Source organism: Hypanus sabinus, chromosome 7, assembly GCF_030144855.1.
Source record: "Hypanus sabinus isolate sHypSab1 chromosome 7, sHypSab1.hap1, whole genome shotgun sequence".
NCBI lineage: Eukaryota > Metazoa > Chordata > Chondrichthyes > Myliobatiformes > Dasyatidae > Hypanus > Hypanus sabinus.
In genome coordinates, this window is record NC_082712.1 from 18,520,347 (window position 1) to 19,673,779 (window position 1,153,433).

Genomic DNA, 1,153,433 nt, shown 5'->3' on the forward strand with positions numbered 1-1,153,433 from the left:
CCCTCTCAGTGGTGGGGGCCGGCCTAACCTCAATTGCTGTGGGCCCTGCAGACCCCCGCATTTCCACAGAGTCCTCTTACGAGGTGTGTGCTCCAAGTTGGGCTCTGGGTCTACCTGCACCTATTGACCCACAGGCAGCAGGTGTTTCCGATGGAGAGTCTGCACAGGCCCATTCCCATCCTCTGGTTTCACCCGGAAAACCGGTAGGTTTGGCATCTGAGTCTCCACCACATGGGCTGTGGCTGCCCAGCGGTCAGCCAACTTATGTTTCCCAGGTAGCCCCAAATTCCTTATGGAGACCCATTCTCCCAGCAGGAGTTGGGAGAATCTCACCTTTTGATCATACCTCCTCTTATTTCCTTGATTTTGTGATTCTGCCTGGCAGCCACGACCCCAGCTAATTCATAGACCCTTTTCAGCTCTCTTCTCATATCAGACACATAGTTCAGATGAGTCTTCGGTAGTAAGTCACCCTCATCAGTCCCAAAACAAAGGTCAATGGGCAACTTCACCTCCCACCCAAACATCAGATAATACAGCGAGTACCCAGTAGCTTAATTTCGAGTACAGTTGTAACTGTGAACCAGATGTCCAATATATTGACTCCACTTGCACTTCTTGCTGATCTCCAGGGTCCTGAGTAAAGTCTGGTTAAACCTCTTGGGCTGGGGATCGCCTACGGGTGATAGAGCGTGGTCCTCAACTTCTCAACTCCAAACATGCTCAGTAACTCAAGGATGAGCCTGCTCTCGAAATCCCGTTCCTGATCACTATGTATCTGCCTGGGGAGGCCATAATGATTGAAATACTTCTCCCATAACACTTTGGCCACTGTGGATGCCCTCTGGTCCTTGGTAGGAAAAACCTGTGCATATCTGGTGTGGTGGTCCGTGATGAGTAAGACATTCGCCATGTTGCTGGCATCGGGTTCTATTGACAGGAAATCCATACACACCAGGTCCAGGGGCCCCGCACTCTGCAAGTGGGACAAGGGAGCTGCCTGCATAGGCAGTGTCTTCCGCCATATGCAGCGAATGCATGATTTGCAGTATTTTTCAACCTCCGACTTCATCCAGGGCCAGTAAAACCGGTCTCTGAGCAAGCCACAGGCCTTTTCCACCCCCAAATGTCCAGAATCATCATGAAGTGACTTCAACACGATCCTCTGATACTTCTCGGGCAGAACCAGGGGGCAACTCCGAGGTCGGTCCGGGGGTGACATGACCTGGTACAAGATCTGGTTCCGCAACTCCAACCAAGGCCATTCTCTCAGTAATAGAGGCACCGCTGTGGTTTCATCTTCTCTACCTGAGCCATGTCTCCCTTTTCAACCACTGATCAAATGGTACCGACGCCCGGATCATCTCGCTGAGCAGCTGCCACTTCCCCAGAACACAATTCCGGCAGCTGATTTGTCTTCAGAGCAGTCAGGTTACAGTAAACTTAGGGAATGGCATCATCAGAAGCTCCCAATTGATTCACCGCTCACTCCTGCCCCTCCTTTCCCTCTGCCTTCACGGTGATAGAAAACTGACACAGAGACTTCACCTCCGGGGCAGGAACACTCTCCCTCTCCTCATCCTTGTCCAGTTCCTCATGCACCCGTTGGGACGAAGCATCAACATCAATGTTTTGGCTTCCTGGCCGATATTTCAGACTGAAATCATAGGCAGACAATGCTGCCAACCACTGATGGCCTGTGGCATCCAGTTTCACCGAGTTCAGGATACAAGTTAGGGGGTTGCTGTTTGTCCACACCTCAAACTTGGTCCCATAGAGGTAGTCACTCAGCTTATCTACCACAGCCCATATCATCGCCAGAAATTCCAACTTGTGCGTAAGATAGATTTTCTTGCAGGACAACAGACTTCCGCTGACAAACGCAATGGGTCTCAAACCAGTGCCTTGATCCTGATAAAAGATGCCCCCCATCCCAAGTCCTTTCAGCTGGCATCCATGTGCAGTACATGCAATCAGGGGTCCGCAAAAGCCAGCACCAGCGCCTGGGTCAGCAGCTCCTTCAGCGACTGAAAGGCCTCTTCACATATTGCATCCCACCTCTGTCCAAAGGGCTCCAACAAGCTAAGATACTCTCCACCCTCCTGTCCATTTCACCACCTCCCTTTCTTCCCCAAGGGAGGGTAATGGCATATAAACTGATTCAATGGGTGATTCACTTTTGCGTTGCCTTTCACAAACCTCCGATAGCAACCACAGAACCCGAGGAACGAGCGTAGAGCACTCACGGTCTGGGCTTTTGGCCAAGTGGTCACTGCCTCTATCTTAGCCGGATCTGTAGCTACTCCTTACCGTGAGACTATGCGCAGATTTTCTTGTGTTTATCCTTTACTTAATGCCCTGACCAATGAAAAGAAACATGCCAGATGCCTTTATTCTCCTTAACTTCCACTATCTCCAATGGGATCCCATCACCAAGCACATCTCCCCACCTTCCACTTCCTGATGTCCACAGGGATCGCTCCCTATACAACTCCCTTGTCCATTCATCCCTCCCCACTGACATCCCCGTTGGTAATTCTCCTTTCAAACACAACAGCGCGACACATGCCCCTACATCCCTTCCCTCACTACCACTCAGGGCCCCAAACAGTCCTTCCAGGTGAGACAACACTTCACCTATGAGTCTACTGTGTCTGGTGCTCCCAGCGTGGCCTGCTGTGTATCGGTGAGACCTGATGTAGATTGGGAGACCACTTCACTGAGCACCTACACTCCATCCGCCAGAAAAAGCAGGATCTGCCAATAGCCACCCATTTAACTTCTCCTTTCCATTCCATTTCCGACATGTCAGTCCATGGCCTCCTCTACTGCCACGATAAGGCCCCACTCAGATTGGAAGAGCAACACCTTATATTCCATCTGAGTGGCTTCCAAGCTGATGGCACGAACATCAATTTCTCAAACTCCTGGCTATGGGCCCACCCACCTTCTTCACTATTCCCCTTTCCCATTTCCCTCTCTCACCTGCACCCTAGTGCTCCTCTCCTTCCCTTTCTTTCATGGCCTTCTGTCCTCTCCTATCAGAATCCACTTCTCTGGCTGTTTATTTCTTTCACCAATGAACTTTCCAGCTCTTGACTTTGCCCCTCCACCTCTCCCGGTTTCACCTATCACCTACTATATTGTATTCCTTCCTCCTCCATCCCACCCCTCCCCCCACCTTCTTACACTGGCCACTCATCTTTTTTCTCCAGTCCCGGCCCAAAACACGAACTGTACTCTTTCCCATAGATGTTGCCTGGCCTGTTGAGTTCCTCCAGCATTTTATGTGCGATACCAGATGCCTTTTTTACCACCCTATCTATTTGTGTGGCCCCTTTTAGGGCATTTGGACACAAAGGACCTTGTACGCAAATACAGTTGAAGTCCTGCCATCAACTCTATACCCTTCCCTGACTTTTGACCCAGACATCACATCTTAGGTCATAGAATACAGAACACTATAACACAAACAGGCAGTTCAGCTCACGATATTATGCCAATCTTTTAGACCATAAGACCATACAACATAGGAGCAGAATTAAGCCATCAAGCCCATCAAGTCTGCTCCACTATCTCATCATGATTGATCCCAGATCCCACTCAACCCCATACACCTACTTTCTCAGCATATCTTTTGATGCCCTGACCGATCAGGAAACGATCAACTTCTACCTTAACAATACCCACAGACTTGGCCTGCACTGCAGTCTGTGGCAGAACATTCCACAGATCCACCACTCTCTGGCTAAAAAAAATTCATCCTTACCTCTGTTCTAAAAGGTTATGCCTCATTATTGAGGTTGTGCCCTCTACTTCTGAATACCCCCTCCATTAGAAACATCCTCTCTACATCCACCCTATCTAATCCTTTCAACATTTGGTAGGTTTCAATGAGATCCACATGCATTCTTCTAAATTCCAGTGAGTCAAGGCCCAAAGTTGCCAAACGCTCCTCATATGTTAACCCCTTCATTCCCAGAATTATCCTTGTAAACGTCCTCTGGACTCTGTCCAATGCCAGCGTATCTTTTCTCAGATAAGGAGCCAAAAACTGCTCACAACACCCCAAGTGTGGTCTGACCAATGACTTATAAAGCCTCAACATTATTTCCTTCCTTTTATATATTATTCCCCTTGAAATAAATGCCAACATTGCATTTGCCTTCCTTCCCACCAACTCATCTTGCAAGTTAACCATGAGGGAATTCTGCACAGGTCTCCCAAGTCCTCTGATTTTTTAAATTTTCCCCATTTAGAAAATAGAATCAGCTATCATTCCTTCTATCAAAGTGCATGGCCATACCCTTAACCACACTGTATTCCATCTGCCACAATTTTGCCCATTCTCCCAATCTCTCCAAGTCTTCTGCAGACTCTCTGCTTCCTCAACACTACTTGCCCCTTCACCTATCTTTGTATCATCTGCAAATTTGACCACAAATCCATCAATTCCATCATCTAAAGTATTGACTGCTTACTTCCCTTACTTCTGGTAGTCACTCATCTACTATTTGAAGCCTGAACTCTTGATGTGGAAACCTCAGTAAAGTCTCGTTTATGGGGTTTTCAGCCTCCTGGATGGTCCTGTGTACACTCAGTTCCTTGACCCTGTCAATCAGGAGCTGTTGTTGGATTCAGTTCTCACAGATGTTGTCATCGGGGAGACTATCAGGTACCCTGAAATCCCACATCTCACAGGAGGAGCATTGCACTGCCTGAGCTACCATACTACCTACACTTCCCTACCTCTAACTTCTCAAACTTAAATTCGAGCTTGGGCTTGTTCTTACTGAAGCCTGTTGAGCCAAGGCCTGTACACTCTAACACTGTTCTCTTTAACAAAGGCTGCTCTGCTCACAATTCGCTTCATTTTATTGGCCCCTGCCTAGGAGATTGATCTGATTGCAGTCTACCAAAATGTTCTAGAAGTTCTCATGCTCTTTTGAAACCTTGTGCTGCCTCACTGACGAATAACTACTTGCAGTGATTGTGACCTGCCAATCATTTAGATCAGTCTGGCCATTCTCCTCTGATCTCTCTTCTTAGCAAGGTGTTTTTACTTGCAGAACTGCCATTCTTAGCTGAGAATTTTTTGCTGAGAATATTGTGTGTGAAGATCCCAAGAGATCAACAGTTTCTGAGAAATTCAAACCACCCCGTCTGGCACCAGCAATCAGTCCACAGTCAAAGTCACTTAGATCACACTACATCCTCATTCGGATGTTTAGTCTGAACAACAACCGAACTGCTTTTATGCATTAAGTTGCTGCCAAATGATTGGCTGATTATTACTTGCATTAACATGCAAATGTATAGGTGTACTTAATAAAGTGGCCTCTGAGTATACATTACAAGCCACAGAGGCCCTAGCACCAGTCGCTGTGGAACACCAATAATAAGCTTCTTCTAACATTATAGGACAATGAATCAATTACGGCTCCAGCCTGGCTCAATTGTGACACTGTGTTCTGTTAGAATTGAATATCACCTGTGTGCATTCTCTAATTGTACCACCTGGCCATGTGCTTCGCATTACATCTCGGGCACAGAACAGCCACAGTTTGGAACTAAGTGACAAGCTTGTGTTCACCAGAGTTGGATGCTGTGCCAGTGTAGTTGTGATTCTGGAGATTGTTGTGGTAGCAGTGTTTTTGCAGCTCCTTCCTATCCATTTCTAACTCTCAGACAACTTTCCATCCACCTGCCACATTTTTTATATCATTAATAATTAAAAGTACTCAAGGAAGATGAATGAGGCAAGCGTTACACTTGAGTCATGTTCAATGCAGTGTCCTGAAAATTAATGACTGCCCAGTGCTCTGGGAATGCTTCCAGTTCAGAAAAGACGTTATTTATTGATGCTTGCCCTTAGCAGTCGAGACATTGAGTTCAAAAGTCAGGAGTTCTGTTGAAGCTTTATAAAACTGGTTAGGCCTTATCTGGAGTAGTACATTCAGTTCTGCTCACTCCATTATAGGAGGGATGTGGAGGCTTTGGAAAGGGCACAGAAGAGGTTTACCAGGATGGTGTCTGAATTAGAAGGCATGAGCTATCAGAGAAGTTCTGAGAAAATTGGTTTAGACTATAAGACCATAAGATATAGGAGCAGAATTAGGCCAATCAGCCCATCAAGTCCATTCCATCACTTCATTATTGCTGATCCTAGATCTCTTTCAACCCTAAACCCTAGATCCCATTCAGCCCAAAACTGTTGACAATACTCCAAGTGCAGCCTGACTAGTGTCTTATAAAACTTCAGCATTACCTCCTTGTTTTTATATTCTGTTCCCTTTGAAATAAGTGCCTACATTGCATTTGCCATCTTTACCAGAGACTCAAACTGTGAATTAACTTTCTGGGAGTCCTGCACGAGAACTTCTAAGTCCCTCTGCATCTCTAATGTTTGAGCCTTCTCCCCATTTAAATAGTAGTCTGCACTATTGTTCATACATTTTCAAACACTGTATTCCGCCACTTTTTTGTGCATTCTTCCAATTTGTCTAAGTCCTGCTGCAATCACATTGCTTCCTCAGCACTGCCTACCCCTCCACCTATCTTCATATCATCTGCAAACTTTGCTACAAAGCCATCAATTCCACTATCTAAATCATTGACAAACAATGTAAAATGTAGCAGTCCCAATACTGAGCCCTGAGGAACACCATTAGTCACTGGCAGCCAACCAGAAAAGGCCCCCTTTATTACTACTCTCTGCCTCCTGCCTGTCAGCCATTCAATTATCCATGCCAGTATCCTTGCCACAGGATTTTATCTTGTTAAGCAGCCTCATGTGCAGCTCCTTATCAAATGCCTTCTGAAAATCTAAGTAAATGACATCCACTGCCTTTCTTTTGTCCACCCTGCTTGTTAATTCCTTGAAGAATTCTAACAGATTTGTCAGACAGGTTTTCCCTTAACATGCTGACTTTAACTGATTTTATCATTAGTCTCCAAGTACCACGAAACCTTGACCTTAATAATAGACTCCAACACTTTCCCAATCACTGAGGTTAGGCTAATTTCCTCTCTTTTGTCTTCCTCTCTTCTTAAAGAGTGGAGTGACGTTTGCAATTTTCCAGTCCTCCGGGACCATGCCAGAATCAAGTGATTCTTGAAAGATCATGACCAATGTATCTGTTATCTCTTCAGCAACCTCTCTCAGGACTGCAATGTAGTTCATCTAATCCAGATGACTTACCATCTTAAGACCTTTGAGTTTGCCTCACACTTCTTCCTTTGTAATAGCATTAGCGCCTGTCTGTTTTCGCTGAAGGGAGACCTGATAGAGGTTTATAAGATTATGAGAGGTGTAAATACAGATATCAGATAGCTTCTTTCTCCCAGAATCAAAATGTCTAATATGAGAAGACATGCATTTAAGATGAAGTTGGTGGGGGTGGGGGTGGGGTGAAGTTCACTGGAGATGTGCAGGGCAGGTAGTTTTACAGAAAGTGTTGTGGGTATATGAAATGTATTGCTGGGGGTGGTAATGGAGGCAAATATGATAGAGCTGTTTAAGATGCTGATAGAAAGGCAGAGAATGGTGGAATATGGACATTGTAGAGATGGAAGGAATTAGTTTAGTTAGATTAATTAGCCCAGCACTACATCATGGGTCAAAAGGCGTGTTATACTGCCTCACCAGCGAGCACAGCACACTACACACAACAGTGCAGTCAGCTGAGTGTTAGTCAATTTCCCACAGCAGCGTGATCTGAGCCTACTTCCCTCACAAACAGAACTGAATGCAGCCTCGGATTAGTCTGACTGCCATATCTGATATCCCATATGCCGAATTGCATTCCACATTATGCCATCGCATTCAGAGCCTTGTGCTTGATGTTTCAAGTTGCTGGGATAATTGAAGGGAGTGATACCCATAAGAGCATAAGTCATAGGAGCAGAATTAGGCCATTCAGCCCATCAAGTCTGACTACCATTATATCACAGCTGATTTATTATCCCTCTCAACCCCATTTTCCTGCCTTCTCTCCATATCCTTTGCTCCCTTACTAATCATGAACCTATCAATCTCTGCTCTAAATATACCCAAACGACTTGGCCTCCGCTGCTGTCTAAGTAATGAATTCCACAGATTCACCACCTTCTGGACGTCCTTGTGTTCTGGGGCTGTGCCCTCTAGTCCTAGACTCCCCCACTAAAGGAAACATCTTCTGGACATCCACAGTAATTACATAGGTCTTTCAATATTCGATAAGCTTCAGTGAGAGCCCCCTCCATTCTTCTGAGCTCCGGTATGTACAGGCCCAGAGCCATCAAATGCTCCTCATACAGTAACCCTATCATTGCTGAGATAATTCCCATTAATCTTCTCTTAGGTACTGGAATGTGCAGAGAATGAAGGGATATTGACACTCTGAATGGGGGGATATTGATTGTGTAGGTAGAGGGAATGAATTGAGTAGAAGAGATGAGTTTAGTTAGGCGGTTATTTAGCACTTTAATTAGTATAGCATAGTTTCTTGGAGTGAAGGACCTTTTCCTCTGCTGTAGTATTCTATGTTCTAAGTTGACCTTTGCAATGTGGTTGATGAGTAATCAGCCCCCAAGTTGGTTCAGACTAGCCAGCCGGTAGCACCAGAACCTCTTTTCCACAAAAGGGCAGCAAATATTGACCATTCCTTGTAATGCCTACACCCCACAGATTAATCCAAACTCAAGCCTTTCAACCGACCAATTTAATAGCATCCGCAGAACTCACTAACTCTAACCAGACGTCTTTTAGAATGTTTGGGTAAACCAGCGCACTTGGAGGAAGCCCATATGGTCTTTGGGGGTGGGGGGAGAACATACAAAACCCTCACAGTCATCAGCGAGAAATGAACCCAGATACAGGAGCTGTAAAGCTTTATGCTAACCGCTACACTACCACACTGCCCCTATTTGTCATTTCCAGTTTCAGTCCTGTTGTGAATGAGTCTATCTTGGTGGAACAGGCTTGAGGGAAGCTCCCTCCCAGACTATGCTTAATTAGACAATAGACAATAGGTGCAGGAGTAGGCCATTCGGCCCTTCTAGCCAGCACTACCATTCGCTGTGACAATGGCTGATCATACACAATCAGTACCCCGTTCCTGCCCTCTCCCCATATCCCTTGACCCTGCTATCTATAAGAGCTCTATCTAGCTCTCTCTTGAATGCATCCAGAGACTTGGCCTCCACTACCTTCTGGGGCAGAGCATTCAACATATTCACCACTCTCTGGGTGAAAAAGTTCTTCCGCATCGCTGTTCTAAATGGCCTACCCCTTGTTCTTAAACTGTGGCCTTTAGTTCTGGACTCAACCATCAGTGGGAACATGCTTCCTGCCTCCAGCGTGTCCAAATCCTTAATAAACTTATATGTTTCAATCAGATTCCCTCTCATCCTTCTAAGTTCCAGTGTATACAAGCCCAGTCGCACCAATCTTTCAACATATGACAGTCCCGCCATTCTGGGAATTAACCCTGTGAACCTACGCTGCACTCCCTCAATAGCAAGAATGTCCTTGCTCAAATTTGGAGACCAAAACTGCACACAATACTCCAGTTGGGGTCTCACCAGGGCCCTGTACAGCTGCAGAAGGACCTCTTTACTCCTATACTCAATTCCTCTTGTTATAAAGGCCAGCATGCCATTAGCTTTCTTCACTGCCTGCTGTACCTGCATGCTTGCTTTCATTGACTGATGTACAAGAACACCTAGATCTCGTTGTGCTTCCCCTTTTCCTAACTTGATTCCATTTAGATAGTAATCTGCCTTCCTGTTCTTGCCACCAAAGTGGATATCCTCACATTTATCCACATTAAACTGCATCTGCCATACATTTGACCCAAACTGTCCAAGTCACCCTGCATTCTCATAACATCTTCCTGACATTTCACACTGCCACCCAGCTTTGTGTCATCAGCAAATTTGCTAATGTTACTTTTATTCCCTTCATCTAAATCATTAACGTATATTGTAAACAGCTGCGGTCCCAGCACCGAACCTTGCAGTACCCCACTGGTCACAGCCTGCCATTCCGAAAGGGACCCATTAATCGCTACTCTTTGTTTCCTGTCAGCCAGCCAATTTTCAATCCATGTCAGTACTCTGCCCCCAGTACTATGTGCCATAATTTTGCCCACTAACCTCCTATGTGGGACTTTATCAAAAGCTTTCTGGAAGTCCAGGTACACTACATCCACTGGCTCTCCCTTGTCCATTTTCATAGTTACATCCTCAAAAAACTCCAGGAGGTTAGTCAAGCATGATTTTCCCTTCATAAATCCATGCTGACTCAGACTGATCCTTCTACTGCTATTTAAATGTGTCGTAATTTCCTCTTTTATAATTGACTCCAGCATCTTTTCCACCACTGACGTCAGGCTAACCGGTCTATAATTCCCTGTTTTACCTCTCCCTCCTTTCTTGAAAAGTGGGACAACATTAGCCACCCTCCAATCAGCAGGAACTGTTTCTGAATCTATAGAACATTGGAAAATGATTACCAATGCATCCACGATTTCTAGAGCCACCTCTTTAAGTACCCTGGGATGCAGACCATCAGGTCCCGGGGATTTATCAGCCTTCAGATTCAACAGTCTATCCAAAACTGTTTCTTGCCTAAGATAAATTTCCTTCAGTTCATTCTTTACCCTAGTTCCTTTGGCCACTATTACATCTGGGAGATTGTTTGCGTCTTCCCTGGTGAAGACTGATCCAAAGTACCTATTCAACTCATCTGCCATTTCCTTGTTCCCCATAATAAATTCATCCATTTCTGTCTTCAATGGTCCAATTTTGGTCTTAACTATTTTTTTGCTATTCACATACCTAAAGAAGCTTTTACTATCCTCCTTTATATTCTTGGCTAGTTTACCTTCGTACCTCATTTTTTCTTGGAGTATTGCCTTTTTTGTTATCTTCTGTTGCTCTTTAAAAGCTTCCCAGTCCTCTGGTTTCCCGCTCATCTTTGCTATGTTATACTTCTCTTTTATTTTTATACTGCCCTTTACTTCCCTCGTCAGCCACGGCCGCCCCTTACTCCCCTTAGGATCTTTCTTCCTCCTTGGAATGAACCGATCCTGCACCTTCTGCATTATTCCCAGAAATACCTGCCATTGTTGTTCCACTGTGTTCCCTGCTAGGGTATTGATCCATTGAACTTTGGCCAGCTCCTCCCTCATAGCTCCATAGTTCCCTTTGTTCAACTGTAATACTGACACATCCGATTTTCCCTTCTCCTTCTCAAATTGTAGGTTAAAACATATCATATCATGGTCACTACCTCCTAATGGTTCCTTTACCTCCAGTTCCCTGATCAAATCCGGTTCATTGCACAATACTAAATCTAGAATTGCCTTCTCCCTGGTAGGCTCCAGTACAAGCTTTTCTAAGAATCCATCTCGGAGGCACTCCACAAACTCCCTTCCTTGGGGTCCAGTACCATTCTGATTCTCCCAGTCTACCTGCATTTTGAAATCCCCCATGACAACTGTATCATTACTTTTGCGACATGCCAATTTTAACTTTTCATTCAACTTACACCCTACTTCCAGACTGCTGTTTGGGGGCCTGTAGGTAACTCCCATTAGGGTCTTTCTACCCTTAGAATTTCTCAGTTCTATCCATACTAACTCTACATCCCCTGATTCTATGTCCCCCCTCGCAAGGGACTGAATATCATTCCTCACCAACAGAGCCACCCCACCCCCTCTGCCAGTCAGTCTGTCCTTTCGATAAGATGTGTATCTTTGAATATTCATTTCCCAGGCCCTGTCCGCTTGAAGCCATGTCTCTGTTATTCCCACAACATCATACTTGCCAATTTCCAACTAAGCCTCAAGCTCATCTACTTTATTCCTTATACTTCGTGCATTCATCTATAATACTTTTAATTCGGTACTCCCCTCTCCTTTCATATCAATTCCTATTTCACTTGGCCATACTGTATGATCTCTTCTTGAGCTTTCTACTCCATTGATTCTGTTGTCCTTTTTAACTTTTCTTATTTTCACTTTCCCTTTAACTCCATCCTTATATTTCCAGTTCATCCCCTTCCCCCCTCCACTACTTAGTTTAAACACATCCATGTTGCAGTGGCAAACCTGTCTGCCAGAATGCTGGTCCCCCACCTATTAAGGTGCAACCCGTCCCTTTTGTACAATTCATCCCTACCCCAAAACAGACCCCAGTGGTCCAAGAATGCAAATCCTTGCTTCCTGCACCAGTTCCTCAGCCACACATTCACATCCATTATCTCCCTGTTCCAGCCCTCTCCAGCACGAGGAACTGGAAGCAAACCAGAGATAACCACCCTGGAAGTCCTGCTTTTCAGCCTTCTTCCGAGTTCTCTGAAGTCCCGCTGCAGAATGACCTTCCTCTTCTTCTCGATGTCATTTGTGCTGACATGCACTACCACTTCCGGCTGTTCACCTTCACCCTTGGGGATTCCCTGCAATCGGTCCATGATGTCCTGGATCCTAGCACCAGGGAGGCAACATACCATCCTTAAATCTCTCCTGTTGCCGCAGAAACTTCTTTCGGTACCTCTTACTATGGAGTCCCCTACCACCACGGCTCTTCCTGATGTCTGACTCCTCAGCTCTGCTTCGGTACATCCCCTGGGGTTTCCTGTATTTCTCCTGTAATTACAACACGATGGTTGCCAATACATAAAGCACAGGTTGTCTACCTCCTGTGGACAAGGTAGACTCTGACCGCTCACATCATCTTCCTTCCTCACCACCTTAGAATCCATAGTCTCTCACATTCCAGAGAATGACATCCCAGCCTATCCAATCTCCCCTTTACAACTCCAGCCTTGGTAACACCCTTGTCCTACAACCCGCCTATAGCTGAACAGCCACATCTCCACACAATATTCCGACTTGGTCTCACAAGTGACTTGTACAGTTGTAGTATGAGGCGATACTTAAATCAGTCCTGAAGAAGGGTCTTGGCCAAAACTTGGACTATTTATTCACTTCCATAGATACTGACCTGCTGAGTTCCTCCAGTACTTTGTGTGCATTCCTCAGGATTTCCAGCAGCTGAAGAAATCTTTTGTGTTTGTAGCAGGAGGTAGATCTCATGGATTTCCTCCAGGTGCTCTGGTTTCCCTTCTGCATAGGATTAACGAGGGTTTGTGAGTCATGGGCATGCTATGTTGCTGCCAGAATTGTGGCAAGATTTGTGGGCTGCCCCCAGACTGTATTGCTCATTAATGCAAACGACACATTTCACTCTATGTTTTTTCAATGTACTCATGACAAATAAAGTGATTGTTTTAAGAAAAATCAGTCATGAAAGTCGGGCTAAGTAGTTTCAATGCATCCACCCAGTTTGTATCCACCTAGTCTGGACCAACATGCTGCCATATGGTAGGTAAAAAGAGCTACAAGACAAAATAGATGCTCGCAACCTACAAAGTAATTGTGTATTGTGTTTGTAGAGTGTTGTCACTTATGATCTTTAACTTATTTTTAAATATTCAAACAATTTTCATAAATTTAAAGGAATTGACAACTTGAAGAATACAATGATTTCTGGCATCAACGCATCAGGTGAATAGAATTGTCTAATTTATTAAATAATTCTGCATGTGGTTTCAGGTACCATATGGTGCCTCGCTTTAGTGCACAGGCATATCATTAAAATTGATTTGCAAGTTTTACAACATCATCCAAATTAATAAGCATTACTGGCATCCAGCAGCCTCCCTCATCACTTTCCTTTTGAAATATGGTGCACCAACATCCAGAGAATAAAGGACTTTGAAAAAAAAACTCTGAGAAGTCCTTTGAAGTTTTGGTATTTGAATGTTTTTTATTTAAATTGACTTTTTTGCCTATTTATCTGCAGAAAATGCTACTTAAAAAAATCTATTTGCTCTCTGAACTACTGGCTGACGTTAATTTGCTGTCAATATGCACTTTGTCATATAAACCTGGCTCAAAGCCTCAACACAAAGCTCTCAGTCTGCTCCTCTTATTTGGGTGTTGCATATGGAGGACAAGTAGATGTATAAGAGTATTTAAATTTAACGGTTTAATAATACATTAAAATTATAGTATCTGTCATACAAACTCCAGTACGTGAGAAAAGGCTTGTGATATACCTGCTTATAAAAGTCATTCTGTTTAATAATAGAAATGTTGATTTTTAGCAGGATAAACTGCACAGCAAATAAGGCAGTGCAAGTCTTATGACGAGGAATAATATGTCTCAATTACACAAAAACTCCATGCATCGCAGGAGTTAGCAAGAAGTGGGAGGCGGGACGATGAAACTGGGAGGATAGAGCTTAGAACATTACAGCACAGTACAGCCATTCAGCCCACAAAGTGCCGACATGCAGCCTCCTCTAAGATCAATCTAACCCTCCACTCCTGCATAGCCCCCCATTTTTTATCATCCGTCTGCCTACCTAAGAGTTTCTTAAATGTCCCTAATTAAAAGGAGACAGTTATTTCTTCACCGTTTTGATTGAGGCACAATGGTGCAAGTGTGTGGACATCAGCCAGTTAGAACAACGAAAAGAGTTTAAGAAAAGACTCTTTATAGAGCGGGCATCAGGAGTACAGCGAGACAAGGTAGGAGGGCTTTGGGTCAACGAAGCTTAGGCAACAAAAGATCAAGATGAGGTCATTACTCATGAAGAATAGAAGCAGGAAGTTTGTCTGGAAGGCTGCTGTTCTGTACTGGGTGTCAGATGTGGGAAGTCCAGGAGACTCCCAGCTTCCCAAGTGGTCACATCTGTGCCAGGTGTGTCGAGCTGCAGCTCCTTAGGGACTGGGTTAGGGAAATGGAGATGCAGCTCGATGACCTTCATCTGGTAAAGGAAAGTGAGGAGATGATAGGGATGAGCTATAGGCAAGTAGTCACACTGGAAGACTTGGAAGACAGATAAGTGGGTAACAGTCAGGAGAGGGAAGGGCCAGACACTGGAGAACACCCCTGTGGCTGTATCCCTTAACAATAAGTGCTTCCATTTGAATACTATTGGGGGGGATGGCCTACCTGGGGGAAGCAACAGTGATCATGTCTCTGGCACAGAGTCTGGCCCTGTGGCTCAGAAGGGTAGGGAAAGGAAGAGGATGGCAGCAGTGATAGGGGACTCTACAGTTAGTGGGTCAGGCAGGCAATTCTGTGGATGCAGGAAAGAAACACGGACGGTAGTTTGCCTCCCAGGTGCCAGGGTTCAGGATGTTTCTGATCGCATCCAAGATATCCTGAAGTGGGAGGGAGAACAGCCAGAGGTCATGGTACACATTGGTACCAACAACATAGATAGGAAAAGGGAGGAGGTTCTGAAAACAGACTACAAGGAGTTAGGAAGGAAGTTGAGAAGCAGGACCTCAAAGGTAGTAATCTCGGGACTACTGCCTGTGCCACGTGACAGTGAGTATAGGAATAGAGTGAGATGGATGATCAATGCATGGTTGAGGGATTGGAGCAGGGGGCAGGGATTCAGATATATGGATCATTGGGACCTCTTTTTTTTTGTTTGTCCAGCAGTTTATTATGTTCAGGATCATTGAAACCCAAATTCTTATGCATTAAACATCACCTGCCTTTCGAAAGAGAACCACAGTCTGCCAACTGATACTTGGGTTGTTTGTAGCACATCAGCAGCTAAGGTTTTGGCTGTGCCTAGGAGCTTCACTTGAGTTCATCAGCTACACTGGTTCAGCTGAAGCTGTTGTTCTTCATTCTTCAGAGAGAGACACACAAGAGCAGGTAGCAGATTGTAAAATATTCAATTAATGTTAGCAAAAGCTACAGGATTTCCCAAATTATGATTGACACTAGAGGCTTCCAAATGCATAAAAGGAGAGGTTGAATATCACATGAATAAATCATCGTATCCTGGAGGAGGAAGGTGGTCAGGGTCAGGGCCAGGACCTCTTTTGGGGTGGGTGTGACCTGTACAAAAAGGATGGGTTGCACTTGAATCCCAGAGAACCAATATCCTAGCTGAGGTGATTGCTAAGGCTATCAGGGAGAGTTTAAACTAGAATTGCTGGAGAGTGGGAGCCAAATTGAAGAGACAGAGGAAAAGGCGGTTGGCTCACAAATACAGAAAACTTGAAGACAGTGTGAAAGGGAGGATAGGTAGGTGATAGAGAAGGGACATGCTCAGACCAATGGTTTGAGGTGTGTCTATTTTAATGCCAGAAGTATTATGAACAAAGAGGATGAACTTAGAGCATAGATTAGTACTTGGAGCTGTGATGTTGTGGCCATTACAGAGACTTGGATGGCTCAAGGGCAGGAATAGCTACGTAGAGTGCCAGGCTTTAGATGTTTCAGAAAGGACAGGGAGGGAGGCAAAAGAGGTGGGGCTGAGCACAACTGATCAGAGATAGTGTCATGGCCGTAGAAAAGGATGAAGTCATGGAGGAATCGTCTACTGAGTCTCTGTGGGTGGAAGTTAGAAACAGGAAGGGGTCAATAACTCTACTGGGTGATTTTTATAGACCACCCAATAGTAACAGGGGCAACAAATAGCAGATAGGGAGACAGATTATGGAAAGGAGTAATAATAACAGGGTTGTTGTGGTGGGAGATTTTAATTTCCCAAATATTGATTGGCATCTCCCTAAAGTAAGGCGTTTCGATGGGATGGAGTCTGTTCGGTGTGCTCAGGAAGGTTTCTTGACACAATATGTAGATAAGCCTACAAGAGGAGAGACTGTACTTGATTTGGTATTGGGAAATTAACCTGGTCAGGTGTCAGGTCTCTCAGTGGGAGAGCATTTTGGAGATAGTGATCGTAATTCTATCTCCTTTACAATAGCATTGGAGAGGGATAGGAACAGACAAGTTAGGAAAGTTTTTAATTGAAGCAAAGGGAAATATGAGGCTATCAGGCAGGAATTTGGAAGCATAAATTGGGAACAAATGTTCTCAGGGAAACGTACGGAAGAAATGTGGCAAATGTTCAGGGGATATTTGCATGTGGTTCTGCGTAGATACGTTCCAATGAAATGGGGTAAGGATGGTAGGGTACAGGAATCGTGGTGTACAAAGGTTGTTGTAAATCTAGACAAGAAGAAAAGAAGAACTTAAGAAAGGTTAAAAAAAACTGGGTAATGATAGAGATCTAGAAGATTATAAGGCAAGCAGGAAGGAGTTTAAAAATGAAATTAGGAGCGCCAGAAGGGGCCATGGGAAGGCCTTAGTGGACAGGATTAAGGAAAACCCCAAGGCATTCTACAAGTATGTGAAGAGCAAGAGGATAAGATGTGAGAGAATAGGACCAATCAAGTGTGACAGTGGGAAAGTGCATATAGAACCAGAGGAGATAGCAGAGGTACTTAATGAATACTTTGCTTCAGTATTCACTATGGAAAAGGACCTTGGTGATTGTAGGGATGGCTTACAGTGATATGAAAAGCTTGAGCATATAGATATTAAGAAAGAGGATGTGCTGGAGCTTTTGAAAAGCATCAATTTGGATAAGTCACCAGGACCAGATGAAATGTACCCCAGGCTACTGTGAGAGTTGAGGGAGGAGATTACTGAGCCTCTGGCAATGATCTTTGCATCATCAATGGGGACGTGAGAAGTTCCAGAGGACTTGAGGGTTGCAGATGTTGTTCCCTTTTTCAAGAAAGGGAGTAGCGATAGCCCAGGAATTTATAAACCAGTGAGTTTTACTTCAGTGGTTGGTAAGTTGATGGAAAAGATCCTGAGAGCCAGGACTTATGAACATTTGGAGAGGCATAATATGATTAGGAATAGTCAGCATGGCTGTGTCAAAGGGCAGGTCATGCCTTACGAGCCTGATTGAATTTTTTGAGAATGTGACTAAACACATTGATGAAAGTAGAGCAGTAGGTGTAGTATATATGGATTTAAGCAAGGCATTTGATAAGGTAACCCCTTGCAAGGCTTATTGGGAAAGTAAGAAAGCATGGGATCCAAGGGGACATTGCTTTGTGGATCGAGAATTGGCTTGCCCACAGAAGGCAAAGAGTGGTTGTAGATGGGTCATATTCTGCATGGAGGTTGGTGACTAGTGGTGTGCCTCAGGGATCTGCTCTGGGACCCCTTCTCTACGAGATTTTTATAAATAACCTGGATAAGGAAGTGAAGGATGGATTAGTAAATTTGCTGATGACGCATAGGTTGGGGGGGGGGGGGTTGTTGTGGATAGTGTGGAGGGCTGTCAGAGCTTACAGCAGGATATCAATAGAATGCAAAACTGGGCTGAAAAGTGGCAGATGGAGTTCAAACCAGATAAGTGTGAGGTTGTTCATTTTGGTAGGTCAAATATGATGGCAGAATATAGCATTAATGGTAAGACTCTTGGCAGTGTGGAGGATCAGAGGGATCTTGGGGTCCGAGTCCATAGGACACTCAAAGCTGCTACGCAGGTTGACTCTGTGGTAAAGAAGATATACAGTGCATTGGCCTTCATCAATCATGGGATTGCGTTTTGGAGCCAAGAGGTAATATTGCAGATATATAGGACCCTGGTCAGACCCCACTTGGAGTATTGTGCTCAATTCTGGTCACCTCACTACAGGAAGGACGTGGAAAAAATAGAAAGGGTGCAGAGGAGATTTAAGGATGTTGCCTAGTTTGGGGAGCATGCCTTATGGGAATGGGTTGAGTGCACTCAGCCTTTTCTCCTTGGAGTGACAGAGGATGAGAGGTGACCTGATAGAGGTTATAAGCTGATGAGAGGCATTGATCATGTGGATAGTCAGAGGCTTTTCCCAGGGCTGAAATGGCTAACACGAGAGGGCACGCTTTTAAGGTGCTTGGACATGTAAGGACATGTTCGGCACAGCATTGTGGGCCAAAGGGCCTGTATTGTGCTATTTCTATGTTTCTATGTATCTCTGTCTACCACAGCCCCTGCCAGGGTGTTCCACACATTCACCACTCACTATGTAAAAAATTTACTTTTGACATCCACACCCCCCCCCCCCGCCCCCCAACACTGTCTTCCAATCATCTTAAAATTATGCCTCCTTGTATTAGCCATTTCCGGCTTGGGGAAATACCTCTCGCTGCCCACTGAGTCCATGCTTCTTATCATCCCATACACCTCTATCGCATCACCCCTCATCCTCCCTCAGTCCCTCGCCCTAGTTTGCTCAAACTATCCACATAGGACAAGGATAGACTTGCTGACCTCAATGCCAGAGATTGCTGTGAGCCCTATGGAACAAAGAACATAAAGCAGTACAGTAGAGGAATAGGCCTTTTGGCCAACAGTGTTGTGTTGAACCAATACAGCCAGTCATTAAATGCCTAACTAAACTAATCCCCTATGCCTACATAATATCCATATCCCTCCATTCCCTGCGGATTCCATTAAAGAGCCTCTGAAATGCTTCTGTCATATTGTCTCAACCACCACTCCAGACAGCGTGTTCCTGATCCCCAGCACTCTGTTTGAAAAAGCTTGCCCTGCCCATCTCCTTTGGACCTATCCCCTTTCACCTTAAAGGGATATCCACCAGTTTTAAACACTTAGTCCAGTGCCCTCTTGTCGTCATTGGCCGGACCAATTAACTATTTGGCTTATTGGAAACTATCAGCAGCTCTCAGAGAAGCTCCTGAATTAGCCTGGATAACTTCAAGCACGACTACTTTCTATGACTTACAGACTCACTTTCGAGGGCTCTTCTCAACATCCGTTCTTGGTGATATTTTTTATTTGCGCAATTTGTCTCTTTTGGACACTAGTTGTTTGTCAGTCTTTGTTTATCCATAGTTTTTCATAAAATATATTGTATTTCTTTTCTCGCCTGTAAGTACTGCAAGACAATGAATCTCAAGGTAATAATGGTACTTTGATAAAGTTTACTTTAAACTTTGAAACACCAGATCTTTTAGGAACTTAGAACCTTTGAAATAATTTGAAGAATCTTGGGGATTTGTTGTGGGGATAGTGGGTGGGGTTTGGGTACAAATTACTACAATGTCCTGAGGAAGCAGTCAGTGTATTGTGGGAAGAGAGCCTGGGAAGTGAACGGTTATGGTCAAGGAGAAAGTAAGTCATGAGATGGGCAGGCAGCAGACCAGTAGCTTCCTCAACAGGTCATAGGGAAGCAAACAAACTCTTTTCCTCTGACCCTCGGCAAACGAGTGTAAAGTGGAATTATTCTGTGGAACAATCGACCGTAACCTCTGCTGGTTTTCCCAATCCTTTGAAAAGCTGTGTCGTCTAGAGACAGTGGATATGTTAATGATGTTCCTTATCTCAATCTCTTTGTCAAGCAAATGACAGTGGACGTTATATCTGAAAGTGAGAGATTACATTCCTTTTATTTGCTTTTAACCCTAATCCCTCCTGGTTATTGATGGGATTAATATCGAGGCCAATTCATTTCCATTTTACACTTTGAAAATGTCATATCACTTTTTATTTCTGTATTTTTTTACAATATATAAGGAAGCTACAAACACGAAGTGCTGAAGGAGATCAGTGGTCAGGCAGCATCTATTGAGGGGAATAAACAGTCGGTGTTTTGGGCTGAGGCACTTCTCTCATAGGTCTTGGTTCAAAATGTTGACTGTTATTCCTATCTATATTTGCTCCCTGACCTGCTGAGTTCCTTCAGCGTTTTACATGTGTTGTTCTGGATCAACAGTATCTGTAGAATCTCTTGTGTTTTATAAGGGAACTACTTACCCATCAAGTCCATGCTCTCTGTTGGACTGTTCCTCACTCACAACCCCCACCCCCATTCTCCCCCACACCAATTCTTCCATCACCCAGTAACACTAGGGTAATTTACACTCATCAATTAACCTGCCAGTCCATATTTCTTTGGACTGGGTGGGGGAACTGACATTCTTAGAGGAAATCCACGTGCTCAGGGGAAGAAGCTCTATAAAGCCAGCACCCACAATCAGGATTGAACCTGCTTCGCTGGGGCTGCGTGAAGCAAATCTGAACGCTGCTCCGATCTTTCTGTCTGTTGACTTCCTGTTACAGCTTTTAAAAAATCATTAATCCTGACAGGACTGAAAGCCCACTGAGGTAGATGAATGCGTTTGAGCCAACTGAATTTAGGTATGTTTCCCGAAAGACGGAGCATTTTATGCACCACCATCCAATTCCTATAGGTGTCAGCCTTGTCAGAATGTGAGGCATTCTGGTCTCTGCATCAGAAAGGTTTTGATTCCTATCATACCCTCTCTGGAGGCTTGAGTGGAGAGTCCAGACTAGTAGCCCTGGACAGCACAGCGCTGTCAAAGATGGTGCCCTTTATATGAGACCTTAAGCCAAGGCTCACTTGGTCTCTGAAGGATGTAAAATGTCTCACAGCACAATTTCAATGAAGAGCCCTGCTTGGTCTTCTTACCAATATTTATTCACTAAGAGATACCTGTCTGTAAGCTTTGTTAGATTTCTTGTATTGGGAGCTCATTGTGTGTAAATTAGTTGTAGAATTCCGCATTGTATTGTGGATTAACTCCACCACATACTCAAACTGCTTTGGTTGTTGACATATATTTCAATACCTTAATATATATGTGATGAGTAGGACTAATATTTATCTTAAAATACATAAAACTTTCAAAACTTCCAAAGCTAATTCATGCCATCTCTACCTACGAACTCTGTCATCTCATTTCTTCCAACCCAATTCTAATCCCATTAATTTATGTAACAATACATCTCCTAAAAGGAACCCTCAACTACGTGTTCAGTTCTGGTCACCTCACTACAGGAAGGATGTGGATACTACAGAGAGAGTGCAGAGGAGATTTACAAGGATTTTGCCTGGATTGGGGAGCATGCCTTATGAGAATAGATTGAGTGAGCTTGGCCTTTTCTCCTTGGAGCGATGAAGGATGAGAGGTGACTTATAGAGGTGTATAAGGTGATAAGAGGCATTGATCCTGTGGATAGCCAGAGGCTTTTTCCCAGGGCTGAAGTGGCTATCAAGAGGGGGCATAGCTTTAAGGTGCTTGGAAATAGGTACAAGGTGGATGTCAGAGATAAGTTTTTAACACAGAGTGGTGGGTGCGTGGAATGCACTGCCAACCAAGGTGGTAGAGGTGGATACAATAGGGTCTTTTCAGAGACTCTTAGGGACTGGAGCTTAGAAAAATAGAGGACTATGTGTTAGGGAAATTCTAGACAGCTTTTAGAGTAGGTTACATGGTCGGCACAACAATATGGACCGAAGGGCCTGTAAGGTGCTGTAGATTTTCTATGTTTCTGTGTTTTCTATTACAAACATGAGAAGATCTGCAGATGCTAGAAATCTAAAGCAACACACACAGAATGCTGGAGGACCTCAGCAGTTTGGGCAGCATTATGGAATGGAGTAAACAGTTGAGGTTTCAGGCCAAGATTGTTCATCAGGACTGAAAGGGAAGGAAAGGGAGGGAGATGCCTGAATTAGGGCAGCAGAGATCACAGAGGGGGAGTGATGAAGGAGTGTTTCACTGAATTCCCATTGAAGAGCTGATCTTATTTTCTTTAGGGTAGGTATCCCTTGAAAAGACTTTGTAGTAGAGCAGCAAATCACAAACACAAGGAAGTCTGCAAGTTCTGAAATTCCAAAGCAATGCGTACAAAATGCTGGAGGAACTCAGCAGGTCAGGCAGCAGACAAGAGTAAATAGTTGCAACACACACAAAATGCTGGTGGAACACAGCAGGCCAGGCAGCATCTATAAGGAGTAGCACTGCCTACTTTTCGGGCCGAGACCCTTCATCAAGACTAACTGAAAGGAAAGACAGTAAGAGATTTGAAAGTAGCAGGGGGAGGGGGAAATGCGAAATGATAGGAGAAGACTGGAGGGGAGAAAGAAAGGGGAAGGGGAGCACCCTCTATCTCCATCTCCCTCTGGTGCTCCCCTCCCTCTTTCTTTCTCCCTAGGCCTCCCGTGCCATGATCCTTTCCCTTCTCCAGCTCTGTATCCCTTTTGCCAATCACCTTTCTGGCTCTCAGCTTCACCCCACCCCCTCCGGTCTTCTCCTATCATTTCGGATTTTCCCCTCCCCCTGCTTCTTTCAAATCTCTTACTATCTTTTCTTTCAGTTAGTCCTGACGAAGGGTTTCAGCCCAAAACGTCGACAGTGCTTCTCCTTAAAGATGCTGCCTAGCCTGATGTGTTCCACCAGCATTTTGTGAGTGTTGCTTGAATTTCCAGCATCTGCAGATTTCCTCGTGTTTGCAAGAGTAAATAGTTGTCAACTCTACCTTACAAGCCCCTAATATCATGCTAACCCTATCATCAAGTTCTACTCAAACAGCCCCCTTGGCCACCTCATCCCAGCATCATGAGCCAGGATATATAGGACATAGAACAAGAACAGAATAGCACAGGAACAGGCCCTTTGCCCACAATGTTGCACCAAACCAATTCAATTCGTAATCAAATGCCCAAGTGAACTAATTCCTTCTGCCTGCACAATGTACATACCCTTCCATTTTCCTCACATCGATGTGCCCATCTCTTAAAAATCCTTAATGCATCTGCCTCTATCATCACCCCAGTCAGCACATTCCAAGCACCCACCATTCTCTGTGTAACAAAAACCTGCCCCTCACATGTCCTTTAAAACTACCCCCAGCACCTTAAATGCTTGACAGAACTCAAACAAGTGAAAGTAACCCAGTGACTGTCAGGGGCTGGATTTCACTAAAGTGCCTCTCATTTGGCCTCTGTCTGAATCAGCAGTAGGTCATCAGCAAATCATTAATTTATAAAAACATAAAAATCTCAATATACCTGCAAAAAATGAATGGCGTGGGCACAGGAAGGGTCTGGCATAATCCCTGGTTCCCTTCCAAGCTGCACAGACTGTGGGCACATGACTGACATCCTCCAGAGTTTACACTGATATGAAACTGCACAATAATCATGGAGTGCTTCTAGATTAAACACTGCAATCCGGGACGAGAGAATTAACCACACAGTGACTATTATGTTTCATCTGGCCTTTAGGTGATCAATCGTGTGTGAGCAGATGCAGAGAGTAAATAATCCCTCTTGAAACTTTACGATTGAAACATCTGGAGCTCTGATCCCATGAGTTCAACATCACACACCTAGATATATGAGGCATCCTTACTAAATGCAGAACTAGGAATTCTTTTAATTGGAAAATTAGATGAAGGGAGCCACATTCTGGGATGCCAGTGAGAAGATGTTGAATACATTTTTTTCCAAGCTCCAGTTGCTTGGTAGTAAGAGTCACCCTAGGTGGGAGTAAACCATCATTTTGATGCCATGACGAAGTTGTCACCAACCTTAAGGCCATACGACAAAGGAGCGGAAATTAGGTCATTTGGCCCATCGGTTGTGTTCTGCTTTCCATCACAGCTGATTTATTATCCCCCTAAACCCCATTTTCCCGCCTTCTCCCTGTAATATTTGATACCCCCAGAATTTAATAACTTCATATGCTGAGTTTTTTTATGTTAATAGTAAACCTTATTCATAATAAAATATATACAAGACAATAAACAGTGCAAAATATTTCTATTTATGATTGACATTCATTGATGTTATCTTACTGTTTTAAAACCATAGGACTGTTGCCATTCGCATGGCCGTGCGATGTTTGAGGGGCTTCCCCACCCAACTCAACCCCACCATATATGGCAGCAAATGGAGCCCAGACTGTGCTCCTTCCGCAACAGAGTCTTTGAGTTAATCATAATAATAATTCAGAGGTGAGTGTGCTTGGCTGTGCCCATACCTCAGGTTTGATTAGCTTGAGCTGAGAAAAAATAGAAACAATAATAATAATAATAATAATAATAATAATAACAACCTATTTCGAGCACTTTTCACACAGACGATGTAGTTCAAAGTGCTTCACAATGGTATAAAGTGCAAACATAAAAATAAGAGGCAAAAAGTTGTTAGTTAACAGCAAGGTTAAATAAATTGAGCTTGCATTTAAAAGTATCAACCGAGTCTGCATCCCTTATAGTTTTAGGGGCATAGATTAAAGAAGCTGACCTGCAAATTTTAGTTTGAGGGAGATTGTTTAAGTTTTTAAAAACTTTTTAAAGCAGAGCCTTTGCATTGACTGCAGTGAGGTTCAGTGCAACCCTCAGCGGGTAATCCTGCAACTTGCGCTATTGCATTCAACAGCTTTCCTTAACACCAGGGGCTCCCAGTCTTTCTTTCATGCCATGAACCATTACCATTGGATGGGGTCCGCAGATTCCTGGTGGAGAACCATTACTCTACACTGACATCTCTCACCGTACTGGAGGACCAGCAAGTTCCGTGCAGACCAAAGGGCATCTTTCACCGAGTAAATGATCTTCCAGCAGCACGTGTTGTCCGTCACGGTGTGTGCCCCTGGGATTAGCCTGAGCTTTGTGTAATCATAGTGCTTAAAATTCCAAAACTGGCCACGCTTACTTTTACAGAGTTAATAATGCAGTCCTACTGCAGCTTGCACCTCAAGGTCGACATTAGTCAAGAAGTGTAACTGCAGTAGCTTAGTCGAAACACATTAGAAAATACATTCCGGTATAACATCTTGGGACAGCAGTAAAGATTCGCCGTGATAGAGTGGGGCTGCGCAGTGGGTATACAGAGTGGGAAGAAGGGAGGGAGCGAAGTTGTCAGCAAGAAGCTGCCTGGCTCGGATGTTGAGGGAGTAATTTTCCCATTTGAATGTCAACAAGGAACATTCTTCCAGATATGCCTGTTTCAATGTGCTTGTCCTCTCTGAAATTAGCAGCAGCACTTGTACCTTCACTTTCCTACAGGTTCACTTTCGAGGACTGCACAACTCGTGACCTCTATTTTATTTATTTTTTGCTTGCACAATTTATCTTCTTATGTGAGTTGGTTGTTTTGCCAATCGTCGTTTATGTGCAGTTTTTCATAAATTCCATTGTATTTCTTTATTTTCCTGTAAATGCCTGCAAGAAAATTAATCTCAAAGTAGTATTTGTTAACAATAATATGGTATACTCCGGGGCCTGCCGGTGGTGTAGTGGCATCAACACTGGACCTCGAGGCAGACGGTCCTGAGTTCAGATCCGGCTGGCTCCCAACCTGAGCAGCTGCAGTATCTGTGCAGAAGAAGGACCTGGCAAACCTCTTCCGTATCTTACCATGAAAATCCTGTGGACAATTACACTATCCAAAATGTCGCCATGAGTTAACAATGACTTGAAGGCACTCAACAACAACAGTATACGTTGCCAATAAACTTCAGAGCAGGTAAGGACTGCATTGCCATTGGATGCCAAGGTGAACATATATGAGTTGTCTTCTTCCAGGGCACAGCTGTATATATTTGTGTTTTCTGTTTGCGGGTTAGAAAAATGGGCCATTGAACCTCAATGCAAACAAAGTTACATTTATTTCTGCCACAGACAGTGCAGAACAAAGTGTTATTGACTGTTACAGTTCGGGCTGCACATTTCCACCCTGCCCTGTACTAGCATAGGAAGTGGATCCACTCCACCCTGGCTAATAACAGCCTCCCCTCTGTTGGCTTCATCTACATTTTCTGCTGCCGTTGGAAAGCAGCTAACATAGAAAGACCACTTACAGCCCAGTCATTCTCTCTTGATGCCACCACCCATTAAGCAGAAGATACATGATCTTGAGAACACATTCCACCAGTCTCAAGGACAGCTTCTATTCCACTGGACTCTTGAACAGACCTCTTATATGATAAAGGTGAAACTGGCCTTGCACCTTATTTGCCTACATGTACTGCACCTTCTCGGTTAAGACAGCACTATATTCTGCATCACAAACAGGAGGACATCTGCAGATGCTGGAAATCCAAAGCAGCAGACACAAAATGCTGGAGGAACTCAGCGGGCAACGTCTATAGAAAAGAGTAAACAGTTACCGCTTGGGCCCAGACTCTTCATCAGGACTGAAAGATCTCAGCCCAAAACATCGACTGTTTACTCTTTTCCATAAATGTTGCCTGGCCTGCTGAGTTCTTCCAGCAATTTTCTAAATTCTGCCTTCTGCTTATCTTTAACCTCAGTCCTTGACTAGCTCAATGCACTTGGCTATGAAATGATCTGCCTAGGGCCCAGAGATAAAAGATTTTCACTGTATTTTCATGCATGCGACAATAATAAATCACTTACCACTGTGCCCACTTATCTGGAAGTGGGCACTGGCAGTGTACCAGGCAGCTGCAAATAGTTGCCCAGCATCTTGACTGCTGCAGTAATGAATCCAACCTAATTCATTGCTGGTTATATTTGAGCTAACTTCTCTTGCTGTTAGCCAAAAATGGGTTGGAGGTGCAGTACTTCATATAGGGTTTGGGTAGCCTCCAAACTGGGGGCATGAGCATCAATTCTTCTAACTTTCCATAACTTCTCCATTCTTCCGCACCTCTCTTTTCCCATTCCCCATTCTGGCTTCCCTTTTACCCATTATCATCTACTCACCTGCCTATCACCTCCCCGAGGTGCTCTTCCTCCTTTCCTTTCTCCCATGGTCCATTCTCCTCTCCTATCAAGTTGCTTTGTCAGCCCTTTATCTGTTCCACCTATCACCACTCAGCTTCTCATTTCAGTCCCCTTCGCCACCCACCCACATGGCTTCATCTCTCACCCTCCATTTTGTACTCCTTCCCCTTTCCCATTTCTTATTCTGGTTTCCTCCCTCTTCCTTTCCAGTCCCAATGAAGGGCTTCAGCCCAAAACATCAACAGGTTATTCCCGTCCATAGATGCTGCCTGACCTGTTGAGAGTTCTTACAGCACTTTGTGTGTTTTGACTGCATAGTTTGTGATTCTGACCTTTAACAGCTCAAAGTATCATTCCACCGCTTCAAGTGTAATCAGCCATATTGTGTAGATAATTGGAACTGTTGCCACTAATAGATGTATCAGGGCAGCCTGTTGTGGATTGTGTAATGCTTTACAGCATCTTGCGGTAAGGTCGGGGATCGATTCCCACTGCTGTCTGCAAGGAGTTTATACATCCTTCCTGTCACCATGTGTTTTCCTCCATATGCTTCGGTTTCCTCTCACAGTCCAAAGACATATAGTTAGGGTCGGCAAGTTGTGGGCTATGTTGACACTTATGGGCTGCCCAGCATAACCTTTGTTGGTTTGACTTGATGCAGAGCGACTAACTTTACTGTATGCTTCGATCTACATGTGACAAGTAAAGCTAATCTAGACTAACGTGTTATAAATTATTGGTTTGTATTGTAAAACTGCAAGTCATTGGTTTAGGGCAAGAGGTAAGAGGTTGGGAGAGGATCTGAGGAAGAAATTTATAACTGCACAAAACTTTTAAGTATCTTTATGAATACTTAAATTGGCAATGTCCTAAGTCAGGGAAAATGGGGGTAGTATAGACAGGTGCTTGATGGTTTGCATGGAGATGAACCTGATCAATGCTTATTTACTCTATAACTCTATGAAAATACTGTATACCATTGGCTCCTTTCCAAAATGCTCCATTCCATCAATCGCTTTAGAAAAAGTGTGCAGCACTCAGCAAAGGGGTACCAAGATTTTCTGTGGTCTGTCATGTGAGGTTTTGTTCGGAGTCACTGGGCCAAGCCAGCAACTCCTTTCTGCTCCAGCTGTCCAGGAATAGTTCACCCAAGTGAGACACCAGATTTTACAGTATCATTTCAAAGATCAATGTTATTCGCCAAATACATTGACGTGTACTAGGAATTGATTGTGTTTGTTGGTGCTACATGCAACAATAAACACCATAACTAATTATAAGTAATAAAAAACATGTAAGTAAAGTTAGAAGTACTGATATGGTTTAAAATGTGCAAAATACATACATACCAGAATGTACTTGCAATGTAAACAGAATTATAAAGAGTGGTTTAAAGTGTTTGCAGTGCAGTAGAGGATGTGGGGAGAGGGGGCCGATGAGAATGCTTGATCAGATTTATTGCCTGGGGGATGAAATTTCAAAGATGGTGTGAAGTTTTTATTTTTATGGCACTCTTGTGCTTTCCAGAAGGGAACTTTTGGAAAAGTTGGTTTGCTGTATGGGAAGTGTCTGCAAAAATTTTCCTGCCTGTTTCTTTGTCTTGGGCACATGCAGGTCCTGCAGTAATGGTAGAGGGTAGCCAATGACCTTTATCTACTGAACAAAGTTCACTGTAATTTTTGTATATTGTGGGAAGTCACCTATCATCATCCCATTCATCATTAGTCCCACACCTTCTGTTTCACTCCGAACATCAACATGTACACTTAGCCACAATTGAAAAATGATATCTTCTGGAAAATAACCCACTGAAATCACATTTGTAGATGTTACTATGACAGACATCATGCAATAATTGCCCTTGAAATTCACTTACTGCCTGTGTTCCTGTTGCACAGTATTTCCCCAGTTGCTCCGTTCATTCATTTAGTTTCTGAGATGTGACAATCAAATTGACAATCAGTGTGATCCTCAAATTGACAATTCCAGAAATCATTGTCCGTCTCTAATTGCCCTTGAGAATGTATTGGTGAGGTAACTTTTTGAAATGCTGAAGTTCTTCCATGCAATGGAGTAGAAAGTTCCAGGATTCAGACAATGAAGAAGTAATCACATGCTTTCAAGTCAGGATGGTGGGTAATTTGGAAGGGAAACTGTGGTTGATGATGTTTCTATGTATGTATTACCCTCTCCCTTGGAGGTAGAGGACTCGATCAATAGATAAAGGAAAAGGCTTACAGGCTTTAAGAGGTAAGAGGCAGCTTTGTGTCTTCTAGAAGGCTGCTGATTTTCAGTGCAGGGGATGCAAAATGGACCTTTAAATATCCTTAAGTAGACCATGAGATCATAAGATAGAGAAGTAGATTTAGGTCAGTCAGTCTATTGAATCTGCTCTGCCATTTAATCATGGCTGATTTTTTTTTTCAACTCCATTCTCCTGCTTGCTCCCCATAACATTTCACCTCTTTAACATCAATAACCTATCAATTTCAGCCTTAAATGCACCCAGTAGCTTGCCTTTCACAGTCCTTTGAGGCAATTGTAGCCACAGATTCATCATACTCTGGCTGAAGAAATTCTTCCTCAGCTCAAGTTTTAAATGAACACTTCTTTATTCTGTGTCTGTGGCCTTGGATATTAGACTCTCCTACTATAGAGAACATCCTCTTCATATCAATGCTGTACAGGCCTTTTAGTATTGTACAGATTTTAATGATATCTCCCCTTATCCTTCTAAATTCCGTCGAGTATAGGCCCAGAGACGAAAGACACTCAAAATCAGAATCAGAAACAGGTTTAATATCACTGGCATTTGTAATTTTTTTGTCTTTGTGACAGCAGTACATTGCAATACATAATCATAGTGAGGTAATAGTGTGACAAAAAATGTGAATTACTATATATATATATATATATATATATATATACACACACACATCAGTTAAATTAAATAAGTGCAAAAATTGAAATAAATTATAATACTTCTCGTAAATTGTCTTCCATTCTTGTGAAACTTCACTGAAACCTCTCCAGGTCCAGCCCATCTTTCCTTAGATATGAAGCCCTAAACAGCTCACAATAAGTAGCTCCAGACCAAGAAGGCCTGACTGATGACTGCAGCAACTGGGCTTAGATAGCAGTGGTCTTGACAGCCAGGTTTGCAGGCAACAGCGGTGACACTGGCAGCTCAGCTGTGGTAAGAAAATGGATGCTGTCATCCATTCATTCTACCTGACTAATCCTGCTGGATATTTACTTCAATATGGATTAAACCCAAAAGCAAACAAGAGATAAATAGCGCTATCTTTTTAGCAACTGGTTCTAAAGTTTATAATCCAATGGAGCTGTAAATAGTGAGGAAGACACATACAAGACTTTCTATCTGATATGAAGGAGAAAGGGATTAATGCTGTGAACTGTTTTGAGGCAACTATTTAAACAAGGTACTGACTGTGTTCAGTAACCCCTACAACCTTCAATATCAAACTTACTGAAAGCATTTTGAACCTCTAAGTGCTATTTCCATGGAAAGAAAAGGAGTACATGACCATAAGCATTGGAGCAAAATTAGAGCTTTCCTTCAGACCATTAAGTCTTTCCACCATTCAATCATAGCTGATTTATTTTCCCTCTCAAACCCATGCTGCTGCCTTCTCCTTGTAACCTTTGACACCATCCATCATTCACCTACCACTGCCTCCTGCTTTCTGCCCATAACCTTACTAATCAAGTACCAATCAACCTCCATTTAAAATATACCCAATGACTTGGCCTCCACAGTCATCTCTGGCAATGAATTCCACAGATTTACCTCCCTCTGCTTAAAGAAATTCTTCCTCTTTTCTGTTCTAAAGGGATGTCCTTCTATTCTCAGGCTGTGCCCTCTGGTTCTAGTCTCTTGCGCTTTTGGAAACATTCTCTCCAAGTCCATTCTGTTCAGACCTTTCAATATTCAGCAGTTTTCAATAGTTGCCCCCACTTTCTTTGAAAGTATGCAGGGATTTGCAAACCGTTGCCTGATACAGTGAATGCTTTCAATGTTGTACAATTACTTCCCAGAACATTGGCTTTCGTTATCCTACCAAGTTGCCTAGGGGAGGAGGGGGTGACCTTCTAATACATGGCATAATTGTGCCAGCTGCTCAGCTAGCTCAGAAGCCAGTAGCACCCAAACACCTTTACCCCTTCATATACAATGTAAAACTTCTTTTGTCTCTGACTTTACCCTTTTTTGACAACAAATCCCTCATGAATGAAGCAATTGAAGTGGATATTACTGATCCATTTGAGTGGAGACTGAACAAAAGAAATATGCTGATGGAGTTAGGAGAGTGAAGACGGGACTACATTTGGACGAGGATCCTCTAGTTGGGCTGAGTGGACTCTTTGTCCTGTGCACTTTCAGCATAACAGATCAGATTAGGGAAAGCTATTTCCACTGATGGGAGAAATCAAGAAGCCTAGAAACATTGACAATGAAAACAGTAGCAGGAGTGGTGATGAAGTGTCTCGGTCCAAAAATGTTGACTTGTTATTTCCTTTCATAGATGCTGCTTGACCTGTTGTGTGTGTTGCTCAAGATCTCCAACTTGTAAAGAATTTCTTGTATCTGGGTGTTGAGTCAATATCCTTCAGTATAAAAAGAATATCATGAGGTGAATTGGTAAATTAGATTGATAAAGTGGTTTTATTACAGTCATATGTACCATGAAAAACTATTGTAACCCATCCATACAGTTCATTTCATCACATCAGTACGCTGAGGTCACACCAGGGAAAAAGCAGATAGAGAGCAAGTGCAGTGCAGGTAGACAGTAAGAGGCAAGGCCATGACAATGTAGATTGTGAGGTCAAGAGTCCATCTTATCATACAAGAGTTCAGTTTTATAACAGCAGGATAGAGAGTCATACATTATGAAAGCAAACCGTTCAGCCCTCCCCAAGCCTGCTGGCAGGTATGCATTCATTCAAAGCAACACACACAAAATGCTGAAGGAACTCTGCAGGTCAGACAGCATCTATGGAAGTGAATAAACAGTAGAAATTTTGGGCCCAGACCCTTCTTCAGGACTGGAAAGGAATAGGGAAGACACCAGAATAAAAAGATGGGGGGGAAGAGGAAGTTGAGTAGCTGGAGGGTGATAGGTGAAGCCAGGTGGATGGGAAAGGTCAAGGGCTGGAGAGGAAGGAATCTGATAGGAGAGAAGGGTGGACAATTGGTGAAAGGGAAGGAGGAGGGGACTCAGGGGGAGGTGATAGGAGGTGAGAAAAGGTCAGAATGTGGAATAGAGGAAGAGGGAAGGGGGTAATTTTTTTTTACCAGAAAGAGAATTCGATATTCATGCCCTCAGATTAGAGGCTACCCAGATGGAATATAAAGTGTTGTTCTTCATCCTGAGGGTAGCCTTCATCTTGGCTCAAGAGGAGGCCATGGACCAAAATGTCCTCATTCACACTAATCCCATCTTCCAGCACATGGCCCGTAACCTCTGCTGATTTTTGAAAAATAGACGATCAGGCCCTTCAGCAAATCAAATATGCTAATGACACCACATTAAACCATTCCTTTCTGCCTGTTCATATTCTCTATTCTCCGGATGTCCATGTGCCCTCTCCAAAAGCCTCCCCATCCTTTCTATAGAGGAGTGATCAGGGGTATCACAGGGAAGTACTGTAGGGTTGTAAAGAAAGCTTTTGGACATTGGCCTTCATAAATCAAAGTATTGTGTATAGGTTTATGGTGTTGTGTTGGAATTATTTAAGATGTTGGTGAGTCCTAATTTGGAGTGTTGAGTGCTGTTCTGGTCACCTACCTATTGAAAAGTTTGAAAGAGTACAAAGAAATTTTACCATAATTTTGCCAGGATTTGAAGACCTAAACTGAATAGGTTAGGATTTTAGTCCCTAAGCAATGTGGAATGAGGGGATATTTGATGAAGGTATAAAAAATTATGAGAGCTATAGAGAGGGTAATTGCAAGCGAGCTTTTTTCCAATGAGCTTGAGTGAGACTTGGACTGGAGCTCATGGGGAAACGTTGACAACTGAAGTGTTTAAGGGGAACATGAGGGGAAACTTCTTCGGTGAGAGACTGGAACGAGCTGCCAAAGGAAGTGGGGAATGCAGATTTGACTTCAATATTTAAGAACAGTTTGGATATTTGCAAGGATAGGAAGGGTGTGGAGGACTGTGAACTAGATGCATGTTGATGGGACAAGGCAGAATAATAGTTTGATATGGACCTGAAGTGGCTGCTTTTTATGCTGTCGTGCTCTTTGACTATGATTCCAGTTGCAACCTGACCAGTGTTCCATAAAAAATGAGAGAGAAATCATCTCAGATCAAATTATTTCTTGATGCAAGCTTGAGGGTTTGAATGCCCCCCCCCCATGCCCCAGTTCCCCCTCTTGTAAGATGCTTTACACTCTGTGGCCACTTTATTAGGTGCACCTGCTTGTTATCTAATCAGTCTAACAGCAAACATTTGACAATAAATCAATGGAAAAAAGTATGCAGATGGGGTCAATTGGTTCAGTTGTAGTTCAGACCAAATATTAGAATGGGAAAGAAATGTGACCTAGGTACTTTGACCATGGAATGATTGTTGGTGCCAGATCAGGTAGTTTGAGAAACTGCTGATCTCCTGGGACAGAACAGTCTCTGGAGTTTATCGAGAATTGTGTGAAAAACAAAAACATCCAGTGAGTGGCTGTACTGTGGGTGAAACCACTTTGTTAATGAGAGAGGTCAGAGGAGAATGGCCTGACTGTTTCAAGGCGACAGGAAGCCAACATGTCACAACAGTGCAAGAGCATCTCTGAATGCACAACAGATTGAACCTCTCAAGGATGGGCTACAGCAGCAGAAGACCATGAACATACTGTCAGTTGCCACTTTATTAGGAACAGGAGGTCACTGATTGTATCTTTTCTCAAAATTCCAATATCTTAACTTAGGGGAAAGTCATAATATAGAACAATGTCTACAGCAAAGCCCAGCAGGGTGTTCCTCTGCAGTAAGACATCCCGCAATAACTTCTACAATGTAATTAAGTTTAATCCTGAATATTCAATTACTATAATGTTATTACTGATGAAGAATGTCACTGTAAACTGATTAAATAATGCATGAAATCAGCACAGCAGGAACTTAAAACACATTATTTTCATATTTTTCTTCTATAATGTAGCACCATGCCAAGGCTGAATCCTAATTATGGATCTTAGACACAGAACCAAGGACATATCTACTACCCCTCAACCATCAGGCTCTTGAGCAAAAGTGGATAAGTACCCTCACATTTTGAGATGTTCCCACAACCAATGATCTCACTTTAAAGACTTTTGTCTTATTTCATTACTCTCATTACATATTACTATTTATTTATTTATATCTGCATTTGCACAGCTTGTTGTCTTCTGTGTTCTAATTGATCTTCATTGATTCTGTTATAGTTAGTATTCTATACATTTGCTGAGGATGCCCACAAGAAAAAGAATCTCAGGGTTGTATGCGGTGATATATATGTAACTTGAGAATAAAATTTACTTTGCACTTTGTACTCTGATTAAGTACATCCTGAAGGATCCCACCCACCCTGTTTATATACTGTTTGTCCCAGCCCAATCAGGGAGGAGGCTGCATCTAATCTACACTAGGACCACCAGACTCAAAAACAGTTACTCCTCCCCAAGCAGTAAGACTGATCAACAGCTCTGCCCACTAACCCACCCCTCCACACCACCATTTTATCATTTCTTGTCAGTCGTCTTATGTACAGACTCTCCAAAGCCTAGTGTCAGTTTATGTACATACAATCAATCTATGTATTGGGTGAATTTTTAAATTATTGTGTCCTTTGTCTTAGTGTGTTTTTTATAAGTTGTATCGGATCTGGAGTAACAATTACTTTGTTCTCCTTTACACTTGTACTGGAAATGACATTAAATCTTAAGTCTTGAATCTCACTTCATCCCAGTGAAGTTCCCCAAATTATCTGGAGCCAAAGATTTGTAAGCAAATGCTGGCCAGTTTATCTGTGTTTTGCTTTTGTATGCTCGATAAAACTCCCAGACTGTCAAGGGGTGACATGGTAGTGTAATGCTATCAGATCGCCAACCACCCACTTTCAATTCATGCCACTGTCTGTAAGGAGTTTGTATGGGTTTCTTCGGGTGCTCCGGTTTCCTCCCATATTCCATAGACGTATGGGTTAGTAAGTTAATTGGTCACGTGGATTTAATTGGGTAGCTTGGCCCCGATGAGCCAGAAGGGTGTGCTGTAAGTCTCCATAAAATCGTTGAATATAGCCTTGATACTCAAACTGTGAAAGCTTTAGATGGTCACAAAACTTCTTTGAAATTATTTCTTCATTAGCGGAATGTAGTTTGTAAGGCTAGTATTTATTACACATATCTGATTTCACTTAAGAAAGTGATGGTGAGCATCTGCTAACACCTTGCTGTCATTCTTGTGAAGGTGCTCTACAGTGATGTTTGGGAGAGAGTTCTAGCCATCACTGAGAGTGTTGTATTCACCTCCATCACTGTTTGCTTCCTGCCACCTCCTCCCTCTCCAAGTCCAGATTGGTCCACTCAGTGGAGAAGATCATTGGCTGTCAGCTACTAATATTATAAGACCTGTTCATCTCAAGAGCAAAGAAAAGAGCTGAAAAAATTACTGCTGACTCCACCCATCCCAGAAGTCACCTACACACCAAATTGCCATCTGGGAGATGCAACAAGTCAATCACCACCAGGACAATAGGTCATCTCCAAAGCTTCATTTGTGTAGCTACCCAGCTTCTCAGCAAAGGTTACTCAGGCGTTGCTAGTTGTTGATTGCTCATGGCTGTTTGCACTATTGTCTTGTAAATTGTTGGCTGCTATTGTGTTACCTGTTATGGTATTGTCCTGTGTTTAATGCTTGGCACCAAACCACAATCAATTCTGGTATGTTTCACATACTGGCAAGAACGTGATTCTGAATGAGACTCAGCATTGAAGAATCGCTGATCTATTTCCAAGCCTGGAACTTGGGAGAGAATTTCAGATTGTGGTGTTCCCTTCTTGATGGTTTTGTTCCGATTTTGGGACATGCTGTCAGGATAGGCTGGGCAAATAAGGCTGGCATATTCTGTAGCTGATACACTACAGTCACTGTGCACCATATGAATGTATCTGTTGATTGATGAGCTGTCAGGGTGGTGTTGAACTTCATGGCAGTTTTGGAATTGCATGCACACTTTAAAGCAATAGTCATCATAGTCTTGACTTGCCACTGTAGTTAGTGGAAAGACCTTGAGGTATCAGGGATGAACTCACCTGTAAGGGTGCCAGGAACTATAGTTGTCTCAATAGAGAAGTTTCAAGCCCTTGGAATCAGGCAGTCCAGTCATGTATCCATGTGTTTGACTGGCAAGGAATTAGATGGAGATTGAATCCTCTTACGTGTGCACCACACTGTCATAATACCTGAAGATACAGAGATTAAAAATAGAATCTGAAGGCCTGAATTGTTAATCCAGTGACAAAAGGTTGACTTCCATCATTGCATGTCAGTTGAGTTAAATTCCAATTTATGGCATTCAACTGCATATCCTGTGAAGTATTACCACAAGTAAATTAACAAATAATAAGGTGCATTTATGACCAAAGTCAAAAAGAAAACAATATATTGCTACTGGTGCTTCCTACATGATAAGACCTGGTTAGTGACAGACTGGGGGAAGAAACTGTGTCCCATCCTAACAGTTCTTATTCAAAGGCTATGGCACCTGCTTCCTGATGGTGGGGGTGGGGAGGGAGGCAAAGAGATGGCGGGACATATGGGATGGATCATAACATGAAGGGGCCTGCAAACACAGTGCTCCTGAAAAATAGATAAGTATTTTGGAGGGGTGGAAGAGAGACCCTGATGTTCCTCTCAGCCGTCCTCACAATCCAGCATAGGGTTTTGCAGTCAGATAACTTGCAATTCCTGTACTAGAAGGTGATGCAGCTGGTTGGAACACTCTCAATGGTGTTCCTACAAAAACTGGTTAGAATGGAATGTGTGTGGGGAGTGGGGGGAGCCTCTTTTGTTTCAGTCTCCTCGTAAATGGAGATGCTGCTGCATCTGGGCAATCCAAATTGAAATGAATTAAATAATCCAACACTAAAATCTAAAAATTTAATATCATTACTAATGACAATGGAGTGGCCAGATGATCACTAAAAGACATCTTCTTCCCTAGTGTCTTTCAGAGAAAGAAATCTGTCAACTTTAGCCAATCTAGGCGATACCTGACTCCAGTCTGACCAGTGTAGTTGACTGACATCAGCTCCAGCACAATTAGGGGTGGAAAATTAGAACCGGAATTGGTTTATTATTGTCACATGTACCACAATACCGTGAAAAGCTTGTCTTGCATACTGTTAATACAGATCAAATCATTACACAGAAGAACAAGGGAGAACAAAAACAACGTGGAATAAAATTGGGGTGGCACAGTAGTGTAGTGGCTAGCACAATGCATTTCAGTACCAGTGACCTGGGTTCAAATCCTACTGCTGGCTTTCTCCCTATGACCATGCTGATTTCTTCCGGATGCTCATGTTTTCTCCCACAGTCCAAAGACCTACCAGTTGGTAGATGAATTGGTCATTGTAAATTGTCCCACGATTAGGTGAAGTATAAATTTGGGGACTGCTGGGCGGCATGGTTTGAAAGACCCGAAGGGCCTGCTCTGTACTGAATATCAATAACTAAATTAAGATCATAACAAGATCATAACAAGGTAGATTATCAGGTTTATTATCACTGAGACAGTATATGTCATGATATTTTTTGTTTCTGTGCAAGAAGTACAGTGCAATACATAAAATGTACTATGAATTTCGATAAGAAACATTATATAAATCCACATGCACTTGGGAAGAACATACAAACTTTCTTATAGATGACGCTGGAATGGAACTCCATACTCTGATGCCCCACTCTGTAATAGCATCACGCTAAATGTTCTGCTACCGTGGCATCATTGCCTGAGTGGAATGGGTATGTTCTCCCCATAATCTTGTAGCTTTCCCTAGAGAACTCTAGCTTCCTCGCACATTCCAATGACATGGAGCTTTGTAGGCTAAATGATGCCTGAAAAATTATTCCTAGTGTGCAGGCAAGTGGTAGAGTCTGGAGGGAAGCTAATGGGGAAGTGTGAAAAATAAAATAGATTTAACGTAGTTTTATATGAATTAGCACCAAATGGTTGGCATGGACTTAGTGGTGACTCCGTGAGATATGGCTATGTGCTACTTGGCTTCTATATTGCTTGCCTAACAAGGGAATCACCACTTCAATCAGGTTTTATTCACTGTAGAATGATTTGGACTGGCCTGAGATCATCTCAGTTATTTCTGTAGCTCTTGAGTGTTAGTAATCCCTAAGATACATAGACAAGGGAGAAGTACTGTTGATGAAAGTAGTTATTTCGCACCTAATATCTGATATAAGAATGTCTCAAAAGTCATATAATACAGTACATATGGTTTTTAAAGGGTTTTCTTCTGTTAAGGTTCATTACTACAATTTATAGATGCATATTTTTGTTGCTATTCCACCTAATAATCTGAGCCTTGGAGTTTGTATGTTCTTTCCATGACCATGTTGGTATCCTCTGGGTGATCCAGTTTCCTCCCATAGTCTAAAGTCACTGGTTCATAGGTTAATTGGTCATTGAAAAATGTCCTGTGATTATGCTAGTGTTAAATAGATGGATTTCTGTGTGGCATGATCATTGGGCCCGTTCCATACTAAATCTTTACCTATACCTCTATCTTCACATGATATCCCATGAGATCATTTCACCACATTGGTCCATTGAGGTTGTGGAAAGAGAATGCAAAGTTACAGAGAGAATGCAGTGAAATTGGAGATGCTGGTAGTTTGAATTAAAATGGAGAACATTGGAAAAGTCAGTGGAGAGAGAAAATGATGTTAATATTTAAGTCCAAAGAACCTTCATCAGAATTTGAAAAAACACAAGGGGAAACATGCTATCGTTAAGTAGGAGAGAGAATAGGCAAAGGGTGGATAGGACAAAGGGGAAATATATGATTGGGTGAGAAGGTTGCCTTGCGGATAAGCCTTAGTGGAAGTTGTCTGGTTATTAGGTAACTGAGAGCAGTTTGAGGAGGAGAACAAAAGTAAAGGAAAGTAAAAGTTGCAAAGTGCAGAGCTGTATGGAATGCCTACTACGTGAGGCCATGCTAATCAAGAGAGAAAATATTAACGATGGTTGACCTACCAACTGGTTTTGATAAAGATAAATCAAGTTACTTGAACTTCATAGAGTCATAGAACACCACAGCACAGGAACAGGGCCTTCAACTCATCTAGTCCATACCAAGCTATTAATTTACAGCCAGATTATAGCCCACCATACACTTCCATCTAGGTACATATCCAAATTTCTCAGTAATGCTAAAATTGAACCTGCACCCATTACTTCCACTGGCAGCTCATTCCATACTCCCACTGGCAGCTAATTCCACACTCCCACCACCCTCTGAGTGAAAATGTTCTCTCCCTTGTTTCCCTTAAGCATTTCACCTTTCACCCATAACCCATGACCTTTAGTTCTTGTCTCACCCAACTTAAGTGGAAAAAGCCTGCTTGCATTTACCCTACCCATACCCCTCAAAATTTTGTATACCTCTATTAACTCTCCCCTCATTCTCCTGCTGGTGTATTATGACACTAAAGTATGCACCATGGGGATGAGTTTTAATGGTTGACAGAAATATTGATGATCTGAGATTAACATCTGTACTCAGATTCACTAATAGAATCAAACTTGCAAAATTGTTATGGCATTCGGAGTGGGGAGTAAAGTCCTAAACCTATTCAACCATTCCTTGTAACTCAGGTCCTCAAGTCCTGGAACATCCTTGTAAATTCTCTCTGTACTCTTTCAATTTTATTGATAACTTCGCTGCAGGTAGTTACAGTTTAGCCCCCACTCCGCTGGCTTTCCTTATAACACTGGAAACATTTATTTCCCTTTTAAATAAAGACCCAGCTCTCTTCTAGAAAGTTTTAATGAATCTTTCTTTCATCTCCATTCCAGGCATCAGAACTCATGAGGTAAAATATAATTTCTCTTCATTTTTCCCATGGCTTTTCTATCAATTATCTCAATCCTGCCCTTTGGTAATCGACCCTCTTACCGCCAGAAATATTTTCACTCAATCAATTCCACCCAATCCCCTGATGATATTAAAAACCTATTAATTCTTAATTTTCTCTGCTGTGCATGAGATTGTTGTGAGTTTGAGTCCTGTGTCACCGGCTGAAGTCAAATCTTTAACCTTAACCCAGAAGTATGTGTAGGCAATTAAATCTGACTGCTTTCAGAGTGATGTATTGAATGGGCACGCATTAGGTATTTGCATGCATACACATGCATTCTCAATTTGTGTAATGATTATTGGGGAGATTGCCTGTGGTCCTGCTTCGCACTCCCACTATAGAACAGTTGCTCTCTCAGAGCTTCAGTAACTTTAAATTCAAGCCTCATCTCTGGTGCTGACTGTATGGAGTTTGTATATTTTTATTATTAGTGATATAGCTCTAAAAGAGGCCCTTCTGGCCCAGTGAGACCATGCTGTTCAATTATAGCCATGTGACCAATTAACCCATACATCTTTGGAATGTGGGAGAAAATTTGAGCACCCAGGGGAAACCTACCCATGGAGAGAATATGCCAACTCCTTACAAACAGTGGTGGAATTAAACCTGGGTCACTGGCACTGTAATAGCAATACACGAACTGTCACATTACCATGCCACCAAATATTCTCACTGTGAATGTGTGGGTTTCCTCTAAGTGCTCTGGTTTCCCCCCATATCCCAAAATGTGCATGCTGGTAGATAAGTTGCCTACTGTAAATTGGTCCTCGAGTAACTGAGTGGTGGAATCTTGGGGAGTTGAGGGGGATACCTTGTGAATAGAAAAACCTAGAATTGCAGTGTAAATGGGTATTCAACATGACAGAAATATTGAGGATCTGAGGTTAATGTCTGTGCTCCAGATTCACTAACAGAATGAAACATGTTAAATTGTTATGGCATTCAGAACTCATTCAGTCCTCTGTTGGCTCCTAGTACAGAAATCCTTTGACCCATTGCCTAAGCATTTCCTCAGTGCTCAGCAAAGTATTTCTTCTCAAGTGCCTGTCCATTTCCATTTGTAAGACCAGATCAATTCAGATCCCACCAGCACCACCACAAAACTTCTTTTTCAGAATTGCGACCCAAAACGTCGTCAATTCCTCTCTCCCCACAGATGCTGCTCTACCTGCTGATTTCTTCCAATAGATTGTCTATTCCTCCAGATTTCAACGTCTATTGTTCACTCAAAAGATGGTGAGTTCCAAAGTTAATTCTTCACATCTCCCTTGCATCTTTTGCCTAAAACTTTAAATTTTCCCCTAGTCATGAAACTATTTACTTACAGAAACAATTCACCTCTATTCATCCTACTGTTAAACCAAGAGGGAGAAGTTTAAAGGAGATTTATGAGGCAGGTTTCCCACACAGAGAGTGGTATTTGCCTGGTACTCACATTATCTAGTGTAGAAGATACTGTAGAAAGGCCAGGTTTAAGAGACATTTAGGTAGACACATGAATCACCTGGACCAGATGGTGTACACCCCAGAGTTATGAGAGAAGTGGCTGAAGAAATCATGGAGGCATTAGTCATTATCTTTCAAGAATCACTAGATTCTGGAATGGTTCTGGAAGACTGGAAAATTTCAAATGTCTCTCCACTCTTCAAGAAGGGAGAGAGGCAGAAGAAAGGAAACTGTAGGTTAGTTAGTCTGACCTCAGTGGTTGGGAAATGTTAGAGTTGATTATTAAGAATGAGGTCTCAGGATACTTGGAGGCACATGATAAAATAGGCTGTAGTCAGCATGGTTTCCTCAAGGGAAAATCTTGCCTGACATATCTGGTGAAATTCTTTGAAGAAGTAATAAGCAGGATAGATTAAGGTGGATTGGTTGAGTTGTGCATTTGGATTTTCAGAAAGCCTTTGACAAGGTGTCTCAGATGAGGGGTCGGTATTGGGACTGATTCTTTTTACATTTTAAGCCAATGATTTGGATAATGGAATTGATGGCTTTGTTGCAAAGTTTGCAGATGATATGAAAATCACTGGAAGGGCAAGTAGTTTTGAGGAAGTAGAGATGCTACAGAAGGACTTAGACAGATTAGAAAAACAGGTAAAGAAATGGCAGATGGAATATAATGTCAGGAAGTGTGCGGTTGTGCACTTTGCTGGAAGAAATGAAAAGGATGACTATTTTCTAAATGGAGAGAAAATACAAAATACTGAGATGCAGAGGGATTTGGGAGTTCTTGTGCAGAATTTCCAGGTTGAATCTGTGGTGAGGAAGGTAAGTGTTAGCATTCATTTCAAGAGGACTAGAATAAAAAAAGCAAGGATGCAATGTTGAAACTTTATAAAGTGCTGTTGAGGCATCACTTGAAGTATTGTGAGCAGCTTTGGGGCCCTTACCTTAGAGGATGTGCTGAAACTGGAGAGCATTTCAAAGAAGATTCATGAACATGATTGCTGGATTGAATGGCTTGTCATTAGAAGAACCCTGAGCCTGTAATCCCTAGAATTCAGAAGAATGAGGGGTGACCTCAGAAACCTATCGAATGGTGAAAGGCCTTAATACAGTGGATGTGGGGGGTGCGGAGGATGTTCCCTATGATGGGAGAGTCTAAAACCTGAGGACACAGCTTCAGAATAGAGGGGTGTCCTTTTAGAACTGAGATGAAGAGGAATTTCTTTAACCAGAGAGTGATGAATCTGTGGAATTCTTTACCACAGACAGCTGTGGAGGCCAAGACTTTATGTATATTTAAGGCAGAGGGTGATAGATTCTTGATTGGTCAGGGCATGAAGTGATATGAGGAGAAGGCAGGAGACTGGAGCTGAGAATAAAATTGGATTAGCCATGATAAAATGGTGGAGCACACTCGATGGTCCAAATGGCCCAATTGTGCTCCCCTGTCGAATGGTCAAAAAGACGAGCTTAAAGGAATATAGATGAAGAGTCTCAGCCCAAAATGATGACTATTCATTCCTCTGCATAGATGCAACCTGACCTGCTGACTTCCTCCAATTTCTAGCATCTAGTGTGGATTTCTTGCATCTGCAGCATCTCTTGTGTTTATGATGATATGTACCAAGATTGGATTAGTTTTGATTGGCATCCTGGTAGAAATGGACATTGTGGTTTGAAGGGCCAGTTTCTGTGCTGTTCTCTTCCATGTACTATGTTTTATTTAAACAAGGCATGATCTTGTATTAGCTTTTGTATCATGTGATTATGTTCCAAGAGCAATAAACCTAGTCTAAGATCTTGCCTCAGGACAAACCTTGTAGCTTAAATCCCTCATCCTGGAACCATTTGAGTAAGTCTTTTCAAAGTACAAAGTTCAAAGTAAATTCATTATCAGAGTATTTACAGTTTATGTCACTATATACTACCCAGAGATTCGTTTCCTTGCTGGCATTCACAGTAAGAAAAGAAATACAATAGAATCAAAGAAAAACACAAGGACTGACAAACAACTAATGTGCAAAGGCAAACTGAGCAAATATTAAAAAAAACAAATAAAAATAATAAATAACAAAATAAATGAATAGTACTGAGATCATGAGTTGAAAAGTCTTTGAGAGTGCGTCCTTAAGTTGTGTTTAGTGATCAGTTCAGTGTTGTGGTGAGTGAAGTTATCCACGCTGGTTCAGGATGTTGATGGTTGACGGGTAATAACTGTTCCTGAACCTGGTGATGTGGGACTTAAAGCCCCTGTACTTCCTTCCCAATGGTAGCAGCAAGACGAGAGAATGGCCTTGATGATGGAAGCTGGTTTCTTGTGTCATGTCTCGTTGTAGATATGCTCAATGATGATGAGGGCTTTTCCTGGAATGGACTGCGCTATATCCACTACTTTTCCATTCTTGGCATTGTTGTTTCCATGCCAGACCATGACACTCCCTCTATGTATCTGTAGAGGTTTGACAAAGCTTTAGTTAACATGCCATATCTGTGTAAACTTCTAAGAAAGTAGAGGACCATTCTCATTTCCATTCTGACATGTCTGTCCATGACCTCCTCTTGTGCCGTGATGAGGCCACCCTCAGGGTAGAGGAGCAACACCTGATATTCTGTCTGGGTAGCCTCCAACCTGGTGGTGTGAATATGATAAAGACAAGAGATTTTGTAGATGCTGGAAATCCAGAACAACGCACGCAAAATTTTGGAGGAACTCAGCAGGTCAGACAGTATCTATTAAGAGCCTCCAACCTGATAGTATGAATATTCCAGTTAAAAAAAATCTCTCACCCCTTCCCTCTTCTATTCTCCACTCTGGCCTCTTATCTCTCCTCACCTATCTATCACCTCCTCTTGGGTACCCTCCTCCTTCCCTTTCTCCTAAGGTCCATTGACTTCTCCTATCAGATTCCTTCATTTCCTTTACCTTTCTCACCCACCTGGCTTCATCTATTACCTTCTAGATATCCTTCTTCCCCTCCCCCAATCTTCTTTATTCTGGCATCTTCCCCCTTCCTTTCCAAACTTGAAGAAGGATCTCAGCCCGAAACATCGACTGTTTGTTCATTTCCATGGATGCTGCCTGACCTGCTGAGTTCCTCCAGCATTTTGTTTAAGTACAGAAGCTGCCGTGCCTTCTTTGAAATGACACTTATGTGCTGGATCCAGGATAGATCCTCTGGTATTTTCACCTTCTCTGAAGATGATTTCTTCACCCTCTCTCATACCTTTTCATTCTTGATCATCCCTCACTGCCTTACAAAAGAAGTGTTTAAACCAAGCCCACCTCTGCCTGCCAAGGTGAGTGTGAACAACTTCCCCATGTAACAACTGGGAAGTGTAAACTGCAAGAACCTCCCTGGGTCAATATTCCATCAAACAACTAATTTCACTAAACAAAGAACTCAGATAAACTGGCCATCCATATCATTTGTGACTGTAGGATACTGTTCCCATCTACGTGAGAGTCATTACACTTCAAAATTCTTTTACTTTATGAAACGCTTGGAGACATTTTAACATGATAAAGTGGAATGTAAATTCTAATCTGTGTACTGCAAATGACAAGTGTTCCTTCATCTAAATGTTCAGAGAATATCTCAGCTCATATATATACTCTGTCTTCTCATCTGCTTCAAATTAAGTCTCTCCGAAACATGACAGTTCATCACCAGGAATAATGCAAAAGAGACATTCAAAAGCAGCACAGCTCTTGAAAAGATGAAAGGCTGTGAACTGTGAGACTTATAATATCTGCTACTAGGGGGGCATGGTAGTATAGTGGTTGGCACAATTCTTTACAGAGCCAGAGATAATCAATTGGGGTTCAGTTCCCATTGCTGTTTGTAAAGGGTTTGTACGTTCTCCCTGTGACTGCTGGATTTCCTGTGAGTGCACCAGTTTTCCCCCACATTCCAAAGGTATACAGGTTAGGAACAATAAGTGGAGGGTATGCTATTTTGGTGCAGGAAGCAGTGTTACACTTGTGGGCTGTCCCCAGCATATTTCAAACTGTGTTGGTCATTGACGCAAATAATGCATTTCATTGTGTGTTTCAATGTTTAGATGCAACAAATAAAACTTAACTTCCTTTCTGCTAAATGCAAACCAACAATCCATTCATATTGGTGTGTTTACCTGTGGCATTCTTAGTAGCATTTTTGCCCGAGTCGCCATGTTCTTCACATTAGTCCTACCCTAATGACTGAGTGCAAAATCCCACAAGGAAGACGACGATCTAACCTGATGCTCCAGTGTAACAGTTACATCGCTCAGCTGCAGTTTGTAGGTGAGATGTTAGAAATGATTCATAGAGACCTAGAGCATAGAAACAGGTCCTCTGGCTCAACTTGTCCATTCCAAGTCTGTTGTCCAGCAAACCAGTCTCATATGCCTACATGTGGCCCATATCCACCTAAACCTTTTCTATCTATGTTGACCATAAGAGTAAGGAGTAGATTTAGGCTATAAAGACCATTATGTTTGCTACACTATTCTGCTATCTCTGATTATTATCCCTCTCAACTCCATTTTCCAGCCTGCTCCCCATAAACCTTGACATGCTTACTAATCAAGAAACTACCAACCTCCACTTGAATATCTCCAAAAACTTAGCCTCCACCACCGTCTGTGGTAATAAATTCAACAGATCACTACCCTCTGGTTGAAGAAGTTTCTCCTTATCTCTTTTCTAATGGGATGGCACTCTATCTAAGGCTGTGCCCTCTGATCCTAGACTCTCCCACTATAGGAAACATCCTCTCCACATCCACTCTATCCAGACCTTTCAATATTCAACAGGTTTCAATGAAATACCCCCTCATTCTTCCAAAACCATGTACGATATTGTTTTTATATTATAATTGTCCCATGTACCAAGATACAGTCTTGCATATTCTTCATACAGATCAAATCAATTTATTGCATAGTACATTAAGCTAGAACAAGGTAAAACCATAATAATGCAGAATGAAGTGAAACAGCTACAGAGAAGGTGCAGTCTAGGCAAACAAAAAAGTTCAAGATCATAACAAGGTAGATTATGACGTCAAAACGCCATGTTAACATATAAGATGTCAGTTCAAGAGTCTGATAACAGTGGGATTGAAACTGTCCTTGAACCTGGTGGTACATACTTTCAGGCTTTTTTATCTTCTGCCAAATGAGAGAGGAGAGAAGAGCAAATGCCAGGGATGGGTAAGGTAGTAGATGTGAGGCAGTGAGAAGGATGAAGTCCATGGAGAGGAGATTGGTTCCTGTGATGTGTTGGGCTGTGCCCACAACTCTCCACAGTTTCTTGTGGTTACATGCAGAGAAGTGGCCATACCGACCTGAGAGGACTTGCTATGTATTTATCTCGATGACCTTTAAGTACACTCAGTGGCCATCTTATCAGGGTGCCACTGGGTGTATGTTTGTGGTCTTCTGCTGCTGTAGCCCAGCGACATCCAGGTTCATTATATTGTGCTTTCAGCGATGCTATTCTGCACACCACTGTTGTAATGCTTAGATACTTCAGTTCCTACCAGCTTGAACCAGTCCGGCCATTCTCCTCTGACCTCTTCCATTAGCAAAACATTATTGCCCACAGAGCTACCACTCTCTGTATGTTTTGTTTGTTTGTTCTTTTCACTATTATCTATAAATCCTAGAGACTGTTGAGTGTGAAAATCCCAGGAGATCAGCAGTTTCTGAGATACTCAAACCACCCAGTCTGGCACCAACAATCATTCCATAGTCAAAGTCATTTAGATCACATATCATCCTCATTCTGATATTTGGTCTGAACAGCAGGTGAAGCTCTTGACCACATCTAAATGCTTTTATGCGTTGATTTTCTGCCAGATGATTGGTTGATTAGATATTTGCATTAACTAGCAAGTGTATAGGTGTTCCTATTAAAATGGCCACTGAATATATTGCTAATGTGCCTCCCTCAACCACTGCTTTGGGCAGCTCATTCCAAATACACACTGTGAAGAATCTTTCTGTGAAGAAACCGCCACTGAATTTTTTTTTAGATCTTGCAGTTCTGATCTTAAACCTGTACTCTTATTTTTTGCACCCCCTCCCTGGGGGAGGGGCTTTCGCCCTGTCTGTGCACCTCATGTCAATACCTGCTGGAAAGTGCAAAAAGGTCAGTCACATCACTGATGTGCAATACTATTTCTGCTCCTCTCCCTCCCTCTCTCTACTTCTCTCTCTACTCTCTCTCTCTCTAATCCCCTCTCCCTCCAACTCTATAACTCTAACTCTCCACCTCTCCATCTCTCAACCTCTCCATCTCTCAACTTCTCTATCTCTCTACCTCCCTAACTCTCTCTATTTCTCTCTTTATTTTCTCTTCTCCCTCTCTACCTCTATTTGCATAGAATGATTAACATCTCAAACAGCCAAGAAATAATTGACACAGAGCAAAAGATTGACAAAGAGCTGAATTTCAAAGAGATCCTCAAAGATAGAAAGAGAGATGGAGAGTCAGGGTCATTTAGTAGGGAGATTTCAGAGACTTGCAGCTGAAACCATGGAGTGATTAAATTCAGCATTCCAACTCTTTCTTCCCCACCTTCCCTGCAGCCTAACAAGCTTCTTTCCTCTTCAGTTCTGATGAAGGGACTTCCTCCCAAAATGGTAGCTTTGTTTCTCTTCCCATTGACGTAGCCTGTTCCATGAGACTTTCCTAAATTATAAGAGTAACTACAATATTATAGCCATCTTCATTGATTTTAATGCAGGTGGGGATATACTGAGTAAAGAAAAGAGCCTATAAAATTCACCATCCTTTGCTCCTTCACTCTGTCCACAACAATCAGGATTTCCAACTGGCAACCTATTTAAATTCCAATCCCCATTCCTATTCCAGCATGTCAGTCCATGGCTTGCTCTATTGCCACAATGAGGGTACTTTCTGCTTTGAGGAGCAACACCTCATATTCTGCCTGGGTAACCACTAACCTGGGGGCACAACATTGATTTTCTAACATCTGGTAATTTTGCCCCCCCCTTCTATTCCCCACTCCAGCTCCCCTCTTAGCTCTTCTCTTCCACTCACCAGCCTTTTACTTTCCTCAGGTACTCCATCTCCTTCACTTTCTCCCTTGGTCCACCCTCTTCTCCTATTGTATTCCTTCATCTTCAGCCCTTTACCTCTTCCACCTATCATCCCTCATCCCCTACCCACCTCCAGTTACCAGCTTTAACTGCTACCTGCCAGCTTGTACTCCTTCTGCCCAATGGGCCAAGAGGCCTACTTCTGCCTCCACATCTTATTGTCTCCCCCATCTTCTTACTCTGGCTTCTCCCCCCTCCTTGCTGGTCTGATGAAGGGACTCAGCCCGAAATGTCAACTCTTTTCTCTTTCCTTTCCCTCGATGCTGCCTAATCTGCTGAGTTCATCCAATATTTTGCGTGATACAAAAATGGAAATTTTACCTTCTCTTTTACCTCACTTCACTCCTACAGTGAAACTGAAAGACCAAGTAGCAGTAGCTCAATTAACTGAAGCAAATAACCATCTTCTTACTGTGTGAGAATTTTAATATCAGCATTAGTCGAAGTCAACAGATATATGGCAGTCTATTTTGCCTCCCATGTGTGAAGCGATACTTCAAAGAACCATTATGATGTTCAAACGTCGAATCCTAATGATAAAGAAGGATGTTGTTTGGCTCATTGAATCCATGGCAACTACTGGTGAGGCAATTCTGTCATTGCTGTTACTGCTCCTTTCCTTTAGCACTACAAATGTCCTCTCCTAAGTGACTACCCAACTCTTTTTTGAAAGCTCTGATTGGTTCAACTGCTCCAGCAGGCAATCAATTCAGGTTGTAACTATATGCTATGATTACAGAATTCTCTCCTTTGTCTTGTTCTTGGTAGGAATTACAAATCGATACATTTTGGTTCTTGTAGGCAATAAGACAGAGGAGCAGAATTAGGCCATTCAGCCCATCGAGTCTGCTCTATCATTCTAACATGGTTGATTTATTTTCCACCTAACCACATTCTCCTGCCTTCTCCCCATAACTCTTGACAGCCTTACTAATCAAGAACCAATCAACCTCCACTTTAAATTAATCCAATGACGTGGCCTCGGAATCAAGGGACTGTGTGTGAAGAAGACATCCCTGAAGAGAACCGTGAGAATCAAGAGACTGCAGATGCGATAAATTGGAGCAAAAACACACACAATGCCAGAAGAATTCAGCAAGTCCAGTGATATCTATGAAGGCAAAGGAATAGATAACTCTTTGGGACAATACCCTGCATCAAGACATCATGACTGTGCTTGATGCAGGGTCAGAACAAAAGTGATGACTATCCCTTGCCTTCCACAGATGCTGCTTTATCTTCTGAGTTCCTCTGGCAGCTTGGTTTTGGATGCATATCTCTCTTCAACTGTACCTCAGTCATAAAACTTTGCTTCTTACTTTCATTGTAGCTGTTGTACAAACCAAGGCTTCCTCTCCAATGCAATGCCGACTATCTTCTCTGCTTCCTGCTGGGATAGTTTTTTATCTGTTGCACTACTATGGTTAACTGGTTTGGAATTGAATTTGCATGCCATAGGTATTTTTCCCCTTTTCTGGCACATATTGCACACTCAGTGGCCACGTTATTCAGTACACCTGTTCACCTGCTCGTTAATGCAAGTATCTGATCACATGACAGCAACTCAATGCATAAAAGCATGCATTCATGGCCAAGAGGCTCAGTCGTTGTTGAGGCCAAAAATCAGAATGGGGAAGAAATGTGATCAATGTGACTTTGATTGTGGAATGATTGTTGGGTTTCAAAGGTTATGGCAGAAGGTGGGAGAAGGGAGTTGAGAGGGATAAAAAAAATCAGCCATGATGAGTTAGCGGAGCAGACACAGTAGGCCGAATTCTGCTCCAATGTCTTATGATCTTATAAAGGCATTGTGCTTAAATCCCCTTGTTGATGTAGAATCTCTCTCCTTCCTTCATGTACCCTTTTAAACTAATTTTATTTGACCAAGTCTATTGTTAGCTGCCTTAATATCACTCTATGTGGCTCAGTGTTAGATTTAGTTTGAATCTATTCCTGTGAAATGCCTTGGGCATGTTGTTCTCTTAATGATGACATTTTATTGCATGTTTGCTGTTTGTGATTTACGCAGCTGAGAGGTAGGATATAATGATTGTCTGGTTAGTAAACTATGGGCAGTAAGTGCCATAGTGGTTAGGGTAATGCTTTACAGTACCAGCAATCACATTTGGCATTCAAATCCCACCACTGTCTGTAAGGAGGTTGTACACTCTCTCTGTGACCGTGACGACAGGATGAACTAATGTGGCAGTTAAATCGTGGCTACAATCAGATTAGTCTTTGTTTTTCTGTGGGTTGTCATTGGTAATGCTTAGGCACAAAACTTTTGCACAGCTTTGCAGTCAATGTATGTATTGTACTGTACTGCTGTTGCAAAAATAAACAAACTTCATGACATATGTGAGTGATGATAAACCTGATTCTGATATGGATCTCTATTGTGAACTGAAAGTGGTAAGGGAGCAGGGAGAGGGGAATCATGGTTGGGGAAAGTGGAAAGGAAGTGGGGGGGGGGGTCAAGTGGGAAGCACCAGAGAGACATTCTGTAATGATCAATAAACCAATTAACCATTTAACCATATAACAATTACAGCACGGAAACAGGCCACCTTGGCCCTTCTAGTCCATGCCGAACATTTACTCTCACCTAGTCCCACCAACCTGCACTCAGCCCATAACTTTCCATTCCTTTCCTGTCCATATACCTATCCAATTTTTTTTAAAATTGACAATATTAAACCTGCCTCTACCACTTCTACTGGAAGCTCGTACCACACAGCTACCACTCTCTGAGTATAGAAGTTCCCCCTCGTGTTACCCCTAAACTTTTGCCCCTTAACTCTCAACTCATGCCCTCTTGTTTGAATCTCATAGAACATAGAACATGGAATAGTACAGCACATTACAGGCCCTTCGGCCCACAATCTCCCCTACTCTCAATGGAAAAAGCCGATCCACGTCAACTCTATCTATCCTCCTCATAATTTTAAATACCTCTATCAAGTCCCCCCTCAACCTTCTATGCTCCAAAGAATAAAGACTTAACTTGTTCAACCTTTTTCTGTAACTTAGGTGCTGAAACCCAGGTAACATTCTAATAAATCTTCTCTGTACTCTCTCTACTTTGTTGACATCTTTCCTATAATTCGGTGACCAGAACTGTACACAATACTCCAAATTTGGCCCCACCAATGCTTTGTAAAATTTTAACATTACATCCCAACTCCTATACTCGATGCTCTGATTTATAAAGGCCGGCATACCAAAAGCTTTCTTCACCACCCTATCCATATGAGATCCCACCTTCAGGGAACTGTGCACCATTATTCCTAGATCACTCTGTTCTACTGCATTTTTCAATACCCTACCATTTACCATGTATGTCGTATTTTGATTAGTCCTACCAAAATGTAGGACCTCACACTTATCAGCATTAAACTCCATCTGCCATCGTTCAGCCCACTCTTCTAACTGGCCTAAATCTCTCTGCAAACTCTGAAAACCTACTTCATTATCCACAACGCCTCCTACCTTAGTATCATCTGCATACTTACTAATCCAATTTACCACCCCATCATCCCGATCATTAATGCATATGACAAACAACATTGGACCCAGTACAGATCCCTGAGGTACACCTTTAGTCACCAGCCTCCAACCTGACAAACAGATATCCACCACTGCTCTCTGGCATCTCCTATCCAGCCACTGTTGAATCCATTTTACTACTTCAATATTAATACCTAACGATTGAACCTTCCTAACTAACCTCCCCTGTGGAACCTTGTCAAAGGCCTTACTGAAGTTCATCCACTGCTTTACCCTCGTCAACTTTCCTAGTAAACTCTTTAAAAAATTCAAAAAGATTTGTCAAACATGACCTTCCTTGCTCAAATCTATGTTGGCTGTTCCTAATCAGTCCCTGTCTATCTAGATAATTATATATACCATCTCTAAGAATACTTTCCATTAATTTACCCATCACTGACATCAAACTTACAATCTGATAATTGCTAGGTTTACTCTCAGAACCCTTTTGAAACAATGGAACAACATGAGCAATATATCAATCCTCCAGGATCCCAGTTTCCAATGACATTTAAAATATTCCTGTCAGCGCCCCTGCTATTTCTACACTAACTTCCCTCAAGATCCTAGGGAATATCCTGTCAGGATCCGGAGACATATCCACTTTTATATTCTTTAAAAGCGCCAGTACTTCCTCTTCTTTAATCATCATAGTTTCCATAACTACCCTACTTGTTTCCTGTACCTTACACAATTCAATATCCTTCTCCTTAGTGAATACCGAAGAAAAGAAATTTTTCAAAATCTCCCCCATCTCTTTCGGCTCCATATATAGCTGTCCACTCTGATTCTCTAAGGGGCCAGTTTTAGAACCATAGAACATTACAGCACAGAAACAGGCCTTTTGGTCCTTCTTGGCTGTGCCAGACCATTATTCTGCCTAGTCCCATTCACCTGCACCTCGGCCATATCCCTCCAATCCCCTCTCGTCAATATACCTGTCCAAGTTTTTCTTAAATGTCAAAAATGAGCCCGCATTCACCACTTCATCTGGCAGCTCATTCCACACTCCCACCATTCTCTGCATGATGAAGCCCCCCCTAATGTTCTCTTTAAACTTTTCCCCCTTCACCCTTAACCCATGACCTCTGTTTTTTTTCTCCCCTGGCCTCAGTGGAAAAAGCCTGCTTGCATTCACTCTATCTACATATATACCTCTATCAAATCTCCCCTCATTCTTCTACGCTCCAGGGAATATTTTATCCCTCACTATCCTTTTGCTATTAATATAACTGTAGAAACCCTTTGGATTTAATTTCACCTTACTTGCCAAAACAACCTCATATCTTCTTTTAGCTTTTCTAATTTCTTTCTTAAGATTCTTTTTACATTTTTTATATTTCTCAAGCACCTCATTTACTCCATGCTGCCTATATTTATTGTAGATCTCTCTCTTTTCCCAAACCAAGTTTCCAATATCCCTTGAAAACCATAGCTCTTTCAAACTTTTAACCTTTCCTTTCAACCTAACAGGAACATAAAGATTCTGTACCCTCAAAGTTTCACCTTTAAATGACCTCCATTTCTCTATTACATCCTTCGCATAAAACATATTGTCCCAATCACATCCTTCCCATAAAACAAATTGTCCCAAATTGTTTGGAATCAAATTACCTTGCCTTGTGTCTCGGGGCGGGTGTGTCTGCACCCATGCCAGATTTACAAAATCGCTCTCCACTTCACGTTGACAAATATCGTACTGCGCAAAAGTCTTATCATCTGAACTGCTATATATATATATGTGCCTGAGACTTTTACACAGTACTGTATGGTCTTATGATCACAACAGATGTGTAAGCAGTTCCTGTTTAGAAGTTTTAAAGCAAGCTAAGCTGCAATGGAGTGGACATTGTGGCTGTCATGTGGTGCAAGTGCCGAGGCCTTGTCTTGAGAAGCTTCAGAGAGGAGGGATGGGAAGGGCTCACCTGGACATCTTGGTCAGCATAGGCAAGATGGGTCGAAGGGCCTGTTTCTGTGCTGTATACCTCTATGACTTTTGACCCAGCCAGAATTATTTTCTCCTGAAGGGCTCAAGGGCCATTAAGATCAGACAATAAATGCTGGTGCACTCAACATCCTGCATGGAAACAAATTAAAACAGTCAATTTAAACAAATGTGTGGCCATGGAAAAGAAGAAAAAATTGACTGTATTGTCACATTTCTACAATGAAACTAGTGAACTGAAGAGAAAAGAAATGATATGAGAGAATCCACTATAGTAACCTAATTTTTAAGAAACCTTTCCAATAAAACAGTTCAGATGATATATTGAGGTATTATGGGTAGAAAATGTTTTAATGCCTCAATAAAGCTTTAAGTAATGAATGGTGGCTGAATACTCACATTTTGAATACTTTGCCAGTAGTGGGTAATAACGATTCTCTTGCCTCAGGGAGATTTTAAAGTTCTGAGTCAATAATAAACAGGCCCTGTAATGATTCCATTCAACTAGCCTTTGTGGGTTATCACATTTGTGCCAGGTCATTCTATGAAAAGTCATTTATTCTTGAGAATGGGAACCAGGAGTCGATCGTTCAGTTTCTTGTGTCTGTTCTGTCATTCACTGAATTTGTGGGTAAGTTTCTCCTCAGCAAACTTTACTGTTCTAACCCCATATCCTTCCTATGGGGTGGGGGGGGGGGGGGGAGCAGCAAGCCTCAGAATAGAAGGACTTGCCATTAGAACAGAAATGAGCAGGAATTTCTTTAGCCAGAGGGTGGTGAAATTGTGGAATTCATTGCCACAGATGGTAATGGAGGCCAAGCCATTGTGTATATGGAGGAATTTAAGGTGGAGGGTTATATGGGAGGCAGGGTTTAAGGGTTGGCACAACATTGTGGGCCGAATGGCCTGTACCGTGCTGTATTGTTCTTTGTTTTTTATTCTTTGTATATTTAAAGCAGAGGTTGATTAGTGAGGGCATCAAAGGTTATAGGGAGAAGGCAGGAGAATGGGGTTGAGAGGGATAATAAATCAGCCGTGATCAAATGGCAAAGCAGACTCGATGGGCTGACTGGCCTAATTCTGCTCCTATTCCTTATAGTCTTACGATTTTCTCCTCCACACTGTGCAGGCACTGCTTCACAATGCCAAAGTCCCAGCTCCAACCCTGATCTGGAGGGCTGTTATGTGGCGCTTATAGGAGCTATTCGTGACTCCATAGGTTTCTCCCCCACATCCTGAAGGTTTGCGTATTTGTAGGCTTATTGCCCTTGGTGTATGGGTAGGATCTGAAAGGGGATGAAAAGAATGGGATGAATGTAGGATTAGTGTGAATGGGTGGTTAGTGGTTGTTGCAGACTCAATGGTTTGAAGCCCATAAGACCTTAAGGCTATAACCTCTGAGATGCTTGCTAATCAAGAGCCTATCAACATCTGCTTTAAAAATACGCAATGACAGCTTCCTCAGCAATCTGTAGCAATGAACTGCACACATTCACCATGTTCTGGGTAAAGAAATCCCTTCTCATCTGTGTTCTAACTAGATGCCTCTCTGTTCTGAGGCTGTGCCCCCTGGATCCAGACTCCTCTAGTATTAGAAACATTCTCTCTATGCCTACACTTATCCAGGCCTTTCAATATTCGATATGTTTCAATGAAATGCTCCTTCATTCTTCTAAATCCCAATGAGTACAAGGCCAGAACCATCAAATGTTCCTCATATGTTAACTCCTTCATTCCCAGAATTATTCTCATGAACCTCCTCAGTACCCTCTCCAACACCAGCACATCTTTCCTCAGATATCTTTGCAGTAAAGAAATTTCTTGAATGGCCTACCCTTAATCTTGGTTGTGACCCCCTTGGTCTGGGGGGGGGGTTCTACACTGTCAAGTCACAAGAATTTTCCCAGGTGCCACTTAACAGGCAAGAACTTGGTGTGAAAGTAGCATTTAATTGAGATAATAGCAGGATATTTGATGCAACGTTCTTGACAAAGCAGTGGTGGACTGAGAGCTGACAAATAATTCATGTTTGAAACTGGTTTAATTTTTAATTCTGCCTTGGGATTTTTTGTCTAAGTGCGTGGCAAAGTCAGTTGCTCTGGGTCATTCAAAATAAAATTTACTCAAGGGATACCTCATGTTTCAGTTTCTACAAAGCACAATTGGATTGTAATCGGTATCAATTACAGACCGTTTTGCATTGATTAGTTCTTCAGGAGCATCTTAATTTCTTCCAAGTCATCACCAGCACTTTTCTCTTTCACCTTCCTGCTGCCTGCAGGATTTCCATTCCAGATTTATTCACGCCTGCCAGGGTATTGACCACCGTATCTCACTGACAGTGGAATGGGTCAATTAGATCTGTGAGCATTCTGAAACACATGCAGTCTCCTTAGAGGAAAATGAATGATAACTTTAAATCTACATGGTCGGCATTTATTGCCAGCATGGAATTCTATCAGTGAAATGAAACTCAGCTTCTAATGAGACCTTTGGGCTTTATCTGTGAATACAAAATGCCTTCAAATCTTCGATATAGGAATTCCATTGAACTACAGTTGCCTTATACTGTAATGCACAACTGAAGAAAACGGTAAAAATGGAAAATATTCATAAAAATTAGACTTATAATATTGCTGCATCCTCGAGCACCATTCACACTGTTCATCACAAAGGGGACTTACCAGTGGCCAAACCCACTCCGATTTCCCATTCCCGTTCCAACACGTCGATCCATGGCCGCCTCTTGTGCCAAGATGAGACCACCCTTAATGTGGAGGAGCAACACCACGTATTCCATCTGGGTACCCTCCAACCTGATAGCATGAATATCGATTTTTCATTCCAGTGAACAAATTCCCCTCCCCCTTCCTGTATTCCCCACCCTGACCTTTCAATTCTTCTCACCTGCCTATTACTTCCCCTGGGTCCCCTCCTCCCCCACTTTCTTTTATAGTCCACTATCCTTTCATATCAGATTCTTTCTTCCCCAGCCTTTGACCGTTCCCACCTGGCTTCACTTATCACCTTCCAGTTAGCCTCTTTTCCATACACCCTCACCATTTTATTCTGACAGCTTCCCCCTTCCTTCTCAGTCCTGAAGAAGGGTGTTGGCTCAAAATGTTGGCTGTTTATTCTTCTCCATAGATGCTGCCTGACATGCTGAGCTCCTCCAGCATTCTGTGCATGTAACTTAACAACTGCTGTTTCTTTTTCCTGCACTACATTCAGTTCATATTTATTATGATTTGCCACATACCTAAAGTTATTTTATTCTGGAGGAAATTGATAACATTTAATTGTTGGAAGCAAGTACCAGCTGAACCGAGGTTATTTTCTGTTTCACACGGATAAGGATCTCAGTATACAGTATGTACATTTATCTTTGTTGTTTGCAGCTAAAACAAAAATTGTTTTTGTAAGTTTCAGAAAGAATGTCTACAAGAAAATGAGTTTCAGGGTAGTAAATGCTGACATATACCTATTTTGATAATAAATTCAGTTTGAACTTCAAACGAACCAAACAGCTCAACCCTAATCCCTAGCCTATTACAGCTACACTATGACCACTATAATCACTTTACACTCCAACTTCTTTTTGTCCTAAGAGTGTCCTTTCTCATATAAATAGTGTATATTTTGTGTTGGATGTGTGTTTTTCTTATGAATGCAGCTTGTCTGATGCTCTGCAGCTGTGCTGCTGCAGCAGGTGTACGCTCCCCACGACCGTGTGGATTTGCTCCCACATTCCAATGGCGTACAGTTTAGGGCTAGTGAGATATGGGCATGTTATGTTGGTGCTGGAAACATGGCGATACTTGTGGGCTGCCCCTAGTACAGTCCTCGTTGATCTGATTTGATGGAAATGGAATATTTCACTGTCTGTTTTAATGAACATTAACAAATAAAGCTAATCATATCTTAAGTAAGATTTTCATTGCACCTCTGCACACATTTGTATCGAGTAAAAGAATTGGAATGTTATGGTGAGGTTGTATAAGGCATTGGTGAGGCCGAATTTAGAGTATTGTGTGCAACTTTGGTCACTAAATTACAGGAAGGATATTAATAAGGTTGAAAGAGTGCAGAGAAGGTTTACAAGGATGTTGCTCGGACTTGAGAAACTGAGTTACAGAGAAAGATTGAATAGGTTCGGACTTTATTCCCTGGAGCATAGAAGAATGAGGGGAGATTTGATAGAGGCATACAAAATTATGATGGGTGCAGATAGAGTGAATGCAAGCAGGCTTTTACCACTGAGGCTAGGAGAGACAAAAACCAGAGGACATGGGTTAAGGGTGAAGGGGGAAAAGTTTAAAGGGAACATTGGTGGGGGACTTCTTCACACAGAGAGTATTGGGAATGTGGAATGAGCTGCCAGATGAAGTGGCAAATGCAGGCTCACTTTTAACATTTAAGAAAAACTTGGACAGGTACATGGATGAGAGGTGTATGGAGGGATATGGTCTTGGTGCAGGTCAGTGGGACTAGGCAGAAAAATGGTTCGGCACTGCCAAGAAGGGCCAAAGGCCTGTTTCTGTGCTGTAATGTTCTATGGTTCTATGTACCAGTGCATATGACAAAAACTGGACTTTGACTTTCCTCCAGCTTGCTGCTACATGATTTGTGTTTAGTAAGTTGTGTATTCTTCCATAAACTTTCAGTTGTCAGAGAGTTTCAGCTTTGTATTTTTGGAATTGAGAACTGAATCAGGCAAGGCAAAAGGAACAGGGATATTTAGGACCTCCATGAATTGTAAGTCCAACTCCTCACATCTGTAACCAATGAGAAAACAGAAAAAAGAAAGGAAATGAACTCTGGATCACAGTGGAAGGAACAAGGATTTTCAGTGATGGACTTGATTCTAGAACAGATCAAATAGCAAAACAAAAACGGGTGTTCAAAGACCGGGTCATAGAGTTGTCGGGACAATACCACGAGGGAACAGGCCTTTGACCCAACTCATCCACACCAACTATGTTGTCCAGCGAGTCTTCTGCACACTTTTGATCTATAGCCTTCTAGCCCTCTCCTATCCATCTTCCTATCTCGACCACTTTGAAACATTGCCAATATGCCCACCACAACCACTATTTCTGGCAGCTCATTCCAAATTCATGAAGAAGTTGCCCCCGATGTCCCTTTTAAACTTCTTGCCTCTGATCTTAGCATTCCTTCCCAGGGGAAGAGACTATGTCCTTTCACCATGTCAATGCTTTTCATGATCTTCTATACCTCTGTTCGGTTAAACCTCAGTCCCCTGCTTATATTGCAGGGAATGAACTCCAACCTGACTCAACCACTCCTTGTAACTCAGGCCCCCCAAAGTCCAGGTAAGTTCCTGGTTCTCTTCCCAGTTTAACAAACTAGCTGAGAATTTGCTGTAACTTTTCCTACCTATCATAAAACTTCAGAGAGTTTAACAATAAGGAAACATGATTATAGATGAGTGAGACAGTGAGAGAGTGTGGTGAACTGTGTGTGAGTTTGTCAGAGGAAGTTGTGAGGTGTGTGTGTGTGTATGTGTCTATGAGTGAATGTTTGACTCTGTGACAGTGGTGTGAGTAGTGTGTGTGTGTGTCTGTGAAAGAGTGGTGAGCTGTGTGTGTTTTAAGGCTGCCATTCTGAGCTTCAGGTCAAGACTGTTAACTTTGAATATTGTACTAAGGTCTTTGAATGTCTTCCTACACTGTAACTGAATGCATGGGTGATTCTCCCAAGGTGGCTATTATGATTGTTCTCTTGACTACAGTCCTCTGGGTCTGAGCATCATCCTGATGTCCTTGGTACCATGCACATGCCCTCTACTTTTCACCCCATCGACAGGGACCTGCCACACTCTGACACCTCAGCATCTCCCTACCTTACAGCACATGACTGAAGATTGTGGGATAGAGCTTAGGCACTAATTCAAACAAGAATGTGTTAGCAGGTGTGCATCGGAGGGATGCCAATCATTAATAAAAGTTTAAAGATCAGCCTTATTTGTCACAGGTACATCAAAATATACATGAAATGTGTCATCTGTGTCAATGACCAGTACAGTCCGAGGATGTCACCAGAGTCGCCGTGCTTCTGGTGCTGACATAACATGCCGCAACTTACTATAATACCTGCACATCCTTGGAATATGCACCCAGTTGACCACTTTATTAGGTACATCTGTACACCTGCTTGTTAAACCTGTCTGTTAACTCAAATAACCATGTGTTTAAATGGCGCTGTGCAGAAGAGCAAGAAATGCGCATCATAGCGATATTGAAGTGGATGGGCTGTAACAGCAGAATACCATACTGGATTCCACTCCTATACTAAAAAAGTAGCCAGTCAGCGTATTTGAGAGGAAACCCACATGGTCTTGGGGAGGACGTACAAACTCCTTACATAGAGCAGTGGGAACTGAACCCAGATCACAAGCACTGTGAAGCATTATGCTGTTACGCTACCACACCCCCCTTGTGAAACTTGTGTTGACAAGGTAAGGGAAGCATTGGAAAGATTCCAGTTCAATAACAGATACAATCATCCTTCAGAAACTGATTGGAAAGCTGAGCCTACTGGGCCTGAACACCTCCCTCTGCAACTGGATCCTAGACTTCCTGACTGGGAGACCTCAGTCAGTCTGGATCGGGAGCAACATCTCCAACACCATCACACTGAGCACAGGGGCCATCCAGGGCTGCGTGCTCAGTCCACTGTTGTTCACTCTGCTGACCCATGACTGTGCTGCAACACACAGCTCGACCCACATCATCAAGTTTGCTGATGACTTGACCGTGGTGGGTCTCATCAGCAAGAACGACGAGTCAGCTTACAGAGAGGAGGTGCAGCAGCTAATGGACTGGTGCAGAACCAACAACCTGTCTCTGAATGTGAACAAAACAAAAGAGATGGTCGTTGACTTCAGGAGGGCATGGAGCGACCACTCCCCACTGAACATCGACGGCTCCTCAGTAGAGATCGTTAAGAGCACCAAATTTCTTGGTGTTCACCTGGCGGAGAATCTCACCTGGTCCCTCAACACCAGCTCCATAGCAAAGAAAGCCCAGCAGCGTCTCTACTTTCTGCGAAGGCTGAGGAAAGTCCATCTCCCACCCCCTGTCCTCATCACATTCTACAGGGGTTGTATTGAGAGCATCCTGAGCAGCTGCATCACTGCCTGGTTCGGAAATTGCACCATCTCAGATCGCAAGACCCTGCAGCGGATAGTGAGGTCAGCTGAGAAGATCATCGGGGTCTCTCTTCCCACCATCATGGACATTTACACTGCATGCTGCATCTGCAAAGGAAACAGCATTATGAAGGACCCCTCATACAATCTCTTCTCCCTCCTGCTGTCTGGGAAAAGGCTCCGAAGCATTCGGGCTCTCACAGCCAGACTATGTAACAGTTTCTTCTCCCAAGCTATCAGACTCCTCAATTCCCGAAGCCTGGACTGACACCTTGCCCTACTGTCCTGTTTATTATTTATTGTAATGCCTGCACTGTTTTTGTGCACTTTACGCAGTCCTGTGTAGGTCTGTAGACTAGTGTAGCTTTCTCTGCGTTGTTTTTTTTTCGTAGTTCAGTCTAGTTTTTGAACTGTGTCATGTAACACCATGGTCCTGAGAAACGTTGTCTCATTTTTACTGTGTACTGTACCAGCAGTTATGGTCGAAATGACAACAAAAGTGACTTGACTTGACTTGACTTGACTTGACTTGAGATACAACATGAATTATTGCACGATGCAAGTTTATTGCTTTTGTTTAGGAGCGATTTAATTTCCAGGCCGAAGTATTTGAACAAAGCACTAACTCAAGCAGTGAAAAGAAAGCTCAGCGATATTTCTGCTTTCTGCTTCAAAGACATTAATTTTGTAATCAGTGTTAACCACAGTAAATCTACACTCAGTGGCCACTTTATTAGGCACACCTGTACAACTGCATGTTAATGCTGATAATGCAGCAACTCAATGCATAAAGCATGCAGACATGGTAAAGAGGTTTGGTTGTTGTTCAGACCAAATGTGAGGGGCAGGAATGTGATCTAAGTGACCTTGATTGTGGAATAATTGTTCATGCTAGATGGGTTGGTTTGAGTATCTCAGAAACTGCTAATCTCTTGGGATTTTCAAACACTAGAGTTTACAGATAATGGTGTAAAAAACAGAAACAAAATCCAGTGCATAACAGTTCTGTGGTTGAAAATACCTTGAAAAGGAGAGAGCATGGAGCAGAATGGCCAGACTGGAGTGATCTGACAGAAAGGTGACAGGAACTCAAATAATGACCCATTACAACAGTGGTGTGCAGAAGAGCATCTCTGAACACACCACATGTCAAACTTTGAAATGGACAGGCTACAGAACACAAATAAACACTTTGTGTCCACTTTATGAAGCACAGGAGTATAGAAAAGCCTTTCTTAAATTTAATATTCCAAAACTTTGAGGATTCTATCCTTTATCCACAATGAATAGATTAGCATTTTAACAATAGGTTTTCTTCTAATAAACAGCAAAATCATTTATTCTCTATTTTCTAATTTTATTCTTTTCTCATCGGCCTTTTAAATTCAGCCGTGTCTTCTTTCTTTCCTAATTGCCGATATGGATTAGGCCTATTCTGCTTGTTCATCATCTTTTATTTTTCTTCTGTTCTGCAAGCTCCAGTTATTATCCTTTTACTTCACAGCAGTGTGCATTTTAATTGACTTTCCTTGGATTTCTCTAAACACTTTCATATCTCTGTAGTGCTGCTTTTCACTGTTCTCTTCACATTAATTTTCCATTAAAGGCTGCACAGCTTTTGGTCTGTCAATATGTCAAATTCCATGTTAGTTAAAGTTGCGATTACTTCACGCAATTATTCCCAGAACTCCGGGGTGCCAGATACTTACCCCTGAAGCCCCAAATCCAACTGGGTCTCTGATATATTACTGAAATCCATGTTCCCATTAATAATCGATCTTGGGTTTTGTGAATAAATTAACTTGCTCACCTCCAGACTGAACCTTGCTTTACTTGTGTTATTGCTGCATAATTGAAATTGTCAGTGATCACCGCTCTACATGTTCACACCTGTCCGAACAGTTCAGTATCAGGCTGCTCACTCTGACACCTCCGGTCAATAGCACTCCCTTAGAACAATGTTCACACCCTTATGGCTCTTGAGTTCTGCCCAAATTGATTCTGACACTTTTTCTTGCAGAGATAGGGCCTGATTCAAGTGCAGTTCAGGTACAACAGAAGGATGCCTTTGTGCCTCATTAATTCCTGTGGCATCATGCCCACACCAAGTTTACAGTACATACTCCATTCCTTGGAGTTTACTGCACTGAACTAGTCTGCGTCGAGCCATCTACCCAGAACTGTCTCAGCATCAATTCTTTCCCTGATCACGAAGAAGGAAGTCAGTTGGCGCAGTGTTAGCATTCATTTTGAGAGGACTGGAATATAAACACAAGAATGTAATGTCGAGGCATTATAAAACACTAGTGAGACCTCACTTGGAGTATGGTGAGCACTTTTGGGCCCCTGATGTAAGAAAGCATGTGCTGACCTTGGAGAGGGTTCAAAGAAGGTTCATGAAAATGATTTTGGGATCGAAAGGATTATCATATGAAGAGCGTTTGATGGTTCTGGGCTTGTACTCACTGGAATTCAGTAGAGGGGAGGGGAATCTCATTGCAACTTATTGAATGTTGAGAGGCCTTGATAGAGTGGATGTGTAGCGGCCACAGCTCACAGCCTTAGGATAGAGTGGAGTCCTTTGAGAACAGAAATGAGGAGTAATTTCCTTAGCCAGAGAGTGGTGATTCTGTAGAATTCATTGCCAAAGGCAGCTGTGGAGACCAAGTTATTGGGTATATTTAAGGCAGAGTTTGATAGATTCTTTATTGGTCAGGGCATGAACAGATACGGGGAGAAGGCAGGAGATTGGAGCTGAGAGGAAAATGGATCAGCCATGATGAAATGGCCAAATTCTGCTCCTATATCTTATGGTCTTATGGTATGGCAGTTCAAGGAGCATTCATTCCCATTCATATTCTCCTATTAATATTTCCTGCAACCAATTCTCCCTGTTTTCCCATCCATTGGCCATATGCAGGCAAATAGGACTAATCAGCATTTTTCAGACAATCAACGTGGTCAGCCTGGACAAGTTGGGCCAAAGGGCCTCTTTCTGTGCTGCGTAGCCCCATGACTCCGCGACTCTAATCCCCGCCAGATCCTACCACGAGGAGCAGTTTACAGTGCCCATTTCACTGCACACTTTGAAATCTAGACCTGTCGAATATGGAAAAACCTGGAAGGAGTGCACACAGAGAGGAAAAGCTGTTTCTAAATCGTCGAGTTTAAGTCTTCAGGTTCTTGAACCTCCTCCCTGATGGTCGTAATAAGAAGAAGGCATGTCCCAGATGGTAAGGGTCGTTAGTGATGGATGCTGCCTTCTTGAGGCATACCTTTGGAAAATGTCCTCGAAAGTGGGTTGAGCAGTGTCTGTAGGAGGAAAAGAATTGTTGACAGCAACACACATAAAATGCTGGAGGAACTCAGCAGGTCAGGCAGCATCTGTGGAAATGAAGAAAAAAGTTGATCTTTCAGGCCAAGACCATTCTTCAGAACTGGAAAAGAAGGGAGAAAATGCCAGAGTAAAAAGGTGGGGGGGAGGGGAAGGGTTTTGTGTCAAGATCCTGATGCAAGATTTCAAACCAAATCCTCTACAATTCCTTTGCCCTCCCCCCCCCCCCCCCCCCCCATGCCATGGATGCAGCTTGACCCACCGAGTTTCTCCAGCAGATGTCGCATTACTTAACACCCAGGTGAATCTCCTCTCTACTCCTTCCAGTGCAGCTGCCTCCTCCCTATGGTGTGGTACTCAAAACTGCATTCATCTTAAAGTGCAGGCCTACCAGTGTTTTCTAAAGTTGCAACCTTATGTTTCAAGAGTAGAGCAGTGGTTAAGCAATGCTTTACAGTGGCCGTAATTACCGATTGAGTTTGAATTCCTGCTGCTGCCTGAAAGGTTTTCCCCATGATCTTGTGGGTTTCACTTACGTGGTCCGATTTCCCCACACATTCCAAAGACATACCAGTTAGTAAGTTGTGGACATCATGCTATGTTGGCGACATTTGCGGGGTTCCTTGGACTGTGTTGGTGATTAACGCAAAATGACGCATTCCTCTGCGCACTTTGATGTGCGTGTGACAAATAAAGCTGATCTTTAGCTTTTATATTCTATATCCCGACTACGAAGGCAAGACTGTCATGTGCCTTCTTTACCACAGAAGTGAGTTGTTTAGCAGCTGGAAGGAGGAGAAATGTCTTTACTCAGAGGACTGTGAAACTTCTCAATATCTATTTTTGTGTGGCGTAGATGTTCAGTCACTGAGTATATATGAGACTAACTCAATCGATTTTTTGTTACACTGAGGGAACTGCAGGGATTACAAAGGGAAGCTAACTTACAGCTGAAGATCATCCTTGATCGGATTTAGCTGTGGAGCAGATTCTCCCGCTCCGTTCATATTTCTTATCCGATTTACCTCAAATTTTCAATGTGGTCGCAGCCTCCGGATTGGCACTGCTCATTGGGTGATGACAAGTCTCCCTCAAGGTGGGACCAAGGTGGATTTTGTCAGGCTTGTTAATTGAGCATTTTTATCCACCCTCATAATGGAGTAGGAAAGAGCGAATCTCAGCTGCGGGCTAAGCACATCAAACATAGAGAAGTAGAACACAGGAGCAGGCGTTTTAGCCCACCATGTTGTGCCAAACTAATTAAACTAGTAATTAAACACCAAGTAAACTAATCCCTTCTGCCCACTCAATGTCCATATATATCCATTCTCTAAATGTTAATTTGCCTATCTCAAGATTCAAGTTTATTTACTAATCAATCAGTGGAACGTGTCTTTTGCATTAACAACCAAGGATGTTTTGAGGACAGCCCTCAAGTATCACCAATATAGCCTACTCACAATGCTTAGCCGACCAGCCTCTTAAATGATTTGTACCTCTTGTACCTGCCTCCTCCACCATCCTCCCAACATATTCCAGGCATCCGCCACTCTCTGTGTAAAAAGGAGAAAGGAAATCTAAAAGTAACTCAAGGGAGCTGGGACTTTTCCCTTTGGAGCGTAGAAGAATGAGAGGGGACTTGATAGAGGTCTACAGGATTATGAGCAGCCTAGATAGGTTGAATAGTCAGTACCTGTTTCCCAGGGCAGCAATAGCAAATGCCAGAGGGCATATGTACAAAATTAAGGGAGGGAACTTTAGGGGAGACATCAGGGGTAAGTTTTTTACACAGAGCGTTGTGAGTTCCTGGAATGATTTACCAGGGATGGTGGTGGAGGCTAAAACATTAGGGGTATTTAAGAGCCTCTTGGACAGGCACATGTATGAAAGAAAAATAAAGAGTTATGGGGTAGTTTGGGTTCAGTGCTTTTTTTAAGGATTATATGGGTCGGCAGGGGTGTGCTGTAGTGTTCAATGGTTCTATGGAGTATATAATATATAAAGATTTTCAATAGTTTTAATAAGGTTAGATCTTATTTGGAGAATAGTAGGGCTTGTGGAAGAGTTATGGAACTTGGGAGTGCAGGTGTATAGTTTGTTGGAAGTGGCAGCACAGGTAGATAGGGTGATGAAGGGTTAGGGTTGCTGGCACTTTGGTGTTCATCAGTCAGGACACTGAGTAAAGAAGTTGGGAAGTGAGGTAGCAGTTACATAAGACTGGTGAGGCTGCAGTTGAGAATTGTGTGTAGTTTCGGTCATCCTGTTATAGGAAGGATGTCGTTAAACTGGAAAGAATGCTGAAAAGGTTTACCAGGATCTTGCCTGCCCGTGGGTTCCTGAGTTACAAGGAGAGGTGGCGTAGACTAGGACTTTAATCCCTGGAACGTAGGGGATTGCGGGGTAACCTGCTAGAGGTATTGTACATAAGATCATGAAGAGCACTGACAGGATGAAACTATTGAAAATCATTCGGGCTCTGCACTGTAGATGTATTGTCAATAATGTTTCTCCTGACCAGGGTCCCTCAAACCAGAAATCAGTCTCAAAATAAGATATTGGTCACTGAAATTTGAGTTGAGAAGGACATAGGTTTAAGATTAAGGGTGAAAGATTTAAAGGTGACATCAAGGTGACCTTGATGACATGTGACATGAAGACATAAAGGTGACCCCTGCTTCACACAAGGGGTTGTGTATATTTGGACTGAACTGCTAGACATAGCAGTTTAGGCAGCCACAATAATAACATTTAAAAGGCATCTAGACAAGAACACGGATAGGAGAGATTGAGAAGACTATTGGCCAAATACAGATAGATGGGAATAGTTCACCAGGCTGCACAGTTTGTATGGACCAGTTTGACCCGAGGGCCTGTTCCCATATTGTCTGTTTCTGACTCGAAATCTGCCTCTTATTCTTCTAAATGCAAAGAACACAATCCATGAGTGAACAATTAGTCTAACCTTAACCAGAAATAAATCAAATAAACTTAAAACCATAAAACAATAAGACATAGGTCCAGATTTAGGCCATTTGATCCATTGAATCTGACCAACATTCTGAAAAGAACATTAACACCATTGCACCAATACTGAGACCAAAACACTGCAAGGCATGGCTTTCAAATCTTCAATAGATGGCCAAAATTATAGGAAATTTTCTAAGGAAAGGCCAGATGATTTCTCACAAGTAATTGGTCAGTGAGGGATGATTACCCAAAACAAAATCATGCGCAAAATAGTGCATTCACCCAACATACCCTCAGAGGGGACTTTATTATGTACATCCTGTACATAATAAAGTGGCCATTGAATATATATATTCATGGTCTTCTACTGCTGCAGCCCATCCACTTCAAATTTCAACATGTTGTGTGTTCAGGGAGGCTGTTCTGCACCACCACCATTGTAATGTGTGATTGTTTGAGTTACTGTCTCCTTCCTGTCAGCCTGGATCAGTCTTGACTCTCTCCTCTGACCTCTCTTAATAACAAAACCACAAGGTCCTCATTAGATATTTTTTGTGTTTTTTTGCATCGTTCTCTGTAAACTCTAGAGACTGTTATGTGTAAAAATCCCAGAAGATCAGCAGTTTCTGAGATACTCAAACCACCCCATCTAGCACCAACGATCATTCCATGATCAAGTTCACTTAGTTGACATTTCTTTCTGCTTCTGATGTTTGGTCTGAACAACAACTGAACCACTTGTCTATTTCTGTATGATTTATGCATAGAGTTTCTGCCACATAATTAGATATTTGCATTATCGAGCAGGTGCTCAGGTGTACCTAAAAGAGTGGTCTCTGAATGAATTTGACCCCTCAGGCCTGCTCCAGCATTCAATATGAACATGTCTGATCATCTCCAGGCCTTTTCTCAGGCCGTAGCTCTTAATTCCCAGATATTTCAATAATGTATTTCTCTTTTCTTTTAAAATCAACAAACATCACATCTTGTCAACCTTCCAGGCACGACAGTTCCAGAGACTCACCACCCACTGTGAGAAGTTTCTGCACTCCTCTGTTTTATGTGACTGCCCCTAGTCTCATAAATCTACTTTCTCCTGGAAACGATGATATTTTTATATCAGTTACAGGGCAATGTGTTGAATGAGAAAGATTTGAATAATGAGTCACAAATAGAGCAAGAAAAGTCATTTAATTGGTCATCCCATTCAACCCAATATGTACAGTCCATTCTCCTCCACAGATGCTGCCTGACTCTTTGAGTTCTTCCAGCATCTGCAGACTCCTTGGTCTGCAACCCATTGAGGACTGGACAGATTTCCAATTGATTTCTCATTGTAACAGCTTCAAACACTCAGCGAACCTGATTATCATCAAACAGGAATTGGGAATAGAGATAGAGAGAAATGCAAAATGATATCAGGGAGCGGAATGGTGCATTGCTAGAATGAGTTGCTGTCAAAAGAGTGTGTTAACTGTCTTCTCCATCATTATGTGCTGTGTCATATAGGTGATCATGGTCTGGTGACCATGATTGTTCTTGGCAATTTTTTCTGCAGAAATGGTTTGCCATTGCCTTCTTCTGGACGGTGTTTTTAGAAGATGGGTGACCCCAGCCATTATCAGTACTCTTTAGAGATTGTCTGCATGGCATCAGTGGTCACATAACCAGGACTTGGGAACACACCAGCTGCTAAATGACCATCCACCACCTGCTCCCATCAGTTCACGTGACCCTGATTGGGGGGGGGGGGGGGGGGGCGGGTAAGCAGGTGCTATGCCTTGCCCAAGCACGACCTGCAGGCGAGATGGAGGGAAGGAGCTCCTTACACCTCCTTTGGTAGAGACGTATCTCCACCCCTCTGCTTCGTAAGCTTATCATGGTCTCAATGGTGTTCATTGGGGGGGGGGGGGGGGGGCATATGAAGAGATTGTTGAGACCCTGATAGAGATTCTTAAATCTTCACAGCTAAATATTGCACCCTTATTTTTAAAAAGATGGCCTTTTAAGCCAATTAGTTATAGGCCTGTAAGTCTAACATCAGTGGTGGGGAAGTTATTGGGAAGGAATCTGAGTGGCCAGATTTTAAGGAGGTACAAATGTATTGATGATGAGAGTGTTGTTGAGTGTATACTCACAGAGTAATGCAGTACAGAAACAGGCTCTTTGGCCCATGTCACACATGCTGGCCAAGATACTGATCTAAGCTTTATGCTCTGTCCAAGTGTCCTGTACAAAGATCTGAGGCATATACTGTATATACAGCTAGGGTGCCTAAGACTTTTGCACAGTACTGTAGGAATTTTATGCATTGCACCATACTGCTGCTTCTGCAAAACAAAAGATAATTTCATAACGTGTGAGTGATGATAAACCTGATTCTGATATGGGCCTCTATTGTAGACTGAGAGTGGGAAGGGGGCAGGGAGAGGGGAATCCTGGTCAGGAAAAGGAGGGGGGAGGCTCTGGAGAGACTTTCTGTGATGATCTGTAAACCAGTTGTTTGCAGTCAAATGATCTTGCCTGCTGTCTCAGGCTGGGTGTGTCTGCACCACGCTATCCCCAACCCGTGGAACTTCCTCTCAGCCACCTGTCCCACCACTCCCCCCCCACCATGGCACTCCACCCTCACCGTTCCCAACATCCTTTGCTCCTGTCAGATTTACAAACTCGATCTCTGCTCCACAGTGACAAATACAGTACTGTGCAAATGTTTTCCGCACCCTTGCTATATATATGTGCCTAAGACTCTTGCACAGTACTAGTGTTGTTATCGTACTGCCTCAACCATTTCCTCTGACAGCTCATTCTGTATACTGACCAGGCACTCTCTAGAAAAGCTCCCCCTCAGCTTGCTATTAAATCTTTGCCCCTCACCTTAAACCTATGCCCTCTAATTCTTGTTGATTAAATGGACTTCTGTACAGCCTTTGACAAGATCCCACAAGAAAGTCTGATCCAAAAGGTGAGATCCCAAGAGATGAAATGAATGGATGAAATATCTTTATTGTCATTGCTTAGTACAATTTGTCACGCACCAATACAGCGAAAATGAGTTTGCAACTCTCGTACTCAATGCTATAAAACAACAAATAAAATAAACAATAAATAAATCTCAAGTAAGCTGGTAAATTGCACCCAAAATCAGCGCAGTCTTGGAGCCAGAGGTCAATGATAGAGTGTTATTATGTGATATTTTGGGTAACACATCTCAATGTTGCTATTTTCAAAGGGAGGAGAGAGATTATTACTGGTGCTCTGTCCAATATTTATCCCTCGGTCAACATTTCTATGGTGTAGATGTGGTCATTATTGAATAACTGTTTTGTGGGAGCTTGCTTTTGCTAAATTGGCTGCCATTTCTTTCCTTTCATTACAAGAGAATTCACCTTCAAAGTGCAAAGGGATTATGATGTGCGAGAGGTTCTTTAAAAAAAAGGGCATTCTCATAAAGATTCTGTTCAACCTTTTGCTCACTTTTCATTGATACCCCTCCATATGTGAGCTCAACTCAAGAGCTCACACATTATAGTTTGGATGTGACAGATCAGATTTGCCCTAAAGACAAAACCTGCAGGGGCTGGAAACCTGATTTCTTTTTTAGAAAAAGCAAGTGTTGCAAGCACTCAGCAGGTTAAGCAGCACCTGTGTTAATGCTTCAGGTCAAAGGCTTTCTGTCAAACCTCAGATCAACCCGATTGCTCGGCAGTCTCAGGGCACTTGACATATTAAGTGCCAACTTCATTTCTGTAGATCTCTCTCGATGTTAACTTGACCAATTGTGACATTCCTCTCTGTAGCACTTTTATTTGCCCTCCCTGACTGAAGTACTGAATGATCGTCCACATTGAGTTTCATCTGTCAAAGTCCCTCACCCATCACTATTTACTGATTCCATCTCGGATCATTGTGCAAGTCTCTGCAGATTTCTCATATTCAAACATGGACTGAGTTGATAACCACTCAAATGAACAGAATCTCAGTTTGATAAGAGGCTATTTTGCTAATTTGCCTGATATACTAACATGTAGGCAACTTAAACTAAAGGTTGTTTTTTTTTTACACATAAACTTAGTAAGGTGGCGAGTATCCTAAATTTTTGCACCACAGCCTGGTATGGAAACACCAACACCCATGAACTGAAAAGCCTACAAATGTGGTGGATGCATCCCAGTCCATTGCATGCAAAGCCATCCCCACGACTGAGTCATCTACAAGAAGCGCTGCCACAAGAAAACACCATCCATGCCATCCTCCTTCTCACCACTGCCAAAGGAAAGGAGATACAGGAGCCTTAGGTCCTACACCACCAGGCTCATGAAACTTTATTACACTTCAACCATCAGACTCCTGAACCAGTGTTGACAGCTTCCCTCACTTTAACTCTGAATGAGTTCCACGATCTATGGATTCAATTTCAAGGACTCTACAACTCATTACATATTTGTGCAGTTTATCTTCTTTTGCTCATTGGTTGCTGGTCAATGTTAGTGTAATTTTTCATTCATTCTTTTGTATTTCTCAGTTCTCCTTTGAATGCCTATAAGAAAATGAATCTCAGAGTAGTATATGGAGACATATACATACTTTAATAATAAATTTACTTTTAGACAATAGACAATAGGTGCAGAAGTAGACCATTCAGCCCTTCGAGCTTGCACCGCCATTCTGAGATCGTGGCTGATCATCTACTATCAATACCCGGTTCCTGCCTTGTCCCCATATCCCTTGATTCCCCTATCCATAAGATACCTATCTAGCTCCTTCTTGAAAGCATCCAGAGAATTGGCCTCCACTGCCTTCTGAGGCAGTGCATTCCACACCCCCACAACTCTCTGGGAGAAGAAGAAGTTTTAACCTTTTAACCTTTGAACCTTTTAAAGAGAATATAAGAATTGCAACAATAGGCCGCTGCATGGTGTGCAAAACTAATGAATAAACATTGGCTAGATATAAACTGATTTCTATCGCACCTTTCACATCCCCTTCAAAATTTCCCACTATATTTTGTAGTCAATGAAATACTTTTATTCCATGGTCACTATTTAGTGCAAGTAATGCAGAAACAATTTGAACAAAGCAAGTCCCAAAACCCAGCTATGTTATAATGACTAGGACACCTGCTTAAAAATATTGCAGCTTAGGTGCAATGTACCCCCATCAAGCCTCTATGATTTGCAACTCTGTCTCCACCAATACACACACCCATAATATGGCACCTTCACATAGTGGCCATGAGCTTGTTTTCTACAGTCAAGGGTAATGAATACAGTCCAGTCCTTCACTGGTCATTGTGAATATCTGCATGTAGCATTGTCATAGGAAAGCAGCATCCATCATCACACCACTCTTTAAAAAATGAGAGAGGCAGCAGAAAGAAAATTATAGACCAATTAGCCTGATTTCAGTGGTTGGGAAGATGTTGGAGTCAATTTTTAGGATGAGGTTATAGAATATTTGTTGACGCAGGACAAGATAGGACAAAGTCAGCATGGTTTCCTTAAGGGAAAATCTTGTCTGAAAAATTGCTGGAATTCTTTGAGGAGATTACAAGTAGAATAGATAAAGGGGATGCTGTGGATGTTGTATATTTGAATTTTCAGAAGGCCTTTGACAAGGTGCCTCACATGAGGCTGCTTACCAGACTAAGCGACCATGGTATTACAGGAAAGTTACTAGCATGATTTGAGCTTTGGCTGATTAGTAGGACTGAATGGGAATAAAAGAAACCTATTCTAGTTGGCTCCCAGTAATTAGTGGTGTTCTGCAGGGGTCATCGTTGGGACTACTTCTTTTTATGCTGTATATAAATGGTTTAGATGATGGAATAGATGGCTTTGTTGTCAAGTTTGCAGATGATATGAAGATTGGTGGATGGGCAGGTAGTGTTGAGGAAACAGGTAGGATGCAGAAGGACTTAGACAGATTGGGAGAATGGGCAAGAAAGTAGCAAATGAAATACAATGTTGGAAAATTCATGGTCATTCACTGTAGAAGTAAACATACAGACTATTTTCTAAATGGGGAGAAAATCCAACAATCTGAGATGCAAAGGGACTTGGGAGATGTGCAGAACGTCCTAAAGTTTAACTTGCAGTTTGAGTCAGTGGTGAGGAAGGTAAATGCAATGTTAGCATTAATTTCAAGGGTACTAGAATATAAGAGCAGGGATGTGAAGCTGAGGCTTTATAACGCACTGGAAAGGCCTCACTTTGTGTAATATGGACAGTTTTGGGCTCCTTATCTAAGAAAAGATGTGCTGATGTTGGAGAGTGTTCAGAGGAGGTTCACAAGGATGATTCCAGGAATGAAAGGGTTATCATATGAAGAACGTTTGATGGCTCTGGGCCTGTACATACTGGAATCTAGAAGGATGAGTAGGGATCTCATTGAAACCTTTCGAAAGTTGAAAGGCCTAGACAGAGTAGATGTGGAAAGTCTGTTTCCAGTGGTGCGGGAGTCTATAACAAGAGGGTGCTGCCTCAGGATAGAGGGGTATCCATTTAAAACAGAAATGTAGAGTAATCTGTTTAACAGAGGGTGGTGAATTTGTGGAATTTGTTATCACAGGCAGCTGTGGAGGCCAGGTATTTCAATGTATTTATGATGGAGATTGAGAGGTTCTTGATTAGCCATGGCATCAAAGGTTACAGGGAGAAGGCCAAGGAGTGGGGCTGCAGAAGGGTAAAAATATGATCAGCTTTGATTGAATGAGGAGCAGACTTGATGGGCCAAATAGCCTAATTCTGCTCCTATTTCTTAGGGGCTTATGGTCTTTCGCAGCCGCTGCTTGTCCTCTGTGGCACAGCAGAAGTCATGTGTTGGTTGGACTCCAGAATAACTTTAGTGTTCTTCTCTAAAATCTCCAGCTGAACAATCTGTCAGGGAGAGTACTAAAGAGATTTCCAGTTGGCTTAATCTTCCTACGGCTTGGTGTGACATTGACTGTTGGAAACTGATATAACATGAAAGGAGATCATTCAGCCCTTCAAAGCTCTGAAGGGAACCAAAGTCAATGCATGAGCTGTGGATCCACTTGGGATCAGCTTTAATGCCTCCATGAAATGTCACAACAAGTTAGTAAAAGAAAAGCTGAGTTGGTTTCCTTCCTCTAAACTCAAGGTAATATTGGCCTACCTCTCCTTGTGTAACAAACCTCTTATTCCAGGAATCAATCTGATGAACCTACACTGTGTGCACTCTGTAACAAGAGGTTCCTGCCCAGGGCCCATGAACCCCATGGTCAATGGCAGAGTCCAAGACATAAAGAAGTTGGGAACCTCTGCCCTATAACAAGTCAACCAATTTTTGAGTAAGGAAGCCAGATTCCTCCACAATGTTATACCCATAGTTTTGCCGGGTCTTTATATAATTGGACCAAGTTTTCTTCAAAGACAAAGTTGGAATAAATTCAAAGTAAATTTATTATCAATGTATGTATTTGTTACCATAAACCACTTGTGCCTCACTTTCTTGCAGGCATTTACAGGAAAGTAAAGAAACACAATAGAACTCATGAATAACTATATGCAAACAGAGACTGACAACCAATGTGCAAGATAGAGGGACGTCTATTTAGAAGCGAGCAGAGGAGAAATTTCTTTAGCCAGAGGGCGGTTAATCTGTGGTACTTGTTTGCCAATGGTGGCTGCGATAGGCAGGCCACTGAGTGCATTTAAAATGAAGTTTAATAGTTTCTTGATTATTCAGGGCATGAAAGGTTGTAGGTGAATGAGATTGAGAGGGAAATGGATCCACCACGATGATATGGCAGAGCAGACTTGATGGACTGAATGGCCTTTTTCTGCTTCCATGCCTTATGGTCTTATAGTCTAAAATATGACAAATAGTTCAAATAAAAAATTACACAAATATTACTAAGAACGTGAGTTGTCCTGATCAAAAGTGGATTGGTAGGTTATGGAAATCAGTGAGTGAATTTATCCACATCGATAAGGACCCTGACTGTTATAGGGGATTAACTTTTCTTGAGCCTGGTAGTGGGAAACCTAAGGCTTATTCCTGATGGCAATGTGAGAAGAGTGCATGGTTAAGATAGTGTGGGTTCTTGATGATGTATGCTGCTTTCTTATGGCATGTTCCATGTAAATGTGCTCAATGGTGGAGAGGAGTGGGCTGTATCCACCACTTTCTGTAGACCCTCGAACTCATATCCTCAAGGAGAATAAGGCCTGCATGCTGCTTGCTCTCCATAATGGGTGTACAAAAACCCTGGTCATCAACCCTATTCAAACTTTAGCAAGTTAAAAAGACTCTGCCTCGCTTTCAGTCTTTTGAACAAAATTAATGACCCCACATTTTTTCACATTATTGTCCATAAGTCAAATCCTTATTCATTTAATTAGCCTGCCTCTGTTCTCTTGAATCGTCTCTGCATCCGCATCACAGTCCACACTGCCATCTAGCTTAGTTTCATTAATATTTCATTAACAACTCTAATATTTAAGACTAACTTTAGTTGACATCAACCATTAAAAACAATACAAAATACTTAAAAATATGAAAATAAATACATTTGACTAAAATGCAAATAAATTTCTAATTCTAAATCAAAACATAATAATTTAAGACAAAGACAAGAGATTCTGTAGATGGTGGAATTCCAGAACAGCACACACAAAATGTTGGAGAAACTCAGCAGATCAGTCAGTATCAATTGAGAGTCTCCAACCTGATGGCATGAATATCGATTTCTCCCTCCAGTTTAAAAAAAATCCCTCCCCTCTTCTATTCCCCACTCTAGCCTCTTATCTCTCTTCATCTGCCTATCACCTCCCCCGGGTCCCCTCCTCTTTCTATTTCTCCAATGGTCCACTCTCCTCTCCCATCTGATTCCTTACTCTCCAGCCCTTTACCTTTCCCACCCAAAATGACTTCACCTATCACTATCTAACTACCCTCTTTCCCCTTCACCCACTTTTTTATTCTGGCATCTTCCCCCTTCCTTTTAAGTCCTGAAAAAGGATTATGAGCCAAAATATGAACAGTTTATAAATTTCCATGAATTCTGCCTGACCTGCTGAGTTCCTCCAGCATTTTGTGTGAGTTGCTTTGGATTTCCAATATCTGCAGACTTCCTCAAGTTTATCTATTGAGAGGAATGGTTTACTCTTTATTCCTCTCTTTGGATGCTGGCTGATCTGCTAAGTTGCTCCACCATTCTGTGTATTGTAGTGGTGTGCTACATGCAGCGCTAAAATTACGACACGGAGTCGGTTCGGATGTGCCAGGAAATGGGTCGCCACATAACCCCCCCCCCCCCAGAACCGGCGATACACCCCCCAATGTCCACAGTCTGGGCCGGAACCTGCTTGGGAGGTCAGTCTCTGCGCCGAGGTGCTGGAAACTTGACCAGTTGCGCCAGGTCCACATGGACCAGTTTGAGTCGGTCCACCGTGAAAACCTCCTCTTTCCCCCCAACGTCCAGCACGAGCGTGGACCCGTTGTTCCAGAGCACCATCAACGGCCCCTCGTATGGCCGCTGCAGCGGTGGCCAATGCCCGCCCCTTCGTACAAACACAAACTTAGCCTAGGTAAGCCTAGGTAATTGCTATAGTAAGGACATGTTTGGCACAGCTTTGTGGGGCAAAGGGCCTGTATTTTGCTGTTAGTTTTCAATGAAAACTCCCAAAGGGGGGGGGGTGAATACTTTTTATAGGCACTGTAGGAAATATCCTCTCTATGTCCAGTCTATCTAGGAGTTTCAATATTTGTTAGGCTTCAGTGAGATCTCCTCACTCTCCAATCTTCTAAATTCCAGTAAATTCTAGATGTTCAAATGCACCTCATATATTAACCCTTTTAGTCATGGGGTAATTCTCGAGAACCTTCTTGAGATGCTCTCCAGTATCGCAATATCCTTTCTTGGGTGATCAGCGGCATCATGACATAGGGAATTATGGTCTTTGACCATGATCGCTCTTGTCAATTTTTTCTCCAGAAGAGGCCTGCCATTGCCGCCTTTGGGGCATGTCTTTACAAAACAGGTGACAGCCCACCCCCCAGCCATTATCGAAAGTCTTCGCTGGTCATATAATCAGGAGTTGGGATATGAATCAGCTCCTCAAACGACCACCTGTTCCCACGGCTTCATGTGACACTGGTTAGGAGGGCTAAGCAGGTGCTACACCTTGGCCAACGTTAACTTGCAGGCTGGTGGAGGGAAGGAGCACCTCACACCTCCTTTAGAAGAGGCATATCTCCATCGAGCCAACCACCTTTCTTAATTTAGGTACTCAAATCTTCTCACAATACTCCCAAGTGCAGTGTATCCAAAGCCTTAGTATTGTATCTTTGCTTTTATATTCTAGTCCTAAATGAATGCTGTATACAGCACTCCCAATGCTCAAGTGAATATCACTGGACAGCCAGTAGTTCATAGATACAGAAATTAAGTACATCTTTATGTTTGCATTGGATAGGCAGATTGTGACCTATGGACCATTATCAACAGTAACATCACGTTACACTTTGAATTGGAGCCTGCCAGCTGCTTTGTAACCTTGGGGTCAGTTAGCCTGATGTGTATCTCAGAGGGCTCATTATGTGTGTTTGTTACAAGATCATGGTTGAATAATTTAATAGGTAATCTCAAATGCTCCGTCTAATGAGCCCATAATCACAATATTTTTTTTCATTTTGATGGACAACTTGTCAACAAATTGGGTATTTTATGAATTAAATTAAAGAGATATAGTCCTGCACATCTTCATATAACTAGGGTACCTAAGACATTTGCACAGTAGTGTGGTAATTTTATGTATTGCATTGTACTGCTGCTGCAAAAGAACAAATTTCATGGCATATGTGAGTAATGATAAACTTGATTCTGATAAGGGTCTCTGTTGGGGAGTGAAAAGGGGACATGGAGAGGGGAATTCTGATTTTGGGGGAGAAGGGAAAGGGGAGGCACCAGAGAGGCTTTCTGTAATAATCAGTAAACCAATTTCTTGGAACCAGAAAACTATAAGACCAGAAGACCAGAAGTCAGAATTCTCTGGACTCTGGGCAGATTGGCACACAGCGAATATCATGCCATTACTTAAATTGGATATTGGTAAAAAGGTAGCTAACTACAGGTCAGTTAACTTCCTGTCTGTAGTCAGGAAAATGCTTGAAGCTATCATTAAGGAAGAAAAAGTGAGACATCTGGAAAGAAGTGGTTCCATCAGGCAGAGAGAGTATAGATTCATGAAGTGCAGGGCCTGTTTGACAATGTACTGGAGCTCTTTAAGGATATGTTGGGCAAGGACAGACAGAGATGCAGAACCTTCATTGCTGCCCTGAAACCAACAGGTATACCAGGATGCAAATAAGTTGTGGATATAATAAGTGGATAGAGGGAAACAGGTTTGGTTTCCAGAAGGTGTTAGATAAGGTGCTGCATAATAGTTTTATCCAGAAGATAAGAACGTATGGAGATGGGGCTAATGTATTAGCATGAATAAAGGAGTTGTTAACCAACAGAGGGGAGAAAGCTGAGATAAGCTGGCAGTCAGTGGTACATGGAGAGCTGCAGGGATTGGTGCTGGGCCTGCAACCATTCACTATATAATTAATGATTTGGAAGTGAGGACCAAGTGTAGCACATCTCAGTTTGCTGGTGACACTAAATAGAGTAGTAAAGCAAATTTTCCCAAGAAAGTTGAGAGTCTGTAGAGAGATGTGGATAGGTTAAGCGAATGGGCAAGCTTCCACAGATTGAGTGCAATATTGGTAACTGTGAGGTCATCCACGTTGGAGGGAGAAATAAAAGCTAATGTTATTATTTAAACAGTGAAAGATTGCAATGTGCTGTTGTGTGCATGAATCACAAAAGTTGGTTTGCAGGTCTAACAAGTTTTCAAGGCAGCGGTGAAATATTGCCCTTCATTGCTCGGGGGCATTGAATTTAAGAGCAGGGAGGTTATATTGCCACTGTACAATGTACCAGTGAGACCACACCTAGCACTGGAAGTGGAAAGAGGAAGTCCATCAAGTTGATTCTGAAGATGGGGGACATTGTCTATGAAAAGACATTGAGTTGCCTGAGGACTATACTTGCTGGAATTCAGAAGAATGAGAGAGGATCTTTTGGAACAGTATAATATTATGAAAGGGAAAGTTGTGAAACTGGAACCAGAGGGCATATCCTCAAGATCTGGGGAATAGAGAATATTCAGAGAGATCATGCATAAATATAGATTCAAGGTTGTTTAAAGTTATTTCCAGTAAACAAGTTTAAAGGAGAACAACATAATTGGTACTCTGGATCCAATGCAGCACAAAAACACAATAAAGAATTCAATAATTTAAAAAAACACAAAATACATATAAATATAAATACGTAAGATAGCTTGTGTACATTGATTCTATGGTACTAGGTACAGGAGTGTCTGTACATAAGATGACTCTGACGGGAAATGACAGTGGTGGTGGGGTGGGTTAGTGGTTGGAGGTGTTGATCAGCCTTACTGCTTGTGGAAAGTAACTTTTTTGAGTCTGATGGTTCTGGCGTGGGTGCTATGTAGCCTCTTCTCTGAAGGGAGTGGCTCAAGCAGTCCATGAGCAGCATGGGTGGGATCTTTTTTGACATTACTGGCTGTTTTCCAGTACCTTTCAGTATATACTGTACATTATGTCCTTGATAGTGGTTAGCCAGTGCTATTGATGTATTGGGCAGTTTGACTACCTGTTAAAGGTATTTAAAGTAATAAAAAGAAATATTAAATTGGTAAATTAGATTATTATTGTCACATGTACCAAGGTTTAATGAAATAAACTTTGTTTTGGATATGATCCACATAGATCATTGCGTTACAACAGTGCATCAAGGTAGCACAAGGGAAAACAATAACAGAATGCAGAATATAGTCCTACAGTAACAGAGGAAGTGCGATCCTGTGCCTGCTTCTTATTTTCTCATGTCCTCTACTTCTCGTTAACTCCCAGTGGAGTATAGGTCATTGATGACCTCCCGTCTTCATCATCCAAGGTCAATAGCATGGTTAGAGTTCATCAGTTTCTGTAATCTAATATATATCTATACCTATTATTAATCTATTATATCCACTGTACAGGGTTTGGCCTGCACCGCTTTACCAGAGCCCATCTTGCCTGTTTCCACCTCTCACGGCGGGGGCATATGGTTGGATTTTGAGAGGCTATATTCTTATGTGAGGGAATTAGAAAAGGGCCATTTGCAGGAGCTGTGTCAGTGAACTTGGAGCGTGGGACCAATTGGACACCCTCTTTCCCAAGGCCAGTACAGACACAATGGGTTGAATGGCCTTCTGTGCCATTTTATTCCCATTTGGAACTGAATGCATATATGGTCCTTCCCAGTGTAACAAAGTTAATATTGATATTAACATTCCTCAGATTAAAGATTACAAAAACACATCAACAAAGTCAAATTAAAAGGCAGTATGAAAGAAGAAAAGCGAATTAGAATTGGGTGACCATGATGTTTCTCTCTTCAGAAACCTGTATTAACTGACACCAAGAGAATAGAATCTAACCCCTCCTTTTACCAATCAAAGGACCTAATGTCTCAAATGTATAGGTGAGTGGCAGTTTCATTTTCTGACTTATTTGATGTCAAGGCAGTGGTTTTTATCTTAAATGCATTTTGTTCTTATCATCGAGAATTCCTTACACTGTTCCTGTCTTAACACTAGATGAAAATTTGTTATCAACGATCAGTTCCTGTTTTCATTCAACATTTGAGTTGATAGTGAGCCCCATGTAACTTACAAAGTATCAGCCCAAGCACCTCTTTCAGAGATTGACTACTAAAATGTAAACGATCCCTTAAGCTCATCCGCTTTCATAGCCATCAGTGGTTCTCATGATCTGGAATGTGCTGACTGATGTGGTATTGGAAGCATATTGATAAGAACATGATAGCATGCTTGTGATCCTTTAGTATATCCTGTCTAATCTTTGTATCTCTTCAACTGCCCATTGCATCAATCTCAACATAATAACCTCAACCCTCTACCATAATGGCAACGTTCTGAAGGATCTGTTTGCAGAAATTCTTTCAGGTTAGTGTCACTGACTGGATAGTTGCACACAAAAAGCAACAAAGGAACAATGAATAAATAGAAGAGATTCTGTCCCAGTGAAGGGTCCTGGCCCGAATTGTCGACTCCTTATTCCTTTCCATAGATGCTGCTGCTGTGCAGGAAAGCATCATCCATCACCAGGGTCCCCCACCACCCAGGACATACTCTGTTCTTGTTGCTGCCATAGGATGAAAGTACAGGAGCCTGAAAACTCATGCCACCAGATTCAGGCACAATTATTATCCCTTGACCATCTGGCTCTTGAATCAAAGGGGATAACTTCACCTGCTCTATCGTTAAACATGTTTCCACAACCTATAGCCTCATTTTCAAGGATTCTTCATCTCATGTTCTCAATATATATTGCTTGCTTATCTATCATTATTATTATTCCTTTCTTTTGGTATTTGCACAGCTTGTTGTCCTTTGCACAGTGGTTGAAAACTCAAGTTGGTGCAGTCTTTCATTGATCCTGTTATGGTTATTATTCTCTGGATTTATTGAGCGTGACCACAATACAATGAATCTCAGGGTTGTATATGGTGATATGTATGTACTTTGATAATAAATTTACTTTGAACCTTTTGAACTTTGACCTGTTGAGTTCCTCCAGCGTTTTCTGACTTGCACAGCAACAATGGACAAAGCGGCCTCCTTCTGTGGCAATGTTTTTACAGATCTATCAAAGAAAGCAATCAATCCAGATGCATCACAGTTTGATATAGCAATTGCTGTGCCCGAAATGAGAGAACTGTGGACACAGCTCAGCACACCACGCAAACCAGCCTCCGCTTGGCATGTCCCGCTGCCTCGGTAAAGCAGCCAACATAATGAAGGACCTCTCCCACCTTTAGTCATTCTCTCTTCTCTCCTGTCCCATTGGGCAGAACAGACAAGTTTGAAAGCAGGCACCACCAGGGTCAAGGGCAGCTTCGATCCTACTGTTGCAGAACACTTGAATGAACCTCCCATATGTTAAAGGTAAACTCTCAATCTCCCCATTTACCCAGGCCCTTGCACTTCATCTGTCTCTCCCAAGCTAGACTTTCTCTCCAGCTGCCTATGTTATTCTTTTGAAATCTCAGCGTACTTGGCTATGGATACAAGCTTTTCACTGTATCTCATGAAATGTGACACTCATAAAGCAGAATTACCTTGATCTTTTGGCACATGATTATGAATGGAAAAGTGAATAAGTGATAATTGAAGTTGCAGAGGGGTGTGGATCTTGAAGAGAACAAAGCTGGTATCTGATAGGTTGGAAAGCATGGTGGCATGTATTCGGGGGAAAAACATGCTTGGAAAGAACAGTTCTTCCCTTCAAACATTTTCATCTAAAAAATAAGACCATAGCATCAAAAGACAAATGAGAAGAATTAGGTCTGCCTTTTCATCATGGCTGACTTATTTTCTTTCTCAACCCCTTCCTCCGACGTCCTCCCCTCCTGTTGATCTTTGTTCCCGTCCCTATCACCAAGTTCCCTTTGTTGTGTCCTCTCTCTCCCCCTCACTCTAAATCTTGTTTCCTTGTGTTTTCACTTACAACGAAAAGTCTTTGTTTCTCTTCCCTGGATGCTGCTTGAACTACTGAGTTGTTGTGACATATTTCCAGATTATAACTGATTAGTAGGTTAATTAGTCATAATAAATTGTCCTGTGGCTAGGCTAGTGTTAAATGGGTGGTTTGCTGTGCAGCATGGTTCGTTGGGCAAGAAGGGCTTGTTCTGCAATGTATCTCTAAATAAAAATAAACCAATGTGTGTCTCTCTTCTGCTCTCTGATGGTTGTATTAAAAAGAGAACATATCCTGGGTGATGGAGATCCTTTGTGATTGATGCCACCTTTTTGAGTCATTACCATTTGAAGATGTCCGCGAGCAAATAGAATTCATGCAAATAGGAATCACTATCAGCATAGACAAGGTAGGCACATATCTGTACTGTACATTCTTTTGATTCTATGATTAATCCTCACTTCTATCCAATAATACTAGCCCAAGGTCTGGAACATTAATAACACCAACTGCCAAATCCTTTTGCTGTTTCATAAAAAAACTAAGAATCGGGTTTAATATCACTGGTATGCGTTGTGAAATTTGTTGTTTTGTGCAATATATAGTAATACAGAAGTACTGTAGGTTACAGTAAATATAAAGAAGTTAAATTAAATAGTACAAAAAGAGAGGGAAGAAAAGTAGTGAGGCAGTGTCCATGGGTTCACTGTCCATTCAGGAACTGATGGCAGAGGAGAAGTTGCTCCTGAATCATTGAGTGTGTAACTTCAGGCTGCTGTACCCGCACCCTGATGGTAGCAATGTGAAGAGGGCATGTCTTGGTTGACGGGGATCCTTTATGATGGATGATGCCTTTTTCAAGCATTGCTTTCTGAAGGTGTCCTGGATGCTGGGGAGACTAGTGCCAGTGATGGAGCCGAATGAGTTCACAACTTCCTGCAGCTTATTTTGATTCTGTATTGAAGTACAGGATCGAAATAAACTGCAGAAAGAGTCTGCATTGTAAGTTCATCTTACCAGTCCAAATGATATGCAGGTTGAAACAAGGGGACATGAAACACAAGTATATTAAGTATATTTTTCACTGGAAGTTTCATAGTTTTTCTGGAATACTTTTCTCATCTATAACTGAAAATACATGGAAGAAACTTTCATGACGGAAAGCTAATCCTCTCCCAGATTTAAAAAATTGCAAGTAAACAATGCCAGCCCAATTGTTATTGCTTGTAAGGACACTGAAAATCCTTTCTAGCAAATTGTGCTGTCAGATTCAGAAAGGATCAGGGAGATATGCTGGAACTGTGTACAAAGTAACTCAAACCACAGCTTAAGCACAGCCTCCGGTTCTCGTCACTGCCTTACAGGGAAGGTGTGATTGCATTGGAAAGTCTGTAGAGAAGATTTATGAGCATGTTCCCAGAAATGGAAAGTCTAAGCTATGAGAAAAGATTGGAAAGATTGAAGTAGTTTTCTTCGAAGCAGATGAGACAATGGGGAGATTTAATTGAGGTATATAAAGCTATGATAGAACAGAGTAAATACAAAGGACCCTATTTCCTTTAGGGGTCAAAAGCAACAAGGCAGAGATGAAAATAATTGATAAGGAGGGACTTGGAATTTTCTTTTTAATCAGAGGGTAGTAGAGGTCTGACTCACTGCCTGGAAGGTTGGAAGAGGTGGTAATACCGCATCACATTGAAATAGAGCTTAGACACAGACCACGAGTTGCATGGCAATGGACTAAGTATGAAGAAGTTAGTGATTAGTGATAGGGATTCAAATCCCACTGCTCTCCATAAGGAGTTTGCACATTCTCCCCGTGAATGTGAGGGTTTCCCCAAGATGCTCCAGTTTCCTCCCACAAACCAAAGACAAATATTAGGGTTATGGCTGGTAAATCGTTGGCATGCTATGTTGGTACCAGAAGTATGGCAACATTTGTAGGCTGCCCCCCAGCACACATTCAGTCTGTGTTGATCATTGGTGCAAATTATGCACATTACCATAGTTCTAAGGTTTCAATGAACATGTGACAAACATGCTCTTTTCTTGCTGTTGCTATCAGATAGAAGGTACAAGAGTCTCAGGACTTGCACCACCAGGTTCAAGAACAGTTACTACCCCACAACCATCAAGCTGTTGAACAAAGGGATTAACTACACTAATTTGCCCATTCACTGTGACGTTCCCACACCCAATAATCTCACTTTAAGGACTCTTTATCTTGTTATTTCATGTTATTGTTATTTATTCCTATTTATTTATATTTGCATTTGCACAGGTTGTCTTCCGCACACTAGTTGATACTTCATTGATCCTATTATAGTTACTATTCTACAGATTTGCTGAGTATGCCCGGAGGAAAATGAATCTCAGGATTGTATATAGTGTCATATATATGCTTTGATAATAAATTTACTTGAACTTTGAAATAAAGCTGTTTATTTCTTTTTTAAAAAGTGCTAGGAGGTTGGATTAATCTAGATATTGAATTGGAATTGATTGCTTATCAGATGTATGGAGATACAGTGAAATGTTTGAAACACAAGAAGTAGGAGCAGGAGTTGGCCATCTGGCCCATTGATACTGCTCCACCATTCAATAAGATCAGGGCTGATCTGTCCATAAACTCAGCTCCATCTGCCTGCCTTTTCCCCATAACCCTTAATTCCCCTACTATGTAAAAACCCATCTAATTCTATCTTAAATATATTTGATGAAGAAACCTCAACTGTATCCCTGGGCAGAGAGTTCCACAGGTTCACCACTCTCTGGGAAAAACAGTTTCTCCTCATCTCCGTCCTAAATCTTCTCCCCTGAATCTTGAGGCAATGTCCCCTAGTTCTAGTGTCACCTACCATTGGAAACAACTTTCCTACTTCTATTTTATCTATCCCTTTCAAATTTTTATATGTTTCTATGAGATCCCCTCTCATTCTTCTGAATTCCAGAGAGTATAGTCCCAAGTGACTCAATGTCTCCTCATAGATTAACCCCTTCATCCCTGGAATCAACCTGGTGAACCTCCTCTGCACTGTCTCCAAAGCCAGTATATCCTTCCTCAAGTATGGAGACCAGAACTGCACACATTTCTCCAGGTATGGGCTCACCAGCACCCTGTATAGTTGCAGCATGACCTCCCTGCTCTTGAATTTAATCCCTCTAGCAATGAAGGCCAACATTCCGTTTGCCTTCTTAATAACCTGTTGTACCTACAAGCCAACTTTTTGCGATTCATGCACAAGCACTCCCAAGTCCCACTGCACAACAGCATGCTGCAATCTTTCACCATTTAAATAATAATCTGCTTTTCTATTATTCCTTCCAAAGTGGATGATCTCACATTTACCAATAGACAGTAGGTGCAGGAGTAGGCCATTCAGCCCTTCTAGCCAGCACCTCCATTCACTGTGATCATGGCTGATAATACACAATCAATTCCCCGTTCCTGCCCTCTCCCCATATCCCTTGACCCCACTATCTATAAGAGCTCTATCTAACTCTCTCTTAAATGCATCCAGAGACTTGGCCTCCACTGCCTTCTGGGGCAGAGCATTCCACATATCCACCACTCTCTGGGTGGAAAAGTTTTTCCGCATCTCTGTTCTAAATGGCCTACCCCTTATTCTTAAACTGTGGCCTCTAGTTCTGGACTCACCCATCAACTGGATGTGCTTCCTGCCTCCAGCATGTCCAATCCCTTAATAATCTTATATGTTTCAATCAGATCCCCTCTCATCCTTCTAAATTCCAGTGTATACAAGCCCAGTGGCTCCAATCTTTCAACATATGACAGTCCCATCATTCCAGGAATTAACCTCGTGAACTTACACTGTACTCCCTCAATAGCAAGAATGTCCTCCTCAAATTTGGAGACCAAAACTGCACACAATACTCCAGGTGGGGTCCCACCAGGGCCCTGTACATCTGCAGAAGGACCTCTTTACTCCTATACTCAATTCCTCTTGTTATAAAAACCAGCATGCCATTAGCTTTCTTCACTGCCTGCTGTACCTGTATGCTTCCTTTCATTGACTGATGTACAAGAACACCTAGATCTCTTTGTACTATGTTGTATTCCATCTGCCAGACCTTGGCCCACTCAGTTAACCTATCTATATCCCTCTGCAGACTCTCCACATCCTCTGTACAATTTGCTTTTCAACTCAGTTTAGTGCCATCAGCAAATTTTATTACGCAACACTCAGTCCCCTCTTCCAAATCATCAGTGTAAATGGTAAACAGCTGCAGGCCCAGCACCGATCCCTGCGGCACCCCACTCACCACTGACTGCCAACCAGAGAAACACTCATTTATACCAACTCTCTGCCTTCTATTGGTTAATCAATCCACTATCCATGCCAATACACTTCCTATGACTCCATGCATTTGTATCTTATTTATAAGCCTCTTGTGCAGCACCTCATCGAACACCTTCTGGAAATCCAAGCGTATGACATCCACCTGTTCCCCTCTATCCACTGCACTCATTATGTCCTCGCAAACTGTCCGTACAGATCAATTCATTACATGGTATACTGAGGTAGAACAAGATAAAACAATACCAGAATTCAGAATTAAGTGTACAAGCACAAAGGGCTGGATGGTCTCTCTCAGTACCATGAATTGTTTTTCTCTGTTGATAATAAACACATGCTGATTGCATTGTAAATTGGCAGGGCATTGATGATTGATTGGGGGCAACCTGAACATAAATCAGGTTCTTAATGAGCTTCTGTATTTAATGGGATTGGCTGAAATTACATTTACATGTGAAATGAGTTCAATCATTCTGAAATAAGTTGAGGACCAATGAACTACCAGGCACAAGTTTGGAGTGTAATGGACCACACCCTAGTTGCCTAGATGTGCAACTAGAACACCAGCTGAGAAACCTATCACCAACCAGCAAAAACACATGCTTGACTGATAGTGCAAACACCTCCCTGACCATTCATACTCTCCACCAGCAAACACTGGCCACAATGCGAACCATCTACAAAATGCACTGCAGTTAATTGCCTGGGTTACTCTGGCAGCATCTCCCAAATTTGTAACCTCTGTCAGCATGAAGGTCAAGGGCAGTAGATGCATGGGGTCATTTGAAACTCCCCTTCCAAGTGATACACCATCCTGACTTAAAATTATATTCTCATCATTTATTTTCACTGGGTTTAGATCCCTGAACTCCTCCCCTATAGCACTGAGGGTCGAGGTCGGACCGTACTCTATACGTGATACACAAGCCAGAGCAAAAAGATATGGAGAGCTCCTGTAGCAGGCTCCCCCTCTCCATGCATCTGATGAATCCAAAGGAATAGCAGAGACTAACAGTGTGACCACCAGTGGTATCGTGGGAGTTGCCAGTCATTGTTGAACTCAATGTAAGACTACCTCAAGGACTACAGCTCTGGATTTTTCCTTGGAATAGAAGGACGCCCCTTTAGAACAGAGAAGAGGAGAAATTTCTTTCGACAGAGCATGGTACACCTGTTCTGGTGGCTGTGGAAGCCACGTCATTGAATATACAATACTTGAAGCGGAGATTGATAAATTAGTGATTAGTAAGATGGATGTCATCAGTCAGGGGTGAGTCTTTTACGCAGAGAGTGATGAGTGCATGGAATGGGCTGCTGGCATTGGTGGTAGAGGCGGAAGAAATAGGGTCTTTTAAGAGGTCTTTTAGGGTCTTTTCCTGGATAGATACATGGAGCTTAGAAAAATAGAGAGCCTGGATAGTTCTAAGGTAAGGACATGTTCAGCACAGCTTTGTGGGCCAAAGGGCCTGTATTGTGCTGTAGGTTTTCTATGCTTCTATTACATTACCTTACAAACCAAAAGCTTTGGGGGGGAAGGCAGGAAAATGGAGTCAAGAGGAAAAGCGATGGAATAGTGGAGCAGACTAAACAGACCAGAATGCCTAATTCTACTCCTACCTCTTACAGTCTTATGGTCTTAAACCTATGCCTTTCTGTTTTTAACACCCCTTCCCTGGGATAAAGGCAATGTGTTTTCACCCTGTCTATGCCCCCATGATCTTGTATAGCTCGATTCTAGATTCTGGATCTGTTCTAGCTAAAGGGACAGAATCTCCATCTGGTCGTGGTCAGAGAATCTGGGATATAGGCTGAAGACCTCACATGAGCATCTTTGTGGCTTGCTGTCTCCCTGCTCCGTGACACAGTGCAGCAAATTGGCACATCTCCAAATGTCAGTGATGAATGTGTTCTTCTTAGTATGTCACCTCTGTTTCAGGGTTTACACCTAACCAAATCCCAAGTGAATACTTTAAGGACTGCTTATCAGAGTCAGGTTGAATATCACTGGCAAATGTCATGAAATATGTTGTTTTGCAGCACCAGTGCATTGCAATACATAATAAAAACTATAAATTACAGTAATAAGCATATGTATATTAAAAAAAGATAAATAAGAAGTGTAAAAAGGGGATGGGGGAGTTCATGGGTTCAATGTCCATTCAGAAATCTGGTGGCAGAGGGAAAGAAGCTGTTCCTGAATCATAAAGTGTGTGCTTTCAGGCTTCTGTGACTCCTCCTTGATGATTTCAATGGCAGGTCCTGGCTGATGGGGGGGATCCTCGCTGAAGTATGCCGTATTTCTGAGGCATTGCTCCTTGGAGATGTCCTGGATGCTGGGGAGCATCCAGGCTTCACAACTTAGTGCCGTCCGTTTTCAGACATTGAGTACAGTAGCCAGCTTTCCCTGCAGGTCACAGAGGAGAGAGAGAGTGACACCTGTCCTAAACTTGTCAACGATAGAGGAGTGATGGTGTGACAACTTTCACCCACACAACTGCTGCTTCAAATAGTGAAGACCGGCCCCAGCATGAGTGAAGTTCATCTCTGGCAAACTCATGAACAAATTGGTTAGATTAGGTTATTGTCACACACTAGGATGCAATGAAAATCCTTGTTCACATAGATTCTGAAGATGCTGGACATCCAGAGGAGCTCAGCAGGTGAGGCAGCACCTATGGAGAGGAATTAACAGTTGCCATTTCAGGCTGACACCCTGTGTTTTTGGCCCAAAACGTTGAATGTCTATTCCTCTGCATTGATGCAGCCTGACCTGCTGTATTCCTTCAGCATTTTGTACATGTTCCTTGCTCACGTGAAGCTCTCAGAGTAAACACAATACTCTGTAATAAATACAGTGGCGGGTATAAAACAGCAGAATAGTGCAAAATTTCTTGTGTGTTCTGAAGTAATGCATCCAGAAATTGAAAGAAGCTATAATGGAATAACTGAGAGAGGTAGAGTTGACAGTCTGAGAATGTGGCGGCACAAGTGAGAAAAGAACAATTGGTTCAAAAGTCTAATGAGCAGTGGGGAAGGAATTTCCAGACTTTCAAGCTCATATTTCTCCTCCCAGAAGGTAGAAGAGAGAAAATGCAAAGGCCAGTGTGGCTGGCATCCTTGATGATAATCTACCCTCTCCTATTCTACTCTTTCTATTTCCCAGCTCTTTACTTCACTCCAACCCCTCTCCCAGTTTCACCAATCACCTACCACCTTGTTCTTATTCATCTCCTGCACCCCCCCCCCCCCCGACTTCTCAATTTCTTTCCAATTCTGATGAAGGGTCTCAGCCCGAAACTTCAACTGTTAATTCTTTTCCACACTCTGGCCTGATGAGCTCCCCCACCACTTTGTGTGTGTTGCCTACCCTTTGTGAAGCAGTACACCATGAAGTTGGACAGGGCTTTGTTTTGGCACTCTCCGCAGGCTCAATCACTCACCCATTCTGCATGGAAATTCCTGTACAGATGGTGACTCTAATCAGTAGCTTACATGCTTATTAAATTTAACACTGATAGATGAATTTCTCACCGACAGACCCTTGCATACCATGACTTGGCCTTCTGAAAGAAGGACATAGATTCACCCTTTTATAAGGAAGTTCTCTTACATAATTTATCACAAACATATGCCATGTAATTTGCTGTTTCGTGGCAGCAGTACAATGCAAGACTTAAAAAAAACTTGTTATAAATTACAAAGAAAGTAATTAGTACAAAAGAGGAATAGTGAGGCAGTGTTTGTGAGTTCGGGGACTTGTTCAGAAATCTGATGGCAGAGGGGAAGAAGCTGTTCTTAAAGTATTGAGAGTGGGTCTTCAAATCCCTCTACCTTGACCCAAATGGAAGTAATGAGAAGAGAGTGCTGAGGGTCCTTAATGGCACTTTCTTGAGCCACCACCTTTTAAGGATGTCCTCAGTGGTAGGAAGGCCTGCCCCCTGACACAATTCAAATAATTTCATCATCATTCTCGATTCTCTTCTTTTACAAATAAACATCAGATTAAAACATGATCATCCTCTCCACAATCTACCCTAGCCGTCAAGACACCAACCATTTCCTGAAGGTTTCCGAAGAGCTGATGGACACTGTGCGCTCTTTCTCCAGAGATACCAGAGCATGGATGTATCCTTGGAAGACAGGTTGGCAGTTGGCTCAGGCAGAACCCCCAGGCAGCCCAATTCCAGGATCTATGAATAGTCACCTTGGCCTATCCCAAAAGCTCATCTTGTTTTGCCTCTACAGATGGGAGTTTGTCTCTACCAAAAAGCATGTACGAGCAAAACTTCTTTGTAATGACAATGTAGGTTTGGGTAAAATATGGTGGAATATAATCCAGAGAGGCAGTATGGCTCTGCAAGTGTCTGTAGAACTCTGTGCCTTGCAATTTTATGTCAATTATGAGATACTAGACTGCAGTACCGTACAAAAGTATTGCACGTATATATAGTTATGGTGTCTAAGGCTTTTACACCGTGCTTTATTTGTCATTGTGGAGCAGCGAGTGAGTTTGCGAAGTTGCCAGGAGCAAAAGATGGTGGGAATAGCAAGAGTAGAGCACCATGAGAGGGGTGTGGAAGAGGTAGCAGAGAAGTGAGGGCCAGAGTACAAACACACCCAGCCCTGAGACACCAAGCAAAGTAATTTGATTCCAAAGAACCGGTTTATCGATTATTGTAGAATGTCTGTCGGGTGCTTTCCTCTCCCTTTCCCCTTTCCTCAATCATGATTCCCCTCTCCCTTTCCCCTTTCCTCAACCAGGATTCCCCTTTCCCTGCCCCCTTCCCACTCTCAGTCCACAATGGAGACTCATATCAGAATCAGGTTTATCATCACTCACATATGTCATAACATTTTTTTTATGGCAGCGGTACAGTTCAATGAATAAAATTTTGCACAGTACTGTAGTAAGTCTTGGTCACTCAAACTCAGTGTGTGTGTACTGAAGTCAGAAGATGAGGAACAGCCCCCCTCAGATTTGCAAATAGGGTCTGATTTCTCCCACACTCTATGCACCTCTGGTATCTCTGGTACACAGTCTCTTCCAGCTCTTAACAATACAATATAAAGTCTTGGGTGCACACACACTCTAGACTTTTGCACAGTAGTGTACATGAACTGCGGAGGTTTAGCCAGTGATTCATAATACCTTCTGAAAGTATATAAGGGAGAAGAAATTGTGTTATTCATAGCATTTACAGCTGAATTTTGTTGCACTGTCTTCCAACAATTTGGTATTCTTTCAGCTCTGCCTGTCTCCTTTACCCCACCATCAATTATTCAGGTGTCTGGTCCCAGGGTTATGGAATACCCTCCATGAAAATCTCTACTTCTCTACCTTGTTCTCTTACTTTCAGATGCTCTTCAAAACCAATCTTTGTTCTCTTGCCTGGTATCTTCTCAGTCCCACATTTTTCTTTTATTTTTCAGAACTTCAGTTATTATAAATTCAAACCACTATTAAGTAGTATTGTGCAATCACATTACAAACAAGAGCTGGAGAAATCATGACTAACACAGACCAAACTGACAGATTCCTATGGTCATCAAGGATGGCATTTATCCTCCACGATGACCAATGGTCTTGAAATACTTCTGTTACTTGTGGATGCTGGGTCCTTTTCCATGGCTACACCGGCGTGGACATAACCCTTGATCATTGCCAGGCAGAAACATCCATGCATCATCAGTCTACAGGCCATGATGTTCACTGACTTGGGCTATATTATTTTATTTTGTAACTGTTTTTTTCTGCTATTATAATTATATGTGCAATGTATGCTCTGTGTGACTGTTTTGCATCTGAGATGCACGGTTTTGTTTGGCTGTATTCATGTGCATGGTTGAATAACAATTAAACTTGGAAGTTAACTTGAGTGTAACTATGGATGCGTCACACACTGACTGTATTGCACATAATGCCATTAGATTGAGAGCAGATGGAATCACATGGAACTTGATTTTCTGGGATTTATTGCCTGTAAAAATATTAGAATGTTTGGCATGTTGCACTGGGATGCAAGAACATGGAAGTCCAGGCCCTTCTTTTCATGTTTGCTCAGATTTTGCCAGCTACCTCTGCTGCCAGAGGAAGAATATATATTCATTGATCTCACAGTGGGAAATCTAACAAATGAGCCTGCCACATAATGGCATTGTCACAGGAGAAAGGACTAATTCATTTCAATAGGGATGGCTTAGCTGCAGGAGACAAAAGTCAATATTAAATTTTTACTTTTAATTAATTAAATTTCCTGAAAGATTTTTAATCGTATTTTTAACACGTCTAGTTATTTTTTATTTGTTTAAACTTTTAATTATGTTACCTAAAATATAGAGCAGTACAACAGTGCAAGCCCTTCACCCCTAGATATTGTGCTGACACTTTAACCTACTCAAAGATCAATCTAACCCTTCCCTCCCACATAATCCTCCATTTTCTTCATCTGTGACTGTCTGAATCTCTGAAATGTCCCAAATACACTTGCCTCTACCACCACCTCTGGCAAAATATCCCACACATTTACTGTTCGTTCATTATGTGCCTTGTCATAGGATGTGGGTGACTATGGTCTTTCCATGACCATGACTGCTCTCGGCAAATTGCTCCGCATAAGTGGTTTGCTATTGCCTGTCTTTACAAGACAGATGACCTCATCCACTATTGCTAATTAGGTGCTACACCTTGCCCAAGGGTGACTGAGAGGCTGGTGGAGGGTAGGAGAACCTTGTACCTCCTTTGGTAGCGACGTATCTCCATCCCGCCACTCAATGCACTTGTGGATCTCTGAGAAATCCTACTTCTGACATACTCCCTGTATATTCCTCCAAACACCTTAAAATTATGCTGCTTACAATAGTCATTTCCACTTGGAGAATATCCTCTGGCTGTCCATTCTATATATGCCTCCTGTTGTCTTGTATACCATTATCAAGTCACCTCTCATCTTCCTTTTCTCCAAAGAGAAAAGCCCTAGCTTGCTCAACATGCAAGACATGGTTGCAATTGAACCCACATTTAGCAGTTCTGCTGGCAGCCTTGTTCCACATACTTACTAACCTCTGAATGAATTAGTTCCCCATCCGATTCACCTTAAATATTTTACCTTTCACTCTAAACCTGTGGCCTCCATCTAGTTCTAGTCTCACATAACCTGAGAGGTAAGACCTGTATGCATCCACCCTATTTATAAATGTGGTGAACTACATTTACCTGTCTGGACACGCCCCCTGCTGACTGCTCCTGTGGCTCCTCCCACAGACCCTGTATAAAGGCGATCAAGGCCTGAGCCCGGCCTCTCAGTCTCCAGGATGTAGTATGGTGGTCACTCACTGCTTGTTCCTTCTTCCAGTCAATAAAAGCTGATTATCGCCTTACGTCTCAGAGTGAGTTATTGATGGTGCATCAATACCCTCATAAGTTTGTACAAGATCTCCCCTCATTCATGTGCACTCTGGAGGATAAATCCTAACCTTGTCAATATGGCAACAACAGTGTAAATTTTCTCTTCACTCTTTCAAGCTTATTGATAGCATATTGTGACCAGGACTGCATACAGTACTCTAATATCTGAGACAAGTTCAGCATAATATCTGAAGTTCTGTACACAGTGCCATGACTTATGAAGGCTAATGTGCTAAAAGCTCTCTTTCTGACCTTTGTGTTCCTTCAACTTTGTCCTGTACTGTATACATGTGAATTGTATAGTGAGGGTGCCCCAGACTATGCCTATGAGTTAGATAAACCTGATTCTAAAATGGGTCTTTATCATGGACTGTGAGTGGAAAAGGGGGCAGGGAGAGTGGAAATCATGGTTGGAAAAAATGGAAGGGAGAGGGGAGGCAGCAGGAAGCACCAAAAAGGTATTCTGTAAAGTTCAATACATCAGTTGTTTGGAATCAAATGACCTTGTCAGGTGCCTCAGGGCTGGGCGTGTCGACACCCGCCTCACCTCCCACTCCTGGCACTCCTGTCCCAAAGCCTTACCACGACACTGCACACTTACTATTCTCAACATCCTTTGCTCCTGCCGGATTTACAAACTCACTCTCCACTCCACATTGATAAATATAATACTGTGCAAAAGTCTTGGGCACATACTGTATATATAACTAGGGTGCCTGAGACTTTCACACAGTACTGAACATCCACACTTATGCCCCCTTACCCGTTGTACCTAAATGCAGGTCTGTGTCCTTCACTAAAGTTCTTGACCAGTAATCCCTTCCTTTATGATATTTCTTAAAAATCCATTACTTTCACCAAGCATTTATTATAATTCCGAACATCTTCTATTCAGTCCAATTATGTACTGGGTGTATTTCACTGTGCTAAGATTAAGTTATTTTTAGGGCTGTGAGTCATGCATTATTCAGTGGGAATAACATTAGGAAAACTCAGTACTGAATTAAGAAACCATCACGGCAATCCAGGAAATTATCTATGTTCATGAGTCTATATTTATGTTGGGTGGCAGATATTCCCCAGAGTGCTGGTAAAGTTAGAAAAGGGTGCAATTCACTTTTAAAACTGTTAACTATTATCAATTAGTTTGGAGAACAGGAATAGAGAAAAATATATCTCTAAGGAAATTTCTCCTTCACACAGTATAGAGTCTGTGAGATGACAGAATCAAAATCAAGTTTAGTATCACTCAGATATGCCACAAAATTTGCAGCAGTAGTACCACGCAATACATGAAAAATTACGATAGGTTGAAATGAAAAATATAATAAATAATGCAAAAAAGCAAAATAGTGAGGTAGTGTTCATGAATTCATGGACTCTTCAGAAATTGATGGTTGATAGGATGAAGCTGTCCCTAAAACAATGGGTGTGCATCTTTGGGTTCCTGTATCTTCTCTCCCACCATGGGGTCACTTTACATAGTTCGGTTCTTGCATATATTGGATATATGGGCCAACGGAGTAGCATAGCAGTAGTGAAAATGATATTACAGTGTCAACTGTAAGATTAGGGTTCAATTCAATGTCTTTAAGGAGCTTGTACATTCTCTCTTTGACCTTGTGGAATCCCTCCATGCGCTCTGGTTTCCTCCCACGTTCCAAAGAAGTATGGGTTAGTGTTAGTGAGTTGTGGGCATCTACGCTGGCACTGGAAGTGTGGCGACACTTGTGGGCTGCCTCCAGCAGAATCCTAGCTGGTTTGATTTGACACAAAACGATGCAGTTCTCTGTATGTTTCCATGTAGGTGTCACAAATAAAGCTAACTGTTTTATCTCTATTGAAAGCTTGCCTCGTGATCTATACTGCCAATCTTTCATCCAAGTTCACTGAACTGCATCGTCTCCCAGTGAATGCAGTAGTCCAATTAAAGTCCGCTGCACCAGAAGGAAAGTTTGAACAATATTAATGTAATGCGACCAAGAATTGTGGCATAAGCTGCAATTCATTTCTGCATACGGGTGTTAAAACAAGAGCTCTTGAAGGGTGAAGGTGACATCCTTCATTTGAATTCATTTTATGCTTCCTCACATGTTAATTTATGTCAAAATGCAAGAATTGTCACTATCACCATCACAGTACTTTGACAGAAGTAATTATGGATTGAAACCAAATGCACTCATTAGGAATTTCATTCAGAAGGGGAAACAATGCAAAGAATAACCCAGGCACTCTTGCCATTTATCATGTTTTTCATGCTTGTTATTTTCCATGTAACAAAATCTTATACATTTTGATAATTCTGGCATCAATCTATCAGTTCCTAAGTAAAAGAAACATCCCTGCATATGCTAATCTTGTATGTTACATGGAGTTAACAAGCACAAAAGACATGGAGCTATAAGAATAGACATGGGTGGCAAGGTGGAGATATACCTCTACCGAAGGAGGTGTAATGCGCTCCTTACCTCTGCTAGCCTGCATGTCATCCTTGGGCAAGGTGTAGGGCCTGCTTAGCCCTCACCAATCGAGCAGGTGGTGGTGCATATCACAAGTCCTGGTTATGCAACCATTGACACCAGGCAGACAATCTCTGAAAAGTAATGGCCGAGGTCACCCATCTTGTAAAGTTACTGCCTAGCAAAAGGCAATGGCAAAGCAGGAAAAAATAGTCAAGGTCGTGAAGACCATGATCACCTATGTCATACAATGCAACACATGATGATACAGCACAGATACAGGCCCTTAAGCCAATCCAGTCTTTGTCAAACTATCATTTTGCCTAGTTTCATTGCCCTGCACCCAGACCATAATCCTCCCATCCATGTACCTATCCAAATTTCTCTTAAATGTTGCAATCGAACCCACATCCACCACTTCAGCTGGCAGTTCACTTCACGCACTCACCACTCTCTGAGAGAAGCTCCCCCTCACGGTCGCTTTAAACAGTTCACCTTTCAGCCTTAACCCATGGCTGGTAGTTCTTATCTCTCACAACCTCAAAGGAAAAAGCCTACTTGCATGTATCCTATCTATACCCCTCATAATTTTGTAGGCATCTCCACACCAATTACCTTAAATCAGTGTCCTTTGTTACGAAGTGAAGTGGGCCTTTCCTACTATATTCAGATATCTCATAATTCTATACACATATGTAATTAAGCCTGCCTCAGCCTTATCTGTACTAAACAGAGAAAAATCATCTTATTGCTGCAGTTCTGTTGTCTTGGAAATAGCTTTGTATATCTGTAGCTCTCAAACTAAATATCAGAATGGGGAAGAAGTGTGTTCTAAATGACTTTAGCTATGGAGTGACTGGTGGTGCCAAATGGGATAGTATGAGTATCTCAGAAACTGCTGATCTCTTGGGATTTTCATGCAAGACAGTCTCTAGTTTGTAGCATTTTGTGTGTATTGTTCAGATTTCCACCATCTGCAGACTTTCTCCTGTTTCTAGTATACAGACAATGTGGTGGAAAAACAAAAAAAAATTCAGTGAACAATAGTTCTGTGGGTGAAAACACCTCGTTAATGAGAGAGGAGAATAGCCAGACTGGCTAAAGTTGACAGGAATGCAGACAGACTGACAGACAGACAGACAGACATACTTTATTGATCCCAAGGGAAATTGGGTTTCGTTACAGTCGCACCAACCAAGAATAGTGTAGAAATATAGCAATATAAAACCATAAATAACTAAATAACAATAAGTTATTCACGCCAAGTGGAAATAAGTCCAGGACTAGCCTATTGGTTCAGGGTGTCTGACACTCCGAGGGAGGAGTTGTAAAGTTTGATGGTCACGGGCAGGAATGACTTCCTATGACGCTCAGTGTTACATCTCGGTGGAATGAGTCTCTGGCTGAATGTACTCCTCTGCCTAACCAGTACATTATGGAGTGGATGGGAGTCATTGCCCAATATGGTCAATGGATAACTTGGACAGTATGCTACAGGAATGCTACAGTAGCTCAACTATCTACACGTTACAACATTACAACAGTTTTGTGCAGAACATCTCTGAACATAAAACAGCAAACCCTGAAATAGATGGGCTACAGCAACAGAAGACTATGAAAACACACAGGTATATATACTATGTGTATATACAGCTCAAGGCTCTTCTTCACTAAAGTATATAAACTGAAGACTTTGGCATCTATGTTTTTAAACTGACTTGCATTTACCCGGTCTATATCCCCACAAGGTTAAGGTTGACACTGAGGTATTAAGAAATGAGCAAGTGATTAGGCATGACGCCTGGCCATTGTTTCTTGCCCACTGTGTGCAGAGTTCTGATCTGCAGCCAAGCCCCATATTAACTTCAGCTTATCATCCAATGCGCTCAGTTAAAAAGCCAAGAGGAATGAGTTGGAGAGGAATTGAGTAATGCAAGTCAGTTGCCTTAGGGATGGGAAACTAAGTCTGGCATCATACCAGTTGTAGAAGCCATGTATCTATTTATTGTCTGTCTGTAATGTATTTGTGTTGTGCATCCTAACCCTGGGTTAACGTGGGTTTAGGTGACAGTTACGGATGGCGTGTGGCATTGGGTGGCAGTAAAAATAAAACTACCTGTTCACCTATTTTGGTAGCATAGAGAGGAGATGAGTAGTAGAGTACATATATTTTTCTTTGACTGCTTTGACTGCTGTTTGAATTTGGTCCAATTACTTCTGCGTTATTGAGGAGTCCAATGATCTTATTGTTGGTTTGTACAAAGACCATAAGACATGGGAGCAGAATTAGGTCATTCATCCCATCAAGTTGGCTCTGCCACTCATATCAAACATACCTGATCCTTTTTCCCTCTTCAGCCCAACTCCCCACCCATCTCTTACAACTTTTGATGCCATGGCCAATCAAGAACCTATCTATCTCTGCCTTAAATGCACTCAACGACCTGGCCTCCAGAGGTGCATGTGGTAACAAATTCCACAAATTCACCACCCTCTGGCTAAAGGAATTTCTCTGCTTCTCTGGCCTGAAGCTGTGCCCTCCTGTCCTGGACTCCTGCACCATGGGAAAATGGGAAACATGCTTTCCACATCTACTCTATCTAGGCCTTTCAATGTTTGAAAGGTTTCACTGAGATCCCGCACCCCCCCCCCCATCCTTCTAAATATCAGGGAGTACAGGCTCAGAGCCATCAAAAATTCCTTATGTGATCACTCTTTCATTCCCGAAATCATCCTTGTGAACCTCCTCTGAACCTTCTCCAATGCCAGCACGACCAACATGCGTATCACTACATTCCTGGAAAGTTATTTTTGTACCGGAGGGTTACAGATATACCAAGGTATTTCCAAGACAACAGAATTGCAATTTTCCACTCCTCCAGAACCATGGCAGAGTCCAATGATCCTTCTTCTTGATTTACGGTGGTTGGCACCTAGCTTAATGGTACACTACCGCCCCCTTCAGCCCCGGAGTGTGGATCAGACAATAGAATTACATTCCACACACACACATACCCTAATCTACACTTCATCCTTCCTTCTTTGGCCATCCTAGTACCCTATTCCTGCTTATCCATAATATCCTATAAAACACCCCTGTATCCCTTAAGAAAGCTAGAAGTACCCAGACCTTGACTAATGATCATTGAAAGCTCATTATTAAAGCCTCCACAACCTCTTCCAGAACCCTAGGGTGCAGTTCATCTGGTCCGGATGACTTGTACCCCTTTAGGTCTTTCAGCTTTTTGATTAAGAAGGATTAAAATGTACTTTTTCAACTTGGAATTCAGGTAGTTGTAAGCATGTCACACAGTGCAATACCCCCTCACTTAGCCTCTCTGTGACTTGTAGTTGGCTTTCAAGTTGTTTCTATACTAGTAACAGTCCTGAAGAAGAACAGAAAACAAATTCCAAGCTGCAATGAACTGGCTTTGAACAGATTGGATGCTAAGGAGAATGTTTATTCAGATTCAAAATTCAAGTCTTTATGAAAGGTCTTGGCATGGCACATTGACTATTTATTCCTTTCCAATAGATGCTGTCTGACCTGCTGAGTTCCTCCAGCATCTTGTGTGTGTCGCTCACTTTATTCTGCATTAGCTTATTGCTTTTCCCTTTGTACCACCTCAATGTAATGATATGATGAAATGATCCACATGGAAGACATGGAAAACAAAGATTTTTATTGCATCTCAGTACATGTAAGAATAATAAACCAATTTAAATTTAATTAGCTTTTTCTTTTATTTGCATTTAAACTCCAATTGAATTGATCACTTCATCTTCAGCATTTGTGCACTGAACAGTGTGAAATGAAAGAGAAGGTTAGTAGCTCCGAATGGCTGCTTGTTTGTAGGCTTCTTCACTCCGCCTGGAGGGCAGGCCAGGAGGATTTCATTACCAGCGCAACTCGCAATTCCGTACTGATAATGTCATCTCAACTGGTGACAAAACATTTACAACCTAACTTCCAGGCTTGGCGAACAACCCTACAAACAAACTGAAAGGTGGATCTGGCCAGTATTAGAACTGGTGTTGTAAAGGGAGGGCAGATTATTGGACATTGAATTTTGTTTTGGTACAATGCTTATCCATTCTGATTGCACTGTTTCACTTCCTCCAACTGCCTGTGGCTCCCATCTACTTTGCATTTACTTTCTGCTCACTGATTCATGGTTAATCGTTAATACCACCAAACACAAATCAAAGTGTTATAGTTGCAAACGAGTAACCACAAGTGCATATCTGCCGATGGGTGCACAATATACATAATTTGCTAATTATTGATCTGGAAAAGGGAGTGGGAGGATCTGAATCGGAATCAGATTTTTTTTATCACTGACATATGATGTGGAAGTTGCTATTCTGCAGCAGCAGTACAGTACATAGACATGTTCCTCAGGCCTGTGTAGTCTGGCTGGGCGTTTCCAGTGGTTGGCCTAATGGCAGTAGGTGCAGTTGGCAGCCAGAATAACCCTCCTTACCTTCCAAGCATTCTGGCAGCAGTGAACCGGGCCCTCAGCAGACGGATTTTCATCATTAGCTCCTCCGTGGGAATCAACCAAAGGGTAACACACTCATGGCAGACGAAGTATGGCAATTGAGAAACATTCAGCCCAGGCCAGATACTTCCAAATGGAAGGGTTGGAGGTGGCGAAGTATTGCTGAAAGTTCTCCACTTGCTAATTGGCTCTTACTGACTGGTTATTGGGCTGCAGATGATAGCCAGAGGACAAACACACTGAGGTACAGATAGGGGAGCAGAAGGTTCGCCAAAAGCAAGTGACAAATTGTGGGTCCCAGAACAACACAATGTCCTGAGGGAAACCATGGAGGTGAACTACATGCTGGACAAGGTCCACTGCCTCAAAGGCTTACGGAGGTTTGGGGAGGGCAATGAAGTAGGTTTGGAGAACCAATCCACCACCATCATGATCACTGAGACCCCTTCAGAAGATGGTAAAGCAATGAAATCCATGACGACGGGGGCCCAGAGGCATTGAGAGACTGGTAGGGACAACAGGAGCTCAGAGGGTTACTGAATGGAGGAAATGGACTGGGCACATTGAGGGCAGGTTGTGACTATCTGACATACACCTGTGATCATGGTGGGCCATGAGAACCGGCTTTGCAGAAAATCCAGGGTCTGTCATGTGCCTGGATGGCTGCAGAGGGGTGAGGAGTGGATTCACTAGTGCTCAGAGCACATCGCTGTCAGCAAGCAAATGAGATTACCTGGTGTGTCAGCCAGAGCAAGCTCAAGTTGTTGGGCCTGGTGAATCTGGTTCTCAAGAACCCAGATCATTGGGGAAAGGATTTGCGAGGAGGAAATTATGGCTGAATGAATCTCCATTAAGTTGGGTTGAATTTTTGTGTCAGGACATCCACCTGTTCCTGGAACCAGGTTGTTAGGAGATGGTGAAGCTGAATTGCTTGACAAAGAGGGCTTCACATGGGTTGACTTGGCGGGTTTGCTGAATGGATATGAGATCCTGGTAATCAGTCCAGATCAGGAAGGGCTCAGTGTATCCCATCAGCCAGTGTCCCTATTCTTCCAAGGCCCACTTAATGACTCGGATACACTGCCTCCTACTCCATAATGGTGCTGCATAGAGTTGAATTTGTGCAAGAAGAAGGCACAAATGTGACTCTTCCTGTCTAGTTCTCAACGGGAAGGAATGGCCTGGATACCTACATCAGGTGCATCCAGCTCTACCACAAAGCATCCAGAGGGATTCAGATGGCAGAGAATGGAAGTGGCGGTGAAGCGTCTCTTGACCTCTTCAAAAGCACAATCTGCAACAGCACAGGTTATCCACCAAGTCGGTGATTTGCTGAGGGAGGTAATGGAAGTAGTGATTAGGCTGTAGTTCCTGATGAAATTGTGGAAGATGATGGAGAAGCCCCAGATGCGTGGTAGATGGTTGAAGGATCATGGTCAGGGCAATTCTACAACAGAGAGCACTTTCTCTAGGTACATGGTTATGCCTTGTGATGAAAGGATGTAAGCCAGGAAGGAAGTGGCTGTGGTGTGCTACTGGTAATATTCAGACTTGCAGTTGGTTCTCAAGGAGATGCATAAGAACTGAACAAATGTGACAGACATGATCATGAGGTCCTTGGAGAAGATGAGGATGTTGACAAGATAGACAACCGCATACCTGTGTGTCATATCTTGGAGAATCTCATGAATGAAGGCTTGAAAAACTGCTGGTCTTTTGGAATTCTAAAAGGCATCACAAAGTATTCGCAGTGGCCATTAGATGTTATAAAAGATGTCTTCCACTCATCTCCCTGGCAGATGTAGATCAGGTTGTATGGGCTCTGTAGATCCAGTTTGGTGAAGATCTTGGCCCTGCAGAGCATTTTAAATGTGTTATCCATCAAGGTTCCTTAACGGTGATTTTGTTGAGTCCACAGTAATCAATGCAGGGACTGATATCCCCTGCTTTCTTTTTGACAAAGTAGAATCTTGAAGCAGCTAGGGACTGGGGTGGTTGAATGAAGCCTTGGGGAGGGGTGGTGCCTGGGAGGAGATCGGTCACACAGTTGTGTGGTCTGAGGTGGCAGGGTGCTGGCTTCCCTTTTAGTGGCAGTGACAGCTCAGTCATGTGGCGTGTGGCAAGGTTGAGGGTTTCATCCAATTTCCACTGATTTATAGTGTGTTGTTAACTGATGCTGCATGGCGGTGAGTCCCGAACTCAGCAGTAAACCAGATGACTAGGTGAAGTGACGGTCATGAGTAGAGAGCCATGGGTAACCTGAGATGAGGAGAGTGTTGGATGAGTCGATAAGGAGGAATTGGATGGACTTGATGCACTCCGATGCTCATGTGCACACACTGACCATCCCAGACTCCAAGGGACATCCATCAATGGCTGTGATGCAGAAAAGTGTGAGAGAGGCTTTGTAGGAAGTCCAGATTACACACAGAGTCCGGTTCAGAAAATTGCCCGCTACGACAGAATCCATCAGAGCCTCCTGTACATGTAAAGCCATGGGGCTGTGGAGGAGGACAGGACAGAGAATCAGGCTATGATGCTGGAACGAGGGGTTGGTGAGGACTCAACAGATAGAAAGCCCCTCGTATCTACCTGGCGGTGCCGTTTTCCAAATGCAGTGATCATTTGTTGAGTGTGTGATCAGCTGCACTGCAGTAAGTACACATTGTTTCTTCACTGGCACTCACGCTCTAGAGGGTTAAGGGAGTGCTTCCTGCCTGGATGGGTTCTCAAGGCATTGATAATGAGGGTCCTGCAGCCTGAAATGGATCTGGGAATGGAAAAGGGGTTCTGGCCAGTTATCAGGAAGGTCTTTCCATAAGATTCTTGTTTACCTGGAGGTCTAGAGTATTGAGGTTTTCGTAGTCGGTGGGCATTTCCAGAGAAGACAGCTTGTCTTTCAAGCATACCGAGAGGCTGCGATGATAATGGGGTAGCAGCACCTCTGCATTCCAACCACACTCCACTGCAAGCGTCCTGAATTCCGCCATGTAATCCAGCGCTGAATGTGTGTCACGACACAGGCCAAGTGCCCAATCTGCTGCCTCCCTTCCACCTCCCACATGGTCAGAAACCCGGCACATCTCAGCGGTCAATTCCGCATATTTATTACAAACGATGGATTTGTTGTCCAAGTTAGTGGCGACCCAGGTCAAGAGTCACCTATTTAAGAGAGTGGTGACAAATGCAATCTTGGTTCATTCCTTAGAATACAACTCGATATGCGAGACACATTGGGACAGGAAGTTGCAGCATCAGGTTGGGGACCAGTCAAAGTGTTTGGGCACTGGAATCTGAATGTGTGGCTCCAAGAAAAGAGATTGACTGGCCTGGGATGATGTAATGAGGTGTAGAGTTGGTTGAGAGTAGTGAGCAGATGGTCAACAGTTTCCTGCCCCTTCTGGATAGTGCACTCATTAAAGTGGATAGGAAACTTGGGGTGAGGGAACTTCTGGGCCATTTGCTGGTTCACACATTCAGTCAGGAAATGTAAAGAAGCTTGACTCTAACACAGAGCAGCAGCTGCTATTTAGCAGAGAGTGATCATTCTAATAATAAACTGCAAATTAATAGCCTTCAAGGAGCCACAAAACAAGAGAGAATGGATACTTAACACAAGGTAACTGAGGGCCATGAACAACTGTTTAAAGCTGGCTGATTTGGTGACTAAACAAGGACTGTGGCTGGGAAATGGGTTCAAATAGGATGCAGGTGATGAATTGGAAATGAGAGGCAGGTAATTCTTGTTAGCTGGGTGGATAGAGGGAGGAGCTAGGGCTGGGGGCCGAGTAGGTGAAGGGATTTAGAATGTGAGTCCATCGCATTCTCCGCAGCAGAAGGTGGTGGTAGAGCACCATTAAGCTGGGTGCCAACTGCCGTAAAACAAGAAGAGAGATAGAGATAGAATATGAATCTGGGCAGGCCTAACATCAGTGTGTTGGGATTAGGTCTGATTATCTGAGCTGTCGATACCCAGGAATTTGAAGCTGCGCACCTTTTCCACCCCTGGTGAGTGTTCTCCTTAATTCCCCTTCCTGAAGTGCAAGACATCCATCATTAATAGGAGTATAGAAAGGTATAGTCAGATTGAATGAATTCAGTAACTTTTCCATTGTTGTGGAATCTAGAACAAGGCAACATAGGTTTAGGGTGGGAGGAGAGAGATTTAATAAGGGCCTAAAGGGTAACATTTTCACCCAGAGGGTGGACTGTATATGAAATGAGCTGCCCAAGGAAGGTATATTAATGAGATGCTAAAAGGCAGATGGGCAGATATTTGGACAGGGATATAGGCTAAATGGAGGCAAATAGCTTTAATGAGGATAAACATGGACCAGTTGGGGTGAAGGGCCATTTTCTGTGTTGTACAGTTCTATTTTATGTGATAATGTTATGGACAAAATATCTGGCATTTTTTGTACAGTACAATAATGTCTAAAAAATGAGAAAGGTCTCGCTGGCTGTAAGGTTCTGGGACAGATGCATGAACAAGCAGGGAGTAAAGGAGTATAAATTGTATGTAGGCAGATGGGCTTATTTGTACACAAAATGCGGAAGGAACTCATCGGGTCAGGAAGCATACATGGAGACAAATAAACACTCGGCATTTCAAACCAAGGCAAAGGGTCTAGGCCAAATATGTTGACTCTTTATTCCTCACTATAGATTCTGCCTGAACTATTGAGATACTCTAACTTTTTGTATATGTTACCATGGTTTTCCAGCATCTGCAGATTCTGTTCAGTTTGGGCTTGCGATACTGTCTTGGGTCTATATCTATAGCTTGGCTGCCTTAGACTTTTGCACAATACTTTAGTAATTTTGTCTTGTACTGTACTGCTGCCACAAAAGAACAAATTTCTTGACATATCAGTGATAAACCTGATTCTGTTATGGGTTTCTATTGTGAACTGAGATTGGGAAGGGGAATCATGGTTGGGGAAAAGGGGAGGGGGGAGAGAGTGGAAAACACCAGAGAGACATTCTGTAATGATCAATAGACTAATTGTTAGGCATCAAATGACCTTGCTTGGTGTCTCAGGGCTGGGTGTATCTGCACCCACCCCCATTCCCCCCAAAGTTCCTGGTACTTTTTCTTTGCCACCTCTCTTGTGGCACTCCACCCTCACCATTCCCAGCATACTTTGTTCTTGACAAATTCACTAGCAAATTCACTGACAAATATGGTACTGTGCAAAAATGTTAGGCACACATAAAGCCAGGGTGCTTAGGGCTTTTGCACAGCACTGAAATTTGTACTGGTGTCGTTGTTGACACAAATTATGTGCTGAGGGGCTTCTCCTATGTTGATGTTATGTTCTTTGCCTTCGAATTGCAAGTCTGCCATTCTAACAAACTCCAGAATAATGGTCTATCTGCTACTGAATCATAGTTTCACACTTTGACCTCTTTGGTGATGCTAATGAGGTGAGTTTGCCAGAGATTACTAATGGTAACTCTGTCATTCTCGTGAAACTTTCTGTAAAAGTTCTTTAAAGAGACAGCAGAAAATAAGTAGACAGGCCTGTTTAACCTGCCAGTGAGATTTAGGTCTTCAGTTTACTCTTGTGCTATAAGCTGATCGAATGGCAATAAATATATATCTGAAAATGGTCTGATAAATGAGCCTCATGTTGTTGGGGAATGATATGTTTAATGGAGCTAAAATAATTACAATTCAAACTCAAACAAAATAATCAGTTGCTATAATTGGCTTGGCCTGGATTTTATTTAGTAAGACTGTGTGTATTTATATTCAAATCAAACGTAAAATGCTGGCATTTCATTAAATCTTATCTCCCTCCGGAGCATCAAAATGAATTGGTGCAACAGGTCCACAGCAGATGCAATCTCATTGGCTCTTCACTCAACCCTGGAACATCTGGACAGCAAAGATGCATATATCTGGATGCTCTTTATTGACTACAGCTCAGCATTCAATACTATCATTCCCTCAAAGCTTATCAAAAAGCTTCATGATCTTGGCCTCAATACATCCTTGTATAATTAGATTCTTGATTTCCTCACTTGCAGACCCCAGTCAGTTCAATTGGTGACATCTACCCCAGAGGAACAGAGACTGAGGAACAGCGTCTACCCCAGAGCTGTGGCCTCCATCGCACCACTCCCACAGAACAGTGACTGAAACTGTGAGCACACACAAGGACTCAAATACTTGCACCAATGGCACTTTGTGCATTACTGTGATATTCTGGTGCTGCTGCAACTTACTTTCTGTTACTGATCTATTTAATACTGTTTTTCGATGACTGATTTGTTTTTATCTACCACTTTATTTAATTGCCTGAGAGGAAGCTAAACAGAGTTTCATTGTACCTATGCATAACGAGAATAAAGATCATTCAATTCAACTCAATTCACCTCTTCCACAATCTCCATCAGCACAGGTACACCACAAGGCTGTGTGCTTAGTCCCCTGCTCTACTCAGTTTACACTTGTGCCTGTATGGCTAAGCACAGCTCCAATACCATATTCACACTTGCTGATGACACCACTGTCATAGGCTGAATCAACATATTGGTGAGAGTTTAAAAAATTTGACTGAGTAGTGCCATATCAGCCACTTTTTACTCAATGTCAGTAAGATCAAGGAGCTGGTTATTGACTTCAGGTAGAGGAAACCAGAGATCCAGGAGACAGGCCTCTTCCCCATCTCCTTCTCCTACCTCTTTTGCCTTCTCTTTCTCTTTCTATGACTCCTATGCCTCTTTTTCCTCTTCCTATTCCTTTTCCCCCTCAGTCAGAGTCCGGAAGCATTGCTTCCACTTCTGTTCTATACGGATGAGGCCTCAGTCCCCACCAGAGCTGTGGGGTAAGTGCTTCATGGGGATAGTTTGTGTGAGAACTCTGTGTGGGAATTGTGTGCCACTCCTACCATTTACCCTGGACTTGATGATCCTAATGTAAGTACTCAATATCCTAAATGCCCTTTCTCCATTTTGAATCGATCTTTGACATACAGGAGAACTTTTTCCAAAAAGAGATAAAAAGGATTGCATTTTGCTGTGCAGTGTAATTATGCAACCACTTCATGTAATCACAAGAACTCTCTTTGTTTTTAAGAGAGGAACATGATGTCCTTGGTTTCATTAGCTTCAAAGGACTTTCAGAGGAATATAAAGTGTGACCTTGTTGCGATGTACTACATACAGAGCTAGTGACGACAGGCAGTCGGTAAGCCGTCTCGAGACTAGTTTATTCAAACTTGGCGGAGCTGGCATTTAATCCCGAGCGCCCGCCCTCTCCGGGGGGAATTGACGTCAGAGGTGCATTACCAAAGTCTCCCCCCGCGCGCTGGCTATTTGTGAGCCGGTTCGCCTGCACAGAAAGTGGGTCGCCACATAACCCCTCCCCCAGAACCGGCGATACACCCCCCCAATGTCCACAGTCTGGATCAGCCTCTATTTGGGAGGTCTGCCTCTGCGCCGTGGTGCCTGAACCTTGACCAGCTGTACCAAGTCCACATGGGCTGGTTTGAGTCAGTCCACCATGAAAACCTCCTCTTTCCTCCCAATGTCCAGAACGTACATGGACCCATTGTTGTTGATCACCTTGAATGGCCCCTCATACGGCTGCTGTAGCAACGCCCGATGTCTGCCCCTTCGTACAAACACAAACTTACAGTCCTGCAGGTCTTTGGGTACATGGGCTGGGGTCCATCTGTGCTGTGAAGTCAGCACGGGGGCCAGGTTGCCCAGCCTTTCGCATAGTCCGTCCAGGACTGTTGCGGGTTCTTCCTCTTGCCCCCTTGGGGCTGGTATGAACTCTCCTGGGACGGCCAGGGGCGCGCCGTACACCAAATCAGCCAACGAGATGTGCAGATCTTCTTTGGGCACTGTGCGAATTCCAAGCAGAACCCAAGGAAGCTCATCCACACAGTTAGGTCCTCTCAGGCGGGCCATGAGAGCAGACTTCAAGTGACGGTGGAAGCGTTCCACTAGTCCGTTCGACTGTTGCTGGTAGGCAGTAGTGTGGTGTAGCTGCGTTCCCAACAGGCTGGCCACAGCCGACCACAGACTGGAGGTGAACTGGGTGCCTCTGTCAGAGGTAATGTGGGCCAGTACCCCGAAACATGCTACCCAGGTTGCAATCAGTGCTCAGGCGTAGGAATCGGCAGATGTGTCGGTGAGCGGGACCGTCTCTGGCCACCTTGTGAACCGGTCTATCATAGTTAGGAGGTACCGCACTCCTCGGGACACTGGTAGGGGGCCCACAACATCCACATGAATGTGGACAAACCTCCGGTGGGTGGGTTCGAACTGCTGTGGCAGGGCTTTAGTGTGACACTGTACCTTGGCTGTTTGGCACTGCATGCACATTCTGGCCCATTCACTGACCTGCTTGCGAAGTCTGTGCCACGTGAACTTGCTGGAGACCAGTTGGATGGTTGTCCTGACAGGTGGGTGCGCCAAACCGTGTATGGAGTTGAAAACTCGCTGCCTCCAGGCTGCCGGGACGATGGGGCGAGGTTGGCCAGTAGCCACGTTGCACAAGAGGGTCCTCTCACCTGGGCCTACGAGAAAGTCCTGCAGCTGCAAACCTGAGACTGCGGTCCTGTGGCTGGGCATCTCGTCGTCTGCCTGCTGCACCTCTGCCAGTGCTGCATAGCCCACCCCCATGGACAGGGCCTGGACAGCTGGTCTGGAGAGTGCGTCCGCCACGACGTTGTCCTTTCCCGAGACATGCTGGATGTCCGTCATGTACTCGGAGATGTAGGACAGATGTCACTGCTGGCGAGCTGACCAGGGAGCAGACACCTTCATGAACACGAAGGTCAATGGTTTGTGGTCCGTTAATGCGGTGAACGGCCTGCCTTCTAAGAAGTACCTGAAATGCTGGATTGCCAGATACAGTGCCAACAGCTCCCATTGAAAGCACTGTACTTGAGTTTGGGTGGTCGTAGGTGCTTGCTGAAGAACTCCAGGGGTTGCCAGCACCCCACCGACTGCTGTGTGGGATGCGTCCACCGTGAGGACGGTCAGAACATCCGTTCTGGGGTGCACCAGCATCACGGCATCTGCCAAGGCTTCCTTGGCTTTAATGAAAGCGGCTGTGGCCTCCTCATCCCAAGTAATGTCCTTGCCTTTACCCGACATCAGGGTGTACAAAGGGTGCATGATATGGGCTGCTGAGGGGAGGAAACGGTGGTAGAAGTTCACCATACCAACGAACTCCTGCAGGCCTTTGACTGTGTTGGGCCGGGCAAAGTGGCGGATCACGTCTACCTTGGCAGGCTAGAGGTGTTGCCCCATCTTTGGTAATCCTGTGACCCAGGAAGTCGATGGTATCGAGACCAAACTGACATTTGGCCGGGTTGATCATGAGGCCGAAATCATTCAGGCAGGAGTAGAGCTTGCGGAGGTGAGACAGATGCTCCTGATGACAACTGCTGGCTATAAGGATGTCGTCCAAATAGATGAACGCAAAGTCCAGGTCGTGTCCCACCGCGTCCATTAGCCGCTGGAACATCTGTGCGGCATTCTTCAGGCTGAATGGCATTCGGAGGAACTCAAACAGGCTGAACGGGGTGATGAGTGCTGTTTTGGGAATGTCTTCAGGGTGCACCAGGATTTGATGGTATCCCTGGACGAGGTCTACTTTGGAAAATATTTTTGCCCCTTGCAGGTTTGCAAAGTATGTGCAGCACAGGGTAGCAGTCTGGAGTTGTAGCCTCATTCAGTCTGCGGTAGTCGCCGTACGGTCTCCAACCCCCAGCTGCTTTGGGCAGCAGGTGCAGGGGGGAGCCCATGGGCGGTCGAACCTCCGTATGATCACCAATTCATCCATCCTCTTGAACTCCTCCTTCGCCAGGTGGAGCTTTTCCAAGGGGAGCCTTCAGACATGGAGGGGTGGTCCCTGGATCGGAATGTAGTGCTGTACCCCGTGTCTGGGCATGGCTGCCATGAACTGCGGTGCCAGAATCGATGGAAAGTCTGCCAGGATTCTGGTGAATTCGTTGTCCGACAACGTGATGGAATACAGGTGTGGGGCCGGCAACTTGGCTTCACCCAGGGAGAACGTCTGGAAAGTCTCGGCATGTACCAGTGTTTTCCCTTGCAAGTCGACCAGCAGGGTGTGAGCTCGCAAGAAGTCCGCCCCCAGGAGTGGTTGGGCCACCGTGGCCAGTGTGAAGTCCCATGTGAACCGGCTGGTGCCGAACTGCAACTGCACTGTGTGGGTGCCGTAGGTCCGTATCGTGCTCCAGTTTGCGGCCCTCAGGGTGGGTCCTGGCTTCCTGTTGCGGGTGTTGTACCCCGTCGGGGGCAAGACGCTGATTTCCGCTCCGGTGTCGACCAAGCAGCGGCATCCCGACTGTTTGTCCCAGACGTACAAGAGGCTGTCCTGGTGGCCAACCCCCATAGTCATTAGCGGCAGCTGGCCCTTGCAGGGCGGGCGACAGCGGCGAGTTTTTGTGCCCCACCGCTGGTGGTAGAAACACCACTGTTCACTGGCCTCCTCACTCCTGCCTCTGTGTTGTGTGCGCCCCCCTGCCGGGCCTGGTCTGGTCCACTGATGGGCGCATGGCCTGGCAATCTGACGGACGGATGCCACGCTCTCCCTCTTGGCTTTCCACAGCACGTCTGCCCAGGCCGCCACCTTCTGGGGGTCGCCGAAATCTGCATCGGCCAGCAGCAGATGTATGTCCTCGGGCAGCTGCTCTAGGAACGCCTGCTCAAACATGAGGCAGGGCTTGTGTCCGTTAGCCAGGGCCAGCATCTCGTTCATCAATGCTGATGGCATTCTGTCTCCCAAACCATCCAGGTGAAGCAGGCGGGCACCCTGCTCACACCGTGTGAGGCCAAAGGTCCCAATGAGCAGCGCTTTGAATGCTTCATATTTGCCTTCTTCCGGGGGCAAGTGTATGAAATCCGCAACCTGGGCGGCCGTCTCCTAGTCAAGGGCGCTCACCACATGGTAGTAACGCGTGGAATCAGAGGATATCTGCCGAATCTGGAACTGGGCTTCTGCTTGGCTAAACCACATGTGTGGTCGCAGCATCCAGAAAGTCGGCATTTTTAGCGAAACTGCGTGAACAGATGAAGATTCGGTCATCTTTGGTCCAAATCCCGTTTGGACTGTCAGGGTCACCAATATAGCGATGTACTACATACAGAGCTAGAGACGACATGCAGTCAGTAAGTCGTTTTGAGACTAGTTTATTCAAACTTCGCGGCACTGGCATTTAATCCCTAGGGAGGAAATGACGTCAGAGGTGCATTACCAAAGTCTCCCCCCACGCGCTGGCTATTTGTGAGCTGGTTCACCTGCGCAGAAAGTGGCTCGCCACAACATGTGCAAAATGCTGGAGGAACTCAGCAGGTCAGGCAACATCTGTGGAAAGGGTGGTGAAGGAGTGCAGGCTGGAAAGCAGTGGGTGAAGCCAGGCATGTGGGGAAGTGGTGATGAGGTGAGAAGCTGGGAGGTGATGGATGGAAAAGGCAAATGGCTGAAGAAGAATATGATGGGAGAGGTGAGTGGACCATGGGAGAAGGAAAGGAGGAGGGAGGGTCACTGGGGGAAGAAAAGAGGCATGTGAGGAGAAGAGGTAGGAGGGGAGACAGAGTGAGGAATGGGAGAAAGGGGATGGAGAAAATTTACCTTCTATACTGCCCCACATCTCTCCACATACCTGCCTTTACCTATCACCTTGTAGACTGACCTGCTGTGTTCCTCCAACATTTCATGTGTCATTCTGGATTTTCAGCACCTGCAGAATCTCTTGCACATAGGAATATAATAATTCCTATGATATGAAAGCTCCTAGAGCAGGATTTCCTATGAAATTATATACACACATTGACCTGTACCTAAAGTGGTCACTGAGTATAAGTCCGAAGGTTCATTGATACAACTCTGAAATGATACTTCTCCCCATAGCCATGAAACCAAGAAAGAAAAGAATAGCAGCACGACCATCAACCTCCCAAGTCTCCCTCCTCTCCATAAAAAAAGATAATTGGGCAACCAAAACACAGAATATTTTTAAAAAACTATAGGATTAGGGGGGAAAAAGTCCAAAACACGAAAAACCTGGGTAATATTCCCTGAGCAGGCCTTTCTCCACCCCCACCCCCCCCCCCCCGCAGCAGCAGAGCTACCCACCGCCCATCACAAGGCAGGGTCCCCTCTCCATAGCAGAACAATCCCACCGCCCATCACAAGGCAGGGTCCCCTCTCCATAGCAGAACAATCCCACCGCCCATCACAAGGCAGGGTCCCCTCTCCATAGCAGAACAATCCCACCGCCCATCACAAGGCAGGGTCCCCTCTCCATAGCAGAACAATCCCACCGCCCATCACAAGGCAGGGTCCCCTCTCCATAGCAGAACAATCCCACCGCCCATCACAAGGCAGGGTCCCCTCTCCATAGCAGAACAATCCCACCGCCCATCACAAGGCAGGGTCCCCTCTCCATAGCAGAACAATCCCACCGCCCATCACAAGGCAGGGTCCCCTCTCCATAGCAGAACAATCCCACCGCCCATCACAAGGCAGGCAGCTGCCGCTCTCCCTCCACATTCAAAGTTCAAAAGCACATTTATTATCAAGGTATGCACACCCTACACACCTTAAGATTCATTTTCTTGCAAGTTGCTACAAAACAAAGAAACTCAAGAGAACCTATTTTTTTTTAAAAAGAAGACTGTCAAGCTCCCATTGTGCAGAAAAAAAATCATGCAAACAATAAAAGTACATAAATAGCATTCAGAACTGACGTTCACAAAAGTGAGTCTGTCCTTTGATAGTTGCAAACTACAGCCACAATTCGGCGCAGAGATGAGTAAACCTCGAACAGCAGCGAGCTGAAGTTTAGTGCAGAGTCAGAGTAGAACCCAGAAAGTCTCAATCCCCCTCATCGCTTCAATTAGCTAACAATGGAAGCTTTAATCAGTGAACTGGAGTGGAACACCTGCTTGCACCGGTCCCACTGCCTTTTCTCCACGAGCTTTGCGCACACTGCCCCTGCCTGCTGGAATCCTCTCAGAGTGCTGAAACACCCAAACGATCTCCAAACTGCAAAACATAGGCTCCAACAATTCCAGAATCACATTCAAGATGAAAACCCATGTAAAAGACATGAAAAGTAAAATGTATGGTTTCATGATCTATTCAGAGGATGTCAACCTAAAGTGTATTGTACAGAGGTGCCTTGTCCTATTACAGCAGCCAATCCACTTCAAGGTTTAACAAGTTGAGCATTCAAAGATGCTGTTCTACACCATGTTCTGTCATGCGTAGTTATATGAGTTACTGTCACTTCAAAGCAGTCTGGTATTCTCTTCTGACCTCTTATTAACAAGACATTTTCACCTACAGAACTGCCGCTCACTGGATTTTTTTTAATGTAGCACCATTCTCAGTAAACTCTAGAGATTATTGTGCCTGAAAATCCCAGGAGATCAGTTTCCGAGATACTCAAACCATCCCATCTGGCACCAACAATGATCCCACAAAATCACTGAGATCACATTGACTTTCTCATCCTGGTGCTTAGTCTGAACATCTTCACCACGTCTGCATGTTCTTATGCATTGAGTGCTGCCACATGATTGGCTAATTATATATTTGCATTAATGAACAGATGTATAGGTGTACCCAATAGAGTGGCCACTGAGTGTACGTTGCTTCATATTTCAAATCTCAATCTGGTTCAAAGTAGTTGTGAGAAAATTTATAGAAGTATTAAAACTCATTTAAAACACATACATATAATGATCCACGAGTGATGAGGCATTATTCACCGGCTGAGGCACTTTACTTGGTCTGCAATTATCAATGTTTCTGGTAATTTTATGCTTGACTGCTAATATCATACTACTCTACATATTTCAAAGTGAAGAGTGAATCAGTTAAAGGATTGAAACTGTTTTAAAAAAAAATCTTGTGTCATAGATAAGAACCTATGAAAAAGGAGCCATCTCCGTTGAACTTATTTCATCAACAGCATTACTGATCTGCATTCCATGGGCAATTTATTAGGTACACCTCTACACCTGCTCAATAATGCAAAAATATAAGTGGCCAATCATTTGGCAGCAACTCAGTGCATAAAAGCATGTAGGAGTGGTCAAGGGGTACGTTAATTGTTCAGACCAAACATCAGATTGGGGAAGAAATGTTATCTCAGCAATGTTGACTATGGACTGTTTGCTGGCACCAAATGGGATAGTTTGTTTATCTCAGGAACTGCTGATCTGGTATTTTCACGCAATGTCTCAAGAGTTTATGTAGAATGATGTGGGGAAAAAAAACATCTTAAGTATCAATTCAATGGGTAAAAATGCTTTGACAATGAAAGAAGTCAGAAGAGAATGGGCAGACAGGCTCAAATTGACAGGAAGGCAACTGTAACTCAAGTAATCACATGTTACAACAGAGCATCTTTGAATGGACAACACATCGAATCTTGAAATGGATGGACTACAACAGCCAATGATAACACGGTGACCACTTAATTAGATACACAAGGTGTCTGATAGAATGACCATTGTCAGCACAATTTTCCACAACCATCCCCAATTTCCTTGATTCATTCACTAGCCAGATAACTCTCAATATCTGTTCCGAATGAACTCAATAACTGAGCTTCACCACAGAGCGTTCCAAAGGTATATAAGATTTTGTGTGACAAAATTTCTCCTCGTCTCAGTTAACCATATAACAATTACAGCACGGAAACAGGCTTTCTCAGCCCTTCTAGTCCATGCCGAACACTTACTCTCACCTAGTCCCACTGAACTGCACTCAGCCCATAACCCTCCATTCCTCTCCTGTCCATATACATATCCAATTTTACTTTAAATGACAATATTGAACCTGCCTCTACCACTTCTACTGGAAGCTCATTCCACACAGCTAACACTCTCTGAGTAAAGAAGTTCCCCCTTGTGTTACCCCTAAACTTTTGCGCCCTAACTCTCAACTCGTGTCCTCTTGTTTGGATCTCCCCTACTCTCAATGATAAAAGCCTATCCACGTCAACTCTATCTACTCCCTCATAATTTTAAATACCTCTATCAAGTCCCCCCTCAACCTTCTATGCTCCAAAAAATAAAGACCTAACTTGCTCAACCTTTCTCTGGAACTTTATACATAAAAAATTAAGAAAAGCATAACAAGATGGAATCTATTTCCTTTCTTTAGACTCAGTTCAAGGATTGAATCCATTAAAATGAATATATTGCCCAGACTATTATATCTTTTTCAGACCCTACCAATAGAGATTATCCAAAATCAATTCAATGAATGGCACAAAATGTTTTCAAGATATATATGGCAAGGTAAAAGACCTAGAGTTCGTCTCAAAACTTTGCAATTAGCAAAGGAAAAAGGGGTGATAGGGCCTACCTTCTCTTCGAGATTATTATTTTGCAGCACAGATGAGAGCTGTGATATGCTGGTGCAACCCATCAAATGACGCTCAATGGAAAAACATTGAGAAGAAGATACCTTCCATCCCCATACAGGCAATTTTGGCTGATAACAACCTACAAAGTTACATAAATACTATTGATAATCCATGGGTGAAATGGACTCTTAAAATATGGAAAACTACTATAAAAGAATATAAACTAGAGGGAGATATTATAATTCTTAAATGGTCTGCATATGACACGTATTTTACGCTGAATAAACTGGATGCTAGATATAAGGACTGGACAGCTAAAGGAATATCAGTTCTTTGCAACATAATGAAAGAAGGATCACTGTTCAATTTTGAAATGCTTAAAGAGAAACACTTATTAGAAAAACAAGACTTTTATTAGTATTTGCAGATGCAACATTAGATAGATAGATAGATAGATAGATACTTTATTCATCCCCAAGGGGAAATTCAACATTTTTCCAGTGTCCCATACACTTATTGTAGCAAAACTAATTACATACAGTATTTAACTCAGTATAAATATGATATGCATCTAAAATCACCCTCCCAAAAAGCATTAATAAATAGCTTTTAAAAAGTTCTTAAATAGTTTACTGAAGTGCGTTGAGTGGTAACTTAAGCTCAGTCCTAACCCCGGCACTTTAACATGTCTTGCCCCTGGTGGTTGAATTGTAGAGTCGAATGGCGTTGGGGAGTAATGATCTCTTCATCCTGTCTGAGGAGCATTGTTAATAGGAGGGTGAAAAATGTAACCAAGGCAAGTACGTGTTTGATAGAACTGTTTAGAAAAGCATATAATTCAGGTAATGGTAGTAGAATCATTTCAAGCATGTATAAGGGGTTGTCAAATCTGAAAACACACTCGACTTCATACATCAAAACAAAATGGGAGAAGGAAGGAGGGATAATTATACCTGAGGAAGAATGGACAATAATATGGAGGTACCAATGGAAGTGTACCAGATCACAGAAATAGAGGGAGTTTGGGTGGAAAAACCCGATAAGATATTTTATTACACCCTCTCAGAAATCCCATTATGATAGTAACCTCCCTGTTTGCTGGAGAAATTGTGGAAATCAAAATGCAAACTATTACCATATTTTCTAGGATTGTCCCATTATCAAAGACTATTGGAGTGGAATACACAATGCCCTACAAGACATTTTCAAATGTGAAATACCCTTAGAGAGTAAGACCATATATTTTGTGTATATACCTCAAGAATGGTTGAAAAGAAATAAATATTTAATGAATATATTGCTGGTGGCTGGTAAAAAGACTCCTACTAGGAAATGGTTATCACAGGAGAGCCCAACTTTAAATGCATGGATGGAAATTACAATGGACATTTACAAAATGGAGAAGATAACAGCATCTGTCAATTATAAATTGGAACAATTTGACTCATACTGGGGAAAAATGGTTTAACTACATAACACCCCATAGGCCTGATTTTATTCTCACAAGGCAATGATTATATTGTAAAAAAAAATCACTCCCTACTTGTACTTTTGTTCTTTCTTTCTTTTCTATAAGCGAATACCTCAGAATTAATACGATGTGGAGATTTGTGGCAAACATGAATATATGATATATACATGCAGTATCTGAAATACATCTTACGGAAATGTTTGTACGATGCTGAATTTCAATAAAAAATAAATTATGAAAAAAAAGAAAAGCAACACACACAAAACCTGGAGGAACTCAGCAGGTCAGGCAGCATCTACGGGGTGATGGGGGTGGGGTGGGAATTAACCGTCAGCGTTTCGGACCGAGACCCTTCATCAGGAATTTAGGACTCTTTTGTCTGTTTATTCACTGCCAGAGATGTTGCCTGACCTGCTAATTTCTTCCAGTGTTTGTGTCTGTTGCTCAAGATTTCAAGCATCAGCAAAATCTGAACCATATGAGGTTCAATGAAACACTTGCTTATAGCAGTATTGTAATATGTAGTTTCAGACATCATACAGAACATAAATTAGACATAAATTATACAAAGCAATAAAGAGAAAAATAAGCAGAGCCCCTGATGAAATCCACACATGGTCACAGGGAGAATGTATAGATTCCTCACAGACAACTTCAGAGGACAGGACCCAACATGTATCTCTTGCACCATGAGGAATCAGAATCAGAATGGGGTTTAATATTTCTGGTACATGGCATAGAATATGTACCTTTGCGGCAGCAGTGCATTGCAATACATAGTGATAAGAAAGACCTATTAATTACAACAAGTGAGTGTGTATAATAAAAATATAATACTGTGCAAAAGTCTAGGGCACATACTGTATATATTGATAGGGTGCCTAAGTCTTTTACACAGTACTGTATTTGTCAATATGGAGTGGAAAGAGAGCTTGTAAATCTGGCAAGAAAAAAAGATGTTGGGAATGGCGAGTGTAGAGCACTGTGGGAGGGGTGTCAAGGGCTGGGGGTGCAGACATGCCCACCCTGAGACACTAAGCAAGGTAATTTGATTCCAAACAATTGGTTTATTGATCATTATAGAATGTCTCTGGTGCCCTACTTCCTTCCCTCTTGCTTCCCCTTCTCCCAGCCATGATTTCCCTCTCCCTGTCCCCTTCTCACTCACCATCCACAAAGAGACCCATATCAGAATCAGGTACATCATCCCTCACACTTGTTGCATACACCTGTTAGGGTGCATTCTCCAGATACCTTATGAGGTAACCGTAGCCTTCAGCCAGCAGCAGATGTCATCAGATGTCAGAGTGTTTCGACCCTTAACCACGACACTCTCCAGTTGGTGGGCCGGCAGTGGTGGCCAAATCACTGTCCATCTGCTCCTGGCTTCCAGCTCCCCTCCTCTCGCCTACTCCAAGTCCAACAAGAGGCTCGTTCTGCCTCTTTCCCCCATCCCACATCCTGCTTGTTTTTTGCTCCTTTCGTCCAGGCCCAGAACTGACAACAACCACCATGCTGATTTGGCTGGGAAACCTCTGCAGCCGATCTCCACAGGGAATATGCCTGCCATCCCTTGTCTTTGGAATCCTGCACTAAGTGCTGGAACTTTAAGGCCTTTCTCTCACGGGCCTCTTCCCATCCCTCCTCCCACGGCACCGTCAGCTCAACCAGAATTATCTTCCAGTCTTCAGTTGACCACAATACAATGTCCGGCAGAGGGAACTGCAGCCTCCTTCCCACATCGATCCTCATCTCCCAGGACCTGGCCATCAGCAGCTGATATGGCTTTGGTTGTTTGGTTACGAAAGGCCTGGCTCCCTCTTTGATGAAGGTGATGACCTTCTTCAAATCTGTGCCAGCTGTCCTCTTCTTGCATCTCTGTCTCTCTCGTGTGTCAGCAGCACCTTATCACGGCACCACCTATACTGTCCTTGTATTAGAGCTGTTTTACACCTGGACAGTATATGAGCCAGTGTCCCACAGAGCTTACAGTTCAGGTCCTCCCTCATCCCCCATGTGTACAGATGTAATGGCGAAGGAAGGGTGTCATACATGAATCGCAAGAGGAAGGAAATAGGGAAGGGCTCCTGTCTCCAGAACTCTGCCCATGAGATCTCTTGCTTGGGCAGGTCCCATTTTGTCCAGGCACCCTGGGACACTGCCTTTGACATCCGCTTCTCTTCCTCGCGGATCCGTACTTCTGTCTGTACCACGTCTCGTCTGTTCCTTATGCTTGCGTTTCCCCACTGCTGGAAGTGAACTGAGCCGAGGCCTTGCTGCCCGACGCAGGGGTTGCCCATGATATCTTGCACCTTCAGCAAACAGACTGCCCGCTCTACTGCTGTGTTGGCTGCCCACTTACACCCAGATCTGGTTGTAACGCCTGCTTGCTTTACCAAGTTGTCATTGGAACCTCTCAAGCTTAATAATGCTCTGCATTTAGCCACCTTGAATTTGTCCACAGCAGATGACAGGGGAAGCTGCAGTTGCCCGGATCAAATATAGAGGCCCACTGAAGAAAAGCTTGGGGCAACTTCCAACCATCTCCACAGGTGCTTATTGGTTTTCCCCTATGGCAGTCATGGGGAACTTGGAGTCATGTGAAGAGCCAGAGAAGCCTGGGCAGAAGGCCGTATTGGTAAAGCCAGGTCTTGTGTTTACTGGGAAGTCCGGATTTGTCAATCTTCTTCAGCCATTCGTCTGTCTGCTTCACAGCATTAGTGACGTTGGCCCCATCTGTCAGTAGCACATTAAACTACTTCTCCAAGCGTTTTATCGGGTTATCTTCGATGGAAGGGACGACCTCACCCTGAACTTGGAGGCTAAACTTGCTGGTTACTTTGCCCTTTCTGATCACCATACACCTGGACTTCTTGGCCTTGAAGGACATCCTCACCCAAGTGGCTACCTTGTCCAGGGTTTCCAATACCCATCTTGCTTGGACATGTGGCACAGTTGTTATAGTGATGTCACCCATGAACCCTCGTAGAGCCGGCTGGGCAATGCCCGACTCCAGCATCGGGTCACGGGTTACGTCTTCTGCTCCTGATATTAGGAGGTTGACTCCCATGATAAATAGGGAGGGGGAGATAGTGAACCCTGTTGGAATCCCCTTCTGGAGATCCTGCCAACTACTTGTGAAATGGGCTGATGTAAATGCGAGTTTGAATCCTCCTTGGTAGCTGGTGATCATGCCTTGAATAGCCACTGGCATGTTGTAGTGGTCAAGTCCTTCTAGGATGAGATCATGTGGAGTAGAACAGTAGGCATTCACGAGGTCTAACCAGACAACTGTTAGGTTGCCTTTTTTCTACTTAGCCTCACGGATCAAATGGCTAATCATTGAGGTGTGTTCCAGGCACCCCGAAAAGCCTGGAATGCTGCTTTTCTGGATAGATGTGTTGATATAGCGGTTCTGTGTCATGTAAGAAATCAACCTTCCTGCAAGCACAGAAAAGAAAATCTTACATTCCACATCCAGGAGAGAAATTGTCCTAAACTGGGCAATTGTGGAAGAATCCTCGTCGTTTGGAATAAAGCATCCCTCTGCCAATTTCCAACTTGATGGACTAGTACCTTTGGCCCAGACCTTTCTCATGACCTTACACAGCCTCCAAAGAAGTTTTGGGCATTTCTTATTCACCTTATAAAGTATGCTGCTTGGGCCTGGGGCAGCTGATGTTTTAGCTTTCCGGATGATGTCCTGGATTTCCTGCCATGTAGGCTCCTCACGTTCAGCTCAATTGATGGTTTTTCCCGTCTACATACAGCCCGATTGGTTCCTAGTCCCTGACCCCTCCGTGTGTCGCTGTTTGCCCCCCGTAGGAACTCCTTTACCTCTGGCTTCCAGCTGGATAGTATACCAGATTTTTGTTGGCCAAGAAGAGCCCTGGTGAAGCTGAATGGATCTCTCACAAACTGCACTCGCCTTTTCTCTTTCTGTCTTCTTTCCTGTCAAAGATGTTCCGTCTTCCAGAGTTTACACAGCTGATCCCGCAGCATGCTGGTTAAGTCCTTGACACCTCTTTTGGCTGGTGAGCTGATTTTAAACCTCTTGTTGAGCATCTTTAATTCACTTCTCAAGCGACGAACCTCCCTTTTCCTCCTATTTGGTTGCCGTGGTAACTCGGGCTGACTTCTCCGCTGCATTGGGCCAATCGTTCCTTAGCTAGATTGTACGCTATGGCTGTGAGTGAGTCGATCTTTCTGTGTACTGGGCCTGCTAAGGCAATTTCCAGGATGCCGTCTAGATCATTATCGAACTGCAGTCAGGTGACATTGTCTGACAATCTAGGCCATATGATCCTGTCTTTCCTTGATGAATGGATTGGGGTAGCCAAAGGGAAACTCACCTGGTGTGTTGTTTGGTGCTGAGGCGACTCGAGTGCGGAGCGATCTTCAGCTCTGTGGGGTGCTTCCTGGCTGACATTCTCCTTCGTCTCACTGGATACTAAGTTTGTGCGCTGCACCTGGGTCACCATTGATCCACATCTGCTTTGGTGTATCTTGAGCACTCTGTTTTTGCAGACTTTCCCACAATGACACCTTACCATGAATTCCTCTCCGGTCAGTGTTGTTTGCTTTAGCTTCCTCGTGGTCGTGTTTCCTGTCCTGGCTGTTGCTGGTATGTCCGTCCTGTTGAGTCTCTTATCCTCCTCTTTCCCCCCCCCCCGCCCCATATTATATACAAAATTTAATTAAATAAGTAGTGCAAGAAGAGAACAAAAGTAGTGAGGTAGTGTTCATGGGTTCATTGTCCATTCAGAAATCTCACTGTGGAGGGAAGAAACTGTTCCTGAAATGTTGAGTGTGTGTTTTCAGGCTCCTGTACCACCTCCTTGATTGTAGCAATGGGAAGAAGGCAAGTCCTGGGTGTTGGGTGCCACCTTCTTGAGGCATCAGGCTTTGAAGGTGTCCTTGAATCTGTGAAAGGCTAGTACCCATGATGGAGTTGGCAGCATTTACAACTTCCTTAGCTTTTTCTGTTCCCACACAGTGGCTTCTCCATCCCAGATGGTGGTGTAACTGGTTAGAACGTTCTACACAGTACATCTGTAGAAATTTGTGAGTATGTTTGGTGGCATACCAAGTCTCCTCAAATGCCAAATTAATTATAGCCACTGTAGTGCCTTCTTTGTAATTATATCAATATGTTGGGCCCAGAATAGATCTTCAGAGATGTTGACATCAGTAACTTGAAATAGCTCCCCCTGTCCACTTCTCATCCCTCAATGAGGAATGATGAGTGTTCCCTTGTCTTCCACTCCTGAAGTCCACAATCAATTCCTTGTTCTTATTGACGTACAAGGTTGTTGGCATGACACCACTCAACAAGCTGATCTATCTCACTCCTGTATGCCTCCTTATCACCATCTGAAATTCTGCCAACGGTAGATGTATCATCGGCAACAGTTATAGATGCCACTGGAGCCATAGAGTCATGTGTGTTAGCAATAAACAGCAGCCTGATGTAGGTATGCCATGATCCAGGTAAGCCAAGGCTGAGTGAAGTGGGATTATATCCGCTATATATCTATTCATGTTCAGCACAGCTTTGTGGGCCGAAGGGCCAGTATTGTGCTGTAGGCTTTCTGTGTTTCTATTATAGAAATCATCAAATTGCAGCGGATCCGGGTCCTTGCTTAGGCAGGAGATGACTCTGGCCATGACCATCCACTCAAAGCATTTGATCACAGGGGATGTGAGTGCAACTTGGTGACGGTCATTGAGTCATCTCACCCTGCTCTTCTTGGGCACTGGTATGATTGCCCTAACGAGGCAGGTGGTATTCTTCGAATGCGGCAGTAAGAGATTGAAGATGTCTTTGAATACTCCTACCAGTTGGTTGGTAGAGGTTTTCAGTGCCCTACCAGGCACACTGCTGGCCTCCAAGACGGAAAGCACAGGGTCACCGTATGCTGCAGGGATTTGCACAGGTGCAGTCCTATTCTCCTTTTCAAATTATGTATAAAAGGCATTGAGTTCATTACACCAATTCATGAAGTTACGTTTTGCTTCATAGAGAGTAATGGCCTACAAACCCTCAGAGTTGACATGCATCTAATGTCATCTGTAGCTTCAATCGGAATTGTTTATTCACTCTTAAAATACCCTTCTGTAGGTTACGTGGATTTCTTGTATAGTTCTGGATCACTGGTCAAGAGTGCCATAGATAAGGCTCTCAGTGGTCTACAAATCCCCTGGTTCATTGTGACTTTGTTTGGGTATGTCTGATACGTTCACGAAGGCGCACACTCATCCTCACAGCTCTTGATGATATCAGTGATAACTACGGCATTTTCATTCAGATTTGAAGATGAATCCCTGAATATTGTCCAGCCTACTGCCTCAAAGCAATCCTGCAAGCACTCCCTTGACCAGACCTACCTAATCATCACAAGTGGTGCTGCAGTGTTTAGTCTCTGTCTACAGGCCGGGAGGCAGTGTTTGTACCAAATGTGTCACTATGCCTCTTTTGTTTATTGCCTATCCTCAGTTTTCCTTGACGTTATCTATAAAAGCAGCTAGGAGCCAAACTCATTGATCAGTCTGGAGTGAACAGGAGCCAGATCAGATCAGAGATGTAAGGTTTCAGTGATCAGATCAGAGGATTTCTTAAGAAATGGAAGGAATCATAGAGAACTGTGTAACAAAGTTTTTAATCGCAAAAAGTTTAGCATGAACATATTGTAACTTAATGACTTTATAATTCTTTCAGAAAAACTTAGATTCAATGGTGTACCATAGTACAAGAAACCTAACGTATCCACTGTTGGGCCATTAACATTAGAACAGAGAAGTTGACTCCGGCCTTGGGGCCGATATATTAAAGTTCAAAGAAAATTTATCACCAAAGTACATACAGTACATGTCATTTGTAAAAGGGCAACACCTGTTCCTGAACCTGTTGGTGTCAGATTTAAAGCTTTTGTGTCTCCTTCCCAAAGGCAGCAGTGAGAAGACAGTCTGATCTGGTGGTGGGATCCTTGACAACGGATGCTGCTTTCTTCTGGCAGTGCTCCTTGTAGATGTGCTCAGTGGTGGGGAGGGCATTTACTGTGATGGACTGATGTGCATCTAGCACATTTTGTGGGCCTTTCCATTCTTCTTCACTGGTGTTTCCATACCAGGTATTTTTTCAGCCAGTCAAGATATTCTCCACTGTGCATCTAAAGAAGTTTATCTTCTGTGATAGATCAAAGGTTAAATAAAATTGCAGACCTGGGAAATCTGAAATTAATAGAAAAAAATAATGGAAACACTCAGCAGGTCTGACAGCATTTGTGTAGAAAGAAACGGGTACCATTTGGAACCTTCCATTAGTTTTCTTTTTATTTCCCTTTATGTAATTATTTGTCATTTCACAGGTGCTGCCTGGCAAACTGTGTGTTCCTGCCATATCCTGTTTTTATTGTGAAGACTGGAACCCAGGTTGAACTTCAACATTTGTTTTAAATGGATGTAAACATTGCTTTCATTTGATGTGAGAGAAGTCTAATGTGATAGGAATTTAAATATATTCATTAATTTGCCTGGATAATGGAACAAGTTTTTTTCAATGAGACCTATAAGCACATGCAGTGCCTTACACTGGAAATCCAAGTGCATGTTAAATATTTAATTACAAGAAGATAAACTTGGTGACAATTTTGATAAAATACAATACAATATTATACTCAGTGGCCACTTTATTAGGTACAGGGTGGACCGTGATGTGGTCTTCTGCATTCCACAGTTATATACATGGTCATTTGAATTACCTTCCTATCAGCTTGAGCCTCTCCGGCCATTCTTCTCTGACTGACCTCATTAACAAGCTGTTTTCACCCAAAAAACAGCCACTCTCTGGATTTTTTTTTTAATTGTTGTGCCACTCTCTGTAAATTCTACAGAATGTTGTGCATGAAATCCTAGCAGATTCTGAGATACTCAAACCACCAGATTTGGTAGCAATAATCATTTCATGTTTAAAGTCCACTTAGATTGCATTGCTTCCTCATTCTGAAGTTTGAATCAGAACAAGAACTGGACCTCTAGGTCATGTCTACCCACTTTTATACATTGAGTTGCTGCCACATGATTGGCTGATTAGATATTTACATTACTGTGCAGTTGTATAGGTGTACCTAATGAAGCGGCCACTGAGTTTATAAAAATTGGCTAAGGTCAGAGGGACCTAGATGTCCTGGTAGATACTTCCTTGAAAGTAGTAACACAGTTAGACAGGTGGTGAAAAGGGTATTTGGTACACTGGCGTTCATTGATTGGGATATTGAGGAACAGGAACTGGAATGCCACTTTGCAGCTGTACAGGATGTTAACGTGACTACTTCTGGAATCCTGCATGTACTTCTGGTTGTCCTGCAATTGAAGGATGGAAAAGGTGCAACTTTAGACTTACAAGGAAGTAATCAAGTTTGAAAGGTTTATGAGGCTGTATAGGCGGGACCATTTTCCCTGGAGAGAAGGAAAGTGAGGGCTGATATTATAGATATTTGTAAAATCATGAGGGGCTTAAATAAAGTAACTGATCATGGTCTTTTTCCAAGAATAAGGGAGTCCATTCCAGAGTGGTTAAGCTTACACTGAAAGGGGTAAGATTTAAAAGGTACCTGAGGGGCAACTTTTGCACTTGGATGGTGATGTGGAGTGAGCTGCCAATGGAGATTGTCGATGCCAATGATTTATCACAATCAAACATTTGGTCAGGTTTGTGGGTAGGAAAGATTTAGAGGGGTAGAATCCAAACCCAGGCAAGTGGGATAAGATCAGTTCACCACTTTTCCACAAATTGTTCATGCCGAACAAAGGACCTGTCTTTCATCTTGTGCATGAATATGTGATGTGACTGAGAAACATTTCCTTCAACACTGCAGCCTTTTCCTGGACAAACAGATGATATGAAGATGACACAAAGGTTGGTCACACTGTCACTCCCAGCTAATTAAGATTCAGTGTGGGCATCCTGAGATGACCTGCCAGCTATTAGAGGCAGAAACATCAACAGCTGGCTTCACAGCTGCACACAGCACAAACTTCCACCAAATTGACTGTCAACTGCAAAGCTGCAATATATTTTTGCTTTAACAATTCACACTGCCACTATCAATTGCACTCGCCTTCAGAGCTGCAGACAACTGGAAAGCAAATAGGGAAATTTTCCACTTCATTTGTACGTGGTTTGATTTAACCGTTGTGGAAACAAATAGCTGATGTGTAAACCAGTCTTACAGATCCAGCTGCAAGACTGCTCCCTGTTTCTCTGTGTCAGGGGTTCCCAGCCTACAGTCCACAGACTCCTTGCTAACTGATATTCGTCTATGTGGGGAAAAAATGATTAGGAACCCTTGCTATGATATGAGCTGCATCACAAAATTAAGCACATCCATTTTGGGAGAATTAAGGTTTTCATGAGAGTTAATTTTAGTCATAAACTAATATAGTATCAAAGCATGCCCCATGACTGAGGTTGTTACCGGTAAGGTAAATCCCTACCATTAAGGTAAAGCTAAAAGCAAAGTAAATTACATTTTTCTTTGAGCATAGCATTCAGTTATACATTTCTTTTTTACCTCTCTGATCTGAGCAAAGAGTTTACCTCAAAGTCAGTAAATGTTGGAAATCTAAAGCAACACACACGACATGATGGAGGAACTCAGCAGGTCAGGCAGCACAGAAATTTTGGTCTGAGACCCTTCTTCAGGACCGAGAAGGATTGGGGGGGGGGGGGAGGATGCCTCTCTTTCCACTCTGGTCATCTGATTTTGATGGTATAAGTCAATTCCAGGTAGTCAATACTCATTCAATAGTTGCATTGGGATTCAGATGAGAATAAAGTTTCAATGGATTATGCATTCATGATATCTTTTCATTGGAGCAACACAAACTACCTGCTCTCCACATTGAAGTCAACTAAACATATACAGAGATGAAATTCCAGCTGTAAATAAGTAAGCAGGCATGTCCTCAGGCACACACTGAAGGTTTTAATAGCGTCCCACTTTGGATAACCGGAGCTCTCTTTCTAATGAGTTTTGTCAAACCCTAAAGCTCCTGACTATATTATCATATATAGAGGTTTCTCAGGGCATGCAGTGTCTGTTCTGTTACTATATTGTTAATATTCATCAAAAGCCACAAGGGATCAGAAAAGAAAAGAATACACTCCTCATTCTCACTTGGCCCTCCCTACTCTGTTCCTAATTCAATGCCACTCCCAATATCACTCTGTTCTCGCAGATGATTGGGATAATATCTTCATCTCTATTACACTGCCACCCAGTCCATTAATATAAAACATTCATTTCCCAGATAATACTACAGCATTGTGAAGAATTCCAATGTAGTTTAACAAGAACACAGATGAAATTAACAGTCAGCCAAGCCTATTGCTGTCCAAGGTCCTGGAGCAACACATGCTGACCAGTAATCACCAACCAGAATTATAATCAGGTTTAATATCATCAGCATATATTGTGGAAATTATCTATGTGGCAGCAGTACAATGCAATACATAATAGAGGGAAAAAACATGAATTATAGTAAATATATAGATATACTTTAATTCATGTTTTTCTCTGTTATGCATTGCACTGTATTGCTGCCATATATATGTATATATGCATATAAGTATACGTGTGTATTGTGTGTGTTTTATATATATATATATATATATGTGTGTGTGTGTGTGTGTGTGTGTGTGTGTTAAATTAAGTAAGTAGTGCAAAAATGGAAATAAAACAGTTGTGAGGTAGTGTTCATGGGTTAATGTTCATTCAGAAATTGGCAGAAAGGAAGAAGCTGTTCCTGAATTGCTGAGTATGTGCCATTAGGCTCCTGTACCTCCTCCCTGATAGTATCAATAAGAACAAGGCATGACCTCGATGATGGGGGTCCTTAATAATGGATGCTGCCTGTTTGAGGCATCAGTTCTCAAAGATGTCCTGGATACTACAGAGGATAGTACCCATGATGGAGCTGACTGAGTTTACAACTCTCTTCAGCTTATTTCAATCCTGTGCAGTAGGCCCCATCCACATACTAATTGGTGAAGCAGCTAGTTAAAATTCTCTCCACAGTACATCTGGAGAAATTTGTGAGTGTCTTTGGTGACATACTATCTCTCCTCAGACTCCAAATGAAATGCAGCTGCTGTCTTGCCTTCTTTGTAGCTGCATCGATATGTTAGGTCCAAGTTAAATTCTCAGAGATATTGATACCCAGAATCTTGAAGTTGCTCAGTCTTTTCTCTTCTGATCCCTCTGAGAACTGGTGTCTGGTCCTTCTTACTGAAGTCAACAATCAGTTCTTTGGTCTTATTGATGTTAAGTGCAAGATTGTTGCTGCAACATCACTCAACTAGCTGATAAATGCCCTCTCATCATCATTTGAGATTCTGCCAACAACAGTTGTATCATCAGCAAATTTAAAGATGCTATTTGAGCTGTGCCGAGCCACTCAGTCACGGGTGTAGAGAAAGTAGAGCATTTTGCATTTGTGGCTTGGTAGCGTAAAGCTTCGCACAATCACTTTACAGTACTGGCAATCACTGATGCGGTTTTGGTTCCCTGTTGCTGTCTGTAAGGAGTTTGTACATTCTCCCCGTGACTGCATGGGCTTCCTTTGGGTGCTCCAGTTACATTTCACATTCCAAAGACTTAGAGAGCTGTGGGCATGCTACGTTTGCACTGAAACTTAACCACGCTTGTGGCTACTCCCAGCACAATATTCAGACTGTGTTGGTCGTTGGTACAGTACAACACATTTCTCAAGACAGTTCAATGTTTCAATAAGTATGTGGCGAACAAATTCAATCCCCACTTGTTCATGATTTGCTGTCTCGTATGCCCCTGGTGTTAAGGGCAGCAATGAAGGTCCTTCATCTCTGTCTGCCCTTGGCCACTCAGATGTAGACAGATTCTACTTCGCTAGTTCAGTTCAGTTTCTGTTTATTGTCATTTAGAAACCACAAATGCAATGCAGTTTAAAAAAAGATGAGACAACGTTCCTCCAGAATGATATCACAAAAACACATGACAAAACAGACTACACCAGAAAATCCACATAACGGTTGGCAATCCCAAATCCAGTTCGGTTTCTGTAGCAATTTTGATTGACCATTCAGGGTTGTTAGCCCTGAGCTGAACCCCCAAACCTGGAGAACCAGTGGACCACTCTCAGTCTGGTGTCTGCCCTTTGACCTGTTAGGGATGAGCAACCCTACCAAAAGCCCAAGCATAAAGCCCTGACTCCAGCCAACATAGCTCTCCAGGTCATTGAGGCATGCATGCCTCCAAAGTAAAACAAGATTGTGATCCCCTTAGAAGTCCATAAAATGCCAGCCTCATTATAAATGGCAACGATAGTTATGCTGGAATGTATTTTGGAATCACCAGTAATCCAATGGATGAGGCAGCCAAATATATGTTTTTTATTTGCTCTTTCTTGTTTTGTCAACTTTCACATGAAATTAGCTCAATTTTTTAAAAGCTTCACAGATCCTCTACAATGTTTGGAGAGCCCTACCTCTAATCACTTCAAGAGGGTTGCGTACTTCAGACGGGGGACCATTAACCTGACTGTATGTTTAGAATATTCATGAGTGGATCTGTACAGGCATTTTCAAGAGGACGCCATCAGGTCCAGGGATGTTAAAAAAAAGCAGTAAACTTAACAGTAGAAATAGAGCATGCAATGCAATTGGAAAAGTGCTAAAAACCAATAAGCTTCATCACTGAACGATTCCCTGAATATTGTGCAAGCAGAGTTTCAACATTATTGGCACATGCTGTAAGTTATAGCCACAAGAGATTTGTCAGATGCTGGAAATCTTGAAGAACACACACAATATGCCTGAAGAACTCAGCTGGTCAGAGAACATCAGTAGGGAGACATATATAGTCATTGTTTTGTGCCAAGGCCCTTCATCATGTATTCAAGCAAGTCTTATTAATGAACAGATCTTTTTATCCAGCTTCTCTGTAAAATGTATAGCAAATGCAGATTAGAAGACTTAGCAGTTGTGTGAAATTCAACCAGAAATATCAGTTCTTTAATGAAAACATAGAGTCATAGAGCACAGTGGCACAGAAGAGAGTGGACCATGGGAGAATGGGAGGGAGAAAGGGAAGGAGGAGGGGCACCAGAGACAGGTGATGGGCAGATGAAGAGAAGAGAAAAGTTAAGAGAGGAGCCAGAATGGGGAATGGAAAAAGAAGGGGCAGGAGATGGGAGAAATTACTGGAAGTTAGAGAAGTTAATGTTCATGCCATCAGGTTGTAGGCTACATAGATGGAAATTACGTATTGCTCCTCTAACCCAAGGGAGGCCTCATTGTACCTATAGAGAAGGTTATGGACCAACATGTTGGAATGGGATTGGGAAGTCAAATGAAATTGGTGGCCACTGGGAAATCCCACTTTTTGTGACAGAGGATTTATATGTATATGATTCAAGATTGTTTAAAGTAATTTCCAGTAGACAAGTGTAAAGGAGAATGAAATAACTGTTACTTCAGATCCAATGCAGCACAAAAAACACCATAAGATAAAGAACACAATAATAAAAGCACATAATAAATATAAATACATCAAAGTGATGCTAGGCAGAGGATTGTATGTTGTTCAAACTGTATCCTCTAAGGAGTTGTACATTCCCCCCATGTGTTTCCTCCAGGTGCTCTGGCTCCTCCCACAGTCCAAAGACTTACCAGTTGGTAGGTTGATAGGTCATTGTAAATTGTCCCATTATTAGGCTAGGACTAAACTGGGGGAGTTGCTGGGCAGTGTGGTTGAAAGGGCCTACTCCATGCTGTATTTTAATAAATAAAAAATAAATAAGATGACTGTCAGAAAATGAAGGGTGTGGAGGGGTGTGTCAGTGGGTGGAGATCTTGATCAGTCTTACTGCTGAGAGACAGTAACTATTTTTGATTCTGGTGGTCCTGGCATGGATGCTACCTAGTCTCCTCCCTGAAGGGAGTGGAAATGGGCCACACACTAGCATTTTTCTAGCACCTTTCTGTATATATGTCCTTGAAGGCAGGTGGGCGGGGCAGTGGTGCATTAAGAAGTTTTGACTACCCATTATGAAGCCTTCCTATCCTCTGCAGTGCAGTTTCCATACCATGCAGTGATGCAACATATTAGAATTTTCCCTACTTTTTCATCTCTAAAAGAAGATGAATATTGATGTGCAGCTTCCTCAGAAAGTAGAGACGTTGGTGAGCTTTCTTGATTGTGTAGGATATGTTCTATGACAATGAGAGGTTATGTGAACACAAAGTACACTGCAAATGCGGTGGTCAAATCAACGTACAAACAAGCTGGATGAACTCAGCAGGCCGGGCAGCATCCGTTGAAACAAGCAGTCAATGTTTCGGGGCGAGACCCTTCATCATGACTGATGAAGGACGGGGAAGAGGTTATGTGAGATGTACACTCCCAGGAATTTGAAACTGCTCACAGTTTCCATTGCTGTGCTGCTGATATAAAGAGGGGGTGTGAATGGTGTAGGTTCTCCTAAAATTGATAACTTCATCCTTTGTCTTGTTGACATTAAGGACAAGGTTATTTGCCTGTTACCAGTCCTTGAGCTCTTCTATCTCCTCTCTGTAGGCCTCCTTATCATTGTTTGTGATGAGCCCCATCACTGTTGTGTCATCGGCAAACGTGACAATATGGTTACTTGAGTGTTTGGCCGTGCAGTCACGTGTGAGCTGAGTGTACAACAATGGGCTTAGCCCACAGCCCTGGGAGGACACCTGTGTTGATGATGATGGGGAGGGAGGTGCAACTGTACATCCTGGCTATCTGGTCAGGAAGTCCAAAGTCCTTTTATTTATGTGTTCAGTTCTTAGAAAGTGAGGTTCCAATCCATTTCTTTGGGTTCTGAGATGGCTAATGAGGGTAATTATAGAAGTATATTTCAGAACTTCATGTTCCATCAAGCATCAAAGCAGACAAAGCAGGTGGATTTGAAATGCAGACAGAATTGCAATGTACGAAGTGTGAGGGTGGTTTATTTTCACATAGCAAGACCACACCTGTAGCATTAAAATAATGATCAGATAATCACTTCAGTGACATTAATCAGAGGACAGAATACCAACCAGGGCATCAGGAAGAACTCTTTTGTTCTTCTTTAGACTGTTGCTATGATTCTTTCGATATGGGTATTGGAAATGCAGTATTATTTTCACATGTACGAAGGTGTAGTGAAAAGCTTTTGTTCAGATGGGATCCAGACAGAATACACCATGCATAATTACAATGAAGTAATATTGTACTCAGCTGAAGGTTTCTGCAACATTTGTGGAGTCCAGGTCTTGAAATATATTTTTTGTGTAACTGTTGGTAATGTGTTTTGCACCTTGGCTCTGGACCAATGCTGTTTCGTTTGGCTGTATTTATGTGTATTTATGGTTGAGTTACAGAGGAAGTGCAGTGCAGAAGGTCAAATAGAATGCAAGAACCACAACGAGGTAGATTGGGAGACCAAGAATTCATCTTGTAGTGGATGAGAAGTTCACTCAGGGGTCCAATAACAGTGGGACTGCCCTTGAGCCTAATGTTACATGCTCTCAAGCTTTTGTATCTTCTGGTCAAGGGAAGAAGGGAGAAGAGAAAATGACCAGGTTGGGAGGGATTCTAGAATATGTTGGCTGTTTTCCTGAGAAACTGTAAAGTGTGGGCCTACTCATAAGAAGGGAGGCTGGTTTGTGTGATGGACTGAAGTGTGTCCATAAGTCTTTGCAATTTCTGGTGGTCTTGGATAAGCAGTTGTCACACCAAGGTGTGATCCATCCAGATTTTTGTAGTGCATCTGTGAAATAGGTGAGCTTCAACATGGATATGCTAAATTCCTTTGGCCTTTGTAGGAAATAGAGGTGTTGGTGTACTTTCTTGACCATAATATCCATGTCACTAAACCTGAAGAAGGTGTTGATGATTAGTAGAAGTAGAAACGTGAAGCCCTTGACCACCTCCACCTCAAACTCCTTGACACTGGCAAGGCATCTGTCTTTCCTGTCTGGCAGGATCTTGGAGCTCCGTTAAATATCTGGCAACTTCCTCTGATGGTGCAGCCCACACACCCCACCCCACCCTAAATACCACACTAAGGGGGTCAGAATGGGTTATGGGTCCAACTCTCTTGGCCATAGACAGTTCCATTCAAACCACTTGTCCCACTAGATTGTTTAAAGGCCAGTTCCAAGTATATGAAACATCAATAGGTTCAATCGGTAGTAGAAAAAAAATCAGAAGTCTTGCAGATCCCAAAAATATGAAATAAAAATTGAACGCATTGGAGATACAGAGCAGTACAGGCAGCATCTGTGGTGAGGAAATCAGACTGTCCTGAATAACCAGAACCATTACTTATTTCAATCTCTGCTGCCTGCCCTGATGATTAACCTCAGCACTTTTGCAATTAATTGCCTGAGGTAGTAGATACTTAGCTTCAGAACCATTGACTAGTAACTCAGGACTCCAGTAGGAATTACATTTGAGTTTGATCTGGTTGGATGTGAGATATCCAGGTCCGCTGGAGACTGGAGTTGGAAGGTTACGGACTGTCCTGGGGGTTTAGAGGACAGTGTATGTGTATGGATGGGAGGGAGGGATGGGTCTTGTTGCTGTCATTTGCTGTGTTCAGCGCCGTTTTGCTGAGTATTGTGAGCGTGCTGTGTTGGCACTAGAATGTGTGGCAACAATTGCGGCCCAGCACATCCCTGGGTATGTTGGTCGTTAATGCAAACAATACATTTCACTTCCTGTTTTGATGTACATGAGATAAGTAAACTTGAATCTTAAAATAACTTTGTAAATAAATGGAATGACCTATATGTTTTCCAGGGGTTTCCCCTCGTCCAGAATGACGATCGTTCCTACAGCTGGCCAGATGGATTGAAGAGAATTGACTGGCACAACTATGAGAGTATTCGGGAAGATCTGATGCGTTCAGGTATGGGCTTTGTAAAGAATTACAGTACATTTTCTTCTATAATCTAAGCAGGTCAGTTATTTAAGAAAAGACTCTTATTTTTGAGTAACACACACAAGATGCTGCAGCAGGCCAGGCAGCATCTATGGAAAAAAGTACAGGTGACATTTCAGGCTGAGACACTTCATCTGGAGTCCTACCAAAATGTCCCGAAATGTCAACTATACTCTTTTCCATAGATGCTGCCTAGCGTGCTGAGTTCCTCCAAAGTTCTGTGTATGTTTCTTGGATTTACAGCATCTGCAGATCTTCTCTTGTTTGTGACTTACTTTTCAGTTCCTTTCCAAATGTTTGAAGATGAGTTATTTCCATTTCAAATCCAAGGAAACTCCTTCTGGACATATACTTTGATTAATTAAAAGGCTCTGGGCATTTCTGGCAAGACCATTCTACGCATCACTGGTTATCCTTAAAGGGTAAGCACAAGCAATTCTACACATGCTGGAAATCTAAAGCAACACACACAAAATGCTGGAGGAACTCAGCAGATCAGGCATATCTATAGAAAGGAATAAACAGCCGATGCTTTGGGCTGGGACCTTTCTTTAGGACTAAATGACTTTTAAGCATTACTAATGTGTCCTCCTCAACCGCTATTTCCAGCATCTCCTTTTAAGTAGCACCAACCTTTGCGTGAAGAAGCTGACCCTAAGGTCCCTTTTAAATTTTTCACCTCTGATTGGTGCCCTCTTAGTTTTAGTCCCCTGTAAGGTTGTGCTAATAACATCTGCTTTCACCCTGTCAATGCTCCTCATGGTCTTAGATACGTCAATCACATCACCCCTCATATTCCCTACATTTCAGGGAATTAAGTCTTAGTCTATGCAATATCTTCTTGTGACTCAGACCCCTGAGTTGTGACAATGTCCTGGTAAATCTGTGTTGTACACAACAATAATAACATCTTCCCTAAATTACAGGATGACCAAAGCTCCACAGGATATTTCAAGTATTGTATGATTCCATGCCTTTCCCCATTAATTTTCTCCGTAGATTATTTATTCTAATCTTACTTTTCTTTAGAGATACAGTATGGAACATGCCCTTCTGGCCCCACAAGCCGCACCACACAGCAACACACCCTGTACATAACAGAGTAAAAGCAAGGAATCTTAATTATATAATCCTCAATGCAAGAACCTTTATTATATTAAATTTGCAACATCTCAGTTGATTGGAACAATGAAGTAGATTCCCGATTGTGGATGAAAGAAATCTGCAGAATAATTCAATCAACTTTGGGACCAGGTTTTGAAGGGCTTAAAGTGGTTTGTGTATGTCTGTAATGGGACAAAACTTAAGTTGCTTAAAAGACCGCATGGGGGAGAGATATTAAGTTTAGAACTTAGTGTCACGTAAGATTTCAATGAGGTTAGGGTCAAAATATGAAGAAGTTCAGGTACAGTTTAAAAAACTTTCTTACAGTAGGATCATGGACATGTAGATTCAGCAAATTCCCAAAATGTAAATTTATACTGTACATAAATGATATAATAGTGAAGAAAAACACAATGTGCAAGACATGACATCAGTGCAAAATAAAAAGGCAATTTTGAGACTAGTCCATGGTCATGCAAGAGATGGCCCATAGCGTGTTGTTGCTGAGGTCGTGATTAGCATTGTGCAGGCTGGTTCAAAAACGGTTGTAGGGAACTCATTCTTCCTGAACCTGATGGTGTGGGGCTTCAGGCTTCTATACCTCCTACCGGAGAGCAGCACTGAATTGCATAGTATTCAATTTAAACAGGCAGATAAGCAACAGAGGGAACATGTCTCCAGGAAAGCTGTCACGGGGTCAAAGTAGTTGTTCTGTAGTGATCTGTAAAACAGAAAATGTAATGGCAGACTGTCACAATGTTAGAAACATAGAACCAAATGAGCTGAAGCCTTCCCTACTCAACTATTAATTATGTCAAAATTGAATGGTTTTATTAAAGCTGCAGTGTCTACTTACTATATACTTTTACCTGACAATAAATTCTACGTACTGTAACTTGACATTTCTCTGTGCTCTCTTTTGGGTATCATAAGTTTTGTTACATTACAGACTTCTGCAAGCCATGTTAATCATGATCTTCTTCAGAGTCTGGTCAGTAAACTGAATACATTATTCTGCAGAGCTCTTCCATCTGCAACTGGGAATCTTCCTCACTGCTCTAGTCAATACTGAGATGTTGCCAATTTTATGTAATGAAGGTTCTTGCACTGATGTTCAAATTATAAATGACTATTTTCATTATCTGAGATGGTTAAAAAGTGCTAGCTACTCCATGACCTTGAAATATAAATAATCATACAAAATACTCTCACAAAATGGGACAGTCCCAGATTTTGGGATGAAGGGAGAGAAGTTGGCTTTAGAGTCCGGTGACTGGGGTCTGGTGACATTGGCTGTCAGAGGCTGTTGACAGGCTACAGACTCTTTGAGGCTACGTCCACACTACGCCGGTTAAATCCATAACTGAAGCTTTTTCTCTTTGTTTTTACCCTTCGTCCACACTAAAACGGCATTTTCATCCCCCGAAACCAGAGCTTTTCAGAAATGCTTTCCAGGGTGGGAATTTTTTGAAAATGCTGCTCAGGCAGATCAGTGTGAACGGGGTAACCGGAGACTTCTGAAAATGCTAACAGACAGCAGCGTGCCATTTCGTTGTTTTCTTGAACGTAACCTAACAATTTCAGAACAGACAGCAACGAGACTGAAGCAAGAAGGGTTAGAAATGTACTCACCAAATACTTTGACCCATAACTTACTGAATAAATAAGTATACTCACTTTGCCCTGTTTTCTGTCCTTGCTCGTATGAAGGTGGTTTACTTATTTTTGCCAATACTTCTCTGACAATAGATGGATAACAGCATAATGTAATATTGTATGGAAATACCAGATAACACTACTGCAGACATGTTTTATACATTTAACAAGGTACTTTATTAATGCAACAGAGTTAGTCAGTTTTTCAATGTTCGTCGTCAGCCGGTTCATACTGCCCGTGAACTCGCTGTCAGTTGCCTTCATATGCTCCAGTATTTGTTTTCCTTTTACTTTTAAGTTCTCCTGTGCGAGAGCCAACAGCTGTCCATCGTTTTAAGTTTTTCTAGTCTGTAACCGAATGAGCGCGCACTTTCACACCGAGATTCGACCCCAAACATGTCTCTTGTTTTCGGTAGATGTGTCTTGTGTATGCGCAGTAGGAGGAGATTCGCTGAAATCTCTGTTTCAATGTAGACAGAGATACTTTAAAAACGCATAGTGTGGACGCCTATCATTTTTACGCGAAACCGGTGTTTTCAAAATTATCCGGTCTAGTGTGGATGTGCTGGGCACCACAAGTTCATGTTTGTTTGTTATTTTAATTGTCATTCAACCATACATGAATACCCATGACTACAGCCAAATGAAACAGTGTTCCTCCAGGGCCAAGATGCGAACACAGTACCAACAGACATACACAGCACAAGGCATATAGTGCACATATAAAAAATTATAGTCAAAAACCCAGAGTCCGTGAATGTTGTGGCAGTCTGCAGTGGCACACAATACAACTTGATTTCTGCTGAGCAAACACTGGGGGCAGCACCAACTCCAGCTCAGATGCCTTGCTACACCACCCCCAGCAAAGCACACTGACTCCAACACCTCTCTCGGATGGCTGTAAAGAGGCAACAGCCTTGTTAGTCATCGCTACGGCTGAAGCCGTGCAGCTCTCCTACCAATCCTCGGTGAATCAGACTTGCAGCTTTCCGCATTAACCACATCCACCAGGGTCTTGCAATCTAAAGAAAAACGACTAGAACATCATGACCCACTCCTCTGAAAGACAGAAGAGAGTCAAGGTTTCCCATGTGATGTGGATGCACAAACACACGCTGATGTACACGAGTGTGTGTGTGTACATGCACGTGCACACACACACGTTCCTGCACTTTCTGAGAAACAAAAGGTGTTGATAAAGATGCTTTTTGTGGGGCATGGGGCTATGGGAAGGAAGTCTGTACAGAAGCAATCGATTTAATGTCAGACTACTAATCACACTGAGTTGCCCCAGTTTAAATAAAGAATCTCTACATTTGCTCCAGTGTCCTGATAATCACCACTCTGGGAATATGGCTCATGTGTGCATTTTGGCTTACCATTCACCTAAAATATAGTTAACCTATTAGTGACCATCCATGCCCTCTCCCATCTTGGTGGGAGGCCTGTGGTGATGTAATGGTTAACACAGCATGCAGTGCTGTGACAAATCTGACCATCTTCTGCAAACAGTAATTGCTTGTAGGATCACAGTTCTCAAGATGACTTTACGTGTTAACAGAGGGTCACAGCCTCTCCAGTGCCATGGCGATAATTAACCTCCCCAGCTGCCTGCCACATGGAACAAACAGCAGATCATGACAGAGGAAGTGGCAGATGGTGCAAGCACACACATGGTTTCACGCACCTGCAATTTATGGACAACCCGTCCACGTGCATAGGTTTCACTTCAGTGAAGATGCGACCTCTTTACTCACCATTCTTCACTGAATGGTGAACGTCTAGCAATAGAGAAGGAAGCAAAAATAAGCCATTTGGCCCCTCTTGAATGGATCACTATTCAACATGATAACGGTTGATCTATTACTTAAGTGCATCTTTCTTGCACTAACCCTACACCCTTTAATAGCTAGAAGTATATTGATAGCTGTCAGAGACTGAACATCCACAAAGCATGTGAATTGGAAATTCAGGGGTTTTGCCATCCTCCACCATCGAAGCTATGTTCTCTTTATTGTGGTCCCAACTGAACAGTAACAGGGATCCAAGCTTCAGCACTCCAATTCCCTGGAATATGGTTAGCTGCCACTGTCCCTTTAATACTCAGACAGCTAATTATTTTCTGCCACATTCCTTCATGGAAAGTCTGTACTTAAAGGACTTGTACTGAGCAGTCTGTGCTCAATCATAGGAGTTCCATTTCTCGTACTGCTGTTTGTGATTTTTTGCTTTTGGATTTCATTTGTGTCATCTTGTTTATTTTGAGTATGGGTTAATTCTCGACCTTAATCTGCGCTTGGGTTCACCACCAACCGTAGCACTCTCGCTATACTCTTCTTGCTGCTAGATTGGGGCAGGATGTACAAGGGCCTTGGATCCCACAGCATTAGGTTTTTACCCCACACTATCAGGATCCTGAACCGATGTTGATAACTCATTTCAAAAATGAGTCTACAAACTACAGACTCGCTTTCTAAGACTACAAATCATGTTCTTAGTATCATTTTTGTAAATTTGTACAGTTTGGATGTTTGCCAGTCTTTGTGAATTTTTGTAAATTCTCTTGTAAATGCTTGCAAAAATTTGAAATTCGGTAACATATTTAAAGGTACAGCATATGTATTTTGATAATAAATTTATTTCGAACTTTGATAGCTGGATGAAGATATTTCTCAATCACGAATGGCAGTTTCCTGATTTTGGGACCATGATACCTAACTCTAAGCATCCCTCCCAAGAAAACATGATCATGTCCCCTTTGATCCTCACCAGTTATTCAAGATACACTTACAAGGATCCATCAGAGTGTGGAATGTCCACTGCTCTGCCCAAGGCTGCAAGATATTGCAGAGAATTCTCCATGGGCTCTGTCTACACTTTCCCTCTGCCCTAAAACAGCTAACGTAGTCAAAGACTCTCCCGTCTGCTGCTATTAAAAAATTCTTCAACAACTTCTTGAATGAGAAACATGAACTCTCGATCTCTCCTCCTATCTTGTTGTGGCCCTTGCATCTTATTTATGTCTACAGTTTTGTATGTAGTTTCATTTATTCTATTGCATTTCTATCTTCTATTGTAAATGCCTGCAAGAAAATAAATCTGTGTAGTTTATGGTGACATGTATGTACTTCAGGTAATAAATTTACTTTGAACTTTGAACTTAATATCTACCTGCACAACACTCTGTAATTATCGCTGTAATGCTATAATTTGCATTCGGTTACTGTTTTTGCTTAATATGATCTCAATGCACTTCTATTGTTGAATGATGTGTACAATGGCATGCAAAATAACGTTTTTCCCTGTCTCAGTACACATGATAATAATAATCCAATTATAGCTACCTTGTCAAGCCTGCTAGAAGTGTGTATGTTTTAATAACATCACTTCTTATTCTTCTGAGCTCATTTGGTTCAGTCTGCTTCATATTCCCTAAATCCACCTTCCCATTAATCATACTGCTCCTCTCTCTCTCTTTCTCTCTATGGCAATTATATTCTTCCTTGAGTAGGGTCTCCAGACATGAGCACTAAATACCAGAGGGGGATCTCAATAGTGCCCTTTTTATATTGGAAGCCACAGTAGAGTAATGGTTAGCTCAGCGCTATTACAGCTCGAGGGTCAGAGTTTGGAGTTCATTTCTGTCATCATCTGTAAGGAATCTGACGTTCCTCCTTGTAGAATGCATGAGTTTTCTCCGAGAGCTCCACTTTCCTCTCAAAGACATACCGACTAGGTTAATTGGTCATTGTAAATTGTCCCATGATTATTTTAGTGTTAAATCAGAGTTGACAGGGGTCTCATAAAGGGTTTGGAGGGCTTAAGCCATGCTGTATTACTATGTAAGAAATAAAAATAAATAAATAACTTGAGCGAAGTGTTTCTATACTGTTACGAACCACGTAACTGGGTCACTTACCAGCAAAGATAGAGAGGTCCATTGAAGTCTGATGGTACTATTTTTAACAGTATTTATTAGTAAAAATACACAAAAATAATATCAATGCAAACATACAGATAATATACATCGTCAATACTAAATCTAAAAGCGCGGGTATAATAATAATCAATAAGGAATAGCTCTATCGTTGTCTAGGGGTTAATGTATTGTCTGATGGAAATATAAAAGTCACTTTAGTTCATTCAGGCTTCAGCTTTTGGTTGGAGAGAGAGACGATGTTTTTAGAACTTGCCCGTTTTCCTTTTTATGATGTCGATCCTTCGAAATGTTGTCGGTGGTGATCTCTTCTTTAGCTAAGCTGTCTTCCGTGGTAAGGCCTCAATCCCGGGCAATGGGAAAGGACACACGAGGGCCCTCCACCGACTGTCGCTATTAAATGCTGTCACGGGATTTCCAGCGTTTCTTCTGGTGCATCTCAAGGGGTTGTTCCCCAGATCCTCTTTTATCCTTACTCACGGGGTTTCAGATGTCAATCGGTCTGGGATGATGCAATCCCTCAACCAACCCCCTCTGATCATTCCCTGAGGGCTTCCGTTAAGTACAGTACTCAATATACAATTCCATCTCCAAGAGACAATGGCCGTTTTCTGTGGCTTTGTATCGCAGAGGGCCAGGACATTCCAAAACCTTGAGGATTCTCTCTCATTTCCTGGGTCCCGGACCTGAATTAGTAGCGAGCTTGTGATTCTCAAAAAGGAGGGGGCTACTTTGTACCCTTCTCAGAGTTGTAGCACATTCGTAACAATGCCTGTAGTTAAATTCTGTTGTAGTGCAGGACACCATGCAATGTACACTTGTAATTGCTTGCTTGAAGATGGGACCCTCTGAACACGAAACTTTTAATATCTCCTGATTTGTTGGTTGCAATAATTCAGTGGGAAGCCACTGAGCCGAAAGATCAAATTGTCCTTTCCATCCTTTCACACAGGAACGGCTCCATCAGTCTTCAACATGGAGGTCATAAATTTCAGACTCAGTAAATTACAAGTCACTTAACCCAACTCAAATCAACCTTCACGTGCAGCTCACCATCAGTCATAAGTTCAAGACACAAGAAACAGTGCAAATACAAAGGTTTCAAAGGCACATTTAATGTCAGAGAAATGTATAAAATATGCATCCTGAAATTCTTTCTCTTCACAACCATCCACAAAAACAAAGGAGTGCTCCAAAGAATGAATGACAGTTAAATGTTAGAACCATAAGTCATCCCCCCCGCCAGATCCCCTCCCTCCCGCACCTAAGCCGCAACAAGCAACAATCCCCCCTCCCCTCACTGGCAAAAAAAAGCATCAGCACCTGCCATCAAGCACTCAAGCATGCAACAAAAGCAACAGCAAAGACACAGACTTGCAGTGCCCAAAGACTACACATTCACCTGGTATTCAAAATACCACAAGTTCTCTCTCTCCCTAATAAGGGAGAAAGACAGGACTGTTTCACAGTGAGAAGGGAGGTATAACAAGCACCTCGCTGGTTTGTGATGTTAAAAGTCCATTGCATTGTTTTTTCCAAGCTCTGTGCCCAAAGATCTCAGGTCTCTCTGCACACAACCAAAGACCTTCCAGCTGCTACGACATACCACTCTATCGTGACACTGACCTATGATCTGCCCATCTCCAGAGCCCCGAGATTCTAGGCCTTCAAAGGGGAGCTGAACTCTTTGGTCACATCCTTGGCATGTCGGATAACAACCAGTCGTGAAACCCTGAGAGCGGGTCCCATTCCTGCAAAGAAGCAAAGTCAGCATGTAAATCCAGATCAGGGTCTTCAAAAGAACCCTGAAAGGGAAAAATAAAGATATTAAATATGGAAATAGAGCTGTTTCCGAAGATGCAAGCAAAGGAGTCTTCAATTAGTGCCATGTTGACTTAGCTCCACCCTCTCTGTACATATTATACATACTCCCTGTTGCATTGCTTGTCAGAGAAAATATTACAGTGGTGCTCTGGCTGGATAGATTCGAGGGCTCGTCTAGGGAGGCTATTTGGGTGGAATTAAGGAATGGGAAAGGTTTAGTGACACTTATAGGGGTGTATTATAGACCACCTAATTGGGAGCAAGAATTGGAGGAGCAAATTTGTAAGCTGATAGCAGATATTTGTAGTAAGCACAGGGTTGTGATTGTGGGAGATTTTAATTTTCCACACATAGACTGTGAAGCCCATTCTGTAAAAGGGCTGGATGGTTTGGAGTCTGTAAAATGTGTGCAGGATAGATTTTTGCAGCAATACATAGAGGTATCAACTAGAGAAGGGGCAGTGTTGGATCTTCTGTTAGGGAATGAAATAGGTCAGGTGATGGAGGTATGTGTTGGGGAGCACTTTGGGTCCAGTGATCACAATACCATTAGTTTCAATATAATTATGGAGAAGGATAGGACTGGACCCATGGTTGAGATTTTTGATTGGAGAAGAGCAAACTTTGAGGTGATGTGAAAGGATTTAGAAGGAGTGGATTGGGACAATTTGTTTTATGGGAAGGATGTAATAGAGAAATGGTGGTCATTTAAAGGTGAAATTTTGAGGGTACAGAATCTTTATGTTCCAGTTAGGTTGAAAGGAAAGGTTAAAAGTTTGAGAGAGCCATGGTTTTCAAGGGATATTGGAAATTTGGTTAGGAATAAGAGAGATATCTACAATAAATATAGGCAGCATGGAGTAAATGAGGTGCTCGAGGAATATAAAGAATGTAAAAAGAATCTTAAGAAAGAAATAAGAAAAGCTAAAAGAAGATACGAGGTTGCTTTGGCAAGTAAGGTGAAAATAAATCCAAAGGGTTTCTACAGTTTAATTAATAGCAAAAGGATAGTGAGGGATAAAATTGGTCCCTTAGAGAATCAGAATGGATAGCTATGTGTGGAGCCGAAAGAGATGGGGGAGATTTTGAACAATTTCTTTTCTTCAGTATTCACTAAGTATATTGAATTGTGTAAGGTAAGGGAAACAAGTAGGGAAGATATGGAAACTATGATGATTAAAGACGAGGAACTACTGGCACTTTTAAGGAATATAAAAGTGGATAAATCTCTGAATCCTGACAGGATATTCCCTAGGACCTTGAGGGAGGTTAGTGTAGAAGTAGCAGGGCCTCTGACGGAAATATTTCAAATGTCATTAGAAACGGGAATGGTGCCGGAGGATTGGTGTATTGCTCATGTGGTTCCATGGTTTAAAAAGGGTCCTAAGAATAAACCTAGCAATTATAGGCCTGTCAGTTTTTTTCGTCAGTGGTGGGTAAATTAATGGAAAGTATTCTTAGAGATAGTATTTATAATTATCTGGACAGACGGTCTGATTAGGAACAGTCAACATGGATTTGTGCATGGCAGGTCATGTTCGACAAATCTTATTGAATTTTTTGAAGAGGTTACTAGGAAAGTTGATGAGGGTAAAGCAGTGGATGTTGTCTATATGGACTTCAGTAAGGCCTTTGATAAGGTTCCACATGGAAGGTTAGTTAGGAAGGTTCAATCGTTAGGTATTAATATTGAAGTAGTAAAATGGATTCAACAGTGGCTGGATGGGAGATGCCAGAGAGTAGTGGTGGATAACCGTTTGTCAGGTTGGAGGCCGGTGACTAGTGGTGTGCCTCAGGGATCTGTACTGGGTCCAATGTTGTTTGATCATATACATTAATGATCTGGATGATAGGTTGGTAAATTGGATTAGTAAGTATGTAGATGATACTAAGATAAGTGGCATTGTGGATAATAAAGTAGGTTTTCAAAGTTTACAGAGAGATTTAGGCCAGCTAGAAGAGTGGGCTGAACGATGGCAGATGGAGTTTAATGCTGTTAAGTGTGAGGTGCTACATTTTGGTAGGAATAATCCAAATAAGACATACATGGTAAATGGTAGGGCATTGAAGAATGCAGTAGAACAGAGTGATCTAGGAATAATGGTGCATAGTTCCCTGAAGATGGAATCTCATGTGGATGGGGTGGTGAAGAAAGCTTTTGGTATGCTGACCTTTATAAATCAGATCATTGAGTATAGGAGTTGGGATGTAATGTTGTAATTGTACAAGGCATTGGTAAGGCCAAATTTGGAGTATTATATAGAGTTTTGGTCACCGAATTATAGGAAAGATGTCAACAAAATAGAGAGAGTACAGGGAAGATTTACTAGAATGTTACCTGGGTTTCAGTACCTAAGTTACAGGGAAAGATTGAACAAATTAGGTCTTTATTCTTTGGAGCTTGGAAGGTTGAGGGGGGACTTGATAGAAGTATTTAAGATTATGAGGGGGATAGATAGAGTTGACATGGATAGGCTTTTGCCATTGAGAGTAGGGGAGATTCAAACAAGAGGACATGAGTTGAGAGTTAAGGGGCAAAAGTTTAAGGGCAACACGAGGGGGAATCTCTTTACTCAGAGAGTGGTAGCTGTGTGGAATGAGCTTCCAGTAGAAGCGGTAGAGGCAGGTTCGGTATTTTCACTTAAAGGAAAATTGGATAGGTATATGGATGGGAAAGGAATGGAGGATTATGGGCTGAGTGCGGGTCAGTGGGACCAGGTGAGAGTAAGTGTTCGGCATGGACTAGAAGGGCCGAGATAGCCTGTTTCTGTGCTGTAATTGTTATATGATTATACTTTATACCTGCAAACTGAATCAGATTTTCCACATGTAAATATCCACATAAATGTATGGTATGTTGGGCTCCTGTATGAATGGGAATGTCCCAGATCCCTGTGAGATTTGTCAGATGCACAGAGCAAGACAGAACGGAAACAAATCCTTCAGGTCATCAAGTCCACGTGAACCATTAATTGCCTATTCACACAAAGCCCACACTAATTCCATTTTAATATAGACTCAGTACAGAAACAGGCATATCCCTCCCATCTATGTACTTATCCAATCTTCCCTTAAATTGAACCTGTATCCAGTATTTCTGCTAGCAGACCACACTCGTACCATCTTCTGAGTGAAAAAAAAAATCCTGCTCGTGTTCCCCTCACATATTTCACCTTTCACCCTTAACTTACGACCTCTAGTTTCCAACCTCAGTGGAAATAAGCCTGCTTGTATTTACCCTATCTATACTCTCATGATTTTATATACCTCTACTAGATCTCCCCTCATTCTCCTCCAATTTGGATACTTTTGTGGGGGATGACAATGCCACCTTGACTGGGTTACAGGCACTGAGCATGGGTAAGTGGTGCAGAAGGGAACAGTAGTGATAGGGGACTCAATAGAGAGGGGAACAGACAGGAGATTCTATGGACATGAATGGGACACCTGGATGGTATGTTGCCTCCCAGGTGCCAGGTCAGTGGGACTGGGCAGAAAAATGGTTTGGCACAGCCAAGAAGGGCCAAAAGGCCTGTTTCTGTGCTGTAATGTTCTATGGTCAATGGAATTTGTTGCCACGAGTGGCTGTGGAGGCCAAGAAATTGGGTGTATTTAAGGCAGAGATACTTAAGGTCCTGATTAGCCAAGGCATCAAAGAAGGCAGGGGAGTGGGGATGACTGGAAGAATTAGAACAGCCCATTATTGAATGGCGGAGTAGAATCGATGGGCCGAATGGTGTACTTCTGCTCTTTTATGGTCTTATGTTCAGAGATGCCTCAGATCGCATCTACAACATTTTGGAGAGGGAGGGGAGCAGCCAGGTGTCTTGGTACATGTTAGTACTGTTACATACCTCGTGGGTATTTTGTGACTGGCTTATGACCATGATGTAATTGAGTACCTTGTGAGCATGATGTAGTGGTCTTGTGATGGTGGGGTGATATAATTTTCCAGCCAGTGTGGGATCATGTGATGACGTTCTCAACATGTATATAATGGGAAGCCCCTGTTGTTACGCAGTTGATTCGTTGTTTCATTCGTGAGTTACTCCACTATGCTGCATATTTGTCTCATGACGCAGTTTCGTTTTAAAGTGGAGTTTTACTTTCTTTTGTAAGGTACAGAATCGTTGTGCCAGCAGTTTTGCCAGTCACTGCCAGTTTTGTTTGGTGTGCCTTTGATTTACCTTTAAAATCTAAATATTGGAGAGTGAAGACCTTACTAAAGTACGGAAACCTGAAGGATCGAGTAAAGTTGGTGTCATTCAGCGGTTTAATACAGGATCGACATTATTGAATCTTCATTCAGAAATAGTGATCTGATTCTGAGATAACCCCTCTATGATCAGGAAGGTTTATGCAGTGTTCATTCGCCAGGGAAAAGGTCAGTTCCTTTAAGCCGTTTTATTTCCTTCATCGTGAATCCTTTGGATAGAATCAGCAGTACCGTCATGTCTTCGAAGAAATCAGTTTCCAGAGAAGTCTGTCCTTACTGACTGTATAAATCACTTGGACTTCCGAATTTACCACTTTAAGAACTATTGCAGAGTTTGGCTGTTTGTTAAATTGCTGTATAACAGTTAACTTCTGGTTAAGTTAGTTGTTTGCTTACTTTTCACTTTTGTTGAACAGAGTTCAATAAATGTTTATGTTTGTTTATAATACCTGACGCAATTCTATATCCATTGTTGCCAGCCACATAACAGTACCATTGACATAGGAAGGAAAAGTAATGAGGTCATTAAAAGAGAATTTCGAGTACTAGTTAGAAAACTGAGAAACAGGTCTGCCAGGTAGTAATTTCTGGCTTGCTGCCTGTGCCACACATCAGTGAGGGTAGAAACAGCCAGATAAATGTGTGGCTGAAAAGCTGGTGCAGGTGGCAGGGCTTCAGGTTCTTAGCTAATTGGGATCTCTTTTGGGGAAGGTATGACCTGTTCAAAAGTGATGGGTTGCACCTGAAACTGAGGGAAACCAATATTCTCACCAACAGCTTTGTTAGAGATGTTGGGGAGGGTTTAAACTAATTTGGCAGAGGAGTGGGAACGGGAGTGAAGGAACCCAGGAAAGGACAGATGGTAAAAAAGTAAAGATAGCGTGCAGTCAGACGTCAGGAAGGGCAGGCAGGTGATGGGACTTAGTTGTAGCCAACAGGCTGAGTATCAAATCATTAGGGATGAAGAATCAGAAAGGATAGCAAATAGAGTACTCAAGGTGTTATATCTAAATGCACGTGGTATAAGAAATAAGGTGGATGATCTTGTTGCAATATTACAGATTACCAGGTATGATATTGTGGCCATTACTGAATCACAGCTGAAGGTTGTAGTTGGGAGCTGAATGTCCAAGGTTACATGTTATATCAGAGGGATAGGAAGGTAGGCAGAGGAGGTGGTGTGGCTTGATGGGTAAAGAATGGTATCAAATTAGTAGAAAGATGTGACATAAGATCGGAAGGTGTTGAATCCTTGTGGGTTGAGTTAAGAAACTGCAAGAGTTTAAGGACATTAATGGCAATCATATACAAGCATCCAAACAGTGGCTGGGAGGTGGACCACAGGTTACAACAGGAAATAGAAAAGGCAAGTCAAAAGGACAATGTTATGGTAGTTGTGGGAGATTTTAACATGTAGGTCAATTGGGGAAATCAGGCAGGTAATGGATCTCAAGAGAGTGAGTTTTTTTGAATGCCAAAGAGATAGCTTTTTAGAGCAGTTTGTCGTTGAACCTACGAGGGGATCAGTTGTATTGGACTGGGTGTTATGTAATGGAAACATTGAAATGTAGAAAATCTACAGCACACTACAGGCCCTTCGGCCCACAAAGCTGTGCCGAACATGTCCTTACCTTAGAACTACCTAGGCTTACCCATAGCCCTCTCTTTTTCTAAGCTCCATGTATCTATCCAGGAAAAGACCCTATCGTTTCTGCTTCCACCGCCGCTGGCGGTCCATTCCACGCGCTCACCGCTCTCTGCGTTTTAAAAAAACTTACCGCTGACACCTCCTCTGTACCTACTTCCAAGCACCTTAAAACTGTTCCCTCTCATGCTAGCCTCTTCAGCCATGGGAAAAAGCCTCTGACTATACACATAATCAATGCCTCTGAAGTGAGATTTACTGGTCTATAATTTCCTGGGCTATCCATACTCCTTTTCTTGAATAAAGGATCAACATCCACAACCCTCGAATCCTCCGGAACCTCTCCCATCCCCATTGATGATGCAAAGACCATCGCCAGAGGCTCAGCAATCTCCTCTCTCGCCTCTCACAGTAGCCTGGGGTAGATCCCATCTGGTCCCGGTGACTTATCCAACTTGTGCTTTCCAAAGGCATAAGCACACCCACTTCCTTAATATTTAGATGCTCAAGCTTTTCAGTCCTCTGCAAGTCATCCCTACAATCACTAAGATCTTTTTCAGTAGTGAATACTGAAGCAAAGTATTCATTAAGTATCTCTGCCATCTCCTCCGGTTCCATACACACATTCCACTGTTGCACTTGATTGGTCCTATTCTCTGACATCTTATCCTCTTGCTCTTCACAGACCTGTAGAAGGCCTTGGGGTTTCTTTAATCCTGTCCACCAAGGGCTTCCCATGGCCTCTTCTGGCTCTCCTAATTTCCTCCTTAAGCTTCTTGATAGGGAGAAAGTAAAGTCTGATGTAGCCGTGCTTCCGTGGAGTAAGGGAAATTACAGTGGTATGAGAGAGGAGTTGGCAAATGTAAATTGGAAGGAGCTGCTGGCAGGGATGTCAACAGAGCAGCAATGGGGTGCCTTTCTGGGAAAAATGAGGAAGGTGCAGTACATGTATATTCCAAAAATAAGGAATGGTTTAACAGTGGCTCTCCAAAACCACTATACCTAGAACTTTGCGGATCATTATACCAATTTTAAACTCTACATCTGCATGCCATCTGTATCCCACAATTCACTGTTGTACACATGGCTAAATGGCTCTTAAACATTGCTGTTGTATCTGTTTCCATCACTTCCCCTGGCAATGTGTTCTAGGCACCTACCACTCTCAGTGTGTAAAACAAAATTCCCTCATAATTTTTTTTAAACTTTCCTTCTCGAGCTTTCAACTTACACCCTCAAGTACTTGATATTGCCACCCAGGTTAAAAAAGGTGGTTCTGACTATCTACCCTATCTAGTAATTATAAATTCTCTTATCAGGTCATCCCATAAAGTCACCACAGAGAAAAAAAAACAAGTTTGTCCTACCTTTCCTGATAGCTAGAGCAGATAAGAGCGATACAGAGCAGCCAGATTATGAAGAAAATTAATCAAAACAAGAAAAGCTTTTTTCAAATTTAAAACAGTGAAAAATGAAACTTTCCAGGAGTTGAGCACCTCACTTCAGATCTGGGCTCACCCACCGATCAGACTGTCCCTTCACTCACAGACAGTAGTGAACCAGAGGGATTTCTATGGCTTTCCAGTTGCTTTCACAGTCACCCTGATCTTTTTTAAATGACTGAGTAGTTCACTGAGCTTAATTTTCCCAGACACTGCAATGACAGGTAATTGTGGACTACCAAGGACAACTAGTGGCCACTACACTGCTCTAACTGTGTTCTTCACAAACATTACTGAGCTGACTTAGGAATTCCCATCACTGGATGATGCCACCTGAAATCAGGGAGCAGAGCAATTGCCTGACTGGTCCAGTGACCCACATTCAGTCTCAGCCTCCGTTGCTGTCTGTGTGGTGTTTGTTCCATTGGAGATATGTGAGCTTCCTCTCGGTGCTCCAGGATCATCCTGTATCCCTAGGACTTGTGAATTTCTGGGTAAAGCAGTTGCCATAAAATGCTCCTTTTACATAGGTGAGTGATAGAATTGATGGGAGGGGGTGGAGTGATGGAACTGTGGGGAGAGAAAACCGAGATTAATGTAGGTGGGTATATTCAAAAGCTGGGACTGATAGTTTCTTGATTAGCCAAAGGTTACGGGAAGAAGGCAGGAGAATGAGATGGAGAGGAATAATAAATCAGCATGATGGAATGGCAGAGCAGACTCAATGGGGCAATCCTGGTTCTATATTTATGCTCTCATTCTCCTTCTCCTTCTTCTTCTTCCCTTTTCTTCTTCTTTTCCTCCTCCTCCTTCTTCACCACCACTCCCACCCCCACGGAGCATAGGCCATCAATGGCCTCCTGTCCCCATTGTTCTCTGAACTCGACGGTTGAATTTCATCAATGTTTCTGAAATCCATTGTATCCACTGGACAAAGGATTGGTCCGAAAAGCTTCACTAGAGCCCAGTTAGCCAACCTTACCCATTTCTACCTCTCGTGATGGGAACATAGGGTTGGACATTGAGAGGTAACCAAAGGATGTTTAATAGTCTTCATGGACTCAGTGGGCAAAAGCAGCAGGTTGGTAATGTAGTGTAGCGGTTAGCATAACGTTATTACAGTGCCAGTGACCTGGGTTTAATTCCCCATGATGTAAGGAGTTTCCCCATTCTCCCTGTGACAGCATGAGTTTCCTCCCACATTCCATAGATGTGCAGGTTAGTAGATCACATGGGTGTAATTAGGTGGTGTTGGTTTGTTGAGTCAGAATGGCCTATTACTGAGCTGTATCTCTAAACAAATAAAATAAACAGGCCGATTTCTCTGCTCTTTGACTCTGAAGTTAACCTTCATGTTGGGTCAGTGGTGAGGAAGGCAAATGCCATGTTAGCATTCATTTCAAGAGGTTTAGAATACAACAGCAAGGATGTGATGCTGAGGCTTTATAAGGCACTGGAGAGGCCTGACCTTGAGTATTGTGAACAGTTTTGGGCCCCTCATCTTAGAAGAGATGTGCTGGCATTGGAGAGGGTCCAGAGGAGGTTCACAAGGATGATTCCAGGAATGAAAGGGCTATCATTCGAGGAACGTTTGATGGCTCTGGGTCTGTGCTCATTGGAATTCAGAAGAGTGACGGGGGATCTCATTGAATCCTTTCAAACATTGAATGGCCTAGACAGAGTAGATGCGGAAAGGATGTTTCAAACGGTGGGAGAGTCTAGGACAAGGTACAGCCTCAGGATAAAGGGGCACCCTTTCAAAACAGAGATGCAGAGAAATTTCTTTAACCAAAGGGTGGTGAATCTGTGGAGTTTGTTTCCGAATACGGTTGTGGGGGCCAAGTCATTGGGTGTATTTAAGGCAGACATTGATAGGTTCTTAATTGGACATGGCATCAAATGTTATGGGAAGAAGACCGGGAACTGGGGTTGAGGAGGAGATTTAAAAAAAGATCAGCCATGAATGAATGGTGGAGCAGACTCAATGGGCCAGATAGCCTAATTTTGCTCCTATGTCTTGTCTTATGGTCTAAGGTCAAACAGAAGATGTGATTGTCCAACATGGTTGTTATTACAGTATTTATTGCAACATCCAAAATGATTATCCCCATCTAAATGTGTCTGAGTCTCAGACCATTTGGACAGATATATGGATAGGAGAGATGGGCCAAACACAGGCAAATGGGCCGAGTGTGGTTAGGAAGCTTAATTGCGATATACCCTGCTGTATAACTCTGTAACTCCAACTGTTTCAGGTATATTTCTTTTTCCATCCATCATCAAGGACTCCCACAGCCCAGGCCATGGTCCCTTCTCACTGCTGCCATTGGGAAGAAGGTACAGGAGCCTCAGCCCCACACGACCAGGTTCAGGAACAGTTACTACCCCTCAACCATCATGCTCTTGAACTAGTGGGGATAACCTCACTCAATTTCACTTGCCCCATCACTGAACTGTTCCCACAACCTATGGGCTCACTTTCAATGACTTATCATCTCATGGTCTTGATATTTATTGCTTATTTATTTATTATTATTTCTTTATCTTTCTTTTATATCTGGACAGTTTGTTGCCTTTTGCACATTGATTGTTTATCCATTCTGTTGGGTGCTGTCCTTCATTGATCCTGTTTTGTTTCTTGGATTACTGAGTATATCCATAAAAAAAAACAAATCTCAGGGTTGGATATGGTAATATAAATGTTCTTTGATATTAAATTTACTTCGAACTTTGAACTTTTCTAGTTTTCCTGTGTATACCAGTGTCCTAACCAGAACTTTAGTTGTTCTTTCCTCAACATGCATTAGATTAGCTTCAACCACATAACTTCATCAAAAGAAATTCTTACTTCATAGTGAACTTTCATTCAAGGATATCTCTGACAAGTTGCTATTAAGACCATTTCAGAAGTACCAAAATATTAATGTTGTATTTCTGATTAATATGCAAATTAAGCTTTAAAAGATTGGCACAACGCTGCGGGCCAAAAAGCCCACGCTGTGGTGAATTATTTTATATTCTATATTCTATAAAGTTATTCTGCTGCTGATTGGTAGGGCTGTGGGTATTATAGAAGATTGTCGAAGGATATATTAGAATGCCGATATTGCCAGGGAAGATACCGCATTTAATACGAGCAATTGCGAGGTATTGCACAATGTTAAATCAAACATTTGGGAAAGTATATTGAGTGGCTACTTTATTAGGTACCTCACACCACTGAGTGTATGTTCATGGCCTTCTGCTACTGTAGCCTATCCATTTCAAGACGCTGTTCCACACACCACTGTACACCTGGTTATCTGAGCTACTGTCGCCTTCCTGTCAGCTTGAACCAGTCTGGCCATTCTTCTCCGACCTCCCTCCTAAACAAGGTGTTTTTGCCACAGAAATGCCATTCACTGGATTTTTTTTTTATTTTTGCAACATTCTCTGTAAACTGTAGAGACTTCTGTGTGAAAATCATAGAAGATTAGCAGTTTCTGAAATACTCAAACTACATTGTCTGGCACCAACAATCATCGCATGGTCAAAGTCACTTAGATCAAATTTCTTTCCCATTCTGATGTTTGGTCTGAACAAGAGCTGAACCTCTTGACCATGTCTGTATGTTTTGATACATTGCGTTGCTGCTATATGATTGGTTAATGGCATATTTGCATTGACGAGCAGGTGTACAGGTGTACCAAATAAAATGGCCACTGATTCCGTGTTATTGATGGTAGGACATTTTGGTGTACTAATGTACAGAGGAATCTTTGGATTCAAGCTCGTGGCTCTCTGAAAGTGGCCAAGCAAGTAGATAGTGTAGGGAAGAAGGCTTATGGTAATTTTTCTTTCATTGGTCAGGGCATTGAGTGTGAGAGTCAGGAGGTCATGTTGCAGCTATATAAAATTCTGTTTAGAATGCAGCTGGAGTACTCCATTCAATTCTGGTTTCCCCGTTATAGGAAGGAACTGAAGACTTTAGAGACGGGTGCAGACGTCAACTTTTTTAATGACCCCCACTTTCTGTTTAAGTCACTTTTCTTTTCCAAACTAACACTGACTTCACTATTCCATAAGCCTTGGTTTTGTTAACCAATCTTTATCAAATGCTTTCTTAAAAGTATTTTAAGTTGTAAGCTGTTATTTTAAGTCCAGCTTGTTCTTCCACTGAGCAAATACTGGAGAGCAGCACCATGCAAACACCAAGCAAAAAGCAGGGAACAGCAACGAATAAGCACCAGAAAGGCAGTATGGGGGCCCATCAGAACATTTAGTCAGATTATTGAAACAAAGTCTGGCATTGGCGAATCAATCTCATCTCTTCCAAATCTCTCCATGTACTTTTTTATTTCTTTTTATCTTGATAGTCATTTCTGATATAAAACCAACCTTTTAACAGTTGTGAGAAATATCATTTCATAAACGAGGCTGTCACATTTGCCATTGCTGTGGTATGGGATATGAAGACATTGGCATCTCAAGAGGGGAAAATGTCAGTTTTCATTTGAACTGTATCACATTTCTTGTCCCTTGTTCTGATTGATGTTTGGAGGTAAAATTGGACCCAATTTGGTAATGTTATCAGAATTGATTTATTATTGTAATATGCACTGAGATATAATGAACAGCTTTTGTTGGAAGAGCATGTCATACGTAAGCACATTGAGATTGTAGAAACAAAAACAAGATGAAGAATATAGTGTAACAGTTATAGAGAAAGTGCAATAGAGGTAGATGGAAGGCAATCTCTCCCTCTGTTGGCCTGCAGGTCATCCTTGGTCAAGATGTAGCCCCTGTTTAGACCCCCAATCAAGGTCACATGAAGCCATGGGATGAACGTATGTGCAGCTGGTGCATAAGTCCTGGTATTGCGACCTCTGGCAGTCTCTGAAGAGTATTGATAATGGCTCGGGTCACCCTTCCTGTGAAGACACTGGCCAGAAAAATGGCAATGGTAAACCATTTCTGTGGAAAAATTTGCCCTGAACAATCTTGGTCATGGATCGAGAAAAGAATAAGAACAACAGCGTGCAGGGGCCCAAAGGACAAAGAAGACCATGGAAGACCATGGCTGCCATGTCATATGACACGGCACATAATGAGGATGATGCAATACAGGTAGACAAATAGAGTACCTGCGCCATTTGGAGATCCAGAGTTTATCTTTTAGTATGTGACAGCCTGATGGTATGTGCTCACAGACTTTGTATCTTCCGCCCGGTGGGTGAAGGAAGAAGGGAGAAGGTGGGAGATTATGTTGGTTGCTTTCCAAGCTGTAAACATATTTCAATAGAAAGAGGATAGTTTACAAGATTGGCCTACATTCAAAACTATAGAACTTGCACGTTGCAAAGATTACTATGAAAGACGCTGAAAGAAACCGCTGTAGGAACTCAATGGGCCGGGTAGCATCCACAGAGGGAAACGGGCATTCGAATTATTGGGCAGTGACCTTTCACATTACTCTGAATGATTGATTGGCACCACAACAAATGCTGCACTTCTTTTGATTTACAAGCTGAAACATACTGTACCTTCTCAGCTTAATGTCTGAATTCTGTCAGGAGTTGATCTCCTTTTCACCAATGGCTTATTTTATGACCTTATAATTCTCTGGAAGTTATCCAGAACCAATAAAGTACTGTGAAATGGTTGGGCAACATACCCTTCCCTCTGCCTTCTTATTCTGGATTCTTCCTCCTTCCTTTCGGATGAAGGAACTCCACCTGAAATGTCAACTCTTTAATTCCTTCTGCAGATGCTGCCTGACTCGCTGAATTCCTCCATCATTTTGTGGGTGTTGCTCTGGATTTCCAGCATCAGCAGAATCTCTTGTTTTATGTTGCTAGCTGATTGTACCTTGGCCAAGTGATCTGTTACAGTGAAAATAGCCCAAGATATTGATATCTCTGAAAGCAAAACATATATATGCAACAACTCAATAATTTCATTTAATATCAGAGAATGTATACAATATACAACCTGAAATTCTTACTCTTCACAGACATCCATGAAAAAACAGAAGAGTACCCCAAAGAATGAGTGACAGTAAAAGCTTAGAACCCCAAAGACCCTTTCTCCCCTCTCCCACGCACAAGCAGCAAAGAGACAACCATACCTCTCCCCCACGTATTTCAGCAAAAAACATCAGCACCCTCCACCCACCCACCAAGCAAGCAATAGCAAAACCCCCAAGGGAGACCATGACCTGCAGTTCAACAAAAGCTAATTGTTCACCCACCAATTCGACATACTAAAGTCTCTTTCTCTTCCTAATAAAGGGGCAGAGATGTACTACACAGCAAGAGAGGAGACCAACAAAAATAAAACAGCTCGCTAATTTACGATGTTACAGTCCGCTGCGTTGCTTTTATCGAGTTCTCCACCTTGTGAATCAGCAGCAAGCTGAACCACAACAAGGGGGAGGGTCTCTCTCTCTCTCTCTCTCTCTCTCTCTCTCTCTCTCTCTCTCTCCTCCTCCTCCTCCTCCTCTCCCCCCCTCCCCTCCCTCTCTCTCCAACCCCCTCCCCCTCCGGACAGCTGATCCACTGTTCTCGATATTCCGTATTCTCCCACAACACTGCAGTTGGCAGCCCCAGCATAGAATCAGCTTGTCTACCAGCCCACAAAGCTTCAGAATCTCAAAGGTGTGCTTGTCTTCTCAGCTGCTCCCTTGGGATATCAAAAAATGGCTAGTCGGTAGGCCCCAGGGGAGGGAGCCATCGCCATACAGAATTACAGTTTGAGTGCAGATGCAGGTGAAGGGCACTGATAGAACCCATCCACCTTGAAAAGGGACATTAAGGAGAGAAATTAAGGTGTTTGCCCAGATGAGCTCAAAGAAACTGCTCTCTCGCACCATCATATCATGCTGGAAACCTAACATTAAGGTAAAAGATGCTGGAAATAACCAGTGGGTCAGGTGATATCTGCAGAGAGAGAAACAGGGTTAAACATTATTGACCTTTCATTAGAACGTTCTTTACATTAGAACAGTTCTGGCAAATCTTGATCATATTAATGTGCAACACACACAAAATGCTGGAGGAACTCAGTAAGCCAGGCAGCATCTAGGAAAAGAGTACAGTTGACATTTCTGACTGAGACCCTTCAGCAGGACAGCCCTTGGATTCCCAGCATCTGATTTTTTTGTTGTTTGTGATTAGATTTCTGTCTCCACAAATGCTGCTGGCCCTTCTGAACGACTCCAGGAGCCTCTGTTCATTTTAGGGGCAGTTTGCATGGTTTGCTTTGAGGCTGTAGAATTCACCTGAAGGAAAACATAGAATGGTGACACAAGAGATTGCGGATAGTGGAATCTGGAGCCACACAATGCACTGGAGGAACTCAACGGTCATACAGGCCTCTAAAGAGGGAAATGGGAAGTTGATATTTCCAGTTGGGACCCTCCATCTGTTTCCCAACCTGGAACATCGGCTGTCCATAAGACCATAAGACATCAGAGCAGAATTAGGCCATCTGGCCCATCGAATCTGCTCCACCATTCAATCATGGCTGATCCTTTATTTTTCTCCTCCTCAACCCCAGTTCCCAGCCTTCACCCTGTAACCTTTGTTGCCATATCCAAGTGGTCCCAACACCAATCCCTACGGAACATGACTAGTCACTGGCAGCCAACCAGAAAAGGATCCTTTTATTCCCACTCACTGCCTCCTACCATTCAGCCAATGCTCTAACCTTGTTAGTAACTTCCCTGTAATACCATGGGTTCTTAACTTGTTAAGCAGTCTCCTGTGTGGCACCTTGTTAAAGGCCTTCTGAAAGTCCAAATATACTACATCCACTACATCCCCTTTATCTATCCTACTTGTACTGTCCATTTCCTTCCACAGAGAACTTCAAGATTCAAAGTTCAAAAATTCAGAATAAGTATATTATCGAAGTACATTTTTTGTCACCACATATAGCACTGAGATTCATTTTCTTGAGGGCACATTTAATAAATCGAGTAACCATAATAGAAAGGATGAAACGCTGCACCAACTTGGGCATTAACCAGCGTGCAAAAGAGAACAAACTGTGCAAATACACAAAGAAAGAAATAATTGTAATAAATCAATAAGCAATCAATATCGAGAATACAAGATGAAGAGTTCTTGAAAGTGGAGAAAATCCAATATATAGAAGTTGGTCAAAGTTTTAGATTCATGCCAAATCATTGCAAACATCTCTATGAAAATTGATGACAGTAGAGCGGTTGATATCATTTTCTTGGACTTTCAGAAGGCTTTTGACAAGATACCCCTCAAGATGTTAATAATCAAATTACAGGAAGTAGGGATTCGGGGTAAGGGGTGTGAATGGGTGCAGAATTGGCTCAGAAACAGAAAATAATGAGTTATGGTGAGAGGATCATTTTCACACCTAGAAGTGGGGTTCCACAGGAATCAGTTTTGGAGCCATTGCTGTTTTTAATTTAGATAAGCACATAACAAATAATTAGTAAAGTTTGCAGATGACACAAAATTAGGGGGATGAGCTGTTGACATTCAATCAGCAGTATCAATGCAGTTAGAACTAAACAAAATCCAGATGTGGGCAGATAAATGGCAGTTGAAATTTAATGTAAGTAAATGTAAAGTACTGCATATAGGAAGTAGAAATATTAGATATAACTATACAGTTGGGGGGGGGGGAATCTTGAGTTAGAAAGAGCACTGTATGAGAAGGATTTGGGCATCCTGAAAGACTCATCACTATCAACATCCAGACAATGCACAAAATCAATTAGGAAGGCTAGTAGAACATGGGGGTATATAATGTGCTCAGTGGAGTTCAAGTCTAGAAATGTTTTACTTATGCTGTATAATTTGCTTGTGAGGCAATTTTGATCTCCATATTTTGTCGGGGATGTGAAGGCTTTGGACAGAGTTCAGAGAAAGGCATTCCAGGTCTGCAGGGTATGAGCTATGAAGAAAGAGTGAAAGAATTAAACTTCTTAGCCTAAGTAGACATAGAATGAGAGGAGACCTGATAGGAGTGTTCAGATTTATTTGAGATATAAGTAAGATGGATGCCTGCTGCTAATTAAAAATTAATCCATCTACGAGAACACAGGACCATAGGTAGAGACTGGTTAACGAGAGATTACAGACGAACATCAGGAAGCATTTCTTTTCATTGCGAGTTGTGGACACATGGAACGAACTACCTAGCTGTGTAGTTGAGAGTAGTACCTTAGAAACTTTCAAATGTAAGTTCGATAGTTATTCAACATATTATGTGAATAGGAATTTGGCAAGTTTTGTTTGGCCGAATGGACAGTTCTTGTCAAAAACTTTGTAATGTTCCAAAATACCTAAGGAAGTAGAGGCACTGCCATGCTTTCTTCATAATTACAATTATGTACTGGGTCCAGGACAAGTCCTCAAGAATGATCACACCAAAAATTTAAAGTTGCTGACCCTCTCCACTTTTGATTCCTGATGAGGACTGTCTCATGGACCTCTGGTTTCCTCCTCCTGAAGCCAATAATCAGCTCCTAGATTTTGCTGACCTTGAGTAAGCTGTGGTTATTATGACACCTCTTAGCCAAATTTTCAATCTCCCTCCTACAAGCTGGTTTGTCCACCTTTGATTCAGCCTACGACAGTGATGTCATCAGCAAACTTGAATATGGCACTAGAGCTGTGCTTAGCCTCACAGTCATAAGTATAAAGCAAGTAGAACAGGGAGCTAAGCTCACAGCTTTGTGGTGCACCTGTGCTGATGGTGATTGTGGAAGAGATGTTGTTGCCAACTCCAACAGATTGGGGTCTGCAAATGAGGAAATCTAGGATCCGATTGCACAAGGCGATATTGAGGCCAAGGTTTGGAGCTTATTGATTAGTTTTGAGCGGATGATGGTATGGAATGCCAAGCTGTAGTGCTGAGCATTCCGGTGCATGCATCTTTGCCCTCCAGATGTTCCAGGTTTGAGTGAAAGACCGCTGAAATGGCACCTGCTGCAGAACTGTTGCGCTGTAAGCAAGTTGGAGCAGTTCTAAGTTGATTCTCAGGCAGGAGTTGGTATGTTTCATCACTAACCTCTCAAAACACTTCATCACCATGGATGTAAGTGCTACTGGATGATAGTCATTTAGGCAGGTTACCTAGGCACCGACATAAGTGAAGTCTGCTTGAAGCGAGAGGTTAAGTAGCTCAGTGAACAGTGCAGCCAGTCGATTCAGCTCAGGCATTTGGTACTTGGCCAGGTACACCGTCTGGGCCAAATGCTTTTGTGGGTTCACTTTCCTGAAGGCTGCTCAGACATTGGAGTCTGAAACTGAAATCACAGGATCATCCTGGGCTGTGGAAGTTTGTGATGGTTCCTCCATGTTTTGATAGTCAAAGTGAGTATAGAAGGCGTTGAGCTCATCTGAAAGTGAAGCCCTTTTGTCACCTGTGTTGTCTGGTTTTAATTTATAAGAGGTAGTAGCATTAAGCTCTGCCACAACTTTTGAGTATCCTTTGTTGATTCAAGTTTAGTTCAGAATTGCCACTTCACCTGTGAAATGGCTTTCTGGAGATTGTACCCGGACCTCTTTCATGTTCAGCAGACTTGAATGCCTCTGATCTGGCCCTCAGCAGATTATAGGTCTCATGGTTCACAGGGCTTCTGGTTGTCCAATTCTCTGAATGATTTTGTGGGGACACAGTCACCTACAAACTTTTTTTAATAAAGTCAATGGCAACAAGGCGTATTCATTCAGATCCACAGAGGAGTTCTTGAACATGGCTCAGTCCACTGACTCGAAGCAACTCTGCAGGCACTTCTCTGCCTCCCATGGCCACCTCTTTAGCTCCTGCCTGTGTGCAGGACCTGCTGCACTCTCTGTGTTGGAAAAGAGAGTGTCTGCTCAACATCCAAAACACACTGCCAACAGTGCGGCATCCCTCACAGTGCTACACTAGAGCTTCTGTGTGCATGTGTACATTCAACGCTCTGCACTATGACTTGAACCCACAAACTAAAGACTTGGAGATGAGGGTGTTACCAATTGAGCTATGCTGGAAGTTTTTGTAAAAAGCAAGGCGTAGAAGGCAAGGCAGGCTTTAAAGAATCAAAGCCTTTCATCCTGACTACTGGGACACAATGTAAGCTCCAAGCAGAAATAAATATGATCAAAACTGAGATTGCTTTAACTCCGCCAGTGAGATTCAATTTTGCTAAGCCTATGGTGTCTAAGCTCACGAGGAGAGTGGAGAGAGCAGTTGTATCAGATCACATCTGCAGTATCCGATAGGGTTTAAATTAGACAAGCAAGCATACTGATTTACTGTGCCAGCAATAAACCAGCTGGCTTTCTGCCATTAGTCAAGCTGATGGACAAAGAGGATTCTAGAGAAGCATGGCAAGCAGGCAGTGAAGCTGGACGGTTGCCTTGCTGTCAGGTAAGAGTTGATTTATGTGCTGAGTTTCACAGCCGAGAGGATTGAATCAGGGAGCCTTTCATCATTGCTCTGCTGCTCACTCTGTGAGAATGGGTATCGTTAGATAGTGTAAGTGGATATTAATTCTCTGGTGGAAATGACTTGGAAGGTGGAGGGGGAGGTGAGAGGGGGGTTGCTGGCATGGATGTGGCCCACCAAATGTGGTCGGTGGAGGTCTTGCAATTGTCTGGTTCAGTATATTAGTAGACCACCATCATAACAATGGACTCCTAGACTAAAACTTCCACATCCATTCACCATTCTGGCAGAGAATCCATTTGCACCAGGAGGGCATTGATCCTATCAGGACAGCAGTGCTCAAAACAATATCTGCATAGGCAAAATAGTATGGGAGCAGTGCAATATGATGTGATGCAAGGACACAGATCAAGGATCAATTTTATTCTTCATATACATCTACATGTATTAGGAAGGTGTTGTGTTGGTCAGGGTGCGACTTGCAACAAAAAACAGCATTCAACAATTACAAAGAATAAGAAATTATATAACAAAGTTGGAGGCTGAAGTATGGACGTGGAATAAAATGGGCATAAATACATGAACACCAGCATGTAGTATTTACAATGTGTATCTACAGCATTATAGAAAGTAGCTTAAAATGTTCACAGTACAGTACAGTGACTGAGGTAAATGACAGAGGAGGTGTGGGATCACTAACTAGAATGGTTGATTAGATTAGCTGCCTGGGGGAAGAAATTTTTAAGATGGGGGTGAAGTTTTGTTATGATAGCCACCACGCCCAGAGGATGTTGTTGAGACAGATGGAATGTAACTAGGATTTTCAAGAAATGAGGGCTCATCCTCTTTGGGAAGAGTAAGCAGGTTGTGTCCATATTCGCCTGAGTCTAGAAGATCCTATTATTGAGGGCCCGTGATGTATCTTGAGCTGCCAAAGTCCTAAGCTATTACTAATTTCTTCATTAAAATGCTCAACTTCTATATTTCTCTTTTCTCATTCAAATATTAGCTTCTTGATATAAAGAACACGACACAATGAAATTCCTTGTTTGCATGAAGCTCATAGAGTCCTAGAGTCAAACAACACATAAGTAGGTCCTTTGGCCCATTCAGTCCATACCAAGCTCTTATTCGGCCTGGAACCATATCCTTCTTCACCCTCCAATCCATGTACTAATCCAAACTTACCTTAAATGTTGCAATCAAGCTTGCATGCACCATTTCCACTGGCAGCTCATTTCACACTCCCACTACCCACTGAGTGAAAAATTTCCCCCTTAAGTTCCCCTTAAATACTTCATCTTTCATCCTTAACCTATGACCTCTAGTTCTAGTTTCATTCAACCTCAGGGGGATAAAAGCCAGCTTGCACTAATTCTGTCTATACACTCATATTTTTGTTTATCTCTATCGAATCTACCCTCATTCTACTACCCTCGGGGGAAAAAAAAGTCGTAACCTATTCAACCTTCCCATATAACTCGGGTCCTCAAGTTCCAGGAACAGTCTTGTAAACAGTACACACATAATACTACAGTAAATACAATAATGAGTGCACAGAGTAACAGTATACATGGTTAATAGTAATCAGTAAATACAATAGTGAATGCAAAGAAACAAAGGTTCTCGACCAATTCAATGTAGAAAATGCAACTTTGTCCATCACAGACACAGCACTTCCTTCCATCCAGTCCATCTTCATCCTCCAAGAAGACCACATCCTTGCTGTAAGCTTCGGAGGCTTGCGTTACATTGGCTGCAGTCAGAGCCTCGTGCATTGGCTCTTGGTAGGGTCACCCAGGTCAAACAGGTAAAGGCCAGACTGAGAGTGATCCAGCAGGTTCAGGGGATCAGCTCAGGGCTAACAAACCTGACGGAACAAAAAAAAAATCATTACTAAACAGCAATGAGGAATGCTTCTATACAAACAGAGCAGGAGCTTCTTCACTACTGCCCTAAATGCCAGCGGAGTAACGGGCAGTACGTAAATCCATCTTCATAGTGCATTGCTTCAGGAAGGAAACATACTTTTTAAAGTGCACCTGTAGAAATTTTGGAGAACGTTCTCAGTTCTTCTCAGATGCTCAAGGAGGAAAATACTCTGATGCACTTTCTTGATCAGCAAGGAGGGACCAGATGAGGTTGTTGGTGATATGGACACCAAGGAACCTGAAGTTATTGATCATCTCTTTGAAAATTACCTCTTTGACCAAGACTTTTGTCGCTTGCCATATATCACGTGCCAAATTTTCATTGTTCAGCTTACGAGGATAAGTGCCGGGAGGGAGATGTGCCTTGAACTGTTTTCCTGCGTTAAAGTTGCCACAGAAAGAGGACAATGTTGTAACAACTACAACGATTACCGATGCTTTTTGTGTGGAGTCTCTCCGTATTCTTGTAAGTACATATTGTATATTTCTCCCGGATGCTCTGGTTTCCTCATACACCTCAAAGTTGTAGTGGTTTGTAGGTTAAATGGCAATTGTAAATTATTGCTAGTGTTGTGGGATAGTAGGACAATCTGTGGGATGTAAAATAGGCATACTGTATTAGAGAGGGAGAGAGAAAACAAAGATAACTGGGCAATGGGATAGATGGGATTGGTCTGTGGGCTGTCAAAAAGACATTGGAAAGAATGGACTTTTTTATACCATAGGACAACAAGACACAAGAGCAGAATTTAGGCTATTTGGTTCATCAAGTCTGCCCACCATTCAATCACGGCTGATTTATTTTCCCCTCTCAACCCTATTATTGTGCTTTCTCCCCATAATCTTTGAACCTCTTGCTAATCAAGAACATATTGACCTCCATTTTACATATACCCAATGACTTGGCAGTCTTCGTGTGGTTGGATGGAGATGCATCTCTACCAAAGGAGGTGTAAGGCAATCCTTCCTGCCGCTAGCCCTCAGGCCCCCCCCCCTTAGGCAATTTCTAGCACCTTCCCCCCCCCCACCAATCAGGATCACATGAAACCATGGGAGTAGGTGGTGGACAGTCGTATGAGCATCTGGTGCATATCACAAGTCCTGGTTATGTGACCACTGACACCAATCAGACGATCTCTGAAGAGCATTGATACTGGCTGGGGTCACCTGTCTTGTAAAGACACTGCACAGAAGAAGGCAATGGCAAACCACTTCAGTAGAAACAAATTGCCAAGAGCAATCATGGTTGTGGGACAACTATGATCGCTCATGTTTTACGACATGGCATATAACAAACCAGTGAATAAATGATGTGGCCTGCACAGCCATCTGTGGCAATGAATTCCACAGATTCACCAGCAGTTGTCTAAAGATGGCGATGTTCTGAAATATTTTTGTCATTGGCTATTGTTGTTCTGTGGTCTGGACTTTATTATTGTTGATAGCGTACTGCTAATTCAGTCAGATCTGATACATCTCATCTTTATTTCATATTTCAATATAATGTAGGGGACCATTTAGCCCATCGAGCTTATGCTGTCTTCAAGTTCAAGTTTATTGTCGTGGACATAAATGACATGGAAATTAGATTTTTGCAGCAGTGGTACTGCACATCACAAACAGGGCCAACATGAATTTAAATTAACATTAATTATGCATAACTTACAAAACATGCATACCAATATTACTGCGAGTTGAGAGCGAATGAGAAAGTAAATTTCCTGAGGAAGTGTTAAGATTTTTCAGGCCCGCTCAAGAGCCTGATGGCACTGAGAAAGAAGCTGTCCTTTAACCTCAAGATGTGGGTCTTCAGGTTTGTGTACACCTTGCCTGCTGGCAGCATTGAGAAGATGGCATAGCCCGAATGATGGATGACCCTGATGATGGGTGTTTCTTCCTGAGGCATTGCCTCTTGTAGATGTCCTCATTGGTGAGGAAAGCTAAACCCATGATAGTACTGATGGTGGGGAAGGCTGTACCAATGATGGGCATTACATTTTCCTTGAATTTTCCCTGTAACTTACCTTTCTCAAGTTCTCATCCCCTTTCTCCAGATTCTAGGGCAGCTTACAATGGCCAATTAACCTACCAACCAATATACTGTAACTTTGAGATGTGGGAGGTAATTAGGGCCCCATTGGTAACCCAAACAGTCATAAAGAGAATCTACATGTTCTACATAGACAACACTAGAGGTCAAGGTTAAATGTGAGTGTGTGAGTGCTAACCTAACAACAGGAAAGAAGCTCAACACCATCCTGAATAAGGCTGTCCTCAACAATACTCCTACCAACTGCAAAACTCAACTAGGCTCCAACAATAGCACCCCTATTTCCCTAAGGGACACAGGCAGCAAATGCATGAAAACAGTAACTGCTGGGAAATATATATACATCATCAGTGGTTCTAAATCCTGATATATTTTAATTAAAAACGCCATGAGAGTGCCTTCTTCCCATGTTCAAACACACATACCATCAAATTTTAAAAATGATCTCCATTATCTACTAGTAATCTTCAGAACTTCTTTTTTCCCAAAAATACATTATTTATAACATATATAGTAAATACAATGTCTATATCTATGTTCCTGTACCATTACTTCAAGACATTCTCTCACAATGAATCTTCAAAAGGCAGTGCCTCAAGAATGCGTTATCCATCATTGAAGACCCTCAGCACCCAAGACATGCTCTCTTCTCAACACATACAACATGCTGAAGAAGCTCAGGAGGCCAGGCTGCACCTATGGAAAAGAGTAAACAGGCAGTGTTTTGGGCTGAGATTCTGTGTATGTTGCTTTGGATTTCCAGCATCTGCAGATTTTCTGGTGCTTGTCATGCTCTCCTTTTGTTGCTGCCACCAGACAGGAAGTACAGGAGCCTGAAGGCGCATACCCTACATGTTCCCCTCTGTCATCGGGTTTCTGAATGGTCCATGAACACTACCATAATATTTTGGCTCTTTTTGCAGTACTTATTTTTGACCACACTTACTTGTGATTGTAACTTACTGTGTTTTGATGTAGTTTTTTTTAATGCATTGAACTGTACTGTTTCCAGAAAACAACCAATTTTACAGCACATGTCGGTGATAATAAACCAGATGTCCGATTCAGATTCCATTCCATTGTGTTTCTTCCTTCGGAAAGGCATCTGTGCAGTGTTTGTGAGGCATTTGTGCAAGGCCCTCACTGCCCAGTAGCAGCAGGACCCTTGGCTGAATTTCTCTCGCACGGGCACAGTGGTGGCTGTACCTCCGCATGTGCTCCTGCACCTCGTATAGAATCAGTTGGCAGTTTTTAGCTTGCACACATCTTTGCTAACCTAGCAATTCCTGTGACTTCCCCAGGTGCCTGATCAGGCAGAGCACTATAGGATACAGGTTCTGCGAGCATGTCATTGTTGTTGACATCCACACTCCTGTCATTACCTGTACTGTTGTGTCTGTTGATCAGATTGCTAATAAATTAATGCTGCTCTTTTAGCCTACATGTACTTCCCCATTGCACCTCTCTCCCTAAGCTCCCCAAAGCTTAATAGAGGTCAAATGACATAATTATTAACTGACTCGACAAGGCTAAATTTTGAAGAGTATTTATCAGACATTTCAAATCCTCCTTTTAACCCCTGTCCCTTCTCATAATAACTGTTAACATGTGGTAGCACCTTCTTTCTATAAAGGAAATGATTGAAGTGAATTCAGAATGTATTAAACAGACATCCAATGGATTTTAAAGCCAATCATACCTTTTAAGTGATTGTTTTAACCAGATGTACCATAACTTTACTAAGTTAAGCGTTACATATCCATGATAACAAGTTTGCAAGCATTGAGATTTAATTGCATTGAGTATTTGTGGCAAAGCAGAAGTTGGCAATTTAATTTTGTGAGACACGTGTGATATTCACAATAAATTTTATAAGGTCTTAAACAAATGCATTTATGTTACTTGTCCATATAAAGTCGTTTATATTCACTCAGTGGCCACTTTATTACTTAACACCTAATAAAATGGCCACTGAGTTTATGTTCATGATCCGCTGGTGCTGTGGCCCGTCCACTTCCAGCTTTGACCTGTTGTGTGTTCAGAGATACTCATCTGCACACCACTGTTGTAGCTCAAGGTTACTTGAGATACTGTCACATTCCTGTCTGGCCATTCTCCTCTGACCTCTCCCACTTACCAGATGTTTTTCCCCACAGTACAGCTGCTCCCTAGGTTTTCGTTTTGTTTTTCACACCGTTCACTGTAAACTATAGAAGTCTTGTGCATAAAAATCCCAGGAGATCTGCAGCTTCTGAGATACTCATACTCCCCATCTGGCGCCAACGGTCAAAGTCATTTAGATCACATTTCTTCCCCATTCTGATATTTGGTCTGAACAACAACTGAACCCCTTGACCACATCTGCATGATTTTGAGCATTAAGTGCTGCCATATGACTGGCTGATTAGATATTTGCAACAATGGGCAGGTGGCCATTGAGTGTACGTCTAAAATTGTGGCCGTCACTGGAATTGAGATCTGCCAACTGAGAATTCCCATGGAATCTATCTAGGGTAGCATGCTCTGGTTTTTAGCAGACATTTCCCCTCATTTCCCAATGACATGAAAATTATCACTCCCCACCGACCAGCCCACTTGCAGAGCAAACAGCTTCTTCCCCGCTGGAACTATTAATCCTTTCATAACCTTCAGCAAATAGAAGGCTACAGGATTGTATAGACAGCGAAAGAAAAATAATTTGATAGATCTTTTCTCTCAGCCATAATAGAAACCGTGATGCAAGATCATGTTGCACTATTACAGATTGCCAGGTATGAATCTATAGCCATCACCGAATCGTGGCTGAAGGATAGCTGTAGTTGGGAGATGAGTGTCCAAGGTTACATGTTATTTTGGAGGGATAGGAAGGTAGACAGAGGGGGTGGTGGGTGTGGCTCTACAGTAAAAAAATGGCATCAAATCAGTAGAAAGATGTGACATAGGATCGGAAGATGTTGGATCCTGTGGGTTGAGTTAAGAAACTGCAAGGGTAAAAGGACGTTGATGGCCATTACATACAGGCCTCCCAACAGTGGCTGGGATGTGGACCACAGGAAATAGCAAAGGTGTGTCAAAAAGCTAGTGTTATGGTAGTCATGGGAGATTTTAACTTGCAGATCGATTGGGAAAATCAGATTGAGAATGGATCTCAAGACAGTGAGTTTGTTGAATGCTTATGAGATGGGTTTTTAGAACAGTTTGTCATTGAGTCTACTTGGGGATCGGCTATACTGGATTGGGTGTTATGTAATAAACCAGAGGTGATTAGGGAGCTTAAGGTAAAAGAATCCTTAGGAACCAGTGATCACAATGTGATTGAATTCAACTTGAAATCTGATAGGGAGAAAGTAAAGACTGATGTAGCCGTGGAGCTTCAGTGGAGTAAGGGAAATTATATTGGTATGAGAGAGGAGTTGGCGAAAGTAAATTGGAAGGAGCTACTGTCAGGGATGTCAGCAGAGCAGCAATGGCATGTGTATCTGGGAAAAATTAGGAAGATGCAGATCATATGTATTCCAAAAATGAAGAAATGTTCAAATGGTAAAATAGTACACCCATGCCTGAGAAGGGAAGTCAAAGTTATTGTAAAAGCACAAGAAACTGCATACAACAAAGCAAAAATTAGTGGGAAGATAGAGGATTGGGAAAATTTTAAAAACCTACAGAGAGCAACTTAAAAAAAAATCATTGGAAGAGAAAAGACGAAATATGAAGCAATCTGGCAAATAATATCAAAGTGGATAGAAGAAGTTTTTTCGAGTAAGTTAAAAATAAAAGAGAAATGAGAGTGGACAAAGAAACACTAGAAAATGAGGCAGGAGAAATAACAACTGGGAATGAGGAGATGGCTGCTGAATTATTAGTATTTTTAATTAAACCATGCCCAACTATGAGTATTTTGCATCAGTCTTCACTATGGAGGACTCTTGCCGTATGCCTGATGTTGTACTGTGTGAAAGAAAAGAAGTTACTGTTGCAAGAGAGAAGGTGCTCAAAAAGCTGAAAGACCTAAAGGTGCATAAGTCAACCAGACCGGATGAAGTGCACCATAGTGTTCCGAAAGAGGTAACTTTAGAGATTGTGGTGGCATTAGAAATGATCTTTCAAAAATCATTGGACTCTGTCATGGTGCCAGAAGACTGGAAAGTTGCAAATGTCACTCCACTCTTAAGAAAGGAGGAAGGCAGCAGAAAGGAAATTATAGAGCAGGTAGCCTGACCTCAGTGGTTGGGAAGATGTTGGAGTCAATTGTTAAGGATGTGGTGATGGAGTACTTGGTGACACAGGACAAGATAGTACACAGGCAGCATACTTTCCTTAAGGGAAAGTCCTACCTGATGGACCTGTTGGAATTCTTTGAGAGGATTGCAAGTAGGAAAGATAAAGGGGATGCAGTGGATGTTGTATATTTGGACTTTCAGAAGGCCTTTGACAAGGTGCCACACATGAGGCTGCTTACCAAGTTAAGAGCCCATGGTATTACAGGAAAGTTACTAACATGGTTAGAGCATTGGCTGATTGTTAGGAAGCTGCAAGTAGAAATAAAAGGATCCTTTTCTGGTGGGCTGCCAGAGACTTCTGGTGTTGCAGAGGGGTCTGTGTTGGCACCACTTCTTTTTATGTTGTATATAAATGATTTAGATGATGGACTAGCTGACTTTGTTGCCGTGTTTGCAGATGATACAAAGATTATTGCAGGGGCAGGTAGTGTTGAGGAAACAGGTAGGATGCAGAAGGACTTAGATTAGGAGAATAGGCAAGAAAGTTGCAAATGAAATACAATGTTGGAAAATGCATGTTCATGCACTTTGGTAGTAGAAATAAATGTGAGTACTGTTTTCTAAATGGGGAGAAAATCCTGGAACCTGTGATGCAGAAGGACTTGGGAGTCCTTGTGCAGAAGCCCCTAAAGGTTAACTTGCAAGTCGAGTCAGTGATGAGGAACAAATGCCATGTTAGCGTTCATTTCAAGAGGTCTAGAATACAAGATCAAGGATGTGCACTGGTGAGGCCTTACCGAGAGTATTGTGAACAGTTTTGAGTCTCCCATCTTAGAAAAGATGTGCTGACATTGGAGAGGGTTCAGAGGAGGTTCCCAAGGATGAATCCAGGAATTAAAGGGTTATCGTATGAGGAATTTTTGATGATTCTGGGTCTGTACTCACTGGAATTCAGAAGGATGAGGGGGGATATTGAAACCTTTCGAATGTTAAAAGGCCTAGACAGAGTAGATGTGGAAAGGATGTTTCCCATGGTAGGAGAGTTTAGGATGAGAGGGTACAGCCTCAGGATAGAAGGGCACCCTTTCAAAACAGATATGCAGGGAAATTGCTTTATCCTGAGGGTGGTGAATTTGTGCAATTTGTTCCCACACACAGCTGTGGGGAGCAGGTTGTTGGGTGTATTTAAAGCATTGATTGGACATGGCATCAAAGGTTATGGGAAGAAGGCTGGGAACTAGGGTTGAGGAGGAAATAGAAAAAGGATCAGCCATGATTGAATGGCGGAGCAGATTCGATGGGCCAGATGGCCTAATTCCGCTCCCATGTCTTATGGAATGAAGCAGGGCTCTTATTCAACTATATAAGATTGTAAGGAGGCTAGACAGAGTAGATGTTGGACTGTCTTTATTCTTGGGAGGGGCTCGAACAAAGCAGTGTAACTACAGGATAAGGAGCTAGTAATTTAAAACTGTGGAACAAAGATCCTCACCACCCAGGCCATGCTCTTTTCTCGCTGCTGCCATCAGGTGCAAGGTACAACGGTCTCAAGACTCACACCACTAGGTTCAAGAAAATTTGCTACCCCTCAACCATCAGGCTCTTGAACAAAAAGGAATAACTACACTCTTTTAAGGACTGATGGGAGTGTGGAATGAGCTGCCAGATGAAGTGGTAAATGCAGGCTCACTTTTAACATTTAAGAAAAACTAGGACAGGTACATGGATGAGAGGGGTTTGGAGGGATATGGTCTAGGTGCAGGTCAGTGGGACTAGGCAGAAAAATGGTTCGGCACAGCCAAGAAGGGCCAAAAAGCCTGTTTCTGTGCCATAATGTTCTATGGTTCTATGACTCTTTTATCTTGTTATTTTATGTTCATTATTTATTTTCTGCATTTGCACCATTTGTTTGCAGTTACTGTTCTATAGATTTGCTAAGTATGCCCACAGAAAGGGAATCTCAGGATTGTGAGTGGTGACAAGTATGCACTCTGATAAGAAATTTTACTTTGAACCTCAATACATATTTGTTGATTTGAGATTATGCACAACTATACTCACTCCATTCTACAGATGTGCTAGACAGAGCGTCCTAACAAGCTGTATCATTGCTTAGTATGAAAACTGCACTGCAGCAGACAAGAATCTCGACAACGCAGAGTCAAAATTCCCCTATGCATCACTGGCACCAGCCTACCCGCCACCAAGGACCTATATACATGGCTAGTAACATCATGAAGGATCCCATACACACCCCGCTCATGGACTGTTTGTCTCAGTCCTGTCAGAAAGGAAGTTACCTATCTTCCACTCCAGGACCAGCAGACTCGATAACAGTTACTGATCAACACTTCCAGCCATGAACTCCTTCACTATTTTATTATTTCCAGTCAGTCACCTTATATACAGCCTAACGTTACTTCATGGATGTAAAAGCAATCTATGTACCTTCTATAAGCTATCAAATGTATTGATATTTATAGTGTGTTTTCTTTTTGTTATTATTACTGTTGTGTTCTTCATCTTCATAATTGGAAATAGCAGTTATTTCCATCTCCTTACATTTATGTACAGGAAATGATATTAAGAAATATTGAATCTTAAACAGCCATGAAGAAATGGCACAGAAGGAGAGTTCAGGCCAACATAGATCAGCCATGATCATAAACGACAGGGCAGGTTTGTGAGGCCTGCTAGCCTATACCTGCTCCTACTTTCTTGTGTTCTTGTGCTCAATTTTTTTGATTGAGATAGGAAAACACATTATTGTCAGGAGGGATCGATTAAGAATGATTAGATGAAAGAAAGGCAAAAATAAATTTACATAATTTCATTCTAGGAGTGCCAAGCATTGTACAAGAAATGGAATAGTTCGTCAAGTGAAGTCTCTGCAGTAATTTAGAAAAGAAAAATTAGTCAAGAGGACCAAGTTTCCATAACAGCAATGGGTTTGGAACAGAGCATATCTTAGCTATTTTGAGGAAAAAAAAGTACTGAGGAAAATCTACTCTTTTACAAAAGAAAGTCGAAAGTTTTTTTTCGATAATCTAATGTCAAATTGGGCCTTATAGTAGGATTTCTTTCTAAAGATGGCACCTTTTCTTCATTCACAAGATGTGGGCATCACCAGCAACGTTGCCATTTGCTGTCCAACCCCAATTGCTCCAAATACCGATCATATTTGAGATTTTTTTAAAAATGTGTTAACAGTTAGGTGTCAAAGGTTTGATAATGTAGGTTAAGAAGTTGGAATTGATTTTGTCGGAGCCATCTATCTACTTCTGCCTGTACTGTATTTTGTGTTGTGCATTTATTATGGATAATTTGTAAAGTGTGTTGTGGCATGGTGGAAAGAAAGCATTTAGTTATGTATTCATGATTTGTCTTTAGTTCATTTTAGCTTGGGTACAACCAGGGAGTGGTCCAGGGTGCAGTACTTTTTGCTGACTACTTAAATACTCAACTATGTTTAAGAGTACTTGGCTTAAGTACGTTTAAATATACTAAGACTGTTTATCTTGTTATTTTACAAGTTTTAGTTTCATTAATATTTATCATTTCAAGATTGTTTTACATTATTTTGCTGATTTCATAATAAAAGATTGAATGTACTTCCTTTGATTTTACAACTTTGTTATCGTGGATAGTCTGTCAAGCAGTGTCAACCCCACCCATGCTTAGTCTCTGAGCAGTTTTGGTGTGCTATCAAGTAACAGCTACAGCTTTATTTTTGTATGGAGATACAGTGAAAACCTTGTCTTGCACGCTGTTCATGCAGATCAATCTGTTATATAAGCATTGGGGTAGAACATGGTTAAACAATTACAATGAAGAGCAAAGTGTAACAACTATGGAGAAAATGCAGAGCAGGTTAAAAATGTAAGACACAAGATCATGATGAGGTATCTTGTGTGTCAAGAGTACATCTTAACATACTAGGAAACTATTCAAGAGTCACATAAGAGGTTTAATGTAAGAAGGAACACATACAAAATGCTGGAGGAATTCAGCAGGTCAAGAAGCATCTATGGAAAAGAGTACAGTCAATAGTTCAGGCCGAGACCCTTCATGAAGACCCTTCTCGGCTCAAAATGTCGACTGTATTTTTTCGATTGATACTGTCTGTCCTGCTGAGCTCCTCCAGCAGTTTGTGTGTGTTGCTTGGATTTCCAGCATCTGCAGATTTTCTATTACTTATTAATGTAAGAGGGAAGAGCTTTGAAGGGGATCTGAGGAAGAGTTTTTCACCTGAGTTGCTGGAATCTAAAACATGCTGGCCTTCATAAGTGGTTGAAGCAAGTACTCTTACAACATCTACGAAGTATTTATATGAGCACCTGGAATATCAAGACCGAGAAAGCTGTGGACCAAGGTGTGTTCAACAATCTAATAAGAGTGGGCTCAAAATTGTCTTTGAAACATGTGGTGCCTGTTTGCAAGTCTTTGTATCTTCTAAATGATGAAGGGAGGAAAAGAAAGAACGACTGGGGTGGAAAGGGACTTCAATGACATTGACTGTTTTCCTCAGGCATTATGAATTGGCTGGTCTGAATCATCTACTTCTGTGTTGTGACTCCTGTGTATCCTATACAAGTTTAAAAAAAAATTGAATTATAACACATAGGAAACTGGATGATTTATTGGATCCTTGCTGGCACTTGAAAATACAATCAAATCAGGTCTATTCACTTCTATCCTTACCGTGGCTCTGTAAGCTTCCCCTTTTCAATTGCTTAAAGATTTAAAGTTTATTATCAAAGTACGTATGCAGTATACAAGCCTGAGATTTGAACTGCAGAATCCTCTAAAAACGAGTCCAACCACATTAATTAAACCTTGCCCAAGACCCAAGACTCCAGCCCCATCCTCGTGCAACATCCAGCGATAGTGGGGTGAGAGACCAGTCAAACACAGGCATCTTCCTCCTGGAGCAGCGAGAGAGAGAGAGGGACTAGTCAAACTCAGACACTTTCCTCTGGCAGCAGTGAGTGAGAGGGAGAGGGAGACCAGTCAAACACAGGCACCTTCCTCCAGGTGCATAGTGCGAGAGCAAGACCTTATAATATCCGATTCCCTTTTGAACATCACTATTAAATATTCTTCCATTACCTTTTCAGGCACAAATTCTAGATCATAAAATCTAGCCAACTTTAAAATAAAAATCTCCTCCACATACCCTCAGTGTTTTTTTTTCTCTGACAACTACTTTAAAGGCATGTCTTCTGAGGAGCCAGCCCTATTACTGGCAGTAATGGTGATGATGATCAAATAGTTTGAATAAAGGTCATAGTTCGAATTATATGTGTGGTTTTCAGAATCATAATTAATTTCACTGGCAGTTGTCTTGAAGTTTGTTGCTTTGCAGCAACAGTATATTAAAACACATAAAATCAGCATTATGGAAAGGATATTGAAATCAGAGAACATATATCATTGATTCACCATATTGCCAAAGAAGGATGTGCTACCACAGACATTACCAGTCAAGGATAAGAAAGTTCAAAGTATAGTAAATTTATTATCAAAGTGCGTGTATGTCATCATATACTATTTGAGATTCATTTTCTTGTGGGCATTCTCAGTAAATTACAAGAAACACAAAGGAGTAAATGAACAACGACACCCAACAAGACACACAACTATTGTGCAAAGGACAACAATAATAAACAAGCAATATATGTTGTGGTATCAAAATAATTGTTGTGATGTGTCCAGTGTGGTAGTGATTGTTGCTCTCACTTTCTGCTTCCACTGCTGGCTGGCAGTCTTGTGAAAAGGAGAGCTGAATGCATAAGTCTCTCCCTGCAAGTACAACAGCAAGCCTCATGTCGTGCCTCCGAGCTGGCAACACACGGAAACTGAACTCCTTTCGGACTCAAGCTGAACTAAAGAGGACGGGGAATGAGTCTGGCCCCTGCACACATAGCACACAGGCCCACCGGTATGTGGACACGGCCTGGTGCTCGTGAGTCAGATCCCCAGCTATGGGTAGATAGCCCCACTGCCTTGTGGGCAGCCTCAGGAGAGACAAGGACTATTGAAGTAAACCCTGACAGCAAGTCCAGACTGGAGCCCCTAAGGTGGCTGGACGTCATTGAATATCCTTCCGGCATCTCCTGCAGCCAAACTGCTTCCGAATGTATTGCTTCATAAGCTTTCCTTTGGACTATACTGGTGAAGCTAAGAGGGGGATCGTGAGGATTGGCCTTCTCAGGATCTCCATACCTTCCGCCCAGGCTTGTGATGATGATCATCATCACCCAATATCCTTCGAGACAGACAGATGCCAACCAAGCATAGAGAACTCGTGATGAAGAGTCCTTGAAAGTGAGTCCACAGGATGTGGGAACAGTTCAGTAGTGGAGCAGTTCAATAATTCAATAGTAATGAAGTTATCCCCACTGCTTCAAGAGGCTGATGGTTGAGGGCTAATGACTGTCTCTGCACCTGGTGGTGTGAGTCCTGAGTCTTCTGTACCTTCTTCCTGCAGGCAGCAACAAGAAGAGAGAAGATATTTCATGTCTTCCTTTACCTGGAAAGATATTAGACTGAGGGAATGCAAAAATGGTTTCTCACTGAATATTGATTCAATTATGTGTAGTCTTCAGCTTGAAGTTGTTATCACTTTGAAGTTGCCACTGAGAAGAGTCTATAGAATCATAAGACAGAGGGGCAGAAGTGGCCCATCAAGTCTGCTCTGCCAGTCCATCATGGCTGGTATTACCCCATCAACCCCATTCTCCTGCCTTCTCCCCCTAACCTATAGGAACATGAGACCTAGTAGCAGAATTAGGCCATTCAGCCCATTGAGTCGGCTCCACTATTCAATCATGGCTGATTTATTTTCCCTACCAATCCCACTCTCCTGCCTTTTCCCTGTAAACTTTGACAGCCTGACTGATCAAGAACATATCAACCTCTGCTTTAAATATACCCAATGACTTGGTCTCCACAACAGGCGGTGGCAATGAATTCCACAGATTCACCACCATGGGAGCCTTCACTATGGGAAGAACATGATATCTTTTCAGGACAGTTGGAGCAATATTTGAAGCTAGAGAAGATATAGAATCAAGGTTCAGGTTTGTTTATTGTTATTCATCTGTATACGAGTGTAAAGGAGAACAAAGTGACTGTTACTCTGAATATAAGAAACACAAACTGCAAAATGGAACGCAATTTAAAAAAAAAACAAAAACAATCCAATAAATAAAGCATAAAGGCAATCCTATGAAACACAATGTACAAGTAACGGTTCTATACATTGAGTGTATGTACATCAGGTGAGTCGAGGTGATGTATATGTAGTGGTTTTGGGTGACAGCTGGTGGAGCTGTCCCCCTGACAGCTTGGGGGAAGTAGCTGCTTTTAAGCCTCATGTTCCTGGTGTGGATGCTGCATAGTCTCCTCCCTGATGAGTGTGGGGCTAACAGTTCATGATCAGGGTGGTTGGGATTCTTCATGATATTACAGGCCTCTTATTGGCCCCTTTTTGTATGTATGTCCTTGATGGCGGGTAGACTGGTGCCATTGGTGCACTGGGAAGTTATAACTACCTGTTAAAGAGCTCTCCTGTATGCAGCAGTGCAGTTTTTCTGCACAACACAGTGATACAGCATGTTGGGATGCTCTTAATTGTGCATCAATAAAGTCAATCAATCAATAAAGTCAATGAGATTAGATTAGGAAGATGTCATCAGATGCCACCTTCCCTGCCGTAAAATTTTCTGAACTGTTGGCACTACCTGGAATTGTTGAATACAGAACTATGAAGGTCCAGCACACCATTGTTCATCAAACAGATACCGGTATAATTGTGCAGCATAAGGTGTGTGAATTAGTCTGGTTCCTTGTTAATCACTGAGGGGAATATTTCAGGTCAATAATTATGAGGAAGGTTCATTTATCTGAAGAGTTAACTGCAATTCTCTTCATAGATGCTGCCTGGCCTGCTAATTATTTCCAGCTCAGTCTGCTTTCATTTCAGACTTCCAGTAACTGCAGGCTTGTAGTTGTTTTCAGATTAGTATTTGGAAGGGTCTTGTCTCTGATTTTAGATGCTGAGAGTGTCTGCAGAGTCTGCAATTATTCAATAAAACATGTTCATGGTTTACAATTGAGATTTATTGGTACAGTTTTGGATGTTACCGTCCATTGGAACCTCACCAGATAGTGGAGGAGGCATATGATTTGTTAAATTTTCATTTAGTCTCACTGGAAGAGCATCAAGTGTTAACCAGTGCCAATGATAAGGCTTGGCTGTGCGATTTTAGTCGAACTGTGATGTGGATTGGAAAGCCATTTGATACCTAGATACACTGACCAACATCTTTTATAAATTATGGCAACATTCCAATTATCACCCATGTGCAAGTGAGGCAAGTTGTTTAACAGACAGTCAGAAGATCAAAATAAAAATTGGGCAGTGAAATTGGGTACTTGGCAACAGAAGCACTGACAAAGACCAAGAATATTTTGCCTTGTGAGTTATTACCATCTGGATGTAGTGTCTGACAATGCAGTGGAGATGATTCACTTTTAAAAGAGAATTCAATTAATTATGGAACGGAAAGAGGTGAATAATGTATTGGTTAAGTTACTAGACTAATTATTGGACCAGTGTTCTGAACCATTCATCTAGAGACATAAGTATTAATGCCATGATATCTGGTGAATTTATTTACAGGTAATTAGAAGAAATTCAGATTTTTCTATGGCAAAGCTAAATCAGAATCAGGTTTAATATCACCAGCATATGTCATGAAATTTGTGAACTTTGCAGCTGCAGTACATGATAATACAGGGAAAATAACTATGAATTCCAGTAAGTATATACAAGTATATCAAACAGTTAAATTAAATAAGTAGTGCAAAAACATAATTTTTTTAAAAATTCTGAGATGTTAATGGGTTTAGCATCCATTCAGAAATCGGATGGTAGAGTGGAAGAAGCTGTTCCTCAGTCACTGAGTATGCGCCTTCAGGCTTCTGTCCCTTCTTTCTGATGGTAACAGTGAGAAAAGGCCATGTCCTAGGTATTGGGTGTCCTTATTGATGGACACCACCTTTCTGAGGCGCCATTCCTTCAAGATGTCATGGATACTACAGATATTTCAATGAAGATAGCCATAAAACTATTACTTGTTATAAAGATACATATTATCATAAAATCATTCCAGCTCTTTGCCCCAATGAGTCTGAACCAACACTCAAGCATCTTTCTGGACTGATCCTAAACTTGGCACAGCACAGTAGCATAGTGGTTAGCATAACACTATTACAGTGCCAGCGTTCATTGATCAGAATTCAATTCCAGCTGCACCCTGTAAGCAATTTGTACGTTCTTCCCATGAACACTTCGGCTCCCTCCAGGCACTCTGGTTTCCACCCACATTCCAAGCCGTACGGGCTAAAGTTAGTGAGTTGTGGACATGCTATGTTTGTGCGGGGTGGTGTGGCGACATTTGCAGGCCGCCCCAGTACAATCCTTGCTGGTTTGATGCAAGCAATGCATTTCACTGTATGTTTTGATGTACATGTGACAACTAAAGCTAATCCCTCTTTGGCTTTGTAAGTTCATTTTAGAATTATCTTTTATTCGCACAGTCTGTCTTTTGCATGTTAGCTGTTTATCAGCCTTTGTCAGTTCATGTTTAGTTTGTCATGAATTCTATTGTATTTGATGAGAACTTCTCATTAGATTTCACCCTCCCATCTGTCAGTTCATTCCCTTTATAAAGTAATGCAACACCAAAACAGGCCCTGCTCTCCAACTTTATCCCATGACAACCCTACCAAACCAGTCTATATCCTTTATCCCTCAATACCTTTATTATCCCTGTATTTACCCAAGTGTCCTTTATAAGCTGTTTTTGTACCTATCCCCGTTACTTCTGCTGACTGGCTGTTCCATATATGCATCACCCTCTGAAAGAACAATTTGCCTCTCAGTCCCTGGTAACTTTTCCTCTTCTCACACTAAACCTATGCCCTCTAGTTTCAATTATTTTCCTGGGAAAAAGACTGTATATATATTTACCCTTTCTATGCTCCTCATGTAAAAACCACTACACCAGATGTTAACCTATTTTATGCCATGGACCCTTTTGCCAGTCCGGTGAAGCCTATGGACTCCCTCTCAGAATAATGTATTTAAAACTATAAAATAAAATGTTTAGAATTATGAAAGAAGCCAATTATATTGAAATAGTTATCAAAATATAAAAATACAACTTTGTGTTATGGTAATATATGTGCTTCTTTAATAATGTGTCACATAACAAGACTATACATTTAACCTATAGGCAAGTTAAAATTAAATTTCATTTTCAAAGACTTATCAGTGTGAAGAATGGTGTTGCTTAGCATCAATAAGAACATTATGTCTTAGTAAGTACTGCCAGTACTACAGTGGTTTGATGCCTACATCCAGCATTGAAGGAAATGCTAAATTTCTGTTGGAGGGCGGTGAAATTAAAGGTGTAGTTTTTTTCCAACCCAAGTTCAGTGATCCCCTGGAATCTATTCATGGACTACCAAGTGTCTGTGAATCCCAGGTTAAGAACCCCTGCTCTACAAGATTGCACCAGGTTATCTAGAATACCAAGGAGTGAAGTCCTAGCTTGTCCAAGTTTACAACCTTAACCTAGACCTCCAGTTCCAATCTCATCCAACCTCAGTGAAAAAAGCATATTTGCACTTGCCCTATCTGTGCCCTGTTCAAATTTTATGCCTGTATCAAATTTCCCCTCATTCTCGTTCCCTGAACTGAATTCCTCCAGCATTATGTGTGTGTGGCATTTCTGCCTCATGTGTGGCCATGTTTTCAGCTCTCAAGATCCTTAGCTGTGAGTTCTCTCCCTAAACCGGAACCTTCCTCTGTGAAGTATTCAGTGGAGATTCTGCCATCAGTCTCCTGGTGATCCATCCTTGCAGCTCCATGTATTCTCCCCTAGGCTGTTAATCTGATCAACCACCCCCACCCCCTCGATCTATTACCCCTGTCACTGTTCTGCATTGTAAACACTCTTTATGACGCTGTTTACACACACCACAGCAAATTCCTAAAATACGCATCTACTGCAGATGTCGATGTCAAATAAAGTTGATAATGATCCTGCAAAGTAGCTCACACAAAATGCTGGTGGAACGCAGCATCTACAGGGAAGCAGAGTCGATGTTTCAGGTTGAGACCCTTCGTCAGGCACGAAACGTCGACAGTGCCTCCCTATCGATGCTGCCTGGCCTGCTGCGTTCCACCAGAACTTTCTGTGTGTTGCTTGAATTTCCAAGCACCTGCAGATTTCCTCGTGTTTGCGTCTGCGAAGTAGCTTGTGCTTTTCTACCAAGTTAGTTGTGCTGTAGCTGTGCAAGGGATGACTCCGCTATGAGGGTTAGGGTTTGCGATATCAGCACATTCAGAGAACCCAGACTGGAAAAATAAACAAGGGCTCCATTGGCTTGTTCTACATCCTTTTTTATCCACCAATGGCTTATCCCACATCAATTTCACCCATCGGCTTTCCCTATGCTTGCTAACTCTAACCCTTTCCCACTCTTGTTATATTCCCCACTGTGTTTTCTTCTATCTATTAATATTCCTCACCCCCGCAATGGTTTACCCTTTATCTTTTAATTTCCTTCAGTGAGTTTTCCTACTCCCATTAATTTACCCATTTCCTTTTCCTTTTGTGTTGTATTAATTCCCCACTAATAGTTTGACCTCTGTCCATTAATTTTCCTGCAGTTTGTCCAACGTTGTTTAATTCCCCCTCATGGACTGTCCAACACCAATTAAATTCCCTCTGCCTCCATTGGCTTACTGCACACTCTTTAATTTCCCCACAGGAGTCGCCCAGCCCTTAATAATTCTCCCTGCTCTTGCTATGGCTGGTGATCAGACCTGAAAAACAAGCCTTCCCTGGAGCTATCTGTCGAGTGTGGTCTAGTGATCTCTGTCTTTGTTGCAGGAAAGGGTGAACACGGGAAGCCGTTCCCACTGGCAGAGGAAGATCAGTCTGATTCAGTGTACAGGGAGAATGGCTTCAACATCTATGTCAGCGACAGCATCGCCTTGGACCGTTCTCTGCCTGACATCCGCCATCCAAAGTGAGTAAAAATGGGAAGGCGTTTGTCCCAATTACTTCCTTTCAGACTAATTTTCCCACTCATAGTTCAGAACATGAAAGGGTAAAGAAATCACACACACACACACACACACACACACACACACACACACACACACACACACACCCCCCCCCCCCCCAATGGAAATGAATAAAGAGTCAACGTTTCAGACCAAGACCCTTCATCTGCATTTTGTGTGGATTTCCGGCATCTGCGGGAAATCTTATGTTTAAAGAATTTATCGAGACATGGTTATCAGGGAATTTATTATGACACATTTGTACCAGAAGGCATGTTAGTAATTCTTTCCATTAGCCTTTTACTTCCAGGGGAATCTGAAGATCAATCAAAAGCCTGTGTTGAAGAAAAAGTTGTCTTCTCTTCTCATGGAGATATTTTCCCTTTGATCCATTCTTAGTCTGTGTGCAGAAGCAGCCTGGCCTGAACTTACAATGCATTTCTTGCTGTCCCTGAACTGAGAAGCTTGCTGAACTGTTTCCTGTCATGTCAGGACGAGTTTAGTGTTATGTGCGTAAACACAATGAAAAACCTAAACACAAGAGATTCTGAAGAAGCTGGAAATCTACAGCAGCATGCAAAAGTGCTGGAGGAACTCAGCGGGTCATGCAGCATCAATGGAGATTAAACAGTTGAGTTTTCATCTGGCAGAATCACATGTGGTAAACATACAAACTCCATACAGACTGCACTGGAGGTCAGATCACAGGAGCTGCCTTTGACAATTACAAAACTTAAGAGACATTTGGGCAGGTGCAGGAACAGGAAGGTTTGAGAGGGATATGAGTGAAACACAGGCAAATGGGATTAGCTAGGGTAGGCAAATTGTTTGGCATGAATAGATTGGACCAAAGAGTTTGCTTTCATACTGTTCTCTATGACAAACTGGGGCAATGGAGAGGAATCTCAAGCAAAGATCTACTCGAAACTTTATTGATGTAATTTTAGTATCACTAAGACTTGTAAATCTGCAAAAAATATCCCATCCACCTTAAGTAAATTTAGATTAAGTAGCACACTTTTTATTTGGGAGCTCCCGTCAACTCTGAAATCTCGGTTATTTTTGGTTTTGTTTCCCCTCGTGGGTTTAGAACATTAATACAACTGGTTGGAAAGAAATTTGATTTAAGAAGTAATTTTCATTATTATCTGTCATACAAGCAGTCATTGCTCAATGATTTTGCCTAAAAATAGGGTCTTATCATAATGGAAATAATTAGCTTCAGCCCTAGAATACAAAGTAAAGACAGCCAAAGGTGTGGATGAGATTTGCTGCCTGTTACTGTTTCTCTTTAACATCATCACCATCTGTGAGGTAAAGTTGCAGCTTCCTGATGTTATTCAACCAGAAAAAGCATAGATAAGGACTTCAAACATCAAAATTCAAAGGAAATTTATTATCAAAATACGTACAGTATATGTCACCATATACTACCCTGAAATTCATTTTCTTGCAGTAGAACAAAGAAATACATTAGAATCAATGGTAAACTACACACAAAGACTGACAAACAACCAACATTAAAATGAAGACAAACTATGCAGATAGAAAAATAGTAATAGATAAATAAATAATACTGAGTACGTGAGTTGTAGACACTTTGATAGTGTGTCCATAGGCTGTGGAATCAGTTCAGTGTTGAGGTACATGAAGTTATCCATCCTGGTTCGGGAGCTTGATATTTGATGATGATTGAAGACTTGAGGAATTACAAGGAGAGATTGTGTAGATGAGGACTTTGTTCCCCGGAATGTAGGGAATGGAAGTGTGTCCTGCTGCACATAAGTAAGATCATAAGGGGCATAGATAGGGTGAAAGCACCATATTCTTCTTTTCCCAAAGAGGAAGTGCTATGAACAAGGGCTCATTTTACTTTCAATGTATGCACGTACAATATAACTCTGATATCTGTCTTCTCCCGATAGCCATGAAATACAGAAAGACCATATATCAACTTCCTCCCCAGCATGAAAAAGAAAAAGTAACAAAACTCTCAAACTCCCAATTCACCCATCTCTCCCCCACAGGAAAAAACATTGACAATAGCAACAAGTCCACAACCCTTCCCACACAGAAAAAAACAGTGACAACAACAAACCCTGACACCCTCACTCACAAAATGAACTGCTACAGTAGCATCAGAACCCCTGACCCCACCCACACTCACACGCAAAGAACTAACAGATCACCCACCCACCAATCAGCCACGCGAAAGAATACACTGAAAAAATAAAGGAAACCAATATAAAGTACAGTCCAATCAGATTAGTCTCAGAGCACTGAACCGTTCTTCCATGACTCAGAACTCATGTCTGGTCCATTGGCAGCAAACACTGACCAGGACCAAGAACTGCTGACCCAGTGGTCTCCATTGGGAGTGAGCAGCGTTCACCTCGATGCTTCAATCTTCCCCCTTACCGCTTCAATGTGGAGTTGTTCGTGACCCCACGCCCTGTCTTTGGTCTTTTCCACGAGTCAGTTCATGGCCCTCCGTCCTTTTCAAGAAGGCATAGGTTTACGATCAGCATCAGGAGGTCTAAAAGGAACAATGGTAGAGTTGCAGTTAGCATATGGTTTCACAGTGTTAGAGTCCCAGGTTCAATTCCCACCACTGTCTGTAAGGAGTTTGTACTTTCTCCCCGTGACCATATAGGTTTCTTCTGGGTGCTCTGGTTTCCTCCCACATTCCTAAGACATGCCAGTTAGTGGATTAATTAGTCACATGGGTTAACTGGGCGGCACAAGCTCATTGAGCCTGAGGTGCCTGTTACAGTACTGTATCTCAAAATAAGCAATTATAAAAAATAAAATATTATATTTCCTGGCTGTTGTTAAAAATCCAAGTGGTTAACTAATATCCTTCATGGTCAGCAAATCTAGTTCATCCTATATTCTGTGACACCAGACCCATCAAAATTTCAGACTTTTTTAACTGCCCTTTGAGACCTTGGAAGCAGCAAAAAATGTGAGCCATGTCACCAGTTTGTGAGAGCTGTCTACAAGTAGACTTCCCAAGCCTCTCCAAGGATTGCCACCTTGTTGAGGTGGAGGGGCTTGTTAGTTCCTGAGATCACGAGCGCGATGCTGCCTGGAGTTCAGTCATCTGGGACTTAGCTCTTGGTAGGATCGCCCAAGGTGGTAGGGTCAAGGCCCCAGAAAAAGAGTGATCCAACCAAGACCTCAATGGTGGAGTTGGCAGAAGATGACGACACATCACTATGGCAATTAAGGTGACGAGGGATCTCCAGCTGTCTTACATTCCATGCCACTGGACCTTGACCCTGATCTGTCAAAGACTATGTGCCCATGCATCACCTTCTCCATGTTAAACAAAATCACGCTCAGGCATTTTCGATTAAGGAAATAACCCCAACCTGGGGTCCACAGACCCGTTGCTTAATGGTATTGGTCCATGGCATAAAAAAGTTGAGAACCCTTACCATAGAAGAGCAGTGTACCAATTAGTGCAATACTATTAATGTTCAGAGTTCAATCTCGATATCATCTGTAAGGAGCTTGTATACGCTCCCCATGACCATGTGGGTTTCCTCCCATCTCCCAAAACCGTACAGGTTAGTAGGTGAATAGGCCAATGTAAATTGTCCTGTGATTAGCCTAAGGTTAAATAGGAGTGGTGTTTGGTGGCACAGCTTGTTGGGCCAAAAGAGCCTATTCCACGCTGTATGTATAAATTTTTTTAAATTTCAATTAATTAAAGAATTGGAAGCAATTCTCCAATTGCAACCTAACAGGCATAGTTTGCTTGATAGGGAGAAGCCTTGTTTCCCATTCCGTGTCATGGTTTACCGTACACAGGTAGCTACGCATTAGTCCTCATTTCATTCCTCAGCACAGAAGCCAGCGATAATAAAATGATAATTTCAAGGTTGCATTGTAGCTTCCTGTGCGAAATTAGCATTTGGGCTAATAATTGATCACCTCCCAGCTGTGAAGCGCAGAAGAAGCCTCATCTTCCTTTTTCCTTCCCTCTGTCTCCAGCTAATTTTACAAAGCTGTCAGAAGCCGCAGCAGAAAAAAATTACTGGTTATCACTGCTTTATCGAGCCAAAATGACAAGGCTACATTGGAACTGGAATGGTGTCTGACTGGTAGCAAGGCTGTAAATTGAATTCACTGACACTTGGAGACAATTACTATGTAAATTGTTGCTCAGACTCATCGCATTGGTATTTTCTAAAACTGCACTTGTCACTTGCCTTTTGACAAGTGGGTATTGTATTCCCAGCAATAGAGGTACAGAGAAAGGTCTCAATGGAGGCTCCACTTAGCAGAGTTCCTTGCAAAAGCAAAGAAAATCAGACGTTTCAGAAGATAAGAGTGTCTGTTTTCCCTTAATGGTGCAACATTTTACTGTGAAAATTCTAATTTATGATTTGGGCGGCTTTTTCATAATATCACCTAACAACTGCTTTGGAATCTGTTGACTGAGCTTTTTGCTGAGTGTCTTATCTAACACCAGCTCCCTCTTCAGACCCAAAGGCTGTTGCATTATCTCTTATTCCTCCTCTTGGACAGATGCAATTGCTTTTCAAGTGTATGTAGTAGAGGGATATTTAATCCAGACAAATTTTCTGCAAGATAAGATTTCTGAGGACATTTGCTGAAGGCTGTTAAATTTACTTTGGTAAAGAATATTACTTTTTAAATTATTCTTTTTCTCGCAAGATGATAGTACTGCCCCAATTTGCTGCCAGCTCTAATTGGCCCTGAACTGAGGACTGGATAAGGGTAAAGCACAATGGCACAGCAGGTAGAGCTGCTGCCTCATAATGCCAGCGTCCCAGGTTTGATCCTGACCTCGGCTGCTGTTAGCTATGCCATGAATTCCATGCAAGTGTGTGGGCCTCCCTCTGAGCTCTGGTTTCTTACCAGAATGCCTAACATTAAAGACAAGTCAAGTCACTTTTTATTGTCATTTTGACCATAACTGCTGGTACAGTACACAGTAAAAACGAGATGCTTTTCAGGACCATGGTGCTACATGAAACAGTACAAAAGCTACGCTGAACTACGTAAAGCAACACAAAAAACTACACTAGACTACAGACCTGCCCAAGACTGCATAAAGTGCACAAAACAGTGCAGGCATTACAATAAATAATAAACAACACAATAGGCACAATAAAGGGCAGTAAGTTGGTGTCAGTCCAGGCTCTGGGTATTGAGGAGTCTGATAGCTTGGGGGAAGAAACTGTTACATAGTCTGGTCATGAGAGCTTGAATGCTTCGGTGCCTTTTCCCAGACAGCACGAGGGAGGAGAAGAGTTTGTGAGAGGGGTGCGTGAGGTCCTTCACAATGCTGTTTACTTTGCGGATGCAATGTGTAGTGTAAATGTCCGTGATGGAAGAGAGACCCCGATGATCTTCTCAGCTGCAGGGTCTTGCGATCCAAGATGGTGCAATTTCCGAACCAGGCAGTGATGCAGCTGCTCAGGATGCTCTCAATACAACCCCTGTAAAATGTGCTGAGGATGGGGGGATGGGAGATGGACTTTTCTTAGCATTCGCAGATGTTACGTACCCCGTAACTGGGTCACTTACCAGCAAAGATACAGAGGTCCGTTGAAGTCTGATGGTACTATTTTTAACAGTATTTATTGATAAAAATACACAAAAATAATATCAATACAAACATACAGATAATATACGTCGTCAATATTAAATCTAAAAGTGCGGGTATAATAATAATCAATAAGAAATAGCTCTATCGTTATCTAGGGGATAATGTATTGTCCGATGGAAATATAAAAGTCACTCAAGTTCATTCAAGCTGCAGCTTTTTGGTTGGAGAGAAAGACGGATGTTTAACTTGCCCATTCCTTTTATGATGTCAATCCTTCGAGAGTCGTTGGGGGCTGATTTCCCCTTGTGGTTAACTAAAGCCGTGCTTCCGTGGTAAAGGCCCACCGATTCTGAGGCAAATGGAAAAGGATGCACGTGGCTTTTCCACCGGCTTTCGCTATTACGCTGTTGCAGGAGTTCTAGCATTTCTCCTGGTGCGTCTGAAGGGGCTGTTCCCCAGACCCTCTTTTATCCTGACTCACAGGGTCTCAGATGTCAATCAGGTTGGGATGATGCAATCCCTCCACCAACCCACCCCCCCCTCGGTTCATTGCCTGGGGGCTTCGATGAATCATACAGTATTCAATACACAATTCCATCTCCAAGAGACAATAGCCGTTATCAATGGTTCCACCTTTCGGAGGCCAGGACACATTCTAAACTCTTTGTGGATTCTGCATGCCTTTGTCTCATTTCCTGGGTCTCCTGACCTGACTTAATAGTGATCTTGCGATTCTCAAAAAGGAGGGGGCCACGGACGTAACACAGAAAGTAGAGATGCTGCTGGACTTTCTTTGCTATGGAGCTGGTGTCTAGGGACCAGGTGAACACCAAGAATGATCTCTACTGAGGAGACGTCCTCCTGAAGTCAACAGCCATCTCTTTTGTTCACATTAAGAGACAGGTTGTTGGCTCTGCACCAGCCTGTTATCTGCTGCACCTCCTCTCTGTATGCTAACTCATCGTTTTTGCTGAGTGAACTTGATGATGTAGTTTGAGTTGTGTGTTGCAGCACAGTCATGGGTCAGCAGAGTGAACAGCAGTGGACTGAGCACACAGCCCTAAGGGGCCCCCGTGCTCAGTGTGATGGTGTTGGAGATGCTGCCTCCGATCCGGACTGACTGAGGTCTCCCAGTCAGGAAGTCTAGGATCCAGTTGCAGAGGGAAGTGTTCAGGCCCAGTAGGCTCAGCTTTCCAATCAGTTTCTGAGGGATGATTGTGTTGAATGCTGAACTGAAGTCTATGAACAGCATAACAGCATTCGTACATACGTGTCTTTTTTGTCCAGGTGGGTTAGGGCCAGGTGGAGGGTGATGGCAATGGCGTCGTCTGTTGAGCGGTTGTGATGGTATGCAAACAGCAGGGGGTCCAGTGAAGGGGGCAGCAGGATCCGCCCCCCCCCCTCACTGGATTAGCTTTATTTGTCATATGGAGATTGAAACATCAAAACGTACAGTGCATTGTGTTGTTTGAGATCAACAACCAACACAGTCCAAGATGTGCTGGGGGCAGCCTGCAATTGGCGCCATGCCTCTGGCGCAACGTAGCATGCCCCCGACTAACTAACCCTAATGCTATGTCATTGGACTGCAGGAGGAAACCAGAGCACCTGGTGGAAACCCACCTGGTCAAGGGGAGAACGTACAAGAGAGCAGCAGGAATTGAACTGCAATCTTACAGATGGTACCGTAAGCCAATAGGCCAGCCACTACACTGTTGTGTCACCATTAGCTAAACAATAAAGTATTAGCACATTAAGGTGATACTAATTTAGGATTATTGTAAATGGTTCAATGGTTAGCATGGACAAAGGGCTGATGGGCCCATCTCAGAGCTTTATGACTCTATAATAGCAGATTTTCATGCTTTTGGGCCACTAATGAGCCAAGTGGATTTTAAAACAGCACAGAAAATGCTCAAGGAATTGAGCAGGTCAGGCAGCATCTATAGAGAGTTTAGACCAGGGGTCGGCAACCCGCGGCTCTTTCATCTCTGTACTGCGGCTCCCTGTGGCTTTGGAAAATAAATGATGAGTATTTAATTAAAATGTATTTTAAGTTAGTTTGTTAGTTTTTGAAATGTAATTCTAAATTTGAAGATTATGGTGATCTTGTACAATCTAAATAAAACGTGTTTTTTGTCGCTATTAATATACGTCACCACTGCCAATGCCTGACACCCGCCAGTGCGCGATTTCTTTAATTTTTCAATCCAAGGTAGGCTAACTATGGAGAATTCTAAAAAAAGAAAAGTGACTGAAGAAAACAGAACGTTTAATGATACGTGGGCAGATTCATTTGCTTTCACTGCTGACGAGACTGGTTTACCGGTATGCTTAATATGCAATGAGCAAACAACAAAAAGTCAAATGTCGCAAGACATTTCCAGAATAAACACGCAGCCTTCGCTCAAAAATATCCGGATGGAGATGAGAGAAAAAAAACGTTTCAGAACTGATGCGGAAGGTTGATCTGAGCAAAAATCATTTCAAGAAGTGGATGAAGTCTGGAAAATCAACTACATATGCTAGTTTTGTTGCTGCTCAGGAAATAGTCAGACACGGGGAGCAGTGTCCAGAGGGGAGGTGCTGAACCGTTTTGTCGCGTGTCTGGAAGAAGTGAAAACTTTCCTGGGCAGCAAAGGGCTCACCTTTCCTGGGCTGGAACAGCCAGAGTGGCTGGAAAAGCTACACTTCATGGTAGACATGACAGCGCACCTGAACACGCTGAACACAGCTCTTCAGGGGAAAGGGCACACAGCCCTGCACATGTTGAAGGATATTTTGGCATTCGAGCGCAAGTTGACAGTGCTTGCCAGAGATTTACAGAAAGGCACATTGTCTCACTTCCCCAATTTGAGAGAGTTCAAACAAGCTCACGACATGATAAATTCGGAGTATTTACATCCTGCAATCATCGCAATGCAAACATCGTTTGGGAAACGCTTCTGTGAGTTCAGAGAGGAAAAAAACACATTATCCTTCCCGGTCACTCCCCTAAGCATCGATCCATCCCTACTGAATACGACTGCACTGGCAGGTGTGAGTCAACCTGATCTTGAGATGGAACTGTCCGACATAGCCGACAAAGACATATGGGTGTCTAAGTTTAGACACTTGACAGCAGACCTTGAAGATGTTGCTCGTCAGAAGGCCGTTCTTGCTCAGAATCACAAATGGAGTGATATTGAAAACCTCCCTAAACCGGACAAACTTGTGTTCGAAACATGGAATGCTATCCCCGACATTTATGTAAACATTAAAAAGTATGCGCTTGGAGTCCTGTCGATCTTTGGATCCACATATGTATGTGAGCAGGTGTTCTCCAACATGAACTTTATACAAACAAACATCGCGCATGCCTCACAGATGACAGCTTGCAATCCTGTGTAAAGATGAAGGTGACATCATACAGCCCTGATGTGCAGATGCTGTGCGCTGAGGTCCAGGAGCAGAAATCCCATGAACCAAGTATGATAAATATTTTAATTGCCTATTATTTTATGTATATTCATATTTTTTCATTGTTCAGTGAAATAGTCCTTTTATTTTTCAGGTTGACAGCTGGCTGACGTTATTTTTGGTTTGCTGCTGGCGGACGATTTAAGTTCGGCGTTTTTCATAAATACAAGAAGGACTCAAATAGACATTGAGTATTTTACTTAAAAGTAACCTTCAACCCAACGTCTTTTTTTCGGAGTTCAAAATGTTTTTGTTGCATGCAGAAACGTAATTTTGTTTTCTCTGCAGGAGTTCATCAATTTCATAAATGCAACACATTATAATTTGTTTATACATAGCATAAAGGCAAAAAGAAAAAGTTGTATGCAGTGTTATTTCATTTTAAATGTCAAACGGGTTTTGTGGCTCCCAGTGTTTTCTTTTCTGTGGGAAACGGGTCCAAATGGCTCTTTCAGTGGTAAAGGTTGCCGACCCCTGGTTTAGACAGTTGATGTTTCAGGTTCAGACCCCTTCATCTGGACTCGAGTATAACAATCCAGTTGTGTTATACCTAGCGTGATGAGAGCAGCTTTATTTTTGTTAAGCAAGACCAGATTTTTATTTAATTCCAACGCAATGCTCCATTGCAATGAATTGAACAGCATGCAAGACAAGTTTTTTACTGTACCTTGGTATGTGTGACAATAATAAACCAGTTTTCCAATTTTCTCCACTACTCTGGTGGGATATAAACTTGTGTCTCTGGATCAATAGTCCAGAATACTGGTAACTTAACCACTGTGTTGCCATAGAGACAACTATGCGGAGACATTGCAGGTTTCTGCTTCCTTGACTACAAGAGATTAAGGAATGATTAATTTAAATGTTTACAGGGGTTCCTAGAGCAGATAAAGGGAAAGTATTGCATCCAGTGACTGAAACAGCACCGTGTAGGGTTAAAATTAGAGTTCAGCTTTTGAGGGAAAGCTGATGAGGCCCCGACCATACACGAAGCACACTGAAAATTTGGAATCTACAAACACAAGATGCTGGAAATCCAGAGCAACACACACACACAAAATGCTGGAGAAACTCAGCAGGTCAGGCAGCATCTTTGGAAATGAGTAAGTAATCGGCATTTCAGGCTGTGACCCTTCATGAGAACTGGAAAGGAAGAGGAAAGAAGCTGGAACAATGAGGTGAGTTAGGGAAGAAGAACAAGCTGGAAGACAGGTGAAACTAGATGGATTGAGGAGGGGGGCATGAAGTAAGAAGCAGGGAGGTGATAGGTGGAAAAAGCAAAGGACTGGACAAGAAAGAATCTGATAGGAGAGGAAAGTGGACCGTGGAAGAGAGGGAAGGAGGAGGAGGATGTGATAGGCAGGTGAAGAGAAGGGGTATCAATTCAGAATGGGGGAATAGAAGAAGAAGGAAGGGCGAGGGAAAAATTGTTTACAAAAGGAGAAATCAAAGTTCAGACCAACGGGTTGGAGACTACCTAGATGGAATGTGGATTGTTGCTCCTCTTTCCTGAGAGTGGCCTCACCTTGGCAGAAGAGGACGCCATGGACCAACATGTCAGAACAGGAATGGAGACAGGAATCAAAAAGGTTGGCCATCAGAAAACTCTGCTTTTTGTCTCACGAACGTATGGGAGAGCTCGTCACGAGCACCGGATACAGTAGGTGACAACAAAAGCTTAGAAGGAGAACTATTGCCTCACCTGGAAGGATAGTTTGAGGCTCTGAATGGATAACCTACTGATTCCCACAGTCTTCTTGACTACAAGCCTACCAAAGATATGACAGACAGACAAACATACTTTATTGATCCCGAGGGAAATTAGGTTTCCTTACAGCCGCACCAACCAATAATAGTGAAGAAATATAGCAATATAAAACCATAAACAATTAAATAATAATAAGTTAATCATGCCAAGTGGAAATAAGTCCAGGACCAGCCTATTGGCTCAGGATGTCTGACACTCCGAGGGAGGAGTTGTAAAGGTTGATGGCCACAGGTAGGAATGACTTCCTATGACGCTCAGTGTTGCATCTCGGTGGAATGAGTCTCTGGCTGAATGTACTCCTGTGCTTAACCAGTACATTATGGAGTGGATGGGAGTCATTGTCCAAGATGGCATGCAACTTGGACAGCATCCTCTTTTCAGACACCTTCAGACTATATCTTGAATATAACTCTTCCTACCATATCTTGTGGAGCTAGACCTTTTCTTTAGTTCCTTTGTCTCCACCACATCTGTTCCCAGGATGAGACTTTCCTTTCCAGGACTTCAGAGATGTCTTCCTTCTTCAAGGAAAAGGGTTTCCTTTCTTCCACCATTGATGCGACCCTTACTTACAGCTCCTCCATTTCCTGTACATCTGTGAACTGAATTGAATTGACTTTATTACTTACATTCTTCATATACACGAGGAGTAAAAATCTTTATGTTACATCTCTGTCTAAATGCGCAATGTGCAATTTATAGTAATTTACAATAAATGGTATGTACAACAAGATAGTCAATATAACACAGAAATACAGTTGTGTCAGCGTGAATTAATCAGTTTGTTGGCCTGGTGGAAGAAGCCGTCCCAGAGCCTGTTGGTCCTGGGTTTTATGCTGTGGTACCGTTTCCTGGATGGCAGCAGCTGGAACAGTTTGTGCTTGGGGTGACTCAGGTCCCCAATGATTCTTCGGGCCCTTTCTACATGCCTGTCTTTGTAAATGCCCTGAATAGTGGGAAGTTCAAATCTACAGATGCACACCCAATCTTCCCACTGCCTTAACAGGCATAGAATTGCTTTTGTCCTCAACTACTGTCCCATGAGCCTCCTCATCCTCATTCTCTGCAACTTCCACCGTCTTCAACGGGATCCTATCAGCCAGCATATCTTCACCTACCCCCCACACCCCTACTCTCAACTTTCTGCAGGAATGGCTCCCCCGAATGGTTCCCTTGTTGATTCAACCCTCCCCACTAATCTCCCTCCTGGCATGTCTCCCTGCAAGTGACAGAAGTGCTACACCTGCCCATTCACCTCCTTCCTCTCCTCCAATAAGGGGTCCTTCCAGGTAAGGCAACACTTTGCCCTTTTTCCCTGTTAGGGTTGTCTACTGTATTCAGTGCTCCCAATGTGACCTCCTCTACATTGGTGAGACACGATGTAGATTATTGGACCGCTTTGTTGAGTACCTCCATCCATAGAAAGTGAATTTCCTAGTCACTAGCCATTTTTGTTCCTATCCCCATTCCCATTCTGACATGTCAGTCCAAGGCCTCCTCTCCTAACAGGATGAGGGCACTCTCAGGGTGGAGGAGCATTACCTCATATTCAGTCTAGGTAACCTCCAGGCTGATAGCATGAACATTGATTTCTCCTTTCCGTTAATACTTTTCCCTCCCCCTCCTCCTTCCATTCTCCACTCTGGCTCCCCTCTTACCTCTTGTCTTCTCCTCACCTGCCTATCACTTCTCCCTGGTGCTCCTCCTCCTTGCCTTTCTCCCATGGTCCACTCTCCTCTCCTATCGGATTCCTCCTTCTCGAGCACCTTGACTTTTCCACCTATATAACTTGCCAGCTTCTTTCTTCATCAGAATCAGAATCAGTTTTAATATCACCAGCATATGCCGTGAGACGTGTTAACTTTGCAGCAGCAGTGCAATGCAATACAATCAAGGAGAAGATCAAGATGGCTACAGGGGAATATAGGAGAAAGATGGAGAACAAGGTTGGGCAGAGTGGCACATGGAGGTGTGGAGAGGCATGAAGAACATCACTGGCTTCAACCAGCCCAGCTGTAGAGCCCTGGAATGCAGCTCATGAGTTAAACCAATTCTTTAATAGGTTTGGCAATCGCCCTCCTGTTCCCACCCCTCTCAGCACACCAGTCCAGGTGCAGAGGCACTCAAAGCTCTCTCAATACCAACGTCTTTCCTCCTTCCACCTCACCCCTCCAGATGAACAACACAGGCACCCACTGTCTACATCCTCTTCTTGCCGTGCAGCTACCATCCACAACTCAAAGTACCACTGCTAAAGTCCGGATCTTCACTTCCCCCAACCCCCCCGTCATCATGGACTCACCTTCTCTACTGAGCAGGTGTGAAGGGCTCAGACACAGCAAAGCATTGGGACCGGATAGTGTGAACCCCAGAGTCCTGAAGGAGTGTGCTGAGCAGCCGTGTGGCGTTCTCCAGTGTATTTCCAATCTGAGTCTTGGAGATGGTCCCGCATGTGTGGAAAACATCGTGTGTGGTCCCGAAGAAGGGCAAACCAGAAGTCTTGAATGACTACCGTTCAGCGGCTCTGACTGCACACTTTGTGAAGACCCTAGGAAGGCTGGTCCTGGCTCACGTCCGACCCCTGGCCAGATTCCCGAGCTGGAGCACGTTGGAGTCGACAATGCTGTCATCTACTTGCAGAATTGAGCCTATTCCCATTTGGATAAGCAGGCCAGCACTGTGAGGATCATGTTTTTTGATTTCCCAATACCGTGCAGCCTTCATTAAAGCTCCTTTCAATGCAGGTTGACACTTCCATTGTGGATTGGATAACAGACTACCTGTCTAGCATGACTATTATGGTTTGTGCAGCTTCAGAGCTGAGTGTCAGACATAGCTATAAGCAATACTGGGGCCCCACAGGGATGGTATTGGCTCCCTTTCTGTTTACCCTGTATACCTCGGACTTGAGATATAACATTGAGCCATGGCATCTGAGGAAATTCTCTGATGACTCAGCAAAAGTTGGGTGTACAAAGGGCGGACAGGAGGGTGCATACTGGGTCATGGTGGAGGAATTTGTCAAATCGTGCAAGCTGAATCATCTACAGCTCAACATCAGTAAGACAAAGGAGATGGTGATGGACTTTGGGAAGAGTAAGTCTGCACTGCTCCATTACTATTGATGGTGAGGATGTGAATATGATGAGGAGCTATGAGTACCTGGGAGTGAAGCTCGTTGATAGACTTGAATGGAGCACTAACACAGAATTGAATTGTCATTATTTCTTACATCCTTCACATACACAAGGAGTAAAAATTTTTATGATATGTCTCTGTCTAAATGTATAATGTGCAATTTACAGTAATTTGTAGTAAATAGTATGTACAACAGGACAATCAATATAGCATAGAAGTACAATTGTATCAGCATGAATTAATCAGTCTGATGGCCTGGTGGAAGAAGCTGTCCCGGAGCCTGTTGGTCCAGGCTTTGATCCTGTGGTACCCTTTTCCAGATGGTATCAGCTGGAACAATTTGTGGTTGCAGTGACTCAGGTCCCCAATGATCCTTCAGGTCCTTTTCACACACGTGTCTCTGTAGATGTTCTGAATAGTGGTAAGTTCACATCTACAGATGCACTGGGCTTTCCGCAGCACTCTCTGCCGAATCCTGAAACTGAGGGAAGTACAGTTCCCATACCAGGTAGTGATGCAGCTAGTCAGGATGCTCTCAATTGTGCCCCTGTGGAAAGTTTTTGGGTTTGGGGACTTATGCCAAACCTCTTCAATCACTTGAGGTGAAAGAGGCACTGTGGTGCTTTTTCCACCATACAGCCGGTACGTACAGATTACGCGAGATCCTCGAGATCCTGAGGAACTTAAAGCTGTTCAGCCTCTCAACACCAGATCCATTGATGTCAATAGGGGTTAGCCTGCCTCCATTCCTCCTGTGATCCACAACCAGCTCCTTTGTTATTGCAACATTGAGGGAGAGGTTGCTTTCTTGACACCATGATTTATGATTTCCTCTCTGTAGGCTGCCTCATTATTAATTGAGATAAGGCCAATCAACGTAGTTTTGTCAGCAAACTTAAGTAGCAGATTGGAACTGTCCTGGGTATACAGGGAGTAAAGGAGGGGACGTAGTACACAGCCCTGAGATCCAGCTGCACAAGGCAGGGGCAATGCTGAGGTTCCTGAGCTTCCTGTTGAGCCTGGATGGAATTATGGTGTTGAAAATAAGAACATAAGAAGTAGGAGTAGGAGTCGGCCATCTGGCCCATTGAGACTGCTCCGCCATTCAATAAGATCATGGCTGATCTGTCTGTAAACTCAGCTCCATCTACCTGCCTTTCCCCCATAACCCTTAATTCCCTTACTATGTAAAAACCCTTCTAACTGTATCTTAAATATATTTAGTGAAGAAGCTTCAGCTGCTTCCCTGGGCAGAGAATTCCACAGATTCACCACTCTCTCGGAAAAACAGTTTCTCTTCATCTCCGTCCTAAATCTTCTCCCCTGAATCTTGAAGCAATGTCCCCTAGTCTCACCTACCAATGGAAACAACTTTCCTACTTCAATCTTATCTGGCCCTTTCAAAATTTTGTATGTTTCTATAAGATCCCCTCTCATTCTTCTGAGAGTATAGTCCCAGGTGACTCAATCACTCCTCATAGGTTAACCCCTTCATCCTGAAATCAACATGGTGAACCTCCTCTGCACTGTCTCCAAAGCCAGTATATCCTTCCTCAAGTATGGAGACCAGAACTGCACACAGTACTCCAGGTGCCGCCTCACCTGTACCCTGTATAGTTGCAGCATGACCTCCCTGCTTTTAAAATCAATCCCTCTAGCAATGAAGGCCAACATTCCATTTGACTTCTTAATAACCTGTTGTACCTGCAAGCCAACTTTTTCGATTCATGCACAATCATTCCCAAGTCCCTCTGCACAACAGCATGCTGCAATCTTTCACCATTTAAATAGTAATCTGCTCTTCTTTTATTCCTTCCAAAGTGGATGATCTCGTATTTACCAAAGTCGTATTCCATCTGCCAGACCTTGGCCCACTCACATAACCTATCTATATCCCTCTGCAGACTCTCCACATCCTCTGTTGAATTTGCATTCCCACTCAGTTTAGTGTCATCAGCAAATTTTGCAACGCTACACTCAGTCCGCTCTTCCAAATCATCAATGTAAATGGTAAACAGCTGCAGGCCCAGCACCGAACCCTGCGGCACCCCACTCACCACTGACTGCCAACCAGAGAAACACTCATTTATACCAACTCTCTGCCTTCTATTAGTTAACCAATCCACTATCCATGCCAATACACTTCCTATGACTCCATGCATCCGTATCTTATTTATAAGTCTCTTCTGCGATACCTTATCGAACGCCTTCTGGGAATCCAAGAATATGACATCCACCTGTTCTCCTCTATCCACTGCACTCATTATGTCCTCAAAGAAATCCAGCAAGTTTATCAAACAGGAGCTACCCTTTCTGAATTGTCTTCCTTGTTCAAGCATAATACACTAGTTTTAGATCTAACTATTTCATCCTCCATCTGAACGCGAAATTCAATCATAATATGATCACTCTTTCCAAGAGGATCCCTGACTACAAGATCATTAATCTTACCTGTCTCATTGCACAGGACTAGATCTAAGATAGTATTTTCCCTTGTGGGTTCACTAACATGCTGCTCAAGAAAGCCATCACGGATGCATTCTATGAAGTCCTCCTCAAGACTTCCTTGACAACCTGATTCACCCAATCTACGTGGAAGTTAACAACTGCCGTTCTGTTCTTACAAGCCTCAGTTATTTTTTGGTTAATTCCCTCTGCCACTGCAATTTTTTTATTAGGTGGCCTTTTAACAACACCCACCAGTGATTTTTTTCCCCTTTACCATTCTTAATCTCTACCCAGATTAACTCAACATTCTGCTCCATTGATCTTATATTGTCTCTCACAATCACCCTTGATCTCATCCCTAATCAAGAGCAACACCCCACCTCCTCTGCCTTCCTGCCTATCTTTCCGTATTACCTGATACCCTTGGATATTTAATTCCCAGTCATCTCCACCTTGCAACCAGGTTTCAATAATGGTCAGTAGATCATATGCCTTGGCTCTGATCTGTGCCACACGTTCACTAATCTTGTTTCAAATACTATGGGCATTTAGATAAAGTGCCCCTATATTCATTGTCCTTTTAGAATCTAGTGATCGATGCGATTTTTGCATTTTACTCTTATGCACTCTACTCTTACCTTTTTATTCACTAACTCTAGCTTTGGTCTCTGCAACACTTCCCTCTTCTTTTCTGTGTGGTTTCCCATCCCCTGCCATATTAGTTTAAAGCCTCCCCAACAGCACTAGCAAACAATCTCCCTTGGACATTGATCCCGGCCCTGCCCAGATGTAGACAGTCCAGATGGTACTGGTCCCTCCTCCCTCAGAAGCGGTTCCACTGCCCCAAGAATCTGAACCCCTCCCTCCTACACCACCGCTCAAGCCACATACTCATTCTAGCTATGCTGCAATTCCAACACTGGCTAGCACCTGGCGCTGGTAATAATCCTGAGATGATTACCTTTGAGGTCCTACTCTTTAATTTTATCTGCTAGCTCCCTAAATTCAGCATGTGGGACCTCATCCCGCTTTCTTCCCATATCGTTAGTACCTACATGCACCACGATAGCTGGCTGCTCACCCTCCCCTTTCAGAATGCCCTGCAGCCTCTCCGAGACATCTCGGACCCTTGCACCTGGGATTCAACACCCCATACGGGAGTCCCGTCTGCGGCCACAGAAGCTCCTCTCTATTCCCCTTACCATGGAATCCCCTACCACAACGGTTCCAGCACTCTTTTTCTTTCCCTCTTGTGCAGCAGACTGCCCACGGTGCCATGATCCTGGCTACTGCTGCCTTCACCTGATGACCCATGTCCCCCAACAGACTCCAAAGCAGTATGTCTGTTTCGGAGGGAGATGACTGCAGGAGACTCCTGTACTACCTTCCTGCTACTACTCTTCCTGTTGGCCACCCATTCCCTATCTTTCCTTAGATCCTTAAACTGCGGTGTGACCAATTCACTAACTGTGCTATCCACAACATTCTCGGCATCTCGGATGCTCCAAGGCGAGTCCATGCGCAGCTCCAGTGCCACCACGCAGTATATCAGGAGCTGCAGCTGGACACACTCCCTGCACACGTGGTCTTCAGGGACACTGTCAGCCTCCCTGAGTTCCCACATGGCACAGGAGGAGCATGGCACTGGTCTGAGCTCACCTGCCATGTCAGAGCAAAGGATGTTAGTGAAAGAGGACCACGGGAGAAAGGGAAAAGCCCGCTGGGGAAGTCAAAGACAGTGATCTGTGAGTCTCTGCGAATCTGTTCTTCGCTGAAGTCCTGTTTGAACCAAAGCCCTCTCACTCCACTGCTCACTGTATATGGTGTCTTCTTTTTAAACTCTTCCCGATCTCTACTGGCTTATGTCACATACCTGTACAGTCTTGCCTCTCTTTACCCCGAGTAGTAAGATGCCTTCTCTCTGAAAATCCTTTGAGACGCTCCACTCGTGACCTTCTTGCTTTGAATCTAAAACCGCTAAGGAATCCTTGCCTTTTTAAACTCTTTTCACTCTCTACTGCTTGACGTCACACACCTGCACAGTCTTGCCTCTCTTTCCCGAGTAGTAAAATGTCTTCTCTCCGAAAATCCCTTCAGAAGTTCCACTCATAGCCTTCTTACTTAACTGTAGTCCAAGAACAGTAAGAACAAAATAAAGTCACTGATACACTGTCTTTGTGATTGCATCTGCACTACCATCTTTGCACCTTACTATTGTTCTGCGCTCTTCGCTGCATTTATTGTAGTAGTTATTATCAGCATGCTTACTGTTTACCCTGTGAGCTTTACACAAGCAAGGAATTTCATTGCACCTTGGTGTATATGTTGTTAGGGAGTATTCTGGAGTTATGTGAATATAGCGGATATTAATTCAAGCTGGAAGCAATCTTCAGTTCTTAATGCAAATTGTAAATTGCATGCACTAGATTTATGTTAAAAGCACAGACCAAGAGATATGGGTTTGCAAAATGGAGGCCATGAAACATTTGCATATACATCTGGCAAATGTTAAGACAATGGGGATGTGTTAATTGGCCTGCATCACTCCAGGGTTTGAGTATTTAGGACTACAAGTTCAGGAAAGCCTGCAATTAGTTTGTCCCATGAAAGGTATTTGAATATTCAGAGGTTTGCCCCACTGTAGACGTGCAATTCAAAGGAAGCATTGTCCACCCAAGGTATTGTGGTAAACAATGTCATTGTAATTACTGAAATTGTTTTGAATCATGTACTGTTACCTTTGATCTTAAGGGTTACAGAACGTGAAGTACTCTGAGTTTGTGGGATTCTACCGAGAGGGTCTCCAAGAAATTGTTTTTGACGTAGTGATTAAAGACTTCCATATCCACAACTTCTTCAGTAACAGTTGCAGCACATGTCAACAAATTAATCTAATCTAGATGTTATTACCAAAATACATTTTCAAGAAAAGAAAAAGTCTGTAGAAATTGAGAATCTGAAGAAAAATAAAAAGTGTTTGAAATGTTCAACAGGTCAGGCAGCATCTATGGTGACAGAACTGAACAGAGATGCTGCATCAACTGAAGGCATTGGTGTCAATACTGGATTGGCTCTAGGATGACTAGGAGGCAATAGAAGAGGGTTGTAAAGGGTTTACAGGGGTGGAGGGGATTATAACATTAGGGTGGAGTAAGGCTGTGATTTACGTCAGAAAACATTGTTAAATTAAAAGGCAAAAGGATGATAGATAAAAGCTGGCTGTTTGCATTTAAAACACAGAGGAATGAAGCTATTAGCAAGATAAGAGATCTGTATCATCTTTGTTCAGATAACAATTCTATATTTGGAGTTATCAATTTCCTTCTGTTTAGTTTCTGGTGTTATTAGTTATTCTTCATACAAAGGCTCAAAATTACCTTTAGCAAGAAGGGGAGAAAAGTCATCTTTCAAGTCTCACCTTCTTGTCAAGACTGAGGTGTTGTATAAAGTCCCCGTATCTTGTTAATGAATTAAAACCCGGAAGCTTCTTATTCCTGAACTTTAAAAGCAAACATGACCTGTCTTTAACCGTTGTTTCTTTGCAGTCGGGATCTGAATTCATGTTCCTGTATCTGAAGATAAGTGGTTTTCTTCCTCATTTTCATGGTCTGGGTTTGCTGCAGTTGCTTGTTTATCCTCTCCACTACAAAACATTTACAAACATGGTGCTTTGTTAGGCATGCCTGCACATCTGCTTGTTAATATGATCAGGCAATCACGTGGCAGCACCTCAATGCACAGCAGCATATAGACATGATCAAAAGGTTCAGTTGTTGTTCTGTGGAACCTGACTGTGGAATGATTGTTGGTGCCAGATGGGGTGGTTTGAATATCTCAGAAACTGGTAATTTCCTGGAATTTTCATGCACAACGGTCTCTGTAGTTTACGCAGAATGGTACGAAAGCATATTTCAAATCCAGCTAATGGCAACTCTGTGGGCAAACAAGACTTTTTAATGAGCGAGGTCGGGGGGGAGAGTGGAAAGACTGGTTCAAGGTGACAATAACTCAAATAACCATGTGTTACAACAGTGTTGTGCAGATGAGCATCTCTGAATGCACAACATACGAAACCTTGAAGTGGATGGGCTGCGGCAACTGAAAACCACAAACAGTCACTCAGTGGCCACCTCATTGGGTACAGGAGGGAGCTAGTAAAGTGGCCACTGAGAGTCTGTTATAAACACAAGGGATTCTACAGATGTTGGAATTCCAGAGGAACAACCTCAAAGTACTGGAGGAACTCAGCAGGTCAGTCACTATCTGTGGAGGTCGACATATCAGGCCGAGACCCTTCCTCCTGACTGGAAAAGAAGGGAGAAGAAGACAGAATAAAAAAAAGAGGAGAAGGAATACGAGCTGGACGGTGATAGATAAAGGGAGCAGATAAGTGACGGAGGAGGGGATTAAGTGAGAAGCTGGGGTTGATAGGTGGAAAAAGTAAAGGGTTGAAGGAATAATCTGTTGGAGTTTTTTGAGGGTGTAACAAGGATGTTAGACGAGGGTAAGCCAGTGGATGTTGTGTAACTAGATTTTCAGAAGGCATTCGATGAGGTGCCACATAGGAGATTGGTGAGTAAAATCAGAGCTCATGGCATTGGGGGCAGGGTTTCAACATGGATAGAAAACTGGTTGGCAGATAGAAAGCAAAGGGTAGCAGTGAATGGGTGTTTCTCGGACTGGCTGGAGGTGACTAGTGGGGTACCACAGGGCTCTGTATTGGGACCACAGCTCTTTACGATTTATGTCAACGATTTAGATGAGGGCATTGAAAACTATATCAGCAAGTTTGCTGACGATACTAAACTGGGTGGCAGTGTGACATGCGAAGAGGACGTTAGGAGAATATAGGGAGACTTGGATAGGCTGTGTGAATGGGCAGATACTTGGCAGATGTCATTCAATGTGAATAAATGTGAAGTTATCCACTTTGGAAGCAGGAACAAGAGGGCAGAGTATTGTCTGAACGGTGTAAGGGAGAAACGCAAAGAGACCTAGGAGTCCTAGTTCATCAGTCAATGAAGGTGAGTGAGCAAGTGCAACAGGCAGTGAAGAGGACAAATGGAATGTTGGCCTTTATTACAAGGGGAATTGAGTACAAGAGCAAGGATGTCCTTTTGCATTTGTACAGGGCCCTGGTGAGACCACACCTGGAATATTGTGTACAGTTTTGGTCTCCAGGTTTAAGGAAGGACATTCTGGCAATTGAGGAAGTGCAGCGTAGATTCACTAGGTTGATTCCTGGGATGGCAGGGCTGTCATACGCAGAGAGATTGGAGAGATTGGGCTTGTACACACTGGAATTGAGGAGATTGAGAGGGGATCTGATTGAAACGTTTAAGATAATTAAATGATTTGATAGGATTGAGGCAGGAAATATGTTCCAGATGTTGGGAGAGTCGAGTACCAGAGGGCATGGATTGAGAATAAGAGGTCAGTTATTTAAAACAGAGTTGAGGAAGAACTTCTTCTCCCAGAGAGTTGTGGAGGTGTGGAATGCACTGCCTCGGAAGACGGTGGAGGCCAATTCTCTGGATGCTTTCAAGAAGGAGCTAGATAGATATCTGATGGATAGGGGAATCAAGGGATATGGGGACAAGGCAGGGACTGGGTATTGATAGTGAATGATCAGCCATGATCTCAGAACGGCAGTGCAGACTCGAGGGGCCAAATGGTCTACTTCTGCACCTATTGTCTGTTGTCTATTGAATCTGATAGGAGAGGAAAGTGGGCCATGGCGTAAAGAGGAAGAGGAGAGGCACCAGAGGAAGATGATGTGCAGGTGAGGAGAAGAGAAGGGGTAAGAGGGGAACCAGAATGTGGAATTGAAAAGGGTGAAGGGGGAAGAAGTAACTTGATGTTAGAGAAATTAATGTTCATGCCATCGGGTTGGAGGCAACCCAGACGGAATATGAGGTGGCTCATGCTTCACCCTCCAATGGAAGGGTGGCCACATGGGGGTAGTAGAGGAGGCCAGAGACTGACGTTTCAGAATGGGGATTAAAATTAAAATGAGTGGCCACCAGTAAAGTCTCTCTTATGTGGGGGAGAGAATGAAGGTGCTCAATGAAGTGTATATGTTATGTAATATTATATATGTTGAACTGATTTCAATGTCAATGTCCCTGATTATCCAAGCAAATCAAAATGGACCCTGTCATATTGACATAGTAATTTCTTATTGACTTCTATTTTATTCAGTATTAAGTGTGTAGCATTTAGCATTATGCTTTTCAGTGCTCGCAGTACGATCGGGCTTCTGTCTGGAAGGAGTTTCTCTGTCCACCCCATGACCATATGTCTGTTCTTCGGAGTGCTCTGGTTCCCCTCTCATTCCAAAGATGTACCAGTTCAGGTTAATGAGTTGTGGTTATGCTATAGTGCCACTGGAAACATGATATAGTTGTGGATATGCTATAGTGCCACTGGAAACATGATATAGTTGTGGATATGCAACATCTGTGGGCTGTCCCCAACATATCTCGCTCTGTGTTGGTCATTGACATAAACAGTGTATTTCACTGTGTACCATGTGGATACATAAAGCCAATCTTAATCTGTCTCTATTGCTTTGAAATTAGGATGAATTAACCAGTTTTCAAGTTTACTACCCAAATGCATTGTCCAATAACCCTCACCCTGTTGCTGGGTTAAATCAAGTTGTTTACTGTGTGGTGGCAGCTTTCCACACAAGGGTGTTATTGGTCCTTTCATGGAGTACTCCACTTTAAGGATTCCATTTGAAATGGCTTGCCCCTGATGGCTCTTCATTCAGCAATATGATTAGCTGCCTGTCAACACCTCGACGCGAATGTGACAATATCAGTCACTCTGTCATCCACACTTTGGCTTTGATGTCACAATGTACAGTACTGCACAGGCTAATAGGATGAGGTGACACTGGTTGGTTCAGAAGTACTATTTGATTGCTGTTTCCCATTGCAGACAATGCGCCAGTGTCTAGCTGTCAAAACTTGGTGAGGCCCTAGGGAGCACCATGCCCTAGGACAGAAAGAGGGGGAGGAAAGAAGTCATCAAAATGGTGCAATTCATTTATTTTTCCAGGGTATGAAAATCTTTGACAAGGCCAACTCCCACTCTTAATTGTTAAAGAGAAGGAGTGATGTGCCTAATGGCATTGCTGTCTCAATGATGTTGGCAGATTAAAGGCCAATATAAAATGCCCCCAGTGTGTAGGTGAGTGGGAGAGCTCTGTTATGCCATACTTCTACATAAAAATAAAATTAGTAGTACAGATAGGGAATAAAATGTACATAAATGCATAAATACATCATGAATTTCCAATATAAATATATGCCCATATGTAAATACCATGTAGAGCAGTGACTAGGATATTGGATAGATGGGGATGGGGAGATAACGAGAATGGTTGATCACATTAACTCCATAGGGAAGGAAACTCTTGGGATGCCATGAAGCTTTTGATTTACTAGCCGTTGTAAGTACAAAAACAACTTGTGAGTTCTACTTTTATTTATTTAGACATACAGCACAGAACAAGGCTGAAATGGCTAATGTGAGGGGGCATAGTTTTAAGGTACTTGGAAGTAGGCACAGAGAGAATATAAGAGGTAAGTCTTTTACGCAGAGAGTGGTGCACTGCCAGCGACAGTGATGGAGGCGGATACAAGAGGGTCTTTTAAGAGACTTAGCTAGGTACATGGAGCTTAGAAAATAGAGGGCTATGCGATAGGGAAATGTTAGGCAGTTTCTCAAGTAGGTTACAAGGTCAGCAAAACATTGTGGGCCAAAGGGCCTGTAATGTGCTGTAGATTTTTATGTACTAGAACAGGCCCTTCTGGCCCAATGACCTGTGCTGCCCAGCAACCCATCAAGTTAACCCTAGCCTATTCTCAGGACAATTTACAAATGACCAAATTAACCTACTAGCCAGTACATCTTTGGACTGTGGGAGGAAACCAGTGCATCTGGAGGAATCTCTTGCCATCATAGGGAGAACGTACAAACTCTTTACAGACGGTGTCAGAATTGAATTCCAAACTCCGCTGCTCTAGGCTGTAATCGTGTCACGCTAATGCTAACACTACCCTGTGCAGCTTGAGCCCACAGTTCAGACACATTATGCAGATGTCCGAAGTGGGCTCCACCGATGAGGTAGCTTGTGAGTAAATGTGGCAAAAACTTTTGCAAGCTTCAATTGTCCATCCCACACTTATTCCCATTTATAATCGAGCTCAACACCAACAGCATTCTGCTTGAAGTCGATATTGTTCAAAGAACGTGTATCTACTCAGCTTGAACAAACTTGGTGGGCCAAAGGGCCTGGTGCCATGCTTCCTAACTCTGATTTTATTTGACCACAAACAGAATAATCTGTAGTCTCTTGCATCTCTATTTTACCACCTCTCTGCGAATTCTCTTCAAGGATTTGAAGTTCACCTCTGCTCTTTGACAGGAGTCCTGTGTGCCCCTCTATGCTCTTGTATTATTTCTACAGATCTTCAACAAGATTCTTATCAAGACAATACTATATACATGTGTCCTTTACATAGTTATACCTACCCCCTACCAGCTTCTATTTCACCCCTTTCTTTCAACCATACCTTCAGAACTCTTCCTATCCACGTACTTAATAAATAACAGTGTTATTGTAGCTGCCTTAACCACTTTCACTGGTAGCTCATTCCATGTAACTGCCACCCTCTGTGTGAAGTTCCCTTTTTAAAAAATCTTCCACCTCTCTTCCTACACCTGTTGTTGAGTTCCCTTTCAAATTGTGTTCAGTTCAGTAACATCTTGAAAGGATTGAGAATTCTAGTTGGAGTTGTGCTCAGACCAGTCCTGGCAGACTGCAGACTCAAAATTCATCACAGCCTACCAATCTATCATTTTGGTTGTGGTCCTGTCACTTCAATATTCAGAAGCTCCCAAGGCCCAGGGCATCAGCTGCAGTGGACTGAGCCTGTGTTTCCAGATAATTAGTTCAGATCTCCAGTAATACAGCCACAACATCTCCTTGCCTCATTACTGAATCTGGTCACAGAGTTCAGAGGACAGGTACTGTGCAACCCATCTTTTTTTATTATTTTAATTTCCCCGCCCCCACACTGCTACCTCTAACGCTGCCTTAGGATTGATTGAGACTTCTCAAATGCACAGCATGTGCCTTCCATGTCTTCTGACACTTAACATCTGAACAAATCATACACAAAGCAAAAGCCTGTGTTTTTCTTTGCACCTGCCAACAAGCTACAGATGTCTCAGAGAGCCACGGCAGCATAGAAGTAAGTGCTATGCTATTACAGCTCAAGGTGTCAAAGTTCAATTCTGATGCCATCTGTAAGGAGTGTGTATGTTCTCCCCATGACTGCCTGGGTTTCCTCTTGGTGCTCCGGTTTCCTCCCACAGACCAAAGACGTACCAGTTAGTAGGTCATTGTGAATTGTCCTGTAATTAAGCTAGTGTTAAATAAGTGGGTTGGACTGGTAGGACCTCCTCTGATGTGTACCTCTGAATAAATAAAAATAAATAAAATAACCTTCCAAAGCTATAAAGTATGTCTGAAGGGTCCCTGATACAATATCAAATATGCAGCATTCAATTTCTGCACTGTCAGTAAACATCAGTAAGTGACAATGTTCGAGGTATTAATTTTGGCAAGGATATCAGGGGTAACCCTTGCTTTAAGATTGAGAGATCATGATTTTCTTTTTGCTCCACGAGTGGTGAGACTGACAATTGGTGAATTGGTTGATTATTATGGCAAGCGCTGTGGTAGTGTAGTGGTTAGCACAACGCTACTCCAGCTCGGAGCAACGGACTTCAGAGTTCAATTGCAGCACGGTCTACAAGAAGATTGTTTCTCCTTCCTGTCAGCCCGTGGGTTCCCTCTGGGTGCTCCGGTTTCCTCCCATATCCCAAAGACCTACCGGCTAGTAGGTTAGTTGGTCACTGTGATTAGGCTACCGTTAAATAAATGGCTTGCTAAGCGGTGTGGCTCATTATACAGGAAGGGCCTGTTCTATGCTGTATCTCTAAATAAATAAAATTAAAAAATAAATGACCATCAAGGTGCAGTGAAAACCTTTGTTTTACATGTCATCCATATAGATCATTTCATTTCAGCAGTGAATCGAGGTAGTACAGCGAAAAACATAGAAAACCTACAGCACAATACAGGCCCTGCGGCCCACAAAGTTGTGCTGAACATGTCCCTACCTTACAAATTACTAGGCTTACCCATAGCGCTCTATTTTTCTAAGTTCCATGTACATATCCAAAAGTCTCTTAAAAGACCCTATCTTATCCACCTCCACCACCGTTGCCGGCAGCCCATTCCACACACTCACCACTTTCTGTATAAAAGAACTTTCTACAGTCATCTCCTCTGTACCTACTCCCCAGCACCTTAAACCTGTGTTCTCTTGTGGCAACTATTTCAGCCCTGGGAAAAAGTCTCGGACAATCCACACAATCAATACCTGTCATCATCTTGTACCCCTCTAACAGGTCACCTCTCCTTCTCCTCTCACCTCTCTTGCCGAGTTCACTCAATGTGTTTTCATAAGCCATGCTCCTCAATCCAGGCAACATCTCCTCTGCACCCTTTCTATGGCTTCCTCATCCTTCCTGTAGTGAGGCGACCAGAACTGAGCACAGTACTCCAAGTGGGGTCTGACCAGTGTCCTATATAGCTGCAACATTAACTCTCGGCTCTTAAACTCACTTCTACAATTGATGAAGGCCAATGCACCATATGCCTTCTTAACCACAGAGTCAACCTATGCAGCTGCTTTGAGTGTCCTATGGACTCGGACCCCAAGATCCCTCTGATCCTCCACACTGCCAAGAGTCTTACCATTAATACTATATTCTGCCATCATATTTGACCTACCAAAATAAACCACTTCACACTTATTTGGGTTGAACTCCATCTGCCACTTCTCAGCCCAGTTTTGCATCCTATCAATGTCCTGCTGTAACCTCTGACAGCCCTCCAGACGATCCACAACACTCCCAACCTTTGTGTCATCAACAAACTTACTAACCCATCCCTCCACCTCCTTATCCAGGTCATTTATAAAAATCATGAAGAGTAAGGGTAAATCAGCAAGAACATAATGCAGAATTAAGTGTGAATGAAAAAGTGCAGTACAGGTAAACAAGAAAATGTAAGATTGTGACAAGGTAGATTGTGAGGTCAAAGGTCCATCGCGTCACACTAGGTGATTATTCTAAAGCCTTACAAGACTGGGATAGAAGCTGACCCTGATACTGGTGGTATGAGTTTCCTGATTTCTTTGTCAACTGTCTGATGGTGGCAGAGGGCAGCTTAAAGAAAATGTCTGGTGTGGGTGGGGTCCTTGATTATTTTGGCTGTTTTACTGTGACAGAGTCCCAGGAGGAGTGGTTGGTTTCCATGATATGCTGAGCTGTGTCCACACCTGGTATGAGGAGGGATGAATGGGCCAGGGTATGTGAGAAAGGATGTAGGGGCTAGAGAAGGGTTCAACGGACATTTCCTTTGGTTGCAAGGGAAAGTGCCAGGGGAGGGATGAGCGGACCATGGAACCAAAAGGAGATCAGTCGCGATGGAAAACAAAAATTGGGGAGACACTCCCCTATGCTACGGAAGAAAGGTAAGCTATCCTAAAATAGCAGTTGTGTGGAATGCACTGTTAGAGATCGTGGTGAAGGTTGATATAAAAGGGACTTTTAAGAGATTCTTAGATAGGCACATGGATGAAAGAAAAAAATGGAGTACTGTTGGATGTATAGAAGAGAAGGTTAGGTTTATCATGGACACAAGAGGCTTTCCAGATGCTGGAAATCCAAAGCAACAGACACAAAATGCTAGAGGAACTCAGCATGTATGGAAAAAGATAATTAGCTGATATTTCAGGCAAGACCCTTCTTCAGGACTGAGAAGGAAGGGGGAAAGATGCCAGAATAGAAAGGTTGGGGGGAGGGGAAATAGATCAGTTGGAAGGTGCTCGGTGAGTGGGAAAGATCAAGGGCTGGAGAAGAAAGAATCTGGTAGCAGAGGAGAGTGAAGATTGGGAGAAAGGGAAGGAAGAGGGGACACAACAGGAAGTATTGGGCAGGTGAGAAGAAGTAAAATCTTAGAGAGGCAAAGAGAGGAAGGGGAGGAGGGAGTTTTTTTCACCAGAAGGAGAAATTGATATTCATATCCTCAGGTTGGAAGGTACCCAAGTAGAATATGAGGTGTTGCTCCTCCACCCCAAGAGCAGCTTCATCTTGGCAGAAGAGGAGGCCATGGATCAACATGACAGAATGGTAATGGGAATCAAACTTAAAATGTTTGGCCACCAGGAAGTCCCACTTGTGGAGGATGATGTGGAGATGCTCAAAGAAGAGGTTTCCTGATTTGTAATGGGTCTCACCAATGTAGAGGAGGTCACATAAACAGTCTGATCATGGAGTAGGTTTATGTGATTGGCACAATATCATGGGCCGAAGGACACATACTGTACTGCTAGTATTCTGTGCTCTATGTTCTATACAGCTTCTGCAGTTGATGTGGAGATTGGTGGTGTTGTGGATAGTGGAGAGGCAGGCAATGGATACAGCTGGACATGGATCTATTGCAGATATGGGTAGAAAGGTGGAAGATGGATTCTAACTTGGCCATCTGTGGGGTGTTGCATTGCAGGAGATCAAATGCAAAGACACAATCCACTATAAATGCAAGACCCATAAACAATGTTTATGAGCAGAGTGATCCTGGAGATCTAAGTCCATAGCTCCCAGAAAGTGGCCACATAGGTTGTTAGGGGGTTAAAGAAGGGATATGGCATGCTTGTCTTTGTTAGTTGGGGCACTAAACTGAAGAGTTGGGAAGTTGCACTGCAGCATTATTAGGCCACATTTGTCTTATTGCATTGAATTCTGGTCACCTGATTGTAGGAAGGCATAGATGCTTGGGAGAGGGGAAGAAGAGGTTTAGATGATGGTGTATGAATTGGGTGGTATATGTGATAAGGAAAAGTTGTACAAATGTTTTTTTTTCTGGAACAGCAGAGGCTGAGGGGAGCCCTGATAGAGGTGCATAAGATTATGAGAAGCATAGAGTATAAATCCAGAAGTGTTTTCCCCCAGGGTTGAAATGTCCAATACAGGCGGGCATGCCTTTGAGCCGAGAGGAGGTAGGTTCAAAGAAGATGTTCAGGGCAATTTTTTATTCAGAGTGGTTGATGCCTGGAGTGTATTGCCTGGGGTTAGAGGAGAGCCAAATCTGATCCATCTGTTCAGGAGACTCGTAGGTAGGCACATGAATGTGAAGGAAATGGAAAGGTATGAACATTAATAGGCAGAAGGGATAAGATTATTTGGGCATTGATTAAGAATTGAATTAATTTGGCACACCAGTGGGCTGAAAGGCCTGTTCTTGTGTTTTACCATTCTATGTTCTGTCTTAATAAGACCATAGGATATTGGAGCAGAATTACGCCTTTTGGACTATCGAGTCTGCTCCGCCATTTCATTATGGCGATCCATTTCCCTCTCAGCCCCACTCCTGCCTTCTCTCCTTATCCCTTCATGCCCTGACTAATCAAGAATCTATCAGCCACTGCCTTAAATATACCCAATGATATGGCCTCCACGGCAGCCAGTGGCAATGAATTCCACAGATTCATCACTCTCTGGCTCAATAAATTCCTCCTTATCCTTTAGCTCTTTAGTCTCACTGCTCCCATCTGATTTTCAGTGTAACTTATTCCACCAAATTCACAACAAATCCCCTCCCCCTACTCAGATGGATCATCCACCTACACTAGAGGCCATTTTTTCAAGCCTCATCTTCTGGGGTTGTGGGAAAAAGTACAGCATCTAGAGTATACACAATGGGCTTAAAGGGAGAATGTGAAAAAGCCAAATAGATTGTCATGGAGTTGATATCTGAACTCAAATCACTGGATCTGCACTTCTCTATCACCCCAAACAATTCACTTACATATGCGAGGTCTCTACATAGAACTTGTCAGTGAAATTTACACTGAGATCTAGTAAAACGAATTAACAGCTCTCTAATACATGTGCTTGAAGGCAAAGGTAGCTCATTTCAATATAACTATCCATTTACAACAGTACTGTTTCTCTCATGCACCTTAAAACAACCTTGGGCTCCCAACATAAATAAAACAGCATTTCTTACATTAGCATCTGCAGCCTCAGGGAACACAGAGTCTTTGCAAAGTAAGTTGCCGAATTACCTGGCAAATCTGATAAAGGATGTGCAAACTTCAAACAGATATGATATGATTTTTGTTTTCTGCCTTTGATATACACACAGTGACAACTTCATGTGGCACATCTGTAATTCTGGTTGTTAATGCAAATATTTAATCAGCCAATCGTGTGGCAGCAAGTCAATGCATAGAAGCATGCAGACATGGTCAGGAGATTCAGTTGTTGTTCAGAGCAAACATCAGAATGGGGAAGAAATATGATCTTAGTGACTTTTGAATGAATGAAATTAATTTATTTTGGTCAGTACAAACATAACAAAAAGCATCATTTACAACAATGATTTCATAGGACAAAATTACTTTGACCATGGAATGACTATTGGTGCCAGAAGGGGTGGCTTGAATATCACAGAAACTTCTAATTTCCTGTAATTACATGCACAACAGTCTCTAGACAATGGTGCAATAAACAGAAAAAAATGCAGTGAGTGGCAGTTCTGTGGCCGAAATGCCTTGTTAATGGGAGAACTCAAGGGACAATGCCAGACTGTTTTGAATGGAAAAGAAGGTGACTGAGACTGAAATAACCACCTGTTAAAACCATAAGAGAGAGGAGTAGAACTAAGCCATTCAGCCCATCGAGTCTGCTCTGCCATTCAATCATGGGTTGATCCAATTCTTCCAGTCATCCCCACTCTCCTGCTTTCTCCCTATAACCTTTGATACCATGGCTAATCAAGAACCAATCTATCTCTGCCTTAAAAGCACCCAATACCTCGGACTCCACAGTTGCTCGTGGCAACAAATTCCACAGACTTGCCACACTCTGACTAAAGTAATTTCTCCTCATCTCTGTCCTCAATGGATGTCCTCCCATCCTGAAGTCATTCCCTCTTGTTCTAGGCTCCCCTGCCATGGGAAATAACTTTGCCATATCTAATCTGTTCAGGCCTTTTTACATTCAGAATGTTTCTATGAGATCCTCCTCATTCTCCTGAACTCCAGGCAATACAGCCCAAGAGCTGCCAGACATTACTTATATGATAACCCTTTCATTCCTGGAATCATTCACACGAATATTCTCTGAGCCCTCTCCCATGTCAGTATATCCTTTCTAAAATAAGGAGCCCAAATCTGCACACAATATTCCAAGTGTGGTCTCATGAATGCCTTATAGAGCCTCAACATAACATCCCTGCTCTTATATTCTATACCTCTAGAAAATAATGCCAACATTGCATTTGCCTTCTGCACCACCAACTCAACCTGGAGGTTAACTTTTAGTGTATCCTACACAAGGACTTTCAAGTCCCTTTGCATCTCTGCATTTTGAATTCTCTTCCCATCTAAATAATAGTCTGCCTGTTTATTTCTTCCGCCAAAGTGCAGGACCATACACTTTCCAACATTGTATTTCATTTGCCACTTCTTTGCCCATTCCCCAAACTATCTAAGACTCTCTGCAGGCTCACTGTTTCCTCAACCTACCTGCTCCTCCACCTATCTTTATATCATTGGCAAATTTAGCCACAAATCCATTAATCCCATAGTCCAAATCATTGACATACATTGTAAAAAGCAGCGGTCCCAACACCAACCCCATTGGAACTCCACTGGTAACCGGCAGCCAGCTAGAATAGGATCCCTTTATTCCCACTCATTATTTTCTGCCGATCAGCCACTACTCCACCCATGCTAGTAACTTCCCTGTAATTCCATGGGCTCTTATCTTGCTAAACAGACTCATATGCAGGACCTTGTCAAAGGCCTTCTGAAAATCCAAGTACACCACATCTACTGCATCTCCTTTGTCTACCCTGCTTGTGATTTACTCAAAAAAATTGCAGATTAGTCAGGCATGATTTTCCTTTCAGGAAACCAGTCTGGCTTTGGCCTATCCTGTCATGTGCCTCCAGGTACTCCATAATCCCATCCCTAACAATCGATTCCAACAACTTCCCAACTACTGATGTCAGGCTAATAGGTCGATAGTTTCCTTTCTGCTGCCTCCCACCCTTCTTAAATAGTGTAACACCCTCAGATCATTAAGCTTCCTGAGCACCTTCTTAGTAGTAATTTTCACTGCACATTCTTCACTTCCCTGACACTCTTGAATGTCCGGTATACTGCTGATGTCTTCCACTGTGAAGACTGATGCTAAATACGCTTTTGGTCCCTCTGCCATCTCTGCATCTCTCATTATAATATCTCCAGTATCATTTTGTATTGGTCCTATATCTACCCTCAATTCTCTTTTACCCTTTATATACTTAAAAAAGCTTTTAGTATCTTCTTTGGTATTAGTCACCAGCTTCCTTTCATAATTCTTCTATTCCTTCCTAATGACCTCCTTAGTTTCCTTCTGCAAGTTTATAAAAGATTCCCAATCCTCTATCTTCCCACTAGCTTTGGCTTCCTTGTATGTCCTCTCTTTTGGTTTTACTTTGGCTCTGACTTCACTTGTCATTCACGGTCATGACCTTCTTCCATTAGAAAATTTCTTCTTATTTGGAATATATTTGTCTTGCAATTTCCCTCCTTTTTTTGCAGAAACTCCAGTCATTGCTGCTCTGCTGTCCTTCCTGCTAATGTCCCTTTCCAGTCAACTTTGGCCAGTTCCCCTCTCATGCCATTGTAATTTCTTTATTCTACTGAAATACCAACACATTGAAATTTAGTTTCTCCTTCTCAAATTTCAAAATGAACTTGAACATATTGTGATCACTGTTCCCTAGGGGTTCCTTAACCTTAAGCTCTCGTATCATCTCCAGATCATTGCACAACACCCAATCCAGCACAACCAATCCCCTAGTGGGCTCAACAACAAGCTGTTTTAAACAGCCATCTTTAGACATTCTCCAAATTCTCTCTCTTGAGCTCTAATACAGGCTTGGTTTTCCCAATCCACTTTCATTTTAAAATCCTCAACGATTACCTTCACTTTGACACACCTTTTCTAGCTCCTGCTGTAATTTGTAATCCACTTCCCAGCTGCTGTTTGGAAGCCTGTATACAACTGCCATTAGGATCCTTTTACCCATGGAGACTCTCCACCTTCTGATCCAATGTCATCAATTTCTAATGATTCTAAATACTGGAAGATTCCCAGGGCTCCCACTTCTGACACCCGGAGCAAAGCACTAACCCTACAGACATGATCTCTATTTTTCAAAAAATGCAAGGAAAAAATGAAGTCAATTTACCCACTTACTTTACCGAAGACTAAATATGCCAAAGCCCTACTACTCTGACTCAGATTACTCTGTTGGTGATCGCTCCACTGGGCAGTGTCTTTCTTTTATGCTTGAACATTCCCTGTTCTCCAACACATGACTGGCGTTCCAGTTATTGCCAATTTCCCACTAAGCTTTCCCCTTTTAAACTTCCCTGCCGGACCTGTGCACCATCTCCTCTCTAGTAACTCTTCAACTCACAATTAGTGCGCCGGTTATAACCGAGTTCCCACAAAGCTTTCCCCTTTTAAGTTTTGCTCCCAGACCTATGCACCACCTCCTCTCTCGTAGCTCTCCAACTCATGGGTGATGCGCTGGTTATGTCCCATACACCTGCCCTCTCACCATATCCCTCGATGCCCTGACCAATCACAAATTTATCAACTTCCACTTTAAATATACCCATGGACTTGGCCTCCACTGCAGTCTGTGGCAGAGCATTCCACAGATTCACCATTCTTTGGCTAAAAAATGATCCTCCTTACTCCTGTCCTAAAAGGTCGCCCCTCAAAGTTGAGGCTGTGCCCTCTAGTTTTGGATACCCCCAACTACAAGAAACATCCTCTCCACATCCACCCTATCTAGTCCTTTCAACATTGTGTAGTATTCATTGGGATCCCTATGCATTCTTCTAAATCCCAGAGAGTACAGGCCCAAAGCTGCCAGACATACCTCATATGTTAACCCCTTCATTCCCGGAATCATCCTCCTAAACCTTCTCCGGACTCTCCGGAATGATACCACACTCTCTCTGAAATAAGGGGCCCAGGACAGTTGACAATACTCCAAGTGCAGCCTGACTAGTGTCTTATAAAGCTTCAGCATGATTGCCTTGTTTTTATATTCTACTTCCCTTGAAATAAGTGCCACGTTGCATTTGCCTTCTTTACCAGAGACTCAGCGTGTGAATTAACCATCTCGGAGTCTTGAATGAGGACTCCTAAATCCCTGTGCACTTCAGGTGTTTGAATCTTCTCCCAATTTAGATAATAATCCACACTATTGTTCCTTTTACTGAAGTGCATTATCATACATTTCCCAACACTCTATTCCATCTGCCACTTTTTTGCCCATTCTTCCAATTTGTCTAACTCCTGCTTCAAACACATTGCTTCCTCAGCACTGCCTACCCCTCCACCTATCTTCGTATCATCTACAAACTTTGCCTCAAAGTAATCAATTCCACTATCTAAATCATTGAAAAACAATGTGAAAAGTAGCAGTCCCTGAGGAACACCGCTAGTCACTGGCAGCTAACCCGAAAAGGCCCCCTTTATTTCCACTTCCTGCCATTCTTCTGTCCATGCCAGTATATTTCCTGTAATGCCATAGGATTTTATCTTGTTGAGCATCCTTATGTGTGACATCTTATCAAATGCCTTCTGAAGATCTAAATAAACAACATCCACTGCCTCTCTTTTGTTTATGCTGCTTGTTGCTTCTTCAAAGAATTCTAACAGATTTATCAGGCAAAAGCTGCCTTTACCAAAACTATGCTGACTTTGACTTTTATCATAAGTCTCCAAATACCCTGAAACCTCATCCTTAATAATAGACTCCAGCACTTTCCCAACCACTGAGGATAGGTTAACTGGCCTATAATTTCCTCTCTTCTTAAAGAGAGGAGTAACATTTACAATTTTCCAGTCCTCCGGAGCAATGCCAGAATCAAGTGATTCTTGAAAGATCATGACCAATACATCTGTTATCTCCTCAGCAACTGCTTTCAGGACTCTATGGGTATAGTCCATTTGGTCCAGGTGACTTATCCACCTTAAGATATTTGAGTTTGGTTTACAATTTTTCCTTTGTAATAGCAATAGCACTCATTCCTGCTCCATGACACTCATGGACCTCTGCCATACAGCTAGTGTCTTCCACAGTGAAGACAGAAACAAAGTACTTATTAATTTCATCTTCCTTGGTTTTCATGCAGTCCTTAACTTCCCTTGTCAGCCATGGTTGCCTACCCCTGCCATTTGAGAACAACTTCTTCTGCTGGACATATCTATCGTGTGCCTTATGAACTAGTGAAAGAAACCTCAGCCACCTCTGGTCTGCCATCATCCCCCCAGTATTCCCCTCCAATCTACCTGGGTAAGCTCTTCTCTTATGCCTGTGTAATTCTCTTTATCCATAGTGATGCTGATACATGTGACTTGTGCTTCTCCCTCTCAAATTGCAGAATGAATTCAATCATATTATGATCACTGCTTCCTCAGGGTTCCTTTATGTTAAACTCCCTAATAAAATCTGGCTTATTACACAACACCCAGTCTAAGACAGCCTTTCCCCAAGTAGGCTCAAGCACAAGCTGCTCTTAAAACCCATCTTGTGGGCATTCAACAAGTACCCTCTCTTGCGATCCCACACCAACTTGATTGTCCCAATCACCCTACATATTGAAGTCAGCATTACAATTGTGTCATTACCCTTATTACAGGCGCTTTCCAGATCCCTTTGCAATCTCAACCCCACATCTTGGCTACTATTTGGAGGCCTATATATGAAATCCTTAATGTTTTTTTTACCCTTGCAGTTTCTTTACTCCACCCACAAAGATTCAAAATTGTCTGATTCTATGTCACCTCTTCCTAAAGATGTAATTCCATCTCTTATCAACAGAGTCACACCACTGCCTATGCCTTCCTGCCTGTCCTTTTGATCCAAAGTATATCCTTTGATGTTAAACTCCCAACTATGGCCTTCTTTCAGCCACGACTCAGTGATGCCCTCAACGTCATACCGGCCAACCTCTAATTGTGCCAGTGGTATACAGAAGAGCATCACTGAATGCACAACATGTCAAACCTTGAAGTGAATGGGCTACAGCAGCAGAAGACCATGAACATACACTCGGTGGCCACTGTATTAGTTCATGAGGTATATCTGCAAATTCTTGCAGTCTTAAGCAATTAATATTCTCAGCTGTGAAGCATCCAGGGAGGATGCTTTCTTTGGCACATCTGTAAAAATTGGAGAGACAACATGTCAGATTTTTTTGGGAGTGATGATAGAGACAGATAAGCTTGCAGTATTTAATATACTCTTAGATAGCTTTTCAAAAACTCATCTTAGATAGGATGATAGAAAAATAGAGGGTTTTGTCGAAGGGAAGGGATAGATTCATCTTAGAGTAGACTTAATGTTGGCACAACATGGTGGACAGAAGGGCCCACACTATAATGTTCTATGCTCTAAATAGTTTGAGTTAATGTGCCATGAGGCTCAAGGGAAGTCTCTTTCCCTGTATTAGCAGATTCTTGAATGAACCTATCATTTACTGGAGATGGACTCTTGATCTCCCAGTCTATGTTGTTATGGCCCATGCACCTGATTGTCTGCCGGTACCACACTTTCTCTGTAACACTATATTGTGCCTTCTCTTTTCCTTTTATTACTTAGGTGTAATTACATATGGCGTGATCTGCCGGGTTGGCAGGCGAGCTAAACCCTTTCACTATATCTTGGTAAATGTGACAATAATAAAGCAATACTGAATATTGAAACTCAGCCAGCTTTTTCTATCTCTTCCCAGCTGCAAGCAGAAATTGTACTTGGAGAAACTGCCAAACACCAGCATCATCATCCCATTCCACAACGAGGGATGGTCATCACTCCTGCGGACAGTGCACAGTGTGGTCAACCGCTCACCGGACCAGCTGGTGGCAGAAATCATTCTGGTGGACGATTTCAGCGACAGGGGTAAGTGAGACCAAGTGGCATTGTCCTGATTTTCTGCAGGACTTGCTGTGGTCCACTTTGTGGTATATTCTTGGTCTGCTGAACTTCTCCTTGCAATGTGTGCTGTGTTTTTATGTATGTTGCCTTCAAGGATACCAAGAATGGAAAAATTCCCTCCATGTTTTAATGTGGACATTGAATGTTGCTTCTTAAATCTACTGACTTGAAGAGAATGGAATTCCGTGACAAAATTTGGCTTGTATATTATCAGAGCAAGTTTTTTTTTAAGCATTCAGCAGAAGATGAATTTCTACCACTGTTTTCTGAAGAACTTATTCAAGTAATGGGTAATGCTACCTTGATGTAATTTGCTGTTCGCTCCAAATGCGGCATAACTATTATACCTGCTGGGGATTTTTATTGGCACAGTCAAGGGCAAATACAGGTCACATTAGTCAAACTTTGGGATGCAGTGTCCAACTTTACTGAAGAATGCCATAGCAACCAGTATCCCTGGCCACTGTTGCTTTGTGGTTGTTTCAGTGCTTCATCATGGTCTATTTCTGTGTAATTTACTGTAATAGCGGCTTAGAATTGCCTGAGTAGTGGCTTCTCAGGGGAGGTTACTGAGTAATTCAACTTTGTTGTCTCTCCTTTCAGCTCCGAGCATAAACCGTGCTGCAGGGACTGGGAGTGTTAGGTGATGCTGAGGGATTAATATTGTGACCACAGGGACTGGGAGTGTGAGGTGATGCTGAGGGATTAATATTGTGACCACAGGGACTGGGAGTGTGAGGTGATGCTGAGGGATTAATATTGTGACCACTCTGGACCTCGGGGAATGAGGGTTCAGTTCGTGTTACAACCAGTCTGAAGGACTGAAAACATATCTGAGAAGCAGTGAACGTAAGAAAAGGATAGACAAATGGAGCTGAAAGTCAGAGGTTTCAAAAAAATAATGGAAATAATCAACATTGCAGCCAGTATCTGCAGAGAGAGAAACAGAGTTAACGCTACAGATCGATGGCCTTTTCTCGGAAAGGAAGAAGAAGAAGAGACAAAGAAAAGCTAAAACCCTCTTCAGAAATGGTACACATGCAGGCAGCATGATTCTAAATGGGAGGGAACTAGAGACAGGAGCAGTGAAAGCAATCTTGGATTCAGTCAGGGGTCACAGAAAAGATGATTTAGGGCCCATCTTGGAAATTAATACAGGTGAGGAGAAATGGGTGGGAGCTCTAGACTAGTGACCTGTGTAATTGTGTCTTGCTTCACACTATGAGAATGAAAGGAGTTGTTAGCATTGTACCTTAAGTAGTGGTTGCTTTGGGACAAAATGATTTCACCCTCCTATGGTTTCTAGATTCTATTAGTTCATCCATTTCCCCTTTTATACAAGGTCTCACTGAAAGTGAAAACTACTCTTTTGCATTTATTTTGCTGTGGTTCGCCCTTGGCATTTGAGTTTGAATGACAAGAGTGTTCATTTAATTTAAATAATATAGAGGAACATCAGCCATTAGTAAGCCCCTCACCCATACTGGAGAATAGGCTGCTGACAGCAGTTCACCAGAGTCCTCTGTCCTGGGCCAGTCTTTCAAGTTATCCCCAGGTATAGCCCATCAAAGATCCTTCCTCTACCGGGGGATGAGGTCTTTGGAGCTGCTGCAGGCATTTCTGCAGCTCTGGGTTTTTTACAGATTATGTTGCTATCCCAATGCCCAACTCTCCTCCTTTTGCAGCTGGGCTTGCAAGCATCAATGGCAGAATTAATATAGAGAAAAAGTAAGGTGTAAGACAAGTTGAGACATTGAGAACATACTTGTGAATGTTTTTCAAGCATCTGAATCATTGCTAATGCTATGATAATTTGGAAGCTTGGTGATACTTTGGCAAAGATTTGCCTGTGGACCTTGAGTCCTGCAATTAACAATTTATAATGTGCCAATCTGCCTGTTTAAATTTTCTGTTTAATGCATAAAGTTTGAGATGGGGCATTTCTTTACTTAATGTACAGTGGATCTCTGGCACTTGCTCTCTCAGCAGCAGAAGCTGAGAGGTCCAAATAGAATTCTGAATCCTGTACTGATAAATCTTTCTACTTATGTGGGTTATGAGATAAAAATGTGTTACTAGAACTTCTGGTACATTTTCTTGTTCCTATGTACTTGTTACATCCTCAATTATTGTATCTTACAGAGACCTTCAGTCTCACAGGCAAATTTAAATGACTCATCTGAAAGGAAAGAACACAGATGAGCCAGAAATACCTTTGCTTTGGGCTATCCATTCAAGGTGATGGAAGATCAGTTCTCCTTACTTGTGTATCACAAGAGTGACTGAGACTTTTGCACAGACTTGTTGTACTTGTCAATATGAAGTGGAGAGCAAGTTTGTAAATCCGGCAGGAGAAAGGTTGGCAAAGGTGGGGTGCGGGTGCAGACACACCCTGCCCTGTGGCACCAAGCAAGGTCAGTTGAATCCAAACAGTTGGTTTATTGATTATTACAGAATTTCTCTCTGGTGCTTCCAGCTCTTGTCCCTCTCCCTTCCCTTTTTCCCAACCAACCCTCTCCCTGCCCCCTTCCTACTTTCTGTCCACAATAGAGACCCATATCAAAATCTAGTTTATCATCACTCACATATGTCAGGAAATTTGTTTTTTGTGTGTGACAGCTGTACAGTGCAGTACATAAAATTACAACAGTAATGTGCAAAATTCTTAGGTGCCCTAGCTATGTGTATGTGCCCAAGACTTGTGCACAGTACTGTAGATGCTGAAACAAACTCGAAGGTGATTTACAGAAGCTTTGCCAAACTACTGGTTCATGAGTGGTGTGAAATGTTTTCTAACTGGTGTGTCTGAAGTAGAGGAAAGGGAAGAAGTGATTAGGAAAGACATACCAAAGCAACACACACAACATGCTGGAGGAACTCAGCAGGATCTATGGAAGGGAATAAACACAACGTTTCAGACTGAAAATCTTCAATATGACCAAAAAGGAGGTGGGAAAGATACCAGAATAACAAAGTGGAGGGAGAGAAAGGAGTACAAGCTGGTTGGTGAAGCCAGCTGAGGAGCGAGATGGATGGCTGGGAGAGGGGAGATGAAGTAAGAAGCTGGGAGGAGATGGATGGAAAAGGGAAAATGCTGAAGAAGAAGGGACCTGATGGAAGTAGACTAGGTGAGCAAGGGAAGGAGGAAGAGTACCAGAGGGAGCTGCGAGTATGGGTGAGAACATGGTCAGAGAGTTGGAAAGCAGAGTTTGGGACACAGTTGTGCAAGGCAAGAGTAAAGCGACAGTAGTTGGGGTTACCAGGAAGCCACAATGAGACAAGCACAAATATCTCAAATGGTCGCAAGGCTGAAGTAGGAAGGGCGAAGGCAAAGGAGGAATTCCAAAATTAGAACTGGAAATCGGAAGTTAAGATTTCCGGATTTCAACATTTAAGTTTGGATAGGTACATGAATGGGATGGGTATGGAGGGCTATGGTCCAGGTGTGCTCGTCAATGGGACTAGATAGAATGACAGTTCAACATGGCCTAGATGGGCCAAAGAACCTGTTTATGTGCTGTAGGTCTCTACGGCCACAGGATATTGCCTAGTTGGACATCAAATAAGATTCAGCGTGCACGATGGAGGTGCAGTCCAACCTCAGTGTAAGGTAGCTCGATTTGAATTCACAACATCAATCCATTGGAACCTGGAGTGCCCAAGGCAAATTGCTAAGCTGCTGCACAAGTATAAGCATCAAAAGAGCCATGTTCCTCATTTGGGAGGAAGCTTGATGCCACCATGTAAAGTGCACCACTCAATCGCCCCGATGCTACTTCAATTTTCCAGTTAATTAACTTAGTCTGAGCAATGGATTTCCTGGAGCTGGTTTTCTGACCTGGTGGATAATGCAATCAAATCTCATGTGTGGCTGAGGAAAATTCTCATTTGTAAAAGACATAATTGAGTGCAAAATCTTCAATGAGATTTCTTCAGTCTCTCGTCCACAGGGCATCGGCAACGAGGGACAGTTCCATCGTTTCCTTCCTTGCTGTCCTAACAGCACCAACACGTCCACTGCAATAGTTTTGATGATCTTGCCCAGGGGAATGTTGAATATGCAGGGTTAATCGCCAGAATATGTGGGTGAGTCACAAACAAGGGGACCTGGCTACAAGATAGGAGTAATTTAAAACTTGGGTGTTTTAACATCTCTTGAGACTAGCGAAACTCTAAAATTCTCAACCCCTACTGCTTCTAGTGTCCAGATTATGAGAGAACTAAGGATGTGGGGATTGGCTCTCTGTCGACTTCAGTTCTGAACATTCTTTGCTTGCATTTATTGTTTCCATGATGTGTTTTTCTGCACATTGGGTGTGTGATGGTCTTTTTTATGGGTTCTTTTGAGTTTTGTTTCCTGGCTTCCTGTTAGGAGCTGAATCTCAATGTGAATAATATATATGTATTTTGATAATTAATGTACTTTGTACTTCTTGAACTTTGAGATGTTTGTAGTGGAGATAGATATTTGAGAAATTGAGGGTACTGGGGATTGGCACGATTGATACCAGCAAGGGTCAGCTGTGATTATACTGAACGGTGGAGCGGACTGACCTGAGAGGCCAGGCACCTAGTCCTGATGTGTATTCCCTCTGTAGGCATTGCCTGACATGTTGAATTCATCCAGCATTTTGTGTGAGTTGCTCAAAAGTCCCCTCATCTCCAGAACCTCTTGTGTCTATATGGAGCCTAGTCCTGCTATTTTCTTGTGTTCTGGTGATCACACACCAAATACTCCGCAGTCAGGCAACATCTGCAGAAGGGAAACCAAGCTAACATCTCAGGTTGAAGAGCCTCGATCAGAAGGACCTTTGACCTACTCAATCCCCTTCTATGAAGCTTCCTGACCCGCTGAGTGCTTCCAGCTTATTTCTCACTGTTCCAGCATCTTTTTTTTGTTGTTGTCTGGAAGTAAGAGATCTAAACTTTATACTGGTGATAGATCAAAAATATTGCTTGAAGGTATCTTAATCTTAGCCATTTATAGGAAGCCAAGGGAAGCCATGGGTGCTCTGCAGAGCAGTATTACTTGTTCATGTGTAAACAAATTAGACTTACTGCCCTGCAAATGTCCTCCCATGGTAGAACAAACTATCCACAGAATGCTGAAGTGTTAATTAGAGCAGTTCACAAAACAAATATTAAAAGCGAAATAGGACAACACACAACCTCTGGCTATGCTTTAATCTTTCACAGGTCACCTTCCCAATATCTATTAAAGAATGCCTTACATGATGGAATTGCAAAAAAATCTGTTTATTAAGCAACAGAAAGAGTAATTGAAGATTCTGACAACAAGTTTCACCCTCAAGGTTTTGACTTTAAATGACATTAATTTATAATTAATTTGAAAATCCTAATTAAACCCATGTTGCTGCTTAATATTTAATTAATGCATCTCTAGATATTGCTAAGAAGGTTTAATGTTTAATCCTTATTCAAATGTCAATTTTTACTTCTTTTCCTCCCACTGATCTCAGCTGGTGATGAGAGTATTTATTGTTAGCAATGCCAGCACTTATTGGTGATCCACAGTTGCTGTTAAGGTAGTTGTGATGGTATTGAGTTCACTCTTTCCAAAACCCAAAGCTCAAAAGATTTTAAGTCTTATCGGATATAGGTATCTAAGAGTGCCCTCATCATAGCGAGGTTAGAGTATATCCACCTACTCCTCAAAGTCCAGTTAACTTCCCTGTCTAGTCTTTGTGGTGAGGTCCAGCTGCCAATACCCAATGCTTGAGAGGTGTATCCCCACTTCCCTACCAGGCAAGAGATTCTTCCAGCTAAAGAAGTAGTTTAAACAGTTTTTTTTTAATTATACACACTTAAATGTAGACATATAGTTTTCAGCATTCATTGAACACACACAGATAATTTCAGATCTATAAAAGATTTCTGAATTCCAACAACACCCAGGGCCATGGAAGTGAGTATTCATCACATAGTAACACACATAAAATGCTGGAGGAACTCAGCAGGACAGGCAGCATCTATGGAAAAAGAACAGTCAATGTTTTGGGCTGAGACCTTTTGGCAGGACCTGGTCAGGATTAGGGTTAGGGTCCAGCATTTTGTGTGTGTTGCTTGGATTTCCAGCATCTGCAGATTCTCTCTTGTTTGTGATTTATGGCATAGTGTACTTTTATTTTGAACTGTTGCACTCTATTTGGTGAAGTTACTCTCACGGTGCTTTTAAGGTAAAGAATTCCAGGAATTAGTCCCAGCAAGATTGAAGGAAAGGAAAGAAAACTTATTTCTATGTCAGGATTTTGAATGAAACAAAACAGGTGATTTGAACCTAAAACTAGAGTAATGCAGAGTGCTCTGTAAACATTGTCCACATACACATTCTTATTTAAGTGCACGCGTGTGCGCGCACGCGCGCGCACACACACACACACACACACACACACACCCCTCCCCACCCACCCCCATCATTATACTGAATGTGCCAACTTCAATGTCTTTCCCAATATATTCTTATAATGATTCCCAAAGTGCTGGCTTTATGGTGCTTTCCCGACATGCACAGTGGAATATCCCATTTCTTACTATTGGGGCTGTGTAAGTGTGTATATATAACAATCACAGCACGGAAACAGGCCATCTTGGCCCTCCTAGTCCGTGCGAACCCTTAATCTCACCTAGTCCCACCTACCCGCACTCAGCCCATAACCCTCCACTCCTTTCCTGTCCATATACCTATCCAATTTTACCTTAAATGACACAACTGAACTGGCCTCTACTACTTCTACAGGAAGCTCATTCCACACAGCTATCACTCTTTGAGTAAAGAAATACCCCCTCGTGTTTCCCTTAAACTTCTGCCCCCTAACTCTCAAATCATGTCCTCTAGTTTGAATCTCCCCTACTCTCAATGGAAACAGCCTGTTCACGTCAACTCTATCTATCCCTCTCAAAATTTTAAATACCTCGATCAAATCCCCCCTCAACCTTCTACACTCCAATGAATAGAGACCTAACTTGTTCAACCTTTCTCTGTAACTTAATTGCTGAAACCCAGGTAACATCCTAGTAAATCGTCTCTGCACTCTCTCTAATTTATTGATATCTTTCCTATAATTCGGTGACCAGAACTGCACACAATATTCCAAATTTGGCCTTACCAATGCCTTGTACAACTTTAGCATTACATCCCAACTTCTGTACTCAATGCTTTGATTTATAAAGGCCAGCGTTCCAAAAGCCCTCTTCACCACCCTATCTACATGAGACTCCACTTTCAGGGAACTATGCACAGTTATTCCTAGATCTCTCTGTTCCTCTGCATTCCTCAATGCCCTACCATTTACTCTGTATGTTCTATTTGGATTATTCCTGCCAAAATGTGGAACCTCACACTTCTCAGCATTAAACTCCATCTGCCAACGTTCAGCCCATTCTTCTAACCGGCATAAATCTCCCTGCAAGCTTTGAAAATCCACCTCATTATCCACAACACCTCCTACCTTAGTATCATCGGCATACTTACTAATCCAATTTACCACCCCATCATCCAGATCATTTATATATTGTTTGTATGCTGTAGATAAGGTAGATACTTTATTTTGTAATATGATTTTAACTACATTCTGGGGTGTATCATATTCTGATTCATGTGTAGTCTTAAGGTAACTTTATGGGCAACTAAAGTTGGTCTGTCTTGCCACCTAAGAGAATGGGTGGTTGCTCTCAGAGGAGAGAGAGAGTTCAGGGCTGTTAGAAGTTCACACTGGACAAAATATGGAGCTGTTGTGGTGTTTTCTGTTAGATATCTTTTTATAAATATTGGCAGGTTTTGTTTTTTTGCGATTTTTGCTGTTTTTTAAAGCTTGATTTTTCGATGAACTGAATAAACACCCTTGTAAAAAAGTGCTGAGCGATTCCAGCCATCTTTTCTTTGGTAATAACCCACATATTGTAGCAAAAATGGGAATGGGAATGTGTCATTTCACCCCTCTCAGCTGCTGAGTGAGATTAAAGCAGGTTCAGTCGCGGCCTCAGAGCAGCACCTCTGTATTCCCAGCAACTCACACAAAATTCTGGAGAAACTCGAAAGGTCAGGCAGCATCTATGGAGGGAAATAAACAGTCAAACAAACACTCTTCAACTTCCTCTTCTCAGAATGCAGTATACTGATTCCCTTCAACCCACATAAAATCACGGAAGAACTCGGGATTGTATGAAGGGTCTCGGCCCAAACTGTCAACTGTTTGTTCACCTCCACAGATGCTGCCTGGCCTGCTGAGTTCCTTCAGCATTTTGTGTGTGTGTTGCTGTGGGTTTTCAGTGCCTACTGAAAGACTAATTGATAAAAGAATCCCAAAGTCCATTGTACTGCAAGGCGATTGAAGTGGTCATAGTGTTGCTATACTGAGGTAGTGATTAGAGTTATGAAGGTTGGTTCAGGTGTAAAGAGTAGTGGAGTCTGCCCAAGACATCATGGCTACAGCCCACACCTTCAAATTGCCAAACTGGACTATGTTGCAACCAGCCAGGACACTTTCAACAGGGATGTCCATAGAAATGTACTTATTTATTTATTTTGAGATACAATGCAGAGCAGGCCAGTGACCACCTACTTTAACACTAGCCTAATCGAGGACAATTTACAATGATCAATTAACCTACTAACCAGTACATCATTCAACTGTGGAAGGAAACCAGAGCAGCTGGAGGAAGCTCTCATGGCTCTGGGGAGAACATACGAACTCCTTACAGATGGTGGCAGAATTGTGTACGAATCTCCCGAACACCCAGAGATATAATAACATGGTGCTCCAACATGGCCACATACCACACCTTCGAAATACTCTACCAAATCATGATGTAACCAGTCAGGGTACATTCAGCAATAAATTTGCAGGACTTTCTTGAAGGGTTCAGTGACATACCAAATTTCCTTAACCTTCTTTTTTTTAAACTTTTTTTTTAAACTTTTTTTATTGCATTTTTAAATGGTTACAAAGTATGAAAAAAACAATATATATAACCCTTACCCCCTCCCCTTAACCCCTCCCCCCTAACTGCCCTATAGAAAAAAAAAGAAAGAAAGAAAGAAAGAAAGAATGCCTGGTTGTTGGAAGATCTCCACGTTCTAAGAAAGTAAAGACAATATTTACCTATTATATTAATATTTACCTATGTGTAGGACCCAGGACTGGTCACATGATAGGGGTTGTACTGAGTGGTTTGTATCTATGGAGAGGAATATGCAGTAGATGATTCGGGCTGAGACCCTTCATACAATCCTGAGTTCTTTCAGCATTGTGTATGGGTTGCAGAGAATAGATAGGATGCATTCAGAGAAGAGGAAGTTGAAGACTGTTTATTCGACGGTTCATTTCCGTCTGCAGATGCTGCCTGACCTGCTGAGTTCCTCCAGAATTTTGTGTGTGTTGCTGGGAAGACAGAGGTGCAGCTCTGAGGCCACGACTGAACCTGCTTTGATCTCGTTGAGCAGTTCGGAGGGTTGAAATGATGCATTCCCATTCCCACGCCTTCAGTTCAGAGAGTAATTCAGAATTAACTATATTGTCATGAGTCGAGCAAAGGTGATATATTACAAAGAATCACAAGTGAACTGGTTAATCTTAAATAATCAATCAAATTATTTTTCCCATTGCTCTTAATATTTTATTAATTCCAGCTTATTTAATTCATTGTATTTTAAATTCCTAGTCACCATGGTGGGAATTGAACTCGTGTCTGTGGATCATTAGTTCAGGCCCTTGGATCATTGATCCAGTGACATCGCACATGACATCACAATGTAGGTATCTATGGCAACTAGACCAAGAATTTTTAAAAAACCTTCATGTTCCACTAAGTAAATAAAAAGGCACCATGGCACAAAGTGAATAAGAATTTTAATAAGAGATAACTTAAATACATCAAAGAGGAACTAGCCCAGCTGGTGACACAGTCCGGTGCACAGTAGTCAATGCTCAGATGACATGGCGAGGCAAAGACTAATGCAATTGCTTCATGCTCGTCAGTCTGCTCCCTGCGGTGCTCAAAGAGCGATTTAAATGAGCCTTAAAGAATCATTCTTTCGGTTCTCCTTCATTGTGACATTTAGGAGGCAGCACCGGCGCTGGAGAGTAATGGTGTTGTTCAATGCATTTATTAGGTGTGCGGGAGTGTCATAGAGGTCGCTTCCCAGGGCAGCACTCCACAACAGGCAGCTTCCTCGGCCTTGCCCTGCAGGACCTGTGTGGAAGGTGACTTCTTTTACAGACGCTTGTGGCAACCAGTGCCCATTATATTCTCTTGTCTTTCAACAACAGTTTTGATTCTAGGCTACATAAGGAATAGGACTAAATCTAATCTGAATAAGTAATGGAGTCATACTGCATTTATAACCTTCAGCTCATAGTATCCGGGCCAACCATTACACTTAGCTACACTCAGTGGCCACTTTATTAGGTACCCCTGTTTGTTAATCTAATCAGCCAATCATGTGGCAGCAACTCAATGCATAAATACATGCAAGCATGTTCAAGGGGTTCAGTTGTTGTTCAGACCAAATATCAGAATGAGGAAGATGATCTAAGTGACTTTGTGGAATGTTTGTTGGTGCCGGAGGGGGTGGTTTGAGTATCTCTGAAACTGCTGATCTCCTGGTATTTTCTTGCATGACAGTTTCTAGAGTTTAAAGAGAACAGTGTGAAAATCATTAAAACATCTAGTGAGCAGCAGTTCTGTGGGTGAATAGACCTTGCTAATGTCAGAGGAAAATGGCCAGAGTGGTTTAAGCTGACAGAAATGCAACAATAACTCAAATAACCATGTGTTACAACAGTGCTGTGCAGAAGAGCATCTCTGAATGCACAACATATGAAACCTTGAAGTGGATGGGCTACAGCAGCAGAAGACCGTGAACATGCACTCAGTAGCCTCTCATTATGTACAGGAGGTAGCTAATAAAGTGGCCAATGAGTGTACACTAATCCCATGTACCAGCTGTTACTCAGCAGCTTTCCAGGCCTTGAGGATTCAAATGGTTTTGTTTGGATATTTTTGACATACTGTGAAAGTCTCCACCTCAGGCAGCATCATTCAACTTGAACCACTGACAATTCCTCTCCCCCAAAGATTCTGTTTGACCAGTTTGTTTGTTGATCCAGATTCTGCAGACTTATGTGTATCCACCTTCCAAATCTCCCTTTGGGGAAAAAATAAAATACTTTGATCCTCTCTAAATATCCTACCTCCCACATTAATCCTATTCCCTCGTGTTTCAAGTCTACTCCCCACCAAGGGAGAAAAGGCTTCTATCTAGTCTATCTATTCCCCTCACTATTTTCATATCCCTATCAAGTCACCCCTCAGCCATTCCAGGGAAAACATCTCCAGTCTATTCTTACAACTGATATGCTTCAACCCAGGCAGTAACCTGATAATGCAATCCCCATTGAGTGCAATGAGATCCTTCCTGGGGTGTGACCAGAACTACACACGATATTCCAGCTGTGGCCAAAGCAGCACTTTATGGAAGTTTGAATAAAGCAAGTATTACAGCACCACTTCTAGAGGATGTGACTATTTTTTGGGTAATTTGATGGTGCATTTAAACTTCAGCCATAGAGTGGTTACCTTTGATGCCCCGTTTGGCCTGCAGCAAGTGCAGTTCCCAAATTTGTCATTCCCAATTTTTGTCCAAAGCTGTGAACGTCAGCCACAGAATGGAGAAGTTTCCCCACCACTATATTGAAGAATAGTAGAAAAAGAAGCATAGGACCATAGAATGTTACAGCACAGAACCCTTCTTGGCTGTGCCGAACCATTTTTCTGCCTAGTCCCACAGACCTGCACCTATAGAACCATGGAAGCATCCAGACTTAAATTGGCCTTTGGAAAGGGAAATGGAGAAACCAATATCACCTCTCCCAAAACTGGGTAGTTATGTCTGTTAAAACAGTCTGAGAAGACTTGTCAGCAGATCGATCAACCAAGAAGGATCACCTCACAAATCGAGGAACAGTTCAAAAGTACATTTCTCTGAGTTCATTTTCTGAACTTCGCTCCATTGAATGAGATTGTGTTTCTTGTTCCCTATTATTTTGCTGTATTCAGCACAGACGTTATGGGTCGATCAGCCTTTTCCTATGCTGTACTGTTCTGTGTTCCACCAGTACCAGCATTAATTGCTGATTCCAAATTTCCCCAGTAGAGATAACTAAGAGCCTCCGCAGCTGTGGATTTGAAGTACCGTACAGATGAAACCAAATAAAGAGGGAAGATTTCCTAACCTGAATGATACTAATAGACAGATGGGTTTTTACAGCAATGCACTAGTTCCGTGGATACCATTCTGTAGGATGGATTTATAGAACATAGATCACTACAGCACAGTACAAGCTCCTCGGCCCATGATATTTTGCTAATCTATTAACCTAATCTAAGATCAATCTAACCCTTCCCTGCTACGTAGCCCTCCACTTTTCTATCTTCCATGTGCGTCTCCAAGACTTCTTGTTACCCAACACTGAAAGGTTCGTAGATTCAGCTCTGTAAGCCAGAAAGACACAAACTCCAATTATCTACTTAGAACTACAAAACTTCATTCATTTGGACAGAACAGCAAGCATTAAAACACTTACTAGGTTTACACGGGCCCCTCTTACTGCCACACAGCTCCCACTCAATCCATGGTGCCATTCATGACCAGCTACGTCAGTGAAACCCCGAGAAACTATTCCCAAGCTTTCGACCGCTCTACTCCACTGATCGAAGTGCTGCAGTAAAGTGGGTCAATACAGTAACACCAGCTCAAACCACCAAACCACGGCCTGTCATCTCTAGTCACAATTCTTCTCAGATCCCATCCCTGACTTCATGTTCTGATGGTGGTATTACCAGAGTTTTGCAATCTTGCGGTTATGTTGTTTCCCGTGGTCACCATATTGTATTCCCAGTCATAGTCTAAGCTCCTGCAGTCAGTTCATGTACATCCAAGGTCGCAATGGTGGTGAAGACATTCGACAAGCACAAACACTAACATTTTACAATAGTTTCTTAAATGTCCCTAATGTATTTGTCTCTACCACCACCCCTGGCAGAGCTTTCCATGAACCCACTACTCACTGTGTAAAGAGCTTACCTCCAGCATCCCCCCCCCACCACCCATGCTTTCTTCCAATCACCTTAAAATTATGCCCCCTTGTATTAGCCATTTACGCCCTGGGGATGGCTGTCCGCTTTATCTGTGTCTCACATCATCTTCAAATTGCCTCTCATCCTCCTCCTCTCTGAGGAGAAAAGCCCCAGCCCACTCAGGTTTCCTCACAAGACATGCCCGCTAATCCAGGCAACATCCTGGTAAATCCCCTCTGCGCCCACTCTGAAAGCAAATCCAGATTTATTTAATTATAAAAAATTTAAAGTACCTAGCAGCCATTATAAGACCAATCATATGGCTACTTGTCCAGTACATTGCCTCTCTGCAGGAGCTGTTCTAAGTTCTGGAGCTTTTTCTTATTTCAGAGTAAGGGTGCTGTGGGATGGACTGGTGACCCCTAAAACTGTAGAGCTGTACCTGTCGCCATTTCAAATACCGGGCTACTTAGTAATTAGAATGAGTCTTTCTGTGTTATTTTTAAAGCCGCCTTTGCAAGAATGTGGCACACCTGAACAACTGCAAAATCTGTAACGTCTTCACCTTTAAGACAGCGCTCCTAATTCAGCCACTATCAGAGGCGGTTTCATCTCCCATTTAAGCTGCATTATGCACTACCCTGTCAGAATTGTGCATTAGATTGCATATATTTATGCCACAAACTCCACATTTCAGAGTCTAATTGGATCCTGGCGCTGGCTTGAGGTGCGCTTCAGAACAGCTAATTTGACAGCTTTTCTACATTTGCAGACATTTTATAGCTAATAGCAACCAATTTTAATGGTTTCATTGTATGAATGAATGTCATTATTATGCTGTGGCCTGGTTTCTCTACTTAATAAGCATCCAGTGGCATTAAAATTATTACTGTTCTTGAAGAAGGTTAATCACGGGATGACAGTGCAACAGGTATTGCAAGTCACCACTGAGTTGTATTGCACATCAAGTCATTAGTTATGATTTATTTCTGTGCATATACAAAACAATACTGAGATGCCCTTATTAAAAAATGTGGTCTTTTCTGCAGTTCTCTCTTAGCTGTCACCCCAGGAGATTCTGGGAGTCAGATTTTGGAACAGCTTTAACAGATTAGTGAAGTAAAGCTAGTACTTTAACAGCCAGTTCCATTTAAAGCTATTGCTTTGTGGCGTCAGTATTTGCATGGGCCGTTTGAACGTTCCTGTCTGGCTGCACCATGGTCTGGTTCAGCAGTTTGAATGCGCACAAACAGAAGAAGCTGAAGAGAGGAGTGAACCCTGACCCAGGCATCACGGGCACACCCCTCCCCACCCACTATCCAAGATCCTGACCAACATGACTATGCTAATATCTTGCAGTGACCATTGGGTAGAAGGTGCAGAAGCCCCAAGTCCCTTAAGGTTCAAGAACAGCTACTTCCTGTATGCTTTGTAACTTAAAGTAATTCAAAGGAAGATACGAGAGTCCAGGGATACAAGTCTAATACACTCAAAAACTTCTATAGTTGTACTGTGGAGAGTATTCTGACAGGCTGCATCACTGTCTGCTATGGAGGGGCTACTACACAGGACCGAAAGAAGCTGCAGAAGGTTGTAAATCTAGTCAGCTCCATCTTGGGCACGAGCCTACAAAGTACCCAGGACATCTTCAAGGAGTGGTGTCTCAGAAAGGCAGCATCCATTATTAAGGACCTCCAGCACCCAGGGCATGCCCCTTTTCTCACTGTTACCATCAGGTAGAAGGTACAGAAGCCTGAATGCACACACTCAGTGATTCAGAAACAGCTTCTTCCCCTCTGCCACCTGATTCCGAAATAGACATTGAACCCGGGAACACTAACTCACTTTTTTTTTGCACGATTTTTAATCTATTTTGTATGTTGTAATAGAATTATTTATTTATTATTATTATTTTATTTTATTTCTTCTATATTATATATTGCATTGAACTGCTGCTACTAAGTTACAAATTTCACGTCACATGCCGGTGATAATAAACCTGATTCTGAATTTTGGGTTTACTTTAAGTGAGGCGTGTGCCTATCATGTGGTAACGAGATAACATATGCAATTCACATTTTTATATATATAACTTGTAATGAATTATTTAAACAAAGAATGCTTAATCAACCAATATATATACAACAGTACTCAAATATTCCTTAGATAGTAAATGCAGAATCCTTCAATCATACTGTTCTTGAACCACATGGTAAAACCCCAGTCACCATACACCATACACCTCTATGACCACATTGATCACTTTGAACTAAAAAGTATTGGGTTTTTTTTGTTCTAAAAATCATTAGTAATTTATGTTTTTTTTAATGTTACTCATAGCATGCTATGTTTCTGGGATCCTGCAGCGAGTAAGTTTATCATTGCACCTGGGCATACGTGTAATTATGCATGACTATAAACTCGACCTTTACCTTATGAATTTTCTTCAGATTGTGAGTTTTGTGAAGAGCCAAAAGTACATATTTTTTCTCCATCTGCTTCAACCTTGTGTTGCAAACTTGGTGCTTATTATAATGGGTGCTTCAAAATATAATCCGAATCATACTGCCCAGAAGCTGACCCTTTCACCCAAATGGGTGACCAACATCTGAGCTAGTCTCATTTGGCTGTGCTTGGCTCATATCCCTCTAAACTTTTCTCTCAGTGGACCTATCCAGGTGTATTTTAAATATTAATGTATGAACCTTAACCACTTCCTCTGGGCAGCTTAATCTATGTTCTGAACACATTCTGGGTGGGAAAAATTGCGCCCTTAAATCTCTCCCCTCTCATCTTAAACCTTTGCCCTCTAGATCTTGATCCTTCAACTGTGGAAAAAAAATATTGTGTGTATTCACCCTATCTATCCCATTCATAAATTTATACACCTTATATCATCACCCCTTATTCTCCTATGTTCGAATGGAAAACGTATCCCAGCTGCTCAGCACCTCTCTCCATCACTCAGTCTCTTGAGTCTTGGCGACGTCGTTATAAATCTCTTCTGTGCTCTGCAGCTTAATGGCATTGTGGTGAATTAAAGAATTGTATTTTTCTCCGTTTTTATCAATATTGCCGTGTGAAGAATACTTCGTATATTTAGTGAAGATTTCGGCTCTTTGAATGTGCAACAGAAACCATATGAAACAGGGTACCAGTTGATAACATTAATATATACGTGTGGTCATTTCGAAACTCCAAGTGGTACCTCATGAATACGAAAGATTTTGAAATGTTGTGTTACTGCCTGAGCACAGGAAGAAGCTCCTCACTGTTTGAGATCAGCACTTTGACAGTTATTAAGCATTCCACACTATGAAATTACACAAAGTGATCACTGTACCTAATAAAGTGGCCACTGAGTGCACTTCTGTAAGCTCATGGTCTTCTGCTGCAGTAGCCCAGCCACTTCAAGGTTTGGCATATTGTCCTTACAGAGCTGCTGTTCTGCACACCACTGTTGTTGTTCGAGTTTGCTTTTGCCTTCCTGTCAGGCAAACCGGTCTGGCCACTCTCCTCTGACTTCTCCCATTAACAAGGTGTTTTTGCTCACACAACTGCTGCTCACTGGATGTTTTGGTTTTCTCACCATTCTCTGTAAACTCCAGAGATTCCTTTGTGTAAAAATTCCTGGAGATCAGCTGAAACCATTCTGTCAGGCAGCAACAATTAATCCGCCATCAGAGTCACTCAGGTCACATTTCTTCCCCATTCTGATGTTTGGTCTGAACAATAACTAAACCTCTTGACTATGCCTGTATGCTTTTGTGCATTGAGTTGCTGCTCCATGATTGTCTGATTTGTTATTTAACCATATAACAATTACAGCACAGAAACAGGCCATCTAGGCCCTTCTAGTCCGTGCCGAACGCTTACTCTCACCTAGTCCCACTGACCTGCACTCAGCCCTTAACCCTCCATACCTTTCCTGTCCATTTTAAATCCATCCAATTTTACTTTAAATGACAATATCGAACCTACCTCTACCACTTCTACTGGAAGCTCATTCCACACAGCTACCACTCTCTAAGTAAAGAAATTCCCTTTCGTGTTACCCATAAACTTTTGCCCCCTAACTCTCAGCTCATGTCCTCTTGTTTGAATCTCCTCTACTCTCAATGGAAAAAGCCTATCCACGTCAACTCTATCTATCCCCCTCATAACTTTAAATACCTCGATCAAATCCCCCCTCAACCTTCTACTCTCCAAAGAATTAAGACCTAACCTGTTCAACCTTTCTCTGTAACTTAAGTGCTGAAACCCAGAATTCTAAATGGCTGGCCCTTATTCTGAATTTCTTGGTCTGCCCTCTGTAGAAACTTCTTTCAGTGAAAACACCTACCCTTCAGCCCATCAAAACAGGCTACACCAATTGTTTGCACCAATCCTACAGTCTCAGCATCACCCAGATACGATAACTCACTCACCCACCCACACACTAGGGACAATTTCCAGTGGCAAATTCACTGTAACGTTCTCCTTCGCGTGTCACAAACGCCGAATTTAACGTCGAGATAAACCAGTTAATAAGAACCAGATCGCAGTAAGATTAACCATTTACTGTTCACTCTTCACATTAACATATGGTGAAAACTGTTGATAAAACAATACAAGATTGATACAGTATTTGTTCCTTCCTTAATATCACATTTCAAGTGTAAATACTTGCAAAGGTGACTATAACTACATTACACTAAGGTGCAGTATACAGGGAGAGTTTACCTGCTCCATTGACTACTTTAAATACACTTCCATGCAAACTATCCGCGACTCTTTAACTAACGAAAGCATAAACATTATCTACCGTCGTTACTTCTAACAGGATCGGCATTAACATCTTAGTTCAATATATCGATTATCTATTAACTTACAGCGTTGCACTCACTGTGATTTCTCATGCCTGCAAAACAACTTCTGCTCAGGTGTGCCTCGTGGTGAGCCCCCACCCTCGCGCTAATTTCAAACCGGTATTTTCCCACAAGACGCGGCGAAACCGGATGTGACGTCATCGCATGCCGATATATTTTACATGCAATGAATATACTTTAAACACTTCTAATTCTAACTAGAAAATACTATTGAATGAATTACTAAGCGAAAATATTATAAACTAAATAACTGTCGTAAAGACAGCACATTCACCTTCCTATCTTTTTTTATTAAACAAAATATACTTTATTCAAAAATAAATTATATACAATAAACCATTCAATGACTCTCAATCCTTTACAAATGTTTCCATTACGGTCTTTACATTTCCACACTTTTTGCCACCCATGTGACACTCTGTTATTTCATATTTACATACCCTTGTTGACTGGTATACACCCAACCCCCTTACCCCTCAACTCCCTCGGGAGAAGAACCCTAAACTGTAGTCCTTCCCCACCAGGCTCTTGCAATGGCTGCACCAAGTTTCAGTGTGTCCCTCAGCACGTAATCCTGCAGCCGAGAATGTGCCATTCGGCAGCATTCTCCCACCGACATCTTCATGTGCTGGTAAACCATCAAGTTTCGGGCTGACCAAAGAGCATCTTTCACCAAGTTGATGATCTGCCAGCAGCACCGGATGTTGGTTTCTGTGTGTGTCCCTGGGAACAGCCCGTAGATCGGAGAGTCCTCTGTTACGTAGCTGCTGGGGATGAATCTCGACATCCTATTCACCGCTGTCGTTATTGCTGGAAAGGGGTGTTTGATTGGGAGCCAATCAGCATTAGGATACACCCCTGCGCCAGCGCAAAACCTTCTCTGCCTTCCAATCGTCGCGTGTCCCAAAGGATACTACACTTGATCTTAGCCACTTTAAACGAAGAACAAAATAGAAAGATGACTGCTGACATAATAGAAGCTGAATTAAATCTACAATTAGTAGGCTTAAATTCAGTAAGTCACTAGGATCAGATGGTTATACCACAGTGGTATAAAGAATTTAAAAATGAGTTCATTCCTGTTTTACTCCCCACACTGAACTGGGCTCTTAAAAAAAAGGCGCAAAAGCCACCCAGCTGGAAGGAGGCAATAATCTCAGCTATACCGAAAAAAGGCAAGGATAAAATGGAATGTGGATCATTTAGACCAATATCTGTTCTTATAGATTATAGATTATTTATCTCCATCATGGCCAAGCGACTAGAAGAGCTTCTACCCACACTGATACATAACGATCAGACAGGTTTTATACAACAACGCCAAACATAAACTAATATATGAAGGATACTACACATTATGGATCATATACAAAAAAATAAAATTAAAGCAATAGCGATAAGTGTGGACGCTGAAGAGGCTTTTGGTTTGATTAATTGGAATTTTCATTACAGAGTTTTACATTGCACAATTATTAAAACTATACAGGCACTATATGACAATCCCACAGCTAGGATTAAAATCAATGGATATTTATCAAATAGTTTTACCCTAGAAAGGGACTTGAGACAGGGTTGTGCATGGTCACTGCTACTCTTCGCATTATATCTGGAACCACTAGCTCAATACATCAGACAAAATGAAGATATTAGGGGAATTACTATTAAAGGAACAGAGCATAAATTGTCTTGTTACGCGGATGATATTTTGATCTATCTCAGGCAACCAAAATCCTCTTTACCTAAATTGATGCAATCCTTTGAACAATATGGTCAATTATCAGAATACAAGATCAATATAGATAAAATCCAATTACTTTCATATAACTATAACACATCAAGAGAAATTGAAAGTAGATATCCCTTAGTATAGCAAATAGGGCCTTTCAAATGTTTGGGCATCATCATGCCAAAAGATTTGGCAAAATTATCAGAATGCAATTATTTGCCTATATAACCATATAACAACTACAGCACAGAAACAGGCCATCTCAGCCCTTCTAGTCCGTGCCGAACACTTACTCTCACCTAGTCCCACTGAACTGCACTCAGCCCATAACCCTCCAGTCCTTTCCTATCCATATACCTATCCAATTTTACTTTAAATGACAATATTGAACCTGCCTCTACCACTTCTACTGGAAGCTCATTCCACACAGCTACCACTCTCTGAGTGAAGAAGTTCCCCCTTGTGTTACCCCTAAACTTTTGCCCCCTAACTCTCAAATCGTGTCCTCCTGTTTGGATCTCCCCTACTCTCAATGATAAAAGCCTATCCACGTCAACTCTATCTACTCCCTCATAATTTTAAATACCTCTATCAAGTCCCCCCTCAACCTTCTATGCTCCAAAGAATAAAAATCTAATGTGCTCAACCTTTCTCTGTAACTTTATATATAAAAAATTAAGAAAGGCATAACAAGATGGAATCTAATTCCTTTCTTTAGTCTCAGTTCAATTATTGAATCCATTAAAATGAATATATTGCCCAGACTATTATATCTCTTTCAGACCCTACCAATAGAGATTATCCAAAATCAATTCAATGAATGGCACAAAATGTTATCAAGATATATATGGCAAGGTAAAAGACCTAGAGTTCGTCTCAAAACTTTGCAATTAGCAAAGGAAAAAGGGGTGATAGGGCCTACCTTCTCTTCGAGATTATTATTTTGCAGCACAGATGAGAGCTGTGATATGCTGGTACAACCCATCATATGACGCTCATTGAGAAGAAGATACCTTCCATCCCCATACAGGCAATTTTGGCTGATAACAACCTACAAAGTTACATAAATACTATTGATAATCCATGGGTGAAATGGACTCTTAAAATATGGAAAACTACTATAAAAGAATATAAACTAGAGGGAGATATTGTAATTCTTAAATAGTCTGCATATGACACATATTTTACGCCGAATAAACTGGATGCTAGATTTAAGGACTGGACAGCTAAAGGAATATCAGTTCTTTGCAACATAATGAAAGAAGGAACACTGTTCAATTTTGAAATGCTTAAAGAGAAACACATTAGAAAAACAAGACTTTTATCAGTATTTGCAGATGCAACATTATGTTAATAGGAGGGTGAAAAATGTAACCAAGGCAAGTACGTGTTTGATAGAACTGTTTAGAAAAGCATATAATTCAGGTAATGGTAGTAGAATCATTTCAAGCATGTATAAGGGGTTGTCAAATCTTAAAACACACTCGACTTCATACATCAAAACAAAATGGGAGAAGGAAGGAGGGATAATTATACCTGAGGAAGAATGGACAATAATATGGAGGTACCAATGGAAGTGTACCAGATCACAGAAATAGAGGGAGTTTGGGTGGAAAAACCTGATAAGATATTTTATTACACCCTCTCAGAAATCTCATTATGATAGTAACCTCCCTGTTTGCTGAAGAAATTGTGGAAATCAAAATGCAAACTATTTTCTAGGATTGCCCCATTATCAAAGACTATTGGAGTGGAATACACAATGCCCTACAAGACATTTTTAAATGTGAAATACCCTTAGAGAGTAAGACCATATATTTTGTGTATATACCTCAAGAATGGTTGAAAAGAAATAAATATTTAATGAATATATTGTTGGTGGCTGGTAAAAAGACTCCTACCAGGAAATGGTTATCACAGGAGAGCCCAACTTTAAATGCATGGATGGAAATTACAATGGAGATTTACAAAATGGAGAAGATAACAGCATCTGTCAATTATAAATTGGAACAATTTGACTCATACTGGGAAAAATGGTTTAAACTACATAACACCCCATAGGCCTGATTTTATTCTCACAAGGCAATGATTATATTGTAAAAAAAAATCACTCCCTACTTGTACTTTTGTTCTTTCTTTCTTTTCTATAAGCGAATACCTCAGAATTAATACGATGTGGAGATTTGTGGCAAACATGAATATATGATATATACATGCAGTATCTGAAATACATCTTACGGAAATGTTTGTACGATGCTGAATTTCAATAAAAAATAAATTATGAAAAAAAAGAAAAGCAACACACACAAAACCTGGAGGAACTCAGCAGGTCAGGCAGCATCTACGGGGTGATGGGGGGGGTGGGAATTAACAGTCAGTGTTTCGGACCGAGACCCTTCAACCCTCCATCAGGAATTTAGGACTCTTTTGACTGTTTATTCACTGCCATAGATGTTGCTCACTCACCATCCCTTTCTCTGAGTAAAGAAATTCCCCCTCGTGTTCCCCTAAACCTTTGCCCCTAACTCTCAACTCATGTCCTCTTGTTTGAAACTCCCCTACTCTCAACGGAAAAAGCCTATCAACGTCAACTCTATCTATCCCCCTCATAATTTTAGATACCTCTATCAAGTCCCCCCTCAACCTTCTATACTCCATAGAATAAAGACCTAACTTGTTCAACCTTTCTCTGTAACTTAGGTGCTGAAACCCAGGTAACATTCTAGTAAATCTGCTCTGTACTCTCTCTATTTTGTTGTCATCTTTCCTATAATTCGATGACCAGAACAGTACACAATACTCCAAATTTGGCCTCACCAATGCCTTGTACAATTTTAACATTACATCCCAACTCCTATACTCAATGCTCTGATTTATAAAGGCCAGCATACCAAAAGCTTTCTTCACCACCCTATCCACATGAGATTCCACCTTCAGGGAACTGTACACCACTATTCCTAGATCACTCTGTTCTACTGCATTCTTCAAGGCCCTACCATTTACCATGTATGTCCTATTTTGATTATTCTCACCGAAATGTAGCACCACACACTTAGCAGCATTAAATTCCATCTACCATCTCTCAGCCCAATCTCCTAATTGGCCTAAATGTCTTTGCAAACTTTGAAAATCTACTTCATTATCCACAATGCCAACTGTCTTAGTATCATCTGCATACTTACTAATCCAATTTACCACCCCATCATCCAGATCATTAATGTATATGACAAACAACTTTGGACCCAGTACAGATCCCTAAGGCACACCACTAGTCACCAGCCTCCAACCTGACAGTTAACCACCACTACTCTCTGGCATCTCCCATCCAGCCAGTGTTGAATTCATTTTACTACTTCAACGTTAACACCTAAAGATTGAACCTTCCTAACTAACCCTCCATGCGGAACCTTGTCATAGGCCTTACTGAAGTCCATATAGGCAAGATCCACTGCTTTACCCTCATCAACTGTTGACTGTTCCTAATCAGACCTTGTCTATCCAGATAATTATATATACCATCTCTAAGAATACTTTCCATTAATTTACCCACCATTGACATCAAATTTACAGGCCTATAATTGCTAGGTTTACTCATAGAACCCTTTTTAAACAATGGAACCACATGAGCAATACACCAATCCTCTGGCACCATCCCCGTTTCTAATGACATTTGAAGTATTTCTGTCAGAGCCCCTGCTATTTCTACACTAACTTCCCTCAAGGTCCTAGGGAATATCCTGTCAGGACCCGGAGATATATACACTTTTATATTCCTTAGAAGTGCCAGCACTTCTTCCTCTTTAATCGTCATAGTTACCATAACTTCCCTACTTGTTACCCCTACCTTACACAATTCAATATCCTTCTCTTTAGTGAATACCGAAGAAAAGAAATTGTTCAAAGTCTCCCTCTCTTTTGGCTCCACACATAGCTGTCCACTCTGGTTCTCTAAGGAGCCAATTTTATCCCTCACTATCCTTTTGCTATTAATATAACTGTAGAAACCCTTTGGATTTACTTTCATCTTACTTGCCAAAGCAACCTTATATCTTCTTTTAGCTTTTCTAATTTCTTTCTTAAGATTCTTTTTACATTCTTTATATTCTTCGAGCACCTCATTTACTTGATGCTGCCAGTATTTATTGCAGATCTCTCTCTTTTTCCGAACCAATTTTCCAATATCCCTTGAAAACCATAGCTCTTTCAAACTTTTAACCTTTCCTTTCAACCTAACAGGAACATAAAGATTATGTACCCTCAAAGTTTCTCTGTTAAATGACCTGGTTATTTGTTAAATAAACAAAGGAGCAGAAGTCAGCCATTCAGCCCATCGAGTCTTCTCCACCATTTCATCATGAGCTGATCCAATCTCCCCTTTAGTCCCATTCCCCTGCCTTCTCACCATAACCCTTGATGCCCTGACTACTCAGATACCTATCAATCTCTGCCTTAAATACACCCAATGACCTGGCCTCCACTGCTGCCCGTGGCAACAAATTCCATAGATTCACCACTCTCAGGCAAAAAAAATTTTTTTGCTTCTCTGTTCTGATTGGGCGCCCTGCAAACCTCAAGTCAGGTCCTCTCGTACTAGACCCCCCACCACAGGAAACAACTATGCCACATCCACTCTGTCCATGCCTTTCAACATTCAACATGTTTCTATGAGGTCCCCCCCATTCTTCTAAACTCCAAGGAGTACAGTCCAAGAGTGGTCAAACATTCCTCATATGTTAACCCTCTCATTCCCAGAATCATTCTAGTGAATCTTCTCTGAACCCTCTCCAATGTCAGCACATCCTTTCTCAAATAAGGAGGCCAAAACTGCACACAGTACTCCAAGTGAGGTCTTACCAGTGCCTTACAGAACCTCAACATCACATCCCTGCTCCTATACTCTATTCCTCTAGAAATGAATGCCAACATTGCATTTGTCTTCTTCACCACCGACTCAACCTGGAGATTAACCTTAAGGGTATCCTGCATGAGGACTCCCAAGTCCCACATTTCAGAACTTTGAATTCTCTCCCCATTTAAATAATAGTCTGACCGTTTATTTCCTCTACCAAAGTGCATGACCGTACACTTTCCGACATTATTATTCATTTGCCACTTCTTTGTCCATTCCCCCAATCTATCCAAGTCTCTCTGCAGACTCTGTTTCCTCGGCACTACCAGCCCCTCCACCTATCTTTGTATCATCAGTAAACTCAGCCACAAACCCATCTATTCCATAATCCAAATCATTGATGTACAATATAAAAAGAAGCGGCCCCAACACGGACCCCTGTGGAACACCACTGGTAACCAGCAGCCAACCAGAATGGGATCCCTTTATTCCCACTCTCTGTTTCTTGCCAATCAACCAACGCTCTATCCATGTATGTAACTTTCCTGTAATTCCATGGGCTCTTATCTTGTTTAGCAGCCTCATGTGCGACACCTTGTCAAAGGCCTTCTGAAAATCCAAATATACAACATCCACTACATCTCCCTTGTCTAGCCTACTTGTAATTTCCTCAAAAAATTGCACTAGGTTTGTCAGGCAGGATTTTCCTTTAAGGAAACCATGCTGAGTTCTGCCTATCTTGTCATATGCCTCCAGGTACTCTGTAACCTCATCCTTGACAATCGACTCCAACAACTTCCCAACCACCAATGTCAAGCTAACAGGTCTATAATTTCCTTTTTGCTTCCTTGCCCCCTTAAATAGCAGAGTGACATTTGCAATCTTCCAGTCCTCCGGAACCAGGCCAGAATCTATAGTCTTTTGAAAGATCATTGCTAATGTCTCTGCAATATCCACTACTACTTCCTCCAGAACATGAGGGTGCATTCCATCTGGTCCAGGAGATTTATCTACCCTTAGACTATTCAGCTTCCTGAGTACTTTCTCTGTCGTAATTGTGACTGTGACTGAGCATATTTCTCTTCCCTGACACCCTTGAATGTCCAGTATATTGCTGATGTCTTCCTCAGTGAAGACTGATGCAAAATGCTCGTTCAGTTCCTCCGCCATCTCCTTACCTCCCATTACAATTTCTCCAGCATCATTTTCTATCAGTCCTATATCTACTCCCACCTGTCTTTTACTCTTTATATACTTGAAAAAGCTTTTAGTATCCTCTTTGATATTATTTGCTAGCTTCCTTTCATAGTTCATCTTTTCCCTTTTAATGACCTTCTTAGTTTCCTTTTGTAAGCTTTTAAAAACTTCCCAATCCTCTGTCTTCCCATGAATTTTTGCTTCCTTGTATGCCCCTTGTATGCCCTCTGCTTTGCCTTTACTTTGGCTTTGACTTCTGTTGTCAGTCACGGTTGCATCCTTTTTCCATTCGAAAATTTCTTCTTCTTAGGAATATATCTGTCTTGCACCACCCTCACTTCTCACATAAACTCCAGCCACTGCTACTCTGCCGTCCTCCCGCTAGTGTCCCTTTCCAGTCAACCTTGGCCAGTTCCTCTCTCTTATGCAATGGCATCTGAACACCCTTCAGCTTCTGTAGCTTCAGGGAAAATAGCTCTTGGCAGAAATGTCCATCACAGACCTCAGACAGACAAAATGCATGACAGCTCCTCCTTCCCCGTTATCCTCAATATGGAGCATTCCTCCCCCCACCAGGGTTGTGTGCTGCGCACTCGGATCACACACATTTCCATGGCCAAATACCTGAGTAATCACATTGTCAAGTTGCCAGTGACTGGAAGACTTAGGAGCAGGAATAGGCCATTTGGCCCATCAAGTCTGCTCTCCCATTCCAGAATGGCCGATGCTGGATCCTATTCAACCCCATTCACTTGCCTTCTCTTCAGATGCTTTGATGCCCTGACCGATCAGGACACTATCAACTTCTGCCTTAAATATGCCCACAGACTTGGCCTCCACCACAGTCTGTGGCAGAGCATTCCACAGATTCACCACTCTCTGGCTAAAAGAATTCCTCCTTACCTTCATTCTAAAAGGTCGCCCCTCAATTCTGATGCTATGTCCTCTAGTTTTGGATACCCCCACCATAGGAAACATACTCTCCACATCAACCCTATCTAGTTCTTTCAATATTTGGTGGGTTTCAATGAAATCCCCTCCCCCACCACATTCTTCTAAATTCCAGTGAGTACAGGCCCAGAACTGCCAAATATTCCTCACATGTTAACCCCTTTATTTCCAGAATCATACTAGTGAACCTCCTCTGGACTCTCTCCAAAGACAACATATCCTTTCTGAGATACAGGGCCCAAAACTGTTGACAGTACTCCAAGTGCAGCCTGACTAGTGGCTTATAAATCCTCAGCATTATCTCCTTGCTTTTATACTCTATTCCACCTGAAATAAATGGCAACATTGTATTTGCCTTCTTTACCACAGTCTCAACCTGTAAATTAACCTTCTGGGAGTCTGACATGAGGACTGCTAAGTCCCTCTGCACCTCTGATGTTGAACTTTCTCCACATTTAGATAATTGTATGTCCCATTGTTCCTTTTACCAAAATGCATTATTAAACACTTCCTAACACCATATTCCGTCTGCCACTTTTTTGCCCGTTCTTCTAATTTTCTAAGTCCTGCCGTGATTGCATTGCTTCCTCAGTACCTCCTACCCCTCCGCCTAGCTTCGTATCATCCGCAAACTTTGCCACAAAGCCAACAATTCTGTTGTCCAAATCATTGACGAACAATGTGAAAAGCAGTGGTCCCAATACTGACTCCTGAGGAGCACTACCAGTCACCAGCAGCCAACCAAAAAAAGTTTCTTCTTTTTCACTCATTGCCTCCTGATTGTCAGTTATTTCTCTCTCCATGGCAGTATCTTTCCTGTAACACCATAGGATTTTATCCTGTTAAGCAGCCTCACGTGATGCACCTTATCAAATGCCTTCTGTCAATGATATCCATCCTCTCCTTCGCCCATCTGCTTGTTACATCCTCAAAGAACTCTCACAGCTCTGTCAAGCAAAGTTTCCCTTTACAGAAACCATGCTGACTTGGATTTATTGTATCGCTAGTCTCCAAGTACCCCGAAACCTCATCCTTAACGATAATAATAGACACAAGAGTGTTGGGGCTCATCATCAGCAAAGATGAGACGATCTGCAGAGAGGTGGTGGAAAGCTCGAGAGCTGGCGCCAGGAAAATAACTCTTAATGTCAGCAAGACAAGGTAGATAGTTGTGGGCTTCAGGAGAACTCATGGGACTCGTGCCTCTCTTTACATGGGCAGAGCTGTGGAAGCTGCTAACAGTTTCGAACTCCAGGGAGCACACATCTCACAAAACCTCTCATGGTCCTAGAACATCGCCTACAGAGCCAAGAAAGCTCACCAATGCCTTTACTATCTGAGGAGGCTGATAAGAGCTGGGATGGGCTCATCAGTACTTCCAACCTTCTACAAATGTGTGGTAGAGAGCATCCTAACAGGCTGAGCTCTGCATGGTGTGGAAACTGCACTATGGTGCACAGGAAGGCTTTACAATGGGTAGTCAAAGCTGCCCAATGAATCACCAGCACCAGCCATCAAAGACTATATACAGAAAGGTGCCTGAACAATCCCATCCACACTACTCATGGACTGTTTGTCCCACTTCCATCAGGGAGGAGGCTTTGCTGCATCCACACCAGGGCAAGGAGCCTCAAAAAACAGTTACCTTCCTCAAGAGGTAAGACTAATCAATGCCTTCACCAACTAATCCACCTCAAACCCCACCACCACTCCTTTATCATTTCTTGTCAGTCACCTTACGAACAGACACTCCTGTACCTAGCATCACTTTATGTGTTTATAATTAATCTGTGCGTATAAGCTGTCTTATCTATTTATATTTATTGTGTTCTTTATCTTATTGCATTTTTTTGTGCTGCACTGAATCTGGAGTAACATTTATGTTGTTCTCCTTTACACTTCTGTGCTGGAAATGAAATTAAACATTCTTGAATCTTGAATCAAACTTGACTGGGTTTCTGAGCTAAGTGTAGTCTTCCTGTTGCACTGTAAAGATAAAGTAAGTTAATTGAACAGCTGCATTCATTTAATTTGGGGAATACAAATCCTCACTAGCTCTCACTGTCCTTAAGGGCAGAAACTCTGACTGGTCTGATTATACAACTGTCTGCAGCACCAGCTCCACTGATGTGTTTGTCTCCGAACCCTTTCCTCAGTTCAGCATCAATAAGTCCCACCCTTTCTGGAGATGACCACATTCTATGACCTATTAATAACAAAATGTTGGTTATAAATGGAAAATTTTGAATTATTTTATTTTATAATGGAAATGATACAGCAAAGGTTTGACAGGATGTTATCAGGATTAGCGGGCACATTCTATAAGAAAGCATTAAATTGTTTTCTCAGCATCAGTAGAGCCTAAGAAGAAACTTGCCAGAAATTTGCATGAGACAACCAATATCTTTTTTTTCCCCAAGGACAAAGCGTATAATACTAGAGGTCCTGTCCTGACGAAGGGTCTCGGCCCGAAACGTCGACAGCGCTTCTCCCTGTAGATGCTGCCTGGCCTGCTGTGTTCCACCAGCGTTTTGTGTGTGTTGCTTGAATTCCCAGCAGCTGCAGATTTCCTCGTGTAATACTGATGCACCATCAATAACTCCCTGTGACGTGAGGCGAGATATAGGCTTTTATTGACTGGAAGAAAGAACAAGCAGCAATTGACCTCCATACTACATCCTGGAGACTGAGGGCAGGGCTCAGGCCCCAATCGCCTTTATGCCGGGGTCTGTGGGAGGAGCCACAGGACCAGTCAGCAAGGGGGGGGCGTGTCCAGACAGGTATATGTAGTTCACCACATTTAGCCCCCCCTTTGTTTTAAAAGAGAGTCCCCATGGGGCGAAGTTTCTTAAAAGTATATTTACAGATTAAGTCTATCAGGTGGTCGAATCTGTTGCTGCGATCCACGTAGCACTGGCTATGATTGCACAGGTGCCGGTGGTGATTGCACTGGAGATGGTGGTTGTGCTGGTTCCGGCCTAACTGGAAGTGTCAGCCCACTAGGTGTCAATGATCCCTCATGTGTGTGCGAGGCACCTGGTATATGTGCGTGCACGACGCCCGGTATAGAAGTGTCGTGAGGAGTCTGTGTAGGGCTTGGTGTGCACGGTGTCACCTCGGGTACAGGGTTCATAGTTACCGTGGAGTGTTCGGGGTAGTGGTCTGCCGCTCCTGCGGGCGCCAGGTCGCGAACGGAGACCGTGTCCTCCCGTCCATCAGGTAAGACCACGTAGGCATACTGGGGGTTCGCATGTAGAAGGTGAGCCCTCTCGACCAGCGGGGAGTATTTATTGCTCCTCACATGTTTCCGGAGCAGCACTGGCCCTGGGGACGTCAGCCAAGCCAGTAGGGTGGTCCCAGTGGCAGACTTCCTGGGAAAAGAGAATAGGTGCTCGTGAGGGGTGGCATTGGTGGACGTACATAACAGGGAGCGGATAGAGTGGAATGCCTCGGGGAGGACCTCTTGCCATTGAGAGACCGGCAACCCTTTCGACTTAAGGGCTTAAAGTGTGGCCTTCCACACTGTGGCAGTCTCCCTCTCCACCTGTCCATTTCTCAGGAGATTATAGCTCGTGGTCCTGCTAGTAGTAATGCCCCTAGCCAGCAGGTACTGGCGTAGCTTGTCACTCATAAAGGAGGACCCTCTATCGCTGTGGATATAGCAGGCATATCTGAACAGAGTGAAGAGCTGGCGCAGGGCTTTTATGACGGACGTGGCGGTGGTGTTGGGGCAGGGGATGGCAAAGGGGAACCGCGAGTACTCGTCGATAATATTGAGAAAGTAGACATTGCAGTCGGTGGAGGGAAGAGGGCTGTTAAAGTCAACACTCAGTCGCTCAAAGGGGTGGGTGGCCTTGATAAGTTGCACCTTTTCAGGACGGTAGAAGTGCGGTTTGCACTCAGCGCAGACTTGGCAGTCCCTGGTCATCGTCCTGATGTCCTCAAGGGAGTACGGCAGGTTCCGGGCTTTCAAGAAATGGTAAAATCAGGTGACCCCCGGGTAGCAAAGATGTGCATGGAGGGTGTATAGCTGGTCGAGCTGCGTGCTGGCACACGTTCGCCGGGATAGGGCATCAGGGGGCTCATTGAGCCTTCCAGGCTGGTACAGGATATCATAGTTGTAGGTGGAGAGTTCTATTCTCCACCACAAAATTTTATAATTTTTGATTTTGCCCCACTGTTGGTTGCTGTACATGAACGCAACTGAGCGCTGGTTGGTCAGCAAGGTGAACCTTTTGCCGGTGAGATAGTGCCTCCAGTGCCTAATAGATTCCACTATGGCCTGGGCTTCTTTCTCCACCGCGGAGTGCCGAATTTCAGGGCCTTGAAGGGTACGAGAAAAGAATGCTACTGGCCTGCATGCCTGATTGAGGGTAGCAGCCAGCGCGAAATCAGAAGCGTCACTCTCTATTTGGAAGGGAATGGTCTCGTCCACCGCATGCATCGTTGCTTTGGCAATGTCCCCTTTAATGCAGCTGAAGGCTGCGCAGGCCTCGGCAGAGAGGGGAAATGTGGTAGACTTGACCAGGGGGCGGGCCTTATCTGCGTAATGAGGGACCCATTGGGCATAATAGGAAAAGAAGCCCAGGCACCGTCTGAGGGCTTTGAGAGTGGTGGGAAGAGGGAGTTCTAACATACCCAAGGATAGCGAGTCGGGTGGTTCCGAACACACACTTGTCCCTGTTATAAGTAAGGTTCGGGACTTTAGCTACTTGGAAAAGTGGTGTCAGTAGCGCAGCTGTCGGCATGGTGCTGGGTGGGATGTGTGGGTCGGTGTCTGTGTGTGGTCAGTAGCGGGGTATATGACGAAGTCCCACAAAACTGAGGATTCCTGACAGTGAGTGGTGGGAGGGGCCCGTCATATGCCATTGTCACACTTTCGAGGTGGCTCTGGAAGTCCAGCCCCATTAGCACAGGCGCGCACAGTTGAGGCATGACCAGTAGTGCAAAGTTCCGATATTCTGTGCCCTGCACCACCAATGTCGCTACACAACCCACCTGGATGTCTGTGGAATGTAACCCAGAAGCCATGGTGACTCTCTGGCTTACCAGCCGTGTCACGAGTCCACAGCGTTGCACCGTGTCCGGGTCAATAAAACTCTCAGTGCTGCCCGTGTCAAACAGGCAGCTAGTCCTGTGCCCCTCCACCAGGATGTCCATCATTGACCTTGCAAGCTGGTGTAGGGCGCTTTGGTCAAGGGTTACGGAGGCCAGAGTTGAATCGCCGTCTTGGTGCCCGGTAAGCACCCGTGGGTCGGGGGCAAGGCGAGGTGGCGTTGACAAAGATGGCCGCCCCCATCCGGGCATGCAAGATGGCGGCCCCCATGCCTCACACGAGGCGGGCAGGCAAGATGGTGGCCCCCATGCCTCACACACAGCGCTGCCCGACCCCGCTTGTGGTTTAGACTTACAGACCTTGGCGAAATGGCCCTTCTTCCCGCAGCTGGAGCAGGTCGCTTCTCGGGCCGGGCAGCGTTTTCGGGGGTGCTTTTCAAGTCCGCAGAAGTAACTCTGCGCAGACTTGCAACTGGCAGCAGCTGTGGTCGGTTTCGGGGAGTTCATGGACTCGCGACTGGCAGCGGCGTTGGTGAATTCGCTCGCGGGTGGCAGGGTCTGAGGTGTCCACGGGACAGGCGGGGGATCGCGTGGCTGGACAGCATCAGCGTTGTGCAGAGCAGCCTCCAGCATGTCGGCCGTCTCAATTGCTGAGCGTAAGGTAAGATCGGCATTTTCCAGCAGCCGTTGGCGCACGTACACTGACCTGATCCCCGTAACGAAGGCGTCTCATACCAGGAGCTCCGAATGCTGCTCCGCCGTCAGACCTTTGCAGTCGCAGGTTCGCACGAGTGTCTGTAGGGCTCAGAGAAACTCAGCGCTCGTCTCGTCGGGTCGCTGTCGCCGCGTCGCTAAGCGATGTCTTGCGTAGATGGTGTTCACCAGCCGCAGGTACTGTCTTTTGAGGGCGTCCAGTGCCCCTTGGTAGGTCGGCAGGTCTCTGCTAAGGGAGAATACTTTCAGACTTACTCTTGATAGTAGTATTTTGTACATTGTGGCAGGCCCAGTCACTGGAATCTGTTCCAAGTATGATTGGAAGCATGCAAGCCAGAGTTCAAAGGCAAGAGATGCTTCTGGAGTTTGGGGGTCCAAGTCTAATTTTTCCGGACGTAAAAGACTTTCCATGTTTTAAAACTTCCAGTCAATAAAATTGATGCACCATCAATAACCCTCTGAGACGTGAGGCGATATATAGGCTTTTATTGACTGGAAGAAAGAACAAGCAGCAATTGACAACCATACTACATCCTGAAGACTGAGAGCAGGGCTCAGGCCCCAATCGCCTTTATACCGGGGTCTGTGGGAGGAGCCACGGTCAGTGGGAGGAGCCACAGGAGCAGTCAGCGGGAGGGGGGGGGGGGGGGGCGTGTCCAGACAGGTATATGTAGTTCACCACAAATACTAGAGGGCATGTGTTTAGGGTGAGAGGTGTACGTTCAAACAAAACGTGAGAGAACAAGTTTCTTTACATACAGAGAGGGTACCTGGACTGGCAGTGGAGACAAATCCAATAAGACTTTTAAAAGTGTGGTGAACTATGTGCCTGTCTGGACACGCCCCCTGCTGACTGCTCCTGTGGCTCCTCCCACAGGCCCCTGTATAAAGGCGATCTGAGGCCTGACGCTCGGCCTCAGTCTCCAGGACATAGTATGATGGACACTCACTCCTGGTTCCTTCTTCCAGTCAATAAAAGCCGATATCTCGCCTTACGTCTCAGTGTGAGTTATTGATGGTGCATCAAAAAGTTTCTTGGTTTGGCGCATGAATGTGCAAGGTAATACATATAAAATGGCAGAGGAACTCAGCAGATCAGTTAGCATCTATAGGAAGGGGGGGAAGGGTCACAACGCATTACAATGATACCTATCTAAGAAAGTTCTAAATAGCTCGATTTTGCCTCCACTCCCAGCCTAAGCAGCACATTCCAGCATCTGCAGAATTTTTTGTGTTTATGAATGTGTAGGGAGTTGGGGGGTAACTAGCCATTATGTAGACAGAAAGGATTAGTATATTTAGATATTTAATTACTACTTTAATTAGTCCAACACAACACAATGGAGTGAAGGACCTGCTCCTGTGCTGTAATGTTTTTGATTGTTTGGCAGAGAAACTTTTCAAAAATGTAATTATGGTTGTAATAAGCGATGACCTTTTCTGATAAAGTGGACATCAGAAAAAAATACATATTCGGATTAAAAACAAACATCGATGCTAAAGTCTTCAGTTCAATACTTTAGAACTCTTTAGCAGCGCAGTACAAAGATATTTTTTCCTCATATGCCCTTGAAAAACATTTTAAATTCAATTTAAAATCAAATTACAAAATAATGAAGTACCTATATTTTGTTTATATCCCTTTTGATAAGTCATGTTTATAAATTTGCCATTGCACCCATAAAGCTGCCATGGAGCCATAGGGATAGAAGCATGGAGATTGCTCAAGCCTGTCCACGGTTCAATTGGATTTTGGCTGATTTGTGCTTTTATTTGCTCATCGTCGCTCCGTATCCTAGGGAGAGAGACAAATTGAAAGAAAATTGGTTCTGTGGCAGGAACCAAAGGGTAATGGTCAGTGTTTGATTTATACCTATGGTTAAAGATTTAGATTTAAACGGAGGGAGCACCAGAGGAAACCCACACAGTCGTGGAGGGAACATACAAACTCCTTACAGGCAACAGTGGAAATTGAACCTGGGTTACTGGTACTGTAAAGTGTTGTGCTAACCACCATGCTACCATGCCGCTCTGCACAGCAGAGTACAGGCCCACAACATGCCAGCCTTTTAACCTACTCTCGGCTCAATTGAACCCTTCCCTCCTACAGAGCCGTCAAATTTTCCATCATACATGCCATTTATCTAAGAGTTTTTTAAAATGTCCCTCACATACCTACAGGGGGGTACAAGTAGTGTGAAGAGAGGTGCCTTGAATTGTATAGATATACAGAACCTTAAAGGCCGGAGGAATAATTAAAGAATACTTTTCTTTATTGGATGAAGCATCAGATGTAAGAGTCAAGAGGTATATTTCAGGAAAGTTGTTTTTACACAGAGAGCTACAATTATATGAGGATATTTTCAAAACAACAGAACTGAGCAATGACAAAAGTCTTTTTTTTACCTCTCTGTTTGGAACAAACGAGGCTGAGGACAGGCTTAAATGCATGCATCAAAGAATGACAGATAAATCTGTTAGACGTAGGAGCAGAATTAGGCCATCCAGCCCATGAAGTCTGCTCTGCCATTCCATCATGGCTGATGTTATCCCTCTCAACCCCATTCACCTGCCTTCTGCCAAGAACCTTTGCCACTCTAAGAGATCTGGACCCACTTCTCCTCAGAAAAGGATCAAAAACCAAAGAGACTGATTTGAGGTCATTGACGAAAGCATTAGTGTGCAGATATTGAATTTTTTTTTTCACACAGTGTAGTCTGGTATTCATTCCCTGAAAGGAGAGTGGAGACAGTAACTTGCTCCACAATTAAGCAGCACGTGGACGTACTATATGTCTGAATGTGCTGCTCTGCTCCGTGCTTGAAGGCCAGTGATGTGGGCATGTGACAAAGGACACCCAGAGTGCAAGCCTACCGTCCACGCTCCTAGGCCAGCGATGTGAGCGGGTGACACTGGACATCTGGAGTTCAGTTATCCGCTCTGTGCTCGAAGGCCAGCAACATGGATCGGTGTTGATGGACAGCTGTGAATGTCAGGCTGTCCCAGGTTTGTGTATCCGGGATTGGATGCCTGTCCGAGCAGGAGGCACGAGAGCCAGTGAGTCACTTGGCCTGGCGTTTGGAGATCTACTGAAGATTGAACCAGAGATTGGAGGCCCAGAGTCTGTGGTTGGAGGACAAGACAGAGTGAGTGAGTGAGTGAGTGAGTGAGTGAATGAGTGAGTGAGTGAGTGAGTGAGTGTGTGTGTGTATGTGTGTGTGTGTGTGTGTGTGTGTGTGTGTGTGTGTGTGTGTGTGGGTGGTAGTGAGAAAGGGGGCTTATTTTGCCATCGTTGTTTTGTTCCTTCTTGTGTTCTGTGTTGTTCACCGAGCTTTGTAGGCATGCTTTGCTGGCACCAGAATATGTGGTGACACTTATGGGCTGGCCCCCTCCCCCACAGCACATCCTTAGGCAAGTTGGCTGTTAACTCAGAATATACATTTCACTGCATGGTTCAACATATATGTGATAAGTAAATGAATCTGTGGTGAGCTACAAGGTAGGATTAGGCTAAGCTTTATATTTATGACAGGTACAGATATAAAGGGAAAAAAGGCCTCGCTTGTGTCATCATTTTCTATGATACTATGTTTTCAAATCTCTCATGGATAATCCAGACATTTTCAGTTTAACACACACTCATAAATTTTGTGGAAAGAATTTCACATTTTCACAACCCGTTTGGTGATTAATACAATACTTTGTGTTTCATTGCTGAGAGGCTTGGTTAAAGACAAAAGTCAAGGTTGAGTTTCTTGTCGTACGTACAAGTACCGTGGCAATCAATAACTCACTTGTAGCATGAGTTCTCATTCATTTTGATTTCCTCTCTATGAATCGTGTACTGTGGAGAGAATTCTAACATTACATCACCATCTGGTATGGTGGGGCTACTGTACAGGGTGGGAAAAAGCTGCAGAGGGTTGCAAATTCAGCCAGCTTCATCATGGGCAATGGCCTCCCTAATATCAAGGGCATCTTCAAAAGGCGATGTCTCAAAAAGGCAGCATCAATCAATAAGGACCCCATCACCCAGGATGTTAAATTAATTCAAATGAAGTCCGAAAATATGAGTGCAACTTTGTCTTTTACTTTTAGTGAGGCACGCATGTATGTCATCACGTGATGTGATGACATATACAATATATATGTAATGACATATACAATAAACGTATTTTTGCATATAACCCACAATGAATTATTAAAGCAAACAAGAATGCTTAGTCAAACAATACATATATATACAAGGTGACTAAAATATCATTGAAATAGTAAATACTCAACACAGGACATGCTCTCATCTTTTTACTACCTTCAGAGAGGAGGTACAGGAGCCTGAAGACACACACTCAATGTTTTAGTAACAGCATCAGATCCCTCCACCATCAGATTTCTGAATGGCCAATAAACCCATGAACACCACCTCAGTATTTTTGCTCTCTCTTTGGACTACCTACTTGATTAAATTTTTAAAATATATTTCTTACTGAAATTTTTAGATTTTGTGTATAACACTGTACTGCTGCGGCAGAACAACAAATTTCACAATGTCTGTGACAGCAAACCTGGTTCTGATTCTGATTCCTTGAGGAAGTGTTTTCCACGCACAGTCCCTTTACTATTTTAAACTCCTACAATCTGCGCTACCTTTAAATGTGTTGATTTTCCCTTGGGGCTGGTTTCCTTTACTTGAGTTTCTTTATCCCAATATCCATTCAAATCGATCTGTTTCAGTGCTCCTCTCAGATTAAATCACTGCTTTTGATTACTCCCAGATCCTCTCTTATTAACTCCACCACAATTCCAAATCACTGTTAAATATTTCAAGCCAGTCAGATGAAACTCGTGCCCTTTCTCAACCTTGAGCAATATCTTTGCAGCTTTATTTCACCAGCCTTTCAGCACCAGGGACTCAAAATCTCCTCAGACGTGCTTCAGTCTGTCAGTATCACAGCAATCCACAGCTGTGTTTCTGTCTACAGTTAGAATTCAGGGGTTGTGGACACAGTCATCATTATTATAATCGATTCTAATTACTGCTGAACTATGGAGGGAGTTACGAGTGGACTACCCCACATTATCCATTTAGGGGCAATGAGCACGCTTATGATTAATATTGTCTTCCCCAATTGTTGCTGAACCAAGTACCAAGGAAAACAGTACCAAGTGGGGCACATGGATGATTCTGGGGCCTGACTATACAAGTTCAAGATTGTTTAATATCATTTCCAGTACACAAGTGTAAAGGAGAACAAAATAATTACCAATAAACTCTTCTCGGGCTTCCAGCTGGGTAGATGAAGATGGCAGAGTCTGTCATCGAAACATCTGTTAAAATTGATACCTGTACCGGGCTGGAATCCCAAAAAATGTTTATTCTTCATATAAGCTGGGAAAAAACTAGATGCTTTTTAACAAAATAGTTGCTTCTCTTGATCAGAAGCACCCCAAAATACACTACAAGATAAATCAGAAACAGAATCAGAATCAGGTTTAATATCACCGGCATATGTCGTGAAATTGGTTACTTTTACGCCAGCAGCACAATAAAATACCGGGTAAATAAATATAAAGAAAAAAACTGAATATATAAGTACATACTGTATATGCCTATTAAATGGTTAAGTTAAAAAAATACTGCAGAAACAACAAATAAAAAGGTTGTGAGGTAGTGTTCATGGGTTCAGTGCTCTTTTAGAATTCGGATAGCAGAGGAGAAGAAGCTGTTCCTGAATCACTAAGTGTACGCCTTCAGGCTCTGTACCTCCTTCCCGATGGTAACAATGAGAAGAGAAGTGAACTCTACACCGTAGCGAGCATGCGTAGGTGTGCGCCAAAACACTAGTTGGCGGTGTCAACTGTGCCACTGTGTTGAGTTTCTTCGTGAGAGACATGGACGAGGAAATGCATTTCAAACATTTTCCCATGTCGGCAGGTAGATTTGACAATTTGGTTCATCTACTTCGCATCGGTGTATAGACCTGGCGGAGAAGAAGCAACCGGAAATGCGTAGGAGGAACTGCGATGCTACCAAGCGGACCAATCACAGTTGTTGCAGTCTGCGTCACCGCGATGCATGAATTAATTTATTGGGGAGTTGCACGTCACCCTACGGCATAGGGAATGTGGCACCTACGGTGTAGATGTGACGCGCAGGTATAAATCAGCCTTTACCTGCATGTCTTTGGGATGTGGGAGAATCTGGAGCACCCAGAGGGACCCCACATGGCTGCAGGGATGACGCTCGAACTCCGCGCAGACAGCAGCAGAGTCAGGATTGATGAGAGTCGCGAGACAGCAGCCCTACGAGCTGCAACCTCCCTGCTGTACATTCTGCTCAGCATTCCATGTGACTGCTGACAAAGAGGAGGTCCAGGAACCTGAAGACACTCATTCAGTGTGTTAGGAACAGCTTCTTCCCCTCCATCATCTGATTTCTGAACAGAGAATATACTAACCCATGAATATTACCTCACCATTTTGCTCTTTTTTTGCACTACCTATTTCGTATTGTTCAGTGATTACGTGGTGTGTCGGATGACATGGTCTTTTGATGACCGTGATTGAACTTGGCAAATTTTTCTACAGAAGTGATTTGCCATTGCCTTCTCTAGACAGTGTCTTTACAAGGCGGGTGACCCCAGCCATTATCAATACTCTCCAGAGAATGTCTGCCTGGTGTCAGTGGTCGCATAACTAGGGCTTGTGATGTTGTATGAGGGCAACAGCTGCTCATACTCCCTTCCACCAGCTGCTCCCATGACTTCATGTGACCCTGATCGGGGGGGCTAAGCAAGTGCTACACCTTGCCCAAGGGTGACCTGCAGGCTAGCGGAAGAAAGGAGTGCCTTACACCTCCTTAGGTAGAAACATATTTCCAATCCACCACCCAAATTATGAGCATGTATATAAAACTTAAATTAGTGCACAATTGCTTATAGCTTATAAAGAAGCTTATTGTAATGTATAGTTTATTTTATGTATTGCTCCATACTGCTGCCACAAACAACAAATTTCATGACATACTTTAATGATATTAAGCCTGTTTCTGATTCTGTCCAATATTTTAGTCATTAGTTTTCACTGTACAGTAGAAACTGGCTTCTAGTTAATTAGGGACTGTGTTTTAAGATCATCTATGACCCGATGTAAATGTGGTCTGATTTGTTTTGATGGCAGCTTCAATGAAGATCACCTCTCGGTGGGAGCTCACATATACTTGAAACTCTCTGTGCATAAACTGCACGCTGGCTGAGTGGGATACTCCACAGGGGACGATCCAGATTTGTTCTGGCTTCTTTTCCTTTAAATCTCATTTAAATTAGCCTCGGGGAAAGTTCCCATTTTATTTTCCTTTTGCAATCAGCGCTGCCTTTCAGATGGAATTAAGGCTCATATAATGGAATCTGGATGATCCTTCTCAGTAATGAATTTGCCATACCCAATGCAGAACTTTGACATCTACAGATGCATTTCCCTAACAACGATAGTTATGTGAGCGCTATTCCATTCTGCCAATAAGAGGGATGGACAGGTCGGGAATGGATATTGGTGCGGTGATGAGGAAGGGGCATGCTTTTCTCTGGAAGGAAAATTTAAAATAAATGAAAAGGTTCATGTAACATGGGCTTTGGCTTCCTCTCAGTGCCTTTGCTTTAGCTGGCTGAGGCTGTATTTGAAGTGACATTTAATTTTGTTCTCTATTTACCTGAAGTTGAAATATAATCCTGGCTTTCAGTTTTCACACAATTGATGCCTTAGAAAGTTCACTGTTCCTTGCAGCAGCTTCAGTATCTGGGATATTTCATGTTTCAATGTATGGATTTAACATGAAGGTTGCAGTTTGCTTTTGATAACTGCTTTAGTATAAAGGACATAAACATAAAACTGAACAGCATGAGAACAGACCCTTCTGCCCACCATATTTGCACTGAAAATGATGCCAACTAATCCTAATTGCCTGCAAGTGCTTGCCAGGCATGCATTTATTTCCGTAACACTCAAAAAAGACTTTTGTTTTGTTATTGAATCTGATTGAAACATGCTACAACAGCAACCTCACATCCCTCTATTCCATACCCGTTTTGCATCTGTCCGAGTGCCACTTGAGGGGCACTAGACTAGTCAACACGACGCTATTACAGCTCAGGGCATTGGAATTTGGAGTTCAATTCTGATGCCGTCTATAAAAAGTTTGCACTTTTTCCCTGTGAACACATGGGTTTCCTCCGAGTTCTCCAGTTTCTTCCCACATGCCAAGGCTTACCGGTGAGTATTTAATTAGTCATTGTAAATTGCCCTGTGATTAGGCTAGCGTTAAGTAGGTGGGATGCTGGGCAATGTGGCTTGTTGGGCCAGAAGGGCCATTATTTGCTGTAACTCGAGATAAAACAAATAAAACTAAATGTTGCTTTTGTGTCTGATTCTACCACCTCGTCTGGCAGCGTGTTCCGGACAATCCCCACTACCTGTGCGAGAACAAAACCTTGCCTTGTAAATCTCCTTTAAACTTTTCCCACCCACCTTAAAGCTGCGCTGTCTGGTATTTGATATTTTCCTCCCAGGATAAACTCGCTGACCATCTACAGTTACTGAATCCCAATACAAACTTGCCAGATCCTTTCTGATGCCATCAAAATTGGCCTTTGTCCAAGCAGCAATCCTATCCTTCACCATAATTACCTTGAAACTAATGGAATTATAATCACTTAATTCAAAGTGTTTCCCTGTGCACATTTATATCACCTGCCCAATCTTGATCCCCAAGAGGAGATCCAGTATCTAACTCTCTGTAATTGGGACCTCTATATATTCTATAACTTTTATCAGGACCTGATCATTTCGAGCAGGTCTCTCTTCAGCTTCTGGTACTCCAGGAGAAGCTATCTAAATTTGTCCAACGTCTTCTTGCAGCTAATACTCTCAAAATTAGGCAACATCCTGGTGAACCACGTTAGCATCCTCTCCAAAACCTCAACATCCTTCCTATAGTGTGGCAACGAGATCTGCATGCAGTGCTCCAAACCTGGACTCACCAAGGTATGACAGAGCTGCAATATGACCTCCCAATGTTTATACACAATACCCCAACTGATAAAGGCAAGCATACCAGACATCTTCTTCACCACCCTATCCAATTGTGTAGTAGCCACGTTTTCAGGCTGCACGTTTGTTATGGTAACTGGTCACATTAGTGGGAGCATGGTAAAAGTAAAACCCTAACCCTTTACCCCGAGTATTAAGATGCCTTCTCTCTGAAAATCCTTTGAGACGTTCCACTCGTGACCTTCTTGCTTTGAATCTAAAACCGCTAAGGAATCCTTGCCTTTTTAAACTCTTTTCACTCTCTACTGCCTGACATCACACACCTGCACAGTCTTGCCTCTCTTTCCCGAGTAGTAAAATGTCTTCTCTCCGAAAATCCCTTCAGAAGTTCCACTCATAGCCTTCTTACTTAACTGTAGTCCAAGAACAGTAAGAACAAAATAAAGTCACTGATACACTGTCTTTGTGATTGCATCTGCACTACCATCTTTGCACCTTACTATTGTTCTGCGCTCTTCGCTGCATTTATTGTAGTAGTTATTATCAGCATGCTTACTGTTTACCCTGTGAGCTTTACACAAGCAAGGAATTTCATTGCACCTTGGTGTATATGTTGTTAGGGAGTATTCTGGAGTTATGTGAATATAGCGGATATTAATTCAAGCTGGAAGCAATCTTCAGTTCTTAATGCAAATTGTAAATCGCATGCACTAGATTTATGTTAAAAGCACAGACCAAGAGATATGGGTTTGCAAAATGGAGGCCATGAAACATTTGCATATACATCTGGCAAATGTTAAGACAATGGGGATGTGTTAATTGGCCTGCATCACTCCAGGGTTTGAGTATTTAGGACTACAAGTTCAGGAAAGCCTGCAATTAGTTTGTCCCATGAAAGGTATTTGAATATTCAGAGGTTTGCCCCACTGTAGACGTGCAATTCAAAGGAAGCATTGTCCACCCAAGATATTGTGGTAAACAATGTCATTGTAATTACTGAAGTTGTTTTGAATCATGTACTGTTACCTTTGATCTTAAGGGTTACAGAATGTGAAGTACTCTGAGTTTGTGGGATTCTACCGAGAGGGTCTCCAAGAAATTGTTTTTGAAGTAGTGATTAAAGACTTCCATATCCACAACTTCTTCTGTAACAGTTGCAGCACATGTCAACAAATTAATCTAATCTAGATGTTATTACCAAAATACATTTTCAAGAAAAGAAAAAGTCTGTAGAAATTGAGAATCTGAAGAAAAATAGAAAGTATTTGAAATGTTCAACAGGTCAGGCAGCATCTGTGGTGACAGAACTGAACAGAGATGCTGCATCAACTGAAGGCATTGGTGTCAATACTGGATTGGCTGTAGGATGACTAGGAGGCAATAGAAGAGGGTTGTAAAGGGTTTACAGGGGTGGAGGGGATTATAACATTAGGGTGGAGTAAGGCTGTGATTTACGTCAGAAAACATTGTTAAATTAAAAGGCAAAAGAATGATAGATAAAAGCTGGCTGTTTGCATTTAAAACACAGAGGAATGAAGCTATTAGCAAGATAAGAGATCTGTATCATCTTTGTTCAGATAACAATTCTATATTTGTTATCAATTTCCTTCTGTTTAGTTTCTGGTGTTCTTAGTTATTCTTCATCCAAAGGCTCAGAATTACCTTTAGCAAGAAGGGGAGAAAAGTCATCTTTCAAGTCTCACCTTCTTGTCAAGACTGAGGTGTTGTATAAAGTCCCCGTATCTTGTTAATGAATTAAAACCCCGAAGCTTCTTATTCCTGAACTTTAAAAGCAAATATGACCTGTCTTTAACCGTTGTTTCTTTGCAGTCGGGATCTGAATTCATGTTCCTGTATCTGAAGATAAGTGGTTTTCTTCCTCATTTTCATGGTCTGGGTTTGCTGCAGTTGCTTGTTTATCCTCTCCACTACAAAACATTTACAAACATGGTGCTTTGTTAGGCATGCCTGTACATCTGCTTGTTAATATGATCAGGCAATCACGTGGCAGCACCTCAATGCACAACAGTATATAGACATGATCAAAAGGTTCAGTTGTTGTTCTGTGGAACTTGACTGTGGAATGATTGTTGGTGCCAGATGGGGTGGTTTGAATATCTCAGAAACTGGTAATCTCCTGGAATTTTCATGCACAGCAGTCTCTGTAGTTTACGCAGAATGGTACGAAAGCATATTTCAAATCCAGCTAATGGCAACTCTGTGGGCAAACAAGACTTTTTAATGAGCGAGGTCGGGGGGGAGAGTGGAAAGACTGGTTCAAGGTGACAGTAACTCAAATAATCACGTTTTACAACAGTGTTGTGCAGATGAGCATCTCTGAATGCACAACATACGAAACCTTGAAGTGGATGGGCTGCGGCAGCTGAAAACCACAGACATTCACTCAGTGGCCACCTCATTAGGTACAGGAGGGAGCTAGTAAAGTGGCCACTGAGGGTCTGTTATAAACACAAGGGATTCTACAGATGTTGGAATTCCAGAGGAACAACCTCAAAGTACTGGAGGAACTCAGCAGGTCAGTCACTGTCTGTGGAGGTCGACATATCAGGCCGAGACCCTTCCTCCTGACTGGAAAAGAAGGGAGAAGAAGACAGAATAAAAAAAGAGGAGAAGGAATACGAGCTGGACGGTGATAGATAAAGGGAGCAGATAAGTGACGGAGGAGGGGATTAAGTGAGAAGCTGGGGTTGATAGGTGGAAAAAGTAAAGGGTTGAAGGAATAATCTGTTGGAGTTTTTTGAGGGTGTTACAAGGATGTTAGACGAGGGTAAGCCACTGGATGTTGTGTAGATTTTCAGAAGGCATTCGATAAGGTGCCACATAGGAGATTGGTGAGTAAAATCAGAGCTCATGGCATTGGGGGCAGGGTTTCAACATGGATAGAAAACTGGTTGGCAGATAGAAAGCAAAGGGTAGCAGTGAATGGGTGTTTCTCAGACTGGCTGGAGGTGACTAGTGGGGTACCACAGGGCTCTGTATTGGGACCACAGCTCTTTACGATTTATATCAATGATTTAAATGAGGGCATTGAAAACTGTATCAGCAAGTTTGCTGACGATACTAAACTGGGTGGCAGTGTGACATGCGAAGAGGACATTAGGAGAATACAGGAAGACTTGGATAGGCTGGGTGAGTGGGCAGATACTTGGCAGATGTCATTCAATGTGAATAAATGTGAAGTTATCCACTTTGGAAGCAGGAACAAGAGGGCAGAGTATTGTCTGAACGGTGTAGAGTTAGGTAAGGGAGAAATGCAAAGAGACCTAGGAGTCCTAGTTCATCAGTCAATGAAGGTGAGTGAGCAAGTGCAACAGGCAGTGAAGAGGGCAAATGGAATGTTGGCCTTTATTACAAGGGGAATTGAGTACAAGAGCAAGGATGTCCTTTTGCATTTGTACAGGGCCCTGGTGAGACCACACCTGGAATATTGTGTACAGTTTTGGTCTCCAGGTTTAAGGAAGGACATTCTGGCAATTGAGGAAGTGCAGCGTAGATTCACTAGGTTGATTCCTGAGATGGCAGGGCTGTCTTACGCAGAGAGATTGGAGAGATTGGGCTTGTACACACTGGAATTGAGGAGATTGAGAGGGGATCTGATTGAAACGTTTAAGATAATTAAAGGATTTGATAGGATTGAGGCAGGAAATATGTTCCAGATGTTGGGAGAGTCCAGTACCAGAGGGCATGGATTGAGAATAAGAGATCAGTTATTTAAAACAGAGTTGAGGAAGAGCTTCTTCTCCCAGAGAGTTGTGGAGGTGTGGAATGCACTGCCTCGGAAGATGGTGGAGGCCAATTCTCTGGATGCTTTCAAGAAGGAGCTAGATAGATATCTGATGGATAGGGGAATCAAGGGATATGGGGACAAGGCAGGGACTGGGTATTGATAGTGAATGATCAGCCATGATCTCAGAATGGCGGTGCAGACTCGAGGGGCCAAATGGTCTACTTCTGCACCTATTGTCTATTGTCTATAACTCCATCTGAGGTTGATGGTTGGTGGCAATTCTTTTATTTTGATTGTGGATCAATTATTTGCTCCTACAACTTGTGTTGCTACTCTCAGTGAGCCTTGGACTTGCATTCCCCTGTCCAATTGTCTAAGCAAACAATGTGCTGGAGGAACTCAGTTGATCAAGCAGCATTTGCGAGAAGAAGAAAAATTGTCTGTTTCAGGTTGAAGCCCTGCATTTTAATTTACTCAGCACCATAACTGTCCTCTGCAGCCCAACAAGCCCACACTACCCCCTTACACCCATGTGACCGATCAACTTATGAACTCGTACATCTTTAGAATGTGGCAGGAAACACATGTGGTAACAGAAAGAACATACAAACTCCTTACAGACAGCAGTGGGAATTGAACCCACGTTGCTAGCACTGTAATAGCATTATACTATTATGGTAGCTATTACTATTATAATAGCTATGGAGAGGTTGCAGAGGAGATTTACCAAGATGTGGCTTGGTTTGGAGAACAAGTCATATGAAGCAAGGTTAGCAGAGCTGGGACTTTTCTCTTTGGAGCATAGAAGAATGAGAGGGGACTGGATAGAGGTCTACAAGATTATGAGAGGCATAGGTAGGGTGGATAGTCAGTACCTGTTTCCCAGGGCACAAATAGCAAACACCAGAGGGCATATGTACAAAATTAAGGGAGAGAAGTTTAGAGGAGACATCAGGGGTAAGTTTTTTACACAAAGGGTTGTGAGTGCCTGGAATGACTTGCCAGTGATGGTGGTGGAGGCTAAAACATTAGGGGTATTTAAGAGCCTCTTGAACAGGCACATGGATGAAAGAACAATGGTTATGGGGTAGTGTGGGTTTAGTACTTTTTTTAAGGATTATATGGGTCGGCACAACATGGAGGGCTGAAGGGCCTGTGCTGTGCCGTAGTGTTCTATGGTTCTATACTAACTGATGAGGTACTGTTTAAAAACTCAAATGGTTCTCCCTCTTGTATTTTGACCTCCCAAAGTGCAGCAACTTGTTATTTCCTATATTGAAGTCCCTTTATTGTAAATTTGTGGTTTATGATTAGTGTGAACTCAGTGGTTGAAAAGCCTGCTTCCATGCTGTATGTTTTTATGACCCTATAGCAACATAACATATACAACCTTGGGAATACACTTTTCTTCACTTCCTCTGTTGTTAAAGCACTGAGGCCCTGTGTTGGTTGGGGTCTACCATGAATGTTGTGTCCGATGTCAGCTGGTTCCAAGCAGAAGGCATGAGGACTAGTGAACCCCTAGGTCAGCAAGTTCAAAGTTCAAGGCCTCTAGTTCAAAGTCTCACCATTGTTGAGTTGGGTTGATACTGAAAGTTGAATATCAAAGCAGGCGAGTCCAGAAGTTGAGACAATAGCAGATGCCCTGGGTCTGAGAGTCTGCGAGACCTCTGGGGCATGAAGGCCCGGAGGTGGCCTTTCCTGGGGTTGGATGCATGTCTGTGTATGTGGGTAGGTGTGGGAGAGGAAGCAAAGGGGCTTGTTTAACTGTTGTTTTGTTTTGTTTTGTTTTGTTTTGTTGTGGTTACTGCTGCTGCTTCTGTTGTCCCAGTGAATGTGGTGGGCATGCTATGTTAGTGCTGGAATGTGTGGCGACATTCATGGGGCAGCCCCCAGCACATCCTTAGGTTATATAAGTTGTTAGCCAGATTTTAATGACCTGAAAATCTCATCTGAGGGGCAGGTTTTAGGATAAGTAGTTGACCAGTTTCAGAATAAAATAAATGAGAACTTTGCTTTTTAGACAATTGTGAAAATTATCTGCCTTAGAGAGCAGAGCATGGTGACTATACTTAAAGCTGCAATAACCTTTTGGGCCACAGGAAAATTGGAAGTTGGAGGGGTCAAGCAGGATCTGAGATAAAAGTCAAATCAGCCAAAATGCTTTTGAAGGAGCGAGAGTGCCAGGGGCCATAACTGCATTTTGTTCTTAATGTTTATCTACCATCTGTCTTCCCAATAACGGAGAATGAAAATCTTCGAAGTATTGAAAACTTGTCTACCTAATGTCTGATAATGATTATTTTTTGTCATTTATTTTCATGAGTTTTACTTCCTAAGCTTCTCTTCAAGTTATATTTAGATCCTCTTGTGCTGGTGAAGGTTTTTCCTCATATTTCACTTTGAAAATAAGTAGCTGTTCGGTTAACTGCACCCTTATTATCTGCTGCTGGCTTCACTGTGTCAATCTCTAATAGGTATATTTTTTCTCTTATTTTGCTTAGTGATACAGCACAGTGACTGGCCCTTCCACCCCATGAGCCTCTGCTACCCAATTACCCCCATGTGACCAATTAGCCTGCTAACCCATACGTCTTTAGATTGTGGGTGGAAACTGGAGCACCAGGAGGAAACTCATATGGTCCCGGGGAGAACATACATACTCCCTAACAGAACTCAAGATCACTAGCGCTATAATAGTGTTACGCTAACTGCTATGCTACTGTGACACCCTTATGTTTTCCTTTATATTTTAGTATAATAATGAGGACAATTCTTCTTAGCACTGATATTGTTTGTAAATCATACTATAATCCCATTTAGCCTCACGCATTCCTTTTGTCAATGTATCTTTTCATACCACTGTTTATACCACTCTATTCTCACTTCTATTTGTACAAGACTTTGAGCTTAACATCTTCTTAGTAGAGCAATTGCAGCTTTTGTTAAAATTAAAATCTTCCACTGAAATGGCAGATTTTCTCTAATTCTGTGTTCATTTACTAAATATTTTCCCTCTGCCCACATTTATTAATGTACTTTCTCAAGTTCTCCGTCTTTCTATAAATTTTTTAAGAGGAATAGCACGGTAACATACCCCACCGGGCCAACAAAGCTGCACTATCCAATTACAAATGTGTGCCAAATTAATCTTCCAATCCGCACATCTTTTGACTGTGGGACAAAACTGGAGCAAGTGGAAATAACCCATGGAGTCATGGGGAGAATGTACAAGCTCCTTAAAGACACTGGCTGAATTGAAACTGGATTGCTGGTACTGTAATAATGTTACAATAACTACTACACTATGCTACCCTTTATGCTTTCTCCAGCTCTGTTGGGTTTTTTTTACATGCAATGAACTTAGTGATCTCTGTGGCTTTGTGACATACTTTCAGATTTCTGCTTCTTTTTTTTTGCTATGTGCTGATCTCTCTGCTGTTTTTGTTGTTCTCTTTCCCCATCTCTGTGCCTATAGGGGCTCCACTGTCTGGAGTTATGCTGATAACTTACAGGAAGCTTGTTAGTCAACGTCACTCAAGGACAGTTTTGCTGAACTATGAGTTTTTAGAAACATCTAGAAATGAGCGACATTGAATTTGGTGATAAAGTAGAATTGCATGGTAACCTGACTGAAAGGGAATGATGACCATCATCCCATTAATAAAAATAAGAATGTGAGTACTAGACCATTTAAAATGATTTAAAGATTCAAAATATTTGTCTATTATCAAAGTATGTTATAGTCAGTACAACTCTGGGATTCATCCTCCCACAGGCAGCCACAGAAAAAAGAATCACATGGAAACATCCGAGAAAACATTAAAAACACTAAATGTATGAAAAAAGAAAAAGTTGCACAAACAGCAAAAAGTGAGAGATCAACACTTAAAATATCAAATATCAAACCAAGAGTACAGTATTATTCAATTCAGCACCGTACTGTGAGTCCACTCAAAAGCAGCAAAACAAGAGTTACCAGAAACCAGAAACATGTGCACCATGAACCTCAAAGTCCCACATAATGAGTCCACAGCCTTACCGATCAATCCTTGCAATCTGGATCCCAAGACTCCTGCACTTCATTCCGTCAGCAGCCAGCGAGAGGGTGAAGAACACCAGTCAAACAGAGGCAGTCGGCTCCAAGCACCAGCCTGTCCTCTGCTCTCACCTTCGTCAATTTCAACCATGTTTAACGCCTCGATTGGAGATCACGGGTTCACGCCCCATCTCCAAGCTTCCAGGCCTCCAGGCCACATACTCTACTCCTAACTTCACCAAACTCCCTTGGAGATGGCAAAAAGCCAGATCACTCAGTTGGCCCAACACAGATCATCAAAATATAAATCAGAGGTTCCAATCGCACATAGCTGAGTAGTAGAATCATATTTAAAAGAAGAAGAAATAAAAGAAGTGGTTTCATTGCCATTGGTCGGATTGTTAACTTGCACATCAAGTTAGTTGTTCTGATCAGTAATATCAACTGAACCAGCACATTACAGCTGGCATTTTATTAAATCATTGAAGCAAAGAGCCAGAAAAATGTAGAATCAGAATGAGGCTTATTATCAGCGACATATATCATGAAATTTGTTGTTTTGTGACAGCAGTACAGTACAATGCATAGGGAAGGAATTCCAGACCTTGGGATCTTGGCAGCTGAAGATGTGGTCATCAATAGTGGGGGCAATGTTCAAATTCTTGAATTACTTCTGCAAATCTTCCTGACAAATCTTCTTCCCCCCGCCATCAGGTTCCTGAATGGTCCATGAACACCTTCTCGTTATTTTGCTCACTTTTTGCACTAGTTACTTATTTTTTCAATTCAATTCAATTTTCATTGTCATTCAACCACACATGAATATTCACGAATAGAGCAAGATAAAGCATGGCTATGCGGGCAAAGTCCTAAAACACATCACTAACAGTGATACAGAAGAACACATTCATGGTATTGAAGATACCCAGTGCAACCCCCGACAACACCACAGCTTGATACCCAGTCCCCACACATACAAGTCTACAACCCCATACAGAATACCAGTAAAATACAACAACACAGAATATGCATGTATATTTGCATTTTATACTTTGTATTGCAAGTATAGATGGATTATTATTAATATTATTATGTATGGCACTGTACTGCGGTCACAAAACAACAAAGTTCATGACACATATCAACGATAATAAACCTGAACCTGATTCTACCTCCTATTCCTTATTTTCAGTGTTTCCAAAAACCTACCTTCAGCCAAGTTCTGAATGTCTGCCCAAATATTCCTATATGTGTCTCTACATAAACCATTGCAGGGATGAATTTTTGTGTTAAAGTATTATTGAGAAATACAGACTCAGAAACAGGCCCTTCAGCCCACTGGCTTCATATTGACTAACAACCATCCATTTACACTGATCCTATATCGACAACTTCTTCTCCTCCCCACATTCTCATCAATTCTAGCATCTATCAACACGCTCCGGGGCAATTCACAGTGGCCTATTAACCTACCAACATGCATGTCTTTAGGATGTGGGAGAAACCTGGAGCACATTCAAGTTATCCATTGTTCATATACAGGGAGTTAAATTTGTTTTCGTTGCTGAACATCGGCACTTCTAATGCAGAATGTCATGCAGTAATAGCCTTTCATTCTTTCATTTTGGACTAGCCAATCCTCAGCTTTCAATGAAAGGAAATGACAGCTCCTGAAATGTAAGTCCTCAACAAATATTGGAAGCAGAATAAGATAGAAGGCTTTGGCAAATGATTGGAGGGAATGGAATTTATTTCCAAATGCATCAAGTTTGACTCAATGCATGTAAAATTCAATGGCTGTGCAGAAAAAAAAATCTGTGGAATAAAGTGAAGGATTTGCTTGTTCTCAAAAGGCTAGAACTGCATTGATATGACACCAGAATTTGTAGGTCCTCTCAGAGAGACATTTAAACACCAAAACAGAGACAGAGATAGAGACAGAGAGATTTTCAGAGCTTTCTCTCCTGTTTGGTAGTTTGTATGTTCACAAAACCTTCATTCAGTTCCTCTTGATAATGCTGAAGATGACTGAAATTCAGAACTCTCTTTTCAAAGAGCATCAAATCATTCACAACAGCTTTAGACTTCCATTCTTTAACACAAATAGCCCAGTCACTCCACATCTACTTCATTGTAATAGAGAGTATCAATGGTTTCATTGTTATTTCTACTGCATTTCCAAGCCATGAGCAATTTATTTGGCACTTTCATCTTTGGATGTCTCAAGGAAAAGTTTAATGCAACGGGAAAAGAAATCAAGAATCCACTCACAAGGCAAAGTGGCCACATATGGTTTTTGAAAACATTCCTAACAAATGTAAAAATATACAGGGTAACTAATTTGGTGTTTTATGTCTGTGATGTACAGGAAATATGAATTTTTCATTAAGAATTATCAGACAGCAGGAAGTTCTGCAAAACCATTACAGAAGAAGGCTGTTTTACATAAGCAAACTGTTTTTAACTCCCATTGGAAGTGAAGGGAGTAAAGTCGCTCCCCCCCCCCACCCTTTTGAGAATCGCAAGATCGCTATTATTTCGGGTCTGAGACCCAGGAAATGAGAGAGATACACAGCATGTCAGTAATGGGAGAGACACAGGATAACAGCAAAGGCAGTTGTTATAGACACCGCAGAATACACAAGGTTTGGAATGTCTCCTAACAAAAGCGGAACGGAACCACTGATTACTGCTATTGTCTCTTGGAGAAGGAATTGTGTATTGAGTACTGTACTATTCATTGAAACCCCTCAGGGGACAACCAGAGTGGTCTGGTTGAGGAATTGCATCATCCCAACCTGATTGACATCTGAGACCCCGTGAGTGAGAATAAAAGGAGGGTCTGGGGAAACACCCCTCAGACACACAAGGAGAAACGTACGAGACCAGTGGGGGGCTTGTGTGTGTGTCCATCCTTGCCTGGGTGGTGAGTCCTCCATGGAACGGTCTAGGTTAAGGATGGATACGGATCAAGATCGTGCCAAGGAAAGTCAGCAAGTTATTCTTCTATTTCTCTCTCTCTCTCCAACAATTGCAACACAGCGACAAACCAACAACGGCTACAGCCCTTATGAACTGAAATGAACTTTAGATTTCCATCGGACAATTCATTATCCCCTAGACAACGATAGAGCTTATTTCTTATTGATTATTATTATACTCGCACTTTTAGGTTTAGTATTGACAACGTATATTATCTGTATATTTGCATTGATATTATTTTTATGTATTTTTACTAATAAATACTGTTAAAAATAGTATCACCAGACTCCAACGGGCACCTCTATCTTTGCTGGTAAGTAACCCAGTTACGGGGTTCATAACGGAAGGAAGTTTTGATGGGTTCCATTGTTGGCGTGGGAGTTTCAATCCTCACTGTTAGTTTCCTGTCTTAGTGCTCTGCTCAGTTCACTGACTATATTAAATAGCTACTTTATAAAGTCCATGTGGGCGCACTTTGAAGGACTCTTCATCTCATTTTCTTGATATATAATGCTTATTTATTTATCATTACTATTTTTTTCTCTCAGGTCAAGCTGGTAAAACTTGAAGTACAGGCATAGCCAACCACACTCATTTCTCAACTGCTAGGAACTTTCAGACTACTACAGTAATATTTAGTATTGTAACTTTCTGAAGATTTACATAAATATTGCTGTATAGGCCTAATTATTAAGTGCTATTGTGTAGTGACTTTGGGATGGTACAAGTTGTAGATTTTACTACTGGGACAATGTATACCCTGTTCATGTTCCACGGTCCTTCAAATTCTTCTTTTAATTCTACATATTTCTGGTGTTTTTCACTTATCAATTTCTGTAGGTTACATCTGTTTGAAATGGCTATATCTATTAAGTAAATTGTTCTTGCTTGTTTATCCTGTAATGTTATAACTGGCCAGTTATTATGGATCGTCCTATCTGTAATAACTGATCGGTCATAATACAGTTTATAGGATTCTGACTCTAACACTGGACCAGGCTTGTGTTTATAGTAAGGTATGGTGTCCTTTATGAGCTTGTATCTTAAAGTAAGATTTTGGTGAATAATGTTTGCCACTTAATTGACCCTGGATAAGTAATCAGATTGAGTTAAACTACCACGGGATCCTGTAATGTGTTGGATTGTTTCTGGTTTCTCTTGGCATCTTCTGCATTTATTGTCTTGAATTTGTTGGCCTTTTATGATGCATTTTTGATATTTTTTGTGTTATCTGCCTGGTCCTGTATTGCCACAAGGTACCCCCCCCCCATTCCCCCTGTTTCTGGGGCTCTGAGACTCTCCAACTCTGAGCCAAGCGTTCAACGCTTCCTTGTTGACATCTAGTCTGCTCAGATCATGGGGATGTCTTCAATGAAGAGTCATCCTCTTTCATTGGTTAACTTTTTCTTGATAATTTCTTAATTTTTTTTCTGGGAGTTGCTTTCATTTAAGCTTAGTAATGTGTTCTTGTTATCAGAATAGCATATGCTCGCATGGAATGCTGAACCAAGTTATTGTATATCCTTAGAAGATTTATCTGACTGTTGTGTAAATTTTTTATGTCTGTTAATCCTCATCCTCCTCCTGTCCTAGATAGTGTTAATTTAAGTGTGTCTGAGTGTGCATAAGATTTTTAAAAATTTGTCATTTCAGTTCTTAATTTTCTTAGTAAGTTTTTCAGATCGGTTCCAGACCAAGAAATTATGCTAAAAGAATACATTAATATGGGTACAGCAAAAGTGTTTATTGCCTTTGTTATATTTTTACGACTGAGTTCTGTTTGGCAGATTGTGTTAAGCCATGATGTAAGTTCTTTGGAAATTTTTCCCATTCTTGCAGTATAATCTACTGTCTTTGCTTGTTGATATCCCAGATACTTATTGTTTCATAGTCATCCATTATTTGTATCATAACTTGCTGCTCTTTTTTGTATTCTATTAGCAATAGTATACCTTTCTTTAGGTGTAACGTTCTGCATTTATCTATTCCAAAGTTCGTGTTTATAGCTTTAGAAAATTATTGTACTATTTGAATTAATTGCTTTAGCATTACTGATGAAGAAGCATATAATTTCATTCTCTGCATATGGAAGGTATGTCAGGTATAATATGTTTCATTGTTTCTGATTTGCTATCCTTCTTTTGTCCAATTTAGAAAATTAGAGAGTGGGTTTAAAGCTAGACAAAGCTATAATGAGTTTAGAGAGTCACCTGGAAAGTGCCTCGGTTTACTTTGATAACGGTGGTTGTTCTTTTTTGGTGTTAGTAGATAGGGTGATTATAGTACACCAATGCTTCATCGGCTGCTGAAGGAAATTTGCAAGTATTAGATGTAGGTTATATATATTAAGAACTTCTATTGACCATGAGTGTGAGACAAGTGCCTCTTGGTAGTCAATATAGTGATGTGAAAGAATTTTTGCTTTTCTGCTGGGCTTGATTTAAAAATATGAAATCTGTTATCAGTTGTTCTTTACATTCTTTCATACCTTTGTGGCATCCTTTCTGCTCTTCTGTAAGTATGTTGTGGCTATAGAAGTGAGTGGTGATTAGTTGTCAGATACACAATATTACAATTTTATATATAATTTGTAAACAAATAATAGGATGATGGGTCATTTGTGACTTCTCCTTTAAGTAAGAGATACGGTTTACCTTCTGTCAAAAATTCGGGTACTCATTCAGGATTTTTAAGAAGATTGTTGATATGTATTTATAGGGACAGATCGAGGCAAGTAAATTCAATACCAATAATTGTGAATATTATTACTGCCCGTATTTTTCCAAGTTGCAGTAACTTTTATAACCACTTTAGCATGTCCATTGTAACTTCAGGTGTTTGCATTTCTCCAATTGTGTGAGTGTGTGTGTTCTTTTTCCTCCCTCATCCAGCTGGTTTCTTTATGGTGTGGCCAGATATTAGGCCAGAAGTTCATTATCTCTGTGTTTGCCGGTATTATAATTATTTTTATTTTTTCCTAAGCTCAACTAGGTAAAACCTGAGGTACTAGCATAGCTAAGCACACACATTTCTCATTTGATAGGAGCTTTTGGACTGTTTTAGTGCTGTTTAGTTCTGTGGTTTTCTGGAGAGTTACATAAATATTCTTATTGTTATTACCACGGTTTTTGCATTCTTTTTGAATTTGCATAGTTTGTTGTCTTTTGCACACTGGTTGTCCGCCTTGTTGGTGCAGTCTTTCATTGATTATATTATGGTTATTGGATTTATTAAGTATGCCCACACAAAAAAATGAGCCTTAGTGTTATATATGGTGATGTATACTGTACATTCTTTAATAATGAATTAACTTTGAAGTCTCTGCAGAAAGCAGTTTTGCCTTATAACTCTTGCATTTTCTGGCCAAACATTTAAAATTATACTCATTGGTTCTTGAGGCATCCACTAATAGGAACAGTCTCCTATTGTGTATCCTATCAAAACCCATTATGATCTTCTGCACAGTCAACTGAGGAACAGTTGTGTTTGCAAAATGGAGCAACACTGCAAGATCGGAAATGGAGCAAAAATGATGACGGAAGGCTCACTTGCTTTGATGTTACTGTTTAAGGAAAAAGCATACTCAAGCACACAGTATGAGCTCTGCTCATCCTTCTCTGATGCAGGATCTTTTATTTAAGTTCTCAAGATATTCACTGGGTTATCAGTTGCTCCTCGTGGAATTCTATAAAATGCCCTTCAGAAAATTATTGATTGTTCCAGAGCCAGTAATGAATAATTAAAAATCACTAGCTTAGTTGTAACATGGGAAGCTGTACCCAAATAAAATTTGTCACTACTTTCAGGCACGCATTACCTTACATCTGTACATTTGTCAATCCTGTTCTGAAGGTTTTCTAGGCAAGACGATATTGCACAATGCAATCTAATTGCAAATAGGAATTGTCAAAAAATTGATTTTTTATGTCATGTGCCCCTTATATAAATGGATTGAAGATGGTGGCTGGCTTGCTGCAAATTTTTATGTCAGCCCAAGGCACGATTTAGGTCATCTTTGACATTTTAGTGCCGGTGTTCTAATTGCTGATGTGTGCAGTGATGGATGGGCATTGATGTTTAATGTTTGAGGCTAAGAATTGCCAAAGACAGCATCTCAAGGGAACTATAGAGAAGATTTAGAAAAATAACTTTGGATTGAAATATCAAATTTCTTTCTGGTATTCCTTGCAGGGCATGCTAATCAATTCTAAACCTTTCTTATTGCTTCCTTTTCCCATTGCCTGAAAAATATGCTTTCTTCTTGCATTGGCAATTTTACATACAAACTTACAACATATCCAGGCAATGCAAGTCTTTTTTCTGGGATCTGAGAATAATATCGCCAATTGGATTTATAGATCTTTGTACATGATTACATACTGATCGCATGTACAGTAGACTTTGTACATATCCTTTAAGAAAAGAGTTGAAGAGGAATATTATTAGCCTGAGGGTGATGCATTTGTGGAATTCATTCCCACAGACAGCTGTGGAGTCTCCGGGTACATTTAAAGCAGGTGCTGGTAGGTTCCTAATTAATAATGTCAAAGATTACAGGTGGAAGGCAGGGGGAAGGGGTTGAGAGATCAGTCATGATGAAATGGCAGAGCAGACTCAATGGGTCAAATGGCCTAACTCTGATCCTTTGTCTTATAGTCTTATTAATTGTTATGTAGTTTATAAGTACTGTGTACTATAGTTTAGGAAGGGTGTAGTGTTGGGCTTGAAAGCGTTCCAACAGAGTGATACCTGGTGACTGAACGTTAATCAAAGAGGATAGGTCACATCTTACCAGCCTTGGATCTCCTGAGGATAAAGGTTAGGGGTGAATTAATTGTGATGCTTCACATAATTAATAAGTGTGTGGATAAACTCTTTTCTTCAGCTGGGGAAAGCCCTTCTGTTATGGTTTATAACTCCAAATATAAAAACTAATACATACACACAAAATGCTAGAGGAACTCACAACTCTGGCAAAACTTAATTGCAAGAAAAGTGATTAAAAACTAATTTCAGGAAAAATATGGGAGCTGAAGAGAATGGGTCTTAGTTTCGTTTTTACTCTGAGTGAGTTGTGCACACATCACGTGGTGGCGTGATAACGTAATCCATTTACGTACTTTTACAGATAAACTGAAATGCATATGTAACCGACAAAGATTGCTTACCTAAACAATATATTTACATGCACAACACATTCCAAGTGACCACAACTTTAAGTGTGATTTCTTAAGCTTTATAGAAAAAGCCACAGGAAAGGTGGGTGTTCTCCCTGTCAACATTTTTGAGCTGAGAGAGAATTGAAAATTCCATGTCTCAGTTGTTCTATCTGTTCTGAATTTAAGGGTGCCAATAGTCATTTCTGATGATACTCTATTCTAATGTAACTACCTGCAAACTTTCAAAAGATATTTTCTCGTCTGTTTCACCCTTCCCATTCATTTTCAACTTACATCATCAGTGAGTCTGGCAGTTTATCAAATTGCTCCACCTGATTGAAAAGAGCCTTTGAAAACCTGTCAGGACTAAAATTGTGGCCAATCCCAAAGACCAATGAGCATTTTAGTGGGCCGCTAACTCTTAACCCATATTCCCTCTATGAAACCTATCACATTTGCAGATGGAACGTGAAGCCAGCATTTATGGTCCGTCCTTAATTGCCTCTAAAACAAATAGTGTTTCTGGAGAAGTATCTCAGCCTGAAATGTCAACTGCTTATTCCTCTCCATAGATGCTGTCTGACCGAATGAGTTCCTCCAGCATTTTGTGTGTGTAACTCTAGTGTTTCTTGAACCAGACCAAGTTAAAGGTGACAGATATCCTCCTCTGAATCAAATGATTTTTAACAATAATCCAGGAGTGTTATGGTTACTATTACTTTTGACATTCCAGATCTGTTCAATAATTTGAATTTTAATTCCCCAGCTACCATTAAGTGACCCAAAGTCCTATCTCCAGAACAATAGCCTATCTTCTACATATTGTACGTTTGTACTAGCCCATTGACGTTACCATTGCCAACCAAATAGAACCTAGCTTCACATATGATTGGTCAAGAAATGCTCCAATGCTATTAACCAAGTGTATATGGTGCAGTTTTGGGTTTACTGCAGAAGAAGATTCAAGATTCAAGTTTATTTAACAGGTGTATGTCGAAATATAGAGTGAACTGCATCATTTGTGTTTTTAGCCAATATGCCCGAACAAGTGCTGGATACAGCCTGCAAGGGTCACCTCACAATCCAGCACCAACATGGTGTGCCCAGCATGCTCGGCAGAGATTGCCAGACCCGGGGCTCCATCAGTGGGCCTCAGAAAGCAGCATAAAGCTGCTTTGCTCTCAGTGGTGCTATATTTCAGATAAAACATTAAACTGAAGCTCCGCCATCAGAGAATGTAGAAATCCAATGACACCATTTCTTTTGGAGATAGATAGAGATTTCATCAGACCGATTAGATAGAGATAAAGATTAAATCATCTTTTGTGATAGAGTTTAAATCAGTTTTATTTGTTTCACGTACATCAAAACAGACAGCGAAGTGAATGGTTTGCGTCAATGACTGAGTCATTATGTCAAACACAGTCTGAGGATGAGCTGGAGGCAGCCTGCAAGTGTCACTGTGCCTCAGTGCCAACATAGCATGCTCACAGCGTACTAACATCTTGGACCGTGGGAGGAAACCCACGCGATCATGGAAAGAAGGAGCAAGCTCATCAGAGTGGCAGGAATCGAACCCCGGTCAGTGATCACTGGTGCTGTATCTGCTACATTACCATACGGCCCTCAGACCAAATGATTTCATTACCTCCTAGGGTCAATCAGCGTCATACAAAAAAACTCTGGATCTTATGGTATTACTGCTCGCGGAAGCTTGCTGTGCACTGCATTTCCTATCTTATAGAGTCATAGATCACTACATCACAGAAATAGGTCCCTCAGACCATCTAGTGTACTCTGAATTATTCTTCTACCTAGTCCTATTGCCCTGCATCTGGACAATAGTCCTTCACAACTCTGCCATCCATGTACTTATCCAAACTTCTCTTAAATGTTGAAATAGAACCCACATTCACCATCTCCGCTGGCAGCTCATTCCACACTCTCACCATCCTCTGAGTGAACGCTGGAGTGGGAGTGTAACATTTCCACATCTATTTATCTCATCAGCCTGACTCCGACGCTCAATGTGATCATGGCTGTCACCCATACAGAAAATATTGGTAGCTCAGACAGTATCTGTGGGAAGAGAAACAGAATTAATAGTTTCGACTGAAGGATTTGAATTTTCATTTAAATTCAATAGCTTGTTCTGTCCTGCTCCCCATACCTCTTGATCACTCTGGACCTAAGATAACAACTAAATCCTGATTGAACATCAAATTCATATTTAATCACAATTAAATCATACAGGAATACCCTTGAATGCAGCCAAATGAAAGAGCATTAGTCTAGGGTCAAGGTGCAAAGCGCTGTCATACACAGCACAAGACACATGTAAGATATCAGTAAAATACAGTCCCACACATAAAATGTAGTCCAAATCCCTGACTCCATGAATGTTGCAGCAGTCTGCAATCACACTGTCTGCAAACTACATATCATTCTGCTTCAAATGTTTTCTGTGCTAGGTTCATCTGGGGGAAAAAAGCAATTTTCTTCAACTTGCTCATAAAAGGCTTACTTCTTATCATTGGACAGTACATTAAAAGAGCCATTTAATGTGCACAACTTTCTGATGTGGATTGTCAATCTTTAATCAATGTAATATTATATAGGGTATTCCAAGTTCAAAATCATGTTGTTTCTTATATAACATTACATAAGTACTGTAAGAACAGGTTAGTGAAATAGAGCAGTACGTCACAGAAAGAGCCCCTGTGGCCCAATTGGTCCAAGAATTCAGTTTAAGCCAGCCACATCTGCCTGTGCTTGGCCAATGTCCTCTAAACCTTTTCTATTTATGTACCTGTCCAAGTACCCTTTAAATGTTGTTAGTGTACATTATTTGCCTCAGCTACTTCCTCTGGCAAGCACATTCCATATACTGACCGCCAACTGGGTGAAAATTTAGCCTCTCAAGTTTCTATTAAATCTTTTCCTTCTCAACTTAAACTTATGGCCTCCAGTTTTTATTTCCCAATCCTGAGAAAAAGCCTAACTGTGATCCTATAACTTATAGTCTTATGATCAACACTCATGAAGTCTAACACCATTCACAACAATGCAGCCTGCTAAATTGGCACCCCATCCTCCATTCTAAACATCCATTGACTCACTTAGGCTACCATGTGTACAGCACCACCCCAGGTTTTCCTCGACACTATCCTGACTTCAAAACATGCTGCTGGATCTTCATTGTCACTGGATCTTAATCCTGAATGCCCTGTCACACAGCACTGTGTGGAAGGGTCTACACTGGTTCAAAGATACAATTTACAAACTCCCTTCTTTAGTGTATTTACCAATAGACAATAACTGCTGGTCTTGCCAGTAAAACCAGCTGTGAATTAATGAAGCAAATAAAACTGAGGTAAAATGGTTTTGGGAATATTTTAAAAACACTGAGGATCTGAACGTACTGTAAATTGTGCAGAAGATAAATTAATCTTCTAAAACAACTAACTGTAATATATCAAAATTATTTTATAACAGAATGGAGTTTGCAATAAATTGTATTACAAGGAAATGTATTAATGTCACGGTGGGATGAGGAAGTGATTCAGAGTTGAATTAACTGCTGAAATTTGATGTCTCATGGAGATGAAGAAAAAAATTTGCTGCTTTATTTCACATCTTGACAACTATATTCAAGCAATTGGACTTGGATAATTGGAGAGGATTGCTTTGTGTAGTGATCTCGGAAACAAAAGCCAAAAAATCTCCCTCTACAGGAAGTGTCTTGGCCTGAGACATCAACTGTTTATTCCTCTCCATAGGTGCTGCCAGACCTGCTGAGTTCCTCCAGAACTTTGTGAGTGTTCCTTTGTCTTGTGCTCCATGGGGGAGCTTTACTGTGGAAGATTCTGGGCTGTCATTCAGGATCTATAAGAAAATCCTCACCATATCTTTTGAAAGGAGAAAAAAAAATCATTTTTCAGAAATTGAGTAAGTACATTGTGGAGTGCATTTGGGACCAGAATCAGATTTATTATCAGTGATGTAAGTTGTGAAATCTGTTGCTTTGCAGCAACAGTACAGTGCAAAGCATAAAATATACTTTTAATTATAATAAGAATTATCTACATAATTAAAGTAGAGCAAAAAAGAAAGCAGGAATACTAAGGTAGTGTTCACGGGTTCATTGTCCATTCAGAAATCTGATGGTAGAGGGGAAGAAGCTGTTCCTGAAACACTGAGTGTGTGTCTTCATGCTCCTGAACCGCATTCCTGATGGGAGAAACAAGAAGCGGGCATGTTCTAGCTGGTGAGGGTTCTCATTGATAGTGCCACCTTTTTTCTGGCATCACTTTTGAAAACGTTCTTGGTGTTGGGAGGCTAGTGCCCATGATGGAGCTGGCTCAGTTTACAACCCCATGCAGCTTTCTCCAACCCTGTGCAGTGGCCCCCTCCATATCAGATGATGCTACTTATAATCAAAACTAATGACATGGATGCATGGGCCTAGTCTTTCATACCCAAATTTGCTGATGATATGATATAGGTGGATGGGTAGGTTGAGAGAACATAGGATGCCTGCACGGGGATGTAGGTAGGCTAGATTTAAAACAAGAGTTCGAATGGAACACTAGTGAATTTAAAGGAAGTGCAAAAGATAGACAAGAATTTGGACAGGTGCATTTCAGATTGAGATCAGGAGGAAATTCTTTTCCCAGAGCATCATGAACCATTAGAATTCTCTACTTCAGAGAGCTGCTGAGACACAGAAATTGAGTATATTCAAATGCAATCATATTGGGTTTGCTGACCATGAAGTCCTCAACTCAAATGGAGCCATTAAGCCCAATTTGTTATATAGTAAATAGTCATCAGTACTCTGACTAATGGGAGATTATATGCTAACTACCCAATCTTCAAAAATCAGTTTACTTCCTTGCTTATATTCCAAAGGGAGTTTAGCTTCCAATACCCACTACTTAAGCAGTGGGTCCCCCCCCCCCTTCCTACCAAGGAAAAGATACTTCCAGCTACCAGAGAAGTTGAAACAATTTATTTATTTTCAATGATGCATGTTTAAATCCAAACAGCATTCTCAAAACACACTTAATGTTCAGAGGATTTCTATCTTATAAAAGGTTTCCAAATGACAAAGCATTTCTAAAACACAAAGGATTTCCAAAGCACAGCTACGGTTCTTATAAATGAAAAAGACATACGTGTACCAATAATGCAGATGAATGAATTGTCTGCCACAGAAATCGAAGGCAGTGGAATGGACTCCAGTCACCCTGCCTTCTTGATGTTCTTCAGAAACCTTTTTCCACTACTTGGGTGACTTCACTTGTATATGGTATTTCCACAGATATACTTTTAACGCAAATGGTCTAAAAGTATTTTTGGAAACATAGATCTCAGCTTAATGTTCACACTCCCACAATTAATGCTGTAACACAAACTTCCTTGAGTATATAAACTTTTCAACTATAAATGCATCAGTTATTTGATAAGAAAAATTATATTACTCATTTTATTCCACAAGCTTCCTTCAACTAAGCAACTTGTCAGTTTGTCTGTTTGAAACATGCCAAATTAAACAATCCATTGATATACTGCATGTTGAGCAGCAATAAACCAGGTGTGGTGAACTAAATTCTACTTCTTACAGACAGAGTATTTACTATTTACAGAGCTTGTGCAGTAACAACTAATTTCAGAATTCAACGTGGCCTTTTATATGGTCAAATATATTTAAGATCAAAATTCTAAGAAATATTTTTCTTTTCATTTAGTATATTTTCTTACCCAAAGTTTTTTATTTCCTGGCAGCATCTCATTGTCTTTAAGTGGATATCAAAACAGGCAGCCCAGATACATGACTCAAGAGGCAGGGGCTGATTAACAAAGTGAAATCCTTAATACTTTGAATTCCCTTGGAGGCTTTTCTTCAATGTTAAGAGTCAATGGTGCTTTAGTAGTCTGATTGTGTGTATTTATAGTTACTTCCCTTTCTGAATGTCAAGTGTATTTAGCTGATATAGAAAAAATAAAAACGTAGCTTATTGTGAATATTTACAGTCAGGGGCCATTTTATTAGGTACACCTACACACCTGCTCATTAATGCAAATATCTAGTGACCAATCAAGTGGCAGCAACTCAATACACAAAAGAATGCAGACATGGTCAGGATGTTCAGACCAAACATCATAATGGGAAAGAAAGAAATGTGATCTGAGTAACTGTTGATGCCGGTATCTCAAAAACTGCTGAGATGGAATTTTCTCTAGAGCTTACAGAGAATGGTGCAAAAAAAATCAAACAAAAAAAAATCCAGTGAGTGGCAGTTCTGTTGCTCTGTTTTTTTTTTCATCTAACTGAGAGAGCAGGGACAACCTGCTTAATGTTGCAGCTGAAAGACAACATGTTATTTTATGCCATACGGCTTGAGACTTTTGCACCAGCATTAGTCAGGATTTGCGGGTTGAAAGGCAATGTTATGATGGGACAGTTTCAGGACAGGAAGGAATGTTAGCTAGTACAGAGGGAGAACTTTGCATCTCTTCATTAAATCACTGGTACAAAATACACATGGTAATGATTGTGGTGATTTCTGTTAACAACAGCAAACATTTTGAATAGCTTCTGATTTCCTTTGATGCCGAAACGTCTCCACTGTCTCTTACACTTGAGAGTATACATTATAATGAAACAAAACAAAATAGTTAAGACAGTAGAGATCTATATTAGACTGTACTGCAAGCTGAGAGAGCTGGCTTCATGACCTTGTCAAGTTCCGTTGTAGAGATGGGTAGCTGGCTTCGTAGAAACATTCATGAAGGTTGGACAGCGGGGAACATCCTCTTTCATTTGTCAACTGACACTTGGGAGTTGACTTTCTTAACAAAAGTGGCACTGGACCTTGGTATGCGACATGCATATTACATGTGCACTTCACACAGGTCAGTCCCTTGTAACGTAGGAAAAAATAGACAAAGAAGCGAGGGTAACGATAATTCAGTTTGAAAGTTACTCAAAAGATAATTCTTGCTTTTACAAGTGCAATGTGCTTTTCAAAGCACATTACATTGTATCTCACTGCATCAATCAAGGACACTTCTGTTCACAGAGCATATATACCAGACTGCAATTTCTTGAACAGCCAGTGGAAACCAAGGGCACTTGTAGTAATGCCTTTTAATCATCATGACAGAAACAAGCACTTGTGCACCTTTTTAATTTTCTACAGTACGGTCTAATTACTTTAATTAAACCCTGCAATTTCCGACATGCAGGTGTCTGCACATAGTACCGCAGGTCAAAATTACTCATTCAGAATATTTCCGCTACATTTATTCAGTTCTACTTAATAAACCCCTATTCTGCTGGTCTTATCTATCAGAATATATAGAGAGTTAGAGAAACTGGTAACCTGCCATTATGTTACACCTACAATGATAGAGAGGTTAACCATTTCAGTATCGTGGGTTGCCTATGTCCTGTGCTGGGCACCTTTCTCTTATTTTCACTATTAGGCTGTTGCCAAAATGACCATGAAAGCATTCACTGATTGGGCACTTTATTAGGTACAAGAGGTCACTGAGTGCATTTCTGTATGTTCATGGCCATCTGCAGCTGAAGTACATCCACTTCAAGGTTGGACGCGTTGTGTATTCTTGATGGTCTTCCACCTTCTGTTGTACTAAGTGGTTATGCGAGTTACTGTCACCTTCCTGTTAACTTGAGCCAGTCTGGCCATTCTCTTCTGACCTCTGTCATTAACAAGGCATGTCGCCCATGAATGTGCTGACTGAGCATCCCACCTGGCTGGATTTTTTTGTTTTCCCACTTGACTGGCACCTTAGACAGGTACTTTCTCCAATTTTAATGTCTGTATGGCTGTTATTCCAATTAGGCCTCTCAAGTCCATGACCTCTACTATCAAAAAAGATGAGGGTGGTTGATGCTTGGGAGCACCACCTGTAAGTATAACAGCATCATGACAAAGAAATGTATAGTGTCGGTCCAAATCTTGGACCTCCTTCTCTAAAAGCCACCTTGGCCAATAGAGTTGGCCCTCACTCTCACAATCTCCTTAAAGACAACTGGGGATTCCCAAAAGATGCTGCTGCAACCAAAAGAAGAACGAAAATTAAACCTTGTTCTGCTCATTATGTCCACTATTCCTCATCTCTGCCCCAAAGCTTTACATTCATGTGTCCTCAACTAACATAAGCTTATCAATCAATGCCTTGTAAGCTCCAATTCTCTAAAAATAAGGAAGAGAGAGCACAGACTCCTAAATAGGGCAGCACGGTAGCGTAGCAATTAGTGCATCATTTTACGACCCAAGAGAATATTGATCATTGTAATAGTTCCATTGCTGTCTGTAAATAGTTTGTACATTCTCCCTGAGACCGTAAGGGCTTCCACCAGGTTCTCTGATTTTGTCCCACATTCCAAAGGTACTGTGCAAAAGTTTTTGGTACAAATTGACAGCAAGGGTGCCTCAGGCTTTTGCTTGGTATTGTATTTGCCAGCATGGAGTGGGGTGTGAGTTTGTAAATATGGCAGGAGCAAAGGATGTTGGAATGGTAAGGGAGGAGTGCTGAGGGAGAGAAGTGGGGCAGGTGGCAGAGAAGGAGTGCTGGGGATGGGGGTGGTGGTGTGGGTTCAGGTATACTCACCCTCAAATAACAGGGAAGGTCATTTGATTCCAAACAATTGGCTTTATTGGTCATTATAGAATCTCTTTCTGGTGCTTCCTGCTCCCTCCCCTCTCCCTTCCACTTTTTCCAACAATGATTCCCCTCTCCCTGCCCCCTTCCCCCTCTCAGTCCACAAGAGAGAACCATGTCAGAATCAGGTTTATCATCACTTACACATGTCATAAAATTAGCTTTTTTGCAGTAGCAGTATAGTGCATTAGATAAAATTACTGCAATACTGTGCAAAAGTCTTACCCGTGTATATTGTAGGGAGTCCTTAATTTTATTAGGCAGAATTCACCCAGATTGTTAAGGATTAGGTTTGCCATGTATGTTACATGTTACGTTGTATGCTATGATATATTGGGAGCGGGTTTTTATTCTGAGATATATACAACGTCGCCATTTGTCTAGCTCAGCTGCCAGTTTTATAGTGACAAGCATGAAAACAGACCAGGCGCCTGAACCCTGGGAGAGAACACACTTAGTCACGTACACACAGAGGAGGTGATTATTACAGACCTGGCTACAGTCAGGATGACCCATAAACACACATGCGAAATACTGGATAAACCGAGCTAAAATGTAACAATAAATGAACTTGAACATTCCACCATAATCCTACAAAAGCATTTTAAAACAAACAGTGAATAGTGCTGGCCACTCAGAACGCTGGGGCAGGCCCTCACCCAAGCTTTCTCCCCAGAGCGCAACATTGCACCCATCTGTGGGGTCAGCAATATAGTCTATAATGAAGCCCAAAAGTCACAGGCGTGGTCAATGCCACTGCCTGGGGCTCTGTGGGGTGTCTGTCGCCCTCCCCCCTCCATGGGAGGCATGTTTGGTGAGGCAAGAGGTAGGGCACCTGCGGTGTCACTTCCTTCCTTCAGCCTCCCTGGGTCAGTGGTGCCCGATAGCCAATACGGTGCCAGCTGGTCCTCAGGCAACCACTCCTGATATATCACATCAGAGATGTGGTTGAGCACCTCATCCCACCCCTTCCAACAGCTTTCCAGTTTTGGGGGGTGTCCCCTCTTCTGGGTGGGGCAGTAGACCCATTGGTGCCCTCAACTGGCAGCCTAGCCCCTTCTAGGACGCGTAAGCATCACAGTAGCACTCGGACAGCTCCACGTCCCGCCTACAGAAGAATTTGCGTACCTTGCCCGACGTCTTTGTGACCCCAGAATGACCAGACCCCACTAACCTATGCACTGTCTGCAGCACCATGGTGCGCAGGCCCCGGAGGCTCACCAGCTGCAGGAGACATCTGTGGCCGTTGGAAAATGGCCACCGTCAGAACGGCAACCCGTCACACATCTCCGGCGTGCCCCATCAAGAATACAGAGCTTTGAGTCTCTGGAACGAGGGCAGAGACCTCTGCCCACTCCGGCTGCTGCCTCACGCTCAGTCACGCCCTGTCCAGGCCAGCATGAGATCACTCACCTGCTTGCTGCGCAGCCACAGTGGGGAGGTCTAACACTGGGCCACTATAGGGTATGCTCCACTGCTGCAGGCTGATGTGAGATCAGTGGTGGTGTTTGCTGCCCCCGCCTGCTCTACTTTCCAGAGCTGCCCTGCGGGAAAGCCACGGATTCAGCACTGAGGTAGAGTGTTGCCCCTGGAGCATCCACAATGGCCCCCAGCGGCACAGCAGGTCCAGGCCAATGATGCAGGACTCCCGGATGTCAGCTAGTGCTCCACTGTGTTTCTCCCCACTGTGATGCGCAGGGTCCTCTTCCCTCTCATCACCACACAGGCTCCAGTGATTGTAACAAACTGGACTGCCGTCGGAGGGTGGCCTGGTCTGTGTTGGGAAGGTCACCTGGATGCATGGTGGTGCTGGGTGACCCTGGGTCCGCCAGCACACGGCGTCTGTTGACTTCCACCAGGCAGCCACAAATAAGCCTGGCTCTTCACCCAAATGATCCACCAAGAGAGGCAACAACGGAGGGATTCTGCTGGAGGTCTCGGGCAGCGCCACCCACTCGGTGTTTCCCGATGACTGAGCTGGGCTGTGGCATTGCCTTGGTGTGGGGCAGTTCCAGGCTACATGGCCTGCCTCACCATAATGCTGACACACCTTGAGGGGCTATTATTGCTTCTGCCCTCTCCACCTGTGACAGAGCCTCAACCAGCCATGACGGTGGTGCCAGATGAACATGCTGCTGAAGGCTCTCCAGCGTCCACACCTTTACAAAGGCACGGAGGGCAACCTCTTCCTGGGCCACGGGAGGGAACTGCTGTGGGTAGCCATGACGAGCACAGTGATGATCTGCTGTGTACGCCCCCAGGGTTTCTCCCACATAGTGCCATCTTCTCTCATTGCTTTCTCCAATGGCCTCTGCCCAAAATGCTGGTCCAGTGCCACTATGAGGGCCCTGTAGTCACACTGCTCAGTCAGCATTAGGTCCAGGAGGGCTCACAGGGCATCTGCCTCCAGCGCTAGGGCAAGTTTGACTTGCACCAGGTAAGGCTGCAGGCAGCTGGTACCATTGTATCTGGGGAGCTTTAGGGTGGACCGTGCCGCTAATTGCTGAGGCTCATCAGTTTTCCTCTTGTTCCAGTGGCGACAGTGGTGCCTGACATATTGCCCATTTTCCCATAGCTGCAGCACCTTGGATTCCCCGGTGCGGGTCACGAAAGAGGTGGGTGATGTGTTCCATCATGTCCCATGGTTTGGGGAGCTTGGTCTGCTCGCCCATCAGGGTTCTCTGGGACGGCATGATGCTCGGCTCCCAAGTCCTCGATCTGGGTTGGCATCCTGTTTTTGGGAACCTGGCCGGTGCTACAGGGGACACATACTGCTCAGTTCCTCGACTTGTTCCCCAGGTCTTAAGGAACTCCATTGTAGCTCATCAATCTCACTATCAATTTCTAGTTCCACTCCTGTGATCAGCATTTGGTCCATGATGGCAGATAAGAGAAGCTTGTTCAGCTCATCCACTGGTTTTATTGTATCAAGCACAAGAGCAGACCAGGCGCTAGGACCCAGGGAGAGAACCCACTCCGACATGTACAGACGGGGGAGGTGATTATTACACTTTGTGGTTACAGTCAGGGTGATGTGCGTGTGCGCGCGTGCGCGCACACAGACACACACACACCCCTTTATAACCCAAGCTACAATGTAACAATAAATGAACTTGAACATCCCACCATAACTCCACGAAAGCATTTTAAAACAAGGGTGCTTAAGACTTTTGCTCAGTACTGTACAGGTTAGGGTTAGTGAATTGTGGGCATGCTATGTTGGTGCCAGGAGCCAACTTGCAGGCTGCCCCTGCACTATGCTCACTGATTTGATTTGATTTTGACACAGACAATATATTTCACTGTCTGTTTCAATGTGCATGCGACAAATACAGCTAATCTTTATCCTGTTCATTAAAAAGGAACCAATTCTATTTATTCCTAGAATGGGATTGAAGTTAATAAAGGCAAATAAACATGACCAGTAAATAATCTATGTCCTGGAACCATGGAGAATATACACTCGGCGGCTACTTTATTAGCAACAGGAGTAGAAACTGGTGTGGTTGCAATTCAACAATGCTATTCTGCACACAACTTTTGTAATATATGTTCTTTTGAGTTGCTGCTGGCTTCCTGTCAGCTTGAACTAGTCTCTGACATTTCTGATTAAACAGGCGCTTTTGCCCACAGAAACACCATTCGCTGCATAATTTTTGTTTTTCACACTGTTCTCTGTAAATGCTAGCGACTTTTGTGTGTGTAAACTCCAGGAGCTCAGCAGGTTTCTACCCATCTGGTACCAAAGTCAAAGTCATTTGGTTCTCATTTCTTCTGATGTTTCATCTGAACAGCAACTGAACCTTTTGACCATGTCTGCATGCTTTTATGTTGCAAGTTACTGCCAAATAGCTGATTGGATATTTGCATTAACGAGCAGGTAAACAGGTGTATATAAGCATACTAAGTGTATTCAGTCATAGATAGCGAGCAGTGAATAGTTAGAATAACATTCTGGCAAATATTTCATCCCTCTTAATTAGAAGAGAAGCTTCATTTTGAAATTTGACTTAAGTGTACTCAGGAAGGGAGAACTACACATGAAAACTACAGGAAAGCTAAAAATGTACCTGGAGCAAAGTCACTGAGTTCCAAATCTAAAACATAGCTGATTTATTGGACAAGTTTGTGGCAGTGCTGTGAATCTTCTCCTCACAAGTTGGTGAATTGATGGTTTTAATGTGTTTCTGTTTCATTATCCTTTGTACCCAGGAACATCAAATAAAAAGCCATAAATATATGAGTTCTAAAGGAGCGTAGACAATGACCATGTCTGACTGGGGTTTCATATCACCATTTACCTTGAGGCGAGTTATGAGCCTTGTCTCGATGCGAGTACAGTTATTGTCAATTTGCAGTTCAGTTTTATAAGATAGTTGGATATTGATAAAAATGAATGGAATAGTAATAGCTGACACCTATTATGCAAAAATGTACATTCAGTCACATTATTTTTATTGTAACAAATTTTTATATCATTTTCAGTAAAATAGCATCAATTCTTTCAACCTAATTTGCAAGGAGTCTATACGTTGGTAGATTCAAGGCGCTATGAATCTTCACATATTGCTCACTGTTTGTTGCCAATTAAATTCTGCACAAAATAAAGCACATCAGACAATGACTTTGTTGAGCAACTATATATCTCATAGTTACATTCCAGTCCTATTGAAGGTTCTCAGCCTGAAACATTGACTGTTTATTCCCATCCATAGAAGCTGCCTAACCTGCTGAGCTCCTCCAGCACATTGTGTGTATTGTTCTAGATTTCCAGCATCTGCTATACCTCTTGTGTCTATACATCTTATATAATCACAATTAATTCAGGCAACTCAAAGATTTACTGCAAAGTCTCATGCATAACTTATTAACTCTAGTTTCTGAAATCTTTCAATTACGCAACCCTTTAGTTTGCCATCACAACTTCTGAAGCTGTCTGCCTGTATTCATACTTTATTCAGATGAACCTGGCCAGTGTTCGATCTTGGAAAGTTCTTCTCTGCATCTGAAGGGTAGGACCTAGATAGAGAATGGCAGGGTGTTGGCAAATGTTGTGGTTCAGGTGGACCTGAGGGTTCATGAGCATAGTTTACTAAAAGTGGATGCACAAGTTGACAAGGGTAGTGAAGAAGGTGTCTAGCATGCTGGCTTTCATCAGTTGGACCATTAAGTTTAAGTGTAGGGACATGATGATGATGCAGTTAAACAAGTCATTGTTGCCTCTGCATTGGGAATATTTTGTACAGTCTGTGTCCAGATTGAGTGCAAAATTCCTGATGTAATCTAACCAGAGTTTATAGAGCTGCTTCTTTGTCGTTGTCTCCGAAAATCACAAGCTGATCAGTAGAGAGCCTAATTAGGCACCTGCCATCTTTTGGCTAACACATTCTTCCATTCAGTGTTCATTGTTACAATTGGTAATAGCATTGTAACTTGAAACACCGACAATGTAAATACATTGAAACTCTCAAATGTTACCAAATAAAGGTTGTAGTATGCTTGTTATTTAGAAAATTTGTGGATTATATGCCTTAAAACATAATTAATTACTGGGCATTTCACAATTATATTAACATAGATTTCAATAATTTATTAGCATATTTTCAAAGTTATATTAATGTTAATTAAAAGAAAATATCTTGTGTGGTAACAAAGGCTATGCGTGCAGGAGCTTTTCAGATACTGCATGGCCGAGCATCTGTGCAGCTGAGAGGAAACAGCCTCATTGATTGATTTGGAGATGTGTTCAAATGGCATCATTACAGATATGGCACTTAAAGTGAAGTATCTATACACTCCAGCGCCCATTATATAGTAAATCAACATCTTTTATGTATTGATGTACTTGGGATATAACATGGTTGGATAGATAAATAAATCTTTTTAAAAATATAATAATAACCATCAATCTATAGTATATGCGGACCCTAGCGATTCCAAAGCAACTTTGAAGGAAGGACATCTGCTCTCCTTCGTTGCTCTGACCTTTCTGTGACTTCTGGCCTGCCAATGTGTTTGACTCATCCACTGCTCCTTGAGTGAGAATCACTGACATATAATTTACACAGTTTGTCTACTTTCGCACAATGGTTGTTTTCTAGTCTTTGTGGGTTTTCATTGATTTCTCTGTTCTACTATGAATACCTGCAAGAAAATTAATGTCAAAGTAGTAAATGGTGACATATACATACATATTTTGATAAGTTTACTTTAAACTTCAAACTCTTGACCTGTCATGAAATTTGACAGTGCAAGAACTAAAAATTAGTATAGGTTACAAAAATAAATCCAGTGGATTCCAGATAGCTGGGACACATCGAGACCAGTACATTTTGGCCCAATTAAGTGGCCGCCCCAGTAGCTGAAGTTTCATGAGAGTAGTTTAAAAGTATAAAAAAAAAGACGAGCTATCATTTAACTAAGCAACAAAAATTATATTTAAATAAAATACAGAATGTATTAGAACACTCTCAATGATACTACAGTACTATAAAACCATATAATAGTTCCTTATAGTTATGAGCAGAGGAATTTATCCAGAGTGTGCTGTTGTGTTCTTTTGATTGACCATAAATGAGCAAAATCAGCGCATACATCTAACTCAGATAATGGACTACAATGCTTTCAGTGATTGCATCCTCCAAATCTTAATTTTCGCTGTAATGTTTAAGATAATTGTCAATACCTTTAAATTCATTGTAGTTCCTAACCTGTTGAAGTAGTGAAATAATTTTATTTTCATTCCCAGCCAATTCTAACATGTTCAAGCCTGAATGTTTTAAACCACGGTGAGCAAAAGAGTTCAAAATTGTCATACGGCTTATTTCTTGCCAACTATCAGTGACAAAAATCATTGTTTTTTGAACACAGAACTGCTAAAAACTGCTTACTCTGAGCACAGTGCAGTGTTTAATAGCTACACAAGTGCATGCAACTGGCAATAGTTCAAAACTGTTCAGCAACTGTCTCCGGTCCCAATTAAGCAGCATAGTATCCCAAATACATGAAGGGAATCCCAGCTATTTTCCTTATTAGTTTTTGTACTTTAAAAATTGTTCCAAATAAGTGGCTGTCCCAATTAACCAAAGGCCCAATTAACCAGAATCCACTGTGTATAGTGCAAAGGATAAACGATATGGGTTCATGTTCCAGTCAAACATCTGATGGCAGAGGGGAAGAAGCCATTCCTAAATCATTGAGTGTGTTTTTAGGCTCCTTTACCTCCTTTCCAGTGGTAGTAATGCAAAGAAGGCATGTCCTGGATGGTAAGTGTCTTTAATAATCGAGAACTGCCCTGCCTCTTGAAGATATCCTCAATGGTCAGAGTACGGCACCTCTGATGGAGCTGGTTGAGTCTACAACCCGTCTGCAGCCTCTTGTGATCCTGTGACACAACTCGTCAGGATACCTTCCATTGTACATCTATAGAAATAGCCTAGCTAGCCAGGGGCAACAGCAGATAGTGAATAAATGCAGACTATAACAGGACTATCAGGGGTATTGATAGGGTAAATTTCCAATGAGGTCGGATAGGACTACAACTAGAGGTCATGGGTTAAAGGTGAAAGGTGAAAAGTTAAAGGGAAACATGAGGGGAAATTTCACTCAGAGGACCCATACGAGTGCTCATGGCTACCCCTTTTGTTGGAAGGAAGTGGGAGGAGGACAAGTTCCACTAGACAGAAGAGAGTGGTGGTGGAGGGGAACTGGTTCAGTCTGGTGTCCAGACAAAAAAAAGGAGAGCTTTGAGTGGTTCCTGGTGGGGGATGGAGGTGTTTTGGGATTGAACATCCATAGTAAAAATAAGATGATGGAGGCCACGGAAACTGAAATCCTCGAAAAGATCAAGAGTGTGTGAGGTGTCTACGTATGTGGGTAGGAAGGTAGGATGTAGTGGAGTAGATGGGATGTTATGTTGCAGTTATATAAGACATTGGGAAGGGTAATTTGTAGAGTATTGTGTACCATTTTGGTCACCTACCTATAGGAAAGATGTACTTAAATTTGAAAAAGCACAGAGAAAATTGATAAGAATGTTGCCAAGTCTGGAGGACCTGAGTTATATGGAAAGATTGAATAGGTTAGGATTTTATTCCATGGAATAGGGAAATTTGATCGAGGTATACCAAATATGAGGGATACGGATAGGTTAAATGCAAGCAGGCTTTTTTCCACTGAGATTGGGTGGGAGTACAACTGGAGGTCATGGGCTAAGGGTGAAATGCGAAAAGTTTAAGTGGGAAACAGAGGGTTGTGAGAGTGTGGAATGAGCTGCCAGTGCAAATGATGCATGCAAACTTCATTTCACTGTTTAAGAGGAGTTTGTATAGGTGCATGGATTGTAGGGGTATGGAGGGCTATTGTCCTAGTGCAGGTCGATGGGAGGCAGTAGATTAAATGGCTCACAATGAACTAGATGGGCTGAAAGGCCTGTTTCTGTGCTGCAGTTTTCTATGACTCTGTGTTTGAGCTTCTCTTTCCTCAGTCCATGTTCCAGAAATTCCAGCTGCCGTTTCCTGATTGATGATATTAGCTCTCTTCTTGTGCACTTCCTCATCAGTTACTTTGTCCTTCCATAATTTTTCCAGCATTCTTCTCAAAGACTATATTTCTGCAGTTTTGAATCTTCCCTCATTTTGTTTTGATATTGTCCAACATTTACTTCCATATGTTAGTGTGGAATGAATGTAGCAGCACAACCACTCTTGTGCTTTATTCCCATAGAATTTACATTATTCGTTAGTATCTTAGCAATCGTTAAGTATTCGTTAGTATTCATTAGCAATCCCAATCCTTTCCAACATACACAAAACGCTAGAAGAACTCAGCAGGTCAGGCAGCATCAATGGAAAAGAGTTTGGGCTGGGACACCTCTTCAGGACTGAGAAGGTTGGAGGATGATACCTGAATAAAAAGGTGGGGGGAAGGGAAAGAGGCTAGCTCGAGAAAGAGTGGAGGGGGTGGTTGGAGGCTACCCAGACAGAATATAAGGTGTCGCTCCAAATCCTGACGCTTGCCTCATCTTGGAGCAAGGGAAGGCCATGGATCGACATGTCAGAAACAGGAATGACAATCAGAATGGAAATAAAGTGTTTGGCCACCAGGAAGTCCCGCTTTTGGCAGATGGTATGGAGGTGCTCGATGAAGCAGTCCCCCAATTTACGACAGGTCTCAGCAATTTAGAGGAGGGAGCATCGGGCACACCAAAAGCAATGGACGACCTCAGCAGATTCGCAGATGAAGTGTTGCCTCAACTGGAAGGTCTATTTAAGTCCTTGAATGGAGGTGAGGGAGGAAGCGAATGGGCAGGTGTAGCACTTAGGCCACGTGTAGGGAAAAGTTTCTAGAGGGCGAGGGACGAATGGACAAGGGAATCACAGAGGGAGTGACCCCTGCAGATCCCTGCTGGGAAGGGGGGTGTTGGGGGGGAGATAGAGATATGTTTAGTGGTAGGATCCCGTTGAAGATGGCAAAAGTTGTGGAGGATAATGTGTTGGATGTGGAAGCTGGTGGAGTGGTAGGAAAGGACAAGAGAGTCTCTATCACTATTATGACAGCAGGGAGGTGGGTGAGGGAAGCGTGGATGTATGGGAAATGGAAAAGATGCAGGTGAGGGCTGAATCAATAGTAGCCGGAGGGAAACCCTGTTCTGTAAAGGAGGAAGACAGCCCTGATGTCCTGGAATGGAATGCTGCAACCTGGGAACAGACGCGGCAGAGGCAAAGAACCTGAGAGAAGAGAATAGCATTTTTACAGGAGATAGGGCAAGAAGAGGTCTAGTTGCGGTAACCATGGAAATCAGTTGGCTAACAAAAAATGTCTGTTGACAGTTTGTCTCCAGAGTTGTAGACAGAAAGATTGAAAAAGGGGAGGGAGGTGTCAGAAATGGATCAAGTGAGCTTAAGGGGATGGTGGATAAAATTGACGAGTGCAGCTTGGGTGCATGAAGCAGCAGCAGTGCAGTCGTGAATGTAGCAGAGGTATAGTTGGGGAGTATAACCGGGGAAGCTTTTAAACGTAGACTGCTCTACGTAGCCGACAAACAGGCAGACATAGCTTGGGCCCATGCGCATACCCATGGCTACTCCTAGAGTTTGGAGAAAGTGGGAGGAGCTGAGGAAAAATTGTTCAGGGTGAGGGCCAGTTTTCCCAGATGGTGGAGGTTGGTGGTGGTGGGGATTGGTTGGTTCTTTTGTCAAGAAAGAAATGGAGAGCTTTGAAGCCAACATCCATGGTGAAGATGAGATAGCTCCAGGGAATTGGAAGTTACTGAGAAGATCAGGGGCATGAGCAGTGTCGCGGAATCAGGTGGGAAGAAACTGAACCAAGAGGGATAGAATGGAATTGAGATATGAGGACACGAGTTCACTAGGGCAGGAGCAGGCAGAGGCAATAGGCCTACCAGGACAGTCTGGTTTGTGGATCTTAGGTAGGAAGTAAAAGTTGTAAGGGAGCTATGAGTTTGGTGGCAGTGGCGGGAGGTCTCCAGGGAGTGAGGCAAGTGATGGTATCAGATACAGTTTTTTAATGGTATGGAGTGGGGTCCTCCTCGAGGTGTAAGTATGAGGAGGCAACTGAGAGTTGTTGCTTTCTTTTTCTCAATACTTCTTATTTCAACATCAGCCCTACCATCAGATGCTCCTTCCATGTTTGTTTAATTGTTTCATTGCCCACTTACAGTTGGCATTTCTATATTTCTTTCTTCTTTGTGAAAACCATACATTCAGTCTTCTTCCACTTGATGGTCAATCCTCTCTTTCCACTTTAGAACATAGAACAGTACAGTGCATTACAGGACCTTCGGCCCACAATGTTGTACCGACCCTCAAACCCTGCCTCCCATACAACCCCCCACCTTAAATTCCTCCATATACCTGTCTAGTAGTCTCTTAAACTTGACTAGTGTATCTGCCTCCACCATTGACTCAGGCAGTGCATTGCACACATCAGCCACTCTCTGAGTGAAAAACCTTCCTCTAATATCCCCCTTGAATTTCCCTCCCCTTACCTTAAAGCCATGCCCTCTTGTACTGAGCAGTGGTGCCCTGGGGAAGAGGCACTGGCTGTCCACTCTGTCTATTCCTCTTAATATCTTGTACACCTCTATCATGTCTCCCCTCATCCTCCTTCCCTCCAAAGAGTAAAGCCCTAGCTCGCTTAATCTCTGATCATAATGACTACTCTCTAAACCAGGCAGCATCCTGGTAAATCTCCTCTGTACCCTTTTCAATGCTTCCACATCCTTCCTATAGTGAGGCGACCAGAACTGTACACAGTACTCCAAGTGTGGCCTAACTAGAGATTTATAGAGCTGCATCATTACATCATGTCTCTTAAACTCTATCCCTCGACTTATGAAAGCTAACATCCCATAAGTCTTCGACGACTTTAATAATAATACCTCAAGTTTTGTTCCGCTGCCTACTTTGCTTAGTAATTCAATTACTCACCTAAATGCTTCTTAAATGTTATGAGATTTCCCTTAATGTTAATTCCTACCACAGACCTAGTCTGGATTCTAAGTACTCCTGACCCAAGCCAGTCCTGGCGATGGACATTGAAGATTCCATTCAGGGTATTATTCTGTGTCCTTGCTCTTACCTGTTTATTTTTGTTCAGTGTGGTGGAACTCTGGTTTATCAGCTGAGGGACTGCGGTTCTTGATAATCAGGAAAAGTTTCTCTCGCCCATGATTGATGTGATATCGGAGACTTTATGGCATCTGGAGTGAGATTTGTAGACTCCAAAGCCTACTACTATTCTGCCATCCTTGAAAGATCTGTCCTCTCTGCTGGAATTATGTATTCAGGGATTTTAATGATGTTATTGTTAGTGAAAATTAAAACAAAATGCAGATGCTGTAAGTACAAACTGAGAATGGGAAATGCTGCTAGCACTCTGCAGGCCAGGTAAAGATATTTTCATTGTCCTATCCTCCCTCTTCACTCTATCTGCAACTTGGAGCCAACTTTTTTTCTCAATTTCCTTAGTCCAGTGAAGTGTATTCAACCTGAAAATTATAAAAAACAAGAGATTCTGCACATGCTGGAAATCTTAAGCAACACACACAAAATGCTGCAGGAACTCAAGAAGTTAGGTAGCCCTTATAGAGGGGAATAAACTGTTGATGTTTCATGAAGAGTCTTCATCCAAACTGTCACTGTTTATTCTTTTCCATAGATGCTGCTCAACTTGCAAAGTCCCTCCAGTATTTTGTGTGTGAACTTGAAGTATTAGCTCCGTTTCTCTTCCCACAGCTGCTGTCTGCCATGCTTGGTATTTTCAGTACTTATCTGTCTGAAAGGTATGATTTTGTAAGTCTGACTTTGTCAAGCTCTTGCTTAACTAGTCTATGGGACAGCTCTCCCAGTTACGACATTCATACCCAGATGTTTGTTGCTTTGCAAGGACATCTGGGGAGAAGCAACTTTGGTGCTTCAGAAACTTCGTCTATACCAGGATGTCCATCCCATTTTATTTCTTCTCTGTTTGAACATAGTGCAAATTGCACAACTGAGTAAACATGCCAGGCCATTCAAAAGTTAACAACAAAGCAAATTACTAAACTAATGAGCCAAGTAGACCATGAGGAAAAATTCAAAAATCCAAGGCAGAAAGTGATTTGGGAATCCTCCTGCAATATTCCCTAAAAGTTAACTTACAGGTGGTGGTGAGGAAGGCAAATGCAATGTTAGCATTTATTTCAAGAGAATGTAACAACAATATGTAATGCTGAGTCTTTATAAGACATTGGTCAGACTGCACTTGGAATATTGTCAGCAGTTTTGGGTCCCTATTTAAGAAAGGATGTGCTGACATTGGAGGGAGTTCAAAGGAGGTTCACAAAAATGATTATCATATGAAGAACATATCATCAGCCTTTTATCATTTTATGGTTCTGGGCCTGCACATTCCAGAATTTAGAAGCATGAGGGAGGTCTCATTGAAATGTACAGACTGTTGAAAGGCCGAAATAGAGTGGGTGTGGCGAGGATGTTTCCTATAGTGGAGCAGTCTAGGACTGGAGGGCACAAACCTCTAAATAAAGGGATGACCATTTGGAACAGAGATGAGGAGGGATTTCTTGAGCCAAAGCATAGTGAATCTTAGGAATTCATTGGCAGTGGAGGCCAGCTTATTGGGTGTATTGAGGTGAAGGTTGATAGATTCCTGATAAGTCAGGGCATGAAAAGCTATGGGAAGAAGGCAGGAGAATGGGGTTGAGGGGGAATTGAATCAGCTATGATCCATTGGCCAAATGTCCCAATTCTGCTCTTATGGTCCTATCTTGAGACTCTTTAGAAGTCTGACAGTCAAGACACCATATGATTGGAAGTTCAGTCTTCAGGATCATCTCCTGTAATAACACTGTCACGCAGGTGAGAAACTGCTGGAAAATTCAGCTGTCTGATGAACAAGGAGGCAATTGAAAGAGAGAGAGGACTCTGAGTTGGTTTTAATAAAACTTTTAATTGTGACCTTGAGAGAGAGAGAGAGTACGGCACCAGCTGAGACATGAGCTGGGAAGTCACCATGGTAACAGCTCAGAGCGGTTGAGTTACCCAACAGCTGGAATTTTGAATGGATTATAAAAAGTTGAGGATTTTGGTCTAATAACGGCAGAAGAGACACGACATGGGGAGAATTGCGGAAGCTACCCAAGAAACCACTGGTGGAGTTTAAAACCACCACAAGGGTGGAGGCCACGGACCGATTAATTTTGAACCGTGATTACCAGTCTAGGTAAGAGCTTGCCTGTGGGAGTCTGCTGGTGGTGAACCCATGCCATGGGTTAGTAGACCATTCCCTAGAAGGGGCTCTGTCTATCTGTGTCTGTGTGGGGTTCACACGAAGTGACTCTAAAGACTTCAGAAGCAAAAACAACTAAAGCTGCCAATGTAAACATCAACTCTATTAACTCTCTCTCTCTCCATCAATTCAACTCGACACAACACAAAGTGAACTGAACTGCTTAAACTAACCTGACACCATAAGACTGATATCTACCTCCGGGACTATTATCTTTATATCCACATACACACATTTACAGAGATATATTCTTAATTTATAGTAACCCAGACTCCAGGTGTGTTCCATTTCTGCTGGTCCTTTTCAACTTGTCATGGGATTCGTGACAAAATTGGGGCCTGCGTCTGGGATCTGAACAAATTTAGTTGGAGCCAATTTTCAAAATTGTGGGAGCTTGTCTTGATTTGGGAAATCCCTTGTAATTAATCTGTGTGTGAAAGACAGCAGAAATGGAGGCTATTGAATTTATAGAGAACCCTACTCCTCTGTTTTTGAGGAGAACCAGAACGGAGGTTCTATGTGACATTGCGAAAAAATGGGAACTTTCCGGAATACAGAGGAGTATGGCAAAGGCAGGAATTCAGAGGAAAGTAGCTGAATATTGTGTTGGGAAAGAGTTATTTGAGGAGGAGTCACTACAGGAGTTTCTGATAGGTGATGAGGAGACCCTGTTATGACTAGAACAATTAAGAATGGAGAGACTTAAGTTCGAGGCTGCAGAGGCAGAGAAACAGAGTGAGTTTGAGAGGGAGATGCGGCATCAAGAGGGTCAAGTGTCAGGCTGTGGTGGCACGAGGGGTGTATCAATAAATGTCAGTCAGGAAATTAAGTTGTTACCTCTGTTTGCTGAAGGAGACGTTGATAGGTACTTCCTACATTTTGAGAAAGTGGCTCAGAACAGGAAGTGGCCAAGGGAGGACTGGGCAGTATTGCTGCAAAGTATGTTAAAAGGGAAGGCACAGCAAACATATTCTGCCTTGTCTGTGACTGAGTCGACTAATTATGATGCTGTGAAGGAGGCTGTGCTTAAGGGTCTATGAAATGGTGCCAGAAGCATACCAACAGAAGTTTTGGGGTTTGAGGAAGTCTGGGAACCAGACATATATAGAGTTTGCCCGTGAAAAGGAGAGGTACTTCGATCGGTGGTGTGCCTTGAAAGAGGTAGACGAAAACTACCATAAAGTGAGACAGCTGATGCTGATTGAGGAATTTTAGGAGTGTGTCCCTAGTGAGATACGGACATACTCAGAAGAGAAAGAGGTTGAGACTCTTTCCGTGGCCGCTAGGTTAGCGGATGAGTTTGCCCTGACTCACAAGATTAAGCTTTTCCTGAGCAAGGGTTATCAGAAGAGTTACCGGGATAATCCGTCGAGTAACACAGGAAACAAGGCAGGAGCTAGTGACAGAGGTAAAGAGGAGTTTTCCAGTTTTACCTGTTACTACTGCAGGAAGCCTGGCCATGTGGTGTCTTACTGTCTTATTCAGAAAAAAGAAGTGGGAAAGGAGAAGGAGAAAAACCCCGACGCATGTGCGCCGGTGGCTGAGACCACAGGAAGGAAGGTGGGGTCTGGCCAAGTTCAGGAAGGGATTGAGTGGTTTATTATCAAGGGTTTTGTGTCTGTGAAGGAGGGGTCACCCCTAGTTCCAGTGAGAATCTGGCACGATACTGGAGCCTTTCAGTACTGATATTAAGTGATGTCTTAGAATTTGGTGATGAGACAAAAACAGACCAAGTGAATATTCTGGAAGGTATTGGCAAGGGAACAGAGGTCGTGCCTTTGCACAAAATAACTTTGAAATGTGACTTAGTGTCTGGACCAGTTGAGATAGGGATACAACCTAAATTACCGATAGCTAACGTGGATGTCTTGTTGGGAAATGACCTGGCAGGAGAAGATGTATACCCAGGGTTACAGCTAACAAGTCGGCCTGCTGTTAGTGAGACAAGTGCAGATAGCGAACTTTATCCCGCATGCGCGGTCACAAGAAACATGACAATGAAGGCTGCAGAAGTGAAGCGATCTAGACAGGAGGAGTCAGGTGCCCGCGATAGCAAAGACAGGGGTACGGATCCTACTGACTTATCTGAAACTTTTCTACTGTCCACGTTCGACCAGGACTCAGGTAGTAAAGCAGATAAGAGGGTTTGTCATTGTCCAGGCTGAAGCTTATGGAAGAGCAGGATAGGGATCCTGAGATTGCAGTTTTAAAAGACACAGCTCTTTCTGAGGATGAAATTCAGAGGGAATCAATGGGTTACTATCTGAAGGATGGGGTATTAATGAGGAAGTGAAGACCATCAACAGTACCTGCCGATGAGGATTGGGCCGTGGTGCACCAAGTGGTGGTTCCGAAGGGTTACCGTACAGAGATTTTAAAGATGGATCATACAATGCCTTTAGGAGGACATCTTGGAGTTAGAAAGACAGGGCACAAGATTATGAAAGAATTTCATTGGCCGGCTATAAGAAAGGATGTGGTGGTTTTTTGTAAAACCTGTCACACATGTCAAGTGGTAGGGAAACTGAATCAGACTATCCCAAAGACGCCACTTCGCCCCATACCAGCTTTTGGCGAACCTTCTCCAGGGTCATTGTGGATTGTGTTAGCCCACTGTCAAATACTTCAGGTGGCCACCAATACTTGTTAACCATTATGTGCGCTGCCTCTCAGTTCCCAGAAGCAATACCACTCAGGAACCTAAAGGTTAAAACAGTAGTGAAGGCCCTTATTAAGTTCTTCACGTTAGTGTGTCTGCCCAAAGAGATAAATCAGATCAGGACAGTAATTTTGCATCGGTGCATTTCAACAGATAGTTATGGAACTGGGAGCGAAACAAATTTTGTCCACGGCATACCATCCCCAGTCCCAGGGAGCGATAGAGAGGTTTCACTCTACCCTGAAAACCATGATTAAAACGTGCTGTATGGACAATGAAAAACATTGGGATGAGAGTATACCTTTACTGCTATTTGCAATAAGAGATTCGATCCAGGAATCATTGGGGTTCAGTCCATTTGAGTTCATGTTCGGTCATTGGCCTCGAGGACCCTTGACCTTACTGAGAGAGCAATGGTCTCAGAAGGAAGTGCGAATTGGGGTATTGGATTATGTCTTAGATTTTCGAGACAGGCTGAGCAGGGCTTGTGACCTTGCGAAACAAAATCTCCACGACTCCCAGGCTGATATGAAGCACTGGTATGACAGACAGGTGAGGGAGTGAAGCTATGAAGTTGGAGATAAGGTTTTGGTTTTGTTTCCCTTGGAGAATAACCCTGTCCAGGCTCAATTTAGTGGACCTTATGAAATAATGAGGAAAGTTGATGAGCTGAACTATGTTATCAGGACACCTGGTGGAAGGAAGGCCACTCAATTAGTGCATGTGAACCTAATCAAACCTTATTTTGACTCTAAATCCATATCAGTTGGGATCACGACCAAACAAGACCCAGCTGCAAAGACTAACCCAGAGATAATGGGGGAGTGTAATGAGCAGTGTCTGGTTTCAGCTCAACTCAAGAATGCTAGTGTTTTGGAGAACATAGACAGTAAAATTAACCACCTGGAACCAAAGAAAAAACAACAGATAAAGGAGCTAATTGGCAATCATTCCGATCTATTCCCAGATACACCGAGGCAGTGTAGTATAGATGCACATGATGTCATTGTGGGGCAGGCAGATGCAGTGAAACAGCACCCCTACAGGATAAATTTAGAACGTAATAAAGTAGTGGAACAGGATATTGAATATTTGTTGGCCAACGATATTATCAGGCCATCCACCTCTGCGTGGGCTTCCCTGTGCGTGATAGTTCCCAAGCCTGATGGGACAATGAGATTTTGCACAGATTATAGAAAGGTCAATGCAATAACTAAAACAGATGCTCACCCTATTCCCAGAATAGATGTCTGCATCAGTAGGTTGGGGAAGGCTAAGTACCTAACAAAAATTGACCTGCTAAAAGGGTACTGGTGTGTTCCCTTAACCAATAGGGCTAGAGAGATATCGGCATTCGTCACCCCCTCGGGGTTGTACAAGTATAATGTGATGCCTTTCGGGATGAAAAATGCCCCTGGGACATTCCAACATATGATAAACTCTGTGATTCAAGGCTTGAAGAATACTGGGGCATATATTGACTATTTAGTAGTATGGAACAACACATGGAAGAGACATCTTGTAACAGTAGAGAACTTATTTCACTGACTCTCTAAAGCTAATCTGACAGTGAACCTTGCCAAGAGTGAGTTTGGTCACACCAGGGTCACATATCTTGGTTACATGGTGGGCCAGGTTCAACTGGCTCCTGTGAAAGGGAAAGTTCAGGCCATCCAACGGGTAAGAGAGCCTCGAGAAGGTTTTTAGGTATGGTGGGGTATTATCAAAAATTTTGCAAGAACTTTGCGGATATTGCCCTTCCACTGACAAAACTGTTGAGAAAGAGTAAACGATTTGTGTGGGATGAGCGTTGCCAAAAGGCGTTTGAACGGTTAAAGGATATCTTGTGTCACCATCCAGTGCTAAAGGCACTGGACTTCACTAAGCCATTCTCCCTAGTGACAGAGGCTAGCGATTAAGCTGCAGGTGTGGTGCTATTACAGAGGGGAGATGATGGTATTGAACATCCGGTGGCATACTTTTCCAAAAAGTTTAATGTGCACCAGAAAAATTACTCAACAATAGAAAAAGAATTGCTGTCCCTTATTTTTGCATTACAACAGTGCGAGGTTTATATCAGTGCCGCACAAAAGCCATTAGTGGTGTACACTGACTACAACCCTTTGGTGGTTTTAGATAAGATTAAAGATTGAAATTGGTGTTTATTAAACTGGAGCCTGTGTTTACAACAGTTTGATATCGAGATAAGACACTAAGGTATATGAACAATGTCATTGCAGATTGCCTATCCCGCTGTTAAAAAAAATTCTGATGAACTGTGTAAATGCTAATTGTACACTTTGTGAAGTAGAATGTAGTGCTTGGTGTGTAGAATCTGTGAGTGAGCAAAATTTTGCTCAAAGATCAAAATTTTCCCATGGGGGAAGGTGTCATGCAGGTGAGAAACTGCTAGAAAATTCAGCATTGTAATGAACAAGAGAGAGAGGACTCTGGTTTTGATAACACTTTTAATTGTGACCTTGAGAAAGAGAGTACGGCGCCAGCTGAGACACGAGCTGGGAAATCAACATGGTAACAACTCAGAACAGTTGAGCTAACGGACGGCTGGAATTTCGAATGGATTATAAAAAGTTGAGGCTTTTGGTCTGATAACGGTAGAAGAGACATGACATGGGGAAAATTGCGGAAGCTACCCGAGAAACCTCTGGTGGAGTTTAAGACCACTACAAGGCTGAAGGCCACGGACCGATTAATTTCAACCCATGATTACCAGTGCGAGTAAGAGCTTGCCTGTGGGGGTCTGCTGGTGGTGAACCCATGCTGTGGGTTAGTAGATCGTTCCCTAGAAGGGGCTCTGTCTGTCTGTGTCTGTGTGGGGTTCACATGAAGTGACTCGAAAGACTTCAGAAGCAAGAACAACTATAACTGCCAACGTAAATATCGACTCAATTAACTCTCTCTCTCTCCATCAATTCAACTCGACGCAACACAAAGTGAACTGAACTGTTTAAACTAACCTGACACCGTAAGACTGATATCTACCTCCAGGACTATTATCTTTGTCTCCACACACACACACACACATTTACGGAGATATATACAATAGTTTATAACTTGTATCATATTATCTGATTTTAATTATATTAATTCATAGTAGTAATAAATATAGTCTTAATTTGTAGTAAACCAGACTCCAGGTGTGTTCCATTTCTACTGGTCCTTTTCAACTTGTCACGGGATTCGTGACAAAATTGTGTAGAATTTATGAGGATGGGCAGGTTTGATTTATGTCTTTAGCAAAGGAGTTGTAAGGTGCTCCTTCCCTGCACTAACCTACAAGTTGAACTTGGGCAAAGCGAAGCTCTTCCACCTGCCCCACCCCCACCTTCCAGTCAGGGTCATGGGAAGCCATAGGAGCAGATGGTGCATATCATAAGTTCTGGTTATGTGACCACTGATGCCAGGTAAACAATCTCTGAAGAGTATTGATACTGGCTGTAGTCATAGTCACCCAAATTGTAAAGATACTGCCCAGAAGAAGGCAATGGCAAACTTCTTCAGTAGAAAACTTTATCTAAGAACAATCATTGTCAAAGCCCATGATTGTCCATGCCATATGACATGGCACATAATGATGATGAGGAGAATTTATGAGAACTATTTTGTGCTAGCTAACTGTTGTGGTGTTCTCACATCTCTTGCAGTGTATTTAAGACATCAAAATAAGCCAGTTAACCCAACAATTTTATGCTAACATTTATGGTGCAAGTAAGCCACCTCTCCCCACCTAACTCCATAACCTTTCAATATCATTTTCCCACATGTTCATGGAAAATTCACTTAATGTTAATGAAGGAGTAGATATGTGAAGAAATGTTAAATGGTTTGGGCCTATACTCAGTGAAGTTAAAAAGAATAAGAGGTAATGTTAACAAAAGATATGATATTTTGAGGGAGCTTGACAAGGTGGGCACTGAGAGGATGTTTTAGCCTGCTGAAGAGATCAAGAACCAGGGGTCATGGTTTCAGAATAACCTCCATCAGGTCATATCATCCTACTTTTACCATCGCGCAGGAGGTATAGCACCCTCAAGTCTCATTCCACCAGGTTCTGGAAGAACTACTATACTTTCCTACACCCATTAGAGAATTCCTCTGCACAACCTTAACCTTACCAATGTAATGGCACACTACAGACCTTCGCTTACATGACCAATGACTCACCTCTGATTGTTTTTTTTTTGCTATTCTATCTTTCTTCACTGTCTTGTATAACTTAAGTACAATCTAAGTTCTGTGTGTTGTCTGATTCTACATGCTGTAAGCAAGTTTGTCACTGTACCTGTACCTCAAAGTATTTGTGCACATGACAATAAAGCTGAATTGGCAAAAAAGAAATGCTCATTTAAGATGGAGATGAAAGTATTTTTTTCTCTTTCAAAGGGTTAATGGTGTTAGTCCCAGTGAAAGGATGAATTGACTATGGATCAATTCTTGCTGAAGGTTTGCTTTCTGATACCAAGCCCATTAGTGAGGGAGCTGAAGAATTCAATTGTGAAAGTCTGTTTTAACACTTCCCACAATTGCTGTGATCGCCCATCTTTCTAGTTGGATAAGTTTTCCGTAACTGTAAAGATTTAATATGTCACCAAAGCACATTTCTACAGATGTACCATGGAGAGCATTCTGTCTGTGTATTACTGCCTGGTATGGAGGCTCAATGCACAGGATCAGCAGAGGGTTATCAACGCAGCCAGCTTTAATCATCAGCACCAGCCTCCTCACCAACAAGGACGTCTTCAAAAGGTGTTGCTTCAAGAAGGCAGCATGTCATTCAGGACCCCATCTCCCAGAAAATGCCCTCTTCTCATCAGGGAGGGGGTAAAGGACAATGAAGACCCACGCTCAATGTTTTAAAAATAGTTTCTTCCCCTCTACCATCAGATTTCTGAATGGTCGATGAACACTACCTCACTATTTCTCTCTCATTTTGCTCTACTTATTTAGGCTTTTATATTTCATAATGTAACTTACAGTTTTTATTGCTGTTTTGCCACAAACCAAACAAATTTCACAACAATAAATCTGTGTCTGATTCTGATAATGTCTGCAGGGACCACAATCAAGTTGGAATGGGTGTGCAGCACAGGAGCTGGGCAAATGAGATAGCACAAAGTAGAACTTCAAATCAGAATCTCTGTGTAAGCATTAACCTGTTCAGTAGTTGATTGCACCTTAAAAGGGAAGTTCTGTTCACTTGGTAGTCCTATAAATATATTGAATGGTTAACCGAGCCATGCAGAGCAAGAGAGACTTCCCCTCTGTATCCACACATATCTACAATTCGTCTCACCAATCTACACCCCAAGTCCCTGAATGGTCAGCTTTGTTGTGTTAAAGTGTTTAAAATGTACAAACCTTCCTCATACATACCAACTTTCATTCCCAGGAGCATTTTTGTGAACCTCTTCTGGACCCTCTCCAATGTCAACACATCGGGCTCTCATGCCCAGACTATGTAACAGTTTCTTCCCCCAAGCTACCAGACTCCTCAATACCCAAAGCCTGGACCGACACCTTGCCCTATTGTCCTGTTTATTATTTATTGTAATGCCTGCACCGTTTTTGTGCACTTCATGCAGTCCTGTGTAGGTCTGTAGTCTACTGTAGCTTTCTCTGTGTTGTTTTTTTTTAAGTAGTTCAGTCTAGTTTTTGTACTGTGTCATGTAACACCATGGTCCTGAAAGACGTTGTCTCATTTTTACAATGTACTGTACCAGCAGTTATGATCGAAATGACAATAAAAGTGACTTGACTTGACATCCTTTCTTAGATAAGGGACCCAAAATTCCTCACAATACATCAAGTGTGGACTGACCAAAGCTTTATAAAGCCTCAGCATAAACTCCCTCCTTAAACGACTCTGCCTCACGTTGTTTTTAAGCCTTCCTTCTTGACAAAGCCTTTAATCAACTGCCTTCTATTTGTAGCATTCTGTAGAAATAACTTGGAAACTTTAAATAAATTGAGACATTACGGTGATATAAGTTGTTGGCCTTGAGTACCTGCTGAAGAAAAACACTCCAATGACTGATTTACAGCCAGTACTACTTGGGTAGAATTGAGTGTGCAAGGTAATTGGAACTGAACAAGCTGCAAATTGCTCGCTGAACACTTGTTTTGACTTGATCTACACTCAGTGGTCACTTTATTAGGACCACCTAATATCTAATTATAATATCTAATCAGCCAATCACATGGAAGCAGCAATGCGTAAAAGTATGTAGACATGGTCAAGAGATTCAGTTGTTCTTCAGACCAAACATCAGAATGGAGAAATGTGATCTAAATGACTTTGACTATGGAATGATAGTTGGTGCCAGACAGGGTGGTTTGAGTATCTCAGAAACTGCTGATCTCTGGTTATTTGCTCACACAGCAGTCTCTAGAGTTCACAGAGAATGGTGAAAAAAAAACAGAGTGACAGATCCATGGGCAAAAATGGCCTTCTAGTGAGAGAGGTCAGTGGAGAATGGCCAGACTGGGTCAAAGGGTAGCCTATTTAGGAATGAAATAAAAATGATATTTGTTCAGAGTTTGCATTTTAAAATAGTAGGGCACAAGCAAATGCCTTCCTGAGGAACGATTTCAGAGGAGTTAACATTTTAAACACTGCTTTTGCACCATCTGCTAACTGTGAGTGCTCCATTGGTTTTGTAATGTCGAAATGAGGTTGATGAGGCTTTTTGGAAGTAGGTCAATCTATATATTGATTGGATAAAATGGAGTCGGGACTGGGCACTTTTCAGAAATCAGGCCTGTCCGTCTGAACTGTTCCTGGACATCCCAGAGAAACAGAAATTACTCATGTCAATTTTTCCCTTTTGCTCTTCTCCCTCTTTCTTTCCACTTGGTGGCTTTGACTTATTACAGCATCAGAACTGTCTGTGTTCGATGAAGTGCAACAATTTTGACTAACAGGCCCAAATTAATCCCTGGATGTCAATAAAGTGTGCTTGTAGTTTCAATAGTGAGAACCGCAGAGTCATAAAAAACTGCAACACAGAAACAGGTCCTTTGACCCATCTAGTCCATCATGAATTATTAATCTGCCTAGTCCTATTAATTGGCACCTGGACCATAGCCCTCCCTGTCACTCCCATCCAATAACCTATCAAATTTCTCTTAAATGTTGAAATTGTACCCACATACACCACTTCTGCTGGAAGCTCGTTTGACATGCTCACCACCCTCATGTTCCCCTAAAACAGTTTTCCTTTCACCCTGAACCCTTGAACTCTAGTTCTATTCTCACACAACCACTGTGGAAAAAACGAACTTGCATTTAACCTATCTATACCCCTCATAATGTTGTACACCTCTATCAAATCTGCTGTCATTCCCCATCACTCTAAGGAATAAAGTCCTAATCAATTCAGTCATTCCCTATAACTCAGTTCTTCAAGTCCTGGCAACATCCTTGTAAATTTTCTCTGCCCTCTTTCAATCTCATTGACATCTTTCCTGTGCATAGGTGATCCAAACTGTACACAATACACCAAATTAGTTTTAACTGCTGTTTTACAGCACAGGATTCTGGTTTGGAAAAAACTGGTGCAAGTAAAAGCAAGAATAAACAGAAGTAAAATAATACTATGTAAACCTCAGTGTTTTGTATTCTGTATGATATTTGCATGGAACGGAAAAGACTACAGAAAGTGGTGGTCAAAGCCCAGTGCATCATAGGCAAAGCCCTCTTCACCATAGCAATGCCATGAGAAAGCAGCATCACTGTGGCCATGCGATGTTGGTGCCAGAATGTATGGCGATGCCTGCATTCCTCGGGTTCTTGAACTGTGATGACCTCCACCATCTATCTATGCTCTCTTCTCACTACTACAATCAAGGCAGGAGGTACAAAGGCCTTAGGCCTCACCATCAAATGAACAGTTATTACCCTATAACCATCAGGCTCCTGAACCAGAGTGTGTAATTTCACTCACCACAGCTCTGAACTGATTCTATGATCTCTTGACTCCTTACAGTTGACGTTTATGAACATGAGAAATTCTGCAGATGCTGGAAATCCAAAGCAATGCACAAAAAATGCTAGAGGAACTCAGCAGGCCAGGTAGCATCTATAAAAATGAATAATTTGTCGCTGTTTTGGGCTGGGACCCTTCTTCAGGAATGTTTTTTTTCTTTATTTTCTGTTTGTCCTCTTTTACACATTGGTTGTTTGCAAGTCTTAGTTTATGCATAGATTTTGGTAAGTTCTCTTGCATTATTTATTTTTCCTGTAACTGCCTGCTAGCAAATTAATTGTAATTTAGTATATTGTAGCATATCCATACTTTAATAATAAATTTACGATGAACTTCTGAACTTTGCTAGAACAAGTTTCAATATCTGTCTTTGATGGTTTGGTGAATATTAGTAATCAATTTTATATCACAATATATACAGTGAATTCCAGCTAACTGGGGCACATTGGGACCAGTACATTTTAGCTCAACTAAGCGGCTGCCCCAATCAGCCAAAGTTTCATGGAAATAGTTTAAAAAGTATAAAAAAGACTGTTAAACGGAGTAACAAATTATGCGTTTAACTGAAATACAGAACAAATTAGAACACTACCAATACTACTGGTGGTTGTCCATCATACCTGACAATGACAGGAAATCCACGCGGGAGGGTTTTTTAAGTGGAAAAGCAGTTCCACTCTCTCAATCTTGGAAATCCAGGTCCAATGGCATGAGTAAATGTAGTAACTGGGGTCTTCCCTAGTTGCAGTCGATGACCATGAGGACTTTTGTGCCCTATCATGCCCTTCGCTCTCCACGGAGCATTTCAGAATAATCTTCCTGGCCATTGAATCTCACTGTAGATGTTATTCACCAAGTCCGCCAGAGTTGATCTCACATGCGAGGACAGGCATGTCCCTATCTCAGAGGGGGATGAATCCCGCCAACTACTCTCAACTGCTTTAGCCTACCTGTTGAAACAATATACCGGTGTGGTCATTGTCACATGCAAACAGCTACTAGGAGCTACAGGTGAGGGCTGAGTGTCTGCTGGTAACATTCAAGATGAGTGTCAGTACTTTCAAATTCTTTGTAGTTCCTAGGTTGGCTTCTACAATGAAATGGTGAACAGTAAGCAGCTGGACCTACTTATTTTTACTTATAGATACAACACAGTAACAGGCCTTTACAGCCTAACGAGCCAGCGATAGACAATCACACCCATGTGACCAATTAACCTAATGTACGTCTTTAGAATGTTGGAGGAAACTGGAGCACCCAGAGGAATCCAACACAATCATGGGGAAAATGCTTCATAACTATGGCTATGTCCACACTACACCGGATAAATCCGTAACCAAAGCTTTTTCTCTGCGTTTTTACCCTCTGTCCACACTGAAACAGCATTTTCGTCCGCTGAAAATGGAGATTTTCAGAAACACTCTCCAGAGTGTGTAATCTTGAAAATGCTGGATTGGCCGGAGCAGTGTGGACAGGGTAACCAAAGAAATCTAAAAACGCTGTCGTGACATTCCAGAACAGATGGTGACGGCAGCACACCATTTCATTGTTTTCTTGAACACAACCTAACAATTTCAGAACAGATGGCAATAAGACTGAAGCCAGAAGAGTTAGAAATGCACTCACCAAATACTTTGACCCATAACTTACTGAATAAATAAATATATTTACTTTGCCCTGTTTTCTGTCCTTGCTCGTATGAAGGTGGTTTACCTATTTATGCAAGTTCATCCCTGACAATCGATGTGTAACAGCCTAATGTAACATTGTATGGAAATACAAGATAATACTGATGCAGACATGTTTTATACATTTAACAAGGGGCTCTATTGATGCAACAGAGTTAGTCAGTTTTTCAATGTTTGTCATCAGTCGGGTCAATCTGTCTGTGAGTGCCTCCATACACTCCAGTATTTGTTTCTTTTAGTTTTAAGTCCTCCTGCACAACAGCCAACAGCTGTCCGTCGTTTAAGATTTTCTAGTCTGTATCTGAACAAACGCGCACCAAGTCTTTCACAGCGAGAGTCGACACCAAACATGTCGCTTGCTTTCAGTAGATGTGTCCTGCACATGCGCAGTAGGAGGAGATTCACTGAAACATCTGTTTTAATGTGGACAGAGATATTTTTAAAAACGCCTAGTGTAGACGCCTATTGCTTTTATGTGAAATCGGCATTTTCAAAATTAGATAGATAGATAGATACTTTATTCATCCCCAAGGGGAAATTCAACATTTTTCCAGTGTCCCATACACTTATTGTAGCAAAACTAATTACATAAATATTTAACTCAATATAAATATGATATGCATCTAAAATCATCCTCCCAAAAAGCATTAATAAGTAGCTTTTAAAAAGTTCTTAAATAGTTTACTAAAGTGCATTGAGTGGTAACTTAAGCTCAGTCCTAACCCCGGCACTTTAACATGTCTTGCCCCTGGTGGTTGAATTGTAGAGCCGAATGGCATTGGGGAGTAATGATCTCTTCATCCTGTCTGAGGAGCATTGCATTGACAGCAACCTGCCGCTGAAGCTGCTTCTCTGTCTCTGGATGGTGCTGTGCAGAGGATGTTCAGGGTGATTCAGAGGATTATCCAGTCTAGTGTGGAGGTAGCCTATGATTCTCCATCCCCAGCAACATGGTACAGCAGTAGTTAGTGCAATGTCCTATATATTTTATTTATTTGTTGACATATAGCGTGGAACAAGTCCTTCCATCACTTTGAGTTGTACCGCCCAGCAATCCCCTGATGTTATCTTATCCTAATCGTGGACAATTTACAATGACCAATTAACCTACCAAATGGTTCATCTTTGCATTGTGGGGGGAACCAGAGCCTCCAGAGGAAACCCACGCTGTCAAGGGGAGAACATACAAGTTCCTTACAGGCAGCGGTGGGAATTGAACCCATGTTGCTGGTAATGTAAAGTGTTGTGCTAACCATCATGCCACCCTGACACTGTACAATATCAGTGACGCAGGTTCAAGTCCTGCCACTGCCTGTAATGTGTTTGCAGATAGACAGATAGAGAGCTAGATACTTAAATTACAGTGTCATAGTAGCATTATAAATTCACAGATGTACAATACTACAAGAGAAGTAAGAAGAATAAATTAAAAAAGTTGCCTTGAACATTCTAACAGTCTACCTAACAGGAGAGGGTCATCACTTCCCCAGCTATAGGTTGACTCATTATAGAACTTTATGGCTGTGGGTAACAATAAACATTCTCCCCGTGACTATGTGGGTTTCTTCCAGGCGATCCAGTTTCCTCCCATATTCCAAAGATATATGGTTAAGATCAGAATCAGAACCAGGTTTATTATCACTGGCATGTGATGTAAAATTTGGTATCTTAGCAGCAGCAGTTCAATGCAATACATCATATACCAGAGAGAAAATAATAATAATAATAATAATAATAATAATAATAATAATAATAATAATAATAAACTAGTAAATCAATTACGTATGTTGAATAGATTTTTACAAAATGTGCAAAAACAGAAATACTGTGTATTAAAAACAAAGTGAGGTAGTGTCCAAAGCATCAATGTCCATTTAGGAATCGGATGGCAGAGGGGAAGAAGCTGTTCCTGAATCGCTGTGTGTGTGCCTTCAGGCTTCTGTATCTCCTACCTGATGGTAACAGTGAGAAAAGGGCATTCCCTAGGCGCTGGAGGTCCTTAATAATAGACGCTGCCTTTCTGAGACAGAGCTCTCTAAAGATGTGTTATGTGTTTTAACCATATAACAATTACAGCATGGAAACAGGCCATCTCAGCCCTTCTAGTCCATGCCGAATGCTTACTCTCACTCTTGTGTAAAGAATAGTCATGAGCATGCTATGTTACTGATGGTGACATTTGCAGGCTGTGCCCAGCACATCGTCAGACTGTGTTGTTCATTGACGCAAGCCAAGCATTTCACTGTATATTTCGATGTTTTGATGCCTATGTGACAACTAAAGCTAATACTTAATCTTTAATCATCATCACACTTCAAAAGGTCTATTAATCGTCATGACATCCTTGTAAAAAGCAGTTAAATAAATGCATCCATCATAGTGATAGGCAGAACAAGAACCCTTTGGTTTCTCACCATTAAAAAGACTGCACTACAGTCAGATGAGATGCTTGCACTGTCATAGAGGTTAAGACACTGGACTTCCTTCATTTGTTTTTGGTATCTGATCACCACATTCAGTGTGTCATCCCTGAGTGGCCCTGAGAAGGGGGTGGAGAGCCACCATCTTGGATTGCTGCAGTCCTCCCGATGCAAGGGACTGCGTAGAGTTGTAAACACAGCTCAGCACATCATGGAAACCAGCCTCCCATCTATGGTCTACACTTCTCACTGCCTCAGGAAGGCAGCTGACATAATCAAAGACCCCACCCACCCTGGGCATTCTCTCTTCTCTCCCCTCCCAGCAGGCAGGAGACACAATGGCCTGAACGTACATATCAACAGGTTCATGGAAAGCTTCTATCCCATTTATCAGATTCTTGAATAGACCTCTTGTATGAGAAGATGGAATCTTGACCTCACTATCTAACTTGTTATGATCTTGCTCTCTATCATCAGCCTGCACTGCACTCTTTCTGTAACTGTGACACTTTTATTCTGCATTCTGTTATTGGTTTGCCCTGTACTACCTCAACATTCTGTGTAATGATTGGACGTATGAACAGGATGCAAGACAGGCTTTTCTCAATCTTGGTACATGCAATAATAATAACCTAATACCAATACCAAAATGTGCTCACATAACGCAACACACACGAAATGCTGGAGGAGCTCGGCAGGTTAGGCAGTATCTTTGGAGTGAAGTGAACACTCAAAGCTTCAATCTGAGAGAAATGCTTCAGCCCAAAATGTCAAATGTTCATTTCCCTACACAGATGCTACCTGACCTGCTGAGATCTGCCAGCGCATTGTTTATGTTAATCAAGATTTCCAGTATCTAAAGAATCCCTTTCAGCTTGTGCAATGCTGTTAGGTAAGTAGTACCAGGTATTGATCACCAGGATAAAGATGGAAAGGGACAGTAGATTGTGTGACTTGAAGACAACACAGATGATGGTGCTTCCTAGTACCTGCAGACCTTGTGCTTCTTAATGGCAGAAACCAAAGACTAAGAAAAGATTAAAGATCAGCTTTATTTGTCACTTACATCATAACATCAAAATATACAGCGAAATGCAACACTTGTGTCAAATCAAAGCCAGCTCACAATTGGTGCCATCGAAAACCTAATTGTTAGTTGAATCAGAGTCTGGTGTGAAACAACAATGCCCATGAATGGAAAAGCTTCCAAAAACCAATGGATACAACCCAGCCATCACAGGAAAAGCACTGCCCACCACTGAGCATGTCTACGTAGAGTGCGATCACAAGAAAAACAGCATCCACCATCAATGACATCTAGCATCCAGCCATGCTCTCTTCTCACTACTACCATCAGGAAGGAGGTACAGGAGCTTTAGGTCCCACACCACCAGGTGCAGGAAAAGTTATTACCCTCCAACCATCAGGCCCTGAACCAGCATGGATAACTTCACTCACCTCAGCATTGAACAGATTCCACAACCTATGGACTCACTTTCAATGACTTTACAACTCATAGGCTCAATATTACTTATTAGTTGCTTATTCAGTAGTATTATTCCTTTTTACTTGCACATTGGTTGTTTGTCCATCTTTTTTGTGCATAGTTTTTCATTGATTCGATCATTTTCTTTGAATCTACTGTGAATATCTGCAAGAAAATTAATCTCAGGTTAGTATATGATAACATATATGTACTTAGTGTATTTACTTTAAACTTTGAACTTTTTGAACACGTTACTTAGAGATTGCAATAGTAACTGCAGTTCATTTTGTCAATAATACTCTGAGTGCATCAGTTGTGCAGGGATTGATAGAAGGGGTGTCAGTAAATAGAGCTGCTTTCTGCCAGATGATGTCACGTTTCTTGAATGTTGCTAGAGCTGCATGCCTGCAGGCAGATGTTCCATCAGACTTGTGCCTTGGTGATGGTGGATAGACCTCTGGTGTCAGAAGTCATGCTCCGTAAAGCCGCAGCTCACCAAGAATTCAGTCAATTATAAGCAAAGCCAATGGCAATGACTAATTGTTGGAAAGAAGTGTGTGTCTCATCATCATTAGCACTTGGCACATTTGCCCTTATTTGTCAGGGCATTATGCACAAGAGTTAAGACATCACAAGTGTTGGTGAGACTTCTTTTGGAGTATTGTGGGTACTTCTGGTCAACCAGCTAAAGGAAGAATATCATAGAGCTGCAAAGGGTGTAGAAATGGTTTACAAGAATGTTACCTGGACTTGACGGCTGGAGTTACAAGGAATTATAGGATAGGCTGAGGCTTTTCTTTGCGTAAAAAGCAGAGAAGTGAATTTAAATAAGTTTATAAAATCATGAGGGATACAGATAAAGTGAACAGTCACATCCTTTTTTCCCAGGTTAGGGGAGTCCAAAACTGATATTATTAGCTTAAGGTGAAAGGAAGAAGATTTAAGAGGGTACCTTAGAGTCAAGTATTCCCAATGAGTATACTGGGTATGTCTATGTTGACCTTTTTGCTCTTCTACATTAATTCCATTTTTCCTCATTAGCACTGTATATTTCTATGTGTTGCCTGCTTAGCTGTCTGACTACCACTTAAACAGAGTAATTGTATCCAATTCCACCACCTTCTCTGGCAGTGCATTTCACATACAGTGTCAACAACTGTCTGTGTATAAAATATTTATTTCTGATCCTCTTTAAGCTTCCTTCTTCTCATCTGATGCAATAATGTTGCCCATAAATATAAGCCACAACCAAGTTTGTCTGTACAATAAGCTGTACTGGATACAAATCATAAACTTGCACAAAAAGGAAATTGGACCTTCTGCCCAACTCATTCATGCCAACGAAGATGCCTGCCCAAGCTTGTCTAATTTTGCCCCATATCCATCTAATTCTTTATTTGTCCATTTCCCAATCCAAATATTTTATTAAACATTGTTGCAACTCATAAAGTGCTGAAGGATCGCAGCAGGTCAAGGCCCCATCTCTGGAGTGAAATGAATGGACAGTTGACGTTTCAGGTTGAAACCCTTCATCTAGACCAGCCAGATATCACTGAGTTCCTGCAGTGCCTTTTGTGTTACTCCAAATTCCTGCACCTATAGTCTCTTGCGTCTCCATTTTAAACATAACTGTACTCACATCTACCACTTCCTCTAGCATCTTGCTCCATCTACATACTTCTTTTGTATGAAAAGCTTTCCATCAGGTCCCCTTTAACTATCTCCCCTTTCATCCCCAGTCTGTGTCCTCTAGTTTCAGACTCCATTCCCCTAGGAAGGAATACAGACTACCCACCTTATATATGCCCCTTGAGATTTTATAAACCTCGATCAGGTTCCTGCACTCCAGTGAAAAAAGTGATGATGGATCCTGACCAAACACCTTATTAGGAACTCAGAAGAAAATGAAAGAGCTTCAGTTATGCATGATTGCTACATGCTGGCATGGAGTTTTATTTCCTGATTAATTCAGCCAAGCGACTCACTTCCATTGTCTTGACGTAAACCAATCATGTTCTGATGCTAAATAAAAATCTTAAGTTGTTGATTTCAAGGGTTGTAAGTTATATTCCTTCATTGCCCAGAGGATCTTGCAAAAATTTACCAATCAGTGTGACTTTAATGATCAGATTAATTAGCATTGTGAGCTCCTTTGTGCTGCCGGTGCCAGCTATGATTTAGCAATGGCTTTAATTAGTATGTTAACAACACTGACAGTAAGGCTATTAAATGTTGAAACAAGACGCATTGCTCTGGGACAGAGATACACAGTGCATATTTTACAACTCCTGAAAATGTTAAATGTTAAACCAATATTCTTCCATGTGTGATATACAGCTGTGGAAGAGGAGTGCCATACATCCCTTTAAGGCAACAATCATGACTGCAAGCTAAGACAGCAAATTATCCATTTCTGCTGCACAGTTGAATGTTGTAGCAGAATAAGCATGCACAAGGGTGGCACAGTAGTTCAGAGGTTAGTGTAACGACATTTCGGCATCAGCGATCACGAAACGGGATTCGATTGCCGCCGCTGTCTGAAAGGTGTTTCTGCAATCTCCTGTGACCACCTGGGTTTCCTCTGTGTGCTCTGTTTCCTTCCAACAGTCTAAAGAATTACAGGTAAGGGTTAATGAATTGTGGGCATGCTATGCTGGCACTTGGAGTGTGGCGACACTTACGGGCAGCCTCCAGCACAATCCTCGCTGACTTGATTTGACACGAAAAACACATTACACTGTATGCCTCAGTGTACACCTGAGAAATAAATCTCATCTGTAATCTTTATTTGCGCACAGTAGGTTCTCACAATTTGATCTGTGTTCTGATGCAAACACTTACACTTCCACCTGTGTGGCATCACTGCAGGCACTGACATCATGTTCCTGAGCTGTACTGCTCTGCGTTCTAAGTACTAATGATCTGGTAATTTGTGTTGTATACAATGTTTAGAGAGTCATAGAGTCTTGTAGCACAGGAACAGACCTTATAATCATTGTGTCAATGATGAGCAATCATCTCGACTAATATTTTTTCTCTTGCATTTCCGTTAATGTTAAGCCCTCAGCTTCCCACCATTAGTCCCACAGTCTATCTGCAGTACGTCAGGGCTAGTTCGTGGTGAATGATAAACTCACTTCCCAGCATGTCTTTGGAAAGTTGAAGGAAATGAGGATATACAGAGAGATGCTGCAAACGTTACACAGTCAGCACTCAAGGTGAGGGTCATATCCGAGGAGCTCTGAAACAGGACTACGGATACGAGAGCCTGCAGATGCTGGAAATCTGGATTAATGCACATAAAGAAAAAAGAATATGCAAGATAATGCAAAAAGAAAAAAAAAGATGGCCACGTGATGCAGCTTGCAGTGGCCACTCCAGAGCTGATACGTTATTTGATAAGTGGGGGTGTCATGTGCAATCCTAATCTAATGAAAAATGGAGGTGGGAGCACGGAGGAACATCTGGAAATCTCCAGGAAGGCCTTCTTCATTGCAGCTGCTGTTGTGACGTCCGCATCTCTGCTGAGAAGAACAGGCCCCCAGTCCTCGGGGTCATGTTGCCAGTGGCCAGTGGCGGGCGGGGGGGGGCATCTTAATACTCTCGTCAGAGGATGGTGCTCGGAGAAGCTGTGCCAGAGGGGATGATCAGAGGTTCGACGGATTCAGAGTCCGCTACGGTCAGGTCACTTTCAGTGTGTGCTGTGTCTGTGAGGCTGGGTTTGACGGAGATTTCATTGTGTGCTGTGTCTGTGAGGCTGAGTCGGGCGGCGCCGTGGGAGTCCATAGCGGGGGTATTCCCTTCTGCCGCCGGAGTGGGATGACGAGTCTATCGGGACCCTGAGGACTTTTGGAAACTGTGTGGAGGTTTCTTTCGAACTTATAGTCTTTTAACATCTTTGGACTATTTTTACCGTGCTCATGGTCTGTTTTTATCAAATTATGGCATTGTTTACACTGTTGTGACTATACGTTGTAACTATGTGGTTTTGTGCAGGCCTTGTAGCTTTAGTTTTTGGTCTTGTTTTGCCTGGTGGGATTGGAGCTCCTTTCCAGGAAACGCGCTAAGACGGTAGCGCGATATTAATATGCAGGAGCCTCTCCGGACTCTGGATTGGGGATTGCCGAGTGTTATGTGGATTTTCTGGTGTAGTCAGTTTTGTCATATGCTTTTGTGATATCATTCTGGAGGAACGTCGTCTCATTTTTTAACTGCATTGCATTTGTGGTTTCTAAATGACAATAAACTGAATCTGAATCTGAATAAAATACTGGAGATGTGTGGATCAGGACTGATGAAAGCTCTCAGCCTGAAACATCGACTGTTCATTTCCTTCCGTAGATGCTCCTGTGTTGATGTGTTCCTCCAGTATTTTGTGTATGTTGATACCCACTGTTCCATCTACTTGCTCAAGGGAGGATTGAATGCCTGCTTTGTTATTGAAATATCACAGTGGCTTTTCTGCATGACTGATAGAGAAGGGGAGGGGGCTTGCTCTTATGATTGGAGGGGTGGCTCACATGAAAGGTCAGATCTCTCTCTGACAGTGTGGCAGCATAGAACTGAGGGAGTATCAGTGAAGGTTTTTTTTTGTACTCGTAATACTCGAATTGTGATAAAAGACTTTCAAATCTCTTACTATCTCTCCTTTCAGTTAGTCCTGACGAAGGGTCTCAGCCCGAAACGTCGACAGTGCTTCTTCCTATAGCTGCTGCCTGGCCTGCTGCATTTCACCAGCATTTTGTGTGTGTTGCTTGAATTTCCAGCATCTGCAGATTTCCTCGTGTCTGTGTTAAAAGGTCCCTGATTAGGAGAGCCAATGGAAGTAGTTTCAACTGTCCATCAGGAAATCTGGACAGCTTCAGAATCCAGCACCATAAGACCCAAGGAAATGCATAAATGCATCAGCAATGAGGTCTTGGGTTCGACTGTAACCACAGAGAGAAAGATAAGAAGTGAGGCACGTGGGATCAAGCTTGATCTTGACTAACATGAAAGGAGGAATTTCTTCAGCCAGAGGGTGGCGAATGTATGGAATTTATTGCCACAGATGGCTGTAGAGGCCAAGTCATTGAGCACACTTAAAGTGGAGGCTGGTGGGTTCTTGATTAGTCAGGGCATCAAAGGTTACAGGGAGAAGGAGGGAGAATGGGCTTGAGAGGGATAATAAAGGGATAAGGAATGGGGTCAAGAGGGCAACATGGTAGGGTAGTGGGTGGGAACAAGCGTGGCATAATGGTATTATGGCACTTGTAACCCCTCTGCTGTCAGTCTTGAATTCTCCAAATGACTGCATGGTTGCCTTCCAGGTGTTCCAGTTTCCTCCCACATTCCAAAGGCATATGGGTCAGTAGATTCATTGGTCACATGAATGTAAATGGGTGATGCAGGCTCATTAGGCTGGAGGGACCTGTTACCGTGCTGTATTTCTGAATGAAATAAGCCAGGACTTTGATGGAATAGCAGAGGAGAGTCAATGGGCTAATTCTACTCCTTCGTCTTATGGTTTTATGCTCTAATATCTCCACCGCAATTTGGACTCAAAAATTCAATTAAATACTAAAAGGAGCACACCTGTACAGGTGGACAAACCAACAGTAAGATGCAGGTTTATCCATCTATTCAGCCATCTCCACACAACAATGAATCTGGTTGCACTATTAAAATTCTACATTTATAATTGCTTCAGCCTGTCCTGCTCTCCCGCCACTTCCTAGTTAGCATTCTGAAGCCAGAGAACACACCATGCCCAAATTATTCAGGTTACAAATGGTTTCTATTTCTTTGATGTGCCTTATTACACCAGGTATAAATAAGTTCCTGGCTAATGCTCACACCACAAAGGATAAGACAGATGTGAATTCGACTTCCTTCCCCATAATTACAGGTCTGATTAGAATGTTTGAAGGATATCACTGTTTTTGAATTGTGATGCTTATGATGAGATCTGTTCTGCGGTGAAAAAAGCAAAATCAATAAATAAGAACAGTTTCTTGTGGTAAAATTTGCAGCTGAACATATTGTTAGCGATGAATGTTTTTCTGCCCATGCAGGAAGCCCCATTCATTTCCAGGCTGCGTTTGCTCAATAAACCAGAGCTGGACAGATCAACATTAGAATGAAGGACGGATGATCCATCTGTTCAGCAGCCTGTGTGCATCTATGCCATAGATTATATTAATACCCAAGATGTGTAAATGTGACATTTCCTTTCCTCTGAATTAATGTCACTTCGTGTCCAAGCACTGAGTCACAACGCGCTTAATGCCTGATACCTGAGAAAATTGTTGCCGCATCTGGTCGATTAGTCCAAGAGATTGCCAGTGATGTAAAGCAGGATGTTTGAAATCCACCCTCACAGACTTTTCAGCTGCTTCTGATGTTGTCACTAAACAGATTCACTAAACATTGTCACTAAACAGATTCAGAAGTTTTAGAGTAATTAAACATAGAAACATAGAAAACCTACAGCACAATACAGGCCCTTCGGCCCACAGAGTTGTGCCAAACATGTCCCTACCTTAGAAATTACTAGTCTTCCCCATAGCCCTCTATTTTCCTAAGCTCCATGTACCTTAGTCATGTTTGGAGAAAAAGGTTTAATTAGAAATATTCTGCAGTACCCTGGAATTGAACCTGGGAATTCTATCATGTGCAGATCCCTCCCAACTCATTAACCATCATATCTCAGAAATATATTGATGTACATGCATTTTCATTGCATCTAAGAATGTGATGAATTGCAGCAGGAGAAGGCAACATGGCCCCGAAAGCCTTATCAAAAACAGGGCTGCTCTGATCTTGGTTCTAACATTATTTTCCTACCTTTTCAGCATGTCTCAAGGTATCGGTAATTCATTTATTATTGTCACACGTATCCAGGTTTAGTGAATGCCAGCCAGACAGATCTGGGCATTTGTTCCAAAAATCTTGTATGTACTTAATGACTTTGGCATCCACCGTGATCTGGGAAGAATACATCTCTGTCTTAAATAAATGTCTCCTTATCATAGGGTAGAGTCATAGAAAAGTACAGCACAGAAGCAGGTCCTTTGGCCCTTCTAGTTCATGCAAAAACCATTTAAACCGCCTACTCCCTTCAACCCGCACCATAATCATAGCCCTCCATACCCATGCCATCCATGTACCTATGTAAACTTCTCTTAAATGTTGAAATCAAGCTCGCAGGCAACACTAACAAGAGAAAATCTGCAGATGCTGGAATTCCAAGCAACGCACACAAAATGCTGGAGGAACTCAGCAGGCCAGGAAGCATCTATGATGAAGGGTCTCGGCCCAAAGCGTTGACTGTACCCTTTTCCACAGATGCTGCCTGGCCTGTTGAATTCTTCCAGCGTTTTGCAGGCACCACTTCTTCTGGCAGCTCATTCCATACTCTCTGAGTAAAGAAGTTTCCCTTTAAACTTTTCACCTTTCTCCTTTAACACATGACCTTTGGTTGAAATCCCATCCAACCTCAGTGGAAAAAGCCTGCTTGGATTTACCCCTCATAATTTTGTCTACCTCTGTTGAATTGCCTCTCATCTTTATCCTTTATCTGTTGTTAAAGATACATCGATACTTCCTCATCAAGGGGGCAGCAGTGCAAACGGTGAGCAGCTTCAAGTGCCTGGGTGTCAATACCTTTGAAGATCTGTCCTGGGCCCAACATATTGATCAATTATGAAGAAAGCATACAAGCAGCTAAACTCCATTTGAGGAGATTTGGTCTGTCAACAAAGATTCTAGCAACTTTCTGCAGATGTACCTTGGAAAGTATTCTAACTGGTTGCATCACCATCTGGAATTGAGGAAATGCTACAGAGGGTTGTAAACGCAACTAGATCCATCCTGGGCACAACCACCCCTCAATCAAAGACATCTTAAATAGGTAATGCCTAAAGGAGGCAACATCCATCATAAAGGACCCCTCACCTTCCATCTGGTAGGAGTTACAGAAGCTTGAAGACACACACTGAACATTATAGGATCAACTTCAACTCCTCTGCCTCTGAACGGTCCATGAACCAAAAGCTCAAAATTCAAAGTAAATTTATTAACAAAGTGCATACAACATATGTCGCCATATACAACCCTGAGTTTCATTGTCTTGCAGGCATTTACGTTAAAACAAAGAAATACAATAGAATCAATGAAAAAACTGAGCACAAACACTGACAAACAACCAATGTGCAGAAACTAAGACAAACTGTGCAAATACAAAAAAAACAAGTAATAATAATTTAAAAATATACATAATTAAATAATACTAAGAACTTAAGTTTTGGAGTAATAATTAATAGTGAATGAGCAGGTAGATGGATAGATAGATAATACTGAGAACATAAGTCATAGAGACCTTGAAAGTAAGTCCTTTGCTGAATCAGTTCAGTGTTGAGTGGACTGAAGTTCTCCACATTGGTTCAGGAGCCTGATGGTGAGCACTACCTGTTTTCTTTCTTTGTGCACTACTTACTTTTTTCTGTATATTTCACATTCTGATTCTGATTCACCGGGGAACATTACCTCAGCATTTAATGGCCCCTCAGAATCTAAAACCTGGAACTTCCTTCTTAACAGCTTTACAGGAAGGAAAACAGTTTTTTCAAAAGGCAACTCACCTCCTGTTCCTTAAAAGTTATTTGCTTAAAGATCAATTAATACTGGCCCTGCTTTCTTCACCCACATCCCATACATCAGTAAACCAAAAGCTGAACTGAGATTGTGTTCCTGACTAATGGCATGCTTTGTTGTGCTGGGCACCATGAATGACTAGAGTAACTATTGTCATCAGATAGAATTACCTGATGCCTGCAGAGTGTGCAGAAAGCAGTATGAATGTGTTGTGTTTGAGTGAACAGCTGGCATCATTCAGACATGACTTTTTTTAAAATATTACACGTATAATACTGGACTTTATTTCCAAGGCATTTTGGCAAAGTTATTCATAGCTTACTGTACTTTCAGTGTGTGATTAATGTAGTGTCAGCATATTCTTCCATCTCTCTCATGACTGTGTGCATCTATATTTCCCTTTGCTCTCCACCTTGCTCGTTCACTCAGAAGAATATTTGAAGTGGAAAAGCTTTGGGGAAAATGAATAAGCTGATGGTCCTTGACCAATCTAAACTCTTTGATCATTCCAATGCCAGCCCATCTTCCAGTGAATGGAAGAAGTGATTTTCAGGCCTCTTTCACCATACGGCCCTAGAGAGATTGAGGGATTGGCTCTTGTCTGTTCTTCTGACCTGCTCCAGATGGAATGTTCACCCTCAGCTGAGTGTCCAATCAGAAAGTCACAATCTGACCTAACGGCTTTCCCTTATTGGCCGCTGGTGCCTCACTTACACCAACAATCTTGGTTTTTCCTTCATTCTTCTGCCCACCCTCTCCTGACTAATCTCACGGAAATCCTTAAAGATACCAGCTTCATCCAGATGTACTAGAGGTCAGACAAACGTGAATTGTCTTCTCTGGAGGCCGAGGGAAGACCTGGCAGAAGTTTATAAAGTTATGAGTGGCCTAAATAGAGAGAGAACAGGAAGACATCTTTATAATATCCAGAAAGAAGTGGGGTGGTCGAGGAATGCAAGGAAGAGCAGAGGGAAGAGAGGATAATATCAAGATTGAGGTTAGGCCACACAGGGATAAATAGCACATTGTTTTTAATGAAGAAACACAACAATGGGAGATGTGAGCATTGTAATCAGTAAGAAACACTGGAGTATGTACTGGTGAGGTGTCCAACATACAATCAAGAGAGAGGATGGTAGATTTTAAAATTGTCACAGAATATGACACCATTTAACTTTAACAATGTTCTGCAGAAGGGATCACAGGATGATTGTTTTAAATGTATGGTGCTGTTCCTTAAGAATGAAAGTCTTTTTTATAGAATTTGATGCAACTATATAGGATTTACGTCTCCTGACACACACGTTCCAGTTCAGAAAGTGCGGTAATGCACCTTAAAGCTGTTTGCCAACCGCCATTAAACCTCAGAAGAAGAAAAAGAAGAAATAAAGTATCTCTTTAATAGAAACATAGAAAACCTACAGCACAATACAGGCCCTTCGGCCCAGAAAGCTGTGCCGAACGTGTCCTCACCTTAGAAATTACTAGACTCACCCATAGCCCTCTATTGTTTCTAAGCTCCATGTACCTATCCAAGTCAAGTCAAGTCAAGTCACTTTTTAATTGCCATTTCGACCATACAGTACACAGTAAAAACAAGGCAACGTTTTTCAGGACCATGGTGTTACATGACACAGTACAAAAACTAGACTGAACTACATAAAAAACAACACAGAAAAAAAACTACACTAAACTACAGACCTACCCAGGACTGCATAAAGTGCACAAAAACAGTGCAGGCATTACAATAAATAATAAACAAGACAGTACGGCAGTAAGGTGTCAGTCCAGGCTCTGGGTATTGAGGAGACTGATAGCTTGGAGGAAGAAACTGTTACATAGTCTGGTTGTGAGAGCCCAAATGCTTTGGTGCTTTTTCCCAGGAGGGAAGAGGGAGAAGAGGCAGGAGGGAGGAGGCAGGAGGCAGGAGGGAGAAGAGTTTGTATGAGGGGTGCATGGGGTCCTTCATAATACTGTTACTTTACGGATGCAGTGTGTAGTGTAAATGTCCGTAATGGTGGGAAGAGAGACCCCGATGATCTTCTCAGCTGACCTCACTATCCGCTGCAGGGTCTTGCGATCTGAGATGGTGCAATTTCCGAACCAGGCAGTGATGCAGCAGCTCAGGATGCTCTCAACACAACCCCTGTAGAATGTGATGAGGATGGGGGGGGTGGGAGATGGACTTTCCTCAGCCTTCGCAGAAAGTAGAAACACTGCTGGGCTTTCTTTGCTATGGAGCTGGTGTTGAGGAACCAGGCGAGATTCTCCACCAGGTGAACACCAAGAAATTTGGTGCTCTTAACGATCTCTACCGAGGAGCCGTCGATGTTCAGCAAGGAGATCCAAAAGTCTCTTAAAAGACCCTATCGTTTCTGCCTCCACCTCTGCTGCCGGCAGCCCATTCCACACATTTACCACTCTCTGAGTAAAAAATTTACCCCTGACATCTTCTCTGTACCTACTCCCCAGCACCTTAAAGCTTTTTCCACTGATGCTAGGAGAGAAAAAAAAACAGAGGTCATGGGTTAAGGGTGAAGGGGGGTAAGTTTAAAGGGAACATGGGGAGGGCTTCTTCACACAGAGAATGGTGGGAGTGTGGAATGAGCTGCCAGATGAAGTGGTAAATGCGGGCTCACTTTTGACATTTAAGAAAAACTTGGACAGGTACACGGATGAGAGGGGTATGGAGGGATATGGTCCAGGTGCAGGTCAGTGGGACTAGGCAGAAAAATGGTTCAGCACAGCCAAGAAGAGCCAAAAGGCCTGTTTCTGTGCTGTAATGTTCTATGGTTCTATGTCCTCTTGTGGCAACCATTTCAGCACTGGGAATGGTTAGAGTTGTGAAACACCAGAAGACATGATTTAAAGGAGGAGGGGTGTGGAAGATAAGTTTGTAAAGGAAATGTGCAAGGTGAGTTTCGTAGGGTTAGCTACTTACTCATTTATTTATTGAGATATAATTTATTGAATAGGCCCTTTGAGCCATCCTGAATAAACAGTTGTTGGAATTGAACCTGGGCCAGCTGTACTGTAATGTGTTATGCTAACCACTGTGCTACTGTGCTGCCCCATGCAAGGCAGGATATGGCAGGGGGTGCAGCATGGTAATGTAGCAACTGGCATAATGCCTTACTGTGCCAGTGATCAGAAAATCAGGGTTCAATTTACTGAGCCACCAGATGTGGTGTTGGAAGTAGATACAATTGTGGCACTTAAGTGGTTTTAGATGGGCACGTTAACCTGTTGGGAGTAGAGGAATATGGATCATGTGTGGGTAAAAGGGAATAGTTTACTTTGGTCTGCAACTATGCTGTGCTTTTCTGTATTTTAAGTTTCATAAATAGTGTTGCATCAAGCTGTATGTTTAAAAATAAAACATACTTTTAACAAGACCTAATCATCTTTACTAATCAAATACTAATAGTACACTAATCAGCAAGACTATTTAAGTACTAATAGTACACAAATCTGCATTATTAATTGAATAGTAATAGTACATTAATCGACAATTCCGATCGAATACTGATAGTACAATAGTCTGCATTACTAATCGAATACTAATAGTACACAAATCTGCATTATTAATTGAATACTAATAGTACACTAATCGGCAATTCCAATCAAATACTAATAATAATCAGCAATACTAATAAGTACTAATTACACTGTTTCATGGCAGATTTGCATCTGACAATCTGCAAAAGAAATTCAAGCACACTGTTCATAACTAACCATGATGAGGAATAGAATATACACCATGATCGTTACTAGCACCAAAACACAAAGGTTAAAATATCTAAAGGTCTGATTAGAGCAGGAGTTCCCAGCCTGGGGTCCATGGACGCCTTGCTTAATGGTATTGGTCCAAGGCATAAAAAAGGTTGGGAACTGCTTGATTAGAGCCTTAGATTATTTAACATTTGTAACTTTTATTAGAGACTCAAGCCATTAGATGCCGTGAGAAAGGCTCTTCAGTTTCTTGGATCTGCTTCGATGATTAAGTATACACGCACTAATCCTACACTCATCCCGTTTTATTCCCCACACATTCTATCAATTCCTCTCAGATTCGACCATTCACCGCCACCCCAAAAAAATTTACAGAGGCCATCAGCCTTCATGTTTTTGGAATATGGGAAGAAATGCACGTAGTCGCAATGAGAACTTGCAAACTTTGTATAGACAGTGCTGGAGATTGGGGTTGAACTCAGGATGATCTGTTAGCTGCATGACTGTGCCAACTTAACAGCAGAACCTTTTACGCACTTTCTAATACAGCTTGTTTTTATAAATATACATGTCTTGGAGAACTTTTATTCCTGTAGAAATGCTGCTTTATCAGAGGTGTCACCTTTAGATCAATTATTTAGTTGAGCTGGTGCACATTAAAGATGCAAACACACCATTTACATAAGAGATCATTTATTTCATTATCACTAGCAAAGTAAAAACTTGCTGCTCTTTTTCCTGTGAAACAGTAGTAACTGTGTTAAAACTGTGAAAGGCCTCAATAAATTGGATGTGGAGAGAATGTTTCCTATGGTGGGGGCATCCAAAAAGAGGACACAGCCTCAGAATAGAGTGACATCCTTTTAGAACAGAAATGAGGAGGTATTTCTATACCAGAGGGTGGTGAATCTGTGGAATTCTTTGCCACATGTGGATGTGGAGACCAAGTTATTGTGTATGTTTAAAGCAGAGGTTGATAGAAGTTTCACTTTTTTTTAATATGGGCTGCCGGTCCACTATCACCTGAACTGTGCACACCTGCTTGTTCATAGTTTAGTCCTCAAACTTTTATTAATGTTAGTTGAATGATAATTATTTGCCAAGGTATTTACTAATAGCCTATATTCCTTTCTTTTTCATTCTCCACCATTCCCTTTCTCCCTCCTTTCTTCCTCACCTCTTTCCCCTCTCTTTGTTTTTCCTTTTCCCTCCCTCATTCTGTTTTCTCTTTTCCTTTTCCCTGTTCCGTTCTCTTTTCCTTTCCTCCTTCCTCTTTTCTTCACTACTTCCTTCCCTCACTCATTTCTTCCCTCGATGTTTTCTTTCTCTATTTCTCTTTTCCTCTCTCTCCCCCTCTCTCTAACACAAAACACACACATGCACACACACACACTCACACACAAACAGCACACACACACACAGACACTCACACACAAACAACACACACACACACACACACGCACGCACGCACACACACACACACACACACACACACACACGCACACACACACTATCATTGCATTGTCTCCATGAGAAAAAGAAGACAAATTTTCTCATCGATTAAATGTTTTTTCTGTTTCTTATCAAGGCAACCTCAATCACAGCATAACTAACTCAATAACAGAGAGGATGATAGCTGCTCAGTTTGACATTTCATCATCACTTACAAGACATGCATGTCTGAGTGGGGATTGTCAAGATACTGCCTAGATGGCATAACAGAGCACAAAATGCACTTCATGTTGGGTCTTATTAAAACTAAATTAAGCTTAGATGAATGCTAAATTTGATTAATTATGAACTCACACGTAAGTGTTGGAATTGGATGCCTTGGAGCCGAGTTGGGGAGTTTGCCTCTCACTCGTGGGACAGAGCATAATTCAATTATAACCTTGTGACGTGAATCTATCAGCACTACCTCTGTGGAGAAAATTAAATCTGTATTTCTATTTTTCAACAAGCCTGCTATCTCATACAACCCAGTAGAACATGCTGATTATGACTGAGACATAAATGAGAAAAGAATCATATAGAGATTAAGTGTCTCCAGGAACCCTTGGACTTTGTTTGGTAATAATGATAGTTATTTCAGCTTGCTACATGATTATTACACTACACCAGTTTCTGGCCTGTTGTTTTTTATCTTGCTGATTGTATCATTCTGTGTTTATTCTAATGCTCTATCGGCATGGAACAGTCTCTCTGTGGAATGATCTGAAACTGGATGCATACCTGCGCCTAGCTATGACACCAACTGCTAATTCTCCACACAAAGTGCTGTAGGAACTCAGCATCTCTGGAAAGGAATAAAGAGTCGATGCGTCAGGCCGAGATGCTTCATCCTTACTGGAAAGGAAGGGGTTAAGAAGACAGAATAAGAAGGTAGGCAGAGGGGGAGGAGTACAAGCTACAAGGTGATAACTTAGTAGCATAGTGGAGAGCGAGGTGTTATTGCAACTCAGGGCATCAGAGTCCAACATCATCTGTAATATCTTCCCTGTGGAATGCATTGGTTTTCTCCTCATGTTGTTTCCTCCGACAGTCTAGAGACACACCAGTTAGAAGGTTAATGATCATTGTAAATTGGCTCTTGATTAGACTAGGGTTAAATCAGGGGCTGCTGGCCAGCATGACCTGAAGGGCTGGAAGGGTCTAGTCAGTGCTATATCTCAATACATAAATAAATAAATAGATGAAGCCAGGTGAGGGGGTTACCTGGGTTTCAGAAACTAAGCTACAGGGAAAGGCTGAACAAGTTAGGTCTTTATTCTTTGGAGCATAGAAGGTTGAGGGGGGACTTGATAGAGGTATTTAAAAAAATGAGGGGATAGATCGAGTTGACGTGGATAGGCTTTTTCCATTGAGAGTAGGGGAGATTCAAACAGGAAGACATGATTTGAGAGTTCGGGGGCAGAAGTTTAAGGGTAACACGAGGGGGGATTTCTTTACTCAGAGTGGTAGCTGTGTGGAATGAGCTTCCAGTAGAAGTGGTAGAGGCAGGTTCAGTATTGTCATTTAAAGTAAAATTGGATAGGTATATGGACAGGAAAGGAATGGAGGGTTATGGGCTGAGTGCAGGTCAGTGGGACTAGGTGAGTGTAAGCAGCGGCACAGACTAGAAGGGCCGAGATGGCCAGTTTATGTGCTGTGATTGTTATATGGTTATATAGGGGGCTGAAGAAGAAGGAATCTGATTGGAGAGGAGAGCGGACCATGGAAGAATGTGAAGGAGGAGGGACACCAGAGGGAAGTGATGGGCAGGGGAGGAGAAGAGAAGAGTGGAGCAAGGATTGGGAATAGAGAAAGAGGGACGGGGAGGGGGAGAAAATATCAGAAGCTGGAGATGTAGGTGTTCATGCCATCAGGTTGGAGGCTAGATGGAATATAAGGTGTTGAGGCATCTGCAGGAACTCTTGTGTCTAATTTCTGTCTCACTTTCCCTATTTTTGACTCCCTCTGTTTCTGTTTTCCATGCTGTTGGGTAGAGGCCAGTGTTTTGACTGCAGTGGAACAGCTTGACTAGTAGCACAGCTAGTCCAGACATGTGGCTTTTGCAGAATCCAATTCTCTCAGCCATTTCTTGGGTTCACGTGGAGTGAGCCAAATTGGCTGAAGACTGGCCTCTGTGTTATGATGCTCTCAGGAGAAAGTGTCGATGTAAGCAGTACTCAAGCTGTGGTCTCACTAGATCTCCCTGTTGTACAACACTGCCCAATACTCCATCATTTACTGTTCAATTTCTGGTTATTCTTTCCAAAATGTGTCAATTCACACTTGTCTAAGATAAATTCCATCTGTCTTTCCTTTGCTCACTTTCCCAGTTGATCTGAATTCTGTTATAACCTCAGGCAACCTAACACACAACCAATTTTGCTGTCAACTGCAAACTTATAAGTCATGCAAACTACATTTATTACAGTCACTACTGGTATTAATACATTCTCATTCTCTCTCTCTCTCACTGTCTTGCTCTCTCTATCTCTCTCTCTCCATACACACACACACACACACGTACAGTATTATGCAAAAGATATATACAGTATAGACAGATGCTTTATTGATCCCAAAGGAAATCGCAGTGTCACAGTAGTATTGCAAGTGCGCAGGTCTACAAATATACAAACATGAGAAGAGAAGTAAAAAAGATTAAAAAGTAAGTTGCCTTAGTCTTTTACTAAAAGTGCTCCTCTGTTCAGCAAAGGTGGCAGGCAGAGGGTAAGAAACATTGTCCAGAATTGCCAGGATTTTCTGTAGCGTCCTTTTTCTACCACAGCCTCCAATGTGTCCAGTTTGACTCCTATAACAGAGCCAGACTTTCCAATCAGTTTATTGAGCCTGTTGGTATCACCCGTGTTGATGCCATTTCCCCAGCACACCACCATATAGAAGATTGTACTGGTGACAACAGACTGGTAGAACATGTGAGGGAGAGGCCTGCCTACTCCAAAGGACCTCAGTCTCCTCAGGTAGTAGAGGTGAGTCTGGTCCTTCCTGTAAACTGCATCTGTGTTGGTGCTCCACTCAAGTCTGTCATCCAGGTGCACCATCAGGTACTTGTAGGTCCTCACCACATCCATGTCCTCACTATCAATCATAACAGGGAGCAGTGCAGGCTTACTCTTCCTGAAATCCAGCACCATCTCTTTTGTCTTACTGATGTTGAACTGCAGATGATTCAGCTTGAACCATTTGACCAAGTCCTCCACCACTGCCCTGTATTCATCCTCCCATTTTCCCTTTATACACCCAACTATTGTTGTGTCATTAGAGAATTTCAGTAGGTGACGTGACTCAACGTTTTAGCTAATATCCAAGGTATACAGGGCAAACAGGAAAGGAGGCAATACAGTCCCCTGTGGGGCACCAGTGCTGCTTATAGCCATGTCTGACACTCAGCTCTGAAGCTGAACAAGCAGTGGTCTGCCAGTCAGATAGTCCATTACCCAGGGTACAATGCAAGTACCAACCTGCACTGAACAGAGATCTTCCCCCAGCAACGAGGGCTGTATGGTATTGAAAGCACTCGAGAAATCAAAAATCATGATTCTCACAGTGCTGCCTTGCTTATCTAAATGGGAGTAGGCTCTGGTCAGCAGGTAGATATAGCTAGTGTGCCTAAGACTTTTGAATAGTATTGTAATAATTTTATGTATTGCAAGTAAATTTTTAAGGAATCCTGCACAAGAACTCCCCAATCCTTTTGCACCTCTGATTTTTGTATTTTCTCTCCATTTAGAAAATACTTTATGTCTTTATTCCTTCTACCAAAGTACACGACAGTACATTTCCCTACACTGTATTCTATCTTTCCTATCTCCCACTTTTTCTTGCCCGTTCTCTCAATCTGTCTAAGTCCCTTTACAGACTTCCTGTTTCCTAAACAGTACCTGCCACTTCACCTTTCTTTGAATCATGTACAAACTTGGTCTCAAAGCCATCAATTCTGTCACCCAAATCATTCACATATAATATGAAAAGAAGTTGTCCCAACTCCATCTTTTGCAGAACAGCAATAGTCCCCAGCCGCCAAACGGAATAGGCCTCTGTTATTCCCACTCTTTGCCTCCTGCCAGTCATCCAATCTTCTCTCCGTGTTAGTTTCTTGCATGGGTTCTCATTGTGTTAGACATAGTTAAGGGCCTTATGAAACTTCAAATAAATAGCATCCACTCATTCTCCCTTGTTTATCCTGCCTGTTATTTCCTCAATGAATTCCATCAGATTTGTCAGGCAATATTTCATGAAAACCATGCTAACTTTGACCAATTTTATCATGTGTCTTCAAGTACCCTGAAACCACATTCTCGATAATGGACGCCAACATTTTTCCAACCACTGAAGGTAGACGAATTAGCTTATAATTTCCTTTTTTCTGCCTCCCACTCTTCTTAAAGAGTGGAGTGACTTTAGCAATTTTAAGCCATCATTAACCTTTACAGAATCTAGTGTTTCTTGAAAGATCATTAGTAATGTCTCCACAATTTCTTTAGTTACCTCTTTCAGAACCCTAGGGCATAGTCCATCTGGTCTGAGTGATGTACCTACATGCAGACCTTTCATCTTCCCAAGTACCTTCTCCTTAGTAAGAGCAACAACACTCAATTTTGATCCCTGACACTCTCAAATTTCTGGCATACTGCTAGTGACTTACATCTTGAAAACATGCAAAATACTTATACACAATTTCTTTGTCCCCTATTACTACTTCTCCAGCATCATTTTCCAGTGGACCAATATCTATTCTCACCTCTCTTTTACTTTTTATATATTTGATAAAACCTTTGGTATTATCTTTTATATTATTGGTAGCTTACCTTCATATTTCATCTTTTCTCACCTTATGCCTTTTTAGTTGCCTTCCATTGTTTTTTAAAAGCTTCCCAGTCCTCTAATTTCCCACTAATATTTGCTCTATGCCCTCTCTTTTGCTTTTATGCTGTCTTTGTTTTTCCTTGTCAGCCTCAGTTGCCTCACCCTCCATTTAGAATACTTCTTCATCTTTGGGATGTACCTAAATGTGCCTTCCAAATCTCCCCAAGAAACTCCAGCCATTGTTGTCCTGTGCTAGTGTCCCCTTGCAGTCAACTTTGGCCAGCTATTCTCTCATGCCTCGTAATTCCCTTTACTCCACTGTCATTCTGATATATCTAACTTTATCTCTTCCTCAGGATCAGTAAAGTATGTCTGTTTGTCTGTCCTCTCAAACTGCAAAGTGAATTCTATCATATTATGATCATTGCTTCCTAAGGGTTCCTTTATCTTCAGCTCTCATATAAAATTTGGTTCATTACACAACCCTCAATCCACAATTGCCTTTTCCCCAGTGGGCTCAAACACAAACTGTTCTAAAAAGCCATCTTGTAGGCAGTTTACAAATTTCCTCTCTTGGGATCAGCCCCAACCAATTTCCCAGTCTACCTGTATTTTGAAATCCCCATTACTATCATAAAAATGCCCTCTTCACATGCCTTTTCTATCTCCCATTGTAATTTTTATCCAAAATCTTGACTACTGTTTGGAGGCCTGCATATGTCTCCCATCCAGGTCTTCTTATCCTTGGAATTGTTAACTCACCTCACAAGGATTCTGTATCTTCTGATCCTTTGGCACAAGAAACAATCGGGAAATTACTACCCGGGAGGTCCTCCTTTTCCGATTTCTGCCTATCTCTCTATATTCTCTCATCAGGGCCTCCTTCCAGTTCATACTGATGTCTTTAGTACCAATATGTACCACAACCTCTGACTGCTCACTCTCCCCCTTTAGAACGCTGTGGATCCTATCCGAGCCATCCCTGACCCTTGCAACATACCATCCAGGTGTCTCTTTTCCATCCACGGAATCTCCTGTCTGCTCCCCTGTCACTACTGCAGTCCTCTTCTTTCTGAGCTAGATTTAGTGCCGGAGACCGGCTCGCTATGGTTTCTCCCTGGGAGATTGCCCTCCTCCCCATCGTATCCAAAGCAGTACACTTATTTTTCAAGGGAACAGCAATAGGGGTGCTCTGCACTCGCTGCTTATTCACATTCACTCTCCTGACAGTCGCTCATCCCTCCTGCCACTAAGGGATGACTACCTCCCTGTAGCTCCTATCTATCTCCTCCTCATTCTCCCATATAAGCCAAACGAAGGTCATTGAGCTGCCACTCCAGTACCTTAACTAAATCTCTGAGGAGCTACAGCTCAATGCATTTTATACAGATATTGTTAACAAGAAGACCGGAGTTCCCCCAGAATTGACACATCTCACACAAGGAACACGTCACAAAATCTCGACTCGCCCACAGCACCCTAACTATGTACTAACAGAAACGAAACCTACCTAGAGCCTGTGTCTTTGCTTACCCAAGCCTGTTCTCACTGAAACCTATTGAGCCAAAGCTGTACCACCTAACACTGGCCTGCTTCAATAAAGGCCTCTGTAAGAGTGGTCTTGCTTTGGCTCAACAGTGATCAGCGTTTGATCAGATGTACTGTCATTCAGTCAAATGTTGTTTTAGCATCAAGGCAATTCAGCCTCACATTACCTCTGGACTTTGCGCTTTGGTTCATATTGTTGGAGTAGAATTGTTATTTTTGCTGTATTTTAACTTTCCCATACTTGCTTGTATTTTCATATAATCGCCTGTAACTCTTCAGTGAATTTTCCAGCAATTATGATGCAGTTGCTTCTGTATTTTTCTAGAAACTGCTTAGTTTTCTGTAGCGTGTACCACATTACTTGAAGTTGGCTAATTTATAGCTGAATTGTTATCACTGGGATTTTTGTTATCTCTAAGTATTAAATGTCCATGGCCACTTTATCCTTTATCTTTTCTTTATTCTCTTGGTTCTCTCTTTTTTTGTTTTCCACTCTTGTAACACTTAATAAAACAATCTTAAGCACTAAGTTTTAGAATCAGAATCAAGTTAAATATCAAAATTTCAAAGTAGATTTTATTATCAAAGTAGATACAGTATACTGTAGACTATGTCACCATCTACAACCCGGGGATTCATTTTCTTGTGAGTTCTCTGTAGAATAGTAACTATAACAGAATCAATGAAAGGGCATCCAACTGGAGCTTTCAACCAGAGTAGAAAAGTCAACAAACTGTGCAAATGCAAGAAGAAATAATAATAAATAAATAAGTATTGAGAATGTGACATGAAGAGTCCTTGAAAGTGAGTCCATTGGTTGTGGGACTTTATATCACTGACAAACAGTATGCTGTGAAATTTGTTGCTTAGTAGCAGCAATACAATGTAATACCTATGAAAAAAATCTATAAATCACAGTAAGAAATATATATATAAGACTATACATATAATTAATTAAGCAGTGCAAAAAGAGCAAAAAAGACAGCAGTCGTGTTCGCGGATTGGTTCAATGCTATTCAGAAATCTGATGGTGGAGGGGAAGAAGCTGTTCCTAAACCTTCGTGTTTCTTGGGCCCCTGTATCTCCTCCATGTTGGTAGCAATGAAGAAAGGGGTTGCCCTGGGTCAAGGGTCGGCAACCCGCGGCTCCGGAGCCGCATGCGAATCTTTGATCTCTGTGCTGCGGCTCCCCGTAGTTTGTTAGTTCTTGAAATGTAGTTCGAAATTTGAAGATTATGGTGATCTTGTACAATCTAAAAACGTTGTGGAGATCCCATTTCCTGGCACATCTGAACCGGCTCACAATTAGCCACCGTTCCGGCTAAGGGAGATAGCCTACGAGGGTTTGTGAGTACGTGTCTTTTGGAGCATCCGCGCCCACGGGGATGGGTTGAGGAAGGCTTTAAATCAAGGCTGTTTAGTTCGAATAAAGTTACCTTTGACTGCAGTGTCTTTATTTTAGCACTGCGTGTAGCACACCGCTGCAACGTGTTTTTTATCGCTATTAATATACATCACCACTGCCAATGCCCGACACCCGCCAGTGCGCGCTTTCTTTTAATTCTTCGATCCAAGGTAGGCTACCTATGGAGTAACCTTCAACCCAACGTCTTTTTTTCAGAGTTCAAAATGTTTTTGTTGCATGCAGAAATATAATTTCGTTTTCTCTGCAGGAGTTCATCAATTTCATAAATGCAACACATTATAGTTTGTTTATACATAGCATAAAGGCAAAAAAAACCATTTCATGCAGTGTTATTTCATTTTAAATGTCAAATGGGTTTTGTGGCTCCCAGTGTTTTCTTTTCTGTGGGAAATGGGTCCATATTGGCTCTTTCAGTGGTAAACGTTGCCGACCCCTGCCCTGGGTGATGGAGCCCTTAGTTCTGGATGTCACCTTTTTGAGTTGCCACCTTTAGAAGTCCATGATGCTGGGAGGCAAGTGCCCGTGATGGAGGTGACTAAGTTTACAACTCTCTGCAGTTCTTCCTGATCCTGTGTAGTTGCTCCTTCATGCCAGACAGTGATGCATCCCATTAGAATGCTGTCCAAAATACATCTGTAGACATTTGCTAGGGTCTCTAGTTGACAGACCAAATCTCCTCAAACTCTCAAACTCCTAATGAAATATAGCCACCGACATGCCTTCTTTGTAATTGCCTCAGTATGTTGGATCCACGGTAGATCTTCAGAGATGCTGAGACCCAATAACTGCTGATCCCTTGATGAGGACTTGTGCATGGTCTCTCAACTTCCACTTCCTGAAGTCCACAATCAATTCCTTTATCTTACTTACATCAAGTGCAAGGTTGTTGCTGTGACACCACTCAACCAGCTGATCTATCTTGCTCCTGTACACCTCCTCATCAGAACTCTGAGTTTCTGCCAACAACAGTTGTGTCATCAACAAATTTATAGATGACATCTGAGCTGATGCCTCAGAATGACTTCTGAACAACTTCTAGATCACAAAAGCAATTAGGATTCAACAATGTTAAGACCAAGCCTTTGGGCTGAAAGCTAGTAAAACAAGTCAATGGACAACATTACAGTCAACATAAAGACATAACATAATGTTAAAGTCTGTCCCGAGGCTTATGCCGGTTTCTCTGGCATGAAGTAACTGAGAGTACAAGACTTCCCCCCCACCACCCCCGGATAGGACGCCAGTCTATTGTGAGGTTAAATCCCCAGCATTTTGCTGGTACCCATTTTCAGCTGGGTTGACTGGAGCAGTGGTTGTTAAGTGTCTTGCTCAAGGATACAACACGCAGCCTCAGCTGGGGCTCGAACTCACGACCTTCAGATCGCTAGTCCAACGCATTAACCACTTGGCCACGCACCACACACAATCAAATGACTGGAGTTATTTGTTGCATAGATGAAGATGGTTGTGTTTGTGGTGGTTGCTGCTGAAGGTCATCACTGCGAGTGTTACTCAGAGCAGTATTGTCATTCCAACCACCTCAGCTGGGGCATCAGTAAGGACGTTCATCAATGTTTGCCCAATGTTCACTTTCCACCCCCTTGGCAAATGAATACCCATGCCTCAAGTTCAAGCTTAACTTTGTTGTCATAGGCATACAGTAAATATCAGGGTATAAATCCCATATAAATTAGCTTCTTGCAGCCACAGTACAGAAATTATAAGATAAGACAAGCATTAATTAACATTATCTTAAATTAACATAAATTATGCATATTCTTCCTATGTACGAAGTAAAGAATAAAATAAAGATGTCAGCATGGAGCTAGACTAAGATAATTTTGTCACTTATCAGATGTATTGATAATTGACAAATGACATTCGTGGAACTCCAAGTTCAAATCCAATGTATTATCAAAGGACATACCTGTATATGTCATTATACACAAGCCTGAGATTAATTCTCTTGCAGGCATATTCAATAAATGCAATAACCATTATAGAATCAATGAAAGACCACACCAACAGGATGGATAATCACTGTGCAAAAAACTGCAAATATAAAAAGAAAGAAAAAAAGAATAAATAAATAATCAAATAAATAAGCAAACTAGCAAGCAAACAATAAACATTGAGAACATGAGTTGAAGATCTTTGAAAATGAGTCCACAGGTTGTGGGAACTGTTCAGAGATGGGGCAAGTGAAGTTGAGTGAAGTGTCCCACTGTAACCTCTGACAGCCCTCCACACTATCCACAACACCCCCAATCTTTGTGTCATCAGTAAATTTACTAACCAATCCCTCCACTTCCTCATCTAGGACATTTATAAAAATCACAAAGAAAAGGGGTCCCAGAACAGATCCCTGAGGCACACCACTGGTCACCGACCTCCATGCAGAAAATGACCCGTCTACAACCACTTTTTGCCTTCTGGATCCACAAAGCTAGGTCCCCTTGGATCCCATGCCTCCTTACTCTCTCAATAAGCCTTGCATGGGGTACCTTATCAAATGCCTTGCTGAAATCCATGTACACTACACCTACTGCTCTGCCGTCATCAATGTGTTTAGATATATCCTCAAAAAATTCAATAAGACTCGTAAGGCACAACCTGCCTTTGACAAAACCTGCTGAATATTCTTAATCATATTATGCCTCTCCAAATTTCCAGTAAATAAAGTACAATTTCTTCTGTATTTTTCTAGAAACTTATTTTTCAGTAGCTGATGTTCTGCCTTTTAGGCAACAGTGAGGATTGAACCGCAATCTTTGATTGCTGGCCCTATAAAGTGATGCGCTGACCACTACACTACCATGCTGCCCACTTGTAACAAAGTAATTTCTATGTCTTGAACTGTACTGCTTCCACAGAACAACAAACTTCATAACATGTTGGTGATAATAAACCTGATTCTGAGTTGAGTTTTCCATGCTCAATCCTCAGCCCCCAAGCTCACAAATCTGAAACACAAGCTGCACACATCAAGCCACAGCTGATGGAATAAGAATGGAATATTATGGATGATAAGTTTTTGTTATTAAAGATCAGGAAAAGGGTGTTGTTGAACTTCAGACCTGCCAACGCAATAGAGTTAGTGAAACCGTTTATCCTAAAACATATCATCACGCAGTCAGATTCAGGCGTGACAGAAAATGTCTCATCAAATACTGGTAGAATACTTGACAGCATAAATGCTTTTGAAAGGCATTTTTCTCCTAAGTGAGCTATGAATTTTACGCTTTTCAAATCATCCCATCTCAACAAAAAGGATGGCACATTCAACAAAATTGCATTCGGAATTTCTATAGAAGGCATCGAGCAAGAGATTAAACAGTAGCTGATAATACCACGATAACCAGTTCCGTGGTTCATTGATATCATTCTAGTGATTTTTTTTTCAAGGCAGTTAAAGCACAAAGCATTGTCAAGTGAAGTACTTATTACCTTGGGACATGCATCACTGGGAGGTTTGAGTGGCCGTTTTATGATTAAAGAGGAATGACTGTGAGCTCAGCGATTAACTCAACAGCATTCATGTTGGTGTAATGTGCCACTGGGTGACTCAAGTGACATCAACAGTGCTCCTCGCAGAGTCATTGAGGTGTCCAGCAGAAATTTGGCCATTCTGACAGTTGTCTCTCTACTGGCCCTTGAAAGAGGGCCTGTACGTGCCTGTACCTTCAGCTTCAAGAATACCTAGCGATCCCCCATTAAAATTGTTCACACGCCCCACCTTCACCACCATCTTGATTAGAGTGGTAGCATACCATGCAGAAGCAGGTCCTTTGGATCTAATTAAGTTTCCCACTTAGCCAGCCCATGTTTGGCCTCCTATTATAGAAAAGACATAATTAAATTGGAAAGAACATGGGAAAGATTTACATGGGTGCCACCAGGACCCTAGGGACTGTGTTACAGAGGAATTAAACCTCTAAAACAACTCCTGTAAATCTGCTGCATCCACTGTCTCCGGCAGCACATTGCACATAAGTACCACCTGCGAAGAAGTTGCCCTTCAGGTTCCTATTAAAATCTTTCACATCTCACCTTAAAACTGGGCCCTCTTGTTTTTAGTTCCCCTTTCCTTTCAGATTTGTGAACAGCACATCACAGGAATCAGCATCTTCTCAAGGGATTTTGTCTGTACTTCTTGCTGCCTCAGTAAAGCAGCCAGTATAAACAAAGACCTTGCCCATCCCAGACATTTTCTCATCTTCCCTTCCCATCGGGCATGTCCCACCAGCCCTCAAGGTCAACTTTGATCCCAATGTTGTCAGATTCTTGAATGGAACTCTTGTAGAATAAGATGGACACTTGATCATATCTCATTATGATCTTTATTGTTTACCTGTACTGCTCTCTTTTGATAGTTTTTACCCTTTATTCTGCATTGTTATTGTTTTACCTTATTCGAGCTCAATACACTGTGTAAAAATGTGATCTGTATAACAGCATGCAAGACAAGTTGTTCACTGCTTCTTGGTACAATGATAAATCAGTACCGATTTTCCCATCATGATTTTAAATACCTCTCTAAGGTCCCCTCGGTCTTCTGTACTTTACTAATTAATGGCTGAGCCTGCCCAACATCTCTCCTTAATTTAGACCTAATAATCCTGCCATACCTTGTAAAGCTTTTTTATGGTGTTTCCAATTTAATTATGTCTTGCTAGAAGAGGGAGACCAAAACAGTACACAATACTCCAAGTTATACACAATACTCTGGATGGGAGTAAAGAAATTCCTCTTCAAAAGTCCAAAGCTCAAAGTAAATTTATTATCAAATTACAGATATGTTCCCGTCATTGCCTGTAAGGAGTTTGCATGTTCTCCCTGCATCTGCATGGGTTTCCTCCCAGTGTTCTGGTTTCCTCCCACAATCCAAAGACGTACCTGTTGGTAGGTTAATTGGTTATTGTAAATTGCCCTATGATTAGGCCAGGATTAAATCGGGGTATTACTTGGCAGTATGATTGAAAGGGCCAGAAGGTCCTACTTTGCACTATAAGTCAATAAATAATTATCCCTGAATTCATTTTCACGCTAGGTACAAGAAATACAAAACAATTGATAATAGACTGCCCCCAATGGGACAGTCAACTATGAATGAGCAAGAAATAACAAACTTTACAAATACAAAATGAGAAAAAAATGTGATGTGGCGAGCATTTGGTTCAAAATGACAGACAAGGAAACTCGTTAAGTTCAACAAACGTCTTAATTGCGATTAACATGGAAACAGACTAGGCACTGTGACCCAGGGAGAGAACCCACTCAGTCAACTCTGGATGGGGGAGGTGATTATTACATACCCCAGTTACAGTCAGGGTGACCCACAAAGACACATGCATATAACTATATAACCTGAGCTAAAATGTAACAATAAATCAACTGGAAGTTCCCACCATAACCCCACAAAATCCCACAAAAAAGTTTATAACACAAAAATAATAAATAGCATTGGTCATTAAGAATGCTGGTGCAGGGCTGTCAACAATGCCCCCCTCCCCAGAGCACCACAATAATAATATTAAATAAATAAGCAATAAGTATCAAGAAAAAGTCCTTGAAAGTATGTCAATAGGTTGTGGGAACGGTGAACAGTTCGGTGATGAGTGAATGAAGTTATACCCTCTAGTTCAAAACCCAGATGTCTGAAGGGTAATAGCTATTCCTGAAACTGGTGCTGTGAGCCCTGAGGCTTCTGTACCATCTTTCTGATGACAGCAGTGAGAAGAAAGCATGACCTGGAAATGGAAGTCCTTGATGATGGAGCAAACACGAGGGAATCTGCAGATGTTGGAAATTCAAACAACACAAAAAATGCTGGTGGAACACAGCAGGTCCAGGCAGCATCAATAGGGAGAAGCACAGTCGATGAGACCCTTCGCCAGATGATGGATGCTGCTTCCCTGTGACACCGTTCTGTGTAGGTGTGCTCATTTGCAGCAAATGCAATGTTGGCATTTATTTCAATGGGAATAGAATATAAAAGCAAGGAGATAATGCTGAGCCTTTATGAGACACTCGTCAGGTTGCATTTGGAGTACTGTCAACAGTCTTGGAACCAATTTCTCAGAAAGGATTGGAGAGAGTCCAAGAGGATTATTCCAGGAATAATTCCAGGAATGAAGGGGTTAACATTTGAGGAGCACTTGGCAGCTTCAGGCTTACACTCACTGGAATGTAGAAGAATAAGGAGGAGGGAGGAGACTTCATTGAAACCTACTAAATATTGAAAGGACTAGATAGGGTGGATGTGGAGAGGATGTTTCCTATGGTGGGGCTATCCAGAACAGTGTCAAAATTGAGGGGCAACTCTTTAAAACAGAGGTAAAGAGGATTTTTTTTTAGTTAGAGAGTAGTGAATCTGTGAAATGCTCTGCCACAGACTGCAGTGGAGGCCAAGTTCATGGGCATATTTAAGGTAGAGGTTGATCGGTCAGGACATCAAATGATATGGCGAGAAGGCAGGTGTAAGGAGTGAGTGAGTTCCAAGATCAGCCATGATGGAATGGTGGAGCAGACTCAATGGGCTGAATAGTCTAATTGTGCTCCTTTGTCTTATGGTCTAATTGTGGGGTGGGCTTTACTGGTGATGGACTTGGCTGTATCCATTACTTTTGGTAGATTTTTCCATTTAAGGACATTGGTTTCTCCATGCCATGCCGCAATGCAACCAGTCAATATACTCTCTACCAAATGTCTATAGAAGTTTGTCAAGTTTTAGATGACATGCCAACTCTTCACAAACTTATCAGAAAGTAAAGGCATCGCTGTTGTTTCTTTATAATGGCACTTGCATCCAGGATTCAGGACAAATCCTCTGAAATGATAACACAGAGGAAGTTAAAGTTGCTGACCCTCTCCACCCCTGATCCCCTGATGAGGACTAGCTCATGGACCTCTGGTTTCCTATTCCTGAAGTTAATAGTCAGTTCCTTGGTCGTGCTGACATTGAGGAAGAGGTTATTGTTGTGGCACCATTCAGCCAGATTTTCAATCTCTCTCCCACATGCTGATTCATCACCATCTTTGATTTGGCCAATGACAGTGGTATCATCAGCAAACATAAATATGGCATTGGAGCTATTCTTAACTACACAGCAGTTATAAGTGTAAAGTGAGTAGACAGGGAGCTAAGCACACAGCCTTGTGGCACACCTGTGCCGATGGGGATTGTAGAGGAGGTGATGTTGCCAGTCTGAACTAACGGGGAACTGCAAGTGAGGAAATCCAGGATCCAGTTGTACAAGGAGCTATTGAGGACAAAGTCTTGATGGCCTAGGTTTGGCGGGGATGTTAGTATTAAATGTCAAGCTGTAGTCAGTGAAGAACATTCTGATGTATGCTTCTTCACTGTCCAGATTTTCCAGTACTGTGTGAAGAACCAATGAAATAGCATCTGCTGTTGACCTGTTGCTCAGGTAGGCAAGATGGAATGGATCCAAGTCATTTCTCAAACCATTTCATCATAGTGAATGTAAGTGCCTCAGGATAACAGTCATTGAGGCAGGTTACCACATTCTTCTTAGGCATCAGTATAATTGAGGCCTGCTTGAAGCAGATAGGGACCTCAGAATGCTGAAATGAGAAGTTAAAGATATCAGTAAACACTACAGGCAATTGATCAACATGTGTCTTTAGTACTCAGCCAAGTACCTTGTTCTCTGTAGGATGCTGTCATGTCAGCCTGAAAGACTGAAATCACAGGGTCATCAGAGGCTGTGAGAATTCATGTATGTTCCTCCAAGCTTTGACGGTCAAAGGGAGCATAGAAAGCAGTGAGATCATCAGGGAGGTGATAACAGTCAAGCCCCACCACAGCTGTTGAGCATCCTTCAGTGATTCAAGTTTGGTCTGAAATTCCCACTCAGTCTAGAGGCAAATTACCTCAGGTTATTTTCATTTAATAATTCATAGGTTGAGTACAGTGTTTGGAAAACCAGTATTAATTGCCTAATGTTGATTAAGTCCTGGACTCTTCAGCAGTCTTTGACATTTTTCCATGATACTGGCAATACAAGAAATTGAAGAAGCTGGAATCTTGAGCAACAAGCAATAAGTGGGAGGAAATGCACAGGTCAGGCATCATCGGTGGATGAAAATGAACAGTCAAAGTTCAAAGTACATTTACTATCAAAGTAAGTATACATTATACAATGTTGAAACTCGCCTCCGAACAGGCAGACACGAAAGAAAGAAACTCTAAAGAATCCATTTTTAAAAAGACCTTCAAACACCCAAAGTGCAGGGAGAAAACAAACAAATTAAGCAAACAATAAAAGCAAGAAAATAGAGTTCTGATCTGAAGTCCACAAAGAGCGTCCGTCCACAGGCCCTTAGTTCAGTGCAGAGCCGAGTAAACCTTGTGGAGCAACAAACTCAACTGGCCTGTCCCTCACCTCAAGCCCTGACAGCCTGACCTCTTCAGTCTTACCCAGTGCCTAAATAGTCATTCAAACATCGGGTTCAATCACCTTGAAACGTTTGGGGAGCTGGACCCTGCCACCTCGATTCAGTAGCTGACCTTTCAAATTCAGCCCTGCACTTATATTGATCGAATCTTGGGCCTTCCTTGCTCTTCACATTTCAGGTTGACATCTCTAGTCCAGATCCTTCATCTCTACTGAAAGGTAGTGGGAAGAGACCCAAAATCAAAAGGTGAAGGAACGGGCTAGTAGGTGACATGTGATGTCACTGGGTCTGGAGTCATATATTAATCGGACCAAGAAGTCCTCTTTTGACAGCAGTGAATTAGAGCAATACAGCACAAATAGAGGCCCTCTGGCTCAACCAGTCCATTCAAATCACGGTGTACACCCAGTCACCTCAAACTGCCAACATTTAGCCAATGTCCTGCCAAGCCTTGCCCTTTCTGTCCAAGTGCTTCTTAAATGTCACTATTGTACCTGCCTCAACCACTTCCTCTGGCAGCTTTTTCCATGTATGTGTATCATCACCCTCAGCATGAAAAAGTTACCCCTCTGGTCCCTTTTCAATCATTGCCCCCTCTTCTAAAATCTCTGTCCCCTAGTTTTGGGGTTGCCTAACCTGGAGAAAAGATTACCATCCATCTTACTGATGCCTTTCTGGAAACTCTGTAGCCTGATGGCACAAAGATTGAATTCTCCAATTTCAGATAAGTTGCCTCCTCTCAGTCCTTTTTAATCTCTACTACTTATTCACCCAGTTTCCCCCAGCACCAACTCCCCTGTACCCATCACCCCATTTTTCTCCACTTCTTCCTCCTCACTCATTTCACTTGCCCATCACCCACAAACACCTCCCACTGCCCCCCCACTGTTCCCACCTGTCTGTCACCCACAGACTCCTCCCACTGGTCCCCTCCCCCTACTGTTCCCATCTGCCCGTCACCCACAGACTGCTCCCACTGGGTTCCCTTCCTTTAGAGTTCCCATCTGCATACCACAACCCCCTTATTTCATGTTCCATCTCTTTTCTGATCAGATTTTCACCACCTGCATCCCTTTCTCCTTGCAGTGTCTTCCACTATTACCACCATTCTTGCCTCCATCTACCTAATACCCCTTCTCAGCTGGATCCACCTAGCACTTGCCAGCTCTTGCTCCACCTCTTCCCTTCCCCTCTTTATACTACCCTCTTTCTTTCAGCCCAGATGAAGAGTCTTGACCCAAAACGTTGACTGTCCATTTTCCTTCGCAGGTACTGCCTGCCCGATTGTGTCTCTCATCATTTTGTCTGTTAAGCAGGGTGCTTACTCTGATTGCCTACAACATTAATCAATGCCCATCGCTTATACAAAGAAATATCAGAGGTGTGATAAGGTTTGAAAAAAATGGGAATCTTAAACCCAGTGACAAATTGACCACTAAGTGTATGTTCATAGCCTTCTGCTGCTGTCATCCATCCATTTCAACCTGGTGTGAATTGAGGGTTGCTTTTTTGCACACCACTGGTATGTTATGTGAGTTAGTGTCGCCTTCCTGTCAACTTGAACTAATCCAGCCATTCTTCACAACTTCTCTCTAAAAACAAGGCATTTTAATGCACAGAACTACCGCTCACCGGATGTTTCTGTTTTTCACACCATTCTCTGTAATTTATAGAGACCATTTCAAGTGAAAATCCCAGGAGATCAGCGGTTTCTGAGATATTCAAACCACCCCATCCAGCACTAACAATCATTCCACGTTCCAAGTCACTTAGGTCACAGTTTTTCCCCATTCTGATGTTTGGTCTGAAAAACAACTGAACTGTTTGATTGTGAATGCATGCGTTTATGCATTGAATTGCTGCCACATGATTGGCTGATTCAATATTTGAATTAGGTGTATCTAATAAAGTGGCCACTGAGCGTATATCCACGAGTAAATCTTATCTCTAGCTTGGGACCAGTCAATGTGTGAGGGAGTGGACCAATGGTGGTTTCATATTCATCCCTCTACTTCCTTTCCCTGCTGAATAAAAAAACGGCAATCTTGGCCTCTTTACTGTTTTCACGATGAGGACTGAATAATCATTAAATGTAACAATATGCTCTTAGCAATAACTTTAGATATCTTCATCTATCAGAAGTTGTCTGATGAAAAGAGATTCTGAAATCTGCCACAGTTAAGCCCCTTCCAGACTTTTCTCCAATCCCAGCAAATCTTTTCTTAGATGAGGAGCCCAAAACTGTTCACAATACTCAAGGTGAAGTCTCTCCAATGCCTTATAAAACCTTAGCATCACATCTCTGCTCTTGAGTTCCAGACCTCTTGAAATGAATGCTGACATTGCATTTGTCTCCCTCTCCACTGACTCAACCTGCAAGGCAGCCTTTAGGGTGATCTGAACAAGGATTCTCAAGTCCCTTTGCGTCTCAGGTTTTTGGACTTTCTGCCTGTTTAGAAAGTAGCCTGCACATATCTGTCTTCTACCAAAGTGCATGACCATGCAGTTTCCATGTATTTCATTTGCCACTCTCTTGCCCATTCTCCTAATCTGTCTAAGTCCTTCTGCAGCCTCCCTGTTTCCTCAACACCACCTGCCCTCCCCCACCAATGTTCATATCATGTGAAACCTCGGCAAACAAAATCATTTATGATATCATCTACATCATTGATATACAGCATAGAAAGAAGTGGTCCCAATACCAACCCCTGCAGAACACCAATGGTCAGTGGCAGCCAATCAAAAAAGGATCCTTTTACTTCACTTGCTACCTCCTACCAATCAGCCAATGTTCTAACAATGTCAGTAACTTTCCTGTAATACCATGGGCTGTTAACTTAATAACCTTATTTGAGTCAATGGTCTTCTGAAAATTCAAGTATACAACATCCACTGCATCCCTTTCATCTATCCTACTTATAATTCTTAAAGAATTCCGACAGGCCCATTAGGCAATATTTTCCCTTAAGGAAAACATATCCATGCTGACTTTGTCCTATCTTGTCCTGTGTCACCAAGTACTGCATAACCTCATCCTTAACAATTGACTCCAATATCTTCCTAATCACTGAGGTCAGGCTAACTGGTCTATAATTTCCTTTCTGCTGCCTCCATCCTTTCTTAAAAAGTGGAGTGAAATTTGCAATTTTCCAGTCCTCTGGAACCATGCAAGAGTCCAATGTTTCTTGAAAGATCATTACTAATGCCTCCACAGTCACCAACTCTACCTCTTTTAGAACCCTAGGGTGGAGTTCATCTCATCCAGATGACTTATGTACCTTTAGGTCTTCTAGGTTTTCAAGCACCTTTTCCCTTGTAATAGTGACTGTACTCCCTTCTCTTCCCTCACACCCTTCAACACCAGGCACACTGCAAGTGTCTTCCACAGTGAAGACTGATGCAAAATATTCACTTAGTTCCTCTGCCATCTCCTTGTCCCTGTAATTATTTCTCTGGCCTCATTTTCTAACAGTCCTATATCCACTATCATCTCTTTTTTATTTTTTAAATACTTGAAAAAGTTTTTTCTATTTGCTAGCTTGCTTTAATATTTCATCTTTTCCCTCCTAAAGATTATTTTAGTTGCTTTCTGTATGTTTTTAAAAGCTCCTCAATCCTCTATATTCCTGCTATTTTTTTGTTTTGTTGTATGCCGTCTCTCTTGCTTTTAGCCCTTTCTTTTCCTTGACAGCCACGGTTGTACTATTTTGCCATTTGAATATTTCTTCATTTTTTCAATTTTATCCTTACCTTCATAAGTTATTGTGTGTTTTGTTTGTAATGTGTACTTTTGTGCTTTACATCTGGTTTGAAGATACATAGTCTCATTTATATATACATTATATACATATATGTAGTTAAATGACAATAAACTTCAGTTGACACTTGACACTTGCGAGATATGTGATGATTGAACATATTCCCATTAGCTGAAGGTGCAAGGACACTAGTTTAAAAGATTAGATGAAAGATACAAGATCAGCATGTGTAAAAATCTTTTCAAGCAGTCAGTAATTATGATGTGAAGTTCTGGAAATGGAGTAAATCAATACCTGTGAATAGGAATCAAAATGATAATTGTGAGCGGGTGATTTAAAGGGATAAAAGTGATTAACAGGAATGAAGGATTTCTGTACCCTTCATGGACTTAATGGGCAAATTGTCTCCTTTTCTGCCTTATGAGTACTATGAATTTTATTAGTTTGAAAGCGCATGAGAACTTGCTATGAACAAATTGGCAGCTGCCCATCAATTCATGGTGTCTACTCTCAAAACTACACTGCAAAACTGATGTGAGATATTGAAACGTGCAACTATTTCTACACTCAGCGGCCATGTTGGTAGGTACCTCCTATACCTCAGTGCACGCTCATGGTGTTCTGCTGCTGTAGGCCGTCCACTTCAACGTTCAATGTGTTGTGCATTCAGAGATGCTCTTCTGCACACCGACATTGTAAAGTGTGATTATTTGAATTAACACCACTGTGAACCATTGTGGCCATTCACCTTTGACCTCTCTCATTAACAAGGCATTTTTGCCCAATCACTGGATTTTTTTTTTTGTTTTTCACACACCATTCTCTGTAAACTCCAGAGACTGTTGTTCATGAAAATCCCAGATCAGCAGTTTGTGAGATACTCAAGCCACCCTGTCTGGCTCCAACAATTATTCCACAATCAAAGTCACTTAAATCACATTTTTTTTCCCATTCTGATGTTTTCTCTGAAGAAAACCTGAAACTGATAACCATGTCTGCATGCTTTTATATCACTGAGTTGCTGCCACAAGTTCGGCTGATTCGAGTTATCAAGTGGGTGTATCTAAGAAAGTGGCCACTGCATGTATGTGGAAGAACCACACATTTAAATAAAACTTAGATTCTGCTGGAGCAAAGAACTTCATATCCATTCTGAACTAAATTTATCTGACAAACACAAGAGATTCTGCAGAGGCCGTAAATCTTGAGCAACACAAACAAAATGCTCAGCAAGTCAGGCAGCATCTATAGAGAGGATTAAACAGATGACATTTCAGGCTCTTCATCATGACTGTTAACTTGATTACAATGCAAGTTACTGAGATACAGTGGAAAAACTTGGTTTTGCAAGTCATCCATACAGATCATTTCAAAACTTAAGTACTTTGAAGTAGTACAAGGGAAAAGCAAGTGTAACACTCAGCTATATCAGCTTGTACACATCTAGGGGAGACCCCGTTCCCCACCCAACCTTGTCTCACGGTTGCGTCGGTTGCTGTGTGATGCCACCTGATACGGCCTCAAACGTCAATCATCAGCCAGCACACAAAATACATTTTACAAATTACACTTTATAAATCTTACTTGGACTTTGAGAGTAATAAAGGTACAATACAAATAGGAATGAATGGAAACAAAAAAAGGCGCCAGACTTATCAAAGTTCAGTTTCTTCATGCACACACAGTTGGAGCTCGGGACCTTCCTTCTTCCCCTGCGATCCGCTCCGACCCCACGACTCGTAGCTCAGGACCACCCGAAGTGATTGACCAGAGCACTCCCGGCACGTCTGTCTTCCTCTCCATCTCCCCTCCAACTCTCTGCCAAAACCCCTGTTTCCCAGCCATATGAGACAGCATATCACCCCAAAAGAAGAATAACATCTATCCCAATTGGTTAACAAATGAATACAATTCTCGTTATCAGTAATTATAGCCCAAACAAGCTGCGAGAGAAAGCACTCTCTCTCCAGTTAGCATAACGAAGCATTTTTACTTTTAACGTAACAAAGAAGCCATTTTGATTAACGTACGTAGTAACATAAAGAAGAAACCCCTTACACAAGCAAAGCAGTTAGAGCAATGCTTTTACAGTGCCAGTGACCTGGCTCAATCCCACTGCTGTCTGTAAGGAGATTGTATTTTCTCCCCATTAACCGCATGAGTTCCCCCAACTGCTCCAGTTCCCACCCCCTCCCCAACATTCCAAAGATTCACGGGTTAGTAGGTTAATTGGTCACATGGTTGTAATTGGGGTGCGCGGGCTCATTAAGCTGGAAGTGCCTGTTACCATGCTGTATCTCAAAATAGAGATAAGTTTTTAAAACTGACAGAAGGCAGGAACTTAACTGATGATTTCTTTTACTCTTCAGAAGTACCAAAATAGCCACTTTTAAAACTACCCAGCAAAATCTTTAAGCTTTCATGTTTACCTTTTTTTTCAAAGAACATTGAGTTTTGTGAAATGCAAATTCATTCTGCCACCCACTGTGCAGTGATTTTAACTGGCAAACCATTTACTAAAGGGTCAGCTCGGCGACTGGCAGGCAAGAAAGCACAATGGCTGTAAAATGCATTCAGTGTATTTCAATTCAATTACTGCCACTGCACAACTCAGTCAAATTAATTCACTTTTAATGTATCAAATCGCATGCAGAGAGACTGCAAGCAAGGTTCATTATCCCTCCTATGTCATTGAACAGGAATAGAAAGCACTAGTTGTCTAAAGGCCAAGCAATCCAGCCTTTACCCTCAGCAGAGATAGTGAATATAAGGACATGTGTGTAGAAAAGCCTTGCTGTTTTGTTCTTTTCTTTTTACAATATTTTTATTCAGAAGAAAAAAAACAAGATTTACAGAGTGCAACACATAGATACATCTCAACATAACTTGTGTACATTCATATATTGTAATAAAATTGATCAAAATGTTATAGCATAACACATAAAGGTATACCACTCTATAATCAAAAATTTAAAGATAAGTCATACATCAAAAAAGAAATTTTTTATATAAAAAAGTCAACCCCCTACCAACTACCAAAGAAAAAAGCTGATGGATGATAATAGATAAATTAGAAAAGAAAACATAGTCACTTAAGAAGAGAAGATAAAAATATACATAAAAGTCTGTGCACTGTTAAACTTCATAAATTTGAAAAGTAATTTAGGAAAGGTTCCCAAATATCATAAAAAGATTGTTTTGAATTTAAGACTGAGCAGCGGATCTTTTCTAAATTTAAATAAGACATAATATCACGTAGCCATTGAAGATGTGTAGGAGGGGTAGACTCCTTTTATTTAAGCAAGATTGCTCTTCTTGCTAAAAGAGAGGTAAAAACTAGAACCTGTAGGTTAGGAGTATTTAAAGTTATATCTTCATTTGCAATAATACCAAACAAGGCAGTAAGGGGATTTGGGTCACATTGGACCCTAAAAAGTTGTGAGAAGGTATGAAATACTTCCTGCCAAAACTTTTCAATTGTAGGGCAAAACCAAAACATATGAATTAAAGAGGCATCAGCAGAGTTGCATTTATTACAAAGTTGAGAAACATTTGGGTAAAAACTGGACAGCTTCTGTTTAGAAATGTAAGCTCTATGAACCACTTTAAATTGTAGAAGAGAATGACGAGCACAGAAAGATGATTTATTAACCCATTTAAGAATGTTATTCCATCTATCATCAGAAATCTGACAATTTAGGTCATCCTACCAAGCTTTTTTTATTTTGTCTAAAAAGTCTTGTCTAGAATCAATCAACAAGTTATAGATACCGGTAATAGAACCATTAACAAAAGGTAGATAACATAATAACATCAATAGATAACATAATTGTTTAGCAAACTTTAAGGATCTGGTCTCAATTTAGAAAATTTTTTGGTTTAGCGAATTTTTCATTATCATCTCCCATTCTCCTTAATTTTTTTTTTATCCCTTCCATGACTGATAAAGTCTTTAAGGATTGGGATGAACTAGGTACTAAGTGTTTTTGGGACCTGTTTATCTCAGGATCTCTTGCTTCATTTGACCAATTGTCAAATAAATTTGCACTCCCAAAAACACATTTTTACAGATACCTTCAAATTAGAGATTTTCTATGTTTCCAATTAGCTACTTATCCTATAGGTCCTGATAAAAATTTACTGGACGATCTTTCAAATTTAAAACCTTTTGTTAATGGTTCTATTACCGGTGTCTATAACTTGTCTTGCTCCCTTGTTAATGAAGGAAACAGGCAAGGAGACCATTGCTCAGCTTAACTTGTTGTTTTGCTGTGTTAGATTACCCTTGTTTTGGTGTCTACATGATTTTTAGAATAATAACACAGTGGACTCTGGTTATTTGGGACACATCAGGACTCAATTAAGCAGCTGCCACAATTAGCCGAAGATTCACGGAAATAGCTTAAAAAGTATAAGAAAGACAAACTTCTATTTTACTGTGTAACGTATTATGTATTTAAATGAAATACAAAACAAATTAGAATACCCGCACTATTCTAGGACATTTTCAATCTCTCACTACTACAGTCAGAAGTTCCCACCTGCTTCAAAAGGGCATCTATTTTGCCAGTGCCCTTGAAAAGCAGCATGAGCTGCCTCAACAACCATCATCCAGTAGCACTCACATCTATGGCGATTAAGTGCTTTGAGAGGCTGGTTATGGCTAGAATCAACTCCTGCCTCAGGAACGATCTGGACCCACTGCAATTTGCCTATCGCCACAATAGGTCTACAGCAGACGTGATCTCAGTGGCTCTCCACACAGCCTTGGAATACCTGGACAACAAAAATACCTGCTGTATGTCAGGTTGCTGTTTATTGACTATAGCTCAACACTTAACACCATCATTCCTATTGTCCTAATCGTAAAGCTACAGAACCTTGACCTCTGTACCACCCTCTGTAACTAGATCCTTGATTTCCTAACCGGAAGACCACTGTCTGTGCAAATTGAAAATAAAATCTCCACCTCACTGATAACCAACACTGGTGCACCACAGTGATATGTGCTTAGCCTACTGGTCTACTCTCTCTACTCCCATGACAGTGGCTAGACATAGCTCAAATACCATTTATAAATTTGCTGATGATATTGTTGACATTGTTAGCAGATGGTGACGAAAGGGCATACAGGAGTCAGATATACTGGTTAGTTGAGAGTTGTCATAGCAATAACCTTGTGCTCAATATCAGTAAGAACAAAGAGCTGATTGAGGACTTCAGAAAGGTTAAAGGACAAATTCTCTGACAACCTAACCTGGACGTAACATATTGATGCAGCTATAAAAAAAGCAAGACAGTGGCTATATTTCACAGGGAGTTTGAGGAGATTTGGTTTGTCCATGAAAATACTTGAAAACTTCTACAAATGTACCGTGGAGAGCATTCTGACTGCCAGCATCACTGTCTGATACGGGGGGGGGGGGGGAACTACTTCTCAAGATTGACGTAAGTTGCAGAAACCTGTAAAATTATTCAGCTCCATCATGGGTACGCGCCTCGGTAGTATCCAAGACGTCTTCAAGCAGCTGTGCCTTAGGAATGCGGTGTCCATCACTAAAGACCCCACTACCCAGGACATACCCTGTAACCGTCGGGAAGGAGCTACAGAAGCCTTAAGGCACACACTCGGTGATTCAAGAGCAGGTTCTTCCCCTCTGCTATCTGATTTCTAATGGACTTTGAACCCATGAACACTACCTCACTACTTTTTTATTTCTGTTTTTTTGCACTACTTATTTTAACTTAACTATTTAAGACATATATACTTAATGTAACTCTTTGTTTTCACAAAATTTGTTTATCACGTATCACATTGTACTGCTGCCGCAAAGTTAACAAATTTCATGACACATGCTGATGATATGAAATCTAATTCTGATTCTGAATCTGACTAACAATACTGCTGCAGTACTATAAAACTGCATATTAGTTCCTAGTAGTTATCAAAGGAGGAATTCATCCAGCATATGCTGTCATGTTGTTTTGATTGACCATAAATGAACAAAATCCGCAGACACCTATTGAAGATAATGCTTTTGATGATTGCATCCTTCAAATCTTCATTTTCATTGTAACATTCAAGATGATTTTCAATAACATAAGACCATATGATATAGGAGCAAAATTAGGCTATTTGGCCCATCGAGTCCACTCCACCATTTTATTATGGCTGATCCAATTTTCCCCTCAGCCCCAATCTCCTATCAACTCTCCATATCCCTTCATGCCCTGACCAATCAATAACCTATCAAGCTCTGTCATAAATATACATAAAGGCATGGCTCCCACAACTTCCTGTGACAAAGAATTTCACAGATTCACCACTCTCTGGCTAAAGAAATCCCTTCTCATCTCTGTTCTAAAATAAAGCCCCATTTATTCCAAGGTTGTGTCCGCTGGTCTTAGATTCTCCCACCATAGGAAACATCCTCGCCACATCCACTCTTTCAAAGCCTTTCACCAGTCAATAGGTCTCAATTACTTCATCTGTCATTTTCCTGAATTCGAGTGAATATAGGCCCAGAGCCATCAAACACACTTCATTTGGCAATCATTCAACCTTGGAATCTTTTTTGTGAACCTCCTTTAAGCCCTCTCCAGTTTCAGCACACCCTTTCTCAGATAAGGGGCCTAAAGCTGCTCACAATACTCCAATTGAGACATCACCAGAAAGTTTCAATGTTACATCCTTGCTTTTATATCCCAGTCCTCTTGAAATAAATGCTAACATAATATTTGCCTTCCTCATCATAGACTCAAACTGCAAATAACCTTCAGGGAATCCTGCACAAGGACTCCCAAGGCTCTTTGTACCTCAGATTTTAGGATTTTCTCTCCATTTAGAAAAGAGTCAGTCCTTTCATTTCTTCTACCAGTGTATGACTATACAGTTCTGCCATTTCTTTGCCCATTCCCCTAATCTGTCCAAGTCCTTCTCTAGCCTCTGTATTTCTTCAAAACTACCTTCTTTTCCATCTGTTTTCATATTGTCTGTAAACTTTGCAACAAAGACATCAAATCCATCAACCAGATCATTGACATATAATGTAAAAAGATTCAGTCTCAACACAAACCCCTGTGGAGCACCACTAGTCACCAGCAGCCAACTAGAAAATGCTCCCTTTATTCTGACTCTTTGCTTCCTAACAATCAGCCATTTCCTTATCCTTGCTAGAATCTTTCCTGTAATACTATGGGCTCGTAGCTTGTTAAACAACCCTCATGTGTAGCACCTTGTCAAAGGCCTTCTGAAAATCTAAGTACATAACATCAACCAATTCTCCTTTGTCTGTTCTGCTTGTTACTTCTTCAAAGAATTCCGACAATTCTGTCCTTGAAGAAACCATGTTGAATATCGTGTGCCTCCAAGTATCCTGAGACATCATGTTTAATAATTGACTCTAACATCCTCCCAACCACTGAGGTCAGACTAACTGGCCTATAGTTTCCTTTCCTCTGCCTCTCTCCCTTCTTGAAGAGCGGAGTGACATTTGCAATTTTCCATTCTTCCAGAGCCACTCCAGAATCTAGTGATTCTTGAAAAATCATTACAAATGCCTCCACGATCTCTTCTGCCACCTCTTTCATAACTCTGTGGTGTATACCATCTTGTTCATGTGAGTTATTTACTTTCAGAGCGTTCGGTTTCCCAAGAACCTGCTCTCTGGTAATGGTAGCTTCACTCATATCATGCTCCCTGGCAACTGGATCTTCCATCACCCTGCCAATGTCTTCCACAGTGAAGACTGTTGCAAATTATCAGTTAGGTACCTTCAAATCCCTTGTAGTGCCTAATGTGTTGAAATAGTGAAATTGTTTCATTTTCACTCCAGACCATTTCTGGTATTTCCAAGCCTGCACATGGGTTGAAGGTCGATTTAGAAACTCTCCTGACTTCTGACTTATTTTGCGCCCACTGTCAGTAAACAAATTCACTGATTTTTGAAAACAAACTCATGCAACTGAAACTGTTTAAAAACTGTTTGCTCAAAGCGTGATATGATGTCTAATGTCTATAGAAGTGGAGGCAGCTGACGTTAGTTAGAAAATATTCGGCAACAGTGTCCTGTCCCAACTATGTGACATAGCGCCCCAAATAAACTGTTAGAATTCTGCCTATTATCTCAATTAGTTTTTGTTCTTTAAGCAGCTACCCCGATTAACTGATGGCCCAACTAAACACTGTGTTAGTTTTGAGTAATAAAAAATTGTTAAATGATAACTTAGACTCAAAGAAATTTCAAAAGAAGTTCAAAGTAAAAATTAATTATAAGAGCACATACATGTCACCACATACAACCCTGAGATTCTTTTTTTACTGGCATACTGAGCAATCTATAGAGCCCCTGCACAGTAACGATGAACACTTGACCTCAGAATCTACCTCCTCATGGCCCTTGCATCTTATTGTCTACCTGCACTGTGTTTCTCTGTGGTTGCCAATATAACTCCATATTCTGCCTTCTATTGTTTCTTTCCCTTTCTACATTGTTGGGTGGAGGGGTGAAGATACATCTCTACCAAAGGAGGTGGAAAGCACTCCTTCCCTCCACTAGCCTGCAGGTCACACTTGGACAAGGTGTAGCACCTGCTTAGACCTCCCAATCAGGGTCAAATGAAGCCATAGGAGCAGTGGGGATGGTTTTATGAGCAGATGGAGCATCTTACAACTCCCAGTTTTGCAATCATTGACGCCAGGCAGACAATCTCTGAAGAGTATTGATAATGGCTGGGTCACCCATCTTGTAAAGGCACTGTACTGAAGAAGGTGATAGCAAACCACTTACTTAGAAAAATTTGCCTAGAACAAGAATGGTTTTAAAGGACAAATATCGCCCACATCATACTACATGGCACAGAATGATGATAATGTGATACACTGATGTTTTGAAATGATCAGTACAGATAGCATGCAAAATAAAGTTTTTCAGTGTATCACAGTACACACAACAATACCAACCAAACCAACTACATTTTTGGAAGATCAGGGAATTGAAGGCTGTGGGGAACCGGCACAGAGCCCTGAGGCAGATTAGCGTGATCATAGTGAGTTGTGAACCAGACCAGAGGGGCCAGTGTGTCTGAGTTTTTGAGTTTTGTATAAAACCATGATCTTAAATATGAATAAAGGAAAATAAAGTAGAAAGGCATGATATTTGAGTTGAACACGGTAAAATGTGAAGCTGCACTTGAAGAGATCCCCTCAATGGCCACGTTATTGGATACACCTGCTCATCAATGCAAATATTGAATCAGCCAGTCAACAACTTAATGCTCAAAAGCATGCAGACATGGTCAAGAGGTTCAGTTGTTGTTCAAACCAAACATCAGAATGAGAAAGATGATCTAAGTGACTTTGAACATGGAATAACTGTTGGTGCCAGACAAGGTGCTTGAGTATCTCAGAAATTGCTGATCTTCTGGGAATTTTATGACCAGCAGTCTCTATAGTTTATGGAGAAATCGTGTGCTAAAAACAAAAAAATGTCCTCTGAGCGACAGTTTTGTGGCCAAGAATGCCTTGTTAATGAGAGAGATCAGAGGAGAATGGCCAGACTGGTTCAATCTGAGAGGAAGGTGACAGTAACATGAATAACCATGCATTTCTGAAAGCATAGCAGATCGAACCCTGATGTGAATGGAATACAGTAGCAGCAGACAAGCATACACTAAGTGGCCACTTTATTTAGTACAGGATGTAAACCTTCAGTAAAAGTTGTCAATTCATGGCTTTCAAGCAAGGTATTAGAGCAAAGGAAAAATGTTTAAAATGATACAGTCTTCCAAAGGCAGGACAATCATGTGTTACAGATAACTGCAAGTGAAAATAAGTGCGGGGGATGTATCAAAGGGGAAATAGATTGTGGGGGGGAGAGATCGGAAACTAGAACACATACAAAGGGAGCAGATCAAAGGAGTAAGAGGCTTCTCCCTCAGGCTGTGAGACCAATGCCACCACTGAGGTCTTATCACTAGGACAGCAAGCTGTTTACTGTTCAATGTACACTACAAGTACTTTAAATTACACTTTATTAAAGTATTTGTGATGATATTGTGGTGTTATATGTTGTGTGTGATATATGCATTGCAGGTGCACCATAGTCCAGAGCTTTGTTTGTATGTATCATATATTTAAAATCAGATGACAATAAATTTGAATTGAGGAGGATATGTTATAACTTTATAAATCTCTGGGTAGGCCACAGTATTGTGTCCAGTTCTGGTCACCCCATAGAAAGGATGTTGAGACTTTGGAGAGGGTGCAGAAGAGGGGAGAGATTTACTGGATTTAAAGTGCATCTGCTATCATGAGAGGCTGGATAAACTTGGGTTGTTTGCTGTGGAGCATGGGTCTGACGGGAGATCTGATAGAGATTTACAAGATTATGTAAAGGCACAGACAGAATGGACAGAAAGTTTTGTTCCCCAGGGTTGAAATGTCTAATAACAGAGGGCATGACTTGAAGGTGAGAGAAGGTACTGTAGGTTCAAGGGGTATGTGAGGGGTAAGTATTTTACTCAGAGAGTCATGGATGCCTGGAATGTGCTGCCTGGTAGGTGGTAGAGGCAAATACATTAGAGGTTTTTAAGAGCCGTTTAGATAGGCGCATAGATGTAAGGAAGATGGAGGGATATGGATCTGGTGTAGGTAGGAGGGATTAGTGTTTGGGTGTTTTTGATTAGCTTTTTACCTGATTCAGCACAACATTGTGGGCTGAATGGCCTGTTCCAATGCTGTACTGTTTTATGTTCTATGAACTTGAATTTGTACAGATCTGGAGAGGAAGGGAAAATGAGATGGGCATAAGAGGTCAGAAATTGGGAACAATTCAGAATTCAGCAAAGGAATACCAAACATGGATAAGTAAGGAGACGGGAATATGAGAGCAGTCAGTACTAATAAATATTGCAGACTATAAAATCAGCTATGAATATTTTAAATGAAGATAATATTAATGTGGAGCCCCTTCAGGCAGACGTCGGAGTTACTAAAAATAAAAAAAAAAGACTGCTGATGCAGGAAATTGAAAACATTAACAGAGAATGCTGGAAATATTCAGCAGGTTAGGCCCTTTCTTTAGCAGGATAATGTGACAGGTGTAACAAGAAGCAGATTAAGGAAATCACTGAGTAATTGAACAAGTATTTTGTCTCCACCTTCATAAAGGAGAACCCTGAAAACTTAAAGCACTAATGGAGCTCTGCATGCTCAGAGTAAGTGAGGGACTCAAAGAAATTAGCACCGGTAAAAATCAGTATTGCCATAACTGATAGGAGTGATAGGCAATAAATCCCTTGTGCCTTATTTAAGAAAAGATGTGCTGTCATTGGACAGGGTCCAGACAAAGTTCAGAAGAGTAATCCTGAGAATGAAGAGCATATGAGGAGCATTTGATGGCTCTGGGCCTGAACTTGCTGGAGTTTAGTAGAATGAGGGGTTACTTCATTGAAACCTATTGAATACTGAAAGATCCAGATAGTGTGGGCATGCAGAGTATGTTTCCTATAGTGGGGGATTCGAGAACCAGAGGGCACAGCCTCAGAATAGAAGGATTTCCCTTCAGAATGGAGATGCGGAGAAATTCCTTTAGACAGAGGATGGCAAATCTGTGGAATTCATTGCCATGGACAGCTGTGGAGACCATGTCATTGGGTACATTGGGTGCATTAGTTTCTTGATTAACATGGATGTCAAAGGTTGTATGAAGAAGGCAGGGCAATGGGGTGAGAGGGATAGTAATTCAGCTATGATAAAACAGACTCATTGGGCCAAAGGGCCTAATTCTACTCCTGTGTCTTATGCACCTGATGACTGGATTGTTGTTGAAGATTGCTAAGGACTTAATGAATGTCCAGTATCTATGGATTTTAGAATTGTTCCCACAGATTAGAAGGAAAGCAGTATAACTCAACTATTATTTAAGAAAAGTGAAAGGAGGAAGCAACACACCCACACAATGCTGGAGGAACTCAGCAGGCCAGGCAGCATCTGTGGAAAAGAGTTAACAGTCAACATTTTGAGCTGAGACCCTTTATTAGGACTCAACCCGAAACATCGTCTGTGTACTTGTTTCCATAGATGCTGCCTGGCCTGCTGAGTTCCTCCAGCGTTTTGTGGTTGTGTTGCTTGGATTTCCAGAATCCGCAGGTTTTCTCCTGTTTGTGAAGTGAAATATCTTTTTGTCTGACATCATTTATAAGGAAAATGCCATAAACTATCAGAAGGATATATATATCAGATAACTTAGAAAATAGTCATAGGGCTTGGCAGAGTCATTGTGGAGATTATTTGAAAGGCAAGCCAATTAAAGTTTTAACTCGCAGAATAGAGAAGTGTGAACCAGTGGATGCGGTGAGTTTGACCTTTAAGAAAGTCTCCAATAAATTCAACATTAGGTTTTATTAAAAATAAAATGTGAAGAGTGTAGTGGGTAAGAAATGGTAAGTGGGTCATGACTGGAGCTGAACATTATTTATTAAAGGGTCGGATACAATTCCCCTGCAGTCTATGGACAGAGCACAACTATCTGCTAAACAATCCTCAAGTAGGTTAACCCAGTTACCTGGGATTGCCCTCTTCATGTAATGACCAATAATGGGAGCAGACACTATGGAAAAAGAGAAGTAGTTCCATTCTCATTGGATGAGAAATTGAAGGACAGCATCTCACAAAACCTGGAAGACATTCCGGGACGGGCTGATAAGTGGATAGCATGGAAATCTCAAGCAATGAATGCTTTCAACTCGGGGCATCAGATGTGGGAAGTTCAGTCCAGCATCCTCTGTAAACTAGTTTGTACATTCATCCCCTTGTGCACGTGTGTTTCCTTCAGGTGTTTTCATGCTCTCCCACAGTCCAAAGGCATTCCAGTTGGTAGGTTAATTGGTCACTGCAAATTGTCCTGTGATTAGGCCAGGGTTAAATCAGGGATTGCTGGGCATCATGGCTTAGTGGGTCAGAAGGGCCTGTTCCACTCTATATCTTGAAATAAATAAGAGGGACTCCAACGATCAACCTTTGACATTGAAAGGCAGTATCATCACCAACCTCACTAACATCAGAGCTCCCAGGGCAGGTATTCATAAAGGACACTGTTCCCCTGCTTGACAATTCTGTGGGAGCTTCATATCCTTGCCCTTTATGCAGAGGGCTCTTCCTGGGAGTCCTGTCCTTTGAAATCTGTGCTACTGCTCATTCCTGCTAACCCCTTCCCAACAGTGTAGCATGCAGTCATCCCTTACTATGACTTTTCCATATCCAAAAGCATGCTTTCTTTAGGATAGAGCTCTGAGCAATTCACTGGGAATTCAACCCTGAATACCTGCAAGTTCACGGTTCCATTCTCGCTAGCCTGCCCGAGACCTCACTCTCTCCATTAGCTCCTTTATTGCACTGCACATTAAACACTTTAAACCACTGTTTATAATGCTTTGTACATTGTAAACACATGCTGGTATTTATGCACATTCTAGTCCATATCCATACTTTACTTTCAAACTTTAATTTTTTATAAGTCTGTATTCTTTATAATTGTTGAATGTTAAATTCTGTTGTATGTCACGCCCTGACAAACACCCCTCAGCAAATTCCTGATATAGGTAAATGCATATGACGAATAAAGTTGATATTTGATCCTTGAAATGGAAAGACATTATAACGAGCCCAGAGGTGATATTTTGGAAATACTATTGGTGAATTCTGCAAACTTTAAAATTTTGCTTAAAACAGCAGTATGGAGATCGCTAATGAAATTTTAATGACAGAACAAAAATGGCATAGATTAATTTCTAGTCCAGTTCTGTTGGTGCAACACTACTTCAGAGCTCAAGTCTTGTCCTCAAGTCTCTGACCCATTGACAACAATAAAATCAAGTTCAAATGTTGGCTGCATTTCACTTTTTACAAATGCTGCCTGACCCAAAAAAAAATATTTCCAGCGAATTCTACTTTAGGTTCAAGTTTCCCGGCAGGTGCTTTGAGTGGGCTCATTCCCAGTCTTCTATAATGCATTTGTTTTATGCCATGACTTCAGTGTGTCTCAAGGCGTACCACTGGCAGTGTGATGTCTTTAAAATGTATGTGCATGAAAGGTTGCACATCAGTGTCACATCAGCAACAACGAGCAGATAATCTTTCTCAGAGGGGTCAGTTGAGGAATAAGTATTACCTACGTATTGGAAAATTCTCCACTTCATCACAGTGTCAAATGGTCACTTATACCCATGTGTGAAGGTGAATCCAGCCTTGGTCTCTGTCTTCTCTGGTATTACAGCACACCCAGTTATAAATCTGAGTCTCCAAAGTATATCAACCTTTCAATCATTTCAAAGGTTCAAAGGTCCAATTTGATGTCAAAGGAATGTATACAATATATACACTCTGAAATGTTTATTTCTTCACAACCATCCATGAAAACAGAGGAGTGCCCCAATTAATAAACAACAGTTAAATGTTAGAACCCTGAAGTCCTCCCCACCAGCTCCTCTCCCTCCCGTGCATAAACTGCAGCAAGCAACAATCCCCCTCCCGCCACTGGCAAAAAAAAGCATCGGCACCCGCCACCGAACACTCAAGCGTGAGCAAAGCAAAGCAGTTACCCCAAAGGCTTGTGTTTCACCCAGTATACAACATTCCACAAACGCTCTTTTTCCCTAATAAGGGAGAAAGAGATGTCTCCATTTTCCCAGCGAGCGGGGAGACATAACAAACAACTCGCTGGTTTACGACGTTAAAAATTTGTTACGTCTTTTTTTCCTCAAAGATCTCGGGTCTCTGGGCACACAGCTGTAGATATCCCAACTCCCCCTATGACACACGGGTCTCCTGTCGTGACACCAACCCTCGATCCACCCATCTCCAGAGCCCCGAGATCCTAGGCTTCCAATTCCGAGCCGGACTCTTAGGCCGAGCCTTTTGCATGCTGAACAGGTCCCATTCCTACAAAGAACTGAAGTCAGCATGCAACTCCAGGTCAAGGTCTTCAAAAGAACCCTGAAAGGGAAATAAATGAAGATTTTAAAGATGGAAATAGAGCTGTTTCCGAAAATGAAAGCAAAGGTGTCACCATTTAGCACCATCATCACTCCACTCTGCCTCCAGAATCAGAGTTGACAGTAATAGCACTTATTTTCTGCACATTACACCACTGGCATTGAAGTGAGCTATGAAGGTTCTCCATCTCTATCTGTATAGAAGGATTCTTCATCATTGTTTCCATAACAATTCTATTTATTGACCAGTCGGTTTGTTAGCCCTGAGCTGAATCCTCCCCAACCTGGAGGTCTGGTAGACCACCCTTCATCTAGCCTTTATCCTTTGACCTGTTTGGCATGGGTGACCCTAACAGGCCCTGACCCTAGCCAACATAGTTCTTTGGGTCATTGAGGCATGCAAGCCTCCAAACCCAATGACAAGATTTTGGTTCTCTTGGAGGAGAGCCGAGAGGAGCAATGATAGTAAGAGAGATTTCTCCTAGATAGCTAATGTTTACAAATCATGCAGATCTGATTTAGGATATGCACATTATATCATTCTTTTTTAACCATATTTACACAGGCAGAATACTACCTTTTCAATAGACCATAAAATGTTCACAGCAAGAGCAGCAAATGTCAGCTCCATTTAACGACAATTTTAATGTGCTGCCAGAGTGGAGGACATGGAGGCAAATACAACAGAGGTGTTTAAGAGGTTCTTAGCTGGGAATGTGAATGTGGAAAAATGGAGGTATATGGACATCGTGTAGGCAGAAGGGATTCGTTTGATTCAGGGATTAGTGTTTAATAAGTTCAGCAAAACATTATTTTGTGTTCTATGCACTCAACTTTGTCCAGTCACCTTGGTTTCCTTGCAACCTTGTCAGTTTCAAATCCCTCATCCCCACAGCAAAAACCTCTGAGTTTATTCTGTGCCTTTGCAAACATATGTGCTGTTTTGTCATCCCATTCTTGGAAAGATGTGGTGGTATTAAGAGGGGTGCAGGAGCGCTTCACCAGGATGTTGCCTTCAGTGGAAGGTATGGTTATAAAGAGAGGCTAGGTTTATTTTCAATGCCACATACATTACGGTGCAAAAGTCTTTGGCACTTACAGTATATACAGATTGCTGTAAGACTTTTGCACAATACAGTAGTAATTTTATGTATTGCACTGTACAAAGCCCCGAAAATTAAGCTAATTTCATGACATATGCGAATGATGATAAATCTGATTCTGATATGGGTCTCTATTGCGGGCTGACAGTGGGAAGGGGGCAGGGAGCGGGGTATCATGGCTTGGGAAGTGGGAAGGGGGAGGGGAGGGAGTGGAAAACACCAGAAGAACATTCTGTAGTGATCAACAAGCCAATTGTTTGGAATCAAATGACCTTGCCTGGTGTCTCATGGCCGGGTGTGACCGCATCCACATCGATTCTCTGCCACTGGCACTGGTCCTCTACCGGCTGTGATGCTGAGTCTTTATAAGGCATTGGTCAGATCAAATTTGGAGTATTATGAGTAGTTTTGGGCCCCTTATCAAAGAACGGATTAGATTGCACTCCAGAGAGGGTTCACGAGAATGTTTCTGGGAATGAAAAGATTAATGTATGAGGAGCATTTGATGGCTCAGGGCTTGTACACATTGGAGCTTATAACAATGAGGGGGGGGTCTCATCGAAACCTACCAAATATTGAAAGGCCTAGATAGAGTAGATGTGGAGAGGTAATTCCCAATAGTAGTAGAGTCTGGGATCAGAGGGTATAGATGCCCCTTTAAAACAGAGGTGAGGAACAATTATTTTCAGCCGGGGGTGATGAATCTGTGGAATTAATTGTCACAAATGGCTAAGGAGGAGGTCATGGGGTATATTTTAAGTGAAGGTAGATAGGTTGATTAATATAAGCCTCAAAGGTTACAGGGAGAAGGCAGTAGAATGGGGTTGAGAGGGATAATAAATCAGCCATGATGGAATGGCAGTGCAGACTCAATGGGCCAAATGACCTAATGCTGCCCCTATGTCTTACGGTCAAAGAGTTGATATATGGGAGCTTGAACTTGGCTAGCATGAAAATGGTGTGTCTAAGAGTCTGTGTCTATGCTTTATTAGTCTGGCTCTTACTTATAGTGTCTTTCTTCATACTTTCTGGTGAAATAAAACACCACATTTTTCAAGGTTGTTTGTTCTTGCACTCCCTGATTTAGTGCTGTCAGCAAATATTGAAACTGCACCCGTTGCCACCATGGCCAAGTCATTAACACATAGAAAGAAAAACAGAGATTTGCTGTTCTCAGAGCAAGAGCTAGTTAACGGAATCATCTAAACTTCTTCAACTATTTTAAGCTAAAACAGAAAATTCTGGACGTGCAGAGTTATTGATGAGGAAAGAAACATTATTAATGTTTCATGTCAATGATCTCTCATTATCTGTTATCTTAAGCAGTTATCACAAATCCTGGTTATGTGACCACTGACACCAGTCAGATAATCCTGAGCAGTATTGACAATGGCTCAGGTCACCTATCTTGTAAAGACACCGGCCTGAAGAAGGCAATGGCAAACCACTTCAGTAGAAAAAATTGCCAATAATCATGGTCAAGACCATGATTGCCTATGCCATACAACAGGGCACATAATGATGATGATAATCAGTGCAAATAAGGAAAAGGACTTTCTATAAAGAGTCTTCAATCTGAATGCTTTGCAAGAGACTTGCCAAAAGTAAGTAATTTTGAACCATACAGGGAAAATTATAAGAACAGAGGAGTTTATAATTAAGTCCTGGGAACAGGGTGGAATATATCTTAACAGTCTGCCCATTGATACAACAAGTTCAACTTATAAGTATACTCAGTAACCACATTATTACCTTCTGCTGCTTTAGCCCATCCACTTCAAGGTTCGAAGTGGTGTCCATTCAGAGATGCTCGTCTGAACCCCCGAGTTATCTGAGTTTCTGTCACCTTTCTGTCAGCTTGAACCGGTCTGGCCAGTCTCCTCTGAACTCTCCCAATAAAAAAGTGTTTTCCCCCACAGAACTGCCACTCATTGTTTTTCCCACACCATTCTCTGTAAACTCTAGAGACAATTGTGTGTGAGAAAATCTCAGGAGATCAGCAGTTTCCGAGATATTCAAATCACCCCATAGGGCACCACCAATCATTCCATGGTTAAATTCACTTAGATCACATGCCTTCCCCATTCTGATATTTGATCTGAACAACAACTGAACCTCTTGACCATGTCTGCATGCTTTCATGCATTGAGTTGCTGCCACATGATTGGTTGTTTAGATATTTACATGAACTACCAGGTGTGCAGGAGTACCTAATAAAGTTGCCACTGAGTGTATAACCAGGGTAAAATGCTATGATAGGTTTTTTTTTGCAGCAACATAGGATATTACTAATATGACAAACATAAGTTAACATGGATAAATTAACATAATTTCTTCAAAACCTACTGGACGACAAAAATAAACATAACACAAATAGAGAAGAAAAATAAAATCTGAAGTAGTTTTAGGGTTTTTCTAGTCTGTTCAAGAACCTGACAGCAGCAGGGAAGATGTGGTTGTTAAACCTTAAAGTGTGAGTCTTTGGGCTGCTGTATCACTAGTCTGAGAGCAGCATCAAGGAGAGGCATAGCACAGATGGTAGGGGCCCTTTATGACGTTGCCTTCCTGAGACATCACCTATTCTGGTAGGGAGAGTGGTGCTCACTCAGTGGTATAGAGAGCTATACCCATGATGGACTTGGCTGAGTTAACCACTCTGTAATGCATCTTGCATTCCTGTGCATTGGAGTTCCCATATCAAGCCACAATGCAGTCACAATGTTTTCCACCGTACATCTGTAGAAGTTTATCAGAATCTTTGATGGCAACCCGAATCTCCTCAAACTTCTGACACACTGACACACCCTCTTGTTGTAACTTATCCTGACCTCAGCAGCCCCATAATTCTTGATTCCCCTAAAGTCCAAAATTCCTTAGTTTACTCTCGGAGACAGAAAGTTGCAGATTTGCAACTTTTGAGGGGAAAAAGAATCAATTTAATTTTAAAAATGGACAGTCCCAAGCCCAGCTGCGAAAGAAGGAGAGTTGGGTATGGGGCTAGCAACCCCACCCAGTGAAAACTCAATGTGTTATGGAAACACCAACAGAAGCTCCAAAGATGCCATCTGTGGGAGAGGGAGGATATTTTAAGATAGACTACGCTTGGGGATAACTTGAAAGGCTGGCCCAGATTGGAGGACTATGGTGATCTACTGTCTATGATCCATGCCCCAGTAGGGGTGATGGGCTTAAGAATCTTAGACAGGTAACCTCTGGTCTTGAGACCATGTCACCTCACTCCAGATGAAGCAGCCATAGGAGAAATTCTCATAATATCTGCTTTATAACGTAAGGAGTAGCAGGGGTAGGTAATGGTACCATTCAATAAGATAATGGCATTCTTTCATTTCAGTGCCACTTTCCCACATTAAACTGATAATCCCTGATTTCCGACCAAGTTGGTGAGAAGCTAGGCATGTATGGGTTGGGCTGAAGGACCTATTTCCATGCTGTATAACTCAATAAAATCCCTTGTCTTCTACTAAACTATTGTAGAGTAAAAGACCACTGTGATTAATTCCTCACAAGACAAACAATCATGCCAGTAATCAACCCTGTGAACCTTCTGCTACAATCCTTCGAATATACATATACCGTTCCTTAGATAGAGAGACCAGTCATATGTCCGGTAGCATAGTGGTTAGCCTAAGGCTTGGCAGTGCTGGCAATTCAGGTTCAATTCCTGCTGCTGCCTGTAAGGAGTTTTTACATTCTCTCTGTGACTGCACGGGTTTCCTCCCACAGTCCAAAGATGTACAGGTTAGTAAGTTAATTGGTCATTGTAAATTGCCTTGTGATTAGGCTAGGGTTAAATTGGGTGTTCCAGGTAGTGTGGCTCAAAGGGCCAGAAGGGTCAGTTCTGTACTGTATCTCAATAAATAACTAAATAAATTTCAGGTGTACTGTATTTTCACCAGAGCTCAATCGATCTATCCTTTGTAATCCCCTTCTCAGTATCTAATACCTAGAGAAAGGAATATGATCAAAAGAGTCCCAGAGAATATAATCAAAAGCTGCACATTAAGGTAAGGGGGAGGGAAGGTTGGAGAAGTGAACGAGGTCCTGAGAGAAAATCTAGATCTCAATGGTCAGGTTACGAATGTTGCAATAACTAAATTTAGAAATGATTGTGAGGCCAGTAAAGGTTAACAATATCTTTAAAGTTGTTATACCAGAAACAAATTGATATGAATTTGTAGTCAATCGGCCAAAAGAATACAAGGCCTTATTGGAGCGAATGTAGCTGAAAAATTTTTCTGACCATCTGTTGCCACAATGCTTTTGTTGAAGGGGAAAATAATTGATTCCTAAGGTTTAAGTGGCTGTGTTCATTTCTTAAACTGAGGGAGGACCTCAAGACTCTAATTGCAATAAATATTTTGATAATCACATGAAGAAAACCTGCAGGACAGTTTTTCTTTTTTTTTAATGCAGTTTGGTTTATATTGTGATCTATTTCTCTGGTAGTTTTTGACATTTGAACCCGGCGGGTCAATGCAGTGAGTTTTATTAATCAGGTGAACCATAATCCACGAGAACGGGAAATGGCATGTGAATTATGGATGAGCACATGGCTCAGGATATGCGACTCAATTTAGCTTGAACGTAAGCCAAAAACCCAACTGCATCTTGACTCAAATCATGTTGCTGCTGCCTCTTCCTGTAGTGTGACAGGTGACATTATTCATCCTTGTGGAATACCAGCAGGTCAAACAGGTTAAAGCAACAAATAAACTTCATGTTGAAATGCTGTCTGTGTGATCCGTGCAAGATTCCTTGTCAAGGAAACATGCGACGGAATGAGTCAAGATGTCTAAGTAGGAGCATACAGCAACTCTTGACTACTTCCATCACTGTTAAAGATATAACCGTATTTCTAGGGAAAGTAGCAGGTACCTGAGTTATGGGTAAAGGGTGAAAAGCTGTGGACTTCATAGACGGGATATTTGAAGGAGTTATAACATCATTTACTTTATTCCGTATTCTGTGTGCATTCAAATATAACACCTTTGGTTCTGTATTCATCACCCTTTTCAGTTTTGCCTCCATGTTACACTTAAACTCATTCCATTGACTGCAATTTTGCCAGTTCTTCCTCATTACACACTGCATCTACTTATGTACCAGCTGTCCTATCTTCAGCCCTATCACTCTGGTTCCCATTCCCCAGCCAAATTAATTCAAACCCTCCCCCACAGCTCTAGCAAATCTGCCCGCAGGGATACGTGTCCCTTCATGTTCAGGTGTAATCCATCTTTCTTGTACAGGTTGTACCTTCCCCAGAATAAATCCAAATGATCCTGAAATCTGAAACCCTGCCCCCTGCACCAGTTGTGTAGCCACACATTCATCTGCATCCTATACTTTCATCACTGGAGCATGGTACAGGCAGCAATCCTGAGGTAACTACCATTGAGGTTCTCTTTTCAGATTTCTACCTAACTGCCTACATTCTCTCTTCAGGATCTCATCCCTTTTCCAACTTATATCATTGGTACCAATATTTACCAAGGCTTCCAGCTGTTCACCTGAATGCTGTGGACCTGATCCTGTGACATCCCTGACCCTGGGACGTGGGAGGCAACATGCCATCTGTGTGACTCTTAAATGTCCACAGAACTGAGCTCTGTTGTATTTAATACAGCAATTTTGATACTGGTTAACAAACACTCCCTAAGTTCCCGTGAATTGGACATTTATGATGAATGAATTCCAATAGCTGCGTGGGGTAAATGGCTAATTCGATATATATATACAGTACTGTGTAAAGGTCTTAGGCATAGGACTGTATTAGTCAATGTGGAGCAGAGAATGAAATTCTGCGGGAGCAAAAGATGTTGGGTATAGTGAGTTTGAAGCTCCGTGAGAGCGGGTGTGGGACAGATGGTAGGGAAGCAGTGCCAGGCACAGTAGATGGCGCATGTGCAGGTACACTTAAAATTACTATAGTACTGTGCAAAAGTCCTAGGCAACTTAGCTATAAATAAGTACTGTTGGTGTGTATGTGTGTGTGTGTGTGTGCATATATATATATATGGCCTTCCCTCCATTGGTTAGGGTGGACCACCGTATTGCATGATACACAAGCAAATATGAAACCCAGGGCAGTAAGATATGGAGAGCAAGCTGTTGAATATACGTATACAGGTATACTATATATACGGAGCATGTGCACACACACACACACACACACACACACACACACACACACACACACACACACACACACACACACCTGTTAATCTTGTTAATGTTAAGGCCAGTTACAGCAGTGTGGCTTTTTGTGACTTCTTTAAGCGCATAGGATTTAAGGATCAAAGTGACAATTGTTGTGCTTCTAAACAAGTAATATAAATGCCTGTAAAATTGATAAGCTATTATTAATTGAAAGACCTGAGTTCAAGTTTCATTAGGCAGCTTGAATATGTTTGTAAATTTAGTTAATTAGTTAATGGTGATTAATAAGGTAGTCAGGCTGCAAAGAGATATCAATGTGTGGATGAACTGGGCTGAAAAATGGCAGGTGGAGTTTAATCCAGACAAGTGTGATGTGATGTATTTTTGGAGTACTAATGAGGCCAAGTCATGCAATATGAATGGTTGAGTCTTGGAGAGTATTAAGGGACAGAGGAACTATTGAATAAAAGGTTATGCATCCTTGAAGGTGGTGATTCAGGTAGATAACATGACTAGGAAGGCATATCAGATGCTCACCTTCATTGGTTAGGACACTGAATATAACTAAAGAGGTTAAGCAAAGGTGTGATGACACTGGAGAGGGTGCAGAGGAGTCTGGGATGCAGCAGTTCAGTTATGAGGAGAGATTGAGGAGACTAGATCTGTTCTCCCCCAGAGCAGAGACAGTTAAGAGGAAGTGTAGCTTGAGTGAGAACAAGTTTGTAGAAGCACAGGCAGAAGCTCTAAGTGAAAAGTAAGAAAGTTTCTAGTAATTTTTTTTCTCTGCTAGTAAATAGTTACTGTACTGAGAATGGATCCAGAGGTCTCCCTGATAACCACATCTGCACGAAGTACACCGAGCTGCAGCTCTATAGAGACCGTGTTAAGGAACGAGAGGAGTAATCTCCCTGACAACTATATCTGCTGTATTGAGCTGCAGCTTCTTAGAGACCGTGTTAAGGACCTGAAGCTGCAGCTGATGACTTTTGACTTATAACAAGGAGGTGACATTCACCACTCTCTGCGTAAAAAACTTCCCCTTGACATCGCCTCTGTACCTGTTTCCAAGCACCTTAACTCTGTGCCCTGTTGTGCTAGCCATTTCAACCCTAGGAAAAAGCCTCTGATTATCCACACAATCAATGCCTCTCATTATCGTGTACACCTCTATTAGGCCAGCTCTCATCCTTTGTTGTTCCAAGGAGAAAAGGCCGAGTTCACTCAACCTATTCTCATAAGGCATGCTCCCCAATCCAGGCAACATCCTTGTAAATCTCCTCTGTACCCTTTCCTTAGTTTCCTCATCCTTCCTGCAATGAGGCAACCAGAACTGAGTACAGTACTCCATGTGGGGTCTGATTAGGGTCCAGTATAGCTGCAATATTACCTCTTGGCTCTTAAACTCAATCCCATGATTGATGAAGACCAATGCACCGTATGCTTTCTTAACCACAGAACCAACCTGCGTAGCAGCTTTCAGTTTCTCATGGACTCGGACCCTGAGATCCCTCTGATCATCCACACTGCCAAGTGTCTTAACATTACTACTATATACTGTCATCATATTTGACCTACCAAAATAAACCACCTCACACTTATCTGGGTTGAACTCCATCTACCACTTCTCAGCCCAGTTTTGCATCCTATCAATGTCCCACTGTAACCCCTGACAGCCCTCCAAACTATCCACAACACCGCCAACCTTTGTGTCATCAGCAAATTAACTAACCCATCCCTCCACTTCCTCATCCAGGTCATTTATAAAAATCACAATGAATAGCGATCCCAGAACAGATCCCTGAGGCACACCGCTGGTCACTGGCCTCCATGTAGAATATGACCCGTCTACAACCGCTCTTTGCAATCTATGGACCATCCAGTTCTGGATCCACAAAGTAATTTCCCCTTGGATCCCATGCTGCCTTACTTTCTCAATAAGCCTTGCATGGGATATCTTATCAATGACTCGCTAAAATCCATATACTCTACATCTACTGCTCTTTCTTCATCAACATGTTCAGTCACATCCTCAAAAAATTCAATCAGGCTCATAAGGCATGACCAGCCTTTCACAAAGCCATGCTGACTATTCCTAATCATATTTTGCCTCTCTAAGTATCTACATGCTTAAGCTTTTCAGTCTGCTGAAAGTCATCCCAACAATCGCTAAGATCCTTTTCTGTAGTGAATACTGAAGCAAAGTATTCATTAAGTACCTCTGCCATCTCCTCCTGTTCCATACACACTTTCCCACTGTCACACTTGATTGGTCCTATTCTCTCACATCTTGTCCTCTTGCTCTTCACATATTTGTAGAATGCCTTGGGGTTTTCCTTAATCCTGTCCGCCAAGGCCCCTCTTGGCTCTCCTAATTTCATTCTTAAGTTCCTTCCTGCTAGCCTTATAATCCTCTAGATCACCATCATTACCTAGTTTTTTTAACCTTTGGTAAGCACTTCTTTCTTCTTGACTAGATTTACAACAGCCTTTGTACACCACGGTTCCTGTACCCTACCATCCTTTCCCTGTTTCATTGGAACGTATCTATGCAGAACTCCACTCAAATATCCCCTGAACGTTTGCCACATTTCTTCTGTACATTTCCCTGAGAACATCTGTTTCCAATTTATGCCTCCAAGTTTCTGCCTGATACCCTCACATTTCCCCTTACTCCAATTAAACGTTTCCCTAACTTGTCTGATCCTATCCCTCTCCAATGCTATGGAAAAGGAGATTTAAAAGGGCAATGTTGCAATAATCATGGGGATTTCAATATTCAGGTAGATTGGGAAAGTTAGGTTGGTGCTGGATCCCAAGAGAGGGAATTTGTACAATGCTTAGAAGACAGCCTTGTAGAGCAGCTTGAGGTTGACCCCACTGGGGCATCAACAAATCTGGATTGGTTATTAGATAAATATATTTTTTATTGATCACAAAGGAAATTACAGTGTCACAGTAGCATTACAAGTGCACACATAAACAAATATACAAGTATTAGAAGAAAGGTAGGAAAGAATGAAAATTAAGTTACCTCAAACAGTCTAAAACATAGGTGTCAAACTCAAGGCCCGCGGGCCATATCCGGCCCGGCGTATAATTATATCCAGCCCGTGAGATCATTTTAGATAGATCTATTATTTTAATTATTAATGGCCCAGCGATATGAAGCCTATGATTGTAAGTTAATACCAATCATAAAAATAATGCTTGCTTAGCAGTCTTCTTCTTAAGAAATGGAATTTGTGAAGTGAAACACTTTGTAGTTATAGCAGAGACTGAGACACATGAGAACAGGCTGAAAAAACGGAGGCAATGAAAGCTGCGTTCGCACACTCCCGACTGATCCGGCCCGCATGAAGCTGCATTTTGCCCAATCCGGCCCGTGACCTAAAATGAGTTTGACACCCCTGGTCTAAAATGAGGAGGGTCATCACTTCTCCAGTTATAGGTTGACTCATTGGAGAACCTAATGGCACCAAGGGTAATAAGAGTCATGTATACCTCTTTAGAGCAGCGCAGTTATCTTAGTCTATTACAAAATATGCTTCTCTGTTCAGCCAAGGTGGCAGGCAGAGGGTGAGAAACATCGTCCAGAATTGCTAGGATTTTCTGCAGGGTCCTTTGTCTACCATGGCCTCCAATGTGTCCAGTTTGACTCCTATAACAGAGCCAGCCTTTCCAATCAGTTTATTGAGCCTGTTGGTATCACCCGTGTTGATGCCATTACCCCAGCACACCACCATATAGAAGATTGTACTGGTGACAACAGACTGGTAGAAGATCTGAGGGAGAGGCCTGCCTACTCCAAAGGACCTCAGTCTCCTTAGGAAGTAGAGGTGAGTCTGGTCCTTCCTGTAAACTGCATCTGTGTTGGTGATCCACTCAAGTCTGTCATCCAGGTGCACTCCCCGGTACTTGTAGGTCCGCACCACCTTTACGTCCTGACTATCAATAGTAACCTTATAACAATTACAGCATCAAAACAGGCCATCTCAGCCCTTCTAGTCCATGCCTAACGCTTACTCTCACCTAGTCCCGCCGACCTGCACTCAGCCCATAACCCTCCATTCCTTTCCCGTCCATATACCTATTCAATTTTTTTTAAATGACAATTTCGAACCTGCCCCTACCACTTCTACTGGAAGCTCGTTCCACACAGCTACCACTCTCTGAGTAAAGAAGTTCCCCCTCATGTTACCCCTAAACCTTTGCCCCCTAACTCTCGACTCCTATCCTCTTGTTTGAATCTCCCCTACTCTCAATGGAAAAAGCCTATCCACATCAACTCTATCTATCCCCCTTATAATTTTAAATACCTCTGTCAAGTCCCCCCCCCAACCTTCTATGCTCCAAAGAATAAAGACTTAACTTGTTCAACCTTTCTCTGTAATTTAGCTGCTGAAACCCTAGTAACATTCTAGTAAATCTCCTCTGTACTCTCTCTATTTTGTTGACATCTTTCCTATAATTTGGTGACCAGAACTGTACACAATACTCCAAATTTGGCCTCACCAATGCCTTGTACAATTTTAACATTACATTCCAACTCCTATACTCAATGCTCTGATTTATAAAGGCCAGCATACCAAAAGCTTTCGTCACCACCCTATCCACATGAGATTCCACCTTCAGGGAACTATACACCATTATTCAAGATCACTCTGTTCTACTACATTTTTCAATGCCCTACCATTTACCATGTATGTCCTATTTTGATTAGTCCTACCAAAATGTAGCACCTCACACTTTTCAGCATTAAACTCCATCTGCCATCTTTCAGCCAACTCTTCTAACTGGCCTAAATCTCTCTGCAAGCTTTGAAAACCTACTTCATAATCCACAACGCCACCTATCTTAGTATCATCTGCATACTTACTAATCCAATTTACCACCCCATCATCCAGATCATTAATGTATATGACAGACAACATTGGACCCAGTACAGATCCCTGAGGCACACCACTAGTCACCAGTCTCCAAACTGACAAACAGTTATCCACAACTACCCTCTGGCATCTCCCATCCAGCCACTGTGGAACCCATTTTACTACTTCAATATTAATACCTAATAATTGAACCTTCTTAACTAACCTTCCATATGGAACCTTGTCAAAGGCCTTACTGAAGTCCATATAGACAACATCCACTACTTTACCCTCGTCAACTTTCCTAGTAACCTCTTCAAAAAATTGAATAAGCTTTGTCAAACATGACCTTCCAAACACAAATCCATGTTGACTGTACCTAATCAGACCTTGTCTATCGAAATAATTATATATACCATCTCTAAGAATACTTTCCATTAATGTACCCACCACTGACATCAAACTTACTGGCCGGTAATTACTAGGTTTACTCTTAGAACCCTTTTGAAACAGTGGAACCACATGAGCAATACGCCAATCCTCCGGCACCATTCCTGTTTCTAATAACATTTGAAATATTTCTGACAGAGCCGCTGCTATTTCTACACTAACTTCCCCCAAGGTCCTAGGGAATATCCTGTCAAGACCTGGAGACTTATCCACTTTTATATTCTTTAAAAGCTCCAGTACTTCCTCTTCTTTAATCATCATAGTTTCCATAACTACCCTACTTGTTTCCCTTACCTTACACAATTCAATATCCTTCTCCTTGGTGAATACTGAAGAAAATAAATTGTTCAATATCTCCCCCGTCTCTTTGATTCTCTAAGGGATCAATTGTATCCCTCACTATCCTTTTGCTATTAATATACCTGTCAACCCTTTGGATTTATTTTCACCTTACTTGCCAAAGCAACCTCATATCTTAGCTTTTTTAATTTCTTTCTTAAGATTCTTTTTACATTCTTTTAACAGGGAGCAGTGCAGGCTTACTCTTCCTGAAGTCCATCACCATCTCCTTTGTCTTAATGATGTTGAGCTGCAGATGATTCAGCTTGCATCATTTGACAAAGTCCTCCACCACTGCCCTGTATTCATCCTCCCATCTTCCCTTTATACACCCAACTATTGCTGAGTCATTAGAAAATTTCTGCAGATGACATGACTCAATGTTGTAGATAATGTCCAAGGTATACAGGGCAAACAGGAAAGGAGGCAATACAATCCCCTGTGGTGGCCCAGTGCTGCTTATAGCCATGTCTGACACTCAACTCTGAAGCTGCACAAGCAGTGGTCTGCCAGTCAGATAGTCCATTATCCAGGATACAATGCAAGTACCAACCTGCACTGAACAGAGCTTTTCCCCCAGCAATGAGGGCTGTATGGTATTGAAAGCACTTGAGGAATCAAAAAAACATTAGGGAATTGAAGGTAAAGGAAATCTTAAGAGGCGTTGATCATAATATCATAGAATTCACCCTGCAGTTTGAGAAGGAGAAGTTAAAATAGAATGTATCAATAATACAGTTGAGTAAAGTGGAGCAAAGGGAATTACTGAGTCACGAGAGAGGAGCTGGCCAAAATTGATTGGAAGGGGACTCTAGCAGGGATGGTGGCAGAGTAGGAATGGCTGATGATTCTAGGAGAAATCTGGAAGATGCAGAATAGATACATCGCAAGGAAGAAGAAGTATTCTAAAAGCAGAATGACAGAACCAGGGCTGACAGGTGAAGTGAGAGCCAACAGAAATCAAAAGAATGGGCATATAATAAAGCAAAATTTAGTGGGTATTTAGAGGATTGGGAAGCTTTTAAAAATGAACAGAAGACAACTAAAATTCCACGGAGAAAAGATTAAATATGAAAGCAAACTAGCCAATAATATAAAAGAAGATACAAGAAGGTTTTTCAGATATATAAAGAGTAAAAGTGGAAATAAAGGGGGAGTTTTCTGGTTGGCTGCCAGTGACTAGAGATATGGAGCAAGAGTCACTGTTGGGCCACTATTATCATGATGTATGATAATAGATAGGATGAAAAACATTGATGGCTTTGTGGTTACTAATGTTCTTTCTGGGTGGAAATCTCATAGAGTTATGGAGTTACAAAGATAACTAGCATAGAAATGAACTCTTCAGGCCAACTTTTCCATGGTGACTGTATGTACCTAAATCCCATTAGCTTGTATTGGCCTTTATCTTTCTACTTTCTTATCCAAGTACCCGTCCAAATGTCTTTTAAATGTAGTAATTATATCTCTCTCTACCACTCTTCTAGTGCTTGTTCCAGATAACTATCACCCTCTGTGTGAAAAGCTTGCCCCTCATTTCTTCTTTAAATTTCTCCCCTCTTAACTTGTGCCCTCTATTTCTAGACTCCACTGCAATTACAAATAGAATTTACTCTGACTATACGTATCTATGCCCATTATAGTTTAGTAGATCCATATAAGGTCACACATCAGCCTCCTACACTCCAGTAAGGTAATACTACTTTGTGTGTTATGTATGTGAGCATAGCTGACGGCTTCATACCTCAGTGAGATTGAGATATGCCTATCCTAGCATCCAGCTCCAGTGGACTGCGTGGATGAGATCAACAGTGAGATCCAATGGCCAGGGAGGTGGCACTGCTATGCTCTGTAGACAGCAAAGGGCATGACAAGGCACAGAAGATTTTCTGGTCATTCCCTGCAACCAAGGAAGAGCCCAGTTGTGACACTTGCTCATACCACTGCACCAGGATTTCTGAGAGTGGAACTTTGCTGCACAGGTTTCCTCTCATTATTGGACATGATGGACAAACACCATCGCCTGATATCTGCCTGATATATGTACTGCTTTTTCCATCTTGATCTGGAGGAACATCGTTTTGTTTGGCAGTATCCATGTATGTTGTTGGATGATGATAACCTTGAACCTGAATTTGAATTTGTGAGAAGAAACACAGCCTATCCAATTCTTCAGGTGACTGAAACCCTCCATTCCAGGCAACATACCAGTGAAGCTCTTCTGCACTCTCTCAATTGTTACCACATGAATCATCCATCTTTACAATTTTTTTTTCAGCAGAGATTGATAATCTTGAACTCACTATCTTAAGTGATGGTGGAAAATGAACCAGAGCTTTCAAAAGGGAACTGAATAGGCATAAGGACAGAGAAAATAATCTACACAGATTCAGGATGGGGACAGAAGAATGGGAATAATAGAATTGCTATAAAGGAGCTGCCATAGACTCAATGGACCAAATAGTCTTCTTTCTACTATAACTGCAATGCTTTACAATAACATGAGCAGCTGGGGATCAATTAACTGCCACAGTCTTTACCTAGTTGCTATGTTCTCCCATTGACCATTTAGGTTTCCTCTAGTTGCTCCGGTTCCCTCCCTAATTTCAATGACTTACACTATCAGTTAGTTAGCTGGGGTCATGATATGTTGGCACTGGAAGTGTGACAACCCCTGTGGGCTGCCCCTAGCACAAATTCAGTGTTTAGGACAGCAATGAAGGTCCTCCATCTCTGGTACGTTCAGGGCATCCTCCATCGTGTCAGTAGCTTCCGCTCAGTTTTCACTACTGTCTGTCATGCAAGTCCTGGGTGGAGATTCAGGAATACCGTCACACTCAGATGTAGAAGGGTTCTTCATTACTGTTTCCTTGTTTTACCAGTCAAGGTTGTTAGCCTTGAGTTGAACCACTGAACCCAGAGGACCGGTGGGCCACTTTTAGAATCTCCTCTAGCCTTTGACCAGTTTGGCAAGGGTGACCCTACCAAGAGCCAAAGCATAAAGCCCTGACTCCAGCCAACATGGCTCTCTGGGTCATTGAGGCACGCAAGCCTCCAAAGCCTATGAGAAGTTTATGGTCCTCTCGGAGAACATGTGACAAATAAAGGTAGTCTTTATTTTTATATTAATGAAAAGAGCTGAACTAGCACAGTCAATAGCGTTGGCTTTTTAAGAAGCTGTTTAAAAGAAGAGAAAGATCTGGGATGTTTGAGGAAGGAGCTTGTGGTTTAATTAACTGAAAACACTGCTGCGAATTGGTGGGGCAAACTAAACTCAAGGTTAGGCAGAGAAATAGGTGCTTGCAGTTGGCATAATCTAATTCAGCATTTATTAGCTTAATATTTCTTGTCACTAAATACAAGGATTTTTTTCTGCCATATCACGCAAAATTTTGCTTGTTCCTCTCATAAACAGCAATTTAAAGTTTAGCTTTGTTTGTCCTTGAACATCGAAACATGCAGTGAAGTGTGTTATTTGCATCAAACACCAACACACTCCTTGGGGGCAGTCTGCAAGTGTCACCACACATCTAGAGGCTACATTCCATGCCCACAATTTACTCACCCTAACCTGGAGCGTGGGACAAGAAAACTGGAACATCTGGAGAAAGCACATGTTGTCGCAGGGAGAATGTACAAACTCCTTACAGACAGTGGTGGGACATGAACCCCGATCATGGCTGCTGTATAGCATTGCGCTAACCACTGTACCACTGCCTGGTCCAGAACTCACAGGGATCAGATTTAAGGGCATCCCTTTACATTTCCAGACACTGTGCCAAGACATTATTCCAGAATTGCTGCATTTTTGGTAACGGCATCCAACAACCTCACTGGAGATTAGAATCCAAAGAAGGCTTTGAATGTAAGGAGAATTGTAGAGTTGGTACTGCCTTATAATGCTTGAGGATAAGTCACATGCTGTATGTTTTCATCTGTAGCACAGCAGTAGTGCTCTTGTGACTGAACCAGGTGATATGGTTTCAAATCCTTCTCCAGAGACTTGCAAGAAGCAATTCACATTAACACGTCAGTTATGAAGAGCATCTCTGAATGCACAGCACATCGAACCTTGAAGTGAATGGGCTACAGCGGCAGAAGAGCATGAACATACTCTCAGTGGCCATTTTATTAGGTACAGAAGGTATCTTATAAAATGGCCTCTGAACATAGTTAGGCTTAGCCAAAGTTTCAGAAACCCCATTTGCCCTTCTCACAAACACTCGGGGGTGGTGGGGGGGGCTACTGCACAGGATGGAAAGGAGCTGCAGAGGGTTGTAAGTCTAGTCAGCTCCATCTTGGGCACGAGCCTATAAAGTATCCAGGACATCTTCAGGGAGCGGTGTCTCAGAAAGGCAGCATCCATTAATAACGACCTCCAACACCCAGGGCATGTCCTTTTCTCACTGTTGCCATCAGGAAGGAGGTACAGAAGCCTGAATCACTCAGCGATTCAGGAACAGCTTCTTCCCCTCTGCCATCTGATTCCTTAATATACGTTGAAAATTTGGACACTACCTCACTTTTTTAATATATATTATTTCTGTTTTTGCATGATTTTAATCTATTCAATATATGCATACTGTAATTGATTTATTTATTTATTATTATTATATTTTATTTTATTTCTCTCTTCTTCTATATTATGTATTGCATTGAACTGCTACTGCTAAGTTAACAGATTTCACATCACATGACGGTGATAACAAACCTAATTCTGATTCCAGTCTGCCACTCCATTCAATATGGTTATGGCTAGTCTGCCCCAGATTTTAACTGCTCTTTGTACCAGTTTTCCTTTGCCCTGCATTCCCCAGTCCCTGTATTCCCTATCCCTGTATTCTCCAGTCCCTGTATTCCCCAGTCTCCTGAGATCATATCCACCTCCTTTTTAAATACTTATTTATTTACCTGTTGAGACCCAGCAACCCCTGATTTAATCCTAGCCCTACCTTAGACAATTTACAATGAACAATTAACCTACCAACTGGCCTTTGGACTATGGGAGGAAACTGGAGCTCCGGAGGAAGCCCACATGATCACGGGGAGAACATACGAAGTACAGGACATACAGGAGGTGGCAGGAATTGAACCTGGGTTGCCTGTACTGTAAAGCATCATGCTAACCCCTATGCCACCATGCCACCCTAGTATTTCTAATGATCTAGTCTCCACAATAAAGATATCCAAAGATTTACCACCCTCTGCAAGAAGAAATCCCATGTTTAAAATGGCAAACCCTTTATCTCATTCAAGACTCCCCAGCTAATAGAAATACCTTGAGATCTACCCTGCCATGTCCTCTTAGGGTCCTTATTTCATTCAACAAGTTCATCCTTCCTCTAAAATCCGGAGCAGAGGGCACATACAACAGAGAAAAGTAAACCATAGAAACAGGCCCTTCAGCCATATTTTCTTTTCCAAACCAATTAAACTAATGACCCCTAATCTCTTCTGTTGTGCACTTAATATTTCAATGATATTTGAGTAATTATGTACATATATTGATTGAGTAGAAATTCTTGTTCTTTCTAAATAATTCATTACAGGTTATATATATAAATTCATGAATTGCATACATCATCAAGCTACCATGACACGCACACACCTTGCTTAAAGAGAACATGAAGCTGGACTCACACTTCGGATTCCCTTTGAACGTTTTGTGTCTTCCTTTGAATTAATTTAATGTTTTGAAGCTACAAAGCATAACATCTTCCACCTGCACGTTATCCACATCCCTCCATTCTCTGCATATTCTTCTCTTGCCCACTCAGCAGAAAATGACCACGTCAGGACTCAAACCTCCAGTCCTATGATCATTCCGATAACTTGTTGCCAGGACCCTCTCCGTTAGGTCATACATATTCTTTTGCAACACGTACAAAATTCTGGAGGAGGACAACAAACCTGGCAGCATCTGTGGAAAGGAATAAACAGTTGACGTTTTGGGCTTGGCTCCTTCGTCAGGACTGGAAAGGAAGGGGGCGCCTAATAAAAAGAGCTGCTGTCATTCTGCCTCCGCCACCACCCCTGGCAGCATGTTCCAGGCAGCCATCACATTTGCCCTACACATCTCCGTTAACCAGGACTGCATTGGACTCTGACCAGTCTCCTAATAAGCCATGACATATGATGACCTACTTCCTTACTTGCAGCGCGACCTGCTGTTAACAAGTGAACGACCATTCTTACTGCCTTACAGCAAGTGCAAGTTGGCTCTGAGGACTTATGTTTTTAAAGCTTTGGCCCCAGGAACCAAATGACTTCTTCATCAGTGCAGTGAAGTGGAATATTGCAGCATAGTGAGTAAAGCTCATTGGTTTATTAACCTTAGTAGGTCCACCATTACCGTCCCTTCAAGCATCCTTATGTTAAGTGTGGCTATGATGGTCTCATCCTAATCAGCTGAATTTCACAGTAGCCACTTTATTAGGTACATCAGTGTACCTGCTCATTCATGTAAGTATCTAATCAGCCAATCATGTGGTAGCAACTTAGTCCATAAAAGCATGCAGACATGGTCAAATGGTTTGGTTGTTGTTCAGACTAACTGTTAGAATGGGGAAGAAATATGATCTAAGCGTGGAATGATTGTTGGTATCTGAAAGGGTGGTTTGAGTATCTCAGAAACTGTTGATCTCCTGGGATTCTCATGCACAACAGTTTCTAGAGTTTACAGAGATTTATGTTATAAACAAAAATAAAACATTGAGCTGTGGTGACCCACGTCCTAGCGCACTCGAACCGGCTCACAAATAGCCAGCGTGCCGGCACAAAGGCCTGTCCCAAAAGGGCGCCAGGTCTGCTTCACCAACAAAGGGAAAAGCTCACGCAGGACTGTGAGTACGTGCCCCCTACAGCATCCGCGCCCGGGGAGGGCGGGATCAGGGAGCATCAGTTCTGTGTGTGAAAACACCTTGTTAACGAGAGAAGTCCGAGGAGAGTGTCCAGATTGGTTCAAGCTGACAGGAGGGCAACATTAACTCAAATAACCACAGCAAAGTGCAGGAAAGCTTTTCTGGGTGCATGACACGTTGAAGCAGGAAACGATGAGCATACACACAGGAGCCACTTTATTAGGTACAGGAGGCAGCTATTAAATCGGCCACTGAGTCTACCATATCATCAGCAATCCAGAAGATGGCAATCTTCCTCACACAGCAATTAACAGCTTTAACTTTACACAGATGCAAGCACCGCATGGGTTTGAAGTCTAATTGAATTCTGATTGCTTGTCAAGTTCATTATGTTTAAATAAAGAAACTACTTCCTTTTATGTTTTACTTTCCACAATGTCTCCAAATACTATACTGCCAGCTTTCAAAGTCACGAGGTAAAACTCACAGCAGCCTATTTGTGTAAACTGATCTCCTGCGGAGTGTAACATGGCAACAAGCAATAAGTACCCTCTTATGCTGCAATACACAAATTCAGCAGGTCAGGCAGAATCTATTGAAGGATACAGACGGTTTATATTTTGGGTCGAAACCCTTCATCTGCACTGCTTTCTTGGTGCCTGGTAATTATTCCAGACCTTGGGAACAGCTGTTTACTTTAGGGCCGTACCATGGGAAATTTTATATTATTCCAGAAGTGTAACATTGTCAGACAGACAGGAAAAAGGTACAAGAGCCTCAGGACCCACACTACCAGGTTCAGGAACAGCTATTATCCCTCAACCATCAGCTTCTTGAACCAAAGGGGATTACCTCACTCAACTTCATTCACCCCATCACTGAACTGTTTCACAACCTATCGAACCACTGTCAAGGACATTTTATCTCATGTTCTTGCCATGTATTGATTAGTTACTGTATTTATTATTATAATTTATTATTTCTTTTTTTTTGCAGCACAGTAGCGTAGTGATTAGCACAATGCATTACAATACCAGCAACCCACATTCAATTCTGCCTGTGGTCTGTAAGGAATTCGTATGTTTTCCCTGTAACTGTGTAGATTTGTTTTACTTACTCCGGTTTCCTCTCACAGTCCAAAGATGTGTGAGTTGGTAAATTAATTGGTCATTGTAAATTTTCTCATGATTAGGCTAGGGTAAAACTGGAGGTTGCTGGGCAGCGTGGCTCAAAGAACTGGTAGGGTCTGTCCCACACTATATGTCAATAAATAAATAAATTTGCAGAGTTTGTTGAATTTTGCAAATTGTTTGTATTCTGTCTTGTTGGGTGTGGTCTTTCATTGATTCAGTTGCGTTTCTTGGATTTACTGAGTATGCTCCCAAGAAAATGAATCTCAGGGTTGATTATGGTGCCGTATATTGTATGTACTTTGAACTTTAAACATATGACACTGTCAATGATGGATCTCTGGAGTAACACATAAAAAGCTGGAGGAACTCAGTGGGATACCTGGTGTCTCATTTAGACAGAGACTGATTAAACCATGGAACTTGCTGCTGTATGGAATGTTTGAAACAAAGAGCATAGATTAACTTGAGGGACAGAAAGGTCGTAGGTTGAAAATACTCACACGACAAGCAGATTCACTGGAGATCAGAAATTGCTCTTTACAGTCAATGATTTTTCATCAGAGATGGATAGAATAGATAAACACTCTGTTTGCAGACTTAAATAGAGCAAAGGAGGACATGACTTGTTCAGTTAATAAACATCAATGTGAACTACTGAAACAAAAGGCCTTTCTCTGTTTTGCTTGTGCTGTTTACTGGTGGGAGTGGACCAGAAAGTTTTTCCCGACCTGTGATTGTGGTGTGCATGTAAACATATTGTTTGTTTAAAATTGCTTGGTTGCTATTCCAGCTTTCCAAACTGTTATCAATTTGAGGAGATTTGGAATATTACCAAAGACTCCAGCAAATTTCCACAGATGTACCAAGGAGAGCATTCTAACTGGTTGCATCTCCATCTGGTAGAGAGGGGCCATCGAGGATGGTGCTACAGTAGCGTAGTGGGTAGTGGGCGTTGGTGTTTGAAGTTCAATTCTGGCACTATCTGTATGGATTTTATATATTCTCCCCATAAATGCATGAGGTCTTCTGGGCACTCCAGTTTCCTCCCATAATCTAAAAAATATTCTAGTTAGTAGTTTAATTGGTCATTGTAAATTGTCCTGTGATTAGGCTAGGGTTAAATGGATAGGTAGCTAGGCTTGTTGGCCTGGAAGGGGCTGTTCCACACTGTATCTCTAAACAAAATATTTAAAAAATTTTAAAATTCAAAAGGCAATTTCTCAAAAAGGTGGCATCAATCATTAAGGACCCGCACCACCCAAAACGTGCCCTCTTCTCATTACTATCATCCGAGAGGAGGTGAAGGAGCCTCAAGCAGTATGCTCAATCTTTCAGAACAGATTCTTCCCCTCTGCCATCAGATTTCTGAACAGACATTGAACCAACCCATTAACACTATCTCACTCCAATTGTATTACTGTTAAATATATACCTATTTTAATATAATTTATATTTTTTAATGTACTGCTCTGTGGCCATAAAATAAAAATGACATATATCAGTGGTAATGTGATTCTGATGCAGATTCTGACTTTGGGGCATTTTCCTGTTCTATTCTATTGCATTCTCATAACATAAGCAAAGACCCTCCCATCCAGTCATTCTTTGCTCTCTCCCCTTCCAATGGGCAGAAGATGCCACAACGTGAAAACCTGAACCACTAAGCTGAAGGAAACCTTGTACCCCACTCTTTAATGGTCCTCTTATATGACAGAGCTGAACTCTTGATCTCTCAATCTATCCATTCGTGGCCCTTCTGCCTTATTTTCTACCTGCAATGCACTTTCTCTGTAACTGTAAACCACGTTCTGCGTTCTGTCATTACCTTTCCCTTTGTACTACTTCAATGTATTTATGTTTGTAAAGATGTCTATGGATGTCACGCAAGCAAAAGGCCACGGTAGCGCCATTACTGCAATGCTATTACAGCTTGGGATGTCAAAGGTTGGAGTTCAGTTCTAATGTTGTCACATCATTCCGGTGAAGGGCATGAGTTTCCTCCAGAAACTCCAGTTTAATCCCACATTCCAAAGGTGTACTGGGTTAGTTGGTTGATCTGTCATCGTAAACTGTCCTGTGATTAGGCTAGTGTTAAGTAGGTGGGTTCCTGGGTGGTGCAGCTCGCTGGGCCATTCTGCGCTGTACCTCTAAGTACTGTGTATCAGTGCATGTGACAATATTAAACCAATTGTCAGTATCTACTCTGATTCTCCTAAAACGCACCTGCACCATGGGGAATTTACAATAAGTGAATCCTAACGCAGCCAGCACACCCTTGGGACGTGGAAGAAAACTATCACATTCAGGAGAGTCCCGTTTCAGGACAGACAGCAGCAGATATCATAATCAAACCCAGGTCAGTGGAACTGTGAGGCTGTAATACTGCTTACTGCACTACTGTGCCACCTATTACTCCATCCTATGTAACAAAAACAGCAAAGCTGCCTTCTCCCCCTGTTTGCTGGACACAACTTTAAAACTTCTGTTAACTTTTGTTGAACTGGGTAATTTAATGCCAGCACATCTCCCTTCCTGTGCCTGCAGAGCATGATTACATTCCTAAAAGTACCCAGAGCAGTCCCACATCCTGACTGATATTATTCTGTGCTCCAAATCACCTTTTCCCTCTTGGATATCCTCTGCGTTCTTGCTAGTTTCCAGAAGCAAGAAGATCTGTCCTGACAGCTGAGTGTAGCAACAGAAATGAATTACAAGTGTGACTGTCCCAGAAATATTACTGTCCTGAAAATTGAGTTCTATAAAATTTGATTTCTATAAAATCAAAAGGAGTCCCTCAAGATACAGAATGACAGTGTTCAGACTAGGAATATATTTTACCTTTGTACTCCGTGACAGGGTCTGTATCACTTCCATTCCCTACATTTTTCATCATGTGATAGTAACTGTCCTGGTTAGATTGTCAAGTTTAGAGCAGAGTTAATACAATGTACTTGTATATGGCACGCTCATCAATACAAAAAATATCCAGGGCAATGCAGGAAGTGTTTGCAAGTTCAGCCACTTAGATCATTTCAAATATATACTTGGTGTGCACTTTATTAGGTACCTTCTGTAGCTAATAATGTGACTACTGAGTGTATGTTTGTGGTCTTCTGCTGTGTTCGACATGCTGTACACTTAGAAATGCTCTTCTGCACACCTCTGTTGTAATACTTGTTGATTTGAGTTACTGTCACCTTCCTATCAATTTGAACTGGTCTGATCATTCTCTTGTGACCTCTCTCATTAATGAGGCGTCTTCACTCTCAGTGGATTTTTTTTTTTGTTTTTCTCACCATTCTCTGTACACTCTAGAGACTGGTGTGCTTGAAGATCCGAGGAGATCAGCAGTTTCTGAGATACTCAAACCACCCCATCTGGCACCAACAATCATTCCACAGTCAGAGTCACTTAGATCACATTTCTTCCCCATTCTGAGGTTTGGTCTGAATACCGACTGAACCTCGTGACCATGCTCGTGTGCTTTTATGCATTGGCTGATTAGATACTTCCATTAATGACCATGTGTACATGTGTACTTAATAGGGAGGCCATTGAGTGTAGATTCGTGAGAAGCAGTCAGGTAGAAGTTTACTGAATGTGAAGGACAACACAGAGCTGATCGCCTTGACCACATCTGCATGTTTTTTATGCGTTGGGATGCTACCATATGATTAGTTAATTAAATATTTGCATTAACGAACAGGAGTGCAAGTGTACCTAATAAAGTGACCACTGAATGTATGTTTAAAATTTCTCCTTAGCTTTAAGACAACCATTCCTTCCATTAATATATTTACAATTGCAATTTTATCTCATCGCTGTAAGTTTTGAAATAATGACGTCTCCATATGAGTGACAAGTAGGTAATTCTGGGATTTTCACTGGTCAGATATGGAAGGATGACTATCCATCGGAGAGTTCGAGGGCTATGGATGTTGGAGATGATCAGAGCTTTTAATCATAACATCTCTAATCAGAACCTAACATCATAAAGAACTGTGATGCTTCACCCCCAGATAAGCTCAAAACTTTCATGCGCACTTTGGAAAGGGGGAATATAACCACACCTGTGTAAGTCCTTGCAGCATCTGGTGACTCTGTGATCTCTGTCTCAGATGCTCTTGAAAGAGCATCTTTCAAGAGGGTGAACCATGGCAAGGTGACAGCCCCAGTGGTATATCTGAAATCCCGTGCCAACTAAATGTTGAGAGTGTTCAAGGACACCTTCAATCTCTTCCTGCTGCATTTGGAGATTCCCACCTGCTTCAAAGCAACATTACCTTCTTTTGAAGACACACGCTCATCTCTTAAGTAACAGCTTCTTCCCCACCACCATCAGATTTCCGAACATACAGTGAACCAAACCGTGAATACAACCTCCCTATATTTGTGCTCTTTTTGCACTGCTTAATTAATTCAATTTTTATATATCTGAAAGTAATTTATAGGTTTTTTTAAAGTATTGCACTGTACTCCTGCTGCAAAACAACAAATTTTACGACATATGTCAGTGATATTAAAACTGATTTTGATTCTGATTTTCTAATTAGAAGTCACAGGGTAGACCTTGCCATTAAAGTGCTCTATCGAGAGATGTGCAAAGAAGTTATAAACGGCACAGAAATGGCATTCCCTCATATATTATCATAATGGTTTTATGTAGAAAATAGAATATAGAACCTTACAGCTCAGTACAGGCCTTTTGGCCCACGATTTTATACTGACATTCTAACTTTCTCTAAGATCAATCTGAACCTTCCCTCCTAAATGGCTATATTTTCTAATCACCATGTTCCTATCTAAGAGTCTTTTAAATGCCCCTAAAATATATGCTTCTACCACCACCCTTGGCAGGGTTTCATGCAGCCACAACTCAGTGTACAGAACTTACCTCCAACACCCCCACTCCTATACTTCCTTCCAAAATTCTGCCCCTTATATTATCCATTTCTACCTTGGGGAAAAAAAATCTCTGGCTGCCCACTAGATCTATCCCTCTTAACATCCTGTAAATGTCCGTCAAGTCTCTTCTCATCCTTCTTCACTTCAAAGAGAAAAGACCAAGCTCACTCAACCTATCATCATAAGACATGCCCTCTATTCCAGGAAGCATCCTGGTAAATCTCCTCTGCACCCTCTCCAATCGAAGTGATTCACTTAGATATTAAAGCAAAGAGCTGTTTTCCTCTCTCAAGGGGATATTAAAGATTCCCTCACTCTACTTCTAATAAGAACAAGGGGGGTTATCTTTTTGATTTTAACCCAACACCTATTCCTGCTTTTACAGCTCAGCTAACGATTACACCACCATTGTTCTTTCGGTACTAATAATCAAGCTTCAAAACTTCGGCCTTGATACCTCCCTTTGCAAATAGATCCTCGAGTTCCTCATTGGGAGACCACAGTCAGTATAGATCAGTAAAACATCTCCTCGCTAGCAATCAAGGTAAGCACACCTCAATGGTGCGTGCTTAGCACACTGCTTTAATCTCTCAGTTCTCATGACTATGGAAGCATAGCTCAAATGCTATCTATAATTTCAATGATAGCATCGCTATCATTGATAGAATCACAGATGAAAACGAGAAATAAAATTGATCAGCTGCTAGAGTGGTGTCACAACAAGATCCTTACACTCAATGTTAGCAGGACCAAGGAATTGATTGTGGAAGTCAGAAAGGGGAAGTCAGGTGAACATAGTCCTCACTATCTGGGAAATGCCTTCTTCTCATTTCTGCCGTCATGGTGGAGGTACAGAAGCCTGAAGACCCACACTCTGCATTTTAGCAACAGTCTCTATCGCCTCCAGCATGAGATTTCCAAATGGTCTGTGAACCCATGAATGCTAGCTCATTGATCTTATTTATTGAACCATTTATTTATTTTTGCCATTTATGGATTTTATGTCTCACATGTACTGCTGCCACAAAAGAACAAGTTTCACATCATACATTAGAGACAATCAATCTGACTCTGATTCTAGTTTTAATTCTGCTGTATCAACGTAACCAAAAACAGATTATGTGCCGATTGTCACTTTGCTTGCCACTTGTAGAATCTTGCTGTGCAAAAACTATCTGAGAGCATAACAGGGTTTCATTTGATTTCTGTGATGGTGGAGTTAAACTAAGAGGAGCAATTAAGCAACATAGTCCTATGCTATCTTCTGTTAAGAAGAATGAAGGTGAGATCTCGTCAAAACATACAAAAGTTCTCAGCAGTTCATTGAAGTTCAAATTCAAGTTTAATTCTCATTCAGCCATGTACATGTATACAGCTAAACGAAATAGTGTTTCTCGGAGGACCAAGGTGCAAAACACAATATGTACAATCATACGCAGCATATAGCATATAGTTACAATAGCACATACAGCCACAAAATAATATTAGCTCAAGTCAACACATACAAAATGCTGGAGGAACTCAGCAAGGTTGAGAGCATCTACGGAAAAGAATAAATAGATGACGTTTCAGGCCAAGACCCTTCTTCAAGTCTGTTCCAATGAAGAGTTGCAGAGAGCAACTTTGACTATTTACTCTTTTCCATTGATAGTGCCTGGCCTGCTGAGTTCCTCTAGCATTTTGTGTGTATGGCTTTGGATCTCCAGCATCTGCAGTTTTTCTCTTGTTTGATAGCATGTGTTCCTGAGTGACATGGCCTGAAAGTTGATGGTGCATGAGATGTCGTCCTGGAGACTCATTTCTGCGAGAACAAGCACCATGCTTAACAGAGTAAATACAGGAATGTTGCTTCCTCTGACATGGATTATGGCCTCAACGTAAAAAGTCAGCTGTTCCAGACAGAAGAAAGTTCTTCACCCAGAGGGTTGTGTATCCAGGAGCTCCCTCCCCATACAGCTGTGTAGATGCAGTTGTACATGCAAGACAGGGATTGTCACTCCATCAAGACACAGGCATTGATTGGGTTTTCCATAGTAAAGGAATGAAAGGCATGGAATTAGTGCAGAAAGGGCTGCCTATATAAGACCAAGGTCTCAATAAAATTGAAAGAGGCAGGAAAAACAAATGTTCTATTTGTAGTTTTGTTTAAATATTCTTTTCAAGGTTAAGAAGGAATTCCCCTTCCTAAAGTGTATATCTCAAAAGTGGGGCATGATTCCACCAAATGCTTCATCAGCCTAGAAATAAATTGAGGCTTAATTTTAAGGTGGTTGGAGGAAAGTTTAGCAGGAGATATCAGAGGTAAGATTTTTACACACAGAGTGGTGGGTGCATGAAACACCCTGCCTGGAAAGGTGGCTGAGGCAGTTGCATTAGGGAGATTTAAGAAACTCACATGGATGATAGGAAACTGGAGGGCTATGCAGTGTTAGATTGATCTTAGTGTAGGTTATAAGCTTGGCACAATTGGTGGGCCAAAGCACCTGTATGGTGCTGTAATGTTCTATGTTCTAAGAAGATGAAGTGGGTGCCAAGGAATGAAGAAGGTTTCCATTCGTATCACCATGAAGCTTAAAAATGGAGAGGGTGAACTGTGGTTGCAGCTCAGTCCCATGCTGGAGCACCTGTGAGTGCCTTACAAGATAGAATGGAAACATGGAGACTGGATATTCTGGAATTTGTCTGGAATGCCATCCTGATGTAGGGTTTCAACACGAAACGTTTAAAGTTCCTTTCCTCTTACAGACACTCCCCGGCCCACTGAGTTCCTCCGTTGCTCTGGAAAAAGAGAGATGATCAGAAGCAGGTATCTATTCTAACACTGCTGTCTACTTGCATACAAGATTCCCAGTGACAGACTGCTGTTGTCAATCAATCAAACTCAGCAAGAACTCATGTCTTCTTTGTCCTTCATTTACAGCTCCACTGGAGAGAAATATATGTGCATAGGGCCCCCATTGGTTTGTAGTTTCTGCAGTTCTCTTCTGGTTTGATGTTACTGATACACAGCATGCAGTTATTGCTGGCAAGGCTGAATCCTTTTGCCTTTCTTCATTTCCTCTTCTTTAAAAAAGTGTCTGGTGAGCTGCTTCTTAAACCTCTATAATCTCTGCTGTAATAGACTGACAATGGAATGGGATTAGCATCAGAAACTAGTTAGGCTTTATAAACACAAGAGCTTCTGCAGATGCTGGAAACCGAAAACAACAAGTACAAAACGCTGGAGGACCTTAGCAGGTCAGGCAGCATCTATGGAGAGGAATAAAGAATTGAGATTCTGGGCCAAGACTCTTCTGCAGGACTAGGGAAAAAAAAAAGATGAAGAAACCAGCACAAGAAGGTGGGTGGGAAGGGAAAGAAGTACAAGCTTGCAGGTGATAGGTGAAACCAGGTGAATGGGAATGAAGTGAAAAGTTGGGAGGTGATGGGAGAAAAGGTAAAGGGCTAAAGGAGGATCCTGATAGGCAAGCAGAGTGGACTATGGGAGAAAGGAAAGGAGGAGAGGATTCAGAAGGAGGTGATAGGTGGGTGAGGAGAAGAGAAGAGGTAAGAGGGGAACCAGAATGGTGAATAGAAGAAGAGATAAGGGGGGAGAAATTACTGGAAGTTAGAGAAACTGATAGTCACAATGGGAGACTACCCACATGGAATATGAGGTGTTGCTCCTCCAACCTGGGAGTGGCCTCATCATGGCAATAGGGGAGGCCATGGAGCGACACGTTGGGTTGGGAATGGGATTTGGAATTAAAATGGTTGGCCACCAAGAAATCTTGCTTGTTGCGGACAGAGTGAAGGTTCTTCTTTCCACTCAATTATGCAGATGACCCTATAGGCTAGATGTATCCATTCCAGACTTATAAAAATTCAAGATAATACATTATCCAGGCTGCTTTTAAAGTCAGGAAACTGTATTAAATTCCTGCTTGATGACCATTAATACTGGTGCTTCCCTAAATCATTAACATTCGCTCACATCTAACTAGTTAGCTTTAATTTTTCCTACATTACCATGGTCCTTTGAGACATTGTTAACGTGGTCCATACAGGTAACCATTTTTTGTGGGTTCAGATTGTGTTGGTGAGATTGCAGTTGGATGTGCGATGGTTTGTATAATCATAGGGTGTGCACAGTGGTCTGGTGAGGCCACACTTAGAGTATTGTGTTCAATTCTGGTCACCTCATTATAGGAAGGATGTGGAAGCTATGGAGTGGGTGCAGAGGAGCTTTACCAGGATGTTGCCTGGTTTGGAGAACAAGTCATATGAAGCAAGGTTAGCAGAGCTGGGACTTTTCTCTCTAGAGTGTAGAAGAATGAGAGGGGACTTGATAGAGGTCTACAAGATTATAAGAGGCATAGATAGGGTGGATAGTCAGTACCTGTTTCCCAGGGCACCAATAGCAAACACCAGAGGGCATATGTACAAAATTGAGGGAGAGAAGTTTAGGGGAGACATCAGGGTAAGTATTTTACACAGAGGGTTGTGAGTGCCTGGAATGACTTGCCAGTGATGGTGGTGGAGGCTAAAACATTAGGGGTATTTAAGAGCCTCTTGAACAGGCACATGGATGAAAGAACAATGGTTATGGGGTAGTGTGGGTTTAGTACTTTTTTTAAGGATTATATGGGTCGGCACAACATGGAGGGCTGAAGGGCCTGTACTGTGCTGTAGTGTTCTATGGTTCTATGGTAACTAGACGGAGTGGTAGTCCAAAAATCTGGGCTAAAAGTCCAGAGTTTTAGGTTCAAATCTGGTCACAGCAGTTGTAGAATTTATCAGAGCCATAGAGTCAATTAATACCTCAAGTCCACATGAATCATCAAATGCTAATATATCTAAATCCCATTTCCAGAACTTTGTCCATAAACTTCTATGCATTGATCCTGATTGTAAAGCTACGGAACCTAGACCTCCATACCTCCCTCTGCAACTGGATCCTCTTTCCTAACCAGAAGACCACAATCTGTGCAGATTGGAAATAACATCACCATCTCCTCTGCCCCATCTCCAGTGCAACCATGTCCTTTGTGTAGTGTAGCAACCAGAACTCTACAAACTTATTGTGTTCTTTCTAGTATAATCTCGTATAATGGATGTTCGATTTGTTTTTTCTTGTGAATGTTGTGTAGCTCTGATGCTGCTGCAAGTTAATTTTTCATTGCGCCTCTGCGTGTATGTACATGTGAAAATAAACTCAACTTCACCGAGGTCTCTTTCAGCTGTAACATAACATCCTTGCTCTTATAGCTTATGCACTAACTAATAAAGATAAATATCACAGGGAGGAAATCTATTCTTACCTGGTCATGCCTATGTGTTATTTCTCAAACATCCCATGTGGTTATTTCTTAATTAGCTCCTGAAAAGCCCTCGCGAACCACTTAGTTGAAACTTGTCCTCTGCCTCCTTCTCAAGGGACAATTAGGTATAGACAATAAATATTGGCTTCAACCTGCAATTCCTTGATATCCAGATCTGAATAAAGTATTGAATCTCTATGGTTGCTAAAAAAAAAAGGTTCAAATTCTCAAGCCATTCTGTCTAGTCTGCTGAATTTCTGGTAGAGTAGCACTTTGCTTCTGTAATAGAGAGTGGTGATTGATTATATTCTAAAAACAGCAAACAGCATATGACATTTTATATTTTACTAATAACTGGAATGCTTCTGGAGGGCATTGGGCTACAAGTTAGAACTAGTCACCTAGATACCATACAAATCAATAGTGGGACCAGTCTTGTAGTATTGAGTGTAGCCTTAATCTCCCTACCTCAACAATGATTTACTTAGATTATAGAAGAGTGACCTGAATTATTCTAGAAAATGAAGATACTTTCCTATGTTAGTTGAGCAATTAAGTTGTTGGATCTATAATCCGGAGTTGAATGTCATCATGACACCTCGAGAAATTAAGGAATGAGAAATAAAGTCTGAAATGAAGTGTTACCAGATGTTGACCATAAAGCTATTAGAATGGCATAAAAATAATCCATTTCAATGTAGGGAAGAAGCTAAAGTGTATTAAACCAGTCTTGGTAGCAACTGATTCCAGACTCAAATCAACATGGTTGGCTCCGAAAAGTCTTTTGAAATGGTCCAGTAGGACACACAGATTTCATTCACCTCAACACAGAACTGATGCCACTACCAATGAACTCACTGTCAAGGACTCTATAAATCATGTTCACAGATCTATCTATCTGTCTGTCTATCTATTTATTCATTCATTTTTTACTATTATGAATGTATTTTGCGCATTGGTTGTTTTGTTAGTCTTTGTGTGTAGATTTTCACTGGTTCTATTATATTTCTTTGTCCTGTTGTAGATGCCCACAAGAAAATGAATCTCAGAGTAGTAAATAGTAGCATATACATACATCGATAATATATTTACTTTAAACTCAGAGCTTTGAAATTTGGGAGAGTAAATAGAATCATAAAACGTTACTGCACAGAAACAGGCCCTTCAGCCCATCTAGTCTGGGCCAAATTATTAATCTGTGTCGTCCCATCGACCTGCATTTGGGCCATAGCCCTCCATACCCCTCCCACCTATTCACTTATCCAAATTTCTCTTATACGTTGAAATCAACTCACTTCTGCTGACAGCTCATTCCACAGTCTCATCCCCAGCACCCGACAATGTGTTCCTTCTGATAACACTTCATTCCAGATTTTATTTCTCATTCCTTAATTTCTCAAGGTATCATGATGACAGTCAATTCTTCGGATGATAGGTCCAACAACTTAATTACTCGTCTAACATAGGGAAGTATCCTCGTGTTCTAGAATAATTCAGGTTGGAGGCTGGTGCAGAAATTGTAGGGCCCCTAGCAGAGATATTTAAGACATCTTTAATCACGGGTGAGGTGCTGGAGGTTTGGAGGATAGCTAATGTTGTTCCATTGGTTAAGTAAGGAGCTAAGAATAAGCCAGAAAATTATAGGCCGGTGAGCCATCAGTAGTGGATAAGTTATTGCAAGGTATTCTAAGCAACAGATACATAAGTATTTAGATAGACAAGGACTGATAAGGGATAGTCAACATGACTTTGTGTGTGGTAAGTCATCTCTAACCAATTTTATAGAGTTTTTCAAGGAAGTTATCAGGAATGTTGTTGAAGGCAAGGCGGTGGGTATTGTTTACACTAGATGTGGGGTGGAGAGTATATTGACTGTTTGTATCATGGCCTGGTATGGAAATACAAATGCCCTTTCATAGAAAATCCTACAAAATGTAATGGATACAGCACAGTGCATCATGGGTAAAGGCCTTCCCAACATTTTTCTTCTTTCCTTGAAGATTCCGTTTTAATGCTTGCCTGGTGATGTTGTTGACTGGCTTCCTCAAGGTGTGGCCAGTCCACCTCCATTGCCATATTCACTCCATAAAGTCAATGCCATTCTTAGTGGTAAATCTGTCGAATTAATTGCCGTAGAGGTTGTGGAGCCCAAGACATTGCATATATTTAAACGGGAGACTGACAGGGTCTTTATTCATAGCAAGGGCATCAAAGGTTATGGGGTGAAAGCAGGAGAATGGAGTCAAGAGGGAATAATAAACCAACCATGATTGAATAACATGGCAGACTTAGTGAGCTGAATGGCCTAATTCTGCTCCTACGCCTTATGGTCTTCAAATGCCCTCCAAATCTTGCCTTTACCTGAAGCATGAGGTTATCAATATTTCTGATAAGTGGAAATCCCCTGCTCTCTCTCGGGTGAGAAGGTGAGCTTCAACGTTCATAAAACACTGGGTGGTCTGCAACTAAAATAATGTCTGTACTCACTTACCTGGAGTGGACAGTGCTCACCCAGAGCGGATGCAGAGATGAGGAATTTCAGCTGCAAGATCAGATAGGGGAATTGCTCTTTTTGGAGCTGACAGAGCTGAGAGGAAATTTCTTCTAGGCATACAAGATCATGACAAGTTTAAGAAAAGTAAGTGCAGAGTAGCTGTTGCCTCTGGTTCATAGAAGCTGCCTTGAAGTGACAGATAATAGGCAGATCAGAGATGTGAGGAAAAACATACTTGCTTTGAAATCAGTTAAGGTCTGGAGTTCACTACCTATAAGGCTGATAGAAACAGAGTTATTCAAGGTCTTCAGGAGGGAAGTACAGTACTATGCAAAAGTCTTGGGTTATATACAGCTAGAGTTCCTAAGACTTATGCATAGTACTGTATTTGTCAATGTGGAGTGAAGTGTAAGTCTGTAAATACAGCACAAACAAAGGATGCTGGGGAAGTTGTGGGACAGACGGCAGAGGAGCGTTGGGTGCATGGATGGTGTGGATGAAGACACACCCAGCCCTGAGACACCAGGCAAGGTCATTTGATCACCAGGTAGGTAATGCTGAGGAAGAATGCAATTACAGCAGGACTTAGACAAATTGGAAGACTTGGGTGAAAAGGTGGCAGATGAAATACAGTGTTGGGAAATGTATGATAATACATTTTGGTAAGAGGAATAATAGTGCAGACTGTTATCTAACTGGGGAGAAGGTACAAACATCAGAGGCGCAGAGGGACTCAGGAGTCCTCACGCCAGACTCCGAGAAGGTTAATTCACAGTTTGAGTCTGTGGTAAAGAAGAGAAATGTAATTTTGCCAGTTATTTCAAGGGAAAAAGAATATAAAAACAAGGAGATAATGCTGACTCCTTAAAAGACACTAGTCAGGCTGCACTTGGAGTATTGTCAACAGTTTTGGGCCCCTCATCTTAGTAAGGGTGTAGTGTCACTGGAGAGAGTCCAGAGTAGGTTCATGAGGATGAGTCTGAGAACGAGTGAGTGAATGAGGAGTGTTTGGCAGCTTTGGGCCTGTACTCACTGGAATTTAGAAGAATGCTGGGGGATCTCATTGAAACTTACTGAATGTTGAAAGGACGAGATAAGGTGGGTGTGGAAAGAATGTTTCCTCTAGTGGGGGAAGGCAGAACTAAAGGGCGCAACCTCAAAATGGAGGGGTGGCCTTTTTTTTAGCAGAAGAATGGTGAATCTGTGGTATGCTCTGCCACAGACTGCAGTTGAGTCCCAAGTCAGTGGGTGTATTTGAAACAGAAGTTGATAGATACCTGCTTGGTCAGGGCTTCAAAGGATATGGTGAGAGGGCAAGTGTGTGATGTTGAATGAGATCTAGGATCAGCCATGATGAAATGGCGGAGTGAAATCAATGGGCTGAGTGGCCTAGTTCCGCTCCATTGTCTTATGGTCTTATAATTCCAAACAATTGGTTTATTGATCATTACCGAATGCCTCTCTGATGCTTCCCACTCTGCCCCTTCTCCCTTCCCCTTTTATCCAACCATGATTCTCATCTCCCTGCCCCTTCCTGCTCTGAGTCCATAACAGAGATCAATATCAGAATCAGGTTTATTATCCCTCACATGTGTCATAATTTTTTTTTGTGGCAGCAGTATAGTGCAATACATAAAATTAATACAGTACTGTGCAACAGTTTTAGGAACCTTAGCTATATATATATGTACCTAAGGCTATTGCACTGTATTGCAATAGGCACAAGAAAAAGTAGTTTGCAACTCAATGGAGAAATCCTCGGAATGGGATAAACAAACAATATGCTGGAGGAACTCACTGAGTCGAGCTTCAGACATGGAAGAAAAGGAACTGTCAACATTTCTGGTCAAAACCTTGCATCAGGATCAGGGAATGAGACGACTAGGATCACTCTACTAAGGAGCACTGGGACCCATTGGCCCACCGCCGTGGTGAAGCTGGTACGCCTGTTGTGCCTCATAACTCTGTCAACATAGGTTCAAACTTAACCTGCAACTCTGTCTGCACATTTCTCCTAGTGAGTTTCCTCCAATTGTTCCAGTTTCCTCCCACATCCCAAAAATGTGAGTTGTGAAATCTGGTATGAGCTTCAGAATATGGGAAAAATAAAATGGGATGAGTGTGAATGAGTTTTTAACAGTCAGTGCATTCTTGGTGAGCTGAAGGCATTTCTGCATGTTGTACAAATATCCGGCCATGACAATTCTATGATTCCATAATTCAGGACAAGGTTTAGTCTGGTTTAAGGTTGCAACAAACTAAAAATCATAGAAGCACCAACTACCAGGGGTTCCCGATCTTCCTTATGCCTTGGACCAATACCATTAAGCAAGGGGGTCCATGGACCCCAGGTTGGGAAGACCTGATTTAGACAAACAATAACGGAAAGAGGTGATGGTAAGAGGAAGTGATGGAAGGTTCCACCCACAGATCATACTTCCAGGAAGCTCTTCACCTGAGGAAAATTACACCAGATTAATTACCTGCACAGGTGATGTAACAAAATAAAACTAATTACTAAGCATTTGGGCAAAACTTTGGTCCAAGTGAAAGGGCTTTTCAGATAGAAAAAGAGTGAGTCCTGACGAAGGGTCTCAGCCCAAAACGTTGACTGCTCATTTCAACGGATGCTGCCCGACCTGCTGAGTTCCTCCAGTGTGTTGGATGTGTTGATTTGACCGCAGCATCAGCAGTGTACTTTGTGTTTACAATGTTGGAACGGAATCACCTCATCCTTGTTTCATTAAACTATAAATTCATAACAGCATCAATGTGTGATTTTAAAATTGTAAAAAAAAAGCTCTGATGTGTATCACAAAACAATTAAACAAAAAGAGAAATTACCAATAAATCACATAACGAGGCATGAGACCAGAGGACACCAATTAGAAGTGGGCCTCACGGAGCATCCAAAGAGGGAAAAGTGGGAGAGAAATCTGAAATTCTGATGAAATATTATAATAAAGGTCATTCCGAAAGTTTCCAATCACGTTTGCTTTCATGAGTATATTCCACTTCTCTAATATCAGTGTCAGGGAAGGGTGACTGACTAGTAGTGAAAGGATAATACGATCACTTGATTCGAATTTGAAGTTCCCCTTCGGGGCTGTGGAGGCTGATCCAGGATTGCACATTGTTAAGGTGAGCAATTATAGTTGTCTGAAGACCTCTTTATTTGCTGGGTTTGATAGCTGACTGACTACCAACATAAAACACAGAGACTTTTGATGTTTTTACAGGGCAGAGAGGTTATCACAGAATGTGTAGGCCTATATATCAGATGGCTTGATAAACTAGGAGAGCTAACACACTTTTATCAGCCATTTATCTGATCTGCCCCTGAGGTTTACATCAAAAAGGCAACTGCTCTGATTCAGTTTTACAAGTGGAGCCTTGGTGTCCTGGGATGGAGCATTATAGTTTTATATAGTTTAGATGAGGAGATACTGGAAAGGTTGGGTTTATATTCCCTGGAGTGAAGGAAACTTATGGGGGGCCTGATCAAGCTGTGCAAAATCATGTGCATAGATAGTGGAAATAGTATGAAATTTTTCATCATAAATATAATAATATATAGGAGAAGAATTAGGCCATTTGTCCATCAAGTCTGCTCCACCATTTCATCATGGCTGATCTGATTTTCCTTTCAGCCCCAATCTCTTGCCTTCTCCCCGTATCCCTTCATGCCCTGACCAATCAGGAATTTATCAACCTCAACCTTAAAAATACATAAAGACTTGGCCTCCACAGCTGTCTGTGGCAACTAATACCTAAAGCCAGAGGGGAACAGGTTTATGGTATGTGCCAGCTGGTGGTATGTTGGCATCTGCACTGGACTTGGAGTGAATGGTCCCTGGTTCGAATCCAGCCGACTCCTTGCACACTTTCCATCCATGCTGGGTTCAGTATCGAGCTAGTAGCAAAAAGTCTCACATGTAGTGAGACATAAGTAGCTCGACCTCGTAAATAGAGACAAAAAGACTAAAGAACCAACAGTGATGCTGCCCGATGTGCCACAAGGAACAAGAACAACAGGATTAGGGTAGGATACAAAAATGTGAGAGAGGACCTGAAGATACATTGAAGGGTATTTGTAATCTGGAACATGTTGTCTGTTACCTGGAATCACCAAGGGATTTCATATTCTAGACCAGGTGCAGATAAATAGGATAATATAGATGGTTAATTAGTGTCTGTCCTGGAAGGTGAGCTGAAGAGTCTATTGCTCATTAGTCAAAGGTTTGAGTTTTAAAACACTGATTTCACTTTTAGCATACAAGTATGAAATGTACATTTTAAATATTTATGGGATTCTCTCAAATGTCAGCAAAATTGAATTGAATTGACATTATTACTTACATCCTTCATATATGTGGAGAGTAAAAATCTTTATGTTACGTCTCTGTCTAAATATGCAAAGTGCAATTTATAGTAATTTGTAAGAAACAGTATGTACAATAGAACAGTCAATAAAATATAGAACTTCAATTGTATCAGCGTGAATTAATCAGTCTGATGGCCTGGTGGAAGAAGCTGTCCTGGAGCCTGGCTTTTATGCTGTGGTACCATTTCTCAGATGGTAGCTGTGGTTGGGGTGACTTGTGTCCCCAGTGATCCTTTGGGCTCCTTATATGCACCTGTCTTAGAAAATGTCCTGAACAGTGGGAAGCTCACATTTACAGATGTGCTGGACTGTCCGCACCACTCTCTGCAGTCCTGCGATTTCCACACCTGCCTGGCCATACATACATTCATACAGCCAGTCAGGATGCTCTCAATTGTGCCCCTGTCAAATGATTTAGGGGCCTATATCAAACTTCTTCAAATGTCTGAGGTGAAAGAGGTGCTGTTGTGCCATTTTCACCACACAGCCGGTATGTACAGACCACGTGAGATCCTCGGTGATGTGGATGCCAAGGAACTTAAAGCTGATCACCCTCTCAACCCCAGATCATTTATGTCAATAGGGTTGAGCCTGTCTCCATTCCTCCTGTAGTCCACAACCAGCTCCTTTGTTTCTGCGACACTGAGGGAGTAGTTGTTTTCCTGACACCACTGTGTCAGGGTGATGACTTCTTCTCTGTTGGCTGCCTCGTTACTTTTTGAGATAGGCCAATCAATGTAGTATCATCAGCAAATTTAATTAGCAGATTGGAACTGTGGGTGGCGACACAGTCATGTGTATACAGAGAGTAAAGGAGGGGCTTAGAACTCAGCCTTGAGGGGCACCTGTGTTGAGGGGCAGAGGTGAGGGAGCCCACTCTACTACCTGCTGGCGATCTGACAGGAAGTCCAGGATCTGGCTACACAAGACTGGATGAAGGCCGAGGTCTCTGAACTTCTTGTCAAACCTGAAGGGAATTATGGCATTGAATGCTGAACTGTAGTCCAAGAACAGCATTCTCACATAAGCATCCTTCTTCTCAGATGTATAAGAAAGGTGTGTCGGGCTATTGCTATTTCATCATTTGTCGATCAGTTGTGTCGGTAGGCGAATCGTAGGGGGTCCAGTGTGGGTGGTAGTATGCTGCCGATGTTGTCCTTGACCAGCCTCTCAAAGCATTTGCTTATTATTGAGGTGAGTACGACAGGACACCAGTCGTTCAGACATGTTACCTTGCTTTACATAATTAAATGCTTTATAAAACAGACAATGGTAGCAAGACAGATTTTTGAAAATGCTCAGTGACCTAAGCCTCCACAGTCATTTTGAGTAGATAGTTCCAAAGAATTCAGTAGAATTTGGGTGAGCAAAATTTTTCTCATCTCTGTAAACAAAAGCCCCATGTGCCCTCTATTGGATCTGGTGATTCTTCAGAAGAATAGGGTGTGGTGTGACGCTGACTGCAGATAAACTTTCAGGCAAATACAGAATCAGCTTTACTACAATTACTACAAATTCACTGAAAAATTAATCACATACAGTTGATTGTATAAAAATTTTAAGCAAGCATAGGAAAGTAAAACTACGAGAACAATGTTTCACTCTAATCCAACGCTTAGTTGGTGAGCATGTCAGAGCTGTACTTGAAGAAGAGGTTAAGTATCTTCCTTTGTTTTTCTGGCCAATAATTATCCCTCAAACAATGTTGTAAAAATGGACTACTGGCCAATTATCTGATTGCTTTTTGTGGGAGCACCCTGTGGTTAAGTTAGTCTTCACATACCCTGAATTACAATAGCATCCAAGCCTCAAATGTTGTAATGTCCTGGAGGATCAGGAAAAGCTGTGGAGCGTTGTAAATTCAGTCAGCGCCATCATGGGCCTTAACCTCTCCAGCATCGAAGACATCTTCAAAAGGCGATGCCTCAAAAAGGCAGCATCCATACTTAAGTCCTATTATCACCCTGGACATGGTCTCTTCTCATCACTACCACTGGTGTGGAGTGGGTGGGGGGGGAGAAACAGAAGCTTGAAGACACGCACTCAATATTTTAGCAACAGCTGCCCCTCCGCCTTTCAGAAAATCAGGTTGCTAAATGGACAATGAACTCATTGTACTGCGCAGAATTCTGAACTCAATGCAGTTTTGAGTAGCAGAGGTCGAGACGACCGCCAGTAGTTACCCATTGCAGTGCGCTAGTGCAGCGATCTGGAGCGCAGCTGATCGTTGGCATTTCTCTTTGGAACTGCCTGCTGAAGAGGAGTGTGCTTTGGGCCAAACATCTCATCTGCAGTCCAGTACCCCAACACTGTAGCAATGTCATGAAGTCAGGAGATTGAAGATTTAAATTTATTTATCACATGTAGTAGTAGTGCAATCACTCAAGTCAAGTATGATGTTCTCCTAAGTAGTTGTCTGTAAGATATAGGAACAGAATTGGACCATTTTTCTCCACTTTTCAATCATGGCTGATTTATTATCTCTCTCAACCCCATTCTCCTGCCTTCCCCCCATACCATTGACGCCCTTATTAATGAAACCTTATTGACTTTCACTTTAAGTATACCCAATGACTTGGTCTCCACAGCCATTTGTGGCAATTGATTCCACAGATTCACCAACCTCTGGCTAAAGAAATTACTACTCATTATGTCACCATATTCCCACAAGGTTTGGCAGAGTCATGGAGTCATGTTCTTTGCCAGCCAGGGTTCCCATCTAAGCTAGTTATATGGCCTGAATACCCCCGAAACTTTCTTATCCAAGTACCAGTTAAATATTCACAACAAAAGTTATACATAAGACTAATCAGCAGTAGTCCTGATTGTGCTCTTGATTTTGTTTGGGTTGCTTTAACCGCTTGAAAAATGCGCTTGGTGTGTCAATATATCACAACTCCTTAGAATAAAGATGCACATATGAAATATACCCTGTGCTGCTGGGGGATGGATGGCCTCTCACTCCCCATAGATTCAGTTTTCTCTATAATAGGAATGTTTGGAAATAACAAATGTCCTGGTCAAACACAGGCCTCCATTTCTGAAAACTGTATAGTCAATCGATAAGCCTCTTTCTGCTGCAGCGGAATTAATCTTTGCTAGATATGTAACCTAAATCAAAGTCTCACTTCCAATCTTCCTGTCTTGTCAGCTGTGTTGCTGAGTGTGGGAAAAATGTCTGTTTAGCAAGGATTTTGATCACCACTAGACAAAAATACAAAGATGAAATTGATGGCACACTCTTCCAGCACTAAGGACTAGCAAAATAAAGTTTTAACTGTTGCATGATTATATGCCTGAAATTCCTACAGTATATAAAATGCCAAGAGATGAACAGATGCTTTTCTGAAGCAACAAATCTAAAGCCTGAGCAAATTCCGGTCTAAAGTCATTCTTGAGATAAATACTGCTGCAAAAGTTTCATGTGAACAATGTCAAATTGGCAATCCAAACTAATCTGATTTAAGTATAGCACTGTGCAAAAGTCTTAGGCACATATAAATTGCTAGGCTGCTTGAGACTTCTGTACAGTATGGTATTTGCCAACATGGAGTGGAGAGCGAGTTTGTAAATCTGGCTGGAGCAAAGGATGTTGGGAATGAGGAGGGTGGAGCGCAAGGGAGGATATGGGACAGGTGGCAGAGTGGGGGGGGGGGGGGTGGCGCAGATGCAGACACACCCAGCCATGAGTCACCAGGCAAGGTCATTTGCAAAACCAAACAATTGGTTTACTGATCATTACAAAATGTCTCTCTGGTGCTTTCTACACCTTCCCCTCTCCCTTCCCCATTTCCCAACCATGATTCCCATCTCCATGCCTCCTTCCCACTCTCAGTCTACAACAGAGACACATATCAGAATCAGGTTTAGCATCACTCACATATGTCATGAAATTTGTTTTTCTTGTGGCAGTAGTACAGTGCAATACATAAAATTACTACAAAATTAAAATTACTACAGTACTGTGCAAAAGTCTTAGGTACTCCAGCTGTCTATATGTGCCTAAGACTTTTGCACATTACTACAGTATATATAATTAGACAAACACACAGAGTCCTCAGGTGTCATTACAGATGGATGTGAAGAGGATTTTGAAGCAAACTAGAACCAAGGCTCGCTGTTTAAAAATAGACTGAATGGTAGTAATTCGCTAGATTTGGTTAGTCTTGCCCCTTTTAGACCTATACTGTTACTATTCTCAATATTGTGAGGTAAATAGTAGTGTTGTACTTGAACAACGTAACTAATTCTGGAGTGCAGGTGTTCAGCAGCAGAGATGCATTGGTGTCTGGTCCCAGAGCCTAATTGGAATGGAATTGACTGGAAACTGATAATAGGGATCTCCGATGGATAAACCATTTGTCACTTCTGGTTGCACATGGTTATGAGTGTTTTAGCATTGTCTAGAGTGGTGATATTCTCCCATTGTTTAGGATGATGATTTTTTCAGAGCCTGCTCCTTCCATTAGCTGTTGAGCTGTCCACCGCCATTCATGGCTGCAGGAGCTTCTGTGCTCTGCCCATTGCATGCTTTTTTTGTTGGTTATGATGCATCTTGCAGGTTAGCACCTTAGTTTGAAGCTAACCTTGTGCTGTGCCCAATATGTCCCCCAGCTCTCCTCTTTGAACTACGGTAACATCCTAGCTTGAAGATCACAGTTATCGGTTTGTAGTGTAGAATTGTTATTTTCCTTGTAGTTTAACTTTCCTACACTTGCTAGTATTGTTATGTAGCAACTAATATGTGTACATGATTGTTCAGTGAATTTTCCACTAATTACAATACAGTTGTTTCTGTATTTTTCTAGATAACATTTCATTTTCTGTAGCAGGAGACACACTACTTGAATGAGGCTCTTTATAAGTTAATTGTTATCACTGGGATTTTTGTTATCTCTTGTCTGTGATGACCACAACTACTTTATCCCTTGCCTTTTACTTGTTTTCTTGGCTTCTCCTTCATTGTTCGGTCTTTGCTCATGTAACACTTACTAAAACAATTGTAAGCAATAAGCTTAATGGCTTATTCTTAACTTCCGAAGAACTTTGTATCACAAAAAGTATCAGGAACCAACACAGGAGAGTGAGGCCACAAGGATGCAGATCATATTAATATACATTTCTGCCTCTTATCCAGATGCATCACAATTTGCTAAGTGAGTGGAGAGTGTGACAAACACTCATATTCACTATTCACTTACATGAGGGGAATTTACAGACACTAAGTAACCAATTAACCATGAAAAGTTCTGTGGTCACTTTGATCATTAAAACATGGAGAAACAATCATGAACTCCCACAGTCCCTGATGATCCTGTGAGGCCAATCTGCGAGCATCTCTCAGGAGGGTGAACACACAAAAAGCATCCAGCCCTGATGGGGTATCTGGCCAACTATGAAAGATCTGTACCTCTCACTTTTTCTGTGGTGCTTCCAGCAGGTTTCAATTATACACGTACCAAAGAAACAGGTGGTAATCTGCTTCAATGCTGTCATTCAGCAGCACTTCCTTCCAGAGTGATGAAGTGTTTTGGGAGCTTGGTGATGAAAAGTAGCAACTCCTGACTGGGAAGTGACTTGGATCAGCTCCAATTTGCCTACCGGCATAGTAAGTCCACAGCAGATGCCACTTCATTGGCTCTTCACTCAACCTTACAACATCAAGACAGTGAAGAGGCATACATCAGCGTAATCAATATCAACTACAGCTCCGCATTCAATGCCATCAACCTCTTGAAACTAATCTGTAAGCTCCAAGAACTTGGCCTCAATTTCCTTACTTACAGACCCCAGTCAATTTGGATTGGCATCATGATCTCCTCCACGATCTCCATCAGCACAGATGCACCACAAGGCTGTGTGCTTAGCCCCCTGCTCCACTCACTTTAAACTTATGGCTGTGTGGCTAAGCACAGCTCCAATGCTGATGACACCACTGTCGGTGTTATAGGCCAATTCAAAGGTGGTGATGAGTCAGCAAAGAGGAGGAAGATAGAAAACTTGGCTGAGTGGTGCCTCAACAACAGCCTCTTACTCAATGTCAGCAAGACAGAAGAGTTGATTATTGATTTCAGGGGAAGGAAAATGGAGTTCCGTGAGCCAGTCCACATCAGGGGATCAGAGGTGGAGAGGGTCAGCAACTTTAAATTCCTTGGTGCTATTATTTCAGAGAACCTGTCCTGGGCCCAGCATGTAAGTGCAATTATGAAGAAAGCCCAGCAACACCTCTACTTCCTTGGGTGTTTGTGAAAATTTGGCATGAAGTATAAAACCTTGACTGATTACATCACAGCCTGATATGGAAACACCAATATCCTACAAAACATAGTGGATACAGCCCAGTCCAACATAAGTAAAGCTCTTCCTACTACTGAGCACATCTGCATGAAGCATTGTCGCAGGAAAGCAGCACCATGATCAGCGACCCCCCCACCGCTGACCATCCAAATTATGCTCTCTTCTCACTACCGCCATCAGGAAGAAGATATTGGGGCCTCAGAACCCACACCACCAGGTTCAGGAATAGTTATTATCACTCAACCATCAGGCTCTTGAACCAGAGGGGATAGTTTCACTCCACTTGCCCTATCATTGATCTGTTTCCACAACCTATGAACTCACTTTCAAGGGCATTTCTTTTCATGTTCTCAATCCTTGTTGTTTTTTTTTAATTATTAATATTATCATCTCTTTTTTTCTTTCTTTCTATTTGTATTTACACAGTTTGTTATCTTCTGCACATACTCTGAAGCCACACACTGAACAATTCAGGAACAGTTTTTTTCCCTCTGCCATCCAGTTTTTAAATGGACATTGATCCCATGAACACTGCCTCACTACTTTTTTTTATTTCTATTATATTGCACTGCTTATTTTAATTTAACTATTTAATAGTCATGTATAGACTTAATGTAACTCAGTTCTTTTCTCTATAATTATTTGTGTATTGTTGCGGTAAAATTAACAAATTTCATGACATATGCCAATGATATTGAATCTGATCGTGATTCTGATTCTGATTATCTGTCCTGTTGGTGCAGTCTTTCATTGATTCCATTATGGTTAGTGGATTTATTGACTATGACCCTAAGAAAAAGAATCTCAGATTTGCATATGGTGACATACGTGTAGTTTTAATAAATTTACTTTGAACTTTGAACACTTTTAGGATGTGGGAGGAAACGACAGTACCAGAGCTGACTCTGTGCATTTCCTCAAGGATAATTAGAGATTGGCAATAACTGTTGGTGGCATCCAGCATCCATGTGAGCAGGAGGTCCACATGTTGCCCATTCATTGTAATTCCCATTATCTAGTATGATCTCCTTATGCTCAACCATATATAAATGTTCTTTCTTTCCTCTGTTGTTGTCATGTTGTTAGGAAAACTTGGAACGAGTTCAGTGAGTTCCACTGTAGGAAAGGATGTGCTGCCCTTGGAGAGGGTCCAGAAGAGGTTCACAAGAATAATCTCATTATTCACAAGAATGATGAACGGGTTAACGTACGAGAAGCTTTTGATGCCTGTGGCCTTGTACTCACTGGAATTTAGAAGAATGAGGGGTATCCCATCAAAACCCATTGCATATTGAAAGGCTTAGACAGAGTAGATGAGCAAAGAATACTTCCTATAGGTGAGAAGTCTAGGAGCAGAGGACTAGCACAGCCTCAAATTAGAAGGTCATCCCTTTAGAACAGAGTTGAGGAGGAATTTATTTATCCAGAGAGTGGTGTATCTGTGGAACTCATTGGGTATATTTAAAGCAGAGGTTGATAGATTCTTGATTAGTAAGGGTGCCAAAAGTTACAGGGAGAAGGCAGGCAGGGATAACAAATCAACCATGATGGATTGGCAGACAGAATCAATCGACTGAATGGCATAATTCTGCTCATATGTCTATGGTTTTATGGTAATCTAAGCAAGTGCAATATCTGTAGAAATACTGAAGAGCCCTCTTCTACATGTTTAAAGAGGAAGTGGATAATTTTTTGATAGATTGGGAATTTGAAGCTTGAGCCCTGGCACACAAGATAAATTGAGGCCTAGGGCAGATCAGCCCTGAATATCTTGAATGTTGGGATAGTCTCAGGGGGCTGAGAGATCTATTCCCATTCTTAATTACTTGTGAATATCCGTTGTCAGAACTACAAATAAAAGCAGCATGTTGGAAAATGACAATTTGTCTTTTCAGTAAATTGAGTTTGTGGAAGCTGTATTCAGTACAATAATGAACACATAATCCACATTCAGTGCCTTGCTAAATTGATGATAAATAAACAGTATTGAGAAAATTTGATTACTGCTTTGAATGAAAAACTCAGAGAAACCCGAATCCACTTTTGTGGGCTGGCAACTGGATGATGAGCAAACAAATTTATTGTCTCTCTTCAGTCCTCATTTCCATTATCCAAATTGTCTCTGACATATCCACAGAATAAATTGACACTTCCTCCCGGTTCCTTGCTGTGGCGTATTTGTTTAGCTTGCCACCTTGCTTTAGTAATCTCTTCAATAAAAGCAGAGAGCTAAATCTTGTAAAGTTCCCCTTTGAAAGACAAGAAGGCTCATACTGATGTGGCTGATGTTTAAAGAGACTAACTAAATTAGAGCAGCGTTTCAAATTGCAAGTGATCATTGATTAGGCAGTCCCGTGTTGAAACCCCTGGTCACTCACAGAGGGCTGCATCTTCTCATTAGTTTAATCAACCAAATTTATCTCCAGAGAATTCCTCGTTAAGGTCAAAGCAAGCAATAGTTTGATAAAAACACTTTAATTAGCTAATGAGGGCTGAAATTAAGGCAAAATTGATCATTTGGACACATAATAATCTTAGATGCCTTATTGCAACAAATGAGATATCATAAATGAATATTTAAATAATAAATGGCAATCTTATCTGAAGATTTTTACTGATGGCTCAGTGGACACAGAGAGCAGTAATGGAGGGTGTACATGTCTCAACTTGGAGTTGAGATTGGTCACTGGGTTTCAGATGGTTTTTCTGTCTTTGCAATAGAATTATTAGCAAACCTGTGGGCCTTAAGGCGGACAGAAGACTCTCAACCATGCAGGGTTATCATCTGTTCGGATTCTGCTGCTGCCTTAGAGGCTATAAAAGGGAATAAATCAAAAGCTCGTCCTGACATATTTATTGATATTCTCTTAGTTTTGTTTAGAGTAGGAAAGATGGGTTGTGAAGTCAGATTTACATGGATACCTGAACATGCTGGGGTGGAGGGAAATGAAATTGTGAATGGCATTGCAAAGTCTTCCTTACAGAGTGAGCAAGTAAGAATTAAAATACCCCTAGGCAGAGCAGAATTGATAAGTAGGATAGAAAGAGGCATAGAGAAGAAATGGCAAGAGGATTAGAAAAATGAATTAAAGGGAAGGCATTTTGATGACTTAGGCTGGGGCATTGGGGGTTACACTATTACTTAAAGATAACAGGAAAATTGAAAGAAGAATATTGTTCAAGAGGCTCAAATTCTCAGATATAAACTAGTCACACGTAGAAACAGAATAATAAACTTTTCAATCAGATGGTGGTTCTTTTGGTGGTCAAACAAAGATTTGATTTAATAGAAAAACAAAATACATTTAAGTCAGACAGCCCCTTGGACAATATTCTTCTTTCAATTTTATATCGATTACAACTCAGCAAAACATGCTGAACTGTCTCTGGACTATCACAGTCACAGAATCCAGTTGGATGTTTTCCTGTTACCTTTAAGTAATAGTGTAGCCCACAATGCTCCAGTCTAAGTCATGTTAATTTCACCATATCTCTGTGATTTAAAGAGTAACAGTCTGAGACCTTTTTAACTAGAGGATGACTAGAAAAGAAATTACACTCAAAATTTGAGAGGCTTAATTGTACATCCTGCGGAGGGCAGTAATACGCCTAGATGCATCTAAACTGCCGGAAATAGAAGAAGAAGAAGAAGAAGAAGAAGAAGAAGAAGAAGAAGAAGAAGAAGAAGAAATGAGTGTGTGATCACACTGGAATCGAAAAGTTATGTCTAAGACATTGTTTGATGCTAGATTTTGAGGCACTTCTATTTTTTTTGAGATTTATGTCAGTTGTGTCTCCATTGGGAAAATTCTCTGCTCTGAGTCAGACGATCACTCCAGAGATTTGAGGAAATAATCCAGGTTTGCAGTTTCAATGTTGCACTCTTGGGAAATGTGGACACACAGAGCTATGAATTAGAAGCAAGTCAAGCCCCTCAGGTCTACTCAGCTATTCCATCATACAGTGTCGAATTTGACAATAACCTCAATTCTGCATTCCTGTTTCCCTGCAATAAACTTTCACACACCTCTTTTTCAAATATATATCTACCTTTGTTGTTAAAAATAATCAAACACACTGCCCGCACCACCCCTTGCAGGAAAAAGCTTTCAAACACATAACTTACTGTGAGAGAGAAAATATACTTCATCTCTGTTCTAAATGCATGAGCATTTCAAACATAGAACACTACAGCACAGTATGATGATATTGTGCAAACCTTTTAACCTACTCGAAGGTCAATCTAACTCTCCCCTTCCACATAGCATTTCATGGTCTCTTACTGTACACCTCAAAAATTCCTCACACAACCCTCTTTCATCGAAGGAGAGTGTAGAATATAGAGCACACAACATAGAATGTAAAAGATAGAACACTACAGAACAGTACAGGCCCTTCAGTCCACAATGTTGTACACAACCTTTAGCCTACTCCAAGAGTAATCTAACCTTCCTTCCCACATAGTTCTTCAGTTTTCTATCATCCATGTGCCTATCTATGTTTCTTAAATTCTCCTAACGTACCTGTCTCCACTACCACCCCTGGCAGGGCATTCCAAGCACCTGCCAGTCTCTGTGTACCTCTGACATTCCATTCACACTATACTTTCCTGCAATCTCCTTAAAGTTATGCCCCCTTGTATTAGTCATTTCCACCCTGACTGTGGCTGTCCACTCTCTATGCCTTTTAATATCTTGTACACCTCTATCAGGTCATATCTCATTCTCCTTTGTCCAAAAGAGAAAACTGCAAGTTCACTCAACTCATGCTGGTCAACCTCCTCTGCACCCTCTGTAGAACTTCCACATTCTTCCAACAATGAGGCAACCATTTAGAGTGCTGCAACATTACCTCACGGCTCTGGAACTTGATCCCCTGATAAATGAGGGCCAACATACCATACAACTTCGTAACCAGCCTATCAGCTTCAATGGCAACTTTGAGGGATCTAGGGATATATGGATCTTTGAGGGATGTACAGACGTGGACCCCAGGATTTAGTTTGAAGTAAGAAGGCAAGTGGTCATTGGAATTGGGAAATTAGTGAATTACTTTGTCATTGTCACCATGGACTGTGGTACAGTGAAAAATTCAGCTTTGCATGCCATCCATATGGATCATCTCACTACATCAGTGCATCAAGCTCACACAAGGAAAAACAACAGGAGAATGCAGAATGAAATGTTGAAGTTACAAAGAAAGATTAGATTATACGTCACACATACATCGAAACAGAGTAAAATGTGTTGATGCATCAAATCAAATAGTGAGGATTGTGCTGATACGGTGAACTGATGAGTGAGGCTTTGGGCCTACTCCAGGCTGCTCCGGGGTTTGGATCTGAGGACTCGGTTTGGTTCGGAATGTTGTTGTTCGATTCAGTTGTTTGCATGTTTTGTGTTTTTTCTCCTTTCTCTTGCGCATTGGGTGTGGTCTTTTATTTTTATTCTTTAATTGGTTTCTTTCAAGTTTCTTGCTTTGTGGCTACCTGTAAGCCACAAAATCTCAAGGTTGTATAATTTATACATTCTTTAATAATAAATGTATTTTGAATCTTTGCTGGGGCATGTTTTTGATGCCAAAATAGCATGCCCACAGCTCACTAACCCTAACCTTTACATCTTTGGAAATTGGGAGGAAACCAGAGCACCCAGAGAAAGCCCACATGGTATCCCGGAGAATGTACAAACTCCTTACAGAAAGTGTTGGGAATCCTACAGGTGGCACTGTAAAGCGTTGTGCTAACCGCTATGCCAGCAGAAGGAGCAGATCATCGTCAAATTACTGCTGTTATCGGGTACTGGACAAACAGCCAGAGTTCTGGACTATTGAAAAAAGACATAAATGTTCTTATTCCATTATGGATCCTGTAGGGAAATAAGTTGAAGTAACTAAATAACATTTGTTACTTAAAGATATTCTGATCATAGCAAAGGTGTACTTGAAATTACTGTTGTAAAAACTCCATCAAGTTCATAAATATCCTTTTACTAGCCCCTCCAATGTCATAGATACACAGTCATTAAGTCATCCAGCACAGATAAAGGCCCTTCAGCCCACTGACCATACTTGACCATCAAGCACTTCTCACTACCTCGGTAGAGCAGCCAATATAATCAAAGACCCATATACCACCATAGATATTCTGTCTTTCCATCCTTACAGTGGGCAGAAGATACAAAAGCTTTTAAAAGCAGGTACTACCAGGCAACGGTCAGCTTCTTTCCAACTGTTATTAGACTATTGAATGACTTCCTGTACAATAAACTGGACCTTACAACCTTCCAAATTTTACTCATGCCCCTATCCTAGATTCATAATAGCTTGGTATGGCAAGTGTTCTGCTGGTGGCCACGAGAAACTACATAGAACTGCGGACACAGGTCAACACATCCCAGGACCCAGGCTTCCCTCTATGGACTCTGACTATACTCCTTGTTGATCAGTAAAGCAGCCAGCACAATCAAAGACCCCACCCACCCCAGACATTCTGTCCAATCATCTCTCCCATTGGGCAGAAGATTCAAAGGCCTAAAAGCACACACCACCACGGTCAAGGACAGCTTCTACCCCACTATTATCTGACTATTAAAGTTCCCTAGTAATATAAGTGAATTTCTAACCTCACAATCTACCTTGTTATGATCTTGCAACTTATTTTTTACCTGCATTGTATATTCTCTGCAGCTGTTACACTTAATGCTGCATTGTTATTATTTTACCTTGTACTACCTCAATACACCGTCTAGTCACCTGATCTGTGTGAACAGTATCCAAAACAAGCTTACTACTGTATCTCTATGCATGTCACAATAATAAATCAATTCAAAATCCCAATTCCAATTTGGCATGGCATTTTCACATTATTGTCTGCCTGCACTGCACTTTCTCTGTAACTGTAACACTTTACTCTGCATTCTGTGCTGGCTCAAAGTACTCCTCCTTTTGCCCATTACGCCACTGGCATTTGGGAACACCAGTGAAGGTCCTGCATCTCTGCGGCGTTCCTTGTGTCAGTAGCTTCCTCTCGGTTTGCTGTCAGCCACCCGAGTCCCGGGTGCAGGTTCGGAAATGCCATTGCACACAGATGTAGAAGGATTTTTCAGTGCTGTTTCCGTAACAGTTTTGGTTGACTAGTCAGGGTTGTTAGCCCTGAGATGAACCTTTGAACCTGGAGGATTGGCGGAACGCTCTTAGCCTAGCCTTTGACCTGTTTGACATGGGTGACCCTCCAAGAACCAAAGCATAAAGCCCTGACTCCAGCCAACATAGCCCTCTGGGTCACTGAGGTACACAAGCCTCCAAACCATGACAAGGTTGCAGTCCTCTAGGAGGGCCTCAATGTATTGATGTGATGAAACGATCTGTATGGATGGCCTGCAAAACAATGGTTTTTCACTGTAATAATATGTGGTAGTAATAAACTTTACCAATATTTCTTTACCAACTTTACCAATATTTCTCCCCAGATTCCCATTAACTCCTGCCATTTACCTCCTGAATTTAGAATGGCAATTAACCTGACATTCCACTTGGCTTCAGAATGTGGGAGGAGATCTTGAGGAAACCCACATGGTCACGGGGAGAACATGCAAACTCTGTACAGGCAGCAACACAAGAGATACTGCAGATGCTGGAAATCCAGGGCAACACACATAAAAATACTAGAGGAACTCAGCAGGTGAGGCAGCATCTACGGAGAGGAAAAAAGGATGAGTCCTGATGAAGTGTCTTGGCCCTAAACATCAACTATTTATTCCTTTCCATGGATGTTTAATGAGCTGCTGAATTCCTCCAGTAATTTGCGGATGCTACTCTATACTACAGGCAACATCTATGGAAAGGAATAAACAGTCAAAGTTTCCAACCTGATGTCCACGGACCTCTCGGTTAATGGTAGGAATCCATGACATAAAAGAAGTTGGGAACGCCTACTCTATACAGAGAGTAACTGAGGTCAGGATTGAACCCAAATCACTGGAACTGTATGGAAGTATCTCCTCAAGCTGCACTAATTTACCATCTCATTAAGGTTGGCACTTAACGGTTCACCGTGAAATGGGGATTGATTATGAATTCTGGCATTTCCAATGACACCTACACTCCATTAGTAAGTCAATCATAAAATTGCCACATTACTAACGAGGCTTGCCTCAGTATGTCATTTCATTGGTTAATGCAACATTGCCAAGAGCGTTCTTTGTGGGACAGACACATAAAATCTGGGTTAACAGGCAGTTTTCTCATAACAAAGAGCCATGAAAGGCAATCCTAATAATCCTTTTTAGTTAGCAATAAACAAGGTGCTGGGGAAGCTCATTAGGTCAGGCAGAGTACATGGAGGGAAATGGACAGTCAACTTCATCAGAGTTCAGAGTTCAATCCCGGCATCCACTGTAAGAAAGTTTGTACGTTCGTCCCATGATCAGATGGGTTTCCTCCGGTGCTCTGGTTTCCTTAGACAGTCTAAAGACATACCAGTTAGCTGATCCCTTGGTCATTGTAAATTGCCCCGTGATTAAGCTAGTGTTAAATAGGTGGGTTTCCGGGCAGCAGTGCTCATTGGGCTAGAAGGGTCTGTTCTATGCTATATCTCTAAATAAAATTTTAAAAATAAAATATAGACCCTGATGCTTAGTAACTTCAAACCATTAAACTAATTAAAAGGAAGACACAACAGTCCAAAATGTGATTCTATCTTTGCGTTTACTTTTAAGCGAAGCGTGCACATATCACATAGTAGCATGATTAGGTACGCATTTCATGTATTTATACAAATAACCTGCAATTAATTATTTAAGGGAATAAGAATGCTTAATCAACCGGTATATACAGACAGGATTACTCAAACATTACTTAAATATTAAATACACAACAAAGACGCCTCATCTGGACTGAAACGTTGACTATCCGTTCCCTTCACCAGATGCTGCTTGGCCTGTTGAGTTCCTTCAGAATATTGTTGTTACTCCAGATTCAGCATCTGCAGTCTCTTGTGCATCCATCTCAGTGATATAGATTGACAGATAGATGTAATCCATCAGAGTGTATTCCATCAAGCTGCTTTGAAATAGTGCTTACAAATGTTTTATATCGTGTTGGTTTAATAATTCATTTTTAAAATAGTCGCATTGACAGGTGCAGCTCAGAGAGCCAGCCAAGGTAATGTGTCAGCACAACCTTAGATGCCACCTTCAGGAGGTTTGGGGTAAAACATGGCAGAAATATATTTACAGTGCCTTGTAAAAGTATTCAGCCCCATTTCTTTGTTCACATAAATGGGTATTACAATCAGGGATTTTGATCAATTTAACTGAGAACTTTTATCTGTGCTTTTTTTTTCACAGTAGAGCCCAAAAAAATAAAGAAAATTGTTACAGTTATGGATCCCACAACCCACCTGGGGCACTGGCATGTTTGTCAGATTTGCCACTGTAGTATAGTATATGGCCTTGCTCAGTAAAATGTTCACCCGAGGTTTTTCTGTCTGACCTCACAGAGTCCCATAATGTGCCAGGTATACCTCTCTACAGAAAATTGTAAAACATGAAAACCTACAAATTCAAAAACTGAATTGACAGCAGTTCAAAAGTCTTCATCACCCTTTGCTCAGTACTTAGTTGAACCACCTCTCACAGCTATTATAGCCAGTAGGCTTTTTGGATAAGTCTCTATTAGCTTAACACAATATGATGAAGCAAGATTTGCCTGTTCCTCCCTATGTAATTGTTCAAGCTTTGCCAGATCAGTTGGGGTGTGATGGTTAACAGCAATCTTGAGGTCTTGCCAGAGATGTTCGATTGGGTTAAGGTCAGGACTCTGACTGGGCCACTCAAGGACATCAATTTTCTTCATTCAAAGTCACCCCTCCAAATTCATTGTGATTTCACCACCAGGCACATATTCCCTTTACCTCCCCTTTCAGCATTAAGGAGGAATCCTGCCTTTTGGGCCTCTCTAGCCCATTTTTCTATCTTCTCCAACAACCACCCCACTTTTCCAAAGCAACCACAGAAGATGCTACATGTGGTCTTTTACCTCATCCCTTCCCTCTGTCCAAAGATTCATCCAATTCTTTCTTGTTCAAAGATCAAAGTAAAGTCATTATCCAAGTACAAACATGTCACATTACTACCCTAAGGTTCATTTTCTTGCAGGCATTCACAGGAACATAGAAATACAACAGAATTACTGATAAAGTTCAAGTTCAAGTTTATAGTCATCTGACTATACATATATATAACCAAACGAAACAACGTTCCTCCAAGCAATGGTCCACGCACACAACATATATCATACACAGCATATAAACCAAGGTACTATAAATAAGTTAAAAAAATATAGTTCAAAATGCATGGAGTAAATTGTGACACAGGTAAACAGTAAACAGCTTATTGTCCTAGTGCCGAGACGTTGGTGGTAACAGGGTAATCATTAATCTCATAGCCTGAGTTAAGAAGCTGCACCCAATCTGGCAGTTCTCGTCCTTATGCTATGGCACCTCCTTCCTGATGGTAGTGGGTCAAATACATTGTGGGATGGGTGGGAGGGAGCCTCAGCAATGCCTTGGGCCCCTTGTTTGCAATGCTCCTGGCAAATATCACGATTAAGAGGGAGGAAGAGCCCAATGATCCTCTCGGCATTTTTTTCCTGCTCTCTTTAAGGCCTTGCAGTCAGATGCCTTGCGGCTTCCGTACTGCACGATGATGTAGTCAGGCAGCGCAATCTGGACGGTGTTCCTGTAGAGAGTTGTCCCAATGGGGATGGGGATCCTTGCATGCCTCAGTCTCCCGAGAAAGTATAGACACTGCCCGGCTTTCTTGACTAGCAAGGAAGTTTTGTAGGTCCTGGTCTGTGATGTGCAACTACACACAAAGACTGACAAACAACCAATATGCAAAAGAAGACAAACAGTGCAAACATGAAAAAAACAAATAACAATAATAATAAATAAATACCACTAAGAACATAAGTCCTTGAAAGTGAGTCCGTCAGTTGTGGAATCAGTTCAGTGTTGAGGTGAGTTAAGTTATCCACACTTGTTCAGGAGTCTGATGGTAATAACCGTTCTTGAATCTGGTGGTGTGGGACCAGGGGATTCTGTACCTCCTTCCCTATGGCAACAGTGAGAGAGTGCACAACCTGAATGGTGGGGTCCTTGACAATGGATGCTGCTTTGCCACGGCAAAGCTCTGCGAAGATGTGCTCAATGGTGGGGCGGGCTTTCTCTGTGATAGACTGGGCTGTATCCACTACATTTTGTAGGCTTTTCCAATCTTGTACACGTGAAGCAAAGATTCAGGTGCAAATTTTCTCACCTAATATGCTGCATCTGATGCTCACAACGTGGTCTCTCCTACATCGGAGAAATCAGATATATATGCAGGTGACCACTTTACAGAGCGCTATTGTGTATCCTCTAAGGAAATGCTAAACTCCTGTTGCCAGTCAATTTAATTTTTCAGTCCACTCTCACTCTGACTTTCCTCTCTGTGACTCTCTTCAGAGTTACATTAAACTTGAGGAATGCCACCTTATTGTCGATCAGGGCTCAATGTAACCTTGAATTAAATATCCAGTTCTTCTATTTCAGGTAAATCATTTTTATCTGCTGTAATTTATCCATCTGTAATGTTAGCTCAGTTGTAAACTCTCCAGTCTTACTAACTGATCTGTCAATCAATTCCTACAGTTCTGAGCCATAACTCACAGTTTTTATATGCCCTTTTGTTTATTTTCATTTCCTTCCCAATTGCCCTGATTAATCTAACAACCAGACAGTCCATCAACAACTCCTCATAGCAACATCACTGGTCTCACCCTATCCAGACCCTGCCACCATCTCTGATGTTTCATGGATTGTAGATTTATGAAAGACGCTTCCAGAACTCATGGTGGTCAGGCTCGGACTTCATTTGGAATGAAGGAAATCAAGGGGGTGACCTTATCGAGGTGTATAAAATGAGGGATATAGATAGGTTGAATACATGCAGACTTTTTTCCAAGGAAGGGCTCTAAAAACTAAAGGGCATAGGTTTAATGTTCTGAGATTTGCTTCATTTAACTTATCAGGTATTTTCCAAGAGAGAGTTTATCTAAGATCGTGATCCATTATTGGGACACCAAGAAGATAAAAGACCTCAAGGGATATGTCCAGACCCCATCATGAAAGTTTGGAAATATTAGTCCATTTAATTAAATAAATCTGGAATGAAAGTTTAGGTAATGATGACAAAGAATCTCATAGATTTTTATTCAATAATCTTTGGCTCATTTATATCAGAGCTAAGTGACCTTAGCATGCATGTTCAAAGTTCAAACTAAATTTATTATCAAAGTACGCACATGTCCCCATATACCACCCTAATTTAATCTCTATCAGACTGACAGATGATAGATGTTTTGAAAACCAGGAGTTTTAAAATGTAAGTATCTAATCCAGATCTCCAGAGCTAGGGAATAAGACCATCAACATTTTAGTAGAGGATCTGTTGACTCAATAGCACCGTCCCTCTCCTATTTCAGCACTGGGAATTCAGGGACAGTTCACTTATGCACTCTACTAATTGGATAGGGAGTGTGATTCATCATCAAGGACCACCACTATCCGGGCCATGCTCTTTTCTTACTGCTGCCATCAGAAAGGAGTTACGAGTGTCTTAGGTTCCCAACCTCCAGGTTCAGGAATCATTATTCCCCTTTAACCATCAGGCTCCTGATCCAGCGGGATAACTTTTCTCACCTCAGCACTGAACTGATCACTGAACACAACCTAGGGACTCACTTTCAATGACTCTACAGGGCATGTTCTCAGTGTTGTGTATTATTTATTTATCTTTTTGTATTTGCAATTTGTCCTCTTTTGTACATTGGTTAGTTGTCAGTCTTTGCATGTAGTTTTTCATTGATTCTATCATATTTATTTGCTCTGCTGTGAATGCCTGCAAGACAATGAATCCCAGGGTAGTATTTGATAGCACATACGTACTTTGAACTTTGATAAATTTAATTTCCAAAATCATTCTCAACTCTCATCACTTGAAGTGTGTCACAAGGGCGCAACTATCTGGTTAGACATAACTCGATAATTTGCAGTTTGCAAATTTCTTGCCTGTGTTTAATGTGATTATTTGCAGCACATTATACTTATATTTCTGTAACTAATTTCCTCTTATTCAAGTTCTCCTATGACTCCTGAGGATTATCATCCTTGCATAGATTAACTTCACCTCCCTTGAACATGATTGTTACTTTCCTTGTTACTATGACATAATGAAAGCCATAACAAGGTTTAAATATTTGATTTACACTAAGGAGTAAATTAGTATTAATGTTTTACGCACAGTTTAAAATTATGCTTTCCAAGAACATGCAGTAATGATTTTACAAATTAAACGTTTAATATCCTGGTAAATCAGCCATCAAATAATTGTTGAAAAAAACATGCATTTTAATCTTGCATGAACGTTGCAGATAAGAAATATAAATTTCACACCTGGATGTTTAAAGAGGTCTGTTGAAGGCTTAGAGCAGCAAACCATCATGGGGATATTATAGATGGACAGAGAGCTCTAGGAAATATGCATTCAGCCTCTCAACTCTTCTGTACTTCTCAGATAGACTATGATCTGTATCTGTCCTCATTTTGAATTGTGGAATGCCATCAGAGAATCGTTATGGCCATTTAGTCTGTCCAATCCCTTCAGTCTTGCTAAAATAATCTACTCAGTCCAAGCAACTTCTCTAAGTCCTGCAAATAATTTTCAAGTTATCTTTTGAAGCTCCTTTTTGATGCTAGGCCCACTGCTGTTTATTGGAGAAGAGGCTCAGATTTTAAGTTCTCTTTTGAAGTTCCTGATTGATGCTTTGCCCACCATTGTTCCATGGAGAAGAGGCCCAGATTTTGCCTGACCTGTTTGAAAGGTTATAGCGAGAGTTTCTTTCTGTATTGTCACGGTTCATTGTCTTCGGCAAATCGGTTGTTTGCCCATTTTGTTGTGTTTTTTTGTTGATTTTATTGTGTTTCTTTGTGTTTAGTGGGAATGCATGCAAAAAAAGGAATCTCAGTGTGGCATATGTTGACATATGTGTACTTAGGTAATAAGTTTACTCTGAAATTGCCTTGGTTGTCAGACTCAGTGGAAGGTGGCTTTTTCAGATTGGAGGTATATGACCTGTGTTGTAGCACAGAAACTGGTACTGCATCTCATGATCCAATGTTCTTTGACATATATACACATAAATGATTTGGATTAGAAGTAGGTAATGTGATTTGTTATTATGCAGATCACACCAAAACTGTTGATATAGCAGACATTGGAGAAGGTAATCAAAGGTTACAAAAGGATATTGATCAACAGGGAAATGGGCAAAGGAATAGAAGATGAAATTTAACTCAACTAAGTGTGAAGTGATGCATTTCAAGACTCTAAAGCAGACAGGAGATGCACAGTGAATGACTGGTACTTGAGACTGTTGTAAGATAGAATGTTGTAGGCACAAGTAATTCATTTCATTTCATGCATATAAAAGATCACACTTGGACTCTACCAATGTATAGGTGGCTATTGTGGTTCCTTTTGAGAAAGCTAAACTCTCTTTGCTTTAATTTCTAATTCTGTAGATGAGTGAGATTGGGTTCAATTGTGTATGGCCTCCTCTACAGAGCCCGTATATGTGTATCATATACTGACTGATACTACTCAGCCAAACTGCCCTTGAACACATGACTAAATTGGAAATGGTGTTCATAAATGCAAGTTTTGTTGTTGTTCTCAAGGAGATAGAAATTGTGCACATCTCCACTCTGAATACAGATCCTAGTACAATGGGAAAAGAAGGAAGTGAGATACAGAGCCTTGTATCAGGCACCCTCTGAAATGATTGCATGGTTAACACATCAACCAGAAATGTGACAACACTGATTGTGGTGCCACCAATTCACTCAAACAAAATATTCCAAATTATGACCATGTTTGACATGTAATATGCAGGTCTACATTGATGCTCAGGGTTGTTCCTTTCAATGATATCTGTTTGCTATTGCTTATGGAGATGATTTAATATTCTTTTTAGTCTATTCATAGGGTCATGAATCCAAGTTGTCCATGACAAACAATGTACCTACTTGAGCTAGTCCCATTTATGCACATCTGGCCTATATTCTCTAGAACAGGGGTTCCCAGCCTTTTTATACCATGGTCCCTTACCATTAACCAAGGGTTCCATGGACTCCAGGTTGGGAATCTGCTGCTATAAACCTTTTCTATCCATATACCTAACTAAATGCCTGTTAAAGTTTCATCATCATCATATTGTGTTGCATCATATGACATAAGCAATCATGGTCTCATGATTGGCCTTGGCAAGTGTTCTTGCGGAAGTGGTTTGCCATCGTCTTCTTCTGGGCAGTGTCTTCACAAGACGGGTGAACCCAGCCATTACCAATACTCTTCAGAGATTGTCTGCCTGGCATCAGTTATCGTTTAACCAGGACTTCAAGCAATATAAATCATGGCAAATGTACACTGTGTGTTGTTTAGAAGATGTTTCGTCACTCATCTGAGAGCCATCCAGTGGCTAAATGTCTTCTAGTCCAGTTGCCTTGATTTACTACTGCTTGATATACAATGACCTGGATGACCGAGAACCTTCACGGACATAACCAGGAATCGTGATATGCACCAGCTATTCATATGAGCATCAACCACCTGCTTCCATGGCTTCACATGGCCCTGATTTGGGGCTAAGCAGGTGCTACACCTTGCCAGGGGTGACCTGCAGGCTAGCGGAGGGAAGGAGCACCTTACATATCCTTTGGTAAAGACATATCTCCACCCTGCCACCCTCAGCAGAGAGTGGTGCGGACATCTGTAGTTGTGAACTTCCCACTAAGTAGGACATTTACAAGGACAGGTGTGTAAAAAGGGCCCATAGGATCAGTGGGGACCCAAGTCATTCCTTGCACAATCTATTTCAGCTGCTATCATAGGGGAAATGGTCCCGCAGCATAAAAACCAAGGCCAACAGGCTCGGGACAGCTTTTTCCACCAGACTGATTAACTCACGCTGATTTGAGTGAATTCTATGTTACATTGACTGTTCTGTTTATTATAAATTACTATGATTGCACATTGTACATTTAGACAGAGACATAACATAAAGATTTTTACTCCTCATGTATGTGAAGGATATAAGAAATACAGCCAATTCAATTCAAGTTTAACATACATGGAATGCCGGAGGAACTCAACAGGTCAGGCAGCATCTATGGAAAGAAATAAAGAGACACTGATTCAGGCCAAGACCCTGCTTCAGGACTCAATGTTCAAAGTTCAAATGCCTAAGTAAATTTATTTTGAAACTACATGTACGTCACATACACAACCCTGAGATTCGCTTTCTTGCAGGTATTCACAGTAGCCCAGAGTCGACACTTTATTCCTTTCTTCCAGTTAAGATGGCTCTACCAAACGTGTGTGACAGCTTCTTAGTAGTCAAGAAGCCAAGAAATCTGGCTAAAAATATCACAAAGAATACCATTTCTGAGGTAAATTGTGCTAAATTATCACCACAAACAGTGAAGGGACAAGCGACGGCGAGTCGTGTTCGGGGGATGATCGATACAGATGGAGTTCCAATGCCCGTACAGCTAGCCTGGCAGTGAGGTTGGATCACTCTGTGCACTGAGCTGATTTGAAGAGCTTGACAGGGGCTTTAGGCTGAGCATTAGAACTTAGGTCTGGAGCGAGTCGCTGGGCAGCATGATCTATGTCTGGGGTCTTTCACAGCAGTGGTGCCTGGGTCCTGGTGCAGGGTACAATGTGCTGTTCAGACAATTTCAATGCCAGCCCAAATCTCAAGCAAGAGCCGATTTCGCTCACTCTCCACGATTTTCACTCCTCTCCCCAAGGTGCCGAAGCCTTTCGCTGTTCCCTTATTGGGCTAATTTAAACACCATCCCAGATAAACTGAAAAGACAGGGTGTTGGTCAGAATGAGGACCAATTTCACTCGTTCTCCATGATGGTCATCTCCATGGCACTGAGGCTATGAAATCTGCCCCGGTGCGGTGCCCTGTGCCTGATCAACTTGTAAGTGAGGCTTTGGGCCTTCTCCCGGGCTGCTCTGGGGTTCAGATTCGCAGACTCATTTTGGTTCGGAATGCTGTTGTTCACTTCAATTATTTGCATGATTTGCATTTTTTTCTTTCTCTTGCACATCTTGTGATGGTCTTCTATTTTTATTAGTTTTTTTCCCTCTAAATTGGGTTCTTTCAGGTTTTTTGTTTTGTGTCTACCTGTGAGCAAACAAATAGAAACAAAGAAAACCTACAACACAAAACAGGCCCTTTGGCCTACAATGCTGTGCTGAACATGCACTTAATTTAGAAATTACCTAGGCTTACCCATAGCCCTCTATTTTTCTAAGCTCCGTGTATCCATCCAGGAATCTCTTTAAAGACCCTATCGTATCCGCCTCCACCACCATCCCTGGCAGCCCATTCCACGCAGTCACCACTCTGCATAAAAAAACTTACCCCTGACAACTCCTCTGTGCCTACTCCCAAGCACCTTAGAACTTCACCCTCTCATGTTAGCCATTTCAGCCCCGGGAAAAAGCCTCTGACGATCCACATGATCAATACCTCTCATCATCTTATACATCTCTATCAGGTCACCTCTCATCCTCCGCTGCTCCAAGGAGAAAAGGCCAAGTTCACTCAACCCAGGTGGTGTTTAAATCTCAAGGTTGTATAACTTATACATTCTTTGATAATAAATGTACTTGAATCTTGAATCTTTCCAAAGATGCAGCCTGATCCGTTGATTCCCTCTACCATTTTGTGTGTATTTCTTTGGATTTCTAGCATCTGTAGAATCTTTTCTGTTTATCGTTTAAAGTTTCATTCCTTTCATTAAGTAGACTTTGTTGCAGTTTATCTTTTCAAGAGGACATTATTTACTGAAGGGCATTAATTAATCACAGAAATAAACTTTATTTCCGTGCAAAAAAATTTATTTCTTCAGTATCGGAAGTAATCATATTCCCCATCCAGCCCAACCACACTCCCCAGTCCAGCACGCAGCAAGTCCCTGCCTGACACAGCAATGTCAATCTTCATTTGATTAAATTAATTGCAGGAAAACCGAGAGTGTTGCTAATTGTAATACACTGTCAGTGTATTTAATTGTCTGATCCACCCCTTGTCAAAGTGAATATTTCTTCTCTTTGGAGTATTTTTGTCCCCTTACATCTTAACATACAGATGGAAATCTGAAAATAATTTCCCATATCATAACATTTCCAAAGAGCTTTCAACATGTCAACCATGGCAAAATTCTATATGATTGGAAAAAGGTGGTATAATTCACCAAACCTCTTAATCATTCAAAATGTTTAGACCTATTAGATATTTAGTTTCAATTCATTCATGTTTTGACAGCGATTTATATCCACAGATGGAACAAGTTAGACTCACAGGGGAAAGGAAAGGCACTCAGATCATTATGCTTTGATTTCTGCAGAAGGATTACGTACAAGACCTGTTGAGGATTGTGTCCCAATGTCAGCCCATTTATGCACCATTTCTTCTCTAATGACACCCTGTCATTTTCAAATTTATTCATTTTCAGGGATGTGGGTGTCTTAGGCAAAGCCCACATTCATTGTCCTTCTCGAATTGCTTTAAAGATGTCAACTACTCAACCTGCTCCAGAAGTCGCGGAGAAGAAAATGCTGATGTCACACGGTCAAGGATTTCAACCAGTGAAGGCAAGAAATAAACCTGGTGTGCAGCTTGTGTCTGCTTCACTTTACCTTCTGCGTGAATGTGGCTGCAGGTGTGGGAGGTTTTAGAGTCATACCACAGTACTACATGGAAAGGAGGGGCTTCTACGGAAGGGACTAATGTTTCAGGTTGAAAGGGGAGGTCAAGAAGCCAGAGTATGGAGGTGGAGGGAGACTAATGAGTATAAGCTAGTGATGGGTGAAAGAAGGTGAGGGGCAAGGTTGATGGGTGGGAGAGAGGGGATGAAGAAAGAAGCTGAGAGTGGATAGGTGGAAGAGGTAAAAGGATGAAGTAGAGGCATCTAATAGGAGAGGACAGTGGACTATATGGTCTTATGTCCTTTAGACTATTAAACTAGTGCCTACCTGAGTTAGTCCCATTTGCCTGCTTTGGGTTCATATCTCTCTCAACTTTTCCTATTCATGAACCTGTCTTTTAAACATTGTAATTACACTATAATAGATGAATGACCCATTTAAGGTCTTGATGGCTAATTCTGCCCCTGTGAATGCAATTCTTGTAGCTGTTGCTTTACTTAACCAAGTTTTACCACTGTGCTGGAGAGCAGGGAAGCAGAACTGCACTAAATAAGGACTATTTGCATGCTGTTTTAATGTCCTTTCCTTTATAAACATTAAAAATTGAGCTCCGATCATCTATTACTCATTCTTTACGCACTAATCAGGGCTACAATTAACCACACCAGGATTCCCAATTAGCCACATGTGGATACTGGCTGGCAAATTGATCATCGCTCTTGCAGTAAACGTTTTCAATGTACAATGAGGACCTAGTGTAGATATACAACTCCCCTCATCTGGCTCATGTGGGATAGTTTACGGAGAATTTTCTGCAGAAGCCAGATCAGGTTTTCTAACGTACAGTCAGTGACCACATTATTAGTTACACCTACTGGTTAATGGAAATATCAGCCAATCACTTGCCAGCAATTTGATGCAAAAAAGCATGCAGACATGGTCAAGAGATTCAGTTATTCTTCAGACCAAATATCAGAATGGGAAAGAAATGTGATCTAAGTGACTTTGACCATGGATTGATTGCTGGTGGCTGACAGGGTGCTTTGACGATCTTAAAAAACTGCTGATCTCCTGGGATTTTCACAGTCAACAGTCTCAAGAGTTTACAGAGAATGGTGTAAAAAACAAAAAAAAAGCATTCAGTGAGCAGCTGTTCTGTGGGCAAAAATACACCTTGTTAATGAGTGAGGTCAGTGGAGAATGGCCAGACAGGTTCAGGGTGACAGGAAGGCAGTAACTCAAATAGCCACACGTTACAAGAGTGGTGTGCAGAAGATCACCTCCGAATGCACAACATGTCATAACTTGAAGTGGACGGGCTACAGCAATAGGAGGCCATGAACATACACTCAGTGGCCACTTTATAGGTACAGGAGGCACTGAATAAAGTGGCCAATTGGTGTATGTTTCATTTATGTGCAGTCATAGCCATACAACATATAAAGAGCTCCTTCAGTCCACCAATCCTACGTCAGCCGCACCCATTCACATTAACCTTACTCTGATCCCATTTTAATTCTCCCCACATTCCCATCACCTGCCCTCGGACTCTTGCCTCTCACCTGCATGCCAGGGCCAACTTGCAGTGCCCCCGTCAACCAACAGACCCACATTCCTTTGGAATGCGGGTGGACAGCGGAGAATCTGGGGGAGCCCACTTCTTCATGGGGAGAACCTACCCATGGGTACAGACAGCTCCCGAGGTGACAGCTGAGCCCGGGTCACCCCAGCTGTGTAATAGCAGCTTTACTAGGGGCACTACTCTGCTGCTCATTTGAGGATCCTTAAATGCCCTTGAAATATATGCCTTGCTCAGCAGTTACAAATCAGCAACATTGCTAAGAATCTGCAAAGAGGCCAAAGGGGTTCCTGAGGAGCATTAGTGAACCAGTTTGGATTGTATGATCATGTGGTCACTCTCCCTCAGTTTTGATATTTTATACAGATTTGCCTATTTATGGATTTTGAATCCGCGGCAAAGATATTATTCCAAGCCGCTGGATTGTTGAAATAAATTAAAGAATATACCAGAAATATTTGGCAAGTTACAAGAAACAAAATTCAGGTCAAAGGTGCCTCTGGATTATTGGCCTGGTAAGATGACCATTTTCCTAAAGTTATTTTTTCCTAACATTCTTAATAACATAATCCTCTTTAAGGTAGTAAACATCTCAATAAATTACAAACCTGAGGAAATCATAAGATGCTGGAAATTCAAACAACACACACAAAATGCTGGTGGAACACAGCAGGCCAGGCAGCATCTATAAGGAGAAGCACTGTCAACATTTCGGGCCGATACCCTTCGTCAGGACTAACTGAAAGGAGAGATACTAAGAGATTTGAAAGTAGTGGGGGGAGGGGGAAATGCGAAATGATAGGAGAAGACCGGGGGGGGTGGGATGAAGCTAAGGGCTGGAAAGGTGATGTTTGACAATTATTAAGAATGAAGAATCAATTTAAAAATGAAGTTCAAGTATGGAATTCAATGTGCTTACATAAATACTACCATGTATTTACAATGTAGAAAGTATTATAAAAAGTAGTTTAAAGCCTTCACAGTGCAGTGCGGTAAATGAAGTAATAGATAGAGGCAGGTAGGGAAGGGACTATCTAGAATGGTGGATCAGATAACTGTCCATGACAAGAAATTTATAAGAAGGTGTGAAGTTTTTGTGCTAATAGCCCTATAGCAATTTTCAGAAGGCAGCTTGTGGAAAGGGACAGTTTGCTGCTGGGGAATGTCCGCAATGATTTTTTTCCCCCACCTGCTTCTTTGTCCTGGTCACATAGACATTTTTTCAGTCATGGCAGCTAATGACCTTTTCCACTGACCTGACAGTTCACTGTACTTAATTACTTCTGCCTATCTCCCCTACTGGGATATAAGCCACCGACAGTTGTTCGCCAGAGTCCTCTGTCCTGGGCCAGTCTTTCATTTTGTCCCCAGGTGAGAGCCCATCTTTGAAGATCCTTCCTCTTCCAGGGATGTGTTCTTTGGAGCTTTGTTTGCCGTTCCTGTAGCTCCATTTTTTTAATATGGGATGGGATTGCTAACTTCATGCCCAGCCATCCTCCTTTCACAGCCAGGCTTTGGATCGATGATGGCGCAGTTGACAGTTCGCTGTAGTTTTTGCATATTGCAAGAGGATGCTGTAGCAAACCAAACACTAGTGGCTAATGTGTGTGTTCTGGCGCAATTCCAACCAAAACCTGGTATTGACCCACTCAAAGATGCGTGAGAAAGAGGAGCTTGAAGAGGTGGGTTTTAATAACAGAGCAGAGGGAGTGTTTGAGGTGGGTGCTGAATTTGAAAGTTTATTGGCTGGTTAGCTGCTAGGCACAGGAGCCTATGGTGTGGAGATGACAATCCAGGATATGAAAGGAAATTAAAACCATGGATGTCATAAATATTCTGGGGATTATCAATTATGCCTGATTAAGTCAACTGAATCAAGACAAAGTACTTGGGGTAATTTGTTTTATTGAAGCCTGAGAAATTTAAAAAAATAATGGTAACTAATGAGAGGCATTGATACATCCAGGTAATGAGATATGTACTGTATGCTAGAGTCTTTCAAACAATTGGCTTCTATTCAAAGAGACAGCAGGATTCAGAATCAGAATCAGGCTTAATATCACCAGCATGTGTTGTGAGATTTGTTGACTATGTGTCAGCAGTATTAATTTAGCTTAGCTAAATTAAATAAGTCGTGCAAAAATAGAAATAAGAAAAATAGTGAGGTAGTGTTCATGGGTTCAACATCCATTCAGAAACCAGAAGGCAGAGGGGAAGAAGCTGTTCCTGAATCATTGAGTGTGTGCCTTCAGATTCCTGTTACTTCTTCCCGGTGATGGGGGCCCTTAATGATGGATTCCACCTATTTGAGGCATCGCTCCTCGAAGATGTCCTGGATACTACATAGGCTAAACCCATGATGGAGATGAATGAGTTTACAACTCTCTGCAGCTTATTTCGATCCTGTAGAGTAGCAACACTCACCACCCTCCATACCAGACATTGATGCAGCCAGTTAGAATGCTCTTCATGGTACATCTGTAGAAATGTGTGGGTATGTCTTTAGTGACGTTGCTAATCTCCTCAAATTCCTAATGAAATATAGCTGCTGTTGTGCCTTTTTTGTAGCTGCATCGATATGCTGGGTCCAAGATAGATCCTTAGAGATACTGACACCCAGAAACTTGAAATTGCTCACTGTTCGCACTTCAGATCCCTCGATGAGGACTGTCCACAGATGGTTGAAAGGATGTATTCGTAAAAGGTTAGACCACCATCACTATTGTTGCCAGACAGTTGAAACTCATATTCAATGCCATACTCACTCAAAGTGAACATATGGGCATGTGACATGGAACTCACAGGAAATATTGAATGACTTTGTTATAACCTGTACATCGGGCATCAATATTTATTGTCCATCTCCCAACTGCCCAGACTGAGGTAATCACACTTATGAATCTGAAGTCACATAAACTGTATAGGAGACCATCGCCAAACAATTTTACACATACAACAATGCCTGATTTTAATGTTACCATTAAATTTTCCAAAAATAATTCCGGATATATTGAGTTACTTGAATATAAATTCTACAGCTGCCTGATGGAATTGAAGCTCATGCCTCTGAATCAATGATAAAAGCCTCTGAATACTCATTTAATAATGTATGTTACCATGTTACATTGATTCCTAGTGCCATAATGTAAAAAGACATCAAGGTATTTGGATGAGACTTACATAATAATTTGTACCACCGTGGCTATTCCCAATTGATTTTACAACCGATGATGCATTAAAGTCACTGGAGTCAAGGCAAGTCTGGTTTGTCATCATGTGCACTAGTATGGTGTGGTATGATACAATCAAAAACCTATTTACAGCAGCATCAGGTAGATTCAGACCACAACACAGAACACAAAGAATGCGTAACCTCCAAGCCAACCATAGGGTCATAGAGTCTGGAGGCTTACATGCCTCAATGACCCCGAGAGTCTGGACTTTATTATTTAGCTCTCAATAGGGTCACCCATGCCATAAAGGTCAAAGGGTAGAGGCCAGACTGAGAATGGTCCAACAACTTGGGGGTTCAGCTGAGCCCTGACTGGCAAAAGAAAACTGTTAGAGAAGCAGCAATGGAGAATCCTTCTACATATGTTCATGACAGCATTCCTGAGTCTCCACCCAGGACTTGTATGACTGACGGCAGTAAAAGCAAAGCTATTGACATGATGAAAGAGGCCTTGAACCCTATCAGAGATGGAGGATCTTCATTGCTGCCCTAAATGCCAGCTGAATAGTGGGCAGTAGGTAGGTCAGATGCATAAGCAATGAAGGAAAGGCAGCAGTCATTTGTATAAAGGAAACTGTCAGACATAGCAATCTAATAAGCAGATAATCTGTACTTTATGTATTGATGTTGATCCAGCTATCACTTCTGATGTTTCACTGAGAATGATCATCAATATCTGCATGCTTTTGGCTGTGTAGGAGAATGAGTGGAAATGGGATGAACTTGATGTCTCAGTGCCTCATACCTTTGCTAGCATGGGATTTTGAGGATCTTGCTGATTGCTTCCAAGTGCAGTCGACCTTATTTAATCCCTTCTGTGTTCTCCACAAGAACTGGAGAAATTGAATTCAAGTTATTGCATAAACTTGGTGTCAGTAGTGGTGATTATGAGGCTACGTGTTCATTGCTGAAACCCATGTGTGATTTACTGATGTTCTTCAAGGAAGAACTCCAGCATACTTACCTGATCTGGCACATGTGTGATTCCAGATACAATGTCAAAGTAAACTTATTATCGAAGTATGTACAGTGGTATGTGTATGTATGCGTAACTATATTTATGTGCACATGTTACTATATACAAGATGATGAGAGGCATTGGTCGTGTGGATAGTCAGTAGCTTCTTCCCAGGGCTGAAATGGCTAAAACGAGAGAGCATATTTTTAAGGTGCTTGGAAGTAGGTACAGAGGAGATATCAGGGATAAGTTTTTTATGCAGAGAGTGGTGAGTGCATGGAATGGGCTGCCAGCGGCAGTGGTGGAGGCAGAAATAATAGGGTCTTTTAAGAGACTCTTGGGTGGATACATTGAGCTTAGAAAAATAGAGGGCTATGGGTAACCCTAGGAAATTTCTCAGGTAAGGACATGTTCGGCACAGCTTTGTGGATCGAAGGGCCTGTATTGTGCTGTAAGTTTTCTGTGTTTCTACCTTGAGATTCATTATCTTTCAGTTATTTTCAGGAAAGTAAAGAAATACAATAGAATTTATGAAACACGATGCAATTTGTACAAGATGACAAATTATGCATGTATAAAAAGAATACCAAGAACCTGAGTTGTAAAGTCATTGTAAGTGGATCTATAGGATGTGGAATCAGTTCAAAGTTGTGCTGAGTAAAGTTACCATGCTGGCTCAGGAACTTAACGGTTGTAAGTGTTGGATTCTGATGTTTTAATCCAAGCTTCTTTCAAAAATCTGGAAGGAGGCAAAAAAAATGCTTCATGATTGTTTCATTAAGTGTTGATAGAACAAAGTAAAATTGAAACAGGCAGTGATAGAGGTCTGCCATGTAATGGGAGGTAGAGATCTGTTAATTGAAGGGAGGGAGAGTCAAAAGATCTATGATGCCACTGTCTTGTAATTAGCTATTTTTACATAGATAAGAAATCAGCCAATTTGTAGATAAGAGTCAGCCAATTAGAAAGCCTTTATTCAAATAGTATAGCACCAAGAGAAGCTTCCAGAATTATACCAGTATAACCACTAGGGAACAAACAAAACAACTGCATGTACACACTGTGACAACTAGGAAGCATACTAAGCAGTTACTTGTATATAAGTGATTATATAAAATACAAGCAAACAATCAATTGTTAAACTGCAAAGAAAATAACAGTTGAATAGTTAGTCCAACATAACTTACAAATTGTTCTTAAACCTGGTCATATGGTTGCCAATGTGGTTGTCCAATGGATAATTATTAATTGACAATAAATGCCTTCAAAATCCAGACTTTATGAAGGAATTAAGAAAAGGTTTTACCATCCTTTGGATGGACTTCCAATCCCCTAACCACTGTGCTATGGGTCGAACAGAAAGAATTATTTACTGAATGAGCATTAGTGGCTTCCTTGGTGAAATCCTCTACAAGCCAGTGAATTCTAAACTTCACTGAACATGATGCAAAGATGGGTAGATATGGGAATAGAGAAGAATATGAAAAACCATCTGCAGCTGAGAACAATGATTCTATTCATAACTATAGAAAGATTTGAGAGGCACAACAGGGAGTGATTAATTCCATTGCTCAGTGAATCAATAACACGAGACATAGATTGATTAGCACCAGAAGCATTAAAGGAAGTAAAGATAAAATATTTCACCTAAAGCGTTTTTAGAACAAGCACTTCAATTATCACTAGAGGCTTTACAGTCAAGTTAATCTGAGCATTTAGGGCTACATTTAAGCTGAGTTTGGTAATAACCTTCACAAATGTTGAATCTATGAATTGAAACTCAAGTGTTAAAGTGAAATATGGCTCTATAGTGAGGTGGCGTGTGACTTCCTCCACTGCTCCTTTATACTTTGTTCCTTTCACATGTCAGAATGATATGATGCAGCACATGCATGGTGTGATGTCAGAGAAGCAGCACAGACAGGGCCATTCTGGCATTTCAAGCCACACTGCCCCAGCAAACCCTGACAGCACCGATTTAACTCTAAACTAATCAAAGGACAATTTACAATGACCTATTAATCTGCCCACCTATTCTTTGGACGGTGGGAGGAAGCTGAAAGGCCTGGAGAAGACCCGTGCATTCAGCGGGGAGAGGGTATAGAGACTCTTTCCAGGGGATGCTGGGATTGAACTCCGAACTCTGACGCCACAAGCACTAAGAGCATCACACTGACTGCTACGCTACCATGGCACCCACAAGTTCTGCCAATCTTCAAAAGACTTGGGACAAAGTAGTTTGCAGGTCTATGTGAAAGGCTATCAATAGAGGTACTATGATGAGCTGGAACAGGTTCAGTAGGCCAAATGGCTGCCCACTGTACTTTAACAGTTTACTGTTTCTATAACTCTAAATCTTCCTTCCTGCCCCTCTCCCAGGTCTTTTACTTGTCACTAAATCTAGGGGTTTAATCAGTGGCTAATTCAAGCCACACTGCCCAGCATCCAACCACCCCCCCCCCCCCACCGCCCCAACAACCCTGATTTAACCCTAACCTACTCACAGGACAATTTACAATGACCGGTTATGTTACTCAGCACATCTTTGAACTGTGGGAGGAAATCGGAGGACCTGGAGAAAACCCACGCTTGGGTTTTTTTGTCTTCCCTTATCGCAGTTCATTATGGTCTCTTACTGTACAGCTCAGCAAATCGTCATTCAACCCTCTTTCATCCAAGGAGAGCTTATAACTTAGAAAATCACAGCACAGTACAGGCTCTTCAGCCCACAATATTGTACTGACCTCTTAACCTACTCCAAGATCAATTTAACCCTTCCTTCCCACATATCCCTCCATCCGTGTACTTATCTGATTCAATTAGATGTCCCTGTTGTATCTGCCTCTACCACCATGCACCCTCCACTCTCTGTGTAAAAAACTTAACTCTGACATCCCCACCATTCATTCTTGCAATCATCTTAAAATTATGCCCTCTTATATTAACAATTGCTGTCCTTGTAATCAATCCCAGCTTTTCAAAACAGTCCCAGTTATTTCAGCCTCACCTTGTTGCAGATATCACTGGAACCACCCTGAATGTATTCCTGCATTTTTTGCAGTCCTTAACACCTTCCTAAAATGCTATAACCAGAAATGGACCAATCTTCCCTGATCAGTGTCATATATGGTTAAGCAAACAATCTGCTGACTGCACTCTGTCACCAAACTAAAGATTTCACATCATATGTCAATGATTACTAAATCTGATTCTGATTCTCAGGTTTGAGCAGCAACTGTGGGAAAAAGGGAATTGTTGACATTTTGCGTCAAAATCCTTCAGGAGTGCCCATAATTTCACAGAACATAGAACAGGCCCTTCAGCCCACAATTAATTAAATTGTGCTGTATCAATTAAATTAGTAACCAAATTGCCAACTAAACTATTCCGTTCTGCCTATGCAATATCCATATCTCTCCATTTGCCTCACATTCATGTGCCTATCTAAATGTCTTTTAAAAGTCCTTAATGTATCTGCCTGTACCACCATACCAGGCACCCAGCAGTTGCTATGTAAAAAATCATTGCCCCTCGCATCTCCTTTGAACTTAACTACTCTCACTTTAATGCATGCCCTCTGGTATTAGGTATTTCATCCCTAGGAACACGATTATGTCTGTCTACCTGTACATCTCATAATTTTCTAAACCTCTATCAGATCTGTCCTCAGCCTCCACTGCTCTAAAGAAAACAACTCAAGTTTGTCCGTGGTTTAATTGAATGACCTTTGATTGCCTGACCATGATTTCAGAAACAATTCATGCCACACTGGTATTCCGTTATCCAAATGGCCATTGATAGAGATCCTTTGTGTTGCTTGTCTTTTTTTTAAATAGTTCCATCTTGACGCTTGCTTTCCTTTCTGAAGGCCAGTCTATCCCCTTCAGAGTACAGGGCTTTGATTCCGTTCCTTGTGTGCTGTTTAATCTTGAAAGAAAACCATGTTTATTTGTCCTTTGTTAATAGAACCTAAATTGATGCTTTGAGATTGGATGCAAAAAGATTTGCTGAAACCCACTGGGACTTCGGAGGCTCTCGCCTTCAGTGATGCAAGGGAGATCAACAAACATGAGACACTGATTAATTTATTGACTTTAACTGACTTTTGTCTAAAGTGCAAGATTTATGTTTGTCATTCCCTAAGTGGAAATCTGTTTCTCTTATTCTTCATTAATTGAAAAATGAGCTGAGTGTTGTTACATTTATGCTGTGGGTGCACTGGGATTACTAACATTCAGCTAAAGAGCTTTAATAACCATTCAGACTGAGCTCCCTGCAAATGTGTGGGACCTCGGGGATATTGCCTGATTGTTTTCAAGGTCTTTCAGAGTGCAGCAGGTTTTATTTATTCCCGTGCATGTGTTCTGTTTCCTTAGATTTTGTCTTGGTGTTAGGAGGTAGAAATTGAAATATACTTAGTAAGCACGAGCAAGTGAAATCATATAAGACCTTCAAGTGAGTGAAGGTGCCACTCTGTCCATCTTTAATAAACAAATCTGCTATGTATTCAGCATCCAATTGTGTTACACAAAAACGACTGTTGGAAATCTGTAGCAGACCACAAAATGGACGAGGAACTCAATGGACGAGGGACTCTGTACTGGAGGAAGCACTATGGAGGAAAATAGATGATCAATCTTTCAAGTTGAGACCCTTCATCAAGACTAGAAAGAAAAAGGAGAAAGAGCCAATGTAAAGTGTGAGGGGAGGGGGAGTGCAAGAGCTGGCAAGTGGTAAGTGGATCCAGATATGTGGAGAAAAATAGGGAAAATAGGGGTGCCATAGTAGCATAGCAGTTAGTGCCACACTATTACAGCTCAGGGTAATGGACTTTGAAGTTCAATTCCTGCACATTCTGTAAGGAGTTTGTACATTCTCACCATGACTGTGTAGGTTTCCTACTAGTGCCCTAGTTTCCTCCCACTGTCCAAAGGTGTGTCAGTTAATATATTAAATGGCCATTGTAAATTGTCATGTTATTAGGCTTGGGTTAGATAGATCTTTGGGTGGCTAGGCTTGTTGGGCCAGAAGGGTCTGTTCTGCTTTGTATCTCTGAGAAAAATAAGTGAGGTGGGAATGATGTAAGAACCTGGGAGGTAGTGACATAGGGTTGAAGAAGATGGAATCTCATTTAGATGAAGTTAAGGTTCAGCTCAGCTGTCAATCAGTGCTAAATTTGGATATTTCTGTTACTTTAACAGACCAGTATATGTGGTGCAGTTAAGTTGGGAAGAATATTTTTTTTACCTATTGTCAAGATAATAGAGATATTCTGTGCCTCCATAATTGAAAAGAAGGAGAGGATTGTGAAACATATTGAGTGTTCTTAAAGCACTGGGGACCAGGATTAAGACAAAACTAAACTTTTAGAGCAGGCGATATGAGAAAGGAAATGTCTTGGAGCAGGAAATAATTGAAACAAAGATCTTTGTGTCTTTGAAGTGCACAGCCTGAGAGAGTGTAGAAACTCTCACAATAAGGAGTATCTGAAATCATCAGAAAGCCATAGGCCAAACGCTGGAAAAGGGATTTCTCATGGTCAATCTGCACAAGCTGTGCTGAATGGCCTGTTTCAGGGCTGTAAATGTCCACACAGAAGCAAAGAGTGGTAGTAGCCTGACCTACTTAGTTTCTCCAGCATTTTGAGCATTTCTCTGGCATATCTATTTCTCAAGATGGTCAACTAACATGAGTTGCTTTAAAGTAGTGATAATGGTTGGAGACATGGGGTGAACATACTTGGAGGAATTGCAATCTTTGAATATTTTAATTCTTGCACTAAATTTTGCCCGTCTCCCACCTGTCTTACCTGTTCTATTCTCACTTGTTTATCAAACCCCCAACCCCCCAGTGCCCATCCTCCTCCCCTTTCTCTCACGTTCCACGCTCCTCTCCTATCAGATTTCTTCCCCTCCAGCCCTTTACCTTTTCCACCAACTTCTTACTTCATTTCCCTCCCTCACCCACCTACTTTCCCTCTCACCTGATTTCACCTATCACCTATTTGCTTCTTACTTCATTGTCCCTCCCCCAGCCACTTGGCTTCAGCTATCTCCTTCTAGCCTGTACTCCATCCCTCACCACCTTCTTTTGGATTCTTTCCTCTTCCCTTCGGGTCATGATGAAGGGTCCCAGCCCAAAACGTTTCTGCTTATTTATTGAACCAAAATGGATCACTTCATGCAACTTCACTTGCCCCATCACCTATCATAACCCTTGTTGCCCGCTCTAAAATGTTCCCACAACCAATGGACTCACTGTCAAGGACTCTTCATCTCATGTTCTAGATATTTATTGCCTATTTATTAATTATTGTTATTATTATTTCTTACCTTTTCTTTTAGTATTTGCACAGTTTTGCACATTGGTTGAACGTAAAATTTATGAGGTCTTTCATTGATTCTATTATGGTTGTTAATCCCTTATTATTTATTCTGTATACCTGCAAGAAAATGAATCTCAGGGTTGTATATGGTGACATACCGAATGTATGTTAATAATAAATTTACTTTAAACTTTTGAACTTCTTCCCATAGATGCTGCCTGACCTGCTGAGTTCCTCCAGCATTTTGTATGTGTTGCTCTGGATTTCCAGCATCTGCAGTATCTCTTTTGTTTACATTTTAATTCTTAACTATTTCCAGTTTTTTTTCAGCACCCATTATTTTTCCAGTACCCTCCTGCCCTAATGATTACCCCTTTGAAGAAAGAAGTACTTAGATATACACATTGCCTTCAGTATGACTGAATCAACCTTAAAATCAGTGAACTCTGGGCTGTTTTGTAGTATAGGAAATTAGGAAGCTTGTTCCTGCAAACATTAATGTGATAATGAGCAGATAATCTGTTCTTGTTTGAGGCTGAGGTTATCAGGAATAACTCCTCCCTGAAATTAAGCTATCCAATTTTCTACCTGAGAGCAAAGGGACCATGACCTCATGCATGAACCCATGAACACTACTACTCTAAAAGAGGATCTAGTGCTTTTCTGGCAAATATGATGATGGATAAACTCTTCTCAGGCTTCCAGCCGGGTTCCGGTCTCGATTATAACCAACATTTCGATGACAAGCTCTGCCATCTTCATCAGGGATGATGCCTGTGGATGTCTAGTCCAGGCATCAACTCTAATGAAGATCGTGGAGTTTGTCATCAAAATATCGGTTATAATCTATACCTGTACCTGGCTGGAAGCCCGAGAAGAGTTTATTCGACCACCTCTCTATTTTGCTCCCTTTTTGCACTACTTATATATTTTTTATATTTCTTATTGTTACTTAGAGTAGTAATTTTTGTAATGTACTTCTGTATATTACTGTACTTCTGCGAAACAATAAATTTCACAGCATATGTCAGTAATAAAACTGATGGTGGTAATCATAGGTTGAACACCCAAGTTGGTGTGGTCTTTCATTAATTCTGTTATGGTTTTGGAATAACTATTAAGGATTTATTGAGTATGCCCACAAGAAAATGAATCTCAGTGTTATATATGGTGACATATATGTACTTTAACCATGTACTTTACTTTGAACTTTGAACTTCAACTCTGGATTCACTTACAAGACAACACCCCATCAGTGAAGCATTTCCTGTGTAAAGCATCGTAGTTTCAGTTTAAATTTCTGAGGTAAAAGAATTTAAAGTTGGAAGCCCCGCTTATTTTTGCATAATCTAATTGCATCATTTACTATCTTGTAATTGATATATCTTATGTCCAGAAACCTCTAACATAAATCCCTCATGAAGAATTGACATCTTAAGGGCTATTCAATAAGTACAAGTGGGAGAAAAGGTAAGAAACAATTTTTGATATGGAAACATAGAGATTGCAGAAGCTGGAATCTGAAGCAACAAACAATCTGCTGGAGGAGCTTAGGTCAAGCAACATCTGTGGGGTAATTGGCTTATTATTGTCACATACAGTGTACTGTGCACACAGATACAGTGAAAATCTTTGTTTTCACACACAAAATGCTAGAGGAACTCAGCAATTCAGGGGGCAGAGCTGGAGGGGAATATACTCTCGATGTTTTGGGCCAAGATCTAGATTCCATCTTTGAATGCTGCCTGACAACACAACAACATCAACAAAACAAAACAGCAACATCAAAGCAAACACGAGAAAGTCTGCAGATGCTGGAAACCCGAAGTAACACACACAGAGAATGCTGGAGGATCTCAGCATACTGGGCAGCATCCATGGAAAGGAGTAAACAGTCGGCGATTCAAGCCAGGAAGAAGGGTCTCAGCCTAAAACATCAACTGTTTTACCCTTTTCCTTAGATGTTGCTCGACCTGTTGAGTTACTCCAGCATTCTGTGTGTGTAACATTAAAACCAGTCCATTTACACCCTCCCTCACACACAGAGACAAGCTTGCAAACCCAGGACAAACCACCTCCAGATTTTCAGACTCACAGACATAGAGTCTCAGACATCAGTTAGATAGTTAGATGAGTTAGATAGAGCTCTTATAGATAGCAGGGTCAAGGGATGTGGGGAGAGGGCAGGAACGGGCTACTGATTGTGTATGATCAGCCATGATCACAGTGAATGGAGGTGCTGGCTAGAAGGGCTGAATGGCCTACTCCTGCACCTACTGTCTATTGTCTATTGTCTATCGGGCCTCTCATTTCTGGACCATTGAGGCTCAACTATTTTTCTCACAACAGCTCTCTGATGAGCAGTCCATAGCCAACGGAGAGAATAAAAAACAGTGATGTACTACGTCAATTCTCACTTCTCCAGATTTTGGTTCCAGTGAGTAATTGCCCTTTAAGCTGATTTAATGTGCAATTCCTCTACTAGTGTCTGCAGTTCGCCAGCGTTCTCCTGCAGGAGTAATGCAGAGTGTTAATTAGCCACTGAAGTCTATGCATCCTGCAGTCGCAATCTGTCACAACTCACAGAGTGAGTATAACTAATAGAAGGTGGAAGAAAGGAGAAATCCATGGTGCAAGGCTTGAAGTATCGCCGTGGCTGTGGGGTGGGATGCCAGTTGTCAAGGGTGATGACAAGCTTCTGTGCTTCAAATGCTACAGTTCCAAGATTGGCAAGTTGGTTCATTATTGTCACAGTTACCAAGCTGCTGTTAAAAAAAAAGATTTGCACACCATCATCTACAGAATCAGGACTATTATCAGTGACGTATATAATGAAAGTGGTTGCTCTGCAGTACAGTGCGATACATAAAAATTACTGTAAGTTAAATTAAGAAATATTTAAAAAATAGATAAATAGATTGTGCAACAAGAGAGCAAAGTAGTGAGGTAGTGTTTATTGGTTCATAGACTGTTCAGAAATCTGATGACTGAGGGGAAGAAACTGTTCCTAAAACATTGTGTGTGTGTCTTCAGGCTCCTGTACTTTCTCCCTAATGAGAAAAGGTATATCCTGAATGATGAGGATCCTTGGTGATGGATACGGTCTTCCTGGGAGGGGGGCATTTAAAGATATTTTATTAGGTTTTTATTTTATTAAGATACAGCGTGGACTCGGCCCTTCCAGCCCTTTGAGCTTTAGCCTAATCAATGACCAGCTAACCTACCAACCGGTATGACTTTGGACTGAGGAAGGAGACCGGAGCACCCAGAGGAAATCCACACGGTGACGAGGAGAATGTACAAACACCTTACAGACAGAGGCAGTAATTGAACCCAGGTCGATGGTGCTGTAAAGCATTGTGCTAACCACTATCATACCGTGCCACCCATGTCCTCAATCGTGGGGAGGGTAGTGCCCACAATGGAGCTGGCTGAGTCAACAGTCCACTGTAAATTTTACTGATTCGGTGCATTGGCTCCTCCATATAAGATGGTGATGCAACCAGTCAGAACGATACGTCTATAGATATTTGCTGGAGTTTTTGATGACATACCAAATCTTCCCAAAGTCCTGATATGATGTAGCCACTGACGTGCTTTCTTTGTAATTACATCAATATATGGGGCCCAAGGTAAATTTTCTGAGATGTTGTTACCCAGGAACTTGAAGCTGTTCATCCTTCCCTCTGCCAAGCAATTGTCCAGTCAATCAGTCATTACAGAAACTCAATGTGATGTAGCGAAGAAAGCTCACTGTTAATTAGTTGTGTGGTGAACTTTTTGCATTGTGGTCTGAAATTCTGCCGGCATTGGTTCATAAATAGGATCACCATCTTACATGTCTGTTTACAGAATTGTTCACGGGAAACCGAGCTTCTAGGAATTCTCTTGCATGTTGCGTGTTTGTTTGTGCTCTGATTTTCACTGATGCCCAGTTGAATTTGGGCCCCTCTCAATCTTCATGGGTAGCTCGATGGATAGCCAATTGATAAATACATAAAGGTCAAGCATTCGAAGGGCACACGACAACTAAAAGCGCACTGAAGATGTCTCCTCTTATGGTGACGAAACATTTGCAAGTAATTGCCAAGATTGGAGAACAACTCAACCAGACCATCAACCAGCCGAGCTGCAGTTTTCCAGGTGAGGATGTGTAGGGACAAATGTCTCACCTCCTTTCTTTGGAGGGATGGGGACGGGTGGTAGGAGTTATGAGTGGATCAGAAGACACTGAGAAAGTGGTTCCTGGGACAGTAGAAACGAGGGATAGGAGACGACGTGGCTAAATGGTGTGATCCCATTGGAGATAGTGTAACTGGTGAAGAATAAGATGCTGGATACAAAAGCTCATTAGGTGACAAGTAAGAACTAAGGGAGCTCTGTCTCCATTCTGACTGGGGAGAGGAGAGTTGGTGAGATCAGATATCTGTGAAATGAAGTACATAAGACCATAGGACATAGGACCATAATTACATCAAGTTATTTGCCCATCAAATCCATTCCATCATACAAACATGCCTCATTTGTTTCCCCTCTCAACCACATTTTCCTGCTTTCCCACTATAACCTTCGATGCCCTTACTAATCAAGAACCTGTCAATCTCCACTTTAAATATACCCAATGACTTGGCCTCCATAGCCACCTGTGGCAATGAATTCCACAGATTCACCATCCTCTGGCTAAAGAAATTCCTCCTCATCTGTATTCTAAAGAGATGTCCTTCTATTCTGAGGCTGTGCACTCCGTCCAATGCTCTCCAACAATTAGAAGTATTCTCTCCACATGCATTCTATCTAGCCCTTTCAATATTAGAGAGGTTTCAATGAGATTCCCCCCTCTCCACCATTATTCTGAATTCCAACGAGTACAGTCCCAGAGCAATCAAACATTCCTCATATGTTAACCATTTCACTCCTGGGATCAGAGTTCAAAGTTTAAAGTAAAATTTATAATCAAAGTACCTATATGTCACAATATACAGTCCTGAGATTCATTTTCTTTCAGGCAATCACAGTAAATACTAGAAACACAACAGAATCAACAAAAGACCACGCCCAACAGAACGGGTAAACAATCAATGTGCAAAAGACAAACCGTGCAATGCAAAAAGAAAAAGAAGAAATAATAATAATAACTAAGAAATAAATATCGAGAACATGAGATGAAAAGGTCTTGAAAGAGAGTCCATAGGTTGTGAGAACAGTTCAGTGATGGGGTGAGTGAAGTTGGGTGAAGTTATCCCCTCCAGTTCAAGGGTTGATGGTTGAGGGAAAATGTCTGTTCCTGAACCTCTTCTACCTTTCTAAGAGTCCACCTCCACCACTGTCACTGGCAGTGCATTCCACACTCCCACCACTCTCTGTGTGAAAAACTTACCTCTGACATCCCCCTTATACCTACTTCCAAGCACCTTAAAACTATGCCCCTTCAGGTTAGCCATTTCAACCCTGGAAAAAAGCCTCTGGCTATCCACACAATCAATTCCTCTCATCATCCTAAATGCCTCTATCAGGTCACCTCTCATCCTCCGTCGCTCCAAGGAGAAAAGGCCAAGTTCACTTAACCTATTCTCATAAGGCAAAAGGTGGTGAGTCCTGTGACGCCTGTACTTTCTTCCTGATGGCAGCAATGAGAAGAAAGCATGGCCTGGATGTTGGCGTTCCCTGATAATGAATGCTACTTTCCTGTGACAAAGCTCAGTGGATCTCCTCTGGACCCTCTCCAATGCCAGTAAGCACGTCCTTTTGTAGACATGGAATCTAAATTACTCCATAAGTGGTCTGACCAATGCTTTATAAAGCCTCAGTGTTGCCTCTTTGCTTTTGTATCTAGTTCTCTCAAAATTAATGCTAGCCTTGCATTTGAAATGTGAGTGAGGGCTGTATGAATACTGGTAGTGAGGAGACTGCTGGGGTTCTGACAGGTGTATGGGAAGGTTTAAAGCCCTTCTGTCAGTGAGAGAGCTTTGTGAACATCACTTGGTAGTATTCTGTCAACAAAGCTTTTTTCCAAGAAAACCATGGATCACGGGAAGCCACTTCAGGAATAAAATTAGAAAACACTTCTACATAGTAAAAGATTGGAACTTCTCTCCATAACAGAACTTCATGGATGTATCTCATACAAACGGTACAAGCTATAAAATTCTTAAGGGCTTGACAGGCTAGGTACAAAACTGATGTTTCCCCTGCTGGGTGTGTCTAGATGCACAGTCTCAAAGCACAGCATGTGGAATCCACAAGTACCACGGGTGGCAGAGTAGTGTTATGCTTTACAGTGTCAGCTGTAAGATCAAGGTTCAAATCCCTCCACCGTCTGTAAGGAATCTGTATGTTCTTCCCGTGACCACGTTTCCTCTGGGTGCTCCCGGTTGTTCCCACGTTCCAAAGATTTATGAGTGAGGGTTGGTAGGTTATGGGCATGCTATGTTGGTAACGGAAGCATGACAACACTTACAGGCTATCCAGAACAATCTGCACTGATTTGATTTGACACAAGTGATGCATTTCACCGTATGTTTCAATGTTTCAATGTACGTGTGTCAGATAAAGGTAATCTTTGAATCCTTAATGCGAATGACACATTTCACCATATGTTTCACTGGACAAGTGACAAATAAGATAATCTCTTGAAAGTAAGGGATCAGGCATTCGGAACAAGAGAGAAAAGAAAATTCTTTAACCGGTAAAGAGTAAACATTTGTCATCTTTCCCACTCACTGAATATATTCATGGCAAATGTTGATAGATTTTTCATTATAAAGCAAATCAATAGATACGGGATTAATGCAGCAAAGTACACTATCATGAAGATTAGTCATGATCTTGTTAAATAATGGAGTGGATGCAAGAGACTAGATGACCTAACCCTTCTTTTATTTCTTATGTACATACGTCAAGTAGATTAACGATTAAAGATTAAAAATTTAAAAGATTAAAGATTAGCTTTATTTGTCACTTGTACAATGAAACATCAAAACATACAGTGAAATGCATTGTTTGTGTCAACGACGAGTACAGTAGGAAGATTGTGCTTGGGGGCAGCCCGCAAGAGTCGCTATGCTTCCAACGTAGCGTGCCCACAACTTACTGACCTGTGTGCCTATGAAATGTAGGAGGAAACTGCAGCAACCAGAGAAAACCCGTGCGATCAGAGGGATGAAGGACAGTACCAACTCCTTGCAAACAGTGACAGCTGGTGCTGTACTAGCACTGGGCTACCACGCCACTCCAGTAAAAGGTAGTGTTCAAGGGTTTACGAATCGTTCGGAAATCTGATGGAGCACTTGCAAACTTTACATAGGCAGTGTCCAAGGTCAGGGTTGAACCTACAGTACATTACTGTGCAAAAGTTTTAGGCACGTATGTTTAGTTAGAGAGCCTAAGACTTTAGCATAATACTGTAGTAATTTTATGTAGTGCACTATACTGCTATCCAAATTTCATGGCATATGTGAGCAATGATAAACCCAATTCTGGTATGGGTCTCCATCCCTCTCTTCCCCTTTTCCCAACCATGATACTGCTCTCTCTGCCCCTTCCCATTCTCAGCAGCAGTATAGTGTAATATGTAAAATTACTACGGAGCTCTGAAAAAGACTTAGACACCCTACCTATATATACGTGTCCAAGACTTTTGCACAGTACTGTAAGTACAGTATATGTCACTATATATAACCCTGAGATTCATTTTCTTGGGGAGCATTCACTGTAAGTACAGAGAAACACAATAGAATCAATGAAAACACAATCAAGGACAACCAATGTGTAAAAGACAACAAACTGTGCAACTACAAAAAAAAACAAATAAATATACCGAGAACGTAATAATAATAAATAAGGAAGCGATAAATATTGAAAATATGCGGTGAAGCCCTTGAAAGTGTTTACATAGTCTGTGAGAACAGTTCAATGTTGGGGTGAGTGAAGTTGAATGAAGTTATCCACTGTGGTTCAAGAGCCTGATGGTTGAAGGATAATAAGTGTTAGGACTTAAGGGGAAGCTTCTCCACACAAAGGGTGGTGCATATTTGAAATGAGCTGTCAGAGATATTGGTTGAGGGAGGCAAATTAGGAAGATTTAAAGGCTATTTACGTAAGTGCACGGATAAGAGAGTTTTAAGAGGACTTTGGGCCAAAAACATAGGACTAGCTCACTGGGCTGCATAGTTGGAATGGATGAGATGGGCCGAAAGGCTGTATGACTTCATAACTTTTATATCAAAGCTAAGGTTGGTGACATTTTCATTTGCCAACAGTATTAAGAGATGCAAGGAAAGGTGAGTTTAAGCAATCAGCTCAGCTTTAATCTCGGTGAATGGCAGAAAGGCTCAAAGCGCTAAATTATTTTCCTTTAGTCATCTCAGTGCACAATATATCAAAACCATTTTTCCTCTCCTGCCTGATTCTGACTCAGACGATTAAAGATACGTCCTAATTACTCTGATGTAGACTGGTATTCTACTTATTATAAGGCTTGGAAGCCACATGGAAAATATATTGTCTAAATGCAAATCTCACTTGAAAGCCATCTGCCTGGGCATAGTTTCCAAGCACTGAGTGACATATCCACCCGCAAGACTGACTGATGTATCACAATGTTGTTCCAAGCATACTGTGGCAACTGTTTAAATCAATTAATCTACAACAACAATAAAAAAAGATATTTCATAGATTAATTAAACAAGTGACAAGATAATTGTTCCCTTGATACGTGCTAGTCTTACTGACTCTTGTTGGCACAGTATCTCATTCTCTATCTCTCTCCCTCCCACTATTCTTCTCTTGTTTGCTTTTTACTTTCTCCCTCTTCTCTCGCTCCTTCCCTTTCTTCCTCCCTCTCCATCTATTCCTTTTGCTCTCTCTTTCTCTATCCATCTTTTTCTGTTTTTCCATTTCTCTCTCCCACTCTTTCTCCCTTTCTTTCTTTCTCCTTTTCTTTTTCCCTTTCTCTCTGTCTCTTTCTCCTCACTCTCTCTCTCCATTCTCTCTCTTTTTCTCTAACTTTTTCTCCCTTTCTATCTTTTCTCTTTCTCTCACTCTCTCTCCTCTGTGCATGTGGGCTTTAATTGCAGTTTCCTATCACAGCGGCTTAATATCATTTAAACACATTATCCCACCAAGAACAATAGCCAAAGTCCTCTGCACTGCTCCATGCTGACAGTACTGTATTCATGCAACGTGTCCTTGACCTTTCCTGAACTTACTCGATCGCAGAATGTGGGTGCCTCTGTCAGAGCAAGGCCTGCAGTCAGTGCCCATCCCCATATGTGCCTGAACACACCTGATAACTGCTCCCCCTCAGATACCTTTCCCTTTATTTTGTATTCTCTCCAAATGATCCAACTGGATCCCAAAGACCCTCTGTCTTTCTCCTCCCCCACCCTCTCCTTCTACCCATTACCCACACAATATCCCCCAGTTCTCTCCATCTCCCTTCCTTTATTCCATGCTCCACCATCCTCTCCTAATAGATTCCATGATCTTCAGCCCCATCACATGTCCACCTATCACTCCCTAACTTCTGACATCATTGCCCCTCTTCCTCTCCCTCACTTGCATCCGCCTGTCACCCACCAGCTCTTGCTCCACCCCTTTATACCGGCTATCTCCCCTCCCTCTTCCCAGTCCAGAAGAAGGGACTCATCCTGATAAGTTGATTGTCTCTTTCCCTCCATAGATGCTGACTGACCTGTTGAGCTTCTCCAGCAGGTGTTGTGTTGCTTCTGGCTTCCGGCATCTGAGGGGAAGAGAAAAGTTGAGTGGGGAGTTGAAAACTGGAGAAGGACAAAAGGGGTTAGAGATTACCAGAGGTCGGAGGAATCAATGTTGATGCCATCAGGTGAATTTGTTTAAGTAAGTCCACTCTCTACCCTGTATCAAACACTAGTTGTCCATCGAAACTAATCAGAGCCAACAGGGAAGTAAATAGCTTGAGCCCACTCGCTGTGGTATCCTACAGTGGCAGCCTATTGGAATTCTGCATGAAAGTCCCTATCATAACTATTACAGAGTCTCCTCCATCTGAGAACTTGTACCTGAAATTCTAAGGTTCAGAAGATGTTGCATTGAATCTGAATGGCTCTACCGTTCTTAGGACAAAGTGCTCAATATAGTTAGTCTGAGGCATTCTTCTCTGACAACGTTGACACATCCACGTAAAAATACTGCATCTTCAGTTCACTCTTAGCTTCTGGTTGACAAAGCGTGCACCTTACATCTTGACAGATGTGCTTCCTCTGATACAGTCCCCTGAGCATCAGTGGTGCCTGGAAGGAGACCATTCAGCCACTGGCGAAGGTTACTCAATACTGTAGCTTGCCATTCTAATTGGCACATGTTGTCAGGCAACTAGATTACACCTGCCAGAATTAATAATGAGGCAAAATCAGAACAAACCACACGATTAGATGCAAGCTGGTCTGTGAGATAATGTTTTTTTCAAGCTTCTATTCAATAACAATGATGTGAGCTTAACATGCAAATCAATCCCTATTTTTCAATGAAATTCCTTTGAGTAGTACTGGTGTTTTAAATCCTTTAATGCAACTGCAGAGCATCATATTGAGCAGCAGAATTTGAGCTGAGCTTCATTTACAGAAGATGGATGATGGATTGGTCAGGGGACCACTGGAATGATTGATTCGGCAAGTCAGAAAGGCACAGAGAGCATAGTATTTTATATATTCACTCAGGGGATGTGGATTAATTGACAATGCTAGAATTTATTAGCCACTTGCAACTGGCACAAACTGAAGAGGAGGCTAAGAGTCAAACACAATGGTGGGTCTGGAGTCCCATCAGAACCAGATGTGACGGACATCAGTGAATCAGACATGATTATTTTCTGATAACCATGGTTACCATTCCATCACTAAAGACCCACACCATCCCAACATGCCTTCTTCTCATACTACTATCACGGAGGAGCTACTGTAGGGATTTCCACCCTTTTTTATACCAGGGACCCCCACCACTAACTGTGGACCCAGACTGGAAAACCCATGGGTACAGGAACATGAAGACACACACTCAACATTTTAGGAGCAGCTTAGAAACATAGAAACCCTACAGCTCAATACAGGCCCTTTGGCCCACAAAGATGTGCCGAACCTGTCCTTGCCTTAGTATTGCCTAGGGTTACCCATGACCATCTATTTTTTTGAGCTCCACGGAAGACTGGAATCAAACAACATGCTATTGAAATAGTCTACAATAACTGATGGAGTTTCTTAAGAGAAAAGCACCAGTGTAATCCAGAAAGGGAAAACAGCGCAGAGTAAATGATCCCCATTGTGTGTGGTGCCCAAACGTCCTGAGAGCAAATTAAACCATGTGCTTATACTGCAAATTTCCTTAAATTGCCACTAATCAGTCTGAGACCGAAATAACACTTGGCAGCATCTGCTAGGAATAAAACTAAATAGGAAAAGATAACTCCAAATCTGCATCATTCTGTGGGGCTTTAACTGATGTGTCAATATTCTGAATGCGTACATGCTATTTTTTTCTCGTTTCTCTTTCTTCATTCAAGATTTTTTTCCCATTTTCAAGTAGTGCAAAAAGAGGGCCAAAATAGTGAGGTAGTGTTCATGGATTCATGGACTGTTCAGAAATCTGATGGTAGAGGGGAAGAAGCACTAACATAGGTGTTCAACCGATGTGCAAAAGACAACAAACTGTGCAAAGACAAAAAGAAAGAAATATTTCTTGGAAGTCATTTCATAGGTTGTAGGAACAGTTAAGTGATGGGGCAGTTGTGTGAAGTTCCCCCCGTTTCAACAGCCAGATGGTTGAGGATCAGTAACTGGTCCTGAACCTGGTGGTATGGGTCCTGAGGCTCCTGTATCGTCCTCCTGGTGGTAACAGTGAGAAGAGAGCCTGGCCTGGGTGGTGGGGTCCCTGATGATGGATGCTGCTTTCCTGCAACAAGTCTCCAAGCAGATGTTCGCAATGGTGGGAAATGATGGGAGAAGCTCGTGGAAAACAGTTTAGAATACTTTTCTTCTCTAAAGGATCTATATAGTGCAAGTTGTTATAGGTTTTGAGGGACCATTATTTCATGTTATAGATTCCACCAAAAGCAAATTGAAAGAGAAAATTCAATTTTATGTCCTTGTATGAAAGAATTTATTTTCTAAACTTGCTTTTAGTGCGTTTTATAATTAACTTAATTTGGTATCACTGTTTATTGCAAACTCCCTGACCAGGAAGAACAATTTATAACCATCTCCAATCCATAACATTGGCCTCGTTAAACTCAACCCTTGATTTCCTGAGCCATGAACACTGATTGTTCCCTTTGTAACTGTGCTTCTCATTGCCTGCTAAGAAAGGATTTATGCTACAACTTCTCCATTCCATTTTTTTTGTGTTTGCTGTGAAATGGTTAATAATTTTTACCTAGGTTCAGGGAAGCAATATCATCATTATTTCAAAGTACAAAGTAAACTTATCATCAAAGTACATATCTGTCACCCTGAGATTCATTTTCTTGCAGGTATTCACAGCAGAACAAAGAAATACAATAGAATCAATGAAAAACTACACACAAGCAACCAATGTGCAAGAGAAGACAAACTGTGCAAATGAAAAAAAAACAAATAATAAATAAATATACTGTAGAGTTCTTAAAAGTGAGTTCAGAGATTGTGGAATCAGTTCAAAGTTGAGGTAGATGAAGTTATCCACGCTGGTCCAGGAGCCTGTTGGTTGAAGGTAAGGGACGTGTGTGAGTCAGTGTTTAATATTGTACTTTTTCGAGAGGCTTTACAATACCCTTCCACAAGGCAATGATCAAACAATCCAGCAGCACTTTAATAGGTTTATTATCTTTTTCTGGGGGGCATTTTCCAGGAGCCTTCATTTTATGGACATCCATTGGCATCCAATCAAGTATTTCAATCCTACCTCCACGACCAAATGAAATAAAATTAAAAGATAATTCACACCAAACTTAAATTCCTAATATGATTTTTTAATCTGGATTTGGTCACTGTTACATCGAGGAAATTAATCCCACTGCTGGTAATTTCAGGCATAATCCTGAAGTGTTGGTCACTCAGTACTGTAATAGCACGACGCTATTATAGGCTGGGGCGTCGGAGTTTGGAGTTCAATTCTGGTGTCTTCTGTAAGAAATTTGTATTTCCTTCCCGTGTGATTGTGGGTTTCTTTTAGTGCTCCCGGTGCGGCCTCCTCTACATCGGCGAGACCCGACACAGTTTGGAGAACCACTTCGTCGAGCACCTCCGCTCCATCCACCACAACAGACAGGATCTCCCGGTTGCCACCCACTTCAACTCTGCTTCACATTCCCATCCGGATATGTCCATGCATGGCCTCCTCTACTGCCATGATGAGGACAAACTCAGGTTGGAGGAGCAACACCTCATATACCGTCTGGGTAGTCTCCAGCCCCCTGGCATGAACATTGAATTTTCCAACTTCCGGTATTTCCTTCCCTCTCCCTTCCCCCATCCCTGTTTCACTCTGCCTCCTCCTCCAGCTACCTATCACCTCTCTCATGATTCTGCCTTCTTCTACTACACATAGTGCTTTCCCCTTATATTCCTTCTTCACCTTTCCTGCCTATCCCCTCCCTGCTTCCCCTGCCCCACCCCTTGATCTTTCCCCACACTGATTTTTCACCTGGCACCTACCAGCCTTCTCCTTCCTACCCTACCCCACCTTCTTTATAGGGCCCCTGCCCCTTCCCTCTTCAGTCCTGACGAAGGGTCTCGGCCCAAAACGTTGATTGCTCATTTCCACAGATGCTGCCCGGCCTGCTAAATTCCTCCAGCTTGTTGTGTGTGTTGCTTTGACCCCAGCATCTGCAGTGTACTTTGTGTTTTGTGTTTCTTCTGGGTTGTCCAGTTTTCTCCCACATTCCAAAGACATTCTCCTTAGTAAGCTAATTGTTGATTTTAAGTTGTCCCGTGATTAGTCTGGTGTTAAATAAATGGGTTGCTGGCTGGTGTGGCTCATTTGGCCAGAAGGGACTGCTCCACGCTGCATCTCTAAATAAAATAATTTTTTTTAATAAGTCAGCTACAACAGGCAAGGGAACTTCTGGCAGAGACACATAGTTAGATTTCTAAACACAAGAAATTCTGCAGATTTTGGAAATCCAAAGCCGAGTGAATGTGTGTGTGTGTGTGTGTGTGTGTGTGTGTGTGTGTGTAGGTTGGTGTCAGACTAGACTCTGAGAACTGAGGAGTCTAATGGCTTGGGGGAAGAAACTGTTACACAGTTCCCCTCAATAGCCATGTTTTCCTTCATAAGGACAGCCATTTCCTCACACATATAAAGCAGCAGACAGATTCCCACTTAACATAAATTCAGCAGAAAGTCTGCCAGATTGAACATTGCTTTAAAATAATTTCCCAGGTATAACAGTGTTTCAACTTGTAGTTCCTCTTCTGTGGGGACTTTCAAATGATAACCACTTCTTCTAAAGAATTCACAAACTGATTCTGAGTTCTTGGCACTTCATGTGTGCCCTCAAGAGCATAAGAAATCTGGAGACCAATTACTGAAGCGACCCTGACAGAATTTTTGCCAGATCTGGAGAAAACGATGGATAATGCATCTTATCACTAGGTCCTCGACTATCACTGATAATAACAAAATGCAAGACAAGTATAATCAACTACTGAAGTCAGTTTGAAGAATACAATATTATTAAATATTAAATCAATGGAAATGCAGTTTTATAGAAATTATTGGCTCATCAATTACTTAATAGTCCCACTTTAAGTCAAACTTGTCTTTATACAATATCTGTAATGTAGCAGAGCATATATATGGATGATTCCTGGGAGCATAAAGAACAAAACTTGATACCACGCCTCATTAGGGTATATGGGGCGAGATGGAGAAGTGAGTGCAAGTTTTGCCAAAGAAGTTTTAATAGTTCCGCTTAACAGCAAAAAGGGATGTAAAAAAGTGAGGGATGGGTGCAGAAAGTCGTGAATGGTTCCGTTGATGAGTAATTACAGGCAAAAAGACACTGGGCTTGTTAGGCACTGAACATTTGAGTACAGAGCCATGCAGTGCCGTATGAACCATTCTGCCCACAACGTTCTGCTGACCTGTGTAACTCCTCTCAAAGTACATATATGTTACCATCTACAACCCTGAGATTTATTTTCTTGTGGGCTTTAACAATAAATATAAAGAAACACAATAGAATCAATGAAATAACTGCACACAAGATGGACAGCCAGTGTGCAAAAGACGACAAACTGTGCAAATACAAAACTGAAGAAGAAAAATTCAATTTTCTTAAAAAGGAATAATAATAATAATAAAATAAATAATAAGTATAGAGAACATGAGATGAAGAGACTTTGAAAGTGAGTCCGTAGGTCCTGTCGAAGGGTTTCAGCCCAAAATGTCGACTGTACTCTTTTCCATAGATGCTGCCTTTCCTGCTGAGTTCCTCCAGCATTTTGTGTGTGTTCCATAGGTTGTGCAAACAGCTCAGTGTTGGGATGAGCAAAGTTGAGTGAAGTTATCCGCTTTGTTTTGAGATCATGATGGTTGAGGAGTAGTAAGCGTTTGCTGAACTTGGTGATAAGGGTCCTGAAGCTCCTGTACTCTCTTACTGATGACAGCAGAGAGGAGAGAGGGCAGCCCAGATCATGGGGGTCCTTTCCTGTGCCAGCACTCCTGTAGATGTGCTCAATGGTGCAGGGGTCTTACCTGTGATGGACGGGGCTGCATCCATTACTTTTTGTAAGATTTTCGGTTGAAGGGCATTGGTATTTCCATACCAGGCTATTTCCTATCTATGTACCTGACCAAATACCCTAACAGCCATCTTCTTTTATGTCATGTATCTCTCTATTTCAGATATTTCTTAATGCACACTGAATTACTGCTCAAATGGTGAGAGCCTGACTCTTACAAACTGCTCGCTGTGTTTTGTCAGCAGTCTCTCCTATGAGGATGCCAATCCATGCTACAAGTGATCCAGCTCTCAGTCTGTATTCCAACACATCCCTGAGGCCTTTATGTATACTCATTGGCCACTTTTTTGGGAACCTCCTGTACCTAACAAAGTGAACATGGAGTATATGTTCATGGTCTTCTGCTACTGTGGCCCATTCACTTCAAGATTTGACATATTGCCTCTTCAGAAATGCGTTTCTGCACCCCCACTGTTGTAATGAGTGGTTATTTGAGTTGCTCTTGCCTTCCTGCCAGCTTGGATCAGTCAGACCATTCTCCTCTGAACACCCTCATTAATGAAGTGTTTTTGCCCACTGAATTGCCACTCACTGGATTTTTTTTTTTTTTTGCTTCTCTCCCCAGTCGCTGTATGTGCATGAAAATCCCAGGAGATCAGCAGTTTCTGAGATACTCAAACCACCCTGTCTGGCACCAACCATCATTGCACAGTCAGTCACTTAGATCACATTTCATCCCCATTCTGATATTTGGTCTGAACAACAATTGAACCTCTTGACCATGTCTGCATTATTTTATGCATCAAGTTGCTGCCATGTGATTGGCCGGTTAGATATTTGCATTGGCCACTGAAAGCACCTTCTGAAGTCACTCTCTTTGCAATTTTTTTGGGCCTACTGTTTCTGGACCCAAGCTGTAGAACACCATCCTCCTGTGAGAGTCATCACTGATTGATTAATGGTAACTGAGATGCTGAAATAGTTGTTTCATCTTTCAGAGCACTCACTATATCATGAACTGAGAAAGTATTGGCATGCCATGTCTTTGTCAGTCTCATGTCTAATCTTACTCTATTTTCTTGTGACTTCCCACCCAGATAACTCATGTTATGTTTCTCCTATGGCGACAGATGAGATAATGTGTCTGACAGCATCACTTCTTTTCCTGGTTCCAGCATAAGTACAAAGCTGCAAAGCATCAGGAGGTGTCTCTGTAATCGTGCTGGCACTCTGCAGAGTTATAACATATAGGAGCATACAAAGATGCAGAGAGTGGTGGACTAAGCATGGTACAGCACTGGCACATCCCTCCCTACCATTGGTTGTATCTACAGGAGGCGATGCTTCAAGAAGGCAATATTCATCATCAAATAACCCCACCCAAACAGTCCAAGTCAACTTCTTCCACCTACCATCAGGCAAAAGGTACAGAGGCCTGAAGTTCCACACAACCCACTTCAAGAGCAGTTATTTCCCTTCAACCATTTGACACTTGAACCAACCTGCACAACATTAACCACTACCTCAATACATATAACTATTTTGCACCACAATGGACTGTTCTTTATTGTTCAAATTGTGTTTTTTCTCTTGTAAATATAAATCGTGTTTCTCTTGCAAATTGTGTTTATCTTGATCTAATTGAAATATATCCATGGCATTTAAAAATCCACACCAGTTCAAGAACAATTCTTACCCTACAACCATCAGGCTCCTGAACCAATATGGACAACTTCACTCACCTCAACTTCAAAGTGATTCTCGTGCCTATAGACTCACTCTCAAGGACTCTACAACTCATGTTCTCAGTATTAATATTATTTTTTGCATAATTTGTTTGCTTTTGCACATTTGTACTTTGTCGGTCTTTGTTTACATACACTTTGTCATAAATTCTATCACATTTCTTTATTTTTCATGCAAGTGCCTGCATGAAAATGAATCTCTAGATATGCTATGATGCTAAAGTTATATTGAACTTTGAAGTTTGAGTGTCCTTCCTCCTTAAGTGATGGAAGCTATAGGTTTGGGATGTAATGCCAAAGACATCATGACAGTTCACCACAGTCCATATCTGTGTTAAGCAGCCTACAGACACGGTGCAGAGAGCAGAGACTTAAGACACAGACTTGGATGCTGTTTAAGCAGGTTGCATTGTCATGGGATAGGACAAAGCCTCTTAAGGCTGTTGAAATATTGGAATGTCATGGGTAGAAAAAATAGACTGGCAGATATTTTAATTCAATTAATTGTGATGTGATTAATTTTAATATAAAGTCAGCACTCAAAGATTGAATACAGTTTAACAGCTAAACGAAAAACAGGCCAAGACCTGCTTCATTTAGCAGTACAAACTGTGTCAGACAAGCAATGTATATTCTAGTTCTCACAACCGGTATACGAAAAAGAAAGATTTATTTTTCCCCTTGTGAAGAATAATAAATAAAATGTAATACAAATGGACATTTGTCATATCAGAAGCCATTTGGCCCATAATTACCATGCAGACTAAGAGTAGACTTCAGGTTTTATTTCCTATTTTATTTCCTATTTCCCTGATTTTCATCACTTCCTCCTCGCTGACGATCAACATTGGTGCACCTCAAGGGTATGTACTTAGCCCACTGCTCTACTGTCTACATACACATGACTGCATGACTAGGCATATCTCAAATGCCATATACAAATTTGCTGATGATACAGCCATTGTTGATGGAATCTCAGGTGGTGACAAGAGGGCATAAAGGAATAAGATCTGCCAACTAGTGGAGTTGTGCCACAGCAACAACCTGGCACTCAACATCAGTAAGATGAAAGAGCTGATTGTGGACTTCAGGAAGAGTAAGACGAAGGAACACATACCAATCTTCATAGAGGGATCAGAAGTGGAGGGAGTGAGCAGCTTCAAGTTCCTGGGTATCAAAATCTCTGAGGATCTAACCTGGTCCCAACATATTGATGTAGTTATAAAGGAAGCAAGACAGTGGCTGTACTTTATTAGGAGTTTGAAGAGATTTGGCATGTCAACAAATACACTCAAAAACTTCTATAGTTGTACCATGGACAGCATTTTGACAGGCTGCATCACTATCTGGTATGGAGAGGCTACTGCACAGGACCAAAAGAAGCTGCAGAAGGTTGTAAATCTAGTCAGCTCCATCTTGGGTACTGGCCTACAAAGTACCCAGGAGCGGTGTCTCAGAAAGGCAGCGTTCATTATTAAGGACCTCCAGCACCCAGGGCATGCCCTTTTCTCACTGTTACCATCAGGTAGGAGGTACAGAAGCCTGAAGGCACACACTCAGCGATTCAAGAACAGCTTCTTCCCTTCTGCCATCCGATTCCCAAATGTGCATTGAATCTTTGGACACAACCTCACTTTTTTTTAATATACAATATTTCTTGTTTTTCATGTTTTTAATATTCAATATATGTGATTGATTGATTTATTATTATTATTTTTTCTCTCTGCTAGATTATTACATTGAACTGCTGCGGCTAAGTTAACAACTTTCTCATCACATGCCGGTGATAATAAACCTGATTCTGATTCTAAACCTTTCAGAGAACACACCAGACCCCACAACACACATTGACTTATTTGAATGTTGCCAGATCTCAAGCACCTGACTTACAGGGAGGGTTTAGGTAATTATTCCTTCCCAGTTGCATCGGGTGGCAACCTTTCCATTTCTTTAGCATTTTGTCTGTTTAATGAGGCTGAGTTGCTAGCTCAACCCAGCACGCATGTAAAGTGTGCACAGAGCCGGCTGGATTCGAACCCTGGACCATTCGTTTGGAAGGGACTTGAAGTCCAGTACCGATGCCACTACACCACTGGCCAGCAATGGCTTGGGTAGGACTTCTATTTCTTGGAGTGCTGGAGAGTGAGGGGTGACACTCTAGAGGTGTATAAAGTCATGAGGGACATAGGCAGAGTGAATGCATGCAGATGGTGGTGTGCATATGGAACAAGCTGCCAGGGTAAATAGATGAGTCAGTTACAATAACAACATCTTAAAAGGATTTGGACAGGTACATGGATAGGAAAGGATGAGAGGAATATGGATCAGATCCAGACAAATGAGATAAGCTGAGATGAAAATTTTGATCAGCTTGGACAAGTTCAAAGTTCAAAGTAAATGTATTATTAAAGTACATATTGAATTGAATTGATGTTATTTCTTACATCCTTCACACACACACACACACACACACACACACACACACACACACACACATATATGTCACCACATACAGCACTTAGGTTCATTTTCTTGATGGCATTCACAAAAATAGAAGAAACACAATAGAATTAATGAAAGCCTACGCACAACAGGGCAGACAACAACCAATGTGCACGTACAAAAAGAGAAAATAAATAAATAAATAAATAAATAGATAGTTAGATAGATAGATAAATAAATTATAAAGCAATAAATTGAGCATGTGAGATGAAGGGTCCTTGAAAGTGAGTCCATAGGTTGTGTGGACATTTCAATGATGGGACAAGTGAAGTTGAGTGAAGTTATTCCCTCTGGTTCCAGAAGAGGTTTGAGGGGTAATAACTGTTCTTGTACTTGGTAGTTCAGATCCTGCAGCATCCCAACCTTCTTCCTGGTGATTGCAGGGAGAAGTGGGCATGACCTGGGTTGTGGGAGTCTCTGATGATCAACGTCACTTTCCTGTGACAATACTCTATGTAAATGTGTGCAATGGTGGCGAGGACTATACCCATGATGGACTGGGCCATATCCACTACTTTTTGTATGCTTTTCCATACAAGGGTATTGGTATTTCCATACCACACCATGATGCAACCAGTTGATATGCTCTCCACCACACATCTATAGAAGTTTGTCAAAGTTTTGGATGTAATGCCAGATCTTCACAAACTTCTAAGCAAGTAGAGGTGCTGCCATGCTTTCTTCATAATGGCACTTAAGTGCTGGGCCCAGGACAGATCACCTGAGATGGTAACACCAAAGAATTTCCAATCCCCCAATGAGGTCTAGCTCATGGGCATCCAGGTTCCTCCACCCAAAGTCAACAATCATTTCCTTCATCTTGCTGATACTGAGTGAGAAGTTGTTGTGGTGGCACCGCTCAAGCCAGGTTTTCAATCTTCCCCCTATGGTGGTGCCATCAGCAAACTATATGGCATTGGAGCTGTGCTTAGCCACATAGTCATCAGTGTAAACTGAGTAGAGCAGGGGGCTGAGCACACAGCATTGTGGTGTACCTGTGCTGATGGAGATTGTGGAGGAGATGTTGTTGCCAATCTGAACTGAATGGGGTCTACAAGTGAGAAAATTGCAGACCCAGTTGAACAAGGAAGTATTGAGGTCTCAGACTCGAAGCTTATTGGTTAGGTTTGAGGGATGTTATTATAGAATGCCGAGCTGTGATCAATGAAGAGCATCCTGATGTATGCATTTTCATTGTCCAGATGATCGAAGGTTGAGTGAAGAGTAAATGAAATGATATCTGTTGTTGACCTGTGTGATAGTAAGCAAATTGGAATGAATCCAAGTCACTTCTCAGGCAGCAACTGATATGTTTCATCACTATCTTCTCAAAGCATTTCATCACAGTGGGTGTAAGTGCTACCAGACAATAGTTATTGAGGCAGGTTACAATCATGTTCTTTTTAGGGACTGGCATAATTGAAGCCTGTTGAAGGGAGATGGTAAAGATCTCAGTGAACACTATAGCGAGTGGATCAGAACAGGTCTTTTGTACTTGGCAAGCACACCGTCTGGGCTGGACGCTTTCTGTGGGTTCACCTTCCTGAAGGATGTTCTCACGTCAGCCTCAGGGACTGAAATCACATGGTCCTCAGGGGCTGTCGGAGTTCATGAAGGTGCCTCCGTGCTTTGATGGTCAAAGCAAGCATGAGAGACATTGAGCTCACTTAGGAATGAAGTCTTTTTGTCACCTAGGTTACTTGGTTTCACTTTGTAGGAGGTGATAACATTTAGGCCCTGACACAGCTGTTGAGCATCTTTTAGATATTCAACTTTGGTCTAGAATTGCCACTTCACCTGTGACATGGCTTTCTGGAGATTGTACCTGGACCTCATGTATGGGTTTACTTGGTTGTTAGACCTGAATGCCACTGATCTGACCCTCAGCAGATTGCAGATCTCATGGTTCATCCAGGGCTTCCGGTTAGGGATGACTTTGAATAATTTTGTGGGGGGGGACACTTGTCTATGACTGTTTTTTATACAATCCGCAACAAATGTGGTATATTCATCCAGATCCTTCGATCAGTCCTTGAACATGACTCAGTACACCGACTTGCAGCAATCCTTAGCTGCTGCTCAGCCTCCCACGACCAAATCTTCATTGTCCTAATGTCTGGAGCCTTGCTCTTTACCCACTACCTGTGTGGAATTAGAAGGAGGACAGCTAATTGATCTGGTTTCCTGAAATGCGTTCTAGGCATGGAGCAGTTGGCATTTCTATTGGTGGTGTCACAGTGTTCAATTGTGTTGGAACCCCTGATGCTGCAGGAGATACGTTGATGATAATTGGGCAGAGTTTTCTTCAAGCAAGCCCGACTGAAGTCTTCAACACTGATTTGAAAGGTGTCAGGGTAGAATGCTTCTTGTTTGCTGATCGCGGCATACAATACATCGATCGCTCATATAATGTCTGACTTTGGCAGTATGTAAACTGCAGTCCGGATCACGATAGAGAACATCAGGACATAAGAAATAGGATCAGGAGTAGGCCACTTTGTCTGGTGAGCCTGCTCCGTCATTCAGTAAGATCATAGCTGATCTGGTCATGGACTCATCTCCACCTACTTGCCTTTTCTCCTAACCTTTAATTTCCCTACTATGCAAAAAATCCCTCCGACTTTGTCTTAAATATATTTCCAAAGAGAGCCTCCACCTTCACTGGGCAGAAAATTCCACAGGTTCACCATTCTCTGGGAAAAGCAGTTCCTCCTCATCTCAGTCTTAAATCTACCCCCTCCCCGAATCTTCAGGCTATGTCCCCTACTTCTAGTCTCACCTACCAGTAGAAACAACTTTACTGCCTCTATCTTATCTATCCCTTTCATCATTTTATATGTTTCTATAAGATCTCCTCTCATTATTCTGAATTCCAGTAAGTACAGTCCCAGGTGACCCAATCTCTCCTCATAGTCTAAACCTCATCTCTGGAATTAACTTGGTGAACTTCCTCTGCACTGCCTCCAAAGTCAGTAATATTCAGTCAAATAGTCCTGCTCAAGATCCAATCCCTTCCATGTGAACCTTATCTATCCCTTTCATAATTTTATCTGTTTCTTTAAGAACTCTCTTGGTAAGTAGAAAGGTGGGCACTTAATCATCAGATATTCCAGGTCAGGGGAACAGGCGAGCAACAAGATAGTTGCGTCTGAATGCCACAAGGAGTTTCTGATGATGAGATGGGCCAAAGGGCCCATTTCCACACTACATAACTCTCTATGTCACCTTTAATTCTCCTGCATATTTACCCAAATCAACCAGCAAACATGATGGATGTGGATTCAAATGTTACATTTAAGAGTGTTTCAGTTGAACATGGATGGGGGGAGTTTGAAGAGATATGGGCTGGGTGCAGGTAGATGAGACTAGTCAGAAGATCAGGCCTGCATGGACTAAATGGACTGAGAAGCCTGTTTCTGTGCTGTAGTGGTCTGTAATGCTTCCAAGCCACTGATCTCTGCTGGGCAAATTGATTCTTTATGTTTATCCACTTTATATTTCTCATAATTTTGTAGCTCTCAACCAAATCTCCTGTCAACCAAATCTCCCTTCAAGCTTTTCAATTTCAGAAAAAATGCACCTGCCTGCACCATTCCTCACAACTGCAGTTCTCAAGCCCAAGCAGCATCTTTATATCTGTATCATAGTTGAGAAGCATAGTAGCATAGTGATTAGCATAACACTATTACAATGCCATCAATCTGGGTTCAATTCCACCGCTGTCTATAAGGAGTTTGTACGTTCTCCCTGTGACCATGTGGATTTCCTCAGGATGCTCTGGTTTCCTCCCACATTCCAAAGACGTACAGATTAGTAGGTTAATTGTTCACATAGCGGAAATCGGGCAACATTAGCTCATGGGCTGTAAGAGCCTGGTACCATGCTGTATCTCTGAATAAGAATATAAATAAATAAACTCCCTCTGTACTCTCTCAGGTGCTACTGTACTCCTTCCATGGTGTGGTGACCAGAACTGCACACAGTCCTTCAATCATGGCCAATAAATGTTTCATACAATTGTAGCATCACCCTGCACCCACCCACCCTCAGCTGAAAGAAACAAGTATAGCATACCCCTTGTGCTGTAGAAAATCATCTATATTAAGATTTTCCACAACACAAACTAATTTTACCCATTGAATCTCCTGTTACAAAGTTTTTCTTCTCTCAAAATTATACCCTATGAATATACACTGTTATAGGCAAGATGATTCTGATTGTACCATGGACAGATGAGAAATGTTTCTTGCCTTAACTAATGAGAAATGAATGTTACAATGTTTGATAAAGTATCATACAAATATTTATAGAAGGCATTGCCTTAACAGTCGAACTCCCACTGTGAACCGACAGCCCACGATGGTTGTACAAGTTTCAATGGAAGAGATTCTTTTGTCAATTTCCAACGCAAATCCCTAAAGTTCCTGCTGTGATGAAGCAACCTGCAATTATTGTCTTCTGCAAAGTTGGGTTCAGTTCTCAGTATACATTTTGTACTTACTGTTCACATAAATTCCATAAAAGCAAATGTCTGTTCTGTGGCTCAATGTTTTTGTAGTGATAAGGCAAATTTCTGTTACCTGAATATCGTAAAGCTAGTTTATGTAGTAATCTGTGGATATGCCTCCCTTCAGCTAAGTACACTAAGTCCCTCTGCTCCTTTACACTTTTTATCCTACCATTCATTATGTAGTTCCTTGCCTTTCTTTTTGTCCGTCCCGACTGAGTCACCTCAGATCCAATCACAAATTGCACTAAAGTTATTCAGAATGGGGGAAATAAAGAGGAAGGAAGTATTTTAACATCAATGATCAGTCTACCTTCTGAAGTACAGATCAGGTCAGCTAATTCAAAAACAAAAGCAATTCAAAGTGCAAAGTTCAAAGAAAAATTTATTATCAGCATACATACATCACCACATACAACCCTGAGATTCTTTTTTCCTGTGAGCATACTCAGCAAATGTATAAAATAGTAACTATAAACAGGATCAGTGAAAGAGCAAGAGCATAGAAGACAACAAAGTCTACAAATGCAAATATAAATAGCAATAAATAACAAAAGCATGTAATAACAAGATAAAGAGTCCTTAAAATGAGATAATTGGTTGTCGAAACATCTCAATAGATGAGTGTAGTTATCCTCTTTTGTTTAAGAGCCTGATGGTTGAGGGGTAGTAACTGTTCTTGAACCTGGTGGTGTGAGTCCTGAAGTGGTTGCACCTTCAACCTGATGGCAGCAATGAGATAAGAGCCTACCCTGGGTGGAGATGGTCTGTGATGATGGATGCTGTTTTCCTAGATGTGCTCAATGGTTGGGAGAGCTTTACCCATAATGTACAGGGCCAAATCCACTACGTTTTGTAGGATTTTTCCATTCAAAGGCATTGCTGTTCACCTACCAGGCCATATTGCAGCCAGTCAATACACTTTCCACCACACATCTATAGAAGTTTGTCATTGTTTCTGATATCATGCCAAATCTCCATAAATTCCTAAGGAAGTCGAGGTGCTGTCGTGCTACCTTTGAAATTCCATTCATATGGTGGGTCCAGGACAGGTCCTCTGAGATAGTGACATGCAGGAATTTAAAGTTACTGACCCTCTCCACCTCTGATCCTCCGATGAGGACTGGCTCCTGAACCTCTGGCTTTCCTCTCCCAAATTATGCAATCAGTCTACAATTATTTGATTGTAATTATTTAACCCCAAAGTAAGCAATCATTTATTTGGTTAATGCTATTCTTGTTGAAACCTATAAGAATTCTGCAGTACTGTAGCAAGAAAAAGTATCTAATGTTTCAGGTCTGGCATTGAAAAGTAAGTTACATCCATAATTTTGTGCCTACCATGTAACTTACTCCAGAAACTGCCTAGAATTTCCCTACCACATAGCTTTCACATATACAGTACTGTGCAGAGCTTAGAAAGCTATGTAGATAAGGGTTAGATGGAAGGAAGGAAATATCTCTGATAATGTGAGACCATAAGAATTAGGTATACATAGAAACATAGAAATCTACAGCACATTACAGGCCCTTTGGCCCACAATTTTGTGCCTACCATGTAACTTACTCCAGAAACTGGCTAGAATTTCCCTACCACATTGCTTTCTAAATTCCATGTAAGCGAAGACTCCATTTCTAAGAGTCTCTTAAAAGACCCTATTGTATCCGCCTCTACCACCTTCGTTGGCAGTGCATTCCATGCACCCACCACTCTGTGTGGAAAACTTACCCCTGACATTCCCCTTGTACCTGCTTCCAAGCACCTTAAAACTATGCGCCCTCATGTTAACCATTTCAGCCTTGGGAAGAAGCCTCTGGCTATTCACATGATCAATGCCCTTCATCACTTTATACTCCTACGTCTATTCATCTTTGTCTATGTAATGTGTTGCTAATAACAAGGCTCTGGAAAGGACTATACATATACAGTACTGTGCAGAAGTCTTAAGCACATGCAGTGCCTCTAAAAAGTATTCACCCCCCTCAGAAGTTTTCATGTTTTATTGTTTTACAAGATCGAACCACAGTGGAGTTAATTTGGCTTTTTTGACACCGATCAACAGAAAAAGACTCTTTCGTGTCAAAGTGAATACAGATCTCTACAAAATGATCTAAATTAATCACAAATATAAAACACGACATAATTGATTGCATAGGTATCCACCCCCCGCCCCTCCCCCACCTTTAATATGACACGCCAAATCATCACAGGTGCAGCCAATTAGTTTTAGAAGTCACATAATTAGTTAAAAGGAGATCTGTTTTTTGGAGACCTGTGCACAGTCAAGGTGTTTCAATTGATTGTGGTAAAAATACACCAGTATCTGTAAGGTCCAACTGTTGGTGAGTCAGTATCCTGGCAACAACTACACCATGAAGACAAAAGGACACTCCAAGCAACCCTGCAAAAAAGATTATTGAAAAGCACAAGTCAGAAGATGGATACAAGAAAATGTCCAAGTCATTGAATATCCCTTGGAATACAGTTAAGTCAATCATCAAGAAGTGGAAAGAATATGGCACAGCTGTAAATCTGCCAAAAACTGAGCAACTGCAAGAAGGGAGGGAGGCCACCAACAGATCTTTGACAACTCAGGAGGAGTTGCAAGCTTCAATGGCTGAGTTGGTAGAAACTGCGCAAACAGCAAATGTTGCCCGGGCACTTTACCAGTCGTTGCATATGGGAGAGTGGCAAAGAGTTGAAAACAGCTCACATGAAGTCTCAACTAGAGTTTGCCAGAGGCATGTGGGAAACTCTGAAATCAGCTGGAAGAAGGTTCCATGGTATGATGAAACCCAAATTGAGCTTTTTGGCCATCAAACTAAATGCTATGTTTGGCGTAAACCAAACGCATCTTCAAAAATTCAGGGCGATCCTAGAGGAAAACCTGATGCAGTCTGCAAGAGAACGACCCCAAGCATAGAGCCAAAGCTACACAGGAATGGCTTAAAAACAACAAAGTTAATGTCCTGGAGTGGGCAAGTCAGAGTCCAGACCTCAAACCAATTGAGAATTTGTGGCTGGACTTGAAAAAGGCTGTTCACTCATGATCACCATGCAATCTGACTGAGCTAGAGCAGTTTTGTAAAGAAGAGTGGGGAAAAATTGCAGTGTCCAGGTGTGCAAAGCTGTTAGAGACCTATCTGCACAGACTCGGCTGTAATCGCTGCCAAAAATACATCTACTAAATACTGACTTGAATGGGGTGAATACTTATGTAATCAATTATTTTGCATTTTATATCTGTAATTAATTTAGGACACTTTGTCTAGATTTGTGTTCACCTTGACAAGAAAGAGACTTTCTGCTGATCAGTGTCAAAAAAGCAAAATTAAATCCACTATGATTCAATGTTGTAAAACAATAAAACATGAAAACTTCCAAGCAGGGTGAATACTTTTTATAGCCTCTATATATAGAGCTTAGGAGCCCAAGACTTTTGCACAGTACTGTAGTAATCTTATGTATTGCACTGTAATGCTGCCACAAAAGAAACTAATTTCATGACATATGTGGGTGATGATAAACCTGATTCTGATATGGATCTCTGTTCTGGACTGAGAGTGGGCAACATAGTTGGATAAAGAGGAAGGGAGCAGGAAGCACCAGAGAGACATTCTGTAATGATCAGTAAACAAATGTTTGGAAACAAATCACCTTGCCTGGAGTCTCAGGGCTGGATATATCTGCACCCACCCCACCTCATACCACTGGTAGTCCTTCTCTGCCACCTATCTCACACTCCTCCCGCTGTTGTCCACCCTCGCCATTCCTTTGCTCCCGCCAGATTTACAAACTCGCTCTCCGCTCTACATTGACAAATACAGTACTGTAAAAAAAGGTCTTCGCTATAAATACATGCCTAAGACTTTTTGCGCAGTACTGTAGATGAAGAAAAACTGGAAATCATTACAGGGGGATGAGGGTTTGATGGTAAGTTGCTGAGAGTATATTTTCTCTTCTGATCTAAACTTTGCTGACATTGTCTAAAGAGGATTTCTTCTCTTAACACTGAGGTGTTAAGTGACCCAGGGACTTGGCAGAATAATAGTTTGCCATGGATTAGATGGGCGAAAGGGCATGTTTCTGCACCGTAGTGCTCCATGACGTTTTGTTACTTATGATCTCCGCTCTTCTTCTTTTCCCATTTCTCACGGAGCATGTGATTACCCTTCAAAGGTATTTTATCGATGACAGAGAGCCACTGGATGAGCAGAGTCTGCCAAAGGTGATTTAGAAATAAATCTTCAAAAAGCTGCAAAAGTGATGAGAGCAAAACCTTTTGAAATAATTTCAGGTTGAATTTTGCTTCAGAATAAAAATTGGTTTTACTATCACTGGCATATGTTGGGAAATTTGTTAACTTTACGGCTGCTGTCTTGCCTTCTTTATAGCTGCATCAATATGTCGCATCCAGGTTAGGTCCTCAGAATTATTGACACCTAGGAACTTGAAACTGCTCACTCTCTCCACTCCTGATCCCTCTGTGAGGATTGGTATGTGTCCCCTCATCTTGCCCTTTTTGGAGTCCACAATCAGCTCTTTGGTCTTTCTGATGTTGAGTGCCAGGTTGTGGCTGTGGCACCGCTCAGCTAATCGGTATATCTTGCTCCTGTATGCCCTCTCATCATCATCTGAAATTCTGACAACAATGGTTGTATCATCATCAAATTTATTTTGAGCTGTGCCTAGCCATACAATCGGACAGTACAGCAGTGGGCTAAGCACACATCCCTGCGGTGTACCTGTGTTGATTATAGCGAGCTGGAGATGTTAATTCCAATTGATTGTGGTCTTCTAGTTCAGAAATCAAGGATCTAGTTACAGAGCAAGGTACAGAGGCCTGGGTTCTGTAGCTTTTCAATCAGGGCTGTAGGAATGATTGTGTTAAATCCTGAGCTATAATCAATAAACAGCATTTTCACGTAGGTATTTGCATTGTCCAGATATTCCAAGGCTGCGTGGCGAGCCATTGAGATCGCATCTGTTTTAGACCCATTGTGGTGAGAGGCACATTGCATTGGGTCCAGGTCCTTCCCGAGGCAGGTGTTGATTCTAGCCATGACCAACCTCTCAAAGCATTTCATCACTATATATGTGAATGATAAAGAGATGATAGTCTTTGAGGCAACTCACGCTGCTCTTCTTGGGCACTGGTGTGATTGTGCCCTTTCGAAGCAGGTGGGAACTTCTGATCCTAGCAGTGAGGGACTGAAAATGTCTTTGAGTACTCCCACCCATTGGCTGGTGCAGGTTTTCAGAGCTTACCAGTGCTCCATTAGGGCCTGTCACCTTGCTAGGGTTCACCCGCCTGAAAGACTAACTGACCGCGGCCTCTGAGGTCGGCAGATGCTGCAGGGGTCCTCATAGCTGTGGTTTTATTCTCACTTTCAAAGTGAGCATAAAAGGCCTTGAGCTCATCTGGTAGTGAAGCATTTCTGCCAATCACGATGCTGGATTTTGCATTGTCGGAAGTAATGGCCTGCAGACCCTGCCAGAGTTGACATGCATCCACGTCACCTCCGACCTCTGCCAGAATAGTTCCTTGGCTCTTTAAATAGCCCTCCACAAGTCATACCTGGTTTTCTTATACATCCTGGATCACCACTGCTGCTGCTGCTTGTGTGTAAATCTAACCATTCGGGATCCAGTTATCTTTGACTTAATGAACACACTCTTATTTGTGATTCTAAAGTTTAATTATTAAAGTTGAAGCACACGAGGTAGGTTGACTCTTTGGTGAGGTACCACGGGAGGGTTTCCTTGCCAGAAGAGTCATCCATAAAGAAGCCATTAAACCTGTAGCCTCATAAACAAGATGGTAGGGGAACTCGCCAGGTCAGTTGGCACCAACGGGAGGAATAGAGTTGACATTTTGGGCTGAGTGCCTTCATCATGTCTCATAGCCTTCCTGCTCCCTCTAGTGGCTATAATAAATAACAATGTACTGAGCACGTCTAACTGGTACAAATCACAATGTGATTGTCTCGTGTTTTTTAAAAATTGCCTTCTATGAAAACAATTTTTGTTTCTTAATTACAATGAATTGATTCCCTATTATTTTGCTTAGAATTACAGCTGTGACTAGCTGATAGTCTGGTAGGAAAGAGATTGATTCTTTGAAGGAATTGTTGGTTCTGAGTGTAATTTGAATTCCTAAACAATGAAATTTTTACACCTTTTACATTTGTCAATCCATTTTCAAAATCAAAAGACCCTGCAATCAATCAAGAGTTTAATAGTCACACAGATACTTAAATGAAAGCAATATTCTCCAGTTGTCAATTTTTGCTATAAGATTGCAACAAAATGTGATTAGATAGGAGAGTATTCTTTACAGCAACAAACAGTTTTACTCAAAGTTCAAAGTAAATGTATTATCAAACTATGTATACACTCAGTGGCCACTTTATTAGATACACCTGCTTGTTAATGCAAATATCTAATTAGCTAATCAGTTGGCAGCAGCTCAATGCATAAAATCATGCAGACGTGGTCAAGAGGTTCAGTTGTTGTTTAGACCAAACAGCAGAATGGGGAAGAAATATGACCTGAGTGACTTTGACCGTGGAATGATTGTTGGTGCCCAGTGGAGTGTTTTGAGTATCTCAGAAACTGCTGATCTTTTTTTTCAGGCACAAGTTTCTAGAGTTTACAGAGAATGGTGCAAAAAACTAAAAACTTACAGTGAACAGCAATTCTGTGGGCAAAAACATCTTGTTAACGAGAGAGGTCAGAGGAAAATGGCCAGACTGCTTCAGGCTGACAGGAAGGTGACGGTAACCCTGTCCTGCATCTCTATTCATATCCATAAATCTTGTGTTCATGGTCATTTGTGCTCTACAGGAAGATACAGACTGATTGAGTGTGTGGTGGAGAATTAAAGTGGTCGAGGGAAGCTCAGGGTCACCCCTATGGACTGAGCTCAAGTGTTCTGTAAAACAATCACTCAATATCCATTTGGTTTTCCCAGTGCAGCGGTATAAATGACAGGGATTATTTTATGGCTAGTGGAACTCCACTTTAAAGTCAGACCCCTCATTTATTGGGTGTTGTAGTCGAGCAAAACTAATTGGGTCAGCCACCACTGAATGGATGTGCCTCATTGAATGCTAACTAGATCGACTGCTCAGTCAGAATGAAGTATTCAGTTCATAGCAAAGAAGTCCGAAGTAAATTTATTATCATATTATATATATGTCACCATATACTACCAGAGATTCATTTATGTTGACATATTCAATAAACCCATGAAAGAATAATAGCCATAATTAAATCAATGCCAGTTTTTCATTGGCGTGGTCTTTCAATCAACCTGTGTGCAAAAGACTACAAACTGTGCAAGTACAAAAAGAAAGAAGAAAATAAATAACAACAATTAGCAATCAATATTGAGAATATGAGATGAAGAGTCCTTGAAAGAGAGTCCATAGGTTGTGGGGACATTGCAGTGATGGGGCAAGTGAAGTTGAGTGAAGTTATCCCCTTTGGTTCAAGACCTGATGATTGAGGGATAATAACTGTTCCTGAATCTGGTGGTGTACGTCCTGAGGCTCCTGTACTTTCTTCCTTATAGCAGTAATGAGAAGAGAGCATGTTCTTGGTGGTGTGGGTCCCTGATGATGGATGCTACTTTCCCGCAACAGCGCTTTGTGTAGATGTGCTCAGTGGTGGGGATGGTTTTGCCCATGATGGACTGGATCATATCCACTACTTATTAAAAGATTTTCCATTCAAGGGCATTGGTGTTTCCATACCAGCCAGTGATGTAGCCAGGCAATACACCCTCCACCACACATCTATAGAAGTTTTTCAAAGTTTTAGATGTCATGCTGAATCTCTGCAAACTTCTAAGTATGTAAAGGTGCTGCCGTGCTTTCTTTGCAATTGCACTTACATGGAGGCTTAGCGAGAGAGGGAAGGGATTCAAGTTCAAGTTCAGTTTATTGTCATTCAACTGTATGCACAAATACTGCCAAACGAAACTATGTTCTTCCAGACCAAGGTGCACCACAAACAGCACATATAACTCACTCACACAATACATAAAATAATAGTACCACAAATAGTTTAATAAATAGTAAGGGACATTAACAATACAAGTTAAAAAGTAAACAACATAACCCCACTGGCGCATCATATGCGCTGAGACCTCAGTGGCAGCAGGAAAATCAGTAGTCTTACGATCTGGAGGAAGAAGTTGTTTCCTGTGATAACAGCTCTAATCGTAATGCTGTGATACCTCCTGCCTGATGGTCGAGGAGCAAAGAGATTGCTAGATGGATGGGAGGGACCGCTGACAATGCTAAGGGCCCTGCGTACACAACGCTCCTGATAAATATGGGTGGAAGAGAGACCCTGATGATCCTCTCAGCAGCCCTCACAGGACTTTTTAGAGTTGCGATCAGATGCCTTGCAGTTCACGTACCGGATATTGATATGACAAGTCACGACACTCTCAATGGTGCTCCTGTAAAAATGGGTTCGAATGGTAGAATGAGTGGGTGGGAGTGGGGCTGCCTCCTCACCTTTATCTCCTCAGGGAGTGGAGACACTGCTGTGCATTCCTGACCAAAGAGGTAGTGTTGAGTGTCAGCTCTTGCATTGAAGTCACAGACTTTATGTAAAGTCATTTAATAATAAAATAAATAATTATGGTCTTTGGTCATTTATTAGCATAGGGCGTGCACTGTACTGTAATGTCCAATATTCTGCTCAGATATTCTCATCAGAATTCTTACACAGTCGGCAATGATTTAATTGACTTGGGTAGACAGTCCTATAAAGATATTTGTTATAGTTGCTTAGCTAGCTAGACTTTAATGCAGTGCTATGCTTTCCACTGTAATCTATGGACCATGTGCTGTGCCTTCATTGCCCATGACAAATTGTACAATACGTCATCAGCATGGGATAAAGCCAAGGCCACTCTATAGGTATAATGCCCTTCCTATTTGGCTCTAAAGCACAGGAACTTCTAAACAATGATGGTATCCATGGGTAACTTATAAATTAGGAACAGCTGCTCTAATGCTGACTTTTACCTTACAAATAATTCACCCAAGATCCATTATTCCTCCCATTTAATCTGTATGTATTTGCAAAAATTGAACTTTGTTCTAACAGCTTATAACATTATACATAGCTTCTCTTGGCTTCCACACAGTAACGTGCTCCATGTCGCTGTGTTTCCCTAGCAACTTGATCCATCTTAACTATTCATCACCATGGCTTAAGCTGTCAAAAGTGAAGTTAGTTTTAATGATTATTGATTTTTTTAAAGTAAGTGTAATTACAGTTATTATTGAGTTTGTTGCAATTTTTAAAGATCTATTTAGCAAAAGTTATTTCATTTTTCATTAATGACTTTTTTAATTGCTGTTAGATTGAACTCCATAATGTGCAAGAAAGTCCAGCAGCTCTTCTTATTACTACGTTTGGTCGTGACTGTAGCAACTGGCATGAGGATGTCTCCCAAATTTCACAGTCTTATTATAAGGAACGAAGCGTACCGGGGCTAGGGTGAACCTTTCAAGAGTAAACCATCACCTGTATGTGTATAGATGTTCAGGTGGGATTTACAAGTTCCGAGGCACCATTAAAAAAGTAGAAATGATCGTTATGAAATAGTTCACTCCTGAACATTGTGACCAAAAACAGACCACTTTAAAATTCATGTGTGCATGACTGAGTGGGAGAGTGTGAGTGAATGTAAGAGTGAGTGCGAGGTGAGGGTGGGAGGGGGATGAGGAGGGAGAGGAAGAGGGATGGTGAGGGTAAGAGAGAGAGAGCATGAGGGAATGAGAGAGCAAGAGAGAAAAAGGGGTGAGGGATGGACAGGGGGAGGATGACGGAGAGGGAGAGGAAGAGAATGGGAGAGAGAGAGGTGAGGGAGGGGAGAGAGAGAGAGGTAGAGGGAGAGAGGGGGAAGTGAAGGCAATCAGATAAGAGGAAGAGAAGACAAAGACAGAAGAGAGAGCAAAGTGAAAAGAGAGAAGGGACGGAGAAGGGGAGAGAGATACAGCGATAAAGAGGCAAGAGAGGGACAGTGGAAAACTTGGTCTTGCATGATATCCTTATAGATCATCTCATTACAAAAATGTAATATGACCACAGTGAGCACGATGCCACACTATGACCCAGAACGTAAGCACCCTCATCAGTAATGCCAATAGTGATAGACCTAAACATTGTACTGCCGTCATACTTTGGGAACTGAAGTCACATTGACATTGACATCACCGGGCTGAGTGAGAAGCGTCAGACAGGAGACGGTTTGTTAAAAGAACAAGGCAAAGAGGAAGGTAGACTGACTCTGATGCCTCTGTCCCGGCTGCTGCAAACAGACCACACTGCAGCTTGAGGCCAGGTCCTCAGTACGACTGAACTCACTCGCCATTCACCAATAAAACAATGAATCAACTTGCAGCATTCCACATGACCAATGTCCAACAGGCTCTTATCATCACAAGAAAACCGACTAAGTCAATCACTTGCTGTTAGACTGCACGCCTCCTTCGCACACTGACACTTCTCTGACGCAGGCAGCAGCATGATCTGCACCAATTCCAGCTCCTTCAGCTTCCTCGCCACCAAGCAACTCGTTGATTGGGAGGGCCTGCAGAACTTCAAGTTCTTAATGTCTAACAGAGTCTTGTGATAACAAAAATATGTTAAAAAAAGACAGTAACACCTTCAGTTGGCCCCTTAGAAGCCACTACATTGCAGCACACTGCCATCCGGACTTTCTTCTACAGTGTTGGACCAGGACATTTACAATCACAGGAACTTGACGCTCTCAGTCCTCTCAAACTCCACACCATTGATCAGCCACGAGCATGTGCACCAGCCCCCTTCTTGAAATCATCGACCACTAACTTGTGTAAGTATGTAAACATGCCCAATAGTGGGGAGGGCTTTGGCTGTGAAGGACTAGACTGTCTCCACCACTTTCTGTAAACATTTTAGACTTTTTCATTCCTGGGCATTGGTGTTTCATGCCAGGCTGTGCCGAAGGGTCTCTGTCTGAAACAGTGACCGTTGACTCTTTTCCATAGATGCTGTATGACCTGCTGAGTTCCTCCGGCATTTTGTGTGTGTTGTCACGATGCAACCAGTTAGGATACTCTGTACTTCTATAGCAGTTTGTCAAAGTGCCAAGTCTATGCAAATCTCTAAGAAATCAGAAGTGTTGTCATGGCTTCTTTATGATGGCAGTTACATCCTGGTCCCAAGACAGATCTTCTAACATGATATTGCCAAATAATTTAAAGTTATTGACCTTCTCCACCTCAGGTCCACTAACAAGGACTAACTCATGAACCTCTAGTTTCTCCTTCCTGTAGTCAATAAGCTGTCAAAGGTTATCGAGAGAAGGCAGGTAAATACAGTTGAGAGGGAAATTAAATCAGCCATGGATATAAAGTTTAGCAAACTTGCAAGTGTAGCTATGTTAGCTACAGAACAGACTCGATAGGCAGAATGGTCCTATGCCTTATGGTCTTATAATCAGTTTGTTGGTTTGGTTGACATTAAGTGAGAGGTTGTTGTTGTTGTGTCACCATTTAATTTTTCAATGTTTAAAGTTCACAATTCTGAATACATTCCACGTGGTCAGCCACAGCTTCAGCAATATAATGTAGAATTAGATTTTCACTTCAATAGGGTTTCAATCGGAAAGACTATTTCAGTGGAATTACACATTCACTACTGGGTTTCATGTCAGGTGGGAATACGAACAACAAAACTTTCTTATACCTGCTCGCTGTTCAAGGGCATAGCAACATGAATTGCCACATGTAAACAAACAAATCCTTCAGATACACAGCAGGGGTTTCCAATATACCCTCTTTGTTTGCGTTACTGAAACATTTTACTTGATGGGTTTTATTTTGCTTCTCAGCTTCTGTTCTGCTATCAAATCTAAGGGTTTCTGAAGAGACAAAGCAGTTATTTTCTGCCTGTGTTGGGAATACTGTGCCCCGTGGATAATCCAAAATCTATGGGAGTCAAAGGAAGAAAGAGGGGCTAAACTAACAAATGATAGCCCTCTATCTATCTGTCATGCTGAGACATTAAACTTTTGGTCACTTTCAGAATACATGAGCCATGAAATTCTGTGTCGACTCCCATGCAGCTGCCAGCCTTGTTAAAAAACATAGTTAGCTACACTTGGAAGTTTGCTAAACCTTATAGCAATCATTAAATACTGTGGAGCACAACGGACATTGAAGAGGAGAGAGCAATGCAAGTAAGAACTTAAAGTGAAATGTAATATTGCCTGAGGTGGGCGTTAAAGGAAATCAAGGAATCATTTAAGGTACAGGAGCACTACAAGCAACAAAGGTTTATTGTTTTACATCAGTAGAAGAACATTACTGAATACTTCAGGTAAACTCTCCACAAAGCAAATGAAAACATTCGGACAGGTATGTTTTAGGAAAGAAATGGGGAATCAAGAAACAGAGGACATAGGTACAAATGAATATATTGAGAGATATAAAGAGAATAAGAGCAGACTTGAGAGGGAAATTAGGAGGGGAAAAAGATAAAACAGTACTATAAGATTAGTTTTATTTGTCACATATACATCAAAATATACATTGTAAACCACCTTCATTTGTGATGTACTAGGGGCAGCCAATAAGTGTCCCAACAAGATTTAAAGTGAACTAAGATCTAACTTCTTACACAGAAGGCAGTAAATACCTGAAACGAGCTGCCGGAGGAAGTGGACGAAGCAGGTATAATTGCAACATTTAAGTGGGATTTGGAAAGATGAGTGGAGAGGAGAGGCTGGAGGATTATGGGTGGAATATAGCAACTGGGATGAGCAAGGAGGATGCTATCATCAGCATGGACCGTTTGAGCCAAAGGGCTATATTACTCTATGTCACAACCATGGATTCAGGAGCGCAGCAGCTATGGCAATTGTGCTTGTGAATACGCTCATGTCAGCTAATTATTACTTCATTGTCACAGTATTTAACTCCATTCATTCCGTCGTAGTATTTGTCGAGACTTGAAACCAGGACACAGCCATGCTTTGTTATCTGCCTTGCCTGAGAAATTGGACAGTCGAGCTAACTGACTCTGAAGACTAGCGGTATTCATTTTATTCTTCGTTGTTCTTTTCAGCCGCAGTGTAGGCTACATTTTCCATTTGAGAGTTTCAGTCAGCAGCCCTGGTTTATTGTTTTCTTTTCCCTTTAACACTGTTCGCATTAAAGTCTGGGAAATATTGACCTGCTTCAGTGTCTCTCACTCTGCACTTGGGCCATGTCTGTACTGGGTGACACTCTACGACTCTATGGCATTGGCTGAAGCTGAGAGGAAGGTTAATGAGAATCAGAGCGGCAGCTGTTTGATACGGTGGCCTGTGGAGATTCGTCTCGACCAAAGGAGGTGTAAGGCACCCCTTCCCTCCAGTAACCTGCGGGTCACCTTGGGCAAGGTGTAGCTTGTGCTTAGCCCCATTCTCCCCCCCCCCCGACGATCAGGTTTATGTGAAGCCATGGAAGCAGGTCATATGAGCAGCCAGTACATATCACGAGTCCTACTTATGTGACTGCTGACAATCTCTGTAAAGTATTGACAATGGCTGGGGTCACCCATCTTGTGAAGACACTACCCAGAAGAAGACAATGGCAAGCTATCTCTGTAGAAAAATTTGCCAAGAGTATTTACAGTCATGGGACCACGATCACCCACATCATAATGATGATAATGACCTGTATATGGAAATACTGCCAAAGAAGCTACAGAAGAACTAGGAGATGGTAGAGAACGAGTTGAGGCAAGTACATCAACAGTATTTAAAAGACACTTGGACAGGTACACGAATAAGAAACTTTAGAGGGCTATAGGCCAAATTACAGCAAATGGGGACATCTATCTTAGACAAGCATTTTGATCAACATGGACAAGTTATGCCGAAGGCCATTTTGCATGCTCTGTGACTGATTTTCTTGATTTCCTCTGACATGTTCCCAGCACTGACTGTGAACAGAATGAATCTAAGGGAGGCAGGCCTCAGTGGACTGTTCCAGAAGCAGGACACCTCTAATTAAAATGTAGAGCAAAAGATGCAAGAGGAATGAGAGGACAAATCTCTTCTTGCTTAGAGAACCTGGAACTCATTGTTGGTGGCAGAAGCGTAGCCACATTTGCTGGCTGCAAACCCCCCCCCCCTCCCCAGCATAATCCTCAACACTATATAAACAGTGTATTTCACTGCATGTTTGGCTGTGCATGTGACAAAGCTACTCATTTAGGATGTTAGAATCAGAATCATAGAGACATACACCATGGAAACAGACCCCTCAGCTCAATGCCCATGCTGACAATGGTCTCCATCTAAGTTAGTCCCAATTGCCCATGTTCAGCACATACTCCTCGCAATCAGGGGTTACCAACCTTGGGTACACAAGCCAATGCTTTATGGTATTGGTCCATGGCTTAAAAAGATTGGGAACCCCTGCTCTAAATCTTTCTTACACACACCTCCAAATGTCCTTTGAATGTTGCTTCTGAAATGCTGTATTTATCAAGGTTTCCTAAAGGCAGCTAAATGGGTGTGGTGAACTACATATACCTGTCTGGACACGCCCTCTGCTGACTGCTCCCACAGACCCCTGTATAAAGGCGATTGAGGTCTGAGCCCGGCTTCTCAGTCTCCAGGATGTAGTATGGTGGTCACTCACTGCTTGTTCCTTCTTCCAGTCAATAAAAGCCGATATCTCGCCTTACGTCTCAGAGTGAGTTATTGATGGTGCATCAATGGGGACCTGAGATCAAACAGAATTGGCAGGGCCGTGGGAAAAGAGTGAGGAAAGGGACAAATGGGATTGTTTTATTTAAAGCCGACATGGGCTAATGGGAATATGGCCTTATCTGTGCTGTTACAATTCTCCCATTCAATGAAATGGCTCACAATAAGTAAACAAAACCAATTTACTCTGCAAGCACTCTATTTAAAGAGAAAGAGATGCACACATCAGCAACCTCTCCCAACAAAAGTAGAGCTGTTTCTCCAGAAAACTGCAATGAATGAAGAGCAAGTAACAGGTACACACAATGACCACCTTATAAGGTACACCTGCTTAATAATGCAATTATCTAATCAGCCAATCATGTGGCAGCAAATCAGCATAAAAGTATGCAGACGTGGTCTGGGGGGTTCATTTGTAGTTCACACCAAACATCAGAATAGGGAAGAAGTGGGATCTAAGTCACGTTAACCAAGGAATGATTGTTGGTGCCAGACTGGGTGGTTTGAGTATCTTATGAACTGCTGATCGCCTGTGATTTTCACACACAACAGTTTCCGGAGTTTACCGATTAAAGTGACAAGGGAGATCGCTTGGGGATCACTCTGCGGCCAGAGAGGTGAGGCTGCCCTTTTATCGCTGGTGAAATTGCTCTGCTATGGAAAGAGCAAATGTTGTCCAGGTTTTCTGCATTTTGGAAGTGGACTTGGACTGTCACCTTTCTTTCAGTCTTATGTTTCTTTTGTATTCTCAATTTTTCACCTGATCTTGTGTGTGTGTGTTTGTGTTTGTGTGTGTGTTGATATACCTGTTTGATTTTTGTGAATTTTTTTTGTCTGGGGAGGAGAGATTTGGGGGCTGATGACTGTGCTGCTGTTTTTTTTCTTGGATTCATGGCTAGTTGAAGAAAAATTTCAGAGTTTTATACTTCGGTACTAAATAAATCTTTGAACCTTTGAACATATGGTGATAAATATGTACTTTGATAATAAATTTACTTTAAACTTTGAACTTCAAAGCTAAATATATTCAAGTTGTTCTCTTATTTTTGAGAGAGACTGCTAGAAGATTTTTTACTATAATCATTTGTCCAAACAGGCAAGTTTGCAGTGATTTTGAACTGTCGAATGAATGTACAACTGGGTTCATGTAAAGATATGCAAATACTGTACATTATTTACATTGGGAAATAATTTACATTATGCCCAAGCCATGATCAAAATCTATGAATGTGCTTAGACCAGGTCTCATAACAAGAGCCAATCTGGTGAAGGCACAACACACAACTAGCTCCAGGCATGCATAGATAAAGCTAAATGATCCCGGAACCAATGGGTAACTGAACTCTCTGCATTCCTGGCACATTCACTGTGAATGGTGAGAGCAGATAAACAGCTGACAACAGGGGCTCCAAGACTCCTTCAAAGCTGGACAACACAAAGCCTAGAGCACTGAAGATGTACTTTGAACTACTGAATTTAAATAAGACCCTAAGTCACAGGAGCACAATTAGGCTTTTTGGCCCATCAAATTTGCTCCACCATTCAATTATGGCTGATTTATTTTCCCTCTCAACCCCATCCTCGTGCCTCATTTTTAAATTGGAGGTACAGCAGGGTATCTGGCCCAAAGAGCCCACTCTGCCCAATTACACCCCTAACAAATACATCTTTGGATTATGGGATGAAACTGGAGCACCTGGAGGAAACTCAAGCAGTGACAGGGAGAATGTAAAATCTCATTAAAGACAGTGGCAGTTTCTTGCATCTTGATCAGAACAGTAGCCATACCAAACTTGGATGCATCCATATAGGTGCATCTGTTGAAACTAGTGAGTATCATCAGGGCAAACACGAGGAAATCTGCAGATGCTGGAAATTCAAACACACACAAAATTCTGGTGGAACACAGCAGGCCAGGCAGCATCTATAAGGAGAAGTACTGTTGACGTTTTGGGCCGAGACCCTTAAGGGTCTGTCCTGATGAAGGGTCTCAGCCCGAAATGTCGACAGTGCTTCTCCTTATAGATGTTGCCTGGCCTGCTGTGTTCCACCAGCATTTTGTGAGTATCATCAGGCACAGGCCAAATTTTCTTAGCTTTCTGAGGAAATAGAAGAGCTGGTGTGTTACCTTGGCCATAGCATCCACATGGCTGGAGCAGAACACATTGTTAGTGATAATTACACCTAGGATCCTTTCAGCCATCTCCTCCTCAGCAGCATTGATATATACAGGGCTCTGTACACTACTTTGCTTCTTGAAATCAATGACCAGATCTTTTGCTTTGCTAACTCTGAGGGAACGGCTGTTGTCATTCACATTCCTGGAACAGAATCAGATTTAATATCACCAGCATGTGTCATGAAATTTGTTGGTATGCCCTAGTAGTATGTATTTGTGCATTCAATGAAATAAATAGTGCAAAAAAAAGTAGTGTTCATGGGTTCAATGACCATTCAGAAATCTGATGGAAGAGAAGAAGCGGTTTGTGAATTAAGTGTGTGCCTTCAGGCTCTTGCACCTTCTCCCTAATGGTAGCAATGAGAACAAGGCACGTCCAGGGTGATGAGGATTAATGATGGATGGATACTGCCTTTTACAGGCATCGCTCCTTAAAGCTGTCCCGGATGCTGGGGAGGCTTGTGCCCATGATAGAGCTGATTAAGGTTACAACTGTCTGCCTCCTTTGGAAGTGTCACTTGTAAACTTACAAATGGAGTTAAAGCAAAATCTGACCACACAGTCATGGGCCCACATGGAATTATGTAGTTCCAAAGTCTGTGAAGTGAATTTCAAGTGTGGTGATTGTTGTAATTTAGGAAATTTGGCAACCAATCTGAGCACGTCGAGCTCTGACCTTCACCAGGGTTAACCAAATAATCTGTTTTCTTTAATGCTGTTAAATATTGGCTCAATCACCAAGGATAGATTTTCACTGGACAACAATTTTTTCCAAACTGTTGCTTCCTCAGAAATTTTTGTGGTTATGATAGTCCACTTGAAATTGAACATAGGTATAATTTCAAGCTTCTCATATCATGGAGGAATGTGGAGAAACAAGAAATTATCTTATATTGCATATAATGTGCTTAATTGCATAATGGTGCCTGATGCTTTGCAATAGTTCAACTAAGCTAAAATGTTTTGTGGATGAATTTCATTTGTACTGTGTCTGAGGCTTCACACTTAAGTGTTTAACAATAATTGCCAGCATTGATGGATTCTGGTTGCCCTGATGACATTTCTCCATGACCACAATGTCGTTGTGACAGCTTTCTCCATGCTTGTCACTGCCAGCATGAAGACTTGCGGGGAAGAAGTATAAATAAGACCATAAGATATAGGAGCAGAATTTGGACATTTAGCCCATTGAGTCTGCTCTGCCATTTCATCATGACTAATCCAGTCTTCCTTTCAGCTCCAATCTCCTGCCTTCTCCCCATATCCCTTCATGCCCTGACCAAACAAGAATCTATCAATCTCTGCCTTAAATATACATTAAAAACTTGGCCTCCACAGCTGCCTGTGGCAAAGAATTCCACAGATTCACCACTCTCTGGCTAAAGAAATTCCTCCTCCTCTCCATTATAAAAAAAAATGCACCTCTGGTCTTGGACTCACCCACCATAGAAAACATCCTCTCTACATCCACTCTGTCATGGCCTTTCACTATTCAATAGGCTTCAATGAGGTCACCCCTTATTCTTAATTCTAGTGAATATAGGCCCAGAGCCACCAAATGTTCTTCATATGACAACCCATTCTATCCTGGAATCATTTTCATGAACCTCCTTTGAACCCTGTCCAGTTTCAGCACATCTTTTCTAAGATAAGAGGCTCAAACCTCCTCACAATACTCCGAGAGACCTCACCAGTACTTTATAAAGTTTCAACATTACATCCTTGCTTTTATATTCTAGTCCTCTTGAAATGAATGCTAACATTGCATTTGCCTTCCTCACCACTGACTCAAGCTACAAATTAATCTTTAGGGAATCCTGCACGAGAACTCACAAGTCCCTTTGCGTCTCCGTTGTTTGTATTTTCTCTACGTTTAGGAAATAGTCAAGGCTTTCATTTCTTCTACCAAAGTGCATGGCCACACACTTCCATCTGCCATTTCTTTGTCCATTCTCCTAATCTTTCTAAGTCCTTCTGTAGTCTCTCTACTTACACAAAAACACCTCCCCCTCCACCTACCTTAGCACTATGGGTAGTAGAAGGCAGAAATTCTTGAACTTCTGATAACTCCCTCCCTCTCCCTTCCCCCATCCCAGTTTCACTCTGCCTCCTCCTCCAGCTGCCTATCACCTGTCTCATGATTCTGCCTTCTTCTACTACACATAGTGCTTTCCTCTTACATTCCTTTTTCACCTTTCCTGCCTATCCCTTCCCTGTTTCCTCCCCCCCCCCCCACCCCTTGATCTTTCCTCTGATTGGTTTTTCACCTGGCACCTACCAGCCTTCTCCTTCCCACCTGCCCCCTCCCCCCCCACCTTCTTTATAGGGCCCCTGCCCCCTCCCTCTTCAGTGCTGATGAAAGGTCTTAGCCTGAAACATTGACTGCTCATTTCCATGGATGCTGCCTGACCTGCTGAGTTCCTCCAGTGTATTGTAAAGGGCAACCATTTATAACCTAATGTCCATGTTTTTTAGGCTTTGTATCTCTGCCCAGTGGAAGAGGGGCAAAGAGATTAAGTCCAGGCTGAGTCTGGAATGACTACTTTGGCTTCTTTCTGAGGCAGTGAGAAGTATAACAGAGCCATTGGGCTGAGAATACAAAAGCCTGAAACTGTATGTCACCACGCTCGAGGATTGTGATATCTGTTGTTACCAGTCTCTTAAAAGGACTTCTTGTAGGAAAGCATGGACTCAGCCTCACAATCTACCTGGTTATGATCTTGCACCTTACTGTTTACCTGCCAATTTCTCTGTAACTGTAAGACTTTATTTTGCATTGCTTTTGTTTTACCTTGATCTACCTCAATACACTCTGTAATGATCTGTATGAACAGTATGCAAACAAGCTTTATATTGTATCTTGGTACATTTGACAATAATAAACCAATACCAAACAAGTCAGTAATAGGCCAGCAGTGGAACCACAAAATCATAAAACTCAGGACTATTTCAAGAAAGAAAGTAACTTTGGCAAGTAAGTTCCTTAGAACTGCAATTTTTTAGAAAAATGATACGATTCCAAAGGGATTATGGAGTGCATTGCTATTCAGAGTCTTCAATCGTTCATTTTTTTAAAATATCATGTTAAACTTAAAGTCTAAAAAGGAAATAATTTGCACATTGCTGAGTACAATGCTCAGTAGCCTTTGATGTTGACAGTCTATTAACACGTGGATTTCTGATACTCTTGGCTGTTTTGATTATGTAAATTGAAAGAAACCTTTAGAAGTACTGGTTGGTATGTCAATGAAGTTAATCCGGCCCCTGAGGTTACTTGGTACAATTTACACGATCTATTCTCCTTGTTTCTTTGTGACTTTTGGCTTCTTTTCAGCGACCTTTTTTGCGAAAGATGCAGAAGCAAGTCTTAGATTATTAAGCTGTTGCTTCCTTCTGCAGCCAAGCATCCCTCCAGGTTGCTTGGGACTTGACAAAGCTTAACTGCTGGTAGAGAGATAAGTATTCAACCTTATCGAGGGATTTCAGCCATTTTCTGCTTCAGCAGTGCTGACAGCCATAAATACTTGGAGCTTTTTCCAATTTATCTTCTAGGTGGATTTGTATTTTCTATTCTCTCACATGATGTGGGCATCCCTGTGTTTAAAGTCCCCTTCTAATTGCCCTTGAAAAGATGGTAGTGAGCCATATTCATTGGTGAATGCTGAAAGTGGACCCACAATGTTGCTGTGCAGAGAGTTCTAGGATTTGGACCCTGTGATAATGAACGTCTCTCCAAGATAGCATTGGTGTGTGACCTGGAGTAGAATTTACATTCCTCATCCCTCTTGACAAAATGTCTCCAGAGCCATTAGGGTCATAAAGGGAAACTACAAGGAAAAAGGCCCTTCAAATCAGAGTCCTTGCCAGTTGCCAGCTCCCCATTTATCCTCATCATACATTAATTCCAATTTTTTAATTATCACACACCACCCACCAGGTTCTGCCACCCCCCAAGTAAAAACTCTGGATAATTTATGGTGGCCAATTAACCTACTCATCTGCAAATCTTTGGAATATGGGGGGGAAAACCAGAGCACCTGACGAAATCCCATGCAGTCACAGGCAAAATGTTCAAATTCCATAAAGACCAAGGTCAGTAATGAACCCACATCTCTGGGCTCCGTAGAACCTGCTTCGCCACTGTATGGCCCCACTATAGAAGAGGATTTGTTATTGATAACTTTGGAGTGTGGTACCTGTAAGCAACCGTGACCGTACTTCCTATAGAGGATAATCCATGTTCCTACAGAGGATCATGGGGTGGCATGGTAGCGTAGTCGTTAGCACAACGCTTTACAGTACTGATGACCCAGGTTCAATTCCCACTGCTGCCTGTGAGGAGTTTGTATGTTCTCCCTGCGACCACATGGGTTTCCTCAGGGTGCTCTAGTTTCTTCCCACAGTTCAAAGACGTACCAGTTGGTAGGTTAATTTGGCTAGAATTAAATTGGGGGAATTGCTGGACAGCACAGCTTGAAGGACCAGAATGGCCTACTCTGTGCTGTATCTCAATAAATAAAGAAAGAAATAAACATTTCTAGCTTAACTTTAGATAGCCTCGCCTGTCTGTATGCATCTCGCCAGACTTATCTCCATCTCATATAATAGCTATTCCCTCAGGATGAACTGCAGTTTTCACAAATAATCCAAGCTGTGATATGCAACTCCTTCAAACCCTGGAAACTGTAACTACCTGCTAATCATCTTAGCTTTATTAAGAAAATATATAAGGAAACTTTGTGACCCTGGGATACTTTATGACCCCCGGTAATACATTCAGTGGCCACTTTGTTAGGAACACCTGTACACCTGCTTGTTAATGCAAAAATCTAATCAGTCTATCGCGTGTCAGCAACTCAATGCATCGAAGCATACAGACATGATCAAGAGGTTCAGTTGTTGTTCAAAGCAAACATCAGCGTGGGGAAGAAAATCATGAACATGAGAAAGTCTGCAGATGCTGGAAAACCAAAGCAATGCAAACAAAATACAGGACTGAAAAGGAAGGGGGAAAACACCAGAGTGGAAAATTTGGGGGGTGGGAATGGAGGACAGCCAGAAGATGATTGGTGAAGCCATGAGGATTGGAAAAGTAAAGTGCTGGAGAGGAAGTAATCTGATTGGAGGGAAAAGTGGATCATAGGAGAAAGAGAAGGAGGAGGTGTTCCAGAAGGAGGTGAGAATAGGTAAGAGGTCAGAAAGTGGAATAGAAAGAGGGGAGGAAGAGAGATTTTTTTTACTGGAGGGAGAAATCAATATTCATGCTATTAGTTTGGAGGTTACCCAGCCAGAATTTACTCCTCCATTGCCAGTTGCTCCTCCACCCTGACAATGGCCTCACCTTGGCACAAGAGGAGACCAGGAACCCATATGCTAGAATGGGAATCAGAATCGGAATTAAAATGTTCGGTCACCGGGAAGTCCTGTTTTTGGTGGATGGAGCAGAAATGCTCTACCAAACAGGCCCCCCCCCCCATTTATGACGGGTCTCACCAATGTCAAGGAGGCCAAATATGCAGCAACAAACACGATGGACGACCCCTGCAGGTTTCCAGTTGCAGTGCTTCCTCACCTGCAAGGACTGTTTGGGGACTTGATTGGAGATGAATGGGCAGGTGTAGCACTTTGGCCACTTTCGGGGTGAAGTGCCGGGAGTGAGATCAGTGGGGAGGGAAGAATGTACAAGGGAATCACTCCCTGCGGGAAGCAGGGAGAGGGGGCATTATAAAGGTATGTTTGGTGGGAGGATCCCTTTGGAGATGGTGGAAGTTGCAAGAATGATGTGTTGGATGCAAGGGCTCAACAGTTTATCTCCAGGGATGAAGACAGAGAGATCGAGAAAGGCGAGGGAGGTGTCAGAAATGGACCAAGTGAATTTAAGTGCAGGGTGGAAGTTGAAGGCAAAGTTAATGAAATTGACAACTTTAGCATGGGTGCATGAAGCAGCACCAATGTGGCAGAGGCAGAGTTGGGGAGCATTACTGGGGAAGGTTTGAGCATCTCAAACTGCTGATCTCCTGGGATTTTAACACACAACAATCCATGGAATTTACCAAGAATAGTGTGAAAAAAAAACATCTGGTGAATGGCAGTTCTGTGGGTGAAAATGCCTTGTTAATGAGGTCAGAGGAGAATGGCCAGACCAGTTCAATCTGAAAGAAAGGTGACAGTAAGTCAAATAACTATGTATCACAAGAGTGGTGTGCAAGAGAAGCATCTCTGAATGCACAACATGTCAATCCTTGAAGTGGATGGGCTGCAGCCGCCGAAGAGCACGGTGGCCCTTTACTAGGTACAGGAGGTGCTTCGTAAAGTGGTCACTGAGTGTAGTCAACCAGTTTGTTTCTAGCTGTTTGCAATGTGCTTGCTCTGCATCTAATGCGTTCTCTTGGGTCTCGTTTGATTGGTTTAATGGAGTGAGCAATTCTTTCCCCTCCTGATCAATGGGAAACAATAACATCTTTATTTTCTTCTACTCAGGCCTTATCTGCCATTGTCAGCTCAATACACAGCCTGATCTCTCTCTTCCGCACCATGCATTCTATATAGTTCAGTTACTTGCTTGGAATCCAACAAACGGTTCAGGGTGAATTATTTGTTGCATTGTACACTACCAGAACTGAATCACAATGTCTCACGGTACACAACCAGATTTAACTCGTACAGGAGGGATTATGTTCAGCATTCACTGTTCTTAAAGCAAGGTATTCAAATTTTATTATTTCATCAAATGATTATACTGACCCCATTTCTCTATATCTTGCTTAGTCACTGCCAGTAATTTAAACTATCAATAACATGCCTTATTAAGAAAGAAACTCGCAGTCTTACTATATTTTTCTTCCATTCATCCTCTAAAATTTTCCTTCACTGCTGAAATGAGAAACCAGTTAGTCACATGGTACTACCTTTCAAGGGATGACAGAATTAATGTCTACAGACAAATATTGCTTCTGTTAAATTTACACTTTAGCATGAACAGAAGAATTAAACCTGCTACTGGCTGAGTGCTCTGTAAAAATAACCAGATTAAAATATAAATATTCATAATGCAATTTCAAACTGTCCAGGGAAATTAAAATATTAAAATAATAACAGAAATTGCTGTAGAAATCCAGGCAGTATCACACTGTCATATGACAATTGATCAGTCCCCAGGTATGATAAGATGAACTTTTGTCCTCACAATTTGCATCATTATGGCCTTCCACCTTAAAGTCTGCTTGCATTCCACTACCTCTGGTAAATTGGTGAATTGGTTTATTGTGGTCACACTTGCCGAGATACAATGTAAATCTTGATTTGTGTTCTATTCGTACAGGTCAAATCATTACAACAATACAACGAGGCAGAACAATAACGATGTACAGAGTGAAGTGTTACAATTGCAGATAAAGCACAGTGCAGGTAGACAGTAAAGTACAATGTCATTGCATGGTAGACTGAGGTCAACAGTCCATCTTATTATACGAAGGAAACGTTCAATAGTCTATAACAGTGGCATAGAAGTTGTCCCTGAGCCTGTTGGTGTGTGCTTTCAGTCTCTTTTATTGTCTGTCCAATGAAAGTAGGGAGATGCGTGAATAACCAGGGTGCTTTACTGAGGCAGTGAGATCTGTAGAAGAGTCCGTGGAGGGGAGATTGGTTTCCATGATGTGCTGAGTTGCGTCTACAATTCTCTGTGGTCTCTAGCAGTCACAGCCAGAGCAGATGCCATGCTGAACCACAATGTACCCAGAAGGATTGTTCTGTTAAAGTCAGTAAGGGTCAAAAAGGACGTACCAGATTTATTTGGCCTCATGAGGAAGTAGAGACATAGATCAGCTTTCTTGGGTGTGGCATCAATGTGCTTGGACCAGGAGAGGCTATTAGTGATGTTCACTCCGAGGAACATCAAACTCTCAACCCTCTCAACCTCAGCACAATTGATGGAAATGAGAATGTTCAACACCCGCCTTCCTGAAATGAGTGGACCAGCTCTTTGGTTTGCTGACATTGAGGGAAAAATTGTTGTCACGACAGCATGACACTGGCCTGTCTACCTGTTCTGCTCGTCACAGCAGAATCTGGCCAAGCAGTCACAAGTGTGCGGGGGTGGAGGAGGGAACTGAGGATGCAGACTTGTAGAGCACCAGCGCTTAGAGTAATCATGGAGGACGTGTTGCTGTCTAACCTTACTGGTTGCTGTCTATTGGTCCAATTTCAATTTTCTCTCAACATAACACCGCTCACAGTCACCATTTTAGTAATTTTATTGAAAATCTTTAACATTTCATGTTTGGCTAGATTTCAGAGATAGAAATCATTTTCCCAATTTCCCCTGCACCACTGTCTCCCTTAAGTTGACAGACACCTTTTTATTAAGATCCTCCACCGGAGGAATTAGCCTGAATATCCCCCACCCCCCTCCCATCAATCAGAATCAGAATCAGGTTTACTATCACCGGCATGTGCCGTGAAATTTGTTCACTTAGTAGCAGCAGTTCAATGCAATACATAATATAGAAGAAAAAATAATAAAATAGTAATAAATATATAAATGTATTATAGTATACATGTATCAAAAATTGTGCAAAAAAACAGAAATATTATATTTTAAGAAAGTGAAGTAGTGTTCAAGGGTTCAATGTCCTTTTAAGAATCAGTTAACAGAGGGGAAGAAGCTGTTCTTGAATCGCTGAGTGTGTGCCTTCAGGCTTCTGTACCCCCTACCTGATGGTAACAGTGAGGAAAGGGCATGTCCTGGGTAGTGGGGATCCTTAATAATGCATGCTGCCTTTCTGAGACACCACGCCCTGAAGATGTTCTGGGTACTTTGTAGGCTAGTACCCAAGATGGAGCTGACTAAATTTACAACCCTCTGCAGCTCTTTTCAGTCCTGTACAGTAGCCCCCCCACCCCAATACCAGACAATGATGCAGCCTGTCAGAATGCCCCTCCCCTCACAATTTTCTTATTAAGTCTCTTCCTAGCCTTCCCTAATCCACTGGAAATTGTCCCAGTATCTCATCTATTTTCATGACTATTATCCCTGATACCATCCTGACAGGCCAGAAGCAGAAGATTGATCATCACTTCATTCAGTGCTGGGGCAGAATGTAATACTGTTCAAGTTGTAACTCAGGCAACTGCTATCTCATCTCTCATGTCAGCACACTGAGTCCGACCAATAACAATTTCTCAACACTATATCCGTCCGACAAGATAAAAGTGCTTTAGCTGCACAATAACTGGACAGTGAATCCTTGTAAAGAGCAGAGGCTTATCTTACAGATTTCATGGAAAATCCAATAAAATCCAGGGAGACATGGATAATCCAAGATTTTCAGCCTAATATTATTGGTGATGTGCAGCCAGCAGTCAGGGGTTATGTTCTTTGTGTGGGCAGTTTGTATACAGTCAGTCAGCACTGAAACCTACCCTTCGGCACAATGCATCCATGCTGACTGTTTTGTCAATTTACATTGATTCTATTTGCCCACAATAGCAGCATATCCTTCTATACCTTAACCTATTCCAGTATCTGACCAAATATCTCTTAAATGTAGTGATTTTATCTAGTTCCACAATCACCTCTGGTAGCACATTCCAGATATCAACCACTCTGTATATAAAAATAGTTTGCCCATAGACATCAGCCTTTCACCTTAAAATACAATACTGTGCAAAAATCTTGGGTACATTCATGTACCTATCTAAGGTGCCTACGATATTTGCACAGTCCTGTAGCAATTTTATGTATTACACTGTACTCTGCAACAAATCAAATTTCATGATAAACCTGATTCTGATAAGGGTGTCTGTTGTGGACTAAGAGTGGGAAGGGGAATCATGGTTGGGGAAACAGGGAAGTGAGAGGGGAGGGAACGTGAAGCACCAGGGAGATATTCTATAATCGTCTATATCCAATTGTTTGGGAATTAAACGACCTTGCCTGGTGTCCCAGGGCTGGGTGTGTCTGCACCTACACTACCACTCTCCTCCAGAACACCTTCTCTGCCACCTATCCCACACCACGCCACCCTCACTGTTCCCTACATCCATTGCTCCCACTAAAAGTACAAACTCTCTCTCCGCTGTGCAAAAGTCTTAGGCACCATATATAAAGTAATGAGAGAGAGCTACTGTCTGAATTTTGAAGAAAGAATCAGTGCCAGGACATCTGTTGCTGGTGGTATCTGTAAATGGTCCAGACTGAATACATCTGGACTTTATTTCCTGGAGCATAGCAAAATGAGGGGAAATTTGATAAAGGTATTCAAAATTATGAGTTGTATCGATAGGGTCAATACAAAGTGGCTTTTTCCACTGAGGTTGGGTGAAATTAGAACTATAGGTTAAGGGTGAGAGATGAATTATTTGAGTGAAGCCTGAGGAAGACCTTCTGCACTCAGAGGGTAGTGCAAGTGTGGAACAAGCTGCCAACAGAAGTGGTGGATGTAGGTTAGATTGCAACATCCAGGAAAAGTTTGGATAAGTTCATGGATGGGAACGGTATGAAGTGCTAGGGTCCAGGTGCACGCCAATGGGCCGAGTTAGAATAATCGCTCAAAACGTGAACTAGAAGGGCTGAATTGCCTGCTTCTGTGCGGTAGTGCTCTATCATTCTATAACTCTATGAAAGAGTAGGTGGGCTGATTAGGGGATATGAAAAGGACAGATAAAAATGGTGGAGTTCTGGATCATAAGGAAGGTTGCCAATTCCCATTCCCATTCCAAAATGTCGATCCACAATGAGAGCACTGTCCGGTGGAGGAGAAACGTCTCATATTCTGTTTGGATAGCCTCCAACCTGATGGCATGAATATTGATTTCTCCTTATAATTAAAAAAAATTCCCTCCCCTCCCTTCTTCTATTCCCCACTCTGACCTTTGACTTCTCCTCCCCCAGGACCCCTTCTCCTACCCTTTCTCCTATGGTGCACTCTCCTCTCCTATCAGATTTTTCCTATCCACCCCTATATCTTTCCCACCTACCTGGCTTCACCTATCAACTTCCAGCTAAACTTTTTCCCTTCCACCACCTTTTTGTTCTGGCATTTTCCCCCTCCCTTTCCAGCCCTGAAGAAAGGTCTCGGCTGAAACATCGACTGTTGATTCATTTCCATAGATGCTGAGTTCCTCCAGCATTTTGTGGGTTGCTCTGCATTTCCAGCTTATGCAGAATTTACCCTGTTTAAGATATTTATCTGTTGGGAATTATAAGAGGAGAAATGGCAGATGGTGTTTAACCCATGCAAGCGTGAGATGTTGCATTTTGGAAGATCAAATATAAGAGGAAATTACACAGTAAGTGGTAAGACCCTTGGAGCACTGATGTACAGAGGAACCATGGGGGTGTGGGGGGTGTCCCAATCTATACATTCTTCAAGTAGCAACATAAGTAGTTAGGGTGGTGATGATGATAAACTTCATTCATTCATTCATTTGTTATCTACTGTGTTGTATGACATGGGCTATCGTGGTCTTTCCATGACCATGATTGTCTTGGCAATTTTTTTCTACGGAAGTGGTTTGCCATTGACTTCTGGGCAGTGTCTTTAGAAGAGGGGTGACCCCAGCCAATATCAATCTCTTCAGAGATTGTCTCCCTGGTGTCAGTGGTCACATAACCAGGACTTGTGATATGCACAGGCTGCTCATACAGCCACCTACTCTTCAGGCTTCACAAGACCCTGATTGGTGGTCTAAGAGGTTCACTTGATGTTGCCTGGATTTGGGGTGGCATGGCAGTGTATCAGTTAGTGTAATACTGTTACAGTACCAGTGACCAGGGTTCAATTCTCACTACAGCTTTTAAGGGGTTTATATGCTCCTCTGATAACTGCATGGATTTCCTACAGGTGCTCTGGTTTCCTCCCACTTTCCAAAGACATACAGGTTAGTATGTAATGGGCTCATTGGGCTGGAAGATCCTGTTACTGTGCTATGTCTAAATAAACGAAGAGACGGGATTCCACCACCAAGCATATTTTTCCCTCCCCCACCCCCCACCCCCACTTTCTTCTTTCTGCTGGGATTGTTCCCTACGCGACTCCCTTGTCCATTTGTCCCCCCATCCGTTCCCACTGATTTCCCTCCTGGCACTTATCCTTGTAAGTGGAACAAGTGCTACACCTGCCCTTACACTTCCTCCCTCACCACCATTCGGGGCCCCAGACAGTCCTTCCAGGTGAGGCGACACTTCACTTGTGAGTCGGCTGGTGTGGTATACTGCGTCCGGTGCTCCTGGTGTGGCCTTTTATATATTGGTGAGACCCGACGCAGACTGGGAGACCCGAACACCTACGCTCGGTCTGCCAGAAAAAGCAGGATCTCCCAGTGGCCACACATTTTAATTCCACGTCCCATTCCCATTCTGATATGTCTATCCATGGCCTCCTCTACTGTCAAGATGAAGCGGCACTCACCTTGTATTCTGTCTGGGTAGCCTTCAACCTAATGGCATGAACATTGATTTCTCTAACTTCTGTTAATGCCCCTCCTCCCCTTACCCCATCCCTAATTTTTAGTTTTTTTTCTCTCTTTCCCTCTCATAATAACTCCTTGCCTGTTCTCCATCTTCCTTTGGTGCTCTCCTCCCCCTTTCTTTCTTCCAAGGCCTTCCATCCTATGATACTCCCCCTTCTCCAGCTTTGTATCCCTTTTGCCAATCAACTTCCCAACTCTTAGCTTCATCCCTCCCCGTCCTGTCTTCTATCATTTTGGGTCTCCCCCTCCCACTTTCAAATCTCTTAATATCTCTTTTTTCCATTAGTCCTGATGAAGGGTCTCGACCCGAAACATCGACTGTATTTCTCCCTATAGATGCTGCCTGGCCTGTTGCGTTCCACCAGCATTTTGTGTGTGTGTTGCTTGAATTTCCAGCATCTGCAGATTTCCTCATGTTTGCAAAGAGAGTATTAGAGGCTTTTTTTAATTATCTAAGAGAAATAAATTATTAACTGTAAGGAGAGGCTGGACAGATTTGGGTTATTTTTTCTGGAGCAGCAGAGGCTGAAGGGCAATCTGATAAAGGTTAATAAGGTTATGAGAAGCAATGATAAACAGGAAGTATCTTTCTCCCAGGGTCGAAATGTCTAATACCATAGGACATGCATAGAAGATGCGAATGGGATGTGAGGTCTAAGTTTTTTTTTACTCAGAGTGACGAGACCTGCGATGCACTGCCTGGGGTGCTAGTAGAGGCAAATACATTGGAGGCTTATAAGAGATGTTTAGATAGGCCCATGAATGTGAGGAAGATGGATGGATATTGGATAGATAGGAGAAGTTAGTTTTGGGGTTTTTTATTTCGTTCAGCACAATATTGTGGGCCCTGTTCCTGCCTGTACTGTTCTACGTTCAATATTTTGTAAATAATTTGTTAATCTTCCTTCCTAATGTGGAAATGTTAAATACTGGAGGAAATAGGTTTAAGATGAGATAAGGAAACTTTGAAGGAGATTTGCAAGAGAAATGTTTTACACAGAAAGTGCTTGGTGCCTGGATGGGCTGCTTGGGGAGATCATAGAAGCAGATGTGATAACAATGTCTAAGAAGCAGTTAGACAGGCCCATTAACAGGCAAGTATCAGAACAGTGCAGACCATTTGTAGGTGGATGGGTTTAGTAAAACTGATGTTATTGTAAGTGCAAGCCTGAAGGATTGAAGGCCTGCTCCTCTGCTGTTCTATATTGTATTCACTGAAATGGAAGCTCAGCTCCTCAAATCTCTTCTACTGTGCAACAAGATTGTGTCAGGTTCTCTGCCTCAACTCAACTTTCCTGCCCGATCTCAATACTCTTTTCATCAACTTTCTGTCCAAACATCCATTTGTCCCTACCTTGGACACTATCACTTATGGACCATCTACAAAGGCTTTTTTTTTAAAAAAAGATTAGATTTATTTGTCACATGTGTACAGTGAAATACATTGTTTGTGCTAGCTCAAATCAGCAAGGATTGTGCTTGTCAGCCTGCAGATGCGCCAACATATTATGCCCACAACTCACCAACCCTAACCCATAAATCTATGGAATGTAGGAGGAAACATGATCACCCAGAGAAAATCCATTCAGTCACGGGGAGAACGTACAAACTCGTTACAGATAGCGGAAGGTTATCGAATCTCAAAGCCGTTGCACTAGCCACTACCCTACAGTCCTCTGGGGTAGATTTACAAAGATTTGCAATACCTTTTGGGGAGCAATCTCTCCTTATCTCACACCCAAATGACTTGCACCTTAATCTAAAACTATGCCCTGCTCGATTGCTGGTGGCACCGCAGTGAAGTGGATGGATTAGCAATTCCGAAGCCTCATTTCAAATAGCACAATGTTGACTGAGATATCTTAAATCAATTTTCAGTCCTTGGGAAGAAGGCTCACAAAACTAGTTCAAAGTTCAAAGTAAATATGCTATCAAAGTCCCTACATATCACCATGTTCTATGCTGAGGTTCATTTTCTTGCGGGTGTTCACAGTAGTGGGTATTCCGGCAAGGGAGTTTGAAGGCACACACTGAACAATTCAGGAACAGCTTCTTCCCCTCCGCCATCAGATTTCTGAATGGACATTGAACCCATGAACACTACCTCATGACTATTTTTAATTTGGCTAACATATATATACTTCAATTTACAGTTTTTATTATTAACTATTGCAATATACCACTGGCACATAACAACAAATTTCATGACATACACTGGGGATGTTAAACCTGATTTTGAGAGATACAAAGTAAGACAGTAAGAAAATCTAGGCATAAACAGAAGAATTACCACCATATTGGGGAAAAAATGCATTTTACCCTTCAGTGGGGAGAGAGGGTGGCAATCTTCCTTACTTATTCTGTCCCAGATGTGACTGCAAACCAACATAACTGGCTCATGCGATGCCCTCTCGGTTCAAAGGGCATTAGGGATGCGTACTAAATACTGGTCTTGCCACTGATGCCCAGACACAAATAAATGAATGCATGTAAGTTCAAGGCACCAGCTGGAAGTTGTAGGTTCTCAGCATCAGCTCAATTCATCCTCTCATAAATAGTATATTGCAATGACATCATCTCTCATTCTTCTGAGGTCCAGTGAGTAATGGGCGATGCTGACTCAATCTCTGTTCATGGGATATTAGTACAAGGTCTTTCAGCATATTGGAGACATTAATCCACAAAATAAATAAGGTAAAGACACCAAAGTCACTCACAGATTTCTACAGATGTACGGTGGAGAGCATTCTAACTGGCTGCAACACTGTCTGGTATGGGAAGGTGGGGGGTGGGCACTGCACAGGATCAAGATAAGCTGCAGAAAGTTGTAAACTCAGTCAGCTCCTTCATGGGCAATAGCCTCCATAGTATCCAGGACATCATCTAGGAGCAATGCCTCGAAAATATGACATCCATCATTAAGGACCCCCATCATCCAGAACGTGCTCTTTTCCCATTGTTACCATCAGGGAGCAGGTACAGGAGCCTGAAGTTTTAAGCAACATTCTTCTTGCACTTACGTCACTCAACACTTCAGTAATAGCTTCTTCCCTTCTGTCATTAGTTTGGGGAAATGGACATTGAACCCAGGAACACTACCTCACTAATTTTTTTCTCTTTTGCAGCACTTATTTAATTTAACATTTTAAAATATATACTTAACATAATTTACAGTTTTTAAATTATTATATATTGCAATGTACTGCTGCTGCATAAGCATAAAACCATAAGATGATTAGATATAGGAGCAGAATTAGGCTATTTGGCCCATTGAGTCTGCTCTGCCATTTCATCATGGCTGATCCAATTTTCCTCTCAGTCCCAATCTCCTACCTTCTCCCTGTATCCCATCATGCCCTGACCAATCAAGAATCTATCAACCTCTGCCTTAAATATACACAGATTCGGCCTCTACAGCTACTTGTGGCAATGAATTCCACAGATTCATCACTCACTTAACAACAAATTTCATGAAATATGCCGGTGATATTATACCTGATTCTGATTCTGAAATCAGATGCATACTGGACCTAAAGAGCTGATATCTCCAGACATCTTAGCCAAGGGAATAAGTTATAAGCAACACTCTTGTATAAGCAGCACTCTTCCAGGTTACAATTATAACAAGAGAACGGCATGGTAGTGTAACAGCTAGTGTAATGCTTTATCGCACCACCACTCAGAGTTCAGTGCCTGCTGCTATCAGTAAGGGGTCTGCACATCACGTTGGTGACCGCATAGGTTTCCTCTGGGTGGTCTGGATGTATCCTAAATTCCAAAAGACTTACAGGTTAGTAAGGGTTAGTAAGTAGTGGGCATGTTATGTTGGTTCCAGAAGTGTAGTGGCATTTGGTCATTGACGCAAAGGAAGCATTTTGCTATGTGCGTACAGCTCAAAACATTAACTGTTCATTTCCCTCCGTGCCCAATTCCATTATCATTTTCTAAATCCCCCCTCTACCACTTCCAGATTCCGACATCAGTACCCCGTTTTCTCTCACCAACCTTCCTTAAAAAGAGAGGTTCCATTTACTGCATTTTATTCCATCTGAGCCTTTCCGGAATCTGTAGAATTCTGGGAGATGACGGCCTGTGTATCAATTTTCTCTAACACCACCATTTAAAATCTCAGTATGCTGGTCATTATTTGAAGATAATCGGTTGATGTTGAGAGATATTAAACTGTAAACCACGTGCAGCAACAAAAGTACAATGAGAGGTGTTTGAATAATAGCTTTCTGCTGTAGCTGAGCACATTTAAGTCAGCGGACCCAATGTAGTCATTATGATTCTATTAGATGCTCTGTGTAAAATAAAAGGCAGCAGATATTGCATTGATTGAAGGTGACTCCTTATTCTGTTCAACATGAGTGGAGGAAACTTCAGAACCCTTTATGAATTAAAATAAGACCATAAGCCACAGGAGCAGAATTAGGACTTTTGGCCCATTGAGATTACTCTACTGTTCCATCATGGCTGATTTATTATCCCTTCCACCTTCTTTGTCACTCTTACTAATGAAGAACCTTTCAACCTCCACTTTAAATATACCCAATTACTTGACCATCACAGTCTCTGTTGGAACAAATCCCACAGATTCACCATCCTCTGGCAAAAGAGATTTTGTTCCAAGTAGATAACCCTCTATTCTGAGGCTGTGCCCTCTGGTCCTAGACTCCCCACTACAGGAAACATCCTCTCTACATTCACTCTGCCTAGGCCTTTCAATATTTGATAGATTTCAATGAGATCCCCTGCCCCATTCTTCTAAACTTCAACAAGTTTTGTGTAAATTCTATTGTATTACGAGAGAAATAAAATAGAAATTAGAACAGTACAGCCCAGGAACAGGCCCTTTGGCCCATAGTTTGTTCACTGAACATGATGTCAAATTAAGTTTGTTCTGCTTGTGATGGTTGTCCATTATGTCCGACGATGACAGGAAATCTGTGGAGCAGAGTTTTTAAATTTGGAAAAAACCGTTACACTGGGGCAGTTCAGCTGTCTCAACCTCAGAAGTCCAGGTTCAGTGGTACAAACAAATGTCAGAAACCGGGGTCTTCCCTGGTTGCAGTGGATGGCCATGACATCGTCTGTGTTCTGTCATGCCCCTCACTCTCCACAGAGTGTTACAGTATCACACTCCTCGACGTTGGATCTCGCTGTATCGCATCCACCCAGTCTGCTGGAGCTGACTTTGCATGCTGGGATGGGCATGTCCCTACCTCACCGGGGTATGAGGCCACTGGCTACCCTCACGGTACCTGCCACAGTGCTGCACCGGGGAGTGGCCGCTATCACATGCACACAGTTACTTGCAGCCACAGGTGAGAGCTGAGTGTCCTCGTGGGAACCAAAGGTGAGTGAGCTGCCCCAGAGTGGACATGACAAGCCCCTTCACCAGAGGGGCTAACCCTCCATGAGCACTCCATACACCCCTCTTCTGCTTGTACATGATACATATCCCTCTTTTCCCTGCATATTCACATGACTGTCTAGCAGCTTCTTAAACACCACAATGATCTCTTCCTCTACAACTACCCTTGGCAGCCCATTCCAGGCACCCACCACTCTCTGTGTAAAGAACTCACATACTATACCTCATTTAAATATTCCCTCTCTCAGCTTGTCATCTACAGTACTGTACTTCTGCTCCAAAAAAATATTTTGTGACATATGTGAGTGATGATGAACCTGTTTCTAATGAGTCTCCATTGTGGACTGAGAGTGGGAAGGAGGCAGGGAGAGGGGAATCATGGTTGGGAAAAGAGAAAGGGAGAGGAGAGGGACATTCCAGTAGTGATCAATAAACCAATTGTTTGGAATCCAATTACCTTACCCAGTGTCTCAGGACGGGGTGTGTCTACAACCATGCGACCACCCTCCACCAGCCTCTGGCATTCCTTCCCTGCTACCTATCCCAAACACCTCCCGCAGCACTCCACTCTCACCATTCCCAACATTCTCTGCTGCCACCAAACACTCTCTCCGCTCCATGTTGACAAATACTGTACTGTGTGGAAGTCTTAAGCACCCTAGTTATTTATATGTGCCTATGACACATTGGAGCCTGGTATTACTGTAACTAAGTGTTTATTAGTAAACAAAGTAATACAGTACTATAAAATGCAAAGATATAAAACAGGTCAGCAATGATATATACAGAAGCGAAATTGCTGAAAATGCTGAAATTTCTCTAGCCCTGTCAGTTAAAGGAACATACCAGTACCTTTCAGCAAGTCAATCTTCGTGATGTATCTAGCCTTCCCCACTCTATCAATGCAATCATCTACCCTTGGGATGGGGTAAGCATCAGTCTTTGTGATGGCATTCACTTTCCTGTAATCTGTCGTTCTGCCCCTTCCCTCTGTCTTTCCACTTCCACTGTGTCTTTCTACCTCTGCTTCCAGCTGCTTTACTTGGAACTCATGCTCCCTTTTCTTCTCCTCAGCCTCGATCCTTAATCTTTCTATCTGAAGTTGAAGCTCAACCTTTACTTAGGTTTACTTTCAGGGAACGACTCCAAATCCTACTTGAAAAACCCCTTTGGACACATAATACTTGGCTTTGGCTCTCTGCATCTCTGACTTCCTTGTTGTCGTCTTCACACTCGAAAGATTCAACTTTTTTGCAATACTCAACAGCTCCACCCTCCTGGCATCCTCTAATGCCTCAGAGGTTGGTTCTGCCAAAAATTTGTCGACATCCATTTCTGCTGTTTTTTTCCACACAACCCAAATCAGATAAGGGAATTTACCCCAATCAATTCAACTGCCCCCAAGTTGACATTCAAATCCCGGACGAGCCCCCAATTTGTTGTGTACCACGTGACCAGGTTACTGAACCAGCAGAAATGGAATAATACATTGGAGCCTGGTATTACTGTAACTAAGTGCTTATTAGTAAACTAAGTAATACAGTACTATAAAATGCAAAGATATAAAACAGGTTAGCAATGATGTATACAGAAATGTGGAAATAGGGATCAAAAACCAAGCTCTTTCAAAGTCTAGGGGTAAATGAATAGTCTTACGATGGTGAAGAGTTCAGTTCAGTTTAGGTCGAGGTAGTTCTGGTGTAACATTAGAGAGAGAGCGAAAGGTGATGCAATTGCTGTCGAACCTTCCATTGTCTTCCTGTCCTGTTATGGTCACCGACTGTGACCCCGTACCAGGCACGACCATTCTTCAGTGGTAGGCTTGTCACCCAGGTAAGGGTGGACACACACACAAGTCCCCACTGGTCGCACCTTCACACACTGTGAGCCACTGATCGATTCCCCCGAATCGATCCTCCAAAACCCTACCTTCCATAGAACACTACAGCACAGTACAGGCCCTTCAGCCCTCCATGATGTGCAGACTCATATAATTCTTTTTTTAAAAAAAAGTACTAAACCCACACTACCCCATAACCCTCCATTTTTCTTTCATCTATGTGCCTGTCCAAGAGGTTCTTAAATACCCCTAATGTTTTAGCCTCCACCACCATCCCTGGCAAGTCATTCCAGGCACTCACAACCCTCTGTTTTAAAAAGAAATTAAAAAATTTAAAAAAATCTTACCCCTGATATCTCCCCTAAACTTCCTTCCTCAGTTTTGTACATATGCCTTCTGGTGTTTGCTATTGGTGTCCTGGGAAACAGGTATTGACTATCCGCCCTATCTATGCCTCTCATAATCTTGTAGACCTCTTATCAAGTCCCCTCTCATTCTTCTATGCTCCAAAGAGAAAAGTCCCAGCTTTGCTAACCTTGCTTCATATGACTTGTTCTCCAAACCAGGCAACATCCTGGTAAACCACCTCTGCACCCTCTCCATAGCTTCCACATCCTTCCTATAATGAGGTGACCAGAACTGAACACAATACTTAACAGCGGTCTCACCAGAGATTTGTAGAGTTGCAACTCGAGTTTTTGTCTCTGTCTCTGTCCTCTCCACCACCCCCTCCCCCAAATCTCAGCTTGGCTTTGCTCATCACAGTATTATGTCACTTGACATTCCTTCCCTGAAAGAAAGAATTGCTCTGATTTCACGATCCGTGCATCATAATTTTGTAAATCTCCCCTCGGCCTCTGGTGCTCCAGAGGAAAATCACTAGTTTGTCCAACCTCTCCTTATTTGTCATGCCATCTAATCCAGGCAGCATCTTTTTCAATGTCTCCAAAACCATCACGACCTATCAGTCAATAGTTCTGATAGCTGGCAGAATGGTATTTTACAGGGCGTGCAAAGGACCAGTTTCCTCCCAAATTCCAAAATTGCATGGGTTACGGTTAGTAAGCCATAGGCATGCTACGTTAGCACTGGAAGCATAGCAACACTTGTGGGCTGCCCCCAGCACATAATCAGACTCTGATGGGCATTGATGCAAACAACCCATTTCACTGTATGTTTCAAGGTTTCAACGTAAATATGAAAAATACAGCTAATTGTCAAAACTTGTGAACTTTAATCCATCTAGACAGATCATTCCTGACACAAGAAAATCTGCAGATGCTGGAAATCCAAAGCAACACACATTCCAAACATAAATACTTCAGTGTCGTACAAAACAAAAAGAAATAACGGAATGGAGAATGTAGTATTACGGTTATTGCAAAATTGCAATGCAAGTAGGTTAATGCACCAGAGGTGAGGTAGATTGAGTGTTTAAGTGCTGGTCTTTATCATGTGAAAGATCCATTGAAGAGCATTATATGAGAGAGACAGAAGCTGTCTTTGAGCCTGATGGCACATGTTGTCAAGCTTCTGTATCTATGCCTGATTGAAGCAGGGAGATTAGCGAATGACCATGGTGGGAGAAGTCCTTGATTATGGTGGCTGCTCTTCTGAGGCAGCAAGAGGAGCAGATAGTCAACGGTTTTCATGACTGTCTGGGCTGCTTTCACTGCTGTTGCAGTCTTGCGCAGAGCAGTGCCCATGCTAAGTGATAGTGCATCTGGATAGAATGCTTTTTATGGTGCATCTCTAAGAGTTGGCGAGGATCATCTGGTAAATTCCAATTTTCCTTAGCTTTCTAAGGAAGTTGAGGCATTGTGCATTTTCTTGGTTATAAGATCCACGGGGCTGGACCAGGATAGATTATTGATGAAATTTTCATCTGAGAATCTCTCTCAACTGTCTTCACTTCCACACTGTTGACAGGCTCTGTGTTCTGCCCCACCTCTTTTATGGTCTCAAACAGCATGACAGCTAAATCCCCAGCAATCTGCCTCTCACTTAGCAACATAAAGGCAGCTTCTCTTAACTTAGGAGCCCTTGCAGCACAGTAGATTAGTGATTAATGCAACACTTTACAGCAGTAGCTGTAATGTCAGTGTTTGATTCCTGTTGCTGTCTGTAGGAGTTCATACATTCTCCCTTTGACAATGTGGGTTTCCTCCCATATTCCATATGGATTAGGTTAGTGAGTTGTGGGCAAGTTTTGTTGGCACTGGAAGCATGGCAACACTTGCCGGCTGCCCAGCACAATCACCACTGTTTTGATTAGATGCAAATGACACATTTTACTGTGTGCTTCAATGTGCAGGCGACAAATACAACTAATCTTTATCTTGAAGAACTACCTTGCTCTGGTCTGAAGCAACACCCTTGCCAATCAATCGTTGGAATCAATCAATGCAAGGCTACCAAGGATTGATTTCAGGCAGGCAAGGGCACCAAGGTTAAAGGGAGCTGAGTTGCTGTCACTGTCAAATTGAACAGAGAAGTGGGTCTCAGAGACTAGATAGTCTCCTCCTGGCAATAATGTCGTACTAATGAAGGCACTCTGTAGTTCTCACTATCAGGGGTGCTGTTCAGAATAATGTTGAGAATGGTTCTGATTGAACAAGATCTGTTCTCTTACACTTGCAAGCACTGGAGGATCTTTTGTTGGGAAAGTCAATCAATAAACTACAAAATCTCAGTTCAAAGAGGGATTTGTACATGCTCTCCCTTTATTCACTATCAAGTGAGCCTGGCCATTAGGACTTCAATCCAGCCACATTATTTGATAAGGAAAGTATGCACTTCCCAGAGGATTACTGCAACTCAGATATAATGAGTGATGGAGAAAGGACATCTCGGCATCTCCCTAGACAAATGCAGATAGGTCTGTCATAATCCAGGAGCAAATGGATCAAGTCAATATTTAAAAATGACATTTTATGGCATAAACACTTGACTATAGAATTAAATTTGTTCACTTAACCTTTGAGACCTTTGCATATACATTTATCCTGTGGTAGCTGAGCTGCTTCTGTCTATGGTGGAACACACTGTGAAGCAGGAGACACAGGAGACTGCTGATGCTGGAATCTACAACCACAAAACAAACTGCTGGAGGAACTCTGCAATGTCTCTGAAAGCAAAGGGATAGCTGACATTTCTGGTTCAAACCCTGCAGCAGGACAGAGTGTAGAGGGGAGAAAGCTGATATAGAGATGAGAGAAGGAGGGTTGTAAGAGATTTCATGCCCCTCCCTTCACTGCATTACACTACATTTCTCCCCTCTAGTTCAAAGTATATTTATTATCTAAGTATGTATAAATTATACATCCTTAAGATTCATCTCCTTACAGGCAGCCACAATACAAAGAAAACCAGAACCCATTTTTAAAAAAGACTAACAAATACCCAAAGTGCAGAGAGAAAGAAAAGCACAAATTGTGTGAACGATAAAAGCACGCAACAGCATTCAGAACAAAAGTGAGTCCGTCCATCGATGTTAAGGCCAGAGCAGGCCACAGCCTGCACCTCAGTTCATCACACAACAGTGCATATCGTCTCAGAGCTCACAAGCATAAAGCTGCCTCCGCGCTGTAGGGAGCAAAGTAAACATCACAGGACAGTGAACAGAATCAGCCCAACCCTTGCCTCTGGTCCCGACACCCTGTCTTTTCAATCCATTCAGCCCGATGTTTAAATCATGCAGACGTTGGGTCATCCCTCGCACTAGGCCACCACATTCGGGTCTGCACCTAACCTTTTCAAATCTGCCTGGCAACTAGATTGATCAGACCTCGCTCTCAGCTTAAGCGGACAGGCTCTGAATACCCTCCACTCTGACTTTTCTCCACTTTGCACTCCATCTCAAACATGACTCAACCTTGCTCCGACCACTTCTCTTTCAATATGCCTCAATCTTGCTCACTTTTTGCATCACACCCACACCTTCACTTGCCTCCTCATTGTTTTCCACAATCTTCCACAGAAAAATTTTATTGATAAAGTATTTAGTTATATTTCTTTTTTATGAACAGCCAGCAAGTTGTCGCCTGTCTCCAGTAGTGCCATCTGAAACCAGAAATTTACTACAGAACTGTGCAACAGTCTTAGGCACATAAATATATCTAATGTGCCAAAGACATTTGCACAGTACTGTATTTGTAACCGTGGAGCAGAGAGCAAATCTAGTCAGAGGAAAGGATGTTTGGAGTACCATGGGAAGGTTGTGAAACAGGTGGCAGAGAAGGAGGGCCAGTGGCTGGGAGTGGCACAGATATAACCAGCCCTGGGATACATGGCAAGGACATTTGTTTCCAAACAATTAGTTTATTGATCATTACAGAATGTCCCTCTGGTGCTTCCCGCTCCTTCACCTCTCCCTTCCCCTTTTCCCAACTATGATTCCCCTCTCCCTGCCCCCTTCTACTCTCAGTTCACAACAGAGGCCCATATCAGAATTAGATTTATCATCACTCATATACATCATGAAATTTGTTTTTTTTCTGTGGTAGCAGTGCAGTGCAATACATAAAGTTACTACACTACTCTGCAAAACACCTGGGCACCCTAGCTATATATATGTGCCTAAGACTATTACACAGCAGTGTACCTCTTCATGGTCTTTTAAGTGTTGTAACTGGGCAGGCTTCAACAACTTCCTCAAAGTGCAGGAAGTTCAGAGAATCTATTATCATGTATATGTCACTGCGTTCTGCCCTGGGATTCATTTTCTTGCGGTAGAACAAAGAAATGCAACAGAAATGTACAGAAAGACTGGCAAACAACCGATGTGCGAAAGAAGGCAATCAGTACAAATACAAAAATAAACAAATAATAAAAAACAACTACATAAACAACACTGAGAACATGAGTTGGACAGTCCTTGAATGTGAATCCATAAGTTGTGGAACCAGCTCAGAGTTGCCGTGAGTGCATTTGTCCTCTGGCGGATTTTTCCATAATTCTATTATGTTTTATGATATCCTTCTGTTATTTACAGCACTTCTGCTGAAGAGCAAGTGGGGCCCGTCCTGCTCTCTCTTCCAATTACTCATTAATGATAACACAGCAATAAGTACAATTCAGTAATTTCTTGCAGTTTTAGGCAGAGCAGTTGCCACACCATGCATTTTGAATTCGGGACTGCAATAGCTTTGACAGCATTTAATGATATTTGCTTAAGGCATGATAAACAAAATAAAAATTGCAAAGAATAATTCACACATAATTCCTTTAATGGCTGAAAGCAGGGCGATTAAAGTTATATAGGACCCTAATGCCGCACTTCCCTGCCACCTTCCTGGCTAATGTACAGTCTCCGGATTATAACATTGAAGACATAGCATGGTTGCAGTACCAGAGAGACATCAGGGACTTCACAGACATTGTTCACCCGCTATGCTCCAGACATCGAACTACCGCCTGAGTGTTTCACCTTCCAACACACAGTATCAGGTAAAGCCAGAGGAAACTATTCATTTATCCTGCTGCCACCACAAAACAACAAATTTCACAAAATACAGTGCTGTGGAAAAGTCTTAGGCATCCTAGCTATATATCACCTTAAACATTTGCACCTTATGGCTTCCACCAAAAAAAAAACATGATGTGTGAGTGATGATAAACCAAATTCTGCTATGGATCTCTATTGTGGATTGAAATTGGGAAGGAGACAGAAGCAGGGGTATCACGGTTGGGAAAAAGTGAATGGAGAAAGGAGCAAGCGGGAAGCTCCAGAGACATTTGGTAATGATCAGTACATCAATTGTTTGGAATCAAATTACCTTAACTGCTATCTCAGGGCTGGGAGCCCTGCACCTGCACCACACCCTGCCTCTGGCACTCCTTCTCTGCCACGTGTCCCACATGCCTCATGCAGAAGTCCACAGTAGAAACCCATAGCAAAATCTGGTTTATCATCACTCACATATTTCATGAAATCTGTTTATTTTTGTGGCAACACTGCTGTCCAAAAGTCTGAGACTCCCTAGCTATATATATGCTACTTAGAATTTTGCATCAAAACTAAGGATGGGGTAACCCTTAGCAGCATATATTGAGTGCATCAGCGGTTTGCTTTTACTTTCCGGGTGTCTTGTCTTAGACAACGTTTTCAGTTTTCGGTGTCACATTGCTGACAGTGACCTGATCATCGCTGAGCGGTAAGTCCGGAGACTGTAATGTGTCAGTCGTGTTAGATGCAGTTGACCCAGGAGTGTTCTTCAACTGAGCATCCAATATCTGGTCCACATGACATCTCTGTGTCTGATCTCCAATATGAACTGTGTACATCAGTATTCCAGTTCTTGTAACTATCCAATCAGGTGTCCACTTGTCTTCTCGGTAATCACACACTGAGGTCTCCTGTCCAATTTTGAAGCTCCTTACTGCTTCAGTTGGCAACCGGCTGCACTGTTTATAATGCACTTCCCTCCATGGATCTGATATCAGGATTCCTGTTCATCAACAGCTTTGCAGGTGTTTGATATGTCGTCGCAGGAATGGAATTCAGATACACAAAAAGGAAGTTGTCCATCTTGTGCTGTAGAGAAATGTCCTCCTCATCCATCGTTTTAATGGACTTCTTGAAGGTTTAGATAAACCTTTCAGCTAACCCATTCATTGCCCAGTGGTGAGGAGCTGACTTGAAATATCTGATGCCATTTTCTTCATGAGCACTCAGAATTCTTCTGACATGTATTGTGGTCTGTGGTCACTCCCAATTTGTTCTGAAAAGCCATTTCTGGCAAAGATAGTCCTCACAGCGGAGACGGTCTTTGCTGAGGTGGTTGACTTCATTGATATAGCCTCTGGCCACTTTGAGCATCCACAGTAATCGGAAACATGGTGTCCAGCAAAGTCAGTATGCACTCTTTGCCATGGTGAAGACGGCCATAGGGTGGTGTCAAGAAAACAACCTCTCCCTCAATGTCGTAAAAACAAAACAGCTGGTTGTGGACCACAGGAGGAATGGAAACAGGATAATCCCTATTGACATCAATGGATCTGGGTTTGACAAGGTGAGCAGCTTTAAGTTCCTTGGCATACACGTCACCAAGGATCTCATGTGATCTATCCATACCAGTTGTGTGGTTTTAAAAAAAAAAAGCACAACAGTGCCTCTTTCACCTCAGATAGTTAAAGAAGTTTGGTATGCCACCCCCCCCCCCAAATCTGTACTTCCCTCAATCGCAGGTCTCTGCAGAGAGTGATGTGGACAGCCCAGCACATCTGTAGTTCTGAACTTCCCACTATTCAGGCCATTTACAAAGACAGGTGTGTAAAAAGTACCCGAAGGATCACTGGGAACCCCAGTGACCCCAACCACAAACCGTTTCAGCTGCTATCATCGGTATCGCGACATAAAGCCAGAACCAGCAGGCTCTGGGGCAGCTTCTTCCACCAGGCCATCAGACTGATGAGTTCACGCTGATGCAATTGTATTTATATGTAATATTGACTGTCCTGTTGTACATACTATTTATTAGAAATTACTATAGATTACACATTTAGATGGAGACCTAACATAAAAATTTTTTATTCCTCATGTATATGAAGGAGGTAACCATTATAACAATTACAGCACGGAAACAGGTCATCTCGGCCCTTCTAGTCCATGCCAAACGCTTACTCTCAGCTAATCCCACTGACCTGCACTCAGCCCATAACCCTCCATTCCTTTCCTGTCCATATACCTATCCAATTTTGCTTTAAATGACAATACCGAACCTGCCTCTACCACTTCTACTAGAAGCTCATTCCACACAGCTACCACTCTCTGAGTAAAGAAGTTCCCCCTCATGTTACTCTTAAACTTTTGCCCCCTAAGTCTCAAATCATGTCCTCTTGTTTGAATCTCCCCTACTCTCAATGGAAAAAGCCTATTCACGTCAACTCAATCTATCCCCTTCATAATTTTAAATACCTCTATCAGGTCCCCCCTCAACCTTCTACACTCCAAAGAATAAAGACCTAACTTGTTCAATCTTTCCCTGTAACTTGGGTGCTGAAACCCAGGTAACATTCTAGTAAGTCTTCTCTGTACTCTCTCTATTTTGTTGACATCTTTCCTATAATTCAGTGACCAGAACTGTGCACAATACTCCAAATTTGGCCTTACCAATGCCTTGTACAATTTTAACATTACATCCCAACTCTTATACTCAATACTCTGATTTATAAAGGCCAGCATACCAAAAGATTTCTTCACCACCCTATCCACATGAGATTCCACCTTCAGGGAACTATGTACCATTATTCCTAATAAGTAATAATTCAATTCAAATCCCATGGTCTTAATGCTGCTTATGGGGGTGTATTTTGAACTTTTTGGCATCCCGAACAGCTTTTAGCCAAATCTTCGATCTGCTTATCTACTCTCTTCTCAAACACCTTCTGACTGGTATTAAGCAGCTGTGATGGTCTCTGGTTGCCTGCTACCACTTGGGCTGCATTGTCTGTTGGTGTCACACTGAGAGCTTTGATTGCGTGCCAGCCTAGTTGGATTTTTCTCAACCATATATATATAAAATAGTGGGACATCTTGATGGCAGTAATAGGATTAGGCCGAGCCAGCATGGATTTACCAAGGGCAAATCATGTTTGACTAATCTGTTGGAGTTTTTTGAGGGTGTAACAGGGATGTTAGACAAGGGTAAGCCAGTGGATGTTGTGTACCTAGATTTTCAGAAGGCATTCGATAAGGTGCCACATAGGAGATTGGTGAGGAAAATCAGAGCTCATGGCATTGGGGGCAGGGTTTCAACATGGATAGAAAACTGGTTGGCAGATAGAAAGCAAAGGGTAGCAGTGAATGGGTGTTTCTCGGACTGGCTGGAGGTGATTAGTGGGGTACCACAGGGCTCTGTATTGGGACCACAGCTCTTTACGATTTATATCAACGATTTAGATGAGGGCATTGAAAACTATATCAGCAAGTTTGCTGACGATACTAAACTGGGTGGCAGTGTGACATGCGAAGAGGACGTTAGGAGAATACAGGGAGACTTGGATAGGCTGGGTGAGTGGGCAGATACTTGGCAGATGTCATTCAATGTGAATAAATGTGAAGTTATCCACTTTGGAAGCAGGAACAAGAGGGCAGAGTATTGTCTGAATGGTGTAGAGTTAGGTAAGGGAGAAATGCAAAGAGACCTAGGAGTCCTAGTTCATCAGTCAATGAAGGTGAGTGAGCAAGTGCAACAGGCAGTGAAGAGGGCAAATGGAATGTTGGCCTTTATTACAAGGGGAATTGAGTACAAGAGCAAGGATGTCCTTTTGCATTTGTACAGGGCCCTGGTGAGACCACACCTGGAATATTGTGTACAGTTTTGGTCTCCAGGTTTAAGGAATTGAGGCAATTCTGGCAATTGAGGAAGTGCAGCGTAGATTCACTAGGTTGATTCCTGGGATGGCAGGGCTGTCTTACGCAGAGAGATTGGAGAGATTGGGCTTGTACACACTGGAATTGAGGAGATTGAGAGGGGATCTGATTGAAATGTTTAAGATAATTAAAGGATTTGATAGGATTGAGGCAGGAAATATGTTCCAGATGTTGGGAGAGTCCAGTACCAGAGGGCATGGATTGAGAATAAGAGGTCAGTTATTTAAAACAGAGTTGAGGAAGAGCTTCTTCTCCCAGAGAGTTGTGGAGGTGTGGAATGCACTGCCTCGGAAGATGGTGGAGGCCAATTCACTGGATGCTTTCAAGAAGGAGCTAGATAGATATCTGATGGATAGGGGAATCAAGGGATATGGGGACATGGCAGGGACTGGGTATTGATAGTGAATGATCAACCATGATCTCAGAATGGCGGTGCAGACTCGAGGTGCCGAATGGTCTACTTCTGCACCTATTGTCTATTGTCTATTGTCATTCACATCCAAGAAGTGCTGGCCTTCCACTTTTCAATACAAAGCTTTGATTATTGTGGTTTGCCTTTGGGAGACTCTTTTTCACCGATGTAAGTCTTTAGCATCACTAAGCTCTTCTCTAATGGTATCTTAGAAAACAGTCTGTTGTAGTCAGCCTCTGAAATTATGGACAAAGCTGACCCTGTATCCAACTCCATTGTCAAATTCACACCAGACACATCCATTGTGATCCAGATGACTTTGTGATCTGCTTCAGTTATGCTATGCAGTTTCTAGGCATGACAGCTCATCTTTGTCAGACTCCATGTTGTCTGACTCTGTTTCACATTTGGTAACTTTATGCATTTGCTTAGTTTAGTGTTTGAGACTTTTCACTCAGTTGTGCTTTTTGTCTGCCTTTCAGTCTCTCTATGTGACCTTGTCTGTTACACTTTCTGCGCACTTTTTCCTTGAACCAAGTTACTTGCTTCATGAGAGGACTTGCCACATCGATAACATTTTTGGCTCTTTGCACCATTCAGGGACATTTTTCTCCTTTTCTGTAGTTCTGCTGCATCCTTTGCTGCAGTCTCTAATGATATTGCAATGGTTAATGCCAGTTCTAAGGTTAGGTCCCTTTCTGCCAGTACCCTTGTTTGTGTGCTTCAACTATGCATGCCACATACGATGCATCAGAAAGTCCATCTTTAAAGTCACAGTACTGGAAAGTTTGCAAAGTTCTGCAATGTATTCAGAAGTGCTTTCATCTTTTGACTGGTTCCTTTTGCAAAATCTAAATATCTCAGCTATTACCAGCAGTTTAAAACAAGTGATTTTTGTTATATTGTAACAATTGCATTCGATGTCTTGCTAGCTGGTTTTTCAGGGTTTACTAGGTTGTGTAAGAGTCTGTCCATTCCTAGATCCATTAAGCTAAGAAGCATAAAGGTTTTATTTTGCTCCTCCATGTTGTTCGCATTACAATATAGTTCAGCCCTCTTGATATATGGCTCCCAAACTTCATTAGTGCTATCAAATTCATCCACTTTCTTGACTGAAGCCATCACCACGTTATTTTCACTTTAAATTCAGTGCACCTTTCACTGTTACTATGTACTGTGCTCATGCCTTTGTTAGCATCCATAATGGCTTTCTCATGCTGTTAACTCACACTGTTTCACCCCAGATCGTGCCGTAACAGTCAGTGCAGTTTGTGATATTTTTTAATATTCAGGTTGTACTCATTGCCAATTTGTTGTGTCTGTGCACAACTGCATATATTGACAAAATAAAAGCACGCGTGCAGGAGATGGCTTAACAGGTGTATTCACATTGCGACGAGAGAGAGAACAATGCCCATGCGTAGACGCACACGCAGACAACAGATCAATACTTAGTGATAAGGGGGTGGGGTCATTACTTTAAAAGAAATGGACCCATACATTACACTCTGTCTTCACCCCCCCATTCTTTCTATCTCTCCATCCTTCTATTTCCATTTCTCACTCTCCCTTTCCCCCTCTGCTGCATCTCCGCCCCTCACTCTATCTCCCAATCTCCCTATTTCTTTCTCTCTTCCCCCCCCCCCCACATAGCGCCCTTTCCTTTTCTATCTCTGTTTTTCTCATTTTCTCCCTTCTCTCTCTTTCTCTTTTTCCTCACATACACAAAGTGCACATAGATATGACTGTTTGCTGTTTCAGGATTAATCCACCATCAGTTTTCTGAAGCATTATCCAAGTCACCTTGATCAGTGAAGGGTGTGAATTGATCCTGCCACTGAGAAAACTTAACTTTTATGTTATTAGCACTCAGTACAGATTGTCCTTTGAACTTCCTCCTCCCCTGCCCTTAAGCAAGCTGGATTTCAGTCCAAAGGAGTAATTGTTAGCTGTCCAGTATCTTGTGTCAGCCTTTTATAAAATTTCAATTCATTACACAGACACAATTGATTCCATTGCGGATGGGAAAATACAGTCTCCATAATTGCCCATCCCATCTCTCTTCTTTGATTTCATTTTCTGTTTCACTTGTCTGACTTAAACTATCTAGTGCCTCTGAGGAAGTGTCATTCCGTCGTCAAAATGATTCTTGTTGCACAGGATATTTTTAGAACAGAGACCAGTACAGAACAGAAACAGGCCCTTCAGCCCACAATGTTATGCCAAAATGGCCAACTAAACTAATTCCTTCTGCCTACACAATGTCCATTTTCCTCACATTCATGTGGCTATCTAAACAGCTTTTAAAAATCCCTAATGTATCTCCCTCTACCACAACCCAGGCAGCACATTCCAGGCCCCTACTACTCAACCCTGGGGGAAAAGATGCTTTCCATCTGCTCGCTCTGTGCCTCTTATAATCTTCTAAACCTCCAACAGATCCCCCATCAGCCTCCGCACTCCAGAGAAAACAACTCAAGTATATCCAACCTCTCATTATACCATGTCCTCCAATTCAGGCAGCATCCTGATAAACCTGTTTTACACTCTCCTTGAGAAAATAACTCTAGGTCTGCCTGCATTTTAATGACTTCATCTCAGCAACAATTGATATTTTATTCCTTCTGGCTCCTCGCTGCTGAGCTACACCCATATGACAAATTAAACTACTAACCCATACAACTTTTGAATGCTGGAGGAAACAGGAGCAGCAGGGGAAACCCAGATGGTCACAGAAAATGTACAAACCCTTCACAGCTACTGGTGGGAATTGAACCCAGGTTGCTGGCACTGATAGTGTTATGCTGACTGCTACCTTACCATGCTGCCCCTAAATCAATCTAACCTAATCAAAGTTGAAAGTATATTTATTAACAAAGTACATATATATCACCATATGCAACATTGAGATTCGTTTTCTTGTGGTCACACTCAATAAATTTATAATAGAATAATAACCACAATAAAATCAGAAAGACCACTCCAGGTTGGGTCTTCAAACAGTATGCAAATGACACAAACTGTACAAATACAAAAAAGAAAGAAATAATAATAAATAAGCAATAAATATCAAGAACATGAGATGAAAAGTCTTCGAAAGTGAGTCCATAGATTGTGGGAACATCTCAATGATGGGGCAAGTGAAGTTGAGTGAAGTTATCCCCTTTGGTTCAAGAACCTGATGGTGGAGGTGTAATAACTGTTCCTGAACTTGGTAGTGTGAGTCCTGAAGCTCCTGTACCTTTTACTTGATGGCAGCAGCGAGAAGAGATGATGAATGTCCTTGATGATGGATGCTGCTTTCCTGTGACAGTGCTCAATGTGGATGTGCTCAATGGTGAGAAGGGTTTTACCCATGATGAACTAATCATTAAGATTTCCAAAGAATTTGACTGAATCTACACCAGGGGTGCCCAACCTGGGGTCCACAGACTCCTTAGTTAATGGTTAGGATCTGTGGCATAAAAAAGGTGGGAAGCTTTGATCTCGACCTTTTGGTAGCAAGAATTTTGTGAATTTCAGTCTCATGGAATCACATGGCTTCAGAGAAGGGAAGAGATGGTTAACTTCAGGATGTACACGTCAGTCCTCTCCTTGGTCTTTTCTCTTATGGTTCGTGCACTGCAAAGTTCTTTTTTTTCTCACTGCATGCTGCCATACTGACTTTGAGCTGGAGAATGGTGTTTGAGCTCTGATTTTGCTAAATGGCTGACCAAACTGGAGAAATGACCCACTCCAGCTCTCATTTCTCAGTCTGTGTTCCTGGGCCACATGCCTGCCTTCACTGCACAGCTACCAGTCCTGCTCATGTAGATACAGTCAGACAAGTGCTTACTGCATTCAGAAACACCCTCTTACTTCCACCATCAGATTTTTTGAATTTTCCATAAACACCATCTCACTTGTCTCCAAAGCAGTCCTTCTAGATGAGTCGACACTTCGCCTATGAGTCTGTTGGTGTCATCGACTTTATCCATTGCTCGTGGACATTGGTGAGGCCTGACGTAGATTGGGAGAACACTTTGTTGAGCACCTACGCCATGTCTGCCAGAAAAAGCAGAATCCCCCGGTGGCCACACATGTCAATTTTACTTCCCATTCCCACTCCCCTCCCAACATGTCAGTCCATGGCCTCCTCTACTGATACGATGAGGCCATACTCAGGTTGGAGAAGGAACGCTGTATATTCCATCTCGGTAGCCTGCAACCTGATGGCATGAACATCCATTTCTTGAACTTCTGGTAATTTCTTCTGCCCCTCACCCCTTTGCCATTTCCCCCATTCCCATTTCCCTCTCTCACCTTATCTCCTTACCTTCCCTTCACCTCCCTCTGGTGCTCCTCCCCTTCCTTTCTACCATGATCTTCTACCCTCCCCTATTAGAATCCTTCTCCAGCCCTCAATCTCTTTCACCTTTCAGCCTCCCAGTTCTTTATTTCACATCTCCCCCTCTCCCAGTTTCACCTATCTCCTACCACCTCGTAATTCTTCCTCCTTTTCCCCTACCTACTTGCTCTGACTTCTCATCTTTTTTTCTAGTCCTGATGAAAGGTCTCAGCTCAAAACATCAACTGTTCACTCTTTTCCTTAGACACTGCCTGACCTGCAGAGTTCCTCCAGCATTTTGTGTGTGTTGCTTGGAATTCCAACATCTGCAGATTTTCTTGTGTTTGTGGGTCTACCTCACTTTTCCTTTGTCGCTTACATTATTTGTGTATTTCTGTAATAATAGTAGTTTATATCTTTACACTGCACTGCTGCCTCAGAACAACAAACTTCACATCACCATCAGCATCTTGTGCCGTGTCGTATGATTGATCTAGGCAAATTTTTCTGCAGAAGTGGTTTGCCATTGCCTTCTTTGCACAGTCTTTACAAGACGGGTGACCCCATCCATTATCAATACTCTTCAGAGATTGTCTGCCTGGCGTCAGTAGTCGCAAAACCAGGACTTGTGATCTGCACCGGCTGCTCATACAACCATCCACCACCTGCACCCATGGGGTCACATGACCATGACCAGAAGCTAAGCAGGTGCTACACTTGATCGAAATTTGATTCTGAATCTGATCTAAGCAATTTTATTATTGTCATGTGTATTTATAGTAAAATCTTGCATGCCACCCAGAAGATCATTCCAAATATAAGTACATTGAGTTAGTGCAGAAGGTAAAACATAGCAAAATGCAGAATATAGTGTTACAGTTACAGACAAAGTGCAGTGCAGGTGGACAACTGAAGTGTTAGGGCCATGGAAAGGTCAAATGAGTGATTAACTGTTCATCATTCTCTTACAAGAGGTTTGTACAAGAGACTTATGACAGCAGGACAGAAGATGTCCTAGAGCCTTGTCGTACATGTTCTCAAGCATTTGCATCTTCTGCCCAATGTAAAGGGAGAAGAGGGAATGAATTCTCATTCTTTCTCTGATTGGAGATCTGTTCAAGGTTTATATGACTGAGTGGCATAGAAAGAGCAAAGGGACATGATTTTTTTTTCCAGAGTTGAAATGTCTAATACCAGAGGACATGCTTTTAAGGTGGGAGAGGGTAATTTCAAAGGAGATGTGAGGGGCAAGGTTTATTATGCAAAGTAGTGGGTGCCTGGCAAGTGTCTTGGATTATTTTGGCTGCTTTTCTGAGGCAACTGGAAATATAGATGTCTGAGGAGCAAAAAAATCAGTCAACAGTCAAAAGTGTTCAAGAAGGGAATTCTAGAGCTCAGAGCCTTGGCAGCTGCAGACCCAACTGCCTATGATAAAGAAATTATACTTGGTGGATAGTCAAGTGTTTAATCTGTAATCTAAGAATATTTGGAGAATGTAGATGAACGTGCAGGTAGAGACGAGCAGAACTGGGGAGGGATTTGAAGAGCACACACAAAAGGCTGGAGTATTGCGTCCAGTTCTGGTCATCAGGAAAGATGTAAGATTGAAAGAGTGCAGAGAAAATTTCAAGAATGCTACCAGGTCTTGAGGACCTGCGTCATAGGGAAAGGTTGAATTGGTTGGGACTTTATTCCGTAAAGCACAGGAGAATAAGGGGAGATTTGTTAGAAGTATACAAAATTATGAGGGGTATAGATAGGGTAAATGTAAGCAGGCCTTTTCCACTGTGGTTGAATGAGGCTAGAACTAAAGGTCATGAGTTAAGGGTGAAAGGTGAAATGTTAAGGGGATCTTGAGGGTAAGCTTCTTTACTTAGAGGCTGCTAAGAGTGTGGAATTAGCTGCCAGTGGAAGTGGAGGATGTGGGTTCAATTTTAACATTGAAGAGAAATTTGGATAGGTACATGGATTTGAGGGCTACGGTCCAGGTGCAGGTTGATGGGACTAGACAGATAAATAATTTTGGACAGACCAGATGGACAAAAGGGCCTGTTTCTGTGCTGTAGTGTTCCATGACTCCGCCTCAAATATCCAGAAACTTGGACCATAATCTGAAACGATACCACAGCAGCTGCAGAATTTAAATCCAAATAACTAAATATATCCGAGATTTAAAGCAAGTTACGATCAGTAATAATGATAATGAAGCTGCATTAAAAACCATCTGGTTCACTAATGATATTGATATGGATATTTTTTACTTCAGGGAAGATGCCCAGTCAGCCTAAATTACGTTTCTGATTGTCGTCCATACAGGGCTCTCTGTTACTGTTGACAACTGATGGGCTGAATGGTCTAATTCTGCTCCTATGCCTTATGGTTAAAGACAGCTGTGACAGCTGCACTTATTTCAACAGACACAAAATGCTGGAGAAACACAGCAGCTCAGGCAGCATCTAATAAGGAAAATGAAGCGTCAACGTACTGTATCAAAGAAAATCCTTCATTATGATCATCATTTTGAATCCCGATGACTCAGCAGATTAGGTAGCATCCATGGAGGAAAATGAGCAGTCAACATTTCAGGCTGCGACCCTTAACTAGGAACTAGGAACATTATGTTGAGTCCTGATGAAGGGTCTCGGTCCAAACCATCAACTGTCCATTTCCCTCAAAGACGCTGCCTGACCTGTTGGGTACCTCCAGATTTTGTGTGTGCGTTAATCCAGATTTTCTACATCTATAGGGTCTCTTGTGTCTCAGTTGCACTTACATTCTGTGAACAAAAGAGTTATTCCTGCAGAGAGAATATAGAAGATGACATTGCGTCTGTCTCGTGGAGAAGGCTGATAAACGTAGACACAAGAGATTCTGCAGATGATGGAAATCTACACAACACATGCAAAATGCAGGAGGAACTCAGAAGGTCTGATCAGCATGCCTCATTCTTATAGATGGCACAAAAAAAACTATTTGCAAATACAGTCCTTTGATAGATTACTCTACAGGAAATATTCCACTCAATAATACACAGAATTTCCAATTGATGTTAGTCGGCCCAAACTAAAGTGAACGACTGAGCAACAATGAGTTAGAATAGGCTATTCAACCATATAATATAACCATATAACAATCACAGCACAGAAACAGGCCATCTCGGCCCTCCTAGTCCGTGCCGAACTCTTAATCTCACCTAGTCACACCTACCCGCACTCAGCCCATAACCCTCCACTCCTTTCCTGTCCATATACCTATCCAATTTTACCTTAAATGACACAACTGAACTGGCCTCTACTACTTCTACAGGAAGCTCATTCCACACAGCTATCACTCTCTGAGTAAAGAAATACCCCCTCGTGTTTCCCTTAAACTTTTGCCCCCTAACTCTCAAATCATGTCCTCTCGTTTGAATCTCCCCTACTCTCAATGGAAACAGCCTATTCACGTCAACTCTATCTATCCCTCTCAAAATTTTAAATACCTCGATCAAATCCCCCCTCAACCTTCTTCGCTCCAATGAATAGAGACCTAACTTGTTCAACCTTTCTCTGTAACTTAAGTGCTGAAACCCAAGGTCTCTGCACTCTCTCTAATTTATTGATTTCTTTCCTATAATTCGGTGACCAGAACTGTATACAATATTCCAAATTTGGCCTTACCAACCCTTAGAACCTGTTCTAGCATTCACTTAAATCATGGCTAATCTGTAGTTTAATACCTTCTGCAATCTTATTTCCATAGTTCAAAGTTCAACATTTGGAGTACATCTATTATCAAAGTTTGCACACTGTATGGAACCATGAAAATTGTCTTCCTGCAGCCAGCCACAAAACAAAGAAACACAATAGAACCCATTTCTTTTAAAAAACCACACCCAATGTGCGGGGGAAAAAAAACAAATCATGCAAACAACAAAAAAGTAAACAAATAGCACACAGAAGATTAACCGCAGAGTCCATAAAAGTGAGTCCACTGGGATGGAGTCAGTCCAGCGCTGAGGCGAGTAAAGCCAGTCCAGCTACGATGGCTGCAGGCCATAGCCATGGATCAGATCAGTGATGAGTTACAAAGAAAGCACAACAGTTGCTATATTCCATTAGGAGTTTGAGAAGATCTGGTGTGAACCCAATGACCCTTCTAAATTTCTATAGATGTATTGTGGCATGCATTCTAACTGGCTACGTCACCATCTGGTAAGGGGTGGCTGCTGCACAGGATTGAAAGACTGTAGATAGTTGTGAACTTAGTTGTAACATGGGCACTAGCCTCTGCAGCAGCCAGGAGATCTTCAAGGAAGGATGCCTCAAAAAAGTGGCATTCATCATTAAGGACCCCTCATTACCCAGGACATGCCCTCTCCTCATTGCTACCATCAGGAAGGAGGTACGGGAGCCTGAAGATACACACTCAACCATTCAAGAATAGCTTCTTCCCCTCTGTCATCTGAATTCTGAATGGACATTGAACCCACGAACACTACCTCATTATTTTTTTACCTCCAGCATTTTGTGCATGTTACTTTTTAGCACTACTTATTTAAGTATTTAATATATATACTTACTGTAATTCAGTTTTTATTACTATGTGTTACAATGTACTGCTGCCGTGAAGACGACAAATTTCAGGATATATACCAGTGATATTAAACCTGATTCTGACTCTGAGACAAGTGAAGCTGGTCCAAGAGCCCAATGGCTTCAGGCCATAGCCATGCAGCCAGTTCGGTGCTGAGGCGAGGGCCGATGTTTGCATGCCACAGCTGAACAGTCAGTTCAGCACTGAAGTGAGTAAAGCTCTCGGGATAGTGACCTGAACGCCAGTTCATCCTTTGCCTTTGCCTTTGATGCGTTGATAAATTTGCGCAAATAGTGAAAAATGTATTTATTTGTGAAATGTGGACTTTGCAGGCTGAGCCGAAATTAAATTGCCTTTTGCCGGAACAATCAAAAGTGGCTTGACTCTGATTTGCAGCTTATAACCATTTGCACTTGACAAGAATTGAAACATTTCTTTCAATTTTGATCGAAGGTTGAGAAATTCAATGATTTTATTGCTGAGTTATGCAATCACAATTTCTTGTCCAGAGTGGAACATGATAACAATATTGGAAAACGAAAGAACTGCAAATGCTAGAATCGGAGAAGCACAAACAGCAGGCTGAACTTGTCAGCCATTTTCTGAGCAGCTTCAGTGACATGGGTCAAATATAGACAACAGTGACAACACCAACAAAATTCTGGAGAAACTCATCAGGTCAGGCAGCATCTATGGAAAAGGATATTCCTGAAGTCCTGATGAAGAGTCTCGACCCGAAGCATCGAGTGTTTATTCAGTTCAATAGATTGTGCCTGACCTGCTGTGTTCCTTTAGCATTTTGTTTGCATAGCTCTGGATTTCCAGTATCTTCAGAAACTCTTGTGTAGACTGTTATGAATGTACCACAGCTCTGAGGGGCCGAAGGGTGCGGGGTAGCCCCCTCCTTTGTGAGAATCGCAAGATCACTATTGATTTGGGTCAGGAGACCCAGGAAATGAGAGAGAGACGTGCGGAATGTCTTGTCCCCCCCCCCCCCGGCGATATAAAGCAACAGGAAACGGCCATTGTCTCTTGGAGACGGACTTGTGTATTACAATACTGTGCTACGTGGAAGCCCTCAGGCAAAGTGGGCTGGTTGAGGGAGGGATTTCCTCACGCCAACCTAATTGATATCTGAGACCCTGTGAGTCAGGATAAAAGAGGGTCTGTGGGAACAGCCCCTTCAGACGCACCAGAAGAAACGCTAGTGATCCCGTAATAGCGGAAGCCGATGAGAGGAGGCCACGTGCGTTCGGTTCCATTTTGCCCCAGAACCGGTGGCTTTTACCACGGCTTTTAGCTAACAACGGGGAAACCAACTCCCAAAGAACCTCGAAGCATTGGCATCATAAAAGGGCTGGGCAAGTTTAATCCGTCTTTCTCTCAAACCCAAAACACTGCAGCTTGAACGAACTAACAGTGACTTTTATATTTCCATCGGACAATACATTATCCCCTAGACAACAATAGAGCTATTTCTTATTGATTATTATTATACCTGCGCTTTTAGATTTAGTATTGACGACGTATATTATCTGTATGTTTGCATTGATATCATTTTTGTGTATCTTTATCAATAAATACGGTTAAAAATAGTTCCATCAGACTTCAACGGATCTCTCTATCTTTGCTGGTAAGTGACCCAGTTACGAGGTTCGTAACAACTTGGGATTCTCATCTCGGGATTTGATACCAAATTGGAGAGCCAGTGAATCAGGCTTGTAAGTCCAAACTTGGATCTGGTTACGCGGGTAGCCAGAGGGGAAACCAGCAAAGATGGACGTGGGTGAATTTATAGAAAACCCGACTCTGGAGGCACTAGAGGCGGCCATCAAATCAGACTTGATAAATTTGGCGAAGGGGTTAAACCTCGCAGAGATGAGGTTGTCAATGAAAAAGCAGGAGGTGCGAAGGGCAATAACTCAGTATTATATTGGGAAGAATGTGTTTGCAGCTGAGGTACTGGAAAATATTCCTGAAAAGGTACCAGCTAGTGGGACGGCTCAGTTAGAGTTGGAGAAATTAAGGTTGGAACATGCAATTAAGGTAAAGCAGCTGGAAGCAGTTGAGAAGGAGAATGAAAGAGCCGAGAGAGAGAAGGAGCATGCACTCCAGCTAAAGGAGAGAGAGTATGGGGAGGCAGAGAAACAAAGGAAACATGACTTGGAGATGGAGAAGTTAAGGCAAGGGCAAAGAGATCAAGGGTCAGTCTGAGAGGAGCGGTTTAATGTTAGTCGAGAGTTGAGGTTAGTTCCTCTGTTCGAGCAGACGGATGTTGATAGTTATTTCGTGCTTTTTGAAAAGGTGGCAGTGAATCAGAAGTGGCCCAGAGATCAGTGGGTGGCGCTGTTACAAAGTGTGTTAAAAGGGAAGGCACAGCGGGCATATACGGCATTGTCCATGGAGGGGGAAGAGGAGGAGAGTTATGACAAAGTAAAGGCGGCCATTTTCCAGAGTTATGAGCTAGTACCTGAGGCGTATATACAAAAGTTCAGAAATTTAAAGAAAGGGTGGAATCAGACGTATACCGAGTTTGCCTATGAGAAGGGTGTGCTCTTGGACTGTTGGTGCACAGCAGAGATAGTGGAGGAGGATTATTGGCGTCTCAGGGAGTTAATTCTGATTGAGGAATTTAAAGGTTGTGTTTCGGAGGATATCCGGATGTATTTGAATGAGAAGCCGAATAAGTCCATCTCAGGATTTGCTAGGTTCGCAGATAAATATGCCCTAACCCACAAGAAAAAGTTTTCCTCGAATAAAAGTTCCCAGAGAGACCGTGGGAACGATCGAGAAAGCCCGTCAGCTGAGCCAGAGGTCCCGCTGGGAGCTAGTGGTAAGGTTGAGTGGGAAAGGACAGACGGCCAGAGATTTCCTGGCTTGACCTGTTTTAATTGTGGAAAGGGGGGACATATTGCATCTAGGTGCTTTGCTCCGAGGAAAGAGACAGGAAAAGGGAAAGCAGCGGTCCCTATCGGATGTGCCATGGTAATCAGTAAATCGACAAGAGAGCCCCGGGTAGACAATACGAGAAGGGTCTGAGACTTTTCTGTCAAACGGAACCGTGTCTGTGAGGGAGGGAGACACACCAGTTCCAGTACGGATCTGGAGAGATACGGGGGCTGAACTATCATTGATCAGCAGTAAGGTACTAGATTTTGGTCGCAAGACGAGAATGGTAGCTGTGAAAGGGACGGAAATGGTGCCCTTACATAAGGTCAGTATGGATTGTGAGCTGGTGTCTGGACCAGTTGAAATAGGGGTGCGATCAGAATTCCCCAGAACTGATGCGGACATCCTTCTTGGTAACGATTTAGCAGGTGGTAACGTTTGGGCAGGCAATGACGATGACAAGCCAGCCGGTGAGTGTTGTGGCCCCGCTCCTAGATTCCAAGATCTATCCCGCATGCGTGATCACTTGCAGTATGTCGAGAGAGGCAGCTGAGAAAGGGAGCAGTTTAAATCCGGCCAGTTCCGATTTGGCCAAGATGTTTTTACTGACTCTGTACCACGAGGGTTTAGACGGTAGTAAAACGAAGAGTAGTAAAGTGAAAGAGGGTAAGGGAGAGGAGGTAGACCTGCCCTTAGCAAGGAGAAAAGATCTAGAGGCAGAAGATAAAGATGAGAAACAGCTAGAGCTGTTAAAAGGTCCAGGGTTGGACCTGGATGATCTGTCTGGGTTGGCAGAACTGTTTGAAGAGGTCGAAAATGCTAGAGGTGTTCCCGATAATGAAATGAGGGCAGTCCTAGATGAAAAGGGTGCCCTTACCTTGAAGAGGTCTGCTGGGTTGGCAGATGAGGTTGTTTCAGCCCGTGGGGTTAAGTTTACTCCAGAAGGGAGTTGCCCAGAGAGTAGCTGGGAGAATCGGGGAAATTAGAATTTGGACTGGGTACGGGTATTGAAAGCCTGAAAGAGGCAAATGGCCCATGTGAGTGTGTCCAAGATGTGGATGCATGTGGTACTGAACCTAGTAATGGAGCTCAGAAAAAGTCTGAGGTATTTGATTCAGTTGAAAGGGAAGGCTGTCCTTGTGGGTCAGATAGACGTGGTTCAGTGAAGAAAGGGTTAACCTTGGAAATAGTAGAGAGTTCCCAGGTGTTTGTGCTCGACGGTGTGTTAAAAGTTAACGTGGAGACCAATAGTGGGGAGATAAATATTATTATAGAAGGAAACGGGAAATATGTAGTTCCCAAATCGAATGAAGAAAATTTAAAGCCTGCGGATTGCTTACAGATTGAGTTGGAAGATGACGGTGGGGGGGGGGGGGGGGGCCATGCTATTGTTATTCCAGAGTGTGATGTGAAAAGGCAGAATTTGAAATGCTGCTTGAACAAAGTGTTCGAACTGAAAACACATAGCCTGAAGGGTCCTGAAGAGAAGGCTAGCACTGTAAAATTAAAGAATTGGGTGGAAATTCCGAAGATGGTCTAAGTTTGGGACACGGTGTTGATAAAATAACTCCTATGAAAGAAGCGGGCAAGAGCCTATTTCGACAGGATACCCAAGCTCCCCATGTGGGAACTAACCGGAAAAGAGGCGACAGTTAATGGGGACGCCATTTTTAAATAGCAAAAGTCAGTTTTACGGGATTTCGACAAAGCATGTGAATAATAAAGACAACCCCATGGAAGCCTGCCTGTTAAGTTTGAAAGCAACAGAAAGATTAGTATTTGCATGAACTTTTGTAGTATACACGTAAGCTAAGATCACAACTCCTTAGTTTTTGTTTGCTGAAGGAAAGAAATAAAAATAGGTGGTTATTAAATTGAAGTCTGATGCTACAAGACTTTAGTAAGGTACAAGATGTTAAGATATTAAAGGAAGTGACACTGTAATCGTTAACTGTTTAGATGCTGAATTGAATGTATAACTGTATTACTCTGTAGTGAAAAGGGAAAGCTTTTGTATTGGGTTAGATTCTAAAATCCTGTAAGACTCTGTACTACTTCGTTTTCACCGCTGGTGAAAACGCTTTGAAGAAAGGGGGTGTTATGAATGTACCACAGCTCTGAGGGGCCGAAGGGTGCAGGGTAGCCCCCTCCTTTGTGAGAATTGCAAGATCACTATTGATTTGGGTCAGGAGACCCAGGAAATGAGAGAGAGATGTGCGGAATGTCTTGTCCTCCCCCCCTCCCCCCCCCCCGGCGATATAAAGCGACGGGAAACGGCCATTGTCTCTTGGAGACGGACTTGTGTATTACAATACTGTGCCACGTGGAAGCCCTCAGGCAAAGTGGGCTGGTTGAGGGAGGGATTGCATCACCCCAACCTGATTGACATCTGAGACCCTGTGAGTCAGGATAAAAGAGGGTCTGTGGGAACAGCCCCTCAGACGCACCAGAGGAAATGCTAGTGATCCCATAATAGCGGAAGCCGATGGGAGGAGGCCATGTGCGTTCAGTTCCATTTGCCCCGGAACCGGTGGCTTTTACCATGGCTTTTAGCTAACAATGGGGGAAACCAACTCCCAAAGAACCTCGAAGGATTGGCATCATAAAAGACCTGGGCAAGTTTAACCCGTCTCTCTCTCAAAACAAAACGCTGCAGCTTGAATGAACTAACAGTGACTTTTATATTTCCATTGGACAATACTTAACCCCTAGACAACAATAGAGCTATTTCTTATTGATTATTATTATACCTGCGCTTTTAGATTTAGTATTGACGACGTATATTATCTGTATGTTTGCATTGATATCATTTTTGTGTATCTTTATCAATAAATACAGTTAAAAATAGTACCATCAGACTTCAACGGACCTCTCTATCTTTGCTGGTAAGTGACCCAGTTACGGGGTTCGTAACAAGATGAAAGGGAGTAGCTCAGCTGGACATCTTGGTCATTGGGCTGAAGGGCCTGCTTCTATTGGTATTATTACTATAATACTCCCTAAATATTTAGCTCCGTTATCTCCTGTTCGCAGTCAATGTCTACCACCAAGATAAACTTACTACCACCAAGATGGAAGGAAAGGATCAGAAGGGAGTTGAACAAGATAGAAAGGTACACTGAAGCGGAAGATCTCCTGGTCCAACATCTGGCAGGCAGAATCCCAGGCTGTGTATGACATCCTGCCTAGTCCACCAAACCATTTTGCTTGGGGCAGAAGTGAAGACCATCTTGTCCTCTCTGCCCTGGCAGAGAGACCCTTGATCGTATCCTCAACAGCTGCCCAAAAGCCCTGGGACTAGGCTGCTACTGCTGGTGCCATGACCAGGTGCTGAAGGCCATGGCAGAAAGTATCTCTTCAGCCATTAATAACAGTAGGGACCTCCACCAACCCAGAAAGCCCACGGCCTTTGCCAAAGCTGGAGACCAATCACAGATTGCCAGCAGGCTTGCTCGCCACAGTATCTGAATGGCAATTGAAAGTCAATCTGGGCAAGCAATTGAAGTTCTCTGACTTCATCGCATCGTTACCCCTGAGGCCTGGCATGGTTATTCTGTCAGAAACCTCAAAGCAGGTGATCATGATATCATGGCAGTTACTTGGAAAGACCGGATTGAGGAGCCTTTTGAACGTAAGAAAGCCAAATATCAGGAGCTGGTGGAGTAGTTCCAGAGACAGGGGTGAAGGAGACTATAGAGGTGGGGTGTAGAGGCTTTGCTGGCTGCTTGCTGTGCAGAACCTATTCTCTCCTTGGCATTATGGGAGCTGCAAAGATAAGAGCCATTGGGACCATCACAGAGGCTGCTGAGCAAGTGTCCAGATCGCTGCAGATCAAGTGACCCATGGACCAGTGCTGCTGGGTCACAAGCTGGGGCCCAATCAGCCCTGGCTGGGTCGCCTGGGTATGAGTCTCTGATGTTGAAAGACCCAAAACACCCAACGACCCCCGGGTTACCTCACTGATGATATGTCCCAGCATATCCTGGGATGTATCTCTGTACCGGCAGTGACCCAACATGGCTTCTTAGCCACTGATATTGTACCAGGCATCTTCAAGTGCACACAACATCAACAATGACGAGACCATGATGGTGATTAGTGACCCACCAGTGTGCCTTCAGCAAACCCATTAAAGATGAATTAGAATCTGTGGGCATAAATCTTTTAATCACTCTTAAGTGCTTTGCTGCTAATTTAATCGTGCAAAGGACTTTTTCCATTGAAAAGAGACTGACAATCAGTGCCTAAAAGCTGTTCAAATACTATTCTGAAGTTATGTCGATAGCTGAAAGGAATTTTAAGGCCGATGAAAGCCTTTGCAGTTTTAAAGTGATGTAATTTAATATATTCATGGGTATAATTAATGCATTCACATATATAATTAATATATCCATAACATTTCATAACAGATGCACAGTTCCATATTTAATGAGTGTGCGAAAAGATTTGTTAGGAGCAACTCATAGGAAGTTTAATGAATATTTATGAAACCTTCAATAAGGAAAATCCTCCAAGGGTTCTTTTTTTAATGACATGTACTGCTTTTATAGTGTATTTTTAGTGTTAATGCTAGAACCCATTAAATGCTATTTCAATACTTAAATTTATTCTTGTAAAGAAAAATAGAAAGGTTTCTATTTGGTCTGTAGTCAAGATATATATGGATAGATATAGGTAGACATAGATATTGGTATGTTACAGGGGCTTACTATGACAAGCCTGGTGCAAGCTCTGCCATAGTGTAAAGTGCCTTGTTGTTGCATTATGGGGCACAGTATGAAATAAACATTGGCACATCATAGTCTGGCAGAACTTAGCATTGTTGTGGCAAGAAATGATACTGCAGGACTAATATGGAGCAACAAGGCTCAGTGTTAGTTGGCAAAGCAAGGTATCGTGTTGTGTGATATATGGTGCATTCAGTGGGACGATATGGCACTGAAGGTGGATGATGGTGGTATCGATATGATATGGGATCGATGATGTGTTACTGTAATCACTGCTTGGTCTGATTTGTGAAAATAAGGCTTAAATTGTACAGTATAACAGTAATTCATGGCATGATTTGGCTTGACGTAGAGTCATAGAGCAAATGTGGTATGGAAACCGGACCTTCAGCCCAACTTGCCTATACTGATCCAGACTCCCATCTAAACTGGTCCAATTTTCCCGTTTTTGGTCCATATGCCTCCTATCCATGTAGTTATCCAGATATGATTTTTAAATGTTATTTCTGTCCCTGCCTGAGCCACTTTCTCTGGCAGCTCTTCCCACATTCCACACTCTACATGAAGAAGTTGCCCCTCAGGCACCTTCTAAATCATTCATCTCTCGCCTTAAACCTATGCCTTCTCGTTTTTAATTCCATTTCTCTGTGAAGAAGTCTGTGTGATGTTATGCTACCAAAATTGTACATGATTTTATTCAACTGTATAAGGTCACCCCTTCGATCTGTTAGGCTCCAATGAATAAAGGCCCTCACTTGCCCAGCCTTCCCCAATAACCCAAGCCCATGAGTCCTAGCGGCATCCTCAATAATCTCTGCAGGATCCCTAGTTTAATGATTCACCCCGATGTGTCAAACCATTGCTTGGCCCTGCATGGTAGTGGAAAATGGCATGACGTTGCACATTGTTACATGGTACAACGTGGCAGCATAGCTTGCAATAAATGCCACATGTTTCTCTCCTCAGTGTATAAGTTACTGAATTTGTACCAATAATTTTCCTTGAAATATCCGGGGATGGTGAAACTGCTGGTCCATGTTTAGATTTACCCATTAGCAATTCATTCCAAACGTTGCCTGTTCATAAATGCCGCCTTGGTAAAGCAATCAAAGGGGATGTACTCTTCTCCTTCCAGGGAAGGATTTAGTTGGAATAATGGCACCACAATAAATACAAATAAGAACAGGAAATGTAAATATACACACAAAATTCTGGAGGAACACCACAGGTCAGGCAGCTTCTATGAAGAGGAATAAACAGTTGACGTTTTCGTCTGAGACCCTTCATCAAAACTGGAAAGGAAGGGGGAAGAAGCCAGAATAAGAAGGTGGGGGGAGGGGAAGGAGTACAAGATGGCAACTGATAGGTGAAGCCAAGTGAGGGGGATGATGTGTGTAGGGGAGGGGGATGAAGTGAGAACCAGTGAGGTGATAGAGGAAGGGAGGGAGGAGGGGCATGTGAGAAGAGAAAGGATAAGAGGGAAGCTAGAATGGGAAATGAAGGAGAGAAGGACTAGGAGGGAGAAATTACCGGTTGTTAAGAGAAATTAATGTTCATAGCAACAGGATATCTGTTGCTCAGAAGAAACCTGAGAGTGGCCTCATCATGGCTGTAGAGGAGGGCATTGACCAACTTACCAGAATGAGTATGGCGAGTGGAATTAAAATGGTTGGCCTGCCTGTTGTTGGATATTAAGGGAGGCTGTACTGTAATTGTAAGAATGACCATCAACAGATTGGTTTTGACACCACCTGGTTTATCTATGTGTTTAAAGGTGCTTTAAAACCAATTATTTTAACCTCTTAAACTTATATAGGCTGGTTGCATTTATTGGATCCTGGTGTTTTTGTATCCAAAGGTTCAGAAGTCAAGAATGAAGCATAAAACATTTTGCTTCCAAATGTTTTATTAAATATTATAAGAACAGGAAAAGCCTGAGAACAAGGAAGTCTTGATTGTTTTATATAAAATCTTGTTCCAACTGAAAAGACAGCAACATTCCAGTGATAACAATTAACCTTTAAAATAGCCAAACTCAAGTGGAATGACACCTATGGCAGGAAAACTAAGAAGCTTCTAGAAAAATACAAAAGCAGCTGTTCTACAATTCACTTACCTACTTAAGAGACTCAATTTTAAATAATGGAGCTTCGTAAAGTAGAGGGCTATGTGGTAGGGAATTTCTAGGCAGTTTCTAGAGTAGGTTACATGGTCAGCACAACATTGGGGGCCGAAAGGCCTGTAATGTGCTGTATTTTTCCATGTTTATGGGAAAATTCACTGAAGAATTACACATATACATTATAGGTGATTGTACAAGCAAACATAAGGAAACTGAACAGCAAGGAAAATAATTGAAGAGATCAAAACCCTGCTCCATCTCCAGTGATCCAGGAGATAATTGAACTATAAGCTGGACTCAGAACCTCATCATGGCTGTTGCATCTCAATGTCTGCCTGCACTGCACTTTCTCTGCTGTTGCTTTTCCCGTGTACTAGCTCGATGTACTATTGCGATGAGTGGGTTGTCTGTTGTTCAGTGTGGGTGACATGCAGAACCAAGTTTGTCTCTGTACCTTGGTATATGTCACAATAATAAACCAATATACCCATTTGCACCTGTGCAGAAGAAGTCTAACATTCTCTTTTCTCACTATTGCCATCAGGTAGAAATTACAAGAGCCTCAGGACTCACACGATCAGGTTCAGGAATAGTTACTACCCCTCAAACATCATGCTCTTGAGGGGAAAAAAGGGATAACTGCACTCACTTGCCCATCCATTGAGGTGTTCCACCAACAAAGATCTCACTTTAAGGACTCTTTATCTTGTCATTTAATGTTCTCGTTATTTATTGCTATTTGTTTATATTTGCATTTGCAGTTTGTTGTCTTTTGTACTCTGATTGATCTTTCATTGATCCTGTTATAGTTACTATTCTTTAGATTTGCTGAGTGTGCCACAGGAAAATGAATCTCTGGGTTGTATGTAGTGACATATATGTCCTTGGACAATAAAATTTATTTTGAACTTTGAACTCCAGATTCAATAACAATAATGGTCAAAGTTGAAGAAATTTATTTAATCCTTTAATAAGCCACTAGTAAAACAAACAATCTCGAAACAATAAAACTAATGGAACTAAAACTGGCAATATTAAACGATATTAAGCAGGGTTAAGTGGTTGACGAAAAGCTATCATATCCGGCTGTCTCTGACTTTAGCCTGACTACCATATTCATCATAATAAATGAGCAACACAAAATACAATGCATATCGAAAACAGGTACGCGGCTCCTACCCTTTTATTTATGTCAATACCCAGAGCAATTTATGGTAAAGGAAGTAAAATGTATTAAATAGTTCAAATGCCTCAATTTAATATCAGAGAATGTATGCAGTGTACAACCTGAAATCCTTGCTCTTCACTGACATCCACAAAACAAAAAGCTCAAAGAATGAGTGACAGAAATATCAGAACCCCAAAGGCCCTCTTCCCCCACCTGCACAGAAGCGGCAGCAAAGCATCGACCCCACCCCTCCCCTACTGCATCAGCAAAGGCACCGCCTCCAGTACCTCCACCATGCAAGCAGAAGCAAAAGCCCCCAAAGGGACCTTGATCTGGAGTCCATCAAAAATATATAAAGTCACAGAGTCATAGAAAAGTACAGCAAAGAAACAGGTCCTTCGGTCATTCTAGTCTGTGCCGAAACTATTTAAATTGTTTACTCCCATCTCCCTGCACTGGGACCACAGCCCTCCATATGCCTACCATCTATGTACCTATCCAAACTTCTCTTAAACATTGAAATCAAGCTCACATGCAGCACAAGCACTGGCAGCTCATTCCACACTGGCATGACCCTCTGAGAGAAGATGTGTCCCCTCTTGTTCCCCTTAAACTTTTCACTTTTCACCCTTACCCCGTGACTCTAGTTTTGCCCCACCCAATGTCAGTAGAAAAAGCCTGCTTGCATTTACCCTGTTTATATTCCTCATAATTTTGTATACCTCTACCAAATTTCCTCTCAATCTTCTACATTCCAAAGAATAAAATCTGAACCTATTCAGTATTCCCTTCTAACTCAGGAATTGACAATATCCTAGTAAATTTTCTTTGTACTTTTTCAACCTTATTTACATCTTTCCTGTAGGTAGGTGAACAAAACTGCACACAATATTCCAAATAAGTGCTCAGCAATGTCTCATACAACTTCCACATTACTTAGCAATGGTGATGTTATAAAATGCAGGCTTTCTGAATCCTCTGCAGTCAACACATGCCTACTGTGGAAAATCTCTGAACAGTGATACTTAAATGGAAAGATCCCATGCTCCAAGTTCAGTGTGGGTCACTTTGCATGCTGTTTATGCTTTCCAAGCTCCCACACAACCATCTTCAGGAACAGTTATTATCCTACAACCAGCAGGCTCCTGAAGCAATGTGGATAACTTCACTCACTCAACTGAGAACTGATTCCATATTAACCCGAGCTTTTCTGAATCTTTGCTCCTCTCCCAGTCTGTTTTAAACCAACACCAATTCACTGTCACTGTGTTTACTTGTGTAAAATTCACATCTGTGAATCCTCCCCACTACTTGAGCCACTCTAGCTGCAAGTAGAAAGGTAGACACTGTGTAGGAGGATAATTAATGTGAGCGCACCGAAACATTGCATTGGTGCTTTGTGCAAGGAATAAGTGACAATCGATGTATGAGGTGTCTCCACAGGCAATTCCTGGATAAAAATAAAGTAGTAATTTTTCAGCTGGAATTACAAAAGAGCACGAATCAAAATTCCACTGAAACCTCCTTAATCAATTTTGAATAACATTAAAATAAAGTGAGATCGAAACAGTCCATCTTTGATGTAAATGTGGCATTTACCTTGCATTCTGCATGGCCATTTATTCATAAAGTCCAGGATCAATTCATAACCAAGAACTCTATATCTTATTGCAAAGCCTAGTTATATCTCTGGAGCACTCCCAGAAATGCAAAGCCAGTCCAAGCCCAGATTACTTGATGATGTGCTGAAAGAAATGCTGTGAGCACAGTTTGTGTTGACCTCTTCAGAAATGACAGGACTCACTTCATTATCATGACCTCGCAGTTGCCCAGTGGCCTGCCTCCTCTCGGGAAGCAAGGCAATGCTGACAGTATTCTGCAGTAACTAATTCTGGATCTTCAAGCCAGTTAGTGAATTAAACATAATGATTTTTCCCGGTTTGGTGCATTGCAATAATTTCATGTTTCCTGAACCTTGCTGGAACCCCATCTCAGTCTTTGCCTCACAGTGCTACATTAATTTGACACTTGACCCCAGCGTCTTCCCCAAATGTTAGCAATAAAATGTCAAAGAGAGTTATTTGTGTGGTGGATTTTGCAACCCCAGGATGGCTTGAGTTGTCTTGCAACCAACTAATTAACTCCTAAGAGATAAATGTTAGTTTTATGTATCACAAGCACATTGAAACATCAAAGCATGTGTCATTTCTGTCGAGAAAAATCGGCAAGGATTCCGATGGGCAGCCCACAAGTTTTGCCATGCTTCCATCACCAGCACAGCAGGCCCAAGCTCACTAACACTAACCATATGTCTTTAGAATTGTGGAGGAAACCAGGGGACCCAGTGGAAACCCATGATGGCACAGAGAGAGCATACAGGCATTGATGGGAATTGAACACCAAACCCCAAGTTCCATAGAGTGATGCACTAACCACTCTGCTACCATGCCGCTCCGGTTGGAGTTGCTGGGTATGTGACAGAGAATCGGTTGCAGGGAATTACATGTTCTAAAAAGAATGTCCGTGATGGGGAGAAGCCTTGAGACACAAGCTGCCTTGGGGCCAGCTGAGAGAAAGTACTGCTGATCTGTCTGGCCGAGGTGTGAAACATGCAACAAACGTGCTTTTCCATTGCCTTCTTCTGGGCAGTGTCTTTACAGGATGGGTGACCCCAGCCATTATCAATACTCTAATACTCTTCGGAGTTTGTCTGCCTGGCGTCAGTGGTCATATAACCAGAATTTGTGATGTGCTCCATCTGCTCCCATGGCTTCATGTGACCCTGATTTTGCGGGGGGGGGGGGGGGAGAGTGCTAAACAAGTTCCAAGTTCTACAGCTTACCAAGGGCAACCTGCAAGCTAGCAGAGGGAACAACCATCTTACACTTCCTTTGGTGGAGACTTACCTCCCAGAGTACAGTGCAAAAATTATTTATTACAAAAAATGATATATAGTATAGAAAAACATTGTTGAAATTGAGTGAAATGTAAAATTTGGAGTATGGTGTGCAGTTCTCGTCACCTAATACAGGAAAGATTTCAATAAAGTTGAAAGAGTGCAGAGGATACTTCCAAGGATGTTGTTGAAACTTTAGGACCTGAGTTAAAGGGAAGGGTTAAATAGGCTGGACTTTATTCCCAGGAGTGTAGGAGAATGAGGGAAGAATTAAAAGGGCAATACTAAGGTATTTAAATAGGATAAAAATAATTGGGCTTCTCCCCCACTTAGCTTGGGTGAGGCTGGAACTAGAGATCATAAATTAAGAGTGCAAGATGAAGTATTCAAGGGGAATCTGAGGGGGATCTTCTTCACTGAGAGGATGATGATACTAGCCTCACTGCTTTCTACAATTCTGAGGTGGCCCACAAATTCATTCCCCTAATCCAAATCCATGTCTCCAAACTTGTCTCCATGTGTCCAGATTGTGGTTACATGAGAGAGTTCAGGCTTAATATCACTTTGTTTAAAAGGAGACTTGGTGTTTCAAGGGGCACTGGCTTGGGAGGCTAGAACAAGTCAGGTTCACATTGTTAACACTAACTTATTTTTTAAACCTTGCCCCCTATTTGTCTGAATTACATCCAGAATTCAGGGGGTTGGTTAAAAGGGGAGGGTTGTTGATGAATTTTGGGGCCCTGTGGTGAAGGTTATCAGGGCTCTGTTCCATAAGGGTCAAAGTTAAGGGTAAGGGTTAGAATTTCCCTCAGTATAGCAATTCAGCTCTTGGGTACACAACTAAACTGAATGTTTCTCTTTGCTGAGTGTCAAAGGTTGCATTCTGTTGTACAATAGTATGGGACATTTGACATTCACCCAACAGAAAGCGAATCCTTCTAGTAACCCACCCAACATTGCCTCCTCAACAAAGAAGCTCTCCAAAGGAGATATTGACCAGGGGTTCCCAACCTGGAGTTCTCTTTGGTTAATGGTACGTACCTATGGCATAAAAAAGGTTGGGAACCCCTGGCCTAGACAGAAAGGATGTTTCCTATAGTGGAGGAGTCTAGGAACAGAGGGCACAGCCCCAGAATACAAGACATCCATTTAAAACAGAGATGAGTTCTTTAGCCAGAGGGTGTAGAATGTGTTGAATTCATTGCCACATGGCTGTGGAGGGCAAGTCATTGGGTACGGTTAAAGTGAAGGCTGATATGTAAGTGAGTCAAAGGATATGGAGAGAAGGCAGGAGAATGGGGTTAAGAGGGATAATAAATCAGCTATGATGGAATGGTGGAGCGGACTCAACAGGCAGAATGGCCAAATTCTTATTATGTCTTCTGGAGATTGGCTAATTAGTCATCCTCTGTCCAGCTTTGACCAGAAATTGCTTGCTGCAGTTTCTGATTCTGAATAGCAGACTTAAGTGAATGAATTACTTTGAAATCATTTTAACAGCAAGATGCTATTGTTGCAGATATGTCATTTTTGTTTCATCTTTGATGGGTGAGGTAATGCTAAGCTAGCTCCCAAATGAATTCCTAAAATAAGCAAGCAATTCCTTGCCAGTTACCTCACTAACATGTCCAAGTTCCCCGTAATAAGCATTACTCAAGACTCTATGCCAATGTCACACTAAACAGCAATCCAATTGTGGAAAGCAAACCACAGCCATATCCCTTAGTGACTAACCTGATGTTTAAAACTCCCTAAAAACTGCATAAACACTGGAGGGAATGGTAAGATAGCCAGGGGAGTGATGGATAACAGATGGATGAGAGTTTTAGTGGCAAATGTTCTGGGACAGAAGTGGACGCAGGACAGGAGGTATAAAACCCTGAAGGCCCACACCTCCAGGTTCTTCCCTTTAGCCATTCAGTTCTTGAGGCAATCTCCACAACCCTAATGACAATGTCAGTATAGGAAAATTGAGACCAAGTTCATCGCTCTGCACTACAATGGGCATTGTTTTAATTGTGTTCTTTCTGGTGAAAACTGTGTATAAGTTACAGTTCACTTGAGAATGTTGTGTCTCTGATCCTGCGCTGGTAAAATGGCTGTGATGTTCACTAACATCTTTAACCATTTGCTTTGACAGTCTGAGGTACCACCTGCTTCAAGCAGGCTTCAATTATACCGTTGCCTTAGAAGAACATGGTAACTTGCCTCAATGACTATTGTCCAGTAGCATTTATATCCACTATGGTGAGGTGTTTGAAAGGTTAGTGATGAACCTTATTAATTCCTGCCTGAGAAGCTATTTGGATCGACTCCAATTTGCCTACCAGCACAACAGGTCCACAACAGATGCCATTTCATTGACTCTTCACTCAACCCTGGAACATCTGGGCAGCAAAGATGCACACAACAGACTGCTCTTCATTGACTACAGTTCAGCATTCAATACTATCATCCCCTCATAAGCTTTATATCCTAGGCCTCAATACCTCCTTGTACAACTGAATCCTCAATTTCCTCACTTGCAGACCCCAGTCAGTTCTAATTGGTAATGACATTTCCTCCACAATCTCCCTCAGCACAGCTCCAGCACAAGGCAGTGTACTTAGCCCCATACCCCGCTCACTTTATACTTATGCCTGTGTGGCCAAGCACAATTCCAATGCCATGTCTAGGTTTGACACTGACACTTCTGTTGTTGGCTGAATCAGAGGTGGTGATGAATCAGCATATAGGTGAGAGAATGATAATCTGGCTGAGTGACGCCACAAAAACAGCCTCTCATTCAATGTCAGCAAGACCAATTATTAACTTGACGGCGAGGAAACCAAAGGTTCATGAAACAGTATTCATTGGGGGATCAGAGGTGGAGAGCATCCGTATTTTAAAATTCCAAGGTGTTTTCCTTTCAGAGGATCTGTCCTAGGTCTAAATACTATTATGAGGAAAGCACAGCAGCAGCTCTGCTTCATTAAATGCTTGTGAAGATTTGGCATGTAATCTAAAACTGTGAAAAACTTCTCTAGATGTGTGATGGAGTGTATATTGACTAGTTGTATCATGGCCTAGTATGGAAATGCCAACGCCCCTGTATGGCAAAGCCTAAAAAAATGTTTATGGCCCAGTCCATCATGGGAAAAGTCTGCCACACAATAGAGCACATCTATGGGCAGTACTGTTGCAGGAAAGCAGCATCCATCATCAAGGACCCCGGCATCCAGGCCATGCTCTCTTTTCGCTGCTGCTGTCAGAAGAAGGGCAGGAGCCTCAAGACCCACACCAGCAGGTTCAGGAACAGTTATTACCCTTCAATCAGGCTGTTGAACCTGAGGGGTAACTCCACTCAATTTCATTCACTCCACCACAGCTTTCAGCTCATGCTCTCAATGTTTTTTATTTATTTACTTATGTTTTTATCTTTCTTATTTTAATTTCACAGTTTGTTGTTTTTTACACATCTGTTGTTGTCATAAATACACCCAATGACTTGGTTTCCACTGTGTTCTATGGCAGTGAATTCCACAGATTCACCACCACCTGGTTGAAGAAATTCTTCCTCGCTTTAGTTTTATTGGGTCAACCAGAAGATATTGACTAAATTGGAAACTCTCTGTCTCTGTTAAAGATTCCAAACTTGTACTGGCGCTATGTTGGCTCCTGCAGTGTGGCAACTCCTGCAGGCTGCCCCAAGCACAAACCTTGGAATATGTTGGTCATTGACATAAGACTGTATTTTTTGTTATTTTGATGCATCTTGAAACTCACGGAAGCCTGATCAACAGGAAAATACCAGTATCAATCTTATCAAGGAGATCCAAAGACATACGGTTAGGGTTAGGATTAGTAAGTAGTGGGCATGCTAGGTTGGCACCAGAAGCATGGTGGAACTTGCAGGCTGCCCCCATGACAATCCTTGCTGTTTTGATTTGACACAAATGGTGCATTTCACTGGATGTTTCCATGTTTAGATGGACATGTGGCAAATAAAACTAATCTTAAATTTTATCGTCATCTTAGATTTTCCGTACTCGGGCAAAAAGCACATGCAGAATGATTGGTTTTGCTATCACAGTGAGAAAATATTCGCATTAGTCCTTCCCTTGCCTGAACTTGTTATATTGAGCGCACTTCATAATGCTGTAAAGAACACCAATTTTGTTCCATTATGTTCTGAGGGCTCATAACCTTTATGTTCATATGGAAAGATGATGCCAGTAATGATAGCAGCCAATTTTTTAGAGTTAATGGTTTTCTGTAATACATTTCATCACAGAATTTGCACAAATATGGAATGCAGACTACGTGAGATAGAACCGTGCCATACATTGTCAATGCACCTTATGTAATTACATACTTTCAAAGCTTCGAGGATTTTGCCTGGTAAAGAGAAGACAAATATTTCATGAGTTTATACACTGAGTTGATTTCCTGTCTGCCTCATAAGTGCTCCTTTCACCTTTCAGATTGTCTAAGTGTTATAGTACTTATTTCCATCGCTATATCATGCACACCTGATCCTTAATAACAGTTTTCAGTCACTTCATCTATTTTTCACCTTGTATAATACTTTTAATGATAAAATATGGGAGGAAGCAACTGAGTTACAATTCCAGTCCAGTTGGCTTCAACACAACCAAGCAATGAGTATGTGGTAATCGAAGACTCATCTGATTTCAAAGACAAAACTGAGCAGCTCAGTGCAATATCTGACATAAAAGTACATAGTATGTCAGGCAGCAGCAATGGAGATGGCTGTGAAGGCCAAGTCATAAGATTTATTTAAAATGAAGACATAGCTTCTTGGGAAGAAGGCAGGAGAATAGGGTTGAAAGTGGAAGTAAATCAGCCATCATCAAATGATGGAGCTCAATCATAGAGTAGTACATCACCGAAACAGGCACTTCGGTGCATCTAGTCCATGCCAGCCCAGTCTTCTGCCTAGTCTCATCTAACTGCACCCATCCATACTTCCTCAGCCATGCACTGACTCAATGTGCCAAATTGCCTAATTCTGCTCCCATATCTAATACTTTTATGAAGAGAAAAATTGAATTAACAAGTTCCCTAAATATTAATTTGCAGGTTGAGCACAAAGCAGCAAAGTTCAAAGTACATATATTATCAAAGTACGATATGTATACTATATAAACCCTTGGGACCTTTCTCCTTACAGGCAACCACAAAACAAAGAAATCCAATAGAACCCATTAAAAAAGACAATGAAACACCCAATGTGCAGGAAAAAACAAATCATGAAAACAATAAAAGTAAGCAAAGAGCATTCAGAATTGAAGTTCACAAAAGTGAGTGTTGTGTACAGGCCGATTCAAGGCAGCTGAGCCCATACATGCCGCTCACTTTTGTGAACTTTGGTTCTGAATATTCTTTGCTTACACTCATAAAGCCAGTCACAGCTGACGCAGTTAGTTGCAGGCAACAGCCTCCATTCAGCATAAAGACAAGTAGATCTCGCTAAGCAGTGAGCAACTCTGGACCCTATCTTCATCTGGTTTTCTCATCACACATAACACCCCCACCCTTAAAAGAATTTTTACCAGGGGGAGGAATTCAACAGTAAGGCACAATACAGAGTCTAATATAATACAGAAGTAGTCACTAACGAACAGTAGCACAGATACACTTTCAAATCTAATGCCTAGATCAACAATCAGCAATTACATTGTCAGTCCCTTTTACATGTTGTATTTTAATATCAAATTCTTGTAACAGCAGACTCCAACTTAATAACTGTCTATTTTTATTCTTCGTGTTAGTCAAAAATACCAATGTGTTTTGATCAATATAAACTATTAATGGCTTCTGTGCCAGACAAATGTAAACCTCAAAATGCTGTAACGTCAGAATAAGTGACAGTAATTCTTTTTCTTCAGTGGAATAATTTCTCTGGTGCACATTGAATTTCCTAGAGAAATAAGCCACTGGGTGTTCAATTTCGTCCTCAGCTCTCTGCAGTAGGATTGCCCCTGCAGCCTTGTCACTTGCGTCAGTTGCCAGGGAGAAGGGTTTCGAAAAGTCAGGTGCTTTTAACACAGGGTGGTAACATAGTATAGTTTTCAGCCTCTCAAAGGCTTCTTGCCAAGGATTGTTCCACACAAATTTTTCATTCTTTTGCAAGAGCTTTGTAAGAGGGAGGGCAATATCCACAAAGTTCTTACAAAACTTCCGATAGTACCCCACCATTCCCAGAAACCTTCTCAGTGCCCTTTTATCAAATGGGACGGGAACTTCAGAAATAGCCTGTACTTTTGCCTGCACAGGGGCCAGCTGCCCCGTCCTACCACATACCCCAGGTACGTGACTGTGGCATGGTCGAACTCACTTTTGGCGAGTTTCACTCTGAGATTGGCTGCAGACATTCATTTAAGCAGTTCCTCCACAGCCTCAATGTGCTCGTCCCACGTATCACTCCAAACCACTAAATTGTCAATGTAAGCCCCTGTGTTGTCTAACCCTTTAATCACTGTCAATCATTCTCTGAAATGTCCCTGAAGTGTTTTTCATTCCAAAAGGCAAGGCATTATACTTATATAACCCTGATGTTGTGACAAATGCTGAAATTTCTCGAGCCCTGTCAGTCAAAGGAACACAGCAGTATCCTTTTATCAAGTCAATCTTGGTGATGTATCTAGCCTTACCTACGTTTGTACTTTATCAATGCAATCATCCACCCTTGGGATAGGGTAAGCATCAGTCTTTGTGATGGCATTCACCTTCCTGTAATCTGTGCAAAACCTTACACTACCATCAGGCTTCGGGACAACCATGCATGGAGATGCCCACGCTGAGGAAGATTCTTGGATAATACCAGCAGCTAGCGTTTGTTAAATTTCTTTTTCCACTAGCTTGCTCTTTTCCAAATTCATCCAATGGGGGGCTGCTTAATAGTCTGGGCTGAAGTAGCAATAACATCATGTGTTGTTCCCTCGCATCTCCTCGGAACATCTGGGCATAAATCTGCATGCCAGTTAATTAGCTTTGTCAGCTGCTCCCTCTGTCCAGGCTTCAAATGCCTGACCTTATCAGCAAAATTGACCAAAATAACGGAGTTCTCTAGTCTGGTGGGCACTATGTTTATCTTTTCAAGATGTTCGGGCCCCTCATTATCAATTCTTATGACCTCATTTGTTTTCATGACAGCACCAACTGGCACGGCCTTTGCATCATGATAACCTTTCAGCATATTAACGTGTACCAACTAGCTTGGCTTCCTCCTATCAGGGGCTTCAGTAACATAGTTCAGAGAGTCTATTTTCTTAATTACCTTGTAGAGACCTTGGAAGCTCGCCTGTAGGGGGTTGGTCACTAATGGGAACAGAACCAAGATCTTATTGCCCACTTGAAATACCTGTTCACATGCTCGTCTATCATACCATTGCTTCATTTTGACTTGGGAGTCTTGGACATTTTTCTTTGCAAGGTCGCAAATCTTGTTGAGCCTTTCAAGGAATTTCAAAACATAGTCAATCACATTGACATGCACTGTCGAGCTCAACCATTGCTCTTTAAGTAAGGTCAAAGGTCCTCTGGGCCTATGACTGAAAACCTGCTCGAATGGACTGAACCCCAGTGATTCCTGAACTGTGTCCCTCTTAACCTTATTATACCATTTTCCTCACTCCAAATTATCCACCTAGGGGTATCCTGTGGGCCAGGTTCAATATTTCATTCCAATAAACCTTCGGAACTGCCACCTGGTGCACCACCACCCAGTCCTCATCTGCCGGCACTGTAGCCGGTCTCCACTTTCTCATTAATACTCCCTCCTTAATATGGAATCCCACTGGTTCCTTCTTAATTCCGTCCTCTGAGAGAGCCGTCTCCTTCAATGGCACAAGTTCCTCATCACTGCTCCTTGATAAGTTCCTTCCTCGTTAATGGTAAATCCACCTCCTCTCCCTTACTTTCTTTCGCTCCACTATCCTCTTTCTTCTCATCCTCTAACCCCTCCTGATACAAGGCTGGTAAAAATGTCTCAGCTAAATCAACACCAGACTCAGTTAAATTTGTGCCTGTCTCAGCCGCTTTTCTCGACATGCTGTGAGTTACTGCGCAGACGGGATAAACCTTAGAACCTATGGACAGGTCCTCAGCACTTACAGGCTTACTAGTAAGCTGTCCTGCTAAATGATTTGCACCCTGATGAGGTGCCAATTTAAAGTTTACCAAACTCAGCACTATCATTAAGCTTAAAAAGGCCATGTTCACATTCTGAAAGTTCCCAAACAATCCATCAATTCCGCTTCTCCAACCTTTACTTCAATTTGTCCCCATAGTAATCCTGACATGTGGTCTGTCAAACCCAAAACAAACCTTTTTCTCTACATTGTCATCTTGAACAACAGTTCTCCAACCTTGGAGTGGTTTACTTTCAACTTCGAAAACAGAGTTTAACAAGTTGACACATTCTTCAACAGACCATTGTCCTGCAAGCAGGGTCAAGGGTCATGAAACCAGTCCAAACTTCTCCAGTTCTTTATTTAAAAATCCAGGCACAGCTCCTTCCTCATTATTGTCCATTAAATTCACTTCACCAGCTTTCATCTCATCACTAACTTTTAGAAAACCTTCTAACACAAGTGACTGAGAATCCTCACTTTCCACTGGTGCCAAGGATAACCCTTTCTTCACTGAACCAAGTCCATCTGACCCAAAGGAATTGCCTTCCTTTTTAACCAAATCAGACACCTCAGACCTCTCCTGAGTTTCAACACAAGGTTCAGAACCCTGTGAATTCACAGGCACCTCAACAACCTGATCACAGACAAACAGGACATCTGCCTCTTCTGGGCTTTCAATACCAGTCCCAGTTTCAAATTCCAAGTTCCCCTGATCCTCCCAGTTACTCTCTGAGAAAATCCTATCCAGAGTAAACTCAACCTTGCGGGTTAAAACAACCTTGTCTGCTAATCCAGCAGACACCCTCAAGGTAGCGGCATCCTTTTCATCGCGGAATGCCTTTTCATCATCAGGAACACACTTCTTAAATTCATCAATTACAACCAGCTCTTTCAAACTATATACATTATCAATGTCAAACACTGGACCTCCCAGCTGCAAAACTCTTATCTTTTCTAGCTCAAACTGCCTTTCTTTCTCCCTTTCTTCTCTCTGCCTTTCAGCCTTTTCTCTTTCCCTCTCTGTCTTCAGCATCATTACTCAGAGCTCATGCTCCCTTTTTCTTTCCTCCTTCTTCATCCGTAATCTTTCCATCTGAAGCTGGATCTCAACCCCGTTAGGTTTACTCTCGGGAAACATCTCCCGCTCCCCTTCGGAAAACACCCCCTCAGATACATAGTGGTCAACTATGGCTATCTGTATTTATGACTTCCTCATTGCCGGTTTCACCCTCACAAGTTTCAACCGTTTCCGCAATATTCAACAATTCCAACTTTCTGGCATCCCATAATGCCTCCAAAGTCGGTTCCCTTAAAAACTTGTCAACCTCCATCTCTGCTGGTTTCCTTTTTGGTTTTCCACACAACCAGATCAGATAAGGGAATTTTACCCCAATCAATCCTCCGGCCCCCAATTTTGTAATCAAATCCCGGATGAGCCCCCAATTTGTTACATATCCCGTAACTGGGTTACAAACCACCAGAAATGGAATGATGCGTTGGAGTCTGGTACTGTAACTAAAGGTGTTTATTAGTAAACCAAGTAATACAGTATCAAAAATGCAAATATACATATAAAACAGTTTAGCAATGATAAATACAGAAGTATAGGAATAAGAATCAAAACCAAGCTCTATCGTAGTCTAGGGGTAAATGAATAGTCTTAAGATAATGCAGAGTTCAGTTCAGTTTAAGTCGAGGTAGTTGCTGTTGTGAAGCTGGAGAGAGAGAGAGAGAGAGTGAGTGAAATGTGAACAGCTGCAGCAGGCAAACCTTCCATTGTCTTCTTGTTCGGTCGTACTGATGTGGTCATTTGGTTATGACCCCTCTGCTCTCGGCTAGACTGTTCTTCTGTGGTGGACTCGTCACTCTGGCGTGAGTGGACATACACACACAAGCCCCCACTAGTCCTGCCATCACACTGTGAGCTTTGTGACCGATCTCTTGTTTTGGTCCTCCAAGCCCCCACCTTCCTGTGGGTGCACACCACTCTTGGGTGTCTCGTGGCGCGTCTGCCAGTGTCTCAGCAGACCCGTCTTTTATCTCCCCTGACAGGGTATCAGCCATCCATCAAATCCATGGCCATCAAACTGACCACTCCCTGCTGTCTCAGCCAGAATGTTAACGAGGAAAGAAGTGTCCTTGTAGCAACAGGTAAATAATCAGTGAAGAAGCCATAATACTAAATCATGTCTCTCTCTCTCTCTCTCTCTCTCTCTCTCTCTCTCTCTCTCTCTCTCTCTCTCTCTCTCTCTCTCTCCCTCTCTCTCCCTCTCTCCCTCCCTCCCTCGTCAACATCTGCCTGTGAAGGTTTTCTTTCTCTCTCTCTCTCTCTCTCTCTCTCTCTCTCTCTCTCTCTCTCTCCCTCTCTCTCTCTCTCTCTCTCTCTCTCTCTCTCCCTCTCTCTCTCTCTCTCTCCCTCTCTCCCTCTCTCTCTCTCTCCCTCTCTCTCTCTCTCTCTCATTAGCAGCATAGTTCACAGGGGGGGTCAACTCTGGACCTCACTTCCATCTGGTTTTCTCATCACACATAACACAGGTCATTCAGGGGGTTCAGAAGCTTATGAAAAGGAATTTATGGGCTATTGATTGCAGTGATCGTTTATCAGACCAAGTGTGATTAATAAATTAGTTAGTTGTGTTTGCTGCCAGTAAGTCATCACTGTGCTTCACCAGCACCATCTTAAAGCAAAAGGCAATAAGTTATTGGTCAGACTGTACTTGGAGTGTTGTGAGCAGTTTGGGGCCCTTATTTAAAAAACAATGTGCTGGCATTGGAGAGGGTCCAGAGGATATTGGGGAGACTGATTCTGGGAATGAAAGGATTAATATTTGAGGAGCGTTTGAAGTGCTGGGCCTGTTCTCTCTAGAATTTAGAAAAATGAGGAGGATTCTCATTGAAACCTATTAAATATTGAAAGGCCTAGTCTCAGTGGATGTGGAGAGGATGCTTCCACTGGTGGGGGAGTCTAGGATCAGAGGGCACAGCTTCAGATTAGAGGAGCATCTATGTAGAACAGAGAAAAGGAGGAATTTCTTTAGCCAGAGAGTTCTTGATATCTCCGTAGGCAAAATCATTGAATATGTTTAAAGTAAGCATTCATAAGTTCTTGATTAATCAAGGCATCAAAGATTACAGGAAGAAGGCAGGACAATGAGGTTCAAAGTGATAATAAATCAGCCATGATAAAATGACAGAGCAGACTTGATGGGCTTGGTGGCTTAATTCTGCTCCTATGTCTTATGGTATTCTGCTGCTATATCCCATCTACTTCAATGTCCGACATGATGTGTGTTCAGAGATGTCCTTCTGCACAGCACTATTATACTGCATGGTTATTAGAGTTAATATTGCCTTCCTGTCAGCTTGAACCAGTTTGGCCATTCTCTTCTGACTGCGCTCAATAACTAGGTATTTCCATCACAGAACCACCACTCACTGGATTTTCTTTTTATTTTTCACACCATTCTAAGTGAGCTCTAGAGACTGTTGTGTCTGAAAAGAGGTCAGCAGTTTCTGAGATACTCCAACCACCCCGTCTGGCACCAACAACATTCCACAGTCAAAGCCGCTTAGATCACATTCCTTCCCCATTCCAATGTTTGCTCTGGGTAACCAGTGAACCTCTTGATCATATCGGCAGGTTTTTATGCATTGAGTTCCTGCCACACGATTGGCTGGTTAGATATTTGTATTAACAATCAGGTGTACAGGTGTACCTAGTAAAGCAGAAACTGAGTGCATAGTGTGTGTACTTTGATAATAAATTTACTTTGAACACCAGACAGCAGTGTGGCAACATGAGTTCCACTCCACAGAAATTAATAAAATATGTAAACATCTTTCTCTGAGCTCCATTGCAAGTAGTATCTCTTTATGGCTGACAGCAAAATCCAGAAGTATCCTCTTAAACTCCTGAGAGACAATAATGAGAAATAATATTGCTCTCAGTTAAGCTTCAATCTGCTCCTGCAGTCTCCAACCTGCCAATGATCTCTGTCACTTGAATGTGGCCTCTTTAGTTGTACCAATTATGCAAGCAAGTTTGGCAGAAGAAGGCTATTTAGCGGCATTCAAAATTATGGGTAAATATTGTCTCTAACAATTACTGTCCCTTGATTACGTCTGCACTATGTTGCCTACTTTTGGTCTGGGTGCACAGACCTCATCCATTTGGCAGCAGGGACTTTAATTGAACACGACACCACTTCAGAATTTGTAAGAACCTCATTCAATTTGCTTCACTGTAAGTTGATTACTTTTCATTTCATTTAGTAAATTGTATTCCCAGCAATTACTTCAGTGTTACTTTTGATATGATCTTTTTTCCCTAATTAAAATCCTTGTTATTGCTGCAGTGAAGACTAATGTAGATCATTAAACTTGGTGGATCACAGTAACCCCTTGAGCATAACGTACTTAATCATGGAAAAAAATTGAAAGCACAGCACTTGAGAAAGGATGAGCTGCATTTAGTGTGCTCTTAGTACACAACAAAACTAGATGAAGAAAGGGAAGACTTGATGGCAAAAATGAATTCCATTTTGATTTGACCTGGCAAACATTACAAAGGGCACTTAACATCTTCTCTGTGACTACTCTCTTCACCTAAAAGTCTCTTGCCTGTAATTTAAGTCACTTGCTTCAAGAAAAAGGATTCAAGATTAATCTACCTACAGGAAAAATGTAAACAAGGTTGAAAGAGTACAGAGAAATTTTTCAAGGATGTTGTTGGGTCTGGAGGACCTAATATTGAATAGATTATTCAATATTGAAGTGAATATTGAATAGATTAATCCCTAGAACATTAAAGATTGAGGGGAGATTTGATAGAGGTATACAAAATTATGAGGGGTATAGATAGGGTAAATGCAAACAGGCTTTTTTCCATTGAGGTTAGGTGGGACTACAAGCGGAGATCATGGGTTAAGGGGGAAAGGTGAAAAGTTTAAGGAGAACATGAGGGGAAACTTCTTCACACAGAGGATCATGAGAGTGTGGAATGAGCTGCTAGAGCAAGTGGTGCATGCAAGCTTGATTTCAACATTTAAGCAAGGTTTGAGTAGATACAGGGATGGTACAGGTATGGAGGGCTATGATCCTGGTGCAGATCGATGGGAGTAGCTGTTTAAGTGGTTTCAATAGGCTGAAAAGTCTGCTTCTGTGCTGTAATTTTCTATGACTCTATGACTATTGAAGGTTATCATTCTTCAGTGATGGGTGAGGACAGAGCAGATGGAATATAATGTGGAATTGTGAGATCATCTGTTCTGGCCAGAAAATAGAAAAGCTGAATATTTGTTTTTAAAAGGTGAAGGATTGAAAGGGGTCAGTGTTCAAAAGTACTCAGCGCCCTCATGTACTGATGATCGAAAGTTAACATTGCAGGTACAATATGTGCATGGGAAGACAAATGCTGTATTATCCTTCATTTTAAGAGTATTTGAGTCCAACAGGGAAAATAACCTTTACAATGATAAAAGGCCTTTGTGATAGGATCCAAGATTCAAGATTGTTTATTGTCTTTGTTCACTACACAAGTGTAAAAGAGAACAAAATGATTGTTACTCCGGATCTGATGAAGCATAAAAATATGCAGTAAGTATAAAAATGTCTGTAAGAAAAGACAATAAATAGAAAAACATCAGGTGAGCTTGTATATATAGGCTGATTGAGTGATGCTAGGTGCAGGAATATCTGTACATAAGGTGACAGGAAATGATAAAGTAGTCATGGTGGGGGGGGGGGGGTGCTTAGGTGCGTTAATGGTTGAGGGTGTTGATCACCCTGACTGCCTGGCGTTAGTAATTGTTTTTGAGTCCTATAGTCCTGGCGTGGATGCTTCCTTCGTGATGGGAGTGGGACAACCTAAGAGCAGAATGGGTGGAATTGTTCATGATATTGCTGGCCTTTTTCCAGCACCTTTCTGTGTATGTGTCCTCGATTGTGGATGGATTAGTGCTGGTGATACATTGGGCTGTTTTACTACCCTTCGGAGAGCCTACCTGTCCACCACAGTGTAGTTTCCTTACCACACAATGATGCAGCATGTTAGGATGCTCCCAAATGTCCATCTGTAGAAGGTCACGTGTATTGATGTGCATAGTCCAGTATTCTTTAATTCATCACCTCTTTCTTACTGATTGATTACTTATCCCCCGATTCTAGCATTGCATTCTTTGTTTCCAACAAAATCCACAGTGATACCAGTTCTTGCCCCTGTTGTCCCCTTCTGAGATACCTGTTATTCCAATTGTTGTAGCATCTTGCACAGCCCTGACTTTAATAGCTCCACCATTAACACCATGCCAAAATATAGCCTTCCTAAACCTTTCTGCCGCTTTGCTTTCCAGTCTGGCTTTGAGATTAGCAATCAGGCTCAATGGGCTGAATGGCATAAGTCTGCTCCAAAGTCTTATGGTCTTATAGTCGTCCTCAGAGTCAGTACTGTGCTATTATCTTCTGATGTGGTCAAGTTATTACATATTGTCTGACAAATTCCTGCATGGTTTGCTAATTGAAAAGTATTATGTAATGCAGCTTACTGTATTTAGTATTTGCCTTTATGACCTCAATTGTATCCATTTTCTATGGGTTCATTAAAACTCTACGCAAATCCCCATGTGTTTCAATCAGCAGCAATCTTCCAACACTCTGCCACTAATAACTCCTCCACTGATTGTCGCAGTTACTTGCCACGAGACATGCCTTCCATTCTGTCTTTTATCTGGCACAGGAAAGCAGCTGGTCTGATTCACTTGTGTGTTGACCATATGACTGACCATAAGACACAGGAGCTGAATTAGGCCATTTGACCCATCGAGTGCTTCAATGATGCCTGATATGTTTTCCCTCTCAACCACATTCTCCTGCTTTCTCCTTGAAACCTATGACACCCTTCCTAATCAAGAACTCTGTTTGAAATACACCCAATGACTTGGCCTCCATCTCCATCTGTGGCAATGAATTCCAGAGATTCAGTTCTTCCTCATCTTTGTTCTAAAGAAAGGTATTCTGGGACTCTACTAGACTCTCCCAATATTAAAAACATTCTCTCCACATCCACTCTATCTAGGCCTTTCAATAAGATACCCTTCAATCTTCTAAACCCCAGTGAGTACAGGCCCAGAGCCCTCAAACATTCCTCATAATTGCCCCTTTTCATTCATGGGATAATTCTTATAGACCTCTTCTGGATCTTCTCTGATGCCAGAACATCTTTTCTTAGATGTGGGTATGTACTGCTGCTTCATCCTTCCAAGGACCTGGGTTCACTCCTGAACACAGCTGCTCTCTGTGTGGAGCGTGTACCTTTCCCTGTGACTCCCTGGGATCTTTCTGACTTCCCAAATCTGAAGAACTTGAGAGTGGGTGGGTTATTTGGCCAATCTAAGCTTCCCCTAGTGACTGGGCTACCCTTGCTTCTGCTTCTTGTGTGGCCCTACAAAGTCCTTAGAAATGCAACTGCCCAAGAGGAAGCAATCAGTTTCCTTTCTTAACTAAATAATATGGTGGTGGTGGTTGTCCATTGTGCCCAATGATGACAAGAAGCCTGTGTGGGAGATTTTTTAAAGTGGAGAAGCCATTGCACTGGGGCAGTTCCGCTTTCTCGACTTCAGAGAAGTCTGAGTCTAGTGGCACAAATAAGCATCACAAACTGGGGTCTTCCTTGGTTGCAGTGGATGTCAATGATGGCTTCTGTGCCTTGTCATGCTATTCACTCTCCATGGAGTGTTGCAGTACCAGATGCCTGGCTGTTGGATCTCCTTGTTGACCTCATCCACCCAGTTGACTGGAACTGACTTCATATGCTAGGACAGGCACGTCCCACTGAAAAATATACTACACTGATAATATACATTAGCTAGATAATATACATTGATTCCTATTTAATATATTCGGGAAGCCAGGAGGCATAAACTTAAACCATTCATGAAAAGAAATAGTCAGGATTAATGACCCTCTGGAGAAGACTGGGACTAGAGTGTTGGATGTTGACTGACTACAGGAAAGACAAGGAGCACACTTCATCAAGCCTTTATGGATAAGAAGTGTTCCAGCCCAGGGTGGTCAGAGCAGCACTTTACAGGTTATTTGCCCTAAGCAGTGGCCTGTGCACCTTAACTGTGAGATGATAGTCACATTTGGCCCAGCTCGTCCATGCTAAGAATGGTTCCCATCAAGACAGATTTGTTTGCTTGTGGTTTGCATCATATGCCACTAAACCTTTCCTATCCAAGCACTTATCCAAATTTTGTCACTGTATCTGCTTCAGCCACTTTGTCTGGCAGCTCATTCCACAAATCAATTACCCTCTGCAGAAATATAAATGAGAATCGGTTTAATATCTCTGGCATATGCCATGAAATTTGTTGTCCACAACAACAACCCTGTTATTATTGCACCTTTCCAGATTCTGTCTCCCTATCTGCTCCCCGATGTCCCTGTTACTATTGGGTGGTCTATAAAAAACACCCAGTAAAGTTATTGACCCCTTCCTATTTCTAACTTCCACCCATAAAGACCTAGTAGACAATCCCTCCATTTTCCACCTTTTTTGCAGCCGTGACACTATCTCTGATCAACAGTGCCACGCCCCCACCCTTTTTGCTTCCCTCCCTGTCCTTTCTGAAACATCTAAAGCCAGGCACTCTAAGTAGCCATTCCTGCTCCTGAGCCATCCAAGTCTCTGTAATGGCCACAATATCATAGCTCCAAATACTGATCCATGCTCTAAGCTCATCTGCGTTGTTCATGATACCCCTTGCATTAAAATAGACACAACTCAAACCATCAGTCTGGGCACATCCTTTCTCTATCACCTGCCTATCCTCTCTTTCACACTGCCTACAAGCTTTCTCTATTTGTGAGCCAACCGCCCCTTCCACCGTCTCCTCAGTTTGGTTCCCACCCCCCATTAATTATAGTTTAAACTCTCTCCAATAGCCTCAGCAAGCCTCCCTGCCAGGATACTGGTCCCCCTCAGATTCAAGTGCAACCCTTCCTTATTGTACAGGTCACACCTGCCCCAAAAGAGATCCTAATGATCCAGAATTCTGAACCTCTGCCACCTGCTCTAATCTGTCAGCCACACATTTATTCTCCACCTCACTCTATTCCTATTATAACATGATAACTTCATGTGTCCCCATTCACAGCACAAGTTAGATCATTGAAATTACTTACCAAATTTACTTGACAACCATTTCTTCTCACCCAGTGCATAACAAAACAACCCAATGACCTCATGCAGAGGTTCCAATGCAGGTAGATGCAGGAAGAGCTGTTGAGCTCTTCATATTGTCTTTGCAATGCTTGCACCAAACTTCACTGCATTGCCCTGCATTTCTTTTCTATTAACTGTTGTGAAGTTTCTTGTCATGTGCATATCTAACTATACAGACAGTTTCACCTGAAATTCCTTGAGCACTTTGTATGTTGCTCTATTTCTTGAGTCATTTCTCACCATTTATTCACGTCAATACCCAGAGCAATTTGTGGTAAAGGAAATACCATATGCAGCATAAAGGGCAGACACATTCAGTGGCCACTTTATTAGGTAACTCCTGTGCCTAATTTGTGGTCTTCTGCTGCTGTAGCCCATCTACTTCGAGGTTCGATGTGTTGTACGTTCAGAGATGCTCCTCTGCACGCAACAGTTGTAACACGTGATACATCAGAGATACATTCACCTGCCTGTCAGCTTGAACCAGTCTGGCCATTCTACTCTGACCTCCCTCATTAACAAGGTGATTTTGCCCATTAAACTGCTGCTCACTGGAATGTTTCTGTTTTTGCACCATTATCTGTAAACTTTAGACTATTGTGTGGGAAAATCCCAGGACATCAGCAGTTTTCAAGCCACCCCAACTGGCACCAACAATTATTCCACAGTCAAAGTCACTTTTATTCCCCTTTCTGATGTTTGGTCTGAACAACAACTGAACCTCTTGACCACGTCTGCATTCTTTTATGCATTGAGTTGATGTCACATGATTGTCTGATTATATACAGTATCTGCATTTGAGTTTAAGAGCCGAGAGATAATGTTGCAGCTCTGTAGGACCCTGGTCAGACCCTACTTGGAGTACTGTGCTCAATTCTGGGCACTTCACTACAGGAAGGATGTGGAAACCATAGAAAGGGTACAGAGGAGATTTACAAGGATGTTGCCTGGATTGGGGAGCATGCCTTATGAGAATAGGTTGAGTGAACTCGACCTTTTCTCCTTGAATTGACGGAGGATGAGAGGCATGGATAGTCAGAGGCTTTTCCCCAGGGCTGAAATGGTTCAGCATGAGAGGACATCATTTTAAGATGCTTGGAAGCAGGTACAGAGGAGATGTCAGGGGTAAGTTTTTTTACGCAGGAAGTGGTGAGTGCGTGGAATGGGCTGCCCGTGACAGTGGTGGAGGTGGAAATGATAGGGTCTTTTAAGAGACTCCTGGATGGCTACATAGAGCTTAGAAAAATGGCTATGGGTAAAGCCTAGGTAGCTCTAAGGTAGGGATATGTTCGGCACAGCTTTGTGGGCCGAAGGGCCTGTATTGTTCTATATGTTTTCTAATGAGTAGGTATACTGGTGTACCTAATAAAGTGGCCAGTGAGTGTGTGTTAACCCAAGCTTCCCATTCAAAGGATTTCAAACTAACTAGGCCAGGGCACTTTTTTTCCCTGGAGCATAGGAGCCTGAGAGATGTCTTAGAGAGATACATAAAATCACGGGGGGGCTTAGGTAAGATGGATGTCCACAGTCTTTTCCGAAATTTTAGTGAAGCATAAAACAAGAGAGTGTCGACAGAAGGTAACATGAAAAAGATTTCAAAGGGAGCTTGATGGGAAAAATTTTCACACAGAGGATGGTGTGTGTATGGAACAAGCTGTCATAGAAAGTGGTAGAGGCAAGTGCATTTACAATGTTTAAAAGACATTTACATAGGTAGATGAATACAAAATGTTAAGGATTTGGGCCAAACCCAGGTTAATGGCACTAGTTCAGTCAGACATCTTGGTGGCACCTAAAGGTTGAGCTGAAGGGCCAATTCTCTGCTGTCTAACATTAGTACTCTTTGATTTATCAACCATGCTGACACCCAAACTATTGGGTGGGAGTGCCAAGCTTGAATCCCATCTCACTGGTAGGTGATTGAGAATTCAATATTAAGTCAAAAGGAAAATCAGGAATTATAAAAAGCTGTGTCAGTAATGATGATGATGATGATGATGATGAAGTCACCAAAATATCAGAGAAACCCATTTGGTTCTTTAAGAGTCATCATGAAAGGAACTCTTTCGCTTTTAATGTGAAGACATCCACCCTGACACGAACACAATGCTGAGTACACCATTCATTGCCATATGAATGCCCTCAATAACTTGCCGAGAAAATTAAAATCAGTGAGCTATATTAATTCCAGATTTAGTTAATTATTTTAATTTTAATTATCCAGCTACCAAGATGGAATCGAACCTACTTCTCTAGATCAACAGTGCAGAACATTAGGCATAGCCACTTCATTAACATAAAAGTTGATATTTATCAAAGTCAAGAGTTAATAAAGCTCATTAGCCAGCAGTACTCTATTTTGAAGGAAATTAATATATGCATTCTGGCAAATTCATCTATTGGAGTAACTATGCCTCAGGTGGCAGGGTGGAGTTCCGTCTCTGCCAAAGGAGGTGTAAGGTGCTCTTTCCCTCCGCTAGCCTGCAGGACACCTTTGGGCGTGGTGTAGCACCTGCTTAGCCACACCACTCCCCCCACCCCCCACCCCCAATAAGGGTCACGTGAAGCCGTGGGAGCAGGTGATAGATGGTCGTATGAGCAGCTGGTGCACATTGCAAGTCCTGGTTATGCAACCACTGACACCAGGCAGACAATCTCTGAAGAGTACCGATAATGGCTGGGGTCACCCGTCTTGCAAAGACACAGTCCAGAAGAAGGCAATGGCAAAGCACTTCTATCGTAAAATTTGCCAAGAACAATCATGGTCATGGATAGAGAAAAGACCATGATCACCCATGTCTCGTGATACAACACATGATGATAATGTTGATTACTCGAGTATTACGATAAGAATACTGAGAGAGACATAGAGACCAAGCATTATTTTTATGTCAACGACCAACACAGTCCAAGTGTTTTACTGGGGGCTTTCCACAAATATCACCATACTTTCAATAGTAACATAGTATGCCTACAACTTACTACCTAGCCTGTATGTCTTTGGAATGTGGGAGGAACTTGGGGCACCTTGAGGAATCCCACAAGGGAGAATGTATAAACTCCTTATGGGCAATAGTGGGAATTGAACCCATATCCTTGTAAAGCAATTGCATTAACTGTTATGTCACTGTGAACTGAAATGTTAATTCATTTTCTGTCTGACTTAACAAATATTTCAGCACTGCCTTAACATTCAAAGTTTGAGAACTGATCTCGGGTGGCTGAAATTATTGAAAGTTATTTAGTAAATGCAAGTCTTTGTTTTGAGATGTTTTCTTTGCATTAATTTGATTTACAAACCTCTGCGTCTACCTTTTGGATTGAGTATTTGAATTAATAATTCTGCTTGTTCAACACAGTGTAGAGGGCTTGTCCATAATTCATATTTCCAGGAATGTGCAAATGTGCACCTTCTGTTTGAATAAATTACTAAAGGCAACAGCTAATCAGAAATGTATTGCTGAATCAAAAAAAAATGTTTGAGATAATAAATACAAGAGTAACACACGCAAAGTGCTGGAGAAACTCAGCAGGTCAGGAAGCGTCTATGAAAGGGAATAAACAGTCGATGTTTCGGGCCAAGACTCTTCTCTCAGCAGGTCAAGGAGAATCTGTGGAGGTAAAAAGATGGTCAATGGTTTGAGTTGCAGTGCAAGGTCTTCAACTAGTATGTCGATTATCCCTTTGCCTCCATTGGTGCTACTTGACCCCCTGAGTTCCTCCAGCTGTTTGTATTCTTGCTCCAGATTCCAGCCTCTGTGATCTCTTATGTCTCCATAAATCACCAAATATTAGACAGGGGAGTGTTTAGATGAAGATAAAAGAGACTGCAGGTGCCGGAATCTGAAGTATAAGTACAAACCACTGGACCAATGCTTCAGACCGGCTGTAACACTGAAATAGCGGCTGTTGTCTCCCCTCTTGCTGTGGAAGGAGAGATGTCTGTCTCTCCCTTAGTAGTGAGGGAGAGAGATTGTAGGATGTTGAAATGTTGGAGTGAACAGTTAGCTTATGATGTACCATGGTCTGTCTTTGGGAGTTCTGCTGTTGCTTGCATGGTGGGTGGTGGGATTGTTAGTGTTTTATGCTAGAATAAGTGGGGGGGAGGGTTGATGCTGCAAGCTGCTGCTTATGCATGGGAAAAGGGGTAGGGGACTCAGGAGTTCTGAAGTTTTTTTTGTCAGTCATTCTTTGGAGTTTTTCTTCTATTTTGCAGATGTCTGCAGAGAGTAAGAATTTCAGGTTGTATATTGTATACATTCTCTGAGAATAAATGGAATCATTGAACCATCTTAGGAGGGTGGTCAGGTGGCATCTATGAAAAGAAATGGACAAACAAAGTTTTGGGTCAAACTCCTCCATCAGGACACCATTTAGGCAATGCAGCTTTCAGTAATAATCATATGAAAGAATGAAAAGGAAAAGGTGGGAAATACTCAACTGATCAGTCAGCATCTGTGGAGGGAAATGGACAATTGAAATTTCAGGTCCTTCATCTGCATAACATTTAGATGACCTGCTGATGTCACTTTTCATTCAGAGGGGTCTATAATTTTCTATGACTGGAGGAAAGTATAGGGGAGATATCAGAGGTAAATTTTTTACACGAAGTGGTGGGTGCATTGAACACCCTGCCAGGGACAGTGGTTGAAGTGGATACATTAGGGATATTTAAGAAACTCTTAGATAAGAATTACAGATGAGGTACCAGAGGAATGGAGGATAGTTAATGTTATTCCACTGTTTAAAACAAGGCTCTAAGAATAAACTAGGACATTATAGGCTGATGAGTCTGACATCAGTAGTGGGAAAGTTATTGGAAGGCATTCTAAAGGACCAGATATATACGTATTTGGATAGAAAAGGAATGATTAGGGATAGTCCGCATGGTAAGTCATGTCTAACCAATCTTACAGAGTTTTTTCAATAAGTTACCAGGAAAGTTGATGAAGTCAAGGCAGTTGATGTTGTGGATGTTAACTTCAGCAAGGCAATTGATAAGATACCACATGAGAATATGGTCAAGAAGGTTCAATTGCTCGGCATTCAAGATGAGGTAGTAGATTGGATTAGACATCGCCTTTGTGGGAGAAGTGAGAAAGTGGTAATACATGGTTGTCTCTCTGATTGGAGACCTGTGACTGGTGGAGCACTGTGGGGATCAGTGCTGAGTTCATTGCTTCTCCTCTGGATCAATGATCTGGATGATAACGTGGTCAGCTGCATCAGCAAATTTGTGGATGATACCAAGAATGAGGGCGTAGTAGACAGAGAGGATGGTTATCATGGCTTGCAAAGGGATCGAGGCCAGCTGGAAAAATGGGCTGAAAAATGGCAGATGGAATTTAATGCAGAATTTAATTAAGTGTGAGGTGTTGCACTTCAGGAGAACCAACAAGGGTAGATCTTACACAGCGAATGGTAAGGTAGTGTGGAGTGCAGCAGAATAAAGGGATCTGGGAATACAGGTCCATTATTCATTGAAAAGGCCTCACACATAGATAAGCTCATTAAAAAAGCTTTTGACACATTGACCTTCATTGATCAAAATATTAAGTACAAGAGCTGGGATGTTATGTTGGAGTTGTATGAGATATTGGTAAGGTCTAATTTGGAGTATTTTGTGCAGTCTTGGTTATCTGCCTGTAGGAAAGATGTAAATAAGATTGAAAGAAAACAAAAAAACTTTGAAGGATGTTGCCGGGACTGGAGGACCTGAATTATAAGGAAAGATGGAATAGGTTAGAGATTCATTCCTTAGAATATAGAAGATTGAGGTGAGCTTTGATAGAGGTATACAAAATTATGAGGAATATGAATATGGTAAATGAAATTATGCTCTTTCCACTGAGGTTAGGTGAAACTACAACTAGAAGTCATAGGTTAAGGGTGAAAGGTGAAATGCTTAAGGAGAACATGAGGGGAAACATCTTCACTCAGAGAGTGGTGAGAGTATGGAATGAGCTGCCAACACTAGTGATAGATGCAATTTCAATTACAATGTTCAAGAGAAGTTTGAATAGCTACATGGATGGGAGGTGTATGTAGAGCTATGATCCTGGTGCAGCTCATTGGGAGTGGACAACGTAAATGGTTTGGCACAAAAAACATGGGCCAAAGGGCATATTTATGTGTTGTAGTTTTCTATGACTATGACTCTGCATCATCTTGGATGAAAGAAAAATGAAATGCTATGTAGGAGGGAAGAGTTAGATTGATCTTCAAGTAAGTTAAAAGATCAGCACAATATCGTGGGCAAAAGGGCCTGTAATGTGCTCTAATGTTCCAATGAATGAGAAGGAAAAGACTACAATTACTCAGTGGGTCAGGCAGCATATGTGGAGAGAAAAATAGGAGAAACATCCGAGTCAATTGCTTTGCTATTAAGGAATTTTCTAAAATTCTAACAAAGCATTGAACTGAAAAAAGTTCTGTGGCTTAATACAGTATAAGCAAATTAATCGTACACAGATTTTTTAAACCCATTTGGAATATGTTGTTGTTCATTTCCTCACCTTGAGGAGTATCACGTGGCAATTCTGCATTTTTTCTTTAAAGAATGCAGATTCTCTAGCATTTTTATCTGCTTTTTATGAGGCCAAGTTGCTAGCTCAAAGCTTAATCCTGCCTAACCCTAATGCAGGATGCTAGGCAGGATGCTAGGCAGATTCGAATACAGGACCAGTCACCCCGGAATCCGGTGCTGATGCCATTACACCACCAGACAGCTATCTGGGATATGGACATCACTGTTAAGGCCAGCATTTATTATCTATCTCCAATGCCTCTTGAGAAGGAGGTGCTAAGCTAACTTCTTGAACTGCTATGGCCATCCTTGCAAAACTATTCCTACAATGCTGTCAGATAGGATGCTCCAGCATTTTGATCTGACAACAATTGTAATGTGTTTCTGTAACAGGTGTTACAAAACCCCGTAACTGGGTCACTTACCAGCAAAGATAGAGAGGTCCGTTGAAGTCTGATGGTACTATTTTTAACAGTATTTATTGATAAAGGGGCACAAAAATAAGATCAATGGAAACATACAGATAATATACGTCATCAATACCAAATCTAAAAGCGCGGATATAATAATAATCAATAAGAAATAGCTCTATCATTGTCTAGGGGTTAATGTATTGTCCAATGGAAATATAAAAGTCACTGTTAGTTCACTCAAGCTGCAGCGTTTTGGGTTTGAGAGAGAGATGGGTTAAACTTGCCCAGGTCTTTTATGATGCCAATCCTTCGAGTTGTGGGGAGTTGGTTTCCCCATTGTTAGCTAAAAGCCATTTTTCCATGGTAAAAGCCACTGGTTCCAGGGCAAATGGAACCGAACGCACATGGCCTCCTCCCAATGGCTTCCGCTATTTCGGGATCGCTAGCGTTTCTTCTGGTGCGTCTGAGGGGCTGTTCCCACAGACCCTCTTTTATCCTGACTCCCAGGGTCGCAGATGTCAATCAGGTTAGGGGGTGAGGCAATCCCACCCTCAACCAGCCCATTTTGCCTGAGGGCTTCCACGTAGCACAGGATTGCAATACACAAGTTCATCTTCAAGAGACAATGGCTGTGTCCCGTAGCTTTATATCGCCGGGGGAACGAGACATTCCGCACGTCTCTCTCTCATTTCCTGGGTCTCCTGACCCAAATCAATAGTGATCTTGCAATTCTCACAAAGGAGGAGGCTGCAGGCATAACACCAACTTTCTTCAACGCATTTTCACCAGCAGTTAAAACGAAGTAGTACAGAGTCTTACAGGATTGTAGAATCTAACACAATACAAAAGCTTTTCCTTTTCACTACAGAGTAATACAGTTATACATTCAATTCAGCATCTAAACAGTTAATGATTACAGTGTCACTTCCTTTAATATCTTAACATCTTGTACCTTACTAAAGTCTTGTAGCATCAGACTTCAATTTAATAACCACCTATTTTTATTTCTTTCCTTCAGCAAACAAAACTAAGGAGTTGTGATCTTAGCTTACGTGTATCTACAAAAGTTCATGCAAATACTAATCTTTCTGTTGTTTTCAAACTTAACAGGCAGGCTTCCATGGAGTTGTCTTTATTATTCACCTGCTTTGTCGAAATCCCGTAAAACCGGCTTTTGCTATTTGAAAATGACGTCCCCATTAACCGTCGCCTCTTTTCAGGTTAGTTCCCACGGGGGGAGCTTGGGTACCCTGGCAAAATAAGCTCTCGCCAGCTTCTTTCCTAGGAGTTATTTTACCAGCACCGTGTCCCAAACTTAGACCGTCTTCTGAATTTCCACCCAATTCTTTAATTTTACACAGGTTGTTAGCTTTCTCTTCAGGACCCTTCAGGCTATGTGTTTTCAGTTCGAACTCTTTGTTCAAGCAGCATTTCAAATTCTGCCTTTCCAACTCTGGAATAACAATAGCATGGGCCCCCCCCCCCCGTCATCTTCCAACTCAAACTGTAAGCGATCAGCAGGCTTTAAATTTTCTTCATTCGATTTGGGAACTACATATTTCCCGTTTCCTTCTATAATAATATTTATCTCCCCATTTTTGAGCTCCGCATTAACTTTTAACACACCTTCGAGCACAAACACCTGGGAACTCTCACTTCCCACTATTACCAAGGTTAACCCTTTCTTTACTGAACCAAGTCTATCTGACCCACAAGGACGGCCGTCCCTTTCAACTGAATCAAATACCTCAGACTTTTTCTGAGCTCCAATACTAGGTTCAGTACCACGTGCATCCCCATCTTGGATACACTCAAATTGGACATTTGCCTCTTCCAGGCTTTCAATACCTGTACCTGGTCCAAATTCTAAATTCCCCGGATTCTCCCAGCTACTCTCTGGGCAACTCCCTTCTGGAGTAAATTCAATCCCGCGGGCTGAAACAACCTCATCTGCCAACCCAGCAGACTTCTTCAAGGTAAGGGCACCCTTTTCATCTAGGACTGCCCTCATTTCATTATCGGGAACACCTCTAGCATTTTCAACTTCTTCAAACAGTTCTGCCAACCCAGAGAGATCATCCAGATCCAACCCTGGACGTTTTAACAGCTCTAGCTGTTTCTCATCTTTATCTTCTGCCTCTAAAACTTTTCTCCTTGCTAAGGGAAGGTCTACCTCCTCTACCTTACCCTCTTTCACTTTACTACTCTTTGTTTTACCTCCTTCTAAACCCTCGTGGTACAGGGTCAGTAAAAAAGTCTCGGCCAAATCGAAACTGGCCGGATTTAAACTGCTCCCTTCCTCAGCTGCCTTTCTCGACATGCTGCGAGTGATCGCACATGGGGGATAGATCTTGGAATCTAGGGGCGGGGCCACAACACTCACCGGCTGGCTTGTCATCGGCATTGCTGCCCAAACCTTACCACCTGCTAAATCATTACCGAGAAGGATGTCTGCATCAGTTCTCGGGAAGTCTGATCGTACCCCTATTTTAACTGGTCCAGACACCAGCTCACAATCCATAATGATCTTATGTAAGGGCACCATTTCTGTCCCTTTGCTTATTCCTTTCACAGCTACCATTCTCGTCTTGCGACCAAAATCTAGTACCTTACTGCTGATCAACAACAGCTCAGCTTCCATGTCTCTCCAGATCCGTACTGGAGCTGGTGGGTCTCCCTCCCTCACAGACACAGTTCCATTTGACAGACAAGTCTCAGACCCTTCCTGTACTCTGTCTACCCGGGGCTCTCTTGTCGATTTACTGATTACCACGGCACATCCAATAGGGACTGCTGCTTTCCCTTTTCATGTCTCTTTCCTCAGAGCAAAACACCTAGATGTCCCTTTCCACAATTAAAACAGGTCAAGCCCGGAAATCTCTGGCCGTCTGGCCTTTCCCCCTCAACCTTACCACTAGCTCCCGGCGGGACCACTGCCTCACCCTGCGGACTTTCTTGATCATTCCCACGGTCTCTCTGGGAACTTTTATTCAAGGAAAACTTTGTCTTGTGGGTTAGGGCATATTCATCTGTAAACCTAGCAAACTCTGAGATGGACTTATTTGGCTTCTCATTCAAATACATCCCGATATCCTCCAAAACACAACCTTTAATTTCCTCAATCAGAATTAACTCCCTGAGATGCGAATAATCCTCCTCCACTATCTCTGCTGTGCACCAACGGTCCAAGAGCACATCCTTCTCATAGGCAAACTCGGTATACGTCTGATTCCCTCCCTTTCTTTAAAGTTCTGAACTTTTTGTCTATACGCCTCAGGTACTAGCTCATAACTTCGGAGAATGGCTGCCTTTACTTTGTCATAACTCTCCTCCTCTTCCTCCTCCATGGCCAACGCCGTATATGCCCGCTGTGCCTTCCCTTTTAACACACTTTTTTACAGCGCCACCCACTGATCTCTGGGCCACTTCTGATTCACTGCCACCTTTTCAAAAAGCACGAAATAACTATCAACATCTGTCTCCTTGAATGGAGGTACTAACCTCAACTCTCGACTAACATTGAACCGCTCCTCTTGGTCTGACCCCTGAACTCATGGCTCTTGCTGTAACTTCTCCATCTCCAAGTCATGTTTCCTCTGTTTCTCTGCCTCCCTCTCCTTCTCAGCTCTTTCTTTCTCTTTCTCAGCTGCTTACATCTGTTTTAACTGAATTTCATGCTCTCCTTGTTTCTCAGCTCTTTCTTTCTCTTTCTCTCTCTCGGCCTTTTCCCTCTCTTTCTCTCTCTTGGCACTTTCATTCTCCTTCTCAGCTGCCTCCAGCTGCTTTAACTTAATTGCATGTTCCAACTTTAATTTCTCCAACTCTAACTGAGCCGTCCCACTAGCTGGTACCTTTTCAGGGATATTTTCCAATTCCTCAGCTGCAAACACATTCTTCCCAATATAATACTGAGTTATTGCCCTTCGCACCTCCTGCTTTTTCATTGACAACCTCATCTCTGCGAGGTTTAACCCCTTCGTCAAATTTATCAAGTCCGATTTGGTGGCCGCCACTAGCGCCTCCAGAGTCGGGTTTTCTATAAATTCACCCACATCCATCTTTGCTGGTTTCCCGTCTGGCTACCCGCATAACCAGATCCAAGTTTGGACTTACAAGCCCGATTCACTGGCCTCCCAATTTGGTGTCAAATCTCGAGACGAGAACCCAGTAGCTGGGTCACTTACCAGCAAAGATAGAGAGGTCTGTTGAAGTCTGATGGTACTATTTTTAACAATATTTATTGATAAAGGGGCACAAAAATAAGATCAATGGAAACATACAGATAATATACGTCATCAATACCAAATCTAAAAGCGCGGGTATAATAATAATCAATAAGAAATAGCTCTATCATTGTCTAGGGGTTAATGTATTGTCCAATGGAAATATAAAAGTCACTGTTAGTTCGTTCAAGCTGCAGCGTTTTGGGTTTGAGAGAGAGATGGGTTAAACTTGCCCAGTTCTTTTATGATGCCAATCCTTCGAGTCGTGGGGAGTTGGTTTCCCCGTTGTTAGCTAAAAGCCATTTTTCCATGGTAAAAGCCACCGGTTCCAGGGCAAATGGAACCGAACGCATGTGGCCTCCTCCCAATGGCTTCCGCTATTACGGGATTGCTAGCGTTTCTTCTGGTGCGTCTGAGGGGCTGTTCCCACAGACCCTCTTTTATCCTGACTCTCAGGATCTCAGATGTCAATCAGGTTGGGGTGAGGCAATCCCTCCCTCAACCAGCCCACTTTGCCTGAGGGCTTCCATGTAGCACAGTATTGCAATACACAAGTTCGTCTTCAAGAGACAATGGCCGTGTCCCGTAGCTTTATATCGCCGGGGGAACGAGACATTCCATACGTCTCTCTCTCATTTCCTGGGTCTCCTGACCCAAATCGATAGTGATCTTTCGATTCTCACAAAGGAGGGGGCTGCAGGCGTAACACAGGGTAGAGTTCACCTTGGAGATGAACTTGCAGGTTGTGGCACTTCCAGGAACTCACTTCCTTTGTCCTTCTTGGTGGTTAAGGTTGCAGTTTTAGAAGCTATTATCAGGTTAGCTTGTGAAAATAACTACTGTGCACTCTGTACGTGATGCAAGTGTGCACCCTTGATAAGTAATTCCCCTTATCATCAAGACTGGAGAGAATCCTTCTTGTCTATAAAGGAAAGAAAGAATTTGAATTTTTATGGTGGCTTACACACTATTTTATGGGAAATGAGTATGTTCAAATATTGCAAAGCAGGGAAACAAATGGATTACATGTACAAATCATTGGGTACATTTAAAGTGGTATTGATTACTAAGGGTGTTAAAGGTTACATGAAGAAGGCAGGAAATATAGTCAAGAGGGATAATAAATTAGCCATAATCAAATGGTAGAACAGATTCAATAGTCTGAAAATCCTAATTCTTCTCCTTTGGCCAAATCATCACAGGAATGAGACATTCAGATCAACTGATCCATGAATAGTCTCCCGCTTTATTTCATGTTATTTTAGTATGGCCTTTCATTCTTTAGTCTCCATGTATGGTCCCAGTGTTCCTTGGACAAACGGTTCAACTCAACTGACAGTTATCCACTTTAAAAATCTCTGTTGGATTTATGGTTAACATCATATAGTTCGTTCCACATGGAAAGACCAGCATCTTAGTTTATTATTGTCGCATGTATCGAGATGCAGCAAAGAAGTTCTGTTTTGTGTAAACTCAAGGGATTCTGCAAATGCTGGAAAACCAGAGCAACACAGAAAAAGTGCTGGAAGAACTCAGCATGTCAGGCAGCAACCACAGAGGTGAATAGTCCCAGCTACAGTACGCATATCTTTTCGTTGGCTACGTGGAACAGTCAATGTTCCAAGCCTTCCCCTGTAATGCTCCCCAACTCTTTCTCCACTGCACTGACAACTGCTTTGGTACTGGTTCATGCACCCATGCTGAACTCCTCAATTTCATCAACATTGCCTCCAATTTCAACCCTGCCTTTAAATTCACTAGGTCCATTTCTGACACATCTCTCCCTTTCCTCGATCTCCCTGTATCCTCTGAAGACAAAGTGTCTACCAATATCTTTTATAAACCTTTCAATTCCCTTATCTATCTTGACTATCCCTCTTCCCAACTTGTCTCCTGTAAAAATGCCATTTCCTTTTTCAGTTCGTTCATCTCCACAGCATCTGTCCCCAGGATGAAGCTTTCCTTTCCAAGACATCGGAGATGTCCTCTGTCTTCAAAGAACAGGGTTTCCCTTCCTCCACCATTGATGCTGCCCTCATCCGCATCCCCTCCATTTCCCACACATGCATGCACACCCCATTCTTCCACCGTCTTAACTAGGATAGAGTTCATTTTGTCCTCACCAACAACCCCATGAACATTCACATCCAACATATCATTCTCTGCTACTTCTGCCATCTCCAAAGGGATTCACCATACTCACCTTTACTCCACCCTCCCTCTCTACTTTCCACAGGAATTGCTCCCTCCATCATCCCCATGTCCATTCAAACCTCCCCACTAATCTCCCTCACTGCAAGTGACAGAATTACTACACCTACCCTTGTCTCTATTCAGGGCCCCACACAGTCAATGCAGATGAGACAACACTTCACCTGCAAATCTGTTGGGGTCATTTACTGTATCCAGTGCTCCCAATGTGACCTTCTCTACATTGGTGAGACCCAAAGTTGATTGGGGATCGGTGTGCAGAGCACCTCACCTCCATCCACAAAAAAAAAACAGGATATCCTAGTGGCCAACCATTTTAATTCCCATTCCCATTCTGAATGACATGTCGGTTTCCTCTTCTGCCATGATGAGGCTACTCTCAAGCTGGAGGAGCAACACCTAGATCTACATATATCTAGATAGCCTCCAACTTGGTGGTATGAGTATCAATTTCTCCAAATTCCAGTATTTTCTCCTCCCCTTCCCTCTTCTTAAATTCCTAAATCTGGTTTGGCATCTCTTCTCCTCACCTGCCTATCACCTCCTCCTGGTGTCCCTTCTCCTCCTCTTTCTCCCATGGTCCATTCCCCTCTTCTATCAGATCCTTTTTTCTCCACCCCTTTACCTTTTCCACCTATCACCTCCAAGCTTCTTACTTTATCACCCCTCCGCCACCCAACTGGCTTCACCTGCTAGCCCTCCTCCCCCTGTCCCACCTTATTCTGGCATCGCCCCCTTCCTTTCTGTCTGATCTGTATGGACAGTATATAGAAGGAAGTCCTGATGAAGGGACTCGGCTTGAAATGTCAGCTGATTATTCTCCTTAGCACAGGGAATTCTGCGGATGCTGGAAATCCAGAGCAACACACACAAAGTGCTGGAGAAACCCTGCAGGTCATGCAGCATCTTTGGAAATGAATAATCAACATTTTGGGCCGAAACCTATCATCAGGACTTTCTTTAATTTTCTGTCCAGACAGATTAATCCCTATATAACCACAGTGAAGTAGTAAAAAGAATGCAGAATGTAGTAAACATGAGAAAGTCTGCAGATGCTGGAAATCCAAAGCAACATGCACAAGATGTTGGGGGAACTCAGCAGGTCAGGCCGCATGTGTGGAAATGAATAAACAGTTGACATTTTGGGCCAAGACCCTTCTTGAGGACTAGATAGAAAAGGGGGGGGGGATACCAGAATAAAAGGCAGGGGGAATGGAAGGAGAATATAGTGCCTATTAACTGCATGAACCTCTGACCCTGGGACCCGCCGACCTTGGGAATAACTAGCCCTTGTCTTCGTATCCCTTTGGGAATTACTGGACTTCATCCTCAGTACCTGACAACCTGAACTTCATCATTAGGGATTGCTGAAATTCGACTATGGAGTGTTCCGGCTATGGCTCCAGCACCTGAATCTTCACTTATCGCCAGTTAACATCTAACTCTTCCTCGTCCCTGTCCCTAAACCTATCCTGACCGCTAACTCCATAAAACCATCCCCACAAAACTAAAAAAAAGCTGAGAAGTAAAACTGAAGCCTGGCCCATCCCCTCGGATGGATGTCCAAGATCCCCCGGAATATTTTTAAGGTTGCACTTTGACATACAGTTCTGTGCAAAAGTCTTCAGCATCTATGTATAGGTAGGGTGGCTAACACTTTTGCACGGTACTGTACTTCAAGAGCGGTATCTCAAGGTGGTGCATTTAATAGTAAAAGAAGAATTATTTGTCCAAAGTAAGCAGTTTTAAATGATCGATAAAGAATTTTGAACGAACATAGAAGCACTTCTTGTTATATTGATGTTCAGTAGACAGTAAATTGAAAGAAAATTATATTTAAAGGCTTTTAAAACACATTGAGTAGTTTCCTTGGATCTAAAAGAAGAAATGTCATTCTTAGAGGCATCTCAGAGGCTGAGAGAGCAGGCCAATTAGCAGAAACACATTGTAGTGATCAATTCACCCTGGGAGATAGAGACTTTTCTGTGTGTGGCTTAGAAACTGCAGTGAACATTAGAAAATGCAAACTGCACTGCATGTCATTTGTGCTAAAATTCACAGTCTTTTCCAGCTGGTTTCACTCAGATTACCTCAATAAAAGGCAGCTCGAATAAGCAACTACCCCATGTGAATGAGGACTCTTGATTTCACTCCCCCCGCATACAATGCACTGACGGGTCTGGATGTAACAGTGCGGGCCAGAGACTCAGGATAATACAGAAATTACTGTCAGTGGACACTTTATTAGGTACAAGAGATATAATCATACACGTTCATTGTCTTCTGCTGCTGTATCCCTTCTACTTCAAGGTTCAATGTGTTGTGCGTTCAGAGATGCTTTTCCAAAATCTAATGAAATAGAAATTTTAATTCAAAAAGGAAATATCAAAAAATTTGTATCTTGCATGTATAATTTGATTCAAAGACAGGTAATTAAGCAAGGAATCCATAAGTCAAGACAAAAATGGGAAAGTGATTTGAATATTAAAATTGAAGAAACAAATTGGTCAAGACTATGCCTTGACAGTATGACAAATACAATAAATGTTCGGTTAAGATTAGTGCAGTATAATTTTCTACATCAATTATATATTACACCACAAAAAATAAAAAAATTTAATCCAAATTTATCGGATCAGTGTTTCCGATGTAACCAGGAAACTGGTACTTTTTTACATTCGACATGGTCTTGCTCTAAAATTCAACCTTTTTGGACAAATTTAAGACTTTTACTGGAACAAATTACAGGAACACAATTTCCTCATAATCCAATATTATTTTTACTAGGTGATATTGAAGGGATAAAACCGAAACTCAAACTAAATAAGTATCAGAAAGAATTTATAAAAATTGCACTGGCAGTAGCCAAAAAAGCTATTGCAGTTACTTGGAAATCGGATTCACATTTAAGTATAGATTCTTGGAAGAAAGAAATCTATGGTTGTATTCCATTAGAAAAAATTACTTATAATTTAAGAGATAAATATGAAACATTTTTGAAAATTTGGAGCCCTTATTTACAAAAGACAGGATTAAATATATAGATGCTTTTAAGATGAAACAATTGGTTATTAGGGGAAAGAAATAAATATACATATTAAAATTATTACGAACTCCATGGAGCATGTGGAGATCTTCCAACCACCAGGCATTCTTTCTTTCTTTCTTTCTTTCTTTCTTTCTTTTTTTTCTAAGGGGCAGTTAGGGGGGAGGGGTTAAGGGGAGGGGGTATGGGTTATATACATTGTTTTTTCATACTTTGTAATCATTTAAAAATGCAATAAAAAATTATTTAAAAAAAAAAAGAGATGCTTTTCCACACACCACTCTTGCAACACATGGTTATCTGAGTTAATGCTCGTATTCCTGTCAGCTTGAACCAGTCTGGCCATTCTCCTCTGTCCTCTCCATTAACAAGCCATTTTGTGCCCACAGAACTGCTACTTGAGTCCTGACGAAGGGTCTCGGCCCGAAACGTCGACAGTGCTTCTCCCTATAGATGCTGCCTGGCCTGCTGTGTTCCACCAGCATTTTGTGTGTGTTGCTTGAATTTCCAGCATCTGCAGATTTCCTCGTGTTTGCTGCTTATTGGACTATTTTGGGGGGGGGGGGGGGGTTCACAGCATTCTCTAGGAAATCCGTAGTTTCTGAAATAACCAAACCACCCCATCTGACAGCAGCAAACATTCCATGGTCAAAGTCGCTTAGATCACTTTTCTTCTCCATTCTGATGTTTGGTCTAAACAGTTGAGCCACCTGACCAGATCAGCATGCTTTTATGCATTAAGAAGCTGCCACATGATAGGCTGATTAGATATTTGCATTAACGAGCAGGCGTAGAGGTGTACCTAATAAAGTGGCCACTGAATGCTCTTTGATTTAATCACAGGGAAATGGAAATGAAATGTTAAAAGTGTGGTGATTTTATACAATCAAGGCTCGTCTCACATGAGGCTCTATCCTGAGAGAATGCTGGCAAATAGAAGGCAGGCAGATAATAAAACTGCCGATAATGAGGCTCCATTGTATTTCTCAGGGCTGCTTCACCAATTACTGTTTTTAACATCTATTTTAGTGGAAGCAGAAGTCATTCTTTTGTTTTTAATGCAGCCTGGAAGCTAGAAATCTGTTAATGCAATCTCTTTATGAAGAAATCAAAGATGATCCAACATTAAAGTGAGGCAGAATCAGTGTGCATTGCTGTTCTGCGCAGTTCAGTTTGCCATTAGTATAAGAAAGATATGATTAAGATAGAGAGGGTACAGAAAAGAATCAAAGGATGTTGCTGAGACTGGAGGGATTCAATTGTGTGAAGGAACTGGATAAATTGGGTCGGTTTTTCCTGGAATGAAAGAGGCTGAGGGGTGACTTTACCAAGGTTTATAAAATCATTAGGGATATAGATAAGGCTGAAGGCCACAGTCTTTTTTCCCTTAGGGTAGTGGTAGTGGAATCCTAGGTGGCAGAGTGACAGCACCTTACACCAAGGGGGTGTAAGGCGCCCCTTCCTTCCACCAGCAGGTCACCCTTGGGCAAAGTGTAGCACCAGCTTAGCGGCCCCTGATCAGGGTCACTTGAAGCCATGGGAGCAAGTGGTGGATGGTCGTATGAGCAGCTGGTGCACATCGCAAGTCCTAGTTAGGCAACCACTGACACCAGGCAGACAAACCCTGAAAGAGTATTAATAATGGCTGGGGTCATGTCTTGTGAAGATGCTGCCCAGGAGAGGGCAATGGCCCTCTTCTGTAGAAACATTTGCCAAGAACAATCATGGCGATGAGACCACGATTGCCTACGTCATTGTGACATGGCACAGAATGATGATGAGGAATGAAATCTAAAACTAGAGAACATAGGTTTAAGGTAAGAGAAGCAAGATTGCTAGGGGAGCTAGGGGGTAAATTTTTCAAAAGACAATGGTGAGGATATGGAATGAGCTACCAAAGGAAGTAGTAGAGGCAGGAATAACTACAAAGTTTAAAAGACATTTAAACAGGTATTTGGATACGGAAAGTTTTGAGAGATATGGGGCAAATAAAACAAATGAGTAGTTACTTTGGTTGGTATAGAAGAGTTGAGCTAAAGGGCCTGCTTCCATACTGAGTAACTCAGTGAGTGGGATAGAAGAAGAATGGTGGGATTAATGCTTAGTAATGATAGCCTTGGCACCGGTGGTCACCAGAATGTGCGGCAACACTCATGGGCTTTCTCCAGCACATTCTCAGAGTATGTCGATTGTTAATGGAAACAACGCATTTCACTGTATATTTCATTGTACATGCGATTAGTAAATAAATCAGAATCTTACATCATAATGAAGAGGGGAATACCAGTTCAGGAAGAAAGAAAGTAGTCCCATAAACAGAGGCTGGAAAAAAAGGTGATGGAATTGATCTTATAGAACTGTGCACGAGGCAGCATCTATGGATGGAAAGGGACAGATGCTGAAGGATCTCAACCAGAAATGTTGACTGAACTTTTCCATCCATAAGACTATAAAACATTGGAACAGAATTAGGCTATTTGGCCCATCAAGTCTGCTATCCCATTCGAGCTTGACTGATTTTTTTTTAAATCCCTTTCAAGCCTATTTTCCTACATTCTCCCCAGAGTATTTGGCGCACTACTAATCAAGGCTCTATCAACCTCCTCTTTAAGTATAACCAATGACTTGGCCTCCAAATCCACCTGTAGCAATGAATTCCACAGATTCGCTACAAACTGGCTAAAGAATCTCTTACTCATTCCTGTTTTAAAGGGACAACCTTCTATTCCGAGGCTGAGGTTCTAAAATCTACCACTATTAGAAACATTCCCTTCCATGTCCATTCTATTGGGAACTTCAAATAGGTTTCAGTAAGACCACCTCCCCCCCCCCCCCCCCGGCCCATTCTTCTAAATTCCAGTGAATACAGGCCCAGAGCCACCAAAAGCTCCTGTTACATTAGGCTGCTGCCTAATTAACTGAGTGCATCCACCAGTTTGTTTTCCTGCTTCAAATACCAGTATCTGCAGTCTCTTGAGTCTCCATGGAGCAGGTTTTGTGCTGTTCGTTCCAGCATGGTCTTCAAAATTCACTGTTCTAAGTAAATTTGCTATCAAAGTTCATATACATTGCCATATACTACCCTATGGTTCATTTTCCTGTGAGCATCCACAATGGAATAAAAAATACAATATGATCAATAAAAAACTGCGCAGAAAGACTGACAAACAGCCAACGTGCAAACGAAGACAAACTGCGCAAATACAAAAAGCAAATAATGAATAAATAAGCAAATAACCAAATAAGCAAACAACCAATAAACACAATAGATACTGCAGATGCTGGAAATCCAAAGCAACATAAACAAAATGCTGAAGGAACTCAGCGGATCGTTACAGGAAAGGTACTGGTATGGATAGAGGAATGGCTGACAGGCAGGAGGCGGTGAGTGGGAATAAAAGGGGCCTTTTCTGGTTGGCTACCAATGACAAATAGTATTCCTCAGGGAACAATATTGGGACCACTGCTTAGGTTGTCAATAATTTGGATAATGGAATTGCTGGCTTGGTGGCAAACTTTGCGGATGATACGGAGTTATGTGGAGGGGTAGGTAGTACTAAGGAAGGAGTGCGATTCCAGCAAGACTTAGATAAATTGGAAGAATGGGCAACAAAGTGGCAGATGGAATACAGTGTTGGAAAATGTATGATGATACATTTAGATAAAAGGAACAATAGTGCAGACTGTTATCTAAATGGGGAGAAGGTTCAAACATCAGAGGTGCAGAAGGACTTAGGAGTCCTTGTGGAAGACTCCCAGAAGGTTAATATGCAGGTTGAGTCTGTGGTAAAGAAGGCAAAAGCAATTATGGCATTTATTTCAAGTGGATTAGAATATAAAAGCAAGGAGATATTGCTGAGGCTTTTTAAGACACTAGTCAGGCATGACTTGCAGTACTGTCAACAGTTTTGGATCCATATCTCAGAAAGGGAGCATTGCCATTGGAGAGACTCCAGAGGAGGTTCATGAGGATGATTCTGGGAATGAAGGGGTTAACATCTGATGAGCGTTTGGCAACTTTGGGCCTGTACTCACTGGAGTTTAGAAGATGGCAGGGGTTGTCATTGAAACCTACCAAATGTTGAAAGGACTAGATAGGATGGATGTGGAGAGGATGTTTCCTATGGTGGGATCCAGAACAAGAGGGCAAAGCCTCAGAACAGAGGGGTGACCTTTTAGATCAGAGTTAAGGAGGAATTTTTTTAGCCAACAAAGAGTGAATCTGTGAAATGCTCTGCCACTGACTACAGTGGAGGCCAAGTCCGTACGTACATTTAAGACGGAAGTTGATTGTTTCCTGATCAGTCAGAACATCAAAGGATATGGCGAGAAGGCAGGTGTTAGGGGGTTGAGTGGGATCTGAGATTAGCCAGGATGGAATGGCAAAGCAGACTCGATGGACTGAATGGTCTAATTCTGCTCCTATGTCTTATGGTATTATCAGGTAGCATCTATGGGAATGAATAAGCAGTTGATGTTCTGGGCCAAGGCCCTTTTTCAGGACTGACAAACAAACAATACTGAGGACATGAGATACTGATTCCTTGAAAGTGAGTCCATGGTTTGCAGAATCAGTTCAGTATTGAGATGAGTGAAGTTATCCATGTTGGTTCAGGAGCTTGATGGTTGAATGCTAATAACTGTTCTTGAACCCGGTGGTGGGTCCCAAGGTTTCTGTTCCTCCTTCTTGATGGCAGCAGCAAGAAGAGAGGATGGTGGGGATCCTTGATTATTGATGCTGCTTTAATAGATAGTCTTCCAATGGGAGGCTGCTTCTCAGCACATCAGCAAGGCAACGGTGAACCTCAACCAGTCCAAGCCGATGGTCACACTAACAGTATGACAAGCCTCAAGTGTTATTGGCTGCTGCTGCTGGTGAAGGACCTGAAGGGCAACTGTGGGGGAAAACTCGAAGAGCAGATGGAGTTGAGATCCAGAATATTAGCCACAGAATAGTGAAAAGAGGACAGAGGAAAACAAAAGTTTACATTTATATTGCGCTTGTCAAAATTCACATGGGTGTAATTGGGAGTCATGGACTTGTTGGGCCGGAGGTGCCTGCTAGTGTGCTGTATCTCTAAATGTATAAATAACTAAACACGTTCCTTCAAGGGCAGCACAGTAGCGGTGGTTTAAAACTATTACAGCGCCAGTAAACCAGGTTCAATTCCTCTGCTGTCTATAATGAATCAGAATCAGGTTTATTAACACTGACGTTTTCCATGAAATTTCTTGTTATGTAGCAGCAGCACAGTGTGAAACACAAAAGATACACAAAGAAATAAGTATATAAAAAAGAAATATGTATGTTCACCCATGGGTTTCCTCTGAGTGCTCCACTTCCTCCCACATTCCAAAGACATACAGGCTAGTAGGTTAATTGCCCTCATGGGTGTAATTGAGTGCATGGGCTCAGAAGGCCAGAAGGGCCATGTTATAATCTGTGAAAAAACTGTCAGCACTACACAGAAGAATCCTTTATTTAATCATAGCTAGATAATGTACTTGAGTGATGTTGGTGCACAGGAGAAACTCTCCTTTTCTTAGAATATAGCACATTACAGCAAAGTACAGGCCCTTTTGACTGTAGGGTAATGTAATGGGTGACAGATGACACATGTTGTTCATTATAGAAACTGTTCCTCATAATTCACAAACACCTTAACTGCGTTGTTGTGTTCACCTTAAGAGATGGTGTTTGACGTAATGGAAGGTGACTGTTTTTGGTTTGTTCATAATGGTAGTAAAGGGCTGTGGCTTTTGTTAAACAACTCTCACGTGTTTTACTGACAAATTACTACAGGTCCATGTTGTTGTGCCATGCTTTTAAGCTACTCTAAGATCAATTTAACCCTTCCCTCTGATATACCCCACCATTTTTCTATCATCCAAGCGCCTACCTAACAGTTTCTAAAATGCCTCGAATAAATCTGCCTCTGCCATCATCCCTGACAGGGCGTTCTACAAGACCTACCACTCACTGTGTAATGAACTCACCTGTGACTACCCTCTATTCTTTTCTCTAATTATCTTAAAGTTATGGCCCCTTGTATTAGCCATTTCTGCCCTGGGGAAAATCCTCTGCCTGTCTACTCTATGCTTCTTATTATCATGTACACTTCTAAATCACCACTCATCTTCCTTTGCTCCGAAGGGGAAAGCCCAAGCTTGCTTAATCTATCTTCATCTGACATGCCCTCTAGTCCAGGAAGCATCCAGGTAAATCTCCTCTGCACTCACCCCAAAGCTCACACATCCTTCCTACAATAAGATAACTAGAACTGAACACCAACCAGGGTTTTATCAAGCTGCAACATTACCTTGTAGCTCTCGAACACAATCTCCCAATTACTGAAGGACAACACATCAAACACCTTTTTAACAACTCTGTCAACCTATGTGTCAACTTAGCATGATCTTGGGACGTGGACACCAAGATCCCCCTGTCCTCCACACAGCCAAGAACTGTGCCATTAACTCTTTATTCTGTCTTCAAATTCGACCTTCCAAAATAAATCATTCACTTCACATTAATTTGGGTTGAACTCCATCTGCCACTTCTCAGACCAGCTCTGTATCCTTTCAATGGGCTTTTGTGACTTACAACAACCCTTCAAGTTATCCACAACACCATCAAATGTTATGTCATCTGCACACTTACTAACCCACTCTTCTGCTTGCTCATCCAAGTCATTTACAAAATTCACGAGGAGCAAGAGTCACAGAACAGATCCCTACAAAACACCACTGCTCATCAATCTCCGGGAAAAAGACTCTCCGTATACAAGAATGCCTTTCTGGGAAAGCCAGTTTGGTATCCACACAGCCAGATTTCCTGAATCCCATGCCTCCTGCCCTTTGGATGAGCTTACCATGAAGAACCTTATCAAACACCTAACCAAAATCCATAAACACCACATCTACCTCAATCAATATACTTTGTTACATCCTCAAAGAAATCAATCAGGCTCATGAAGCTTGGCCTGCCCTTCACAAACCCATGCTGTTTATCCCTATGTCCTCATGTAGGGTTTCGGCCTGAAATGTTAACTGTTCATTCCTTTCCATAGTTGCTGCCTAACCTGGTGAGTTCCTCCAGCATTTTTTGAGTATTATATCAGCAGATGATTTCATTGTTACTTTGAACTGATTGTCATTATAGAAACTGAAAGAGATTTATCTGTATTTTGTTGACTGAATGTTCGTTTTAACAACTTTGAAGCCAGGAATAAAAAGAAAATGTGCTTCCATGTTGAGTCAAAAATAAAACCAGAATATTAAGATCTTCTTCATCTGTTAGAATATTGGGATACATGGACCCTAGAATGTTTCATGAATTTTCTCAACCTTCTTCGGTTAATAATCAGTACAGACAAATACTCCATGGCCACTTTATTGGGTACAAGAGTGGAACCCAGTGTGATCTTCCACTGCTGCAGCCCATCCACTTCAACATTCAATATGTTGTGCATTCAGAGATGCTTTTCTGCACACTGCTATTGTTACATGGTTAGCTGAATTTCTGTCACTTTCCTGCCAATTGAACCAGTCTGGCTATCCTCCTCTGACTTCTGTCATTAACAAAGTGCTTTTTGCCCACAGAACTGTGACTCACTGAATGCTTTTTTTTCACACTGTTAATCTGTAAACTCTAGAAACTGATGTGTGCAAAAATCCCAGAAGATCTGCAGTATCTGAGATACTCAAACCACCCCATCTGGCACCAACAATCATTCCACAGCCAAAGCCACTTAGATCACATTTCTTTCCCATTCTGATGTTGGGTGTGAACAACAACTGAACCTCTTGACCATATCCGCATGCTTTTATGCATTGAGTTGCCGCCTCAAGATTAGCTGATTAAATATTTGCATTAGCAAGCAGGTGTACAGGTATACCTAATGATGTAGCCGCCGTGTTTATACATCTGTTGAAAATCTACAGGATTACTGACTCTTCTGTTGTGAAGCAAATATTGCAGTCAGGTGTTTCTCTTTAGAGCAAGCTATTAACATTAAGGAGCACAGTTCATGTGGCACGCCACGTCTGATTGCTTTCGGTTTGATCCTCTTTATTAAGTGCTTTCAGAACTTCGGTGAAATGGTTGACCACACCATGAATATGAGCTGTCAGCAGTCGTAGCCAGTAATTACACTGATGCTTGCAGGCGTCCATCACGGTAAATTTTGTACAGGGCTGGAGGTAATTAATGGAGGGTGATGACAGACAGAAAGAAAATCCATCTTCCAAAGGGCATCATGATGTTCAAACAGGAGGTGTAATGAGCCTCTGTCTGCAAGCACTTGTTTACAAATCAATCTCTCTTTTTTTCCAAACTTCTGCAGAAAAAGAAAGGCTTTATGTGAAAGTACGTGCATCCACGGTAACGGATTGGAGCTATTAATCAGAGGCTACAACTAGACTAGCATTTAAGATTGGAAAAGGTAATGGAAAAGCTAATGTAATGAGGGCTACATATTAATTACAGGATGTCAGTTAACTTTAGGTGGTCCTGATGCTAATTTTACCAGAATAAACGAGACCAGAAATGAGAGCACGACGGAGCAGCAAAAGTTGTGGCGGGAAAGGAGAGGGGCACATCCAGAAAACTTTTGTGCTGTCATCCCTGGACGCTGGAAGTCTGAAATGAAACATGCACAATGCTGGAGCTACTCAGCAAATCTGACAGCAGTGTCTGTTCTTGTAACTCATGCTGAAAGTCTGAGCGTCTTTCAAAGTTCAGAGTACATTTATTATCCAAGTATGTATACACACAGTGGTCGATTGATTAGGTGCATCAGTACACCTGATGAAGGGTCTCAGCCCAAAACATTGACTGCTAACTCTTTTCCATAGATGTTGCCTGGCCTGTTGTGTTCCTCCAGCATTTTGTGCTTTTTGCGTTGGATTTTCCAGCATCTGCAGATGCTCTTGAGTTGTGACACCTGCACACCTGCTCCTTAATGCAAATATCTAATCGGCAAGTCTTGTGGCAACAACTCAATGCACAGAAGCATGCAGAAGTGGTCAAGAAGTTCAGTTGTTCAGACCAAACATCAGAATGGGGACAACAACACACACAAAATACTGGTGGAACATTGCAGGCCAGGCAGCATCTATAGTGAGAAGCACTGTCGACGTTTCGGGCTGAGATGTCGACAACGCTTCTCCCTATAGATGCTGCCTTGCCTGCTGTGTTCTACCAGCATTTTGTGTGTGTTGGTGTTTGAATTTCCAGCATCTGCAGATTTCCTCGTGTTTGCTCGATCAGAATGGGGAAGTGACTTTGACTGTGGAATGAATGTTGGTGCTAGACAGGATGGTTTGGGTAACTCAGAAACTACTGGGATTTTCAGACACGACAGTTTCTAGATTTTACAGAGAAAAGGACCATAAGATGTAGGAGCAGAATTAGGCCATTCAGCCCATCAAGTCCACTCTACCATTCCATCATGGCTAATCCCAGATCCCACTCAACCATATACACCTGCCTTCTCACCATATCCTATAAAACCATAAGAATGGGGTAGAAAAATAAACATCCAGTCAGTGGCAGTTCTGTGGGCAAAAGCACCTTGTTAATGAGAAAGATGAAAGGAGAATGGCCAGACTGATTCAAGCCAACGGCAAGGCAACAGTAACTCGGGCAACCACGTATTACAACAGTGGTGTGTGGAAGAAAATCTCTGAACAAGCAACACATCCAACCTCGATGTGGATGGCTAAAGCAGCAAAAGACTACAAACATATACTCAGTGGCCTCTTCATCGTGTACAATCAGTATCTATAACAAAGTCACCACTGTGTGTATGTCACCATATAACCATATAACAATTACAGCACAGAAACAGGACATCTTGGCCCTTCTAGTCCGTGCCAAATGCTTACTCTCACCTAGTCCTACCTACCTGCACTCAGCCCATAACCCTCCATTCCTTTCCTGTCCATATATCTATCCAATTTTTTTTAAATGACAAAATCGAACCTGCCTCTACCACTTCTACTGGAAGCTCGTTCCACACAGCTACCACTCTCTGAGTAAAGAAGTTCTCCCTCATGTTACCCCTCAACTTTTGCCCCTTATCTCTCAACTCATGTCCTCTTGATTGAATCTTCCCTACTCTCAATGGAAAAAGCCTATCCATGTTAACTCTATCTATCCCCCTCAGAATTTTAAATGCCTCTATCCCCCTCAACCTTCTACGCTCCAAAGAATAAAGATCTAACTTGTTCAACCTTTCTCTGTAACTTAGGTGCTGAAATCCAGGTAACATTCTAGTAAATCTCCTCTGTACTCTCTATTTTGTTGAAATCTTTCCTATAATTCAGTGACCAGAACTGTACACAATACTCCAAATTTGGCCTCACCGATGCCTTGTACAATTTTAACTTTACATCCCAACTCCTATACCCAATGCTCTGATTTATAAAGGCCAGCATACCAAAAGCTTTCTTCACCACCCTTTCCACATGAGATTCCATCTTCAGGGAACTATGCACCATTATTCCTAGATCACTCGGTTCTACTGCATTCCTCAATGCCCTACCATTTACCATGTATGTCCTATTTTGATCAGTCCTACCAAAATGTAGCATCTCACACTTATCAGCATTAAACTCCATCTGCCATCATTCAGCCCATTCTTCTAACTGGCCTAAGTCTCTCTACAAGCTTTGAAAACCTACTTCATTATCCACAACGCGACCTATCTTAGTATCATCTGCATATTTACTAATCCAATTTACCACCCCATCATCCAGATCATTAATGTATATGACAAACCACATTTGACCCAGTACAGATTCCTGAGGCACACCACTAGTCACCGGCCTCCAACCTGACAAACAGTTATCCACCACTATTCTCTGGCATCTCCCATCCAGCCACTGTTGAATCCTTTTTACTACTTCAATATTAATACCTAACGATTGAACCTTCCTAACTAACCTTCCGTGTGGAACCTTGTCAAAGGCATTACTGAAGTCCATATAGACAACATCCACTGCGTTACCCTCATCAACTTTTCTAGTAACCTCTTCAAAAAATTCAATATGATTTGTCAAACTTGACCCTACATGCACAAATCCATGTTGACCATTCCTAATCAGACCCTGTCTATCCAGATAATTATACATACCACCTCTAAGAATACTTTCTATTAATTTACCCACCACTGACATCAAACTTACAGGCCGATAATTGCTAGGTTTACTCTTAGAACCCTTTTTAAACAATGGAACCACATGAGTAATACGCCAATCCTCTGGCACCATCCTTGTTTCTAATGACATTTGAAATATTTCTGTCAGAGCCCCTGCTATTTCTACACTAACTTCTCTCAAGTTCCGAGGGAATATCCTGTCTGGATCCGGAGACTTATCCACTTATGCTACCTTGAGATTCATTTTCTTGCAGGCATTCACAGTAGGACGAAGAAATGCATTAGAGTCAATGAAAAACTGCACACAGGCGAAGACTGACAAGCAACCAATGTGCAAAAGAGCAGCCGGAAATACAGAAGATAGAATAACTCAGTTCACCCAGAAAACCACCTAGCTGGCTTTAATTTGAAAACAGTAATTGTAGGGAGTGTCCCATGCTCCTATACGGTGTCTGTGCAATAAGAGAAGTTATAGTCCTCAATTTTATCACCCCCCCCCCCCACTATTGCAATGGACTCCAGCACTGTATTCCTTCTGGATAGCTGAAAGTTTGGCTTTGTGCATGAGTTCCCCTTGACAACCATTCTCCCTTTCTCTCTTTCTTCTGGACCTCTCTTTCTCTCACCTCTGTCTTTCCCTTTATGCCTCTTTTATCTCTTTTTCATAGTTTTTATGTCATCTAATCTCACTCTTTCCTTCCGAACTTCATGCCTTCCTTTTAAATCACTGTTCTCTTTCACTCTCTTTTTCTTCTGTTTAACTCTGTTTCTTCCTGCTCTCTGCTTTTAATCTCCCCATTCTCTCATCCCATTTCTGCTTTATTTAGTTGTTCCATCTGTCTTCATCTCTAAAGCTGCTACTCCACACTCTCTCTCTCTTCCTTTCGCTCTTTATCCAATCCCCCTCTCAATCTCTCGGGCTGGTGTATGGAGTCCTCAGGCTCCTGTACACTCTTCCTGATGGTAGCAGTGAGATCTGGGTTGAGGTGTCACTGATGCTGGATGCTACATTCCTGTGACAACACTCCGTGTAGATGTGCTCAATGGTGGGGAGGGCTTTACCTCTGATGGACTGCATCATATACATAACATTTTGTAGGATTTTCCATTCAAGGGCATTGGTGTTCCCATACGCACCCGACCATGTCTGCTTCCATGGTTTAGATACTCCAACTCTCGGGAATATTGATAGCGAGCGCAGCCCCTTTAAAGACTCAGGTCTGCCCTGCTAATTGGCAGCCATGTTTTGGTGCCAGGATTTTAATACTTAAAGAGTACCTGAACTGAGGTTCAGTGTTCAAACATCAGTTCTACTTTGGATTGTCATTGAGCATCTAGTTTAGAAACCTGTCCTCGTCTCAATTTTGTATCATGCCTCAGTTCCAGTCTCGGATACTCCATCTTGGGTACTTACTGTTGTGGCCTAGGCCTCCCGTCACACTGCTGTGATGCAGCCAGTCAATGTACTCTCCACCACGCAGCCATAGAAGTTTGCCAGAGTTTTAGATGCCATGATGAATCCTCACAAACTCCTAAGGAAGTAAATCACTGCAGACTGCTCAACATGCAGATTAGATTTTCCTGGTTGTTTTACATTATAAGTTTAATGCCTGACGATATTTGTTTTCAGTACGAGTTAACATGAAGCTCCAGACATGGTGCATGCAGAGTGTGTGTAAAAGTGAGCTTCTCTGGAAACCATGTCCAAGGATTTGTTTTACCTTAACAAACGTGTTAATGCTAGTTAGCAGGAGTGAGTGAGAACAGATAAATCAATAAGACATGACAGCAAGCTGAAACTCTATTCACAGATATAATGGCTTGTAACCTTTTCGACTAAGAGCCTTGTAATAGACTCTATACCTTTCTTCTGTGCAGTCTTTGACAGTTTGCATCGAAATCCTTTCTTTGGATCTTTGGATTTTGAATGTTTTTTTACCGGACCAGAGAGTGAGGAATCTGTGGAATTCATTCCCACGGATGGCTGTGGAGATCAAGTCATTTGGTATATTGAAAGCAGAGGTTGATAGGTTCTTGATTAGCAAGAGTGTCAAAGCTTATAGGAAGAAGGCAGGAGAATGGGGTTGAGAGGGATAATAAATCAGCCATGATTGAACGGTGGAGCAAACCCATAAGGACAAATGGCCTCATTCTGCTCCTATGTCTGTGGTCTAATGATGCTCACCATTATTAGCCACAGAGATAGGGAGGCAGTAATGATTGTCCAGGATGGTGGGTGATGAAATCCGTATATGCTCAGAATGAACATTCACAGATTGAACTCGTAATTCTGTATTTGAAAGTTCGATCATCTCGTCCTCTGAACAAGACTTTCTCAGATGGAATTTGCACATAGCTTCCTATTGCACCATCAGGAAGGAGGTCCAGGAGCCTGAAGTCACACACTGAAGTTATTAGGAACAGCTTCTTACCCTCTGCCATCAAATTTCTGAATGGACGATGAACCAATCCATGAAATAACCTCATTATTTTTTCTCCCTTTTTACACTACATTTTATTTTACACCTACAGGAGAAGTTTCTTATTACAATTAATAATATATTTTATGTATTGCACTGTACTGATTTCCCTGGTTGTTTTACATTGCAGGATATAAGTTTAATGCCTGATGATATTTGTTTTCAGTACGAGTTAACATGAAGCTCCAGACATGGTGCATGCAGAGTGTGTGTAAAAGTGAGCTTCTCTGGAAACCATGTCCAATGATTTGTTTTACCCTAACAAATGTGTTAACACTAGTTAGCAGGAGTGAGTGAAAACAGATAAATCAATAAGACATGACAGCAAGCTGAAACTCTGTTCACAGATATAATGATGTAGTGGGGGTGGAACTGGACTCTCTGACGGTGGTGTCTGAAAAGAGGATGCTGTCCAAGTTGCATGCCATCTTGGACAATGTCTCCCATCCACTCCATAATGTACTGGTTAGGCACAGGAGTACATTCAGCCAGAGACTCATTCCACCGAGATGTAACACTGAGCGTCATAGGAAGTCATTCCTGCCAGTGGCCATCAAACTTTACAACTCCTCCCTCACAGTGTCAGACACCCTGAGCCAATAGGCTGGTCCTGAATTTATTTCCACTTGGCATGATTAACATTATTATTTAATTATTTATGGTTTAATATTGCTATATTTCTACACTATTCTTGGTTGGTGCGACTGTGACGAAACCCAATTTCCCCTCGGGATCAATAAAGTATGTCTGTCTGTCTACTGCTGCTGCAAAACAACAAATTTCATGACGTATGTCAGTGATAATAAACCTGATTTGATTCTGATTCTCTACATCAGTGTCTCATACATCAGATGCAGGAAAAGGCCATTTCACTAACTGCATCCATGCTGGAATCAATCCAGCCAAATATCCATGTGAGGCTCATGTGTTCCTTACTCAAAGCAACAGAAAACACTCACCAGAGTAACACACACAAAATGATGGATGAACTCAGCAGGTCAGGCCACATATATAGAAAGGAATAACCAGTAGACATTGTGGACAGAGACCTTTCATCAGGTCTCTCCATAGATGTTGCCTGGCCTGCTGAGTTCCTCCAGCATTTTGTTTATGTTGTTCTGGATTTCCAGCATCTGTGTTCATGAAAATACTCATCATCTAAGGAGTGCGATTAATCTGGTGATGGTTTTTTTTGTAGTTGGCACAGTCTGACCATAGACCAAAGAACAGTACAAAGAACAAACATGCTTGATAAAACTTTTACAGTTTTTTGAAGAGGTAACCAGAAATCTAGATAAGGGTAGGGTAGTAGATGTTGTCTATTTGGCTTTAGTAAGTCCTTCAGCAAGGTCCTGCATCAGAGGCTGGTCTGAAATATTAAGCGCATGGAATCCATAGGTACTAGTTAGGTGGCTTCAAAACTAGGTCAGAGGTAGGAAGCACTGGAAGGTGGCTGAACATTGTTTCTATGAATGAAGACTGGCGACTTGTAGTGTGCCACAGGGGTTGGTGTTCGGTCCCCTGTTACTTTTATTCATATAAAAGATGTTGATGTAAGTGCACGAGGCTTGATCAGTAAGTTTGTAGATGACGTGAAACTAGGAGGTGTTGTTGATGGGGAAGAAGGTTGTCAGAGGTTGTAAGGGGATCTTCATCAGTTATGGAAATGACTAAACAATGTTGAATCTCGAATCTTGAACTGCACTTCACCACACAGTCATGCGACTACAGAGAGTACAGCAGTAGGCTAAGTATGCATCCTTGAGGTGTCTGTCTAAATGCTTTTTAATGTCTGCTTTTGTATTTGCTTCTACCCTGAGTGGCTTCAAATGTCTATGATTCCGCAGTACCATAAGCCTCTTTTCAGGGCATGTCGGTGAATAAGTAGGAGATCGTATTACTGACAGCAGCTTCCCAACTCCAACTTGACAGCATAAACTTCAATTTATCTAACTTCCAGTAACTTCTCCCCCCCCCCTTTTTCCGTTCCCCATTTTGGCTCTCGCTTCACCCCTTCTCTTCTCCTCACCTACCCATGACCTCCCCTTGTTGCCCTTCCTCCTTCCCTTTCTCCCACAGTCCACTCTCTTCTCATATCATATTCCTTCTTCTTCAGTCTACATTTTGCTCTATCCCTCCCAGCTTCTCACTTCACCTCCTCTCCCCCAACCACCCACCTTCCCCCCTCACCTACCAGCTTGTACCCCTTCCACTCCTCCCACCTTCTTTATTCTGCCGTGTCTCCACTTCCTTTTCAGTCTTGATAAGGAGCCTCAGTTCAAAACAGCAACTGTTTATTCCTGTCCATGAATGCTACTGACCTGCTGAGTTTCTCTAGCACTTAGTGGATGTTTCTCTGGATTTCTAGCATCCGCAGAATTACTCGTGTTTGTGGCTTCTTCCGATGCCTTTCCTGAAACGGTTGATGTCTGCTGATGTTTAGACTCCCCTCAACTTTTGTCCATGAAAGGTTGACATAGCATGAGCTGATAGCATGCCTCATGCACAGACATAGTATTCAGCTGGACTGAACTTCCCTGCATTCTGGACTGAAAGTGGGGTATTTGAGTGCACGCAGCATAAGACATAAAATGGACAATCTTGAAACTCAGCTACAGATTGGCAAGTATGACATTGTGCCCAACTCTGAAACTTGGCTAAAGGATGGCTGCCACTGGGAGTCGAATGTCCAAGGATATACAGTGTATTGGAAAGATAGGTTAGTAGGCGGAGGGTGTGGTGTGAACCTGTGTATAAGAAATAATATTAAATATTTAGGAAGGGATGACATAGGATCGGAAGGTGTAGAGTCTCTATGAGTTGAGTTAAGAAATAGCAAGAGTAAATGGACCCTAATGGTAGTTGGATACAGGCCTCCAAACAGCAGCAAGGATGTGGAGTACAAATTACAGCAGGAGAGAGAAAAGACATGTCAGAAGGGCAATGTCATGACAATCGTTGGGGGTTTTAACATAAAAGTGGATTGGGAAAACCAAGCCAGTACTAGACCTCAAGACAGAGGTTGGGGATGTCTTTTTAGAACAGCTTGTTGTTGAACCCACTAGGGGATCGGCTCTGCTGGATTGGGTGTTGTGCAGTGGTCCAGAGAGCTTAAGGTTAAGGAACCTTAAGGTAACTGTGATCACAATATGATCGAGCTTACTTTGAAATTTGAGAAGGAGACTCTAAATTCCAATGTGTTGGTATTTCAGTGGAATAAAGGAAATTACAATTGCATGAGAGGGGAACTGGCCAAGGTTGACTGGAAAGGGACACGAGCAGGAAGGACAGCAGAGCAGCAATGGCTGGAGTTTCTGTGAAAAATGAGGGAAGTGCAAGACAGATATATTGCAAATAAGAAGAAATTTTTGAATGGAAGAAGGACACTACCGTGGCTGACAAGTGAAGTCAGAGGCAAGTAGAAGCAAAAGGAAGGACATACAAGGAAGCCAAAGCCAGTGGGAAGATAGAGGACTGGGAAGCTTTTAAAAACTTGCAGAAGGAAACTAAAGAGGTCAATAGGAAGGAATAGATGAATTATGAAAGGAAGCTGATGACTAATATCAAAGAAGATTCTAAAAGCTTTTTTTATGTATATCAAGGGGAAAAGACAGTTGAGGATAGATATGGGGACCAATAGAAAATGACGCTGGAGATATTATAATGAGAGATGCAGAGATGGCAGAGAACTGAATGCGTATTTTGTATCAGTCTTCACACTGGAAGACATCTGCAGTATACCGGACATTGAAGGGTGTCAGAGAACTGAAGTATGTGCAGTGAAAATTACGACTGAGAAGGTGCTCAGGAAGCTTGATGATCTGAGGATGGATAAGTCTCCTGGACCTGATGGAATGCTCCCTTGGGTTCTGATGAAAGTAGCTGGAGAGATTGCAGTAGCATTACCGATGTTCTCGAAAGATCATCGAAAATTGCAAATGTTACTCTGCTATTTAAGAAGGGTGGGAGGCAGCAGAAAGGAAACTATAGACTTTGTTAGCCTGCCTAACATCTGTGGTTGAGAAGTTATTAGAATTGATTGTTAGGGATGAGATTACGGAATGCCTGGAGGCATGTGACAAGATAAACCAGAGCCAGCATAGTTTCCTGAAAGCAATCTCCTGCCTGCCAAACCTACTGCAATCTTTTGAGGAAATTACAAGCAGCGTAGACAAAAGAGATGCAGTAGATGTGGTGTACTTGGATTTTCAGAAGGCCTTTGAGAAGGTGCCGCACATGAGGCTGCTCAGCAAAATAAGATCCCATGGAATTACAGGGGAGTTACTAGCATTGTTGGAGCATTGGCTGATTGACAGAAAACAGAGAGTGGGAATAAAGGGATCCTATTCTGGCTGGCTGCTGGTTACCAGTGGAGTTCCACAGGGGTCTGTGTTGGGACCACTGCTTTATATGATGTATGTCAATGATTTGGACTACGGTATTAATGGATTTGTGGCTAAACTGGCTGATAACACAAAGATAGGTGCAGGAGCAGGTAGTGTTGAGGAAACAGAGAGCCTGCAGAGAAACTTAGATAGTTTAGGGGAATGGGCAAAGAAGTGGCAAATGAAATACAATGTTGCAAAGTGTATGGTCGTGCACTTTGGTGGAAGAAATAAATGGCCAGACTATTATTTAGTTGGGGAGATAATTCAAAATGCAGAGATACAAAGAGATTTGGGATTCCTTGTGCAGGATACCTAAAGGTTAACCTCCGGGTTGAGATGGTGGTGAAGAAGGCGAATGCAATGTTGGCATTCATTTCTGGAGGTATAGAATATAAGAGCAGGGATGTGATGTTGAGGCTCTATAAGGCACTTGTGAGACCACACTTGGAGTATTGTGTGCAGTTTTGCACTCCTTATTTTAGAAAGGGTATACTGACATTGGAGAAGATTCATGAGAATAATTCCAGGAATGAAAGGGTTACTGTATGAGGAACATCTAGCAGCTCTTGGACTGTATTCCCTGGAGTTCTGGAGAATGAGGGGTGATCTCATAGAAACATTCTGAATGTTAAAGGCCTGAACAGATTAGATATGGCAAAGTTATTTCCCGTGGTAGGGGAGTCCAGGACAAGAGAGCACAACTTCAGGATTGAAGGATGTCCATTTAGAACAGAGATGCAGAGAAATTACTTAGTCAGAAGGTGGTAAATCTGTGGAATTTGTTGCCACAAGCAGCTGTGGAGACCAAGGCATTGGGAGCATTTAAGGCACATTTAAGGTGCATTTTAGATTCTTGATTAGCCAGGTGGAAGACAGAGGGGTGGGGATGACTGGAAGAATTGGATCAGCCCATGATTGAATGGCAGAGCAGACTTGATTGGCCAAATACCTTTGATCCTATATCTTATGGTCTTATTGTTCAATTCCTAATCATGCATCTGTAATCAATATCCCAGGCACAAAATCGGTCCGGCATATTGAGAGCATCTATACTCGATTATCCATTAGGAATCAGTGGCTACTACAACTCATGACCATTAGACATTGCAATATGAAGTACAGTAGTAGGGTTATTAATTCTGGCAGACAGTCAACCATTAGATGTTCTTTGAACATGAAATAGGCCCAGACAGTAGGAAGCCAACATTGATAAACCAGCTGCATTGACTCTGATCTCATTAAACTGGTTCAAAAAACACTTCAGACCAAAGTAGTGAAGACAAATATATTTTCTTCAGCTGCACTGTGCAGTATTTACTGAACTATTCTGCTTGGAAAAGAAATGAATAGTGGCAAGAAATAAGCATCTTCCATTTAGTATGCTGGCCTTCATCAGTTAGGGCAGTTGTACAAGACAGCAGTCTTTTGGAGAATTGTGTGCAGTTTTGGTGACCCTGTTGTAGTTAAAAAAAATAGATACTATAAGCTAGAAAGTGTGACAAGATTTACCAGAATGTTGCCAGCGCTCAGGAGCCTGAATCATAAGGAGGTGTGGTGGCACAGCATTTTACAGTACAGGTGATCTGGCTTCAATTTCCACTGCTACCCGTAAGGAGTTTATACATTTTTCCTATGACTACATGGACTTCCTCCACATGTTCAGGTTCCCTCCCACAGTACAGAGATGTACCACTTGGAAGGTTAATTGGTCGTTATAAATTGTCCAGTAACTAGGCTCGGATTAAATTGGGGAACTGCTGGGCGGCAGGGTCACAACCATAGACAATGGCAATCTAGCTTGTCTTCCAGGGAGCAAACACTAGCCCCCAACCCAGCACAGATTCTAGTGTGCCCTGCAAACACTAGAGACCAGCACCTATGGGAGTGTTGGCTTGAACCCAGTGCAGATCCCAGTGTGCCCACCACACTTCTGTTCTTTTGCTCTTTTGTTTCATAGTCTATTTCTCAGGGAATGAGAACTAAAAGCAAAAAGGCATAGGTTTAAAGAGAGTTAAGAAGAACATGGGTTTAAGGTGAGACAGGAAAGATAGAAACCTGAGGGCCAATCTTTTTGCACAGAGGGCAGTGGGTCTATGGAATGAGCTGTCCAAGAAAAGTAGTTGAAGCAAGTACAACAACAATATTTAAAAGGCACTTGGACCAGTTCATGGACAGGAGAGGTTTGGAGAGACTTGATTTGCTATCGGTTGTTGTGCTTTGTGTTGTTCTGCAGAATGCGTGCGGCAGCACCTGTGGACTGTCCCCACCATGCCCATGAGTATATTTGTGGTGAGCACCAAAGGCACCTTTCACTGTATGTTTTGATGTACAGGTGACAAATAAACTTGAATTTGGAATAAACCTGAACCTTGAATCTTGCTTTATTGAGTAACCAACTCAGTTACTTCCTTGACACCCACGACTCATCATTATCATTGTGTGCTGTGTCATGCAGTAGGTTGCCTCTGCCTTCCTCTGGGCAGCATCTTCACAAGACAGGAGACCCCAGCCAATATGAATACTCTTCAGAGATCGTCTGCCTGGCGTCGGAGGCCATATAGCCGGGACTTGTGATATGCAACAGCTGCTCGTGTGACCATCCACCACCTGCTCCCATGGCTTCACGTGACCCTGATTGGGGGGCTGAGCAGGTGCTACACTTTGCCCAGGGGTGACCTGCAGGCTAGCAGAGGAAAGGAGTCCTTTTCACCTCCTTTGGTAGAGATGTATTTTTATTTCACCCCAGATTTATGGGACTTAAGTTCCCCTGATGGTGGAGTGGGATTTGAACTTGTGCCATTGGGTTAGTGGTTACCATGGGTGCCCCACAGTAGTGCAGTGATTAGCACAATGCTTTACAGCTAACCCAGTTTCAATTCCCGCCACTGCCTGTAAGGAGTTTTATACGTCCTCCCTGTGACCGTGTGTGTTTCCACTGGGGTTTCCACATTCCAAAGACGTACTGGTTGATAGGTTAATTGGTCATTGTCAGTTGTCCCGTGAATAGGCTAAGATTAAATCGGGGATCGCTGGGCAGCATTCCCTGGAGGGCCAGAAGGACCTATCCTGCACTGTATCCCAATCAAAACAAAAATTCCAGTCCTTAACCAACATGTTGCTGTCATGGATTAATGATTCTCATCTAATGATTGGGAACACTGCCTCTTGTTCAGAGAAGCCAAGAATTATCAGGTCACTGTTTATGCGATGCTTTACAATATCCACCTTCCACAGGGAAACAAATAAAATATGATGTAAAGTTGATCAGAGATCAATTCCTGCTGAAAGCGCTGGTTTCCTCCCACTTTCCAAAGATCTGCAGCTTTGTGTCATTAAGTTGTGAACACACTATGCTGACACTTCCAGACTGTACCCAGCACATCCTCAGATGTGTTGCTCATTGATGCAAACAATGCATTTCACTGCATTTTCTGATGTTTGGTGATACTTGTTACAAGTAAAACTAATCTTAACCTTCTTAATCTTAAACTAGTGAATGCAATGTGACGGGGCAGTGGACAAAATGGCAGCAGTGGTAAAGGAAGTGTAATAAGTTACGGACGGCCCCAAGGACCTGCTTGGCTTGGACATGTTTGCAAGAGATGGCACAGGTAATACACTTGGCTAGTGCAGTGCCACATCAGCATGCCAGAACCAGCAAATACAGCAGTTAGCACAGCGAAAATGCTACTCCTCTGGCTCCTGGCTGCTGCTTGATATCTCTGATGAGCTTCCTTTCATCTTCATCCAATTCCTTTCACAAACAAAACCTTCAGTTCTCTTTCCCATGATGCCCCAGCAGATGAAGGGCCAAATTGTTATTTCACAAATTCACTCCTTTTTTTTTATTTTTTCTTAAGATGCTAAAGAGACAGAGGTCAACCCAGGTGCTCAAAGGGCAACCTAGCTCAAAGGGCAGAGTGGCCTCATTTCCTTTATGTGTAAAGTGGCTAGGTGAGGGTCCCTGATGTCTGTCAAGCATTCACGGAAGGTTTTAGTACTGGTATTGGTATTGATTTATTATTGCCACACGTAGCAAGATACAGTGAGAAGTTTGTCGTACATACTGTTCATACAGCTCAGATCTTTATACAGTGCTTTGAGCTGAAATAAAATAAAACAATGAAAATGCAGAATAAAGTGTAAAAGCTACTGAAAGAGTGCGGTGCAGACAAACAATAAAGTGGAAGATCATAACGAGATAGATTTTGAGGTCAACAGTCCATCATATCATACAAGAGGTCTTTTCAAGAGTCTGATAGCAGTGGGACAGAAGCTGTCTTGGAATCTACTAGTACGTACTCTCAGATTGTTTTGCAACTTCTAATTTATGGGAGCAGGACAAAGAAAGAACGTCCAAGGTGGGTGGGATCTTCTTTATGCTGGCTGCTTTAGTAGAGTGGTTCCTTAAGGTTGTTATGGCTGGGGGTGGTAGTGGGGATAAGTGTCCACTTACTATTAAATGCTCCCAATGGTGTACATCTCAAATAGCCTCTAGCAACAAAGTCCAGCTTCTGGCCTTCATGTGTGGCTTGGTACAAAGCCTGGCAGAACCATTTCTACTGACAAAAAGGTTAAAGCTGGTTTACTGGTGCCTTAAAACCAGTTTCTTCAGGCAGATGGGGGCTTACCAGCTGTGGTTGGCAGATCGTCTAGGAGGAGAAAAACTCTGATCTCAAACCTCTGCTGCCTCGTGGCACTCGTGGGAAATCTTCAGGAGTAAGCCCTGAGGAAGAATCCAGAGCTCGGGTCCCTAAGTCAGTCCTATATTGAGTTCAACGCAGACCAGCAATGCCATTGGTGTCAAACTGTATCGGTTTCTGCTGGTCCTTCGAATTCATCAGCTGCATGGAGAGGGGCAACCTGTAACATGAGCAACTGCTTGCTCCCCATGTCGCATTGCCCTGGCTTGTACATCATGTATACAGCTGGGATGCAACACTCATGGGTGACCCTGACGATCAGAGAGCCTCAGCTAACTATACTGAGGCAGCAAGAAGTGTAGACAGAGTCCATGAAGGGGAAACGAGTTCTAATGATGCAGAAACTCTCTGCAGTTTCTTGCAGTCTCAGGCAGAGCGATTACCATGCTAATGCATCCAGACAATGTTTTCTATTGTGCATCAGTAAAAATTGGTAAGAGTTGACAGAGTTATGCTGAATTTTCTTGGCCTTCTGAGGAAACTTCAGCATTGTAATTTCAATATCCTTTTCATCAATAAGCTGGAGGAGTTCAATGGCTGAGCAGCATCTGTAAGGGAAACAAATTGTTGACATTTCAGGTTGAAACCCTGCATGAGTTCTGATTCACTACCAGATGAGCTCAACACCTTCTATGCCTGCTTTGAAAAGGAGAAAATAATTATATCTGTGAAGATCCCTGCTGCACTTCATGATCCTGTGATTTCTGTCTCACCTTCGCAAGGTGGCAGGCCTGATGGAGTACCTGGTAAGGCTCTGAAAACTTGTGTCAACCAACTAGCGAGAATATTCCAGGACATTTTCAACCTCTCACTGCTAAGGTCAGAAGTTCCCACCTACTTCAAAAAGGCAACAATTATACCAGTGGCTAAGAAGAGTGTGAGCTGCCTTAATGACTATCACCCAGTAGCATTACATCACCGGTGATGAAATACTTTGTGAGGCTGGTCATGGCTAGATTGAACTCCTGCCTCAGGGAAGACCTGGACCCACTGCAATTTGACTATTGCCACAATAGATCCATTGCAGGTGCAATCTCAATGGCTCTTCACACAGCCTTAGATCACCCGGTGAATATAAACACCTATGTCAGGATGATGTTTGTTGACTATAACTCAACCCATTTTGTTCCAGCATCTGCATCTCTTGTGTACCCCAGGAAATGCCAAGTTGTCATCTGGAGCTGCTGCTAAATTGAGACCCCCTAAGGATCCCAGTTGAAACTCAACATAGTTATATAGAAAAGCATAAATTATGCACTATTTTTACAGTAAAGAAGACAATTGGAACAAGAAAACGAAGTCCATTGCAGTGCAAAATGATCAAATTGGTCATAGTGTTCCTAATTGCCAGTGATTAGGGTACTGCCAGTTGGTTCAAGATCTAAGTAGTTGATGTTCTTGAACCTGTTGGTGTCAGACTTCAGACTTCTGTACTTCCTACCTAATGGTAGCTACAGGAAGATGCCAAGGCCCAGATCTTTGGTGATCAATATTCCCCTCTTGAGGTGGCATTTCCTGTAGATACATCCAATGGTGGAGGGATATGCCTGTGATGTGTTGGACTGAGTTCACTACACTCTGCAGGTTCTTAAATTCCTGCATGTTGGAATTCTGACAGAATGTCACTGGAAAAATCAGGAGTTACTGCCATCCCTACTTGCCGCTCAAGAGGCTGGTTCTCCTCCTTGGAAAACTGCCAACTGTATGATGTGATGACAGTGCTCCCACTGTGCTGTTGGACAGGAACAACAAGGATTTGGACCCAGCAATGATGAAGGAAAAGATTATGTTCTTCCAAGGCAGGATAGTGGCTTGGAAGGAAGCCAGAAGATGCCACAGATGGTGGAAGTCACAGGTTTGAGAGGCGTTGTTAAAAAAAGCTCCAGAAAATGATATAATATACTTACACACAGTACTATGCAAAAGTCTTAGACAGACCTATATAACTAGGGTCCCTAAGACTTTTGCTCAGTACTGTAGTAATTTTACGTATCGCGCTGCATTGCTGCCACAAAAAAACACAAATTTCATGACATAAATGAGTGATGATAAACCTGATTCAGATATGGGTCTCTCTTGTGGACTGAGAGTGGAAAAGGGGCAGGGAGAGAGGGAATCATGGTTGGGAAAAGGGGAAGGAAGAGGGGAGGGAGGAGGAAGAACCGGAGAGATATTCTGTAATGATCAATAAGCCAATTGTTTGGAATCAAATTACCTTGACTGGTGTCTCAGGGCTGAGTGTATCTGCACACACACCACCCCCCATCCCTAGCACTCCTTCTCTGCCACCTGTCCCATACCCCTCCCACGATGTTCCGCCCTCGCCATTCCCAACATCCTTTTCTCCCACCAGGTTTACAAATTCACTCTGTACACCATATTGACAAATGCAGTACTGTGCAAAAGTCTGAAGCAGCCAAGCTATATATATGTGCCTAAGACTTCAGCATAGTACTATACTACAATCTCACTGGTGCTGATTGTAACTATAAATTCCTATAGATAACGTTTTAAATTTATTTTTCACTAATTAAATTGATGCTCTATTTCCCCGGCTGGATTTGAAGTAATGTTCTGGATTTATCTGATCTGCACTCATTAATTCTTTACACACCTCAATGAGATTTACCCTTAATCTTCTCTGTGGACTCCAGCTTCAGCTTCATTAGTCTTTCCTCACAGCTCATCTGCTTTGCACTCGGGACCAGGCTCCAGAGACGGAAAAGGAGTGAGGAAATGCAAAACAAATTGACTAGAGTGCTGAAGGCAATCTGCAGTTCTGTGTGTGATAGAATATGTTGAGCTGTGCAGTGGAGAGATACAAAGTCACCGGCGTGCACGTATGCACAAAAGTGCAAAGAAAAACTTACTTTCAGCAACATCACAAGTTGTGTGTAATTAATGCTCAACTAATGCTTTCCTTGTGTATCAGATATAAAGCATTAGTTGAGCATAAGTTGTGCACAATTTGTACAGGAAAGATCAAACAAAACAGTGCAGTGGTGTAAGTGTCATAGTGTTGTTGTACTGAGGGAGTGATTAGGGTTGTGCCAGGAGGTTCAAGAGCTGAATGGTTGAAGGGAAATACCGTAACTGATCTTGACCCTGGTGGTGTATATTCAAGCTTCTGTACCACCTGCCCGATAGTAGCTGTACGAACCATGTACCTGTCTTTTATTTGCATTGTATTTTGTGTTGTTTTGGTATTCACATGGGTTGGTAGAAGCAAAGAATTTAGTTGTGAGTTCATCCTTTTTTTGGGGGGTCAATCTGGAGTTAGGAAAGGTGATATCTTTTTTGTTGATTGCTAATTCCACCTATTAAACACATTTAAGATCACTTGAATAGGCTTGAATACATTCAATAGTCTTGAATACATTCAAAAACACTTGGCTTAAATACATTTAATACACCAACACTGTCTTTTCACTAGTTTTAGTTTCATAAGTTTTTATTGCTTCAAGATTGTTTGCTTTGCTGGTTTCTCAATAAAAAATCTAACATATTCTTCAACTTTGGAACCTTGTTATTGGATTGGAGAGCACAGCATAGAAAATCAAAATTCACCCCCCCCCCCCCCGCCCCGCCAGTGGTTAGTCTCTAAGCAGTGTTGGCTTGTTCGAGTAGCCCCGTCGGTAGCTGCGAGAAGGTGGAGTGACCGGATGGTAGGGAGCTTTGATGATGTGCCCCTGATTGGCAGAGACCACAATTCTCTACATCTTCATATGTGCCTGCACATTTGAATTGCTGCACCAGACCATGATGCAGTCAGTCAGGATGCTTTCAACAGTACATCTGTAGAAGTTTGTTAAAATGTTTGATAATATGAACCTCCTTCATCTCCTTAGAAGGCCAAGATACAGGTATACCTTCTTTGTGATTGCAATCATGTGCCAGACCCAGAATAGGTAATCTGATGTGTAGGAATTTAAAGATGATAATCCTCCTCACTGCCAATTCACCAATTTAGACAGGTGTTCACCCTCCTTCCCCTTTATGGTTAGACCATAAAACCATTTGGACCATTTGATCCTGGCTGATTTATTTACATTTTCAACCCTATTTAAATATACCCAATGACATGGCCTCCACAGATGTATATGGCAATGAATTTCACAGATTCACCTCTCACTGGCTAAAGAAATTCCTCCTCATTTCTGTTCTAAATGGATGTTCCTCAATTCTGAGGCTGTGCCCTCTGATCCCAGACTCTCCCACTATTAGCAGTATCCTCTCCATGTCCACTCTACCTAGGCCATTCAATTTACAGCAGGGTTCAATGAGATTCTTTGACTCTCCAGCAAGTATAGAGCCAGAACCATCAGACTCTCCATATATGTTAACCCTTTCATTCCTGGGATCATTCTTGTAGACCTCTAGACCTTCTCCAATTTCTGCATGTTTTCTTAGTAATGGGGCCCAGAAATGCTCACAATACACCAAATATGGTCTGATCAATGCCTTATAAAGTCTCAACATTACATCCTTGCTGGAAATATTGAGCAACGCACGCAAGTGCTTGAAGAACTCAGCAGGTCAGGCAGCATGTAAGGAGGTGGGGAGAATAAACAGTTAATATTTTGGACTGAGCCCTTTCATCAGGAGTGGAACAGAAAGGGCAGAGGCCAGAATAAGAAGGTGGGGGTTGGTGGGGGGAGGGGTACAAGCTGGCAGATGATGAAATATTAAATCCCCTCCACTAAATTATAGATGTAGGTTGTGGAAAGCTGGGGCCCAACGACTAACAGTGCAATACTCCAATTAGACACCACCTGACAACCTGAGAATTATTGATATATTCCAACTAGTTGAGGTCTGTCTGATAAACACTTCTTAACACAAGTCAGTATATGAACCCTAGTTTCACAAACTATAATTGTGTTGATTGGAATCTTATTGAATTCCTTCTGAAAATCCACAATCACTGTTTTTCTATTTTGCTGTCCATTTTCTCAAAGAGCTCTATCAAATTGGTCATTTTCCCTTCATAAAACAATGTTGACTCAGTTCAGTATTACTGTTCTTTTCCGATGTTGTTATTGATGCTGGTTAGGTAGTTGGAGTATAGGAGTTGGGATGTAATGTTAAAATTGTACAAGGCATTGGTAAGGCCAAATTTGGAGTATTGTGTACAGTTCTGGTCATCAAATTATAGGAAAGATATCAACAAAATAGAGAAAGTACAGAGAAGATTTACTAGAATGTTACCTGGGTTTCAGCACCTAAGTTACAGGGAAAGGCTGAACAAGTTAGATCTTTATTCTTTGGAGCGTAGAAGGTTGAGGGGGAACTTGATAGAGGTATTTAAAATTATGAGGGGGATAGATTGAGTTGACGTGGATAGGCTTTTTCCATTGAGAATAGGGGAGATTCAAACAAGAGGACATAATTTGAGAGTTAGGGGGCAAAAGTTTAAGGGTAACACGACGGGGAATTTCTTTACTCAGAGAGTGGTAGCTGTGTGGAATGTTTCCGTGTTGTAATTGTTATATGGTTATATAGTTATAGATAATCCAGGGCCAATTCAGGTTCAAGTTAGCAATTACATCAGTTAAGTTTACAGTACTGTGCAAAGGCATACATATAGCTAGGGTGCCTAAGACTTTTGAACAGTACTATATTTGTCAATGTGGAATAGAGTACAAGTCTGCAAATCTGGCAGGACCAAAGGATGTTGGGAATGGTAAGAGTGGAGTGCCACAGGACGGGTGTGGGACAGATGGCAGAGAAAGAGTGGTGGGGCAGGGGGAGGCATGTATGCAGCCCTGAGATACCAGGCAAGATCCTTTGGTTCCAAACAATTGGTTTATTGATCATTACAGAACATCTCTCTGGTGCTGCCTGTTCCCTTTCCTCTCCCTTCCTCTTTTCCCAACCAGGATTCTCCTCACCCTGCCCCCTTCTCACTCTCAGTCTGCAACAGAGACCCATATCAGAATCAGGTTTATCATCACTCATATGTCATGAAATGTGGTTATTTTTTGTGGCCTTAATACAGAGCAATACATAAAATTACTCCATTACTGTGTAAACCTCGAATGAAATGTTAGGGTCACTTCTAGTATCCATGAAGTTATCAAACTGTTATGTAAAGACAGTTAGTTCATAACATTTTTCAGGGAAGGAAATCTGTTATCCACACTACTCTCATCCACATATCACACAAGATGTAGCTCAGAGTTGTATATGATATACGTGTGTAACCCTCGGGTTTGGCTAGGAGCTTACTCTGGGAGGGACAGCCTCCGCCTGGCCAAACTTGGGAAATTTCATTTGGGTGGATGCTGCACTATGTTTTCCCCTGTTCCGAATCAGTACCACGAAATAACAAACAGTACACAATATGCAAATAAACAATTGAGCTTTATGATTCTTAATTTGACTATAGGGTTAGTAAAGAAAACAGAAAAAGAGCCCATTCTCAGGAAACCGTCTAATGCACAATGTTGGAGGTCATGATTTTCCTGTCTGTTTGTTCTCCATCGATTTCCCTCCGGGCGTCGACATCCGACCCCGATCCATGTCCAGTCCATTCTGCAGACTATGACTTCCCTATTCTGGTATCTTCTCTCTCCATCTTCTGCCAACAAAAGCCCATGAAACCTTCTCTCGGGCCCGCAAGAAAGAAAAACCTGCCTCTCATGGGATGGCGCACATTCCAAAGCCCCCGTTATCTCCCGTCATAACCCAAACACTGCGCTACAGAAAAACCATTCCATTAGCAGTGAAGCATTACAGAGCGTTACACGTACTTTGAGAATAAATTTACTTTGAACTTTGAACCTTGTCTTTCTCCTCCCCCCATCTTTTTATTCTGGCTTCTTTCTCCTTCCCTTCCAATCCTGGCCTGAAATGTTAACTCTACTCCTCTCCATAGATGCTGCCTGACCTGCTGAGTTCCTCCAGCATGTTGTGTGTGTTATTCTAGACCAGGAGTTCCCAACCTTTCTCATGCTACGGTCCAATACCATTAAAGCAAGGGGTCTATGGACCCCAGGTTGGGAAACCCCACTCTAGACTATGTGGTGTGGCTTTTTTCTCAATCTTCTGGGGGTGAACTCAGCAAATGATGGATCCAGGGGTTCTGACTGTGATGCTGAGATCCTGTGAATGAGTAATCATAAATATCAATGAACCACACATCAGTGCATTACCAAAGTGAAACGAAATAAAAATGGAGAGGAAATCAGAACACCAGCATTTCTAACAATTGAAAAGCTGTGCAATTGCTGATTTGCTTTTGGGGCAAATTTAAAAATGAGGAATGTTGTAAGAAGCATTCCTAAAATAACATCATTACCATGTTGTGAATTGGTTTGCGAACATCCTTTACCTATTTTCTGTGCCTCGGTGTTTATGTAATCAATTGTCTCATTTTAAATATTCTGCTGCAGTACGCAGTGATTTAAATGTAAACCTGGCCTCTGTTGTGGAGGTTTATTTTAACTGGATTCCACACATCAGTAACCTTAATTTTATGATTTTATATTTAGCCATGTAAGCAAATTTGATTTTATAGACTCGTATAAAAATGCTCCCTAGGCAAATTGTACGGCATATTTCAATAAAAGGCACAGGAATATTACACCAATAGTGATGATAATTAGATGAGCTGTTCTATTTAGACGTTCAATAGGCTGAAAAATGACATTGCGAAAACAGTGAAATGGCCTTCCCAAGGCACTTTAGAATCAGAAGAAATGCAAGGGCAGTAATTCTCTGTGTTGAAGCTAAAAATATTGCAACAGATCTACTTGACTGAAGGTCAGTTCTCTGGCTCATGAGTGGAGAACATACATTTGATCTGGGGTTCTGCTCGGGACTTCTGCGAGACAGAGGTGTTGTGGGGTCAATGGAGTGGATGTGGGCAAGAGGGACATGCCTCATTGTCATTACCGTTGAGCGAAGAGTCCAACTGGATGTAAGAACATGGGTGCTTGAGAGCCGGTGAGCCTGGAGTTCCTGGTCCCACCTTGGGCTAGTCCAGGGATCAATACTGAGGACTAACATTGGAGAGGGGAGATGGCAGCTTAGGATCCCATTGTCACTACCACAAGGAGGCGCCTACCTCAAATGAATTTAAAGGGAAGCTTGATAGCCCAATGGGTAATACAGCACAGAAGCAGGCCTTTCAGCCCTGTTTGTCAAAGCTAGCACAGCATCCTCCCTGCTAGTCCCAGTTCTGCCCACAACCCTCCACTCCCCTCACCTCCATGCACCTATCCCAATACTTCTTAAATGTTTCAGTTGTACCCACTTCAACCATTTTCTCTGTGTAACAAAGTTACCGCTCGGATCTTTGTTAAATCTCTCCCCTTTAATCTTGTATCTGTGCCCTCTAGCTTTGGACTCCTCAGCCATGGTGACCGCCCTCCGCTTATCCATAACCCCTCATAGTTTCATGAATTTCTATGAGGTCACCTCCCCATCTCCTATGTTCCAAGGAATAAAGACCCAGCGTGGCCAACCTCTTCTAATAACTTGGGCCCTCTTGTCCAGGCAGCACCCTCAAACATCTCTCCTGCATCCTCTCCAGCATGACAACTCCATAAGCGAGAAAGAAATAGAAAGACTGTTAATGCAATGGAAACTTATATTAAGCATAAATACTGGTATGAGCTAAATAACTTTTTGCTGTGCTATAGATACTTTTTAGCATGACTTGCTGTCGTGTGCCAAACCTGTTTCATTGCAAACCTGCTAAATTAGAGGCATTGAAGTGGTACATTCTGAGAAGGAGAAAGCTGCTTTGTCTGTTTGAATCAATTCTGAGTTCTGCGTGCAGTTAGATTTGAGCAAAAATCATTTGAGCTTGTCGAATTATTGAGATTACAAGATTAGTCAGCAGTACATGTCAACTTCAAACAATTCATTCGAGGAGTTGAAGCATTCTCAAGGGGCTGAAAGGCCATTCTACAGGTCCCATGTTCCCACATCAAAGGCCCTCTGAGAGAAAACTCATTGTATTCTGCGTTAAAGTATCCTTTTTTCCTCTGAAATGCAGATGGAGTAGAAAGAGGGAAACTATATCTACTGACAGATGCTGAGAAGCAGAGGTCACAAATTTTAAAATAATTGTTGCTATCCAGCACATATGTACACTCTGTCTGAATGCTCTGCTGCCTTCCCCAACTCACTGACACACTCACATCTTGCACTGTCACCTTCCATCATTTATTACTACTGGTTTACATATTTATACACCTGCTTGTTTCACTATGATAGTGGCAGTAACATTAAACTGTCTTACATAAACATGCACATCACACTTTATGTCAATCTCTCAATCTTCGGGCCATGCCACTCAGAGTCCAGTTCTAATTTGAGTTTGTGACTTGTCTGTGCTGGGTCATAACTATATGTGCTGTGTGTGACTAGATGTACTGTGTTGTGTACCTTGGCCCCTGAGGAACAATGTTTTGAGCTGTATACATGTGTATGGTTGAATAACAGTAAACTGGAACTTGAATTTGAAGTGAAATCCAGCAGAAGATGAGAAGATTTTCATTTCCCACTTCAAGCTGATACAGTTTGGGGTGTATTGCAATCAGAATCAGTATCAAGTTTATTATCACTGACATGGGTCATAAAAGTTGTTGTTTTGCGGCAGCGTATGATGCAATAGAATAGAGGGATGTATCCTCAGAATAGAGGAACGTCCATTTAGAATGGAGATGAGGAGGAATTCCTTTAGCCTTGGGATGGTGAATGCGTGGAATGCATTGCCAAAAGTGGCTCTGGAGGCCAGGTCATTGGGTATATTTAAGGCAGAGGTTTGTAGATTCTTGATTACTCAGGGCATGAAAGGTTACAGAAAGGACGCAGGAAAATGGTGCTGAGAGGGAAATGGATCAGTCATGATGAAATGACAGAGCAGACTCGATGGGCTGAATGACCTAATTCTGCTCCTATGTCATGGTCTTATGGTCTAATACATCAAGAAGTTACAGTAATAAATATAGAAAAATTAAATAAGTAGAGTAGAAAAAAAGAGCAAAATAGTGAGGAAATGTTCATGGGTTGATCGTCCATTCAGAAATCTAATTGAGGAGCTGTTCCTAAAATATTAAGTGTGTGTCTTCAGGTTCTTGTGCCTCCTTTTTGGCAGTAGCGATGAGAAGTGGTCATGTCCTGGGGGTCTTTGTTGATGGATGCTGCCTTTTGCGGACAGAATCCTCCTGAGGACAACCCCTCCCACAGTGCTGTACTCCCTCATACCTGCTTTCTACTCGGCTCTTTGCGATAGAATTACAGCATACTATCTTCAGACACAGATTGGAATGTATTAGCAACTGAGCCACTGATATAAAAGTATATCTCCAGATAAAAAATATCTCTTTTTAGTAATAACTAAGATTTTAAGCTGAGTGAGTTGCTCAAGCATGTTCTTTGCCATTTATATTAGTTTTAAACCTAATCCGTGGGGAATAAGATTAAATTCAGTTAAGAGTGATGAATTCAAACTACTTAGCAATTATTAAGTGGCAAACTGCATACCCAATCCATTAACATTTCATCTTCTATAGCAGCCAATGGATTGTAAATAGATGCAATTATTACTTTCTGAACACAGAGTTCCTGAAAATAATCATTTCAAAGTCCTTAGTAACTGGCACAGTGAACCTATTATTTTATTCCAGTAAGTTGTCTGCCTTCATTATGGGGCTGTCTTCCACTGCTTAGGAAGTGTATAGTCACTTTGTTATGCCTGCCCTCTTGCTTTCTAATGGAGTTGAGCTCAGTATCTCTTAATTTTTGCTCTGACTATCTCATGCAGACGTCTTGAAGAACTTGTTGAAGCTGTCAGTCTGTAGCTGAGGAAAACAAAGCATTTCTTGCTCCCAAAGAAGGATGGGGTGCTGCGGTTAGAGTTCAAAGTTCAATTCTGGTCCCGTCTGCAAGGAGTTGGCAATCCCTATGATTGCGTAGGCTTACTTCGGTACTCCAGTTTCCTCTCATAGTCCAAAGACGTACCAATTGGTAAGGTAATTGGTCATTGGAAATTGTCCTGTGATTAGGTTTGTGTTAACTAGGTGGGTTGCTGGGCAGAGTGGCTCATTGGGCCGGGAGGGCCTGTTCCACACTGTATCACTAAATCTATAAATAAGATAAAACATAGATTGGACGTGTAGTTCCCCCTTTCCCCCTTCACCCACTTTTGGCCGCCCTCCGCCCTTTCCCTCCTAGTAATGTCAGCTATAAACACACACACACACACACACACACACAAAATGAGTCCCTCTCCACCCCCTCTGGTTCCAGCTCCATCTAACATTAATCTCTCTTGTAATTATTCCCATTCTTGCCTCCTTTAAGTCCAGCACTGGTAGTCTTTCTGTTCCTGCTTATCTAACTTCACACTCGCTTCCCCCTACATTCGTCCATCAGTTTTTTTTCCTTTTTTTCCACTTTCCTCTTTTGCTTTGTCCCCCTGCATCTATTATTCACTTGCCTCTGACTCCCTACTCCACCTCAGCTTCCCTCTCCTTCCTGGTACAACCTGCCTGTCACTCCTCCTCAGTCTACCAATCATCTTGCCTTCTTTTCTCACCACTTCCCTTGTCATCAGTATACTGACTAACTCTACCTCTGCACTACCAGTGCTAGTGCCCAAAACATCAACAGGTTTGTTCCTTCCACAGACCACTGAGATCCTCCAGCAGATTTTTAGTAGCTCCAGGTCCCAGTATCTGCAATCTTTTCATTTTAATTTGATGGATTCTCATTCTCAGAACATAGAACTTAGAACATTCTTGTGAGCTAATATTCAAACCAAGTCAGTTTGCAAGCTACAATCTACCAACGATATGGTCATCTTTTTTTCAGTGTTTATTGACAACATCACATCAGCCAATGTGTTGGAGATGTAGATGTCAAAACTTGATGGCCCTTTGACCCATCAAGTCCTACCGTAGCCAACTTAGCACAACAGAGCAATCCCACCAATCACAGAATCAGAATCAGAGGCAACTTTACTATCAATGTCATCTTTTGGTGAATGTGGACTCACTTTTGACATTTAAGAAAAACCTGAACAGGTATATGGATGAGAGGGGTTTGGAAGGATATGGCCCAGGTTAGGTCAGTGGGACTAGGCAGAAAAATGGTTTGACACAGCCAAGAAGGGCCAAAATGCCCGATTCTGTGCTGTAATGTTCTATGATTCTATGGTTTTAGCAGTGTTTCTTGATAAAGTCACAACAGCCATTTTCGGAGATGCTGCAGATGCCAGAAATCCAAATTAACACAAAATGCTGGAGGAACTCGACAGATCAAATTAACTAGCACAAAATTCAGGAGGTGCTCAGCAGATCAGAATAACACATACTATAGTACTGGAGGAACTCAGCAGATCAGAGTAACAAACACAAAGTGCTGGAGGAACTCAGCAGATCTGAGGAACACAGACAAAATGCTTGAGGAATTCAGCAGCTCAGAGAACCACAGGCAAATTGCTAGAAGAACTCAGCAGATAAGGCAGCATCAGTGGAAATGAATAAAGAAGTCCTCATGAAGGCTCTCGGACCAAAGTGTCAACTTTTTATTCCTTTGCATAGATGCTTAAATCTTCTTAATATATCTTCTTCTACCTGGAGTGCCTTCCACACACTCATCACTCTGTGTGGAAGAACCACCTCTGACACCCAACCTATAATTTTCTCCAATCACCTTAAAATTATGTCCTCTTGTATTAGCCATTTCCTCCCTGAGTAAAAGGTACTGGCTGTCCACTCTATCTAAGTTTCTTGTCATCTTATACACATCTATCCTCTTGTACGCAAGATTCCTCTCATCAAACTTCACACCAAAGAGATCAGCCTTAATTTTCTGAACATTTCCTTGTAAGGCAGATTCTTTAATCCAGGCAAAGTCCTGGTAAGTCTCTGCACCCTTTCTAAAGCCTGGGAGTTGTGTGGGAATAGTGAAATGTAGGCAGCCTCCTTCTTAATGGTAGGCCTTAACCAGAATCTTTTACTTTTCGCTAACTTTTTAAAGTTACTAAGTCTTTACATTAACTTTTTTAACGTGGTAGAGGCAAAGCAAGAGGGGTGATTGATAAGTTCATGGCCTAAGGTAGAAGGAGTCAGTTTTAGAAAACGTAGCACATTTATTTTTCAACATAGTCCCCTCCTACATTTACACACTTAGTCCAGCGGTCGTGGAGCATACGGATGTTGGACCTACAGAAAGTGTTCACGTGTCCTGGTATATTATAGAACCGTGTGCAAGTGGAGTGGGTTGGGAGAGTATCATGATGGGAAAATGCTCTTGGAATTGCCCATAAGACCAAGAGATAGAGGAGTAGAATTAGGACATGAGACACATCGAGTCTATTCTGCCATTCCATCATGGGTGATTTATTATGCCTCTCATCCCTATTCTCCCCATAAACTTTGACTACCTTACTATCAAGAATTTATCAAACTCTGTTGTAAATATACCCAACAATTTGGCCTCCACAGCCCTCTGCGGCAAAGATTTCTACAGACTCACCACCCTCTGGATAAAGAAATTCCCCCTCAACTGTGTTCTAAAGGGGCATCCCAGTGTCCTGAGGCTATGCCCTCTGCTCCTAGACTCCCCCACTAGAGGAATCATCCTCTCTGTGTCCACCCTGTCTTTTCATATTCAATACATTTCAATATTCAATTCCAACAAACTAAATATCACATGACTGCATTGATTTGTGGCAAATTTATCAGCTGGATGCACAGAAATCAGATAGAAAATCTGGAAGTCTGTTCATCACTTGTCAGGTTATCAAATTAAATTCTGATCAGTTCGTTCATCAAATATAAAACACCCTCTGATTATAAGTGGTGAAGTGGTTCATTTCGATAGGTCAAAATTGAGGACAGAATATAATATTAAGGGTAAGACTCTTGGTAGTGTGGAGGATCAGCGAGATCTTGGGGTCCAAGTCCATTGGACACTCAAAGCTGCTGTGCAGGTTGTTAAGAAGGCATATGGGGTGTTGGTATTCTTCAACTATGGGACTGAGTTCAAGAGCCGAGAGGTAATGTTACAGCTATATAAGTCCTTAGTTAGACCCCAACTTGGAGTACTGTCCTGACGAAGGGTCTCAGCCCGAAACGTCGACAGCGCTTTTCCCTATAGAAGCTGTCTGGCCTGCTGTGTTCCACCAGCATTTTGTGTGTGTTGTTGTTTGAATTTCCAGCATCTGCAGATTTCCTCGTGTTTGGAGTACTGTGTTCAGTTCTGGTCACCTCACTGCAGGGAGGATGTGGAAACTACAGAGAGAGTGCAGAGGAGATTTAGAAGGATGTTGCCTGGATTGGAGAGCATGCCTTATGAGAGTAGGTTGGGTGATGATGGAAACTGCTTTTCTATGACAGCATTTCATGTCGATGTGCTCAATGGTTATGTCATATCTTTCTGAAGGTTTCTCCTTGGAAGAGCCAGTGTTAGATCATGAGACTATAAGACACAGGAACAGACTCAGGCTATTCCGACATGGCTGATTTATTAACCCTCTCAACCCCATTCTCCTAACTTCTCCCCGCAAACTTTGACACCCTGACTAATCAACAGCCTACCAACCTCTTCTTTAACCATTACATACTGTTCAGGTCAAATTTGACCTGTCTTGACATTTGACAGCAGTAAAAACACCCTAAATGCCATTTTTTTTAGCTGAAATTTGATAACTTTTCCTAAAGTGACCCAAAATGCACAAAAACAAAAATACTTAAAGATTTTATACTTCTGTACAGGTGTTACAAATTTTTGTACATTGAGGCTGCTCCACGTCAAATTTGACCCACATCTATTGAAATGGATTTTAGATCTCTGAAACATTAATTAAGGATTCATTTATTAATGTCAGATAGGCTATTTATACATTCTAAATAGACCTATGGTTCAAAATTTGGTACTTATGAGGGGATTCAGGGGCTGGGTCAAAATTGACCCGGACCATACTATGAAGGTATAGAATATGAACCATATGTAAGGGTTAGGTATACCTGACTGTGGCAATCAATTGGAGAATGTTCGGGATGGGTGCAGTATGAGGCCAGCTTCCTCAGCAGATGATCAAAGATGGCCTCAGGAGACATGTGCTTGCTCAATGCAAACTGAAAGAGAGTGATCAGCATCACTCAACAATGAAAAATGGAGGCACACTGATGAACCCTTTCAGCGACATACCAGGTGCAGGAAGTTAAGTGAGCTCAGCCACAGTGCGACCAAGTGCAGGGAACATTTCCCCCAACTGAAAACATCAAATGTAATTCAATCGACCAGAGTTTTCAGATTGAACTACTTCCCTGGTGCTTTTGATCTAACTCCTGCATGTTTAATTAATAAAATATTTCCAGCCTAACGAGCTGCACAGCTCAGCAACACACCAATTTAGCCCTAGCCTAATTACAGAGCAATTTACAATGACCAATTAAACTACTAATTGATACATTGTCAGACTGTGGGAGGAAACCAGAGCACCCAGAGGAAACCCACATGCTCACAGGAAGAAAACACAAACACCTTACAGATGGCACGGGAATTGAACTCTGAACTCTGATGCCCTGAGCTGTAACAGCTTCGCACTAAGCGCTACGTTACCATGGTGCCGTAGAGCAGCACAGTCGTGTGGTGGTTAGTGTAACACTATTCCAGCATTAGGGATCAGGGTTCATTTCCTACTGCCGCCTGTAAGGAGTCTGTATGTGATGCACCATCAATAACTCACTCTGAGACGTAAGGCGAGATATCGGCTTTTATTGACTGAAGAAGGAACCAGCAGTGAGTGACCATCATATTACATCCTGGAGAATGAGGCAGAGGATCAGACCTCGATCGCCTTTATTCAGGGGCCTGTGGGAGGAGCCACAGGAGCAGTCAGCAGGGGGCGTGTCCAGACAGGCACATAGTTCACCACAGTATGGTCGCTCTGTGATCCGGGTGCTCCAGTTTCCTTCCACATTCCAAAGGCGAACAGGTTCATTGTTCTATTGTTCACATGGTTCACTGGGTTGGTAGGGCCTGTTACCATGCTGTCTCTCTAAATAAATCAATGTGCAATAAAAGGAATAATGGGGTAGTGTTCATTGGTTCATTGGATTCATGGACCCAATCTGATTACAGAGGGGATCTCAGTCATGAAACTGACGTGACCTGGTGCAGTTAGGTACTTTTACTGCTTTTAGTAGGCACACAGACACCTAAATTGACTAGGAAGAAATGGGTCCCTGAAGACCATAAGACATAGGAACAGAATTGGGCCATTTGGTCATCAAGTCTGCTCCATCAATCTATCATATCTGATTTATTATCCCTCTCAACCCCATTCTCCTGCCTTACTCATCAAGAAACTATCACCTTCTGCTTCAAATATAACCAATGACTTGGCCATTGCAATGAATTCCACAGATTCACCACCCTCTGGCTAAAGAAATTCTTTCACATTCTCTGTTCTGAGGGGACGTCCTTCTATTCTCAGTCTGTGCCCTCTGTTCCTCGACTCACCCACGAAAGGAAACATCCTCTCCACATCCACTCGATCTAAGTCTCAATAAGATCCACTCCAATCATCCTTCTAAACTCCAGTGCCTACAGGCCCAGAGCAGTCAAACATCAAACCCTAAATCTGTCTTCCCCAGGATCATTCTTGTGAATTTCCACTGGATACAGTCCAAGTGCAGACAAATTGGATTTGTTCATTCTGTATGAGTGAAAAGGTCAGCTTGAAAGCTTTAGGGTGAAGGACACGTTGCTATGCCATGTGATTCTATTGCTCTAATATTCAGGCAATCCCACAATACAACAGTATTCCTAGATATGCACTGAGCTCATCATTCCATAATAAACATTGGCCAGTTGCACCATGTTTAGTTCTATGTCTGCTCTCAAACTCTGCAGTGAAAAAGCAGCAGATTGAATGGCTATCAGTTCCCAGGGCTTCTATAACTTCATCACCAGGCTTTGGGGGGTGGGGGGGGTGGGGGGGGGGGTGCATGACATGGTAGGGTAGAGATTAACTCAGTGCTTATAGCGCCAGGTATAAGATCAGGATTCAATTCCTGTCAGTGTCTATGAGGAGTATGTGTGTTCTCCCTGTGATTGTGTGGGTTTCCTCCCTGTTCTCTGGTTTCCCACATTCCAAAGATGTTTGTGTTAGGGTTAGTAAGTTACCAGCATGCTATGTCGGTGCCAGAATCTTAGGGAAACTTGTGGACTGCCCCACTGCATCCGCAACGCCAGCAAAGTATTTCACTCCATGTGACAAGTAAAGCTAATCCTTAAACTTTCAACATTCCTTGTTAGTTTGTACTTCGGAGCCATCACAGTCTGCCTCCATCTTCTTGTTTTTGGTTAGCCTCTATCTATCATCCATCTGTGTCTGTCTCTCAACTTCATCTGTCCCTTACCTGGCTCACTCAGCCTGTCTTCAATCAGCTCTCCTTGATCCCTCATTTCACTGCTCCCCTTCCACTCTTAATACTGGCTGCCTTCCCTCTTCACTCTAGGTCCTGAAGATTCAACATTCAAGATGGTTTAAAGTCATTTCCAGTGCAAAGGCTTAAGGAGGACAAAATAATTGCTGCTCAGGATACAATGTGGCACAAAAACACAAAGTGATAACAAACACAATAATATAAAAAATGCTATAAGTTTAAAGACATCAACCTGAAATGTTGACAATTCCTTTCCTTTACCATACATATGCCGCTCAACCCACTGAGTTCCTCCGGCAGTTTGCTTATTGCTTGCAATTGGCTGTATTTATTTCAATTCAATTTCTGTCAATGTTTTCAATTAATTTAAATGGATATGTTTCAAAACTATTTTAGTTTTTTTTCATTTTTTTATTTCTCTACATTATTTAAATGCACGGTATTACTACTCCAAAATGGGACTGGAGGCCAGAGACGTTCAGAGGTTACACTAAATTATATACACAAAGGTCTTTTTACCCATCCAGCTATATTGGCTAGAATGGAATTGGAAAGGAAATTGGAATTCCAATAGGAATTAGAATTGGAATTGCAAATGGAATTTAATTTCCAATTGAAATAAGAATTGCAATAGAAAATTTCAATTGGAATTGTTATTGGAATGATAATTGACATTGGATTTCCAATTGGAATTGAAATAGGGACTTCAATTGGAATTCCAATTGGAATGGGAATTGTGATTGGAATTCTAATTGGAATTGGGGTTGGAAATGGAATTGGAATTAGAATTGGAATAGGTATTGGAATTGGATTTTGAATTCCATTTGGGTATTTTTTTGGAATTGTAATTTGAATTGCAGTTTCAAATGGATTTTTTTTTGGAATTGGGATTGGAATCAGTTTATTGTTGTCACAAGCACTGGGATACAGTGAAAAGCTTTTGCATGCATAATCTTCACACAGATCAATACATGATTCAGTGCACTGATGTGGAGCATGATAAAATAAAATCTATGTGTAATAGCTACAGAGAAAATGCAATGCAGGTAAACAGTAAATACCATTCTCCCACTTATTTCCCTATGGCACCCTCCCTCCCCATACAAAATTGTGAAAACGTGCACCATCAAGCTCGTGACCCAGCCAGTGACGTAATGGTTTCAACACCAGGCCTTGAGGAGAATGGTCCTGGGCTCGAATTCAGCCGGCAGGATCTCCATCCATGCTGGGTTGAGCATCGAGATGGCAACTAGGCCTCATAAAAAAAAACAGACAAAATGCTAAAGAAGTAGCAAAATTGCTGCCTCATGCACCACAAGAGGCAAGAGGAATAACATAACCTCCCCAGATCCATTACTTCATACTGAAAGAATCTAAGTCTACAGTATCTGCTAATTAGTCCATATTTATCCTTCCACATGTGAAGGCTCCCGGGCTCTGTCATGTCACATTAACAACTTCTGACAATCCACTCACTTTGCAGTCATATTGCAGACAGCCACTTCATTATTTATCAATTTATTTATTTATTTATTTGGCGATACAGCGTGGAGGAGGCCCATCTGCCCCTCAAACCATGCCACTCCAGCAACCCCACGGCATTGATTTAACCCCAGCCTAATCATGGGGCAATTTACAATGACCAATTAACCCACCTGGTACATGCTTGGACTAAGGGAAGAAACCGGAGTACCCAGAGTAAATCCGCGCATTCCACGGGCAGGACATGGAGACTCCTGCCTAAAGTGAATTCCATACTCCAGAATGCTGAGTTATAATAGCATCACGTTAACCATTACAGAGGAGTTGCATTCTTAGAGAAGGTCCACTTTGCAATTTTTCGTAACAAAACCACATTGTCTGCAAATGTATTAAGAAATACAAGTTCAAAGAGTCAAAAATTTTGGTTTTCTTTATTTTCTTTGCACATGTGTACTGTAGGAGTGAATTTTGTTCCATTTCGTTGTTCTAGCTTCAAGTACCAGCAGTCTCTTGTGTCTCTTCCTTCTTAACCATAGAACATTACAACACAGAAACAGGCCCTTCGACCCTTCTTGACTGTGCTGAACTATCTTTCTGACTAGTCCCACTGACCTGCACCTGGACCATATCCCTCCATACACCTCTCATCCATGTATCTGTCCAAGTTTTTCTTAAATGTTAAAAGTGAGCCCGCATTTACCACTTTATCTGGCAGCTCATTCCACACTCCCACCACTCTCTGCGTGAAGAAGCGCCCCCCCCAATGTTCCCTTTAAACTTTTCCCCCTTCACCCTTAACCCATGTCCTCTGGCTTTTTTCTCCCCTAGCCTCAGTGGAAAAAGCCTGCTTGCATTTACTCTATCTATACCCATCATAATTTTATATACAATAGACAATAGACAATAGGTGCAGAAGTAGACCATTCGGCCCCTCGAGTCTGCACCGCCATTCTGAGATCATGGCTGATCATTCACTATCAATACCCAGTCCCTGCCTTGTCCCCATATCCCTTGATTCCCCTATCCATCAGATATCTATCCAGCTCCTTCTTGAAAGCATCCAGAGAATTGGCCTCCACCGTCTTCCGAGGCAGTGCATTCCACACCTCCACAACTCTCTGGGAGAAGAAGCTCTTCCTCAACTCTGTTTTAAATAACTGACCTCTTATTCTCAATCTATCAAATCTCCCCTCATTCTTCTACGCTCCAGGGAATACCTAATCTATTCAACCTTTCTCTGTAACTCAGTTTCTCAAGTCCAGGCAACATCCTCGTAAACCTTCTCTGTATTCTTTCAGCCTTTTTAATATCCTTCCTGTAATTCGGTGACCAAAACTGCTCACAATATTCCAAATTCGGCCTCACCAATGTCTTATACAACCTCACCATAACATTCCATCTCTTATACTCAATACTTTGATTTATAAAGGCAATGTACCAAAGCTCTCTTTACGACCCTTTCTACCTGTGATGCCACTTTTAGGGAATTATGTATTTGTATTCACAGATCCTTCTGTTCTACTGCACTCCTCAGTGTCCTACCATTTACCTATTATGTTCTACCTTCACTTGTCCTTCCATCTACCATTTTTCAGCCCATTTTTCCAGCTGGTCCAAATCCCTCTGCAAGCTTTGAAGACCTTCCTCACTGTCCATTACACCCCCAATCTTTGTATCATCAGCAAATTTGCTGGTCCAATTTACTACATTATCATCCAGATCTTGACTAATCTGTTGGAGTTTTTTGAGGGTGTAACAAGGATGTTAGACGAGGGTAAGCCAGTAGATGTTGTGTACCTAGATTTTCAGAAGGCATTCGATAAGGTGCCACATAGGAGATTGGTGAGTAAAATCAGAGCTCATGGCATTGGGGGCAGGGTTTCAACATGGATAGAAAACTGGTTGGCAGATAGAAAGCAAAGGGTAGCAGTGAATGGGTGTTTCTCAGACTGGCTGGAGGTGACTAGTGGGGTACCACAGGGCTCTGTATTGGGACCACAGCTCTTTACGATTTATGTCAATGATTTAGATGAGGGCATTGAAAACTATATCAGCAAGTTTGCTGACGATACTAAACTGGGTGGCAGTGTGACATGCGAAGAGGACGTTAGAATACAGGGAGACTTGGATAGGCTGAGTGAGTGGGCAGATACTTGGCAGATGTCATTCAATGTGAATAAATGTGGAGTTATCCACTTTGGAAGCTGGAACAAGAGGGCAGAGTATTGTCTGAACGGTGTAGAGTTAGGTAAGGGAGAAATGCAAAGAGACCTAGGAGTCCTAGTTCACCAGTCAATGAAGGTGAATGAGCAAGTGCAACAGGCAGTGAAGAGGGCAAATGGAATGTTGGCCTTTGTTACAAGGGGAATTGAATACAAGAGCAAGGATGTCCTTTTGCATTTGTACAGGGCCCTGGTGAGACCACACCTGGAATATTGTGTACAGTTTTGGTCTCCAGGTTTAAGGAAGGACATTCTGGCAGTTGAGGAAGTGCAGCGTAGATTCACTAGGTTGATTCCTGGGATGGCAGGGCTGTCTTACGCAGAGAGATTGGAGAGATTGGGCTTGTACATGCTGGAATTGAGGAGATTGAGAGGGAATGTGATTGAAATGTTTAAGATAATTAAAGGATTTGATAGGATTGAGGCAGGAAATATGTTCCAGATGTTGGGAGAGTCCAGTACCAGAGGGCATGGATTGAGAATAAGAGGTCAGTTATTTAAAACAGAGTTGAGGAAGAGCTTCTTCTCCCAGAGAGTTGTGGAGGTGTGGACTGCACTGCCTCGGAAGACGGTGGAGGCCAATTCTCTGGATGCTTTCAAGAAGGAGCTGGATAGATTTCTGATGGATAGGGGAATCAAGGGATATGGGGACAAGGCAGGGACTGGGTATTGATAGTGAATGATCAGCCATGATCTCAGAATGGCGGTGCAGACTCGAGGGGCCGAATGGTCTACTTCTGCACCTATTGTCTATTGTCTATTGTCTATCATTGATATAGATGACAAATAACAATGGACCCAGCACTGATCCCTGCGGCACACCACTAGTCACAGGCCTCCATTCAGAGTAGCAATCCTCCACTACCACTCTCTGGCTTCTCCCATTCAGCCAATGTCTAATCCAGTTTACTACCTCTCCATGCATACCTAGCGACTGAATCTTCCTGACTAACCTCCCAACTGGGGCCTTGTCGGAGGTCTTACTGAAGTCCATTTAGGCAGCATCCACTGCCTTCCCTTCATCCACTTTCCTGGTAACATCCTCGAAAAACTCTAATAGATTGGTTAAACATGACAGTCTTATTTGACAGATTCTCTAGGTTAAGGATACCACTCTTCTAGACCAATTCTTTGGGTCTAAGGAGGCCTTTGCAGTGCCCACTGGCTCAATCAGAGATGAAGAATGTGGTGATGATATGCAAGTGAAGAACTTCTACAGCTATCTGATTGGCTGCATCACCATCTGATATGGAAGTTCCAATCGAAAAAGCTGCAGAGGGTTGTAAACTCAACCAGCTCCGTCGTGGCAACTAGCCGCCCACCGTTGAGAAGATCTTGAATACTTCATGCCTCAGGAAGGTGTCACCATGCAATACATGCCTTCTTCTCATCACTACCACTGGGGAATAGGTACAGGAGATGAAGACAATGTTTTAAAAAGAAGGTGGGGGGAGGGTGGGAAGGAGAAGGCCGGCAGGTGCCAGGTGAAAAGCCAGTAAGGGGGAAGATCAAGGGGTGGGGGAGGGGAAGCAGGGAGGGTATAGGCAGGAAAGGTGAAAAAGGAATGTAATGGGTAGTAGAAGGAGGCGGAAACATGAAGGAGGTGATAGGCAGCTGGAGGAAGAGGCAGAGTGAAACAGGACCCCACCACTAAGCACATCTTTCCCTCTCTATCCCTCTCTGCTTTCCACAGGGATTGTTCCCTCCATGACTCCCTGGTCCACACGTCCCTCCCCACGGATCTCCCACCCGGCCCTTATCCTTCCAAGTGTAAGTGCTACACCTGTCCCTACAACTCCTCTCTTACCACCATTCAGGGCCCAAAACAGTCCTTCCAGGTGAGGCAACACTTCACTTGTGAGTCTGTTGGCTTCATCTATTGCATCCAGTGCTCCCGGTGTGGCCTCCTCTACATCGGCGAGACCCAACACAGTTTGGAGGACCGCTTCGTCGAGCACCTCCGCTCCATCCACCACAACAGACAGGTTCTCCCGGTTGCCACCCACTTCAACTCTGCTTCACATTCCCATCCGGATATGTCCATACACAGCCTCCTCTACTGCCATGATGAGGCCAAACTCGGGTTACAGGAGCAAAACCTTATATACCATCTGGGTAGTCTCCAGCCCCTTGGCATGAACATTCAATTCTCCAATTTCTGGTAATTCCCATCAGCCTCCCTTCCCCTCCCTTCCCCCATCCCAGTTTCACTCTGCCTCCTCCTCCAGCTGCCTATCACCTCCCTCATGGTTCTGCCTCCTTCTACTACCCATAGTGCTTTCCCCTTACTTTCCTTCTTCATCTTTCCTGCCTATCCCCTCCCTGCTTCCCCTCCTCCACCCCTTGATCTTTAACTCTGATTGGTTTTTCACCTGGCACCTACCAGCCTTCTCCTTCCCACCCTCCCCCCACCTTTTTATAGGGCCCTGGTGTCAGCCCGAAACGTTGACTGCTCGTTTCCATGGATGCTGCGTTCCTCCAGCGTGTGGTACGTGTTGCTTTGACCCCAGCATCTGCAGAGTATTTTGTGTTTATAATGTTTTACAAACAGCTCCTTCCCTTCCTCCATCAGATTTCTGAACAAACGATGAACCATGAACACTACCTCACTAGTTTTGCTTTCTTTTTGCTCTACTTTTTTCTATATTTATTGTAAATTATAGTAATTGTTATTATTGTACTGTACAGCTGTCACAAAACTACAAATTTCATTGCATATATTGGTGATAATGAACTTGATTCCTATTCTGATTCTTACAATTAAGGAAGAAAATTTATTTGATGAAGCATCTCATTAGTTCCTCAAATCTCAAAGAGGTTTATAACCAATAATCGTGAAGCAGAAGCAATAATATCAAAGGAGCATAGTCAATAAATTACATACAGCAAGATTCCATAAACAAATTAGGCGATGGAGGAGAACAAACCATTGGCTTTTCCTTTGAGACCCATCATCGAGACTGGAAATGTGCCTGAGATAGTGACTGCCCAATACCCTCCGTAGATGCTCCCCAACTCACTGAGTTCCTCCAGCTCCCTTGTGTAAAGAAATAAGCATATGACGTTTTGGATCGAAACCTTTCATCAGGACTGGAAAGGAAAGAGAAGAGGCTGGAATAAGAAGGTGATGGGGTGAGAGGAGAGGCAAGTGGGAGTATTACAAGTTGGCAGGTGATAGATGAGACCAAGTGAGGGGAAGATATTTTAGGTCTGTGGGGGAGGGAGTATGATGTCAGAAGCTGGGAGGTAATAGATGGAGGAGTCTTAGGCACATAGGTTTAGCTGGAATGCCTGAGGATTCTGCAAAGTACTCTGGTAATTTTATGTACAGCTGCCACAAAAACCACATTTCACAACATATGTGAATGATGATAAACCTGATTCTGATATGGGGCGCTATTGCGGACTGTTAGTGGGAAGGGGGCAGAGAAAGTGGGGAGGGAGCAGGAAGCACCAGAGAGACATTCTGTAATGATCAATATACCAATGACCTTGCCTGATGTCTCAGGCGTGAATGTGCCTACAAGCACACCACCCCCTAACCCCATCCAGTCCTGGCACTCCTCCTCGGCCACCTTCCCCACAACCTTTTGCATTCCCTACATTCTTTGCTCCTGCGAGATGTATAAACTCACTCTCAGTTCCACGTTGACAAATACCCTTCCTATATACTATGCAAAAGTCCATATATGTGTGTGTGTCTGTACCTAAGACTTCTGCATAATGTAGAGGGCTGAAGAAGAAGGAATCTAATAGGAGAGGATAGTGGAGTAAAGGAAAGAGGTGGTGAAACAGAGAGAGGTGATGGGCAAGTTAAGAGGGTAGGGGAAGAGAATAGGAGGTGAGAGGGCCACCAGAATGGGGAAAAACAAAAAAAACAATTAAGTGAAGGACCTTTGTTTCATGTTAGTGTGAGTAAAGGAGAAGAGCATCAGAAACAGTGTATTAGCATTTTCAAACAGCACTGTGTGATTTTTTTGTTAGTTTCTTTAGACGTTAAATGAGTTAGAAGTTATCCCTGCAATCATACCTTGGCTCTTTGCTGATTCCTAACTTATGAGGCTATGAGTGTAGTTTTCTCTGTGTGAATTAAACTTCGAAGAATGTCTCAACAAAACCTGCCAGAAGCTATTAGTTCTTTTGATCCATTAGATCAATGTAGGATTGGTGTAAAAGGGTGCTCACAGCCTGGCATGGATTTGATGGGCCAAAGAAGCTGTTTCAATGGTGAGTGACTCTATAAAAACTGAAAAGTGACAAGATAGCAGAGGATCTGGAAGGAAGAGGATGTTACAGAGATAGGAAAGGGCATTAAGCTTTAGAAAGTTAGTGCAAGTATAAGAATTGCATAGGTCATCATGCTACTGCGTGATATGTACGTGACTCACTTAAAGAAAAGACAGAGTGACAAAGTATTTTTGGATTCCTTGAATTAGCTTAATGTTTTGAAGTTGCAAAGCATAACAGTTAGTGTGGGAAAATTCAGCATTGTTTGAAGTAGATAAAAGAATGCTTCTAGTTCTTTTCCCAATCAGACATCAATAAAAGCATCAACAAAAACAAAGGACAACTGATTATTTATTTAATTTGTTGCCTGTGGGATCTTTCTACACGTACATTGTGTGCTGCATTCCTCTAATAAGATTACTTGTACTTCAGAAGTTTTAAGTGTTTCAGAACCAATAAAGTGATTCATTAAGTACAGGTTCTTCCTTAACTACAGGATTATAAAATCCTCCGCCTGCACTTATGAAGAGAATCTGAAGTACGTTATCTCACATTGCAGAGATAATGCCTAGCATGTAAATGTGCTCTGCAAAGTTGATTCTTATTTAAACCTATTCTCCGATTGGTCATCCTTTGAAGAGCTGCTCAACGTCTTTTCTAGCCAGGTTTGTCCATCTCCATGCTCGAGTGGTTGAACTACTGAGCTTCATGCAGAAAGTGGCTTGTGCTTACTTTGTGTGCAGTACCCACAATGGTATTCCCAAGTGAATAGCTCCCCATAATGTTTTACTGGTGATGGCTGTCTGTAGGTTGCCTTTCTTGCCCGTATAAGCTTTTGTTTCTGAACTTGTGCTGTCATCTTCAATGTGAGAAGTCAGGGATGTTTTGGCAGCAACTTAGAGAAAACAGTTTCTAATTTAGTCTTTGACAGGACACTTCCTACAAAGGGGACATACTGGCAGAGCTTTATTCGCCATCACAAGTTGAGTAGTTTTGTCCTGTTTTACAAACATTTGAATGTGGATACTCAGTCCCTTGAGCTTGCTGCTCCATTTAATAAGGCCATTCCTGTTCTAATTGTGAACTCAACTCTACTTTCCTGGAAGAGCCTCCCTCCCTTCCCCCTACCTTTTAACTCTACTCCTCATCTTTTTACCTCCAGTCCTACTGAAGGGTCTCAGCCCGAAATGTGGACTGTACTCTTTTCCATAGATGCTACCTGACCTGCTGTGTTCCTCCAGCATTTTGTGTTCTATTTTCCTGCTTACTCTGGTAAGCTTTGCCCACTCACTTATCAAGAGTCCAGCTAACTTTGCCTTAAAGTTATTCATACACTCTATCTCCGTCCCCGTTCAACACATCTACATGAAATGCATAGGAAAGCAGCATCCATCGTCAGAAATCCTCGCCACCCAGGCCATGCTTTTTTCTTGCTGCTGCCATCAGGTAGAAGGTACAAGAAACTCAGGACTCACACCACCTGGTTCAAGAACAGTTACTACCCCTCAAACATCAGACCTTGAACAGAAAGGGATAACTACACTCACTTGCCCATCCATTGAGCTGTTCCTACAACTAATGATCTAACTTAAAGTCTCTTTATCTCCTTATCTTATGTTCTTGTTATTTATTGCTCTTTATTTATATTTGCATTTGCGGTTTGTTGTCTTCTGCACTCCGGCTGATCTTTCATTGATCCTGTGATAGTTACTATTCTATAGATCTGCTGATTATGCAGGAAAATGAATCTCAGGGTTGTAATAGGTGACATATATGTACTTTGATAATAAAATTTATTTTAGACTTTGATTGCTTACACCCTTCTGCCATCAGGCAGAAAATACAAAATCCTGAGAGCACATACCACCAGACTCGACCTAAAGCCGGCATCGAAGGATCAAAAAATGGCATCATTATGAACATTTGGCTACCCCGTGGTAACTTTTCTGACACCTCCTGCTTAAAACCCAAACGGTCAGAGGGATCGTGAGGCTCCACTTCCGCTGTTCATATCCCTAGTGAAAGTCAAGATCAAGCAAGCTTTTGTCTCTCTGCTCTACAGGTTTCTGGCCTCCCTGGGCTCACCTTCAGACACCTGTGTTGTGGTGTGACAGGTGTACCACCCCAGTGAAACTCCCCACCTTCCACTGTTCCTGGAGCAGGTCTCGCCCAACCACCAGTGGCTCCCTAGTGTGATAAAATGAACTCTTAACCACCTAATCTACCTCGTTACAATCTTGGACTTGCTCTGTACAGGAACCTAATGTGTAGTGATTTGGATTCTATCAACAGTAATGAAAGACAAGCTTTTCACTGGCTCCCGGTCTACCATGATGTGTCCTTTGCACTTTATTGTTCCACCTACACTGCACTTCCCCTGGAATTGCAACACTATTTTTGCTACCGTAGCGGCCAGTTCTAATAAACTAATTGCCACTGCTGGCGACCCCCACAGATTTGTTATACTTGTGTGACACGCCCTCCAATCACTCCAATAATGATGGTTCCAAAAATCAAAGAACTACATTTGATCCTTTATTAGCAATGAGCAAACATACAACCTTGAGACTATGAAACTTAAGCATAAATTAAACGAGATTAAGCAGTCAACAAAAGATATAATATCCGCCAGCCCCCAGCTCCAAACTGTGCCAAACAAAGCCCGATTATGCAACATTCTCTTCACTTTTACCATGGCCCCACTCATGTAACTAGTTACCACAATAAATGTAATGAACGTACAACACAGAAAACGAGCAGATAGAGAGCAGAATCATAGTTCCTGCAGCTACCTTGATGTGCCTTTTTTGTTTGGAATGAGCTATCTCAGAGGCATGCAAATTTAAAAGTCTGCTCTGTACGTTGGCGCGAGTGAAATAATGGTGGTTGTCCATCATGTCCGACAAGGACACTCAACCTTTAAACGTGGAAAGGCAGCTGCATTGAGGCAGTCCCACTCTTTTGACTTCTGAGGTCCAGGTCTAGTGTATGAGCAAGCAACTCAAGCTGGGGTCTTCCTTGATTGTAGTGGTAACAATATCGTGTATGGGGGTGATTGATAAGTTTGTGGCCTAAGGTAGAAGAAGTCAGTTTTCGAAAACCTGGCATATTTACTTTTCAACATAGTCCCCTCCTACTTTACACACTTAGTCCAGCGGTCGTGGAGCATATGGATCTTGGACCTCCAGAAAGTGTCCACTGCAGGGGTGATTGGTAAGTTTGTGGCCGAAAGAAAAAGGAGATGAGTTATTAACTTCAAACTTTCTGTGAAATCACTCAAAGAGTTGAATTGCATGTGCATGTAACAAGAGCTGTATAACTCATCTCTGTCTACCGTAGGTCACAAACTTATCAATCACCCTGCTGTGGACACTTTCTGGAGGTCCAAGATCTGTGTGCTCCACAACTGCTGGACTAACTGTGTAAATGTAGGAGTGGACTATGTTGAAAAATAAATGTGCTAGGTTTTCTAAAATTGACTCCTTCTACCTTAGGCCACAAACTTATCAATCACCCCTCAAAGATGTAGGGATAAAGGGCAAGTGCCAGCAACTGCTACTGAGCTGGCAAATCAAACTGCAGTCTTATTGAACTACTGAGCAGGCATGAAGGACTGAACATGCTAGCCGTCTGTCTCTTATGTTCTTATGCTTCTGCACTGTGCCATTCACGTATGCCGTCTCCATGATATGGTCACAGCTGTCCGTGCGCACGGAGCGTGGAGAGGAATTCAGCTCAAACCCCAAGAGTGCAGGCTATCAGCACAAAGAGTTGGCAATAAATCACACTGACTATCATGAATCAGTACCTCCGAACTGAACAGTCAGCAGATAAGTTAGAACTTATGTGTTTCATGGGATTTTATATCACTTCGACATTAACTCTGGGCCATCATTCTAACAATGTATCAGGTCCTCTGGGCAGAGATGTCTGGTTGGACTCATGAATCAAGTAAAATAACCCTTGGCAATGTCTATTTTTGCTGTGACTTAAAAGTGAAATGAAATATGCTGCAAAGTGCTGTTAACTCAGAAACCAAACATTGTCACAACCAGTGTGGGTGTTCTTAAAGAAAGGACAACGTGATTGAGCAAGTCGATAGCTGCAACATACATAAAATGCTGGAGAAACTCAGCAGGTCAGGCAGCATCTGTGGAGAGGAATAAACAGTCAATGTCTCAAGCCAAGACCATCATAAAATTTTGATCGTTTATTCATCTACATGGATGCTGCCTGACCCGCTGAGTTCCTTCAGCATTTTGTATGTGTTGCTCTGGATTTCCAGTATCTACACAATATCTATATTGATAACAGTAATGCTAGTGATTTGGTCCTTAATGTAAAATTGAACTTATTGTCATATGTAAATACATGCTTGCACAGGTGCAATGAAATACTTACTTGGAATTGGATTGTTATTGTAACTTTCACTCAGCAGCCGCTTTATTAAGTGCCTTCTGTACCTAATTAAGTTGTCACTGAGTGTATGTTTGTGGTCTTCTGCTGCTGTAGCCCATCCATTTCAATATCTGAAATGCTGTGCATTCAGAGATGCTGTTCTGCACAACACTGGTAACACATAGTTATTAGAGTTATTGTCACCTTCTTGTCAGTTTGAACCAGTCTGGCCATTTTCCTCTGACCTCTCTCATTAACAAGATTAACAAGATTTTTGCCCACGGAACTGCCACACACTGGATGATTATTTTTCTGTTTTTCACATCATTCTCTGTAAACTCTAGAGATTGTTGTGTGTGAAAATACTAGGAGATCAACAGTTTCTGAGATACTCAAACCAGCTGTCTAGCTCCAAAGTCAAAGTCACTTAGATCACATTTCTTCCCCATTCTGATGTGTGGTCTGAACAACAACTGAATCTCTTGACCATGTCTGCATGCTTTTATGCATTGAGTTGCTGCCAAATGATTGGCTGATTAGATATTTCCACTTATGAGCAGTTGTGCAGATGTACCTATTAAAGTGGGAGACCAGTCCTTGAGCCTGATGGTATATGGCCTGAAGTTTTTGTATCTTCTGCCCTTTGGGAGGGTGGAAAAAAGAGAATGACAGCGAGTGAAGGGTCGCTTATTATATTGACTGCTTTGCCAAAATGGCAGGAAGAGCAGATGATCAATTATTATCTTAAATATGCTCAGTGAGTCCTTTATGATAGAAATTTCTAAAAATTCTTTCTTCTCACTCTGTCTTGAATAGCTAAACTTCAATTTTATGTCTAGGAATACCTGGTTCCAATTACTCCAACCAAAGCAAATAATAGCTCCACATCTACCTTGTGAGAACTTTGTGTATTTCAATTAGGTCACATCTCATTCTTCTAAACTCTGGAAAGTATATGTCCCCAATGTCTCCCAACTGACCACGCTTACTTTCTTTTCTTTTTAAATCTTTTTATTAATTTTTAAGCAAACATAAATGAAACATGAATACAAAGTGTTTGAGAGTACATAGTTAATAGTTTAAGTAGACATTCAAATATATAATAATCAATATATATAGCCTCCCAAACTCATAGTATTTATAAACAAAAGAAATAAAAAGAAAAAAAAACAAAAAAAAGAGAAAAAAACACTAACCAACATGGGCCATTGCATAATGTTAGATATATACAGTAGTGCCAATAACTCCGAACCTCCATCCAAATAATTAAGGATAATAAAAGTGAGGTTTGGGAAAAGACAATTTAACTCATATGAAAATGTTGAATAAATGGTCTCCAAGTTTCGACCACACTTACTATCTCAGTCCTGCGGAAGTGTCTCAGCCCAAAATGTCGTCTGTACTCTTTTCCATAGATGCTGCCTGGCCTGCTGAGTTCCTCCAGCATTTTGGGTGTGTTGCCACCATCTCAGGGATCAGAATGGTGAACCTTCCATGCACGTCCTCTGTCACAATATCTTCTTGTTAAGATAAGGAGAGACTGGTGGGAAATATTTCAGATACAGTGTCATCAGGATGCTATATAATCAGAGCAAAACATCTCTACTCTTGCATTTTTATAATAAGAAGACCACTATAATTCGTATTCCTAAGGAAACAAGGTAATATGCCTTAATGACTGCCACCTTGTTGCTCTGACATCCACCATCGTGAAGTGCTTAGGGAGGTTAGCTATGGCACACATCAACTCCAGCCTCCCAGACAACTTTGACCAACTGCAACTTGCGTTCCATTGAAACAGGTCCACTGTGGACGCCACCTCCCTGACCCTAGACTCATCGCTGAAGCAAGTGGACAAGAAAGACAACTATGTTTGGACGATTGTTTATTGACTACAGCTCCACATTGTGTACTATAATTCCATGCAAGCTCATCTCCAAGCTAGACCTGGGACTCAGCACCTCCCTTTGCAACTGGATCCCTGACTTCCTGTCCACAATCAGTAAGTGTGGACAGCAACATCTCTGGCACTGTTTTCCTTAACTCCGGTACGACACAAGGCCACATCCTCAGTCTCCTGCTCTACTCCCTGTACACCTGTGACTGTGTGGCCAGGTTCTGCTCTAACTCCATCAACAAGTCTACCCGTGACACCACTGTGGTGGGCCGTATCTCAAAAAACAATGAATCAGCGTAAAAGGAGATAGAAAACTTAGTGGCATGATGTAATGTCAAAATCCTTCCCTTCTTCAGGAAGGAGGATGGTGCACATGCCTTTCTTTATATCAATGATACTGAGCTTGAATGGGTTGAGAACATCAAGTTCCTCATCATGCCATCATCAATAGCCTGTCCTGGTACAACAACATTAATGCCACAGCCAAGAAAGCTCACCAACACATCTAAGTCATCCGTGACTCTTCACCTTACTTTATAGATCTCTATAAGGCCACCCTCAGCCTTCTACACCCCAGAGAGAAAAGTCCCAGCCCTTGCCATCATTCCTTCTAACTCTAGCCTGGCAACATGCTTCTGAATCTTTGGTCCCCCTTCTCCAGCTTAATGACTGCATTCTTATAGCTGGATGATGAGAGCTGCACACAGTACTTCAAGAGTGACCTTACCAACGACTTGCATAGTTATAACATGATGTCCCATCTCCTCTACTCAATGGAGATGCAAGAGACTGCAGATGCTGGAATCTGGAGCAGCACATAAAGTACTGAAGGAACTCAGTGGATCAGACAGTGACCACAGGGTCCTTAACCCGGAGCATCGATTGTCCATTTCCAGCTAAGGATTCTGCCTGTTTTTTTGAGTTCCTCAAACAGATTGTGTGTTGCTGCTGTACTCAACACCCTCATCGATGAAAGCAGATACCTTCCTCACCACCTTGTCCAACTGCGTCTCCACTTTCAGGGAACTATATCCTGTGTCTCTGTTCAGAGATTATGAAATACCGGGACTCTGGCACTTTTTCACTGCTGCTGGAACAAAAATGGCCCGTCCATTCCTACTTATCTGTTAAACAAGCCTTGATCCCCTGCAGTATTGTACACTTCAATGTTGTTTAATAATCCCTTTCATTACTCTTTACTGAAGGGCACCTGAAAGTCCAAAGGCAGCACATCAACCTGTTCACCCTCATTCATTCTGATAGTTACCGCCTCAACAGATCTGTCATACTCGAAAAATTCTTTGTTGACTCAGCCCAATCCTATAATTCCCTGAATGCCTGTTACCGCATCATTGGGAGAGGAGAGATCTGATTTCCTTCATATTGGACAGGGTCAACATCAACCACAGCATGCCTATAATATTTCAAAAGTGCTGCAAGCTGTGTCACAGGATTGGAATCAACACATTTTTGCAAAGAGCTATTTAAAGAGGTATTGGGACAAATGATCAAACTGTGGTCAAAATCGGAGTCTTTAAATGAGAAAAGAGTTTTCTGACACACAAGAGACCCCACAGGTGCTGGAAAGTACAATATGCTGGAGGATCTCAGCAGGTCAAGCATCTATGGAGCAGATTAAACAGTCGAAATTTCAGGCTGTGGTCCTTCATCAGGACTGGATTGCCAATACCAATTGAAGATTACCTTTATGTGTCACACATACATCAAACCATTGAAACTTACAGTGAAATGCATCATTTGCGTCAACGACCAACACAGTCCAAGAATGAGCTAGGACAATCCACAAGTGTTGCCATGCTTCCAGCACCAACAGAGCATGCCTACAACTTAATAACCCTGACCTATGCATCTCTATGGGAGGAAACCAGAGCACCCAGAGGAAACTCAGGCGGACATAGGAAGAACGTACAAATTCCTTACAGTTAGTGTGGGAATTGAACCCTAATCACTGGCAATGTCAAGTATTGGGTTTGTCTTGCCCTCATATGTGTATACTAGATATCTCATCTCTACTCTTTCAGTCCTGATGAAGGGCCTCAGCCCAAAACTGTTCAATTCCCACCATAGATGCTGCCTGACCTGCTGAATTCCTCCAGCATTCCTCAGGAATTCTTCTTTGCTCATTCGTTTCATTGATTTGGATGCTGCCGGCAAAGCTGCCATTCGTTGCTAGTGCCTAATTGCTCTGAACTTAGTTGTTATCTGCAATTTACAGCAGCCAAATAATCTATCAATCCACACGCCTTTAGGAGGTAGGAGGAATTCAGAGACACCCAGGGAAAACCCACAAAATCACGGGCAGAATATGTGAGCTCCATACAGCTAAAACCTGGATCACTGAAGATGTGAAAAAACGGCTCAATTAGCTGTGCTCTGTTCTGCCCCAAGTGTTATTTATAGCTACTGAAGTAGAGCTTCTGTAGCCAATTTACATCAGCCTCTTCAAAATATATAGAACTATAGTGGAAACAAACTAGTCTCAACCCCGATACATTGCGTTGAATAGCTCCCACCAACAACATAGTGATAATCTGTGCCTCTTATTACCAGTTCTTTCTCCAACCCTTCCATCAACTTTTAATACTGACTATCTCACCTCTAGACTTTCAGTCCAGATGAAGGGTATTGCCCTGAAACATCAACTATCCATTTTCCCCTACAGATCAAAAACACAAGAGATTCTGCAGATGCTGGAAATTCAGAGTAACACACACACAGAGTGCTGGAGGAGCTCTGCAGGTCAGGCAGCACCTACGGAGAGGAAGAGACAGCTGATGTTTCAGGCTGAGACCCTTCATCAGGACTGGAAAGGAAAGGGGAAGCAGGATGAAGGGAAGGGGTTGTTACAAGAATTACTGCTTGTAATAATGATCAGGGAGGCACAGAGAGAATCTGTAATTACCAAAAAGCACTTCATTGTCTGAACGGAAGAGCAGGGTTCTTACACAACTAAATACCTGTGTGCACATCTACTAAGTTTTCCATGAACAGTCAAAGAATAGAAAATATAATACCAGTTAAAAAGGTGCTTTTGCTACTAGCCACACGTTCCTCGTAGAGCCGTTTCAAATCTCCACGTCCATGGGGCACCTCACATCCATGATAGTGAGCCTCCTACTGAGTCAGCATACTTGAATCGTCTGCTTTTATAATCATTCTTTACCAATTCAAATACTGCATTCCAGTGTCATTGCCTGTAGGTCACCTTCTGACCTTTAACACCTTTTTATCAGCTCTGCTCCAGGCCAGCATCTATTTATTGCCCTCGTCCCAGCAAGCGAAAGTCCCAGGGATCCAGTGCATGAGGGATATTAGTTGAAGGGCGACTATTGTCTGGGTCCCATCAAAGACTGCCTGTTTACTGCAGATGATGTGATGGAATCTTTTACTTGAAACAATTTGAACCCTGTACTTTGAACTGCAGAAATAAATTTGAAGCCTCCATGAGATCAAGTATTGGCTCTGTGTTAATAATAGAGGGGGCAGTCAAAGGGTCAGGCAGGATCAGATTGAGAGTCAGATTAATTTGTTTACCATATGTAAGAGTCAGTGTTTACCATACACTGAGATGTGCTATTTGCATTAACAACCAACACGACCTAACAATATGATGGGAGCAGCCCACAAGTATCATCACACTTTCCAACACCAACATAGCATGCCCATAGTGCTCGCCAGCACAACCCTAAGCACTACAAGCAACAGAACAACGCTAGTAAAACAACAGCATCTGTAGAGGCAAAGGGATTGCCAACTGATGCAGTGTCTCATCATGAATTGTTAACCACCCCTCTGCCTCCACAAAAGCTGTCTGAACACAGTTTCAGTCTTTCTCCAGATTACAGTATCTGCACAATCAAGAGGACATAGACAGAGTGAATGCACACAGTCCTTTCAGCCAGGACTGGGGAATCAGGAGCGAGAGGGCATACAGTAGGTTTAATGCCGAGAGACTTAATAGCAAAGTGCAGAGCAATTTTTTTACGCAAAGGGGTGTGAGTGTGGAATAAGCTACAGAGAAAGTGGTTGGGATAGGTACAATAACAACCTTGAAAAGACACTTGGACAGGTACTAGGAGAGGAAAGGCCAAACTCAGCAAAATGGGGCTACCATGGATAATCATCTTAGTCTGTCAAGGCAGATCGACCTGATACAAGAGTGCAAATACCACGAACACAATAAAACAAGCAATATTTTATCAAACTTTATTCTTTATTCACAGCATGCTATGGGAGAAGTTATGGACTGATCTCCCAAAGAGACAGTCTGGACACTGCCCACCCCCGAATCACAATTCTTCACAATTCAGAACATTGATCATCACGTGCACAGGGAATCTTACAATTATGCGAGTTAAGACAGTTTTAGAATAGTTTCGATCATATGTTAATAGTTTTGATCATATGGTAATATACTATTAGATGTAAAATCATCATTGGTTAGCTGTAATTATTTTCTGCCAAAGCTAGCCTGAATACAACATCAGTTCCTTATATTGACACCTTCCCCTTTCTCTAGAAAGTTCTGTTCTGTGGCGACCCACTTCCTAGCGCACTCTAACCGGCTCACAAAGTGACACGCGCCGGCATTGAGGCCGGTCCCAAAGAGGGCGCCAAGTCTGCTTCACCAGTAAGGGGAAAAGCCCGCGTGCGGGACGGGACCGTGAATACGCGCCCCCTACAGCATTTCCGCCCAGGGAGGGCGGGAACAGGAAGGCTTTAAAGCGAGGCCGCGAAGTTTGAATAAATCTCTTTTGCAACCGCAGCTCACCGACTGCGTGTCATTGTTTCAGCGCTGCATGTAGCACACTGCTACAGTTCCCTACGCTATCCTTCCCATATTTAGTTATACCTTGAGATGTCCCTTCAATCATTCTTATACCTGTATTTAGTTATGCCTCAAAATGCATTTGTATGAGTAGATAATTCCTTATTTGAACCTTTCTCTAGCATTTTCAGAGAACAGCGTCTAGAACGTCACCTGTTGCTGGGTAGGGTTTCTTTCTGACTTACCCAGTAACAGTAACTTAAGGTACCTATAAGGTAATTGATCATTAGTTAATCATTGTTTTTAGTCTGTACCCATATTTACCTATCCCTCTAATCTATCAAGTCGGCTTTGGAGTAGATGGGCCAAAGGGCCTGTTTCTGCTCTGTATTACTCTGTGATTCATCTGCAATGCCTTGTGTCACAGTATTAATTATCCTTCTTCCTCTCACACTCTTTTCCCTGCACCTGATCTGCCTGATTTGTGCAACCTTAACTTCCAAGGCTCTGAATATTTAGTCCTTACTCAGAGACTGAAGAACAACTGAACCTCGATTCCCAACAATTCCACTCTGCTTTGTGACGGTCCCAGCTTGGATCTGGATGCATTTCCCTAATTACCATGCACAACGAACCAAATCCTCTCTGATCCCATCAGGGTGAGCTCACTGCTCTGCCATGTAGGGACTGAGTTCTATTGCTGCCTTTGAGGGCTCGTAAGTGAATTTGTAGGAAGGGAGTTATAAATGCAGAGACACAGAAGCAGTAAACAGAGCACAGGCAGACCTCAGTCTCTTTATAGGTGTGTTTAGTGTGTATGTTTCATTAGCCCGTCGAGGGTCGAGGGAGCGTCTAATCTCACAGTCACGCTGCTGTCAAATCCCAGGCTCAATGATAATAAATTGTGCTGCGTCACTTCCCTCGTGAGCAAGGAAGGGTAGAAGGGGAAGGAAATTATCCCCACTGGACTGCACCAGCTATTGCAATAAGTCCTCATCTTTCTTGTTTCCTTTTATTTTCTTTCCCCTCCCACCCACGAGCTTTTAGCTAAGAAAGCTGCAAAAAATTTGATAACATAGACAGGCCTCTCTTGTCAGGAATAGTGTCAATACTGCTTTATATTAAACCTGCAAAATTCTTTCCAATAGAACTTTACAATAACGCAAGAACAAGGGGGCTGCATGGTAGCGAAACAGTTAGCATGAAATTATTACTGTGCCAGCAACCTGGGTTCAATTCCCACCACTGCCAATAAGGACTAAATTCTCCCATGAACTACGAGGGTGCTCTGGTGTTCTCCAAAGACATACAGGTTAGTAGGTGTAATTGGGTAGCAAGGGCTCTTTGGGCTAGAAAGACCTGTTACCATGCTGTATCTCTAAATAAATAAATGAACTGTAGTCTTCCCCATCTACCCTATCCACCCTCACCCCTCTTCAAAATCTCAGTGGATCTCCATGAAGTAATATTGTGGGTTTATAATCTGCACTTCCCTGAGATTTGTCTTTATGTAGAGTACAAGCTGGAAAAAAAAAGGACCTAGTGCTTTCCCAGCCTATATGATGTATAAACTCTGCTCAGATAGAAGTCTGAGCAGAGTTTATAGATCACAAGCTGTTTTGTTTAGAACAACAGACATCTCTATCAAACTGGTAGAAAGGTTCCCTTAGAATGCTTGAGAATCAGGTTTCACTGCCAGAAAGAGTAGTGGGAGTGGAGTCAATAATGCTTAAAAAGAGAGTTGAATGAAGTTTGTTGGTATTGATATTATGATATTGGTATTGGCATTGATATGGTTATTGGTATGATTATAGGTATTGGTATTGGCATATTAAAGGTTAGCCTTATGTGTTCCACATACATCAAAACATTGAAACTTGCAGTGAAATGAGTCCTTTCCATCAAATCAAATCAGTGGGAATTGTGCTGGGCAGCCAGCAAGTGTCACCATGCTTCTAGCGTTAACATAACCTGCCCACAACCCACTAATCCTAACCATTCCTCTTTGGAATGTGGGGAAGAACAGAGCACCCGGGGAAACCCAGGCAGTCAGGGGGAGAACTCCATAGAGACAGTGGCAGAAATTGAACCAGCATCTTACATTTGTAGCGCTGTGCAGCCTTGCGTTAACCACTATGGCACTATGCCACCCCAGTATATTTTTTTTATTGAGCTACAGTGCAGAATAGGACCTTCCAGCCCTTCAAAGTGCCTCCAAGCAATTCCCAATTTAATCCTAGGCTAATCATGGAACAACTTACAATGATCAACTAACATACCAACCCGTACGTCTTTGGATGGAGATAGGAAACCGGAGCGCCTGGAAGAAACCCACTTGGTCATGAGGAGAACGTACAGGCAGTAACAAGAATTGAAACCAGGTCTCCTGTTCTGTACTGCCTCTCCACCACAAAGGACATCTGCAAGAGGCAACACTTCAGGAAGGCAACATCCATTACTCAGGATCCTCACTACCCTGGACACGCCCTCTTCTCATTACCACCAATAGAAAGAAGGCCTGAAGACCCACACACAATATATTAGAAACAGCTTCGTCCCCTCCACCATCAGATTTCTGAATGTCCCATGCACCCATGAATGCTACCTCATTATTTCTCTTTTTTGCACCATTTGTTTTAGTCATTTTATTTCTTGCCACTTAGTAACACAAAACAATAAATTTCATAATGTATGCACTGTAAATCAATAATAATAAATCTGATTTGGATTCTGATTCTGAAATAACTCACAAAACTTGATTTGGGAAATGGTATGAATCTCCGTCACTGACTGGTACTTTCTACTGAACTGATATGGCACTTTATTTTAAATCTGTTGCAAGGATTGTGTGAGTAATATCAGCTGGGTATTGGGTAAAGTACATGCAATTACTTCTTATCCTTTAGACACTTATGTTTAATTAATTATAAAGAGCATGGAGACTGGGGAAACCATCTAATTAACTGACAATCATGAATCTTTATTTTCCTGTAACAAATAGCGAGATACCAAATGATACCAGCATGACCTCCTTTTTTACTCTGTCATCTACTTTAATGGAGTCATCAACCTGTTTCAAAACCTTTGCCTTACTCTGAGGACTGTTCAGAATTCTCAGAATTGAGAATGAACAATTGGCTTTCAGTGTAAAAAAAAAATTAAAGGCCAAAACTGTAAACGATTGTATTATCGCACTACTCAGCTTAATCAAAAACCACGTACCAAAAAATTAATTTGAGTGGTTTCAACTACAGTGCCTCGAAAAAGTATTCAGCCCCTAATTCTTTGTTCACATAAATGAGTACTACAACAGAAATTTTGATCAATATAACTGAGAATTTTTATTTGCAAATCACATTTTCTTTATCAGAATAGAGCCCAAAAAACAAGGAAAATTGTAAAGCATGAAAAATCAGTAATTCAAAAACTGAAATGTCAGCAGTTCAAAGGCATTCATCCTCCTTTGCTCAGTACTTAGTTGAACCATCTCTCGCTGCTATAACAACCAGTAGTCTTTTTGGATAAGTCTGTATTAGCTTTCCAGAAAGTTTTGGAGCAAGGTTTTTCTATTCTTTCTTTGCAAAATTGCTCAAGCTGTGCCAGGTTATTTGGGGAGTGGTGGTTAACAGCAATCTTGAGGTCTTGCCAGAGATGTTCGATTGGCTTAAGGTCGGGACTCTGACTGGGCCACTCAAGGACATCAATTTATGTCATTTGAAGCCACTCCGTGGTTCCTCTGGCAGTGTGCTTTGGGTCCTGCTGAAAGACAAACTTCCTCCCCAGTTTAAGCTTTCAGGCAGAGGCTAGCAGGTTTTTCTTAAATCAAGAATCTCCCTGTATTAAGTAGCATTCGACTTCCCATCTATTCTGACCAGATTTCCAGTCCCTGCTTCTGAAATGCATCCCCATAGCACAATGCTACCTCCAACATACTTTACAGTAGGGATGGGGTTAACTGGTTATGAGCAGTATTAGATTTATGCCACACGTACCACTTAGTGTTGAAGCCGAGAAGTTCTACTTTAGTCTGATCTGACCACAAGACCTTCTTCCACATCTTTGCAGTAACTTTGAAGTGATGCTTTGCAATCTTTATGGGTAAGGATATGTTTTTTTTCATGGTACAGTACATGCCGCATAAATCTGAGTAAATCAGTTATTAAATCTGACTCTTTGAGATGTTGGAGAAAACCTGACCACCCCAGGGAAATGTGCAGGATCACAGCGAGGGCATGCAAGCTTGACACAAACAGCGCCAGAGGTCAGGATTGAACCCCCTTCTCTGAGGCTGTGAGTCCTTAAGTTTGAAAATATTAAAATCAGAGACTTTAGAATTAGAATTCATTCAGATTTAGAAATGGAATCACATTACATGGTTGGCATACTCAAAGCACTCTTTCAGGGCTGCAATAACACAAATCAATTTGAACAGAAGCTTGAACCATAACCTAACCAATTTATTTTGGACATCATTTCCCAAAAGTGCTCATAGTACATTCTCTAGCCCATAGGGCAGAGTTCGATGCACACACTGTGCAAGGTTCATGAACGAGATTCAGTGGGCCAAAGACGTTTAGTGCGATATCATTCCCAGCGCATAGCAGAATTTTCTGATACAAAAAGACAGTGGGTGGCAGGACAGACAGTTGTCAAGGGTATTCTGGTTCACTGTTGGCGGCTTCTTGGTGGCTATCGATAACCCAGCCAGACAACCAGAAAGAAGGTGATGCTGAGGAAATTTAGAAAAGGATTCTGAATTGCCATTAACTCTGGAAAAAAGAACTGTCACGACAACAGAGAATGCAAAACCCCCCAGGAATCTGTTGTAATAAGCCAGTGATACAGCTTTTGAGAGGATTGAAAGCTTTAGAATGTTACCTTGTACAAGATCTGATGGACTCAGTGGTCTGGAAATTACCTTGGACCAGGCGATCGATGCAAAGTGGGAGAAATCCCTATGTCAGAAAGGTAAAAACAACCTTTGTGCCTCAGAACTCTGCAAAGTGTTACAGTCAGTGAAGTGTGGTCAGTGTTGTGATATTAGTTTTTAAAACCTTGGATCAATGGGAGAATGGAGTGAAGGAGAATGAGTGGGTTAACTTTGATCAATAAGTGGATGGAATGAAGGAGAACGAGGGGGAATCTTTGATCAATAATAGAATGGAATGAAGGAGACTGTAGGATTAATCTTTGATCAATAAGGGAATAGAACGAAGGAGAATGAGGGGTTAATTTTATTGAGATGTGTAAGTACACAAGAGGCAATAAAAAAGCTGAATGTGTATGGTCTTTTTGCCCAGGGCTGGAGAACCAAGAAGTAGAGGGCACTGTTTTAAGGTGAAAGGGGACAGATTTAATAGGAACCTCAAGTTCCTATTGAACAGAGATTTAATAGGAACCTGAGGGGCAACTTCTATTCAGAGGATTGTCCGTATATAGAATGAGCTGTCAGAGACCAGTATGTTAAAACAACTGGATAGGAAATATCGAAAGGAACACGGGCTGAACACGGGTAAGTGATACTCGCTTGGATGGCATCTGGTTGGCATAGACAAGCTGTACTGAAGGGCTTTCTGCATGCTGTATGACTATATGACAATGAAATTGTGAATGATTGTTGGGGGCAATCCATTTTCAGGGAGAGAGGAATGAAATAGCTGGAGGAATTAGTATTGGCTTATTATTGTCACATGTACCAAGATGAAGTGAAAAGCTTGTCTTGGATGCTGCTCGTACAGATCAGACCATCACACAATGCATTGAGGTAAAACAGGAACAAGCAGCACACACAAAATTCTGGAGGAACTCAACAGGCCAGGCAGCCCAAGGGTCTTGGCCTGAAATGTCGACTGTACTCTTTTCCATAGGTGCTGCCTGATCTGCTGAGCTCCTCCAACACTTTGTGTGTTGCTTGGATTGCCAGCATCTACAGATTATTTCTTGTTTGTGATTGGTCTACTACACTGAAAAGTCTCTTCCAGGAATACCAACCCTGAAGAAGTTTAAATCTTCCCTTCTATGGGAGCTCAGTGAAACCCTCTCTCACTGCTCCCCCTCTGTGATGTCTGTTGCCCTCCAACTCTTCAACTATGTGCTCACCCAAACCCACTGCCACATCCACGTATTTTTCCAGGAACCTGTCCTGCTGAATGGTCTTGGCCTGAAACGTCAACTATACTCTTTTCCATAGATGCTGCCTGGTCTGCTGAGTTCCTCCAGAATTTTGTGTGTGTTGCTTGGATTTCCAGCATCTGCAGATTCTCTCTTGTTTGTGATTAAAACAATAACTATCTAGAATAAAGTGTAACAGCTACAGAGAAAGTACAGTGCAGGTGAACAAATAGGTGAAAGATCATAACAAGGTATGGGGTTAAAATTCCAACGTCTTTTGCTAGGGAATCATTTTATAGTCTTTTAACTGCAGAGCAGAAGTTGGCCTTGACCTAGTGATGGTGCTTTTAGGCTTTTGAACCTCAACAATGTCATGGGGAGGGGTTGAAATGTTAAGATAGGTTCAATGATTGTTGCCTCAAGCTTGTCATGGTTTAGAAGCATACGTGCCTCAATGAGCAGAGAGCTCTGTTGGCTGGAGTCAGGGCTTTATGCTTTGACTCTTTGTAGGGTCATCCATGTCAAGCAGGTCAAAGAGATTAAGAGTGGTCCATCAATCCTCCGGGTCTGGGGGTTTGACTCAGAGCTAACAACCCTGAATGGTCAAACAAAGATGTTACGGAAACAGCAATAAAGAACCCTTCTCCATCCACAGGGTAGAAATGTCTAATACCAGAGGGCATTTGAGAGGGGTTAATTTCAAAGAGGATATAAGGGGCAAGTTTCTTACATGGGAATTAGTTGGTGCCTGGAAGGTACTGTCTTGGGTGGTGGTAGAGGCAGATACATTAGAGACTTTTCAGAGACATTTAAATAGACATATGAATGTGTGAAAAGTGGAAGGATGTGGACATTGTGTAGGCAGAAGGGATTAGTTTAGTGGACCATTAAATTGGTACTTTAATTGGTTTGGCACAACATTATGGACCAAAGGGCTGTACTGTTCTATGTTCATAGAATCATAGTCATAAAAACTACAGCATAGAAATAGGCCCTTCAGCCCATCCAGTCTGTGCTGAACCATTAATCAGCCTCATCCCATCAACCTGATCTGGACCATGGCCAACCATGCCCCTCCCACCCATGTTCATATTGAAAGAGTCAAACGCCACCTTCAAGCACCTGTTCTAGGTATCCCATATTCTGCCTTTAGTGACACAGAAACACAGGTAGTAGAGCTACTGCCTCACGTCTCCAGCAACCAGATTCAACCTTGACCGTGGGAGCCGTCTGTGTGGATCTGGCGTGCTTTCCCTGTGACAAGCTGGGTTAGCTCCAGGTTCTCCAGCTTTCTCCTATATCCCAAAGAAGTCTGGATCAGAAGGTTAATTGGCCATGAGTAAATTGCATCCACCTGCTGAGTTTATAGTTTTTTTATATTTTTCTTTAAGTTCAAGTTCAAACTGAATTGTCGTTCGACTGTACACATATAAGTGGCTAAGCAAAACATCACTCCTCTGGGGCCAAGGTACCAAATACAGCACATACAGTCACACATAGCACATACAGTTATGATCCGGCATATACTGTCAAAAAATATTAGCATAAGTCCTGAGAGGCATGGCCTGAACATTGATAGTGCAAAAGGGGTGTTGTCCTGGAGCCGCGTTTCTGCAAGAACAAGCACACAGCAGTTCCTCATTTTGCACTGAGTCAGCCACAGATTGAAGGTAATCCAGCTTGACATCCAGGGAGCGAACACTAGAGGGCAGCACTGATGGGAGAGCCAGCTGCAAGGACCAGCCCCCAACCCAGCACGCCTCCCCCACCTCTGTTCTCCTGCACATCACCTCCAGTGCCTGCTCCCCTGGGTGCAAATATCCTCTCTTAAATATCATTAGCAAACCAAATGGGTAGTTAAATGACAATCTTATAGTTTTATGGACACCAATACTGGGATCATATTATCATCCTCAGTCTATTTAGTTACTTAAGTTTAAATTCCTCAGCTTTTGTGGTGAGATTTAAATGCTCATCTTTCAGTCAATACAGGCTCTATCGTGCTGTTCTGTTGGTAAATGGAAAGACATCATCTGGAAGCTGTCTACTCAGCCTTTCAAGTCCATACCAACTATTCAATACTTTAACCACAATGCCACTGTTCCCATGTAAATCAAGAGTTTATTCCTCGGAATTCAGAAACTTAAGGGATGATTTGATCTAAGCTCTTTGTACACTCAGTGGCCACTTTATTAATTACCTCTTGTACCAAATCAAGTGGCCACTGAGGGTATGTTTGTGGTCTTCTGCTGCTGTAGCCCAACCACGTCAAGTTTTGTTATCTGTGCATTCAGAGATGCTCTTCTGCACATCACTGTTGCAATGTATGGTTATTTGAATTACTGTCACCTTCCTATCGGCTTGAGCCAGACTGGCCATTCTCATCTGACCTCTCTTATCAACAAGCTATTTTTGCCCACAGAACTGCCACTCGCTGGAATACTTTTGTTTTTTGAACCATTTACTAAAGACAGTTGTATGTGAAAATCTCAGGAGATCAACCATTTCTGAGATACCCAAGCCAGCCCATCTGCCACCAGCAATCATTCCACGGTCAAAGTTACTTAGATTGCATTTCTTCACCATGCTGATTTTGGGTTTAAACAATTGAATCTCTTGAGCATGTCTGCATGAACATGATTTCTCCTTCTGGTAAAAATACATTTTCCTCCCCTTTCCGTTTTCTTCTGTTCTCTACTCTGGCCCCTTACCTCTTCTCACCTGCCTTTCAAGTCCACCTGGTGCCCTTTCTTCTTCCCTTTCTCCCATAGTCCTCAATCCTGTCCTATCTGTTTCCTTATTTTCAAGCCTTTTATCTTCCCTACCCATCTGGCCTCACCTAACATCTTCTAGCCATCCTCCTCCCGCTACCTTTTTATTCCCCCCTTCCTTTTCAATCTTGAAGAAAGATCTTGGCCTGAAATGTCAATTGTTTATTCATTTCCATAGTTGCTGCCTGATCTTCAAAGTTCTCCAACAATTTGCGTGTTATTTATGTATTTGTTCATTTACTTATTGAGTTATTGTATTTGCAGTTTGGCTTCTTTTGCACATTGGTTGTTTGTCAGTATTTATATGCAGTTTTTCATAGATTTTATTGTATTCCTTTGTTGTACAGTGAATACCCACAAGAAAATGAATCTCAAGGTAGTATATAATGACATATATGTACTTTGATAACAAATTAACTTTGAACTTTGAACTTTAAATTTCCCTGGGCAGTTAATTTAGTTTTAAATGGAGCTCTCTTAGAAGCAGCGGTAGAAGAAGTGAGTAAATATATTTCCATCTTGAGTTTAAAGGCTTTCAAAACACAATGCTCTGATACACAAAAGCACCAGGGAGCTCTGAAGCTGGTGAAACTCCTTTAAGTAATGAATTTGGCTCAATGTCAGTTCTTTTAGGTCTGATTTAAGACAGGCTGTGCAATTGAAAGACGTGAGAAAGAAAAATTACATTGCCAAATGAGCAAGGAGAAACCATGGGCCAGCTATTTACAACTCAAGCAGTGGTTTATTGATGTTGCTTCCTGGCAAAATCTCTGAGGAGAAAACGTTTGCATTTCATGTGAAGCAACTTATTCACAAACCTTCAAATTTTTCTTACATTTCCTGTAAAATTGTTCCATCAGTGCAGCTTTCTTGCTGATAGTAAATGAAGACAAAAACAATCCCGCAGCACAATTCAAAGAAAAGCATTGGAGATCACCCCGATCTTTATCCCTCAGTCATCATAAGCTGAAGACGAATCAGAATCTGAATCAGGTTTATTATCATTGACATAAGTTGTGAAATTTGTTGTTTTGTGACAGTGCAGTTATAACAAAAGATGAAGTTACAATGAAATAGACCGATAGGTAGTGCAAAAGATGACAAGCAACATAATGATCTGGGTTCATGGACCATTCAGAAATCTGACGGCGGAAAGGAAGAAGCTGTTCCTAAAACATTGAGTGTGTGTCTTCACGATCCTGTACTTCCACCCTGAAAGTAGTAAAGAGAAGAGGGCATGTCCTGGATGGTGAGGGTCCTTAACGATGGATGCTGCCTTCTTGAGGCATTGCCTTTTGAAGGTGTCCTCCATGGTGGATGAGTCTAGAACCATCTGCAGCCTTTTTAGATCGTGTGTGTTTGTGCTTCCTTACAAAACGATGATGTAAACAGTCAGAATATTCTCTCCATCTGTAGAAATTTGCTGAAGTATTTCATATTATACCACATCAAGTTGTGGGCATGCTAGTTTGAAATCGGAAGCATGGTGACACTTGTGGGCTGCCCGGAACAACCCTCGCTGATTATTATTGAGTAAGTGTCAAGTGATATTGTTAGCCTTAATGCAGGTAGGGGATGGTTTTCTAAGTTTGTTAATTGTCAGAGGCTTCACAACTTAGCTGTGCGTGGTGAGCAGGCTAGTGCTGACCACAAAGCTGCTGGACACTACCCTGTGCAGTTGCAGGCTATGATATCTGACGTAGGCATCACACCAAAGCAATGTTTAATGCAGACGAGACCAGGCCTTTTTGGAAGCGTATGCCTCTCGTAGTTTACCATTCACTGAACCCCCATGCTCTTACGGGTTTGAGTAAGAATATGCTTCCTGTCCACTGGGCAGCTAACAAAAAAGCATGGGTCACTGGTCAAGTCTTTGGAGATTGGTTTGCTAATCATTTTGCTATTGAGGCTGAACGCTACTGCTGGGAACAGAATCTTGCCTTTAAAGTTCTTTTGTTGCTTGATAATGCGCCAGCCCATCCTAAACAGTTGGACAGCATTCATCCTAACATAACAGTGCGTTACCTGCCGCCTAACACAACATCACTGATTCTAAATTTGACTAAATTTGCATCTCCCAGAGCCTACACGCCTGCCATTGTTGGTGAGTACTGTACACCCTAGTATGTTAACCTTCTATGATTTATTATGTTGAATATTACCTTAAATTGATTAAATATAATACGAATGTTGCCTTGTAGTACTGCTTTTGCGCCGTATCGGTATGAAAATGTGAATAAATTACAGATAAAACATATTTAGGAAGCCTTTAGAATGCATCCCTATTTTCTCCATTTAAGTAATTATTCACATTATGTGTTTTCCATACTATGTGTCAGCTGCGAGGAACGTATCCCTCGCATATAACGGGGATAGGATGTATTGAGATACAGCACAGAATAGACTGTTCCAGCCCTTTGAGCCATGCCACCCAGCAGCCCCCAATTTAACACTAGCCTAATCACAGGACAATTTACAATGACCAATTAACCTTACAACTGGTACGTCTTTGCACTGCGGGAGGAAACCGGAGCACCTGGAGGAAACCCACATGGTCACAGGGAGAATGTGCATGCTCCTTACAGACAGGGTCAGGACTTGAACCCTGGTTGCAGGTACTGCGAAGCATTGTGTGCCACCCCTTGCTTTGCATCTCATGTATGTTTCGATGTTTTGACGTACATGTGACAATAAAGCAAAACTAATCTAATATCCTCAAATTCCTGATGAAATCTAGCCCCTGCCGTGCCCTTCATCATGACTGCATCAATATGTTGGGTCCAGGACAGAGTGCCTGAGGCGTTGATGCCCAGCAACCTGAAGCTGCTAACTCTTTCTACCACTCAGTGAGGATTGGTACGTACTTGCAGGAGCCTGCTACCCACAAATTGGAAGCCGCAATTCTAACATTACAATAGAATAGAACTTTATTGTCATTGCTCAAGACAACGAGATTGTGATGCTACTCCAGTCCATGCAAAACAGATATCTACAATGCATGTGGCATGGCTTAATTAAAAGAGAAATTCCCATATTTACAACAACAAGGGACTTTGATAGTCCATAACACTCGAAGGTCATTGGCAAGCCAGCGTGGAGCATTATTCAGCAGCACAACAGCTGTCAGGAAGAAACTTCTTTTCAGTCTTACTAACTTGGCTAAGATGCTTCGGTACCTCCTGACGATTGAACAGACAGTGTCCAGGATGGGATGGGTCTTTAATGATGTTACGAACATGCGGTAGGCATTGAGAGTCTTAGACAGTCTCCAAGTCCAGTCGTTGAGTCCCAATGATGTGCTGATCCATCCCTATCGCCCGCTGGAGAGCTTTGTGATCTCTAGTGTAGCTAGAGGACCACACGGTCATTCCGTATGTCAGCATGCTCTCTATCACACTTTGATTGAAGTTGGCCAGCAGTTTTTGGGGCAGATTAGCTCTCCTTTAGCATCTCAGGTAGTATAGTCACTATGTACAATGATGACTTCATTTCAAAAGAACAGAAGAGGAGGGTATGGCATGCAAGGTAGTGAAGTATTTCCACTTGATGAGGGAGTCTTAAATGAGGAGACATAGATACAAGATTAGGGGCCGGTCATTTAACATAGAAGTGCACAGGAAGTTCTCCTTGAAGACAGTGGTGAATCTGTGGAACACTCTACACCAGATGGTTGTGGAGGTTACATCACTGGAGTTAAATATGTTTCTGAAATAGAGGGCTGTGTGGAACTGACATTAAGGAGAGATAATACTCACATGCTTCTGGAAGAACTCCAGCAGGTCAGACAGAGAAATAGACAATTGATATTTCAGGCCCAGGCCCTTCATCAGGACTGGAAAGAAAGTGGAAAGAAGCTGGAATAAGAAAGTGGTGGGTGGGGGGAGGAGAAGATGGCAAGTGAGGGGGAGAGTGAGTGGAGTTGGATGGGGACGAGGTGAAGTGACAGTGCTGGAAGGTGACAGGTGGAAGGGGTAAAAGAATGCTCTCCATGGTACATCTGTAGAAATTTACCTGAGTCATTAATGGGAGATAAGGGCTAGGGTATGTCAGCCATGATCATATTGAATGGCTGGAGAGGCTTGAGGGGCTTGTTGGTCTACATATTCCCATGTTCTTGTATCTTTAGCAATCATGTTCATTACTATTCTTACTATGTAATACTGAGACTTTATAAAGCACAGGCAAGGCCTCACTTGAAATATTGTGAGCAGTGGTGGGTCCCTAATCTAAGAAAGGATGTGCTAACATCAGAAAGGGTTCAGAGGAAATTCACAAGAATGATTCTGGGAATGAGAGGGTTGCCGTATGAGGACCATTTGATGGCTCTGGGCCTGTATTCACTGGAATTCAGAAGAATGAGGGAGGATCTCATTGAAACCTTTCAAATGTTGAAAGGCTTCAAAAGAGTAGATGTGGAGAGGATGTTTCCTACGGTGGGGGAGTCTAGGAGCTGAGGGCACCGCCTCAGAATAGAGGGGTATCCATTTGAAACAGGGATGAGGAAGAATTTCTTCAGCCAGAGGGTGGTGAATCTGTGGAATTCATTGCCACAGGTGGCTGTGGAGACCAAGTCATTCAGTATATTTAAGGCAAAGGTTGATAATTTTTTGGTTAGTCAGGGCATGAAGAGTTGCAGAGAGAAGGCAGGAGATATGGGGATAAGAGGATCAGCCATGATGAAATGGTGGAGCAGACTTAATATATCACATAATATTCTCACATTCATGTCCATGTTGCTTAACATTGACCTGATATTTTATTTTGGCCTCTACTGCATTGGTAGAGGTGACCAAAATTTACAATATAGCAGAATTGTTCATTCAACCTTGGGGTGCACTGTTCTCCAAGCCCAATGATGTAAAGCAAGGACTCGAGTTCCTCAGTGCAACCCAGTCCTTCCTGTGTCAGACAGTGAGTAGTACGTGCCTTGAGGTGGAAGGCTTGGAACTGGACAAATTGCCTGGAACATAATTCAGTTCAGAAGGTAGGCAGCAATTGGAGGTGAATATATATCCATTGGTTTTCTCTCCCCCTCATGAACATCAACAAACTGGATCTTCATGAAGAGGCTTGGACATATCTTCTGCTCACTCCATTTACGTGGCGAGGTGGTGAGGGACCCTGGGAAGTTTGCTTCCAGCATTACTCAGAGCTATCCCAAGAATGTTTCATTACCCAGTGCTACTGAGTCTTTCAAGGCCGGTTTCGACCTGCAGACAAGACATCACTGGAGTTCAAGTATAACGGGGTGCAGTTTTCATTTCTGTTTTGGATTTCCAGCATCCTGTAGTAATTCCCAGGCTCAAGGACAGCTTCTCCCGACTGTCATGAGAGTATTAAATAGTTCCCCAATACGATAGGTTGGAATTTTGAACTCACAATCTACCTCATCATGACCTTGCCCCTTTGTTGTTTACCCGCACTTTCTCTGTAATTGTTACACTTTACTCAAGACGATTCAAGCTTGTCTAATGGCATTTCCTGTTCGAAAGAGTGAAGGAGAATGAAATACTCCAGATCTATTGCAGCACCAACAAAAAACAAAAAACATAATAACAATAATAAACACATTAAATATTAATACAGAAGATAGCTTATATATGAAACACCTTGGTTTCCTTGGCTGCGTTAAGTCTAAGGAAGACACCCTCCAGCCCTGCCAAACTCGTGAGATTGAGGCGCGCTTGATCCCACCCCAAACCCCAGGTTGTGTGGACGCTGTGTCATTCGCTACCCTGTTACAAATTAATGCCACAAAATAACAGACAGTACACTGTATACAATTAAGGAATTATATTTTTGAATCTTAACTAAAGGGTTAGTAAAGGATAACAAACAGAAAAGGGCCATCTCTAATTAAACAATCAAATGTGCACAAGTTGGAGCTCACCTTGAACTTCTCTGTCACTCATGCGCTGGGCACGGTCAACGTGAAAGCCCACACCACCTTCTGAATGTCGCTCACAATCCATCTCGAACAAACGGGTCTCCCACCGGATCATATACTACGACTGGTTCTCCCCAGCGTCTTCGCTCTTCATCTCCTCTCGAACAAAAACCCCAAGCCCAACCTCAGTGTCCCTCACCAGAGAAACCTCCCCTTAATCCAACCATCCTAATGGGATGGCACCCATTTCTCCTCATCTCTGATTTTCAACAGTAACCCAAACAAGCATGAAAACAGAAGAGAACAGGCTGCTCTTACAGAGCTGCCAAAATGAAATAAACACAGCATAACAGTAAAAATGTGAACCAGGGCATTACATATACATCGATTGAGTTTATGTCCATAAAGTAATGCTAGGCACAGGAGTGTCTGTACATAAGGTGACTGATGGGAAATGTTAAAATAGTGGTGGTTGGGGGTGTGGAGGGATGAGTTAGTGGGTGGAGGTGTTGATTAGAACTACTGCTTGGGGAAAGTAATTTGTTTTGAACGTGGATGTCCTGGTGTAGGTTCTATGTGGCCTCCTCCCTGATGGGAGTGGGACAAATAGTCCATGAGCAGGATGGGTGGGATCCTTTGTGATGTTACTGGCCCTTTTCTGAGACCTTTCTGTATATATGTCTGATGGCAGATAGTCTGGTGGTGGTGATACGTTGGGCAGTTTTGACTACCCGTTGTAGAGCCTTCCTGTCCAATGTAGTGTAGTTTCCGTACCAAGCAATGGTGCAACTTGTCAGGATGCTCTCTGCTGCCAATCTGTAGAATGACATAAGTATGGATGTTCATCATCCAACTCTCTTCAGCCTCTTCAGAAAGTGGAGGCGTTGTTATTACTTTACCTTGTTCTACCTCGATGAACTGTGTAATGATCTGATCTGTATGATTAAAAAGCTTTTCACTGCATCTCAGTACGTGACAATAACAAAACAAATTCCAATTCCAAGCTGCCTAGAACAACAGAGATATAGAAGAAAAGTGGATTCTGCTGCAAGACCCAATCCATGGAGGAACTCCACATTTCAAGCAAAGGAATTGTCAATGTTTTGGGTTAAAAGCCTGCATCAGAGATAGATACCCTCCTTTTCTTCTAAGTAGTTCTGGGGACGTTCAGAGAGTTGACAGACCCATGGCTTAATATCCTGTAATGAAGATAGAGCCTCTGACAATATATCACTCTCTCAATGCTCCATTGAAGTAGTGACCTTGATGAAAAGTAACAGTTCTGTGGGTCATGAGATGTCCTGGTGAAGGGTCTCAGCTCAAAATGTCGACTGTGCACTTTTCCATAGATGCTGGTCTGCTGAATTCCTCCGGCATTTTGTGTTTCTTGCATTTCCAGCATCTGCAGATTTTCTCTTGTATGTAAATATATGAACCTAGAACCTTCTTCCCATCATTTATTGTTTCTTTATCAGTGTATATATCAGGCTATTAATTCTCCAGACATAATTCTAAGATTTTATTTTATTCCCTAGAGCATTTGAACCCCCAGATTTGGCCAAGGGTATTAATCTAGAGGAAGTCAGCCATAAGCCCAGCCAAACTTGAGAAATCTTGTTTGTGTGGATGCTGTGTGATGTGTCCCCTGTTAAAAGTCAGTACCCTGAAGTAACAAACAGTACACAAAATGCAATTAAACTATTGATCTTTATAATTCTTAATTTGACTGTAAAGGAAAGGGCCCATTTTAATGAAACAGTCTAATGTGCACGTTGGAGCTCACAGTTTCCCGTCTGTTCATTCTCCATCGATTTCCCACAGGCATCATCGACTCTCAACCCCATTCGAAGTCTATTCCGTCCTGCAGTCTACGACTTCTCCATTCTGGCATCTTCTCTCTCCTTCTTCTGCCGAACAGAAGCCCACAAATCCCTCGCTCTCAGGCACACAAGAAAGAAAACCACTCCCCTCATGGGACACCACACATTCCAAAGCCCCATTATCTCTAGTCATAACCCAAATGCCCTGCTGCTACAGAGAAACCATTACATGAGCAGTGAAACCTTTCCCAGAGTGTTACAAAAATGAGGGGAGATTTGATAGAGATGTAGTACTGTTCAGAAGCCTTAGGCACATATATATATATAATGCCTAAGACTTTTGCAAATTACTGTATTTGTTAACATGTTAACAAAATAGAGAGCAAGTTTGCAATTCTGGCAGAAGCAAAGGATGTTGGGAATGGTGAGGGTGGAGTGCCGCAGGAGGTGGCAGAGAAGGAGTGCCAGGGACCATAAGACATAGGAGCAGAATTAGCCCATCTGGCCCATCAAGTCTGCTCCGCCATTCAATCATGGCTGATCTTTTTTCTCTATCTCCTCCTCAACCCCAGTTCCCAGCCTTCTCCCCATAACCTTTGATGCCATGTCCAGTCAAGAACCTATCAATCGCTGCCTTAAATACACCCAACGACCTGGCCTCACCAGCTGCACCTGGCAACAAATTCCACAAGTAATGTGGAATTTGTTGTCATTTGTGGGATTGGGGGGGAGGGGGATTGATGGTGGTACCTTGAGAAACCAGGCAAGGCCATTCAATTCCAAACAATTAGTTTATTGATCAGTACAGAATGTCTCTCTGGTGTTTCCTGCTCCCTCCCCTCTCCCTTCCCCTTTACCTAACCGTGATTCCCCTCTCTCTGCCCCCCTTCCCACTCTCAGTCCACAACAGAGACCTATATCACAATCAAGTTTATCATCATTCACATTGTCATGAAATTTGTTTATTTTTTTGTGGCAGCAGTATGGTGAAATACATAAAATTACCACAGTACAGTGCAAAACTCTTAGGAAGCCTAGTGGGCCTAACATTTTTGCACTGTACTATATATAAAATTAGATTGATAGATAGATACTGTAGATACTTTATTGATCCAAAAGGAAATTACAGTGTTACAGTAGCATTACAAGTGCATAGATATGCAAATATTAGAAGGAAAGTAAGAAAGAATAAAAAATAAGTTACCTCAAGCAGTCTAACAGGAAGGAGTCATCACTTCCCTAGCTATAAGTTGACTCAGTATAGAGCCTAATGGCTGAGGATAAGGATCATCTCATATAGTGTTCTTCAGAGCAGTGCAGTTGTCTTAGTCTATTACGAAAATTGCTCCTCTTTTCAGCCAAGGTGGCAAAAAGAGAGTGAGAAACTATGAGGGATATAGGTGGAGTAAATGCAAGCAGGCTTTTTCCACTGAGGCTGAATGAGTCTAGACTAGAGGTTATGGGTTAAGGGTGAAAGGTGAAATGTTTAAGGAGCACAACTTCTTTACGCAAATGGTGGTGAGGGTGTGAAACGAGCTGCCATTGGAAGTAGTGGATGCAGGTTCCATATCAGCGTTTAAGAGAAACTTGGATAGGTACATGGATGGGAAGGGTATGGAGGGCTGTATTCCAGGTGAATGTCGATGGGACTAGGTTGGTTAATGTTTCAGCATGAACTAGATGTGCTGAAGGGCCTGTTTCTGTGCTGTAGTGTTCTATGTCTCCATAAAAGTCAAGACAGATAAAAAAATGTGTAACGAAAAATACTTGTCCATAGCTAAATTTGGGCAGTCCCAGCTAGTTAACAAAATACAAATTATTTGGAAACAAGTGGTAAATCTGCAAAGTACCCATTGAAAGACATTGAAATTGCCATTAAAATCTATTTCTCAGCATAACAGAATACATTTTATATGCAATCTTGAAGAACATATTTCCATTCTCCACAAACTCAGCATGATTAATCCAGATTTTATGACTGGATTTGCAGTTTACAGGTCCACAAATTGGCACATGCTTAATTCTGTTCTTAAAATTCAGCGTCTGACTCTCACTTTCATAATGGTTCTCAGTTACTGTCAACTTCAATTATCAATCAAAGTCCACTGATAGTTTTCTTTTACACCAGAAAACTATAGGACATAGGAGCAGAAATAGGCCATTTGGCCCCTTATGTTTGCTCTGCCATTCCAACTTTGTTGATTTGCTATCCCTCTCAACACCACTAACCTGCCTTCTCCCTTTGAATCAGAATCAGGTTTAATATCATTGGCATATATCGTGAAATTTGTTAACTTTGCAGCATCAATATAATGCAATACATGATAATAGAGAGAAAAAAACTGATTAAATTAAGTATATATGTTCATGTGTGCAATATCCATTCAGAACGGGGTGGCAGTGGGGAAGAAGCTGTTCCTAAATCGTTGACTGTGTGCCTTTGGGCTTCTGTACCTCCCTCCTGATGGTAGCAATGAGAAGAGGGCATGTCCTGGGTGGTGGAGCTCCTTACTGATGGATGATGCTTTTCTGAAGCACTGGTCCTTGAAGATGAATACTGCAGAGGACAGTACCATGATGGAGCTGGCTCATTATACAACTCTCTGCGGCGAACTTCGATACTGTGCAGCAGCCCACACCCCATACCAAACCGTGATGCAGCCAGTTAGAATGCTCTCCAAGGTACATCTGCAGAAATTCACAATTAGTAGGATGCTTTTACTAATCAAGACTCTATCGTCCTTCACTTTCAATATACCCAATGATAGCCTCCAACACTTTCTAAGCACTTTCTCTTTAGTAAAAGCAAATACACTCACTCTGCCCCTGACACTCTCAAATTTCTGGCTTACTGCTGGTGTCTTCCACAGTAAACACAGACACAAAATACTTATTAAGTTCATTTGTAATTTTGTTGTCCCCCATTACTACCTCTCCATTGTCATTTCCCAGCAGTCCAATATCTACTCTCGCCTCTCTTTTATTCTTTCAGTTCTCTTTGATTTAGGTGTGTTTCTAGTGCCGTATTCTATAGTTAGACTGTATTAAACACTCAGCAATAATGTAGCAGATCTTCTGTTGTCCTCAAAATCATTGTTCCGATGGGGTCCCTGATGTAGTGTCCTATTGGGAGACCCACACCAGGCATTACCTTTGCCTGAGCCCAGTCCAGAGTTTGGCTCAACACAGACTGTTGGTTGGACTCACAGAGTGGACATCTGTCCAGTGAGTCTCTATCCATGATATTCCCACCCCTATATCTGTCAAACTCCAAATCACCAGATTTAAAAAAATAAGAAGAAACAGCCAGCAGATCCAACAGCACACTTGAAAATAGAAATGCAGTTGCCATATTAGATCAAAGACCCTTCATCAGACATGGCATACAGTAACTCTCTTTTTCTTTCCATAGATATGGCCTCAGTCCAATGAATGCTTCACACATTTTGTGTTTTTGTTTCAGATTTTCAACATCTGCATTTATTTTCTTTACACCAGCCATCAAAACCATTGGTATCATTGGGGATAATGTTTCAAGCACATTAAAAAATAAAATTATTATTAAATAAATGTAAAATTTAACACTTTTGCATTTAAAATAATAAAATGCATATTGACATATTGAATATCAATTAAAATAATAATATCAACTTAGATAATGAATAAAATTCAAACCAATCACCTTTCTTTTTGGTGTTCTCATTTATTAAATTGGAAACCACCGTACACCGTACCACCAATAGATAGGTTCTTGATTAGCCAGGGCATCAAAGGGTGTGGGGAGAAGGCAGGGGAGTGGGGGGGGTGGTGTCTGGAAGAATTGGATCAGACTATGATTGAATGGCAGAGCAGACCTGATGGGCTGAATGGCCTACTTCTGCTCCTATATCCTATGGTTTTATGGTCTTATGTGTGCTAGCCGGTAATGTAGGACTTTGAGGTGAGTGGTCACAAGTTTGAATTCAGCCAGCTCCTTGCATGCTTTCCTTGCTGGGTTGAGCATCAGGCTAGCAACTCAGCCTCATAAAAAACAGACAAAACGCTAAAGAAAAGGCAAGGTTGCCATCCAATGTGCCAAAAGGCACGAAGGGGCATAACAACACCATGCACGTACAAGATACTGATGAGGATAAATTTAGAATATTGTGTTCAGCTTTGGTCACAGGAGAGTTAGAAAGAGTATAGAAAGAGTCATGATGAGGCCACACTCAGGTTGGAGGAAAAACACATAGTAATCCTTCTGGGTAGCCTCCAACTTGATAGCATGAAAATCGTTTTCTCAAACTTCTGGTATTGCACTCCACCTTCACCATTTCCCATCCTCTTTTCCCTCTCTCACCTTATCTCCTTGCCTGCCCATCACCTCCCTCTGGCACTCCTCACCCCTTTTCTTTCTTCCATGGCCTTCTGTCCTCACCAGACTCCCCCTTCTCCACCCCTGTATCTCTTTCACCAATCTACTTCCCAGCTCTTTACTTCACCCCTCCCCACCACCCCACCCCCCCCCCCCCGGTTTCACCTATCTCCTTCTATTTCTCCCTGCCCTCCCCCAACTTTAAATCTACTTCTCATCCTTTTTTCTTCAGTCTTGCTGAAGAGTCTCTGTCTGAAACATCGACTGTACTATTTTCCATAGATGCTACCTGGCCTGCTGAGTTCCTCCAGCATTTTGAAAATGTGTGGCTTGGATTTCCAGAATCTGCAGAATTTCTCTTGCTTTTAAGAATATAGAGGAGATTTACGAGGACGTTTCTGGGACTTGAGGGACTGAAGAAGGGTCTCGGTCCAAAATGTCAACAGTTTATTCATTTTCATAGATGCTGCCTGACTTGCTGAGTTCCTCCAGCACATTATATGTGTTGCTTTGACAGACTGAGTCATGGAGTGATCATGAGCAGGTTGGGACATTTTCCATAGGGGCATAAAAGAATGAAAGATGATCTGATAAAATGTATAAAATTACGAGGGGCATTGATAAGGTGAATGACCAGTCTTTTAATCAGGGTCAGGGAATCCAGAACAAAAAGAGTTAGGTTGAAGGTGAGAAAGAAGAGAGTCAATAGGAACTTGAGGGGCAACTTTTTTCATCCAGAGAGTGGTCAGTATACAGAATGAGCTGCCAGTGGTTGAGGCGGGTGCATTAACAACATGCAAAAGACAGGAAAAGGTGTAGATCTGGGGTTTTCAACCTTGGGACAACAGACCTCTTGCTTAATAGTATTGATCCATGGCATAAAAAAAAGGTTGGGAACCCCTGGTTTAGGGCCAAACGAGATCAAATGGGACTAACTAAGGGTTTCTACAGTTATATTAATAGCAAAGGATAGTGAGGGATAAAAGTGGTCCCTTAGAGAATCAGAGTGGACAGCTATGTGTGGAGCCGAAAGAGATGGGGGAGATTTTGAACAGTTTGTTTTCTTTGGTATTCACTAAGGAGAAGGATATTGAATTGTGTAAGGTAAGGGAAACAAGTAGGGAAGTTTGATGTCAGTGGTGGGTAAATTAATGAAAAGTATTCTTAGAGATTATATATATAACTATCTGGATAGACAGGGTCTGATTAGGAACAGTCAGAATGGATTTGTGCATAGAAGGTCATGTTTGACAAATCTTATTGAATCTTTGAAGAGGTTACCGGGAAAGTTGACGAGGGTAAAGCCATGGATGGTGTCTATATGGACTTCAGTAAGGCCTTTGACAAGGTTCCGCACGGAAGGTTAGTTAGGAAGGTTCAATTGTTAGGTATTAATATTGAATTAGTAAAATGGATTCAACAGTGGCTGAATGGGAGATGCCAGAGAGTAGTGGTGGATAACCGTTTGTCAGATTGGAGGCTGGTGACTAGTGGTGTGCCTCAGGGATCTGAACTGGCCCAATGTTGTTTGTCATACACATTAATGATCTGGATGATGGGGTGGTAAATTGGATTAGTAAGTGTGCAGATGATACTAAGATAGGTGGTGTGAATAATAAAGTAGGTTTTCAAAGCTTGCAGAGAGATTTAGGCCAGTTAGAAGAGTGGGCTGAATGATGGCAGATGGAGTTTAATGCTGATAAGTGTGAGGTGCTACATTTTGGTAGGAATAATCCAAATAGGACATACATCGTAAACGGTAGGGCATTGAAGAATGATCTAGGAATAATGGTGCATAGTTCCCTGAAGGTGGAATCTCATGTGGATAGGTTGGTGAAGAAAGCTTTTGGTATGCTGACCTTTATAAATCAGAGCATTGAGTATAGGAGTTGGGATGTAATGTTAAAATTGTACAAGGCATTGGTAAGGCTGAATTTGGAGTATTGTGTACAGTTCTGGTCACCAAATTATAGGAAAGATGTCAACAAAATAGAGAGAGTACAGAGAAGACTTACTAGAATGTTACCTGGGTTTCAGCACCTAAGTTACAGGGAAAGGTTGAACAAGTTAGGTCTTTATTCTTTGGAGTGTAGAAGATTGAGGGGGGAACTTGATAGAGGTATTTAAAATTATGAGGGTGATAGATAGAGTTGACATGGGTAGGCTTTTTCCATTGAGAATAGAGGAGATTCAAACAAGAGGACATGAGTCGAGAGTTAGGGGGCAAAAGTTTAAGGGTAACACAAGGGGGACCTTCTTTACTCAGAGAGTGGTAGCTGTGTGGAACGAGCTTCCAGTAGAAGTGGTAGAGGCAGGTTCGATTTTGTCATTTAAAAAAAAATTGGATAGGTATATGGACAGGAAAGGAATGGAGGGTTATGGGCTGAGTGTGGGCCAGTGGGACTAGGGGAGAGTAAGTGTTTGGCATGGACTAGAAGGGCCGAGATGGCCTGTTTCCATGCTGTAATTGTTATATGCTTATAACTTAGTTGCATCTTGGTTGGCTTGGAACTGTTGGGCTTACATGACTGTTTCTGTTCTAAGATGCTGTACCTGTGGCTGGTATAACTTGGGACAGATTCTGTAGACAGGCTTCTAAGAGTGTTTTTATGGTACGGAGATATCAGACAATGAAGGCATATTTTCAGAATAATGAGCTGGTTGTTTAAGGCTGAGATGAGGAAGAATTTCTCCTCTTAGACGGTTGTGAATCCTCGGAATTCTCAACTCTAGGAAGTTGTTTGCAACAACTCATTAGATATATTCAAGGCTGAGGCAATGAGATTTTTGAATGATTGGTGAGTCATAGAGTCACTAAATTACCCAGCACAGAAACAGGCCATGCCAACCATGTGGTCCATGCTGTCTATCTGAGCGAATCCCATTTGCCCATGTTTGACCCATGTCCCACTAAACCAGGGGTTCCCAACCAGGAGTCCACAGACATCTTGGTTAATGGTAAGACTCCATGGCATAAAAAAAATGTTTGGGAATCCCTGCTTTAAACCTTTCCTATTCATATTCCTGTCAAAATGTCTTTTTAAATGTTTTTAATTGTACTTGCCTCAACCACTTTCTGTGGCAGCTCATTCCAAATGCACACTAATAGTATGGGTAACAAGAATACAACTTTATTGGTTGTGTTTATCATTCAACCAATAATGAGGACTGTAAACCGCGATGGGATTTCTGTTGTTTTCATAGCCACTATATAAATGCACGTTTTCCTTTTGGAGTATGTGCCTGAATTAATCATAGCCATTTTCCCATTCTCCCTCCGAGGAAACACTCTAAAGGGGAAGGCAGTGTTACCTGCCAGTTTATATCTTCCAGTATTAAATAAAAATACATTCAGCTGCAAATGCAAGGCCTGAAAACACCGACTCAGTCATTATTACAGGGCAGATATTTCTTTCTTCTTTATTTCTTTTTGCAGCATTTTTGAAATGCTCTAATACATAAGCCTTATAAATCACAATACAAGCAGACTTCATAATTTAATTTAACAGAGAATAACCAATAAAAAATTATATCTTATGAAGCAGCTTTGCAAATAAAGATGAGTTGATAGGTTGAAGAGCATCGAAAGCAGTTTAATTCAAATAAATCTAAAATACTACATGGAGGGGAAGGAAAGAGTAAAATAAAAATGCTGTGTTGTAAAACATCCTTTAAAACCGTTACAGAAAATGAAGTTTATATTAAATTATAAACATATAATGCTGAGCAGGTCAGAAATAACAATGTTCTTAGATTAGTTGTGCTTCTATGGAGGATTAATGATGTAGTTTTTAGTTGTAATTCTTCGTCAACACCTTTGTCAACATGTACTATGTTTGCTCTTGTCTGTTGCCCAGCCACCAATGACATATTCTCCCTTGATTACTTTATTTGTTTATTGAGATGCAGCACAGAATGGGCTCTTCCAGTCCTTTGAGACTTGTCACCTAGCAACCCCTGATTTAACCCTAGCAACAGAACAATTTACAATGACCAACTACCCAACTAATCAGTATGTCTTTGGACTGTGGGAAAAAAACCGGAGCACCCAGAGGAAACCCACACATGTTATGGGGAGAATGTACTCCCAATTGAATGTATTCAGAATTGTACTCCGAACTCCAACACCCTGAGCTGTAATAGCGTCACGCTACCATGGCACCCATTCAATGGGCTCAATGGCCCAATTCTGCTCCAATGACTTATGGGGCCTTATTCAATGGGATTATGTCTGATAATTATCCTCTTTCTTGCATTGACTTTATGCCCCTTGGATATTGAAAAATTCTGTCATTCTCTGTCTGGGAATAACTAAGTGACTGAATCTTAAGTTTACTCAATGACTATTCCAAATTACTTTCCTCATCTATGTCCACTTTGTAAATTGTGATCCATCATGAAGCAAAATAATTTTTATTTTGCATCACAAGTTCTCAGTTTTTTCTGCATGGTAAATCCATTTGTATTATATTCCATTATTGCTTCATACTGAATAGGCACTTGGGATGATGTTGACATTGCAACATTTATGTGCACAGAAAATCATTTATATGCACTCACAAGCAGAAGACAAATCAGCCTATGTATCAGTAATTGGTTAGATTACACTGCTGGATAGCAGTTCCATGCCTATGCACTGCACTGCAGAGTACAGAATGCACAGGATCCCCATGCACTTCTCTGCGGCACTTACTTCTGTGTAATACCCTGGGCTAAGAACAAAACAGTTAATATATCTGTTTTTGTTTCAGACTTCCAGCATCTGCAGATATTTCATTTACTTCTGACCAAAGGGTCATGTCTTTCGGCCATTCTGTATTTTTATTTCAGATCTTCAACATTTATTTATTTTGTTTAGATGTACAGCTGAGATGGTGTTAAGTTGGCTGTCCGCAAAGTTCTGAACTTAAACAAAGACCTTAAGCCCTACCTGATATAGATAGCTTCCGGTACCCTCACTAAAGGGAGCTTATACTGTAGGTACCTGGTCTTCAAAGGCTAAATCACTTTCTCTTTATCCTTCACAGTGAGGTTAGCTGCCAATACCCATTACTTGAGCAGTGAGTCCCTCCTCCCTACCAGAAAGGAGATACTTAAAGCTAACAAAGTAATTCAAACACAATTCATTTATTTATAGTAATACACATTTAAATCCAGACAAAATTCTTCAAACACTTTTAAGACTCACAGAGGTTTTTCTATCTTATAAAAGATTTCTAAATTACAAACCATTTCTAAAACATGAAGGATTTCAGAAACACAGGTACAATTCCTATAAGCTAAAAATACAGACTAATGAGTAGCAGATGAATGAATCATCCGTTACAGAAAGCAAAGGCAGAAGAATGCATTTTAGTTCCTCCATCTTTCTGTCATTCTTCTTGCTATTCCTTAACCATTCCTAACAAGTCTGACTGCTCCCTAACATTTATATTTTTTGCTACTTGATAAAATTATATATGATTTTTTCAGATTACTTTTTACACAGATGATCTAAAAGTTTCAGGCAACAGAGTTCACAAACATCCAAAGAAATAGCTGTGAATTCTGACCCTCATAATACACAGATCTTCCAACTGTTGATAGATCAACTATTTGATGTGCTAAGTGATATTATCAGACTGGTTTGCAAGCTTCCTTGAACAAAGTAACTTAGCCAGTGTTGTCTAATTTGATGCAGGCCCAATTAATGCAACTCCATTTACTTACACTCAGCCTATGCTCTATAGACAATGCTGTTTGCTTGAAAAGCTGCCTTTTTAACTTCAGACTGATTGTTGCTCGACATTTACATTAATAACTGAAGACAGGCTCATGTTTACGACAACAAGCTGAACAAAGAGTATTGATTGTAAGTTTAACTTACTCAAAAACGACTCTTTGATCTATACAAGTATCATCTGCTAGGTTAGAAAGCTGAGCTTGGCAAAATGGACCCCCAGACCTAGACAGTGAACTGGACACTGCATAGTAACAGTCTGTTCCAGCCCAATGAGCCATGCTGACGATTTCTACTCATGCGACCAATTAACCTGCTAACCCATACACCTTTGGAATGTGGGAGGAAACCAGAGTACGTGGAGGTAAACTCATGAGGTTACAGGAAGAATGTACAAAGTCCTTATGAACAGTGGTAGAATTGAACCCATCTCGCTAGTGTACATTGTTGCACTACATGTAATGCTACCATGCACCCATCTGCATTCTTTTTTATATTTCCTAATTATTGTCTTCATTGTGTCCTGTAGCATAGAAGTCTGTGTTCTTTAAGCATGGAGAATAAGACTAGGTCATGGAATTGTGTTGGGCGGCGTGGGCAAATTGTACAACTCTATGACTCTGTATTATGCAAAGCAAGCAGCTCTGGATCCATCACTCTAGTCACCAAAGCTCCCATTGACCATTACACATTACTTTCTATTACTGAAGAAATTTTAAATCCAACCTGCCACTTTCCACTTGATCAATCTTCTGCATGTAATGGCATTTCATGGTCTTTCTATTTTATCCTTTTATATTCATCGTTTAAAGATCAAATGGATATTTAATTCCATTTGATATGTTATAGTGTTATCGGAATAGTTGCTTCTGAGGAAGCAATCTGTATTTTGATGAATATTGATGTGATATTTTCTCTTAATTCCTTTCTGGAGAAACTGTCATCCGAACCAATGCAGAGAAACTCTTTCATGATTTACCTTCTAAGAATTTTTTTGGAAACCTTCAGTAGGTTCCTTGTCAAAATTCTTGATTCCAATTGCTTCTTCCTAACTTTAACAGTTAAAAGATAAGGACGAGTTGGTTAAATCAGAGGCTCAAAGAAATTTCTTTAAAACGAGGATTGGGAAAATCTGGAATTCTCTGCCCCTGAGGGTGCTGGAGGCTAGATCATGAGAAGTTTTTATATTTTTATTTATTTAGAGAGACAGTGCAGATCAGGTCCTTCCAACCTACAAGCTGCACCACAGAGCAGCCTCAGATTTAACCCTAAGCTAATCACAGGATAATTTACAATGACCCATTAACCTACTAACTGATACATTTTTGGAATGTGGGAGGAAACCGGATCACCCGGAGGAAACCTACACACCCATTTGGCGGAATGTACAAACAGATGATGTTGGAATTGAACTCTGAACTTTGATACCCTGAGGTGTAATTGCATCATGCTAACCACTATGATTCCGTGGCACCCTGAGATAAAGGTTAAGGTAGAAAGGTTTTAAAAAAGTCAGGGAATCCAGGTCTTTGAGGAATAGATATAGAAGAGAGGCTAAGTCCAGGGTAGATCAGAATCAGAATCAGGTTTAATATCAATGGCATATGTCATGAAATATCTTGTTATGTGGCAGCAGTACATTGCTAGTTAAATTTAAAGTCTGTTCTAAGCCTTATAGGCTCATCAGGCCATTGCTTATGCTGGTTTCTGAGAGTATGAGATTCCCCCCCCCCCCCCCCCGGATAGGACGACAGTCTAACAATCTATCACAAAGTTAACCCCCAGCATTTTGCTGGTACCCATTTTCAGCTAGGTGGACTGGATCAGTGTGTGTTCAAGTGCCTTGCTCAAGGACACAACACGCTGCCTCGACTGGGGCTCGGACTCACGACCTTCAGATGGCTAGTCCAACACCTTAACCACTTGGCCACACACCACACTAGCAGTACATTGCAATATATAATAAAAAAAACTGTAAATTACAATAAGTATTTTTTTAAAGTTAATTTAAATACATAGTACAAAAAAAAGAGGAAAACATAGTGAGGTAGTGCTCATGGGTTCAATGCCCATTCAGAAATCTGGTGGCAGAGAAGAAGCTATTTCTGAATCACTGAGCATGTGCCTTCAGGCTCCTGTATCTCCTTCTTTATGACAGCATTGAGAAGAGGGCAAGTTCTGGGTGAAATGTGGCAAATATGGATGCCACATTTTTGAGGATTTGCTCCTTGAGGGTGTCCTGGATGCTGGGGAGGCTAATGCCCATGATGGAGCCGACTGAGTTCACAACTTCCTGGAGCTTCTTTCGATCCTGTGCAGAGCCCCACTTCCCCCACCCCTCATACCAGATGGTGATGCAGTCAGAATGCTCTCCATGATATATCTGTAGAATTCCTAATGAAATATAGCCACTGCCATGTCTTCTTTGTAACTACAACATCATGTTGGATCCAGGATAGAGATGTTGACACCCAGAAACTTGCGATTGCTCACCTTTCCACTATGAGGATCCCTCAATGAGGACTGGTGTGTCTGCCTTCATCATACGCTCTCTGAAGTCAATCAATTCTTTGGAGATAGAATGCAAGGTGTTTTTACAGCCATAACCATCTTCTGTCATTCTGCAAACTCTGGCGAACAGAGGTTTAAGCAATCCAGCCTCTCCTTATATAACAGTCATGTCATTCCAAGAATCAGTCCAATGAACCTTTGTTGCACTCCTTCTGTGGCAAGTATATCCTTTCTTAGGAAGCGGGAGAGATGGAAGTAAACAGAAAAAGATAACGTATTTCATTAAAAAAAGAAAAAAAGAAAATATTAGACATTTTGTGGCAAATACAATGATTTTCCCAAGAAAGGCAGAGAATATTAAGGACACTGCTTCACATTGTCTTTGTTTATCCTATCTCTTTATAATTAATAGAGAAATTAACCTCTGTGTCTTCAAGAGGCAGAAAATATATAAGTTTAGCCTTATGAAAAGTTTGCTTATGCAGTTAATGAGTTAGTTTCCCTCGTGGGCTGTGGATTATGCTTGTTAAGACACTCGTTCTAAATCTTTATAACACAGTCTTAAATCCTTTCAAGAATTCTACACCTGGGTGATTAATGAGTAAGTCATGATATTAGGGTGTAAAATATAGCAGAGGCCTGGTAATTGGCTCAGAAACAAGAAGCAGAGGCTTGGCACAACTCGGAACCTGCCAGTTTGCTTAACTGATATGAATGGCAGAGCCTCAGGAGAGTCAGTGTGAAGATTCGGATTAAGGATGTTGTAAACCTTCATTGCAGACACGCTAACGGGAGGCACAACAAATAATGAGCAACGAAGCAATTCTGAAATGCCAAACTAGTTATTATGGATTACCACCAATCTAAAAGCAACTACAAACTGCATTTATTTTGCCCCTTAGAAAAGTTTTCAAGCATTTGTTGTGACGGTCAGTGAAAGCCACCAGAGAGACAAGATACTGGTAGTATAAAAGTCTTTATTTGGCCCACACAACCTGACAGCCTTTGGAGTCACTCTGGATAGAGGCTCCCTGACCCAATATTACATCACATTTTTATATGTTAAAGAACTAAGGGGACAACAGGACAATTTCTATAGCTACAATGCATTCATAATGCTTCCTTTGAGTTGCACAGAATTTTCAAACACCTCGATCTTTTGACCAACACACCTAAAACGAGTGTTAATCTCCACTGTCTCTGAGCTGCCTTCATGCATATGCAGATATCTCAGGTGAATTGGTGTTTCCTGATTTGCAACAAACCCCAGTGGCAGCTCCAGGAAGACATTGTTCTGAGCTGCATTTTAAATTCAATCTACAGTCCACATTCAGATCTGAAGACTGGTTGTTCTTGAAATTGATATTTACTATATTCCATATCCCCAGAATACACCCTAAAAACTTTCCTGAAGTCTTATCAAACAAAACCTGTCACCTAGCTACACAGAGATAAGTTCGGAAAGAAGTCCAAAGGTTTGATTAGAGAAGCTTTTTAAAGACTGTTGTGTTGCCCTTAAGGCATTTGTTTAGCTTTATTACATTTTCGCTTTAGCAATTCATCTGTAATTATCTTCTAGTTAAAATTAAGGTTGTTGAAAGTAAATTCATTGTCTGTGATGTATCACGGCATGCGATGACATCACACCCATTTTCGTCGCATCTTATGGGAAAATACCAGTTTGGAGAAACAGGAAGGGGGAGGGCTTGTGTGTGCAGGATCAGCACGAGAAAAGTTTCATTCAGTGCACTAAAAAACATCATTGAAGCAATGCCATAAGTTCATAAGACAATCGATATGTTGGAGTAAAATTGTTAACACTGATTCTGTTAAAAATCATAACGATTGATAAAGTTTATTTTTTATGCTACTGAAAGCATTGCTGGAAAGCTTGCATTGAAGTGTACTTAAAGCAGTTGATGGTGTAGGTAGATTATCACTTACGTTGTACTTTACTAAGTCTTTAATTTAATATAGTTTGTTGTAGTTTTACTTTTACAAGTATTTATGATGTAAATGTGATGCCAAGAAGGAAACAAATACTGTATATATTTTGTATTGTTTTATCAACAGTTTTCACCATACGTTAATGTGGAAGCGTGAACAGTAAACGGTTAATCTTACGGCGATCGTGCCTTCATTGACTACAGTTTAACTCAGTGTTTAGTTCAGAGTTTCTACACCTGTACGAGAACATTACAACTGTCTTAACAGGGGAGAGAGAGGTGATGTTACTCAGGGAGTGGAATCCAGACCTAAAGGCAAATAGTAGAATCAGAGTTCCATGAAACTAGAAATAGTGGAAGGCAAAATTCTTGGAGGGCTGGAGAAATTTGAAAGGATGGATGTGAGAAGATTTTCACTCAAGACCACTATTTGATAACTGAAATGTTGGGATGGCATAAGGTGGAAGATGAACTAACACTATTTGAGTTTGAGTCAACATAACATGGGGTTGGGGGAGGCCAAATTTGGAATATTGTGGGCAGTTCTCATCACTTACCCAAAAGAAAGTTATCAATAAGATTGAAAGAGTCTAGAGAAGATTCACAAGCATGTTGCCAGGGCTTAAGCATCTGAATCTTTAGCACTTTTTCCCTGGAGTGTAAGAGAATTAGGGAAGATTTGATAGAGATATACGAAGTTATGAGAAACATTGATGGAGTAAATGCAAGCAGGTTTTTTCCACTGAGGTTTGGTGAGACTAGGACTACAGGTCATAGGTTGAACATGAAAGGTGAAATATTTAGAGAGAACTCGACGGGGAACTTCTTCACTAAGAGTAGGGCTTCCAACCTGGGATCCACAGACACCTTGCTTAATGGCATAAAAAAGGTTGGGAACCCCTGACTTAGAGTGTGGAACGATCTGACAGTGGAAGTGTTGGGTGCTGGTTTAATTGCAACATTTAAGAGAAGTTTGAATGGAGCATGGGAGGGCTACAGTCCAGGTGCAACTTGATGTGACTAGGCAGAATAACACTTTGGCATAAACAAAAGGGCCTGTTTCTGTGTTGTAGTGCTCTATGAATCCATGTGACCGGTCCATTATTATGGATATAACAGGTTCAGTAGGATATTTGCCAAGTGCAGCCAAATGGGACTAGCTCAGGAAGACAATCTGAGCAGGGAAGAGTTGGGCCAAAGGACCTGTTTCTGTGCTGTAAATTTTTGACTCTACGACTAAGAAACAAAGATCTTTAGGAGTGTTTCAACACATGGAAGTCGGATTCTTGGGGGTAGAAATCAGCAGTTCCTCTTCCTGCCATTATAATTGAGTTGAAGTTCCTACTCTTCTTTGTGTATTGCCTGTCACAAGCCAATCGCTGCAGCACCGAACCTTGGTGGATCAAAACTTCTCTTCTAAGTTTGCCAGAATCAGCGGTAGAATCGCTTGGCAACTACTGCCCTACCACAGATGCATGGACCTCTGGTTTATAGATTCCCTACTCCAAAAAAATGAACAGAGGCATGACAGAAGGAGGCTTCTGGGTTACGCTTAGATCCTTAGTGAAAGGGAAATGCTCCTTATACTGACACCTATCACTCAGTGGTTTTTTTTTGTTGACTTTGAGTTGAAGGACCAAACAGCATGTCATGTGATACTGATGCTAAACGATGACAGAGGAGGATGATCAGCCGAGACCCTGTTGAATGATGGATCAGGAGCTGATTGACCTACTCCTGCTCCCAATTTTGATAGACCTAGGTCCGCAAGTAATATCTCATCCCACAATTAAAAACAGCCCACAGATCACCCGGATATTTTCACTCTGCACTTCATAGAGTCATGGAGTCATACAGAATGAAAACAAGTCCTTCAGCCCAATTCATTCGTGCTAACTGCGTTTCCCAGCGACCAAGTCCCATCTGCTTGCATGTAAATATATAAAGTATTTTTTTAAAGATTAGCTTTACTTTTCACATGTACGCATGCAAAATCAGGTTTATTATAACTGGCATGTATCATGAAATGTTTTAACTTAGCAGCAGCAGTTAAATACTAATATAGTCAATACTAATATAGAAGAAGAAAAAATATTGATAATAATAAATAAATAAATTATAGTATACATATATTGAATAGATTAAAAATTATGCAAAAAACAGAAATAATATATTTAAAAAGTGAGGTAGTGTTCATGGGTTCAATGTCCATTCAGGAATCAGATGGCAGAGGGGAAGAAGCTGTTCCTGAATCGCTGAGTGTGTGCCTTCAGGCTTCTGTACCTCCTACCTGATGGTAATAGTGAGAAAAGGGCATGCCCTGGGAGCTAGGGGTCCTTAATAATGGACACTGCCTTTCTGAGACACTGTTCCCTGAAGATGTCCTGGGTACTTTGTAGGCTAGTACCCAAGATGAAGCCGACTAAATTTACAACCCTCTGCAGCTTCTTTCAATCCTCTGCAGTAAAACTCCACCCCCCCCCCCCATACCAGACTGTGATGCAGCCTGACAGAATGTTCTCCACGGATATCTATAGAAGTTTTTGAGTGTATTTGTTGACATACAAAATCTCTTCAATTACCTAATGAAGTATAGTCACTGTCTTTCCTTCTTTGTAACTACATTGATATGTTGGGACCAGGTTAGGACCTCAGAGATCTTGACACCCAGGAACTTGAAACTGGTCACTCTCTCCATTTCTGATTCCTCTATGAGGATTGGTATGTGTTCCTTCATCTTACCCTTCCTGAAGTCCACAATTAGTTCCTTCGTCTTACTGACATTGAGTAATAGGTTGTTACTGCGACACCACTCCACTAGTTGGCATATCTCGCTTCTGTACGCCTTCTTATCTCCATCTGAGATTCTACCAACAATGGTTGTATCATCTGCAAATTTATAGATGGTATTTGAGCTGTGCATTGAAACTTTGAGTCGTACAGTGAAATGCATCATTTGTGTCAATCACCAACACTGTCCAAGGATGTGCTGGGGGCAGCCCGAGAGTGTCAGCCTGTTTCCAGCACCAACGCAACATGCCCACAACTTACTAACTCTAACCCTAACTGGTACATCTTTGGAATGTGGGAAGAAACTGCAGCACCCGGAGGAATCCCACTTAGTCATTGGGGAAATGCACAAACTCATTACAGACATCAGCAGGAATTGAATCGATCACTGAAGGCTGGTGCTGTGAAGGGTTGTGCTCTGCCCAACAGATTTACAGGTGAAGTGTCGCCTCACCTGGAAGGCCTGTTTTGGGACCTGAATCGTGGTGAGAGAGGAGGTAAATGGGCAAGTATTAAACTTGTACTTACTGACTGCCAGGCACACCACTAGCCCTTAGGGTAGCAATGAAGATCTGTCCTTGGCCATTTTCACTATTGTACTCCCGGTGTGTTTCAGGGTCCTCATGCCAAGTTGTCTTCGGTTTCCCGCATTTCCTCTGGCCTTCAGCAGTCCAACGAAGTGCCAAATTGATGGTGGAGTTGGCCTCTCTTCTCATCACATGTCCAATCCATCTGCAACATTTCCTCATGAGGATTGTCGCCGTGTCCTTTTGGCGACACTGAAGGAGTAGGACATGGCTGGAGACCTTTCTCAGCCAGAAAATACGGAGGATCTTCTGGAAGCTGATGGTGTGGAACGGTGACAGCTTGGCAAGGTGGCTCCCTGTCATGCGCCAGCATTCTGACCCGTACCAGGCACAATATTCTGAACTTATATAAGTTCAATATGACTTCATAGTACTTGTTCTTAATGACTCTGTGAAGGCACTTATTGAATGACAAAGCAGCCCAGATGAACCATGTGGCCAACTCTTATTCATACTGTTCTAATGGCTGGTAGAAATTTCGAGCTGAGTACTTCTGCTCCTGAGTTAATACCAGACAAAGCCCTTTATCATAAGTTGTCACTCTGTTGACAAGGATGTAAAACCCCCTGTTTCTCTATGACTATTTATTTGTCATTCTGCACGCTGATTCCCATTCTGACAGATGTCTGGGTGTTGCACTGGCGTGTATCATGCATGTGATTTATTACCCTATTTAATCAACTGCAAGAATGATACGATGATAGATTTTGCTTTTAAATTAACAATTAGGCACACTTTTACTGTGTCCCTGACAAGGTGCTGACTTTCACATCTGACTACCTTTGCTCATTGTTTTCTTAGGAATTTACTTAAAATGCAGCTATTGAAACAGACAGAATGACCTGGAACATCAATGCATACAGTGAAGTGTTGCTTTCTCTGTGATGCAGAATTGTGCAAAAGTCTGAGACACATATATTTAGCTAAGGTGCCAAAGACTTTTGCACAGTGCTGTAATAATTTCAAGTATTGCACTTTTTTTGCAAAATGCAAAAAAAAATAAATTTAATGATGTACGTAAGTGATGATAAACTTGATTCTTATATGGGTCTCTATTTATTGTTTATTTATTTATTATTATTATTTCTTCTTTTTGTATTTGCACAGTTTGTAGTCTTCTGCACTCTGGTTGAATGCCCTAATTGGGTGGTCTTTCACAGATTCTGTTATGTTATTATTCTACAGACTTATTGAGTATGTCCACATGAAAATGAATCTCAGGGTTGTATATGGTGACGTATATGTACTTTGATAATAAATTGAACTTTGAACAATTGTGGACTGAGAGTGGGAAGGGGGCAGGGAGAGGGAATCATGGATGGGCAAAGAGGAAGGGAGAGGGGAGGGAGCGGGAAGCATCAGAGAGACATTGTGTAATGATCAATAAACCAATTGTTTGGAATCATACCTTGTCTGGTGTCTCAGAGCTGGGTATGTCTGCAACCGTACCACCCCCCTCCCAACCCCTACCACTCCTTCTCTGACACCTGTCCCACGCCCCTCCCTCGACACTCCACCTTCACCATTCCTGTCGTCTTTTGCTCCCGCCAGATTACAAGCTCACTCTGTGCTCCACGTTGACAAATACAGTACTGTGCAAGTGTCTTAGGCACCCTTGCTACTTATATGTGCCTAAGACTTTTGCACAGTACGGTATATTGAAATGAAGCTAAGTTATATTAAACCTCTATGAAACTTTGATCAGCCAATGCTTGCTGTGTGCAGTTGCAGCTGCACTGTTGCTAAACAGCATAAATAAAATTTATAATAGGAAAGGCAAAAATGAGAAATTATAATAATTCATAAAGACAAAAAAGGGATGAGACGTTTTCTGCCAAGAGGATGCTGGGAGTTTACTTACTGTCACAAGCAGGCTTTTATAAGGTAGATGTTGAAAAGATGGGTCCAGAGGAGGGCAAAACAAAAACAGGGAGACGTAAGATGGTCCCTGATAAATCCGGCATGGTCATCGGGGGACTTTATTGAGAGCATGATTGCAATGAAGACCACTTGTAATGTAGTAACACCAAGAAGCCTGCGCATTATTGCTATTGCAGTGTGATGAAGCAACAACAACATGCTGCTGCACTCTCAGACTAAGTGTAGGAAGATTTTATTGTCTATTCATGTCATTTGAGTGGAACTTCGAAAAGAGTACTAAACAAAATTGCAATCAAGTCTTGCACAGGATAGTGAAATAGTAAGGTGAAATTTAGCAGTAACAAATCTCCCTAGAGGTTGTAAGAATGAAAGGTGGTCTCCTTAAAAAATGCAATGTTCTTGCAGGACTTCACAGAGCCCTTTAGCCAGAGAGTGGTGAATCTGTGGAATTCATTGCCATGGGTGTCTGTGGAGGTCAAGTCATTTTGGGTATATTTAAGGCAGAGGTTGATAGATTCTTGATTAGTCAGGGCGTGAAGGGATATGGAGAGAAGGCAGGAGATTGGGGCTGAGAGAGAAATGGATCAGAGCAGAGCAGACTTGATGGGCCGAATGGCCTCATTCTGCTCCCATATCTTACAGTCTTTGCTCTGTGGAGTAAATTGAGGGATGGTGCTTACTCTGATGGGGGAATCTAGAAACAAGGGTCACTGTATCAAAATAAGAGGTTAGATATTCAGAACTGAGAGGAGCAGAAGTTTCTTAATGCTGAGTAAAGTGTCTACGTCTAGTGAATGATTTTTAAAACACAAATCCGCTTGTGGGCAAACGTTCAGAGAGCATGGCGCAGCACATATAAAATAACATTGGAAAATGACAGCAGTGTCAGCATGGAGAAATGACTTTTTAGCAGCAATTATTACAGAGATCTGACTCCCAGTTTACTAATGTTCTCTGGTAGGTTCCATTAATCACCCACTAATGGCCGCTTAAACCCACCTCATTGTTTAATTGCCTCCTTATGAAAGTAAACTACAGTGAATTTATTGCAAATCGACCTATGGTTATGGCTTCAGCAATACGGCTTCTGAAAACAATTTAATAACATTTTACAGTAGTATGCTTTTAAAGCTTCTTACAAGTAGGATGGTACAAAATTATATGTATGCGAAGAGTAGAGATTGCATGAGAACTACTTGGCAAAATGGCACAGATACAGGTTATGAGCCCTCAAAAGCTATGCCAGCAAAGTTCAAAGTAAATTTATTACCAAAGTACATACATATATGTTACCATTTACAACCCTGAGATTCATGTTCTTGCAGGCATTCACAGTAAATACAAAGAAGCACCATAGAATCAACAAACAACCACACAAAACAGGACGGACAAACAACCAATGTTGAAAAGGCAAGGAGCTGTGCAAATACAAAAAGAAAAAGAGATGACGAGCCCTTGCAAGCGAGCCCGTAGGTTGTGGGATCAGTTCAGTGATGGGGTGAGTGAAGATGAAGGAAGTTAACCCCTCTAGCTCAGGATCCTGAGGGATTAGGGGTAATTATTCCTGAACCTAGTGGTGTGTGTCTCGAGGCCCCTGTTCCTCCTTCCTGATGGCAGCAGCAAGAAGAAAGTGTGGCTTGGATTGGTGGGGGACCTTAATGCTGCTTACCTCCCCCTGCTGCTCCTCCTCCATCCCTTCCTCCAACGGTCCACTCTCCTCTCCTAACAGATTCCTTCCTCTCCAGCCCTTTTTCTTTCCTACCCACCTGGGTGCACTGATGGCCTTCAAGTTCGGGGATCCCAACCTTTTTAATGCCATGGACGCCTACCATTAGCCGAGGGGTCCATGGACCCCAGATTGAGAACCTGTGTTCCAGCCGGTCCTCCTCCCCCGCACCACCCCATCTATCTATTCTGGCATCGTCAGTCTTCTTTTCCATCCTGAAGAAGGGTCTTGGCCCAATTATCATCTGTTCGTTCATTTCCATAGATGTTGTCTGACCTACAGAGTTCCTCCACCATTTTGTGTGTTGCTTTGGATTTCCAGCATCTCGTGTTTATTATTTTTTCAGGAGGCTGGCTTCACCCACTTTCCCATTCCTCCTTGGACTTAACCTTTCCACTGTCCCCTGCTTCAGTTTAGTCATGCAAATATTGGTTATTGATATTGGTTTAGTACTGTTACATGTACTGAGAAAGAGTGAAAAGCTTGTCTTGTATACTGTTTGTACAGATCAAATCATTGCACAGTGCATTGAGGTAGAACAAGGTAAAACAATCGCAATGCAGAATAAAGTGTAACAGCGACAGAGAAAGTGCAGTGCAGGTAAAGAATAAGGTAAAAGTTTCTGCCTCATCTCTTGAATAGAGATGAGTTCTATTAGTAAAAGATGAATAGTTCTTCTATTCTGAGGCTATACAAGACTCATTCTAGAGTCTAAACTCTTGCTATTGAAAACATCCTCTCCATATCCTATATAGACCACTCGTTACAGACCTTTCAATATCCAGTAGGTTTCAATGAGATCAACCCCTCATTCTTCAAAATTCCAATGAGTATGGGACCAGAATCAACAAAGGCTCCTTATACTTTAGAATACCACACTTCAGCACATCTAATCTGTGCTGAACCATCTGCCTCATCCCATTGACCTGAACCACAGCCCTCCACATCCCTCCACTCTTGCATCACCCTCTGGGTGAAGTCCCCCAATGTGACTATACTTCATTAGGAGTCTGAAGAGATTTGGTATGTGGAGAGCATTCTAACAGGCTGCATCGCTGTCTGGTATGGGGGGGGGTGGGGGAGAGACTACTGCGCAGGTCCAAAAGAAGCTGCAGAGAGTTGTAAATTTAGTCGGCTCCACCATGGGTACTATGCCTAGAAAGTACCCAGGACATCTTCAAGGAGGAGTGTCTCAGAAAGGCAGCGTCCATTATTAAAGACCTCCAGCACCCACGGCATGCCCTTTTCTCACTGTTATCATCAGGTAGGAGGTACAGAAGCCTGAAGGCACACAGTCAGCGATTCAGGAGCAGCTTCTTCCCCTCTGCCATCCAATTCCTGAATGGACATTGAACCCATGAACACTACCTCACTTTTTTAATATATTATTTCTGTTTTTGCAGCATTTTTAATCTATTCAATATACATATACTGTAATTGATTTACTTATTTATTTATTGTTAGTTTTTTCTTCTTCTAAAATAGGTATTGCATTGAACTGCTGCTGCTAAGTTAACAAATTTCACGACACGTGCCGGTGATAATAAACCTGATTCTGATTCTGATTCTGATTCTGTTCCCCTCAAACATTTCACTTTTTACCTCTAGCCCATGACCTCTAGTTGTAATCTCAGTGGAAAAGCCTGCTTGCATTTATCCTATCTATGCCCCTCATAATTTTGTTAACCTCTATTAAATCTCCCCTCATTCTCCTATGCTCCTAATCTATTCAGTCTTTCCCTATAGCGCAGGCCCTCAAGTCCTGGTAGCATTCATAAAATTTTCTCTGATCTCTTTCAATCTTACTTACATCTTTCCTGTAGCTAGGTGACCAAAACTGCACACAATACTCCAAATTAGGCCTCACCAACATTTTATACAGCTTCAACATCCCAACTCCTGTACTCAGTACTTTGATTTATGAAGGCCAATGTGCTGAAAGGTCTCTTTAGGACCCTATCTACATATGACACCCCTTTCAAGGAATTATTTAACTGTATTCCCAGATCCCTCTGTTGTACTGCACTCCTCAGTGTCCTACCGCTCACTGTGTAAGACATACCCTGATTTGTTATTTCAATGTGCATCATCTCTCCCTTCTCTGCATTTAATTCCATCTGTGACTTTGCAGTCTATTTTCCTACCTGGTCTAGATCCTGCTGCAAGCTTTGATAGTCTTCTTCACTATACCCCAATCTTGGTAGCGTCCGCAAATTTCCAAATCCAGTCTACTAAGTTATCATCCAGATCATTGATATAAATGACAAACAACAATGGACTAGCACTGATCCCTATAGCGCACAGGCCTCCAATCAGAGAGGCAACCATCTACACCACCCTCTGGCTTCTTCTGTGAACCAATGTCTAATCCAGTTTACTACCTCATCTTGAATGCTAAGTGACTGCACTTTCTTGACCAACCTACCTAGTGGGATCTTCTCAAAGGCCTGGCTGAAGTCCACATAGTCAACATCCATTGCCTTGCCTTCATCAACTTTCCTGGAAACTTCCTCAAAAAACTCTATAAAATTCATTAGACTTGACCTACCACACACAAAGCTATGTTGACTATCCCTAATCAGTCCCTAACCATCCAAATATGGACATATCCAGTCTCTTAGACCCACTACTGATGTCAGGCTCTCTGGCCTATAATTTCCCATTTAATTTTAGAGCCTTTCTTAAACAACAGAACAACATTAGCTATTCTCCAATCCAATGGCATCTCACCCGTTGCTGAGGGCATTTTAAAGATCTCTGCTGGGTCCCCTGCTATGATTATAAATCTCTACAATTCAATGTTAACTTCTGTTTGTGCCTTAAGACAGTTTGTTGCTCTAAAAATGAATATATAAATGGAGACTTTTGTTGCTGTTTCAAATTACCAGGGTCTGCAATAATGCAAGACAAGACCAGTTGTAATTAACTGATGATACAGAGTCCCCAGCAGTGAATCAGATTTGTTAGACCAATATACTGCTTATCCACTAATGACACTGTCATTGAACTGCAGGATCACAGAGAGTGTTATGATTGTTACATTCTCCTGTGAATGGGGAGACACAAAGGTTCTCTGGGTGCTAGAAATCTTGAGCAACACCCACCAAGTGCTGGAGAAACTCAGATCTATGGAGGTGATTAAACAATTGACATTTCAGGCCGAGACATCAGGATTCTTCAGTATTGATAAAGGGTCATGGCCTGAAACAGCCCCTGTTCATGCTGCTTGATCTACTGAGTTCCTCCAGCATCTTGTGTGTGTTGCTCTCAATGGTGTGGAGGTGGGGGTAGGGGAGGGTCTCCTTTCCTTGCATTTTTACAGAGGGAGCGTTTCAAAAACACTCTGCTTTTGAGATAACCCAGGGTTTTGAAGGAACTAACAATCTTCTTTTACATCACACCAACTTAAATCAAACCAGGCCTATCTTTTATTCATTCACAGCAGTGTGGATATTGCCGACATGGCCAGAATTTATGGTCTGTCCCTAAATATCCTTGGGAAGATGGTGATGACTACTTCCCTTCTAGTGAAGGCACTCATGCAATGTTGTCAGACAGGAAGTTCCAACAGCTAAACCAAGTCAAAGAACTGCAAAATACTAACCAGTAAGAATGATCTGTAACTATGGAGAAACCTGTAGATGCTGGAGTTCTCAATAAGCTTGGTCAATGGTAGAAGTCATGGATTTGGGAAGTGCCTTTAACACTGCCCAGAAGAAGACAATGGCAAACCACTTCTGCAGAAAAATTTGCCAAGAACAATCATGGTCAAAGACCCATGTCATATGACCGGGCACATAATGATGCTGATGACACCAATGGAATTGCTGTAATGCTTTGGGTTAACCCTGTAATCCTGGTACGTCGATGGTGGAGAAAGCAACTGTTAAAGATGACAAATTGAGTATTGTCAAAATGGGCAACTTAAACCTGAATGGCATTAAGCTTCTTGAATATTGTGTGAGCTATGCTTGTCCGGGAAAGTGCTAAGTATGCCAACACACACCTGAAATGCCTAGTGGACCTTGACGGATCTTGTCCAGTGGAATGCCTTTGCTGGGACAAGAGGTGAGTTATTCTGGAGGCACGCGAGACTGCAGATTCTGAAAAATGGATCAGCAAGCAATCTCATGATCAAATCCCTCCATTCCATGTATAACCATGTATCTATCTAAGAGTCTTCTAAACGCCTTTATTGTATCTGCCCCCACCACCACTACCCTGTCTTTGCTTTCCAGGCACCCACCATGCTATGTATTAATAGAAACTTGGCCCACACATCTCTTCTGAAGCTTTCCCTTCTCATCTTAACATCAAGTGTTAGATATTTCAACTCTGGGAAAAAGATACTGGTGGTCTTCTCTATCTACTCTTCTCGTAATTTGATAAACTTCGTCGAGGACTTCCCTCAGCCTCCACCGCTCCAGAGAACACAACCAAAGTTTGTTCAAACTCCCCTCATAACGCTTGCCCTCTAATCAAGACAGTACTCTGGTTCACCATTAACCAAGCGGTCCGTGGACCCGGGTTGAAATCCCCTGATCTAATAGGTGACCAAAACTGAATGCAACACACCAGATGCAGCCTAACAAGGATTTTATAATGTGTGTCTAGAAGCACACTTCAGGGACATCACTATATCTCATTATGAGTTTGAGAAGAATGGGTATGTCGCCAAAGATACTTGCATATTTCTACAGATGTACCATGGAGAACATTCTAACTAATTTTATTACTGTCTGGTATGGGGGATGGGGGGGGCGGGTGCACAGCACAGGATCAGAAAAAGCTGCAGAAAGTTGTAAACTCAGCTAGCTCCATCATGGGCACTTGCCTCCCCAGTGTCTAGGACATTTTAAAAAGGCAGTATCCATCATTAGGGACCCACATCACATAGGACATGTCCTCTACTGATTGCTACCATCAAGGAAGAGGTACAGGAGCCTGAAGACACACACTCAACGTTTCAGGAAAAGCTCCCTCTCCGCCATCAGGTTTCAGAATGGGCCATAAACCCATGAACACTTCCTCAGTATTTTCTCTTTTTGTTTGCAGTACTTACTTAATTTAATTTTTAAATATACTTCTTACTGTAATTTATATATTTTATTACTATATACTGCAATTTACTGCTGCCGCAAAACAACAACATTTACAACATATTTCAAGTCAAATACATTGTCACTTAACTATATACATGTGTACCATCAAACGAGACAACGTTTCTCCAGATCAGGGTGTAAAGCACATTAGTACACCTAACACAATAACCTGGGAAAGTAAGAATTAAATAGATAAACAAAGAAGAGTGCATAAGTTAACTATTGTAGGGGACAGAACAAATTAACCAGCGACACTTTGAATACAATGTGGCAGGGAGTTCAGAACCTATTGGCCTGAGGGAAGAAGCTGTTTCTCAGCCTGAACATCCTAACCTTCCTTGTCAATGATGTTAAACGTGATTCTGATTCTGAGTAGTATTTCAGAATAGCTTTTTGTGGTAAATGGAAACAATCTTTGACTGTTATTTGACAAATATCCCCTTTTTGACTCAATGATGGATGGTAGCTCATTACTAAAGCAGCTGAAGATAGACGTAGGACTGAGATTTTTGGTCTCCGATAATTGTAATAATATGGTGGCTTAACATTTAAATTGTTAACCTAGTATGCTGATTCCTAAACTGATAAAGAACCAGGGAGTTTAAATCCATCCTATGATTTGTATAGATAAGGTTAATGCAAGTATGCTTTTTCCACTGCGATTGGGTGAGAGTGGAAATAGAAGTCATAGGTTAAGGTTGAAAGATGAAATATTTATGGGGACCTAGAGGAAGAAGCTTTTTCATTCAGAGGGTGGTGGGAGTGTGGAACAAACCTCAAGCGGAAATGATGGATATGGGTTCAATTTCAACATTTCATAGAAATTTGGATAAATACATGGAAGGAATGGGTATTGAGGGCTGTGGTCCAGCTGTGAGTTGATGGGACTAGGCAGAATAACAGTTTGGCATGGACTAGATGGGCTGAAGACCCTATTTCTGTGCTGTAGTGCTCTGTGACTCTCTTAATGCAAATCAAAATAGCTCCATTTGGAGTTAAATCGATCTGCAATAGTATTCTCGTACTAATATCCATGCTTGTTGTAAAAAGCCCTCCTGATTCATCAGTGTCAGGCAGAGAAGGAAATCTTGTCATCCATACATGAATGAATTTAGCCTAGCGATGACTTTAAATTCACATCTATGTTTGAATGTTTACTAACCTCTGAAATAGTACAGGAAACCTCTCAACGGGAAATTAGCAGTAGAAATAGTAGTAGTATTAGTGCGATCACGAGTCAAGCATGATGTTCTCCTAAGGGGTTGCCTATTGGTGGGTCCTCACGTGGCTGAGAAAGCCAATCCGATTCCGATATTCTGGTGTAGTGTGGCCAAGAGTAAGTGTTGGCTATGGTTAGTCTTTGGCTCATTGGTTGTTCAAGCTCTCCTTTCACATCTGCCCTTTGTGCTCCACGGCACAGCAGAGGTCATCCTAGTCTAGCACACTCCCTCTACAACAGATTTCCTCCAGGTGTACCTACAGAGTGCAATGTCTTCCCTGTTTTTAAATGCTCATAATATTGGATTTCTTCAGGCTGATTTTGATGATATTTTTGAAATGTTTCCTTTGCCCTCCACGGGCTCACTGACCTTCCTGCCACTGGGAGTAAAGGATTGGTTTGGAGAGATGTAGGTTATGCATCCAGATGACATGATCTACCAAGACGAGATATTATAGATAGATGATAAATGCGGCCTTTAATAATGATACCCTGGTCGTTGTAATTGAACAAATTTTGCCGCAGCTTCTTCCTTTGTGATAGAAATGATTCCAACTCAAATACAGTTTTTTCCTCCCCATTGACTTCAATTATCACAAGGCTTCTTGCTGCCACATTTGGTTGTATCTTTAACGTAAGGGGATATTCTCATCCCACCACTAGAGTTCAAAGGGTCAAAATTCATATTAAGTTGTTCTAAAAATGTGATTCCTTCCAAAGTTAACTCACCCGAATTTCTGAGCCAGAACCCGCAAGCTCAGGCCATGGGCAATGAAAGTCTGGTTTCAGTCTGTATTGGACCAAGGCCATAGTGAATGTAGGCTGGGTGTGAAGGTCATTGTGAGTTATGACTGCTTGTTGGCACTGCCAGTGACAGATTCCATCACTTTGATGGTGATTGAAGGTAAAGCTGATTAGGTAATTATTAGCCAGATTGGATTTGGCCTGCCTTTTGCAGAAAGGACATGACTAGCCAATTTTCCATTTTGTCAGGTTATAAGTGAACTGAAACAACTTGGCTGGAGGCCACAAATTTTTAGGACAATAGCCAAGAATAGCTGGTCCCACTGTCTTTGGTATTGGTATTGGATTTGGTTTAATATTGTCACACGGGATGGAACAGTAATGTAGTGATTAGCAAAGGCTCTACAATACCAGTTCAATTCCCACTGCTGCCTGTAAGCAGTTTATACGTTCTCCCCCTGAGCGAGTGGGTTTCCTCAGGGTACACCACTTTCCTCCCACAGTCCAAAGATGTACCAGTTGGTAGGTTAATTAGCCATTGTAAATTGTCCCATGATTAGGCTAGGATTAAATCAGGGTTCTTATGGTTGTTGGGTGGCATAGCTCGAGGGGCCGAATGGAATATTCTGCCCTGTATCTCAATAAATAAATAAATTCAATGGATAAACTTAGTTTTGAAGGCTAATTTTACAGGTAATTTCAAAACACGAGTATTTTGAGGTAGTACAATAGAAAAACAATAACAGAATGTAGAATATAATGTTACTGTTCCAGAGGAAAGATAGTGCAGACAATAGGGTGCAAAGCTAATTGCAAAGTAGATTATGAAGACTTCAGCTTTAACATATTTGAGGTCCATTCAAGAGTCTTATAACAATGGGATATAAGGTCCTCTTTTATTTTGTTTAGAGATACAGCGTGGAATAGACCCTTCCAGTCCTTCGAGTCATGCCATCACCAGCCCCTAATTTTTAACCTTACCTAATCACGGTTCAATTTACAATGACCAATTAACCTGCTAACTGGGATTTATTTGTAATGTGGGAGTAAACAAGAGCACCCAGAGGAAACATATACATTCCACAGGGAGAACATAAAACTCCTTACAGAAGATGCCAGGATTGAACTTCAAGCTCTGATGCCCCGAGCTATAATAGCATTGTGCTAGCCGCTACACCACCATGGCTCTTCATGAGCCTGGTAGTGCATGTTTTCAAGATTTTGTATCTTCAGCCCGATGGACAGAAGACAGAACGTCTAGGGCAAGAGGAGATTTCAATTATGTTGGTTGATTTTCCAAGACAACAAGAAGGGTTGACAGTCTATAGTGTTTTTGTGCTGGACTAAGCTGTGTCCGTAAGTCCCTGCAATTTCTTGTGATCTTGGACAGAGCAGATATAATACCCAGTCATCATGTATCGGTATTTATAAAAATTGGTGATGGTCAAAGAGGACGTATTGAATTTCCCTTAGCCTTCCAAAATGGAGGGATTTCTTAGACATGGTGTCTATGTGGTTGGACCAAGGCAAACTATTGGTGATTTAACATTGAGGAATTTGAAGCTCACAATCATCTCCACCACAGCTCCATTAATATGTTGGCCTTGCTTCCGGAAGTCAATGACCAACTCTTTTGTTTTGCTGACATTGAGAGAAAGGATTTTGTCATGATACTCTGCCACCAGGCTTTCTGTCTCCTTTCAGTATCTGCCTTGATATTATTTGACGTCTGGTCACTATAGCAATGTCATTAACAAACTTGTGGATGTTGTTAGAGCAGAATCTGGCTACACATTTGTTAGTGAATAGGAGTGAAATAGAGGCCAGTGTTGAGGATGATCATGGAAGGGATTTTTGGAGATGATATACACTGTACCCATAAGAATATCAGGAAATAAGAGGAAGAGTAGGCCACTCGGCCCATCAAACCTGGTCCACCATTCTATCTGCTGACCTTCTCCAGGCCTCATCTCTGCTTCTACACCAATTCCCATCCCACTTCCCTGATGTTTTATAAATTTATCTGCTTGCTCTTTAGATGTCCCCAGTAATCTAGTCTCTTCAGTCCTCTCGTGTAAAGAATTCAAGAGACTTGTTGCCCTGTGAGAGAAATTCTTGCAGGCACCAGTTATAAATGGCCACCCTCCAATATTGTAGCAATGTGACAGAGAGCATAGATGTGGTGTTAGTGGCTAGGATGCCAAGCAAGAAGGCGCATTGCCCTGGATGGTGCTGGGTATTATTGGACTGTACTCATCTAAGTATGTGGAAAGTATTCACACACATCCCTGCCCCCTGCACTGTGAAGGAGGTGGAGTTCGTCTGTGCTCATGAGGAGGTTAGTCACTGGCCACAAGATACAAAACAACCAAAGCACTCTTCCATTCTGACCAACTACTCATCCAGCTATTGAACAAAGTTGTTACCTCAAGGGTTCTAGTATCTCTTCTATCTTTTTTTCTCTCCAGAGCACTTGAAAGAACGCTTAGAGGAGTACATGGCCAGATTCCCAAAAGTGAGGATCATACGCACCAAAAAGAGAGAAGGTCTGATACGAACCAGGTTACTTGGAGCTTCGGTGGCCAAAGGTGAAGTGTTGACCTTCCTGGACTCCCACTGTGAAGCCAATGTGAATTGGCTGCCGCCATTGCTTGGTAAGGAGCTATCTGGATTGACGTGTTAATTAGAACCAGCTCAGTCTTCACTTCTGACTGTCTAAAGCCCATCTTGATTGCTGAATGTGGAAAGCAAAGAAGAAGAGGAATAAGAATATTAAATAAAGAACTTTAAAACAGATGCTTATCACAATACTTTCTTGTTTAAATGTCACAGGGTGACTCAATGGTGCACCTTGTAGAGTTATTCCAATGACTGGGTGTAATTATGACCTCTGAAGTCCTCTGTGCAGAGTTCACACATTCTGCTTGGGGCTGCTTGGATTTCCTCCAGGGGTTCCCAACCTTTTTTATGTCATGAACTAATACCATTAAGCAAGGGTTCCATGGACCCCTGGTTGGGAACCCCTGCTCCAGGTGCTCTGGTTTCACCCGTCACAAAGAGATGCAGCTGGGTAGGGTAACCAGCCACAGTAATTTTCTCCCAGTTGGCAGGTGAGGGGTATAATCCCTGCAAAGTTGATGGGAATGTGGGGAGAATAAAATGGGACCATGTAAAGGGTAATTAATGGTCAGTAACAACACTATGGGCCAAAGGGCCTGTTTCCATGCTGTATGATTCTACGACTCCCTTTGACTTCCCAGTTGAGAAGACTGAACAATTCAAAACAAAGAACAGAAGCCAAACTATGTATTTTTGGGCAGAGAATAAAAGAGTCAGGGTGGCAGGAAGCAACCTTACAAAACATTGGTAAAACCACATTTTTAGAACAGTGTGCAATCCAGATTACCATGCTACGGGAAGGAGATGATTGCTCTGGAGAATGTGCAAAGGAGATTCACCAAGATATTGGATTTGATTTTTATCAGATCTTCAAAAGAAGGCTTCTGAACCCAATTCCATTGCATCAATGAACTTCTCATTATAACCATCAGGGAGGTGTTATAAGAGCTAGATGACGCACACTCAACATTTTAGAAACAACTTCTTCCCCTCTGCCATCAGATTTCTGAATGGTCCATGAACCCATAAACACTATCTCACTAGTTTCCTTATTTCTTGTAGTACTTACTTTTTATATATTTCTTCATGTAACTTACAGTATTTTTACACATTGCAAATTTCATATTATGTCAATGATAATAAATCTGATTCTGATTCTGAATATGCCCTACTCAATCAATAATTTATTTGTTATAATTTTTTTTTACTTATTTGTAAGTCTTTCTGATAACTTGCTGATTGAATCTTTATATTTCTCTACATTTGAATCAGTTGCTCCCTTGTTTCCTCAGCCTATAACTTTTTGTCTTCATCTGATCTAAACACCGTTTTAAGTAACCCTCACCCCCTTAGCCTCAATACTTTCGCCCTTGTCATTCCTGCTAGACATCTAAACTGAAGGAGCAGAGAGATGTTGGGTGTTGAGGGCAGTTCAGATTCAATTTATTGTCATTTAGAAACCACAAATGCAATGCAGTTAAAATACGAGACAACGTTCCTCCAGAATGATATCAACAAAGCACATGACAAAACAGACTACACCAGAAAATCCACATAACATTTGGCTATCCCCAATCCAGAGTCCAGAGAGGCTGCTGCGTATTAATATCGCACTACCATCTTAGCGCATTTCCCGGAAAGGAGCTCCAATCCCACCAGACAAAACAAGATCAAAATTCTTATTGACCAACATTCTTATCAGCTTATTATTTTCCCAGGTGCTGAGTTGCATTGGAAAATACTTGTTTTGGAATTGGAATTTGATTTCTATCCGAACCAATCCTTCCATTCATAATTATGTCAATGTAGAAAAAAAGATGAATGCAGAATATACACTCAGTGGCCACTTTATTAGGTAACTACTGTACCAAGTAGCCACAGATCGAACATTTGTGGTCCTCTGCTACAGTAGCCATCCAGTTCAAGGTTTAATGTGTTGTGCATTCCCAGATGCTCTTCTACACACCTCTGTTTTAATGATGTATGGTTAATAGAGTTACTGTTGCTTTCCTGTCAGCTTAAACCAGTCTGGCCATTCTCCTCTGACCTGTCTCATTAACAAGGCATTTTCACCCACAGAGCTGCGGCTCGTGGGTTGCTTTTAATCTTTCCCAACATTTTCTGTAAACTCTGTAGACTGCTGTGCATAAAAATCCCAGATCAGCAGTTCCTGACATATTCAAACCGCCCCATCTTGCATCAACAATTATTCCACAGTCAAAGTCACTTAGTTCACATTTCTTCTCCCTTCTGATGTTTGATCTGAACAACAACAGAACTTCTTGACTGTGTCTGCATGCATGCTGAGTTGCTGCCATATGATTGGCTGATTAGATATTTGCATTAGTGAGCAGGTGTACCTAAGATGGCCACAGGGTGTAGTTTTGCAGTTACAGAGAGTGCAAGTGAACAAATAAAGTGCAAGGGCCACAACAGGGTAGACTGGGAGATCAAGAGTTCATCTTCTAGCATATGAGAGATCTATTCATAAGTCTGATAACAGTGGGGAAGAAGCTGTTCTTGTCTTTGGTAGTTTGTACTTTTGTATATTCTGGCCAATAAGAGGGAAGAAGAGTGAATGATCGGGTGGGAGAGGTCCTGGATTATGACAAGGCAGCAGGAATAGAGACATATTCTATGGAGGGGATGTTGCATTGTGTGATGGAGAGATTTGAATATAAAGATACAAATGCTGGAGCCAAGCCCAGTTTCATTTTAGGATAGCTGAGGAGTATCAAGAAATGCCAGAGATTCTCCAGAGGCAGGAAATGCTGGAGGAACTCAGCAGGTCAGGCAGCATCTATGGGGAAGAATAAATAATCAATGTTTTGGGCTGAGACCCTTCATCGGGACTGGAAAGGAAGGCAGATGAAGCCAGAATGAGAAGGCGGGGAGTATACACTAGCAGGTGTTAGGTAAAACCAGATAACAGGGGAACTGGGTCAGTGAGGGAAGCGTGATGGTGTAAGAAGCTGGGAGCTGATAGGTAGAAGAGGTAAAGGGCTGAATCTGACAGAACTCTCCAAGATAATTTAGCCATATTGGAAAACTCTTTGAAGAATCAGGTGACCAGCTGAGATCAAATTTCTCCCAAGCTACTTTGCATTAAATATTCAAGGCACAAAGGCTTGGACTGTACAGTTTCATTTATTAATGTCAGTGACTCATTGCAGACTCTGATCAATTGCTTCTTTTTGCTGTAAACCCAGCTCTTAAAATCAACAGTAAAATGGAACAACGATTGGTTCTGAAGATGGACGGTGCAGATGTAACTCATCCAGGACCACACATTGATTTTGCTTCCCTTTTATTTCCTTTCAAACTCCAGCTCTCAAATACTGAAAGTTAATGCTGCAAATACAATCAGAAAGATACTGGAAGCACTCAGCGTGATCTGTGGAAGGAGGAACAAAGTTCACGTTTACGTCAAAGAAACGTTGACTCTGTTTCCTTTTCTGTGGATGCTACATGACCTGTCGAGTGATACAAGTACTTTGTTCTTATTTCTGATTTGGAACGCCTGTAGTTATTTTTGATTTTCTTTGTTAGGACTACATACTCGGCATGTCACTGCTGATCCTCACTGGTTTGTATAGATGCACCACAGAAAGCATTCCATTCAGATACATCACAACATGGAATGGCAACTGCTTTGTCCATGACTCCAGGAAACTCAGCACATCACAGAGACCAGCCTCCACTCCATGGATTCTGTCTACACTTCCCACTGCCTCAGTAAAGCAGCCTGCACAATCAAAGACCCTTCCCACCCTGGACGTTCTCTCTTCTCCTCTCTCCCATCACACAGAAGATACAAAACCTGAAAGCACATACCACCAGACTTAAGGACAGTTTCTATCCCTCTGTTATAAGTTATTGAGCAGACCTCTTGTATGATAAGGTTGAGTCTTGACCTCATAATCTACCTTATTATAACCTTTCACCTACACTGCACTCTCTCTGTAACTGTAACACTTTATTTTGCATTATGTCATTGTTTTCCCAGTGTACAGTACTGCATATATATATAACTAGAGTGTCTAAGATTTTTGCACAGTACCGCAGTAACCTTATGTATTGCACTGTACCGCTGCCGCAAAAAAAAACAAACAAATTTCATGACATTTGTGAGTGATGATAAACCTGATTTTGGTTTGAGTCTCCCTTGTGGACTGAGAGTGGGAAAGGTGCAGGGAGAGGGGAATCATGGTTAGGAAAGGAGGAAGGGGGAGGGGAGGGGAGCGCCGGAGAGACATTCTGTAATGATCAATAAAGCAAGTTTTTGGATTCAAATGACATTGTCCAGGTCTCAGGACAGGTGTGTCTGCATCCTCACCACCACATCCCCCCCCCACCCTTGGCACTCCTCTGCCACTTGTCCCACACCCCTCCCGTGGGCACACCACCCTCACCGTTCCCAACATTCTTCGCACCAGTAAGATTTACCAACTATCTCTGCACTCTATGTTGACAACCTGTCTTAAACAACCTAACTATATATATATGTGTGTGTGTGTGTGTGAAAAGACTTGCATGATACTGTACTTAAGTGGTTTTTCACTGTACCTTGGTACATGTGACAACAGTAAACCTATTTATCACTGGTGGAAGATACTCAGGTTATCAAAAAGCACAGTGGAACAGCAGAATGTGAACCCGGCTCTTTAACAGTCAGGTATCCAAGGGAAATATTATGAAAATGAATATTCTTACCCAAAATAATTCTATAACAGTTCATAGAGTTCAGACACTTTTATTTTCATAGGAAGTGAGCTCACAGTGATTGACATAATTAAGTGATCGCAAATAAACGAAAGTTTGCATCCATCATGAATTACAAATTACCATTGAAGCTAACTCTGAGATTGTTAGATATTTGATTCTATGGATGTTAATTAGTAAATTGGCTTCTATTGTCACAGATAACAAACTACTAATCATGTATTCATGGAGCAGAGTTGCCATTCAATGTCGTTAGCAATTCTTTTTTTAAATTTAGGCAATTTTAAGTGAAAATCCCAGGAGATCATCAGATCTGAGATACTCAAACTATACCTTCTGGCACTAACAATCATTCCATGGTCAAAGTCACTTCCATCACATTTCTTCATCATTCTGGTATTGGATCTGAATGACAACATTTGAATCTCTTGACTATATCTGCATGATTTTATGCATTGAGTTGCTGCCACATGATTGGCTGATTTGATATTTATGCTAACGAGCAAGTGTACCTAGTGTAGCGGCCCCTGAGTGTAAGTACATGGCGGTAGTAAAAAGACAACAGAATATCTAACATTTGGAATGAATCTGCTTTGTACAGCTCACAAAAGAGCTGCTACACTCCGCCAGACTGCACACATGTGTTGTAATACACATTATGATCAAGTACACCATCACACACATTTACACTTTCCACAGGTTTGTTTATCGCTGACTTACATCCTGACCTTCCTTTCCATTTCTCAGACCAGATTGCACAGAACCGCAGGACGATCGTCTGCCCGATGATTGACGTTATTGACCACAACCACTTCGGTTACGAGATGCAGGCTGGAGACGCCATGAGAGGCGCCTTTGACTGGGAGATGTACTACAAACGCATCCCCATCCCGCCAGAACTTCAGACAGCCGATCCCAGTGAGCCCTTCGAGTAAGTAGCGCAGACTGAAGAAGTGTCCTCAATCAGAGACAAGGTGAGGGGCAGCAATTACAACAAACAGGGGGCAAGAGAGAGAGAGAAAGAGGAAGACAGGGAGAGAGAGGGAGAGATACAGAGTGAGGGTGAGAGGAAGAGCAAGAGAGAGAGAGAGAGAGAGACAGGGACAGGGAAACAGAGTGAAAGAGAGACAAAGAGAGGGAGGGAGAGAGAGAGAACTCAGGGGAGTATGGGTGGAACTCCCATGCAACGTACTTAAGATAAAGTGTTTCTAAAATTAGAGGGCATAGATTTACAGAGAGAGGAAAGTTTAAAGGGATCAGAGGATTAAATCTTAACCAAGATACTGCCTGGATTAGAGGGCATTTGACTGAGCCAGGGATTTTCTCTTTAGAGAGAAGGATATGAGGTGATTTGATAGAGGTGTTCTGGATGGTAAGAGGCATAAACTGAATGCATAACCAGGAGGGTTTTTTTGTCTTGCATGGGTGGAAATGGCTAATATGAGGGGGCATAATTTTAAGGTGATTGAAGTATAGGGGGAATGTCATAGGGAGGGTTTTACACAGAGAGTGGTGGGTGCATAGAATGCACTGCCAGCCTTGATGGTAGAGGCAGATTCATTTGGGGCATTTAAGAAACTTTTAGGTGGAGACAAGGATGATGGGAAAATGGAGGGCTATGTAGAAGAGAAGTGTTAGACCTTACAGTAGGTTAAAGGGTCAACATAACATTGTGGGCCGGTGGGCCTGTACTGTACTGTATATTCTAAGTGTGTTTAATGTGCTATAGCTGGTATCTGGATTGAGCTGCCGGAGAAGCTGGTGGAGACGGGAACGGTAAGAAGCATCTGGATAGGCACTTAGTCACAGGACCATGGAGCAACACAGGGTGGATAGTGTCCATTTTGACCACGGTGCACAACCCACTGCATTCGGCCCACCAATCTCTCACCCTTCAGCCCTACCAATCCATGTGCCTATCCAAGTTCTTCCTGAGCAATACTGTTGTACCTGCTTGTGTGGGGGAGATGGAATTAATGCAGGCAAAAGGGATTAGCATAGGTGGCTGATATAGAGTTGATGGGCCGAAGAGCCTGGTTCTATGCTATATGACTCTATTTGATTGTTACACAGTATTCCTGTCTGCACCCCAAATTATTCCGTTGTCCTTCATTATCCCTCACCCTCCATTTCTTGTCAGTCTTTGTGTGTGGTTTTTCATTGATTATAATATATCTCTTTGTTCTACTGTGAATGCCTGCAAGAAAATGAATCTCAGGGTAATATATGGTGACATATATGGATTTTCATAATAAAGTTACTTAGAACTTTTGGAAGCACAAAGCCCCACAGCATAAGCAGGCAGGTGTTGACACTTCGAACTTTACAATTATAACCAGATAACAATTACAGCATGGAAACAGGCCATCTTGGCCCTTCTGGTTTGTGCCGAACGCTTACTCTCACCTAGTCCCACCTGGCTGCACTCAGCCCATAACCCTCCATTCCTTTCCTGTCCATATACCTATCCAATGTTTTTTTTAAATGACAAAATCGAACCTGCCTCTACCACTTCTACTGGAAGCTCGTTCCACACAGCTACCACTCTCTGAGTAAGGAAGTTCCCCCTCGTGTTACCCCTAAACTTTTGCCCCTTAACTCTCAAATCATGTCCTCTTGTTTGAATCTCCCCTACTCTCAATGGAAAAAGCCTATAATTAGTGCCAGTAACAAGATTCCTGCACCTTAATCTGGCAGGATTTTCCTTTTCAAACATTCATCCAAATATTTTCAGGAATTTAGTTCTGAACCTGCTTCCCGCTGCTCTTTCAAGTCATTTATTACAATTCACAGCTTCCTCTGTATAGAATGTCTTCCCTTGGCTTTGTACAGGCATTGATAAATTTAGTTGCTGACTCTCCCGCAATTCTGTCATGCTGACCATGAACTTGAATGCCATTATTTAATCTTACAAGCCATTTGGAGATGTTTGGCTGATTTGTAATTGCCAGACTCAGCTTCATATATTCATCACATGTACATTGAAACATGGAGTGAGGTGTGCTGTTTGCATTAACAACAAACACTTAAGCATGTACTGGGAGCAGCCGTCCAGTTTCACCACACATTCTGGCGCCAGCATAGCACGCTGACAGTATTTGACAGCGTATCAAGCAACAAAACAACAACAGCAAAACAAATCCCCATTTTCCCCCACCCTTCAACCCAACGAGTCCATGCTGACTAACTAGTCCACTTTTCTATCATTCGAATGGCGCATACCCCCTAATCCGGGCAGCATTCATCCATAGGCCCAACCCCTTCCCCAGGTACATCTCTGCAATAACCTGATGTGCTTGTATCCACCACCTTCAGTTTCTTCAATCCCTCTTCCCCCTGCATTACTCCAAGTAATCCCCCTTTGCGGTTCCACCTTCTCCTGTCCCTTCGCTCTCCCTCTCTTTGTTCATTTTCTCTTCTCACCTCATCTTAACATCTGTCTCCATTTTTCTGCGATTCCTCTCTCTTTCGTCCTTCTTTCTCATCTTCCTCCCCTTCCCTTCTTCTCAATCTTCCTCCCTACCTCCTTTTTCTCATTCTGTTGGCACAGCATCATGAGCAGAAGGATCTGTACTGTTCTATGTTCCCAGCAGGACACCTTTCTTTCTCTCCTAGCTCCCTTTCCTTGCCTTCCTTTCCTCCCCTTCACATTCCTCCTATCACCCTCCTCCCTTCTTCCTTCCCATTCCCTCTTCTTTGTTTTTCTCATCCTTTCATCTGCCCTCCACCCTTCTCTTTACCTCCTACCTCCTTCCTTCTGTCCTCCCTCAGCCACTTCTCCATCATCTTTCAGCCTCTTTCTCACTATTTTCAGCCTTATGTTTGCCTCTTCCCTCCTCCCCTTGTATGTTTGTCTCATCCTTCCCATTTCCTCTCACACTTACCCCTTATCTCTTTCCTCCCTCTCTTAATCCACAACTTCTCCCCCTTCTCCCCAATCCTCATCTTCTCCCTCCCTCTTCCCGATCCTCATCTCCTCCTCCCTCCCTCTGCATCTACTGGTCCCTCTTTCTCTTCCTCTGCCTCCTATCCACCCCACCCCTCTGCTCTGTCTGAAGTGTAGTCTGTGGAGGAGAAGGAAGTTGCTGTGGCTGGGTTCTCAAGAACAATAGGAGTGATTATGTGCAGTCGCGCATTCATTCCACTGGTCTAGGGATCACTTTGACACGTGGAGGCAGGTTAGCACACAAAATCTGTCACTGCCTTGTCCCACTTAGCCTAGTAGCACATGCTAGTGAGAATCTAACACATGTTAGCCGTCCCCAGGCGGAGTGAACTCCCTTGAACTTCACGATCCCTTCTCTCCATGAGTTCCAATTTCAGGCCTTTATGTTTGACAAGAAGAGACTGGCTGTTTCTGAGTGAAGTGACTCTGATCATTGCACAGGATTTCTGTGGCCACACACTATTATCTCATTGTCCTCCATTATCCCCCAACCTCCTTTAGGAAGTACAAAGTGCCACAGAGCAGGCAGGCTGAGAGGGATGCAGGAAACTGGAGGGCACCATGGTCAGCAGGGATTTGTTGGGCCAAAGGGCCTGGGTCCGTGCTGTGTTGCTCCATAACTCTGTAGCTGTCCAGACGGTTCTTACCGTCCATGCTTCCACCAGTTTCTCTGGCAGCACTCATTCTAGCCTGTGAAGGCCAGTGTTTTACAATTCATTTCGCTCGCAAAACCTGGATTTATTGCCGATCTTCAATTGCCCTTTGACTTCAGTGCTTCTTTCACCATTTCTAAAGGTAATTTTGAGTCAACCACTGTGCTAAGTGCTTAAGAGTCACGTGTAGGCCAAAGCGTTTACGGACACAGTACTTTTCACAAGGAAAAAGACTATAGAGGTAGAGAGCATAAATTAAAGGAGAGAGGGGAAAGAGGCCTCTCCATCTTCTTTCATCCTTGAACAACCTTCCTCTCTCTTCTCTCTCAATATTTTCAGCCTCACTCCCCCCGTCCTGCCTTCCCCTGTACATTTTTGCCTCACTCTTCCCAAGGAGGCAACACGTTCACACAGAGGTCGGTGTGTACGTTGAAGGAGTTACAGAGAGAGTGATTGAGGCAGGTACAATAACAATGGACACCATGGGAGCGTGTGCCATTACAGCTCGGGAGTCCGGAGTTCAATTCCAGAGGCATCTGTGAGTTCATATTCTCTCCCCGTGCGCCATGTGGATTTTTCCCACATTCCAAAGACGTACCAGTTAAGAGATTAATTGGCCATTGTAAATTGTCCTGTGATTAGGCTAGGGTTAAGTAGGTGGGTCACTGGGCAATGTGGCTCCTGGAGCCAGAAGGGCCTGTTCCACACTGTATCTCTAAAGAAATAAAAAATAAACAACATTTGGACTGGTAAGGGATATGAGCCAAATGTGGGCAAATAGTACTAGTCTAGATGGTCATTTGGTTGGCAAGGAGGATTTGGACCAATGGGTTTGTTTCTCTAGTATTACTCTATGACTATAATTGATGAATTATCTATATTCATTCATTCCAAAAACTGCTATTGTAGGATCTGAGTTTATGGCAGGAATAGTCATCTTGTTTACAGGATTTATTTTGCACCAGGCAGATGTTTCTAAAACCTGCATTTGTTGCTGATCTTCAATTGCCCCTTGACTTGGGTGCTTCCTTAGCCATTTCGGGGGGTTATTTAGAGTAAAGTACAATGCCAAGTGGCTAAGTGGGCTATTGAGCATGCTCTCAAGAAAATGAATCTCAGGGTTGTACATGGTGACAACTGGACATTGAACTTCAAGTCACTATGTTACCATGTGACCCAGTTACTAAGCTACCATGCTTTGAGTTTGGCTAGGCCACAGGACTAATCTTTCGGCACTCTAGCCTGGCTCCTAAGTCACAGTGTGCAGCCATTCGCATAGCTGGCGATTGCTCACCCCTGAGAGATATCACATCCGACCACAGGAGGGAACCTGAGGGAACCTCAGTGACTGGGTTACATAAATTGATATTACCTTTGATCACTGTAAAACCAAAGGATACACAGAGATGATGTTTGAAATAACAGGTGATTTATTTTTTAAAACTGGTGCGCACCAGGAGACCCGTCAAAGCTGATCTATGTGAGCATCAATTTCAGAGTTCAAAGTATATTTATCATCAAAGTATGTATACTTTATACAGCCCTGAGATTCAGAATCAGAACCAGAATCCTTTATTATCGCCAAGTATGAGGACACATACAGGGAATTTGTTGCCGGTTTCCCTGAGCTCTCTCTGTACAGAATTAAAAACAAACAAAACAATAGTGCAAATAATCATAAACTATATACAATGAGGTCCACCTCATTGAATGTACAGGTGGACTTGATTTATAATAAACTAAAATTCAAGTGTTCATAAGACTGATGGCATACGGAAAGAAACTGTTCTTGTAACTATTTGTCCTGGCACACAGTGATCTAAAGCACCTACCAGAAGGAAGGAGTTGGAACAGGTGACGTCCAGAGTGTGATGGGTCTACAATAATGCTGCTTGCTCGCTTCCTGACTCTAGATGCATATAAGTCCTGGATCGAGGGCAGCTTCACACCAATAATCCTTTCCGCAGCCCTGACGATTCTTTGGAGTCTATTCTTGTCTTGTTTGGTAGCTGATCCAAACCAGACAGTGATGGACGAGCAGAGAACAGACTGGATTATTCCTGAATTGAATTGAATCAGCAGCTCCTGAGGCAGGTTGTACTTCCTGAGTTGACGTAGGAAATACAACCTCTGCTGAGCCTTTTTGATAAGAGTGTCCGCGTTGGGTGTCCACTTCAGGTCCTGGGAGACTGTGACAGCCAGAAATCTGAAGGTCTCCACAGCAGACACAACACTGTTGAGTATAGTGAGTGGGGGGAGTATTGGGGGGGTTCATCTCCTTTCACTCAGCCACGAAACAAAGAAACCCAAAAGAACCCATATACAGTAAAAAGAGACCATCCAACACCTAATGTGCAGATTTTAAAAACTGCAAGCAAATAGCATTCTGGACTGAAGTCCACAAAAGGGTCCCATAGTTCATCATAGTTCTGCGTAGAACCAAGTAAACCTCATGGAGCAGCAGTCTGAACTGGCCCGTCATTTGCCTCGGGACCAGACACCCTGACCTTTTCAATCAGGCCCGGCGTCTAAACTGACATCCAAACATCAGGTTCAATTGCCTCAATAGGTTCTGGTGCCTGAACTTCACCGCCACAATCCAGCCTTTATCACGGCACTTAAAGTAACTGAACCTCGGGTCCTCCTCCTCACTCACAGCGACAGGCTTGCCGCCTCACCTCGCCTCAGTCCTGCCGGATCGACTCGCCTTCAAGTCCAAAGGGAAGTTGTAGACTTTTACTCACAATGAATGGCGGCCAGGAAAAGTGTGGTTAACAAAGTATTTAGTTGTTCTCCTTGTTTTGTTAGCCAGAAGTCGCTGAAGTTCACCAGCGTCATCTTAAGCCATCTTAAAAGCTGAATTTGGAAGAGCTTTTCCATTCTCATTTGACGAGATTACCAGTAAAACCACAGCTTGATAACAGAATGGTAGCTACAGGAAGACTTAATTAAGTAATGGATCTCTTGTCCTCAAACTCTACCTCTTATGACTTTGCACTTTATCATTTACCTGCACTCCACTTTTTCAGGAGTATTTTCACTTTTTTCTGAGCTGTTATTGTTTTACATTATTCTAGCTCAGTGCTCTGTGTAATGATTTGATTTGTACAAACAGTGTGCAAAACAAGTTTTTCATTGTATCTCGGTACATGTGACAAAAATAAACCAGTATCAAAACTCGTAATGACCAGAGGTGTAGGAACAAATTGAAAGGGCTGGTGTTCAAAATAATAGATGATCATTAAAAACTTGTGTACGCCAGACCAGTCACAGCTGATCTACCTGCAGATGAATTTGATAGAGCTTTTACATTCTCAGTTGATGAGGTTACCAGTAAAACTACATTTTGATAACAGAATGATGGCTACAGGAAGACTCAATTAAGTAGCAGAATAGGTCCTGATTACAGACTAAAATGATTATCCACAAGTCTAACAGTAAATCCAATTTTCTATTACAATGGTGGGTGCAAGCTATAACCCAATTAGTCAAGTTTCTGAAATTTGAACATCATCACTGCTGGCTTTCACGTTTCTGCTTCTAGGCTTTGTCTTTGGTTCCCTGTTATCATATTAACAGAATCCACATCCCTACTTACTAGGTAATGGCCCTCACTATTCATTCCCCTACAACAGAGGGAGTTAGGCCAAACCCTAGCTTTGGTGGGCACCGTCATCAGTTTGGACCGAAGGGCTTGTTTCTGGTCTATACCAGACTCTATCAGAATCAAAACCCAATTTAATATCACCGGCATATATCATGAAATCTGCTCTTATGGATCAGCAGCACATTACAATACACAATAACAAAAAAGCTGAATTACAGTAATATATATATAAAATAATTAAATTAGACAATAGACAATAGGTGCAGGAGTAGGCCAGTCGGCCCTTCGAGCCTGCACCACCATTCAATGTGATCATGGCTGATCATCCACGATCAGTACCCCGTTCCTGCCTCCTTGACTCCGCTATCTTTAAGAGCTTTATCTAACTCTTTCTTGAAAGCATCCAGAGAACTGGCCTCCACTGCCTTCTGGGGCAGAGCATTCAATAGATTCACAGCCCCCTGGGTGAAAAAGATTTTTCCCTCAATTCCACTCTAAATGGCCTACCCCTTATTCTTAAACTGTGGCCTCTAGTTCTGGACTCCCCCAACATTGGGAAAATGTTTCCTGCCTCTAGCGTGTCCAATATCTGAACAATCTTATATGTTTCAATCAGTTCCCCCTTCATCCTTCTAAATTTCAGTGTATACAAGCCCAGTTGCTCCAATCTTTCAACATATGACAGTCCCGCCATCCCAGGAATTAACCTCGTTTACCTACTCTTCACTCCCTCAATAACAAGAATGTCCTTCCTCAAATTTGGAGACCAGAACTGAACACAATACTCCAGGTGGGGTCTCACCAGGGCCCTGTACAACTGCAGAAGGACCTCTTTGCTCCTACACTCAACTCATTTTCTGTGTCTGTATCAGAACCGGTCACCTTTGCTGTAAATCATTCATCTGTGATAACCTGAGAATTTCCTTTCACCTTCAACACAGGCTGACCTGCTGGACACCTCCAACATCCAGCCTTTCACACTTTACACTTGAGGCACCAGCCTCCGTAGCATAATTAAAAAATTAGTGCAAAAAAAGTAGTGAGGTAGTGATCATGGGTTCAATGTCCATTCAGAAATCTAATGGCAGAGGGAAAGAAGCTATTCCTGAATCATTGAGTGCATGCCTTCAGGCTTCTGTACCTGCTCCCTGAGACCCTTGGGTGACAGGTGTCCTTAATGATGGATGACATCTTTTTGAGGCATCGACCCTTGAAGATGCCCTGGTTGCAACTGAGGCTAGTGCCTCTAAATGTAAAGTTGTGAAAGGCTGGATGTTGGAGGTGTCCAGCAGGTCAGCCTGTGTTGAAAGTGAAAGGAAATTCTCAGGTGGTATTACAGATGAATGATTTACAGCAGAGGTGACCGGTTCTGATACAGACACAGAAAATGAGTTAACTGACGTCGTGTAATTTGATAATTGATATCAGAAAGCTGCAACATGTACTATGCACTGTTCTCTGACCTCCTAACTGGTGCCAGTAACCCATTGACTGAATGAACTCTGCTACTTACCCCCACAACATCTCTGCGGTTCGCTGTCACCACATTAGCACAATCCACATCCCTATTCACTAGTTCTTGACCCTCACTTTCCATTCCCCTGCAACAATCACTGACACATAGCAAAGGACAAATCATTGCAGATATCAGAAGACAAGTGACTTGCCAGTTTTCTGTCCCACTCACAGGCTGATGTAAAGTTACTGTCGAAAGAGTCAGCAATACAGATAAAGCGGGGAGCCCGCGAGAGGGAATGTTTCGGACTATACGCTGCTTACACAGACTATGTTTTGATCTTTAACCATTTTGAGAGCATTCTATTAGCCTTGGAGTCAAAGTAGCATTGAGTTACCAGAATGATATCTACATTCACAAAACCATAAGGCATAGGAGCAGTATTAGGCCAATAGGCCGATCGAGACTGCTCAGCCACGGCTGATTTATTTTCCCGCTCAACCCCTTTCTCCTGCCTTCCCCCTGTAAACTTTGACGTCCTTACTAATCAAAAACCTCTCAACCTCTGCCTTAAATATACCCAATGACTTGGCCTCCACAGCTGTCTGTGACAATGAATTCCACAGATTCACCACCCTCTGGCTGAAGAAATTCCTCCTCACCGTTGTTCTAAAGGGACGCCCCTCTATTCTGAGGCTGTGCCCTCTGGTCGTTCACTCCCCCACTGCAGGTAACATCATCATCACAACCACTCTGTTCAATATTCAATTCGGCATGGCCTGGATGACAGATGTTGCCTCCGGAGGTGGAGCCGCCTGTGCACATGAGGAGGGATGTGCCTCCTCATTGGACTGCATTGCATTGAGTCTACCGCTCTCTGCGGCTTCCTGTCTCGTGCACATTCAAACAACTGCACGAGACCGTGATACACTCAGTCACGATGCTAGCCCAGTTCAACTCATCCAACTGACTCAGGGCAGAATCAGAATTTTGCAATGCCATTTCCCTCTCTATTCATCTCATAGCCCCACCCCTCCAACCTCTCAGTTCAACCTAAACCCTGGCTGCCCCTCACACTTACAGTAGGTCTGTGATGGTGCTTGACTGGATATAAGAATGCTGGCAACACTGCCTGAGGCCCACACTTTGCCCTCTTAAAGCTCAGCTTCCATGGTCCCAATTGCCACAGAAGAACAAAACTCCTGCAGACGTTCTACTGAGTAAAACCTGTTATGTTGGGATCTATTCTAGTTGATAATTATGGACTCTAAAAAGCGGAAAGTGCGCATGCACTGCCACCTGCTGGTAAAAAAACATATATCTTTTCCTCAGTGGTTTTTTCTCAGCAGTAATAAAGCATAGGACAACAGGTTATTAATTTATTTATTACTTATTCAGATTTATTTATTCAGTGTACATGGAAACATGCAGTGAGATGCATCATTTGCGTTATCAATCAATGCCAGTACTAACACCGCATGCCTGCAAGTCTAGGCAGAACAACACAGAGCACAAGAAGCAGCTGTGCAACATCACCCCCAGTTCCTCTCTGCCACACAACACAGGGATAAACGAGCAGTGAGCACCTCAGGCCTGTTCCAGCAGTCAAAAGGACCGTGGCTTATCCAACCTTAGCCTCTAAACCACTGCCCCTTTCTCTCCCAACTCCCTTCCAGTTCAAATGCCTACCCTTGCCTCAAATCCAATGACTCCATGTTCATAGCTCTTTGGGCTTAAGAATTCCAATAACATCGACCTGCTGAAGCAGAAAATTAACTCCCACCCCCCCTCCCCCAAAGTGAATAACCTCACATTATACTCTGCCTGTCAGCTTCTCCATCTTCTTCCAGCCCCTGTCTCAACCCTCCCCCCCCCCCCAGCTCTTTATCCTGACTTGTTGCACCCTACCCTTCGAGCTCAGTCCTGATGCAATGTGTTGAGCGGACGTGAACCATCCTGTTCCCACCGCCGATCTCCTCCCGCAGTTTGTTCCTCTTGACTCTGATTTACAGCATCTTTTGTGTCTACCTCCATCACGCTCACTCGATTGACCTATCCACGGCAGTTGTCACTCAGGTCGAGTAGGGGTGATTCACTTCATGGAGAATGCCCGTGTGTGACTTCATTTAACGTGGGGAGGCTGATGCATGGGGAGTCACCACAAAGTCTTTGACAGATTGGGGTCAGGGTCCAGTGGAATGGAGTGCAAGATGACTGGGGACGGTTCACTGCTGCAGACTTCCTCCAGCTTCACTGCCATTACGATGTATCCTCATCTTCTCCCAGCTCCACGGTCCAGGTCTTTGTCGGAACTCTCTTTGTCCGGAACCTCTCCCTTGACCTTACCTACATGGGGGATCCTACCAGGAGATAAGCACCTGATTGCTAAAATTCAAACAACATCATTCAGGAACTCACAAGCCTCCCCCACCACAACAGGATCCTTGAAGAACAGGAAGTAACCTATCTATCTCACTTTGCCAACCCACCTTTGATCAACAGACTTGCTGACAGGTTACTTGGTGCTTTCATCCAATACCAACTTGACGACGAGGTTCGAACACACTTTAAGTCCAGGGCAATTAGAGTCATGTAGGCTGGATCATTAATGCTTATGGGTGGCAGATTGGAGATGATAGGCCACCGTCAGTCTCGTGAGACTGTGGATTTGTGCCTTGGAAGGTTTTTCCCAGTGTGCAAGCCTGGGCAGGGTTGTATGGGAGACAGGCAGTTGCCCAAGCTGCAGGCCTTCCCCTCTCCACACCACCGATGTTGTCCAAGGGAAGGGCACTAGGACCCATGCAGCTTGGCACCGGTGATGTCGCAGAGCAATGTGTTGTTAAGTGCCTTGCTCAAGGACACAAACATGCTGCCTCAGTTGAGGCTCGAACCAGTGACCTTCACTTTACTAGTTCAGTGCCTTTATCCACTAGGCCACGCACCAAGAGTGGAGATACGTCTCTCCAAAATGAAGTTTAACATACTCCTTCCCTCCGCTAGCTTTCAGGTCATCCTTGGGCAAGGTGTAGCACCTGCTTAGCCCCTCTAATCAGGGTCATGGGAAGCCATTGGAGCAGGTGGAGGATGGTCGTATGAGCAGCTGATATGTTTCACAATTCTTGGTTATGTGACCACTGACAAACTCTGAAGTGTGTTAATAATGGCTGGTGTCACCCATCTTGTAAAGGCACAGCCCCAATGAAGGCAAGGTCAAACCACTTCTGTAGAAAAAATTGCAAAGAACAATTACGGTCATGGCAAGACCATGTCATACTATACAGCACATAGCGAATGAATCTTAATGCTCAGCCTAAAGTGGTGGTTCCCAAACTTTCTGCCCAAAACCTCCCTTCTGTAAATGACTGATGACATTGTAAGCTCCCATTTTAAGACATTGGGATTGTCCTGAGGGGCACAGTTGGCCCTGTTTTGGAGGCAGCTTTAATTTTGCTAAGAATATTCTTACTATTTTTTACGAACTTTCTAAATTGTACCAGTATTATATAAGCCTCCCCTTCTGGGCCCAACACATTGATGCAATCACGATGAAGGCACACGAGCAGCTATACTTCATTAAGAGTTGGAGAAGATTTGGTACGTCACCAAAGACTTGAGCTGCACCTTGGAGAACATCCAAAAAGGTTGCGTCACAGTCTGGTGTGGAGGATCCGATGCACCTGATCGAAATACGCTGCAGAAGGTTGTAGACTCAGCCAGTTCCATCACTGGCACCACCCTCCCAGCCATCCAGGACATTGTCCAAAGGTGGTTTTTCAAGAAGGCTGCATATATCATTAAGGAGCCTCACCATCTGGGCTATCTTATCACCACCATCAAGGAGGGTACAGGAGCCTTAATATCCACACTCAATATTTAGGAACAGCTTCTTCCATCAGATTTCTGAAAGGATCATGAAAGAGGACCTCACTCTTCCTCTCTGGCATGATTCATTAATTTTTCATTGTGGCTTATAGTATTTTTTAATACGTCTTGCACTGTATTGCTACCACAAAGCAACAGCTTCGTGACTTGTGTCACTGATTCTAAACTGGATTCTGATCCTATACACATTACAAGTCCTGTCTGATGCGAGTCACATCTAGGGTAACACTGGTTTAAAAGGACCAGTAACAATGAAAGCTAGTCAGCTGAAATCTATGTTCGGATTTACTGATGCTTGTGAAGTGCAGTACTATCAGGCATCGTTTTCCTCAGGGAGTGAGGAAAGGAATTCGAGTAGACAGGAAAATGCAACGTTGACCGTTTTTGTCAACGTTTAAAATGTTAATAATACGAGCTGCAGTTTTCTGCAGATGAGCGTTGAAAAGATCAGAGCTGTTATCTTTGGTCCTTGTCAGAAGTTTAATTTCAAGTTTAGTTGTCATTCAATCATACACGACTACCCATGAGTACAACCAAATGAAACAGTGTTACTCCAGGAACAAGGTGCAAACAGTCATTCAGAGCCCAATACACATATAGCACATATAAGATAACAAGCACATGTAAGATATCAGTATAGTCACACAGCAAAGACTGTATATTGTCCAGGATGCCGAGTGAACACTGGGGGGCAGCACTGACTCCAGCTTGGGTGCTGCACCACACTGTCCCAGATTCCAGCGGAGTGCACTAAATCCAATGTCTCCGTCCTGGGTGGCTGCAAACAGGCAATGCCACAACTTGAGGCCTTGTCCTCACTACGACTGAGGCCAAGCAGCAATACCTCCACTCCCCCACCCACCATCTACCCCTGCGAACTGCCAATGAATCAGTGAATCGGATTTGCAGCATTCCACACGAACAATGTCCAACAGGGTCTCGTCGCCACAAGAAATGCAACTCCAACGATTATACGCTGCTAGACTGCACCAAGAAACAACAAAACCACCAGCTTGTGCTGCAAAAAAAGACACATTAAAAACATTTTCAAAGGGATCTATCTGAGTTCAAGGGTTAAATGAAATAGTAAATAGATAGCAGTAGCACAAGAGACTGCCAATGCTAGAAACTGCAGCAACAATAATCTGCCAGAGGAACTCAGCGTGTCAAGCAGCGACTGTAGGGGAGAAGGAATTGTCGCAATCTCAGATCAGGAAAAGATGCTGATTGGCGTATGGATGAAAGTAAAACACAGGATTATGGATTGTGTAGGAGGAAAGGGTTAGACTGGTCATGGTTTGTATATACTTGGTAGCCATTTTGTTAGGTACCTCCAGTAAGACCATAAAGACATAACCATAAGACATAGGAGCAGAATTAGGCCATTCAGCCCATCAGGTCTGCTCCGCCATTCCATCTTGGTTGATTTACTATCCTTCTGAACCCATCCTCGTGCCTTCTTCCCGTAACCTTTGACGCCCTAACTAATCAACAACCTGCCAACTTTCAATATACTCCAGGACTTGGTCTCCACAGCCACCTGTAGCAATGAATTCCACAGATTCACCACCCTCTAGCTAAAGAAACTCCTCCTAATATCTGTTCTAAATGCACGTCCATCTATTCTGATGCTGTGCCTTGGGTCCTGGAGTCCCCCACTATTGGGAACATCCACTATTTCTAGGCCTTTCAATATTCAAATAAATACCTAATACTTGAACCTAATAAAATACCCACTGAGTGTATGCTCTTATGATCTTCTGCTGCTGTAGCCCATCCACTTGAACCTTGAAGCAGTCTGGCCATTCTCCTCTGACCTCTCTCACTAACAAGGTGTTTTCACCCACACCCACTGGATGTTTTTTTTTGTTTTTCACACCATTCTCTGTAAACTCTAGAGACTGTTGTGCGTGAAAATCCCAGGAGATCAGCAGTTTCTGAGATACTCAAACCACCCTGTCTGGCACCAACAATCATTCCACGGTCAAAGTCACATTTGTTCCCCATTCTGATGTCTAGTCTGAACAACAGCTGAACCTCTTGACCATGCCTGCATGCTTTTATGCATTGTGCATGATGTGCATTATTGTGCATTTTATACATTATGCATTATGCATTTTATACTCTCAATAAATTAGAGAGAGTGCAGAGACGATTTACTAGGATGTTACCTGGGTTTCAGCACTTAAGTTACAGAGAAAGGTTGAACAAGTTAGGTCTCTATTCATTGGAGTGTAGAAGGTTGAGGGGGGATTTGATCGAGGTATTTAAAATTTTGAGAGGGATAGATAGAGTTAACGTGAATAGGCTGTTTCCATTGAGAGTAGGGGAGATTCAAACGAGAGGACATGATTTGAGAGTTAGGGGGCAGAAGTTTAAGGGAAACACGAGGGGGTATTTCTTTACTCAGAGAGTGATAGCTGTGTGGAATGAGCTTCCTGTAGAAGTAGTAGAGGCCAGTTCAGTTGTGTCATTTAAGGTAAAATTGGATAGGTATATGGACAGGAAAGGAATGGAGGGTTATGGGCTGAGTGCGGGTAGGTGGGACTAGGTGAGATTAAGAGTTCGGCACGGACTAGGAGGGCCGAGATGGCCTGTTTCTGTGCTGTGATTGCTATATGTTATATGTTATTGAGTTGCTGTCACACGATTGGCTGATTAGATATTTTCATTAACAAGCAGGTGTAAGGGTGTACATATTAAAGTAAGTGGTTAGTGTAGGTCAGCAAAATATGATGGGCTGAAGGTCCTGTACTGTGCTATGTTTTGGTTTCTATGAGTCAGCTTCTTGGTATTGGACCAAAGTAGAGTTCACAGAGTTGGCAGGGAGAGAGCGCCAGAGCCATTGGCGAGGAGCAGGTCAGGACCTGCAGAATCTGAGGGGCTGCAGCAACTTCAAGGCCAAGGCCTCCACCAAGGACTCAGCCTAATCAAAGACTGAACAAACGTTTGGAGGAAACTGATAGGCAAGAGTGTGCGTGAAGTAGCAGGGAGAGGAGCGGTGGGAGGCCGGGGTGGATGAAGGGGCTGGGGGCTGTGGGCTGAGTCAGAGGTGATGTTGGGGAGTTGGGGGAAGAGTGGAGAGGTCACTACTGTGGAGAAGAGGGATCGACCCGAAGAGTGGAACCTCGGCATAGGGTAACGGTTATTGGGGCCCCAGTTCAGGCTGCCCAAGTACATCTGGTGACAGTTGCCCTTGCAGCAGACAGAATAAGACCAATGAAAGCAGGAACGATATGGAAACCTCACCAACCTATAGCTTGGGGATTTCCCGGCTGAATTTGTCCCGGAAACTGTGACTATTGTACTTCACTCCATTGCCAATCTGTTTCTGAGATGCGGATCTGAAATAAGCTTCATGTACTCCATCTATTTTCTGAGCTGTAAGCTTAGGAAGGAGCCGGTTTTAAGGGGCAAAGCTGACATATGGGTTAGGTTTAGTAAGCTGTGAGCGCGTTACATTGGTACCTGAGGCATGGCAGCAATTGTGAGCTGCTCCTGCAATATCCCCCATGCAAATGCAGCATTTCACTGTACTTTGATGTACACGCGGCAAGTAAAGCAAATCATTATAGTTTAAGGTCTTTCCTGTGCCAATATTGCACAGCTGGTTAGGTGTCAATATCATCCCCAAGCCTTTCCCATTCCAGTCCCTTCATTCCCCCGTTCCTTCAACACTGAACTACACCTTCACACATGTAACACTGTAGGTTCAATTCGCTCCGCTGTCTGTCAGGAGTTTGAACGTTCTCCCTGTTTCTGCGTGGGTTTCCAGCTTTCTCCCATATCCCGGTTGATAGTCACACGGGTGTAAGTGAATGAAGTGGGCTCGTTGGACCGAAAGGGTCTGTACCCTGCTGTATTTCTAAATAAATAAAATAATAGGTAACCATCAAGACACATTGTTTATGTTCAACTCTGAGTGTAGACTCCAGACTCCACGGTAACCCACTCTGGCCTGTCGGCGTCCCAGTCAGAACGGTGTTTGGGAACTTTAAGTGAACATATCAACTGCAGTGCTGTCTGCAGCAATATGCTCCCTGACACACTGACAGGTCAAATTGACAGGTCAAATTCCTGATCACTGGCATACACAGACCCATTGAATCCTGCTCTGTGCTGTGATTACAGAACAGTCAAAACATCTGTAAAAAATACAAGAGCATTCCATGTTTGTACATGTGTGTGTGAATGTGTGTGTGCATGTGTGTCTGTGAGTGTGTTTGTTTGTGTGTTTGTACATGTGTGTGTGTATGCGTCTCTGTGTGAGTGTGGGTGTGTGTGTGTGAATGTGTGTGTGCATGTGTGTCTGTGCGAGTGTGGGTGTGTGTGTGTGTGAATGTGTGTGTGCATGCGTGTCTGTGTGTGTGTGTTTGTGCATGTGTGTCTGTATGAGTGTGTGTGTGTGTGTGTCTGTATGGATGTGCATGTCTTTTGCACAGTCCTGCATTTATCGACGTGAAGCGGAGAGTGATTTTGTATATCAGGTGGGAGCAAATGAGGTTGGGATCGGTGAGGGTGGAGTGCCACGGGAGGGGTGTGGCACGGGTGGCAGAGAAAGAGTGCCAGGAGCAGGTGATAGTGTGAGTGTAGACACACCCAGCCCTAAAACACCACTTGATTCCAAACAAATGGTTTATTGATCTCTACAGAATGTCTCTCTGGCTTTTCCCACACCCTGCCCTCTCCTTTCCCCTTTTCCCAACCATGATTCCCCTCTCTCTTCCACTTTCCCACTCTCAGTCCACAGTAGACACCCAGGTCAGAATCAGGTTTATCATCACTCACATGTCAGGAAATTTTTTTTTTGTGGCAGCAGTACAGTGCAATACATGAAGTTACTACAGTACTGAGCAAAAGTCTTAGGCACCCTAGCTGTATATACTGTACGTGCCTAAGACTTTGGAACAGCACTGTACATTTTTTAACATTTTTGAGTTTAAGGAGAGAGCTACTGTGTGTCCCCACCCACCTTCCATACATTGTGTACTTCTACATGTACTTACATAGTGCAACTGGGTTTTCAAGATTCAAGTTCAGTTATCGAAACATCAAAACATCTGCCAGACTGACATCCCAGATGTCCCAGGTGCATCTCACTGGTCTTAAATGCAAGGAGACCTGGCCGCTATTTCCCCCACATCCCTATCTCTATCTCTAAACTGTAACCCGACACACAACTCCCCTCTCTGTTCCAAATATGATCCTATGAACCAGAAAAAGACAACTAAACTTGAGCCGTGACCGAACCATCTATCTAGAACATGTAGGTGTGTATTCATGTTTATGTATGTAATGTGCAGGTAGAACTATTTAGATACATTTGTTAAAATCTCAGCGTGCCTGCCTGCATGTATGTAATCTTACACGTGTATACATGTGTTGATACGGCAAGGAAACAGGTCCTTCAGTCCAGCTTATTATTGCCTTCCAAGGTGGCCGTCTAAGCTATTCCCACTTGCCTGGGTTCAGCCTGTATTCCCCTCTAGACCTTTCCTGATTATGTCGCTCATAACCAAAATGCTGGAGGAACTAAGCAAGCCAGGCAGCAGCTATGTGAAAGAGTGAACAGTTGAGGTTTCAGGCCGAGACCCTTCATCGGGTCTGTGCAAAAGCTTTCTCCAAATGCTTTCTAAGTGTTGCTACTGTACCTGGCTCAGCCGCATTCTCTGCCAGCTCATTTCACTGAAGCACCACCCTCTGCAAATACAAACCTAAATTTCCACCATCCCACTGTGGCTGTGAAAGTCACTCCCTGCCGTGTACAGATCGAGCAGGTGTATCTCCCGGAACTTTACAGGGACTCAATGCCTCTGTGCTCATAATAGACAAAGGAGGGCTAATTCTATTATATCTAAGTGCTCACCTTTCTATTAGGCCTGGTAATTGAGTAACACTGTGCACTACGGAGCTGCAGTAAACAAGGCCGCAGCCTATAACCGAACAGCAAATTGTTTCTGACATTCGCAGCTGGTCTCGCTTCTCATTTCGTTTGCCATCCTTCCTCAACCTAATTACATGATTTAATGGAAAATACGGTCCAGTTCTGCCTCTTTGACCTCCCCTCCCTGCTCCAATCTTACCACTGCTAAGCCTCAGAATCCACTTGATGCCACGTGAGTAATTGCCCCCTTGTAATTTAGAAGCAATGAAATATTATAATTATCTCCCCTCAGCCCCGCCCCTGTCGCTGGCACTGCTCTTCGTAATGCGGCTTGGGCAGCTGCTGAAGCCACAGGAAGATCAAAGGACTGAGGTAACATGCCCAGCTGGGGGTGGCAGCGCCCAGGGCGAGTCATTAGCAGCCTGTCGCACTCACTCAGCCAAGGGTATGGATGCTGTCGGCTCGGATACATGTCACAAGATGAGAAGGCTTCACTCGCCGTCTCCACCGAGCTCGGAGCTTTCTTGAGAGCCTCTTTCGCCTCGGTCAGAAGCTGTTTCTCTCCCTATGCGACACTTGCAGGACTGTGGGTTATCCAAGGGACGGAGCTGTGGGAGAATAGTGCTATCTGTGGGACAGTGCAGAGGGCTCTGTGTTATCTATGGGAGAGAGCGGAGGGAACACTGACCGACAGCAATGTGGGAGATCTGCACCATTTGTAGGGCAGTACTGAGGGAGCACTGGGTTATTTCTGGGACAGTGTAGAGGGAACACTGGAATATTTGAGGGACAGTGCAGAGTTAACAGTACTATTTCTGGGACAGTGCAGAGTGAATACTAGACTATCTGAGGGACAGTGCAGAAGGAACATTTGGGCAATCTGTGGGAGAGTGCAGAGAGAAAACTTTATAGTCATAGAGAAGTATAGCATGGAAGCAGGACCTTTGGCCCATCTAGTCCATGCTGAAACCATTTAAACTGCCTACTCCCATCAACCTGCACCGGGACCATAGTCCTCCATACCCCTACCATCCATGAACGTATCCAAACTTCTATTAAACGTTGAAACTGAGCTCACATGCACCACTTGCGCTGGTAGCTCGATCCACACTGATATTCCGGATTTATCTCTATGCTCAAAAAAAGACGCGAACACAAATAATACAAGATCAATTACGTTTGCTCAGTTTTGCAACATGAATCTTTTGCTGCACGGTGATGGGGTCTCAATAAATTCATTGCAAAATAATCACTGTGATAATAATCTGCTTGATTGCAAAGACATTATAATTAATAATAAATGCACTGGTATGAATGAATATTCTAATTAGTTATGCAGTATAATTATGTTTTTACTAATGAAATTAATTAGAGGAATGTCATGAGATTATTGGGTCAGGGGGTCAAAGTGAATGCAGAGAATATTAGTACAGGTCAAGGGATTTACGTCAAATTGAAAGACTCCCTCTCCAACTATTTAACATGTGTTGAGTTCTGCTTATGGAGGGGTGTGTTTGTGTTTGAGAGCAGAGGACTCTCCACTCCGGGAAGGAATGATTTTCACTTTCATGCCATTTGAGAGGACATAGCACGAATTCACCTCAGGGAGAAGTACAAAGTTATGAGGAGATGTTGACAGCACCAAGCTTATAGTTTTTAATAGAAGCTGTAAATGCTCAAACTACTCAGCAGGTTAGTCCAGCTCTGTGGGAAGAGGAACAGAATGAATGGTCTCAGGCAGAACTGATCACATCAGATCACGTTTGTTATTATCACTGACTCTGATGAAGTAAAATCTGTTGCTTTGTGGCAGCAGTACAGTGCAAGATCATAAAACTGCAATAAATTACAAAGATAGATAAATAATGAAAATAAAGGAAAACTCAGGGAGCATTCATGGGTTCATGAACTGTTCAAAAATCTGAAGCCAAAGGAAAAGAAGCTGCTTCTCAGTCTTCTGAGTGTGAATCTTCAGCTCCTGCACCTCCTCCCTGATGGTGGTAATGAGAAGGAGGCATGTCCCAGATGGTGAGGGTCTTTGCTGATGTATCTGGCCTTCTTTGGCACACTACCTCTTTAAGATCTCCTCGATGGGAGGGAGTGTTGTGCCTATGATGGGGCTGGCTGAACCTCGATGGGAGGGATTGTTGTGCCTATGATGGGGCTGGCTGAACCTCGATGGGAGGGAGCGTTGTGCCTATGATGGGGCTGGCTGAACCTCGATGGGAGGGATTGTTGTGCCTATGATGGGGCTGGCTGAACCTCGATGGGAGGGAGCGTTGTGCCTATGATGGGGCTGGCTGAACCTCGATGGGAGGGAGCGTTGTGCCTATGATGGGGCTGGCTGAACCTCGATGGGAGGGAGCGTTGTGCCTATGATGGGGCTGGCTGAACCTCGATGGGAGGAAGCGTTGTGCCTATGATGGGGCTGGCTGAACCTATAACCTTCCGTAGCCTCTTGCAACCCTTTGCAACTGGAAATGAGAGAGAAGAAGCTCGTTAAACTGCAAGGACGACGTGGGCATGGGAATGGAAAGTTTATAGTGAATCTCTAGATGTCTGTGTGCTCCTGGTGCACACAAGGTGAGAGGCACCTGACTGATGGAGTGTTTTGAGAACGATGCCAATAGGGATATACCTTTGATTTGAAATGAAAGCAAGCATTGTGGCAAGTTCAGGAGAGGGACTTTGGCAAGCAAAGTATCCTGCGAGCTTTAGTGACATTAATCCAACATGTTTGCTTTTTAAAATACTTTCATGAAACATGCCAGCAAGTGTCCATTCCTGAGAAAAGGCAGGAAGATCAAAGGGTTTGTCTGGCACTAAAAGAGGATACCAAGAGGCAGGACTGGACTTTGGACTGCTGGAAAATGATGCTGGAGAGGTAGTAATGGGGACAAAGAAATAGTGGATTCCAGTTAATTGGCTCAATAGAACATAGAACATAGAGTAGTACAGTACATTACAAGCCCTTCAGCCCACAATGTTGTGCCGACCCTCAAACCCTGCCTGACATATAACCCCCACATTAAATTCCTCCATATACCTGTCTAGTAGTCTCTTAAACTTCACTAGTGTGTCTGCCCCCAACACTGACTCAGGCAGTGCATTCCATGCACCAACCACCCTCTGAGTGAAAAACCTTCCTCTAATATCCCCCTTGAACTTCCCTCCCCTTACCTTAAAGCCATGTCCTCTTGCACTGAGCAGTGGTGCCCTGGGGAAGAGGCACAGGCTGTCCACTCTATCTACTCCTCTTAATATCTTGTACACCTCTATCATGTCTCCTCTCATCCTCCTTCTTTCCAAAGAGTAAGAGTAAAGCCCTAGCTCCCTTAATCTCTGATCATAATCCATACTCTCTAAAACAGGCAGCATCCTGGTAAATCTCCTCTGTACCCTTTCCAATGCTTCCACATCCTTCCTATAGTGAGGATATTAACTATATTAATTAACTATAATCCACTGTATTTTGTATCACTCTTCACTGTGGAAGACGCCACCTGCATTATGCCAGAAATTTGAGAGTCAGAGGGCAGAAGTGAGTATAGTTGCTATTACCAAGGAGAAGGTGCTTGAGAAGTTGAAAAGTCTGAAGGTAAATAAGTCACCTGGGATATATGAAGTGCACCCTAGCATTCTGAAAGAAGTAGCAGAAAAGGCTGTGGAGGCATTAGCAACGATCTTTCATGAATCACTAGGGTTAGGAATGGCTCTGGAGGTCTAGAATATCACAAATGTTACTCTACTCTTTAAGAAGGGAGGGAGGCAGAAGAAAGGATATTATAGGGCAGTTAGCCTGACTTCAGTGTTTGGGAAAATGTTGGAGTTCATTATTAAGGATGAGGTTTTCGGATACTTGGAGGCAAATGATAAAATAGGCCAAGATCATCATGGTTTCCTTGAGAGGAAATCCTGCCTGACAAATCTGTAGGAATTTTTTGAGGTTAATAAAAGGCAGGATAGACAAAGGAAAGTCAGTGGACATTGTTTACTTGGATTTTCAGAAGGCCTTTGACAAGGTGTCACACATGAGGCTGCTTAACAACATTGGAAGTTAGAAGAATGAGTGGGAATCTCATTGAAACATTATAACTGTTGAAAGCCCTAGGACAGAGTAGATATGGAAAGGATGTTCTATAGTGGGGGAGTCTAGCACAAGAGGGCACAGGATAGCGGGGCTTCCATTTAAAACAGATATAAAGATAAATTTCTTTAGCCAGAGGGTGGTGAATTAGTAGAACATGTTACCATAGGCAGCTGTGGAGAACAGGTTGTTGGGTGTATTTAAGGCAGAGATCAATCAGTTCACAATTGGACAGAACATCAAGGTTACGGGGAGAAGGCTGGGGAGTGGGGCTGAGGAGGGGAAAAATGGATCAGCCATGATTGAATGGTGGAGCAGACTCAATGAGCCAATGGCCTAATTCTGCTCCGATATCTGATGATCTTATGGTCTTAAGATTGGCTGACTGGTAGGAGGCCAAGAGTGGGAATAAAGGGGTCTTTTCTGTTTGGCTGCCAACGACTAGTGGTGTTCTGCAAGGGTCAGTATTGAGACCACTTCCTCAGCTCTACAAGATATTGGTTTAGACTATACTTGGTCACCATGATGATGCAGAAAAGGTTCACAAGGACGTTGCTGGAACTGGAGGGCTGGAGAGAAAATAGGTTGGGACTGTTTTCAAGAAGCGAAGAAGGCCGAGGGGTGACCTTACAGAGCTTTATAAAACCACAATGGGCATATATAATGCAGATGGTCACAGTCTATATCCCAGGGCTGGGGGGTATAAAGCTGGAGGGCATAAGTTTGAGGTGGGAGTGGGAAGATTTAAGGTGAACCTAAGGGGCAAGTGTTACACACAGGAGGTGGAACAAGTATTGAACGAGTTGCTGGAAGAAGTGGTTACAAAGTTTAAAAGGTACATGGAAAATGTTTAGCAGAACTTCGGTCAAACTCCGGGAAGTAGGACTAACTAACACTTTGGTCAGCATGGGTGCTTTGGCCCAACGAGCCTGTTTCTGTGCTGTATAACACTACGACTACATTCTATAGCATTATCATGGGCAGATTTATAGATAGAGAGATACCTTATTGATCCCAAAGTAAATTACAGTGTCACAGTAGCATTACAAGTGCACAGACATAAATATAGAAGAGAAGCAGAAGGAATAAAAAAAACGTTACCACAAACAGTCTAACGGGAGGGGGGTCATCATTTCCTCGGCTATAGGTTGACTCATTGTAGAGCCTGATGGCTGAGGGTAAGAGTGACTTCGTTTAGCGCTCTTTGGATCAGCGCATTTATCTTAGTCTGTTACTAAAAGTGATCCTCTGTTCAACCAAGATGGGATGCAGAGCGTGAGACACATAGTGCAGAATTGCCAGGATTTTCCATAGGGTCCTTTGTTCTACCACAGTCTCCAGTGTGACCGGTTTGACTCCTTTCCAATCAGTTTATTGAGCCTGTTGGCATCTCCCGTGCTGATGCCATTACCCCAGCATGCCACCGCATAGAAGATTGTACTGGTGACAACAGACTGGTAGATCATGTGAAGGAGAGGCCTGCATACTCCAAAGGACCTCAGTCTTCTCAGAAAGTAGAGGCTACTCTGGACCTTCTTGTACACAGCCTCTGTGTTAGTAATTCACTCATATCTGTCATCCAGGTGCACCCCCAGGTACTTGTAGATCCTCACTACATCCATGTCCTCACCATCAATACTAACAGGGAGCAGTGCAGGCTTCATCTTCCTAAAGCCCAGCACCATCTCCTTTGTTTCTATTGAGCTGCAGATTCAACCTTCACCTTTTGACAAGGCTCTCCACTGGGGTCTGTATTCATCCTCCTATCCTCCCTTTATACACCAAACAATTGCTGAGTCATCAGAAATGTTTTGCAGATACATGTCTTAGCATTGTATCTAAAGTCCGAGGTATACAGGATAAACAGTAAGGGAGCCAATACCACCCCCGTGGGGCCCCAGTGCTGCTTACAGCCACATCTGACACACAGCTGTGAAGCTGCACCAACTGTGGTCTGCCAGTCAGGTAGTCCATTATCCACGATACATTGGAAGTTCCAATCTGCATTCAAAGGAGATTTCCCCCCCGCAATGAGGGCTGTCTGGTATTGAAGGCACTTGAGAAATCAAAAATCATGATGGTCACAGTGCTGCCCTGCTTATCTAAATGAGGGTAGCCTCAGATCTGCAGTTAGACGACGGCATCGTCAATTCCAGTGTGCTCCTGGTAGGCAAACTGCAGGGGATCAAGGGCTGATCTGCAACTACCCATTCAATTTTGGGGCTGACTATAGACTCAATCCAGTAGGAAATGAAAATTGGTGGTGTATGTTGAGTATTTCAGATTGAGGAACTTTCATTATCATTCAGTTAATGATGATTATTTCAGTCAACCTGAAACTCTGAAACATCCCTTCTGTTTCACCCTCCATTGATGCTGCCTGACCTGATATGCATTTCCAGCATTTGCTGTTTTTATTCCAGATTTCCAGCATCTATAAAATTTCATGTTTTTTTTAATATTTTGCAGTTAATAGTATCCAAGGTATATATAATACAGTTGAGGCCTGGTACTTCAAAACAGCATTCCACTCAAGAATTTTGTTTGAACATCTATTTTAGATCATGCTGACAAATATGGAACAATAGTTTTAGCTGCAGAGTGTCAACATCCCACACTGACATGTCTGTGGAGTGCTGATCAACTATTGCCTCAAAGATTAATGGACAGAAGGAACTGTAAATGACAGGCCATTTAGGGGATTTGGTGTGAGTACTACCTCAGAGGTAATATAGGAAAAGCTACACTCAGTGGCCACAACAGAACAGAACACAACAGCGACACGTTGTGTTACTTGAGTTTCTGCCACCTTCCTGTCAGCTTGGACCAGTCCGGCCATTCTCCTCTGACCTCGTTCATTACCAGTGTGTTTTCACCCACAGCACTGCCACTCACTGGATGCTTCTTTCGTTTTTCACACCATTCTCTGTAAACTCTAGAGACAGTTCTGTGTGAAACTGGAGATCGGTGGTCTCTGAGATTCTCAAAGCACCCAGTCCAGCACCAACATTCACTACACAGTCTAGGTCATTTAGTTCACATTTCTTCCCCATTCGGATGTTTGGTCTCAACAACAACTGAACTTCTTGACCATGTCTGTAAGCTTTTATCCATTGAGTTGCTGCCACATGATTGGCTGATTAGATATTTGCATTAATGAGCAGGTGTACAAACGCACTTAATAAAGTGGCCACTGAAGAACAGATAGTGGAGTTTTCAGTGTTTCTCTCAGATGTAGTCAAAGTCTTTAGATCTTTGGGAGTTCAAAAGGTGTCATTGCCAGTCCCTACAATCTCCATTGTATCCTGGTAAATATTTCATCCAGTTCAGTACCATTGATATTTGCCACAAAACTTTCCCTGTTTAAGACTCCAGATGAGAAATTTTGTGAAGTGAAACTTTTCCCAGATCAACATTGCAAAAAAAAGAGAAATTTGCACTTCCAACAGTAAATTCATAAAGATAATGATTAGATAAAGACAAAGATTAGCTTTATTTCAAAGTACATATACGTTATACAATCTTGAGATTCATCTCCTAACAGGCAGCCACGAAACATGGAAACCCAAAATAACCCCTGTAAAAAAAGACCATCGAACACATAATGTGCAGAGAGAAAGAAAGCACAATGTGCAGACAATGACCATGAGTAAATTGCATTCTGAACTGACGTACGCAAAGAGAGTCCCATAGTTCAGCAGAGTTGAGCGCAGAGCCGAGTCGTGGAGCAGTGATATGAACCAGCCCATACCATTTCAATTTGGCCGAGCACTGAAATTGGCGTCGGTGCATTGGGTACAATCACCTCAATGCGCTCTGAGGCCAGGACCCCACTGCCTTGATACGGCCTGTAACAACCTTTCCAATGCAGCCCTGCACTCAAGTCTCTGTCCAAACACTGAGTTCTGTTGTATCGGTACCCTCTGATGCCCCGACCTCGCAGCCTCCATTTGACCTTTGGCACGGCGATTAAAACAGTTAAACCTCAAGTCTTCCTTGTTCTCGACAGTGGGCCCACCACCTCACCTTGCCTCCGTTCTGCCACGTCGAATGACCTTCAAGTCCAACGGGAAGTTACAGACTATTACTCGCAATAATCGTTTTCCAGAATAAGGGTGGTTAGCAAAGTATTTAGCTGATTTTCCTGTTTTGCTAGCCACTAGCTAGAAGTCGCTGAGGTTCACCAGCACCATCTTAAAGCTATATCACATGCACATATAGCGAGAGACGTCGTTTGCGTTCGATCAGATCAGTGGGAATTGTGCAAGTGTCACCACGCTTACAGCACCAAACAAGCATGCCCATAACCCATTAACCCTAAGCTATATGTCTTTGGGATGTGTGAGGAAGCCTATGCGTTCATGGGGAGAGCGTGCAGTACAAACTCCTGATAGACGGTGGCGAGATTCGAACCCCAGTTCTCAGGGTTTTGCTCTAATAGTGTTATGCTAACTGCTACGCTACGGTGCCTAGCTACCATACTTCAAGATGTCTGAAAGCATTTTATGACCAAGGGTGTTTCGGTGAAGTTCAGTCGTTTTCAGAGGATGGGAGAGGGTGCAGTCATTTGAGCCTCAGCCAGCTCCCTGGAACGGCAACGTGACATTGATAAAGCAGTCGGCCTGAGGCCACTTGCCTGCTTTTTGGTGAAATCGTGCTTGGAATATTTTGTATCCTTTTAAAGGGCTTTGCCTTAATGTTCAGGCCCATCATCTCAAACAGCCGAATGTCAGACTAAGTAAGCACACCTGCTGTAGTATAGACAGATAAACATCTCCCCATTTTAGCAGGACTGGGGATAAATCCCTTTTTTGGAAGAACCAAGCCCTTTCTTGATGTTGTGGCATCTTTCTCGGTTCCCATGGCAGCCTGCCTGCTTGGCTCAAGTCAAGATGAGCCTGATGAAGGGTCTCAGTCCGAAATGTCTCCTGTTTACTTCCCTCCCCGGATGCTGCCTGATCGGCTGAGTTCCTCCAGCATTTTGCGTGGCTGTCTCCAGTCAGGTCAAGGCTTCTGTCATGTGCACAAGTGCAGTAAAATACAGGTACAAAGTAGAAATTGCTTGTAACAATATCACAGGCATGTGGATTCAGACAATGCAAGACATAAATTATGCAAGACAGACCATTAGACATAGAACAAAATTAGGCTATTTGGCCCATAATGTCTGCGCTGCCAATCCCTTTCTCCTGCTTTCACCCTGTAATGATGCCCTTGGTAATTAAAAAGTTATATTCTTTAAATATATCCATAGCCATATGCAGCAATGAATTCCACAGATTCACTGCTCTCTGGCTAAAGAAATTCCTCCTCCTCTCTGTCCTAACAGGACATCCTTCAATTCAGAGGTTGTGCCCTCTGGTCCTAGACTCCCCCACTCTCCATGTCATCTCTATCTAGGCCTTACAATATTTGATAAGTTTCAATGAGATCCCACCTTCATTATTCTAAACTCCAGTGAGTACAGGCAGGCCTAGAGCCATCAAACACTACTCATACATTAATGCTCTCATTCCAGGGATCACTCTTGCAAACTTCTTCTGGACCATCTTCAGTGCCAGACCAACTTTTCTTAGAAATGGGGCACAAGAACTGCTCACAATACTCCAGAGGAGTCCTGAAGAAGGATCTCAGACTGAAGTGTAAACTGTTTATTCATTTCCACGGATGGTCCCCGACCTGTTCAGTTCCTCCAGCATTTTTGTGGGTTGCTTTGGATTTCCAGTATCTGCATAATTTCTCATGTTCATAATACTCCAACTGTGACCTGACCAATGGCTTATAGATTCTCAGCATTACATCCGTGTTTTCATATTCTAGCCATTAATGCAAACATTGCACCTGATCTGTGATGTAAATCCTTACATTTGCCTTTCCTTCATATCTCTTCAGTTAACAAACATTTATACATCATAAACTTAAAAGCTATCAACTGCTCATCTATCACCAATTGTGGACAAGAGATCCAAATTTCTATCCCCCTTATAGTAGTAGGAATGTTTCTGACCTTCATCTTCATTCTACTTTTAGACCTTGCCTTCAGAAACTATACTTCAAAAGGTTCAAGGGTTCAAAGTTCAAAGTTCATTTATTGTCAAAGTATGTACACGTTATACACCTTGAGATTCATTTCCTAAAAGGCAGCCACAAAACCCAAAAGAACCCATAATAAGATGGCCAAACCTCCCAATGTGCAGAAAAAGAAGAGGAAAAAAAACAAACCATGCAAACAATAACCACAAGCAAGTAGTGTTATAAACCAAAGTGCACAAAGAGAGTCCGGGACCCATAGTTTAGCACAGAGCTGAGTAAACCTCGCGGAGCCTTGCACGCTGAGCCGCACTGTCCCTCACCTCAAGTCCGGACATCCTGACCTTCTCAAACTGGCTCAAACCGTCGTCCAAACATCAGGTTCAATTGCCTTGATAAGCTCTGGAGCCTGGACCTGTCACCTCGATCTGGCTTATAAACTACCTTTCTGATTTAGCCCAGCACTTAAATCGTCGGTGGAGGGAAAACATTCCCACTGTTTCTCCCTCCGCTGATGCTGCCTGACCTGTTGTGCATTTCCAGCATTTGCTATTTTTATTTCAGATTTCCAGCATCTTTGGCATTATATACTTTTCTAAATATTTTGCAGTGAATAGTATGCATCTTGATGTCTGGTACTTAGGAACAGCATTTCACTTGAAAGTCTTGTATGTGCTTCTCCTAAATTAGATCTAAAGGTGACTATATTGACAATTATGGAGCAACTGGCATGTCTATGGAATTCTGATCACCTGTCACCTCATTCTGCAATGAGAGCAATTAGCAGATAGCATTGCTCTGCCCACCATCGCTATTTCTTTGACTGCTGTGAAAACTTTAATAAAGCATAGAGACCAAGTGTTGGAAAATCATGTTACAGTTCCACAAACTGCTGTACAGTTCTGGTCACAGTTCTGGAAGGATGGGATTAAGCAAGAGCAGGTGCAGAAGAGATTCACAAAAACGTCACCAGGATTGGAGAGCTAGAGCCGTAAGGAAACTCAGGAGAATAGATAGGGACATTTTTACCTGGAACAAAGGAGGTTGATGGGTGGCCTTACAAAAGTTTATAAAATCACTGTAATGAAAGAGCTACGGTCGGTGGTGAACCCAAATGCAGAGTAAGGTTTAGAATTAACTCAGAATCAGACTCAAAATAAACAAGACGACACAAACAAAATCCAAAGGTGGAATTTCAAACAGTACTACTAGAAAATGAACTTTTATGATTGAGCACAGAGTGCTCAGCATGAGGCCTTTAAGTACACACTGGCCATGAAGGACTGTTGCAGCTAATAATTGGCAGTCTAAATCTCAAAGCGACATCAGCAGCTGACGAAACTCCAGGGAACTGGAGTGCCAGGATTTGGATGCCTGTCGCTGTTCAGTCAGGATCATGACAATCGCGAGTGTCGTAGGTGTCTGAAAATTGGAAGGCCCATGTGTAAGGTGAGAATGGAAAGATTTAAAGTGTGCCTGACATAGATAGTGGTAGTAATATGGAATAAGCTGGTAGAGGCAGAAGCAACTACAATATTTAAAAGGCATTTGAACAGGCACATTAATATGAAAGATTTAGAGGGATTTGGCTCAAATGTAGGCAAATGGGACTAGCTCAGGTAGGCACCATGGTTGGCATGGACCAGGATAGGCAGAGGGGTCTGATTCTGTGCCATATAGCTCTATGATTCTATGCCTCTATGACAAGAGAGGAACTGGCTGTTTGTGACTCTCAAATCATCGTTTAACTGAGGACACTGAAAGTTGCTGTGTTAGTTGACACTGTGGTTAAGAAGGCACACGGTGCATTGGCCTTTATCAATCGTGGATTGAGTTTAGGAGCCGAGAGGTAATGTTGCAGCTACATAGGACCCTGGTCAGACCCCACTTGAAGTAGTGTGCTCAGTTCTGCTCACCTCACTACAGGAAGGATACGGAAACCATAGGAAGGGTGCAGAGGAGATTTACAAGGATGTTGCCTGGATTGGGGAGCATGCCTTATGAGAATAGGTTGAGTGAACTCGGCCTTTTCTCCTTGGAGCGAAGGAGGATGAGAGGTGACCTGATAGAGGTGTATCAGATGATGAGAGGCATTGATCATGTGGATAGTCAGAGGCTTTTCCCCAGGGCTGAAATGGTTAGCATGAGAGGGCACAGTTTTAAGGTGCTTGGAAGTAGGTACAGAGGAAATGTCAGGGGTAAGTTTTTTACACAGACAGTGGTGAGTGCGTGGAATGGGCTGCCGGCAACGGTGGTGGAGGTGGATATGATAGGGTCTTTTAAGAGACTCCTGGATAGGTGCATGGAGCTTAGAAAAATGGAAGGCTATGGGTAAACCTAGGTAATTTCTAAGGTAAGGACATGTTTGGTACAGCTTTGTGGGCTGAAGGGCCTGTATTGTGCTGTAGGTTTTCTATGTTTCTATGTCTTAATCACTGAATCCCTAGTTTGCCTAATTCTTTATAATTTAACACTTGGATTCTAGTAGAAACTTAACTTGTTATCATGTGCTGAACATGTGATTTTGTGATAACTGGGGAAGGACACAAGAAAGAAGGAACAAGAGTAACTAGGCCACTTCACTCCTCAACACTGCTGTATCATTCAATATGATTGTGGCTGATCTGCTTCAGGCCTCATCTCCTCTGAGTCAGTTCCCTGATCCTTCAGAAAACCATTTACTTCCTCCTCAAGTGCACCCTACCCACCCCTACAATGATCTGACCTCCAAATCCCTTCAGAGTCGAAAATTCCAGAGACTCACCTCTGATGCAAAAAAAAACATTTTGGACTCTCTCAGAAAGTCAGTTTTGACATGATATCAACCCAGCAAGCACTGAAAGTCGGAATCCGAGGATCAGCCTGCAGGTAGTATTTTGGTAGATCTGTGCTGCCTTCCCTCCAAGGCCAATAAATACTAACGGATTTGGATTCAGATTGGACTATTGTCCAACAAAATTCCTTGCATCATTGGAAGTTCACAGCTAACATATGAAACCTGGAGCTGAACAATAAATGTCCCAGATCTACAATAAGTTTTTTTTTTCTGACCGGAATGTATGTGATACAGTATTCCCATTTGCAGCTGACAAATAAGCAACACGAATTCACTTTTTCACTCACTTCCTATTGTATGTATCTTCTTAACCCTGGAAGGGAAGGATCAATTCATGGAATTCCGCATCACCTTTATCTTGCAGGTCCCCTGTCATGGCTGGAGGCCTTTTTGCCGTGGATCAGCGGTGGTTTTGGGAATTGGGTGGCTATGACCCAGGACTGGAAATCTGGGGAGGGGAGCAGTATGAGATATCGTTCAAGGTGAGTTCATGTGGACATTTCTACTCCAGGCTTTGATCTTGGTGGGGTGCTTTAGTTTGGCTAAATTTTACAGCTGTTGTTGTTTGGGAAAGTGTGACATTTTCTGTGGGAAGTTGCTGCTTCTACCTGCCATATGTGGTTATCCTGAACTGTCCAGAGGGGGTGGGGGGGGGGTGAAACAAGCCTTACAGAGCCACACCACCCAGAGTCCTTCTAAAGTTTTACACTACTGGCAGAAGAGCATAAATGAAAAAAACTACAACACAACATATCTTTTAACAGAACTTGTTACATAAAAAAGATTATATGAGGTAAAAGTATTCCAACACCACCCGTGGTATGACCACTGTACCCTGAATTTTAACCTTACCCTGTCACTATCGCTGTCAGTACCATCATGGAGGAAGTACAGGAGCCTGAAGGCTCACACACAATGCTTTTGAAACAGCTTCTTCCCCTCCGCCATCAGATTCTGAACACTTGAACACTACTTTGTTACTCTTCCTTTGCAGTATTTATATACTTTTGTGTATCTGTCACAAAACAACAAATTTCACAGCATACGTCAAATCAAACCTGATTTCAGTTCTGAGATCTTCCTCCCTAACGCACTAGCTCTAAATGTATCTCACTGCAATGATCAGTTGAAGGAATGTCTTCCTCGCGTTCAGCTCTGTTTACAGCTATTACCAAAGTTTCACCTGACCTTCTTTCAATATGCAAAATTCACACCTCTCTACTTCGATAAATGAACTCCCTCTCCCAATACTCCTCAACACTTTCCATTGATTGTACCATTGCCATCCCATTTGGCACTGCAGCTCCATGAAACTGTTTGATGTAATCGACTGTGTATTAGGCACGTACATTGTATATAGCTCGGGTGCCGGTACCAAAGACATGGCGTGGCATTTGTCAACATGGAGCAGAGTGTGAGTTTGTAACTCTGGTGGGAGCAAAGGAAGTTAGGAATGGTGAGGGTGGAGTGCCACGGGACGGTTGTGGGACAGGTGGCCCAGAAGGAGTACCAGGGGCAGGGGGTGATGCAGGTGCAGACACACCCAGCCCTGAGACACCGGGCAAGGGTAATTTAATTCCAAACAATTGGTTTATTAATCATTACAGATTGTCTCTCTGGTGCTTCCTTCCCATCTCCGTTCCCCTTTCCCCAACCATGATTCCCCTGTCCCTGACCCCATTCCCACCCTCGATCCACAAAAGAGACCCATATCAGAATCAGGTTTATCATCACTCACATATGTTATGAAATGTGTTTTATTGCAACAGCAGTGGCAGCAGTATAATACATAATATTAATACAGTATTGTGCAAAAGTCTTAGGCATCCTTGCTATCTCTATATGAATCTCTATATTCACGGTGTATGAATACCGTGAATGTTTGCACGGTATTGACCTTTCGTGGAACAAGAGTGCTCCGATGGGGGATGGTCTGAGCTCAAAAGCATTATGAAATGTTGGTCCATGGCTTTTACTCCGGCTTGATGTCTACCACTTCCAAAGATTCATGGGAAACAACCTGGACGATGATTTCAATGGGCTGAACATCATCTGTAGGAGGAAAGGAATTCGTCCACCGTAAGACATAGGAGAAAGAATCAGGTTTTTTGGCTCATCAAGTTCATTCCGTCATTTCATCGCAGCTGATTTACTTTCTCTCTCAAACCCATTTTCCTGCCTTCTGCCATAACCTTTGATGCCTTGACTAATAAAGAACCTTGCTGGAATGCCCCAAACTATTATTAATGTTCTTTGCTTTAATATTTCTACATAAAATTAAAACGCTCTTATTTCTTGGATTCAAATGTACGATCCGAGTTTGCAGCTTATCTCGAAGCCAGTGAGACATTAGGGATTTGGTTAAATAATGCAGGCTGTAGTGAGGGAAGGGAGTAACAGTATCTATCTCCATGTACAAGGCATCAGGAGCACAATTCATCAAGGAAGTCAGGGGAAAGGAAACAAAGTCAATGTCTCGTGTCAAAGGAAGTCAAGGTCTCATGTTACAGGAAAGGTTCTGGCATCGGTAGCAGAGTGACTGATGGGCAGGAGGCAGCAAATGGGAATAAAGGCCTTTTCTAATCGGCTGCTGATGACTAGTGGTGTTCCTCAGGGGTCACTATTGGGACCACTACTTCTCACATTGTGTGTGAGTGGTTTTGAAACTGGAATTGATGGCTTTGTGGTAAAGTTTGCAGATGATACATAGATAGGTGGAGGGGTAGATAGTGCCAAGGAAGCAAAGCAATTGCAGCAGGACCTAGACAAATTGGAAGATTGGTCAAAAGGTGGCAGATGGAATATAGTGCTGGGAAATGTATGATAATGCACTTTAGTAAAAAGAATAATAGTGCGGAGTATTACCTAAATGGGGAGAAGGTTCAAATATCGGAGGGTAACCTTAGGTAATTTCTAAAGTAAGTACATGTTTGACACTGCATTTGGACTGAAGAGCCTGTAGGTTTTCTATGTTTCTATGTCAAGTGCAGAGGGACCTAGGAGTCCTTGTGCAAGACTCCCAGAAGGTTAATTCACAGGTTGAGTCTGTGGTCAAGAGGGCAAAAGGAATGTTGGCATTTATTTAGAAACATAGAAAGGGGAATAGAATATAACAGCAAGGAGATTATGCTGAGCCTTTAAAAGACGCTAGTCAGGCCACACTTGGAGTATTGCTAACAGTTTTGGGCTCCATATCTCAGAAAGGATGTGTTGACTTGGAGAGAGTCCAGAGGAGGTTCATGATGATGATTCCAGGAATGAAGGGGTTAACATATGAGGAGCGTTTGGCAGCTTTCAGTCTGTACTCACTGGAGTCCAGAAGAATGATGAGGACCTCATTGAAACCTACTGAGTGTGGAAAGGTCTGGATAGGATGAATTGAATTGAATTTATTACTTACATCCTCCATATACATGAAGAGTAAAAATCTTTACATTACTTCTCCATCTAAATGTGCAATGTGCAACTTATACTAACTTATAATAAATATTATGTACAACAGGATAGTTAATATAACAAAAATACAGTTGTGTCAGTGTGAATTAATCAGTCTGATGGCCTGGTGGAAGAAGCTGTCCTGGAGCCTGTTGGTCCTGGTTTTATGCTGTGGTACCGTTTCCCAGATGGTAGCAGACGGAACAGTTTGTGGTTGAGGTGACTCAGCTCCCAATGATCCTTTTTACACACCTGTCTTCGTAAATGTCCTGAGTAGTGGGAAGTTCACAACTACAGATGTGCTGGGCTGTCTGCACCACTCTCTGCAGGGTCCTGCGATTGAGGGAAGTACAGTTCCCATACCAGGCAGTGATGCAGCCAGTCAGGATGCTCTCAATTGTGCCCCTGGAGAAAGTCTTTAGGATTTGGGGGCCCATACCAAACTTCCTCAACCGTCTGAGGTGAAAGAGGCGCTGTTGTGCCTTTTTCACCACACAGCTGGTGTGTACAGACCACGTGAGGTCCTCAGTGATGTTTAGGCTGAGGAACTCAAAGCTGTTCACCCTCCCAACCCCAAATCCGCTGATATCAATAGGGGTTAGCCTGTCTCCATTCCTCCTGTAATCCACAACCAGCTCCTTTGATTTTGCGACATTGAGGGAGGGATTATTTTCCTGACACCATTGTGTCAGGGTGATGACTTCTTCTCTGTAGGCTGCCCCATTATTATTTGAGATTAGGCCAATCAGTGTAGTGTCATCAGAAAATTTAATTAGCAGATTGGAGCTGTGGGTGGTGACACAGCCATAGGTATACAGAGAGTAAAGGAGGGAACTTAGTACACAGCCCTGAGGAGTGCCTGTGTTGGGGGTCAGAGGGGCAGAGGTGAGGGAGCCCACTCTTACTACCTGCCAGTGATGTTTTCTATGGTGGGGGTATCCAGAACTAGAGGACACAGCCTCAAAATTGAGGGGTGACCTTTTTGAACAGAGGTAAGGAGGATTTTTTTTTAGTCAGAAAGTAGTAAGTCTGTGGAATGCTCTGCCACAGACTGCAGTGAAGGTCAAGTCCATGCATGGGACTTTGAGTGGGAGGGTGGGTGGATGGGGGAGTAAGAAGCTGAGAGGGATAGGTGTAAGAGATAAAGGACTGACATTAACTTGGTCTCACCTATTACCCATCTTCCTCCTCAGCTAGTCTAACTCATCTTGGACCTGGTGGTGTTGGAGTTCAGGCTTCTGCACCTCCCGGCCTGGATGGTAAGGATGTTGCCTTCTTGGGTAATAACAGTGGGGCACAATGCTAGGGTGATTGGAGAAAAGTATGGGGAAGAGGGGGAATGTTAGAGATAGGTTTTTTTTACACAGAAAGTGGTGAGTGACTAGAACGCCCTGCCAGGAATAGTGGTAGAGATCGATACATGAGGAACGTTTAACCCCCGATTTAACCCTAGCCTACTCAAGGACCAGTTAACCTGCGGACCAACTCTTGAATTGTGGGAGAAAACCGGAACCCAGAGGAAACCCATGGGTTCACAGGGAAAACGTACAAACTCCTTACAGACGGTCGCGGGAATTCAACCCAGGTCACCGGTACCGCAAAGCATTGTGCTAACCACGACGCTAAGCCTTGTTCTGATTTTTAAAAAGAAGTTTCAGACTTGCCCCACAACTTCCTGCCAGAAGCACACGCTCAACACTTTGGTGCGAAGAACTCAAAGCCCGGTTCATTCCAAAACACAAAAGGTGTGCAGTCAAGCAGACATTTATTGCATCTAGCAAAAGCCCACCGCCATCGTTCCCCTACTCTGCTGCAATCTGTCACTTTCTGCTCCGTAGCTGAAATACAGGCCTTACTGTATCTCCCTGTTTGGTGTCTGAAGGGAACCATGGTAACAGCAGAGAGAGTTCAGAAGGTAAATTGCCTTGATGTATTTCACTGAGGGAATGCATTCATCGAGAGACTCTGGTGTCAGCAGGGCTTCCATGTTCATCATCACCTGTCATTTATCTCATTAAAGATACTGACCTCAGGCATCTGCTTGTGGTTATTAACGTAAAGGAAGCTAACAGCTACATCATTCCTTCAACTCGGAAATGGGTTGTAGCCCATTACCAGCAAGATGTTTGAGGGGATAAAGGTCATTGTGGCATTAATTGTGACTATAATTGTGGTTGATAAGAATCAGACAGATATGAGGTGCCGTTGGTTCATGACAAGAATCACATCAAAAACTTTCACAATACTAAAATGGACTCAATTGGGACATATTCCCCAAGAAAAAAGTTAAAGTCAAATTTATTGTCATATGCACAGGTACATTTTATGCAGGCACTTGCAGCAGCATCTCCAGCACATGGCATCATATAACATGATCATCCCTCAGAGGCTGGTGTGTAAACTGTCCTCTTTGGGGCTCAACACCCTTCTCCGTAACAGAATCTTGGACTTCTTAGCTGAATCGGTGCACGAGTACAGTTTGCGATCTAACAGTGATCATCTTAGTGGCTTTTCTTGTGATCGCAAGACCCTGTTGGATATTGTCCAATTCCCTGATTTATTGGCAGATGGCAAGGGAGCTGTGTGACCTCGGTCATAGCCAGGACTTGGCGTCAAGCTGCTGTATCGCCTATTTACAGCCATCCAGGAGAGAGGTGTCAGATTCAGGACACTCGACTGGCGGCAGTGTGGCGTGGCTGCCCCCTAGTGTTCTCTTGGCAGAAGACAGGCTGTATTGTGCTCGACTGCGGTCTGCTGCAACATTCATGGGCTCAGGGTCTTGGAATTTTTTTTTGTGTGACTGTATTTTATTAATAAGTGCCTTGTGTTCTGTGTGAATATGGGTGCTGTATTTTGCACCTTAGCCCTGGAGTAATGCTGTTTCGTTTGGCTGCATTCATGAGTATTCATATATAGTCGAATGACAACTTAACTTGAACTTGAATGACCCAGCCAGTTTGAGTTGCCAGCAACATCTCAAGCTCCATCATGCTGAGCATGGTGCCCCCAGGGCTGTGTGCTCAGCCCGTTGCTGTTCACACTGCTGGCTCGTGGCTGCACTGCCAGATTCAGCTCAAGTTGCATCATCAAGTTCACTAATGATACTGCAGTGCTTGGCCTCATCAGCAACACTGAAGAGTTGGCAGAGAGAGAGGAGGTAGAGATGCTTGCCAGGTGATGCAACAGCAACAACCTGAGTCTCAACATGGACAAGGCAAGAGAGGATTGTAGGCTTCAGGGAGATACAGGCTGCCCACTCTCCAGTGCACATCAATGGCTCTGCCATGGAGAGAGTGAAGTTGCTTGGTGTGCACGTAATGGATGACCTAACCTGGACCATGACTCTTCCTCACTAGTCAAGAAAACATGGAAGCAGCATTCACAAGAAAGACATACATTAAATAAACTATACACTGTTTTTACAACAAAAAAAACACAATTTAAACAAGGCAAACACGAGGTTAATTTTAGTGTAAAGTGATCAAAGTGATCACTAATCTCTAGGGATTAGGGTTGGCTCAAGAGCCGAATGATTGAGGGAAGTAGCTGTTCCTGAAATTGGTCACTCGAATTTTCAGGCTTCTCTGCTTCCTGCCCAATGATAGCTCTTCAACTGTCCTAAATATCTCAGGAAAAAAACTGTTAAAATGAAGTAGATTTTTAAATTATTGAAAATTTACAACATTCATCATAATAAATTTATTTGAAGACTTATGACTGGAATAAAACAGGCCAAAGTGCAGAAGAGATCCTGCAGACGCTAGAAATCTTGAGCAACGCACACATTACTTTTTCACTTCCATTTTTGCACTGTTTATTTAATTTAATTATTTAACATATACATATTTACTGTAATTCATGTTTTTTCTATTTTTATGTATTGCGTTGTACTACTGCCTCAAAGTCAACAAATTTCACAACGTATGCCGGTGATATTAAACCTGAACAAGGGAGACTGTGAGAAAACAAATGCTGAAAATCTGAAATAAAACAGAAGATACTGGAGATGCTCAGCAGATCAAGCAGCATACGTAGGGAGAGACAAATAGTTAATGTTTCAGGCTGGTGACTAGCTGACAGATGGAACAGTTTTGGCCTCTGAAGTGTGCTGGAGAAAGCTGTATTACTGACCTCTTTTCTTTCCTCTTCCTTCTGTAGGTTTGGATGTGCGGAGGACACATGTATGACGCGCCTTGCTCCCGAGTTGGTCACATCTACAGAAAGTACGTCCCATATAAGGTTCCCTCTGGCACCAGCTTAGCAAGGGTGAGTAACTCTGACATCGGAGCAGCAATTGGCTGGAGGAACTCAGCGAGCCAAGCAGCATTTGAGGGATGGAAAAGATTGTTGACGTTTCAGCTCAAGCAGGACACCAACACAGTGCTTTGAGCTGAGGCATTTCCTATTCTGTTCCTCCCACAGAGTCGCTGAGTTCCTCCAGCTGATTGTTTGTGAATTCAAATTCCAGCATCTGCAGTCGTTTGTGTCTCTCAAACTCAGACCCTGGTTCTCTTTTTCCTTTGGTTACTCTTCAGAGAAGAACGGTCTTGAATCAGAAGGTGAAATATAGAAAGAATGAGCTCAATTTTAATGCACCCTGGGCACACAACTTTAGATGTTTCAGCTCCCCCGAAGACACAAGGGTCTTTGGTCGTGACACCGACCCTCGAACTGTCCGTCTCCAGAGCCCTGAGATCTCAGGCTTCCGAATCCGAGCCGGACTCTTAGGCCGAGCCTTTGGCGTGCTGAACAATGGTCAGTTGTGAAACCCTGAGAGTGGGTCACATTCCCATAAAGAACTGTAATCAGCGCGTAACTCCATGTCAGTGTCTTCAAAAGAACCCTGAAAGGCAAAAATCAAGATATTAAAGATGGAAATATAGCTGTTTCCAAAGATGCAAGCCACGCAGTCATGGTTAGGCACCATTAGACCTCCTAAGCCAGGCATGGGCAAACTACGGCCTGGGGTCCATATGCGGCCCGTTAAGCTTTTTAATCCGGCCCGCAGAACTTGATGAAAATATATTAATAAACCTTGTTAACGTTTTTTCCCCACAATTCTGGCGTTTTCCCAATAGATGACACACTCTATATACATTGACCTTTGTTGAGGTGCAGCGTATTACTCCACATTTGCGCTTTACTCTTTGTTCGGCTCGACCTATTTGTGTGAATAGGCGTTCAGCGTCATGAACATCAACAAAGCCAGCCACAGATCCAAGTTAACTGACCAACACCTCAGATCCATCCTGAGAATCGCCACAACAAAACTAAATCCGGACTTTGATGCGCTGGCTAAAAAGGGAGACCAACAACACTGTTCCCACTGAAATTAAAAATAAGTTTCTTCGTTGTGTTATGTAAAAAATGCATTTGAAAATATTTTTTTCAATAAGCCTTACATGTTACATGTCATTTCTGTTAAGTGATGGACATGAGTAGTGCGCAGGTGCACGTACGTTCTCAAAATAAAAAATGCGCTCCAGATCAAATAACGCGCTCCGCATACTGGCGCGCTGTCACTGTTCTGTCTTTGTGCTGGTCGTTGTTGAGTTTTGGCACAGGGGACAATTGAATAAGAAGGAGCAGGACAAGTAGACCTGCATCTCCTACCGTTTTTGAAATAAAGACAGTCAGGAGGAGAGTGATGATGATAATATCTTGAAGGATAACAGAATTTTCAGTGCTTTAAAATAATAACTGTTACTATTAAAAAAAGCTGTATTTTATTCATTTAATTTTCAGTGTTTTAAAAGTCATTTCAATAAATAGCTAAATACCATGGGACTTCAAAGACAGATATTTTGTTGTAATGCATTTGTTCATTTTCAATTGAAATTAAAGCACATGTTTTCTACATATCCCATGATATTTTATTTTCTCTTATGAGGTGTATTACCAAAACACTCCATCCATCTGCTCCTGGTCCAGCCCCCCTGTCAAATTTTAGAACCCTTTGTGGCCCACAAGTCAAAAAGTTTGCCCACCCCTGTCCTAAGCTCCACCTTCTTCTGCTTGACTGGATAGATTAGGTTTTTTCCCTCTTAGAGTATTAGAAGGCAGAGGGATGACCTTACAGAGGTTTATAAAATCGTGAGGATTTTATTTGATTACCATTTGATTACCAGGCTGATCCTAGGTCTCATATGGAAAGGTTGAAATGCTTGGGTGTCGACTCATGCAAGTTTAGAGGAATGAGTGTTGACCGTATTGAAACATTTAAGATTCCTTGGTGGGCTGGCAATGTTGCTCTGTTTCCCTGCTGTATAACTCTATGTATAACTCTATAAATGGAGGAAAATTATTTCCTTTTGTAGAAGAATTTCAGACCAATGGATATAGATTAAAGGGATCACTATTTCTGGTGAGTTATGCAGGTGCACAGCAGCACAGTAACTGAAAATCTCCTGTACATATAGCCTTAGTTGCTACACAGCTGGTATTTTCTTTTATATAATGTTAATATAATTCTGAAATTATGCTGATATAATCTTAAAATCTCTGTTAATATAATTGTGAAATACTTCATAATTATGTGTTAATGAATATAATCCATAAATATTCTAAATAATAAACATACAACAACCTTTACTTTGAAACATTTTAGATCTTCACCATATTTACATTGTCAGTGTTTCAAGCTACCACACTGTTAGAAACCGTAATAATAAACACAAAATAGAAGTCAGTAGCTCATTGATAATAAACTATTAGCCCAATAAACATTGACACCATGTGATTCTACAAAACATAAAAGATTTTCTTCGGTGTAGTATATTTTGTCATGCCCTTCAATGAACGAATACTATCAAAAGGGTGTTTTCATTCTGTTTCCATTCTAAATATTCACAGTATGCAAATTATGAAAAAAACATTCGAAGTGCCAAGCAGTTTTCGGGCCACATAGTAATTTTCTGCTCAGAGAAATGATTGGTCCACACAGCTGTAAAAAAAAATTAGAGGTAATGTTGAAGGGGATGCTAGTTTAAGACTGAGATGAGGAAGAACTGTTTATCTTCAAAGTGTTGTGTCTTTTGAATTCTGAATAGTCTATAAACCAATGAAAATTGCCTCACTATTCCTCTTCTGCTCTATTTCTTTTTTTAACTGATAGTAATTTTTATTCTTTGCTCTGTATTGTTACTGTCAAACTACAAATTTCCTTACATGTGTTAATGATGATAGCACACCCAAAATGCTGGAGAAACTCAGCAGGTCCGGCAGCATCTATGGAGGGAAATGAGCAGTTGACATTACAGCCCAAGACACTTTCCAAGGTCCTGATGAAGTGACTCAATCCAACACGTTGACTGTTAATTTCCCACCATAGATACTGCCCGACCTGTTGAGTTTCTTCAGCATTTTGTGTGCATTGCTCAAGATCTCCAGCATCTGCTGAATATCCCTGGGTGTCAGTGATAACAAACCTGGTTCTGATTCTGAGTAGGATCACTTTCAGACACATGTCAGCTGATATGCATATTACATTCACTAGCTTGCTTGTAAACCCATGTTTATCCATGATGGGTGAGATTTCTTTCGACTGAGCCATCCCTGACACAAGATGCCTACTAATTCTCAATGCAGGTTCCTGTAACTGATGACAATTGCAAATAGGACTAGCTGAGGTAGACACTTGGTCAACATAGACAAGTTTGGCCAAAGGGCCTGTTTGCAGGCTGTAATACTCTAAGATTCTATGACTCTATAGAAATCAATTCACTTGTCTCTAAATTCGTGTAACCACTCCCTTCTTTCCTCCATCCTCTTTTATTTTATTTTCTCTATTCTGGAGGTCTTCCCTTGCCTTCTCTTCTCCTTCCCATTACCTCTTTCTGGTTCCCCACCTCCTTCCCTTTACTCCACTGTTCTCTCCTAAAATATTCCTTCTCCAACACCCTCCATCTTCCACTTACCATCTCCAGTCAATCCCTTCCCGTCCACCTTCCTCCTCACTTGGACTCACCTACCATCTGCCAGCTTGTACTCCTCCCCTCACCCCCACCTTCCAATTCTGGTTTCTGCCCCCTTTCCTTTTCCTCACTGGCAGACATTAGTCAGTTTGCGTTGGGGACAACGTCAGCCTCGGCACAGGTGCACCACAAGGCTGTGTGCTTTGCCCCCTACTCTACACTTGTGACTGTGAGTTAAGCACAGCTCTGATGCCAAATGTAAGTTTGCTGACACCACTGTTGTTTGCCATATCAAAAATCAGCATTTAGGAGGGAGACTGAATATCTGGCTGAGCGGACCACAACGACAACCTCCCAATCAATGTCAGAAAATTAACTGTAAGACAAGGAAGCCTAAGGTCTATGAGTTAGTTTTCATCAGCGGATCAGAGGTGGAGAGGGTCAGCAACTTTAGGTTGCTCAGGAGACCTGTCCTGGGCCCAGCATCTAAGTGTCATTACAAAGAAAATACAGTAGCGTCTCTACTTTCTTTGAAGTTTGCAGAGATTCAGCAGGTCATCAAAAACTTTGACAAACTTCTATAGATGCCTGATGGAGAGTATACTGACTGGCCTAGTATGGAAATAGCAATGCCTTTGAGTAGAAAAGCCTACAAAAAGTAGTGGATACAGTCCAGTTCATCCTGGATAAAGCCCTCCCTACCATTGAGCACATCTACAAGGAATAGGAAAGCAGCATCCACCATCAAGGATTCCCCAACATCCAGGCCATCACTATAATTTTATGTGTTGTACTGTACTGCTGCCGCAAAACAGAAGTCACGATATATGTGAGTGATGATAAACCTGATTCTGAGAGTGGGAAGGGGGCAGGGAGAGGGGAATCATGGTTGGGAAAAGGGGAAGGGAGAGGAGAGGGAGCAGGAAGCAACGGAGAGACATTCTGTAATGATCAATAAACCAATTGTTTAGAATCAAGTGACCTTGCCTGGTGCCTCAGGGCTGGGTGTGTCTGCACCCACACTACCCCCTGCCCCCACCCCAGGGAATCCTTCTTTTCCAGCTGTCCCGCACCCCTCCTGTGATACTCCACCATTGCCATTCCCAACACCCTTTGCTTCCGCTCTTAGAAACTCGATCTGCGCTCCACGTTGACAAATACAGCACTGTGCAAAAGTCTTTGGCACCCTAGCTGTATATATGTGCCTAGGACTTTTGCACAGTATTATACATTGAAGTATACAGTAACTGTGCCAAATCAAAGTGATGAGGATGTGCTGGCCTTGTTTCACTTTGCTGAATGCTTAGAGCAGTTTCTGGTTTTAATCTCAGAGGATATGTGTAATATGTCCACAATCTTCAATAATATGTTTTTATTGAAGTTGTGCTTTTTCTGCAAAAAAAAAACCCTCTCCCTTGCCCATAGGGTGTGCCCTAGGAGCTGACAAAATGTACCATCTTTTCTTAAGCAGTTTTGTCTCTGTGCAACTTTCCTTTGACCCCTAAGATGCAATTGAGTATAAACTGCAAGACATCAATTCAGCATTACCATTCACATCACTCAGCCCTGAAATGCTGCATTATATAGATGACATTTTTCATGTCCATAACATGAATGGTGTTCAATGAAGCTTGCCTGTACTAATTTTTTGGCACCTTCAATCCCTGTGCTCTGCCGAATATTCATCATGACATCAAGAATACAACTCGTGGCCTTTTCTTTACATGACAACTCTGATTTGCAATAGTTAGTGATGGAATCCACTGTCATAAAGTGATATCGTAAGTCCCTTAGCAGCATGGAGTTTGTTGATTAACAGTTACTTTTGAATTCAAAGGAGATAAGAGGATAGAAATTGAATTTCACCTTCATGTGGTGCACTACAAATGTCAACCTCATAGAACACATAACAGCACAGGTGCTGGAAATCCGAGTAGCACAAGTTTTTTACATCCCGCCGAGGGGTTTCGGCCCGAAACATCGACTGTACTTTTCTCCATAGGTGCTGCCTGGCCTGCAGAGTTCCTCCAACATTTTGTGTGTGTTGCTAGGGCACAGTATAAGCCTTCCAGCACACAGCGTTGTACTTACTATCCATTACGCCACTGGCCTTTCGGGCAGCAATGAAGGTCCTTCTTCTCTGTATAGAAGGATACTTCAATGTTGTTTCCACAACAATTTTAATCAGCCCTGAGCTGGATCCTAAAACCTGGAGGACTGGTGGATCACTCTTAGTCTGACCTCTACCCTATTTGGCATGGGTGACCCTGCCGAAAGCCAATGCACAAGGCCCTGACTCCAGCCAGCATAGCTCTCTGCGTCACTGAGGCAGGCAACCCTCCAAACCACAACAAGGTTATGGTCCTCTTGGAGACCACATTGTTGTACTGACCTTATAATTTACGCTAAGATCAATCTAACACTTCAGTACTTCAGCCCTCCATTTCTCTTTCATCCTGTCCCTATTTTGAGGCTGTGTCCTCTAGTTCTGGATACCCCCACTACAGGAGGCATGCTTTCCACATCCACCCTATCTAGTCCTTTCAACATTGAGTAGGTTTCAATGAGATACCCTGGCATTCTTCTAAATTCCAGTGAGTACAGGCCCAAAGATCCCAAATGTTCCTCATATGTTAACCCCTTCATTCCCAGAATCATCCACGTGAACCTCCATTGGACACTCTCCAATGACTACACGGCCTTTCTAAGATATGGAGCCCAAAACTGGTATCTCATTAGAGCAAGGGGTTTAGATGGGGTGAAGTTCGTTAGGTATATTCAGAAGGTTTACTGACGCAATAGGTAGATAAACCAACTAGAGGAGACATGTACTTGATCTGGTACTGGGAAATGAACCTGGTCAGTTGTCATATCTCTTGATGGAAGAGCATTTTGGAGGTAGTGATCATAATTCTATCTCCTTTACCATAGCACTGGAGAAGAATAGTAGCAGACAATTTAGGAAAACATTTAATTAGGGTCGGGGGAAAGATGATGCTATTAGGCAGGAACTCAGGAGCAGATGTTTTCAGGGAAATGCTCAGCAGAAATGTGGCAAATTTTCAGGAAACAATTGCATGGCATCCTGCGTGGGTATGTCCCATTGAGGCAGGGAAAGGATGGTAGGGTAAAAGAGCCATGGTGTACACAGGGTGTAGAAAATCTAGTTAAGAAGAACAGAAAAACTTACAAAAGGTTCAAGAAACTAAGTATTGATAGAGTTCTAGAAAATTACAAGGTTGCCATGAAGGAGCTTAGGAATGAAATTAGGAGAGCTGGAAGGGGCCAAGAAGGCCTTGGCGAGCAGGATTAAGGAAAACCCCAAGGCATTCTACAAGTATGTGAAGAGCAAGGGGATGAGCCGTTTGAGAATAGGACCAATCAGATGCAATTGTGGAAACGTGTGCATGGGGTCGGAGGAAGAAGCAGAGGTACTTAATGAACACTTTGCCTCAGCATTCACCAGGGTAAAGGATCTTGGCAATTGTGGGGATGACTTAAAGCAGACTGAAATGCTTGAGCATATAGACATTAAGAAAGAGGATGTGCTGGAGATTTTGAAAAGCATTAAGTTAGATCAGTTGCCGGGACCAGACAAGGAATACCTCAGGCTACTGCGGGAAACAAGGGAGGAGATTGCTGAGCCTCTGGTGATGATCTTTGCATCTTCAATAGTGACGGGAGAGGTTCTAGAGGACTGGATGGTTGCAAATGCCACTCTCTTGTTCAAGAAAGGGAGTAGAGATAACCCAAGAAATTATAGACCAGTGAGTCTTACTTCAGTGGTAGGCAAGTTGTTGGAGAAAATCCTGAGAAGCAGGATTTATGAGCTTTTGGAGAGGCATAATCTGATAATGGATAGTCAGCATGGCTTTGTCAAGGGCAGGTCGTACCTTACAAGCATGATTGAATTCTTTGAGGATGTAACAAAACACATTGATGAAGGTTGAGCAGTGGATGTAGTGTATATGGATTTCAGTAAGGCATTTGATCAGGTTCCCAATACGGGGCTCCTTCAGAAAGTAAGGAGGCATGGGATCCAAGGAGAATTGACTTGCCCATGGAAGGCAAAGGGTGGTTGTAGATGGTTCGTATTCTGCATGGAGATTGGTGACCAATGATGTTCCACGGGGATCTATCCTGCAATCCCTCCTCTTTATGATTTCTATAAATGACCTGGATGAAGGAGTAGAAGAATGGGTTAGTCAGTTTGCTGATGACACAAAAGTTTGGAGTGTTGTGGATAGTCTGGAGGGTTGACAGAGGTTACAGTGCTATATCGATAGGGTGCAGAACTGGGCTGAGAAGTGGCAGATGGAGTTCCGCCCAGATGAGTGTGAAGTGGATCATTTCGGTAGGTCAAATCTGAAGACAGAATATAGTATTAATGGTAAGACTCTTGGCAGTGTGGAGAATCAGAGTGATCTTGGGAACAATGTCCATAGGACAGTCAAAGCTGCTGAGCAGGTTGACAGTGTTCTTAAGAAGGTTTATGGTGTGTTGGCCTTCATCATCTGTGGGATTGAGTTCAAGAGCCGTGAGGTAATGTTACAGTTATGTGAGACCTTGGTCCGACCCCACTTGGAGTACTGTTTTCATTTCGGGTTACCTCACTACAGGAAGGATGGTGGATACTATAGAGAAGGTGCAGAGGAAATTTACAAGGATGTTGCCTGGATTGGAGAGCATGCCTTCTGAGAATAGGTTGAGTGAACTCGGCCTTTTCTCCTTAGAGTGACAGAGGATGAGAGGTGACCTGATAGAGGTGTATAAGATGATGAGAGGCATTGATTGTGTGGATAGTCAGAGGCTTTTTCCCAGGGCTGCAATGGTTAACACAAGGGGGCATAGTCTTAAGGTGTTTGGAAGTAGGCGCAGAGGGGACGTCAGGGGTAAGTTTTTCACACAGAGAGTGGTGGGTATGTGGAATGCACTGCCAACGATGGTGGTGAAGGCAGATACAGCAGGGTCTTTTAAGAGACTCTTAGGTAAGTACATGCAGCTTAGAAAAATAGAAAGGTATTTGATAGAGTAATACTAGAGTAATTTACACGGTCAGCACAAAATTGACAGCGGAAGGGTCTGTAGTGTACTGTAGATTTCTATGGTATAAAACTGATGACAATAGTCGGTGCAGCCTGACTAGTATCTTCTAAAGCCTCAGCAATATCTCCTTGCTTTTATATTCTGTTCCCCTTGAAATAAATGCCAACATTGCATTTGCCTTCGTTACCTCAGACTCAGCCTGTAAATTAACCTTCTGGGAGTCTTGCACGAGCCTCGGCACCTCTGGTGTTTGAACCTTCTCACCATTTGGATAATAGAACACATTATTGCTCCTTTTACCAAAATGCATTATTGTACATTTCCTAACATTGTATTCGATCTGCCATCTTTTTGCCCATTCTTCCAATTTGTCTAAATCCCGCTGCAATCGCATTGCTTCCTCAGCAGTATCTTCATATCATCTGCAAACTTTGCCACAAAGCCATCAGTTCCATTATCCAAATCACTGACAAGCATTGTAAAAAGTTGCGATCCCAGTACTGACCCCTGAGGAACACCACTATTGTTCAATCAGCCAATCAGACAATCATAAAAGGCCCCCTTTTATCCCACCCACTGCCTTCCGTCTGTCAGCCATTCCTCTACCCATGCCAGTATCTTTCCTGGAATGCCATAGGATTTTGTCTTGTTAAGCAGCCTTATGTGTGGCACCTCATCAAAGGGTGAACATTTGCAATCTTCCAGTCCTCTGGGACCATACCAGAATCAAGTGATTCTTGAAAGAACATGACTATTGCCTCCATTATCTCTTCAGCAACCTCTCTCAGGACTCTGGGATGCAGTCCTTCTGGCCCAGATGACTTATCCATCTTAAGACCTTTCAGATTGCCTAGAACTTTTTCCTTTGTAATAGCAATGGCACTCACTGCTGCTCCCTGACACTCACAAATCTCTGGCACACTGCTTGTGTCTTCCACAGTGAATACTGATGCAAAGTACTTATTACATTCTTCTGCTATTTCTTTGTGCCCCATTACTACCTCACCAGCATCATTTTCCAGTGGTCCAATATCAACTCTCACCTCTGTTTTACTTTTCCTATAACTGAAAAAAACTTTTGGTATCCTGCTTTATATTATTGGCTAGTCTGCCCTCATATTTCATCTTTTCCCCTTTTGTTGCCTTTTGTTGGATTTTAAAAGCTTCCAAATCATCCAACTTCCCACTCACTTTTGCTATCTTATATGCCCTTCCCTTGGCCTTTATGCAGTCCTTAACTTCCATTGTCAGCTAGATTGCCTACCCCTGCCATTTGAGAACAACTTCTTCTGTGGGACATATCTGTCCTGCGTCTTGTGAACTATTCCCAGAAACTTCAGCCACCTCTGCTCTGCCGTCATCCCCGCCAGTATCCTCCTCCAATCCACCTGGGCAAGTTCGCCTCTCATGCCTCTGTAATTCCCTTTATTCCATTGCAATACTGATACATGTGATTTATGCTTCTCCCTCTCAAATTGCAGCATGAATTCAATCATATTATGATCACAGCCTCCTAAAGGTTCCTTTACATTAGGCTCCCTAATAAGATCTGGATTTTTACACAATGTATAATCTAAGATAGCCTTTCCCTGAGTAGGCTCAAGCACAAACTGCTCTAAAAAGCCTTCCTGTGGGCAAACTCCCTCTCTTGTGATCTGACATGTACCTGATTTTCCCAATCTCCTTCCGTATTGAAGTTCCCCATTCCTGTTGTGTCATTACCCTTGTTACATGCTTTATCCAGCTCCCTCTGCAATCAAAGAGCACCTCGTCCTGTGGCAGAAGTGTCTGCCAAGGAGATGAGGGAAAACATTGGGTAGAGGAGGTACAATAGTCTCCATTGTGTAGGAAACAATCACATGACAGGTTCTAGCCCAAACAATCTGCATGCTGTAAACCCATGTCCTTCTGAGAGGGTCAGTGATCAAAGCTGGAATCAGTTTGACCAAAAGTGTTGAGAAATAGCTGGAAGAAGCTACCAGAGGGCGCAGTGGAGGGCACAGTTACAACATTAAAGCGATTTTGACAGGTACATGGAGAGAAAAGGTTTATAGGATATAGGATAAACATAAGGAAATGGGATTAGAACATATAGATCGCTTTGTCAGCTTTGGACAACTGGGCCAAAGGACCTGCTTCTGTGCTGTGTAACTCAATGGCTATAAGGCTGTGGAGAGTAAAGTGGGGACAATAAACTCATTCTCCATTGAAAACAGAGGATAGCAGATCAAAGTTCAAAATAAATTTATTATCAATGTACAGTATATGCCACCATATACCACTGCGATTCATTTTCTTGCAGGCATTCACAGTAGAACAAAGAAATACAATATAATCAGTGAAAAGCTACATACAAATGAAGACTGACAAATAGGCAAACTGCAAATGAATGTAAATAATACTGAGAACATGAGTTGTAAAGAGTCCTTGAATGTGAGTCCATAGGTCATAGAATTAGTTCCAAATTGTGGTGAATGAAGTGATTCAGGAGCCTGATGGTTGTAGAGTAATAATTGTTCCTGGACCTGGTGGTGTGAGTCCTAAAGGTTTTGTACCCCCTGCCCAGGGTCCTTAACAAGAAAAGCATGGCCTGAATGGTGAGGCTCTTTGGTCATGAATGCTGCTTGCTTGTGGCAGCACTCCATGTAAATGTACTCAGCTGTGGTAAGGGCTTTGATTGTGGTGGTCTGGGCTTGTCCACCACTTTCTGTAGTCTTTTCTGTTCCTGGGCATTGATGTTTCCATACCAGACCATGATGCAACCAGTTAAGATACTCTCCACTGTAGAAGTTTGCCAATGTTTTTGATGACATACCAAACCTACCCAAACCTCTAAGAAAGTAGAGGTAATGTTTATTTGCTGCTTCTATTCTGATGTCCCCTACATGTCATAGAGTCATGGATCACTACAGTACAGAAACAGACCCTTCAGCCCATCTAGTCCATGCTGATGTAATCTTCTGCTTAGTACCATCTACCTACATCCAGACCATATCCCTCCAAACCCATAAGACCATAAAACCCTAAGACCAAGGAGTAAAATTAGGCCATTTGGTGCATCAAGACTGCTTGCCATTCTATCATAGATGATTTAATATCCCTCTCAGCTCCATTCTCTTGCCTTCTCCCCACAACCTTTGATGTTCTGACTAATCAAGAACCTATCAGCCTCCTTAGGTGGTGGAGTGGAGATCCATCTTTACCACAGGAGGTGTAAAGGCTCTGTAAAGTAGCCTGCAGGTCAGTTCTGGTCAAGGTGCAGCACCTGCTTAGCCCCCAACCCCACCTCGATCAGAGTCACATGAAGCCATGGCAGCAGGTAGTGGTCGGTCGTATGAGTAATTAGTGCAAATCACAAGTCCTGGTTATGCGACTACTGACGCCAATCAGACAATCTCTGAAGAGCATTGATATTGGCTAGGGTCACCCATCTTGTAAAGACACTGCACAGAAGAAGGCAATGGCAAACCACTTCTATTGAAAAATTTGCCAAGGACAATCATGGCCATCATAAAACCATGTCTACCCGCAACATGCAATATGGCACATAACGAACAAATGATCAATCTCAGCTTTAAATATTCCCAATGAGCTGACCTCTACAGCCCTCTGTGGCAATGAATTCCACAGATTCACCACCCTCTCACTGAAGAAATTCCTCTCATCTCTGTTCCAAAGGGACATCCTCATACCCTGAGGTTTGTGCCCTCTGGTCCCAGACTCCTCCACTACAGGAAACATCCTCTCCATATTCACCCTTTCAATATTTGATAGGTTCCAATAAAATTCCCCCTCGTTCTTCTAAACTCCAGCAAGTACAGGCCTGGAACCATCAAATGTTCCTCATACATTAACATTCCCCCAACCATGAACCTATCAAAACTTATCTTAAATGTTACAATGAGCCTGCAACTACCAATTCCCCTAGCAGCTCATTCTATTTTTGCACCACCCTCTAGGATGTGTTCCAACATTTCTATGGGTGAATAGTAATTTAACTTTAAGAGCTCTAACGTCCATTGGCAGTGGACAAAATGTGTGATGCTTGACGCATGACATCATTAATCTGACCTCTGACCCTGGAGTAATATCCGCCATTCTAATAAAGTCCCTCACCACTTTCCCATTAGATGCAACTTCACACAGAAGAGATGACTACTCCCAATCTATCCTGGGTAAATCTATTTTTATGCACTAAAATAATGCATTAATGTTCCATTTTCTACGCTGAAGTAAAGAAAGAATGAAACATTAGTGATGAATCTTTTAAACGTCCCAATGTTCTTTATGCCCAATGAATTATTTTAAACAGTCTTATTGTTTAGTGAAAAGCAATAAAATTGGCAGACATTTCTGTCAAAGTATTTTAATTTAATCATTGTGATGAATAATGCAGTTATGCCACATTTTATAAAAATTTTCATATTAAAAATCAGGGACTTCATTTGTGGGTGTATGTTAAAAATGTGCCTAGTTATTGCTGAAGAAATTAGTGTAGAGTTGACATATCAATTCAGCCTAATGATGCGGTTATGCTGACTTACAATGACCACTTGTGCCTCTGTTAATAATGGAGAAAAAGTACAGGTCATTTAACTACCAGCTGAGAGCTTGTGACCTGCATAATGCTACAGAAACCCAAATGAAAAACCTGTGGATAGCAGGAAGGTGGGACTATCCAATTAAGCTCTCCCCAGTTGGAAGCTAACCTCCCTGTCTATTGGGTTGGCTGTCAAAGGTGAGGATGGTGATCTTGGCTTTTGAGGGAGTATGTTAATTGAGTGCATGGCAGCAGAACATGCTTTTTAATCAGTGAGCGTCCCCACGGCTTGAAAGGCTCATTTAGCTAACCCAGTATGATGTATGTATAAAAACCTACAAAAAATCTGCCGCCGAGAATATTTCATTCATCTGGTGCAAAGTTTTTCATCATCTTCTTCTATGATTTTTTTTTGTGTTTATTGTGAGTGTATGGAACACAGTACAGGACCTTTGACCCATGACGCCATGCTGACATTGTAACCTACTCCACAACCAATCTAACACCTCCCTCCTACACAGCCATGATTTATGAACACAGAAGGATAAACTTGCATTTATACAACATCAGGGTATTGGGGCCCAAGACAAGGGATGGGCTTGTTCAGCTCACTGCTCTGCTCTGAGTTCAGGGTCTGTGGATTGGACTGTCTTTGTAGACTTCAGTTCAGAACACTGTTCACTTGCATTTGTATGTAGCATCCGTGCCCCCAATTTATCCCCCGTTTGTCTAGGGTGAACCACCATTGCCCTGCCAATAGTGTGATACTTCAGTGTAAATGCGGTGTAATACCCCCCCTGTACACGCTCGCAACACAAATACCAGACAAATACACCAAAAGCGAGTAAATAATTGCAACTTTATAGTTATCTCTTGGTGGTGAGTTAGTAGAAACAGATAACCTAAAGTCGCCAAAGCAATAAGTTTGCGCACATAATATTTTAATACGTTGGAGCTCACGCCTCCTGTTCCATCCACAACGAACTTCTGAGCCTTTGCCCACCGTCCGAACCGCTGACGTCCAGTATCCTCCGCACTGGAACCGCAGTCTGCTCGTCACACATCCATCCTCCTCACTCTCCTCCCGAAAAAGACCGCGAACTCCCGCTCAGCTCACACATACAAGATAGCATAACAATACTCCACTGATTAGTTCCCCCCTTATCTGCAGTCATAACCCAAACATACCAGACACAGAAACCCATTACAACTTTAAGTAACATTACAGAGAAGCCATTTCATTATAAAATACAGAGAAGCCATTTTGTTAGCCTGAACAGTTAACACCACAGTTACTGGTACTGAGAGTCCTGCATGTAGTTTGCATGATTTGTTTTTTTTCTCTGTGTGCACACTGGGTGTTCAGTGGTCTTTTTTTTTATGAGTCCTTTGGACTTCTTTGTTTTGTGGCTGCCTGTGAGGACAGGGATCTCAAGGTTGTATAATTCATACATACTTTGATAATAAATGCACTTTGAACTTTGAACACCTGTGGTGATATCGGATAACCAGAGTCTATGGACAAGGAAACATACACTACTGTGCAAAAATTTTAGGCACATGTAATCAAATTCTGTAAAATGAAGATGCTTTCAAAAATGATGAAATGGAATGTTTCTAAACATCAAAAAATTACTCTAAAGTGCAGAAAGACAATAAAAAAATAGAAATCAAAACAATATTTGGTGTAACCACCCTTTGCCTTTAAAAGAGCATCAATTCTCTTTGGCAAACTGTGGTGCAGTTTCATATGAAAATTGGCTGGAAGGTTGCTCAGAGCATCTTGGAGAACTTCCCACAGTTCTTCTGCAGACTTTGGCTGTCTTGCTTGCTTCAGTCTCTTCAATTAATCCCAGAGAGCCTTGATGATATTGAGATCAGGGCTCTGAAACCACGTACAAAACCTAGGGAGCCAAAAACTTTTGCTCCCAGCAGAACACAGTACTGTAGATAATACTTCAGAACCATTCTGATTGAAGATGTTATATAAACAGGCTTTAAACTGGGAGAGAAAATAAGCCAGAAAGGGAATTTAAGTTCTGAAGAAGGGTCTCGGCCTGAAACGAGGACTGTTTATTCTTTTCCATATTCTGCCTGACCTGTTGAGTTCCTCCAGCATTTTGTGTGTGTTGCAAGGGAATTTAAATAATGATACTTTTTAAACCATTCACCAAGCATTCACAACACTTACATGACCAATGAAAGTTTTCTGACTGGTTGCATCATAGTCTGGAACAGCAATTCAAGACCTGATGAAGGGTCTCGGCCCAAAACGTCGACAGTGCTTCTCCCTATAGATGCTGCCTGGCCTGCTGCGTTCCACCGGCATTTTGTGTGTGTTGCTTGAATTCCCAGTATCTGCAGATTTCCTCGTGTCAGCAATTGAAATGTTCAGGAACGTAAGAAGCTGCAGAAAGTAGAGGACTCTGCCCGATACATTGCAGGCGTATTGCTCCTATCTTCAGCAGATTCACAAGGCAAAAAGGTAACATACAGCACAATGCAAAAGTCTTAAGCACATATATCTGCTTAAGGTGCCTAAAAGTTTTGCATAATACTGTTTTAGTCAACGTGGAGCAAAGGGTGAGTTTGTAAAGCTGGCGGGAGCAAAGGACGTTTAGAATGGGGAGGGTGAAGAGCAGCAGGAGGGGTGGCAGAGGAGGAGTTCCGGGGCACAAATGGCCTGAGACACCAGGCAAGGTCATTGGATTCCAAACAACCTGTTTATTGATCATTACAGAATGCCTCTCTGGTGCTTCCTGCTCCGTCCCCTCTCTCTTCCTCTCTTCTCAACCGTGATTCCCCTCTCCCCACCCACTTCTGTTCTCAGTCCCCAACAGAGACCCATAACAGAATCAGGGTTATCATCACTCACATATGTCATGAAATTTGCTTTTTTTCCAGGAGCAGCGGTACAGTGCAATACATAGAATTACTACAGTACTGTGCAAAAGGTTTAAGCAGTCTAGTAGTATATAAGGTAAACTATGTGTATACCTGTCTGGACACGTCCCTCTGCTGACTGCTCCTGTGGCTCCTCCCACAGACCCCTGTATAAAGGCGATTGGAGGCACTGCTCCTCCCTCAGTCTCCAGGATGTCGTGGTCCCTTTTGCTGCTAATAAAAGCCTATCGTTCACCTCCCGTCTCCGAGAGTTATTGATGGTGCATCAGTGCCTAAGATTTTGCAAGGTACTGTAAATCATCAAAGATCCCCACCACCCAGGCCATGTAGTTTTCTTACAGCTATTATCAGACAGGAGGTACAGAAGCCAGAAGTTGCACACCACCAGGCTGAAGAAGAGTTACTTCCCTTCAACCTTGTGGTTTGAACCAACTAGCACAACCCTAGTCACTACAGCTTAGCAATGCCATGGCAACTGAAATCACTTTGCACTTATATTGACTTTTTTTTGTTCTAATTATATTCTTATAAAAATCCTATTTCATTTGCTTTTTTTCCTGTGAATGCTGCATTTCTAATGCTACATGCCTTGATGCAGCTCAAATGAGTTTTTCATTGCACCTGTGCATACATGGAATCGCACACACGACAATCCGCTCAACGTTGACTCTGATTTTGACCCGAACTCTACAGCTTTACATTGGCTTCTTTTCTGGTCATTAAAGGACTGTGGTTCCTCACCAGAAATAATTACTTGCATTGTTAGGTACAAGACTTGAATTTGTGTAGGCCTCATTAAGGTACTGAGGCATTAATTTCATCCAACTCCAAGGGAGTTTGCCAGCAAACACCAGTAACCAAGAAGCTCAAGGAAAAGAGAAGAAAATCTTCCAATATTGTGTCAGAATCAGAATCTGGTTTATTATCGGCAATGCTTGTCATGAAATTGGTTGTCTTGCAACAGCAGTAGATGCAAAATATAAAATTAACTGTGTTAGAAAACTAAATGAATAGTGTAAAAGGCACATAATGAGATACAGCGTGGAACAGGCCCTCTGATCCACTGAGCCACACCGACTAGCAACTTACCTTTTTAACCCTAGACAAATCACAGAACAATTTACAATGATAGTTTCAACGGAGCACCGGTGGAAATTAGTGTGTCTTGTGACATGACAAATCTCCTTAAGCTTCTATGAAATTAGAAGCCTGGATATACCACATGGCAAATCCTGGGAGCAATTAGCTGCAGTATCTGAGCTTTCCTGCACTAATTATTGGCTATCGGGGACCCTGCTGCTCAGTCTGCAGTTCTTCTACTAAACTTGTATTTCTTTATTTTAATGTAAGTGCCCACAAGAAAATGAATCTCAAGGTAGTATATAGTAACACAAAAGCACTTTGATAATAAATTCACTTTGAACTTTAAACTATGTCTACCAGCCTTACATCCCATCTTGCTGATATCAGCTTTAAACCTGTGATCATTATGTCACACGGATTGCAGAGAGAGGAAATGATAGAGAGAGGGGCACACGCGGACAAGGGTAGAACCTCTAACTGAACGTGTATTGAGTGCGAGGGCAGCTGCCTTGCATTAAAGTTTAAACGGGTTGTAATTGGATATAAATTATTCAGCACAAAGATAATAAGCTTTGACTTTCTTTAATTTTTGTGGCAGTATTAGTGCAGTCACCATCATTGACAAAGGAATTGTACATATATTTTGTATATCTGTTTGACAGGAGCTAACAGGGATCAGGGGTTATTGAGATGCAGGGGCTATTAACAAGGTGTGGTGACTGGAAATCCAAAGGAACACACACAAAATGCTGGAGGAACTCAGCAGGTCAGGCTGTATCTATAGAAGTTAATAAACAGTCGATGTTTCAGTTCAAGACCCTTCTTCAGGACTGAGAAGGAAGGGGGAGGCCGCCAAAATAAAAAGCTGGGGTGGGGAAGGAGGATAGCTAGAAGGTGCTACTGAAGACAAAACCAGATGGGTCGGAAAGGTAAAAGGCTGGAGAGGAAGGAATCTGATAGGAGAGGAAAGAGGACCATAGAAAACATTCTAATTGGCTGCATCAACATCTGTTGGGGAGGGGGGTGGTTATCACTGCGCAGGATCAAAATAAGCTGCAGAAGGTTGTAAGCTCAGTCATCTCCATCATGGGCACGAGCTTCCCCAGCAACCAGCATCTAGGACGTCTTCAAGGAGCAATGCCTCAAAAAAGCAGCATCCATCATTAAGGAACCCTATCACCCAGGCCATGCCATCTTCTCATTGCTACTATCAGGGAGGAGGTACAGAAGCCTGAAGGCACAAATTCAGCGATTCAGGTAGAACAAACTTCCTTCCGCCAACACATTTCTGAATGGTCATTAAACCCATGAACATTACCTCATATTTTTTCTCTTTTTGCACTACATTTTTCATTTAACTTGCAGTATTTAGTTATTTATTATAGCAAGAGTAAGAGATGTGGTAATCCTGAACAATGGTAACATCAGGAAAAAAGAATAAGAGAAGCTGGAGAAATACCAGGGCTTGAAAGGATGTTGAAAGTTGAAGCCAGAATAATCTCGGTGGTGATAGGACCACTTGGAGCTGTGACACCTGGACTGGGAGAGTGTTTCCAACAAATCCTGGGAACATCATCTGAGATCTTGGTCAGGAGAGTGCACTACTGGGGACTGCAAGGATACTGCACTAAACCCTCAAACTCCCAGGCCTCTGGTAAAGGACCTGAAATCGTGGGGAAAAATACACATACACAACCACCCATAAGGGGAGAGAAAATAAAAGTAAATATACTTCTTACAGTAATTTACAGCTTTTTATTTCATACACTGGAAGGCAGAGTTCTGCTTTTTCATAACAAAAAATTTCACAACATATGCCTCTGATATGAAACCGGATTCTGACTCTGAGAAAGGGAAAGAGGGCAAACCGCAGGAGAAACTAAATGGTCTGAATGGTATCAGAGAGGGGGAGAATATGTCGATGTTTCAGGGCAATGCCCCACATCAGGGCTGGATTGGACAGATGGGGCGAAGGCCCTGTTTCTGTGTTGTATGACCCATGATGCACAAAATGCTGAAGGAACTCAGCAGGTCAGGCAACATCTATGGAGATGTTTTGGGCCAAGACCCTTCATCAGGACTGGAAAGGAAGGGACAGAGGCCAGAATAAGCAAGTGGTGGAAACCAGGAGGTGTACGAGATAGCGAGTGATGGGTGAGACATGGTGAGGGGGAAGCAGAGTGGAGGAGGGAGGGAGGATGAAGCTAGAGTGGCAAAGGGCTAAAGAAGAAGGAATATGATTAGAGAGGACAGGCAATAATTCCCCATTATGCTTACTCCATTTTCAATTCCTCATTTTGTTTACCCTCTTCCCCTTTCTCTTCTCCTCACCCATCCATCATCTCCTTTGTGTTCCCCTCCTCCTTCCTTTTCTTCCATGATCTACTGTGTTTACCATTTAACCCTAATTGGTCCTAGGTGTGTTCTTCATAGATATTTAGAATACCTTGAGGATTTCCTTAATCCTACCTGCCAAAGTCTTCTCATGTCCATTTCTAGATTTTCTAGGTCCCTTCTTAAGCAGATTCCTGGCTACCTTATAACCCTCAAGAGCCCTGTCTGATCCAACTTCCTAAATCTTAAGTATGTTTTCTCCTTCCTCTAAACATTCTACCTCTCTTGTGAACTGTTGCTTCTTCACCAGACCATCCTTTTCCAGCCTCAATGGGGGTAAACCTATCATGAATCCCATGTAAGTGCTTGCTAAAACAGCCTCCATGTTTGCATTGAATGTTTCCCTGAGAACCTCAGTTCCCATTTCCTACCTAATAGCATCATAATTAGCCCTGTCCGAATTAAATACTTTCCCATACTAAAGGGCAGAGAGATGTGGTCACTGTCTCCAAAGTGATTGTCTACTGAGAGATCTGTCACCTGACCAGGTTCACTACTTAGTACGAGATCCAGTATGGGCTCTCCTCTAGTCAGCTTCTCCATATGATGTGTCCAGAATCCTTCCTGGACACACCTAACAAATGTTTCCCCCACCCAAAACGTTTACACTGAGGAGGTGCCAATCAATTATTAGGAAAGATGAAGTCTCCATTGACAACAACTCTGTTATTTTTGCCCCTTTCCAAAACCTGACTACCATTCTGCTCCTTGTCCCTGTTGGAGGGGGCTGTAGAATACACCCAACAGAGTGATTTCTCCCTTCCGTTTTCTGGATTTCACTCACACTGACTCAGTAGAAGATCTCTATGATGTCCTCTCTGTCTGCAGCTGTAATACTATCTCTGATTAGCCATACTACACCCCACCTCTTTTACCTCCTTCCTATCTCTTCTGAAACATCTAAACCCCAGAACATCCAGCAGCCATTCCTGTCCTTGTGACAGCCATATCTCTGTAATAGTCACAATGCCGTAGCTCGATGTACTGATCCATACTCTACGTTCATCACCCTTGTTCCTGATACTTCTCACGTTAAAACAAACACATTTCAACCTATCCGGCTGATTACCTTCCTAACCTCTGCTTCATCATCTGACCTGTACTCTACCATTCATTGCAGGACAAAGATGCAGTGGGGAAAAACCTTGCGGACACCCCCCTCAGCAAACTGCCTTTTCCAAATCTCCCTTCCGGAAACTGCAATAGGGCTATTAAAACCAAAACCTTAAGCCACCTTAAGCATTTCTTCCCCCAAGCATTTAATCTGATCAACCATTTTAGTTAGACCACCCAACCCCCTATCTCTATTATTTCTGTCACTGTAATGCAGTGCTTACATTGTAAGTACATGATGGCATTTAGGTGTTTGGGGTAGTGGGGTGAAGATACGTCTCTACCAAAGGAGCTGCAAAGTGATCTTTCCCTCCGCTAGTCTGCAGGCCACCCTCGGGCAAGGTGTAGCACCGGCTTAGCCTCTGATCAGGGTCATGTGCAGACACGGGAGCAGCTGGTGCATATCAAGAGTCCTGGTTACGTGACCACTGACGCCAGGCAAACAAGCACTGAAGAGTATTGACAATGGCTGGAAGTCACCCATCTTGTAAAGACACTGCCCAGAAAAAGGAAACAGAAAACCGCTTCTATAGAAAAATTTGCCAAGAACAATCATGGTCATGGGACATGGCACATAATAATGATTATTTAATCACATTTTATTCCATATTTGTACTCCTAACTTTGTATAATTATTTATTCTTTATAGTTGTTGAATGTTGTTTCTAGTTACATGTCACACCAAAACATCACAGCAAATCCTTAATACACGTAAATGTATGTTGGTGAATATCATTGATCCTTGGTTCCCATCTCCCTGCCAGCTTAGTTTTAAACCTCCCCAATGTATCTGGAAAACCTGCCCTCAAGGCCAGGTCCCTCTCGAGTTCAGATGTAACCTGCGAGGTTGCCAATGGGGAACTTTGCTAAATGAGAATGCTTGGGCGGTAACTGGACTTCTAACCCTTTCCGTAGAACCTGAAGCGAGTGGCAGAGACGTGGATGGACGAGTATGCGGAGTACATCTACCACCGGCGGCCCGAGTACCGGCACCTCTCCACCGGCGACATCACGGCTCAGAAGGTCCTGCGGAAACACCTCAAGTGCAAGGACTTCAAGTGGTTCATGACAGAAGTGGCCTGGGACCTCCCAAAGTATTATCCACCGGTGGAGCCCCCGTCCGCTGCCTGGGGAGAAGTGAGTAAAAGCAGACAAGTGTGGATGTGTGGAAACAGTTTCTTAGCTTATTTCACACAGGAGCTGAGCGTGGACAGTCAGAGAGCCATAGAATAATGTAGAATTCAATCTGTCAGAGTTCAGAATCCAATTTATTATCATTCTCTAATGTTTTAGTGTCTATTTATTTATTCATTGTGATACAGCATGGAATAGACTCTTCCAGTCCTTTGCCCCATGACACCCAGTAACCCCTGATTTAACCCTAGTCTAATCATGAGACAATTTACAATAACTAATTAACCTACCAACTGGTACATCTTTGGACTGTGGTAGTAAACCAGAGCACTCAGAAGAAACTTAAATGGTCACAGGGAGAAGGTACAAACTCCTTACAGACAGTAGCAGGACATGAAGCAGGGTCACTGGTACTGTAAAGAATTGTGCTAACCACTTCACTACTCTGCCTCCCTGTGACATGAAATTTGTTGCTTTGCAGCAGCACTACAGTGTAAAGGCACGAAATCACAATAAATTGCAAAAATAATGAATAGTGCAAAAAAGGGAATAATAAGATAGTAGCTGCTGGCGTGCCTTCTTTGTGATTGTGTCAATGTGTTGGCCCCAGAACGGATCTTGCGGGATGTTGAAACTCAGGAACTTGAAGCAGCTTGGCCTTTCGAGCACTGGCCTCTCAATGAGGACTGGTGAGCGTAACCACGACTGTCCGTTCTGAGGTCCGCAATCAATTCCTCGTTGACACTAAGCTGTCGTGATACCACTCAAGCAGCTGGTCTGTCTCACTCCGGTACTCCCCCTTGACAGCATCTGTGATTCCATAATGGTGTTATGAGTGAATTTATCGATGGCATTTGACGGGAGCCTAAGCACATATCCATGAGTGTAGAGAGAGTGGAGCAGTGGGCTAAGTGCAGCTGTGCTGATTGACAGTCAGCTAGAGATGTTATTCCTGATCTGTGCCCTCTGGTGGTCTCCCAGTGCAGAAGTCAAAGATCCAGTTGCAGGCGGACATTCAGAGGCACAGGTTTTAAGGCTTGGTGATTAATACTGAGAATACGCTGGTATTGAACACTGCTCATGATGTCCTCCAAGGTAGTCCTATTTGCCCACATTTGACCCATATCTCTCTAAACCTCTCCCAACCATACACTGCGTTATTTTTTCTCCGGTCCTGATGAAGGGTCTCGGCCCAAAATGTTGACTGTATACTCTTTTCCATAGATGCAGCCTGGCCTGCTGAGTTCCTCCAGCATTTTGTGTGTGTTGCTTGGATTTCAAACATCTGCAGATTTTCTCTTGTTTGCAATTATAGTACTTACCTGGGTGTCTTTTAAATGTACAGTAACCACGTTCTCTGGCAGCTCATTCCATATGCACATCTCCCTCTGCATGAAGATGTTGCCCATCTGGTCCCTTTTAAATTTTTCACCTCTCTCCTTAACCCATGCACTCTGGTTTTTAGCTCCCCTTGCCTGGCGTTCACCCTATCTGGTCCTTCATGATTTTAAACATCTCGATAAGTTCCAGGAGATAAAGTCCTACCCTGCCAAACCTCTCCCAGTGACTGAAGCCTTCATGGCCTGGCGGCGATGTGGTAAATCTCTACACTTTTTTCCAGTTTAATGATACCTTCCCTACAACAGGAGGACCAAAACACTGTACAAGATTTGAACAGCAGCAGGGACTCAGAAGCTCCCATTCTGGTTCAGAATCAAGTTTATTGTCACTGATTTATTGAGATGAAATTTGTTGTCTTGCTGCTGCAGTACAGTGCAAAGGCATAAAAATCACTATAAATTACAAAGTAAGCAAATAGTGCATAAAAAAAGGAATGACAAGATGATGTATATGGGTTTCATGAACCCTTCAGAAATCCAATGGCGGGGTGGGGGGGGGGGGGGAGGAGAGGAGAAAGTGCATTCTCAGATTCTTGTACTTCATCCCTGATGGTAGTACCAAGAAGAGGGCATGTTCCTGAAGACCATAAGACATAGGAGTAGAATTAGGCCTTTCAGCCCATTGTGCCTGTTCCACCATTGCATCATGGCTGAATTATTGTCCTTTTCAGCTCTATTCTCCACTCCTCCACTTAATAATCAAGAAGCTGTCACGGTCTCCACAGCCATCTATGGCAATAAATTTCACATATTCACCACCCTCTGGCTAAAGACATGAGATGCAGAACAGGTGGCAGAGAAAGAGTGCCAGGGTGGGGGTTAGCACGGGTGCAGACACACCCAGCCCTGAGACACCAGGCAAGGACGTTTGATTTCAGATAATTGGTTTATTGATAATTACAGAATGTCTCTCTGGTGCTTCCTGCCTAGATCTCATTGGATGGTTGTCAACTTCACTTGGCAACACTTCAAAGAAGAACAGGGGAGCTTTTTCTGTCACCTCAATCAATCTATATCTCCTGTTATTTATATCTGGGCAAGGTATAGTGGGCTACAGACCAAATGCTTGTAAGTGGGACTAACATTGATGTTACTAGATGGTTAATATGGGAAATATGGGTGGAAAGACCTGTTCCTGTGCTATTTGACTCTATGACTGCAATAACATTACTGTTTGACCTTGCTGTGTACAAAATGAGTGACTCATTTCCTACAACACATCATTCACTTACCTACAGCCCAACATGCCCATGTCACTCTATTTTCCCATCTACATTAGAGTCATGTGGGTGACAGGGTGGAGATTTGTCTCTACAAAGCAGGTGTAAGACGCTCCTTCCCTCCACTAGCCTTCAGGTCACCCTTCAGCAAGGTGTAGCACTTGCTTAGCCTCCCGATCAAAGTCACATCAAGCCATGGAATCAGGTGATAGATGGTCAGATGAGCAACTGGTGCAGATCACCTGTCCTGGCTATATGACCTCTGATGCCAGGCAGATAATCTCTGAAGAGTATTGATAATGGCTGGGGTCACCCCTATTGTAAAGTACTGCCCAACCACTTCTGTAGAAAAATTTGCCAAGAACAATCATGGTCGTGGAAAGACAGTGATTGCCCATGTCATATAGCACGGCACAAAATGAATGAACACTAAAGTCATAGAGTAACACAGCATTGAAACAGACCCAACTCCTCCATGCCAACCGCGGTGCCCACAAAGCTAGTCCCATTTGCCCATGTCCCTCTGGATGCCTCCTATCCATATACTTCTCCAAATTTCCTTAAAGTGTTATTAGAACTGTATCCTTCTGCACCTGGCCTATTTAAGTGTCTGCCTGAATATCTCTTAAACACAGATGTATAAGATGATAAGAGGCGTGAATTGAGTGGACAGTCAGAGACTTTCTCCCAAGCTGAAAGTGGCTAATATGAGGTGGCATAAGTTTAAGATATCTGGAGGAAAGTATTCAGCTGGGGGGGGGTTGGGGAACAGGTTTTTTACACAGAGTGTGTAGATGTGTGGAATGCCCCAATAAATTTGTTAATATCCTCCAGCATCCGTTGAAAGTGGAAAATGTTTTCAACGGATGCTGCCCGACCTGCTGAGTTCATCCAGCTTTTTTGTACGTCTTGATTTGACCACAGCATCTGCAGTGCACTTTGTGTTAACATCCTCTGCCAGTTCCACGATGGGATGACTGCTCAGATGACCATAGGAGGACAAGAATCAGAGCTCTTCCTTGTACACACAGGGGTGAGGCAGGGGCGAGTGCTATCACCAGTGCTCTTTAACATCTCCCTCTTGTGTGTTACCAAGCTTCTCCACAACGAGATTGAGGACAGCAGCGGTGTGGCAGTGGACGACAGATTAGATGGCAATCTCTTTGACGTCAGGAGGCTCCACGCAACTACCAAACTCCTTAGCGAGTGGGTCCTGGAGCTGCAGTATGCAGACGACTATGTGAGAGCGTACAGCAGGATGGGGCTGACTGTCAATACCACCAAGACAGAAGTGGTTTGCCAGTGGAGTACCAGTGTCCCATCCACCCTACCTGCCTTCACTGTTGGTGATGAAAAGCTGTCAGTAGTGCCATCTTTCAAATATCTAGGGAGCATTCTCTCTGAGGATAGCGGCATTGACAACGACATCCAGAGCCGCATTAAACAGGCATCAGCTGCCTTTGGGAGACTTCGGCGTAGAAACTTTCAGAACAAGAGCCTTCGCCCCTCCATAAAGGTCACCGTATACCAAGCGGTCTGTGTCGCCACCCTCCTTTACAGCTGTGAAGCTTGGGTAACCTACAGTCATCCCATCAAGTCCTTGGAGTGCTTCCATATAAGCTGCCTTCAGCGCATCCTGGGAATTACTTGGTATGAAATACTTGTAAAGGCCAACTGCAGAAGTATTGAGGCCATGATCACCCAGCGTCAGTTTGATAAGGATGTCCCCATGTCGGCTACCCCGCAGAGTGTTACACGGCCAGCTACATCATGGTCGACACTCAGCTGGAGGGCCGATGAAGCGCGACAAGGATCAGGTGAAGAATGATTCAAAGAAGTGCAAGATCAGACCCGAGGACCTGGAGGATGTTGCTGCCGACCGTAACACTTGGCACCAGCTGTGTAGGGAGGGGGTTCGCATTCTGGAGACGGAAAGAACAGCCAGATGACAGCAGAAGAGAGCCAGGAGAAATGCAGCCATGGTTGCCACCACTAACACATATACATGTTCCACCTGCAATAGAGCTAGTGGGTCCAGGATAGGATTGTATAGTCACCAAAGATCTCACCAATAAAGGAGTGGACGTCGTCATTGGATTCCAAAGAAGAAGAAGGAATGTGCTACCGGGAGTGGTGATAGAGGATGGTACATTAGGGTACATTATTTGAGACTGTTATATGGGCACATGAATTAAATAAAAATGAGGGGTGATAGGGTAGGGAAGAATTAGACTAATTTTAGAGTAGTTTAAAAGGCAGTTCAATATTGTGGCCTGTACTGTGTGGTACTGTTCTTTGTTCTACAGTAATTACATCTGACTCTACCACCCCCCCATCCACGGCAGCCCATTCCAGATATCAACCACATGCCGTGTGTAAAAAAAAAATCCCACAATCTCCTCTGTCTCTCAGCTTAAACCTCTGCATTCCTGCTTTTTGACAGCCCTACCATGGGAAAAAGATTTTGATAATCTGTCTTCTGTTAGCCTCCTACAGTCCAGGTAAAACCCAACCTGGCCCCATAACTAGTGACCCCCAATGCAGGCAGCTTCCTGGTGAATATCCTCTGCACTTTCTCCAGCACAACCACTTCCCTCCTACAGGCTTACATTCAACCACAAGTCTCTTTTATTATGTATTATGGCAAATGTTCAACACAGACTCTGTTGCAGCGTTTATGCACACGTGGAGACAGCCTGCAGAACAGATTCTGTTTCCAGCAAATTACTGTTTCACTATGATGGTATTTAACCCCTTTCATTTTGGTCTAGTCTTGTCAAGACTTGACCAAAATCACAGCAACGTTTATGCTGCCCGCTTACCCTCATCCCTGCCCGGTAAAGAGACACTGTAAAGGAGTGGAATTGATTTAATATCTAGTTATTGCTTCCAGCCGCAGACTTTCAGTCTGAGAGTTTTAGTTGGTGGCCCTATTGGCCTAGAGTTTATTGTTTTTCTTTAAATCTTGCAGCAGTTCTCATTGAAGTCAGTGAACTGTTTACCTGCTTCATTGTCTCTCTCACTGCACTTGGGCCATACCCAAATGCTGTTGAAAGCAAACTCGCCTATGGAAAAACATTTAGCTCTGAGTTTAAGGGATATCCACTGGTAACTGGTTGTTGGTTTATTATTGTCACCTGAACCGAGATACAGAGTAAAACCTTGTCTTGAATGCCAACCACACAGATCATTTCAAAACATCAATTCATTGAGGTAGTATAAGGGAAAAGCAATAACAGAATGTGACAGTCCTGAAGAAGGGTCTGGGCCCAAAGCTCTCTTCCATAGATGCTGCCTGACCTGCTGAGCTCCTCCACCATCTTGTGCATGCTACAACAGAACGTAGGGTATATTTTTATGATCACAGTGCATGTAGATAATGGTGTGAAAGGGCCATAAAGAGGCAAATTGAGAGATCAAGAGTTCACCTTCGTCGTTCAATATGTCCATTCAAGAGCGGAACAACAGTGAGAGAGTAGCTTCCTTTGAGCCTGGCTGAACCTGCTTACGAGCTTTTCTATGGACTGCTGATGGAAGAGGGAAAAAGGGAGAATATTCGCTATGGGGGGGGGGGGGGGTCCTTCATTAAGTTGGCTGCTTTCTCAAAGTAGTGGGAAATGTAGGCAAGAGTCAGTGGAGGGGAGGCTGGTTTACCTGTGTTGTAGCACAGTGCAGAATACCAGTAACTAGTTTTATTCAGCAAGGTTGAACAAATGCCAATGAATTAAACAATTTGTCTAGTTTGGTTCAGGATGGAGGAATTGCTGCCCACAATCTGTTTCAAATCGGTACCTTAGAAGAGTTTACATCCACCAGAGGGACTCACAACAGCCCCTTATTGACTTGACAGCTTTGATTTAACATCCAATCCTTTGAATCATTGCTGGGGCTCACGGACTCGCTGAGTGAGAGGCGAGAGACCTGCTAGTGAATTAAGGCTGACACTGATAACTGTGAATCAAATCACAGGAGGTCAGTGGAAACTCTCTGGTGGTTTGAAGTTTATTTATCTCAGGAAGAACATTGATATTAGTAAGCCTTGAAATAAGACCAGGTCTCCAGTAAGATAGTCCGCCAGTCAATGATTTGATAACTAGAGACCAAATTAGGTTTCCGCTGTGCTCTTAAAAGAGGAACAAAGGTTGGCAGCTCTTTTCAAGGTGACAGGGGCTGAGAATGAACCTTGTTTTCCGACTATAGTTCTGTCAAATTACATCCTCTAGAGCTTCATACCTCCTCTCCCTCCAACTCTGGGCAATCAACATCAATACGTTCCAGTATCAACCACTTGATAATGAGGTAAATATTACCTCACGACCTCTTCTGCCCCGCAGCTTAACCTTCTGGATCATGCTCTGTTTTAAGGACAGCTTCTTCCCCTCCGCCACCAGATCTCTGAGTGGTCCATGAACCCATGAGCTGCGTTGTTATTCGTTTTTTGCACAATACGTTTATTTTGTAACTTATAGAGTCATAGAAGAGTTCAGCACAGAAGCAGGTCCTTTGGCCCATCTAGTCCATGTGGAACCATTTAAGCTGCCCACTCCCATTGTTTTAGTAACTTTTGTCCTGCCTTGTACTGCTTCTACAAAACAAGGAATTTCATGATGTACTGTACATCACTGATAATAAACCTAATTCTGATAATGATAATGAAGTACAAACATCTACAGTCTGAGTCCTTCCTCTTATCAAATTCCAGGGTCTGATAAATCATTGGCTGACCCTTGTTAGCTTTTATGTGATCCTCCCGGCATTTTCCACTCCACCTCACCTGAGGGACCTCTTTGCTTCCTCCCACCCCTTCTCCCTTTCTCCATTTGCCATTCTGGTTCCCCTCTTTCTCCTTTTCTTCTCACCTGCCCACTATCTCCATTTGGTATCCTTTACCTTTCCTTTTCTCCCATAATAGGCCACTATCCTCTCCTATCAATCTTCCTCCATCTATAGGCCTCTTCACTCGTCAGCTCTCAGCTTCTTGCTTCATCCTCCCTCCCCTACACACCCCTGCTTCCTCCTCAGCTAGTTTCACCTATCATCTGTCAGCTTGAATCCCTGCACCTCGCCCCAACACCTTATTCTGGGCTCTGTCCCCTTCCTTTCTAGTCCTGATGAAGGGTCTTGACCCAAAATGTCAACTTTTTATTCCTCACCATTGTTGCTGCCTGACTTGCTGAGTTCCTCCAGCATTTGGTGCGTGTAGCTCCTTCATTTCAAATTTCAAAGTTCAAAGAAAATTTCCACATCCTTTAGCTGGCCTGCCCAATACTTTGGAATGCTGCCTAACCTGATCTTTCAATCAAAATTCTTTTGAATTCACACACCCAGTTGTAACTGCGCCCTGCCAAAGATCTTTGAAGCCACTTGTATGACTCTTAAGTTAAAACAACGTACACAAGATACTGGAAAACACTCAGCAAGTCAGACAGCATCTGTGATGAGAGAACCACAGTGAGGATAAGGACCATTCTTCAGATTCTTGCGGTCTCTTCAATACACACACCATTCACCGATCCACACTCCTCTTACCAACTCCTTTACCCTCCGCAGGAGATTCTGCTCTTCGGTCAGACCAATAGCTGTCACTCGAACCTATGCCCTCTCGTTTTTGACTGGATAAAATGACTGTGGCCACTCACCCTGTCTCTGCCCCTCAAGGTTTTATAAACCTCTAGTCTCCTACGGTCCAGGGGAAAAGAAATAGCCCCAGCTTATCCTGGGTCTCTCATTATAACTTAAGCCTTCCAGTCCCAGTAACAACCATAAAGAAACGGAGAGCTTTGAGACCTTCCTGGTGGGGGATGGAGGTATATAGGGACTAGACGTCCATGGTGAATGTGTCCCTGCTGCCAACTTACTCCAGCTGGTTTCAGGGTTCATTTTCGAGAGCCTTATTTTCACCATGGATATCCCGTCCCTATATACCTCCATCCCTCACCAGGAAGGTCTCAAAGCTCTCCGCTTCTTTTTGGATTTCAGACCTAACCAGTTCCCCTCTACCACCACTCTCCTCCGTCAAGCGGAATTAGTCCTTACTCTTAATAATTTCTCCTTTGGCTCCTCCAACTTCCTTCAAACCAAAGGTGTAGCCATGGGCACTTGTATGGGTCGCAGTTATGCCTGTCTTTTTGTTGGCTTTGTGGAACAGTCCGTGTTCCAATTCTATACGGGTATCCGTCCCCCTCTTTTCCTTCGCTACATCGACAACTGCATTGGCGCTGCCTCCTGTACGCATGCTGAGCTCATTGACTTCATTAACTTTGCCTCCAACTTTTACCCTGCCCTTACCTGGTCCATTTCCAACACCTCCCTCCCTTTTTTTGATCTTTCTGTCTCCATCTCTGAAGATGGATTATCTACTGATATCTACTATAAGCCTAAAGACTCTCAGAGCCACCTGGACTATTCCTCTTCCCACCCTGTCTCTTCCAAAAATGCCATCCCCTTCTCGCAATTCCTCCGACTCTGCCACATCTGCTCTCAGGATGAGGCTTTTCATTCCAGGACGAAGGAGATATCTTCCTTTTTTAAACAAAGGGGCTTCCCTTCCTCCATCATCACTCCGCTCTCAAACGCATCTCTCCCATTTCCCGCACATCTGCCCTCATCCTCCCACCACCCCACTTGGGATAGGGTTCCCCTTGTCCTCACCTACCACCCCACCAGCCTCTGGGTCCAACATATAATTCTCCATAACTTCCGCCACCTCCAATGGGATCCCACCACCAAGCACATCTTTCCCTTCCCCCCCTCCTTCTGCTCTCCGCAGGGATCACTCCCTACGCGACTCCCTTGTCCATTCATCCCCCCCCCCATCCCTTCCCACAGACCTTCCTCCCAGCACTTATCCTTGTAAGTGGAACATTCAGGGCCCCAGGCTGTCCTTCCAGGTGAGGCAACACTTCACCTGTGAGTCGGCTGGTGTGGTATACTGCGTCTGGTGCTCCCGGTGTGGCCTTTTATATATTGGTGAGACCTTACGCAGACTGGGAGACAGTTTCGCTGAACACCTACGGTCTGTCCTCCAGAGAAAGCAGGATCTCCCAGTGGCCACACATTTTAATTCCACGTCCCATTCCCATTCTGATATGTCTATCCATGGCCTCCTCTACTGTCAAGATGAAGCCACACTCAGGTTGGAGGAACAACACCTTATATTCCGTCTGGGTAACCTACAATCTAATGGCATGAACATTGATTTCTCAAACTTCCATTAACGTCCCTCCTCTCCTTCTTACCTCATCCCTTATTTTTTTTTATCTATTTTGTTTTCTCTTTCTGTTCCTCTCACAATCACTCCATGCCTGCTCTCCATCTTCCTCTGGTGCTCCCCTCCCCCTTTCTTTCTCCCCAGGCCTCCCGTCCCTTGATCCGCCCCCTGCTCCAGCCTCGTATCCCTTTTGCCAATCGACTTCCCAGCTCTTAGCTTCATCCCTCCCCCTCCGGTCTTCTCCTATCATTCCAGATCTCGCCCTCTCCCTCCCACTTTCAAATCTCTTACTTTCTCTTCTTTCAGTTAGTCCTGACGAAGGGTCTCGACCCGAAACATCAACAGTGCTTCCTCCTATAGATGCTGCCTGGCCTGCTGCGTTCCACCAGCATTCTGTGTGTGCTGTTTCAATGTTTATGCTAAGTTTGGATAGTAGGGGTACAGAGGGCATTGGTCCCAGTGCAGGCCAATGAGAGTAGGCAGTTGAAATGATTTCAGCATGGACTGCATGCTGTTGCTGTGCTGTACCTCTCTGTGACATACACGCACAAGATTAGCTTTATTTGTCACGCGTACATTGAAACATACAGTGAAACCCGGTCATTTTGCAGCAACCTTCAACATGGTCCAAGGGTTGTGCTGGGAGAAGCCTGCAAGTGTCAGCACACTTCAATCGCCACCTTGGCACGCCCACAACCCGTAACTTACTGAGCAATAGACGCAAAGTTTCCAGCACCTGCAGATCTTCTCATGTCTGTGACTTGCTAACCCATATGACTTTGTTGGAATGTGGGAGGAAACTGGAGCACCGTAGGAAACCCACGAGCTCACGGGGAGACCATACAATCTCTTTACAGACAGCGGCAGGAATTAAACCCTGATCATTGGCTCGTATATAGTGTTACATTAACACACACACACACACACACACACACACACACAAAGACATAAATTTTTGTTTTGGTGTACCTTGCCTGTAAAACCACAGCTATCTAGACTAGGGAAAGCCACTGTGATACAGATCATAACACACACAAAATGCTCGCCTTTTGTTGCTCTGTGCTGCCACCTGCAGCGGTTCGACTGTACTACAACACATTTTTAGTTCATGGCAATGTTGCGCCCTCTGCTGGCAGATTCCACAGGAAGCAAATGTTCCAACTGACTGGAACTTCAGACAGATATTAATTACAGTATACAATTAAAAATTACTCAGATGCCTGAAGCGCCATCAACATTGAGTCACAGAGCATGTAAACTCACACTTTGACCCACTAAATCCAACCCAACCATCAGGTATCAATTTACACTAAACCCAGTTTATTCCCCCCAGAGCAATTTACAGTGACTAATTCCGATTCAGATTCATTTATTTATCACACGTACATTGAATTATACAGTGAAATTAATAACCAGCATAAACTAAGGATGTGCTGGGGGCAGCCTGCAAGTGTTGGCCCACATTTTTAGGCTCCATGGTGGTGTGGCATTTAGTGTGTCAGGCCATTCCAGAGATTGGAATTCAATCCCAGAGCTGTCTGTAAGGAGTCTCTGTACATCCTTCCCATGGGACACATGGGATTTTTCGGAGTGTTCTCGATTCCTCCCACGGTACAAAGACAAACCAGGCAGGTTAATTGGTCCAAACATGAGGAAATCTGCAGATGCTGGAAATTCAAGCAACACACACAAAATGCTGGTGGAACACAGCAGGCCAGGCAAGCATCTACAGGGAGAAGCACAGTCGACGTTTCGGGCTGAGACCCTTCATCAGGACTGGTTAATTGGCCATTGTAAATTGCCCCTTCATTAAGTTAGGGTTAATTGGGTTTAGACCATGACCATGAGACCATAAAACCATAAGACATAGGAGCAGAATTAGGCCTTTCAGCCTTTCGAGTCTGCACTGCCATTCCATCATGGCTGATAACGGATCCCACTTTACCCCATGCACCTGCCTTCTCGCTATATCCTTCGATGCCCTGACCAATCAGGAAACTATCAACTTCCACTTTAAACAGACCCATGGACTTTCCCTCCACCACAGTCTGTGGCAGAGCATTCCACAGATGCACCGCTCTCTGACTAAAAAAATCCCTCCTTATTTCTGTTCTAAAAGGTCGCCCCTCAATTTTAAGGGCGTGCCTCCTAGTTCTGGATACCCCACCACTGAGGTTGCTGAGACGGCGTGGCTCAAAGGGCCTATTCCGTGCTGTGTCGCTAAACAAAATAATTAAATAAATAAATAAATAGCTCCAGCAGAGCATGTCGACAATGCTCAGCCGAACCACACAAAACTCAACAAAACACAACGCAAAACAACAACAGGAGAACAAGCCCCTTATCTCCTTACACACACACACACACACACACACACACACACACACACACACACACACACACTCACTCACTCCTCCAACCCCCAGGGCAATTAATCTTACCACTTGGCCAAACCCACGCCTTTAACTCAACCACCAGAATTCAGAACTCAACCCAGCTGGCTCAATCTGGTTCTCACCAGCTGAATGTGCGCATGGTGTATGTTTTATTTTAGGTCTGTGCTTTTTAAAAATTATTCTTGCAAAAGCTGGGGGGGGGCTTTCATTAAAATTAGTGACTGAGGGGCATCTCCCCGAATGTCAGTGTGGAGTCTTGTCCAATTAAACCAGGCCATTAAGCAAGGGGCCCATGGACCCCAAGTAGGCAGAAGGGATTACATCACATTTAGTTATTAGTTTGTTAGTTCTTACAACATTGTGTACTGAAGGACCTGTCCAAGTTCTGTATAATTCTATTCTCTATGTTTCATACAGCACAAAACAGGCCCTACGGCCTACCAAGACCTTGTCAACAATCGAGTTTCCGTTAACGTAGGTTCGTTCATTATGTACCGTGTCATATGACATGAGAGATCACAGTCTTTCCGTGACCATGATTGTTCTTGGCAAATGTTTCTACAGGAGTGGTTTGCCTTTGCCCTCTTCTGGGCAGTGTCTTTACAAGACAGGTGGCCCCAGTCATTATCAATACTCTCCAGAGATTGTCTGCCGGGCATCAGTGGTCGCATATCCGGGACTTGTGATGTGCACCGGCTGCTCATACGGCCATCCACCACCTGCTCCTGCGGTTTCACGTAACTCTGATCGGGGTCTAAGCGAGTGCTACACCTTGCCCAAGGGTGACCTGCAGGCTGGCAGAGGAATAGTGTGCCTTACACCTCCTTTGGTAGTGATGTAACTCCCCTCCACCACCCATATTTTCATGCAAAAATGATAAATAAATGAATCTTGATCTTGACAGCACCTTAGGTCAGAAGTGAATTTGCTTCACTGGAATTGTGACCCAGATATTATCAATGAGGACTTGCTGAACCTCTTTAGCCTCTTGAGGAAGTGGAGGCACTGCTGTACTTTCTTGGTCGCAGCATCTACGTGGTTGGACTAGGAGGATCGTGATACTTACACTTTGGATCTAGAAGTCTCAGCGTCTTCCATCTCAGCAGCATTGGCAGATACAAAGGTATTGTTGAGCATTCAACGTCATTGTATTGAAATGAGAATACAGAATTCTCCAGTGTTTACAAGGGAGCCCGTTGCCAACTAGTGGCTGTAATCTCGTGCTTCAGATTGGATGGCAGCCAGCAGAAAGCAAAGAAAGACAGTATAGAAAGAGAGCAAGCAAAAGAATGAAAGAGAAAAGGAAAGAAAATGAAAGAGGAGAAGGAGAAAGAGAGTGACAAAAAGGGAGAGAAGGGACAAAAGAGGAGAAAGGAAAGAGGGAAAGAAACCAACAAACCAACATTTGAATTTATATCATAGAATCACAGAAACATTACAGTCCATCATGAGGCCATTCTGCCCACTGTATTTGTACTAGCGGTGTAGCACTTATTCAGTAATGAACCACAACAGTTCAGGCAGGGGAAGCTGATGAGAGGTGAATTTGTAGGAAATTCTTAGGTTTGAATGAACGCAGAGGCTCCTAGCGGAGATATTTAAACTGTCCTTTGCTATGGGTGAGATGCTGGAGGGCTGGAGGATAGCGAATGTCGTTCCATTGTTTAAGAAAGGCTCTCGGAATAAGTCAATAAGTTATAGGCCGGTAAGCCTGACTTCAGTAGTGGGTAAGGTACTGGAAGCTAATCTGTGGAACCGGGTATGTAGCATTTTTGAATAGACTGGGACTGTCAAGGGATAGTCAACCCAGCTTTGTGTGTGGTAGATCACATCTAACCAAGCTCATATCATTGTTACTCAATTATGCACATGAATACAGCCAAACGATATGGAGTTCTTCTGGGGCCAAAGTGCAAAACACGGTACCAACAGTCAGGTACAGCACTCGGCACATATAGCACATATAATTACAGTAGCAGAAAAACATACTGTTAAAAACAAAATATAGCCCAATGCCTTGAGTGTCCTGGCCTGTAGACGGATGGTGCATAGATGTTGTTCTGGAGCCATGTTTCTGCAAGAACAAGCCCACAGCCATTCCTCATCTCCTGCAAGTACAGTCGCAGATGAATGCATTCCAGCTTGTCTTCCACCCAGCAAACACTAGAAGGCAGCACCGAAGGGAGCGGCCAGCCACCAGCCCAGCACGGAATCCATTGGCGCACACCCAGCTCTGGAGCCTCCATCCCTGGTGGCTGCGACAGGCAACCCTGAGGCGCGAGGGCCCGGTCTGCACAGTAGCTGAGGCCACACAGCCCCCTCGCCGTCGGTCTTCCCAAGGAACCGGAGAATTGGACTCACAGTACTCTACGTTACCAGCCTCCAACAGGGCCTTGCGATCTCAACAAAAAACGTCCGAGACTATCACCTGCACTGCTCATTAGGCTGTGCGTCACCTGCATGCAACACCCCTGATGCTTTCTCCCCAGGGGTCGAAGCAGATTGCAACACGGTGCACACAGCAAGCCCAGCTCCACTGATATTGAGCAACGCACCAGTGTGGTCAATCTGCACTACTCGATGTTTTTAATATCCAGCAGCATCTTGTAATCATCAAGAAAAACCTAAAGCATGATCAATTACACCTTTGTTTGTTGCTGCAGCATCTGAGCATGTTGTCACCTGATCAATCTTATAGGGCTTTTCAGGGAAGTTACCAGGGAAGCTGATGAGGGCAAGGCAGTGGATGGACAGGGCCATGGATATTGTCTACGTAAACTTCAGCAAGACTTTTGACAAGGTCCCACGTGAGAGGTTGACCAAGAAGGTTCAGTCACTTGGCTTTCAGAAGGAGGCAGTAAATTGGATTAGACATTGGCCTTGCCTTGGGAGAAACCAGAGAGTGGTAGTAGATAGTTGCCTCTCTGACTGGAAGCCTGTGACTAGTGGTGGGTCACAGGGATCAGAGCTGTGCCAATTGTTGTTAAATAATCTATATCAGCGATCTGGATGATAATGTAATAAACTTGATTATTGCTTGATGACACCAAATTGGGGGCAAGGTGCACAGTGAAGAAGACTATTAAAGCTTGCAGCAGGATCTGGACCAGCTGGAAAATAGACTAGAAACTGGCAAAAGGAATTTAATGCAGACAAGTGTGAGGCGCCAGGGTAGAACTTACGCAGTGAACAGTAGGGCACTGAAGAGTGTGGTAGAACAGAGGAATCTGGGAATACAGACCCATAATTGCTTGCAAGAGGCATCACAGGTAGCTAGGGCTGTAAAGAAAGTGTTTGGCAATTGGCCTTCATATTTATAAGTGTTGAGTGCAGGAGATAGGATGTTATATTAAATCTGTATAAGATGTTGGTGAGGCCTAATTTAGAGTATTGTGTGCAGTTATGTCACCCATCTACAGGAAAGATGTAAATAAGACTGACAGAGTTTAGAGACCATTTATAATGATGGTGCCGGGCTTGAGGACCTGAGTTGTAGGGAAATTGTGAATAGGTTAGGACTGGAGCGTAGGAGAATTAAGGTACACAACATTATGAGGGGTCAACGTAAGCAGGCTTTTTCTTCTGAGGATGGGGGAAACTAGAATGAGAGGTCATGGATTCAGGCTGAAAGGTGAAGGGTTTAAGTGGAACATGAGGGGAACTTCTTGACTCAGTGGGTGGTGAGAGTGTGGAATGAGCTGCCAGCAGAAGTGGTGATACAGCTTTGATTTCAACATTTAAGAGAAATTTGGTTAAGTACATGACTAGAAGGGATATGATCCGGGTGCAGGTTGATAGAACTAGGTAGATTAATAGTTTGGCACAGACCAGATGGGCTGAAGGGCCTGGTCCTATGTTGTAGTGTTCTATGACACTATGGAATTGTTTCCGGAAATGTTTCACGCAATTACACCAGTTCCTTTTGTTCAAAACACAGCATAAAGCAACATCTGCTTCAATGTCCCAAGTCTATTTCTCTTTTCATTACTATTTTAAACTCACTTTGAGATTATCTGTTTTTTGATTCTCAGAGGAAGAATTAACATTTTGTACGTTCAAGTATCTCTTATTAATCTGCTAGATTGTGCTCCTTCTGGAATACCTACAAACATTTAATTACATTTTATTCCCTTAGACCAGTGTTCAGATCTATCGTTTCATTCCAGATGTCTTGATACTATGCTCCCTTTGGAATTCCCTCGCTAGATTACAATTTCCATCTCTGCTAGATTAACTACTTCTCTATTGGCTAGGGAAGCCTTTGTGCTACTTTTATTCATGGAAAATGCTCAGGGGAGGAACACTGACCAGTGCACTTAATTAAAATTGCTCCAGCTACCCTTTGTGTCTCTGTCAAATGCATTAAAACAATGGTGGGTTTGTGCAGCCTCGAATGTTATTCAGAGACAAAATGGTATGTCGGCCAGAAACTCCTACCGAAGATAAAGTGTGAAAAATGATGAGTAAGAGCTGCTGTCAAAAACGCTGCATCAGATGATGTATCATCTTCAAGGCTGGGCTTTCCATATCTGTTTTATTGCAAGAGTTACGATGCATAAATGTGAGCCATACTGGAGGACACAGCAGCTGTGGGACATAAGTGACCCCCTCTGTGCTGACATGGATAACTCAATCATCAAGATTCAGGATTCAGATTTGTTTATCACATGCACATCGAAGTATACAATGAAATATGCTGTTCGTATTAACGATCAACTCAGTGCGGGGGTGTGCTGAGGGCAGCCCCTAAGTGTCCCCACACATCCCGATGCCAACATAGCTCGCCCACAATGTTCAGCAGAACAACACAGAACACAACAAAACAAAATGCAACAAACAACAAAACAACAACAGCAAAACTAACCTCATTCCACTTATACACGCACACATACGCACGCACGCACACACTCACTCCTCCAACCCCAGAATGGGTCGTCTTCAGCTTCCAGACTCCAGCGGAGTCGCACTCGCGAATATTGGGCCTTCAACGTCACCAGCAGACTGGCAGACATTCACAGAATTGAGGCTCTGGCCAATCGACCCTTGAAACTCCAACTTCAGCATTGACCCCACGACCCGACGATCACCAAGACTAGGCTTCGAACTGCAGGCTCGCTGATGAGGGACCCCCAAACACCAGGCATTCAACTCCATCCTCACCGCTTCAGAGATAAAGATGAGCTTTATTTGTCACATGTACATTGAAACATACAGTGAAATTATCTCCCTCCTGGCAATTATCCTTGCAAGCACCTGCCCCTACACCTCCTCACTCACTACCATTCAGGGCCCTAAACAGTCCTTCCAGGTGAGGCAACACTTCACCTGTGAGTCTATTGGGGTTATATACTGTGTTCGGTGCTCCCAGTGTGGGCTCCAGTGTATCAATGAAACCCGACGTAGATTGAGAGACTGCTTCAAGCTTGAACATGGTGGAGCGAAGGGCCTTTTTCTGTGCTGCATGTCTCTCTGCTAACAAATTTCCCAGTGAATTATCTTCCTTGCTGATTTGCAGTCTCTCTGATGACCTGGACACATCTGCTGGAGCATTGAGAATATTCCAAGTCGTTCATGATACAGGCAGTAAACGCTACACTAACATACACATAACAACGGTTGTGCCAAGTGCTCATTGTCTAATGCTGGCTCAGATGAAGAGAATGGTGCACCTGCTCTTTCAATTGACTTGGCTGCTTACAATACGCACTTGGCAAGGACGTGAGAACCTTTCAATGGTTTTATCCTGGGAGTTCACAGTACATTTATAAGGGGCCCTTCATCCAGAAGCACATTTGTTAAAGGAAACGGGATAGGTTCACATATATGACTTCCAGATGAGGTGGTTGAGAGACTGTACAAGTGGAAGGAGTGGTCCATTATTCAGCACAATACTGTGGTGATATCACGTGTCATGTGTGTCACGTGTCACGTGTCCAGAGTCCGGAGAGGCTGCTGCGTATTAATATCGCGCTACCGTCTTAGTGCGTTCCCCGGAAAGGAGCTCCAATCCCACCAGACAAACAAAACCAAAAACTAAAGCTACAAGACCTGCACAAAACCACATAGTTACAACATATAGTTACAACATTGCAAACAATAGCATAATTGATTTTAAAAAAAACAGACTATGGGCACAGTAAAGATAGTCCAAAGATGTTAAAGGACTATAAGTTCAAAAGAAATCACCACACAGTTTCCACAAGTCCCCAGGGTCCCGACAGATTCGCCATCCCACACCGGCAGCAGAAGGGAATACCCCCGCTATGGACTTCCACGGTGCCGCCCGACTCAGCCTCACAGGTACAGCACACAGTGAAAGCTCCATCGAACCCAGCCTCGCAGACGCAGCACACACCGAAAGCGACCTGACCGCAGCGGACTCCGAGTCCGCCGAACCTCCGAGCCGACAACCATCCCCTCCGGAACAGCTTCTCTGAGCACCATCCTCTGCCGAGTGTATTAAGATGGCCCTGCCAATGGCCATCGGCAACGCGATCCCAAGGACTGGGGGCCTGTTCTTCCCAGCAGAGTCCTGGACCTCACAGCAGCAGCAGCAACGATAAAGGTCTTCCTGGAGATTTCCCGATGTTCCTCCATGCTCCCACGTCCATTTTCAATCAATTATGATTGCACACGGCACCCCACTTCACAAATAACAGATAATCAGTTCCGGAGTGGCTGCTGCAAGCTGCGTCGCGCCGCCATCTTGGAATTTTTATTGAGAACTTCAGTGTACACACTGTGAATAATCACGAATATGTTAGAAAAAGTAATAAAATGGCAGCGAAACCGACAGAGAGCAAGACGTCAACTGAAAGAAAAAAACTTTGTGATCACTGTGGGCGGGAGCACCGACCTAAGAAGTGTCCAGCGTATGGAAAAATGTGGAACGACTGCGGTAAGAGTAATCATTTTTCATGCTGTTGCAGAAGTAGAAAAGAAATAAAACACATAAATGCAGTGCTTGAAAATGAACGTGAGGAGTTTTATATACTTGTGCTTTGTGAAAACAATCAAAGTAAGAATGACTGGACTATTCCATTATAAGTGAACCAAAACAATATTCTGTTTGAACTGGATACTGGAGCACAAGTAAGTGTTCTTGCAGAATCTGAGTTTAATGCATTAAAGCCAAGAACAAAGTTACATCAGACAAATATAAAAGTGACTGGGTATTCAGGTGCAGACATTCCAGTTAAAGGAACATGTGTGGCAAATGTATCACACAAAAATATTGTGCACTCGTTTCATTTGTGGCTGTGCCAAAGAATGTACAGTCAATTCTGGATTTATCTGCCTGTGAGAGACTGAACTTGGTGAAAAGAGTCTTAGTCCTGGACAGTGACAGAGTCAGAATACAGTGACTTGATGAAAGAGCAAGAGAGAACAGAATTTGATTCTAATGCGGCAAAAGTAAAAGAAGTCGTAAAGAAAGACCCCAGACCCATCCTTTGTTATGAAACTTGCCGGTACAGTACAATACGGATCTGAAGCCAAAGAGTGACAAGAATCAGGGTCCAATCGAAGAAGTGAAAGCACGAGTGAAGGAATTGAGAAGTTTTATTGAAATGATGAAGTCTCAGCATAAAAAAGAGATTACACAGTTAATGAATGAATTGCGATTTCTTCTCAAAGACCTCAAGGAAGAGCCAACTTCAGGGTTAACTGATGCAGACCAGACGAGGCATGAAAGTAATAACAAAACACAAGAGCTGTCTGAACCACTTAGAAGGTTTACTCGTGTTTGTAAACCCCCAGAGAGTCTGATAGAGACTTGTTAAATTATGTTGTTATTTTGTTTTGATTAATGTTGCTAATTGTTTTTCTTTTTAGGGAAAAGAAGATGTGGTGATATCATGTGTCACGTGTAAGAACATGATTGGACAGAGTTTGGAGAATGCACAGAAATGACAGAATAATCAAGAAGCTTGTATATTAAAACGTGGTTGCTGTTTGCTGTTGTAAATAAAAGTTCTAGTTATGTTCTTCAAGAATCTGTTTCCTTATGAGTAACCCACGGTACATATAAAGAACACAACATGTGGGACTGTTGAATCCTACAAAATGCTCTCTTTGGTTCTATATAAAATGTAATATCTTCCCTTAAACAATGATAAAACACTGCAGATGCTGAAAATATGATATGAAAACAGAAAATTGCAGGGAAAAACAGAAAATGAAGAGGAAATCAATTAATATTTCAGGTCATTGACATCAGACCTGCAGAGTTTATTCCTCTATGGGTGCTGACATCATGCTGAATAATTTCACCATTTTTATGCCAGAATACGGGAGCAGAGGGATTTGTACGGTCTGTAGGATTGATCAATAAATCCCAATTTATCTGTCGATTAATCTATATTTTCCCATTTCATTTGAAACCCCAATCTGTCAAAATCCATCTCTGAATGGAACTCTCCCAAAGACCTGACATTACGAACTTTTCAGAGGACAGTTTGCAATTCCCTTCCTCATTGCTCCAAAGTTAAGAAGATTGGCCAATCAACAAACCAAGCTGCAAGTCTTTGGGATGTGGGAGAAAACCAAAGTACTCACGGTCACAGGAAGAACATGCAAACTGCACACAGATAGCGCTGGGGTCAATATTGAATATAAGACTCCAGCACAGAGAGACGGCAGTTCTGCTAGCTGCACCATTGTGGACTGTTTGAACGGGAATTGTTATATAGTTACAGCTAAAGGGCAAAGGACTGGAACATTGGCTGTGTGTTGCTCTGTTGAGCATTATGGAGATGCTGTGTTAGCGCCTGAATGTGTAGCCGCACTTGCAGGCTGCCCCCAGAACATCCTCAACTCATGTTGGTTGTTAATGCAAACAGCATGTTTCACTCCATGTTTCAATGCACATGTGATTCATAAATAAATCTAATCTAATCTAATTTTGGTATTAGTATTGCTTTATTATTGTCACATCTACCATGTACCGAGCGAAAAACTTGTATGGCATTTATTCAGATCAAATCATTACACTGTGCATTGGGCTAGAATAAGGTAAAACAGCAGCAATGCAGAATAAAGTGTAAACGCTACTGAGAAAATGCTGTGCAGGTAAGTGGTAAAGTGCCAGATCATAACAAGGTAGATCGTAAGGCCAACAGGCCATCTGTATAAGAGGACCATTCAAGTATCTGTTAACAGTGGGATAGAAGCTCTCCTTGTGCATGGTGGTATGTGTTTTTAGGCTTTTGTATCTTCTGCCCGCCGGGAGAGGGGAGAAGAGAGAATGTCCAGGGGTGCGATTTGCAAAGAGTTGCAGGGTCACAGAGGTATGAATGGCATTCTCCACTGCTGTAAGATCCAATCGTGTCGAAGTGAGCTCCAGCTGTTGGGTCACCTCAGTTGCTTCTGCAACCCTCCTCTGCTCCCCCAAGTACTTTCCATCAGCGTTGTGGAGTTCTTGAATCCAAGTTCCACAGTCGTTTGAAACATGCCAAAGATGCTTTAAAGTTCAAAGCTCAAAGTAAAATATATTTTCAAAGTCGATATATGTTATCATATGCTACACTGAGATTCATTTTCATGCAGGCATCCACAGTAGAACAAAGAAAAACAATACAGTCAATAAAAATCTACACACAAACCCGGGCAAGCAGCCAATGAGCAAATGAAGACAAACCATGCAAATAAAAAATATAATAAATACTGAGAATATGACTCATAGAGTCCTTGAAAGTTAGTCCATGGGTTGTGGAATTAGTTCTGATTTGAAATAGAAGTTATTCATACTGGTTCAGAAGCCTGCTGGTTGAAGGGTAATAACTGTTCCTGAACCTGGTGGTGTGGGACCTGAGGTTCCTGTACTTCTTTTTCAATGGCAGCAGCAAGAAGAGAGCATGGCCTGGATGGTGGGGATCCTTGATGAAGGATGTTGCTTTTTTATAACCATATAACAATTACAGCACGAAAACAGTCTATCTCAGCTCTTCTAGTCCATGCCAAACGTTTACTCTCACCTAGTCCCACTGGCCCGCACTCAGCCCATAACCCTCCATTCCTTTTCTGTCCATATATCTATCCAATTTTTTTTTAATGACATAATCGATCTACGGAAAGCTCTCTGGATGGTGGGGGTCCTTGAGGCTTTTTTTAATGCCAGCACTCCTTGTAGATGTGCTCAATGCTGGAGAGGATTTTGCCTGTGATGGACTGGGCTGTACCATCACTTTGTGTAGGCACTTTAATTTGCTGTGCTTATGATGTAGGCACCATTTAAGCTGGAATAAGGAAAGCCTTGCCACTGTGTGTTTCAGATCCGTAATGCGGCCACGAACCGATGTGTCGACAGCAAGCACGGGGCGACAGGAGCAGAGCTAAGGCTGGACATCTGCATCAAGGATGGCTCTGAGCGCACATGGTCACATGAGCAGGTACCACTGGGCTAGAAGCTTCACCAACCATAACAACAGCAATCTAATTTGTACATGACACCCTTAACAAGACCCTAAGCAAGATGTTCCAAAAGTTTTGTTAGATGAAATTTGAGATTGATATGATCAGAATCAGGTTTAGTATCACTAGCATAGAGCATGTCATTACATTTGTTGCTTTGCGACACCTAATTACTAGTACCTCTACTCTTTTTGAGATGTCTGTTTCCACTGGCAGCCAAAGGCATGGGTAGCAACGATGGTCCAACTACGTTCTGATTCCGATTCTGAACATAGCAGTCTCACATTTCATTTAACAAAAATGTGGACCTCTATTTCTCTATGTCTCTATCCCCTCCCCCACCCTCTCCATCTGCCCATCACCCACACGCTCCTCCTACTGGGGCCCCTCCTCCGTCGTTTCCACCTGCCCTCCCCACCATATTTGGTTGCATACTTCACATACATCTCCTATCAGGTTGAATCATCTTCAGTCCTTTGTTATTTCCACCTATCACCTCTCAGCGTTTTTTTGCCAGTCCCAATCTCTCCTATCTGCCTATCCCTCCTCCTCACCTGGATCCACGTATCACTGCCAGATTTTGCTCCATTCCTCTCCCCTCCCCCTTTTAATACTGGCTGTCTCCCCTCTAATCTTCAATCCAGATGAAGGGCCTCAACCGGAAATGTCAACTCATAATCTCCCTCCATAAATCCTGCCTGACCTGCTGAGTCCCTAATATTCTGAGTGTGTTAAACCAGATTTCTAGCATCTGCTGTGTTTCCTGTGTCTCCAAAGTGCCGACTGTCCATGTCCCTCCATAGATGCTGCCTGAAGTTCTGAATTCCTCCAGCATTGCTCCAGATTCCAGCATTGCTCCAGATTCCAGCATCTGTACTCTTTTGTTTCCCAGCTTCTCCATCTCTGCCCTGTTACAACCCCGTGGGATCTTATGTGCTCGTCAAGTTCCCTCTCACCTTTCTTGTGAATGATAAACTAATCCATTTCGAGAGGACTAGAATATAAAAGCAAGGATGGAGCTTTAGAAGGCATTGGTAAGACTACATTTGGAGTATTGTGAGCAGGATGGGACCCCATAAAAGAAAAGATTGGAAAGGAACGAGAGGACGTTTATAAGAAGTATCCTGGGAATGAAAGGGTTAATGTATGAGGACTATTTGTTGGATCTGGGCCTGTAATCACTGGAGTTTAGAAAAATGACGGGGTTTTCATTTAAACCTACTGAATATTGAAAATAAAGTGCGTGTGGAGAGGATGTTTCCATTAGAAGGAGAGTCCAGGACCAGAGGGAACAACCTCAGAATAAAGGGATGACTTTTAGAACAGAGATGAGGAGGAATTTCTTTAGCCAGTGGGTGGTGTATCTGTGGAACTCATTGTCACAGATGGCTGTGGAGGCCAAATCATTGGGTTTATTTGCAGTGGAGCTTGATAGGCTCTTGATTAATAAGGATGTCATAGCAAGGAGAATGCGATTGCAAGGAAATATCAGTCATGATGGAATGGTGAGCAGACTCAATAGGCCAAATGGCCTGACTTTCCATGCTGTATGGTTTTATGACCTGATGGTTTACATTCCAGCAGATACAAGTGCCGTCTGTCCAACATTTCCTCATAAAAGCTCAGGTGTTACTCCCGTAAACCTTTTCTGAGCGTCTCCCTCACACTTATATCCAATAAAGAGATCAGTATTGCAAAGAATAATCCAAATGTGGCTTCACCTATACCCCATGTAAATCAAGAATAACCACCCCATGACTGGATACAATTCCCCTAGCTATTCCTGATTATTTGCGGTGTCTGAACACTAGTCCTCTGTGAATAATGCATGGATAACCAGATCTCTCTGCATCTTCCAGCTCATTGTTGAAAGATTATTCACATTGTCCCACATTTTGCCATGTCTTTGCCCACTCACGTAACCAGTCCGTTAGCTTTTTGTACCTTTATAATAGGAAGGGTTTGGAAGCCTTGGAGAGGCTGCAGAGGAGATTTACCTGAGTGCTGTCTGCACTAGAGAGCATGTTTTATGTGGATGGGTTGGAGTGAAGGAAGATGAGAGGTGACATGGTAGAGGTGTACAAGATGATAGGAGATGTAGATTGAGTGGACAACCAATGCCTCTTTCCAGGGCAGAAATGCCCAATAAAAGGGGGCATAATTTTAAGGTGATTGGAGGAAAGTGTACGGGGAATGTCAGATATAATTTTTTTTCACACAGCGAGTGGTGAGTACATGGAATGCCCAGACAGGAGTGGTACTAGAGGCAGGTGCATTATGGATATTTAAGAAATTCTTAGATAGGCACGTAGATGATAGCAAAATGCAGGGCAAATTAGGTGGAGAAGATTAGATTGATATTGGAGTAGGTGTGCTGAAGAGCTGGTACTGTGCTGTAACGTCCTGTGTTCCCTGTTCCTAAGTCTTGGTCACAGCTTGCTTTCTTAAACCACTGCCAGCAAACTTCACCATCATGCTACATCCAAGCCATTTAAATAAACTGTGAAAGGCCCCAGTGTCCATCGCAGTGGCAGGCAGCTCATTGCACCTTGCCGACTAGCAAGAGCCCCAGGCCTGATCAATGCAGACATCCAACTGAGCCGGATAAATGCCAGTCGCCACAAAATGAGAAGGCAGCTGGCTGGCAAGTCTGCCAATATTATAGCAGGTTAATTTAAAACCTGGCTTCCGTTTAACCACCTTAGCCCCTGTTGAAACTGCTTTCCAGATCTTTAATTGTAATTCTTTAGCTTATACAGCACTTCCATTATCTGAGTTGATGGAGTTCCAGATAGCCTGGAGAAAAAACATACCCCCTACCAAATAGACTTCCAGAATCATTGGACAGATTCATTGTTGAATTACGTTCACAGCCGCTAATAAATATGGAGATATGCCCAGCTCGGCTACAAGTCGTAAGTAAAATGAATGTAAGACACTGCTGCATAATGATCAGAGTCTGGCTGGCTGCCAGATTGCTAGGTTTTGAGTTGCAGAACAAGTGGAGGGGAGAGGACAGAACAAAAGGCGGGACCGGTGACAGGCTGGAAGGCAGGAGAGATCAAATAACAGAAGAGGATAAAGTCCAGAGCAAAAGAAAGTATCAAAAGAAAGTGAAAATCTGGAGGAGGTGTAGGCACAAAATATAGCGATACTTTGCTTTTTGATTAGACTGTATTCCTGGGAACAAGAGGTACAGGAGTCAGCACTATAAGAATTATTATGGTAGGGAGTAATAAACACAAGTGATTCTGCAGATGCTGGAAATGCAGATCAATGCACACGATATACTGAAGGAACAGGAAAGAGATGAGCTTCACTTGTCACATGTACAGTTTATAGGCATCCGTTAGTCTCGTGAGACCATGGATTTGTGCCTTGCGCAGGCCTGGGCAGGGTTGTATGGGAGACCGGCAGCTGCCCAAGCTGCAGGCCTTCCCCTCTCCACGTCACCAATGTTGTCCAAGGGAAGGGCACTAGGACCCGTCGCAGAGCAATGTGTTACTCTGTGTTACTTAAGTGCCTTACTCAAGGTCACAACACGCTGCCTCAGCTGAGGCTCGAACCAGTGACCTTCAGATCACTAGACCGATGCCTTATCCACTAGGCCACGCACCAACACATGTACAGTACTGTACCTATAAAATGTATTCAACCCCCTTGGAAGTTTTCATGTTTTACAACATAGTATCACAGTGAATTTAATTTGGCTTATTTTGACTCTGAGGAACAGAGAAAGACTCTATCGTGTCAAAGTGTAAACAGAACTCTACAAAGTGATCTAAATGAATTACAAATATAAAACACAAAATAATTGATTGCATAAATATCCCACCCCCCCCCCCTTTAATATGACACACCAAATCATCACTGGTGCAGCCAATTGGTTTTAGAAGTCACATAATTAGTTCAATGGAGTTCTGGTTTTGGAGACCTGTGCACAGTCAAGGTGTTTCAATTGATTGTGGTAAAAATACACCTGTATCTGGAAGGTCCAACTGCTGGTGCGTCAGTATCCTGGCAAAAACTGCACCATGAAGACAAAAGAACACTCAAAGCAGCTCTGTGAAAAGGTTATTGAAAAACACAAGTCAGGAGATGGATACAAGGAAATTTCCAAGTCACTGGATATTCCTTGTAGTACAGTTAAGACAGTCATCAAGAAATGAAAAGAATGTGGCACAGCTGTAAATCTGCCTAGAGCACGCCATCCTCAAAAACAGCATGACTGTGCAAGAATAGAACTAGTGAAGGAGGCCACAAAGACACCTATGACAACTCTGGAGGAGTTACATGCTTCAGTGGCTGAGATGGGGGAGACTGCGCATACAACAACTGTTGTCTAGGTGCTTCACCTGTCGCAGCTTTATGGGAGAGTGGCAAAGAAAAACTCACATGAAGTCTCCGCTAAAGTTTACCAGAAGGCACATGGGGGCCTCTGGATTCAGTTGGAGAAAGGTTCTATTGTCTAATGAAATCAAAATTGGCTTTTTGGCCATCAAATTAAACGCTATGTTTGGCATAAAAACATCATCAAAAACAGACCATCCCTTTTGTCAAGCATCTTCACTGCAGCAGGCCCTGGAAGGCTTGTGAAGGTAGAGGGTAAAATGAATGCAGCAAAATGCAGGGAAAACCTGATGAAGTCTGCAAGAGAACTGCGATTTGGGAAAACATTTGTTTGCAAAAAAGACAATAATCCCAAGCATAAAGACAAAGCTACACAGGAATGGCTTAAAAACAACAAAGTTAATGCCCTAGAGTGACCAAATCAGAATCCAGACCACAATCCAACTGAGAATTTGTGGCTGGACTTGAAAATAGCTGTTCACTCATAATCCCCATGCAATCTGACAGAGCCTGAGCAGTTTTGTACTGAAGAATGGAAAAAAATTACAGTGTCCAGATGTGCAAAGCTGATAGAGACCTGTCCACACAGACTCAAGGCTGTAATTGCTGCCAACAGTGCATCTATTAAATACTGATTTGAAGGAGTGAGTAATTATGCAATCCATCATTTTGTGTTTTATATTTGTGATTAATTTAGATCACATTGTAGAGATCAGTTTTCACTTTGGCACGAAAGATTCTTTTTCTGTTATCAGTGTCAAAAAAAACAAATTTAAACCACTGTGATTCAATGTTGTAAAACAATAAAACACGAAAATTTCTGGGGGGGTAATACTTTTTATAGTATCGTATATTGAAGAGGTATATATTTTATAGGTATCATATATTGTCTCTTATTGTACCTAATATAGTAAATGGCGGTTGTGTGTCCTTGAGTCTCCCAGGGAACTACATCTGCATGAAGTGTATCTGGCTGCAGCTCCTTGAAGACCGTGTTAGGGAGCTGGTGCAGCAGCTGAATGGCCTTCAGCCTGTATGAGAGAGCGAGGATATCATTGATCAAAATTACAGGGAAGCAATTGCCCCGAAGTTGCAGGAGGCGAGTACTGGGTGACTGTCAGGAGGACCAGAAGCATAAATAGGCAGTTAGAGCAGCGCACCCCTGTGGCCACTCCCCTCAAAAATAAGTATACCGCTTTGGATACTTTTGTGCGGGATGACCTCCTAGGGGAATGCTACGGCGACCGGGTTACAGGCACTGAGCATGGGTCTGTGGTGCAGAAGGGGCAGAGAGAGAAGAAGGGATCAGTAGTCACAAACACAAAGTACACTGCAGAGGCTGGGGTCAAAACAACACGCACAACAATAGGAGGAACTCTGCAGGTTGGGCAGCATCCGTGGAAACGAACAGTCAGTGTTTCGGGCCAAGACCCTTTGTCAGGACTGAAGAGGGAGGGGGCAAGGGCCCTATAAAGAAGGTGGGGGATGGTGGAAAGGAGAAGGCTGGTAGGTGCCAGGTGAAAAACCAGTAAGGGGAAAGATCAAGGGGTGGGGGAGGGGAAGCAGGGAGGGGATAGGCAGGAAAAGTTGAAGAAGGAATGTAAAGGGAAAGCATTATGGGTAGTAGAAGGAGGTTGAACTGTGAGGGAAGTGATAGGCAGCTGGAGGAGGAGGCAGAGTGAAAGTGGGACAGGGGAAGGGAGGGGGAGGGAATTACCGGAAGTTGGAGAATTCAACGTTCATTCCGAGGAGGGGGAGACTACCCAGACAGTATATGAGGTGTTGCTCCTCCAACCTGAGTTTGGCCTCATCATGGCAGTAGAGGAGGCCATGTATGGACATATCCGAATGGGAATGTGAAGCAGAGTTGAAGTGGGTGGCAACCGGGACATTGGTGCTGCTTCCTGCACCCATCCCGAGCTCATCAATTTCATCAACGTTGCCTCTAACTTCCACCAAGCCCTCAAATTCACTTGGTTCATCTCAGACACTTCTCTCCCCTTTCTCGTTCTCCATCTCTGGAGATAGACTGTCCACTGACATCTTCTATAAACCCACTGACTCTCATAACTACTTTGACTTTACCTCTTCCCACTTGCAAAAATGCTATTCCCTATTCCCAGTTCCTCCATCTCCACCGCACCTGCTCCCAGGATGAGGCTTTCTGTTCCAGGACATCTCATCGTAGTTTCCTTTCCGCCATCATCAATGATGCCCTCACCCACATCTCCTCCATTTCCTGCACTTCGGCCCTCACCCCATCTTCCCGTCACCACAACAGGGACAGAGTTCCCCTTGTCCTCACCTACCACCCCACCAGCCTCCAGATCCAGTACATTATCCTTCACAACTTCCACCACCTTCAACAGGACCCTACCACTAAGCATATCTTTCCTTCTCTACCCCTCTCCGCTTTCCACAGGGATGGTTCCCTCCGCAACTCCCTGGTCCACACATTCCTCCCCACAGATCTCCCACCTGGCACTTATCCCTGCAAGCATAAGTGCTACACCTGTCCCTACACCTCCTCTCTTACCACCATTCAGGGCCCCAAACAGTCCTTTCAGGTGAGGCAACACTTCAGTTGTGAGTCTTTTGGGGTCATCTATTGCATTCAGTGCTCCCAATGCAGCCTCCTCTACATCGGTGAAACCCAACGCAGATTGGGGGACCACTTCATTGAGCACCTCTGCTCTGTCCACCACAACAGACAGGATCTCCCGGTTGCCACTCACTTCAACTCTGCTTCACATTCCCATTCGGATCTGTCCATACACAGCCTCCTCTACTGCCATGGTGAGGCCAAACTCAGGTTGGAGGAGCAACACCTCATATACCGTCTGGGTAGTCTCCAGCCCCTTGGTATGAACATCGAATTCTCCAACTTCCGGTAATTCCCTCCCCTCCCTTCCACCATCCCAGTTTCACTCTGCCTCCTCCTCCAGCTGCCTATCACCTCTCTCATGGTTCTGCCTCCTTCTACTACCCATAGTGCTTTCCCCTTACATTCCTTCTTCACCTTTCCTGCCTATCCCCTCCCTGTTCCCCCCCCCCCCCCACCCCTTGATCTTTCCTCTTACTGGTTTTTCACCTGGCACCTACCAGCCTTCTCCTTCCTACCCTCCCCCCACCTTCTTTATAGGGCACCTGCCCCCTCCCTCTTCAGTCCTGGTGAAGGGTCTCAGCCTGAAATGTTGACTGTTCATTTCTACCGATGCTGCCCAACTTGCTGAGTTCCTCCAGCATGTTGTGCATGAAGGGATCAGTAGTGATAGGGAATCAATAGTGAGTAGAACAGATAGGAGATTATGTGGATGTGAACGGGACACCTGGATGGTATGTTGCCCACCAGGGTCAGGGATGTCTCAGGTCAAATCCAGAACATTTTGGAGGGGGAGGGAGAGCAGCCAGATGTCTTGGTACATATTGGTAAGGAAAGGCAAAGAAGTCCTGAAAAGCAATTTTAGAGAGCTAGGTAGAAAGCTGAGAAGAAGGACCTCCAAGGTAGTAATTTCTGGATTGCTGCCTGTGCTACGCACCAGTGAGGGTAGAAACAGGATGATTTGCAGATAATTGTGTGTCTGAGAATATATGCATATAAATTATTTAGATGTTGAAATTGATGGCTTTGTTGCCAAATTTGCAGATGATACAAAGATTGGTGGAGGGGCAGGTAGTTTTGAGGAAACAGGTAGGATGCAAAAGGACTTAGATTAGGACAATGGGCAAGAAAGTGGCAAATGAAATATAATGTTGGAAAATGTATGGTCAAGTACTTTGATAGTAGAAATAAATGTGCGGAGTATTTTCTAAACGGGGAGAAAATCCAAAAATCTGAGATGCAAAGGGACTTGGGAGTCCTTGTGCAGAACACCCTAAAAGTTAATTTGCAGGTTGAGTTGGTAGTGAGGAAGGTAAATGCAATGTTAGCAGTAATTCCAAGAGTTCTAGAATACAAGAGCAGGGTTGTGATGCTGAGGTTTTATAAGGCACTGGTGAGGCCTCACCTTGAGTATTGTGAACAGTTTTGGTCTCATCTTAGAAGAGATGTGCTGGCATTGGAGAGGGTCCAGAGGAAGCTCACAAGGATGATTCCAGGAAGGAAAGGGTTATCATATGAGGAATGTTTGATGGCTCTGGGTCTGTACTCACTGGAATTTAGAAGGTTGAGGGGGGATCTCATTGAAACTTTCAAATGTTGAAAGGCCTAGACATAGTCGATGTGGAAAAGATGTTTCCCATGATGGGGTGTCTAGGACATGAGGGCACAGCCTCAGGATAGAGGGGTATCCATTCAAAACAGAGATGCAGAGAAATTTCTTTAGCCCGAGGGTGGTGAATTTGTTGCCACGTACAGCTGTGGAGGCCAGTTCGATGGGTATATTTAAGGCAGAGATTGATAGGTTACTGAGAGTTACCCTGGCACAGTGGGGACAGTCATTGCTGGCAGATGGCAGCAACTGTTCAAGAATAGATACACTGATTAATCACATGTACATTGAAACATACAGCATACAGTTTTCATTAAAAACAACACAACTTCTGTGTTATTTTATAAATGACCTGGATGAGGAAGTGGAAGGATGGGTTAGTAAGTTTGCTGATGACACAAAGGTTGGAGGTGTTGTGAATAGTGTGGAGGGCTGTCAGAGGTTACTGCAGGACATCAATAGGATGCACTGGGCTGAGAAGTGGCAGATGGAGTTCAATCCAGATAAGTGTGAAGTGGTTCATTTCAGTAAGTAAAATTTGAAGACAGAATATAATATCAATAGACATAAGACATAAGACAAGACACAAGACAAAGGAGCAGAAGTCAGCCATTCGGCCCATCGAATCTGCTCTGCCATTTCATCATGAGCTGATCCAATCTCCCCTTTAGTCTCATTCCCCCGCCCTCTCACCATAATCTTTGATGCCCTGACTACTCAGATACCTATCAATCTCTGCCTTAAATACACCCAATGACCCGGCCTCCACTGCCGCCCATGGCAACCAGAGTGGAGGATCAGTGAGACCTTGGGGTCCATGTTCATACAATACTCAAAGCTGCTGTGCAGGTTGACAGTGCTGTTAAGAAGGCGTATGGTGTGTTGGCCTTCATCAACTGTGAAATTGAGTTCAAGAGCTGTGAGGTAATGTTACAGCTATATAAGACCTTAGTTAGACCCTCCTTGGAGTACTGTGTTCAGTTCTGGTCACCTCACTACAGAAAGGATACTGTAGAGAGAGTGCAAAGGAGATTTACAAGGATGTTGCCTGGATTGGAGAGTATGCTTTATGAGAATAGGTTGAGTGAACTTTCTTCTTGGAGTGACAGAGGATGAGAGGCGACCTGATAGAGGTGTATAAGATGATGAAAGCCATTGATCATGTGGATAGTCAGAGGCTTTTTCCCCAGGGCTGAAATAATTAACATGAAAGGTCATTGTGGCTCTTGCATTTACTGTAATTGCCTGTAAGAAAATGTATCTCGGTTTATCTGGTGAGGTATATGTACTTTGATAATTAATTTATTTTGAACTTTGTGTTGACGCGTGGCCAAGTGGCTCAGGCGTTGGTCGTGATCTGAAGGTCGCTAGTTCAAACCTCAGCTGAGTCAGTGTGTTGTGTCATTGAGCAAAGCACTTAATCACACATTGCTGTGTGACGATACCGGTGCCAAGTTGTATTGGCCTAGTACCCTTCCCTTGGACAACATCGGTGACAAGGAGAGGGGAGACTTGCAGCACGGGCAACTGCTGGTCTTCCTTATAACCCTGCCCAGGCCTCAGTAAACATCGAAATCGATGGACTGCTGAAGAAGAAGAATAGTTTGAACTTTGATCTCAGTACGTGCTGGTGGCAGCCTGCAAGTGTCACATAGTGGACCCACAATGTTCAACAGAACAACACAAGCAACAACATACAGAATCAAAATTAGAATCTGAATCTGAATCAATTTAATATCCATGGCATATGATTTGTTGTTTGGTGGCTGCAGTACATTGTCATACATAATAAAATCTAATAAAAAATTAAATTAAATACATAGTACAAAAAGGGAGGAAAATAACTACTGAGGTAGTGTTCATGGGTTCATTGTCCATTCAGAAATCTGTTTGCGGAGGGGAAGAAACAGTTCCTGAAACGTGTGTGACTTCAGGCTCCTGTACCTTTTCCTTGATAGTGGCAATGAGGAGAGGGCATTCCTTAACGATGGATGCCGCTTTTTGAGTCATCACCTTCTGAGTTTCCTGGGTGCTGAGAAGGCTGATGCCCATAATGGAGCTGACTGGTTTTACAACTCTCTGCAGCTTTTTCCCATGCTGTGCAGTGGCCCTTCCATACCAGAAGGTGTGGCAACCAGTTTGACTGCCCTCCTCGTTACTGTTCACCCTTTCCACTGCTGATCCCTCGAAGAAGACTGATGTTTGTTCCCTCGAGTTCCCCTACCTGAAGTCAACAATCATTCCTTGGTCTTACTGGCATAGAGTGCAAGGTTGTGGCTGCGCACCACTCTACCAGCAGATCTATCTCGTTCCTCTACACCTCCTCATTGCCATCTGAAACTGTGCCAACATCAGCAAATTTACAGATGGGATTTGAACTGTGTCTAGCCACACAATTGTGAGCAGTGAGCGAATCGCACATCCTTAAGGTGCGCCAGCACTGCCTGTCAGCGAGGAGGAGATGTTACTTCCAATCAGCCCTGACTCTCCTGGTAAGGAACTCGACAAACAAAGCAAACACCTTTTTCACCTCGCCTTCCCCACCACCTACCCACACACACAAACAGGCAGTGCAGCTCCAGGCCTCTGGCCTCCGCGCTGTGGCCCCAGACTCACAGACACTGGTCCCTCAACCTTTGGAGTTGCCAAACTCAGAGTTTTGACCTCTGGATTTGGCGACCTGAGGCTTCAACCTTTGAATAATGCAGTTACCTGGAGTGAAATAAAAACACGAATGCTGATTATCTGAGAGTGCCAAACTCATTGTCCACTATGGAAGGTTGGAATGTGCCATAGAGTCATTCTGTTAATCAGGTCCTTCGGCTCAACTCATCCATGCTAAACAAGTGGCGTTCCTCAACTAGTCCCATTTGTCTAGGGACATACCCTTCTAAACTGTTACTATGAAAATAGCTTCTGAACATTTTAATTGTAAATACACCCACATCTTCCTCTGGCAGCTTGCACCATATACGTACCACTCTCTGTGAGAAAATATTGTAGGTCACCTCTAAATCCTTGCTCTCTAGTTTTGGACTCCCCTACCCTGGGGAAAAAAGGCTGTGACCATTCGTCCTATCTATACCCCTCTGAATTTTATAAACCCCTATAAGGTCACCCCCCTCAGCCCTCTAAGCTCCAGGGATAAAAGTTTTCGACTAACCAGCCTCTCCTTGCTCAAGGTCTTCTGTCCCAGAAACTTTCTTGTGGCAGGCTGGAAGATGAAGCATCGTTCCTCACCATTATGTTAAGTTTGTAGGAACAGAGTGGGAAGTGGCGGGCAGGAAGATCAGATGGGGAGTGAGAGGGAGAATTGGTACAAAAGGCGACTCGAAGTTTAGGGTCATGCTGTCAAACTGAGCGGGGTACGCAGCAAGGTGAAGTCATGTCAAATAGATTGTCGTGTTCACAAGTAGGGCACAACAAAGAACTTGAAGGCATGTAGATTCAAATAATACACAGAACATAAATTATACAAGGCAGTGAAAAAAAATGTGTCAAACAAGATGTTTGTGTAAAAAAACACAGTCAATGAAGTCAAGTGCTATTAACCAAGCGGTAACGGGGTACTTTGGGAAAATATGATTAGGCAGAAGTAAAATGGACTTATGAAAGAAAAAATATGTTCATGAATGCACTGGAATGCAGAAGCAAAGTCAAAGTTGAGTTTATTGTCATATGCACAAGTACTTGTATGCACAGATGCAATGAGAAACTTACTTGCAACATCATTATAGGCACAAAGTATCCAATATACAACATTCACAAGAAAAACATTAACCAACATGATACATAAAGTACACAATTAGAACATAAAATGTCCATTATAGTGCAAAGTGGTCTGTTGAGGTAAAGGTTAGTGTTGTACTGGTGTGTTCAAGGAGTAAATTGTTGAAGGGAAGTAGCTGTTCTTGAACCTGAGAGTTCAGGCTTCTGCACCTTCTACCCAATGGTAGCAGCAAAAAGAAGGCATGGCCTGGATGGTGGGTGCAGGTTTGGTCTCCCAAGTGTAGAGGAAGCCACAGCATGATCAAACATCCCTCAGATTTCAGTGATCCCTCCTTGTGTGGATCCACTGACTGCAACAGATGGAGAAGGTGGTGCTTGCTGCACAGGTGGGCTGTTTGGAATATTGTTCATAGAGCCACATCAAATCAAATCAAGTTTAATTATCATTCAACCAGAATAGATAGAGTGAATGAAACAGCATTCCTCTGGGGCCAAGCAGCGAAACAAACAAAATAGCAAGGATTCAAAAAAAAAATCAAAGGAGTATATTAACACAAAAAAAACAAGACCCTCAGCAACACGTCCCACAATTGATGGCACAGTCTCCCAACAGTGCAGAGATGCATGTAATCCAGCCTGTCATTCCAAGACTCGAACACAGGAGGGCAGCACCAGCAGGGGAGACCAGCCCCCAGCCAAGCGCGGATCACCATGCTCAGGCAGCCACCTCACCTGGTCTACAGCAGTAGGCAAGCCTGGGGTTCGAGTGCAGCAACAGGCCCTCAGCATCCATTTACCCCATAATCCCATCACTGCCTTCAGATTCTCATCTACACCCCTGGGAGAATTTACAGTGGCCAATTAACACACCAGTATGTTTGTCTCTGGGATATAACAAGAACCAGATCACCAGCACAGAAACAGGCCCTTCGCATGAACTTGTCCATAATGACCAAGGTGGCTTCTTGGGTCATAAAAAGAACTTGCACAGGCAGCACCCAAGATTGGGACTGAAACTGACTCACTGGGGCAAGCCTATTAGCTGAGACACCCTGCTGCCCAGCATTATGCCACCCTATCGCTGTTTGTGTTTGACATAGAGACTCAAAGCCCTTAATGCTTCCCCAGACAATCCATCCCCATCTTGAGCAGGCATGACTCTTCAAAATGATGTTAATATTTTTCAAGAAGAGTTGGAAATGTCCTCAATGTTCATGCTGTCTTCCTGCCGTGACAGAGCTTCAATCTAATGGAATGATAGAGGCTGAATTACCTACTCTTCTCCTTAGACAGGAGATGCTGTGAGTGTGCCAGTATTTGCAGCTGTGGCCCCTCAGCATGGTCTTTATAACACAATGATACACCATAGATATGCTGTAAGATTGGTGAGGATGCTGCCAGGACTCAAGGGCCTGAATTATGGGGAGCAGCTGGGCAGATGAGGACTTCACTCCTTGGAACATTAGGGACTGTGGGGGCCACCCAACAGAGGCATATAAAATCATAAGAGGCAAGTATGGAGCCGAATAAATACTAGAGGGTACAGGCATACGATGAAAAGGGAAAGATTTGGAAAGGGGCCCGAGGGGCAATTTCTACATGCCGAAGGTGGTTTATATATAGGATGAGTTTCCAGAGTAAGTGGTGGAGATACAATAATAATACTTAAAATACAACCAATGGTCACTTTATTACATACTCCCTATTACTGAGTGTATGTTTGCGATCCTCTGCTGTTTCCAGGTTCGACATGTTGTGCATGCAGAGATGCTCTTCTGCACACCACTGTTGTAATGTGTTTTTATTTGAGTTACCTTCCTGTCAGCTTGAACCAGTCTGGCCATTCTCCTCTGACCTCTCTCATTAACAAGGCGTTTTTGCCCCCCCCCCCCCCCAGAACTGCTGCTTGCTGGATATTTTTGTTCTTCACAACATTCTCTATAAACCCTAGAGATTGTTATGTGTGAAAACGTCAGGAGATCAGCATGTTGTGAGATACTCAAACCATCCCATGTGGCACTAACAGTCATTTCGCAATCAAAGTCTTCCCCATTCTAATGTTTGGTCTGAACAACAAGTGATACTCTTGACCACGTCTGCAAGCTTTTGCACATCGAGTTGCTGCCACAAGATTGTATGATTAAATATTTGTATTAATGAGCAGGTGTACCTAATAAAGAGGTCACTGAGTGTATGTTTGGATAAGTGATAGGAAAAGTTTAAATTCAAAGATCAAAGTAAATTTATATCATAGTACATGTATGTCACCATGTACTACCCTGAGGTTCATTTTCTTGCAGGCATACACAGTAGAACAGAAAAATACAATCAAATCAATGAAAAACTACACACAAAGACTGACAACTGGTGTGCAGAGCAAGGCAAACTGTGCAAATTAAATAAATATATAGATAGATAAGTGAACAAACAAACTGAGAATATGAGTTATAGAGTTCTTGAATCAGTTCACAAATGAGGTGAGTGAAGTTATCCACCTGGTTCAGAAGCCTGGTAATTGAAGGGGAATAACTGTTCCTAAAGCTGGTCGTGTGGGACCTAAGGCTCCTGTACCTCCTTCCCAATGGCAGCAGTGAAAAGAGTATATGGTCTGGACAGTGCAGGTCCTTGATGATCTGGACAGTGCAGGTCCTATTTGGTAGGTCAAATATGATGACAGAATATAGTATTAATGGTAAGACTCTTGGCAGTGTGGAGGAGCAGAGTGATCTTGTCATCCGAGTCCATAGCACTCTCAAAACTGCTGTGCAGGTTGTGGTTAAGAAGGCATACTGTGCATTGGCCTTCAGTAATCGTGGGATTGAGTTTAGGAGCTGAGAGGTAATGTTGCAGCTATATAGGACCCCGGTGAGACCCCACTTGGAGTACTGTGCCCAGTTCTGGACGCCTCACTACAGGAAGGATGTGGAAGCCATAGAAAGGGTGCAGAGGAGATTTACAAGGATGTTGCCTGGATTGGGGAGCATGCCTTTTGAGAATAGGATGAGTGAACTCAGCCTTTTCTCCTTGGATCGACGGAGGATGAGAGGTGACCTGATAGAGGTGTATAAGATGATGAGAGGCATTTATCATGTGGATAGTCAGAGGCTTTTTCTTAGGGCTGAAATGGCTAGCACAAGAGGGCACAGTTTTAAGGTGTTTGGAAGAAGGTACAGTGGAGATGTCAGGGTTAAGTTTTTTACGCAGAGAGTGCGTGGATTGGGATGCCAGCAACGGTGGTGGAGGCGGATACGATAGTGACTTTTAAGAGCCTCCTGGATAGGTACATGGAGTTTAGAAAAATAGAGGGCTATAGGTAACCCTAGGTAATTTCTGAGGTAAGAAAGGGCCTGTATTGTGCTGTAGGCTTTCTATGTTTCTATAGTAGATATGGGCCAAACACAGACATATGAGACTAGCTTGGGTGGGCATGGATAAGTGGGGCTGAAGGGCCTGTTTCTGTACTGTATTGCGGCATAACTCTTATAAAAATGCAATTTTCCCTACTTCCTTCCAGTTGCAACATTTTAGACCAATACTTTGAATTCTGGATGTGTAACCATTGCAGAAACATGATTTTCCAGTGGATGTGTTTGGCACATATCACTGCATATTTAGCTTTTGTCCATAATTAGTTAGGTGGAAGTACAAATACTGGTACTTATCCAACCTGTTAAGAGTCCCATTCAGTTTTCCTGTGGGTTATGTAGTTAGGTTTTTGCAAGAGTAAACACATTCTTTCAAAGTAGTGTGATGGAGGGCGTGCCATTAACTGTCAGTCAAAAGCAAATAATACGTGGCAATAAAGGACAGAAGATAAAGTATGTGTGTTTATTACCCAACCAGGTGTGTTCCCAAGCACCCGGCAATCTGACGTGTAACGTTTAGTGTCAGAACCATCCAGGTCTGCATGCAGTTCAGAAAGTAGAAAACCAGGGAACAACGACAAAGTTGAAACCTCTGGGCTTTACACTTAATGAGAATATCTCATCAACATGTATTCACTCTTAGTTGCCCTGCTATAGGAGAGATGCTATTAATCTGGGAAGGGTGCAGAGGTGCGGATTTTGCTCGTACTCGAAGGAGTAGCTTTGGAGAGGGGCAGAGTAGATTGACTCTTTGCTCATCGTTGGTCAGCCTGTGATGGAGAAGATGCCACTAAGCTGTGAAAGGGTGCAGAGGACTGTTATGGAGGGAGGTTGGGACTCAGTTCATTGAAGCGATCTTACAGATTTGTATAAAATTATGAGGGCCATAGATGGGTGAATGCACACAGTCTTTTTAGCAGTTTTGGGAAATCGAGAACTAAAGGGTTCGTGGTGAGAGGAGGGAGATGTAATAGGAATCTGACTTGCAACTTTTTCACCCAAAGGGTGGTTATTATATGCAAAGAAATGGTTGTGATAGATTCATTAACATTTAAAAGGCACTTGGAAGGTAGATGGATAGGAAAGGCCAAGAGCAGGTTAGTGGTAGGGGTCCATGGTACAAGGAGGTATGGTCCTAACGAAGGGTCTCGGCCCGAAACGTTGACTGCTCCTTTCAAAGGATGCTGCCTGACCTGCTGAGTTCATCCAGCTTTTTTGTACAAGAATGGTTGGGAAGCATTAGCCTAGAGGGATATGGGCCAAATGCAGGTAAATGGGACTAGCCTGGCTGGGATTTTCTTTATTTATTTGTTGAGCTACAGCACAGAACAGGCCCTTCCAGCCTTTTGAGTCAAGCAACCCTGCAATCCCCTGATTTAACCCTAGCCTAATCATGGGACAATTTACAGTGACCAATTAACCTACCAACCGCTGTGTCTCTGGAGGAAACCCATGTGGTCACGGGGAGAACGTACAAACTCCTTACAGGCAGCAGCAGGAATTGAACCCAGGTCTCTGGTGCTGTAAGTTGTTGTGCTAACCACTACACTACCATGCCACTGTGGTCAGTATGAAGCAATTTAGCTGAAGGGCCAGGATCCATGCTGTGTAGCTGCATGACAGAGATAAGATGTTTCAAATAGTCCTTCACAGCCACTCAGTTTTTGTTCCATTTCTCTAATTATTGTCCACTCTGCAGATCCAATCTGCTGAGGGTGTAAATGGTGCTAAAACTGAAATTATATCCAGCGCTCATGTGTGGCTGCAGTATATTGAACTTCCTGCATATTGTAACAAGGAGACTCATTCTTCACCTAGAATAGGGGTCCCAGATGCCTTGCTTTATGGTATTAGTCCATGGCATAAAAAAGGTTAGGAACCCCTGGTCTAAAACAACACACAGAATTCTGGAGGAACTCAGCAAGTTAGGTAGCATCAGAACTGGTAAGTAGGCCTCGGCCCAAAATGTCGAAAGTTTTTTTCACTCCACTTATGTTGCCTGATTTGCTGATTTCCTCCAGAATTTTCTGTGTGCTGCTCAAGATTTCTGCAGAATCTTGTGTGGTTATATTCTTCCCCGATTGTAGCTTTTTTCCTGTCACCAGCCCTCACTTTCCCAGCCAGTCCCACCTATGATAAATATTTGACTATCCTGGTTATAAAAAGAAGCATAAAAGCTGTAGGAATATGAATCTTAAAGTAATATTTTCAACTACATCAACTTTCATTTTCACAAGCTTTTCGCTGACTAGCTAAGAAAGACCCTTTATACTGCATTGAATTGATTTTTTCAGGATTCAATTATCTGCAGGATGGATAATGTATCCCTTGAGAAAGTGTGACAAAGATAATGAAACTGATAGCTGGAAATCAGAATCAGATTTATTATCATTGACTTATATGTCATGATATTTGTTGTTTTGCAGAGTGCTAAGACAAAAAAAAACTATTATAATTTATAAAATATGTAAGTAGTGCAGAAAAAAAGGGAACAAAGAGGTAGTGTTCGTGGATTCAGGGATGCTCACAATACTGGAGGGAAATAAGCTTAGGGTTTCACAGATGCATAGTGGTTAGCGTGACACTATTATAGCTCAGCGTGTCACAGTCTGGAGTTTAAATCCAGCTCCATCTGTAAGGGGTTTCGACGTTCTCCTCGTGACTGTGGGGTTTCTTCCGGGTAGTCCCATTTCCTCCCAGAGTTCAAAGTCGTACCAGTTAGTAGGTTATTTGCTCATAGTAAATTTTCCTGTCATTAGGCTGGTAATAAATAAGGGGGTGGCTGAGGGCTACGGCTAGTTGGGCCAGAAGGGCCTGTTCTGCACTGTATCACTAAACAGAAAAAATGCTGTTTCTAAAACATTGAGGGTAGGTTTTCAAACTCCTGTGCCAATTCACAGATGGTGGTAATATGAAGGGAACATGTCATCTGCAGTTTCTTACCATCCTGTGCTTCGGAGTCTCCATAACAGGCCAGGAAGCAACTGGTCCGAATGCTCTCCATGGTATATTTGTAGAAATTTGCCGGAGTCTTTGGTGACATAACTGTAACTCCCTGGGTCGCCTCAGGCTCGCTCAGCTCGTTCTCGTCTAGGGGGAGCAGCCTTCGGCCCCGCCAAACTGGGTAATCAGCTGGTGTGGATGCTGTGTGATGTCCCCGCCTCGCCCAAAAACAGACAGTACACCATATGCTATTAAATGAGTACAATTTATAAAGTTTACTATAACTAAGTGATTAATAACGATACAGTATATATGAAGAGAAAATTAAAGAAAAGGCGCCAAACTTATCAAAGTCCAAACCACTTCATGCACAGCCGTTGGAGCTCAATTACTGAAGTCTTCTGGACACCATTCGCTCCCCTCCGAACTCCTCGACTCGCAGCTCAGGACCCTCCGAACTCCTCGACTCTCCAAACAGCTCAGGACCCTCCGAGTGGTCAACCAAGCACATCTAGCTTCATCCCCCCCTCCTCGGAGAATCTCCCGGCCTCGGACCCCCCTTTGGGGTCCGATCCTCGCCCAGCTTAGAGCATTGCGTCCTCTCTCTCGACCCCCTCGCGCCGATCTGCCCAAAAGCCCGTCAACAAAAGCTTACAGACTCAGAAGAAAGAACATTAATCCCCATTTGGTTTACAAAGGAATACCATTCTCGTTATCAGTAAATTATCATTCCTGCTAGTTAACAAAAAGAAGAAACCCTCTTTACACTCTCCTTCCACCAAATAAAAGTCATGTCCTCATGACTACTAAATAACTCGCCAGCTTTCCTGCCAACACACCATAACCCAAGCACAAACAGTGACATCTCCTCCCCACACAGTCACCCTCACAGTTCCTCAGGCGCTACTTAGGCCAACTATCTGGGAGTTCCCTAACCCTTCTGAGGCCTCCGTACCCCCTCACCTAAACCCTTCAGCTCGGACACAACTGGGGATACCTTGGGCCCACTACCAACTCCTCTCTCAACCTCTCACTCATGCCCCACACTGCACACAGCTAACCCTCCCCGCTACACCTGACTCAATGGGAGAAGGGCCAAAGGTCTCTTCCTCAATCGAGGGAAAGTCAGCAAAAGGCAGCATGTACCACACATCCAGCACATCATCCATCGAATCTATTCTTCCTCATTCCTGTGATCGGTAGCTGCTGTTTGATCTTCTCCAAACGGAAACACGTGGCCTGCACTGCTCCCGCAGTCTCTTCAGCCTCCTGTTCAGTATTCACTGCACTTCTCTCCAGCTTTTTCTTCCTCATGACTTCTTCCAGATCACCTTTCAGGTTTTGCGCTTCATTTGAACTGTCGATGGTCATCTTCAGGTTCCCTTCAAGCCTCCGCTTCTCTCTTCTGAGATTTGTCTGTAACTTCTTCACCTCCGCAAACTCCCCTCTCCGGGTTCTCAGTTTGCTATTACCCTCAGTCAGACAACTTCCTTCATTCTCTCCAACTTGTAAGTCTTCCGAATGGTTCCAGATCACTTTCTCCAGTCTCTCTGTCTTCATTTCAAACTTGGTTCCATAGAGACAGTCACTCACGAGCTGCGACCTTCGCCAGCCCTGGCACGTGTCCCGAAAACACTTTAACTCGGTAGTTCTCAGCTGCTCCTGCAACGACCTCACTTCATATTCTCCTGAGGCAAGTCCAAATACCAGGAGATCATCCACATACACCAAAACTCCAAACGCCTCCACATCCCCTATGGTCTTCCACCTGCCCAGCAGGAAGGTTGCAAGGGCTCCAGATATGCCCTGTGGCATCTTTTTGGACCCGAAGACTCCTAGGGAATTTATAACGGCTGTCTTCTCCTTGTCGGCCCCACTCATCGGGATCTGGCAACATCCACTCCTCAGATCCAGCACCTTAAACCATTTCGCACCACTCAGACAGGCCATCGCCTCTCCGGCCCGCAGGGCCATATTCTGGTCACTGACAGTGCGCCTCTTCAACGCAATACAATCCACACACACGCTGCCTACGTCTTCCACGGCTTCAGGGGCCAGTCGCCGCAACCTCTCTCTCCCCGAGGTGTCTTCAGCAGTCAACTCCGCTCCCTCGTGGTATTTCGCAGCTTCCACTAGGAGGGTCTCACCCTCAGATACTTCCCCCAGGCCATACCACCACTGGCGCTTGTTTGAATTCGGTACCGGCCCAATGCTGCTACACACGTCCACACAAGCAGCTCGAAACTCTGGGTGCATCGACAATGCCTCCAAACAGCGCTCACCCGCCTCCTCCGGGCAGGCCCCCAAGTGCACCAGCAGGATATTGGTTCTGTCTAGAACAGAAACGCTGCCCGTCTCAACAGGGTCCGGACACATCAGCATTAACGATTCCTGAACCTCAGTCTCCTCCACATTTGCCTCCAAGAACTCCATTTTCACTGACCAACAACCGTCGTCAGGATAATCACCGGCACTGAGTGTACCCCGAATCTCCAGTGTCCTCAATGTCGTCAAGGGTAAATGCTTCCAATAACGGTTATGAAACAAACTGTACAGCAACTTAACCGGCGCCCCGGTGCCGAGGATGGCTTTAACTTGACTTCCATCCATCTGTAACAACACCTGTGCGCATGGCCCCTCTAAGCCTTCAGGAATAGGGTCTGTTCCTTTCGGGAGTTCCTTGGTACATTGCTGGGAACGTGCTCCCCCAGAGACCCCAAGCCGTTCCCCCACTGGGCCTCCTCTAAGTTTCCCGACACCTCTCGAATCAACGGAACAACTGATCCCCTTGACAGATCCCCTTGGCACCACAAGCAATTTATCTGCCCCCCTAGGCAAAAAGGGATACCCTAAAAACTTCCCACCAATCTCCTGCCACAGATATAATAAGCCCCCCAGCTGCGGCATTTGACTTCCAGTCGAACCACACGCATTTTCCCACACTTTCCCAGAACTGGCAGCGGTCACTTCGAGGTAATTGCGCCTGACAGTTCTAACAAAGTCACCAGCCCGCCTACTCAAACTTTCAACCCGTCCCTGTCGCTTTTCCTCAGCCAAGCACTGCCACTCACCCAATAACTGAGGGGTCCGCTCCGCCCACGCCTCCGCCCCTTCGGGCTGGACATTATTCCAATAACCGGGCGGAACTCACCACGGCTGAAACATCCCAACCTGTCACTCCTCACTCTCCAAACAGTACGGACAACCCATGGTCCCACCACCATTTCGTCAGCCAACAGCAACCACCCCACCCAACACACACACAGCGATAACCAGCAATCGCACACCCACAAAGGCACACCAGTTCTTCGCCGCAGACACAATTTAAAGAGGGCGATCCCACAGCTTCCACAGAATTCAATCCCGGACGAGCACCCCACAATGTAACTCCCTGGGTCGCCTCAGGCTCGCTCAGCTCGTTCTCGTCTAGGGGGAGCAGCCTTCGGCCCCGCCAAACTGGGTAATCAGCTGGTGTGGATGCTGTGTGATGTCCCCGCCTCGCCCAAAAACAGACAGTACACCATATGCGATTAAATGAGTACAATTTATAAAGGTTACTATAACTAAGTGATTAATAACGATACAGTATATATGAAGAGAAAATTAAAGAAAAGGCGCCAAACTTATCAAAGTCCAAACCACTTCGTGCACAGCCGTTGGAGCTCAATTACTGAAGTCTTCTGGCCACCATTCGCTCCCCTCCGAACTCCTCAACTCGCAGCTCAGGATCCTCCGAGTGGTCAACCAAGCACATCTAGCTTCATCCCCCCCTCCTCGGAGAATCTCCCGGCCTCGGACCCCCCTTTGGGGTCCGATCCTCGCCCAGCTTAGAGCATTGCGTCCTCTCTCTCGACCCCCTCGCGCCAATCTGCCCAAAAGCCCGTCAACAAAAGCTTACAGACTCAGAAGAAAGAACATTAATCCCCATTTGGTTTACAAAGGAATACCATTCTCGTTATCAGTAAATTATCATTCCTGCTAGTTAACAAAAAGAAGAAACCCTCTTTACATAACCAATCTTCTCAAACTCCTAATAAATTAGAGTTAATGGTGTGCCTTCTTTGTAATTGCATTAATGGGTGGGCCCAGGAAAGATCTTCCAAGATGGCAACACCCAAGATGGTGTTTGGAAATTGGTCTTAGATCTCACTTGCAACAGAAATTGAATTCTGGGTGAAATATTCTGCCCTCAATCCCTCCAAAATGAAGTTTCTTCTCCTTTTTGCCTCCAACCTTATGTCAGGGTGGTTCTTTTTTTTTGAAGTATTTATTTTTGGAATCTGGGCAAGGCTGTCATTGACTGTCCATTCCTAAGTACCTCTGGAGAAGATGTTGGTGAGCTGTGGTCCTTCTGATGAAGCGGATTTCATGATGGCTTGGAAAGATGCTCCATGATTCTGAATGAGTAATGATTAAGGACCAGCAAAATACTGCCAAGCTGGGATGCTGTGTGACCTGGTGGGGAATACATTCCTAGACAGTTGAAGCCTTCCATGGTGGAGATGGCAACTTTATGAGATCCCGTTAGAATCTCCAGTAGAATTGGAGATGGTGCAAACTACAACAAATATGCAGCCAATAGTTGAAGGAACAAGTTGCATGGAAGGTCTGTACCGTATCAAATAAGTGTAGTACTTTAACCAGGATGGTGTTGAGCTTCTTAAAGTTTCTGAGTCATATAGCAAAGGCAGAATCAGATCGATTATCACTTACATACATAACTTGAAATTTGTTATTTAGTGGCAGTAATACAGTGCAGACATAAAATGACTATAAATTACAGAAATAAATAAGTAGTTTTAAGAAGAAGGAATAATGAGGTTTAATGGACCGTTCAGAAATTTAATGACAGAGGGGAAGAAGCTGCTCCAGAATCATTGTGTGCGGGTCTACGGGCTCCTGTATCCTCTACCGTCATGGTAGTGATGAGAAAATGGAATATAGTATCACAGACAGTGGGTGATCTTAATGCTAGATGTCGTATTGTTGTGGCACCATCATTTCAGATTCAGATTCAGTTTATTATCATTTAGAAACCACAAATGCAGTTAATGCAGTTAAAAAATGAGACAACGTTCCTCCAGAATAATATCATATGACAAAACAGACAATATGTTTGGCAATCCCCAATCCAGAGTCCAGAGAGGCTGCTGCGTATTAATATTGCGCGTCTTAGCGCGTTTCCCAGAAAAGAGCTCCAATCCCACCAGACAAGACAAGACCAAAAACTAAAGCTACAAGACCTGCACAAAACCACATAGCACAACAGTGCAAACAATAGCATAATTGATAAAAAACAGACCATGGGCACAGTAAAAATAGTCCAAAGATGTTAAAGGACTATAAGTTCAAAAGAAATCACCACACAGTTTCCACAAGTCCCCAGAGTCCCAACAGACTCACCATCCCACGCCGACGGCAGAAGGGAATACCCCCGCTATGGACTTCCACGGCGCCGCCCAACCCAGCCTCGCAGACACAGCACACATCGAAAGCGACCTGACCACGGCGGACTCCGAGTCCGTCGAACCTCCGAGCCAACGACCATCCCCTCCGGCACAGCTTCTCCGAGCACCATCCTCTCTGAGTGTATTAAGATGGCCCCGGCAATGGCCATCGGCGACGCGACCCAAAGGCCTGTTCTTCCCAGCAGTCCCAGACCTCACAGCAGCAGCAGCAATGAAGAGGGTCTTCCTGGAGATTTCCCGATGTTCCTCCATGCTCCCATGTCCGTTTTCAATCGATTATGATTACGCACGGCACCCCGCTTCACAAATAACAGATAATCAGCTCCGGAGTGGCCGCTGCAAGCTGCGTCGCGCCGCCATCTTGGATTTTCCTGAAGATATCCTCAATGATTGGGATGGTTGTCCCCAGGATAGATGCCCATTGGCCCAACTGGTCCATGTCGACCAAGCTGCCCAACTAAGATGGTACCATATGTCCGTGTTTGGATCATATCCCTCTAAATCAATTCTATCCAAGTGTCTTTTCAATGTACTTATAACAGACCTGTGCAAAGGTCTTAGGCACATATATAGAGCTAGGATGCCTAAGGAATTTGCACACTACTATAGTAATTTTATGTAGTAACTGTACTGCTGCAAAAAAAAATTTCATGACGTAAGTGAGTGATGATAAACCTGATTTTGATATGGGTCTCTATTGTGGATTGAAAAGTGCAAAGGGGCAGGAAGAGGGGAATCATAGTTGGGAAAAGGGGAAGGGACAAACGATTAGAAGAGTTTCTATCCATTCTGATACGTAACGATCAGACAGGTTTTATACGACAATGCCAAACACAAGACAATATATGAAGGACACTTCAGATTATGGATCATTTACAAAAAAATAAAATCAAAGTAATAGTGATAAGCATGGACGCTGAAAAGGAATTTGATTCGGTTAATTGGAATTTTCTTTATAGAGTTTTACATAGATTTGGTTTCCACACACAATTATTAAAACTATACAGACACTATATGACAACCCTACTGCTAGGATTAAAATCAATGGATATTTATCAAGTAGTCTTACCCTAGAAAGGGGCACAAGACAGGGTTGTCCATGGTCACCGCTACTCTTCGCATTGTATCTGGAATACATCAGGCAAAATGAAGATATCAGGGGAATTACTATTAAAAGGACAGAGCATAAATTGGCTTGTTACGCGAATGACGTTTTGATCTATCTAGGGCAACCAACATACTCTTAATCTAAATTGATTAAACAATATGGTCAATTATCAGGATACAAGATCAACATAGATAAAACCCAATTACTTTCATATAACTATAGCCCACCAAGAGAAATTGAAAGTAGATATCCCTGGGCATGGCAAACAGTGTCTTTCAAATATTTGGACATCATTATGCCAAAAGATCTGGCAAAATTATCAGAATGCAATTATCAGCCTTTATATAAAAAATTAAGGAAGATATGACAAGATGGAACCTGATTCCTTTTTTCAGTCTCAGTTCAAGGATTGAGTTATTAAGATGAATATACTGCCCAAACTGTTATAGCTCTTTCAGACCCTACTAATAGAGATTAATCAAAATCAATTCAGTGAATGGAACAAGATGTTATCAAGGTATATTTGGCAAGGTAAAAGGCCTAGAGTTTGTCTCAAAACTTTGCAATTAGCAAAGGAAAAGGGGGATGGGGCTTGCCTTCTCTTAGAGATTATTATTTTGCAGCACAGTTGAGAGCTGTGATATATTGGTGCAACCCATCATATGATGCTCAATGGAAAAACATTGAGGAGCGGGTACTTCCCATCCGCGTACAAGCAATTTTGGTTGATAACAACCTGCAAAGGTACATAAATACTATTGATAACCCATGGGTGAAATTGAGTCTTAAAATATGGAAAACTACTATAAAAGAATATAATCTAGATGGAGATATTGCAATTCTTAAATGGTGTGCATTTGACTCGGATTTTACACTGAATAAACTGGATGTTAGATTTAAGGACTGGACAGCTAAAGGAATAACAGTTCTTTGCAACATAATGAAAAAAGGAACACTTCTGAAATGCTTAAAGAGAAACACTTACTAGAAAAACAAGATTTCTATCGGTATTTACAGATGTGACAATATGTTAATAGGACGCTTAAAAATGTAACCAAGGCAAGTACATGCTTGATAGAACTATTTAGAAAAGCATATAATTCAGATAACGGTAGTAGAATCATTTCAAGCATGTATAAGGGTTTGTCAAATCTTAAAACAGATTCAACTTCATACATCAAAACAAAATGTGAGAAGGAAGGAGGGATAATTATATCTGAGTAAGAATGGACAATAATATGGAGGTATCAATGAAAGTGTACCAGTTCAAAGAAATGGTGGGAGTTTGGATGGAAAAATTTGATAAGATATTTTATTACACCCTCTCAGAAATTCCATTATTATGGTAACCTCCTTGTTTGCTGGAGAAATTGTGGAAATATAAATGCAAATCATTATCATATTTTTTGGAACTGCCCTGTTATCAAAGACTATTGGAGGGGGATACACAATGCCCTACAAGTAATCTTTAAATGTGAAATACACTTAGAGAGTAAGACCATATATTTTGGGTATATACCTCAAGAACAGTTGAAAAGAGATAAATATTTAATGAATATACTGCTGGTGGCTGGTAAAAAGACTCTTACTAGGAAATGGTTATCACAGGAGAGCCCAACTTTAAATACAGGGATGGAAATTACAATGGACATTTACAAAATGGAGAAGATAACAGCATCTGTTAATAATAAGCTGGAACAATTTGATTCAAACTGGGAAAAATCGTTTAACTACATAATGCCTCATAGGCCTGGTTTTATTCTCACAAATCAATGAATATGTTGTAAAAAAAGATCACTCCTTACTTGTACATAGTTCTTTCCTTTTGCTTGTTTTTTTTCTTTCCACTCTTTTCTATAAGTGTATACCTCAGATAAATATTATGTGGAGATTTGTGACATATATGATTATATGATATCTATGTACAATGTCTGAAATACATCTTATAGAAATGTTTGTTTGATGATGAACTTCAATAAAAAAAATTACAAAAAGAAAGGAAAAGGGGAAGGGAGAGGAGAGGGTGTGAGAAGCACCAAAGAGACATTCTGTAACGGTCAATAACCCAATTGCTTAAAATCAAATGACCTTGACTGGTGTCTCAGGGCTGGGTGTGTACACTCACACCACTCTCTAGCCCTGGCACTCCTTTACTGCCAGCTGTTCCACACCCCTCCCACAGTGCCCACTGCTCCTTTGTTCCCACCAGATTTACAAACTCACTCTCTGCTCCACGTTGACAGATACAGTACTGTGAAAAAGTCATAGGCTCCCTTGTTATATATATGTGCCTATGACTTTTACACAGTACTGTTTACTTAATTCAATCACTTCCTCTGAAGGCTCATTCCAAATTTGAACAATCCTGTGGATGAAAAAGTTGCACAGCTCTTGAGCTGCCCTGTTCCAGGCAAGTGGAGTTTATCTTACATTTTGCTCTGAATTCATGTCATCAACTTTCTTTCAGTTTCACAGAATCATACATCCACAAAAAGAAAGACCATTCACCCATTCTTATCGTTATTTCATTATTCACTCTCCCTTCTTTTTCTTTGCAGCCTTTGAAAATATATCCTTATCAAATTCCTGTTTGAAAATCATTTGCTAATCTTCCATTTGACATTCAGGGCGTGCCTTTCCAGATCATAGTTAGACATTAATACTTTCCACCTTCCTCCCCCACCCTGAATCTTTATGACAGCTGATTACCAACTCTCCTCCGCTATATACAGTTTCTCATTCACTTGATCAAAGCCTTGCTTTATTTCTTAGAACTTGTGCATGAACTGAATTTTGATTCATTGACCATACTCTATCATTGGACCTCGAGATGATGTGTTTCACATTTTGATTTATTTCATTTTGGAGTGTTAACCTAGAAAATGAAAATAATTTTGTATCCACTACTTCTTTACTTTTAAAGTTATCTTTAATAACTTTCCAATAGCCACTTCTGTTGCTAGTGTATTCATGTTATCTTTATGGCATCTGTACTCTAAACTTCGCAATGCCTTGTACTTATTCTTATCTTCTTTAGAACATTGCCAAGTTTCTCCAACCTTACCTTATTAGTTACAGCCCTTTTCATAATCTTGTTCAACAGTTCAGCTAGAAATTTGAGTCCATTTCCCAATGGTCCTCTCCTTCCTTGCCTCATGACTCTTGAAAGGAAACCCCTCTTTCTTTCATCCATCCTTAATGTTTGGCTCAGGTGGTAATTCAATTGTAAGAGAATGGAATAGATAGAGTTTCTTTGGAGAACTAATGGGTCAAGTGGTCTACTCCTATGACTTGTATAAAATGATGTTCCTCATACTCCCTTGGCCAAGTGTGTGCCAAGGAAAAGCCAAATATGCCCTACTGCCATTCAATATAAGCACAGCAGAGCTCTGCTTGGTCTCATGTCTGCTTTAGTCCTCCATCTTTTTTCCAAACTTTCCTTCCTAATGTAGGGTTGCCCATTGTGAAGAATATTATCTTAGCCTTTACCCCACTGGATGACCGGACTCCATAACATGCTGGAGCGAAAGGCAGAAGCAGAGTCAACAACAGCATACAGGAAGCATCCATATAAGAATTAGGCATTGAACACCATGGCCAAGTGCTGGAGGACGGGATTAGTACAGGTGGTCGCTGGGTGGTTGGCAAGGACATGGTAGGCCAAATGGCCTGTTTCCTTGCTGTATGACTCTGTGAATCTTGGGTAAGGGGTGCCAAAGACTGATGGGAAATTTGTCTAAACATCTATCCTGCCATTCTAGGATAGCAAAGGTAGTTGTAGAACTAATGAAAAAGGCTCCTTTTAGGGAAGGTATAAATTTTTAATCCATTTGTCCTCTCAACTGATATAAAAAAATCCCATGGAGGCCAATAGATCCTACAGTGGCCTTGGCCAATAAAAATGGCTATTGATATGATAATGCAAGATAGTAAAGAATGAGAATTCTGTATTTCCCGTTGACACCAGTACTTGAGTTTTCCTTATTCTATTACTTGTGCACCTTCAGATTGTAGAAAGCATTATATGAATAGAGCAACGCACACAAAATTCTGGAGAAACTTAGCAAGTCAGGCAGCATCTATAGAGAGAAATAAACAGTTGACATTTTGGGCTGAGAACCTTCATCAGAACTAGAGAGGAAGGGATAACCAGCCAGCAAATGAAGGTGAGGCGGTGGGGGAGCAGAGGAAGTACAAGCTGGCAACTGATAGTTGAGACCAGGTGAGGGTGAAGGTTTGCGGGAGGGGTGGGGTATGAAGTGAGAAGCTGAGAGGGGACAGATGGAAGAGGCAAACGGCTGAAGAAGAAGGAATCAATAGGCGAGGAGAGTGGGACATGGGAGAAAAGGACGGAGGAGGGGCACGGGTTGGGAGCAGCCATAAGTGTTGCCATATATTCCAGCACCGATATTAGCAAGCCCACCATGTTCAGCAGGACACCACCAGCAACAACAACAATAACGAAACAAAAGCAACAAAACAATAACAGGAAAACAAGCTCCTTTCCTCCATCCTGCCCACTCACACACACCTCCTGGCCTCCAACCTAAAGTGAACCTGAGTTCTTACAGATGTTCTCACAGAGTTCTCACATGCTCCAAAATCCAGGACAATGGCCACTGAGCCTCAACTTTTGGAGTCATCGACCTACAGAGACATCTTCCCTCATGCCTTCTGCCTGCAAGGAGCTCCAATCCTAGGACCCGCCAAACTGGGGGTTCATCAGCCATCACACTCACTAATCTTCGTCCACAGCATTTGCCGGCCTGACATTCGTCGTAGATGTCCTTCACGCCGCAGCCACATCACCAGCCTTTGTACACGGAGTGAGGAGCAGAAGCCTAGACTCCAGCCTCACCTCTAATTCTTCCTCCTTAGCTAGGGAGGGACAATGTGGACACCTTACCAGCCTGCGATAATCATGATCTAAATTAGCTTCCTCCTAGGTACTCCAATTTAATTGAACAATAGAAGGTCTTTCGGGCTGAATAGCTTTCTCCTGATCCCAAGATCCTTATTACATATATCATTCGTAATAGCACTTCACCTGTTGCAACGTATTATGACAGGAAAAACAGGTTTGAAAGAACTTTGCCCTGTTTGCATAAGTACACGTGGTCTGCTTTCATATGTGGGTGCATAATATGAGAATAATAACCAAGGATGGAATTTTAGATTAAATATTTAATTGGGTGTAGAGGGTTCAGTTGCCAAATGTAAAGCACAATTGACAATATTGCTGACACCCAATTTTGCAGAAGAACAGAACCTACAGAAATTAAAAGAGACGACTTATTTGTCACGTCAAAACATTGAATTGTGTCATTTTGCATCAAATCAAATCAGTCACAGGGAAAATGTACACAGACACAGGGAGAATTTACAAAGACTTTACAGACAGTGGCAGGAATCGAACACCAATCCACGATCACTGGCATTATAAAGAGACTACACTAACCACTAGGCTACCTACCATGCTACCACATATGGATATATGTGGAATAAGTACTCTCAATTTTACAAAGCAACAATTTGAGAGAGCTGACCTGTTAAACATGAAAACATTTTAAAGGTCATCCCTAAGTTATTATTTTGTGGATGAATTCTTTTGTCACTATTCTCCTGAGGATAGCTGAGGGAGTTGGTGGCCTAGATGCTGAGACACTCCTTTCACATATTGATTAGGGTGAAGATGAAGTCATTCAGTCCACGTCATTACCAAACAACAATGACCTAACTAGCCCAATTATGACTCTTCAAATATTTTCAAATTCTTTTTAAATGTGAAGAGAATTTCTGTTAATTCTGGCTTTTCAATCTATGGATGAAATATTTTTTCATTTCCAATTTAACTTTCCTACTATTTTGCTCTCTTTTTGCATTATTTGTCTGTTTTATATGTGTTCTTATTGTAATTTATGGTAAGTTTTATGTATCGCACTATACTGCTGTTGCAAAACAACACATTTCATGACACACAGTATATCAGTGATAATAAACCTGATTCACATTATTTACCAGACACAAGAGACTGTTAGAAAAAGACTTGAATATTCAAAGAATGGTGGGATATGGATCATTTACAAGCAGAAAATAATTAGTTTAATTCGGTATGTTCAGTACAGACACTGTGGGCAAAAAGGACTGTTCCTGGGCAGTACTGTTCTATTCTGCTACCTTCAATCTCTGTTTCCTGTTTATTGACTCCTGCTATTTAGACCCCTGACAATTTTACACAGTAAAGTCTTGTCTAAGCCTCTGCTACCCTAAATAAGAAACACTTGGTTTATCCAATCTTCCTCAGAGCCACAGTTGTCCAGCCCTGTAATCCTTGTTAGTCTCCTCTGCACCATCTACAGTGTACTTACAACTTACAATGTGGTAATCCTGGAGCCAGGCACCAGGAACATGGTTGGGTTTGAGTTTGGAGCCAGCATCAGGTTTAATATCACTGGCATATATTGTGAAATGTCTTGTTTTCCAGCAGCAGTAGATTGCAATACATAATAATTTTTTTAAAACTGTAAGTTGCAATAAGAAATATAAAGTCATAGAGTCATAGTCAAGTACAGAAACAGGTCCTTCAACCCTTTGTCCTTTGTCCATGCCAAAACATTTAAGCTGCCTACTCCCATTATCCTGCACCAGAACCATAGCTCTCCACAACCCAACCATCCATACACCTATCCAAACTTCTGAAACATTGAAATCAAGTTTGCACATACCACTTACACTAGCAGCTTGTTCCACACACTCACGACCATCTGAGTGAAGAAGTTTCCCCTCATGTTCCCTTTAAGCATTTCGCCTTTCACCCTTAACTCATGATTTCTGGTTGTAGTCTCAGGCAACCATGCTAAAGGTGCACCAGTGTTGACTGTCAGCAAGGTGGAGATGGTATCTCTGATCCACACAGACTGAGGTCTCCCAGTGAGGAAGTCAGGTGTCCATTTGCACCCAGAGGTTCAGAGAACCAAGTTGATTCCTGCACCACTGAACTCATTTCTGCATACCTTGGCACTGTCTCATCCCCCCCCCACTTGTTCAATCTCTTCCCACCTATATTCGTGACACTTCTCATGCTTTGAATTTTTTCAATGATTTTAAGTTCCGTGGCCCCCACCGTCTTATTTGCACCATGGACGTCCAGTCCCTATATACCTCCATCTCCCACCGAGACGGTCTCGAAGCTCTTTGCTTTTTTTTTGGATTCCAGATCTAACCAATTCCCCTCTACCACCACTCTCCTCCGTCTAGCGCGGGGGTCGGCAACCTGCGGCTCCCGAGCCATTTGTGGCTCTTTCACCTCTGTGCTGCGGCTCCCTGTGGCTTTGGGAAATAATTGGTCAGTATTTAATTAAAATGTATTTTATGTTAGTTTGTTAGCTTTTGAAATGTAATTCTAAATTTGAAGATTATGGTGATCTTGTACGATCTAAGTGTGGCGACACATTTCCTCACAATTAGCCAGCATTCCGGCTAAGGGAGATAGCCTACGGGGGTTTGTGAGTACGCGTCTTTTGCAGCATCTGCGTCCATGGGGGCTGGGTTGAGGGAGGCTTAAAAGCAAGGCTGTTTAGTTCGAATAAAGTTACCTTTGACTGCAGTCTTTATTTTAGCGCTGCGTGTAGCACACCGCTACAACGTGTTTTTTATCGCTATTAATATACATCACCACTGCCAATGCCTGACACCCGCCAGTGCGCGCTTTCTTTTAATTCTTCGATCCAAGGTGGGCTACCTATGTAGTAACCTTCAACCCAACGTCTTTTTTTCGGAGTTCAAAATGTTTTTGTTGCATGCAGAAATGTAATTTCGTTTTCTCTGCAGGAGTTCATCAATTTCAAAAATGCAACACATTATAGTTTGTTTATACATAGCATAAAGGCAAAAAAAAACCGTTGTATGCAGTGTTATTTCATTTTGTGGCTCCCAGTGTTTTCTTTTCTGTGGGAAATGGGTCCATATTGGCTCTTTTAGTGGTAAACGTTGCCGACCCCTGGTCTAGCGGAATTAGTTCTTACTCTCAATAATTTCTCCTTTGGCTCCTCCCACTTCCTCCAAACCAAGGGTGTAGCCATGGGCACCCGCATGGGTCCCAGCTATGCCTGCCTTTTTGTTGGCTTTGTGGAACAGTCCATGTTCCAACTCTATACAGGTATCCATCCCCCTCTTTTCCTTCGCTACTTCGACGACAGCATTGGCGCTGCCTCCTGCACGCATGCTGAGCTCATTGACTTCATTAACTTTGCCTCCAACTTTCACCCTGCCCTCAAATTTACCTGGCCCATTTCCGACACCTCCCTCCCCTTTCTTGATCTTTCTGTCTCCATCTCTGGAGACGGCCTATCTACTGATTTTGTCGTGGTTTCTCGTGCCCCACAAATGATCAGGAGACGCAGAAGATTCTTCAAGAAGGGTTAAACTTTAATTTGCAAATCAAGGCTGAGACAGTCATTGAGCTAGTCGCTGATTGCCCACTGATCCTTGTACATAGCATTTTTTATAGCAATCTCCTGGTTTAGTTGCATTAACATATCCAATCGGTCTATAGGTGTGTATCACAAGTACATCAGCCACTATTGTTTTTACCCATTGACTTAATCATGTTCTAATCTACATCTCTTAGCTGCCTCTCATTAACACACCATTGTCTTCTACATTCTTAAGATTTCATTCTCCTACTAAATTGGATACATGCATAGCAAATAGCAAACTCAGACTACATAGTTTTGGTTACACAGCAAACAATGCAACTTTTATACTCCAATAATATCTACTAGAAGCCTACAGACACTCACAGCGACCTGGACTGTTCCTCCTCCCACCCTGTCTCTTGCAAAAATGCCATTCCGTTCTCACAATTTCTCCATCTCCACCGCATCTGCTCTCAGGATGAGGCTTTTCATTCCATGACAAAGGAGATGTCTTCCTTTTTTAAACATGGGCTTCCCTTTGTCCACCATCAACTCGGCTCTCAAACGCATCTCTCCCATTTCCTGCACATCTGCCCTCACCCCATCCACCCACCACCCCACTCGGGAGAGGGTTCCCCTTGTCCTTACCTACCACGCCACCAGCCTCCAGGTCCAACGTATAATACTCCGTAACTTCCGCCTCATCCAACGGGATCCCATTACCAACCACATTTTTCCCTCCCCCCACTTCTGCTTTTCGCAGGGATCGCTCCCTGTGCGACTCCCTTGTCCACTCGTCCCCCCATCCCTTTTCACCGATCTCCCTCCCAGCACTTATCCTTGTAAATGGAACAAGTACTACACCTGCCCTTATACTTCCTCCCTCACCACCATTCAGGACCCCAGACAGTCCTTCCAGGTGAGGCGACACTTCACCAGTGAGTCAGCTGGTGTGGTATACTGTATCCGGTGCTCCCGGTGTGGCCTTTTATATATTGGTGAGACCCGATGCAGACTGGGAGACCATTTCGCTGAACACCTAGCTCGGTCCGCCAGAGAAAGCAGGATCTCCCAGTGGCCACACATTTTAATTCCACGTCCCATTCCCATTCTGATATGTCTATCCATGGCCTCCTCTACTGTCAAAATGAATCCAAACTCAGGTTTGAGGAACAACACCTTATATACCGGCTGAGTAGCCTCCAACCTGATGGCATGAACATTGACTTCTCTAACTTCCGTTAATGCCCCCCTCCCCTTCTTACCCCATCCCTTACATATTTAGTTGTTTGCCTGTTCTCCATCTCCCTCTGGTGTTCCCCCCCCTCCTTTCTTTCTCCCGAGGCCTCCTGTCCCATGATCCTTTCCCTTCTCAAGCTCTGTATCACTTTCGCCAATCACCTTTCCAGCTCTTAGCTTCATTCCACCCCCTCTGGTCTTCTCCTATCATTTTGCATTTCCCCCTCCCCCCACTACGTTCAAATCTCTTACTATCTTTCTTTTCGGTTAGTCCTGACGAAGGGTCTCGGCCTGAAACGTTGACAGCGCTTTGTTGTGGTTTCTCGTGCCCCACAAATGACCAGGAGATGCAGAAGATTCTTCAAGGAGGGTTAAACTTTAATTTGCAAATCAAAGCTGAGACAGTCATTGAGCTAGTCGCTGATTGCCCACCGATCCTTGTACATAGCATTTTTTATAGCAATCTCCTGGTTTAGTTGCATTAGCATATCCAATCAGTCTATAGTTGCGTATCACAAGTACATCCGCCACTATTGTTTCTACCCATTGACTTAATCATGTTCTAATCTACATCTCTTAGCTACCTCTCATTAACACACTATTGTCTTCTACATTCTTAAGATTTCATTCTCCTACTGAATTGGATACATGCATAGCAAATAGCAAACTCAGACTACATAATCTACATCTCATAGCTACCTCTCATTAACACACCATTGTCTTCTACATTCAATTGGATACATGCATAGCAAATAGAAAACTCAGACTACATAATCCACATCTCTTAGCTACCTCTCATTAACACACCATTGTCTTCTACATTCAATTGGATACATGCATAGCAAGTAGCAAACTCAGACTACATAGTTTTGGTTACACAGCAAACAATGCAACTTTTATACTCCAATAGCTTCTCCCTGGAGATGCTGCCTGGCCTGCTGTGTTCCACCAGCATTTTGTGTGTGTTGTTGTTTGAATTTCCAGCATCTGCAGATTTCCTGGTGTTAACTGAGAGTATGGTTGTTTTGAACTGAACTGTGATCAATAAACATCAGCCTGGCATAGGTATTACTATTGTCCAGGTGATCCAAGGTCAAGTGGAGAGCCAATGAGATTGCATCTGCTGTAGACCTATTTGCGATAGGCAAATTGCCACAGGTCTAGGTCCTTGTTTAGGGAGCACTTAATTCTTATAATGACCAACCTCTCAAAGCTCTTCATCAAAGTAGGTATGAGTGCAACTGGACAACAGTCATTCAAGCAGCTTACCTTGCTTTTCTTGGGCACTGATAGGATTCTCTCCCTGTTGAAGCAGGTGGGAACCTTCGACTCATCAACCTTTGTTATATGAAGAGTGTTTGATGGCTCTGGGCCTGTATTCACTAGAATTCAGAAGAATCAGGGGTGACTTCATTGAAACCTATTGAATGGTGAAGGGCCTTGATAGAGTGGATGTGGAGAGGATGTTTCCTGTGGTGGGAGAATCTAAGACCAGAGGACACAACCTCAGAATAGAGGGACATCCTTTTAGAACAGAGATGAGGAGGAATTTCTTTAGCTGGAGTGGGGTGAATCTGGAATTCTTTGCCACAGGCAACTGTGGCGGCCAAGTCTTTATGTATATTTAAGGAAGAGATTGATAGACTCTTGATAGACCATGAAGGGATTATGGGGAGAAGGCAGAAAATTGGGGCTGAGGGGAACATTGGATCAAACATGACGAAATGGTGAAATTTCAATGGGCCAAAGGGCCTAATTCTGCAGCTATATTTTATGGTCTTGTGTCCTTGGAACATTCCCGCCACTTGGATGGCATAGTTTTTGAAAGCTCTATCAGGTGTACCATCAGGACCAGACACCTTGTGAGGGTGCACCCTCCTGAAAGATGTTCAGATGTTGGCCTCCAGGACAGAGATCACAGGATCACCAGATACTGCAGAGACTCGCAAAGGTATAGTTTTATTCTCCCTTTCAAAGTGTGCATAAAAGGTGGTGAACACATCTTGGAGTGAAGCCTCACAACCATTCATGATGTTAGGTGTTGCCTTGTAGGAAGTAGTGGCCTGCAAACCCTGCCAGAACTGACATGCATTCAATTCCATCTGCAACTTGAAACAGAATCATACCAGGACTTCTTATGTAGTTCTGGATCACTGGCCTTGAATGCCTCAAATCAAACCCTCAGCAGATAATGAATCTCCTGGTTTATCCATGGATTTGGTTTGTGTATGTCCAATATGTTCTTGAGTACACACACTCGTCCACCCAGGTCTTGATGAAATTGGTAAAAACTGTGGTGCATTCATTCAGACTCAAAGATGAGTCACTGAATGTTGTTCAGTCCAGTGACTCAAAGCAGTCCTGTAACCTATAAGCGCTCCTCCACCTCCCTCAACCCTACCTTTTTGGTCCTTGCCACTGGTCCTATGGTATTTAGTCTCTGCCTATACTCGGAGTAGAAGCACAACCAGGTGATTGGGTTTTCCAGACTGAGGGCATGGGATGACACGGCAGACGTCCTTGATGCTGGGATAATAGTGGTCAAGTGTGTTGGCTCCTCTGGTTCCACAGGTGATGCATTGGTGCTAGTCGTTCAGAGACTTCTTCAAGCTGGCCTGGTATAAATCCCCAACAATACAGAGAAAGCATCTGAGTGTGCTGTTTCATGACTGCTAATCACAGTGCTCAGCTCTTCCAGTGTCTATCTGACATTGGCCTATGGTGGACCCCCTGCAGTTTGCGTACCGTCCCAAACGCTCAACAGATGACGCCATTGCCACCACCCTCCACCTGACCCTAACCCACCCGGACAAAAAAGACACATACGTTCGGATGCTGTACATAGGCTTTAGTTCAGCATTCAACACAATCATCCCTCAGAAACTGATTGGAAAGCTGAGCCTACTGGGCCCGAACACCTCCCTCTGCAACTGGATCCTAGACTTCCTGACTGGGAGACCTCAGTCAGTCTGGATCGGGAGCAGCATCTCCAACACCATCACACTGAGTATGGGGGCTCCCCAGGTTTGCGTGCTCAGTCCACTGCTGTTCACTCTGCTGACCCATGACTGTGCTGCAACACACAGCTCGAAACATATCATCAAGTTCGCCAATGATACGATCGTGGTGAGTTTCATCAGCAAGTACGATGAGTCAGCTTACAGAGAGGAGGTGCAGCGGCTTACGGACTGGTGCAGAGCCAACAACCTGTCTCCTAATGTGAACAAAACAAAAGAGATGGTTGTTGACTTCAGGAGGGCATGGAACGACCACACCCCGCTGAACATCGACAGCTCCTTGGTAGAGATCATAAAGAGCACCAAATTTCTTGGTGTTCACCTGACGGAGAATCTCACCTGGTCCCTCAACACCAGCTCCATAGCAAAGAAAGCCCAGCAGCGTCTCTACTTTTTGCAAAGGCTGAGGAAAGTCCATCTCCTTCTGGTACAACAATCTTGCTCTAAGGTCCTCAATGTTATTTTCCAGAAACTGTACATTCACCAACAGAACAATCAGGAGTGGAGGTGGAAGTCCTCTGCATTTCAATTGTTTCTGTAGCCCAGCACGTCTTCCCTGCATCTGTTTTTTAAAGGAGAACTGCACTCACGGCATAAGTCTGCAGTCCAGGATTTGCTGATATCATTAGGTTTGAGCATTGATTGACCTTTTAAACTCCTTAAAACGATGGTTCTTACTGAAGAACATATGACTATGACTGTGGATTTCAGCTGTAGTAATCCTACCTGGGAATATTTCATGATTCCCATTGGAGCTGCACTCAAAGAGTCGCCACTTATTGGAGCCATCTTCCCAACATCTGAAATGGCCACTCTAGCACTGATTACTGTACCATAATTGGGAACATAAACAAGAAGAGGTTGAGAAGCTTAGATGGAGCCTTTTCCAGAGTCCACACATGTGCACATCAAATTCAATGTCAAATTATTATCAAAATACCATATACTGCCTTGATATTCATTTTCTTGCAGGAAATAAAGAAATACAATAGAATTTATGAAAACTATGCATAATGCATATATACATATAATAAAAAAGTAAGTGGGAACTTAGAGGATTTGAAAGCTTTTAAAAAAACAGAATGCAACTAAAGTAGACATTAAGAAGGTAAAGATGGAATACAAAAGTAAGCGAGCCAGTAATATTAAAGAGGATACCAAATGTTTCTACAGATACATAAACTGAAAAAGAGAGGTGAGGATGGATATTGGACTGCTGGAAAACGATACTGGAGAGGTAGTAATAGGGGACAAGGAAATGGCGGTTGACCTGAATAAGTATGTTACATCAATCTTCACTGAGGAAGACACAAGCAGTGAAGGATGGAAGTTCCAGGTATCAGGGGTCATAAAGTGTGTACTTACCATTACTAGAGAGAAGGTCCTTGGGAAACTAATAGGTCTATAGGTAAATAAATCACCTGGACCAGATGGTGTACACCCCAGAGTTCTGAGAGAAGTGACTGAAGAGATTGTGGAAGTTTGTGTAAATGATCTTTCAAGAATCGCTAGATTCTGAAATGGTTCTGGAAGACTGGGAATATTCCAAGTGTCACTTCACTCTTCAAGAATGGAGAGAGGCAGAAGAAAGAAAACACTAGGCCAGTTAGTCTGACCTCAGTGATTGGGAAGATGTTGGACTCGATTAAGGAATCAAGTAGGTTTTACACTCCCTATACCGACAATCTTGCTGATGAACGTGCAGTTTCCTATGAATAAAATCGATGATCTCAGAGCCACGGTGCTGAATCAGAGGGACATGAAGACTGCGTGTGTCCTTTGTTTCACGGAATCCTGGTTAACCCCTTCCGTACCGGATGCAGCGATTCAGATCGACGGGTTTACTAGACACCATCAGAATAGATCCATAGAGTCTCTCAGACGCGGAGGTGGAGGAGTATGCCTCATGATCAACTCTTCTTGGTGCACAAATATATCCGTGCTGTCCCAATTCTGCTCAGCAGACCTGGAATATCTAGCAGTAAAGTGCCGTCCTTTTTACCTACCACAGGAGTTCTCTGGGATCAGTTTGGTAGCAGTTTACATTCCACCTCAGGCCAATGTCAAGCAGGCTTTAGATGATCTGAGCAATGGGATCAACGTGCACGAAACAGCGCACCCTAATGCCTTTACCATCATTTTGGGAGATTTTAACCAGGCAAGTCTGAAAAAAATCACTAAGCAACCACCATCAGCAGCTCATTTGCAATACTAGAGGAAACTACACACTGAACCATTGCTACACCACCATCAAGAACACCTACTATGTCTACCGTACTATTCCACGCCCTCACTTCGGGAAGTCTGATGCTTTGAGAGGTTAGTCATGACTAGACTGAACTCCTATCTCAGCAAGGACCTAGACCTCCAAAAGGTCAACAGTAGACACAATCTCAATGGCTCTCCACACGGATTTAGACCACTTGGACAACACAAACACTTACATCAGGATGCTGTTCATCGACAGTAGCTCAGCATTTTAATACCATCATTCCCACAATCCTGATAGAGAAGTTGCAGAACCTGAGCCTCTGTACCTCCCCCTGCAAATGGATCCTCGACTTCCTAACTGGAAGATCACAATCTGTACGGATTGGTGATAACATATCCTCTTCGCTGGCAATTAACGCTGGCACACCTCAGGGTTATGTGCTTAGCCATCTGCTCGACTCTTTATATACACATGACTGTATGGCTAGGCATAGCTCAAATACCATGTATAAATTTGCTGATGATACAACCATGGTTGGTAGAATCTCAAGTGGAAAGAGTGAGCAGCTTCAAATTCCTGTGTCAAGATCTCTGAGGATCTAACCTGGTCCCAACATATTGATGTAGTTATAAAGAAGGCAAGACCATATAACCATATAACAATTACAGCAAGGAAACAGGCCATTTTGGCCCTTCTAGTCCATGCCAAACGCTTACTCTCACCTAATCCCACCAACCTGCATTCAGCCCATAACCCTCCATTCCTTTCCTGTCCATATACCTATCCAATTTTACTTTAAATAACAATACCAAACCTGCCTCTACCACTTCTACTGGAAGCTCGTTCCACACAGCTACCACTCTCTGAGTAAAGAAATTCCCCCTCGTGTTACCCCTAAACTTTTGCCCCCTAACTCTCAACTCATGTCCTCTTGTTTGAATCTCCCCTACTCTCAATGGAAAAAGCCCATCTACATCAACTCTATCTATCCCCTTCATAATTTTAAATACCTCTATCAAGACCAAAGGAACTAGGGGCCAAAGGAACTAGGATAAAGGATGAACTGAAGGAAATTTATATTAGGCAAGAAACGGTGTTGGATAGACTGTTGAGTCTGAAGGCTGATAAGTCCCCAGGACCTGATGGTCTGCATCCCAGGGTACTTAAAGAGGTGGCTCTAGAAATCGTGGATTCATTGGTAATCATTTTCCAATGTTCTATAGATTCAGAAACAGTTCCTGCTGATTGGAGGGTGGCTAATGTTATCCCACTTTTCAAGAAAGGAGAGAGAGAGAAAACGGGGACTATAGACCAGTTAGCCTAACGTCAGTGGTGGGAAAGATGCTGGAGTCAATTATAAAAGAGGAAATTATGACACATTTGGATAGCAGTACAAGGATCAGTCTGAGTCAGCATGGATTTATGAAGGGAAAATCATGCTTGACTAATCTTCTGGAGTTTTTTGAGGATGTAACTATGAAAATGGACAAGGGAGAGCCAGTGGATGTAGTGTACCTGGACTTCCAGAAAGCTTTTGATAAAGTCCCACATAGGAGATTAGTGGGCAAAATTAGGTCACATGGTATTGGGGGCAGAGTACTGACATGGATTGAAAATTGGCTGGCTGACAGGAAACAAAGTGTAGTGATTAAAGGGTACCTTTCGGAATGGCAGGCTGTGACATTAATGATTTAGATGAAGGGATTAAAAGTAACATTAGCAAATTTGCTGATGACACAAAGCTGGGTGGCAGTGTGAAATGTCAGGAGGATGTTATGAGAATGCAGGGTGACGGACAGGTTGGGTGAGTGGGCAAATGTATAGCAGATGCAGTTTAATGTGGATAAATGTGACGATATCCACTTTGGTGGCAAGAACAGGAAGGCAGATTACTATCTAAATGGAGTCAAGTTAGGAAAAGGGGAAGTACAACAAGATCTAGGTGTTCTTGTACATCAATCAATGAAAGCAAGCATGCAGGTACAGCAGGCAGTGAAGAAAGCTAATGGCATGCTAGCTTTTAAAACAAGAGGAATTGAGTATAGGAGTAAAGAGGTTCTTCTGCAGCTGTACAGGGCCCTGGTGAGACCCCACCTGGAGTATTGTGTGCAGTTTTGGTCTCCAAATTTGAGAAAGGACATTCTTGCTATTGAGGGAATGCACAAGGTTAATTCCCGGAATGGCGGGACTGTCATATGTTGAAAGGTTGGAGCGACTGGGCTTGTATACACTAGAATTTAGAAGGATGAGAGGGGATCTGATTGAAACATATAAGATTATTAAGGGATTGTACACACTGGAGGCAGGAAGCATGTTCCCGCTGACGGGTGAGTCCGGAACTAGAGGCCACAGTTTAAGAATAAGGGGTAGGCCATTTAGAACAGAGATGCGGAAAAACTTTTCCACCCAGTGATTGGTGGATATGTGGAATGCTCTGCCCCAGAAGGCAGTAGAGGCCAAGTCTCTAGATGCATTCAAGAGAGAGTTAGATAGAGCTCTTATAGTTAGTGGGGTCAAGGGATATGGGATGAGGGCAGGAACGGGGAACAGATTGTGTATGATCAGCCATGATCACAGTGAATGGCAGTGCTGGCTAGAAGGGCCGAATGCCCTACTCCTGCACCTACTGTCTATTGTCTATTGACCCCCCCCCCCCACCTCAACCTTCTACACTCCAAAGAATAAAGACCTAACTTGTTCAACCTTTCTCTGTAACTCAGTTGCTGAAACCCAGGTAACATAGTAGTAAATCTTCTCTGTACTCTCTCTATTTTGTTGACATCTTTCCTGTAATTCGGTGACCAGAACTGGACACAATACTCCAAATTCAGCCTTACCAATGCCTTGTACAATTTTACCATTACATCCCAACTACTATATTCAATGCTCTGATTTATAAAGGCCAGCATACCAAAAGCTTTCTTCACCACCCTATCCACATGAGATTCCACCTTCAGGGAACTATGCACCATTATTCCTAGATCACTCTGTTCTACTGCATTTCTCAATACCCTACCATTTACCATGTATGTCGTCTTTTGATTAGTCCTACCAAAATGTAGCACCTCACACTTATCAGCATTAAACTCCATCTGCCATCATTCAGCCCACTCTTCTAACTGACCTAAATCTCTCTGCAAACTCTGAAAACCTACTTCATTATCCACAACGCCTCCTACCTTAGTATCATCTGCATACTTACTAATCCAATTTACCACCCCATCATCCAGATCATTAATGCATATGACAAACAACATTGGACCCAGTACAGATCCCTGAGGTACACCTTTAGTCAACGGCCTCCAACCTGACAAACAGATATCCACCACTGCTCTCTGGCATCTCCTATCCAGCCACTGTTGAATCTATCTTACTACTTCAATATTAATACCTAACAATTGAACCTTCCTAACTAACCTTCCATGCGGAACCTTGTCAAAGGCTTTATTGAAGTCCATATAGACAACATCCACTGCTTTACCCTGATCAACTTTCCTAGCAACCTCTTCAAAAAATTCAGTAAGATTTGTCAAACATGATCTTCCTTGCACAAATCCATGTTGACTGTTCCTAATCAGACCCTATCTATCCAGATAATCATCTCTAACCATTCTTACCATCTCTTACCATCATTCTTACCATCTCTAAGAATACTTTCCATTAATTTACCCACCACTGACGTCAAACTTACAGTCCTATAATTGCTAGGTTTACTCTTAGAACCCTTTTTAAACAATGGAACAACATGAGCAATACGACAATCCTCCAGCACCATCCCCATTTCTAATGACATTTGAAATATTTCTGTCAGAGCCCCTGCTATTTCTACACTAACCTCCCTCAAGGTCCTATAGAATATCCTGTCAGGATCCGGAGATTTATCCACTTTTATATTCCTTAAAAGTGTCAGTACTTCCTCCTCTTTAATCGTCATAGTTTCCATAACCTCCCTACTTGTTTCCCTTACCTTACACAATTCAATATCCTTCTCTTTAGTGAATACCGAAGAAAAGAAATTGTTCAAAATCTCCCCCATCTCTTTTGGCTCCACCCATAGCTGTCCACTCTGATTCTCTAAGGGACCAATTTTATCCCTCACTATCCTTTTGCTATTAATATAACTGTAGATACCCTTTGGATTTATTTTCACCTTACTTGCCAAAACAACCTCGTAACTTCTTTTAGCTTTTCTAATTTCTTTCTTAAGATTCTTTTTACATTCTTTATATTCCTCAAGCATCTCATGTACTCCATGCTGTCTAAATTTATTGTAGACAGCAGCTATACTTTATTAGGAGTTTGAAGAGATTTGGCATGTCAACAAATACACTCAAAAACTTCTATAGTTGTACTATGGAGAGCATCCTGACAGGCTGCATCACTGTCCGGTATGGGGGGACTTCTGCACAGGACCAAAATAAGCTGCAGAAGGTTGTAAATCTATTCAGTCCATCTTGGATACCAGCCTACAAAGTACCCAAGACACCTTCAAGGAGCAGTGTCTCAGAAAGGCAGCATCCATTATTAAGGACCTCCAGCACCCAGGACATGCTCTTTTCTCACTGTTTCCATGAGGTAGGAGGTATAGAAGCCTGAAGGCACACACTCAGTGATTCAGAAACAGCTTCTTCCCCTCTGCCATCCAATTCTTAAATAGACATTGAATCTTTGGACACTACCTTTTTAAACATAACAGTATTTCTGTTTTTGCACGTTTTATTTAATCTATTCAATATACACAATTGATTTACTTGTTTATTTATTATTATTATTTTTATTTATTATTTTTTCTCTGCTTATGTATTACATTGAATTGCTGCTGCTAAGTTAACAAATTTCACATAGTATGCCGGTGATAATAAACCTGATTCTGATTATTAAGGATGAGGTCTCAGGTTACTTGAAGACACATGATAAATAGGCTGTAGTCAGCATGATTTTCTCAAGTGAAAATCTTGCCTGACAAATCTGTTGGAATTCTTTAAAGAAATAAAAAGCAAGATAGACAAAGGAGATTTGGTTGATGTTGTATGCCTGGATTTTCAGAAGGCCTTTGATAACATGCCACATATGAGGCTGCTTAAGAAAATTAAAGCCCATGGTATAACAGGAAAAAAATTTAGCATGGATAAACCAGTGGCTGATTTGCAGGAGGCAAAGATTAGGAATAAAAGGAACCTTTTCTGGTTGGCTCTCAGTGACTAGTGGTGTTCCGGGGGGTCTGTGTTGGGGCCGATTCTTTTTACATTATGTGTCAATGATTTGGATGATGGAATTGATGGCTTTGTACAAAGTTTGCGGATGATCTGAAGATAGATGGAAGGGTGGGTAGACTTGACGAAGTATAGAGGCTATAGAAGGGCTTAGACAGATCAGGAAAATGGGCAAAGAAATGGCAAATGGAATACAGTGTTGGGATGCACTTTGGTAGAAGAAATAAAAAGGTTGACTACTTTCAGAATGGAGAAAAAATACAAAAACCTGAGATGCAAAGGCACTTGGATGTCCTTGTGTAGGATTCCCTAAAGGTTAATTTGCAGGTTGAGTCTATGGTGAGGAAGGCAAATGCAACGTTAGCAGTTATTTCAAGAGGACTAGAATATAAAAGCAAGACTGTAATGTTGAGACTTTATAAAGCACCTGTGAGGTCTCACTTGGAGTACTGTGAGTAGGTTTGGTCCCCTTATATTAGAAAGGATGTGCTGAAACAGGAGAGGGTGCAAAGGAGATTCACAAAAAAGATTCCAGGATTGAATGTCTTGTCATGATGAGCATTTGATGGTTCTGGGTCTATATTCACTAGAATTCAGAAGAATCAGGAGTGACCTCATTGAAATCTATTGAACGGTGAAAGGACATGACAGAGCAGATGTGGAGAGGATGTTTCCTTCTGTAGAGGAGTCAAAGACCAGAGGACACAGCCTCAGAATAGAGGGACGTCCTTTTAGAACAGAAATGAAGAGGAATTTCTTTAGCCAGAGAGCGGTGAATGTGTGGAATTCATTGCCAAAGGTGGCTATAGAGGCCTAGACTTTATGTATATTTAAGGCAGAAGTTGATTCTTGATTGGTCAAGGCATGAAGGGATATGGGGAGAAGGCAGGAGACTGGGCAGAGAGGAAATTTGGATCAGCCATGATGAAATGGCGGGCCAAATCGCATAATTCCACTCCTTTATCTCATGGTCTTATGGTCTAAACAAAGATTGTAAAATAACCATTATGCAAAAGAAGGCAAATAGAACAAATTTTAAAATTAATAAATAAATACTAAGCACGTGTTTCAAAAAATCCTTGAATGTTAGTCTGTAGGTTGTAGAATCAGTTCAGAGTTATGAATAAAGTTATCCATGCTAGTTCAGGGGTCTGATAGTTATAGGGTAATAACTATTCCTAAACCTGCTGATGTGGGATCAAAAGCTCCTGTACCAATGATAGTAACGAGAAAAGAACATGGACCGGATGGTGGGGGTCGTTGATGATGGATGCTGCTTTCATGTGGTAGCATTCCCTGTAATGTGCTCAATGGAGGGGAGGGCTTAGCCTGTGATAGATTAGCCTGCATCCAAGCATTCTGTAGACTTTTCCATTCCTGAGCATTAAGTATTTCCATACCAGGTCATGATGCAACCAGCCAGGAAACTCTCCACTGTGCCTCTATAGGCATTTGTGGGAGTTTTAGATGATATGCTGATTTGGTATGCCAATGGGCATTCCCTACACATGCATCTGCTAGTGCATGTGCAGTAATTCTCTGCAGAAGAACCTTGTCTGGCAGCCACTGGATCAATTCCTTGCAGTACATAGCCCAGGTTTTGGTTGGTGTGCAACAACTACCCCATGTTAAACAATACATCTTCCGTTCTATAATGTTAAATTTGGGATATGGAGTGTCAGGACCCTCACTGGTGATACCAACAGTGAAAAATCAGAGCCCAGCTCTTACATAACACAAAACATTACAGCACAGTACAGGCTCTTCAACTCACAAAGTTGTACCAACATTTTAACCTACTCTAGTTTGGGGGCTCCAGACTCTTTGCCATCAACGCTGCTGAGTAAGTGGACAGGAAACAGCCAATGCACCTTCAGCTGGAGGAGCTAACGGAAAGAGAAATAAAAACTTCATCAGCAGATTCAGTCAATCTGGCATCTTAGCTATTACTGCCATCAGAGAGGAGGTACAGGAGCCTGAAGACACACACTCTGCATTTTAGAAACAGCTTCTTCCCCTCTGCCATTAGATTTCTGAACAGACAATGAACACATGAACACTACCTCTCTAATTTTACTCTCATTTTGCATGACTTATTTACTATAATTTTTAATAAGTATTTCTTATTGTAATTTATGTTTTTTTAATGTATTGCACTGTACACCTGCCATAAAACAACAAATTTCACAACATAAGAACCTGATCTTAACCCTGATTCTGATTCTTTGTGCAAATAATGAATGACTTATAAGCCCAATGTGGAGGCTTCTGAAAAGCCTAATTAAAATTATATTGATTACATCAAAGGCACTATTTGCATTTACTTACTTTGTCACCTCCTCAAATAATTCAATTAAATTTGGCAAACCGAACATTCTCTTTAACAAATTCATGCTGATGGTTCCAGATTAATCTGTGCCTTTCCAAATGAAGATTTATGCTTTCTCTTGGAATGGTTTCCAGTAATTTTCTTACAACAGAAGTTAAACTGACTGGCCTGTAATTACCTGTTCTCTTCTTTCCTCTCTTTGTACATTATGGTACATCGTCAGCAGTTCTCCAGCGCTCCAACACTCCTGCATACAGAGAGGATTGAAAAATGTAGTCAGAACCTCTGCATTTTCCTCACTTTCAAAAAGCCTTGGATATAGTTCATCCATGTTTGGCAATATATCCATTTTCAAAGATAATAAACCCTGTTTACACTTTCCCTTTTATGATTTTTGAATGATTGACAGTAATTTGTTTTAAACACAAGTGGTATCAGATCTTTTTAGTGAAGACAGCTGTGAATCATTCATTAAGAGATTTACCCACATCCACTGCCTCCACATCTAAGTCTCTGCTCTTTTCCCAGTTATGCTTCTGATTATAGCTATCAGTTTTCCTTCTGAATTAAGCATTTTTAATGTTTTGACTTGACAATTTCTATTTCATAGCTGTCTAAATCTTCTTTTCCTAATTTCACTACAACACTTACTCAACTACCTCAAGCTTTCTGCTCTTTTGAGCTGTTACTGTACCTCTTTTGTCATATCTCGCCAAATGCGCCTCAATATCAACAACTTGAAGATATAGGAATTTAACACGTATTCATTTATTCTGAACACCCTCAATCTTTTTAAATGCTACTTGTTCCTAGAGGCTGAAGTGTTCAAGAGCATCTTCAATTTCCCACTTGAAGGTTCCTACCTGCTTCAAAAGGGCATCAATCATAGTGGTGCCCAAGAAGAGCAGGGTGAACGTCCTCAATGACTATCATGCAGTTGCACTCACATCTGCTGGGTTAAAGTGCTTTGAGAAGTTTATCATGGCTTGAATTAACTCCTGCCTGCCTGGACCCATAGCTATTTGCCTACCTGCAATTGTGTGTTGCTTGGATTTCCAGCATCTGCAGATTTTCTCTTGTTTACAATTTGCAGTTTCTGTTCACGCTTACTGTTTTATAGATTTTCTAAGTATGCCCACAAAAAAAAGAATCTCAGGATTGTATCTGGTGACACACATGTACTCTGGTAATAAATTTTACTTTGAACTTTGAATGAGGACCAGAAGGAAATCTGGGTGGAGAAATGCCAGATGGCATTTAATCTTAAGAAGTGTGACATGTTGCACTTCAGAAGATCAAATTCAATTCCATTCAATTCAATTCAAGTTTAATTGTCATTCAACCATACGAAACAGCATTACTCTGGGGTCAAGGTGCAAAACGCAGTATCAACAGTCACGCACACAGCACAAAGCACACACAAGATAGCAAACCCAAATGGCATCACAATCACGTGCAATAAAAAAGATGAAAAACTGGTGCCATTAATCCACAGTTGACAACAATAAAACCCATCTTCCACACAGCAAACAATAGTGGGATGGGAGTGTGGCCAATTCCAACCTGGATGCTGACCACACTGCCCCCCAATGGAGGGCACCTGCCCTGATGCTCCCCCCAGGTGACACTGCGGCTTGAGGCGCTGTCGTCGCGCATAACGGGTAACAAGCCATATAGAATGTCGGCAAAGATGCAACCACACAAAACAGATGTTTATATAGTCCAGCCCCTTCAGTTCATTGAAATCTAAGATGTACAAATGTAAGATGAACATATATAGTAAATGGCGGGACCCTTAAAAAAATTGATGCATAGAGGGATTTTGGGGTGTAGGTCCATAGCCCCCTGAAGGTGACAACACAAGTAGACAGAAAGGTACGAAGACATACAATACACTTCCCTTTATTGGTCATGATATTTGAATATACAAGTTGTGAAACCATATTGTAGCTATACAAACTTCTGTTAGGTCATGTTTGGAACACTGGGTGTGGTTCTGGTTATCACATTACAAGAAATATTTAGAGGCTTTGGGGTGTGTGGGAAAGAGGTTTACCATGATGTGGTTTGGATTAGTGTGCACTAGCTATAAAGAGAGGTTAAGAAACTTGAATTGTTTTCTCTGAAGCTTTGGAGGCTAAGTCGTGACCTGATAGAAGTATATGAAATAATAAGAGGCATAGATAGGGTAGATTCTTTTTTTCTGGATTGAAAATATCAGATACTAGAGAGGGTAGATATAAAGCTGGAGGAGGGAAAAGTTTAAAAGAGATTTGAAAGGCAAATGTTTTTTTATGCAGAGCACTGTAGGTGCTTGGAAAATGCTGCCAGGGAAGATGGTAGACAGATATGACTGTCACGTTTAAGAGGCACTGAGACAGGATATGGCAAGATATAAATGGGGTTGTTTTAAATTGGCAGAGATATGGTGGGCAAAAGGGCCTGTTCCTGTGCTGAACTATTCAATGTTTTAGGAAAGATCCTCAAATGATATTGATATCACTTCAGTTATTAAACAAGTTTTGCTGATTGCCAAGATGGCACTGACAATATACAGTGATGTTTTGCAGGCAGCTCACAATTTATGCCTGTGAGAAACTAAATCTCATGGTAGCATATGTTAAATATATGTACTTCGATAATAGATACAATCTGAACTCTAAACCTTCTCTGGTGAAAAGATATGGTTTCTGGAGTAACCCATAGAGCTAAGATTGCAGACTTCATAATGACTTTGCAAACCACTTTAATCTGGAGAGCACTGTTGATAAATACTTATTTAGCGTTCACTCCCTTAAGTCTCATTCTTTGGGAAAGAAAGAATTGATATAATGTTCAAGAGGATAGTCAAAAAACTTTTCCTATGGAGAAGCAGAGAGGGGAAAGCCCAAAACATTGGAAATACACACTTAAAATTGGAGCTAAATTAGACTGGTGTTATTCCAGAAAGTATTTCTTCACAGAAAACCCAAAGAAAATTTGGACTTTTCCCAACAAACCATTCAGACTGAAGGGCTCTTTGGAAATTTAAAACTAAGATCATTGTTAGTTAGGGTTAATAAGAGTTAAATGAAGCATGAAGCCAAGCTTCAAATCAACCACTAATTAAGTGAACAGCAGAACTGGCTCAAGGAGGATGAAAGAACTATTGAATTGTCCATATTCTTGCTGGAAACAGCCAATCAAAATGTTAGCACTGAAATATAAACATCATGGGTCTCCAGCCTGATTTTCAAGGAATGATGAGAAGGTGCAGAGAAAAAGTTATCAGAATGGCTCTAAGGATGAGGGATTTCAATTAGCAAGTTGGACCAGTACAGTTGGGGTGAATACAGGGAAGCCAATCCCAAGATTCATGACATAGTTTCAAAGTAATGAGGAAAGGAAACCAAGGGGAATTGTATAGAAAGTCTTGTTCATGAAGAGCGCAGTGATGATCTGACATTTGCTGTCAATAAAAGGTGGGTGAAACGAGAGCGAATTGCGGCTCTCAATTTGGATTAGCACTTAAAAGACAGTAATTTGGGGAAAGAGCAAAGGGTGAAATTGGATGGACTGCTAAAGAACATGGACCTAATCAATGCTATGCTTAGTAATTATTATTGATTATTATGTATAAAGAACACATAGCTAATAAATGTTATGATAGCTAATTGTTAATTATGTGCAAATTACAAGTGCAACTTCAACAATACTCAAGAAACATGACATCCTACAAGACATAATGGTTTACTTTTATCTCTTCACAACCATTCTTTCAGTCCACCACCAATGCATAGTGGGAGCAATTTTCATCTACAGAATGTAATGCTGCAACTCACCAAGACTACTTAGACAGCACCTTACAAACCAATGACCTCCATCCGCTAGATTATCCCAACCTGAGGTCCACAAACCCCTTGCTTATTTGTATTGGTCCATGGCATTAAAATAGTTGGGAACCCCTGTTCTAGAATGTCAAGGGCAGCAAAAGCATAGGAACACCACCTTGTGTGAAGTTGGGCTCCAAGCCTCACACCACCTTGACTTGGAAATATATTGGTGACCCTACAGTGTCATTGGGTCAAAATCCTGGATCTGACACCTTAATGATCAGAGGTTGATGGATTCTTGATTGGTCAGCGTATGATGTGGTGGGGTGGGGGAGGGATGTGGGGAGAAGGCAGGAGACTGGGACCAAGAGGAAAATTGATGAATGGCAGAGCGGATTTAATGGACCAAGTGACCTAATTCTGCTCCTGTATCTTATGGTATATAATGCAGTGGTTCAAGACATTAGTTCATCAATTCCTTCTCTGTTAGGGGTGGGCAATTAAATGGTGGTTCAGCCTGTGAAGCCATTGACAAATAAAAAAAGCAACTCTATATCTCTAACATACCTGAATTAAAATCCATTCCCTAACCATTAGTCCTTCCCTTCCCCTCAAACTGAGGCTGTTCACAGCCTTGGTGTCACTTTGTCCCAAAATCAGCTTCCCAACACCAGTCAGTATTTTTTAACTACCACAATCTTCCGCTTCACGGCTTCATCCAATCACTTCTCCATAGTCTACCTTCCACAGAGTTCTTGGCTATGCTCTCACCGCTAGAATCGAGAACTCCAAGGCAATCTAATCTGACCTTCCACATTCCACTCACAGTGATCTGAGATCATCCAAAACTCTGCTGCCTGGCTCCCAGCTGATCTACAGTAAGTGGCCACTTTATTAGGTACTCCAGTGCACCTACTCGTTAATGCAAATATCTAATCAGCCAATCATGTGGGAACAACTCAAAGCATAAAAGCATGCAGACATGGTCAAGAGTTTCAGTTGTTCAATCCAAACATCAGCATGGTGAAGAAATTTGGTCTAAGTGACTTTGACAGTGTAATAATTGTTGGTGATGGTTAGAATGGTTTGAGTATTTCAGGAACTCTTGGGATTTACTGGGATTTTCACATACAACAATTTACAGAGAATGGTGTAAAAAACAAAAAAGGCCAGTTCTCTGGGCGAAAGTGCCTTGTTAATAAGAGTGGTCAGAGGTGACAGTAATTCAAATAACCACACGTTACAACAGTGATTTGCAAAAGAGCATTTCTGAATGCACAACACATTGAACCTTGAAGCGGATGGGCTAGAGCAGCAGAAAATCACAATTGTAGACTCAAAGCCACTTTATTATGTACAGGACAAACCTAATAAAGTGCTGTTGAGTATACATTGACTCCAATCTATACATCTCTCAGAATATGAAAACCACCCTTAATTACATATCTCTGCTCTTCCATTTCTCATTCCTCCTCCAGTGTTTCAACATTTATATTCTCCCAATTCCAGTCTCGTTTTCAGTCCTAAATTCAAACTCTCCATCATTGGTTGCCACACAATTAAGATCCTAGGCTCTAGAAGACCTTCCTGAAATAGTTCCATGGCAACAGCTCCGTGTCAAGGATCAAGGATCAACCAGTTACATTTACATGTATTAGGAAGTTACTGTAATGTGTTGGTACGAAGTGCAGTAAAATAAAACCACAACAGAATTATATAAAATTAAAGTTAGAATATGGATATGGAATAAAATGTGCATAAATACATAAATACCAGCATGTATTTACAATGTAACCAGCATTATAAAAAGTGGTTTACAGTGTTTAGAGTGCAGTGACTGAAATAATAAAGAGAGGGGATGGGAAGCTAATTAGAATAGGTGATCAGTTTAACTGCCTGGGGGAAGAAATTTTTTCAGATGGCATGAAGTTTTTCTTGTAATAGCCCTGTAGCATTTCCCAGAAAGTAACTTTTGGAAAAGGCAGTTTGCAGGGTGGATGGTGTCCACAATGATTTTTCCTGCCTGCTTCTTTGCCCTGGATACATATATGTTCCCAGGTGATGGTAGACTGCAGCCAATGGCCTTTTCTGCTGACCTGACAGTCCGTTGCATTTTCTTATCTATTGTGAGAGGGTGCCACAGCAAAGCAGACAGTAATGGCTAATGTGGGGATACGCTCTCTGAAGGCAGTGTAGAATTGCACCATTATGTTCTGGATAATGGAGGAAACTAGTTTTTCCACTAAGGTGCCTTTTAATGCATATTCTAATAACACTTTTGGACATAGTGTCAAATTTTCCTTGATAAAGGTCTTGCAAAATGCCTTGAGATGTTTCCATACACTGAAACTGCAATAAGAATACAAGTTACTTCCTGACACATTGGCCATCAGGTGAATTAACTTTTTTTTCACTTTTGATTTCCTAAGCGGCCAGAAGCAGGAGCAGATTATCCCAAACTCATTGTTCTAACGTAATCTCTTCTGACTTCAGATATTCACCTTTGGTTGGCGAGAGGACATTCGGCCTGGAGAGCCACTTCACACCAGGAAGTTCTGTTTTGATGCTGTCTCCCACAGCAGCCCTGTCACTCTGTATGACTGCCATGGTATGAAGGGCAACCAACACTGGCGTTATCGGAAGGTAAATAACATCCTTGTGTTGAAATGGTTGAGGGCATTGGATCACTCCCTGTTATTTTCCATGGCAGCATTGATTCCAACTTTGGATTCCAATAGTGTCTATGAGACAAATAAATCACTAAACCTTATGGTTGCAATTATAAACACAATCTGACACTGAGAGAAAATGAGGTATTCAGTCAAACGTTGACTCTAAGACAGGGGCTGAATCTGAGAGGGACCAATATTCTTGTGGGCAGGTTTACTAGAGTTTTTGGGAGTCATTTAAACTAATATGATAAAAACCAGCGTGATAGAGCTGAGGTTGAGCCAGCAGGTTTACAAGTAGATGATGGGTGTAACATGACTGTGCTGAAGGTGCTGCAGTTACAAGCATGTAGCATACGGAATAAGGTGAACGAATGCATGGAGCAATTAGAGGTTGGTCAGTATTTCGTTGTGGGCATCACTGAGTCGTGGCTGAGAAAAGGTCATAGTTGGGAGCTTAATATCAAAGGATATACTTTGTATTGAAAGGACAGGCAGTTGGTGTGGCTGTGTTGGTAAGAGATGGAATTACATCTTTAGAAAGAGGTGACATAGGGTTGGAGAATGATGAATCTTTGTGGGTGGAGTTAAGAAACTTCAAAGGTAAAAAAATAATTATGGGAATCATATATAGACCTCCAAATACTATCCAAGATGTAGGATTGGGATTGTAAAGGGAGCTGGAAAAGGCATGTAATAAGGGTAATGTCTGAATTGTACTGGAGGGCTTCAATATGCAAGGTGATTGGGAAAATCAGGTTGGTGTTGGATCGCAGCAGAGGGAGTTTGTTGAATGCCCACAAGATGGCTTTTTAGAGCAGCTTGTGCTTGGGCCTACTAGGGGAAAGGCTATCTTAGACTGGCTGTTGTGTAATAACCCTGATCTTATTAGGGAGCTTAATGTAAAGGAACCCTTAGGAGGCAGTGATCATAATATGATTGAATTCAGACTGCAATTTGAGAGGGAGAAGCATAACTCATATGTATCAGTATCACAATGGAATAAAGGGAATTGCAGAGGCGTGAGAGAGGAGTTTGCCCAAGTAGATTGGAGGAGGATACTGGCGGGGATGACGGCAGAGCAGAGATGGCTGAAGTTTCTGGGAATAGTTTCCAAGGCACAGAATAGATATAGAATTGTTCTCAACTGGCAGGGGTAGGAAACTGGCTGACAAAGGAAGTTAAGGACTACAGAAAAGCCAGAGAAAGGGCATATAAGGTAGCAAAGTGAATGGGAAGTTGGATGATTGGGATGCTTTTAAACTCCAACAAAAGGCAACTAAAAATGCTATAAGAAGGGAAAAGATAAAATATGAGGGCAAACTAAGCAATAGTATAAAGCAGGATACTAAAAGTTTTTTCAGTTATATTAAGAGTAAAAGGGAGGTGAGAGTTGATATTGGCCTATGGAAAATGATGCTGGTGAGGTTGTGATAGGAGACAAAGAAATGGCAGATAAACTTGATGAGTACTTTGCTTAAGTCTTCACTGCGGAAGACATTAGCAGTTTGCCACATGTTCCTGATTGTCAGGGAGCAGGAGTGAGTGCCATTGCTATTATAAAGGAAAATGTGCTAGACAAGCTCAAAGCTCTTAAGGTGGCTAAGTCACCTGGACCAGATAGACTATGTCCCAGAGTCCTGGCAGAGGTTGCTAGAGATAACAGATGCATTGGTCATGATATTTCTTTTTTTCTTGTAATTTTTTTTATTGAAGTTCATCATCAAACAAACATTTCTGTAAGATGTATTTCAGACATTGTACACATATATCATATAGTCATATATGTCACAAATCTCCACATAGTATTTATCTGAGGTATACACTTATGAAAAGAGTGGAGAGAAAAAACAAACAAAAGGAAAAAACTATGTACAAGTAGGGAGTGATCGTTTTTTTACAACATATTCATTGATTTGTATATTTTTTGGGACTGCCCTGTTATCAAAGACTATTGGAGGGGGATACACAATGCCCTATAAGACATCTTTAAATGCGAAATACCCTTAGAGAGTAAGACCATATATTTTGGATATATAACTCAAGAATGGTTGAAATAAGATAAATATTTAATAAATATACTGTTGGTGGCTGGTAAAAAGACTCTTGCTAGGAAATGGTTATCACAGGAGAGCCCAACTTTAAATGCATGGATGGAAATTACAATGGACATTTACAAAATGGAGAATATAACAGCATCTGTTAATCATAGGCTGGAACAATTTGATTCATACTGGGGAAAATGGTTTAACTACGTAAAGGTCATGATCTTTCAAGAATCACTTGACTCTGGCATGGTCCTAGAGGACGGGAAGATTGCAAATGTCACTCCACTTTTTAAGAAGGGAGGGTAGCAAAAGAAAGGCCATTATAGGCCAGTTAGCCTAACCTCAGTGGTTGGGAAAGTGTTGGAGTCTATTATTACGGATAGGCTTTCAGGGTACTTAGTGCCACATATGAGGCTGCTTAACAATATAAAATTTGATGGTGTAATGGAAAGGTACTGACATGGATAGATGAATGGCTGACAGGCAAGAGGCAGAAACTGGGAATAAAGAGGGCCTTTTCTGGTTGGCTGCCAGTGACCAGTGGTCTTCCTCAGGGGTCAGTATTGGGACTACTACCTTTTATATTGTTTGTCAATGATTTGGATAATGGAACTGATAACTTTGTGACAAAGTTTGTGGATGATGAAAGATAGGTGGTGGGGCAGGTAGTGCTGAGGAAGCAATGCAATTGCAACAGGACTTAGACACATTGGAAGAATAGGCAAAAAAGTGGCAGATGGAGTATAGTGTTGGGAAATGTATGCATTTTGGTAAAAAGAACAATAGGGTGGACTATTATCTAAATGGGGAGAAGGTCCAAACATCATGTAAGACTCCCAGAACGTTAATTTACAGGTTGAATCTGTGGTAAAGAAGGCAAATACGTTGTTGGCATTTATTTCAAGGGAAACAGAATATAAAAGCAAGGAGATAACATTGAGCCTTTATAAAACACTAGTCAGGCTGCACTTAGAGTATTGTCAACAGTTTCGGGCCCCTTATCTCCGAAAGGATGTATTGTCATTGGAGAGAGTTCAGGAAGGTTCATGAGGGTGATTCCAGGAACAAAGGGATTAATATATGAGGAATGCTTGGTAGCTTTGGGCCTGGACTCACTGAAATTTAGAAGAATGCATGGGGATCTCATTGGAACCTACCAAATGTTGGAAGGGATAGGGTGGATGTGGAAAGGACGTTTCCTATGATGGAGTATTCAAAACTAGAGGACACAGCCTCAAAACTGAGGGGCAATCTTTTCTAATAGAGCTAAGGAGGAATTTTTTTAGCCAGAGAATAGTGAATGCTTTGCCACAGACTGTGGTGGAGGCCAAGACTGTGGGTATATTTAACGCAGAGGTTGGTAGTTTCCTGACTGGTCTCAGCATGAAAGGGTATGGCCAAGCAGGCTCAATGGGTTGAATAGCCTAATTCTGCTCCTATGTCTCAATGTCTTATGGTTCCCAACCTTTTTTATGCCATGAACCCCTACCATTAACCAATGGATCCATGGACTCCAGGTTAGGAAGCCCTACTCTAATGGACATCTTAGAGAGAAGACAGAAACAGAAGCCTTCTATTGAAAGAGCTTCTACTAGTAATGTTGAAAACCAGATCTTATGGAGGGCTACAGTCTGGGTGCAGGTCAATAGGACTTGGAAGACTAATAGTTTGGCACAGACTGGATGGGACAAAGAGACTGTTTCTGTGCTGTATCATCCAATGACTCCATGACTTTGCTTAGTAAATCTCCATTGGCTCAATAGATCCAGACCCAATATCAAATCTGCATTCATCTGTCTTCCCCTCTCAGATGCTGCTTGACCAGTTACTCCAGCTGTTTTTTTCTCCTCCAGATTCAAGCATCTGCAGCCCTTCACATCTCCATTCAACAAGAGACTGCAGGTGTTATAATCTGGAGCAAAAGATAAACAGCAGAAGGAAATCGGCAGGTCAGGCAGCATATATCTGATCTACTAAATCAACAATGGACAGTTGATGTTTCAGAATGACTCACTTTTATTCTTCACATATTTAGAACATCTGGGGTCTGTTCTTTTTCCTGTCTGTCTTTCCTCATCCTCTTCTTTTGCCTCTCTTACTTTAGTTCAGCACACGTCTCTTCTTAGACTTGATGCTGTGCCAAATGGTTTTGGTTGGCACATTGAGGGAAATAGGACATCTTGGACCATTGCCACTGTAGGCTGGCAAGCAACATATTATCCTCTGAAGCAGTATTTGAAGGATAAGGTAGTAAGTAGGTCAAGCCTGTTCTCCCAGAGACTACGTGGGCTTCCTCCCACATTTCAAAGACATACTGGTTAGCAGGTTAATTGGGCTCATTCCCGATACAGGTTTCCTGACCCATAACAATGAGATTAATTCTGAATTGGTCTCCAGGTATACCAGCAAGCCATTGCGTTGGATCAGAATTGGTCACCCATGGATTACCAAAGTAACAAGGAAATATGTCAGCAGTGTTGACACACTATTGTATGGATACAATAGTGTCTTTTAGGAGCCTCTTTAAGATTGCTACACGGAGATTAGAAAAATAGAGGGCTAGGCGCTAGAGAAATTCTAGACAGTCTCTAGAGTAGGTTACATGATCAGCACAACATTGTGGGCTGAAGGGCCTGTAATGTGCTGTAGATTTCTATGTTCTATGTTGCATTGCAACAATGATAAAATCATAGCGTTTTCATTAACAGCACTATGTTTGCCATAAGACTGCAATGGCATTTACGAGTGCTTACTCAGTCTCTTCTGCTGTCACTACTATATTCCCTGGGCAAGCAGGGAATGGCAATAGGTGCTGTCTTTCTCAGCATCACCACATCACAAGAAGAACGTCTTAAAGAGTGCAGTAGCGCAGTGATTAGCCTAGCACCAACGACCCAGGTTCAAATGCCTGTAAGGAGTTTGTATATTCTCCCTTTGACCATGTGGGTGTTCTTTTGATGCTCCAGTTTCCTCCCATAGTCCAAAGATGTATGGGCTGGTAGATTAATTGGTCACGTGGCTGTAACTGGGTGATGTGGGCTCATTGGGCTGAAAAGCCTATTAACATGCTCTATCTCTAGATGTAGATAGACAGACTGACAGGCACAGATAGATAGACAGATAGACTTAAGCAATATCCGTTTTAACTTTAATCATTTTTTTATTTTCACTGGGTGTTCCTCACCACCACCCTCAGGAAATCTAAAGTGCATATCTTAGTGGTGCCTTTGGCTGTGAGCTACTCTTGAGTCAGCGCTGAGTTAATGTGAAAGCACTAGATCATTCTTTTTCACGTATGTGCGCAGTTTTCACCTGCCATTGCCCATGGATCATGCAGCCAGCCACAATAGTGTCATTCTGAAAGCTCGGCAATGCTGGCAATACTCCAACTGTCTCATTAACCTGACATCTGAGTTATAAGTGTGTCCCAGCTAGTACAGTTCAATTTAAATTATACTGCAATTTAATACAAGTGCTTTCCACAGCTGAATTAAAGTTAAAAGGGTGCATAAAAAAGATCATCAGCGCAGTGCCACTGCAAGAAATGCAGCTGCCTCAGAACTCCAGGAACTTGGCCCAGTTTTGTCCTGCAGTGCCATCAAGTATAGAGTTTTGCACTTTCTCCCTATAACCACCTGGATTTCCCCTGGAAATTCAAGTTTCCTCCCACATCCCAAAGACATGCTGGTTGTAGGCCACTAGAAATTGCTCTTTGTGTAGGTAGGTGACAGGAGAATTGGAAGGTGGTACTGGGCGTGCAAAAGAGGTTCTGTTGCAGAGAAGTAAACAGGGGAATGGAATGGCTCTGTGAAAGTCAAAATAAATTTGATGGGCTGAATGGCCTTAATTTTCTTTGGAGAATGTGTCAAGGGGATTCACCAGGATTTTCCCAGCAATGGATAGTACTGTATTAGCAATAAGGCAAGTTAGAATAAATTTGGATTGTTTTCTCTAGAGTATCAGAGGGTGAGGGGCAACTTTATAGAAGTATATATAAAATTAAGAAAGGAAAAGACAGGGTAGATAGAGTCTTTTTGCGCAGATGCAAATACTAGAAGGCATAGGTTTAAGGTGAGGGGGAAAAAGTTTGAAGGAGGCTTATGTGGTAAGTTATTGATTTTAGACAGTAGTGGTACTCAATGCCAGAGGAAGGAATGGAAGCAGATATGATAGCAAAATTGAAAGGGCATTTTGATAGGGATATGAACAGGAAGGGAACTGAGAAATATAGATGACATACAGGCAGATCTGCAGCTTAAATTGGCACAGGCATCATGGCTGAAGGGGTTGACCTGTGCTACACTGTTCTCTCTTATTCAGGATTGAAATGTGAAAACAACGTGAAAGTTGTTTCACTGTCCACTAGCCTGAGAATGGATTAATTCTGAACTTTTTAATCATATCACCTACCTATTCATATTTTTATTCAACTAGCTCTCTCAAATAAACCAGAGCAAATGAAAGTAAACATGTAATTGTATCTCACTGATTACAAGAGGGCAGAATTGTACCGTGCCATGGAACCACCAAGTGAGAATATGGAGAATCCATTAGGAGCAGAGTCAGAGTCAGGTTTATTATCACTGATGTTTGTCATGAAATAACAACACACACAAAATGCTGGTGGAACACAGCAGGCCAGGCAGCATCTATAGGGAGAAGCACTGTCGACGTTTCAGGCCGAGACCCTTCGTCAGGGCAAAAGGACTCGACCCGAAACGTCGACAGTGCTTCTCCCTATAGATGCTGCCTGACCTGCTGTGTTCCACCAGCATTTTGTGTGTGTTGTTGTTTGTCATGAAATGTTATTTTGTGGCAGTGGAAGGGATAAAATTTACTATTGTTACAAAGAAATAAATGAATAGCCTTGAATAATGAGGTAGTGTTCATGGGTTCATTGTCCATTCAGAAATCTGATGGCTAGGGGAAGAAGCTTTTCCTGAATCATTGAGTATGGGTCTTCAGGCTCCTGTATCTCCTCCCTGATGGAAGTAATAAGAAGATGGCCAGTCCTAGATGCCGAGGGTCCTTAATGAAAGAAAAACTGAGGGCTTTATGGGAGGGAAAGGTAAGTCAAAAGGTTGAGACAACATTATAGGCCGAAGGGTCTGCATTGTGATGAAGCCAACAATGAATTACAAATGATGCATTACAAATACATTGCAATCATCGAGAAATGAAATACCTGACTTACAGCTGATTAAACAGCTCTTTGAACAAACTGGTACAGGCATTATGAGCCAAATGGCCTGTTTTGGTGCTGCATGCTCCCATAATTTGTTACATATAATTTGGTAATTTTGCAGATGCATAAATCCACCATAAACAGTTTTATGAATGGTAATTAAGGGACAACAACAATCTCAGCGAACACTCTGGCCAATGAAATGATGTTACATCTGCGCAAAGTGTTCCGCTTTCTGATTTCTCTTCCATTTTGTATAATGGAAATTGAATTCAGGCTTCTAGATTTTTAGTCCAGTGTTCTAGGTTACAAGTCTAGTTAAATACAGAACTGTGCAAAAGTCTTAGGCACATATATATAGTGAGGATGCCTAAGACTTCAGCACAGTACTGTATTTGTCAATGTAAAACAGAGAGTGAGTTTGTTAAACAGGCGGGAACAAATGATATTAGAAATTGTGAAAGTGGAGCACGTCAGGAGGAGTGTGGGACAAGCGGAAGAAGAGTGCTGGAGGGAGGGAGTTGTCACGTGTGCAGACCCGTCAAGCCCTGAGACACCAGGCAAGATCATTTGATTCCAAACAATTGGTTTATTGATCATTACAAAAAGTCTCTCTATTGCTTCCCACTCCCTTTCCTCTCCCTGCCCCCTTCCCACTCTCAGTACTCAATAGAGACCCATATCAAAATCAGGTTTATCATCACTCATACATGTCATGAAATTTGTTTCTTTTTTTATCATGGCAGCAGTACAATACATAAAATTACTTCAGTACTGTGCAAAAGTTTTAGGTTCCCTAGCTATATATACTGTATGTGCCCAAGACTTTTTGCACAGTACTGTACCCGAAGTAAATTGTGGTCCAGAATCAATATGATTGTCATTAAAGCAAATGGTTTTTACAACAAGCCAAAAGGTAGAGTAATAATTATCAGAGAGCCATTTTTCAGAGGACTAATCCAATGCAATACGTTTGACTTCTAATACAGCAGCAATCTCACCCACGTTCTAAAATAGTTAACTCTAAGTTGATAAAGTTCAAAGTAAATTTATTATCAATGTATATAAATGTCACCATATACATACAACCCTGAGATTCATTTTCTTTGAGTCTGCTCAGTAAATCCAAGAAACAATAGAATGAATGAAAGACCACACCCAACAGGATGGACAAACAACCGATGTGCAAAGACAACAAACTGTGCAAATACAAAAGACAAAAAAAAGTAATAATAATAAAAGAATAAGCAATAAATATTGAGAACCTGAGATGAAGAATCCTTGAAAGTGAATCCATAGGTTGTGGGAATGGTTCAGTGATGGTGTGAGTGAAGTTGAGTGAAGCTATCCCCACTGATTCAAAAGCCTAAACAAGGGGAAATCTGCAGACGCTGGAAATCCAAGCAACACAAAATGCTAAAGGAACTCAGCATGCCAGGCAGCATCTATGGAAAAGAGAACAGTCAGCGTTTCGGGCAAAGACAACTGCTGAGTTCCTCCAGTATTTATGTGCGTTGCTTGGTTCAAAAGCCTGATGGTTGAGGGGTAATAAATGTTCCTGAACCTGGTGGTGTGGGTCCTGAGGCTCCTGTACCTTCTTCCTGATGGCAACAGTTAGAAGAGAACATGGCCTGAGTGGTGAAGGTCCACGATGATGGATGGTGTTTTCCTGTAACAGCACTCCTTGTAGATGTGCTCAGTGGTGGGGAGAGCTTTACCCCAACCATATCCTCTATTTTCTGTAGGATTTTCCACTTAAGGGCAATGGTATTTCCATACCATGATGCAACCAGTCAATGTACTATCCACCACACATCTATAGAAGCTTATCAAAGGTTTAGATGTCATGCTGAATCTTCGCAAACTTCTAAGGGAGTAGAGGTACTGTTGTGCTTTCTTCATAATGGCATTTACGTGCTGGGCCCATCCCAAGATAGATCTTTTGAAATGATAACACTAAGGAATTTAAAGTTAGTGCAATAGTCTCAGTTAAAATGATGAGTTGGATATACGTACTTCTAACACATTTTATCTTAATTGATGAAACAGAACCGAATAGCACAGGAATAACAATGTCTGTGCCAAACACAATGCCAAATAAAACTTAATCTCTTCTGCCAGCACATGATCCATAGCTTTTCATTTCCTACATATTCATGTATCTACATAAAAGCCTCTTGAATGCTATGATCTTATCTTCTTCCAATCTGCGACTCCATGTAAAATAAATTTAACCTTTTCCACCTTTCAACTTTTATACATGTACTCCAGCATTCAGATGTTAAATAAATCTACTCATTTTAGCTTTACATGGAGTTATGGTCAGTCACTACTCTGGAATGCTTAGGATGTGTCAGGAGGAATTCTTTTCACAATGTCCCTCTTTACGAGGTGACTCCTGGCTCAAGGATGACAGATGTCAAAATAGCAGTTGATATAACTCTGAATCACAAGGTTATAGCAATGGAGGCAGATGAGAAAGACTTGCCAGATATTTACCGCAATGTATGTGTAATGATTAAGTTACAGTACCAGCAGCCAGATCTCCAGAACATTGATGTGGACATTTGAATTGAAATCTCACCATGGCAGCTTCAGAGTTTAAATTCAAGTAAAAACATGAATCTGGAATTAATCAAAATTCTAAGTCTCATTAACGGTCACCACAATACAACTGGATTGTTGTAAAAGCTATTAGTTCACCAATGTTCTTTAAGGAAGAAACTCTGACATCCATTTGGTTCAGGTCCAACATTAAGTTTATTGTTGTCATCGGCATAAATACTCAGGGTATAAATGCCATGAAAATTAGCTTTATGCAACAGCACAGTACAGTACAAGATGAGGACAAACATTAGTTAACATAATCTTAGCTAACTATAAATTATACATTACTTATATGAGTGCAAGATAACAAAATAAGTGTAAAGATACTAGTGCAAGCTGAGAGAGGGAAATAGTCCATGTTGATCCTTGAAGTGTGGGTCTTAAGGCTTCTGTGCCCCCTGCCTGATCATAGCACCATGCAAAGGGAATGGCCCAAATCGTTGGAAGGGATCCAGATGGGGGTCTCTGAATATGGTTGCTGCCTTCCTGAGATATTGTATCATGTAGTTTGGATGTGACTTTAGACACACCACTATAATTGACCTTTAACAGCCTATCGGAGTCGAACACTAAATTACAACATAATCAGTATATCATATAACTCCAGCACATATCTATTGAACTTACCTGCTTTTATAGTATTGTATGTTTAGTCTCTCATAAGAGGTTAATAGCAATAGGATTTGAAATTAAGACATCAGGTTTAATGGAGGATGAATTAAATAAAAACATTTTTCACTCCAAAGAATAGTGAGGTCTGGAACTCAATATGAAAAAGATGTCCATATCTGAGGCTAGGCAACCTGCAAAGCAATGGAGGGAGAGCTGAAAAGATGAACCACTCTCAAAAACTCAGCGAGCATGAGATAGTAATTAATTGACCACCTGTTATGCCATGAATTATGATGATACCATGGCACACTCTTATTTCTGAGCCAGAAAGTCAAGGAATGAAATCTTACTCTATGTATGTAGAGGGGTTGCAGATGGCTGTAGGAATAATAGGAAGGTAGCAGTAGGTGCTTTTAACGTGCCTAACATTGCCTGCGACAGACATAGCTCTAAGGCATTAGGTGGGCCAGAATTTGTCCAGGACAGTTTTCTCAAGCCCTATGTAAATAGAGGAGCAACATTTGACCTCCTCTTGGGAAATAAGGCTGGGCAAGCAGGAGAGTTCTTTGGGACCAGTGACAATTACTCTGCTCATTTTTAAATAGTTATGCAAAAAGAAAGAAATGGTCCATTCGTTAAAATCTTAGATTTGGGGCAATCCTAATTTTGATGACATTAGATAACAATTCTCAAAGGCCGATTGAGAGGGGATGCTGGAATGTAAAGATACATCCAGAAAACGAAAGTGAGGTAGGAAGACTTCAGGGCCAAAGGTCCTGTTAGAGTGAAGGGCTGGTTGGCAGGATTAGCAAATGTGCTTGACAAGGGGCATTGTGGCTCTGAGCAGGAAAATGTTCAAGATTCAAGATTGTTTAATGTCACTTCCAGTACTCAAGTGTAAAGGAGAACAAAATAATTATTGCTCCAGATCTGATGCAGCACAAAATAAACACAATAAGAAAAAGTATTTTTAATACTGTGTTCTATCAATATAAATACATAAGATAGCTTATATACATATAGACTGATTGTAGGTCCATAAAGTGGTGCTAGACACAGGAGTGTCCATACATAAAATTAAAATTGTACAAGGCATTGGTAAGACCAAATTTGGAATATTGTGTACAGTTCTGGTCACCGAATTATAGGAAAGATATCAATAAATTAGAGAGAGTGCAGAGACGATTTACTAGGATGTTACCTGGGTTTCAGCACAAGTTACAGAGAAAGGTTGAACAAGTTAGGTCTCTATTCATTGGAGCGTAGAAGGTTGAGGGGGGATTTGATCGAGGTATTTAAAATTTTGAGAGGGATAGATAGAGTTGACGTGAATAGGCTGTTTCCATTGAGAGTAGGGGAGATTCAAACGAGAGGACATGATTTGAGAGTTAGGGGGCAGAAGTTTAAGGGAAACACGAGGGGGTATTTCTTTACTCAGAGAGTGATAGCTGTGTGGAATGAGCTTCCTGTAGTAGTAGTAGTAGAGGCCAGTTCAGTTGTGTCATTTAAGGTAAAATTGGATAGGTATATGGACAGGAAAGAAGTGGAGGGTTATGGGCTGAGTGCGGGTAGGTGGGACTAGGTGAGATTAAGAGTTCGGCACAGACTAGGAGGGCCGAGATGGCCTGTTTCTGTGCTGTGATTGTTATATGGTTATAAGGTGACTGACAGGAAATGATAAAGTAGTGGTGGCTGGGGAGCTTATTGGGTGGAGGTGTTGATCAGCCTTACTGCTTGGGGAAGGTACCTGTTTCTGAGTCTGGTGATCCTTGCAAGAATGCTGCATAGCCTCCTCCCTGATGGGAGTGTGGCAAACAGTCCATGAGCAGGTGGGTGGGATCCTTCATAAGATTACTGACACCTTTCTGAATATATGTCCTTGATGACGGGTTGGCTGGTTACAGTGAAGTGTTGAGGAGTTTTGACTACTCATTATAGAGCCTTCCTGTCTGCCGCAGTGCAGTTTCCATACCATGCAGTAATGCAGAAGGTTAGGATGCATCTACTGTACATCTGTAGAAGGGCGTAAGAATTGACGTACATAGTCCAGCTCGCTTCAGCATCCTCAGAAATTTCAGGCATTGGTGATCTTTCTCGATTGTATAGGTATATGTCAGGTATAGGCAGCTGGGAACAAGCAAATCCCTTGAGGAATATTCACCAAGCAGGATAGAAACAGACTAGAGCGCACAGTGAGGACTGCCGAGCGCATCATTGGAGCCTCCCTGCCCTCTATTGTGGACCTGTACTCTTCCAGGTTGAAGAAGAGGGCGGGGAACATCATAAAGGACTCCTTCCATCCTGTGCATGGACTGTTTGAACTGCTTCTGTCTGGTAGGCACTTCAGTTCCCTCCAGACTAAGACTAATAGGCACTGGAGAAGTTTTTTCCCTGCTGCGGTCACTTTGCTGAACAGTTAACTGCCGGTTAACTGTCGGCTAACTATTACTTGGATTGCACTACTTGTATGTATAATCTATATTTACATTTATATTTATCATTATTTTGTTATGAGCAGAGAGAAAACATCTGCCGGAAGTAAATTCCTTGTATGTGCACAGGTACTTGGCGATTAAAGTCTGATTCTGATTCTGATTCTGATAAAGGGATGTAGAAGTATATTTGAGAAAGAAATCAGGAGGGTGAAAAGGGAAATTAAATCTTTTTGGCAGAAAAGTTAAAGAAGAATCCAAAGATATTGTATGTCTGTATTAGATCAAAAGGGTAGGTATAGAGAGAATAAGTTCTCTTAAGTGTGGTTATCTATTTCTGGAAAACTCAGTAAATCCCTTTGCCCTTGAACAAAATCACTACCCCAAATCCATGGCTTGTCCTGCAGTCCTTCTTAAGTAAACACGTGATATGAGTCACACTCTAGTCTTCCATTAACTTGGCTATGACAACTATTTTTGGCAGGGACCAAACAAATTGTCAGCTTCCCACAATGCCCTACAGTACAGTTGTTCAGCCCCTGAGGGATTATCCATCTTCACATGCCCCAGGACCATCAATACCTCTTTTAGTAATATTGATGTGTGTAATGTAGAATCAGGTTGGCAGATCTGGCAAGACAGAAAACGCAGATAGGTATACAAATCATTTATTTACAAGCAGTAAAAATTCAACCAAACATTCATGTTCCCCAAGTTACAGACACTACATAGCTGAATGTTTAACAAGCTTATGTATTCATGGAAGAGGTCACGAGCTTCATCCAGAAGTGCTTTGAGGACGTTATCCCCAAAAAATTGGTTTCGGTCTATCCAAACCTGAAACCCTGGATCATCAGTCCCACGCGCGCTGCACTCACCATGCGAAACAAAGCTTTCGCCACCAGTAACCACCGGGAACTCAAGAAATGCAGCTATGATCTAAGCAAAGTCATCAAGGCAGCGAAACAACAATACAGGGACAAGATCCAGATGCAAATGTCCACCCACAACACACACAACTTATGGCAAAGTATGAAAACCATCGCTGCCTCTCGATCAGATGAGCTAAACCTTTCTTACGCTTGGTTCAATGTTGCCAACACTAAGCCCCTGAGGAGAGCCGCCAATGCGACCTGCACCTTGATCATCTCTGAGGCTGAAGTATATAGGTGTGTCCAGCGAGTGGGTAACTGCAAGACTGCGGGACCGGCTGGCATCCCAGGGCGAGTACTCAGGGTGTGCACGGCACAAACAGGCAGGTGTGTTTGCAAACATTTTTAATCTCTCCCTCTCCCAGCATAGAGTGCCCTCCTGCTTCAAAACATCTACCATTGTCCCTGTACCTAAAAAGACCAAGGTAACATGTCTGAACAACTGGCATCCTGTCACACTCACCTCAATGATAAGCAAATGCTTTGAGAGGCTGGTCAAGGATGACATCTGCAGCTTGCTACCACCCACACTGGATCCCCTACAATTCACCTACAGATGACGCAATAGCCACAGCTCTACACAGCATCCTTATACATCTGGAGAAGAGGGATGCTTATGTGAGAATGCTGTTCTTGGACTACAGTTCAGCATTCAACACCATAATTCCCTTCAGGTTTGACAAGAAGCTCAGAGACCTGAGCCTTCACCCTGCCTTGTGTATCTGGATCCTGGACTTCCTATCAGGTCACTAGCAGATGGTAAGAGTGGGCTCCCTCACCTCTGCCCCTTCTGACCCTCAACACAGGAGCCCCCCAGGGCTGTGTCCTAAGCCCCCTCCTTTACTCTCTGCATACCCGTGACTGTGTCACCACTCACAGCTCCAATCTGCTAATTAAATTTGCAGATGATACTACATTGGCCTTATCTCAAATAATAACGAGGCAACCTACAGGTAAGAAGTGGTGTCAAGAAAACAACCTTTCCCTCAATGTTGCATAAACAAAGGTTGTGGACACAGAAGGAACGGAGACAGGCTAACCCCTATTGATGTCAATGGTTCTGGAGTTGAGAGGGTGAACAGCTTTAAGTTCCTCGGTATACACATCACTGTGTACATACCTACTGAGTGATGAAAAAAGCACAACAGCAGCTCTTTCTGCTCAGATGGTTGAACAAGTTCAGCATGAGTCCCAAAATCCTAAAGACTTTCTACAGGGGCACAATTGAAAGCATCCTGACCGGCTGCATCACTGCCTGGTATGGGAACTGTACCTCCCCATATTGCAGGTCTATGCAGAGAGTGGTGCGGATAGCACATCTGTAGATTTGAGCTTTCCACTATTCAGGACGTTTACAGTGATAGGTGTGTAAAAGGGGCCCGGATGATCATTGGGGATCTGAGTCACTCCAACTACAAAGAGTTCCAGCTGCTACCATCCAGAAAATGGTACTGCAGTATTAAAGCCAGGACCAACAGGCTCCAGGACAGCTTCTTCCACCAGGCCATTAGACTGATTAATTCATGCTGACACTATTGTATTTCGAGCTATATCAACTGTCCTGTTGTATATCTTACTGTACATACTATTTATTACAAATTGCTAAAATTTGTACTTTGCTCAATCAGATGGAGATGTAACATAAAGATTTTTCCTCCTCATGGATGTGAAGGATGTAAGAAATAAAGTCAATTCAATCCAATTCATTGAACAAACATACTTAGTTAAAAGTATGTGCAGAGCATACCTTCCCAAAGGCCATGTGCCTTGCTTACCTTAAACAAAGGGAGAGCAAGAACCTCCCATACTTGCTTTATATACCCAGGATATTTGAAACTGGACACCAGACAGCTGTCCAATGGGAAAAGCAGCTGCAGTTTCTAAACTAACCAATCACGACAAAGCAATTCTGGACAATCAGCATACAGCATGACCCCCTCCCCACCACCCACAGAACAATGGGTTTCACAACAGTGCTTCTCTCCTCTGATTTCCATAATCCCCACAGTAAATACAAAAATGTTACCAGGATTTACTGTAAGTCATAAGGAGAGATTGAATTGGCTGATATTATTTCTCCTGACGTTTAGGAGGCTGAAGAACAACTTTATACAGGCTTACAGTATCATGAGGGCCTTAGATAAGGTGGATAGCTGCAGTCTTTTTCCTAGTGTAAGGAAGTCTACAAGTAGAGCAGATAGTTTAAAGATTACAAAAGGATTGGAGGGACAGATTGTTCACACAGAAGGTGGTGGATATAGAGAATAAACAGCCTTCTAGTCCTAGACTCTCCCATTATTTGAAACATCTACTCTATCTAGACCTTTCAATACTCATTAGGCTTCAATGAGTACCTCCTTTATTCTTCAATGCGCCAGTGTTTACAGGCCCAGAGCCATCAAACGCTCATCATACAATTGAGGCAGGTTATTATTTATCTGACTCAGTGTACCTATGAGGCAGTTACAATAATAACATTTAAAAGACACTTGAACATTGATGGGCCCAAAGAAGTCAAGTGGCTCTGCCTCACGAAGCCACCTTGTTCAGCATGCACAAGTTGGGCCAAAGGGCCTGTTTCTGAGCTGTGCTGCTCTTTTGTTACACAAGGGATTTAAACATAAAATCTAAGATGCAAACAGAACATAAGAAATACAGCCCCTTAATCCTACTCTGGTATTCAATAAAATATGATCTCAGCATCAATCCCCCTCTCCTATCGGAATCCCATAAATCTTTAAAGATCCACCTTATCCCTTATCTCAGCTTGACAGTGCTACAGCTCCACAACACAGTTATGCTGTCTTTCACATGAAATGGTGGATCAATTGCACATATAATCTCTTGGATGGATTTGGAAGATCCTATGACATTATTTAGGAGGCATTTTCACTTTTCCTGCATCCTTTGCAGTGTTTATCTTTCAACCAGAGTGACTGAAGTAGCTTGTGTTATCATTGGGGTATCTAGGCACTTATAAAGGACTAAGGCTACAAATGTAGCAAATTTGTAATTTATTAAGTCCATCTAATTGGCTGTTCAGTATCTGTGAAATGATATAAAAACATCTTTCTTTACATGCTGAGTAAAATCCCTTCTTCTATATCCCAACTTTGTGTTTTTTTTCTGGCTCAGAAGAGTGTTATTAAACGGAATTTCCGTTCTTCCTTTCTGGCTCAGTACTGACAATTTCATAAGAACTTGCAAGATGATTGAAGGATGAATTTGGCCAGTGGATTTGTGGCCTCCGAAAACTGACGTACACATACAAAATAATCCCTATTAACTGAACACAATCCAAATCTACAATGCTGTAATCTCCTTTTTGCAGACCTTGGCTTCGGTCTGCCCATGAAAGGAAACAAATGAAGCTAGACTGAAAATGGCACCACATTTATGTGGAAAGAGCCAGATTACAGCGGTCATGTTCAATACATCGTTATAACATTCATCTCCCTTCCCACCCCCCCCCCACAGTAATAGATGGCTTAAATTACTATTTTCAACAAATGATTGTTTTGTTAAAATGTATACAAATATAAGTATGAATCACAAGCAATTATAAGGATAAAGGGTACATTGGCCTTTATTGCAGAGGATCTGAGTATGAGTGATTTACTGCAGTTATGTAGAACCCTGGTGAGACAACAGCTGGAGCAAAAGCCACAATGCTTCCATGCCAAGCGAAGGATATACTTGTGACAGAGGGGGTGCAATTTCAGCTTTTATTTATTTATTGCCATACAGCACATAATAAACCCTTCCAGCCCTTCGAGTCATGCTGCTCAGCAATTTCCTGATTTGATCTGACCCTAATTATGGGACAACTTACAATGACCAATTAACCTGTCAACCAGCATGTCTTTGGATTGTGGGAGCAAACCAAAGCACCCGGAGGAAACCCACATGGTCAAGCGGAGAATGCAGAAATTCCTTACAGGCAATTGCAGGAATTGAACCCGGATCACCTGCATTGTAAAGTGTTGAGCTAATCTCTACACTACCATGCCACCCCTTATTAACTCCCAGAATGACAGACTTGTCCAGTGAGGATAGAGTAAATACTCTATCATTTCTTGATTTTAAGAGAACGGAACAAGATCTCAATGAAATATTAAAATTCTTCTTAGTGTTGACAGGGTAGATACAAAGATGATATTTCTAGCTGAGATGCCTAGGACTAGAGGTTACAGTTCTGAAGTAAGAAATATTTCCACGTAGTTTTTCACTGATCCACTGTATTTCTCTGTTCTACTGTGAATGCCTGGAAGAAAACAAATCTCAGCACACAATGACAAATGTGCACTTTGATAATAAATTTGCTTTGAACTTTGAAATCAGCCATTCAGAAGCAAGAGGAGAAGTTTCTTCACCTAGAGTCATACTGTAGCTAAGGTGGCGCTGGACATTCAGCAATCAGTCCTGTCAGGACACAGAGATTTTTGGATATTAAAATAATTGCAGTACATAGGGATAGTGCAGGAAAGTAGGATCAAGATAAAACATTAGCCATGAATTTGTTTGAAAATGCAATAAGCAGAAGAGAGCTGAATGGTCTATTGGCCTAATCCTATAGGATCTGTCCAACCCCCTTCCCTAATCTCCCATAATTTTATAGTCCTGTGAAATCTCTGGCTGTTTGCTTGTTCATCCAGAAGTCCTACCTCCTCTGGTGCCCTTGTCCTTGGCTGCAGCGGCATCAAGTTCTGAAATTCCCTCTTGGAGACATCTCATTTGTTTGGTCAGGTGCATCAGCAGAATCTGCCAACCTTTCCCAAGTAGGTTTGCTGTTACAAAAGCACAGCTGATACAAGTGGTTTTGCAAGAGAATTGTGTTGGTGTTTTATTTCAAACAAGTCATTAATATGCAGTATAACAATCAACACGGATGCAGTTTGAATTCCTGAAGCACAATACTGGTCACAGGCTGTCAGTCAGAAAAACAATCCTCTATTACCATTAAAATACAAAATGCTGGCAGAACTCAGCAGGCCAGGCAGCATCTCCGGGAGGAGGTAGTGACAACGTTTCGGGCCGAAACCCTTCATCAGGAGTGAATGTCGTCACTACCCTCCTGATGAAATGGTTGACATTTTTGGTTAAAACACTGATTGGCACTGAGAGTGGAGGAGCAAGATGACAATGATTTCCACAGATTCACCAACCTCAGGCTAAAGAAATTGTTACTTATCTTTTTCTAAAGCATATCCTATTCTGAGGCTAGGCCTTCTGGTCTAAAATTCACCCACTTACTGACCAACACCTTATAAAGCCTCAGCATTACTTTCTTGCTTGTATATTCTAGTCCTCTCAAAATAGGTGCTAACATTGTCTTTGCCTTCTTGCTACTGACTCAACCAGTGCTGGATTATTTTTAGAAAAGGAGGTGAAAATGTAGGCCATTAAAAAGGGAGGAGGTGAATGACAGTTGGAACAATGTTGTAGGTGGGGTGGGTCAATGGGAGCCTGCGTGTGAATCTGGTGTATGGGGGAAGAGAAACGGACAACGACGGGTGAAGGAGAAGCCATGGGGTGGAGGTGGGAGGGTGGGTAGTTATGGGGACAAAAATAGGAGGACAAAAGGATCAGGTGTGTGGGGGGGGGCAGGTTTTTTGTACCTAAAATTGGTAAACTCAATATTAACGTCACTGGGTTGTTGAATATAAGGAGCACTTCTCCAGTTTGCATTGAGCTTCTACCTGGCCAAGGGTGGACAGGTCAATGTGGGTACAGGGAGGGGCTTTGAAACAGTCAGTAACTGGGAGCTCAGAATGGCATTGTGAACTGAGTGTAAAGACATTCTGCAGTCACCAAATCTATACTTGGTCTTGCCAGTGTAGAGGAGGCAACATCAGGAGAACCAAATGCAATAGAAAAAGTTGGAGGAGAAGCATGTAAACCCTTGCCTCTCCTGGAAGAACTATTTAGATCCCTGGGTGGTGGTGAAGGAGCAGATGTAAGGACAAGTGTGGAAAGGTGAAAAGGCCAGGGGTAAGGGAGAGATGTGTTGTAGCCACCTCTACATAAGCTCCCATTATGTTACTAAATTCAACAAGCTTTCACTCCTATGAATGGCTGATCCAATTTCCTGTTTCTCTACACTTGAGGTAACTGTTCTTTTTTTATTACCTATGTGCTTTCGATGTCACTTATTACAATACTATGGAGCTATGATTATTATATTGAGTGATCTTTGTGTATTTTCATACCCAAGTCGATTTTGTCCATAAGATCTGTAAATACACCTTCTGATTATTTGGGAACACCTTTTAACCAGAAACTTCTTCCTAATATTTTACTCCATCCAAGTATTTATTCATAACATGTATATATTTTTTAGTTTTACATGGAGATACAGCACAGTAACAGGCCCCTCAGGCCCAATAAGCCTGTGTCAACCCATTATATCCATGTGGGGAAGCAATGTTCTAACCCATACGTCTTTGAATGTGGGAGGAAACCAGAGCACCCAAAGGAAACCCACATAGTCACAGGGAGAGGTGCAAACTCCTTATAGAAAGTGGTGAGAATTGTACCCAGGTTGCTGGCGCTGTGAAACGTTACACTGATCACTACACTACCATGCCGTCCTGACAAGGGATTGTAATGGTGTGAAGATGCTTATTACTGTAACTCTGTATTACAATGCCCTTGACAGATCACCTTTCTCTGTCTTTTAATATTCCTTAGGATAAAACGCTTTATCACCCAGTGACCAATAGCTGCATGGATTGCAGCCTAGCCGACAAGAAGATTTTTATGAGCCGATGTAACCCCACAGTGCACACTCAGCAGTGGATTTTTCAACACGTCAATTTAACTGTTCTGGACAACTTCAACAGTAACTCCAGCTCCTAGGGATATCTTTGCCGAAGCAGAGGTTGTGCACATTTGGCGAGTCAGTCCTTTGGCTGGAACTGACAGCATCCAGATCGATTTGTTCAGGTGTCGAGTTTCGTAGGTACAGGGGTAGGGGTGCGGGGAGGGCTAGGTGTGTGTGTGTGTGTGTGTGTGTGTGTGTGTGTGTGTGTGTGTATGTGTGCGTGTGCGTGTGTCTGTGTATGTGTGAGTGAGCGCAGGATGGGTTGGCGGGCTCATTTCTCAGGATCGGTGGTAGCCGTAGCCAAAACCAAGAATGCAACTGACGCACTTTGGATGGAAAGGGAAAAAAAAGAACCTCACCAGCTGTCAAGAGAATGTGGAAAGGCTCGCGAGGGCTCAGGAATGCCTTGCTGGTCAAGAGCGGACAGATTTTACCTGACTTAACGGAAAAGAGCTGGAAATTTTGAAGATTCTCAGGTCAATCCTGCTCCGATGTATCTTTAAGTGGATGCTGATTGCACTTTTTGTTTTAGGGCAGGACACAGCTCGGCTGATCAGCAAACGGAGTGCATGGCTGATACCAGGTCGAACCTGTTCACTAGACCCTAATGACGAGCTGGCCAGTATCCAACAATTATACAGAGTTTTTTTTTAAACCCTATTTGGGCTTTGTGAACAACTGTCTTTTCGTTTTTTTGTATGTATTAAATTCAAGAACAAATTTTGTGAGTCATTTATTGGCAAACTTTGGGCGATGGGAATTCTAGGAATTGTCTAATGCACATCATTTGCCACATAGCACAAAAAAAAATGTTTGCCTTTCAGAGAAATATTTACTAAGTTTCTGAGAAACAACATTTTGCACTATTTTGTTCTAACTGAGATTTTATTAAAATGGAATATTGTGATATATGTACACACACACACACACACACACACACACACACACACACACACACACACACACACACACACACACACACACACACACACACACACACACACACATATATATATACACACACACACCTGGCATAGCAATTCCCAGCGATCGCTGCACATTATTTCTCAATAAATTTTCATAAATCATTTGGTTTCAATCCTGCACTCACATGGTCCAGCCAATAAACTTTATACATGCTCAGCCACTTCAAGATGTAAAACAGAAAGGAAATGTTGAATGAGCTTCATATTCTGAGACAATGGATTAGAAGCCCATTGCGTGAGAGGTGGAGGAAGCAGGCTGAGGTTGAGGGTAGGTGAGGCCACTTCTATATTCTTCACTCCACCCCTAGGTCTGTTTAGGCTAGTGCTGTGACTTAACAGTGTGTATGCATTGGCACCATCACCTTACCAGCAATGCAGGCACACATCATGACCCAGACGGGCAAATTAGAAGCGGAGGTTGAGAGGTTCCTAAGTACTAAGCGTGTCAAAGGTTATGGGGAGAAGGCAGGAGAATATGGTTGAGAGGGAAAATAAATCAGCCATGATCGAATAGCAGAGCAGACTCGATGGGCAAAATGGCCTAATTCATTTTTTATGATCTTATGATTCCACTGTCTGGAGGAGATGTGGATTTTTCTTCAAAAGCTTTATACAGCATACACTAATTCATTTTTTAAATCTTAGAACTGTTGTGATTCAGAAGGAAGCTATTCTAGCCCATCATATCTAAGCCACTTCTTACCCATTAGTCCCATTCTCTGTTGCCCTTTCAAACACCTATGTAATCCATTTCTGATCTATAAACACAAGAGGCTCTGGAAATGCTGGAATTCTTGAGCAACATACACAATATGCTGGAGGAGCTCAGCAAGTCAGGCGGCATCTATGTTCAAGAATAAACAGTAGACATATCAGGTTGGGTTGTGATGAAGGGCTTTAGCCCAAAATGTCGACTGTTTATTCCCCTCCTTTGATGCTGCCGAACTTGCTCAGCTCCTCCAGCATTTTGCGCTCTCTTTTGATTCATTCTCTTTCCACCACTCCAGATCATGACTGCTCTGAATAAGAACATTTTTTCCATTACATTTGCCTTTCAACTTATTTTTTTAAATTGAGGAGGTACCTGGTAGGATGAATGAGGGAGTAGCACCAGGGTGTGCTGTATTTGAATTTTCAAGAGGCCTTTGATAAAATCTTACATAAAGAGATTACCATGCAAAATTAAAGCACAGCTCTTTTGGGAGCAGTATACTGGCAGAAACTGAAAACTGGTTGACAGACTAGAGAGATCAAAGAAGAAGAATAAATACATTGTTCTCAGTGTAAGGTGATGATGACTGGACCACTAAAGGGATTAGTACTTGAGCCTCAGCTATTCAAAATATAAATCAATGATTTGGACAAGGGAACCAAACGTAATAATTTTTAAATAAAAATCAGAGAACTAGAGATGATTTAGGCTGCAGATGCTGAAAACTGGAGCAACAGACAATCTGCTGAGAATCAGTCGGTCAAGCAGGAGCTGTTTCCTCCCACAGATACTGTGTGACTTGCTAAATTCCTCCAGCAAATTGCTTGTAATCTCCACAACTCCTTAAACCAGGTAATTCCAGAGATACTCTATCTACATATCTCAGTTTTAAAGGACTGGCTCAGTCATTAAATAACTGGCTCAATATATTTTAGCTATATGCCCTTGTTTGTAATTCTCCCACCAGTGTAAACATCCTGACATCTCTCTTGTCATATCCACTTCATTGTTCTGAACCTTAAAGAATACGCACTCTGGAGGGATTATAACTCACCCTGCTCAAATTTAAGCACCAAAGTGGGCTGAATTCTCAACAAATTACTAAAAACAATACCATTGTGAAAACAAAGATCACATGATTGAGAACAACTGTGTGAAACAATTACAAACCGCTTAAGGTCTATCACATGATGGTCATTTTGAGGAAGGTAATTCAATTAAAATGGACTTTGAAATAGAAATGGACTGTAATAGAATTAGCCAGGTTAACTATTACTCATTGTGATTCAATGACCTCTCTTTCGCAAATTTGAATGCTGTGGATTAAGCTTGGCTTTGATCCCTACTGCGAGGGGCTTACTCACAAAGAAAATCTGCTTAGTCAAGGTATCATGTGATCTTCAGCATCCGAGGAAATGTAACTGATCCACAAGCAAAGACCTTTAAGGAAAGTAAGATGTGGGAAGGGAGAATATTCAGAGAATGAGAAACAGTTATATGTGCAATTTACATCCATATGTATGGTTTTCTTTAGTTTCATCATTGCAAGGGAGCTAAGCAAAGGTCATGAAGTTTCTGTGATTCTACGCAATAGAACATCAAAAAAAAATTGACATCATACCTGTCAGTAGCATTCAAAATGTAACAATAGGCTCATTTAAAATAATTCGGAGGAAGGAATGTTATAGAATTGCAGATTCAAAGAATCATACAGCAAGGAACAGGCCCTTCAGCCTGAAGAGTCCACATTGACCATTAAGTGTCATTTACACTAGACCTAGATTTATTCCACATTATTCCTATTTTAATACAGTTGAGCACAATACAGGCCCTTCAGCCTGTGATGTTGTGCTCACCAATATAATAATTCCATGATCAATCAAACCCTTCCCTCCTACATAGCCGAAAATCCTCCATATTTCATACAGCCCTGTACCTATCTCTTACATGTTTGGCATGGCATCGTGGGCCAAAGGGTCTGTTTCATGCTGTAGGTTTTCTATGCTTCTACGTCCTGATTGTATCAGCTTTTCCCACCAGCTGCCACTCTTTGTGTAAAAAAACTCTTGACACCTCCCCTAAACTTTCCCCACTATCTTAAACAGATTGCTGCCCTGTGTTAAAAGGTACTAGTTGCCAATACTATAATCTTTACTATACTCTTATAATCTTTTGCACCTCCATCAAAAAGCCTTTCATCCTCCATCGCTCGAAAGAGAAAAGCCCTGGCTCACTCAGTCTTTCTCTCTTCCTCCCTTCTGGGGCATTGGTGAACCAGTTGAGTTTTCATGATAGTTTTTTTCAAGCAAGGCTTTATAAAGCACTGGAAAGGACTCTCGTGGAGTATTGTGAGCAGTTTTGGGCCATTTATCTAAAAAAGGACGTGCTGACATTGGAGAAGTTTCAAAGGAGATTTATGAAAATGATTCTGGGATTGAAAGGCTTGTCAGATGAGCAATGTTTAATGGCTCTGGGCCTCTGCACACTGGAATTCAGAAGAATGAAGGGTGACCTCAATGAAACCTGTGGAATGGTGAAAGGCCTCGATATAGTGGATGTGGAGAGGATGTTTCCAGTCGTGGGGGAGTTTAAAATCAGAGGACGTAGCCTCAGAATAGGGGGACATCCTTTTGAAATGGAGGTGAGGAGTAATTGTTTTAACCAGAAAGTGGTGACTGTGAAGTTTGTTGCCACTGGTGGCTTTGGAGGCCAAGTCATTCGGTATACTTAAAGCAGAGGTTGATAGATTCTAGATTAGTCAAGGCATGAAGGGATACAGGGGCAGGAGATTAGGAGATTAGGGTTGAGAGGGAAATTGGATCAGCTGTGATGAAATGTCAGAACAGACTTGATGGGCCAGATGGCCTAATTCTGCTCAGATATCTTATGGTCTTATTACTGAAGCAAATTTCAGTTTGATTCTAGATGCAGATTCATTAACAAATTACAACTCCATAGCCGCCATGGTGATAAATTGAACACGGACCTATGAATTATCAGGCCAGTGCTAGTCCAGTATACATTCTCACCACATTCTTCAAAACACTCTAAGAATTTATCACACATTAAGGTCAATCTACAGTGGGCCTAGCAACCTCGATGCCTTTGTAATGTGGGAGAAAACTAGAGCATCTGGGCAGGGAGAGACAGAAATGTTCACAGGGAGAATATGAAAACTTCACACAGACAGCATTGAACATCACTGCTGAACTCGGTCACTGAACAGTGAAGGAGCATCTTTATTAGGTGTGCCTTTGGCAGCGAGCCTATTCTGAGATTTAGAGATAATGAAGCCAAATAAATTCATTGGTTTGAATTCTTATTGGCTGTTGCTGCTTCGCATTGTAATACCTCTTTAGAATGAAAGCACTTCCCACATCAGAACTCTTACTTCCTTGTCTTTACGTAATGCTGGAAGTATTACAAACAGGAAAAACCATATTACATCTGAGGTTTTCATAAGAAAATAATAAATTTTAAACACACGGAAGTCACAATAGGCCTTTGTTCTCTGTTTTTCATAATTATAGTACATAATGTTCATACTATTAATAAATAATTTGCATAACAATGCTTGAGCAACCACGTGAGATTGTTTCACTGTTTAATTTCCTGTACTAAACAGGATCTAAGGCCAAAGGACCTTACTGAAGGCCCACCTAGACACCAGACACCAGGATGCATTGCTCTGTCAAGGGTGACTTTGTAAAAATCTTAAAAATTATGAAGTGTCTCATAGCATAGATATAGAAAATATGTTTTCACTTTTGCAGAAGTATAAATTGAAAGGGTTGAGGGGTTCAAAGTGGGCAGTGTGTGAACAGGACAAAGCACACAAGATCCTGGAGGAACTCAGTGAGTCAGGCAGCATCTATGGAATTAAATGAACAATTAACATTTTGGACTGAGATCCTTCATCAGCACTCAGGTCCTCCAGCATTTTGTGCATGTTGCTCCACATTTCCAGCATATACAGTGCTTCTTGTGTCTACACATGAATAGGAAAGTTGTCTGAAAATCCAACAAGAAATTCAGGCTAATCAGACTGTGGTTAAAATACTGGACTAGCACATGTTGCAGCTGAGGCAAACTGCATGAATTTAAGGTACAGATTAACATCTAAAGGATAAAGGGTAGAAGGTAGACAGATATTTAGATAAAGCAGAGTAGGAGGCTTATGTGTGAAGTCAGTGCCAGTAACAATTAGCTTGAGCAAATTCCCCGTTCCATAATATTTCTTTACCAATGACACACCCCAGGCATCCCTACAATATTTCCAAACTAAAATAATATTTGCTCCCTTTTGTGGCTTGCAGATCATAACAAATGCAGATATGCTTTCTGTTGGAAACCAGGTCTAGTATCTGACGATTTTACCTTGGTAGTGAAAATGAAATTAAGCTGTAACCACTATGTAGACTTTTTCATTTTCTCTTTGCTGTCAGCAGTAGCCTTAAGAGTCACCAGTGAGGAAAAAGGGCAATGAGGAGCTCCATATTCATTAAACTCTCCTCCAAATGAGTAACTGAGACTAAAAAGAGTTCTCCCTAAAAAAAAGTACTGTTCTTATTACAACTACTAATACAAATTTCATTAGGGTCATAGAATTATAGAGAACAGAAAAAGGCCGTTCAGGTCCATATACCTATCTGATCTAGTCCCCTTTGTATTTAGCTCATCTCCTTTGAAATCTTTTCTACCTATCTACCTGATACCTGTTCAAATTTATTTTAAACATTGTAAGTGAGCACATCTACAAGGAGCGCTGCCAGAAGAAAGCAGCACCCATCATAAAGAGGACACCCACCATCCAGGCCATGCTCTCCTCTTGCTGCTGCCATTGGGAAGAAGGCACAGAAGTTTTAGGTCCCACATCACCAGGTTCAAGAACAATTATTCCCACTGAACCAGCGTGGATAATTTCACTCACCTCAACTCTGAACTGATTCCACAACATATGGACTCACTTTGAAGGACTCTACAATTAATGTTCTCAGTATTATTTTTTACTTAATTTTTTATTTGCAGTTTGCCTTCTTTTGCAAATTGGTTGTTTGTCAGTCTTTGTGTGTAGTTTTTCATTGATTCTATTGTACTTCTCTGCTCCGCTGTGAATGCCTCCAAGAAAATAAATCTCAAAGTAGTATATCGTGGCAAACGTACTTGGATAATAAATTTTCTTTGAACTTTTTGAAGTGTACCCACTTCTGCTACTTCCCCTGGCTGCTCGGTCCTTATACCTATCACCTTCGTGTGAGATATCTGTATCTCAGGTTCCTTTTGATTCATTCCCCTCTCACTTTAACCTTTGCACTTTTTTGGACTTCCCTACAATGAGAAAAAAGAGCAACTATCTATTCTATATTCCATCTTTGCTCAAGGGAAAACAGTCCTATCATTTAATTCAATCTGTCCAGTCTAGTTGAGTACTAGTATCATGTGTGTAAGTAATTGTAGACACTGGTGCAATGTAAACTCCCAGCAAAACCACAGGCACATAACATTAGAGAAGCAGCATTCACCAGGAAAAAAAAACATAATTTAAACATAAATTATACATATTTTTAACAAAAAAAAACTAAAACTAAAAAATACAAAGTTCCAGCAATGTCCCAGCAGTACCGCCTCTAGCTGAAGCCACACCATTCTTGTAGCCCAATGCACACACAAAATGCTGGAGGGAATCAGCCAGTTAGGCAGCATCTATGGAAAGGAATATAGAGTCAATGATTCAGGCCAAGACCCCACATCAGGAATCTTCTTATAGCTTGGTGATCAGAACAGCACACAATACACCAGGTGTGGTCTCAGCAACCTCTAGTCCAGCTCTAACATGATGTTCCAACTCTTGCATTCAATGCTTCCAACCCTTTTCCATCTATGGAACTTATTGCAATGTAAAGCAGTCAGGGAAGATCTTCCAGTTATAATTTTCACTGCATATACTTCACCTCACTGACACTCTTGAATGTCCGGTATACTGCAGATATCTTCCACTGTGAAGACTGATGCTAAATATGCATTCAGTTCTCTGCCATCTCTGCATCTCTCATTACAGTATCTCCATTGTCATTTTCTATTGGTCCTATATCTACTCTCAATTCTCTTTTACCCTTTATATACCTAAAAAAGCTTTTAGCATCTTCTTTGATATTAGTCACCAGCTTCCTTTCATAATTCATCTTTTCCTTTCTAATGACCTTCTTAGTTTCCTTCTGCAAGTTTTTAAAAGCTTCCCAATCCTCTATCTTCCCACTAGCTTTGGCTGCCTTGTATGTCCTCTCTTTTGCTTTTACTTTGGCTCTGACTTCACTTGTCAGCTACAGTAGTGTCCTTCTTCCATTAGAAATTTTCTTCTTATTTGGAATATATCTGTCTTGCACTTCCCTCATTTTTCACAGAAACTCCAGCCATTGCTGCTCTGCTGTCCTTCCTGCTAGTGTCCATTTCCAATCAACTTTGACCAGTTCCCTTTTCATGCCTTTGTAATTTCCTTTATTCCCATGAAATACTGACACGTTGGAATTTAGTTTCTCCTTCTCAAATTTCCAAGTGAACTCGATCATTTTGTGATCACTGTTCCCTAAGGGTTCCTTACCAATCTCTACCAATCTGACAGAACATCCTGCCTGTTCCCCTCACTATGGAATCCCCAATGACTACTGCATTCCTCATCTTCTTCTCTCCCTTCTGCACCATGGAACCAGGCTCAGTGCCAGAGACCCGATTGCCGTGGTCATCCTTTGTCAGGTCACCCCCTCAACAGCATCCAAAGAGTTAACGATTACTGAGGGGGATGGCCACAGGGGTGCTGTCTACTATCTGAGCTCTTCCCTTCCCTTCCCTAACAGCCACTCGCTTGTCTAATTCCTGCAGCCTTGGGGTGACTAACTCCCTATAGCTTCTATCTATCTCCTGTTCACTTTCCCTAATAAGCTGCAGGTTGTCAAGCCGCAGCTCCAGATCCCTAACACGGTCTCTCAGGAAGCTGCATCTCACAGTATAACATAGTATTTGCTGCACTTTTTGATTCTGCATTCCTAATGCACTGATACTCACCCTGCTGGCTGCAATCCATCAATCTATGACTATTCATCAGAAGGTCCCAGGTATTGGGATATAGAACAGAACAGCGCAGGCCAGGCGATTTGGTCCATGTTGTTGCCCTGATCTAATTAATCCAATTGTTCTTAAATAATCTAATCCTTCTTCCCACATTTTGACCATATCACTCCCTTCTCTGCATATTCATGTGTCTATCTAAGAGGCTCTTAAACACTCCTATACCACTACCTCAGGCAGTGCATTCCAGGTTCGCACCACTCAGTGAAACAAAACTTGACTCACATACATCTCCTCTTAACTTTCCCCTTCTCACCTTAAGTGTATGCCCCCTAGCATTAGAGGGTACTCAAACCTGGAAACATGAGAAAAAGGTACTGGTTGTCATATAAGTTTATGTGTCTATAAAATCTTGCCTCAGCTTCCACCACTCTAGAGAAAATAGCCCCAGTTTGTCAAACCTCCAGACAGGCAGCATCCAGGTAAACCTTCTCAGTGCCTTCTTAAAGCCTTTACGTTCTTCCTGTAATGAGCCAACCACAAATGAATGCAATACTCTAAATGCGGCCTAACGAGAGCTTTTATAAAACAGAAGCACAACATCCTGGCTCTTGAACTCAGTGCGTCGACTAACAAAGGCAAGATTCTCACGTGCCTTCTTTATCACCCTATAAACCTGTGCAGGTACTTTTCTGAAGCCATGTACCTGAACACCAAGATCCATCTATTCATCAACACTATTAAGACCCCTGCCATTAACTGTGTGTACTCTCCCAAGGCACCTTATACTTGTCTAGGTTTCACTCCATCTGCCTGCCATTTCTCCACCATATCTGCAACTCCTTTGGAAATCTTCTGTGCAATCCATAAAACCACCAATATTTATGAAATCTGCAAACTTACTCACCTACCCTATCATATTTTCATCCAAATCATTTACATAAGACCATAAGACATAGGAGAAAAATTAGATCATTTGGCCCATCAAGTCTGCTCCACCATTCCATCATGGCTGATTAATTATCCCTCTCAACCCTATTCTTCTGCCTTTGACTTGTAACCTTCAATGCCCTGATAAATTAAGAACCAATCAACCTCCATTTTAAATACACCCAATGACTTGGGTGGCAAAGAATTCCACAGAATCAGCAACCTCTGGCTAAAGAAATCCTTCCTCATTTGTGGTCTAAGCTGACGTCCCTCTATTCTGATGCTGTACATAAGAACTTAAGAAATAGGAGCAGGAGTAGGCCATCCGGCCCATCGAGCCTGCCCCGCCATTCAGTAAGATCCATGGCTGATCTGTCCGAAAACTCAGCTCCATCTACCTGCCTTTTCCCCATAATCCTTAATTCCCTTACTATGTAAAAATCTACCTAACTCTATCTTAAATATATTTAGTGAAGAAGCCTCAACTGCTTCCCTGGGCAGAGAATTCCACAGATTCACTACTCTCTGGGAAAAACAGTTTCTCCTCATCTCCATCCTAAATCTTCACCCCCTGAATCTTGAGGCAATGTCACTTAGTTCAAGTCTCACCTATCAATGGAAACAACACATACAAACAAGCTGGTTGAATTCAGCAGGTCCATTGAAAGGAGCAGTCAACATTTTGGGCTGAGACCCTTCGTCAAGACTGTACAATTAGCTTTTCCACTCAGTTTAGTGTCATCAGCAAATTTTGCCATGCTACACTCAGTCCCCTCTTCCAAATCATCAAAGGAAATGGTAAACAGCTGCGGGCCCAGCATTGACCCCTGCGGCACCCCACTCACCACTGACTGCCAACCGGAGAAACACCCATTTATACCAACTCTCTGCCTTCTATTGGTTAACCAATCCACTATCCATGCCAATACACCTCCTCCAACTCCATGCATCCGTATCTTATTTATAAGTTTCTTTTGCGGCACCTTATCGAACGCCTTCTGGAATTCTAAGTATATGACACCCACCTGTTCTCCTCTATCCACTGCACTCATTATATCCTCAAAGAAATCCAGCAAGTTTGTCAAACAGGACCTTTCTGAATCCATGCTGCATCTGTCTAATGGAACCATTCCTTTTTAAATGTTTTGCTATTTCTTCCTTAATGACAGCTTCAAACATTTTCCTGACCACAGATGTTAAGCTAACTGCCCTATAGTTGCCTGTCATTTGCCTACATCCTTTTTTTAAAAGTGGCATGACATTTGCTGTCTTCCAATCTGCCGGGACCTGCCCAGAATCTAGAGAATTTTGGTAAATGATTCCTAAAGCATCTACTATAACCTCCGCTAATTCCCTCAGCACCCTGGGATGCATCCCATCAGGGGCAGGGAACTTATCTACCTTCAGGCCCTCTAGTTTGCTCATCACCATCCCTTTAGTGACAGTGATTTTATCAAGGTCCTCATATCCCATTTCATCCATAACATCATTCTTTGGCATATTAGACGTGTCCTCCACCGTGAAGACTGAGACAAAATAGTTGTTCAATGCCTCAGCCATTTCCTTATCACCAATATCAATTTCCCCTTATCAACTTCCAAGGGGCCTACATCGACTTTAGCCACCCTCTTCCGCTTTATATATTTATAAAAACTTCTGCTATCTGTTTTTATATTTTGTGCTAATTTACTTCCATATTTCTTGTTTAGTTGTTCTTTGTTGCTTTTTAAAGTTTTCCCAATCCTCCAGTCTCTCACTACTCTTGCGACTTTGTACACATGAGCTTTTAATTTGATACTATCTTTTATTTCCTTAGTTATCCAAGGCTGGCTCTCCCCACACTTACTGTCCTTACTTTTGACTGGAATATACTTTTGTTGAGCACTGTGAAAAATCGCTTTGAAAGTATTCCACTGTTCAACTATCCTACCAAACAGCCTGTGCTCCCAATCACATCAGCCAACTCCTCCCTCATCCTGTTGTAGTCACCCTTGTTCAAGCATAATACACTAGTTTTAGATCTAACTATTTCATCCTACATCTGAATGCGAAATTCAATCATAATATGATCACTCTTTCCAAGAGGATCCCTGACTACAAGATCGTTAATTTTACCTGTCTCATTGCACAGGACTAGATCTAAGATAGCATTTCCCTTGTAGGTTCACTAACGTGCTGCCCAAAAAAAGCCATCATGGATGCATTCTATGAAGCCCTCCTAAAGACTTCTTTGACCAACCTGATTCACCCAATCTATGTTAAAATCCCCCATGACAACTGTCGTTCCCCTCTTACAAGCCTCAGTTATTTCTTAATTAATTGCCTCTGCCATTGCAATATTTTATTAGGTGGCCTGTAGACAACTCTCACCAGTGATTTTTTTTTTCCCCTTTACTATTCTTAATCTCTACGCAGATGTCTCAACATTCTGCTCTGTAGATCTTATATCGTCTCTCACACTTAACCAGCAAGTTGACCTTTAGGGAATCCTGCACAAGGACTCCAAGTTACATTGCATCTTTGATTTTTAAATTTTCTCCCATTTTAGAAAATAGTATATGCCTTTACTCCTTCTACTAAAATACATGACCTTACACTTCGCTACAATATATTCCATCTGCCACTTCTTTACCCATTCTCCCAATCTGTCCAAGTCCTTCTGAAGACACCCTGCTTCCTCAGCACTACCTACCGCTCTATCTATCTCCATGTCATCCAAACTTGTACAAAAGCCATCAATTCCATCATCCAAATCATCAACATATAATGTGAAAAAAGCAGTCCCAGTGCTGGCCCCTGCAAAACACCCCTAGTCACCAGAAAAGGCCCCCTTTATTTTTGCTCTTTGCCCCCTGCCAGTCAGTCAATCTTCTATCCATGCTAGTAATACAACAGACCTTTACCTTGTTCAGCAGCCTCATGTGCAGCATCTTGTCAAAGGCCATCGGAAAATCCAAGTAAACAACATCCACTGACTCTTCTTTGTCTACCCTACCTGCTATTTCCTCAAATAATTTTAACGGATTTATTAGGCAAGACTTCTCCTTACGGAAACAATGCTGACATTGGCCTATTTTATCATGTGCCTCCAAGTATCCCGAAACCTCATCTTTAATAATGGACTCTAACATTTTCCAACCCACCCAAGCCAAGGTAACTGGCCTATAATTTCCTTCCTTCTTCCTCCCTCCCTTCTTAAGGAGTGGAGTGACATCTTTCTTACTGTCAAAATGCTCTAGCACGTTAGCATATTCCACTCTGATCTCACTATTCTCCACATCCTTCCCTCAGTAAATACAAATGTGAAGTACTCATTTAGCATCTTGCCTATCTCTTTTACCTCCATAGAACCATAGAACAATAGAACACTATGGCACAGTACAGGCCCTTCAGCCCTCCATGTTGTGCTGACCCATATAAACCTTAAAAAATACTAAACCCACACTACTCCATAACCCTCCATTTTTCTTTCATCCATGTGCCTGTCCAAGAGGCTCTTAAATACCCCTAATGTTTTAGCCTCCACCACCATCCCTGGCAAGTCATTCCAGGCACTCACAACCCTCCGTGTAAAATACTTACCCCTGATGTCTCCCCTAAACTTCCCTCCCTTAATTTTGTACCTATGCCCCCTGGTGATTGCTATTGGTGCCCTGGGGAACAGGTACTGACTATCCACCCTACCTATGCCTCTCATAATCTTGTAGACCTCTATCAAGTCCCCTCTCATTCTTCTATGCTCCAAAGAGAAAAGTCCCAGCTCTGCTAACCTTGCTTCATATGACTTGTTCTCCAAACCAGGCAACATCCTGGTAAATCTTCTCTGCACCCTCTCCATAGCTTCCACATCCTTCCTATAATGAGGTGACTCGAATTGAACACAATACTCTAAGTGCGGTCTCACCAGAGATTTGCAGAGTTGCAATATGACCTCTCTATTCTTGAACTCAATCCCCCTGTTAATGAAGCCTAGGAACCCATAGGCTTTCTTAACTGCCCTATCACCCTGTGCAGAGACCTTGAGGGACGTATGGATTTGAACCCCAAGGTCCCTTTGTTCATCCACACTCTTAAGTAACTGACCATTAATCCTGTACTCAGTTTTCTGTCCTTCCAAAATGCATCACCTCACACTTGCCCGGATTGAACTCCATCTGCCATTTTTCTGCCCAACTCTGCAGCCTGTCTATATCCTCTCGTAACCTTCGGCCACCTACAGCTCCATCCACAACTCCTCCAATCTTCATGTCATCCACAAACTTACTCACCCATCCTTCTGCCTCTACATCCAGGTCATTTATAAAAATCACAAATAGCAGAGGTCCCAGGACAGATCCCTGCGGCACTCCACTAGTCACCGACCTCCAGGCAGAATACTTTCCTTCCACAACTACCCTCTTCTTTCTTCCTTTAAGTCAATTTTTTATCCAGACAGCCAAGGTTCCACTTATCCCATGCCTCATGACTTTCTGGATGAGTCTCTCATGAGGGACCTTGTCAAATGCTTTGCTGAGTCCATGTAGACCACATCCACTGCCCAACCCTCATCAACCTCTTTTGTTACCTCTTCAAAAAACACAATCAGGCTCGTGAAGCATGATCTTCCCTTCACAAAGCTATGTTGACTATCCATGAGTAGACTGTACTTCTCCAAATGCTCGTAGATCCTATCCTTAAGAATCCTTTCCATTAGTTTGCATACCGCCGACATAAGACTCACCGGTCTATAGTTCCCAGGTTTCTCCCTATTACCTTTTTTAAACAAGGAACTACATTTGCCATTCTCCAGTCCTCCGGCACTTCCCCTGCAGCCAAAGAGGATTCAAAGATCATAGCTAATGCTCCTGCGATCTCTTCTCTCAATTCCCACAACAACCTGGGGTGTATCATATCCGGCCCTGGGGATTTATCAATCTTAATGTTTTTAAGTCTCTAAGCCCAAGTTCCTTCCTTTCTCCTGGAGATGTCCTTCCCACTCTCATGATGTATTCTCTCACTCTCGAAGTATGTATAGAATGCCTTGGAATTCTCTTTAATTCTTCTCACCAAAGACTTGTTATGACTTATTCTAGTTTTCCTCAGTCCCTTCTTGAGGACCATTCTGCTTCCTTTATAGTCCTCAAGCAATGTGTTCGATTCTAGCTTCCTAAACCTTCAATAAGCTTCTTTCCTATTCTAACTAAATTAACTACCTTTCTCATCATCCAAGGTCCATATATCTTGCTATCCTCCCTCCCTCTTACTGGAACAAACCAGTCCTTAACTCTGTGCATCTGGTCTTCAGACAACCTCCACATGTCAGATGTGGACCTGCCCATAAACAGCTCTTCCCCGTTAACTCTCCCTAGTTCCTGTCAGGTACCCTCATCTTCTTTCCTTACTCAATTTAATACTTTCTTGTAAAGTCCCTTCTTACCCTATTTATAACCATCCTAAAGCTTAAAGAATTATGATCACTGTTTCCCAAGTGTTCACCCACTGAAAGGTCAGTAACCTGGCCAGACTCATTCCCAGTATAAGATCCAGGTAGAGCCTCCCCTTTAATTAGACTATTAACACATTGTTTCAAGAACTGTTCTTGGACACACCTAACAAATTCTGCCCCAATTAAATCTTAACAGCATAATTAATAAATAGTGTTAAAAGAGCTTCTGCCTCAAGAATTCATTCTTGGCCATTGAATGAGACTTAAAGGAGTGAAAGCAAAGTCCATTCGTTAACTTGTTTTCCAGTTCAAACACTGTAAATGGTTCACAAAGTAAATACAAAGCCATTGGCTGTAATGTTAGCTCTATGGGTGCACCCAGAAACTGTATCGCATGGCAGATGTCCTTTTCACCAGAAGGACAACATTGAGCAAACAAACTCACCTCAATATCAACTGAGCATTTTTCATAGTACCTTGAACACAAGCAGTAAAGCATAGGACCAGGCCTTTCAGCCAACAATGTCTGTGTTGATTATGATGCCAATTTTAACTAATCCTGTCTGCCTGCACATGTTCGATAGCACTCTGTCCTCTGCCTAATTACCTCTTAAGTGTTGCTGTCATATCTGCTTGCATCAAACACCCCAGCAGCACATTCCAGGCTGTTACCACTCCTTGTCATATTGCCTTTCAAACGTCCTTTAAATTTAAAGCGACACACACAAAATGCTGGAGGAACTCAGCAGGTCAGGCAACATTATGTTTTTTTGGGCAAAGAGCCTTCTTCAGGACTGGAAAGGAAGGGGGAAGATGCCTGAATGAAAAGGTGGAGGAGGGGGAAGGAGGATAGCTAGAACGTGAGAAGGTGATAGGTGAAGCCAGGTGGGTAGGAAAGATAAGAGCCTGGAGAGGAAGGAATCAGACAAGAGAGGAGAGTGGACCATAGGAGAAAGGGAAGGAGGAGGGGACCCAGAGGGAGGTGATAGGCAGGTGAGAAGAGGTAAGAGACCAGAGTGGGGAATAGAAGAGGGGAAGGGGAGGGAATCTTTTTACCGGAAGGAGAAATCGATATTCTTGCCAACAAGTTGGAGACTACCCAGACAGAATGTAAGCTGTGGCTCTGCCACACTGAGGGTGACCTCATCTTGGCACAAGAGGTGGGCAAGTACCAACATGTCAGAACTGGAATGGGAATTGGAATTAAAATGTCCAGCCTCTGGGAAATTCCACTTTTGGTGGATGGAATGGAGGTGCTCAACAAAACAGTCCCCCAATTTACAATGGGTCTCACCAGTGTAGAGGAGACTGCAATGGGTAAGCAAGAGAGGACCCCAGCAGACTCGTAGGTGAAGTACTGGAAGGACAGTTTGGGCCTTGAATGGAAGTGAATGGGCAGGAGTGATAACTTGCCCGCTTGCAGGGATAAGTGCTGGGAGGGAGATTAGTGGGGAGGGATGAATAGACAAGGGAATTATGGAGGGAGTGATCCCTGTGAAAAGCAGAAGGTGTGCGGGGGGGTGTGGTAAATATATGTTTGGTGGTCGGATCCCTTTGGAGATGGCGAAAGATGCAGAAACTTTTCCCCTTTCAGCTTAAAACTATGCCCTCTAATATTTGACATATCCACCCTGAAAAGGCTAACTTATCAATGCCTGCCATCATTTTATATACTTCTATCCGGATGCCCCATTAGCTTCCGAAACTCCAGCAAAAGTAAATCCAAGTATGTCCAAACTCTCCTAATATATAATACTCCTATTATTAACTTTTACTGTATTTTGTTATCCCTATTTTGCAGTATTTACTTTTTAATTGTAATTTATAGTAATTTGTTAATGCCTGCACAGTACTGCTGCCACAAAACAACACATTTCATGCCTTATGTCAGTTACAATAAACAGTACCTGATTCAAACATTCTTTAATCCAGGCAACAACACACACAAAATGCTGGTGGAACACAGCAGGCCAGGCAGCATTGCTTGGGAGAAGCGCTGATAACATTTCGGGTCAAGACATCGTCCTGATGAAAGGTCTCGGCCCGAAACGTCGACAGCGCTTCTCCCTATAGATGCTGCCTGGCCTGCTATTCCACCAGCATTTTGTGTGTGTTGTTTGAATTTCCAGCATCTGCAGATTTCCTCATGTTTGTTAATCCAGGCAACATGCTTTTGCACCCTCTCCAAAACCTCCACATTGTTCTTGCAATGCAAGACCTAAAATGGTACACACTAATCCAAATGCAGCCAAAGCAGAAACATGATTTTACACCTGACTTCCTGACTTTATACTCAACACCCCAAGCAACGAAGCTGGATATGCCATACATCATCCTTATTACTCAATCTACTTGTTTTGCCACTTTCAGGGAGTATGGACTAACACTCCAAAAAACCTCTGTACATCAGTATTCCTAAGGGTCCAGCCATTTACTTTTTTACATTTGACTTCCTAAAGTGCAACACCTCACATGTGTCTTAAATGTCTGGACCTTGCTGCTAGGATAGACATTGTCCAAATCTTTATTAAAGCCTATTTCCCTAATCTTATCAATCATCTTCAGGACCTCCTCAAAAAACTTCAATCATGTTTGTAAGACATGGCTGTACTTATACTCTTAGTACAAGGGCAGAGCACCAGTGGTGAGGACTATGAAGGTATGGTGAAAGGAGGTTGCTTCTTCTTTTATGGTTCAGTGTGTATTCAATCTTTTGCTGCAGCTTCAGTAGGGTTAGAACATCATTTTCAGGTATTTGTGCACTATTCCTACCATGCTGTCTAAACTTCTCCCTTAGCTTCAGAATCAGGTTGAATATTACTGGCATATGTTGTGAAATTTGTTGTTTTGCAGCAGCAGTACACTGCAATACACAATAAAAACAGTAAATTACAAAAAGTATATATAAAAATGGAAATTAAATTAAGTAACTAGTTCAAAAAGAGAGGGAAAGAAATACAGATCGTGTTCATGGGATTATTGTCTATTCAAAAATCTGATAGCAGCTGGGAAGAAGCTGTTCCTGAAACATTGTATGTGCCTTCAGGCTTCTCTACCTTTTCCTTGATGTAGCAATAAGAAGAGGGCATGTCCTGGGTGATGACAATCTTTATTGATGGATGCTGCCTTTCTGAGGTATTGCCTTTTGAAGGTGTCTTCGGTGCTGGGGACTCTAGAGACTATGATGAAGCTTACGGAGTTTACAACTTTCTGCAGCTTTTCTTGATCCTCTGCAGTGGCCCCTTGATACCAGATTATGATGCAACTGGTTAGAATGCTCTCCACTGTACATCTGTAGAAATTTGCGGTGTCTTTGGTGACATACCAGTCCTCCTCAAACTCCTAATGGAATATAGCCACTGTTGTGCCTTTTTTGTAATTGCATCAATATGTTGGGCTCAGGATAGATCCAGGATGTTGACACCCAGGAACTTGGAACTACTCATGTTTTCCTCTTCCATTTCCTCAATGAGGACTCGTGTGTGTTCCCTCATCCTCCCCTTTCTTACGTCCACAATCAATTTCTTGGTTTTACTGATGTTGAGTGCAAGGTTGTTGCTGCAACACCGCTCAACCAAATGATTTATTCCACTCCTGTAATCCTCATCATCATCATATGAAATTCTAGCAATAATAGTTGTGTCATCAGCAAATCTATAGATGGCGTTTGAGCTGTGTCTAACCACAAAATCGTGGATGTAGAGAGAATAGAGCAGTAGGCTAAGCACACACTCTTGAGGTGCACCAACGTTGATTGTCAGCAAGGAGGAGATGTTATTTCTGATCCACACAGTCTGTGGTCTCCCATTGAGGAAGTCAAGGATCCGGTTGCAGAGGGAGGTAGAGAGGCCCAGATTTGGGGGCCTGTTGTTGAGTTTAATGCTAGCTGTAGTCAATAAGCAGCATCCCAACTACGTAGATTTACTTAACTGTCAATATGAGAGTACAGGAAATACAGAGTCACTGAGTCTGAGACTCAGAGTCATTCCTTCCTGCCTATATAATATTGTCCTGCTGGGGGATAGAAATTATCCATAATGATGAGTGAAAACACATAAACCCACTCCACATTGTTTTCTCTCATATTAAGTTGTCCCCTCTCTCTCATTCAACCTTTCATAGATAAATATTCTCTAATTTTCTTCCTTATGGACTCTACATTATATTTTAGTTCCAATGGAAACCTTCCTCATACAGCTTTCTATTCACCTCTTATGAGGTATTCTCAAACATTAGCAGAACCTCCAACTGCATAGCAGTTTCACTTTTTTTAATTATTATTCATTTGCAGGATGTGGGCATTGCCAGCTAAGCCAGTATTTATTGCCCATCTCTAGGTGCCCTTGAGAAGGTGGTGATGAGCTGCCTTCTTGAACTGTTGCAGTCCCTGAGGCGTAGGTACACCCACAGTGCTGTTGCCGAGGGAATTCCATGATTCTGACCCAGTGACAATGAAAGAATTGTGATATGCTTATAAGTCAGGATGGTGAGTGATTTGGAGGGGGATTTCCAAGTGGTGGTCTTACCAGGTATCAACTATTCTCATCCTTCTAGATCAGGGGTCGGCAACGTTTACCACTGAAAGAGCCAATATGGACCCATTTCCCACAGAAAAGAAAACACTGGGAGCCACAAAATGAAATAACACTGCATACAACGGGTTTTTTTTGCCTTTATGCTATGTATAAACAAACTATAATGTGTTGCATTTATGAAATTGATGAACTCCTGCAGAGAAAACGAAATTACATTTCTGCATGCAACAAAAACATTTTGAACTCCGAAAAAAAGACGTTGGGTTGAAGGTTACTCCGTAGGTAGCCTACCTTGGATCGAAGAATTAAAAGAAAGCGCGCACTGGCGCGCATTGGCAGTTGTGATGTATATTAATAGCGATAAAAAACACGTTGTAGCGGTGTGCTACACGCAGCGCTAAAATAAAGACTGCAGTCAAAGGTAACTTTATTCGAACTAAACAGCCTTGCTTTAAAGCCTCCCTCAACCCGTCCCCGTGGGCGCGGATGCTCCAAAAGACACGTACTCACAAACCCCCGTAGGCTATCTCCCTTAGTCGGAACGGTAGCTAATTGTGAGCCGGTTCGGATGTGCCAGGAAACGGTGTCTCCGCAAAGTTTTCATATTGTACAAGATCACCATAATCTTCAAATTTCGAATTACATTTCAAAAGCTAACAAACCACGGGGAGCCGCATCACAGAGATCAAAGAGCCGCATGTGGCTCTGGAGCCGCAGGTTGCCGACCTCTGTTCTAGATGGTAGTGCCTTTGGAACTTTGGTGTGTTGTTGCAGTGCATCTTGTAGACAGTACACTGCTGCAACTGTTCATTGATGGTGAAGGGTTTGGATGCTTGTGGAAGGGGTACCAATCAAGTTGGCTGACTTGTACTGGATGATGTCAAGCTTCTTGAGTGTTGATGGAGCTGCACTCATCCAGGTGAGTGACTAGTGTTCCATTACACTTCTGGCCTGAGCCTTGTAGATGGTGGACAGGCTTTGGGGAGTCAGGAGGTGAGTTGCATGCCGCATTCCTAGCCTTCGACCTGGTCTGGTAACCATGGTGTTTATATGGCTAGACCATTTCAGTTTCCTGTCAATGGTAACCCCCAGGATGTTGATAGTAGGGGATTCAGTGATGGCGATGCACTGAATGTTAAGGGATGATGGTTAGAGCCTCCCTTGTTGGATATGGTCATTGCTTGGCACTTGTATGGCTCGAATGTTACTTGCCACTTGTCAGCCCAAACCTGGATATTGTCCAGGTCCTGCTGCATTTGGGTATGAAATATTTCGCTATCTGAGGACTCACAAATGGTTCAGAACATTGCGCAGTCATCTGCGAACATACCCACTTCTGGAAGAACATTGATGAAGCAGCTGAAGATAATTGGTTCTGAGGAACTCCTGCAGTGATGTCCTGAGGATGAGATGATTGACCTCCAACCATCACAACCATCTTCCTACATGTCAGGTATGATTCCAACCAGCAGAGGGTTTTCCCCCTAAATCCCATTGACTCCATTTTAGCTAGATCACCTTGATGCCATACTCGATCAAATGTTGCATTGATGTCGAGGGCTATCACTCTCACCTCACCTCTGGTATTCAGATCTTTGATCCATGTTTGGGCCAAACAGAAGAAGAGGTCAGGAACTGAGTGGTCTTGACGGAACCCAAATGGGGCATCCATAAGCAGGTTATTTCCAAGTAGGTGCTGCATGATAACACTGTTAATGACTCCTTCCATTACTTTACTATGAGAGTAGGCTAATAGGGCAGTAATTGGCTAGGTTGGATGCCCTGTTTCTTATGCACAGGACATACCTGGGCAACTTTCCACGTTGCCTTGTAGATGCACTGCAACAGCTTGGCTAGTGGTGTGGTAAGTTCTGGAGCACAAGCCTTCAGGACTATTGCAGGGATTTTGTCTGGGCCCATAGCCTTCGCAATATCCAGTGTTTTCAGTCTTTTCCTGATATCATGTGGAGTGATTCGGATGAGGGATGATGGTACATGGTAATCAGCAGGAGGTTTCCTTGCCCATGTTTAACCTGGTGCCATGAGACTTCATGGGGTCTAGAGTTGATATTTAGAGTTACCAGGGCAAATCCCTCTCTACTGTACACCACTGTACCACCACCTCTGCTAGGTCGGTCCTGCCAGAGAGACAGTACATACCCAGGAATGGTGATGGTGGAGTCTGGAATGTTAACTGTATGGTCTGATTCTGTCAGTACAACTATGTCAGGATGATGCTTGACTCATTTTTGAGACAGCTCTCCCAATTTCAGCTCTCTCCAGATGTCAGTAAGGAGGACTTTACAGGGTCGACAGGGCTGGTTTTATTGTTGTCATTTCCAGTGCCAAGGTGGATGCTGGGTTATCTCTCCGGGTTCATTCCCTACTTTTTTTTAGCGGTTGGATACAACTGAACGGCTTGCTAGGGATTTATGAGTCAAACACATTGCTGTGGGTCTAGAGACACATATAGGCCAGATTCCTCCCCTAAAAGACATCAGTGAACCAGATGGGTTTTTACGACAACCGACATGGTTTCATGGTCACCAGATATTTTTATTGAATTCAAATTCACCTTCTGCCATGGTGACATTTGAACTCATGTCCCCAATGTATAATTGGGTCTCTGGATTACTGATCCAGTGGTAATTACCACTACAGCAAATCTCCCCGCATAATATTCTTCCATATCGAAGAAAAACAAGATGCTTAAGGAACCTAGTGTATCAGGCAGCATCTGTGGTTAGAAAGAAATGGTTGACTTTTCAGGGTTCCTCTAGCAATTTTTTTTGTTCCTGATTACACCATCTGCCATATCTTGTGTCTCTTTTGCATCCAACCTAGCCCACTACATTATGTTTTCTTGTATGAAGACATATTCAATAATAAAACATCATACAACCAAAGACTGGTGTTGCTTCTATGTAACACAATTATTATAGATACATACAACTTATTTTCAGTTCCGTTTCCTGACTGTTGACTCCATCCAACTTCCTAGTGGACAACTGAGGCTGAACCAAATGATTACAACTTCAGAGCTGTATTTCACAAAGTGGTGCCTTCATGGTTAACATCGGAGCTTTGATTTCAGCTCCCCATGAACACTAGACCTTTGAATTTTTCTGCTGTTCCTTTATCAGAAAGCAACATTTCCAATTTTCCCCCTCTCTCTGGTTCTTTCCATCCTACTTTTCAGCTTTTCTTGCTAGTATTCTGAAGCAACATCTGGTGGGGGGGAAAGGATGAATTTAAATGGCTTTCTCCATACAGAGTGTGGTGGGTACATAGAATGAACTGCCAGAGGAAGGGGTAGATCTAAATTTCTAAAAAGCATTTAGACTGGTACCTGGATGGGATATCGCTTAGAGTGATATGGGCCAAACATAGGCAAATTACACCATATCAGGTAGGTGACCTAGTGGGCATAGACAAGTTGAGATGAAGGCCCTATTTCCACATTGTATAACTCTATGACTAACATACACAAAGTGAACTCAGCAAGTCAATCAGCAGTTATGAAGATGAATAAAAGTTTGACGTTTCGGGCCAAGGCCATTCAACAGGACTGGAAAGGAAGGGGGAAGAAGTCAGAATAAGGTGGCGGGGAGGAGGAGTACAAACTGGCAGATAATAGATGAGACTACTTGATGGGGAAGGTAGGTAGCTGGGAGAAGAAGAATGAGAATGAAGTAAGAAGCTGGAAGATAATTGGTGGAAGAGCTAAAAAGCTGAAGAAAGAATCTGATAGGACAATGGAAGTGAAAGAGAGGGAAGGAGGAGACTGAAGGAGGTAATAGACAGGTAAGAAGAGAAAGGGTGAGAGGGTAACCAGAATGGGGAATGGGAAAAGAGAAGAAGGGAGTGGGGAGAGAATTTGTTGTTCATGCCATCGGGTTGGAGGCTATCCAGACATAATATGAGGTGCTGCTCTCTAACTTGAGTGTGGTCTAATTGTGGACCCAGATGGAATATAATTCTATGACCACGTATCAATCCAATTTCTAAAACTCCCCCTCTCTAGAAAACTCTGGACTTGTGTCTTTCACCTATGGCTCAAATCATGCATTCCTCAGACTTTGTATCTGGGTCAGCACATGATTCATTGATCAATTGTACTAAAGTGCATACTGATCATGAGAGCAAAAGTTGAAAAGGAGTTTGTCAATTTATTCTCCAGGGGCCACAGTGCTCTAACTTACAAAAAAGCTGGATGAACTCAACAGGTCGGGCAGCATCCGTTGAAAGAAGCAGTCAACGTTTCAGGTTGAGACCTTTCATCAGGACTAAAGAAGGAGGGGGCAGGAGCCCTATAAAGAAGGTGGGGGGAATTCTCCAACTTCTGGTAATTCCCTCCCTCTCCCTTCCCCCATCCCACCTTCACTCTGTCTCCTCTTCTAGCTGCCTATCACCTCTCATAACTCTGCCTTCTTGTACTACGCATAGTGTTTTCCCCTTAGATTCCTTCTTCGCCTCTCCTGCCTATCTCCTCCCTGCTTCCCCTCCCCCACCCCTTGATCTTTCCTCTGATTGGTTTTCCATCCTCCCCCCACCTTCTTTATAGGGGCCCTGCCCCCTCCTTCTGACGAAGGGTCTCAACCTGAAACGTTGACTGCTTCTTTCAACGGATGCTGCCCGACTTGATTAGTTCATCCAACTTTTTTGCACGTCTTGATTTGACCACAGCATCTGCAGTGTACTTTGTGTTTAGTGCTCTAATTTGTTCTCTTGAACATCTCCATCCTTTCATGTACAGAACGAAGAAATGCAGCTTCTCTTAGTTTCCCAGCTCAGCAACGTATCCACCACATCCACACCATTTTCTTTCCACTTGTACTTAAGATACTGCCTTTCTATGTCATCCACAGTAATATCACATACTCATACATAAAATTGCATCTATCACTGCTAGAGCTATAGAACAATACAGCACAGAAACACATCCTTTGGCCAATCTAGTCCATGCCAAACTGTTAATCAGCCTTGTCTAATCAACCTGGACCAGAGTCCTCCATATCCCTCCCATCCATGTAACTATCCAAATTTCTTTTAACTGTTGAAGACAAACTTGCATCCACCACTTCTGTTGGCAGCTCATTCCACATGCTCACCACCCTCTGAGTGAAGAAGCTCCCCTCTTGTTCCCCTTAAACATTTCACCTTTCACCCTTAACCCATGATCTCTAGTTCTAGTCTCACTCAGCCTCAGTGGAGAAAGTCTTTTTGTTTTTATCTACTTCTATATGTGTACAGTTATTTTCAGTAAATGTACCCAACTCCATCTCTTCAGTCTCAGAATCCAGTGCATGGATAATCTTCCATTCCTTGTCACATTTGGCCACATTGCTTTGTCTTCCCTCTAATATATTTTACAGCTGCTTCAACCAACCATTGCTCTGAGCAGGAAATTTTTACACAGCCTGAAAACTGCACAGCTCTTTAAATGTTGCTATTTTGTAATATGCATACTATGAATATTTAGAATGAAAATTGGAAAATCACATAATTTATTAATTAAAGAGTATAATGAAATACAGTACAACAAAGAATTTTTTCATGTTTTGTAAACTTTTTTTTTGTCTGTCTTTATTACAAATGCATTGTATGAACACTGTCCAGAATAATTTAGTATCCAGATGAAAAATAAGTCTTAATACTCATTAGATCATCCTGATGGTATACTTCTAGTCTGTTTCTGGATTTACATTTGATTGACAGACTCCACATTCACATTTAGCACTAGAAGAATTAACAGTAATTAATTTGAGCCAGTCTTACCTTTCTCAGAAACAACAAATTTGAAATCATAGTATTGGTGCAATAGTAAACAATGTCAAGCAGCCTAAACAAACTGAAGGGCGCAACAGCAAAAATAAAATGTTTTGACTTGATGGCGTTGCATCCAGCGGGCTGGCAGCTTATTAACAATGAGCTACCAACTTCTATTCTGTGTTTTTTGTTAAGATTTGTAACAGTGTTGTAACTTGAAACACCGATAATGTGAATACACGGAAGCTCTAAGATGTTTCAAAGTAAAGGTTGTGGTACATTTATATTTAGAAAATCTATGGATTATATTCAATAACACGTAATTAATTACAGGGTATTTCACAATTATATTAACATGGATTTTGAAATTATATTATTGTAATTTCACAATTATATTAACATTATATAAAATATTACAGCTGTGCAGCAACAAAGACTATGTGCATAGGAGTGTTTCAGTTACTGCACAGCCACTCACCCACACAGCTTAGAGGGAGCCATGGCTGTTACTGTCAAAACTTTGAATCGCAATTATTAGAGATATTGCAGAACATTGGGTACTTCAATTACATCATGTGTATAGTACCTGAATTGTTATCTTACCTAACACAGAACATACTTAGAGAACAGGTCTAGTTTTGAACAAATTTGTCCTGAAAAAGTTTCTTATTATTGCTCTGTTGATCTGGCAGTAATTTCTTGATAAGGAGCAGAAGAACAAGTTAAATCCACTGACCTCCTTAACTAAGGTGTCCTAAATTAACTTGACCACATTTTGGAAAGTGCTGCACGTCACCTACATAATTTTTATTTTTACTTTTTGGCTTTATTTTGTCAAAGTATTTGTTGCACTTTCAAAAACATTAATATTAACCCATCATCAAATAACAAGTCTGATAAAGCACTGCCGAGGTCTCTTTCCCTCGGACAGTTCAGTCTGCACTGAGTTAGCCAAGGCCAAACATAGAAACATAGAAAACCTACAGCACAATACAGGCCCTTCAGCCCACAAAGTTGTGCCAAACATGTCCCTACGTTAGAAATTACTAGGCTTACCTATAGCCCTCTATTTTACTGCTCCGTGTACCTAACTAAAAGTCTCTTAAAAGACCATGAATTCAAACACTGAATGTTAGTTGTAGTACTTTCTCTGCCATAATGTCCCAAGATCAGGAAAGCAAGTAGCATAGAATCATATAAACATCATAGCTAAGAGATAATCATTCATTCTATCTCATCTTAGTTGGGTCCTGCTAGAGCAATCCCACCAGTCATATTCTTCAAATCAATCTCTCTTCAATCCTCAACTTTGACAGCCAACTTTTTGAATAAGACCTTATTAAAAACTTTTTGAAAAATCAAATCAGAGAAATCTAATACATTCCCTTTATGAACAAATCTCCCTTAAAAAAATCTACCAGATTCATTAAATATGACCTGTCTTCAACAAGTTGTGGTTCTTATTTATCAACTCAAAGTTCAAAATAAAATTTATTATCAACATGTATATACGTATATACAAACCAGAGATTCATTTTTCTGTGGGCATACTCAGCAAATCGATAGAATAGTGACTATAACAGGATCAATGAAAGATCAACCAGGGTTCACGAAACAACAAACTGTGCAAATGCAAATATAAATAAATAGCAATAAATAATGAGAACATGAGATAATGAGATGAAGAGTCCTTAAAAACCATAAGACATAGGAGTAGAATTAGGCCATTCTGCCCATCAAGTCTGCTCCACCATTTAATCATGGCTGATCTTTTTTTTTAATGTGAGATTATTGGCTGTAAGTACATCTTGATGATGGGGCAACTGAGTGTAGTTTTCCCCTATTATTCAAGAGTCTGATGGTTGAGGAGTAGTAACTGTTCTTGAAGCTGGTTGTGCAAGTCCTGAGGCTCTTGTACCTTCTGTGTGGTGGGGATCTCTGATGATGGATGCTGCTTTTCTATGATAGTGTTTCACAATGATGTGCTCAAGAGTTTGGAGGGCTTTACCCATGATATACTGGGCAGAATCTGCTACCTTTTGTAGGATTTCCCATTCAAAGGCATTCAACTCAAGTTGCTCACATACTTATCAGTATTTTCCCTGAAAGTGAATGCAGGTTTCCTCATGACTCACACATTATTCTGCAATTTATTATTATTTTCCCTTGCTCCAGAGTACCTCAATGCATTGTTGTAATAAAACCACAAGACATTGGAGCAGAACTAGACCATTCAGCCCATTGAGTCTGCTCTGCTATTTGATCCATAGGTGTGGGAACATTTCAAAGATGGGGCAAGTGAAGATGAGCGAAGATATCCCCTTTGATTCAAAGCCTGATGGTTCTGGTGCGATAATTGTTCCTGAACCTGGTTCTATGTATCATATGGCTCCTGTGCCTGCTTCCTGATAGCAGTAACAAGAAAAGAGCATTATAGGTGATGGGGATGGCGAGTGGGGGGGGGGGGGGGGTCCCTGATATTGAATGCTGCTTTCTTGCAACGATGATTCGTATAGATGTGCTCAATGGTAGGGACTCAACGTGGTACATAGCATTAACAATACTCCTATTTACACTTCATCAACTGCCCCCATTGTGTACTGTTTAACTGGATTATCTGCGCTCTCGAAAACCGAAGCTTTTACAGATGATATATTCACTCAGAGGCCACTTTATTGGGTATACCTGCTCGTTAATGGAAATATCTAATCAGCTAATCACACGGCAGCAACTCAGTGCATAAAAGCATGCTGACGTGGTCAAGAGGTTCAGCTGTTGTTCAGACCAAACATCAGAATGGAGAAGGAATATAATCTAAGTGATTTTGACCTTGATTGATTGTTAATGCCAGATGTGGTGACTTGAGTATCTCAGAAACTGATGACTGTCTGGGATTTTCACTCACAACAGTCTCCAAAGTTTACAGAGAATGGTGCAAAAAGCAACAAACATCCAAAGAGCAGTAGTTCTGTTGGTGAAGATACCTTGATAATAGAGAGGTCGAAGGAAAATGGCCAGATTGGATCAGGCTATCAGGAAGATAGCTCCTAAATAACCATGTGTTACATCAGTGGTGTGCAGAAACAAATCTCTGAATGCACAACATCTAGAACCTTGAAGTGAATGGGCTACAACAGTAGAAGAACATGAGCATACACTCAGTGGCCACTTTATTAGGTACAGGAGGAACCTAAACAGAATGATGGAGCAAAATAGGACTTTCAGCTATTTTATGCAGCGGCAGTGTAGTGCCAGCTGTAAGATCGAGGTTTAATTCCTGCTGCTGCCTATAAGGCATTTGTACATTCTCTGTATAACCGCATGGGTTTCTTCCAGATGCCCTGGCTTTGTCACGCATTCCAAATATGCTGTGGGCATGCTATGTTGGAGCCGGAAGCATTGCAATATTTGTGGGCCCAGAGAGCATCTTCGACACAAGCGACACATTTCACTATGTATTTCGATGTACATATGACAAATAGAGCTAATCTTTTCATCTTTAACCTCACTGGAAAAGCTGTACAGTTAGACATGCAGATGTTTCCCCCTCAAAGTTTTTTCTGTACATATACATATATGTCCATGCAGAATTAGTACAACTTGACTGAGAGCAGTAATTAAGGGACTGTGGTATTTGGAACTGAAGCAGTTAATACATAGTGGATTGGTCCCAAAGTGTGTAAAAAAGAACTTCTTCATGAATTGAAGACTCCTATTGATAGCAGATAATACCCTTATTTTGACTTCAGCTGAATGCTTGCTATAGAGCAGCAACCAGCACAAATATTACAGTTTTCTAGTTATAGTTGCAAGCAGGATAAATGAATTAATACAAACTGAGAGGAATTAGAAATGTATATAAATGCTGAAATTGGTAAATATGGTTAAATAAATAAAAAAAAGTTTCTGAAAAAAAAGCAGGCCAGCCAGTAAATGTACAGAAAGAGGAACAAGGCTAATATTTTGAGTTAACTTTTCCTAATCAGTAATTTTTTTTAATCAAAGTACATCAATGTTACCCTATACCACATTGAGATTCATTTTGTTGTAGGCATTCACAGTTGGACTAAGAAATACAGTAGAATCAATGAAAAACAACACACAAACAAGGACAGACAAACAACAAGCATAAAAAAAAGACAATTTGAGCAAATAGATAAGAGAGTGAGAATAGATAAGTTGTGGAGTCATTGAAATTGAGTCCACGGGTTGTGGATTTTCAGAGTGACTTAAAGGTTTCAGTAAAAACAAAGGAAAGGCAAGAAAAGAGGGAAAGTATCAGGTTTGAGATAAACTGGAGGGAAAGCGTGATTTCATTGCAACAGGAGCTGGCACCTACTAAAGCCAAGTGTTCTGTCCTGAATTAGCTGAAGTCAAGTATTGTGCCACAGCATGGTGTAATGGGCCTCAATATTCCCAGGACTGGAAAGGGAAAGTAAGTTGTGCCTCAGCTTGGTGCCTAATATACAATGATCTGCTTTGACATGCGGCTACATTTACAAAAGCAAAATACTACTATTAATTTGCATACAGCTGGGATTCTGTGGCAACCAACAGTTCTGGAAACTTTTATCTGCCATTCCTATTTTGCATGTATCAAAATCCAAATAAACGTTTTTCAACCAGATTTTTTTCACAGATAACATCATTACAAAAATATCATCTCTTCTTGGAAGATGAGGGATAAGGCTTAGAATAACTGGGGAAATACGCAAAACAATTGTGGTATCATCAATCATTAAATTGTGACTATGGGCATCCAACTCTATCTCCCCCCCCCCCCCCCATACTGAGCTCCTGCTCTCAGCAAACTATTTTTATTGGCATTTTGAATAAGTGTAAATAGTTCTTTTTCATTGTAAATTGATCAAGTATAGTATTTGTAAATAGTTCTTTTTATGAAACCATTTCTGATGGCATCAAAATCATTCACATTGCCTCAACTAAAGCCACTGAATGGATTGCTAACTTTGGCATTGAACTGACAGCCTTCCCTGCTGTATGAATATAAATTCTCAGCAATAATAAACTAACAAAGAAAATCAGCAAGTCCTTTATCCACATATATGCTAAATGGAGATTATAAATAAAGATGCCATTTATTTCATCATGCCAAGTTTTCATTCTCAAGGAGACAGAAGAGGCGAATGGAATCGGGAGCAAAATGCACGCTGCTGGAAGAACTGAGCAGGCCAAGCAGTAACAGTGAAAGCAAAGGATGGCTAGTGTTTTGGGTCAAGGCCCTCCATCATGACAGAGTTTGCTCAGGGAAAACAGAAGCATGAGGAAGGGGTGGGACAAAAGCTGGTATGGAAACCACTGCAGTAAACAACATGCTTTCCTTTCTTGTAAAAAAATGTGCTTTTTTATGTTTAACTTGAGCTCTTCCTGTTTGTCTTGTGAATGTTGCTTATATGTTGCTGTGTACCGATGCTGCTGTTGTAAGTATGTTTCTCATTGCCCCTGTGCATTTGTCAATAACCTTGAATTTGACAGTGATAGGTGTTAGGTTGAACTAGCTGTGGGATAGATGATGGGAAGATGAAACCGGCTGGGGGAAGGGTTGTGGACAGAGGCTGGTAAGTCATGTGGAAACAAATAAAAAAGATGGGAGAGGAGGTGGGGTAGGAGAAAGGGGAGAGAGGAGACAAGAGACTGAAACCAGTGAAGGTCAGGGAACCAGGTGGAGCAGGAGATAGGAAAGGTGATCTAGGACAAAAACGATAGGTGATTAGGTATGTGGGTGACAGGCAGATGGAACAAGGTGAAGAGAGCAATTTTCAAATAATGAGGGATGGGGAAGGATGAAAAAGTTTATCAAAGAGGGACAGACCCTGTATTGACTAATGTAATTGTGAAAGAAACACAGGGGGAATGCATTACCTGAAATTGGGAAAATTCAGTACTAAATGCCAAAAATCTATGAAAAAATGGGGCAAGGTGAAAATCAGATGGATATTCACCAAAGATTAGAATTTGTTCCTATGTAAAACAATACTGACTCTTTGCTATCACACTTGCTGTTTAGGTCACATTGCATCGTTCAACGAGAGTCTCTTCTGCAATGCCAGTTATCAAGCTTGTTGTTCCTTGGCTGAAATTCAGAACAATTGCTACCCAGTAAGAGTGCACACCTCCTGCTAAAGGTTCTCCCCCACATTTACCCTTCTTGGTAGTTTGCCCTCTTCGCTAACCCTCTCCTCATGACTTCCTCAACGGGAGACCACAATCAGAGTGGATCAGAAACAACTTCACCTCCTCACTGGTCACCATCATTGACACACCTCAAGGATGTGTGCTTTACACCCATGAGTGAGTGACTAGTCATTGCTCAAAAGCCATATATAAATTTGCTGACAATACAATTATTGCTCGCCGAATTTTAGATAGTGATGATGAGGCAAAAAGGAACTGGTTGAGTGGTTTTGCAGCAACAAGTCAAGTCAAGTCATTTTTATTGTCATTTTGACCATAACTGCTGGTACAGTGCATAGTAAAAATGAGACGTTTTTCAGGACCATGGTGTTACATGACACAGTACAAAAAAACTAGACTGAACTACACTTACACAGGACTGCATAAAGTGCACAAAAAAAGTGCAGGCATTTACAATAAATAATAAACAAGACAGTAGGAGAAAGTGTCAGTACAGGCTTCGGGGATTGAGGAGTCTGATAGCTTAGGGGAATTAACTGTTACATAATCTGGTCGTGAGAGCCCGAATGCTTTGGAGCCTTTTCCCAGACAGCAGGAGGGAGAAGAGATTGTATGAGGGGTGCATGGGGTCCTTCATAATGCTGTTTCCTTTGCGGATGCAGCGTGCAGTGTAAATGTCCGTGATGGCAGGAAGAGAGACCCTGAAGATCTTCTCAGCTGACCTCACCATCCACTGCAGTGTCTTGCGATCCAAGATGGTGCAATTTCCGAACCAGGCAATGATGCAGCTGCTCAGGTTGCTCTCAATACAACCCCTGTAGAATGTGATGAGGATGGGGGTGGAAGATGGACTTTCCTCAGCCTTTGCAAAAAGTAAAGATGCTGCTGGGCTTTCTTTGCTATGGAGCTGGTGTTGAGGGACCAGGTGAGATTCTCCGTCAGGTGAACACCAAGATATTTGGTGCTCTTTACGATCTCTACCCTGCACTCAAAGTTAGTAAGACCAACTAACTGATTGTGGACCTCAGGAAGGGGAAATCGAGGGAGCACACACCAGTCCTCATCAAGGAATCAGAAGTGGTAAGGGGTAAAAGCAACTTTAAATTCTTGGTGTCAACATCTCTGAGGCTTTATCCTAGGCCCAACATATTAATGCAGTTACAAAGAAGGCACGCCAGTGGCTATATTTCATTAGGGCTTTGAGTAGAATTGGTATGTCACCAAAGACACTTCTCATTACTACTATCAAGGAGGATGTACTGAAGCCTGAAGACACACACTCAACATTTCTAGACAGTTTCTTCCCCTCTGCCATCAGGTTTCTGAATGAGCAATAAACCAAAGAACACTAACTCAATTCCAGAAAACAAATCCTAATGGAATTAACAGAACATTTAAGATGAAATCTTTCAGAAGCCAATCTGCAATCCCTATACATAGCACTGGATTTTGAAATGATAGAGGCATTAATTTTGAAGGAGGAGGGGAGCAGAATTAATCTTCCTCTGAAATATGCCAGTACCCGAGTGATGTACAAGATGTCAATCAGGCCATCAAATATTGAAAGGACTAGATAGAGTGGATGTGGAGAGGATATTTTCAGTAGTGGAAGAGCCTAGGACCAGAGGGTGCAGTCTCAGAATAGAAAGATGTTCCTTTAGAACAGAGATAAGAAGGAATTTCTTTAGCCAAAAGGTGGTGAATCTGTGGAATTATTGCCACAGACGGCTGTGGAAGCCAATTCATTTGGTATATTTAAAGTGGAGGTTGATAGGTTCTTGATTAATAAGGACATCAAAGGCTAAGGATAGAAAGCAAGAGAATGGGATTGAGAAGGATAATAACTAAGGCCATGATGGAATAGCAGAGCAGTCTCGATGGGACATATAGCCTAATTGAGCATCTGTGTCTTATTCTCCTATCTATGCTAGCTGTCAGAGCAATTCATTCCATCTCATTAACCCACTTATTCATTCACCTGCAACTATTGCATCTCACAAGCCCATAAACTCCACCCTGATTCTCCTATCCTCCCCCCCATCTGCACTCAGCCAAGGTACTTCAAAGTGGATTTTGTGTGCTGATACTGTGATCTTCCTACTCTCCATACTTCCTTGGGACATCTGGTGCAACATGTAACACAGGTGTGCATACTCTGCCACCGCCATTCAGGAAGCAAGGGTTCTTACAGTATTCACACCTGCCGCTATCATGTTCAATTCTAAAGTATTTTTTATATGTATGATGCTAAAGGTTAATAACTTCTGCTGCTACTATAATTAAGCTGAAATCCCAGTGAGTATTATACTGCCAGAGATGCTGTCTTTCAGATGAAATGTTAAACCAACTGCTCTTATAGTACTATTCTGAAAAATAACACAGGAGATTCTGCAGAAGGTGGAAATCTTCAGCAACGCACACAGAATGCTGGAGGATGTCAGCAACATCTATGGAAGGAAGTAAACAGTCGATGTTTCAGATCAACACTCTTCATCAGGATTAGAAAGGGGCAGAAGCCAGAATAAAAAGGTAGTGGAGGGGAAGGAATACAGGCTGGCAAGTGATAGTTGAAGCCAGGTGAGGGGGAAGATGGGAGGGTGGAGGAGGAGGGATGAAGTAAGAAGGGGATAGGTGGAAAATAAAGGCTAAAGAAGGAATCTTATTAGAGGATATATATTCTCAAGAAAATATGTGTTCTCTCCAGTTTCTTGGCCAAAGTTTATTGTCCCTATTTTCATCTCACGGACACTTTATAATACTTTGGTTAGACAGCACTTGAAGTATTGTGAGCAGGTTATCTAAGAAAAGATGTACTGGCATTGGAGAAAGTTCAAAGAAGTTTCAAGAGAATAATCCCTGAAATGATAGAGTTAATGCATGAAGAGCGTTTTATGGTTCTGGGCCTGTACTCGTTGATGTTTAGAAGAATGAGGGGAGATCTCATTCAAAGTTATTGAATATTGGAAGTCCTAGAAAAAGTGTACATGGAGAAGATGTTTCCTATACTCAGGGAGTCTAGGACCAGGAGTCACAGCCTTAGAACACAAAGGTGTCCCTTTAGAACCAGAAATGAGGAGGAATTTCTTTAGCCAGAGGGTAGTGAATCTGTGGAATTCATTGCCACAGACAACTATGGAGGCCAAGCCATTGGATGTATTTAAAATGGAGGTTGATAGGTTCTCAATTAGTTCATGGTGCCAAGGGTTACAGAGAGAAGGCAGGAGAAAAGGCTTAAGAGGGATAATAAACCAGTCCTAATGGAATGGCAGAGCAGACTCAATGGGCCAAATGGCCTAATTCTGCTCCTATGTCTTATGACCCTGTGGTTTTAAACCACCCATCTGCTCTCTCCATCAAACATGTTCTGCCTCATCTGAGGTAGAGTTTTTCATTCTCACATTGGCCTGTCAATCATTTGAACCCAGGAGACTGGAGTGGAAGCTAGTCATCCTCAATCCCAAGAAGAGAAATGTGAAGTAAAATGAAATTAATGCACTTCAAAATATTTCATTGGATACAAACTGCTTTGAATTCCTGATGTTTTGAGAGACATATTATAGGGTTTCTTTTGTGCCTGTGAATAAATTAAAATATAACTTGACTACTTAGATATCAGTGAAATAATAAGACTTTTCCAGAAATCTGACTAATCCACATCGAGAATTTTTACGAAAATTTGTTGTGCGCCATTAACCTGATTTTCTAGCCACTCACATAATATAAGAAGTAACAATTAAATGCTAACTTGGAGCTGTGTTGTAAGCAGACTATTGTGAGTCATTAAAAATGTTTTTCTGATTTCTGGTTGTAGGCCGGACATCAAAACAAATCCTGCTCTTTGATCCAGAATCAGCCTCAAAAGAAAACTTCTTCCTGGTCCAGTGAATATGCTGAAATTAAATCAGTGAAGGCAAAACCAATTATTTTGATATTGACAACTAAACTGTTCATTTAAACTGCTGCAAAGCTCAAGCAAAACAGAAAATTGTAAAGATACTCAGCAGGCCAGGCAGCATCTATGGAAAAATCACAGTCAATGTTTCGGGCCAAAACACCTACATGTTTTTATCCATAGATGTTGCCTGGCACGCTGAGTTCCTCCAGCATTTTGTGCATGTTGCTCGGATTTCCAGCATCTGCAGATTTTCTCTTGTTTGAGAAACAGAGGTGATGATGCCCAGGGCATCAAAGGGTATAAGGTGAAGGCAGGGGATAAGGGATGACTGGAAGAATTGCATCAGCCCATGATTGAATGGCGGAGCAGACTCAATGGGCCGAATGGCCTACTTCTGCTCCTATATCTTATGGTCTTATGATTTTTAATGAGAAAAGGGAAAAACCAATGACCAAATTAGCTTTAAGTTGCAGAGTAGGGGCAGAAAGAGGGAGAAACTATGTGGAAGATCAGCTGTAATGGCAAAAGCGATGATGGAAAAGTGTTTAAGGCTTGTGAATAACACAATGTGCACCTGGGGGAAATATAGCTAAGAGGGGAATTAAATCTGATATTATAGGAAGAATGAGAATAAGACAGGAAAATTAATGTTGAAAATACAAGATACAAAAGGTGGTAGGGCTGATTACCTGAAACCATCAAATTTAATTTTGCATCTAGAAGGCTGCGAAATACCCATTTGGAGGATAAAATACTGCAACTTGTGTTTAAAATGAGTTTCGTTCGAAGAGCGTGTAAGGCTAAATATAGAGGTCAGATTAGGAGGAAAATAAATGTGAAAGAGCATTAAAAACCCAGGATAATAGTTACATACTTTGTGCCAGAATCTGCTCAATAAGTCCCACCTCCACTCTTGCTTCTCTCCACCCTAGGACCTTCATCAAGTAATAGAAAGGCTTGATGAAAGGAAGCAGTGGAATTAGAATATTAAAGCATGAACATATAGCATTGCACTATATTAAAGCTAACTCCCAGTGAAATGAAGACAGCCACATATAATAATGTTGGGTTCATTACTAGAATACACAAAATGCACAGATTTACATTTACTATCAAATCCATTTGTTATCTTTCACCACTGTTTAGCAAAACCTTAATTTTATTTAGGCTCTAATAATTTTCTAAGAAATTAATCAAAAATCACTTGACTCACCTTCTACAAATTCTTTCCAAATCATATGTTAAAGGATGAATAGCAAGCAGCAGTTTTCACAACCCAAAGATTAATTTGCATGTAAATACAAATTTCATGGTTCAGGAATGTCTCAGAGCATTTTCACAGCTAAAGAAGAGTGTTAACTGAAGATTCTGTTGTAAAATATAAAAAGGCAATCAATTTGCACATTGCAACGTAATGTTAACAAAATACTATTCAGTTCAGCGATTCCCTGCTATTTTCAATGAAAATCACTTGTTTACATTTAGATAAATACAGTTCATGTCTCTCACTAGAGCCCTTGATAACATTGCCAGGAGACCCTGGGAATTGCTGGGAATGCTAGTTGCTCTACAACCACAGCAGCACAATATGCCAAAAATATACTTTTACTGTTTTCTTACTAAGTAACCTCATTATTGAAGACTCCTGAAACCCTAGGATGAGGAGGCACATCCCAAGTTGGGAAGTTCTCTCCTGTATACTTACAATACCAGAGGAAACTGTTACACCACCATCAATAATGCCTACCGTGCTATTCCACACCCTCACTTCAGGAAGTCTGATCACCTGTACTTCTACTCCTTGAGTATAGGCAGAGACTGAAGACTGCAGCACCAGTAGTGAAGACCAAGAAGGTATGGACAAGGGAAGCACAGGAGTGATTACAGGACTGCTTTGAATCGGTGGACTGGAATGTATTCAGGGATTCATCTTCAAATCTGGATGAATAATGCTGCAGTTGTTACTGACTTCATGAGTTTGTGCCTACAAAGACTTATTGTACATTCCCAAACCAAAAGCCGTGGATGAACCAGGAAGTAGATCATCTGCTGAAGGCTAGGTCTGTGGCATTCAAGTCTGGTGACCCAGGTCCATACCAGAAAACCAGGTCTGATTTGTGGAGGGCTATTTCAAGGGCTAAGAGACAATTTTGAACGAGGTTGGAGGAGACATCCGATGTACATCTCTGGCAGGGTTTGCAAGACATTCCTACAAAGCGAAACCCAATAGCATGAATGGCACCAATGCTTCTCTACCAGATGAACTCAACATCTTCTATGCGCGCTTTGAAAGGGAGAACACAACTACAGCTGTGAAGATCCCTGCTGTACCTGAGGACCCTGTGATCTCTGTCTCAGAGGCTGATGTTAAGCTGGGTTTAAAGAGCATGAACCTTGCAAGGAGGAAGGTCCCAATGGAGTACCTGGTAAGGCTCTGAAAACCTGTGCCAACCAACTGGAGGGAGTATTCAAGGACATTTTCAACCTCTCAATGCTATGGGCAAAAGATCCCATTTGCTTCAAAAAGGCAACAATTATACCAGTGCCTAAGAAGAGTAATGTGAGCTGCCTTAATGACTATCGCCCAGTAGCACTCACATCTACAGTGATGAAATGCTTTGAGAGGTTGGTTATGACTAGACTGAACTCCTGCCTCAGCAAGGATTTGGACCCATTGTGCCTATTGCCACAATAGGTCAATGACAGATGCAATCTCAATGGCTCTTCACACAGCCTTAGACCACCTGAACAACACATAGACATACTGTGAACAGGATACTGTTCATTAACTATAGCTCAGCATTAAATAATACCATTCCCACAATCCTGATTGAGAAGTTACAGAACTTGGGCAACTGGATCCTCAACATCCTAACCAGAAGACCACAGTCTGTGCGGATTGTTGATAATATCTCCCCCTTGCTGACAATCAACACCGATGCACCTCAGGGGTGTATGCTCAGCCCACTGCTCTACTCTCTCTATACTCAAGACTGTATGGCTAGGCGTAGCTCAAATACCAGCTATAAATTTGCTGACATTCCAACCATTGTTGGTAGAATCTCAGATGGAGATTGTTGTGTTCTTTATATTCATACGTACCGTGGGTTACTAATAAAGAACCATATTCTGGAAGAATAGCTTTCATTTAACAACAACCACTACATTCTTACAATAGCATGTTTCCCGATCTTTCTATCATTCCTGCGCATGCTCAGAACTCTCTCCAATCATGTTCTTACACATCATGTCATCACAGAGATGAGAGGGCGTACGGGGGGGGGGGGCACGATATGCCAACTGGTGGAGCAGTATTGCAGCAACAACCTTTCAGTAAGATGAAAGAGCTGATTGTAGACTTCTGGAAGGGTAAGATGAAGGAACACATACCAATCCTCATAGAGGGATCAGAAGTGGAGAGAGTGAGCAGTTTCAAGTACCTGGGTGTCAAGATCTCTGAGGACCTAACCTGGTCCCAACATATCAATGCAGTTATAAAGAAGGCAAAACAGTGACTATACTTCATTAAGTGTTTGAAGAGATTTGGTATGTCAACAAATACACTCAAAAACGTCTATAGATGTATCATGGAGAGCATTCTGACAGGCTGCATCACTGTCTGGTATGGAGGACTACATAGGACTGAAAGAAGCTGCATAGGGTTGTAAATATAGTTGGCTCCATCTTGGGTACTAGCCTACAAAGTACCCAGGACATCTTCAAGGAGCGGTGTCTCAGAAAGGCAGTGTCGTTTATTAAGGACCTCCAGTACCCAGGGCATGCCCTTTTCTCACTGTTACCATCAGATAGGAGGTACAGAAGCCTGAAGGCACACACTCAGCGATTCAGGAACTGCTTCTTCCCCTCTGCCACCAGATTCCTAAATAGACATTGAACCCGTGAATACTACCTCACTTTTTAAATATGTATTATTTCTGCTTTTGCACGATTTTTAATCTATCCAATATATGTATACTATGATTAACTTATTTAATTACTATGATTATTTATTTACTTACTATGATTAACTTATTTTGCATGATTTTTAATCTATCCAACATATGTTAATATGATTAACTTATTTATTTTTTATTTTTTATTTTTTTCTTTTATATTACGTACTGCATTGAAGTGCTGCTGGTAAGTTAACATATTTCACGATATGCCGGTTATAATAAACCTGATTCTGATTCTATATTGGTGAGACCCAACATACTGTAAATTGGGAGACAGTTTTGTTGAGCATGTTCACTCCATCTGCCATAAAAAGCAGGATTTCCCGGTGGCCACCTATTTCAATTCTACTTCCCATTTACATTCTGACATATCTGTTCATGGCCTTCTCTACTGCCACAATGAGGCCATACTTAGGTTGGAGGAGTAACACTTATACGCCAACTGTGTAGCCTCCACCCCGAAGGCATGAACATCAATCTCTCAAACTTCCAGTAATTGCACCCCCTCCTCTCCATTCCCCATTCTTGATTCCTTCTTACATCTTCTCTTTTTATCTTCCCACCTCCTCCCTCTGGTGTTCCTCCCCCTCCCTTTCTGCCATGGTCTTCTCTCCTCTCCTCTCAGATTCCCCCTTCTCCAGACTTTTATCTCTTCCACCAATCAACTTCCCAGCTCTTTACTTCACCCTCTCCCCCTCTCCCAGTTTCATCTATCACTTGCCAGCTTGCAGTTCTTCCCCCCCTCCCCTCACCTTCTTACCCTGACTTCTCATGAAGGATCTCAGCCCGAAATATCAACTATTTATTCCCATCCATAGATGCTGCCTGACCTGCTAAACTCCTCCAGCACATTGTGTGTATTTCCCCAAGTTGAGAACTACTGTCTGAGATATAAATATTGGCCAGGATATTGTGTATATTTGTTCTTTAAAATAGTGCTGTTTCCGACTACACAGCATCTACACCAGGACCACCACACTCAAAAGAAGTTACTTCTCCCAAGCCATCACAACACCACCATTACATGATCCTTTCCTGTCAGAGTCACCTTATGTACAGATACTCCTATATACGTATTTATTTTTATTGACATACAGCATGGGATAGGTCTTTCTGGCCGTTTGAGCCACGCTGGCCAGCAATTCCCAATTTAATCCTAGACCATTTACAATGACCTACCAACTGGTCTATGGACGCTGGGAGAAAACCAATGCGGTCACGGGGAGAACACACACATTCCTTACAGGCAGCAGCAGGAACTGTACACTGGTCACCTGTACAGTAAAGCATTGTGCTAACCACTATGCTACCATGCCGCCCCAGTATCTAGTGTCACTTTACTTAAGTACAATTAGTCTATGATATAAGTTAATTTAATGCATTTATATTGATTGTGTTTTTATTGTGTTCTTTATGTTTAATATGTATTTTTTTCACTGCATTGGATCCAGAGTAATAATCATCTCATTCTCCACTACAATTGTGTACTGAAGAATGAAAATAAACGATCTTGAATCTTGAATTTTGTCACAAGGGTCTTCTATCATTGCAAAGGTTATTTTCCCTGCTGTACTCAAATGCTCTTGCTATGAAGGCTAATAAAGCATTTGATCACTGATACCTTTCAATCCCCCATTCTTTAAAAACAAATATTTGGCTTTTCTATTTTTCTGCCAAGATAGATAGCCTCACATTTCCACACAATATTCCGACTGCACTGCCCTCATCCATTCACTGGACACCTCTCTGCAACTCACACTGCCACTCATCTTCTCTTCATCAGCAAGCCTGTATATGTTACAGTCAACCGTCTCTGCAAAATACGTTTAGTGTCCACATTGTTAGGTACCTCTTTTACCTAATAATGTGACCACTGAGTGTATGTTCAAGGTCTTCTGTTGCTGTAGCCCATCTACTTCAATGAGTGTTGTGTGTTCAGGGATGCTCTAGTGCACATCACTATTGTAACACATGATCATTTGAGTTATTGTCACCTGCCTATCTGTTTGAACTAGTCTGGCCATTTACATCTAACCTACCTCATTAACAGGGTGTTTTCAGAATCAGAATCTGAATTAGATTTAATATCACCATAAAATGTCATGAAATTTATGAAAATTTCACCCAAAGAACTGCTGCTCACCCGATGTGATTTGTTTTTGGCACCATTCTCTGTAAACTCTAGAGACAGGTGTATGTGAAAATCTCAGGAGATGAGCATTTCTCAAAACAGCACATCTAGCACCAACAATCGTTCCATGAGTGAGGTTACATTTCTTCCCCATTTTGACTTTTGGTTTGGACAGCAACTGAACCTCTTAACCATGCTTGTATGCTTTATGCCTTGAGTTACTGCCACCTAATTGGCTGATTAGATATTTGCCTTAATGAGCAGGTGTACAAGTATACCTAATAAAGTTGCCACTGAGTATATTCTTATATAACAGGTGAACAGCTGGTACACCAGCATAGTTCACACCAACATCAATTGGTCACAGTCTCCTAGCTTGGAAATTACTTATTTATTCATACTCTCTGTTTTCAGTCCATTAACCTCCTCCATACATTATCCCCAATTCCATAAACTGCAGTTTTGTGTGGCACCTCATCAAATTCCTTCTGCAAGTCCCTTAAGTAGTCTGCCCAAAGCAGCCTTAAAAGCTTCAACATTCATGGCAAGAAAATGGTTAGAATCTATTATTAAAGAAGAATGCTTATAAAGAAGAATATTAAAACGACACATAGAAAATAATGAATAATTATGCAGAGTCTGTATCAATTTATGAAAGAACAATTATGTTTGATAAATCTGTTGAGACTTTTTTATAGATGTTATAACTGGAACAGATAGGGGTAAACCAGTTGAGATACATCATTTTGAGTTTCAGATGCCTGTTAATAATGTGTCATTTTATTTATTTTTATTTAGAGACATAGCAGGGTAATAGACTCTTCCGGGCGAACAAGCCCATGCAAGCCAATTACCCCTACATGACCAATTAACATATACCATTGAAATGTGGGAGAAAATTGGAGCACCCAGTTGAAACCAACATCGTCATGGGGAGAATGTACAAACTCTTTTCAGTCAGCAGTGGAATTGAACCTGGGTTGCTAGTGCTGTAATAGCATTACGTTAACCACTACACTACCGTGCCACTCTACCATGGCCTGTGTAAGGTTATTTTTAAAAATTAGAGCGCATGGGATTAGGTGCAATATACTGCAGTGGAGCAATGATTGCCTCTCAAAGTCCAACCTTGGTCATGAGAGGTGGAAACAGATCAGTCTGGCCAGCAAGGCTCAGGTGAAGCAGTATAGGCCAACAACCTGGTCAGTGGATGCAATAGATCGCAGACGTGTTGATGAACTCCAACCATCCCATTGTCTTCAGAGGACAATGGAGACGCAAGGTCATCAATGCTCCACTTAGGAGCTAAGGGCCCAAATAAGGAAGATCAATGATTGGTGATGGTCAGTAAAGAAATTTCTATAGGCATCACAGATTAGGTTTGAACTGGGAGGCCGTCACTAATGAAGAACAGCAGCTATTGGTGATGAGGCCAAACTATCCACAATCTGTATTAATGATCTTGATCAGTGGGGAAGTGTCATAAACCCAAGTTTGTTGATGATACAAAACTAGCTGGCAGTGTGAGTTAAGAGGGAGATACAAAGCAGTTTTAGGGATATTTGGACAGGCTAGGTGAATGAGAACATACAACCAGATGGAAAATAATGTGGAAAAATGTGAAATCATCCTATTTGACATAAAAAGTAACATGATTTTTTATTGTGTTGGTCTTCACAGGGCCATGTGTCCTTGTCCATCACTGATAATTAACATGCATGTAAACATTGGGATAACAAAGAATATACAGCATGGGGATTTGAGTACAGAGGTAAAAGAGTTATTCTGCCATTATATAGGACTCTAACAAGACTGCACTTGAATATTAAGTATAGGTCTGGTATCTCCACCTAAAGTATACTGTATACCTGCTACTGAGGGATGTAACGAAAGTTCAGATGGTAGATTCCAAGGATGAGGACTATCATCCTAAACGATAGATTAGACAGATTTAAATGAGACTCTAGAGATTAGGAGATTGAGAAATTATCGCTTTGAAATAAGTAAAACTCTTACAGGATTGGAAGGACACTTGCTAAGATGATTCCCCTAGAACTAGAATACCCTTTGAACCAACCTACATAACCCTAATCACGACCTCAGTATAGTAACACTTGATTAACCACTTGATTAACCACTTGATTAACCACTTCTCATTATGATGGACCTTTTTTGTTTTAATTGAGTACTTTGTGTATAAATCTGTATAATTTATGATTAATATGTGTTTTTCTTATGAATGTTGAGTCTCTAATGCTGTGTGCTTGTGATGCTGCTGCAAAAATGTTTCTCATAGTAGTCGAGCATATTTGTTTCGGTGCACAAAACTAAAATAACTTTGACTTTGCTTCTACATTCCAATACATTTAAACATATTTGCTTCTTGCATGAGTTCATGTTGACCCTATCTAATCATTTTTCCTCCAAGCATCAGCTTACCACTTCCTTAATACTCGAAGACTTTTCACTAATACTGAAAATTATGTTGGGGGTGAGGGAAGACAAGTATAAGAGACACAAGGGTTTCCAGAACCATGATTCTTTCATCTGTCTTTCTCAAAAGCAAATAGGTATGACACTTCAAAGTTTATGCCTGGATTTAATTACAGTTCATGTTTTGACACTTGTTCCATCTGTATGTGTGGGCAATCAATAAAAAACCCATTCATCTATTCTCCTTTTTCACTCAATTCCATTCTCTCACTCCCATCTTCAACATCCCTAGTTCTAATAACCAGCATTATTTCAATCTTATATTATATATTAAAACTACAGAGTTGTTAAATCAATGCAGGATGTTCTAGATGATAAGATCCATGCAACATCAAATCCAACATAATTGAATGAGAGGCAATACAGAATTTTAAGGGAAAACATTCAATGGATGAATAAATTTATAAAGGATTGCAATAAACCAGGAAACAATATCAGGGAAACAAAATCAGCAATGTTAAAATGAATACCTAATGCCAGGCTATTCTAATAACAAAATTAAATCGCAATGGGACGGCAGGAAGGAATCAACATCCACCCCACCCCCATGGACACATGAAATATATAATTTCATATTCACATAAATATGTGAATGTAGCAATAGAACCTAGAGAGTCAAATTCAAAGAAAAAGATCACATAAAATTGATACCATTACTAACTCATTAAAAATTTGATTTTTTTTCCTTAGTCTTCTAACAAAGGTGTTAAAGACACTTAACCAGACTTTGAAATGACTACCTTTGTATTTCAATCAACATTATGCTAATTTCTACTCATTCTACAGCTATGTAGTTCACTATCTCGATCAAGTCCTTAAATTAAGTATTAGAATGACTGGAATATGGTTTAATGTCAGGGTCACAGGAGAAAAAGACTGAATAAAGGAAACACTTTTAACAATTTGCATTTATCTAGCATCCTCAGTCAGTAAAATACCTGAAAATCTGCCAATTCAGTCTTAATCAAAGATTTCATGGTCATGCTTTTTAGAGGATCAGCTTGAAGGAGCTAGAAATGCAGAAATATTTTGGGAGCAATTTTCAGAAGAATACTTACAAGTTACGGGCATGATACGCAAGGCAAGCCTTTATTCCCTATTCATAAAGAGGCATTGATCAGATTCCTCTATTTATTACACTATATGTGGTACCATACAGTGAAATGTGTCATCTAACCAATTCAACCTAAGTGACACATAAAGAACGCCAGAGGAATTCAGCTGGTCAGGCAGCGTCTATGAAGAGGAATGAACAGCTGACATTTCAGACTGAGGCCTTTTCCTCAGGACTGGAAAGGAGGGGAGAAGATGCCAGAACAACGAAGGTGGGTGGAGGAGGAAGGAGTACGATCTGAAAAGTGATAAATGAAGCCAGGTGAGGGGGACAAGGTAGGTGGGTGGGGGAAGGGTGATGAAGTGAGAAGCTGGGAGGGGAAAGGTGGAAAAGGTAAAGGGCTGAAGAAGAGGGAATCTGATAGGAGAGGAGAGTAGACCATGGGAGAAGGGGAAGGAGGGGATACCCAGGAGGAGATGATTGCCACATGAGGAGAAGAGGTAAGAGGTGAGCCAGAAAGGGGAATGGAAGAAGTGGGTAGGATTATTTTGGACTTCCAGAATCTTGTGTTTAACACAACCTAAGTATGTGCTGGGGACAGCCTGCAAGTGTCATCACACACTGCAGCACCAACATAGCATGTCCACAATGTTCAGCAGAGCAACACAAGCCACAACAACAACAACAACAGAACAAAAGCAGCAAAACAAAGTCCTTCTCCTCTATCCCACCCACTCAAACACACAGATAGTCCTCCAACCCCAATTCAGGCCACTATCGGGTGTCCAGCTAGAATGTGATAGGTGAAGCCAGGTGAGGGGGCAGGTAGGTGGATCTGGGATTGAAGATGAAGTAAAAAGCTGGGAGGTGATATGTGCAAAAAAGGCTGTAAAGAAGGAATGTGATGGGAGAGTGGACCATGGAGGAAAGGGAGCAGGAGGGAAACCAAGTCAAGTGAAGTCAGGTCAACTTTTATTGTCATTTCGACCATAACTGCTGGTACAGTGCATAGTAAAAATGAGACAACGTTTTTCAGGACCATGGTGTTACATGACACAGTACAAAAAACTAGACTGAACAACGTAATAAAATTTTTTTTTAAAAAACACAGAGAAAGCTACACTAGACTACAGACCTACACTGGACTGCATAAAGTGCACAAAAACAGTGCAGGCAAACCAGAGGGTGATGATAGATATGGGAGGAGAAGTTAAGGGGTAAGAAAGGAGCCCTCCCTCCATATTCTTATTTTGTGTTTTCCCCTTCCTTTCCAGTCCTAATGAATGGTCTCAAACTGAAACATTAATTCTTTATTTCTTTCCATAGACATTGCTGACCAGGGGAATAAATAAATAAGTTGCCTAAGTTGTCTTGGCCTGAAACTTTGATTGTTTATTTCCACCCGTAGATGCAGCCTCCATAAGTTCCACCAGCACTTTGAATATTTTCTACAAAATAAGCTCAGATTGTTATATAGACATTTTTCTGAACTTTCAGCTTCACATCATGATAACTTTGTCTAAAGGCTTTGACCTGAATTTTGTAAACAACTTATTTTTAACAAAATTGACATGTTTTAGGTCAATTCCTCAATACCCTTGCCTAGCTAATTTGCTGGGACATTTCACAGGATAACATCAATTTTTGTTTTGTGAATCACTCAGACTTTGCATAAACATCGGTGGCAAGTTGCTAGTAGAAAGTGCTGACTCAATGTCTCTTCTGAAAAACAGCATTTGCCAATACTTCCCTGTATCTGCCAAAAAATTCTGCTCAAGCCTTAAAACAACTTGAGTTTCTTTTTAAGAAGTAAGGAAAACAGAATTCCTAGCAACTACTGAAAAGCTATAGGTTAAAATATACACATAGAACATCCAGATAATGCTGACTGACAATAGTGAAGCTTTTGTGATCCCATGTACTCCAGGCAGAAACTGGAGTAACTTCAAACTGCACACTTCAATTTGCACCAAGTTTCGTTCTAAAGAAAACAACAGCAGTCTAAGATGCATAACTTAAAATTGAAAATGAATTAGTATGATCACCTAAAAAAGAACATGGCAAATTCAACATTCAATCTAGCAACAAAAGAAACTATCCAGTCAAAGATTCAGTCTGTCAGGAGGTTTGCGAGGGTGCTGCGATCTACACACTACCCCCAGTGACCCAGCAAGCACCACTGGTGAGGATGTTTTGGGTGGATCTGGTGATGGGGACACGAGAAGGGTCAGTGTGTCTGCATGAGAATGCCCATCCTCTCCAGGAGACTCTGACCCATCTGCCAGTGTGTCTCCCTCTAGCAAAGTCACTGGTGGACATGCTTCCCCAGTAGTCTGTCTCACCATTGGAAACTCCATGGGACTGTCTACCTCTGAGCCAGAATCATGACACAGGCGCACATGGTCCTGATGTCTGCAGAAAACACGCCCATCAGTCAGCTTAACAACATAGGAGACTGGACCACTCTGCTTAAGAATAACACCAGGTAGCCATTGCTGATTGTTTCTCACATAGACATTGACATCTGGTTCTAACTGTCTGTCTCGCACATGTTGATCATGTCCCTCCTTCTGCTTTTCCTGCTTTCTCTCCACTTTTGCCTTCATGTCCGGGTGCAGCAGGTCCAATCTTGACTTAGTCCTACGCCCCATCAGCATCTCTGCTGGAGTGTGTGCAGTCATAGTCTGTGGAGTGAGACGGTATTTAAACAGGAAATGTGAAAGCCGGGTTCTAGGAGAGTCCCCTGTCATCGGCTTCAGGCCTTCCTTCATTGTCTGAACAGTACACGATAGTGTACTGGTAGGCTGACAATGTGAGAGCTCAACACTGTATCCTGGCTGAGGCTAGCAGTGGGATGCATCTGGTCTCCCCAAAAAGGCTCATCAGCGGTTTATCGTCCGTATAAATTGTGAATGCACGTCCACAGAGGTACTGATGAAAACATTTGACTGCAAAAACAATGGCCAGACCTTCTTTGTCGAGCTGTGTATATCCCTTCTCAGCAGCGATCAGGGTACGTGAAACAAAACCAATAGGCTTCTCTGAACGGTCCTCCGTTACGTGTGAGAGAACTGCCCCGACTCCATAGGGCGAAGTGTCACATGAAAGGGTGATCTCCTTGTCTGGGTCACAGTGAACGAGCAGCTTCACTGAGTGGAGGAGTTCTTTCACTTCCTTGAAAGCTTCCTCCTGCTCTTCACCCCACCGCCACTTAGTGTCATTGTGAAGCAGCTTATACAGTGGGGCCAAAACCTTTGAGAGGTCCCGAAGGAACTTGTCATAATAACTCACCATGCCCAAAAATGATCTGAGTTCAGTGACGCTCTTGGGGCTTGGGGCCTCCTTGATCGCTCTCACTTTGTCCTCCACTGGGCAAAGCCCCTCAGCTGTGATCTTGTGTCCCAGGTAGGTCACACTCGGTGCCAGGAACATACATTTTCCGTGTTTCAACCGCAGCCCTGCATCTGAGAGTCTCTTCAGCACCTGTTCTAAGTTAACCAGATGCTCCCCCTCCATGGCTCCCATGATCAAAATATCATCCAGATACACTGCTAAGTGCGGAATCCCCTGCAGCAAAGAGTCCATTGTCCTTTGGAAAATGGCGGGGCTAGACACCACTCCAAACACCAGGCGATTGTATTTGAATAATCCCTTGTGTGTATTGATGGTGACATACTCCTTTGAATCCTCATCGAGCAGCAGCTGTTGGTAGGCGTGGCTCATGTCCAGCTTTGTGAACAGCTTACCCCCTGACAGGGTTGCAAACAGATCATCCACCTGTGGCAATGGGTACTCCTCCAGCTCAGAGACCTGATTCACTGTAAGTTTGTAGTCCTCACATATCCTCACTGTTTTATCTGCTTTCAAAACTGGAACAATAGGAGCCACCCACCTTGAAAACTGGACGGGCTCAATGATGCCCAGTCCCTGTAAACGTACCAGCCCCGCCTCGACTTGGGCACTGACCTGGGCTTAAAAAAACGTGGTGTGGCCTCAGGGTCGACATGGAGTTTCACGGTCACGGCCTTCAGTGTGGCCAGCTCGTTCCTGAAAACGTCACTACACCGCTGCAAATTGTCCTCCATTGTGTGTGCATATTTAATTTCATGCCAGTTGAGCCAGCTTTTGTGAAGCCAATCGTGGCCCAAAAGACTGGGCCCACTGCCCTTAGCTACCACCAGCCTGGCTTCAGCCTTCTGGCCCCTGGCTGAAATGTCCACATATAACACCCCTAAATGAGGTATGGGCTGCCCCGTATAAGTCCTGAGTTTGGGCTTAGATGGTCTGATGGGAGGCAGGTTGGATCCCCATGTCCTCCTGTAGGTCTCTTCACTAATGACCGATGCAGTAGCCCCTGAGTCAATCTCAAACTTAACGTCCTTTCCCTTGACAGTGACTGTGGCATAATATGGTTCAGGTGGTCCCTCATCCGTTTCCACATTGTAGACACATTTCCATGTTGTAGACACACGCTGCCTTTTTGTCTGCTTCCCCTCGGTGGTGTGTGGCTGACTGAGCCTGTTGAGCTTAACCCAGGCTTAACCTTACCCTTTATGCTCCTGCACTTTTTAACTAAATGTCCCATTTTGCTACAAGCATGGTAGACAGTACCTTTAAATTTACAAACATTTGCATAATGCGTTCCCCAAAACCAAAGACATTCCACCCGCTTTGCCTGTTTACCAGTCACCCTCCTGACTTGGAGCACTGCTGCCGACTGTGACCACCCCATATCCTTTCTGGATATCCTTGGCATTATTAGCAGCCAACTCCATGCCTTGGGCAATCTCTAGGGCTTTCCTGAAATTCAATGGTGGGGTTTCCCCAAACAAGCGGCGTTGTGTGGAGTCATTATTAATGCCACATACTAATCTATCATGGAGCATGTCATCCAACATGGCTCCGAAATCGCAATGCTCCGACAGCTGCCGAAGCTCGGTCACGAAATCAGCCACAGACTGACCTGGCTTCTGGACATGGCTGTGAAACTTGAACCGTTGGACTATCACCGAAGGCTTCAGATTGTGATGGTCCCCCGCGAGCTTGACCAGTTTGTCGTATGGAATTTCTCCCGGTTTCCACAGTGCAGCTAAGTTCCTTATCAGCTTGTACATCTTTGCCCCACACACACTCAGGAGAATAGAGCGCTTCTTAGCCTCCTCAGTAATTCCATTAGCACAGAAAAAGTGTCCCAACCTTTCCTCATACTCCGGCCAGTTCCCGGTCCACTCCTCGAACTTACTGATATTTCCGAACGTAGCCATCTGATTGCAAGGCTCTTCGTCTGCTCATAGCTCCTGATTTAAACTGAGGCCGACCCGTCCACAAAACCAGTTTACCTCGTCGCCAAAAATATGTGGTAACTTCTACTTTACAAAAAGACCACTCGACAATTTGATGGCCAAAAGAACACCTCTATCTGGGGCGGCAAATGATATTTACAGCACAGAGGCTTCCAGGTACATATAGATATACAGATCTCTAACCCTTAGGCAGGCCACAAATGGGACTCCAATCCTTTACCCAAATTCTCAGACTCACAGAGTACAGTATAGCATCATATGACTTGGCCTCCACAGTCAGCTGTTGAATATGTGGAATTCTTTGCCACAGACAGCTGTGCAGGTGAAGTCATTGGGTATGCTTAAAGAGGAAGTGGATATATATGGCTGTCAAAAGTTACAGGAGAAAGCACAATGGGGAAAGTAAATGACCCATGTCAAATGGTGCAGCTGACTTGATGGGCTGAATAGCCTGATTCTGCTTCTGTGTCTTATGGCATTGTGGTTTGTTAAACAGTCTAGTTATGAATTGGAATAAAGCAAAATAGTTGATGGAAGCAGTTTAGTTTCTGCTCAGCAGCTTATTTTGTATTTGTCACAAAAGACTCGGGCTTTTAAGATTCTAATGAGCTGCCATTATTGTTGTGTCTTCATGGCTGGATAATGAGCTATTCATTAGCTTGTCTCAGTAATTACTGGACAACTTAAACCCAATGGGGAAGAAATTAGCCTAAGAATGCAAATGTATCAGCTGCCAGTAGTACTCAGACTTAAATGAAATTCTCAAGAACATTTACTAAAGTGGTCAACAGGTAATTTCTTTCCTTTGTGTTGCAGACCACCTATGCTATCTACATGGAGTTTACATGTTCTCTCTGACATTTCCCCTGAGTGCTCTGGTTTCAGAATCAGAATCAGGTTTACTATCACTGGCATATGTCATGAAATGTGTTGTTATGCAGCAGCAGTATAATAATTAAAAACTGTAAATGACAGTAAATACATATTTTAAAAAGTTAAAATAAATATGTAGTGCAAAAAGAAAGGGAATAATAGTGAAGCAGTGTTCATGGGTTCAATGTCCATTTGGAAATCAGATGGTGGAGGGAATGAAGCTATTTCTCAATCATTGAGTGTGTGCCTTTAGGCTCCTGTACCTCTTTCCTGTTGGTAGCCATGAGAAGAGGGCAAGTGCTCAGTGAGGGGAGTCCTTAATGATGATGATGTCATTTTGAGGCGCTGCTCATTAAAGATGTCCTGGATGTTGGGGATGCTGGGGAGCCCATGATGGAGCTGAGTTCCCAGCTTACTGCAGCTTATTTCAATCCTATGCAGTGTCTCCTCCCCTCCACCCCACCTCCATAGCAGACAGTGATACAGCCTTCATCAGTCTTGAGTCTTGTCCCGATACGTCGACTGTATTCTTTTCCATAGATGATGCTTGGCCTGCTGAGTTACTCCAGTATTTTGTGTGTGTTCCTTGGATTTCCAGCATTTACAGATTTTCTCTTGTTTGTGATAGAGTCTTTTAGAACGTTTTCTATGGAACACCTGCAGAAATTTTCAAGTGTCTTTGTTGACATAGCAAATCCCCTCTAACTCTTTAATGAAATATAGCCACTGTTGTGCCTTCTTTGTAACTGCATCTATATGCCTCAGAGATGATGAGACCCAAGAACTTGAAGATGCTCACCCTTCTCGATGAGTTCTAGTGTGTGTGCCCTCGTCTTAGCCTTTTTGAAGTCCACAATCAATTCTTTGGTCTTACAGATGCTGAGTGCAAGGTTATTGCTGCGACACCACTCAACCAGCTGATCTATTTCTTTCCTGTACGCCCTCTCATCCCCACCTGAATTTCTGCCAACAATGGTTGTGTAATCAGCACATTTATTGATGGCATTGGAGCTGTGCCTAACCACACAGTCATGGGTGTAGAGAGAGTAGAGCAGTGGTGTCATCCTTGAAGTGCACCACCATTAATCATCATCAAGGGGGAGATGTTATTTCCAATCTGCACAGACTGTGGTCTTCCAGTGAGGAAGCTGAGGATTCAGTTGCAGAGGGAGGTACAGAGGCCCAGGTTTTAGAGCGTTTTGATCAGACCTGTAGGAATGATTGTCTTAGATGATGAGCTGAAGTCAATGAACAGCAGTCTGACGCAGCCTGCTTTCTCCCATTTCCCAAAGACATGAGGTTGGTAGATTAATTGGCCACTGTAAATTAACTTAATGTGCATGTGAGTGTTAAAATGTGGAGGGAAATGTTGGGAGTGTGGGTGGACAAAATAGGACTGGATATGAATTATGGTAAATGTGTGCTTGCTGATAGGCATGGACCCGATGGGCCAAAGGGCCTACTGGCATTTTATATGGATGTGCCTTAAGCCTTAATAAATCTGACAGGACTTCCAAATGAAAAGAGAGAGAAATAATACAGAAGTAAAAAATATATTCCTTTATATTAACACTCTTCATAACAATCCAAAATAGAAACTTGCATTTGCTTAGCATCTTTAATTTAACACAACATTATAGGGCATTCCATGGGAATGATCCCACACAAAATTCTAACAAAGCCAAATTACTCTAGTCTAGTAAATGATGCTCTTGGGTAATGTCATTTCTATTACTCACTGTTTTATACAAACACATCACACATCAGAAGAAATGTTATGCATTTGTCAAGCAACAGTTCAAAGCACTCATAAAATCCATTCATTTCAGAAAGGGTAGGGAGGGAAGCAAAAGAGATGGGGGCATGGCACTGTTGATCAGAGATAATATCACGGCTGCAGAAAAGGAGGAGGACACGGAGGGATTGTCTATGGAGTTTCTGTGGGTGGAAGTTAGGAATAGGAAGGGGTCAATAATTACTGGGTGTTTTTTATAGACCACCCAATAGTAACAGGGACATAGAAAAGCAGATGGAGAGACAGATTCTGGAAAGGTGTAATAATAACAGGGTTGTCGTGGTAGGAGATATTAATTTTCCAAATATCGATTGGCATGTCCTTAGAGAGAGATGGGGTGGGGTTTGTTAGGTGCTCTCAAGAAGGTTTCTTGACACAATATGTAGATAAGCCTACAAGAGGAGAGGCTGTACTTGATAAGGTATTGGGAAATGAACCTGGTCAGGTGTCAGATCTCTCAGAGGGAGAGCATTTTAGAGATAGTGATCACAATTCTATGTTATGTACCCCGTAACTGGGTCACTTACCAGCAAAGATAGAGAGGTCCGCTGAAGTCTGATGGTACTATTTTTAACAGAATTTATTGATAAAAATACACAAAAATAATATCAATGCAAACATACAGATAATACATGTCGTCAATACTAAATCTAAAAGCGCAGGTATAATAATAACCAATAAGAAATAGCTCTATCGTTGTCTGGGGATAATGTATTGTCCGATGGAAATATAAAAGCCACTTTAGTTCATTCAGGCTGCAGCCTTTGGTTGGAGTCAAGAGAGGGAGATTTTGGAACTTGCCAGAGTTTTTCCTTTTTATGATGTCGATCCTTCGAAAATGTTGGTGTCCTTTTCCTTTTAGCTAAGCCATCTTCCGTGGTCAGTCCCACCAATCCCAGGCAGCGGGAAAGGACACATGCAGGCCCCACCGGCTGTCGCTATTAAACACTGTCACGGGATTTCTAGCGTTTCTCCTGTTGCATCTAAAGGGGTTGGTCCCCAGACCCTCTTTTATCCTTACTCATGGGTCTCAGATGTCAATCAGGTTGGGATGGTGCCATCCCTCAACCCAGCCCACTTTGGTCATTCCCCTGAGGGCTTCAAATAAATAGTACAGTACTCAATACACAATTCCGTCTCCAAGAGACAATGGCCGTTTCCCGTGGCTTTGTATCGCTGAGGGGCTAGGACATTCCAAACCCCTTGTGGATTCTGTGTGTCTTTCTCTCATTTCCTGGGTCTCCTGACCTGAATTAATAGCGATCTTGCAATTCTCAAAAAGGAGGGGGCTACTTTGTACCCTTCGGCCCCTCAGAGTTGGGGCACAGGCGTAACATCTATCTCCTTTACCATAGCATTGGAGAGAGATAGGAACAGACAAGTTAGGAAGTGCTTAATTGGAGTAAGGGGAAATATGAAGCTATCAGGGAGGAACTTGGAAGCATAAATTGGGAACAGATGTTGTCAGGAAAATGTATGGAAGAAATATGGCAAATGTTCTGGAGATATTTGTGTCGAGTTCTGCATAAGTGTATTCCAATGAGACAGGGAAAGAATGGTTGGGTACAGAAACCATGGTGTATAAAGGCTGTTGTAAATCTAGTTAAGAAGAAAAGAAGAGGTTAAGAAATGTTCAAAAAACTAAATAATGATAGAGATCTAGAAGATTATAAGCTAGCAGGAAGGAGCTTAAGAAAGAAATTAGGAGAGCCAGAAGGGGCCATGAGAAGGCCTTGACAGACAGAATTAAGGAAAACCCCAAGGCATTCTATAAGTATGTGAAGAGCAAAGGATAAGATGTGAGAGAATAGGACCAATCAAGTGTGTACGGAACCAGAGGAAATAGCCTAAGTACTTAATGAGTACTTTGCTTCAGTATTCACTACAGAAAAGGATCTTGGCAATTGTAGAGATGGCTTGCAGCTGACTGAAAAGCTTGAACATGTAGATGCTCAAGAAGCATGTAGATGCAGGACACACTGACGAAGGGTCTCAGCCCAAAACGTCAACTGTTCTTCCTATGGATGCTGCCTGGCCTGCTGGTGTGTGTTGCTGGTAAGTCTGAGGTGGTTCATTTTGATAGGTCAAGTATGATTACAGAATATCGTATTAATGGCAAGATTCTTGACAGTGTGGAGGATCAGAGGGATCTTGGGGTCCAAATCCATAGGATGCTCAAAGCTGCTGTGCAGGTTGACTCTGTGGTTAAGAAGGCATATGGTGCATTGGCCTTAATCAATCGTGGATTGAGTTTAGGAGCCGAGAGGTAATGTTGCAGCTACATAGGACCCTGGTCAGACTCCATTTGAAGTACTGTGCTCAGTTCTGGTCACCTCACTACAGGAAGGATGTGGAAACCATAGAAAGGGTGCAGAGGAGATTTACCTGGATTGGGGAGCATGCCGTATGAGAATAGGTTGAGTGAACTCGGCCTTTTTTCCTTGGAGTGACAGAGGATGAAAAGTGACCTGATAGAGGTGTATAAGATGATGAAGCATTGATCGTGTGGGGAGTCAGAGGCTTTCTCCCAGGGCTGGAATGGCTAGCACATGACTGCACAGTTTTAAGGTGCTTGGAAGTAGGTACAGAGGAGATGTCAGGGGTAAGTTTTTTTTAACGCAGAGTGTGGTGAGTACGTGGAATGGGCTGCTGGCAACGGTGGTGGAAGCAGATACGATATTAAGAGACTCCTGGACAGGTACATGGAGCTCAGAAAAATAGAGGGCTATGGGTAACCCTAAGTGATTTCTAAGGTAAGGACTTGTTTGGCACAGCTTTGTGGCCCAAAGGGCCTGTATTGTGCTGTAGGTTTTCTACGTTCTATGTTTCTATGATCCACAATATTAATTCTCTGACTCTCCAAAATGTTCAATATTACTCTATAGAATCACAGAATTGTACAGCACAAAAACAGGCCTTCACGGCCCACTTCATCCATGTTGACTGCTATGCCAATCTACGTTAATACCATTTGCCTGTAATAGGTTCGTATTCCTCCACACTTTTCTATCCAAATGCTTTTTAAACGCTGTAACTGTATCTGCTTTTACCACGCTCTAGCCAATCATTTCAGATAACGCCCACTCTGTGTGAAAAACTTACCCCTCAGATCTCACTTAAATTTCTCCTTTCTCACCTTAACTTTGTTCTCTAGCTCTAGATTTCCCTGCACTGTGATAAAGTCAAGTTCACATTTGTTGTCATCTAAGTGTACATATACCAGCCAAACAAAACAATGTTCCTCTGGGCCACGGTGTACCCATAATACATATATCACACACAGCACATGAAACAAAATGTTACCACAAGTAAGTTAATAAAATATAATTCAAAATGCCTGTGAAGTGGCAGCACAGGTAAACAATGAGCAGTAAACATTTCACTATCCTAGTGATGAGACCTCAGTGGTGGCAGGGCACTTATTAGTCTCATAGGCTCGGGGAAGAAGTTGTTACCCAGTCTGACAGTCCTAGTTGTGGATCAAAGAGATTGTGGGATGGGTGGTAGGGATCCTCAACAATGCTTCAGACCCTTCACTTAGGTAGGTCAAATTTGAAGACCGCATATAGTATTAATGGTATGGCAAGATCTTGGCAGCGTGGAGGATCAGAGAGATCTTGAGGTCCATGTCCAAAGGACACTCAAAGCTGCTGTGCAGGTTGACAGCGTTGTGAAGAAGGCATATGGTGTGTTGGCCTTCATCAACCATGGGACTGAGTTCAAGATCCGTGAGGTAATGTTATAGCTATAATGTGGTCAGAGCCCACTCGGAGTACTGTGTTCAGATCTGGTCACCTCACTATAGGAAGGATGTGTATACTACAAAAAAAGTGCAGAGGAGGTTTACAAGGATGTTGCCTGGATTGGAAAGCATGCCTTATGAGAATAGGTTGAGAACCTTATGAGAACTTGGGTGTTTCCTCCTTGGAGCAAAGGAGGATGACAGGTGACCTGATAGAGGTGTATAAAATGATGAGAAGCATTGATCATGTGGATTTCCAACGGCTGATATGAATAACATGATGGGACATAGTTTTAAGGTGCTTGGAAGTAGGTGCAGGAAGGATGTCAGGGATAAGATTTTCACACAGAGAGTGGTGGGTGTGTGGAGCACACTACCAGTGATGGTGGTGGAAGCGCTACAATGGGGTCTTTTAAGAGACTTTTAGATTGGTACATGGTGCTTAGGAAAATAGAGGGCTATGTGGTAAGGAAATTCTTGGTAGTTTCTATAGTAGGCTACATGATCAGCAGAACATTTGCCCTGCCTTGTGTAGCTGGATTCTGGACTTTCTGTCAGATCGCCAGCAGGTGGTAAAAGTGGGCTCCCACCTCTGCCACTCAACACAGGTGCCCCTCAGGGCTGTGTACTAAGCCCCTCCTTTACTCTCTGTATACCCATGACTGCGTCGACACCCACAGCTCCAATCTGCTAATTAAATTTGCTGATGACACTGATTGGCCTAATCTCAAATAATAATGTAGGGTTCTCAGTAATGTTAACTGCTAAGGCTAATGAAATGGCTTCTCTGTAATGTTAATTGCTGACGTAATGGTTTCTCTGTAGCCACGATGTTTTGGTTATAACTACAGATAACAGATAGCTAACCAATGGGAGAGATGTTATTCTTTCTTGTATGTGTGGGAATTGGGCTTTTGGTGGTCTTTCAGTCAAGGAGGAATGAGAGGAAGGACGTGTGGAGAGCGGGCAGACTACCAGACAGTGGAGAAGGGAATCCGAGGGTCTGAGCGTCAGCGGCGTCTTCAGCAGAGGTTGTTGGTGGAGGAATACCTGCCACGTGAGCTCCAACTGTTTATTGTGCACAAACTATTTTATTAAAAGTGGCATCTTTTTCTTTTATATTCTGTTTCTCTACTAACCCCATAGCCAAAGTAAGAGTTATAAAGTGTAATCATTCAATCGCATTTTGTGTACTGTCTGATATTTTATGTGGTGTGTTTGTACTGGGGTGCATTACATAGCATCCACACAAACGTGATTGCACAGTTTGATTGGGGCAGATGGCAGCTTCCCATAGATGAACTTGAGTTAATTGAGTCTGGGTGTTACAATAATGAGGCAGCCTACAGAGAAGTCATCACCCTGACACAGTGGCATCAAGAAAACAACTTCTCCCTCAATGTCACATAAACAAAGGAACTGGTTGTGTATTACAGGAGAAATGGAGACAGGCTAGCCCCTATTGATATCAATAGATCTGGGGTGAGATGGTGAACAGCTTTAAGTTCCTCGGCATGAACATAACCGAGGATCTCACATGGTCTGTACATACCGGCAGCGCTTCTTTCACCTCAGACAGTTGAAGAAGTTTGGTGTGAGCCCCAAATCCTAAGAACTTTTTACAGGGGCACAATTGAAAGCATCCTGTCTGGTGGCATCACTGCCAGATATAAGAACTGTATTTCCCTCAATCGCAGGACGCTGCAGAGTGTTGTGTGGACAGCCCAACACATCGGTAGATGTCATCTTCCCACTATTCAGCACATTTACAAAGACAGGTGTATAAAAAGGGCCCAAAGGATCATTGGGGACCCCAATCACAAACTGTTCCAGCTGCTACCATCCAGGAAACAGTACCACAGCATAAAAGCCAGAACCAACAGGCCCAGGACAGCTTCTTCCACCAGGCCATCAGACTGCCTAATTCTTGTTGACACATCTGTATTACTATGTAATATTGACTATCCTGTTGTACATACTATTTATTATAAATTATTATAAATTGCACATTGCATATTTAGACAGAGACATAACGTAAAGATTTTTACTCCTCATGTATATGAAGGATGTTAGTAATAAAGTCAATTCAATTCAATTATGGACCAACGGGCCTGTAATGTGCTATAGATTTCAATGTTCTATGTTCATATAAAATGCTCCACTCAGTGAGTCAGGCTCTCTATCCTAACTGCGCCCTTCATAATTGCATAAACTTCTAGGTTATCCCTCAACCCTCTTAAATACTAGTGAGAATAAACCAGGCTATTCAATCTCTCGTTGTAAATGTTGCTTTCCAGGTAACATCGTCTGAAACCTCTTCCTTGCTTTCTCCACATCTTTCCTGTAATATGGCAAGCAGAACTGTACACAATGCTACTAATGTAGTCTAACCAACATCTTGTATGGCTGCAACATTATTCAAAATAATACCACGTGCTCTTACACATCCCTCTGAAACAACAGACAAAGACTTGGTGCAATATCTCACTTTTGATGGTACAGCCTTCTACAGGACTGTCCACTTGAACTACTGGAATAGTGTTTTAATCTTCTGATTTAGAGATTGTGAATTAAGCAAAAATTTTTGAATTAGAATGATGAAAATTACCCAGGAATGAAACTTAGGAAGAATAATCAAAAATCATCATGAACATTTACCATTTAGTGTTATTACATGGAAACAAACACTGATGATTCTAACACTGGTTCTAAAAATAATTTGCTGCACTATATATTTGCACACTATATATTTGTAAAGAAGCTCAACAGTTCTCATTGAATACAATCTGATGAAACGTTTAATGAAATCAGCCTTCAGATGTAAAAAACACAAGTATCAGATTCAGGTCAGAGGGGAACTTTATCCTAGAAATTTTAATATACCAAAATGTGTGTGTTTGGCAGGCATTACAGCTGAGTACTAATAATTAAATCAGCAATAGTTATTACCCTTCAACCATCAGGCTCCTGAACCAGAGTGGATAACTTCACTTACCACAACACTGAACTGATTCTCACTAACTTTATGTTCTCAGATTGACTTATTTATTTTTGTAGTTGCAGTTTGTCTTCCTTTGTACAATGGTTGTGTGCAAATTTTCATTGATTCTATCATATTACTTTGTTCTACTGCTAATACCTACAAGAAAATTAATCTCAGGGTAGTGAAGTGGATTCAGGTTAACTGGGTTGTTCGTTAATCGAGGCAGCTGCTTATTTGGGGAAATTCTTAAAGAACAAAAACTAATCGAGAATATAGTCAGGATTCCCTTCATTTATGTGAGATACATGCCACTAGGTTGGACCAGGAGTCTGCTTTATTTATTTCTTTTTACTTAGGGATACAGCATGGAATAGGCCCTTCTGACTCTTCCAGCCATGCTGTCCAGCAATACCCGACTTAATCCGAACCTAATCATAGGATGATTTAAAATAGCCAAATAACCTCCTAACTGGTATGTCTTTGGACTGTGGGAGAATACTGCAGCACCCAGAGAAAACCTAAGCATTCCACAGAGCTTATGTACAGACTCCTTAAAGAAGAAGCTGAGACTGAACTCTGAATGATGATGCCCTGGGCTGTAAAAGTATGGTGCTAACCACCATGCTACATTGGTGCTCTGTTGCCCAACGGTTTCTAACTAGCATCAGGCTCGTGCACTTTTGCGGCCATTAGACACTAAACCACGCTTAGAGTGTACAGTTTTAAAAAGCATCAGTTGCATGTGTTTGTGTTCAAAAAGAACTTATTTTTATCACTGATAATTGGTGAGAAGTATGCAATAAGAAAATTCAGAACTATTTTGCTCTCCACAGTTTCAAGCATTTAGGCTTAGAGATGCCAGAAATGGCTGGAAGTGAAAATGAAAAGATTTCATTACTTCAACAAGTTAGGACTGCAAACAGTGAGCAAGTATCGATAATCATCTTGAATGTTACAATTAAAATGAAGTTTTGGAGGATGCAATCATTGATAGCACTGCATGAAGGCAGATTATTTTCTACATTGGGTGTCTGTGCTGATTTTGTTTATTTACAATTAATCAAAAGAATGCACCAGCGTATACTGGATGAATTCCTCCATCGATAACTATAGGAAAATATTACGCATTTTTACAGTACTGTAGTAAGTATCAGTAGTTTTCTAATTTGTTCTGTATTTCATTTAAAAACATACTCAGTTAAATAGTAGTTAGTTCTTTTTAATATCTTTTTAACTATTTCCATGAAACTTCATCTAATTGGGGTAGCTGCTTAATTGGGCCTAAACGTACTAATCCTGATATGTCCCCATTAAACCAGAATCCCATTGTATCTGGTGACATATACGTACTTTGATAATAAATTTACTTTGAGCTTTGAAAACATCAAAGATAGTTATGGAATTTTTGTGGAGGCCGGCTCAGCATTGTGATAACAAAATATAGTTATCCTGCGCCAGCAGTGCCCAATGATGGCAGTTGCCAGAACAAAATGGTTTAGGTCCAATGAAGACAGTGTATGTTGCTGATTCCTAACGCACAATTAAAATGACGGAAAGACATTAAGGATTTACTAGAGCAAGATAACTACATCAAACCTGATTTTGTGGTGAGTATGGTGACATTATTTTATCAGAGCCAGAGAATGTAATGTTCAAAGGCTGGTATTGATATTGGTTTATTATTATCACATATACTGAGATACAGTAAAAAAAATGTTTTGCAAGCCTTCCACACAGACCAGCTCAAAACATCTGCACTTTAAGGTAATATAAGGGAAAAGCAACAACAGGATGTAGGACGCAAGGAAGTCTGCAGATGCTGCAAATTCAAGCAACACACACAAAACGCTGGTGGAACGCAGCAGGCCAGGCAGCGTCTATAGGAAGAAGTACAGTTGATGTTTCGGGTCGAGACCCTTCGTCAGGACTAACTGAAAGAAGAGATAGTAAGAGATTTGAAAGTGGGAGGGGGAGGGATAAAGCTAAGAGCTGGAAAGTTGATTGGCAAAAGAGATACACAGCTGGAGAAGGGAGAGGATCATGGGACGGGAGGCCTAGAGAGAAAGAAATGGGGAGGGCAGCACCAGAGAGAGGGAGAGCAGGCAAGGAATGATTGTGAGAGAGACAGAGATAGAAAAAAAGAGAGAAAAGAAAAAAAAGAGAAAAGAAGAAAGAAAGAAAGAGGTAATAAGGGGAGGAGGGCATTAACAGACTTATCGTTGCATGAATGGAGGTATGAACGCCTGTGGAGACCCCAGTGTAGGGACGTTAGGACTGCATTGTAAATAGCTGATAGGTAATGTCGTACCCCAGCCCTTCTGTTCAGGGATGGATTTCCACTTTGCATCTAGTGATCACAATGCCATTAGTTTCAAGGTAATTATGGTTTCTCATTACCAGACCAATCCTTTTCCATAATTACCTTGAAACTAATGGCATTGTGATCACTAGATGCAAAGTGTTCTCCTACACAATCTTCTGTCAGCTGCCCTGTCTCATTTCCTAAAAGGAGATCAAGTATTGCACTCTTTCTCATTGGGGCATCTATATACTAATTAAGGAAACTTTCCTGAACACATTTGACAAATACTATCCCATCTAGTCTTTTTATAGTAAATGCAGAAAGATAAAATCACCTACTCTCTCAACCTTATGTTTCTGCAATGGTCTGCAATCTCTCTACAAATTTATTCCTCTAAATTCCAAGGACTGTTGAGTAGTCTATAATATAGCCCCATAATGTGGTCTATAATATAACCCCATAATATGGTCACCACTTATTGCCCTGTTCCACCCATAAAGCCTCACTGAATGAGTTCTCCAGTCTGTTCTGACTGAGCACAGCCTTGACATTTTCCTTGACCCGTCCTGCTTTAATTCCTCCCGCTCTATTATGTCTAAAACAATGGAACCCCAGAATATTGAGCTTCTAGTCCTACCCCTCCTGCAACCAAGTCTCACTAATCACTACAACATCATAATTCCATGTGTTGATCCATGCCGTGAGCTCAGCTGCCTTTCCTATAATACTTCTTATATTGAAATATGCGCAACTCAGAATATTAGTTCCAGCATGCTCAGCCTTTACTTCCTGACTTTGGCTGAGGTCATAACAACATCTGTCTCCACAACCACTCTTCTATCTGTCTGACACTCTGGTTCCCATCCCCCTGCAACTCTAGTGTAACCTTCCCTCACCCCCCACCCATTGCAGAACTAGTAAACCTTCCCACTAGGATATTAGTCCCCCTCCAGTGCAAACTATCTCTTCTGTATAGGTCCCACCTTCTCTGCAAGAGAGCCCAATGATCCAAAAATCTGAAACCTGCCCTCCTACACCAACTCCTTAGCCATGTGATAAGCTGTATGATCTTCCTATTTCCAGCCTCATTAGCACATGACATGGGTAGCAATCTTGATATCACAACCCTGGATATTCTGTCCTTTAACTTAGCACCTAACTCCCTGAATTCACCTTGCAGAACCTCGTCCCTATTCCTACCTATGTCATTGGTATGAGTCCTGACGAAGGGTCTAGGCCCGAAACGTTGAGAGTGCTTCTTCCTATAGATGCTGCCTGGCCTGCTGCTTTCCACCAGCATTTTGTGTGCATTGCTTGAATTTCCAGCATTTGCAGATTTCCTTGTCATTGGTACTAATATGGACCACCACCTCTGGCTGCTCACCCTCCCACTTAAGAATGTTGAGGATTTGATCTGAGATGTCCCAAACCCTGGCACTTGAGAGGCAACATACCATCCAGGAATCTTGTTCTCATCCACAGGACCTCCTTTCTGTTCCGCTAACTAGTGAATCCTATATCAGCACAGTTGCCTCTTCTCTTCTGAGCCACAGAGCCAGACTCAGTACTAGACACCTGAATGCTGTGACTTTCCTCTTCTAGGTCATCCTCCCCAACAGTATCCAAAGTGGTATACTTGTTGAAGGGGATGTTCACAGGGGTACTCTACCCCTTCACCTTCCTGACTGTCACACAGTTTCCTGTGTCCTGCACCTTTGGAGTAACTATCTATGTATGTGTCCTATCCATCACCACCCCAGTCTCCCAAGTGATTCAGTGTTCACGAGGAAATCTGCAGATGCTGCAAATTCAAGCAACACACACAAAGCATTTTGGGTGTGTTGATTCCGTGTTCATCCAGTTCCAGCTCCAAGTCCTTAAGTGCTGAAGCCACAGATCCCCTCTCTAGCAATGACTGCTTCTTCTTTGCCATATTTTTTTTATATAGCATTGAAGGCTACCCCAGCTCTTGCGTTTCCATCAGGTCTCAGAGTACCCCCAATATATTCCCCTTCAGTCCCTCTCTCACACATCCACCAAGTCCAACAGACACCCACAAATGCCAGGGGTAATTTACAGTAACTAATTAATCTAGCAACCATTCAGGACGCAAGAGGAAACCAGAGCACCCGAGGAATAATGATGTAATCATGGGAAGTTTCAGGAAGAACATGTAAACTTCATAGATAGCACCCAAGGTTAGGATTGGATCTGTGTTACTGGAGCTGTACTGAAACTGCACCAGCTGCTGCTTTACTTTGCCACCTTCAATGTGATGCCCTTTCTTGAATTTCTGCATCCAACATTATTAATCAGAATTGGAATCGGAATCAGGTTTCAAGAAATGAACTTTGCAGCAGCAGTACAATGCAGTACACAATAATAGAGAAAAAACTGTGTGAATTACTGTTTGAATGTATTAATTAATAAGTAGCTAAATTAAATAAGTAGTGCAAAAATAGAAATTAAAAGTGGTGAAGCAGTGTTCATGGGTCTAATGTCCATTTAGGAATTGGATGGCATAGGGAAGAAGCTGTTCTTGAATCATTGAGTGTGTGCCTTCAGGCTTCTGTACCTCCATCCTGATGGTAGCAATAAGAACAGAGCATGTCCTTGGCAATGGGGGTCTTAGCTAGGGTGTGATAGCATTTAGACAAAGCAATACCTTTCCAATTCAAGATTTTGAGATATGTGTATTGTTAAAATAAATAGGGTTTTTTGCTAATTACCAATTATTAATGGTCAATTATCTAGTGAAACAAAACAATTTCACTTCAACAATGGGTCATCACTTCTTTACAGGGACAAAATAGTTAAGCAATAAATGCTAATAAGGTAGCAAATCCTAATCCAGTAATTGAATAAATTCCATCAAAGTCTAGTACAAAAACTAGGGTGGAGAGGCCAGAACGAGTGAACACAGTTTCAGGATACAAAGCTGCCAATTAGAAACGAAGTCAGAACATCCCAAAGACCAATGAACCCTTGAAATTCTAACAGACGGACAGACATACTTTGATCCCGAGGGAAATTGGGTTTCGTTACAGAATAACATAAAGGTTATTCATATTGTGAACAGCCAGGGATTCGCATCGTTCTCGAAACAATAAAAAAAGAGTGCACAAGTATTGAAGTCAAACATCTGAATGTTTCCACCGCATTTAAGGTTAGTGATAGCAGTTAAAAGTTGTTGCGTTTATGAACTACAATTGAAAAAAACTTGGATCTATTTTTAAAGTACAATAAAGAAAACCCGTAGTAAACGGGGTGGGGGGGATGAGTCACACAAACTGAAGCGAGAATCTAACGTAATTAACGTAACAATTGGCAGGACACTTAAGGGGGAAAAGAGCGAGAAAGGGAGGGAAGGAGTGAGATAGCTAGAGAGAGAGAGGGGGAAGGAAGGAAGGAAGGGGGCGGTGCACATGTTGTCGGAGAGCTAGAGGGAGCAGCAGTTCATGAAAGCTGCTCGAAGTAGGAAGACGATCAAAACGGAAAGATAGGGACGCAAACAATAAGTCCTTCCTCCACCACTGATTTTTGTATAGATATTTTAAATTATTATTTATTGTAAAAGACGTCCCAGTGGACGCTAGAATTTGTGCTGCTTTCCCCTCTTCACTTATTCCTGGCACCTTTGTGACGGTCGAAGAGAAGATTTATCTTTGCAGAGACCCACTGAAAGTTGAACTTGTGCGGGGAAGGAAAGGGGGGAAATAACTGAAGTTGTGGAGCAACCCGGCGGGGGCCATGAGGGTGAAACTCGGCTTCCTCTTACGCAGTCTGCTGATCGTCGGCACTTTCCTGGCTCTGGTGACGCTCTGGTCCCGGTTGCTGTCGACACAGGGCGAGGACGGCAACCCCTTCGCCCGGCAGATGGTGAGTTGAGGGGAGGGGGAAGGGGGTTGAAGCAGGCCCGAGGTGGAGCCTGCGGCCCTTCAAAGGCGCCGTTGCCATGGAGACGGAGCTAGCCCGGTCCCCATTGCTGAGGGGAGGGGGGGTGGTGGCAGCCTCCCACCGTTTCTTCATACCCTCCCCCACCTTACTCCATTCCCCTTCGCAGTCATTTCAGTTCACCTGAAATTGTAGCTTCGGACTCGCTTATTGTTTGAGGAATTGCTCGCAAAATAACGGGTTAGATCCAGGCCATAGCAGGCCTCGGGCCCCCAGGGTGTGACTAGAGCTGAGTTATCCCCTTCGTGGGTAAGGAGAGGATGTCCTGGGGTCAGCCGTGAATATTCCGGATTGGTCTCTGTTTTGTTTCACATTGAATTATACCTTCATGGCTGGGCTGATATTGTAAGCAAAAAGGTGGTTCTGATTTTTAAAGATTCTAAATATTTCAAATTCTTAGCCCCTTCCTTTCGTGTGCTTTATACCTATGCCCCTGATGAAGAGGACTCGGTTTCACTTTCCTGAAGTCGATTGGAATTATTTTGTTTCACTTCACTTGAAATGGAAACGTTAAGAGAGTTACTCTGAAATTTATTCTTGCCAGTTTTACTCTGTTCTTTCAGCTAGACTTGTGTCCTTTCATTTTGAACTTCTAGGAATAATGCACCATTCCATTCAGATATAAGTTATGGATATTTATTACCTCCAATCCCAGCAGAGGACACTCCTGATCCTTCTATTTTCCATTCTGTTGGAGAACTTCACTGTGATAGACAGTAGAAGGCACTACAGTCTATTGCATTCAATCTAATTATAACTAGGTTCCCTTCATACTTGTGTATACTTGGCACTGCTTAAGTCTTCTGCATTTGTTCTTTCTCCCCTTAAATTAATTCTGCATCTTATTTAAATGTGAAATGTTGTAATTCACCAGGGTTCATTTGTGTGATGCATTTTAGTTTTTAATTATTTATTGCATGTTTCTGCGTAATAATTTTTTTGCTAGAAAATAGTGATAGTAATAATGGGGTGCCGCAAACATTGATTCTAGGGCTTTGGATTCTGACTTCCATTTTGACTTGGTTATCAGTTAGCATGACAGAGTTTGTAGTTCATTTCCGGTGTCTTCTGTAAGAAGTTTGTACATCTTCCCCATGAATGCATGGGTTTCATCAGGGTGCTCCAGTTTCTTCCCACAGTCCAAAGATATGCCAGTTAGTAAATTAATTGGTCATTGTAAATTGACCTGTGGTTAATAGGTGATAGGTGAGTTGCTGGGCAGTGCAGCTTGTTGGGCCAGAAGGGCCTGTTTGGCACTGTATCTCTAAAATACCTTCGTGGCTTGGCAGGCCAGTCGCTCTGCAAAGTATAGACTGCACTTGGAATCGTGGGAGGGAAAAGGAGAGCTATTTCTACCACCACAGATGCAGCAGAGAAGGCATCAAGATGGCTCTAGATAAAGAGGGCAGATCTGTGGGTAGCTGCTAGGGCACAGGCCTGGGTCTGATCAACCCTGGTTGGGTCGCCTGCGCGAGGATATATGTTGAGAGACCCAAAACCCCTGATGACCTCGGGTAACATCACTGATGATGTGCCCTAGCTTAGCATCATGCAGATGTTTCTGTAAGAAAATATATCAGTAGCATTTTGTACGATATACAAGGTTAGGGATAGAAAATAGCCTATGAGGAAGAAGCAAAAAACATCTTCAAAGGACTGATGGTAAATTTGTCAAGTGGGCAAGAATATAACAATTTAAGGAAACTGTAGGATTATGTACTTTATTTGGAACAATAAAGCTGAATATTTTTAAATGGAGAGACAGCTAGTAAAACTGGTACTGTGGGTGTTCTGGTTCATGAAATGTAGGTAAAGAATGCTGAATGCAAATAGACAAATTGTTCCTTATTGCAAAGGCATTGGAGTACAAATGTAAGGAAGATATTCTGTGATTATACAGTACTTTGGTGATACCTCACGATCTCATTCAGTAGTGGAGAAGCCATAAATGGCCTAATGCTTCTATTTCTAATGTTCTCATTTGCAGTATTGTGTGCAGTTTTGCCCGTAGCAGAAAATAAATGCAATGAATAGTTGAGAAACTGCAGATGATAGAAATCTTAAAATAGAACCAAGTGCTGGAAATGCTCAGCAAGTTGGGCAGCATCTGTGAATGGAGAAATATGGGGTTATGGGGTTAATACTTCAGGTTGGTTACCTTGCATCAGAGCTGTGAAAAGTTGAAGTCAAAACATGATTGAAGTTGTAGAGGAGCGGTCTACAGAGCTCAAATGTTTCTCTATGAGAAACTGAAAATTGAGAGTGAGTAAATGATAAAAGAGGCACTGGTTGAGAGAGGGTTGTATCAGATGATCCATCTGCAGGCAATACAAACTGGAGATGGTTGAAAACTGAGAAGGAAAAAGGGAAAGTCTTACTTCTGTAAGATAGAAAACAGTTCTTTTGCTTCATTACTGGAAATCAGTTCCAAAATACTCATTCCTTTTTATTTGGCACCTTCCAAAATGCAGCTGCAGGAGATGTAACACTTCCTTGCCAGCACACTAACGTAGCGGCAAGCACAAGAGTTCTGCACCAACAGCAATCATCAATTGGGGTTTGGTTCCCACCACTCTCTGTAAGGAGTTTGCATGTTCTCCTCACAGCTGTGTAGGTTTCCTTTGGGATCTCTGGTTTCCCCTCGCATTCCAAAGACACACTTGGGGCTAGTGACCAAAACATGATATATTTTCGCTGGAAGCCTGAATGCTTGCGGGCGTTGGACTTGTGTTGGTCACTGATGTAGAGTGGCACCTTTCACAGTATGTTTTGATGTACGTGTAACAAATAAAGATAATAAAGTTAATCTGCTGTCTAGGATGAAAGCACTTTTTCCAGATAAAGCAGCAAATTTCTTATTCCTCTTCCACATTGTTACATCGCATTTAATACTCATAGTACACTCTCGTTTGTGTTGAAGAAACTTAATGGCAAGGCAAATGACACAAGGGTTGATGGTGTGATGGATAGTGTAGAAGCTTGTCTTGGTTACAGTGGGACATTGTATAGAATGCAGAGCTGGGCTGAGAAGTGGCAGATGGAGTAAAGTGTGAAGTAATTCATTTTGGAAGGTTGAATGAAGCCAGAGTGCTGGGTTGTTAGAAGGTTCTTAACAGTATGGTGGAACATGAGGATCTTGGGGTCCGCATCCATAGGTCCCTCAGTTACTGCGCAAGTTGATAGGATAGTTAAGAAGGCATATGGTGTGTTGGCCTTCATTTGTGCAGGGGATCGGTTCAAGATCTGCAAGATAATATTGCAGCTCATTAAAGCTCTGGTTAAACCACACTTGCAATATTGTGTTCATTTCTGTTCACCTTATTATAGGAAGTTATGGAGACGAGTGCAGAGGAGATTTATCAGGCTGTTGTCTGGATTAGAGAGCAAGTTTTATGAGGGAAGATGGAGCAAGCTAGAGCTTTTCTCTTTGGAATGAAGGAAGATAAGAGGCAACTTTGTAGAGATGTATAAGATGATGAGAGGCATATATAAAGTGATAGTGCCTTTTTCCCCCAGAAAAGAAGTGGCTAATACAAGATAGAATAATGACTGGGGGTGGGGAAGTATAGAGGGGGTGTCAGTTTTTTTTCAAACACCGATTGGTGGGTGCATGGAATGAGCTGATTTGAACATTAAAGAGATTCTTAGATGGGCACATAGATGAAAGAAAAATGGAGGGCTATGTGGGAGGAAAATATTAGATTGATCTTGGAATAGGTTAAAAGTTCAGCACAACATCATAGCCCAAAGGACCTGTTCTGTACTGTAATGTTCTATAAATGCATGTTGCATAAATGCTTTGCAAAACACCTCGATTCAGTCGACAAGGGTAACCGTGAGCTTCCAGCTGCCCATGCTCTAGTTTACTCATGCCATTTTGACCTCTGTCTTCGACCACTTACAGTGGCTTGCTGAACAGCTTCCCATTATCTGGCGGTCAGTTAGTGTCGTCGGGATTCAACACTTTCAAATGCCCAGCATTCAAAAACTGACTAGTTCTGATGAAGCATTATCACGCTCATCTTGCTGAAGTTCTCCAATCTTATGTTGTGGAATCTGACTGTCTGGTCCTGTAGTTGATCAACATAGGATAGGAAACATCAGTCATTTGAATGGGATTTCTTTGATTTTGGAAAAGAGAAGGAAAATTATTATATCAAATACTACTTAATGCTAAGGTAATTTTGAGCTCTTAATAACACTTAAGCAAATGTTTAACTATCTGAATGTCTGCGACATTCTGAAAGCTGTTAATTCCTTGATGGATTTGACAGGGGACAATAATCAGGACCCATTTTGTCGCCTTTAAAATGCTGTCAAGGGTGTGTTTCCTCAGTGAAGCCTTTTCACCACTGATGTCTTACCATTTCTTGCCAGATGTCTGAAGGACGCAGGGGCCTGGAAAAATCCATTGCATCAGTACAGTATCTCATTAACATGACCATAACGAGAAAGTAGGTAGTAGGCATGAGATCAGCAAGTACAGTCCTGCACCATTCTGATTGAATGAAGGATGAAACAGGCTTGAAGGGCCACTCATAGAGTCCTCTATGCATGAAGGATAAATAAAACCTAAGAATTTACTACTTTGCTAATGAGATCAAGAATCTGCCTTTGCTGTCATAACAATCTTTCTTCCCATTCCTCTATATTTGTTTAAAATATTTTAAACGGGGCAAATTATTTGTCATTCTGCCACAAATTCCAGTCTTTTCTCTACAGTGCCTTGGTTGCTTGATATTATTCGAGTCAACACCTAAGTGATGCCCTAGGGGGACAAAATGAGAAAGAACTTGGAAAAAGCAAAGAAACTAATTCAGAGAAACTTAAAAAAAAAGCAGATGGTGATCAATAGAATGAGAATAAAGGTTTTTGGAAGACACAAGTTAAGGGGATGTAGTAGATAGCAAGGAAGATGATCAAAGCTTGTAGCAAGATCTGGACCGGCTAGAAAAATTAGCTGAAAAATATCAGATGGAATTTAATGTTGTCAAATGTGAGGTGTTGCACTTTGGGAGGACCAACTAGGGTAGGAATTACACAGAGTGCAGTGGGGCACTGAGGCTTGTGTTAGAACAGGAATCTGGGAATACAGATCCATAAGGTAGATAGGATTTTTAAAAAAAAGCTTCTGGCTGCCGGAAATCAATGTATTGAGTACAGGAGTTGTAATGTTATCTTGAAATCATAGATATTGGTGATGCCGAATTTGGAGCATTGTGTCCACTTTTGGTCATCTACCTACAGGAAAGATGTGAATAAGATTGAAAGACTGCAAAGAAATTTTACAAGGATGGTGCCAGAAGTTGAGGACCTGTGATACAGAGAATGGGTTAGGACCTGTGGAATAGGTTAGGGCTTTATTCCCTAGAAAGTGAAAATAGAAGTTTGAGGGGAGATTTGATAGAGGTATACAAAATCATGATGGCTATAGAAAAGGTAAATGCAGGCTTTTTCCATTGAGGTTGGGTGCAACTAAAATGAGAGCACATGCATTAAAGGTGAAATAGTTAAAGAGAACTTCACTCGGAGGGTTATGCGAATGTGGAACAAACTGCCAGAAATGTAGAAATCCAACATTTAAGAGGTTTGGATAGATACAGGGATGGAAGAGGTATGGAGGCGCTATGGTCTAGGTGCAGGTCAATGGAACTAGGCATATTTATGGTTCAACATGGACTAAATAGGCTGAAGGTCCTGTTTCTATGCTGTAGTGTACTGTGACACTAGGAATCCTGGACTTAACCCTGTGATTCTAGTATTTTTTTAACTGTGAAAGTGATTTGCTCTAAAATTTATAATTGTATAAAGCTACTAAATGGGAAACATTTTCAGAGCTATATTTTATTAATGAGCCTCATTTGATGGTTATAAGTGACTGAGCTCTGATCAGATGATAAATCATCTGTCATTGAAAATCAGTTTCATACTTACAGATGCCAGAGATTTGCCTTTTAAGTTTTGGCCACTGTCCTCCAGTGTAATTCTGATTTTTCTTATTTTTTAATTTATTGTTTGAGTTTATGTATTCATTTCTGTAAACCTTTCCTGCATTTCCAGCAATGGATTTGGACTGCTAGTTTTAGTCATTTCCCTTTTCTTGCTAGTGCAATGCAGCAGGTCTGTTTGAAGTCTTTTCTGACAACTGTTTAAAATGGAAGTCATGAGCAAAGTACAAATAGTACCTACTAAATTTAATTCTGGATTATGGTATAATGCAGTAATATATTTTTTCACTGGCATAATGCTGTCGATGTAATTCATGCTTGAGTAAAATGTATAGATTGGTTCATTAAATCTCTCATGTAGAAAAAATTTTCTTACTTCAAATAATTTACAGATTCATTGAAATAAAATTCAGGAAGGATCCTATCAAATTGAATATTGTAATTTGAATCAGTTCTAAATGTTTTATAAATTGGCTTGAAGCGTGATCATGTTATTTCGTAGATAATCAAGATCTCTAATTGGATGCATCAACACCCACTTAAGGAACTCAACAAATGAACAAAACTTGCTTGGTATTTTTGTAGGTCAGGTAGCATCTGTGGAAAGGGAAGCAGATTGATTCAAGTCAACTATCTTCTTTAAGAACTTGAGAAATGGTGGTTGAAGGATCATTAATTTGAAACTTTCTCTCTGTTTTACTTTCCACAGATGCTGTCTGTTCTGTTCAGTATCAAATTTTCAAATATGCCAATCTAGCATCAAATGGATCAGTCATTATAATGATATACATTTTTTTGCTTACTCATCCATCCAGAGTATGAGACGGGATCCAGCATGCAAATGGAATGTGGACAAAAAACTGAGTGATCAGAGTGGGTTAGGGTGTGATCTGTGGGCCAAATATGCAGCCAAATCTAAACACTGGCTAAGAACAGCACTATTGCTGTTGTGGTTGATGTGAGAAACTTGGGTAGGTTGTATCCAGAGCTCAGGTTCAGAGTGCTTGTACAAACGTTTGTATATATCTTGCTCCTTTTAATGTCATCAACTATCTTGGAAATTTTATTATACTACTTTGTATTATGGAAACTGAGAAATATAAATGTTTTGATAATTTGATAACAATTTCCAGTATTCCAGAAAATCTGCTGATCCAGTAATGACAAATTACCAGGTTGCTGGATTATCAGAGATTTACTGTCTCGAGCATCTGTAGTTCTGTTTTTCAATAACTGTGAACTACTTCTAGCTTAAGAATTGTCCATGAAAATTACTTTGCCCTTCAAAAATCTTATTGTATCTCTTAATTCCTCACTTTGTAGATGGCATTTTATTGCTACATTCCTTTGGTGAGTTATGGCTTCTAATAATAATTAATTCTGTGTGCAAAGAGGAATAGCTTGATAGTAGGGTTATCCAGAGCTCAAAGACACTTAGTACTGCATGACAAATAAAGCAGAAAATTTAGAGATAATGGTAAGAACAGGAACAAATTTGAAATAAATTTTACCTTCCCCTATTTTGCAATTGTTGCTGTTGACCAAAATTTGAGGTTTAAAAACCTTTTGAAATGACTTTCTTTTACATGTTGTCAATGGAGAACAAATGCTGATTGTAACATCTCTACTTGGAGACAAGTGGTAAAAGAAAGCTTCATTCATTTGTTATTCAGTTGGTTTGACAGGCAGAAGCAGCAATTGTTGAACTTCACAGTTCATTCTCCCTTGTTGATGTGATCATACATGCAAATAGGAAGAGTGCAGAAAAGATGTATCAGAATGTTCCCCTGACTTGAGGTGGGGGAAGGGGGTACGAATTACAAGGAGAGGTTGAGTAGACTAGCACTATATTCCCTGGAATGTTGAAGATTGAGGGGAAACCTGTTAGAGATATCATGAGGTCATGGACAGGATGAAAGTACATATTCTTTTTTTCCCCACCAGGAGGTTCTAAAATCATGATGGCATAGGTTTAAGACAAGAGGTGAGATATTTATAAAGGACATCAGGGACAGCTTCACCCAAAAGGTGATTCTATTTGGAGTGAGCTGCTATAAATACTGGTTAAGAACAGCACTATTACTATTGTGGTTAGCATAATGCTATTTCAGCACCAGCAACCAGGGTTCAGTTTCCTCTGCTGATCATAAGGTACTTTAATGTTCTCCCTGTGACCCCATATGGGTTTCTTCCAGGTATTAGTTTCCTCCCAGATTCCAAAGATGTACTGTACAAATAGGAGGTTAATTGGTCACATGGGTGTAATTGGGTAGCAGGGGCCCATGCTGTACCTCTAAATTAAAAAAATAAATACAATTTAAGTCATCTAGGTAAGTACATGGATAAGAGAGACTTTAAGGACTGTGGGCCAAACAAAAACAGATGGGCAAACACGAGGAAATCTGCAGATGCTGGAAATTCAAACAACAACAACACAAAATGCTGGTAGAACACAGCAGGCCAGGCAGCATCTATCGGGAGAAGCACTGTCGACGTTTTGGGTCGAGACCCTTCGTCAGGACTAGATTGGGACTAGCTTACTGGGCAACACAGTTGACATGAACGATGTAAGCTGGAGGGTCTGTTCTCATGCTGTAAGACTCTGGATTTAAATTAACAGGATTGGGTCTCTTGGGCCTATTCCACTATTTAATAAGACCTTGGCAGATCTGATAGTAACCTCAACTCTCCATTACATTCTACATGTGGTAACCTTTCACCAAATTGCTTTCTGAAAAATCTATCAACTCTGTCTTAAACATATAAAACCGTATGCAATATTCATGGTTCTGTGTCATCAAGATTCTGTGTAATTTAACTAGGATATCTTTATTCCTGTACTCAAAATCCTTGTAATGAAGGCAAATGTACACATAAGAACATAAGAAATAGGAGCAGGAGTAGGACATCTGGCCTGTCGAGCCTGTTCCACCATTCAATAAGATCATGGCTGATCTGGCCATGGACTCCTCTCCACCTGCCTGCCTTTTTCCCCATAACCCTTAATTCCCCTACAATGCAAAAACCTATCCAATCTTGTCTTAAATATATTTACTGAGGTAGCCTCCACTGCTTCATTGGGCAGAGAATTCGCTCTCTGGGAAAAAGCAGTTTCTCCTTGTCTCCCCTGAATCTAGAGGTAATGTCCCCTAGTTCTAGTCTCGCCTATCTGTGGAAACAACTTTCCTGTCTTTATCTTATCTATCCCTTTCATAATTTTGTTTATATATGATCTCTTCTCATTCTTCTGAATTTCAGTGAATACAGTCCCAGGTCACTCAATCTCTCCTCATAGTCTAATCCCCTCATCTCTGAAATTAACCTGATGAACCTCTTCAGCACCACCTCAAATCCAGTATATCCTTCCTAATTCCATATACAGTACGTCTTTTTAATTGCTCACTGCAGCTCCCTGTTGGTTTTTAATGACTTGTGTACAAACACAAAGGTAGCTTTAAATATCAACATTACCCAATTTTTTGAATTGAATTGACTTTATCTCTTGCGTCCTTCAAATACATGAGTAGTAAAAATTTTTGTTATGTCTCCATCTAAATGTGCAATCATAGTAATTTATAATTTTGTAATAAATAGAACAGTTAATGTAACATAGAAATACACTCAAATCAGCGTGAGTTGATTAGACTGATGACCTGGTGGAAGAAGTCCTGGCTTTTATGCTGCGGTACCATTTCCCGGATGGTAGCAGCTGGAATAGATTATGGTTGGGGTGACTCGGGTCCCCAACCATAATATGGGCCTTTCTTTTTTTTTTTACACACTTGTCTTTGTAAAATGTCCTGAATCATGGGAAGTTCATGACTACAATTGCGCACCACTCTAGACTGCGAGTGTGATAACAGGAGGTACAGTTCCCAAGCCAGGCAGTGATGCAGCCAGTTAGGCTGCTCTCAATTGTGCCCCTGCAGAAAGTTCTTAGGATTTGGGGCACATGCCAAACTTCCTCAACTGTCTGAGGTGAAAGAGGCGCTGTTGTGCCTTTTTCACCACAGAGCTGGTGTGTACAGACCACATGAGGTACTCGGTAATGTGGATGCTGAGAAACTTAAAGCAGTTTACCCTCTCAATCCTCGATCCATTAATGTCAATAGGGGTTAGCCTGTCTCCATTCTGCCTGTAATCCACAACCAGCGCCTTTGTTTTTGCGACATTGAGGGAGAGGTTGTTTTCTTGACACCGCTGTGTCCGAGAGATGACTTCTTCCCTGTAGGCCACCTCATTATTGTTTGAGATTAGGCCAATCAATGTAGTGTTGGCAAATTTAAGTAACAGATTGAAGCTGTGGGTGGCAACACAGTCACTGATATACAGGGAGTAAAGGAGGGGACTTAGTAGTACACAGCCCTGAGGGACTCCTGTATTGACAATCAGAGGGGTGGAGGTGAGGGAGCCCACTCTTACCACCAGCTGGCGATCTGTCAGTAAGTCCAGGATCCAGCTGCACAAGGCGCTGTCATGGCCATTTTTATCACCAAATTATCACCAATTTAAAAAAATATTCTGCTTTTTTGTAAGTGCATCAAAGTGAATAACTTTACATATTCTACATTATATTGTAGCTGCCTTGTTATCATTCTTTCACTCAGCTAATTCACATCAACATTGTCTATTAGGAACATACTTTTCACAATCCTATGCACTTTCAAATCATAAATGAAGATTCTGCAGAAGCTGGAAGTCTTGAGCAACACAAAATACTGGAAGAACTCAACAAGTAAGGCAGCATGAAAGGGAAATAAACAAATGGTTGACATTTTGGGCTGAGACCTTGCATCAGGACTTGATAAAGGGTCTTGGTCCAGAATGTCAACAGTTTTTTCCCCTCCATATACACTTTCAGACTTGCTGAGTTCTGTCAGCATTTTCTGTGTGTTACTCACTTTCAGATCATCATAACAAATTTGAAACTATGGCTTTTGGTCCTTTTCACCCAAATCATTGATATAGATCATGAATACCTGGGGCCCCAAACAGTTTCCTGTGGTAATTCACTGATTGTTGTTTGTCAACCTAAAAACGAAACATCTATTACCAGAGTGTTTTGTTCAATGTATGGCAATTTATTGTATGTCAACTCCAACTGTACTCTAATTGGTTAATTGGCCTCGTGTGGGATTTTATGTTAAGGCTTCTGAAAATCCAAAGAGAGTGGTTTTGAATTGTTCCTACTTTATTCTAAGTTTAAAGAACTCCAGTAGTTTTGCCAAATGTGAGTTTCCTTCAGTCCTTGGCTCAGGATAACCAATAATATTGACACTGCTACTATACCAATTACTAATCCAAACCCATTAAAGGATTCAAAATAACACATTCAAAATGCTGGTGGAACTCAGGAGGTCAGGAATAAACAGTTGATATTTTGGTCTCAGCCTGAAACATCAGCTGTTTATTCGTTTCCCTGGATGTCACCTGACCCATGGAGTTCCTCCAGTATTTTGTATGTGTTACTCTGGATTTCCAGCATCCACAGAATCTCTTGTGTTTACATCAGCTGAAATGCATGAAGTGTGGATGGTATGTGTGTTGATTAAGTTTCTTGTTTTTTCTTGCCATAGGCAGCCATGTAGAGGTACCATGAAAATTAGTTCTTTGCACCATAGCACAGTGCATCATTTAATTAATTGGGTTTGGAAGTGCAGAAGTATAGGTTACAGTTTTTGTAGTGCAGGGATTGACTGAAGATTCATGAAAAACATTTCTGAATTCCATCAATTTATTTCAGGACTTTTAAAAATTAAACCTTTGTAATGACCCTGATACTACAAACTGTTAAATACCATGTGGTTCATTCAGGGATGAAAATCTGCCTGAATGGCTTTAGTGAGACAGCACTTGGAATATTATGTGCTGTTTTGGTGTATCCACCCCAAAATAAACCTTGTTTTTTTTTATATAGAAAGTGTGTTGCAGAGATCATTGAGACTGCTTCCAGAAATTATGGATTTGTTGTCTAAGAGAGATTCGCTATTCTTTAGTAGAATGACAAGATATATAATCAAAGCTTAGTAAGTTCTTACAGAGTTGGTAAGCTAGATGAGGATGAATTATTTCCATGGTTGAAGTTTCCGTCATTCCAAGATCACAATTTCAACATAAGGGATTGGCTGTTCAGGAATGTGGTGAGAAATTGAGAAAACTTTGAATTTATTTGAGGAATTTTTTAATTAAATCATTGCATTGTGGCGACCCATTTCCTAGCGTATCCGAACCGACTCACAATTAGATAGCCTACGGGGGTTTGCGAGCACAGAGCTTTGGAGCCTCTGCGCCATGGGGGGCCGGTTGACAGAGGCTTAAAAGTGAGGCTGAAGTTTTCGAATAAAGTTTTTTCCTTCGACTGCAGTTACCGACTCCGTGTCGTAATTTTAGCGCTGCGTGTAGCACACCGCTACAATTGGTGACCCCGACGGTCCAAACGATTTTTGGACCAGAAATGACCGACGCCGCCTCTGTTCATGCGGTTTCGTTGAAACTGCCAGGTTTCTGGATACAGCGCCCGGACCTATGGTTCCAGCAAGCCGAAGCCCAATTCCACGTTCGCCAGATCACCTCAGAAGACACCCGCTACTACTACGTGGTGAGCTCCCTCGACCAGGACACAGCGGCCCAGGTCGTGGAGTTCGTACAGTCGCCCCCGGCAGACGGCAAGTACACGGAATTCAAAGCCCTGCTCCTCAGGACTTTCGGACTCTCACGGCGCGAGCGGGCTGCCCGTTTACTGCACCTGATGGCTTGGGCGACAGACCTCCATCGGCTTTGATGAATGAGATGTTGTCTCTGGCCGACGGACACACACCCTGCCTCATGTTTGAGCAGGCATTCCTGGAGCAGCTGCCCGAAGACATCCGCCTGCTGCTGTCCGACACGGATTTCAGTGACCCCCGGAAGGTGGCAGCCCGGGCGGACTTGCTGTGGAACGCCAAAAAGGTGAGCGGGGCGTCCATCGCACGGATCTCCCAGCCCCGCTCCCGGCAGCAAACCAGTCCAGGCCCGGCCGCAGAGCCCGCCAACCCCCGGCCCTAGCATATCCGAACCGTCTCACGGGGGTTTGCAAGCACAGAGCTTTGGAGCCTCTGCGCCATGGGGGGCCGGTTGACAGAGGCTTAAAAGTGAGGCTGAAGTTTTCGAATAAAGTTTTTTCCTTCGACTGCAGTTACCGACTCCGTGTCGTAATTTTAGCGCTGCGTGTAGCACACCGCTACAGCATCATAATAATGACACTGATACCACAGGCCAGTACTGCCTCATTTATTCAGGGATGGAAATCTGCCAGACTGGCTTTAGTGAGACAGCATTTACAATACTGTGTATTATTTTGATTTCTTTACCCAAAAAACAATGTACTTTTCATAGAGCGCGAAGCCAAGATCATTGAGAATGGTTCTAGGAATGATGGGTTTGCTATTGAGAAAGATTCTCTGCTCTTAAGTAGAATGAAAAGAGATATAAAGTTTACAAAGTTCTTTCAGAGTTGGTAGGCTAGATGAGGATAGAATATTCCCACGGTTGAAGTGCCTGTCGTTTCAAAAATCATAGTTTCAGCAAAAGGGGTTTGCTGTGAAGGAATGAGATGAAAAATTTCTTCAATCAGAGTTTAGAAAATCTTTAATTCTCTACCCCAGAGGACTGTTTCACATTTGGTCATTGTCTCTATTCAGAATGGGGATTGATGGAGTTCCATGCATTTAAGGTATTGGATGACATAGTGATGGTGCAGGAAAATGACACAAATTTAAAAATTTAACCATGATATTTCTGAAAGTGTAGCAGCATTTAGGGTCCAATGGCCCACTCTTGCTTTTATTATTATATTCTCAATATTATGTAAATGTAAAAGAAATATACTTAAGACACTGAAAATCTGAAGTAAAATAGAATATGCTTGAACAGTCAGATTGGGTGACGTTTGTGGAGCAAGAAACAAGATGTATGAATTGCTTAAATTCTAGTGCTTTATTTTAGCTCAGTTTTACCCAAACTTTTTTAACCTAATACCCCCTAAAGCTCTTTCATACTTGCCAACACCGTTTTTAGTCACATACTTTCCAGTGCCCTCATAGCGTAAAAACATGTCTAATGCTAACATAAAAAAATTATTCTGCTTTAAATTTTTATTTGTCTTTAAATCTGGCTTCCACGGTACTTATCTGCTGTATAGGAGCTTTGATATCAACATGATTCTTGAACTTGTTTTTAGCAAGAATTGAATTACCTGGTTCAAATTTTGTCAGCAAAAGCCTTAAGTCCTCACACGTAACACTGTCCAAGCGGTTTCTGTTTTTGTGAGTGTGGTTCCCTACATTGAAGTCTCTCAACAAAGTAGGAGGATAGAAATACAATGAAGAGGGGCTTGGCTCCTTCAAAGATCAGGAAACTTCATATGACAGTGTAGCCACATACCACAAAAGCAGACATTTTTTGAAAAGCATTTTTGCTGCTTCATTCTGAATTTCAATAATTTCTTCTGGCAAGTTCTGTTCTGTTCTTCAACCTTGTGAAGAAATGGCTTAATTACCCAGTCTGAAATTTCCAGATCTGTTAAATCTTTGAATCGATTTTGGAAATCCTTCTTCAGTGACTGCAGGTGTAAGTAGTACTGTTGCAAATCGCTGTCTGTAAGAAAGTGCCATACTTTCCACACAAGGAAACAGAATATTCTTCTCCTGCAACATGAGTGAATCTGCAGATGCTGGAAATAAATAAAAACACAAAATGCTGGCAGAACTCAGCAGGCCAGACAGCATCTATGGGAGGAGGTATTGACAAAGTCGTCTACCTCCTCCCATAGGTGCTGTCTGGCCTGCTAAGTTCTGCCAGCATTTTGTTTGTAACATTCTCTTCCTAATGTTTTGCTTATATATTTCCAATTTTCTGATTAAAAGTGAACACTGCACTTTATACCTGGATTAAATTGAAATTCTCACCCTACAGTTTCATATTTTGTCATGCTTGTTGGCAAGGTACGCCACATTTCCACGTAGAAGTTCAATCTTGTTTCCCAAGCTCTTGTTGACTTTGAGCAAAAATTCAACCACAGTATCAAAAAGATCAAAGGAACGTTTTAATTAGAGCCTTTTGACAATCAACACACTTCAGTGTGAAGAAGCAAGCATTCAAACTCATTGTTATCTTGGCATAACTGGCAAAATATTCTTTTTAATGGGTGAGCTTTAATTTTGTTGATAGCGGATATTACAAGAGGCGTGCTTATAAGAGTCACTGGCTGAAGTTTTTGGCTGTGAGATGTTGATGATGAATTACACAATGGGTAGCAAACAGACTTGGAATTTCACTTTCCATTAATGCCACAAAACCAACATGGTGAGCTGTAAATATATGGTGCTCCATCTGTTGCATGAGAAATCATGTTCCTAATTGGAATACTTTTATCCTCTATTCATTTTGAGTTCCTTGTAGATTGATTCTCCTTTGATATTTGTTTTTAACTTTGTTTTAATAAAGGAGAATCTCTTCATAAACTTTTCCATTTTTGATAAACTTTACATATGCCATTAGCAATGCCTCATTGTCTCGCACAGTTGATCATCCAGTTGTATCCTAAATTTTGTTATTTGTAGCTCTGTCCATAGTTGATCCTCAATGTCTTCACTCATTTTGTCAATACATCGAGTTAGTTATTTTAAAATACTGATATCTATTTTGAGAAAAGTGGTGAGCACTTCTGATACAGCAGGCATTATTAATCTTTCACCAATTGTTTGAGCTTTTCCACACTGCAATGATTTTGGAAATGTTATAAGAAGCAATGAGACCACTATCAAGGTCATTTTTAGCTTTCTTGGCAAATGACTCGAGTGTGTCTGAAACTCAGTAATACCATAAGTAGCCTTTTCAGGGTATCTTTTATGGAAATGTTCCTGCAATCTTGATGGTTTCTTGGCTTCATTAGTATAATATTACAAATAAGACACATGGTGTGCCGCTGATCTGACTGGAATGGAATAAAATCAGACTCTGGGTAGGTAACATTGTATTGACACACTTTTTGTAGTTTCCATTGGCAGGATTACAGTTGACATCTTCACCACCTTCAGACTCATAGAGATTGTGCTGTACATATTTATTCATCATTAATGGGGCTAAATCAAACACAAACTGTTAATGCCTATCAGATGTTGATGACAGCAGCCTGTTGACATAGGTGGTCTGTTATCATGCCTCAAGTTGGGGTCCTGCTTACCACCCCCCCCCCCCACCGAAGAATCTTGAACACCCTCAACATCATCTGTTTCCCCTAATGCCCCCTTAGGACATGTAACTGTCCCCAATGGGAATCACTGTTTTAGCTAAAAGATATGTTTCTCAGTAGCAATTACTAATATTAATCTATCTTCATGTGTAATTCTGAACAAATAGGCACTTTAAACCCCACTCTTGCTCACCTTTGTCCTTCAGAATCTTTCAGTTTCCATTTTAATAATGCATTTCCTTGCAGTTTGCCAAATTAAATTTGCCACCAGCCTTGTCAATTCACCTTTTAAACTATAGAAGTGGTGGCATTTGTCAAGTCCCTTCATTTATATCTTCAATATAATTGCAATATCATGCTCATTGTGCCCTCTGAAATCAAAAGTACTGTTTCACTTAAATCTGGCCCCAATCTGTCTCCATAGTATATTGGGCCGTCCTATCATACAAGCAGAGTTTGTTGCCCTTAACTTTGTTTCTTGTCTGCGACACAGTAGCATAGTGGTTAGCGTTACACAATTACAGCGCTAGCATCCTGGGTTCAAATCTACCAATCTCCTTAAGACGATTTTATGTTCTCCCTGTGACTACATGGGTTTCCACTGGTGCTCCAGTTTCTGCCCGCATTCCAAAGACGTATGGATTATTGATCACATAGGTGTAATAAACAGCACAGACTTGTTGAGCTGAAAGGGCCAATTACCATGCTGTATTTCTAAATAAGTTGTTTTTTCAGAAATATTATTCTTTTCTGTTTACCTTTATTGTTCTTGAGCTGTCAGTAAGATGCAGAAACATGAAAATTAGAGACCCTGAGCAAGTGCACAATTTATTTTGAAAACCACGAAGGATAGTACCATCTCAAGTCTAAAAGTAAGAATCTACCGGCACTGGAGTTATTCATCAAGTCAGGTAGCATCTGTGGAGAGAGGAAATAAAATCCCTCACGTTTTAAATTGATCTTTTATAAACTATTTTGATGAAAGCTTGTCAACCTGAAAAGTTAGCAACAAGCACAAAATGCTGGAGGAATTCAGCAGGCCGGGCAGCATCTATAGAAAAGAGTACAGCCAACATTTTGGGTCTGAAGTGCCGACTGTACTTTTTTTTAACATAAATGATACTTGGCCTGCTGAGTTCCTCCTGCATTTTGCATGTGTTGTCTGGATTTCTAGCATCTGCAGATTTTCCCTTGTTTAAATCTGTTTCCCTCTGTATTTCAGATCAGCTGATTAATATTGATTTTATTGGTTGCTTTCTGCATGTTTGTTTTTGTGTGGATGTATTAAAGTTCTGTTTGAATGCAAAGTGATTTTCTTCGTTAAAATCTTTAATTTTACCATAGTGACATTTTTTAATATCATTCCAGCACCAGGTATCATTGTTGAATTGCTCATTAGAGTAGACACACCATACCTTCCAAATTAAGTCTGGCATAATGTTGTTTGACAGTGTGACTAAGAAGCGGAAAATACTAAGTTGCTTCATAATAACTAAGTCTTTTTATAGATTGGACCAGTTAAATATCAGAATCTTATGGGTTCTGCATGAGTTCATTTTGCATAGTTTACAACACTTATTTTGGTGTTTGCAAATTGGTTTGCTTTTAAAGCTGAAAGCACTCCCATTTGCAAACTCACATGAATGGGCATCTGTTATGAGCAGTTAATTCCATGGTCATTACCTGTCCATGTATAGTAAAAGTAATTTTCATTATGCTTTGCTGTTATGTGTGCTATCTCAAAGCACATATACCAGTTAAACTATACAATCTCAGTGTCATTTCTGAACTCGGGAACACAGCCTTTCCAATATAAGTGTGCACAGTAATCCAGTAATTACAGGCTAGAGGAAAGCTCTAAATAAAAGTCTTTAACATTGAGACAAGTGTGGCCTCGCAGAGCAACAGAAAAAGATAATGGATTCAGGAACAGCAAAATAATTGCAGTTATTTGAGATTATGGGAAAGAAAATAACTCTGAATCTGTGCTAGTTCTAGATGGACTTCCCCGGAGGGAACCATCCTCAACATTTTTTAAGCAATTTTTTTTCTGTCCGCATTATTACAAAGTCCTTTGTCTACTTATAAAAAAGAAAAGGACTGTGCAAAGATTCAAAGAGGTCTTATTGAACAAGAAACACAGCTGATCAAGCAGCATCTGTGGAGGTAAAAGGTAATACGTGGATGACATTGAAAATGGCGGACGACTAAACTAATTACTTTTCTAAAACAAATATTACTTTATGCCCTTAACACCAAGAATAGTGATTGTGGGTGTTTGCATACCCAGGATGTCTGCAAATCTCAATGTAGATATAAACGTAAGCATCAAAGTTCAACATAATTATCAAAGTACATGCATATACGTCACCAAATACAACCCGGAGATTCATTTTCTGATTAGGATCAATGAAAAACTGCACCCAACAGGACAGACAACCAGTGTGCAAAAGACAACAAACTGCAAGTACAAAAGAAAAAAATAAATAAGAGAACAATAAATATCATGAGTTGAAGAGTCCTTCAAAGTGAGTCCATGGGTTGTGGGAACAGTTTGGTGACTGGGCAAGTGAAGTTGTGTCAAATAATCCCTTCTAGTTCAAGAGCCTGATGGTTGACGGGTAATTGTTCCAGAAGCAAGAAGTGAGTCTTGTGGCCCCTGTACCATCTTCCTTAAGGCACCAACAAAAAGAAAGCATGACCTGGATGGATGTTGAATGCTGCTTTCCTGTGAAAATGCTCTGTATAGATGTGCTCCATGATGGAAAGGGCTTTACCCATGATGGATTGGGCCATATTCACTACTTCTAGTAGGATTTTCCATTCCAGGGCACTGGTGTTTCTGTACCTGTTTGTGATGCTGCCAGTCAATATATGCTCCACATATTATAGATGTCATATCGAATCTTCGCAATCTTCTAAGGGTGTAGAGGCACTGCCGTGCTTTCTTCATAACTGCAATAATGTGCTAGATCCAAGACTGGACCTCTGAAATGATAACACCAAAAAATTTGAAATTGCTGACTCTCTCCTTCTCATCCCCCAATGAGGACTGTCTCATGGACCTCTGGTTTCCTCCACCTGAAGTCAATAATCAGCTCCTTGGTCTTGCTGACATTGAATAAGAGGTTGTTGTTGTGCAACCACTCAGCTAGTAATGAGGGTTACAATGGATAGTTTTATTCCTTTCTCTAAAGATTTGTTCATATCTTTAAGAGCACACTCCATTTTGTATTAAATAAAGACAACTTATGTGACTTTTGCAGTGCAGAAACCAGGTACATGGACACAGCTGTGCCACTCACAGCAGCACCTCCACTTGACCATATTAATTCATGAAATCGACAGGCACGCTGTTCCTACATTTTTGTTTCACTCTGGCTTCATATTCCACCCAGTTCTTGGTGCCTGTCTCAGTTTCTCCCAAACCATGTACCCAACATTTTCCTGGAATCACATCTGACTGGAAGGAAGACAGGATCAGTTGCAATCATTACCAAAGGAAACCTCACAGTTGGTGCAGTTGGCTTGAGGACCTGATGCCAATGTGAGAGGTTGTTGATGTTCATCAGGCTGCAGATGGAGAGTAGTCAAAGCTGAAGATGGCACTATTGTTGAGTACACCAAAGTTTTAACCTATGTGGCTCAGCTTCCTCTGTTCATTGCCCCTTGTCTTTACTGATAAATTTGGCATCAGGCTTGATGAAGTGTATTAACAAGATACAAAAGAGGACAACTTTGCCTGACTCTAGTTTGAGAAGCTCTCTATTTTCCATCTGTTTACCGAACTCTACAAATGTCTATATGAGCTGTTGTATCCTATTTTTTGCTGACATTGAGACATAAGCTATTAACATTCATGGATTGAGCTCCTGCCCCTCTTGTTCAATATGGTTTACCAGTATTTTTTTCAACAGTTAACTTCTTAATTTGCTGATATCTTGAAGTAAGTTTGATTGTGGAAAAGCTGAAGATGGCTAAAAACTTTATTAAACTTGGAATATTTGTCAGAAATAAGACAGATGAGCTTGAAGCTCAGATGAAAATGGGGAACTACGATATTGTTGGGATAACGGAGACATGGCTGCAAGGGGATCAGGCCTGGGAATTGAGTGTACCAGGGTATACGTGCTATCGTAGAGACAGAAATATGGGAAGAGGGGGTGGGGTGGCCCTGTTGGTGAGGAATGAGATTCAGTCCTTAGCAAGGGGCGACTTAGAAACAGGGGCAGTAGAGTCTGTGTGGATTGAGCTGAGGAACAGTAAGGGTAAAAAGACCCTAATGGGTGTTGTGTACAGGCCCCCAAACAGTAGCGCGGATATTGGGTACAAGTTGATTAGGGAGTTAACATTGGCATGTGTTAACGGTAATGCAGTCGTTATGGGAGATTTCAACATGCGGGTGAACTGGGAGAATCAGGTAGGTGCTGGACCCCAGGATAGGGAGTTTGTGGAGTGTCTAAGGGATGTATTTTTGGAACAGCTTGTGCTTGAGCCAACCAGGAACGAGGCTATTTTGGACTTGGTGATGTGTAATGAACAGGAATTGATAAGTGATCTTGAAGTAAAGGAGCCATTAGGAAGTAGTGATCATAACATGATAAGTTTTTCTCTACAATTTGAGAGGGATAAGGGCAGATCAGTGTTGCAATTAAATAAAGGAGACTACGGAGCCATGAGGGAAGAGCTGGCCAAAGTTAAATGGGCGAATGCTCTGGCAGGAAAGACAGTGGATCAGCAGTGGCAGATATTCTCGGGGATAATACAAAAGATGCAAAAGCAGTTCATTCCAATGAGAAGGAAGGATTCAAAGAGGGGGAAGGGGCCACAGTGGTTGACAAAGGAAGTAAGAGATTGTATAGCATTAAAGAAAAAGAAGTATGACAGGGCTAAGATGAGTGGGAATACAGATGATTGGGAAAATTTTAAGGAACAGCATATCTTAACTAAAAAAGCAATACAGAGAGAAAAAAATCAGGTATGAGCTCAGTCTAGCCAGGAATATAAAAGGGGATAGCAAAAGCTTTTTTAGCTATGTGAAGAGAAAGAAGATAGTTAAGAACAATGTTGGCCCCTTGAAGAATGAATTGGGAGAAATTGTTATGGGAAACAGGGAAATGGCAACAGAATTTAATGCGTACTTTAGATCTGTCTTCACCAGGGAAGACACAAGCAATCTCCCAGATGTATGGATGGGCCAGGGTCATAAGATATCAGAGGAATTGAAACAGATTGACATTAGGAAAGAAACTGATGAGTAGACTGATAGGACTGAAGGCTAATAAATCCCCGGGTCTGCATCCGAGGGTTCTAAAAGAGGTGGCTCAGGAAATTGCAGATGCATTGGTAATCATTTTCCAATGTTCCTTAGATTCAGGATCAGTTCCTGAAGATTGCAGAGTGGCTAATGTTATCCCACTTTTCAAGAAGGGAGGGAAGGAGAAAACGGAGAACTATCGCCCTGTTAGCCTAACGTCAGTCATGGGGAAGATGCTTGAGTCCATTATTAAGGATGAAATAGTGGCATATCTTGATGGCAGTAATAGGATTAGGCCGAGCCAGCATGGATTTACGAAGGGCAAATCATGTTTGACTAATCTGTTGGAGTTTTTTGAGGGTGTAACAAGGATGTTAGACGAGGGTAAGCCAGTGGATGTAGTGTACCTAGATTTTCAGAAGGCATTCGATAATGTGCCACATAGGAGATTGGTGAGTAAAATCAGAGCTCATGGCATTGGGGGCAGGGTTTCAACATGGATAGAAAACTGGTTGGCAGATAGAAAGCAAAGGGTAGCAGTGAATGGGTGTTTCTCGGACTGGCTGGAGGTGACTAGTGGGGTACCACAGGGCTGTGTATTGGGACCACAGCTCTTTACGATTTATGTCAACGATTTAGATGAGGGCATTGAGAACTATATCAGCAAGTTTGCTGACGATACTAAACTGGGTGGCAGTGTGACATGTGAAGAGGACGTTAGGAGAATACAGGGAGACTTGGATAGGCTGGGTGAGTGGGCAGATACTTGGCAGATGTCATTCAATGTGAATAAATGTGAAGTTATCCACTTTGGAAGCAGGAACAAGAGGGCAGAGTATTGTCTGAACGGTGTAGAGTTAGGTAAGGGAGAAATGCAAAGAGACCTAGGAGTCCTAGTTCATCAGTCAATGAAGGTGAATGAGCAAGTGCAACAGGCAGTGAAGAGGGCAAATGGAATGTTGGCCTTTATTACAAGGGGAATTGAGTACAAGAGCAAGGATGTCCTTTTGCATTTGTACAGGGCCCTGGTGAGACCACACCTGGAATATTGTGTACAGTTTTGGTCTCCAGGTTTGAGGAAGGACATTCTGGCAATTGAGGAAGTGCAGCGTAGATTCACTAGGTTGATTCCTGGGATGGCAGGGCTGTCTTACGCAGAGAGATTGGAGAGATTGGGCTTGTACACACTGGAATTGAGGAGATTGAGAGGGGATCTGATTGAAACGTTTAAGATAATTAAAGGATTTGATAAGATTGAGGCAGGAAATATGTTCCAGATGTTGGGAGAGTCCAGTACCAGAGGGCATGGATTGAGAATAAGAGGTCGGTTATTTAAAACAGAGTTGAGGAAGAGCTTCTTCTCCCAGAGAGTTGTGGAAGTGTGGAATGCACTGTCTCGGAAGATGGTGGAGGCCAATTCTCCGGATGCTTTCAAGAAGGAGCTAGATAGATATCTGATGGATAGGGGAATCAAGGGATATGGGGACAAGGCAGGGACTGGGTATTGATAGTGAATGATCAGCCATGATCTCAGAATGGCGGTGCGGACTCGAGGGGCCGAATGGTCTACTTCTGCACCTATTGTCTATTATTTGCTTAAGTTGTGGATAAAAAAGTCTTTTGAATATATATTTTTAAAAATATGACTTGCATTTTGTTATTAACAGCATTATACCAAAGCACTTGTTAAATGTTAAATAACTTTTGTTCTCAAAGCATAATTTTACTTCTTCCCATCCCTGGATGTGATTCTACTTTTGAAATAATTGTTAGCTTTGTGTTATTCATGTAAAATTATAGGTTGCTAATACTCCTGATTTGATTTGACATGCAATTGTCACTGCCTTGATGTGCAGTTTGTTGCTTTGAATATCAACCTATGAAAATGTGGAAATATTTGGCACCCTGGATCACATCAAATGGCCTGCGAGCTCCCTCCATTCAGACTGGCTTTGTGAGCATTGAGTCAATCTCCTACCTACTTTCATGTGAAGTCGTAACTTGGTCACTTTGTGAATCCAGATCGAGGAACAGCACAGCTTTCGACTTTCCTAATGAAATATGAAGCTTCTTGCTGTCAAAATATTCATGTATTTGAATATCTAAATATCCCTGACATTCATAGGGTTTCAAAATGAACAAAAAAACTATTAATAATGCCACCATTTAAAACTTCAAATATTAATATGCCCTTAAATTAAAATAATTAAAAGACTTAAAGCAATACAAAATACTGTAAAACAACAATGCAGTTAAGGTAATTAAATTCAATATTTATAAGTTAACTGAAACTTATCGATCCCTTTCAGCATTAAAAAATTTTTTTTTCATTCTTTGCAATTGCGGGCAATACTTGAAAGGCCGGCATTTATTTTCCATCCCCAGTTGTGGAAGGCCATTACCATGACTTTGCTTGGAATAGAAGGCTGATGTTCTAAGGAGACTTTGGATCAGCTGGCTTTATTCTCACTGGATCGTAGGAAGCTTGGAGGGGGGGGGGGTGGTGGGGAGCGTGAACTTAGAAGTTTCTAAAATTATAGGAAGCATAGATTTTATAGGTGGTCAGTATCTTTTTGCCAGGGCATGGTGAAGATGAAAGGGAAGAAATTTGAAAAAGGAAGATCTGAGGAGTAAATTCTTTTAACAGAGGGTGGAACAAAATGGCAGAGCAGATGGAGGCAGATACAATTACATTTCAAAGGGGTTTTGGCAGGTACTTAGGAAAGGCGTAGAGACAAACGTGTCTAATGAGGGCAAATATGATTAGTGTAGGTGGGCATCAAGGTTGGCATAGGCACATTGGGCCAAAAGAGCTGTTTCTGTGCTGCATGTTTCTATGATATATACTATTGAGAAGATGGTAGTGAGCTATCTTCATGAAATAGGGCAGTCATTCTGGTAAAGTCATAGACCACTATAGCACAGAAGCAGGCTCTTTGGCCTGTCTAGTCTGTGCCAAGCTATTATTCTGCCTAGACCTGTTGAGTTGGACCGTAGCCCTCCATATTCCTCTGACCAAAGTACTTATTAAAATTTCTATTAAATATTGAAATCTGACACATATCCCCTTCTGCTGGCAGCGTGTTTTACAGTCTCACCACTTTTTGAGTGAAGAAGTTCCCTCTAATGTTTCCCTTAAACCAGGGGTCGGCAACCCGCGGCTCCAGAGCCGCATGCGACTCTTTCATTTCTGTGCTGCGGCTCCCCGTGGTTTGTTAGTTTTTGAAATGTAATTCGAAATTTGAAGATTATGGTGATCTTGTACAATCTAAAACCGTTGTGGAGACCCCATTTCCTGGCACATCCGAACCGGGTCACAATTAGCCACCGTTCCGGCTAAGGGAGATAGCCTACAGGGGTTTGTGAGTACGTGTCTTTTGGAGCATCCGCGCCCACGGGGACGGCTTTAATGCAAGGCTGTTTAGTTCGAATAAAGTTACCTTTGACTGCAGTGTCTTTATTTTAGCGCTGCGTGTAGCACACCGCTACAACGTGTTTTTTGTCGCTATTAATATACATCACCACTGCCAATGCCTGACACCCGCCAGTGTGCGCTTTCTTTTAATTCTTCGATCCAAGGTAGGCTAACTATGGAGTAACCTTCAACCCAACGTCTTTCAAAATGTTTTTGTTGCATGCAGAAATGTAATTTCGTTTTCTCTGCAGGAGTTCATCAATTTCATAAATGCAACACATTATAGTTTGTTTATACATAGCATAAAGGCAAAAAAAAACCCGTTGTATGCAGTGTTATTTCATTTTAAATGTCAAACGGGTTTTGTGGCTCCAAGTGTTTTCTGTGGGAAATGGGTCCATATTGGCTCTTTCAGTGGTAAACGTTGCCGACCCCTGCCTTAAACATTTCACCTTTCACCCCTGAAGACTAGCCCATGGTATTACAGGAAGGATACTAGCATAGATAGAAAATTGGAAACAAGTGGGAATAAAAGTGGCTTTTTCTGGTTGGCTGCAGGAGTTAATGTTGGGACCACTTCCGTTCATATCATGTGTAAATAATTTGGATGCAGGAATTGGTGGCTTTGTGTTCAGGTTTGTGGACCGTACAAAGATAGATGGAGGGGCAGGTTGAGGAAGCTGGGTATCTGTAGAAGGGCTTAGATTGGAAGAATGGGCATAGAAGTGGTAGATGGAATATAGTGCAGGGAAGTGCACAGTCATACACTTTGGCAGAAGGTATAAAGATATGGGCTATTTTCTAAATGGGGAGAAAATGAGAAATATTAAAATTTAGAGGTATAAAGGGACTTGGGAGTTCTCATGCAGGATTCCCTAAAGGTTAACTTGCAGGTTGGGTCGGTGGTAAAGAAGGCAAATGCAATATTAGTATCCATTTCAAAAGGACTAGAACACAAAAGTAACGATGTAGTGATGAGTCTTGGAGTATTGTGAACAGTTTTGGGCCCCTTATCTAAGAAAAGATGTCTTGGCATTGGAGAGGGGCCCAGAGGAGGTTCACAGAAGGATCCCAGGACTGAAAGGATTAACATGAGTGTTTGATGACTTTGGGCCTGTACTTGCTGGAGTTCCAGAAGAATGAGTGAAACCCTGATAGAGTGCAAATGAAGAGGATGTTCCCTATAGTGGGGGAGTCTCAGACCAGAGGGCACAACCTCAGGATTAAGGTGTGTCCATTTAGAACAGAGGTGAGGATTTTTTATATAGCCAGAGGGTGGTAAATCTGTGGAATTGATTGCCACAGATGGCTATGCAGGCCAGTTCATTGAGTATATTTAACACAGAGATTGATAGGTTCTTGATGAATCAGGGAGAAGGCAGAAGAATAGGCTTGAGAGTAAATAAATCAACCATGATGGGCCAGATTGTCTAATTTTGCTCTTAGGTCTTGTGGTCTAAAAATGTTTTGCAGGCCATCCACACAAATTATTTCAAAACATGAGCACATTGGGGTGGGAGAAGGGAAAAACAGTAACAATGCAGAATGTAGAGTTACAGAGAATGTGCAGGTAGACAATAAGGTGCAAGGGTCATGACAAGGTAGATTGTAAGGACAAGAGTTCATCTTTAGCATACAAGAAGTCTATTCAAAAGTCTTGTAACATTGGGATAGAAACCTGCAGGTTTGAATTCTTAAGCTTTTGAACCTTCCATTGATAGAGATGGGGGCGGCATGTTAGAATGTCTATGGTGGGAGGGTTCTTTGTCTAAAACTTGCTGCCTTGGAAAAGTAGTCCACATAACCAGAGTCCGTGGAGTATCTCATGGTGTTAGTAATCAAAAACAAAACTGGAGATGCTGGGAATCTAAGATAAAAACAGAAAATGTTGTAAAGTAGGTCAGACAGCATCTTTGGGAAGAGAAACAGAATTAGCATTTTGAGTTGGCTTTCCACAGACCTGTTGAAGATTTGTGTGTCATTTTTGGCTGGCATTTCTGTGGCATGAAAGTTACAGTTTTCAACAATTCATGCCTGAATAACACACACAATGCTTGAGGAACTCAGCTGGTTAGGCAAAATCAATTGAAGGGAATAAACTGTTTTGGACTGATCCTTCATCAGCATGCCTTAATGTTGTCCAAGTTTGCTGCAGGCGTGCATGGACTGCCTTGTTTGCTGAAAGATGGTGAATGGAACTGAATAGTTTGCAGTCATCAATAAACCCCTTCTGATCTTGGGATGGAAGAGAGGTTGTTGATGAATCAGCTTAAGATGTTTGGGCTTCGACACTGGTAAACTGCAATGGTATCCTACAGTTGGGATGCTAGACTTTTTGCAATGGAAGAACTACTTCAGCTTGCTGTTTGTTCTTGATCTCCATGCTCATTAGTTCCACCAAGACTTTTCAATATAATTCTCGTAGAAACACAAGCAATAGGAGCAGGATTGTACAATTTGGCAATTCAAGCTTACTGCACTATTCAATAAGATCCTAGCTGATCCTTTATTTCAAGGCCGATTTCTGGTTCTCCCCCCATAAGCTCTTAATGCCATTTGTTTGTGATGCATGTCTATCTCTTCCTTAAATGTATTTGCTCAGTCAGGTGCTAATTTGATGTCCAAGGTTAGTCGCTCTTCCTTGCTTCTGAATTCAGCTCTCTTTTTGCTTGACGCCGATGCTTTAAGAACATCTTGAACTGAGTGGTCCAGTCAAAATCCAAACCAAGCATCATTGAACATGCTGTCACAAGCACCTTCCATTACTTGGCTGGTGGTTAAAAATGGATCGATGGGCTGCTAATAAGCAAGCTTGGATTTGTCCATTTCAGGTAATGTATACCTGAGCAATCTCCTGCATTAATTTAGGTTGTCAGTGATATAATATCCTGGGAAAGATTAGGTCTGAGCTTATTAACAGTGTTACTTACCCCGTAACTGGGTGTCTTACCAGCAGAGATAGAAGTGTCCATTGGAGTCTGGTACTATTTTCAAAACAGTGTTTATTAGTAAAATATACAAATCAATATCAACATTGCAAATATACAGATAATACACATTAGCAATACTAAACCTAAAAGTGTGGGTATAATAATAAACAAGCTCTATTGTTGTCTAGGGGATAATGAATTGTCATATGCGTGTACAAAGTTCAGTTCATACAGGCTAAGGTAGTTGTTGGTTGATGTGTTGTAATTATTGGAGACAGAGAGCGAGCAAACAGTGACAGCTATTGTCTTGCAAACCTTCCTTTACAATCCTGATCCGTCGCCATTCAGGTATGTCCCCTCTGTCCTTTAGCTAGACCATTCTTCTATGGTGGACTCGTCACCCAGGCAAGGGTGGACACACACACAAGCTCCCACCGGCCTTGCTATAAACACTGTGTTAAAATTGACTGATCCTTTGTTCGATCTCTGATGCCCCCCCACTTTTCTTGTGGGTTCCAACACTTAAACAGTGCTCACTAGTGTGTCTCTTGGTGTGTCTCCTGGTGTGTCTGAGGGCTGTCTCCCCAGACCTCACTTTGACACCTGAGACCCTGTGAGTAGGGATAAATCAGTTTTGAATGGCTTGGCGCATTAAACCAGCCCACTCCAGCTGTCCACTGAACAGAATAGTACCAAGTAAACAGCCCTCTCCAGAGTCTTACAGGAGTCATAATATGGTATCTTTCCCCGGGTGTTAACTCGCCCTTGTCTGAAGCAAATATTCCAGTCGCAGTTTGTAATTCTCCCAGAGGAGGGGGACATGGGCAACCTTGCACCCTTCTGCCCATCAGAGCTGTTCATCCTTCGTAACAACAGCAGCTGGGATATTGTCAGGGCCCCATGGCTTCTATTGTGTACAGTCTTCCCAACAATTTCTTGATGTCGCATGGAGTAAATCAAATTGGCTATGATATTGATGGATAGATACTTTATTGATTCCATATGAAACTACTGTGTCACAGTAACATTACAAGTGCGCGGAGATACAAAGATTAGAAGAGAAGTAAGAAAGAATAATTTAAAAAAAACGAGCTGCTTCAAACAACCTTAACAGAAGGGATCATCACTTCCCTGGCTATAGGTTGACTCGTAGAGCCTAATGGCCGAGGTTAAGAATGACATCACATAATACACTTTGGAGCAGCACAGTTGTCTTAGACTATTTGTAAAAGTGCTCTGTTCAGCACAAGATGTCATGCAGGGGGTGAGAAACATTGTCCAGAATTGCCAGGATTTTCCATCACGTCCTTTGTTCGACCCCAGCCACTAGCCTGGCTAGTTTGACTCCTATAACAGAGCCAGCCTTTCTAATCAGTTTATTGACCATGTTGGCATCACCCGTGTTGCACTTCTGACCAAAGGTAGTTGTGAGTGCTTCAGCCTTGCCTTTAGCACTCACATCCTGTTCCTTCCCACTCGGTCATTGAATGTATCGGTTCTCATCTAGAGAAGTTTTGGCGGGTAGATCTGTAACTGCTGAAAAATCATAAGAAATTGGCATTCCTGCTGCACTCCATGAGACTTCTTTCGGCACATACAGAAGTACGAGTGGGAATAAACCACCCATGCTTTGAGCCTACACCACCATTCAATAAGATTGTGCCTGATCTTCTACTTGTATCACCATAATCCTTTATTCTTTTAATATTTGATTCAACACAGCAACTAAGCCTCCAATGCCCTCAGGATAGGAGATTCAAAATATTGACTACTCTTTCAGTCCTAAGTGGCCTAGCCCTTAAGCTGAACCAGTGACTGCTAGTTCTAGATACCTTAGCAAGCCAAACATCTTTCCTGCACGTAGCCTCAATAATTTAATTTTCTTCATTTTTCTGAACTGCAGAGGATGCAGTACTAGACTACACTATCTCTCATTGTGATGACTGAGCCTAGTGAATCTGTGCATTCTCTCTGTAGCACATGCATTTCTTTAAGGCCGGGAAGCCGAAACTATACACAGTATTCCAGGTTCTGTCTCACCAATAGAATTGGAATAAAATGTTAGACTCCTGCATTAAGCTGCTCTCTTAATAAAGACTATTTTCCTCTCTTCAACTTGCTTTGTACCAGTATGCTAGCATTCAGAAAGTTGTGCAGAACACATATAGCTTCTACTTTTCTGTGACATTCACAGCCATGGTAGCGTAGCGGTTAGTGCGACACTATTACAGCTCTGGGCATCGGAGTTCAATTCCAGCACTTTCTGTATGGAGCTTGTATACTCTCACCCCCCCCCCCCCCCCCCCAACAACCCCATACACATGGGCTTCCTCTGGGTGCTCCAGTTTCCTTCTACATTCCAAAGATCCTCTGGACAGGTTAGGGTTAATTAGTCATTGTGAATTTCTCTGTGATTAGACTAATGTTAAATAGGTGTGATGCAGGTTGTTGGGCTGGAAGACCCTGTTCCATGCTGTATCTCTAAATAAAATAAATGTACAGTAAATAAAATTATATTCCATCTATGTTCTTGCCCATTCAGTCAACTAGTATACATTCATTTGAAGCCTCTTTACACCCTCATTGCCCACCTTCTTTCCCCCCCCACCCCTGCCCCCGGGTACTCGGTGTCACCTAATTTTACATTGTTAACAAACTTGGAAGGACGACATTTGTTCTTCTCAGCCAAATCAGGGATGCAGATAATGAAAAGGTAGAGTTCATACTCTTAATTCCTGTTGTCATAATTTGCCAACCTGAAAAATCCTATTGTTTATTCCCATTGTTTGCTTTCAATCTGATCAAATCTCAATCAATATGCTATCCATTGTTCCTCCATCTAACCTCATACCATAACCACCTGTGCGGTACTTTATTGACGGCCTTCTGAAACTCTAAATGCACATCATCTACTGCTTTCCCTTGTGGTAGTCACATCTTTAAAGAATTCCAAAAGCTTGGTGAGACATGATTTTCCCTTTGATTCCATATTGACTTTGCACTGTCCAATTGTTCACTTTGAAGTGTTTTGTTATTCAATCCCTCGCTATCGATTCTAGCATTTCCCTGAATTTAGGCTAGCAGGTTGGAAGTACCCTGCTTTCTCTCTGTCACCTGTGAGTGGTGGCATTAATTTGCAACTCCACAGTCCACAGGAGCCATTTCTGAAGAAGTCTGGAAGATGATAACTACATTATCCACCCCCTTAAAGTAGTTGAAATGGCAGCAACAGGGACTTCCTAGGATGTTCTGGAATCCTTTCTTTCAATTACCGGCTCTTATAAATGATAAAATCTAGCCTTCCCAGAACATTGTCGGGGACCACTGGCAATAGCTGCAGAGCATACTCAATAATAAACTGCCCATTTGTATTTACTGTTGAAATAATGCTGTGCTGTTTTGTGCTATTTGCACCAAAAAGAGGAAAAGACTTTACAGCCAACTGCCATAAACAGCTTCAATGCAGAATTACCTGTTCAAACTCTCGCCCAAAAGTTGGTGTGCAGTAGTTGGATACAAGTTGAGGGACACATTTGAAGTTGTTTATAATCCATCTAAAATTGACATCAAAATAGATTTTTCAATCTGTAATAAATTCTTAGTCATTTCTTCTTTTTGAGCTTGTATAACTAACTGGATCATCTTCCTTTTGAAAAGAATATTTTGAGACTCCCTGTGTTATTATCTTGTGAAGCTTTTTCTGCAATCTTTGGTGATAAAAGTCACAGTGTAGCCTTGGCAGCAGTAAACATGCCATCAGCTGCTATAGAGCTAGTGTACAGGTAGAATATTAATTTCTTTCTATATCATCTCAAACAATATCGCATACAATCTATGTTTCAATATTATTCATAAAAGCATTCCATATCAATTTCTTACCCAGTATGCCTTATTGCATAATCTAGTCTCCTGGTGTTGTAGAGCAGCTTACCTCTGTGTCCAGATTTTCATTGTGAAAGACATGAATTTTGAGCTCTCTTCAACCCCTGCAGGCTTACCAAAGCAATTTAGAACCAATTTTGAGATGCTGTAGGAAATATTACAACTATTTTATAAACACCTTAGCCCCTCAAAACACAAAGTGATAGTGACCAGAAAATCTGTTTTGACACTTGGATAAATATTGGCCAGTATTATTGAATTATTTGAAACATTATTGTAGGATCTTTTATGTGGACTTCATATCCATGCTTTTTCTGATCTCTATAACTTGTACCATAGATAAATCACCAGTGGTTAATTTAGTAGAATGTTCTTCAGTTATTCTGTTCATTTATTTAGAGCCATGAATTTAAACCACATTATGACTACTGAGAAATTCAAGAAGGCAGATTGCAAATGTTTTTGCAAAAATTGGTCCTTCCTTTCCAGTCCTGAAGAAGGGTCTCTGCTGTCAAAACGTAGACTGCTTATACCTGTCCATAGATGCTGCCTGACCTGAGTTCCTCCAGCATTTTGTGCACATGGCTGTAAAGCTACTGAATTGTTTTAAAATTCCTCTTCAGGAAGTTGCCCTGCCATCCTCACCAGCTCCTGTGAATCCTTGGCCAAGGATTGTCCTAAGATGGAGAAGATACTTACAGGACAGCACTGAGAGTCTTGGGCAGTGCACAAATGCCCAGGTTTAAAGTGAAAGGAGAACATCACCTTCTAAACTTGCCCACCCACTTAATCAATTACCTTCTGCTTGATCAGCAGAAGGGTCTCTGGATTCATATTAGCTTCAACAGCCGCCTCCAGAATCCACAGATCTACAGAAGAATATGAATCAGGTTTATTATCACTAGCATGTGAGGGAAATTTGTTAATTTAGCAGCAGCAATACAGTACATGATAACATAGAAAGAAGAAAATAAGTAATTACAGTAAGTATATGTATATTACTTTAAGATAGTTTGAAACAGAAATAATACAGTATATATATTTTAGAAAGTGAGGTAATGTTCCTGAGTTCAATGAACATTTAAGAATTGAATGCCAGAGGGGGATAAAGCTGTTCCTGAATTGCTAACTGGCTTCTGTACCTCCTTCCTGATGGTAACAATGAGAAGAGGGCTTGTCCTGGGTGATGGGCGTCCTTGATAATGGATGCCGCCTTTCTGAGGCACCACTCTTTGATGTCTTGGAAAGTCATCTGCGATCTCCAGGGACTGCTTAAGAGGAAGATGATGCTATTAGTAAGCACTGGGAGGACTTCAAGGGATTAAGGCCCTTCTTTGCATGTATAAGATCGACTAAAGTGCATTTCAGATGTTGATATTGTATATCATTTTGCACTCATCCAAATTTGGGTGGCATTCTTGCTGTTATAAGTCCACCATTTGAAGCAGCAAGATATTTAACACCCAGAAAACATGTGCAGTGCGGTCTGCCATCTAAGCTAATATAATGTAAATTCTAAAATTTGAACTCCACTTTCATCCATCACTTTCAATACTTTTTTTGTGATAGGGTTCGGATCACTGCACTGCAGGAGAGATCTGATTCTGTGTGATTGTTATAAGATTTTCAAGGGTTTTAGAACAAAGCTGGGGTTGTTTTATATGGAACAGAGAACTAAAGGAGATTTAACTAATGCATGTAAGATTATGAACAGTCTGGATATGGGAAATAAGAATTACTCATTTTCCCCCTCTTTGCAGAGTTCAAAAAGAGGTTTCAGTTGAGCAAGATTAACTAAAGGGTAAAATTATCTAGTTTGTGATGTGGATAATTTCCTGCCTGAAATTGAGCATTTCATGAATATTTAGTAACAAGTCTGTAGGGCAGTAATATTTACCTGGATCATTCACATTGGACACTTGCTTCCTTTGGAAAATAAATCTGTGACTCTCCTGTTCCTTAATGCTTTTTAATCTTCAGTGCGACAGCTTGTCCCACAGTTTGTCAATGAGTAAAATCTGTCCTTTCACTGTCAGATTACACTTCGGAGATCCCCATTTCAAATTGCATACAGTACATCAGCAGCTAATGTAGTCTCCAAGAAAACACACATTGTCTTCAATTAATTTTAGAAATGCTTGATATTATTTGTCATAGCATTTCCCAATTCCACTCTCGCAAAGTATTGTTAATTCAAAATATAAAATATGGAAGTCTAAGGTGACTTCTGCAGATGCATTGTTTAGGACAGAATCATTGCCAGTCTTATTAAATACACTTTAAAATGCCAAGCTTCAAATCTTTAGAATTGCTGAAGGTTTGTTAAGAATGGTGTGAGTTGGTAACAACAAATGAATATTAGCTGACCATTTTTAAACGGTCAGCTGGTATTACCCACTACCTACATCATGTCTATAATCTGGTTTCCAGACTGGAATGAAGTAGGCATTTTTTTTTTAACGCATACATGCACTTCAGATAATCTCTAATTGCCAAAGCTTTTTCAGTTTTAACCAGGTAGTTCAAATATTGGATTCTCTTGGAAGGATATCTACAAGCTGATACAATAGTCTTATTTTAAGAGACTTTTGGATAGGTACATGGAGCTTAGAAGAATAGAGGGCTATGGGTAATCCTAATAATTTAAGGTAGGGACATGTTTGGCACAACTTAGTGGGCTGAAGGGCCTGTATTGTGCTTTAGGTTTTCTATGTTTCTAAGTGTAGATTGTATGTGTACCTTCAAAATTCAGCAAAGCAATTCCAAAATCAACTGATAAGATCAAGGTACATATCTACTCATGAATGGCAATGCTCTATGAAGACAATAAGAGGAAGAAATCTCAACAGTACTTTCACCTTCATCAATGGTAGGGCCCAGCCTGGAAACACTGAAAGCAGCAAATGTTCCTACCTATAGAAATTTGACTGCATATTGTGTTTGCTGTATGACATTATCTCCACTTTAACACTATGCATTCGCACTTTCAAACGGGTCTTGTCTCTGCCTAAGCTATTCAAACACAGTTGCAGCCTGGCATCTACTTGTGATCTTCAAAACTGCGGTGTGTGTCCAGTCTGACCCAATAACTTTGTTCTCAATGCTGAAGTCAAAAAGACCAATTTACAAAAATCAGATGTCTGTACACAGTCTTCCCACTGAAATTCTAATTATCTGCAGTAAAGAGCTTTGGTCAGAAGTCCACATCTGTGAAGAGGAGGATATATCAGGTGACCTCAAAAAATTCCTAATCACATCTCCACAAAGTAGACATATGCCATTGTGGTAACTATGGAGGTCACAATGTTGTCATCCAGTTGCACTTGCAAACACTATGAAGAAGTGTTTTGAGAGGTTCATAATGAAATGTATCTTCTGGCTGAGTAGTGACTTGGATCTTCTCCAATTTGCCTATTTTCCCCAATAGGAAAACAGAATATGCAATTTCATTGGCTCTTCACTCAACCTTGGAAGATACATACATCAGGAAGTGCTTCATTGTCTACAGCTAAGCATTCAGTACTATCATCCCCTCAAAACTAAACAATAAGCTTCAAGACCTAGGCCTCAATGCCTCCTTGTGCAACTGGATCCTTTATTTCCTTGCTTGCAGACCAGAGTCAGTTCAGATCTCCATCAGAATGGTGCTCTGCAAGGCTGTGTGCTTAGCCCCCTGCTCTACTCGCTTAATACTTACGACTGTGAGGCTAAACACAGCTCCATTTCCATTTTTAAGTTTGCTGCTGATACCATTATATAGGCCAAATCAAAGCAGGTGACGAATCAGCGCATAGAAGGGAAATTGAAAATCTGGCTGACTGGTGCCACAACAACTTCTCACTCAATGTTAGCAAGACCAAGGAGCTAATTATTGACTTCAGGAGGAGAAAACCAGAGGTTCATGATCCAGTCCTCATTGGGGGAATCAAAGTTGGAGAGGGTCAGCAATGTTAAATTCCTCTCTCCTATCATTTCATAGGAACTATCTGGGGTCTAGCAACAAAGTGCCATTATGAAGAAAGTATGACAGAATCTCCGTTTTCTTAGAAGTTTGTGAAGATTTGACATGTTATTTAAAACTTAGTCTCCTCAGCAGACTATGTGACATTTAAGTCTAGTGATCTAGGACTAAACAAGAAGGCCAGGTATGATTTTCAGAAGGCTATCTCAGGAGAAAAGAATGATTCCAAATGAGCTTACAAAAGCAAAACATAACATCATGAATAGCGGTGATGCTTCATTCACAAATGAACTCAACGCTTTGTGTGCTTGCTTTGAAAGGGAGAATAAAGCTACAGTTGAGGATTCTGACAACACCCGGTGACCCTGTGATATTTGTCCCAGAGGCTCATGTCAGTTCATCTTTCAAGAGGGAGAATCCGCACAAGGCGACAGGCCCCATGGGGTTTCTGATAGGGCTCTGTAAACCTGTGCAGTTGTAATCAAAGACAGTTGAAGTTCCTACCTACTTCAAAAGGTCAACAATTATACCAGTGCCCAAGAAGAGCAGGGTGAGCTGCTTTAACAATTGTCTAGTAGCACTCATATGTATGGTGATGAAGTGCTTTGAGAGGTTGCCTATGGTTAGAATCAATTCCTGTCTCTGCAAGGACTTGGTCTCACTACAGTTTGCTCACAATGGATGTATAGCAAATGCAATCCTCATTGGCTTTTCAAGAAGCCTTGTATCACCTGGACAATTCTAATACCTGGTCAGGCTGCTGTTTATTGGTAACAGGGCAACGTTGAGTACAATTCCTACAGGTCTTAACAAAATGTTCCAAAACCTGGGCCTCTGTACCTCCTGCTGCAACTGGATCCTTGACTTCCTCACTGGAAGACCACAATCTGTGTGGATCCATAATAACATCAGCACACTGATCAACACTAGCACACCTCAAATGCCAGCTATAAATCTGATGACATAACTATTGTTGGCAGAATTTCAGGTGGTGACATGACTGTACAGGAGTGAGATATATCAGATAGTCGAGTGGTATCACAGCAACAAACTTGCAGTCATTATCAGTAAGACCAAATTATTGATTGTAAACTTCAGAAAGGGTAAGATGAGGGAACACACACCAGTTGTCACTGAGGAATCAGCAGTGGAAAGAGAGCAATTTTAAGTTCCTGGTTGTCAACATCTCCGAGGATCTATCCTAGGCCCAAAATATTGATGTAGTTACAAAAAGGCAAGGCAGCAGCTATGTTCCATTGGAAGTTTGAGAGGATTTGGTATGTCACCAAAGACACTCCATAAATTTCTACAGATGTACCATGGAGAGCATTCTAACTGGTTGCATCACCGTCTGGTATGTGGGGGTCACTGCACAGTATCAATATAAGCTGTAGAAAGTTGTAAACTCAGCCTCCCCACCATCCAGGACATCTTTAAGGAGTGATGCCCTAGAAAGGCAGCATCCATCATTAAGGACCCCCATCATCCAGGACATGCCCACTTTTCATCGTTGCCATTAGCGAGGGGGTACAAGAACCTGAAGGCACACGTTTAAAGATTCAGGAACAGCTTAATGCCCTCTGTCGTCAGATTATTGGATGTACATTAAACCCATGAATGCTAACTTTTTGTTTTGGCACTGTTGTACACATGCTCATTATTTTAAACCTGATTGTGATTCAGATTTTGAAAACTTTGACAATTTTTTAATAAATATATGGTGGCGAGTATATTGACTGGTTGCATCATGACCTGGTATGAAAACACCAATGCCCTTGAATGGAAAATCTTACAAAAAGGACTGGATGTGGACCAGTCCCTTATGGATGATGAAGTCCTTCCCACCATTGATGACATCTACCCGGAGTGCTCTCACAGGAAAGCAGAATCCATCATCAAGGACATGCACCATCCAAGCCATGCTCTCTTCTCACTGCTGCCATCAGGAAAAAGGTGCAGGAGCTTCAGAATCCATATTACCAGGTTCAGGACTAGTTAATTCCCCTCAAGCATCAGGCACTTGAACCAGAGAGGATAACTTTGCTTAACTTCACTTGCTCCATCACTGAACTGTTCCCATAATCTATGGGCTCACTTTCAAGGACTCTTCATCACATTTTCTTGATTATTTATTCCTTATTTATTATTTCTTTTTGTATTTGCACAGTTTGTTGCTTCATGCACTTTAGTTGCTTGTTCATCTTGTTAGGTGTGGCCTTTTCATTGATTCTATTCTGTTTCATTAATTCTATTTGGTTTCTTGTATTTACTGTGAGTGCCTGCAAGAAATGAATCTTGACGTTGTATATGATGACATATGTACTTTTTGATTACAAATTTACTTTGAACTCTTATCCATCACAGGGTAGGTCTTTTCCACAACTGCCTCCTCTCAGTTAACCGTTCATGGCTCAGACTTAGTTGTTTATTAGGTTTGCTGGGATGGTTTTGTGAACAAAGAGAGGACATGGGGGTCAGATTAGGGTTTAGGTGCAGGGATATGGAGGAAATTAGAGGTCAGACACAAGTTTTGGCCTCTTCTCCACTTTCCATGTTCAAAGGCCAGCAAAGGACGTCCGTGGACAGATGTTGGGCCAGCAAGTACAGTGAACAAAGACCAGCAAGGCCAAGGGCATGCGCCCAGGTCCTAGGATTGGAGGTCCATCTGGGCAGGAGGCACATGAGCTGGTGACTCCCTAGTTCAGCGAGTCGGTGAGTCCAGACTCCAAGGCCTGGAAATCAGGATCCCGTCATTGGCAAATCTGGAGTTTGAAGTTCAGGGTCCACTCTTCAGCAAGTCTTGGGTCAATACTGAAGATCAGAGTCCAAAGTTTGCAGACTGAAGTCATGAGTTTGCAAGCTGAGGCCCTGAGTCTGCAAGTCCACTGGGGAAGTTGAAAGTGCCTGATGTCTGTGTGTCCTGAGGTTAGAGAACTGTCTGTGTGTTTGTTTGTTCTGTTGTTGTTGCTTATGTTGTTCCGCTAAACATTGCGGGCATACATTGTTGGCACCAGAATGTGTGGCAACACTTCTGGGCCGCACCTGGCACAGCCTTGGGTTTTGTTGGTTGTTAATACCAACGATTCATTTCAATATGCAGTCTGATAAATGAATCTGAATCTGAGAGTAACATCATGCAGTACACGTGGACTTTTGTTCACCTCATGATAGCCTTTGAATCAATTAATCAATCTTGTGACAATGGAGCATTCTCTTTGAATCTGCCTGTCTATCAATCAAGTCAAGTCATTTCAACCATAACTGTTGGTACAGTAAACACGAGACAACGTTTTTCAAGGACCATGCTGCTACATGAAACAATACAAAAACTACACTAAACTACGTAAAACAACACAAAAAAAACTACACTAGACTACAGACCTACCCAGGACAGCATAAAGTGCACAAAACAGTACAGGCATTATAATAAATAATGAACAAGACAATAGGCACAGTAGAGGGCAGTAAGTTGGTGTCAGTCCAGACTCTGGGTATTGAGGAGTCTGATAGCTTGGGGGAAGAAACTGTTACAGTCTGGTCGTGAGAGCTCTAATGCTTTGGTGCCTTTTCCCAGATGGCAGGAGGGAGAATTTGTATGAGGGGTGTGTGGAGTCCTTCATAATACTGTTTGTTTTGCAGATGCAGCGTATGGTATAAATGTCTGTGATGGCAGGAAGAGAGACCCTGATGATCTTCTCAACTGACCTCACTATCTGCTGCAGGGTCTTGCGATCCGAGATGGTGCAATTTCCAATCCAGGCAGTGATGCAGCTGCTCAAGATGCTCTCAATACAACCCCTGTAGAATGTGATGAGGATGGGTGGTGGGAGATGGACTTCCCTCAGCCTTCGCAGAAAGTAGAGGTGCTGCTGGGCTTTCTTTGCTATGGAGCTGGTGTTGAGGGACCAGGTGAGATTCTCCACCAGGAGAACACCCAAGAAATTTGGTGCTCTTAATGATCTCTACCAAGGAGCCATTGATGTTCAGTGGGGAGTGGTCGCTCCGTGACTCCATCTTGTGCTTGTTCTACAATACCTGTAATGTGGAAATTTCAAACATGACTACTGTGAGTCCACTAGAGGATGGAATAGGGTTGCAGCTATTTGTAAATGTAGACCTCATCACCACCTTTACAAGGGCAATTAAGAAGGGCAATGTATGCCATGAAGACCCATTTCAAAGATTCAAATTCATAGTACATCTGTTATCAAAGTAACAATCCTGAGATTGATTTTCCCCACAGACAGCCATGGAACCCAGTCAAACAAAAACATCAGAAGCCCCTCATGCGCACTAGAAAAATGCACATGAACAGGTACCAATTTTAGCCAACGTTTTGATGACAAATTCTGCCACCTTAATCAGGGATGAAGCCTATGCAGGTCTAGTTAAGTGGTATATATACACTGTCGTTTGTCCATCCTGATTGGTTAGTCATCATCCAATCAGGTTTCTACTGTCCCACCTTGTTTACAATCAAATTCCAGTTCTTTCCTAGAGCAAAACCTTCATCTTTGTTGAAATTCCTTTTCTCTAGTTCCAATGGCTTCCTTCACCAGATGGCCCAAAATCCATTGGTGTGACACCCATTGTGCTGTAGAAGTCAATCCTATGGCCACTGCGAATGTGATGATCTGCTACTACCTTTTTCTCCGGGTAACCCAAATGGATACACCTCCTGCGCTCCTTGATGCAGGTTTCCGGCGTGCATTGTGTCTGGAATCCTTTAAAAGCCAGTCGTCCTGAGTCCCAGGTCATCTTTGACCTGCATAAGCTGTGATTTGAGCTTCCTTACAAGTTTGTGGATGGTATTAATCCAGTATATCTTCAGAATCCTGGCTATCCTTCTGGAAACCGTGGAAATGTAGGGAAGACATGCAGTGGCATCGGATTCCTCCTTGTTGGGTTTCCTGGTTTTTCTGTCAGCCCTTTTAATTTCCTTCACCTTGTAGCCATTATGTTAGAATATGAAACACAAAATTGTAATTTCTGTGAATGAATACATAAAGAAGCCTGCAAGTTCCACTGAAAGGTGTTCAAAAACAGGTTGGTTAGGATTTCCTACCAAAAACTTCAAGTCGTTTCTACTAAATTTTAGTAATTACCACAGGTTATGTTACTTTTTCGTCCTTGCCTAATTGCCTGTAGGCTGGGCATTGCTCTGTCTTGCACAATAGAATTCCATTGCAGTAAACAGATTTTTGTGTGTATGTGTATGTGTGTGTGTATGTGTGTAAAGGGTTCACAGAGAGGAGACAGCTTTCGATGCTCTGTTGAGATGTATCCACAACTCTACAGTTTTTTGCCATACCAAGAAGAGATGCATCTGGATAGGATACTTTCTCCGGTGTGTCACTAAAAATTAGTGAAGGTCAAAAGGGACATGCCAGAACATTTTCTTTTCACCTCCTGAGGAAGTCCATCTGAGACTCCCATCTGCTTTAAGACCATAAGATGTAGGAGCAAAATTAGGTTATTCAGCCCATCGAATCTGCGCCACTATTCCATTATAACTGATTTATTATTTCTCTCAACCCCATTATCCTGTCTTCTCCCCGTAGCCTTTGACACCCTTACTAATCAAGAACCTATCAACTCCCACTTTAAATATATTCAATGATGGCTTCCACAGCCTTCTGTGAAACAAGTTCCACAGACTCACCACCCACTGGTTGAAGAAATTCCTCCATCTCTGTTCCAAATGGAGATCCTATTATTCTGAGGCTGTGCCCTCTGGTCCTAGTCTCCCCTGCTATAGAAACATCCTCTCAACATGCACTCAATCTTGGCTTTTCAATAATCAATATGTTTCAATGAAATACCACCTCCCCCCACCCCAATTCTTCTAAACTCTAGCAAGTACAGTCCCTGAGCCATCGTATATTTTCTTCGCTGTGGCATCAAACATGGTTGGATCAGGACAGATTGTTGGCGACGTTCACTCTTAGAAATTTAAGCCCTCAACCATTTTATCTCAACACAATTTATACAAACAAGAACAGGCACCCTCCTTTCTTAAGTCAATTACCAACTCTTGTTTTGATGTCACTGATTCCTATACTCCAGCTCATTGTTATTTGAGATGCAGCCCACGACAGGTGGCATCATCTGCCAACCTGAAGATGGAGTTAGAGCAGAATCTGGCCAGGCAATCATGAGTGTATAGGAAGTAGAGCAAAAGTCTGAGGGCACAGCATCGTTTGGCACCAGTGTTGAGAACAATCGTATCATAGCTGTTGCTGCTTTTCTTTACTGATTGTGATCTGTTGGTCAGTAATTAAGGATCCAGTTGCAAAGGGAATTGTTGAGTCCTAGTTCCAGGAGTTTGGAAATTAATTTCCTTGGATTTTATAATGCTGAAGGCAGAGCTGTAGGCAATAAACAATAATCTCTAAAATGCTCCAAAGATGGGTGTCGGATCAGTGAGATGGTGTCCACCCTAGATCGGTTTTGGCAGTAGGCACATTAAAGTAGGCTGGGGTTGTCTGGGAGACTGGAGTTGGAATGTGTGCCATGTCCAGCCTCTCAAAGCACTTCATGATGGCAGATGTCAGAGCCATTGTGTGTCGGTCATTAAGACACGTTATCTTGGGTACTGGTTTGATTGTGGTTTTAAGAAAAAAATCTTCACTGTACCTCTATACTCACGAAAATCAAATTAATTTACCAATTTGGGTCCCGATGAACTTTCTCGGCTGTGGCATCTATGTGGCTGGAACAGGCTGTTGGTGATGTTCACTTCTAGGAGCCTGAAGCTCTGGGGATATAGACTCTGTAGAGGATATTGACATTGGTTTGCCTACCTTGTCAATGGATCCATCATTAAGGACCCACATCACTCAGGATATGCCCTCTTCTCATTGCTGCCATCAGGAAGGAGGTACAGGAGCCTGAAAACACTAATTAACAGAAAAAGACTCTGTCATGTTAATTTGAAAACTGATCTCTCCACATTCAGTGGATAATTTTCTTATCCATCTCCTGACTTGTGCTTTTCAATAACCATTTTGTAGAGTGGCTTGGAGTGTTCTTTTGTCTTCAAGGTGTAGTTTTTACCAGGATACTGACTCACCAACAGTTGCACCTTTCCATACAAATGTATCTTACTGCAATCAATTGAAACACCTTGACTGCACACAGGTCTCCAAAAACCGATCTCCATTTAATTATGAGACTTCCAAAAAGTGATGATTTAGTCTTATAAAAGGAGGCGAATGTTTAAACAATCATTTACTTTGTGTTTTTATATTTGTAATTAATTTAGATCACTTTTGCGGAGAGCTGTCTGTTTTCACTTAGACACAAAAGAGCTTTTCTGGTGATGTGTCAAAAAAGCCAAATTAAATCAATAGATTTTAAAAGTTACATTTAATGTCAGAAATGTATACAATATACACCTTGAAATTCTTTTTCTTCGCAAACATCTACGAAAACAGGAGTACCCCAAAGAATGAACGACAGTTAAATGTTAGAACCCCAAAGCTCCCCCCCCCCCACCAGCACAAGTAGTAGCAAAGCAATGAATCTACCCCCCCCCCCACCCCCAGCAGCAAAGGGGAGGGTGAATACTTTTTATCAGCATTGTATGTAGCTAAGTCTGACACTTATTCTCCCACTGTTTTGGTAATGGTTGGGTTGTGATGTTCTCTGATCCTCAAATGTCATCTCATATGGTGACAAAACGTTTGCAAATGGTTGCCAAGATCAGAAAACAGCTAAACCCCACAATCAGCCACTCCAGGTACACATTTTACAAGTTATTTCCTTTGGTAATGTTTAATGTTTTGGCAACATGCTGTTCCATTTGCAGTTATAATTCTAGGAACCTTTGTGACTAGTGCCTTGGACAATGTGGTATAACCAAAGTCATGAGGGTGTCAGATTTTCGGAGATTTTACTGTATTCATAACTTGGCATTCAACTCTGAAACTCAGTTCCATTGTGCTTGTGTTAAATGAAAAGACTTAATGAGATCCTTGGGACTTTCATCCCTCTTCATCAGGATCTCCAAACACTTTGTCTTGGCAGATCATGGGGCAGCATGGTAGTGTACAACATTTTACGATATCAGCAACAAGGAGTAATTCCCACTGCTTCCTTTAAAGAGTTTATACGTTCTCCCTGTGACTACAAGGGATTTCTCCAGTTTCTTTCCACAGTCCAAAAACCTACTGGTTGGTAGATTAATTGTTCATTGTAAGTTTTCCCATGATTAGGCTACGATTAAATCTGCGGGGGGTGGGAAGAGGGGAATTTGCTGGATAGTGTGGGTCAAAGGGCCAGAAGGCCTATTCCACGCTGTATCTCAATTTTTTAAAAAAAGGAAATGTATCGCTGAACGTTAGCATCAGGTTAAATCAGTACTTTCTCATCACATGTTAGTGCTTCCATTCAGTTATATCTTCAGTTTTGCTAAGAGATGGACTTAAGCTTCTGGACTGAAAAATTCAGAAAGAAAACTAGCTGATAAGCAAATAGAAATGGCTCTGAAATCAATTAGAGTAGGTTCAAACGCCAAGTGGGGCAAATCGTAAGGTTACAACACCATTGTTCATATTAGTTTTTAGAAAATTCTGATTACTCACTTCTGTTATCTGTTTCCCTTTTTAGCCAGGAAGAGATGGCAACAAGCAACTGCCGAATATAGCTGATAATGGACCTGTTTTGAATAACAGATTTCAGCCAGTTGTTCCTTGGCCTCAAGTTGAAGGAGTGGAAGTGGACCTAGAATCTATCCGATTGAAAAATAAAAATGCACGACAACAGCGTGGTGCTGACAATAACCAACAGAATGCCATACAGCAACAGTATGTTACATTCAAACCACAGAAGTTTGCTTACCCCGATCCAGTGTTGAGAAATGGTGTCCTGGGAAACTTTGAGGCCAAACAGCCAGAACCACCAGGTATAATCAATGGCCCTGGAGAAGAAGCCAAGCCCCTAGTGTTGGGTCCTGAATATAAAGATGCTGTGCAGGCATCTATCAAGGAGTTCGGTTTCAACATGGTGGCCAGTGATCAGATATCACTGGATCGAACGATCAATGATCTGAGACATGAAGAGTAAGTGTGAAATAGATGTAAAATTGCATTATTCAGCTAATACATTGAATTGCACATCTTTCAACTACAATCACATTCCTGTTGCATTTTTCTTTCACCCCAAGATTTCTTGCATTTCATATTCTCTCTCCTCAAATACTGCCCCTTCCCTTCAAATTTGCCATTTTAACCCTGCCCTTTAAAAAAAAATCTACATTTTGGTTCTTCACCTCACTAGTAGCCTGTGTCTGATCCTACTTCCTGCACTGTCCTGGGAAGGCAATATCCATTATCAAGGACCATGTTTCTAACTCCACTATCCAGGCCATTCTCTCTTCTCACTACTGTCATCAGCAATGAGGAAAAGGATCCTTTGGTCCTACACCTCCAAGTTCAGAAACAGTAATTACCCCTCAATCATCAGGCTCCTGGACCAGACTGGATAACTTCACTCACTCAAACACTGATTCCACACATCCTATGGACTCACTTTCAAGGACTCTACAACTCATCTTCTCAATATTATTTATTACTTATTTTTATTTTGGCTTTCTTTTTCTATTTGCAAAATCTGTTGTTTTTTCAGGTTCGTTGTCTATCTTTGTAGTTTTTCATGATTTGATTGTGTTTGTATTTTCTGTGAATGCTTACAAGAAAATGAATCTTAGGGTAGCATATGCTGACGTATACTCTGTGGACTTTTTATTAGGTGCACCTGTACACCTGGTCATTAATGCAGCTATCTAATCAACTAATGATGTGGCAGCAACTCATTGCATAAAAAGCATGCAGGCATAGTCAAGAGGTTCAGTTGTTGTACAGACCAAACACTAGAATGGGGAAGAAGTGTGATCCAAGTGACTTTGACCATGAAATGAATGATTGTTGGTACCAGACGGGGTGATTTGAATATCTTAGAAACTGCTGATCTCCTGGGCTTTTCATGCACAACAGTCTCTTTGGTTTATAAAGAATGGTGTGAAAAACAAAAAAACATCCAGTGAGTGGCAGTTCTGTGGACGTAAATGCTTCTAATGAGAAAGGTCAGATGATAAAGGCATGACTGGTTCAGGCTGCCAGGACGGTAACAGTAATTGAAATAACCACATGTTACAACAGTGGTGTGCAGAAGAGAATCTCTGAACACACAACACATTGAACCTTAAAGTGGATGGGCACAGCAGCAAAGACCACAAACGTACATTTATTAGTCACTTTTTTTTAAGGTAAGGGAGGTATCTAATAAAACGTCCACCGAGTGTATATGCACTTTCTACTTTGGTAGAAAATGGTGAGGCAGTAATGGTCATCTGTTGTCATGCAATAACGCACAACTGCTTTTTTAAAAAAAAAGCAATTAAAGCATAGTGCATATTGGCGGGAAAGATATCTATCATCTGTTCCGGCAGTAAAAAAGACAAAGTGCATGTAACATGAAAATTGAGAATGCTTTGAGTTTTGTTATCAAACTTGTTCTAACGACAAAGCAGACACATCCTGCTTAACAGGGAGTGGTAGCATTTTAAATGTGTTACTATGTGAGAAGTTAGTATGTCAGAACTGATGATTCAGACACAATTATTCAGATACGCAATATCTGGAGGATATTTTTTAACACTCAAGTGCCCAGCTCTTTATTCCACCCCCTTCTCCCTCCTAGTTCCACGTATCATCTATCACCTAGCACCTTGTGCCACTTCTCCCCTCCCCCGCCTTCTTACTCTGACGTCTTTCTTTCCAGTCCTGAAGAAGGATCTCAGCTTGAAACGTCAACTACTTACTTTTTTCCATAGATGCTGCCTGCCCTGCTGAGTTCCTCCAGCATTTAGTGTGTATGGCTTTGGATTTCCAGCAACTGCAGATTTTCTAGTGTTGGAGAATTTTTAAAGTTACTTTATCCATTTGTCATATTTAAAGACACACGTGCCCCTCTGAAATTCTTTAAAGAATGAAGTCTATTATTCTTACCCGGGGGGGTGGGGGGGGGAGAGGCATGAATTGACATGAGCAGGCAAGACTAAATATAATGCAACCACTTATAAGTACATTAAAGGCAGTTAAAGTGTAGGATAATCTGTACATGAAGCTGGAAGTTTTGTTGAATGTTTTTCAAATGTATTCGCTATGAAGAAGGCTATTACAGTGCCTATATATAAAAAAAAATAGGTGAATACTTTCAAGTTTTAGGTGATCCCCCTCCCCTGGTCGTTTTCGTGTTTTATTGTTTTACAACATTGTATCACAGTGGATTTAATTTGGCTTTTTTGACACTGATCAATAGAAATTTTTTTTTTGTGTTAAAGTTATCTAAGTTCATTATAAACATGAAACAAAATAATTGATTGCGTAAGTATTCATTCATCCTCCTTTTAATGTGACACACCAGATCATCACTTGGTGCAGCCAGTTGGTTTTTAGAAGTCACATAATTATTTAAACGGCAATCGGTTTTTGGAGACCTGTGTGCAGTCAAGGTGTTTTCAATTGATTGTTGTAAAAAATATGCCTGTTATCTGGAAGGTCCAACTGCTGGGGAGTCGGTATCCTGGCAAAAACAGCACCATGAAAGCAAAAGAATACTTCAAGCAGCTTATTGAAAAGCACAAGTAAGGAGATGGATACAAGAAAGTTTCTAAATCACTGAATATCCCTTGGAGTACAGTTAAACCAATCATCAAGAAATGAAAAGAACAGATGTAAATCTGCCTGAGTGATCATGCAAGAAGGGGGCTAGTGAGGAAGACCACTAAGACACCTATGGAAACCCTGGAGGAGTTAGAAGCCTCAGTGGCTGAGACGGGAGAGACTGTGTGCTTCAGACTGTGAGACAACAACTGGGTGCTTCAGTAGGGTCAGCTTTATCGGAGAGTGGCAAAGAGGAAGTTATTGATATAAAAACTGGCATAAAATCTCAGCTGGAGTTTGCCAGAAGGCATTTGGGAGACGCTGAACTTAGCTGGAAGAAGGTTCTATGGTCTGATGAAACCAAAATCCAGCTTTTTGGCCATCAGACTAAACACTGTTTGGTGTAAGCCAAACATCGAACATCATCAAAAACACACCATCCCTACCATGAAGTATGGTGGTAGATGTACATTGCTGTGGGACGCTTCATTGCAGCAGACCTTTGAAAGCTTGTGAATGTAGAAGGTAAAATGAATGCAGCAAAATATAGGTAAATCCTAGCGGAAAACTGCTGCAGTATGCAAGAAAACTGCAATTTGGAGGAAGATTTGTTTTCCAGCAAGACAATGACTCCAAACATAAAGCCAACGCTACACAGGAATGGCTTAAAAAACAGCAATGTTAATCTCCTGGAGTGGCCAAGTCAGAGTCTAGACCTCAATCCAATTGAGAATTTGTGACTGGACTTGAAAAGAGCTGTTCATGCATGATCCCCATGCAATCTGACAGAGACAGAGCAGTTTTGTAGAGAAGAATGGGGAAAATTTGCAGTGTCCAGATGTGCAAAGCTGATAGAGACCTATCCATGCAGACTTAAGGCTGTAATTGCTGCCAAAGGTACATCTACTAAATACTGACTTGAAGGGGGTGAATACTTAAGTAATCAATTATTTTGTGTTTTATATTTGTAATTAATGGAGATCACTTTGTAGAGATCTGCTTTCATTTTGAAACGCAAGTTTTTTTTTGTTGATTAGTGTCAAAAAAGCCAAATTAAATCCACTATGATTAAATGTTGTAAAACAATAAAACATGAAAACTAAGGGGGTTGAGTACTTTTTATAGGCACTGTATTGTTGAAAACCTCAGTGAGAGATAATTCTAGAACAAATTACCTATGAAAAGAAAGAAGGACGAAAGAAAGTCTTAACAGGATTAATTGTGAAGAAATTCTTGGGTCCTGCTGTAATATATTCCAAACAAGAGATTGACAGAAGCTTTTAAATCTTTGCTGGGCGCAGAAGAGGTTCCAGATAATAGAGAATGGCAAACGTGGTCCCTTTTACTATCTATGATCAACAGACTCATTTTCAAGTTCTCAGTATTTGTTTACATATTGTCTCTTTTTTTGCCATTGGTTTTTGTCTGTTTATGTATAGTTTTTCGTAAAATTCTGTTGTATTTTTTTTCCCTGTAAGCAGAGATACCTGCTTTACCTCCTGCCCATTATGCTGCTGGTGTTTAGGGTAGTAATGAAGGTCTATCATCTCCAGTGGTGTTCAGAGCTTCCTTCATCATGTTAGTGGCTTTGAAAAGCAAGGATAAGTCAAGTTACTTGGCTGGGATGTAGAGAAAGTTCAAAGTTCAAAATCTATCATATGCACAGGTGCATGTGTGCATAAATGCAATGAAAAGCTCAGTCTTTACGGGAAAGAACAAAGAATTTAAGTCTAATTTCCATTCAAAGTGGTCATAGTATTGCTAAACTGCAGTGATTGTGGTTGTGCTGCTTGGTTCAGGAACAGAATGGTTAAAGGGAAGTAGCTTTTTTTTGAACCTGGTGGTGTGGAACTTTCAGGCTTCTGTACTTCCGGCTCAGTAGTAGCTGTGAGATGATATGGCTTGGATGGTGAGAATCTTTAAAGGATATTACTTTCTTAAGGCACATATGCCTGTACAGTATTGAACGGAGTCCACTCTGTCTGCAGCTTTTTGTGGTGCTGCATATTCATATTGCTGTAAAACCATGCTGCAATCAATCATGGCGCTTTCAATATTACGCCTGGAGAAGTTCGTTAGAAGTTCTGAGGGACACTGTTAATCTCCAATTGAAAGAGGAGGGGGATTAATACGGAGATAGTGACCATGGAAGATCCTGTTCAACTAATTGGATTGAATTTTTCAAAAAAGGTAATTAGTATGTTAATAAAGACTTGGTCGTGGTTGGGCAGGTGGGCTTGTCAGCCTTGGATGGCAGCCCGCCTAGTAGAAGGAAAACTCTGATTTCTAAACCAAATCTGCCTTGCGGCCATACCCACCTATGGGAGAGGCTTCGGGAGTAAACCCAGAGGACAAAATCCAGAGCCGGGGTCCCTAAGCTGGTTTGATGTTGTTTACAACTTTACTCTGGCAACCTCTGACAACGCTGGTGCCAAGCTGTATTGGCGCTTGCCCTTCCCTTAGCCTAGATCAGAGAGGGAGAGGGGGGAACCTGCTGCATGGGCAACAGCCAGTTCTTCAAATCTTCCTGCTCAGTCTTGCGTCCTGGAGAGGACACATTCCACCAGAGGCGCAAACCCATGATCCCCTGGGATCGATGGCTGCCTGGTCATGGTCATTGTAGTCAATAGGAACTTCAGTACAATCCCACATAAGGAGACAAGGCCATTGGAAAGGGGGTCATTTGGCAAATTGGATTTAAAATTGTCTTGTTGGCAGGAGGCAGAAGGTGATGATTGTGGGCATTTCTCACGTGGAATCCTATCTCTGGTGATGTACTATAATGAGTGGAGACTGAGGTCCTTGCTGTTGTACACTAATGATTTGGATTTGAATTGGGAGATGATTAGCAAGTTCAACGATGACCTAAAATTTGGTTATGTTATTGATATTGAGAAGGTTAACCTTTGGTTTCGGAACAATACTGATGAGTTGTTAAGATGGGCAGAGCAATGAAGATTGGATCTCACAGAATCACAGAGACGTACAGTGCAGAAATGAGCCCCAGTTGACACCGCCATGCCTATCTGCATTAATCCCATTTGCCTGCAATAAGCCTCTTAACACTCTCTGCTATTCTGATCTAAGTGTACCTTTTAAACAGTGTAACTATATCTGCTTTTACCACCACCTTCTGAAAGCTTATGCAAGATATTCACCTAGCATGCCCACAACATACAAACCCTGAACTGTACATCTTTGGAATGCAGGAGGAAACCGGAGCACCTAGAGCAGGGGTAGGCAACCTTAAGCACAAGTGATTTTTTAGCATGCGTTATTCATTAATTTGAGGCAAAACATAACTAGATGCATTTGAATGGATAATTCCTATATTTCAGTTTTTTTATGGCATTTACCTGGCCCACCATCCGTTCATTAATACACGATCTGACCCACAGAGGCAAAAAGGTTGCTGACCTCTGACTAGAGGAAACCTACGCAATCACACAGTACATATAAACTTGCAGAAAGCAGCAGGAACTGAACCCCCGATCATTGGTGTAGTAAAGTGTTATGCTAACTCCTATGCCATAGTGTCACCCTTATTTCCCTAACATGCGTTAATATCACCCAGTGATAAATCTATGGAATTCATTGCCATAGACATCTGTGGAGGCCAAGTCACCGGGTATATTTAAAGTGGAGGCCGATAGTTTCTTGATTAGTAAGGGAATCAAAGATTATGGGGCAAAGGCAGGAGAATGAGATTGAGAGCGATAATAAATCAGCCTTGATAGAATGGTGGAACAGACTCAATGGGCCAAATGGCCTAATTCTGCTACTTTATCCTATCTCCTTGTGATCTTGTAAGGAGACCAAATCCCCTATTCCATATTCCTGCTACAGTCTCACCAAGGCTAGGCAATTGCAAAGAGGACAAATGGTTAGGAGCAAAGTGTAATTTCAGGAAACACCTCAGGAGTTTGGTGGTTTGCGGAATTTGAAAATATCATGCATTACAACTTTAAGTTCTTGTATGTGGTTAATGGTGCGTTCATAAAGTGCTGAAGTGTGCCAGGCCCGTATTATAGAGTTTATCTGTAACTATTTGCACAAGTTCCTTGAGTTCAGTGTTTCCCCTACTGGCAGCAGCTGTGATGTGTTTATTTTAATACATTTATTCTGTCCCCATGATTTGATCCTGACAGTTGTATGCTCTCCACCACTTACTATTCTAAGTGGGAGTTGAATGCTCCATAATAAAGTGTATTCGTTGGACATGGTAATGGAGAGATTCCAAAGCCTAGACGGCGAATTTTCAACATTGCAGTCCAGCAAAAACTATACACACCATAACTTTTTTAATGTCAGTGTAGATTACCAGTGATAAGAGCGCTAAGCATCAACATGAGATCATTGCAAGGGCCTTGCTTGTGATTTTCTTTGCAGAAAGCTTTTGGCCCAGTGCCATTGTGACCTCTGCCAGTTTATTTCATCCTCCAGTTGGATGAACACTTGACCTCAGAATTGTGCTGTTTTAAAGTCAACTGTTGCAAGACTGCCATTATAACACTTCCCTCCCCAAATAAATCTGTATCTAATGATCAAGTTACAGTAAGTCATTATTTACTGTTAATGTGGCACCTTCAACACGGAGAAAAATAATTTTGGGATTTCACTCGCGGCAGTCAGACAAAAGAAAACTCTGATCCAAAAGTAGTTAAGAGACTGATGAAAGCACTGTAGAATTTAAAGGAGGTTGAGGGGTGGAGGGATTTAGAGCAGGAAATTCAAATCACAAGAACCATATTTCTGAATGTCCGGTTCTCACATTCTTTAACATATTATAGACCCTAATATTTCTTGTACTGGTGATGTTAGGCACTGTAGTTCTGTTTTCTTTCACCTTCTTTAAAGAACTGGGTCTTTGTCAGGGTGGCGGGCAGTAAGTAATGGGATCCTGCATGTATCAGTGGCCAAGCTGTAGGTATTCACAACATTAGTTATTGATTTAAATGAGGGAAACGACGTCTCATAAGTTTGCATGTCACACAAAATAGTGATCTTAAAATTTTTTTTTGAAGAGGTTACCAGGGACATTGATGAAGGAAAGGCAATATGTCTACATGGACCTTCCAGCAAGGATTTGACAAAGTCCCATAGGAGAGGCTAATGAAGACAATTCAGTTGCTTGGCATTCAGGATGAGGTAGTAAATTGGATTCAACATTAGCTTCATCAGGTGATAGCTGGTTGCTTCTGACTGTAGGCCTGTAACTGCTGGTGTGCCATAATCCTGAAAAATTAATTTTAAAAAGTTTTGCAAACCATGATGTTTTATTATACAACCATGTCACTGGGTGTAGTTAAGAAAATGAGTGAACTGTGGAAACATGCTTTCAACTTAAACACCTCAACATCCATTCAGTATTTGTGGTTTGTAATAGACTTACTCTAGATTAGAGTTGCACATTTTGTAGTGAAATGCTTTCCCTTCATTTTCTTATAATGGCATTGCATGAAAAATTATTTCACCCATTCTTGAATGGCTAAGTGCTATTTTGAAGCTGACCTAGATACCCCATTAGAGAAAAATATCATCCCTGCATCTAACTTACCAAATCCTTTAAGGGTTCTGATTTTTGCAATGAGGTCACTGCTTACTGAATTTATCTAACCTGTTAACTCCCTTCTCATGGAGCAGTTCCCATTCCTGCCCCACCCCCATCCCTCTATATGTATCTTAGGAACCAACCTGGTAAACATTTGCACTCCCTCTATCAAAAGAATCTCTTTTGATAGGTAAGCAGTCATGGCATTATATTTCAAAATTCTTTGTAAATTTAAGAAATCCCTTTACTCGTTCACTCAAATTCTCACATAATGATTAACATACATACCATTTGCCTTCCTGATTTATATTTAACTTCTATTGATTTATGACATGAAACAGCTAGGTTCTTCTAAATTCCAACACCTTTCTTTCTCTCAGCATTTACCAAAAAAAAGCACGTTATTTATCCTACCAAATTGGATGGCCTCAGATTTTGCCATATTATAGTTTGCTTACCATTCACTTCATCTGTCCATATCATCCCTGAATTCGTTCGCACAGCCCAAACTAGTCCCACCTTTGTATCACTAGAAAATGTGGTACAACGCTATGATCTCTGTCACATTCCTTACCTGATGGGAAAGGAGCTTTTAATCTAGTATGCTCCTTCATCAAGAATCAGCCTGAGCATTTTTTTTCAAACCTGCCCTCGTGTTGCCCTAGCTGCTCCCTCAGAGCTGCCTTGTCAATCAGCCTAGTCACTTCTTTCTAGCGCACGGTTGTAAAGTGCTGAACAAAGAAAGCTTTTACTCTACTGTACTTTGTCTCCCCATTGAGGTTATAACTATAGTTGGTCCTCAGTGGTGATTATCCCATGCCACCCCACTAGTCAGAGCCTTTCCATCTGAAAATGACCTATTTATTCCCCAATCTATCTTAACCTTTGTTACCCATGCCAGTATACCAATTTCCATCCCTATTATTTCTGAAAATTGTTAAGCAGGCCCAGAACTTGATGTACAGCTGTTACTTATTCACTGGTGCCCTCTTTTGGTACATTGAAGCATTCCAGGTAACCACTTAAAATTGTCTATTTTGTTTTAGAGATACCGTGGCGAAGAGCCCTTCTGGCCAAATGAGCTGCACCACCCAACAACCCACCTATTTAACACTAGCCTAATCACAGGGCAATTTACAATGACCAATTAACATAATAACCAGTACATTGTTAACATATCAACATACAACACAAAATACTTTTTGCAAAGGCTGAGGAAAGTCCATCTCCCACCCCCCATGCTCATCACATTCTACAGGGGTTGTATTGAGAGCGTCCTGAGCAACTGCGTCACTGCCTGGTTCGGAAATTGCACCGTCTCGGATCGCCAGACCCTGCAGTGGATAGTGAGGTCAGCTGAGAAGATCATCGGGCCATCATGGACATTTACACTACATGCTGCATCCGCAAAGGAAACAGCATTACGAAGGACCCCATGCACCCCTCATACAATCTCCTCTCCCTCCTGCTGTCTGGGAAAAGGCTCTGAAGCATTCGGGCTCTTATGACCAGACTATACAACAGTTTCTTCCCCCAAGCTATCAGACTCCTCAATACCCGAAGCCTGGACTGACACCTTGCCCTACTGTCCTGTTTATTATTTATTGTAATGTCTGCACTGTTTTTGTGCACTTTATGCAGTCCAGTGTAGCTCTGTAGTATAGCTTCCTGTTTTTTTTCAATTACATAGTTCAGTCTAGTTTTTTTGTACTGTGTCATGTAAACCATGGTCCTGAAAAATGCTGTCTCATTTTTACTATGCACTGTACCAGCAGTTATGGTCGAAATGACAAAGTTGATTTGACGACTTGAAAATAGCCCTTTGAACCATGCTGCCAACAATCTCTGATTTAAGCCTGGCCTAATCACGGGACAATTTACAATGATCAATTCAGTTGCCAACTAGTACATCTTTGGATTGTGGTGGAAACCGGAGCACCCAGAGGAAACCCACGAGGTCATGGGTGAACGTACAAAATGAACTTGGAACTCCAGCACCACGAGCTGAAATAGCATGCATTAAATGGAGTTATAAATTCTACAATGCATTTGTTCAAGAAAAGCTGCTTAAAAATGACTTGTCACTGCAAATGTTGCACAAATAATGACTGTTACAGTTCTCTATAGGTGCTTGCTTGGCTATAACGTAAAATCAAATACAACAAAAGCCAATCCAGACCCAGTCTGATCTAAGTGCAACATATGGTCAGGTCTGGGTCTTGTCAGGCTGCAGTCAGATAATCATGCTCTGGCGCGCTAAATTACGAGTCAAAGAGTCCGGTGTCTGCTGGATTATTGTGCATATTTCTAATTTTATTATCTCAAGGATTGAGTTAAGAAATTGCACGACAATCTTTGATTATAATTTGTTCAATCAGCACACACAAAATGCTGGAGGAATTCCGCAGGTCCACGGAGAAGAATAAACAGTCAATGTTTCTGCTTTTCCAGCATCTGCAGATTCCCTTGTATTCACCGTTGTGTAGTTATCTTGAAGCTAATTCTAATGAGTGCAGTGCAGTAGCAAAGTGGTTATTGCCACAATTAGTGGCAACGAATAGGGTTCAGTTTCTGCCACAGACTATAAGGATTTTCTACGTTCTTCCTGTGACCACTTGGGTTTCCTCTCCCATCCCAAAGACATACTGTTTAGGATTAGTATGTTGTGGGCATGCTACGTTGTCAGTGGAAGCATGGCAACACTAGCAAGCTGCCCCCAGCACATCCTCCAACTACATTGGTCATTGATGCAAGCGGCACATTTCCCTGCATGTTGTAGCGTCCACACAACTAATAAAGCTAACTAATGGAAAATGTAACCAATTTTGACTATATTACAGACTTGAGAGTACAGGAAACCCGACTCTGCCATCCCTCACTGGGACAGTCTTTCCCTGGCTTTGTATCCATTTAAGTTAATGAAATTACATGTACGAACTAGGGTGATTTTTTTGATTTTTTTTAAACTTTTGGGGTCTTGTCCTGACACAATATCTTCAATGTCTTCTATTAACGAATCACAAGTGGCCGGCATGTCTAGCAGCAGGTTTCACACGCTCAAACTCGGGCTGCGCTGCGCCATCACCATGCCGACCTCTGACCCTCCCGTGAAGTTATTTCCTCTGCTCGGACGGCGAGTGAGAGACTTCGCCACTAGGGTGATTTTTGTATTAACTTTAGAAAGAAAAGCATTTGACTCGGTCACATTTTTAGTGTTCCACAAGTTCTCAGCAAATTTCATTTTCAGTTTGTGTTAATATATCACTCCCAGCTGGAGAGGCATTAGAGGGCTCTGAAAGGGGTCATTATATACTACACTCATTTGCTAGGCAAGTTTGAACAATACGGTTTAGTTTTATTTACTTCTTTAGCGATTTAGTTTAATTTGGCATTGTGTTTGACATAGATATTGTAGGCTGACTAGCCTGTTCCTGTGCTGTACTGTTCTTCTTTGGCCCTCAGTTGGCAAGGTGTCTGGATACATTCACTAAGGTAGTAAGGTTTGTCCATTGTGGGCTTTTCTTGTTAGTATTGTTACATAGTTGTACTTCCATGCTGTAATTCACTACACAGGTCATTGATTGAAGTTTTACTGCTACAACATCAAAATATCAATAGGGTAGCAGTAAACAGTTTATACCAGATTGTTAGTACTTCCTGTAGGTATCCCTGGACACATTGCACTTGCAGCATTGGCGTAAAATGTATATATAACATGGGACTAATAAGAATACTCCCACCAGGGCTAGAATGCTATAAATGATCCTTTCCCTTTTTGGTAGTGCTAACCAAAGTTTAACACTGGGCTTTATAAACAGAGACATTGAGTACAACAGCATGGAAGTTGCTTGCAAAAGAGATTTACACAGATCATTTCAGGGAAGGTAGATTTTTATTAATGAGGATAAAAGTAGAGAAGTTGGGCTTATTCTCTTTGAAACAGTGGGTGCTGTGAGGAGATCATGAAGATACACACTCCGTGGTCATTTTAGTAGGTATACCTGCTCATCAGTACAAATATCTAATCAACCAATCATGGACAACAGCTCAGTGCATAAAAGCATGCAGACATGGTCAAGAAGTTTCATTGTCCAAAGCTAAAGTAGTGACAAATGGTCAAATTTCAACATCATTTCAGTTAACAAGATCAACTAGGCAAGGTTGCCCATTATCACCTGCTTTGTTTGTGTTGGCAATAGAACCACTAGCTGGATTAATTAGAATGGACCCAGATATTAAGGGTTTCAGAGTTAATCAGGAAGAATACAAGATTAACTTATTTGCTGATGATGTTCTACTTTATTTAACAGATCCATTACATTCACTACGCAAATTATCTTATAGATTAGAAGAATATGGGAAAATATCGGGTTATAAAATAAATTGGGATAAAAGTGAAATTTTACCTCTTACTAAAGGAGATTATAATCAATGTCGATTAATAACTCAATTTAGATGGCCAGCAAATGGTATAAAATATTTAGGTATAAGAGTTGATAATGACATAAAAAACTTATACAAATGAAATTATTTACCACTTTTGAAAAAAATTCAGGAAGATCTTGATAAATGGATGGCATTACCAATAACATTAGCAGGTAGAGTAAATACTATAAAAATGAATATATTCTCTAGACTACAATATTTATTTCAATCATTACCAATACAATTACCCCAGAAGTTTTTTCAAGAGTTAAACAAATATGAGGAAATTTCTCTGGAAAGGTAAGATGTCAAGAATATCGTTGGAAAAATTGACATGGAAATTTGATCTAGGAGGATTACAACTTCCAAATTTTAAGAATTATTATAAAGCAAATCAACTTAGATTTATTGCATCTTTTTTCGAGAAAGATAAACCGGCATGGGTTAGAATATAACTAGATAAAATAGGAGAAAACGTACCAGAAGATTTTATATATAAATGGGAATCTAAATGGATACGGGAAAAGAAAGAATCTCCTATATTAAAACATTTGATTGATTTATGGAATAAGATAAATGTTGATGATGAGACAAAAAAATCTTTATTAGCAAAGAGATCTTTAATTCAAAATAGACTTATTCCTTTCACAATGGACAATCAACTTTTATATAATTGGATTCAAAAAGGGATTAGATATATAGGGAATTGTTTTGAAGGAGGTATATTAATGTCATTTGATCAATTAAAGAATAAATATAAAGTATCAAATAACACTTTATTTTGTTACTTTCAATTAAGGGCTTATTTAAGAGAAAAATTAAGTCAAACAATGTTATTGCCGAAACCTAATGAAATATAAATTTTTTAATATTTCCTTTTTGAATTAAAATTTCTATCTTGTATGTATAATTTAATTCAAAAACAGGCAATTAAACAAGGAATCCATAAGTCAAGACAAAAATGGGAAAGTGACTTGAATATTAAAATTGAAGAAACAAATTGGTCAAGACTATGTCTTGATAGTATGACAAATACAATAAATGTTCGGTCAAGATTAGTGCAGTATAATTTTCTACATCAATTATATATTACACCACAAAAAATAAATAAATTAAATCCAAACTTATCGGATCAGTGTTTCCGATGTAACCAGGAAACTGGTACTTTTTTACATTCTACATGGTCTTGTTCTAAAATTCAACCTTTTTGGACAAATTTAAGACTCTTACTGGAACAAATTACAGGAACACAATTTCCTCATAATCCAATATTACTCTTATTAGGTGATATTGAAGGGATAAAACCAAAACTCAAACTAAATAAATACCAGAAAGAATTTATAAAAATTGCACTGGCAATAGCCAAAAAAGCTATTGCAGTTACTTGGAAATCAGATACATATTTAAGTATAGACTCTTGGAAGAAAGAAATCTATGGTTGTATTCCATTAGAAAAAATTACTTATAATTTAAGAGATAAATAAATTTGGAGCCCTTATTTACAAAAGACGGGATTAAATCTATAGATGCTCTGAAGATGAAACAATTGGTCATTTAGGGAAAGAAATAAATATACATATTAAAGTTTTTACGAATTCCATGGAGCATGTGGAGATCTTCCAACAACCAATCTTTCTTTCTTTTTCTCTTTTTTTTTCTATAGGGCAGTTAGGGAGGAGGGGTTATATACATTTTTTTCATATTTCATTTTGTAACTACTTAAAAATGCAATTAAAAAGTTTTCAAAAAAAAGTTTCATTGTTATTCAAACGAAACATCAGAATGGGAAAGAAATGTGAACTAAGTGACTTTGTGACTATGGAATGAGTATTGGTGCCAGACCGGGTGGTTTAAGTATCTCAGAAATTGCCGATCCCCTGGTATTTTCATGCACATCAGGTTACAGAGGCAAAGAAAACATCTAGTGAGTGGCAGTTCTGTGGGTGAAGTCCCCTTGTTAATGAGAAAGGTCAGAGGAGAATGGCCAGACTGGTTCATTCTTACAGAAAGGGCACAGTAACTCAATTAACCACGCATTACAAAGCTCATGTGTAGAAGAACATCTCTGGACACAGAAGGTGTCAAACCGTGAAATGAATGGACTACAGCAGCAGAAAACTATGAGCATACACTGAAGGCTGATTTATACTTGTGCATGTTGGCTATGCCGTATGCCTGATTTTCACTTCTGCGTAGGCGCTATGCCGTAGCAAGCATGAGTTGGTGTGCACCAAAACAGTAGTAGGCGGTAGGGTTTATATGTCACTATGTTGAGTTTCTTCATGAGAGACATGGACGAGGAAATGCATTTCAAACATGTTTGCATGTTGGCAGGTAGATTTGACAATTTGGTTCACCTATTTCGGATTGGTGAGATTGTGAGAGTAAGCATTCGGCACAGACTAGAAGGGCCGAGATGGCCTGTTTCTGTGCTATAATTGTTATATGGTTATATGCAAATTCTACACAAGATTAAACCACACTTGTTGGAGCTGTGAGACTGCACTATATGTTGAACCACCATGTAATTGCCTCTATACCACTCAGTGGCCACTTCATTAGGTACACCTGATGCTACTCCCCCTCATTTGCATTAATAAGTGACGTGTCAGTATTGCAATGGAATGAGTGGAATTACAGAGGCATAAGAGAGGAGCTTCCCAGGTGGATTGGAGGAGGATACTGGCGGGGATGACGGCAGAGCAGAGATGGCTGAAGTTTCTGGGAATATTCACAAGGTACAGGATAGATGTGTCCCACAGAAAAAGTAGTTCTCAAATGGCAGAGGTAGGCAACTGTGGCTGAGAAAGGACATCAAGGATTGCATAAAAGCCGAGGAAAGGGCATTATAAGGTAGCAGAAGTGAATGGGAAATTGGATGATTGGGAAGATTTTAAAATCCAACAAAAAGCAACTGAAAAGACTATAAGAAGGAAAAGATGAAATACGGGGACAGACTAGCCAATAAATATAAAGCAGGGTACTAAAAGTTTTTTTCAGTTTATATAAAGAGTAAAGTGGAGGTGACATTTGATATTGGACCACTGGAAAATAATGCTGCTGAGGTAGTAACGGACAAAGAAATGGCCAATGAACTTAATGGGTACTCTCCATTGGTTTTCACTGTGGAAGATGCCAGTAATGAGCCAGAGGTCCAGGAGGGTCAGGGAGCAGTAGTGAGGGCCATTACTATTACAAAGGAAAAAGTGCTCGGCACACTCAAAGGTCTTATGGTGGTTACTCATCACCTGGGCCAGATGGACTACATCCTAAAGTCCTAAGAGAGGTTGCTGAAGAGATGACAGATGCATTGGTTGTGATCTTTCAGAAATCACTTGATTCTGACATGGTCCCAGAGGATTAGAAGTTTGCAAATGTCATTACACTTTTTAAGAAGGGAGGAAGGAAAAAGAAAGGGAATTATAGGCTAATTAGCCTAACCTTACTGGTTGGGAAAGTGTTAGTCCATTATTAAGGATGAAGTTTCAGAGTACTTGGAGACTAGTGATAAAATAAGTCAAAGTCAGCATGGTTTTTGTAAAGGGAAATGTTACCTGACAAATCTGTTGGGAGTTCTTCAAGGAAGTAACAAGCAGAGTGGACAGGCAATGGATGTCACTTAATTGGATTTTCAGAAGGCATTTGATAAGGTGCCTCACATGAGGCTACTGTTATGGATCGAGGAATAACTGATGGGCAGGAGACAGAGAGTGGGAATATAAGGGGCCTTTTCTGGTTGGCTGTCAGAGGCAAGTGGTATTCCTCAGGGGTCAGTATTGGGACCACTACTTTTCACATTGTCAATGATTTGGATAATAGAACTGATGGCTTTGTGGCGAAGTTCGCGCATGATACAAATATAGGTAGAAGGGTGGATAGTTTGAGGAAGCAATCCAATTGCAGCAGCTCTTAGAAAAATTGGAAGAATGGGCAAAAAAGTGGCAGATGGCATGCAGTGTTGGGAAATGTATGAAAATGCATTTTGGTAAAAGGGACAATATTGCAGACTATTATCTAAATGGGGAGAACGTTCAAACATCAAAGATGCAAAAGGACTTGAGTCCCCATGCAACACTCCCAGAAGGTTAATTTACAGGTTGAATCTGTGGCAAAGATGACCAGTGCAATGTTGGCATTTATTTCAAGGGGAATAGAATATAAAAGCAAGGAGATAATGCTGAGCCTTTATAAGACACTAGTCAGGTTTCATTTGGAGTATTGTGAACAGTTTGGGGCCCGAAATCTCTGAAAGGATGTGTGTCATTGGAGAGAGTCCGGATGAGGTTTGCAGGGTTGATTCCGGGAGTATTGGGGTTAGCATATGAGGAGCGTTTGGCAGCTTTGGTCCTGTACTAACTGGAATTTAGAAGAATGTGTGTGAATCTCATTGAAATCTATTGAAAGTTGAAATGACTAGATAGGGTGGATATGACAAGGTTATTTCCTATGGTTGGGGTATCCAGAACTAGAGGGCACAGCCTCAAAATTGAGGAGCGACCTTTTAGAACAGAGGTAAAGAGGAATTTGTTTAGCCAAAGAGTAATGAATTTGCGGAATGGTCTGCCACAGACTGCAGTGGAGACCAAGTCTGTGGGTATATTTATGGCAAAAGTTGATAGTTTCCTGATCAGTCAGGGTATCAAAGGATATGGTGAGAAGGCAAGTGTATGGGGTTGAATGGGATCTAGGATCAGCCATGATGGAATGGTGGAATAGACTCAATGGGCAGAATGGCCTAATTCTGCTCCTGTGTCTTATCATCTTACTTAACCAGCCAATCAAGTGGCAACATCTCAATGCATAAAAGTATGCAGATATGCTCAAGAGATTCAGAGAGAAGCCAGAGGAGAAGGACCTGACTGGTTCAAGCTGACAAAGGTGACTGCAACTCAAATACATATAACCACACGTTACAACAGTGGTGTGCAGAAGAGCATCTCTGAATGCACAACTGATCGAAATTTGAAGAGAATGGGCTGCTTCAGCAGCAGAAGAGCATAAGCATACACTCAGTGACTATTTGGTACAGTAGGTTCCTAATAAAGTGGCCACTGATTGTATACCTGGAATAGTAGGCTTGTGCTCAGTTCCTAATATTCCTTGACTAACAAATGAAATGTTTTGGAAGTCAAAATCTTATGAATCATAAAGGCCATTAAGTTTAGTGTAAAACAAAATGTCAGCATTCCAGAGTTCAAGGATCTAAATTTAAAGAAAACTGAATGCTGAGAATCACGCCACAGGTATCTGAAAAATGAAGTACAAATTTGTTAGCAATTAAATCTTTACTTAAGGCAAAAGAATCATGCAGATTTGTATCCTTCTGCAAAATGCAAGGTCCTTGTGGTTGGGTGGACACATACGTTGATGGCAGAGGGACGTAAGTGTCTCAGCATTAGAACTCAAGTCATTTCTGTTTGAGATGAAGTGTTTTTCCTCTTATAGGCATATAGAATCTTTATAGACTCTTATGTAGAATCTTTAAGACAGATCATTGATAAATAAGGTGGTTACTACAAACTAGAAAAGTAGAGTTGGGCTGTATTCGGATCAGTCACAATCTGATTTGATAGTGGAACATGGTTTTTCAGCTATTTAGGTGGTACTGACCACTTTGTGTGGCAGTTGATGATGTGAGGTGGAAGACCAATCTGTTAGTGATATTCAGTGCAGCTCATGAATCCAACCAACCAGGATGTTGATGATGATGTTTTTCAGTATGACTGAGTAGCTGATAAATAAGACCTTAATGAAGGTGTTAGTGGAAATCTGGACAATCCTTTTGCTTTGATCTGATAAATTGTGTTAGAGCAAAACAGATTGTTTTCTACCATGTGGCCAAATCAAAAGTTGCGCTCAAAATGGGATCAGCGTTTTGAAGATGACTCTCGCTTTCACAATATGGAGCAATACATTTAAAAATGATTTTGTATTAATCTGTTTTGATGGTCGTGATGTGAAACCAGTAGCTTCTTTCTTTCCCTCTTTGACCTCTGTCACTTAATTTTAAACAGATTCACATTTGTATGTTCTTCAGTGTTAGATTCCGGTAGGTTCTTTGTTCATTAATCCCTGCTTCATTTACCAACTTGACTGTTTTCTGAGAAATTTCTCACATCTGTAAAAGGGAGATTTTCCTGAACCTTTTTGACAAATGTACATGAAAGCATCCTTTTCTGAAAGAGGACAGTTGGACCATATTTAATGTTTGCCTAATGGTATGTTTCTGCACTTAAGGACTCCCATCACATGACAAATATTACACAAGCTTTCTCTTTTTTCCCCTGAGATGTTCAAACCAGCCATGATCATTAATTTTAAGAAAAGCTTAGTCATTTTGAAACCACCTTGAAGAAAGTATCACATGAATGTACTTCTCTGGAAATTGGTATGCATTTCATTTTAGCAAGAAAAGCTTCGGATATTAAGGATGTAATACCTCTTTCAAAAATTCATAAATCAACCATTTGTAGATTGTACTGTAATTTAGATTAAGTAATGTTAGTTTATTGCCATACACCAGGGTGTAATGAAATTCCTTTTGCCATGAAGCTCAGAGTAAACATTATATGTGGTAATAACAATGTAACTTTGTGTTTCATTTTGAAACCCGAAGACCTGGGTGCAAAAGGGTTATACAGTTCACCTCTGGGAATGTCCTAACTGTGGCGACCCATTTCCTGGCACATCCGAACCGACTCACAATTAGATAGCCTACGGGGGTTTGCGAGCACAGAGCTTTGGAGCCTCTGCGCCATGGGGGGCAGGTTGAGGGAGGCTTAAAAGTGAGGCGGAAGATTTCAAATAAAGTTTTTTCCTTCGACTGCAGTTACCGACTCCGTGTCGTAATTTTAGCGCTGCGTGTAGCACACCGCTACAATTGGTGACCCCGACAGTCCAAACGATTTTTGGACCAGAAATGACCGACGCCGCCTCTGTTCATGCGGTTTCGTTGAAACTGCCGGGTTTCTGGACACAGCGCCCGAACCTATGGTTCCAGCAAGCCGAAGCCCAATTCCACGTTCGCCAGATCACCTCAGAAGACACCCGCTACTACTACGTGGTGAGCTCCCTCGACCAGGACACAGCGGCCCAGGTCGCGGAGTTTGTACAGTCGCCCCCGGCAGACGGCAAGTACACGGAATTCAAAGCCCTGCTCCTCAGGACTTTCGGACTCTCACGGCGCGAGTGGGCTGCCCGTTTACTGCACCTGGACGGCTTGGGAGACAGACCTCCATCGGCTTTAATGAATGAGATGTTGTCTCTCGCCGACGGACACACACCCTGCCTCATGTTTGAGCAGGCATTCCTGGAGCAGCTGCCCGAGGACATACGCCTGCTGCTGTCCGACGCGGATTTCAGTGACCCCTGGAAGGTGGCAGCCCGGGTGGACTTGCTGTGGAATGCCAAAAAGGTGAGCGGGGCGTCCATCGCACAGATCTCCCAGCCACGCTCCCGGCAGCAAACCAGTCCAGGCCCGGCCGCAGAGCTCGCCAACCCCTGGCCCAATAAACACTGGTGCTCCTACCACCAGCGGTGGGGCGCAGAAGCCCGCCATTGTCGCCCGCCCTGCAAGTTCCCGGGAAACGCCAGGGCCAGCCGCCGCTGATGGCTACGGCGGCTGGCCATCGGGATAGCCTCCTGTATGTGTGGGATAGAAGGTCGGGACTCTGGGAATGTCCTAACATCACTTTAATAACTGGGATTCCAAGCTAGGGTCCACAGAGCCCCTTGGTTAATGGTATGTGTCCATGGCATAAAGAAGACTGGGAACCCCTGCTTTAAGATTCACAAATTAAATATAGTGTTAATGGAGTCCTTGTGTTTTTCCAGTAACAACCAGCAGATGGTGATGGTATTTTTATAGTCTTAAATCTCTTACGTACTTGGTAAATACTTCTTATATAGTAGGTACAGACAGTTGAGTATGATATATAAATATGCCAAATTCATTTCTAAATAGAATTTTTTTAGTTCATTGTTTTCTAAATCTCTAGGCTTATGCTTTTTCCACAGAGTGAAATGCCCTTCGCAAACTCAGTTGTGCCTCATGTATGTAAGATGGCTTCTGGGCCCCTGTTATTTCAAGTTGCCAGCAGTTTCACTTAATGTAGTATGCCAGAAACAAACAGCATGGCTAAGGTCTAAACTCGGAGGTATTGAAAGCATAAAAACTTTCTGCTGATACAATCCCCTATCATTTTGTGAAGACCACAATCTTTCTCTGCAATTGTAGTCGTGAAATTAGTACTATTACAAAAGCTGTCTTTCATTTCTGTACTTCATATTGAGATGGATCTTATTACTGCCTTTTATATTTCCTGCCAACAGGAAAAAAAGCTGGCTGTTTCTAATCAGTCAAACAGAAAGGTAGGAAGTGATAAGCAGATTTACTCAGACTTTCTTCCTCACAGTGACTACCAGTTCAATGTGGTGTCCACAGAGGCGCCAGCAGTGTAGTTACACAGTGCCTTTCTTCTGCTGTACATCCAATGTGAATTCTGCACCATTTCTTCTGTAATGTTCCTTTTGCAAGGAAATTCTGTACCATTTGTCCTGGGCCACCAGTCACCATTCATACAAGGGCGTCGTGGTAGTGTAGAGGTTAGAATGGTGCTATAACAACTCAGGGTGTCGGAGTTTGGTCTTCAGTTCCATTGCCGTCTGTAAGGAGTTTGTACTTTTTCCCTGTGACCACATGGGTTTCCTCCAGGTGCCCAGATTTCCTCCCACAGTCTGAAGACATGCTGGCTAGTAGGTTAATTGGTTATTGTAAATTGTCTTTTGATTAGGCTAGGGTTAATTAGGAAGGTTGCTGGGAGGTGCAGATTGTTAGGCCAGAAGGACCTGTTCCATGCTGTATCTCTAAATAAATAAGTTTGTTTATTTTAAGTTAAATAGGTTTCTGCATTTATTTATCAGGTATGCCATCTCTACCCTCACCTCTGCATTGAATTGTTCTCAGTTGGACACTTGTGCCCAGGGCTGTGGCCCTCCCATGCTGCTCCCCATGTGCTTTATGCTGCTGTTTCCAATCAGCCATCTCTATCTATTTTGCTCAGGGTCCTGCACATTTCTCAACCTTATCGATAATCTTGTCTCTGCTGATCTCCGGGGCTGGCTTCTGTCATCCCTGGACCACCCACCCTCATGATTGGCTCCACATGAATAGTCCAAAAACCACCACCTGCTCACTGAATTGCCAAGATAGTACTAAAAAACTCATTTTAAAGCGTGCTGTTTCTGCTGCAAGTAGACTTTGATCCATTGAGATAGTGATTGAAGCAGTTTCTGTTTCAGCATTCAGGCGTGCCTTTGAAAGCTTCTTAGAATTTCTGGACACTTGATTTTTATGATTAAATTTCACAAAAGAACCAGTGATAACAGACTGTTAAGCACTGTGAAATGGACAGTTTGATAAACTTTATGATACACCCTGGTTATGGAACACTATCTAAGTAACTGGTATGCATGTTGTATCTGTTGGAAGCTTCCTTGCCTGGACTTTGGCCACTGTGTTCTGAAGGCTTCCTTTCTTTGTGAACTTAGTTCACTTCAGTAAGCCAGAGTGGCTAAACATAATCCTGCCTATCCGTACATAATTTCTGACAGAGAATTTCAGGCCGTAATCAGAAGCAGAACATGGATTCATTTGATCTAGCCACAGTAGATTGCCTTTACCATGTGAGAATTATCTTTTCGTGCTGTGAAAGCTGGTTCACGTTCTAAGTAAATTTATTCTCAAATTATGTACTGGACACCATACACTACACTGTGATTCGTTTTCTTGCAGGCTTTCACAGTAAATACAAGGAGACAATAGAATCAATGACAAACTTCAAACACTGACAAACTGCCAATGTGCCAAAGACAAACTGTTCAAATATAAATAAATAAATAAATAAATAATACCGAGGGCTTGAGTTGTTGAGTCTTTAAAGGTGAATCTGTAGGTTGTGGAGTCATTTCAGAGTTGAAGTGAGTGAGGTTATCCTTGCTGGTTCAGGGGCCTGATGGTTGAAGGGTAATAACATGCTCACTGCCTGAAGTTTTGCTTGTTTATTCCCCTTGATAGATGCTGCCTGACTTGCTGCATTGTGTGTGTGTGTGTGTATGTGTGTGTGTTGTTCAAAATTTGTGCATCTGCAAAATCTCAAATTTATGGTTAGCAATACTGCAGCCATTTTGTACATTGGAATGAGATCACCATTAATCTACTTTTGTGATTCTGATTGAGGGAGAATTTTTGGGCCAAACCCTGGAGATGGTTTCACAACCCTTCAAAAATGTTTTTATTTTGGTCCAAACTTCAGGAAAAAGTCCTACTGGAAAAATAGGTTCTCTGATAATAGGACGCACCTTCAAAAGAGGACCTAAGTGTCTGCCCAGATTTTTACAATGCACAATTTCCTGACTCTTCCACAATCTTCACAGTGGATGTGGTTGGGGTAGGTACATTAACAATTTTTAAATGGTGTTTCCAGGAACATGATGGGAAAAGCGTTGGGGGCAACACAGGCAAATATTACTAGCTTAAATGGAAATCAGCCAGTATGAACCAGTTGGGCCCAAGGGTGTATTTCTGTACTGTATGACTTCATGGTTCCATGTCTCAGAGTTGACTGTGTAATCGCTGAATCACAACTGACACTATATTGAGGTCTATATTGAGAAGCTTTAATGACAAAGAAAAGCTTTGTCACATGAACATTGAAACAGTGAAATGCTTCATTTTATATTAACGTCCAATGCACTACAAGAATTGTCACCATGCTTTTGGCATGGCTGCATCTGACCCACTCTAATCGAATGCAACTAGAACACCCAGAGGAAACCCGGGTCACGTGAAGAGCATACAAACTTCTTATAGAAAGCAGAGGGAATCAAACCCCAGTTGGTGATTGCTGTCACTGTAAAGTGATTCCACTGACCACTACACTTCATGTTAGAAACATAGAAAACCTGCAACACAATACAAGCCCTTTGGCCACAAAGCTGTGCCAAACATGTCCTTACATGAGAAATTACCTAGGGTTACCCATAGCCCTCTATTTTTCTGAGCTCCATGTACCTGTCCAGGAGTTTTTTAAAAGACCCTATCATATCTGCCTCCACCATCGTTGCCAGCAGCCGATTCCACGCACTCGCCACTCTTGTGTTTCTAAAAAAAAAATTTTACCCCTGACATCTCCTCTGTACCTACTTCCAAGCACCTTAAAACTGTAACCTCTTGTGCTAGCCATTTCAGCCCTGGGGAAAAAGCCTCTGACTATCCACGCGATCATCTTATACACCTCTATCAGGTCACCTCTCATCCTCCGTCACTCCAAGGAGAAAAGGCCGAGTTCGCACAAACTATTGTCATAAGACATGCTCCCCAATCCAGACAAAATCCTTGAAAATCTCCTCTGCAGCCTTTCTATGGTTTCCACATCCTTCCTATAGTGAGGTGACCAGAACTGAGCACAGTACTCCAAATGGGGTCTGACCAGAATCCTACGTAGCTGCAACATTACCTCGCAGCTTCTACACTCAATCCCACGATTAATTAAGGCCAATGTACTGTATGCTTTCTTAACCATGGAATGGACCTGTGCAGCAGCCTTGAGTGTCCTATGGATTTGGATCCCAAGATCTCTCTGATCCTCCATACTGCCAAGAGTCTTACCATTAATACTATATTCTGTCATCATATTTGACCTACCAAAATGAACCACCTTGCACATCTGGGTTGAATTCCATATCTACTGCTCTACCATCATTAATGTGTTTAGTTACATCCTCAAAAAATTCAGTCGGGCTCATGAGACATGACCTGCCTTTGACAAAGCTATGTTGACTATTCCTAATTATATTATGACTCACCAAATGTTCATGAATCCTACCTCTCAGGATATTCTCCATCAACTTACCAACCACTGAGGTAAGACTCACTGGTCTATAGTTTCCTGAGCTATCTCTGCTCCCTTTCTTGAATAATGGAACAACATCCGCAACCCTCCAATCCTCCAGAACCTCTCTTGTCCCCATTGATGATGCAAAGATCATCACCAGAGGCTCAGCAATCTCCTCCCTGGCCTCTCACTGTAGCCTGGGGTACATCTCATAAAGTCCCAGTGATTTATCCATATTGATGCTTTCCGAAAACTCCTGCACATTCCTCTTTCTTATTATCTACCTGCTCAAGCTTTTCAGTCTGCTGTCAGTCATCCCTACAATCACCAAGATCCTTTTCTGTAGTGAATATTGAAGCAAAGTACTCATTAAGTACCTCTGCTATCTTCTCTGGTTCCATACACGCTTATCCACTGTCACACTTGATTGGTCTTATCCTCTTGCTCTTAACATACTTGTAGAATGCCTTGGGGTTTTCCTTAATCCTGTCCACCAAGGCCTTCTCATGGTCCCTTCTGGCTCTCCTAATTTCTTTCTTGAGCTCCATCCTGGTAGCCTTATGATCTTCTAACTCTATCATTACCTAGCTTTTTGAACCTTTCGTAAGCTTCTTGACTAGTTTTACAGCAGCCTTTGTACACCATGTTACCTATACCCTTCCAACCTTCCCCATCTCATTGGAACATACCTATGCAGAACTCCACACAAATATCTTCAGAACATTTGCCATGTTTCTTCCGTACATTTCCCTGAGAGCATCCGTTTCCAATTTATGCTTCCAATGTCCTACCTGAAAGCCTCGTATTACCCCTTACTCCAATTAAACATTTTCCTAACTTGTCTGTTCCTATCCCTCTCCAATGCTATGGTAAAGGAGATGGAATTGTGACCATGATCTCCGAAATGCTGTCCTACTGACCATGTTCATTTCCCTATACCAGATCAAGTACAGTCTCTCCTCTCTTAGCCCTGATGAAGGGTCTCAGCCCGAAACGTCGACTGTACTTCTTTCTATAGATGCTGCCTGGCTTGCTATGTTTCACCAGCATTTTGTGTGTGTTGCTTGAATTTCTAGCATCTGCAGATTTCCTCGTGTTTGTCTCTCCTTTCTTGTAGGCTTATCTACATATTGTATCAAGAAACCTTTTTGAACACATCTAACAAACTCCACCCCATCTAAACCCCTTGCTCTCAGGACATGCCAATCGATATTTGGGAAATTAAAATCTCCTACCACGACAACCCTGTTATTATTACACCTTTCCAGAATCTGTCTTCCTATCTGCTCCTCAATGTCCCTGTTACTATTGGGTGGATCTCTGCTAGATCCTCCCTAATTCCCACAAAATCAGCCTTGCTCTGGTAGAGTGACCTGTGAAGTGGTCATATAGTTTTCCATCCCTATCTGAAAAATAATAGAATTATGGCCATTCGAGCCAACTTACTCCCTGACTATCACTTCATATCTGCAGTGATGTGAGAAAGCAGCTGTATCCCTCCTCTGTTTGCTAATTCCATGGGGTTGCAGACTGTGCTGGCCCACTTGAACAGGGCTACCCCATCTGTGGTCCACGGACCCCTTGTTTAATGTTCAGATTCATTGGCATAAAACAGGTTGGGAACCCTTACTTTAATGGATTTTGCGAACAACAACTTAGATGTTTAAGTAACTACTGGAAGCAGGTACTTCATCAGTCTAGACTCTAGGTGAATTGTCAAGGCATAGAAAGATGTGGACCTGATGCTGGTAAATGGGATGAGGAAAAATGGATGCTTGATGAATATGGTGGGCCACAGGGTCTATTTATATCCTTTATGAAGCTGTCTTACAGGAAATGGTTCATGTTAACAGGGTCTTGTTAAGGATGCCAATTGTTATGTGGGTAGGTCTAGGCAGACCAAGTTAATGAATCTTTGTCTTTTGTATATTTAATGAGTTCTGACCTGTATGCTTCAGTGAAAGAATCAGTGATAGATTAGATTTCAACCTCTTGAGTGTGTGTGCATACATAATATATTCTAAATTTGTGACTCGATAATGGTGTAATCTTTGTTTTGAAATTTCCTCCTTTTTGTATAGCTCAATTGCAGCAGACTCCTCCCAGCTTTCTAATGCTGGCAAAATTATTGCAAGAATCCTCCTCAACAGCTGCCATTGGCAGAGAAGATCTGTGGTTGTGATGCCGATACTGTTCATTAAGTAGTACAATGGATGTAATCTGTAGAGTATGATTCTCATTTTATAAGGAGTGCATCACTGATTGTTGTGTGTGACCTTTCTCAACCTACAACAACAGCTTTAACTGTCATCCACCAAGAGGGACAAAAATTCTCTACACTAAAATAACCATAATACATTGCATCCTCCTTTTTCAATTTACAAAATTGAATTTAAACCATTTTCCTGGAAACACATACACTCATTGACCACTTTATACATAATATTTACATCTCATTAATGCAAATATATAATCAGCCAGTTGTGTGGCTGCAACTCGATGCATATAACCATATAACAATCACAGCACGGAACCAGGCCATTTCGCCCCTCCTAGTCCGTGCCGAACTCTTAATCTTACCTAGTCCCACCTACCCGCACTCAGCCCATAACCCTCCACTCCTTTCCTGTCCATATACCTATCCAATTCTACCTTAAATGACACAACTGAACTGGCCTCTACTGCTTCTACAGGAAGCATGGCCAAGAGTTCCAGTTGTTGTTCAGATTAAACATCAGAATGGGGAAAATGTGATCTATGTGCCTTTGACCTATGGAATAAATGTTAATGCCAGAAGGATGGTTTGAGTACCTTGGAAACTGCTGATCTGAAATTTTCAAGTACGAGAGTTTCCAGAGTTGCAAAGAATGGTGAAAAAAAAAATCCCGTGAGTAGCAGTTTAATGGGCAAATGGATTAAAGAGAGGTCAGATTAGAATGGCCAGACTGGATCAAGCTGACAGGCGGGTGCCAGTAACTCAAGTAACCCAAGAGTGGCATGCTGAAAAACATCTCTGAATGCACAGCACATCAAACCGTGAAGTAGATGGTCTACTGCAGCAGAGGGCTACGAGCATACGGTCAGTAGCCACCTTATTAGGTACATTTTATAAATTAGCCACTGAGTGCATCCTTTATAAATCAAAGAATGACTATCAATGTAAAGGAACACATGCAAAATGCTGGAGGAGCTCAGCAGGCCAAACAGCATCTATGGAAATGAATAAACAGTCAACGCTTCAGCCTCAGATCCTTCATCAGGACTGCAGCATCTGAAGACATTCTTTTGTTTAGTGTAATCAGTTATCCTTCTTGAGTACATTTTAAGATATTCAGTAACTTATTAATGAAGCAATTTCTACCTCTTCTGAAAATTATAACATAATTGGAAAATTGTTGTTTGTTGTACTATATTGTAATGAAATTAAGCAAATCTTCCAGAACAAAAATAATGTTGTTTTGTGTTTGTTAAGTAAAAAATGATTTTCTTTTTCCATGGGTGAGGCACAATAATAGCCATTGCCATACCTTTTTTGTCATTGCTAATTGATGTTCAGGGTCAGTTTATTGTCATTTAGTCGTGCACGCACACCCTGTACCACCAAACGAAACAACATTCCTATGGACCAAGTTGCACAACTTAGTTCAGTGTACACACCTTCAGTCACCACAGCTGTCCTAACACAGTTTCCACATCAGGGGCACAGAGAATTGTCTCTCCCTGTTTAGTGCCCCTTTTGGAGCATTGCATGGGGAATTTGAAACATGTAGCTTAGAACATTCCCATAACAATCTGATTTTTACAGTACAGTGCCAGAATGAAGCACCATATAGTTGATTGAAAGTTAAATGTTGTAAGTAGTTCTGTATCATTCCTCCATTCAGCCTGATCTCCCTCCATTAAATAGACCCCTCAGCTGAATTCCAATCCACCAATCCTATACTCCTCCTACAGCACTGTCAATCCAATCCCTTTATTTTCTTTTCATCCCTCCCACAACTATCTGTGCTAATGTGAGATTTCTTCTGCTTTAACACAGCCAAAGAGAAAATCTACTCAGCTTGTAGCTAAATCCCAACTCAGCTTTAGAAAAGGAGTGTAAAGTTCAAAGTAAATTTATTATCAAAGTACATATGTCACCACGTACAACCCTGAGCTTCATTACTTTGCGGGCATTCAAAGTAAATACTAAGAAACCAATAGAATCAATGCAAAACCGTACACAACAAAATGGACAAACAATATGCAAAAGATAACAAACCACAAATACAGAAAGAAAGAAAACAAAATAATAATTATAAATAAATAAGCAATAAATATCGAGAACGTGGGATAAAAAGGTCCTTGAAAGTGTTTTCATGTGTTGTAATAACAGCTGAATGTTGGAGTGAGTGAAGTTGAGTGGAGTTATGCACTTTGGTTCAAGAGCCTGATGATTGAGGGGTAGTATTTGTTCCTGAACCTGGTGGTGTGGGTCCTGCGGCTCCTGTACCTCCTTCCTGATGGCAGCACCGAGAAGAGATCATGGTCTCGATGGCAGGGGTCCTTAATGATGGATGCTGCTTTCCTGCAATAATGTTCCTTATAAATGTGCTCAATGCTGGGGAGAGCTTTACCCATGATGGACTGGGCTGAATCTACTACTTTTTGCAGGATCTTCTATTCTGGGACATTGGTATTTCCATACCAGGCTGTGGTTTAACTGGTCAGTATGCTCTCGACCACACATTTATAGAAGTTGGACATGCAAAGTCTTCGCAAACTTCTAAGAAATTAATGCACTGCCATGCTTTCTTAGTAATGACATTTGCGTGCTGAACCTAAACCAGATCCTCTGCAATTATAAGTTGCTGGCCCTCTCAGCTTTTCATCTCCTGATGAGGACTGGCTCTTGGACCTCCAATTTCCTCCTGAAATCGATAGTCATCTGCTTAATTATGCTGACATTGAATGAGACATTGTTGTTGTGGGAACACACAGCCAGATTTTCAAACTCGCCTCCTATATGCTAATTCATCACTACATTTTGATTCAACCAATGACAGTCATCAGTAAACTTAGATATGGCATATAACTCCCAATTTCTTATCATTTTAAGTGAAACATGCCAAAATGTTATTATCCCATCTGAGCTATGCCATTTTAGCACACATTTTATGGTACTCTGTAATATGAAGGCAATTGTGAAATATTTCTAAAGGGGAAACGATTGTAAAGAGCTCCTTATTTCACTTTACTTTTGCTGGGTTCAAGAGCTAATTGCGCCACTTTAAAAAAAAACATTACTACCTGTGTTAAATGAGGCCTCATGCAAATTTTATTATGTGTAGTTAATGCTCAACTATGTGCTGAAAAAAACTGTTCTTTGTATGGTACTCAAACGTTGTCATTTGTGCAGAACATGAAAAGAGAACAAAATTAATTAATTTCAGAGTGTGGGCAATATGTGATTGGTATTGTGCTAAATAGTATTTTCATATAAGCTGACCCAGGGTTTTACGCAACAGATGCATCCACTTATGATTGACATTTATAATGCTGATTGAGCATGATGGCAAAGATGTATTTTTTAAAAAAGTTATGTGTTCATGCCCTTTCTACATACTGGTTTAAGGCCAAAAAGGCCTCTTGCCTATTGTACCGTGCAATTTCTGGTTTTTATTATATCCCAATTTTTGCATAGTCAGCCTTTTACTTGACATTCAATGAAATGTTATGCAATCCAATAAAGCAACATCGAAAAACCAGAGATTCATCTATGAATTGGATACGATATCCAAAAGAGAAGAAAATTATACATAATTGATCCATTTTGAGTACAGAGACAAACTAATGGAAAGGTTTGCAAACTGAGTAGATGTTTCAAATATAATGACATTATTTGCCTATTAATTTTATTAATACGATTGAGAAGCATTAACTAAGCTGAAGATATTTTATGTGCCACAAATTTTTGCTTGCTTAAAGATAATTCATTTTATCAGGCAGTCTTATTAAAGGAAATGGTAGCTTGAATAATTATCCATTATATTGCAGTCCCTCAGTAAATATAATGTGCCTTTCCGGTAATGGGATAAGGTTTTACACAGTTCAGTCCCAACAGCTGAATGTGTCTTTGATTCTTTAACTGGACTGGGATCATGTCCAACAGGGAATCCACCACATGTCTTTAAGAAGCTGGTCTCACAAGACTGTTAATGATTATTTAAATGTTTTACATTTTTGCTCTTTGCCATGATCTAGCCTCTGATACTAAGTAAGGTAAAACTAAGGAAATTGTTGGAAATTACCTAATGGAAAGAAAAAACAGTCCTAGCTATCACAAATCAAGAGTAATAGTGAAACCAGAAGCAGTGTATCTTCATTTGAAAAACCAAAATAAAGCAAATGTGGGAATTCCAGCCTTTCTTTTATGTCCCCAAATCCCTGCCAAAAACCTTTCTTGATAGTGTGTAGAATTTAGAAATGTTAGGTTGTAAATTTGACCTATCAACCTAAAATTTTATTTATTTTGTCATATGTTTCAGTACAAGATTTGAATTTTGTTCCAGGATTTGGTTTAAATAAGAACTGAGGCAGCATCCATTCGAGAACTGCCATTTCCTTTTCAAAAGGATGTTGCTTTACTGCAAAGCATTTTTATAACCTCACACCATGTGTATTCATTGTACAGTGCATATCAAAAGGTTTTATGTTGATACACCATAACTTTTATTTATTTGCTCGGGTTTGGCAGGAAGTAGTACTTAAAAACATGTACATAGGCAGCTGTCAAACGTTAGAAACGAGAAGAATGTCCTTGTTTTTAAGGAGCACAACCAAGAAAATTAAGCCATAAATAATTATACTTCTAATGGCTTTTACATCCCTCTGTTCTGTCTGGGTTGTGTTTGCCTCCCAAATGATTCCCCTGAGGTTTCTCCTCAATAAATAAAAGTTGGGATTTAGTACGGTATTTACCAGCAGGAAATGAGGAGAAGTGAAGATGGAGAAGATGGAGATGTAATGGAGTTGGCAAGGGAAAGAGGGAAAAACAAGTCTACTAATTACATGCTGTGGGCCTAGAGAATCAAAACCTGACAAGGAGTAGTGAGGTTGAAACCTGAAGTCCACGAGCAATGAAGGTGATAATAGACAATAGATGCAGAAGTAGACCATTCGGCCCCTCGAGTCTGCACCGCCATTCTGAGATCATGGCTGATCATTCACTATCAATACCCAGTCCCTGCCTTGTCCCCATATCCCTTGATTCCCCTATCCATCAGATATCTATCTAGCTCCTTCTTGAAAGCATCCAGAGAATTGGCCTCCACCGTCTTCCGAGGCAGTGCATTCTACACCTCCACAACTCTCTGGGAGAAGAAGTTCTTCCTCAACTCTGTTTTAAATAACTGACCTCTTATTCTCAATCCATGCCCTCTGGTACTGGACTCTCCCAACATCTGGAACATATTTCCTGCCTCAATCCTATCAAATCCTTTAATTATCTTAAACGTTTCAATCAGATCCCCTCTCAATCTCCTCAATTCCAGTGTGTACAAGCCCAATCTCTCCAATCTCTCTGCATAAGACAGCCCTGCCATCCCAGGAATCAACCTAGTGAATCTACGCTGCACTTCCTCAATTGCCAGAATGTCCTTCCTCAAACCTGGAGACCAAAACTGTACACAATATTCCAGGTGTGGTCTCACCAGGGCCCTGTACAAATGCAAAAGGACATCCTTGCTCTTGTACTCAATTCCCCTTGTAATAAAGGCCAACATTCCATTTGCCCTCTTCACTGCCTGTTGCACTTGCTCATTCACCTTCATTGACTGATGAACTAGGACTCCTAGGTCTCTTTGCATTTCTCCCTTACCTAACTCTACACCGTTTAGACAATAATCTGCCCTCTTGTTCCTGCTTCCAAAGTGGATAACTTCACATTTATTCACATTGAATGACATCTGCCAAGTATCTGCCCACTCACCCAGCCTATCCAAGTCTCCCTGTATTCTCCTAACGTCCTCTTCGCATGTCACACTGCCATCCAGTTTAGTATAGTCAGCAAACTTGCTGATATAGTTTTCAATGCCCTCATCTAAATCGTTGACATAAATCGTAAAGGGCTGTGGTCCCAATACAGAGCCCTGTGGTCCCAATACAGAGCCCTGTGGTACCCCACTAGTCACCTCCAGCCAGTCCGAGAAACACCCATTCACTGCTACCCTTTGCTTTCTATCTGCCAACCAGTTTTCTATCCATGTTGAAACCCTGCCCCCAATGCCATGAGCTCTGATTTTACTCACCAATCTCCTATGCGGCACCTTATCGAATGCCTTCTGAAAATCTAGGTACACTACATCCACTGGCTTACCCTTGTCTAACATCTTTGTTACACCCTCAAAAAACCCCAACAGATTAGTCAAGCATGATTTGCCCTTGGTAAATCCATGCTGGCTCGGCCTAATGCTATTACTGCCATCAAGATGTGCCACTATTTCGTCCTTAATAATGGACTCAAGCATCTTCCCCACAACTTCCCCCTTCTTGAAAAGTGGGATAACATTAGCCACTCTCCAATCTTCAGGAACTGATCCTGAATCTAAGGAACATTGGAAAATGATTACCAATACATCCGCAATTTAGAACCCTCGGATGCAGACCATCTGGACCCGGGGATTTATTAGCCTTCAGTCCTACCAGTCTACTCATCACAGTTTCTTTCCTAATGTCAATCTGTTTCAATTCCTCTGATATATTATGACCCTGGCCCATCCATACATCTGGGAGATTGCTTGTGTCCTCCCTGGTGAAGACAGATCTAAAGTACGCATTAAATTCTGTTGCCATTTCCCTGTTTCCCATAACAATTTCTCCCAATTCATTCTTCAAGGGGCCAACATTGTTCTTAACTATCTTCTTTCTCTTCACATAGCTAAAAAAGCTTTTGCTATCCCCTTTTATATTCCTGGCTAGACTGAGCTCATACCTGACTTTTTCTCTCCGTATTGCTTTTTTAGTTAAGATATGCTGTTCCTTAAAACTTTCCCAATCATCTGAATTCCCACTCATCTTAGCCCTGTCATACTTCTTTTTCTTTAATGCTATGCAATCTCTGACTTCCTTTGTCAACCACTGTGGCCCCTTCCCCCTCTTTGAATCCTTCCTTCTCATTGGAATGAACTGCTTTTGCATCTTTTGTATTATGCCCAAGAATATCTGTCACTGCTGATCCACCGTCTTTCCTGCCAGGGCATCCGCCCATTTAACTTTGGCCAGCTCTTCCCTCATGGCTCCGTAGTCTCCTTTATTTAATTGCAACACTGACACCTCTGATCTGCCCTTATCCCTCTCAAATTGTAGAGAAAAACTTATCATGTTATGATCACTTCTTCCTAATGGCTCCTTTACTTCAAGATTACTTATAAATTCCTGTTCATTACACATCACCAAGTCCAAAATAGCCTCGTTCCTGGTTGGCTCAAGCACAAGCTGTTCCAAAAATACATCCCTTAGACACTCCACAAACTCCCTATCCTGGGGTCCAGCACCTACCTGATTCTCCCAGTTCACCTGCATGTTGAAATCTCCCATAACGACTGCATTACCTTTAGCACATGCCAATGTTAGCTCCCTAATCAACTTGTTCCCAATATCCATGCTACTGTTTGGGGGCCTGTACACAACACCCATTAGGGTCTTTTTACCCTTACTGTTCCTCAGCTCAATCCACACAGACTCTACTTCCCCTGTTCCCAAGTCACCTCTTGCTAAGGACTGTATTACACCTTAGCAAGTCAAGTACATTTGAAGGTGGACTGATAAAAATCTACACGTTTTTATAACAAATGATTCATTCACTTGTCTGCTCAAATTCCGGGCGTGCTCTGTTGGCGCTGGAATGTGTGGCAACATCTGCGGGCTGCCTCCAAGCACATCCTTAGGTTGTGTTGGTTGTTAACACAAGTGACACATTTCGCTGTATGATTCAACGTCATGTGATAAATAAATGAATCCGAAACTGAAGTCTTTTCTAAGGAGCACCAGAGATTTTTAAAAAAATCAAATTTGTAAAAACCGTTCATGAGAAAATTTAGTAATATAACTTACTCAAGTATTCTTGCAGGTAACCAAAGCAAATGTCTGCTGGAATATTTTTGCGTCATTATAGATATGCAGTTCTACAGTTCTGAATATTTTAAATGCAGAGCAAGACACCTCGGAATTAAACTGACTACACTGTGTATTCTGAAGCATGGAAAAATGACTTGTTGAATAATTTCAGATGTGAGATCAAGGCTGTTATTGAACAGTAAATGATAAAGATTTATGTATTTGTATGGGGTAGACCAGATGTTGATGCAGGTAAGACATAATGTAGCTCTTTGTACTATGCGATGTTACTAGTTAATTCAAAATGTGCGAAAGATCTAGCGCCCTCCATTCTATGTTTCACTTTCTCAGAAAATCTAAGTGTTTTGGGATTAATAACTTGTGTTCTAAATCTAGCCTGCACTGAACCTACTGTATGTCCAGTCAATGTAAAACCTTTGTCACACAAAAGTAAAATACATAGAATATTTTAGTTTTCATGTTGTTCAAAGGGTTTCATTAGAAATTGATCCATGCATCAAAAGGAATATAAAACCAAGGTGTTGGGAAGGCTACTGATTGTGGACTTCCAGAAGGGTGAGATGATGGAACACATACCAATCTTCACAGAGGGATCAGAAGTGGAGAGAATAAGCAGTTTCAAGTTCCTGAGTGTCAAGATCTGAGGATCTAACCTGGTCCCAACATATTAATGCAGTTATAAAGAAAGCAAGACAGCAGCTATACTTTATTAGAATTTGAAGAGACTTGGTATGTCAACAGATACACTCAAAGACTTCTATAGTGGTACTGTGGTGAGCATTCTGACAGGCTGCACAGGACCAAAAGACTTCAGGAATGCAAGAATATTCTATTACATCCCAGCACAATATTTGCATTATATTCAACCTTGCATTGGAAAACATATCTTGTAAGTTCTATGGAGTACCGATCCTTTACTTCTATAGATACATGGTGGAAAGCATACTGACTGGTTGCATCACAGCCTGATTTGGAAGCATCGATGCCCTTGAACCTAAAAACATACTAGAAGTAATAGACATATTACTAGACATATGACTAGAAGTAATAGTTCATCACAGACAAAGACCTTCCTGCTATTGAGCACAATTACAAGAAACGATGTTGCAAGAAAGCAGCAATCTTCATCAAGGATCCCCACCACCCAGGCCATACAAAACTAGTGCTTTTGATACACACTGATGTCACAACAAGTCTCCAGACATCCTGTGCATATGATTAGTGTTCTACAAAAAAAAGATCTTAAAAAATTAATTAAATGGCTTCAGGAGATTAAACTTTAGTTAAAACTTCGTGTGCTTTTCCTGCTTACCCGGTAATGGCATTGTCAGATATTACTGATTACAGTTGGGCATTCAACATGATCACCACCTCAGTATTAATCAAAAGTTATCAGGCCCTGAGCCTGTGTGATACCCTCTGCAAATGGATTCTCAATTTCCTTGTTGGGAGACAGTAGTCATTGGTAAAAACACCACTCTTCAATGATAGTCTACATAGACTCTACTCTCTCTGGCTCTACCTCTACTTCTGTGTGAAGAAAATTTTGTGCATCTCCAAAAACACTTGCACATTTCCATAGATTTACAGTGGAGACCATTTTAACTGGTTGTATCACAACCTGGTATGAAGGATCCGATGCATGGAAGCACAAGAAGCTGCAGAGGGTTTTAGACTCAGCCAGCTCCATCATTGGCACAACCCATCTCACCTTAAAGGGCATTTTCAAGAGGCAGTGACTAAGAAGGTGGCATCCATTACTAAGGACCATCACTATCCAGAGCATAACACAAAAATACAACTGCAGATGCTGTGGATCAAAGAACCTGCTGAATTCTTCCAGCGTCATGGACGTATTCTACCATCCAGAGCATGCTCTTTGTTACTACCATCAGGGAGGAGTTGCTGGATCTTGTAGACCCACACTCAGTGACTTCCCCTCTATCAGATTTCTGAGAGGTCCATGAGCACTACCTCATTATTTCTTTATATATTTATTTTGTAACTTGTGGTGATTTTTTTGTCTTTGTATTCTATTGTTGCCACAAAACAGCAAATTTAACGTCAATTAAGTCAGTGATGATAAACCAGATTCTAATGTTGGTGTCATCTGCAAATTTTCAAATTGCATTCTCAAGTCCAAATAAGTTCATACAAGTGGTGAACAGCAGTTTATCCAAATTGATTCTTACAGCACATCATGGTGTAGAAATTGAATCACAGGTGCTTTCAGGGTTTATTGAAAATTTCTTAAAATAGTAGATCTCACTTGAGTTGCATGAAGCCTGTAATATTTGTTCTCAGTCCTCAGTGCTCAGAAACACTAACGTACAGATAATCACTAACATGCACATCACCATGATAGTACTTCTATAACTTAAAAGCTGCATGTGTGACCCTTGCTATGAGGAATATGGATGCTGAATATAGCTCACATAATTGATAATAGCTGATAAGCAATTTGCTTCAGTTTTTTTTGTCTTGCGATCTCAGCTGAATAGAAGAACTTTCTAAGTTAAGTCTTCTTCTCACTAGATGCAAGTATTGGAATTACGATGAACGTCTGCTGACATCCAGTGTTATCATTGTCTTCCATAATGAAGGATGGTCAACACTTATGAGAACTGTCCACAGTGTAATCAAGAGGACACCCAAGAAGTACCTAGCAGAAATTGTTCTAATTGACGATTACAGTAACAAAGGTAAGAGCTTCCTTTTAAGGACCAAAATCTTGCCCTGTAACATTACCCCTCTGCTTTACTGTCCTTTAAGATGCTTATAAATGGCTCCATGCCCTTTCTGGCTTCTTCCCCCTTCCTTCTCAGTCCTGAAGAAGGATCTCAGCCTGAACGTCAGCTATCTATTAATTTTCATAGATGCTGCCTGACCTGTTGGGTTCCTCCAGCATTTAATATATGTTTCCATGACCAATATTTATTGCCATGTTCTAAAATTGAAGGGCTAATATGGGAAATAAGTTGATATTCATGTCAAGTTTGTTGACCTCCAGATCTCTGTAGACGTTTATCAGTCTGTGAATTTAATTTCTAAATATAATATTGCAGTTTTGAAACTGTGACAATGTATATTTTAGCAGTAAGCTCCCACAAACCCCAGTAACCTGATCTATTTTAGTGATATTAATTACATGAGAAATCATGGCCAGCATGGTAGGTATAACTTCTCCTTGTTTCCACAACACCCAGAGATTTGTTGGTTATGAGGGTAATTAGTTACTTTAAATTTCTCCTGGTGTAAGTAGATGGCAGGTGAGTTGGAGGAGAAATTGATCAGTCTGTGAGAAGAGAATATAGTACAGGAAATTAAGTGAGCAACTAATTTTGGTGGGTGCTGGGGTGGAGATAAGCCTCTACTAAAGAAGGTATAAAGCTCTCCTTCCCTCCAGTAGCCTGTAGGCCACCCCTAGGCTGACTGTAGCACCTGCTTAGCGCCCCTGATAAGAGTCACGTGAAGCCATGGGAGCAAGCGGTGTTTGGTCATATGAGCAGGCGGTGCATATCACAAGTCCTGGTTATGTGACCACTGATGCCAGGCAGGCAATCTCTGAAGAGTATTGATACTGGCTGGAGTCACCCATCTTGTAAAGATACTGCCCAGAAGGCATTGGCAAACCTTTTCTTTAGAAACATTTGCCTAGAACAATTATGGTCATGGATAAGACCACGATCGCCCATATTATGTCAACACGGCACATGATGATGACAAACTTATTTTAGGTGGCACAATAGCTTAGTGGTTAGCATAACACATCACAGCACCAGCAAACCTGATTCAATACCCGCCACTTTTCGTAAAGAGTTTATACGTTATCCCCACGACCGCATAGGTTTTCTCCAGGTTCTCCTGTTTCCTCCCACATTCCAAAGACATAGGATTAGGATTAGTGAGTTGTTGTCATGCTATGTTGACACCGGAAACACAGGTACATCCTCAGACTGTGTTGGTCATTGACACAAACAACGCATTTAACCATATGTTTCATTATTTAGATGTACTTGTGATTAATAAAGTTAATTTAAACTAATCAAAGGGGATATATGAAAATCCTTTGAGAGGTGACGTTACCTCTGAGCTGAATAGCCTCCTTTGATCCCATATGAGAATATAATGATCTGTAATGTAATGTGATTCCTTACTTTTGTTCATTCTTTCCTGTGCATTTACCATCTGACATCTATTGCCAACCCTGGAATTTGTTCTACAGTTTAAAAAAAGTGTTGTGGCGACCCACTTTCTGCGCAGGCTCACAAATAGCCAGCACGCGGGGGGAGACTTTGGTAATGCACCTCTGACGTCATTTCCGCCCGGAGAGGGTGGGTGCTAGGGATTAAAATACCAGCTCCGCGGTTTGAATAAACTAGTCTTGAAACGACTTACCGACTGCGTGTAGTTATTCCAGCGCTGTGTGTAGCACATCGCGACATTCGAGACCCCGACGGTCCAAACGGGATTTGAACCAAAGATGACCGACTCTTCATCTGTTCACGCAGTTTCGCTACAACTGCCGACTTTCTGGACGCTGTGACCACGCGTGTGGTTTAGCCAAGCAGAAGCCCAGTTCCAGATTTGGCCGATATCCTCTGATTCCACGCGTTACTACCATGTAGTGAGGACCCTTGACCAGGAGATGGCCGCCCAGGTTGCGGATTTCATACAGTCGCCCCTGGAAGAAGGCAAATATGAAGCATTCAAGGCGCTGCTCATTGGAACCTCTGGCCTCTCGCAGCGTGAGCGGGGTGCCCGCCTGCTTCACCTGGACGGTTTGGGAGACAGAATGCTGTCAGCATTGATGAACGAGATGCTGTCCCTGGCTGACGGACACAAGCCCTGCCTCATTTTCGAGCAAGCGTTCCTAGAACAACTGCCCGAGGACATACGTCTGCTGCTGGCTGACGCAGATTTCAGCGACCCCCGGAAGGTGGCGGCCCGGGCAGACGTGCTGTGGAAAGCCAAGAGGGAGAGTGTGGCGTCCGTCGGTCAGATTATCAAACCACGCGCCCAACAGTGGACCAGACCAGGCCCGGCGGGAGGGGCGCACACAACACAGAGACAGGAGTGAGGAGGCCAGTGAACAGTGCTGTTTCTACCACCAGCAGTGGGGCACAAAAGCCCGCCATTGTCGCCCGCCCTGCCAGGGCCAGGGCCAGCTGCCGCTAATGACTATGGCGGCAGGCCACCAAGACAGCCTCTTGTACGTCTGGGACAAACCGTCAGGTCACCGCTTCTTGGTCGACACCGGAGCGGAGATCAGCGTCTTGCCCCCAACGGGGTACAACACCCGCAACAGGAAGCCAGGACCCACCCTAAGGGCTGCAAACGGCAACACGATACGGACCTACGGCACCCGCACAGTGCAGCTGCAGTTCGGCGCAAACCGGTTCACGTGGGACTTCACACTGGCCGCCGTGGCCCAACCACTACTGGGGGCAGACTTTTTGCGAGCTCACAGCCTGCTGGTCGACTTGCAAGGGAAAAGACTGGTACATGCTGAGACTTTCCAGACATTCTCCCTGGGTGAAGCCCAGTTACCGGCCCCACACCTGGATTCCATCACGCTGTCGGACAACGAATTCACCAGACTCCTGGCGGGCTTCCCATCGATTCTGACACCGCAGTTCACGGCGGCCATGCCCAGACACGGGGTACAGCACCACATTCCGACCTAGGGACCACCCCTCCACGCCCGCGCACGAAGGCTCCCCCCGGAAAAGCTCTGCCTGGCAAAGGAGGAATTCAAGCGGATGGAGGAATTGGGGATCATACAGCGGTCCAACAGCCCATGGGCCTCCCTCCTGCACATGGTGCCCAAAGCGACGGGGCTGGAGACCATGCGGTGACTACCGCAGGCTGAACGAGGCTATGACACCGGACCACTACCCTGTGCCGCACATTCAGGATTTTGCAGCAAATCTGCACGGTGCACGGATCTTCTCCAAGGAGTACCTCGTCCGGGGTTACCATCAAATCCCGATGCATCCGGATGACGTCCCCAAAACTGCACTCATCATCCCTTTTGGCCTTTTCGAATTCCTCTGCATGCCGTTCGGCCTAAAGAATGCCGCACAGACGTTTCAGCGGTTAATGGACGCAGTGGGACGTGACCTGGACTTCGCATTCATCTATTTGGACGACATCCTCATAGCCAGTAGCAGTCGTCAGGAGTATCTGTCCCACCTCCGTCAACTCTACGCCCAAATGAGTGAATATGGCCTGACAATCAACCCGGCCAAATGCCAGTTCAGGCTCGACACCATCGACTTCCTGGGCCACTGGATTTCTAGAGACGGGGCAACCCCTCTGCCCGCTAAGGTAGACGCAGTCCGCCATTTCCCCCGACCCAACACAATCAAAGGCCTTCAGGAATTCATGGGTATGGTAAATTTCTACCATCGCTTCCTCCCTTCAGCTGCCCGAATCATGCGCCCCCGTTCGCCCTGATGTCGGGTAAGGGCAAGGACATTACCTGGGACGAGGAGTCTGCCGCCGCTATCATTAACAGGAAAGAAGCCTTGGCAAACGCTGCAATGCTATTGCACCCCAGAATGGACATCCCTACCGCCCTCACAATGGATGCATCTAACACGGCAGTCGGTGGAGTGCTGGAACAATTCATCAAGGGTCGCTATCAACCCCTGGTGTTTTTCAACAAACATCTGCGACCACCCGAGCTCAAATACAGTGCTTTCGACCGGGAACTGTTGGTGCAATACCTGGCAATCCGGCATTTCAGGTACTTCTTAGAAGGCAGGCCGTTCGCCGCGTTCACGGACCACAAACCGTTGACCTTCGCCTTCACGAAGGTGTCCGATCCCTGGTCGGCTCGCCAGCAGCGATATTTGACCTACATCTCGGAGTACGCGACAGACATCCAGCACGTCTCGGGAAAGGACAACGTCGTGGCAGACGCACTCTCCAGACCAGCTGTCCAGGCCCTGTCCCTGGAGGTGGACTATGCAGCACTGGCGGAGGCGCAGCAGGCAGACAACAAGATGCCCAGCTACAGGACTGCAGTCTCGGGTTTGCAGTTGCAGGACTTTCTCGTAGGCCCAGGTGATAGGACCCTCATGTGCGACGTGGCTACCAGCCAACCTCGCCCCATCATCCCGGCAGCCTGGAGGCGGCGGGTTTTCGACTCCGTACACGGTTTGGCGCACCCATCTATCAGGACAACCGTCCAGCTGGTTTCCAGCAAGTTTGCGTGGCACGGACTTCGCAAGCAGGTCAGTGAATGGGCCAGAACGTGCCCGCAGTGCCAAACAGCCAAGGTACAGCAGCACACTAATGCCCCGCCACAGCAGTTTGAACCCACCCACCGGAGGTTCGACCACATTCACGTGGATATCGTGGGCCCCCTACCAGTGTTCCGAGGAGCGCGGTACCCCCTAACGGTGGTAGACCGGTTCACAAGGTGGCCAGAGGCAGTCCCGCTCACCGACACATCTGCTGATTCCTGTGCCCGAGCACTGATCGCAACCTGGGTAGCACGCTTCGGGGTACCAGCCCACATTACCTCCGACAGAGGCACCCAGTTCAGCTCCAGCCTGTGGCCAGCCTGTTGGGAACGCAGTGCACCACACAACTGCCTACCACCCACAGTCGTACGGACTGGTGGAACGCTTCCACTGTCACTTGAAATCGGCTCTTATGGCCCGCCTGAGAGTTCCTAACTGGGTGGACGAGCTACCCTGGGTCCTGCTTGGAATTCGTACAACGCCCACAGAGGATCTGCACGCCTCTTCGACTGAGTTGGTGTACGGCGCACCCCTGGCCGTCCCAGGAGAGTTCATACCAGCCCCAAGGGAGCAAGAGGAAGAACCCGCAGCAGTCCTGGTCAGACTACGCGAAAGACTCGGCAACCTGGCCCCCGTGCCAACTTCACAGCCAACTACCCCGGACTGACCCTGACCCATGTACCCAAAGACCTGCAAAACTGTAAGTTTGTGTTTGTATGAAGGGGCGGACACCAGGCGCCGCTACAGCGACCGTACGAGGGGCCGTTCAGGGTGATCAACAACAACGGGTCCATGTACGTTCTGGACATTGGGGGGAAAGAGGAGATTTTCACGGTGGACCGACTCAAACCAGCCCATGTGGACTTGGCGCAGCCGGTCGCGGTTCAGGCACCGCAGCGCAGAGGCAGACCTCCCAAGCGGAGTCCGACCCAGACTGAGGACATTGGGAGGGTGTATTGCCGGTTCTTGGGGGGGGGGGTTATGTGGCGACCCACTTTCTGTGCAGGCGAACCGGCTCACAAATAGCCAGCGTGCAGGGAGAGACTTTGGTAATGCACCTCTGATGTCATTTCCCCCCGGAGATGGCGGGCACTCGGGATTAAAATACCAGCTCCGCGAAGTTTGAATAAACTAGTCTCGAAACGACTTACCGACTGCGTGTAGTTATTTCAGCGCTGTGTGTAGCACATCGCTACAATATAATATTTTCAGGAATCCACAAGGGGGCATCATTTTGCAAGAGATTCTGCAGATGCTAGAAACCCAGAGCTACACACACAAAATGCTGGAGGAACCCAGCAGGTCAGGCAGCATCTATGGAAAGGAATAAAGAGTTGACAAATCAGGCCTGGACCTGTCATCGGGACTAGTCTCAACCAGAAACATTGACTCTTTATTCCATTCCCTAGATGCTATCTGACCTGCTGAGTTCCACATTTTGTGTGTGTGTGTGTGTGTGTGTGTGTTTTACAAGCTCTTTGCTTTGGGACTTCACTTTAATATGGAATTTAAGGCAATATGTGAACAAAATGCAAATTTTACTCTTGACTCTGAGGAATTCCCAGCACTTCTACTCCCTCATTTTAGTAAAGTAGGCATTTCCACACTAGGTAGGCACTTCCACCTCCACTTCTACCCCACCACTGCTAATTTCAGATAATCAGTTTAAAAAACAGCCTTGAAAACAGTAGCCACAAAGCTACCGGATTGTTTGTTAGAGCCGTCTGATTCACCAAAGTCCTTTGGGGAAGGAAATCTGTCACCCTTACATGGGCGGTCATGGGCAATTAGGAATGAACAACACATACTGATGGTACCACTGATGTCCACATACTGGAAACAAGTGGAAACAAAAAGAAAAATGACAACATTAAGTTGAAGCTGTTCTCAGGGTAGCCACAATCCAGCACATGTCGGCTATCATTTTTTAAAATTCATTACCTCTTTTAGTTAAGTTCTTAGGAGTTCTGATGAAAGATCTTCACCCGAAAGTTGACTGTTCCTTAGCATTACCTGCTGACTTCCTCCAGAGCTTTGCAAGTTGTTCAATGTTGCTATAACCAGCAGCACCATTTCCAAAAGAAAATAAGGTATAGCAGCGGAATTAAGTCATTTGGCCCATCAAGTCTGCTCTGCCATTTCATCATGGCTGATCCAGTTTCCCTCTCAGCCCCAATCTCCTGCCTTCTCCCCGTATCCCTTCGTGCCCTGACCAATCAAGGATCTGTCAACCTCTGCCTTGAATATACCCAGTTACCTGGCCTCCACACCTGCCTGTGGCAACAAATTCCACAGTTTCACCACTCGCTGGCTAAAGAAGTTCCTGCTCATCTCCGTTTGTAAATGAACACCCCTCTATTCTGAGGCTGTGACCTCTGGTCTTAGACTCCCCCACCATTGGAAACATCATTTCTACATCCACTCTATCTCCCTAGGGCCCAGGTACTCTTGGTTGTCAATTAATCAGCTTGATGAAACTTAGCTTAATTTTAGTGTAACCAGATGGATTTCTGATTATGTCAGCTCACCCTTCTAAAGTGATTCAAAAAAATGTTTCCTCTGCATTAGTTGCTAAATGTAGTCTGGCATAAAATAAGTATTAAACCAAGTAACCTTAATGCATAATCATCTAAAAAATAGACCCATTTACTCATGCTTTTGTGTGCAATTTGTCCAGAAATACTTATTTCTGCACATGATAACACACTGGCATGTACTTCAGAGCTGACTAATGACAATCTGGAAATTGGCACAGGAACATACAGGTCTAATTCATTTTATACATCTAAAGTTCGCCCAGTGTGAGGCACACATCTAATGACATAACATGGAGCACAGCAGACATGGCAGGCGAAAAAAGGGAGTGAAGCCCATTAGCAAGACATTAAGGGATAAGAATGTAAAGTAGCCCCACTGTGGTCAAGATATTTTATCCACAATCTCTACCAGCCTAGTTTCCCTATGTTCCATTTTTGCACATAAACATCACTCACAAAGATCACAACATCTCTATATTAAGCCTATCAACTCAAAACACTTTGATTACCGGCTTCTTAATCCCTGTACTTTACAATGGCATTGGGCCATTTGATTTATAGGAATTGATCAGCTAGCCCATCAGTGGAGAAGCAGTTACAGATTGGGTCACAGCTTTGCAGAATACAACCCCCCTCCTCAATCAGTTTACAAAGGTGACCCTGAGCTTCCAATTGCCTCTCACTTCAGTTCCCGGGTGCTGTCCCACTCTGACCTCTCCACCTTGTGTCTTATTGCTCTGATTGCAGATATGATTATGTTACTAAACTATAAATTGGAGACACTGGACTAGTGACACAGAGACATCGGTTATGCTGTAATTATCCATTCCATTATTGGTGGTCATTTCAGAAATTAAACTGCTTTAAATAGAAATTTAAAATCTCTCATCAAGCAGCAGCCCTCATTTTGTATGTAGAGATTTAATTGCATGAAGCTATGATGTGTTTTCACATTCAGTCCATTCTTTTAAAAAGACATCCTACTATGCACAGAGCATAGAAATAGGTCTTTTGTCCCATCTAGTTTATACTGACCTGATCTTCTGCCGAGTCCCATATGCCTGCATCTGAACTATATCTGTCCAAACCCTTCCCAGCTATGTACCTATCTGACTTCTCCCAAATGCTACAATTGAACCCGCATTCACCATTTCCACTGGCAGTTCATTCCATTCTCGCGCCACCCTCTGAGTGAAGAAGTTCACTGTCTGATTCTATTTAAATATTTCACCTTTCACCCTAAACCTATGACCTCTAGTCCTAGTATCACCCAACCTGTGAGAAGAAGGCTTGCGTATATATTCCCCTCATAATTGTGTACACCTCTTTGGATCTCCTCTCATTCCTAACATTCCAGGGGATAGAGTCCTATGGACATGACTCTTTATCCATGAAGTCTTTTGGACGTGACTCCCCAGAGTTTTGCACCATGGGCTGTTTCTTAATTGTAGCATTAACTTCAAAATTAGTTTGGAATATCCTTGGCTTCAAATAATTTACTGTTTTTTTGTTGTCTTGTCTCCAGCACATTTAAAAGAAAGATTAGATGATTATTTGAAACAATGGAATGGATTAGTCAAAGTATTTCGAAATGAAAGAAGGGAAGGATTAATTCAAGCAAGAAGTATTGGTGCTCATAAAGCAACACTTGGACAGGTAGAGTATGGATTCTTATTCATTCAAAATCTGCATGATGTGGAAAAGGATCTTTTTCTAGAATATTAGTTGACATTTTCAACTAATGGCCCAAATTCTACTAGAGCAGCTAGGCAGTTTAAATTCAGTTCATTAAATAAGTCTGAATAAAATAGATGAAACTGCTGGATTGTCATAAAACCCCATCTGGTTCACTTATGTGCTTTAAAAATCAAAATCTTATTCACAACAATGTTTAACTGTTCAGTGTCTTAGAATTCTTTCAGCACAAGCGGAAGCCATATACAAGCTTCATACCTGAGCAACTCACTAGTTCCATCTATTGTCCTCTTCAGTGCAGGTTTGCAAATTTGTTTTCACCATATATTTATTCAATCCGCTTTTGAAGTCCACAATGCACATTCCAGATTCCTTCAACACACTGCATTAAAATATTCTCCCATGTCACTGTTAATTCGTTTCCCTTTTGTTTCATACTGTGATTTCTAATCCTTGCCACCTCCATCAATGGGAACACCTGTGAATATCCACTCAGTCCACACTCCTTATCATCTTAAATCAGATCTCCTAAAGCCTTCTCCCTAAAGAAAAACAGTCTCACCTTCTTTTCATTCATTGAACTATAGTCCCTCATCACAGAAACTACTCCGATAAGCTTTGACATTCTTTCTATAATGAAGTAACCAGAATTGAATAGACTACTCCAGGTGAGGTAGGACTGATGTTCTACAAAGGATTGCATGGCTCCTCTGTGCTGTGGCATTGGCTGATAAATGGTAGAATTATAAAAGCATTTCCCAATCTGTCCTGACACTTTTCTATGACATGTGCACCCACCCTTTCCGATCCCTCTATTTTTAGAACAATTGTCTTTATTCTATATTGTCACTTCTCATCCTTTGTAACTAAAATGAATCTTATATTAAGCTTCACTTACCTGTCTGTTTATGCCCTGCTACAATTTGCTGCCGTCCTCTTTCCCCAAAATGATGTTCATATTAATCAACTATATTTACTAGAATCTTGGTTTAATGAGGGAGTAACATTGACCATTAGGTCACCATTTCCATATCCAAAGAGCATTAAATAATTATGGTCAGTGCTCCTCTGAAATCTTACCAAGCTTCCCACAAGATTAAAGTGACTTACCAACTTCAAGTTTAGCCAACTTTTCTACTGCCATCATGCTAAGAATTTTTAACATACCTTCACTTGTACTTTCAAAACACCCACTTCCTTGGTGAAGACTGATGCAAAGTATTCAGTGTCTTAACAGTGTTGGATTCTGATGGTTTAATCCAAGGTTCTTTCAGAAGTCGGAAAAGAGACACAAAATGTGTCGCTTCCCGATCGTTTTATTAAGCATTAAGAGAACAAAGAGGGTTGGAAACAGACAGTGATAGAAGTCTATTAATTGAAGAGGGGGAGATTCAAAAGATGGTACCCAGCATGGAGCAGCTCTTTTTATATTCCATATAAGAAAAATTCCATTCAAATTTGTAGATCAGAGTCAACCAGTTAGAAAGCTTTTATTCAAATAATGCAGTACCAAGAGAAGCTTCCAGAATTTTTCTAAAATCATACCAGTATAACCATTAGGGGACACACTGAACAACTGCAAAGGCACATTGGGAAGCATACTAAGCATTTGTTTGCATTGAAATAATTATATAAAATGCAAGCAAACAGTTATTAAACTGCAAAGAAAATAGCAATTAAACAGTTGGATCTAACAACAGTGTCCTTGGCATTGATATGTCGGGTCCCATTTTTGTCCTTAATAGTCCCCACTCTTCCAAGGTAATGTTATCTTATTACCATTCATATGCCATCCTTTACTTTATCATTTAAATTGATTGCTAGTCTTTTCTCACTTACTTTGTTTGTCGCTGTTTGAGTTTTCAGTTCCACTCTTGATTTTTCTGCAATCAAACTGGCATTTATTTCCTTCACAATGTCTGTAAGCTCCACCACAATACTACCACCAGTCACATTTTCCACTCTTTTATCCTACCTCTTCCCATCCCACAGCATCTTCCTGTTGTAACCAGAGAAGATGCACCTCTTCCCTTCTCACTGTCCAAGACCCAAAACAATCATTCAACTTGCGCTCCCTCCAATCTAGTAAAATGTACTCCATTTTATCTTTTTCCCAGCTTATTTATGTGAATTGTATGACTGTCAATAAACAAAACATTTCCTAAAATGTGCTTATGTCACTCAAGGGTCTAGTGTTACACAGTTACAACATCTATTGCAAAACCTTTATTCCTTAATTTCCAGGTTTTGATATATCTTGATGCTCATTGTGAAGTTGGACATAACTGGTATGCACCACTAATAGCCCCCATTGCTGCAGACAGGTAAGGCGAGCTGTTTTCCTTCAAATGTAGTTCAGAAACTGGGAAATCAGATACTAGTAGTTAGATTACTTGGGATTGTAGTTTATTTCCCTTTCATACCCATCCTTTCATACCCATTTTTGAATTGTAACATTGTCTATTCCCAACTACCTTTTGAGAGTATGTGATGTGTCACCTTATTGAATTACTAAAGTTTCTCTAGTGAAGAAGCTCCCACAGTACTATTGAGTAAAGAGTTCCAAGTTTTAGACCCAGTGACAATGATATATTTATAAAATGTTGAAGTAGAACCTGCAGGTGGTGGTCTCCCCATGCGCCTACTGCCTTCGTGCTTGGAGGTAGAGATTGTAGAGTGCACGTAATTGAGGCACTCTACTTCAGCAATGAAGGAAATGAATGCTTAGGCTTGCAAATGAGATAAAACTCTTAGCAGGTTTCTCTGCCCTGGATGGTATTGAGTTTTGCTTTTGGAAATTCCCTGAACCAGGGATATGAAGACTATCCCATCGTGCTCTTGACTTGTGCCTTGTAGATGGGAAGAACTTATCAAAAGGTGATTTAAGTTTGTCATAACCAAGGGTGGTATTGGGAATAAGCTCCCACTACCTATTAAATGCTCCCATTGTTTTGCATCTCAAATCACCTCTGACAACCAAGTCCAGCTCCTGGCCTTCACATGTGGCTTAGCTACTGAACCCAGCGGAACAGTTTTCACTGACAGGAGAAGAGGCAAAGGCAAGTTATTGGCACCTTACAAACCAGTTGCTTTGGGCAGATGGGACTCATCCAGGAGAAAGAAAACTCTGATCTCAAACCTCTGCTGCCTTGTGGCTATACACCCTCATGGGGGGAGGGTTCGAGAATAAACCCCAAAGGGAAAATATGGAGCTGGAGTCCCTAAGGCAGTTGAGTTCAACGCTGATTGGCAACTCCTGTATCGGTGCCAAATTGTGTCGGTCTCTGCAGTTTGTTTGGATTCATTCGCTATGTGGAGAGGGGTGCCCACGACATGGACAACAGCTTGCCCTCTATATTGTACTGTCCTGGTTTGCGTGTCATGTAGATAGCTAGCATGCAGCATCCATGGTTGACCCCAACCAGCAGAGGGCCTAATATCAAAAGGGTAAACATGTATTCTTTTTAATAGGTCTTAGATCAGCACCAACACAGAGCTTTGCACTGCAAAGTCAAAAATCTTTGAGTGTGTTGGAGAAATGAAACAAAAACAGCACTAAAGTTCCCATGCGCTTTTGGGAAAAGTAGAAAATTGATTAATGTCTTTATATCATTATTCCTTCAATTTCAATGCTTTAAAGGGATAGTCTGGTGATTTGTTCCAATGCTATATCTGAGAAAGTCCGGCTTGGTGGTGCAATAATATCAGCGCGAGACTCCGGAGCGATGGTTCCCGAGTTCGAATCCAAGTTGGGTTGAGTGTCAAGCTAGCAACTCGGCCTCGTAAAAACAAAGATAGCTTGCTACAGAAACACCGTCAAAAGGCGGGACCCCGATAACTCCACCGCTGAGTTAAGGGCTATTCTTCTTCTTCTATGTCTGAGAAAGCAGCCATGCACAAAATGGCTTCTGTGTTTTACTTACATGGAATTTGAAGAAGTTCGATGCAACTTACAGTATATTACTATGAGATATGTTGACATCTATACAGCTTTCAGTGTTTTCTTCTTCAATGCACTTATCCTTGCACCATTCAAAGAGCCTTTGTAGATTTGTATAATCAGTAAAGGTTCATTTATTTTATTTAGAGATACAGCACAGTAGCAGGCCTCTGGTCCAATGAGTCTGTCACCCAATTGCACCCGTGTGACCAATTAACCTACTAACCTGATTTTCTTGATTCCTGAACATCAATTTCTCAAACTTGTTAATTACTCCTTCTCCTTCGCCATTCCCCCTTCCTTCTCTCACCTATCTCCTTATCGGTCCATCGTCTAGTGTTCCTCCCCCTTCCCTTTCTTCTGTCCTCTCTCATATCAGATTCCCCTTTCTCCAGCCCTTTATCTCTTTCAACAATTGACTTTCCAGCTCTTTACTTCACCCCTCCCCCTCTCCCAGTTTCACCTATATCCTACAACCTTGTAGTTCTTCCTCTCCTCCCCCCACCTTCTTGCTCTGGCTTCTGATCTCTTTTTTCCAGTCCTGATGAAGGTTCTCAGCCCAAAACACCGACTATTTACTCTTTTCCATAGATGTTGTTTGGCCTGCTGAGCTCCTCCAGCATTCTGTATGTATTACTTTGATTTCCAGCATCTGCAGATCTTCTCTTGTTTGTGAACTTACTAACCCGTACATCTTTGGAATGTGTTAGGAACCTGGAGCATCCGGAGGAAACCCACGCTGTCACAGGGAGAACCTGCACGCTCCTTATAGACAGTGGAGGAAGTGAACCTAGGTTGCTGAGGCTGTAATTAAGTTACACTAATCACTATACTCCATGCCACCTTCTAACAAGTGAAAATCTAACCAGCTCCCCTTGACATTATATGCGATTACTATTTCCCACTAGCAGTATCTTGGTGCTTTACAATAATCAGACATTTAATCGCATCAGCTACACAGTACTGTGCAAAAATCTCAGGCACATATACATAGCCAGGTGCCTAAGACTTTTCTGTAGTACTGTATATGATGTCTTTCCAATTACCAAATAACCTTTAATATTACTGAGCTAATACAAGCTTAAGTACTCTTATTTCTGTTTCCCAGCCACCTTCATATTTTAACCAATATGCAGTACTATGCAAAGGTCTTATGCTCCCTAGCTATTTATAAGTGCCTGAGACTTACACAGTGCTATATAAATATTAGGCAAGAAAACAGATCAGGAGCTACAAAGAATACCTGCTTTCTGACATGCCAGTAGTTTTCTAGTATTTACAAGGCAGAAAATTAAGAATGTGTTGGGATACTTGCTTAGATGAATTCAGCTTCAATAAAAATTGTGAACCTCAAAATCATCCAGGATAAACTCACCACTTCAAATACCCCATCCATTAGCTCACGTGATCAATTTTGCCACTGTTTTCCAATAGGTGGAATAATATTATTGTGGGAGAAGCCGTTATGACCATGTACAATGCAGTTAATTGCAGCAGAACCTGAGCAGCACATAGAAGAGATTTTAAATTGTCATTGACAGAGCATTTTGCAATAAGTGACGTATTCATGTGGGTATTTAAATTACATTTGTACTGAGTTAGGTCTAGGAGCTCGCCAATTAATAGCCCAAAAACTGCAGTGCTTTACAAAATTGGTGAGCCACCATCTTCTCAAGGGCAGTTGGGAATGACTAATGATGCCAACTTTACTAAAGGCGTTGCTATCCCAAGAGTATCATTTAAAAATATATTTAATTTCGTTTTGCATAAGTATACTTGAATGATTAGTAGCCATGACTTCTCTGTGCCTCTAGGTTTGAATGATAAGCACATCCATAAGCTAATTGTACTGATTAATTCTCTCGGGTGATTAGAATGTTGCGACCTCATTCGTTATGGAAACATAGAAAACCTACAACACAATACAGGCCCTTCAGGCCACAATGCTGTGCCGTACATGTACTCACTTTAGAAATTACCTAGGGTTACCCATAGCCCTCTATTTTTCTAAGCTCCATGTACCTAACCAAGAATCTCTTAACAGACTCTATTGTATCCGGCTCCATCACAGTCCCCGGCAGCCCATTTCACGCACTCACCACTGTCTGCATAAAAAAACTTAACCCTGACATCTCCTCTGTACCTACTTCCAAGCACCTTAAAACTGTGCCTTAAAACTAGTCATTTCAGCCCTGAGAAAAAGCCTCTGCCTATCCACACCATCAGTGCCTCTCATCATCTTATACACCTTTATCAGGTCACCTATCATCCTCCATCGCTCCGAGGAGAAAAGGCCAAGTTCACTCAAACTGTTCTCATAAGGCATGCTCCCCAATCCAGGCAATATCCTTTTAAATATCCTCCACACCCTTTCTATAGTTTCCACCTCCTTCCTATGGTGATGTGACCAGAACTGAGCACAATACTCCCAAGTGGGTTCTGACCAGAGTTCTATACAGCTGTAACATTACCTCTCGATTCTTTAACTCAATCCCATAGTTGATGAAGGCCAATGCACTGTATACCACACAGTGAACCTGTGAAGCAGCTTTGAGTGTCCTATAGACTTGGACCCCAAAATACCTTTGATCCTCCAAACTGCCAAGAGTCTTACCATTAATACTATATTCTGCTGTCATATTTGACCTACCAAGATGAACCACCTCACACTTATCTGGTTTGAACTCCATCTGCCACTTCTCAGCCCAGTTTTACACCCTATCGATGTCCTGCTGTAACCTCTGCAGCCCTCTACACTAAGTACCTCTGCTATTTCCTCCAGTTCCATACACACTTTTCCACTGTCAGACTTAATTGGTCCTATTCTTTCACGTTTTATCCTCTTGCTCTTTACATACTTGTAGAACGTTTTAGGGTTTTCCTTAATCCTGCTCGCCAAGGTCTTCTCATGGCCCCTTCTGGCTCTCCTAATTTCATTCTTAAGCTCCTTCCTGCTATCCTTATAACTTTCTAGATCTCTAACATTACCTAGTTTTTTGAACCTTTCGTAAGCTTTAATTTTCTTCTTGACTAGATTTTCAACAGCCTTTGTACACCATGGTTCCTGCACCCTACCATTCTTTCCCTGTCTTATTGGAACTTGCCTATGCAGAACCCCACACAAATATCCGCTGAACATTTGCCACATTTCTGCCATGCGTTTCCCAAAGAACATCTGTTCCCAATTTACACTTCCAAGTTCCTGCCTGATAGCTTCACTATTCCCCTTACTCCAATTAAACGCTTTCCTAACTTGTCTGTTCCTATACCTCTCCAATTCTATGGCAAAGGTGATAGAATTGTGATCACTATCTCCAAAATGCTCACCCACTGAGAGACCTGACACCTGGCCAGGTTCATTTCCCAATACCAGACCACCTCTTTTGCCTCCCTCTCTGTCATTTCTGAAACATCTAAAGCCTGGCACTCTTAAGTAGCCGCTCCTGCCCCTGAACCATCCAAGTCTTTGTAATGGCCACAACATCATAGCTCCAAGTACTGATCCACACTCTTAAGTTCATACTCTTTGTTCATGATACTCCTTGTAGAATAGACAAATCTCACACCATAAGTCTGTGTGTATCCCTTCTCTATCACCTGCCCATCCTTTCTCAGTCTACAAGCTTTCTCGATTTGTGAGCCAACCACCCCTTCCAATGTCTCTTCAGTTTGATTCCCACTCCCCAGCGACTCTAGTTTAAACTCTTCTAATAGCCTTAGCAAATCTCCCTGCCAGGATATTGATCCCCCTCAGATTCAAGTGCAACCCTTCCTTTTTGTACAGGTCACTCCTGCCCCAAATGAGGTCCCAATGATCTAGAAATCTGAATCCCTGCCCCCGCTCCAATCCCTCAGTCATGCATTTATTCTCCACCTCACTGTATTTCTATACTCACTGTTGTGTGGCACAAGCAGTAATCCCAAGATTACTACCTTTGAGGTCCTGCTTCTCAACTTTCTTTATAATTCCCTGTAGTCTGTTTTCAGGACCTCCTCCCTTTTCCTACCGATGTCATTAGTACCAATATGTACCATAACCTCTGGCTGCTCACCTTCCCACTTCAGGATATTGTGGATGCGATCAGAAACATCCTAGACCCTGGCACCTGGGAGGCAAACCACCATCTGTGCTTCTTTACTGTGTCCTCAGAATCGCCTGCCTGACCCCCTAACTATAGAGTCCCCTACCACTCCTACCATCCTCTTCCTTTCCCTACCCTTCTGAGCCACAGGGCCAGACTGTGCCAGAGGCACGGCCACTGTTGCTTCCCCCAAGTAGGCCATCCCCACCCAACAGTGCTCAAGCAGGAGTACCTGTTGTTAAGGGGGAAAGCCACAGGGTACTCGCTACTATCTAACTCTTGCCCTTCCCTCTCCTGACTGTTACCCACTTATCTGGCTCCTAAGGATCACCTCCTCATTTTCCCTGACTAGACTAAGGTCATTGAGGTGTATCTCTAGTTCCCTAACACAGTCTGTAAGGAGCTGCAGCTCGACGGTTATGAATACAATGTCATGCATGCATGATGACTGAAGTTTTTGGTTATCTCTGGTTAACCAAAAGAATAGCTAACTTACCTGGAAAATGCCACTAAACCTTGAAATAGGAGGGCATCCATCAAATCCACGCCAACTCTACTGAGGAATTCAGTCTGTTCCATTTCCAGTAATGGCCTATAGCCCTGTAAATTATTTTTCCCCAAATGCCAATCTGATTCCCTCCGTGCATAAACACTTCTCAGCATTAGAAAAAAAGATTTTTCCTCTGTACCTTTCCCACTATCTTATATCTATAGCTTTAATCTGTGATTTCCCAACCTTCTAAAGGTATACTGTAGTTTTTCCTCAACATAAACACAAGAGATTGTGCAGCTGCTGGAAATCCAGAGTAACATACAAAATGCTGGAGGAGCTCAGCAGGTCAGACAACATGTATGGAGAGGAATAAACAGTCAACATTTTAGGTTGAGACCCAGCCACTGATGAAGGACCTCGGCCCAAAATGTTGACTGTTTATGGCTTTCCATAGATGTTGCCTGACTTCCAGCATTTTGTATGTGTTACTTTATTTTTCTCCTCTATTTCCCAGTTAAGAATTTATGCATCATTTTCAATACTTCTCTTGAGCTTCTTGCTCCAAGAGCTGCATCTCTAGCTTCTCCATTTTAATCTTATGGTTCAGATCCCAGATCCCAGATCCTTCTCTAGGACATTTGCATCTCTCTTGAAGTGTGGGATTAGAACTGAACATATTTGTTAGCTGATCAGTATCTTACTCAGGCCCATCAAAAGTCCAATCTTAAATTGCAGATATAGGTTTTAATTCTTTTACAATAAGTGTGTGTGTGTGTATATATATATGACTGTGTGCCTTCAGGCTTCTGTACCTCCTTCCTGACGGTAACAATGAGAAGGGGTCATGTCCTGGGTCATGGGGGTCCTTAAATATGGAGGCTGCCTTTCCGAGGCGCTGCTCCTTGAAGATGTCTTGGATGCTCGGAGGTGAGCACCCATGATGGAGATGACTAATTTTACAACTTTCTGAAGCTTCTTTCAATCCTTTACAGTAGCTTCCCCAGCCCCCACCTCCAATACCTGAAGCCTGTCAAAATACTCTCCATGGTATATCTGTAAAGATTTTGAGTGTTTTAGGTGACAAACCAAATCTCCTCAAACTCCTTATGAAATATAGTTGCTGTATTGCCTTCTTTATAGCTGCATCGATATGCTGGGAACAGGTTAGATCCTCCGAGATATTGACACCCAGGAACTTGAAATTGCTCATCCTCTCCACTTCTGATCCCTCTATGAAGATTGGTTCATGTTCCCACATCATATCCTTTCTGAAGTCCACAATCAGCTGTTTGGTCTCACTGACATTGAGTGCAAGGTTGTTCATCCGACACCACTCAACTAGCTGATATATCTCACTCCAGTACACCCTCTTGGCTCCACCTGAGATTCTGCCAATGATGGCTGTATCATCGGCAAATTTATAGATGACATTTGAACAATGCCTAGCCACACAGTCATGGGTATTAAGAGAGTAGATCAGTGGGCTAAGCACACACCCCTAAGGTATGCCACTGTTGATTGTCAGCAAGGAGGAGATGTTATTAGCAAACCACACAGATTGTGGTCTTCAGGTTAAGAATTCGAGGATCTAATTGCAGAGGGAGGTATAGAGGCCCAGGTTCCGTGGCTTTTCAATCAGGACTATAAAAATGATGGTGTTAAATGCAGAGCTATAGTCAATGAACAGCATATTGACATAGGTGTTTGTATTGTCCAGGTGACCCAAGGTCGCTTGAAGAGCCATTGAAATTTCATCTGCTGTAGACTTATTGTAGCGATAGGCAAATTGCAATGGGTCCGGTTCCTTGCTGAGGCAGGAGTTTATTTTAGCCATGACCAACCTCTCAAAGCATTTCATCACCGTAGATGTAAGAACTACTGAATAATAGTTACTAAGGCAGCTCACACTACTCCTCTAAGATACTGGTATAATTGTTGTCCTTTCGAAGCAGGTGGGAACTTTCAACATCCGTGTGCTTATCTGAGAGTCTCTTACATGTCCCTGATGAAGAGGCTTGGCCCAAAACATTGATTCTATTGTAGCGGTGTGCTACAAGCAGCGCTAAAATTACGACACGGAGTCGGTAACTGCAGTCGAAGGAAAAACTTTATTCGAAAACTTCAGCCTCACTTTTAAGCCTCTGTCAACCGGCCCCCCATGGCGAAGAGGCTCCAAAGCTCTGTGCTCGCAAACCCCCGTAGGCTATCTAATTGTGAGTCGGTTCGGATACGCTAGGAAATGAGGCGCTACATAACCCCCCCCCCAGAACCGGCGATACACCCCCCAATGTCCACAGCCTGGGCCAGAACCTGCTTGGGAGGTCGGCCTCTGCGCCGAGGCGCCGGAAACTCGGCCGGTTGCGCCAGGTCCACATGGGCCGGCTTGAGGCGGTCCACCGTGAAAACCTCCTCCTTCCCCCCAACGTCCAGCACGAACGTGGACCCGTTGTTCCGGAGCACCGTAAACGGCCCCTCGTATGGCCGCTGCAGCGGTGGCCGATGCCCGCCCCTTCGCACAAACACAAACTTACAGTTCCGTAGGTCTTTGGGTACGCAGGTCGGGTGCCGCCCATGCTGTGAAGTGGGTATGGGGGCCAGGTTACCGAGCTTCTCGCGAAGTCTGCCCAGGACTGCAGCGGGTTCTTCCTCTTGCCCCCTCGGGGCTGGTAGGAACTCCCCGGGGACGGCCAGGGGCGCGCCGTATACCAACTCGGCCGACGAGGCGTGCAGGTCGTCCTTGGGCGCTGTGCGGATGCCGAGAAGGACCCAGGGAAGCTCGTCCGCCCAGTTGGCTCCTCGCAGGCGGGCCATGAGGGCCGACTTCAGGTGACGGTGGAAACGCTCCACTAGCCCGTTCGACTGTGGGTGGTAGGCAGTGGTGTGGTGCAGCTGAGTCCCCAAAAGGCTGGCCATAGCTGACCACAGGCTGGAGGTGAACTGGGCGCCTCTGTCGGAGGTAATGTGGGCTGGTACACCAAAGCGGGATATCCAGGTGGCGAGCAGGGCTCGGGCGCAAGATTCGGAGGTGGTGTCGGTGAGCGGGACCGCCTCTGGCCATCTTGTGAACCGGTCCACAATAGTCAGGAGGTAACGCGCTCCGCGCGACACTGGCAGGGGGCCCACGATATCCACATGAATGTGGTCGAAACGCCGGTGGGCGGGATGGAACTGCTACGGTGGGGCTTTGGTGTGCCGCTGAACCTTGGCCATCTGGCAGTGCATGCACGTTCTGGCCCATTCACTGACCTGTTTGCGGAGACCGTGCCAAACGAACCGGCTGGAAACCAGCCGGACAGTTGTCCGGATGGAGGGATGCGCCAAGTTATGAATGGAGTCGAAAACACGTCGCCGCCAGGCTGCGGGGACGACCGGACGGGGCTGGCCGGTGGCGACGTCACAGAGTAGGGTCCTCTCACCTGGGCCCACGGGGAAGTCCTGGAGCTGCAAACCAGAGACTGCAGTCCTGTAACTCGGAATCTCCTCATCTACCTGCTGTGCCTCTGCCAGTGCCTCAAAGTCTACCCCTTGGGAAAGGGCATGAACGGTAGGGCGAGAGAGCGCATCCGCCACGACATTGTCCTTACCCGAGACGTGCCGGACATCCGTTGTGTATTCAGAGATGTAGGACAGGTGGCGTTGCTGGCGGGATGACCAGGGGTCGGATGCTTTCGTAAACGCAAAGGTAAGCGGTTTGTGGTCCGTGAACGCGGTGAAGGGCCGACCTTCTAGGAAGTACCTGAAATGCCGGATTGCCAGGTAGAGCGCCAACAGTTCCCGGTCAAAAGCACTGTACTTGAGTTCGGGTGGCCGCAGGTGTTTGCTGAAAAACGCCAGGGGTTGCCAGCGACCTGCGATGAGCTGCTCCAGCACCCCACCGACTGCCGTGTTTGATGCGTCCACTGTGAGGGCGGTAGGGGTGTCCATTCTGGGATGTACTAGCATTGCGGCGTCAGCCAAAGCTTCCTTCGTTTGAACGAAAGCGGCGGCGGACTCCTCGTCCCAGGTAATGTTCTTGCTCGGACCCGACATCAGGGCGAACAGGGGGCGCATGATCCGGGCAGCTGAAGGGAGGAAGCGGCGGTAGAAATTGACCATACCTACGAATTCCTGAAGGCCTTTGATCGTGGTGGGTCGGGGGGAAGTGGCGGACCGCATCTACCTTAGCGGGCAGAGGGGTTGCCCCGTCTTTAGTAATCCTGTGGCCCAGGAAGTCAATGGTATCAAGTCCGAACTGGCATTTGGCAGGGTTGATTGTAAGACCGTACTCACTCAGTCGGGCGCAGAGTTGACGGAGGTGGGACAGATGCTCCTGACCACTGCCGCTGGCTATGAGGATGTCATCCAAATAGATGAACGCGAAGTCCAGGTCCCGTCCCACCGCGTCCATTAACCGCTGGAACGTCTGTGCGGCATTCTTCAGGCCGAACGGCATGCGGAGGAACTCGAAGAGGCCAAACGGGGTGATGAGAGCCGTTTTGGGGACGTCGTCAGGATGCATCGGGATTTGATGGTACCCTCGGACAAGGTCGACCTTGGAGAAGATCCGGGCGCCGTGCAGGTTTGCCGCAAAGTCCTGAATGTGCGGCACAGGGTAGCGGTCCGGTGTGGTAGCCTCGTTCAGCCTGCGGTAGTCGCCGCACGGTCTCCAGCCCCCCGTCGCTTTGGGCACCATGTGCAGGGGGGAAGCCCAGGGGCTGTCGGACCGCCGGATGATCCCCAATTCCTCCATTCTCTGGAACTCCTCCTTCGCCAGTCGGAGCTTGTCCGGGGGAAGCCGCCGAGCACGGGCATGGAGGGGTGGTCCCTGTGTCGGGATGTGGTGCTGTACGCCGTGCCTGGGCATGGCTGCTGTGAACTGCGGTGCCAGAACCGATGGGAACTCCGCCAGGACCCTGGTGAAATCGTTGTCGGACAGCGTGATGGAGCCGAGGTGAGGGGCTGGCAACTGGGCCGCGCCCAGGGAGAACGTCTGAAAGGTCTCGGCGTGTACCAGTCTCTTCCTGAGCTCGCAAAAAATCCGCACCCAGAAGCGGTTGGGCTACGGCGGCCAGTGTGAAGTCCCACGTGAACTGGCTGGGGCCGAACAGTAGCTGCACCTGACGGGTGCCATAGGTCCTTACTGTGCTGCCATTCACGGCCCTCAGGGGGGGACCCGGTGCCCTGCTGCGGGTGTCGTAACTCGTCGGAGGTAAAACGCTGATCTCAGCCCCAGTATCGACCAAAAACCGGCGTCCCGACCTTCTATCCCACACATACAGGAGGCTATCCCGATGGCCAGCCGCCGTAGCCATCAGCGGCGGCTGGCCCTGGCGTTTCCCGGGAACTTGCAGGGCGGGCGGCAACGGCGGGCTTCTGCGCCCCACCGCTGGTGGTAGAAGCACCAGTGGTCATTGGGCCGGGGGTTAGTGGGCTCTGCGGCCGGGCCTGGACTGGTTTGCTGCCGGGAGCGTGGCTGGGAGATCTGTGCGATGGACGCCCCGCTCACCTTTTTGGCGTTCCACAGCAAGTCCGCCCGGGCTGCCACCTTCCGGGGGTCACTGAAATCCGCGTCGGACAGCAGCAGGCGTATGTCCTCGGGCAGCTGCTCCAGGAATGCCTGCTCAAACATGAGGCCTGTGTGTCCCTCGGCCAGAGACAACATCTCATTCATTAAAGCCGATGGAGGTCCGTCGCCCAAGCCATCCAGGTGCAGTAAACGGGCAGCCCGCTCGCGCCGTGAGAGTCCGAAAGTCCTGAGGAGCAGGGCTTTGAATTCCGTGTACTTGCCGTCTGCCGGGGGCGACTGTACGAACTCCGCGACCTGGGCAGCTGTGTCCTGGTCGAGGGAGCCCACCACGTAGTAGTAGCGGGTGTCTTCTGAGGTGATCCGGCGAACGTGGAATTGGGCTTCGGCTTGCTGGAACCATAGGTCCGGGCGCTGTGTCCAGAAACCCGGCAGTTTCAACGAAACCGCATGAACAGAGGCGGCGTCGGTCATTTCTGGTCCAAAAATCGTTTGGACCGTCGGGGTCACCAATTGTAGCGGTGTGCTACAAGCAGCGCTAAAATTACGACACGGAGTCGGTAACTGCAGTCGAAGGAAAAACTTTATTCGAAAACTTCAGCCTCACTTTTAAGCCTCTGTCAACCGGCCCCCCATGGCGAAGAGGCTCCAAAGCTCTGTGCTCGCAAACCCCCGTAGGCTATCTAATTGTGAGTCGGTTCGGATACGCTAGGAAATGAGGCGCTACACTATATTCTTTTCCATAGATGCTGAATGACCTGCTGAGTTCTTCCAGCATTTTGTATGCGTTACTCTTAAATGTCCCTATTGCATCAATGTCTTTCACCACCCCAGAGAGCACATTTCAAGCACCTAACACTCTGTGTTTAAAACTAAAACCCACATCTGGCATCCCACCACCCTTGAACTTTCCCTCTCTGCCCTTAAACAGATGTCCTCTGATATTGATCTTTGCCACCCTGCGGAAAAGGGGCCACCGTCTCAATTATACCCTCCCCCTCCCCCATTTCCCATGACATTCTTTCATTCAGTCAAATTTGGATCCAGCTTGCCACTCATTCTTCAGTTTCATGTTCTTTTACCTGTTTTGAATACTGTCTTGTCAAATACCTTTGTAAAACCTTTTAGGCCGCAAACTCAGTGTTGCCTTCCTTTAAATAAACATTACTCAGGCCAGTCAGACTCCACCAATTCTCACTATTAGAACAGAAAACAGTACAACACACCAGTCCTCATTGGGAGCAGGAGTGGAGAGGGTGAACTGTTTCAGTATCTCTGCAGATCTATCCTGGGCCCAATACACTGATTACAAAGAAGGCACGACAGCGGCTATACTTTATTTGGAGTTTGAGGAAACTAGGAATGTCACCAAAGATACTCGTAAGGTTCTATGTATGTACCGTGGAGAGCATTTTAACCAGCTACATCACCATCTGGTATAGAGGGGCTGCTGCAGAAAGTTGTAAGCTCTGTCAGCTCCATCATGGCAGCATTGAGAACACCTTCAAAAGGCGATGCCTCAAAAAGGTGATGTCCATCATTATGGATCCCCATCACCCAGGACATGCTCATTACTACCATCAAATAGGAGGCACAGGAGACTGAAGACACGGAGTCAGTGTTTCAGAAACAGATCTCTGAATGGACAATGAACCCATGAACACTATCTCAGTATTTTTTCCCTCTCCTTTTGTATTACTTACTTACTTTAATTTTCTTTTTATGTATATAATTGTTGTAATTATAGTTTTTACTATTATGTCTTGCACTGTACTGCTGCTGCGAAACATCACATTTCAGGACATATGCCAGTGATATTAAACCTGATTCTGATTCTATGTGTTTATTAAATGTGGCTCTCACAACTACTTCTATCACCTCTTATGGCAGTGCATTCCAGGCACCTATTTGTACCTTGTGTACGTAAGAATAAAAGAGTTGCTTCCCCCTTCGCACCTTAAAGTTGTGTCCTCTAGTATTTGACATTTCCACTCTGGGGGAAAAGACAATGACTGTATGCCCTACCTATGCCTCTTCTAATTGTATATGTATCTAACAGGTTGCCCCTCATCCCTCAATACAGATAAAATTATTTACATCTGCACTAATATCTAGTGGATGATATCTTGCGTTCAGGCAACAGGGAGGTAGCCTAATGGCTAAATGAATAACTGCATCACAGAGCTAAGTGGATCTAGAGAGCACTGCTTACATTTCCTGGACTTTGTTGAGTGAACTTAACACATCTGGGCTGCAGAACCATTCCATTTGAACTGCCAAGTGAGATTGCTGCCCTTGAACGCTGTCACAGAGAGTAACTGGCTGACTTCACACAAAAGTCACATGCAATTCTGTAGCACCTTTTTCATCCCTTTCAGGATGCCCTGAAGCAGTCAGCACTTCAAAAAATGTGTTTTAAGAAATACAGCAGCAATTTGGCAGACATTAAGCTCATACAAACAGAAGAGCTACACTATGGCACTACAGTTAATGACGCCCCGCCACAGCTCCAGTAACCCAGGTCGATCCCAAACTATTCTGCCATCTGTCTTCAGTTTCCACATTCTCACTGAGTCTACCTGTGTTTTCTCCATGAGCTCTGGTTGCCTCCCCCAACCCAAAGCTGTGCTGGAGGGTTAATTTTTAATGAAAACTTCCCCTAATGTATGTAAGTGATAGGGTTAGTGGGCCTGTGGGAGAAAGTAATGAGACTGATGGGATTGTCTGTACAGAGACCTGGATGGACACAATGAACCAAATGGCCTCCTCTTTTGTCAACTTAAGTGATATTGACCGTATATTTTGTTTTAGTGATATTAGTTGGAGAATAAATAAAACCATAAGACAAAAGAGCAGAATTAGGCCATTTGGCTCATCAAGTTTGCTCCAGCATTCTATCATGGCTGATTTATTATCCCTCTCAACCCCATTCTCCTGCCTTCTCCCCGCTACCTTTGACACCCTGGTTAATCAAGAGCCTATCAACCTCTGCCTAAATACACCCTATGTCTTGGCGTGCACAGCCATCTGTGGCAATGAATTCCACAGACTCACCACACTCTGGCTAAAGAATTTTGTCCTCATCTCTGTTCTAAATGAACATCCCACAATTCTGCGGCAGTGCCCTCTGGTCTTACACTCCTCCACTATAGGAAAGATCCTCTCCGTGTACACTTTATCCAGACCATTCAATATTCAATAGGTTGCAATTGGATCCACCCCCCCCCCACCCCATTCTCCTCAACTCTAGCAAGTACAGACCCAGAGCTATCAAACACTCCTCGTATGTTAACCCTTTCATTCCTGGGATCATTCTCATGAACTTCCTCTGGACCCTCTCCAATGCCAGCACATCCTTTCTTAGATAAGGGGCCCAAAACTGGTCACAATACTCCAAGTGCGGTCTGACCAATGCCTTTTAAAGACTCAGCATTACAACCTAGCTCTAACAAACCTATCTGCAAGTGTTGGATTACCATGAGAACATACAGAGCTTTGGTTTAATAATTCCCTGAAATACATTATCGCTGTTAATGTAGCACTGTGCTGGAATAAAAAACACCTGATGCAAGATTTTGACCCAAATCAGCAACGATTCTCCCCCTCCTCCCCCCCCCCCCCCCCCCCCCCCGAGTTTCACTAGCAGAATGTTACTCCAGATTAATACACAAAAAAACACTGGAGGAACTAGCAGGTCAGGCCACATATGTGAAAATGAATAAACAGTCAACATTTCGGGTTGAGATCCTTCTTCAGGATGGGAAGGGAGGGGGAAGATGCCAGAATAAAAAGGTGGGGGGAAAGGAAGGAGGATAGTTAGAAGGTGATAGGTGAAGCCAGGTGAGAAAGGTAAAGGATGGAAAAAGAAGGAATCTGATAGGAGAGTAGGCCAAGGGAAAAAGGAAAGAAAAAGGACGGGAAGATGATAGGCAGGTGAGGAGAGGAAGTAAGAGGCCAGAGTGGAGTATAGAAGAAGAGGGAAAGGAGGGGTAAAGGAAAAAAATTACCAGAGGAGAAATCAATGTTCATGCCACCAGGTTGGAGCCTACCGAGACAGGATATGAGGTGTTGCTCTTCCACCCTGAGAGTGGCCTCATCATGGCACACGAGAAGGCCATGCACTGATATGTTGGAATGGGAATAGAAATAGAAATTAAAATGATTGTCCACCGGGAAATTCCACTTTTGGCGGATAGAGCAGAGGTGCTCGACAAAGTGATCCCCCCAATATGTGTAGGGTCTCACCAATGTAGAGGAGGCCGCATGGGAGCACCGAATGCAATAGACAACCCCGACAGATTTGGAGGTGAGGCAGGAGGTGAATGGGCAGTTGTATCAGTTTGGTCGCTTGTAGGGATAAATGCCAGGAGGGAGGTTAGTGGGGAGGGACAAATGGGCAAGGGAATCGCAGAAAATGGAGGAAGGGTGGGTTGGAAGATAAAGGTATGTTTATTGGTAACATCCTTTTGAAGATGGGAGAGGTTGTAGAGAATGATATGTTGGATGCAGAGGCTGATGGGTGATAGGTGAGGACAAGAGAAACCCTGTCACTGTTAAGGTTGCATGAAGAAAAAGAGGTAAGTGTGGATGTCTGGGAAATGGGGGAGATGTGTCAGCATCATTAGTATAGGAGGGGAAACCACATTCTTTGAAGAAGGAGGACATTTCTGATGTCCTGGAAAAGAAAGCCTCATCCTGGGAGCAAATGTAGTGGTGACAAAGGTAATAAGAAAAGGGAATAACATTTTTACAGGAGACAGCGAGGAAAAGGTATAGTGAAGGTAGACATGGGAATTGGTAGGTTTATAAAAGATGTCGATAGACAGTTTATCTCCAGAGATGGAGACAGAGAGATCGAGAAAGGGGAGAGAAGCGTCAGAAATGAACCAAGAGAATTTAAGGGCAGGTGGAAGTTGGAGGCAGGGTGATGAAGTATCAACTTTTTCTACAACTTATTCCAGATTCTAGCAGCTGCCGTCTCTTGTGCCTCTAAATCAGAATCAGGTTTATTATCACTGACATATGTTGTGAGATTTGTTGTAAAAGTAATAAAATAAACTGCCGAGGAACTCAGCAGGTCAGGCAGCATCAGTGGAGGCAACGGGATGGTTGAAATTTCGGGTCACAACCCTGTTGCAGAATTTTGATCCAAACATCAGTCATCCCTTTGCCTGACCCGCTGAGCTCCTCCAGTAGTTTATTTATTTCTCTCGATCGTGGCACTCCATGCTGGAATAGATGCTTAGACTTTTGCCTATGGAATCAGACTTCGGCTGGGAACCCACCGACATAGCCCAGCCACTCACTTTATGCTATGAAGAAAGTGCCACTGGTTCCTTGGGGTGTTAAGTAAAAGCTGTGTGTTTTTCCCAGTAAATGCCAGCAGTCATTCAATTTACTTCAACTCTGCTATTAATATGTGCAGTTAGATGTTGAATAAGAAGGTCTAACTTGGTTTATCTATCTTTGGTATATACTATGTTCTTGAATATTTGTTTCAGAACTACATGTACAGTTCCCCTTATAGATTACATAGATGGCAATGACTTTACCATTGAACCACAGCAAGGTGGGGATGAGGATGGTTTTGCCAGAGGGGCCTGGGATTGGAGCTTACTATGGAAGCGTGTACCATTGAACAGTCGTGAAAAGGCCAGAAGAATACATAAAACTGAGCCTTATCGGTAATCGCAGATGGATTTATTTATTGCTGATTTCCATTATATCTCTAATCTCTCCATTTTTCCCATGTAACCGGCTGCATCCCACTTTAATTCCAATAATATGTTGACGCATGGATCCTTGCACCTACCCTTTCTGCCAATACCAACGATATTGCCAATGCTGCAGAACCTCATGTACTGTGCCACTTATAGATGCCATAAGCGGAAATACTTACGCGATATCACCACAAGGGGGTGGTGATGAAGATGGTTTTGCTAGAGGAGCATGGGACTGGAGCATGTTGTGGAAGCGTGTCCCCCTCTCCAAGCGAGAGAAGGAAAGGAGAAAACATAGAACTGAACCATATTGGTAATCATTAGAATATTTGATCATTGCCACTTACAAAAGTCCACACTCTAGTTCTTTATCCAGCTAACGTCCATGCTTTTCTGTTCCTGTTTTATATGTTGACTATTTCTTTACTTGAAAAAATTATCTTCACAATGATTTGAAAATGCTGCACTTGCATTTTGCCAAAATATTTCTAGTTTTGAATGTGAGAACGTCTCCACTATTTATATGTTGTTAAACACTTAATTGATTTAAGTCCTAGAAGGGCTTGCTACCAAGTAAGGATCGACCAATAATACTTCTTTGTCAAGTTGTGTGTGGAGCACTACAAACCAGAGTTTCCAGTTTAGCATGTCATGCAATCACCAAGATGCACCCACTAGTGCTCTGTGCTGGTATTTGTTGCAAAGGGAGTGTACCAAACCCACCAGTAATTCAATAATCTTAACCTTTTACAAAAATGCAACCAGAAGAAATAGTGTAGCGTGGAATATGTTCAGTAGGTTATTGGTGTTTGATTTATCACTGTCATATATACAGTGAAACGCTTTTGTTGCACACCATCCAGGCAGATCATTACAAGAAGTACATCAAGGTAGTCAAAAGGCAAAAAGAAATGTCACATAAAATAAGAAAACAGAAATAGGATAAATCCCTCTTTGAACATTTGCAGAGATAAATGTCTGACATAAAGATGGCTTGAGAAAAGTGTAAATATTATTTGCATAATCCCCCAGCTGCAGTTTTACCTCCATACATAGTGTTTTACAATGTCCTTGGCCACACCACCACATAGTTTTCTTCACACGCATCAAATCTTGGCATCCTGCATGGGTTTAAGCCACTCCTATTGTACATACACATGAGTGAGTGCATTTAGATGAGTGAAAGAGGGCTTGTATTATGTCTCTCCATTGCTAAAACCTGAGGAGTAATCAGATGGAAAATCAGTTTGAATGACACTGGTGCAAAATTACACAAAACCCTTCAGCTAAGAGTACAACTTTAACCCATTCAGCGAAGTCATTGAGAGCCCACGTTGAAATTTGTTCCATCAAATACTGTATAAATCTGGATCTATCACAGGCAGTGAAGAGGGCAAATGGAATGTTGGCCTTTATTACAAGGGGAATTGAATACAAGAGCAAGGATGTTCTTTTGCATTTGTACAGGGCCCTGGTGAGACCACACCTAGAATATTGTGTACAGTTTTGGTCTCCAGGTTTAAGGAAGGACATTCTGGCAATTGAGGAAGTGCAGCGTAGATTCACTAGGTTGATTCCTGGGATGGCAGGGCTGTCTTACGCAGAGAGATTGGAGAGATTGGGCTTGTACACGCTGGAATTGAGGAGATTGAGAGGGGATCTGATTGAAACGTTTAAGATAATTAAAGGATTTGATAGGATTGAGGCAGGAAATATGTTCCAGATGTTGGGAGAGTCCAGTACCAGAGGGCATGGATTGAGAATAAGAGGTCAGTTATTTAAAACAGAGTTGAGGAAGAGCTTCTTCTCCCAGAGAGTTGTGGAGGTGTGGAATGCACTGCCTCGGAAGACGGTGGAGGCCAATTCTCCGGATGCTTTCAAGAAGGAGCTGGATAGATATCTGATGGATAAGGGAATCAAGGGATATGGGGACAAGGCAGGGACTGGGTATTGATAGTGAATGATCAGCCATGATCTCAGAATGGCGGTGCAGACTCGAGGGGCCGAATGGTCTACTTCTGCACCTATTGTCTATTTCAAAGGGCATCCATTTACCATGAAATAAACCACCATATTTCTCTTAAATCTTTGAAAACTATTCTGGATTATGACAATGGATTAGAAAATCAATGAAAGTGAGCTAGGCTATAAAATATTGGATTGCTATGACACTTGCAGTGCTTTGGAAAAACTATTCAGCCTCCCCACTATTTTCACATTTTTCAGTCTCATTTTCTATATTTAAAATATATTGAAGTAGGGTTTTTGAAATAATCAAAAATAATCTCATTGTGCATCATGTCAAATCAAAAAAAAATTTAAAACCTGTTAACAGTTTACTAAAAATTAAAAAAAACTAATTTAGGAGGCTGGGAAAGTATTCATACCCTGTGTAATTATGATGCTAACTTTCCTCGGGCAATACTGTATATTACCAACTCACCCAATTTGTTGATGTAAAAAATGGAGGATCACACAAACAAATACCCACTCTCTCTGTAAGGTCCAATAGTATGGTAGATTTTCAACAGAGCAAATCAGAATGAAGACAAAAGAAGAAATGATAATAAAGAAGCACAAATCTGGGAAGGGGGGACAAGACCATCTCAAAGGCACTGAACATGCCTCAGAGCTCTGTGCAGTCCATCATGGAAAAAGGGGTAAAAATATGAAAGCACAGTTACACTGCCCAAGTCAGGCTGCCCCTCCAGACTTAGTTGCCAGAGATGACTGGTGCTTGTAAGAGAGGTGACTGTGACACCAGCAGTCACTATAAGGGAGCTGCAGAAGTCAGTGGCTGCAGCTGGAGATGAAGTTTATGCCTCCACAATTTCTAAGGCCTTGCATTAAAAAGATATTTATGGAAGAGTTGCAAGGAAGAAGCCCTGGCTAAAGAAAAGCATGCCCTTTGGAAACAGGTCAATTAGAAGATGCTGTAAAGATTTTGAAGAAGGTCTTGTGGTCGGATGAGAATACGGTGCCAGGTAACACCATCCTTACTGTAAAGTGTAGTAGTGGAGGTACATTACGCTATGGGAGTGCTTTTCAGCAGCAGGGACTGGAAATCTGGTCAGCATTGATGAGTAGATGAATGCTGCTAAATACAGAGAGACTCTGGATAAAAAACCTGCTAGCCTCTTCAAGAAAGCTTAAACTGGGGAGTAAGTTCGTTTTCAGCAGCACATTGCTGGAGCAACTATGGAGTAGCTTCAGATGAAAAAAATTGATGTCCTTGAGTGGCCCTGTCTGAATCCTGACCTTAACACAATTGAACATCTCTGACAACACCTCAAGGTTGCTGTCCACCACCGCTCCCCAACTAACCTGGCACAGCTTGAGCAATTTTACAAGGAGCAATGGACAAATCTTGTTCCATCACATTGTGCAAAGTAATAGAGGCTTATCCAAAAAGACTGTTGGCTGTAATAGCTGTGAAAGGAGGTTCAACTAAGTACTGAGCAGAGGGGGATGAATACTTTTGAACTGGTGACATTTCCGTTTTTCATGCTTTACAGTTTTCCTGTTTTTGGGCTCTACTGTTAAAAAAAAGGAGCATGTGATTCACAAATAAATTTCTCAGTTAAATTGATCAAAATCCCTGCTTGTAGTGCTCATTTATGTGAACAAAGGATTGGAGGCTGAGTACTTTTACAAGGCACTTTATCTTACTAGATTAAAAGATAACCCACAGCTGAGGAATTTAAATTTAAATGATAAATATATTTGCTGTTATTTAACAATAAATAACTTTGAGGCAAAAGATTATTGTCAGTAATCAGGACCAGTGTATCACCAGATCATTTTAAAACTCATATTTTCACTAAAGCCCTTTTCAGTACTCTGTTATCATTACCCAATCTTACCCACAGGTAAGTATATCATCAGGCTGTTTCTCCATTTATATAGTAAATAACTCAAATCAAGGACAATTAAGGATATAATAAAAATGGTAATGCACACATGCCAAGAATGAAAATAGACCTAATCTGTACTGGCCATTTCAAACTGTTTTAACAAGGAGAAGGGTGTGAGATCAGGGAGAGGTATGCTGATGCTCTAGGGCATGTTTCTATCAAGAAGGAGATGTATCTCTTGCAGATGATTAAGGTGGGTAAGTCCCCAGAGCCTAATGAGATCTATTCCAGAAAATTGACAGAGACAAGAGGGCAAGAGAGGAGATTGTTGGGGCCTTGACAAAAATCTCTATATCTTTTTTAGCCACAAATAAGGTCAGAGTGTGCTGAGAAATAGAGAATATTCATTTGTTTAAAAGGGGCAATAACAATAAACCAGAAAATTTAGGGATATGATCTTCTTGTGTCTGGCAAAGCATAGACTGGTCATGTCTTACAAACTTAATTGACTTTGTTAAGGCAGCAATGACAATTTATGAAGTTAAGGCAGAGGATGTTGGATTTTGCTAAAGATTTCAATAATGAGCCTTATGGTAGTTTTAAAGAAAAACAGCAGAACCCAGTCTAGCTCTGGTCTTGAATTTCTCTGTCCTGAACATTCACGAAATTTTGCTTTTTGTGTACATAATCATGTTTATTTTTAACTTGCTGTTTGTAATATCAGATATATTGAAATTAGATATAGATATAATGCTGCACTAAACTGGGAGACACTGTATGAAAGTAATACTTTGGTCGATCCTTACTAAGTAAATTATCTGGTTTATTCTAAGGTACAAGGTATAAGATGCAATACTACCTTCCAAGTGGAAAAGAAAATCTTGAGCTGAAATAGTCACTGAGCAGCGGCCTTTGTCTGGTTGTTCTTTAGACATTTGCAATAATATTGTTAAATAAATCACTCATTTCTCTCTATCTGTTGAGTCAGCAACAGTCAGAATTGTTACATTAAACGTACTGACAGAAATTTCACTGATTAGTTACTATTTATAATCTCATGAAATAACAAAGAAATTCTGTGTGAAAGCATGAGTGTGTTTGCATGTCCGCTATCTGTACCAATAATGCTGGGATTCTTAAACACAAGAGATTCCACAGATGCTGGTAAACCAGAGCAACACACATAAAATGCTGGAGGAACTCAGCAGGTCAGACAGAATCTATGGAAATGAATAAATTCTCTCGTGGTCCTCTCCTCTCTTATCAGATTCCTTCTTTTCCACAACTTTACCTCTTCCACTTACTACTTCCACGCTTCTTACTTCATCTGTCCTCCCTTATCCACCTGACTTCACCTATCACCTTCTTCGTCTCACCCGACCTTCTTATTCTGGCTTCTTCCCTCTTCCTTTCCAGCCCTAATGAAGTCTTGGCCTAAAACATCGACTGCTTATTTCTTTCCATAAATGCTGCCTGACTTTGGAGTTCCTCCAACATTGTGTGCATGTTGATATTGGGATTCTTGCTAACTACTGTGCTGCGACTTTAATGTGAGCAAAGTCATGGTTGCTGATTTTTCTAAATTTCTAAACATTAAAATGTATGTGAATTTGGGAAAACTGAAAACATTAGATGGAGTACTTCTACTTCATAGTAACGCATCTTATACTTTGCCCAAGGTGATAGGGAATAAAACGTTTATAGTTCTTGGCATTGGATGAGTGCAGCAGGCTTTAATTTGATTCAACCTTTTTGATAGCCTTAAATTCTTACTGCACTGACCTGGTGTCAGAAATGAGATTCTTCTTTTTGCTCTCCTAGGAGAGCCTGTTTATGATCCTGCTTTCGTGTTCTAATTGCTTCAGTCCCATCTTTCCTAAATATATCACAGTGCTATGCGGATCAAACGAAATGAAAAGCTAGTGACCGCGCATGGGGTTCTGCTGCCGTTTCTATTTCGCTGCGTTTTAAGATGCAGTTCTAACACGATTCTTCCTACTAACTGAAAACTGAAATCACTTCAATTATGTTATTATTTTGCACATAAATGTGCTTTTTATTGGTATAATCTGCTACATCCAATCCCGTGATCATTGTGAAACGTATGTTTTCAATTTGCATTGAATGTCATTTTACCACATTTAGTTCATTAATAAAATTACTAGAATTATAATATTGGCTTAATGAGAGGAGTAATTGGCTAAAATAGATGAGGAACATAGAACCTTGAGAGATTTGTGCACTCTGCTGCACCCAATCCAAATTCAATAAGAAGTCCAGCTAAGGAAACTCCCATTCTACGTGGTAAAAGCATTGCAGTGATAAATTTGTAGTTAAAAACATTTCTAACTTCCAGTCTTGAAAGCAATAAAAGAACTTCAGTCCTAAAGTAAGTTTAAAATTTTATCTGGATATATTTCTTCCCATGTAGTCAAGGCAGGTGCAAACATTTTATAACTTCATTGATATGATTTGTTTTACTTTAGCTCCAGGTAGTTAAATATTATTTACATTATAATTGTCTCAACACAATTAAGATTAAATTTTAAACATTCTACCTGTCATCTGATATGGAATCATAGAAATGTTTGGCACGTTCAAGTCCGTGCTAGGCAAAGATAGATTTTGGGTTAATCTGGATATGTGTCTCAGGAGAAAATTCTCAATGAAGGCAGGGATAATTAATGATCTGCACTATTACCTTCAATGTGCCAGTACACCCTTTGATGATCTGAAGAACAGAACGTTTAAAGAGCACCACCTCTTACCTTGCTCTAAACTCATGGTCTGCTGAATAGCGGCATTGCTTGTCCCCATGTGCACTTCTATGCTAACAACATCAGGTACTTAAAAGAACTGAAGAGTTACCAAACAAAATGCTATCTCTATAACATCCCCCAAGCCATTTGTAGGAGAAGCATCAAAATATCCCCAGTACTGGGGACAGAATTACACTCTTATTAGAAGTTTATACTATATATCTCTGACAGTAGACCTCATCATTCACATCTGCAACAGAATACTCCAAGATCCATCCTGGTGAAGATTGCAGGGTGAACAGATGAATGGATTCAAGCATGTTCTTGAAGTCTCCTTGATAAAGTATTACATCTCCATCGACTTATGAGAATCCTTGATCTATGACTGCTGATTTCTGCAAGTTTAGAAGGAATTAAATGAAGGAACGTTTGGGATGGCACCGACAACTTTAAGTCTGTTTGTTTGAAGTACACAGAAGCATAGCAGATGGAACACACCACCTCCCAAATAGTCCACCTGCCTACCCCATCTAGCAAATCTTGTCCCACTTTGGCATCATCAGTCACCTCCATGACCTTTCTACCATTGCATGGGTCATCACAGTGCTTGAATGAATATGATTCCAACAGAAGCTTGGACTATCTGCGTCAAAACATCTTGTTTGATTTGCAGCCCGTGAACCACATTACATATTTACTCTACCACCAGTGTATGACAGTTGCAGTGTGTACCATCTACAAAATCCAGTGCATTTATTCACACAAATCAGTGTGACAACATTGACCTCTGCACCCCAGAAGAATAAGGGCAGCAGGTCCATTAGAATAGATTCTAGATAGATTATTCTAATTTATCACGTGAACATTGAAATATACAGTGAACTGCATTATTTGCGTTGTCAGTGGGGATTGTGTCAGACAGCCTGCCACGCCACGCTTCTGGCACCAGCATAACATGCTCTCAACTCACTAACCCTAACTAGAGTGTGGGGAGAAACCCAGAGGAAACACACGCAGTCATGGGGAGAATGTTAAGCTCCTTACAGACAGCAGCAGGAATCGAACCCCGAGCGGTGATCGTTGGTACCATAAAGCCTTGCACTAACCACTACACTACTGTGCTGCCCAATACCTGCAGATTCCCTTGCAAGTTGGACACCATCCTAACTTGGAAATGTATGACTGTTCCTTCATTATTGCCGACTCTAAACCCTGGAACACTCTCCCCTCCAAAAAGAGGTGGTCTTTCACCAGAAGAACTGCAGTGGTTCAAGAAGTCAACTCACTACCACCTTATAGTTAAGGATGGGCAATAAATATTGGTTTTGTCTCTGATACCCAGATCCTGAGAATAACCTGACAATCTGCAGAGTAACGTACACACACAATGCTGGAGGAACTCGGCAGATCAGACACTGTCTATGGAGAGGAATAAAGAGTAGACATTGCAGGCCAAGACCCTTCATCAGGACTGGACTTACAGAACCTACAGAACTGGATTGGAAGCAAATCATCCTCAATTTTGAAGGACTACAAAGAGCTACTCTCTATTCTATCTACACCTAACTGTTGTTTTGTACAGTTCAACATGATCTGTCTGCTCCTGTATCTACCTCAGCAAACAAAAAATAAGTGTCCTGAATGTCTGCTTAACTGCCATATTTATCCATCGTGCAACCTTCATGGAGTTATGAACCACTCCTCTCCACTTCATAATATTCTACTATTTTAAATAATAGTTTTGATGAGGTAGAAAAGTTGGATTCAAGCCATGCAACAGAGTTGAAATCTGTTCTGAGTCTTGAGTGGAAAGCCCAAGTCTAATGGAATTTCAAATGTAAGTAGTGTAAGCCGCAGACTCGGGTTTAGATTAAGTTGCTAAACAAAAGAATGTGTCAATTATAGGAGATAGCTGGAGACTAGAAACAACTAGTGAATATAAAGTGCTTAAACAAAGCAGGCAATGTTTGAAGTATATATATATATGATTTTCTGGGGAAAGAAGTATAAAGGTTAAAAGGATAAAGGTTTCATTGCTTAAGTATTAGAAATACAGATGTGGAGCATTATAACTGAAAGCCAATTGCAAACAGATTGAGACCTGCAGTCAGAATTAAAGTAAATGAGTTTGAATAGAAGGAAAGTACAGGGACACGTCTGTCCTCAAACCAGCAGGATGTAGTTGTGTATATAAGCTACAGATCCAGCTCAACAAATACTGTTAAAGTGAAGGGGTGGGGTTAGGTCAAGATAAAGGTAAAACAAATTCTTCCTCTTAAAAAGGATCAAACATTCTAAACTTGATACTTCCATCCTTGCCTAGTAGTTAAAAACATTGTGGAGTTCTGTTACCCACCATAAATGACATGTAAAATTAAATAAAAAGCAAAAACTGAAAATGTTAGCAATTTGAAACAAGAAAAAAAAAGTGTTGGAGACACTCAGCAAAACACTGAAGAGATTTCAGTTAGTTTTCTTTTCCTTATTTGCTGAAATTTGTTCACATTTTATGTCTTAAGTTGCATTCCCCTTTTCCACAAGCCTATAATTTTAAGGCATTTGCTAAAACCCCCAAATGATTATTAACCTCACTCTATTTTTTGGTCTTGTGTTAACTAAATGTAAATGTTTCCACTTGTTTAACATGTGATACTCCCTAGCTATTAAATTAATTAATATATCAAGATTAATGGTTGAAAATTATCCTGAAATAGACATATTCTTTGGAAAAGGGTACTGCAGCTTTAAGTTATAAGAACTGCAAATCATAGAATCTTAGGTGCAGAAAGAATAACTCAACACCTGGAAACTCCTAACTTGGTGTCCATTTATCTAACTATAACTTTCCCAGGTCCCCAGCTATGGCTGGGGGGTTATTCGCTATTGAACGGGATTTCTTCTTTGAGCTGGGGCTCTATGATCCTGGTCTTCAGATCTGGGGAGGTGAAAACTTCGAAATATCCTATAAGGTAATATAAACATACAGACTAAATGTTTTCTTCAATGTAAAATGCATTTGATGATAAAAAAAGATATCAAAACTATTGGAATATTATTAGAGAGGCTTTTCAATGTTCACTCAATTCAGGATTATGTTACCATGCCAAAAATTAGCAAAAAATATTTTTGAACAATTTCTACTGTTAAAAACTTTTATGGAAAGTTTTATTTGTGGAAATTGCTCTATTCTGAAAACACTGAGTGAAATGTTTCACTCAATGCTCGAACACTCCTTGTAACATAATAACTGTAATAACTGAGAAATGAAGTCAAAGATGTTTATCCCCACCCAACAAATGTTTCTTTTGTTTCTTTCATGCCTTTACAGATCTGGCAATGTGGAGGAAAATTGCTGTTTGTACCGTGTTCTCGTGTTGGTCATATTTACCGCCTGCATGGGTGGGCAGGGAATCCACCACCTGCTTATGTTGGGTCCTCTCCAACATTAAAGGTATGTCTCTAATTACTTGCCCACCTATGGCAACAATATCCAGGTTCATTTTCTGCTGCTGTATGTGAGAGGCTTGTACATTCTCCCTGTAACTCTGTGTGTCTCCTTCAGTGATCTGCTTTCCTCCCACGTTCCAAAGATGTGCAGGTTAGGGCTAGTAAATTGTAGTCCTGCCTGTGTTGGTGCCCCCTCCAGGAGGACCACAATCTTGTAGGGTTTGGAGGGTTGCGTGCCTCAGTGACCCAGAGAGCTTTGTTGGCAAGAGGCAGGGCCTTGTGCTTGGGCTCTTGGTAGTGTCACATATACCAAACAGGTATATCAGGGTAGAGGCCAGGCTAAGAGTGGTTCAGGTGGTTCCAGGTTCGGGGGTTCAGCTCAGGGCTAACAACCATGACTGGTCAAAAATGAAATTGTTACAGAAACAACAATGAAGAATTCTTCTATATCTGTGTGCAATGGTGTGGACAGACGGAGATGGAGGACCTTCATTGCTGCCTTAAACACCAGCTGCATAATGGGCAGTAAATAAGTAAGAGTGTTGGTGCCAGGATCATGGTGACACCTGGGGTCTGGCCCCTATGCATCCTCCAGCAAGAACTTCAATGATTCAGTATTCAAATTTCTCTTCTATGATTACTGTAACATTGGCACTAGTTGCCAGTAGCTCTCTGTGTTACTTATTTTCTAGTCTTTTATGATTTATTTTATGTGAACTTTGAGTAATTTCTGCTGACCCTACAACAAAGACATTACATACCACAGTACCAAAGGGTCGGGTTGGTTAGTGGATAGACAGGAAATTCACTCTGTGCAGATTGTTATATTTACCAGGTGGTAGTGTAGTGGCATTTGCACTAGACGTAGAGGCGAGTGGTCCCAGGTCTGAATCTAGCCAGCTCTTTGCATGCTTTCCATCCATGCTGATTTGGGCATCGAGCTAGCAACTTGGCCTCATAAAAAAGAAGGCAAAAATGCTAAAGAAACGGCAAGGTTGCTGCTCAGTGCGCCACAGGGCACAGAAAGGAACAACAACATTGATATATTACAAGGTGAAGGAGGGAAATAAACTGCTGAAATGCAATCCTAGTGGCTTTGTGTACAGAGTGAAACACAAATAGCAAGAGCACAATATGAGACAGCTTTCGGGAGAGATTAGCAAGGGTCTTCAACCTGAAACAACTGTTTCTTTTCCACAGATGCTGCCTCACTTGCTGAGTTTTTCCAACATTTTTTGTTGTTATTAAGGCAAGTTATTGAGAGCTTCCGTCATCTAACCAGAAACATAGAATCTATATTGTGAGAGATGCAAATTCCAAGAATGTGCTGTGTATCTAAATAAAAATGGTGTTAATCAGAACTGTTGCTGTGCAAAAATGGTGACCTGCAGGGCTACTTCAGTGTAGATGTCAGCAGCAAGGTAGTTAGGGTAGTTTGGGTTAGAGACAGCTAAGAGCACATTCAATAAAAGGCATATTTCTAGATTTTTATATTTATAACATTTGTTGCATTTTCATGGACAGCTTATATGTCAATTTCTTTTTCTCTTTAAAGAGTTCATTTTGGATTTGTGCGGATTGTTGATCATTTTAAATCACTGGTGTTGGTCATGAACTTATTATGTCACCAATACTTTACAGAATTATGTTCGTGTTGTTGAAGTCTGGTGGGATGATTATGCAGACTATTTCTATGCAAGCCGTCCAGAAACAAAAGCCTTGGCTTATGGAGATATATCAGCACTGAAGAAGTTTCGGGAGGACCACCACTGCAAGAGTTTTAAATGGTTCATGGAAGAAATAGCTTATGATATTACAGAACACTATCCATTACCACCAAAAAATGTAGAATGGGGAGAGGTAAAGCTACTAATTCACTTGATAAATTTATGTTCTTACAAGTGTCAGGGAATGCACTATTGCCTGCAGTTTTATTATGGCTTTATTAAGATTAGCTGTATGAGTGGTTGCACTGCAGCCTGTTGAATGGAGTTGAATATAGTACTCCTGTACTTGGAGGTTAAGAGTGAAGACGCCAGATTTGTTCTGGAGAGACAATCATAATTGATGCTTTATTGGTCTTGTCCAATTCTCTCAGAGTGAGGAGCATACGTGGAGTGGCTGAGAACAGAATTAATTTGGCTGTGACGATAGCCTCTATTCACCCTACAGACTTTCATGGAAATTATAGAATCCACTTGGACCAGGCTTCAGTGTGATTTTGGCTTTATCAAGGAATGCAACATATGTGCAGTGAGGTCCAAATATCAAATTAATGATTATATCAATTGTTAAATCTAAATTGCCGGAATTTTAAAATATGAAACCATATGTTTACTGAGATAAACAAGCATTCAATGATAGAACATAGAACATTACAGCCTAGTACGTGCCCTTTGGCCGCCAATGTTGTTCTGACCTATTAACCTACTCGAAAATCATCTAACCCTTCCTTCCAACAAAGTCCTCCATTTTTCATCCATGTGTCCATCTAGGAATTTCTAAAATGCTCCTAATCTGTCTGCCTCCTCCACCAACACCTCTGGCAGGGTGTACTACATATCCACCATTCCCTGTGTAAAAAATGTTACATCTGACATCTGTTCCTATACTTTCTTTCAATTCTGTTAAAATTATGCCCCCTGGTGTCAGCTGTTTCCTCCCTGGGAAGAAGTCTCTGGCTATTCACTCAATCTTGTACACATTGTAGAACCTTAGACTAGACCTGGATCGATAATGACACAGCTTTTACCTCACCAGCTTTATGGTGCATTCACCTTTCATTTCAGATCAGAGGACATGAAACAGATTACTGCATTGACAGCATGGGCCACACCAATGGTGGGTTTGTCGAGCTGGGGCCTTGCCATCGAATGGGAGGAAATCAGGTAATCTTTCTGTCAGATTCACAACAAGAAGTAAAAGATTGAGAAATTCAGAGTAACCAAAGCAGCAAGCAGGGCTCAGCAAGAAATCTATAGTTTTAGTAAAAAGCCAGATCAGACTTGCATTTCAGTTTAGCATTGGCTTTGCAGATGATTTAATGATTCAAGAAGGTGGCTGAATGCCATTGTAACATGGTTGAGATTCAACATGTAGATGCTGGAAATCTGAGACAAAGCAAAATGAAATGCAAATTCTCAGCAGGTCAAGTGATATCTGTGGAGTGAAAAGCAGAATTTGTTTTGGGTCAGGGAGCTTCCATTAGAACTGGGATTTTAATCAGTTCTGATGAAGGTTCAGTGACCACCTGTTGTTTCTTTCTCCACAGATGCTGCCTGATCTGCTTCTTAGCATTTTCTATATTACTGCAACATGCAGGCTGCTTTGCAAGGTTATGCTTAATTGAGTGCAGATGGATCACAAGTGGCCTGCCCTTCTCTTACTCTGTTTGACAGCAAGTTTTTTTTAAAGAAAATAGACTAGTTTCAACTCTTGAATCATTAGAAATCTCCACAACTAAATGAAAGGTTCAAGGTAAGATCTTGTGCTATCAGAAGAAAGCTAGGAACTAGATATGAAGGAAAACTGCAAAACAACGGACACTGAGAGAGCCCTTTATGAATTCTGTATTTCTGTCATGTTTGTCAGTGCCTAGTGACACAATTGTCCCATCCAACAGGAACACAGCATGCCATCTACTTTGGTTCACTGCACACCTTTTCAATTATTACCAGCTTCTGTAACATTACAGTCTCACTATTATTCTTGCCAATTTCTCTGCCCTTAATTCATTTTAAACTGATAGTACTTCTATCTAACCATCCAAGCTGGTGCAATTCTGTCCACTTTCCCCATCTTTAAAATCACCATCCCCATTATAATATTGCTAGGTTCTCTTACTCCCACTTAGATGCTCTCTGCCTTGATCAGGTTTTAATTCCTGTTTCCGAATCTTTCAATGGCCTTGCTCATCCTATCTGCATAACTATCTATAGCCCTTAGAGCTGTAGGCCCTGTACTTTCACTTCCCCAGTTTCAATTGCTCCACTGTTAGTAGCTGTGCCGTCAGATACTAACGCATTAATCTTAAGAATTCCTTCCCCAAAACATCTCAGACTCTATTAAGCAAAAAGCCCACATCTTTAATCAATCTTTTGGTTAGCTATCCTATTATCCTCCCACATGATTAAATTTATTAGAAACCATTCATGTCATTCACACTGTGATGGCTGACTGGATTAAAGCTCATGTTTAAATGCATGTTGCTGTTGAGCATGTTCTATTTTCATCTCAGAACACCAGTTCCACTTTTGTTCTCGTGGCCAGCCCCACTATTGCCTTCAAATTTTTCTTTCTTGTGCCCTTCATTACCATCCCTAGTCACTGATTTCACTCAGTGACCCCTGTGTGTCACTCTCTTCTGCAGTGCTCATTTAAGTCATCCTGACTATGTACTTTGTGTATAATTCTTGTTTTTAAAACCTCTCGCTTTGCAATCTGAGGTAGTTAGCTGCTTCAGACAGGCTTCAATTGTACCAGTGCCTAAGAAGAATGTGGTAACCTAACTCAGTAGCTATGGTCCAGGTGCACTTGTGTCCACTATGACGAAGTGCTTTGAGAAGTTGCCTGAGAAGTGACTTGGATCCACTCCAATTTGCCTACTGCCACAGCAGGTCAACTGTAGATGCCATTTAATTGGTCCTTCACTTAATTGTGGAACATCTGGACAGCAAAGATGCATACAACAGGATGCTCTGCATTGACTACAGCTCAGCATTCAATACCATCATCACCTCAAAAGTAATCAGTAAGCTTCAAGTCCTAGGACTCAGTACCTCCTTGTGCAGTTGGATCCTCAATTTCCTCACTTGCAGATCCCTGTCATTTTGGATTGGCAACAACATCTCCTCCACAATCTCCATCAGCAGAGGTGCACTACAAGGCTGTGTGCTTAGCCCCCTGCTCTTCTCACTTTATACTCATGACTGTGTGGCTAAGCACAGCTCCAATGCCATATTTAAGTTTGCTGACGCCAACCCTGTCATTGGCCGACTCAAAGATGATGACAGATCAGCGTACAGGAGAGAGATCGAAAATCTGGCTGAGTAGTGCCACGACAACAACAGCCTCTCACTCAATGTCAGCAAGGCCAAGGATATGATTATTGACTTGAGGAGGTTTCCAGAGGTACATGCACCAGTCCTCCTTGGAGGATCAGAGGTTGAGACAGTCAGCAACTTTAAACTCCTCTGTGTTATCATTTCAGAGGATCTGTCCTGGGTCCAGCAAGTAAGTGCCATTGTGAATAAGGCATGGCAGTGCCTCTACTTCCTTGGAAGTTTACAAAGATTTGGCATGACATCTAAAACTTCAACAAACTTCTATAGATGTGTGGTGGAGAATGTATTGACTCATTAACATCACAGTGTATTATGGTAACACTAATGCCGTTGAATGGATAATCCTACAAAAAGTAGTGGATACAGCCCAGTCTATCATGGGTAAAGCCCTCCCCACCATTGAGCATATCTATGTGGAGTGCTGTCGCAGGAAAGCAGCACCTGTCATCAATGACCCCCGTCATCCTGGTCATACTGTCTTCTCACTGCTGCCATCAGGAAGAAGATACAGGGGCCTCAGGGTGCACACCATCAGGTTCAGGAACAGTTATTGCCCCTCAACCATCAGGTTTTTGAACCTGAGGGGATAACTTCACTCAACTTCACTTGCCCCGACACTGAACTGTTCCCAAAACCTTGGCTCCATTTCAAGGACTCTTCATCTCAGATTCTCAATATTTATTGCTTATTTATTATTATTTCTTCTTTTCTCTTTCTTCTTGCATTTGCACAGTTTGTATTTTTTGTTTTGTTTTGCAGACTGGTTGTTGTCCATTCTGTTGGATGCAGTCTTTCACTGATTGTATTATGGTTCTTGGATTTACTGAGTATGCCCACAAGAAAAGGAATCTCAGGGTTGGATATGTTGACATATACGTACTTTGTTAATAAATTTACTTTGAACTTTGAAGAATGTCTGCCAGCAACTGCAATCATCACTTTGCAAAATATAAGCAAGAATGGAGTTGAAGAAATGTAGGGCCAATTTATCTGACACATGGATTCAAGCCCACAGAATGTGATCAAGCTCCAACCTTTGCAGTCAGGAGAATCAAACCACAGGCTGTTGGTTTAAGGGGCAAATTCTCTTAAATGTAAGATGTTAAGTCTGATGCAGTTCTTTCTTTTGACCAGCTCAAGGCCTGTTCTGCAAAGTAATAACATCTTTTCAACACATGTAAAATGCTAGAGGTCGGCAGGTCAGGCAGCATCTATGGAAGGAAATAAATACTCAAGTTTCAAGCTGAACGCCTTCAAAAGGACTGTTTCTCGGCCTGAAACAATGACTGGTTCATTCCTCCATAGACGCTGCCTGACCTGCTGAGTTCTTCCAGCATTTTGTGTGCATTGCTCTGGTGTTACTAGCACTTATTTCACCACTTTGCTGATTAGGTTCAGAAACACTTTTCAAATAAACTTTTAAGCTTAACATATTGGAAACCAAGAAATGTTCTTCTAACTGCGAAGTTTCAAAAGTCATTGTTTTATAGTAATGAGAAAAGTACTTGAAAGCCTCATAAACTGAACATTATCTTTCAGCTGTTCCGAATCAATGAAGCCAATCAATTAATGCAGTACGATCAATGCTTGTCCAGAGGAGCTGATGGCTCGAAGGTTATGATTACACACTGTAGTATGAATATGTATAAGGAGTGGCAGTATATGAAGGTAAGGTCAATGTTATTACCACCACTTTGTTGTAAGATTGAACAGACTAGGGCTGTCATCCATAAAAGCAGCAAAGCTAATGCGCAGCCAGATTGGGGTCCTTGAGGTTAAAAGAAATAAAAGAGTAGGTAGAACATCACTGTCTCTACTTGTAAGAGAGTCTGAACCAAGAGCCATGATGACCACTTAAGTTCAAGTTTATTGTCATTCAAATATACACAGGGTCAAAAATGACCTGGAGCTCAGGATGGCTGGTGTTTACAGGATTCCCTATGGATGCAGAACAGCGTATATCGGCCAGATAGGGTGCATGATGGAAACCTGCATCAAGGAGCTTGGGAGGTGTATCTGTTTGGGTACCCGGAGAAATCGACAGAAGCAGAACATTGCTTTCACAGTGGCCATAAGATTGACTTTGACAGCACAAAACTACTGTTGCACCAATGAGTTTTGGGACTGATGAAGGGAAAGAAGTCATTTAAATAAAGCTAGAGAAAAAGAATTTTAACAAAGACAAAGGTCATACTCTAAGTAAGAACTGAAATTCAATTGTAAACAAAGTGGGTCAGACAATTTGATGAAGACTAACCAATCAGGAGGGACTGACGACAGGGGAATATACACCACCAGACTAGACATGCCTAGGCTTCACCCCTGATAAAGACGGCAGTGTTTGTCATCAAAACTTCGATTAAAATTGATACCTGTACCTGGCTGGAAACTGGAGAAGAGTTTATTTGTGGAGAAAGCTATTATTTCTCTGTTCTTTTGTTTTACTTGTTTGTTACTTTGGAACTTTAATCTTTTTACTTTAAGTAAAGTAAATTTATTTATTTAATAATAAATTTTTTTATTTATAATTTATTATATAACTGGAGAAACTCCATAATATAGATGTCACTACAATACGTAATTCACCCTTTCGGTAAAGCAGAGAAAGGTTTGTTCAGATAAAGGTTATGGGTTAAGGGTAAATGGTGAAATGTTTAAGGAGAACATAAGGGTGTGAGAGAGTGGAGCAAGCTGCCAGCACAAGTGGTGAATGCGGGTCCGATTTCAGCACTTAGGAGAAATTTGGATAGGTATATTGATGGGAGGGGCATGGAGAGGTATGGTCTGGTTGCAGGTCGATGGGACTACTTCGGCATTAACTAGATGGACTGAAGAACCTGTTTCTCTGGTGTAGTGCTCTGTGACTCTAAAGTACAATGATCTTCTTCAGCCAGAAAATGCAACGGTGTGATGTTTACTTTCACAAGGTGCAGCCAAGGTGAAAAGCAAAGGCGGATTGCAGGGAAAGCTAGAGGAGGGAGTAGAAGGGTGTGCTGATGGTTAGGAAGAAAATTAAGCAAGAGGTGGCTTGTATGAAGTGGAAGATGTGACAATATTTTGTGTTTACAAAGTTCAGCTGTAGTTTTCACCTCAAAATGCAAAATGATTTTTAATTTGTAAGTTATGATGAGCTATAAAATACTTAACATTTGTTTTTTTTTAATATAAGTGTATATTTATTAAAATCACTGAGAGCTGTTGAAAAATGAACTGAAATCACTACATTACTGTGGAGAAACTCATAATAAAGATGTCACTGCAGTACATGATTAACCCTATGCTGAAGGACTGAGAGGTTTGTTCTGTGTTAAATGTTAAAACAGCAACTCAGTAATGCTTTAAATGTTTTAAAGTCCATGCCACCTTTAACATTTGAGGCCTTCTGTCATTAAGTTACATTTTTCCTTCACTTTGCATACCTATACTGAATTCACATATTTATTCCCCTTCCTAGTTGCTTCTATTCTCACAAATTGGGGTCTCTCTATTCTTTCTCTCCTCCCCAAGAACCAACATTTTATTTCCCCCTAAAATCTTGGACTAATGCCCCTTTCTTCACAAATGGTCTGAATGAACTACAGGAAACTATCTTCTATCCCAACACAGACTAATCACCAAATAATTTCCACCTCCACATTCTTTCCTCTTGTTCCACATCATTTTAGCCTATCCTCCCCTGTTCTTCACCATCCCCATCTGCCTCAGCTTTCAATTCTAAGCCCACTACTAGCTTGAGTTGAACTTTGTGTAGTTTTATCATTACAGTTAAAACATCACTGACAATGGCACATTTTGAAGATACATGTGACCATATAACCATATAACAATTACAGCACAGAAACAGGCCATCTCGGCCCTTCTAGTCCATGCCGAACGCTTAATCTCACCTAGTCCCACCTACCTGCACTCAGCCCTTTCCTGTCCCTCCATTCCTTTCCTGTCCATATACCTATCCAATTTTTTTTAAATGACAAAATTGAACCTGCCTCTACCACTTCTACTGGAAGCTCGTTCCACACTGCTATCACTCTCTGAGTAAAGAAGTTCCCCCTTGTGTTACCCCTAAACTTTAGCCCCCTAACTCTCAACTCATGTCCTCTTGTTTGAATCTCCCCTGCTGTCAATGGAAAAAGCCTATCCACTTCAACTCTATCTATCCCCCTCATAATTTTAAATACCTCTATCAAGTCCCCCCTCAACCTTCTACACTTCAAAGAATAAAGACCTAACTTGTTCAACCTAACTTGACAAGAATTTATTGTTTCATTAAGTGGTTATGATTGTAGCAAGAGTGAAGAGTCAACTATTTTGTACTGATAATAGTCCCATTAATATGTTAATCACTTACAAGATTATTGTTTAGTTGGAGGAGAGGCAATGTGGTTAGCTGTTATATACTGTTTTTAGGTCTGTTCGCTGTGCCGTATGAAGTGGGTGATCATGGTCTTTCCATAATTGCACTTGGCAAATCTTTCAACAGAACTGATTTTCCATTGTCGTCTTCCGGGTAATGTCTTTTCAAGACGGGTGACCCCAACCACTATCAGTTCTCCTCAGAGATTGTCTGCCTGGCATCAGTGACCCACATAACCAGGACTTTTGATGTGCATCAGCTGCTCATACGACCATCTACCATCTGCTCCCATGGCTTCACGTAACCCTGATCAGAGAGCTAAGCAGGGTACTACACCTTTCCCAGGGGTGACCTTTCGGCTAACAGAGGGATAGAACACCTCCTTTGGTAGAGATGTATCTCCACACCACCATACAAAAGTCTGTGCATGACTGAAAACACAAGAAGCAGGAGTACGCCACCATCATTCAATATAATCATGGCTGATCTGCGCTAGGCCTCATCTTTCCTCTGTGTCAGTTCCATGGAGTCCCAAGTTTTCCCAATCCTTCAAAACTTAATCTGCATTCTCTTTAAACGCTTCACTGTTCTAGCCTCCAAAATCCTCAAGGAAGAGAATTCTAGAGATTTACCATCTTCTGAGAAGGTATTACTCTACTGTATACTTCAAATTAAATGACTGCTCCATTATCTTGTAAGTGCGTCCCCTCATTTGAGACTCCAAATAGAAGAAATATCTGAACACTGATTTCCTTAGTAGAAACATCTCAACATCTAATTTATCATGCTCCCATATTTTTCCTATAAAAGAAGCAACTGGGAATGGGTAGATTCAATAAAGGTATGAAATGTAAAGGTTAAAATGCAACCTAATTAAGAGAATTTTACTCAGATTTTGTATGTTTAATTTAGATCACCCCTTATTAAACTGAACTAAAGAGAATGCACATCTAACTTTTTGAACCACTGCTGATTAAGGCAATCTTTCTTCTCAGGAATTAGTAAATCTTCTGCAGACTTACTCAATGGTATTTTAACCTTTTTTAAGGACAAGGGGATCAAAATTGGACACGTGCAGCCCACCCACTCCCTGTACAATTTTAACAATACGGTAATTTTAAAATCCAGTACTATTGTAGTAAAGGTCATTGCACTATTTGCTTCTTAATGACTTGGTGCACCTTCCTGCTAACTGCATGTTTCATGTCCAAGAACACATAATTCCCTTATGCACCATCATTTGGGTATTACTCTGCTTTTTGATTTCCCCCTATTGACGTGCCTGATCTCACACTTTAATAAGTGCTACACACTACATTTGCTAAGTGTTACACACTCAGCTTACCTAATTTAACAAAAGTTTCATTACACCCTCGTTCATATAACAATAAACTAATCTGAACCTGAATCCAATCACTCTAAATATCCACTGCAACTGTTTTTTTTTGCCTATTTCTGTCATAAGCAGATTCAGATAGCTTCCACTCTGCCCCTTCTCCAAATTATGAATTTGGAGAGTAAAGGGCCAAAGATTGGCTCTTAAAGGTGAAATATTTAAGGGGAACCTCAGGGGGAAAGCTAACTCACTCAGAGGATGGTGTGAGTGTGGAATAGGATGCCAGTGGAAGTAGTGAATGCAGGTTCAATTGCAACTTTGAGGTAAGTTGGGATAAGTATACGGTTGGGTTGGTTATAGTGGGCTGTGATCTGGATGCAGGTAGGTGGTATTAGACAGAAAAACAGGTCGGCCTGAGCTAGTTGGGCTCTTTCTGTGCTGTAGTGCTCTATGACTTTCTAACTGATCCTTGGGGTACTCTCAACCATTACGTCTTTCCAGACTGCAAAGGACCCCTTTGTACCAAATTCATCTTCTAAATAATAACCTCTCAGTGCCAACCAGTGAAGTATCTCCATTCTTTCCTTTCAGACACTGCATAGATTCACACACATTCCAACGGGCAAGTGCTTAGATCGCTCCGAAGTGCTTCACCAAGTTTTCATCTCAGATTGTGATTCTGCAAAGACCTCGCAAAAGTGGGAGATGAATAACCTGCTGGCGGTGTGATCTGTCATGTAAATGTACAAGATGAAAATTATCTGTATATTGCTGCAAAAAACTGTACAGCTTAGTGTGTAAATATTTTTGACACTTTCATTTCAATGAAGGATCTAGAAAAATTGTGATTATGTAATAGTCAAAATTATGTAATTACAAATCACAGTATAATTTTTTAATACCTTGAAAGTTCTTAGATGTTTACAACTTATTTTGCTGTTATCTTGACAAACTTTACCTTAGTAATAAGGTGCAATCCAATTCTTTGGGGGATAACACTCAGGGGCGCTCAACGTTGGTTGCTTTTCCTCAATAGATTTGTTTCAGTAGGTACATTGTAATTAGGGTCATCTAATTTCCCCAGTTAGACCAGAGCTGGATTTTAAGTTCTAAACTATCCAGTATATACATCACAGGTAGCCCAAGGTTTTCATTAAAATGTGTTTTTTATCCAGTAACTATTGTCTCTGATATTGAGGGTGGTCATCTGTGAGGTTCCAAGGGCTCTTGTTTGGTTATTTTGAAACTTTGCTATTGGTGGAGGGGGGAGTTGGTGATGGTGTTCTTTGCCCATATCAATTTGATTCTAACAATGTCTGTTGCCAAAAGGAAAAGGTGCTATTAATGCTGCAGACATTGATCATTATAAATAAACATTACATTCCTTTTAACGATAAGTACAGAAATAGGATGTGGTAAAAATCATTCTAAACCTTGTGAATTTGTACAATCCCCTTGGGTCCAGTGTCTCCAATACTCGCTCCATACCAGATGGTCAATTGAACTTGGCAATCTTTAAACTCTTTGTCAAAAAGATGAAAAAATTCTGATTTTCATCATTGTTTTAGAAATGATCTCAAAAATCCTTTTCCAAGATTTCAGCTAGTTTACGTTTGGATCTTTGCTACTTTAGCCTCTTTAAGCAGTAAAGCTTGCTTGATACCTATTTATTAAAAGAATGAATATTTATCTTAAAATGTTTGTGTTTTATACTAATTGATAATCTAGCTCTACCATTTTTTAAACATCTTGAATTTGTTGCTCAAATTCTCTTTCCATAGATGACCCATTCCTCCATACAGTTTTATATAAAAATGATGCCAAGTATGTCATTCGGGAAATTAGCTGGTCTTGAAAAACTCTGTGCCATATGAAATATATTTTTCTACAATGTACTTGAATGTTGGTAGGAATAAAGGTATTTAACTTTATACTATAATGTCATGGCTGCAGCAGTTGATCATAAAATATAAGTTATTTTTCTTTCCATACGCACTTCCGGATAAAAAACTCTAATTACTTAAGGTTGTTGTACTATTTAAGTTGAGCACTTTGCTGCAATAGACCTTTCTGTAAATGATTGCAGAGGAGGTTCAAAATTCATCAGCCAAAACACTCCCTTTATAACTTGAATCTATTGCGCAAGTTTTCTTTTGGTTATGCGCAACTGTTGACAGACTGTAAATATTCCCACAAATGGCGATTCCTGTACATACTGTAAAATAGGACTTACTTTAGCGGGCTAAAATTTGGGATGGAAAAGATATCCAACTTTTCAAATTTCGAATGGTTGTTTGTTCTGCTGTATATTTGTTCTGAAGTTGTCATCAAGCCAAATAAAAACAACTACAACATATTTAAACAGTCTTTGCCAATGTTCAGTGTGTTCATAGTTTTCAACCATAAGTACAAGATAGTGACGAACAAATTCAGTAAGAAAATTTGGGACAAACTTGCTCATGCCAAGAGTGGTGAAAAAAGTGGGTAGTAAGTGAGAGGAATTTTATAAATTCTAGTAAGCTAGTAAGTAAAAAAATATATAATAAATTTGATATTCTCTAGATGCAGGAAATCCAGAGTAACATGCATAAAATGCTGGAAGAACTCAAGCAAGTCAGGGAACATCTCTACAGAGGAGTAAAGAGCTGGTATTTCAGGCCAAAACTCTTCATCAGGACTGGAAAAGAAGGGGGAAGAGGCCAGGATAATGAAAGGATAATGAAAGAATTAGAAGGGTGGGAGGAAAGTTGTGCAAATTGTCAATCAGAAGAATTGAATAGCTTAATTCTGTTGCTCGTATTCTATATAGTTTGTGTACAGTTTTCTTAACGCTATTTATTGAGATACAGTGCAGAATACGTCCAGCAATCCCCCAATTTAACCCTAGCCTAATCATGGGACAATTTCCTATGACCAATTAATTTATCAACTGATGCATCTTTTAGACTGTGAGAGGAAACCGAAGCACCCGGAGGAGACCCACACGGTCATAGGCAGAATGTACAAATGTACTGCGGTGGGAGTTGAACCTGGGTTGCAGGTACAGCAAAGCTATGCTACCTGTGCCACAGGTGAAGCCTGGAGAGAGGAATGTACTGTGAGTGAGTGGAGTAGAAGGAATGAAGTGAGAAACTGGGAGGTGAAAAGGGCAGAGGGCTGAAGAAGGAGGAATCTGATAGGAGGGGAGAGTGAGCCACAGGAGAAAGGGAAGGAGGAGGGGCATCTGATAGAGGTGAGGAGCAGAGAAGGCACAAGAAGGAGACCAGGTGTGGAAATGGAAAAAGAGAGCGAGAAGAAGTTACCATAAGTTGGAGAAATTTATGTTCATACTGTCAGGTTGGACACTACCCTGAAAGAATATGTGGTGGTAGTGCTCTTTTTTTCCATTTGTAGTCATCCAGGTTAACTGCAATGCAAAGTGATCAACACAATTGAAAAAACATGCATGTGGGTTTGGTTTTTCTCTTCCAAAGAATTTGGTCTGCTCCCTTCACCTACGTAATCTCGATTCCACTCCCCCGCCCCCCCCCCCCAGTCCCACTCTGCAAACAACAAAGTTATGGCAGAGGCTCTGAGAATTTTATTTTCGGTAACATCCCAGTTTGGTAATAACGGTTGAGTATCGTTTATCCAAAATGCCTGGGGCCAGAAGAGTTTTGGATTTTGGAATATATAATGAATAGCTTGGGATCACCACCATTTCTGACTGTATTTATGCGCTACCAGTGAACAGTCTTACACTTGTTCATCACACATATGTATTTAACAGTAAAAATTATTACATAACATTAATAGTGAAAATATAATGTGTGCAGGGTAACAAAACCGGCACTGTAACATCAGGAGAATACCTGAATCGAACAATAAACAACGGCAAGCTTTTAGTCTCCACCTACGATGCCATGTTTTGATTAAAGGGTTACAGCACACTTCTTGTGTTTTACTTTTTTTTAGGTTTAATGTAAGGTATATAAAAAAATTAGCATTGGAGATTTCTTCTGGTGTTAGATTTTCACCAGCAGCAATCTTCACAAACTTACCAATGCCTCATGATCATCAGACGCTTTAACATTCTTTAAAGCTTTAAAAATGTAATACCATGCCTTTGCTTAATTTCTGCAACCAGTCTGAATGTTCACAATTGCCTTCAATTTTCACTTCGTCATGATAGATCTTTGCTTGTTTCACCATCAGCATACCGTTAGTGGCACATGTTCACTGCTGACAAATGCATTCTTTCAATACACGGTCGAGATCTTTAACTTCTGCTTTTTGCAGTGTTTTTTTTTTCTTTTTTTCAATATCTCTGTTCATTACGTATGTGAGGTCATTTCTCTGAACTGTCTGTGATGTGCATTGCCAGGGAATCTTCCCAGCATCATGTAGAATTTTACATTTGTGTGACGTCATGACAGTGCTCGAAAAAAAATTCGGAATTCAGCTAAAGGGTACTCAACTTGTAGCATGAGGGGGATTGTTTTTATGCAGTTAATTACGACCTGGAAAGTACAGTTTAATTAGCTGGTGGAAGAATATTCAATATTTTTCTTTGAGACTGTTTGGTTCAGTTTCTATCTGACGACCAGATTCCCATTTGAATTTGGATGGTGGGCTGCTTTAAAAAGAAACATAAAAGATAAAGCAGAGGTAGTCTGTGCCTCAACCTTGCCCCTGTCATTCAGTACGTCCACAGCTGAGCTGATCATGGGCCTCAGTGTTTGCAAATCCTTCCATTCCCTCATCATCTAAAAATGACAGCCCCATTGACAGAGCACGGAGGGTAGAATCCCCCTCTGATCAGCCAAGGATTATCACTTCCAGGTTTGCTTCCCTATTACTGACTTCCTATTTTCCATCTTCTCTTGCGCTCATGGGGAATTCTCTATGCTGGCACAGATTCTTTTGCTGAGATGATCTTTTAATGGGGGGGGGGGCATGCAAACTGGCAATTGTGGTCTCTGTTGCTTTCAAACAACATTTCCGCAAAAAGTTCATTGGAAGTCAATTTAATGATTGCACAAGGGGTTCAAAAGATGAATCAGCATCAGAACTTCTCATTGCTACCATCAAGGAAAGGGGTACAGGAGCATTTAGGAACAGCATCTTCACATCCAGCATCAGATTTCTGAATGGACCATGAACACTACCTCACCTTTTGCTCTCTTTCTGCATTACTTATTTTTTACTATTTTTTATAGTACTTTTTTATATATTGCATTATACTGCTGCCACAGAACAACAAATTTCACTACTATTACCAGTGAAAATAAACCTGATTCAGAAGCATTTGGGTGTGGAAGTACTGGCTGATTACAATGACAAGGGCCCAAGTCAAGAAGTTGTGGATTCAAGTCTTATCCCAGAGCACAGATGCTATCTATTCCAGCCCAGTAAGTACTGATGGCATGCTGCATCTCTAGTTTTACATAGTATCTAAGGCTTTACCTACCCTTCCTGGTGGAAGTAAATGTTCCTGTGGCATTATTCTGAAAGATGGGAGGGGTGGGGTTCAAACAAGTGATATATTATATAGGGTTGTTACAGCATAGAAGGCCATTCAGCCCATTGTGTTCACAACTTCTACAAGTGCATTTCCCTTGCCCCATCCCATCACCTAGCTTCTTCAGGGCCTGGTAAATACTTCCTCACCATATATACTCGGTGGCTACATTATTAGGCACAGGAATGGAACCTCATATATCTTCTCTTCTGTAGCCCAACAGCTTCATGGTTCAACATGTTGTGCATTCAACAATGATGTCCTGCACACCACTGTTGTAAAATGAGGTTATCTGAGTTACTGTCACCTTTCCAGCAGCTCAAACCTGTCGATTCATTCACCTCTGCCCTCTCTCATTAACAAGGCAATTATGCCCACAGAACTGCAGCTCACTGTATGTTTTTTGTTTCTCATACCGTTCTTTGTAAACCCTAAAAACTGTTGTGTGTTAAAATCCCAGGAGATCAGCAGCTTCTGAGATACTCAAAGCACCCTATCTGGCACCAACTATCATTCCACAGTCAAAGTCCTTAGATCCCCATTCTGACCACAAACACGAGAAAATCTGCAGCTGCTGGAAATTCATGCAACACACACAAAATGCTGGAGGAACTCAATGGGTCTGGTCGAATCTATGGAGAAGATTTCAGACGACATTTTGGGCCGAGATCCTTCATCAGGACTGGGAGAAAAAGATGAGGAGTCAGAGTAAGAAAGTGGGGAGAGGGGAAGAAGAACCTCAAGGTTGATAGGTGAAACTGGGTGAGAAGGAAGGGATGAAGTAGAGTGCCCAGAAGTTTACTGGTGAAAGAGATACAGGGCTGGAGGAGGGGGAATCTGATAGGAGAGGACAGAAGGCCGTGGAAGAAAGAAAAGGGAGTGTAGCACCAGAGGAAGGTGATAAGCAGGTAAAGAGATAATGTGAGAGAGAGAAATGGGGAATGGTGAACGTGGGGTTCATTACCAGAAGTTCAAAAAATCAATATAGAGGGGGCCATGGACTAACATGTCAGAATGGGAATGGGAAGTGGAATTAGAATGGGTGCCCAGTGGGAGATCCCACCTTTTGTGGCAGACAGAACGTGGGTGCTCAGTGAAGCAGTCTCCCAATCTGCACTGGGTCTCACCATTATACTGGAGGCCACACCAAGAGCACTAGATACGGTAGCTGACCCCAACAGACTTAAAAATGAAGTGTTGCCTTACCGTGAAGAATTGTTTGGGACTCTGAATGGTAGTGAGGGAGGAGGCATAGGAGTAGGTATAGCACTTGTTCTCAAGAGGGAGATCAGTGGGGAGGGACAAACGGACAAGGTAGTTCCTCATTCTGATGTTTGATCGAAACAACATCTGAAGCTCTTTACCATGTCCGCATGTTTTTGTGCATTGAGTTGCTGCCACGTGAATGGCTGATTAGTTATTTGTATTAACGAGCAGGTGTAGATAAAAACGTGGCCACTGAATATATTTCTCATGACTGATGCAGTCACACTACAGGGCCTTGCTTTCCACACCTATAACTGTGTAGCTAAGTATAGCACCAACACCATCCACAGATTACACCACTGTTGGTCTAATCATGGATGGTGATGAGGACCCGTACAGGAGGATAGTCAGCTGGTTAGTGGTGCTGTAAGGAAAAACTTGTGTTTTAACAGCTGCAAAACCAAAGAGCTTATTGTAGACTTTTGGAAGGGGAAGTCAGATGAACACACGCCTATCCACATTTGAAAGGTCTGCATTGGATAGGGTGTGAACATCTTAGAAGCCTATCCAGGTCCCTGCACATGGATACAACATGAAGAAAGCACACCAGCATCTCTACTTAGAATATTTTCAAGGACTGAAAAACAGCTCTACAGTGGAAAGCATGCTGACTGACTGCTTCATGGCCTGGTATGGAAATTCCAATGCACAGTAACACAAGAGGCTACGAAGAGTGGTGGACTCTGCAAATTCCATCACAGGTACAGCTCACCCCACCATTGAGTACATCTACACCAAACAATATCTCAGCAAGGTGGTTTCCATCATCAGGGACCCTCACCAGCCAGGCCGTGTCCTCTTCCTGTTGCTGCCATCAAGCAGGAGGTACAGGAACTCAAAGATCCACACTTCAAAGTTCAACAAAAGCTTCTTTCCACTGCTATCAAATTCTTGAATGGACCTGAAAGCCTCTAATTCTACCACAGACTTTATTTTCCTCAACTTGTACTAATGGCGTTGTGTTTATTTTGTATGTGATGAATAATTTGTCATTTTAAATTGAAGTACTTCATGTCTGTCATGCTTGCAATGTACTGTGCTGCTGTTGCAACAAACTAATTTTCATGGCACTTTTTACTTCACCTCTATACATCCCTGTGACAATAAACCTGAACCATGATAAAGTTGAATTTGATCCACTTCCCTCTTAGAAGACATAATGAAGCCTGTCTCCATCACATCTGCAGGCATGCATCCTAGGTTCCATAAGACATAGGAGCAGAATTAAGCCATTCGGCCCATCAAATCTGCTCCACCTCTCCATCATTGGCTGATTTATTACCCATCTCAACCCCATTCTACTGCCTTCTCCCCATAACCTTTGACATCCTGACTAATCACAATGCTATCAACCTGCACTTTAAATATACCCAATGACTTGGCCTCCACAGCCATCTATGGCAATGAGTTCCACAGATTCACTACCCTCGAGCTAAAGACATTCCTCCTCAACTCTGTTCTAAATAGACATCCTTCTATTCTGAGGCTTAGAGTCCCCCACTACAGTAAACATCTTCTCTACATCATCTCTATCTAGGCCTTTCAATATTCAATAGGTTTCAGTGAGATCCCTCTTCCCCCCGCCCCCCACCCCCCACCGATTCTTCTAAACTGCATGAGTACAGTCCCATAACCCTCCTGGCATCTTCTCCAATGCCAGCACATTTTTTCTTAGCTGTACACAACACTCCTAAGTGCAGTCTAACCAATGCCTTATAAATCGTCTGCTGTACATACTTGCAGTCTAGTCCTCCCAAAATGAATGCTAACATTCCAACCAGATATGTTACCAATGTCACTATTAATTCTTTTCCCCTTTAGTTTATGCAGATGATCTCAAACCTACAAAAGAGACTGACCTCTATCTGTCCTCTCTATTTAGACCCCACATCATTTCATACATTTCTATTAGGTCTTCTCACAGCTTTCTCTTTGAGAACACAAACCCAGCCCCTATAATCTATCCTTATAACTGCAGATACTTACTTCCAGAAATCTTTTCTGGACACTCTCTATACCTTCACATCTTCCTACATCGAGATGATCTGAAATGAATTTACTACTGTTTGTATACATTGATAAACCCCAGAATTGTGTATGGCTTATTAACCACTATCCCTTAGTGCTAGGAGTCAGGAGTTAGTGATGGATGGATATTTTTTCTGATTGGAAGTCTGAAACAAATGGTATTCCACAGGGATCAGTGTCTAGGGCTTTGTTGAATCTAATATTTGCCCAGCAGCCAATTTATTGTGTAAACCTATACACTTGCTTGATAATGTAAATATCTAATCAGGCATTCATGTGGCAGCAACTCAATGCATAGAAGCATGCAGGCATGGTCAAGAGTTTCAGTTGTTGTTCAGACCAAACATCAGAATGGGGAAGAGATGTGATTCAAGTGACTTTGACCGTGGAATGATTATTGATGCCAGACGGGGTGGCTTGAGTATCTCAGAAGCTGCTGATCTCCTGGGATTTTCACACACAGCAGTCTCAAGTGTTTACAGAGAATGGTGCTCAGAACAAAAAAAAACATCCAGCGAGCGTCAGTTCTGTGGGCGAAAATGCCTTGTTAATGAGAGCGGTCAGAGGAGAAAAGCCAGCCTGGTTCAAGCTGACAGGAAAGTGACAGTAACACAAATAACCATGTATTACAACAGTCATGTGCCAAAAGAACATCACTGAACACTCAACAGTTGATCCTTGAAGTGGATGGGCTACAGTTGCAGATGACCACATTGGGTTCCACGCCTACACTTATTAAAGTGGGCCAGTGTGTATACATGAACGATTTAGATAAGAATACCCTCTTCTCATGCTACCATCAGGGAGGAGGTACAGGAGCTTGAAGACGCACAGTCAATGTTTTAGAAGCAGTTTCTTCCCCTCCATAATCAGATTTCTGAATATTCCATGAACCCATGAACAGTACCTCACTGTTTTGCTCTTTTATTACACTATTTATTTACTTTTATGTATTTCTTATTGTAGGAGAGAAGAAGAATAGCCCTTAACTCGGCAGTGGAGTTATCGGGGCACCGTCATGACGGTGTTTCTGTAGCAAGCTATCTTTGTTTTTACGAGGCCGAGTTGCTAGCTCAATGCTCAACCCGACTTGGATTCGAACTCGGGAACCTTCACTCCGGAGTCCGGCGCTGATATTATTGCGCCACCAAGTGGGACATTTCTTACAGTAAGTTAGAATAATTTTTATGTCTTGTACTCTGCCACTTCCACAAAATAACAAATTTCACTACATAAGTAAATAATAATAAGCAGTAAAAAAAATAATCAGTGATAATAGCCCTGAGTCCAAGGTGATCTGATTAGCAAGGTGCAAATGACATGAAAATTGGTGGAGTTGTAGATAGCCAAGACGGCTGTTTAAGGAAACAGTGGGACATATATCAGCAGGAAATTTGGGTGTAACGGTGGCAGACGGAACTTCATCCATACATGTGTGATTATAATAAACCTTTACTGATGTTCTGTCTATACCAATAGGTTGAATGAATTTGGCCTTTTATCCTTGGTGTGACAGAGAATGAGGGGTGACCTGATAGTGGTGTATAAGATGATGAGAGGCATTGATTGTGTGGATAGTCAGAGGCTTTTTCCCAGGGCTGAAATGGATAAAATGAGGGGTCACAGTTTTAAGGCGTTTGGAAGTGGGCACAAGGCGGATGTCAGTGGTAAATTTTCACACAGACAGTGGTGGGTGCATGGAATGCACTGCCAGCGATGTTGGTAGAGGCGGATACAATCGGATCTTTTAAGAGACTCTTAGATGGGTACATGGAGCTTAGAATAATAGAAGGCTTTGCAATAGTATAATTCTAGGCAGTTTCTAGAGTAGGTTACATGGTCGGAACAACATTGTGGGCTGATGGGACCTGTAACGTGTTGTAGATTTCTATGTCACCTTCTACACCATGACATTTGATAGTATAGAATCTGTATGAGATATGATTCTGAATCAATAACCTCTTGAACCAACAATTAAACTCAAAGTTCAAAGGTACCAACTGTCTCATTAAAGGTCGAAGTCTGGTTTTAGAGTCATAATCCCACAAGTTATATCACGACCAATCTGTTATTACCGACAGGACAACCTATAATAACTATCCAGATATAATAATGCTGAATAAACAAGCAAGAACATCTTGCTTAATAGATATAGCCATTCCAAACACACACAACTTACAGAAATCAGTAAGTGAAAAACACCAGGAGTATGCTCAACTTAAAGAGGAGAAAGATTTTGGAACATGAACAGGGTATACATTGTCCCGATAGTAATATCTACAACTGGTATCATCCCAAAGTCACTACACAATAGCATTAAACAATTAGGGCTACACAGTAATATAAATCATCGAAGTAATGTAAATCATCAGAAGGACCATGAGATGGTGATGGAGGCTAAAACATTAGGGGTATTTAAGATCCTCTTGGACAAGCACATGGATGAAAGAAAAATGGAGGGTTATGAGGTAGCATGAGTTTAGTACTTTTTTTAAAAGGATTATATAGGTCAGCACAACATGGAGGGCTGAAGAGCCTGTACTGTGCTGTAGTGATCTATGGTTCTATGATTCTATGGACACAGTACAAAACACCACTAGAATAGTCCAAAAGTTCCTAGCAATTGAGAAATGAGTGTGCTTGGCTATGCCTGTGCCTCAAGTTTTACCAGGTTGAGCTGAGAAAAAGTAAATAATAATAATAATAAACTATGCAATAAATATCAAGAACACAAAATGAAGACTCCTTTGAAGTGAATTTATTGGTTGTAATAAATCGGTAATTGTAATAGATCAGTAATGGGCAACTGAAGTTGGATGAAGTTATCCCACTGGTACAAAGAGCCTGTTGTTTGAGGGGTAATATTGGCATCCATTAGTCTCGAGAGTCCATGGATTTGCACCTTGGAAGGTTTCTAGGGCACAAGCCTGGGCAGGGTTGTATGGAAGACCGGCAGTTGCCCAAGCTGCAAGTGTCCCCTCTCCATGCCACCAATGTTCTCCAAGGGAAGGGCAAGGGCAAATACAACTTGGTACCAGTGTTGTCGCAGAGCAACGTACTCAAGGACACAACACGCTGCCTTAGCTGAGTCTCGACTAGCGACCTTCAGATCACTAGACCAACGCCTTAACCACTTAGTCACGTCCCAACAGGGGTAATAACTGTGCCTGAACTTGATGGTGCATGTCCTGAGGCTCCTGTACCTTCTTCCTAATGGTAGCAGCAAGAAGAGAGCTTGACCTGAATGTTTGGGGTCCCTGACGCTGCTTTCCTGTGACAATATTCTATGTTGATGTGCTCAATGGAGGGAAAGGCTTTATCCATGTTGGACTGGGCCATATCCATTACTTTTTGTAGGATTTTCTGTTCCAGGGCATTGGTGTTTCTGTCCCAGGCTGTGATGCAACCAGTCAATATTCTTTCCAACACACATTTATATAAGTTTGTCAAAGTATAAGGTGTCATGCCAAATCTTCACAAACTTATAATGAGAATATTATAGCTAAGTAGAGTGAAAGCATTTGAGTAATTCCCCTGTCAATCTGATTGTCCACAAAGTTATAAGTGAACAAAATTGATTTTATGCATGCAATTTGTATGTAACTATATTTCACAGTGTTATATGAGAGAAATAGCAATGTTTTATTGGCATCAGTTGCTATAGCTTTATTTCTCTGCTCTTTAACTGACTCTTTTTCCAAAATAGATACTTTGCAGAATGTGGGCTTGGTTGGAGCTTCACTTATGTTATGGAGTGGGCTGAAGTGAAGCTTGAATCCTCCCAAGTAGCTGGTGATCAAGTCTTGCATTACTGGCAGGAAATGGTAGTGGTCCAGGCCAGCCTGGATGAGGATGTGTGGAGTTGATCCGTAGGCATTAGCTGGGTCTAACTAGATTATTGTTAGGTCGCCTTTCTTCTGCCTGGCCTCGCAGGTAATTAGCTGATTATTGAGGTGTGTTCCAGCAAAAAAATAGCATCAGCACTCATCACCTAGCACTCAAGCATGAGCAAAAGCAACAACAAGGACACGGACTTGCAGTACTGCAAAGACTACATTGTTCACCTGGCATTTGACATACCCCAGGCTCTCTCTTTCTGTGATAAGGGAGAAAGAGGTATCTCCGTTTCACAGCAAGAGGGGAGACATAACAAACAACGCGTTGGTTTACAATGCCTGCGAGGATGAAATGCGGTTATCAAAGGCAGTGGAGTTGGGGGTCACAGGACACCTGTACAAAACAGGATCTTCCCAAGCATAAGATCATTTGTGTAGAGCTTTGGAGACTGGAGCCCTTCTGCATCTCTTTCCTGCTGTCCCTTGCTGACACACTGGAGCGGGAGAGGTGACAAAGCAAATGGAGAGAGTAGTGGTTAAGTGTCAAAACACTCTATGAAGGTTGGGCACCACCTGACAATATCTGCTCCTGGCCAAAGGCAACGGTTACCTCATCAGGTAACTGAAGAGAACACCCCAGTGTATGATGCAAGTAACTGGCTGTGAGCTACCAGTTCAAGACATATTGCCAAATATTAAAGGAACCAAAGGATGTGGGGTTCTACAGCAAGGAAATGCTGAAGTAGAAGATGAGATCATTTTAATGCTGAGCAGAGCCAAGGAACTGAATTATTTGTTTGCATTTCTATTTCTGATATGTGATAAAACCCTTTGACCACATCCTTGCTAACCTACTGTACCAGTTGTACATGCAGTCTTTCTGCAGTCTGAGACTATCCACAACACCATCAGACAGAGAGCTCTAATGTCATAAAGCACTGTAACACAGAAACGGGCCCTCTTCCCCATCTAGCCCATGCCAAAGTGTTACTCTGCCTAGTCCCACTGACCTGCACCTGGACCATAGCCCTCCATACCCCTCACATCCATGTACAAACCCAGTTTCCAGAAAAGTTGGGATATTTTCCAAAATGCAATAAAAACAAAAATCTGTGATATGTTAATTCACATGAACCTTTATTTAACTGACAAAAGTACAAAGAAAAGATTTTAAATAGTTTTACTGACCAACTTAATTGTATTTTGTAAATATACACAAATTTAGAATTTGATGGCTGCAACACACTCAACAAAAGTTGGGACAGAGGCATGTTTACCATTGTGTTACATCACCTTTCCTTTTAATAACACTTTTTAATCGTTTTGGAACTGAGGATACTAATTGTAGTAGATTTGCAATTGGAAATTTTGTCCATTCTTGCTTGATATAAGACTTCAGCTGCTCAACAGTCCGTGGTCTCCGTTGTCTGATTCTCCTCTTCATGATGCGCCATACATTTTCAATAGGAGATAGATCTGGACTGGCAGCAGGCCAGTCAAGCACACGCACTCTGTGTCTACAAAGCCACGCTGTTGTAGCCCATGCAGAATATGGTCTGGCATTGTCCTGCTGAAACAAGCATGGATGTCCTGGGAAGAGACGTCGCCTTGATGGCAACATATGTCTCTCTAAAATCCTAATATACGCCTCAGAGCCAATGGTACCTTCACATACATGCAACTCACCCATGCCGTGGACACTGATGCACCCCCATACCATCACAGATGCTGGCTTTTGCACCTTTCGCTGATAACAATCAGGATGGTCGTTTTCATCTTTGGCAGGGAGAACTTGACACCCATTTTTTCTGAAAACTAGCTGAAATGTGGACTCATCTGACCATACCATACAGTTCCACAGTCATTCAGTCCATCTGAGATGAGCTCAAGCCCAGAGAACTCGCCAGCATTTCTGCATAGAGTTGATGTATGGCTTCCTCCTTGCGTAATACAGTTTCAAGTTACATTTGTGGATGCAGCGATGGACTGTGTTAAGTGACAATGGTTTTCTGAAGTACTCCCAAGCCCAAGTGGCTATAATTGTCACAGTAGCATGACGGTTTCTTAGGCAGTGCCACCTGAGGGCTCGAAGATCACGCGCATTCAACAGTGGTTTCTGACCTTGCCCTTTATGCACTGAGATGTCTCTGAATTTTCTGAATCTTTTCACAATATTATGTACTGTAGATGTTGAAAGACCTAAATTCTCTGCAATCTTGCATTGGGAATTTGGAACTGACTAACAATTCTCTCACGAATTTTGGCACAAAGGGGTGAGCCATGACCCATCCTTGCTTGCAAAGACTGAGCCTTTGATGGACGCTACTTTTATACCCAGTCATGATACCTCATCAGCTACCAATTAGCCTTATTAATGTGGAGTCTTCCAAACCAGTGTTACTTGAATATTCTGTGCACTTTTCAATCTTATTTTAACTCTGTCCCAACTTTTGTTGAGTGTGTTGCAGCCATCAAATTCTAAATTTGTGTATATTTACAAAATACAATTAAGTTGGTCAGTAAAACTATTGAAAATCTTTTCTTTGTACCTTTGTCAGTTAAATAAAGGTTCACGTGAATTAAAATATCACAGATTTTTGTTTTTATTGCACTTTGGAAAATATCCCAACTTTTCTGGAAATGGGGTTTGTACATTTAATTTGTCTTAAATGTTGAAATCGAACGCACAACCAACACTTCCTCTGGCAGTTCATTCCACATTCTGAGTGAAGAAGTTCTCCTTAAACATGTTACCATCCATCCTTAAACTATGACCAAAAGTTCGTCTCACCCACCCTCAGTAGATAGGTGACCATAACTGCACACAATACTCCAAATTTGGTCTGAAAACTTACTAATTGCACCTCCTACAATTCAAATCTCCGTGATTAATGTACATAATGTTATGATAACATATGTCCCCTTCTCTGTATTTGTTTGGTCCTACCCTCACTGTAGTTATTCCCTTACTATTGATATATGTAGAGAATTCCTTGGGATTCTCTTTAATCCTACTTGCCAAGCAAGGACTTTACACTGTCCCTCTTGGTTCTCTTAATTCTCTTCTTTAGGTCTTCTCTAACTTCTTTATAATCAAGGGCTGTGTTTGATTTTACCTTCCTAAATTTTATCAATGCATTCTTTTTCTTCCTGATTAAATTTGATCATAATCCAAGGTTCTGTTATCTTGCCATCCTTGTCCTTCCTTCTTACTGGAACTTATTTGTTCTGCGCTCTGTGCAGTTGGTCTTTAAACACCCTCCACATATCAGATGTGGACTGACCCTGTAGAAGTCCTAGGAATGATCCCTGTGGTAAGCAACTGTCCAGTCACAATAGCAATTGCCCACCACCACCCTAGGTTTCCTTCTACCGAACCAGCCTTGAATCCATTTTGCCCTGGATCCCATGGGCTCCAACCTTTTAGCCAACCTTCCATGTGGGATCCAGTCAAATATTTTATTACAGTCTGAGTGGCAATAAGATCATGTTAAATGGGATAGAATCGGAATATATCAAGCTGCTTAAAAATGCATATCTGTAAGGCACCGCTGCAGAAATGTGTGCACCACTGGAATCTATAAATCATGCTGCAGCACATCCCTCACTCTGCAATTACTATCAGAATCAGACTCACGTGCATTATTACTGACATGTCCTGAAAGTTGTTCTGTGGCAGAGGTACATGTCAGTACATTTTTAAAAATCACCAAGTAGTGCAAAATGAGAGCAAAATGTGAGGTAGTGTTCATGGTCCATTCGGATATTAAATGGCAGAAGGAAAGAAGCTGTTCCTAAAACTTTTGAGTGTGTGTTTTCAAGCTCCTGTACCTCCTCACTGATGGCAATAAAAAGAGGGCATGTCTGGATGGTGAGGCCTCTTTAATGTATTGCTTTTTGACTTCTTTAAACTGGGAAGTGTGCACAAAACACTTACAAGGATATTAATACATCTGGAGGGCATGAATTAAAGCTGGGACTGGATAGACCGGAATTGTTTTCCCTGGAGATGAGAGGTGAGATTATATAAAATCGTGAGGGGAAGATATAAGGTGGATAGCCACAGTCTTTTCCCAGTGTGAGAGGTAGAGACCCAAAGGAGTCACAAGGGCCCGGCTCTATAGGGTCAGAGGTCCATGTGAATCTGGAAGTGAGACCCGAAAGTCAAAATTGAGATTGGCGTCCAGGAGTAAAGTCTGAAGGTGGAGGCCCAATGTCTGTGAGTCTGAGAATTAGGGGACAACAACTGGAGCCCAGAGATGGCCTATCCAGGGGTTGGAGGCCTGATTGGATATGGGAGTGGATGAGTGGGTCGTAGGGTTGGGAAAATGACTTGTTTTGCTGTGGTTATTTTGTTGTTGATGTTCTGTTGTTGTCACTTGTGCTGTTCTGCTGAATATTGTGGGCATGCTATGCTGGCACTGGAACGTATGGCAATATTTGTGGGCTGCCCCCAATATATTCTTGGGTGTGCTGGTTATTAATGCAACCGATACATTTCACTGTACATGTGATAAATAAATCTGAATCTAAAAGCTAAAGGACATAGATTTAAGGTGAGAAGGGAAAAACTTAAAGGGAACCTGAGGGGTAAATTATTCACACAGAGTGTTTCTGAAATGACCTGCCAGAGGAAACTGTAGAATTGGCAACAATTACAATGTTTGAAAGACATGTGGACAGATACATGGAGAGGAAAGGTTTAGATGATATTGTCCAAATGCAGCAAATGGGATCAAGCCAAGTAGGCAACATTGTTAGCAGATGAATTGGGCCAAATGCCCTGTTGCTGTGCTCTATAAACCTATGTATGTAGTTGAACGCAGAGGTCTCTGTTGTACAGCATTCTCCAGGGCCTTACCCTGCTATATCTTTCCAAAATGCAACACTTCACGCTTTACACTTGTCCAAGTTCAATTCCTTGATCTACTCTCCCAGTAGATCTAGATCCTATTATAACCTAGTCAACCTTCTTTGTCTACTATACAATCAATTTTGATGTCATCCACTAATCTACTACTTGGTAGAGCAGACTCAATGGGCTGAATGGCCTGATTCTGCTCCTATGTATTAAGTCTACATGGTACACTCTTGTCCATACTGTCAATATGGATCACAAATAATTCTTCACTATTCTGATACACGTGCTGTATAGCCTGGAGGCAGGCTATTCAGTCCATCAAGCTACTGCTGGCTCTTTTGGTCTAATTTTACCCCACCACCTGACTCTCTTCGCATGTGTTGCACATCTCAAGTGTGCCTGAAAATTGCTATTAAATCGTTTTCCACCCACACAACTTCACCTTTCAAACAGTGCACACTGGAGCACAGTAACTCAAGCTTTAAAAATTCTACACTGAAAATATTAAGCACACCAACAAATGGAACCAGGAAAAGGAACTTAAAACCACAGCATGAAGAAGTCACATGTCTGGAAATTCAATTGCAAAATTCTGTTTTGAACATAGAACATTACATCATATATAGACCATTTGGCTCATGATGTTGTGCCGATCTTTAAATCTACCCTAAGATCAACCTAACCCTTCCCTCCTATATAGCAGTCCATTCATCTATCATCCATGTCCCCACCTAAGAGTTTCTTAAATGCCCCTAATGTATCTGCCAATACCAACAGCTCTAGTGGTATCACACACCCAAACAATTTCTGTGTAAAAAAATTACCTCTGACATTTCCCCTATACTTTCTTCCAGTCATCATAAAATTATACCCTCCCCCCCTCCCCCAGGGCTGCCCACTCGATCTGATCCTCTTATCGTCTTGTACACATCTATCAAGTCACCTCTCATTCTTCTTCACGCCAAAGAAAAATGCCCTAGCTTGCTCAACCTATCCTTCATAAGACATGCTCTCTAATCCAGCTAACATCCAGGTAAATGTCCTTTGCATCTTATGCAAAGCTTTCATATCCCTCCTACAATGAGGCAACTAGAATCGAACACAATATTCCAAGTGTGATCTAACCAAGGTATAAAGGAATTGCAACATTACTTCGTGGTTCTTGAACTCAATCTGCTGACTAATGAAGACCAGCACACAATAAGCCTTCTTAGCAATCCTATCAACCTGCGCAGCAACTTTTGAGGGATCTATGGACCTAGATCCCTTTGTTCCTCCGCATTACTAAGAATCCTGCTATTAACCCTGTATTCTGCCTTCAAATTTGACTTTTCAAAGTACTGTAAATCACTTCACACTTTTCTGAGTTGAACTCCATCTGCCACTTCTCAGCCCAAGCTCTGCACCCTATCAATGTCCATTGTAACACTTGACAAACTTCTACGCCGTCCAGAAATTTAATTTTATTTTAGTTTTGTGAGTGAAATGTAATAAAAACAATTTCTGTGCAACATACACAAAATGCTGGAGGAACGAGGTGGATTTCCATCATCTGCACATTTTCCCTTGCTTGTGCAAAGACTGTTTTAGGGTCGTTTTTAAATTACTTGGAAAATATAGTTGAGCCTGCACTCTTATGATTCTGATGTTAAGGCTGCACAGTTTACATCATTCTTTATGCAACAGCTCCTTCGGAACATTGCACAGGAATGGGACCATGTTGCTCTATGGCTAAACTACCAGTTTTTTTTAGGATAACATGGGCCTTGCCAGCACAATGCTGGACGAGAAATACTTCATGTAAATAAACACAAAGTGCTGAGTTCCTAGGTCAGGCTAGATCTATGGAGGGAAATAGAACATAGAGCATAGAATAGTACAGCACAGTACAGGCCCTTCAGCTCATAATGTTGTACTGACCCTTAAACCCTGGCTTCCATATAACGCCCCCCCCCACCTTAAATTCCTCCATATTCCTGTCTAGTAGTCTCTTAAATTTCTCTAGTGTATCTGCCTCCACAACTGACTCAGGCAGTGTATTCCATGCACCAACTACTCTCTGAGTAAAAAACCTTCCTCTAATATCCCCCTTGAACTTCCCTCCCCTTACCTTAAAGCCATGACCTCTTGTATTGAGTAGTGGTGCCCTGGGGAAGAGGCACAGGCCATCCACTCTATCTATTCCTCTTAATATCTTGTATACCTCTATCATGTCTCCTCACATCCTCCTTCTCTCCAAAGAGTAAAGCCCTAGCTCCCTTAATCTCTGATCATATTGTATTCTCTCTAAACCAGGCAGCATCCTGGTAAATCTCCTCTGTACCCTTTCCCATGCTTCCACATCCTTCCCATAGTGAGGCGACCAGAACTGGACACAGTACTCTAAGTGTAGCCTAACCAGAGTTTTATAGAGCTGCATCATTACCTTGCGACTCTTAAAATCTATCCCTCGACTTAAGAAAGCTAACACCCCATAAGCTTTCTTAACTACCCTCTCTATCTGTGAGGCAACTTTCAGGGATCTGTGGAAATGTACCCCAGATCCCTCTGCTCCTCCACACTACCAAGTATCCTGCCATTTACTTTTTACTCTGCCTTGGAGTTTGTCCTTCCCAAGTGTACCACCTCACACTTCTCCGGGTTGAACTCCATCTGCCACTTCTGCATCCTATCAATGTCTCTCTACGATCTTCAATAATTCTCTACGCTATCCACAATACCATCAACCTTTATGTCGTCTGCAAACTTGCCAACCCACCCTTCTACCCCCACAATAAAAATCACAAAAAGTAGAGGTCCCAAAACCAATCCTTGTGGGACACCACTAGTTACAACCCTCCAATCTGAATGTACTCCCTCCACCACAACCCTCTGCCTTCTGCAGGCAAGACAATTCTGAATCCACTTGGCCAAACTTCCCTGGATCCCATGCCTTCTGACTTTCTGAATAAGCCTACCATGTGGAACCTTGTCAAATGCCTTACTAAAATCCATGTAGATCACATCCACTGCACTACCCTCATCTATATGCCTTGTCACCTCCTCAAAGAGGCTTGTTAGACACGATCTGCCCTTCACAAAGCCATGCTGACTGTCCCTGATCAGACCATGATTTTCTAAATGCCCATAGATCCTATCTCTAAGAATCTTTTCCAATAGCCTTCCCCCCACAGGCGTAAGGCTCACTGGTCTATAACTACCCAGACTATCCCAACTATCTTTTTTGAACAAGGGGATAACATTCGCCTCCCTCCAATCCTCTGGTACCATTCCCGTGGACAATGGGAACATAAAGATCCTAGCCAGAGGCTCAGCAATCTCTTCCCTTGCCTCATGAAGCAGCCTGGGGAATATTCTATTGGGCCCCGGGGACTTATCCGTCCTAATGTATTTTAACAACTCCAACACCTACTCTCCCTTAACATCAACATGCTTCAGAACATCAACCTCACTCATATTGTCCTCACAGTAGAGATTTCAGGCTAAGACTCTTCATCAGTTTTAATGAAGAACCTTTGTCTAAAATATTAACTGCTCATTTTCCTCAATAGATACTGCTTGATTTCAGACGGACAGACAGACAGACAGACAGACAGACAGACATACTTTATTGATCACGAGGGAAATTTGGTTTCGTTACAGTCGCACCAACCAAGAAAAGTGTAGAAATATAGCAAAATAAAACCATAAATAATTAAATAATAATAAGTAAATTATTCCAAGTGGAAGTAAGTCCAGGACCAGCCTATTGGCTCAGGGTGTCTGACACTCCGAGGGAGGAGTTGTAAAGTTTGATGGCCACAGGTAGGAATTACTTCCTATGATGCTCAGTGTTACATCTCAGTGGAATGAGTCTCTAGCTGAAGGACCTCCTGTGCCTAACCAGTACATTATGAAGTGGATGGGAGACATTGTCCAAGATGGCATGCAACTTGTAGACAGCATCCTCTTTTCAGACACCACCGTCAGAGAGTCCAGTTCCACCCCCACAACATCACTGGCCTTACGAATGAGTTTGTTGGTTCTGTTGGTGTCTGCTACCCTCAGCCTGCTGCCCCAGCACACAACAGCAAACAGGATAGCACTGGCCACCAGACTTGTAGAACATCCTCAGCATCGTCCGGCAGATGTTAAAGGACCTCAGTCTCCTCAGGAAGTAGAGACGGCTCTGACCCTTCTTGTAGACAGCCTCAGTGTTCTTTGACCAGTCCAGTTTATTGTCAATTTGTATCCCCAGGTATCTGTAATCCTCCACCATGTCCACACTGACCTTTTGGATGGAAACAGGGGTCACCGATGCCTTAGCCCTCCTCAGGTTCACCACCAGCTCCTTAGTCTTTTTCACATTAAGCTGCAGATGATTCTGCTCACACTATGTGACAAAGTTTCCCACCGTAGCCCTGTACTCCGCCTCATCTCCCTTGCTGATGCATCCAACTATGGCAGAGACATCAGAAAACTTCTCAAGATGTCAAGACTCTGTGCAGTATTTGAAGTCCGAGGTGTAGATGGTGAAGAGAAAGGGAGACAGGACAGTCCCCTGTGGAGCCCCAGTGCTGCTGACCACTCTGTCTGACACACAGTGTTGCAAGCGCATGTACTGTGGTCTGCCAGTCAGGTAATCAATAATCCATGACACCAGGGAAGCATCCACCTGCATCACAATCAGCTTCTCACCTAGCAGAGCAGGGCGGATGGTGTTGAACACACTGGAGAAGTCAAAAACATGACCCTCACAGTGCTCGCTGGCTTGTCCAGGTGGGCGTAGACACGGTTCAGCAGGCAGACGATGGCATCCTCAACTCCTAGTCGGGGCTGGTAGGCTAACTGGAGGGGGTCTAAGTGTGGCTTAACCATAGGCCAGAGCTGCTCTAGAACAAGTCTCTCCAGGGTCTTCATGATGTGGGAGGTCAATGCCACTGGTCTGTATTCATTGAAGCCACTGGGGCGCGGCGTCTTTGGTACAGGGACGAGGCAGGACATCTTCCACAGCACAGGAACCCTCTGGAGACTCAGGCTCAGGTTGAAGACATGATGAAGTACTCCACATAGCTGGGGGCCACAGGCTTTGAGCACCCTGGGGCTGACACCATCCGGGCCTGCAGCCTTGCTTGGGTGGAGATGTTTCAGCTGTCTTCTCACCTGTTCAGCTGTGAAGCCCACCGTGGTGGTTTCAGTTGAGGGAGGGGTGTAGTCATGAGAGCAGGGTGGGGGTCTGTGAGGAGGGGTAGGAAGGGAGAGTGGAGTATGTGTTGGTTAGGGGCCGACAACATATGAATCATGTGGGGGATGGGCAGGGGCCACAGTGTCAAATCTGTTGAAGAACATGTTAAGTTCGTTGGCCCTGTCCACACTGCCTTCAGCTCCTCTGTTGCTAGTTTGCTGGAACCCAGTGATGGTCCTCATCCCACTCCAGACCTCTCTCATTTGGTGAGTTCCTTCAGCATTTGGTGTGTATTAGATTTCCAGCATCTATAGAATCTCTTGTTCCTTCATGTAAATACTTAATTCCATTTCCAACCCACTGCCCTACAACACTCATCAGCTAACTTTCCAACCATGCCACCTATGTCGATTCTCAATCAAATGATCAATATAGATTACAAACAACAGGGTACCCAATATGGAATCTTGCAGCACGTCACTGGTCACAGATTTGAAGAACAACCTGCCACTACCACCCTCAGTCCCTGCCAACAACCAATTTTGTACCCAATGGGCTACCTCCCCTGGATCCCGCATGATCTAATCTTCCAGACCAGTCAACCATGCAAACCTTGTGAAATACTTTGCTGAAATCCAAGTAGACAATGACTACTGTTTTTCTCTCATCATTCCTCTTGCTCACCTTTTCAGGAGAGGTCTGCTGTATTTCCAGTCTTGCTACCTTGCCTATCAGCTAACTTTGTTTTTGTTTACTCCTTTTCTTGGATCAGGCTAAGAATCTGAATCAGGTTCATTATCATTAATGTGAAAATTGTTAGTTTATGGCAGGAATGCAATGCAGACATAAAATTACCAGAGTTTCAAAATAAAAGGATGAGAAGTGTTTTTGAGTTTATGGATCACTGAGAAATCTGATGACAGCTATTCCAAAAGTGTTGAGTGTGGGTCTTCAAGATCCTGCACCTCCTCGTTGATGGTTGTAACAAGAGGGCACGTCCTGGATGGTGAGGTTCCTTACCACCTCTTGAAGATGTCCTAAGTGGTGAGATATGATGGAGCTGGCAATGTCTAACATCCTCTGCAGCTTCCTACAATCCAGTGCATTGGAACTTCCATACCAGACTGGGGTGCAATCAGTTAGAATGCTATCAGACCTACAGTACATCTACAAAAATTTGCCAGTCTTTGGTGACATATGAAATCTCATGTAACTTCTGAAACCACTTGCTTTCCAAGTCATTATTGTGTCAATGTGTTAGGCACAGGATAGATCCTCTGGGATATTGACACCCAAGAACATTGAAGCTGTTTCCACTACTCAATGAGGACTAGTGGATATTCCCCCAAATTTGTCCTTCCTGAAGTTGCAATCAATTCTTTAGTCTTGCTGATGTTGAATGCAAGTTGGCTGCTGTTGTGGGACCTCTCAACTGTCCAATCCATCAATGGTGTCATTTAGGCTGTACTTACCTGCAGTTATGAGTAGCAATTTTTTTCAGATTAGCTTTACGCGTTTCTATGCTTCTAGTGCCAATATTGCATGCGCACTTAATAACCCTTGTGTCTTTGGAACGAGGGAGGAAATTTGAGCACCCCGAGATCAGCTGCAGGCTTGACTGCGTAAGACATTGGATCTCCAAGTAAATCCATAGTTTACAATTTAAAAATAACTGGGTTGTCCTTTGGGATAGTCCTCAACACACATTCTAATGGCAGGTATCTTTGAACATTAACTAGTCTACCAACTTAAAGCAACTATGTATAAAATCATGTGCATCCTCGGACCACTGTACAGCTTTCTGTTCTGGTTTACTCCCATTTCTGCTTGTTTGTATGCAGTGAATGGAAACATACTACTGGTCTGATTTACCGAAGTCTGGACAGGGCATGGTTAGATACATATAAAGTTGTACAGAAACGATCATGTGTTTGGGGCCCCTAGTGGGTCAAAAGGCATGTTCGCAGTATTGTGGTATCAGTCTTTTAAGTTGGCCTGGTTGAAGTTACCAGTAGCAATAAATAGGACCTCAATTTGCTTTGAGGTGGTGAACCACCACAGACTTCCACACATGGCCACATCTAATGCTCCTTCCTCCCACCCAACAGAATAGAATGCCTGTGCAATTCATACCCAATTCCATGTACTTCAGTCACCTTTATAGGGTTCACACCACACCTGTAAGTCCTGATACATTCCTAACCCTTTCCTTCCTAAGTCTCCCAACAACACTCAGGACCTACCTCACAATCCTGGCCTTGGGAGAGAGCCAGGCACCTCAAATTTCAGTCCCAAGAACATTTGGACACAATGCAACAATCAACAAAATGTTCATTGGTCCTTCCATCAACACCAAATAATAAAATAGGTCCAAATTTTGCATTGGTACCCAGTCAGAAAGAGTAAGAGCGGAGCTGTTCTCAATTCCAGAAACCTGGATTAGATCCCAAATTACCATCAAATTGTATACATCTACTACTTTTCACTTGTGGAATTTAGTATCACTGCCAATGGAAAGGTTAATGCGCATTCCACAAAATACCTGCCATTGGATTCTCATCTTAAAAGTGTTAAGATAATCTCAGTACAGGCTCTTCAACCCACAATGTTGTGCCAATCCTAACAATCACTTCCCACTCAGCCCTCCATCCTGCTTTCATCTTTACATCCCCAATGGATCTGCCACTATCACTTTATACTGTTTAAAAAAACCTGACAACACAGTGACCCCATTTTTATTGCTGCCCAAGATAATCTACTCAACCAGCATCAGATTATAATAAAAAGTCAAAGTCCTGCTATTGTATTAGAAAGAATATACTTAACTCCAAACACCAAGCACATTGTTCCAGCATGAAAGTAAAGACGTACACACAGATCTCAAACTCTCCGGTCAGGAATGCCTCATTTGTAGTTGCCATTATATCCCTGATACTTCAGATGATTTATTCTTGACATTAAAATCTGAATGTGAAACCACAAGTTATTGTTTCAGTTTTATTAAAAAAGTATTGATTCTTATCATGATCTAACCATGAGAAGTTAGCAATCACATGTAGTGACGGAAGATCTACAAAGAAAAATTGGCAAAAAATTGGTATTAACTGCATGACAAAGAAAAATTTCTACTTTTGTCATTGAAAATTTTCACACAAAACATTAAATAGGCAATAACATTCCATGACTCTGGAGTCCCTTTCTTCTTGAAAGGCAGTGCCTTAAAAAAATCAGCTACTTACAATTAAAACAATACAGGGCCTGGCTACACAGTGTAAAAATACAACACTAACTATACACAGTTTTGTACAGTTTCTTTACACCTAAGCCATTGATCCAAATTACAAATGAGTTCACATTTCCTGTCCTTGCAAAGAAAAATAGATCAAGCTTAGACAAAGATTTTTTTTACATCTGTTGCTATTTAATCATCATCCTCATCATCTTCTTCTTCCTCTTCTTCCTCCTCCTCCTCTTCTTCTTCCTCCTCATCGTCGTCCTCCTCTTCCTCCTCCTTCTTCTTCTTCGCAGCCTGAGCTGGTTTGGCAGCAGGTTTCTTACTAGCATCATTCTTGCATTTGGCACGATATGCTGCAACTTCCTAAAAAGCAGATTTAAACAAGAAAAAGTTATGTTTCAATCACAATCCACTAAAGTACTAACTGAAATCAAAAACACAGCATTGAAATTACACTCTTTTGCTAACAGTTTAAAGATAAAGCCCTGGGGGATTTGGCTTGTGTAAATTACAACCCCCAAAACAGTCAAACCAACCTATTTCCTGTAGTACACTTACAACTTCTTAAAAACATTTGTAACGCTTTCTCTTGTACCAATGTGTACCTTACATATTATTTTCTAGCAGTCTGCAGACAACTCCACTTTTTTTTCCCACTTCAGAGATACTGAATTTTGAGTTTGTGTTTGGAGTACACAGTGTGTTTGTCCCTGAAGGATGGATGAAATTGTTAACTCCACACTCATTAATTTAGATCAGATCAGTTCTTTCCAGAAAAGTTCAACTTTGCTGAAGTACTAACTAGTTAGAAGCTGCTGCTGTTTCTACATGTTCTCTCCATTCTTTAAATAGATTCTATTTCCCGAGTTAATAACTGACTTTGTTTACAATTCAGATGCTGTCCCAAATCCACCTCTATTGGTTAATCTTTGTCAACAGCCCCATTTGCAGATTCATTACATGAGTGGATTATTTAAATATTTTTCCTCATGAATAAACCTACACTATCTATGGCATGCAACAAGATGGAAAAAGGATGAGCAAAGACTAAGCATACATCAATAATGCATTGGAACACAAAGTAGTAAACAGCATAGTTGGAAGGTGCTGTTTGGGAATACTTTAAAATTGACCTCAGCAGAAAGGATGAAGAACTGAAAACCAATATGGAATGAATACAAATGTATAATACTCAATGGCCACTTAGGTATCTCTTGCACATAATAAAATGGCCAGCGTACAGTATGTTCATGGTCTTCTGTTGCTGTAGCACATCCACTTCTAAGAATGCACAATACATCATAACTTGGTCTTTTGCACTTCAATGTTGTAACATGTGGTTGAGTCACTGTCACTTTTCTGTCATCTTAAAACTAATCTAGCCACTCTCCTCTGACCCCTTTTATTAACACGTTTTCAACCACAGAATTGCCCACCACCGAACTGGATGTGTTTTGTTTTTCGCTTTTCCCACCATTCTCTGTAAGCTCTAGAGTCTGAGTTTCCCAAATATTTTTATGCTATGGAGACTTACCATTAACCCAGTGAACCCCTGCTCTAGACTATGTAAAAATCCCAGATCAGCAATTTCTGAGATACCCAAACTACCTCAAATCACACTTCTTCTCCATTCTGATGTTTGGTTGTAACAACTAAACCGGCGGACCATGTCTACACACTATGCATTGAGTTGCTGCCACGTGATTGGCTGATTGGATATTTGAATTGAAGATGTGTACAGATGTAAAAATTTAGTGGCCACTGAGTGTATATTGAGGATGAAAACATGAGCTTAACAGAATCCAAAGGTCCTAATAGCAAGCTCACTAATTCAGAGGTGATGAGAGACTAAGCAAATGTACAATACTATTCTCCATCCTCCCTCATCAGAAAATAATTAACTTTTGAGAATAGATCTTCATTATACTCACAAAACTTTACAAAGTCAAGACAATAAATGGAAACAACAGGTTTCCAATACAATTAAAATTCAAGGCTCATTTACCTTTTCATACTTCTCCTTTAATTTGGATGCCTTTTGCTCGTATGTTTGCTTATCCTTGGGTTGCACTGTGGACCACATCTCTCCCAGTTTCTTTGCAACATCACCAATGGACATTCCAGGAGATTCACTCTTGATCTTTGGACGTTTGTCAGAGCAGAAAATGAAAAATGCTGACCTGCGAGAATAAACACATTATTTTAAAAAAGAACCCCATTTAGAAAAACATTCCCTCAAGCACCTAAAATGAAAATACATACGGTGGTCTCTTGGGAGCATTTGGATCCTTCTTCTTTTTCTTGTCCCCCTTTTGAGGAACATAATTCTTCATCTCCCGATCATAACGGGCCCTGTCACTCTTGGCCAGGTCTTCAAACTTTGCCTTCTCTTTGTTTGACATGGTCTAAAAAGAAAACTATTTAATTCATTGCAAATACACAGAAAAATTTGGAAGGACATTTTAAAAAAACAGCATAAAATACCTCACCCTCCATCTTTCAGAACACTTCTTTGAAAACTCTGAAAAGTTGACACTGGCTTCCGGATGTTTCTTCTTGTGCTCCTCACGACAAGTCTGCACAAAATAGGCATACGAGGACATTTTGCCCCGAGGCTTATTTGGATCTTTTCTGACCATGATTGGTTTGTATCTACAATACGAAATAAAAGTATTCAGCTACCCACAGTGAAATCGGTATTTCGCGATGAGATGCAAATACAGAAAAAAATATTCCCCTTTGGCAATCTCAAGTCACCAACTACAGCGTAAAGTACAACAGAGTTTGCAACCTCAGACGTCTTCCGTGCTTCTCATTTAGCTACCTACCTTTAATGCTTGGAAACCACTGAAATACATTATTACTGATTGCATTGCGCGACAGAATGACCACGTAATGCTCAAGCTTTGGGCGAGGGATGAATCAATCCATCATGACAAGTTGCTTTCCAACTACAATTTTCATAGCTGAGGAGGATTACAAATTGAAGCCAAAATTTACTTTGGGAAATGGCTTTGAGTTGGGCTTTTTTTAAGCTCATAATAAAGGGTACTGATCTTTGTGGACACTTTAAATTCAGATCACTACTTAAAAAGTACTTAAGAACTTGACTGCTCCAGCGCAGACAGTGAGTCAAAAGCCCTCTGTGCCGTAAACAACTATGCTTCCTGTTGCCGGTCACCATAGGTCCCATTAAAAACAAAAAAAACGAACAAGAAAAACAGTTGCTGCCTTGAGTTGTGAAAATGCCGGTGCGCCTTTCACTTAACATACAATGGTTAGCATTGTTTGCCATGTTCCCCTAACTGTCTGCTTAACAATATAAAAACACTAAACTTTCTGGTTAACTTCAAATGCTGCCTCTTAATGTCCGCAAGGGAAAAAAAATACGGCAAAAAACCCCTCAAAATGCTCGATTATCACATAGAGACCAAATAATGAAAACATTGTTTGGAAGTCAATGTTTATATGTAACGCATTAATCAGAATGAAAAGGGTTGTTCACAGTCATCTAGAGATTTTAAAAACAAAAAGTCTTTTCAGTTTGAACAATGAAAATACTCAGACCTTCCGTTCATGAAGCATATTGCCTTTTTAAAATATAACACAATTTAAACCCATTACAATCCGGGAGGTATAAAACTCTTTCTTGTAAACAAAAGTAGTGCTCACTCATCAAACTTGTAGATGGAACAACGAATTCTTTGCAAAACTGAACGGTTATTAACTTTCGACGCATTTTATTAAACAAGCAAAATCTACTGCGTGGGTTTACAAGTTATATTTAATGAAGAGACTACTTACACATCAGGTTTAAATAAAAAGCCAAAATAAAATGTAGCCGAAATTTAGTTAAATCGAGTATTTTAAAGTGAACGTGCTATTCACGGAAATTTAATTTGTACTTCAAGAACTTTCCCTAAGGTTGGATTCCACGTTTATTGAAAAAGCACAAGTTTTATCTATAAATACAGAAAAAAAAACGCAGAAACAGGGAGGACAATTAAGCGTTAAAAAGGATCGAAAAAGCAAGAGGATAAAGAAGAGAGAAGGAAAAGGGCGGGCTGTAACAGATGTAGGAGCTGCCTGCCAGTACAGCCACCTCCATTTTACAGACTCTCTCACACAATACAGCAGCAGATGGAGTAGCAATAGAGAAGACATAGGGAGCTCAAACGAGAGCCGAATTCAAACCACCAGCAACTGCATGCAATTTTCAAATCAGTCCGCAAAATGACTAGACTGGCACATATTATTTTAACTGCGTTTATTTCTTAAAAGAACAGGTCAGCAACTACTGCGCACTTTGCATTATCGAAGCTCAGAGCGACCGAGAGGCGGCCATTTCCCAGAGAAAGGAACACACACGCACCACCTTTTCCATCATCACTTCGCCCCTTCCCAACTCCGGCTTACACTTCGCATAATCTCACATCAACACGTTATATTAATTCGCAACAGCAGAATATGTATATATGTGCGTGTATGTTTTTTTTAAAAAAAACGCTTCGCGCGCACTTTCTCCACTTAAAAAAATATGCAATAATAAAAATACACGTTTCGCAAATTCACTTCGTTGAAGCAAATAATTTTCAAATAAGACAATTTAATGCACTTTTAAAAGAAAATAGTTACTTCCTCGAACGTTCTTTTCATCAAAAATAAGAGAAAATCGATCAAAAGGGGTTGGGAAAGAGGCAAAAAGGCTCAGCAGAATTTTTTAAGTAAATAAAATATCCCGCGCACACACTCCGTACAGCGATATACATAGGGATACCTACCAGGCTCACACTACACAAGGCGTCAATAGACTACAAAGCTACACAGGGCGCTGGTTCTCACTATGATACGCTTCACCCTAACTTCATTACGTTTCCGTCCCTCAACGCCGTCAATCACGGAGCAGTTCCGGCGCCGATTGGTCGGGAGCCCGGCCCGGGGGCGGGCTGGACGGGATTCGTCGCCCTTCTATTGGCCCGTGCCCATAGCAGCCAGCAAGCTAGTCTGCGCTTCACACCGTTTCTCCATCCCGCCGACTTCATCTCCCTCAGTCCTTCCCCCGCCCCGTCCTGCTACGGGATGTACCAGTTTGAATCGCAGGCGGTCGCGTCTGATTGGCCTGCCTCGCCGGCCAGCGCCTCGCGCACGATTCGAAAGTCGGGAGGCCGAGAAACCGATTGGTCGGCTTGCAGCGGGATCACGCCCACCTATTCAGTTGAAGGCGTGACGCGTTTGTTTTTGAAAAAAAAACGGTCGGAGCGGCAACGCTCGAGCGCGGCAGTGGAGACAAAAGGGCGGATTCCTTGTAGCCGGGGTTCAAGGGCACTGCTAATGTCGGACAGGCCCGAATGCGGCTCATAGGGAGGGAAAAATACCTAGTCGTAATCCTGCGGGTTACAGTTATGCAGCCATTGTATTCACCCGCACTAACCAGTCGTGTTTCTTCACTTTGGGGAGGGTTTGGTTTGTTTATTATCAACTCCTTTAAGGACGTCCCCCGAAGCGCCTTCACAGCCAATAAAAAGCACCTTCGGAGGCGCAGCAACCTCCGTTGGAGGAGGAGATGAGGCGCCAAATATGTAGAGCGAGTTCTCGCGGGCTGAGGGAAGAGCTGGAATAAACCAGTCTGTACCCTGGAGCTGTGCCATTTCTCGCTGCTGGCATCTTTCAAACTTCCATAATTCACGTCCTGTGGCAAGATCCGTCTTTTGTGTTCCAAGCTGACTTTTGCTCTCTCTTCCACTGTCGAGGATTTTCAACATTGTCACTTTTTTTTAATGCTGCAAACCTCTCTTTGCAAGAGACAACACTGAAGGGTAAATTACTTTGCATCAGAACTTTTAAAAAAGTTAAACATTAAATGGAGACGGACTACAGATGCCGGAATTTGGAGCAGCAAATGAAATGTTAGAAGACCTCAGCTCAACTCCTCAAGCTGAGTTCCCCCAGTAGATTGTTGAATTAAATGGTTGAATTTAATTGACTTTATTTCTTACATCCTTCACATACATGAGTAAAAATCTTTGTTATGGCCCTGTCTAAATGTGCTATTGTAGTCATTTATAGTAAATAGAACTGTCAATGTAACATAGAAATACAGTCAAATCAGCTTAAGTTAATCAGTCACTGATTCTTGAGACTTTGGCGAAAACGTATCTCAATAAGAAAAGTACTAATCCTGTTGAAAATGAATAGCATTTTCTTATTTAAAATAATCAGGGTCGATCATCTGATGGTCTTTTGCACAAATGCAACATTTTTTCATATGTTTGTTTTTAATTTTATAAATTATATGATAGCCCAGTACCCACATAATCAGTTGTCCTCAGAAAAGAGATTACCATTTCAATTTGATAAAAAAGTGTGGAAAAAAATCATTTAAAATCTATAATATATATGCCAGATGAAAGAGTAGAGTGAAAAACCTCTTTAAAACTAAAATCAGTGAATTTTCAACAATATTTTCTTTTATTTTGTGGTTGCTCAAAATGTGCCCCAAGTTTTTGTCAACCCTATCAGATATTTATATTAAAAAAAAGCAATAAAATCAGGCAATCACATGGTCAACTATATTCCCGAGCACCCCATTTCCACTGTCCACATCTACTAAATGCAACAATGTCAAAGAAGCTCCTGTAAGTTTGCTATTTTTTCCAATAATTTTTACATATTTATTGATGTTGCTACTGTCATAACCATGACGTATCAACACTGTCTCTTTTATATAGAATGAATTATTTTAAGTTATGACATAAATTTTAAGTAGAGGCAGCTAGCACCGTCTGTCTGATGGTGACACATAGTTTGACGGTGTTGACAAAAACATCCAAATCATCCTCATTGGAGGCTGGAATATTATTTCTGATCACAAAAAAATAATAATATGGCTTGTAGTGTTTCATTAACCTCTTTATTTCTTAATATACATAATTTTCCCTTTATTTCTTCCACGCACAGCCCTACAATATTTCCTTATTATATGTATCCCCAATGACTAAAACCATAAATGCATTTAGTTGCACTATTCCATAATCATTTTATAAGCACTTGCCAAACTAAACAATTAAATTCATTGTAATTTTGCACAATTTCATAGTAATTCCATGTAATTCTGGCCTTCCTTTTATGTATTTTAGGAAGTTATGGCTAGGCAGCAGATATCAGTGGAGGAGTGAAGGTGAAGAAACAGGGATTACTAAAAAAAAGTGGAGAGAGAAAATATATCGTGAGCCAGAGTTAAAGGAGGAATACCTGAGAAAGGAAAAGCAAAGATGGAAGAAGAGAGTAGAGAATGAGAAGATAAAAACTATCAGTGATTTGAATGAAAGGGAAAGGCATGGAAACGTAGACAGCAAGAGTCAAGAGAAAGATCTTCCATGAGATGATTGGGAGAAGCCTTTGCAGTTCTCAACTCTATCATATTGCTGAAGGTGACATGCAGACATATGATGCACTCCTTTCTCAACCACTAAAACCTGTTCCAGCAATGAGGAAAATCCATCAGGTCATACCTTACAGAAATGGCATCCATTGCAGATCATTGTCACATTTCTGCAGTGAGCCACAGATGTGCCAGTGTTTCAGTCCAACAACATTTCAGCTGACTGAAATGAAGCAGGAACCCCAGAGTGGTCATGATGGGACTATGTCATCTGCTGGGGTCATTCATTGTGGAGATTGGCTTGCTGTCATTTATGACCAAAATTGGTGGTTAGCAAAGGCTGTCACTGTGGATGCTCATCGTCAAGATGTTGAAGTGGAGTTTTTCCACCCTCATGGGCCCAGCACTTGCTTCCATCCAAAACCAGGTGGAAAGGATATGTGTTTTGTACAAGTTGAAGATATTGTCGTCAAACTGATGGAGCCATCATCACCAGGTCATGCAAGCAGGATGAGGGAGATCTACCACCTGTTTGCTGAAGTCATGGACTTCATAGAGCAGAAGCATATTAATCATCTACTTCCTGATAAAGCTGACTGAACATTTTTGAAGATTTTTAAGCCCAGAAAAGGACGGAATTTTTTTTTTTAGTTCCTGGTGTGTTTTCTGATGTTTATACTTAAACATTGCAGTTGTACCTTTGCTGTTTACCGTTGTTGTTAACAATTTGTCATGTACATTTTATCCTTCTGTAAGTATTATTTGTTGTACTAAATTATTTGTTATTTGTTGTACTAAGTTGTTAAGCAAGGCAGCATTAACTTGAGTGGTGAAAAGGTTGGAATTGTTTGTTGTAATTAGGTCTCAGTCACCACCGTCAGATGGAACTTTCTTTGTTTTAAATTAATATGCTTACAATCTGTTCCTCCAAAGCAGTTGATTTATTAAAGTAATTGTCTCTTTAAAAGTAAAAATGTGTTTTTAAGTACAAAATTGTTATTTTGTATATTTAATGATAAGTTGCATGAAGTAAGAGTTTTTAAAGTACATGTGAAATAGTATAAAAAAATGAACAAAAGTGAATATTCAACAGCATATATGTATACCTATGGTGTAGACACAATGATTTAAAAGGTCTAAATCTATATACGACTAAACAAATAGGAATAATTAGCTTTTTATTGTGTTTGACTGTGTTGACAAAAACTAAGTAATGACAGGAAAAATACATACTTTATGAAAAAATTACAAAATCAGGAGGTTTCTCTGAAATATTGCTTGATTACTGAGACCTTGTTCTATAACCATATAAGTTTAGATTTCTTAACATTTAAATTTTTTTCTTTTCAAAATTAGGAACTTGTTTTATCCAAATACTCAAGAATCAGTGCAGTGTCATGGCCTGGTGGAAGAAGCTGTCCCGGAGTCTGTTGGTCCTGCCTTTTATGCTGTGGTACCATTTCCCCGATGGTGCTGCAAAGAAGGGGCGAACCCAAACACAGGACACTGGCATGGAGATAGAGCTAGGATGCAGACACGAGCGTGAACGTGGCTGGAGCTGAAAGGCAAACAGGAACAGGCGGCAGGCAATACTTATCTCGAGATGGAGAGCCAGAGCTACACAGGTAAACCTCGGTACTGATGTAAAACTTAGAATACACAATCCTAAGCGGTCAGGAATGTGAATGACCACACTGGCTGAAACAACGATCTGGTGATGAGTGGATGCAAAGCTGAGATATTTACACTGCAGGGTAGATGAGAATTAGGTGTGCCACAATCAAAAGGAATTAGGAGAACATGGGGAATTAATGGTTGGGACTGTGACAGTACCCCGCGCCCCCCCCCCCCATGGGAGCCTCCAAGCGAACCACCAGGCTTGCCCAGATTGTCGCGATGGAAATCTTGGATGAGGGAAGAGTCTAAGATGAAGGAGCAGGGGATCCAGGTGCGCTCCTCAGGACCATATCCCTCCCAATCGTTGAGGTACAGGAGACCCCTGCCTCGGCAGCGCACATCCAATATTCACCATACAGTGTAAGCTGGGTAGTCATCGATGACCCGGGCGGGTGGAGGAGGCTCAGCAGGAGAGCACAAAGGGCTGATAGATACAGGTTTCAATTGGAGACGTGGTACGTGGGATGAATGCGCATGGATCTAGGTAGTTTGAGTTTGACCACTGAGGAGAGGTTGATGATGCTCTCAATTTCGAATGGTCCGATGTAACAAGGGGTGAGTTTGTTGGATTCTGTTTTGAGGGGGATGTCTCTTGAAGACAGCCAAACCTTCTGACCAGGCGTTGATAGTTGGGTGCTGGAATTCAGTGGCAATCGGCAATACTCTGGTCATGGTCAGCAGAGCAGGGCTGAGTGTACATCCTTCTGGACCTTGCGGGACCGGCGGAGATGGGCCTGACCTGAAGGCAGAGCAATGTCATCTTCATGGGCAGGAAACAGAGGGGTTTGATAGCCTAGGGAGCACTCAAAAGGAGACATACCGGTGGTGGTGCTGACCAGGGAGTTGTGGGCATTCTCAACCCAAGTGAGATGGGTGCTCCAGGATGACAGGTTATTGGCGGAAATGCAGTGCAGTGCTGCTTCCAAATCCTGATTTGCTCTATCTGTCTGACCGTTAGACAAGAAGACAGTTCCAGTTAAATTGGAAGACAGACTTACTGAAGCTCTGAGGGCTTGACAGAAGGATCTCCAGACTTGGGAGATGAACTGGGGACCCCGGTCAGAAACGATGTCAGAGGGAATTCCATGAAGGCTGAAAACGTGTTGGACAAGGAGGTCAGCTGTTTCAAGGGCTGTAGGAGTTTGGGAAGGGCTATGAAGTGCACAGCTTTGTAAAAACAGTCCACCATGGTGAATGCAGCTGTGTTCCCATGTGAAGGGGGTAGTCCAGTAATGAAATCCAAAGCAATGTGGGACCAAGAGCGACTAGGGACAGGTAGGGGAGGAAGCAGCCCAGCAGGTGGCCGATGGGAGGCTTTTCCGCAGGCACACACAGAACAGGCAGAGTCGAAGGAGCAAGTGTCGGCATCCATGGTGGGCCACCAGAAATGTTGCTTCAAAAGGGACAGAGTTTGACAGATACCAGGATGGCAGGCGAACTGGGAAGTATGCCCCCACTGGAGAACCTGAGAACAAACAGAGTCAGGCACGAAGAGGCGATTGGGGGGGTCCATTGCCTGGGTCAGGTTGAGTCCCTTGGGCCTCTTTAACCATGGACTTGATTTCCCAGGCGAGGGCAGGCACAACACGGGACGGTGAAAAGATGGTATCAGGGTTGGAAGGGTCCTCCTCGGTGATGTATTGACAAGAGAGAGCATCTGGCTACACGTTCTTGGAACCAGGACAGTAGGTGAGGGTGAAATTGAAGCGGCCAAAAAAAGTGCCCAACGGGCTTGGCGGGAGTTAAGGCGTTTAGCTGTCCGGATGTATGCCAGGTTCTTATGGTCTGTCCAGACGAATGGGTGTTCTGCTCCCTCCAGCCAGTGCCTCCACTCCTCCAAGACGAGTTCGATGGACAGCAACTCCCGGTTCCCAACGACATCGTTCCGTTCAGCGGGGGTTAGACTGTGAGAGAAGGTGGTAAAAGGATGGAGCTTTTGGTCTGGGACGGAGCATTGAGAGAGGACCGCTCCCACCCCAGAGTCGGAGGCATCTACTTCCACAACAAACTGGCGAGAGGGGTCAGGTTGGACCAGGACGGCAGTGGAGGTGAAACGCCTCTTCAGCTCCAAGAAGGCCGAGACCGCTTTGGGGGTCGCAGGAGAGGTCAGCTGAGTAAGGGGTGCTGCCACCCAGCTGTAGTCCCTAATGAAGCGACGGCAGAAGTTGGCAAACCCCAGAAATCGCTGGAGTTGTTTAAGCGTCGTGGGTCTGCAACCTCCCGGATCCTCCCTCATCTGCCCGCTCTCAAAGATACACCCCAGGAAATTGTCCGAACGGGCATGGAACTCACACTTCTCTCCCTTAACAAATAGCTTGTTCTCCAAAAGCCTCCGAAGAACCTGGCGGACATGGTGAGCGTGCGCCTGGAGATTACGGGAGATTAGGATATTGTCCAGATAAACGAAAACAAAACGGTTAAAAGAGTCCCTCAGGACGTCGTTGACCAGAGACAGGAATACCGCGGAAGCATTGGTCAGGCCGAAGGGCATCACCAGGTATCCAAAATGACCGAGTGGGGTGTTGAAAGCTGTCTTCCATTCATCTCCCTCCCTTATCCTGACCAGGTGATAGGCATTCTGCAAGTCCGATTTAGAGAAAATTGTGGCTCCGTGAAGGGACTCAAATGCTGAGTTGATAAGGTGCAGGTGATACTTATTCTTTATGGTAATGTTGTTCATGCCACGGTAGTCGATGCAGGGGCGTAGTGAGCCGTCTTTCTTACCCACAAAGAAGAAACCAGTGCCTACAGGGTAAGATGAGGGTCGGGTGATGCTAGCTGCGAGGGAGTCATTTACGTATGTCTCCGTAGCTTCTCTTTCTGGGCGGGACAGGTTGTACAGCCGACTGGTGGGTAATGAGGCTCCGGGGAGAGGGTCAATTGTGCAATCGTAAAGGCGATGTGGAGGCAGAGAAAGAGCCTGTTGCTTGCTAAACACTTCTCCCAGATTGTGATATTAATCTACGGGAATAAGTCGGGGGGCGCAGAGGTGGACGAGGTCGCAGTGACCTCCACTGGGGGAAGGGCTGGTTGCAGGCAAAAGGAATATCGGAACGAACTCCAGCTGACCATCTTCCCGATGGGCCATTCGATGTGGGGGTTATGATGGCTTAACCAGGGGTGGACAAGAATTATAGGGGCTTGAGGAGAGAAAATTAAATTGAATCATACCTATTCCCGATGGTTTCTGGAAAGAAGGAGAAGCAGGGGTTCCGTGCAGTGTGTGACTCGGGCTAGGAGTCTACCTTCCAGTGTCCTGGCGTCCCGAGGGGGTACACAAAGGCTCACGAGGAATTCCGGCTTGGAATGCTAAGTTTTCATCCATGAAGTTTCCCTCTGCGCCGGAGTCCACTAGTGCTAACAGAGGCAAGGACCGTTGGTTGTAACAGAGAGTGGCTTGAAGTCCTCCGGGGTCGTTTTGTCCCAGTAGGGAACGCTGGCTGGCGAGGGCTTGTTGAAGGGTTTGTTAATCCTGCGATTAAGGGAGATAAAGTTCCCATACTTGGCAGTGGTTGGCTTGCAGAGAAGAGGTCGATGGCGAAATTAATGTAGGGTGGACTCCAAGACAGACCTAATGATGTTGTGGTAGTTGTGCTGGCTAAAGACAGTGAATGATTAGATTGATTAGCTTTATTTGTTACATGTGCATTGAGACCTACAGTGAAATGTGCTATTTTTGAGTCAACAACCAACATTGTGCTGGGGGCACCTGCAAGTGGCACCATGCTTCTGGCCAACATAGCATACCTACAAATCACTAGCTGTACATCTTTGGACTGGGAGGAAACCAGAGCACCTGGAGGAAGTCCATGTAGTCACAGGGAGAACCTTACAGGAAGTGGCAGGAATTGAACCCCAAACACTGGTGCTGCAAAGTGATTGTGCTAGTGGTTATGCTACTGTGCCACCCCACGTTATTAAATGTAGTTCAGTTACATATGATGTAAATAGGTAAATGAAAACAGAAAAAGGGGTGAAAACAAACATGGAGGCATTCTGGGTAAAGCAGCATCTGTGGGAGAAAGAAACTAAACATTTCAGCTTAAAATCATGAATTAAGACAGATACAATGCAAAAAATATTGGAATGGTGAAGTTTACTAAAGTTGCTGGAAATACTGGACATTTGTAGGGAGAGTAAAAGGGTTTACATTGCCAGTTAATGACTTTTTCCTTAGCATTGGCCTGGTTATCTGAAATGATCAAATGTAATGATTGTATTCATTCAAGTGGTGAGGGCTTTGCAGACTGAGCCAGCATTTAATTGCCCTTCAGAATATGTAGGGTGGGTGGGTTGCTTTCTTCATCTGCTGCAGTCCTTGAGGTGTAAACCCATTGTGCTGTTAGACCATAAGATAAAAGAGCAGAATTGGGCCATTTGGCCCATTGACTCTGCTCTGTCATTTCATCATAGCTTATCCAATTTTCCACTCAGTCCTGATCTCCTGCTTTCTTCCCTTATTCCTTTATGCCCTAACAAATCTAGGATCTATCAACGTCTGCCTTAAATATACATGAAGACTTGGCCTCTACAGCTGCCTGTGGCAAAGAATTCCAGAGTCACCACTCAGCCAGAGAGGAAATTCTTCCTTGTCTCTGCTCTAAAAGGACAGCCCTCTAGTCTGAGGCTGTGCCCTCTGCCCTTAGACTGTCCCACCATAGGAAACATCCTCTCACGTCCACTCTTTCAAGGCCCTTCACCATTTGATAGGTTTCAATGAGGTCACCCCTCATTCTGCTGAATTCTAGTGAATACAGGCCCAGATGACAAGCCATTCATTCCTGGAATAATTTTCGTGAGCCTTCTTTGAACCTTCTCCAGTTTCAGCACATCCTTTCTTACATAAGCAGCCCAAAACTGCTCTCAATTACCCAAGTAAGACCTCGCCAGTGCTTTATGAATTCTCAACATTACACCCTTGCTTTTATGTGTCCTGATGAAGAGTCTTGGCCCGAAACTTTGACAGTGCTTCTTCCTATAGATGCTGCCTGGCCTGCTACATTCCACCAGCATTTTGTGTGTGACCCTTACTTTTATATCCTATTTCTCTCTAAATGAGTGCTAACATTGCATTTGCCTTCCTCACCACATACTCAACCTGCAAATTAACCTTTAGGGAATCCTGCACAAGGACTCCCAAGTCCCTTTGCACCTCAGGTTCCTTGTATTTTCTCTCCATTTAGAAAACAGTCAACCTTTTAACTACTTCTACCAAAATGCACAAACATACACATCCTGACACTGTATTCCATCTGCCATTTCTTTGCCTATTTTCCTAATTAGTCTAAATCCTTCTGTAGCCTCTTCAGTAAATTTTCTATCTCCTGTTGTAATTTGTAGGCTACATCTTTACTACTGTTTGGGGTCTGTATACAACTCCCATCAGGGTCTTTTTACCCTTTCAATCCCTTAGCTCTATCCACAATGATTCAACACCTTCCAACCTTATGTCACCTCTTTCTTAATGTTTCTCATGATTTGATTTCATTTTTTACCAATAGCGCAAAGCTGTCCCCTCTGTCTTCCTGCCTATCCTGTCGATACAGTGTGTTGCCTTGGACATTAAGCTCCCAGCTATAATCTTCTTTCAGCCATGATTCAGTGATGCCTACAACATCATACTTGCTAATCTGTAACTGTGCTACAAGTTCATCTGCCTTATTCCATATTCGGCATTAATTCAAATATACCACTTAAGTGCTGTATTCACCCTTTTCAATATTGCCTGCCTTTTACATTGCAACTCATCTTGTTGACTGCAATTTTGCCCCATTAACAGCCTCTCCTCACTGCACATTGCCTCTGTTTGTAAACCAGCTACCTCACCTTCAGCCTTTGTTATGATACTTCTTGCTTGAAATACACACAGCTCAGAACACTAGTCACACCATGCTCAACCTTTTGATTCCTAACTTTGTCTGTGGTTGTAACTCCCGCCTCCACAACCTCGCCACTAAGCTTTTTGGCACTCTGGTTCCTATCCTCCAGCAACTCTAGTTTAAACTCCACCTGCAAGGGTAATTGCAACCTTCCTGCTAGGGTATTAGTTCCTGTCCAGTTCAGGTTTAAACCATTCTTTCTATAAAGGTCCCACCTTCCCTAGAAGAGTCCAATGCTCCAAAAATCTTATGCTCTCCTACACCAACTCCTTAGCCCCATGTTAAAGTGTACAATCTTCCTAGTTCTGGCTTCACTAGCACTTGGCATGCGTAGCAGTCCTGAGTTCACAACCCTGGAGGCCCTGCCAGTTAACTTAGCACTTAACTCCCTGATCTCTCTATGCAGAACCTTGTCACTTGTCCTATCCATGTCATTGGTACCCACAGGGACCATGACTCAAGGTTAATCACTCTCCCACTTAAGAATGCTGAGGACTTGATCCAAGATATCCTGGACCTTGGCATCCAGGAGGCAAAATACCACCCAGGAATCTTGTTCTCACCAACTGAACCTTCTGTCCGTTTCCTAACTAACAAATCCCCTATCACCACAGTGTGTCTTCGCCCCCATCCCCTTCCCTTCGGAGTCACAGAGGCAGGCTTAGTATCAGAGACCTGACCACTATAACTTCCCTCTGTTGGGTCATTCCCCCTCCCTCCACCCTGCCACAGTACCCAAAGTGATATACCTGTTTTTGAGCGGGATAGCCACAGTGGTACCCTGCACTGGCTTCTTCACCCTTTCCCCTTCTTGACTGTCACCCAGTTTCCTGTGTCCTGCACCTTGGGTGTAACCACCTCTCTTATGTCCTAACTATTGCCCCTTCAGCCTTCCGATTGATCTGTTCATCCACTTCCTGCTCCAACTCCTTAACTCCTCATTAGAAGCTGCAGCTGAATTTAGTTCTCGCAGTTGTAGTTGGAGAGATCCATGATTTTGATCCAACAGTGCTGAAGGAACGGCAATCTATTTTCAAGATGGGATGGGGGTATGGCTTAGAAGACAACTTTGATTTTTGATTCCTTTCAGAAGAGGAGAAACTGTTCTTGGAGCTGATGGTTAAAGAGCCAGTGAAAATTCAATCAACCTGGTGGATTGAACTAAGAATTTTTGCAATGGTAATGTAGTGTGAATTTGTTTTTAAATAATTCTTTAAATAATTTTTAAATAATGTGAACTAATCTAATGTGAATTTGGTTTCTCCAGTATGGTGGAGACATGAATAGTAAATATGGGAGTTGTGAATGTTTCACTTGGAGGATTTGGATAGTGGGTAGGAAACAGGTAATAAGGCAGAAGCTAGTTCTATCCCTTTATAATGGAGGGTTACCTAGATGAAATTTTGGTGTTCCTATTTCCTCTGAGAAGTTTCATGCCAATAATAATTACAAATATCTACAACATATAAAGTTTTATTGTGACATGCAGTAGTCATTGAAGAATAGAAATATGACAAATTTATTAAGTTTAAAATTCCACTGTTTCCCTTATTTGCCCTGGTTTGACAACTTGGACAATATCTTACCCTTGGGGCTGACCAATAGCAATACAATGCACAAACACATCAGGACCTATATGTATACTAGAAATGACCACCTTCACTCTTAACCTTGTCGCTCAGTTGTCAGACTTCATTTCTAAAATCTACATTAGTTAAATAAACACTAGGAACTATCAGCAGCATTGTTTTAGGGCTCTGCCATAAATAGTGTTTTCCAGTGAAAAATGTAAATACCACTCACTAACCAGCTGCTCTAATAGTTCAGTCTCATTTACTTAACTGACCTAAGCTTATACAGTACAAGGAATATACGTATCTATTCAGTCCAACCAGTCTTGGTAGTGTTTATGCTTTGAGATCACATCCTCCCCACTATCAAAACATAATCCCAATCAAAACATAATAACTTACAAACGAACACTCATAATCCCTGTTCATAAAGCTTCTGATTCAGCAACAAAGTGATACCAAAAAAAAGTATTTTCAAATTCTGTCATGCCATTCCTTCTATTTAGTATCTCTTCCTTTTCACTTTTCTGACCTCTTGTCCATTTACCATACTTCACAGAAGTGGTGGATGCACCTCCATCCTTTCAGGAGCTAAACTTGGGTATGTCCACTGCACCTTGCTCCTGCTTTTAAGGAGGTTTTTATTATCTATCTTTAGCTGTCTGTTTTATTTTGGCTCCTTGAGATGTTTTACTATGTCAAAGGTAATATAATGGTGCTATTTGCTTTTGCAGAGATCAACATGTTGAATCAAAACTTAGCCCTGAAAGAGAGGTCCAGTGCAAAAAAACAGTGGCATTTCTTCGCACTTCCTTTCCAGTCCTGATAAAGGGTCTTGGCCCAAAACGTTGATTCTTTATTCCTTGAGTTCCTCCAGCGTTTTCTGTGTGCTACTCTGGATTTCCAGCATCTGTTGAAGCTCTTGTGCTTAAGATTTGATGTCCCAAAGAGAGATGTTCAGTGCAAAAAAAAAATCACAATTGGCCTCAACTTTATTGGAGGAAGATCATCTTTCTGGTTTGAAATACGCCCAAATTTGATAGTTCACTAACTGGATATATAGTGATTATGTCAGAATAATAATTTATCAAGATGAAATTTCTGTCTGCACCCTCTGTTCCTTTAATTACACTTTCACTGTTTGTAAAAGACTTCAGGATTTGAAAATATACATTCAAATCCCACTTTAAAATTAATTAATCCTATTTGTAAATCTAGAAATAAAAGTCTGTTAACAATATTAAACAGCCATAAAATTTACAGAATTCACTGGCATGCACTTGGGATGTTAATTCTTAAAATGTGACTGTGATGTTATGCTTAGTCAAACAGAAAGAATTTTACATAGAAACAGAAAACCTACAGCACAATACAGGCCCTTCGGCCCACAAAGCTGTGCCGAACATGTCCTTACCTTAGAAATTACCTAGGGTTACCCATAGCCCTCTATTTTTCTAAGCTCCATCTACCTATCCAGGAGTCTCTTAAAAGATCCTATTGTATCCACCTCCACCACTGTTGCTGGCAGCCCATTCCACGCATACTACTCTCTTAAAAAAAACTTACTCCTGACATCTTCTCTGTACCTACTTCCAAGCACTTTAAAACTGCCCTCTCGTGCTAGTCATTTTCTTGAATAATTGCAGTCCACACAACAAAGGAACTCGACTGTTTTAATGTAATCAAGTGGATTGTTCAACCATTTCAGAGAGCAGTTAATCAGGTGTGTATACTGGAACTGTGGTCATAGAACCATAGAACATTACAGCACAGAAACAGGCCTTTTGGCCCTCCTTGGCTGTGCTGAGCCATTTTTCTGCCTAGTCCCACTGACCTGCACCTGGGCCATATCCCTCCAAACCCCTCTCATCCATATACCTGTCCAAGTTTTTCTTAAATGTCAAAACTGAGCCTGCATTCACCACTTCATCTGGCAGCTCATTCCACACTCCCACCACTCTCTGCATGAAGAAGCCCTCCCTAATATTCCCTTTAAACTTTTCCCCTTTCACCCTTAACCTAATGCCTCTGGTTTTTTCTCCCCTAGTCTCAGTGGAAAAAGCCTGCTTGCATTCACTCTATCTATACCCAACATAATTATATAAAATATAATCATGTCATATTGTGTATCCACAGGTATTAGTACTAAGCTTCAGTGCATCCCTTAGCATGCAGAGAATGATTGGTCCAGGTACTCTGCTTGCTGTTGTTTAAAACTATTTCTGTGACCAGATACACCTGAACTTGTGAAATTCTTAATCTGTCACCCACAATAAAATTACCCAATTTCCACATTCAGATATTTAATCATCAATAAACCTGCAGCTGACAAGCTGACTCTTGAAACAGACGACAAACCAAGTGAGATGCAGCAACAGATCATCGATTCACTCTCAAACACTATGCTTATTCAGACATCTTTAGAATGTCTAAATAGGCATTAGACATTGAAATACTGAAGAAATATAGCTAAACAAAGATTACCATCGACTGCAAGAATAGACAGTAATACCTCTGCCATGATAATCCTTGGCATTGCTGCCTCAAGTAGGCTCAGATCCTTGTTTTAATCACTATACACTCATAGCTGTGTGGCCAGATTCTGCTGTAACTCCTTGCAGATGACATCCTCATTGTAGGCCAGATCTCAAATAACAAAGAAACAGGAGTACAGGAAGAAGGAAACAAGGCCAGTGGTATGGTGCCAAGAAACATAAGAACATAAGAAATAGGAGCAGGAGTAGGCCATCTGGCCATCAAGCCTGCTCCACTTTTCAATAAGATCATGGCTGATCTGGCCATGGGCTCATCTCCACCTACCTGCCTTTTTCCCCATAAAGTTTAATTCTCCTACTATGCAAAAATCTATCTAACCTTGTCTTAAATATATTTAATGAGGTAGCTTCCACTGCTTCATTGGGCAGAAGATTCTACAATTCACCACTGTTTGGGAAAAGCAATTCCTCCTCATCTCTGTCCTAAATCTACTCCCCTGAATCTTGAGGCTATGCCCCCTAGTTCTAATCTCACCTACCACATTTGCCGCCTCTATCTTATCTATCCCTTTCATAATTTTACATGTTTCCATAAGATCTCCTCTCAATTCTAACCCCCTCGTCTCTGGATTCAACCAGATGAATCTCCTCTGCACCGCCTCCAAAGCCAGTATATCCTTCCTCAAATAAGGAGACCAGAATTGCATGTAGTACTCCAGGAGTGGCCTCACCAGTAGCCTGTACAGTTGCAGCATAGCCTCCTTGCTCTTAAATTCAATCCCTCTAGCAATGAAGGTGAACATCTGATTTCCCTTCTTGATAGTCTGCTGCACCTGCGAACCAACCTTGTGCACTCCCAAGTCCTTCTGCACAGAAGCATGCTACAATTTTTTTTACCATTTAAATAATAATCTGCTCTTTCTCCTTCCAAGGTGGATGACCTTGCATTTACAATCATTGTACTCCACCAGACCGTTGACCACTCAGTTAACCTATTGATATCTCTCTGCAGACTCTCTGTATCTTCTGCACAAATTGCTTTTCCACGCAATTTAGTATCATCAGCAAACTTAGATACACTACAGTCGGTCCCCTCTTCCAGATTGTTAATGTATGTTGTGAACAGTGAAGACCCAGCACCAACGCCTGTGGCACACTACTCACCACTGATTGCCAGCCAGAGTAACACTCATGGATCCCAACTCTCTGCTTTCTATTAGTTAACCAATCCTCTATCCATGCTAATACATCTCCCCCAACTCTATGCATCCTTATCTTACAGATAAGTCTTTCATGCGGCACCTTATTGAATGCCTTCTGGAAACCCCAAGTAAATAACTTCGATCTGTTCTCATTAGATTTTCAAAGAACTCCAGTAACTTTGTCAAACAGGACCTGCCTTTGCTGAATCCATGATGTATCTATTTCTTTCCAGATGCCTCACTATTTCTTTAATGATAGCTTCAAACATTTTCCCAACTACTGTTGTCAAACTAACTGACCTATAGGTATCTGCCTTTCACCTACACCTTTTTTGAACAGTGGCATGACATTCAAAGTCTTCCAGTCTGCTAGTACTTGCCCAGAGGCAAGAGAATTTTGGTAAATTATCACCAAAGCCTCTATTGTAACTTCTGCCATTTCTTTCAGTACCCTGGGATACATTCTATCAGGACCAGGGGACTTATCTATCTTCAGGCCCACAAGTCTGCTCAGCACTACCTCTTTAGTGATAGCTATTGTATCAAGGGCCTTTCCTCCCATCGTATCCATAACATCTCTCTTTGATGTTAGATGCGTCCTCCACCATGAAGACAGACACAAAATAGTCATGCAAAGCCTCTGCCATTTCCTTATTACCCAAATCAATCCACCCTTCTCATCCTCCAAGGGACATAAGTTCACTTTGGCCACCCTTTTCCACTTTATATAGTTATAAAAACTTGTACTGTCTGTTTTTATATTTTGTACTAGTTTATTTTCATAATCTAGCTTCCCTTTCTTTATTGCTCGCTTAGTGGTTCTTTGTTGCTTTTTAAAGCTTTCCCTATCTTCCAGTTTCTCACTACTCTTGGCGACTTTATATGCACAAGTTTTAAAGTTTGATGCCTGATGCACCATCAATAATAATGCTCAGAGACGGGAGGCAAACAATAGGTTTTAATTAGCAGAAAAAGTGACCACAACATCTTGAAGACTGAGGGAGGAGCAGTGCCTCCAATCGCCTTTGAACAGGGGTTTGTGGGAGGAGCCACAGGAGCAGTCAGCAGTGGGGCGTGCCCAGACAGGTATACACATAGTTTACCACAATGCCTTCTTTTATTTCCTTCATTATCCAAGGCTGCCTCTCCCCTCCGTTATTGTCCTTGCTTTTAATTAGAATATATATTTTGTTGAACACTGTGAAAAATCTCTTTGAAAGTCTACCACTATTCCTCAACCATCCCACCATATAACCTGTTTTCCCAGTCTACACTAGCCAAATCCTCCCTCATCCCATTGTAGTCTCCTTATTTAGGCATTATACACTTGTTTTGGATCAAACTATTGCACCCTCCATTTGTATGAGAAACTAAGTCATACTGTGATTACTCTTTCCAAGAGGATCCCTAACCACAAGATAACTAATTTTACCTGTTTCATTGCACAGGACCAGATCCAAAAGCACATTTCCTTGTAGGTTCAGAAACGTGTTCAGGAAAGCCATCATGGATGCATTCTATGTAGTCTTCCTCAAGACTGCCTCGACCAACTTGATTCACTTAATCTATGTGCAAGTTAAATTCCCTCGTGATGACTGCTGTTCCATTCTTACATGTCTCAGATATTTCTGTCTTTTGCGTGTGCCACTATAATGTTATTAGATAGTCGATAGGCAACTCCCACCAGTGTTTTTTCACTTTACTATTCCTACTCCCTACCCATATGGATTCAACTTTCTGCTCCTTAGATTTTAAATCATCTCTCACTATCAACCTGACCTCATCCTTAATTAAGAGCGCTACCCTAACTCCCTTCCTAACATGCCTATCCTTCCAAATTACCTGATATCCTTGGATATTTAATTCCCAATCCTCTCGACCCTGCAACCACGTCTCTGTAATGGCCACTAAATCATACCCCTTTGTACTGATTTGTGCCACAAGTTCACTGACCTTGTTTCGAATACTGTGGGCATTCAAATAAACTGCCCTTACACTCACTCTGCTTTTAAAATCTTATAATCTTTTACACTTTTGCCCCTCCACTCTTACTTTTCTCTTGCTTATCTTTTGCTTTATCTTTATCCACACTTCCAATTTTTACTTTATTCTTATTTCTCCAATCTGTTGAACCCCCCCCCCCCCATTATTTAGTTTAAAGCCCTATACATAGCCCTAGTTATATGATTCGCTAGCATCCAGATCATGGTTCAGCTGGAGCTTATCCCGTTAGTACAGCTCCCGCCTTTCCCAATACCGGGGCCAATTTCCCACGAAAACTTTTCCTTTTAATGAATTAGAGGTTCTTAAATATATTGCAGGTTTGACTCTGAACTTTCAATGATGACCAAAGGTGGCATCGCTTCAGTAGTGTAGCACTTCAGTAACTGGGCTAGCAGCTACTTAGCCAGATCATTAATCCACACTTAAAACAGGGAAGGCTGGAAACACACAGCATGTTGGGCAGCCTCTGTACAAAATGAAACTGAATTAACAATTCAGAACCAAGACACCTTGCCAGAATTCTCTTTTTTTTATTAGTTTTTTTTATAGCCAGAATTCTTAACGAAAGCTTTTGCACTTTCCAGAAATGCGCCCTGGCATGCAAAATTTTCAAATAATTTGTTTTCATTTCAGATTTCCAGCAGCTATGTTTTGTTTCCTGTAATTCAGAAATGCAAATTAGAATAGCATTACAGCATATGAAGAATTGAAATTAATGTAATTAAAATAATTCATTAGTGTTAACCATGAAATTACCCCACTGTCATTTAAAGAAAAACTTCAGACTTCTATTTACTGCCTACAGCTCGGGCTTCAATACCATAATTCCAAAACAAATTAATTTCCAAACTCTTAGACATGGGATTCAGCACCACCTTTGCAAGTGATTCTTTGACTTCCTGACCAAAAGAATGCAATTAGTAAGAACAGACACCAATATCTCAGCCATGATAATCCTTGACATTGGTGCCTCACAGGGCTGCAGACTCGGCCCCATGTTTTAATCCCTATACACTCAAAGCAGAATCTGGCCACACTGCTGTAACTCCATCCACAAGTTTGATGACATCCTATTGTAGACCAGATCTCAAATGCAGCAACAAAGAAACAGAGTAAAGGAATAAATAGATAGTCTAGTCCAAATAGACTAGTGACATTAACCTTTGATGTCAACAGAAGAAAACAGATGTTTATTAACTTCTGAAGGCAGGATGGGGCATGTGTTCCTGTTTGTATTAACTTTGCTGATGTGGAGATGATCAAGAACTTCAGGTTCCTAGATGTAAACATCATCTATCCCTTGTCCTCGCCCAACCACATAGATGCTATGGCCAAGAAAGCACAACAGCCACTATTTCCTCAAAAGCTAAGGTTTTTGTTGACCCTCACAACTTTTACCTCAGGAAACACACAATCTGTCTGCATCATGGCTTGGTATAGCAATTGCTCTGACCAAGACAGCACAGAATTGCAGAAAATTGTAAACACAGCTCAGTTCATCAGGAAAACTAGCCTCCCCTCTGCTCACACTTCTTGCTGCCTCAGTAAAGCAGCTAACATAATTAAAGGCACCTCCCACCCTGGATATTCCATCCTTCCATCAGGCAGAAGATAGAAAACCTTGAAAGCATGCACTGTCAGGCTCAAGGTCTATCTCGTCATGGTCCTTGCATTTTCTTGTCTACCTGTGCTTTCTCTGTAACTATAAAGCTATACTCTGTGTTTTGTTATTGTTCTTCCCTTTGCACTATTTATGTTAAGTAATCTGTATGGTTGGCATGCAGAACAAAGTTTTTCATTGTTACCTGGTCATCATCATCACTCTGTGCTGCGATGTATGATGTAGGTGATCATGATTTTCCATGTCTTTAATCTGCTACTAAGTGAGGGATCATTATCTTGCAGAAGACCCCCTTTACAATGTTGCTCTACCTGTGACCCTGATTGTTTTTGGCAATTTTTTCTATAGAAATGGTTTGCCATTGACTTCTTCTGAGCAGTGTCTTTGCAAGGCAAGTGACTCTTCAGAGATCGTCTGCCTGGGGTCAGTGGTCGCATAATTAGGACTGGGGACAGCTGATCATACGATCTTCCACCTCCTGTTCCCATGGCTTCACATGACCCTGATTGGGGGAGAGGGGCTAAACAGGTGCCAAACCTTGCCCAAGGGTGACCTGCAGGCTAGCAGAGGGAGGAAGCATCTTACACCTCCTTTGGTAGATATCTCTTCTTCCCCCCCACCCCCAAATACATGTATCTAGGTACATATTAGAATAATAGAACATAGATATCTATCTACAATGTTATGCCAACCATGTAACCTGCCTAGAAATTCCTTACTGCATAGCCCTCTATTTTTCTAAGCTCTATGTACCTATCTAAGAGTCTCTTAAAAGACACTATTGTATCCAGCTCCACCATCATTGCCGGCAGTGCATTCCACACATCCACCACTCTTTGTGGAAAAGCTTAGCTCTGACATCCCCTCTGTACCTGCTTCCAAGCACCTAAAAACTATGCCCCCTGTGTAAGCCCTTTCAGCCCTGGAAAAAGGCCTCTGGCTATCCACATGATCAATGCCTCTCATCATCTTGTACACCTGTATAATACTGTGCATAGGTATAATAAACCAATTTCCAATTTATTCAATAATGTCCTCAACTTATTATATTTGCACAGGGACATATGAGATGGTTAAATTTATTCCGAAGGCTAAGAAGCCAAGCAAACTGAATAGTACTATTTTCAAGTGAGTTCAGGAACAGAGGATGCATCCTCCTTGTGAAGATATATTGGATTCTTGTTTACAAACAATGCCATAGTGTTCAATAGCAAGGAAATTGTGTTAAAACTTTACATAGAAATAGATATACTACAGTTGCAGTAGGTAGAGAAAGGATAGCAAGGCTGCAGAGAAGATACAGGGGAGATTTAGCAGAAATGATACCAAGGATGAAATACTTATCTATGTGAACAACAGTGAAAAAGGATTTGTTTGTCTTACAGCAGAGAAAGAGAAAATGCTACTGATTTGTTAAAAGGCCTGAAAATATTTAGTAGGCAAATTAAAGAGTAATTCTTTCCTGTGATGGGAACAACTGACCAGAAGGCAAGGATCTAAAACAATGGCAAAATGATTAAAAATGACAAAATGAATCACAAAATATGCGATGAGCTTGAAAAGTGACAGTGCTTCACCTGAAAGAGTGGTGGAAGTAAATTGAATAATAATACTTTGAAGCAAATTGGAAAATACTTGAAATGGAAAAAATTGTAATGCTGTGGAGAAAGAACAGGAAGTTGGAGTAATTGGATATTCATTCAAGGAAATGGCACAGAGAAAATAGGCTGAGTGCCTTCATCTGTGCAGTTGCATTCTATAGTTCCAGACTTCCATGTCCTTCATGCTTGTTTCTGTAGACATTTTCAGCAGCATTTAATGCCTTTGGTATTAGAAATAGTCTTTCCCAAAACTCTCAGAATACCAATTGTATCAGAAATTTCAACATACAACATGGAGTTTAATTGAAAAATATTCCTAAAACTAGTTATTTTATTATTTGTATTTGACTTTGCAACAGCCTTTTTAGTTGTAAGAGGTTAAAATTATATAGAGAAAAATACAGTCAATCCCAGTGCACAGATTGTAAGGCACTTAAATATTTTTAAGAACAGATTTCAGAGACGAGTGCTTTTACTACTTTTAACATATTTGAAAAATACCAGGGTACATCCCCATTAGACACAGACAGAAGAAAAATTTGGAAGACTTTCTAAATCCTGAGGTGCCTGTACTCAGAGTCTGTTTAAGATGCATCGTTGGGAGTTCTAAAGAATAGAACAAGGGCATTTAAAAATTGCCATTAACAAAGAGATGAATAAAAGGCCTGTCAGAAATGGTTTGCTCAGGGAGTGAACTTCACTTCCAACAAACTTCCCATGAGTGTGCAGCTCACCATTCAAACTAATTGGAGACTGTTCATCTGCTGGAGTTTAATGTGGGCAAGTGTGAAGTTATGTAACAGAAGACTAAAGTCAGATTACTATCTAAATGCAAACAAGTTATGTTTTGGAGAGATCTATGTGCTTGTGCATGAATCTCAAAAAAAATTAGCAAGGAAATTCCAATAAGTAGTTAAGGCAAATAATATTTTCATATTTATTTTGAAGGGCTTGGAGTTAAGAATATGTTATATGTGCAGGGTGTTGGGGAGGCCATACTTGAAATACTGTGCACAGCTGTGGTCATAGAGACATAGAAAAACTACAGCACAATACAGGCCCTTCGACCCATAATGCTGTGCTGAACATGTACTTACTTTAGAAATTACCTAGGGTTACCCATAGCCCTCTATTTTTCTAAGCTCTGTGTACCTATCCAGGAGTCTCTTAAAAGACCCTATTATATCTGCCTTCACCACCATCACCAGCAGCCCATTCCACGCACTCACCGCTCTGTGTTTATATTAAAAAAAAATTACCCCTGACATCTCTATACCTACTTCCAAGCACCTTAAAACTGTTAGCCATTTCAGCCCCGGGAAAAAGTCTCTATCCACACGATCAATGCCTCTCATCATCTTATACAACTCTTATCAGGTCACCTCTCATCCTCCATTGCTCCAAGGAGAAAAGGCCAAGTTCACTCAACCTATTCTCCTAAGGCATGCTTTGCAATTCAGGCAACATCCTTGTAAATCTCCTCTGCACCCTTCCTGTAGTGAGGTGACCAGAACTGAGTACAGCACTCCAAGTGGGGTCTGACCAGGGTCCTATATAGCTGTAACATTACCTCTTGGCTCTTAAACTCAATTCCACGGTTGATGAAGGCCAATGCACTGTATGCCCTCTTAATCAGAGTGTCAACCTGTGCAGTAGCATTGAGTGTCTTGTGGCTTTGGAGCCCAAGATCCCTCTGATCCTCCACACTGCCAAGAGTCTTACCATTAATACTATATTCTGCCATTATATTTGACCTACCAAAATGAACCACCTCACACTTATCTGGGTTGAACTCCATCTACCACTTCTCAGCCCAGTTTTGCATCCTATTGATGTCCTGCTGTAACCTCTGACAGCCCTCCACACTACCCACAACACCCCCAACCTTTGTGTCATCAGCAAACTTACTCACCCTTCCCTCCACTTCCTCATCCAGGCCATTTATAAAAATCACAAAGAGTAAGGGTCCCAGAATAGATCCCTGAGGCACTGGCCTCCATGCAGAATATGACCCGTCTGCAACCACTCTTTGCCTTCTGTGGACAAGCCAGTTCTGGATCCACAAAGCAATGTCCCCTTTGTCCCTTACCTAAATAAGGAAAGCACTGCAGGCAGAGATTCACCAGGTTAATTTAAGGGATGACAATATTGTCCCATCAAAAGTGGCTAGATGGTTTGGATCAGTATTCCTTGATTATGCAGAGTGACCTTATTTAGAATTTAGAATCTATTTAAATCTTATATCCATCCCACAACATGAAGTAAAAATCTTTGTGTGATGACTCCATTGCAATGTACAGACACGTGAATTTAAAGGTCTAATGGCTTGTAGAAAGAAGCTGTCCCGTAGCCTGATGGTCCTCCTTTATTTGCTACGGTACCGTTTGCCAGACAGAAGCAGCTGAAACAGTTTATGGTTGGGGCGACTGGTGTCCCTGATGGTTTTCCAAGCTTTCCTTCTGCACTTGCTGCTATAAGTGTCCTCAACGGAGAGAAATGCACGTCCACAGATACACTGGGCTGTCCGTACCACTCTCTGCAGTGCCCAGCAATCAAGGCTGGTGCAGTTCCCATACCAGTGGTGATACAGCCAGTCAGGATGTTCTCAATGGTGCCCCTGCAGAAGGTCTTGAGGGTTTGGGGGCCCAAGCTAAACTACTTCAGTCGCCTGAAGTGGAAGAGACACTGCTGTGCTTTGTTTGCCAGTGTGTACAGTCCAGGTGAAATTTTCCGTGACACGAGATGATTGATAAGGCAGAAGGAGTCAATTTTAGAAAACCTAGTGCATTTATTTTACAACATAGTCCCCTCCTACATTTACACACTTAGTCCAGCGGTTGTGGAGCATACGGATCTTAGACCTCCAGAAAGTGTCCACTGCCTAAGGTAGAAGGAGATGCGTTATTAACTTCAAATTTCCTGCATAGTCACTCAGAGTTGAACTGCATGTGCATGTAACGGGAGCTGTATAACTCATCTCCTTCTACCTTAGGCCACAAACTTATCAATCACCCCTCGTATGTATACCGAGGAACTTGAAACTACTCACCCTCTCAACTGCAGACCTATTGATGTTGATTGGGCCAAGCCTGTCTCCACTCCTCCTGTGATCCACAATAAGCTCTTTCGTCTTTTGGACATTGAGGGAGAGGTTGTTATCCTGGCACCACTGTGTCAGGGTGTCAACCTCTGCTCTGTAGGCTGTCTCATCACTGCTAGAAAAAAATCTGATCAATATCATGTCATCTGCGAATTTGATCAGCAGATTGGAGCTGTGTGTAGCAGCACAGTCGTGGGTGTAAAGGGAGTAGAGGAGGGGACTCAGAACACAACCCTGGAGGGCACCTGTGTTGAGGGTCAGAGGGGCAAGAGGTGAGGGAGCCCACTATTACCACCTGTTGGTGATCTGATAGGACGTCTAGGATCCAGCTACACAAGGTGGGGTGCAGGCTGAGGTCTCTGAGCTTCCTGTCAAGTCTGGAGGGAATTGTGGTGTTGAATGCTGAACTGTAGTCTAGGAACAGCATTCAGATGTACTCAAACATATGATACTAAGGGTGCTTGACATAGTAGATTTTCAAATGTCTTCACTGGTGGGAGAGTCACAAATAGCAGCATAGCTTCAAAATAAGTGTGGCAGTCATATCAAATTGAGGAGTGTAGAACTTTCTTCTCTCAGAGGGTAGTGAATCTCTGGTGTCCTCTGCCTGAGCTGGCGGAAGCCAGACTTTTATGTATATTTAAGATGGAGATAGATAGTGTTTGAAAGATCAAGGAATTGAGTGTTATAGTAAACTGGCAGAAAAGAGGAACTTCTGTTAGCATAGATCAGCTGTGAATATATCGAATGGCAGGGCAGGCTTGAGGGGCCTGGTGGCCTACTCCTGCTGCTATTTTCTTGTGTTCTTGGTTTGTATGGTGATCTGCACTAGAATCAAAGTCACCTAAAGGCACTGGAAAAATATCATCAACAATATTTCCCATAATGTTCCAAGTGAACAGACCTGAGGATACTCTTTCAGTCAACACCCCCATCATTGAGGCCTAGTTAATCTTAATCAGTATCGTGAGGGAGCTCACATCTTTCTCATACCTTTTACAGATACTTTATTCTGAGCACTTCTGTGGAAGATTACTGGGCAAAAAGGGAAGAAGTTTTAGACTCTATTCAATGCTTCACTGAAGAAGTACAATATGCCCACTGACTTCTGGGAACACCAGGCCCATGGCCACTTAGAGCAGACAAGCAGCATTTGAATGGTATCGGGAATTTTAGGTCTCCTCACTGCGAGTATAGGGAAGCCAGTGTGAGCAGCAGAAGGAGCATACCGAAGTTCAAAGTATATTTTATTAAAGTACAAATATGTCACCATACACAACCCTGAGATTCAATTTCTTGTGGTGACACATACCACATGACTACAAATAAATCATCTCTTGTGTCCTTTGCGGAGAATTCTGCATTTCCTACAATGACAATAGCCACCTCAGAACATATAAAATTGGAGTGGAAGCAAGTTGCTGTCAGTGCTGAGGAGCTCCTAAAGAATAGACCAAATGAACACAACATCTTCTTTGCATGCTTTGAAAGGGAGAACACAACTACAGCTGTGAAGATCCCTGCTGTACCTGATCTTCCTGTGATCTCTGTCTCAGAGGCTGATGTTGAACTGTCTTTAAAGAGAGTGAACCCTCGCAAGGCGGAAGGTCCTGATGGGAGTACCTGATAAGGCTCTGAAAACTTGTGCCAACCAACTTGCAGGAGTATTCAATGACACTTTCAACTTCTCACTGCCAAGGGCAGAAGTTCCCACTTGCTTCAAAAAGGCAACAATTATACCAGTGCCCAAGAAGAATAATATAGGCTGCCCGTATCGCCCAGTAGCACTCACATCAACAGTGATGAAATGCTTTGAGAGGTTGGTCATGACCAGATAGAACTCCTACCTCAGCAAGGACCCTGACCCATTACAATTTGCCTATCGCCAGAATAGGTCAACAGCAGATGCAATCTCAATGGCTCTCCACATGGACAACAGAAACACTTTTGTCAGGATGCTGTTCATCGACTACACCTCAGCATTTAATACCATCATTCCCGCAATCCTGATTGAGAAGTTGCAGAACCTGGGCCTCTGTACTTCCCTCTGTAATTGGATCCTCGACTTCCTAACCGGAAGACCACAATCTGTGTGGATTGATAATAACATATCCTCCTCGCTGATGATCAACACTGGCACACCTCAGGGGTGTGTGCTTTGCCCACTGCTCTACTCTCTATATACACATGATTGTGTGACTAGGCATAGTTCAAATACCATCTATAAATTTGTTGACGATACAACTATTGTTGGTAGAATCCCAGGTGGTGACAAGAGGGTGTGCAGGAGTGAGAAATGCCAACTGGTGGAATGGTGCCACAGCAACAACCTGACACTCAAAAACTCCTATAGTTGTGCCGTGGAGAGCATTTTGACAGGCTGCATCACAGTCTGGTATGGAGGGGCTACTGCACAGAACTGAAAGAAGCTGCAGAAGGTTGTAAATCTAGTCAGCTCCATCTTGGGTACTAGCCTACAAAGTACCCAGGACATCTTCAGGGAGCGGTGTCTCAGAAAGGCAGCGTCCATTATTAAGGACCTCCAGAACCCAGGGCATGCCCTTTTCTCACTGTTGCCATCAGATAGGAGGTACAGAAGCCTGAAGGCACACACACAGTGATTCAGAACAGCTTCTTCCCCTCTGCCATCTGATTCCTAAATGGACATTGAATCTTTGGACACTACCTCACTTTCTTTTAAATACACAGTATTTCTGTTTCTGCACATTTTTTAAACTATTCAATGCACATATACCATAATTGATTTACTTATTTATTTTTAAAATATTATTAATTTATTTTTCTCTGCTAGTTTATGTATTGCATTGAACTGCTGCTGCCAAGTTAACAAATTTAACATCACATGCCAGTGATAATAAAGTTGATTCTGAGATTTGAAGAAGACCGGAAAGACACAACTTAAATGTTTCAGGATGTACACTTCAACATTTCTCTTCATCTTCATACTAGTATTTTTTTGCTTAATGTGCATTCCCTTGCATTTTTTATTGCTTTTCAAATTCCACATGCATTCCTGAATTTAATAGCAAGGGATGTATTTCATCCTGACAGGCAGTATTTACAACAGTTATCCCAATTTTCATACTCTTCATCCTTGTCAACAATTTTGGCAACATTCCCCTTTTTTTTAATATAAAGCTTAACCCACATCCTTAAACACCATAAGACAAAGGAGTAGAATTAGGCCATTCAGCCCATTGAGTCTGTTCTGTCATTCCATCATGCTGAATTAATATCCCTCTCAACCCCAACCTCCTGCCATTTCTCCATAACCTTTGACACAAACACTAATGAGGAACCTACCAGCCTCCGCTTTAAATATACCCAATGACTTGGCCTCCACAACTGTCTGTGACAATAAATTCCACTTATTCACCATCCACTCATTAAAGAAATTCTTTCTCATCTCTTCTAATTGGATGTCCCTCTATTCTGAGGCTGTTCCCTCCGGTCCTAGACTCTCCCACGATAAGAAGCACCCTCTCCACATCCACTCTATCGAGGCCTTTCAATAGGTTTCAATGAGATCCCTCCTAATTTTTCAAAACTCAAGTGTGGCAAGTATAGGCCCAGAGTCATCATTGTTCCTCATACAGTAACCCTTTCATTCCCAGAATAATTCTTGTGAACCCTCTCCAATGCCAGCACGTTTTCCAAAACTGTTCACGATACTCCAAGTGCAGTCAATACTTTATAAAGCCTCAGTACTTACATCCCTGCTTTATACTCTAGTCTTCATGAAATGAATGCTAACATTGCATTTGCCTTTCTTACCATTAGTACAACCTGCAAGTTAACCTTTAGGGAATCCTGCATAAGGTCTACCAAGTCCCTCTGCATTTCTGATTTTTGAACATTCTCCCCATTTAGACAATAGTCTACACCAGGGGTCGGCAACCCGCGGCTCCGGAGCCGCATGCGTCTCTTTGATCTCTGTGCTGCGGCTCCCCGTGGTTTGTTAGTTTTTGAAATGTAATTCGAAATTTGAAGATTATGGTGATCTTGTACAATCTAAAAACGTTGTGGAGACCTCATTTCCTGGCACATCCGAACTGGCTCACAATTAGCCACCGTTCCGGCTAAGGGAGTTTGTGAGTACGTGTCTTTTGGAGCATCCGCGCCCACGGGGACGGGTTGAGGGAGGCTTTAAATCAAGGCTGTTTAGTTTGAATAAAGTTACCTTTGACTGCAGTGTCTTTATTTTAGCGCTGCGTGTAGTGCTACACCGCTACAACGTGTTTTTTATCGCTATTAATATACATCACCACTGCCAATGCCTGACACCCGCCAGTGCGCGCTTTCTTTTAATTCTTCAATCCAAGGTAGGCTAACTATGGAGTAACCTTCAACCCAACGTCTTTTTTTCGGAGTTCAAAATGTTTTTGTTGCATGCAGAAATGTAATTTCATTTTCTCTGCAGGAGTTCATCAATTTCATAAATGCAACACATTATAGTTTGTTTATACATAACATAAAGGCAAAAAAAAACGTCGTATGCAGAGTTATTTCATTTTAAATGTCAAACGGGTTTTGTGGCTCCCAGTGTTTTCTTTTCTGTGGGAAATGGGTCCATATTGGCTCTTTCAGTGGTAAACGTTGCCGACCCCTGGTCTACACCTTTATTCCTTCTACCAACGTGTATCATCATACACTTCCTGACACCGTATTCCATTTTCCATTTCTTTGCCCATTCTTCTAATCTAAGTCCTGCGGACTCCCTGCTTCCTCAACACTACCTGCCCTTCCACCTATCTTCGTATCTTCTGCAAAATTGGCCACAAAGCCATCCCCTGATCCCAATGTATGCTTATGCTAATTGCTCCCTGTTAAGCCCTACCCTTACTGTATTGTACACTGAGTCTGAAAATTAAAAGTTTGTACACATATATCCATTTGGTCATCAACAGTTCCCAATCTGTCCCCATTGTAAAAAGTACTTTATCTTTCAGTTTGGTGGCACAGCAGATGCTACTGGTCTGCAGAGTTCTCCCGAAGTCCTTCATACGTTCCTGTTTACATCAATGGTGCTGAGGTTGAGAGTTTCACGTTCCTTGGAATGAACATCATCATAAGCCTATCCAGGTCCAACTACTTAGTTGCCACAACCAAGAAATCCCACCAACTCATCACACCTCCAACTTATGTCCTTATTTATATTCTGCTTGTTGATGCTGCCTGACCTGATGTTCTCCATTTCCCTCCTCCCATCAGGCAGAAGATACAAAAGCTTGAAGGAATGTACACTATCAGCAGGCTCAAGGACAGATTCTATCCTGCTGCTATAAAACTACTGAATGGTACCCAGTACCATGTCCTGCTGAAGGGTCTCGGACCGAAACGTCGACTGCACTCTTTTCCATAGATGCTGCCTGACCTCCTGAGTTCCTCCAGCAATTTGTGAAAGTTGCTTGGATTTCCAGCGTCTGCAGATTTTCTCTTGTTTGTTCTGGACCTCAGTCTACCTTATTAAGATCTTGCATTTTACTGTCTACCTGCACTGCACTTCCTCAGAACCGTAACACATTATTCTGCATCCTGCCATTGTTTTACCTTGTACTACCTTACTGCACCATGTAATGATTTGATCTGTATGGATTATTTGCAGGACAAGATTTTACCTGTACCTGGGTATATGTGAAAATATTAACCATTTTAGAACTTGTTCTATGTGTTACAGTCTTTCAGTTTACTGAAGTGAATTTTTATTTCCCATATTATATCTTTTCCCCCATATAAGAGATAAAACTACTGGTCAGAATCAAAATCAGGTTTATTCTCACTGGCATGTGATATGAAATTTGTTAACTTACCAGCAGCAGTTCAATGCAATACACAATATAGAAAAGAAAATAATTAATAAATAACTCCTATGCAGTATACTTTATACAGTATATGTATGTTAAATACATTAAAAATTGTGCAACAAATACCATCTATATATTTTTAAAAAGTGAGGTGGTCCACGGGTTCAATGTCCATTTAGGAATCAGATGGCAGAAGGGAAGAAGCTGTTCCTGAATTGCTGAGTGTCACTGATATAGGGCAAGGGGGAAGTGATTCAGAGGGAATATAATGGAGATCATCTTCACCCAGAGAGTGATAAGTACCCGTAATCCACTACCTAAGAAAGTGGCTGATGTTGGGTCGTAGACAACAGTTAAAAATGTTTTGTTTGGCGGTATACATGTAAAGTTCAAAGTACATTTATTATCATAGAATGTATACTATAAACAACCTTGAGATTTGTTTCCTTACAGGTGGCCACAAAACAAAGAAACCCAGCCACAAAAAAAAAGAAACCCAATAGATACCACTTAAAAAAAAACTGTCAAACACACAATGTGCAGAAAAAAAAACAAATTGTGCAAATAATAAAAACAAATCATATTCAGAACTGAAATTCTTGAAAGTGAGCCTACAGCCACGAAGCCAGTTATCACTGCGGCTGATTCAGGATCCCATTAGTGCAGGCCACAGCCTGCACTACAGATGAGTAAACTGTACATGGCTGAAGGACAATAAACTTTAATTTGAGCACTTGAATTACTTGGACACAGAGGGCATAGGCTAAGTGCCAGGAGATGGGTTTAATTTGGAAGACTGCCCACTGGTCAGCAAAAATGGCCTGTTTTCATGCATTATGGTTCTATGATTTTAAGACTCTTTCTTACCTGGCACAGTGCTAGTGGTCTAAGCAGTCTCCTGTGCAATAAACATTCATAATGACATAAAAATATTGGAGCTGGACTAGGCCAACTCGGCTCTTCATGCCTGCCCTGCCATTCTACATGATCACAGTGGATCTGCCTCAGACCTCATCTCCTCTTCTGTACCAGTTCTCCATAGACCTTAATTCCTCAATCTTTCAAAAATGTATTTACTTCCCCTTTAAATACCTGCAAAGATTTAGCCTCTATAACTCTCTGGGAAATAGAATTGCAGCAATGCAGAAACCTAAGTGAAAAGAAGTTGCCACACTTCACAGTTTAAAAATCTGCCTGCTAATCTTGAACTATGTTCCCTCTTTAAAGATTCTTCCATTAATGGAAACATCTTCACATCTCCAGTCTTGCTCGACCTACCACCAGACCTATACAAAATCACCAGTGATTCTTATAAATTCCAAAGAATATAAGAATATTTTTTGGTGCTCATTATAGGGCAAACCCTCATTCCAGAAATTAGCACAGTGAATCTGTTTTGAATAATAATAAACATGCTAGTATATCTTTAATAATGGATCAAAACTGTGCCACATACAATTTTCTAATTGTTGTCTGACTGGATTGTGGGATAATTTTTCCCAATTCAGAAACATTACAAATGCCTATGAAGAATTCCTTGGATGTTTTACAGGCCAAAGAGCACGTGTCATGACCGAATTCAAAGCTTACACCAATGCTGAGTGAATCTGTCACTGTTTAATATTTTGTTTTTTTCCTATTTCTGTGCAACTGACTAGTTTGATAGGCCATTTTAGAAGGCAATCAAGACTTAATCATTTCACATAAAGGTCAGACTGGCTAAAGCTGAATGATCTCCAGACAAAAAAGAATATTTTCAAGCAATCCAAGTTTCATTATTGCCATTGGACGCAATTTTCATCCTAAGCTTGGTTACTATCTATGTAGATTATGCATTTTCTCTTCATCATCCCAAGAGTTCCTTTCAGGTACTCTGGTTTCCTCCTAATTACAAGAGGCATGTTGGCAGGTTACTGATTGAGCTACTGAAAATTATACCCTAGTTCGATGAATCGCAGAAAGAATGGAGGGTGTGGGAGGGGTGAAAGAGGAGAGGGATCAATGAGCTTATGAGAGAGTGAATTCATTATAAGGGCCATTCCAACAAATGGGTGCATAGTTTCCTCTACTGCCATGATGAAGCCACTCACAGGTTGGAGGAGCAACACCTCATTTTCCATCTGGGTAGCCTCTAATCTGATGGCATGAACATTGATTTCTCCAACTTCCAGTAATTATTTCACCCCTCCTCTACTTTTCCATTCCCCATTCTGACACCCCTCTTACCCCTTCTCCTCACCTATCACTTCCCTCTGGTGCCCCTCCTCCTTTCCTTCTCCCATAGACCACTCTCCTCTCCTATGAGATTCTTTCTTCTTCAGCCCTTTATCTTATCCCAGTTTCTCAAGAGTTTAAAAAAAACCTGATTTAAATTACCATCTGTCGTGGTGAGATTTGAGTTCAGATCTTTGGATCTCTATTTTAGACTACTGATTACTAGAGTCAGATAAGTACAGTGCAGAAACAGGCCCTTTGACCCATCTAGTTCATGCTGAACTATTTAAACTGCCTGCTTCCCTCGACCAGCACCAGTACCAGAGCCCCCCCCCCCAATACCCCTAGCAGCCATGTATTTATCCAAACTTCTCTTAAATATTGAAATCGGGCTCGAATACACCACTTGCACTGGCAGCTCATCAATAATCCAGTAATTTCAATTCATATTTATTATTGTTCAAGCATAAACATGTCAACTGTCAAGCAAAACAATGTTCTTCTGGACCAAGATGCATAACACAGTACATATAACTCACACAACACAAAGTAATATTACCACAAATAAATTAACAAATAAAAAGGTGCATTTGTGATACAAGTTAAAAAAGCAAACAGCACATTGCTACTGCTGATGTGATGAGGCTTGCATGGTGGCAGTGTCAAGGGTATTTCCTGTCCTAACAACCCCTATCCTAATGCTATGGTACCTCCTGCCTGATGGTAGGGACTCAAAGAGACTGTTGGATGGATGGGAGGGATCATTGATTATGCTAAGGACCCAGTGTACACAGCATTCCTGATAAATATCTCGTATGGGGGGGGGGGGGGAAGGGAGACCTCCTCACCATCCTTTATAGGGCCCTGCAGTCAAATTTATTTAGTAATCTATTAGTGCTGGTAAATGTTAAACACCACACATGTAATATTGAGTTTGTATAAATGGGTTGAGTGCCTTTTGTTGATTTAGAGACCCTTGTAAGAACATTGGAGACGGATTTAACATAGTTCCAGTTCTTTAAACTCTTTCAACTTTATCGCCTTCATCTGTTCAGGCAAGTGAGATTTGTGAATTTTTTTCTAATTCTAACATCAAATCAATTCCAAATCTTCAAAGGTTCATTTATTATCAAAGCATGTATCCATATAAACTCTGAAATTCATCTTCTCCAATTGCCAATTTCAATTCAGAATGATATCCATTTTCTTTTGACATAAATTTCTTACTTTTTACTTGCCTAAATAACTTTTATTTCAAATCTTCACAAAAAGCCAAGTAACAATAAAGTTACATGCAAAACTTAAAAATCTAAAGACAAGAGGGTCTTGGGGATCTTTGGGGAGTTCTATTCACACTGTGTGCAGGTTTCTGGACTGCACTGCCTGAAGAGTAATTGGAGGTAGTCAGTCTCACAATATTTAAGAAACACCTACAGGAGACCCTGAATTACCAAGACACTGAATACTATGGACCTAATTTAGGTCAATGTGATGAGTATGGACAGGTAGAACAGTTGGTACAGTTGCATGGGCCAGAAAGCCCTGTTTCTGCACTGTTCAGAATTCTATTTCTAATTCTCTAATTTCTGCATAAAATATATTAAATGTCCAGATATGTGCTAATTAAATTTAATATCTTGTAACAACACATTGTATTGTATTTATAAAATTAATGAGGAATCTTCTAAACTTAGAAAATAGATTTAATTAGTAGTTGGAATGGTAAGTTAATTAAGTTAGCGATATAGCGTGGAGGACGCCTTTCCGGTCCTTCGAGCCGCACCACCCCTGTAACCCCCCCCCCCCCCCGACAAATCCGATTAACATCAACCTAATCAAGGGACAATTTTCAATGACCAAAAAACCTACCAAGTGCGTCTTTGGACCGTGGCAGCACCTGAGGAAACCCACGTATTCCACGAGGAGGATGTACAGACTCCTTCCAGATGGCGCTGGAATCGAACTCGAAAGTCTGGAACGTCCAGAGCTGATAAAACAAATTATTTCTTAGAATGATTTGATACTGATGTTAATTCTTTTGGTACTTGATTTGCTGGAATAAGGGGAAGGAAACAAGAAAACCGACCGAGCAAACCAACGTGGCTAAAACAGTCTACAAACTATAGAAATGTAGGTCCCAGAAAGCAAAATAATTAACCTCTAATCAAACAGTCTTTTGCCTCCATGGCACCTGGCATGTGAAATGATTAAAGCACAAGAGATCGTGTGAAATGTTTACAATGACGTGCCATCCACGTAATACATCTTTTCAATATTTTCATCTGCTAGTCTTAAAAGCATGTATTCTCTAGCTGTAAACAGCGTGCACAATACTAGCAGTCTTGCCGCAAGTCTTTGCAAAGATACTTTTGCAGTCAGAGTATAGTGAAGCAGCGATGGGTCTAGGAAAGCCCTCGTCCTTCGACGTATCTGAAGGTCACAGCTTTATAAAGGAATCTTAGCCAGCTAGTTATTACTTTGTCCGATTCTCTCATTTTGTTGCTATGGTTCCAGCATATCTTTGTCCTACCACAAAACAAGGCACGAACGTCATTACACACGTGCTCCTTTTACAATTACTGTTTAATTTATGCCTCCTCTGTTTTACCTTCAATCCCGGCAGTATTTTTTTAAAAAGCTAAAGATCAGCCGGGTGCCTCACAATTGATGAAATATCTTTTTTTCTCTCTCTCTCGGACTCAACGCTCCTTGTTCCCATCGTACCGCAGACTGCAATTTATTATTGAAATGTTTAGGCCCAGTCCTCTTTGCTATATCACACTACTCTGCCATTAGTCGGCTGTGCTGCCTTTTGCTGCTATGTAGTTTGTTTTAAAACAATCATAAAATACCGCGTTTGTGGCCCAACAACATTCATCCAGCAGGCTTGCGCAGTTTGATACTTTATGGTTATCAAACATGTAGATTTGGCACAGTATTCCGATAATTTCACAAACTTTTGAAATACATTACCTGTTAAAATTTCAGACTTCCGGGTTTAAAATTGTGTCTAGTGCTAAGCACAGTAAGCAGGAAGCGATACTGTAGAATAATTGCAGCTACAGCAAGAATGTTAACGCCGTGCACATGAAAAAACTGCATTGCACAACTCATAATTCAGGAGCACTTTAAACTCCAGCAGTAGCGTAGGGAAAATTAAACTCACCCGACATTGTCGGAATAAAACAGCCAAGTCTCACAACAACACAAAATCAAGATGTTTATTTTTTTTTAAAAACATGTACTTTTATTTGCAGCTGCGCTGTATTAAAGCTCTGCTGGGAGAACCCAGATCACTTTGCTTTTAAACTGCGTGTCATTTTCTTTTTGGCATGTTGTACATTTGTTCCAGGCACTGAAAGCGAGGCGTCAAACGCTGAGCAAAATCACCCCCCACCCCCCCGCGCCCATTGTCTCCACACTCCTTCCGCATCTAGCCTGTCCACGCGCGCGTGCGCGCCCGTTCTCGACGGCATCTTGGGAGATGCAGTTCGGCGTCTGAATGACGAGAGCGGCGTGCGGTGAGAAGGACTCAGTTTCCCGGTGTGCATCGGGCTGTTGCAGACGCAATAAGTCGCCACCAATCAGCGGCTGAAGCAGCGTTCGTTTGGAACGCTGGCAATGTATCAGTGTAGGGGCATTATTTCCTGATTCCTTTTGGAAGGGTTGTACATGGCAACAGCTGTTGGGCTGGACTTATGTGTTGCAGCCAGCCTCTGCGGGCAGACGCAGAGTAAATTATAATTTTTGTTTTATTGTTTTTTTTGTTTCTCTTTACCTCCCCCAACCCCCCCCCCCCACTCATATGCTTGAGAGAAAGAACGCGTGCAATACTATCCATGAGCTCGAGGTTGGTACTGTACGTGTGTCTAAGGCTGAATGAAAACACCATACTTCAATCCCGGTAGCAGTGTGTATTTTTTTCGTCCCCGCCCCCTTTATTTTTCTTTAAAGACGCGCATTAACGCCGCAAGATTGTTAGAGAGGTTTGCACGGCCATTGTGAGGTGGTTTGGGGAAAGAGAATTCAATTTCTTGTTCAAATTGCAGGAATTAAACCCGCTGCCAAAGTTACAGCATGAGTTCTTTAACCCGCCGCTAAAGGAACACGTTCTGCCATATTGAATTCTCTTTTAAAATACATATATCTTTTAAAAGAAAGAGTTTTTTGTTGTTGCCGTGGAAGTGGGGAGCACAACCGCTGGTCTCGAGCCGACACAGTGTTGAGAGATCCGTTCTCCGAAGGGGGAGGGGGTCTGAAGAAACCGAAGAAAAGAGGTAACAAAAAGAATGAACGGTTTTAGTACCGAAGAAGACAGCCGGGATGGCGGCGCCGGGGCTCCGGGCTTTGGCCACATTTGCTGTCTGGTTGACGATGGAGAGAGGTGTAACCGCCCTGCCGGCAACGCCAGCTTCAGCAAAAGGATTCAGAAAAGTATTTCGCAGAAGAAACTCAAACTGGAAACCGACAAGAACGTGAGTCTGATCTTTTTTTTTAAATCCCCTTGATTTTCCAATTCAGTCCTATTTCTCCAAAAGTAACCCAAGTTGTCTTGTAAATAAAGAGGAGGGGGCGGGAATAAACTATTTTCAGTATCTGCAACTCAGCAGTTAGACTGGACAGAAGCAAATGTGAAACGGGCTGTCATGAGGCCTGAAATGTGCATTTCAACACTTAACCTGCCAACGGTGTCGCCTTTTAAAAATTAAAAAAAAATCCGTTCAGATTTTTCGTTTCGATTATTCCACGTTGTATTTTTTTTTAAATGGGAGAACGACCAACATCTCCACAAGCTTGGCGCGATGGTTAAAAACTCACGTAAACTGTATATCGTGTATGACCTACAGTTTAACATTGGTGAGCGGTGGCAAAAGACTTGGCGAGTGAAATCGTCTCCCGACTAAGATGGTACATTGTACTGTAGAGTTGGTTACTACGAAGTCCTCAGACCAGAAAAGCTTCCATTCTTGACTTTAGTTCATTCACCAAAGAGGCTGTTTTCAGACTGCACGGTTAACGCTAGGGCTGATTATTGATAGCTACGCAGTGGCTCTCTCTATTTCTTTGTATGAGCATCGAGCGAGAATATATTTTTGGATTGCGATGTCCTCATGGTCAAGTGGTCCGTCGACACATACAACCTAGGCGGACCCGTGAAAATTGCTCGTTTGTTGCACTTGAGCTGACAGCCTCTATAATATTAAATACTGATGGTGAATTGGTAGAAAGCTGCATCACGGGAGATATTAAACGAAAGTGACTATTACAAAACAGTGTACAATGAAAATTTAGTTTATACACTTGTAGCTCCTTTTTCAGCCACTGAAGATGATTTATAAATTTATTTCATGACCGATTTCTGGGAGATATGGTAGCGAGTTTGTAACTGAGTCCCACCTGGGAAGGTGATCCTGCTCTTTGTAACTTTGAGATAGTTGGCCAGGACCCTGGGGAAAGCTCCGGAGCTCCTTGACTGGATTCCTCCAACTGGGGTTTCATCCCTGCTAAATCTCCAAAATCAAGTTCAACATCCATCACACATCTGACAATAATTATCCACCCCACCGTGACCCTCCTGAACTCCCTGCCATCCTTGATGCATTTTAAACTGTAGAGCAGTACGACACAGAAGCAGGCTCTTCTTCCCACGGTGTTAGTACTGCACGCATTGTCAAATTAATCCAAATCCCTTCTGTTTGTACACGTTCCATAATCTGGCATATTCATGAGTCTGTCGGGCAATTTCTTAAACCCTACAAGAAAGAGGGAGAGCCTGTCTGAGATACCAAAGTACTGGGTTATGCCTGTAATTTTTGATGGACTCCTCATCAGGACCCCTTTGGGGGCTTTTGCATGGTGGGGGTGTATGGCGCAGGTGGGAGGGGAAGAGATCAGTCGATGCTGCTTGTGCAATGGGGTGGGCTTCAGGGTTCTGGTGTTCCATTCATTCTATAGGGTTTCTTGTTTCGTGAATGTTTGTAAAGAGTAAGAATTTCAGGTTGTATAAGTTCTCTAATATTAAATTGAACCATTTGTATGTTTGTACCACTACCTTGGTTGTCTGTTCCAGAAAGCTACCACTTGGTGTAAATAAATAAAATCTGTCCCAAACGTCTCCTTGAACCTTTTCCCTCTCACCTTAAATGCATGTCCTTTAGGTTTTGAATTGTACTGCTGTATTTGCTTTACCAACTTTTCCCTCTGCCTCTTTTTTTTTCATTTAGCTGGTTGTAATTCATTCTATCAATCCTAACTGTAGTTTAATTGCCCAGAGTGTTTTATCTTCCAGACCTTGCAGAGTTTGCTCTGGCACTCCCCCAATGATCTGACATTGACTCCCTGCTTTTCACATCATCGTGGTGACTCGTGGAAACGTCACTGAGAAATGCGGCACAAGTTTTCATGTACCCGCTGACTGCCTCATTCTTAACCCCCTTTCGTTTCTCTATCCAATTCCTTGTCTACTGCCCTTGGGAACATGGGCAGAATTTTCCTGCAACTCCTCACTGGGCAGACAGAGCCATTGCTTTCAGTCTCCATCTTAAAACCACTTCCTTGTCACCTGCCCATCATCTCCCTGGTGCTCCTCCTCTTTGCCTTTCTCCCATGGGCCAGTCTCCCCCCCAGATTCATTCTTCGTCAGCTCTTTAACTTGTCCACCTATCCTTTCTTAGCTTTTCACTTCATCCCACTTACCCTCAGAGTTTCATCTATCACTTGGCCGCTTGTGCTCCATTCCCTCCCCATCGCCTCATTCCGGCTTGTTCCACCTTCCTTCTCAGACCCGCTGAAGGGTCCTGGCCTGAAATGTCAACTGTTTATTCCTCTCTGTAGATGCAACCTGACTGGAGTTCCACCTCCACTTTAGGTATGTGTTGCTCTGGATTTCCAGCTTCCGCAGAATTCCTTGTGCTTCCTAGGCTCTGACAGCCAGCTGTCCGAACCTACCCCAGGCAGTATGTGACTGTTGATTTAATCTTGGTGAACCTCAAACCACACCTCCACTATTTCCACCATTTGTAATGTGGCCTGACTCTGCTGCCTCAAGACTCATGAGCCTTGGGTCCCACATTGTCAGCTGCAGGAACATTTGTTACTTTTCACTCTCCTCACCTCTGAACTGATTCTAAACTTAGACTCACTTTCAAAGACTCTACAACTCGTGTTCTCAGTATTTATTTTGCGATGTTTGGATAAGCACATGAATGCAAGGAAAATGGGAAGATACGGACATTGTGTAGGCAGAAGACATTGGTTGGCAGTGTGATTGCTAATTTAATTGGTTCAGCATAACATTGTAGGCTGAAAGGCCTTTTCCTGTGCTGTACTGTTCTATGTTCTACAGTACTCTGCAAAAGTCTTTGACTTTTTAAAATTTAAGTTGTTTTATTTTTTGTCCTCTGCATTCATGTCAGTAAAAAGAGCAAAATATAGATTTCCAAATGTGCTTTTTACAAAAAATTCTCTATAATATTGAATTGTTTTTTGGAATTTATAAGGAAGTAACAAAGTAATAGGCCACTTTTCAATTTAAAAAAAAATGGATTACTTTGCAGATATATTGCCCAATGCATGATTAAGCAGAGATAACATGTGGCATGTTAATGATCAATGACATAATAGATTAAATGAACTAAAATGATTAACTGAAACAACAAACAGGTGTCAGAGGAATCAAAATTGGATGTTGGACAACCAAATTAAAAGGTGAGAGTGTGGCAGATGTTGGCAGTTTAACCTCCAAATCATCAATCCTTGGGCAACGGCAAGAGTAGGCAGAGCATCGAGGCACAAGGTGGTCATCCTGCATCAGCAAGGTTTTGCGGAAACCAAGAAGAAATTCAATATGTGCTGTCCAAGATCTTTTTGAAGGAGTACAAAGCAACAAGCGAGGTTGAGAACCTTTGACAGGACTTTGCTCTGATGTTGCTGGATAAGACCTGAATGCCTGAATTCCCTCCAGCTTTATAACAATTCTTTGATTCTGTGTTGACCAGAGATTAACCATTGAATTTAAAAGCAGCTTATTGAGATTGATGCGTAGTGTCTGAGAAAGCACCAAAGGCAGTATAATCATTCTAAACGTAAAAGTTGGGGGAATTTCGATGTAAAATTTGTGCCCACATTTCCCAGTATTATTTTCAGGCAAAGTAACTAAATGAGAGAAACTGCTTAATTGCCTTCTAGCTTGTACACACACCCCGACCTTGTTCTGTCTTCTCCCCACTTCCAGAACTGATGAAAAATCTGGTCCTGAAACATCAATTATTTATTCGTTTCCATAGATGCTGCAGACCTGCTGAGTTCCTCCAGCATTTTGCTTGTGTTAAAATTAATTGCTGCCCGTCTTCAATCCTTGAACACTGTGAGAACTTGAAGTGAACTTCTGCTTAGTGTGGACTAGATCCCTTTTTACACTATTATGTAGAAAGTTGCTATCAAACAAGAACTTTAGAAGTGATTCGTGAAGTATAAAAGAGAAAATTGCCCCCTTGCACATTGTCATATCTACATAAGTGTGATAATAAGTGATTTAAGTTTGACAGACTTTTATAGATGTTTAATGGAGAGTGTATTATTTGGCGGCATGACAGCCTGGTATGGAGCTGCTAATGTGTTTTCATACCAGGAAATCCTACAGAAAGTAGTGGATATGGCCCAGTCCATCAAGGGTTAAGCCCTCCATGCTGTTGAGCACATCTACAGGAAAGCAGGGATTCTCATCACCCACAGCATGTCCTCTTTTTGCTGTTGCCATCAAGAAGAAGGTGCAGGAGCCTCAAGACTCGCATCACCAGGTTCAGGAACAGTTATTCCTCCTCGACCATCAGGCTGTTGAACAGAAGAAGACATCAGGCTGTTGAACAAAAGAAGATAACATCACTCAACTTCTCTTGTCCCATCATTGAAATGTTCCCGGAACCTATGGACTCATTTTCCAGGGCTCTTCACCTCATGTTCTCCATTTATTTATTGTTTATTCATTTGTTATTATGTCTTTTTGTATTTGCACAATTTGTTGTCTTTGCATACTGGGTGAATGCCCAAGTTGGGAAGGTCTTTTGCTGATTATATTGTGGTTATTATTCTATTATGGATTTATTGAGTATGCCTGCTAGAAAATTAATGTCCATGCTATATATGTACTTGATACTTTGAATTTGATGGAATGAACCCCATGTCTTCTTTCAAAGTGCTTGCAATGACTGGCTGCAGGTTGTCCCTTTTATTCCACAGTTTTGCTCTTCCTCTATTGTTATAATTTCCTTTTTTTTAAACAAATCTTCATACTGTCCTGGTCCACAGCCAATCCATATTTTTCTCCCTTTCACAACAGTACTGACTTTGGCTTTCTGAGCCCGACATTCTGAAATGCAGTGTGCAATCCACAGCCACTTCACTTTGCCAAGTACTTTGAAAGGCCTAGACAGAGTGGACACAAGAGGATGTTTCTTATGGTGAGACTAGGACTAGTGGACACAGCCAGAGAATCGAGATGAAGAGGATAGGTGGTAAATCTGCCACAGGTGGCGGTGGAGGCTAAGTCATTGGGATACTTAAAGTGGAGAGCGAAAGAGTTCTTGATTCGTAAGGGTGTCAAAACTCGTGGGGAGAAGGCAGGAGAATGGAATTGAGGGGGATAATTAATCTGCCGTGATGGAATGGTGGAGCAGTCTCGGTAGGATAAGTAGGTTAGTTTTGCTCCTGTGTCTTTGGTCTTGCATCTATGGTCTTGTGGAATCCCCTTTTGTGACTGTCTCAAAGTTTATTTGCTTTTATTTCTGTGCATCAGCCTGGGGACATCACACTGAGGTTTAAAAAAAAAATGCTAAATAAGTCCAAATGCGATAAAATGGCCAAATTATAACTGCAGTATTGTGGAGGTATTAGTACATGTGGAACAGCCAAGTCTTTGAGCAAGATTTTGGAGGTGGTTTTAAACCCCATATTTCAGTTTTGATAGTGCTAGTAACCAAGTCAAGACAAACCTTTAAGGATCCCAGTATACTTCAAATTATATGATAAAATAATTCTAAAGAAGAAAGTCTAATTTCCTGGTTCTCTTTTAATGAGTAAATCTTATTTATGATAAAGTTTCATAATTTTAAGTCTTGAATGATATACAAAACAAATCCTTAAACTCCACTTCAGAACTGTCATCTACCTATGTCAGTGGAAAAGTTGATGAAATAGTTTATTTTCTAAAGCTTTGGTCATAGCCTTGAACTGATGGTGTTTTTTGGTCCACCATCTCTCTGATGTCACTGATTTGCCAAATTCTCTTGCCTTTCCCTCAAAACTTCAATGCGTCGAGTGGATATCAACGTTAGTTTCAAAAATTGGCATTGGATCACTTCCAACACCATTTCGAATAGTATAATTAAAACCATAACTTCAGTGTAAAAGACAAATGCTCCAGGAATTCCAGTTCCGTCCTACTTGATCTTCACTGTCCTGACGAAGTGTCTTGGCCTGAAATCTGAATTGTTCATTCCCCTCCATAGATGCTGCCTGACCTGTTGGTTTCCTTCAGAATTCTGTCTGTTGCTCTTTTCTCCCCCACTTGGTTTTTTCTCGCATCTTGATCGCCACCAGAAGCATTTTGTTTACCTTCTGTATCAAGCAGGTTTTATATTTCCTTGCAAATCTGCTACTTGTGTTTTCATCTAAAGCCCGGTGACACCACTGTCTTGACCCTTTGCTAGTTAAAAGTAAGTTTATTATCAAAGTACACGTGTCACCATATGCTACCCTGAGATTCATTTTCTTGCGGTCATTTGTAGTAAATACAAAGAAACACAATAAAATTATTGAAAAATCACACACACCAGGACACACAAACAAACAAAGTGCAAAAGAAAAACAAACTATGTAAATACAAAGAGAAAAACAAAATAATAATAAATAAGCAATAAATATTGGTAGCATGAGAAGAGTCCTTGAAAGTGAATCCATAGGTTGTGGGAGCAGTTCAGTGTTGGGATGAGTGATGTTGAGTGAGATTCCCTCTCCAAGAGCCTGATGGTTGATCGCAGTTACTGTTCTTGAAACTGGTGGTGAGAGTCTTGATGGCAGAAACGAGAACCGAGCATGGCCTGGATTGTGTGGGTCTATCGTGGACGCTGCTTTCTTACAACAATGCTTAATGGTGCCAGAAACTTTGCAAGTTTCTCTTTTTCTTGTAAAAGTTCAAAGTAAAATTTGTTATCAAATACATGTTACCATTTACTACCTTGAGATTCATTTTCTTGCAGGCACTTACAGCAAAAATAGTAGAATTTATGAAAAGCTATATGTAAAGACTGACAATCAACCAGTGTGAAAAAGATAGATTATGCAAATAAAAAATACTGAGAACTTGAATTGTAAAGAGTCCTTGAAGTCAATCTGTAGGTTTCAGAATCAGTATAGAGTAGATGTGATTGAAGTTAAACACACAGGTTTAGGAGTCTGGTCAAAGGGTAATAATTGTTCCTGAACCTGGTAGTGTGAGACCTGTGGCTTATGTACCTCCTTCCTGATGCAAGAAGAGGGCATGGCTTAAATGGTAAGTGTCTTTGGGTGCTGATTTCTTGTGGTGGCACTCCGTATAAATGTGCTCAATGGTGGGGAGGTCTTTGCTTGCGTTGGCCTGTGCTGTCTCCACCACTTTCTGTAGTTGTTTCCATTCTTGGGTATTGATGTTTCCATACAAGGCTACAAAGCAACAATACCACATCTTAACCAAATGTTGGATACTTTTAATCTTACAAGAGCATGTGAGCTTGTTTAACAGATTGCTCATCATGTGCTGCTTGAGCCTTGCAGTTCGCATGAAAGTTTGTCTTTTTTCTGATGAATTCTTGTGTGTACTTCTCAGTACTCACAACTCAATTGCTTAATAAACCATGTATGGCTTGGCAAGAGCTGCACAAACATGCTCTCTACCATATTGTTAGGTACACCTGCTAGTTAATGCAAATATCTAATCAGCCAATCATATGGCAGCAACTCAATGCATAAAAGCATACAGACATGGTCAAGAGGTTCAGTTGATCGGAGCACACATCAGAATGGGGAAGAAATGTGACCTAACTGACTTTGACTGTCACATGATGGTTGGTGCCAGATGGTGTTTTGAGTATCTCAGACTGCTGATATCCTGGGATTTTCTCACACAACAGTTTCTAAAGTTTATAGAGAATAATTCAGAAAACAAGAAGGCATCCAGTGAGTGGCAGTTCAGTGTGCAAAACTGCACCCTGTTAATGAGAGAGGTTAGAGGCGAATGGCCAGACATGGTTCAAGGAGATGCCAGTAACACAAATAGCCGCACATTGTAAAAATGTTATGCTGAACAGCATTTCTGAATGCACAACACATCAGACCTTGATGTGGATGTTCTACAGCAACAGAAGACCGCAAAAAGTACAGTGATCACTCAATTAGGTATATGGGTTACCTCAAAGTCGCCACTGAGTCTATGTAGAAGTATTTGGTTATAGCTTTACCTCATAGTTACTGCAGACTGGCAGTTCATCTCCAGAGATGTCTATCCCTTTGATTTTGTTAATGATTCACATTGATGTGCTGTCTTTGCAGAGATACCTTAATGCTGCGAGTTTTGTGAATTACCAGGTAAGTAATTCTTGCTCACTTCCAAAAGGACTCGCTAATGTAACACCCCATACATTTCCCAACCCCGTGTCTCTTTCTCAGCATGACCAAGGTGCCCCTGGTTAGTCACAAGTTGGGTGATATTTTTAATTTCCCCAAAACACAGTATAGGTGACCCATGTTATAAGGGTTTGCGTTCCTACAAAATGTGCGTATGGAGTTGATGTGGGATGTAGGACCCATTTCTCTGCTGTGCAGATTTATGATTCTTTGACAATAATCTTTCCCGTGTCTCCTGTTTTAACTCTCAGCAATGCCTTTTAATATTTCCCTTGTGTTTCATGTTCACCAACATTCGCAGCATATCTGGTGAAAGACAACTTTGCTTTCATTTTATATATTTCTGGCCATCCATTTGGTGCCTTCCACTTTCACACTTTTTTATGAAAAAAATCTTTTAGTATGTCCCCATCAAAACCTTAATTATTTTGAAGACCCTTACCAGGCCACACCTTGGCCTTACGTCATCACCCCTCCTCCCCTCACAGTAGGATGGAGAATCTGTTATTCTTAATGCATGTAGAGTTATAATGCAGTAGAGAGATAGCATGGGAGCAGGCCCTTTGGCCCAACTCATCCATACTGGTCAAGTTACTTATCTGAGTAATTATTATTTGGCCCATTTTCCGCCACACCTTTCCTATCTGTACCTGTCTAAATACCCTTTAAATGTTGTAATTTTGCCCCCCACTTCCTTTACTATCTTTATCCATGTATCCACAGCCTGTGTAGGGGAAAATATTACCCCACCCTTAAATTTTTCCCCTCTAATTTATGTCCTCCAGTTTACTCGCCTTCCCCAGGATGAAAGACTGACCATCAGTGTTGCCTCTTTTTTTAAAAATTATTTTACAGCTGTGTGGACCAACCATTCCTCTGACAGGAAATTTTTACATGACCTGTAAACTGTGCAGCACTTTAAATTGTCCACATTAGGTCCAATGTTCCATTTCTGGATTTGCATTTGATTGAATTCATAAGACTGAATCCACGTTTGTGGTCAGCACTAAACCTTGAAATGTTCCAACAATGTCAACAAGGAATGACAGGCCTTCAGATTCTTCTTTTCTAAGCACCTGATTCAACATATTAATGAATTTCTTAATTGAAACAGGCTCAACTTTCTCAGAAACGACAAAGTTGAAATCATGGTTTTGCTGCAATATTTTCGAGGCAACGCTTCTGTTGTTTATTGTAATAATAGCTGTTTTTTGTTAGTCATACAACATTCTCTTTTCCAAATTCAAAATTGGTTGTGCCTGCAATTGAAACAGGGTCGAAAGCTGTCCATTCTCTAACTCATCATGAGGAAATCTATTATCCAAGTGATTACACACATGCCGAATGAATCAAACAGTAGGTGCAGTATCGACAACAGAATTTGTAGATGCAAGCAGATCTTTCACTTTGTTACTCCTACAGTATCACTAAGGTATTATAACCATAACTTGTCAGTTTTTACTTTTGCATACTGCAGTGCTTCAATTGTATTCAAACAACTTTTTTGAAGGATTTTAGAAAGAGATCCCAGATCTTCTAAGACCATAAGACATAGGAGCAGAATTAAGCCGTTCAGCCTATTGAGTCTACTCTGCCATTTCACAGCTGATCCCGGATCCCACTCAACCCCATACACCTGATAAGATCATAAGATATAATTAAAAACAGTTAATGCTGCTCATTATTATTCATTCATTACGTACAGTGTCATTTGACGTGGCAGTCATGGTCTAATGATCATGATTGTTCTTGGCAAATGTTTCTACAGAAGTGGTTTGGCATTACCTTTCTGGATATAATTACCTCCGGGGATTTGCAAGTGTCTTTGCAAGGCCATTGACCCCCGGCCATTATCAATACTTTTCAGAGATTGTCTGCCTGGTGTCAGTGGTCCTGATTGGTCGGGAGATTGGGGGGGGGGGGGGGAGTTACTAAGCAGGTGCTACACCTTGCCCAAGGGTGACCTGCAGTCTAGTGGAGGGACGTAGCACCTTGCACCTCCTTTAGTAGAAATTTATTGCCACCCTGCCATCAAGTCCATATGTGGATTGGTCAAAATATTCAGGCAGTACTTGCTGATTTAGAAAATCTGTATTATTATTTTGAACATCTGATTGTATTAATGTATAATTAATTACAGGGTGTTTCACAATTAACATCAAAATGATAGTATAATTTCAAAATTAGATTGCTTAAAAGAAAATTCCAACAGTGTGGTAACAAAGGCTATGTGCACGGGAGCATTTCAGTTGCTGCGTGACTGAGCATCTGCGTAGTTTGGAAAGAACGGTGGTGACCATTCACTTTATGTATGCTGCCATAATTTTATAAACCTCCAATGCCACCTGACCCAAAAGCTCCAGCCTATCCAATCTCTCCTTGTAATTCAAGACTTCAGTTTGGTATCATCCTCGTAACTTCCAGATCTGCCATTAGTGTATTGTAATGTAGTATATTTTTGTTTGAATTTCAGGTCCGACATTTGTACATATGTGACTTCCACAAAAGCTTCATACAAAGTGTGCGAAACAAGAGAAAGAGGAAGGGAAGTGATGACGATGGAGGTGATTCACCAGACCATGATGCTGAATCCCCGGAGGTAATTATATCCAGTATCAGTAGTTCCTATTATAAAACTGAATTTTGTAGTTACTTTTTAAAACGTTGTCCTTTCTTTCATGATGGTGCTTTAAATCTTATACAGGCATCCCCGCTATCCGAAGGTAGAGCGTTCCTATGAAACCGTTTGTAAGCTGAAATGTTGTAAAGCGAAGAAGCAATTACCATTAATTTATATGGGAAAAATTTTTGAGAGTTCCCAGACCCAAAAATAATAACCTACCAAGCCATACCAAAAAACACATAAACCCCAAAATAACATGAACATATAGTAAAAGCAGGAATGATACAATTAATACACAGCCTATTTGAAGTAGAAATATTGTATGTACTGTGTAGATTCACTTATCAGAATTGGGAAGGCAACGAACTGAAACGATTTGTAGAAAAAGAATCAACTGCCTGCACAAGGCTTCACAGTCATGGTAGTCTTTCTTGGGGTAAACACAAGTATAAAGCAGGCGTCTTTTTTTTTCATAAAAGCGAAAATTCTCTTTGGCTGGTGAAAACAGGTACTAATTTAGGTCATTCGTAACAGCGAGCTGTCGTAAAGCGAACATTTGATAAACGGGGGCCACCTGTATGAGAAAATTTATAGCAGACAGATTTCCAGGTTCTCTTGAGTGTGCTGAATCCTTCTATAGACTCTTAGAACATTATAGTACAGGAACAGACCTTTCAGCCCATCTAGCATGTGTCAAACCATTGATCTGCCTAGTTCTATTGATCTGCACTTGGACCATGGCCCTCCATACCTCTACCATCCTTACCTATCCAAGCTTCTCTTAGATGCTAAAATCAACCCTGCATCCACTACTTGTGCTGGTAACAAGTTCCACCCTCGGAGTGAAGAAGTTTCCCCTCATTTTCCCCTTAACAATTCACCTTTCACCCTTAACCCATGACCTCTAGTTGTAATCTCACCTAACCTCTGTGGAAAAAGTCTGTTTGCATCTACCCTATCTATACCCCACATAATTTTGTATACTGCTGTCAAATCTCTCCTCACTCTTCTATATTCTAGGGAATAAAGTCCTAACCTATGCAACCTTTCCCTATAACTCTTGACACCACAGGACCCCAGCATGGCAATATGTTAACTTTTTCCAGCTTTTTGAGCTTTCTCAGATTATTTTATGTGATGTAAGGACTTTGTTAAATAACTGGATGTCAATATTGTAGATGCATCAATTGTAATCTTCCAAAAATCAATAGATTCTGACAAAGTAAGTCTATATGACAGAACTATTCAAAAATGTCTGATGGCAAAATATGAGTATGGACCAATTAGTCATAAGACTTTTGTTGGGAAAATTTGGTAAGTAATTTATATGGAGAATTGTAATCCAATCTCACACAGTCAGCAAAGCTGACAAATTGTAGTTTTTGTGCAAGTGCTGACTGAAGGAAGCAGTACCAATTTGGATTTCATGCCTCATGAAAAGTCAGGTCTACAGGATCAATACAGCTCAGCACATCGTGGAAACTAGTGTCCCCTTGATGGGTTTTGTCTGCATTTCCATGGGCTCTGGCAGCATGGTAGCATAGTGGTTAGCACAACGCTTTGTAGTGCCAGTGAGCTGGGTTCAATTCCCACCTGCTCTCTGTAAGGAGTTTTTGTTCTCACTGTGACCGTGTGGGTTTCCTCTAGATGCCTGGGTTTCATGTAGGTGCTCTGGTTTCCCTCCAAGGTCGTACCAGTTGATGGGTTAATTGGGCATTGTAAACGGTCCTGTGATTAGGCTAGGGTTAAGTGGGGGGTGGACAGCGGGGCAGGAAGGGCTTATCCCAATAAATAAATTTCTCTTTGCCCTACTAAAGAAGCCCATATATTCAAAGACTTCACCTATCCTGAGCATTCTCTGCCCAACCCTTTGGGCAGAAGATACATAGTCCTGAAAGTGAGTATTGTCAGATTTAAGGTTGGTTTTCTTCCCCCCCCCCCCCCCCACCCCCCCAATGAAGCTGTAGAATGGTTCCCCTACTGCAGGGGTTCCCAACCTTTTTGTGCCCTGGTGCCTTTCCATTAACAGAGGTGTCCATGGATACCCCGTAGGGAATCCCTACTCTAGTGTGATCAGAAGGACTTTTGCCCTCACCATCTACCTCATTCTGACCTTTCACTTTACTGCCTCTCTGCACCGCTCTTTCTGTGTAGCTTTTTATTCTACATTGTTGTCTTCTGTCAATGCAGTGATATGATGAAATGATCTATATGTTTAACATGCAGAATAAAGTTTTTCAATACCTCAGTACATGTGACAATGATAAACCAATTGACCAAGTAATCTCATGCGTAGAATCACTAACAGGCAGGAAACAGTGAGTTGGGAGAAGGAGCTAATTTTTATGCTGACAACCTGTGACAATCAGATCACTGGGATTACAGCGGTTTACTTGGTATACATGTACATCAGCTCGTTAATACAAATATCTAATCGGCTAATCGAGTGTCAGCAACTCAATGCATAAAAACATGCAGACATGGTCAAGAGGTTCAGTTGTTGTTCAGACCAAACATCAGAATGGAGAAGAAATATGATCTAAGTGACTTTGACTGTGGAATTATTCTTGGTGCCAGAAGGGGCGGTTTGAGTATCTCAAACTGCTGATCTCCTGGGATTTTCATGCACAACAATCTCTAGAGTTCAGGGAATGGTGCAAGAAACAAAACCATCCAATGAACAGCAGTGGGTGGAAATACCTTGTTAATGAGAGAGGTCAGAAGAGAATGGCCAGGCTGGTTCAAGCTACAGTAACTCATAACCATGAGTTACAACAATGTTGTGCAGAAGAGTATCTCTGAACTCTGGACATGTCGAACCTTGAAGTGAATTGGCTACAGCAGCAGAAGACCACTCCTATACCTAATGATTTGGTCACGGAGTGTTTTTCTTTTAACAGAAGTGAATGTTAGTAGCAGATGGTGCAAAAAATTATGAGAAGGGCAGTTACTGAAGTTTACAAGCAATTCGCTGAAATATTCTTGGTTAGTAGGTGGTCAAAAAAATTGGTGAATAGAACATAATTTAGAAGTTGAGCACCCCTTATCTGAAATGGTTGGGGCTGGAAGTGTTTTGGATTTTTGGAATATATAACGAGATAGCTTGGGATCGCCATAATTTCGGACTTTGAATTTGTCTGCTGCTGATAAGCAGTCATTGACTTGCCATCACATGTACTTAACAGTAAATATTATTACATACTATTAAAATAGTGAAAATGTGTGCAGGGTAACAAAAACAACACGGCAGCATCAGGAGAATACCTGAATCAGCTGTTGTATAACAACAAAGAACAGCAAGTTTGGTCTCCACTTACCGTGCTGTTTTTCGATTAAAGTAGTATTTGTGTTTTACACTTTTAATACCTTACATAAAATCTAAAAAGAGTTGTAGGTTTGTTCATGTTAGATTTCATCAGTGACATTTTGAAAAAAGATTTAATGCCATTATGTAAGGTATAAACCCAATCAGCATTGTAGATTTCTTCCGTTGCTAGATTTTTTGAGATCAGCAGCAGTTTTAAAACTTTAATCCCATGCCTTAAATTTCTGCAGCTGGTCTGCTGAATATTCACAATTACCTTCCATTTTCAGTTTATGATAGATCTTTGCTTGTTTCATGATCGGCATACCATGAAGCGGCATATGTTCACTCCAACGCTGACGGTACAAGGTCGATCTTCATTTTTTTGCTTTGTACAATATTTTTCATGAATTTCTGTTCATTACATCTGGAAGGTCACGTCTCAGAACTGTCTAGTGCGCAGAGACCTGTGCATCACCTGGGAGCCTTTCCAGTGTTTTTTGGAATTTTCCATTTGTGACGTCATGTCAGTGCTCAAAAGAATTGATTTTGGAGGTTTCCAGATTTTGTAATTTTGGATAAGGGATGCTCACCCCGTAGATCTTCATTTTCAAAGAAAACTATTTAAATGGAGAAAAAGAACAGGGCAAAGGGATTTGTGGATCCCTGCTTGAACAACAAAAGCATGCACGTAATGTAGCAGCAGTAGGAGGAGGAGGAGGGGGGCAGAGGGAATGGTAGCCTTTATTTCAAGAAGTTGGAATATCAGAGTAGAGGAGTCTTACTTCAGCTGTAGAATTTCAAAATGCATTTCAAATCATTGTCAGAGATGTCAGCTAGGCTTGTTTGAAGAAAATACTTCTCAATTGCCATCAGCATATAACCTGTAGCTCCAGAGGTCCTTATGTACTAGTCCTCTGTTATACTAAGATAATGAATGCCTAATGTTTGATGCCCAGACCACAGTTGGAGAAATCGGTTCACTTAGTTGTCCTCCTATACGTATACAGGCAAAGGCTAAAGAGCATAGCTCCAGAGATTAGGATAAGAGGTGGTTGTGGGAGGTAGAGGAGCTGTTACTGGGTTGCTTCCAGTCAGTGGATTGCATCTTATTCGAGGACTTGTCTAGTGTTCTGAATGAATCCACATTAGTTGTAATGGACTCTATTAAAAAATAAACGGCTATAGTCGAGTGTCTCTCCACAATCGTTCAGAGTCTTTCCCGAGCAGAAGGCCTGGATGAACTATGAGATCTGAAATTTGCTCAGATCCAGATCAGAGGTATCCGAGTCTAGTGACCAAGAAAGTTGCAAGAGGGCCAGGTATAATCTCCTGAAGACCAACTCGTGGGCAAAGTGACAATTCCAGACTAAGCTTGAATCAATGGAGGATGCTCGACAGTAGTGGCAGGGTGTAAATACTATCTCCTTTCAAAAGTTAAATCAAGTAACATAGGAGACAGCAGGCCTTTGCTTACAGATGAGCTAAAAGTCTTTTGTGCTCAGTTTGGCCATCAAAACCTGGAGTAACCATTGCAAACTCCCACATCTCCGGGCGATGCTATGATTTCTGTCTCTGGATCTGACGTGTTAGCAGCCATCAAGAGGGTGAGCCCAAGCAAAGCATCCAGCCCAGACGGGGTTCCAGGTCAAGACCTGTGCTGATCAGCTGGCTAGTGAGATCTTTGACACCTCAGTTCAGTAGTGTGTAGTACCCACGTGCTTTGAGCAGGCTTCAATTACTCAAGTGCCAAAGAAGAACAAGATGACCTTTCTTGATGACTATCACCCAGTAGCACTTGCATCCAAGTTGGTGATGAAACATGTCAAGTCCTGCCTGCACAGATGAAAGTCACTTCTCCAATTTGCCTGCTGGAGCAACAGATCCACAGCAGGTGCCAACTCATTGGCTCTTCACTCATCCCTAGGACATCTGGACAGCATAGGTGCATACATCTTTATTGACTACAGTTCAGCACTCAATACCAATATCCCCTCAAAGCTAATAAATAAGCTCCAATACCTTGGCCTTAATACCTCTGTGGAATTACTGAATCCTCAATTTCTTCACTTGCAGACCCTGGATGGCAACTGCTTCTCCATGATCTCTATCAGCATAGGTGCACCACAAGGCTGTGTACTTGGTCCTCTGCTCTACACACTTATGCTTGCAATTGTGTGGCCAAGCACAGCTCTAATACCTTATTGGAGTTTGATGACATCACTGTCATAAGCTGAATCAACGTATGGGGGAGGGGTTGAAAATCTGGCTGAGTGGTATAACAGCCTCTTAATGTCAGCAAGACCAAGGAGCTGATTACAATCTTCAGGCGAAGGAAACCAGAGGTCCACAAGCCAGTCCTCATTGGAGGATCGGTGGTGAAGAGAGTCAGCAACTTTAAATTCCTAGGTGTTATTATTTTAGAGGACCCAGCACACAAGTGCAATTACGACAAAAGCTTGGATGTACCTCTACTTCCTTAGGAGTTTGTAGAAATTCAATATGACATCTTCGAAGGTTGGAGCTTAGTCATGATGGTGCTGAACGGCGACTCCTTTGCTTGCATCTTTGGAAACGGCTCTGTTTCCATCTTTAATATCTCTATTTTCCCTTTTCAGGGTTCTTTTGAAGACCCTGACTTTGGTTTTACGACTGGCCATTTTCCGACACGCCAAGGGCACAGCCTTGGTTCGCCTTTGGAGGCCTAGGATCTCCGGGCTCTGGAGACGGGTGGCTCAAAGGTCGGTGTCCTGACAGACTGCTGTGTTGTTGGAGCAGGAAGTTCTTTGGCTGTGTGCCCATGCTGAATACTGATATGTTGAATACTGGGTGAACGTGTAGTCTTTGGAGTGGTGCAAGTCTGTGTCTTTGCTGTTGCTTCTGCCGCGTGGTTGAGTGCTCAGCGGTGGTTGCCGATGCTTTTGTTTTTGCCGGTAGGGTGGGGGGAGATCATTGCTTGCAGCAGCTTATGTGTTGTCGGGGGGGATCTGGGGGGGTACTTTGAGGTTCTAACATTTAACTGCCATTCATTCTTTGGGGCACTCCTCTGTTTTCTTGGATGGTTGCGAAGATATTTCAGAATGTATATTGTACACATTTCTCTGACATTAAATGTACCTTTTTGAAACCTTGAAACTATGACAAACGTCTATAGATGTACAGTGGAGAGTATATTGACTGGCTGCATCACAGCCTGGTATGCAAACACCAATGCCCTTGAATGGAAAATCCTACAAAATAGTGTGTATATTATGTCCCAGTCCGTCATGGTAAAGACTTCCCAACCACTGAGCACATCTACATGATGTGCTGTTGCAGGGAAGAAGCACCCACAATCAGGGACCCCACCACCCAAGGCAATACCTCCATGACGTCCACCTTTTCTACAGCCGTGACACTAACTCTGATCAACAGCGCCACGCCCCCACCTCTTTTGCCTCCTTCCCTGTCCTTTTTGAAATGTCTAAAACTCAGAACTTGAGGTAACCATTCCTGTCCCTGAGCCATCCAAGTCTCTGTAATGGCCACCACATCATATCTCCAAGTACTGATCTAAGCTCTAAGCTCAACTGCTTTGTTCACAACACTCCTTGCATTAAAATAGATACATCTCAAACCTTTGGTCTGAGATGGAGGTTTTTTTCTTAACACCACTGCATCAGGGTGATGACTTCTCTGTAGACTCTCTTGTTATCATTTGAGATTGGGCCAATCAATGTAGTATTGTCAGCAAATTTGATTGGTAGATTAGAACTGTGGGTAGCGACACAGCACCAATGCTTCCAATTGTACTGCTTCCAATGTATTCAAATGTTTCCCTGTCTAAGGAGACCTTGATTGAACTCGCTCCTCCAGATATGGTCTTGCCCATGCTTTGTACAACTGAAGCACAACTTCTACTTCTGTATTTAATCTTTAATTTGTTAAAGACAGGTTACAGATTTATTTGTCACATGTACATCAAAACCTACAGTTCAATTTATCATTTGTATCAAATTAGAGCAGGAGTTTGCTACCGGGAGTCCACGGACTCCTTGTTTAATGGTATTGGTCCATGGCATGACAATGGCTGGCAACCCTAAATTAGTGGATTGTGCTGAGAGTGGCATACAAGTGTCACCACACTTCTGGTGTCAGCATAACATGCCCACAAACTCACCGGCTCTTACTGTATATCTTTGGAATGTGGGAGGAGACCGGCGTTCCTGGCAGAAACCCCCACGGTCACTGGAACTAATTGGTGATCGCTGAAGCTGCAAAGTGTTTGCACTAACCGCTATGCTACAATGAAAACACATTGCATGCTTTCCTAATTACTTTCTGCATCTGCACATTAACCTGTTGTGTATCAATCTTTAGCATACATATCTGTATATCTGTAGCATGCATTCACTCGCCAGTTCGTTATTTTTCTTTCTTCCTGCTCAAAATGGCTGATTTCACTTTTTCTAGCATTTGTTCTCCTTTTTGGGTGGCGGGTTGGAGATGTTTCTATACCAAAGGAGGGATAAGTCGCTCCTTCCCTCTACAATCGTGCAAGTCACCCTTCGGTAAGGTATAGCCATGGGAGCAGATGGTGCATATCACAAGTTCTGGTTATGTGACCACTGACGCCAAGCAGACAATCTCTGAAGAGTATTGATGACGGCTAGGTTTACCCGTCTTGTAAAGGCACTGCCCAGAAGAAGGCAATGTCAAACCACCTTTATAGGAAAAAGTTGCTAAGACCATGATGGCCTATGGCTTATAATTATGCTCCTTTTTCAAGATTTTTCTCACTCACTTAATCTACCTGTTCCGATATCTCTTTGTAACTTCCTTATGTCACTGTCATTCCGGCACCGACAGTAGGAAAGTAATATGTGGTGATATTTGCAGACTACTTTCTCCCCATACCCCCCCCCCCAAAAAAACATAAGTAGGTTGTGTTAGTTGATGTAAATGACACATTTCACTGTATGTTTCAATATATAGATAAATCTATTGGGAAACGAGTTAGGACAGGTGACAGAAGTGTGTGTAGGGGAACACTTTGGTTCCAGTGATCATAACGTCATTAGTTCCAACTTGACCATGGATAAAGATAGATCTGGTTCTCGGGCTGAGGTTCTAAACTGGAAAAAGGCCAAATTTGAAGAAATGAGAAAGGATCTAAAAAAAAACCTTGGATTGGGACAGGTTGTTCTCTGGCAAGGATGTGATTGGTAAGTGGGAGGCCTTCAAAGGAGAAATTTTGTGAGTGCAGAGTTTGTATGTTCCTGTCGGGATTAAAGGCAAAGTGAATAAGAATAAGGAACCTTGGTTCTCGAGGGATATTGGAACTCTGATAAAGAAGAAGAGAGAGATGTATGACGTGTATAGGCAACAGGGAACAAATAAGGTTGCTTGAGGAGTATAAAAAGTGCAAAAAAACTTAAAGAAATCAGGAGGGCTAAAAGAAGACATCAGGTTACTTTGGCAGTTAAGGTGAAGGAAAATCCTAAGAGCTTCTACAAGTATATTAAGAGCAAAAGGATAGTAAGGGATAAAGTTGGTCCTCTTGAAGATCAGAGTGGTCGGCTATGTATGGAACGAAAAGAAATTGGGGAGATCTTAAATGGGTTTTTTTGCATCTGTATTTACTAAGGAAACTGGCATGGAGTCTGTGGAAATGAGGCAAACAAGTAGTAAAGTCATGCAACCTATACAGATTGAAGAGAAGGAGGTGCTTGCTGTCTTGGGGCAAATCAGAGTAGATAAATCCCCAGGACCTGACAGGGTATTCCCTGAGACCGTGAAGGAGACTAGTGTTGAAATTGCAGGGGCCCTGACAGATAAATTTAAAATGTCGGTATCTACAGGTGAGGTGCCAGAGGATTGGAGGACAGATCAGGTTTCATTGTTTAAAAAAGGCTGTAAAGTAATCCAGGAAATTATAGGCCGGTAAGTTTGATGTCGGTAGTAGGTAAATTATTGGAGGGAGTACTAAGAGATGGGATCTACAAGTATTTGGATAGACAGGGACTTATTAGGGAGAGTCATCATGGCTTTGTGCATGGTAGGTCATATTTAACCTATTAGAGTTTTTCGAGGAGGTTACCAGGAAAGTGGATGAAGGGAAGGCAGTGGATGTTGTCTACATGGACTTCAGTAAGGCCTTTGACAAGGTCCCGCATGGGAGGTTAGATAGGAAGATTCAGTCACTAGGTATACATGGAGAGGTAGTAAACTGGATTAGACATTGGCTTAGTGGGAGAAGCCAGAGAGTAGTAGTGGAGAATTGCTTCTGAGTGGAGGCCTGTGACTAGTGGTGTGCCACAGGGATCAGTGCTGGGTCCATTGTTAGTTGTCATCTGTCTCAATGATCTGGATGATAATGTGGTAAATTGGATCAGCAAATTTGCTGATGATACAAAGATTGGAGGTGTAGTAGACGGTGAGGAAGATTTTCAAAGCTTGCAGAGGGATTTGGACCAGCTGGGAAAATGGGCTGACAAATGGCAGATGAGTTTAATGCAGAGAAGTGTGAGGTATTGCACTTCGGAAGGACAACCCAAGGTAGAACATACAAGGTAAATGGTAGGACACTGAGGAGTGCAGTAGAACAGAGGGACATGAGAATACAGATACATAATTCCCTAAAAGTGGTGTCACAGGTAGATAGGGTCATAAAGAGAGCTTTTGGTACATTGGCCTTTATAAATCAAAGTATTGAGTATAAGAGTTGGAAAGTTATGGTGAGGTTGTATAAGGCATTGGTGGGGCCGAATTTGGAATATTGTGAGCGGTTTTGGTCACCTAATTACAGGAAGGATATTAATAAGGTTGAAAGATTGCAGAGAAGGTTTACAAGGATGTTCCCGGGTCTTGAGAAACTGAGTTACAGAGAAAGGTTGAATAGGTTAGGACTTTATTCCCTGAAGCGTAGAAGAATGAGGGGAGATTTGATAGAGGTGTATAAAATTATGATCGGTATAGAGTGAATGCAAGCAGGCTTTTTCTACTGAGGCTGGGTAGAAAAAAAAACAGGACATGGGTTAAGGGGGGAAAAGTTTAAAGGGAACATTGTGGGGGGGCTTCTTCACACAGAGTGGTGGGAGTGTGGAATGAACTGCCAGATGAAGTGGTAAATGTGGGCTCACTTTTAAAATTTAAGAAAAACTTGGACAGGTACATGGATGAGAGGTGTATGGAGGGATATGGGCCAGGTGCAGGTCAGTGGGACTAGGCAAAAAAAAGGTTCAGCACAGCCAAGAAGGGCTGAAGGGCCTGTTTCTGTGCTGTAATGTTTTATGGTTCTAAATTAATCTAAACCTGTTAGATCCCCAAATTTTGCAAATCTGCTTTCAAAGCCTTCACCTACCAATTAAATAGATTGTACACTAATGAGGCGACTTGTGAACTTGAGGCAGCCGGGGTGGGGGGGGGTGAAGAAAGCTTTATTTATGGCTACTCTATGACGTCTGACTGTCAAGTGTACTGCTAACTAATCAGAATGATTCTTCCAGATAACACTCTGGATTATTCCTGTGTGAGGACTGACTTCTGACTTCTGTTCACAACATTTTTGAAATGCACCATGAAGTCATAAATTAAATTCAAATTTCTGCTTGAAATTGAAAGAATTTTACTTCCGATAAGTTAGAGTCATTACATTTCCGAAAGCAGATAAGAATTGCATGTGACTTGATGGAGGTGATTCTGTCTTTTAGTTAGTTTTCTCCTGAGTTAGAAGGCAGCAATTAGTCTCACCCTGACAACTTGTGGACAAATTTCAAGCTTGAATTTCCAGCAAACTGTAAGGAGAATGCAAAACTAGGAAAATGTGGGGTGTTTAGTTTTGAGATTTGCACTCAGTGGTCACTTTATTAGGTACAGGAGTGGACCCCAGTGTTGTCGTCTGCTGCTGTAGCATATCCGCTTCGTTTCGATGTGTTGTGCATTCGGAGATGCTCTACTGCACACCACTGTAGTAACATGGTTGCTTGAGTCACTGTTCCCTTCCTGTCGACTTTAACCAGCCTCTGACCTCTGTCAGTAACAAGCTGTTTCTGCCCACAGAACTGCTGCTCAATGGAAGAATTCTTGTTTTTCCACACCATTCTCTGTAAACTCTATAGAGACTGTTGTGCATGAACATCCCAGGAGATCAGAAGTTTCTGAGATACTCAAATCACCCTGTCTGGCACCAACAGTCATTCCACGGTCAAGTCACTCGGATCACATTTCCTTCCCCATTCTGATGTTTGGTCTGAACAACTGAACTTGACCATGTTTGCAGGCTGGTAGGCACTGAGTTACTGCCTCATGATTGGCTGATTAGACATTTGCATAAATGAGCAGGTGTTCCTAATAAAACGGCCACTGAAAGTATAACATCTGTTTTGCTTCTCGTTACTTTTTAAAGAAAAGTCGAAATTACTGGAAACACTCAGCAAGCCAGCTTTCATCTGTGGGGAGAAAAACAAAGCTCAAAGGGACCTGAGGGCCAACATTTTCACACACACACGGTGTGGGTATGCAGAACGAGTTGCTGAAGGAAGCTGTAGTGGATACAATTAAGCTTAAAAGACATTTAGGCAGGTACATGGATAGGAAAGGTTTAAAGAGATGTGGGCCAATTGCAGGCAAATGGGAGCAGCTCAAGTAGGGACTTTGGTATACATGGATAGTTTGGGTCAGGTGACCTTTATACTGTATAATTGACTTTAAACATAATATTTCAGACCCTCAGCACTAGGAAGTCTTTTAAAAAGTTGGTTTTAAGTTGCAGAGAGGATGGGGAGACAGATGACTAGGACTGGGGAATATTTCTGAGGTAGCACCGAGTGCTAACATAATTTGGATATGATTAATTCCTGCCACTGTAAGGAGCTTGTACGGGCTCCCCATTACCATGTGTGTTTCCTCCCACAGTGCAGTAGCGTGCTAGTTGGTAGGTTAATTGGTCACTGTAAATTATCCTATGATTAGGCTGGGGTTAAATCGGATTGTAGGTTGGTGCGGCTTGAAGGATCAGAAGGGCCTATTCCGGGCTGTATCCCAATAAATAAGTCAACAAATTTAACTAAGGTCATCTGCCTTCATGAAAAGGAACAGTCCATGTGTATACTAAGTGAAGCAGGAAGTTTCACTGTGGAGCATGGTTAATTTTACAAACAACACCACTAAAATAGATTATTTTGCTGTTTTTAGGATCTTGTGTATAAGTTGGCTTCCACAGTTCCCCGCACAAGAGCGATCATGCATACTGTCGTGTGTAAGGAAGGTCCTTTGGGACATCTGAGATAGTGAAAGCAGCAATGTTGAGCGGAATTAGCAATAAATCGGAAACACACTAGAACTAGTTCAGTATATCAAAATCCATAACTCTTATTGGTTTATAACTGTCACATGTACCAAGATAAAGTGAAAAAATTGTTTTGCATTTTTTTATCCAGTCAAATCATTACACATTGTATTGAGGAAACAAGGTTTAAACAATAAAAAATGCAGAAAAAAAGTGTAAAAGCGACTGAAAAAGTGGAGTGCAGGTAAAGAAAGTGCAAGATCACAACAGAGTAGTGTGTGAGGCCAAGCGACCAGCTTATCATACTAAAGGTCAGTTCAGGAGCCTGATAACAGTGGGATAGAAGCTGTCTTTGAGCCTGGTGGTACATGCTTTCAGGCTTTTGTATCTCTTCAGTGGGAGAGGAGAGTAGAGAGAATGTCCAGGGTGAGTGGTGTTTTTGATTAACGTGGCTGCTTTTTACTGGGGTAGTGAAAAGAGAGGAGAAGCTGGTTTCTGTGATGTGCTGGACCCTGTCCACAACCCTCTGTAACCATGGCTGAAGCTGTTGAAAATATTTGTTGCTTAGTATGAAGAATTGTATTTGTTCCTTTGATATGTGCCGAATGCTATTATAATTGATCCAGGTATTTGCACCAAAAACAGTAATTTCCAGCTCCTTATGAGTGTACTTTACCCCAGGTTCAGGTTGGTTTGCACTCCTCTGGGAGGATGTATTGGAGCTGCTTAAGTGCTCTGCAGTTCCTGTTCAAACCTGTTCAAGTCATTTGGAGAGCCAGCTGTACTCTTAGAGCGGAGCTTGACCTGAGCTAAAGTCTTCAGAGGGGAGAAAAAAAGCTATCAAGTAGACTGTTTAATGGCACAAAGGAAGCTTGGTCTTCTCTTACGCTCATTGAGACTATCAAATTAGTTCAAAGACTTTTTTGAAGAGGTGCAGTTGTTCAGTTTAGTATTAGAGAATGTATACATTGTACAACCTGAAATCATTACTCTTCACAGACAACCAAGAAAACCCAAAAGGATGAATGTCAGAAAATGTTAGAACCCCAAAGCCCCCTCCCCCTCCCCGCTCCAGCAAAAGCATCAACCCACCACCTGCCATGCAGCAATAGCAAAGCCCTGTCCCCCCCAGAGACCACGATCTAGATTCCATCAAAAACTACTGTCCATCCCAACACTTCGACATCTCAGGCAGGCTTTCTCTCTCATGAGCAAGGGAGAGCGAGGGATGGCTCCTGCCACAGCGAGAGGGACACCCAACAGCTTGCTGTTTCTATGTTACAATCTACAGCACACTTATTTCGATAGGAACGTACACTGATGTCTTAATATTTCAATCACCCACGGCACTTCAGTCAGTAAGGGATCGGGAGAGTCGAGATTTGCTCAATTTCTCGTGTACAGTCGCTTTTTAAGAAAGGAAGGAGGGAGAAAACAGAGAACTATGGACCTGTCAGCCTGACATCGGTGGTGGAGAAGATGCTAGAGTCTATTATTAATGATGAAATAGTGGCATATCTAGATAGCAGTGATAGGATTGGGCCGAGCCAGCATGGATTTACCAAGAGTAAATCGTGCTTGACTAATCTGTTGGAGTTTTTCGAGGATGTAACCAGGAAGTTAGACAGGGGAGATCCAGTGGATGTAGTGTACCTCAATTTACAGAAGGCACTTGTTAAGATCCCACATAGGAGACTGGTGGGTAAAATCAAAGCTCAGGGCATCGGGGGGAAGACATCGACATGGATAGTAAACTGGTTGGCAGATAGAAAGCAAAGGGTAACGGTGAATGGGTGTTTCTCGGAATGGCAGGTGGTGACTAGTGGGGTGCCAAAGGGCTCAGTATTGGGACCACAGCCGTTTACAATTTACGTCAACGATTTGGATGAAGGCATTGAAAATAACATCAGCAAATTTGCTGATGATACTAAGCTGGGTGGCAGGGTGACATGTGATGAGGATGTTAGGAGAATTCAGGGTGACTTGGATAGGCTGGGTGAGTGGGCAGATACTTGGCAGATGATGTTTAATGTGAATAAGTGTGATGTTATCCACTTTAGGAGTAAGAACAAGAAGGCAGATTATTATCTGAACAGTGTAGAGTTAGGTAAGGGAGAAATTCAAAGAGATCTAGGAATCCTTGTTCATCAGTTACTGAAGGTGAATGAGCAAGTGCAGCAGGCAGTGAAGAAAGCTAATGGAATGTTGGCCTTTGTAATAAAGGGAATTGAGTACAAGAGCAAGGAAATCCTCTTGCATTTGTACAGAGCCCTGGTGAGACCACACCTGGAGTACTGCATACAGTTTTGGTCTCCAGGGTTAAGGAAGGACATCCTGGCTGTAGAGGAAGTGCAGCGTAGATTCACGAGGTTAATTCCTGGGATGTCTGGACTGTCTTACGCAGAGAGATTAGAGAGACTGTGCTTGTACACGCTGGAATTAAGGAGATTGAGAGAGGATCTGATTGAAACATATAAGATTATTAAGGGATTGGACAAGATAGAGGCAGGGAATATGTTCCAGATGCTGGGAGAGTCCAGTACCAGAGGGCATGGTTTGAGAATAAGGGGTAGGTCATTTAGGACAGAGTTAAGGAGAAACTTCTTCTCCCAGAGAGTTGTGGGGGTCTGGAATGCACTGCCTCGGAAGGTAGTGGAGGCCAATTCTCTGGTTTCTTTCAAGAAGGAGCTAGATAGGTATCTTATGGATAGGGGAATCAAGGGATATGGGGACAAGGCAGGAACCGGGTATTGTTAGTAGTTGATCAGCCATGATCTCAAAATGGCGGTGCAGGCTCGAAGGGCCGAATGGTCTACTTCTGCACCTATTGTCTATTGTCATACAGTGAAATGTGTCATTTGTGTCAAAACAAATCTCCGAGGGTTGTGCTGGGTAGCCCACAAGTGTTGCCATGCTTCCAGCACCAACATAGTATGCCCAGAACTCACCAACACTCAACTTCATCACAACTGACATTTTCATCTTTTCCAAAAGTTCTTTCTCAATTCTACAAATGGGGAAACATGGTAATTGAGTATGGTAACATATCAATCATTTCATAGAAATTTGTTAGCATTTAGGTGTAATATACTTCTGCTTCCAAGTTGTACTGTACTTCTGCCTTTGTGTAATAACGTGGGTGAAAGTATGTACAACTTGGGTCAGGTTTAGTGATACATGAAATGGATATATTGGTGAATTTATTTTGATTCAGTCCTTTATTTTATTGATAACCTCCATTAATCGTCAGTCATTGTTTCTGTATTTTGAGATTTCTTGGTCTGTGTTTTTTGCAATTTCCAACTTAAATTAACCAAAAGACTTTCAACCTTTTGTTTTAGGTCGATTTGTTTCAATTGCAAGTAAATACACTGAGGCGTTATAAGAGACACTTCAAACTACAGACTAGACCTGGCCTAAATAAAGCTCAGCTAGCTGAGGTATTGTACATTCTAAAGTATCTTTTTTTTGTCCTGTGCTTAGCAATGATGTGTAGCAAAGTGCAGTGAGTGAAGTTGAGCTTAAAAACACTTTAACAAATTAGGGACTTGCTCAGAGGTAAAATTAAAATCCAACCATAAACAGCACCTCACTTAAGACAGGTGATATAATTTTATTTGTAACTACATCTGACCTGAATTCAAAGTATGTAGCTGGGCTTGGCTTAGAGAGCCATGGAGTTTGAAGCTCATCTTTGGATCCCTGTGTCTGTTAAAACCTCACACCTCGCTTGAGGGAGAGTTGCTCGTGAAGAGAGACTTCTGGGAAATGATGGGTGGAATTGGTGCCACTAAGGGGCTTCAGAAGTTTGTGTCCTCACTGACTCTTGGTTTTATTTAGCTTTTTGTACATCCTTTGCTTTATTAAAATCAAAAATAGTTGCTGTATGTTCTCATCATTATTTTAAATTCTGCATTTTTGTTCATTTCTTTCCTGACTATTGCATTTTAAGGGGATTGGGGAGTAATTCATAAAACACTACAGCACAATGCAGGCCATTTGGCCCACGATGTGTAATCCTTAAAATCCACTTCTACGATCCATCTAACCCTTCCCTCCTACATAACCCTCCACTGGGAGAGCACGATAGCGTATTGGTTAGCACAACACTTTACAGTACAGGCGACTCAGGCTTATTTCCCGTTGCTGCCTGTAAGGAGTTTGTACGTTCTCCCCATGAACGTGTGGGTTTCCTCTGGGTGCTCCAGTTTCTTCCCACAATCCAAAGATGTACTGATAAACTGGTCATGGTAAATTGTCCCTTGATTAGGTGAGGAGTAAATTGAGAGATTGCTGTGCAATGTGGCTGGAAGGGCCTGCTCAAGTGCTGTTATCTTAGTAAACCAATAAATGTTTCTATTATACATGAGCCTATCCACATCCGCTCTATTGAGACCTTTCAACGATAGATAGGTTTCAATGAGATCCTCTTCCCCCACCCCCAATCTTCTGAATTCCAGTGGGTATGAGCCTAGAGCCATCAAAAGCACCTCATATGATGAGCCTTTCAATCCCTGAATCATTTTCATGAACTTCCTTTGAACCCCCTCCAGTGTCAGCATGTTGTTTCTTAGATAAGGGGCCCAAATCTGCTCACAATACTCCAAGTGAGGCCTCACCAATGCCTTGTAAAGCCTCAACATTAATTATATCCCTGCTTTTGTATTATAGTCCTCTCAAAATAAATGCTAATATTGCATTTGCCTTCCTCACCACTGACTTAACCTGCAAATTAACTTCTAGGGAATCCTGAATGAGGTCTTCCAAGTCCCTTTGCACTTCATATTTTTGAATTTTCTCTCCATTTAGAAAATTGTCTACACTTTTATTTCTTTATACACTTCTCAACACTGTATTCCATCTGCCACTTCTTTGCCCATTCTCCTAATCTGTCTTAAGTCTTTCTCAGTCTCTCTGCTTTCTCAACACTACCTGTCTCACTCCCCCCTCACCTACCTTCATATCATCTACAAAGTTGGCCACAAAGCCATCGATACTATGATTCAAATCACTGACATAAAAAAAAAATCAGTCCCAACACTGAACACCATGAGTCACTGGCAGCCAACCAGAAAAATTTGGCTTTATTCTCACTCTGATAAAGATCAGAAAACGTGGTTACCCACTGCACCCAAGGAAGACCCCAGTTTATGATGACTACTCATAGAATTGGAGTCGGACATCTGAGGTTGAGAGAGTGGAACTATCAAAGTGCAATGGCTTTTCCACTTTAAAAACTCTCCTGCACAGGTTTCACTGTCATCGTCAGATATGATGGACAGCCCCCAACACATTGCCATGTTCTTTAGATTGACTAAATTAATAAAATTAACTCAGTCACCTCGTGCAGATAATGCACCGCCATCATACAGCTTTTTAAATGATAGTATCCTCCAAATCTTTATTTTCATTGTAACATTTAAGATGATTGCTGATATCTTAATTCTTTTTAGTTCCTAACTTGTTAAACTAGTGAAATTGTTCAATTTTCACTCCTGACATTTCTAGCATCTCCAAGCCTGAATGCTTGAAACCACAGTGAGCAAAACAACTCTAAGTGGCCTTGCTGCTGATTATTCGCCAGCTATCAGTGACAAAAATCTCTTCTCTTGGAACACAAGCACATGCAAATGATGCTTTTTTAAAACTGCTCACTCTTGGTAATGTGTAGCGTCTAATGGCCACACAAGTTCACGCGACTGGCGCTATTTATAAACTGTTCAGCAAATCTCCTGCCCCAATTAAGGAGCATAGTGGCCCAAATAAACAAAAGGAACCCTGGCTATTTTTTTGTTTTTGAAGAGTTGTCTCAAATAAGTGTCTGCACCAATTAACTGATGGACCAATTAACCAGCATCCACTGTCATTTGTTTCTTAAGGCAGCAGAACTGATTGGCACCAGATTGCTCCTCTTATCCCCTAACAACCCAACGTTATAACTGCAATGTTCAGTCTCACTGAATTAAACAGGATGAACTTTGTTGGTGTGCAGCTGCGTAGCAGGTTCAGCCCGAATGAGCAGAGATAAGTTTCTGTATGATGATGGAATTTCTCTTGAGATCCAGCACTCTTCTTGGTTATGTGTGTTAGTAATGTTGGTTTGCAAAAATATTTGTTCAAGCGTCAGAATCAATCACACTGGGTCATGTTTGGATTCAAGTAAATTTGAGGGTTTGATGAATGCAAAATTACATTTGGAATTTTTGAAATGAGCTTGCCTTTGCCCAAGTAATTTATTTTGCACCTTTCTTTTGCAGACAATCAGCCGTCATTTTAGGACCATTCCAGTGAATGAGAAGGAAACTCTAGCCTATTTTATCTACATGGTGAAAAATGACAAAATCAGGCATGATCAGAAACCGGACAGCAACATTCACTGAAAAAGACAATATCTGTGCTTTTATTGATCACACGATCGCACAGTGACCAGAGGTTCCACTTCTAAAGTCAGTTGTATTTAACTATTTTATTGTTTAAAAGCATCTGCTAGAATTGGCATGTTTTTTTTACATAAAATTAATTTTGCAATTATGATTTCCAGTCTCAGAATTTTAATGTCTAGATTATGCTATAGTTAAATAAGAGCTACAGGAAAGCAGAATTCCTTTTGTGTATTTTATTCTTGTGAGGTCCTACTCTGAAAGAGAACGTGATGCTTTCAAACAAGCTTTTATGTTACTGAGAGCTGAGAATTGCTCAGCGTGTTCTTTCCCTTCCTAATGGAAGCCGTGTGGCCATGAACCAACAACGCCTCTCCGTGTGCAGAAGGTGGACAATGTTGCAGAGCTGTGGCAGGTCATCCACGCGGCCAGATCTCTGCGTAGCGTTTGCTATTTTTTTTTGTTAACTTGGCCTTTAATGGGACCTTGCAGCAGGAAAATGCGGCTGTGGAAAATGAAGGCACACCGACAAATCTTGTACTGCTTATTCATCCATTTTCTTTTGTGCTGTTGAACATTTATCATTGTGGGAGGTGAAACGCTGTCCTGTCTGCAATATGGTGATCAACTGTAAAGTCTGAACTTTTGTGTGCACTGGGGTTCTCTTAGGATTGATTACAGTGTTAATATTTTTCCCTGTGCATATACACTTACAATGTACTGTATGATGACACTCAGAAATTTTGTAATGTTTACACTTGTCATCTTCATAGGGTGTGGTTACAGAGGTATGGCTTTGTTACTACTGTACCTTTAAGACATTGTCAATTTTGCATTAAACAAATGTGCCCAAATTCCCTTGGATGCTGCTGACTTCCTCCAGCGTTCTGTGTGTGTCGCACAAAATCTCTGCGCTTTGTTATCTGGCAAATTCAAGAAAAGGAGGCAGTTGCCAATGCTAAAATTGAAGCATTCCATGTTGGTGCATTTCTAGTCAGCCTGTTCCTTCAAATTACACGTTGAGATGAAATTCCAAAATAGCCTGGAGACAAAATAATGTTGGAAGCACATAATGAGCGACAAAGTGTGCTTGCCCTACAGCGGGGCTTACACAGACCGAATACACTCAGTGGCCTCTTTATTAGGTACACCTGTACACTTTGTTAATACAGATATCTAATCAGCCAATCATGAGGCAGCAACTCAATACATGCTAGCCTGCAGACATGGTCAAGTTCAGTTGTTCAGACCAAACGTCAGAATGGGAAAGAAATGTGAACTAAGTGACTTTGACAACGGAATGATTGTTTGTGACAGAATGGGGTGGTTTGGGTGTCTCAGAAACTGCTGATGATCTGGGGTTTTCATGCACAACAGTCTCTAGGCAAGGGGTTCCCAAGCTTTTTCATGCCATTAAGCAAGGAATCCATGGATTCTGGGTTGAGAACCCCTGAGCATTTACAGAGAATGATGTGAAAAACAAAAAAAAAACCTCCAATGAGCAGCAGTTTTGTGGGCAAATGTTAATTAGAAATGTCGGAGGAGAGTGGTCAGACTGGTTTAAGCTGTCAGGAAGGTGATACTGACTCACATTACCATGTGTTACAACAGTGGTGATTAGATGAGCATCTCTGGATGCACAACACTTTGAACCTTGAAGTGGATGGTCCACTGCAGCAGAAGACCACTCTGGGTTCTACTCTTCTTCTTAGCCCATGAATCCTTCTGGATGAAAGGCTGCCAACCGCGGCTTGCCGAGTCCTCTCCTCTATCCGAGTGTAGCCCATCTTTCAAGATCCTCCTTCATCTAGGAGTGAGGTCTCTGGAGTTTCTGTAGCTCTGGATTTTTACTGGATGGGGTTGCTCGCCCCATGCCCAACCCTCCTCCTCTCGCAGCTGAGCTTGGGCCAGATCATGGCAGAGTTTGGGTTCCACTCCTGTACTTAATAAGTGGCCACTGAGTGTATTTCAAATTGCATGCTGCGGTGAAGCTCCAAAACGACTGGAGTCAAATATTCATTAAAAAAATTACGGAGGCACACAATGAGCTGCAGATGTGTTTGCCCTAAAGTGGTGCACACAGACAGATTGAATATGTGCCTCTTGTCTGATATGTGATACATCGTTACATGTCCAGAATAATCAACCATGTGAGAATGTTAACAGAAGATTCCTTTAACATTTTCAAATCAGCCAAGGAAACACCCAATAAATTGTGACACCCCCCCCCCCCAGAACATTGATTCATATTGGAAATACTGTGGTGAAGAAAACCTTGATAATTTCTGATTTGTTTCCTTTTTCTAATGAGCCAAAATCATTAATGGTGATCAGCCAGTTACTGCAGATTTATTAACTGTGATGTCAAGTTGCTGCTTTAATTCAAATAGTTTTGAGAATCTAATCTGGCTTCTTCATTGAGTTGTAGCAAGTTTCTTTTATTTAAAAAAAAAAGTCCTTGTATGTGCAGAAAGGTGCTGTAAGCATTTTTTGAACTGAGATCTAAACTTATGGCATTAAACTGAGCCCTACGAGGTCAAAAGGTCCTGGAGTTCAGTTTGGCGATGAGTTAGATGATCTTGTGATGTTGAACTGAAGTGGCCACATCTGGTGGCTGAAGAGGAGATATGTCCAACCAGAGTTTTGTTCCAAATTGACATTCACTGATCCTTGAAGCGAGATGTCCCTATGGAAGCATGGGGAGCAGGATTATGATCAAGTAGTTGTGCTCATCTCATCACGGAGCCTAGTTAGTTTAACAGTAACTTAATAGTGTAAGGTAATTCAAATACGACAGGGTGACTATCTGGAAGATTAAATTCCTGAAACTTTAATTTTGCCCTTGGTGTGTAACTGACATTCTCTACCATAGTCCTGCATAATTAGGGGCATGAAGGATTATTGTTTTGAATAGTATCTGTAAATTAGTAACCTGTATAAGTAAAACTACCACAGCATTTATGAACATTTACTCCAGCTGCGAAATTTATGCTGTGCTTCAACACTTTGCTTCTAGAAAGGTGAAGTAAGGTTACGCAGTCAAGAGTGAGGCTTAGAGGTCGAGGCAACAGGTTCCCACTTCGTGCTGAGTTTGCTGATTTAAGCCACGTGTACTAAAATTGACATTTAATCCTCTGAGGAAACTTTGCCTAAATTTCCTGCCTTGTAATATTGATGCATTATTGGCTATGTAATTTACTGCTCCACATGGGGAGTGGGAGTACTCACCAATGTAAGTAGCTGATTGATGCCTCAGCAAATCAGCTTGAGAAGCGAGGACAGTTTGCACAGCTTAGTTTTATCAATTATTGGGGTGGCACAGTACTGTGGTGGTTAGCGTAACGCTATTACAATGCCAATGACCGGGGTTCTCGAAAGAAAATTTTAAAAATCTTCCCGCTTGCAATTCTGCAATGTCAAAATTCCATTAAAATAATTGTGCAGTTATACATTTTGGTATGAAAAAAATAATAATTGTTTTCCTTTTATTCAAGTTATCATGATTGTTGTGCGCTGAGAAATATTTGGACCCAACACTAACTTGAGTGTCTCTGTCCCTTTAGTCCTTTATTAACTATCCTGCTTTATGATGCTGAACCAGTTCCTACAATCATGAAACAGTCCTCTTCATTTCCAGCAGAGGTCATACAATAGCAGTTTGAAGTTGGAAGCCGAGTCAAATGTCCTCACGGGGCCTCAGGTTAATCTCATCATATCAGAAAATTTTGATTTTTTTCCCTTTTGGATCTGCCTGTCATGATCTAGGGGGGAGAGGCTGGCCACAGCCATCCATTGTCAAGCCCACAGACTCTCAAGCTAGCTTGAGTATTCTTCCTTCCACCCTGCCTCCTGTTACAGGCCCTTTCCATTCTCCTGTTGCATTTGCTCCAAAGATCAGGCTTTCTGAGTAGGTGACACTGAGATTACCACCTTCTTCCCAAACCATTGTTTCCCCGCTAGGAAAGAACCCTTGATTATGTTTCCTGCAACTCTGTTCTTACCCTCTCCCTGTGGAACACTACTAGTCACCAGTAGCCAACCAGAAAAAGCCCCCTTCATTCCCACACTTTTCATCCTGCTAGTCGAGCAATTTTCTATCCATGCTAGTATCTTCCCTGTAATACCACGGGTTCTTGTTAAGCAGACTGATGTGCGGCACCTTGTCAAAGGTCTTCTGAAAATCCAAGTAAACAACATCCACTGACACTGCTTTGTCTATCCTGCCTGTTACTTAAGAATTCCAGAAGATTCGTCAGGCAAAATTACCCCTTAAGGAAACCATGCTAACTTTGACCCATTTTATCAGAGCCTGAGAATACAAGGACATCTCTAGAGCAGAGATAATAGGGAATTTCTTTAGTTGGGGGAGGTGAATCTGTGGAATTCATTGCCTCATGTAGCTGAAGAGGTCAAGTCTTTGGGTATATTTAAAGCAGAGGTTCTTGATTATTCAGGGCATTAATGATTACATGGAGAAGGCAGATGAATGGGGTTCAGAGGGATGATGGAACTGTGGCGCAGACTCAATGGGCCAAATGACTTTATTCTGGTCCTAAATCTTATGGTCTCGCTCCCAGATAAAGCTGTTCCTTGGGTACTGCTACTTATCAGCATCTTCATCCACAGCTCAAACATGATCTCTTTCAGCACCTCAAGGGAAAATATACAGAAAGGTGCTGGGAAAAGGCCAGTAACATCGTGGAGGATCCCACCCACCCTGTTCATGGACTGTTTGTCCCACTCCCAACGGGGAGGATGCTACATAGTATTCACACCAGGACCAACACACTCAAAACATTTACTTAAGGCTGATCCAACACCTCCACCCACTAAACCCACCCCACCACACACCTACCACCAGTACTTTATCATTTCTTGTCAGAGTCATCTTGTACACAGACATTCCCGGGTCTAGTGTCATTTTATGGACATACAATCAATCTTCATACATAAACTATCTTATGTATTTATACAACACCGCACACAAAATGCTGGTGGAACACAGCAGGCCAGGCAGCATCTATAAGGAGAAGCACTGTTGACGTTTCGAGCCGAGACCCTTCGTCAGGACTAACTGAAAGGAGGGATACTAAGAGATTTGAAAGTAGTGGGGGGAGGGGGGAAATGCGAAATGATAGGAGAAGACCAGAGGGGGTGGAATGAAGCTAAGAGCTGGAAAGGTGATTGGCGAAAGTGATACAGAGCTCGGTCCGCCAGAGAAAGCAGGATCTCCCAGTGGCCACACATTTTAATTCCACGTCCCATTCCCATTCTGATATGTCTATCCATGGCCTCCTGTACTGTCAAAATGAATCCAAACTCGGGTTGGAGGAACAACACCTTATATACTGACTGGGTAACCTCCAACCTGATGGCATGAACATTGACTTCTCTAATCTCCATTAATGCCCCTCCTCCCCTTCTTCCCTGACATATTTAGTTGTTTTTTTTTCTCTGCCCATCACTCTGCCTGTTCTCCATCTCCCTCTGGTGCTCCCCCCCCCCTTTCTTTCTCCCGAGGCCTCCCGTCCCATGATCCCTTTCCTTTTCCAGCTCTGTATCACTTTTGCCAATCACCTTTCCAGCTCTTAGCTTCATTCCACCCCCTCTGGTCTTCTCCTATCATTTTGCATTTCCCCCTCCCCCCACTACTTTGAAATCTCTTACTATCCCTCCTTTCAGTTAGTCCTGACGAAGGGTCTCGGCTCGAAACGTCGACAGTGCTTCTCCTTATAGATGCTGCCTGGCCTGTTGCGTTCCACCAGCATTTTGTGTGTGTTGTTGTTTGAATTTCCAGCATCTGCAGATTTCCTCGTGTTTGCTCTTATATTTATTGTGTTATTTTTATTGTGTCCTTTATCTTACTGTGTTTCATTTTGTGCTGCATCGTATCTGGATTAAAAATTATTTTGAGTCATTACAATTATTTACACTTGAGTGTTGAAAATAACGTTAAGCTACCTTGAGTCCTTCGACCCCTCTGATCCACTCTTCCATTCTGTCTCTTTTGACATCTTCCTGTCAGACCATAAGAGAAGGAAGACCTACCCTTTCATATCTTCCCTTCCCAGCAAGTAGTCCCTCCAGGTTCAACAGTGCTTCACCTGCACGTCCCCCTGTCTCAGTTTATGCATTTGATGTCGACAGTGTGGTCTCACCCACAATGGAGAAGCCAAACACAGGCTGGGTGATTGCCTTGCAGATCATTTGCATTCATTCCACAGGAATGAACATGGGTTTACGGTTTTCCTTCACACTCCCACTCTGATCCTCTTGTCTAATGCAAACTTGAGGAAAACACAAATGCATTTTGTAGCATTCTGGATGCATCATTAAATGTTCTCCCAACTTTTAGCTAGCTCACTTTTTTCTATGTCAAAACTGGCTATCTCTGCCTGTCATACTATGGGTTTACAAAATGCTTGAGGAACTCAGCAGATCAGTTAAGCATCTATGGAAAGGAATAAACAGTTGGGGTCTTGGCCCAAAATATCGACTGTTTATTCCTTTTCATAGATGCTAACTGACCTGCTAAGTTCCTCCATCATCTTGAATGTGGTACTCTGGATTTCCAGCATGTGCAAAATCTCCTGTGTTTATAATTTGGGCTTACTTTTTTTCCTTCTTTCTCATTGGTCCTGTCCTGCTGCACATTGTCCCAGCTTTACCAACACAAAGAAGGAAAATTTCATTTGGTCTTTCCCTGTCACCTTTGAGTTATCCTCCTCCCACCACCACTGCTACAGAAGACAAATTTGTTTTGTTTCTTCTGATGAAGGGTCCTACTGCTGAATTATTACGTTTCTCCATTCACAGCTGATGAGTGTTTACAGCATTTTTTCTGCAAAGAGTTTTCTTTATGATGAATTTGAGGATGTCCTGAAAAAATTTAAATTCTCCTTCGTAAGTACATTTTTAATAAATTTAATTTGAACAATTGGAGAGAAGGCGACATCAGGGATCTTTGCTAATTCCTACAAATGAGTACTGCGGAAATTAAATGCCTTTGTTTTCTTTCCTGTTAAATTTAGGTTAGCTGAATAAAGTCTACAGAGGAAAATACCTGGCGGTTAGTATGCATTGGCCAGTCAGCTGCAGCTCTTTCTCCGGAGCCATACTTGAATCATTCAAATGATGGTGCACCATAATTTATGCAATAAAAGTGTTCAAAATCCAATATCTCACTGCTACCTGACCGTAAACCCTCAGTTAAGAGCAGGTTGGATGATTCTGCTTGTATGCTTGACAAATCCATAAGTACTTTTACCTCAGACCATAAGACATAGGAGCAGAATTAAGCCAGTTGCCCATCGAGTCCACTCTGCCATTCAATCATGGCTGATATTTTCTTCCCCGCTCCTCACCCCCATGACCATGTAAGCTTCCTCTGAGTGCTCTGGTTTCCTCCCAGGTTTCAAAGATGGTCAGTAGGTTAATTGATCACATCTACGTAATTGGACAGTGCAGGCTCGTTGGGTCGGAAGGGCCAAGTGTCATGTTGTATTTGTACATCTAGTTAAGGAGATGTAGATGTAGTATGTTTGGTTGCCTGAGTAATTACTCAATATTAGAACTTTTGAGATGGACGAAGGGACAGAAAATAGGAATGTTTGTAACTGCGAGGTGTAGATGGCAGTGTGTTCCAATGATCAATGCTCAGGGGGAGCAGATGTCTACACTTTATACCAATGGACTGAGTTTTTCAGTCGCTTCCAATGTTTCAGGTAGACTTGCCACAAGTCCAGGAAAAGCCAAGAGAAAGATGCCGGGCAGTAGGCGAGATGCAGTGGGATCCCTGCCATACACTCTCCTCTACCACCAATTCCACTGGGGAATCTGCTCTGATATTCCATGACCTGACTTTGAAATGGAGCCCACATTCATTCTGAATAGTCATTCTTAACTTGGAGTAGGAAGAGAACAATAAGTTCAATATTTTTTAAAAAATTTTGTTTGTTAGTATTTTAATATTTTAATTGTATTATTTATAGTATTTTATTTTTATAATTTATAGTAATTTGTGCCATTTTAAAATGAAGATCAGTCCTGCTACAACATTTATGAAGGTGAGACAAGACTCATGTCTCTCCTCTAGCCTTAGCTCCTGTTACAGGCTCTCAGTGCATTCTCGGGGTGGGTCCACAGTGATTCATGGTCAGAGGGCATGTTGCACCATACCAGAACCCTCCCAGGTGCTGGCTGGATGCTCAGGTGGTCAAGCCCTCTGGACCTGAACTAGCTGAATGTGGGCAACAAACTGCATCCTGCGTGTCTTGGCCCAATGTTTAGAACGTAGGGTGATCATCTTAGAGTTCAAGGGCAAAGTGGCAAAAAAAAACAGGCTCTTCAGCCCAACTTGTACACTGTCAATCACAATGCCCATCTACTGTAAAGTAGTTCCATTTGTCCATGTTTAGTCTACATCCTACCAAACATTTCAAACTCATGTACCTGTATCCAATTGTTATGGTACCTGCCTCTGGTAGACCATTCTAAGTTTGCACCACCTTCTCCTTGAAGAAATTTCTCCTCAGGTTGCTTTTAAATCTTTCTTCTCTCTCTTTAAGCCTGCCCCCCCTAGTTTTTAATTCCCTTTCCCCAGAAAATCGACTCTCCATTTATCCTAAATCTTCAATCTTCTATGCTGGTAGGAATAGACCTGTCCAATATCTCCTTGTAACTCAGCTCCTGTCAACAATCTTCTTAATCTTTAATGATGCCTTTCCTGCATCAGAGTGACCAAAATTGTCCACAATATTCCAGGTGCAACCTCACTGTCTTGTGCAATCATTTTTCTGAGAGAGTCCCATGATGTCACTTGCTAGTTTTGGTTACTATGGCATCTTTCAAGGTCTTGGGAAGCAGCAAAGGTTTATAAAGACAATGTTTTAAAGTGTGGTCATTATTGTAAGGCAAGAAGCTCCCAAAAATCCATAATGCGATCATGACCAGATAATTTGAGTCCTGATGGAAGATATTTTTGGCCAGGACACCAGGAATCACTCTTTGGACAAAGGTGCAGGAACTAGGAGTGATGCAACTGAGGCTATTGTCAGAGGTCTAATGAAGGGTCACTGACTCCAGAACTTTTGTTTCTCTCTCCACTGATGGCTCTTGATGTGCTGAGAATGCCCGGGATCAATTTCACTTTCACATTTCCAGCTTTTTTTTTTGCTTTTCAGCACCCCAAACTATCCCTGCATATTTCAAAGTGCCGGGGGTCTTTTACTGCCATCCGATTGACTGGACAAGCCCCAGGGATTAACATTCAGCCCAAGGAATAGCATCACTGGCAACATAGATGTCCCTAACTGCGTTTGTAAATGCCATCAGGAGCCTGATCTTTTTTAAATATCAAAATAAGCTTTATTCACAATATTAAAAAAAAAGCTGTTCCATGCCTTTCCATTCAAGGGCTTGATCTGCTGTATCCAAAACTACTATGAAAAAATTGGGGGGAGCCCTGGTTAAGACATACACACAGTAGTGTAGGGATTAGCACAATGCTGTACTGTACCAGCAAAGCAGGTTCAACTCCTAATGCGGCCTGTAAGGAGTTTGTACGTTCTCCCTGTGATTGCATGTGTTTCCTCCCACAGTTCAAAGACATATTGGTTTATAGGTTTATTAGTCATGTAAATCGTCCCGTGATTGGGCTAGGATTAATTCAGGGGATTGCTGAGCAGCACGGCTCGAAGGGCTGGCGGGGCCTATTCTGGTCTGTATCTTAATAAATAAATAACTAAATAAATACATTTAGTGGTGGGTAATGTAATGGAAGTCTGGAAGGTGGTTAATGTTGTGCCTTGAATTAAGAAAGGTTGCAAATTAAAACCTGGGCATTGTAGAGCAGTAAACCTAAGATCTATATAAGTAAGTTACTGGAGGGGATGCTAAAGGATAAGATATACATGTCTTTGGAAAGATGGGAATTGATTAGGTGTAGTCAGCTTAGCTTCATGTCTCACAAATTTGATTGAATTTATTTTGATGAAGAGACTAAGAAGGTAGATAAGGACAGGGTAGTAGATGTAGTCCATATGTAGAATGGCACAATATTGTAGCTGTTAGCTGTCTGTAAGGAACCTGTACTTTTTCACATGGCAGTGTGGATTTCAAGTACGAAAAGTTCAAAATGAATTTATTATTAAAGTACATATATGTTACCATATACAACCCCGAGATTTATTTTCTTGTGGGCATACTCAAGAAATCCAGAGAATAATAATTATAATATCAGTGAAAGACTGCCCAACACGGGTGTTCAACCTGTGCAGAAGAAGACAAACTGTGCAAATACAAAGAGAAAGAAAAAATAATAATTGAATAAACAGTAAATATCGAGAGCATAGGATGAAGAATTCTTGAAAGTGAGTCCATTGGGAACATTTCAATATAGGGCAGGTGAAGTTGAATTAAGATATTCTTTAGATGCTCCATTTTTCTCCCACATTCCAAAGACATATGGATTAGGGTTAGTAAGCTGTGGGTCTGCTATGTTGGCACTGGAGACACTTGAAGGTTGCTGTCCCCAGCACGTATTTGGACTGTGTTGGTTGTTGACAGAAATAACACATTTCACTGTATGTTTCAGTGTAGATGTGAGAAATAAAGATAATCTTTCTTTGCTTTTCATCCATATGGTCTTCAGAAAAGCCTTTGATAAGATTCCACATGTAGGCTGCTACGGAAGGTTGGATCGCATGGGATGTAGGGATCTGGATGCAGAATTAGCAAAGACAGGAAGCTAGGATGATGGTGGAAGGTTGACTTCTGGACTTTAGGCTCATGACTAGCTATGTTTCCCATGGCTATTTGTCCCCTACTTCAATGGTTTGATGAGAACATACAAGACATGGTTAGTAAGCTTTCAAATGACACTAAAAATACGTGTTGTAGACAGTGAAGATGGTTATCAGGAATTAGAACTATCCTGAGTGGGGCAAGGAATGGCAAATGGAGCTTAATTCGGATAAATACAGCTTGAGTACCCTTATGCAAAATGCTTGGGGCCTGAAGTGTTTCAGATTTTGGCTTGTTTGTGATTTTGGAATCTATAATGAATAGCTTGGGATTACTATAATTTTCAACTCTGAATTTAATGTGCTACTGGTAAGCAGTCTTTGCCATACACTTGTTCATATGTACTTAACAGTAAACATTATTACATACCATTAATGTAATGAAAATATAATGTGTGCGGGGAAACAAAAGTGGTACAGCAGCATCGGGAGAATACCTGAATCAGCTGTTGTACAACAACAAACTGGCAGGATTTCAGTCTCCACCTACAGTGCCGTGTTTTGATCAAATGATTACAGTACAACTGTGTGCGTTTTTGTTTTCGATTTTATTTAAAGTACAAAAACAATCAGCATTGTAGACTTGTTTTGGTATTTTCATCAGCGATAACCTTTGCAAACTCAACAATTTAAATTTCTCTGCTGCTTCATGATCAACAGACACTTTATCTTTAAAATCTTTTAAATCCTTAAAATTTAATGTGGTGTCTGTTAAGTTTATGCAACCAGCCAGTTGAATATTCACAATTACCTTTAATTTTCAGTTCATTGTGATAGATTTTTGCTTGTTTCACGATCAGCATACCATTAAGCGGCATATTCTCACTCCAATGCTGATGAATCCATTCTTGCAATACATATTGAAGATCTTCATTTTTTACCTTATGCTGTGTTTTTCACTTTTTCATTAACTTCTGTTCATTACATATGTGAGGTCACTTCTCAGAAATATGTGACATATAGAGACCTACGCATTGCCTGGGAACCTTCCCAGTGCCCTGTGGAATTTTCCATTTGTGACAGCATGTCAGCTTAAAAACAAAATTCAGATTTCAGAGGTTTTTGGACAAGGGATGCTCAATCTGCATTGTATTTTGGGGATAGAAATGAGTGTAGAACTTGCACAGTCAATGGAAGAGCCCTGCAAAGTGTTGTAGAACAGAGGGACCAACAAATACATGGTTCCCTCACATGCTAGCCTTCATTAGTCAAAGCATTCAGTATAGAAATTAGAGTATTATTTTGTAGTCTTATAAGAAGTTGGTGAGGCCACTTTTGGAACATTTTGTTCAATTTTGGTCACCTTGCTAATGGATCCATTAAGTTGGAAGAGTATATATATTTATAAGGATGTAACCAGGAATCGAGGGACTAAGTGACAGAAGTTAAGCAGGTTGGGACTTGCTCAGATGAGGGGTGATCTTCTAAGGGTGTTTAAAATCATTAAAGATATGAATGGGGTGAATGCACTCAGTCTTTTTCCCAGGGTTGTGAAATCAAGAACTAAAAGGCACGGGTTTAGAATGGGAAAGGGGATCTATTAGGAACTCGAGGAGAAACTTTTCCACCCAGAGTGTGGTCAAGAAATGGAATAAGTTGCCAGAGTAAGTGGTTGAGGTAGGTACATTAACAACATTTAAAGGACACTTGGGCAGGTGGAGAGGATATGGGCCAAGTGGGACTAGCTTAGATGCGCATCTTAGCACAGACCAGTTGAGCGCTCCCATACTGCGTGGCTCGATGGAGCAAGACTTGAACCCTCAACCTTTGGCTTGTGTAGTGCTATAAAGAATAAAGCTGAACAAAATATTGTGAATATGGAGACAAAAGCGAAAAGTCAGAAATATACCTGATTTGTTCTATAATAACTTTAAGCAGGCTTTGTGTCTCTGGGAGTTTATTTCTCTCTTTTTGATTTGTTCTTCCCAAACACTGAAGACTTTATTCCTATAGTAATCACTCCAAATTATCAGTTCACATCTTGTGTTTGCAGTACAGGTACTCCATTCCCTGCTGAGTTCAGATTGGATACTTCTTTCTAATTTACACTTCCCCCACAGTTTACTTTTGTTATTCAAGAGCTTTCAATACCCTCTGAACCAACTCCAGTACCACTAATGTAATTGGATCTTTCCTATCCTTTGCCCTTTCACACCGCACTCACCGCTTTCTCTGCCTGTTTCATCTCTAAGCTTTCTGATAGAATGTTAGCCCATGATTTTAACTGTTTCCCTTCCTGCGGGTGCTGACTGACCTGTTGGGTATTTCCAGTGCATTTTGCTCTGAAAGTCTTTAGATGTATTTTGTCTCCAGTCTTCACATTGAACATAGCTCTTAAGGAGCAGCACCTCAAAATGGCAGTATCCGTCATTAATGACCCCCACCACACAGGGTATGCACTTTTCTCATTGCTACCATCAGGAAGGAGGTACGGAAGCCTGAAGGTACACACTCAATGATTCAGGAACAGCTTCTTTTCCTCTGCCATCCAATTTTTGAATGGACATTGAATCCATAGGCACACTACTATTTTATGCCTGTTTTTGCATGACTTAATACACATTCCGATACACATATATACTTACTAATTCACAGTTTCCCCCTATATTTATCATGTATTGTACTACTACCACAAAGTTAACAAATTTCACGACATACGCCGGTGATAGTAAACCTGATTCTGATCGACTCCAGGGCCCTGGGAGCTGCATCATGCCCTTAATATGGAACTGTATAACAGACTAACTGAAGTTGATGTTTGTGTAATAAATTAAAAAGAGTAATTATAATTAAGCAAATTTTATTAAATCATAAAACAACTACAACACAAAAAAATTACGAAGAATTACCCTTGATGGTAAATGCTTTCTATGTTATGAATGTTTTAAACATTTCAATAAAAGGTTACTTGAACATTTTACATTGAAATAAGTGGATTAGTTGATGCTTATGGGAGAGCGGGCAACATTAAAACAGAATAATACCGATGAATAAATATATTTGAAGCCAGGATGGGGTGCAGAAAAGATTTATTTTCAAGCAACACACACACAATGCTGGGAATTCAGCAGGCGAGGCAGCATCCATGGAAAAGAGTACAGTTGACGTTTCAGGCCGAGACCCTTCGATTTTTTTCTCCAGTCCTGCCGAAGGGTCTCGGCCCAAAAGGTCGATCGTTTGCTCTTTTCCATAGATGCTGCTTGGCCTGCTGAGTTCCTCCAGCACTGTGTGTGTGTTGCTTGGATTTCCAACATCTGCAGATTTCCTCTTGTTTGTGAAAGATTTATTTTCACTAGTTTGGGAATGTAGATTTGCAGCAGTGGGCAGAAGGATTTGCAGGACATTGAGGCAAGAAAAGCTTTCACCTTCAGAATTTTCAGCGGATGAAACTTACTGCTTGTAAAGTTTGGAGAGGCCAATTATTTTTTTTTAAGAACAATATCTGGTTGAGCACCAGCTGGTCCATATGGTCCAAGAGATGGGAATAGCCTACATACCCTTTGTTGCCCATGTGGACGTTAATGGTAATGTGACCATCTTCTCCATTGTAAATTTCTATGGTTCTGTGTAATTCATTTGGATACACAGTCATAAGAACATTTTGGTTTTTCACGAAAAAATTGTACTTTATTAATAAAGGTAAAATAAGGTCTTAACAGTAGACAAGAACTGGAAAGGTTAACTGGATAAAAGAAAATACAGATTTTATTTACATTATCTAACTTTGAGAATCAACAAAGTTATTGGACACCTTATTGTGTGGCATTGGTTACATGTTTAAGAGAAATTATGGATACAAGAAATCACCCAATCGTCCATCTGATTCCACGTAGTGAACAGTTTTCCCTCTGCTGTTAAATTTCCTTTTTTTTTATTGAGAGTTGCAAGGGATCACAAAAGAAATCTTTGGTCCAAAGAAAATGTCCCTGAAACACAACAAGGTAGGCACACTCACTTGAAAAGCCATTAAACATTGGCAGTCTCTTCAGCGATCACATTGACACTTTTGTTGGACGTGATAGTTGAGTGGTGGCACTGCGGAATGGTGCTAATCTCTGTCGATCAGTCTGAGATCCTGCTCAGTGAAGGGAGGCAGTAAACACTGGCAGGTTCCAAGGCAAAGTTTTAGCTCTATGATCTGCCTGAAGGCATTAACATGAGCTCCACAAATGGGGATGGGGGAGGGAGGGGATCACTTCTAGGGAACCCAACTTATTTTGATGCACTCAGTCATGAGTCAAACCAACTGTGCAGTCTGTATTAATTCCGTATCAAGGCCAGTTGATGGTATTAGCTTCTTCTCAATCTGTATAGGTGCATGATCTAACTTAAGTACTGAACTGGAATTGTTTATTATTAGAGAGTAATAAAACTGGTGAAGTATAATTTAGAAGGAAATGGGGAAATGCATCCAAGCATTCATTAGTAAACCTATGACATATTGGTGCATATCACAAGATAGAAACATAGAACATAGAAAAACTACAGCACAATACAGGCCCTTTGGCCTGCAAAACTGTGCCAAATAGATCTAGAAGTAGCTTTCTATGTTGGAAATTCTATAGTCATTCTGGCAGACTAACGATGGGCCAAATGGCCTAATTCTGCTCCTGTGTCATATAGTCTTACAGGTTACAGGGAGAAGCTGGGGAGTGGGGCTGAGGAGGGGGATATGATTGAATGGCAGAGCAGACTCGATGGGCCAAATGGCCCAATTCTGCTCCTATGTCTTATGGTTTTATAGTCTTCTTCTCACTTCCTTTTCAGTCCTGATAAAGAGTCTTGGCCTGAAACATCCACTGTTTATTCCCCACCATAGATGCTGCCTGACCTGCTGAGTTCTTCCAGCATTTTGTGTGATTCTGTACTGAAAAATGGTAAGATCGTACTCCACATTCCCATGAGCAGTAATCTTTCATCCCTTTGCTCATTAAATCGATCTGTCTACATCTTGGACATATTTGAAGATTCTGCTTCCACTGTTCTTTAGGGAGGTACGTCACTGGTTAATAATTTTAGCTTAATTTCTGTATAAAATGGGCAACCCCTTATTCTTAAAAACTGAAAATTGGGTCCCAAATTCTCCCACCTACAAAATATGAATTTTCTGCCACAAACCTGTCAAAACCCTTCAGGACCTTACACATTTCAGTAAAGTTGAGCTGTCAGGTGCACAATTATGGTGAGGCAAAGGTACAATGAAAAGCTTTAATTACAGAAGCATCACAAGTACAGACAACACAAAGCATATATTTAAGTTTTACAAGGCAGTGAAAATATCTCTCTCTCCAGCACTTCAGCAGATACTAAACTAGCTGTCCAACCATTCTTCACGAGATTTCTTTCTTTCTTTCTTTCTTTCTTTCTTTATTTATTTCCTTACTAAGCTACAGCAGAGAATAGGCCTTTCCCGTCCTTTGAGTTGCACCACCCAACAATCCCCCCATTTAATCCTAGCCTAATCAAGGCACAATTTACAACTGGTAAGTCTTTGGACCATGCGAGGAAACTGGAGCACCTGGAGGAAACCCACACGATTACGTACAAATAAATTCCTTACAGGCAGCAGTGGGAATTGAAGTACCACTGGTACTTTAAAGTGTTGTGCTAACCACTATGCTACCTTGCTGCTCCAATAACCTACTCATTCCGTGCATCAGTTTAGTAAGCTTGTGAACTGCTTCTTACACATCACCATAGAACATTACAGCATAGCACAGGCCCTTCGGCCCACAATGTTGTGCCGACATTTTACCCTACTCTAAGATTGGCTAACCCTTCCCTCCCACAGTGTCCTCCATTTTGCTATCATCTATGTGCCCATCTAAGAGATTCTTAAATGCCCCTAATGTATCCACCTCTACCATCACCTCTGGCAGGGCATTCCAGGCATCCGCCATTCTCTGTGTAAAGAACTTACCTTTGACATCCCCCCCACTATACTTTCCTCTAATTACCTTAAAATGACACCCCCTTGTATTAGCCATTTCTGCCCTGGGAAAGAAGTCTCTGACTATCTACTCCATTTATGCCTATTAACACCTTATCAACTCCAGATCAATCGGGAGACAGAACGGGTGATAGATAGGACATACAGAGAGGTAGTTACACCTAAGGTGCAGGACACAGGAAACTGTGTGACAGCCAGGAAGGGGAAAGAGGTTAAGGAGCCAGTGCAGAATACCGTTGTGGCCATTCCCCCTCACCAACACTCTGGATACTGTTGGGGTAGGATGGGGGGCGATAGGGAAAATGACAGTGGTTGGGTCTCTAGCATTGAGTCTGCCTCTGTGACTCAGAAAGGGAAGGGGAAGGGGGGGCAGAAGAGGCACACTGCAGTGATAGGGAAATTGTTATTTAGGGGAATGAACAGGAGATTCTGTGGGCGAGAATGAGATTCCCAGATGATATGTTGCCTCCTGGGTGCCAGGGTCCGGGATATCTCGGATCAAATCCTCAGCATTCTTAAGTTGGAGGGTGAGCAGCCAGAAGTCGAGGTCCATGTAGGTACCATTGACATGGGTAAGATGAGCGATGAGGTTCTGCATAGAGACTTCCGGAGTTAGGTGCTAAGTTAAAGGGCAGGTCTTCCAGGGTTGTGATCTCCGGATTGCTACCCATGTTACATGCTAGTGAGGCCAGAACTAGGAAGATTATACAGTTTAATATGTGCCAACGAGTTGGTGTAGGAGGGAGGGCATAAGGTTTTTGGATCATTGGGCTCTCTTCCAGGGAAGATGGGACTTGTACAGGAGGGATGGTTTGCACCAGAACTAGAGGGGAACTAATATCCTAGCGGGAAGGTTTGTTAATGCTGCATAGTGGGGTTTAAACTAGAGTTGCAGGGGGATGGGAACCAGAGTGCTAGAGTAATTAGTGGAGAGGTTGTAGAGGCAGATGTTAGTAAGACCTCAGACAAAGTTAGGAATTAAAAGTTTGAGCATGGTGTGACTAGTGTCCTGAGCTGCAGGTATTTCAATGCAAGAAGTATCGTAGGAAAGGTGGACAATAGCGTTGAAGATGAGGTAGCTGGTTTACAAACAGAAACAATGTGTCGTGAGGAGAGGCTGTTGAAAGGGCAAAATTGCAGGCAGCAGGATGAGTTGCAATGGTGGACAAAATTGAAAAGGGTGAATACAGGATTAAAGATATTTAAATGTACACAGTATACAGAATGAGATAGATGAAACTGCAGCACAGTTGCAGACTGGCAGGTATGATGTTGTAGTCATCACTGAATCATGACTGAAAGATTATAGCTGGCAGCTTAATGTCCATTGTAACAAAAGGACAGGCAGGAAGGCAGAGGTGACATAGGGTTGGAAGGTGTTGAATCATTGTGGATCGAGCTAAGGAACTGCTGATTGGAGTGTGTATACAGACCCCCAAACAGTGGTAAGGATGTGGCTTACAAATTACAACAGGAGATGGAAAATGCATGCCAAAAGGGCAACGTTTATAATAGTCATGGGAGACATCAATATGGCGGTATATTGGGAAAATTGGGTTAGTGCTGGATTACAGGAGGGCCTACAAGATAGTTTTTCAGAGCAGCTCATGGTTCAGCCTACTAAAGGATCAGCAATTCTGGTTTGGGTGTTGTGCAATGAACCAGAATTGTTTAGAGAGCTTAAGATAAAAGAACCCTTTGGGGAAAGTGATCATGATATGATCAAATTCACCCTGAAATCTGAGAAGCTAAAATCACATGTATCAGTATTACAGTGGAGCAAAGGGAATTGCAGTGGCATGACAGGAGTTGTCCAGAATTGATTGGAAAACAACATTGGCAGGGATGATGACAGCAGTAATGGCTGGAATTTCTGGAAGTAAATTGTAAAGGATATAAACAACCTAAAGAGTAAGAAGAATTCTAAAAGCAAGATGACACAACCATGGCTAACAAGGAAAATTAATGTCAACATTAAAGACAAAAGTAGTGGGAAGTTAGATGACTGGGAAGCTTTTAAAAACCAACAGAAGGCAACTAAAAAAGTCATAAAGGTAAAGATGGAATACAAAAGTAAGCTAGACAATAATATTAAAGAAGACACCAAACATTTCTCCAGAAATATAAACTGTAAAAGAAAGGTGAGAGTGGATATTGGACCACTGGAAAATGATCCCTCAGAGGAAGTAATGGAAGACAATGAAATACTGGATGAACTGAATAAGTATTTTGCATCAGTCTTCACTGTGGAAGACACTAGCAATATGGTGGAAGTTCCAGGTGTCAGGGGTCATGAGGTGTGTGTTACCAATACTAGAGAGAGCTTCTTGGGAAACTGTAAGGTCAGAAGATGGATAAGTCACCTGGACCAGATAGTATAAGAACGTAAAAAAAAATAGGAGCAGAAGTAGGCCATCTGGCCCGTTGAGTCTGCTCCGCCATTCAATATCATGGCTGACCTGGCCATGGACACATCTCCACCTACCTGCCTTTTCCCTATAACCCTTAATTCCCCAACTATGCAAAAATCTATCCAACCTTGTCTTTTCTGAGGTAGCCTCTATTGTTTCATTGGGCTGAGAATTCCACAGATTCACCACTCTTTGGGAAAGCAGCTCCACCTCAGCTCCCGCATAAGTCTACTCCCCCGAATCTTGAGGCTATGTCCCCTAGATCTAGTCTCACCTACCAGTGGAAACAACTTTCCTGCCTCTATCTATCCCCTTCATAATT

The 1,153,433-nt window shown here is 42.2% G+C and overlaps 4 protein-coding genes and 1 long non-coding RNA gene across 12 annotated transcripts; 3 read left to right on the plus strand and 2 right to left on the minus strand.

Annotated features, from left to right (window-relative positions):
• Positions 1-55,163: 55,163 nt before the first annotated feature.
• galntl6 (polypeptide N-acetylgalactosaminyltransferase like 6) lies at positions 55,164-840,017 on the plus strand. Its single transcript, XM_059974280.1, has 12 exons — positions 55,164-55,232; positions 136,039-136,147; positions 183,575-183,713; positions 221,111-221,277; positions 675,716-675,901; positions 681,336-681,519; positions 713,334-713,451; positions 720,563-720,670; positions 742,313-742,534; positions 765,029-765,145; positions 819,074-819,223; positions 839,756-840,017. Exons 1-12 carry the CDS (start codon positions 55,170-55,172, stop codon positions 839,921-839,923), a joined length of 1,731 nt encoding a protein of 576 aa, XP_059830263.1. The 5' UTR covers positions 55,164-55,169; the 3' UTR covers positions 839,924-840,017.
• Positions 840,018-905,408: 65,391 nt separating this feature from the next.
• Positions 905,409-1,039,613, plus strand: galnt7 (UDP-N-acetyl-alpha-D-galactosamine: polypeptide N-acetylgalactosaminyltransferase 7). 2 transcript variants are annotated; one of them, XM_059974279.1, is made up of 12 exons: positions 905,409-905,869; positions 950,179-950,630; positions 987,756-987,922; positions 996,536-996,666; positions 998,950-999,029; positions 1,016,225-1,016,407; positions 1,025,908-1,026,025; positions 1,026,385-1,026,507; positions 1,028,145-1,028,363; positions 1,029,293-1,029,391; positions 1,033,106-1,033,234; positions 1,037,848-1,039,613. In XM_059974279.1, the coding sequence occupies exons 1-12, from the start codon at positions 905,741-905,743 to the stop codon at positions 1,037,983-1,037,985; spliced, it is 1,968 nt and encodes a 655-aa protein (XP_059830262.1). In that variant the 5' UTR covers positions 905,409-905,740; the 3' UTR covers positions 1,037,986-1,039,613. The 2 variants fall into 2 exon arrangements, with proteins under 2 accessions (XP_059830262.1, XP_059830261.1); XM_059974278.1 differs by lacking the exon at positions 1,016,225-1,016,407 and adding an exon at positions 1,016,574-1,016,756.
• A 23,099-nt stretch (positions 1,039,614-1,062,712) lies between these two features.
• On the minus strand, positions 1,062,713-1,068,061 carry hmgb2a (high mobility group box 2a). The gene is made up of 5 exons (XM_059974281.1): positions 1,067,928-1,068,061; positions 1,065,636-1,065,798; positions 1,065,409-1,065,551; positions 1,065,152-1,065,326; positions 1,062,713-1,063,509 (listed from the first exon to the last, which is right to left on the minus strand). The coding sequence occupies exons 2-5, from the start codon at positions 1,065,783-1,065,785 to the stop codon at positions 1,063,333-1,063,335; spliced, it is 645 nt and encodes a 214-aa protein (XP_059830264.1). The 5' UTR covers positions 1,065,786-1,065,798; positions 1,067,928-1,068,061; the 3' UTR covers positions 1,062,713-1,063,332.
• An 11,199-nt stretch (positions 1,068,062-1,079,260) lies between these two features.
• Positions 1,079,261-1,102,256, minus strand: LOC132396598 (uncharacterized). Of its 6 annotated transcripts, none has more exons than XR_009513035.1 (4): positions 1,101,875-1,102,256; positions 1,101,586-1,101,703; positions 1,091,627-1,091,789; positions 1,079,261-1,086,013 (listed from the first exon to the last, which is right to left on the minus strand). It is a non-coding gene; the product is annotated as an uncharacterized LOC132396598 (long non-coding RNA). The 6 variants fall into 6 exon arrangements; XR_009513036.1 differs by lacking the exon at positions 1,079,261-1,086,013 and adding an exon at positions 1,086,022-1,091,458; XR_009513037.1 differs by lacking the exon at positions 1,091,627-1,091,789.
• Positions 1,102,257-1,103,364: 1,108 nt separating this feature from the next.
• On the plus strand, positions 1,103,365-1,134,805 carry sap30l (sap30-like). 2 transcript variants are annotated; one of them, XM_059974282.1, is made up of 5 exons: positions 1,103,365-1,104,191; positions 1,112,299-1,112,334; positions 1,114,847-1,114,972; positions 1,130,910-1,131,008; positions 1,133,826-1,134,805. In XM_059974282.1, exons 1-5 carry the CDS (start codon positions 1,104,006-1,104,008, stop codon positions 1,133,946-1,133,948), a joined length of 570 nt encoding a protein of 189 aa, XP_059830265.1. In that variant the 5' UTR covers positions 1,103,365-1,104,005; the 3' UTR covers positions 1,133,949-1,134,805. The 2 variants fall into 2 exon arrangements, with proteins under 2 accessions (XP_059830265.1, XP_059830266.1); XM_059974283.1 differs by lacking the exon at positions 1,112,299-1,112,334 and having other exon boundaries at positions 1,103,369-1,104,191.
• The last annotated feature ends 18,628 nt before the right edge of the window (positions 1,134,806-1,153,433 follow it).

What these genes read in the sequence shown, in the direction of transcription:
- galntl6 (XM_059974280.1), top strand. Translation starts at nt 55,170, where the DNA reads ATGGGAACCAGGAGTCGATCGTTCAGTTTCTTGTGTCTGTTCTGTCAT. An exon ending in GGACGATTTCAGCGACAGGG is followed by an intron (nt 221,278 to 675,715) that starts GTAAGTGAGACC and finishes TTTTCTCTCCAG; the next exon opens with AGCACTTGAAAGAACGCTTA. An exon ending in GATCCCAGTGAGCCCTTCGA is followed by an intron (nt 681,520 to 713,333) that starts GTAAGTAGCGCA and finishes TTTATCTTGCAG; the next exon opens with GTCCCCTGTCATGGCTGGAG.
- galnt7 (XM_059974279.1), top strand. Translation starts at nt 905,741, where the DNA reads ATGAGGGTGAAACTCGGCTTCCTCTTACGCAGTCTGCTGATCGTCGGC. An exon ending in ACTTCGAAATATCCTATAAG is followed by an intron (nt 1,026,026 to 1,026,384) that starts GTAATATAAACA and finishes ATGCCTTTACAG; the next exon opens with ATCTGGCAATGTGGAGGAAA. An exon ending in ATCGAATGGGAGGAAATCAG is followed by an intron (nt 1,029,392 to 1,033,105) that starts GTAATCTTTCTG and finishes ATTATCTTTCAG; the next exon opens with CTGTTCCGAATCAATGAAGC.
- hmgb2a (XM_059974281.1), bottom strand. Translation starts at nt 1,065,785, where the DNA reads ATGGTCAGAAAAGATCCAAATAAGCCTCGGGGCAAAATGTCCTCGTAT. An exon ending in AATGCTCCCAAGAGACCACC is followed by an intron (nt 1,065,327 to 1,065,408) that starts GTATGTATTTTC and finishes TTATTCTCGCAG; the next exon opens with GTCAGCATTTTTCATTTTCT. An exon ending in TAAAGGAGAAGTATGAAAAG is followed by an intron (nt 1,063,510 to 1,065,151) that starts GTAAATGAGCCT and finishes TCTGCTTTTTAG; the next exon opens with GAAGTTGCAGCATATCGTGC.
- sap30l (XM_059974282.1), top strand. Translation starts at nt 1,104,006, where the DNA reads ATGAACGGTTTTAGTACCGAAGAAGACAGCCGGGATGGCGGCGCCGGG. An exon ending in CGAGTTTTGTGAATTACCAG is followed by an intron (nt 1,112,335 to 1,114,846) that starts GTAAGTAATTCT and finishes TTTGAATTTCAG; the next exon opens with GTCCGACATTTGTACATATG. An exon ending in ATGATGCTGAATCCCCGGAG is followed by an intron (nt 1,114,973 to 1,130,909) that starts GTAATTATATCC and finishes CTTTTGTTTTAG; the next exon opens with GTCGATTTGTTTCAATTGCA.